This window comes from Phyllobates terribilis, unplaced genomic scaffold, assembly GCF_046119375.1.
Source record: "Phyllobates terribilis strain yellow unplaced genomic scaffold, ASM4611937v1 Scaffold_3__8_contigs__length_932513732, whole genome shotgun sequence".
NCBI lineage: Eukaryota > Metazoa > Chordata > Amphibia > Anura > Dendrobatidae > Phyllobates > Phyllobates terribilis.
The window spans coordinates 905901441-906806400 of record NW_027362763.1 but is presented as its reverse complement, the minus strand read 5'-3'; the positions used below and the strand labels follow the sequence as shown (position 1 = coordinate 906806400).

Sequence of the window (904960 nt, the reverse complement as noted above, 5' to 3'; positions counted from 1 at the left end):
TCCTTCGGCCGGGCCAGCACTGCAGCAGTTAACTTCCCTGTGCTGGCCTGGCCGCGTCACTGCTAGGAGACACGGACCTGTGCGCGGCCATGTCTCCTAGCTGTGACGTCACGCAGTGCGCACCCGGCCTGCAGTGCTACACCGGAAAAGAGTAGGAGGACTGGAGCCGAGCCGGGGGATGGTGAGTGTGTCTGTGTGTGTGTGTGACTGTGTGTCTGTGTGTGTGTGTGTGTGTGTGTAGGCAGATATCATTGTGTGATGTCTGTTTATATGTATTTTTGTGTTTCAAATGTGTTTATGCATGTATGTATATGTCTGTATATGTTTGTGTGTGTGCGTGACTGCGTGCGTGACTGCGTGCGGCCTCCTGCTGAGTATAGATGGCGCCGTGCGGCCTCCTGCTGTATCTGGGGGGGGCGCCGTGCGGCCTCCCGCTGTGTATAGATGGCTATGTGCGGCCTCCTGCTGTGTATAGATGGCGCCGTGTGGCCTCCCACTGTGTATAGATGGCATCGTGCGTCCCCCTGCTGTGTATAGATGGCATCGTGTGGCCTCCCGCTGTGTATAGATGGCGCCGTGCGCCCCCCCGCTGTGTATAGATGGCGCCGTGCGGCCTCCCACTCTGTATAGATGGCGCCGTGCGGCCTCCCGCTCTGTATAGATGGCGCCGTGCGGCCTCCCGCTGTGTATAGATGGAACCGTGCGGCCTCCGCTGTGTATAGATGGCGCTGTGCAGCCCCCTGCGGTGTATAGATGGCGCCGTGCGGCCTCCCACTGTGTATAGATGGCATCGTGCGGCCCCCTGCTGTGTATAGATGGCGCCGTGCGGCCTCCCGCTGTGTATAGGTGGCGCCGTGCGGCCTCCCGCTGTGTATAGGTGTCGCCCTGCGGCCTCCCGCTGTGTATAGATGGCGCCGTGCGGCCTCCCACTGTGTATAGATAGCATTGTGCGGCCCCCTGCTGTGTATAGATGGCGCCGTGCGGCCTCCCGCTGTGTATAGGTGGCACTGTGTGGCCTCCCGCTGTGTATAGGTGTCGCCGTGCGGCCTCCCGCTGTGTATAGATGGCGCCGTGCGGCCTCCCGCTGTGTATAGATGGCGCCGTGCGGCCTCCCACTGTGTATAGATGGCATCGTGCGGCGCCCCGCTGTGCATAGATGGCGCCGTGCGGCCTCCCGCTGTGTATAGATGGCGCCATGCGGCCTCCCGCTGTGTATACATGGCGCCATGCGGCCTCCCACTGTGTATAGATGGCATCGTACGGCGTACCGCTGTGTATAGATGGCGCCATGCGGCCTCTCGCTGTGTATACATGGCGCCATGCGACCTCCCACTGTGTATAGATGGCATCGTGCGGCCCCCTGCTGTGTATAGATGGCGCCGTGCGGCCTCCCGCTGTGTATAGGTGGCGCCGTGCGGCCTCCCGCTGTGTATAGGTGGCGCCGTGCGGCCTCCCGCTGTGCATAGATGGCGCCGTGCGGCCTCCCGCTGTGTATAGATGGCACCGTGCGGCCTCTCGCTGTGTATAGGTAGCGCCGTGCGGCCTCCCGCTGTGTATAGGTGGTGCCGTGCGGCCTCCCGCTGTGTATAGATGGCGCCATGCGGCCTCCCGCTGTGTATAGATGGCGCCGTGCGGCCTCCCGCTGTGTATAGATGGCATCGTGCGGCGTACCGCTGTGTATAGATGGCATCGTGCGGCGTACCGCTGTGTATAGATGGCGCCATGCGGCCTCCCGCTGTGTATAGATGGCGCCATGCGATCTCCCACTGTGTATAGATGGCGCCGTGCGGCCTCCCGCTGTGTATAGGTGGCGCCGTGCGGCCTTCCGCTGTGTATAGGTGGCGCCGTGCGGCCTCCCGCTGTGTATAGATGGCTATGTGCGGCCTCCTGCTGTGTATAGATGGCGCCGTGCGCCCCCCCGCTGTGTATAGATGGCGCCGTGCGGCCTCCCGCTCTGTATAGATGGCGCCGTGCGGCCTCCCGCTCTGTATAGATGGCGCCGTGCGGCCTCCCGCTGTGTATAGATGGAGCCGTGCGGCCTCCGCTGTGTATAGATGGCGCTGTGCAGCCCCCTGCGGTGTATAGATGGCGCCGTGCGGCCTCCCACTGTGTATAGATGGCATCGTGCGGCCCCCTGCTGTGTATAGATGGTGCCGTGCGGCCTCCCGCTGTGTATAGGTGGCGCCGTGCGGCCTCCCGCTGTGTATAGGTGTCGCCGTGCGGCCTCCTGCTGTGTATAGATGGCGCCGTGCGGCCTCCCACTGTGTATAGATAGCATTGTGCGGCCCCCTGCTGTGTATAGATGGCGCCGTGCGGCCTCCCGCTGTGTATAGGTGGCACTGTGTGGCCTCCTGCTGTGTATAGGTGTCGCCGTGCGGCCTCCCGCTGTGTATAGATGGCGCCGTGCGGCCTCCCGCTGTGTATAGATGGCGCCGTGCGGCCTCCCACTGTGTATAGATGACATCGTGCGGCGCCCCGCTGTGCATAGATGGCGCCGTGCGGCCTCCCGCTGTGTATAGATGGCGCCATGCGGCCTCCCGCTGTGTATACATGGCGCCATGCGGCCTCCCACTGTGTATAGATGGCATCGTACGGCGTACCGCTGTGTATAGATGGCGCCATGCGGCCTCCCGCTGTGTATACATGGCGCCATGCGACCTCCCACTGTGTATAGATGGCATCGTGCGGCCCCCTGCTGTGTATAGATGGCGCCGTGCGGCCTCCCGCTGTGTATAGGTGGCGCCGTGCGGCCTCCCGCTGTGTATAGGTGGCGCCGTGCGGCCTCCCGCTGTGCATAGATGGCGCCGTGCGGCCTCCCGCTGTGTATAGATGGCACCGTGCGGCCTCTCGCTGTGTATAGGTAGCGCCGTGCGGCCTCCCGCTGTGTATAGGTGGTGCCGTGCGGCCTCCCGCTGTGTATAGATGGCGCCATGCGGCCTCCCGCTGTGTATAGATGGCGCCGTGCGGCCTCCCGCTGTGTATAGATGGCATCGTGCGGCGTACTGCTGTGTATAGATGGCGCCATGCGGCCTCCCGCTGTGTATAGATGGCGCCATGCGATCTCCCACTGTGTATAGATGGCATCGTGCGGCCCCCTGCTGTGTATAGATGGCGCCGTGCGGCCTCCCGCTGTGTATAGGTGGCGCCGTGCGGCCTTCCGCTGTGTATAGGTGGCGCCGTGCGGCCTCCCGCTGTGTATAGATGGCGCCGTGCGGCCTCCCGCTGTGTATAAATGGCACCGTGCGGCCTCTCGCTGTGTATAGGTGGCGCCGTGCGGCCTCCCGCTGTGTATAGGTGGTGCCGTGCGGCCTCCCGCTGTGTATAGATGGCGCCATGCGGCCTCCCGCTGTGTATAGATGGCATCGTGCGGCCTCCCGCTGTGTATAGATGGCGCCGTGCGGCCTCCCGCTGTGTATAGATGGCGCCGTGCAGCCTCCCGCTGTGTATAGATGGCTCCGTGCGGCCTCCCGCTGTGTATATATGGCTCCGTGCGGCCTCCTGCTCTGTATAGATGGCTACGTGCGGCCTCCTGCTGTGTATAGATGGCTACGTGTGCTCAATATTGAGTCATACAATTAATGTAAGGCTATGTGCCCACGATGCAGAAATGCTCCGGATTTTTTTTGAGCGTTTCTGCATCTCCCTGGCAGAAAAAACGCATGCGGATTGTACATGCGGATTGCACATGCGGATTGTACATGTGGATTGTACATGCGGATTGTACATGCGTTTTTCCTGCCAGGGACTTGCGGATGTGAAGCATTCTTCACATGCATTTCGGCATGCGGGTTGACAAGCGCTTTCCAAGCAATTTTAGCATCCGGCATGGATTTATATAGTGTGACCGTAAAAGAATGGTAAAAAATAAATATATAATTACCTTCTGATGGCCTGCCGACGTCAGCGGTCGCGTGACCCGTCACATGACTAAATGACGTTACGGCAGGTCCTTTTCAGACCATCGCGAGCTGCCGGCAAGCCAGGACGCATCGGATAAAGACACCGGGGACCATCAGAAGGTAAGTATAATATTTATTTTTTATTTTATTCTTTTTTTACAGCTTCTGTGGTACCCGGGTGCGGAGGAGAGTCTCCTCTTCTCCAAACCCGGGTACCATCCGCACATTGAAACGCATGGATTCTGCATGTGCAGATGCAGTGATGCGGATTCCATGTGTTCTAATGCAAGTCAATAGCGGCGAAAGCGCCGCGCTTCCGCAAAATAATTGGTAGTGCTCCGGATTTTTCCGCAATGATAATCCGCAGCGGAAATTTCCGCAGCATGTGCACAGCACATGCGGATTATCATTGGGGAAGATTGCAGGCCTTCTGCCAAGCATTTTTTAAGCTTTTCTGCAGCGGAATTGCTGCTGCGGAAACGCTTAAAAAACGCATAGTGGGCACACAGCCTAAAAAAATTATTATAATTAATATTGTGCCGAATTAATTTCACGTGAACTATCACATGATTTATCACAGGGAATCATGTGACATGTCACGTGATACATCAGGGGTGTGTGTGTGTGGGGGCGGGGCCGCACCTTCAAAACTGCCCGGGGCCCTTGCTACTCTTAATCCGCCCCTGATTGCAGCAATGTGTCACTTATTGGGCTGCTTAGTGTCGTTTTTATAGAATCCCTGTTTTATCATGAGGAGATTATTACTAGAAGATAAACCTGCTGCCATGTAGTCCAGCCCTGCCTCCACCACTGTTTGACAGATTTCTGCCTATGCACAATCAGTGCTGTCAGCACTGCAACACCACCCTGCTTCCTTAGGGACCTCTCAACCACCTGGTACCTTTCTGCTATGCCAGCCATGTCGTCCGCAATTCGGGGGTCCCCTCGGGCAACCCAGGTCTGCATTGGCCTGGGAAGGGAGTGGATAAACCTGTCCATCACGACCCGTTCTACCATCTGGGCCGGGGTGGAGGACTCCGGCTGCAACCATTTCTGTACTAGATGCAGGAGATCGAACATTTGGGAGCGATGAGGTTTATCACCGCAATATGCCCAGTGGCAGACCCTTTGAGCTCATACTGACATAGTCACCCCTGAGCGTGCCATTCTCTCAGTTTTTAACTTTGAATATTCCTGGGCATCCTTTAAAGCCAGGTTATAATAAGCTTTTTGGGGCTCGCCAGTCAGATAGGGGGCCAGCACCTCCGCCCACTGCTCTGGTGGCAGCTTTTCCTGTTCTGCTACCCACTCAAACACCCCCTCAACCTGATCAGCTGGGGTAACATAGTAACATAGTTTTTAAGGTTGAAGGAAGACTAAGTCCATCTAGTTCAACCCATAGCCTAACATGTTGATCCAGAGGAAGGCAAAAAAAAACATGTGGCAAACACTAAGCTCCACATTGGGGAAAAAAATTCCTTCCTGACTCCATACGACAATCAGACTAGTTCCCTGGATCAACGCCCTATCAAGGAATCTAGTATTTATAGCCTGTAATATTATACTTTTCAAGAAAGGCATCCATGCCCTTCTTAAATTTTAACAGTGAATCACTCATTACAACATCATGCGGCAGAGAGTTCCATAGTCTCACTGCTCTTACAGTAAGGAATCCCCGTCTGTGATCATGATTAAACCTTCTTTCCTCCAGACGTAGAAGATGCCCCCTTGTCCCCGTCTCTGGCCTCAGAGTAAAAAGATCAGTAGAAAGGTCTTTGTACTGTCCCCTCATATACTTGTACATAGTAATAAGATCACCCCTAAGTCTTCTTTTTTTCCACAGTAAATAACCCCAAGTGTAATGGTCTTGGTATTTCAGACCCCCCAGTCCTCTAATAACCTTGGTTGCTCTTCTCTGCACCCTCTCTAGTTCAGCTATGTCTTTCTTATACACCGGAGACCAGAACTGTACACAGTATTCTAAGTGTGGTCGCACTAATGACTTGTATAGAGGTAAAATTATGTTCTCCTCATGAACATCTATGCCTCTTTTAATGCATCCCATTATTTGATTTGCCTTTGCAGCAGCTGCCTGACACTGGCCACTAAACGTGAGCTTGTCGTCCACCAATACACCCAGGTCTTTTTCAGTTACAGTTTTGCCCAGTGTTTTACAATTAAGCATATAATTATACATTTTATTTCCTCTGCCCAAGTGCATTACCTTACATTTATCCCCATTAAAGCTCATTTGCCATTTATCAGCCCAAGCTTCTAGTTTACATAGATCCTCCTGTAATATAAAATTGTCCTCCTCTGTATTGATTACCCTGCAGAGTTTACTGTCATCTGCAAATATTGAAATATTACTCTGTATGCCCCCTACATGGTCATTAATAAATGCCTTCCAGACATAGGAGTCATCACCTGGAGTTGGGGGAGGGGCTGCCAGCCTCCCATGAACCTCTGTGAACAACTGCTGCTGCTGCTGTCTTGTTGCTGCTGTTGATGGATCTGTTGCATAAGCAGCTTACTTGTCTCTTGCAGGGCTTTCGCAAGGTGCTTAATCAGGTCCTCCATGCTGTCTGTTGTCGTTTCCTGGCTTATGGCCGACTTTACCCAGGGCATGCGGTTTGTCCACAGCCGCTAAACGTGTTCCTGGAATGTTGCCCGCATTCTCCACCACCTGTTGTAGATCGGCTGCAGACGGAGGTAGACACAGGAAGGCTGTCTCTTTTTAAATTTCTTTTTGGTTTATTAGAATGCGGCATAAACCAATATAGAGTCCATCAAAATAAACACGGCCTTTGGGAAAAACAGGAAAACAAAACAAAGTGGTAACACAAAGCGCAGTCCTTGTGGTAGTGGGGATCCGCCCACTCAGGGTTTAGCAAACAAACAGTTCAGGTTAGCACAACACCACCTCTCTGAAATTAGCCTCTCTAGACATACTGAACACTGAATACCTCAGCAGGCCGTCTATTTAAACCCCAGGCCACACCCTGGGGTAGAGATAAGTAGAACAACCTCCCACCCGCTATATGGTTGTCAGAATTCCAGTTGTCCTAAAGTTTGACCACTAATGGCTGCTATTGTTCACCTTTAATAATTGTGCTGCAATTCCACTCCTTACCACTGGAGGCTGCTGTTATGTTCTGCAATTGCCCTTTACTAATATGGCAGATTCTGAACCTGTGGGATCCATCTTGTTTCCTGTTTGGGCCTACTTAAAGCCACATAGATCTCTCACTCATTTCTTGAGTATTGTGTCTAGCTGTTAGCTCCTGAACATTCTTAACTAGATTGTTCTCACCTATCTATGGATTGTTTCCCTATAACTCCTTTTGCTAACTACAAGAACTTCTACTACCGCTTGCTGTTCCTGCTTGTGCTCCTTCAGCCATTGGTTTCCAGCAGTAGTATGCCATTATGTAACAGGATACTCAAGCCATTATCATGGATGCCACCGAGGGAAATTTGGGGTTCACTTAAGATGAACTGTTTGCTTACCAACATCTATGCAGATACAGTACAGACCAAAAGTTTGGACACACCTTCTCATTTAAAGATTTTTCTGTATTTTCATGACTATGAAAATTGTACATTCACACTGAAGGCATCAAAACTATGAATTAACACATGTGGAATTATATACTTAACAAAAAAGTGTGAAACAACTGAAAATATGTCTTGTATTCTAGATTCTTCAAAGTAGCCACCTTTTGCTTTGATGACTGCTTTGCACACTCTTGGCATTCTCTTGATGAGCTTCAAGAGGTAGTCACCGGAAATGGTCTTCCAAAAATCTTGAAGGAGTTCCCAGAGATGTTTAGCACTTGTTGGCCCTTTTGCCTTCACTCTGCGGTCCAGCTCACGCCAAACCATCTCAATTGGGTTCAGTTCTGGTGACTATGGAGGCCAGGTCATCTGGCGTAGCACCCCATCACTCTCCTCCTTGGTCAAATAGCCCTTACACAGCCTGGAGGTGTGTTTGGGGTCATTGTCCTGTTGAAAAATAAATGATGGTCCAACTAAACGCAAACCGGATGGAATAGCATGCCGCTGCAAGATGCTGTGGTAGCTATGCTGGTTCAGTATGCCTTCAATTTTGAATAAATCCCCAACAGTGTCACCAGCATAGCACCCCCACACCATCACACCTCCTCCTCCATGCTTCACGGTGGGAACCAGGCATGTAGAGTCCATCCGTTCACCTTTTCTGCGTCGCACAAAGACACGGTGGTTGGAACCAACGATCTCAAATTTGGACTCCTCAGACCAAAGCACAGATTTCCACTAGTCTAATGTCCATTCCTTGTGTTCTTTAGCCGAAACAAGTCTCTTCTGCTTGTTGCTTGTCCTTAGCAGTGGTTTCCTAGCAGCTATTTTACCATGAAGGCCTGCTGCACAAAGTCTCCTCTTAACAGTTGTTGAAGAGATGTGTCTGCTGCTAGAACTCTGTGTGGCATTGACCTGGTCTCTAATCTGAGCTGCTGTTAACCTGCGATTTCTGAGGCTGGTGACTCGGATAAACTTATCTTCAGAAGCAGAGGTGACTCTTGGTCTTCCTTTCCTGGGGTGGTCCTCATGTGAGCCAGTTTCTTTGTAGCGCTTGATGGTTTTTGAAACTGCACTTGGGGACACATTCAAAGTTTTCCCAATTTTTCGGACTGACTGACCTTCATTTCTTAAAGTAATGATGGCCACTCGTTTTTCTTTACTTAGCTGCTTTTTTCTTGCCATAATACAAATTCTAACAGTCTATTCAGTAGGACTATCAGCTGTGTATCCACCAGACTTCTGCACAACACAACTGATGGTCCCAACCACATTTATAAGGCAAGAAATCCCACTTATAAACCTGACAGGGCACACCTGTGAAGTGAAAACCATTTCCGGTGACTACCTCTTGAAGCTCATCAAGAGAATGCCAAGAGTGTGCAAAGCAGTCATCAAAGCAAAAGGTGGCTACTTTGAAGAACCTAGAATATAAGACATATTTTCAGTTGTTTCACACTTTTTTGTTAAGTATATAATTCCACATGTGTTAATTCATAGTTTTGATGCCTTCAGTGTGAATGTACAATTTTCATAGTCATGAAAATACAGAAAAATCTTTAAATGAGAAGATGTGTAAGATGTGTCCAAACTTTTGGTCTGTGCTGTGTATATGTGTGTGTATATATATATATATATATATATATATATATATATATATATATATATATATATATATATATATATTTATTTATTTTATTTATTTTTTTTTTTTTTTCTGGTTAGCCAATAAAGGTATCACTTCGAGAATACTTTTGTCATTTTTGGGCATAAAAGTATTTACATTTTTTTTACATATGAAAGTCTCATTGTCATGGACTTCTGCAAACTCTATTTAGACTAACAGACTAATGGGAGCGTCACATTATCTTCTGCAATAAATCTTCCATGTGTGAACATACTAGAAATAAGCAAAGATTTGCAGTTACCAGCTTAGGATAAATAATGTTATTATATTTTTCACTTTATAGCTTTTTTAAAAAAATTGTAAGGCTATGTGCCCACGATGCAGAAATGAAGCAGAAAATTTCTGCAGCATTTCTGCATCTCCCTGGCAGAAAAAACGCATGCAGATTGTGCATGCGTTTTTCCTGCAGAATACATGCGGATCCACATGCGGGTTCACATGCGTTTCCGCATGCAGATTGACAAGCACTTTCCAGGCGATAGCATCACTTGGAAAGTGCTTGACAACCAGGTCACACTATATAAATCCATGCAAACGGCATGGATTTATATAGTGTGAACCGTAAAAATTAAAACAAATAAAGCTATACTCACCCCCGAGGCCCCGGTGTGTGCAGCAGCGCTCGTTCCTGTCTGGTTCCCGGCTGCCGGCATATCGCGAGACAGAGCGGTGAAGGGCCTGCGGTCACATGACTGTGACGTCACCGAAGGTCCTTCAGCGCTGCTGGCATTCAGAGAGAAGACGCCGGACAGGTGAATATAAACTTTATTTGTTATTTTATTCTTTTTTACAGGTACAATGGTACCCAGGTCTGGATGAGAGTCTCCTCTCCTCCAGAACTGGGTACCATCCGCACATAGAGACGCATAGAAGCCGCTTGTAAAAATGTACAGTCGCGGTTTCTATGCGTCTCAATGCAAGTCAATGGCGGGAGTTCCGCTGCGCTTCCGCAAAATTAAATGACATGCTGCGGATTTTTGTACGCAGCATAAACGCTGCGGAAAAATCCGCAGCATGTGCATAGAACATGCGGAATCCCCTTGGGGACCATGGGGTGCGGATTACCTAGCGTTTCACAAGCGTTTCCGCTGCGGAAATTCCGCAGCATAAACGCTTGAAAAACGCTACGTGGGCACACAGCCTTAAAGGGGTGGTGGGGTTTTTTTTTGGGCTTTTTTTTTTTATTAAAAAGCTAGTTGTTTTCAAATCATTTTCTAGCCATGGAGATTTGAACCTGTAATCACTTAAAGAGGTTGTCCAGGACTTTTTTTTTTTTTACTATCGACCTAAAAAATAACTGGCAGGTAGTTTCCAACTACCTGCCTATTCTATCTGGTGCAAGTTGAGAGTGGTCACCGACCGGTGATTCAGCTGTTCCATGTCAACAGAGTAGTTGCTCTGTTGATGGAGTGTGACTTTTGATGTCATGTTAATTGGCAGCAGGCTTCCCGCAGTTAGGCAGCATGGAGTCGGCTGTCAATCGGCATGATATCAGCAGTCACGCCCCGTCAACAGAGCAGAGTGGAAGAGAAGCTGCTGCTCTGTTGATGTGACATCAGACAAGCAGCTGAATTGCCAGCTGGAGCTGCCTATAACCGATCTGTACTGGCAGAGATTAGAGCCAAGCACAACGGCATAGTTAACAACTATCTGACTGTTAGTTCTTAAAGTCATTGAAAAAAAAGTCACAGATAACCCCTTTAATCACAGGTACAAAACTCTACAATACTTTATTACAGTGTATTATAAATTTAGTGATCTCCTATGACGTACAAAGATGGCAGACTTGAGGACATTCACTTACAGGCAAGTATCGGTTGTTCAGGGGCATTTAAGGCTTTATACTTGTCAGGGAAATATTATTGTCAGGAAAATGTTCTTCCATATTTGCCTGACAAAGATATTAGATGTTCACCCCGCTCCCTTATTCCCCTTCTGCTTAGCACAAAAGCCCCAATTAACACACACATGAGAAATGGCTTACACAAACAAATGCCAGCCAAGGAGTGTTATAACTTCATTAGGAAGCAAGCTCTTGTCCCTGGCACACTCAGGGGGGTAATTACTGGCAGGAATGCACTAATTTGCTTGTAACTGGGAAAGTTGCTTTCCCAAGCTTAGAAAGATCTCCAGACAATCCGAGTACAAAACGAAATATGAAATATTGTGAGTTCCATACATCTGGCAATAATGGGACCTATATTTCTAGTGACAGAATCAGCCCAGGAATGTATCCATAGTTTTCCATGGCTGCAAGCAGAATCGGGGAGCTGTAGCACAAAAAAAAACCTGAATAGCAGACTGCAACTATGCGATGTGTGGTCTCTAACTGAAGATGAAATCATAAGGGAAAAAATGGTGTCGTTTGCACGCTTCTGTGATCAACGAGCGATGAGTTATTACAGAAGTTAGCGTTTTTAATAAAAATGTACAGGCTGTAGACCGGCCCACATGATGTCACCACAGGTGACGTGTGGCCATATCTCCCATTCAGTATAAGAGAACCCATGGACATTAGAGGAGCACTCATTGCCAGGGGTTATAAGGATTATAAGCAACAGGTTGGGTTCGATAACGCTCAAACCAATTGGGGAGCCCCTCCTCCACCTATGCTGATTCGTCCCTGCGAACTATATAGTGTAAGTTGTCTTCTTTTATCCTGTTTATTTTATGTAACTGCTTGTGTATTTTAAAGTCTTCTTTGTAACATCCTTGTATAATATTTTTCCTAAAAAGTGCCTCCCTTTTGGATTAAATATAAAACTTAATAGTTCTGTTTCTTTTGTTCTGTAATTGTTCCCTTCCCCGAAGCCATATACGCTACCAAAACGCAGGCGTCCGCCCAGGCCTGCATTATATTTCAAAGCTGGATGGTGGTGGCAGAGAATAATATTAATAATCGGACTATCGTGAAGCTGATAGTGACAGTACGGGGCGAAAACACGGATTCCAGGCTTTGGAACCCAGAGGTGTGACGCCATACTCTCACTGGTCGCTTGACGATATTGATGTAGCGAGTAGTCTGGATCGCGTGCTCGCGATTCCGGACTAAATACTGACAGCGTGACGCCACGGTGAGATATCGCGTGATCTCCCCGGTGTTGTCGCTGTGTTGGAATCCCTGACAATGCTGTAGGGATATAAGGTAAGTCCGTACGCAGCAGTAACAAACTGGTGTCATCTGTGTAGCTTCTATATCCGCACCATACACCAGCACCCACCATTTAAAGTACATGTTGTAGAGATGAGCGAATTGATTCAATGCAAATCAAATGTGTGTCCAATTTTTGGGACTTCAATGAACTCAGCAAATTCGAACAATTAGTCTCATTTTTTTAAATCGCCTAAGCCTCAGCCAGAGGAGACCAATATGAGCATGGACATGGCCATGGGAGGATCACCATAATGTACTGCAGCTATCTATGGCATAACACAGCCAACCAGGAGGAACAATCATTGTATAAAAGCAGAGGCAATGAATGGAGCAGCCATGAATCTTGTGAACCTGGTTAGTGAGAGGACATCACAGCTTAGCAACAGAGATAGGAAGAGAAAGCCATAAAATAGTGGAGATATTATAAAGATAGTGTAGAAGTGAAAAATAATAGTGTACTCTATGAAGAAAATAGAGAAATACAAAGATTCAATTGACAGGGGAAAAGGAGAAAGAGAGAGAGATAGGAAACCCACCAGGCAGACGTGATTGATTACAGAGATAAAGTGCAGCTGACAACTGCTGCTGTATTTCAATTACGCATTTTTTTCATTATTCAAGCAGAAACAAGCCAACCATATTGCTGAAAGGGACAAAATATGTTAATCTAACTGTCTGCCACACAGTGTGTGCATGTTACAAATTACTGTTCCAAGGTTTTGCAGAACTGTTATATTAACCTAATTTCACATCCATACACGTCATCGGTCTATTGTTGCTGCGGTGTTTTGGACTTATACCTAGCATTTATTATTAAGTCCCTTTGGGAAGAGGGGAATAATTGTATTAAAACATACAAAAGTGAATTTTAAAAAATCCAGACAGACAGTATTTGTTTTGCATACCGGTTTTATTAGTCAAATTTGTAGACAATATATCAATATTAAATCCAAAGAAATGAGCCAGATCATAAGTTGGTAAATGTGCAAAGCGTAAAAGCACGTTCACACTTTGGACTTTACAGACAAAACCAAAGAAAGAAAACAACAAATTGAGCATATACCCTATAGTAAGTAAACAGTAATAGTACATGTAAATAACATAGGGGACTTAGTTAATGCTATTTTGATCAAAATAGCATAAAAGCCATCACACAGGTGAAACAATGTGAGGAGGTTCCTAGAAAAGCAGTAAAGATGTCTATGTGTTACATTTTACATTGATGACTTATAGACTTATAGAAGGAAGAAGAGGTCATGGCGTTCTGGGATGAATGCAAAGGAAAAGGGAAAATGAATGACAACAGTCAGCGAGAACGTCACTGGTGAGAACCTGTGCAGTACACATTCATGGTCTGCAAAGCATGGGCACGGCGCCAATGGGTTGCCACGACAGCTGAAGGTCTGCTGAAGACCCCTGTGCCTGTCATGACGATACTCCTGTGAATGCCGGCTTCTGGGTGGTGTTCATAGGAGACCATGATTTTTTATCTATACATTGCAGTAGTATGGTATTGTTGTACATAGCACAAGCGACTGGATGATCACAGATTCAAGTCACCTAAAGGGACTAATAGATACAGTGTAAAGTAAAACAAATATATTTTTAAAAATATAAAATAGAATATAGATGTTCAAATCACCCCGTTTTTGCCCCATTAAAAATAAAGAAATACACATATATGGTACTGTTACAAACAGTACAATCTGTCAAAATATAAAATGAATTACCTGATAGGTAAACAGCGTAATGAGATAAAAAATCTAAACGCTGCAACACTGAAAAGAAATGCAAGAAGAGGTGATCAAAACAACATATCTATCCCAAAATGTTATCAATAAAAATGTCAGCTCAGGGCACAAAAAATGAGCCCTAATATACCCTTATCGACCAAAAATTGAAAACATTACAGGTCTCGGAGAATGGTGACACAAGGAAAATTTTTATTTATTTTTTTTTACAAATTTTCGAATTATTTTTTTCCCACTTAAACCCCCCCCCCCAAAAAAAAAAAAAAACTATGCATGTTTGGCATCTCCCTAATTGTACTGACCCAGAGAATCATATTTCCAGGTAATTTTTACCTTACAGAAAGCATAGTAAATTAAAAAATCAATTGTAAATAGCACTTTTTTGACGATTTTGTTGCACTTGAAATTTTTTCCCCGCTTTCCAATACATCACATGAAAAAATTAATGCTATTATTCAACAATACAACTTGTCCAGCAAAAAACAAGCTCTCATATGGCTATGTCGACTGAAAATTAAAAAAAAGTTATGGCTCTAGGAAGAAGAGAAAACAAAAGCAAAAACGGAAAATAGTCATGTCAGGGAGCCTTTAATTAACAAGTCCATACCATTCCCATTTTTTTCAAACTGCTTTATTTTTTTTACCTGCTTCCATTTTGTTGACATTATATTCAATAATCTTCAGTGCATGCTGGGATACTCAAATGAGGCGTCCATGCCACAGCCTCTGTCCACACCGTGAAACAAAGTGTCATTAATGATCTCCATTTCAGGGGCGAGTCCCTACTCTTCTGAGCATGTGTTGGTTGTCAATTCCAAAGTATGCTCAGTACGAGATCTCTTGTCCGTGTGCATTGTAGGGAAAGAACACAGCGAGTAGAAGCCAGCTTCACACCTGCAAGTGATCTATGTTTCTGAGGTGGGGCTGGTCTCTGTTCTCCTTGCTTACCGCGTTTTTTCCTTACAATGCGCATTGACAGTGTGCTCTCTTACCTGCTTGTCACTTCTCATTAGAGCCAGCAAGAGAGCGCACTGTCACTTTGATTTGAAAAGAATATCTTACAGGGATCTCATACCAAGCATACGTCGGAATTAGCAAATGATGCATACTCAGTAGAGCAAGGACTAGCCCAGCCCCTGAAACAAACGTCACTGATGACGCTTTGTTTCAGGATAGGGACAAAGGCTGCGGCAGTGACCATCCCACTTGAGTATCCCATCATGCTTTGGGGATTCTAAAACAAAATGCCTTCAAGATGGAAGTAAAAAAAAATAAAGCAACTAAAGTAGAGAGGGAAAACTAGGGACTTTTTAGTTAAAGTATATTAGAAAAGTGATTAGATTATTGCAATAAATAGGCATTTAGCATTAGCATCAACATTAGTTTCGCACCACCCCTTTACACTCACAAACTGAAATGGAGAGAGGTACTTGCATGGTCTAAAGTTGGGAATACTGTAAGTGGAACCATCATATATTTCTAAAATGCCATAACATTTCTCATATACAGTGGTGTGAAAGTGTTTGCCCCCTTCCTGATTTCTTATTCTTCTGCATGTTTGTCACACTTAAATGTTTCAGATCACAAAACAAATTTTACATATTAAACAAAGATGAGACAAGTAAACGCAAAATACAGATTTTAAATGAAGGCCTTTATTCTTAAGGGAAAAGAAATCCAAACCTACAGGGCCCTGTGTGAAAAAGTAATAGCCCCCTAAACAAAATAACTGATTGGGCCACCCTTAGCAGCAACAACTTCAATCAAGTGTTTGCGATAATTGGCAATGTGTCTTTTACAATGCTCTGGAGGAATTTTGGCCCACTCATCTTTGCAAAATGGTTGTAATTCAGCCACATTAGAGGGTTTCCGAGCATGAACTGCCTTTTTAAGGTCATGCCACAGCATCTCAATAGGATTAAGATCAGGACTTTGACTAGTCCACTCCAAAGTCTTAATTTTGTTTTTCTTATGCCATTCAGAGGTTGACTTGCTGGTGTGTTTTGGATCATTGTCCTGCTGATAACCCGAGTGCGCAGAATTCATGGTTCCATTTACCACAGCAAGTGTTCCACGTCCTGAAGCAGCAAAACAGCCCCAAACCATCATACTACCACCACCAAATTTTACTGTTGGTATGATGTTCTTTTTCTGAAATGCTGTGTTACTACTACTCCAGATGTAATGGGACATACACCTTCAAATAAGTTCACCTTTTGTCTCGTTAGTCCATGGAGTATTCTCCCAAAAGTCTTCAAGATGTCTTCTGACAAAACAGAGTCGAGTCTTTATGTTCTTTTTGCTCAGCAGTGGTTTTCGTCTTGGAATGCTGCCATGTATGCCATTTTTACCGAGTCTCTTTCTTATGGTGGAGTCATGAACACTGACCTTAACTGAGGCAAGTGAGGCCTGCAGTTCTTTGGATGTTGCTGTGGGGTCTTTTGTGACCTCTTGGATGAGTCGGTGCTGCGCTCTTGGGGTAGTTTTGGCCGGCCACTCCTGGTAAGGTTCACCACTGTTCCATGTTTTCGCCATTTGTGGATAATTGCTCTCACTGTGGTTCGCTTGAGTCCCAAAGCTTTAGAAATGCTTTTCTAGACTGATAGATCTCAATTACTTTGTTTCTCATTTGTTCCTGAATTTCTTTGGATTGCAGCATGATGTCTAGCTTTTGAGGATCTTTTGATCTACTTCACTTTGTCAGGCAGGTCCTATTTAAGAGATTTCTTGATTGAGAACAGGTGTGGCAGTAATCAGGCCTGTGTGTGGCTAGGGAAACTGAACTCAGCTTCCCAAAGATGTGATAAACCACAGTTAATTTATGTTTGAAGGGGAAGGGGGAAATCACTTTTTCACACAGGGCCCTGTAGGTTTGAATTTATTTTTCCCTTAATAATAAAGACCTTCATTTAAAAACTACATTTTGTGATTACTTGTGTTATCTTTGTCTAACATTTAAGTTTGTTTTGAGATCTGAAACATTTAAGTGTGACAAACATGCAAAAGAATAAAAAATCAGGAAGGGGGCAAACCCTTTTTTTCACACCACTGTATAAACCTTTTAATTTTATTGCAGCCCAGGGATTGGTTCAATCTAATCTATGTGCTTCTCTGAAGGTTATGCACTAAACAGTCAGTTGGTACCATGATAAAAATGAGAGGTCTTCCACATAATATTTAATTCAATTGTTTAATCAGTTATTAATGTTGTCTTAATTGTATTGTGAAATAATTTGAAAGACACTGATAGGGGTTCAAAATCGGTCACTTGAAGCATTTAAGCACTAGACGACCACCAAAAATCTTACAAAGGCTGACTGAACTATAATTTGGCCGATCATTTAGCCCGCAGCTAAGTCTCCCAACTTTCCCATACTCAAAAGAGTGCTCACTGTAAGTACTTCAGTGTTCTCTATGAGAGAGATACTGCAATACATCTTTGATGGTGGCTTATCTTTTAGAGAATACAAGGATTAGTAGTCATGCTGGATTCTTATCTTCCACGACAATCATCTTTCAGGACCCCCATACACATTAGACTGTAAACCGAACCAGTTAACATTGGCAGATTTAGCCAACAATAGCCTAAGGCTTTCTTCACACGTCCGTTTTTTATGCCGTTATTGGGTTTTGTTTTATAAGGACCGCAAATACGCACACCCATTGTGTGTCTATGTGAAAAACTCGCAGTCGTGTTTTTTTTACGGCACCATGGAGGAAATGCTTGCCGGCCGCACACGTGCAAACTGATTACACACGGATTACATCCGTGTGACATGTACCCGAATGAAATTCTCCAGCGGCTGGGGAAAGTAGTAGAGTTAGCGCTTTTCCCAGCCGCCGGTTGCTGACAACAACTGTCATCATCCTCGCCTGGTCTCCCTTCAATCAGCAAGACCAGGCGACGCTGATGACAGTTGTAGTCAGCACAGCCATCTGGGAATAGTGTGCAATAAATAAATAAATTAATTAATTATTTTTAGCAACCAGCTGAGGGAAAGCACACAGCTGGGGGGTGGTGTAATTACTCTGGGAAGGGGCCAATATCCATAAAAGTTGCCAGCCTAGTAATATCAGCTCAAGGCCGTCTGTGAAACCTTCACTGGTTATTAAAAATGGGGGACCCCAAAAAAATGACATACACAAGAGTGCTCAACTGAACTATAATTTGGCCGATCATTCAGCCCACAGCTAACTCTCCCAATTTTCCCCCATGATCTGTTGGGGACCATGAGGACTGGAGTTTGGGAAACACTCGTTTAAGGAGTATGGGAGCCTTAAAGAGTAACTGTTGTTTTAATTTTTACTTCATAAACCAATAGTACACATGACAACAACACATTTTATAATATATCTTATCAGAGAAATCTGCTTCTTTCTCTGCCAGGACTGATCATTAATTTTTAAACTTCACAGGTAAAATCTGTACTCAGTGAAGACAGATTGTTACATTACTGGGATAGGAGATGGCAGTTACTACTGATACATTTTTATGTAGGTGGAACAGGGAAGGGAGGAGCTCTGCCTCTGGCTCCTCCCTCCACTTCCCTCTACATAGAATCTTATCAGAAGCAACTTTCATCTCATATCTCAGTAATGGGAAAGTTCATCTTCACTAATTACAGATTTTACCCATGAACTGAGAATTTTGAATATGAAAGACTGGTCTTAGCGAAGAAAGAAGCAGATTTCTCTGATAAGATATTTCACAAAGTTTCTTATTGTCATGTGTACTATTGATTTTTTGAATAAAAATGATCATGGTAGTTACTCTTTAAATGTGGTATACTCAATATATTAAATCTTGATTGATTTATTTTTTGTCAACCAGTAAGCAGTGCTAGCAGGTCTGATGTTACATTGGTCAACTGCCCTAAAATGTTGAAATGATTTCATTATAGGAGAAATGAAGTCCTCAAAATGAACACAAAATGAAAAAAAATATATACAACTGAAAAAGGATACAGGTTACCCTTGAAGAAGGTGCTGTGGGCACCGAAACGTGCGTAGGGGCACAAAACCGAGCGGTGCAACACATAGGGAAGGTAGTCATCACGCTGACATGCTGATATTATGATTATTCACTGTTATTACATTATCTTCTGCACCTTTGCTGAGGTGGGACTTGTGATTTGGGCACATGTTCCCTGGGTCACGGGTGGAACTTTGGCGTTGTGACTTCTATATACCCAGGTTAACATTTAATTTGAGTATGGGAATATTTCTATCCCCATGCATGATTCCACTTGTGGCTCTGGAAAGTAGTCACACACATATAGATCTGTGATCTGTGTCCCCTTTCCCATATGTGATCTGCACCACATTTATTGTGAGCCTATATCTGGACTTATGTTTCACTACTGATGAGGAATTTTTCTCTTGTGTTGTTGCTAATAAGCACAGCTGTTTTAATGGTATTCATGTATGTCTAGTGCTTAAAAAAATTATGTTTATATCTATCATTATTAATGGTTGGGATCTCTTAATGACTCAATAATGGTGCTTTGTAGGTAATATAATTGTATGAGTCTTGATCACTAATGAATTTTGTTGCCCAGATTTTCTTATGTTTCTGAAAAAGGAAACTGTCTCCTTGGAAAACGCTATTTATCAACAGATATAGGGTTAATCTGTAGGTAAATAGTGTTACAATGCTGCCAGGCTATTTTACTGAAAGTGCGGCTACCAGGAGAAAATTAACTTATTTTCTCCCAGGACCGCTGGCTTTCAGTCATGGAGGCGGGCACGGAGTGGGTACAGTGCTCACAGCACCACTATACTGTGAGAGGCAGCTGTAAGAACACCTCAACACTTTGACAGCTTGCTCTTCCCAAATGTGCCACAGAGCCAGCTGTCAATCAAAGTGTCGGAGTGTTTATAGCCATCATTTACAGTATAGTGATGCTATGAGTGGTGCAATGAGCTCGGTGACAGTAGCCACTCCTGGCACACCCCCATGACTGAAAACTGGCGGCTCACGGGTGGAAATAAGTTCATTTTCTCCTGGTAACTGCACTTTTGGTAAAGTGGCCGAGCAGTAATGTAATACTATTTTCTTACAGATGAACCCTATACCTTCAGGTAAATAGCATTTTACCAGGTTCTCTTTAAATGCCCTGGTTGCCTCTGGAGGCATGGCATGCATGTTTATAGTGCTAAGAGCTAAATTCAGGCCCATTGCACGATGTTCTGTGCCATGTACAGTACCAAGTCTCTGGTGATCAGTCTTATTACAAGGCAGTAATACACAGCATCACAGGAAAAATATGTCCAGGATTTTATGTTTGGACAATTTATGTATTTTTGAAGTTACATTTATGATAAATGAGACACACACATCAAATTTTTTTCATTATTGTTTATTATTAAAAGAATCTACTTTTAAATTACAAAAGTTCAGCAATTATAGTGGTCCAGCTTTTAAATGCTTTTTCCTCAATATTAACAATTAAAAGAGGATTGTGTCTTTATTATAAAGGTAATTGGATCATTTCCTGTGTTTGAGAACAAGAAAGCATCACATTTTCTGTAAGTCACTTCACTTAATTTGTTTCTCCTTCATTTGGCTGCTCTGTGTCAACATCCGGCAGGATCAGATTATAGCTTGGCACTGATTTTCCTTGGCACATTTTGGTCATCTTCTTTTGGCTGGGGGTAATAAGCCCACTGTGCTTTTGGGTTGGGAATGCCAGCAATAGGGGCTTGGATTGTGTCACGTGGTATGTTAAAAGCAGAAACAACCTTCAGGGCATCGTCTTTCACCAACCTGCACAGCTCCAGTAACTGTAAAACAAAATACAATTACATGTGAGACGTGATAAACTGGTATGGAGTCACAATGACTCACACAGCTAGTGAAGCTGCTTGTATTCTGAGTAAACACTACTGGAGACAAAGCCCTAGCAGAAGACTGCGCTGTACATTCAATCCTCTCCAGCTTCCATTATTTACTCTCCAGTAAATACATTAGGCAGTGAAATTCCAATGCAGATCAACCACAAAACTTTAATATATCAGCTGAGCAAAAATCTAAAACTGTGTTATGAGTAGTGATGAGCGAACGTGCTCAGATAAGATGTTATCCAAGCATACTCGTGTGCTAACCAAGTGTATTCGGTGTGCTCGAAAAATAGATTCGCGCCGCTCAGCTGCATGTCTCGCGGCTCTTCGACAGCCGCAACACATGCATGGATTGACCAACAAACAGGCAATCCCTGCATGTGTTGCGACTGTCGTACAGCCGTGAGACATGCAGCTGTGGCGATTCAAACCTATTTTTCGAGCAAGTCGAAGGTACTCTGTTAGCAGCCGAGTATGCTTGGATAACATCTTATCCAAGCACGTTTGCTCATCACTAGTTATGACAAAATATTTGCAGAGTAAACCTGGCCATACACCTTAGCTGTCAGCTGGTAGGTTGGCCAACAGCTAGTCATCCTGATTCCCCCTCCCACCACCCATACATGGTCAGATCAGTGGTCTCAATGTAGAGAAGAAGAGAAGCTGCTGCTGGGCTCTTCTGGTTTCAACTTATCACCCCTGGGAACAGAGAAATTGTCATACTAAAACCTAACATTTCTAACCCTTATTATCCTTGACATTTCCCAAAACCACATTTAAATGATGTTCATTAAATGTGTACAGTCACCTAAGACTGTACAATAACGATTGGATGATGTAGGGTACAATACTAATCATAGTAGGATACAATGCTAATCATGGAGAGCTAGGATTAATGTCAGCAAGTCAGCCTCTCATCAGTGGTTTTAGAAATACATTAAATTTTGGCTTTCACTTTCAGGGAAAAGTTAACTTTCCTTATAGCACAGCTGAGTAAACTGCAGCCTGCGGACTGCATCCGGCCCTCTGGCTGTCCCAGTCGGACCAAGACAGCTGAGGGCTATGTGAGGCTGTATATAGGGGTTATGTAGGTGCTCACACGGTATACAGGGCGCTATGTGGGGGCTCATACTGTATATAGAGGGGCTTTGTGGGGGCTCATACTGTATGTAGGGGGCTGTGTGTGGACTCATATGGCATATATGGGAGCTGTATGTGTGCTCATACAGCATATAGGTGGGTTGTGTGTGGGCTCATATGGTATATATGGGGGGCTGTGTGTGGACTCATGGCATATATGGGGGCTGTGTGTGTGCTCATACAGCACATAGGGAGTTGTGTGTCGGCTCATATGGCATGTAGGGGGATGTCAGCATACTTAATTCTGCTCAATATTAAGTGATACAATTAATATTAATATAAAAATTATTAGAATTAATATTAATATTGAGCAGAATTAATTTCACACTATAGGTTCAGCCTCCAGAACAGTCACAGTCTCTCATGTGGCCCCTCGGGAAAATAAATTGCCCACCCTTGCCTTATAGTAATATCATCTACTGTATTGTTCTTTAGTTAGGACACGTTCGCATTGCCACACTTTTTACTCAACTACCCCATGGACTCCATTCCCATGCCATCATGCCATCATTTTGAGATTAAAAATAGCACTGCATGTTGCACTGTCCTTGCCCCCAAAAGTTATAGAAATTTCTAAAAAAACAAACAAACAGATAGGAGGGCATAATGGCAGTGTGAACATAGCTCTATGTTTAAGGTGAACTAAAGTAAGCTATATTATAAGAAAAGAGATGTCATTTAACAGATATTTGATATCATTAGGCTACATTCACACATCCATACACTGTCCTTTTTTTCTTCTCGAACACACTGATCCATAGTTTCAATGATCCATAGACACATCCACTCTGGGCATGTCCTACTCTCCTCCGTGCTACACAGATGAAACTAGGAAGATGAACTTTGTACTTCAGTCTTCCATCCGAGTTACAGTCGCTTTTAACATTAGGATGCGACTACAGAGCAACTAGGATGACTTCTGAGGAAAAAAAGACTGTCTGTTTCTCTGGGATGGAAACACATGGATGTGAGAATCTAGCCTTAAGGCCACATTCACACGTTCAGTATTTGGTCAGTATTTGTAAGCCAAAACCTGGAGTGGGTGATAGATACAGAAGTGGTGACGTGTTTCTATTATACTTTTCCTCTTATTGTTCCAGTCCTAATTTTGGTTTACAGATACTGACACAATACTGACTATGTGAACGTGGTCTTACCAAGCCTGCAGACAAGTGTATGAAAAATCTTTGAGTTTCATCCAGAAAACTCAGACGATTTCTTTCTAATTTTCATCCAATTGCCATCCGTGTGTCCATTCTTTACATCCATGTGCGATCTGTGTGCCATTTGTTTTTACACAACTACATTAAAAAATACATACATGAACAAATAGTTTATAAAATAAATCAATCTGTAAAAATTGGATGCCACTCTGATGGTCCCTGTGGTATCCAATTTTTTTCCACACACCCATAGATTTGAATGTGTGAGTCTCATCCAAGACTTGGGTGAAAGTGCATGCTGTCATGTTTTTCTCACACAGTTGGACTGAGAAATAAATCATTCATCTGAACAGCCCTATTGAATAAGATGGGTCAGTGCTGTTGGATAGATACGCTTGTCTGTATGAGCCCTTAGCCCAGCTTATACCAGTGCCTGAAGCTCAGGGACCACCCCCTAGGAGTGCTTCTCCAAGGGGCCTTTACACATTCAGCTAGCTGACAATTTCCATCCAGTTGTGCCATTTGATCTGATTAAAATCTTTATCATTTGCCAGAGAATTCATCTAATGCGCTTAAACATCTGCCAATGACAGTGGTTGATGCGTGTCCACAGCACCTGGAAAATATCTGTGACAACTTCATTATAGGAAATAGAAAGGTTTTATTTTTAGCACAAATTCACCCGATAAGTAAGACCAGATTAGTCTGAATGGTCAGAATTCTGCGTGTAACCCCAGCTTTAGTTTTAGTGAAGGTGAATAAAGTCGCTGTGGAGGGTCCGCTAGACCGTTTCATGAAAATCTGTACTGAGAAATGTGGTTTAAAAAACCTTGCATAGCAGAAATGGATCACTGTAAAAACTTGACCTGGGACCAGATCTCTCATCTGTAGTCTTCATAGGGTAGAAAACATTTAATTCCTTCTTTGGTCTGCAACCTATGTATGAAGTGGCAGAAAATATTAACACTTTCTGAAATTAATGTTTCTTTAGTTTAGAGATGAATGTATTCTGTCACCACAGATCTAAGCACAAATACGAGTAATTCACAAATGACTAACTGCGAGCTCATAAAAGCCACTGCGAGGGATAGACAAACCTACTGCTCTACATATTGCAGAATTTCCTATCGCTCATTATATATGATAAGATAATTAAATCCCTTAGAAAACAAAGGCCCGGGAACACATCCAGGGGGCACGGTACTGGTGGCATAGTAAGACCTTTACAGCTGTGATCAGAGCTAAATAACAACTAATGTAAAGAGTTTAAAGGATTTGTCCAGTACTTCTAAAAAATGCCAGTGTGTTTTAATGATAAATAGAAGCTTCTTTCTAATTACCTTGCGCTGCTGATACTGCCTGTGAGCGGCGCTATCGGTGGCTGCTCACAGGCAGCACGTGTTCCCCCGCTGACGTCACAACAAGTGAGGTGTGACTCAGCGCTGGGGTCCCCGCAGAGGCTGCTGGGTTATGGGCGGGGTTATTCCCCTGCGTCGCACCCAACGTCCACCGCTCGCTTTCCCAGTGAATGAGAACAGGGAGAGTGCGCGGTGGTTGCTGGGTGTGACGTGCGGGGTAACCCTGCCAACAACCCAGCAGCCACCGGTGGAACGCGGAAGAGGGACCCTCGGCTGCAGCCTGGACTTGTCCTGACGTCAGCGGATGTCAGAGCCGACTGCATCCGGGGGTCACGTGCTGCCTGTGAGCGGCCACAGATGGCGCCTCTCACAGGCAGTATCAGCAGCGCAAGGTAATTAGAAAGAATGTTGTATTCATCATTAAAACACACTTGCATTTTTTAAAAGTACTGGACAACCCCTTTAAGATAATATTGAAGAGCAGAGGAAAAAGGAATAATTGATGTTCAAGTGAATAATGTCAGGAATCAGTAAGTCATTATTTCACTGTCCGTGCTCTTGGAGTGGGACATTTTTAAATTTTAGAGCCAGATTACTATTAAAATCATTTTTTTTCCATAAAAAGTGATGGACATATTGATAAGATATGCTGTCAATTCCTGATCTGTTGAGGACCTATGAGATTACTAGCTATTTATTAACACTTAAGTTTTAGCTAATATTACTTGAGCACAAATTGTAATATTTCTCTATTGATCTTATGAGTTGTCTCCATAACATTTTAATAGCAAAATCATCTTTAAACTAATCAATTAGGACAAAATAGAAAAATGAACAATACCTCTGTTTAAGTATAAATATAATAAAAGGTGATTAATTTCCTCTTTTTTATATAAATAAAACAATTCTTTTTTTCTCTGGGAACAGTCAACTATCAGAAAGGAACAGATTTTTACAGTGTGACCTTTGTGGGTGTATTTCCTGTAAACATTGACTGCTTACCCATGTATAAATCATATAGAAACCCACCTCAGCAATTGTAAAGAGCGCAGGAGTAAAAGGACATTTAAAAAGCTGAAAAAATTGTGCACGGCTGCTAGATAATACCAGATAAATGATACAGTACACAGAGGTGTAACTGGAGTCCTATGGGCCCTGATGCAAAATTTGGTCCTAGACCCCAGCCAGTTTGTCCACATGTACAGGCCACTGTAGCATTCTAGATCCTATAGAGACACAAGTGTTTGCTCCCCATTAAAAAAAAGTACAGATAAAAAATGAAAATCTCATAGAAAACACAGCAATAAGATAATTTTCTAAGTGATACTTCTAAATCGAAGTCATTCAGTTACCAAATAATAGGTTACCATACTGTTAGTATACAAGTCTGCTATACCAAAACTAATACACCAATAATAAACCACATAAAAGAGAAATACGACCACACAATGTCTCCCATCCTGGCTCCTTTCTTTAATAATGTCCCCAATCCTTGCATCTTTCTGTAATAATGTCGCCATGCCATCCATCCTGGCCTCTTTCTTTAACCCCTTCATGACATGCACCGTATATGTACGACGCAAGTCGTGTCTCCTCCTTTGATGTGGGCTCCGGCGCTGAACCCACATCTTTCGCGACACATAACAGCTGATCTGTACATGTGCCGGGAAATCAGCTGATCTGTACATGTGCCACATCTTTCTCGGGACATACAGCTGACATGTGCCCCTAACAGCCGTGGGTGGAATCGTGATTGACACCATTGATTTTACCATATACTGTACTGGAAAACGGGAAAAAAATTCCAAGTGTAGTGAAATTGCCAAAAATGTGCAATTTCACAATTGTTTTTTTTATTTATCATGTTCATTATACTATATATTATGATTAACCAGGTCAGTACGAATACATAGATACCAAACATGTATAGTTTATTTTTATTTAAGTGGTGAAAAAAATTCCTAAATTTGTAAGAAAAAAAGTTTTTGCGTTTGTCGCCATTTGCTAAGACCCGTAACGTTTTAATTTTTTTGGGGTAGATATGATGTTTTGATCGCCTCTTATTGCATTTTATTGCAATATTGCGGTGGCCAAAAAAACGTAATTCTGGTGTTTTGATTTTTGTTCCTATTACGCTGTTTACCGATTGAATTAATATACTTGTAAGGATCTGAATCATGCATCTGTTCTGTCCGGTTTTTGCCCTTATCCAAAATGGAGCTGCATGTACCTGTGCTGCCTTTATCCAAGATGGAGCTGCATGTACCTGTTCTGTTTGGTTCTGCCCTTATCCAAAATGGAGTTGACAGCCTCGGGGGCCATCTTGTTTCCTGTCTGATATCTCCTGTTTCCTGTTTGCTATATATATATAAAGAGACTCTGGCCAACTATACTTTGCTTGTATATCTTGTATCTTACCTGCTGCCAAGCTTGAAGGACTTGCATCGTGCCTGTTGCTTCTCTACATTGGGATTCCCCACTTGTTACCTGCCTGCCGTTTATCTGGACTTTCATCTGTGTGCAAGGACCCACTCTGCATCCACCTGCAGTTCAGCCTGCTCTCTGCAAGGAGCCTGGTCCGGGCTCAGGATCTCATGGACTGTGCGTTTCTGGACCTGGGACATCTATCGGTTGGTACTGACATCACTACCATTTCCAGAGACTGTTTACTGATCGCTTATTGCCTATACCTGCCTGCTATAATATATGCTTGCCTGCTGCAATATATCCTGTTAATCCGATATATCGTGTTTGTCTTCACTTCGACCCACGCTTTCGATCTCCATAAGTATAAAGTATATAGTTGACAGAATACACAAGCCTCAAAAGAATGGAGTTCGCTGGGTCAGATACTGTGGAGGTGCGTCTAAAGAAAATATGCACGTATATCACAGGACTTCATGGGGACCTGCAGGCCATTAAAACAAAACTAATGGCATTAGAGACTCAAATTAATCATAATGCTAATGTGGCCGACTCGTCCATTCACGCATTAGCAAATCACCTGTCAACTCAAGAGACTACAGCCACAGCTCCGGTTCCAGTATCAATGCCAACTCCGGCTCTGGCTTTTCCTAAACTCCCGCCATTCAGGTTTGGTGGAGAAAGAGAAAAATTCTGTGGGTTTTTGAATCAGTGTCAACTTTTTTTATTCTACACAGGCAGCTCACTTCCCAACTGAAAGAGCGAAAGTATTAACCATGATAATGCTGTTAACTAACAAAGCTCTTGCCTGGGCAAATCCTTTGATTGAAACCAATGATACGTGTTTAAATTCACTGAAAGACTTTATTTCTGCAATGGGTCAAATGTTTGGTGACCCCAATCGGAGTGCCACTGTTATGATCTGCTACAGGGACTAAGGAAAGACAGGAGAACTGTCCCTACAATAGAACTAAACTAGATCCCTACGATGTAACGGGGAACCTGATCCTGCGATCAGACCCGCTAAAGTCCTCGGCTAGTCTGAACGAAGACCTATAGATGTGAGGGAGGGATCCCTACAAGAACTAGGGACTGGGACAAGTTGGACACCTCCTAGCAGAAATAGTAGCAGTCAAAGACAAACACACAACAAAAAGCATAGAGGTCAGAAGACCTAGCAAAACTAACAGAGAACGGCAACAGAGCACCAAGCTAGCTCAAGAGCAGTAAATACAATGAAGTCCAGCAAGACTAAGAGGGCGGAGCCGGATTAAATAGGCAAAAATGGTCATGTGACCAGCAAACTAAAAAAAACCTAACAGGAGAGTTCTAACAGTACCCCCTCTTCTAAGAGGATCCTCCGGATCCCCTAGGCCCAGGCTTACCAGGAAACCTCCTGTGAAACGCTCTGACAAGTCTGGAAGCAGAAACATCATCCGCCCTCACCCATGAGTTATCCTCAGGTCCGAAACCCTTCCAAGCGACAAGATACTGCAAACTCCCTCTATACCGTCTAGAATTTAGGATGCGGGAAATTTCATATTCCCCGTCCTCCACCACCGGAGGAACAGTGGCAGAGGCGTCACCATCAGACACATCAGCTTTTTTCAACAGAGAAACATGAAACACCGGGTTAATCTTCCAGGACGTAGGAACCTCCAACCTAACAGCAGATTGGTTAACTATCTGAAGCACCTTAAAGGGCCCTACGAACTTGGGACCCAATTTTTTAGAAGGAATCCTCAATCGCAGATTCTTAGAGGACAACCAAACCATGTCACCAACAGCAAACAAAACCTCTTGCCGTTTCCTGACAAAGTACCTCTTAGATTTTTTGTTAGCCTCCTGAAGATTACCACGCACATCCGTCCAAACTCTCTCCAAATCACCGGAAAAACTCTCCTCCTCAGGCACAGCCGAAACCAATTTGGAGAATGACCCAAAAGACGGATGTCTCCCAGAACAACAAAAAAAAGGCGAACACCCAGCAGAAGAGGATGTATGGTTGTTAAGAGCAAATTCAGCAAGTGGCAGAAACTCAGACCACCCCTCTTGATTGTCTGCCACAAAACAACGCAAGAACTGCTCAACATCCTGGTTCTTCCTTTCTGTCTGGCCATTAGACTCAGGATGATATCCAGATGAAAACGACAAATGAACTCCCAACCTGTCACAAAAGGCACGCCAAAAACGAGCCACGAACTGAGGTCCCCTATCAGAAACAATGTCAGTAGGAACACCATGTAGTCTGACAATTTCCTTGACAAAGGCCTTAGCGAGTGTCTTAGCGCAAGGCAGTTTGATGAAGGGAACCAAGTGACACATCTTGCTAAAACGGTCCACGACCACCCAGATGACCGTGAAACCTTCAGAGGGGGGAAGGTCAGTAATAAAGTCCATAGCCAGATGTGTCCAAGGTGCACTAGGAACCTCCAGAGGGCAAAGCAACCCCGCAGCAGGAGCATGCGAAGACTTGGATCTAGCACACACAGTACATTGGCGCACCCACTTAATGACTTCCTTCTGCCATCCAGGCCACCAAAAACTGCGACCCACAAGTCTCTTGGTCTCAGAAATTCCTGGATGACCTGCCAACCGAGACTCATGACACTCAACAAACAAATCTCTCCTAAAGGTCCTAGGCACAAACAACCTCCCATGGGGAGTGTTAGATGGGGCATTCTCCTGTGCTTTAAGAATCTCATCTTCCAAAACGGAGTCCAAAGCAGCTATCACAACACCTTCTTGTAAAATGCTCTCCTCTTCCTCCTCAACACCGACCATGGGAGAAAAGCTGCGAGACAAAGCATCCGCTTTAACATTCTTGGTATCCGGGATGTAAGTAACGGAAAAATTAAACCGCGAGAAAAAAAGTGCCCACCTAGCCTGACGGGCATTCAAGCGCTTGGCAGCATCAAGATAGATCAGATTTTTATGATCAGTGAAAACCTGAATGGGAAATTCAGCACCTTCCAAGAGGTGACGCCAGTGTTCAAATGCGAGTTTAATCGCCAGCAATTCCCGATTACCAATATCGTAATTAAGTTCAGTCTCGGAAAAATTTTTTGAAAAAAAGGCACAGGGATGTACTCCATCCTTGTTTTCCTGAGACAACACCGCACCGACCCCCACCGAAGAAGCATCAACCTCAACCAAAAACGGCTTAGTCACATCAGGCTGCATAAGGATGGGAGCAGAGGTGAACCTCTCCTTTAGAAACACAAAAGCTTCAATGGCCTCAGAAGTCCACTGAACAGCATTAGCACCTTTCCTGGTGAGATCGGTCAGCGGTTTGACAATAATAGAAAAATTTTTTATGAATTTTCTGTAATAATTGGCGAAACCCAAAAACCTCTGTATCGATTTCAAACCAATAGGCCTAGGCCATTCCTGCACAGCTTGAACTTTAACCGGGTCCATCTCAAAACCTTCACTGGAGATAATGTAGCCCAAAAAACTAATTCTCTGTACAGCGAACTCACATTTCTCCAGCTTAGCAAAAAGCGAATTGTCCATTAATAACTGTAATACCTCACGTACGCTCCGCCAATGAGACTCCAGATCAGGCGAATAAATCAGAATGTCATCCAAATACACAACCACATTTTTGCCGATTAAAGGTCTAAGCATGTCATTAATAAGATTCTGAAAAAATGCTGGAGCATTGGTAAGACCAAAAGGCATAACCAGATTCTCAAAATGACCCACAGGAGTGTTAAAAGCAGTCTTCCATTCATCACCCTCCTTCATGCGCAACAAATTTTATGCCCCCCGGAGATCAATTTTAGAGAACCACTTGGCCCCCACTAACTGGTTAAATAAATCAGGAATCAATGGCAGTGGGTAAGGATTGCGTACAGTAATTTTATTAATCTCACGAAAGTCCAGACAACGACGTAAACCGCCAGCTTTTTTTTTTACAAAAAAAAATCCAACAGCCACAGGAGACTTGGAAGGCCTAATGTGACCGGCGGCCAAGCTTGTCTGTATGTATTCCTCCAAAGCCTTTCTCTCAGGAATAGTAAGATTAAATAAACGACTTTTAGGAAGAGTCGCTCCAGGGACTCCTCCTCAGAAAAAACTCTCCAAAAATCCTGAATAGGTACAGGCAATTCCCCTTTATCCACAGCAGCAATACGTCCGTTACAACACTTGTCATAACACTTAGGGCTCCAGGACTTAATTTCATTGGTAGACCAATCCAGTACAGGATTGTGCAATTTTAACCAGGGTAACCCGAATATTACTGGAGAAGGCAAATTATCCAATACCACCAAATCCAAATTTTCTTGGTGAATACCATTAATAGTGAGGGGAAATTCACAGACCTTATGAGTAACACTCTTCAAGGGAGAGCCATCAACAGAAACCACAGCAATAGGGGATGACAAAGTTTTAGGTTCTAATCTAAGTTTTTCCAAGAATCCCCCATCAATCACATTCAGAGTAGAACCACAATCCACAAATACCCGAAATTCAATTAATTCATCCTGAGCAGCAGTAGTGGCAGATAGGAACACTCCCTTAGAATTTAAACAGGCAATACGGGCATAACTGACCATTTTTTTTTCTTTCTTCAAACGAAGCACACAGTTCTTAATAAAATGACCAGAATTTCCGCAATAGAAGCACAAGCCTTCAGAAAGCCTGCGATCTTTTTCCTGAGAGCGGGGTGCCATCGCCCCAATCTCCATCGGCTCTCCATTGTCAGCACAGACCCTCTCAAGACTCGGAGCTGACATAGCAGAGGATTTGCTCTCATTAACCCTTGCACGCAGTCTCCTGTCCACCCGTATAGCTAATTGCATTGCCTCCTGCAAGTTTCCAGGTGTGGGATAAGCAATCAGTAAATCCTTAACCCTTTCACCTAGCCCTGCAAGAAACAAGCTTTTCAAAGCTGAATCGTTCCACCCCACCTGGGCAGACCACCGACGGAAGTGAGAACAATATTTTTCCACATTACCTGATCCCTGCCTCAAACGTCTCAATTCAGACTCAGCAGATGAGACACGATCAGGATCATCATACAACAAACCCAAAGCAGAAAAAAAACTATCCACTGATCTAAAGCATGGATCACTAGGTTGGAGAGAGAAGGCCCATCCCTGAGGATCTTTGCGCAAAAGTGACATTATGAACCCTATGCACTGTGATTCATCACCAAAGGATCCGGGTCTCAAACGAAAATACAATAAACAAGCATTTTTAAAAGAAAAAAAATCTTGTTGTTCGCCAAAAAATAAATCAGGCAGACGTACCTTTGGTTCCACAAAATGTGCTCCAGAACAGCTACTCACGTGTTGCTGGAGCTTGGCCACCTCCAGAGAGAGTCCCTGCAAGCATTGAGCCAAATCTTGAACCGAGACCATGATGGAAAACAAGAGGTCTTTCCTTAGAGAAAATTTTTTTTTTTTCTTTTAGGGCTGGACTTACTGTTATGATCTGCTACAGGGACTAAGGAAAGACAGGAGAACTGTCCCTACAATAGAACTAAACTAGATCCCTACGATGTAACGGGGAACCTGATCCTGCGATCAGACCCGCTAAAGTCCTCGGCTAGTCTGAACGAAGACCTATAGATGTGAGGGAGGGATCCCTACAAGAACTAGGGACTGGGACAAGTTGGACGCCTCCTAGCAGAAATAGTAGCAGTCAAAGACAAACACGCAACAAAAAGCATAGAGGTCAGAAGACCTAGCAAAACTAACAGAGAACGGCAACAGAGCACCAAGCTAGCTCAAGAGTAGTAAATACAATGAAGTCCAGCAAGACTAGGAGGGCGGAGCCGGATTAAATAGGCAAAAATGGTCATGTGACCAGCAAACTAAGAAAAACCTAACAGTAGAGTTCTAACAGCCACAGCAGAAGCCGCACTATTGACACCAACAGGGAAAGCGCTCTGTCGTAGAATATGCAATGGAATTTCGGAGGTGGGTGCTGGACACTACGTGGTGCGATTTGGCAAGACATGCAGTGTTTAGGAGGGGTTTATCCGCTGCAATTAAGGATGAGCTGGCACGAGGGGAGTCACCTGTTGCCCTGGGAGACTTTATCAACCATTGTGTTTGGATAGATGTTCGCCTCACAGAACGTCGGCAAGAGAGATGGGCAGATGCTAATCGTAACAACTTGCTATCTTTTTCTCCTCCCTCCAGAGAAACTCAGGATAAGTCCTCTCTTCAGGTGGAGTCGGAACCTATGCAGGTGGATGCAAGTCAAAAAACTCGCCCTGACGCACGCAAGGAACATCGTTTCAGAGAAAATTTATGGTTCTATTGCAGAAAATCTGGTCACTATATTTCAAATTGTCCCAGTAAAATTCGCAGGACTACGGCTGCAGTGATCGAATACGACGTCTGGGACGAAGCCTCAGTAATTTCTCATCAAATTCCTCCTCGGGATAAAGAAACCGACCAGGATTACGATTTCTCCGACTGTGCTTCAGAAACATCTTCACCCGTGAATGCAGCCGTTCTTTCAGTAGGCTCCACTACTTCGGCCTCGGAGAGCTCAAAGAAAAATTCACACTGCTACATTCCTCTCAAGATAAAGATTCAGTTCGGCTGGGTTACTAGTTCTGCTATGGTTGACTCTGGAGCCAGTGGTAATTTCATGGACATCGCATTCGCTAAAAAAACACGGTATACGTCCACAGAGGAGAATCACACCGATATTAATGGAGACCGTGGATGGGTCCCCGTTAGCATCCGGGCCTGTTGACCTTGAAACAGCAACATTGAAGGTTCGTATGGGGGCGGACCATGCAGAAAGACTGTCGTTTTTGCTGATCTCTTCTCCCCACTTTCCTGTAATCTTAGGCTTACCGTGGCTACAATTACAAAACCCTACTATCAACTGGGCAACAAAGGAATTGCAGTTTCCAGAACGGCAGATGTCTTCCAGGAAATCAGCTTTAATCAGGTCAGCATGTGTAAGTGATCTAAAACTACCAATGGAATATCAAGATTTTGCAGATGTATGTGATAAAAAGAACGCGGACAAGTTGCCACCACACCGGCAGTATGATTGCCCCATAGAACTCTTATCTGGCGCCGCGATTCCGTTCGGTAGCATTTATCCTCTGGCCAGACCTGAACTAAAAGCTCTCAAAGAGTATATATCGATGAGAATTTAGCTAAGGGGTTTATACGACCATCTTCCTCTCCAGCCGGTGCCCCAATCTTCTTCGTGAAAAAGAAGGACGGCTCACTTCGACCATGTATTGATTATCGTGAGCTCAACAAAATTACGGTCAGAAATTCTTATCCACTTCCACTAATTCCTGAATTACTTGAGAGGATACGACATGCCAAAATCTTCACAAAATTAGACCTTCGTGGAGCATACAATTTAGTACGGATTCGCCCTGGTGACGAATGGAAAACAGCTTTCCGGTCACGTTACGGACATTTTGAGTACCTTGTTATGCCTTTCGGACTTCGTAACGCACCGGCTACCTTTCAACACTTGGCAAATTATATATTTAGAGACATACTCGATATTTTTGTTGTGGTTTATTTGGATGACATTTTAATTTTTTCCAGCAACTTCGAGGATCATCAGCGGCATGTGAGAATGGTGTTGGATCGTCTACGGAAAAATCAGTTGTACATCAAGTTGGAGAAATGCGAGTTTCACAAGTCGGAAATTCAATTTTTGGGGTATGTTATTTCTCCCCAGGGTCTCAGCATGGATACAAGCAAGACTCAAGCCATTCAGGAGTGGCCAATTCCCAACACACTAAAGGAGATGCAACGATTTATTGGATTCACCAATTTCTACAGATGGTTCAGTAAAAATTTCTCGGAAATTGTCTCACCCATTACCCAACTGACATGGAAAAAGACGCCGTTGGTCTGGTCGCCACAAGCGCAGACAGCATTTGACAGGTTGAAGTCTAAATTCACGTCAGCTCCCATTCTCATACATCCGGACCCGGATCGGGCCTTCATAGTGGAAGTGGATGCCTCGGACTGTGCTATAGGGGCTATACTTTCGCAGAGAACAGGTGAGAAAGATCTTTTGCATCCCTGTGCTTTTCTTTCACAGAAGTTATCACCTGCAGAAAGGAACTACGACGTTGGAAACAAAGAATTGTTGGCCATTATAACGGCATTCAAAGAATGGAGACACTTACTACAGGGGGCATCCCAACAAATTGTCGAACTTACGGACCATCGTAACCTTGAATTAATGAGGTCGGCTAGGTGTCTAAAACCCAGACAGGCTCGGTGGAATCTTTTTCTTAATCAGTTTGATTTTGTTATCTCCTATAGGCCGGGTTCTCGTAATGGGAAAGCAGATGCATCATCCAGAATTCATTCGGTTGATATAAACCTGGCTGCACCTCCAAGAACCATACTGTCGGAAAACAACTTTATAGGTCTGTTACACAATCAAGATCTATTAATGGCTATCAGGGAGGCATACGCTGCAGACCCGTTCCTGATTCAACCGTCCAGCCAGGTAAATCTAACCTTGAAAAATAGACTTTGGTTCCAGGGACAACGCCTGTATATTCCGGAAACTGTTACATTAAGGGTGCTAAAATTAATGCATGACTCTAAGATCGCTGGTCATAGAGGAGTTCAGAATACTCAGGAATTCTTATCTTGCTTCTTCTGGTGGCCAACTTATCGGAAAGACGTTCAGCATTACGTCTCATCTTGTGAGGTATGTGCAAGATCAAAGGTTCCTCGCTCCTCACCTACCGGACTGTTGCAACCCCTTTCTATTCCATCCCGTCCCTGGGGGTCTATTTCAATGGATTTTATTGTTGAGTTGCCTATGTCAAAAGGAAAGAACACTATCCTAGTAGTAGTTGACCGCTAAACCAAGGCTGCTCATTTCATTCCCTGTACCGGCTTACCAACAGCGAAACAGACAGCCAATCTTATTGTACAAGAGGTTTTTCGCCTACATGGAGTTCCTGATGAAGTGATATCAGATCGAGGGGTCCAAGATTTTGGCGAAGCTTTTGTGCTGCACAGGACATTAAGGTAAATCTGTCATGTGCTTTTCATCCGCAGTCTAACGGCCAAACGGAACAGACAAACCAGACTTTGGAGCAGTACCTGCGTTGTTACGTGTGTCATTTGCAGGATGATTGGGTAAACTTACTTCCGTTGGCCGAATTCACGTATAATAATTCACAGAGTGTGTCCACCAAACAGTCTCCGTTCTTTGCTAACAAGGGGTATCATCCCAGCATTCTTCCACGGTTTCCAATAGATACAGCCGTACCCGCAGTAGCCGATAAGATTACGCTTCTCCAACAGAATCTAGAGGTCTTAAAAGAAACGCTGGCCACAGCTCAAGAAAGATATAAGAAGGCGGCAGATAGGTTCCGCAAGCCAGCACCAACATACAAGGTAGGAGGCATGGTTTGGCTTTCAACAAAGAACTTAAAACTAAGAACTCCAACGTCTAAATTGGGGCAGAAGTATGTTGGGCCATACAAAATCAGCAAATTGGTAAGCCCTGTAGCCTGCCAACTCAAGTTGCCAAAATCCTTGAAACTACACCCTGTTTTTCATGTCTCTCTGCTCAAACCGGTAGTACCAAATCCTTTTCTCGGACGCTTACCTGTTCCACCCGATCCAGTTCTTATTGACGGGCAAGAGGAATTCATTGTGGAGGGGGATCATCGATTCTTGGATTCATAGAGGACGGCTCCACTACCTGGTGAAATGGCAAGGCTATCCATTGGAGGAGAATTCTTGGGAACCTCGGGAGAACATACACGCTACTCGTTTGATTGAACTGTTCCACAGCAGATACCCCAACAAACCAGCTCCAAGGTTGTCCGGAGGACACCCTTTAAGGGGGGGGGAGTAATGTAAGGATCTGAATTGTGTATCTGTTCTGTCCGGTTTTTGCCCTTATCCAAAATGGAGCCACATGTACCTGTGCTGCCCTTATCCAAGATGGAGCTGCATGTACCTGTTCTGTTTGGTTCTGCCCTTATCCAAAATGGAGTTGACTGCCTCGGGGGCCATCTTGTTTCCGGTCTGATATCTCCTGTTTCCTGTTTATATATATATATATATATAGCAAAGAGACTCTGGCCAACTATACTTTGCTTGTGTATCTTGTATCTTACTTGCTGCCAAGCTTGAAGGACTTGCATCGTGCCTGTTTCTTCTCTACATTGGGATTCCCCACTTGTTACCTGGCTGCCGTTTATCTGGACTTTCATCTGTGTGCAAGGACCCACTCTGCATCCACCTGCAGTTCAGCCTGCTCTCTGCAAGGAGCCTGGTCCGGGCTCAGGATCTCGTGGACTGTGCTTTTCTGGACCTGGGACATCTATCGGTTGGTACTGACATCACTACCATTTCCAGAGACTGTTTACTGATCGCTTATTGCCTATACCTGCCTGCTATAATATATGCTTGCCTGCTGCAATATATCCTGTTAATACGATATATCGTGTTTGTCTTCACTCCGACCCACGCTATCGATCTCCATAAGTATATAGTTGACAATACTTTATATTTTGATATATCGGACATTTCTTAAAGTGATACCAAATATGTGTTTTTTATTGTTTTATTTTCAATGGGACAAAAGAGGGGGGGATTTGAACTTTGTGTTTTTTTTTCATAGTTTGCTTGAAGCTGCGAGCGCCTGTGCTATACATAGTAGGGCATCAGCACTGCTATGTATAGCAGAAATTACCATCTCCTATGAACGCTGGCCAAGAGCCGGCATTCACAGGAGGATCGTAATGACAGGCAGCTGATTAAATCAGCTGTCATGTACGGGGAAAGATGTGTGCTCAGCGTCGGAGCCCGCAACAAAGTCAGGGACACAACATGTAGCAGAAATATACATCATATGTTGTGAAGGGGTTAAGTAAAAATGGGTTAGTACAAGTGAAAAAAAGTTAAAAATTCTCAAAGTTTATAGCAACAGGTACTTATTTTAAAAAATTGCATTCAGATGGCAAAAATACAAAGCAGTGACAGAAATAATTAGTTTTCATTAGTAAATAATGAGATATATTAAGTAACTATTCGATTCTGTGCTATTTTTGCGTTTAGTTGGCAAACACATATTAAAATGTATCCTTAGGCCCAGTTTATATATGACATGTTTCTGGGGTTTTTGTGCTTATTCTGGAAAGAATATGCAATATTTTTTGGTGACTGGCTGCATTTTTTTTCAAGTTATAACAGGCCTCGTCAATCACACATGTACAGTATATATCTCCCTCATTCTCATCTCTATCTATCAGCTATTTCATGCTTTCTCAACCACAATCTATTTTTTATTATAGCTATCAACATCCAGGACAGGGGTTTAGAAGTCTACTGCATATCACTTTCTTAATTTATATGGAATCTGTCACCAGGTTCCTGCCACCTAATCTGAGAGCAGTAAAATGTAGAGACAGAGACCTTGATTCCAGCGATGTGTCACCTACTGGGCTGCTTGCAGCAGATTTATCAGCAGGAGATTATCAATGGATTACTAATAAACCTGCTGCCATGTAGTCCCAAATATTCATGAGCTGTGTATAACCCTACTCCCAGTGCAGAAAGCTGTCAATCAGGCATGAGTGAGGTTATATAGAGCTCAGCATTCAGAGAACTGCTAGATCTAGAGTAAATGAAAAAGTGATTTCATTAAAACTGCAGCAAGCAGCCTAGTAATGATGCATCACTAGAATCAGTCTGTGTCCCTACATCATGGTCCTTCAGATGCTCTCAGATGAGGTAGCAAAAATGTGACGATAGGTTCCATTTAATACATGCGCTCACATATTGTGCTGATAGGTCAACTAGGTCTTTCTCCTCCATGGAGCTCATGTGAAGTATGAGATCAGGGAGTTTCTTGAAGTGAGTGTCCCTTACTGCAGAGTATTTGGTGCATAACAGCAGGGAGTCTCATACCTCAACACCCCTGTCACAGTATTGATGCAGAGAATTCTTCCTGGGCTTGTATGTCTATCTTTGCTGGCAAAATTTGATGGCACTGTGGGCACTTAGTCTGTACCGGCTCAGTATCTGGCAATCTCTAGGGTTTAGCATTCTTTCCAGATATGCAGTTTGCAGTCCCTGTGTAGACTCTGATACAGTGGGTACGGAAAGCATTCAGACCCCTTTACATTTTTCACTCTTGGTTTCATTGCAGCCATTTGGTAAATTTTAAAAAGTTCATTATTTTCTCATTAATGTACACTCTGCACCCCATCTTGACTGAAAAAAAAAACAGAAATGTAGAAATTTTTGCAAATTTATTAAAAAAGCAAAACTGAAATATCACATGGTCATAAGTATTCAGACCGTTTGCTCAGACACTCACATTTAAGTCACATGCGGTCCATTTCTTTATGATCCTCCTTGAGATGGTTCTACTCCTTCATTGGAGTCCAGCTGTGTCTAATTAAACTGATAGGACATGATTTGGAAAGGCACACACCTGTCTATATAAGACCTCACAGCTCACAGCGCATGTCAGACCCAATGAGAATCATGAGCTCAAAGGAACTGCCCAAGGAGCTCAGAGACAGAATTGTGGCAAGGCACAGATCTGGCCAAGGTTACAAAAGAATTTCTGCCTTACTCAAGCTTCCTAAGAGCACAGTGGCCTCCATAAATCTTAAATGGAAGAAGTTTGGGACCACCAGAAGTCTTCCTAGACCTGGCTGCCCAGCCAAACTGAGCAATCGTGGAAGAAGAGCCTTGGTGAGAGAGGTAAAGAAGAACCCCAAGATCACTGTGGCTGAGCTCCAGAGATGCAGTAGGGAGATGGGAGAAAGTTCCACAAAGTCAACTATCACTGCAGCCCTCCACCAGTCGGGCCTTTATGGCAGAGTGGCTTGATGGAAGCCTCTCCTCAGTGCAAGGCATATGAAAGTCCGCATAGAGTTTGCTCAAAAACACATGAAAGACTCCCAGACTATGAGAAATAAGATTCTCTGGTCTGATGAGACGAAGATAGAACTTTTTGGTGATTAATTCTAAGCGGTATGTGTGGAGAAAACCAGACACTGCTCATCACCTGCCCAATACAATCCCAACAGTGAAACATGGTGGCAGCAGCATCATGCTATGGGGGTGTTTTCCAGCTGCAGGAACAGGGCGACTGGTTGCAATTGAAGGAAACATGAATGCGGCCAAGTATAGAGAGATCATGGATGAAAACCTCTTCCAGAGTGCTCTGGACCTCAGACTTGGCCGAAGGTTCACCTTCCCACAAGACAATGACCCTAAGCACACAGCTAAAATAACAAAGGAGTGGCTCTGGAACAACTCTGTGACCATTCTTGACTGGCCCAGCCAGAGCCGTGATCTAAACCCAAATGAGCATCTCTGGAGAGAACTGAAAATAGCTATCCACCAACGTTCACCCTCCAACCTGACGGAACTGGAGAGGATCTGCAAGGAAGAATGGCAGAGGATCCTCAAATCCAGGTGTGAAAAACTTGTTGCATCATTCCCAAGAAGACTCATGGCTGTACTAGCTCAAAAGGGTGCTTCTACTCAATACTGAGCAAAGGGTCTGAATACTTATGACCATGTGATATTTCAGTTGTTCTTTTTTAATAAATTTGCAAAAATTTCTACATTTCTGTATTTCCCTCATATCTATCTCATATACAGCTCTGGCAAAAATTACATGTCTGACAGCCATTCCATTCCAGTGTCACTAGTATTCCAACCAAAGTACACCTCATTCTACTTAATGTGCTTCTGATTAGGTGATCACCTGAACCAAATCTTATGTAACGAGGGAAAGTATAAAAAACACTGCTGTGGTCTTCACAATCCTCTTGCAATAGGACAAGCTGGATGGCAAAACAAGTGCTAGTAATAGCCCAAAAGTAATTTGAATGAAAAAATATCTTTTAACCATGCCAAAGGAGTTGGAAAGAAAAGTCTTGAGTGAGGAAAAGAAGGGCTCAATTCTGGCTTTACTAGCAGAGGGATACAGTGAGCATCATGTTGCCTCCATCCTTAAAATTTCGAAGACGGCAGTCTACTACAACAAGGTCAAGCAGCAGACATTGGGGACAACAAAGCTACAGACCGGCAGAGGGCGAAAGCGACTCTCCACTGACCGGGATAACTGTCATCTTATTTGAATGTCACCCAGCAACTGCAGGATGACATCAAGTGACCTACAAAAGGAATGGCAAATGGCAGCTGGGGTGAAGTGCACGGCAAGAACAGGTCGTAACAGGCTCCTAGAGGCAGGCCTCAAGTCATGTAAAGGTAGAAAAAAGCCTTTCATCAATGAGAAGCAAAGGAGAGCCAGGCTGAAGTTTGCCAAAGACCATAAGGATTGGACCATAGAGGACTGGAGTAAGGTAGTAAGGTAATCTTCTGAGTCTAATTTTCAGCTTTGCCCAACACCTGGTCGTCTAATGGTTAGACATAGACCTGGAGAGGCATACAAGCCACAGTGTCTTGCACTCACTGTGAAATTTGGTGGAGGATCGGTGATGATGAGGATGCTTCTGCAAGGCTGGAATTGGGCAGGTTAATCTTTGCGAAGGACGTATGAATCAAGCCGCATACAAGGTTATCCTTGAAAAACCCTTGCTTCCTTCTGCTCAGGCAATGTTCCCCAACTCCGAGGACTGGTTTTTCCAGCAGGACAATGCCCCATGCCACACAGCTAGGTCAATCAATGTGTGGCTGAAGGAGCACCACATCAAGACCCGGTCATGGCCAGCCCAATCTCCAGACCTGAACCCCATTGAATACCTCTGGAATGTAATCAAGAGGAAGATGGATAGTCACAAGCCATCAAACAAAGAAGAACTGCTTACATTTTTGTGCCAGGAGTGGCATAACGTCACCCAAAAGCAGTGTGAAAGACTGGTGGAAAGCAGCCAAGACGCATGATAGCTGTGATTAAAAATCATGGTTATTCCACCAAATATTGATTTCTGAACTCTTCCTGAGTTAAAACATGAGTATTGTTGTTTCTAAATCAATAAGAACTTGTTTTCTTTGCATTATTTGAGATCTGAAAGCATTGTTTCTTTATTATTTTGATGATTTCTCATTTGCTGCAAATAAATACAAAATTTTTAGCTTTGAATTTCGGAGACATGTTGTCAGTAGTTTATAGAACAAAACAACAATGTACATTTTACTCAAAAATATACCCTATAAAGAGAAAATTCAGAGAAACTGAAAATTTTGCAGTGGTCTCTTAATTTTTGCCAGAGCTGCATATATATACTTATCATTTAATTTATCTACCTTTCTAATATCTGTATCAATCTCATATCTGCAACTACTAATTAATTTTATATCTGAATCTTTTTAGCTCATATCTGTATCTATATCTATCAATTTATTTTACATCTGTATCTTTTTATTGAAATTCTATCTAATATCTGTTCTTTCTGCTCATCTATCCCACACTGCTGTTTCACATCTCTTGTAGTTATTACAGATGGTGTAAAATCATGACTTAAATGAAAAAAATGAAAAAAAATTGAGAACATGCTTCTCTTTAAGATAAGAACATTAAAAATATGAAAAATAAATTAAAAGTTGTCATTGTTTGTGGTTTTATAACCTGTATACTAAGAAATTTACAATATAATAAAACTTCAGCAGACAATTCAGAGTGACGCCTGGGTGACCTGATTTTGTGCCTACATACGTGTCATCTAAGTCCATGTTTATTTGTTGTATTGAGCCTTAAGGCCTTCCTGTGTTCCTTGGGAGCTAATGATTAACTACAAGTGTCTTTAAAATAAAATATCACAATGTGTTAGCTATGTTCACACTTGTGTTCAGACTTTCCATCTGTCTGTTCTGTTCCATAACTGATGAATATGAAATCGGATGGACCCTATTATGGGGATGGATAGATAGATCTATAGATACAGTTAGGTCCATATATATTTGGACAGAGACAACATTTTTCTAATTTTGGTTCTAGACATTACTACAATGAATTTTAAACAAAACAATTCAGATGCAGCTGAAGATCAGACTTTCAGCTTTCATTTGAGGGTATCCACATTAAAATTGGATGAAGGGTTTAGGAGTTTCAGCTCCTTAACATGTGCCACCCTGTTTTTAAAGGGACCAAAAGTAATTGGACAATTGACTCCAAGGCTATTTCATGGACAGGGGTGGGCAATCCCTTCGTTATGTCATTCTCAATTAAGCAGATAAAACGCCTGGAGTTGATTTGAGGTGTGGTGCTTGCATTTGGAAGGTTTTGCTGTGAAGTAAACATGCGGTCAAAGGAGCTCTCCATGCAGGTGAAACAAGCCATCCTTAAGCTGCAAAAACAGAAAAAAAACATTCGAGAAATTGCTACAATATTAGGAGTGGCAAAATCTACAGTTTGGTACATCCTGAGAAAGAAAGAAAGCACTGGTGAACTCATCAATGCAAAAAGACCTGGGCGCCCACGGAAGACAGCAGTGGTGGATGATCGCAGAATAATCTCCATGGTGAAGAGAAACCCCTTCACAACAGCCAACCAAGTGAACAACACTCTCCAGGAGGTAGGCGTATCAATATCCAAATCTACCATAAAGAGAAGACTGCATGAAAGTAAATACAGAGGGTTCACTGCACGGTGCAAGCCACTCATAAGCATCAAGAATAAAAAGGCTAGACTGGACTTTGCTAAAAAACATCTAAAAAAGCCAGCACAGTTCTGGAAGAACATTCTTTGGACAGATGAAACCAAGATCAACCTCTACCAGAATGATGGAAAGAGAAAAGTATGGCGAAGGCGTGGTACAGCTCATGATCCAAAGCATACCACATCATCTGTAAAACACGGTGAAGGCAGTGTGATGGCTTGGGCATGCATGGCTGCCAGTGGCACTGGGTCACTAGTGTTTATTGATGATGTGATACAGGACAGAAGCAGCCGAATGAATTCTGATGTATTCAGAGCCATACTGTGTGCTCAGATCCAGCCAAATGCAGCCAAACTGATTGGTCATCGTTTCATACTACAGATGGACAATGACCCAAAACATAAAGCCAAAGCAACCCAGGAGTTTATTAAAGCAAAGAAGTGGAGTATTCTTGAATGGCAATTCAGTCACCTGATCTCAACCCAATTGAGCATGCATTTCACTTGTTAAAGACTAAACTTCAGACAGAAAGGCCCACAAACAAACAGCAACTGAAAACCACTGCAGTGAAGGCCTGGCAGAGCATCAAAAAGGAGGAAACACAGCGTCTGGTGATGTCCATGAGTTCACGACCTCAGGCAGTCATTGCCAACAAAGGGTTTTCAACCAAGTACTAGAAATGAACATTTTATTTACAATTATTTAATCTGTCCAATTACTTTTGCGTGACCATCAGCTGATTAAATAATGTCACTGCAGGTCCTTCCAGTATGCCGCGGGACACCGAGGAGAGGGGACGCGGCCGGGAGGAGACCGGAGAGGTGAGTATACAGGTTTTTTTTTATTTCTAACTTTTTTTATTTCTTTTTTTTCACCGCGTGGTAGCCGGGATGAAGAGGAGTTGTAGTCTCCTCTTCATCCTGGGTACCACACTCACCGCGATTACGCCGCAAATTTGTGGCCATTGAATTTAATTTAAATGCAGCAAATCCACGTATACCTGCGGGTTTGCTGCATTTCAATGTTCCTCAATGGTCGCAAATTTGCGGCGTAATCGCGGTAGAAATGGTCATGCTGCGTTTTACAACGCAATGCGAATTCGGCACATCCGAATTCACATTGCTTTGCATGGCAGACAGTTTTACAAGCGTTTTCGTGGCCGTAAAAGTGCCGCAAAAATGCTACAAGAACGCTATGTGGGCACATAGCCTTAAAAGTTTTGTAAGCTAATCTACAGTATGACCACATCAAAATTAAAGCACCACTCCAGAGTTTTTTTTAAATTGCACCGCTGAAGTGGTACTTTAAATGTAAGTTCCCTGCCCCCTGTCTCATACTGACCTTCCGGCGTTTTCATCAGTTTTCGCCGCCGCTCCCGTGTTTCATGGAGCTGCGCAGAGGTCGCTTTTCAATACAAGTCTACGAGAGCCTCGTTTTGGCTCTCATAGACTGGCATTGAGAGCTTGTAATGTAGCTTCCGACTTCTGGCCAGTCAGAAGCTACTGTCACAACATAGCATTGTGGGACCGGAGCAGTGCCGAAAACGGCGAAGACGCCGGAGGGCGAGTATATGACCGGGGGTATGGGGCTTACATTTAAAGCACCACTCCAGCACTGAGAAAAGACAAACGCTGGAGTGGTGCTTTAAACTTGGTCATAAATCTCAGAATTTAAAAAAAAAAAAAAAAAAAACAAAGATAAGGGCTACAGACATTTTTGTCAAAATTGCTAATGAAATCCTACTAGAGATGAGTGAATAAATTCAAGCGTAATTTAATTCTGCTAGACGTTTCCAAAAATCCACATTTGGCAAAATGAGTTTTTGTTGCAATTCGCTTCTGACCGAATTCCACAAAATGGTGACAGCTGGCCCCAATTTTTCTGAACAGCAAAAGGCCATCAAAATATAAAAAAAAATCCTTATACTCACCTCTCCTGCTCAGATTGCCTCTGCTTATGCTGAAATTCCTGGGTGTGAAAGGTCATGGTGTCATGACATCATGGCATGTGCCATGACCTTGCGCGTGCATGCGTAGAATGCTGGAACTCCCGGCGCAACATGTGAAGCCTGAGGATTTTAATACGAGCAGCGGTGATATCAAGAGTCGGCAAGGATAGAACAGGTGATGGTGAGGAGTCGAGGGGACTGAGAGGTGAGCGGTGGGTTAAGATTTTTTTTATTTTTTACATATTACATTTATTATGCTCTGGGGTCCGGTGAGAACCCATAACATAATAAGGAACATTATTGGATTTCCCGTGGCATTGAATTTCCTGAGAAAAACGCAAGATCATGCAAATTCGAATTGAGCCTAATCCATTCATCTCTGAGTGACACCATTCTAAAAACTGCACCCCTCAAGGTGCTCAAAACCACATTCAAGAAGTTTGTTAACCTTTTATGTGCTTCACAGCAATTAATTGAATGTGAAAGGAAAAAATTAACATTTAACTTTTTTTCACTAAGATTTTACTTTAAACCCCAATTTTTAAATTTTCACAAAGGTTACAAGAGAAATTTGACCCCAAAAGTTGTTGTACAAGTTCTCCTGAGTACGCTGATACCCCATATGTGGGGGAAAGCCATTGTTTGGGCGCACGGCAGGGCTCGGAAGGGAAGGAGCACCCTTTGACGTTTTCAATGCTAAACTTGCTGGAATTGACAGCGGAAGCCATGCTGCATTTGGAGAGCCCCTGGTGTGCTAAACAGTGGAAACTCCGCACAAGTGACCCCATTTTGGAAACTAGACCCCTTAAGGAACTTATTTAGATGTGAGGTGAGCACTTGGAACCCCCAAACATTTATAACATAGAGAAGTGAAAAAAAAAAAAAAATTCTCCACAAAAAAGATCTTTTTAGCCGCAATTTTTTTATTTTCACGAGGGTACAGCAAAAATGGTTAGCCAAAAATACATGCATTTAAGTAAAAAAAAATAAAAGCTGCCAACTTTTCAGTGAGCGGTGACTGAAGCCGTGCTGGCCCACCCCTTCCGGCAGCAGGGCTCTAAGTGCAGGCCAGCTTCAGAATGCTATTAACCTGCAGATTAACCCCATATGTGCAGGTTAATAGCATTTTTAACATGACAGTTCCTTTTAAGAGAACATATCAATTATACCGGACAGCGAACTCCATAAAAAATACAATTAAAAAAAATATTTTAGATTAATTGTTTTAAGTTCATGCCTCCTATTAGAAAAATATTTAAAGAGTTATCAAAAAGTCTTTTGCACCTAAAAATGGTACCTGTAAAAACTACAACTTGCCTCCCAAAAAACAAGCCCTCATACAACTTCATCTACTGAGAAAAAAAAGTTATGGGTATCAGAATATACTGACTTAAAAAAAGTTGGTTCTTTTTAAGTCTTTTTTTTGCGCAAAAGTGGCAAAACATGAACAAACCTAAATAAATTTAGTATTGGTGTGATCGTAGGATAAAGTTACATAACAATAATACCAAATGTTGAGGTGTATAAAAAAAGTAATAAATCATATTCGGTGCCTGTGCAAGATTGTTGTTTGTGTGCTAACACTCTCCTCAGTCCTCAGGTTCCAGTACCCGCCTGTCCGTCTATCAGCCGTGCCCGCCTGCTTGTCTACCCGCATCACCTGCCTGTCTACCAGCCGTGCTCATCTCCTGTGCCTGTCGGCTTCGGCCATCAGTCCCATGGGAGTCGCCTGCTCTCACACAAGGTCGGTCCCAGAGTGGCACCAGGTTCACCTTCTCGGTCCCTCCTTGGTTCACGGAGTTGACTAAGCCGCCGTGTGGCCAAGGTCGGTCGGGGTAGGCACTTAGTTACGCCCCTCTGGTCCCTCCTTATATCACAGCACAGAGGTTCCACCACCCGGATCCGTAACACCCTCATACAGCTCCACTGATGGAAGATAGTATAGCATATGGCTCTCACAATATGACAACACAAAAACAAATGATTCTTTTTTGCAAATGTATATTTATTACAAAAAATATGAAATATGAAAACATAAAACAATAGAAATTTGATATTTCCATATTCGTAAAGACCCTCAGAATAAAGTCAACACTTTTATTTGTGCAGTACAGTGAATAGCATAAAATTTAAAAAGCCAAAAAACGGTCACAGAACTGTTATTTTGTTTATGTACCTTCACATAAAGAGTTAATAAAAGTTTGTTAATAACTTCTAAGTTCCCCAAAATGATGTCACTGACAAATACAACTCATTCCCTCCTCCAATATCAAGCCCATATATGAGTATAGCTGGAAACATAAAAAAAGTTAAGGCTCCTGGAACATGACAATAGAAAACTGGAAAATAAAACCATATGGCATGAAGGCCAAGACTGTCTGTGATCACCAAGGGGTTATTGTCCTTGCAGACTTTTTGGAGGGCTCAATTGTTAATCACTGGTGCTTTCAATCTCACTCTAGACTGGTCATTTGATTCCATACTTACTATTCTACTGTGGATGATTCGTATAGCAAAATAGACCATTAGCTTTTCAGCCATCTATTTTTCCAGGATGCCTTTAACAGAATTGATCCTATGATCTGGTCTGATCACGCCGCTTTGTTTTTTTCTTTAATGGTCCTTCATTTAACTACAGGAAAGTGCCACTGATCTTTAAATCCTGCCATCCTAAAAGGGGTATTCCCATCTCCAAGATCCTATCCCAATATATAGTAGGTGTAATAATAATAATATTAGCAAATATCTCCAATTAAAAAAGGATAGTTTCAGTGGATTTCCTGATAGCTTCTATAAATTATTTAGTTCTGAGCCTGTCCCATTTATGACCAGGGGTTTCAACACAGTACCAACAAATTCCCCTTTACCCCCAAAACTTTGTCCGTCACTATATCAGTCATTCCTAAACCAGGAAAAGATGTGACATTATTCTCAAATTATCGCCCAATTTCATTAATTAACGTAGACATTAAAGCCTATGTCAAATTAATTGTTAACCATCTAGGACCTCTAATCCCTAAATTCATCCATAAAGACACTAATAAAACCATACTAATCATATTTCTCCTACAGTGGTGTGAAAGAGTGTTTGCCCCCGTCCTGATTTCTTAATTTTTTGCATGTTTGTCACACTTAAATGTTTCAGATCACAAAACAAATTTAAATATTAGACAAGGATAACACAAGTAAACACAAAATGCAGTTTTTAAATGAAGGTCTTTATTATTAAGAGAAAAAGAGCCAAACCTAAAGATCCCTGTGCAAAAAAGTGATTGCCCCCCTCCTTTTAACCCCTTTACCCCTGAAGGCTCTTTGCACGTTAATGACCAGGCCAATTATTACAATTCTGACCACTGTCACTTTATGAGGTAATAACTCTGCAAAGCTTCAGCGGATCCCACCGATTAGGAGACTGTTTTTTCGTGACATATTATACTTCATGATAGTGGTAAAATTTATTTGCTATGACTTACGTTTATTTGTGAAAAAATTGGAAATTTGGCGAAAATTACGCAATTTTCAAAATTTGAATTTTTATGTCCTTTAATCAGAGAGATATGTCACACAAAATAGGTAATAAATAACATTTCCAACATGTCCACTTTACATCAGCACAATCTTGGAACTAAACTTTTTTTTTTGTTAGTGAGTTATAAGGGTTAAAAGTTGACCAGCTATTTCAAATTTTTACAACTAAATTTACAAAACCATTTTTTTAGGGACCACACCACATTTGAAATCACTTTAAGGCTATGTGCCCACGATGCAGAAATGCTCAGGATTTTTTCCTGAGCGTTTCTGCATCTCCCTGGCAGAAAAAACGCATGCGGATTGTACATGCGGATTGTACATGCGGATTGTACATGCGTTTTCCTGCCAGGGACATGCGGATGTGAAGCGTTCTTCACATGCATTTCCGCATGCGGGTTGTCAAGCGCTTTGCAAGCGATTTTAGTATCACTTGGAAAAGTGCTTGACAACTTGGTCACACTATATAAATCCATGCAAACGGCATGGATTTATATAGAGTGACCCGAGAGAATGGTAAAAAATAAACCTATACTTACCTTCCGATGGCCCCTGCAGTCTTGCTGCGCTCCTGTGCTGGCTGCCGGCAGATCGCGGTACGCTCTACTGAAGGACCTGCCGTCACATGACTGTGACGTAACCGCAGCTCCTTCAGTCCTGCGCGATCTATCGGCAAGCACAGGGAAGGAGACCGGGGGCCGTCGGAAGGTGAATATAATTTTTATTTTATTCTTTTTTTTTTACAGCTTTTAATGGTACCTGGGTGTGGAGGAGAGTCTCCTGTCCTCCACACCCGGGTACCATCCGCACATTAGAACGCGCCATTTACGCAAGTACAGATGCAGTCTTGCGGAATTGGCACGTTCTAATGCAAGTCAATGGCAGCGAAAACGCAGCACTTCCGCAAAATAATTGGTAGTGCTGCGTTTTTTTCCACAATGATAATCCGCAGCAGATATTTCCGCAGCATGTGCACAGCACATGCGGATTATCATTGGAGGACATGGCAGGCCTTCTACCGTGCGTTTTTTAAGCGATTCTGCAGCGTTTTTGCCGCTGCGGAGACGCTTAAAAAACGCATTGTGGGCACACAACCTGAGAGTCTATATGACAGAAAATACCCAAAAGTGACACCATTCTAAAAACTGCACTCCTCAAGGTGCTCAAAACCACATTGAAGAAGTTTATTAACCCTTCACGTCCTTCACAGCAATTAATCGAATGTGAAAGGAAAAAATTAACATTTAACTTTTTTTCACTAAAATTTTACTTTAAACCCCAATTTTTTATTTTCACAAAGGTTACAAGAGATATTAGACCCCAAAAGTTGTTGTACAATTTCTCCTGAGTACGCTGATACCCCATATGTGGGGGAAAGCCATTGTTTGGGCGCACGGCAGGGCTCTGTGGTGAAGGAGCACCCTTTGATGTTTTCAAAGCAAAACTCACTGGAATTGACAGCGGACGCCATGTCGCGTTTGGAGAGCCCCTGATGTGCCTGAACAGTGGAAACCCCCCACAAGTAACCGCATTTTGGAAACTAGACCCCTTAAGGAACTTATTTAGATGTGTGATGAGCACTTTGAACCCCCAAGTATTTTGCAAACGTTTATAACATAGAGCTGTGAAGAAAAAAAAAAATTCTCCACAGAAACGATCTTTTAGCCGCAATTTTCTTATTTTCACGAGGGTAACTGTGGGAAAGACTTAGTGCAACACAAAGAGAAGAGGGAAAGGAAGCCCAGACTCTAGGGAAAGGGGGAAAGCGGAGACCTCCTAGGTTGATCTAGCATCACCCTGTTTCCCTTAGCGTCCCTGTATTGGCTATTCACCAGTCGCCGCACACGTGTCTCGCCCTGTCGTTCCCTGGCGTATGGCTAAGGCATAGAAGGGAGGAGATGAGCACTAGTCGATCTCCACTAAACACTATAGACAACAGGGGTGGACAAACAGGAGGAAATTGCTTAGCTTTAGACGAATCCAGACAAATGCGCATATGTCCTCATGATCCAGAGAGGACGAGGTACTGCTCTTGCTAAAGCCTTTACAAGTACTAATGAATATCGCCGGCATCTCCCTCTGAAACACAGCAGGTATTTATACGCCCAGGCAGGGTGTTAATTAGCCAGATGGAGGTAGCCGCTGGGTCCTTGAGACAGCCTCTAAGAAGATGTCTGTAATGCCAAAAGTAGAGATCTCCTGCAGCCAACTGCAGGGCGACTGTCTGTCACCCCTGACACACCCGTGACATTAACTGGAGAAAGTGGACTCCAAAAGTTGTTGTGCAATTTTTCCTGAGTACGCTGATACCCCATATGCAGGGGAAAGCCATTGTTTGGGCGCACGGCAGGGCTCGGAAGGGAAGGAGAACCCTTTGACGTTTTCAACGCAAAACTCGCTGGAATTGACAGCGGATGCTATGTCACGTTTGGAGAGCCCCTGATGTGCCTAAACAGTGGAAACCCCCCACATTTGACCTCATTTTGGAAACTAAACCTCTTAAGGAACTTATTTAGATGTGTGGTGAGCACTTTGAACCCCCAAGTGTTTTGCAAAAGCTTATGGCGTAGAGCCGTGAAAAAAAAAATCTTTTTTTTCCCACAAAAACGATCTTTTAGCCGCAATTTTTTTATTTTCACGAGGGTAACACCAAAAGTTGTTGTGCAATTTCTCCTGAGTACGCTGATATCCCATGTGTTGGAGAAAACCACTGTTTTAGATCACGTGAAGGCTGAAAAGGGAAGGAGTGACGCATTGGAATGCAGACTTTGATGGAATGGTCTGTGGGCGTTATGTCACGTTTTCAGAGCCCCTGATGTGCCTAAACAGTGGAAATGCCCAACAAGTGCCCCCTTTTTGGAACTGATTCCTGATATGTGAACGTCATAATTTTGTGTCATACATCAGTTGTGTAGGACAACCTGACGAACACTACACAACTGACGTAGGACAACCGCACGAACACTACTTCAGTTGTGTAGTGTTTGTCAGGTTGCCATTTGTCAGAAATTAATTTAGTAGTGCATGGAAGTATGGTACCTTCTGAAGCATTCTTTGATGCACAGGCCAGGTTTGTCAGGGCATGTGTCACATTGATAAATGGTGTCCTTGCGTATTCCCCTTTGGAAACACACTCGGCACTTCTTTTGTGACTTACCTTTTTTTCCGCTTTGAGGGACCTCCCAGGGGAAATGCTGCCCTAGTACAATTCGAGGTCCTTCAGTTCCGGAAGTACTGGGGCCCGCTCCATCACCACTGCCAGATATCAGGGCCTTGATCACTACCTCCTGGAACTGAAAGTACGACGTAGAAATCTGGCCTGAACATCGTGATAGAAGGAAAGCGTTGTGAAATGCCATCTGTACGATGTGCGCGGCCAGCTTTTTGTACCACACCTTGGCCTTTCTCAAAGCACTGTTCGGCTGGAGGACTTGATCAGAGAGATCAACTCCCCCCCGCGTACTTGTACCCCACTACACAGTCTGGTTTGATGACCTGTGTAGTGGAACCTCGTACAGGGCTGAGGGTGCTGCCATCACCATGTATGGGACATCCCTTTTGTCCTTGTACTTGATCACCAGCAAGTGGTTGCTACATTGGGCTCTGCGGTCACCCCTTCTGAGCATCTGCCCAATTAGCGTCTTTTGGAGGCATCTCTGATTTTTGCAGACAGTACCGCAGGCTGCGGTATCTTGCGCAGAGAGGGACTTGAAGAGAGGGACGCTGGTATAAAAGTTATCCAAGTAGAGGTGATAACCTTTATGCAGCAGTGGGTGCACGTACACAATTTTCCCACTCACTCCCAGAACAGGGGTTCATTCAGTGGGTTCAATCCGGGAGTCCTTCCCTTCATAAACTCTAAACTTGCGAGTGTACCCTGAGGTAGTCTCACACAGTTTATACAGCTTGATTCCGTACCTGACCCTCTTACTGGGCAGGTACTGCTGGAATGCAAGCCACCCCTTAAAATAGATTAGGGACACATCCACGCAGATGTCCCTTTGGGGCATGTACACTTCAGCAAACTTGTTGTTGAAGAGCTCGATGACCAGCCGAACTTTGAAAAGAAGTTCAACGTTCGGGTCATTGCGTGCAGGACACCGTGCATTATCGTTGTAATGCAAGAACTTGTGGATGGCCCCAAAACGTGTCTGGGTCATGACCATTTGGAACACTGGAGTGTTATACAAAACGTCAACACTCTAGTATTGCCAAACTTCTGGCTTCTTCAGGATCCCTATGTGAAGGACCAGGCCCCAAAACTTCATCATTTCTACTGCATCTACAGGAGACCAGTTAGAAAATGATGAAGTGTGGTTTTCTGCCAAAAACTGATGAGCATACAAATTAGTTTGGCCCACCATGAGGTTTACAAAATCCTCAGAGAAAAAGACTTTGAAAAAGTCTATTTCTGTGAGGCTTGTGGTGTCAAACTTGATTCCTGATTCCGCCACTAAATCAGGAAACAGTGGCTCATAATTTTCAGGCGGCGAGGTCCATATGGGGTCAGTAGTGGGGGGTGCTGGTTCATCTTCTCTCCTGGGGCGACTGCGTGGCAGTTCAGCGGCATCTGAGGAGGAAGAGGAGGAGGAGGAGGAAAAAGAGGAGGAAGAGGAGGATGACGAGAAATCAGAAAAATAAAGAAAGGTGGGATCCTCTCCCTCGCTGTAAGTGTTGGAGGTAACGAAAACGTATGCCTCCTCCGCTGAATAGCGAGTTTGGGATGAGCATGTATGTCAGTACTTTATTCAGTGTGTGTGTGTGTGTGTGTGTGTGTGTGTGTCAGTGTGCTTGGTGTAAACTTTTTTTTCTGAATGATAAAAAAAAAAAAAAAAAGGAACAGGCATAGGTGGAGCACGAGTACGGATCACTGATCTGCGGTCACTGATCAGCGCTCGGCGGCTGCAGGAAGCACGAAAAAAAACCTGCCAAAAATCGAGCAATCAAGTACAGATCAGCACTCAGTGGCAGAATGGGGGGTGAGAAGGGGTGTAAAAAGAGGGGGGGGGGGAGAGAGGATTGGGGTGGATGTGGTGGGATCAAAAATGTACTTACAGCTGTATTGTCTTGTCTTCTTCTGTCTGATGTCTTCTGTCGCAGCAGAGATTGTGGTGTCACAGGTATCTGTGGGACCACAAGCCCCAGCACGGCGCATGACCTGACAGTGTGACCGCCCTGTAGAAAAAAAAGTTAGTGGGGAAAAAAAAGCGTAAAACAGTGAGCACGAGAGCTGATCGGTGATTTGCGTCACCGATCAATGCTCGGCGGATGCTGGATGCACGCAAGGAGGTGGTTCAAAGTGTGTGGGGGGGGACAGGGGAAAAAAAAAACTCATGGAAATCAGCGAGCACGGACGTTGAACAGTGATGTAGTCAGCGATCAGCGCTCGGTGGCAGAAAGGGGTATTGGGAAGGGGGGTAAAAAGAGGAGGGAGAGGGGGATTGAGGTGGAGAGGGGGATTGAAGTGGAGAGGGGTATTGGGGTGGGGAAGGGTGGAGAGGGGGATTGGGGTGGGGAAGGGTGAAGAGGGGGATTGGGATGGGGAAGGGAGGAGAGGGTGATTGAGGGGTAAAAAGAGAGGAGAGGATGGATGAGAAGATCAGAGATGGACTTACCAAAGTCTTCTCTGTTCTTTTTGCAGGATCAGGATCAGGGGACCGGAGTATCTTACCTCAGCAGCAGCAAGAGACCGAAGCAGCAGACCAGCAGGAGCAGCGACCGGAGCAGGTAAGAGAAAAGACTTGTGGTGTCACAGAGGCTTCTGTGGCACCACAAGGCCCAGCACACCAGCCATCAGAAGTGTGACCGCTCTGTACAAATTCTCACTAACTGTGAGGAGATGCAGGGTGGTCACAGGGGGTTGATAGAGTGGTGACAGCCAGGTCACAGGCAGGTCACCGCTCAGTCATGGGCTCTGATTGGTGCGATCAATGTCATCATCGATCGCTCCAATCAGAGCCGGCTGGAGCCAGGGCTGACACTACAGGGGGTCACAGGATGGTGACAGGCAGGTCACAGGCCGGTCACTGCCCCGTGACCACCTGGTTGGCGCTCTGATTGGTGCGATCACACCAATCAGAGAGGCCTGGGGCCAGGGCTGGCATTACTAGGCAACAGTCTCTTAGGAGCGCCGATCCTAGGCCGCACATCGCTGTTTCAGGCAATCTGATTTTGCCTGTAACAGTGAGAAATGCTGTGATTGGCTACTCAGAATTGAACAGCCAATCACAGCGATCGTGGTTGGGGGGGCGGTGACACCTCCAGGGATGATGACACCATCTACCCTGAGGTAAGATGGCGCCAGAAATTTAATGCAATCACCGCGACTTCGGTCACGGTGCAGCATTAATGCTAGGGCGTAATAATACGTATCTGGTCCAATAGGCCTAGGGCACAGATACGTATTATTACGCTCGATGTCAGAAAGGAGTTAAAACATAAATTAACTGTGGTTTATCATATCTTTGGGAAGCTGAGTTCAGTTTCTCTAGCCACACACAGGCCTGATTACTGCCACACCTGTTCTCAATCAAGAAATCACTTAAATAGGACCTGACTGACGAATTGAAGTAGACCAAAAGATCCTCAAAAGCTAGACATCATGCTGCGATCCAAAGAAATTCAGGAACAAATGAGAAACAAAGTAGTTGAGATCTATCAGTCTGGAAGAGGTTATAAAGCTACTCCTAAAGCTTTGGGACTCCAGCGAACCACAGTGAGAGCCATTATCCATAAATGATGAAAACATAGAATAGTGGTGAACCTTCCCAGGCATAGCCGACCGACCAAAATTACGCCAAGAGCGCAGCAACAACTCATCCAAGAGGTCACAAAAGACCCCACAACAAAATCAAAAAAACTGCAGGCCTCACTTGCCTCAGTTAAGGTCAGTGTTCATGACTCCACCGTAAGAAAGAGACTGGGCAAAAATAGCATGCATGACAGAGTTCCAAGACGAACACCACTGCTGAGCAAAAAGAACAAAAAGGCTCGTCTCGGTTTTGCCAGAAAACATCTTGATGATCGCCAAGACTTTTGGGAGAATACTCTGTGGACAAAAGTTGAATTTTTTGTAAGGTCTAGGGTTGAGCGAGTATGTTCTGTCCGAGTATGCTCGGGTCGAGCTCCGAGTATTTATAGCTGCTCGGTGATAAGGTTAAATCGCTCCCGTGTGCATGATTTGCAACTGTTTGACAGCTTTATTACATGTGAGGAATGTGTAAGAAATAGACATTCCTCACATGTATTAAAGCTGTCAAACAGTCGCAAATCATGCACACAGGAGCAATTTAACCTTATCATCGAGCAGCTATAAATACTCGGAGCTCGGCCCGGGCATACTCGGCGAAAGGGTTAATAGAACATACTCGCTCAAAACTAAGGTCCCATTACATCTGGCGTAAAAGTAACAAAGCATTTCAGAAGAGGAACATCATGCCAACAGTAAAATATGGTGGTGGTAGTGTGATGGTTTGGGGCTGTTTTGCTGCTTCAGGACCTGGAAGACTTGCTGTGGTAAATGGAACAATGAATTCTGCTTTCTACCACAAAATTCAGAAGGAGAATGTATGGCCATCTGTTCGTGACCTCAAGCTGAAGTGCCCTTGAGTTATCCAGCAGGACAATGATCCAAAACACACCAGTAAGTCCACCTCTGAATGGCTTAAGAAAAACAAAATTAAGACTTTGGAGTGGCCTAGTCAAAGTCCTGAACTTAATGTGATAGAGATGCTGTGGCATGACCTTAAAATGGCGGTTCATGATTGGAAACCCTCCAATATGGCTGAATTACAACAATTTTGCAAAGATGGGTGAGCCAAAATTCCTCCAGCACGCTGTAAAAGATTCATTGACAGTTATCGCAAGCGCTTGATTGCAGTTATTGCTGCTCAGGGTGGCCAAACCAGTAGGGGGCAATCACTTTTTCACACAGGGCCCTGTAGGTTTGGATTTCTTTTTACCTTAATAATAAAGACCTTCATTTAAAAACTGCATTTTGTGTTTACTTGTGTTATCTTTGTCTAATATTTAAGTTTGTTTTGTGATCTGAAACATTTAAGTGTGACAAACATGCAAAAGAATAAGAAATCAGGAAGGGGGCAAACACTTTTTCACACCACTGTATATACATAAAATTCAACTGCCTGCCTAATTTCAGTTGATGCCGAAAATTTGTTCAACAGAGTCAAGCATTAACCAACTAGGTATCAAAGACTACATGATGGGAAGAATTTTCTTCCTTTATCACAATCCTACAACTCGTATATATGTTAATAATACTCTCTGTCCTCCTTTTCAGATTGCTAACAGAACCAGAAAGGGGTGACCCTGTCCTCCCTACTATATATTGTAGTCATGAAACACTAATAAGCATTGCGTAACTCGCCTGACATTTCTGGAGTTGGTCTAGGTCAGAGACACGATAAGCTGCACTTTATGCCAATGACTTGCTCTTGTACCTGGCAAACTACAGTATTTCCTTCCCAGTTTTAATTAAAGATGATTTTTTACATTTTGGCGCAGTCTCCAACTTCAAAGTGAATTATACAAAAATAAAAACCCATAACATTTCCTTGCCCTCCTCCCTAGTAGACAATCTTAATTCCACACTCCCATTCTGGTGCCAATATAAAGCTATTAAATACTTAGGCATTCAGTTTTCAGCCAATCCATTAGATCTTTTTTCGCTTAACTATTCTTATTATTATAGTGCCATTTATTCTATGGCACTTTACATGTGAAAAGGGTATCCATAATAAAAAATAAGTACAATTATTCACTGTTATTACTCAGGACCCTTAAGGATTTGAAATCATATGATCACTTTCAGTTCTCATGGTTTGGTAGAGTAAAGGCCTTAAAAATGGATATACTACCGCGGTTTTGCGGTCTTTTCCAAATTGTACAAATCCATATCCCTGATCTTTTTTTTTTTTAAGAGTCTCTAAAAGGCAATGACCAAATTCGTTTAGGAACCCTCAAACTATGGATCCGCTATAATGTCCTAACAAAGTATAGACTGAATGGTGGTGCAGGACTGCCCGACCTTCAAGGCTGTTACTAAGGAGTTCTTTCAGTAATACACTGGAAATATAATGAATCTAATAAACAATAGGTTGATGTTGAGAGGCTTTCATCTCGTTCATTACTCTTGGTTCCTCCCAATTTTAGAACATCAATTTCTAACTTTTTAGTTGGAACAACCTTCATTAACACCGTAGGATAGGTGTTATTTGAAGTGGAATTTCTCTTACAGACTTAAGCTTATGAGTCCTCTTTTTAAAAATTGTCCTTTCTTCCCACTATGAGGGACTCCTTTCTGACATGGCGCTCGGACAGACAGACTGGGTCAGACTGGGGCATGTGATGGCTGATTCTTCCAAGCTTCCTTCTTTTGCTGCTCTATAGGAGGCCCGCCCAGAGATGTCTCTATTTAGTACTTGAAGATATGCAGCCAGAGTTTGATCCTCTGGACAATTCTCTCTCAAGGATTACCTTCCCAAGGCCTTACTACCTTTGAGTCATGCCTATTTCAAACATCTGCACCTTCTGTCTTTAAACTTTCTAGCTTCCTGTCAGATGGCATACCTGGGTACCTTCACGCATGGCAACATAAATTACAGATCACTCTGTTAGAGGCAGATCAACTTAAAATCTTCACTGACTCAAAAGATGTTGATATTATGTTTTGCTCAAGAAAAGAACTTTAAAATCTTAACTCGTTGGTACAGACGCCCTAAGTTCCTGCATAGAATTTATCCATAGACCTCCAATCTGTGCTGGAGATGTGGAGTTGGTGTTGGTGTCCACTTCTGAAACCATTTTTGCACATGATATTTGATATTTATCATGAGGTGAGTTGTCCCATCTCCTCAGATAGCACTCCTTTCGCTCCACCTTGGGTCTATCCCTTCAGCTAAAAAAGGTTTACTACGTTTTTTTTCTCACTGCTGCCAGAGTCGTAATCCCTAGACCCTGGATATTGTCCATAGTACCCTCTTCTAGGGAATGGATAATTGAATTAAATCATATGGAATCCTTCATTGCTGAAGATCAGGATATCTGGAATCTGTACTCTGGAGTTTGGATCCTGTGGTCATCCTTCAAAGAAGGACCTTTGTTTAAAACCCCTCATGACTGGGCAATATCTGGACAATCCCCTCCCTTCCCCTTCCATTCCTTCCCCACGTTTTACCCCCTATTCCTTTGCCTTTTGCCTTTATTTATTTTTTACCATCTCTTATATTACCTCTACTGGTCTTGGTTAAGACTTACTCTAGTGTCTGTATATTCTTCTATGATCAAACCACACTTCGGGTTTCTTTAAAATGTTTATATTTGATGCATGATTATTATATCACTCATTTGAAAAGGCTTCTTAATAATCTTACAAGCTTTATCTTAGACCTATGCTTTATCATTATGAAAAAATATGTTACTTCTTACTGTGGTCTTATTGTACCTTTTTTGAAAACTTAATTTTTGAAAGAAAAAAAAAATAGTGCATCTTGCATTCAGAAAACATATGCTACCTTTTTGTGAAATTTAGGTAGTGTATATGATTCGAACACAATAAAAGACACCGCATAAATGTCTGTATGAGGCTTGTAAGTATCAACAGAAGCATTACGGCAATGGCTCTTGTACTGAAAATGCAGTGTTGAAGACAAAAGGTGCACAACAACAATGGATTTTCACACCTGCGAACCACATAATTAAGAAGTAGACTGAACATAGTTGGGCTCATGCTTAGTTAAAAACACAGCATAGCCATTGTACAATAGGCAGTTTCCAATTAAGGATGATCAATTACATAAATGAGATTAATCTTCTGCAGCTTTTTCTAATAAAATGCCACAAACATTTCTTTACAGCAAGAATATTAGATCTTTGTTGAAAACTTATTGATGTTCAGTATAAAGCTTTACAATTCTTTTATAAAAATCCAGAGCTGCAATCCTTTGATCTGACCATATCCTCAAATTTGATTGCAGAAGAAAGATAAAAAGGGACATGTTCTAAATCATAAAAAATGTACAATTCATTTATTTCGTATGAAACAAAACACTACAAAGAATAGGCAAAACCATAGCTTTAAAGAAAAAGAAAATTACATCTTAAATGAAATTACCGTATTACTATCATACTATTTTGTAGCTTTTCAATCAAGTAGAAGGATCTACCAAAATGATCCATCTTCCTACAGCCGGTTTCACACATCCATGAAACAGAGATCATGCTCGTATCAGAATATCCGTCATGACCACCAGGCCTGAAGACCTAAGCTAATTAATTTAATTAATTTATAACTAAAATTAATGAGGCAGTTAGCTCAGGTCCAGACACCAATCGGTCAAGCATATATGAGGTAGTTTAGCTCAGGTCAGGAGGCTCGAAAGCTGGGCTGTGTATTCGAATCTGAGCACAGTCGATGTTTCATGGAGAAAACTTCTAGAGCTAAGTTTTCTCTTACACTTTAACAAGATATTTAGTAAAGAGACACAAGGCACATAAAGCAAATAAGACACTTTTAAAAGCATCCAAAATAGTTCCTGAGCACAGGACCAGTGTCACTTTATGTGATAATTACTCATGAACTGTTCAACAGATCCCACTGACACTGAGACTGTTTTTTTTCGTGACATATTGTACTTCAAGATGGTAAAATTTGTTCAAAACGACTTGGGAAAATATTGTAAATTTGGCAAAATTTTTTGTACTTTTTAAACTTAGTTCTTATGCCCTTAAATCAGAGAGATATGTCACACAAAATAGTTAATAAATAACATTTCCCACATGTCTACTTTCCATCAGCACATTTTTGAAACATAAATTTTTTTTGTTAGGAAGTTATAAGGGTTAAAAGTTGATCAGCTATTTCTAATTTTTTCAACAAAATTTGCAAAACTATTTTTTTTAAAGACCACATCACATTTGAAGTGACTTTGGGGGCCTATATGACAGAAAATATCCAAAAGTGACACCATTTTAAAAACTGCCCCCCTCAAAGTCTTTAAACCTACATTCAAGAAGTTTATTAACCGTTCAGGTGCTTCACGGGAACTAAAGCAATGTGGAAGCAAAAAATTAACATTTTAATTTTTCACAAACATATTACTTTAACCCCAATTTTTTTATTTTCACAAGAGTATCAGGATAAAATGAACCCCAAAATTTGTTGTGCAATTTCTTCGTGTACGCCAATACCCCATATGTAGGGGAAAACTGTTGCTTGGGCTACACGGCAGGGCTTGGAAGGGAAGTAGCACCGTTTGACTTTTTGATTGCAAAAATGGCTTGAATTGAGAGTGGATGCCATGTTGAAACCAGGGCTGTGGAATCGGTAAGCCAAACCACTGATTCCTCAATTTCCCTTACTTCCAACTCCACAGCACTCCTCACTACTGAGCATATACATAAAGTGCCGAACAGATTTATCTCAACTAAAAGCTTAAATCCTTAGATCAGGAATAGAACAGACATTTATAGGACATTTCATAACTTTCCCATATTCTTATGAAAACATTTACAGCACACCCTGCATTGAACTACTGTACCAATTTATAATATATTTTAGGAGTCAGAGTATTTTATACCGACTCCAACTTCGACTCCACCAAAATGGACGCCAACTCGGACTCAGACTCCACAGCCCTGGTGGAAACCCCCCACAAGTGACCCCATTTTGGAAACTAGACCCCTTAAGGAATGTATCTAGATGTGCGGTGAGCACCTTGAACTCCCAGGCACTTCACAGAGGCTTATAATGTAGAGCCGTGAAAATAAAAAAAATCAAAATTTTCCTACAAAAATGTACTTTTAGCCCCAATTTTTTTATTTTCACAAGGGTAACAGGATAAAATGGAACGCAAAATTTATTGTTCAATTTCTCCTGAGTACGCAGATGCCCCATATGTGGAGGAAAACTACTGTTTGGGTGCACAGCAGGACTCGGAAGGGAAGGCGTGATGGTTTGGAGCACATACTTTGGTCTGCGGGCTTCATGTCGCGTTTGGAGAGTCTCTGATGTGCCTAAACAGTGGAGACCCCCACAAGTGACCCTATTTTGGAAACTGCACCCCTCAAGGATTTTATCAAGGGGTATAGTGAACATTTTGAACCCATAGGTACTATACTGAATTTGATAACATTAGGTCGTCATATGCAAATTTTTCTTTTTTTTTTCACGAAAATGTTGTTTTAGCCCCAAATTTGTAATTTTCACAATGGATAATAGGTGAAAACGGAACACATAGTTTGTTTCGAAAATTCTTCTGAAGGCAATGATACCCCACATGTGGTCAAAAACGTCTGTTTGGGTACATGGCAGGGCTAGGAAAGGAAAGAGCGCTATTTGTCAGGAATAAATTATGAATGCCATGACGCATTTGGAGAGCCCCTGACATGCGAAAACAGCAGAAACCCCCCACAAGTGACACTAGACCCCTCAATGAATTCATCTAAGGGTGTACTGAGCATTTATAACCTACAGGTGGATTCACAACTTTTTAACATTTAGATGTGAGAACAAAAAATATTTTTTTCCCACTAAAATACTGTATTAGCACCAAATTTATAATTTACATGAGGAGTAATGGGAGAAACTGGACCCCACAATTTTTTAAAAATTTCTCCCGAATGTGGCAGTAACCCATATGTGGTTGTATAGTACTGTTTGAGCACACGGAGTGATCAGATGGGAAGGAGCGCTACTTGGCTTTTAGAATGCTGATTCCGTTTGAATAGATTGTGGGCTCCATTAACTGAGCCCCTGAGGTGCCAGAACAGCAGAAACCCCCTCCCCCAGGTGATCCCATATTGTAAACTTCACTGCCTAAGGATTTTATCTAGGGGTCTAGTGAGTATTTTGAACCCATAGGTGCCTCACAGAATTTTATAACATTGAGATATGGAAATATAACATTTTAGTGGTAAAAATGTAATGATTGTACTTGCTGTAAATTTTTCAGGTATACGAGGGCTAATAGGTGAAACTGTGTGTAAACATTTAAATTCTCTAAAATTACAATTTTAATTCAATTCATTAAAACACACCAAAAACCCAACTGATAGCGAGTGGTGGGTGGATGAATGATCATCTAAACAAGCATATTTCCTAGTTAGGAAGATGACACCTTATCCAAAAATGGACTTAACTTTCCCTGATAAAATCTATAGTGATCCTGCCTAGCACGGAGGTTGGCACCCTAATAACGATTTTTGGCGCCCCCTCTCAACGAAGGCTGTCCCTGTCTTTCTATGAGCCTGTCATCCTGTCATCAACATGCATCATCATCAGTTCTGTGCATAAATTTTCGGCTGGCCTCCTGATGAACCTAACAGACAGGGGAAACGAATCGAGGCGATTGTACTATTCAGAGATAGGTTTATCATACTCCTCTGCAATTTTCATATCTTTCCGAACTGATTTTTATGCGAGGATTATATATGTATTAGATTAGGCAGTCACCCTTTTTTCCTGCTATAGCTAACGCACAGGGCATAACAGGGAAAGTCAGGGACAGCCTTTGTTGAGTGGGGGCGCCAAAAATCATTATTAGGGTGCCAACCTCCGTGCTAGGTAGGATCACTATAGATTTTATCAGAGCAAGTTAAGTCCATTTTGTATAAGGTGTCATCTTCCTAACTAGGAAATATGCTGGTTTAGATGATCATTCATCCACCCACCACTCGCTATCACATGGGTTTTTGGTGTGTTCTAATTAATTGAATTAAAATTGTAATTTTAGAGGATTTAAATGTTTACACACTGCTATGATTCCTTCTATGCTTATTATTTGTTACTGTTAATAGGTGAAACTGGGCTCCATAATTTATTGCGCAATTTCTCCCGACCGCGGTGATGCCCCATATGTCGTCAGAAATTTAAAGTTAGGCCACACGTCAAGGCTGAGAAGGAAGGAGCGCTATTTGGCTTTTAAAGAATAGATTTTGCAAGAATAGTTTACGGGTGACATTTGCGGAGCCCCGAAGGTGTCAGAACAGCAGAAAAATCCCAAAAGTGACCCCATTGTAGAAATTGCACCTCTCAATGAATTCATCTAAGGCTGCAGTGACTATTTTGTAACATCCACACCAGGCTTTTTTTCTGGAGAATTGCAAATATGCCAGCCCATACATTGTGCCCCCATACAGTGTAGAGCCCTCATATATTGTAGCGCCCCCATACATTCTACCCAGCTTGCGCTTCTGGTGATATGCACCATGTAAATTAAGTGCTCCCTCCCCACTACAATAATGCCAAACATGTGGCCGCTTACTGTGGTTTAGGCACAGTGGGGCTCAGAAGGTGGGGGGCATTTGGATTTGGGAATGCAAATGGGGAGAGGGGGGCAGCCATGTTGCTTTTCCAGAGTCCAGTGACACATGACGGACCTGAGTGGAGGCTGATTTTGTGGGGGATATATTAGGGTTTTTATTGGTAGCATTTTGGGGTGCATAATATTTTTCGATCGCTTCCAGAATAAGACTGGGATCACAATCTTGTGTTCAATGATGAGCACTTACGTCCGGGTTTCCGTGTAAAGCCCACAAAAATGCGATTCAGACGAAACCATCCACCAAAATGACGAAGATGGAGACACTTTGGAGTCCGTTTTGCGTCTGCTCCGGTGGTATCCATTTTTTTAGGCACGCACAGATCTGTGGTCGCCCACACTTGTAAGCTATAAAGATGCCTAAAATTATGGGATACCGCCGGAATACAGACCAGTCCAAAGTGCCTCCATCTTCCTCATAAGTGAGTTTTCTGTCCGGGTTTTGTCTGAATCGCAGTTTTGGAGAATTTACACGGAAACCTAGGACGTAAGCACTCACCGGAAAGCGCAGAATAAATGTGAGCAGAGAATTATTCAGATTTTTGGGAGGTAGAATGAACAAATAGACAGCAGTACAAGAATAGTTTGGTTTTTTTGCGCGGTTATACCTTGTGGTATAAATGATAAGGCGGATTTATTCTTCGGGTCAGTGTGATTTCAGCGATACCAGATTTATAAAGTTTTTTTTTTTTTAAGGTTTTGCTGCCGTCAAACAGTAAAAATGCTTTTCATATAAAAAGTATTTTTTTTCGTTCACATATTCTGAGAGCTATAACTTTTTTATCTTTTACCGAAAAGCGCTGTATTAAGGCTTACTTTTTGGGGAACGAGTTGCAGATTTTTTGGTACCATTATACGGTACATAATATTTTTTGATCGCTTTTTATTCAGATTTTTCAGGCACAGAATGTAACAAAAAACAGCAATTCAGTTATTGTTTTTATTTTTTATGCTGTTGACCGTACGGTAAAAGTGATAAGACAGAATTGTTCGTCGGGTCTGTACGATTACAGTGATAACAGATTTATATATTTTTTTTATGCTTTGCTATTTTTACAAACTAAAATCAATATTTGACAAAAATGAATTCGTTTTTGCATTGCCGTATTCTGAAAGCTGTAACGTTTTTTTTTGTTTGTTTTTTGTTGAATGGGCCATATTAGGGCTTGTTTTTTGCGGGACGGTTTGGTGTTTTCATTCATACCATTATTTCTGATCGCTTTTTATTTCCTTTTTATTCCTTTTGTGAGTTTGATAAAAATTCAACATTTTTGGCATGTTTTTTATTTTATTTTTTTTACAATGTTCGCCATACGGAATAAATAACATGCCAGTTTTATAGAGCGGGTCATTCCGGACACGGCGATACCAATGCACTTTTTTTTGTTTTATTTTGTTTTATCACAAACACTGCATTTTGAGTGGCGAAACAGCTTTTCGTGATTTGTGTGCGCTTTTTTGTGTGTTTTTTTACATATTTTATTTTACTTTTTTACACTTTTTCACTGTGGGACATGTATCATTTTTTTTTTATTGCTGGTCTCATGAGAGCATTCAGTACTTCACTGACTGTGACTGTGAGACCCAGGTTATAGCTGGATCTCACATGACACCGTACCCTGGGGTCATCACTTGACCTCAGGGTACCAAGATAACCATCGGGACCCGCGATTCTCATAGCGGGGGTCCGATGGTTACTAAGGGGGTCTTGTGACCCCCTTGTAACAACTTAAATACTGCTGTCACGATTGACAGTAGTATTTAAGGGGGCAATGGGCCCCGACCAGTTGCAAAACCATCCGGGGCTGATATTGCAGTGTGTCAGCTTTCATGCACAGCTGATACCCGTGGGAATTGAAGCCGCCAAGTGGCGCTATTCCATTATTCCCAATCGCTGTTTTAAAACAGCGACAAGGGAATAAGGCCCCTTGACAACCGCCGTTTTGATTCGTATTGGTGGTCGTTAAGGGGTTAAAGAATTATTAAAGAGGAAAATTTATTGTGTAAATAAAGATAGCAAGATTGATAGAGAAAAATTAATTTCCAAAAAAAGTAAGAATAACCCAAAATTCTTCATCAACTAAATGAACAAGAGACTTAAAAATGGTAGTGCTGGTCCCCTCAAAAATAATCTGGGTGAAATTGTGGAGAGAAAGGCCAATCTATTAAACCTTCTTCTCCATGGCATTTACACAAGAAAATCCCATGACAGATGACATGGTCAGGGATACCATACATCCCGTCCTGCACAATACAGCAGTAGGCTTAAACGAAGGTGTAAGTATTTTAGATACTTACTTTAGGTACATTTATACCGAGATGTAAATGTTTCAAGTACACTCATACTGATGTATCAAGATTTATGATCGTGTTTTAAGATGAGGAAGAGTTTCATCCATAAACAAGTTAGGGCAAGGTACTCTGTACTGTATTATAGCTGCCAAATGTGGTATTATGTAATTAACGTAATCATCTTGTGTGTAGTTCTGTATCTATTCAGAGCTCTAGGAGATGCTGACACTATCAAAATCAATAATCATGAGAATAATAGATGAGATAAAGTGTTTTCTCTGTTTTTTCTCAGCTCTTGTTTTTTTCTAACAAAAAAGATCCAAGTCATATTAGAATTTACAAACACTTTGAACAGTTTAAATGTGAGCTTGTTCACATCATCAAAACTGCAACTTATAAATACATATTTGCCATACTGCTCTGGTTGAGGGCTATATTTGTAGTTCTATATGTTTAGTTCTACGAAACATACCTAGGGGTACTTGAAAAAAAAAGGCATGTGTAAGCTGAACATTTTTTAGAATGTGCATTAGTGCATAGTCACACCTATTAAAAGCAGCATAAACACACGACAATTGTCATATACTTGGTAACTAATAGCTTCTACATTTTCCTTGTTTAAAGGGGAACTTCAGAGAATGTCAGTTCTCAAAGATTTATTGCTTCTGATACAACTTTTGCAGTTTTCTGAACTATAAATATGAGGCAGAATGTGAATACCAAGAATCAATGAAAGCATTGTGTGACAACTAGAAATTATCTTATGTGTATTTTGCTGTTGCCTGCTGATGATCTAAGGCTATTGCCAACTAATTATCTCAGTAATAAGATCAAGTTTCCATACAGCCTGTGGCAAGAATGCATCTGTACAGAAAACAGTCTCCATAGTCTCCTGTGCTTTCTCCAGCACCTAAAAGTGCTTGTCTTCTACATTTATAATCAATATAAGATTGTTGGGGGTGCCAGGTGTCAGACACCCATGATCTTGGTACTTGGAGCCTTTCATCCTTTAGAATTTTCCACATTCTGCATAAATTTGACATAACTACATCATATTTTCACACAATACCTAAAATTAGACAAAGAATCAAATCAATTAGTTAAAAAATAAACCAATACCATATGTCTGGGAGTAGCAAAAGTATGTGAACCTTTGCATTCAGTATCTTGTATCACCCCCTCTCCATCTAGTGCAATAACTGCATCTAAACATTTCTGGTAATTGTTGATTAGTTCTGCACATTGGCTTGGAGGAATTTCCTTCATGAACTGCTCACTTCAGGTTCTTCCACAACATTTCTATAGAATTAAGGTCAGGACATTGACTTAGCCATTTCAAAACTTTAACTTTATTCTTCTGTAAACATCATAGACAGATGTCTTGACATGTTTCTTTCTAATTTGCAGATACAATTCAGAATTCATTTTTCCATCAATTGTGGCAAACTATTATGGTTTGAATGCAGCAAAACAGGCCAAAATCTTGATAATACCAACACCGTGTATTACAGATGGTATGAGGTTTTCATGCTGTAATGCAGTATTTTTCTTTTTTTGAAAAAACAAAACAAAAAGAACACTTCTCATTTATACCAGAAATCTCAATTTTTGTTTAATCCGACCATAAAACAGTGCTCCAATAGCCTTCTGACTTATCCAAGTAATCTTTATCTATCAAACTGCAGATGGGCAACAATATTCTTTTTGGAGAGAAGATCCTTTCTACTTGCAGTCCTGACATGCAACACCACTGTTGTGCAGTGTCCTGCATATGGTGGACTTATTAACGACAACATTACTTGATGTGAGACAGGCCTTTAGTTGCTTAGAGACTACCTTAGGTTCCTTTGTAACCTTGTGTAGTATTATCTGCCATGCTCTTGAAGTGATCTTTGCTGTTCGAACGCTCCTGCGAGGTGGAGGGGAGGGGGTAATAACTATCTTGAATTTCCACCATTTGTATAAAAAAATATTTAGATTTGAGAGTCCTCAGTGGTTGATACCTTTTAATGGCTAACTGAAAAGATGGTAACAAATTGCAAGCTTTCGAGACTACGCAGGTCTCTTCATCAGGCTAGTATACCACAAAATCTGAAGAGTCACATATTTATACACAATAAGACACACAAAAAATGCAATAGGTAAGACAGGTGATGAAAAGCAGCTGTTTTACCTATTGCATTTTTTGTGTGTCTTATTGTGTATAAATATGTGACTCTTCAGATTTTGTGGTATACTAGCCTGATGAAGAGACCTGTGTAGTCTCAAAAGCTTGCAATTTGTTACCATCTTTTCAGTTAGCCATTAAAAGGTATCAACCACTGAGGACTCTCAAATCTAAATATTTTTCTATCTACTGGCTAACACGGTACAAGAATATATATTTTCCCTACACCATTTGTATTAAATTTCTTCACCATGTCCACACTAGAGATGATTTCATAACTTTTTCCAGCCTGATGAGCATCAACAAATTTTCTGAGACACTCAAAAAATCTCCTTTGCTCATGCTATGATACACTTCCATAAATATGAAAATCAAATTTTGATAGATCCCTGTCCTTTAAAGCGCACCTGTCAGCAGTATTGTGCTCAGTAAACTACATACACTGTCAGGTGGGCAACATTACACTGATTAATATGATACCTTTGTTCATGAAATCCATCCTGTGGCTGTTGTGTAATCTTTACTTTCAGTTTGAACATAATGATATGCTCGTGCTTCAGGGCGGCCTGTGGGGGGCGCTCTATCTGGTACTCTGCTTACATATTCATTTGTATGCTCTTATGGCAGCTCACTGTGCCTTCACTGACCTGCCTCCTACTTAACTGTCAGGTTAGGTGTGAGTGCAACACAGAGAGTCACGCCAGGTGTGAATGCAACACAGAGGAGAAAGGGAAAGGGAGCCCAGACACTAGGGAAAGGGGGAAGAGGTGACCTCCTAATCTGGACTAGCATCACCCTGTCTCCCCCCTAACATCCCTATACAGCCTCCGCAGCGGTCGCCGATCACGTGCCTCACCCTACTATCTCTGGCGTAAGGCTAAAACAAGGGGAGGAAGGAGATGAGCACTAGTCAACCTCCGCTAGCACTCTAAAGACAAAAGGGGAAGACAACACAGGGGAACAACAACTCAGCTTTAAAGAACTCCAACAGGGCACATGGCCTCAAGACTCCAGAAAGAACGTGATGCTGCTTCAGCCAAGCTCCAAGTAGAAAGGAGTATAACCGGCGACGCCCACCTAGACACACCAGGTATATATACACCCAGACTAAAGGGAGGTAGTCGCTGAGTCCTAAACACAGCCTGCTATCTAGGCAGCTGTCTGCATTGCCAAATGTGGAGATCTCCAGCAAACCATTGCAGGGCAACTATCACCTCTGACACACCCGTGACATTAACCTAGCCCTGCACTACTAGATGCATTATGTAAAATAGGAGGCAGGTCAGTGAAGGCACAGTGAGCTGTCATAATAGAATACAGATGAATATGCAAGCAGAGCACCAGCTAGAGCCCCCCCACAGTTCCTTCCCGGAGCACGAGCATATCATTATCTCTAATCTGAAAGTAAAGATTACACAAGAACCACAGGATGGATTTCATAAACCAAGGTATCATACTAATCAGTGTAATGTCATGTCACCCACTTGACAGTGTGTGTAGTTTACTGAGCACAATCCTGCTGATAGGTTGCCCATTTACACCTGATTGTCATCCCATTGATTGAAAACATCAGACTAATTTCACCTTCAAATTACCTGATCTTGCTAAAGGCTCATATACTTTCACCACACACACACACACATGTGAGATTGGATTATTTTCCTAAATAAAAAAAATGACAAAGTACAATATTTTTTATTCATTTGATTTGATTCTCTTCATTTACTTTTAATAGAAAACCAGAGTAGGTGGACTTCAAGCGTAATGTGGTTACACTCCTGTCAGTGGATAGTGCTCTCTTTTAGAGCAATCATATCAGTGATTGCTGGTGTGACTGCTGTAGAAGTGACCCGGATCGTCGTGGGACATTGGGATTACGTCATGACGGCGGACAGGTGAGGGAGGCTTCGGGGATTGGGTATTAGGTGAGTATACGGTGTTTATTATTTTTAAATAAAAGATTAAAACCTTGTGGAATTTTATTTAAATAAATAATAATTTTATTCTGGCCGTGTCTTTATTTGAAAAAATGTCAAAAACCTTACTACGAGGTTAGTAATGGGGGCGTCTTATAGACGCCCTCCATTACTAACCTCGGCTTTATGTCAGCCACGAATACCAGGCTGACATGAACCCCAACCTTACTACCCCACTCGTCACCACTACATGGCAGTGGGAAGAGCAGAGGCTAAGTGCCAGATTTGGCGCATCTCATGGATGCGTCATTTCCGGGGCTGCTGAGAGCTGATATTATTAGCCGCGGAGGGGGCCAGGATCCATGGCTATTAATATCAGCCCGCAGCTGTCTGTTTAGCCTTTGCTGGTTAGATTTTATAGGGAAACCCTATGTCATTTGTTTTTCTGGGGTCCCCCTGTAATCTAGTCAGTAAAGGCTAAGCAAACAGATGGGCTGTTATTAATAGCCAGGGAACATTTTTGGCTAATGGCCCCTTCCCCGGCTACTAATAATAATAATATCAGCTCCCAGCGGTCGGCTTTCCATCAACTGGTTATGAAAATGACGCGGGAGCCCACGCCATTTTTTTTTTTTATTTTAGGCTATGTGCCCTCTAGCCGGACGTAGCAGCGCTTTGGATGCAGCATATTTTTGCTAAGTTCAAAACGCTGCATTCTATTGAACGCAGGTAAATTTACATCTGTTCACTGAACCATGCGGATTTACTACATTCAATACATTCTAGTGGTCAAATTTCTGTTACGGAGACTAGCGACTCCGCAAGAGAATTTGACATGCTGCAGTCCTGAAATACGCTCCGCATGTCAGTGTCCACGGGTGATCGACAGCCTCAGATATTTGTAGAAATTCCATCCACTATGCTGTAACATCTGGACGCTGCGAGTTTGACTCTGCATACACATGCAGCTTCAAACCCGCAGCAGCTCCTTGTCAATTCCTGTAGCGGAGACGCTAGCCTCTGCTGCAGATTTTGACAGATTGAAGTGTCATTATATGCGGTGGATCTATTTAAGAAGTTTGTCATACTTTAACAGTTGGTATGGTATTTTCTAATTTTTTCTTCAATTATTCTGTATATTTTTGTGAACACACGCGCATTCTTCTGATGACTCCTCACACTTTCTCTATGCTCTGTATGTATTCAGAGAAATGACAACATTACAGAAATAACAGGAAGTAAAAGATGTGCATGGTGTGTGGGCTTGTGAAAATAATGTTCTCCACAACACTGTGCTAGTTATGAAGTGTGCTGTTTATTCACTCTATCCACTTTATCTCAAACTAAAAGTTCACTCCATTCTATGTGAACCAGCATAACATATTAAAAGGAATCTGTCACCCCTGGGACATAACTAACCTATTAAAAGGGGTATACAGGTGATAGAAATGTAAATCTATTCATACCTGTATGCCTCATATTAATAGTTTTGAGGTTTTGAAATCTTATATTATGACTTTATGGTAATGATTGCTCCAGGCCCTGGACCCATAAGGAATGCCCACCTCCTCTCTTTATTATCATAGAACCCCCCTCCCCTGCACGTGACAGTGTCCTGTTGCGGTGCTGTAATCTTGCGCCTGCGCGTTAAAATCCCTCCACGATCTTCCCTCTCTCCCTCTTTCTCTTTCTAGTTACGTCCCAGGGGGTGACAGATTCCCTCTAAGTTCTTTACAATGTTCTGTGTGTAAAATCTGATCCTTTATGCTCCATTATATTATAAATGTGCGATCAATGTGGGAGTCTTCCACTTGGGATCTCCCAACCATGCAGTTGACTGGTTACTGTCCATTATCATCTATGGGGGTGAAGTGTACTCACTCAATTGATAGAGTGTGTTGGCCATTTTCATATCTCTCATATATCTAGCTGTGCTAGCATTCGGTCTCCCACTAATCATACGCTGGTTACATGTCTAATTGATATATCATAAATGTTTATGATTAACTAAACATAATATGAACAGAGCATGGCACTCTTTTTATGATGCAATTTATTGTATTTATTGGATAAGTCGTGTATGAAAAAAATGATGTTTCGGTCCCATTGACCTTCATCAGACATTCACAAAGAGTATATTCTATCTGGTTATTTTAAAGCAAACTCAGTGTGTGCAGCCAGGAGTATGTGTGACGTGAGTCGACGGGGGAGTTGTGGTTGCATTTCCCCTGGATTGAATATGCTCTTTCTGTATGTCTGATGGAGGTCAATGGGACCGAAACGTAATTTTTTTCATACACAACTTATCCTTTGAATACAATAAATTGCATCATAAAAAGAGTGCTGGGTTCCATTTGTATTATATTCTGGAATGGGAGCCTATCCGTGCACCTACCACTAGGAGTGCCAAGCTTCCCATATTGTCTAAGATTAACTAAACATTCATCAAGCCTCCTCTAAAGGGAATGTATTATACTTGTGAATGTACTTACATTTTATTCTTAAAGAAGTTGTCCACTATTTGGACACCTCTTTGTTATCCCCCACACTTGGCCCCGATGAAATTAAAAAGCTTATACTTACCTTCCATGTTGTCGCTGCTCCAGGGGTGTCAGCACTCGCTCTCCCCGGGGCTCCTGTGCTGTTATTGTGACTCGTGACGCTGACGCCCAATCAGCGCTGGCGTCACTGTCTCCGCCTCCTGTCGAATTGAACATGAAGAAGTCTGACAGTAGCTGCAGCCCAGACTTCCTCTTCATGTTTGATTTGTCCGAAGGCAGAGACAGTGACGCCAGTGCTGATTAGGCGCCGGGGTCACATGTCACAACAATCGGATGGCAGTCCCGGGACCGCGAGTGCTGATGTCGCTGGAACGGCGCCGGCACAGGAGGTGAGTTTAAGCTTTTTTATTTTATCGGCGCCAAAAATTCAAGAAGGGGTTGTCCAAGTAGTTCATCAAGAATGGCGATGCTCACACCAGTCCTGATGACGGGGCGTGATGGAATCAGAGGTGTCTGATTTATTAAGAGGGAAGTACAGGAAAAAAAACAAAACCAGGAGTAACCAAAGAGTTGCAAAAATTTTACATTTTTTGCAACCTTCTGGGTACTCCTACTGGCAGAGCTCCTTCTATTCCGATTTCTTTTTTTCCTGCACTTCCCAGCAATTTGACCCTTGGTTGGTTCCACAGGTGGAGCAGCAGTTGCCTAGGAGATCTGATTATTCATGGTCTCCGAGTTGTGCCTGACCTTTGCACAACTAGACAGAGTAAGCATATACTCTACATATCACCCTCATCTTTCCCTTTGATTTTATACTATGGAGTGTTCCATTTGATATTTTTTAATGATTCATTAAAGATGCAGAATCAGTTTGGTGAATCAGGGCCAAAAGTTTGATTCTTAATCTTCATATTATACATAAATAATAATAATCATTTTTATATATATATATATATATATATATATATATATATATATATATAGCGCCAACATATTCCACAGCACTTTACATTTCAGAGGGTACTGGTAGTGACAATAAAGACATAATAGACCAAACACATAATTCAACAGGTACCAAGAGGAGTGAGGGTCCTGCTCACAAGCTTACAATCTATGAGCAGTCCTTGACTTTTCAAAACTGACAGAGGAGAGCAAGTATGGCATTTCTCATTAACAAAATAGTAGTCCTGTTTATATTGTAGCAAAGCCAGGTAAATCCTAGCACTGCAGGTATTAATTAGATGCACCTGGCTAGCTTTGACTAAGAATCAGGAAATGGGTTCACCTTGAATCAGTCTGCTAGATGTTGAGCAGAGTCAAGTGTGTTGAAGCTGGTGAGTGACCAGCCAAAATGTGAGCTAGCTGGGAGAGAGACAAGTCAGGGTCTCTCTCTGAATGGAAACTGCACGGGTACCAAAAAGTAAAATTACAATAACAATACATGATATAATATAAGATATAAGATACAAACAGTATATATAAAATATGAAGTGAAAGAATAGAGATTCATATGATTAGTTACAAGACATATGTAAATAAAAGCCGTAACCCTAGAACCAACCATATCATTTATGACTGTTTTGAATGATAATGACCTTAATATGAAACTCACCTTCAAGTACGGACGACATCAAATCGATTTTTTGGATGTCCTATTGGACATCAACCAAGATGGATTCATTCAAACAGATGTCTACCGCAAACCAACCTCAGTAAACTCTTTCTTATATGCTATACAGTAGGTGTAATCTATAGCGTCAGGTGCCCTTGTAATAAAATCTACATTGGAATGACAACAAGGGAGCTTTGAAGAAGCGCACGGGAACACGTCCTGGACATAAAGGCAGGTAGAGAGAGTGACAGTCAAGAATTGAAGACTATTTCCTGTCATTTCAAAAAGTTTCATGGCTATGACTCTTCAGTACTCAAGGTAAGTGGTATTGATAGGGAATATCCTGGGGGGGAACTGGAAAAAGTTATTAGCACAAAAGGAGGTACGATGGATAACCGTTTTGAACACCATATCCCCCTATGGTTTGAATGAATCTAATAGTTTTGCACCTTTTCTCTGAGTATCTTCTGGCCCCAATGTGCTTCATTCTTGGTCCCTACTTTTGCTTGTTTTTAACATCTGTTTTTATTGCATTTGAATTCGTTTTCTTATTTTCCCTAGTTATTTCGCCCATTGATCTTCACCCATGTTGTGACTCATTGTCTCTTTCCAATGGACTCTGAGCAGTATTTATGGAACGCCCAAGTCTACTCATGGCTAACGAATATTTATAATTAGAGGAAGAATTTTCATGTTGCACATGGCACTTTATGTTGGCATGGGTCTATGTACACTTGTATATACATTTATGTATCTGAATGTGGTTGGTTCTAGGGTTACAACCTTTATTTATATATGTCTTGTAACTAATCACATGAATCTCTATTCTTTCACTTCATATATTATATATATGTACTGTTTGTATCTTATATCTTATATTATATCATCTATTGTTATTGTAATTTTACTTTTTGGTATCATAGTATCATATGTGCAGATTTCATTAAGTTTGCACATGGGGTACTATGTAACTAATTTATTTATATGTCACATTGGTTTTTATCTGATTCTTCATATTTAGTTTTCAGAAAACATATAGGGATTTCCCCTTTTACATGCGCTATATTCGGTGTGCACAGCGTCTTTATACATACCTGTAAACCTCGCTCCGGGCTTCAAACACTGTGTCACTTCCGGGTTTTCCTCTGTGCAGTCAACACTGACACACACGCCGACGTCACTTCCCCCCGGGCAGCCGCGCTCCACGGAGACGCGTCTGCCGGGCTGGATGTGACGCCGGAATTGCCATTTCAGGCATTTAACAGGAGTACATTTTGCGGTCTACAGATCTCCTGAGTATTTAGACATGGGTGTTATCATTATGGCACTGTGCACTTTATTTGCCCCTATTATAACTGTGGTGATCTGTAACTAGCATATATATAATTTTTCCCTGTTGCAGTCGTAATTGTTGTGTGGTCATATTAAGCCATTGTTATTTATTATTGTTATTTATTTATATACCCCCTATGTATGCCCCCTCTTTCATTTTTGGATCCCGCCTTCCCCTTATTCTCTTTATCTTGTTTTTAATTCTATGATTCAATAAATTGTGATATTTTATGATCCAATTATGATTCAAAGATCACATGGTCATAAGTATTCAGGCCCTTTGCTCAGACACTCATATCTAAGTCACATGCTGTCCATTTCCTTGTGATCCTCCTTGAGGTGGTTCTACTGCTTCATTAGAGTCCAGCTGTGTTTAATTAAACTGATAGGATTTGATTTGGAAAGGTCACACCTCAGAGCTCACAGTGCCTGTCAGACCAAATGAGAATCATGAGCTCAGAGGAACTGCCCAAGGAGCTCAGAGACAGAATTGTGGCAAGGCACAGATCTGGCCAAGGTTACAAAATAATTTCTGCATTACTCCAAATTCCTAAAAGCAAAGTGGCCTCCATAATCCTTAAATGGAAGAAGTTTGGGACCACCAGAAGTCTTCCTAGCCTAGACCTGGCCGTCCAGCCAAACTGAGCAATTGTGGGAGAAGAGCCTTGGTGAGAGAGGTAAAGAACCAACCCAAGATCACTGTGGCTGAGCTCAAGAGATGCAGTAGGGAGATGGGAGGAAGTTCCAAAAAGTCAACTATCACTGCACCCGTCCACCAGTCAGGTCTTTATGTATTTTTATTGTGTGTGTTTTTATGCTTTTTTAAATATTGTTCTTTCTACTTTGCTATAGTAAGGATACTGTTAAATACCATCCTATCGCTCAATCGAATTTTGGAAATACTCACCCTTGGAGAAACGGTCCCCATCTGATGTCCGTCTTTCGCTGTGGAGCCTCTTGTCTTCGGGGAAGGACTTCTTTATTATATTTATCACAATTGAGTTGGAAATATTGTCAGAATTTTTTAGAATTATTTCTGTCCCAATTTATTTAGACATGTGGGACTTGTATATCCTTATTAGAGATGAGCGTTGTTCGACTCGAACTGTTCGCCAATCTCAAATTCGAGCTGTTTTGGACGGTGTTCGAGCCGTTCGGCGAACACGAACGATTTGAGAAAAATTAGGCTGTTCGAGGTTATGTTCGATAACTGTTCGTGCACCAAAATCATAACTGGATTTTTTCTCAGTAATGATGAAAATTAATGTTAATACGCAGTTTGAGTGTACAGCGGGGTGGGGGGAGGGGCAGGGGATGGATCTCTGCAGGAATAATGAAGATCTCCATTTTTTTTTCTCTTTCCCGCATTTACAGTGGGGAGGTGCAATCTGTCAGCCTATCAGCAGCGCACACACGGAGCGAAGTGCTTTTTTTCACACAAGCAAGGGCATGTGTCATTGGCAGTGTATGTCACATGTCCTTGCCCTATAAGACCAAGCCATTTTCCCCGTCGCCACCATTTTCTCACTGCTGCAGCTGCGTGTTAGACGGCACCGCTGTTGCTGTGTGCGCTATACCTTGTTAATTTCAAGCCAATTTTCGCACAAATCTACAGATAGCTTGGGAGTAGGGAATAGTTGTGATTGCAGTCCTTTTAAGGACTAGGTTACAGCATTTCCTACGACTTTTATCAGGCAGGTCTGTGCTTTTAAATAGATAGATTGTGGGAGTAAAGACTAATTGTAATTGCAGTCCTTTTCAGGACTAGGTTACATCAGTTCCTATCAGTTTTTGCCAGGCAGGTCTGTGCCAGTGCTGTGCAAGTTTTTTTCACAGCATTTGGCTGAATCTAGCAAAGCTAATCCTTTTTGGCCTATTGCAGAGTGTGTTAGTCAGTGGAGTAGCCTATCTGTGTTGCAAGATATACCACCTGTGTATAGAATACCAATTTTTTTACTGCACCTAGTGAAGTAAAATCTTTTGGGCATAGCATCATTCTATTAGTCCATCTATACTGACCTCCATCAGGTTGCAAACTGAATATAATTTTTGTCTGCATCTAGCTCTGAAAAAATATTTGGCCTTCTAGCAGTGTGTGGGACTTGTTCTATTAGTCCATCTATACTGACCTCCATCAGGTTGCAAACTGAATATAATTTTTTTCTGCATCTAGCTCTGAAAAAATATTTGGCCTTATAGCTGTGTGTGGGACTTGTTCTATTAGTCCATCTATACTGACCTCCATCAGGTTGCAAACTGAATATAATTTTTTTCTGCATCTAGCTCTGAAAAAATATTTGGCCTTCTAGCAGTGTGTGGGACTTTCTCTATTAGTCCATCTATACTGACCTCCTTCAGGTTGCAAATTAAAAATAATTTATATCTGCATCTAGCTCTGAAAAAATATTTGGCCTTCTAGCAGTGTGTGGGACTTTCTCTATTAGTCCATCTATACTGACCTCCATCAGGTTGCAAACTGAATATATTTTTTTTCTGCATCTACCTCTGAAAAAATATTTGGACTTCTAGCTGTGTGTAGGACTTGTTCTATTAGTCCATCTATACTGACCTCCATCAGGTTGCAAACTGAATACAATTTTTTTCTGCATCTACCTCTGAAAACATATTTGGGCTTCTAGCTGTGTGTGGGACTTGTTCTATTAGTCCATCTATACTGACCTCCATCAGGTTGCAAATCGAATATAATTTTTTTCTGCATCTAACCCAGCCAATAGTTTTGGCCTAATACCACAGTTTGGCCACTCAGCTCTGCTCGGTTCCCATCCATTGTTTTTTTGTGCAAACAACTCCAGAGTTGTGAATTAGTTAACCACCAAAATGAGTGGAAAAAGGCCTGCTGCTGGTGGAAAGGGGAATAGGCGTGTTGGGAAGGGGAAAAAAGGTTGTGTCCGTGGGGTAGGTGTTAAAGCAACAGTAACATCTGCAGAAGAAAGACCATCTTCCAGCCAAACTAAAATGTCTACTTCTTTTAGCGGACAATGTGATAAGATCCCTTTCTTACGGCCACGCCAATCGCTACAAATTCCAGATGAGGCACAAAAACAGCAGGTGCTTCAACGGATATCAAGTGCTCCTTTAAGTGGGCTCTCCTCCACATCAACTTCAACATCACAAATACTCCAGTCCTCAAAGGTGTCACCCCAATCGCACTTGCTTCCTCACAGCTCCCAAATCTCCAGCTGCCCGTCTGAGTATGAGGTAGAACAGATGGTTGAGTCTGCAGAGCTGTTTACTCATACTATAGCCTGGGAATCAGAGGTCGACTCCAGCGCTTCTGTGAATCCAGATGACGAAATGATCTGCACTGATGCCCAGAATCTTTATGAGTCGGATCCAGGACCAGACGCAGAAGGTTCTGACCATAATGTAGACCCTCATTCCCAAACTGTAACTCCTGTTGGTGGAGACAATGAGGAAGACGATGATAAGACTCAAATACCTGATTGGAGCGACAACTTTAGTTTTTTGTCAGGGCAGGAACAGGTTGGCTCTGAGGACGACGGGTGTGATAACGCACCGGGTGATGATGATGAGGTTGGAGATCCCACTTACTGTCAACCCACAGTCAGCCAAGAGATGAGGTCAGCAGAGGAGGTGGAGGAAGATGCTAGTGACGACGAGGTCAGGTTGCGCCTTCCTGGACAGAGACGTAGTACTGGAAGCACGTCAACAACTGCATCCTCAAACACAACTCTGCCTCTCACCACAAGTCGTGGTGGCTCTTCAGGTCGCATGGGTGCTAAGCCTTGCATAGCCTGGGCATTTTTTCAGATCGATAAAGACGACCCAACTCGTGTTATCTGTAACATTTGTCAGCAAAAGCTAAGTAGAGGCCAAAAAATACATAGTTTGAGTACTTCATGCATGAACCGGCACATGGACATGAAGCATAAGTTGCAGTGGGAAGCTCAGTGTGCTACAATGCGGCCTAGCCGGCCGGGCCAACCACCGTCTGCCATATCTTGTGCATCCGCGGCCTCTTCATCCTCTGTGACTGGGGGGACAGCAGTCACACCTGTTTTGGGGCGCAGACCTGCCACCTCTTTACCCGCAACAGCCAGCGTGATTGGCAGGTCATCATTTTCTTTGGAGGTGGTAACACCAGCTGGTGTTGAGCGCTGTCCGACATCGATAGCACCACCTTTGGATCAAGGCAACCTAACATGTCCGCCTGCATCTTCCTCACAGACCGGCAGTTTGCCGGGGACACCCTTATCAACCCCGTCTAAGCACAATAGCCAGCCCTCGGTCCCTCAGATGTGGACAAGTAAAAGACCATTTCCTCCTAGCCATGAGAAAGCTAAGAGGTTGAATTTCACCATCTGCAAGCTCTTGGCTACAGAAATGCTGCCTTTCCGCCTGGTGGACACAGAGGATTTTCGAGACCTTATGTCCGTCGCAGTGCCCCAGTACCAGATGCCCAGTCGGCACTACTTCTCAAAGAAAGGTGTGCCTGCGCTCCACCAGCATGTCGCACACAACATCACCGCTTCTTTGAGAAACTCTGTGTGTGACAGGGTGCATTTCACCACAGACACTTGGACGAGTAGGCATGGACAGGGGCGTTACATGTCGCTGACTGGGCACTGGGTAACTATGGTGACAGCAGGACAAGGGGCTGCTGTCCAAGTCTTGCCGTCCCCACGAGTTGTGCGTCAATCCTCTTTATGTCAAAGTTCCTCCACTGCTTCTGCCTCCTCAACCTCCTCTCGGTCTTCCACCTGCACCCAAAGCCTGTCTGGTCATGCCACAAGCTTTCTAACTGCGCAGAAGGGATCCTGCACACCTCCTTACTATGCTGGCAGTAGGGCTCAACGTCATCAGGCGGCTTTTACTTTGAAATGTCTGGGAAATGTGAGTCACACAGCTGAGGAGTTGTGGTCAGCTCTGGAGAACCAATTTCATGAATGGTTGTCTCCACTGGACCTGAAACCAGGGAAGGCCGTGTGCGACAATGCTGCAAACCTGGGTGCGGCCCTTCGCCGGGGCAATGTCACACACGTGCCTTGTATGGCTCACGTGTTGAACCTGGTTGTCCAGCAATTTTTAGCCCACTATCCCAGACTAGATGGCCTTCTGCAGAGGGCACGGTCGCTGTGTGCTCACTTCCGCCGTTCGCATCCCGCAGCTCAGCGACTTACATCTCTACAGAAGTCGTTGGGCCTGCCACTTCACCGGCTAAAATGCGATGTGCCTACCCGGTGGAATTCAACTCTGCACATGTTGCAGCGACTGTGGCAGCACCGACAAGCCCTGGTGCAATACGTTCTGACGTATAGCCTGGGCCAACGAGATCCAGAGGTGGGGCAAATCACGCTGGAGGAGTGGTCTCAGATCAGGGACCTATGCACCCTTCTGCACAGTTTTGAAATGGCGACGAAGATGTTTAGTGCTGACGATGCCATTATCAGCATGACTATTCCGGTGATTTACATGCTGGAGCACATGTTAAACAGAATTCGGAGTCAGGTGGTGGCACAAGAGGAGGTGGAGGAAGTAGGGGAGGAGGAGTTGTATGCGGAAGGGCTAACATCTGCAAGGTCCAGACGGTCGGCAGCACCAAGGCGGCAGGCATGTGAGGGTGGGGGAGATGGTTTTACCAGGGCGCATGGTAGCAGCCAAACTAGTGAGGAAGGTGCAGGAGCCCAGGAAGAAGTGGAGGACGAACTGATGGAAGACTCATCAGATGAGGGAGACCTTGATCACATTTCTGTTGTGCGAGGTTGGGGGGAGAGGACAGAGGAAGGAAGCATGATTGTTACCTCGCCACCAACACAACAGGGACTTGGTGCTCCTGGATGCGCAACACACATGAGTGCCTTCTTGCTGCACTACCTGCAACATGACCCTCGAATTGTGAGAATTAGAAATAATCCTGACTACTGGGTTGCCACACTGTTAGATCACCGGTACAAAAGTAAATTTGCAGAAATTATTCCTGCCATAGAAAGGGATGCACGCATGCAGGAGTATCAGCAGAGACTGTTGCAGAATCTTACATGTGCTTTTCCACAAAACACCAGTGGTGCACGTAGTGAATCTCAGTTCCAACTTGCCAACCGTGGGACCGTCAAGTGTTCAGCACTCAAACCGTAACAGAACCACAGTATCTGCTGGTAACATCAATTTTGCGGAATAATTTCACCACTTTTTTAGCCCATCCTTTGCAAGGCCACAGGAGACAAGAAGTCTGACACATAGTCAACGCCTAGAGACGATGGTACAGGAGTATCTCCAAGTAAACATTGAAGCCATGACTGTGTCACTGGACCCTTGCTCTTTTTGGGCTTCCAATCTGGATAAATGGCCGGAGATAGCCACTTACGCCTTGGAGATCTTGTCATGCCCCGCAGCCAGCGTTCTGTCTGAACGTGTGTTCAGCGCTGCTGGTGGTGTGCTGACAGATAAGCGCACGCGGCTCTCCACTGATAATGTAGACAGACTCACGTTCATAAAGATGAACAAATCATGGATCCGAAACGACTTTTCTACCCCTGTGTCATCCTGGGGAGAGTAAAAGCTTGATGATTGGTTAAAATCACCCTACCAACCGTTTTAAGCTTTCAAATTACTAATCATGTTTATCTGTATCTTGGCTGGAAAATAATTTGGGCTTTGTAGCAGTGTGCAGCACTGATTCTATTAGGCCATCTATAATAAGCTCCACCAGATTTAAAATTACTAATCATGTTTATCTGTATCTTGACTGGAAAATAATTTGGGCTTTGTAGCAGTGTGCAGCACTGATCCTATTAGGCCATCTATACTAAGCTCCACCAGATTTAAAATTAATAATAATTTTTAGCTGCATCTAGCCCGGAAAATAATTTTGGGGCTCCGAGATGCGCAAGACACATAAGTGCCTTCTTGCTGCACTACCTGCAACATGACCCTCATATTGTCAGAATTCGAAGTAATCATGACTACAGGGTTGCCACACTCTTAGATCCCCCAAACTTTTCGATCAACCTTTTCATTTTAATAAAGACCAAAAAATGGTCATTTTTGAAATTATAAGCATTAGCAGGTTATTAGAAACTGAAATCAAACAGTTTTCAACTCAAAACTTTATTCTAGGTGATGTTACATTTTCACATAGGACCCCTTGTTCGAAAGGAGCTTCTGAACTCTCTTGTCCATTGAATTTGTCAGGTTTTGGATGGTTTCTTCTTCAATTGTTTTGCATGAGGACAGAATACCCTCCCAGAGCTGTTGCTTAGATGTGAACTGCCTCCCGCCATCATAGACACTCCTTTTGATGATGCTCCAGAGGTTCTGAATGGGGTAGAGGTCAGGGGAGCATGGGGGTCACACCATAAGTTTGTCCCCTTTTATGCCCATATCAGCCAGAGATGCAGATGTTTTATGTGCAGCATGAGATGGTGCATTATCATGCAAAAAAATGATCTTGCTGTGAAATACACGGTTCTTCTTCTTGAACCATGGCAGGAAGTGTTGTTTGAGAAAATCCACATACATTATGGAGTTCATCTTTAGCGCCTTCAGGGATCCTAAAGGGGCCGACAATCTCTCTCCCCATGATTCCAGCCCAAAACATTACTCCACCTCCTCCTTGTTGGCGCTGTAGCCGTGTTTGTGTGGGGTGTCCATCAACCAGCCATCCTCCACTCCATCCATCTGGACCATCGAGTGCTGCACGGCACTCATCCGTGAACAAAACAGTTTTGAAATCAGTCTTCATGTAATGTTTGGCCCACTGGAGCCGTTTCTGCTTGTGAAGTGGATAGAGGAGGTCGACAGGATGGCGTATGCACAGCTGCAAACCTCTGAAGGACCCTGCATCTTGTTGTTCGGGGGACGTTGGAGGCACCAGCAGCTTCAAAAACTTGTCTGCTGCTATGACAAGGCTTTTTTGCCGCTGCTCTTTTAACCTGACGTAATTGCCTGTAGGAAAGAGTCCTCAATTTGCCCTTATCAGCACGCACACGTGTGTACTGTGAATCAGCTACATACTTCTTGATTGCCAAGACACTTCATCCTGATCATCGCACAATGTTGATTGTAGTCATGCCTTGACCTAAACACTCCACAATTTGTTGCTTCTCAGCAGCCGACACATCCTTTTTCTTTCCCATTTTGGCAGAAAATGTAGGCTGCTTAATAATGTGAGACAGCCTTCTTATGTAGTCTTGCCTTTCATTGGACACACCTGCCAAACTGATTAGCACAGGTGTCTGCAATTGCTTACAGTGATATAAAGAGCCCTGACACACATCACCATCAATGAGTTTAACTGACAAACAAACAAATTCTTCCCTTATCACTCCTAAACACTTTTTGCATAATAATTTGGAACACAGTGTACATGTGCTTTTCCACAAAACACGAGTGGTTCACGTAGTGAATCTTACAGTTCTAACTTGCCAACCGTGGTCTGTATGGAGTTGTTCAATAAAGGGCCCAAAATTAAGATAACATAGATGGGAGAGGTCTCTATGAATAGGAATTCCTAAGTATTTGATACCCTGTGAGGGCCAGGCAAAGGGAAAGTTGGACTGGATGGAATCCTATATGGATTTGGGGAGGGAGACATCGAGGGCCTCAGACTTCGCTGCATTGATTTTAAAATTTGACCATGTAACAAAGTGATCTATTTCAGCCATAACAGCATGGATGGATATATGTGATTGAGTGATATATACTAGGACATCATCAGCAAATAGAGAGCACTTGTACTCGGTGCCTCCCACTCAATCCAACTAATATTGGGGTTATGGCGAATTGATGAGAGCAGGTGCTCCGTCACTAGGATGTATAAGAGAGGGGACAGAGGACATCCCTGCCTTGTCCCATTGGTGATTGTGAAAGGTGATGAAAATGTTCTGATGCACCCCCTGGGCCTTGGGACACCCGGAGCCGGACCCTTTTTGGTGGATGCTGGTGGTTGTAGTCTTCGTGGCGGCGACCCGGTTCCGTGGCTCAGGGTGGTCAAACCAGTGGCGGAACTATTTATGCGGTTTTGATGTTTAAATGTCCGACTACGCCACCCGTGGATTGCGGTCAGAGTGAACCGCCACTGCAGGGCAGACCGCTGAGGCTGGTGTTGTGGGTGCAGCAGAGCGTAGCATAACTCCCCACGGGAGGAGTATAGCCTCAGGGCAGTGTATGCGGAGGATGGGGGTGATGGTGCAGGGCAGCAGCAGTAACGACACGGAGTCAGTGATGCAGTCCAGGGCCTTTACTCACAGTTCTTATTATCCAGACCACGTCTGCAGGTAACGGCTGCCCACGTCGTACTGTGCTCACCAGGTGAGGGGCTCAGACAACTCCCAGATAACTTTGGAGGGCTTCACAGGACCCCCTTTGTGTGTCCTTTGTCTGGCCTTTCTTACCAACCCTTCTGTCCGGCTGCCTCGGGCCTCCTCTTGGTCAACTTGGCGCCAGTTTCCCTGACCCTATGTGGTGCCTTCCTAGCGGGTGTAGCGAGGGGCTGCGCCACATAAAATGTCACAGCCTCCGGTTTCTAGCTGAGGGTCGTTTCCTGCCTCCACTAGTTTCGGGGACCGGTCTCCCCCTTTGGCCTGACCCCTCCACGCAGGTGGATTCGGGCGTGCGGTGGCGACTCGCCCGTCCGCACCCCTGGGATCCCTTCATTCCTCGTTCCTGGAGCCCGCTTATTAAACCTGACAAGGCTCACCTGTGAAGTGAAAACCATTTCTGGTGACTACCTCTTGAAGCTCATCAAGAGAATGCCAAGAGTGTGCAAAGCAGTCATCAAAGCAAAAGGTGGCTACTTTGAAGAACCTAGAATATAAGACATATTTTCAGTTATTTCACACTTTTTTGTTAAGTATATAATTCCACATGTGTTAATTCATAGTTTTGATGCCTTCAGTGTGAATGTACAATTTTCATAGTCATGAAAATACAGAAAAATCTTTAAATGAGAAGGTGTGTCCAAACTTTTGGTCTGTACTGTATATACCTGGACAGCTATCTGACGATCAGGTACGAGGGACGGGACTCCAATAATATGGCGCCGGCAGACGCGTGCGCACTGCAACAGTGCTCCCGTGCTTGGGTGAAGGCCTCCGTCACTTCCGGTATGCGCTGATGATGTCTAATGGGGATTTCCCCTGACGCTTGCCGGAACGGAGCGCCGAATCCCTGCACTTCCGGGGCTCTGGCGCGATGCGAACACGCGCTGCACTCATGGCGCTTGGGCGATAAGGATGGGTATAAAGATGACGACCTCTGACTTTACACACACTCCCCTTGAGAAAGCCCATCTGAGTGCGAAACGCGCGTCGGGGTGTTTGCTGTGGTGGTGGTCCAGGTATAGCAGGGCTACTAATGGGTAAGTTCTGACCTTTAATGATTTCATTTGACTTTTTCCCTCTATGTATATGGGATATACTTTTAATGATCTCATTTGACTTTTTCCTCCTATATATATATATGGGATATACCCTTGGAGTGACTTCTCCCTTCCTGCTTGGGAAAATCTTCCTATTTCTCGACAAATGTGAGAAATGGGTGCCTTTTATTGACAGGGCATTTTTTCTCTCCCTTTGTGTTGCAATCCTGCATATTACTCTTAAATGATTGCAGGGCCACACTTGTCACCACGTTTTCCACAAAAGTCTTGAATCCCCTGTTTCACCTATTTGTAGAAATATTATTTGTGTTTTTAATATTCTTCAATAAAAATTTGTTTTATATTATTGCAAGTGGTTTTTGGATTTTCTTATCCAAGTATAGGTTGCCTACATGTAGACCCACTGCATAGTTTTGTCTATTTACAAATAATGGGGAGATATGAATTTACAAAAATAATATTAATAATATTCTCTGGTCTGATGAGATGAAGATAGAACTTTTTGGTGATAATTGTAAGCGGTATGTGTAGAGAAAACCAGGCACTGCTCATCACCTGCCCAATACAATCCCAACAGTGAAACATGGTGGTGGCAGCATCATGCTACGGGGGTGTTTTTTAGCTGCAGGGAGAGGACAACTGGTTGCAATTGAAAGAAACATGAATGCAGCCAAGTGCAAAGATATCCTGGATGAAAACCTCTTCAAGAGTGCTCTGGACCTCAGACTTGGCTGAAGGTTCACCTTCCATCAAGACAATGACCCTAAGCACACAGCTAAAAAAACAAAGGAGTGACTTCAGAACAACTCTCTGACCATCCTTGACTGGCCCAGCCAGAGCCCTGACCTAAACCCAATTAAGCATCTCTGGAGAGACCTTAAAATGACTGTCCACCAACGTTCACCATCCAACCTGACGGAACTGGAGAGGTTCTGCAAAGAAGAATGGCAGAGGATCCCCAAATTCAGGTGTGAAAAACTTGTTGCATCATTCCCAAGAAGACTCATGGCTGTACTAGCTCAAAAGGGTGCTTCTACTCAATACTGAGCAAAGGGTCTGAATACTTATGACTATGTGATATTTCAGTTTCTTTTTTAATAAATTTGCAAAAATTTCTACATCCCTGTTTTTTTCAGTCAAGATGGGGTGCAGAGTGTACTGTAATGAAAAAAAAATGAACTTTTTAGAATTTACCAAATGGCTGCAATGAAACAAAGAGTGAAAAATTTAAAGGGATCTGAATACTTTCCGTACTCACTGTATATAATTTTTAATCTACTATTCCCATAGAGCCAATGATTCAAAGTAATTTCAAGGTAACTTTTTTTTCAGCTATTGTTGCCAAGTGAAGATGCCTTTGCTCCATACTAGCTGAGCAACAAAATATAAGTATTATAAATGGCCCATTGTAGTAAATGGCTGTCCATATAATACATAATCAGGCTAAGCCGGCAGGCGCGCTCGCTGTCATGTCAATATGGTCCAGAGTGGAATGCTTGGCTTTTACCACAATAGTGGTATCGCTCTATAAAAGAGGAATGCAAACAGTTTGCAGTAGTAGCTTCCACTGTGCAGCTTGTTCCTGATCCTGGTCCCATAGTAAATCCCCTGACATTAGTAGAACCCATACTGAGGCAGTTTAGCCTACAAGTTTTTTGGTTTTTTTTCATATTACGATCTTTATTTAAAAAAAAAAAAATAGCCATCTTGCAATCTTTCACACTGGCCAATGTGTTTTTTTTAGAATTATATTTCCTGTCTTTGAGGAAGAGTGTACAGAAGTTTTCTTATCAGCAGAGGCAGGGTTACAATGCCAGCTAACATTTCTACACACAACTGATAACACAGGATCCACCAATCACAATAAGTGATATTACAGCTCTTCTGCTCCCCCTCCCTTCACACTGAATATTCATTAGACACTTCATTACAAAAGACTGGGTCAGGGTCTGACCATTGTGGTTATTTATTTTAATAAAGATTGTGATATATATACAGGGTGGTCCAAAAGTAGGTGGACAGAAAGTGTAATAAAGTTATGAAGGGGGAGATTTATCAAACATGGTGTAAAGTGAAACTGGCTCAGTTGACCTTAGCAACCAATCAGATTCCACTTTTCATTCTTCACAGACGCTTTGGAAAATGAAAGGTGGAATCTGATTGGTTGCTAAGGGCAACTAAGCCAGTTTCACAGATCTAGTTTTCACAGATAGATCTCCCCCAAATCTGTTTTCTTTTCAGATAATTCAGATAACACATAATGGCAAATAATTTAAATACAAATAAAAGAAAATGGATTTTAACAGAGTATTGGAAATCTCAAAATGCTGAAACCGTTAGAGCAAATTGGGTTGAAACATTTGGTACTCAAGCCCCAAAGAGACAAACCATTTACCGCATTTGTGACAAATTCAATGCCACTGGCTCAAACCTTAATGCTCCAAAAACTGGTCAACCCAAAACAGTCTGTACAGAAGATAATAAACAACTTGTTGCTGAAACATTTGTTCAGAGTCCAAAAAAGTCCACCAGAAGAGTCTCTTAGGAATTGGGAATTTCACGAGCTTCTATCATGCGAATCCTGAAATCTATTGGGTGGAAAGCTTATCGTCCACATCTAATTCATGGTTTATTGGAGGATAATCCAGACAGGCTTCTGCAATTTAGTGTTTGATAAATCTCCCCCTTCATAACCTTATTACACTTTCTATCCACCTACTTTTGGACCACCCTGTATATATAAAATGTAGCGTCGGTGTCTCCGCCTCCTACCGGGCAGAGACGCCGTTCCCCTCACCGCCGCGGTCCCGGTCCGGCGTCCTCCAGCTCCCCTGTTCATGCTGTTGCGCGCACCACCCGCAGCTTCCCGGACACTGTGCTTAGGGCGCAAGCTCCTTCCCTCTTAAAGGAGCCGCGCGAGCCGTCCTAAAGAGTCCCCAGCCAATGGCCGGAGGACCACTCCTATATAAAGCACATCCTTCAAAATGGAGGTGCCTGTGCAAGGTTGTTGTTTGTGTGCTAACACTCTCCTCAGCCCTCAGGTTCCAGTGCCCGACAGCCTGTCTGTCAGCCGTGCCTGCCAGCCTGTCTACCCGGATCACCTGTCAGGCCACCTGCTGTGTCGACCTGCTTGCCTACCTGGATCACCTGTCAGGCCACCAGCGGTGCTCGCCTGCTTGCCAACCCGGAGCACTCGTCTGGCTACCTGCCTTGCCCGCCTGCTTGCCAACCCGGATAACCCGTCAGGCTACCTGCCGTGCTCTCCCGCTGTACCTGTCAGCTTCAGCCATCTGACCCGTGGGAGTCGCCTGCTCTCACACAAGGTCGGTCCCAGAGTGGCACCTGGTCCACCTGCCCGGTCCCTCCTTGGTTCACGGAGTCGACTAAGCCGCCGTGCGACCAGGGTCGGTCCGAGCAGGCACTTAGTTACGCCCCTCTGGTCCCTCCTTGCATCCCAGGACAGATGTTCCACCACCTGGATCCGTAACATAAAAAAAATACATTAAACACAAAGACTTCATCTAATCCATAAATCATTTTATGATAATAGCGTCACTTTAATGAGACTGCTAATACAGGCACATGTAAGATCCAGCTACCGGCATCGCAGATCTATTTCCTAGGCCTCTGTAAATGTGAATTTTGAGAAATAGGGAAATGTGCTGAATTTTATTCAAATCTATTTTTCAGGTTTGACTGGAACTTTGTTTCTATATGAAATACTCTACATCAAGAATGCTCAGCATATTGTGAAGAATAATATCATATTCCAATCACAGAAATGAATAATTTTTGTATAGGGCATCATCCAAGTAACAACTGATGATGTAGTATACCATGTGGTTGGATATCAAAGCCATTAAAGCTGGCTGCAAAAGATACATTTAGTGATTGTTGTGGAGTCCCAGCTTTGAAATAAGTCACAGCAGGCTATTACTACCATATGTTTGGAGGCCGAGCTTTCACATCTTTTGAAAAAAGCGCACTGTAAACACTATAGCTTTTAACCTGTGACTCATGCTCACTTTCTTGTTCCCATGCAGCTAGGAGCCAGCTCTGGCAGCGATATTGACAAATGAAATGAGGGATTTGAGGCAAACAATAGAGAGGGGCCTATGATCAAACTTTAGTTGTAGTGAGAGAATTCACACATAGATGCTTATACGGCACACCGCTTTGTTCTACTCACTCTCCCAAGAGGTCTGCTCTATTGTTAGATGAGCCTTGTAGCTGCCATCGGCACAGACTTTGCTTATTCGGGCAGACACACCAACACCTCCAGGGACAGGTTAATGAAATCCAATAATCACAATTCAGACCTAAAACATTTATACATCCCAGATGCAATTATCCTGCTGGATGCTAAGAGAATAGAAGAATACTTAAATCCCTGGACAAATAGAAGAGGATAAAAGTATGTAATAATTAACGATGATGTAAACAATGCTTCCAAAAGAGACACTGTTATACAATAGATAGAATTAGCTTTGCGAGTCGGGAAGAGGGACAGAAATGAAAGCAAGCTACTATAAAAAATCAGAGGTGCTCTAAGCCTTTACTAGTGATACCCACCGAGAGAAATTACCCATACAGCAGCTTTCATCTAGAAGACCCTTCAGTTAGGGTCTTGGTACTCCAGATTAGAGAAGTAAGGTGTTCTTATCTGGTATCCAATTCTCTAGGTAACATATTGTACCCATCTAGCCAGGTCAAGATTAATCAATTGAGCGCACCAATAATGCATGAAAATTTAAAATTAAAAAAAAGTTGCCACGTTGAGGCACAGTAAAAAAAAATCACTACAAGGTTGCATAAACTATAAAAAGTATGAAACATTTATTTGGATAAGTTTCATAAGCACAAGTACATGCCGGATTAGGTACTAAACGGGAACCATGTTCTCTGACTTTTCAGATGGTCACACGCGAAGGGCAAGAGTCACATTGCAAAATTACCTTAATACAGAAGGGGCCAGGATCTGGGGTCTGTATACATAGAAGGAGCGATAACAGCTAACTACTTTACAGACCTTTTTTAATTTTCCAATAGAAATCCCCTTATGAAACCTGTGTTCAGCACTATGTCAAGAAAATGGAGACCACATAATACCCCAACAGACCCCATTATAACCTAATCTAATCTAATGAGCTCCGTTAGGCTATGTGCACACAAAGTGATTTTAAAGCGTTTTTGCGGAGTATTTTTGCGGTCGCGTGACCTGTCACATGACATGACAATATATGCCGGTTGCATGGATTTATATAGTGTGACCAACTTTCAAGCACTTTTCCAAGTGATGCTAAAATCGCTTGGAAAAGCGCTTGACAAACGCATGCGAAATCGCATGTTAAAAACGCTTGACAAATGCTTGTCCCTGGCAGAAAAAACACATGTAAAATGTGCATACGTTTTTTCTGCCAGGGAGATGCATAAAAGCTCAGGAAAAATCTGGAGCATTTCTGCATCGTGGGCACATAGCCTTACAGTGGCATGTAAATGTTTGGGCACCCCTGGTCAAAATTACTGTTAATGTGAACGGTTAAGCAAGTTGAAGATGAAATGATCTTTAAATGTGTGCTCAGATAACTTTGAACAAGGTTTCAGGGTTATGGCTTGTTCAATATCATCGTTAGGAAAACTCAGGTGATGCAAATTTCCCAGTTTTATAAAAACTCAATCTCCTCTGACCTTGTGCCAAAAAAAACAGCAGCCATGGGTTCCTCTAAGCAGCTGCCTAGCACTCTGAAAATGGTGGAGGCCCACAAAGCAGGAAAAGACAAACCACAATAATAAAAAAGTGCTTGTGGTTTGTCCTGAGGAATAAGCAGGTGTACTTTGAAACGCATTGATAAATAAAAACTGCATTTACATCTCTACGGTCTCCTACTGCATCTCATACCACTCAGCACGGATTTACCTCCATCTTTTTCCAGTTTTAGGCCGGGGTCCCACTAGCGTATGGCATTGGATGCAAGAGCATCAGATGCGATATGCTAATGACACTCGGCTCCTGCTCTGCTGCGAGAGGGAGCTGAGTGTCAGTGCTCTGTGCTCCAATCCTCCGACACAGAGAAAGTAATTTCTGAATCTCCTCTGTTGCCACTGAGCACACCAGCATAGGATTAAATTGGTCCGAATGCAATCCGATTTTTTATCAGATTGCATTCATCCGATTTAATTGCAAGTGAGAGCGAGCCCTTACATGGTATACCGCATTATGGATTTGCAGCAGCCACGTTTTCAAGCTAATTCAGGGGTTGTGACTTTCCCAACTTTTGAAGGTGAGCAATTTCTCTGCCTCTGTTTCTCATTTTAACCCAGATAAGACCCGATTGCACTCACTATCTTTCCAGTCTTTACTACAATCATCAAAGCAAATACGGTATAAATTGCTTTGAAAAGTTGCACAATTTTTGAGCAACGTGACGTTGTGTAAAAAATTATAACATTTTGACATTTTTATGCCAATTTTACCAAGTTCTACCAAAACAAGCAAAGCTGGGATAGGACAAGGATGAAATGGGGGCGTGATGCCACAGCTTGTCTAATTTTTGACTGGGCCTCTTAATTAGTCAAGTTTGTCTGACTGCGACCATCCCCTTAATAAATCCAGTGTCTGACTGCAGCACGCCCCCTTAATAAATCCAGTGTCTGACTGCAGCACGCCCCCTTAATAAATCCAGTGTGTCTGACAGCAGCACACCCCCTTAATAAATCCAGTGTGTCTGACTGCAGCACACCCCCTTAATAAATCCAGTGTGTCTGACTGCAGCACGGCTTCATCAAGGCTTGTGTGAACAACATTCTAATTGGAATGTGCACATTGTAGACTCAAACTGAAGGCAGCAAACCCACAAATGAATACAAGGAAAAAGGAGTAAAGAAACATGTGTGAAACAAACTAGAATATGCGTAAGGATATGTTCACAATGTGTCTTTGCCACCACTTTTTTTAGTTAGTCCATGCAGAAATATGGAAATCTGTTTTGGGTCATTTTTCTGTTGCAACCCAGACGGGATGGCATGTCATTGCAGAATGCTATAGTATCCATGCTGATTAAGTGTGCCTTGAGTTTGGAATAAATCCCCAACAGCATCAACAGAAAAGCATCCCACACCATCACACCTCCACCTCCATGCTTCACAGTGGGCACCACACATGTAGTAATCATCTGCTCACCTTTTTTGTGTCTCTCAAAGACATTGATGTTGATATCAAAAAAATCAAATTTCAGATAACAGTACAAATGTCCAGTGATCTAATGTCCAGTCCTGGTGTTGCTTGGCCCAGACAAGTCTCTTCTTGTTTGCACTCCTCAGTAGTGGAATCTTTTCAGCAATTTAATCCTAAACTCCTGCTTCTCCCAGTCTCCTCTGGGAGGTTGATGTGATGTATCCACTACTTGATGTCTGTGCATCATTTATGAAAGCTGTTAACTGAGGTGATTCCAAATTGCAGTTTCTGAGGTCAGTGACACCACAAATGTACTTTTGACAAGACATACCTGTTCATTGGAAGACGGAAGACATTCCTGGTAACTACCTGAAGAAGCTGCTTGAGAGAATGTCAAGGTTGTGTAAAGCTGTCAACAGATTAAAAGGGGGAATCTAAGATTTAACACATATTCCGTTACTTTTTTCAAGTTTTTCTTTACTACCGGTTTCCATATGTGTACCTTTATCATTTTGCTGATTTTAGTCCAAATCTACAATGTGCACATTTCAAGTAGAACAAGGAAAAACCATTGCATGAACAGGTCTGTCCAAACTTTTGACTGTTAACGTACATTTGTAAATCTTAGGAAACCCAAGTCCACGAAATTAAAAGCATGACTATAAAGAGCTACAGAAGTTGTGGTCACGCCAGAGGCAAGAACCTAGGAGACACAAAAGATTTCTGTACCACAAATGAAAACTGCACTATATAGTACACATGGTAGGTAAGGGTCCCTGTTACATATTTTGCATTTGGGCACTGATGCTTCAAGTTTTGTAGCATTTCAATAATTGGCAACAGAATGTTTTCTGATGAGTAATCTTCATCCTAGACACATCAAAGAGCTCACGAGAGACAATACACCATTACTAACAGCAGTTTAAGCAATATGGTAAAGTTTATTAACTAAAATTGCAACTTATGGCTTGGGCTAAAATTCAGACATGAATCACAAAATCATAGTTACGATGGAACATCTATTATTCCATAAAAAAGTAATTTAGAATAACATTGAAAACTCAGCATAACCAATCCCATTGTCAAAGGGGTGTGCCTACAGACTAGAACAGTCAACCCTGACTGGACAATGTCAGACTATGTGGGGACACCCACCCCAACTAGTAACACCTAGTTGTCAACTTATTAATAAAATTCTAGGAGGAATAACAGTAAAATGGTACAAAGCCGGCACTATAATGCTCCATTGTCGTTATTTCAAGGGGGATACAATTATTTCCTAAAACAGATACATCAGTACTGCTGAAAGCTTCTCTGTAGGTCAAGAAGAAAATAAACAACAAAAATAGCACATGTTTGGTGTGCTGAAATTTTAAATATTACTGATTATTTTTTTTAAATCTTCCATATAGTTTCAAAGATATGAGCCTTTGTATTTACTGCTGTCAATATTGCAAAGGCTAGGAGAAGCTTTGTAATTTATCACTGATGACACACTGATGGTAAAAAAGGACACACCGACCAAACACTGATGACACAGATCCAAAACACTGATGATACTGGTACCATTTTTTCATGTACATGTTGTGACTAGTGTTGAGCGATACCTTCCGATATCGGGAAATATCGGATCGGATTGGATCGGACCGATACCCAAAAAATATCGGATATCGCAGATTCCGATACCGGAAACCAATGCAAGTCAATGGGACACAAATATTGGAATGGAAATAAACCCTTTCTTTCCTTGTAGGTTAATTCTACATGAAGGAAAACAACTAAGAATAATGTAGAATGTATTACATGAAAAGCCGGCAATTCAGCAGCGGCATACACCGGTACCCGACAATTTAGAACAGAAAGAATAGAGCTTCACACATAGATTAGATAGATAGAAACATGTCAGTCACATATATATGAAGTACAGTGACAGTGTTGCTTACTGTACTTGTCATTTAGTGTTAAAGGATTTATTAAAAAAAATAATAGTGTTTTCATGCAGAGTCTCTTTAAAAAAGCCGGCCGGCAATTCAGCATCGGTACCCGACAATTTATAACAGAAAGAATAGAGCATAACACATAGATTAGATACATAGAAACATGTCAGTCACATATATAATAAGTACAGTGATAGTGTTGATTACTGTACTTGTCAATTAGTGCTAAAATAAAGGATTTATTAAAAAAAAAATTGGCGTGGGGTTCCCCGTAATTTTAGTCTCTAGCGGAGGTTAAGCAGACGGCTGGGGCAGATGTTTGAAGCCTGGAAAGGGGGTAATACCCACGGAGCTTCCAAGGCTACTAATATCAGCCCCCAGCTGAATACCTAGCCTTTACTAGCTATTAAAATGGGGGACCCCCAAAAAAGTATGATTTTGGTAAGAACTTACCTGTAAAATCCTTTTCAGTGAAGGAAGGAAGGGAGACACAAATCCATTACTTAGTGGGTAGGCGGAGCCCCATAGGATAGTTCACCTCAGATTAGAAAAAGTGACGACCGGCCCCTCCAGTATAAAGGCTCCTCCTACTCCCATGTTGTCCAGTCCGTACACAAGCTAAGGAAGAGCAGACAACACCAGCAGAACAACACATCCCCTTCTGAAAGTTCAGAAATGAGAGAAAACAGGTTATGTAATAGAAACACACAGTCCTAGGCATACCTCACTGGACCTGACAACTGTGTAGAGCTGGCGATACTGGAAGGAGAGCCGTAGAGCGCTAAACCCAGTCCAGATGATCGTCATCAGGAAGGAGACGCGCTGCATCTAGAAACACAAAAAAAACACTTCTGCCATGGGAGGGTGCTGTGTCTCCCTTCCTTCCATCGCTGAAAAGGATTTTACAGGTAAGTTCTTACCAAAATCCGACTTTCAGCAGCAGAAGGGAAGGAAGGGAGACACAAATCCATTACTTAGTGGGACGTCCTAAAGCAGTACCTCACTTAAGGGTGGGAAATAGTGGCAGAATCTCCAACACCCCAACCACTTAGGCAAGAGCGCAAATCGCACTGAATAAATAAAAAATAAACAATAAAGAGATAACTTAAACTACCGCCGCCTGCACGACCCTGCGTCCCAAGGCCACATCAGCGGAAGCACTCACGTCCACTTTATAAAACTTAGTAAAGGTGTGAACGGAGCGCCAGGTGGCCGCCCGGCAGAGCTGCGCTGCCGAGGCCCCCTGACGAAAAGCCCACGATAAGCCAATGGCTCTCGTGGAATGAGCTTGAACTTTAACTGGACAAGGCTCGCCCTTGAGCCGGTACGCTTCCAGGATAGCCGAACGGATCCACCGAGCTATCGTGTCCTTGGATGCACGTTGACCACACCGACGACCAGCCGGAATCACAAAAAGAGAGTCCGACTTCCGAAAACCTTGTGTGATTGTAAGATAGAACTTCAATGCCCGCACTAAGTCCAACGAGTGTAAGGCCCGCTCCCTTGGATTCTTAGGTTTTGGACAAAGAGAAGGCAACACAATGTCCTGATTAATGTGGAATTGTGACATTACCTTAGGTAAAAAATCTTCACGGGTACGAAGCACCACGCGATCCGGAAGGAATTCCAGAAAAGGAGGCGAGCAAGATAGTGCCGCCAACTTCGACACCCTTCTCAAAGAGGTGACTGCCACCAAGAAGGCCACCTTCCAAGAAAGTAACGAAAGTTTAGCAGAATCCATAGGCTCAAAAGGCCTATGCTGAAGGGCTTCCAGGACTAGATTAAGCCGCCACGGAGCCACAACTGCCCTCCGCGGCGGAAACTGACGTGCGACTTCGCGAAAAAAAGAACGCACATCCCTGCGTGAGGCAATAGCCCTTCTAAAAAGTGCGGAAAGTGCAGATACCTGACCCCGCACAGTACTAACCGCTAGACCCCTGGCCAAACTATATTGCAAAAAAGCCAAGAAGTTGGGGATGGAAAAAACCCTCGGGTTTCTTGAAGATCCAGAACACCATGAATAGAAAGATTCCCAAGTTCTGTGATAAATCCTAGTCGTAGCTGGACCCCTGGCTGCCCGCAAGGTAGCAATGACCTCGGGCGAAAACCCGCGACGAGTCAGGATCTCGGTCTCAAGAGCCACGCCGTCAAACAAAGTGACCTCAGGTCTGGATGACGAATGAGCCCCTGGCTTAACAAGTCCGAGCGAAGGGGTAGTGGAAACGGAAGCGCCGTTCGAAGAGATACCAGCGTCGAATACCACGCTCTTCGCGGCCAATCCGGTGCTACCAAGATTACTGATACTCATTCGAATTTGATCCGTCGGATTACCAGAGGAAGTAAGGATATCGGCGGAAATACATAGACCAGCTCGAACTGGTCCCACGGGGCTACTAGAGCATCTACCGCCACAGCCTCCGGATCCCTGTACCTGGACATGAACGTCGGAACCCTGGCATTCAGCCTGGACGCCATCAAGTCCACCTGAGGAGTCCCCCAACGGGAACACAGCAGAGAAAAAACATCTGGATGGAGACTCCATTCCCCAGGATCCACCTGCCCGCGACTGAGGAAGTCCGCCGAGATATTCAGCACACCTGGGATGTGGATCGCAGAGATTGCTGGAATCCTGGACTCGGCCCAAACCAAGATCCGAGAGACCTCCATCATGAGTCTGGAACTTCTCGTCCCACCCTGATGGTTGATATACATGACCGCTGTCGCATTGTCCGACTGAATCCGAACCGGTAGACCGTTCAAAAGGACCGTCCAATGTTGGAGGCAGAGAAATATCGCTCTCAACTCCAAAATGTTGATCGGGAGAGACGACTCCTCTGACGACCAGACCCCCTGAACTCAGAGATCGTTCCAAACTCTCCCCCAACCCGTCAGGCTGGCGTCGGTGGTAATCACCGACCACCTCGGGAGAAGGAAGGATTTCCCCAGGGATAGAGTCTCTGGACGTAACCACCATCCAAGAGACTCTCGCACCCTGCGGGAGATAACGACCGAGCGATCCAGAGAAGTCAGAGATCGATCCCAATGTGTCAGAATAAGATTTTGGAGATCCCGGGAATGAAATTGTGCAAACGGTACTGCTTCCATAGCTGTCACCATTTGACCCAGAAGGCGTATGCATTCCCGAAGGGACATTGACAACGCCGACCTCATAGCCTGGACCAGAAGCCGAAGGTTCGCCTGTTTGACAGGAGGCAGAGACACAACTGCCCGAACTGTATCGAAATGCATCCCCAGGAACAGAATGGACTGCGCTGGTTCCAATGACGACTTCTTCCAATTGATCAGCCAGAACCTTTGTAAAAACCCTGGGTGCCGAGGCCAACCCGAATGGTAGGGCCACAAACTGGTAATGGGTTTGACCTATGGCGAAACGCAAAAAACGCTGGTGAGCCCTGCCGATAGGGATATGCAAATAGGCGTCGCGGATGTCGATAGACACCAAGAAATCGTACTGCGACAGGGTCGCTATCACCGAACGGAGAGACTCCATGCGGAACTTCCGTGTTCGGACGTAAATGTTCAAATCTCTGAGATCCAGTACCGGGCGAAACTTGTCCCCCTTTTTGGGGACCACAAAAAGGTTGGAGTAAAAACCCCTTCCCTGGTCTTCCGGAGGAACCTGAACCACCACACCCTTCTGCAGGAGAGAGTCGACCTCCTGTAACAGTGCAGCAGCCAGCCTTGGCACGGATGGAATGCATGTCTGACGAAACCTGTCTGGAGGTGGAGAATGAAACTCTATGAAATAGCCTGCCGACATAACCCGCGTCACCCAGGCGTCCGATATGTGGGATGCCCAAATTGACCCGAATTGTAGCAGACGACCTCCCACCCGAGAACCCTCGGGGGGATCCCTGGCGTCAATTAGCCTTAGCGGATCTTTTGTCAACCTCCCGTCTGTCATGACGGGACTGTTGCTTCCAAGGAGTACGAGATTTCTGGGAGGATCTGCCGGAGGACGAAGGACGACCTGATCTCCAAGAAGGCTGACCGAATCGTCCCCTGGTCCGAAAGGACCGATGACCTCTACCGGGCCCTGACCTGCCAGATGTGGATGCCGCTGCCTTCTTTAGAGGCAGGGAAACATCCTTGTCCTTGGCCTTGGCAATCAGCTCCGAAAGGTCCGAACCAAAAAGCTGACCGCCCCTATATGCAAGACTAAGCAAACCTTGCTTGGATACTGTATCTCCGGTCCACTGCTTAAGCCACAGTGCTCTTCTAACAGTGACGGCCGAAGCTTGAGCCTTGGACAAAATTGAAGTAGTGTCCAGTACTGCATCCCTGACATAACACATGGCTTCTTCCATCAACTGAAAAAGCCTTTCCACTTCTGAACGCGGAGTCCCATCTTGCCATGCCGGTCGCAGCTGATCCAACCACCGCAGGGAAGCCTCACCGGCCCACATGGCCCCTAAGGCCGCTCGGAAACCATGACCTGCGGCTTCATAGATGGATTTCGCCGCTGACTCCGATCTCCTGTCCAGAGGATCCTGAAGATTGGCTTTCCCTTTAACCGGAAGCAAGGAGGACTTGCTCAACTGAGACAGGGATATATCCACCTCGGGAGAAGGAACCCAATCAGTGACCATCTCCTTAGCGCAGGGATACAGAGCATCAAAAAACCGCATCCCCTGGAAGCGTTTATCCAGACACCGGCGCTCCTTCTCCACTGCCTCGTTAAGCTCCTCATGCGCAGGCAACGTTGGACGAGCACGGCGCGTTTCCGGATATAGCCGGGCAGACTTAGAAGGTCTTGCCGGCTCTTCAGACAGCTGTAACACTTCCCGCATGTCCTTAATAAGCACATCTACGCGGCCTGAAAGTGAAATAGAGCGACCTCGTCGATCCTCTTCCTTGGAATCAAAGATTTCCTCAACCGAACTCGTTGGTGAAACCGAAACCTCTGATGCGCTATGCGGGGGAGACAATGCCACCACAAACCTGCGGCGCTTTTTACCTCGTGGCGTCGGATGCGATCTGGCTGACACCCACTGACCCAGGAGGCTTAGAAGACTATCAATGGAGCGAGTGAGCGCTTCCACCTTAACATCACTAAGGGTCGAACTTGACGTCGTGGAAGGCCTGGGTGTATCAAAAGCGTGCGACCGAACTTGGAACGGATCAGGAGAGCGGTCCGCACTCCCAGGCCCCTGATCCGACATGCCACCCACACCAGATGCCAGGATGTTACAATAAGGATGGCAAATAAAAGTGTGAAAATTGCACAGCCTGTTTTTAAAACTCTTTTTTTTTTTTGTATGCCTCAAGCGCTGAAGGGTTAAAGCTCACCCTTAGAGAGAGCTACCCCAGAGCTGCAGAGCAAATAATTTAACTTAATCAACTGGGAGAAGCGCCCTCAAACACAAGGTGTTTCCCCAGGAAAAGAAAAAACAACCCTAAAGAACCATTCTGTTCAGAAAGGGGTTAATATCACTGCAACTAAAATACTACACTGCCTACTAAGGTCAGCGAAGTAAATAGTTTCAAAAGAGGCAGCGACTATCCTCTGAGACCTCAGATAAAAGACTGGAGAACATGGGAGTAGGAGGAGCCTTTATACTGGAGGGGCCGGTCGTCACTTTTTCTAATCTGAGGTGAACTATCCTATGGGGCTCCGCCTACCCATTAAGTAATGGATTTGTGTCTCCCTTCCTTCCCTTCTGCTGCTGAAAAATGACGTGGGGTCCCCCCTATTTTAATAGCTAGCAAAGGCTAGGCAGACAGCTGGGGGCTGATATTAATAGCCGAGGAAGGGGGCCATGAATATTGGCCCCCTCCCAGGCTAGAAACACCAGCCATCAGCCGCCCCAGAAATGGCGCATCCATAGGATGCGCCAATTCTGGCACTTAGCCTTGCTCTTCCCACTGCCCTGTAGCGGTGGCAGTGGGGTAATAGGGCTGGGGTTGATGTCAGCTTATAATGCCATCTGACATCAAGCCCAGGTTAGTAATGGAGAGGCATCTATAAGACACCCCCATTACTAACCCCATAGTCAAAGTTAAAAAAACCCACAAACACCCAGAATAAAGTCCTTTAATTGAAATAAACACACAATTCTTTATTATTCTAAATTAAACCATACTTACCATCACGCCCATTCCAGCTGAAGCCAATGTCTTCTGCAATAAAAGTAAAATAATAAAGCAACATCATCCTTACCTTTCCATGGTTCCCACGACAGCTTCAGCTCTGCTACATTCACATGACAGGCTGGATCGCAGCCGAAAGCTGCCATCCAGCTTGCCATGCCGCAGACACTGAGAAGCGCAGGCATGCGTGTGCTCCTCAGTGTCTGGCTGTGACGGCATAAAGATGAGCCGAGGTCATGTCCAATGAACTCAGCTCACCACATGCACGTCACTGACAGCGTGGGAAAATTCTCCTGCGCTCAGCAGTTGAGCAGGAAAATTCTCCCACGCTGGGATGGCATTGAGATGACAGGCTGGATGGCTTCAGCACGCGCCGTCATCAAGATTGGCATGAACAAGAACGGTCTTGATGAATTGGGGTAAATGTCTTCAAAACATCCCCTTTAGGGCGATGAGTAAAGGTTTTGATTTCATAAGTAGTTACCATATCAACAAATTGCTCCTATACTACTATTCGTCAACGTAATTACATAGTTAATACGGTTGAAAAAAAGACACGTCCATCAAGATTAACCGAGGAATGGGAAACATTAAAGGGTCCGCCCTAAAATAGCTAATTTTTCACTCCTGAAAATTGTTAATCAGCTGAACTAAAACATTCAGAAAAAGAACTTTCTTTGAAATCAACAGCGCCCGCTGTGACCAGCTCTTGAGGTAAGTTGCTTCACAGATTTAGGCATTATCCAGAAGTCAGGTACAAGTGTCATCAGTATTTTGTAGCTGATGTTGGTCAGTGCTTAAGTATTTACCATCAGTGTTCCATCAGTGATTTCACATATGAAAAAATGAATAAATTGCACAGCGTCTCCTATACACTGCAATGTTAATCACACACGGCACCCTTATACCTTCCATGTACTGTCCATGATTTTCACACACGCTTAGACTTGTATGGGTAATTTTGATCTATGATGCAGATCAAAACCAGAAATGTCTCTGTGATATTTTTGCAGATACACAGTCCAGAAAAAAAAGGAAATGCAAAGAGCTCCTTATATGATAATGGGTTTGTGTTCCATCTATGAAAGCCAAGGCTAGACCATGTTTGTGAAAAAAGGACGTCTGAATGAGGCCAAATAGTTTTTATGGTAAAGCAGCCATTTTCCATGGAGAAAGAACCTTTCTTTCTCCAGATACAGTGAGTGCCCCCCTAGTCTTTGAGAGGGTTTTGCATGAAACAGTTTTTAACTATACATTATATATTGCCCATTTATGTAATTGTACAAGTTAACAGTGTCCCACCTTAGACAGCACTTCTTAAGGCTAATAAATGTAATTCTTTAAGTTTTTCCTCATAACCAAGATCCTCCATGGCTTTTTTGTACCTATTGTGGGGTTTCACTATTTCCGGTAGGCGTTAGGAAGTAGACCGTAAAGTTCACACAGGCAAAGCAGTTTTGGTCCAAACATGTGCAGATTGTATTACTTTCCACAGGTTGCCCAGCACCAAAAATAGAATTAGACTTATCTGTAATTCGGTTTCTAATAAACCACCACTACAGCACACCGCAGGATGTAACCCCACCCTAATAGGGACAGAAAAACACAAAGAGGTTAAATAGCCCCTCCCACATCCTCCCTCCACTGTTATTATAAAGGACCACAAGAGTATGAATGCTTCAAATTATATTTTATTATCACTGATATAATAATGTAAGAAAGAATAAGAAAAGGGAGGGAATTACCGGTGCTGTTGTGGTGGGTTATTAGAAACCGAATTACCAGTAAGTCTAATTCTATTTCTTCTAATAACCCCCCATGACAGCACACCGGAGGTATACCCAAGAGTTATTTAGGGAGGGACAATAGCCTGGAGGACCTTCCTTCCAAAGGCTAAATCTCTAATGAACATTAGGTCTAGTCTGTAATGTCTGGAGAACGTATGGACCGCGGAACAGGTAGCAGCTCTACAAATCTGCTCGATGGAGGCGCTGGCTCTCTCAGCCCAGAAGACAGATACCACTCTAGTAGAGTGAGCTCTGAGTTTCTCTGGAGGTGAAAGGTTCTGGATCTGGTAAGCCTCAGTAATTGCTTTCTTGATCCAGTTGGCGACTGTGAATTTAGACGCTATCTTCCCGTTATTTTGGCCTTGGGAATGGACAAATAGATTTTGGTCTTTTCTCCCTTCCTGTGTCTCCTGAAGGTAATGCATGACTACCCTTCGAACATCCAGAGTGTGGAATTCCTCTTCCTTCTCATTCGTCAGATTCTGACAGAAGGAGGGAAGAATTATATCTTGAGTCCTATGGAAGTCTGAGACCACTTTAGGTCGAAATGAAGGGTCTAGGCGAAAAATGAGACGATCTTCTAGGATTCTCAGATAAGGTTCATTAATTCAAAGAGCCTGTAGTTCGCCCACCCTGGCTGTGGTTATGGCTACCAGGAATGCTGTTTTCTAGGAAAGTCTGTCTGGTCTTATAGTTGATAAGGGTTCGAAGAGTGGAAGAGTTGTCCCCTTAAGAACAATGTTATGGTCCCGGGGGGGGGGCTAAGTTCGCCACTCTAGGGTGAATACAGGAGGCTGCTGTCATAAATCTTCTCGCCCACTGATGTTCGGCCAGGCTCTGGTCAAAGTAGGCACTTAGTGCTGCTACCTGGACTTTAAGAGTACTGGGTCTGAGACCCTTGGTCTACGCCTTTTTTGTAGGAAATCCAGTATCTGAGCTATGTTTGTTTTATGTGGGTCAGGATGTCTGGGTGCACACCATGATAAAAATGCCTTCCAGATCTTATGGTATATAGTGTTTGTCACTGGTTTTCTGCTTTTTTGGAGAGTTTTAATAACTCTATCTGAAAGGCCCCTGGTCTTTAGTATTGAGAATTCAGTAGCCAGGCAGCCAGGTGTAGTCTCTCGGGGTCCGGATGATGAATCGGTCCCTGTAGAAGATCTCCAACAGGAGGAAGGACTAGGGGGACGTCTACACTTAGGTTGGTTAGAGTGCTGAACCAGCTTCTTTTTAGCCAAAGAGGTGCCACTAGTATCACTCTGGTTCCTTCGGCTCTTATCTTCTGCAGGGTTCATGGTAAGATTGGCAGCGGAAGGAAGGCATATGCTAGCTTGAATTTCCACTGGTGGGCGAATGCGTCTACACCCAGGCAGGGATTGTTTGCATCTAAGGAAAAAAAACTGGGGTACCTTTACGTTTTGATATGTTGCAAAGAGGTCTACTTCCGGATGGCCCTACTTTTTGGTTAGAATCTGGAAGACCTCTGGGTTTAGACTCCACTCCCCTGGATGAATTTCTGTCCTGCTGAGGAAATCGGCCTGGATGTTGATTGAACCCTTCATGTGAAGAGCCGACAGGGAAAGAAGGTTTTCCTCTGCAAGTTGTTGAGGTATAGAACCATGCAAGCATCCTGATTTCTGATGTGGTGCCTATGAAATCCCGAATGGAAGAACATTGAACTGACAGTGCATTGTCCGTTCTCTTTGGGCCACCATGAACCTTAGAAACTGCCGATAAGTCAGATGAATAGGGACGTGGTAGTATGCGTCCTGGAGATCGATTGTGGCCATGACAAAGTCTTGCCCTATTAGGGGGACTGTTGATTTGACGGATTCCATCTTGAACCTTCTGTAAACTATGTGCTGATTTAGAGGTTTCAGGATGATAATGATTCAATGGGAATCGCCCAGTTTCTCTATCAGGAAGAGCTTGGAGTAGTGACCCATGCTTGTCTCCTTATTTGGAACTAGGGAGATTATCCCCAAAGATAAAAGGTTTCTCAGACCCGATATTAAAGTGCCTTGTAGTTCTAGAGAGGAGAGCTGTGTTGTTATTACTCTCCGTGGGGGATAGGAAGAGACCTCAATTTTTACACCTGTTTTGACTGATCTTAGGGGGCATATGGTGGTGGCCCTCACCAGAGAGCAAAGAACATGGGTATGTTTATCCTCATATTGCGCTCATATTTGTGACCATGTGGTAGTGTTATGCACCATATGGCGGTATCTACTAATCTCTGATAGTACTAGCACTAGACTACATGATTACATTGTTTTCCTACTTGGTCAAATGCATGATGGGACTCTCAGAGGTATATATGGATATGCTTGCGTTTCCTTATTTCTGACTTCGGTCGAGACTATGTTAGTATATTGTAGTAGGATTCTGCCAGGCTCATGATTATAGTGGTGACCACATAACCTGTTCATAATTGTTATATTCTTCTTTGGTGTTACCCTTGCAGTTATTTGTGCATTTAAACAACGTTTTTATATATTGTACCAAAAAAGTTTATTCATTTTATATGCTCTTTTGTCTGTAGTGTTTTTGGTTGCCTTGCATCCAAATATAGGTTTCATAGTTTACAACCCACTGAGTTATACTTTATTTCAAATGGGGAGATTTTGATTGATATATATCTCTAGCCAATATGTACTATATATGCTTTTTGAATATTGTCTTAAGGTCCATGGGCCTGAGCAAATTTTGCGCCACTGGGGAAGAAACCTCGAAATGCAGCCCCCGACTGTCTCAGCATCATGACTTATTCTGAAGCTGGCCCTGGGAGAGAAAGATATTTCTGCCCCGACCTCCGTTCAGGTAGCTCCACCAACCTGACTTCCCTTTTCCTCTATTCTGATGAGATTGCTCCAGGGAAGGTCGAAAGGGTCTCCTTTTCAAGCTTCTAGGTTCAGGAAGGGATTTATTTTTATCTGAGGCCTTCTCGAGTAAATCATCCAGGGCTGGCCCAAACATGTATTTCCCCTTAAAGGGAATAGAGCATAACTTCATTTTAGATGCCATGTCCCCACTCCAGGATTTTAACCAAAGAGCACATCTTACGGAATTGGATAGGCCAGATGGTTTTGCTGCTACTCTTACTGATTCTGCAGAAGCATCTGCCAGAAATCGTGTTGCTTTCTGCAGAAGTGGTAACGATGCCAGGATGTCTTCTCTGGGAGTGCCTGAGGCCAGATATTCTTCCAGCTGACTTAACCAACGAGACATAGACCGAGCAACACATGTGGAGACGGCATTCGTGTTTAGTAGAGTTGCTGAGGTTTCCCAGGACTTTCTCAATAGTCCTTTCATCTTGCGCTCCAAGGGCTCCTTCAGCTGGGAGGAATCCTCAAACGGTAAGTTGGTTTTCTTTGCCACCTACGCAATCTGGATGTCTACTTTTGGAACTTCAGACCAGCATTCTGTTGTCTCATGATGTACCGGGAATCTATCTATTAACTCTGCAGGAGAATTCAGCCTTTTTTCGGGGGAATCCCATTCCTCTAGTACAAGGTCTTGTATATTTTTGTGTATAGGAAAAACTAGTTTTTTACTTGAACGAAGACCTCCAAACATCTCCTCTTGTACGGTTTGGGAAATTTTCTCTTCCTCAACCTCCATGGTCCTCCTTACTGTCATAAGGAGTTCTTCCATGTTCTCTGATGAGAAATAGTACTTTTTTTTAAGTTGGGAGTCATCAGGGCCTGGACTCCGCTCACCCTCTTCTGGAGGTTCTTCTGTGATAGTCATCTCTTCTTGAGAATCCTCGTCCCCTTCTTCTAGCAGGCCGATCTTTTTTTTCTTTGCTGCCGGGGGAGTACTAGGTGAGGGTGTAAGATGGGAGAATGAGGCCAAAGAAGACTTAGTCTCCTGGCGGATTATACCTTTGATTTCTTCCATTAAGGAAGGGTGCTCCTTCCTAATGATCTTCTCGGTACATTCCTTACGCAGAGGTTTTTTATGGGAGGAAGACAATTTCTTTGTACAAATTGGACATCTGCGTGACGTCTTGGTTCTGTTTCCAGGTGCAGATTCCTTGTCCCCCTGCAAAAGGAGAGGGGAGAAGGAAAGAGGCTATATTGTCTATTACCTGCACTCTGAAGATGGTCCACCAGTGCCAAGTACTTACTGGGGCTGGAACGGAGCGGGGCTCTACAGATGCAGAGCAGGAAGATTCTAACCGCTCCATGACAGGCACATAGAATTGGTTCTACCATCAGGTGTCTTCCTATCCAGGGCTCCTTTATGGGTGACCGAATACAGCGCCCTCCCTCACATCCGAGGGGCTCCTTCACCTGGAGTCATTTGCTGACGTCACTTCAGGCACTATATATATATATATATATACATATACATATACATACACTGCTCAAAAAAATAAAGGGAACACTTAAACAACAGAATATAACTCCAAGTGAATCAAACTTCTGTGAAATCAAACTGTCCACTTAGGAAACAACACTGATTGACAATTAATTTCACATGCTGTTGTGCAAATAGAATAGACAATAGATGGAAATTATTGGCAATTATCAAGACACCCTCAATAAAGGAGTGGTTCTGCAGGTGGGGACCACAGACCACATCTCAGTACCAATGCTTTCTGGATGATGTTTTGGTCACTTTTAAATGTTGGTTGTGCTTTCACACTCGTGGCAGCATTAGACACACTCTACAACCCACAGAAGTTGCTCAGGTAGTGCAGCGAATCCAGGATGGCACATCAATGCGAGCTGTGGAAAGAAGGTTTGCTGTGTCTGTCAGCGTAGTGTTCAGAGGCTGGAGGCGCTACCAGAAGACAGGCCAGTACACCAGGAGATGTGGAGGGGGCCGTAGGAGGGCAACAACCCAGCAGCAGGACTGCTACCTCCGCCTTTGTGCAAGGAGGAACAGGAGGAGCACTGCCAGAGCCCTGCAAAATGACCTCCAGCAGGCCACAAATGTGCATGTGTCTGCATAAATGGTTAGAAACCGACTCCATGAGTGTTTTATGAGAGACTGACATCCACAGATGGGGGTTGTGCTCACAGCCCAACACCGTGCAGGACACTTGGCATTTGTCACCGAACACCAGGATTGGCAATGTCGCCACTGTGTCACGCTGTCTCTGTATACTGGAGGTAGGGGGCCTAAGCTGACCCTAAGCTGGGGCCCTGACTAATCCCTCAACCTGGAGGTACTGTTAAAGGTACAGAGGTCCAGGCCGCCAGCGTAACCCCTACCTCCTGAGGATCCCTGCACCTAAGTAATCTAGTCCTGAGAAGGACCCCGATCACAACAAAAGGGGACAAGTAATAATATGCCCACACACAGTACTTAGACGAACGAGACAGTACAAGGGAAAAACCAAAACCACCTTGCATACAAAAACTACACAACTACAACAGAGGGAACACCAACGGGAAAGGAGATAAATGATAAAGCGAGGAAGGGAAAAAACACTCCAAATACACTTATCTCTGAAACTCCAAATACCACGATCCGCTCTGTTAGTCTGCATGAAATGCTTTCACCGACACTTCCCTAACAGACCAGCAGGCATTTGAAGGAGTCTCACTACAGCAGCATTGATTGCAGCTGGGCGAGGCAGGACCTCGTCTAGCACAGAGAGAGAGAGAATTAACTCCCTCACTGCCGAAAAACACAAAGCACCAAAAAGTCAGCTGCGAGAAGTCAGGCTGTGTAATCGTGACGATCTTCGTGGCGACACACCCGTGACACACTGGCGCCCTGTGCTCTTCACAGATCAAAGCAGGTTCACACTGAGCACATGTGACAGACGTGACAGACTCTGGAGACGCCGTGGAGAGCGATCTGCTGCATTCAACATCCTTCAGCATGACCGGTTTAGCAGTGGGTCAGTAATGGTGTGGGTGGTATTTCTTTGGAGGGCCGCACAGCCCTCCATGTGCTTGCCAGAGGTAGCCTGACTGCCATTAGGTACCGAGATGAGATCCTCAGACCCCTTGTGAGACCATATGCTTGTGCGGTTGGCCCTAGGTTCCTCCTAATACAGGACAATGCCAGACCTCATGTGGCTGGAGTGTGTCAGCAGTTCCTGCATGATGATGGCATTGAAGCTATGGACTGGCCCGCCCGTTCCCCAGACCTGAATCCTATTGAGGACATCCGGGACATCATGTCTCGCTCCATCCACCAATGTCACATTGCAGCACAGACTGTCCAGGAGTTGGTGGATGCTTTAGTCCAGGTCTGTGAGGAGTTCCCACAGGAGACCATCCGCAACCTCATCAGGAGCATGCCCAGGTGTTGTAGGGAGGTCATACAGGCACGTGGAGGCCACACACAATACTTAGCCTCATTTTCACTTGTTTTAAGGACATTACATCAAAGTTGGATCAGCCTGTAGTGTGTTTTTCCACTTTAATTTTGGGGGGTGACTCCAAATCCAGGCCTCCATTGGTTAATAAATTTGATTTCCATTAATAATTTTTGTGTGATTCTGTTGTCAGCACATTCAACTTCGGCCACATTGCCCTCATTATAATATGTGCGGCGAGGCGGCGCCAATGTGGCAGACACCGGCAGGCAGAGGCGGGGGGGGCCCCGGACCACTCCCCCAGGAGTAGCGCAGGGCCGCTGCTTCTTCTTCGTCCGGGTCAGCACTGCACCTGCTAACTTTCCTGTGTGCTTGTGCTGGCCCGGCCGCATCACAGCTAGGAGACATGGCCCTGTGCGTGGCCGTGTCTGCTAGTGTGAGGTCACACAGTATGCTCCCTGCACTGCTGCACCGGAGAGGAGCTGGATGACGTATGGAGCCGAGCGATGGTGAGTGACGTGTGTGTGTGTGCGCGTGTCACAGTGTGTGCAGATATCATTGTGTGATGTCTGTTTATATGTATTTTTGTGCTTCAAATGTGTTTATGCGTGTATGTACTGTATATGTCTGTATATGTTTGTGTGTGTGTGCGTGACTGCGTGCGGCCTCCTCCCGCTGTATCTGGGGGGCGCCGTGCGGCCTCTTCCCCCTGTATCTGGGGGGCGCCGTGCGGCCTCCTCCCGCTGTGTATAGATGGCACCGTGCGGCCTCCCGCTGTGTATAGATGGCTACGTGTCCTCATGCTGTGTATAGATGGCTATGTGCGGCCCCCTTCTGTGTATTGATGGCTACGTGCGGCCTCCCGCTATGTAGAGATGGCTACGTGCGGCCTCCCGCTGTGTATAGATGGCTACGTGCCGCCTCCCGCTGTGTATAAATGGCTACATGCGGCCTCCCGCTGTGTATAAATGGCTACATGCGGCCTCCCGCTGTGTATAAATGGCTATGTGCGGCCTCCCGCTGTGTATAGATGACTACGTGCGGCTTCCTGCTGTGTATAGATGGCTACGTGCGACCTCCCGCTGTGTATAGATGGCTAAGTGCGGCCTCCCGCTGTGTATAGATGGCTATGTGCGGCCACCCGCTGTGTATAGATGGCTACATGCGGCCTCCCGCTGTGTATAGATGGCTACATGCGCCCCCCTGTTGTGTATAGATGGCTACATGCAGCCTCCCGCTGTGTATAGATAGCTACGTGCGGCCTTCCGCTGTGTATAGATGGCTACGTGCGGCCTCCTGCTGTGTATAGATGGCGCTGTGCGGCCTCCCGCTGTGTATAGATGGCTACGTGCGGCCTCCTGCTGTGTATAGATGGCTATGTGCGGCCTCCCGCTGTGTATAGATGGCTACGTGCGGCCTCCTGCTGTGTATAGATGCCTATGTGCAGCCTCCTGCTGTGTATAGATGGCTACGTGCGGCCTTCTGCTGTGTATAGGAGGATTATTTGGCAGCTCATATTGTGTGTTGGGTCTCATACTGTATATAGGGGTTGTCAGCATACTTAATTGTGCTCAATGTTAAGTCATACAATCAATGTAAAAAAATGATTATAATATATTAATATTGTGCAAAATTAATTTCACGTGAACTATCACATGATCTATCACAGGGGATCATGTGACATGTCACATGATACATCAGGTGTGTGTGTGTGTGTGGAGGGGGGGGGGGGCACACCTTCTAAACTGCCCGGGGCCCTTGCTACTCTTAATCCACCCCTATATATATATATATACATACATACACACAGTGTATATCTACCAGTATGAGAGACATACATACCAGGATTTTTTAGATTACATAACTGCTGTGGAGCTACCTAGGATACATGACTCATCCCATTAATGAAGTCATGAAGATTTAAAGATGTATATATCTGCATGTCTTTTTTCTTTCTTTATAAAATATCTTGCGCAACTTTATTCTCTTTTTTCTATATTTTTGTATGCAAGCAATAAGGCTCTCTTTAGCATTAGGACAGAATATGCACGGGGTTACTGAACGTTCTGAGAACATTATCTGATTTATTAAGGCTAGAATACGAATATCTTATACAATTGGAAATGGAAGTTGAGAATTGCGTTCCTTAGGGGATGCACATCTCCCACTGTTCCCTTGGTCAACAGGTGGGCAGCCCCAGCCAATTTGGGGGGTGTTCCTGTACCATTTGGTGTGAATCCGTACCAATTTCAGTTTTCAGATTAAATAAAGTCTACTCCAATGTGCATATGTCCATGAAAGAGTTAGAAACCTTTTTTTACCCAGATTACATAATCTGTTTAAAGATGGAGTGAGTGGACTCTAAATTTGAAAAAACACCTGGAGTACTAATTGGTTTCATATGTTTTATATTGAAAATTTGGCGATTTTTTGCATATATTGAGATATGTGCCTTTAAATGCCTTTCCCCTTTGTTTAAAATCCCAGATAAGGTATGCGCCCTAGATTTTTCCTCTTAACTAAGATAGCGCTTAAATCTTGAGATAGTGGTGGCGCATGCTCAAAAAGACGCGCACTATGTGACGTTATCATTACATTTTAACGCATACGAATATGACACCTCTTTCTATACCAAGATGGCGCTGGATACTTCAGAGGCCAATCATGCATGCGCGATACGGTGCTCTTTCCTTTTTCTATGTTTTTTACTTTCTGACATGCGCATTTAATATAATAGGACCCCGGTTTTGGAGCTAATATGAATGGGATATTTTTGTATGTTTTTATTGCTGTATGCGCCACTAAAATGCAATTTATACCACTGTTACTATTATGTATTTTCCCTATTTGTATGTATAATATGTCTTGATATTATGATATGCTCATATTAATGCAGTTCAGTGTTAAATACTTTTGCTAATTTGTATTCCTTAAATATTCTGCACATGCACTTGTATATTGCTTGAGAAAGGTTCACAACTGGAGACAAAACGTCGCCTCATGGGCTATTGAATAGCACTTTTTTTCTTTATAATATGGTGTGCTGCTTCCAACTTTTTTACTATAGTCGAGGATTGGTATGTACCTGGGAGGCTTTCCACCCAAACTTGCTGGTGCAGCTTTTGTCTTTATACACACATAATGGGGCCGGCATCAGTACCTGGGAAAGTGTCGTGGCCCTGAGCAAGCGGGGGGCTCCACTCGCCATTGGGAACACCGGCACGCTATGGGACTCGTGAGCGGGGAAGCCTGGCAGCCAGCGCCCGCCAGTGGACCATCCCCTGCTTGCATTAAGGCCCTGGCACTTGCAATACTTACTTCTCCCTGTTGCACCACAGCTCCGGCCTCTCCGCATCTTCTGTGTGTGATATCTCAGGACAGAGGGTGCGATGACGTCACTACAGCGCGCCCTCTGCTCTGAACAGTCACAGTACAGAGAGCGGGAAGACGATGACGCTGAGGAGTCCGGAGCAGAGCAGCAGCCAGCGAGGAGAGGTGAGCATTTAATTTTTTTTTTATGTATGGAGCATTATATGGGACCCATTATGTATGGAGCTTTATATGGGGCTCATTATGTATGGAGCATTATATGAGGCCCATTATTCTGTATGGAGCATTATATGAGGCTCCTTATTCTGTATGAAGCATTATATGGGGTCCATTATTCTGAATGGAGCATTATATGGGGACCGTTATTCTGTATGGAGCATTATATGGGGCCCATTATTCTGTATCAAGCATTATTTGGGGCCCATTCTGAATGGAACATGATATGGTGTCCATTATTCTGTTTGGAGCATTATATGAAGCCCAATATTCAGTATGGAGCATTATATGGGGCTCATTATACTACATGGAGCATTATATGGTGTCCTTTATCCTGTTTGAATCATTATATGGGGCCCATTATTCAGTATGGAGCATTATATGGGGCCATTATTCTGTAAGAAGCATTATATGGTTTTGATTACTATGTATGGAGCTTTATATGAGGCCCATTATTCTGTATGGAGCATTATATGGGGCCAATTATACTGTATGGAGCATTATATGAGGCCCATTATTCTGTATGGAGCAATATATTGGGTTCATTATACTGTATGGAGCAATATATGGGCTCATAATACTGTATGGAGGACTATGTGCTGCCCATAATACTGTATGGAGGACTATGTGGTGCCCATAATACTGTATGGATGGCTATGTGGTGCCCATAATACTGTATGGAGGGCTATGTAGTTCCCATAATACTGTATGGAGGACTATATTGTCCGGTGTGCACTGTGCGCTACGAGGATTCACCGGTTTCTGAGCTATTGTAGAATTTACAATAGATATCACTCATGTAATGTAAGAAGTAAGTTAAACCATTTGCATTGTACTATACCTATATTTCTCTGCGATATCTGTGGATCATGAATCATGGTATGTGTTAAAGGGGCCCACTGAGACTCTTTCCCCTGGGGCCCACGAAAACCTGTAGCCGGCCCTTTATACATACAGTGTATATCTACCAGGATAGGGCCACAATGAGGGACATATATACCAGGGTGGGCGACATATACACCAGGGTGGGCAACATATATACTAGGATGGGCCCAGGATGGGGGACATATATATCAGGAAGGCGCCAAGGGTGGGGGACATTACTACATATTGGGGGAGGGTGGGCAAGTCGCTACAAGGGCCAATACATCTGACCAACATGCAGGAGGGGTGGCGATTGTGTGTGTGTGTGTGTGTGTGTGTGTGTGTGTGTGTGTGTGTGTGGTGGGGTGAGGAGCCAGGTCCACATTTTGCACCAGGGCCCATCGGACTCTAGTTATGTCACTGGAAAAGGACCTACTATGTTCCGCTATCAGTGATGAGTGGGTGCCAGTATTTCCAGGATGAAAGTTCCTTAGGCTGATTGGTGAGAGTCCCAAAATCAGGCACTTAATAATTGACATTGATGGGGTAGGCCGTTAGTAATTATTTATGGAAAGCCAACTTTAAAGAGACAAATAAAAATCTTATATACAACTCTTCCTCATATACACAGAATGGATATGGTATGGTGGCACACAGCGTCCAATACGTATCTATATATATGGTACTCTAAGTCTCATCATACAATGCTCAGTCAGGTGCTACATGTACCAGCAATACTCCTCTGGAAGGAATGCTTTATCCATAACTTAGTAATAAGGCATCCGATGGAGCATGCCTCTGCATATTAAGTTACAGTAAGGCCTTGGGCACTTTTATGAATACCCTATTATCATCACATACAAAATGGGGTCATAAAAAGAAGTTTATATTACACAAAAGGAGAATATAAAAAATAGAATTTGCGACCTCTGTTCAGTTAACAGCTTATGTTGTATCTCATTGACATGCTCATAAACTAAACTTCACCTAAGAACTTGAAACAGAATCTTCAGAATTTCTCCACTTTGTTACACCTAAAGGGCCTGTGTATTCATCTTCATACAAATGTGACACGCAGAATAAATGTACTCCTAATATGTCAGGAGAGCCATGTTACACCAATGTTCTCTTGTTTACCAGTTTTAGAATTTGACTGAGACGTACATTTATCGGGATCAGCAGGAAGTACATGACTCAGCAGATAGTGTTCACCGTCATTTCAGTAATGAAGAACAAAAGGGGAATTTCAGGGAAGTGGAATCCCCCCTGGATCGATATAAAGCCCCCGTCTCACATAGCGAGATCGCTAGCGAGATCGCTGCTGTGTCACGGTTTTGGTGACGCAACAGCGACCTCACCAGCGATGTCGCTATGTGTGACACTTTGCAGCGATCAGGCCCCTGCTGTGAGGTCGCTGATCGCTGCAAAGTGTCCTGGACCATTTTTTGGTCATTGCCCTCCCGCTGTTTAGTACACTTCGCTGTGTGTGACCAGCGGGAGCAGCGATCAGGCTGGTAACCATGATAAACATCGGGTTACTAGGGGCACACGCGCACTTAGTAACCCGCTGTTTATCATGGTTACGAGCCTGCTAAAGTGAGCGGTAACCTCCCGCTCACTGTAGCAGAGTGGTAACCATGATAAACAACGGGTTACTAGGTGCGCGTGTGCCCCTAGTAACCCGATGTTTATCATGGTTACCACCCTGCTCCTGCTTCAGCAGGCTGGTAACCAGGAGCAGGACATCGTGGAAAGATTCTTTCCACGATGTCGCTGCTCCCCTGATCGTTGGTGAGCCTGCCTATTTGACAGCTCACCAGCGACCACTTAGCGACGCAGCAACGATCCCTGACAGGTCGTATCGTTGTTGGGATCGTTGCAGCGTCGCTAAGTGTGACGGGGCCTTAAGTGAAATGGAAATTTGTTAAAACACTATTACTTCAAGGGTTGCATCATCAAGAAAATATCTTCTGAAAACCCCCCTGATCAGTGAGATCATTTTGGGAAGTTGAGACAGTCCACATATTTCACTTGCAACAACAACTGTAAAGGAAATACAGTGCTGCATTGGGGGCAGTCAATGACTGAGTGAGTCAGTCCTTGTGGTCTTTACACTGGCTAACAAAGGAGGGCATCTCTCTTTGATGTCTTATACCCTAAAGCAAGAATGAGGGTCCCCGAACTCAAGCCAGCCACAAGTGTGGGGTGGGGTTGGAACTATTGCACAACTCTCTCCATTGAGTTTATTGAAGTCCTGAAAATTAGCTTGCTGGCTTGCTTATCTTCAGAACTCCCATGGAAGTCAAAGGAGAAAGACATACAGACACCTCGCCATCGGCAGCAGATGTAAGAAGGGGAACAGGGACTCTCCCATTCTCAAAATAGGTGAGGGTGCAACAAGTGGGAACCAGATTTAAAGAGAATCCGTCAGTAGGATCAACCCTCCTAACCCTTGATATGGGCATGTAGGTCATAGGAAGTTATACGAAATGATACCTTGATATCTGATGTCTTATTCCAGCGAAATCCACGTTTTTCTTATTATGTAAATGAGCTGTTAAGCTCCATGGGCTGGACATAATTCTCACTGAGAACCTGCCTCCAGAGCCAATTTCAAATGAAAGGGGGAGCTTCCAGTGTGAGACATGTAATGACTGACACTTAGCTCTGCTGTACTGTGTTAGCTGTGATCTCACTGCAGAGCTGTGTGTGATTACGAGAGCGAACACAGTACAGCAGAGGTGAAGTTTGTCACATTACAAACACAGTGCTGTCAGCTATGCTGTACTGCCCCCCATACACACCAGCTGCATGTAAGATGGAAACTAAAGCACTATGATAGGACAACTGCTGCTGCAAATGTCTTTGTAAAGAGGCAAAGTTCAATTCCACTGTACTGTGTTAACTCTGCTCTAACTGCAGAGCTACGTGTGATTATGAGAGCAAAGTGTCAGTCATAACATATCACACTGGTAACACCCGCTTTCGTTTAAAATAAGCTCTGGAGGCAGATTATCAGGGAGATCTTTGTCTGGCCCATAGATCTAAACAGCTCATTTACAGGTTAAGGGGAATCGGTCAGCAGGCTTTTGCTATGTAATCGGGGGATAGAATGAGGTAGGGTTAAAACATTGAACTCACGATGTGTCACATGTCCGGCTCTGTGGTGTTGTTTACTTAGACTAAAGGTTTAACCCCTTAACTGTTTTAAAACAGCGATCGGGAATAAGGGAATAGCGCCGCACGGCTGGTTTTGCCACCAATCGGGGCTGATTAACCCCCTAAATCCGGCTGTCAATCGCAACAGCGGTATTTAAGTTTTTACATGGGGGGCTCCCCAAGACCTCCTTAGTAACCATCGGACCCCCGGATGAGAATCGCGGGTCCCGATGGTTACCATGGTACCCTGAGATCCCAGGGTACTGTCACGCAAGGTGTGGGAAAGACATACTGCAACACAAAGGGAAGAGGGAAAGGGAGCTCAGAAGGGAAGAGTGAAAGGGAGCCCAGACTCTAGGGAAAGGGAGGGGAAGTGGAGACCACCTAGGTTGATCTAGCGTCTCCCTGTCTCCCCTAACGTCCCTGTATTGGCTCTTCAATTGCCGCACGCATGCTTCGCCCTGTATTTCCCTGGTATATGGCTATGACTAGGGAAAGGAGGAGATGAGCACTAGTAGATCTCCACTAAACACTATAGACAAAAAGGGTACACAAACAGGGGGAAATTGCTTAGCTTTAGACAACTCCAGACAAATGCGCATACATCCTCAAGCTCCAGAGAGGACAAATGAATGAATGAATATCGCCGGCACCTCCCTCTGAAACACAGCAGGTATTTATACACTCAGGCAGAGAGTTAATTAGCCAGAGGAAGGTAGCAGCTGGGTCCTAGGGACAGCATCTAAGAAGATGTCTGTAATGCCAAATGTAGAGATCTCCTGCAACCAACTGCAGGGCAACTGTCTCACAGGCCTGTCACACCCGTGACAGGCCTGTGAGATCCAGCTATAACACGAGTACTGCAGTGTATGAGACCAGTGATCAAAAAAATAATTATACATGTTCCACAGTGGGACTGAGTGAAAAAGTAAAACAAAAGTGAAATAAACTATGTAAAACAAAACACACAAAAAAGTGCATACAAATCACTAAAATCCATTTACCCACTCAAAGCTCAGAGTTTGGGATAAAACAAAAATAAACCAAAAAAAGTGCATATAATTGGTATCGCCGTATCTGGAACGACCCGCTCTATAAAAGTGGCATGTTATCTTTTCCGTTTGGTGAACGCCGTAAAAAATAAAAAATAAAAAACACACCAAAAATGTCGCTTTTTCATCATACTGACTCACAAAAAAGTGAATAAAAAGCAATCAAAAAGTCATATGTAAAAAAAAAATGGTATGAATGAAAACGCCAAACCGTCCCGCAAAAAACAAGCCCCAATATAGCTCATTCGGCAAAAAAATAAGTTACAGCTCTCAGAATGTGATGATGCAAAAACAAATTAATCTTTGTAAAATATTGTTTTTAGTTTGCAAAAATAGCAAATCATAAAAAAACAATATAAATCTGTAATCGCTGAAATCGTACCGATCCGACGAACAATTCGGTCTTATCACTTTTATCGCACGGTGAACGGCGCAAAAAATAATAACTGAATTACTGGATTTTGCTACATTCTGTGTCTGAAAAATCTGAATAAAAAGGGATCAAAAAATATCATTTATCCCCAAATGGTACCAAAAAAAATCTGCAACTCGTCCCACAAAAAATAAAGCCCTATGCAGCACTGTTCACCAAAAAAATAAAAAAAAGTTACAGCTTTCAGAATATGATGACGAAAAAAACAAAAACTACTTTTAATAAAAAAAAAAACATTTTTACTGTATGATAGCAGCAAATCCTAAAAAAATCTGATATAAATCTGGTATTACTGTAAACGCACTGACAAGAAGAATAAATCCGCCTGATCACTTATACCACAAGGTGAAACGCGCAAAAATAAAAATAAGAACTATTCTGGCACTGCTGTCTACTTGCTCATTATGCTTCCCAAAAATCAGAATAAGGCTCGGCTCACATTTATTCTGCGCTCTGCGCTAAGCGCTTATGATGGGGTTTCAGTGTGAATTTTCCAAAACCGCAATTCAGACAAAACCCCGGACGCAACCACTCACTTATGAGATAGATGGAGTCACTTTGGACTGGTCTGTGTTCCGGTGCTGTCCCATCATTTTAGGTGTCTTTTTAGCGCACAAGTGTGGGCGACCACAGATCTGTGCATGCCTAAAAAGATGGAGACCACCGGAGCACACATCAAACGGACTCCAAAGTGTCTCCATCTTCCTCTTTGTGGTGGGTGGTTCTGTCGGGAGTTTCATCTGAATCGCATCTTTGTGGGATTTACACGGAAACCCCGACATAAGTGCTCAGCGTAGAACACAAGAATGTGATCCAGCCTTATTCTGGAAGCGATCGAAAAATATTATGAGCCCCAAAATGCTACCAATAAAACCCTAATTTATCCCACACAAAACCATTCCCCACTCAGGTCCATCATCTGTCACTGGAACTATTGGGAGTTCCCCCATTGCTGGTAGAACAAAGACTGGAAAAGAAACATTGCTCCTGCCCCCTCAAATAAAATCCAGTAAATTATGCGCCTCCAAAACCAAATGCCCCTCTCCTTTTGAGCTCCACTGGGCGTAAACCGCAGTAATCGGCCACACGTTTGACATTATTGTAGTGGGGAGAGAGCACTTAATTTGCGGGGTGCGTATCACCAGAAGCACAAGCTGGGCACAATGTATGGGGGCGCTACAATATATAGAGGTTCTACACTATATGTGGGCAAAATGTATGGACATGCGATATTTGCAATTCTTCAGAATAAAGCCTGGTGTGCACGTTACAAAATAGTAACTGCAGCCATAGATTAATTCATTGAGAGGTAAAATTTCTACAATGGGGTCACTTTTTGGGGTTTTTCTGCTGTTCTGGCACCTTTGAAGCTCCACAAATGTCACCTGTAAACTATTCTAGAAAAATCTGTGCTCCAAAAGCCAAATGGCACTTCTTCCTTCTCAAACCTGATGTGTGGCCTAACAGTAACTTCTGACGACATATCACTGCATTCAGGAGAAATTGCGCAATAAATTATGGTGTCCAATTTCACCTCAATATTATAAAATTCTGCGAGGCACCTATGGGTTCAAAATACTCACTATACTAAAAGCCAAGTAGCGCTCCTTCCCATCCGATCCCTCCGTGTGCTCAAACAGTAGTGTACATCCACATATGGGGTACTGCCATATTCGGGAGAAATTGCATGACAAATTGTTGGGTCCAATTTCTCCCATTACCCCTCGTGTAAATTATAAATTTAGTGCTAAAACATTATTTAGTGGAAAAAAAATAATTTTTTGTTCCCACATCTAAATGTTATAAAGTTTCATGAATCACCTTTAGTGTAAAAATGCTCAGTACACCCCTAGATGAATTCCTTGAGGGGTCTAGTTTCCAGAATAGGGTTACTTGTGAGGGATTTCTGCTGTTTACGTATTTCAGGGGCTCTCCAAATGTGACAAGGCATTCACAATTTATTCCAGACAAATAGCGCTCTTTCCTTTCCTAGCCCTGCCATGTGCCCAAACAGAAGTTTGTGGCCACATTTTGGGTATCATCGCGTTCGGTATAAATTTCGTAACATATTATGGGGTCCATTTTCACCTATTATCCATTGTGAAAATTACAAATTTTGGGCTTAAACAACATTTTCGTGAAAAAAATGAAAATCTTTCATATGACGACCTAATGTTATCAAATTCTGTGTAGTACCTGTGTATCCAAAATGATCATTATACCCTTGGATAAAATCCTTGAGGGGTGTAGTTTCTAAAATGGTGTCACTTGTGGGGGGTTTCCACTGTTTAGGCACATCAGGGGCTCTCCAAACGCAACATGATGCCCGCAGACTGCAGACCATTCCATCAAGGTCTGCGTTCCAAAATGTCACTCCTTCATTTCCGAACCCTGCCGTGCCTCCTGAACAATACTTTACCCTACATATGGGGTATCGGCGTACTAAGGAATTACAACAAATTTTGGGGTCCATTTTCTCCTGTTACCCTTGTGAAAATAAAAAATATGGGGCTAAAGGTACATTTTTGTGGGAAAAATGTGATTTTCTTATTTCCATGGCTCTATGCTATAAACTTCTGTGAAGCACCTGGGAGTTCAAGGTGCTCACCACACATCTAGATACATTCCTTGAGGGGTCTAGTTTCCAAAATGGGTTCACTTGTGGGGGATTTCCACTGTTTAGGCACATCAGGGGCTCTACAAACGCGACATCGTGTCAGCTCTCGATTCCACCCTTATTTGCATTCAAAAAGTCAAAAAGGGTGCTCCTTTCCTTCCGAGCCCTGCTTTGCGCCCAAACAATAGTTTCCCCCCACAAATGGGGTATCGGCTTGCTCAGGAGAAATTGTACAACTAATTTTGTGGTCCATTTTATCCTGTTACCCTAAAATAAAAAAATTCGGCTTGCTCAGGAGAAATTGTACAACTAATTTTGTGGTCCATTTTATCCTGTTACCCTAAAATAAAAAATTTTGGTTTGAAGTAAAATGTTTGTGAAAAAAAGTAAATTGTTCACTTTTACCTTCCATATTGCTTTAGCTCCTGTGAAGCACCTGAAGGGTTAATAAACTTCTTGAATGTGGTTTTGAGGACTTTGAAGGGTGCAATTTTTGGAATGGTGTCACTTTTGGGTATTTTCTGTCACATAAGCCCCACAAAGTCACTTCAAATGTGATGTGGTCTCTAAAAAAATTATTTTGTAAATTTTGTTGGAAAAATTAGAAATCGCTGGTCAACTTTTAACCCTTCTAAGTTCCTAACAAAAAAAATATGTTTCAATAATTGTTCTAATGTAAAGTAGACATGTGTGACATCTCTCTGGTTTAACGGTATAAGAATTCAAAGTTTGAAAATTGTGAAATGTTCAAAATTTTCGCCAAATTGCATTTCTTTGTGAAAATATCGGCAAGTCGTAACAAACAAATTTTACTACTATCATGAAGTACAATATGTCACGGAAAACAATCTTAGAATCAGCGGGATCCGTTGGAGCATTCCAGAGTTATTACCACATGAAGTGACGCTGGTCAGAATTCAAAAACTTGGCCTCGTTTTTAAGGTCAAAATTGTTTGGTCACTAAGGAGTTAATCAACTTGTGATTAACATTGTAGTGACTACCTGGTCATATGAGCCCAGGTCCGACTCTGCCCCCTTCTGTAATAAGCACTTCACTGTTTATAGAGAAAGCCGGCTGTGGGGTTAGCTTTCTCAGTTCTGTATTGTTAAATAAAAAAACTCTAATTGTGTCAAAACGGCTACATCCAGTAAACAAAGTGATACATCATTAGATTCAGGGTTTCTTTGCCTACATAATGCTGCTCTCAGATAAGGAAGAAAGAACCTGTTGACAAATTCCCTTTTAGAAAAATGTGGATTTCTTGGGAATAAGACACCAGAATGCAGATATCAATGTATCATTTTATTCGGCTTCCTATGACTTACATGCCCATAGACGGCTTAAAAGGGTTGATCGTACTGACAGATTTCCTTTAATAGACAATTAAGGCGTATTCTGTGGCTATGCCATAAATGTTTGAGATGATAATACCACTTTAATAGTTTTTCTTGATATTTTTTACACATTAACATTTGTGCATGTAACAACCTTAAGTAATATATATTTAATACATTTTATTTATTGAAAATTTGCACTATGTGGAGTCAGGATGGAATATTTTCCCTAAAGAGGGGCAAAAAGCATCTGTCTCATGGGGTTTTTGCCTTTTTCTGGATCAACATCTTAGGTTATAGGTTGAACTTCACGGATTTATGTCCATCGTCAGCCTTAAAATCTATAAAACTATGAAACCATTATTGTTATTATTGAACTGTAGATTTTTTAATTGTTTCTTTAATTTGTATAAAAATATTCAGGTTTATGAGTGTACTTTATAAAATGTATCGCACTGACATATTTTTAATGAAAATATATCTAGTATGATGACTGTTTAAAATTAATTTGCATTTGAAAGCTTCTTATGACCATATACACTAATCAGCTATGACATCAAAATAAATGATAGTAAGTATATATAACATTGACTATCTTGTGACTATGACACTTGGGGAGATGGAATATGTAATGTAGCAAGTAAACACTCAGTTCATAATTATGTGTTGGAAACCAGAAAAAAATTGGCAAGGGTAAAGATCTGATCAAGTATGACAATAGATAAATTGCTGGATGACTGGGTCTGAGCATTTCCAAAAGTATTGTGGCGTGTTCCTGGTATGAAGTGGTTAGTACTGTACATAGGTTGCCCATAACTCAACTCGCCTTTGATGTCAAAGGCCGATCATTTTGTTCAGCATGGGGATAAGCCACTGTCTCCGGAATCAGACAGCGGCTATCCCATAGAAAACATTATGTCCCTGTCGACACAAGCGTTCCTGTGTATGTGGCAGTCGAAACATAGAGGTCAGCCAAAAGATAGTTCGTTACCAGCTGTCTAATGTGTATAGGGGCCTTTGGTGTCAGGTATCACAGGTTTCGTTCATGCTTCAATGGTTCAGAATAGACATGAGCAGATCAGGCAAAATTCGAATTCACTTGTTCGCGCAGATTTTCCCAGGAGATTTGATTTGCAGAGAAGTTATTCTCTGCAAATTACGGTAAGTGTCCCTTATTCTTGCTCTGGCATATTTTCAAACCCCAGAGCATAATAAATGTAATATGCAAAAAATAAAAAAACACTACTACTCACCTTACCGTACACCTCTCTGGCCTTTCCGCTCCTCACAGTCATCTGTCCAGTCCTCGTTGCATCTTCTGATCCCTGCTGCGAGGGCTGAAATACCTGGTCCTCTCCCACTGAGCAGGCACTTCCCGCTCTAATGAGGCCCAGGAGTGTTCTGGGCACTAAAGGTCATGATGTCATGACATCACAACGCGCGCTGTGACTTTGTGTGTGCATGCGCAGTACCGGATTTCTGCTCTCACGGGGGTGATCAGAAGATGCAACTAAAACAAGACAGGTGACAGTGAGTAGTGGAGGGGCCGGAGACATGAGCGGTAAGGTGAGTAGAAGAATTTTTACAACCTTTTGATTGCCTTTTACGTTTCAGAAAAATTGTTACCTGTGGCCGCCATTTTGCTGAATCTATGTATAAGCGAATTACAAAAGATTAGCATTTTGTCAAATGATTTTTTTTGAAAATTCAAGTAGAATTCAAATATATTCGCTAATTTCTAGTTCAGAGCTATTGCTCTGGTTTAAGATGAAAGCGTTAGGCAGGTCTTTTTAATGTTCATGAAACACGGAGTATAATTTCGAAAACAAGAAAATAGACAATGAAAATAATTTTTAATCGCCTCTTACCTGGTCTCTGATCTGGTTACTGGTTGCTGGGGTCAGGTATTTATGTTCTAGATACCAGGCTCTTTCATTGTATATCAGCTTTGTTCCATACAGCAGACAAAACTGAAACAGAAAAGTAAGCGTGGTCAGCACGCGGTAATCACATTTATATTGTTCATTATACTAACATATATCATATGTGCCCATGTAATGCTATCATACCTTCCAAGTTTTACAAAACAGAAAACAAACACAAACTATGCGCCATGGCAAATATTGTTCACGCCCCTGGCCACACCAATCTACCATTTCTTTCTAGTGAGGGGCATTAAGCAGACCACCCAGGACTGCAAGGCATAGACCCAAATATGGGACTGCCCCACTATATCCGTAACTGTTTGTACTAGAGATTCACAGGACTCCGGTTCAGTGTCCAAGTCAGTGGTACCTGGTGACTAGACAGGAGGCCCACAAATCTCTTACCTCCTGGTGTCCCCTACGCAGCTTTTGATTTAACAGACTATCGCAATGTCATCTGTGCGTCATAACGCACAAATGGCGTCAGGCCAGCTATGACAAATCAAATGCTGCAATGGAGATGCTGGAAAGTACGACAATCACAGGCCTCCCGTCTAGTCACCAGGTGACACTAGCTTGGACGTTAGACCAGAGTTCCGCAAATCGATCCTCTCACCTCTAGTTTGGATTTAATGATTTATTTTTCATTCATTCATTCATAGTTGTAACAGCTATAACTATCATTTTTAAGAAAGCTTAACATCTTGCTTTTTTATGTCTGTAAGACAGTGTGCACACATTGCATAAATACTTTTTTTTTTTTGCACATTTTCTACAGGTGTATAAACAAAACTACACAATAAAAATTTTCTCTGATTAAATTTTTGCTGCATTTTTTAATTTGTTTTCCCTCTTATTTAATGTATTTTTGGTGCAGATTTGAAGCAGATTTTTTAATGTGCTTTTTTATAGTACAGAAAAGTTTTGATTCTGCACCCAAAAAAGAAATTGCAGTTTTTTTAAGTGCGTTTTTTTCAGACTTCTTACATAAGCTTTTTAGACGTCTTTAGACGCACAGTGGGAGCAGTTTTTCATGAAATCACATACACTCTACTTGGAAAGTTAAATGCTGCTGAATTTCTGCGCAAAAAAAGCAGCAGGAAAAATGCAGCATTTACGCTACATGTGAACACGGCCTAAATCTCCAAGCAAAGTGGATATGATTTCATGAAAACTCAGCCCATGGTAAGTCTACAGACGCTGCTGTACTGTGTAGTTTTGGTGCAATTTACTCTATAATAATATTTTCCCTCTCGAATACAAGAACATGGGAATACATTGCTATATACAGATGTGTTTCTATGTACCAGTACAATCTGCCTTTGATTTCACAGCCTACAATGCACATTCAAGTATAAAAATAATTCTCCTATACTAGACAGACAGTTTAGGCTGTGTCTCACAGTTTTTGCTACTGCCTACAATCATGCAGGTTGTGGGTTCGAATCCCCGTGAGACCAAATCACAAGAAAAGAAGAACATTTCTGAGCAGAAAGCGGGGCACAGTGCCAACCTTCCGGGACTGCTCCCTCAAATCTGGTTGACATATTTGGTTCATATTTATGGTGGATATATATCAGTCCTATAGTTGTGGGTACATATTTATGATGGTTTATATTGCTCATTCAAATTCATAATTACGATTTTCCATGTACTCTGACTGATTGCTAGTAATGGTGCCTCCCTCAAATTGGGACAGTCCTGCTGGATCCGGGATGGTTGGTTATTATGATACTATGTTCTTATTTCTAAACTTTTTAAACCAGTAGATTTAACACATGACAGCCCTCATGCAGGCTACAGATTCATTTTAACTATCAACCCACAGCTGCAGCCTAAAGAGGTTCATTGAGGTTCATGTGTAGCGCCCCGAGGGTTCGGCCGGTACAGAGGTATTGCATCTCATCCAGATGTGCGATATCTCACTTCCAGGTAAGGATGGAGTGTGAATCAGGACCCCGACACCGGCATGCATTACACCACATTTCCAGGGGGCAGGGCGGCCGATATGCTCCAAGTAGAGCACGACAGTCCCTGTCCCTGGCTAGAGTGGGGGGAGGGAACACCGAGGAAGGGGGGACCCTGTAGTGCATAGGAGGGAGAGGGTAGTTTCTGGGTGCACTTAGAGGTAGGTATAAAAGGTGGGCACCATCTTAGTTCAGAAGTCAGTTCAGTAGTAGGGAGAGATGGAGGCTGGGAGCAGAGGCTCTGCATGGGCTCTGCTCCGCAGGCAGGCCTGGGAGTGCGGCCGGAGCCTGGAGGAAGGAGAAGGAAGGAAAAGGAGTGGAGGAGGCTCCAGGAACAAGGAACGAAGGGACCCCAGGGGTGTGGACCGGCGAGTCGCCACCGCACGCCCGAATCTACCTGCGTAGGGGGGTCAGGCCAAAGGGGGAGACCGGTCCCCGAAACTAGTGGAGGTGGGGAACTACCCTCAGCTAAAAACCGGAGGCTGTGACATTTCATGTGGCGCAGCCCCTCGCTACACCCGCTAGGAAGGCACCACATAGGGTCAGGGAAACGGCACCAAGGTTTACCAGAGAAGGCCCGAGGCAGCCGGACAGAAGCGAGGGTGGCGGGGTATGACAGGCCAGAGAAAGGACACACAAAGGGGGTCCTGTGAAACGCTCCAAAGTTATCTGGGAGTAGGCCGAGCCCCTCACCTGGTGAACACAGTGCGACGTGGGACGTTATGACCAGCTGTAGTAACATGGATAAAGAACTGTGAGCAAATACCCTGGACTGCATTACAGGACTCTGTGTCGTTACTGCTGCTCCCGCGCACCATCACCCCCAACATCCACGCTCGCTGCCCTGAGGCTATATTCCTCTCGTGGGGAGTTATACTATCCTCTGCTGCACTCACAACACCAGCCTCAGCGGTCTGCCCTGCAGCGGAGGTTCACTCTGACCGCAATCCACGGGTGGCGTAGTCGGACATTTAATCACAAAACCCTATAAATAAGAACGCCATTTGGGTTGACCACCCTGAGCCACGGGACCGGGTCCCCGCCACGCAAGGACTACAACCCCCAGCATCCACAACGGGTCCGGTTCCGGGTATCCCCACACACACGCGGCCCAGGGGGCGCGTCAACTTTTGGCGTAGTCGGCAGGATTTCGTGCTCGCAACCACCGGGTACTGCGTGCCTGAAAAAAGACTGTTTTACTGTATTGAATGTGGCGCCCGCCCCAGCAGAACGGACGCCATTATGTGCGCGCCAAAAGACAACAAGAAGCCACCTCCCATCGTGGGCCAGGTTCCAGAATGGCGCCAACGAAGGAGCCCACCCCCAACAGCCTTGAGTGCGGCTGTAGAGATGTCCATCAACGTGGGGGGGCTGCCCCTGAGAGTGATTGTCAGCAGGTTGCCCCGGGACCACCCCCAACAGGGGCGGAAGGAGAAGAAAACTGGGGGGCAGGGTGTGGTTTGGATCAGTCTCGGCAGACCACACCTGGAGATGGCGAGCAGCACCGACTCCAGCACCCTGACGGGTGACTTGCTGCAGGCCATTGCGGCCCCGTACAGCCTCAAGGAGCTGATGGCTCAGCTCCCTGGAGAAGACCCGGAGTTCCTTCGAACTGCGCTGGAGGATCTGGACCGGAGGATGGTCCAGGCGCAGCGGGAAGCTGTAGCGGAATAGAGAGAGGAGATAGCCCGGCGGGTCGCGGCCCAGCAGCACGGGACGCCGCCAGCACCGGCCAGTGAGCCAGCCCCTGAGGATGAGGAACGGAGGCCGGAAGCCGAGAGCAGCGCAGCCCTGGAAGCAGGTAAGGGGGACACCCCTGCCACAAGCCTTGATGCTACAGACTTGCCTCTGGACCCCGTCGCGGAGCCAGACGTCCCGGGAGTTGCTGCGCTTCCCCCGCTCCCGCCGCCGGCACACAGGCCCCAAGCTATGAGCACAGTCACCGGATCAAGCCCCAGGCCGTGCCCCCTGACCCCGGGTGCGGTCGGAAGTGGCCCGCTCCAGGCCCGGTCGCAAGGCCTGACCTCCCCAGGCGCCCCTGAACCGCGTGCGTCCCCGGTCCCGAAGCCACCACCCTTAGGGACCGACCTGTACAGCCAGCTCGCCGGGCCCGATGGAGAGCCGGTCCCCTTACCGCATGGATGGGTTCACCCTCGTCATCAGAAGAACCTGTCCGCAGAGGCCGAGGCCCCGCTTGCTCCGCTCCTGCCCGCTCCACAGCCAGTCGCCATCCCCCAGCTCCCGGAGGAAGAGGTCCAGATAGAGTGGGACCAGACCGGGGAGGACCTTATGGGGTTTTCGCAGGAGACGCGGGCGGCCGCAGCTCGCAGGCGGGAGTTCTGCCAGCGGGAAATAAAGCAGCTAGAGAAGGAGGAGCGGGCGCGGCGCCAGAAGAGGGAGCAGCAGCAGGCCCGGAGCGCGGAGGAGAAGACGCGGACCCGCCGAAACCTCCAAGCTGCACGCGGTCCTAAAATTACTGGGACCGTGGTGAAGTTCCATCAGGAGAAGGGGTGGGGGTTCATCCGGGACCTCACCACAGACACAGACCTCTTTGTTAATAGGAGGGACGTGTAGAGCCACCTGCCTGAGGGTCACCGGGGATGGGATCTGTACCCGGGGGACTTGGTGTCCTACACCCAACATCGAGGCCTGCAAGGGTGGTACGCCCTCAATGTCCAGCGGGTAGAGAAGGAGCACTACCTTGAACCCTATTACCCAGAGGACCCGGACGGGTCTGAAGAGTACGGTGAGGAGGAGGAGAGTCCACAAGGACATCGCTACTGATGAGCGACAGCTTAATTGTAAATAGTTACCCGCCAGGGTGAAAAAGTAAGAGGACATGCCGTTTTCCGGATTATGAGAAGTTTGTCCGGTTAAGGGTTGTTGTTCATTTGTTTGGTTAAAGTTACCCGGAGATGGGTCAGTAATATCCGGCTGAGGACTGGGAGCAGCCAACTTTGTGTGAAATATCCGGCTGAGGACTGGGAGCAGCCAACTTTCTGTGAATTATCCGGCTGAGGACTGGGAGCAGCCAATCTATGTAAACAGTTGCACTTCCTAAAGAGCCCTCTATTGGTTTTATAAGAATTGCAACAACAGACCTCAGAACAAAAACCCGTTTGGCGTGGCAGAAGACGTGGTCCAATGGCGGGATCGCCAATGCCCTGCAGCCACGCCCAGGGCCTACGTTGAGGGAGTACGAACAGGTCCCTCAAGTTCAAAAGTTTTGCCAAGTTTGCACCTTAAGAAGAATGGACACCTGGTCGCGGAAGGAACTGTGACCTGTTGAAAAGAGACTTCGTCGTTGATATGCTGCTGATGGTGTTTTATATGTTTGCTACTAAAAGAATGTTTTATATATTGGTGAAAAGAGAAAATGTTTCCCATAAAGGGAAGTGATATGCAGTTGGGAGTTTAAAAAAAACAAAAAAAAAAAAAACATTTTGCATGTCCTAATTTGCATTGTCTTTTGCTCTGTTCCAGCTCGCGGACGTGCTGTGATTTACCAGGGGGGAATGTAGCGCCCTGAGGGTTCGGCCGCTACAGAGGTATTGCATCTCATCCAGATGTGCGATATCTCACTTCCAAGTAAGGATGGAGTGTGAATCAGGACCCCGACACCTGCATGCATTACACCACATTTCCGGGGGGGCAGGGCGACCGATATGCTCCAAGTAGAGCACGACAGTCCCTGTCCCTGGCTGGAGTGGGGGGGGGGGAACACCGAGGAAGAGGGGACCCTGTAGTGCATAGGAGGGAGAGGGCAGTTCCTGGGTGCACTTAGAGGTAGGTATAAAAGGTGGGCACCATCTTAGTTCAGAAGTCAGTTCAGTAGTAGGGAGAGAAGGAGGCTGGGAGCAGAGGCTCTGTATGGGCTCTGCTCCGCAGGCAGGCCGGGGAGAGCGGTCGGAGCCTGGAGGAAGGAGAAGGAAGGAAGAGGAGGGGAGGAGGCTCCAGGAACAAGGAACGAAGGAACCCCAGGGGTGTGGACCGGCGAGTCGCCACCGCACGCCCGAATCTACCTGCGCAGGGGGGTCAGGCCAAAGGGGGAGACCGGTCCCCGAAACTAGTGGAGGCGGGGGAACTACCCTCAGCTAGAAACCGGAGGCTGTGACATTTCATGTGGCGCACCCCCTCGCTACACCCGCTAGGAAGAGACCACATAGGGTCAGGGAAACGGCGCCAAGGTTTACCAGAGAAGGCCCGAGGCAGCCGGACAGAAGCGAGGTCACTGGCGGGGTATGACAGGCCAGAGAAAGGACACACAAAGGGGGTCCTGTGAAACGCTCCAAAGTTATCTGGGAGTAGGCCGAGCCCCTCACCTGGTGAACACAGTGCGACGTGGGACGTTATGACCAGCTGTAGTAACATGGATAAAGAACTGTGAGTAAATACCCTGAACTGCATTACAGGACTCTGTGTCGTTACTGCTGCTCCCGCGCACCATCACCCCCAACATCCACGCTCGCTGCCCTGAGGCTATACTCCTCCCGTGGGGAGTTATACTATCCTCTGCTGCACTCACAACACCAGCCTCAGCAGTCTGCCCTGCAGCGGCGGTTCACTCTGACCGCAATCCACGGGTGGCGTAGTCGGACATTTAATCACAAAACCCTATAAATAAGAACGCCATTTGGGTTGACCACCCTGAGCCACGGGACTGAGTCCCCGCCACGCAAGGACTACAACCCCCAGCATCCACAACGGGTCCGGTTCCGGGTATCCCCACACACACGCGGCCCCGGGGGCGCCTCACATGCAATCCTGTGGACTGCGGTAACTGTACAAGTCTCAGTGTCCACAAGCCACTTTGTCCTCGTTCACACAAAAATATGAATTTTCCAGTCAATCGCATCCACAAATTGTGAACATGACTGTGTCTGTGGGCATCTCCACGTGCTCGTCTGCATCGAGGACAGATGCAGAGTTATGAGCCATTGAAAACTAGCACTGCCTATTCCACAGAGCAGAGGAGACCGAGGCATGCTTGTATTTTATTCACACTGACTGATGATTCATGTGAATAATCATTCTGTGTGTATTTGTACACTGACTAGCAATGGTCCGTGTTCAGCACACTGACCAAAACACTGGGTACTCACAAAAACAGATGGGGAAAAAAGAGCAAACAATTCAAAATATTAAAAAAAATCTTTATTAAATGCATAATGCTCAAAAGAGTGTTTACTTATTTAGTTAATAAAGATTTATACATTTATATACTGTTTGCAATTTATACTTTTGGTTTGCTGGTAATCTTGTAGCTTTTTTGCCTATAGGTGTGTGTTGGTAATATTTAATGCTGCCCAATAGTGTCTTGTGTTACATTAATACACCCAAATGTTGACATATTTCTTGCAAATATCAGTGATTTAGGCACATTAGAGCTGTCGCCTTTGTGAGTACATTCATCTTCACTAGAAGCAGTACAGCATTAACTTTCCCCTTGTCTTTCAAAGCTCGGTGCAAACAACAGAAATACTTTATTGTCTTTTACCTGTAAAATATGCAATATTACATCATCACATGGATTAGAGTGGAGTGAATCACTTCCTCTTGTTTGTTCCCAGCCTGGCAGCAACTAGAGAAGTATCATATTCCAGAAAGAAATGGCATCTGACAGGAACGCATTTGGATTTGTGTAAGTATTTGGGAGAAGGGTTAAGTCAAAGCCGATGTTTAGATATGATTGCTACTATCCACTGCTGACTAATATATATACTGCACATAATCCTAGCAGCCATATTTTTGATTTTAAATCATTGGGAAGATGCTCTTTAAGAATACAATCAAACTGAGTAAAAGCTTGCTGCAACATTTGATCTGTAGCTATGACTAAGAGTGGTCACACCCAAAAGGTAGGACCTGCTGGTGACCACAGCACATATGTGTTTTTGATAACATCTGAACAAAGGACTGAATTTTTTACACTAGGTGCTGGAATTTTATTTATGTTTTGGACTTGCTACCATTGATACTTGGTCCAGGAGCTTCTGTGCACCGGACAACATGATTATAACTCTAGACCGTCCAACACACAAACTGCTAGTCTGCCGAGCTGTATCCCTCTTTTTTCTTTTGTTTATATAAACCGAGTATTGCTATAGAGAAAAAGAGCAGGAGTTTGTTGTTTATGGTGATTTACAAATACCTGCAGATTACAGCTCTAGATTAAAATCTGGATTGGTAATCTCTCGTACAAGTAATATAACAAGTTAAAGGATTTATAACGTTTCTTTGTCTTGAATAGAAGGCCTATCCTTAGATGTCTTAGCCTTGTGGGGGTACTGTCACGCCAGGTGTGGGAAAGACTTAGTGGAACATAGAGGGAAAAGGGAAAGGGAGCCCAGACACTAGGGAAAGGGGGAAGTGGAGACCTCCTAGTCTGATCTGGTGTCACCCTGTCTCAACAACTGTCCCGATATTGCCTCTTCAGCAATTACCGCACGCGTGCCTCTCCCTGGCGTATGGCTACGGCTAGGGATGGGAGGAGATGAGCACTAGTCAACCTCCACTAAACTCTATAGACAACGAGGGTAGACAGAACAGGGGGAAATGGCTTAGCTTTAGATGAACTCCAAATAAGCACACGGCCTCAAGCTCCAGAGAGGACGAAGTACTGCTCCTGCTAAGCTTCAGAAGTAGAAATGAATATAGCCAGCGACTCCCTCTCAGACACACCAGGTATATATATACCCAGGCCAGAGAGCTAACTAGCAAGAGAGAGGTAACTGCTCGGTCCTAAAAACAGCCTCTTATCTAAGAAGCTGTCTGCAATGCCAAACGTAGAGATCTCCTGCAACCCACTGCAGGGCGACTGTCACCTCTGACACACCCGTGACAGGTACGTCTTTCAGCACCTCCACTAATTTGATTTTTGAGGAGGCTGTAGACTGCACGAATCGCTGAGGTCAGTGATTGGCTGCAGAGGTAAGCTGTCTGTGTGACATCACTGCTGCAGCCAAAAAACAGATACTGGAGCAGCGGCGGTGAGACAGCGCGTGAGCGAAGGAGAGTACGGTCTTTATTTTACATTAAAGGAATCATTTGGGCTCTACTTTTTTAAAAGTGGAAAACCCCTTAAGGTTAGGTTAACACTCTGTGTTTTACCTTCCCTTCATAAAACATATATAAAACAACAGTGTTGCAAATCCTACGTACAGGAATAAAACCACTAACGTATTCAAGCAATTGTGATAAGATTTTATGTAATAAAGAATGACTGCGGCCGGATCACACCTGCATTTTGTCTTGCGTAAGAGAAAGATGGCTTTATTTTCATCAGCTTTTTGGTCCTTGTGTCCATTTCTAATAGCTTTTCTCTTATGTGTATCAGTTTTAAAACAAGAACTTTTTTCAAAACATACTAAGTAGTGCAGTCCACTACACTGTGTGCACAATTATTAGGCAATTTGTATTTTTTGATTACTCATTTTATTATTGTTCAACTACAGTTTTGTCGGTCAATCCAAAAGGTTAAGAAATCTGAAACCTGAGTATTTAAAGCACCACTCCAGCACTTTTTTATGTCACTGCTGGAGTGGAGCTTAAAATCCAAGCTCCCTGCCCCCTGTCTGATACTCACACCCGGCGTTTGTGAACTGCCGGCTGCTCCATAGTGTCATGGAGTGAGCCTGAGGTCACTAATCAATGTAAGTCTATAAGAGCCTTGTTCTGGCCTCGTTCTGGCTCTCATAGACTTGCAATGACAGATTGTAAAGTAGCGTCTGAGTTCCAGATACTCATAAGCTGCGCTCACAAGATGGCGCCGCAGGACCGGGCAGACGCCAAAAAACGGTGAAGACGCCAGAGGGCGAGTATATGACTGGGCACAGGGGCCTTTACGCACCACTCTAGCGGTGAAAAAAAAGCAAAAACACTGAAGTGGTGCTTTAAGAAAGAAAAAATGAGGTTTTGTCTTTTTTTTAGGAGAATATCTTTGTGCAGAATTATTGGGCAACTATTAGTGTGCAGATTATTCAACTAAATGAAAAACAGAAATTTTCCCATCTCTATTATTTATTTTAATTTGTTAAAGCACCACTCTAGCGGGTTATTTTTTCAGCGCTGGGGTGGTGCTTTAAACCTAAGGTCCCTGTCCCTACTCTTCATCTTTTTTCGGTGCCACTTTGGTCCCGCGGAGCCATCTTGTGATGGCAGGTTCTGGCTGGCCATAAGTCAAAAGCTACGTCACAAGCTCTCAATGCAAGTCTATGAGAGCCTATAAGACCCAGAACAAGGCTCTCAGACTTGTATTATGAGTTGTGACCTCCGGCTCGCTCCATGAAACACTGGAGCAGCTGTCAGGTCACAAACTGCCGGAGACCAACAGGAGCGGTGGTGATAACAGATGAAGACACCGGAAGTTGAGTATAAGATAGGTGGCAAGGTACTTAGATTTGATAATACACAGTGAAGAGGAGAAAAGTGTCACTCACCATCGGCTGCAGAAAAATATTCTTTATTCCAGACAAAAAATCATCAGGTGAAGAGGTGGGCTAGGGTGTGCGAGAGAATGCAGGAATGGATGACGGCTGTCATCTGTGAGTGGTCTGATTCTCTCGCATGAGACAATCGCAGCACAGATGCGGAGGAGACAGAGAACTTAATTTCTCCATTGTCTCTGTTAACATACATCAGTCTTCGCTTGGACGACATCCGAGTGCAGTCTGATAGACCTGTATGTGATCCGATAATCGGAGGCACTCGCAGTATGCTGCAATTGTTTTCTCATGCCGAATTCACAGATTTGCACTGCCTCATGGTATAACATTGGGCCGAGTGCTATCCGATAAAACATCGAATAGCACTTGGGCATGTTATACGCAAGTGTGAGCGAACCCTTAAAGTGAGACCGCTAGCCAAGCAGATGAGGACTTCGATGAATGTGATGGAGTATTGTAATGCATAAAAATCATGGTTTTCTAGAAAGATGCAGACTTTTTCCTGTACCAGGATAATGGCTTCCTGGTCGCTTCACGTTTGATTCTTCTTTTCAGTGTGAGAGATGTGATCACACTTATGACTGTTGTACTCACACAGTAATATCTCTACAATGGTGAGGCAAAATAAAAAAAAGATCTATAAATCAAAACCTTTTTTTTTTCCGTTCTGCAACTATTACTACATCCTGTGTCCGATTCAACATGAGAGAATTTGAGAACTGGAAATTGGCATTATGCATGCAGTCTGTATGAACAATATTTATGGAATGAATGATGGGGATCTTATTTCCGTACTGTAGGACTTTATCATACATGCATTCTATGACTTTTTTTTTACTCATGCACTGTATGTTGTTACATATAAATAGTACGGTGGTAGTAGTTTTCATCTTCAAATCTATTTAAAAACTTGGAGAAACGTAAACTATTGTACAAAATTGCAAAGTAAAAAAAAAAATCTAGGTGCCTTATTCATTCAGTGTAAGGATATGTACATACGTTTAGTATTTGCAGCAGAAAGATTTGCTGCAAATACTGATATATTGGCAGGAAACACACTGCATAAAATAAGTATATTTATGTTTTTTGATGCATTTTTTTAATGCGTTATTTCTGATTCATTAGAATGGGTGAATATCACTGCAAAAACGCATAAAGAATTCACAAGTAACATATTTGAAACTGCTAGGATAAAATCTCATTCACTTTGCAGAGACAATAACATGCTGTGTTTTTTTGCAGCAAAAATGCACAGAAAACATGTGGGGGAGCATAACCTTACTGAAATCAAAATAATGAAACTTTCAGAATAAATTTGCTCTAATATATGACACTGTGATTACACAAGTTTTTAAAATCCAACTGTGTGTATTAAATAACTAATTTTAAACAAATTTAAGAGCAGTACGGCTTTTTCAATTAGTTTTATCTCTCCCTGGTTAAGATGGGAGTCATCATAGTTTTATCAGCAAGAGATTCTCACTATAGGAATAGTAAATCTGCTGCCATGTAGTCATCCAAATTCATGAAGTCTGCATAACCCTATCTGACGCACCCCCTGGGCCATGTTCAGGGGATACCCGGAGCCGGATCTGGGTAGGGGTAGTAGTCCTTGTGGTGGTGACCCGGTCCGTGCCCAGGGTGTCAAACTAAGTGGCAGTCTAAGGCAGTAGATGTTAACTTGATCGACTACGCCACCCGTTGAGTGCGGCTTTGAAGCCGCCGCTGCAGGACAGTCCACTGAGGCCAGGTGTATAAGGATGTGCAGCGTGGTGGTATAACCCCCAATGGGAGGGGTATGGCCTCAGGGCAGCAGGTGAAGATGAGGGGGGGGGTTGTGACGGTGCAGTAAGAAGAGTCAGAGTCAGGAGATGCAGTTTCAGGGGTTTTACTCACAAGTGTTCTCTCAGTCACTCTGGCCTTGAGTGACCAACCGAGCCGTGCTGCGTCCACCAGGTCCTGGACTCGGCTAACCCCCAGGCAGTTCTGGAGCGTGGTCCTGAGCTCCCTTCTCCCTCTCTGTCTCTGGCCATTCCCACCAGGGATCCACCTTTGGCCGGCTCCCTCGGGTCTCTTAGTGGTCAAACCTCCTCTGGGTTCCCTGACCCTATGCTTGGTGTGCCTTTCTGGTGGATTTGGTGAGGGTCGTGGCAAATCTTGACCACGACCTCCGGTTCCTGGCTGAGGATAAGTGGCCTCCACCAGTTCGGGTTCCGGTACCCATGTCCGCCAACCCTTCACCCTTTCTGGTCTGATTCTGGGTTCTTAGGGTTCCCTCTGATCTTCCACTCTGGGCCTTTCTTTCTCCTCTCTCCTCTGCAGACTTGGCTCTGGAGCTGGGCCCAGCCGGAGCCACAGCTCCCTGTCAGCCCTCCTGGCTGAGCTCCCCTGCTCAAAAAGACCCTGTCCTAAGATGGTGCCCACCATATATACTCCCTCTATGTGTGAGCCCAGGTGACTAGCACCCAATGAGCTCCTAGCTTTACCCAGAGTACTCCCCCTATCTGCCCCTACACTACTGGGATGTTCCACCCCCCTCCCACTCCAGCCAGGGACAGACGCTGTCGTACCTGCACATATACTTGGTGGGAGTACCGTAGTTCTGTCCCCCGGAAATGGGATGTCTGTAGTGCATGCAGCCTACTGAGCTCAGTCCCACACTCCATCCTTACCCGGGAGTGGAATACCACACCTCTGGAGTGAGGTGCAATACCCCTGTAGCAGCCGAGTCCTCAGGGTGCTACATTCCCCCCTGGTAAATCACAGCACGTCCTTGGGCTGTAAAAGAATAAAATATCCAAAAACATACAATTTTTTTCCAAAACATACAAGAACATATCAAACATTAAACATTATCAGATTTAAACAATATAAACTTTTTCTTTCATATAAAACTCTTTCATAATAATGTTCTTTGAGTTACTGGCCACTGTGCGCTTGTGACCAGGTAGAAGTGCAACAGTCAGTTTAAGAAAAAACTGTTTTCCTATAAAACCAGTAGGGGGCGCCTTAGAAAGCGCAACTATATACAAGGGGAGGTGGCCGCTCTCAGTCCTCGGCCAGTGGGGAAAAGGAATGGCTGTTCACAGTCCTCAGCCTGTTAAGGGATAGGGACACACGGGTAACAGTTCGCTGGTCCAAACGGGGACTATATTTTAACTAGCAGCAGTACTTATAACAGTTCTCATACCCCGACGGGTAACTATATACAGTTCTTTTTTACCGTACTCTAATAACGGCGTCCTCCTGATGCTTCCTCCCTGTATTCTTCAGACCCGTCCGGGTCCTCTTGCTCCTCCTGACACCTCAGCTCTTCCTCTGTCAACCGGTGTACATGAAGGGCATAGGGTCCTTTGGCACATTGGTGCCGGGTAAAGGTGACCTCGTCACCCAGGTATAGGTCACGACCACTGTGTCCCTCCGGCAGGTGGGACTCGACATCTCTGCGGGTCACGAAGACGTCGCCTGGCGTGTGGTGATCCCGGATGAAGCCCCAACCGTGCTGCAGTTGGAATTTGATTACAGTCCCGGTGGCACGGGGACCGTGAGCTGCACGGGGGTTCCGTCGGGTCCGGCTCTTCTGCTCTGCACTCTTCACTTGCAGCCGCTCCTCGCGGACCCGCCTCTCTCGCCGTTCCCGGTCGAAAGCCTCTAACTGCTGCCGGCAGCACTCTGCACGCTCCGCTGCAGCCGCCCGGGTCTCTTGAGTGAACCCGATGAGGTCTCCTCCAGTGGGGTCCCACGCAAACTGCGCTTCCTCCAGCGAGAGTGGGGTGATCTTGGCGGGCGCCGGAGCCGGGATCAGGGGCTCATCCAGGGGCCTTTCCTTCCGGAGTCGGGGATGGTAGTACTCCGGTGGCCACTCAAAAGGCTGCCCATCCGGGCAAATATGCTGGGTTACCAAGTCTTCACCCAGGTGCGGCACTGTGGAGGTTGAGGGCGCGGTGGTGGCAGCGGCACCCGGGATCACTAGGCCTTGCGACCAGGCTTGGAGTACCCTGAAGGTAAAGGGCACCGTGAAGACGGCGGCGCCCGGGGGTACTCGACTTTGCGACCAGGCCGGTGGCTCAGTAGAGGGCGCTGTTGGTACTGCGGCGCCCGGGGGCACTCGGCCCTGCGACCAGGCCGGTGGCGTCTCCTGCTTGGCCGCGCTCAGGGTTGAGGCGCGTGACGTCACAAGGGGCGTGGTCGCGGCTCCTGCTTGGGGCCTAGTCTGGAGCGGTAGCGGTGCGGCAAAGGGCACGATCGGTGGGATTTCGGGCTCTGCGACGGGGAGCGGGGGTAGGCTTACGGTGGCTGGGCTTGGGGTAGTGACGTCCACTTTACTTGCCTCCGTCTCTTCAGCTCCCTCTGCGGCGTCGTCTCCGGCCTCCGTCCCTTCTGCATCCTCTTCAGGGGCAGGCGTGCTCCTCGTTGCGGGTGGTGTGCTCCGCTGGCGGGTTCCAGCCTGCTGGGCCATCTCCCTGCTCCATTCCGTCAGCGTTTCTCGCTGCACCTGGGCCATCCTCCGTGCGAGGCCCTCCAGCGCGGTCTGTGCACGCTCCCGGTCTCGGGGGAGCTGTGCCAGGATCTCCACCAGGTCTTGTGGGGTGGTGGCTTGCATCAGGCTCCTGACCACAGGGTCGGTGCTGCCTGCCTCTCCCTCCATCTCCGGGTACGGCTCCTCCAGACTCCTCCAGGCTGCACCCATCTTCGCTCTTTTGTTCTGTATCCGCCCCCATTGAGGGCGGTCCTGGGGCAACTTGGTGATTGTCAGTTCCAGGGGCCGACCCCCCACGCTGATGGACATCTCAATCATTGCAGTCTCTGCTGGTGGGGGCGGTCTTCGTTTTTGGCGCCATTCTTGGTCCTGGCCCACGATGGGAGGTGGCCTCTTGCCACCCTCTGGCACGCCCATAATGGCGTCCGCTCTGCCAGGGCGGGAAATCTTCCCAGATGGCGGGAATCGTCTCCCAGTGGCGGGAAACTCTGTGGATGGCGGGAAAAAGCTGCAGATGGCGGGCAACCGGCGGGAAACGACCCGTGATGGCGTCCGATGGCGGGAACCCTCCGGAATTGGCGGGAGACTTCTTTTTACGGTACAGATAAACTTTTCTTCAGGCACGCAGTACCCGGTGGTTGCGGGCACGTTATCCTGCCGACTACGCCAATTTTGACGCACCCCCTGGGTCATGTTCAGGGGATACCCGGAGCCGGATCTGGGTAGGGGTAGTAGTCCTTGTGGCGGTGACCCGGTCCGTGCCCAGGGTGTCAAACTAAGTGGCAGTCTAAGGCAGTAGATGTTAACTTGATCGACTACGCCACCCGTTGAGTGCGGCTTTGAAGCCGCCGCTGCAGGACAGTCCACTGAGGCCAGGTGTATAAGGATGTGCAGCGTGGTGGTATAACCCCCAACGGGAGGGGTATGGCCTCAGGGCAGCAGGTGAAGATGAGGGGGGGGTTGTGACGGTGCAGTAAGAAGAGTCAGAGTCAGGAGATGCAGTTTCAGGGGTTTTACTCACAAGTGTTCTCTCAGTCACTCTGGCCTTGAGTGACCACCCGAGCCGTGCTGCGTCCACCAGGTCCTGGACTCGGCTAACCCCCAGGCAGTTCTGGAGCGTGGTCCTGAGCTCCCTTCTCCCTCTCTGTCTCTGGCCATTCCCACCAGGAATCCACCTTTGGCCAGCTCCCTCGGGTCTCTTAGTGGTCAAACCTCCTCTGGGTTCCCTGACCCTATGCTTGGTGTGCCTTTCTGGTGGATTTGGTGAGGGTCGTGGCAAATCTTGACCACGACCTCCGGTTCCTGGCTGAGGATAAGTGGCCTCCACCAGTTCGGGTTCCGGTACCCATGTCCGCCAACCCTTCACCCTTTTTGGTCTGATTCTGGGTTCTTAGGGTTCCCTCTGATCTTCCACTCTGGGCCTTTCTTTCTCCTCTCTCCTCTGCAGACTTGGCTCTGGAGCTGGGCCCAGCCGGAGCCACAGCTCCCTGTCAGCCCTCCTGGCTGAGCTCCCCTGCTCAAAAAGACCCTGTCCTAAGATGGTGCCCACCATATATACTCCCTCTATGTGTGAGCCCAGGTGACTAGCACCCAATGAGCTCCTAGCTTTACCCAGAGTACTCCCCCTATCTGCCCCTACACTACTGGGATGTTCCACCCCCCTCCCACTCCAGCCAGGGACAGACGCTGTCGTACCTGCACATATACTTGGTGGGAGTACCGTAGTTCTGTCCCCCGGAAATGGGATGTATGTAGTGCATGCAGCCTACTGAGCTCAGTCCCACACTCCATCCTTACCCGGGAGTGGAATACCACACCTCTGGAGTGAGGTGCAATACCCCTGTAGCAGCCGAGTCCTCAGGGTGCTACATATCCCCACCACTGATTGGCAGCTTTTTGCCTATGCAAAGTGTACAGAAAATACTGTGAGTTAGTGGTGTGAGCAGAGTTATACAGGGCTCAGCACTCAGAGAATTGGTAGATCTGCATCAGATAAAACAGCGATTTTATCAAAACTTTAAAGAAAAAAGAAGCTAAGTAAGTGACACTGCTGGAATCAGGATCTCTGCCTCTACAGTATGCAGCTTTCAAATGGAGTGGCAAAAACATGGCGACTCCCTTTAAAGCACAACTCCAGCGTTGTTGTTTTTTTATTTTACTGCTGGAGGGGTGCTTCAAGTCTAAGTCCCTGACGCTACTTTTATACTCATCTGCCGCTGTCTTCACCTTTTTATCACTGCCGCTCCCGTTGGTGTCCGGCAGTTTGTGATTTGCCGGATCGTTCCAGTGTTTCATGGAGCGCACCGGAGGTCACAACCCAACACAAATATCTATGAGAGCATCGTTCTGGCTCTCAAGGTCATACGATGGCGCTGCGGAACCGGAGCGGAGCCAAAAAAAGGTGGCGATGCCGAAAGGGTGAGTATAAGACTGGGGGAGGGACCTTACATTAGAAGCACCACTCCAGCACTGAAAAAAAACCAAAACGCTGGAGTGGTGCTTTAAGTAAATACGCAGCTAAAACAATGGCAATCACAGTGAATATAGCCATTATTTACAAGATGACTCCACTCAAACAGAACATGGTGCCAAATAAAATAAAAAGTTTATATTACAAAGTGACTTCTATTTTACTTAATTAGTAAACCATTTCATTCTGAATAAATACATAAAGTTTATATATGATGAAGGGTTTTATGTACAAATGAGGTGACTTCCACTTTTACCTGCACTTTCAATATTTACCAAAACAAAAAAAGAACTTCGACTAAGTTCTGTTTTACATCCTCACACTTTTGCAAACACGTGGTTAAATCATAAGTATGAATAGAATCATATGGAAATCCCCAGTTTCATAATTACACTACTTCATGCTAGAAATCTATGCTTGTATATTTTGTCCCAGAAGTAATCATTTCATATTTCGTTATTCAGCGCTATTCTTTCACATTGTTTTCTCTATAGTCTATCTGCCCTATTATATGTTGGTGGGTTTGTGCGATCTGTCATCAAATAGATGTTGGTGGACATGAGATCATATTCACTTTGCAAGATCTCAGCAGCTTGACTCTCACGCTCTAAATTGAAAGAAACCTGCAAGTGCAGCAGATAATGTATGTTTATGGCAGTCAGCTTATTATGAACATGACTTGCCCTCGGCTACCTTTTACTTGTCCCCATTTTTTCTCATCTCTCCCTAAACATCCTATCCTTGCTGATGCACTGCTTTGTATACCAACAGTGTTGCTGGTAATCTCTTGCTCTTGTCTTTTCTGCTGGAATAATTGTTCCAGTTGATCCACATCCTTCGGTCTGACATTGTCCAAGGTGAATCTTTCTTTCTATCCTGGCTGCTAGGCTTCTTTTGTTTGTTCTACCAAGTTGGTTTAACACCATATTAATTATAATTATCTCTGAATTTAAAATAGTTGCTGGTCCTACATGTTCTAAATGATCTACTGTCAGACATTATTATTAGACTGATACTGTTCTAAACATGTATTTTTATGTCTGCTCTCATAGATCTGAGAATCTGTCCTTGTTGGCTGCACAGTATTTCAGATGGTCATTTGTATCTGTCCTTCTAGGTGGCCTGACAAGGTTACTGGTGGTCTTCTGCATCTGTCCTTCTAGGTGGTCTGACAAGGTTACTGGTGGTCTTCAGTATCTGTCCTTCTAGGTGGTCTGACAAGGTTACTGGTGGTCTTCTGTATCTGTCCTAGGTAGTCTGACAAGGTTACTGGTGGTCTTCTGTATCTGTCCTTCTAGTTGGTCTGACAATGTTAATGGTGGTTTTCAGTATCTACCCTTCTAGTTGGCCTGCCAATGTTACTGGTAGTCTTCTGAATCTACCCTTCTAGTTGGCCTGCTAATGTTACTGGTGGTCTTTTGTATGTAGCCTTCTAGTTGGCCTGCTAATGTTACTGGTGGTCTTTAGAATCTACCCTTCTAGTTGGCCTGCCAACGTTACTGGTGGTGTTCTGCATCTGTCCTTGTTGTTGCTCTAACAATGTTTTATGTGATTTGGGTTATCTATCTTTATCGTTTGTCTGACAATGTTTAAGGTGATCTTTTGTATCAGTCTCATCTGTTTCTGTCATACCCAGACATAAATACTGATATCTCTTAATGCATGTGTACAAGCTGGCAGCAACAATTCTAACAGTTCTCCATGTGTTTTCCTCCTAACTTTGCATAGATTATCACTTTTGTATTTGTCAGTTTCCCCATTACATTGAATAAGGTGAAATCTGCAAAGTTTCACTTGAAATTAGCAGCAAACATGTCATGGTGTGGATTCGGAAACCCATGGGATGACCTCAAATCTGGAGTAATGTTTAAAAGCAAATTAATGAGATTTTAACATGCCATTCTATGTTTTATTTTATTTCTGTAGCAGTGTGAACCAGGCCCAACTGTTCTGCAACAGTCTGACACATTAGCTTTGCATCTGTACTTATTTGTTCTGCTTCTATCCTCACTGCTTTGCTACACACAACTTCCTACTGACCTTACCTAGCTTGTAGAGTTTTGTCTTGACATGCCCAGACATGTTACAGATGGTTAAAACTTATGAAAAATTGAATATTACAAATAACAATGCAATATAAAAGACAATGGAGCTACCTCTTTCCCTTATCTTTGTATCCTGCTTTATTTGAAATTCAAAAGTAAAAGCATCATTTCTGACATATGCTCTTTTGTCACAGTATTTTCTCCAAAGTTTCATAAAAATGCAATAAAATTACCTCAGGGTAATAAACCATATGCAAAATAACAAACAAGGATTTTTTTGCTTTCATTAAATGGGTAGTCCACTGCTCAGACAGCCCCTTTTCAATCACCATATTTTCCCACGTAAAATAGTAAGAGCGTGTTCTCATCTCCGGTACCAGCACTGTTCCAGTGATGTCGGGACCGGGTCTCCCCAAGACTTGTATGACACTATGTCCCATGAGCCCTGCAGCCAATCACTGGCCAATAATGGGCCGCTTCACTCTCAATACCTTTGGAAGAAAATGACATCCAGAAGTGAGAGTTGCTCCTGCTCTCTGACTTCTTCCAAATGTCAGTTACATCCAAAGGAAGTAAGAGAGAAGTGACCCATTACTGGCTAATGTTTGGTTACAGGGCTTATGGGACATAATGTCATGGAAGTCTTGGGGAGACCCGGTCCCAACATCACTGGAACAGTGCTGGTACCGGAGGTGAGGACAGGCAGTTACTATTTTGTGGTGAATGAAAAGGGTCTGTCCAAGTAGTGAACAACCCTTTTAAAAGGGAATCTGCCACCACATTTGACCTATGTAAGCTAGTAAACTATTAATACAGGCATACAGGTTATAGACTGCTGAATAAAGTGATCCTTGTATGTCTCATATCAGATTTCTTGTTGAGAAATCATCTTTTATCACTTTATATAAATGATCTCCAGGCTCTGGCTTCTAGGCTCTGGGGAGGACGCTGCCTGGAAGGTAATTTTGCCCCCAGAGCTTATTATACATGAAGGGGAGTTACCAGTGTGATGGCCGCTCTCTGCTCTCCTGATCTCACTGCAGAGCTGTGTGTGATTACACCTGACACATCTGTAGGTTCCTCTCAGCTTCAGCTTCCATCTCAGGGTATGTGCCCACAATCCACAGCTGCTGCGTGTTATGCATTGTCAAACCCGCAGCGGCCAGCTGTTACAACACAGTGGATTGGATTTCTAGAAATCTCATGTCCACTATGCGTCTGTGGCACACCTGCAGAAACTGACATGCGTCGCGTTTTCCAGACCGCAGCATGTCAATTTCTCCGGCGGGTCCACATGCGGGCTTTCCCTATAGACCTAACCTCTATGAGGAAAGTCTGCAGGTGAAAAAAAAAGAGGCGCCGCTAATTTGCATAAAATGAGCTGAAGCCGCTGCCAGCTATTCCGCTGTGTCGGGGCGGCAGGTGGCTCCGGACAGTGTGCACATACCCTCAGAGGCAGGCAGGGCTGCAATATTGCTGCAATACAGCAGAGCTCAGAGAGAAGCTGCAAAAAATGTGTTTGCAAGAAGACAAATTTCAGTTCTCCTGTTCTGTGTTAGTTACATGTCTCACAAATTCACAGATCACAGATAAATGTGGTGTATAGGAAAAATATTAAGCTCACAGAAAATACACATAAAACTACTTTAATAATATTATGTTAAACACTAATAAAAAAAACCCTCCCAAGATAGCCAATATAGTGTGCACCCCCAAATTGGAGAGGGAAGGGGAGGGGGGGGGGGCACTGACCCTACATTAGCCCCTACTCTAGTCCCTATCTATTTGCAGAGATTGGCATCCTCTTGAAACGCCTGTGGTGCCCCCGCTCCTCGTCGGCTCTCTCCAACTCTCCCTATTAAGAAGAAGTCAAAGTATAGTAGTTAGTTGGGCAAAAACGTCCTGCTAGTCACGCTCTCAGTAAACCGATTATGATCCAATTAGATTATCATAAACATGCAACTTAATAAAGTTGTATGTATGTATAGTAGGCAACAAAATATAGGTACAATCACATCATATTTGTTGCTGAGAGGATCTTTTTGGAAAGCTAGTTTATAGCCGGACATAATAATAGAAGATGATCCAGGACAAGAACAAGAAATAACATATGTCAGAGCCTTATTAGATTTATAGACCATAAGCAAAAATTGATGTTCTAAGGCCCAAAGACATCAAATGACATGTATCAGAGCCTTATTAAGTCTATAAACCATAAGCAGAAATTGATATCATAAAGCCCAAAGACATCAGAGATTCTAATATGTCACATCTGCCTAACAGGCTAGGGAACTAGAACCCAAAAATAGGGTAAAGGTATTAGCCAGACTGCACACTGGCGACTAGCAGGACGTTTTTGCACAACTATTATATTTTGACATCTTGCTTACACAGAGATGCAGTGGTGTGTTAGGTGTAGTACTTTTGTCTGTTGTGTCCAGCTATTGTGGGTTGGTCACCTGGTATCCTAAATCCCCTTTTGCCTTGATTTGACTAGGCCTTAATAAGGTGAGTTGGGGAGAGCCGCCGAGGATAAAATGCAATAACGGGCAATCAAAACATCGCATCTACCCCAAAATGGTATCAATAAAAACGTCAGCTCGGCGCCCAAAAAATGAGCCCTCACCCGGACCCAAATCCCAAAAAATGGAGACGCTACGGGTCTCGGAATTTTTTTTTCTAAACGAACTTTGGATCTTTTTTTCACCACTTAAATAAAAAAAGAATCAGTACATGTTTGGTATCTACGAACTTGTAATGACCTGGGGAATCATAATTAGTGTTGAGCCACCCCCGTATTGTTCGGGTTCGATTCGGTTCGTCGAAAACCGGGATGTTCGTGGAACTGTTCGTCGAACACCTTAGAACACCATCGAACACCGTTTAAACCAATTGCAGGCAAACAAAAACACATAGAAACACATAGAAAACACCTTCAAAGGTGTTCAAAAGCTGACAAACTGCTCAGAAGACAATCTCTTTAAAAAAAGCCGGCCGGCAATTCAGCAGCGGCATACACCGGTACCTGACAATTTAGACAAGAAGGAATAGAGCATCACACATAGATTAGATAGATAGAAACATGTCAGTCACATATATATGAAGAACAGTGACAGTGTTGCTTACTGTACTTGTCATTTAGTGTTAAAGGATTTATTAAAAAAAATAATAGTGTTTTCATGCACAGTCTCTTTAAAAAAGCCGGCTGGCAATTCAGCATCGGTACCCGACAATTTATAACAGAAAGAATAGAGCATCACACATAGATCAGATAGATAGAAACATGTCAGTCACATATATATGAAGTACAGTGATAGTGTTGATTACTGTACTTGTCATTTAGTGTTAAAATAAAGGATTTATAAAAAAAAAAATTGGCGTGGGGTTCCCCGTAATTTTAGTCTCTAGCGGAGGTTAAGCAGACGGCTGGGGCAGATGTTTGAAGCCTGGGAAGGGAGTAATACCCATGGAGCTTCCCAGGCTACTAATATCAGCCCCCAGCTGAATACCTAGCCTTTACTAGCTATTAAAATGGGGGACCCCCAAAAAAATGACGTGGGGTCCCCCCTATTATAATAGCTAGCAAAGGCTAGGCAGACAGCTGGGGGCTGATATTAATAGCCCAGGAAGGGTGCCATGAATATTGGCCCCCTCCCAGGCAAGAAACACCAGCCGTCAGCCGCCCCAGAAATGGCGCATCCATAGGATGTGCCAATTCTGCCACTTAACCTCGCTCTTCCCACTGCCCTGTAGCGGTGGCAGTGGGGTAATAGGGCTGGGGTTGATGTCAGCTTATAATGTCAGCTGACATCAAGCCCAGGTTAGTAATGGAGAGGCGTCTATAAGACACCCCCATTGCTAACCCCATAGTCAAAGTTAAAAAACCCCACAAACACCCAGAATAAAGTCCCTTAATTGAAATAAACACACAATTCTTTATTGTTCTAAATTAAACCGTACTTACCATCACGCCCATTCCAGCTGAAGCCAACGATCTCCTGCAATAAAAGTAAAATAATAAAGCAACATCATCCTTACCTTTCCATGGTTCCCACGACAGCTTCAGCTCTGCTACATTCACATGACAGGCTGGACCGCAGCAGAACGCTGCCATCCAGCTTGCCATGCCGCAGACACTGAGAAGCGCAGGCTTGCTTGCGCTCCTCAGTGTCTGGCTGTGACGGCATAAAGATGAGCCGAGGTCATGTCCAATGAACTCAGCTCACGTCATGCACGTCACTGACAGCGTGGGAAAATTCTCCTGCGCATGTGACTGTCAGTGACGTGCATGAGGTGAGGTGAGCTCATGTCCAATGAACTCAGCTCATCTCATGCACGTCACTGACAGCGTGGGAAAATTCTCAGCACTCAGCGCTTCAGCAGGAGAATTCTCCCACGCTGCGATGGCATTGAGATGACAGGCTGGATCACAGCTGAGCGATGCCATCCAGCTTTTCATCCTTCAGAGACACTGCAGAGCGCAAGCATGCCTGCGCTCTGCAGTGTCTATGAAGGATGGCATGCTGGATGGCAGCACTCAGCTGCCATCCAGCCTGTCATCTCAATGCCATCCCAGCGTGGGAGAATTCTCCTGCTGAAGCGCTGAGCGCTGAGAATTTTCCCACGCTGTCAGTGACGTGCATGAGGTGAACTGAGTTCATTGGACATGAGCTCACCTCATGCACGTCACTGACAGCGTGGGAAAATTCTCCTGCACTCACCGCATGTGCAGGAGAATTTTCCCACGCTGTCAGTGACATGCATGAGGTGAGCTGAGTTCATTGGACATGACCTCGGCTCATCTTTATGCCGTCACAGCCAGACACTGAGGAGCGCAAGCATGCCTGCGCTTCTCAGTGTCTGCGGCATGGCAAGCTGGGTGGCAGAGTTCTGCTGCGGTCCAGACTGTCATGTGAATGTAGTAGAGCTGAAGCTGTCGTGGGAACCATGGAAAGGTAAGGATGAGGTTGCTTTATTATTTTTCTTTTATTGCAGGAGATCGTTGGCTTCAGCTGGAATGGGCGTGATCGTAAGTATGGTTTAATTTAGAACAATAAAGAATTGTGTCTTTATTTCAATTAAAGGACTTTATTCTGGGTGTTTGTGTTTTTTTTTAACTTTGACTATGGGGTTAGTAATGGGGGGTGTCTTATAGACGCCTTTCCATTACTAACCTGGGCTTGATGTCAGATGGCATTATAAGCTGACATCAACCCCAGCCCTATTACCCCACTGCCACCGCTACAGGGCAGTGGGAAGAGCGAGGCTAGGTGCCAGAATTGGCGCATCCTATGGATGCGCCATTTCTGGGGCGGCTGACGGCTGGTGTTTCTAGCCTGGGAGGGGGCCAATATTCATGGCACCCTTCCTGGGCTATTAATATCAGCCCCCAGCTGTCTGCCTAGACTTTGCTAGCTATTAAAATAGGGGGGGACCCCAAGTCATTTTTTTGGGGGTCCCCCATTTTAATAGCTAGTAAAGGCTAGGTATTCAGCTGGGGGCTGATATTAGTAGCCTTGGAAGCTCCGTGGGTATTACCCCCTTCCCAGGCTTCAAACATCTGCCCCAGCCGTCAGCTTAACCTCCGCTAGAGACTAAAATTACGGGGAACCCCACGCCAATTTTTTTTTTAATAAATCCTTTATTTTAACACTAAATGACAAGCACAGTAATCAACACTATCACTGTACTTCTTATATATGTGACTGACATGTTTATATCTATCTAATCTATGTGTGATGCTCTATTCTTTCTGTTATAAATTGTCGGGTACTGATGCTGAATTGCCGGCCGGCTTTTTTAAAGAGACGGTGCATGAAAACACTAATATTTTTTTTAATAAATCCTTTAACACTAAATGACAAGTACAGTAACCAACACAGTCACTGTACTTCTTATATATGTGACTGACATGTTTCTATCTATCTAATCTATGTGTGATGCTCTATTCTTTCTGTTCTAAATTGTCGGGTACCGGTGTATGCCGCTGCTGAATTGCCGGCTTTTCATGTTTCACTGTGAGCACTGTTCCCACCGATTTGGGCAACCACTGTAATGCCACAACCACCATGGCTGTGGCATTACAGTGAGTGGCAGACAATCCCTGCATGATTGGTGCTCTAAATAGCGCCAGACATGCAGGACACGCTTTTGGTGCACGAACAGTTATTGAACATAACCTCGAACAGCCGAATTTTTTGCAAATCGTTCGCGTTCGTCGAACGACTCGAACACCGCCCAAAACAGCTCAAATTTGAGATTGGCGAACAGTTCTAGTCGAACACCGCTCATCTCTAATCATAATGCAGGTCAGTTTTAGCATTTAGTGAACATGGTAAAAAAACAACCCAAAAAACAACTGTAGAATTGCACTTTTTTGCAATTTCACCACACTTGGAATTTTTTTCCCGTTTTCCAGTACACAATATGATAAAACCAATGGTGTCATTCAAAAGTGCAACTTGTCCCACAAAAAATAAACCCTCACAATGCCATATTGACCAAAAAATAAATAAGTTATGGCTCTAGGAAGAAGGGGAACAAAAGACGAAAATGCAAAAACGGAAAATGGCTCGGTGATGAAGGGGTTAACATAATATTAATAAAGTAGTTTTATGTGTATTTTCTGTGAGTTTTTTTTACATGTCTCATACTGGTAACTCACCCTTCATGTAAAATTATCTCTGGAGGTGGTGGAGTTATCTTCCAGGCAGCGTCCGCCCTACACAGCTTGGAAGAGGTAATTTACATAAAGTGATAAAAGATGATTTCTCAACAAGGCATCTGATATGAGGCATACAGGTATCACTCTCCTCAGCAGTAGAGATGGGCGAACCCAAACAGTAACGTTCAGAGTCTGTACCGAACACCTAGCGGCAGCCCGAACATCCGTGGTTTCCCACGTTGCCATCTGCTGACAGTGCGGGTAACACGGGCTCTGATCAATGGTCAGATTGTTACCGCCGGTCAAAGCGCTGTGGGCTCAAGCTGTCAGATGACAGCGTGAGCCCGTAGCTGTCATCGGCGGTAAAAAGGTTAAAAGGTTACCTCTGGTCACAGGCATCGGCTGATGAGAGAGTACTACTTCCATCAACCTACGCCTGCTGTTGCTGATATCAGCGAGAGCAGGCGCCGCTGAAGGGAGTATTCATCAGCCAGTGCCTTTGCTCCGAGTAAAAAAAATAAATTATACTCACCTTAACGCTTAATTCCTGATGGCCTTGTCCCCTGTAAGAGAGAAAAAATAAAAGACATCATAATACCTGTTCGCTGTGAAGATAATCCATGTGACTGTTCTCCCCAACAGCGGGCTCACACTTACAGGAGCGTAATCACTCCTGCAGTGAGTAGCGCTGAGCTGTGGTGAAAAAGTTCACCAGAGTTCATCAGCTGATGAACCCCGGTGAACTCACTTATGGCACCGCTGCTGCATGAGCACTCTCATGCAGCGAGAGGCAAAGTAAGTGAGATCACTGGGATTCATCAGCTTTCTAACCGCAGCCGAATTCTACACACTGACACAGGAGCGATTACACTCCTGTGTCAGTGTGAGCCTACTGTCCTGGAGAGCAGTCACATTAGTGACTGCTCTCCAACTGATCTGGATAGTCATCTGGATCGTCGTGAGACAGTGTGGATTATCCAATGCAAAAAAAGAGCATGGACCATACCTCCAAATAATCATACAATTGATCTAATGCCTCTCGGCAAAAATATATATAACTGAACATGAGGTTCTTAGTTTAACATTCTGATCAGACTGTATGAAGCCCACTGCCACGTCACGGGTGCAATGAACGGTGTTGGTGCAATGTGTTGGCCATTGTTGCTGTGGTTTTGTGATTGTGGGGCGGCGCGGCCTGAAGTCATGGGGACTCAGTCTTGCAGCATGGGTGCTGTGAGGCACCAGGCTGCCTGCCCTGCTGGTGCATTGTCGCTGGGATTGTGGTTGGCAGGAAATGTTAGGACCCACTAAGAGGTTTGCCGTGACGTGGCAGTGGGCATCATACAATCTGATCAGAATGTTAAACTAAGAACCTCATGTTCAATTGCATATATTTTTGTCGAGAGGCATTAGATCAACATATGATTTTTTGGGGATGCGTTCCATGCTCTTTTTTTATATAGTATGAATTATCTCTTCACTTCGGACAGGTGAAGCATGTTTTTTTTTGTTTGTTTGTTTTTTACAGGGGACAATGGCTTCATTGGATTAGGCATTAGGTGAGTATAATTGTTTTTTTTAAAAAATGTGTAAAATGGTGTGGACTTTTATTTCAAATAAAATATTTTTTTCAGGTTGTGTCTCTATTTACAAACTTTTACTATGGGGTTAGTAATGGGGGTATCTTAAAGACGCCTCTCCATTACTAACCCCGAGGCTTCATGTCAGCTGCCAATACAAGGCTGACATGAACCTCAACCCTATTACCCTTATAAAGAATGCTACTCACTTGGGTGCGATGGGAGGCAAAACACAGGAAGCGTTTCCATTTAACGTTTAAGTCGGTTTATCGCTGCTTCATAAACTGTCCATAAGCAAAACAAAAAAAACAGCCTTCAATCGTAATCGCTCGAGTGTCAGTGTTTAGAGTTGAGCTGCGGTGAGAAAGTTCACCGGTGAACTCATTTATGGCACCGCTGCTGCGTGAGAACATTCTCACACTGCGAACGGCGCTGTAAGTTAGATCACCAGGTTTCTCACTGCAGCTCAGCGCTACACACTGCAGGAGCGAATACACTCCTGTCAGTGTGAGCCGGCTGCAGGGAAGAACAGACACATGGATTATCTTCACAGCGGACAGGTGAGTATTATGTTTTTTTTTCTTTTTTTCTCTTTTACAGGGGACAACAGCATCGCGGATTAGGCGCTGAGGTATTAGGGTTTTTTATTTCAATATATTTTTTAAGCTTTTTACCGCCAGTGAAGGCTGCATGCTCACGCTGTCATCTGACAGATTGAGCCAGCAGCACTCTGACCGGCGGTATCGATCCTACCGTCAATCAGAGCCTGTGTTTCCCGCGCTGTTACGCAGATGACAGCGTTGGAAACCATGGAAGTTCAGGACCCCTATTCATATTAATGGGGTTTGGGTATAGTTCTGGTACCAGAACCAAACTTTTTATAGATGTTCAGCCGAACACGCCAGACCCGAACATCCACTGGTTCGCCCATCACTACTCAGTAGTCTATCACCTGTGTGCCCATATTAATAGTTTAGACAAGTCAATGTGGTGAGAGATTCTCTTTAAGACCAAAAAGGCTGTGTGTGGATTATGCAAAACATCTCTGATTGAGGTATGTAGTCTGTATGGGTGAATGTAAAAAGTTGCAGCTTTCTAGTGATTTTGCAAATTCTTGACTGTTCTGTAGCAATGTTCCTAAATTGTACCATGAAACTGCAACTAAATCATGACATCTGACCATACCCTTACGGGAGAAATCCTTTTTTACCCTTTTTATAATAAAAACGTATGCACATTTCTAATATACTTTGTTTCTGCGCCTCAACATTTGTATTTGATTTCTATTTGCTGTTAACAAATTAAAACATTTTTGTTTCTATCCACAGAATGAAAAGCTGCATATGAAATGAAGAAGATAATGGAATGGCGTTAGACAGAATGTAAAAAATGGATGAAAGAGAAATTTATGCTCTATGTGCAAAAGTAATAGAGTTAAATATTAAAAACGTGAACACAAACAAATACAGCGGTAATGAAATGTCTTCTATACCTCCATTAGTAAACTCTGATCCATTGGCACAGGACAATTCTCCACAGCCAATGCAAACTGCTCCAAGGTCACTAGAAAATACAAAATAATGTTGGATTACGTAATACATGACAAACGATTTTAAAATATGTGAGCAAAATATATACATACTACAACTTTTTTTTACTCCTACAGGCTACATTACCCACGATGAGATTTTGATGTTGCAGAATTTCTGCACCCATTATTTAAATTAGGTTACTGCCGTTTTTATTGCGTTTTTGACGCTGCAGTTTCTCTCTCTTGTTGGTGTGTCATGCTTTAAATAAATCTACTTTGTATTTGATACATCTTGGCATTTGGCTTTGACAAAACTTTGACATACTTAAGTGCAGATCACATGCTTTTGTGAAGAGTCTCCGCTGCAGAAACGCACTTAGAAAGCATATGCGTTTTTTAAATATGGAATTTCCCCATCTAATGCAAGTCTAAGAGGAAATCCCGCACAGAAAACTCAGAGTACCTACAAGAAAAGTTGACATGCTGCGGATTTGAAACACAAATCGCAGGTGAGTTTAAGCTGCGTTAAAAAAAGTACAGTGGGAATGAGATTTCTAGAAGTCCCATCCACTTTGCTGGAACTGCAAGATGCTGCGTTTTTGACGCAGCAAAAACATGCAGCGTCAAAAACGCACCAAAAGCTCATAGTGGGAATGTAGCCTTAAAGGGGTGGTCCGAAACACAAATTTAGAATTAATATTAATCCCTATGTATTTGATGTCATCTAATCTTTTTTTCTAATACATTTTAATTAAAAATTCCCTATCCTTCCCTCACTACACTACCTAACTGCTTTATTCTTTTTCTACTTCCTTTTTTGATGATGTTTCGTTTGAGAATCCCAGTGCATGCTGTGATACTCAAAAAAAAGTGCCATCAGGGGGCAGAGGCTGCTGTCACTGCCGTAGCCTCAGACCCCTCCCTGAAACAAAGCGTCATCAGTGACCTCAGTTTCAGGAGCTGGGCTAGTCCTTACTCTACTGAATATGCGCTGGTTGTCAATTGCGACGTATGCTAAGTAGATTTTTGTCACTGTGCAATATGCACAGTGACAGTGAGCTCACTAGCCAGCTCTGATCAGAAGTAACAAGTTGGCAGGAAAACGCACTGTTAGTGTGCGTAATAAGAATACCTGTCTTGCAGAGACCAGCGCCGCCCCCACATGCGATGACAAAAAAACGGACAGCACTCGGACCAATGTTATTCAATGGGGCAGTGCAGATGAGCGATTATTTTCACTGACCAAATTTACTCTGTGTGAAAAAAATGGCAACCTGCACTGGTTCCTTTCATTAATTGGAAGAGATTGAAGTCTGAGTGCACAAAAAAAAATTGGATGCCATCTGAATCCACAGTATAGCATCTGTATTTTATGGATATATTGCAATTCTGTAACATGGGAAAATGTAAATGGTTCTGTAAATGATTAATAGCTGTAAAAAAAACCCAGATTGAAGACAGACTGCACACGGATGACAAGTGAGAAAAAAAATGTTTGTTTTTTTGGATGAAACTTTTTATACGCTTGTGTGAACCTACCCTAAGATTGTTTGTGGGTCTGGAATAGGGACATATTAGGCACCATAATCAGAACACTAATAAAGGGTCTACTACAAAGAACCTCTCAACCTTTTTATAATTGCCCCCAAAAGCTGAATTGTGCAGTAGGCAATACTTGATGTATATTTCACAAGACAACATACAACCCCTATGCGTTATCGTGACTGAGTACTTAATAAAAGGCTGTTTCTAGCTGTCACTTTATTTTCACTAACCAGCCACTTTACAAGACTCGCTGCTTGGTAAACAGACAGTGGTGGTGCCATCATGTCAGGTCTATGTTTTCATAACATACAGTTAGTCATCTTGGTATCCGTCAAGTGCATCTGAACTTCATTTTACTACTACAATGAAACTATGTCTCTTGACGCTAATGGAATCTTTCACCAAGACAGTGGTGCACATTTATCAATCGTGACATGGAAATGACACTTTATAGTCTGCCAGTGTGTATCACTAAGTGTATCAGACAAGAGTGATGAAGTGAATTAGACCTGAATTGAACCTGAAGGAAACTGAAGGAAACCGAATACCCAGGCAAAGTAAACAGTGTTTCTGTTTATTTTCACTCTCTCCCCTATAATCCTCCACTTTCTACTAACCCCCCCTAATCCCTACACCTAGCAATGAACTCTTCATCTCTCCCTCAATTCTCCCCATCCATCTCACCTCCTCCTCTGAACTATTCCTCAACATACAATCCTGTGCCTCCAAACACAGACAGCCACCTCATACTCTCTCCTGCTCCCAACTACTAACACTTTCTCTGCTCCTCTTCACTGCCGGCGATATCTCCCCAAATCCTGGTCCTCCTCACCACATCCCTACAGTCACTTCCACCTTCTATCCGCGATGTATCACAAACTCTTGCAACCCCTCTAACCTTATACCCATCCGCCATGCCCCCGCTTCCCCAGTCCCACTAACAGCAGCTCTATGGAACGCTCTCTACGTCTGCAACAAACTTTCCTACATCCATGATCTTTTCATTACTAACAAACTTTCCTTCCTCGGCATCACCGAAACCTGCCTCACCCCCTCTGACACAGCCTCCCCAGCTTCACTTTCATACGGTGCATTCCAACTTTCCCACATCCTCTGCACCAGCGGCAAGCATGGTGGAGGGGTAGGTTTTCTCCTGTCAGATAACTGCTCCTTCACCCAAATCCCACTGCTACCCTCCGTTACATTCCCCTCTTTTGAGGTGCATTGTGTGCGCATCTACTCCCCCTCCAACCTCCAGCTGACTGTCATTTACGGCCCCCCCAGGATCAGCCACCACCTTCTTCAACCACTTCACCACCTGGCTACTTCACTTCCTTTCCACTGGCATCCCCACTATCATCATGGGCGACTTCAACATCCCCATTGACACCTTACTCTCAGCTGTCTCTAAGCTTCTATCCCTCACTTCCTCCTTCGGCCTTGCTCAATGGTCTTCTGCAGCCACTCACAAAGATGGCCACACACTGGAACTCATCTTCACCCGCCCCTGTTTCCTATCTAACCTCTCACCTCTCCCTCTTTCTGACCACAACCTGCTTACATTTTCTACCCTCTCCTCTCCAGGTCCACAATCCCCAATCCACAAACTTGCACACCCACGCAGAAATCTTAAACACCTTGACCTACACTCACTCTCTGAATCCCTTCTCCTCTTACAGACATTAATTTCTTACATGATGCAGATGTTGCTGCCGCTTTATATAACACCGCAACAGCTGCAGCTCTTAATTTTGCTCGCCCCCCTCACACATACCAAAGCTCCCACAATCAACAGGCAACCCTGGCACACCAACCTGACTAAAGAACAGAGACGGGCTTCCAGGGTTCCTGAGTGGAGATGGAAAAGGTCCCTCTCCAACGAGCACTTCATTGCATTCAAACAGTCCTTCATTCCTTTCAAGTCCACACTCACTGCAGCAAAACAGACATACTTCTCATCTCTCATATCCTCCCTGTCTCAGCCCTAAACAGTAGTGATGAGTGAGCATGCTTGCAACTACTCGGTACTAGCCCGAGCATCTCACTGTTCGAGATGCTCGGTGACTACTTCCTTGATATTTGGGCAGGAGCTTGAGTCCCTGCCCCGCATGTTTGGCGCTGTTTTAACAGAGAATAAACATGCGGGGATTGCCTGCCACTGACTGTAATGCCGCAGCCATGTTGGCTGTGCCCACACTTGGACACTCCGAAGAGCTGCTCACTTTTCCATTTACAGATTTGGGCCTCTTGCCTGGCCCGCTTCAAGCGGGGCAAGAGAAGATCGCATGTAGCAATGGGCAAAAATTTGAGGAGCCATGGTCACATGAAGGCGACGGTGAGAAAGTGCAACTACTGTCGCAAGAGGTGGATGATGATGATGAGACACAATTGCCAGCAAGTTAGGAGGAGGCCCAGGTGCGTACGTGGAAGATAAGGTGGTGAACAATGAAGTCACTGACCCAACCTATCAAGGTGACACGCATAGTGAGGACATCAGCACAGAGGGCGAGGGAGGCATAGCACCACAACAGGCAGTAACAAGCAGAGGGGTGGCCACAGACAAGAGGCGGGCAACTGTTTCCCGGAACACTAACACGATGGAAGTTGCCAGTCCAACTGTTAGGTCTTCCAGAGTCTGGCTGGTTCCTGTCCAGATAACCACAAAAGGCCCATTTGTAAAATCTGCCATGCCAGCATCAGCAGGGGCAGCAAAACTACCAGCCTGACCACCACCAGCATGCTCAGGCACAGGATAGCAAAGCACCCAACTAGATGGGCTGAACGCCAGGGTCCAGAAATGGTGTCTGCAGATGACACCACTGCCTGTTCCGCGGTTGTGTGTGCATGCCAATCCCCTGTCCATGGCGCAGATGCCTCCCGCACTGTATCTGTCGTTGTACACTTGGAACTACCACCATCAGCAACCACGTCCCAGCACAGCATTCAGTTGTCCCTACTCCAGTCCTTAAACGCAAGCACAAATACACAGCCACCCAACCACTCACAGTCCACAGTGCTAAACTGCCACATTTCTAGACTGCTTGCAGTTGAAATGTTAACTTCTAGGCTCGTGGAGACGGAATCTTTCCGCAATCTCATGGCGGCGGCCGTCCCTCGGTAATCGGTCCTCAGCCACCACTATTTCTCCCGGTGTGCCATCCCCACCTTACACAAGCACGTGTCCCAGAGCATTACCCGTGCCCTCAATAACGCAGTTACTGGGAAGATCCACCTAGCCATGGACACATGGACAAGTGCTTGTGGCCAGGGACGGTACAGCTCGCTGACGGCATACTGGGTTAAAATAGTGGAAGCCGGGAGCCAGTCGGACCCTTGGACGGAACACGTCCTCCCGATGCCGAGGATTGCGGACCCTGGGTCAATCAGGGTCGCCCCCACATTCTACAGCTCCTGCACCTCCATCCCCGAAATGACCACATCAGTCGGAAGCACTGTAGCACTGCCTCAGCCAAGTGGCTGTGCTGAAGCTAATAAGCTTAGGGGACAAACTGCACACCGCTGCAGAGTTGTTGACAGCTGTAACAGATCCTTGGCCGTCACCGCTGAACCTACAGCCAGACATGGTCATTTGTGACAATGGCTGGAACCTGGTGGCGGCTCTGAAGCTAGGCAAGCTCACACACGTACCATGCCTAGCCCATGTGCTCAACCTAGTGGTTCAGCGGTTTCTCAAAACTTACCCAGATCTACTTGATTTGCTTGTGAAAGTCACCTACAGCTTCCGCCGCCCTCGCTGTGCATCAGTAGCGTTTGCAGCTTCCAGCCCACAGACTGGTGTGCGATGTCACCACGTGTTGGAACTCAATGTTGCATATGAGGATTTGTGAGCAGCAGAGGGCAGTTGTTGAGTACCAGCTTCAACACGCCCGTCGGTATTCAGATCAGCGTCCGTACATAAGAGCTGATGAGTGGGCATGGATGTCTGACATCTGTGCCGTCCTCCAAAACTTTGAGGACACCACCAAGATGGTGAGCGGCGATGACGCCATAATTAGAGTCACCATCCCGCTTCTATGTGTACTGAAATGCTCGTTGCTCACAATTAAAGAGGAGGAATTGCAGGCGGAGCACGATGAGATGGAGCAAGGAACCATACAGAGTGATTCCACACAGCCCAGCCTCATTCCATCTCAACGCGAATTGGCTGATAATGAGTGTAGGAAGACGAGTTGGAGGAGGAACAGGAGCGGTTTTCCTGTGCTACAGAATGTACTACCCACACAACAGTCATACTGTCTGTTCAGTGTGGATGGCCTGAGGAGAGGGAGAATGAGGAGGAGAACCCTGGATGAAAATCAGGAGGAGGAGAGCATAGACAGTTGTCCTCTTGGTCAGGACAAAGAAGACTTGGCTTTTAGCAGCCTGGCGCACACATGGCTGACTTTATGTTCAGCTGCCTTTCCTGTGACCCTCGCGTTGTACAAGTTTTGGGCGACAGTAATTACTGGTTGGTCCCACTTCTAGACCTATGCTACAAGGAGAACTTTCTATTTCTCCTTGCCGTGGCGGATAATAAAATGTTGCAGTACCAGAAGGCCCTTGTGGAGGAATTATTAAAAAAATTCCCATCTGAAAACCCTGGCGGCAGAGGTCACAGTTCCTTGGACAACCAAGGAGTACAGGCAAGGGAGACACAAATACGATGCAGCAGAGGCAGAAGAACACTGTCAAAGGTGTGGGACAGTTTTCTCAGACCCTCCCAGCGCCCAGGCCCTGATGCAGGGGGTACTCTGACAAGGAGGGAAAAGTTTTGGAAGATGCTGAAGGAGTACCTTGCCGACCATACCAACGTCCTCCATGATTCCACTGTGCCTTATAACTATTGGGCATCCAAGCTAGACACATGGCATGAACTGGCTCTCTACGACTCGGAGGTACTGGCCTGGCCTGCCACTAGCATTTTGTCAGAGCGGGTTTTTAGTGCCGCCGGGGGAATTATAACTTATAGGTGCTTCCACCTGTCAACTGAAAATGCTGACAGGCTGACTCTTACCAAAATGAATAAGGGCTGGATTGGGCCAAACTTCTCAACACCACCGGATGATAGCAGCGGAACATACAAGTCAAATCCAGTGGCTTTTTTTGGGGGGGGGGTCTATTCCCATGGACCTCTTCACACCCAGATATGGCTATACGCTTGCTGATTTTGTCGATTTTCAGTTGTTCTCCTCCTTCTCCTCATCCTCCACCATATCATCAGGGTGACCATGATGCAACACCCACAATTTTTTTTTAAGGGTGTTTATGATGCCGGTAGGAATTTTTGTTTAGAAGCCTACCTCTAACATAGAATCATAGAATCATAGAATCATAGAATGGTAGAGTTGGAAGGGACCTCCTGGGTCATCTGGTCCAACCCCCTGCTCAAAGCAGGATTCACTAAATCATCTCAGACAGATGTCTGTCCAGCCTCTGTTTGAAGACGTCCATTGAAGGGGAACTCACCACCTCTCGTGGCAGCCTGTTCCACTCATTAATCACCCTAACTGTCAAAAAGTTTTTTCTAATATCTAATCTGTCTCCTCCCATTTAGTTTCATCCCATTGCTTCTAGTCTTTCCTTGTGCAAATGAGAATAAAGATGATCCTTCTACAATGTGACAGCCCTTGACATATTTGTAGACAGCTATTAAGTCTCCTCTCAGTCTTCTTTTTTGCAAGCTAAACATTCCCAAATCCTGCAACCGTTCCTCATAGGACATGGTTTGCAGACCAGTCACCATTCTGGTCGCTCTTCTCTGAACTTGCTCCAGTTTGTCTATGTCTTTTTTAAAATGTGGTGCCCAAAACTGTACACAGTATTCCAGATGAGGTCTGACCAAAGAGGAGTAAAGACCGATAATGACTTCACGTGATCTAGACTGTATGCTTCTGTTAATACATCCCAGAATTGTATTTGCCTTTTTTGCTGCTGCATCACACTGTTGACTCATGTTCAGTCTATGATCTATTAGTATACCTAAGTCTTTTTCACATGTACTGTTGCTTAGCTCTATTCCTCCCATTCTGTATATGCTTTTTTCATTTTTATTGCCCAGATGTAGTACTTTGCATTTTTCCCTGTTAAAAACCATTCTGTTGGTTGCTGCCCACTGCTCCAGTTTATTTAGGTCTTTTTGAATCCTCTCTCTCTCTTCTCTAGTATTAGCTATCCCTCCTAGCTTTGTGTCATCAGCAAATTTAATCAGTTTACCCTCAATTCCTTCATCTAAATCATTGATAAAGATGTTGAACAATACAGGTCCCAGGACGGAGCCCTGTGGTACCCCACTTGAGACATTCATCCAGCTGGATGTGAAGCCATTTACAACCACCCTTTGAGTCCGATCACTAAGCCAGTTATGAATCCACCTAACAGTTGCCTGGTCCATTGCATACTTGGTCATTTTTTCAATAAGGATGGTGTGAGATACTTTGTCAAATGCTTTGCTGAAGTCAAGATATACTATATCTACAGCATTTCCCTGATCCACCCAGTCAGTGATTCTGTCATAGAAGGAAATTAAGTTAGTCCGACATGACTTGTTAGTTACAAACCCATGCTGACTCTGGTTAATCACTTCATTCTTATCCATGTACTTACATACATGTTGTTTAATAATTTGTTCAAAGATCTTTCCTGGTATAGAAGTCAGACTCACCGGCCTATAGTTCCCTGGGTCCACCTTCTTCCCCTTTTTGAAGATAGGAACAACATTTGCTCTTCTCCAGTCTTCTGGGACTTCTCCTGTTCTCCAAGAATTTTCAAAGATTATGGAGAGTGGTTCTAAAATTTCTTCTATGATCTCCTTCAGTACTCTGGGGTGTAATTCATCTGGACCTGGAGACTTGAACTCATTTATGTTAGCTAAATATTCCCTCACAATCTTTCTGTTTACAGATAACTTGGATTCCTCTATTCCTCTAAAAGGACAGTGAAGATCAGTTGATGTTACATTTTCTTTCTGAGAGAAAACAGATGCAAAATAGGAATTAAAAAGTTCGGCCTTCTCAACATCCTCTCTTACCATTTCTCCATTTTCATCCTGTAAAAATCCTATAGCATCTTTGACTTTTCTTTTACTTTTGACATACCCCCAAAATCCTTTTTTATTGCTTTTGACATCTCTTGCAAGCCTTAATTCATTGTCAGCTTTAGCTAACCTGATACGTGCCCTACAGGATCTGCAGACTGCATTATAATCTTCTTTAGATATGCCTCCCTCTTTCCATTTAATAAACATTTCTTTCTTTCTTTTTAGCATGTGTTTAAGTTCTGTGTTCATCCATCCTGGTTTCCTTAAATGCTTCCCATTCTTCCTACTTTTCGGGACTGTTAACGATTGTGCTTTGAGAATCTCATTTTTAAAAATTTCCCATCCTTCCTGGACATTTTTGTCCTTAAGGACATCCAGCCATTGGATCCCTCCTATTCTCTTTCTGAGTCTCTTAAAATCTGCCTTTCTAAAATCTAACCTTGAAGTTTGAGTCTTCACATGTCTTCCTCCTCTAGTTATCCAAAATTCTATAATAGCATGATCGCTGCCTCCTAGCGTCCCAGCCACCTTTACCTCCTCAACCATTTCCTCCCTGTTTATAAGGATTAGATCCAAAGTAGCAGATCCCCTTGTTTTCTCCCCTACCTTTTGGAAGATAAAGTTGTCAGCAAGAGAGGATAAGAATTTGCTTGACCTGTTAGTTTTACTTGAGAGAGATTCCCAACAAATGTCTGGATAGTTGAAATCTCCCATGACCACTACGTCATATTTTTTGGAGAACTTGGTCATTTGATACATAAAGAGTTCATCCATATCTTCAGCTTGCCCAGGTGGCCTATAGTAAATGCCTACAATGGTGTCCTTTCCGTTGTTCTCTCCTTGTATTCTTACCCAAACAGTTTCCACAGAACTCCCAGTCTCTGAAGCTTCAATCTCTGTGCAGATATACGCTTTTCTAACATACAATGCGACACCTCCTCCTCGTTTATCAAGTCTGTTTCTTGCAAATAAGTTGTATCCTTTTAGCCTTTTATTCCAATCATGTGTATCGTCCCACCAAGTTTCAGTGATTCCAATAACATCATATTCCTTTTCCTGCGTTAGTAGTTCCAATTCTCCTTGTTTGTTGCCCATGCTTTGTGCATTTGTATAAAAACATTTTAGTTTGTGATTGGTTTCTCTTCCTCCCATATTTTTATTATTTAAATTGTTTTGTCTTTGTTCTTCCTTTCCACTTCCAGTAGCAGAGATCTCAATAGTATTTGTCAGCTGTATGGCTTTTTCTGGCCTTTTGCTTCCCTTCCCACATTGTTCTAGTTTAAAGCTCTCCTGATGAGTGTAGCAAGGCGACTTCCAAATACATGTTTTCCAGTCTTCGTAAGGTGCACCCCATCTCTAGCAAGTAGTCCATCGTATAGGTAATTCATTCCGTGATCCAGAAATCCAAATCCTTGTTGACGGCACCATCGACGTAGCCAGTTGTTCACCTGTAGAATCTTATTCCACCTCATTGTTCCATGGCCATCCACTGGGATGATGGATGAGAAGACCACCTGCGCTCCCAATTCTTTCACTTTCTTGCCTAAGTCTTCAAAGTCACTGCAGATGGTTTCCAGGTCCTTTCTTGCGGTGTCATTTGTCCCCACATGTATTAGCAGGAATGGGTAGTGATCTGTAGGTCTGAAGAGTCTTGATATCCTGTCAGACACATCTTTAATTTTTGCTCCTGGAAGACAGCACATTTCTCTTGAGGTTATGTCTGGTCTGCAGATAGCGGCCTCTGTTCCTCTTAACAGGGAATCCCCCATGACCACCACTCTCCGTTTTTTCTTCACAACATTCTTCTTTCTCCATCCAGGAGGATTCTGAGGGCTTACAAGGTTATTCATTGCTGGCAAAGTCTTATTTTGCTGTATTTCTTCATGGTTCTCCTGCGTGAGAGCCTGGTACTGGTTCCTGAGCAGTATGGGTGCTGACTGCCTCTCGATCCTCCTGCTTCTCTGGGTCACATGCTTCCATTCCTCTGTTTCGTCAGGTGCAGTTCGAATTTCTTCTCTTTCTGAATCATGAAGAGATAATTCTGCTCTGTCTAAGAACTCTTCACCTTCCTTAATGATTTTCAAGGTAGTTAACCTCTCTTCTAGATTTCGCAACTTTTCCTCCAACAGGGACACAAGCTTGCATTTCTGGCATGTGAAGTTTGGCTTTTCCACTGGCAAGTCTGTGAACATGTAGCAGGATATGCAGCTCACCAAATGGCTCCTGGACTCTTCCATGTTCTTACTGTTAATGTTCTGAAAACAGTGAAAAAAGCTTAAAAAAAAAAAAGCTTCAAAATGCGGTTTACCGATGTCCTCTTTTCAGCTCCAACAGCCAAAATCCAGTGTTCTTTGAGCTCGCGGAGACTCTTCACTTACCCCAAAATGCAGTGGGAATATGCAAATTATCTCCTCAGGACTCCTCCCCTGTATGTTATACAGTATGTTCATTTATACCCCCTAGGGGTAAATATTTTTCAGCCCATGCAGTTAGTGCATGGGCATTACCAGTATAGGAGGCCCATTCCTTAACAATGGTAACCATTTTTTTAATGAGGACCTCCTATACGTCTCTTCAAAGGGGTATTGGAGTGCATCCAATTTTTTGGCTGCCCTTGCAGTCACTGTATGGGCATTACCACTATAGGAGACCCATTCCTTAATAATTGAAACTATTTTTTAATGCTAATTTTTGGCAGCTCTTGAACTTGCTGCATAAGCAATAACAGTATAGGAAACCCACTCCTTTATAATGGGAACATTTTTTTTAATGAGACGCTCATTGACGTCTCTTCAAAAGGGTATTTGACTGCGTCCAAATTTTTGGCAGACCTTGAACTTGCTGCATATGCAATAACAGTATAGGAGACCCACTCCTTAATAATGGGAACAACAAAGCATAGCCAGCTGATGGCCCTCTAACAATAGTGAGGGACGACAGCTGGTCCTCTAACAATAGTAAGGACTGCCTGATGGCCTTGTAAAAATATTCTTTGTGACTTTCACAGTCCCTCCTTCATAAATGAAACAGGATGTGTCTGATCATGTCTCACACACCACATGGCCAGATAAGGTAGTAAATGTTAAAATTACATTTACCGGTAAATGTATTTTTCACCGTTGAAAGCAATGCCAAAGTGCAAACATGCATCAAAAACGCTACGTGTGAACATAGCCCAAGGTGTGGAGGAGCATTTTTGGTTTTGGTTATTTATTTTGCCTTATATACAAGTCATTACCCTGGAAAGAATGTTCCTGAACATTTTTTCCCGGGAAAATCCATTTTGGCTCTGTTTTTGTTTGTTTTATTATCAGTCTGTAAAAGTGGCGTAATACTCTGACAACATTGTTCACAGCAGTGACCTGAGATGATTCCAGGGGTCTTCCCCATGCTGTTCCCGTATCATTTTATCACTGTTCCCATCGATTTGGCCAATTTTTAGGCCCCCTCCAGACCTCTGGGGGGGCCACCGGAAAAATGCTTGAGTTTCCCATGGACTTGCATTGGGCTTGTTGCTTGGATTGAGCACCCGAGCACTACGATTTGCTCGTCCCAAGCAATGAGCACCCGAGTCGCTATTCACTACTAAATAGCTATTCAACACTTTCAATTCTTTCCTCCGTCCCCCAACGCCTCCTCCCTCTCCTCTCATCTCAGCCGAAGACTTTGCCTCATTCTTCAAACAGAAGATTGACACCATCAGACAAAGCCTTTGCCTGAAGTCCCCACAGCCCCTCCTCATATCTACTCAACCCTCCTCCTCCAAAACCAGCTTCTCCACCATTACGGGAGATCAACGTTCCTCTTTACTCTCCAAATTACACCTCACCACTTGTGAATTTGACCCAATCCCGTCCCACCTCATCCCCAACCTTACCACAGTCTTCATCCCAACCCTAACCCAGCTCTTCAACCTGTCACCAACAACTGGTGTCTTCCCCTCATGCTTCAAACATGCCTTGATCACACCCATTCTCAAAAAGCCCTCCCTTGACTTCCTCTCTGACTAGCTATCGCCCCATATCACTTCTCCCCTATGGCTCAAAACTACTGGAACAACATGTCCATTTTGAACTGTCCTCCCACCTCTCCTCATGCTCTCTCTTTGACCGCTTACAATCTGGCTTCTGACGGCACCATTTCACTGAAACGTCCCTGACTAAAGTCACCAACGACCTACTAACCACCAAATCCAAGCGGCACTACTCTGTCCTCCTCCTCCTCCTGGAACTGTCATCTGCCTTTGGCACAGTGGACCATTCCCTCTTACTACAGACTCGCTCATCTCTCGGCATCACAGACTTGGCCTTATCCTGCATCTTCTCATACCTAACAGACAGAACCTTCAGTGTCTCCCACTCACACACCACCTCCTCATCTCGCCTTCTATCTGTCGGTGTCCCCCAAGGTTCTGTCTTAGGATCCCTTCTCTTCTCCATTTACACCTTCGGCCTGGGACAGCTCATAGAGTCTCACGGCTTTCAGTATCACCTCTATGCTGATGACACACAGATCTACCTCTCTGGACCTGATATCACCTCCTTACTAACCAGAATCCCACAATGTCTGTCTGCTATTTTATCCTTCTTCACGGCTAGATTTCTAAAACTTAACATAGGTAAAACCGAATTCATCATCTTTCCACCATCTCACTCAACTCCCCCATCTGACCTATCTATCAAAGTCAATGGCTGCCCTCTCTCCCCAGTCGTGCAAGCTCGCGGCCTCGGGGTAACCCTGGACTCTGATCTCTGATTCAAATCACATATCCAAGCCCTTTCCACTTCCTGCCGACTACAACTCAAAAATATCTCCTGCAACCTCCTGCTCTGTGGCCTCCCTTCTAACACTCTTGCACCCCTACAATCTATCCTAAACTCTGCTGTCTGACTAATCCACCTGTCCCCCTGCTATTCCCCGGCCTCTCCTCTCTGTCAATCCCTTCACTGGCAACCCATTGCCCAGAGACTCCAGTTCAAAACCTTAACCATAGCATACAAAGCCATCCACATCCTGTCTCCTCTATACAGTCATGGCCAAAAGTATTGAGAATGAGACAAATAGTAATTTTTCCAAAGTTTACTGCTTCATTTTTTGTAATGGCAACTTGCATATACTCCTGAATGTCAAAGAGTGATCAGCTTAACAGCAATTACTGTACTTGCAAAGTCAATATTTGCCCAGAAAATGAACTTTAACCCCCAAAACACATTTCAACATCATTACAGTCTTGCCTTAAAAGGAGCAGCTAACATGGTTTTAGTGATTGATCCATTAACACAGGTGTGGGTGTTGATGAGGACAGGGCTGGCGATCAATCAGTCATGATTAAGTAAGAATGACATCACTGGACACTTTAAAAGGAGGCTGGTTCTTGGTATCATTGTTTCTCTTCAGTTAACCATGGTTATCTCTAAAGAAACACGTGCAGCCATCATTGCACTGCACAAAAATGGCCTAACAGGGAAGAGTATCGCAGCTACAAAGATTGCACCTCAGTCAACAATCTATCGCATCATCAAGAACTTCAAGGAGAGAGCTTCCATTGTTGTCAAAAAGGCTCCAGGGCGCCCAAGAAAGACCAGCAAGTGCCAGGACCATATCTTAAAACTGTTTCAGCTGCGGGATCGGACTACCAGCAGTGCCGAACTTGCTCAGGAATGGCAGCAGGCAGGTGTGAGTGCTTCTGCACGCACTGTGAGGGGGAGACTCTTTGAGCAAGGGCTGGTTTCAAGGAGGGCAGCAAAGAAGCCACTTCTCTCCAGAAAAAACATCAGGGACCAACTGATATTCTGCAAAAGGTACAGGGAGTGGACTGCTGAGGACTGGGGCAAAGTCATTTTCTCTGATGAATCCCATTTTCGATTGTTTGGGACATCTGGAAAACAGCTTATTTGGAGAAGAAGAGGTGAGCGCTACCACCAGTCTTGTCTCATGCCAACTGTAAAGCATCCTGAAACCATTCATGTGTGGGGTTGCTTCTCAGCCAAGGGAATCAGCTCACTCACAGTCTTGCCTAAAAACACAGCCATGAATAAAGAATGGAACCAGAATGTCCTCCAAGAGCAACTTCTCCCAACCGTCCAAGAGCAGTTTGGCGCCCAACAATGCCTTTTCCAGCATGATGGAGCACCTTGCCATAAAGCAAAGGTGATAACTAAATGGCTCATGGAACAAAACATAGAGATTTTGGGTCCATGGCCAGGAAACTCCCCAGATCTTAATCCCATTGAGAACTTGTGGTCAATCATCAAGAGACGGGTGGACAAACAAAAACCAACAAATTCTGGCAAAATGCAAGCATTGATTATGCAAGAATGGACTGCTATCAGTCAGGATTTGGTCCAAAAGTTGATTGAGAGCATGCCAGGGAGAATTACAGAGGTCTTGAAGAAGAAGGGGCAACATTGCAAATATTGACTTGCTGCATTAACTCATTCTAACTGTCAATATAACCTATTGGTACTCATAATATGATTGCAATTATATTTCTGTATGTGATATAAACATCAGACAAACACTAATAAAAACCAGAGGCCAGCAGATCATGTGAAAATATAATTTTGGTGTCATTCTCAAAACTTTTGGCCATGACTGTACATCTGTGACCTAGTCTACTGGTGCTTACCTGCACGCAACTTCCGATCCTCACAAGATTTCCTTCTCTACACCCCTTTGATCTCCTCTTCCCACAATCACATACAAGATTTCTCCTGTGCATCCCCCCTACTCTGGAATGCTCTACCCCAACATATCAGACTCTCGCCTACCGTGGAAACCTTCAAAAGGAACCTGAAGACCCACCTCCTCCGACAAGCGTACAACCTGCAGTAACTCTCGCTCCACCATACCGCTGCATGACCAGCTCTACCCTTACCTACTGTATCCTCACCCATCCCTTGTAGATTGTGAGCCCTCACGGGCAGTGTCCTCTCTCCTCCTGTACCAGTCGTCACGTTTTTGTTCAAGGTTATTGTAATTGCTTTTGCTATGTATACCCCTTTTTCACATATAAAGTGCCATGGAATAAATGGTGCTATAATAATAAATAATAATAATAGTCAGCATGAAAAGTGCAGAGTGCAACAAACACATCAAAAAGGCACACCCGGCATGATCTGACACAACTAGGTACACATTTCTCTATTACTCCACCTCATGACTGACAAATACCTATATATATGTATATATTTCAATGGGAACCTGTCATGAGGATTTTACACTTCAAACTAATGGCATATATGTACAGGGCTTTCATGCTGTAAGACACAGGAGGCAGGCTGTAGGCGGGAGGGAGGGCAGGAGAGCTGCAAGTGCAATATCTCAATTCCCAACTAAAGCACTTGCAGATTACTTGCATACAATTTCAATACTTGATTTAAATTCAAGAAAGTATTAATCAGCATGAAAGTGCCTTAACAGACATGTTATTAGTTTTAGGTGTAAAATCCACATGACAGGATCCCTTTAAGCTTTATTTTTGTTATGTCTGTATAATCTAAATGCTGGAGATAGAATGATGATTTATTTAATGAAGCAAAATGGTCACGAGAAGGAGAAGGATGGAAGCTCTCCAGGCGTAATTATGAAGCAGTATTGCAAAAGGTATATCAAACTCGGTGCTGTACTCAGTTATCGCCATCAGTCTCATAGACAGCAGCAGTAGGAATTTGGGACCCCGGATCCATTCAAGTAAGTGGCATCAGAGTGGTCCCACTTCGATCGGACACATATCACCTATCCTGTGGATTTGTGATAGTTTGAGAGTGTTGGACAATCACTCTAGGTATTATACAATGCAATGTACATCAGTCAGCTGTGGACATCATTCTGTTAGCAATATTCTTATAGAATAATATTGTGTTATCAAGGTTGTGATCTGGAAGTTCAGAGCTCTGGGCCTTTATATAACAACCCTCTTGGAGAAATTGATTTACACCCAAAATTACAATTTCAGTTTAAATGCATAATCTCACCAAGGACAACATCTGCAAGGAGTTTTTATGTTCTCCCCGTGTTTGCGTGGGTTTCCTCTGGGCTCTCTGGTTTCCTCCCACACTCCAAAGACACTGATAGGGAATGTAGATTGTGAGCCCCAATGGGGACAGTGCCCATAATGTCTGTAAAGTGCTGTGGAATTAATGGTGCTATATAAGTGAGTAAAATAAATAATCATACAGAGTGTCAGTATGTAACAATTATAATGTCCCCTTTTGATTGCCTCCCCTTCTTTCTGTATCCCTTCCCTATTACCTTTTTTAATAAAACCAATAAAAATATATTTGATTAGAAACTGCAATGGGCCATTCATTATGGCCAGGAACCTCCTGATAAATATGGTGCTCCGACTGTGTATGTTTACTGCAGACTCTAATAGACATGTACACAGCACACTGGAACAGATTCATCAAAGTGTTTATGTCAAAAAACTAGTGTACAACTCTTTGAAAGGGTACACATTTTTTAAATGGCTGGAGTTGAAGAGGAGCAGGGGTGGGATGGGACGTGGCTACACCTGCCCATCAAATTAATCAAAAGTGGCAACATTTCTTATGCCAGTAAGGTTGGTTACTCCACAAATTGACTGGAGCAAACATTTCTGGGGTGGAGCATGCCACTGATAAGATGTGCCAAATTCATTAAGTGGCGTGACCCTCAATGAATTCAGCGCATCTTATTCCAGCATTAAGACTGGAATTTCGTAATGAATGACCCAAATGAAAACACAGGCATCACTTTGTTTTTATTCAAGATAAAATAAAATACCATCCATATTTCTTATTCTACACAATGCCAGCAATCCTCTGCTGCAGGATTCTCATTCAGAGATAATGTAAATCAAAGCAGAGTTCATGAAAGACACTTTCAAACAGCTCCACCCATCAGATCCCACTGGAAGTGGACTCTAATAGGTTAACTGTCAGTGGAACACAGACAGATTAGATAATGGACTGTACAACTTAGGCAGCACATTATTAGCAATGCAATCAAAGGATCGCATGTCCAAGTTCCCGTGTGGGACTAATGAATATTGTAAAGAAAAAAAAATAGTCTTAATTAGAACAATAAAAAAATGTTTATTTTGGGGAAAAAAACATTTGATATACAGTACAGACCAAAAGTTTGGACACACCTCATTTAAAAATTTTTCTGTATTTTCATGACTATGAAAATTGTACATTCACACTGAAGGCATCAAAACTATGAATTAACACATGTGGAATTATATACTTAACAAAAAAGTGTGAAACAACTGAAAATATGTCTTATATTCTAGGTTCTTCAAAGTAGCCACCTTTTGCTTTGATGACTGCTTTGCACACTCTTGTCATTCTCTTGATGAGCTTCAAGAGGTAGTCACCGGAAATGGTTTTCACTTCACAGGTGTGCCCTGTCAGGTTTAATAAGTGGGATTTCTTGCCTTATAAATGGGGTTGGGACCATCAGTTGTGTTGTGCAGAAGTCCGGTGGATACACAGCTGATAGTCCTACTGAATAGACTGTTAGAATTTGTATTATGGTAAGAAAAAAGCAGCTAAGTAAAGAAAAATGAGTGGCCATCATTACTTTAAGAAATGAAGGTCAGTCAGTCCAAAAAATTGGGCAAACTTTGCAAGTGTCCCCAAGTGCAGTTGCAAAAACCATCAAGCGCTACAAAGAAACTGGCTCACATGAGGACCGCCCCAGGAAAGGAAGACCAAGAGTCACCTCTGCTTCTGAGGATAAGTTTATCCGAGTCACCAGCCTCAGAAATCGCAGGTTAACAGCAGCTCAGATTAGAGACCAGGTCAATGCCACTCAGAGTTCTAGCAGCAGACACATCTCTACAACAACTGTTAAGAGGAGACTCTGTGCAGCAAGCCTTTATGGTAAAATAGCTTTTAGGAAACGACTGCTAAGGACAGGCAACAAGCAGAAGAGACTTGTTTGGGCTAAAGAACACAAGGAATGGACATTAGACTAGTGGAAATCTGTGCTTTGGTCTGATGAGTCCAAATTTGAGATCTTTGGTTCCAACCACCGTGTCTTTGTGTGATACAGAAAAGGTGAACGGATGGACTCTACATGCCTAGTTCCCACTGTGAAGCATGGAGGAGGAGGTGTGATGGTGTGGGGGGTGCTTTGCTGGTGACACTGTTGGGGATTTATTCAAAATTGAAGGCATACTGAACCAGCATGGCTACCACAGCATCTTGCAGCGGCATGCTATTCCATCCGGTTTGCGTTTAGTTGGACCATTATTTATTTTTCAACAGGACAATGACCCAAAACACACCTCCAGGCTGTGTAAGGGCTATTTGACCAAGAGGGAGAGTGTAATGGGATGCTACGCCAGATGATCTGGCCTCCACAGTCACCAGACCTGTACCCAATCGAGATGGTTTGGGGTGAGCTGGACCGCAGAGTGAAGGCAAAAGGGCCAACAAGTGCTAAGCATCTCTGGGAACTCCTTCAAGATTGTTGGAAGACCATTTCCGGTGACTACCTCTTGAAGCTCATCAAGAGAATGGCAAGAGTTTGCAAAGCAGTCATCAAAGCAAAAGGTGGCTACTTTGAAGAACCTAGAATATAAGACATATTTTCAGTTGTTTCATACTTTTTTGTTAAGTATATAATTCCACATGTGTTAATTCATAGTTTTGATGACTTCAGTGTAAATGTACAATTTTCATAGTCATGAAAATACAGAAAAATCTTTAAATGAGAAGGTGTGTTCAAACTTTTGGTCTGTACTGTAGGTGCATCTGTAATGACCTTTACTGTAAACGGATGGTGAACGCAGAATAAAAAAAAAATGCTATTATTGTCTTTTATATTTATCCCGCTTGAAAAAAAAAATAAAGTGATTAAACGTTGCAAGCATCCAAGAGTGGTACCAATAAAATTACAGCTCATTACACAAAAATAAGCCTTGATACAGCCCTGTAAAACAAAAAATTAAAACCTAAAAAGAAAAAACAATTTAAAATTGGTATTTGGTATTATCGTAATTGTATTGACCTGCATAATAAAAATGATGTCAGTTATTGCAGTCAGTGAATGGAGTATAGATTAAATGTCAATTATTGTGGACAGTGAGTGTTTAAAAAATGTATATTTGTAATCAAGAATTGGTATTTATTTTGTTCTGCTTCCCGAAAAGTGGTATAAAAATTATTAATAAATTGTAAATACTACACAATGATACCAATGAAAATTACATTTTGACTTGAAACAAATAAGCCTTTAGTACAGCTTCGATTTTTGTTTTTAAACAGTGTATTTAATGTATAAATGCAATAAAAAAATAAAATGGTATAAAACTAGTATTGCCATAATTGTACTAACATAAAGATAACTTATTTATGCAGCACAGAGAATGATGTAAAATTTAAAGTATAAAAAACAATGCTAGAATTGCTATTTTTTTCAATGTCTTCTCATGGTGTTGAGAAAAGAATTGTTAATAAGTTATATGCATCAGACAATATCCTATTATTTTTATTTACACCTTACTCTAATAGTTGACACATGATTAGCCATATATTTTTTACATATGCTATTGCTAACCATGGGCTTATGCATTAGTACATACACATAAAGGGCTTGTGCAATAATATAATCGGGGATGTGCAATTATTTGTTTTCAATTAGAGAATAATACATATTTTGCTGCACTATATACAATCTTGCTGATCATATAGTCTCTTTGACGTATATGTTTACATCATGTCTTTCCCAGCACTACTTGCACTTTATGTTCTACCTGGTTGTGTTATACCCATATGGGGTTTCACTGTTTCTCTGAGCCAGTATTACCCAAGGTGGTGGTAGATCACCCTTGATCATTTACTATATCGGTGTTCATTCTACGTAAGGTTGTCGGACCTATAGCAGATTTTTATCCTGTACATATCCCTGTATTGTCTAGATTTTATATTTTGTATGTGCGGTGCGCGCTCTCTTTTGCCACCACATACCCACTTGAATGAATAAAGGTATTTTAAACTATATCCTGTTCAGACCAATTTATCGATTCTTTGCTTATTGGTGTGGGTCCTTTCTGATTGGTCTATCCAATTGATCCGGCAGACATACATTTCAATACGATTACTGATCATTTACTACTATGTGGGTGATTCCTCCCACAAATTACATATACAGGTATATATCTATGTCATCTGCTCGTCCTTTACCTCATTTGTTTAATAAGTTCCATCAGCAGGCCGAGACCCTGTAACTTAATGTCTTAGCTCAGATGATGCTTTAACATTTCTAAGATGCATATTAAATTGATTAAAAAAGGACGGAACCAATGGCGCTGCTGTTTTCTAAAGAAGTAAAGATAGGCAGAAATGGAAGTAACAAGTTTATTCAGGATAAAATAGGCTTTGAATTTCGGCACTAGGCCACGGCCTTCCTCAGACCATATCACATTAACAAACATCAGGAAATTGTATACACCATAACACAGGAAAAGGAAATTACATTATAGGGTAGGGTCAAGGATCATTATACCACAGAAAAATAAATATTTCTAAAATACCTAAGGATATGTTAGATCCTAGACTTCTACCTTAAAGGGGTTAAAGTCTTTATAATTTTTATTTTAATAATCAATTGTACACATGAAAATAAGCAACTTTGTAATATATCTTATTAGAGAAATCTGCTTCTTTCTCTGCCAGAATTGATCAGTCATTATCAAAATTCGCAATTCTGAGGTAAAATCTGTATTCAGTGAAGACAGACTTCCCCCATTACTGAGAGAGGAGATGGCAGCTGCTACTGATGAGATCGACCACTGTTTTGTGCACCTCTGAAAAGAAGGAAAACACTGAACAGAGGCCATATGGAGTCCAGAGTAACTCTGATGCCTCATTATAGTGATTGGATCGAATGGGGTTTCATCTTAATCACGTAATTCTGAGATTTAGCTGGAAACCCCGATTTAAGTGCGCAGTGAGGAGAGAAGGATAAATACGATCCAAAATGTTATGTAAAATGTTCCCACTAAAAGCCTAAACTCAATCCACAAAAAAGCAAGCCCCACTCAGGTCCATCACCTGTTAATGAAAATATAGGGGGCTTTCACATTACCAATAACACAAAGGCTCTGGAAAAGCAAAAGAAATCCATCAAATTCTGCTCTCTCAAATCCAAATGCCCCTCTCCATTCTGAGTCTCAGTGTGCCTAAACAACATTTAGAGTACACGTTTGTCAGTACTGTACTGAAGAGGGTCCGCCTCATTTACGAGTGCATTTCCCCAGAAGCACGAGCTGGTTAGAATGCATGGGCACTATAATGTACTGCGCACTACAGCGGCAGATTTTGCAATTTTCACTCAGCAACATCCATTGCGGTTTGTTTCTGGTAAACAAACATGGAGTTAAAATTGTCACTATACCTGTATTTAAATTCCCAGAGGGCTGAAGTTTTCAAAATGGGGTCATATGAGGGGTGATTCTGCTGTTCTGGAACTTAGGGACAAACTGTTCTAGGAAAATCTCTGCTCAAAAAGTCAAATAGAGCTCTTTTCGTTCCAGTCTCGCCATGTGGCTATGCAGTACAGTACAGACACATATGGGGAGTTACCACGTTCATCAGAAAGTGTGTAACAAATTTTGGTGTAATTTTCACTGATTTCTCTGTGTGAAAATTTAAAATTTGGGGCTAACACAAATTTGTGGTAATAATGTAATTATTTTTTTCTTCACCGCCCAATGGTATAATGTTCTGTTGCACACCTATGTTGTCAATATGCACTTTTACGTGAATTGAGGAGAGTACTTTGCAAAATGGGGTCACTTTTGGGAGGGTTCTGCTGTTCTGGCACCTCAGGGGCTTTGCCAATGTGACATGGCACCCACAAACCATAACAGCAAAATCTACACTATAATATAATAATAATAATTTTTATTTTTATAGCGCCAACATATTCCGCAGCACTTTACAAATTTTCGGGGGGACTTATACAGACAATACAGAATAAGCATATCTCATATCGAAAGGAGTAAGGGTCCTGCTCGCAAGCGTACAGTCTATGAGGAAATGGGGGAAACACAAAAGGTAGAATGTACATATATTGTATAATGCAGACTGGATATACTAAATAGGATAAATAATAATACATGGACTGGTCACCTGCCAGTATGTGTACAGTCCTGGCCGAGGCTATTAAGTGCATGGTTGATATGAACCTGAAATTGAAGAAGATTTTAATATGGGGGAAAACTGGGACGGACAGATAGTGTGTGGACGCGATACACCAGTCTAAAGAAATGGGTTTTTAGGGTCCGCTTGAAACTGTGGGTATTGGGAATTAATCGAACGGTCCTAGGTAGTGCATTCCAAAGAATTGGCGCAGCACGCGAGAATAAATAATATGGCGCTCCTTCCCTTCTAACCTTTGTACTGTGCCTCAAAAGTAGTTTTCAACTACATATGGTGTACTGGCGTACACCAGAGAGATAGCGCAACAAATTGTATCATTTGTTTTCTCTAGTTTACCCTTGTAAATATAAAAATTTGGGGTTAAAGCAATATTTTTGTGGGAAAAATGTATTTTTTCATTTTCATGGTCAATGTTATCAAATTCTATGAAGCACTTGTGGGTTTAAGGTGCTCACCAGACCTGTAGGTAAATTCCTTGAGGTGTCTAGTGTCCAAAATGGGGTCACTTGTGTGAGGGGGTTCCACTATTTAGGCACGCCAGGGGCTCTCCCAACGCAACATGACGCCCGCAGACCATTCCATCAAAGTCTGCGTTCCAAAACGTCACTCCTTCCCTTCCGAGCCCCACCATGCACCCAAATGGTAGTTTTCCCCCACATATGTGGTATCGGCGTACTCAGGAGAAATTGCAAAACAAATGTTGGTGTCCATTTTCTCCTGTTACCCTTGTGAAAATGAAAAATTTGGGGCTAAGACAACATTTTTGTGCGAAAATTTAATAATTTTAATTTTTTTCTTCCACATTGCTTTAATTCCTGTGAAGCATCTGATGGGTTAATAAACATCTTGAATGTGGTTTTGAGCACTTTGAGGGGTGCAGTTTTTACAATGGTGTCACTTTTGGGTATTTTCTGACACATAGTCCCCTCAAAGCACTTCAAACGGGATGTGGTCCCTAAAAAATGGTTTTGTAAATTTTGTGGGAAAAATTAGAAATTGCTGATCAACTTTTAACCCTTCCAACTTCCTAACAAAAAAAAATGATGTTTCAAAAATAATTCTGATGTAAAGTAGACATTAGGTAAATGTTATTTATTAACTATTTTGTATGTTATAACTATCTGGTTTAAGGGCATAGAAATAAAAAATTAGAAAATTGTGAAATTTTCTAAATTTTTGCCAAATTTTCACAAATAAACGCAAAAAATATCGACCTAAATTTACCACTACCATAAAGTACAATGTGTCACGAAAAAACAATGTTAGAAACACTGGGATAGGTTGAAGCGTTCCAGAGTTATTACCTCATAAAGTGACACTGGTCAAAATTGGAAAATTTGGCCTGGCCGGAAGGTGAAAACAGGCTTTGGGGTGAAGGCAGGGCCAGCTACAGGTTTTCGTGGGCCCCGAGTGAAAGAGTCCCAATGGGCCCCTTTAACATATACCACAATTCATGATGCACAAATACGACAGAGAAATATAGGTATACAACACAGGGCCCAGCCTGTCCCCTCATACTTCCTATATGAGGACATGCACACATATACAATATGCAAACATGCACATACACATGGTATGCAGATATACACACACACGGTACGCAGACTTGCATACACACACAGAGTACGCTATATGTGCACACACACAGCGTAGGCAGACCTACACACACAGTACGCAGACATGCACACACACGCAGTACGCAGACATATACACACACGCAGTACGCAGACATGCACACACACAGTACGCAGACATGCACACACGCAGTACGCAGACATGCACACACACAGTACGCAGACATGCACACACACAGTACGCAGTCATGCACACACACACAGTACGCAGACATGCACACACAAACAATATGCAGACATGCACATACATGTAGACATGCACACAGAGTACGCAGACATGCACAGTACGCAGACATGCACACACGCACAGTATGCAGACAAGCACTCACGCACAGTATGCAGACATGCACACACGCACAGTACGCAGACATGCACACATGCACAGTAGGCAGACATACACACACGGTAGGCAGACATACACACAGTACGCAGTATGCAGACATACGCACACATGCAGACATGCACACACACATGCACACAGATATGCACACATACAATATGCAGACATGCACATACACAAACATATACACAGATGCATACACATACAGGCATACATGCATATTTGAACACATTCTTAAAACACATATAAAACAGACAAATATATATACACAGTCATACACACTGACATACACAGATATTCACATCATACATGCACACGCACACGCACACGCACAGAGACACATTAGAAATATTTTTAATATGGGGATTGGGGAAGCTGGCAACAAGCCTTGCTCACCTGCCCCCAGCCTGTCTCCCATCCAGCTCCTGCTGCATGTGGTTGTGTAGGGCTGCTGGCATGTGTTTGATGGTCATCACTTTCACAGTCACAGACATGGCCCTGGATCATCAGGGGGGCCCACTTGCCGTCGGAGCCCGGGCCGCTTCCCCAGCGCTGATTGATTGCTGTCACTTTACCAGACATGGCTGCCAGCAGTATGCTGAGCGGCCGTGTCTGCTAGTAATGACACAGCAGGGGCGACACACAAGCAAAATTAAAGGTGCAGTGCCGACCCTGCGTGTCATTCCTAGCAGATACAGCAGCACAACGATTTCTAGTAAAGTGACGGCAATTAAACAGCGCCAGTGGTCCTGCACAGATCTTGGGGGAGAGGCCCGGGCCCCGATGGCGAGTGGACCCCCCTGATGGTCCAGGGCCCCGGCACTTTCCCGGGTGCTGACGTCAGCCCTAGTTGAAGAGGTTAAGAAGGTAGATACCCCAGTGCCTCTGATCCAAATATTACAATTGTGCATCATTTCTTTAAACACATACAGTACAGACCAAAAGTTTGGACACACCTTCTCATTTAAAGATTTTTCTGTATTTTCATGACTATGAAAATTGTACATTCACACTGAAGGCATCAAAACTATGAATTAACACATGCAGAATTATATACTTAACAAAAAAGTGTGAAACAACTGAAAATATGTCTTATATTCTAGATTCTTCAAAGTAGCCACCTTTTGCTTTGATGACTGCTTTGCACACTCTTGGCATTCTCTTGATGAGCTTCAAGAGGTAGTCACCGGAAATGGTCTTCCAACAATCTTGAAGGGGTACCCAGAGATGCTTAGCACTTGTTGGCCCTTTTGCCTTCACTCTGCGGTCCAGCTCACCCCAAACCATCTCGATTGGGTTCAGGTCTGGTGACTGTGGAGGCCAGGTAATCTGGCGTAGCACCCCATCACTCTCCTTCTTGGTCAAATAGCTCTTACACAGCCTGGAGGTGTGTTTGGGGTCATTGTCCTGTTGAAAAATAAATGATGGTCTAACTAAACGCAAACCGGATGGAATAGCATGCCGCTGCAAGATGCTGTGGTAGCCATGCTGGTTCAGTATGCCTTCAATTTTGAATTCATCCCCAACAGTGTCACCAGCAAAGCACCCCACACCATCTCCTCCATGCTTCACGGTGGGAACCAGGCATGTAGAGTCCATCCGTTCACCTTTTCTGCGTCGCACAAAGACACGGTGGTTGGAACCAAAGATCTCAAATTTGGACTCATCAGACCAAAGCACAGATTTCCACTGGTCTAATGTCCATTCCTTGTGTTCTTTAGTCTAAACAAGTCTCTTCTACTTGTTGCCTGTTCTTAGCAGTGGTTTCCTAGCAGCTATTTTACCATGAAGGCCTGCTGCACAAAGTCTCCTCTTAACAGTTGTTGAAGAGATGTGTCTGCTGCTAGAACTCTGTGTGGCATTGACCTGGTCTCTAATCTGAGCTGCTGTTAACCTGAGATTTCTGAGGCTGGTGACTCGGATAAACTTATCCTCAGAAGCAGAGGTGACTCTTGGTCTTCCTTTCCTGGGGCGTTCCTCTTGTGAGCCAGTTTCTATGTAGCGCTTGATGGTTTTTGCAACTGCACTTGGGGACACTTTCAAAGTTTCATCAATTTTTCGGACTGACTGACCTTCATTTCTTAAAGTAATGTTGGCCACTCGTTTTTGCTTACTTAGAATTTGTATTATGGCAAGAAAAAAGCAGCTAACAGTCTATTCAGTAGGACTATCAGCTGTGTATCCACCAGACTTCTGCACAACACAACTGATGGTCCCAACCCCATTTATAAGGCAAGAAATCCCACTTATTAAACCTGACAGGGCACACCTGTGAAGTGAAAACCATTTCTGGTGGCTGCCTCTTGAAGCTCATCAAGAGAATGCCAAGAGTGTGCAAAGCAGTCCTCAAAGCAAAAGGTGGCTACTTTGAAGAACCTAGAATATAAGACATATTTTCAGTTGTTTCACACTTTTTTGTTAAGTATATAATTCCACATCTGTTAATTCATAGTTTTGATGCCTTCAGTGTGAATGTACAATTTTCATAGTCATGAAAATACAGAAAATCTTTAAATGAGAAGGTGTGTCCAAACTTTTGGTCTGTACTGTACATAAAAGGGTTTGATAGCTAATGAAAGTCATAACATGAAGGCATGCTGAGCTGCGTATAACCCTGCCCACATCTCTGATTGTTGGCTTATTGAGTACACTGTACATTAAATTGGTGTCCAGCTTCAGATGTTCCATTGACCTCACACCACTGCTCTCAAAGGCTATCATGATGCAGAGCAAGACGGAAATGGAGGCTGGACTGGAGGTCTATCCTCTTCAGCATTGAGTCCTGCTTTTGTATTGGACACAAGTATAGCAAAAGATTGCTCTGGAGACCACATGGGCAATGCCATGGTCAATGCCACATGGGCCTTCACTAGGGAACCTGAAAGTGTCACAGGAGTCGTTTTTCATCATGACAATTCCAGGTCATATGTTGCTTGTGTTGTTCATGCTACTGTGAGCAGCCTGTGTGGCTTATACCTGCTACTATGCTCCGCAGCATTTCTGGACTTTTTTTTGCTGCCAATTACAAAGGGAGCTGCCAGCAGTGGATTTTTATGATCTGTGTTACCAAGTGCATTCAGTGTGGCAGAACACTCCTCAGACAATCATTAATAATCTCAATGATAGCAGCCAAGATGTGTAAGCGGGCTTATTTCTGCACATGGTGCTCACGCTCAATACTGAATAAATCAAGGGGTTTTGATTTTTTTTTCTTCCATTTTTCCATCATTTACAGATTATTAACATGTCTATCCATCCTGTGATTTTCATCATTCCACAACTTTCTCTTCTTGGTGTTGCACTTGATAAAGAAAGTATTCAATACAGCTATTATAATCCATAATTTGCCAATATGTTATATTTCTTTTTATGAGTGATTGGTTTCCCCCTGTGTGCGTGAATAGGGAAAGACTTATCACTCCACAGTAGAGGGTGGGGAGAAGCTGATGGGGATCGGCCTGTCCAACTAGCTCTCATGTGGCGCTGTCTTGGGTGGCCAATTGACTATGTTTATCTCTGAAATGCCGCAGTTTCAGTGTTAAACATATGTGGCTTAAATCAAGTAGCCACGGTCTGATATATGCTGCCTGTGGATCTCCTTTTATCCCCATGATTCATATGTTTTTTTAATCTCATAAAAAAAAAAACAACAAATACACAAAATACATGTAAAACGCAAGGATACATATAGACATCTTAGAACCAGAGTTGAGTCATGGAACTATCTGTATAGAGTTATTACCTGACTCGACTTAAAGAACCAAACCTACAACTAACAACAGATCATATACATGCACATTTTAAGTCATTTACCTCTAAAGAAGATCAAACAATGTCCACTTTAAGCATCATTTCCTTCACAGGCTAGAGTGTTTCATAAGTCCACTGACCTCATATAAACCTGCTACCTGCAGTAACCTGATTTCTGCCTAGTTTGTTTCTGCTTATCCACGAATCTGTCCTGTTGTCATGATGGTTTCTATATTGTATAGAAGTCATCTCGTTATTGTGAAGAAGACAACAAATAGGACAAAATAACTGAAAACTTCAGTGAACATAACTATTCACCCCCCTATACTCAGCACTTTGTAGAGCCTCCTTTTGCAGCAATTACAGCTGCACGTCGCTTTGGATAAGTCTCTATCAGCTTTCCACATCTTGCCATTGGGATTTTTGCCCATTCATCAAACTGCTCCAGCTCCTTCAATTTAGATGGTTTCCTCTGGTGAACAGCAATCTTCAAGTCTGACCACAGATTCTCAATTGGATTTAATTGTGGGCCTTTACTTAAACCACTCGAATGTTGCTTTAGCAGACTGCTTTAGGTCATTGTCTTGTTGAAAGGTGAATGAACCCCAGTCCCAGTTTCAAATCACTGACTGACTGAAACAGGTTTTGTTCAATAATATCCCTGTATTTTGCACCATCCATCTTCTTTGTCATGGTTTGGCGCCAGAGAGAGTTTTTACCTTGGTTTCTAGAAAGTTCAATATTGGTCTCATCTGACCACAGCACCTTCCTCCATACATTTGGGGAGTCTCACACATGTCTTTTGCTCAAATCGAGCCTTACAATTTTTGTGTGTAAGTAAAGACTTTTCTGACCACTCTTCTATAAAGGCCACCTCTATGGCTTATTGTGGTCGCATGGACAGATACTCCATTCTATATTTGGGAATTCTGCAGCTCCTTCAGAGTTACCCTTGATATCTGTGATGCCTCTCTGAATAATGCCCTATTTGCCCTGGCTGAGAGTTTTGGTGGGCGGCCCTCTCTTGGCAGGTTTGCTGTTTTACCATGTTCTTTCCATTTGATGATAATGGATTTGATGGTGCTCAGGAGGATCATCAGAGATTGGGATATACAGTACAGACCAAAAGTTTGGACACACCTTCTCATTTAAAGATTTTTCTGTATTTTCATGACTATGAAAATTGTACATTCACACTGAAGGCATCAAAACTATGAATTAACAGATCTGGAATTATATACTTAACAAAAAAGTGTGAAACAACTGAAAATATGTCTTATATTCTAGGTTCTTCAAAGTAGCCACCTTTTGCTTTGATGACTGCTTTGCACACTCTTGGCATTCTCTTGATGAGCATCAAGAGGTAGTCACCGGAAATGGTTTTCACTTCACAGGTGTGCCCTGTCAGGTTTAATAAGTGGGATTTCTTGCCTTATAAATGGGGTTGGGACCATCAGTTGTGTTGTGCAGAAGTCTGGTGGATACAGCTGATAGTCCTACTGAATAGACTGATAGCTGCTTTTTTCTTGCCATAATACAAATTCTAAGTAAAGAAAAACGAGTGGCCATGATTACTTTAAGAAATGAAGGTCAGTCAGTCCGAAAAATTGGGAAAACTTTGAAAGTGTCCCCAAGTGCAGTTGCAAAAACCATCAAGCGCTACAAAGAAACTGGCTCACATGAGGACCGCCCCAGGAAAGGAAGACCAAGAGTCACCTCTGCTTCTGAGGATAAGTTTATCCGAGTCACCAGCCTCAGAAATCTCAGGTTAACAGCAGCTCAGATTAGAGACCAGGTCAATGCCACATAGAGTTCTAGCAGCAGACACATCTCTTCAACAACTGTTAAGAGGAGACTTGGTGCAGCAGGCCTTCATGGTAAAATAGCTGCTAGGAAACCACTGCTAAGGACAGGCAACAAGCAGAAGAGACTTGTTTGGGCTAAAGAACACAAGGAATGGACATCAGACCAGTGGAAATCTGTGCTTTGGTCTGATGAGTCCAAATTTGAGATCTTTGGTTCCAACCACCGTGTCTTTGTGCGACGCAGAAAAGGTGAACGGATGGACTCTACATGCCTGGTTCCCACCGTGAAGCATGGAGGAGGAGGTGTGATGGTGTGTGGGTGCTTTGCTGGTGACACTGGTGGGGATTTATTCAGAATTGAAGGCATACTGAACCAGCATGGCTACCACAGCATCTTGCAGCGGCATGCTATTCCATCCGGTTTGCGTTTAGTTGGACCATCATTTATTTTTCAACAGGACAATAACCCCAAACACACCTCCAGGCTGTGTAAGGGCTATTTGACAAAGAAGGAGAGTGATGGGGTGCTACGCCAGATGACCTGGCCTCCACAGTCACCAGACCTGAACCCAATCGAGATGGTTTGGGGTGAGCTGGACCGCAGAGTGAAGGCAAAAGGGCCAACAAGTGCTAAGCATCTCTGGGAACTCCTTCAAGATTGTTGGAAGACCATTTCCAGTGACTACCTCTTGAAGCTCATCAAGAGAATGCCAAGAGTGTGCAAAGCAGTCATCAAAGCAAAAGGTGGCTACTTTGAAGAACCTAGAATATAAGACATATTTTCAGTTGTTTCACACTTTTTTGTTAAGTATATAATTCCACATGTGTTAATTCATAGTCTTGATGCCTTCAGTGTGAATGTACAATTTTCATAGTCATGAAAATACAGAAAAATCTTTAAATTAGAAGGTGTGTCCAAACTTTTGGTCTGTACTGTATATATATATATATATATATATATATATATATATATATATATATATATATATACATATATTTTTTTTAATAACTCAACCCTGACTTGTACTTCTCAACAACTTTGTCCCTGGCTTGTTTGAAGGTCTCCTTGGTCTTCCTCGTGTTGTTTGGTTGGTGGTACCTCTTGCTTACAGGGGTTGTCCACTAATAGGATAACCACCTCATGATCTAAATGTTTGGCCCAATAAAATAAAAAAGGTTGCACTCACCTCCCGTGCCGGCGCCATTTCAGCGATGTCGGCACTCGCAGTTCTGGGGCTCCCATGCTGTTGTTGTGACATGTGAGCCTGGCGCCCAATCAGAACTGTCCCCGCCTTCTGTCAAATTGAACATGAAGAGGAAGTCTGGGCTGCAGCTGATCTCTGATGTCGTCTTCATCTTCAATTTGTCCAAAAGGTGGGGACAGTGATGCCAGCGCTGATTGGGCGCTGGGCTCACGTGTTACAACAACCACACGGAGGCCCTGAGACAGTGAGTGCCGACTCTGCTGGAACGGCGCCAGTACAGAAGGACAGTATAAGCTATTTTATTTTATCAGGGCCAAGTGTGGGTTATGACAAGTAGTTGTCCAAGTAGTGGACAACTTCTTTAATGGTGTTGCAGAATGTGGCCTTTCAGAAAAAGTGTGCATATACTGGCAGACTATGTGACATTTAGATTGCACAGAGGTGGACTTCCTTTCACTAAGCATATGACTTATGAAGTTAATTGCTTGCACCAGAAATTTTTAGGGGTTTCATAGCAAAAGGGGTGAATACATATGCACATGCCAATTTTAGTTATTTGATCCCATAAATTAAATTTATGCCTATATTTGTCTCACTTCACCAACTTAGACTATTTAGTGCTGATGCATCACACACAAATTGGATTACAAAAATATTTTAACACAGGTTGTAATGTAACAAAATTGGTAAAAAGCCAAGGTGGTGCATACTTTCGCAAGCCGGTGTACACTAAATGGCTGTTGGCCAAAAGATGGTTTAGCTGAATGGTTGACAGGCACTGCCATAGACAGGAGCACTCATTCCGCCAAGAGCCCGAGTATTCGCCAAATGGAAGACAGCATGTTCGACAGTTCAAAATCGGACATCCCAGATTGATATTTCTCGAGACAATTAATAGTCCGTGGCCCCCATACAGGTTAGACTGTTGGTGAATCCCTTTGATGTAGGTGGCTTCAGCCAACATTAGTCTAATGTGTATAGGTGAATTAAGTGTTATGGATTCAGTTTTTAAGTGAGAAATCAGTTTTGACGCTAGATATTCCGACACATGCTATTGACTTATAAATGGGCTTGATCCATTTCGGTTTCTTTTGAGAGCAAGAATAGCACTGCAGGCTGTTTCATTCCTGCTTCAAAAAGAAAGGGAGACCTGAGGATGAGTGTCCTTTCTTAGAAGGTTTTCCAACTGAGCTATTCATCATTATTGCTGTTTCCTTCTCCAGGCTTGAAAAAAAGATAAGTGGTGTAGTAAGTGGTGAATTCACCAGTGCACCCGAATCAGAAATCTTCCTACTTATGAACTTTCTGAAATAAATTATAGCCAGGGGGATATACCGTATAAACACTGCTCAAAAAATAAAGGGAAAACTTAAACAACAGAATATAACTCCAAGTAAATCAAACTTCTGTGAAATCAAACTGTCCACTTAGGATGCAACACTGATTGACAATCAATTTCACATGCTGTTATGCAAATGGAATAGACAATAGATGGAAATTATTGGCAATTATCAAGACACACTCAATAATGGAGTGGTTCTGCAGGTGGGGACCACAGACCACATCTCAGTACCAATGCTTTCTGGCTGATGTTTTGGTCACTTTTGAATGTTGGTTGTGCTTTCACACTCGTGGTAGCATGAGATGGACTCTACAACCCACAGAAGTTGCTCAGGTAGTGCAGATCATCCAGGATGGCACATCAATGCGAGCTGTGGCAAGAAGGTTTGCTGTGTCTGTCAGCGTAGTGTCCAGTGGCTGGAGGCGCTACCAGGAGACAGGCCAGTACACCAGTGGTGGGGGCCATAGGCGGGCAACAACCCAGCAGCAGGACCGCTTCCTCCGCCTTTGTGCAAGGAGGAACAGGAGGAGCACTGCCGGAGCCCTGCAAAATGACCTCCAGCAGGCCACAAATGTGCATGTGTCTGCACAAACGGTTAGAAACCGACTCCATGAGGGTGGTATGAGGGCCCGACGTCCACAGATGGGGGTTGTGCTCACAGCCCAAAACCGTGCAGGACGCTTGGCATTTGCCACAGAACACCAGGATTGGCAAAGTCACCACTGGCACCTTGTGCTCTTCACAGATGAAAGCAGGTTCACACTGAGCACATGTGACAGACGTGACAGACTCTGGAGACGCCGTGGAGAGCGATCTGCTGCCTGCAACATCCTTCAGCATGACCGGTTTGGCAGTGGGTCAGTAATAGTGTGGGGTGGAATTTCTTTGGAGGGCCGCACAGCCCTCCATGTGCTCGCCAGAGGTAGCCTGAATGCCATTAGGTACCGAGATGAGATCCTCAGACCCCTTGTGAAACCATATGCTGGTGTGGTTGGCCCTGGGTTCCTCCTAATGCAGGACAATGCCAGACCTCATGTGGCTGGAGTGTGTCAGCAGTTCCTGCAAGATAAAGGCATTGAAGCACTGGACTGGCCAGCCCGTTCCCCAGACCTGAATCCGATTGAGCACATCTGGGACATCATGTCTCACTCCATCCACCAACGTCGCGCTGCACCACAGACTGTCCAGGAGTTGGCGGATGCGTTAGTCCAGGTCTGGGAGGAGATCCCACAGGAGACCATTCGCAACCTCATCAGGAGCATGCCCAGGCGTTGTAGGGAGGTCATACAGGCACGTGGAGGCCACACACAATACTGAGCCTCATTTTGACTTGTTTTAAGAACATTACATCAAAGTTGGATCAGCCTGTAGTGTGTTTTTCCACTTTAATTTTGGGGGTGACTCCAAATCCAGGCCTCCATTGGTTAATAAATTTGATTTCCATTGATGATTTTTGTGTGATTTTGTTGTCAGCACATTCAACTTTGTACAGAACAAAGTATTCAATGAGAATATTTCATTCATTCAGATCTAGATGTGTTATTTGAGTGTTCCCTTTATTATTTTGAGCAGTGTACTAGATAACTTTGAAATATTACAGAATTGTACTAAAACATTGAGTCACTTCCATATTAACTGAAAATCTAGATGGGAAAATAATTTGCTCACCTCTATGGATATGTGCCAAAGCCAGAGTGACAACATGATGCAAACAAGAATTCCAAGCAGAGAAAAACTCTTCCTTCTGTGTCATTACCTGATGTAGAATACAGTATGGAGTTAAATAACTATTAAAGGGTTTAGACATTTACAAAAAATATGTTCATAGAATCTATCACATAATAATGATTATTACAAGTTGAAAAAATAAACTATACACTTGAATAGGTCATTAGATAAATAGGATTAAAAATAAAAACAAAACAAAAAAATGAAATAATGTTGAGTTTTGTTTGATTTTTTTAGGAACATCACTGTGATTTCATTAGCTTATTAAAGAAAAAAAAGTATTATATAATGACGACATGCAGCATCCTGAAAATAAATTGTAGGCATGTAGACACATGAATAGTTGAACGTTAGGCTGCTTTCAAAATGCCGGGAGCAGTGCCTGCTTGGTGCATTCCCAAGGAAAGCCACACAGCACACATTAAACATACCTAGAACTGATTGCGCTATCCCATACAAAAGGCATCTAGTAGAAAAAAATACTGCACCGTACACATTTTTTCTTTTAGAATGGGAGCCTACAGGAAATGGATGCGACAGACACCTGTAAGAAAGGTCTCCTGCTAGTGAAACAGATCAGAAGAAGTGACTCTGTTAGACTACAGGAAAGAAAAAAAAGAAGAGGGACAGTTCTAAAGCAACAAGTGGTACTGAACCCAAGAGGTATGCATCTAGTGCTAGGGTAAAAGCCAATGATCCATATCCTTCCTTGCACCACTCACATCATACATCCTGGAGGCAGGATCTGAATTTGCAACACTCCAGTGTTGGATTACTACGCCCTGAGCCATTTCTCTGCCACATTGGGGTTCTTCAAATGCATAAAATGGGTAGATAAATTAATATAAACTCCACAAATTCAGATGAACCACTCAAGGAGCCAGTTTGATTTCTTACTAGTTTTAGGCAATGACAGCATGACTTACAAATAGATTGGTTAAAAAAAAAAAAGATTAGTGCTCAGCACAGGGCCACTATCAAGGCATCCCTAATCTTGCTGATGTATAGGGCCCCAGGGCACAATAAAATATTGTGCATCTGCGGCGCACATCTCGGCACAGGGAGCTTTGCTGGAGCTCCACGGAAGTCAAAACACAACAGCTGCGCAGCTCCAGGGGAGTCCCTCCGCCTCTTCTGTGACGTGCTGGTGATGGCGCGTACGTGATAACGTAATCGCGTACGCGTCTGCAAGTACGCACCCACTCATCAGGATAGCAGAAGTGGAGTTGCACCTGCAGGGGATCGTATGAGAGGGAAGCATGAAAACTTTTTTTTTTAAATAAAAGGAATTAAATGGGTGGGGGAGCAAATGATGATGAATTGTGGGTGTGGGGCGGGAGACAGTGAATGATGATGAACTGAGGTGGGGGAGCAAAAATAATGATGATGAATTGAGGGTGAGGAAGAGCAAATGATGAATTGAGGGTGAGGGATGGGGCACAGCAAATGATGAATGGAAGGTGGGGAGAGCAAATGATGAATGGAAGGTGGAGTGTGGGGAGAGCAAATGATGAAATGAAATTGGGAGGGGAAAGCAAATGATGAATTGAAGGTGGGGGTGTGGAGAGCAAATGATGTATTGAATGTGGGGGGTGGGTAGAGTAAATGATGCTGAATTGAGGGTGGGCAGGAGTAAATGATGATGTATTGAGACTCGGAGATGGGGGACAGTAAATGATGATGAATTGGGGGTGGGTGGAGAGCAGTTGATAATGAATACAGGGTAGGGGTGGGAGAGAGGTCATGACAATGAATTGGGGCAGGGAGGGGCATGTAAATATAATGAATCGGGGGAGCTGGAGGTAAAGAGTGGGGGGCGTTGAGGATGCAGGAGTGTGACTGGTATTGAATTGTGGGAAAGAATACAGGTTCTAATTAATTTATATATTTATTCGGTGGGGAAAGTGGCTATTTATAATTAGCGGGGGCACAGTGGTGGATTACAATTATATTTGGAATGGTGGGTTGCATAATAACTACTTATATATTAATGGTGGGTGCATGTCTTTATTCAGCTGCATAGTGTAGAAGTTGGGAAAAAAGTGGGGAATGTGCTCTGGAAGCGGTGCTCTAGATAACTGTGTGTTATTTTCTGCATAAACGAGTCCTGGCTGGAAGGAGTGATGGCAGTCTGCATTGGATGAAGAAGAAAAGCGAAGATTAAGGACTTCAACTAGAGACGTCATTGGTGAGTCAGTGTGTTACCTGTACACTGACACTATACACTGTATACTATATACAGAGATCCTGTGTATAATGTCACTGTTGATTTCTTTATTAAATGTTGTGAGAAGGTCACTGGTAAAATACTGAAGGGGAGATATGTGTCACTCAGGCAGGATGTTAGCCTCAGTGATATGAACCTGAAAAAATGCTCCAGCATACTAAGTGCGGAGAGGGGTTAATCAGCCATATTAAGGGCTGGGTTTTTGTGGACAGCTAAAGAGTGGGTGAGAGGCCGTTCACCATTTCTCCACCCCAGGGTGTGATCCAGAAGGTAAATACGGAACCTTTGGAGTCATTCAGTGTGCAGTGTCTCTGGAGATGAGAGCCCCAGAGCTGTGCTCATATTGAAGAGAGCTGAACCTTTGTGTTTTTTCTTGAGCGGGCGGATCCCCGCTGCCACAAGGACTGTACTGTATGCTATTTTGTTTTCCCGTTATGCAAGAAGGGCCGTGTTTGTTAATTTAATTTTCAACTGGTTTACGCAGCAAGTTTTTTTTTTTTTTTTTTTTTAACAAACTAGAAGAAAACTTAAAGCTCACCTGTCAGCAGGATTGTGCTCAGTAAACCACATACACTGTCAGGTGGGTGACATTACACTGATTAATATGATACCTTGGTTGCTGAAATCTGTCCTGTCGTTCTTGTGTAATCTTTACTTTCAGTTTGGAGATGATGATATGCTCGTGCTCCGGGGCGGCCTGTGGGGTGTGCTCTATCTGGTGCTCTGCTTACATATTCATCTGTATGCTCTTATGACAGCTCACTGTGCCTTCACTGACCTGCCTCCTATTTTACCTAGCCCCGCACTACTAGATGCATTAAGTAAAATAGGAGGCAAATCAGTGAAGGCACAGTGAGCTGTCATAAGAACATACAGATGAATATGTAAGCAGAGCATCAGACAGAGCCCACCCCACAGTCCTACCCCAAAGCACGGGCATATCATTATACAGTATTATAATGTCGCCCACCTGACCGTGTATGTAGTTTACTGAGCACAATCCTCCTGAAAGGTGAGCTTTAAACGGAAACCGTTCTTGTGGTCTATATCTGTGAGCAGCCAAGTGAGCCGATCTACCACAGGTGGGGATACAAGAGCAGGCAACTTCCCCAGGAAGCAAGTGTGATGGCTGTGGACAAACTGCATGTCGGGTGAAGGCAGCTATAAGCCAGGGAGAGAATTCAGAAAGCATGGAGGAGCTGATAAAACACCTGGTCCAAGTCCTGGAACAGCAGCATCAACAGCAGCAGCAAGCCCAACTGTAGTATCAGCTATCACAACAGGAAAAGAATAAACTGTTGGTGCAGCAGCTCCAACAACAACTGCAGCAGAAACAACAGCAACAGGAGGTGCTTACACGGCAGACGGATCTACTCGCAGAGGCCATTCGTGGGAGGCCAGCAGCCCCTCCCCCAAGTTCAGGTAATAACTCATATGTCCAGAAGGCGGTAAGACGTGGCATACAAAAGATAACCCCAGGTTATGATGTTGAAGCATTTTTAACCGTGTTTGAAAGGGTACCAGTGTGGGAGAAGCTGCTGCCGGAGCAGTGGGCAGAGGTGTTGGCCCCCTAACCGGTGAGCCCCAAAAGGCTTATTATGACCTGGTCTTACAGGATGCACAGGAGTATTCCAAGCTAAAAACTGAAATATTGGCACACTCAGGAGTGACTATATCTGTCAGAGAACAAAGGGTCCACCACTGGGCGTATTGCGGTAACAAACCCCCTCGCTCCCAAATGTTCGACCAGCTACATCTGGTACAGAAGTGGTTGCAGCCGGAGTCCTCCACCCCAGGCCAGACGGTCGAGTGTGTTGTTATGGACAGATTTATTCACTCCCTTCCTAGGACGAAGCAGACCTGGGTTGCCCAGGAAGACCCCTGGAGTGCCAACGACCTGGTTGGCCTAATGGAAAGGTATAAAGTGGTCGAGAAGTCCTTAAAGGGGTTTTCCCACAAACAAAAGTTGATTTTCATCAATAGATCTTGGAATAATAATAAGTTCCACAAATGGATGTGTTTAAATAAAATGTCCCTGTGCTGAGATAATCTTACAAATGTGCCCCTGCTGTGTACTGTGTAATGACTGTGTCTGACCGTGTACAGAACACGGTCTGATCATACCACATCTCCTGGGCAGGAAGGAAGCAAAACAGTATATAGACATTACAGCATGGGATCACAGCTGATTCTTTCTTTGAAGGAAAACATTGTTTAAAAACAGACAGTGAAAAGACTCAACTTTATATTCTCTTTTGCTTCCTCCCCTGCCAAGGATCAGTGGTATGATCAGACCGTGTTCCGTACATGGTCAGACATAGCCATTACACGGGGGAACATTTATAACATTATCTCAGCACAGGAACATTTTTTTTAAACATATCCAATTGTGGAACTTATTATTATTCCAAGATCTATTGATTAAAATAAACTTTCGTTCATGGGAAAACCCCTTTAAGGAAACTGGGCTTGGTCACATCCCCATGTCCCAAGGGGCTGCTGAGGGGTTTCTGAAGGCCGTAGGGAAGGACGTAATTTCTTGGAGGTGTCACAGTCCTGGGCACATAGCCGTCCATTGTCCCATTTCCTCTGAACAGATGGACTGTAGCATAGGGAGGTGTTGTTCGTATTATGTCTATCCGGCCTGCAGTCTGGACTATCAGCCCGGTGAGCGGCTGCAGGCATGTCCCGGCACAATAAATGGAGTACTGGTGTCTGGACTCTTGGACTCGGAAAGTTTGGTGACCCTGGTAAGGGCCACACTCCCCCACTAGTTGATTCCCAGATATCTCATGGGCATCAGCTATATTCATGCCAAGGACTACCCTGTTGTCAGAGTGACTATAGAAACAAACTGTGGCACAGAGTCCTATGAAGTCGGAGTAGTTAAAGATCTGCTACACCCAAGTACACTGCTCAAAAAAATAAAGGTAACACTCAAATAACACATCCTAGATCTCAATGAATGAAATATTCCCATTGAATACTTTGTTCTGTACAAAGTTGAATGTGCTGACAACAAAATCACACAAAAATCATCAATGGAAATCAAATTTATTAACCAATGGAGGCCTGGATTTGGAGTCACTCCCAAAATTAAAGTGGAAAAACACACTACAGGCTGATCCAACTTTGATGTAATGTCCTTAAAACAAGTCAAAATGAGGCTCAGTATTGTGTGTGGCCTCCATGTGCCTGTATGACCTCCCTACAACACCTGGGCATGCTCCTGATGAGGTTGCGGATGGTCTCCTGTGGGATCTCCTCCCAGACCTAAACTAAAGCATCCGCCAACTCCTGGACAGTCTGTGGTGCAATGCGACGTTGGTGGATGAAGCTAGACATGATGTCCCAGATGTGCTCAATCGGATTCAGGTCTGGCGAACGGGCGGGCCAGTCCTTAGCTTCAATGCCTTCATCTTGCAGGAACTGCTGACACACTCCAGCCACATGAGGTCTGGCATTGCCCTGCATTAGGAGGAACCCAGGGCCAACTGCACCAGCATATGGTCTTATAAGGGGTCTGAGGATCTCATCTCGGTATCTAATGGCAGTCAGGCTACCTCTGGTGAGCACATGGAGGGCTGTGCGGCCCTCCAAAGAAATGACACCCCACACCATTACTGACCCACTGCCAAACCGGTCATGCTTAAGGATGTTGCAGGCAGCAGATCATTCTCCACAGCGTCTCCAGACTCTGTCACGTCTGTCACATGTGCTCAGTGTGAACCTGCTTTCATCTGTGAAGAGCACAGGGCGCCAGTGCCGACTTTGCCAATCCTGGTGTTCTGTGGCAAATGCCAAGCGTCCTGCACGGTGTTGGGCTGTGAGCACAACCCCAATCTGTGGACGTCGGTCCCTCATATCACCCTCATGGAGTCGGTTTCTAACCGTTTGTGCAGACACATGCACATTTGTGGCCTGCTGGAGGTCATTTTGCAGGGCTCCGGCAGTGCTCCTCCTGTTCCTCCTTGCACAAAGGCGGAGGAAGCGGTCCTGTGGCTGGGTTGTTGCCCGCCTATGGCCCCCACCACGTCTTCTGGTGTACTGGCCTGTCTCCTGGTAAAGCCTCCAGCCTCTGGACACTACACTGACAGACACAGCAAACCTTCTTGCCACAGCTCGCATTGATGTGCCATCCTGGATGAGCTGCACTACCTGAGCAATTCTGTGGGTTGTAGAGTCCGTCTCATGCTACCACGAGTATGAAAGCACAACCAACATTCAAAAGTGACCAAAACATCAGCCAGAAAGCATTGGTACTGAGATGTGGTCTGTGGTCCCCACCTGCAGAACCACTCCTTTATTGAATGCGTCTTGCTAATTGCCAATAATTTCCATCTATTGTCGATTCCATTTGCACAACAGCATATGAAATTGATTGTCAATCAGTGTTGCTTCCTGAGTGGACAGTTTAATTTCACAGAAGTTTGATTTACTTGGAGTTATATTCTGTTAAGTGTTCCCTTTATTTTTTTTGAGCAGTGTACAATAGTGCGGGACTTTAGCTTGTTCTGGGACTTATGGCGAAAGGTGGGGTTGCCAAGTTACTCAGATAAGAGCCGGTTCAACCATGAAGAATACCCATTGCAGTTGGGAGAGGATGCATTCCCCCTGTATGTCCTTGATGGCAAAAAGGACGAGACGGTGACCCATGAGGCTGACATTCCTGAGTTGCGGGTTTCTGGGGGGAATTTTGGGACTGCTCAAACCTTATATTAAAAGGGGCATTTGATAATGTTACTGTTTTAAATGGGGTTTCTTAAGAGCTGGTGGCCGACATTAGGCTTCCTTAGTTTGTGGTAAATGAGGACTTGCTATATCGGGTTACTAAACTGAGAGGGGAAGTAATACAGCAACTGTTAGTACCGGAGCCCTATAGGCGTAGGGTGCTAGACCTGGCCCATTGTCATGTCTTGGGTTGGCGTCTTGGTGTAGACAAAACCCAAGAGCAGGTCCTTCAGAGGTTCTATTGGCCGGGATGTCACTGAGAGCTTGTTAACTACTGCCGGTCCTGTCCCACTTGTTAGCTAACTGCTCCGGTATCTCACTTCCGCAGTCCCCTAGTGCCATTGTCCATTATAGAGGTCCCATTTGACCAAATTGGCATGGATCTTGTCGGACCCAGGGTCTGCCAGAGGGCACCAATATATCTTGGTGGTCATGGACTACACAACATGGTACCCGGAGGTGGTACCACTGGGAAATTCCTCTGCCAGGAGTATAACCCGAAAGCTAGTCCATATTTTTTCCCGGACGGGCCTGCCAAAGGAGATCCTGACGGACCAAGGAATTCCTTTCATGTCCAAAGTGATGAGGTAGTTGTGTAAGGCTCTCCAGATTACACAACTCAGGATGTCTGTGTACCATCCGCAGACAGACTGCCTTGTGAAGAGGTTCAACAAGACCCTGAAGTACACGCTCAAGAAGGTCGTGGAGAAGGATGGCCGAGACTGGGATTGCCCACTTCCGTATCTGCTGTTTTCTACTAGGGAAGTTCCACAGACCTCTACGGGGTTTTCACTGTTCGAGCTGTTGTACAGCCAGCACCCTCAAGGACTTCTGGATATTGTGAGACCTGGGAAGAAGAGGTTACACCCCATCGGAGCATCATCGAGCATGTGGCCCAGATGCAGGAAAGGATTGCAAAGGTAAAACTAATTGTGAGAGAGAACCTCCTTCAAGCACAAGAGGCCCAGGCAAGAGTCTACAATCGGTCAGCAAGGCTGAGACAGTTTAGCCCTGGAAATTCGGTGTTAGTGCAGATTCCCACTGTCAAAAGTAAAATTTCTGGCCAATTGGCAGGGGCCATAAGAAGTGGTCGAAAAGCTGGGCGACATCAACTACAAGGTCCACCAGCCGTTGAGGAATAAACCCCACTAGGTGTACCACGTCAACCTGCTTAAGCCATGGCGAGACAGGGAACTGGTGGAAGCAATGTGCCCGGGGACCAATCCTGAAGCAAGGTCGAAGATGTCACAGTGGCAGAGACACTAACACCGGCCCAGAAACAACAGTGCCAAGACATGCTGCAGCGGAACCGAGACCTATTTTCAGAGTTGCCGGGATGTACGCAGGTTGTCGAGCACGACAACCTGAAGGAACCGCATGTGCGGGTAAACCTAAAGGCATATCGAATCCCCGAACCGAGGTGATTTTGAAGGAGGTCAGGAAAAAGTTGCGCCTGGGCATCATTGAGGGGTCAAAGAGCGACTGGTACGGCCCCATTGTCCTCGTGTCGAAGCCTGATGGAGAATGGCGCTTTTGTAATGATTATATGAAGCTGAATAAGGTGTCCAAGTAAAGAACGGCAAGGTTAATTTTAGTAGTTTTCACATATTGTGCCTGTTAAAGCTTGATGATGGCATCAAAACTGTCATATGAAGGGGACTACTGTTATTCATCAAAGTCTGAGATTTTTCTTAAAGGGGAATTCCACTTCCCCTACAGATTTCAAACTGTCTCAAAGCAGACATCACAGAAAGATGAGCGCGAAAAAATGTACATTGCAGAAAGCAAATGAAGGAAGACCAGACAGAAAAAAATACACATCCTAATGATTAAGACACATTCTGACTACACCATTTTCTTTTTAATGATAGTCTGTATTTTTAAAGTGAATAGGGAAAGACCATGTATTCAAGGACACTAAACAACTATTAGTCAGTATTTGTTCAGAATATATTTGCTGTCACTTCCCTTTGCTATGGCTGCAAGAGAATCCTACACTAGGTGTAAAATATACAAATGGAAGCAATATTGGACATATGATGTAATATTACCATGAAGAATGTTCTGTTAGGACGACCTTTGATACAGTATATTCTTACAAAGTATTAACGTCACATGTGATTTTACATTTTTTGAGAGAAATACAGTGCCTTGAAAAAGTATTCATGCCCAGTGAACTTTTTTACATTTTTTCACACATTTCCACACATTTACCATAAATGTATTTTATTGTTATTTTAGGTGATATACTAGCACCAAGTAGTAGTATTTGTGAAGTGTAAAGGAAATGATACATGGTTTTCTAAGTATTTTAAAAATACAAATCTGAAAATTGTGCATTTATATTCAGCCCCCCCAAGTTAATACTTTGAAGGAATGATTCATAAGTAGTTTGCACTAGAACATTTCATTTTGTGTTTAACTCCTCATACCAAGAAGGAAAAAAATGATAAATGTAAACTACTATATATTTTCCTAACAATAATGTATATGTCTTTTTCTAATTGTGGATCTTTCACAGTATGTTATTTAAAGGGGTGGGGGTAGAGTTAACCTATGTGGGAATTCCTTGTTGTTTTTTTTGGATATGACTTTGAAACTTGATAAAAATTATCTATTCAAAAAATTGTTTCTATAGATAGTTACTTTCTTAACAGGTCTAAAATTTCGCACTCTATGCACCGTAATATACAGTTGAAACCAGAAGTTTACATACACTATATAGAAGGACACATATGCATGTTTTTCTCAATATCTGACATGAAATCAGAAATAAATCTTTCCCTTTTTAGGTCAATTAGGATTACCATCATTTTAAATATTTGCCAAATGCCAGAATAATGAGAGAGAGAGAATGTTTTAAGCCATTTTTATTACTTACTGCAAAGTCAAAAGTTTACAAACATTTAATAATAATAATTTTTATTTTTATAGCGCCAACATATTCCGCAGCACTTTACAAATTTTAGCGGGGACTTATACAGACAATACAGAATAAGCATATCTCATATCGAAAGGAGTGAGGGCCTTGCTCGCAAGCTTACAGTCTATGAGGAAATGGGGGAGACACAAAAAGTAGAATGTACATATATTGTATAATGCAGCCTTGATATACTAAATAGGATAAATAATAATACATGGACTGGTCCCCTGCCAGTATGTGTACAGTCCTGACCGAGGCTATTAAGTGCATGGTTGGTATGAACCTGAAACTGAAGAATATTTTAATATGGGGGAAAACTGAGACGGACAGATAGTGTGTGGAGGCGATAAGCCAGTCTAAAGAAATGGGCTTTTAGGGTCCGCTTGAAACTGTGGGTATTGGGAATTAATCGAACTGTCCTGGGTAGTGTATTCCAAAGAATTGGCGCAGCACGCGAGAAATCTAGGAGACGGGAGTGGGAAGTTCGGATTATGGAGGATTTTAGTTTTAAGTCATTGGCAGAATGGAGGGCACGTGTAGGGTGGTAGACTGAGACAAGGGAGGAGATGTAGGGGGGTACTGAAGCATGGAGCGCTTTGTGGGTAAGCGTGATAAGTTTAAATTTAACTCTATATTGGATGGGCAACCAATGCAATGACATTTCATTAGTATTTGGTACCATTGCCCATAAACTAAATGATTTGGGTCAAACATTTGGGATACCCTTCCACAAGCTTCTCACAATAGTTGGTCGGAATTTGGGACCATTCCTCCTGACAAAACTGGTGCAACTGATCCAGGTTTGTAGGTCACCTTGCTCGCACCTGCCTTTTCAGCTTTGCCCATAAATTTTCAATAGGATTGAGATCAGGGCTTTGTGATGGCCACTCCAAAACATTGACTTTGTTATCCTTAAGCCACTTTGTTACCATTTTGGCAGTATGCTTGGGGCCTTTGTCCATTTGGAAGACCCATTTCCGCCCAAGTGTTAACTTCCTGGCTGATGTCTTGAGATGTTGCTTCAGTATTGCTACATAATCTTCTTTCCTCATGATGCTATCTATTTTGTGATGAGCACCAGTCCCTCCTGCAGCAAAACAACCCCACAACATGATGCTACCACCCCCGTGTTCTTAGGCTGCCAAGCTTCTCCCTTTTTCCTCCAAACGTAAAGATAGTCATTATGCCCAAAAAGTTCAATTTTAGTTTCATCAGACGTCAGGACATGTCTCCAAAAATTAAGGTCTTTGTTCCTGTGTGCATTTGCAAACATTAATCTGGCTTTTTAGGTTTCTTTTGGAGTAATGGCTTCTTCCTGGCAGAGTGGCCTTTCAGCCCATGTTGATACATTACTCGTTTCACTGTGGTTATTGATACAATCTTACCAGCTTCCTCCATCATCTTCACAAGGTCTTTTGCTTTTGTCCTTGGGTTGATATGCACATATCGGACCAGAGCACATTCATCTCTGGGATACAGAATCCGTCTCCTTCCTGAGCGGTATGATGGCAGGACATTTCCATCTTGTATGTACTTGCGTATAATTGTTTGTTCAGATGAACGAGGCACCTTCAGGTATCATAAAATTGTACCCTACGATGAACAAAGAGGAACGCCAAGCATGTGAAAACAGATTTTATAAAACTACATTTCTCTGTAAGCAGACCTCTACTATGGGCCATACAGGTATGTATAGATTTACATTTCTATCACCTGTATGGCCATATTATAGGTCTGATATCTCCCAGAGGAGTGACAGATTCCCTTTAAACCTAGTGTTGAAGAAATCCTGCCTATCTGTTTAATAAGGCAAGAAATCCCCACCTATCTGTTTAGTAAGGCAAGAAATCCCCGCCTATCTGCTTATTTTGCATTCCCCACCCCCCTCTCCCCTGCACGTCACAGATCCACAGGGCGTTTGCCAGCAGCACTTCCACGGGATTAATCCACATGGTCTGGGGCACAGAGGGCAGAGGTGCTGATCTCCTGTGATCCTCAGACAGCATCTATGGCCACGATGAGCTACAGAGGTGCCGCACAATAATACCGTCCTTCTGCCGCCATCAGCTGCTCTTGGAGAGGACGCAAAGCATATGAAAACAGATTTTATAAAACTACATTTCTATGCAAGCAGACCTCTACTATGGGCCATACAAGTATGTAATAATAATAATCTTTATTTATATAGCGCTAACATATTCCGCAGCGCTTTATAATTCAGAGGTTCATATACAACAGTCATAAGTAACATAGCTAGAGATAATACAATAATCACAGCAAAAATAATGACGGCCCTGCTCATAAGAGCTTACAATCTACAATGAGGTGGGGGTGACACAAAGTACAATGGCTTATTTACAAGGATGGTCCAGCCATCTTGAGGGGATGAGGGATAGATAAAAGCTGCAAGAGCTCATCACCAGCCAGTATCTGTAGTGCTTTTTGGTTCGGTGGAGAGTATGTATAGATTTCTATCACCTGTAAGGCTCATATTAGAGGTCTGATATCTCCCAGGGGAGGGTGATAGATTCCCTTTAATAACTTTCACCACCCCTTAAGGCTAAGTGCCCACGTAGCGTTTTTCAAGCGTATATGCTGCGGAATTTCCGCAGCATAAACGCTTGTTAAACGCTAGGTAATCCGCCCCCCATGGTCCCCAAGGGGATTCCACAAGTTCTATGCCCATGCTGTGGATTTTTCCGCAGCGTTTATGCTGCGCTCAAAAATCCGCAGCATGTCCATTAGTTTTGCGAAAGCGCGGCGTAATCGCCGCCATTGACTTGCATTGAGACGCACATAATCCGTGTCAGTACATTTGTACTCACGGATTATATGCGTTTCAATGTGCGGATTGTACCCAAGTCTGGAGGAGAGAAGACTCTCATCCAGAGCTGGGTACCATAGAAACTGTAAAAAAAAGAATAAAATAAAAAATAAAGTTTTATATTCACCTTCTGACGGCCCCCGGTCTCCTTCCCTGTGCGTGCGGGCAGGACTGAAGGACCTGCAATGACGTCACAGTCATGTGACCGCAGGCCCTTCAGTGCAGTGTCCCGCGATCAGCTGGCAGCCAGGGAGGAGGGCAGCAACACACGCCGGGCCATCGGAGGGGAAGTATAGGGTTTTTTTTTATTTTGTACCATTCTTTGGGGTCACACTATATAAATCCATGCCGTTTACATGGATTTATATAGTGTGACCTAGTTGTCAAGCACTTTCCAAGTGATGCTAAAATCGCCTGGAAAGCGCTTGTCAATCCGCATGCAGAAACGCATGTGAATACGCTTCAAATCTGCATGTATTTGGCAGGAAAAATGCATGCACAATCTGCATGCGTTTTTTCTGCCAGGGAGATGCAGAAATGCTGCAGAAATTTTCTGCTTCATTTCTGCATCGTGGGCACATAGCCTTACACTCTTCTCTGACATACTACACACCTCAGTTCATGATCCGATTCTCTGAAAGTACACCACCTTGATCGCATAAACCTAAGATCCACCCACACCACCAGAAGCTGGAATATCTCTGCATACTTGATTAACTCAGAGGATTTTAAGCAATTTCTAATGAGTGAGTAGGTAAACTACTTGAATACCAATGTAAAACATCAAAGGATGACATCAGTCTCTTTTTTAAAAAAAAAAAAGGATCTAGAGCTATGTGGACAAAACTGCATTTATCTCACATAAAATACCCCACTATGAATTTCAATATAAAGCCCTTTCAGAAGGACACATCTAAGAAACTTTCATGATTACCACAGATACAAACCAATGTCATCTTGAAATATGATAACTTATTGACATGTTCCTTTTATGTCATACACAATTCTGTTACCAATACTTTATTCGAGGGAAAAATAAGATAAACTGTTGCCCAACTTCATAAGATCTTTCAGATTTTCTTCCTATGTTAGCCCCAGTGTGAGGAATACAATGTTGATGTTTAGCACTGCTTTTCGGGACGTCTTGCAGAAAGCATGGTTGAAAGTGAGTGGCAGTTCGGTTGTAGTGTTGAATCAACTTGTTTCCTGAACTTTTTGCTCTTTAAAAATCCTAACCTCCCTTTCCCCTTCTAATTTTTCATTTTGTTACTGGATTTATTATAATGTACTTTTATTGATAACTCCAGAAATGGCTCAAAATCTTGCAAATAATGGATGTGTCCACCACAAGCTTAGACAATAAAGTAAACCACAAATTATCAATTCAATTATTAGTAGCCATCACAAGGAGGATACTTTCTCTTTAACCACAACCCTCAGTTTCCCCAAATACAGGTTTAAAAGGTTTTAAAGCACCACTCCAGCATTTTGTTTTCATTTTACCGCTGGAGTGGCGTCACTAATGTGAGTTCCCTGCCCTTAGTAATATACTTACCAACAGCCATCCGCTTCTGTTATCAGCGCCGCTCCAGTCAGTCCTCTGCAGGTTGTGACCTGCCGGATTGCTCCAGTGCTTACTGGGAAAGCCGGTAGGTCATTCCACAATGTAAGTCTATGAGAGCCAGAGTATGGCCAGAACAAGGCTCTCATATACTTACTGGCATGATTTTGGAGTCAAACCCTTGATTCTGTGTTCTGTGGTCAGCGTCTCTTTTCACTGAGCCACAACTGATACATACACCTTTGCTTTGGGTGTTTTAGTTCTGTTATCTTTGTTTCTGCCGGTTTTGGGTAACAGGTGTATTCCATTTACTCTGTTTGTCTATCCTATTACCTTTCGGGTACAGTTTAAATACCTTCCCATACTGCAGCTTCCTGCTGGTGATAGACTTTGTTGGATTCATTCACTGTGCTTTTGTTTGTGTTGGTTGCAGTTGCTTTGTGCATGATTCCTTTTCTCCTTAGGGAACTGTTACTCTAACGATCCTAAGAACTGCTAAGGACATTCAGGGTAACCTGCCATTCTTTACCTTAGGGTGCCAACTTCCGCGGTCAGGCAGGGACAGACCAAGGTCAGAGAAGGGCTTTTCCTTGTCTGAACAGGGACCTGTAAGGTTCAGGTATTTGCCTTCCTGGTTTGTATGTTACCCGTGTGAATGTGCTTTGGCAGTCAAAACACTTGAATTGAGAGCTTGAGGCCGTTACCTCTGACTTCCGGTCAGTCAGAAGCTGCAGTCACAAGATGGCAGATTGGCACTGGAGCAAAGCTGGGAAAAGTAAAAGACGGCGAATGGTAAGTATATTAGGGATTAGGGATACCACTCCAGAAGCTGCAAAAAAAAAATGCTGAAATGTGCTTTAAACTGGACACCCACTTTAACTGTGCCTGCAGAACTGACACCGAAAGACAAGCTGGCCTTCTGATATGTGTACTTATATAAAAAAAATTGTATGTTTGCAAAGTAACACCTCACAGATTCAAATTGTAAAAGTTGTGTACAACTTTGCACTAAAAAATCAATGCAAAATGAAGAGACTTCGTAACTATGCTTCAATAACAATTGAAGACCGTTACTACCTTCTTGCAGCAAAGAGATGCACAATGTAAAGGCCCCTATACACATTAGACTAATGTTGACCGAGCCCACTGATGTCGTCGATGTTCTCCTGGAGATCTGCTGCCAAAGGACATGTCAGTCAGTGGCTCTCTCATAGAGAACAAAGGAGCGCTCCTCTGTGTGTGGGAGAAAGGTCTGAGATGACAGTCAGCTGAACGATCAGCCAAAGCATCATTTGGTCAACAGCCATCTAATATGTATAGGGGCTTTAAGACTATACTAGCACAGCCTTGGGCTTTCTTGTCAGCTGTATATGATATAATTGCTTTATGTATACCTCCTTATAAAAGGCTGCAACCTTTGCTACTGTGTAGGCACAACATGGCAGTCTTCCAATGGCCTGTCACTGTAAAAGATAGGCAGTATAAAGCAGCATCTTGGAGACATAACCCTTACATACAGTGTGTAAGTAGGTAAAATATGAGAAATGTTTAAAACTAGGAGCAAGTTGTATACAACTGTGTATGCGGGAGCTATGGAAATGAATTAAGGAACGAAGACTGCAGAGGAGTATGGTGCAACTCTTCTTAACTCAAGCACTAGCATAGGTAAAAATCATCATTTCCATGTGGCAGGTATCCATAGTCTCTAATGACAAGCATAGTGTCTTCCCATTGGGAAAATCTAAGATAACTATCTGGCATACTTCAGAAAGGGTTTAGTCATTTCTTTGCTATTACATAGAAATGGTTTCGTTCATAAAGACTACTTATTTCCTGGCAGGAATCCAAATACTAATAAAATGTCCATAACAAGCAACATAATCAAACATGACATGTGAATATGAATCACATTTACTTCTAATGTTTGCAATAAAGAGTTAATTTAACGCATTACCTTGTTGTAAAGTCTGGCAGCCAGCCCTCGCTGTAGTACCCTCTCCCGAAAATTCACAGCTTTCAGAAAGAATATCAAGTTGCTGATCTTATCTGAGCTGATTGACAAGATACTGGAGGAATGAAAAACACCAGTTAGAATACGCAACAAAAAATGAAGGCTTGATAAAAATAAAAGGTATGTATATAATTAATGTATATAATTAGAATTTCACTATTCGCAGCAGACGTTAAACACACATATTCTAAAACCATAGGTACAGGTTTACTATTATATTTCTAAATATATATTTCTCAGATCATGAATGCAGTACAAATGCACTCAGAAATACACATAATAATACACAATACACAATTTTTGAGCACTAAGCATAAATACAGTGACTAACAAAAGACACATTAAGGCCTCCTTCATTGGGTTTGACTTACAAATACTGTTGATGCAAAAAAATTATTACAATAGGCACGGGTAATTGAGGCATTAAAGGGGTTATCCAGGACTATTTTTTCCCTATGGGCCTAACAACTAACAGGCAGGTAGTTGCTAACTACCTGCTTGTTCTGTCCTGCACTGGCACCAAGTGGTCACTGACTTCTCCTGCCAGCGATTCAGCGGCTCAATGTCAACAGAGCAGCTCTTCTTCTGGGAAGCTCTGTTGATGCCAACTTCATGCTGATTGACAGCTGGCACACACCCAATCTGTATAACGCCAGCAGTCGTGCCTCCGTCAGCAGAGCAGAAAAGTTGATGCTCGCTGACGTGATGTCAGCGAAAGCTGCTGAATCACCAGCAGGAGCGGTGAGTGACACAACAGGCAGATAGGTACCAACTACCTGCCTGTTTTTTGTTTTTTACTATTGGCCAAAAAGCTAAGTCCTTGACAACCTCTTGAGTGATTACAGGTTCAAATCCTCATTACTAAAAAAATTTTTTTGAAATAGTTAACCTTTTTTTATTAACAAAAATACAAGTCAAATAACACTCATAAATAAACCCTTTAACCTCCCTTTAATTGGGTTGCACATGACTACAAAATTGATGACTTATCCTCAGGACAGGTCATTGATTTTAGATGGGTGAAATAAGGCAAAAATATTTATAAAAGGAAATGTGTCATCAGAAAATTAAATGTATAAATCAGATTTTTGGGTTACATGTATTTTTAAAACATTTTTTGCCAATGTGTATTTTTTTTATTAAAAAGCAAAATTAGCAGTTTTAATACAAGCTTTTTAGACTTTAATTTACTGTTGGAGGAGACTACAGCAGTCTCCTTAACAACGGAGGCAAGATTTTAATTATTGATAACACCTCTAAAGCACAGTAAATAAATAAGTATAAAAGGTATCCACCAATCACAATAGGCGACGTCACAGCTCACCCCACCCCCCTCCCTACACAAAGACATTTGCACATGCTCATTAGATGCTTCAATACAAAAGATAGAGTCAAAGTCTATTCATTGCGGCTACTGTACATGTGGATTTCCTAAAACATCAGAAAGTTAAAGCCTAAAAAAGTCACAATGGCCAGTGTGAAAACTGAAAGATTTCTATTTGTTAATTTTAATAAAAGATTGCGAGATGAAAAAAATAACATTGGCAAACATTTATAAAAAATCCTTTAAAAATATAATTTTTGTTATGACATATTCCCTTTAATAACCACAAAAACATATAGAATATATAGGAAATGTCTTCGCTAATAACCTTGTATCCTTCCATTCAGTAATTTGGTAGATATTGAACAGTGCCCCTAGAAGCATAGCATATTTTTATGTCAGCTACTGGAGAGGAACAACAGAAAGACAGTGTAAAAGACAACAGAAAATGTTCTACAGGTACACAGTTCATATGAGGACATGACTGATGATAAATCCATGACCGATGATAAATCAGTGCTAGGAAAAAACAGAAAAATGTAGATTATTGCCACACACCCACATCCAACTTCCCCTCTTCAAGAGACTCACTATCTGTCCTCAGGTAGATCTGCTGCGGAACATTTCAAACTATTTGTTGGAGAATGGCCAACCCAAGTGTAGTGTTACAATACAATACACCATATGTCATCCATATATAACATCTCAGTCATTCAGCCAAATGAGCAATAGCTATGCAAGGAGAATCGGAATTCAATTTGGAAATTCATTTGTTTCCATGTTCCATATATACTATAATAATTTACTGCATTCAGTCAACTAAACAGAAGCTATATATGTGTCAGATATCAATTAAATTTGGAAATTCATGTGTATCCACCTATGCGTAGAATCATAAGTCCTTAATTTTTTTATTGGACTTATTTCTTCCACATTTAAAGGGGTTATCCAGGACTTTGTTTCCTACGGGGCTAATCAGTTATCGGCAGGTTGTTACTAACTACTGATAACTGATTAGCCCCGTAGGAAACAAAGTCCTGGATAACCCCTGTTGTTACTAACTACCTGCCTGTTCTGCCATGCGGTAATCTCTCCTGGTTCAAAGTGGTCATAGACCACTCTTGGCAGCAATGGTCCTATTTCCTGTGACATCACTCCTACAGAGCAGTTCCTTCTCCTCCAGTCTGCTCTATTGATGGGACATCTCTGCCAATGTCATTTAGATTGACAGAAAGCTCTCTGCTGCATTATGCTGAGCTGGCTGTCAATCAACATGACATCGGCAGTGACGCCTCGTCAACTGTGCAGACTGGAGGAGAAGGAACTGCTTTGTCAACAGGACACCACAGAAAGAAGGAGAATCCCTGCCAGGAGTGGTCCATGACTGCTCTGAACCAGGAGAGATAGTCGCATGGTAGAACAGATAGGTAGTTAACTACCTGCCGATAAGTGCTTAGCCCCACAGGAAAAAAGGTCTGGATAGACAAAAGGACCCCTGTGCAGGATCAATATATGGATCCTTTGCATTCCAATAATGTGTCTTTGGCCAATGCTGCATGGTGCTTTGAAGGTGGAAGTGGGCCCACTTATCTCTTGGGCCCTTTTGCAACTGTACAGGTTGTGCTAATGCTGTGTCCACTACTGACAACTGGGTTCCATCAACAGGACAAAACAGCAGCTAATAGATGTTTTAAGCTATTCCGGCCAGTGGAGCTTGTCATTCAGTTCTGGATGTAGTCCTTTAGCCAGCAAAGCCGTGATTTGATGTTGTAGAATGGCTCCACATAGATTCACACAGTCTGAATATCTAAGTTGGTGTGAAAACTTTTCCCTGGACAAACACACCCTGTATTAAGTTTGGCCAATTGCCTAGAATATTGGGGGCTTCTTCTGCCAATCCATTTGGTGACAGGAGATAGTTGGTGTTATGGTTCACTCTCATAGCTCTCAAGACAAAGGCAATATGGAGACTATGAACCCCACTTGCCTTGGTCAGGCTCAGAGACAGGATGTCTTGCAAAACTATAGTAAGACATTTGCACGATATAATCTCTTCTGCTTCTACAGCGGGGCTCCACCAAAAACTAACGGGCAACTTAATTGTCAGGCCTCAGTTTCAGAATTCAGAGCTTCTCGATGGCTACTGTCCAGGGGCATAACTATAGGTGTAGGAGTTGCAAATGCACCCATGTCCTGGAGACTAAAGGGGCCCAAAAGTCCCTTTTCCCCATATGAAAATACTGTTACTATTAAAGACCTGTGTTAGTTAGGGGCCCCACTGGAGATTTTGCATTGGGGCCCACAAGCTTCAAGTTACACCACTGCTACAGACTACAAACAAACCCCGTGTGAAGTCTGATACTGTAGTTATGAATTATTCCTTTGCATTTGCACTATTTGCTAGTTAATGAATTCAAGTTTTGGGATATTGCTTGAATGCCTTCTTGGAAAGATGTCCCAGTTGTGGGTACAGCTACTATAGTTCTGAAGATGGGTAGTCGATTCAGGGATTTATTCAGATTTTCATAAATGGAGTTGGAGAGGAATTTTCCTACTGATATAACAACAAGAGGCTATAAAGAAGCCAACAGATTAATGACAGTCTTCTTGCATAAGGCTTTGAGAATCTACAGATATGTAGACATCTTAGTTTATCATACAAAGCAATTAACCCCCTTCACTCCAGGGATAGTTAACATTTTTTCCTCCCCAAAACAGTCATATGACGGCTTTTGTTTTTGTGGGACAAGTTGTACTTTTGAATGACACCATTCATTTTACCATACAGAGTGCTGGAAAACGGGAAAAAATTCTAAGTGCAGTGAAATTGCAAAAAAAGTGCAATTCCACAATTGTTTTTTGGCTTTTTTATTTATCATGTACATTATTCTCCAGGTCAGTACAAGTTCACAGATACCAAATATGTATATATATGTGTGTATATATATATATATATATATATATATATATATATACACACAGTACAGACCAAAAGTTTGGACACACCTTCTCATTTAAAGATTTTTCGGTATTTTCATGACTATGAAAATTGTACATTCACACTAAAGGCATCAAAACTATGAATTAACACATGTGGAATTATATACTTAACAAAAAAGTGTGAAACAACTGAAAATATGTCTTATATTCTAGGTTCTTCAAAGTAGCCACATTTTGCTTTGATGACCGCTTTGCACACTCTTGACATTCTCTTGATGAGCTTCAAGAGGTAGTCACCGGAAATGGTTTTCACTTCACAGGTGTGCCCTGTCAGGTTTAATAAGTGGGATTTCTTGCCTTATAAATGGGGTTGGGACCATCAGTTGTGTTGTGCAGAAGTCTGGTGGATACACAGCTCATAATCCTACTGAATAGACTGTTAGAATTTGTATTATGGCAAGAAAAAAGCAGCTAAGTAAAGAGAAAAGAGTGGCCATCATTACCTTAAGAAATGAAGGTCAGTCAGTCCAAAAAATTGGGAAAACTTTGAAAGTGTCCCCAAGTGCAGTTGCAAAAACCATCAAGCGCTAAAAAGAAACTGGCTCACATGAGGACCGCCCCAGGAAAGGAAGACCAAGAGTCACCTCTGCTTCTGAGGATAAGTTTATCCGAGTCACCAGCCTCAGAAATCGCAGGTTAACAGCAGCTCAGATTAGAGACCAGGTCAATGCCACACGGAGTTCTAGCAGCAGACACATCTCTTCAACAACTGTTAAGAGGAGACTTTGTGCAGCAGGCCTTCATGGTAAAATAGCTGCTAGGAATCCACTGCTAAGGACAGGCAACAAGCACAAGAGACTTATTTGAGCTAAAGAACACAAGGAATGGACATTAGACCAGTGGAAATCTGTGCTTTGGTCTGATGAGTCCAAATTCGAGATCTTTGGTTCCAACCACCGTGTCTTTGTGCGATGCAGAAAAGGTGAACGGATGGACTCTACATGCCTGGTTCCCACCGTGAAGCATGGAGGAGGAGGTGTGATGGTGTGGGGGTGCTTTGCTGGTGACACTGTTGGGGATTTATTCAAAATTGAAGGCATACTGAACCAGCATGGCTACCACAGCATCTTGCAGCGGCATGCTATTCCATCCGGTTTGCGTTTAGTTGGACCATCATTTATTTTTCAACAGGACAATGACCCTAAACACACCTCCAGACTGTGTAAGGGCTATTTGACCAAGAAGGAGAGTGATGGAGTGCTACGCCAGATGACCTGGCCTCCACAGTCACCAGACCTGAACCCAATCGAGATGGTTTGGGGTGAGCTGGACCGCAGAGTGAAGGCAAAAGGGCCAACAAGTGCTAAGCATCTCTGGGAACTCCTTCAAGATTGTTGGAAGACCATTTCCAGTGACTACCTCTTGAAGCTCATCAAGAGAATGCCAAGAGTGTGCAAAGCAGTCATCAAAGCAAAAGGTGGCTACTTTGAAGAACCTAGAATATAAGACATATTTTCAGTTGTTTCACACTTTTTTGTTAAGTATATAATTCCACATGTGTTAATTCATAGTTTTGATGCCTTCAGTGTGAATGTACAATTTTCATAGTCATGAAAATACAGAAAAATCTTTAAATGAGAAGGTGTGTCCAAACTTTTGGTCTGTACTGTACATACACACCATGCATACATACACATATACCATGCATACATACACATATACCATGCATACATACATACATACCATGCATACATACACACATACCATGCATACATACATACCATGCATACATACACACATACCATGCATACATACACATATACCATGCATACATACATACCATGCATACATACACACATACCATGCATACATACACATATACCATGCATACATACATACATACCATGCATACATACACACATACCATGCATACATACACACCATACATACATACACATACATATATACATACACATACATATATACAAAAACACAAACACACAAGTACTAATCTATATCAAGTGTTCAGATAAACTGTGTAGCTGTTCAGCCACATAGTGCAGAGATCAGCTTGAGAGGGCTGCAGAAACCACTGTGGGTGATGGGGACACCATATATTTAGATCAGCTCTCTGCTACAGTGCTGTCCTGTGCGTCCCCTTGCAGTGAGCACTCCTCCCCCGACCTTTTCTCTGACAGATGCTGCTAGGAATGGAACAGTGGAAGAAGCAGAATACATACAGTAAGTTCTGCTCTTCCTCCACTATTGTCCCCACCCCTGTGTGCTGTGCAGCCCGGGCCCCTGGCTACAGGTGAGTATTCACCATTGGGACGCGCATTGCAGTAGCCAGAGGCTACAGCCAGCGAGCGCTCTCATCAGTCTGGTGAGGAAAGAGTTCATTGGCCAGCTCTCTCTCCCTGCATGCCCACTTTTTGAATTCCTGCACTGTGCACACCTCTCTCTCCCAACTCTATGTATCAGAATGATTACGAGCGTGATTGAGAGGGGCACCGTGCTGCTTGACATCGGGCCCCTCTCACTCCCGCCCATAATCTTGCCCCATTTTCCCTGCGTGGTCTGCTGCTATGGGCAGTACGCTCCTGCCTGCAAGAGCCCCCCCACCAACTTCGGGCCTCGGTGCAGTTGTACCAGCTGCACCCGCGGTATGTTTGCCCCTGCTTATGACCACAACACTTTAGACCAATCTGTCTCTTTCCATTGGCTGTGTTCTTTGGCTAACTCAAGTCAGACCTTCCGGTTCTTTGCAGAGATGAAAGGCTTCTTGACTGGAACTTGTGCATTCAATCCTACTGCTCTTAGCCGTCGTACCACAGTTTGGCGACTCACTTTGACCCCATATTCTTCGTTCATTTCGTATGAAATCAGTACAGCACTTTTATCGACATCAGATACTAACTAGGGTTTTACCCTATTGTGCACTTCTCCCTTCACAGTAACTGTGTATTCAACCATTTGCTTCTGGTTTACTAAAATCACCAGGATAAAAAAACAAAAAAGTAACAGACAAAAGTAATCACACTATAAAAAAAAAAAAAAAAAAAGTAAAACTTTTGGTCGCCACTGAATGACGTAAATATATGTCATGAGTCGTGAAGGGGTTAATAGCAATAAATATTTATTTTTTAGTAAACTAATTTATTTTGATTAAAGGGAATCCGTCAGTAGGATCAACCCTCCTAAGCCGTCTATATGGACATGCAGTGTAGAAGTATACAGCACTCCCTGGTTTGGAGATGAGGTGCTCGAGTAGGGTTCCAACCCGTCTACAAGCAAATAAGGAACTCAGCACTCAAATTTTAGTAAATGAAACATTATTTTTAATGGCAATCCAAATAGTTAATGTTTCGGTCCTAATTATTGGAACTGATTGCCATGCGGTATCCTCTCATGTTCTGCCAAACTGCAGCGCAGTTAGGAATGCGACATGAGTCGCTTTTGGAATGGTGCTGGAGGATACAGCACAGCTTACACACTGCTATGTATAGCAGAAATCACAATCTCATACGTACGCCGATCTCATATGAACGTTCACAGGAGGATCATGATGACAGATACGGGGATCATCAGCGCACCACGATCACATGACTGGGGCGGCATGAATAATGCGCTTCCGGCCGATGCATGTTAAATCCCGCTGTCAGTGATTGACAATGACAGCAGTTTATGCAGGACCGGATTCTTTCTGATGCAGTGCTACTAGAATTGCAGAAGAACTGTAGCTGTATGTATGCAATTGTGCACAAATCATGACTAAAACCACACTAGAAAAGGTGAAGGTCCTTTGGTCTGTCACATACAAAAGGTCCTGCACCTGAAGTGACCACATAGGATTGTATGCTTGTGTTAGTTCATGAATAAGCACTTCTCGCTCTGCGGGCATGTCAGAGAGATTTATAATTGCCACTCGCCTGTCCTGGCTGCAGTGCTACTCTGCGCGCCTTCCCTTTCTAGTGGCTATCTTTCTTTGCTCTTTTGTGAGTCAGGTAACTATGGTGACAGTGTCTGCACCGCTGGTATCATGTCACTAGGCCTCTTAAAGCCTGCTCAAGTGGTTGCACGCCACCTGAGTCTTCAGTAGTAGAGCACACTGCTACCACATGTGTTCTCTGAACTGAGACAATTGACTAACCCAACTCTGCGATTACTGGGCACTACTAAAATTATAATAAGTGTGACTCCTGAAAAACACTCCTCCAAACCTCCTTCAAAGAAGCTGTCTGAACACTCCGCGCTCAGCTACATCAAGGTATCTTTCTGAAGTCTCATCTGTGAAGTTCCAAGGTGCTGTATGCACACTTGGCTCTGCTACATTAAACTTCTTCTCTACTATCTCTGCTCTGCTGTTCCAAGGTGCTGTCCACAAACTCAGCTCTGCTGCAAAGTACTTGTCTGTCTACACAGCTGTGCTGTTCCACACTTTTGAGTCGCTGTTTCAAGTTACCCCTCTATCTACATAGCTCTGCTGTTCCAAGGTGCCTGTCTGCATATTCAGCTTCGCTGATCCCTGCACCATATCCAGCTCTACTGAAGTTCACTATTCGACAAGTTGTCTGGCCTATCCAACTCCACTGCATAAATGCCTCCCGTGCATGCTGCTGACCCGGACCTTGGAGAATCCACCTCATCAGGGGAATCATAACGTAATATTCAGGCCATGGATTCCAAAAGTGCAGTGGCCTCAACAACACTGCTATTGGACACTGATGATTTATCTGGACTGTTATTGCCACTTGCTATGAGCAAATTCAGCCCAAGGAAGTAATTCTGGCCAATTGTCCTGATGGGGCTTAGAGAAAAGCTGAAGATATTCTTCCATGGATTGATCGATCCTCTCCGTTTGCCCATTACCTTGGGAGTGGTAGGCAGAAGAGAAGTCTAAAGAAATTTTGCACAGGGTCCTCCAGAACCAGGAAACAAATTGTATACCATGGTCAGAATCTATGTGGGTAAGAATTCCAGAAAACCGGAAAATCTCTCAGAAGAACTCCTAGGCCAGATGTGGAGCAGATGGAAGTCAAGGCGCAGTACAGAATGAGGCATCTAGGAAAACAAGTCCGCCATGATCCAGATAGTATAGAACCCTTACCTACTGCCATTTCAGAAAGACATCGACACATCTTTTACCTGTCCACTGTCTTCCATAATTATAGTCTACTGCTGGGGCTGCCAGTGGTGGCCCCACACAGCCAGATATAATCTTGCCTGTCCCATTATACTTTATACTGTGCAGTTGATGCTGCTACCACTGCTGATAGACCGCCATACTCCCTGCCCATTATGCTCTATAGCTATATTGTACTTCTGCTGGGAACCCTACTCTGCACAGGGTAAATAAACCTGAAACTGCTGACAAAAAAGGGATAGTTTTTGTATGGCTTTCCAAACAGCAAACCTCTTGTTGTTACCCAAGAAGACAATTTTTGCACTGCTTGTTAAAAAGCTACTGTTTTTTCCTTTTTAAAAAAAAAAAAAAAAAAACCTGTTGCTACTCTCCAAACACAGATAATTTCTGGACCACTGCTTGTCAAAAAGCCATAGCTTCTTCCATGCTCACCGCCTGTGTAGAAACACTGGCATAACAGGCATCGAGTCACAAAACGGGCTCATTTCTTTTGCCATTTTTCATTAAAAAAAAAAAGTGCAACAGTGTATTGTGTTATTAAACCGGTAATTGGATACCACCATTTTGACATTGCTAAGGCTGTGTTTGCATTAAAAATGTTGAAAGGGGTTGACTAAAGTCCTGGGAGCCCTCAAAGGGTTAAACTTGTCTTTTAAGGGCAATTGGAGCCTTTGCAGTAATGGCAACGCAATTCATAGTGAATCGATGAGCCTCAAACAGAATTTTGGGAAAATTTCGGCAACGTTAGCGAATTAGAATTTCAAAAGATTTGATTATCTCTTCTAATAACAAGCAAACATCTGTTACTTTATCTTGTTGGATGATAATTTGATCATTTTTCTTTAACCATACAAACTTCTATCATGCCTTAGAGCAGGGATGTCAAACTCAAACACACAGAGAGCCAAAATGAAAAATTTGGACAAAGTCGGGGACCAACCAGTATACAGTATAATGGGCTCCACATAGTCCTCCATACAGAATGATGGGCCCCACATAGTCCTCCATACAGAATAATGGGCTCCGCATAGTCCTCCATACATAATAATGGGCCCCACATAGTCCTCCATACAGAATAATGAGCCCCACATAGTCCTCCATTCAGAATAATGGGCCCCACATAGTTCTCCATACAGAATAATGGGCCCCACATAGTCCTCCATACAGAATAATGGGCCCCACATAGTCCTCCATACAGAATAATGGGCCCCACATAGTCCTCCATACAGAATAATGGGCCCCACATAGTCCTCCATACAGAATAATGGACCCCACATAGTCCTCCATACAGAATAATGGGCCCCACATAGTCCTCTGTACAGAATAATGGCCCCACATAATCCTCCATACAGTATTATGGGCACCACATAGTCCTCCATACAGAATAATGGCCCCCCACATAGAGGTGGTGGTTATGGTGTCGCGGGCCAAATAAAACCACCCTGAGGGCCAGATTTGTCCCACGGGCCAGAGTTTGACATGTGTGCCATAGAGGCTTAGCCTTAAAACAAAGCTGCCTCTAAAGCTCTCCTTAATAGCACACCCTCTCGGTAGGATATCCAAGCTAATTTTGACAGGGCAACCATAAAAGGATTAAGACTGCAATGCATAGTCTACAGGAGAAACAAAAGCTTAGACAGCTGAAGATGCCCAAGATAAACCCAGTGTATTGGGAGAACACCAAAGCCCCCTTCATTGTCATACATTGTATAAATCAGGAAATCAGGATTTATATCAGGATATGAAATACCATTCACCATAGATGAATCTGGTAACGAGTCTGCAAGGTTCACTCTATAAGCTTCATTAACTAATTAAGCAGAATATAGCTGTATGACTTTATGTAATCTATTAGCCTTTTTTGCGGTTTTAGTTATAGCTGAATGATTTCATTTCTTTTTCTCTTTGCACTGTGATTGCTTGTTTGCTTACTTTCAGTCCTATGACTATGAATCATAATGATAGTTTCAGGTATTTTATGCTAGCAATTTCCTCTTTTGAATACAAATGAACAATGTCTATATCTTAGTACTATATTTGGATAATGTGCTATATCCGGCAAAGCAGTACACATTTTGTTAAATATAATTTAAAAAGTGTTACATTGGATTAATTACAGTATATAGCATTGATATATATAAAAACCAGAATTGTCCTGTAAATAACGCAATCAGCATTACAGGAAATAGGTGAATGTATGCGAATGTGTGAGAATTGACTGAAAATGTTTCCTGGGCATTATGGAGACATATTTCTATCATATAAAACAATAAAAAAATCAAATGCTTAACTACAGTTCCGTTTCAGAAATCAAATTTACCAGCAGAGGGAATTTTCACATATCATTCTGTGTCTGCTCATGATGCTATGATTAAAGGTAATTTGATTCCTAGTCTTATTAATGGCAGCCAAAACACTACCAGCTGGTCCATAGACTCCTCAGGGGCGATTCATCAAAGCTTTTATGCCAGAAAACTGTGGTATAAGGCACTGAAAAGTCTCAACATTTTTGTGCATCTTGGAGTTGTACAAAGATTTTGCGTGTTTTGTCATTGTCACATCAGTTTGTAGCAGCTCTGCCAAAATGCGTAGAGCTAGGGAGAAGCATGCCCATTAAACTCAGAAAAACTTCTGTTTTTCATGCCAAAAATGCTGCTTGGATCAGGTACACAATGATGCACAGCACTGAGAAGATGCGCAGAATATATTAAGTGGTATGCACCTCCATCGATTGTCCTCCATCGAGCCCATCACTAAGGATATCTGCACACCTTCAGGATTTGCAGCAGAAAAATCTGCTGTAAATACTGTTGTGTTGCAGGAAAAATACTGCGTAAAATATGTGCATTTTTTCCTTGCATTTTTAATGCATTTTTTACTTTCATTTTTCCCATGCATTGGAATGGGTGATAAGCACTGCAAAAACGTTGAACGAACTGGCATGCTGCAGAGCTGAAACTCCTTCAAATCTGCAAGGAAAAAATAAGCAATGTGTGCATGAGACTTCAGGAACCTCATTCAAGTCGCTGGTATTAGGAAATCCTTCAGTTTTTGAGAAAAAACATGACAAAAATGCTTAAAATATTTAACGTTTGCAAATACCCTAAGACTGGAGTGCACAATGACAGTCTTATTGAATCGGCCTCATAGACCGGTATGCAGTTAGCTTGTTTTTCTATTTCTATGTCCTGCCTTTCTCCATATAGAGAAAAAATAACTAATTGTAACTAATACAATACCTTACAGAGCAGTCGAATCTGACAAATTTTCCACACCTCTTTAAGGCCAGTATTACACATCCATGTCTCACAATCCGTGCACAGACTGGCCACATATCTACTGACCCAAAATTGACAGCCTCATAGACATAAAGCTTACTACTTACTTTGCACTGCTCTTTAAGATACAGACAGAAAAAATAACCTGCACTTTCAAAACAAGAAATAGGTGTGTACAGGTGCTTACTAGGAGCAGCTATATATGGAAATATAATATATATATATTTCAGGAAATATATGAAATTTGAATAGCATTACTGCTATAGAAAATAGAAATAAATGAGAAATCTAAGTGCATAAATTGACCAATTCATGTGTTCCTGGTAGCCACAATAAGGCATCTTTCGTTATACAGGACCCTGCCAATGTGAACTCCTCTCTAAGAGACAAAAGTCTGCATGTGTATAGGAATGCAAGATCCTGCTGCAATTAAAACCGCCTGTGGCTTAGAGGTGGAGTGCTACTTTGTTAACGCTTTAAGATACAGTGGTGTGAAAAAGTGTTTGCCTGCTTCCTGATTTCTTACTCTTTGCATGTTTGTCACACTTAAATGTTTCAGATCACATAAACAAATTCAAATATTAGACAAAAATAACACAAGTAAACACAAAATGCAGTTTTTAAATGAAGGACTTTATTATTAAGGGAAAAAGAAATCCAAACTTACAGGGCGCTGTGTGAAAAAGTGATTGCCCCCACTTAAAACATAAATTTACTGTGATTTATCACATCTTTGGGAAGCGGAGTTCAATTTCCCTAGCCACACACAGGCCTGATTACCGCCACACCTATTCTCAATCAAGAAATCAATTAAATAGGACCTGCCTGACAAAGTGAAGTAGACCAAAAGATCCTCAAAAGCTAGACATCATGCTGTGATCCAAAAAAATTCAGGAACAAATGAGAAACAAAAGTATTTGAGATCTATCAGGCTGGAAAAGTTTATAAAGAAATTTCGAAAGCTTTATGACTCCTGCGAATCACAGTGAGAGCCATTATCCACAAATGGTAAAAACATGGAACAGTGGTGAACCTTGCCCCAAGAGTGCAGCGACAACTCATCCAAGAGGTCACAAAAAAACCCACAACAACATCCAAACAACATCATCATCACAACAATATCCAAAGAACTGCAGGCCTCATTTGCCTCAGTTAAGGTCAGTGTTCATGACTCCACCATAACAAAGACACTGAGCAAAAATGGCATGCATGGCAGAGTTACAAGACGAAAACCACTTATGAGCAAAAAGAACATAAAAGACTCATCTAAGTTTTGCCAGAAAACATGATGATCGCCAAGACTTTTGGGAGAATACTCTGTGGACTGACAAGACAAAAGTTGAACTTTTTGGAAGGCGTATGTCGCATTACAGAAGTAACACAGCATTTCAGAAAAGGAAAATTATACCAACAGTAAAATATGGTGGTGGTAGTGTGATGGACTGTGGCTGTTTTGCTATGGTAAATGGAACCATGAATTCTGCTGTCTACCAAAAAAATTCTGAAGGAGAATGTACGGCCTTCTGTTCGTGACTTCAAGCTGAAGCGCATTTGGGTTATGCAGCAGAACAATGATCCAAAACACACCAGCAAGTCCACCTCTGAATGATTTAAGAAAAACAAAATTAAGACTTTGGAGTGGCCTAGTCAAAGTCCTGACCTTAATCCGATTGAGATGCGGTGGCATGACCTTAAAAAGGCGGATCATGCTTGGCAACCCTCCAATGTGGCTGAATTACAACAATTTTGCAAAGATGAGTGGGCCAAAATTCCTCCAGAGCGTTGTAAAAGACTCATTGCCAGTTATTGCAAATGCTTGATTGCAGTTGTTGTTGGGTGGCCCAACCAGTTATTAGGTTTAGGTGGCAATCACTTTTTCACACAGGGCCCTGTAGGTTTGGATATCTTTTTCCCTTAATAATAAAGACCTTAATTTAAAAACGGCATTCTGTGTTTACTTGTGTTATCTTTGTCAAATAGTTAAATTTGTTTTGTGATCTGCAAGATTTAAGTGTGACAAACATGCAGAACAATAAAAAATCAGGAAGGGGGCAAACACTTTTCCACACTCCTGTACACTGCACACTTATGTTTATACACCCAGATTTCCAATTATCTTGACTGTCAATGACTGTTTTATTGCTTGTAATCTTTAGCTCAGATAAAGGGGCTCTCCGGGACTATTTTATTTTTTTACTATGGGCCAAATAACGAACAGGTAGTAGTTAACCATTTGCCTGCTCTGCCTGTTGCCGATCTCTGCAGGCTTAGAGTGGTTACAGACCTCTCCTGCAGGTAAATCACATCGACAGATCAGCTGCTTCTCTTCTGGTCTGCTGATGTGACTGCTGATAGGCAATGGGGTGCCAGCTGTCAAACTGTTGGGAGCCAACTATCACGCCCCATCGACAGAGCAGCGCCGAAGACCTGTTCTGCTGACATGAGCTGCAGAATTGCCAGTAGGATCAGTTTGGGTTGAACAGAAAGGTAGATAGCAACTACTGGCCTGTTCGTTCATAGGCCCATAGTGGAAAAATAAAATGGTCCTGGAAAACCTCTTTAATGACCTCAACCTGTCCTGCCCGCTTTGCCATTTGGCTTGGGAACAAACAACAAGATCTAAAAGCTTTGACTTTGGCCTCCATCAACTTAATTCCTGCCTATAACAGCAGATGAAACCTTTGAGGTCTTCCATGAGTACAAGATTCTCAGCTGGTTCCATTCTCTAGAAAAGTCAGAGCAGATTTGATTAAAGGGGATTGTCTGTTTTCAGAGAAAAATTAGCCTAATAGGCTTCAATTAGTAAAGCTTCAGGAGGTAAAAATAGCTTATTTTGTTATTTTCTTATTTTAAAGCACCATCTACCCATCGCCTTTTTTTTTCTAAAAAACAGACAACCCCTTTAATGGTTCACAGAGAATGTGTTTGGATGCTCAGTAATTATGAGCGCAAGTGCTCGTTACTCGAGTTTGCCTAGGGTGTTTGGCTAAGCACAGAGTATCGCGGGTGCTCGAGTGACAAGTTCAAGTCCCCGCGCCCGCATGTTTTGTGCCTGTTAGACAGCCACATGCGCGGATTGCCCGTGTATGGCAGGAAATCCCCGCATGTTTTGTGGCTGACAGCTGTGAAACATGTGGCCGCGGGACTCGAACATGTCACTACAACACCCGCGATACTCTGTGCATAGCCGAGCACCCTAGACAAACTCAAGTAACAAGCACTTGTGCTCATCACTAGTGCTCAGTAGAGTTTCCTGTGAAATGATAAAATAACATACAGAAAGCTTTACTGGGACCACAGCCTTATAAGAAATAACATACTGCCTCATATTTCCTAGCTTATTAAAAGAGGAACTCTAAGGCTGTGTTCATACATTATGGCTGTGTTGCACTTTTGTCCCGCAATCGAGGCAAAATACATCGCTTTGCAAGGCAAAAAGCCGTAACGTGTGAACACAGCCTAAGAAAACCATAGTTGACCATAGTTATTACTCATCATAAGGCTGTGTGCCCACTATGCGTTTTTTAAGCGTTTCTGCAGCGGCAATTCCGCAGCGGCAATTCTGCCACAGAAACGCTTAAAAAACGCTTGGTAGAAGGCCTGCCATGTCCCCCAATGATAATCCGCATGTGCTGTGCACATGCTGCGGAAATTTCCGCTGTGGATTATCATTGCGGAAAAATCCGGAGCACTACCAATTATTTTGCAGAATCACTGCATTTTTGCCACCATTGACTTGCATTGAATCGCTTAATATCCGCATGACTACATGTGCACATGCGGATATTAAGCAATTCAAATTGCGGATGGTACCCGGGTCTGGAGAAGAGGAGACTCTCCTCCAGACCCGGGTACCATAGTACCTGTAAAAAAAAAAGAATTTAAAATAAAAAAAAAACATATTATACTCACCTTCTGATGGCCCGCGGTCTTCTATCCGGTACGTCTTGGCTTCCTGGTGGCTCGCGATGGAGTTAAAGGACCTGCCATGACGTCATTCAATCATGAGACAGGTCACGAGACCGCTGACATCGGCGGTCGTGTGACCTGTCACATGACTAAATGACGTCATGGAAGGTCCTTTTACACCACCGCGAGACCGGACGCATCGGTGAAGGAGACTGGGGGCCATCGGAAGGTGAGTATAATGTTTTTTTTTATTTTTTTTTACCATTTTTATTCTTTTTTTTTAACTAACTTGGTCACGCTATATAAAATCCATGCCGGTTGCATGGATTTATATAGTGTGACTAAGTTGTCAAGCACTTTCCAAGTGATGCTAAAATCGCTTGGAAAGCGCTTAACAACCCGCGTGCGAAATCGCATGTTCAAAACGCTTCTACCTTGCAGAAAAAACGCATGTACAATCCGCATGTACAATCCGCATGCGTTTTTTCTGCCAGGGAGATGCAGAAACGCTCAGGAAAAAATCCGGAGCATTTCTGCATCGTGGGCACATAGCCTAAGACTTTTTCCACTATTTTTGTAGAATAATGTGTAAAAATTATTGAGGAGGAGAAAAGATAGGCAAAGATCTTACAATTTCTGCAATCATGAAACAAGTTAGTTTGTTCACAGATCTACCAAAATCCATAACTACATTACCAATGATACTCTTTTGTATATTTCAAAAATGTTATATAGCTATTAATTTAAGTAACTTTTACTTGCTAGTAGCAATGATAATGATATGTAAAGCAAACATATCTCTCTGTACACTAAATTGAGTGCTCGTATCTCTAATATTAGTAAAGGTTATGTGACGAAATAATGTATAGAATATGCATCTTCACTGTGCAGGAATCCAGATTCTAGATAATTGACATGTTAAATGTATTGGCACAGCACACACAAAAACAAATTAAATACACATAAAAGTATGCCGAATGCTGAGCCCAAAGGCACATTACAATGTATCAGGAACAAAGCCTTATACTTCCACGGTCTGAAGTGGTCCCTGCTGGAGGAAAATGGCATTGCAGTTTCATTTTACACAATCATTTCACCTGTGAATAATATTTGACAAAAACTGAACTAATTGTTCCTAATTTATTAGTATTAAACAATAAATTGTGTTTTTATTGCAAATTCTGCATTTCACAATAAAATAGAGATTAGCTAGTCTGAGTTGAAACGAATATAAATAAATTACTACAATGCACCATATGTCAGCAAGCTACAAATTCTTACCACGTTTGGCTATATTAGGATTTAATTACCAGAGCTATGTTTCTATGATCACTGACATTATCACCAATCTTTTATGTTCATGTAGATCTATTCCTAAGCTATATGAATATAAACAGAACATGAATTGGTAGGAGGTGGATCTGAACGTCTGCAGATCTGTGTCTGTTATCCTTAGCAGCCACATAATCATCATTATTCAAGGGGGCTAAATAACACTGTATTGTAAAATATAACGCTCATAATTAGAGGTAAAGATTAATAAATGCAGCTGAAAAAAATCAAGAGGAAATAAATGGTCAAGTAAAAGCCCCACAACTGAATCTCATTGAGATGCAGTCCGAGAATTTACATTTTCCACTGAAGGAAACGTGATTTTGGTGCATATTTTGCAAAATATTATTCCTATTTTGTATTGATTACATCATCTTTATATTAATATACAATTGCAAGGAAGATCCAGTATTACTATGTTTAAAAAACTAAATAAATTAACATAGCTTCTTGCTATAACTATAAGACTATGTTCACATACAGAGATTTTGCTGCACTTTTCTATGCAAATTTAAAAGCTGCTTTTTACAGTACCAGCAAAAACTACGAGATTTTAGAAATCTCATGTACACGATTGTTTTTTTTTTCCTGACTGAATCTGAACATACAGCGTTTCGCAAATCTGCAGCATGTTAATTCTTAAAACATAAATAAGGGCACTCAAAAATGCCCAACAACCAGAGTATATTAGACCACAAATATTTATTAATTATATACAAATTCTAACAATAAAATCAAACACAGAACTGCTAAAAACGGGGATACACGCTCCTTATATCATATTGTCCATGATTGCAATCATATATTCATTTAAATGTGTATGGACAAAATGATTAGAAAAAATGCAAGAAATTACTATACAGTCATGAAAATATGTTATACGGTACCAATTAATCAAACAGCAATAAACTGTAAAGTGACTAGTGCCTATATGTCAAAATTAATTATATATATATTATTCTGCACTCATTCATCTAACAATAATAATTGATCCAGACCACAGCAGTTTGGTAAAGTGACAGGTGCATACAGGTCAAGGTAAATGATAGGTTGGTGTTGAACGTAAACTATATTAACATATTACATTGCATCAATCGATCTGACCACAATAAGTTGTAGAATGACTAGTGCATATCAGATTGAGGTAAATTACAGCACAATAGTAATACCAGCCTTTTAGAAAAATGCCCAATAAATGAATAGCTATTGATTTATAAAATATCAAATGTCCCTAAATATAACAATATATAACATTTAGCTATAAAGACAAATGTCAAGAAAAGAAGGACAAAATAAACAATGAGGTTACAGTAATCACAGAAGAGATGAAGGTGATAGAAGGTGCAAGTGTCTGCAAAGCTCCAAACTTTATCCCTTTCAGGTAAGTATAGACGTTATAGCTACGTACACTTACATATGTGTATACAACATGGAGAGAGATCCCCGGCACCCCAACGCGTGTTTTGCCCTTTTCTTCGTCAGGGGGTGTGTTTATGGTAAGAGGAAGGTGCATTTAAATAGGGTGTACTGCCGAATGGCAGATCTCAATTACTGTTGTTAGATGAATGGGTGCAGAATAATATATTAATATAGTCGGCATTGGATAAATGAGTTGTCATTTATTTTGATTTTATAGGCGCTGGTCACTTTACAATTTATTGCTGTTTGATTAATTGGTGCAGTATAACATATTTTCATGACTGTATAGTAATTTCTTGCATTTTTTCTAATCATTATGTCCATGCACATTTAAATGAATATATGATTGCAATCATGGACAATATCATATAAGGAGCGTGTATCCCCGTTTTTAGCAGTTCTGTGTTTGGTTTTATTGTTAGAATTTGTATATAATTAATAAATATTTGTGGTCTAATATACTCTGGTTGTTGAGCTTTTCTGAGTGCCTGTATTTATGTTTTGATATTCATATTGGGTTACAGCCTGTTTATATATAGGCATAGATTCCTGAATGAGCTTATTTTTGAAGAATGCCAATTCTTTCAGCATTTTTTTCAGCGTTTTTTCAGCCATAGAAAGCAGTGAAAAAGTGAAAAAATGATGCAAAAAACCTTTTGCAGCATTTTCCGAGGCATTTTTGATGAATAAAACTAACTTTATTAAACATGTACTGGAGAAAAAGCACACATGTAACCTGCACCCAAAAAAATGCAGCAAAAAAAAAATAGCAATGAAATGCTGCAAAAAAGCAGTAAAGATATAAAAAGAACAGGAGTTTTGAACGCATTGTTTTTCCTGCCAAGAAAGCAGGTTTTGGCTACAGAAAAAAAGCAGAAAAATGCTTAATGTGAACATAGCCTTAAAGTCGTAAGTATGGAAATGATGAACATGTATATTGTCCATAGAAATAATTAACACCGCATCAAATTTCACATGAAAAATTGCCAAAAAAGGGAAACATAAATGACAAAAGCATACAAATCAAATATATATTATCTCTGAGGTAAAGAAATAGAAGATTGGACAAATGAGAAGAACCCAAGCAACAAATGAGCGTCTGCTTTTCTTTAATATGGATAGCAGGCATGTCTACATGGACCAGTAAGTCGGGTAAATATGTTCACACAAATGGTTGTTCATCGGATCAACTGCTCATGAAGGCAGGCCTAAATTATAGCAAGACCTTTTACTTTGATGTAGTTATGCAATTAAAGAAAATATTATTATGCCCCTAGATGTAAATATCAATATGTAATAGCCTTGTATATTAATTAAAATAAACACTGCATATGCAAACCTTGTTCTTAGCCGATCACCAATGGAGCTGATCCAACTTCTGAGAAGACCAAATACTGGGCTTTCCTCATACTGCCTTGTGTACTGTGCAAGAAGTTCTCGAACTACTACCTGAAAAACAAATTTATTCCAATAAGGTTTATTGTGTTTACAAAAAACTGATAAAAACATCAATCGTTGTGCAAAAAAGGCAAAAATAAAAACGTTTCAAGATGCAAATCTACAAATAGTGTGATCCGATGTCTTATTCCAGAGAAAGCCATGTTTTTCTTAATATGTAAATAAGCTGTTAAGATCTATGGGTCTCTCTGAGAATCTGCCTCCAGATCTTGTTATATAACGGTTCATCTTACAGCTTCCTTTTAATAAAAGATCCTTCTCAAACAGATTAATTGATCCTAGCGTGAAGAAAGCTTAAATTAAAAAAGGTCTAACATAATGTTTATCTTATCGCTATATGGTATACTAGTGAACGCAATCTGTCATTCCTAGAGGCTGACATTTCAGACCTGGACACATATATGTTTGTGTGTGTATGTATACATTACTATCTATTGTGTTTGCGTGTGTGTGTGTGCGCGCATGTATGTGTGTGGATACACACAAATAGGTACGTACATTCATACATACATACAGTTGAAACCAGAAGTTTTCATACACTATATCAACAGACACATATGCATGTTTTTCTCAATATCTGACATGAAATAAGAATAAACTCTTCCCGTTTTACATCAATTAGGATTACCATAATTTTTAATATTTGCCAAATGCCAGAATAATGAGAGAGAGAATGTTTTAAGGCATTTTTATTACTTACTGCAAAGTCAAAAGTTTACATACATTTCATTAGTATTTTGCACCATTACTCTTAAACTGAATGACTTGGGTCAAATGTTTGGGATATCCTTCCACAAGCTTCTCACAATAGTTGCTTGGAATTTGGGCCCATTCCTCCTGACAAAACTGGTGTAACTGATCCAGGTTTGTAGGTCACCTTGCTCGAACCTGCCTTTTCAGCTTTGCCCATAAATTTTCAATAGGATAGAGATCAGGGCTTTGTGATGGCTACTCCAAAACATGGACTGTGTAATCCTTAAGCCACTTTGTTACCATTTTGGCAGTATGCTTCCGGTCATTGTACATTTGGAAGACCCATTTCTGCCCAAGCTTTAACTTCCTGGCTGATGTCTTGAGATGTTGCTTCAGTGTCGCCACATAATCTTTTCTCATGATGCCATCTATTTTGTGACGTGCACCAGTTCTTCCTGCAGCAAAACAACATCACAACCTGATGCTGCTACCCCCGTGTTTCACAGTTGGGATGGTATTCTTAGGCTTTCAAGATTCTCCCTTTTTCCTCCAAACGGAACAATGGTCATTATGCCCAAAACATTCAATTTTAGTTTCATCAGACCACAGGACATGTCTCCAAAAATTAAGGTCTTTGTTCCTGTGTGCATTTGCAAACATTAATCTGTCTTTTTTATGTTTCTTTTGGAATAATGGCTTCTTCATAGCAGAGTGGCCTTTCAGCCCATGTTGATACAGTACTCGTTTCACTGTGGATAATAACACAATCTTACGAGCTTCCGCCATCATCTTCACAAGGTCTTTTGCTTTTGTCCTTCGGTTGATATGCACGTGTCGGACCAAAGCACATCCATCTCTAGGACACAGATCCAGTCTCCTTCCTGAGCGGTATGATGGCTGGACATTCCCATCTTGTTTGTACTTGCGTATAATTTTTTGTACAGATGAACGAGGCACCTTCAGGTATCTTGAAATTGTACTCAAGGATGAGCCAGATTTGTGCTAGTCCACAATTCTCTTCCGGATATCTTGGCTGATTTCTTTAGACTTTCCCATGATGCTATACAAAGAAGGAGTGTGTTTCGGGTGTGCATTAAAATACATCCACAGGTGTGTCCCTAATTAACTCAGATGTTGAAAAAACAGAAACTTCCAAATACATGACATCATATGGGCAGTCCAGACTTGTTTAAAGGCATAGTAATCTTAATGTATGTAAACTTTTGACTTTGCAGTAAGTAATAAAAATGCCTTAAAACATTCTCTCTCTCATTATTCTGGCATTTGGCAAATATTAAAAATTATGGTAATCCTAATTGATGTAAAACGGGAAGAGTTTATTCTTATTTCATGTCAGATATTGAGAAAAACATGCATATGTGTCTTTTTACATAGTGTATGTAAACTTCTGGTTTCAACTGTATACATGTGTTTGCGTATATTATCAGCTATTGTGTGTGCATATATATACAGCTCTGGCAAAAATTAAGAGACCACTGCAAAATTTTCATTTTCTCTGATTTTTCTCTTTATAGGGTATATTTTTGAGCAAAATGTACATTGTTGTTTTATTCTATAAACTACTGACAACATGTCTCCGAAATTCAAAGTTAAAAATGTTGTATTTATTTGCAGCAAATGAGCAATCGTCAAAATAATAAAAAAGAAACAGTGCTTTCAGACCTCAAATAATGCTAAGAAAACAAGTTCTTATTCATTTAGAAACAACAATACTCATGTTTTAACTCAGGAAGAGTTCAGAAATCAATATTTGGTGGAATAACCATGATTTTTAATCACAGCTTTCATGCATCTTGGCATGCTTTCCACCAGTCTTTCATACGGATTTTGGTTGACCTTATGCCACTCCTGGCACAAAAAATGTAAGCAGTTCTTCTTTGTTTGATGGCTTGTGACTATCCATCTTCCTCTTGATTACATTCCAGAGGTATTCAATGGGGTTCAGGTCTGGAGATTGGGCTGGCCATGACAGGGTCTTGATGTGGTGCTCCTTCATCCACACATTGATTGACCTAGCTGTGTGGCATGGGGCATTGTCCTGCTGGAAAAAACAGTCCTCAGAGTTGGGGAACATTGCCTGAGCAGAAGGAAGCAAGGGTTTTTCAAGGATAACCTTGTATGCGGCTTGATTCATACGTCCTTCGCAAAGATTAACCTGCCCAATTCCAGCCTAAATCCCCAGGTCATCACCAATCCTCCACCAAATTTCACAGTGGGTGCAAGACACTGTGGCTTGTATGCCTTCCAGGTCTCCGTCTAACCATTAGATGACCAGGTGTTGGGCAAAGCTGAAAATTAGACTCATCAGAGAAGATTACCTTACTCCAGTCCTCTATGGTCCAATCCTTATGGTCTTTGGCAAACTTCAGCCTGGCTCTCCTTTGCGTCTGATTGATGAAAGGCTTTTTCTACCTTTACATGACTTGAGGCCTGCCTCTAGGAGCCTGTTATGAACTGTTCTTGCGTGCACTTCACCCCAGCTGCCATTTGCCATTCCTTTTGTAGGTCACTTGATGAATGGGTTAATCAGCCATCTTGGTGCTAGGGTGATTAAACACCTGTAGAAAGGGAATAGTAGTACATACTCAGAGGATAAAATCACAGCCTTTCAGAGCATTTGGAGTGGGGAGGGCTTGGAAGTAAAAGCTCTGAGCTGTTTTGGTCAAATGAAGGAAAGACAGACCTGGGATTGTTTGTTCCTGAAACGAGCTGGTACCCATAGCAAAAAGGACAGTGCCATACGTTATGGTTATGTTTTGTTTTTCCTGTTAGGCCAGGAAGGCCGTGTTTTGCTAACATTGCTGTAGTTTCTGCAGTGCTCTTAATAAACTCAGCAGAAGATTTAAAGAAACAGCATTCCTGTGTACCTCTATGTGCAACCAAGTGAGTGGATCTACCACAGTTGGTGTTAGAAGTGTGGGCAAGATCCCCAGGAAGCAAGTGTGTCGGCTGTGAACAGACTGCATGTCCTGGGTGAAGGTGGCTGTGAGCATGGAACAGCAGTCAGACAAAATGGAGGAAGTGATCAAGCACCTGGTCCAAAGCCAACACCAGCAGCACCTACAGCAGCTGCAACAGCACTGGGAGCAACAGCAGCGGCAGCTCCAGCAGCAATGGGAGCAACAGCAGCACAGGGAGCAGAAGCAGCTCCAACAGCAACAACTGCAGAAGCATCAGGAGCAGCAGCAGTATCAGGAGCAAATGCAGCAGCAACAGCTGGCACAACAGGAGACATGTAAGCTGCTTATGCAACAGCTGCAGCAGAAGCACAAGAAGCAGCTCCAACAGTACCAGCAACAGAGTTCACAACAGCAGCAGACTGATTTACTCACAGAGGCAGTTCGCGGCATGGCAGTGGCTCAAACGCCATTGTCAGCTGATGATTTCTCTGTCCGGAAGGCGGTGAGGAGAGTCGCACAGAAAATGACTCCGGGTGATGACATAGAGGCCTTTTTAACAGTTTTTGAAAGGGTTGCCGATAGAGAGAAACTTCCACCAGAGCCGTGGGCAGAAGTCCTGGCACCATACTTAACGGGGAAGCCACAAAAGGCCTTCTATGATTTGGCTTTACAGGACTCCAAAGAATACGAATAACTGAAAACAGAAATTTTGGCACGCTTGGTGGTGACAATGAATGTCAGGGCACAACGGGTCCAGCGCTGTGCCTATCATCGTGACAAAGCCCCTTGCTCCCAAATGTATGATCTGCTGCACTTCATCCAAAAGTGGTTACAGCCGGAGTCCTCTACCCCAGCGCAGATGGTGGAACGAGTTGTAATGGACCGGTTCGTGCACTCCCTTCGCGCAGACTTGGGTTGCCCGGGGAGATCCCCAGAATGCAGATGACTTGGTTGGACTAATCGAAAAGGTATCGGGGTCAACGGATTCGTGAGGAGGCAACCCATTCCATTCTGGAGGGAGGAGATTAAAAAGAGGGTGGGGGTCCAAAGTCCAAGGGGGCGGTAGAGATCATGCCAAGGCCCTCATCAGGGGATGTAATTTGCTGGAAATGTCACAGTCCAGGTCATATAGCAGCCCATTGTCCCCTGACCACCGAGCAAATGGACTGTAGCATAGGACGCCAGTGTTCCTTCTACGCCTATCCAGGTTGCAGTGTGGACTGTCCACCTGGCAAGGGGCCCCAAACTTGTCCTGTAACAGTGAATGGCCTGCAAATGACTGGACTACTAGACTTAGAAAGTTCAATGACCCTCGTAAGGGCCACACTCCCTCTCCAATTGATCCCTAGGAAGGTTGGCGTCTTCTGAATTCACGGGGAAGCTAAAGACTATCCGGTGGCCAGAGTGGTCATTGAGAAGGCCCAAGGTACTAAGTCCCATTAGGTCGGCGTGGTCCTGGATTTGTTGCACCCAATCATAGGCCGGGACTTTGTGTTGTTTTGGGACTTGTGGGGGAGGGGTGGAGACCTGGATTACTCGAGTAAGAAACGGGTTGGCCCTAAAATAGTCTCACCAACCACAGAGTCTGAGGGCTTTCCCTTCTGTGTAATGGGAAAAGAGGAGCACATAGTATTCCCTGAGGCAGACATTCCTGAGATATGGGGTGACCAGAGAAAATTTGGGGTTCACTCAACATAGAAACCTATGGCTAAAAGAAGTGTTCAACAAGGTAACCGTCATAAACGGCATAGCACAGGAGTCGGGGGCTGACACCAGGTTTCCCTATTTTATGTTGCGTGGGGTCTTATTGTACAAGTTAATAAAGTGAGGGAGGAAATAGTGGAGCAGTTGTTGGTACCACCACCCTATAGACAAAGGGTGCTGGATAGAGCCCATTCACATGTCTTAGGTGACAAAACTCAAGAACGAGTTATGCAGAGGTTCTATTGGCTCAGATGTCACAGAGAAATCCTAAGATATTGCAAGTCCTGTCCCACCGGCCAGTTAAGTGCTACCACCTCTTTCGTCCAAAATTCTCTCATGCCGGTATCCATCAAAGCAGGGCAACAGAGGGATCCCGTTGAACCTCCATGTGGGCTGGACAAGCCAGAAGGGGACACTGAAAATGTCACAGTGACAGAGACACTGTCACCAGCCCAGAAACAACAGTGCCGAGAACTACTTCAGCGGAATAGGGACCTGTTCTCGAAGTTGCAAGGACGTAGGTAGGTGGTTGAACATGAAATCCTGATGGAAACACATGTGCGGATGCCTGCAGGAGAGTAGCGTTTCTGCAACAACCACAGGAAACTAAATGTGATGTCGAAATGTGTTGTGTATCCAATACCCTGCATTAATGATCTCATGGAGAAGCGAAGGTCAGCCAGATACATCACCGCCCTGGACCTAACGAGAGGTTACTCCCAAATCCTTCTCTCTCAAAGTGCAAAGTAAAAGACGGCCTCTTTTACACCTGACGGTAGCTTCCAATAGACCAGAATTCTATTCAGGCTGCAAGAAGCCCCAGCTACATTCTGGAGGGCCATAGACCGGACCCTAGCCCCTCACAAAAAGTATGCCGCAGCTTACCTCGAAGATATTGTAATATTCAGCCCGGATTGGGGAAGTCATCTGCAGAAAGTCCAGACCATGCTGGATGCGCTGAGGAAAGTGAGGCTTACCATAAACCCAAAGAAGTGTACCATTGAGAAAAAGAAGGGAAAATACCTGGGCTATATCGTTGGAAGAAACAAAGTAAAGCTGCAAGTGAATAAGGTGTAGGCAGTCCAAAATTGTCCGAAACCAGTTTCCAAGGAACACCTTCAGCCATTTCTGGGAATGGTGGGATACTATATGAAGCTAGTGTGGTACCCTACTAATAATGTTTAATTATAGTCGAGGGGTTAAAAATGATAATCTTTATTGAGATGATATTAAAATAGAACCCAGAGTACAGTAGGTAACTAAATGCACCACATATATAAAATATACACTCTGAATGTACTAGAAAAGAACATGTAATCACAATATATTCCAACAAGGACAGAGATGCCCCAAAGAGTATGGCAATAAGAACCATTAATGTGGTATGATCCTATCCCACTGGTATAACCAACTCTGATGCAGACAAGGGGGATCGGGGGATCAATTAGGATCTGTACAGACCCAATATATAGATATCAGTCACCCCCACAATAGATCATAACAGGATTAGCAGGCTTTATGGCCACTTGTGGGACACATACAGCACAGGGCTAAATAAGTAGTGTTTACACTGTGTATATGGCCATGTCAACACAGGCCTGGGAAAGTACATAGTAACGAGGATGCCAGTTCAGACTCCCCTGTTTGGTGACTGAAGATGCCAAAACCTACCGCTTTGGGCAGAGGGGGGGAATATGTGACAAAGTCACTGGCAAAGTACTAGAGGGGAGATATGTAGCACTGAGATTAATAGCTGCAGTAATAGTACATAGGAAAAAGGTTCCAGCACATGAGTGGGTTAATCAGTCATCTTGGTGCTAGGGTGATTAAACACCTGTAGAAAGGGAGGAACTCAGAGGTTAAAATCACAGCCTTTCAAAGAATTTGGAATGGGGAGGGCCTAGAGGTGAAAGCTCTGAGCTGTTTTGGTCATATGAAGGAAAGACAAACCTGGGATTGTTTGTTCCTGAAACGGGTGGTTACCCATAGCAACAAGGACTGTGCTATACATTATGTGCAACCAAGTGAGTGGATCTACCACAATATATATAAATAAATATATACACATACATGCACAGTTAGGACCAGAAATATTTGGACAGTGGCACAAGTTTTGGCATTGTAACTGTTTACTGAAACTATTTACTAAACATATTCAAGGTATGATCAATATGGGCTTATAGTGCACACTCTCAGTGTCATGAGTTTACCGTGACAGGAAGGAGCCAGAAGACTGCAGCTTCTGATTTCTCATACTCCTGCACTAATTTGAAGCTTTTCACTTTCATATTAAAAGGTGCAGGTTTCTTATAGCAGTGTAAGGGGCAAACTGCTGCTGAGAGCTTTCAGAAGCTTCACAGGTTGATGCTCTCAGCTGTCCACTGTTAGACACTTGCCTCTCTTATATATTCTGACCTTTGGCATGCAGTTATTGCCAGAGATAGCTTCATGCTGCATGGTTAGGAGTTCGGTGGTTTGTTGTTGTTTGAGAAGGCGTTTGGTTGATTTAACTAAGACTGTTGCGCATTTTTAGTTGTGTGTTAATCCTCTACTTCTCTTACTTTGGTTTTTCCCAATCCTCCACTCCCCGGTGTTATCTTCTGTTGTTTGTGTGCATATATTTGTATGATTGGTATTTTCCTTTATCCCTGTTTGTATTACCTTGTTAGTCTGGTTGGTGTAGTGCCATACTCTACTATTCCCCTCTTCCCTGGGGTGGGAACAGACTGAGGGCAGATTCATAAGCTCAGACAAGGTACGTACGTGGCGTCTTCACCTTCAGAGGTAATCTGGGAAACAGGCCAGCTAGGGCATCTTTAGTGTTAGGGACAGGGAAGGAGCCCCTGGTCCTGGGATACCGACAACAGAGTCATGGCACTCAGCTTTAATTTTAGGGTATTCACATCTTAATTGGAGTAAGTGTTTAAGAATTACAGCTCTTTATTACGTAGCTGCCTCTTTTTAAAGGGACCAACAGTAATTGGACTGGAAAACTATCTTAAAAGCTCTTTAATGGGTTGCATGGGCTATTCCCTCATTAATCCATATTCAATTAAGCTGGTAAACGATCTGGAGCTGCTTCCAGGTGTGGCATGTGCACGTGGAAGCTGTTGCTCTGAACCCACAACATGCGGTCAAAGGAGCTCTCAATGGAAGAGAAACAGACCATCATTAGACTGAAAAAAAGAAGAAATCCATCAGAGAGAGCAGAAATGTTAAGAGTGGCCAAATCAACAGTTTGGCACATTTTGTAAAAAAAAAAACAAAAACGAGTGCAGTTTGGGAACTTAAAAAGGCCAGGACGTCCACGGAAGACAACAGTTGTAGATGGTCGCAGAATCCTTCCAATGGTGAAGAAAAACCCCTTCACAACATCCACCCAAGTGAAGAACACTCTCCAGGAAGTTGGTGTTTCAGTATCTAAGTCTACCATAAAGAGAAGACATTTTATGAGAGCAAATACAGAGGGTTCAACACAAGGTGCAAACCATTAATCAGCCTTGAAAATATAAAGGCCAGATTAGACTTAGCCAAAAAACATTTAAAAAAGCTAGCCAGCCAGCATTTTTTGGACAGATGAAACCAAAATGAACCTTTACCAGAATGATGGGAAGAAGAAAGTATGGAGAAGGTTTGGGACGGCTCATGGTCCAAATCATGTCACATCCTCTATAAAACATGGCGGGAGGCAGTGTGATGTAGCAGGTATGCATGGCTTCAAATGGCACTGGGTCACTAGTGTTATTGATGAGGTGACTGAAGACAGAGCTAGTCAGATGAATTCTGAACTGTACAGGGCGATACTCTCTGCTCAGATTCAACCAAATGCAGCAAGGCTGATTGTCCATTTGTACTGTGAAGCACTATCCAATGAACCAAAACATACTGCAAAAGCAACCCAGGAGTTTTTTTAAGGCACAGAAGTGGAATATTCTGCAATGGCCGAGTCAATCACCAGATCTCAACCCCATCGAGCATGCGTTTCATATGCTTAAGACAAAACTTAAGGCAGAAAGACCCACAAACAAGCAACAACTGAAGTCAGCTGCAGTAAAGGCCTAGCAAAGCATCACAAACGAGGAAACTCAACGTTTTGTGACATCCATTGCTTCCAGAGTTCTGGTAGTCATTGCCTGTAAAGGATTCTCTACAAAATATTAAAAATGAACATTTTATTTATGTTAAAGTTAATTTGTCCAATTACTTTTGAGCCCCTGATATGCGGAGGCTTTGTAGAAAAATGGATGCAATTCCTAAACATTTCACAGAATATTTTTGTTCAACCCCTTTAATTAAACCTGAAAGTCTACACTTCAATTGCATCTCAGTTGTTTCATTTTAAATAGAAAATAGTGTAATGCAGAGACCAAATAACTAAGATTCGGTCACTGCCAAATATTTCTGGACCTAACTGTATAATTATATATATACAGGTGCATCTCACTAAATTAGAATATCATCAAAAAGTTAATTTATTTCAGTTCTTCAATGCAAAAAGTGAAACTCATATATAGAGTTATTACAAACAGAGTGATCTATTTCAAGTATTTATTTCTGTTAATGCTGATGATTATGGCTTACAGCCAATGAAAACACAAAAGTCATTAACTCAGTAAATTAGAATAATTAACCAGAAACACCTGCAAAGGCTTCCTAAGCATTTAAAAAGGTATCTTAGTCTGTTTCAGTAGGCTCCACAATCATGAGGAAGACAGCAGACTTGATAGATGTCCAGAAGGCAGTCATTGACACTAAGTAAATGCAAAGTACATTTTGCTTTTCATTTGGAAATCAAGGTCCCAGAGTCTGGAGGGAGAGTGGAGAGGCCACAATCCAAGCTGCTTGCGGTCTAGTGTGAAGTTTCCACAATCAGTGATGGTTTGGGGAGCCATGTCATCTGCTGGTGTAGATCCACTGTGTTTTATCAAGACCAAAGTCAGCGCAGCTGTCTACCAGGAAATTTTAGAGCACTTCATGCTTCCCTCTGCCGACAAGCTTTTTGGAGATGGAAATTTCATTCTGCAGCAGGACTTGGCACCTGTCCACCCTGCCAAAAGTACCAATACCTGGTTTAAAAACAACAGTATCACTGTGCTTGATTGGCCAGTAAACGCGACTGACCTTAACCCCATAGAGGATCTATGGGGTATTGTCAAGAGGAAGATGAGAGACACCTGACCCAACAATGCAGACGAGCTGAAGGCTGCTATCAAAGCAACCTGGGCTTCCATAACACCTCAGCAGTGCCACAGGCTGATCGCCTCCATGCCACGCCGCATTGATGCAGTAATTGATGCAAAAGGAGCCCCGACCAAGTATTGAGTGCATTTACTGAACATACATTTCAGTAGGCCAACATTTCGGATTGTAAAAACAGTTTTCAAGCTGTTATATATATATATTTATTAGACACATACACACGTATATTACCAGCTAGTGTGTGTGTATGTTACCAGCTATTTTGCAAACTACACTTTTCTATGTTGCCAACTTTAGGTTTCATGTTTCTTTAAATCCTATATTTCTTCAGTTCCTTTAGGAACATCCTTTCTTCCAGGCATCAGCTTTCATTTGCGACACAAACACCTCTGTTCAGTTGTGTGCTGTCTAGACAACTGTCTGAATGAGTCACTGTGAATCACCCAGCTAATAGTATGGATGCTCACTGTCCTAGAGATATAGAATTTTTTTATAGCTTTGTAATATCTATCTTGAGAAGTTCAGTTTTACACCATTGTACTAGTTTACATTTGTACTCATGCTCTCCATGTTGGTCACTGTAATGTGTAGGAACTGCAATTTTGTGCACTTATATTCCAAGGGTACACAACCTTTTTTCAGTCTGAGGATTGCATTGTAATATTGTTGTATTTAAAAGGGGCAGCAATAAAACTTTTGTTCCACAGAGTTCTGATAGCCATCATATGTTTATGTACAAGGTTTTTTTTGCAAGACTAGTTGTATTTAATAGCACCACTTTGGAATACATATATCTTTACCTTTAACATGTATAATTTGCTTTTGGGGGTGATGCAAATGACATTTTCTTGTAGGAGTTTATTGTATTTGTTTTTATCACTGTAGATGCTACAGTGACAATTGAATGCAGCCTATATGGTAAATTATGTAAATTTATAGTCCTGGTCCTTGATTGTACACACTGGCCACAGACCTGGGATATGGGAGCAGACTAGTCAGGCCTGATTTATCTTGATGCTGTGCACTTGTATTACTGGTAACAGAACTATGCATTCCTGTGGCTTTTACCAGGAGCAGTATGGCACAGCTGCTCTTAAAAGAAGTCTGTCAGCCCAAATTGGGTAAAATCAGTGTATCAAAACTAACCACATACCCTTGTAATGGATGGAGCAACAATGATTGATCTTTTAATTTTCAAATTTGTTCCTACACGCCCCCAAAGTGACCTTTATTGTACGGTACTCCATTCACCTGTGGTTAAAAGTCTTGGTGCACCATTGCACTCACTTATTCAGCATGATATAGCCACCTTCAAGAGCCAGCACCGTCTGATAATAAACCACCATGATGTGCGCAGTGTCCCTGGGATGGAGCGAGCACACAGGTCACTCTGTCCTCTTGCTGTCATAGCACGTATCCGCTCAAGCACACAGATCTTGCTCTCCTCTCTGCTGATATCAGTGTTACATCCCATACAAGGCTATATGGTTGTTTTGAAATGTAAATTTGGGCTGACAGACTCCCTTTAAAGCACCACTGCAGGTTTTTTTTTATTTTATTTCACCACTGGAGAGGTGCTTAACCCCATAGTGACAGGGCTAATTTTGACCTTAAAGCCAGGCCAAATTTTTTAAATCTGACCAGTGTCATTTTATGTGAAAATAACCCTGGACACTTCCAACGGATCCGAGTGATTCTGAGAATGTTTTTTCGTGACATATTGTTCTTCACGTTAGTGGTAAATTTTGGTTGATATGATTTGCGTATATTTATGAAAATATCGGAAATTTGACAATTTCGTAATTTTCAAACTTTACATTTTTATGCCCTTAAAACAAATTGTTATACCACACAAAATAATTAATAAATAACATTTCCCATAGGTCTACTTTATATCTGCATCATTTTTTAAACAATTTTTTTTGTTAGGAAGTTAGAAGGGTTAAAAGTTGATCAGCAATTTCTCATTTTCCCAACAAAATTTACAAAACCATTTTTTAAAGGACCACATCGCATTTGAAGTGATTTTGGGGGGACTATATGATAAAAAATACCCAAAAGTGACACCATTTTTACTTTCACAAGGGTAACAGGAGAAAATGAACCTGAAAATTTGTTGTGCAATTTCTCCTGAGTATGCGGATACCCCATATGTGGGGAAAACTACTATTTGGACACACGGCAGGGTTCAAAAGAGAAGCAGCACCGTTTGACTTTTTGAACGCAAAAATTGCTGGGATCGAGAGCAGATGCAATGTTGCTTTGGAGAGCCTCTGTTGTGCCTAAATAGTAGAACCCCCCCCCCATAAATGGCCCCATTTTGGAAGCTAGACCCCTCAAGGAATGTATGTATATGAGCGGTGAGCCCATTGAACCAACGAGTGCTTCACAGAAGTTTATAACGTTGAACTGTGGAAATTAAAAATACATTTTTCCCACAAAAAAATTTGGTTTTGCTCCAAATGTTTTATTTTCACAAGGATAACGGAGCAAAATGTACCATACCATTTGTTGTGCAATTTCTCCTGAGTACACAGATACCCCATATGTGGTCAAAAACTACTTTTGTGGCTCAGAAGGGAAGAAGTGCCATACTGGAGTTCAGATTTTGCTGAAATGGTTTGAGGGTGCCATGACACCCTAAGGTGTCAGAACAGCAGACACCTAAGTGATGTTATTTTACAAACTACACCTCTCAATAAATTAATCTAAGCATGTTGGAAGCATGTTGACACCACATTTGCCTCACAGAAATTTACACCAATGGGCGGTGATGAAAGAATAATTACATTTTTACCACAAAAATGTTGTTTTAGCCTTTTTTCGTAAGGGCTCAAAGGAAAAAATGGACCTCACAGTTTGTTGTGCAATTTCTCCTGAGTGTGCCAATGTAATGTAATCGAAAACTACTTTAGATGCAGAGTGTAAAACTCAGAAGGGAAAAAGTGCCATAATTTAATGCAGATTTTACTGTTATAGTTTGCGGGTGCCATGACTTTGAGGAACTTATGTATTGGAAACTCCCCAAAAGTGATACCATTTTAAAAACCACACCCCTTAAATACTTTAAAAGTGTTGTCTGGAAAATGTTTAACCCTTCGGATGCTACACGGGAATTAATGCAAAGTGGAATGAAAAAAAAAAATTAACATTTTACCTCTACAATCTTGCTTTAGCCCCAAATTTCTCACTTTTACAAGAGGTACCACCAAAAACTGGACCCCACAGTTTATTACCCACTTTTTTAGGAGTGCAGTGATACCCCACATGTAGTCAACAAGTTCTGTTTGGACAAACGGCAGGGCTCAGAGCGGAAGGAGCAATATTTGAATTTTGGAACACAAATTTGGCTGAAAGTGATGGCGGGCCTAAACAGCAGAAATCCCCCACAACTGACCTGACCCCATTTTAGAAACTACACCCCTCAAAGGCTTTATCCATGGGTATAGTGAGCATTTTTAACCCACAGGTACGACACAGAATTTGATAACAAAAGGTTGTCGTATTGAAAAAGTAAATTTTTTTCACAAAAATCTTGCTTAAGCCCCAAAAAGTGAACCCCACAGTTTGTTACCCACTTTATGAGCACGGCGATACCCCACATGTAGTCAAAAAGTTCTGTTTGGCCAAACGGCAGGGCTAGGAAGAGAAATGGCACTATTTGAATTCTGGAACACAAATTGGATGAAATAGATTGCAGGCAAAATGTCAGATTTGCAGGGCCCCTTAAGCGTACAAACAACAGAAACCCCCCCCCAACTGACCCCAACTGGAAACTACCCCGTTCAAGGATTTTATCCAGGGTTATCGTGAAGATTTTGAACCCAAAAGGTACTACACAGAATTTGATAACATTAGGTCGTTATATTGAATATGTCGTCATTAGTGGTGATCGCAAGTGCTCGCTACTTGAGTTTGCACCGAATATCGCGGGTGCTCGAGTGACATGCTAGAGTCCCTGCCCTGCATGTTTCGCGGATGTTAGACACCCCAAAAAAACATGCGGGGATGTGGGGATAGCAGGCAATCCCCACTTCTTTTTGACTAACAGCTGCAAAACATGCGGAGCGGGGACTTAAGCATGTCACTTGAGCACCTGCGATACTCAGTGCATACCCGAGCACCCGATGCAAACTCAAATAGCGAGCACTTGTGCTCAAAGCTAGTCGTCATATCATCATTTTTTTTTACTTTTTGAAAACCCTCAGCCCCAACGTCAACCCTTAGCCCAACCCTAACCCTAAGCCTTAACCTAATGGCAAAGAATGAAAGAAATAAAAATGATAAAATAAAAAATAAATCATCTGACTAAGGGGATGACACAGGAAGGGGGGTGACATACTAATTATTGGCTTTTGATTACTGTAATAGAGTCCATCACAGTGATCCAAAGGAAATAATAGGAAAAATCCCTGCTGTTGCCAGGTGCTGGTCGGCAGATCTTGGCAGGCGCCTTTTTTTTTTTCAGGAAGAGGAAGTGGGGTGTCGGAGGATGGAGCAGGAGGGATCCGGGGATGGCAGAGTTACCGGGTTGGGAATGCGGACATCATTTTTCTCTTCCCTGGCATGTATATCATGTCAGAAAAGAGAGAAATTATTTTAATAGTGGGCACACATTTTTTTTTACGTGTTCGCCATTATTCATTAATAATGAATAAGACCCTATATACAGCCCTACATATAATCCTAAATATTCCCTAACTGGCAGCAGAGGTTGGCACCTAGCAGTGTAAAACAAAGGCGCCATTGATCAATTATGACTATCCCTATATACCCCTATAATATTCTTATATACTCACAAAAATAATATTAAGCTTATCACTCCTCCAATAGGGTATTCAATTTATAAATAAAATCTTTGAAACACTAAACTACTCTAACAGAGTTTTAGATATACAGTACAGACCAAAAGTTTGGACACACCTTCTAATTTAAAGATTTTTCTGCATTTTCATGACTTTGAAAATTGTACATTCACACTGAAGGCATCAAAACTATGAATTAACACATGTGGAATAATATACTTAACAAAAAAGTGTGAAACAACTGAAAATATGTCTTATATTCTAGGTTCTTCAAAGTAGCCACCTTTTGCTTTGATGACTGCTTTGCACACTCTTGGCATTTTCTTGATGAGCTTCAAGAGGTAGCCACCGGAAATGGTTTTCACTTCACAGGTGTGCCCTGTCAGGTTTAATAAGTGGGATTTCTTGCCTTATAAATGGGGTTGGGACCATCAGTTCTGTTGTGCAGACACAGCTGATAGTCCTACTGAATAGACTGTTAGAATTTGTATTATGGCAAGAATAAAGCAGCTAAGTAAAGAAAAACGAATGGCCATCATTACTTTAAGAAATGAAGGTCAGTCAGTCCGAAAAATTGGGCAAACTTTGAAACTGTCCCCAAGTGCAGTTGCAAAAACCATCAAGCGCTACAAAGAAACTGTCTCACATGAGGACCGCCCCAGGAAAGGAAGACCAAGAGTCACCTCTGCTTCTGAGGATAAGTTTATCCGAGTCACCAGCCTCAGAAATTGTAGATTAACAGCAGCTCAGATTATAGACAAGGTCAATGCCACACAGAGTTCTAGCAGCAGACACATCTCTATAACAACTATTAAGAGGAGACTTTGTGCAGCAGGCCTTCATGGTAAAATAGCAGTAGTAAACCACTGCTAAGGACAGGCAACAAGCAGAAGAGACTTGTTTGGGCTAAAGAACACAAGGAATGGACATTAGACCAGTGAAAATCTGTGCTTTAGTCTGATGAGTCCAAATTTGAGATCTTTGGTTCCAACCACCGTGTCTTTGTGCGACGCAGAAAAAGTGAACGGATGGACTCTACATGCCTGGTTCCCACTGTGAAGCATGGAGGAGGAGGTGTGATGTTGTGGGGGTGCTTTGCTGGTGACACTGTTGGGGATTTATTCAAAATTGAAGGCATACTGAACCAGCATGGCTACCACAGCATCTTGCAGTCTGTACTGTACAAAAGCAATACTACTTCCAGACTGTCAGATTTCCCTGAATATATGTTCATACAGAAAGACAGTCAGTTGCTGAATAGGACCACCCCACTGGTTTCCTAATCTCAAAGCGAGCGTGGATTTAAATGAATGAAATATAATTTTCTCAATGATCCATAAATATTTATCAAATTAACACGTTCTCCTCTATAACAAACTGCAGATCAGAGACCATGTTTAACAACACAAAAAATAAAGGGCAAGATGATTCTCTACATGTTTTTACTTGCCCATTTAGCTTCTACACACAAAGCAAGCATGCATGAAAAAGTATTATGTATCTGAATATTCTTCTGGAAGTATAAAGCTAGCCATATATTACATATTTTATAAGGCTGCTGTGACATGCAGATGTAGTGCTGTTGCTTCAAGAGCAACCAGCAACTGTTACAAATAAAACAAGCACAGGAGACAGGAAGTGTTGTGCTTCAGAAGCATCCAGCAACTAGAAGGATTAACACAGTCACAGGAGACAGGGAGTGTTTTAGCAAAGCCCCAGGGGGATTGTGGGGAAATTGTTAGTCTGGCTGAAACCGAAGAGAAAGGTGGTGTGTTATCTGGATCTGACAGAAGGCAACTGAACAGGATTCAGATCAGGAGAGAAACTAAACACAGGTCAGATAAGCTCCCTCAACTAACAGTACAGAGTATTATTGGGCAGGAAGATAAGGACTGGAAGGAATTGTGTCACAGGGATCATCTCCTTCATCAACCCCCCCCCTCCATCTCCAAGCAGGATAAAGAATACTGTGTACTATTGTGTCCTTGTGAAGGAAAAGCCTGTGGTTGTGTATGCATAGAAATATGCTTCTAAGAGATCTAATCTATGCTGAATTATGCTACTGAAGAGACTGTAATACTGTAACTTGTGAAGAAACTACTGTATTGTTACTGCAGCCAGTTGCTCAAGAAACTCACACTGTACTGTAATGAAGATTGCTGCTGTAATATCCCTGAATTGCACTGGCCGTGCTTCAGATTAAATTCCACTGTTAAACTGTTGAAAAAGACTCTTTTGTGAGATGTATCTGGTCAGCAACTGAATCCATGTGCCTGAGAGAAGCTGCTGCATATGGTCAATGGTCAGGGCCGGCTCCAGGTTTTTGTGGGCCCTGGGCGAAAGAGTCTCAGTGGGCCCCTTTAACACATACCAGGATTCATGATACACGGATACTGCAGAGAAATATAGATATAGTACAATGCAAAGATTTCACATCTTACATTACATGAGCGATTTCTATTGCAAATTCTACAATAGCTCAGAAACTGGCGAATCGCTCCACACAGTATACTGGCCACCATAAAATGATCCATACAGAATATTGGCCCCCATAAAATGCTCCATACAGAATACTGGCCCCCATATAACGCTCCATACAGAATACTGGCCCCCATATAACGCTCTGTACAGGATACTGGCCCCCATATAACGCTCCGTACAGGATACTGGTTCCCTTATAATGCTCCATACAGGATACTTGCCCCCATAAAATGCTCCATGCAGGCTGTTCCCCCCACATAAAGCCCCATGCAGGATGTCACCCCCCATATATTGTCCCATGCAGAATGTCATCCCCCATATAATGCCCCATGCAGGATGTCACTCCTCCCATATAATGCCCCATGCAGGATATCACTTCTCCCCCCCATATAATGCCCCATGCAGGATATCACTTCTCCCCCTATATAATGCCCCATGCAGTATGTCTTCCCCCATATAATGCCCTATGCAGGATGTCACTCCCCCCCATATAATGCCCCATGCAGGATATCACTTCTCCCTCCCATATAATGCCTCATGCAGGATGTCACCCCCCCATATAATGCCCCATGCAGGATATCACCCCCCCCATATAATGCCTCATGCAGGATGTCACCCCCCCATATAATGCCCCATGCAGGATGTCACCCCCCCATATAATGCCCCATGCCTCCACACATTAAAAAAAAAAAAATCAAATACTCACCTCACTCCTCCTCACCTGCTGCAGCTGCTCTGGACTCCAGCGTCGCCGGCGTAGTCCTGCTCTGCGCTGCCTGTGACGGCTCAGGGGAGGGCGCGGTGGAGAGACATCACCGCGCCCTCTGACCTGAGACGTCACAGGGAGCGCACAGCAGGAAAACAGCGGATCTGCGGAGGCACGGGGAGAGGCAAGTATCCGGCTGCCGGGGCCCTGAGCAAGCGGGGAAGAAGGGCGGGCATTAGCACCGCTCTCCTCTGCCCTAGCTCGGCGGGGTGCCCGACCGTGAGTGGGCCCCCCGCCTGCTCAGGGCCCCGGCACTTGCCCAGGTGCTGACGCCGGCCCTGTCTGTGGTCGCCCTGAGTAATGGTTCCCCCAGGATTCCAAAGAATTCATGAAACCCGTCTCGCCCTATCTGAACCTAGCGGAGTGCGTGTAACACTGCTTTATAAATTAATTATTGGTTTGTCTAAATCAAGACGACTCAATCTCTTTACTGGTGCTTCACAAAGCTAAAGCCAGAGCTCGGCTTCTAGGAATGAAATCATAATACAATTAATTTTAGCATGCCCCAATGTACACGTGTTGTTTGACATGAACGACTTTCCAATTATGCTCAAGACTGCACCTGACAATAACTGTAAAAATCAAACACAGCTGATTGACCCTGTCAAGAACACTGGCCATTGGTTGACATTTATCCCACTAGTTTGGGTCGCAAACATTGGAAACATTTCAGCATGTTAAAAATACTCATAAAATGAATATAGTAAGTTATATGTGTTAGACTAGGTACTTCTGTTGTCCTGTGTGGCACGTGACCATAGTAGTGTGTCAAGAGGGCAGGATGACACACTACTCTAGTCACACGCCAATATATGAAACGTTCCAGTATCGAGCTGAAGACTGGAAGCCGAACTGCTGGGACATGAAATGGGGCATATACTAGAGGATCAGATGCTTGGCCTAATTCAACTATAAATAGTGGCTGCAATTTGCTATAGTGTACCTTACTGCTTTGTTAGGCGTTGTTCCATTAGTCATTATAATATATGTAAATAAACATGAAAAAACATACCTGTAGCATAACAACATTGTCACCCTCAAATGTGACAAATACATCTGAGTCACATTTTAAGCCAGGAATTCGGTTCTCCATCATAAAACCCTGCAAGAACATGATAAAACATTGGTTTAAAAAAAAAATTTCATAAATGAGCAATCAGTGGTAAGCAAAATTAGTGTTTTAAAGTTAAACTGAAACCAAATTCATGTTGCCCGAACCACGTGCATTATGAATCAGACACTGTCTGCGTTACATGCTGCCATGTATGTTTTACTCTAAAATGCTGCTGTGTTTTCAAGAAAGCATACTTTGAGGAGCCGGCCGTAGTTCCTGGATCTCGAGTGACTAGTCCTAAAGGCAAGTCTCTGGATGCTTCTCCCCACCTTGCTCAACTAGAGTGACAGATCACTACTCCCAGCATAAGAGGAACCTGTCAATCATGGGGAGCTGAGTTGGCAGAAGCTGCGGTTGGGAATCAGCCTCTTGGACTACTCATCTAAGACACTATATCAAATAATCGGCTGATTTTCATGTGTACATAGTAGACAAGAAAGGATATTTACCATTAACAAGACACCTAAAATAAATGCATATACTTTATACATTAAGGCTATGTGCGCAAGTGCAGTATTTGATTGCAGAAATTTCTGCAAGGTTTCTGCATCTCTTGGCAGCAAAAACGCTGAGGCAAAAATGTGTGGTTTTTTTTATGCGTTTTTGTACAGCAATAAATGCTTTTTGGAGCTAAATAAAGATAATTGAAAAAAGAAACATGGGACATCGCTTTAACCCTTGGATTACCGTTGGACCTGGAGTGAGTATATTGGTTAATTTAAATGATTTAAAAATGTGTTTTATTTAAAATAAAGTGTTTTATTCTCACTGTGTGTGTTTATTTAACTCTTTACTCACAGGTTTAGTAATGAGGGTGTCAATAACACCTAATCCCATTACTGCTAAAGCAGAACTTGTTTTGTCAATACATGTGGATTCACCGCATGTAATGACATTTCAATCAGTTAAAATCTGCAGCGGAAACTAGTATCTCTGCTACAGAAATTGACATGCTGCGGGTGAGTTGTGGTACGTGCCCATGATGAGGAAATGCTGCGGGTGTGATGCTGCGTATTTATGCAGCGTTAAACCCGCAGCGGCCAGATGTTACAGCATAGTGGATGGGATTTCTAGAATTCCCATGTCCACTATGCGTGCATCTGAGGCTGCTGATCACTCATGAACACTGACATGCGGCACATCTTTCAGGACTGCAGCATGTCAATTTCTCTTGCAGATTCGCTAGTCTCAGCAACAGATATTTGACCACTAGAATGTACTGAATGCGGTAAATCCGCATGGTTCAGTGAACACATGTGAATTTACCTGCGTTCAATAGAATGCAGAGTTTTGGATGCAGTAAAAATATGCTGCATCCAAGGCACTGCTATGTTGGGACTGTGGGCACATAGCCTAAAATTTAAAAAATGGCCTAATTTTCCTAACCAGCAGAGGGAAAGCCAACCACTGGGAGCTGATATTACTAGCCGGGGAAGGGGCAATTAGTCAAACATGTTCCCTGTCTATTAATAACAGCCCACAGCTGTTTGCTTAGCCTTTACTGGCTAGATTACAGGCTGAACCCAGAAAAAAATCCCCCTATAAATTCTAACCAGCAAAGGCTAGGCAAACAGCTGCGGGCTGATATTAATATCCAGGGAAGGGGATATGGATAGTAGCCCCCGCCGAGGCCAATAATATCAGCTCTCAGCAGCCTCAGAAATGGTGCATCTATAAGATGCATTAAATGTGGCACTTAGCCTCCGCTCTTCCTACTTGCCCTGGTGCGGTGGAAAGTGGGGTAATAGGGTTGGGGTTCATGTCAGCCTTATATTGGCAGCTGACATGAAGCCCAGGTTAGTAATGGCGGGTGCCTATAAGATGCCCCCATTACTAACCCTACAGTAAAGTTTTGGAAACAAAGACGTGGAAAGAATAGTCTTTTATTTTAAATAAAATTCCCCACGGTTTTAATCATTTATTTAAAAATAAAAACACTGTTATACTCACCTAACGCCTAATCCGCCATTGTCACTTGTAAAAAAACAAAAATAAAAACAACCTGCTTGACGTGATGACATAATCCAGAGTGTCCCACAAAGATCTGGGTCACTTCTAGAACAGTCACATCAGCAATCACTGGTGTGACTGTTCTAGAGGACAGCACTCTATACACTATGTTGGAAAAACCTGGCACTCAAGGAATTAGTAAAATGGGTATAGAGTTTTTAATGAAGTAGGTACAATCAAATTGACAAACGTTTCGGTCCCTCAGGACCTTCATCAGTGTACAAGGTAAGGGTCATGAAGGTGGAATAAATCCACTATGGTTGCTGAGCTGTGAACTGGAACATATACTTAGGAGTATAGACCAGGAATGGTACGTCAATAGAGATAGCTGAGGTGTGAAGTCCAGAGTGAAGTTCAGAATAAACGCGGTGTCCACCGCTTGTCAAAGGTGATCACCTTCATGACCCTTACCTTGTACACTGATGAAGGTCCTGAGGGACCGAAATGTTTGTCAATTTGATTGTACCTACTTCATTAAAAACTCTATACCCATTTTACTAATTCCTTGAGTGCAGGGTTTTTCTAACATAGTATTTGCGGCTTGGTTCCTTACCCGTGCACCAAGAACAAATCAGGAGTGCGGTAGTTCTTGTATTTTAGCACTCTATACACTGACAGGAGTGTTATCACTCCTGTCAGTGTATAGCGCTGAGCTGCCCAGAGTCAGGTTAGAGTCTGGAGCTCAAACCGCTGATAAGCTCCGGTGACCTAAGTTACTGCATTAGTGTTGCGTGAGAAAATTCTCAAGCAGCATCGGTGCCGTAAGCGAGGTCACCGGAGCTCGTCAGCTGATTGAACTCCAGTGACCTCCTTACCGGCAGATCAGTGCTATACACTGCCGGGAGCAATCGCGCTCCTGTCAGTGTATAGAGTGCAGCCGGGTGATCGGATCGCCATGGGACATCGCAATTACGGCGGATAATTGAGCATAAAGTGTTTTTATTTTAATATAGATTTATTTTAACTTTTTTTTTATTTTTAAACTGCACAGAGGTGCCGGCTGAGGCGACTACTTCTTCCCTCAGCCACGGCCTGTCCTCGCTATTATCAGTGTGAGCAGCCATAGGATGATGGGAGGAGAAGTCTCCCGTGGGCAATTCTTTGTGCGCTTTTGCCGCATTTTTGACTCATTGACTTGAACTGAGTCAGTCAAATATGCAGCAAAAATCCTCAGCAATTCCGCAAATAGTTTTATACCAGCATTTTTGCTGAATTTGACTGAATCAATTGAAGTCAATGGGTGAAAAACGCAGCATAAACGCACAAAGAATTGACATGCTGCAGATTTAAATGCAATGACAATTCTGACAGGAAAATTTCTGATCATGTGCACAGCACTTCAGGATTGTCATTGCATTAGCCTGCACACGGATTACCTAGCGTTTTTGGCCCATTTCGGAGCGGACAAAACATTGTGAAATTGCACCAAAATGCACAGTGTGCGCATAGCTTAACAGGCAATTATAGAATATGCACCAATGAAAAGATATTTTACACACCTAACGCACAGTTGTTGTTTTTTTTAAATCATCATAAAAACATAGCAAAGCATAATTTGAGCTTTAGCCCAGCACAGATGTTTTGAAAGAAATTTTTATTACTTAAAATAAACCACAAAACAGAAAATGAACATGAAGTGCAGAAAGAGATGAGGTGTAAGCAGCTGTGATGTGTAGTGGAAAATCTGAGGATAAGCAACGGTGTCACATGACTGTGGCAGATTTTGGCTTTTCAAACAAACAATGAAATACAACAACACGTAAACAGAAAGGGACGGGATAAAAGTGAAGCAATTTGAACTGTGTCAATTCCAGGAAAAATCATATTTAGGCTATGTGCCCACGATGCAGAAATGCTCAGGATTTTTTCCTGAGCGTTTCTGCATCTCCCTGGCAGAAAAAACGCATGCGGATTGTACATGCGGATTGTACATGCGGATTGTACATGCGGATTGTACATGCGTTTTTCCTGCCAGGGACATGCGGATGTGACGCGTTCTTCACATGCATTTCCGCATGCGGGTTGACAAGCGCTTTCCAAGCGATTTTAGCATCACTTGGAAAGTGCTTGACACTTGTTCACACTATATAAATCCATGCAACCGGCATAGATTTATATAGTGTGACCGTAAAAAAATGGTAAAAAATAAATATTATACTCATCTTTTGATGGCCCCCGGTCTTTTATCCGGTGCGTCCAGTCTTCCCGGTTGTGTAAAAGGACCTGCCATGACGTCATTTAGTCATGTGACGGGTCACGCAACCGCCGACTTCAGCCGTCGCGTGACCAGTCACATGACTAAATGATGTCATGGCAGGTCCTTTTAGACCATCGTGAGCTGCTGGTAAGCCAGGACGCATCGCTGAGGAGACCGGGGGCCATTAGAAGGCGACTATAATGTATATGTTTTATTTTAATTCTTTTTTTTTTTTACAGGAACTATGATACCCGAGACTGGAGGAGACTCTCCTCTTCTCCAAACCCAGGTACCATCCGCACATTGAATCGCTTAATATCCGAATGTGCACATGTAGTCATGCGGATATTATGCGATTCAATGCAAGTCAATGGCGGCGAAAACCCCGCGATTACGCAAAATAATTGGTAGTGCTGAGGATTTTTCCACAATGATAATCCGAAGCGGAAATTTCCGCAGCATGTGCACAGCATTTTCTGCAGCGGAATTGCCGCTGCGGAAACGCTTAAAAAACGCATATTGGGCACACAGCCTTAGAGAACCATAACCAACCATGATTTGACAATATTCTCTGGGTCAATTTCAGTCAATTATGCAAACACTGAATGGGCAAACACTTGGAAAATGAGGTTTAATGTTGATAAATGTAGAGTAATGCACCTGGACGGAGTAATTCTATTGCTGCATATACATTAATTGGGAGTATACTCGGGACTACAGAACAGGAGAAGGACTTGGGTATTCTGGTTACAAGAAAGCCGAGCAGCAGTACTCAATGTCAAGCAGCAGCCGCAAAAGCAAACAAGATTTTAGGATGTATAAAAAGAGAGATAAAATCTCACGATCCCAATGTATTGTTGCCCCTCCATAAAGGCCACATCTAGAATATGGGATCCAGTTTTAAGCGCCACATTTTAAAAAGGATATTCAGAAGTTAGAGTCAGTTGAAAGACTGCACCACCTTTTCCACAAAATAGGCGGGACCAGTGAATGGTGCAAACTCATGTCCCTGACAGATCACTGGATAAAAACTGTGAGACTTGTAACAATGAATGAGATTCAAATTTTCCTGAAAAAAATTACATTGGAGATTTGACTGACTGGTACAAGGTAAGAAAAATGTCATTAAAAATTGTTAGGGGACGAAACTCCGCTGCCTCCAATCATTAGGACAATTACGCAATTGACTGACGAGTAATGGACAAGGCCGCGGCTGCTTCCACTACTAAGCTGGTAATTGGGGAACTCGCAGTGAGTAAATAGTATATACACCTCCGATCCAAAGCATGGACTATATACTGGAATGTATATTATATATATTTATACTGCTCAAAAAAATAAAGGGAACACTTAAACAACAGAATATAACTCCAAGTGAATCAAACTTCTGTGAAATCAAACTGTCCACTTAGGAAGCAACACTGATTGACAATCAATTTCACATGTTGTTATGCAAATGGAATAGACAATAGATGGAAATTATTGGCAATTATCAAGACACACTCAATAAAGGAGTGGTTCTGCAGGTGGGGACCACAGACCACATCTCAGTACCAATGCTTTCTGGCTGATGTTGTGGTCACTTTTGAATGCTGGTTGTGCTTTCACACTCGTGGTAGCATGAGACGGAATCTACAACCCACAGAAGTTGCTCAGGTAGTGCAGCTTATCCAGGATGGCACATCAATGTGAGCTGTGGCAAGAAGGTTTGCTGTGTCTGTCAGCGTAGTGTCCAGAGGCTGGAGGCACTACCAGGAGACAGGCCAGTACACCAGGAGACGTGGAGGGGGCCATAGGAGGGCAATAACTCAGCAGCAGGACCGCTACCACTGCCTTTGTGCAAGGAGGAACAGGAGGAGCACTGCCAGAGCCCTGCAAAATGACCTCCAGCAGGCAACAAATGTGCATGTTTCTGCACAAACTGTTAGAAACCGACTCCATGAGGGTGGTATGAGGGCACGACGTCCACCAATGGGGGTTGTGCTCACAGCCCAACACCATGCAGGACGCTTACCATTTGCCACAGAACACCAGGATTGGCAAAGTCGCCACTGGCGCCTTGTGCTCTTCACAGATGAAAACAGGTTCACACTGAGCACATGTGACAGACGTGACAGAGTCTGGAGACGCCATGGAGAGCGATCTGCTGCCTGCAACATCCTTCAGCATGACCGGTTTGGCAGTGGCTCAGTAATGGTGTGGGGTGGTATTTCTTTGGAGGGCAGCATAGCCCTCCATGTGCTCGCCAGAGGTAGCCTGACTGCCATTAGGTGCCAAGATGAGATCCTCAGACCCCTTGCGAGACCATATGCTGGTGCAGTTGGCCCTGGGTTCCTCCTAATGAAGGACAATGCCAGATCTCATGTGGCTGGAGTGTGTCAGTAGTTCCTGCAAGATGAAGGCATTGAAGCTATGGACTGGCCCACCCGTTCCCCAGAAATGAATCTGATTGAGCACATCAGGGACATCATGTCTCGCTCCATCCACCAACGTCACGTTGCACCACAGACTGTCCAGGAGTTGGCGGATGCTTTAGTCCAGGTCTGGGAGGAGATCCCACAGGAGACCATCCGCAACCTCATCAGGAGCATGCCCAGGCGTTGTAGGGAGGTCATACAGGCACGTGGAGACCACACACAATACTGAGCCTCATTTTGACTTGTTTTAAGGACATTACATCGAAGTTGGATTAGCCTGTAGTGTGTTTTTCCACTTTAATTTTGGGGGTGACTCCAAATCCAGGCCTCCATTGGTTAATAAATTTGATTTCCATTGATGATTTTTGTGTGATTTTGTCGCAGGCACATTCAGCTTTGTACAGAACAAAGTATTCAATGAGAATATTTCATTCACTCAGATCTAGGATGTGATATTTGAGTGTTCCCTTTATTTTTTTGAGCAGTGTATGTTTTACAAAATATATATATTTTGTGGTAGGTCGACTTGCTCGGCTGCTTCCGGAAGTAGACTCAGGAACCGTTTTTTCTCTGCAGGCTTTAATATATGGCATAAAGCCCTGCAACCCCAGCAAAAGTAAACACGGCCTTACTGGCAAAAACAACAAAACAAAAGATAAACAATAGCACAGTCCATATGTGTGTGTGCGGTTCGCTCACACAGGTTATGTCCACCCTTCAGCTCCTCTCTGAGCTATGTCCAGTCTGGAGACCTCGCCTCTCCAAATACAACACAGAGAAAAAAAAACAGGACTGAACATTTAAAGCTTGCTCAGCCACACCCTGAGGTGGAGGTATGGGGAATGACTTCCCTCCCATCTCTACGTCATTCCCATAAAACCACCCCCTTTAAAAGAGGTAACCCCCAGCATATAACATCATATAACATGCTGGCAGAAATTCAGTAGGTCTCAGCTCACACAGGAAAGCATCCTGAGTGACACATACCTCCCTTCGCATATAACACCAGTGACTCTGTCACATATCCCCCCCTCTGCCCAAAGTCGGTGGTTTGGGCACCTTCAGACACCAAGCAGGGAATTCAGGAGAGGGCATCAGCATTAGCGTGTAACTTCCCGGGTCTATGCTCCACGTGAAAATTAAAGTCTTGGAGACCTAAGAACCACCTAGTTTCTCAGGCATTCTTACCCTTCTTTTCCCTCAACCATCTCAAAGGGGCATGGTCTGACACCAATTTAAACTTTCGGCCAAGTAGGTAATATCTTAGCGTGTCTATGGCCCATTTTATGGCTAAGCATTCTTTCTCCACAGTGGCATCATTTTTCTCACAGGACGGGATGCTCTTCCCCATTTATCTCCTGTGACAACACGGCTCCTAGGCCAACTTCTGAGGCATTTGTCGGGAGCACAAACTCTGTAGTAAAGTCTGGTGCGACCAGGACCAGCTGCTTACAAAGTGCCAGCTTCAGCTGTTGGAATGCCATCTTGGTTTCAACCGTCCATTTCGTCATCGTTGATTTTGTGCCTTTTAGAAGGTCTGTCAATGGTGCAGCAATCATAGCAAAATTTGGGATAAACCGAAGGTAATATCCCACAATTCAAAGAAATGCTCTCACCTGCTTCTTGGAGAGCAGTTGCGGCCAGTTCTGAATTGCCTCGATCTTATTGACCTGTGGCTTAATTTTGCCTCTCCCGACGACATAGCCTAAGTACTTGGCCTCCTCCTTCCCAATGGCACATTTTCTCGGATTTATAATAATCATAATACTGCCTTCCTTAGAGCATTCAGAATCGCCTGTACCTTTGGCATATGACTAGCCCAATCTGGGCTAAAGACGACAATGTCATCAAGGTAGTCTGTGGCATATTTCTTATGTAGGCCGAGGATCCGATCCATGGCCCTCTGGAAGACGGCTGTTGCTCCCTGCAGTCCGAAAGGCATTCGGGTGTACTGGAAGCACCCATCAGGTGTTGAGAAAGCTGTTTTCTCCTTGGCCCTCTGGGACATGGGGATCTGCCAGTAGCCCTTCGTCAAGTCGAGGGTGGTAATATATCTCGCAGGTTCAAGCCTCTCAATGAGTTCATTGACGCGGGGCATCGGGTATGCGTAAAACTTGGAAACCTCAGTCAGCCTGCGGTAGTCGTTACAAAATCTCCACTCCCCGTCGGGCTTTGGCATGAGAACGATGGGACTCGACCATCTGTTCTTCGATTCCTCTATCATGCCGAGGTCCAGCATCCTCTTCACCTCAGCGGAGATTACCTCACAGCGGGCTTCAGGAATCCTATAGGGTTTGAGGTTTACCCTAACATGCGCTTCCATCAGCACGTCATGCTCGACCACCTCCGTACGCCCTGGCAACTCCGAGAACAGGTCACGGGTCCATTGCAGCAGCTCTCTACATTGTTGTTTCTGTGCCGGTGATAGACTCTCTGCTATCATGACGTCCTCAACTTTGGCTTTCGGACTGGCTCCCAAACAAGAAGCCCCCAGCGTTTCCCGATCTCGCGACGGCTTGAGCAAGTTCACATGGTACACTTGGTGTGGCTTTCTTCGGCCAGGCTGGTGAACTTTGTAGTTCACTTCGCTGAGTTTCACCACCACCTCATATGGGCCTTGCCACTTGGCCAGGAACTTGTTTTCGACGGTGGGAATAAGCACCAGTACGCGATCCCCAGGCTGGAAATGTCTCAGCCTCGCTGACAGGATATAGACCCTTGCCTGGGCCTCTTGTGCTTGAAGGAGATGAGCCTTCACGATAGGCATCACTTTCGCCATTCTCTCATCTGGGCGACATGTTCTATGATGCTCCGGTGGGGTGTAACCTCGGCTTCCCAGGTTTCCTTGGAAATATCCAGGAGCCCTCGCGGATGTCGTCCGTACAATAGCTCAAACTGGGAGAAACCTGTAGAGGCTTGTGGGACCTCTCTTACCGAGAAGAGCAGGAATGGTAGCAGGTAGTCCCAGTCACGACAGTTCTTCTATATGACTTTTTTGAGCATAGCTTTTAAGGTTTTATTAAAACGCTCCACCAGGGTCTGTCTCTGGATGGTAAACAGAGGTTCGCAGCTGGGTAATCTGAAGGACTTTACACAGCTCCTTCATTACCTTGCTCATGAACGGGGTTCCTTGGTCCGTTAGGATCTCCTTCAGCAGTTCGGTCCTGGCAAATATATGGACAAGTCCCCGGGCGATGCTCCTATTCGACGAGTTCCTCAGTGGTACCGCTTAGGGTTACCGGGTCGCATAGTCCATGACCACCAGGATGTATTGGTGGCCCAGGGCCGATTTGACTAAGGGTCCAACTAGGTCCATGGCAATCCTCTCAAAGGGGATTTCTATCACAGGTAGGGGAATTAAAGGACTACGGAATTGGGAGGAGGGTGCGGTTATCTGGCAGGTGGGGCAGGATCTACAATAGTTCAGGATCTCCCGGTAACACCCTGGCCAGTAAAACCTCCTCAATAGCCTCTACTGAGTTTTCTCGACCCCGAGGAGTCCCCTCAGAACATGTGAATGGGCCATATCCTTTGTCGGTATGGCCCTGGAACTAATTGCTGCTTCACTATTTCATCACCTCTTGGTTTGGTCACCTGATACAATAACTCCCCCTGATCTGTGAAGTTTGGGTACCTGGTGTCTGCCCCCGGCTCTTGAGCAACCCCATTACAGACAGTAACATTGTCCCATGCCCCCTTCAAGGTCAAGTACAAACTTGAGCAGACCCAAAGTTCTCTCCTGTCACCTCTAACTTAGGGAGGTCGGAATCCTCAGTCACAGTCTCGTCCTCGTCGCCGGCAAGAACACACAATGGGAACTCATCCCTTTCAGATGTCGACAGGGGTATTTCCTTAGGGACCTGGAATTTGTCCACGCGACTCAGTCCGGTTCCTTTCCCCCACAAGTCCCAGAACAACGGGAAATTGAGCCATGTTATATGCTGGGGGTTACCTCTTTTAAAGGGTGTGGTTTTATGGGAATGACACAGAGATTGGTTGGGAAGTCATTCACCATACCTCCCCTCAGGGTGTGGCAGAGCAAGCTTAAATGCTCAGTCACTATTTTGTTTTCTGTTGTTGTGCTTGGAGAGGCAAGGTCTCCAGACTGGGAAGCCATGGCTCAGGAAGGAGCGGAAGGCTGTGCTACAACCTGTGTGGGCAAACCCCACACTCCTATGGACTGTGCTATCGTTTATCTTCTGCTTTGTCGTTTTGCCAGTAAGGCCGTGCTTATTTTTGCTGGAGCTGTGGAGCTTTATGCCATACAATAAAGCCTGCAGAGAAAACCTGGATCCTGAGTCTACTTCCGAAAGCTCCCGAGTGAGTCGTCTTAGCACAGTTGGTGCGAGAGTGCGTGCAAGATTCCAGGAACACGTGTACCTGCTACAGAGACTGGTGGTTGTCCTGGGTGAAGGCTGTCAGCCAGTAGGAGACGTCCGGCAGCATGGAAGAGCTAATTAAGCAGCTGGTGCAGAGCCAGCAGAGAATGCAGCAACAGCACTTGCAGAGCATGCAGCAGAGCCAGTAAAGCATGCAGAAGCAGCAACACCGAGAGCAGCTACAACAGCAACAAGAGACCACTAAGCTGCTAATGCAACAGATCTAGCTCCAGAAACAGCAGTAGCAGAACCTCAATCGTCAACAGTAGCAGCAGATCGAGTTACTTGCAGATGCAGTCCGTGGCAAGGCGATGGCTCCGACAAGTCCAGGTGGTGTCGCACACGTCAGGAAGACGGTAAGGAGAGCGTTGCAGAAGATTACGGGGGATTATGTTGAGGCGTTCCTGACTGTTTTTGAAAGGGTGGCGGAACGGAAGAAATTGCGGCTGGAGCAGTGGGTGGAGGTTCTGCCATATTTGACTGGGGAGGAGCAGAAGACCTAGTACGATCTGACTTTACAAGATGCAAATGAATACGCCAAATTAAAAACTGAGATATTGGCACGCTCAGGAGTGACTAAGTCTGTCAGAGCGCAAAGGGTCCACCACTAGGCATATGCTGGCAACAAAAACCTCCACGCTCACAGATGTTTGACTTGCTACATCTAGTCCAGAAGTGGCTACAGCCAGAGTTTTCCTCTCCTACCCAGATGGTTGAGCGTGTGGTGATGGACAGGTTCATCCATTCCCTACCCAGGCTGGTGCAGACGTGGGTTGCCCAGGGCGACCCTCAGAACGCAGACGACCTTGTGGGTCTGGTAGAGAGGTACCAAGTGGTCGAAAAATCCCTAGGGAGACCCAACATAGTCACATCCCCATCCTGGAGTGCCCAAAAGGTGGCGCTTTCATAACGGAAGGGGTTCAGAGCCGCAACTCGGAGGCGTCCCACTTCCACTGAAGGTGCTGCAAGGACTGTTGTTAAGGATGTGGTCCGTTGGCAGTGTCACAATCTAGGACACGTAGCCGCCCAGTGTCATACATCTGCTGAGCCAATGGACTGCAGCCTAGGCAGACGATGTTCATATTATGCTTACCACGCGTGCTGGGGTGTGCACGCGTCTTCTTGTGCAAAGTGGCTTCGGAGAGAAGTGGCAGTTATTTCAGAGGCCATGGACTAACATTCGTCTTCTTCTTCTCTTTCCACAGGTACATGCTCTGCATAATTCCCCTGCTCCTATGTATGCTGTCTGCTAATACTCTGCTGACCCGTCTCTCTGGTACATGCTCTGCATAATTCCCCTGCTCCTATGTATGCTGTCTGCTAATACTCTGCTGACCCGTCTCTCTGGTACATGCTCTGCATAATTCCCCTGCTCCTATGTATGCTGTCTGCTAATACTCTGCTGACCCGTCTCTCTGGTACATGCTCTGCATAATTCCCCTGCTCCTATGTATGCTGTCTGCTAATACTCTGCTGACCCGTCTCTCTGGTACATGCTCTGCATAATTCCCCTGCTCCTATGTATGCTGTCTGCTAATACTCTGCTGACCCGTCTCTCTGGTACATGCTCTGCATAATTCCCCTGCTCCTATGTATGCTGTCTGCTAATGCTCTGCTGACCCGTCTCTCTGGTACATGCTCTGCATAATTCCCCTGCTCCTATGTATGCTGTCTACTAATGCTCTGCTGACCCGTCTCTCTGGTACATGCTCTGCATAATTCCCCTGCTCCTATGTATGCTGTCTGCTAATGCTCTGCTGACCCGTCTCTCTGGTACATGCTCTGCATAATTCCCCTGCTTCATCTGTCCCACTCCAATCAATATTCACATATGTTTCTTCTTTCCCCACTATATACCTTATCTGATTTTTAGAGGTGTTAAACTGCAGAGACTTGCGTCCTGGCTCTGTCTTTGATCACCCAGCCATCTCCTGTTGAAATGACCAGCTGTTAATTTATCCACAAGCCGTTCCCACAATGCCCTACACCTGATATAGTTTAATGTGGCCTATATATTTAGACTCTCTGTAAGGGGTGCACGCGTGCTGGGGTGTGCACGCGTCTTCTTGTGCAAAGTGGCTTCGGAGAGAAGTGGCAGTTATTTCAGAGGCCATGGACTAACATTCGTCTTCTTCTTCTCTTTCCACAGGTACATGCTCTGCATAATTCCCCTGCTCCTATGTATGCTGTCTGCTAATACTCTGCTGACCCGTCTCTCTGGTACATGCTCTGCATAATTCCCCTGCTCCTATGTATGCTGTCTGCTAATACTCTGCTGACCCGTCTCTCTGGTACATGCTCTGCATAATTCCCCTGCTCCTATGTATGCTGTCTGCTAATACTCTGCTGACCCGTCTCTCTGGTACATGCTCTGCATAATTCCCCTGCTCCTATGTATGCTGTCTGCTAATACTCTGCTGACCCGTCTCTCTGGTACATGCTCTGCATAATTCCCCTGCTCCTATGTATGCTGTCTGCTAATACTCTGCTGACCCGTCTCTCTGGTACATGCTCTGCATAATTCCCCTGCTCCTATGTATGCTGTCTGCTAATGCTCTGCTGACCCGTCTCTCTGGTACATGCTCTGCATAATTCCCCTGCTTCATCTGTCCCACTCCAATCAATATTCACATATGTTTCTTCTTTCCCCACTATATACCTTATCTGATTTTTAGAGGTGTTAAACTGCAGAGACTTGCGTCCTGGCTCTGTCTTTGATCACCCAGCCATCTCCTGTTGAAATGACCAGCTGTTAATTTATCCACAAGCCGTTCCCACAATGCCCTACACCTGATATAGTTTAATGTGGCCTATATATTTAGACTCTCTGTAAGGGGTGCACGCGTGCTGGGGTGTGCACGCGTCTTCTTGTGCAAAGTGGCTTCGGAGAGAAGTGGCAGTTATTTCAGAGGCCATGGACTAACATTCGTCTTCTTCTTCTCTTTCCACAGGTACATGCTCTGCATAATTCCCCTGCTCCTATGTATGCTGTCTGCTAATACTCTGCTGACCCGTCTCTCTGGTACATGCTCTGCATAATTCCCCTGCTCCTATGTATGCTGTCTGCTAATACTCTGCTGACCCGTCTCTCTGGTACATGCTCTGCATAATTCCCCTGCTCCTATGTATGCTGTCTGCTAATACTCTGCTGACCCGTCTCTCTGGTACATGCTCTGCATAATTCCCCTGCTCCTATGTATGCTGTCTGCTAATACTCTGCTGACCCGTCTCTCTGGTACATGCTCTGCATAATTCCCCTGCTCCTATGTATGCTGTCTGCTAATACTCTACTGACCCGTCTCTCTGGTACATGCTCTGCATAATTCCCCTGCTCCTATGTATGCTGTCTGCGTCTGCTAATACTCTGCTGACCCGTCTCTCTGGTACATGCTCTGCATAATTCCCCTGCTCCTATGTATGCTGTCTGCTAATGCTCTGCTGACCCGTCTCTCTGGTACATGCTCTGCATAATTCCCCTGCTTCATCTGTCCCACTCCAATCAATATTCACATATGTTTCTTCTTTCCCCACTATATACCTTATCTGATTTTTAGAGGTGTTAAACTGCAGAGACTTGCGTCCTGGCTCTGTCTTTGATCACCCAGCCATCTCCTGTTGAAATGACCAGCTGTTAATTTATCCACAAGCCGTTCCCACAATGCCCTACACCTGATATAGTTTAATGTGGCCTATATATTTAGACTCTCTGTAAGGGGTGCACGCGTGCTGGGGTGTGCACGCGTCTTCTTGTGCAAAGTGGCTTCGGAGAGAAGTGGCAGTTATTTCAGAGGCCATGGACTAACATTCGTCTTCTTCTTCTCTTTCCACAGGTACATGCTCTGCATAATTCCCCTGCTCCTATGTATGCTGTCTGCTAATACTCTGCTGACCCGTCTCTCTGGTACATGCTCTGCATAATTCCCCTGCTCCTATGTATGCTGTCTGCTAATACTCTGCTGACCCGTCTCTCTGGTACATGCTCTGCATAATTCCCCTGCTCCTATGTATGCTGTCTGCTAATACTCTGCTGACCCGTCTCTCTGGTACATGCTCTGCATAATTCCCCTGCTCCTATGTATGCTGTCTGCTAATACTCTGCTGACCCGTCTCTCTGGTACATGCTCTGCATAATTCCCCTGCTCCTATGTATGCTGTCTGCTAATACTCTACTGACCCGTCTCTCTGGTACATGCTCTGCATAATTCCCCTGCTCCTATGTATGCTGTCTGCGTCTGCTAATACTCTGCTGACCCGTCTCTCTGGTACATGCTCTGCATAATTCCCCTGCTCCTATGTATGCTGTCTGCTAATGCTCTGCTGACCCGTCTCTCTGGTACATGCTCTGCATAATTCCCCTGCTTCATCTGTCCCACTCCAATCAATATTCACATATGTTTCTTCTTTCCCCACTATATACCTTATCTGATTTTTAGAGGTGTTAAACTGCAGAGACTTGCGTCCTGGCTCTGTCTTTGATCACCCAGCCATCTCCTGTTGAAATGACCAGCTGTTAATTTATCCACAAGCCGTTCCCACAATGCCCTACACCTGATATAGTTTAATGTGGCCTATATATTTAGACTCTCTGTAAGGGGTGCACGCGTGCTGGGGTGTGCACGCGTCTTCTTGTGCAAAGTGGCTTCGGAGAGAAGTGGCAGTTATTTCAGAGGCCATGGACTAACATTCGTCTTCTTCTTCTCTTTCCACAGGTACATGCTCTGCATAATTCCCCTGCTCCTATGTATGCTGTCTGCTAATACTCTGCTGACCCGTCTCTCTGGTACATGCTCTGCATAATTCCCCTGCTCCTATGTATGCTGTCTGCTAATACTCTGCTGACCCGTCTCTCTGGTACATGCTCTGCATAATTCCCCTGCTCCTATGTATGCTGTCTGCTAATACTCTGCTGACCCGTCTCTCTGGTACATGCTCTGCATAATTCCCCTGCTCCTATGTATGCTGTCTGCTAATACTCTGCTGACCCGTCTCTCTGGTACATGCTCTGCATAATTCCCCTGCTCCTATGTATGCTGTCTGCTAATACTCTACTGACCCGTCTCTCTGGTACATGCTCTGCATAATTCCCCTGCTCCTATGTATGCTGTCTGCGTCTGCTAATACTCTGCTGACCCGTCTCTCTGGTACATGCTCTGCATAATTCCCCTGCTCCTATGTATGCTGTCTGCTAATGCTCTGCTGACCCGTCTCTCTGGTACATGCTCTGCATAATTCCCCTGCTTCATCTGTCCCACTCCAATCAATATTCACATATGTTTCTTCTTTCCCCACTATATACCTTATCTGATTTTTAGAGGTGTTAAACTGCAGAGACTTGCGTCCTGGCTCTGTCTTTGATCACCCAGCCATCTCCTGTTGAAATGACCAGCTGTTAATTTATCCACAAGCCGTTCCCACAATGCCCTACACCTGATATAGTTTAATGTGGCCTATATATTTAGACTCTCTGTAAGGGGTGCACGCGTGCTGGGGTGTGCACGCGTCTTCTTGTGCAAAGTGGCTTCGGAGAGAAGTGGCAGTTATTTCAGAGGCCATGGACTAACATTCGTCTTCTTCTTCTCTTTCCACAGGTACATGCTCTGCATAATTCCCCTGCTCCTATGTATGCTGTCTGCTAATACTCTGCTGACCCGTCTCTCTGGTACATGCTCTGCATAATTCCCCTGCTCCTATGTATGCTGTCTGCTAATACTCTGCTGACCCGTCTCTCTGGTACATGCTCTGCATAATTCCCCTGCTCCTATGTATGCTGTCTGCTAATACTCTGCTGACCCGTCTCTCTGGTACATGCTCTGCATAATTCCCCTGCTCCTATGTATGCTGTCTGCTAATACTCTGCTGACCCGTCTCTCTGGTACATGCTCTGCATAATTCCCCTGCTCCTATGTATGCTGTCTGCTAATACTCTACTGACCCGTCTCTCTGGTACATGCTCTGCATAATTCCCCTGCTCCTATGTATGCTGTCTGCGTCTGCTAATACTCTGCTGACCCGTCTCTCTGGTACATGCTCTGCATAATTCCCCTGCTCCTATGTATGCTGTCTGCTAATGCTCTGCTGACCCGTCTCTCTGGTACATGCTCTGCATAATTCCCCTGCTTCATCTGTCCCACTCCAATCAATATTCACATATGTTTCTTCTTTCCCCACTATATACCTTATCTGATTTTTAGAGGTGTTAAACTGCAGAGACTTGCGTCCTGGCTCTGTCTTTGATCACCCAGCCATCTCCTGTTGAAATGACCAGCTGTTAATTTATCCACAAGCCGTTCCCACAATGCCCTACACCTGATATAGTTTAATGTGGCCTATATATTTAGACTCTCTGTAAGGGGTGCACGCGTGCTGGGGTGTGCACGCGTCTTCTTGTGCAAAGTGGCTTCGGAGAGAAGTGGCAGTTATTTCAGAGGCCATGGACTAACATTCGTCTTCTTCTTCTCTTTCCACAGGTACATGCTCTGCATAATTCCCCTGCTCCTATGTATGCTGTCTGCTAATACTCTGCTGACCCGTCTCTCTGGTACATGCTCTGCATAATTCCCCTGCTCCTATGTATGCTGTCTGCTAATACTCTGCTGACCCGTCTCTCTGGTACATGCTCTGCATAATTCCCCTGCTCCTATGTATGCTGTCTGCTAATACTCTGCTGACCCGTCTCTCTGGTACATGCTCTGCATAATTCCCCTGCTCCTATGTATGCTGTCTGCTAATACTCTGCTGACCCGTCTCTCTGGTACATGCTCTGCATAATTCCCCTGCTCCTATGTATGCTGTCTGCTAATACTCTACTGACCCGTCTCTCTGGTACATGCTCTGCATAATTCCCCTGCTCCTATGTATGCTGTCTGCGTCTGCTAATACTCTGCTGACCCGTCTCTCTGGTACATGCTCTGCATAATTCCCCTGCTCCTATGTATGCTGTCTGCTAATGCTCTGCTGACCCGTCTCTCTGGTACATGCTCTGCATAATTCCCCTGCTTCATCTGTCCCACTCCAATCAATATTCACATATGTTTCTTCTTTCCCCACTATATACCTTATCTGATTTTTAGAGGTGTTAAACTGCAGAGACTTGCGTCCTGGCTCTGTCTTTGATCACCCAGCCATCTCCTGTTGAAATGACCAGCTGTTAATTTATCCACAAGCCGTTCCCACAATGCCCTACACCTGATATAGTTTAATGTGGCCTATATATTTAGACTCTCTGTAAGGGGTGCACGCGTGCTGGGGTGTGCACGCGTCTTCTTGTGCAAAGTGGCTTCGGAGAGAAGTGGCAGTTATTTCAGAGGCCATGGACTAACATTCGTCTTCTTCTTCTCTTTCCACAGGTACATGCTCTGCATAATTCCCCTGCTCCTATGTATGCTGTCTGCTAATACTCTGCTGACCCGTCTCTCTGGTACATGCTCTGCATAATTCCCCTGCTCCTATGTATGCTGTCTGCTAATACTCTGCTGACCCGTCTCTCTGGTACATGCTCTGCATAATTCCCCTGCTCCTATGTATGCTGTCTGCTAATACTCTGCTGACCCGTCTCTCTGGTACATGCTCTGCATAATTCCCCTGCTCCTATGTATGCTGTCTGCTAATACTCTGCTGACCCGTCTCTCTGGTACATGCTCTGCATAATTCCCCTGCTCCTATGTATGCTGTCTGCTAATACTCTACTGACCCGTCTCTCTGGTACATGCTCTGCATAATTCCCCTGCTCCTATGTATGCTGTCTGCGTCTGCTAATACTCTGCTGACCCGTCTCTCTGGTACATGCTCTGCATAATTCCCCTGCTCCTATGTATGCTGTCTGCTAATGCTCTGCTGACCCGTCTCTCTGGTACATGCTCTGCATAATTCCCCTGCTTCATCTGTCCCACTCCAATCAATATTCACATATGTTTCTTCTTTCCCCACTATATACCTTATCTGATTTTTAGAGGTGTTAAACTGCAGAGACTTGCGTCCTGGCTCTGTCTTTGATCACCCAGCCATCTCCTGTTGAAATGACCAGCTGTTAATTTATCCACAAGCCGTTCCCACAATGCCCTACACCTGATATAGTTTAATGTGGCCTATATATTTAGACTCTCTGTAAGGGGTGCACGCGTGCTGGGGTGTGCACGCGTCTTCTTGTGCAAAGTGGCTTCGGAGAGAAGTGGCAGTTATTTCAGAGGCCATGGACTAACATTCGTCTTCTTCTTCTCTTTCCACAGGTACATGCTCTGCATAATTCCCCTGCTCCTATGTATGCTGTCTGCTAATACTCTGCTGACCCGTCTCTCTGGTACATGCTCTGCATAATTCCCCTGCTCCTATGTATGCTGTCTGCTAATACTCTGCTGACCCGTCTCTCTGGTACATGCTCTGCATAATTCCCCTGCTCCTATGTATGCTGTCTGCTAATACTCTGCTGACCCGTCTCTCTGGTACATGCTCTGCATAATTCCCCTGCTCCTATGTATGCTGTCTGCTAATACTCTGCTGACCCGTCTCTCTGGTACATGCTCTGCATAATTCCCCTGCTCCTATGTATGCTGTCTGCTAATACTCTACTGACCCGTCTCTCTGGTACATGCTCTGCATAATTCCCCTGCTCCTATGTATGCTGTCTGCGTCTGCTAATACTCTGCTGACCCGTCTCTCTGGTACATGCTCTGCATAATTCCCCTGCTCCTATGTATGCTGTCTGCTAATGCTCTGCTGACCCGTCTCTCTGGTACATGCTCTGCATAATTCCCCTGCTTCATCTGTCCCACTCCAATCAATATTCACATATGTTTCTTCTTTCCCCACTATATACCTTATCTGATTTTTAGAGGTGTTAAACTGCAGAGACTTGCGTCCTGGCTCTGTCTTTGATCACCCAGCCATCTCCTGTTGAAATGACCAGCTGTTAATTTATCCACAAGCCGTTCCCACAATGCCCTACACCTGATATAGTTTAATGTGGCCTATATATTTAGACTCTCTGTAAGGGGTGCACGCGTGCTGGGGTGTGCACGCGTCTTCTTGTGCAAAGTGGCTTCGGAGAGAAGTGGCAGTTATTTCAGAGGCCATGGACTAACATTCGTCTTCTTCTTCTCTTTCCACAGGTACATGCTCTGCATAATTCCCCTGCTCCTATGTATGCTGTCTGCTAATACTCTGCTGACCCGTCTCTCTGGTACATGCTCTGCATAATTCCCCTGCTCCTATGTATGCTGTCTGCTAATACTCTGCTGACCCGTCTCTCTGGTACATGCTCTGCATAATTCCCCTGCTCCTATGTATGCTGTCTGCTAATACTCTGCTGACCCGTCTCTCTGGTACATGCTCTGCATAATTCCCCTGCTCCTATGTATGCTGTCTGCTAATACTCTGCTGACCCGTCTCTCTGGTACATGCTCTGCATAATTCCCCTGCTCCTATGTATGCTGTCTGCTAATACTCTACTGACCCGTCTCTCTGGTACATGCTCTGCATAATTCCCCTGCTCCTATGTATGCTGTCTGCGTCTGCTAATACTCTGCTGACCCGTCTCTCTGGTACATGCTCTGCATAATTCCCCTGCTCCTATGTATGCTGTCTGCTAATGCTCTGCTGACCCGTCTCTCTGGTACATGCTCTGCATAATTCCCCTGCTTCATCTGTCCCACTCCAATCAATATTCACATATGTTTCTTCTTTCCCCACTATATACCTTATCTGATTTTTAGAGGTGTTAAACTGCAGAGACTTGCGTCCTGGCTCTGTCTTTGATCACCCAGCCATCTCCTGTTGAAATGACCAGCTGTTAATTTATCCACAAGCCGTTCCCACAATGCCCTACACCTGATATAGTTTAATGTGGCCTATATATTTAGACTCTCTGTAAGGGGTGCACGCGTGCTGGGGTGTGCACGCGTCTTCTTGTGCAAAGTGGCTTCGGAGAGAAGTGGCAGTTATTTCAGAGGCAGTTAGTCAGGGCAGGAGTCAGGTAACAAACACTTTGACCACTTACTCTCCTTTAACTATGTTTCTGTTAGCTCTCACTTTTTCCTCTATAGTCCTCCACTTTCTAATAACCCCTCAAATCCCTACACCAAGTAAGAAACTCATCATCTCTCCCTCTATCCTCCCCATTCATCTCACCTCCTCCTCCAAATTATTCCTCAACATTCAATCCTGGATCTCCAAACACAGACAGCCACCTCATGCTCTCTCTTACTCCCACCTGCTAACACTTTCTCTGCTCCTCCTCACTGCTGGAGATATCTCTCCAAATCCTGGTCCTCCTCGCCATATCCCCACAGTCACTTCTACCTCCTATCCACGACCTTCCTCAAACTGTCGCAACCCTTCTAACCTCATACCCATCCAACTAATACCCACCTCCTCAGCTATACTAACAGGAGCTCTATGGAACGCTCGCTCTGTCTGCAACAAACTTTCCTTCATCCACGATCTTTTCATTACAAACAAACTCTCCTTCCTCGCCATCACCGAAACCTGGCTCACCCCCTCTGACACAGCCTCCCCAGCTGCCCTTTCATATGGCGGATTCCACCTTTCCCACACCCCCCGCCCCAATGGCAAACATGGTGGAGGCGTAGGTTTCCTCCTATCAGAACTCTGCGCTTTCACCAAAATCCCACTGCCACCCTCCGTTACACTCCCCTCTTTTGAGGTGCACTGTGTGCGCATCTATTCCCCCTCCAACCTCCAACTGGCCGTCGTTTACCGACCCCCAGGGCAAGCCACCACCTTCTTAGACCATTTCACTACCTGGCTGCTTCACTTCCTTTCCACTGACATCCCCACTATCATAATGGGTGACTTCAACATCCCCATTGACACTCCCCACTCGTCTGTCTCTAAGCTCCTATCCCTCACTTCCTCCTTTGGACTCACTCAATGGTCTTCCACACCCACCCACAAAGATGGCCACACACTGGACCTCATCTTCACCCGCCTCTGTTCCCTATCTAACCTCTCTAACTCACCACTCCCTCTCTCTGACCATAACCTCCTCACATTCTCTACCCTCTCCTCTCCGGGTGCACAATCCCCACTCCACAAACTCACACACCCTCGCAGAAATCTCAAACACCTTGACCTACACTCTCTCTCTGAATCCCTCCTTCCTCTCACAGACATAAATTCCTTGCACGATGCAGACGTTGCTGCTGCTTCATATAACACCACAATAGCTGCAGCTCTAGACTCGATCGCCCCTCTCACACACACCACACCTCGCACATTCAACAGGCAACCCTGGCACACTAAACTTACCAAAGAACTGCGCCGGGCCTCCAGGGTTGCGGAGCGGAGATGGAAAAGGTCTCACTCCATCGAGCACTTCATCGCATTCAAGCAATCCCTCACTAATTTCAAGTCCGCACTCACTACAGCAAAACAAACCTACTTCTCATCTCTCATATCCTCCCTATCTCACAACCCTAAACAGCTATTTAACACTTTCAACTCTCTCCTTCGTCCCCCAGCACCTCCTCCCTCTTCTCTCATCTCAGCCGACGACTTTGCCTCATTCTTCAAACAGAAGATTGACACCATCAGACAAAACTTTGGCCTAAAGTCCACACAACCCCTCCTCATATCTACTCAACCCTCCTCCTCCAAACCCCACTTCTCCACCATTACAGAAGGTCAAGTCTCCTCTTTACTCTCCAAATCACACCTCACCACCTGCGAACTTGACCCAATCCCATCCCACCTCATCACTAACCTCACCTCAGTCTTCATCCCAACCCTAACCCACCTCTTCAATCTATCACTAACAACCGGAGTCTTCCCCTCATGTTTCAAACATGCCGCAATCACACCCATCCTCAAAAAGCCCTCCCTTGACCCTTCCTCTCTGACCAGCTACCGCCCCATATCACTTCTCCCCTTTGCCTCAAAACTTCTAGAACAACATGTCCACCTTGAACTGTCCTCCCACCTCTCCTCCTGCTCCCTCTTCGACCGTCTACAATCTGGCTTCCGACCGCATCACTCGACTGAAACTGCCCTGACCAAAGTCACCAACGACCTACTAAATGCCAAATCCAAGCGACACTACTCCATCCTCCTCCTTCTGGACCTGTCATCTGCCTTTGACACAGTGGACCATTCCCTCTTACTCCAGATTCTCTCATCTCTTGGCATCATGGACTTGGCTCTATCTTGGATCTCCTCATACTTAACAGACAGGACATTCAGCGTCTCCCACTCACGCACCACCTCCTCATCTCGCCCCCTATCTGTCGGTGTCCCCCAAGGTTCAGTTCTAGGACCCCTGCTCTTCTCCATCTACACCTTTGGCCTGGGACAGCTCATAGAGTCTCACGGCTTTCAGTATCACCTCTATGCTGACGACACACAGATCTACCTCTCTGGACCCGATATCTCCTCCCTACTAACCAGAATCCCACAATGTCTGACCGCCATCTCATCCTTCTTCTCCGACAGGTTTCTAAAACTCAACATGGATAAAACAGAGTTCATCATCTTTCCACCCTCTCATTCACATCCCCCATCCGACCTATCCATCAACGTCAATGGCTGTTCACTCTCCCCAGTCCCACAAGCTCGCTGCCTTGGGGTAACCCTGGACTCTGATCTCTCCTTCAAGCCACATATTCAAGCCCTTTCCACCTCCTGCCGACTCCAACTCAAAAACATCTCCCGGATCCGTGCATTCCTCAGCAAAGACTCTGCAAAAACACTAGTGCATGCCCTCATCATATCCCGCCTCGACTACTGCAACCTCCTGCTCCGTGGCATCCCTTCCAACACTCTTGCACCTCTCCAATCTATCCTAAACTCTGCTGCTCGACTAATCCACCTGTCCCCCCGCTATTCCCCGGCCTCTCCTCTCTGTCAATCCCTTCACTGGCTCCCTATTGCCCAGAGAATTCAGTTCAAAACTCTAACCATGGCATACAAAGCCATCCACAACCTGTCTCCCCCATACATCTGTGACCTAGTCTCCCGGTACTTACCTGCACGCAACCTCCGATCCTCACAAGATCTCCTGCTCTACTCCCCTCTTATCTCCTCCTCCCACAATCGTATACAAGATTTCTCCCGTGCTTCCCCCCTACTCTGGAACTCTCTACCCCAACATATCAGACTCTCGCCGACCGTGGAAACCTTCAAAAGGAACCTGAAGACCCACCTCTTCCGACAAGCCTACAACCTGCAGTAAACACCACTGCACGACCAGCTCTACCCTCACCTACTGTATCCTCACCCATCCCTCGTAGACTGTGAGCCCTCGTGGGCAGGGTCCTCGCTCCTCCTGTACCAGTCGCTGACTCGTTTTGTTAAGATTATGTAAATGCTTTTGTTATGTATATCCCTATCACATGTAAAGCGCCATGGAATAAATGGCGCTATAATAATAAATAATAATAATACCCAGCCAGCACTGCGGACTGCCAACCCGGCGAGGGGCCGCAGGCGTGTGCTGTATCCGTTAATGGAGTGATGGTCCTGGGGCTGTTGGACTCACGGAGTCTGGTAACCTTAATCAGTGCCACGCTTCCCCACCAGCTGATCCCTACCAAATCTGTAGGTGTCTGCTGCATATGTGGAGACGCCAAGAACTACCCGGTGACCAGAGTGACAGTCGGAACAGATTGTGGTGCCCAATCCCACAAGGTCGGGGTGGTTAAGACCTGATACATCCCGTCATATTGGAGCACGATTTTCCCTTGTTCTGGAACTTGTGGGGGAAGGAGTCCAGACTGAGTCACGTGGAGAAAAGCCAGGACCCTAGAGAAATACCCCTGTCAACATCGGAAGTTCCCACTGGGTGTCCTTGTCGGCAACGAGGAAGAGACTGTGACTGAGGTGGCCAACCTCCCTGAATTAGAGGTGCCCAGAGAAAACTTTGGGTCAGCTCAAGTTCGGAACTTGACCTTGAAAGGGGCGTGGGACAATGTTACTGTTTGTAATGGTGTTGCTCAAGAGCCGGGGATGGACACCAGGTACCCACACTTTGCAGTTCAGGGTGAGCTATTATACCAGGTGACCAAACTAAAAAGTGAAGAGGTAGTGGAACAGCTGTTAGTTCCAGGGCCATACCATCAGAGGGTATTAGACATGGTCCACTCACATATTCTGGGGGGACACCTAGGGGTTGACAAAACCCAGGAGAGAATAATGAGGAGGTTCTATTGGCCAGGATGCTACCGGGAAATCTTAAAATATTGTAGGTCTTGCCCAACCTGCCAGATAACCGTGCCGACCTCCCACTTCCATAGTCCCTTAGTTCCACTACCTGTGATAGAGGTTCCCTTTGAGAGGATTGCCATGGACCTCATTGGTTTAGTTAAATCGGCCCTGGGCCACCAATACATCCTGGTGGTTATGAACTATGCGACCCGGTACCCCTAAGGAACTCATCTAGTAAAAGTCCAGCCCGAGAGCTGGTCCATATTTTTGCTCGGACAGGTCTGCCAAAAGAGATTTTGACAGACCAAGGAACCCCCTTCATCAGCAAGGTCATGAACAAGCTATGTAGAGTCCTTCAGATTGCCCAGATTCGGACCTATTTTTACCATCCGCAGATGTACATCCTAGTGGAGCGCTTCAACAAGACCTTAAAGGTGATGATCAGGAAGGTCGTCAAAAAGGATGGGAGAGACTGGGACTACCTGCTCCCATTTCTACTTTTCTCCGTCAGAGAAGTTCCTCAAGCCTCCACTGGCTTCTCTCCGTTTGAGCTCCTGTATGGAAAGCATCCAAGAGGTCTCCTAGACATCGCCAAGGAAACTTGGGAGGCCGAGGTCACACCCCACCGGAGCATCATCGAACATGTCGCCCAGTTAAAGGAGAGAATGGCGAAGGTGATGCCCATCGTGAGGCAACATCTCCTCCAGGTGCAGGAAGCTCAGGCCAGGGTGTATAACCGGTCGACAAGACTGAAACAGTTCCAGCCTGGGGATCGAGTTTTGGTTCTCATTCCCACCATTGAAAGTAAGTTCCTGGCCAAGTGGCAAGGCCCGTATTAGGCTGTGGAGAAATTCATTGAAGTGAAATACAGAGTCCACCAGCCTGACCGAAGAAAGCCACACCAGGTGTAACACGTAAACCTGCTCAAGCAGTCGCGTGATCGGGAACCCGTGGGAACGCCTTGCTTGGGAGCCACTCCCAAAGGCCAAGTGGAAGATGTCACGATAGCGGAGACCCTTTAGCCAGCCAAGAAGAAACAGTGTCGAAAACTGCTCCAGCAGAATTGGGACCTGATCTCAGAGTTGCCGGGGCATACCCAGGTGGTAGAACATGACGTGCTAACAGAGCTGCATGTAAGGGTGAACCTGAAGCTGTACAGGATTCCTGAAGAATGCAGGGAGGTGATCTCAGCCGAGGTGAAGAGAATGTTAGACCTCGATGTGATGGAGGAGTTAAAAAGAAGATGGCCGAACCCCATCGTCCTCGTGCCAAAACCCAACGGAGAGTGGGGGTTTTGTAATGACTACCGCCGGCTGAATGAGGTGTCCAAGTGAGACACATACTCAATGCCCCGCGTTGACGAGTTCATTGAGTGGCTGGGACCGGCGAGGTATATTGCCACCCTGACGAAGGGTTATTGGCAGATCCCCATGTCCCAGACGGCAAAGGAGAAGACAGCTTTCTCGACACCTGATGGGTGCTTTCAATACAGTTGGATGCCGTTCGGACTACAGGGGGCCCCAGCCACCTTTCAGAGGGCTATGGATCGGATCCTAGCCCCACATAAGAAGTATGCTGCAACCTACGTTGACGACATTGTAGTCTTTTGCCCAGACTGGGGTAGTTATCTACCTAAACTACAGGCCATTCAGAATGTTCTGAGGAAGGCGGGATTTACTATAGATCCGAGAAAATGTGCCATTAGAAAGGAGGAAGCCAAGTACTTGGGCTATGTAGTCAATAAAGTGGAGGCAATCCAGACCTGGCCGCAACCGCTCTCCAAGAAGCAAGTTAGAGTGGGATGTGGGATATTACTGGCAGTTTATCCCAAATTTTGCCATGATGGCCACTTCACTTACGGATATCCTAAAAAGCACCAGATCAACCATGGTGAAGTGGACGGAGGAAATAGAGACTGGGTTTCAACAGTTGAAGCTAGCACTGTGTAAGCAGCTGGTCCTCGTCGCACCAGACTTTAAGAAAGAATTTGTGGTCCAGACGAACGCTTCAGAAGTTGGCCTAGGAGCCATACTCTCTCAGGAGATAAATGGGGAAGAACATCCCATCCTCTATCTGAGCCGGAAGCTCTTGACCTGTGAGAAAAACTACACAATAGTAGAAAAAGAGTGCTTAGTCATAAAATGGGCCGTAGATACACTGAAATATTACCTACTAGGCTGGAAATTTAAACTGGTATCAGATCATGCGACTGATCAGATCAGCGGTCATGTGCCTTTAACAGTTGTGGGAGGATCTGAGATCCACCCACGGCTGTTAACATGTTAAATGCCGCTGCTAATCTCTGACAGGGGCATTTAACATGCACCTGGTGGAAGCAAGTCAGAAGACCCGCCCATTGACGCCCCTGTCAAGTGATTGTGGTGCACCGATGGGTTGTCTGCAGAAGACCACCAAGTCCATCATTTCAAATCTATGAGTGCCTTAAGCATTGCTATGTGTAGCACAGGCGATCGAATGATCGCAGCTTCAAGTCTTTTAAGGGGACAATTGAAGCCAGTAAAAAGTAAAAAAAAAAAAAAAAAGTTCAACTTATGCCCCTTTTGCCCCATTCAAAATACTAAAAATAAAATAAAAAAATAAACATATTTGGTATCGCTGTGTTCAGAAATGTCAAATCTATCAAAATATAAAGTAAACTAATCTGATAGCTAAATGGAACAAAAAAAAAATCAAAATGTTAGAATTATGTTTTTTTTGGATGCCACAAAATTGCAATAAAATGCAATGACAGTTGATCAAAGTATTGTATCTACCCCAAAATGATATCAATAAAAATGTTAGCTCAGGGCACAGAAAATAAGCCATCACCCAGCCCACGCAGCTCTAGATCCCGAAAAATTCAGACACTACAGGTCACGGAAAATGGTGACATTTTTTTCCTTAAAAATGTCAGATTTTTTTTTACCACTTAAATAAAAAAGAACCTATACATATTTGGTATCTGCAAACTTGTACTGACCTGGAGAATTATCAGGGCAGGTTAGTTTTAGCATTTAGTGAACATAGTAAATAAAAAATCCAAAAAACAATTGTGGAATTGTACTTTTTTTTTTAAAATTTCAGAGCATTTGGATTTTTTCCCTGTTTTCCAGTACACTATATGGTTAAGTCAATGATGTCATTCAAAAGTGCAACTCGTCTCGCAAAAAAAAAGTCCTCATACGGCTATATTGACGGAAAAATAAAAAAGGCTCTGGGGAGCAAAAAACAAAAGCAAAAAAACGGTAAATGGCAAGGTGGTGAAGGGGTTAAATAAATCTTTATAAATATTTTCCTAAATTATCCCACTATTCAAATAGGATTAATGAATTTAAATATTTATGTAAGCATATATTGGTATATTGCAAGCATGAAGCGTTTATGCCAGGACATTCAGGTTAAAAATGAAATAATGCACAAATATACACTCAATTTAGGGGGTTATAAACAATACAATACATATTATCACCAGTTAAGATAGGAAATGCCCCTATTTTGCACTTATATAGGCTCTAGCATGACTGTTGAGGGTGCCACCCTAATTAATAGAGATAAATGGCACCCCGCTCACCCTCGGCTGACACTATTCGACTGTATATATATATATATATATATATATATATATATATATATATATACACTGCTCAAAAAAACAAAGGGAACACTCAACACATCCTAGATCTGAATGAATGAAATATTCTCATTGAATACTTTGTTCTGTACAAAGTTGAATGTGCTGACAACAAAATCACACAAAAATCATCAATGGAAATCAAATTTATTAACCAATGGAGGCCTGGATTTGGAGTCACTGCCAAAATTAAAGTGGAAAAACCCACTACAGGCTGATCCAACTTTGATGTAATGTCCTTAAAACAAGTCAAAATGAGGCTCGGTATTGTGTGTGGCCTCCACGTGCCTGTATGACCTCCCTACAACACCTGGGCATTCTCCTGATGAGGTTGCGGATGGTCTCCTGTGGGATCTCCTCCCAGACCTGGACTAAAGCATCCGCCATCTCCAGAACAGTCTGTGGTGCAACGTGACGTTTGTGGATGGAGCGAGACATGATTTCCCAGATGTGCTCAATCGGATTCATTTCTGGGGAACGGGCAGGCCAGTCCATAGCTTCAATACTTTCATCTTGCAGGAACTGCTGACACACTCCAGCCACATGAGGTCTGGCATTGTCCTGCATTAGGAGGAACACAGGTCCAACCGCACCAGCATATGATCTCACAAAGGGTCTGAGGATCTCACCTCGGTACCTAATGGCAGTCAGGCTACCTCTGGCGAGCACATGGAGGGCTGTGCGGCCCTCCAAAGAAATGCCACCCTACACCATTTCTGACCCACTGCCAAACCAGTCATGCTGAAGGATGTTGCAGGCAGCAGATCGTTCTCCACGCCATCTCCAGACTCTGCCACGTCTGTCACATGTCCTCAGTGTGAACCTGCTTTCATCTGTGAAAAGTACAGGTCTCCAGTGGCGACTTTGCCAATCCTGGTGTTCTGTGACAAATGCCAAGCGTCCTGCACGGTGTTGGGCTGTGAGCACAACCCCCATCTGTGGACGTCGGGCCCTCATACCACCCTCATGGAGTCGGTTTCTAACCGTTTGTGCAGACACATGCACATTTGTGGCCTGCTGGAGGTCATTTTGCAGGGCTCTGGCAGTGCTCCTCCTGTTCCTCCTTGCACAAAGGCGGAGGTAGCAGTCCTGCTGCTGGGTTGTTGCCCTCCTACGGCCCCCTCCACGTCTTCTGGTGTACTGGCCTGTCTCCTGGTAGCGCCGCCAGCCTCTGGACACTACACTGACAGACACAGCAAACCTTCTTGCCACAGCTCGCATTGATGTGCCATCCTGGATGAGCTGCACTACCTGAGCAACTTCTGTGGGTTGTAGATTCCGTCTCATGCTACCACGAGTGTGAAAGCACAACCAACATTCAAAAGTGACCACAACATCAGCCAGAAAGCATTGCTACTGAGATGTGGTCTGTGGTCCTCACCGGCAGAACCACTCCTTTATTGAGGGTGTCTTGATAATTGCCAATAATTTCCATCTATTGTCTATTCCATTTGCACAACAGCATGTGAAATTGATTGTCAATCAGTGTTGCTTCCTAAGTGGACAGTTTGATTCCACAGAAGTTTGATTTACTTGGAGTTATAGTCTGTTGTTTAAGTGTTCCCTTTAATTTTTTGAGCAGTGTATATATATATATATATATATATATATATATATACAGTACAGACCAGAAGTTTGGACACACCTTCTCATTTAAAGATTTTTCTGTATTTTCATGACTATGAAAATTGTACATTCACACTGAAGGCATCAAAACTATGAATTAACACATGTGGAATTATATACTTAACAAAAAAGTGTGAAACAACTGAAAATATGTCTTATATTCTAGGTTCTTCAAAGTTTGCACACTTTTGGCATTCTCTTGATGAGCTTCAAGAGGTAGTCACTGGAAATGGTTTTCAGTTCACAGGTGTGCCCTGTCAGGTTTAATAAGTGCGATTTTTTGCCTTATAAATGCGGTTGGGACCATCAGTTGTGTTGTGCAGAAGGCTGGTGGATACACAGCTGATAGTCCTACTGAATAGACTGTTAGAATTTTTATTATGGCAAGAAGAAAGCAGCTAAGTTGTAATGCACACGCCCGGGCTGAGCGGCGTGTGCGTGTGATTCCACTGGACCGTGCCGGAGAGTGAATGCCTGGAGGGGCGTAACTAGGTATTCACCCGATCCGACCAGGGTCGCACGACGGCATACGACGCCAGTGCACCCAGGAGGAACCGAGCAGAGGGACCAGGTGCTACTCCAGGACAGACCTCGGACACGGCTGTTGACCCACACAGGGGAATACAGGAACAGACTGGTTAGGCTGGCACACAGACTGGTGGGAATAGGCAGGCACGACTGGTATGCGGGCAGGCGGGTATGCAGGCAGGGGGGTACAGGCAAGCACGGCTAGAGTGCAGACAGGAAGGCACTAGCAGGTAGGAACACAGGCGGGATAGGACCCAGTACACACTGGGACTCTGGAACAGAACCACAGATGTGGCAGACAAACACAGCAGAGTGAGGCCGCCCAGAGAGGTGAGCGAGAGCAGGGCAGGACGAGGCCGCCTGGAGCGGTGAGTAAGAGCAGAACAGGACGAGACCGCCTGGAGCGGTGAGCAAGAGCAGAGCAGGACGAGACCGCCTGGAGCGGTGAGCAAGAGCAGAGCAGGACGAGACCGCCTGGAGCGGTGAGCAAGAGCAGAGCAGGACGAGACCGCCTGGAGCGGTGAGCAAGAGCAGAGCAGGACGAGACCGCCTGGAGCGGTGAGCAAGAGAAGAGCAGGACGAGACCGCCTGGAGCGGTGAGCAAGAGCAGTGCAGGACGAGACCGCCTGGAGCGGTGAGCAAGAGCAGAGCAGGACGAGACCGCCTGGAGCGGTGAGCAAGAGCAGAGCAGGACGAGACCGCCTGGAGCGGTGAGCAAGAGCAGAGCAGGACGAGGCCGCCTGGAGCGGTGAGCAAGAGCAGAGCAGGACGAGACTGCCTGGAGCGGTGAACAAGAGCAGAGCAGGACGAGACCGCCTGGAGCGGTGAGCAAGAGCAGAGCAGGACGAGACCGCCTGGAGCGGTGAGCAAGAGCAGAGCAGGACGAGACCGCCTGGAGCGGTGAGCAAGAGCAGAGCAGGACGAGACCGCCTGGAGCGGTGAGCAAGAGCAGAGCAGGACGAGACCGCCAGGAGCGGTGAGCAAGAGCAGAGCAGGACGAGACCGCCTGGAACGGTGAGCAAGAGCAGAGCAGGACGAGACCGCCTGGAGCGGTGAGCAAGAGCAGAGCAGGAAGAGACCGCCTGGAGCGGTGAGCAAGAGCAGAGCAGGACGAGACCGCCTGGAGCGGTGAGCAAGAGCAGAGCAGGACGAGACCGCCTGGAGCAGTGAGCAAGAGCAGAGCAGGGCGAACAGGGCTCTGTTCACACGGAACAGACAGGAAGGGAAAGGCAGAGCCAGATACCCACAAGGTATTTGCAGTGAAGTAGCGAGTGGACCACAAACACACAAACGGGAGTACAGAGACAACAAGCAGGAGTTAGGTACGAGTTCAGACTCTGCAGAAAAAAGGAAAGGAACGGACATAGAGGCAAAACAGGTAAAGGATAGGAGAGAGTTCAGACTGGAACTGAGTGTACGGAAGAGACCGACAATGCAGCGGGATACAGGAGCGGGTCTGGGAATACGGCCCCCAGAGAGGCGGGACGAACAGGCAAGGAGCGTGTTCAGACAGGACAGACAAGATACAGGAGCGGGTCTAGGTAATCGGCCCCTAGATGGCGGGAGGAACAGGCTAGGAGCGAGTTCAGACAGGACAGACGAGATACAGGAGCGGGTCTAGGTAATCGGCCCCTAGAAGGCGGGAGGAACAGGCTAGGAGCGTGTTCAGACAGGACAGACAAGATACAGGAGCGGGTCAAGGTAATCGGCCCCTAGAAGGCGGGAGGAACAGGCTAGGAGCGTGTTCAGACAGGCCTGGAAATACAGCCTCCAGGATAGGCAGACAAGAGAACACAGAACGGGACCTGGCACCTTCAGAGTGCAAGCACACACTGAATGAAACACAATGCTCAGGCAGGGATTGATTGGAGCAGCTGGGTTATATACCAGGTGACAGACAGCAATAGGCTGAGGACGCACAAGGGGTGTGACCCACAGCAGGTACAAAAAGCAGGAAGTGATCGGGCGCCGCCCTTAAGCAGCAGAAACAGACACAAACAGACAGCATGGAGGGAAGCCAGAGAGACATTCTGGACTGGAGATCAAGTGCGCGCTCTTGCACAGTGGGAGATGGACCACCATGCAAGGGCGCCGCCAGGTATGTTACAGTACCCCCCCCTTACGCCCCCTCTTCTTCAGGCCTGCCAGAATCTTCCGCAGGGAATTCGAGGGCCAATCCTTCACTTCAAGGAGATCACTCCCACTGTCCACAGGAAAAACTGGTCTCATCTGGTTAGCTAGGATGCTACCTCCTATCCAGCCATCCTCAGCAACAGACGAAACGGGTGGAGTACCAGGAACAGCACACAAGGAAGTCTCTCTCCACATATTTTCAGGTGGCACCCCAGAGGGTACAGGAGACAACTGGAAGTCCTCCACCGGGTTGGAGGGGAGCAGAGACTTGGGGGTAAACCCTGCTTCGAGGTACATCTTGTCAAGCTCACAGGAAGAAATAGACGGGTTATCAGGTACAGGATGAAGAAAAATCACTGTCTCTTTGTTATCTGGTGGTACCCCGGAGGATTCAGGAAACAACTGGAGGTCCTCCGCCGGGTCAGAAGAGTGCAGAGGCTCGGAGAAAACATCTGCTTCAGAGTACACTAGGTCGGACTCACTGGACGAAGCAGGCGAGGTATCAGGTACCGAGTATAGGAAAGTCTCTGTCCATTCACCACCAGGTGGCACCCCGAAGGGTTCTGGAGACAACTGGAGGTCCTCCGCCCGGTCGGAGGGGTGTAGAGACTCGGGAGTAACCTCTGCTTCGGAGTACACTAGGTTGGACTTACTGGACGAAGCGAGCGAGGTATCAGGTACAGAGTATAGGAGAGTCTCTGTCCTTTCGCTACCAGGTAGCACCCCGAAGGGTTCTGGAGACAACTGGAGGTCCTCCGCCTGGTCAGAGGGGTGTAGAGACTCATGGGTAACCTCTGCTTCAGAGTACACTAGGTTGGACTCACTGGACGAAGCGAGCGAGGTATCAGGTACAGAGTATAGGAGAGTCTCTGTCCTTTCGCTACCAGGTAGCACCCCGAAGGGTTCCGGAGACAACTGGAGGTCATCCGCCTGGTCGGAGGGGTGTAGAGACTCATGGGTAACCCCTGCTTCAGAGTACACTAGGTTGGACTCACTGGACGAAGCGAGCGAGGTATCAGGTACAGAGTATAGGAGAGTCTATGTCCTTTCGCTACCAGGTAGCACCCCGAAGGGTTCTGGAGACAACTGGAGGTCCTCCGCCTGGTCGGAGGGGTGTAGAGACTCATGGGTAACTACCACTTTGGGGTACCCATTGTCAGGCTCAGAGGAAGGAGCGGACAAAGTATCGAGTACCAGGTGTAGAGAAGTCTCTCTCCATTTGTCATCGAGTGGTATCCCGGAGGATTCAGGAGGCAACTGGGGGTCCTCCGCCAGGTAGTAGAGGTGCACAGACTCTGAGGTAATCACAGCTTCGGAGCATCCTTGGACATGCACACCGGTTAAAGTGGGTGAAGCATCTGATGCCGGGTGCAGGAAGTTCTCCTGTGTGGAGTCTGGATGGGCAGTAGTCTCTTCGGGCAGGAGAACTGGTGCACTACCCACGGACATTACCCGTTGGGGCTTCTCCGGGATACAGGGAGATGAAGCTTCAGTAGGGACTTCAAGGTTGGGGTCAGGAGGTCTCAGGGAGGACAGACCCTGGCGTGACGGCTTGCCTCTACGTCTAGCACGTCTGGACTGCCTCTTGAGGTTGGGAGAAGTATTCCGGAGAGCGTAGTCACCCTGTGAGGATTCTGGGTGGACAGTAGTCTCATTGGGCTGGAGGACTATTGCGCTACCCACACACATTACCCATCGGGGCTGCTCCGGGATATTGGGAAGTGAAGCTTCAGCAGGAGCCTCCGGGTTAGGATCATCGAAGACCATTAGAAAGGCCACCAGGAAGGCCATTATGTCCAGGACGATAGGATCCTGTGTTTCCCATAGGGGGTTGATCCATTCCAAGGCATCACCCGCTAGGTTAGACATAATGAATGCCACCTTAACCCGATCGGTGGGAAAACATAGAGGGTACAACTTGAAGTGTAGCATGCATTGCTCCACAAATGCACGACTTTGTCTTGGATCCCCATAGTAACGTGGCGGATACGCAGGAACGAGAGCAGATAGATCCATCTGGACGGGTGCGTAATTAGCCAGGAACTCAGCTAAAGAAAAAAAAATTGTATTTATTTATTTTTAATGCATGTATTCGCTGGAAAACGTCTCAGAGAGCGAAGGCCGTGGGGCTCAACGGGAACCATGGCCTGAGCATGCTGTAATGCACACGCCCGGGCTGAGCGGCGTGTGCGTGTGATTCCACTGGACCGTGCCGGAGAGTGAATGCCTGGAGGGGCGTAACTAGGTATTCACCCGATCCGACCAGGGTCGCACGACGGCATACGACGCCAGTGCACCCAGGAGGAACCGAGCAGAGGGACCAGGTGCTACTCCAGGACAGACCCCGGACACGGCTGTTGACCCACACAGGGGAATACAGGAACAGACTGGTTAGGCTGGCACACAGACTGGTGGGAATAGGCAGGCACGACTGGTATGCGGGCAGGCGGGTATGCAGGCAGGGGGGTACAGGCAAGCACGGCTAGAGTGCAGACAGGAAGGCACTAGCAGGCAGGAACACAGGCGGGATAGGATCCAGTACACACTGGGACTCTGGAACAGAACCACAGATGTGGCAGACAAACACAGCAGAGTGAGGCCGCCCAGAGAGGTGAGCGAGAGCAGGGCAGGACGAGACCGCCTGGAGCGGTGAGTAAGAGCAGAGCAGGACGAGACCGCCTGGAGCGGTGAACAAGAGCAGAGCAGGACGAGGCCGTCTGGAGCGGTGAACAAGAGCAGAGCAGGACGAGGCCGCCTGGAGCGGTGAGCAAGAGCAGAGCAGGACGAGACCGCCTGGAGCGGTGAGCAAGAGCAGAGCAGGACGAGACCGCCTGGAGCGGTGAGCAAGAGCAGAGCAGGACGAGACCGCCTGGAGCGGTGAGCAAGAGCAGAGCAGGACGAGACCGCCTGGAGCGGTGAGCAAGAGCAGAGCAGGACGAGACCGCCTGGAGCGGTGAGCAAGAGCAGAGCAGGACGAGACCGCCTGGAGCGGTGAGCAAGAGCAGAGCAGGACGAGACCGCCTGGAGCGGTGAGCAAGAGCAGAGCAGGACGAGGCCGCCTGGAGCGGTGAGCAAGAGCAGAGCAGGACGAGACCGCCTGGAGCGGTGAACAAGAGCAGAGCAGGACGAGACCGCCTGGAGCGGTGAGCAAGAGCAGAGCAGGACGAGACCGCCTGGAGCGGTGAGCAAGAGCAGAGCAGGACGAGACCGCCTGGAGCGGTGAGCAAGAGCAGAGCAGGACGAGACCGCCTGGAGCGGTGAGCAAGAGCAGAGCAGGACGAGACCGCCTGGAGCGGTGAGCAAGAGCAGAGCAGGACGAGACCGCCAGGAGCGGTGAGCAAGAGCAGAGCAGGACGAGACCGCCTGGAGCGGTGAGCAAGAGCAGAGCAGGACGAGACCGCCTGGAGCGGTGAGCAAGAGCAGAGCAGGACGAGACCGCCTGGAGCGGTGAGCAAGAGCAGAGCAGGACGAGACCGCCTGGAGCGGTGAGCAAGAGCAGAGCAGGACGAGACCGCCTGGAGCGGTGAGCAAGAGCAGAGCAGGACGAGACCGCCTGGAGCGGTGAGCAAGAGCAGAGCAGGACGAGACCGCCTGGAGCGGTGAGCAAGAGCAGAGCAGGACGAGACCGCCTGGAGCGGTGAGCAAGAGCAGAGCAGGACGAGACCGCCTGGAGCGGTGAGCAAGAGCAGAGCAGGACGAGACCGCCTGGAGCGGTGAGCAAGAGCAGAGCAGGACGAGACCGCCTGGAGCGGTGAGCAAGAGCAGAGCAGGACGAGACCGCCTGGAGCGGTGAGCAAGAGCAGAGCAGGACGAGACCGCCTGGAGCGGTGAGCAAGAGCAGAGCAGGACGAGGCCGCCTGGAGCGGTGAGCAAGAGCAGAGCAGGACGAGGCCGCCTGGAGCGGTGAGCAAGAGCAGAGCAGGACGAGACCGCCTGGAGCGGTGAACAAGAGCAGAGCAGGACGAGACCGCCTGGAGCGGTGAGCAAGAGCAGAGCAGGACGAGACCGCCTGGAGCGGTGAGCAAGAGCAGCGCAGGACGAGACCGCCTGGAGCGGTGAGCAAGAGCAGAGCAGGACGAGACCGCCTGGAGCGGTGAGCAAGAGCAGAGCAGGACGAGACCGCCAGGAGCGGTGAGCAAGAGCAGAGCAGGACGAGACCGCCAGGAGCGGTGAGCAAGAGCAGAGCAGGACGAGACCACCTGGAGCGGTGAGCAAGAGCAGAGCAGGATGAGACCGCCTGGAGCAGTGAGCAAGAGCAGAGCAGGACGAGACCGCCTGGAGCGGTGAGCAAGAGCAGAGCAGGACGAGACCGCCTGGAGCGGTGAGCAAGAGCAGAGCAGGGCGAACAGGGCTCTGTTCACACGGAACAGACAGGAAGGGAAAGGCAGAGCCAGATACCCACAAGGTATTTGCAGTGAAGTAGCGAGTGGACCACAAACACACAAACGGGAGTACAGAGACAACAAGCAGGAGTTAGGTACGAGTTCATACTCTGCAGAAAAAAGGAAAGGAACGGACATAGAGGCAAAACAGGTAAAGGATAGGAGAGAGTTCAGACTGGAACTGAGTGTACGGAAGAGACCGACACTGCAGCGGGATACAGGAGCGGGTCTGGGAATACGGCCCCCAGAGAGGCGGGACGAACAGGCAAGGAGCGTGTTCAGACAGGACAGACAAGATACAGGAGCGGGTCTAGGTAATCGGCCCCTAGAAGGCGGGAGGAACAGGCTAGGAGCGAGTTCAGACAGGACAGACAAGATACAGGAGCGGGTCTAGGTAATCGGCCCCTAGATGGCGGGAGGAACAGGCTAGGAGCGAGTTCAGACAGGACAGAGAAGATACAGGAGCGGGTCTAGGTAATCGGCCCCTAGAAGGCGGGAGGAACAGGCTAGGAGCGTGTTCAGACAGGACAGACAAGATACAGGAGTGGGTCAAGGTAATCGGCCCCTAGAAGGCGGGAGGAACAGGCTAGGAGCGTGTTCAGACAGGCCTGGAAATACAGCCTCCAGGATAGGCAGACAAGAGAACACAGAACGGGACCTGGCACCTTCAGAGTGCAAGCACACACTGAATGAAACACAATGCTCAGGCAGGGATTGATTGGAGCAGCTGGGTTATATACCAGGTGACAGACAGCAATAGGCTGAGGACGCACAAGGGGTGTGACCCACAGCAGGTACAAAAAGCAGGAAGTGATCGGGCGCCGCCCTTAAGCAGCAGAAACAGACACAAACAAACAGCATGGAGGGAAGCCAGAGAGACATTCTGGACTGGAGATCAAGTGCGCGCTCTTGCACAGTGGGAGATGGACCACCATGCAAGGGCGCCGCCAGGTATGTTACATAAGTAAAGAAAAATGAGTGGCCATCATTACTTTAAGAAATGAAGGTCAGTCATTGCGAAAAATTGGGAAAACTTTGAAAGTGTCCCCGAGTGCAGTTGTAAAAACCATCAAGCACTACAAAGAAACTGGCTCACATGAGGACTGCCCCAGGAAAGGAAGACCAAGAGTCACCTCTGCTTCTGAGGATAAGTTTATCCGAGTCACCAGCCTCAGAAATCGCAGGTTAACAGCAGCTCAGATTAGAGACCAGGTCAATGCCACACAGAGTTCTAGCAGTAGACACATCTCTTCAACAACTGTTAAGAGGAGACTTTGTGCAGCAGGCCTTCATGGCAAAATAGCTGCTAGGAAACCACTGCTAAGGACAGGCAACAAGCAGAAGAGACTTGTTTGGGCTAAAGAACACAAGGAATGAACATTAGACCAGTGGAAAAATGTGCTTTGGTCTGATGAGTCCAAATTTGAGATCTTTGGTTCCAACCACCGTGTTTTTGTGCGATGCAGAAAAGGTGAACGGATGGACTCTACATGCCTGGTTCCCACCGTGAAGCATGGAGGAGGAGGTGTGATGGTGTGGGAGTGCTTTGCTGGTGACACTGTTGGGGATTTATTCAAAATTGAAGGCATACTGAACCAGCATGTCTACCACAGCATCTTGCAGTGGCATGCTATTCCATCCGGTTTGCGTTTAGTTGGACCATCACTTATTTTTCAACAGGACAATGACCCCAAACACACCTCCAGACTGTGTAAGGGCTATTTGACCAAGAAGGAGAGTGATTGGGTGCTACACCAGATGACCTGGCCTCCACAGTCACCAGACCTGAACCCAATCGAGATGGTTTGGGGTGAGCTGGACCGCAGAGTGAAGGCAAAAGGGCCAACAAGTGCTAAGCATCTCTGGGAACTCCTTCAAGAGTGTTGGAAGACCATTTCTGGTGACTACCTCTTGAAGCTCATATAGAGAATGCCAAGAGTGTGCAAAGCAGTCATCAAAGCAAAAGGTGGCTACTTTGAAGAACCTAGAATATAAGACATATTTTCAGTTGTTTCACACTTTTTTGTTAAGTATATAATTCCACATGTGTTCATTCATAGTTTTGATGCCTTCAGTGTGAATGTACAATTTTCATAGTCATGAAAATACAGAAGAATCTTTAAATGAGAAGGTGTGTCCAAACTTTTGGTCTGTACTGTGTATATATATATATATATATATATATATATATATATACATATATATATACACACATACACACAGTGCCTTGAAAAAGTATTCATATACTGTGAACATTTCGACAGCTCTTCCCACAACCTTAAAGGGGTTTTCCAACGAATGAAAGTTCATTTTAATCATTAGATCTTGGAATAATAATAAGTTCCAAAATTGGATGTGTTTAAATAACATTTCCCTGTGCTGAGATAATGTTATAAATGTGCCCCTGTGTAATGGCTGTGTCTGACCGTGTACAGAACACGGTCTGATCATACCACATCTCCTGGGCAGGGGAGGAAGCAAAAGAGAGTATACAGACATTACAGCAGGAAATCACAGCTGAATCAGCTGTGATCCAGTACGGTTATGTCTGTATATTCTTTTGATTTCCCCCCAGCTCAGCAGCTATGGTATAATTAGACCTTATTCCGTACACAGTCAATGGGATTTAGGGCTGGACTTAGACTACACCATTCAAACACAATACTATGCTTTGATCTAAACCAATCCATTGTAGTTCTGGTAGTATGTTTACAGTCATTGTCCTGCTGAAATGTCAACCTACGCCCCAGTCTCAAGTCTTTTGCAGTGTCTAACAGGTTTTACTCCAGGATTCTCCTGTATTTAGCTCCATCCATGTTCCCAACAACACTGATTAGCTTCCCTGTCCCTGCTGAAGAAAAGCATCCCCACAGCATGATGCTGCCACCGCCATGTTTGTGGGTGGGGATTTTGTTTTGAATATGATGTACAGTGTTAGTTTTCCGCCAAACAGCATTTTGCATTTAGGCCGAAAAGTTCTATTTTGGTCTTATATGACCAGAGCAATGGAATTTTTTATGCCTTGCTTTCAAAACGGGCTTTCTTATTATTCTTCCAGATTTATGGCTTATATGATGAATAGTTGTCCTGTGGACAGATTCTCCCACCTGAGCTGTGGGTCTCTGCAGCTTCTCCAGAGTGACCACAGGCATCTTGACTGCTTGTCTAATTAGTCTAGTCTCCTGGCTTGGGATGTCAGTTTAGGTGGACGGCCATGTCTTGTTAGGTTTGCAGTTGTGACATGCTCGATCCATTTTTGGATGATGGATTGAACAGTGATCCGTGAGATGTTCAGAGCTTGGGCTATTTTTTTTTTTTTTTTTTATAACCTAACCCTGCTTTACCCTTCTCCACAACTTTATCCCTGACCTGGCTTGTGTGTTCTTTGATTTTCATGATCCCTAATGTTCTCAAACAAACCTCTGAGTCTTTCACAGAACAGCTGTAGATATACTGAGAATAAATTACACACAGTGGACTCAATTTACTAATTATGTGACTTCTGGAGGCAATTGGTCACTCAGAATTTCATTTATTAGTATCAGACAACAGGGGGCAGAATACAAATTCATGTCACAATTTTCAGATTTATTTATTTTTATATAAAAAATCATGTATCATTTTCTTTATGCTTCACAAATACTCGCTATATCACATAAAATCCCAATAAGATATATTTAAGTTTGTGTGTGTAATGTGAAAAAATGCAGGAAAGTTTCAAAGAGCATGAATACTTTTTCAAGATATTATAGGCATATAATATATAAGCCTTTGTTCAGGTAACATGTAAAGAAACCCCAGAAAAAGTATAAAAAAGTATATGTCGAACTTGTATAGTATACTTGTCCCATCTCAATGTGTTTCCTCTCCAATAATGAGAAATGGGGTCAGTGCAAGATCAGCTGTCTGCATTCAGGTCCTGCATGATTGTCCTAATAGACGGCATGTGTTTCTTAGGCTATGCACATGTAGTAAAATTATGTCACCTGAGCCACCAGCCTGTGATTTTGTGCTTTGGTTTGGTTTTTGAAAAATACACAATGTCACTACTTTCACCTTTTTTTCACAAATAAAAAGTAATGGGTGTTTAAAAAAAACACTGAAAAAACTCACCAAAAAACGCAGATAAATTTTTTCAGCGTTTTTTCAGTGTTTTTGATGGCAAAATAGGTTGGGATTTTTTTTTTCACAGAACTTTATGTACATGCACAAATAGAGACAGAAGGACAGGGAAAAAAACACTGAAAAAACGCATAAAAAATGCAGCAAAACCTGTGTTTTTGACGCAGTTGATTTCCTGCCAGAGATCAGTTTTGCTGCAGATTTCTGAAGTAAAAAAAACACAACATGTGGGAACATAGCCTTAAGCTACTTGCGGCTTATAGAACAGTGAGAGGTAATGCAGGATGATCAAGTCTCCATTCTCTATTGCAGAGTTTAGCCAATATAGCTGTAAGTAATAGTCACTCTGGGTGGGCCAACCACACCCTCTGCTCCACTACTGACGGAGACCCTCTCGAGGATGTGGCCCCTGAACAACTGCCCAGTTTCTCCCCACAAAACCCCAACGCCAGCCCTGTATGCAACGGTTATATAGAATAATAGGTGTATGGGTTAATCCTCTAGATTGGTGTACAGGAAGGAGGGCAATTAATTTTACCGAAGGGCCACATAAGAGACCGTGACTGTTGCGGAGGGCTGAACCAATATGTTGAAATTAACTGTGTTCAATATTAAAATATTATTATTGTTTTATATTAATATTAATTTATTGCATATTACAGTATGTACATTTAGATATTTTTCCTTTAGCAACTGGTTTAAACCATATTCTTCAAACAGCTTGATTTCATCCAGAGACTAAGGAGGATTAAAAATGACAGAGGCCTGCACTATTCCATAATTTGAGCACCGTCTCACAGTGTTTCTTGAGCTGTTTGTGTTGGCTGGGTCTTTTACCCAACATCTGTTTATAGCGTGTCCTAGTTTTTGAAAAACCCGAACATAATCATATCATCATGTGCAGAACAATATTCAACGTCATCCAATGGACAAATATACTCTACTGCCCACTGATTCAGTAACAGCTCTGAATGCTTACTTATTACCATTAAATATGTTTTTGTAGAGATCGCTTGCTGAAAAAAGGTTAACATGGACTTGTCACTACTGTCAAAAAGTTTAAGCTAGTAAATCCCCCCAAAAAATACAGAATAACAAAATTTCTACTGTCATAATGTGACACAGGTACTTTAGATGCAGTGACACAGAAAAACAGAGCAGCCAGTACAGGGTTAATAAGCAGGGGGAGGGATTTATTGTAACAGGGGGTAACAAGGGAAATATGGGGACAACAAGGGGAGTAGCAGGTAAAAAGCTATAACCGACAATCCACAGTTTGGCTAGATGTAGCAGAGTCGAGATGGTTGTAATCAGCAGTTTTACACTTAGCTGACTCCTGTTCCCCACAAGGCCATTGCCGGCTGATGCCGGTGTTGTTTTCTTCTGGATTCCCCACCTAAACAATGCTCCGTCTTCTGGCGGCAGCAGGCGGTCTCCAGTTTGACCCGCTGAGCCCCTAGTCCATAACACTGCACCTCACTTGCTCGGCTCCAATGCTCCGTCTTCTGGCAGCAGCGGGCGGTCTCCGGTTTGACCCGCTAAGCCCCTAGTCCATAACACTGCACCTCACTTGCTCGGCTCCATGGACCCAGCGTTTCTTCTCCCTCTAGTCGGGCTTGACTCCAACTGTCAACCCCCTGCTTTCCAGCGCAAAACTCCTTTTTTTCCCTCTTCCTAGACACGCCCCCAGCTCCCAGGTCACCTGAGCTCTGGATCTGGACAAGCCCCCAGCTTCCCGGTCACCTGACCCCTGAGCTCGCAGTCTGTCTTCCACCTGCAACCAGAGGCACAGCCCCGGAAGTTCTGGATCCCTTGTTCTGAAAGTATTTACACCCCAGTCTTCCCCCTTACACTCCTGCTCTCCTTTAACTCGCCATCCCACGGGCGAGAGTTCCTTCACCAAACGTTCACACTCTTGGACTTCCTGGACGATACGTTGCCATATAGACTGATCTTGTTCGTAACGGTGAGGAAGCACTCCTGCTGTTGTCGGTTCTGACCTGCGTAACTCAGTTTGACCGATGAGGGGTGCAGGGTCACTTGGATTCCAAATCTCCGCCTGCCCGGTGGACTCAACCGATGGTGTTCCCTCGCCGCCTGCACTGGGGACTGCAGGTAATCGAGAGCTGGGGCTCGGAGGTAGAATCAACAATTCATCTACATCCACATCATGGCTTGGGGCAACTGTGACAGGACCCTCTCTAGAAGTAGGTGATCCTTCTTCATCTTCGTCATCTTTAGACAGACAGGGCCGCAGCATTCTACGATGAACCACTCTGGTAGGGGCTCCTTCAGCCCCCTCAGGTTGAACTTCATACACAGGTCCTTCAGTGCCAACCCTGCGCTTCACTCGGTGCGGGGTCCGTTCCCACTGCCTACTCAATTTGCCCCGGGGCCGCCTGTCTCGAGCCAACACCCGCTCCCCGTGCCTCAGAGCTGTCCCTCGAAGGGGCAATGTCTCATGATGTTTGAGCTCCCGAAACTTTTGTTGTACCAACCGTCAGAGGGTCTGCAGTCGATGCCGGTGTTCCCGGACCTAAGAAGACATCCCCGTCCTTCGGTAGACCTCCTCGGGGTTCAGCTCTAACTCGGTAATCTCTCGCCCCTTTCGCCCGAACAGTAAGGTATAAGGAGTTAACCCCGTCATACTATTCACTCGGTTGCGGTAGTCCCACACCAACTCAGCCACAAACTCAGGCCATCATACCTTCCGATCCTCCTCCAACGTGTGGAGCATTTGGATCAGTGTCCGATTAAAGCGTTCACAGGCCCCATTTCCTTGACGGTGGTAAGAAGTAGTCCGTGACTTCTCAATTCTGTACAACCGGTGCAGCTCTTCCATCACCCAGCCCTGGAAGCAGGCGCCTTGATCGGAATGGATCCTCTTTGGGCAGCCGTTCACCCGAAGGAAGTCTCGGCAGATGGCCTGTACAGCTGATTCGGTGGTCTGGTCTCCGGTCGGGGTCACCACCGCAAACTTTGTGAAGTAGTCTGTTATCACCAGGCAATGTTCATACCCGAAATGCGCCGGTCCAACAGTCAAATAGTTGACCATCAGCACCTCCAAGGGGGCAGAAGTCACAATGGTTTGCATGGGGACCCGCTGCTCCAGGGGCTTAACCAGCTCACAGCTCCGACATCTTCGACAAGTGTCTTCTATTGTTGCTCGCAGTCGGGGGTGATACACCAGCCTCTGCAACCACTGAAATGTCTTCTCTGGTCCAAAGTGAGCCGCTCGTTCATGAGCCTCCTTAGCCACTACTCCAACGAACTTCTCTGGGATCACCACTTGCCAGGTGATCCCGAACTCTCGCAGTAGATGTACCCGTTGGTACAGCAGCCCATCTCGCAAACAAAGTCTCTCCCATTGTCCCAGCATTTTCAGCGCCCCTGGCGACAGGGTGCTCCTCTCTTCTCGACTGGGGACCTGTCTCAAAGCCACCCATTGTCGTAATTGTGCAACTTCTTTGTCAGTCTGTTGAAGTCGGACCCAGTCATATCTTGGCTGCCCTAGCACTTGTTCTTCCGACGTCTCTCCGATCTCTCCCTGCGCCGCCACCAGCGGTCCCGCGAAAATTCAGAAGCTAGGTACCTCATCTGCATCTTCATCGCGGTCATGATCAGGCCGTTCAAATGTCACTCTGGAGAGGTCGTTGGCATGAGTATTCTCTGCCTTAGACCGGTAGACGATCTCATACCAGTACCTGGGCATGCGGGCCACCCATCGCTGCTCCAGGGCCCCCAATTTTGCATTTTCCAAGTGAGCCAGCGGGTTGTTATCTGTTCTCACCAGTACTTCGGACCTGAACAAATACTCTGCAAACTTTTCGGTCATTACCCAAACCAGAGCCAGCAACTCAAATTTGAAAGAGCTATAATTATCTGGGTTCCTCTCAGAGTCGTGTAGGGAGCGACTGGCGTACGCAATCACGCGCTCTTCCTCCTCCTGTACTTGGGATAACATGGCTCCCAGACCATGTAGGCTCCCATCAGTGTGGAGTATGAATGGTTGGGAGAAAGCCGCATAGGCAAGTATTGGGGCCTCAGTCAGGGCCATTTTTAGGGCACGGAAGGCCTCTTCCTGGCTGCTTCCCCACCGAATCGCCTGATTCTTGGAGCCCGCCGGCAATCCCTTTAGTAACTCCAGCAATGGCTTGGCTATGCAGGTGAAGTTCTTCACGAATCTTCGGTAGTACCCGGCAAGTCCCAGGAAGGCCCAAACGTCCTTCACTGTCTTCGGGGTAGGCCACTCCTGTACAGCGGCCACTTTTTCCTGGGTGGACCTGACTCCTTCACCGGACACAGTATGACCGAGCTATTCGATCTGTTCGCGGAACAGGTGGCACTTCTGGGGCTTCACCTTTAGGCCATGACTCTGTAGGCGACTCAGTACTTGCTCCAGTCGCTGGAGGTGCTCCTCGAAGATGGCGGCATAGACAATTATGTCGTCAAGATAAATCAGTGTCGCCTTGAAGTTCAAATCGTCCAAGCACCTCTCCATCAGACGCTGGAACGTCCTGGGGGCGTTAGTCAGGCTGAAGGGCATCCGATTGAACTCGAACAGTCCCATGGGTAATATGAACGCCGTCTTCGCACAGTTATGTTCGGCCACGGGCACTTGCCAATACCCACTGGCCAGATCCAAGGAAGAGAAGTATCTTGCCTTCCCTAAGGCCGACAGGGACTCTTCGATTCGGGGTAGTGCGTAAGAGTCTCGTACTGTACAGGCATTCAGTTGTCTATAGTCCACACAGAACCGCAGGGTCCCATCTTTCTTCCGGACCAGGACAATCGGGGCTGCCCTCGGACTCTGACACTCCCATATCACACTATTCTGTAACATATGGGCTAGCATCTCCTTAACCTCTTTATACATCTGGGGAGGTATCTGCCGGTGTCTGTCCCGCACTGGGGCAGCGCTCCCCGTGGGAATCTCGTGGGTAATGGCTTCGGTGCAATCAAACTTATCCTCGTGGCGAGCAAAGACTTCCTGATACCGCTCCAGTACCTCATCAACCTGCTGCACCTGTGAAAGTCCCATCAATTCAGCCCGCATTTATTTCAGGACTCTTCGTCCCCCCTTCGCACTAGCACGATGGGATTCCAGCGGCACAGTGACCGCCAGAGTCCAGGGGTCTCCTCATACAGCGGACAGCTGTATTACATCAGGTTGCACCAACTTCTCTGGCATTCCCAGAATCTGGGCTATTTCCGCCCTGGGAGGGAGTGTGAGATCACCTTCGCCCAGATTAACGCACCGCACTATAACATTGCCACCCTGGACGATGGCCAGTGTCCGAGCCACCAGGAGTCCGGGGGGTACTTTGTCCATCAATGTTGGTTCTATCTGAACTTCAACCCCCTCAAGAGGTGTGCAGGCCCGGGCGGGTAACGTGAGTAAAGTTTGTCCTGGCTGTAAGGTGAGTGCTGTAGCTACTGGTACTATTATTTTCCCCAGGACCTTCCCTTCACTCGACGTCTCCTGAACCTGGACGGCTCGGATTAATTATTGAAAAACCCTCCTTTGGGGGGTTCGTGGGTCCCACCGGTCTAGAGGAATCTCCTTCGGCTCACTAATCAGGATTTGCCCGATCTCTTTCAGCACATTCATTCCGAGGGTCACCGGAGGTCCACTTCCGGTTACCCCTGCGACCAAGACAACCCCTTTTTTTCCCACATCTTTTCCACACACTCGGATCTTCATCCATACCACCCCTGCGACCGGGATGGGTAATTGATTAACTGCCGTTGAGTCTAATTACTGGTCCCCATTCAGGCCGAGCTACCTCTGGAAATCGCTGTTGAAAGTAGGCTTCTGTCATCGTAGTCACCTGGGATCACGTGTCAATCAGGCAGTGAACAGCCCGACCGCTTATTTCGGCCCAGACAGTCGGGCTGGTGGAAACTAGGTCATTGGGACTTCCTCTTTTTCTTTCTCCTTCCTTAGGCTCCGGGCTGTGTCCCCCAAACACGGAGCTGGTTAGTTTAACGGCTGCCGCGACAGGGGCCGCCCTCAGCTAGCACAGTTCCTGGCGTAATGTCCTGCGCCTCCACACTTCAAGCAGGTCGTGTCTCTGTCTGTGTAGGGCTGCCTCACTTCTCTACGGAACTCTCCTGCAGGGTGGGGCCTGAATTAAATTCTTTCCCTAACTGGGGCAATCAATCTGGGTATCTCTGGTGTCGGTGAAGGGGTCTTCTTGAGACTGGACCATTCACCCCGCATCTCCTTTCGCATCTCTCGAGCCCATTCCGGTTCAGCTGCAGGCGGGGTGGGTACCTCGTTACTCCAGACCATCCCTGCCAGGACCGTCACCCCCATCTCCTGCTCTCTCACACGTGCCTCCGCCCCCACTTCTAGAAAAGTCATACGTGGGTTAGCGCTCAGGCGCTCCCGCAGGGCGGCCTGGTTCAGCTGCACATCCCTGAGGCCAGCCACAAATTGGCCCCATAAGAACACGTCAGGGGGGCCCATTCCCAAATTCCCCATGTCGTCTTTTCTAGTGATACAGGCATGCACCTTCTGTAATGCATTAACATACTGCGTCACAGTCTCCCCCTCCTGCTGCACTTGGTGAAACATCCGTATCCTCAGCTCTCCTACATTGGTGGGATCCCCATGCATCTCCTCCAATGTCTGCACCACTTTTTCTACAGTATCCCGGTCATGAGGAGGGCAGTATATTACGGAGTGCCGGGCCTCGCCATCCACGGCCAGTAAGGATATTTTGGCTTGCATAGCTGGGGTCATTGGATGCATACGTAACATACTCCTAACTCTCTCAACCCAGTCCCACAGCATCATATTGTCCCCGGTGAACTTTGGGAGATTGCTGAGAGAGGCCCCCAGCGGCAAGCTAGATCTAGGGGCTCCCAGGATGGACTGATCTGCAGTGTCTGTGTCTAAAGACTGCATCCTGCTGACTACGCCAAATGTGACACAGATGCTTTAGATGCAGTGACACAAACACAGAGCAGCCAGTACAGGGTTAATAAACAGGGGGGGGGATTTATTGTAATAGGGATCAATCTCCACGCAGGGAGTAACAGGGGAAATATGGGGACAACAAGGGGAGTAGCAGGTAAAAGGCTACAACCGACAATCTACAGTTTGGCTAGATGTAGCAGAGTTGAGACGGTTGTAATCGGCAGTTTTACACTTAGCTGACTCTTGTTCCCCACAAGGCCGTTGCCGGCTGATGCCGGTGTTGTTTTCTTCTGGCTTCCCCGCCTAAACAATGCTCTGTCTTCTGGCGGCAGAGGGCGCTCTCCGGTTTGACCCACTGAGCCCCTAGTCCATAACACTGCACCTCACTTGCTCGGCTCCACGGACCCTACGTCTCTTCTCCCTCTAGTCGGGCTGGACTCAAACTGTTAACCCCCTCTTTCCAGCACAAAACGCCTTTTTCCCTCTTCCTAGACACACCCCCATCTCCCCGTTCACCTGACCCCTGAGCACTGGACACGCCCCCAGCTTCCCGGTCACCTGAGCTCGCAGTCTGTCTTCCCCCTGCAACCAGAGGCACGGCCCTGGCAGTTCTGGATCCCTTGTTCTGAGAGTACTTACACCCCGGTCTTCCCCCTTACAATTAAACAAAACAGTAAAAAAAAGATTGTAAAGTTCCAAGCAAATATATACTCCTCAACATTGAAATTGTTACACCATGAAGGAAATCTCAGGGTCTCAGGATCTGGATCCCACTGACCTGTGCCTCTAGCATATCAAAAGTATAGTTCCCCTTTAAAGTATTTTCAGATGTGGCTAAATATTCTGGAAGAAATTTATGACATATGATTAATGCCAAATATTCAATAATGCACAACGTTGCCTAAAATTTGCATTTTTTAGCACATGTGAATGGATTTTGCCAAACCCAATTAATTAACATTACAGATTGATGAAGATGGGCTTTGGGAAACTACATGTAGTCCCACCTGCCTGAGTATTTAGGCAGTTGGCATCCTGACACTACTCTGCTACTAAGTGCCTCCTACACTGTATCAACTCAAACACAGTTATACAGCTCTGCTACATCATGGTTCTAAGCACTACTACTCAGACTCTGCTACATCACAATGCCAGCTTTGCCACATTGAACCTCCAAGGCTAACATAGCTCTGCAACCCTGGCTCCTCATTATGGAGTTACACACGTGGTCAAAATTGTTGGTACCCCTTGTTTAATGAAAGAAAAACCCACAATGGTCACAGAAATAACTTGAATCTGACAAAAGTAATACATTAAAAAACTATGAAAATGAACAAATGAAAGTCAGACATTGCTTTTCAACCCTGTTTCCACAGAAATTTAAAAAAAATGAAACTCATGAAATAGGCCTGGACAGAAATGATGGTACTCTTAACTTAATATTTTGTTGAACATTGATTCCTGTAATGAATCAATGAGACTTCTGCACCTTTTGACAGGTATTTTGGCCCACTCCTCATGAGCAAACTGCTCCAGTTGTCTCGTGTTTGAAGGTTGTCTTTTCCAGACGGCATGTTTCAGCTCTTTCCAAAGATGCTCAGTAGGATTTAGGTCAGGGCTCATAGAAGGCCACTTCAGAATAGTCCAGTGATTTCCTCTTAGCCATTCTTGGATGTTTTTAGCTGTGTGTTTTGGGTCATTATCCTGTTGCAAGACCCATGACCTGCGACTGAGACCAAGCTTTCTGACACATTTGGCAGCACATTTCTCTCTAGAATCCCTTGATAGTCTTGAGATTTCATTGTACCCAGCACAGATTCAATACATCCTGTGTCAGATACAGCAAAGCAGCCCCAGAACATAACAGAGCCTCCTCCATGTTTCACAGTAGGGACAGTGTTCTTATCTTAATATGCTTCAGTTTTCTGTCTGTGAACATAGAGCTTGCCAAAAACTTCCATTTTTGTCTCATCTGTCCATAGAACATTCTCCCAGAAGCTTTGTGGCTTGTCAACATGTAGTTTGGCAAATTCCAGTCTGGCTTTTTTATGATTTTTTTCAACAATGGTGTTTTCCTTGGACTTCTCCCATGAAGTCCACTTTGGATCAAACAACGACGGATGGTGTGATCTGACACTGATGTTCCTTGAGCTTGAAGTTCACCTTTAATCTCTTTAGAAGATATCCTGGGCTCTTTTGTCACCATTAGTGTTATCCGTCTCTTTGATTTGTCATCAATTTTCCTCCTGCAGTCACATCCAGAGAGGTTGGCTACAGTCCCATGGATCTTAAATTTCTGAATAATATGTGCAACTGTAGTCACAGGAACATCATGCTGCTTGGAGATGGTCTTATAACCTTTACCTTGCTTGTCTATAATTTTCTTTCTAATCTCCTGAGACAACGCTTTCCTTTGCTTCCTCTGGTCCATGTTGAGTGTGATAGACACCATGTCACCAAACAGCACAGTGAGTATCTGTAGCCCTATATACAGGCCCACTGACTGATAACAAGATTGTAGACACCTGTGATGCTAATTAGTGGACACAACTTGATTTTACATGTCCCTTTTGTCACATTATTTTCAGGGGTACCATCATTTCTGTCCTAGCCTATTTCATGAGTTTAATTTTTTTTTAAATTCTGTGGAAGCAGGGTTGAAAAGCAATGTCTGACTTTCATTTGTTCATTTTCATAGATTTTTACTTTATTATTACTTTTGTCAGATTCAAGTTATTTCTGTGACCATTGTGGGTTTTTCTTTCATTAAACAAGGGGTACCAATAATTTTGACCATGTGTGTAACTCAGTGACATGTGCACTCACATATAACTGCCATCATCAGCCTAGCTCTACTACACCAGTTACTCCGCTACATTGCAGTGCCAGCTCTGCCATATTGAACCTCCATTTCAAACTCAACTCAACTCTGCTACACCAGATACTTATTGCTGAATCAGTTATGGTACATAGCTATGACCAGCTTTTCTTCATTTAACTGCCACTGCAAACTCAGGTCTGCAGCATCGGTTCAACGTTTCTGTGTCAAATCAGCTGCAACATGGTGACTACTCTACTACAATACTTGCTCATTGCCCCAACTTAACTTCATATTTTGCTATTGTTACAGTACAGGTACTCCATTTGCCATTGTTCAGTTCTGCAACATTTTATACCATTGTTCCAACAAACTACTGGTTGTGCTGCATAAGAACTGTGTATCCAGATGAAAGTCTTCGAGGATCCACCTCACCAGGTGAGACATAAGATATATATTTAAAGTTTATGGTACATGTTTCAGTCTATGTATAATATATTTATATCAAAAGTCACTTAATCCTACCATTACTGGGCAAACCCTTAATGATCCATTACCTCACCGCCCCATCCCAACACTATTAGACACTGCCACTCTTCCACTAGTCTGGAAAAGGTCCATACACACATGAATGAAGGCTAGCTAATTAGCAACATGAAAAGTTTTCATTGGTGGGAATATGGGCAAGGGAACCATCATCCAGATAGGCTGCGTGCACACGATGCGTTTTTCATGAGTTTATGCTGCAGAATTTCCGCAGCGGAAACGCATCAAAAACGCATGGTAATCCGCACCCCATGGTCCCCAATGGCATTCCGCAATGTCAATGCACATGCTGCGGATTTTTCCGCAGCGTTTCTGCAGAGCTCATAAATCCGCAGCATGTTCATTAATTTTGCGGAAGCGCCGCCATTGACTTGCATTGAGACGCATAGAATGCGTGTCTGTACATTTGTACACGCGGCTTCTATGCGTCTCTATGTGCGGATGGTACCCAGTTCTGGAGGAGAGGAGACTCTCATCCAGACCTGGGTACCATTGTACCTGTAAAAAAAAGAATAAAATAAAAAATAAAGTTTATATTCACCTTTCCGACGGCTTCTCTCTGCATGCCGGCAGCGCTGAAGGACCTTCGGTGACGTCACAGTCATGTGACCGCAGGCCCTTCACCGCTCTGTCTCGCGATATGCCGGCAGCCAGGAACCAGACAGGAATGAGCGCTGCAGCCACGCCGGGGCATCGGGAGTGAGTATAGCTTTATTTTAAGCATTGTTTTACGGTCACACTATATAAATCCATGCTGTTTGCATGGATTTATATAGTGTGACCTAGTTGTCAAGCACTTTCCAAGTGATGCTAAAATCGCTTGGAAAGCGCTTGTCAATCTGCATGCGGAAACGCATGTGAATCCGCATGTGGATCCGCATGTATTCTGCAGGAAAAACGCATGCACAATCTGCATGCGTTTTTTCTGCCAGGGAGATGCAGAAATGCTGCAGAAATTTTCTGCTTCATTTCTGCATCGTGGGCACATAGCCATAGACTAGGATGCACTAATATAGGACATCACACGAGATTTAATTATAGTGCTGAAACACAGCTAATGCGTCACATACTCTGAAAGGCATTACAAGATATTCATAGTGACCACCACGGGTGTTGAACGCAGTCTTCAATTCACTGCCCTTTTTAATGCAGATTAGGTTATAAGCTCCAACCAGGCCCAATTTGGTGAAGATTGAAGCACCCTTAATAATTTCAAACAATTCATAGATGATGGGCAATGGATAACAGTTTTTCAGCATGATTTTATTCAGTCCTCTGATAGTCTATGCTTGGCTTCAAAGACCGTTTTTTCTTTTTTTTTTTTTTACAAAGAATCTGGCACTGGCCGGAGACATACTGTAGATTTTTGGATGAATCCCCTTTTCCAGATTCTCTTTAATAAAAGTGGACACTGTTTCAGTTTCAGAGCAAGAGAGAGGAGAAATTCTCCCCCTGGGTGCTTCAGTACATTTTATGTGTGGAGGCCCTTATACTTTTTGTGGGCTCTTGTACCGTTTGTGGGGGGGAGGAAGATATTGTGTGTGCGGGCCCTCATACTGCCCATTTGATCTGTTGGGAACATCATATTGTGTGTGTGGGGTCCTTATGTGTGGGGTGCTGGGGGGGGACATTACACTGTGTTCAGGGAGCCTCATACTGCCTGTTGGGTCATCATGCTGTGTATAGAGGACTGTGGGGCCATTGTGATCTCATTGCTTGCAGTGCTAATGATAAGATGGCTTCATTCAATTCTCTGCAAAGATCAGTAACAATTAACAGAATTGGCGCTGCCAGTGGTCCTCAATGACACTGTCCAAATCTCAGTGGAACATTGCACTCACCAGCAAAATGGCTCCTCACTGTGATTCTAAACTTCACCCTCCCTTTTCCTTTTGCAAACACCCAGAAGAGGAGGAGAGGAGTGACACCATACATGTGAGCAGATCCAGTACACATTTACTGCAGTCATAATGTGAACTATCACTACAATAGGTTTTCATGGCAAATTTCAGCAGCTGCTTCCCCTAGTGATTAAAAGCTGAAAATATCAAAAATGTGTTAAGAATTTTTCATATCTTAGACAACTAAAAATATTTAAATATATATATTTTTATTAAAACATTAACACACTTATTTTATGACACGTTCCCTTTAAAATAAAAGGAATATTAAAATTCCAATTGCCCGATCCTTCTCTCCCTGAAATCACCTGTCCGGGAAGGGTTTGCAGGCCCCCAGACACATCAGATGGTTGGTGAGTTCAGCTGACGTGTTTGAGGGCTGTTAGTTCAAAAGCTGATGGGTGAGGAACCCAGGGCTTTTTTGGTGTAGAATCCAGAGCTTTTTAATACTAAATTCACAAATACATTTATTACTTTGTTAAATTGTGCAGATTGTTTCACTGTTATGTAACAGATATCTATATAGTTAAGTAAATTGCAGAGATTTGGTGGAATGATCTCTGTGGAACTATCTCCCCTTCTACTCCTCCACCCCCACATAACTCATTTTTTTATTATTAACGTGTTATTTTAGATTGAATGCCATGGGCTTGGAATCTATTATTCATCGTTCATCTACTTCCGCTATCACCTATTTATCTTGTATTGGGAATGCCTATACGATTTCCATTGTATTGCAAGTTGTACTTTTCCCATACAATGTTATATATGTAGTACCTTTTAAAATTCATAAACAATTATTGAAAAAGTTAAAACCAAAAGCTACAGTTCAGCGTTTTTTTATTCTTCAAACTAGAGGCTTATTCACAAGCTGCGTTTTTGCCTTGGTTTTTCCATGCATTTTCGCAGTGGAAAAACCAGTGTTTTACAATGCCAGCAAAGTGAATGATATTTCTGAAAACTCATGAACATGCTGCTTATATTTTCCTTGCAGATTTGAACCATCAAAGCGTTTTTCATGTCTGGAATATATCAATTCTTGCAGCATTTTTGCACCGTTTTTCATCCATTCAAATACAGTGGTGACCAAAAGTTTTGCTTTTTTTTTTTTTTTTTTTTTAAAAAGTGTGATTACTTCTGTCTGGTTGTTGTGATTCCATTTTCCTAGTGATGAATTGAAAGTGCATGAAGTTGTCATCATGCAAGACCTTAATTTTAACCAAAATGCTTTTGAATATAGGTATGGTCATTTAATTAAAGAAAACTGACTGCCAAAAGTTTTGCATATAATATTTATTGATCACAACAGAGAGTAATTAATTGTTTACAATGCCATAACTTAGTATTTTGTAGCATAACCTCTTGCTTTAATTATTAATTACTGCACCACACCGATGGGGCATTGAAGCCATTAGGGTATTCAAGACATCTTGAGGGATCTTGCTCCATTCCATTTGCAAATCTGCAAACAATTCATCTTTATTGCTATGGGTACGGACCCTAATGCGTCACCTTAACTCATCCCAAAGGTGCTCTATAGGGTTTAAATCAGGTGACTGGCTAGGCCATTGCAAAAGGCGAACATTTTTCTTTGCTAACCAATTTTTGACTAAATTGCATGTGTGCTTAGGATCATTGTGTTGCTGGAATTTTCATCCCCTGCCTACTTTGGTTTTAATATGTGGCAGCATTACATTCTCCAGTATATCCTTGTACATGGTAGCATTTATATTTTCATCAATTCTATGCAGAGGGTCAATGGCAGATGCAGAAAAGCAGCCCCAAACCATGACATGGCCACCACCATGAATCACTGTAGGTGTTTGGTAGCTTACATCATTACGTTTTCCAATTGGGCAGTATATATAGTGCTTTCCATCACTACCAAACAGATTGAACTTGGATTCATCCTACCACAACACCTTAGACAAATCAGCCTCTTTCCATTGGCTGTGTTCTTTGGCAAACTCAAGTTGGACCTTAAGGTTCTTTGCAGAGAGGAAAGGCTTCTTGACTGGAACTCGTGCATGCAACCCTACTGCTCTTAGCCGTCGCACCACAGTTTGACAACACACTTTGACCCCATATTCTTCGTTCATTTCGTATGAAATCTGTACAGCACTTTTATTGCCATCAAACACTGACTTTTTAACAATGTGATCAACTCTGGAGGAAGTTTTCCGTGGTCGTCCACTTCTAGGTTTGTCAGCTGTTTTTCTTTCTTTAATATATGTGACACTTGACTCTGAGAACAGTTGAAAAAGCTACATCTTTTTAGATTTTGAAAAACCAAAGACAAGCAAAATACCCAAATATCTGGAAGTAAATGGGTAAATCGTACAGTGCAAAAATAATGATGAATAATAAAGGGTATTTAGTTAACATAATTTTGATCAAAATAATTTAAAAGCCATCCCACCACGTCACGGTAACCCTTATGGGACAGTCCTAACTCTAATATTAAAATCTTACCATTTGTCAAGTGACATACATATGGATAAGGGCAGAGAGACAGAGAGACAGAATCTCTAGTAGAAACCCTGAGAGGCAGAATGAACCTTTCAGCTCAGACAAAGGGCGGCCACACCCTTTATATGCACTAAAGCACACTAAACAGCAAAGAACTCCCAGTTTTGTTTTGTTTTCCCCCAACTTTAATGTATTTGAAATTGCAAGTTGAACGTCCCTCCCCTTCCTAATTTTCCTATTGGTTTAAGTGTTCCTGTAGGTGTTCCCTATGTAACTGGCATCCATTTTGGGCCTTTAAAAACCCATCCATTCTCATGCTGTACACATTTGGTTTTTTTACTTAAAAAAGACGCCGGTACGGCGTTGAAACGCGTTGTTAATAAAAAGCCTTCCTACGTGTTTATCCAACTGGATCCAAGGTGCGGTAGACAAGCAGAGCAGAGGAAAACCCGCAGATGTGGTAGACAAGCAGAGCAGAGCAAAACCCGCAGGTGCGGTAAACAAGCAGAGCAGAGCAAAACCCGCAGGTGCGGTGATCAAGCAAAGCAGAGCAAAACCGCAGGTGCAGTGAACAAGCAAAGCAGAGTGAAACCGCAGGTGCGGTGAACAAGCAGAGCAGAGTGAAACCGCAGGTGCGGTGAACAAGCAGAGCAGAGAGAAACCGCAGATGCGGTGGACAAGCAGAGCAGAGCGAAACCGCAGATGCGGTGGGCAAGCAGAGCAGAACAGAGCAGAAGGTGCAGGCAGACAGGACAGGACTCTGTTCACATGGAACAGACTGGAAAATACAGGAAGATAGTTAGAACACAGGAGGCAGATACGGAGGCAGGGGAACGGGACAAGCAGAACCAGATACACACAAGGTACTTACCATGAAGTAGTGAGTGGACACAAAACTCACAAACAGAAGTACAGAGACAACGAGTTGGAGTTAGGTGCAGGTTCAGACACTGCAGGAAAAGGGAAGGTTTGGACATAGAGACAAACAGGTAACGGGCTAAGACAAAGTTCAGACAGGAACTGAACCAGGAACAAGATACAGGAACGAGCCTGGGAACTCAGCCCCCAGGGTGGCAGAGACAGACTAGAAGTCACAAATACAGGTAACAGGCCTGGGTATACAGCCCCCAGGGTGGCAGAACAGACTAGAAGTCACAGACACAGGTAACAGGCCTGGGTATACAGCCCCCAGGGTGGCGGAAACAGACAAGATAAAGGACAGGACCTGGCAACTCAGTTGCAAGGAACACACTGAAGAAAAAAGTGTTGCTTAGGCACCCCCTACTGGGTGGAGGGGGTTTAAGTATCCAGTGACTCACAGCAATAGGCTGGGGAGGCATTAGGAGTGCGCACACAGTAACTATAAGAATCAGGCAGTAACCACGCCGCCGCCCTAAGCAATCAGACATGAGACACAGCAGGTACTGGAGCAAAGTGTGCAGCCTGGATTGATAGGTAAGATGGCGGTCTTGCATGGTGGGAGGTGGTAAGACATGCCAGCACGCCGCCAGGGATGTTACAGGGGTGCAGTTGTGTGATAAACTACTGTTTTCCTGCCATTAAAAAATACTGCAAACTACTAAATGTAATCTCAGCCTGTGTCTTTACCCCCTAAATGCCACTTCGTGTAGCCTTATACTTTGTTATCTCCACAAATATGCAGCATTTAAAGCTAGCCGTAAAGCTCACCATTCCTCCAGTACATTCCCGGCAGTCTTGTAGACACGACAGATTCTCCCATGTGCTGTAAGCTTTTAGACCTGCTACGAGGGCTTGTAAAGGACGATTATTTACCAGGTCTCTATTGTGGAAAACATCCTCATCCAGGATATCCCCAGCATATCTATAAAATAAATAATAAATCTACTGGTAGTTTTGCAGCAAAAAGTTATTTTCTCCAAAACTGACGTTTTTTTTTCTATGACTTACACAACATGTGCTCAATAATAATAATAATAATAATAATAATTTTTTATTTTTATAGCGCCAACATATTCCGCAGCACTTTACAAATTTTAGGGGGACTTAAACAGACAATACAGAATAAGCATATTTCATATCGAAAGGAGTGAGGGCCCTGCTCGCAAGCTTACAGTCTATGAGGAAATGGGGGAGACACAAAAGGTAGAATGTACAGTACAGACCAAAAGTTTGGACACACCTTCTCATTTAAAGATTTTTCTGTATTTTCATGACTATGAAAATTGTACATTCACGCTGAAGGCATCAAAACTATGAATTAACACATGTGGAATTATATACTTAACAAAAAAGTGTGAAACAACTGAAAATATGTCTTATATTCTAGGTTCTTCAAAGTAGCCACCTTTTGCTTTGATGACTGCTTTGCACACTTTTGGCATTCTCTTGATGAGCTTCAAGAGGTAGTCACCGGAAATGGTTTTCACTTCACAGGTGTGCCCTGTCAGGTTTAATAAGTGGGATATCTTGCCTTATAAATGGGGTTGGGACCATCAGTTGTGTTGTGCAGAAGTCAGGTGGATACATAGCTGATAGTCCTACTGAACAGACTGTTAGAATTTGTATTATGGCAAGAAAAAAGCAGCTAAGTAAAGAAAAAAGAGTGGCCATCATTACTTTAAGAAATGAAGGTCAGTCAGACGGAAAAATTGAGAAAACTTTGAAAGTGTCCCCAAGTGCAGTTGCAAAAACCATCAAGCGCTACAAAGAAACTGGCTCACATGAGGACTGCCCCAGGAAAGGAAGACCAAGAGTCACCTCTGCTTCTGAGGATAAGTTTATCCGAGTCATCAGCCTCAGAAATCGCAGGTTAACAGCAGCTCAAATTAGAGACCAGGTCAATGCCACACAGAGTTCTAGCAGCAGACACATCTCTTCAACAACTGTTAAGAGGAGACTTTGTGCAGCAGGCCTTCATGGTAAAATAGCTGCTAGGAAACCACAGCTAAGGACAGGCAACAAGCAGAAGAGACTTGTTTGGGCTAAAGAACACAAGGAATGGACATTAGACCAGTGGAAATCTGTGCTTTGGTCTGATGAGTACAAATTTGAGATCTTTGGTTCCAACCACCGTGTCTTTGTGCGACGCAGAAAAGGTGAACGGATGGACTCTACATGCCTGGTTCCCACCGTGAAGCATGGAGGAGGAGGTTTGATGGTGTGGGAGTGCTTTGCTGGTGACACTGTTGGGTATTTATTCAAAATTGAAGGCATACTGAACCAGCATGGCTACCACAGCATCTTGCAGTGGCATGCTATTCCATCCGGTTTGCGTTTAGTTGGACCATCATTTATTTTTCAACAGGACAATGACCCCAAACACACCTCCAGGCTGTGTAAGGGCTATTTGACCAAGAAGGAGAGTGATGGGGTGCTACGCCAGATGACCTGGCCTCCACAGTCACTAGACCTGAACCCAATCGAGATGGTTTGGGGTGAGCTGGACCGCAGAGTGAAGGCAAAAGGGCCAACAAGTGCTAAGCATCTCTGGGTACCCCTTCAAGATTGCTGGAAGACCATTTCCGGTGACTACCTCTTGAAGCTCATCAAGAGAATGCCAAGAGTATGCAAAGCAGTCATCAAAGCAAAAGGTGGCTACTTTGAAGAACCTAGAATATAAGACATATTTTTAGTTGTTTCACACTTTTTTGTTAAGTATATAATTCCACATGTGTTAATTCATAGTTTTGATGCCTTCAGTGTGAATGTACAATTTTCATAGTCATGAAAATACAGAAAAATCTTTAAATGAGAAGGTGTGTCCAAACTTTTGGTCTGTACTGTACATATATTGTATAATGCTGCCTTGATATACTAAATAGGATAAATAATAATACATGGACTGGTCGCCTGCCAGTATGTGTACAGTCCTGACGGAGGCTATTAAGTGCATGGTTGGTCTGAACCTGAGACTATCATTTTAGCTTTCTGAGAACTGGGGTATCCCTTGAAATGGAGCAAAATAAGAAGGGAAAGGTGGGTGAGAGGTTTCCACTTCTACATTGATGAAATAATGTCGTGACAAATTCCATGAAACAGTGGGTGGTGATGAATAAAAATGCAACTATGTTTCTCATGTAACCAATGGTCGCTATCGCTAAAATAGAATATTAGAGAGAACTATTAGTCAAAATGTAAGAAACAATAAGATAATTATACGAATATAAGTCCTTTGGAATACTTAAGTTGACTTAATGTGAAGAAAATGCTAGATGAAATCCTATAATGGAAGTTGTAACCTCTTGTGTGAAATAATATTTTATTAAAGAGGTTTTGCCACAAACAAAGAACATTTTAATTAATAGATCTTGGAATGATAATAATTTCCACAATTTGATGTGTTTAAATAACATTTCCCTGTGCTGAGATAATGTTATAAATGTGCCCCTGTGTAATGGCTGTGTACTGTGTAATGGCTGTGTCTGACCATGCAGGAACATGGTCTGATCATACCACAGCTCCAGTTCAGGGGAGGAAGCAAGAGAGTATACAGACAGGACAGCAGGGGATCACAGCTGATTCCTTTTTGTCAGGTAAAACATGTTTTTAAACAGACAGGGAAATGTTTTACCTCACAAAAAGCAGCTTCTGCAATCCTGTGCTGTCCTGTCTATATATTCTTACATCCTCGCGTGTCCAGGAGCTGTGCTTCCAGCAAACTCAGACACAGCCATTACACAGTACACACCAGGGGCACATTTACAAGATTATCTCATTACTTTTAAAGGGATCCTGTCACCAGAAAAAAACACTATTAACCTGCAAATATGGGGTTAATCTGGAGGTTAATAGCACTATTAACCTGCTGGTGCCCACACGTCACCGAATGCTGGAGGGAGAAAATGACCATCAGTGTTCTGGTTTCAGTCACAGGGGCGGTGCCAGCGCTGATTCAGTCACCACTCCGAGTATACAGTGCGGCAGCTGTAACCACGGCCCCAGCCCTGACTGACAGTGGCGCCGCCTCCGTTACTGAATCCAGAACACTGCCAGGGAGAATAAAGTTCATTTTCTCCTCACAGTACTCGAGTAAGTGCGAGCATGGGACAGGTTAACCCCTTTACGACGTGTACCGTAATAGTACGACACACATCGGATCCCCGTTTGGTGCGGGCTCCGGCGCTGAACCCACTCCTTTCTGGGCACATGACAGCTCATCTATACAGCTGACATGTGCCCTTAACAGCCGTGGGTGGAATCGCAATCCCACCGAGACTGTTAACTAGTTAAATGCCGCTGTCAATCTCCGATATGGTAAAACATACACTGCTCAAAAAAATAAAGGGAACATTCAAATAACACATCCTAGATCTGAATGAATGAAATATTCTCATTGAATACCTTGTTCTGTGCAAAGTTGAATGTGCTGACAACAAAATCACCCAAAAATCATCAATGGAAATCAAATTTATTAACCAATGGAGGCCTGGATTTGGAGTCACCCCCAAAATTAAAGTGGAAAAACACACTACAGGCTGATCCAACTTTGATGTAATGTCCTTAAAACAAGTCAAAATGAGGCTCAGTATTGTGTGTGGCCTCCACGTCCCTGTATGACCTCCCTACAATGCCTGGGCATGCTCCTGATGAGGTTGAGGATGGTCTCCTGTGGGATCTCCTCACAGACCTGGACTAAAGCATCCGCATCAGTCTGTGGTGCAAAGTGACGTTGGTGGATGGAGCAAGACATGATGTCCCAGATGTGCTCAATCGGATTCAGGTCTGGGGAACGGGAGGGCCAGTCCATAGCTTCAATGCCTTCATCTTGCAGGAACTGCTGACACACTCCAGCCACATGAGGTCTGGCATTGTCCTGCATTAGGAGGAACCCAGGGCCAACTGCACCAGCATATGGTCTCACAAGGGGTCTGAGGATCTCATCTCGGTACCTAATGGCAGTCAGGCTACCTCTGGCAAGCACATGGAGGGCTGTGCTAGCTGTTAGGCCATTATTCCACGATGCATGGGATAGAGGTTTTTGTAATGACTGCAGAGAGATGTTTGTAATGACACACAGATTTGCGATTTATAAAATTACTAGTTCATGTGTTTTTCCTCTTAGATAATGGGGTAAGGAAATATAATATTAAAGAAGCAGCACAGAGGCATAGAGTTGTCGCACATAGTGCAGTTTCATGCTTGTATACCAACCCAGAAGGCTACATGACTAGGCATGCTGAAATGCCATAGTAAGAATTAGATATGGCCTGGTTACATTTGGTGAATGTAAATCGCTCTGAGTGTGTAAATAACTTCATGCAGCAAGTTACAATTAACTTTAATAGAGACTACAAGGAATTTAGAGCTGTCTTTAAAAGGAATCTGTGACCAGATTTTTCTGCATAATCCGAGATAGCATAATGCAGAGACAGAGACCCTAATTCCAGCAATGAGTCACTTACCGCGCTGATTACTGAAGATTTATTAAAATCTGCTTTAGCAAAATCAAGAGCTAGCACAACATTTAGTATAAGTGTAATACAGAGGTGCGCATATACTGTACACCGCACAAATATAACATAGAATAAAACAAAATGTGTAGGAACACTGAAGTAAATAAATAGTAATACATGTAAAAATATAGCATACTTAATTTACATTTTTTGGATCAAAAAACGTGAAAGCCATATGTGCCACCAGGCCTCAAAATAGATGGGGCAGAGCAGGACCCCTGACTGGCTGTGCTTAACACCTGCATGTGGAAATCTGAGAAGATAAAGTGCAGAGGTGGGTGGGGAAGGGGCGCACTGAGTACAAGAAACTAAAGCAAAACCAAAATCACACCTCTTAGTAGAAGTGTAATTTACAGGTGTACATCCACACTGTGGCCATTAGCAAACAAATATAACCTAGAATAAAAACACTGCAGTATGTAAATACAGGTGCATCTCACTAAATTAGAATATCATCAAAAAGTTAATTTATTTCAGTTCTTCAATACAAAAAGTGAAACTCGTATATTATATAGAGTCATTACAGAGTGATCTATTTCATGTGTTTATTTCTGATAATGTTGATGACTATGGCTTACAGCCAATGAAAACACAAAAGTCATTATCTCAGTAAATTAGAATACTTTATAACAACAGCTTGAAAAATGTTTTTAAAATCTGAAATGTTGGCCTACTGAAATGTATGTTCAGTAAATACACTCAATACTTGGCCGGGGCTCCTTTCGCATCAATTACTCCATCAATGCGGCAATGTGGCATGGAGGCGATCAGCCTGTGGCACTGCTGAGGTGTTATGGAAGCCCAGGTTGCTTTGATAGCAGCCTTCAGCTCATCTGCATTGTTGGGTCTGGTGTCTCATCTTCCTCTTGACAATAACCCATAGATTCTCTATAATAGATTCTCTATGGGGTTAAGGTCAGGCGAGTTTGCTGGCCAATCAAGCACAGTGATACTGCTGTTTATAAACCAGGTATTGGTACTTTTGGCAGTGTGGACAGGTGCCAAGTCCTGCTGGAGAATGACATTTCTCTCTCCAAAAAGCTTGTCGGCAGAGGGAAGCATGAAGTACTCTAAAATTTCCTGGTAGACGGCTGCACTGACTTTGATCTTGATAAAACACAGTGGACCTACACCAGCAGATGACATGGCTCCCCAAACCATCAGTGATTGTGGAAACTTCACACTAGACCTCAAGCAGCTTGGATTGTGGCCTCTCCACTCTTCCTCCAGACTCAGGGACCTTGACTTACAAATTAAAATTGGAACTCTGGGACCTTGTGGAGTGTGTCAATGACTGCCATCTGGACATCTGTCAAGTCAGCAGTCTTCCCTATGATTGTAGAGCCTACTGAAACAGACTAAGGGACCTTTTTTAAACACTTAGGAAGCCTTTGCAGGTGTTTTTTGTTAATTATTCTAATTTACTGAAATAATGACTTTGTAATGTTTGTAATGACTCTATATAATATATGAGTTTCACTTTAAGTATTGAAGAACTGAAATGAATTAACTTTTTGATGATATTCTAATTTAGTGAGATGCACCTGTAGATAGTAACACATGTAAAAAAATAGGGTATTGAGCTAACATTTTTTTTATAAAAAAAAAAAAGCATAGAAGCCATCCCACCACGACAAGGGTTCATATTGTCATGGTGAAATGGTTTTAAGCTTTTTTTTTTTTTATAAAAAAAGTAGCTTTTTTCATGATTTTTACATGAGTTACTGTTTGTCTAAAATCTGCTTTGTTTTATCAGCAGATCAGATTATCACTAAAAAACTAGTAAACTGCTGCAATGTAGACCTTGATATTCATGAACTCTATATAACCCATCACTGATTGGCAGCTTTCTGCCTATGCACAGTGTACACAGAAAGCTGCCAATCAGTGGTGTGGGCGAGTTATACAAAGCTCAGCATTCAGAGAACTCCTAGATCTGCAGCAGGGAAAACTGTGATTCCATCAAAATTGCAGTAAGCAGCCCAGTAAGTGACCTAAGTGACAAATTGTTGGAATCAGGATCGCTGCCCTTACATTATGCTGTTGTCAGATGGGATAGAAAAAAAAACGGTTGCACATTCCCTTTAACACTTTTTGCAGATTTGTCTCATTTTATACTTTAGATGCATCTTGGGAATAAAAATAATAGTTATAAATATTTACAGAAATTGCCTAAGTCCATATTTTACAATTTGTTCACAATATTTTGGAAAGACCATTGTTCAATCAACAAGAAATAGACACCTAAGGCTCAGCTGATGAAGGGGCTGTGACACTGTTGCTAACATGTCGGCCTGTTCACGGATTACTCAGGCTCCTTGTGTCTGGTACCATGGCTAAGTACGCTTCATTCTGATGATTGCCGGGTTCCTGGGACTGAAGCTCCAGTGGATAAACACTGAGGGCCCATCCCAACGAGAATCAATCAATGTTTCTGACGTGCCCCTGGGCCTTCTGTGTCGTGCGGCATCGCGTGCACGGGGGCTTACCCGGAGCCGGATCAGATGGGGGTAGTAGTCTCGTGGCGGTGACCCGGTCCGTGCCCAGGGAGTCAAACTAAGTGGCGAGTCTACTAGCAGTAGATGTTGGATGACTACGCCACCCGTTGAATGCAGCTTTGGAGCTGCCGCTGCAGGGCAGACCGCTGAGGCCGGTGGAAGGATGGTGCAGCGGGGATGGTGTAACCCCCAACGGGAGGGGTATGGCCTCAGGGCAGCCGACGTGGATGATGGGGGTAGCAGGAACCACTCAGAGACGATGTGTGTAGTTCAGGGTCTTTACTGGTGACAAAGATAGACCCTCCCGGAGTACTTGCTAGCGATCGGGGCCTGGTCAGTCCTTGAGCAGATGGGATCTCCCCTGGCCAGGCGGAGTTGTAGGCCTTCCCAGCTAACTGTACTCTTCTGGCTACCTTGCTAGAGGCGGGTAAAAGTAGCCCACGTCCCTGAGTGTACCGTGTGGTGCTCACCCGTATGGCCGGTGACTCGGGGCCTTCTAATGGCTTCCGCTCCACGATGGCGGTGCTGGTCCCACGCGTGTGACCGTGCCTTCGGGTTTCTGGGCCAGAGGACCTGCAATCCCCTGCCGGTCGGTTTCTGCTGCTGGGTAAGGATTAGTCCCCACAGCCTCGGACTCCGGGTCCGGTGATAACTTCTCAGTCAGGGCGAGCTCTGCAGCTGCCAGCCCCTGACTCCTTGTAGCACTGCTCCCACAGAGCTCCTGTTGTTTCTTCCTATGCTGCTTCTCTTCTCTACTCTTGTTCTCTCTCTCTCTCTACCCTGCCTCAGCCCCAGGTTTATATAGGGGAAGTTCTTCCCCTCCCAGGACTGGGCAGGAGGTGTGGCATGCATAAGATCCCTGACCAAGAGACCTCCCACCTGCTCTCAGACATAATATTGCTATTATTGTGGAGACCAGACCCCTGGGGTGCCACATTCCCCCCTAGTGAAATTTAGTACTCCGGGACTAAACATATTTTACAAAAACATAACAGGGTATAACAACAACAATAAAATACGATAAGGAAACACATAAAGATGGTCACGGTGTGTCCGCAACCGGGTGCAGTCTTTGAAGAAAACAAAGGTGTCCATTTCACCAAAACAGGGAGACGTAACCAGGTAGGGGTCTGTCCTGCCCCGAGTCCTTAACAGTCTTTAGTCTGTCCTGGGTTACGCTCCAACTATACACAAAGGATTCCCGGTAAATCCACCAAAGACTCCTGTAAATAACTAGAAACACAAAATTATACACAAGCAACAATAACAGATAAACATTAATAAAATAACTTAAACACTTAGATCCTCCACCGTACGGGCAGCTGGCCTCTAGTGACCCTAGTGGACCTACGAAGCTGGTTGACTGGTCCTGAGCTACAGGGTATAGGAGCTGTCAAGGGTAAACTGGGCAGCCGTCTACAGACCCTTTGGCTCACTAGGGGTATGGCAGGCTCACTATAAGCAGAGGGTTGATCCTCCTGGTCTGCTTGTGTGGAGTCTTCTGCCTCCTGGACCGGCTGTTCTTCCAGCTCTACCGGTTGCTCTGTAAGTACTTGGGATTCTGGTTGGAGGAACGTGAGGACGGGTACCACAACTGCACCATTGACTTGAGTCCAGGACCGAGGAAAGTCTCCGAGCACAGTACTAACCATATCTTTCCCTTCCTCTACGGGTCGAGGGTCTTCTTGTTCCTCTTCAGGGTTCCGTAGCTGTTCGGGACACTTCTTCAGGTGATCCCGGGATACAATGGTTGTGGTTTCCCCTCCGTCTTTGCTGATGGTACAGACCTTCGGGTTGTCGTGGCTTGAGGGCAGTACGGTGTACGGGTCCTTCTCCCACTGGTCGTCCAACTTATGGAGCCGTCTTTTCCTCTTCAAGACCTGCTCTCCGGGCACCAGGGGAACAGCGGGAGCATACTGGTTGTAAGTTTTCTCTTGTCTTTCCCTAGCTTGACAGAGACTACGCTCCACGCTCTCCTGTACTTTCCGGTACTGCTGCTGCCTCTCTATGTCCCAGTCTGCTTCTGGTGAAGTGTCCTCGGGTGTCAGGACTCCCATCTCCAGGTCAACAGGTAGCTTACCAGGTCTTGCCCTCATTAGGTAAGCCGGGGTACAGTTGGTGGAACCTACAGGGATGTGGTTGTATAGGTCCACCAGGTCGGGCAGCTTTTCAGGCCACAGACTACGTTCTTCCAGGGGCAATGTTTTCAGAAGATCTATCACCACCTGGTTCATTTTCTCACAAAGTCCATTAGTTTGCGGGTGATAGGGTGTTGTTCTAATCTTCCGGCAGCCATACAGGGTGCAGAACTCCTGGAAGACTTCCGCTTCAAAGGCAGGTCCCTGATCCGTCAACACTTGGTCCGGGTACCCGTGTGGACGGCAGAAATGCTGCTGGAAGGCTCTAGCTGCTGTTCGAGCTGTTAAGTCCTTGACGGGGACGACAACCAAGAACCGGGAGTAGTGATCCACGATGGTTAGTGCGTAGACGTAGCCACTTCTGCTTGGGGTCAGTTTTACATGATCCAAGGCTACCAGTTCCAACGGCTGCCGGGTGACGATGGACTGCAGGGGAGTCTTCTGGCTGGCACGGTCCTTCCTTCTTAGGTTGCACGGGCCACAGTCTCTGCACCACCTCTCGATGGTTCCTCTCATGCCCACCCAATGGAACCGCCCGCGCAGCAGGAACTCCAGCTTCTTCCATCCGAAGTGCCCAGCTCCGTCGTGGTATGCCTCCATCACCATAGCTGCGTCTCTTCTTGGCACCACTACTTGCCAGATTAATTCATGCGTCCGGGAGTTAACCATTCTGCGGCACAACTTCCCCTTGTAAAGGAACAGTCGACTCTTCTCAGCCCACAGTTGCTTGTCTTCCTCCGAAGCGTCTGGGTCAAGGCGTGTATCTGGCCGAGTCAGCATCTCCTTTACCAGTCGGACGGCAGGGTCACTGTCTTGTTTCTCCGCCCAGTTGTAATGAGGTAAAGGGTTGAACGTAGCGGATTTACTCCTTACACGGTGGGAATACTGGATAGTCCCATGACGGTGGAATGCGGGGAGTTCAACTTCTTCCAGTCCCTCTGAGTCTTCCCCTACGTCCGGTAGATTTGGCATCCTGGACAGGGCGTCCGCGTTGGTATTGGAGCGTCCTGCCCGGTATTTGATTGTAAACTCATAGTTGGACAAACGGGCCATCCATCTCTGCTCTAGGGCACCGAGTCTTGCTGTGTCCAGGTGTGTCAACGGGTTGTTATCCGTGTACACGGTGAACCGGGAAGAAGCGAGGTAGTGCTTAAAGCGTTCGGCGGTGACTGCCCACACCACTGCCAGGAACTCTAGCTTAAATGAGCTGTAATTTTCAGGGTTTCTTTCGGTGGGTCGCAGCTTTCGGCTGGCGTAAGCAATTACCCGTTCTTTCCCCTGCTGAATCTGGGACAGTACGGCTCCTAGCCCGATGTTACTGGCGTCGGTGTAGAGGATAAAGGGCTGGCTATAATCAGGGTATGCCAGGATTTCATCCCCCGTGAGGGCCATCTTCAGCTGGCGGAAGGACTCTTCTTCCAGCTTCTCCCATCTGAAGGGTGGCTTCTGGTTCTTGGCCTTCCTGGACTGGCCTATCAGGAGGTCCTGCATAGGAGCTGCCTTTCTGGTGAAACCGGGAATAAACCTTCGGTAGTAGCCTACCAACCCGAGGAACTGCCTCACTTCCTTTACGCTGGAGGGGCTTGGCCATTCCTTAATTGCGGTGATCTTATCAGGGTCGAGAGCCAATCAGTCAGCACTCACCACGTGTCCCAGGTACTGCACCTTTGGCTTCAGGAGGTGACACTTAGAGGGTTTCACCTTCAGGCCATAACTTGCCAGGGCTTCGAACACTTCCGCCAGGTGTTTCAGGTGGTCCTCATAAGTCTTGGAATATACGATGACATCGTCCAGGTACAGCAGGACCGTCTCGAAGTTTCTGTGTCCCAGACAGCACTCCATTAATCGTTGGAAGGTTCCTGGTGCATTTCAGAGTCCGAACGGCATACAAGTAAACTCGCTAAGTCCCATCGGGGTGGTGAATGCGGTCTTCTCCCGGTCCGCCTCTGCTACAGGAACCTGCCAGTACCCGCTAGTGAGATCCAAGGTAGAGAAGAAGTTAGCAGATTTTAAAGCAGCCAAAGACTCCTCTATCCTTGGTAAGGGGTACGCATCCTTGTGTGTGATTCGGTTGATTTTCCGGTAATCTACACACATTCTCATGGTGTTGTCTTTCTTTTTGACTAAGACTAGTGGGGCTGCCCAGGGGCTACAGCTATCCTTGATTACCCCAGCCTCCTTCATGTCTCTAAGCATCCCCTTGGCGTGTTGGTAGTGCGCAGGGGGTACGGGTCGATACCTCTCTTTTATGGGAGGATGGTCTCCCGTGGGGATGTGGTGTTCCACCCCCTTGACTCGCCCGAAGTCTAACGGGTGTTTACTAAACACTCTCTCGTACTCTTGAACCACCCGATAGACTCCCTGTTTCTGATGGGAGGGAGTGGAGCCAGTACCCAAATGTAGTTGCTGACACCAATCCTCTATTATTTTCTTAGAGACGTTACCTTCCTCCGGGTGAGATGGAGGCAAGGGTTCCACAGACTGTATAGAATTTTGGTTGATGGTGTATAATTTGGCTAGCGTGGCATACCGGGGTAGGTACACTTCCCTCTTCCCGATATTTATTATGCGAACGGGCACCCTCCCATGGCGTACATCAACCACCCCCCGGGCTGTCAAAATGGTGGGCCTACTGTCTGAATAGGCTGGTTCTACCATTGCTTGGTAATCTCTACCTCTCAGACCAATAGCTGCCCGACACCAAATCATCATTTCACTTTTCGGGGGCATGGCAATAGGGAAAGGGTCACACATTCTTACGCTACCAATCTCACCGCCGGAGAGTTCCACCTGTTGCCGTCGCATCAGTGCCCGGATCTCTTTCTGGAGCACTCTCTGCTTGCCGGAGCTGGCGTTCTTGGCAACCTGCTGTAAAATGAAAATCACCTCTGCAAGACAATTTTCAATCACATTAGTTCCTAGAGTTATCTTTGGGTGACTCTCACGCTTGTCAATGTCTACAATGATCAGTCCCTGTGCTGCCAGTTCGACTCTACCGATTTTAATGGTCACCTCTTTGAATCCGATCTGTGGCACGGGTTGACCATTGCTGGCAATGATACTCAAGTCGTCGTCAGGGTAGCGGGTTATATCCGAGTCATTCCAGTACTGCTTGAAGAGCACGTACGGGATGGTGGTGACCTGTGACCCGGTGTCAAGTAGGGCACTCATAGGAATGCCATCCAGTACCACAGGCAAGACTGGACGTCCTCCCACATATCTGTCGCGCCAGTTCGATGGGCCTGGTGATCTTTTTCCTGGGGGTTGGCCCTCTACCCCAGGTTGTGCCAGTTTAAAGGACAGTACCTTGCCATATGTCCGGGTTGATTGCAGCGGCGGCAGATGGGTTGTCCGTCCTCGTTGTATCGGTCGCTGGGTCTTCCTCTGGCCGGTGGGGTCCTCCTTGGTCGACGCCACGGGATGTCCTCCGGTCCGGATGCCAGCTGGATCTTCCCTGGAGTGGAAACCTGTAAAGACTGCACAGTTCGGGTTAGCGCAGCAACGCTTTTAGCTAGCTCTTGGACCTGATGGTGCAGGTCTGGAGCCGGGTCATTGTTCAAAGCCTGCGCATCAGCCCCCGCAGGCCCTGCCGACAAGGGCGCCGCCTCCTGGTGGTAAGTGATAGCTGGGCGCCTGTGGGTCACAACGCCACCCGGTGCCGGTTCTCGGAGCACCCGGATGGCTCTGTCCTTGAACTGTGCAAAGTCCAGATGAGGATCCTGTAAGGCTATGGCCCGCAACTGGGTTTGGTGGACATTGCAATATAGTCCCTCTATAAATTGTTCGGTCAACAGCCTGTCCTCGTTTCCCACGCTGTCGGGGTCGGTCTGCTTAATGGCTCTCAGGGCCTCTTGTAGGTTTAGTACATAGTCCCTTATACTCTCATGTGCTCGCTGCTTGCACCCATAGAATTTAAGCTTAATCTCGGCTGAGGTGCGGGTATCAAAGGTGTCCCTCAGCCGGGTTAGTATCCCTGCGACAGTCCTCCTCCCAGGTGGCCAGGACTTTACCTCCCTTTGGGCTGCCCCGGTTAGTTGGGCCACCAGGATGCTCACTTTTTGCTCCTCTGTGAGGGGGTACACCTGGAAGAGGCTATCCAGCTTTTCTTTAAAGTCATTCAGGGTATGTGACTCCCCTGAGTACTGGGGTAGCCAGGCTGCTCCCGGGATATAGGGCATGGTGAAAGGCATGACTGCAGCAGCGGTGGCGCTGGCGGGGGTTGAGGCAGTGAAGCTCTCCTCCGTATCCGACATCTTTCTCCCCCCTAGTGGACCGTGGCCTACCTTGCGATGATCCTCTTCCGTAGGCCGCGGCTCCGCAGTGGATCGTCAGGGTTGAGGACCTTCCGTCGCGCTCCTGTGACGTCGGCGTCTGCTGGGCTCCTTCCAGGACCTTACGCAACGTCCGGACGTGAGGCGGGGCTTCAGTTCTCGCGCGCCTTCGGAGTCCACGCCCCTCTTCTTCCCGCGCGGCGTCTTCAAGATGGCGTCCAACGGCGGGAAAACTCCACGGAAGGCGGGAAGAAGGCTGAAAATGGCGCCGGATGGCGGGAATCTTCACCGATGGCGGGAAGAAGGCTGAAGATGGCGCCGGATGGCGGGAATCTTCACCACTGGTAAGTTTGAACAGTCTTTTTCAGGCACGCAGTACCCGGTGGTTGCGGGCACGAAATCCTGCCGACTACGCCAAAAGTTGACGCGCCCCTGGGCCTTCTGTGTCGTGCGGCATCGCGTGCACGGGGGCTTACCCGGAGCCGGATCAGATGGGGGTAGTAGTCTCGTGGCGGTGATCCGGTCCGTGCCCAGGGAGTCAAACTAAGTGGCGAGTCTACTAGCAGTAGATGTTGGATGACTACGCCACCCGTTGAATGCAGCTTTGGAGCTGCCGCTGCAGGGCAGACCGCTGAGGCCGGTGGAAGGATGGTGCAGCGGGGATGGTGTAACCCCCAACGGGAGGGGTATGGCCTCAGGGCAGCCGACGTGGATGATGGGGGTAGCAGGAACCACTCAGAGACGATGCGTGTAGTTCAGGGTCTTTACTGGTGACAAAGATAGACCCTCCCGGAGTACTTGCTAGCGATCGGGGCCTGGTCAGTCCTTGAGCAGATGGGATCTCCCCTGGCCAGGCGGAGTTGTAGGCCTTCCCAGCTAACTGTACTCTTCTGGCTACCTTGCTAGAGGCGGGTAAAAGTAGCCCACGTCCCTGAGTGTACCGTGTGGTGCTCACCCGTATGGCCGGTGACTCGGGGCCTTCTAATGGCTTCCGCTCCACGATGGCGGTGCTGGTCCCACGCGTGTGACCGTGCCTTCGGGTTTCTGGGCCAGAGGACCTGCAATCCCCTGCCGGTCGGTTTCTGCTGCTGGGTAAGGATTAGTCCCCACAGCCTCGGACTCCGGGTCCGGTGATAACTTCTCAGTCAGGGCGAGCTCTGCAGCTGCCAGCCCCTGACTCCTTGTAGCACTGCTCCCACAGAGCTCCTGTTGTTTCTTCCTATGCTGCTTCTCTTCTCTACTCTTGTTCTCTCTCTCTCTCTACCCTGCCTCAGCCCCAGGTTTATATAGGGGAAGTTCTTCCCCTCCCAGGACTGGGCAGGAGGTGTGGCATGCATAAGATCCCTGACCAAGAGACCTCCCACCTGCTCTCAGACATAATATTGCTATTATTGTGGAGACCAGACCCCTGGGGTGCCACATTTCACTTACACAAATCCCATAAAATTGAACGGTGTAATGCTTACATTTATTTAAAATATTAATTCATTTTGAGGTGTATTAAACATCTTGGATGATGAAGGAATTTACATACTAACCATTCTTCTGCTAATGGGATATATTCAAGGTCAGACTAGTCCATCGGTATATTATAAGAGGATCCCCTAATGCACTCAGTCTCCATTCGTTTTCTCATAGATGTCCTGTTCACACAACGGTCAAACAGAACTGACATGCAGTCTTTTGGGCATACAAGTCTTTTTAAAAAATACATATAAAGTCATTATTTTTGTGCCTCTTTTCCCCTTTATGAGAACATGCAAGTCAGGAACACAGTGTGATTTCATTTAGGCATTTATTGCTACATTACCTAAAAAAAATAAAAGCAACTATTAACTGCTACGACACCATGGGGGCATCGCCTATCCTGCAGCATGTGGCTTTGTGCCGTTAGTGTCATTACTGAATGCACCATAACTTTTCTTAGTGACATTCTTTAGCTTACCACTCAAGGCAATACCATGATTTCTGCTGTGCAGTAGTGGTGTGACTTTGTGTCACTGCAGATATGTTTTAGGCAATGTGCCCACGATGCAGAAATGCTCCGGATTTTTCCTGAGCGTTTCTGCATCTCCCTGGCAGAAAAAACGCATGCGGATTGTACATGCGGATTGTACATGCGGATTGTACATGCGGATTGTACATGCGTTTTTCCTGCCAGGGACATGCGGATGTGAAGCGTTCTTCACATGCATTTCCGCATGCGGGTTGTCAAGCGCTTTCCAAGTGATTTTAGCATCAGTGCTTGTCAACTTGGTCACACTATATAAATCCATGCAACCGACATGGATTTATAAACTGTGACCTTAAAGAATGTTTAAAAATAAAAAAATAAATCTATACTTACCTTCCGTTGGCCCCCGCAGTCTTGCTTTGCTCCGTCCTGGCTTGCCAGCAGCTCGCGAACACTACACTGAAGGACCTGCCGTCACAAGACTATGACGTCAGCGCAGGTCCTTCAGTCCACCGCGATCTGCCGGCAAGGGAGGACAAGCGCAGCGGCGGCTATCAGAAGGTAAATATAATATTTATTTTTTATTTTATTCTTTTTTTTTTACAGGTTCTATGCTACCCGGGTCCGGAGGAGAGTCTCCTGTCCTCCACACCCGGGTACCATCCGCACATTGAAAAACATGAATTCCGCATCTACAGATGCAGTGATGCGGATTCCATGCGTTCCAATGCAAGTCAATGGCGGCAAAAACGCAGCACTTCCGCAAAATAATTGGTAGTGCTGCGTTTTTTCCGCAATGATAATCCGCAGCGGAAATTTCCGCAGCATGTGCACAGCACATGTGGATTATCATTGGGGAACATGGCAGACCTTCTACCAAGCGTTTTTTAAGCGTTTCTGCAGCGTTTTTGCCGCTGCGGAAACGCTTAAAAAACGCATCGTGGGCACACAGACTTAAGCTACTATTTCTTTCACTGACATATTTTAACTTTAATGCTTCTTTGATGTGAAAATAAAAACCTTTGCAGTACCTGCTTGTAAATGTTATGGCCAGTGCCGTGGCGAGATGTGGCATGAGTCGGAGATTCTGTGTTTGGTGATCAATTATTTTCACTTCATCTTTGTCTTTGGGGCCAAACTGTCTTCGGCTTAAAAACAAAAACAAACAAAAAAGAACAATAATTAAGCTTTTATATTGAATATGCAGTACAATATCAGCATTATTTAGCATGAAAAGCTGACATTTGTTATGTATGTTATTTTATTAAACTAATGCAAATTTTTAAATCACAGAAGCTGGTGAGTACAAAAATGACACTTCTTATTTAGTGTCTTCAGACATAAGCTATGCAAATATACAGCCAAAAAGCTATCAAAGACTAGTGACTGTCTTGATTAAGGGGAGTCTGTAGGCACAACATTGTTCAAACCAAGCAGAGGCGCTCAGTGCACCCTTAGCATGATGGAACAGCTCAGTGCATCTTCAGAACTACTTGTTTTCCATCCATCTCTGACTTCCTCTTCCTTGATTGACAGCTTTGGCTTTATATGAGCCAAGATGGGTAGAGAAAGTTGGAAAAAAAAAGTAAGTGTGCACTGAGAGCCTGTGCTTGGTTTGAACAGTCATTTTGTGCTTATACGGTCGCTTTAAGCAATCAGTGCCATGCCCCAACACAAATCATCTGCACGTGCACATGTTTGAATGCCTCAAGGGCACTAATAGGCACTTACATTTCCAATAGTTTTGCCACACCATATAGCAAAAAGTTAGTATGCCAAATGTAATGGTTGTGAGCCAGTAAACAACAAATGCTATGCAAACTATGATTAAGGGCTAGACTGTGACATACCATAATAAACCCCAGAATTGTAGAAACCATTCCTGCATTAGGCTGTGTGCACACGATGCGTTTTTAATGCGTTTCTGCAGCGTTTTTGCAGCTGCGGAAATGCTGCAGAAACGCATTAAAAACGCATGGTAGGAGGGCAGCAATGTTCCCCAATGATAATCCGCATGCTGTGCACATGCTGCGGAAATTTCCGCTGCGGATTATCATTGCGGGAAAAAAACACAGCACTACCAATTATTTTGCGGAAGTGCTGCGTCTTCGCCACCATTGACTTGCATTAGACCGCATGGATTACGCATCACTGTATATGTAGATGCGTAATCCAAGCGTTCTAATGTGCGGATGGTACCCGGGTGAAGATGAGAGGAGAGTCTCATCCACACCCAGGTACCATTAAAAAATCTGTAAAAAAAAAGAATAAAATAAAAAATAAATGTATACTTACCTTCTGGCGGCCTGCGCTGCGCTCTTACTTGCTTCCCGGCACTTCTCAGTGGATTGAAGGACCTGCGCTGACGTCAGAGTCATGTGATGGGTCACGCGACGCTGACGTCGGCAGGTCTTTCAAACCACTGCTGCCGGCAACCGGGACGGTGAAGCAAGACAGCGCGGGCCATTGGAGGGTAAGTATATATTTATTTTTTTATTTTTAACCACTCTCTCGGGTCACACTATATAAATCCATGCCTTTTGCATGGATTTATATAGTGTGACCTAGTTGTCACAAGCACTTTCCAAGTGATGATAATCGCTTGGAAAGCGCTTGTCAATCCGCATGCGGAAATGTCATTGAATAACGCTCCATTTCCGCATGTCCCTGGCAGGAAAACGTATGTACAATCCGCATGTACAATCCACATGCGTTTTTTTCTGCCAGGGAGATGCAGAAACGCTCAGGAAAAAATCCTGAGCATTTCTGCATCGTGGTCACATAGCCTTAAAGGGAATCTGTCACCCCCTGGGAGATATCAGACCACTACTATGGTCATACAGGGTATAGAAAAGTAAATCTATACATACCTGTATGGCCCATAGCAGAGGTCTGATTGCAGAGAAATCTGTTTTTATAAACTCCATTTTTCACAGGCTTGGCGTCCCCTGGACGCCAAGAAATCCCCACCTATGTGCTTATTATTCCCCCAAATCCCCGCCTGTATGCTTAATTATCATAATCCCCCCCTTCCCTGCACATCACAGGGCCCTGTGACGTGCACTGTGCTCCTTGACTTCGCGGGCATGCGCAAAGCACTGCTCACATGGAGCGCGCTTTGCTTCATCCCGGCCCCGTCTACCTGTGCTCTGCGCCACAGGTTTCTTATTGCTCAGGCGCCGGGAAGTAACAGTGACTCCCCGGCACCTGCACAATAAAAACCTATGACGCAGTGCACAGGCAGACGGGGCCGGGATGAAGCAAAGCGCGCTCTATGTGAGCAGCGCTTTGCGCATGCCTGGGAAGTCAGGGAGCACAGTGCACGTCACAGGGCCCTGTGACCTGCAGAGGAAGGGGGAATATGATAATTAAGCATATAGGCGGGGATTAAGGCGTATAATAAGTACATAGGCGGGGATTTCTTGGCGTCCCCTGGACGCCAAGCCTGTGAAAAACGGAGTTTATAAAAACAGATTTCTCTTAAATCAGACCTCTGCTATGGGCCATACAGGTATGTATAGATATACTTTTCTATACCCTGTGTGCCCATAGTAGTGGTCTGATATCTCCAAAGTGGTGACAGAATCCCTTTAAAGACAAGGAAAATTATGGTTCTGATGTTCAGGGCAACATTTCTCTCTAGTATTATCTTCTACAAAACTTTAGAACAATCAGATGAGCTTTACAGAAAACATCCATTTTCCCCAGTAGAAGCCAATCAAATGTTACTACTCTCCTCAAAACACACACAATAAAGTTATCATATAAATATTATTAAGTCCAACACATGGCATAGATGTACAAAAGTTTGTTAAATAAAGATCAACATCAAAAGCATATACACTGCTCAAAAAAATAAAGGGAACACTTAAACAACACAATGTAACTCCAAGTCAATAACACTTCTATGAAATCTACCTGTCCAGTTACGAAGCAACACTGATTGTGAATCAATTTCTCCTGCTGTTGTGCAAATGGGACACACAACAGGTAGAAATGATCGGCAATTAGCAAGATGCCCCTTATAAAGGAGAGGTTCTGCAGGTGGTGACCACAGACCATTTCTCTATTCTCATCCTTTTTGGCTGTTGTTTTGGTCACTTTTGCATTTTGCCATTGCTCTCATCCCTAGAGGTACAGTAGCATGAGGCGGTGTCTACAGTACAACCCACAGACGTTGCTCAGGTAGTGCAGCTCATTCAGGATGGCACATCAATGCGAGCTGTGGCAAGAAGGGTAAGTGTGTCTGTCAGCACAGTGTTCAGAGCATGGAGTAGATAGCAGGAGACAGGCCAGAACACCAGGAAACGTGGAGGGGGCCATAGGAGGGCAAAAACACAGCAGCAGGACCGCCACCTCCTCCTTTGTGCAAGGAGGAACAGGAGGAGCAGTGCCAGAGCCCTGCAAAATGACCTCCAGCAGGCCACTAACATCCATGTATCTGCTCAAACTGTCAGAAACAGACTCAATGAGGGTGATATGATGTCACGCAAGGTGTGGGAAAGACTTAGTGCAACACAGAGGGAAGAGGGAAAGGGAGCCCAGACACTAGGGAAAAGGGGAGTGGATAACCTCCTAGTCTGGTCTAGTGCCACCCTGTCTCACCTACCATACCTATATTGGCTCTTCACCAATCGTCGCACGCGTGCCTCGCCCTGACTTTCCCTGGCGTATGACTAAGGCTAGAGAAAGGAGGAGATGAGCACTAGTCGATCTCCACTAAACTCTATAAACAACAAGAGTAGGCAAACAGGGGGAATTGCTTAGCTTTAGACTACTCCAGACAAATGCTCACACGGCCTCAAGCTCCAGAGAGGACGAAGTACTGCTCTTTCTAAAGCCTCACAAGTAGTAATGAATATCGCCGGCACCTCCCTCTCAGACACACCAGGTATTTATATACCCAGGCCAGGGAGCTATTTAGCCAGAGGGAGGTAGAGACAGCCAGCCTCTAAGAAGAAGTCTGTAATGCCAAACGTAGAGATCTCCTGCAACCAACTGCAGGGCGACTGTCTGTCACCTCTGACACACCCGTGACATATGAGGGACATATAAGTGGGTTTTGTGCTTATAGCCAAACACCATGCAGGGCGACTGGAATTTGCCAGAGAACACCAAGATTGGCAGATTCGACAATGGCTCCCTGTGCTCTTCACGGATGAGAGCAGGTTTAGACTGAGCACATGTGACAGAAGTGACAGAGCCTGGAGACGTCATGGAGAATGTTCTGCTGCCTGCAACATCCTCCAGCATGACCGGTTTGGCAGTTGGTCAGTATTGGTGTAAGGAGGCATTTCTGTGGAGGGCCACACAGCCCCACTTGTGCTAGCCAAAGGTACCAGGATGAGATCCTCAGACCCATTGTGAGACCATATGCAGGTGCTGTGGGCCCTGCGTTCCTTCTGATGCATAACAATGCTAGGCTTCATGTGGCTGAAGTGTGTCAACAGTTCCTGCATGCTGAAGGCATTGAAGCTATGGACTGGCTCGCCCGTTCCCCAAACCTGAATCCAATTGAGAACATCTGGGACATCAGGTCTCGTTCCATCCACCAACTCCACTTTGCACCACAGACTGTCCAGGAGTTGACTGATGCTTTAATCCAGGTCTGGGAGGAGATCCCTCAGGAGAACATCAGCCACCTCATCAGAAACATGCCCAGGCATTGTAGGGAGGTCATACAGGCACGTGGAGGCCACACACACTATTGAGCATCATTTCCTTGTCTTGAGTCATTTCCACTGAAGTTGGATCAGCCTGTAATTTGATTTTCCTCTTTGATTTTGAGTATCATTCCAAATCAAGACCTCCATGGGATATACATTTTTATTTACATTGTTAATTTTTATGTTTTATTGTTCTCAATGCATTCCACTAAGTAATGAGTAATGAATAAACATTTGCAACTGGAATATTTCACTTATATCTGGGATGTGGTATTTTCATGTTCCCTTTATTTTTTTGAGCAGTGTATATTCTGACAATTTGGGGTCAATTAGCTACATCTAGATAGATGGTGGTCTTGGTGATGATAATGAGGATGGAAACCACAGGTCCTGATGCATCCTATCATTTCCAAGACTGTAAGCAATGTTAGTTAGACCATGGCTATTTGCCAACTTTTGCAACGTGGTCAAAGAAAGCATTGTGTTGTAACAGCTTGTGGGTCACAACAGTATGCATTTACTTTCATTATGGTGATGCAGCAGGAGCATATCGCAATCTTTGTCCATGCAATATGTTTCTCAGCCAAAGTTGCCATACACTGTGTGCACAATAATTAGGCAAGGGATTATTTGGATCATATCATCATTTTATTATGCATTATGAAATTATGCATATTTCTAACTCCAAGCTGGATAAACTTGAATGCTAATTAGATGACGCATATCAGGTGATGGGTATTTGTGTAATGAGAGAGGGTGAGGCCTATTGATATCAGCACCCTTTGTCAAGGTGTGCAGAATAGTTACACAGATAATAATTTAACGGAATCTGAAAAGTCAAAAATTGTTACAAGTCTTACAGAGGAATGCAGCACTCTTGAACTTGCTAAGATATTGAGACGTGATCACAGAAACATCAAGAGTTATGTTGGAAATAGTCAACATGGTCGCAAAAAACGCTCTGAGATAAAAAGACGCACATTAACTGCCAAAGATTTGAGAAGAATAAACATGAAGTGACCAGGAACTCATTATCCTCCAGTGCTGTCTTATTCCAGAACTTTAACCTCCTGTCACTGCTGTGTCAGGTTTGACGGACAGTCATTCTGGATCAGGCTGTAGAAGGTCACTTCACTTGGCCTTGCAGACACCTTCTTGACTCTTCATCATTCCTCCCTCTCTAGGACTCTAGGACCCAGCGGTAATCTCCACCTTCTGCTGCTAATTGACACACCCTTGCTGGATCTTTAAATACACTCGGTTTATCCAAAGAGTTGCTGGTAATAGAGTTAATTCCTCTGTTCAGGTCTGGAGTTCTGGCAGTTGGCTGGATTCTCCTTGAAGTTCCTTTGTGGATTGTGGTAATCTCTCTGGTGTCTTCTCAAAGCTAAGCGTATCCTCTTGCATGTTTCCCTTGCTTGTCTTTAGTTGCAGTGGGGCTGACTAGTGCTCACCCCTCCCCCTCCCTAACTAGGGACTAGCTCTAGGGTCAGGCAGGGCTAAGGTATCCTACTCGGCGATAAATGCGGAACCTACAGTGCTAGCCACAAGTATTGGCACCCCTGCAATTCTGTCAGATAATACTCAGTTTCTTCCTGAAAATGATTGCAATCACAAATTCTTTGGTATTATTCTCTTCATTTAATTTGTTTACAAGGAAAAAACACAAAAGAGAATGAAGCAAAAATCAAATCATTGATCATTTCACACAAAACTCCAAAAATGGGCCAGACAAAAGTATTGGCACCCTCAGCCTAATACTTGGTTGCACAACCTTTAGCCAAAATAACTGCGAACAACCGCTTCCGGTAACCATCAATGAGTTTCTTACAATGCTCTGCTGGAATTGTAGACCATTCTTCTTTGGCAAACTGCTCCAGGTCCCTGATATTTGAAGGGAGCCATCTCCAAACTGCCATTTTGAGATCTCTCCACAGGTGTTCTATGGGATTCAGGTCTGGACTCATTGCTGGCCACCTTAGAAGTCTCCAGTGCTTTCTCTCAAACCATTTTATAGTGCTTTTGGAAGTGTGTTTTGGGTCATTGTCCTGCTGGAAGACCCATGACCTCTGAGGGAGACCCAGCTTTCTCACACTGGGCCCTACATTATGCTGCAAAATTTGTTGGTAGTCTACAGACTTCATAATGCCATGCACACGGTCAAGCAGTCCAGTGCCAGAGGCAGCAAAGCAACCCCAAAACATCAGGGAACCTCCGCCATGTTTGACTGTAGGGACCGTGTTCTTTTCTTTGAATGCCTCTTTTTTTTTTTCCTGTACACTCTATGTTGATGCTTTTTCCCAAAAAGCTCTACTTTTGTCTCATCTGACCAGAGAACATTCTTCCAAAACGTTTTAGGCTTTCTCAGGTAAGTTTTGGCAAACTCCAGCCTGGCTTTTTTATGTCTCGGGGTAAGAAGTGGGGTCTTCCTGGGTATCCTACCATACAGTCCCTTTTCATTCAGACGCCGATGGATAGTACGGGTTGACACTGTTGTACCCTCGGACTGCAGGGCAGCTTGAACTTGTTTGGATGTTAGTCGAGGTTCTTTATCCACCATCCGCACAATCTTGCGTTGAAATCTCTCATCAATTTTTCTTTTCTGTCCACATCTAGGGAGGTTAGCCACAGTGCCATGGGCTTTAAACTTCTTGATGACACTGCGCACGGAAGACACAGGAACATTCAGGTCTTTGGAGATGGACTTGTAGCCTTGAGATTGCTCATGCTTCCTCACAATTTGGTTTCTCAAGTCCTCAGACAGTTCTTTGGTCTTCTTTCTTTTCTCAATGCTCAATGTGGTACACACAAGGACACAGGACAGAGGTTGAGTCAACTTTAATTCATGTTAACTGGCTGCAAGTGTGATTTAGTTATTGCCAACACCTGTTAGGTGCCACAGGTAAGTTACAGGTGCTGTTAATTACACGAATTAGAGAAGCATCACATGATTTTTCAAACAGTGCCAATACTTTTGTCCACCCCCTTTTTTAGGTTTGGTGTGGAATTACATCCAATTTGGCTTTAGGACAATTCTTTTTGTGTTTTCATTGAAGACAAATTAAATGAAGATAATAATACCAAAGAATTTGTGATTGCAATCATTTTCAGGCCAATACTTTTGGCCAGCACTGTATTTAGGAACGATAGGGGAGTCAGGGTGTTGTTAGATCTGCTGAGGGGTCTCCACTACCCCTTTCCCTAGTTGCTGGGCTTCCCCAATTTTCCCACCATCGTGGGTTCTTCCCATACCAAGCATGACGTTATTAACAGCCACTCTCAAGTGAAAGCAAAAATAGGCTAGACCCTTTCTTGGACCAGCACTCCTCCCATTTGGCACAGGTGATTTTAAATAGCAAGAGACTGCACAGAGGGTGTAGCCTATTTTTGCTCTCACTTGAGAGCTTGAGGAAGGTGAGTTTCAATGCTCCTTTCATGTGGTGTTGGTGCAGTGTGTCGGCTATTGTTGCTGTGGTTTTGTGCTTGTGGGGCGGCACGGTCTGGAGTCATGAGGACTCAGTCTTGCACCATGGGTCCTGTGAGTCAGCAGGCCGCCCGCCCTGCTAGTATACTGACATTGAAGAGGTGGTTGGCGCACGGCGCCGCTTCTTTAAGGCAAGAAATGTTAGGACCCACTAAGATGTTTGCCATGACGTGGCAGTGGGCTTCATACAGTCTGATCAGAATGTTAAACTAAGAACTTCATGTTCAGTTACATATATTTTTGCTGAGAGGCATTAGATCAATTGTATAATTTTTTGGAGGTGCGATCCATGCTCTTTTTTTGTATGTCACATTTTACATATTCTAGAACTCAACAGTGTGGAAGGTAATACTAATAGAGATGAGAGATTCTGCCAACATTCAAATTTGGAAGATTCACTCAAATTTGGTGGGGAAATTACTATTGTATCTAATTTATTTGATTCAAATCTAATGTGTGTTATTATGGACAGGGCGTACTAGGGGTGCAAAAATTTACAAATTATACTTGCCTAGCCAGTGTCTTAACCTGTCTCTTTGCGCAGCGAACGCTTTCTTGTCCAGTCTCTTGTCTTCAAAGTGCTCTTCGGCGCCCACAGGGCCTCAGCAAACGCATGTCATGACATCGTATGAGGCCTAGTGAGCACCAGAGGCACTGAAGAGCACTGTGACCATGGAAAACCAGATTGGAGGGAGCTAGCTGTGCAGAGGATTGAGCAGGGAGCTGTGCAGAAGGACAGTTGAGGACCATGTTGAGAGGAACATAATATTTTTCAACTGGATCAGATCTTATATTGAGGCTCATCAATCGACTCACAGTATGGCCAAATCCTTAAGTGACCTTGGTTGTCAGGAGCATTGAGAAAAAATGAGTGTCTTGTAGATATATGTTCGTAAAGTCGCTGTTACATTGATAGCAATCTATGGAGTGGCTATTTTCACGTATTTATAAAACAAGTATTGTTGGTTCAGAGAGAATAAAATACAATGGAGGTTAAGTCTAAAAAGGAAGCGGAGCTGGGAGATGCTAATTTGAAACAATGGAGAAAGATCCTTGAACTAATGCGAGGGTTACCTCCTTGTGAATCCCAAAGACTACCACAAATATATCTTGTCGACAGGGTGTTTGGAGAGGAGAATTGGATCTTGCAAAGACATTATTTGGGGTGAGACTGGAACCGGTGCCCAGTAGATGTACTGTGTCTTTTGAGGAGAAATATATAGATGTAGACTATCCAATGGCTTTAGGCATCTCATGTAGTGTTTTTCGGGCATGTAAGTTGCTGACATCTCATTGGCTTGATTCGAACACTCCAACTTTAACAGAATTGAAAAATATAATGAATAAAATTATTTTTATGAAGAAGGGAGTATATCAGGAGAGAAACTCCATGCATAAATATGAGTCGATGTGGGGACCCTGGTTGGCTGCCTTCCTATATACTAATAAGAGATAGAGCGATCCTTTCTATTCTCTGTCCTCTTACACTTAGGCCTTGAAAAAAATAAAAGAAAAGACAGAATGATCAAAATTAGGACCCTGTGACAGAACAGTTAATGAGAATCAGCTCTTGGTTAGATGGATGGATATGGTTTCTACTCAAAGGCTAGTTAGTACCAATTCCTGTTGCTTTATTGTTGTTTTTGATCAATTGACATCTATATACAGTTAGGTCCATATATATTTGGACAGAGATAAAATTTTTCTAATTTTGGTGCTAGACATTACCACAATGAATTTTAAACAAAACAATTCAGATGCAGTTGAAGTTCAGACTTTCAGCTTTCATTTGAGGGTATCCACATTAAAATTGGATGAAGGGTTTAGGAGTTTCAGCTCCTTAACATGTGCCACCCTGTTTTTAAAGGGACCAAAAGTAATTGGACAATTGACTCCAAGGCTATTTCATGGACAGGTGTGGGCAATCCCTTCGTTATGTCATTCTTAATTAAGCAGATAAAAGGCCTGGAGTTGATTTGAGGTGTGGTGCTTGCATTTGGAAGGTTATGCTTTGAAGTAAACATGCGGTCAAAGGAGCTCTCCATGCAGGTGAACAAAGCCATCCTTAAGCTGCAAAAACAGAAAAAACCCATCCGAGAAATTGCTACAATATTAGGAGTGGCAAAATCTACAGTTTGGTACATCCTGAGAAAGAAAGAAAGCACTGGTGAACTTATCAATGCAAAAAGACTTGGGCGCCCACGGAAGACAACAGTGGTGGATGATCGCAGAATAATCTCCATGGTGAAGAGAAACCCCTTCACAACAACCAACCAAGTGAACAACACTCTCCAGGAGGTAGGCGTATCAATATCCAAATCTACCATAAAGAGAAGACTGCATGAAAGTAAATACAGAGGGTTCACTGCACGGTGCAAGCCACTCACAAGCATCAAGAATAAAAAGCTAGACTGGACTTTGCTAAAAAAACATCTAAAAAAGCCAGCACAGTTCTGGAAGAACATTCTTTGGACAGATGAAACCAAGATCAACCTCTACCAGAATGATGGAAAGAGAAAAGTATGGCGAAGGCATGGGACAGCTCATGATCCAAAGCATACCACATCATCTGTAAAACACGGCGGAGGCAGTGTGATGGCTTGGGCATGCATGGCTGCCAGTGGCACTGGGTCACTAGTGTTTATTGATGATGTGACACAGGACAGAAGCAGCCAAATGAATTCTGATGTATTCAGAGCCATACTGTGTGCTCAGATCCAGCCAAATGCAGCCAAACTGATTGGTCGTCGTTTCATACTACAGATGGACAATGACCCAAAACATAAAGCCAAAGCAACCCAGGAGTTTATTAAAGCAAAGAAGTGGAGTATTCTTGAATGGCAATTCAGTCACCTGATCTCAACCCAATTGAGCATGCATTTCACTTGTTAAAGACTAAACTTCAGACAGAAAGGCCCACAAACAAACAGCAACTGAAAACCACCGCAGTGAAGGCCTGGCAGAGCATCAAAAAGGAGGAAACACAGCGTCTGGTGATGTCCATGAGTTCAAGACTTCAGGCAGTGATTGCCAACAAAGGGTTTTCAACCAAGTACTAGAAATGAACATTTTATTTACAATTATTTAATCAGTCCAATTACTTTTGGTCCCTTTAAAAACAGGGTGGCACATGTTAAGGAGCTGAAACTCCTAAACCCTTCATCCAATTTTAATGTGGATACCCTCAAATGAAAGCTGAAAGTCTGATCTTCAGCTGCATCTGAATTGTATTGTTTAAAATTCATTGTGGTAATGTCTAGAACCAAAATTAGAAAAATATTGTCTCTGTCCAAATATATATGGACCTAACTGTATATACAAATACCATTGTCTTGACCTAATCTGTAACTATGTCAATATCTTAGGTTATTGTTTACGCCTCCTGTTTGGAAAAAAAAAAGAAAACTTGTAAAATGGTTTCATTTAATAAAAATTATTTAATATTAAAAAAACCTTCGGAATGGTTAGATACATTGAAATAATTGTTAGCTAAGATTAGAAGACCCTGGGCTATGTTACCAGGCAATCCTACAGGATACAGTCTAGACCAGGGGTCTCAAACACGCGGCCCGCGGGCCGCATCCTCCGGCTGCTTCTTGCGACCCGCAGGCACATAGACCCCTTAACGATCGCGGCTCTCTCTAGCAGCCGCCGACATCAGCGCTGTAATGCAGTGTATTGCCGCACAGAGACCGGCTCTCTGCACAGTAATACCAGTGTCAGCCGCCGGCCTATCAGAGGCCAGCAGCTGACATCTGCGTCCCAGAGCAGCGGCGTACGACGTCACAGCCATGCGCAGATGTCAGCTGCTGGCCTCTGATAGGCCGGCGGCTGGCACTGGTATTGCTGTGCAGAGAGCCGGTCTTTGCGCGGCAATACACTGCATTACAGCGCTGATGTCGGCGGCTACTGGAGAGAGCAGCGATCGTTACGGGGTCTGTGCCTGCGGGCCACAGGTGCAGAAAGGATGCCGAGGGAACGGAGGACAGGTGAGAATCTTTTTTCTTTTTCTCGGTTGTGAAATACAGCACAGTATGGTGGGGGGACGGGGACCCTGAGCGCAGTATGGGGGGATGGGGACCCTGAGCGCAGTATGGGGGGACGGGGACCCTGAGCGCAGTATGGGGGGACGGGGGACCCTGTGAGCAGTATGGGGGGACGGGGGACCCTGTGCGCAGTATGGGGGGGGGTGGCCCTGTGCGCAGTATGGGGGGGACCTGGATGGGGGACCTGTCTGCAACATAAGGATCAGGATGGGGGACCATGTCTGCAATATGGGGGACCATGTCTGCAATATGGGGGACCTGGATTGGAGACCATGTCTGCTGGATGGGGGACCTGAATGGGGGACCAGGTCTGCAATATGGGGGACCTGGATGGGAGACCATGTCCACAATATGGGGACCTTGATGGGAGACCATATCTGCAATATGGGGGACCTGGAGGGGAGACCATGTCTGCAATATGGGGGACCTGGAGGGGGGACCATATCTGCAAGATGAGGACCAGTTCAAAAGGTGTACAGAAAATAAAATGGTATCACTAAAAATGTCACTTTGTCATGCAAATAATGCGGCCCCCCAAATTAAATGTTTTTCCGTGTGCGGCCTATATGCCCAGCTGAGTTTGAGACCCCTGTAGTTTTACCCGTCTTCACAATTTATTCTTATTTTCTTCATAATCTTGGGGTTATTCTGTCATTACTGAAGAAAAGTTAAGCAGTGAAGACACAGATAAAGTAAACTGTAAGTAGTTGAATAAAAGGTAAAGAAGACAAGAGCTTTAGAGAAATTAAATGGAATTGTTCTTTTCCATTTCTCTTAGGATAATGTATAATTATTACAGTAGCTCCTCTAAGCACCAGTGGTAGGAAATGGGCAAATAAAAATCTGCCCTTCAGCAGACAGCAGACTGTTCTGACCATGTGTATAGCTTACACGTGCAACAGCCTGCTAATTGATCTAATTCCAGAGAGTCTGACTTTTTCCACTAGATATACAGTTAGGTCCATATATATTTGGACAGAGACAACATTTTTCTAATTTTGGTTCTAGACATTACCACAATGAATTTTAAACAAAACAATTCAGATGCAGTTGAAGTTCAGACTTTCAGCTTTCATTTGAAGGTATCCACATTAAAATTGGATGAAGGGTTTAGGAGTTTCAGCTCCTTAACATGTGCCACCCTGTTTTTAAAGGGACCAAAAGTAATTGGACAATTGACTCCAAGGCTATTTCATGGACAGGTGTGGGCAATCCCTTCATAATGTCATTCTCAATTAAGCAGATACAAGGCCTGGAGTTGATTTGAGGTGTGGTGCTTGCATTTGGAAGGTTTTGCTGTGAAGTAAACATGCGATCAAAGGAGCTCTCCATGCAGGTGAAACAAGCCATCCTTAAGCTGCAAAAACAGAAAAAACCCATCCGAGAAATTGCTACAATATTAGGAGTGGCAAAATCTACAGTTTGGTACATCCTGAGAAAGAAAGAAAGCACTGGTGAACTCATCAATGCAAAAAGACCTGGGCGCCCACAGAAGACAACAGTGGTGGATGATCACAGAATAATCTCCATGGTGAAGAGAAACCCCTTCACAACAGCCAACCAAGTGAACAACACTCTCCAGGAGGTAAGCGTATCAATATCCAAATCTACCATAAAGAGAAGACTGCATGAAAGTAAATACAGAGGGTTCACTGCACGGTGCAAGCCACTCATAAGCATCAAGAATAAAAAGGCTGGACTGGACTTTGCTAAAAAAACATCTAAAAAAGCCAGCACAGTTCTGCAAGAACATTCTTTGGACAGATGAAACCAAGATCAACCTCTACCAGAATGATGGAAAGAGAAAAGTATGGCGAAGGCGTGGTACAGCTCATGATCTAAAGCATACCACATCATCTGTAAAACACGGCGGAGGCAGTGTGATGGCTTGGGCATGCATGGCTGCCAGTGGCACTGGGTCACTAGTGTTTATTGATGATGTGACACAGGACAGAAGCAGCCGAATGAATTCTGATGTATTCAGAGCCATACTGTGTGCTCAGATCCAACCAAATGCAGCCAAACTGATTGGTCGTCGTTTCATACTACAGATGGACAATGACCCAAAACATAAAGCCAAAGCAACCCAGGAGTTTATTAAAGCAAAGAAGTGGAATATTCTTGAATGGCCAAGTCAGTCACCTGATCTCAACCCAATTGAGCATGCATTTCACTTGTTAAAGACTAAACTTCAGACAGAAAGGTCCACAAACAAACAGCAACTGAAAACCACCGCAGTGAAGGCCTGGCAGAGCATCAAAAAGGAGGAAACACAGCGTCTGGTGATGTCCATGAGTTCAAGACTTCAGGCAGTCATTGCCAACAAAGGGTTTTCAACCAAGTACTAGAAATGAACATTTTATTTACAATTATTTAATCAGTCCAATTACTTTTGGTCCCTTTAAAAACAGGGTGGCACATGTTAAGGAGCTGAAACTCCTAAACCCTTCATCCAATTTTAATGTGCACACCCTCAAATGAAAGCTGAAAGTCTGAACTTCAACTGCATCTGAATTGTTTTGTTTAAAATTCATTGTGGTAATGTCTAGAACCAAAATTAGAAAAATGTTGTCTCTGTCCAAATATATATGGACCTAACTGTATTATATCAAACTGTTCCTGCAGCTAAGGCTGTGTTCACATGTCCAGTAGTGATCCGTTAGAACGGATCCAGCAGCAATCTGTTGGCAAAAAAGTTGTCCAGTCACAACTTTTTAGTCCATTTTTAAATAACTGATCTTCGCAGGATCTGTTTTTTTAACACTTAAGGAAAACACTATGGAAAACGCTATGGATAACACTATGGTTAACACTATGGAAAAAGGATCCATTAATTACTGATTCGATATTTATTACATTTGTAATGGATCCGTTTTTTGCTTACTAGATTATGGACTACTGTTGAATCCATTCTAATGGATCACTACTGGACATGGGAACATAGCCTAAAGGGTGAACTTCCAAAAATCACCATGTATTCATGAGTTTCTATATGTGCAATTCCTTAAAGGAACACTACACCAAGGGATGAACGATAAACAAGAAATACAGTTACAGTTTCTTAGCATGCAGCATTTTCTGCATGATCCTGAAAAAGTCTTGCAAAAATGATGGAGAACAAAGGGGTTTACGCCCTGCAAGTTAGTTTCACTTTCACTGTTTCCTACCCATTTTAGGATTGCTACTTCCAATAGGTGGCACTAGAGTTCTAGTTCTCTTCCTCTCTGAGGAGACAATTTGCATATTTCCCAGAGGAGCATTGCGGCTTGAAAAGTCTCCTCACCTTGACGTGCTTAGCATGTCGCTCTCCGCTAGGAGAAACGGTACTTCTTAGCTGCCCATCTTTCAAAAGTAAAACTTTTTTTTTTATTTTTCCATCCACATAGCTGTATGAGGGCTTGTTTTTTGTAGGATAAGTTGTACTTTATAATGACACCATTCATTTTACCATGATATAAATGGAGATGAATTTGCTTGATGAAGGGAAGAAAAAACAGAGCTATCTGAGCGTAGTAATTAGTGATGATCACATATATCAAGTATATCAATTGGGCTAAGAAAAATAGAGACTCTCTCCTGTCTTGTAAAACTGTCTTATAATTCACATAATTCAGACTATACCAGTCATGCGATTGATTGCAAGTGCGGTCTTCAATATGTCAGCCGCACAACACAAACTCTGCGATCTCGCATGACTGGACACACACACAACACAAAGAATGTTTTTTCTAAAACAAAGTCTTTTATGGCATACACGGCATTTATTAAGCATAATAATATTTTGATGTAGTTAAAGCTACCCTATTGCAGCAGATCAGTTGTGACAATTAAAATTGAGCAAAAGCATTGAATATGAAAGAATCCAATAGGATCTATGAATTACACAGCCTGCACCCAGATGGCCTCAATAATGTAGTGGGACAAATATAAATGTTTCCATCCCATCTCTTGTTGTAGTCTAGGTGCAGAACTTTATTCCTTCCGTGTGATTTTTTCTTTCCATCTGAAAATTAAATCTACAACACTTCCCGTAGCCATTGGAGCCTCATCGGCTTCCATTATACATGGATCATATAGGGGAAATATACAAATGTATTCATTATGCAGTTTGTTCTTACATTATGTGGACATAGTGTTATATGGATAGGATCATTTACATGTATCTGTGGAGGTGAATTATATATGTCTTAAATATGTAGCATTATACACTGCTCAAAAAAATAAAGGGAACACTCAAATAACACATCCTAGATCTGAATGAATGAAATATTCTCATTGAATACTTTGTTCTGTACAAAATTGAATGTGCTGACAACAAAATCACACAAAAATCATCAATGGAAATCAAATTTATTAACCAATGGAGGCCTGGATTTGGAGCCACCCTCAAAACCTCACACAATACTGAGCCTCATTTTGACTTGTTTTAAGGACATTACATCAAAGTTGGATCAGCCTGTAGTGTGTTTTTCCACTTTAATTTTGAGGGTGGCTCCAAATCCAGGCCTCCATTGGTTAATAAATTTGATTTCCATTGATGATTTTTGAGTGTTCCCTTTATTTTTTTGAGCAGTGTATGTACAAACTTTTATATGTGTGTATATACACATATATTGCAGTATATAGCAAAAATCACGGTTTCCATTTAAGCCAGGCCACAAAATGGCCTTTAACGGTGCATTGTCATGGCAGGCATAGGGGTCCCATGATGGCATTGCAGGAGAAGATGATGGGCAAGGGGCCCTCAGAGACTGACAGCCACATATAAGGAGTTAACAGCAGTTAACACCTCCATTTGCTGCTGTTAGAGTAAGATGATGGTAGAATAACACTGCCATCATCTTACAGCAATGATGCAGGCTCAGCTCCTGGGTCTGCATGAAAGACAGGTACACAACATTAGATGTATCGGTATATCCAATGCCAGGAAATGGTTAAAGTAGGAATTCCTGGAATATTTTTGTGCATTTTCTGTGTTTCTTTAACCCCCTAATGTAAATCCTTGGGGGGAGTGCAGGGTGCTTGTGTGTGGAGAGGGCTCAGGAAGAAGAAAAAGAGGGGAAAAAAAATCACATGAACTTTAAAGGTTAACAAGGCCTTGTCAGTTACCGATATATTTGTTTTAGTAAATACTTGTATTCATCACCATCAACAATGAATAACTTTTTATAGACCTCTCCATTGGGCACAACCTCCTACTTTACGGTAATAGACAATACATGTATTTCTTTTCACCGGTCCACGAAAGGACTGAGATGGTGAAAACTTATACTTTTATTGATAAGCATAAGGATATGTCAGTAAAGTGCACAGATTGTTTTGGGTATTTATTTAAAAACTGAACAGTACAGCATTTTCATAACTGTTTTAGCAGCCTTGATATTCTTAGGGCTTTACTTAATTTATTCTTGCTACTGAAGGATTTAGATGTTCAGTACCACAGAAAGCATAACAGGGCATGTAATATGTTGTAGAGGGTCAAGACATCTGAAATTATAGAAAGCACTGCCAAAAGGATGTGATATTAACACTGGATATCCAAGCATCTGACAAGTATGATGAATGGGTAAAGACCAAGTTATTTGCTAATTTTTGGCTTTGGAGGACCTTTGAGACACACTGACCAAATAGTTAAAAAATAAGTTAATATTATAATCATCGCCATTCATCATGCTTGGAAAAATGGATGATGTGAGAAGTGGCATAGTAATCATACACTGGAATTGAGCTCCAAGAATTATCTATGATAACTAAACACTCACATGCTAATATGATTGTGAATATACTCTGAACAGAAGCCATTAATTCAATTTAGATCCAGTATATGAACATTTATACTATACAGGGGGAATAGTTTTGGTCACTGATGCTCCTCATATTTCTATTTTAGCACAACAATCATTTATATGCTTACCTTATCTATGATTTGATTAGTTCTATAATATTGTTACGTTTTTCTGGTGCCAAAACGCAATGCAAAAGGCAACTGAATATACAGATTTCATCTTAAGACCTTATGTCCTAAATCTGCCATCCTATGGACACGTTATAAAAACTAGAAGGCCTTGAACTGAAAAAGAATATATTTTTGGTGACTTTGTATGCAGCACCCTGTTAATCACGCATACCTCATGAGACAGGTTGCCAAGCAGTTGGGTTTTGGGTACAAGATGGGACCAAAACCTGCTCCATAACAGATTTGTCCTTGATCAATTGAAATATGTCTTTACCCATAACTTCTTTGCAGATGTACAGCTATGGGCATTCCTACATGACCACAAATGCAATACTGTACATCAGCTGATGGGCGGACAAAGAAGTGTGTTCAAAGACAATGGGGACATGAACAATGTAGATAGATCGATGGATAAGACACATAGATGATGTACAAATAATTTGGACATTAACAAAATCCAGTTTCAATTAGTTTGTTGCACAACTGAATGAGAAATATCTTTTCTTATGGTTCACAAGTGAAATACAGAAAAATGTCAGTAGTGTTTCCAGACACAGTGATATCTAAAAGCCAAGAGGAAAGGTTTCCACTATAGGGGGAAAAGAGCACAATCAGCCTTCTAAAATAGGAGACCTCTCATTTTGTCCTTTCGTTGTTAGCAATCACAAGAAGGTAATGTATAAGGATAAGATGGAATTGCAACAAAGATCCAAAGTTTAAGAAGACCAAAGATTTAAGAACTTGTCTGACTGCGAGAGGATATCCAGACGGTTTTCTAAGAAATGATTATCAAAAAGCTTTGCAAAAGGGCAGACAAACTCTGTTGTCACCAAAAACAGACACCCCCTGAATAGAACTAACCAAAACAGGACAAGCATATGTCAAGCACTTAGGGTTCTTTTCTCAGTATTGGTGAATGTTGCCAAAGGATAATGATATCAAGGACCAAATAATGCAAAATCCATCAGTTACTTTTCGAAGCGGCAAAAACCTGAAGGAGAGATTGGTTCATTATCAGCCTCAGCAATCAGGCATGCAGACATGGCTACATAACAAATGAAAGCCATTTCCAGATGTGGACAAGGTTAAGCATTTAAACCCATTAAGCCAGGCAATTCATTTATACAGTGACTTACGAAAGTATTCATTGTCCTTGACATTTTTCAGGTTTTGCTACCTCACAACCTGGAATTTTACTGTTTTTTTTGAGTGTTTGCATCAGTTCATGTAAAGAACATACCTACAAACTGTGAATTTTTGGTTTTATGTTTATTGTGAACCAAAAAAAAAACAGGACAAATTTACTGAAAACTTCAGTGTGCATAACTATTCACCCCCCTAAAGTCAGTACTTTATAGAGCCTCCTTTTGCGGCAATTACAGCTGCTAATCACTTTGTATTAATCTCTATGAGCTTTCCACATCTTGTCACTGGGATTTCTGTCAATTCCTCAAGGCAAAACTGCTCCAACTCCTTCAAGTTAGATCGTTTCCTCTGGTGAACAGCAATCTTCAAGTCTGACCACATATTCTCAATTGGATTAAGGCCTGGGCCTTGACTAGGCCACTCCAAAACATTTACACATTTCCCCTTAAACCACTCGAGTGTTGCTTTAGCAGTATGCTTTGGGTCATTGTCTTGTTGAAAGGTGAACCTCAGTCCCAGTCTCAAATCACTGACTGACTCAAACAGGTTTTGCTTAAGAAAATCTCTGTATTTCCCACCATCCATCTTCCCCTCGACTCGGACCATTTTCGCTGTCCCTACTGCCGAAAAACATCCCCACAACATGATGCTACCACCCCCATGTTTCACTGTCGGGATGGTGTTCTTGGGGTGATTAGCTGTGTTGGTTTGGGACCAGACATAGCATTTACCTTGGTGGCCAAAAAGTTACATTTTGGTCTCACCTGACCACAGCACCTCCCTCCATATATTTTGGGAGTCACCCACATGCATTTTGGCAAACTCAAAATGAGCCTTAAAATTTGTGTAAGTAAAGTTTTTTTCTGCCCACTCTTCCATAAAAGCCACCTGTATGGAGTGTATGGCTTATTGTGGGCATATGGACAGATACTCCAGTCTCTGCTTGGCTACTCTATAGCTCCTTCATGCTAACCTTTTGGTCTCTGAGCTGCCTCTGATTAATGCCCTCCTTGCCCCGTCAGAGTGTTGGTGGGTGGCCCTCTCTTGGAAGGTTTGTTATGGTACCATGTTCTTTCCATTTGATGACAATAGATTTGATGGGGCTCCGGGGCATCATCAGAAATTGGGATATATTTTATTATTATTATTTTTTTTTTATTTTTTTTTTTTATAATCCAACCCTGACTTGTACTTCTCAATAACTTTTCCCCTGACTTGTTTGGAGATCTCCTTGGTCTTCATGGTGTTTGGTTAGTTGCGTCTCTTCGTTAATGGTGTTGGAGTCTCTGTGGCCTTTCAGAAAAGGTGCGTATATACTGAAAGACTATATGACACTTAGATTGCACACAGGTGAACTTCCTTTCACTAAGCATGGGATTTATGAAGGTAATTGCTTGCACCAAAACTTTTTAGGGGCTTCATAGCAAAACGTGTGAATACATATGCACATGCAAATTTTTAGTTATTTGAACCCATAAATTTAATTTATGCCTATATTTTTCTCACTTCATCAATTTAGACTATTTAGTGCTGATGCATCACTCACAAATCAGATTACAAAAATATCTAAACACAGGTTGTAGTGTAAAAAAATTGGTAAACAGCCAAGGGGTGTGAATACTTTTGCAAGCCACTGTGTCACTGTTGGAAGTACATATCAAATCAGGGATTTGATAGGTCAAGCCTTTAAAGAGGGGTCAATATTGGGAGATCATAAACAAGAGCAAAAACATCTGGCACATGGGTTGTCAAAATATGGGCCAAGTTTAAAGGGGTTGTCCAGGTTTGGCATGAAAGTTTGCAGTAGGTCCATGTGACTGCAGACTCGTTAATACTCAACACGCATGGCACGTACTGTCAGAATAGTCCGGTGCCACTGCGACTGGTGCTGTAGGCGGTGACTGTGACTGTAATTGCTCTGGGCACCCCTGCATGACTGAAAGGCAGCAGCTCCTGGTAGAAATAATGAACAAACACAGCATATGAGCACAAACACATCAAGCATGGTGTTTGAGGGTTGATGATTTGGCCCTTCTTTGCAGCTACAAGACTTGGGCACCTTGTAGTCACTGAGTTGACCATAAACTCCTCTGTATAGCAAAGTAGTCTAGAATCACATGTGAGACCTTCTTCCCAAAAGCTAAAGCATGGAGAAAAAAGGTCATGCAACAGGACAAAGAGCCCAAGCATAACAGCATATGAATAAGAAGAGCTGAAAAATAAAAGAATCTAGGTGTTGCAAAGGCCCAGTCAAAGTCGAGATCTCTAAGAGCTGGACATACTGTAAATGAATGCCCACAAACCTCAATTAACTTAAGCAACATTGTAAAGAAGAGTGGGCCATATGTGAGATACTGATAAAGTCATACAGAATACAAATGCTAAATTATTGCTAATAAACCTGATTTAAAAACGTATGATTTATGGAGTGCACTTAATTTTTCACACACTGATTCTGCATTTTGGGCTAGTTTTTGTTAGTTTGTCCACTACTATTTAAAATATGCCAAAGCGTTTTTTATGATGAAAAGCAGCTTCTTTGTAATTACCTCCCTCTGCCTTTTCTGCCTGTGAGCGGCGCCATCACTGGCCTCTCACAGGCATCACATGACCCCCGGATGCAGCCGGCTCTGACATCCGCTGACGTCACGACAAGTCCAGGCTGCAGCCGGGGGTCTCTCTCTTCCGCGTTCCACGGTGGCTGCTGGGCTGTGGGCAGGGTTATCCCCACGCGTCATACCCAGCATCCATCGCGCGATCTCCCTCTCCCCATTCATTGGGAAAGCGCGCGGTGGATGCTGAGTGTGATGCGGTGGGGGTAACCCTGCAGCCACCGCGGGGACCCCAGCGCTGAGTCACGCCTCAATAGACGGGACGTCAGCGGGGGGTCACGTGCTGCCTGTGAGAGGCCAGTGATAGCACCGCTCACAGGCAGAAAAGGCAGAGGGAGGTAATTATAAGGAAGTTGCTTTTCTTCATAAAAACGCTTTGGCATATTTTAAATAGTAGTGGACAACCCCTTTAAATACTATAATAACTTGGTGTAATTTGTTGTGTGCTGTTGTTCATTTGAGGTGGCATATACCAAAATTTTAAGACCTTATAGGGCCCAGATGATTTTTTTTGTATAATGCTCTGATATGTTAAAACCATAACATTGAAAGAGGGTGGACTTAGTTCTCACAACTGTACATTTCTCTCATACATTTCTACAGACTACTTTCACCTTAATCATATAATTAAAATATATATTTTTGTCCAATAAAGAACTATAATTGCCTTTAAACAAAGGATGAAATCATGGTAAGAGTATAAGCTCCCTACATTAGTGACCATAGCATTTGCTTGTCTCTACTGAGTCCTCTTTGCAGAGATGAAAGATCATAGATCAGATCATGTGGCACATTGGACCAATGGACTTGAGTGCTTATTAGTTAATATAAAATACTTGATATAGATATATAGAGTTGTAATCCACTTGCCATGTGGTAATCAGAAAAATTAGTTTGGGGTCAATTAGTGATATATTTTATAACAAGCAATTGTCAAATTTAAAAAAAAAATCAAAAGAAACAAAAATAATCACAAGAATCCGGGTTTAATTAATCAATAAACAATTGTCAACAGATCACTGGCCAGGGATCTTGTGTTTTCCTAGTGACCGGTAAATAGTAACTGCTCTTTAGTAGGATGACATCACCTTATTCAGCCATCACCTTGAGCCCATTACCTCTGAAGAGTGACACAGTTTGTTTATTGACTGCGTATCGTGGTGACAAATGCAAAGGAGAAAAACAAGACTCAGAAACAAGGAGCCAAGGAAGATTTAGCCTGATCAGTGTGGAAATTTACCATAGAAGAGATACTTTGTATCCCAAATTACCTTTTTCAAGTTTATGCATGATGACCTATTTAGAAATAACAATGGGGCGAGAATTAGTGTTGTAATTATATCAGTCTTGTGACACAGCTGCGTTAAAAATAACAATGATTGTGCTCAAAGACATAGTTATGAAGTCGGTCAACATTTGCAAAAAGTGGTCATCAATTGTGTCAGTAAAAGGGGGTCAGGGCTTTTACAGCTGTATCAGGTGTTCCCATTTTGTAAAAGTTCAGCTAATTTTAAATTTTGAAAAAGGGCAACCATAAACTCAAGTAAAATCTGTGTATTGTACAGTAGTCTACAACATATTGTAGGCAGGGTCCCACTTTGTGATATGGTCTCAGACTTGAATGTCTTCGAGCAACACAACAGACGTGTTCTCCACGGTACTATACTGTAAAATCTCAGGACAGACCCCAAAGCAAAGGTTTGACCATGAGAATGCCAAAGCTACACAAGGCTGTCATTCTTACGGGATAACTGATTTCACATGAGGTTCAAATCACGTGATCCATCTGTGGTTGTGTTTGTAAAATGCCTTTTTAGTCCTTACCTAAATCGAAATCATATAAAGTGACCCCGTGACTGCTGACAGCTATTTTCTGTACGGGTGTCCAGGAAATCACTGCTTAGGACCTGCATAGGAAGTCACATTGAAGGACTCCCATTGATCCCAATAACTTTGGGGGGTGGGAGTCTTCCTTCAGTGAAAAAGCTTCATAGACATCAGAAGCTGTGCATGAGCAATCAGACAATCATATGGAATAAAAAATCTAAGCAAAAAGAGACAAAAACAAAAATAATATACAGTATAGTATATCGCAGCTTTTTTTTTTGCAAAAGAAAATCACATAAATCTGACTAGCTTTATGTATTAAATATTTTAGAATTTCTGTCACTACAAAAAGAAGAAACTGGAATAAACTCACGTCATCAATTTTCACTTGACAACTCAGTGTAATAAAATTTTTTAATAATAATCTGAATTCCACACAATTGAGGTGGCCACATGCTGTCTGCATTTGCAACGTTTAGTCCATCCTTTTTGTACATCAGTTAAGGAACAAGATGATTTTTACAGCATGATGTAAGGTTGGTATTTCAAGAGGTAGCATGCCCGATATATGGCTTTTTTTTACAATAGTGCAATATTTTGCACAATGCGTTAAAAAAAACCTTTAAGTACTATGATCTCAATTCATGTAATGCACTAATAAGTTAAAGCGTAGCAGCCTGATGAAAGATGCCTTTGACAAGGTGTGAAGATCGTATGTATGCACATAGAAGACACGACAGCAAGGTTCCTTAGATGTATTCCCAATTTTTTTAATTCAAATATATTACTACTACCTTGTAGGAGTATCCAAGCAATTTCCCATATATGCCATCATTATCAGCAATGTATTCATGGTCATTTCAGGAACTGGTTATAATACAAAGTTATGTTCAATAATTAATGCATAGCCAAGATTGCTACCCGTGCCTTAAATCCCAAGCCAATTTCACTTAAAACCAGACTGACATGAAGAAGAGAACAGGCATCAAAAAGTGATATTTTTTAGACTTAGTTTTTCATCTGTATAGGGTACATCAAATTTGTGTTTCACTTACACAAGGCAGAATAATTGCAGAAATGTCTGCGACTTTGTACAGGCAGTGCAAAACTGTGCACCCTGTACTCTGGTGAACTATAGAAAGGAGTGAGTTTCACCAGCTCACCTGAGCAAGACCGTCCTGAAGCATGGATGCGAGGAACTGCTCGCAGTAATTCCACAAGACATGAAAAAAGGAGGTTTCCAGCTTCATGAATAGTCCAACATTATTTTATTGTAGAAAAAACTTTTTAAAATCAGATTCCACAGTCATATTTTATATCCAGGGCAACGCGTTTCGAACGCGGGACTTGCTTTCTTTGTCAAGACTGGCTTGCAAATAGTATGCACATGGTATATATACAATTGTTCACCAATCAGCATAAAGGATGAAAGTCACATGATACATAGATTCACATATATATGTTTAAAATTAATTATAATTAAAATATAGTGCTCAGTTTCAACAAATTAAAAATATGATACTAAAACATTTTCCTATTTTGTATGAGGACGTCACATTATCGAAAATTCTTCATTCTATTTGCAAGCCAGTCTTGACAAAGAACGCAAGTCCCGAGTTTGAAACACGTTGCCCTGGATATAAAATATGACTGTGGAATCTTATTTTAAAAAGTTTTTTCTACAATAAAAGAATTTTGGACTATTCATGAAGCTGGAAACCTCCTTTTTTCATACTTTGGTAAACTAACTGTTAGAACCTTGCTCTTAGGTTTTTTCCTTTGCTGGTCACATGACCTTGTTGGCCTATTTAATCCTGCTCCGCCCTTCTGGCTTTGCTGGACTTCATTGTATAACTACTTTCTAGCTAGCCTGTGCTCTGTATCTAACTCTGTTAGTTTGCTTGGTCTACGGACCTCAGTGTTCTATATATTTTGTTTGTTTGTCTGTCTGCTACTATTTCTGTTAGGAGGTGTCCCATTTTCCTCCCAGTCCTTAGTACTTGTAGGGATTCCTTCCCCACATCTATAGGTCTCCGTACAGACTAGCTTAGGACTTTAGCAGGTCTGATCGCAGGATCAGGTCCCCTGTTACATCGTAGGGATAAAGCTGAGTTCTATCGTAGGGACAGATCTCCTCTCTTTCCTTAGCTCTGGTAGCAGAACATAACACTAACCAGCTTCCCCGACAAGACATTAAGCAACTTAAAATTCTTAAAAACTTCTTCATTTATTTATAGGCCTTTTAATAAGAAGGCACAGTATGTAATGTTCCAAACTTCAACACTCGTTAACAGCCTTTTCCCATTTTGTGGTTTCTTTCGTGCTCCTGGGTGCGCACAACCACCAGTACTACGCCATTCTATGTCGCAACTCTCACACAACCTGTGTCTCAGTGAGGCCAGTGCTCACACTCCATTTTCTCACTCTGGCAGTCTCTCCCGATTCAGGCCCTCACTCTTTCCCATGTCTTCGCTTACCTGGAATAATGTCTCGGGGTGGTCCCTTTACTGGCTCCCATCTCATACTCTTCTTGGGCCTTCTTGTCAGTCTCCTTGGTGTTTTCTTACATCTGTTTGTCTCTCTATACAACTGTTCCAGATTGGGGACCAAACTCCTCTTGCCTTTGGTGAATATGACCAGCTTCTCTCTGACGTTCGTCACTACGGGCATAACCCTCTATTTCTGTACCCGGGTTTCAGAGGGGGCTCTAATACAGTAATAATGACTCAGCACTGGCTGGTAAAACTATTCTCAATCGTCTTAGGGTTTAGACCTAAGAACTGTGAATTATTGCAGGAAGAAGTCTCCCCTTCTTTTCCTGTGTGACCATTACAGGATTTGCTGTCAGACACTGACTGTTTTGCACGACAAACGCGTCTTGCTCTCCGCCTCAGACAGTTCTAACATTAATCCATGGTCTCAACACCCATAGGGAGAATCTGGCACCAGTTTGCAAACATATTTTATGCAATGGAGTAGCAGTGGTACAATTTGTTCATATTAATTTGTAGGTAACATACCCAGCTTAAACACCTTGCCAACATTTCAAATAGGAATGTATAACAGTGTGCATGGACTCAATCAAATTAATCATTCACCAACATTCACATTAGGAAAGAGGGCAAAACATTTCTCCAATGTCTTACAACCAGTCATTGGGATGGGGCTTGCAGAAATCCATATTTCTGCCACCTCATTTGGTTGTTGAAACTCTGGAACAAACCCGATCATGAGAACATACATTAGGAAGAGATAGACCAAATAGCTACCTAAACTTATTAAACATTTTAGACAAACAAATGGGTTATATTTATGTGGGGGATTCTTATGTTACAACTTTCTGTAACTACCAGCTTAGTCTTTTACAAGTAAAGGTCAAAAGATTGAATGCAGTTTTCTATATCTAACCAGGCAAAACTTGAGGCCCCAAAAAGACACTGCAGAATCACTCCAGCAGACAAGACAAGAATAGAGATAAATCATCCTGACAAAACCTTCATTTCCTCTGCAGGAGGCTTACTACACCGCAAATTCACTCTTCTAAGCTGTAATCTTCAATCTTAACATTCCCCTGCAGCCAGCACAGTGCTGCACAGCTGTGCTGACATCAATAGGGTAACCTTTATACGGTGTCGTAGCTAACAAGGCTGGGTTGCATTTCCAAAAGTCAAGTGCCAACGCAGCACCACATAACATTTGCAAACAGTAACTGCTCACTAAAAAGGGTACAGTGTGCGCTTTCCACATTGCTTGAGTGACTTCTTCGTACGCTAGGCAGTTATCTGTTCAAGTGTATTATGTGCAAGAGGTAATTCGAAACATATTTAGGAAAAAAAACATTGGCTTTTTAGAATGTAATTTAAAAAATCAAATTACAAAAATATTAAGGCTCTCTTCCCATGTGTATTACTGCTTCATTTTATAAGAATATCCACAACACTGCCAGATCTACTGTATGGCAGACACCAGCAGTGCCCAATGGATCTTTACTAACGTGACATTCTGTCAAGGTGTCCACATTATGACCCCAAAAAATAGATCAGTATTTATATGGAATCTGCAACAAATCTACCTAAAAAGATGCCTCTGACACAGATCGTATACTTTATGGTAATTTTCATATTTTATAAAACTATGATTTATTGGTATTAGTTGCACTTACTACAGAAGTCGCAATATTCCAGTAACCATATGTTTCAAATATGAGCTGCAACAGTCTATTTTCTTCTCCATTTATGTCCACACACATACTTGGGACACAATGGGGTGCACTGAAAATTTTTACATTTTTCTAACTAACTAGATAGTAAAGTTTTAGAATGTATTTATTCTATACTTTAAGTCTAAATGGCATTAGTACTAAAAGTCTTAATTAAGAGTAACCTGCAATTCTTTGTCTACGGCACCTGTGCAGACTTTGGTGTTTCCAAGGAACAAGTCAACAAGCAGACACTGTGTAGTCTGATCTTCTAGCCAAGTATTACTCCTTTCCATCTGCCCTAGCTTCTTGCTAGCCCGTAAACAAGGGGTGTAAACCTTTAATAGTCCAACTGCCACATGGCCCTATTTTCTACATAAAGGGGCAGCAAAAAAAAACAAAATGCTGTGTAAAATGCTAGCATTTTTAGTTTATGGGGTTCATTTGATCTTCTAGGAGGGTTTTATTTATTTTTATACAATAACTAATTTTTACACGATTTTTAGATACACTAGGGGATTAGAAACTACGATCGCTTGAAAGCTTGTTAAATATACTGCGATAGCTTAGTATTGTAATGTATTGTGAAATTGCTTATCTGCTATAAATCGCAGCCATAGGCTTGGTTTCTTAGAAGAACAATAATGGCATCAAGGAGGCCTTCAGTACCAACTCACCCTCCACCCCCATTGATATTACAACACAGAAGGTAATGAACAAGTGAACAAAACACCTCCCAATTAAACTACTTGAAATATAGAAACATCTAAAGTGTTAAATAGCAGCATTAGAGGTAGATGTTGGCTGTGTAAGAGTATGTGCATGATGCCTTTTAGATGCGGAGTTTTGCCAGAAAAAAATGCTGCAGGACATGCCCACTTCTTTTGTCCTGAAACATGCTCTTCTGGCAAAACTTAGCAGGTACATCAGCATTTAAAAGGCATCGCCTTATCCATCGTTTTTTCGTCTTTGCCGTCGGGTTTTTTTTGTACATTTTAATAAAAACATTTTGATATAAACTATTGAATGGCTTTCGAACCCTGAAGTGGTTAAAGGGGAATTCTCGTGTTATTAAATTTCTTTAGTTTGTTAGCATGAAAATAATCAAGCTTGTGACTTTCTTTTTCTGCTTTCATTCTCTTGCAGTGACAGCTTTTCTCTTACATAGTGTACAGCTGGTTTCCAAGGAGCTCAGCCACCAGAGCTTGGCCAAGGGTGCACAATAGTTACATTCCTAGAAAGAAGTTAATTCCCAGTCAGATTTCTGGGGCCAAGGCTCACAGGACCAGCTAGTCACAGCAATGATGAGCTGCTGGTGCTAAAATAATCCTTATAAGCAAACAAAACTTTGGAGCTTGATAAGAGATGCATCCCTGAAATCTGTGTTTTAACCCCTACATCTGCTGTCATCAGATTACATAGCAAAAACCTGCTGACAGATTCTCTTTAAAAGTCAAATTTCTCTATTTTCTCCCTTTATATGTAATGTCGCATTCACATAAAGCAGTTTTTTTTAATTACTTCTAGTCTCAGGAGTGGTAGTGGATTTGATGTACTTATAAGAAACTGCTAATATTTTATGTAACATTTACAAACAGTATATTTAAGTATTAATAGCTACATAGTATACAGAGGTGGATTAAGAGTAGCAAGGGCCCCGGGCAGTTTAGAAGGCGCGCCCCCCCCACACACACACACCTGATGTATCATATGTCACATGATCCCCTGTGATAGATCATGTGATAGTTCACATGAAATTAATTTGGCACAATATTAATATATTAATTATAATTTTTTTTAGGCTGTGTGCCCACTATGCGTTTTTTAAGAGTTTCCGCAGCGGCAATTCCGCTGCAGAAATGCTTAATAAATGCTTGGTAGAAGGTCTGCCATGTTCCCCAATGATAATCTGCATGTGCTATGCACATGCTGCGGAAACTTCCGCTGCGGATTATCATTGCGGAAAAATCCCCAGCACCACCAATTATTTTCCGGAAGCGCTGCGTTTTCGCCGCCATTGACTTGCATTGGAATGCATAATATCACTACATGTGCACATGCGGATATCATGCGGTTCAATGTGCGGATGGTACCCGGGCCTGGAGAAGAGGAGACTCTCCTCCAGACCAGGGTACCATAGTACCTGTAAAAAAAAAAAGAATAAAATAAAAAATAAATATTATACTTACCTTCTGATGGCCCCCAGTGTCTTTATCCGATGCGTCCTGGCTTGCCGGCAGCTCGCGGTAGACTAAAGGACCTGTGATGACGTCATTTAGTCATGTGGCCATCCGAAGGTAAGTATATATTTATTTTTTACCATTCTTTTACGGTCACACAATATAAATCCATGCCGGTTGCATGGATTTATATAGTGTGACCAAGTGGTCAAGCACTTTCCAATGCTAAAATCGCTTGGAAAGCACTTGTCAACCCACATGCGGAAATGCATGTGAAGAACACTTCACTTCCGCTTGTCCCTGGCAGGAAAAATGCATGTAAAATCCGCATGCGTTTTTTCTGCCAGGGAGATGCAGAGATGCTCAAAAAAAATCCGGAGCATTTCTACATCGTGGGCACATAGCCTTACATTAATTGTATGACTTAATATTGAGCACACGTAGCCATCTATACACAGCAGGAGGCCGCACGTAGCCATCTATACGCAGCAGGAGGCCGCACGTAGCCCTCTATACACAGCAGGAGGCCGCACATAGCCATCTATACGCAGCAGGAGGCCGCACGTAGCCATCTATACGCAGCAGGAGGCCGCACGTAGCCATCTATACGCAGCAGGAGGCCGCACGTAGCCATCTATACGCAGCAGGAGGCCGCACGTAGCCATCTATACGCAGCAGGAGGCCGCACGTAGCCATCTATACGCAGCAGGAGGCCGCACGTAGCCATCTATACACAGCAGGAGGCCGCACGTAGCCATCTATACGCAGCGGGAGGCCGCACAGCGCCATCTATACACAGCGGGAGGTCGCACGGCGCCATCTATACACAGCGGGAGGCCGCACGTAGCAGTCTATACACAGCGGGAGGCCACACGGCGACATCTATACACAGCAGGAGGCCGCACGGTGCAATCTATACACAGCAGGGGGCCGCACGGTGCCATCTATACACAGCAGGGGGCCGCACGGTGCCATCTATACACAGCAAGGGGCCGCACGGTGCCATCTATACACAGCAGGGGGCCGCACGGTGCCATCTATACACAGCAGAGGGCCGCACGGTGCAATCTATACACAGCTGGAGGCCGCACGTAGCCATCTATACACAGCTGGAGGCCGCACGTAGCCATCTATACACAGCGGGAGGCCACACAGCGCCCCCCCCCAGAGACAGTGGGAGGCCACATGCAGTCACGCATAAACATATACAGACATATACATACACGCATAAACACATTTGAAACACAAAAATACATATAAACAGACATCACACAATGATATCTGCCTGCACACACACACACACACGGCTCAGCTCCAGTCGTCCAGCTTCTCTCCGGTGCAGAAGTGCAGGCCGGGCGCGCACTGCGTGACGTCACACTAGCAGTCACAGCCGCGCACAGGTCGGTGTCTCCTAGCCAGCAAATAGGGAAGTTAACAGGTGCAGTGCTGGCCCGGCCAAAGAAGAAGCAGCGGCCGTGCGCCACTGCTGGGGGAGCAGTCCGGGGGCCCCTCCGCCACTGTCTGCCGGTATGTGCCGCGGCGCTGCACATATTATAATGAGGGCAATCTGGCCATGGACCCCCCGGAGCCCCAGGCGGTAGCCCAGATTGCCCTCATTATAATACGCCTATGATAGTATATAAGTTGAAAAAAGACACAGGTCTGTCAAATTCAACCTTTCTCCAACATTTATACATTATCTATTGCTATATTATTTATAACCCACTATGCCATTTGATGTGAAAAAAGCATTCAGCCTTCTTTTCAGCCTTTCACCCCGAAGCCTGTTTTCACCTTCGTGACCAGGCCAACTTTTTGAATTCTCACCAGTGTCACCTTATGAGGCAATTACTCTGGAACGCTTCAACGCATCCCAGTAATTCTGAGACTGTTATTTCGTGACATATTGTACTTCATGATAGTGGTAATATTTATTTGATATGACTTACGTTTATTTGTGAAAAAAATCGGAAATTGGGCGAAAATTGTGAAAATTTAGCAATTTTCAAACTTTTAATTTTTATGCCCTTACATCAGAGAGTCATGTCAAATAAATAATATTTCCCACATGTCTACTTTACATCAGCACAATTTTGGAAACATAATTTTTTTTGTTAGGAAGTTCTAAGAGTTAAAAGTTGACCAGCAACTTCTCATTTTTACAACAAAATTTACAAAACCATTTTTTAGGGACCACATCACATTTGAAGTTACTTTGAGGGCTCTATATGACAGAAAATACCCAAAAGTGACACCATTCTAAAAACTGCACCCCTCAAGGTGCCCAAAACCACATTTAAGAAGTTTATTAACCCTTCAGGAATTAATGGAATGTGGAAGTAAAAATTAAACATTTAACTTTTTTCCCAAAAATTTTACTTTAGACCCATTTTATTTACTTTCACAAGGTAACAAATGAAAATGGATCCCAACATTTGTTGTGCAATTTCTCCTGAGCACGTCGATACCCCATAGGTGTTCAAAAACTACTTTTGAGGCATAGTGCATAGCTCAGAAGGGAAGAAGAGCCATATTGAAGCTCAGATTTTGCTGGACTGGTTTGAGGGTGCCATGTCACATTGAGGGGCCAGATCAGTCGAATCCCCCATAAGTGACCCCATTATACAAACTACACCTTTCAATGAATTCATCTAGGGGATCATATTGACACCACAGGTGTGTCACAGCATTTTATACCATTGAGCTGTGAAAAAAAAAAATTACATTTTTACCTCCAAAATTTTGTTTTAGCCCCAGATTTTACGTTTTCACACTGGGAAATGGGTAAAAATGTCACCAAAATTTATCCCACAATTTCTACTGAATTTAGAAATACCCCGTAAATTAGGCGGGCTCTCATCGCTACAGGAATGCTTATCATGTGGACGCTAACTGCAATTTAAGCAAATTGTGAAGCTCAGAAGGGAAGGGGACATTTGGATTTGGGAGTGCAGAGTTCGCTGGATTTCTTTTGGAGGGCGACGTGCCATTTTTCCAGAGCCTTTGTGCTACCATTAATGTGTAAGCCCCCTATATTTCCATTAACAGATGACGGACCTGAGTGAGGACTTGCTTTTTTAGTGAGTGGAGTTGAAGCTTTTGTTGGGAACATTTTACATAACATTCGGGATCACATTTATCCAGCACTCTACGCTGAGCACTCATAACGGGGTGTCCATCTAAATTTTCAAGTGACGTGATTCAGATGAAACCCCCGAGAGATCTATTCACTATAATGAGGCAGCAGAGTTACTCTGGACTCCGTCTGGCCTCTGTTCAGCGTCATCCTTCTTTTCAGAAGTACACAAAACAGTGGTTGACGGCACTTTTATGCATGCCTAATAAAACGACGGACACTGCCGGATCATAGGCCAGATAGCGTCCACAGTGTCTCCATCTGCCTCATTATAGGGAATCTTCCGCCAGTGTTTCCATCTTAATCACGTATTTCAGAGATTTACACTGAAACCCAGGTATAAGCGATCAGCGTAGAGGGCAGGATAAATATGAGCTGAGCCTTACAGTGATCTTTGGGAGGCAGAATGAATAAATCAACATAAGGTGAAGAATTTGCTTTATTTTTTACGCCATTCCTCATGCGGTATAAGTGATTAGGCGACTTTATTCTCCGGTGGGCGGTGTGATTACAGGGATGCCAGATTTATATCAGATATATATGATTGGCAACTGTCACACACTATAAGACGCTTTTTATTGTAAAAACTAATTTTTGCATCGCCATATTTTGACAGCTATAATTTTTCCAGATTTCTGCCGACAGTCATGTGACGGCTTGTATTTTGCGGGACAACTTGACGTTTTTTTATTGGTACCATTTTCAGGCAAATTACATCTTTTGATTACTTTCTATTCCGTTGTTTGGGAAGCAGAATGAACCAGCAATTCAGTTATTGTTTTTTGGGGATTTTTTTATGCTGTTACGTGTGTGGTAAAATTGATAAGGCAGCTTTATTCTTTGGGTCAGTACGATTACAGCGATACCACATTTATATTGTTTTTTATGTTTTGCCACTTTTACACAATAAAAGCTATTTTATAGAAAAAATAATTATTTTTGCATAGCTTTATTATGAGAGATGTAACTTTTTTTTATTTTTCTGCTGATGGAGCTATATGGCAGCTTGTTTTTTGCGGGACAAGATGAAATTTTCAGCGGTACCATTTTTATTTATATTTGTCTTTTTGATCGCGTTTTATTGCACTTTTTGTTTGGTGGTATGATGATAAAGCATTGTTTTTTGCCTTGTTTTTTTTTTTTTTACGGTGTTCACTGAAGGGTTTAACTAGTGGGACAATGTTATAGGTCGGATGCGGCGATACCAAACGTGTACTTTTTTTATTCACTTTTTTTTTTACACAGATAAATGTATTTATTACATTAATATTCACAACGACTCAGCCTGTTGCAAGGTTTTTACCCATGTACAGTACAGACCAAAAGTTTGGACACACCTTCTCATTTAAAGATTTTTCTGTATTTTCATGACTATGAAAATTGTACATTCACACTGAAGGCAACAAAACTATGAATTAACACATGTGGAATTATATACTTAACAAAAAAGTGTGAAACAACTGAAAATATGTCTTATATTCTAGGTTCTTCAAAGTAGCCACCTTTTGCTTTGATGACTGCTTTGCACACTCTTGGCATTCTCTTGATGAGCTTCAAGAGGTAGTCACCGGAAATGGTCTTCCAACAATCTTGAAGGAGTTCCCAGAGATGCTTAGCACTTGTTGGCCCTTTTGCCTTCATTCTGCGGTCCAGCTCACCCCAAACCATCTCGATTGGGTTCAGGTCTGGTAACTGTGGAGGCCATGCCATTTGACGTAGCACCCCATCACTCTCCTTCTTGGTCAAATAGCCCTTACACAGCCTGGAGGTGTGTTTGGGGTCATTGTCCCGTTGAAAAATAAATGATGGTCCAACTAAACGCAAAACGGATGGAATAGCATGCCGCTGCAAGATGCTGTGGTAGCCATGCTGGTTTAGTATGCCTTCAATTTTGAATAAATCCCCAACAGTGTCACCAGCAAAGTACCCCCACACCATAACACCTCTTCCTCCATGCTTCACGGTGGGAAGTAGGCATGTAGAGTCCATCCGTTCACTTTTTCTGCGTCGCACAAAGACACGGTGGCTGGAACCAAAGATCTCAAATTTGGACTCATCAGACCAAAGCACAGATTTCCACTGGTCTAATGTCTATTCCTTGTGTTCTTTAGCCCAAACAAGTCTCTTCTGCTTGTAGCCTGTCCTTAGCAGTGGTTTCCTAGCAGCTATTTTACCATGAAGGCCTGCTGCACAAAGTCTCCTCTTAACAGTTGTTGAAGAGATGTGTCTGCTGCTAGAACTCTGTGTGGCATTGATCTGGTCTCTAATCTGAGCTGCTGTTAACCTGCGATTTCTGAGGCTGGTGACTCGGATAAACTTATCCTCAGAAGCAGAGGTGACTCTTGGTCTTCCTTTCCTGGGGCGGTCCTCATGTGAGCCAGTTTCTTTGTAGCACTTGATGGTTTTAGCAACTGCACTTGGGGACACTTTCAAAGTTTTCCCAATTTTTCGCACTGACTGACCTTCATCTCTTAAAGTAATGATGGCCACTCGTTTTTCTTTACTTAGCTGCTTTTTTCTTGCCATAATACAAATTCTAACAGTCTATTTAGTAGGACTATCAGCTGTGTATCCACCTGACTTCTGCACAACACAACTGATGGTCCCAACCCCATTTATAAGGCAAGAAATCCCACTTATTAAACATGACAGGGCACACCTGTGAAGTGAAAACCATTTCCGGTGACTACCTCTTGAAGTTCATCAAGAGAATGCCAAGAGTGTGCAAAGCAGTCATCAAAGCAAAAGGCGGCTAATTTGAAGAACCTAGAATATAAGACATATTTTCAGTTGTTTAACACTTTTTTGTTAAGTATATAATTCCACATGTGTTAATTCATAGTTTTGATGCCTTCAGTGTGAATGTACAATTTTCATAGTCATGAAAATGCAGAAAAATCTTTAAATGAGAAGGTGTGTCCAAACTTTTGGTCTGTACTGTACATATCGGAGACCCCGAGACATCATCGCGGGGGCCCATTCGTTGCTATGGTGCTCCGATGTCGTCATGACATCCGGGTCACGATGCACTAGTAAGTTAGTTAGATCATACGCAGTGCACGATCTAACTAGCTTGTGTCAGTGCAGAACTGACAGTTACAAAGCATAGCAATGATCCTGCATTGCTATGCCTTATAACTGCAATCAGACTGCTAAATGTGAAAGTCCCATAGTGGGACTAAGTAACAAAAGAACAAAAAAAGTGAAATAAAAAATTGTAAAAATATTTTTTAAAACAAAAACAAAATCAGAAAATAATACATATACACATATATATATATATATATATATATATATATATATATATATATATATATATATATATATATACACAGTATATATATTGTACTGATAAATTTGTAATTTTATGTAAAAAAAAATAAAAATATAAAAAGTACACATATTTGGTATCGCCTTGTCCGGAACGACTCCTTTATAAAACTGTCACACTAGTTAACCCCTTCAATGAACGCTGTAAAAAAAAATTAAAAAAAAAAAGGAGCAAAAAACTATGCTTTATCATCATGCTAATGTGGCGCCCCTGAGGGTTCGGCTGCCACAGGAATGCTGCACTTCTTTAATGGAGTGTGGTGTTCCTCCTCTGAGGTAAGCCTGGTGTGATGGTAGTGTTCCAGCCTTTTGCATCCAACACCACATTTCCACCAGAGGGAGCTAGTATGCACTAGGTGCTGCTCCCCTGGTTACAGGGAGACTGGGGAACACAAAGTGGTAGGAACCAGTTAGTGGGTGTGGGTGGAGGAACAGTTAGTTAGTGACACTTCAAATTTCATATTTAATATTATGCCATCTTTGATCTTGGTCCGGTCCACCTAGTGCAGAGTCCAGTCCTTCAGACCTGTGTGGTCTCTGGCGGTCTTTCTGTCAAGTGGTCGTACTGTGCTGTCAAAATACTGTGTGTGAAGTGACTTCCCTCCGGGAGCGCAGATCCTGTGTGGGCCTGCACCGGCATGGGACACAGCCCTCGTACCCCGACCTATGGGACGAGAGGTAGGTTGCAGACAAGGAATGTCTCAACCCGGCCAAGGACCAGGATCAAGAAGGCCCGGGAGCTTTAGAGTGTGGCTCCATAGCAAATGGGTCCCGGGGAGGATGCAGACGGAGCGGAGCACGCCACCTGTCCTCGCCTACCTGATCTATTCAGAGGGATTCCGGCTGCAAGAGGGGTACCGGCCCCCGACACCCGACCTCGCACTCTACGTCCAGGACGGGAAAGCCCGGTTAGGCCCTGAGGATCCCGGCGGGCTTCGGATGGAGAGGAATTGCCACCCGAGCCCTACACCTGAGAGGAGCTCAGAGGGAGACCCGGCCTATCTACACACGCACAGACGGGAAGGGGTAAAGTCTGTAGTGCAGGAACACTCTGGTGTAGGATGCTACCTCACACTGGACTTCCTCGGAGGTAGTCGGACCCCCGTCCCTGGTGGCCGCAGGACTCCGCGAGGAGCAGGGAGAAGCCTTGCGCTGCTTATGAGAACTGTGAGTAAAGCCTTGGAAATTCATCCCTATGGCCTCCGGACTGTTCATTACGCGCCATACCACGCGACGCGGTGCCCGCACTCCCCGCGCTACTACTACTACCCCCTTCATCCTGCCTTGCCTGCTCTGAGGCCGCGCTCCACCTGTGGGGAGCAGCGAGAACTTTAGCCGCCATGACATCGGGCCTCAGCGGACTGTAGCGTCGCTGGTGGCGCATCACCAGACACCACAGGTGGCGTAGTCGACAATTACCACTCAACCCGGAAAGCCCTAACATCATTTTCAATGTGACGGCCCTGGGCATGGAACGGGTCCAGGCCACGACTGCATCCCCGTTCTCAACATCTGACCCGGCTCCGAGTACCCCATCTTCCCAGGGCAGGGCTTGCGAGCGTCACATCACCAAACAAAAAATGCAATAAAACACGATCAAAAAGACAAAAGTAAATAAAAATGGTAAAAGCATCTTTGCGCTTCTACGGGTCCCAAGGCATGCCTACAAAAGGAGCGCAAAACGGCCGTCATCTGACAGGTGATACACAACCTGCCCCGCAATGGATTTTTAAATAAGGAATAAAGATTTGATATTTTCACAGGATCGGTGAGTGCTACCTTTCTTTTCTTCTTTGACATATGGATTGACTTCCTTTTACAATTGGTAAGCACCCGGTCATCCCGGAGTTGGGTGCATTTTTCGAGATCCACAGTGATTATGTAGCGGATGAATACACAATACACAGGTACAATGGTGCCAACTACCTTCTTTGCTTTCTGAAAAACGGTAATCTTGTTCCCCAATGCAAAAATAATAATTTTTTTCTATAAAATTGTTTTTATTATGTAAAAGCGCCAAAACATAAAAAAATATATGGAAATGTGGTATCTCTGTAATCGTACGGACCTGAAGAATAAACACGCCTTATCAATTTTACCAACTGCGGAACTGTATTAAAAAAAAAAATCCTGAATTGATTTATTCATTTTGCCTCCCAAAAACCGGAATAGATAACGATCAAAAAATGTCATGTGCCGGAAAATGGTACCACTCTGTAGGCCGAAATATGGAAAAATTATAGCTCTTAAAGTACGGCAATGCAAAAACAAAAAAAAGAAATAAAACCAATTCTCGACCTGCTGTTGATTTTTTATTTATTTTACTCACTTATATAGCGCCATTAATTCCACAGTGCTTCACAGACAACATTGCCCATTGATTTGGTCATTCTGACTCCCAAAGATCGGCTCACATCCATCCTGCGCTCTGCGCTGATCGCTTACACTGGGGGTTCCGTGTAAATCTCTAAAGTACGTGATTTAGATGGAACCACCAGCAGAAGATTCCCTATAATGAGGCAGATGAAGGCACTGTGAACGCCGTCTGGCCTATGATCTGGCAGTGTCCGTCTTTTTAGGCATGCATAAAAGTGCCATTAGCCACAGTTTTGTGCACTTCTGAAAAGAAGAACACCGCTGAACAGAGACCAGATGGATTCCAGAGTAACTCTGCTGCCTTATTATAGTGAATGGATCCCTCGGGGATTTCAACTAAATCACGTCATTTGGAGATTTAGATGGAAACTCCGATGTAAGTGCTCAACGTAGAGCGCAGGATAAATGTGATTCAAAATGTTATGTAAAATGTTCCCAACAAAAGTTTCAACTTAATATTCAAAAAAAGCCCCCACTCAGGTCCGTCATCTGTTAATGGAAATATAGGGGGCTTTCACGTTACTGATAGAACAAAGGCACTGGAGAAGCACTATGGCTCCTTGCCCTCCAAAAGAAATAGAGCAAATTCTGTGCTCCCAAATCCAAATGCTGTACCTCCCTTCTGAGCCCCACAGTGTGCCAAAACCCCATTTAGTGTCCACATGTTTGGCATTTCTGTAACGATGAGAGCCTGCCTAATTTACGGGTGCATGTCTCCAGAAGCATGAGCTGGTCACTACCACGTACTGGTCACCACAATGTACTGGTCACTACAACGGCAGTTTGCAATTTTCACTCAGCAACATCCATTGCTGCTGGATTCTGGAAAACACACATGGAGGCAAAATTGTCACTACACTACTAGATAAATTCCCAAAGGGGTATAATTTCCAAAATGGGGTCACTTGACAGGGATTCTGTTCTTCTGGCACTTAGGGGTTCTGTATATGGAGTCTGAAAACTATTCAAGGAAAGTCTGTACTCCAGAAGGCAAGTAGCACTCCGTCCGTTCCGAGTCTCGCCATATGGCTAAACAGTACTGTACAGCCACATATGGAGTATTGCCACGTTGTCACGCACAGTGTGGGAAAGAATAAGTACAACACGAAGGGATGAGGGGAGGGTAGCCCAAATGCTAGGGAAAGGGGGAGTGGAGACCCCTAGGCAGATATAATATCATTCCTATATAGTTTCCGCACATATCGCCAAACAGGAAACCTAATCCCGGTTTATCCCTAGAGCTAGGCCCTAGATAGGAAGGGGGGGGTGTGCACTGGTCAATCCCCACTATAAACTAAAGACAACAATGGAGACAAAAAAGGGGGGAGAACTTAGCTTGAGCAGACACCACAGAGATAACACCTAACGTCCTCCAAGGGCACCAGACAGGAGGCTAGCCAACTGCTATTGCTCCAAGCCTTACAAGGAAAAATGAGAATATCACCAGTGACTACCTGAAGCAGACTGAGAGTTTACAAACACCCAAACCAGGGTGTGTCAATCAGAGCAGGAGGGAGGTTGCCGCTGGGTCCAAAAGTCAGAAGGATTAGGAAGGCGTCTGCAATGCCAAACGCAGTAACCATCTGCAGCCAGATTCAGAGCGACTGTCTGCTACATCTGACACATCCATGACACAAGTTCAGCAGAAATTGTGGGATAAATTTTTCTGCCATTTTTACCCACTTCCCCATGTGAAAAATGTAAAATCTGGGACTAAAACTAAATTTTGGGGGTAAAAATGTAATTTCTTCACTGCAAAATAGAATAAAATTCTGTGACACACCTGTGTTGTCAATATGATCACTGCACCCCTAGATGAATTCATTGAGAGGTATAGTTTGTGAAATAGAGTCACTTATGGGGGGTTCTGCTATTCTGGCACCTCAGAGGCTCTCCCAGTGGGTCATGGCAAACGCAAACCATAACAATAAAATCTGCACTATAATATGGCGCTGCTTCTCTTCTGAGCTTTGCACTGTGCCTGAGAAGTATTTCCCGATCACATGTAGGATATTGGCATACTCAGAAAAAAATTTATCTCAGTTTGTTGTAAAAATTTCTCCTATTAGCTCTTAGAAAAATTAAAAATTTGGGGCTAAAACAACATTTTAGTGGTAAAATGTATATAATGGTATAAAATTCTATGAGGCACATGTGGTGTCAATATGATCACTGCACTCCTAGATGAATACATTGGTGGTGTAGTTTGTAAAGTGAGGTCACATTTGGGGATTTCTGTTGTTCTAGCACCTCAGGGGCTCTGCCAATGTGACGTAGCACACTCAAACCATTCCAGCTAAATCGGAACTCCAATATGGCACTTCTTCACTTCTGAACTACTTCTGCCTCAAAAGTAGTTTTTGACCACATATGGTGTATCGCTGTACTCAGGAGAAATTGCACAATTTTCTCCTGCTATCCTTGTTAAAATTAAAACATTTGGGGCTAAAGCAAAATTTTTGTGGGAAACATTTCTTTTTTAATTTTCACAGATCAAAGTTGTAAAATTCTATGAAGAACCTGAGGGTTCAAGGTGCTCGCCACATGTCTAGATAAATTCCTTGTGGGATCTAGTTTCCAAAATGGTGTTACTTGTGGTGGGTTTTCACTGTTTAGTCACTCTCCAAACGTGACATGGCGTCCGCTAATGATTCCAGCAAATTTTGAGTTCAAAAAGTCAAATGGCGCTCCTTCCTTTCCGATCCCTGCCATCCGCCCAAACAGTAGTTTTCCTACACATATTGGGTATCGGTGTAATCATGAGAAATTGCACAACAAATTGCATGGTGCAATTTCTCCTGTTACCCTTATGAAAATGCAAAATTTGGGGCTTTAAAACATTTTTGAGGGAAAAATTTGATTTTTTTTATTTTCACAGGTCTATGTTATAAACTTCTGTGAAGCACCTGTGGGTTCAAGGTGCTCACCACACATCTAGATAAGTTCACTAAGGAGTCTAGTATCCAAAATGGTGTCACTTGTGGGCAGTCTCCACTGTTTAGGCACATCTGAAGCACTCTAAACGCGACATGGCATCCGCTAATTATTCCAGCAAATTTTCCATTCAAAAAGTCAAATGGCGCTCCTTCCCTTCCGAGCTCTGCAGTGATCCCAAAGAGTGCTTTTCCCCACATATGGGGTTTCGACATGTTCTGGAGAAATTGCACAACATATTTTGGGGTCCATTTTTTCTAGTTTGCCTTGAAAAAATAAAAAAATTAGGTCTAAAGTAACATTTTTGGGAAAAAAGGTTAAATGTTCTTTTTTTTCCCCACGTTCCAAAAATTCATGTGAAGCACCTGAAGGGTTAATAAACTTCTTGAATGTGGTTTTGAGCACCCTGAGGGGTGCAGTTTTTAGAATGTCACTTCAAATGTGATGTGGTCCCTGAAAAAAATGGTTGGTAAATTTTGATGGAAAAATGAGAAAATTGCTGATCAACTTTTAACCCTTATAACTTTGAAGCAAAAAAAATGATGTTTCCAAAATTGTGTTGAAGTAAAGTAGACACGTGGGAAATGTTATTTATCAAGAATTTTATGTGACATAACTCTCTGATTTAAGGGCATAAAAATTAAAAGTTTGAAAATTGCAAAATTTTCGAAATGTCAGCCAAATTTCCGTTTTTTTCACAAATAAACGCAAATCATATCGAAGAAATGTTATCATTATCATGAAGTACAATGTGTGACGAAAAAACAATCTCAGAATCAGTGGGATCCATTGAAGCGTTCCAGAGTTATTACCTCAAAGTGACACTGGTCAGAATTGTAAAATTTGGCCTGGTCATTAAAGTGCAAACAGGCTTGGGGAGTAAAGGAGTTAAAGGGGTTGTCCAGTACTTTTAAAAATATGCCAATGTGTTTTAATGATAAATAGAAACTTCTTTCTAATTACCTCCTGGTGCTGTTTCTGCCTGTGAGCGGCGCTATCGGTGGCCGCTCACAGGCAGCCGTGACACCCGGTTGCAGCCGGCTCTGACATCCGCTGACGTCAGGACAAGTCCAGGCTGCAGTCGAGAGTCCCTCTTCCGCGTTCCACCGGTGGCTGCTGGGTTGTGGGTGGGGTTACCCCGCACGTCACATCCGGCATCCACCGCGCGCTCTACCTGTCCCCATTCATTGGGAAAGCGCGCGGTGGATGCTGGGTGTGACGCAGGGAATAACCCTGCCCACAAACCAGCAGCCACCACGGGGACCCCAGCACTGAGTCACGCCTCACTTGACATGACGTCAGCAGGGGATCACGTGCAGCCTGTGAGCAGCCACCGATAGCGCCACTCACAGGCAGAAACAGCACCAGGAGGTAGTTAGAAAGAAGCTTCTATCATTAAAACACATTGGCATATTTTTAAAAGTAATGGACAACCCTTTTAAGGTTTTAAATGCCCATTGTTTTATTATACTTACATTTTATTACCAGAGGGTTTAAACTTTCTACAGGATTCTAGTAGTATACCTTTAAACAAGCCCCATTTATGTTCGGCATCCCCAGTTATCAGGGCATGATCCAGTCTACAAGACTAAGCTCTTCCCTTAATCAAGTGACTTTAGCTTTCCTAAAATTCCCTGTATATTTCCCATTTGTAATGTTCTAATTATAGAGTCCCTTACCACCAACATCAGGCCTTGGCTGTACTCCTATTTTCCTCTTTCCTACAGGAGTCGTTTTTCTGGCTGCTAGGAGCAATGTCCTATCGTTGTGATCCGAGTCCTGTCTTGCTTCCCTAATATCAGCCAAGCAGGCATGTTCACTAGGGTGTACCAGATCAGGATTAGGCATCCTGACACTTCCCACCCTACCCTTTATTCTGTTACCCAGCTATCTACCTCTGGGTCCTGGACATACCCACCTTCATAGTACTGGCCCCAGCCAGAGCCATTCAGTGAGCTCTAAACTCCTCTCTAGGTTTGCAATGCTCCTGAGTGATGCAAACTGCAGCCTGCTACGCATTGTTGTATACAACACACAGGCTTCACCACGTTCCAAGACCTTTAATAGATTTTGTTGCTTATGATGCAAGTTTTAGAAGTTAAATATTCAGTGAATATGTTTGGAAAATAAATAAGGTGAATAATTCCAAATATTGCACAATTTTCAAATAACTGTATATGTTGATTAAATATCAGGGCTTCTCACAGTTTGTCACAGAGATATGTGTCTGCTGAGACTGTCTCCTCTCAATGATGCTGAGAGTTTGTTACAGTCAGTGTGCACTGTGCCGGCCTTGCCAACTCTCTGTGATCTCCAGACTAACATATTGTTACATATCTTGTGCTATGAGACTCTCCAGGCCAGTGCAGGTTTCCATTCATTGACAGCTGGCAGAGCTCCTGGAAATTATTGAAATGATAGTCTCTCCTGTCCTCCGGGTGACATTGTTTGACAGGAATATAGGAGCTGGGTATTTTATGAGAAATTAAAGTATTAAAATACAATTTTTTACCATCAGTTTGGGGCCCCTTGGGTGGTTGGGGCCCCAGGGCAGTGCCCCGGCTGCCCCGGTTGCAGTTACGGCCCTGCAAATGGCTGTTCAAGGCATGCATACATCTGATAAGATGCACATGTTAAATGGAGATGAGCAGTGCAGACAATATCAGAAAAACAATGCAAAATCAGATAGGAAACTAAAATTTAGTGTTTTCTTTATGTTCTCATTTTGAAGTATGATATTGTATTTAACGATGCACTTATCTGACCCCTCGCACTTTCATGAAATCCTAGTTTCACTTATCCTACAATTTTATTGGCCAAAAAAAACTGCGAAATTCAGGTCATTTGACTTCAAGTTAAGTCAATCACATGATTTGGGTCTCACCTGCTTTCTTAATGAATTTTTATTTTTAACACTGGGGATAATCTATGTGGGTAGGGTGCTTCTATTGATTAATGAGAATTTTTCTTTGGAGAATAGGTGGTCAATGCAATACAAATAAATAACATTGCGGATTTAGTTAGCAACCTTTGGTGATGATCGCATGAACACAATTTTAGCAGATCATATGTTTTAATCTGTGTTTAAGTATGGCGGATGAATATGTGAATATACAGTACAGACCAAAAGTTTGGACACATCTTCTCATTTAAAGATTTTTCTGTATTTTCATGACTATGAAAATTGTACATTCACACTGAAGGCATCAAAACTATGAATTAACACATGTGGAATTATATACTTAACAAAAAAGTGTGAAACAACTGAAAATATGTCTTATATTCTAGGTTCTTCAAAGTAGCCACCTTTTGCTTTGATGACTGCTTTGCACACTCTTGGCATTCTCTTGATGAGCTTCAAGAGGTAGTCACCGGAAATGGTTTTCACTTCACAGGTGTGCCCTGTCAGGTTTAATAAGTGGGATTTCTTGCCTTATAAATGGGGTTGGGACCATCAGTTGTGTTGTGCAGAAGTCTGGTGGATACACAGCTGATAGTCCTACTGAATAGACTGTTAGAATTTGTATTATGGCAAGAAAAAAGCAGCTAAGTAAAGAAAAACGAGTGGCCATGATTACTTTAAAAAATGAAGGTCAGTCAGTTCGAAAAATTGGGCAAACTTTGAAAGTGTCCCCAAGTGCAGTTGCAAAAACCATCAAGCGCTACAAAGAAACTGTCTCACATGAGGACAGCACCAGGAAAGGAAGACCAAGAGTCACCTCTGCTTCTGAGGATAAGTTTATCCGAGTCACCAGCCTCAGAAATCTCAGGTTAACAGCAGCTCAGATTAGAGACCAGGTCAATGCCACACAGAGTTCTAGCAGCAGACACATCTCTTCAACAACTGTTAAGAGGAGACTTTGTGCAGCAGGCCTTCATTGTAAAATAGCTGCTAGGAAACCACTGCTAAGGACAGGCAACAAGCAGAAGAGACTTGTTTGGGCTAAAGAACACAAGGAATGTACATTAGACCAGTGGAAATCTGTGCTTTGGTCTGATGAGTCCAAATTTGAGATCTTTGGTTCCAACCACTGTGTCTTTGTGCGACGCAGAAAAGGTGAACGGATGGACTCTACATGCCTGGTTCCCACCGTGAAGCATGGAGGAGGAGGTGTGATGGTGTGGGGGTGCTTTGCTGGTGACACTGTTGGGGATTTATTCAAAATTGAAGGCATACTGAACCAGCATGGCTACCACAGCATCTTGCAGCGGCATGCAATTACATCCGGTTTGTGTTTAGTTGGACCATCATTTATTTTTCAACAGGACAGTGACCCCAAAAACACCTCCAGGCTGTGTAAGGGCTATTTGACCAAGAAGGAGAGTGATGGGGTGCTACGCCAGATGACCTGGCCTCCACAGTCCCCAGACCTGAACCCAATCGAGATGGTTTGGGGTGAGCTGGACCGCAGAGTGAAGGCAAAAGGGCCCACACGTGCTAAGCATCTCTGGGAACTCCTTCAAGATTGTTGGAAGATCATTTCCGGTGACTACCTCTTGAAGCTCATCAAGAGAATGCCAAGAGAGTGCAAAACAGTCATCAAAGCAAAAGGTGGCTACTTTGAAGAACCTAGAATATAAGACATATTTTCAGTTGTTTCACACTTTTTTGTTAAGTATATAATTCCACATGTGTTAATTCATAGTTTTGATGCCTTCAGTGTGAATGTACAATTTTCATATTCATGAAAATACAGAAAAATCTTTAAATGAGGTGTGTCCAAACTTTTGGCCTGTACTGTATATTATGTAATAGTATTGGGTTGATTTATAATGATGTTTGATTGGTGGCTGGAATTACAAAAAAATATATTCCTGGAAAAGTTTTTGAAAAAGACATACTTTAGTGCAAAATTTTTAAGTGATATAATTTTAGGTTTTTCTCAGTATTGCTTTAAATATAGCTGTTCCCAGTATATAGCATGACGCAAAAGTGGCCATTTTCTGCTTCCTGACAGAGAGATATAAATGAGTCAGTGGAAGGATTATGTACACAGGTAAAATGGATCTCAAACCATTCTGTACTTCATATAGGAAGGGTTTTTTCTTCGATCATAACGAGGTTCTTTTGATAGGTTGTCTGCTTTAGAAAACCCATTTTCAAATACTGTATTAGAGGATTCTAAGTTAATAGGGGAGGTTCCCTACTCAGGACCCTTATTTATTCATTTATTTTTATTTTACAAAATTGACTACACTAAGCATCTCAGGCCATGAAGGGTTCAGCTTCCCAAAAGATTAAGGCACCTAGTGATCCGCCATTAGTCAAGGTAACCTCCTAACAAAAAGAGATGTCCAGAGATAACAACCTTTTTAAAAAGAAAGCCCTGATTTAAAGGGGTTGGCAGAGTTAAAATGTTACTTTTGCATAAGGTTACATACCTATAATACAGTCATGGCCGAAAGTGTTGGCACCCTTGAATTTGTTTCAGAACAATATCACCCAGCAAATTACTGCAATTACACATCTTTATTTACCGTGTGTGTATTGGAACACAAAAAAACTGAAAAAAAAGGCAAATTGGACATCATTTCACACAAAATCCCAAAAATGAACTGGACAAAATTGTTGGCACTTTTCCAAAATTGTGGGAAAACAACTTTGTTTCAAACATGTGATGCTCATTCAAACTCATCTGTGGCAAGTAACAGATGTGGGTAATATAAAAATCACACCTGAAACCAGATAAAAAGAGAGGTTGACTCAATCTTTGCATTGTGCGTCTGTGTGTGCCACAATATGCATGGAGAACAGAAAGAGGAGAAGAGAACTGTGAAGACTTGAGAACCAAAATTATTGAAAAAATCAACAATCTCAACATTACAAGTCCATCTCCAGAGATCTTGATGTTCCTTTGTCCATGGTGTGCAACATAATCAAGAAGTTTACAACCCACGGCACTGTAGCTAATTTCCCTGGACGTGCACGGCAGACAAAAAATTATGAAAGGTTGCAACACAGGATAGTCTGGATGGTGTATAAGCATCCCCAATCAAGTTCCAAAGAAATTCAAGCTGTTCTGCAGGCTCATAGTGCATCAGTGTCAGCGTGAACTATCCCTCGACATTTGAATTAAATGAAAGGCTATAGCAGGAGACCCAGGAGGACCCCACTGCTGACAGAGAGACATAAAAAAGCTAGACTGCAGTTTGTCAAAATGTATGCAGGTAAGCCAAAATCCTTCTAGGAAAGCATGTTGTGGACAGATGAGACCAATATAGAGCTTTTTGGTAAAGCACATCATTCTACTGTTTACTGAAAATGGAATGAGTCCTGCAAAGAAAAGAACACAGTACCTACCGTCGGGTATGGTGGAGGTTCAAATAACTTTTCTAGGGGTTGTTTTGCTGCCTTTGGCACTGGGTGCCTTGAACGTGTGCAAGGCATTATGAAATCTGGAGATTATTAAAGGATTTTAGGTCCTGGGTCATGGGTCTTTCAGCAGAACAATGACTCGAAACATACTACAAGAAGAACCCAGAAATGTATGGAAACAAAGCGCTGGAGAGTTCTGAATTGGCCAACAATGAGATCTAAATCCCATCTCTCCACACCTATGGAGAGATTTTAAAAATTGCTGTTGGGAAAAGGCACCCTTTAAATATGAGAGACCTGGAGCAGTTTGCAAAAGAAGAGTGGTCCAAAATACCAGTTGAGAGGTGTAAGAAGCTTGTTGATGGTTATAGGAAATGATTGCAGTTATTTATTCCAAAGAGTGTGCAACCAAATATTAAGTTGAGGGTGCCAACAGTTTTGTCCGGCCCATTTTTGGGGTTTTGTGTGAAGTTATGCCCAATTTGTTTGTTTTTTTCAGGTTTTTTTTTGTGGTGTTCCAAAATAAATATGTGTATAACAAACCATGTGTAACTGCAATAATTTTCAGGGAGAAACACTTCACTTTCTGGAACAATTTCAAGGATGCCAACACTTTCGGCCATGACCGTGTAACAAACAGAGCTGTTCCTCTCCTAGGATCCAACACTGCCTTTCCGCTGCTGCTCCAGTTATTAACAATTGGCTACATTAGTCACTTGCACTGTAGGCCTGACATCACCACTACAGCCTATCACTGGGCTCAGCGGCTCTGCCAGCTTAGATGACACGAGCCTCTGAGCCCAGTTATTGGCTGCAGAGGTCACTTGCGTAGTAGATGTGACGTCAAAGATGCAGTACGGAGATGCAGTGCTGGATAAGTGGATGGTAACAGCTCAAATTATTATCTTATACATCTGCAACCCTATGAAAAAAATAACATTAGAACAAGCAATCCCTTTTAAATTGTATTGTATTTAAAGGGGTATTCCCATCTCCAAGATCCTATCCCAATATGTAGTAGGTGTAATAATAATAATATTAGCAAATACCTACAATTAGAAATGTAGTATAGTATTTTTGATTTTCTATGCCACTTACCTCATGTGCAGGCAATACAGGACCTTTAGGTATCCATGGTTACGACCACTAGCAGCTAGCTAGCTAACTGTCACTTTATCAGTGGGCATAACCATGTATACCTAAAGGTCCTGTATTGCCTGCACATGAGGTAAGTGGCATAGTGAATCAAAAATACTATACTACATTTCTAATTGGAGGTATTTGTTAATATTATTATTATTACATCTACTACATATTGGAATAGGATCTTGGAGATGGGAATACCCCTTTAAGAAAGTGATGGCATATCGCTAGGATATACTCTGTTTTAATGATTGCTCAGAGTCTGCTGAAGCTTTGTTGCCTCCCCTTCTTTTAGGTCCATCAAAAAAATTTGCCATTTCTTACTTAGATGGGAAAAGTCCATTCAACTTTTTCACCCCCGACACAGTTTTCACCTTACTGACCAGGCCAATGTTTTTTTGTTTTTTTTTAATTCTGACCAGTGTCACTTTATGGCCTCAGCCCCACTATCAGTATTTGGTCAGTATTTTTTCTCAGGAGTGGGAGCCAAAACTAGGTGAGAAACAATCAGAGAAAAGGTATAATAGAAACAAGAGCACCAACTGTGCATTTATCATCCACTCCTGGTTTTGACTCTCACTCCTGATAAAAAATATTGACCAAATACTGATAGTGAGGCCGTGGCCTATGAGGTACCGTATTTTTCGGACCATAAGACACTTTTCCCCCCCAAAATTTGGAGGGAAAATGGGGGGTGCGTCTTATGGTCCGAACGTAACTTACCGGATAGTTGCGGTGGTGGTGGAGCGGGATCACAGGGCCCTCCGTTCCCTCCGGAACCCGGCGGTGGCAGTAGAAGAAGAAGAGGTGAGATGCTCCGGTGTCAGGCTGTCCGCAGTGAGGCGATGAGGCAGTGCGGCGGCCGCGGCAATCGTCTTGAAGCTGTAATTTACAGGAAAATGGCCAGCGCACGCGTAGACTGTGAGCTCGGGCAGCCATTTTCCTGTAGATCACAGCTTCAGGAAGATGGCCGTGGCCACCAGAAAGCCGCACACGCCACTTTGCCAGCCATGCACCGGCCCCTGCCAGGCAGACAGCGACCCCTGCCAGCCACGCACCGGCCCCTGACAGGCAGACAGCGGCCCCTGACAGCCAACCACAGGTCACTGACAGGCAGACAACAGCCCCTGACAGGCAGACAGCGGCCCTGCAGCATTTCACCTCTTCTGCTGCAGTCGCCGGGTTCCTGAGGGAGAGAACGGAAGGCCCTGCTTCCTACGATCCTGCTCCACCACCACCGCAACTCCCCGCTGCTGGAGCACTGCCTTCTCGCACCCAGGGTCCACAGCATTCCTCCACTCCCGCCGGCTTCCCGAAGGACCCTGCCTCTAGTGACCCTCGCTCCACTGCCCCAAGAAAGATACCATACCAATTCAGACTATAAGATGAACCCCCATCTTATAAAAAATATTTTTTTCCTATTTTCCACCCCCAAATTTGGGGTGCGTCTTACAGTTCGAAAAATATGGTAACAGTGATTCTGAGACTGTTTTTTTTCGTGACACATTGTACATAATGATAGTGGTAACATTTCTTTGATATGACTTACGCTTATTTGTGAAAAAAATTGGAAATTTGGATAAAATTGTGAAAATTTAGCAATTTTCAAACTTTAATAAATAACATTTCCTACATATTTACTTTACATAAGCACAATTTTGGAAACATTTTTTTTATTAGGAAGTCATAAGGGTTAAAATTTGACCAGCAACTTCTCATTTTTACAACAAAATTTACAAAACCATTTTTTTTAGTGTCCAATTCACATTTGAAGTGACTTTGAGGGGTCTTTATGACAGAAAATACCCAAAAATGACACCATTCTAAAAACTTCACCCCTCAAGGTGCTCAAAACCACATTCAAGAAGTTTATTAACCCTTCATGTGCTTCACAGAAATTAATGGAATGTGGAAGGAAAAAATAAACATTTAACATTTTTTCCCCAAAATTTTACTTTAGACCAAATTTTTTTTTACGTTTGCAAAGCTAACAGGAGAAAATGGACCCCAAAATGTTTGTGCAATTTCTCCTGGGCACACCGATACTCAACTGGAAGGGAAGGAGCACCATTGGACTTTTTGAATGCAAAATTTGCTGGAATAATTAACGTACACCATGTCTTGCTTGGAGAGCCCCTGATGTGCCTATACAGTGGAAACTCCCTGTGAAGAATATTCTAGAATAATCACATGTTCCCTGCTTGTCAGGTCTCCAGGCACAGCGTAACCAGACTCCCAGCTGTAAGAGAGAAGGGAGGGGGGCTTCAGTGTGAGTGTCCCTCTGTAGCGTGAGCTGAGCGGACAGGCAAGCCCCCTCCTTTCCTTTGCTCAGCAACATGTGCTCTGTTGTGTAAGGTACTATATTTCTATACCGAGCTCTGGAAGAGTTATATGTCCCATATCTTCACAAAATGGATTTTCTAGCTCAGGGGAGGATAGCGAACGCCAGACTGCATCAAAGCCCACTCTAGAATGTAGGGATGAGGAGAAACACGTCCCAGCCTTTTGGAACCTCCTACAACTGCTGTGTTTGGTACCCACACGTAGCAGGGGCCTGGCCGGATCCGTTGACACCAGAATCGGTTCCCTGGGACCATCCAGTAAGGAGGTATGGGCCATGTTAGTTCTGGGAGTCTTTTTAGCCAGGAAGGAACAGGTAGTGGGAGTTCCTAGAGAGTTGGAAGGTCTGTTTAGCAAAAACCTATGGTCTTTTTCCCTGGGGAAGCTCGTGACATGCAGACGTGAGGGACAAGTCAAGCAACCAAGCAGGGCACACATTCTTCCCCATGTGTTCGCCCAACCCCAGAGTCATGCTTTCCATCTAACCGGTAATTGACTTTATGATTTGTTATGCTTTATGTACCATGCTTTTGTATTTGTAACTCTGACCACTGTATATATAACCTTGATCTATATAGCAGATTGTTTAGTGAGCTCTTATGGCGACTAAATATATAATTTAATCTTGGGCTGTTTTTTTATCTTGAACCACGAACCTCACGCCTATTGTTCGGTCCAACGATGCGCTACCGGTCTGGTTTCTAGCCCGATATAAGTCTGCACATCAAATAGAAACTGGTGGCAGCTCTATCCAGGCCGACCAGGCTCTGTTTCACTGGAATAGTGAAAGAGCCTCTCAGCCTGTCAGGAGTGTGGGAGAGAGTGGGGCCACGTCAGAGTCTGCGTGGACCACCTTGTCCCACTCCCTGGTGCCTCTGTACCTGCGTGGACAGTAGGTGATGGTGTAGAACTGTGCCAATCTGACCTTAAACATCCTTGAGGGGGGGTGAGGAACGTCACATTGGCGCAAGGGGTAGATCCGTATCACATGCTCCGTCTGGCGTAGTGTGACGTCTGATGGGTGGCGGGGTGTGGATCCACCGGAAGAAACAGCAACAGCGGGATTCTGTGGGGTCCCTCTGGTGCAGTTTCTTCACACTCCCCACAAGTGACATCATTTTGGAAACAAGACCCCTTAAGGAACTTATCTAGATGTGTGATGAGCACCTTGAACCACCAGGTGCTTCACAGAAGTTTTTAATGTTGAGCCGTGAAAAAAAAAAAAAAATCACATTTTTCCCACAAAAAAGTTTTTCAGCCCCAAATTTTGCATTTTCACAAGGGTAACAGGAGAAAAGTGACCCCAAAATTTGGTGTGCAATTTCTCCTGAGCATGCAGATACCCCAGATGTGGTCAAAAACTACTTTTGAGGCACAGTGCAAAGCTTAGAAGGGAAGCCAAATTCAGAGTTCAGATTTTGGTGGACGGTTTGAGGGTGCCATGTCACATTGGTAGAGCCTCTGAGGTGCCATATCAGCCGAACCCCCCCTAAGTGACTGTATTTTACAAACTACACCTCTCAGTGAATTCATCTAGGGGTGCAGTGATCATATTGACACCACAGGTGTGTCACCACATTTTATACCATTGTGCAGTGAAGAAAAAATAACTGCATTTTTATCACCAAAAATTTTTTTTAGCCCCAGATTTTACATTTTGCACACTAGAAAATGGGTAAAAATGGTACCAAAATTTGTCCCACAATTTCTGCTGAATGCAGAAATACCCCACATGTGGCTGTGCAGTACTGCTTAGCCATGCGGCGAGACTTGGGGGCTACGGAGCGCTTTTTGCCTTCTGGAGCACAGATTTTCCTAGACTAGTTTGCGGACTCCACATACAGAGCCCCTACGTGCTAGAAAAGCAGAATCCCCCTCAATTGACCCCATTTTAGAAATTATACCCCTTTGTGAATATAACTACTGGTGTAGTGACAATTTTAACATGCACCTGTAAATTAGGCGGGCTCTCATCACTACAGAAATGCCAAACATGTGGACACTAAATGTGGTTTAGGCACACTGTGGAGCTCAGAAGGAAGGGGAGCTTTTGGATTTGGGAGCTCAGAATTCGCTGGATTTCTTTTGGAGGGTGAGGAGCTATTTCACTTTTCCAGAGCCTTTGTGCTACCAGTAACGTGGAAGCCCCCTATATTTTCATTTACAGATGACGTACCCGAGTGAGGACTTGATTTGTTTGTGAATGAAGTTGAAGCTTTTATTGGGAACATTTTACAAAACAATTTGGATCACATTTATCTGGCGCTCTACGCTGATCACTTACATCAGGGTTTCCATCTACAGTGGCATGTAAAAGTTTGGGCAACCCTGGTCAAAATTACTGTTATTGTGAACAGTTAAGCAAGTTTTAGATTAAGTGATCTCTAAAAGGCCTAAAATTAAATATGACACATTTCCTTTGTATTTTAGGCAAAAATATATTTATATTGTCATTTTTTACATTTTATAAATTACAAAAAGGTAAATCGGCCAGTGCAAAAGTTTGGGCACCCTTGCAGATTTATGTGCTCAGATAACTTTGACCAAGGTTCCAGACCTTAATTAGCCTTTTAGGGTTATGACTTCATCACTATCAATATCATCGTTAGGAAAGGGCAGGTGATGCAAAAAACCCAGCCTCCTCTAACCTTGTGCCAAAGAACAGAAGCCACAGAAGCCATAGGTTCTTCTAAGCTGCTGGCTTGCACTCTGAAAATGAAAATGGTGGAGGCCCTCAAAGCAGGAGACGGCTATAAGAAGATAGCAAAGCGTTTTCAAGTTGCCCTTTCCTCAGTTCTAAATGTAATTTAGAAATGGCAGTTAACAGGAACAGTGGAGGTCAAGATAAGGTCTTGAAGACCAGGAAAAATGTCAGTGAGAGCTGCTCGTAGGATTACTAGAGAGGCAAATCATAACCTCCGCTTGACTGCAAAAGACCTTCAGAAAGATTTAGCAGACTCTGGAGTTGTGGTACATTGTTCTACTGTTCAGAGACACCTGCACAAATATGGCCTTGATGGAAGAGTCATCAGAAGAAAACCTCTCCTGCTTCCTCACAATAAACTTGAGCATCAGAAGTTTGCAAAAGAACATCGAAACAAGCCTGATGCATTTTGGAAACAAGTCTTGTGGACCAATGAGATTAAAATAGAACTCTTTGGCCACAATGATCAAAGGTATGTGTGGAGAAAAAAGGGCACAGAATTTCAGGAAAGAACATCTATCCAACCATTAAGCATGGGGGTGGATCAATAATTCTTTTGGGTTGTGCTGCAACCAATGGCACGGGGAACATTTCACGGGTAGAGGGAAGAATAGATTCAATTAAATTTCCACAAGTTCTTGATGCAAACATAACACCATCTGTAAAAAGCTGAAGTTTAAAAGAAGATGGCTTCTACAAATGGATAATGATCCTAAACACACGTCAAAATTCACAATAGGCTACCTCAAAAGGCGCAAGCTGAAGGTTTTACAAAGGCCTTCACAGTCCTCTGATCTAAACAGCACTGAAAATCTGTGGCTCAACCTCAAAATAGCAGTGCATGCAAGGCGACCCAGTAATCTCACAGAACTGGAAGAATTTTCCAAGGAAGAATGGATGAAAATCCCTCAAACAAAAATTGAAAGACTCTTGGCTGGCTACAAAAAGCGTTTATAAGCTGTGACACTTGCAAAAGGGGGGCTACTAGGTACTAACCATGCAGGGTGCCCAAACTTTTGCTTCGGCCCATTTTCCTTTTTGTAATTTCTAAAATGTAAAAGATAGAAATATACATATTTTTTTAGCCTACAATACACCGGAAATATGTCATCTTTAACTTCAGGCCTTTTAGAGATCATTTCATTTTCAAATTGCTTAACTGTTCACAATAACAGTAATTTTGACCATGGGTGTCCAAACTTTTACATGCCACTGTAAATCCCCGCATGGCGTGATTCAAATGAAACCCCCAAAGGATCCATTCACTATAATGAGAAAGCAGCATTACTCTGGACTCCATCAGGCCTCAGTTCAGCGGGGTCTTTTCATAAGGGCACAAAACTGTGGCCGACGGCACTTTTATGCATGCCTAAAAAGACGGACACTGCCGTATCATAGGTCCTACAGTATCCACAGTGCTTCGATGTGCCTCATTATAGGGAATCTTCTGCCGGAGGATCCGTCTGAATCACGTATTATTGTGATAGCAGATTTATATCGGGTTTTTATGTTTGGCAACAGTCACACAGTAAAAGACGCTTTTTATTGTAAAAACAAGGTTTGCATCACCACATTTTGATAGCTATAATTTTTCCATATTTCGGCCGAAGGAGTCATGTAATGGCTTGTATTTTGCGGGACGAGTTGTCATTTTTATTGGTAGAATTTTCGGGCAAATGACATATTTTGATCGCTTTCTATTCCGATTTTTTAGAGGCAGTATGAATAAAAACCAGCAAATCAGGAATTTTTTTGGGGGATTTTTTTTATACCGTTCCGCGTGTGGTAAAATTAATAAGGCAGCTTCATTCTACAGGTCAGTATGATTATAGCGATACCATATTTATATTTTTTTTTATGTTTTGGCGCTTTTACACAACAAAAAGTATTTTATAGAAAAAATAATTATTTTTGCATCGCTTAATTCTGAGAGCTGTAACTTTTTTATTTTTCTGCTGACTGAGCGGTATGGTGGCTTGTTTTTTGCTGGACAAGATGACGTTTTTCAGCGATACCATTTTTATTTACATTTGTCTTTTTATCGCGTTTTATTCCACTTTTTGTTCGGCTGTATGATGATTAAGCATAGTTTTTTGCCTTGTTCCAAAAGCAGCGATACCAAATGTGTACTTTTTTTGCTTATTTTCTTTTAACACAGATAAATGTAATTATTGGATTCATATTTTTTCTTTTTTTGTTCTTTATTTTGATATTTTTTTTTAAATATTTTTATTAACTTTTTTTAAACTTTTTTACATTGTCCTAGTATGGGACATCAACTTTCCCTGCCTTGATTGCTGATCTAATACTCTGCAATGCTTCTGCACTGCAGAGCATCAGATCAACGTCTGACAGGAAGGGAGGAGGCGTCTCAGCTTCTGCTCTCTGAGCAGAGGCTGACAAGCCACCTTCCTGAAGGACCCCGCAGCCATTTTAGTACCGGGGGTCACCATGAAGACCATCGTGTTGTGTTTATGGGAGCACAGAGGGAGCGCACTCCCTCTGTGATGCTCCGCGATGTCGCTGTCACTATTGACAGCAGCATCACAGGGGTTAAACACCCGCGATCAGTGCTAGATCGTAGGCATTGTTGCGGGGTGTCAGGTCTCACATAGAGCTAACACCTGCATTCGATCGTGGTGGCTCACACGATAATGGCGCTTTGCGGAAACGCAGCTCCCGCGCATGCCAGGTAGGAGTTAAAGAGTTTGTCATATTTAGGTGATTCCTTTTTGTTTAAAGGAAAGCTCTCAGTAGGAGCAACCCTCCTAAGCAGTCTATATGAGAATGAAGTTCATAGGAAGCGGAACAAAATAATAGCTTGATATCTGCGATCTGATTTATTCTTCCAGAGAATCCCGTAAGTTATTTGATACACTGCCGATTTTGCAAGTTTTACCACCTACAAAGAATGGAGAGGTCTGGAATTTTTATCGTAGGTGCACCAACTGTGAGAGCCAAAATCTAAGAAAAAAAATCCAGAAAATCACATTGTATGATTTTTAAATAATTAAATTGCATTTTATTGCATGAAATAAAAGAACTCTGGCTCTCACAGACCTGTTAGTTGTTCTATCAGAAGCCCTCCTACTGTGCACTTATTACCTGTATTAATTGCACCTGTTTGAACTCATTACCTGTATAAAAGACACTTGTATACACAATCAAGCACACTTCAACCTCTCCACCATGGACAAGACCAAAGAGCTGCCTAAGGACACCAGGGACAATATTGTAGACCTGCACAAGGCTGGGATGGGCTATAGGACAATGGACAAGCAGCTTAGTGAGAAGGCAACAACTGTTGGCGCAATTATTAGAAAATGGAAGAAACACAAGATGACTGTCAATCTTCCTCGGTCTGAGGCTCCCTGCAAGATCTCGCCTTATGGGGTAAGGATGGTTCTGAGAAAGGTCAGGAATCAGCCCAGAACTACATGGCAGGACCTGGTAAATGACCTGAAGAGGGCTGGGACCACAGTCTCAAACATTACCGTTAGTAACACACAAGGTCACCCTGCTCATGCCAGCACATGTCCAGGCTTGTTTAAAGTTTGCCAATGACCATCTGGATGATCGAGAGGAGGCATGGGAGAAGGCCATGTGGTCATATGAGACCAAAATAGAACTTTTTGGTATCAACTCCACTTGCCATGTTTGGAGGAAGAAGGAGGAGTACAACCACAAGAACACCATCCCAACCGTGAAGCATGGGGGACAGGACGACTGCACCATATTGAAAGGAGGATGATTGGGGTCATGTATCGTGATATTTTGGTCAACAACCTCTTTCCCTCAGTAAGAACATTGAAGATGGGTCGCAGTTGGATCTTCCAGCATGACAATGACCAAAAACACACAGCCAGGTCAACTAAAGAGTGGCTCCGTAAGAAGCATTTCAAGGTCCTGGAGTGGCCTAGTCAGTTTCCAGACCTGAACCCAATAGAAAATCTTTGGAAGGAGCTGAAACTCAATGTTGCCCAGCGACAGCCTTGAAACCTGAAAGTTCTTGAGAAGATCTGTATGGAGTGTATGCTGCAGGGCTGAAGTCCCTGCTGCAGTGTGTGCAAACTTGGTCAAGAACTACAGGAAACATCTGACCTCTGTAATTGCAAACAAAGGTTTCTGTATTAATTATTAAGTTCTGTTTTTCTAGTGTATCAAATACACTGCATTTTACATATTTATTGCATTAAATATGTAAAACTCATACAAGGTGATTTCTGGATTTTTTTTTAGATTCTGTCTCTCACAGTTGAAATGTACCTACGATAAAAATTACAGACCAATCCATTCTTTGTTGGTGGGAAAACTTGCAAAGTCGGCAGTGTATCATATACTTATTTTCCCCACTGTATATAATGCCTCCACATGAACTCCACATCAAATAGTGCCCCCACTGATCTAATTCTGTGTGTGTACATATATACAGTACAGACCAAAAGTTTGGACACACCTTCTCATTTAAAGATTTTTCTGTATTTTCATGACTTTGAAAATTGTACATTCACACTGAAGGCATCAAAACTATGAATTAACACATGTGGAATTATATACTTAACAAAAAAGTGTGAAACAACTGAAAATATGTCTTATATTCTAGGTTCTTCAAAGTAGCCACCTTTTGCTTTGATGACTGCTTTGCACACTCTTGGCATTCTCTTGATGAGCTTCAAGAGGTAGTCACAGGAAATGGTTTTCACTTCACAGGTGTGCCCTATCAGGTTTAATAAGTGGGATTTCTTGCCTTATAAATGGGGTTGGGACCATCAGTTGTGTTGTGCAGAAGTCAGGTGGATACACAGCTGATAGTCCTACTGAATAGACTGTTAGAATTTGTATTATGGCAAGAAAAAAGGAGCTAAGAAAAACAAGTGGCCATCATTACTTTAAGAAATGAAGGTCAGTCAGTCCGAAAAATTGGGCAAACTTTGAAAGTGTCCTCAAGTGCAGTTGCGAAAACCATCAAACGCTACAAAGAAACTGGCACACATGAGGACCACCCCAGAAAAGGAAGACCAAGAGTCACCTCTGCTTCTGAGGATAAGTTTATCCGAGTCACCAGCCTCAGAAATCTCAGGTTAACAGCAGCTCAGATTAGAGACCAGGTCAATGCCACACAGAGTTCTAGCAGCAGACACATCTCTTCAACAACTGTTAAGAGGAGACTTTGTGCAGCAGGCCTTCATGGTAAAATAGCTGCTAGGAAACCACTGCTAAGGACAGGCAACAAGCAGAAGAGACTTGTTTGGGCTAAAAAACACAAGAAATGGACATTAGACCAGTGGAAATCTGTGCTTTGGTCTGATGAGTCCAAATTTGAGATCTTTGGTTCCAACCACCTGCAAACATTCAAGAGCTTAAACAAACTGCAAAGGAAGAGTGGGAGAAAATTCTGGCTGAGAAGTGCAAGAAGCTTATAGATGGCTACAAGAAACATTTGGAGGCTTTCTGCAATGTCAAAGGGTATGCAACCAAGTATTAATTAGGGGTGCCTTTATTGCTGCACACGCTGTTTATTATGTTTCTTCTTTGAAATTGCAACATGGAAGTTGAAAAACAATGTTTTATTTTTGCATTTCTTTGAACCACTAATTAAAAAATCCTGAGGATATAACTTTGGTTCATTTCTATTTATTTTTGAAACTATTGTACAGTCTATGAAAAAAATTTTGCATTTCATTTGGAAATCAAGGTCCCTGAGTCTGAAGGAAGAGTGGAGAGGCACACAATCCAAGCTGCTTGAGGTCTAGTGTGAAGTTTCCACAATCAGTGATGGTTTGGGGAACCATGTCATCTGCTGGTGTAGGTCCACTGTGTTTTATCAAGACCAAAGTTGGCACAGCCATCTACCAGGAAATTTTAGAGCACTTCATGTTTCCCTCTGCCGACAAGCTTTTTGAAGATGGAAATTTCATTCTCCAGCAGGACTTGGCACCTGTCCACACTGCCAAGAGTACCAATGCCTGGTTTAAAAACAACAGTATCACTGTGCTTGATTGGCCAGAAAACTCGCCTGACCTTAACCCCATAGAGAATCTGTGGGGTATTGTCAAGAGGAAGATGAGAGACACCATACCCAACAATGCAGACGAGCTGAACGCTGCGATCAAAGCAACCTGGGCTTCCATAACACCTCAGCAGTGCCACAGGCTAATCCTCCATGCCACATTGCCGCATTGATGCAGTAACTGATGCAAAAGGAGCCCCGACCAAGTATTGAGTGCATTTACTGAACATACATTTCAGTAGGCCAACATTTCGGATTTTAAAAACATTTTTCAATCTGTTGTTATAAAGTATTCTAATTTACTGAGATAATGAATTTTGTGTTTTCATTGGCTGTAAGCCATAATCATCAACATTATCAGAAATAAATACTTGAAATAGATCACTCTGTTTGTAATGACTCTATATAATATATGAGTTTCACTTGTTGAATTGAAGAACTGAAATAAATTAACTTTTTTATGATATTCTAATTTAGTGAGAAGCACCTGTATATTTGTAACATGAGCATATGTACACACACACATATATATATATATATATATATATATATATATATATATATATATATATATATACATACATATGTAACATGAACATTATATATTTATATTTTTTTACTAGGTAAAACACATATCGGTACGCTGTTCTCACAAATTATACCTCGTAATTTTATACTCTGGTTACAAAACATCCTCATTACGTGGTATCTACCTAGAAAAAAAATCATACGTGTAGCTCAATTTTCAGAAAAAGAAATTCAATTGCAGACCACTTTACCACAAGTCTGAAACACCTGCACCTAATGAGTATCTTTCACAAATATCTGATAAACCACAGCAAACACTGTAGGCAGCTCTTCTTTCATTCAAGTTACAGTTTTCATTGCCAATTACATAGTGTCTTCTGAACCTCTGATAGTGACATTAAAGACATATGCCCACCCTTGGATCTGGCATACAGGAGGCAAACACAATAATATCAGGGATCCTTAAGTATGAAGGGACCACTCTACATCTATATAGAACATGTACATATGTGTCTTCTCTGCCAGTGTCAAGATATGTAGTATGAGACAAACAACTTTGAAATACAGTGCCTTGAAAAAGTATTCATACCCCGTGAACTTTTCCACATTTTTTTATTTTACACTCACAAGCTTAAATGTATTTTATTGGGATTGTATGCCAAAACAAAGTAGCAAGTATTTGTGAATTATACATGGTTTTCTAATTATTTAAAAAATTTTAATCTGAAAATTGTGACCTGCATTTGTATTCTGCCCCCTGTTGTCTGATACGCCTAAATAAAATCCTGAGTGACCAATTACCTCCAGAAGTCAGAGAATTGGTAAATTGAGTCCAACTGTGTTTAATTTCTTCTTACTACAACTACAGCTGTTCGGTGAAGTCCTCAGAGGTTTGTTTGAGAACATTAGGGATCAACAAGCATCATTAAAACCAAGGAACATACCAGACAGGTCAGGGTTACATTTCTGGAGACATGTAAAGCAGGGTTAGGTTATAAAAAATAGCCCAAGCTCTGAATATCTCATTATCCAAAAATGAAAGGAGTATGGCACAGCTGCAAACCTACCAAGACATGGCCGTCCACCTAAACTGACATCCCAAGGAGAGCACTGAGAGAAGCAGCCAAGAGGTCCATGTTCACTCTGGAAGAGCTGCAAGGATCCACAGCTCAGATAAGAGAATCTGTCCACAGGACAACTGTTAGGCCAGGGTATACACCCGTAAATTCTCTCATCCGAGAGAAATCATGCTGATTATGCTAATAACACTCCGATCAAACGCTGATCAGATTTTGATCCAAATGTCAGCTTAGTGTTATCTGATTCTCTTGGATGAGAGAACCGTAGCACTCTGGGAGGAGAAGATGGAGAACACAATTTCTCCATCTTATCCATTGTGTGAGTCCGTGGAAATCGGAAACTCAGAAGTCATGTGAGTGCAGTCCGATGTTTTCCACACAGCCACTGACTTGAATGGATGAGTTGCATTCGATTTGAGGTTGAAATTGCAGCAAATTTTTTTTTACTGACAGATTCAGGACACATCTGCACGTTTACTTATTACAGCATGCTGATTTCTGTATTTTCATGCACACATTACACAATTAGGCAATTTGCAAACCACTCTATAAGAAATAAACACTAAAGAGATGCGATTGGCCAAAAGTCAAATCCAAATGGGGTTGTCTTTAGCAGGACCTTACTGTCAATAGTGTTATGACCTCGTACTACCTGGGGATCGTCAGATGTTCTGGTTGGTCAGTCTAACCCTAAATACTTGTATGGCCAGCCTAAAAAGTAAAAACAACGCTATAAACCAATGACCCGTATTTTTTTCTGTAGTACCACACTTGTCTATAAGACCATTATTATGGGTAATCCATTTAGGATCATTCCAAACATGCTCATGGTCATTTGGACTTACACGTGTAAATAAGTCTGTTCACTGGTTTCTCCTTAAAAAAAATAGCATAAAATAATAAAAGAAAAGCAATACTCCATTTTAAACTCGCACTATTCACTGAGCTGGTTTCATATCAATCATTCATGAGACTGCTGCAGCCAATCACTGGCATCAGCAGTCATGTGCCTTACAATTAGGGGACAAGCAGAGTGATCCCTTTACAAGGCATAGGGCACATCAGTCACAGTGACGGTCATAGGTTAAGGAAGCTAAAGCACTCTATTATGAGTATTAATACTATAAGGGGCTAAAAAAAAGGCCATTTTTACTATGTGGAGCACAATATATTGGTGTATTGGGTATAAAAGGAGTATTATTACTTTGTGAGAAACAAAGGGAACACTTCTACTGTATGATGCAGTAATATCATCTGTGGCAATGTCTGGGACACAATATGGGGCACTGTGTGTTTGCCACTTATATATGGCACTATCAGGATTGTTGTTTTTGTGGTGGTTTACTATAGTTGTTACACCATTATTTCTGAAGTACAGTATTTAGGGGCACTGTGCAACACAGCAGGTACAGGAAACTATGGCAAAAGGTGCAGTGAAAGGCAAATAATTGGGGGTATCAGTAAGATGGGGGCTTGGGCAAGATGGATACTGGACAGTTGGGAGTAGGATTAGGAACGATGGAGGGAAAACTACTTTAAACTGATGTAACCTGCCTTGTATGGTTTTAGTACACTTCCATCCCCATAACTTCCTAGATCAGATTATAACATGCCCGAAGTGTCAAACTCCCATCACCAATATATGGCATGAGGTATCTGAGTGTCATTTCATACAATAGTACTGGGAGGAAATATCAGAATATATACAGAAACATTGGAGGCTAAATGTTCCCCTTACTCTATAGGCAATTTTATTTCACCAGTATACACCCACAGAAGGTGGTACAGCAAGCAATGAAACTGTGGCCAAATAACCTTAGTTATTGCTTTACGATGTCTCTTCCATCAATGCTATGGACCAATGAATCTAGACATAGCAGCTATCATGTTACAATTAAAACAATTGTTTAGTATACACCAACATGATACAGAGACACAGAGTGATATCAAAGAGATGCAAGTAAGTTCTTGAAAAACTTTGTTAAAATCCAGTACACTAGGGAGGAGATACAAGATTTAGTCCACACATTTCAGTGTACTGAGTGCACTGGGTGGGACTGAACAGAAGCCTTAAAGGGGACTGTGGGCTCCTTGAGGTTTGATTCCTGAAATTAAAACAGGTCTCCGACAAAAGAATCCCACTTAGGTTTCACGATGCAAGAGGTGGTAGATGTGTTTGATGATTTTCCTGCAGAGTTTAATGTACTTTAACATCTGAGTGACAGCAAGTCTGAGACAAATTACAGATATTTTTGTTGCCTGATTTTTCTGAATATTGCTGTCGTGTAACACGTCTCCATGTAGCCCAAGCCTTATAAAGCATCTCTGAATGCAGCAGGTTAATCTGTATATAAGCTTGTATAAAGGAATGCTGATGTCTCACCCAATGGTCACTGGGAAGCAGGGGAGTTACAACTTATATTTTAAATAACTCTAAAAGGAGAAGGTTACTTCCAAAGCGTATATTCCCTATAACATGACAACACAATAATGAAACAAATATTCCTAATAACAGTGATCTTCCTCTTTTTCACCTGTTTCATTATGATTCTCATGACATGTACTAGCCGACCAAAGAGTTTATGGTTTGTACAGAACAATAATTCGCCAATGATATTTCACAATAGATTTTGACATTTGCAGTTTGTGGCGCATGCTTTCTCAACATTCTGAAAACATTTATTAAAGAAAAAAAAATATTTGTTGGGTTAAATAGGATTTTATCACCTAACAGCAAATGGTAAAGACCTACATAGGACTAAACCTACTTCAATAATACTACGGGGCTGCAGAGTACTGCAATCGGCTTTTTCTGGCAGTCCTCTAAAAAATGAATGGAGTGGTTGTTGGGAGTCCAATCTGCCACTCCATTTCGTAACGGTGACAAAAGTTCCCATGTCGGGAATACAATTTCCCTAATCTTTTGATTGGTGGGTATTTCAGCGCTATGACCAATCAGCGAGTTGTCAACAATCAAGCAGATAGGTGATAACATGGTTCCATTGGACAACCCCTTTAATGATCCTTTGTATTTTGTCATCGAAATATGGCCAATTGGTCTGTCCTGCCGATCACACTACTCACAGTATGTTTGCTCCCAGCAGAGTGGATGCAATCATCAGAGAAATCTGAGAAGATGCCAAAGACACAATGATCAGAAAAAACAGCACATGCTCTACACATGCAAAATTGAGAATTGGGTACAAAGAGGGGCACAATGAGAGACCCATGGGTTCAGATACATGTAGCCAGCCTGGCTGTAAGCCTTATTTCTCAACTAAGAGAGCCAGCAGAACTGCAAAGATCATAGTACTAGTTTATGACTATAGTATAATAGTATAAGTATAGTTGCATAATAGTATCCTATTATACTCCATCTGTATATATATATATATATATATATATATATATATATATATGTACACACACACACTATATGGACAAAAGTATTTCAACACACATTCTAATTAATGTATTCAGGTTGATCATTCAATCCCATTACTAATAGCATTATTGGGCAGTCCTATGGACGAGCCCAGCTTTGGCGAAAGCCAGGAGAACGTTACCTGTGTGACTGCATTGTACCAACTGTAAAAGTTTGGTGTGGAGGAGGGATAATGTTTTTCTCAGGTTGGCTCAGGCCCCTCAGTTCCAGTGAAGTGAAATGTTAATGCTACAGCACATCTAGACATTTTGTGCAATTGTATGTGTCCAACTTCATAGAAATAGTTTGGGAAAGGCCCTTTTCTGTTCCAGCATGACTGTGCCCCAGCACACAAAGCAAGGTCCATAACGGCATTGGGATGTTAGAATTAGAGCTCTGACCTCAACCCCATCCACACCTTTAGGTTGAACTAGACTGCAGAATGTAAGCCAGGTCCTTCCAACCCACATCGGTGTCTGACTTCACAAATGCTCATCTGGAAGAATGGGAAAAAAATCCTTTAACACACTCCAAAATCTTGTAGAAAGTCTTTCCAGAAGAGTGGAAGTTGTTTTAGATTAAAGGGGGAACCAACTCCATATTAATGTTAATGAATTTAGAATGGGATGTTATAAAAGTTCCTATAAGTGTAATGTGTATGTATTCCCAATACTATTATCCATATACAGTAGTATTATAGTATAATATGAGGTATTAATCCTATTATACAACTAGCACTATAAGGCTAAGGCTACAAGACATCTCCTTCCCTCAAAAACATTTTTTGCTTTAGTAAATGAAGGATGCAAAGTTCTTATAGGGACAAGCTTTTTTTGTTCATTAAGTCTCCAATTCTAGGGAGTTTTTTCAAATCTGATCTTCTAAAAACCAAAATGTCGATGATTTTTTAAATAATGTTGATGCTAAGTATTGATCTGAAACGACATGTCCAGGAGTCTCAGTAAAAGCTCTAATGCACTATTGTTAGGCTTTATTATGGCAAGAAAAGAAAAGGTGGAGCACACTGATAATTTCAGCATAAGATTTTTAACAACTAAAATTATAGCAGATAATGTACAGTTGTGGCAAGAATCAAGCAAAGAGAAAATAAACCTGAAACTATATTGTGTTTCAGGACTGGGTAAACAGCTCAGACTTATTTCCTGGAAACACTCAGTATTTGATAATATTCAGAAATTGCTGAAAAGTTGGTTACTTCTTTTTAATACATTTCTGTAAACATTCACTCCATATCTTTAGTCTATATACAGTAGTCCCAGTTAATGGTATATGTAGGAATTGAATTAATACATTATGTGCTAATGTTTTATTCAAAAACACCAATGTAAATGATTATTTGCTTGAATTTTTTTGCTCCTGGTAATTTCACAAGATTACCATAATTATACGTGAGTTTTCTTCAGAGCACTAATTAGCATTATTGTTACACATCCATCATATGACTATGAGCAAAAAGTGAATCTGAGTATACTGCTGTTAACCACTTACATGATGCTGTCAGTCTCTGACAGTGGTATTTAACCCCTTCACCACCTTGCAATTTTTCATTTTCGAGTTTTCGTTTTTTGCTCTCCTTCTCCCAAAGCCATAACTTTTTTATTTTTCCGGCAATATGGCCATGTGAGGGCTTGTTTTTTGCAGGACAAGTTGTACTTTGAACGACACAATTGATTTTACCATATAGTGTGCTGAAAACAGGAAAAAAAAATCCAAGTGCGGTGAAATTGCAAAAAAAGAGCAATTCCACAATACTTTTTTTTTTTTTTCCATGTTCACTAAATGCTGAAACTGACCTGCCATTATTATTTTCCAGGTCATTATGAGTTTGCAGATACCAAACATGTATAGGTTCTTTTTTTTTTAAGTGGTGAAAAAATCCAAACTTAGTAAAAAAAAAAATATATATAATATATACAGTACAGACCAAAAGTTTGGACACACCTTCTCATTTAAAGATTTTTCTGTATTTTCATGACTATGAAAATTGTACATTCACACTGAAGGCATCAAAGCTATGAATTAACACATGTGGAATTAGATACTTAGCAAAAAAGTGTGAAACAACTGAAAATATGTCTTATATTCTAGGTTCTTCAAAGTAGCCACCTTTTGCTTTGATGACTGCTTTGCACACTCTTGGCATTCTCTTGATGAGCTTCAAGAGGTGGTCACCAGAAATGGTTTTCACTTCACAGGTGTGCCCTGTCATGTTTAATAAGTGGGATTTCTTGCCTTATAAATGGGGTTGGGACCATCAGTGGTGTTGTGCAGAAGTCTGGTGGATACACAGCTGATAGTCCTACTGAATAGACTGTTATAAGTTGTATTATGGCAAGAAAAAAGCAGCTAAGTAAAGAAAAACAAGTGGCCATCTTTACTTTAAGAAATGAAGGTCAGTCAGTCCGAAAAATTGTGCAAACTTTGAAAGTGTCCCCAAGTGCAGTTGCAAAAACCATCAAGCGCTACAAAGAAACTGGCTCACATGAGGACCGCCCCAGGAAAGGAAGACCAAGAGCCACCTCTGCTTCTGAGGATAAGTTTATCCGAGTCACCAGCCTCAGAAATCGCAGGTTAACAGCAGCTCAGATTAGAAACCAGGTCAATGCCACACAGAGTTCTAGCAGCAGACACATCTCTTTAACAACTGTTAAGAGGAGAATTTGTGCAGCAGGACTTCATGGTAAAATAGCTGCTAGGAAACCACTGCTATGGACAGGCAACAAGCAGAAGAGACTTGTTTGGGCTAAAGAACACAAGGAATGGACATCAGACGAGTGGAAATCTGTGATTTGGTCTGATGAGTCCAAATTTGAGATCTTTGGTTCCAACCACCGTGTCTTTGTGCGACGCAGAAAAGGTGAACGGATGGACTCTACATGCCTGGTTCCCACCATGAAGCATGGAGGAGGAGGTGTGATGGTGTGGAGGTGCTTTGCTGGTGACACTGTTGGGGATTTATTCAAAATTGAAGGCATACTGAACCAGCATGGCTACCACAGCATCTTGCAGCGGCATGCTATTCCATCCGGTTTGCGTTTAGTTGGACCATCATTTATTTTTCAACAGGACAATGACCCCAAACACACCTCCAGGCTATTTAACCAAGAAGGAGAGTGATGGGGTGCTATTCCAGATGACCTGGCCTCCACAGTCACCAAACCTGAACCCAATCGAGATGGTTTGGGGTGAGCTGGACCGCAGAGTGAAGGCAAAAGGGCCAATAAGTGCTAAGCATCTCTGGGAACTCCTTCAAGATTGTTGGAAGACCATTTCCGGTGACTACCTCTTGAAGCTCATCAAGAGAATGCCAAGAGTGTGCAAAGCAGTCATCAAAGCAAAAGGTGGCTACTTTGAAGAACCTAGAATATAAGACATATTTTCAGTTGTTTCACACTTTTTTGTTAACTATATAATTCCACATGTGTTAATTCATAGTTTTGATGCCTTCAGTGTGAATGTACAATTTTCATAGTCATGAAAATACAGAAAAATCTATAAATGAGAAGGTGTGTCCAAACTTTTGGTCTGTACTGTATATATATGACGCGTCCCCTGGGCCGTGTGTGTAGGGGAATACCCGGAGCCATGTCTCTGTATAATGCTGGGGGTTGTAGTCTCCGTGGCGGCGACCCGGTCCCATGGCTCAGGGTGGTCAAACCAGTGGCAGTCTATTTATGTGGTTTTTATGATTAAATGTCCGACTACGCCACCCGTGGATTGCGGTCACTGAGAACCGCCGCTGCGTGGCAGACCGCTGAGGCTGGTGTGGTGTGCGCAGCAGAGGGTAGTATAACTCCCCACGGGAGGAGTATAGCCTCAGGGCAGCGTCTGTAGATGGTGAGGGTTGTGGTGCGTGGGCGCAGCAGAAATGACTCAGAGTCCGTGCAGTGCAGTTCAGGGTCTTTACCGTTGGTAATGAAGAAGGCCCTGCTGGGAGTACTGGCTAACATTAGAGGCCTGGTCAGTCTGTGAGCGAACAAGAGTCCCCCTGGCCAGGTGGAGGTATAGGCCTTCCCGTCTGACTGCACTCTTCCTGGCTACCCTGCTGTAGTCGTGTAGTAGCCCACGTCCCTGAGTGTACCCGTGTGGTGCTCACCCGTATGGCTGGTGACTTGGGGCCTTTGGTTCCTTCTGCTCCTCGATGGCGGTGCTGGTCCCTTGCGTGTGACTGAGCCTCCGGGCTTTCTATGGCCAGAGGACCTGAAATCCCCTGCCAGGTGGTTTCTGCTGCTGGATGTAGATATCCCCACAGCCTCGGACTCCGTTGTCCGGTTCTCTGCGTCTTTCTGCCAGGACGAGCTCTGCTCCAGTCCCTGGTCTTCAGCTCCTGGCTCCTACAGAGCTCCTTGCTGCTGCTCTGTCCCTTTCCTGGAACTAACTCTCTAACCCCGCCCCAGATCCAGTTTATAAAGGGCAGGTTCCTCCCCTCCCTGGACTGGGGCAGGAGGTGTGGCATGCAATATTGCTCCTGACCAGGAAAACTCATGCTCGCTCTCAGACATGGTATTTCTACAACTATATATTGCCATTTTCCAAGACCAGTGGCGTCTCCATTTTTGGAGGTCTGCGGCCGGACGAGGGCTTATTTTTTGCACACCGAGCTGACATTTTAATTGATACCATTTTGGGGTAAATACAATGTTTTGATCGACTCGTTAGCAATTTATTGCAATGTTGCGGTGACCAAAAAAAACGCAATTCTGGCAAAAAAAACCACAATTGCTGTGTTTGTAAAAGTCTAAACTACCAAAATACAAAATTAATTAATCCATCAAGTAAACACTGGAAAGAGACAACAAATCAAAAGCTAGAATTGCATTCTTTTTTGCAACACTGCAAAAAAGCAAAACATGACAAAAATGTCATACTGTATTTACAAACAGCATAGCCAGAACAATAAACAGAATTTTTGAAAAAATTCCAAAGTCAAATTAGAAAATAGCAAAAGACAATGGTACTTACCAGCCAAGATTTAAGTACCATTGCCTTTTGTTATTTTCTCATACTGTATTTACCCCCAAACTTTATTAATAAAACTATTACTTTGCTACATAAAAACAAGCCTTTAACAGCTACAACAGTGTAAAAATAAAAACGGTATAGGTTTCAGAGATTGGTAACACAAGCAAACTTTTTTTTCAGCACATAAATATATAAAAAAAAATGATACAAGTTTGGTTACTCCATCATTGAACTGGCCTGGAGATTAAGGTTACCGGATCATTCTTAAAGCACAATGAGCTACATAAAAACAAAAGAAAAATAAACAATTGTGGAATTGTTGTGGAAGTGTTTTTTTTTTGCATTTTCACTGCACTTAGAATTTTTTTTAACTCTTCTTTAATTTTCCAGTACATCGATTGTTAAAATAAATAGTGTCCTAAAGTACAACTTGTACCAGTTAAAAAAACAAAAAACAATCCTTCATACGACTATGCCAACAGAAAAATAAAACAGTTATGACTTTTGGAAGAAGGGGAGGATACCAAAGAGCAAAAATGAAAATTGACCTCAGCGGAAAGGGGTTATTGAAAACATCAGCTCGGGGCACAAAAAACAAGTTTTCACACAGGTCCATTGACAGAAGAATTATGACAAACCAAATTTACAAAGTTCTGAAAAAAATGTAATTGCAAAATATAAATAAAAACATTATAAATTTGATATTGCTGTAATCATACTTACCTGGAATATAATTCTGCCTAGTCAATTTTACAGCACAATAAATGTTGTAAAAACAAAAGCCCAAAACAATGGCGGAATTGTGTGTATGGGGAGGAAGGTTTCACCATTTTACCCCACTAGGATTTTTTTCCCTGCTTTTCTGTATATTATCTGGTAAAATGAATTGCATCACTGAAAACTACGACTTTTTCTACAAAACGGTATAGTTCTTGGAAGATGTGACCAAAAAAATGAATGCACAAAAACAATGAGATGCTAAGGGACTGTTCTCAAAGGGCATCCTATCCTGCACAGATCAAATAAACCTGAAACGACTGCCAAAAAATGGTAATATTTGGATGGCTTGTTAAAAGTCCATCTGCAAACTTGTTGATGCGCCCAAAAAAATGTAGCAATTTTGGCTTGCCTGTTAACATTTTTTGTTGCTAATCCCAAAAAAGGGAATAATTTGTAAAAGGCATGCTAAGATATTGCTTGTTCATTTTCCACATATCAGATCTGTTGTTACTCCTCAAAAAGGGATAATTTTTGGATCATTTTTACATTTTAAAAAGCACAAAAAGTGCAACTGTGCATTGCGTTATTAAACAGAATGTTGATTACTACCATTTACCATCCATTTACTCATGACTATATACAGTGAAGGAAATAATTATTTGATCCTTTGCTGTTTTTTTAAGTTTGCCCACTAAAAAAGACATGAACAGTCTATAATTTTAAGGGTAGGTTAATTTTAACATAGAGAGATAGAATATCCCAAAAAAATCAAGAAAATCACATTGTATAAATTAGATAAATTTATTTGCATTTTGCAGTGAGAAATTAGTATTTGATCCCCTACAAACCATTATAAGCTCCTAATCAACTCGTTACCTGCATTATAGACAGCTGTCTTACATAGTCACCTGTATAAAAGTCTCCTGTCCACATACTCAATTACAACCCATGGCAAAAATTATAGAATCACCGGGCTCGGAGGATGTTCATTCAGTTGTTTAATGTTGTTGAAAAAAAGCAGATCACAGACATGGCACACAACTAAAGTCATTTCAAATAGCAACTTTAGGGCTTTAAGAAACACTAAAAGAAATCAAGATTAAAAATGTGGTACTCAGTAAGGGTAATTTTTTTCAGACCAAACAGAAGGAAAAAATTATGGAATCACTCAATTCTGAGGAAAAAATTATGGAATCACCCTGTAAATTTTCATTTCCAAAACTAACACGTGCATCAAATTAGATCTGCTCGCTAGTTTGCATCTAAAAAGGAGTGATCACACCTTGGAGAGCTGTTGCACCAAGTAGACTGACATGAATCATGGCTCTAACACGAGAGAGGTCAATTGAAACAAAGGAGAGGATTATCAAACTCTTAAAAGAAGGTAAATCATCACCCAATGTTGCAAAAGATGTTGGTTGTTCACAGTCAGCTGTGTCTAAAATCTAGACCAAATACAAACAACATGGGAAGGTTGTTAAAGGCAAACATACTGGTAGACCAAGGAAGACATCAAAGCGTCAAGACCGGAAACTTAAAGCAATATGTCTCCAAAACAGGAAATGCACAACAAAACAAATGAGGAACGAATGGGAGGAAACTGGAGTCAATGTCTGTGACCGAACTGTAAGAAACCGCCTAAAGGAAATGGGATTTACATACAAGGTTACAATGGGCTAAGGAAAAGCAATCGTGGACTGTGGATGACTGAATGAAAGTCATATTCAGTGATGAATCGCAAATCAGCATTGGGCAAGATGATGATGCTGGAAATTTTGTTTGGTGCCGTTCCAATGAGATTTATAAAGAGGACTGCATAAAGAGAACATGCAAATTTCCACAGTCATTGATGATATGGGGCTGCATGTCAGGTAAAGGCACTGGGGAGATGGCTGTCATTACATTTTCAATAAATGCGCAAGTTTACATTGATATTTTGGACAGTTTTCTTATCCCATCAATTGAAAAGATGTTTGGGGATGATGACATCATTTTTTAAGATGATAATGCATCCTGCCATAGAGCAAACACTGTGAAAACATTCCTTGAAAGAAGACACATAAGGTCAATGTCGTGGCCTGCAAATAGTCCGGATCTCAATCCAATTGAAAATCTTTGGTGGAAGTTGAAGAAAATGGTCCATGACAAGACTCCAACCTGCAAAGCTGATCTGGCAACAGCAATCAGAGAAAGTTGAAGCCAGATTGATGAAGAGTACTGTTTATCACTCATTAAGTCCATGCCTCAGAGACTGCAAGCTGTTAGTAAAGCCAGAGGTGGTGCAACAAAATACTAGTGATTGTATTGGAGTGTTCTTTTATGTGTTTGTTTTTCATGATTCCATATTTTTTTCCTCAGAAGTGAGTGATTCCATAATTTTTTCCCTCTGCTTGGTCTGAAAAAAAATTACCCTTACTGAGTACCACATTTTTAATCTTGATTTCTTTTAGTGTTTCTTAAAGCCCTAAAGTTGCCATTTGAAATGAATTTAGTTTTGTGCCATGTCTGTGATCTGCTTTTTTTCAACAACATTAAACAACTGAATGAACATCCTCCGAGCCCGGTGATTCCATAATTTTTGCCAGGGGTTGTAATCAGTCAAACTACACGTGGGGGAACTAGTTAATGATCTCAAGGCAGCTGGGACCACAGTCACCAAGAAAACCATTGGTAACACATTACGCCTTACAGGTTTAAAATCCTGCAGTGCCCGCAAGGTTCCCCTGCTCAAGAAAGCACATGTGCAGGCCCATCTGAAGTTTGTCAGTGAACATCTGGATGATTCTGTGACTTATTAGGAGAAGGTGCTGTGGTCAGATGAGACAAAAATTGAGCTCTTTGGCATTAACACAACTCGCTGTGTTTGGAGGAAGAGAAATGCTGCCTATGACCCAAAGAACACCGTCCCCACTGTCAAGCATGGAGGTGGAAACATTATGTTTTGGGGGTGTTTCTCTGCTAAAGGCACAGGACTACTTTACCGCATCAATGGGAGAATGGATGGTGCCATGTACTGTAAAAATCCTGAGTGACAACCTCCTTCCCTCCGCCAGAACATTAAAAATGGGTTGTGGCTAGGTCTTCCAGCAAGACAATGACCCAAAATATACAGCCAAGGCAACAAAGGAGTAGCTCAAAAAGAAGCACATTAAGGTCATGGAGTGGCCTAGCCAGTCTCCAGACCTTAATCCCGTAGAAAACTTATGGAGGAAGTTGAAGCTCTAAGTTGCCAAGCGACAGCCTCAAAATCTGAATGATTTAGAGATGATCTGCAAAGAGGAGTGGACCAAAATTCCTCCTGACATGTGCGCAAACCTCATCATCAACTACAAAAAACGTCTGACTGCTGTGCTTGCCAACAAGGGTTTTGTCACCAAGTATTAAGTGTTGTTTGCCAGAGGAATCAAATACTTATTTCTCACTGCAAAATGCAAATAAATGTATCTAATTTATACAATGTGATTTTCTTGATTTTTACCCTTTTACCCTTAAAATTATAGACTGTTCATGTCTTTGTCAGTAGGCAAACTTACAAAAACAGCAAGGGATCAAATAATTATTTCCTTCACTATATGTTGAGGTCAGTTTGACATTACTAAGGCTATTAAAGACATTGGATACCTTGTCCTTTGATACCTCAGAGTGTTAAAGATGTATTTTCAGGGCAATTGGGCTCCTTACAATTTGCGGTGAATCAATTTTGCAGTTAATAAAAATTTTGGAAAAAAGCTGACAAATTTGAATTTCAAAAAAATAAGTCATCTATTCTACTTATGCTATTCCAGCCTTCATTTAGATATGGAACATATGTTTAATTAAAACCAAGTAATTAAACCTCCTTCGGAATCTGCCTTAAATTTCTGTTGACAATTTTTTTTTTCAAAAACCATTCATGATCTAACAACCAAAATATATTTATTATGTATACACATTTCAGTTTTTGTATTTGATATTGTAAACATAATGTAGGTGTCCCAAATCATATTACTTTAGTCTTTATAAACTCTAACTGAACATCCGTAACAAAGTTTCACATTTGGGGTTGCGAGGCCACCATTACAAAAGTCACATATTATCATGATACCATGATTACCAGAGAATAACAAAAGGACCACTGATGCGTTGCCAGAGTAAGTGAAAGAATAAAAAATTATCCCCATTACCTTTCACCCTTGCAGACTCGTAAATCAGCCTCAACCATCTAAAAAACACTTCAGCCAATCAAAAAAATACTTTTACTGGAAATCCATGAACAGAAATAAAAAAATAGCTATGGCTCTCAAATTATACCAACAAAAAAACTAAAAAAAGTTTTATTTTGTAAAAATAGTAAAACAAAAAAACTAAAATCTTATAGACCACCAAAATAAAGCTAGCATTTTTCTGAAGTAGAGTAAATTACAAAAAATACAACTTTCATAGAAAAAATGGGCACGGTATATCAATAGGTATGTTTCACAAAGGTTGTTATATAAGAAAGATTGGTGCTCACTGTTTTTTGATGGTGCTCAGGAGTAATAAATTGTAGAAAAAGTCAGTAATAACTCCGGCACTCAATAACTTTTGACTTGTATAGATTCAAAAATTTATTAGTGGTAAATCAGACCCAAATGAAAGCAGATACATAAACACAACGATTCGGCCTATATTGGCCTTTTTCAAGGTATCTGGTGGCTGTGGGGTCCCGTCGTCCAAGCGTGCAGTCTCGGTGATTGCACCAACATATAGGCCGAAACGTTGTTTTTATGTATCTGCTTTCATTTGGGTCTGATTTACCACTAATAAATTTTGGAATCTATACAAGTCACAAAGGTTGTTGTCATGGATTTATCCGGGAAACAGGAAACAATTTAAAAATTAAGCATTTTTACATGGTTTTTTTCTATGCAAAGTTTTTTCTTCACTATCAGATGATTTAATTAGCAAATTTGGTATTTTTGGGTCGAAAACGGGTTAAGAACGGATATGTTTTTCTTTTAACATAAAAAAAAGATGAAAAAAAAAAAACACAATAAGCCCTATAAGCAATGTTTTCCAACTAAAGTCTGTTGGAAGATAATTCTAAAGGGAACTTGATAGGTGATACATGCTGCCCAAGCCATGGGCAGCATGTATCAGGCACTGGTTGTATGATCGCAGCCTTGTAAGTTTGTCTCTGAAACGCTGCAGCATTTCAGAGAAAAACATGCTTTTAATAGCTGCCTATACACACCTACAGTATAAGGGCATATAGGCAGAGACTTGTCACTCACTGTCAGTGGGCAGGGAGAAGTAGCCAGGGACCCGCCTGTAAGACTAGTGCACATTGTGGTTTGGTCCCTGGCAGCTATTAAAACCATGTTTTCCTCTGAAACAACGCAGCATTTCAGAGTCAAACATAGAAGGCTGTGATGGTACAGCCACAGCCGGTTACATGCTGCCCTTTGGTTTGGGCAAGCGGACAGTTTGTACCACCTGTCAGGTTCCCTTCCCTTTAAGTGCTTTTCTTTACAATAATTTTGGTGCTGAATCTCAATGAAAATCCTCATAAAAAATCTGTGTGGACATATCCTTGGAAGTAAAAAATGTTTTAACCCTCTCATTTACATAACTTGTTACATACAAAATGTCAAGCCAATGAGGATTTTGTTATGCTACATGCAGCAACATTGGATCCTTCGTTCCAGCAATCGGTTTTGCACAGGTAAACTGGGCACAGGTTCTAAGAGATTATGCAGATTTCACCTTTGAACCCCTTCAGTGAAGTGTGGATTTAACCACAATGAATAGCGAGAGAGACCTAGAATAGTCAGAATTAATGGTATTACTTGGTAGCAGCAATTATAGCATAGTAAAGCAAGCGGTGATTGGCAAAGTTAAGACAGCAGACATATATGAGCAGCAAGAATATATAAAGGCCAATAAAAAAATCAATGTTAGGTCCTTTCAGAGGCATATCTAGGATGGAGGGCAGACAGGACATCTGCCCCAGGCACTGTCGGCAGATGTCCAAGGTGCCTCCCCCAGCGGCTGCATTTTGCCGCACCCTCGACTTGGAGTCGGCCGTTTGCTGAGTCGGCTTTCAAGCTGACAGATGGCTCAGAAGGTGCAGCGCACCCAGAGGGACATCAGCAGCATGATCAAGTCATGTGGTCACGCTGCTGAGGTCATTCGCCGGCGCACAGAAGTGCGAATAGCATCGGTGGTAAGTGCTTCACACTAGTGGAGCTGAAGACACCGAAGATTAAATGTAACGGGGGGAGATTTACTGTGTGTGGTGGGGAGATTTACTGCGTGTGGTGGGGGAGATTTACTGTGTGTGGATGGGGGGAGTTACTGTTTGTGGGGTTGATTTACTGTGGTGTGGGAGATTTACTGTAGTGGAGAAGATTTAGTGTGGAGGGCAGGGGTGGGAGAGATTTGATGTGGGGGAGATTTAGCTAAACGGGGGGAGGATTTGAGAACACAAGTTGGGGAGCAAGGAAGGACAAGGTGGAAACACAATATGGGGAGCAGGAAAAAATTGAAGACAGTATGAGGAGCAAGGGAGGAGATGGGGGCCATGTATGAGAAAACTGTATGGGGGGATGGGTGCAGACACAGTATGGTGAGTGGAAGATGGGTGCAGACACGGTATGACTAGCGAGGGAAAAAACATGTATGGGGGATGGGTGCAGACACAGTATGGGGAGCGAGGATGATGAGATGTGTGCAGACACAGTATGGGAAGTTGGGGGGGGGGATGTGTGAGGAAGCAGTATATATGCGCAGCACTGTGGCTCAGTGGCTAGCACTGCAGTCTTGCAGCACTGGGGTCCTGGGTTCAAATCCCACCAAGGGCAACATCTGCAAGGAGTTTGTATGTTCTCCCCGTATTTGCGTGGGTTTCCTCCGGGTTCTCTGGCTTCCTCCCACATTCCAAAGACATACTGACAGGTAATTTAGATTGTGAGCCCCATTGGGGACAGCGATGATTATGTACAGGTGCATCTCACTAAATTAGAATATCATCAAAAAGTTAAATTATTTCAGCTCTTCAATAAAAAAAGTGAAACTCCTATTATATAGAGTCATTACAAACAGAGTGATCTATTTCAAGTGTTTATTTCTGTTAATGTTGATGATTATGGCTTAGAGCCAATGAAAATACAAGAGTCATTATCTCAGTAAATTTAAATAATTAACAAAAAACACCTGCAAAGGCTTCCTAAGCATTTAAAAAGGTCCCTTAGTCTGTTTCAGTAGGCTTCACAATCATGGGGAAGACTGCTGACTTGACAGATGTCCAGAAGGCCGTCACTGACACACTCCACAAGGTCCCAGAGTTCCAATTTTCATTTGGAAATCAAGGTCCCAGAGTCTGGAGGAAGAGTGGAGAGGTCACAATCCAACCTGCTTAAGGTCTAGTGTGAACTTTCTACAATCAGTGATGGTTTGGGGAGCCATGTCATCAGCAGGTGTAGGTCACAGCCCTGTAGTTTTTCGTAAAACTCATTGTACATTTTATCTGTATTTATTTTAAATTCCATAACCAAATAAAGAAAGTTCATTGTGAATTGTTAATCTTACACACCCTAGCATACGTTGAATGTGTGATATATTCTATATATCGTATCTACATTTAGAAAGGATAATTTTATCTTTTTCTAAAGGAGATCCCAATAATTCTAAAATAGCATAATTAAAGCTGTTTAACACATTAAATATAAAAGTAGCTAGTCTTTTACAATAATTCTTACAACCCCTAACACTCCAAAACGACATAATCCATGCGCTTGTCAAAAAGACAAAAAAAAAAAGAAAACTTCCCTGAAAAACTCCTCACCTTCCCACCTATTCCCTAATGATCATAATGAGGAAACCATAATGTATATGTTACTGTATCCAATAACAATTCATTTTTTATCATAAACACCCTCCCCCCCACTAAACCATTCCACTGTGAATTGTTTTTAAAAATACATCTTCAAATTAGAAGTCTACAAGACTCCAAATGTACAATACCTCAGGTCTTCTACACCTGTTTTTGTTTTTAACAAATAAATATATAATGTGGGCGAAAAAGAAAGGTATCATTGATCATTTCTTTTGCTTCTCTATATTTATTAAATCAAGAAATACTCGCCCTAATGTAAATAATTTACAAATAATTAACCTCAGGGACAAAACACCTTATGACAGTATAGCAGCAAAATGTAAAAATCCAGCATCCACAGTAAACGAAGTACACTGCTTTAAAAAAATAAAGGGAACACTCAAATTACACATCCTAGATCTGAATGAATGAAATAAATATTCTCATTGAAAACTTTGCTCTGTACAAAGTTGAATGTGCTGACAACAAAATCACACATGAGTTCTGGCATTGTCCTGCATTAGGAGGAACCCAGGGCCAACCGCACAAGCATATGGTCTCACAAGGGGTCTGAGGATCTCATCTCGGTACCTAATGGCAGTCAGGCTGTGCGGCCCTCCAAAGGGCTGTGCGGCCCTCCAAAGAAATGCCACCCCACACCATTACTGACCCACTGCCAAACCGGTCATGCTGAAGGATGTTGCAGGCAGCAGATCGCTCTCCACAGCGTCTCTAGACTCTGCCACGTCTGTCACATGTGCTCAGTGTGAACCTGCTTTCATCTGTGAAGAGCACAGGGCGCCAGTGGCGACTTTGCCAATCCTGGTGCTCTGTGGCAAATGCCAAGAGTCCTGCACGGTGTTGGGCTGTGAGCACAACCCCCATCTGTGGACGTCGGGCCCTCATACCACCCTCATGGAGTCGGTTTCTAACCGTTTGTGCAGACACATACACATTTGTGGCCTGCTGGAGGTCATCCTGTCCCTCCTTGAACAAAGGCGGAGGTAGCGGTCATGCTGCTGGGTTGTTGCCCTCCTACAGCCCCCTCCACGTCTCCATGTGTACTGGCCTGTCTCCTGATAGCGCCTCCAGCCTCTGGACACTACGCTGACAGACACAGCAAACCTTCTTGCCACAGCTCTCATTGATGTGCCATCCTGGATGAGCTGCACTACCTGAGCAACTTCTGTGGGTTGTAGAGTCCATCTCATGCTACCATGAATGTGAAAGCACAACCAACATTCAAAAGTGACCAAAACATCAGCCAGAAAGCATTGGTACTGAGATGTGGTCTGTGGTCCCCACTTGCAGAACTACTCCTTTATTGAGAGTGTCTTGATAATTGCCAATAATTTCCATCTATTGTCTATTCCATTTACACAACAGCATGTGAAATTGATTGTCAATCAGTGTTGCTTCCTAAGTGGACAGTTTGATTTCACAGAAGTTTGATTTACTTGGAGTCATATTCTGTTGTTTAAGTGTTCCCTTTATTTTTTTTGAGCAGTGTATATTAAAACATTATTTTATTAGCAACAAAGTTAAAAGGGAAAATTAAAAATCAAAACATACAAAGATAATAAAAGGACACGAGTCTACGCGTTTCGAGCATAACCGCTCTTAGTCCTGGTCAGGAAAGATTATAAACTGTTATAACAATCTTTCATCTAAAGAACTCTATCCTCGATCTGGTTAATCCCTGCTCAAATGCTGTACACCTCATTTCCACTTTTAAGTGCCTACCTGATCTCACACAGTGACATTAGTATTTTAGATATATCACAGAATTTTATTAAGTAAGGCATTATCGCTTTCTTACAAAACACTTTCTTGTCCGGGCCTGCAATATTTCCCAGGACACTTCGTTCCCCAACAAAAACCACAATTTTGGGGTCCGTAAATCCCTGAGGAACACGGGAATTTAGCAGATTTTGAAATTGCATTTCCTTTGAACCTTCTAAATAAAGGTTTGCAATACATGTTATGTGAATTGAACCATCCAATATTTTTACTCCTTGTAACTAAGAAGCTATCTTTCTTGTTTGTCCATTGAATACTTATTTCTTCCATTTAAAAACATTTACTAATTAATCAGAGTTTTCTTATAAATCTTGCAGATACACAGAGTGGTCAAAAGTTTGGACTCACCCTTTCAAGCAAGTGTTTTCCTTTTCTTATTAGAATGTGCACACAGTAATTCAGACTAAAGGAAGCAAAACAATGAAGGAATATTTGAAAACAAGGAGTGAAGAAACACGTGTGAAACAAAACATAAATGTTTGTTAAACCTTGAATTCCTCAAAGAACCCCCGTTTTACACTGATGACAGCTTTATACACCCTTGTTATTTTTTCAAGCATGTTCATCAGGTAGTAGTAACCTGAAATAGCTTTCCAACAGTCTTACAGGGGCTACAAGAGGTGCTGAGTACTTGTTCGCTGCTTAGCCTTTGCTCTGAAATCCAACTTATTCCTAAATCATCACAATTGGGTTGATGTCGGGCAACTGTGGAGTCTATGACAACTTACTTCATCCATCTCCTTCTTGGTCACATAGTTCTTACATAGCCAGGAGGTGCATTTTCGGTCATTGTCCTGTTGCAACACATACGTTGGTCACTTTAAGTGCAAGCCAGATGGGATAGTGTCATTGCAGGATGCTGTGGTAGCCATGCTGGGTACGTCTACATTGAATTTGGAATTAATCAACAGTGGTGTCACAAGCAAAGCACCCTAGCACCTTCACGGTGATCATCACACGTGTATAAAATATCTGCTCACCTTTTCTTTGTCTCACAAAGACATGGTAGTTGGTACCAAAAATCTCAAATTTGGACTCCTCGTACCACAGCACACATTTCCACTGATCTAATGTTCAGTCCTTGAGTTACTTGGCCCAAAGCAAGTCTCTTCTTGTTTGCAGTCCTCAATAGTAGCTTCTTTTTAGCAATTCAACAAAAAAGCCGGCTTTTTGATGTCTACTATGAATAGTTAATGTTGAAGTTACTTGATGACAGTGCAATATTCACAAGGACTGTTATCTGAGGTGCTCTCAAATTGAGGTTTCTGAGGCTCGTAACTGATGAGGCCCTGCAGCATAGGTAATTCTTTGCCTTACTTCATAGAGTCTCCTCATGAGAGCCAGTTTCATCAAAGTGATTGATCACTTTCATGCTGAACGTAAGGATACCTTCAAGGTTCTAGCAATTTCCTGGATTGAATAATCTTCATTTATAAAGTAATGATGGACTGTTGATTGCCATATTATGGATAAGAACAGTTGTGGAATAGGGCTAAGCACTATATGAAACTGTGTACCAACACTGTTCTGAAAAACACACCTGATGGTCGCAGATAGAGATGAGCGTTGTTCGACTCGAACTGTTCGCCAATCTCAAATTCGAGCTGTTTTGGGCGGTGTTCGAGCCGTTCGGCGAACACGAACGATTTGAAAAAAATTCGGCTGTTCGAGGTTATGTTCAATAACTGTTCGTGCCCCAAAATCATAACTGGATTTTTTCTCAGTAATGCTGAAAATTAATGTTAATACACAGTTTGAGTGTACAGCGGGGTGGGGGGAGGGGCAGGGGATGGATCTCTGCAGGAATAATGAAGATCTCCATTTTTTTTCTCTTTCCCGCATTTACAGTGGGGAGGTGCAATCTGTCCGCCTATCAGCAGCGCACACACGGAGCGAAGTGCTTTTTTTCACACAAGCAAGGGCATGTGTCATTGGCAGTGTATGTCACATGTCCTTGCCCTATAAGACCCAGCCATTTTCCCCGTCGCCACCATTTTCTTACTGCTGCAGTTGCGTGTTAGACGGCACCGCTGTTGCTGTGTGCGCTATACCTTGTTAATTTCAAGCCAATTTTCGCACAAATCTACAGATAGCTTGGGAGTAGGGAAGAGTTGTGATTGCACTCCTTTTAAGGACTAGGTTACAGCATTTCCTACGACTTTTATCAGGCAGGTCTGTGCTCTTAAATAGATAGGTTGGGAGTAAAGACTAATTGTAATTGCAGTCCTTTTCAGGACTAAGTTACATCAGTTCCTATCAGTTTTTGCCAGGCAGGTCTGTGCCAGTGCTGTGCAAGTTTTTTCACAGCATTTGGCTAAATCTAGCAAAGCAAATCCTTTTTGGCCTATTGCAGAGTGTGTTAGTGAGTGGAGTAGCCTATCTGTGTTGCAAGCTACACCACCTGTGTATAGAATACCAATTTTTTTACTGCACCTAGTGAAGTAAAACCTTTTGGGCATAGCATCATTCTATTAGTCCATCTATACTGACCTCCATCAGGTTGCAAATTGAATATAATTTTTTTCTACATCTAGCTCTGAAAAAAAAATTGGGCTTCTAGCAGTGTGTGGGACTTGTTCTATTAGTCCATCTATACTGACCTCCATCAGGTTGCAAATTGAATATAATTTTTTTCTGCATCTAGCTCTGAAAAAAAAATTGGGCTTCTAGCAGTGTGTGGGACTTGGTCTATTAGTCCATCTATACTGACCTCCATCAGGTTACAAATTGAATATAATTTTTTTCTGCATCTAGCTCTGAAAAAAATTTGGGGCTTCTAGCAGTGTGTGGGACTTGTTCTATTAGTCCATCTATACTGACCTCCATCAGGTTGCAAATTGAATTTAATTTTATTCTGCATCTAGCTCTGAAAAAATATTTGGGCTTCTAGCAGTGTGTGGGACTTGGTCTATTAGTCCATCTATACTGACCTCCATCAGGTTACAAATTAAAAATAATTTTTTTCTGCATCTAGCTCTGAAAAAATATTTGGGCTTCTAGCAGTGTGTGGGACTTGTTCTATTAGTCCATCTATACTGACCTCCATCAGGTTGCAAATTGAATATAATTTTTTTCTGCATCTAGCTCTGAAAAAAAATTTGGGCTTCTAGCAGTGTGTGGGACTTGTTCTATTAGTCCATCTATACTGACCTCCATCAGGTTGCAAATTAAAAATTTTTTTTCTGCATCTAGCTCTAAAAAAAAATTTGGGCTTCTAGCAGTGTGTGGGACTTGTTCTATTAGTCCATCTATACGGACCTCCATCAGGTTGAAATTGAATATAATTTTTTTCTGCATCTAGCTCTGAAAAAATATTTGGGCTTCTAGCAGTGTGTGGGACTTGTTCTATTAGTCCATCTATACTGACCTCCATCAGGTTGCAAATTGAATATAATTTTTTTCTGCATCTAGCTCTGAAAAAATATTTGGGCTTCTAGCAGTGTGTGGAACTTGGTCTATTAGTCCATCTATACTGACCTCCATCACGTTGTAAATTGAATTTCATTTTTTTCTGCATCTAGCTCTGAAAAAATATTTGGGCTTCTAGCAGTGTGTGGAACTTGGTCTATTAGTCCATCTATACTGACCTCCATCAGGTTGCAAATTGAATTTCATTTTTTCTGCATCTAGCTCTGAAAAAAAAATTGGGCTTCTAGCAGTGTGTGGGACTTGGTCTATTAGTCCATCTATACTGACCTCCATCAGATTGCAAATTGAATATAATTTATTTCTGCATCTAGCTCTGAAAAAAAATGTGGGCTTCTAGCAGTGTGTGGGACTTGTTCTATTAGTCCATCTATACTGACCTCCATCAGGTTGCAAATTGAATATAATTTTTTTCTGCATCAAGCTCTGAAAAAAAAATTTGGGCTTCTAGCAGTGTGTGGGACTTGGTCTATTAGTCCATCTATACTGACCTCCATCAGGTTGCAAATTAAAAATATTTTTTTCTGCATCTAGCTCTGAAAAAATATTTGGGCTTCTAGCAGTGTGTGGGACTTGTTCTATTAGTCCATCTATACTGACCTCCATCAGGTTGCAAATTAAAAATATTTTTTTCTGCATCTAGCTCTGAAAAAAAAATTGGGCTTTTAGCAGTGTGTGGGACTTGTTCTATTAGTCCATCTATACTGACCTCCATCAGGCTGCAAATTGAATATCATTTTTTTCTGCATCTAGCTCTGAAAAAAAATTTGGGCTTCTAGCAGTGTGTGGGACTTGGTCTATTAGTCCATCTATACTGACCTCCATCAGACTGCAAATTGAATATAATTTTTTTCTGCATCTAGCTCTGAAAAAAAATTTGGGCTTCTAGCAGTGTGTGGGACTTGGTCTATTAGTCCATCTATACAGACCTCCATCAGGTTGCAAATTAAAAATATTTTTTTTCTGCATCTAGCTCTGAAAAAAATTTGGGCTTCTAGCAGTGTGTGGGACTTGTTCTATTAGTCCATCTATACTGACCTCCATCAGGTTGCAAATTGAATATAATTTTTTTCTGCATCTAGCTCTGAAAAAAAAATTGGGCTTCTAGCAGTGTGTGGGACTTGGTCTATTAGTCCATCTATACTGACCTCCATCAGGTTGCAAATTAAAAATATTTTTTTCTGCATCTAGCTCTGAAAAAATATTTGGGCTTCTAGCAGTGTGCGGGACTTGTTCTATTAGTCCATCTATACTGACCTCCATCAGGTTGCAAATTGAATATAATTTTTTTCTGCATCTAGCTCTGAAAAAATAAGTGGGCTTCTAGCAGTGTGTGGGACTTGTTCTATTAGTCCATCTATACTGACCTCCATCAGGTTGCAAATTAAAAATATTTTTTTCTGCATCTAGCTCTGAAAAAATATTTGGGCTTCTAGCAGTGTGGAACTTGGTCTATTAGTCCATCTATACTGACCTCCATCAGGTTGTAAATTCAATATCATTTTTATCTGCATCTAACCCAGCCAATACTTTTGGCCTAATACCAAAGTTTGGCCACTCAGCTCTGCTCGGTTCCCATCCATTGTTTTTTTGTGCAAACAACTCCAGAGTTGTGAATTAGTTAACCACCAAAATGAGTGGAAAAAGGCCTGCTGCTGGTGGATAGGGTAATAGGCGTGTTGGGAAGGGGAAAAAATGTTGTGTCCGTGGGGTAGGTGTTAAAGCGACAATAACATCTGCAGAAGAAAGACCATCTTCCAGCCAAACTAAAATGTCTACTTCTTTTAGCGGACAATGCGATAAGATCTCTTTCTTACGGCCACGCCAATCGCTACAAATTCCAGATGAGGCACAAAAACAGCAGGTGCTTCAACGGATATCAAGTGCTCCTTTAAGTGGGCTTTCCTCCACCTCAACTTCAACATCACAAATACTCCAGTCCTCAGAGGTGTCACCCCAATCGCACTTGCTTCTTCACAGCTCCCAAATCTCCAGCTGACCATCTGAGTATGGGGTAGAACAGATGGTTGAGTCTGCAGAGCTGTTTACTCATACTATAGCCTGGGAATCAGAGGTCGGCTCCAGAGCTTCTGTGAATCCAGACGAGGAAATGATCTGCACTGATGCCCAGAATCTTTATGAGTTGGATCCAGGACCAGACGCAGAACATTCTGACCATAATGTAGACCCTCATTCCCAAACTAACTCCTGTTGGTGGAGACAATGAGGAAGACGATGATGAGACTCAAATACCTGATTGGAGTGACAACTTTAGTTTTTTGTCAGGGCAGGAACAGGTTGGCTCTGAGGACGACGGGTGTGATAACACACAGGGTGATGATGATGAGGTTGGAGATCCCACTTACTGTCAACCCATAGTCAGCCAAGAGATGAGGTCAGCAGAGGAGGTGGAGGAAGATGCTAGTGACGACGAGGTCAGGTTGCGCCTTCCTGGACAGAGACGTAGTACTGGAAGCACGTCAACAACTGCATCCTCAAACACAAATCTGCCTCTGACCACAAGTCGTGGTGGCACTTCAGGTCGTATGGGTGCTAAGCCTTGCATAGCCTGGGCATTTTTTCAGATCCATAAAGATGACCCAACTCGTGTTATCTGTAACATTTGTCAGCAAAAGCTAAGTAGAGGTCAAAAAATACATAGTTTGAGTACTTCATGCATGAACCGGCACATGGACATGAAGCATAAGTTGCAGTGGGAAGCTCACTGTGCTACAATGCGGCCTATCCGGCCGGGCCAACCACCGTCTGCCACATCTTGTGCATCCGCGGCCTCTTCATCCTCTGTGACTGGGGGGACAGCAGTCACACCTGTTTTGGGACGCAGACCTGCCACCTCTTTACCCGCAACAGCCAGCGTGATTGGCAGGTCAACATTTTCTTTGGAGGTGGTAACACCAGCTGGTGTTGAGCGCTGTCCGACATCGATAGCACCACCTTTGGATCAAGGCAACCTAACATGTCCGCCTGCATCTTCCTCACAGACCGGCAGTTTGCCGGGGACACCCTTATCAACCCCGTCTAAGCACAACAGCCAGCCCTCGGTCCCTCAGATGTGGACAAGTAAAAGACCATTTCCTCCTAGCCATGAGAAAGCTAAGAGGTTGAATTTCACCATCTGCAAGCTCTTGGCTACAGAAATGCTGCCTTTCCGCCTGGTGGACACAGAGGATTTTCGAGACCTTATGTCCGTTGCAGTGCCCCAGTACCAGATGCCCAGTCAGCACTACTTCTCAAAGAAAGGTGTGCCTGCGCTCGACCAGCATGTCGCACACAACATCACCGCTTCTTTGAGAAACTCTGTGTGCGACAGGGTGCATTTCACCACAGACACTTGGACGAGTAGGCATGGACAGGGGCGTTACATGTCGCTGACTGGGCACTGGGTAACTATGGTGACAGCAGGACAAGGGGCTGCTGTCCAAGTCTTGCCGTCCCCACGAGTTGTGCGTCAATCCTCTTTATCTCAAAGTTCCTCCACTGCTTCTGCCTCCTCAACCTCCTCTCGGTCCTCCACCTGCACCCAAAGCCTGTCTGGTCATGCCACAAGCTTTTTAACTGCGCAGAAGGGATCCTGCACACCTCCTTACTATGCTGGCAGTAGCGCTCAACGTCATCAGGCGGTTTTTACTTTGAAATGTCTGGGAAATGTGAGTCACACAGCTGAGGAGTTGTGGTCAGCTCTGGAGAACCAATTTCATGAATGGTTGTCTCCACTGGACCTGAAACCAGGGAAGGCCGTCTGCGACAATGCTGCAAACCTGGGTGTGGCCCTTCGCCGGGGCAATGTCACACACGTGCCTTGTATGGCTCACGTGTTGAACCTGGTTGTCCAGCAATTTTTAGCCCACTATCCCGGACTAGATGGCCTTTTGCAGAGGGCAAGGTCGCTGTGTGCTCACTTACGCCGTTCGCATCCCGCAGCTCAGCGACTTACATCTCTACAGAAGTCGTTGGGCCTGCCACTTCACCGGCTAAAATGCGATGTGCCTACCCGGTGGAATTCAACTCTGCACATGTTGCAGCGACTGTGGCAGCACCAACAAGCCCTGGTGCAATACGTTCTGACGTATAGCCTGGGCCAACGAGATCCAGAGGTGGGGCAAATCACGCTGGAGGAGTGGTCTCAGATCAGGGACCTATGCACCCTTCTGCATAGTTTTGAAATGGCGACGAAGATGTTTAGTGCTGACGATGCCATTATCAGCATGACTATTCCGGTGATTTACATGCTGGAGCACATGTTAAACAGAATTCGGAGTCAGGTGGTGGCACAAGAGGAGGTGGAGGAAGTAGAGGAGGAGTTGTATGCGGAAGGGCTAACATCTGCAAGGTCCAGACAGTCGGCAGCACCAAGGCGGCAAGCATGTGAGGGTGGGGGAGATGGTTTTACCAGGGCGCATGGTAGCAGCCAAACTAGTGAGGAAGGTGCAGGAGCCCAGGAAGAAGTGGAGGACGAACTGATGGAAGACTCATCAGATGAGGGAGACCTTGATCACATTTCTGTTGTGCGAGGTTGGGGGGAGAGGACAGAGGAAGGAAGCATGATTGTTACCTCGCCACCAACACAACAGGGACTTGGTGCTCCTGGATGCGCAAGACACGAGTGCCTTCTTGCTGCACTACCTGCAACATGACCCTCGAATTGTGAGAATTAGAAATAATCCTGACTACTGGGTTGCCACACTGTTAGATCCCCAGTACAAAAGTAAATTTGCAGAAATTATTCCTGCCATAGAAAGGGATGCACGCATGCAGGAGTATCAGCAGAGACTGTTGCAGAATCTTACATGTGCTTTTCCACAAAACACCAGTGGTGCACGTAGTGAATCTCACAGTTCCAACTTGCCAACCGTGGGACCGTCGAGTGTTCAGCACTCAAACCGTAACAGAAACACAGTATCTGCTGGTAACATCAATTTTGCGGAATCATTTCACCACTTTTTTAGCCCATCCTTTGCAAGGCCACAGGAGACAAGAAGTCTGACACATAGTCAACGCCTAGAGACGATGGTACAGGAGTATCTCCAAGTAAACATTGAAGCCATGACTGTGTCACTGGACCCTTGCTCTTTTTGGGCTTCCAATCTGGATAAATGCCCGGAGCTCGCCACTTACGCCTTGGAGATCTTGTCATGCCCCATAGCCAGCGTTCGGTCTGAACGTGTGTTCAGCGCTGCTGGTGGTATGCTGACAGATAAGCCCACGCGGCTCTCCACTGATAATGTAGACAGACTCACGTTCATAAAGATGAACAAATCATGGATCCGAAACGACTTTTCTACCCCTGTGTCATCCTGGGGAGAGTAAAAGCTTGATGATTGGTTAAAATCACCTCACCAACCGTTTTAAGCTTTCAAATTACTAATCATGTTTATCTGTATCTTGGCTGTAAAATAATTTGGGCTTTGTAGCAGTGTGCAGTAATGATTCTATTAGGCCATCTATACTAAGCTCCACCAGATTTAAAATTACTAATCATGTTTATCTGTATCTTGGCTGGAAAATAATTTGGGCTTTGTAGCAGTGTGCAGTACTGATTCTATTAGGCCATCTATACTAAGCTCCACCAGATTTAAAATTAATAATCATGTTGATCTGTATCTTGGCTGGAAAATAATTTGGGCTTTGTAGCAGTGTGCAGTACTGATTCTATTAGGCCATCTATTCTAAGCTCCACCAGATTTAAAATTACTAATCATATTTATCTGTATCTTGGCTGGAAAATTATTTGGGCTTTGTAGCAGTGTGCAGTACTGATTCTATTAGGCCATCTATACTAAGCTCCACCAGATTCAAAATTAATAATAATTTTTAGCTGCATCTACCCTGGAAAATAATTTTGGGGCTCCTAGATGCGCAAGACACGTGAGTGCCTTCGTGCTGCACTACCTGCAACATGACCCTCAGATTGTCAGAATTCGAAGTAATCATGACTACTGGGTTGCCACACTCTTAGATCCCCCACACTCTTCGATCAACCTTTTCATTTTAATAAAGAACAAAAAAATGGTCATTTTTGAAATTATAAGCATTAGCAGGTTAGTAGAAACTGAAATCAAACAGTTTTCAACTCAAAACTTTATTCTAGGTGATGTTACATTTGCACATAGGACCCCTTGTTCGAAAGGAGCTTCTGAACTCTCTCGTCCAATGAATTTGTCAGGTTTTGGATGGTTTCTGCTTCAATTGTTTTGCATGAGGACAGAATACCCTCCCAGAGCTGTTGCTTAGATGTGAACTGCCTCCCGCCATCATAGACACTCCTTTTGATGATGCTCCAGAGGTTCTGAATGGGGTAGAGGTCAGGGGAGCATGGGGGTCACACCATAAGATTGTCCCCTTTTATGCCCATATCAGCCAGAGATGCAGATGTGTTATGTGCAGCATGAGACGGTGCATTATCATGCATGAAAATGATCTTGCTGTGGAATACACGGTTCTTCTTCTTGAACCATGGCAGGAAGTGCTGTTTGAGAAAATCCACATACATTATGGAGTTCATTCTTACCCCTTCAGGGATCCTAAAGGGGCCGACAATCTCTCTCCCCATGATTCCAGCCCAAAACATTACTCCACCTCCTCCTTGTTGGCGCTGTAGCCGTGTTTGCGTGGGGTGTCCATCAACCAGCCATCCTCCACTCCATCCATCTGGACCATCGAGCGTTGCACGGCACTCATTCGTGAACAAAACAGTTTTGAAGTCAGTCTTCATGTATTGTTTGGCCCACTGGAGCCGTTTCTGCTTGTGTGCAGTGGATAGAGGAGGTCGACAGGATGGCTTAAGCACAGCTGCAAACCTCTGAAGGACCCTGCATCTTGTTGTTCGGGGGACGTTGGAGGCACCAGCAGCTTCAAAAACTTGTCTGCTGCTATAACAAGGCTTTTTTGCCGCTGCTCTTTTAACCTGACGTAATTGCCTGTAGGAAAGAGTCCCCAATTTGCCCTTATCAGCACGCACACGTGTGTACTGTGAATCAGCTACATACTTCTTGATTGTGCGATGATCAGGATGAAGTGTCTTGGCAATGTTGATTGTAGTCATGCCTTGACCTAAACACTCCACAATTTGTTGCTTCTCAGCAGCCGACACATCTTTTTCTTTCCCATTTTGGCAGAAAATGTAGGCTGCTTAATAATGTGGGACAGCCTTCTTAAGTAGTTTTGTCTTTCATTGGACACACCTGCCAAACTAATTAGCACAGGTGTCTGCAATTGCTTACAGTGATATAAAGAGCCCTGACACACATCACCATCAATGAGTTCAACTGACAAACAAATTCTTCCCTTATCACTCCTAAACACTTTTTGCATAATAATTTGGAACACAGTGTACATGTGCTTTTCCACAAAACACCAGTGGTTCACGTAGTGAATCTTACAGTTCTAACTCGCCAACCGTGGTCTGTATGGAGTTGTTCAATAAAGGGCCCAAAATTAAGATAACATAGACGGGAGAGGTCTCTATGAATAGGAATTCCTAAGTATTTGATATCCTGTGAGGGCCAGGCAAAGGGAAAGTTGGACTGGATGGAATCCTGTATGGATTTGGGGAGGGAGACATCGAGGGCCTCAGACTTCGCTGCATTGATTTTAAAATTTGACCATGTAACAAAGTGATCTATTTCAGCCATAACAGCAGGGATGGATATATGTGATTGAGTGATATATACTAGGACATCATCAGCAAATAGAGAGCACTTGTACTCGATGCCTCCCACCTCAATCCACCTAATATTGGGGTTATGGCGAATTGATGAGAGCAGGTGCTCCGTCACTAGGATGTATAAGAGAGGGGACAGAGGACATCCCTGCCTTGTCCCATTGGTGATTATGAAAGGTGATGAAAATGTTCTGACGTGCCCCCTGGGCCTTGGGACACCCGGAGCCGGACCCTTTTTGGTGGATGCTGGTGGTTGTAGTCTCCGTGGCGGCGACCCGGTTCCGTGGCTCAGGGCGGTCAAACTAGTGGCGGAACTATTTATGTGGTTTTGATGTTTAAATGTCCGACTACGCCACCCGTGGATTGCGGTCAGAGTGAACTGCCGCTGCAGGGCAGACCGCTAAGGCTGGTGTTGTGGGTGCAGCAGAGCGTAGTATAACTCCCCACGGGAGGAGTATAGCCTCAAGGCAGTGTATGCGGAGGATGAGGGTGATGGTGCAGGCCAGCAGCAGTAACGACACGGAGTCAGTGATGCAGTCCAGGGCCTTTACTCACAGTTCTTATTATCCAGACCACTTCTGCAGGTAACGGCTGCCCACGTCGTACTGTGCTCACCAGGTGAGGGGCTCAGACAACTCCCAGATAACTTTGAAGCGCTTCACAGGACCCCCTTTGTGTGTCCTTTGTCTGGACTTTCTTACCAACGCTTCTGTCCGGCTGCCTCGGGCCTCCTCTTGGTAAACTTGGCGCCAGTTTCCCTGACCCTATGTGGTGCCTTCCTAGCGGGTGTAGCGAGGGGCTGCGCCACATAAAATGTCACAGCCTCTGGTTTCTAGCTGAGGGTCATTTCCCGCCTCTCCCCCTTTGGCTTGACCCCTCCACGCAGGTGGATTCGGGCGTGCGGTGGCGACTCGCCTGTCCGCACCCCTGGGATCCCTTCGTTCCTCGTTCCTGGAGCCTTCTCCGCTCCTCTTCCTTCCTTCTCCCTCTTCCAGGCCTGGGCCTCTGTTACTAGGCCCGCCTCCGGAGCAGAGCTCATGCAGAGCCCCTGCTCCCTGTCACTTCTGCTCAGACTTCTCTGCACTGAACTAAGATGGTGCCCACCTTTTATACTCCCTTCTCAATGCACCCAGGAACTGCTTCCTCCTTGCTCCTGCACTACAGGGTTCCCCTTCCTCGGTGTTCCCTCCCCCCACTCCAGCCAGGGACAGGGACTGTCGTGCCCATCTCAGGGGCATATTGGTCGCCCTGCCCCACGGCAATGTGGTGTAATGCATGCAGGTGTTGGGGTCCTGATCCACACTCCATCCTTACCTGAGAGTGAGATATCACACCTCTGGGTGAGGTGCAATACCTCTTTAGCAACCGAGCCCTCGGGGTGCTACAGTTCCATTTATCTTCAGCCTAGGTGACGTATTGCGATACAGGGCCGTGATTTGGGCTATAAAAGGGTCCCCTAGACCCCTACCCCAAGCTTTTTAAGAGAATAATATATGGTGTGCCAGGAGACTCTATGGAATGCTTTCTCAGCATCCAACGAGAGTATCTAATTACAAATTTTTAACTGCATCTAGCCCAGGAAATACTTTGTGCCTAGTAGCAGTGTCTGCTAGTCAGCGGATTATCCCAGCTGTTAAGCAAGCTACACCACCTGTAGTTTGGACACTTAATTTTTTCAAAGGAAATGCTTCGGGACCCCGGGATACTCAGTGAAGAGCATCGGGAGGCACCCCAAGGCATAGGGGCTGGGACTGGCGGTAGGACGCCTTGAGGTGGACCGCCGAGCTCGATCTTTATAAAAGCTTTTTAACTGCAGCAGCTTTAGTGGACGCTACTGGAGCTGGAATTACGCGGCTGCTGGCATGAGACTTGCCCTCCAATAGATCCTTGTAAAAGGATTTAAAGTGTATTCATTCAAATTAGAGAGAGAATTTAAATTAAAAAGCTTAGAGCTGCCTTCACCACAGGGGGGCTCGCTCGACCCACCAGTGGACAGGCACCAGTATTGGGAGAGGGGGGCTGGCCGTCAGAGTTCACCGCGGCTCTGGCACAAACCCGGCGACACGGAGGTGGCACGGGCAGGAACGGACTGGCCGTGTCGGCTTCGTACTTCTTTGCTTTAAGAAGGGCATGGCATGCCTATATCTGTGTCTCCCCCTCCTTTTACTCCTCCACCTCTTTTCTTTTCGCATGACTATATGTACTTGTCACTTTTCCATGTGTTAGTTGTGTCTTCTGAGCAGTTTGTCAGGTTTTGGACACCTTTGAAGCTGTTTTCTATGTGTTTCTATGTGTTTTTGTTTGCCTGCCATTGGTTTTAACGGTGTTCGAAGGTGTTCGACGAACACTACGGGGGTGGCTCAACACTAGTCGCAGACACTTTCTGAAGGCAGGTGATTCCACAAATGCACTATAACAAGAATAACTATTCATTAGAAGTCATCACAGATGACTACATGATGAATGTGCTTAACAGAAAGTCAAAGGGAAGGTAAAATTGCTATCAGCATAAAAAGAAGATATTTTGAGGAATTAAAGGTTCAACACATTCTGGTTTGTTTCATGCGTGTTTCATACTATGCTACTTGTAAGGCAGCGCTTGTCATCATGCTGGGTGACACTCGCTTCACCGGGTCAATTAATGCACACCAGGCAACACCTTTCCGGTATTTCACAATCCAGCAGTTTATTATTTATCATAAACCGCTCCATCTCAGTGACTTGCCGACATATTACACATATAATGTCCAAGAGCCTTTCCAGTGACAGATATGTCCACTTGGCTCCAGATACAGCCGTCAGCAAGGTAACAATATAAATGTCCACATCAATCAGTGTTTTTTACCTTTGCCGGGTTTTAGCTGCTTCAGATTTGTTCTGCCACAGCTGTGGCTTTACGGCTTCCCAGATGGGGGTCTCCAGCCCTCGTACCTTCAAAGGCTACTGGTAATTTTACACACCTAACATCCAGCCTCTGCCTTCCAGGACTCTTGTCTTCCAAGCCTATTGCCCTCCAAGACTACTGGCATCGCTTACACATAAGGATCCAGCCTCTGCTTTTCAGGCTTCACTAGGCCTCACACTCTAACGGTGTCCCACACAGGGAACAGGCCTCACGCCTTTCACACCCTGTCTCAAATCTACCAGGGTTTATATATCCTCTAGTGCACACACAGGACCTATGCTTATGTCACAGTCATGTGATCAGACCTTCTGTGTGCACAGGACCTGTGCGATGTCACAGTCATGTGACCAGTCACCTGGGGGGAGGTACATGGTCGGCCAAAACACACCCTGGACCATTACAGTAATGCCGCAAGCCGCTGCATTACATACTGAATCTACAGTGTATATGTTCCAATAAGTACAAGAAAAACCATTGAATGAACAAGCGTTTCCAAACTTTTGAATATTACTTTATAAAGCAAAATTAATCAGCTATTTAAAGAGTTAAATCATCATATCTGTAAATGCTTAAACTTTTTTTTTTTAAAGTATGCACTCAAAAGAGGAACAGGCTCACATTGCTCAGACCAATTGTGAAATCTAGGTTAGATTTCAAGCTTTTCATAATCAAAATTAAAGTTATCGAAGTTCAATTCCGCAAATGATTAGTGATGAAACCAGAATAGTTCAGAGTGCTTCCACAGACCGTAAATGGCACACACAGTACAGTACAAAAGTTTTAGGCAGATGAAGAAAAATGCTGCACAGAAAGAATGCTTTAAAAAATAAAAGTGTTACGTTTATTTTTATTCATTTTTCTTAACAAAATGCAACGTAAACAAATAAAATAGAACTCTATATCAAATCAATGGCTCTCATGGTTCCCTGATCTCAATGTCATCAAATCCGTCTGGAATTACATGAAGAGACAGAAGGATTTATGCAAGTCTATATCCACAGAAGATCTATGGTTAGTTCTCCAAGATGTTTGGAACAACTTCCTTCAAATACTGTGTGCAAGTGTACCTGTAAGAATTAGTAATTTGATGCGGTTTTGAAGGAAAAAGGCTATCACACAAAATATTATTATTTATTATTATAGCGACATTTATTCAATGGCGCTTTACATGTGAAAAAGGGGGTTTACATAGCAAAAAACAATTACAATAATCTTGAACAATACAAGTCAGCGACTCATACAGGAGGAGAGAGGACCCTGTCCGCGAGGGCTCACAATCTACAAGGGATGGGTGAGGATACAGTAGGTCAGGGTACACCTGGTCGTGCAGCAGTGTGGTGGAGCGATGGTTACTGCAGGTTGTAGGCTTGTCGGAAGAGGTAGGTCTTCAAGTTCCTTTTGAAAGTTTCCACGGTAGGCAAGAGTCTGATATGTTGGGGTAGAGAGTTCCATAGTAGGGGAGATGCAAGGGACAAATCTTGTATGTGATTGTGGGAAGAGGAGATAAGAGAGGAGTAGAGAAAGATCTTGTGAGGATCGGAGGTTGCGTGCAGGTAAGTACCAGGAGACTAGGTCACAGATATATGGAGGAGACAGGTTCTGGATTGCTTTGTATGCCAAGGTTAAGGTTTTCAACTGGAGTCTCTGCGCGATGGGGAGGCAGTGAAGGGATTGACAGACGAGAGGAAGGGGAATAGCGGGAGGACAGGTGGATTCGTCGGGCAGCAGAGTTTAGGATAGATTGGAGGGGTGCGAGAGTGTTAGAGAGGGGGCCACAGAGCGGGAGGTTGCAATAGTCGCGATGATGACGGTGTGCACTAGTGTTTTTGCAGATTCTTGGTTGAGGAATGTGCGGATCCGGGAGATATTTTTGAGTTGGAGTCGACAGGAAGTGGAAAGGGCTTGGATATGTGATTTGAAGGAGAGATCAGAGTCCAAGGTGACCCCAAGGCAGCGAGCTTGCGGGACTGGAGAGAGTGGGCAACCATTGACTTTGATGGATAGGTCAAGTGGGGGGGGGGGGGGGTTGAGTGAGATGGGGGAAAGATGTTGAATTCTGTTTTGTCCATGTTAAGTTTTAGAAATCTAACAGAGAAAAAGGATGAACTAGAGGACAGACATAGTGGGATTGTGGTTAGTAAGGAGGTGATATCAGGTCCAGAGAGGTAGATCTGTGTGTCATCAGCATAGAGGTGATATTGAAATACTCTATGAACTGTCCCAGGCCGAAGCTGTAGATGGAGGAGAGCAGGGGTCTTAGAACTGAACCTTGGAGGACACCGACAGATAGGGGGCGAGATGAGGAGGTGGTGTTTGAGTGGGAGACTCTGAATGTCCGGTCAGTTAGGTATGAGGAGATCCAAGACAAGGCCAAGTCTGTGATGCCAAGAGATGAAAGAGTCTATAGTAAAAGGGAATGGTCCACTGTGTCGAAGGCAGAGGACAGGTCTAGGAGGAGGAGGACAGAGTAGTGTCGCTTGGATTTAGCAGTTAGTAGGTCGTTGGTGTATTTAGTCAGGGCAGTTTCAGTGGAGTGATGCGGTCGGAAGCCAGATTGTAAGTGGTCAAAGAGGGAGCAGGAGGAGAGGTGGGAGGACAGTTCAAAGTGGACGTGTTGTTCCAGGAGTTTTGAGGCATAGGGGAGAAGTATTAATTTTATTTTTTGTTCATTTACTTTTCATTTTGTTATTTGATAAAAATAAACTATTACTTATTTTTTTGAAAGCATTCCTACTTTTCAGCATTTTTTCTGTACCTGCCTAAAACTTTTGTATAGAACTGTACATGTCAATCCAAGGTAAAGGAACAGTCTGTCATAAAGAAGCAGTAGTTAGGAATAGTCTAGGTGGTAACACAGACTTAAGATCCCCATGGATTAAACAAAAATTGGATTTGGTCAAATGGATAAGTGTCATATAGCCATGCAGCCACTGTGCTGCACATCGAGTGTTACAAATTACAATCATAGGAAACAGCTGTAGTAGTGGTGGTGGTCCGGTAGGCATGCAGACCAGTATGCAGTGACTAGTACGAAATGCATTATACACTTTCTCCAATAGCTGATTAATGACAATATCCAAACAAGAGCAGACAGATGTACTGTATGTGGTAGGCTAAGCATCTCTTTAAAAACAACTACAAGCTTCACCCTTCGACAGTCAATAGCAGGGCGCCAGTGATGGAGCAGACCCAACAACGAAGGAAATACAGGAATAAAGAAAACCCATTGATGAAGCAGATTCAGTGATGAAGTAAGTCCAGAGATTAAATAAACTCTGATATGAAACAGACACAGAAGTTGGATCGTCAACTATGTAATACATCGGTGAACTGGAGAACTGCAGACCACAGCACTGAGCCGCTAGTGGTAGAATCTTTAACATTCATATTAATGTATTCTAAGTAGCCATTTCTAAAACAAGATTCTAAAACAACATTAAATGCAAACCTCACACATTCAGGTGCATTGCTATTACAAAAGGATCCTTGCCACTTCATGAGGTTACCTTGAATTATTTATGTGAGAGCAGAGACAAATATACAGACGCATTACAGACTGCCACTTGTAAATAATATAAAAATGACATATGTTACTAGAAGAGCTTCTATTTGTTATACCACATACATTGCACCTGTCGCACATCTGCTCTAGATGTTACATTGAGATTGAGTTTACTTAGTAAACTTCAAGGTCGTACTGAGTTCAGCCTGTAATGTGTGGTTTTATAGTATAGAAAAACCAACTCCATACCTGGTGCTTTCAGACTTTGGAGCGCTACCACGCCAATGGGTTAGGACCTGAAATGGAGTTCCAAAATACGCTTCCCAATCTTTTTAGATACACTCTTCATTTTACTGAGAACCTCTTTGTTTCACATTTGAAGAATAGACCATTGGCTAATGAGTGGAGTGTAAGGATCATCATTTCTGACCCCAATATTAACACTGGATGTGTAACACGGAATATATGTAGGAGAAAAAGTATTCATGAGAAAACATTGGGAAGATTCACAGGTAAATACATCAGCTATGAATCTCATCCATTTAAATGAACCCGTCACGTCCTTTTTTGATATTAAACTGCCCCCAATGTCTTCTTACTGATGCACACTGCATCACTAACATGTTTTTCTCAAGCAAAATGTCCCAGCATTTTTTTCAAAAAACACTTTTTATACCTTGATGATTGCCCCGCATACCTTCTGTTTCAGTCATAGGGGTGGGGATTTCTAGCTTTCCAGTCACGGTCAGTCAAATGCCTTTTCAAATTCTTCACGCCCATCACATCATAATTCATTCCCTTCACTGCTCCCTAAGTCACCGAAATCTCCCAGCAGATCCCGCACTTGCACAATGACTATGAGCTAGCTTTCTGGGCATGTGCACTGAATCTGGGTGTACGCCCCAGCTTAATTTCATATGTGCGCATGCTCCGAAGCCGTAGAGGGTCATAATGATGCATAAGTCCGCCAACAACCAGAAGGTGCCTTTTGGTTAAGAAAGCCACTTTCACCATTTGACGTTGTCTGCTAATTAGATTGGCGCTTAGGGGCTGAACTGTAACCTGGGCCTTTTCCTCCTTGTCTGCCATTCACCTGCCCCTCCACCTGCCTCCGGTCTGTGAATAGCGAGCCTTCTCTGTTTGATATCTCAGCAGTGACCTATAATTTAAAGACTGGAGGCAGGTGGATGGGACGGGGAATCATAGACATGGAGGAGAGAACCAAGGGCACAGTCCAGCCCCTGTGCACCGAGATCTAATTGGAAGAAAACGTCACATGGTGATTAAAGAAGAACCACAAAGCGGATTTCTTCACCAAAGGTATAAATTTAATCAATATTACAGCTCCATTACAGCCATTTCTGTACTTTTAAAATTGTGCTGACAGGTTGTCTTTAATATAATGGAAAAAAAATAATATGTCCATCAAGTTGAACCGAGATAATCCAATGATCATTAAAGTACCACTCCAGAGGTTTTTTTTTTTTTTAATCCCTTTGTTAGGTATCACATATGTCTGTCTGTGATGTATTTAGCCACATACTCGCCATTTAGCTGTCTTCATCCATTTTCAGCAGCACTTTGGCTCCACATGACTGGAGTTGTGACCTGTCAAATCACATAGTGGTTGCTATGTGAAGCTGAAGTTACTTTTCTTAAATCTTCTAAATGCAAGTCAACGAGAATTCAGAACAAGGATCTGAAGCCTCGATCTGAGTCCCATAGACTTGTATTGAGTAAACTTCTGGTGACCCACAGTGACCCTGTGGCTTACAAAAGCCGTTACGTGGTACCAGAGTGGGGCTGAAAACAGATGTTGACGTCGACTGGTGAGTATGTAACTACATGCATTATACTTACATACATAATTCCTAACAAAGGGATTGAAAAAAAGGCTGGATTGTTGCTTTAAGTATCTTCAGGCTTTCCTCCTCTAGGTCATAACACTTAGATAATTAGGAGAGTGCCACACTGTGCATTTTTGATCAGGTCAAAACTGCATGCAATTTTCGCATAAATAAGAATGGTTTTACTCCTTTATCACAACTTTCCATCAATATAGCCATATGAGGTGTCAGGGACTTGTATGATCCCGATTAATCACAGAGACCACCCACTGTGATCTTTGGAGCGAACAGCTCTCTGCTGCCCCCTATCGTCTGGACAATTGCACGATTGGCCGACGATCAACCGAGGGGGCCACAAGCTGTTTGGATTCCAACACATGGAATATGTGTATATACCCCCGTACGATCACTGCCAACATCATGATAACCCAGGGAAGATTATTAGCTGCCACCACCAATCCGTTTTTCCAGCCGATTGGACGCCTTATAGGTAGCGTGTGGCTTTGGGGCGAGGCACGATTACAGAGCAAAAGAAACAGTACTATTACATTTTATATTTAATCCAAAGGGAGGCGGTGTTTATGGAAAAATATACAAAAGATTTTACAAAGGGGACAAAACAATACAGAGTATAAAGTGACAGAAAATAAAAGGGATTAACAGAAGAACTTACTATACCAATAGCAGAGATGATTCAGTTTAGAGCAGAGCACTTAAATTTGGAAGTTACGTGAACAGGGTCCCTGCTTACACAAAAATTTTTATCTCTCAGCATGAACCCAGATCATAATTCGGCTTGATCTTTTATGCCGGATTGGGCCCCACTCCACACACTCCCCTTTGATGACCTCACATGGGCGGGGTTGTGGGTTGGTCTCAGCCCTTCATGATTTTATGAAATCCACAATTTATGTGATAACTCCTCGCTGGATGATCGCAGAAGTTGGTTCGTGGTGCCATATTTTTTTTAACGGGATTTTATCTTTCCTTCGAGATCAAACATGACCCAGCTGCTATCAGTTATCTATTCACTGTTGAGTTACAGCTCACCGGCAGGGCTCACAGATATGAATTGCTATGCATATTGTTCCCCAATTAGCCCTGCCACTTAAAATACATGTCTCATCATAATCGGATTTATAGAAATTCTGCTATTCTATATTTTCTTTCGGTGACTCTCCGTATCCAGCAGATGCCTGAGGATGAAAGATTTAAGGAATGTGTAAATGTGAAGGACCAGGCTTTTCTAATGAGTGTCGAAAAAAAGATTAGAGCCGAGTATAAGGTTGCTATACAGTTATATGAAAAAGTTTGGGCACCCCTATTAATCTTAAGCTTAATGTTTTATAAAAATTGGTGTTTTTGCAACAGCTATTTCAGTTTAATATATGTAATAACTGTTGGACACAGTAATGTTTCTGCCTTGAAATGAGGTTTATTGTTCTAACAGAAAATGTGCAATCTGCATTTAAACAAAATTTGACAGGTGCATAAGTATGGGCACCCTTATCATTTTCTTGTTTTAAATCCTCCTACCTACTTTTTACTGACTTACTAAAACACTTTTTTTGGTTTTGTAACCTCATTAAGCTTTGAACTTCATAGCCAGGTGTATGCAATCATGAGAAAAGCTACTTAAAGTGGCCACTTGCAAGTTGTTCTCCTGTTTGAATCTCCTCTGAAGAGTGGCATCATGGGCTCCTCAAAACAACTGTCAAATGATCTGAAAACAAAGATTATTCAACATAGTTGTTCAGGGGAAGGATACAAAAAGCTGTCTCAGAGATTTAACCTGTCAGTTTCCACTGTGAGGAACATAGTAAGGAAATGGAAGAACACAGGGACAGTTCTTGTTAAGTCCAGAAGTGGCAGGCCAAGAAAAACATCAGAAAGGCAGAGAAGAAGAATGGTGAGATCAGTCAAGGACAATCCTCAGACCACATCAAGAGAGCTGCAGCATCAACTTGCTGCAGATGGTGTCACTGTGCATCGGTCAACTATACAACGCACTTTGCACAAGGAGAAGCTGTATGGGAGAGTGATGAGAAAGAAGCCGTTCCTGCAAGCACGCCACAAACAGAGTCGGCTGAGGTATGCAAAAGCACATTTGGAGAAGCCAATTTCTTTTTGGAAGAAGGTCCTGTGGACTGATGAAACCAAGATTGAGTTGTTTGGTCATACAAAAAGGCGTTATGCATGGCGGCAAAAAAACACAGCATTCCAAGAAAAACACTTGCTACCCACAGTAAAATTTGGTGGAGGTTCCATCATGCTTTGGGGCTGTGTGGCCAATGCCGGCACCGGGAATCTTGTTAAAGTTGAGGGACGCATGGATTCCACTCAGTATCAGCAGATTCTTGACAATAATGTTCAAGAATCAGTGACAAAGTTGAAGTTACGCAGGGGATGGATCTTTCAGCAAGACAATGATCCAAAACACCGCTCCAAATCTACTCAGGCATTAATGCAGAGGAACAATTACAATGTTCTGGAATGGCCATCCCAGTCCCCAGACCTGAATATCATTGAACATCTGTGGGATCATTTGAAGAGGGCTGTCCATGCTCGGCGACCATCAAACTTAACTGAACTGGAATTGTTTTATAAAGAGGAATGGTCAAAAATACCTTCATCCAGGATCCAGGAAATCATTAAAAGCTACAGGAAGCGACTAGAAGCTGTTATTTTTGCAAAAGGAGGATCTACTAAATATTAATGTCACTTTCCTGGTGAGGTGCCCATACTTATGCACCTGTCAAATTTTGTTTGAATGCAGATTGCACATTTTCTGTTAGTACAATAAACCTCATTTCAAGGCAGAAACATTACTGTGTCCAACAGTTATTACATATATCAAACTGAAATAGCTGTTGCAAAAACACCAATTTTTATAAAACATTAAGCTTAAGATTAATAGGGGTGCCCAAACTTTTTCATATAACTGTATATACATATCATAAATATCTGAATAATCTCCATACTACAACCTGCTCTTAGGACTGTATATCTCGGGCCATTCGTATAAAGAACATATATAACGAGGTGCCGAAGCAAAAAAATAAGAATATACGGCCAGTAAATTAGAAAAATAGAAAATCACTTTATTGAGGAAAATTTTTCAACTATCATATAGAACTTAGGTGGCACAACATATGTAGAAAGATATTACACATAGACAATTAAAACATACTTAAGAACAAACACCAGGTGTCACCACAGGGTGCAGATATCACATCCATTGCATGCCATTTGTAATTAATTATATATATATCTCTCAAGGGACCATGTAAAACTTGCATGTATACATGTATAGGAGCTAGGGAAAGGTATCAAAAAAGGAGGTGTCAGTAGCCACAAATTAAGCCCCACATATGAACCTTAACCTTAGTTCCACCTACCATTTATATGGAAAAATCAAAAAAAGATATCAAATAAAGAATATGGTTCACCTTGTTTTTGGGTAGAAGCTGCACGCTGTGTGGCTCCCCGACGTGCGTTTCGGCGCTACTGCCTTTGTCAAGGGGACAAGCCTTGACAAAGGCAGTAGCGCCGAAACGCGCATCAGGGAGCCACACAGCGTGCAGCTTCTACCCCAAAACAAGGTGAACCATGTTCTTTATTTGATTTTTCCATATAAATGGTAGGTGGAACTAAGGTTAAGGTTCATATGTGGGGCTTAATTTGTGGCTACTGACACCTCCTTTTTTGATACCTTTCCCTAGCTCCTATACATGTATACATGCAAGTTTTACATGGTCCCCTTGAGATATATATATATAATTAAATACAAATGGCATGCAATGGATGTGATATCTGCACCCTGTGGTGACACCTGGTGTTTGTTCTTAAGTATGTTCTAATTGTCTATGTGTAATATCTTTCTACATATGTTGTGCCACCTAAGTTCTATATAATAGTTGAAAAATTTTCCTCAATAAAGTGATTTTCTATTTTTCCAATTTACTGGCCGTATATTCGTATTTTTTTGCTTCGGCACCTCGCTATATATATTCTAATGAGTGTGGTATATTCCCTTTGATGTTTAACGAGATTTATCCTAGCTCGTTCAATATGTGTCTGTATGCAATACACATCCTCATTCAGTCCCCGGCCCATATGTTAAACTGTGTCTATTTGTTACACATCACGTCTCTATGACTTGTCAAGGATATGGCTCTTTATCTATGCACAATATACATCTCTTTGGTCTTTGTGCTACCAGGAGCTCTCTTTTGCATGGTAATTAACCTGGATAATTAACTTCGTCACTTCTTGTGTATGTTGCCATTTTACATAGAGGTAACTTTTAGATTGCTGCCTCTTATCCTTACTGCAAATGGTGTAGGCGAGGGGGAAGAGGGGTTTGGTGAGAGGGATTTCAGAGATTTTTTACATTTTCTATGACATGAGGGCTCGTTTTATTGCAGGACGAATTGTACTTTTGAATGACACCATTCATTATAGCACATAGTGTTCTGGAAAAGGGGAAAAAACCCAAGCATTTAATAGTCCCCACAGTGGACTTGAAGCTGCGATTGTCTGATTGTTTGTGCTATACCCAGTGCATCAGCGCTCTGCTATGCATAGAGAAAATCACGATCTCCTATGAATGCCAGCATCAAAATTTAATGCCAGCCAGAGAAATTTAAACCGGTTAACAGCTTCGCCCCACCCACAGCTGTTAAGGGCACATGAAGGCTGATTAAATCAGCCATCATGTGCAGGGAAAGATGAGGGTTCGGCTTGCGAGCCCGCATCAAAGACAGGGACACGACATATGATGTAAATTTACGTCTTATGTTATAAAGGGGTTGAATTAGGGGTCTCAACTAAAATGAAGTCCAGGAGCACTTAGAAAAATAATGGGCCGCATTGCTATATTTAGGCTATGGCTACTTGGCAAGACAGAGGTCACGTGACTAAAGTTTGCTCTGTGTAGTGGTTATATCATGGTGTCATAAAAATAAATGGTGTCGCATTGCAATGCGCCCCAACAATCCCCTATATACAGTAAAATGTCCACACAGCCCAACATCCAGTATCTTTGACTAACAGCATGATGACCCCACAGCCATTTCTAGAATATAATGGCCCAACAGCTACTCTATATGCAGTTTTATGGCTTCACAGCTCCTGTACACACAGTATGATGTCCCCAGCAGCCTGTTACATACATTATAATGGCCCTATAGCTCCACTACATACAGTATGATGGCCTCATCGCCTCCCTACACACATAATGATGGCCCACAACTCCCGTATTTACGGTGTGATGGCCCCACAACACCTTTACATAAATAATGACCCAACAGCCCCTTAACAAACATTATGATTGCCAGGTGATTCAGAGAGTCTGAATCGCAGTCATGTGACCCAGAAGAGGAGTGGAATGGTATTGGATCGGCAATCGGCGAGTATGTATAGGTGCATCCAAGGTCGTGTCCCTGCCTTTGATGCGGGCTCCGATGCTGAGCCCGCATCTTTCCCTGCACATGACAGCTGATCTAATCAGCTGTCATGTGCCTCTCACAGCAGCAGATGGATCCGAGATCCACCAACAGCTGTTAACTTGTTAAATGCCACTGTCAATCACTGATAGCGGCATTTAACTTGCGCTGGCCGGAAGCGTGTCACAAGACAAGATAAGCTCATCTGCACCCGTCACGTGATATCCTGTTCTATGTATAACACAGGGGATCAGATGATCGCAGCTTCAAGTCTCCTAAGGGGACTATTAAACCAAGTAAAAAGTAAAATAAAGTTTTAAAAAAATATTGAAAAAAAAAAAAACACAGAAAAAGGTCAATTCACCCTTCTTTTGCCCCATTCAAAGTAAAACAATTACTGAAAAATAAAAAATACACATATTTGGTATCGCTGCATTTAGAAATGTTCAATTTATTAAACTATAAAGTAAATTAATCAGATCGGTAAATGGCGTAAAGAGAAAAAAATTGAAACGCCAGAATTGTGTTTTTTTGGCCGTCACAATTTTGCAATAAAATGCAATAAATAGGCAATCAAAGCACTGTATCTACCCCAAAATGGTATCAGTAAAAACGTCAGCACGGGGCGCAAAAAATGAGCCCTCACCCAGCTCCAGATCACGAAAAATAAAGACGCTACAGGTCTCGGAAAATTGCGACACAAGCAAATTTTTTACTTTCACACATATCACTAATGTAATTAAACAATTATTTCTAACAGCCATGCTCATATGAGGACACCAATTCATTATGGTTTAAATTAGGGAAAATCACAAAAATAAGTGGGTTTCAAAGCCTGATGCACCTGCGTTTTTTTCACGAAAAACACTGCAAAAACGGATAACGTTTTTGTGGCTTTTTTGCACTTACTCATCACAAAAACACTGAAAGAATAAACAAGCTGCAGTTTTAAAAAACGCAGACGTTTTCCAATTCAGTCAAAAAACAACAAAAACAGGTGTGTACATGAGATTTCTGAAATCTCATAGCTTTTGCTGGTACTGTAAAAAGAAGCTTTAATTTGCATAAAAAGACAGTAAAAACACAACGTGTGAACATAGCCTTATAGTCCCTCAAACAGACGAGGCTGTGAATATGCACCCTATTTGAGATTAATGTTGGCAACACCATTCTTAAGTAACATCAAAAGCACAGCCAAAGAAATTAAAGGAACTTTAAAAAAAGTTCCCAAATAATTTGATTATAAATAGAGATGAGCGTTGTTCTACTCGAACTGTTCGCCAATCTCAAATTCGAGCTGTTTTGGGTGGTGTTCGAGCCGTTCGGCGAACACGAACGATTTGAGAAAAATTCGGCTGTTCGAGGTTATGTTCGATAACTGTTCGTGCACCAAAATCATAACTGGATTTTTTCTCAGTAATGATGAAAATTAATGTTAATACGCAGTTTGAGTGTACAGCGGGGTGGGGGGAGGGGCAGGGGATGGATCTCTGCAGGAACAATGAAGATCTCCATTTTTTTTTCTCTTTCCCGCATTTGCAGTGGGGAGGTGCAATCTGTCAGCCTATCAGCAGCGCACACACGGAGCGAAGTGCTGTTTTTCACACAAGCAAGGGCATGTGTCATTGGCAGTGTATGTCACATGTCCTTGCCCTATAAGACCAAGCCATTTTCCCTGTCGCCACCATTTTCTCACTGCTGCAGCTGCGTGTTAGACGGCACCGCTGTTGCTGTGTGCGCTATACCTTGTTAATTTCAAGCCAATTTTCGCACAAATCTACAAATAGCTTGGGAGTAGGGAATAGTTGTGATTGCAGTCCTTTTAAGGACTAGGTTACAGCATTTCCTACGACTTTTATCAGGCAGGTCTGTGCTCTTAAATAGATAGATTGTGGGAGTAAAGACTAATTGTAATTGCAGTCCTTTTCAGGACTAGGTTACATCAGTTCCTATCAGTTTTTGCCAGGCAGGTCTGTGCCAGTGCTGTGCAAGTTTTTTTCACAGCATTTGGCTGAATCTAGCAAAGCTAATCCTTTTTGGCCTATTGCAGAGTGTGTTAGTCAGTGGAGTAGCCTATCTGTGTTGCAAGATATACCACCTGTGTATAGAATACCAATTTTTTTACTGCACCTAGTGAAGTAAAATCTTTTGGGCATAGCATCATTCTATTAGTCCATCTATACTGACCTCCATCAGGTTGCAAACTGAATATAATTTTTTTCTGCATCTAGCTCTGAAAAAATATTTGGCCTTCTAGCAGTGTGTGGGACTTGTTCTATTAGTCCATCTATACTGACCTCCATCAGGTTGCAAATTCAAAATAATTTTTTGTCTGCATCTAGCTCTGAAAAAATATTTGGCCTTCTAGCAGTGTGTGGGACTTTCTCTATTAGTCCATCTATACTGACCTCCATCAGGTTGCAAACTGAATATATATTTTTTCTGCATCTACCTCTGAAAACATATTTGGGCTTCTAGCTGTGTGTGGGACTTGTTCTATTAGTCCATCTATACTGACCTCCATCAGGTTGCAAATCGAATATAATTTTTTTCTGCATCTAACCCAGCCAATAGTTTTGGCCTAATACCACAGTTTGGTGACTCAGCTCTGCTCGGTTCCCATCCATTGTTTTTTTGTGCAAACAACTCCAGAGTTGTGAATTAGTTAACCACCAAAATGAGTGGAAAAAGGCCTGCTGCTGGTGGAAAGGGGAATAGGCGTGTTGGGAAGGGGAAAAAAGGTTGTGTCCGTGGGGTAGGTGTTAAAGCAACAGTAACATCTGCAGAAGAAAGACCATCTTCCAGCCAAACTAAAATGTCTACTTCTTTTAGCGGACAATGTGATAAGATCCCTTTCTTACGGCCACGCCAATCGCTACAAATTCCAGATGAGGCACAAAAACAGCAGGTGCTTCAACGGATATCAAGTGCTCCTTTAAGTGGGCTCTCCTCCACATCAACTTCAACATCACAAATACTCCAGTCCTCAAAGGTGTCACCCCAATCGCACTTGCTTCCTCACAGCTCCCAAATCTCCAGCTGCCCATCTGAGTATGAGGTAGAACAGATGGTTGAGTCTGCAGAGCTGTTTACTCATACTATAGCCTGGGAATCAGAGGTCGACTCCAGCGCTTCTGTGAATCCAGACGAGGAAATGATCTGCACTGATGCCCAGAATCTTTATGAGTCAGATCCAGGACCAGACGCAGAAGGTTCTGACCATAATGTAGACCCTCATTCCCAAACTGTAACTCCTGTTGGTGGAGACAATGAGGAAGACGATGATGAGACTCAAATACCTGATTGGAGCGACAACTTTAGTTTTTTGTCAGGGCAGGAACAGGTTGGCTCTGAGGACGACGGGTGTGATAACGCACAGGGTGATGATGATGAGGTTGGAGATCCCACTTACTGTCAACCCACAGTCAGCCAAGAGATGAGGTCAGCAGAGGAGGTGGAGGAAGATGCTAGTGACGACGAGGTCAGGTTGCGCCTTCCTGGACAGAGACGTAGTACTGGAAGCACGTCAACAACTGCATCCTCAAACACAACTCTGCCTCTCACCACAAGTCGTGGTGGCTCTTCAGGTCGCATGGGTGCTAAGCCTTGCATAGCCTGGGCATTGTTTCAGATCAATAAAGATGACCCAACTCGTGTTATCTGTAACATTTGTCAGCAAAAGCTAAGTAGAGGCCAAAAAATACATAGTTTGAGTACTTCATGCATGAACCGGCACATGGACATGAAGCATAATTTGCAGTGGGAAGCTCAGTGTGCTACAATGCGGCCTAGCCGGCCGGGCCAACCACCGTCTGCCATATCTTGTGCATCCGCGGCCTCTTCATCCTCTGTGACTGGGGGGACAGCAGTCACACCTGTTTTGGGGCGCAGACCTGCCACCTCTTTACCCGCAACAGCCAGCGTGATTGGCAGGTCATCATTTTCATTGGAGGTGGTAACACCATCTGGTGTTGAGCGCTGTCCGACATCGATATCACCACCTTTGGATCAAGGCAACCTAACATGTCCGCCTGCATCTTCCTCACAGACCGGCAGTTTGCCGGGGACACCCTTATCAACCCCGTCTAAGCACAATAGCCAGCCCTCGGTCCCTCAGATGTGGACAAGTAAAAGACCATTTCCTCCTAGCCATGAGAAAGCTAAGAGGTTGAATTTCACCATCTGCAAGCTCTTGGCTACAGAAATGCTGCCTTTCCGCCTGGTGGACACAGAGGATTTTCGAGACCTTATGTCCGTCGCAGTGCCCCAGTACCAGATGCTCAGTCGGCACTACTTCTCAAAGAAAGGTGTGCCTGCGCTCCACCAGCATGTCGCACACAACATCACCGCTTCTTTGAGAAACTCTTGTGTGTGACAGGGTGCATTTCACCACAGACACTTGGATGAGTAGGCATGGACAGGGGCGTTACATGTCGCTGACTGGGCACTGGGTAACTATGGTGACAGCAGGACAAGGGGCTGCTGTCCAAGTCTTGCCGTCCCCACGAGTTGTGCGTCAATCCTCTTTATGTCAAAGTTCCTCCACTGCTTCTGCCTCCTCAACCTCCTCTCGGTCTTCCACCTGCACCCAAAGCCTGTCTGGTCATGCCACAAGCTTTCTAACTGCGCAGAAGGGATCCTGCACACCTCCTTACTATGCTGGCAGTAGGGCTCAACGTCATCAGGCGGATTTTACTTTGAAATGTCTGGGAAATGTGAGTCACACAGCTGAGGAGTTGTGGTCAGCTCTGGAGAACCAATTTCATGAATGGTTGTCTCCACTGGACCTGAAACCAGGGAAGGCCGTGTGCGACAATGCTGCAAACCTGGGTGCGGCCCTTCGCCGGGGCAATGTCACACACGTGCCTTGTATGGCTCACATGTTGAACCTGGTTGTCCAGCAATTTTTAGCCCACTATCCCAGACTAGATGGCCTTCTGCAGAGGGCACGGTCGCTGTGTGCTCACTTCCGCCGTTCGCATCCCGCAGCTCAGCGACTTACATCTCTACAGAAGTCGTTGGGCCTGCCACTTCACCGGCTAAAATGCGATGTGCCTACCCGGTGGAATTCAACTCTGCACATGTTGCAGCGACTGTGGCAGCACCGACAAGCCCTGGTGCAATACGTTCTGACGTATAGCCTGGGCCAACGAGATCCAGACGTGGGGCAAATCACGCTGGAGGAGTGGTCTCAGATCAGGGACCTATGCACCCTTCTGCACAGTTTTGAAATGGCGACGAAGATGTTTAGTGCTGACAATGCCATTATCAGCATGACTATTCCGGTGATTTACATGCTGGAGCACATGTTAAACAGAATTCGGAGTCAGGTGGTGGCACAAGAGGAGGTGGAGGAAGTAGAGGAGGAGGAGTTGTATGCGGAAGGGCTAACATCTGCAAGGTCCAGACGGTCGGCAGCACCAAGGCGGCAGGCATGTGAGGGTGGGGGAGATGGTTTTACCAGGGCGCATGGTAGCAGCCAAACTAGTGAGGAAGGTGCAGGAGCCCAGGAAGAAGTGGAGGACGAACTGATGGAAGACTCATCAGATGAGGGAGACCTTGATCACATTTCTGTTGTGCGAGGTTGGGGGGAGAGGACAGAGGAAGGAAGCATGATTGTTACCTCGCCACCAACACAACAGGGACTTGGTGCTCCTGGATGCGCAACACACATGAGTGCCTTCTTGCTGCACTACCTGCAACATGACCCTCGAATTGTGAGAATTAGAAATAGTCCTGACTACTGGGTTGCCACACTGTTAGATCCCCGGTACAAAAGTAAATTTGCCGAAATTATTCCTGCCATAGAAAGGGATGCACGCATGCAGGAGTATCAGCAGAGACTGTTGCAGAATCTTACATGTGCTTTTCCACAAAACACCAGTGGTGCACGTAGTGAATCTCACAGTTCCAACTTGCCAACCGTGGGACCGTCAAGTGTTCAGCACTCAAACCATAACAGAACCACAGTATCTGCTGGTAACATCAATTTTGCGGAATCATTTCACCACTTTTTTAGCCCATCCTTTGCAAGGCCACAGGAGACAAGAAGTCTGACACATAGTCAACGCCTAGAGACGATGGTACAGGAGTATCTCCAAGTAAACATTGAAGCCATGACTGTGTCACTGGACCCTTGCTCTTTTTGGGCTTCCAATCTGGATAAATGGCCGGAGCTAGCCACTTACGCCTTGGAGATCTTGTCATGCCCCGCAGCCAGCGTTCTGTCTGAACGTGTGTTCAGCGCTGCTGGTGGTGTGCTGACAGATAAGCGCACGCGGCTCTCCACTGATAATGTAGACAGACTCACGTTCATAAAGATGAACAAATCATGGATCCGAAACGACTTTTCTACCCCTGTGTCATCCTGGGGAGAGTAAAAGCTTGATGATTGGTTAAAATCACCCTACCAACCGTTTTAAGCTTTCAAATTACTAATCATGTTTATCTGTATCTTGGCTGGAAAATAATTTGGGCTTTGTAGCAGTGTGCAGCACTGATTCTATTAGGCCATCTATAATAAGCTCCACCAGATTAAAAATTAATAATAATTTTTAGCTGCATCTAGCCCGGAAAATAATTTTGGGGCTCCGAGATGCGCAAGACACATAAGTGCCTTCTTGCTGCACTACCTGCAACATGACCCTCATATTGTCAGAATTCGAAGTAATCATGACTACTGGGTTGCCACACTCTTAGATCCCCCAAACTTTTCGATCAACCTTTTCATTTTAATAAAGACCAAAAAATGGTCATTTTTGAAATTATAAGCATTAGCAGGTTATTAGAAACTGAAATCAAACAGTTTTCAACTCAAAACTTTATTCTAGGTGATGTTACATTTTCACATAGGACCCCTTGTTCGAAAGGAGCTTCTGAACTCTCTCGTCCATTGAATTTGTCAGGTTTTGGATGGTTTCTGCTTCAATTGTTTTGCATGAGGACAGAATACCCTCCCAGAGCTGTTGCTTAGATGTGAACTGCCTCCCGCCATCATAGACACTCCTTTTGATGATGCTCCAGAGGTTCTGAATGGGGTAGAGGTCAGGGGAGCATGGGGGTCACACCATAAGTTTGTCCCCTTTTATGCCCATATCAGCCAGAGATACAGATGTTTTATGTGCAGCATGAGATGGTGCATTATCATGCAGAAAAATGATCTTGCTGTGAAATACACGGTTCTTCTTCTTGAACCATGGCAGGAAGTGCTGTTTGAGAAAATCCATATACATTATGGAGTTCATCTTTAGCGCCTTCAGGGATCCTAAAGGGGCCGACAATCTCTCTCCCCATGATTCCAGCCCAAAACATTACTCCACCTCCTCCTTGTTGGCGCTGTAGCCGTGTTTGCGTGGGGTGTCCATCAACCAGCCATCCTCCACTCCATCCATCTGGACCATCGAGCGCTGCACGGCACTCATCCGTGAACAAAACAGTTTTGAAATCAGTCTTCATGTAATGTTTAGCCCACTGGAGCAGTTTCTGCTTGTGTGAAGTGGATAGAGGAGGTCGACAGGATGGCGTATGCACAGCTGCAAACCTCTGAAGGACCCTGCATCTTGTTGTTCGGGGGACGTTGGAGGCACCAGCAGCTTCAAAAACTTGTCTGCTGCTATGACCAGGCTTTTTTGCCGCTGCTCTTTTAACCTGACGTAATTGCCTGTAGGAAAGAGTCCTCAATTTGCCCTTATCAGCACGCACACGTGTGTACTGTGAATCAGCTACATACTTCTTGATTGCCAAGACACTTCATCCTGATCATCGCACAATGTTGATTGTAGTCATGCCTTGACCTAAACACTCCACAATTTGTTGCTTCTCAGCAGCCGACACATCCTTTTTCTTTCCCATTTTGGCAGAAAATGTAGGCTGCTTAATAATGTGAGACAGCCTTCTTAAGTAGTCTTGCCTTTCATTGGACACACCTGCCAAACTAATTAGCACAGGTGTCTGCAATTGCTTACAGTGATATAAAGAGCCCTGACACACATCACCATCAATGAGTTTAACTGACAAACAAACAAATTCTTCCCTTATCACTCCTAAACACTTTTTGCATAATAATTTGGAACACAGTGTACATGTGCTTTTCCACAAAACACCAGTGGTTCACGTAGTGAATCTTACAGTTCTAACTTGCCAACCGTGGTCTGTATGGAGTTGTTCAATAAAGGGCCCAAAATTAAGATAACATAGATGGGAGAGGTCTCTATGAATAGGAATTCCTAAGTATTTGATACCCTGTGAGGGCCAGGCAAAGGGAAAGTTGGACTGGATGGAATCCTATATGGATTTGGGGAGGGAGACATCGAGGGCCTCAGACTTCGCTGCATTGATTTTAAAATTTGACCATGTAACAAAGTGATCTATTTCAGCCATAACAGCATGGATGGATATATGTGATTGAGTGATATATACTAGGACATCATCAGCAAATAGAGAGCACTTGTACTCGGTGCCTCCCACCTCAATCCACCTAATATTGGGGTTATGGCGAATTGATGAGAGCAGGTGCTCCGTCACTAGGATGTATAAGAGAGGGGACAGAGGACATCCCTGCCTTGTCCCATTGGTGATTGTGAAAGGTGATGAAAATGTTCTGATGCACCCCCTGGGCCTTGGGACACCCGGAGCCGGACCCTTTTTGGTGGATGCTGGTGGTTGTAGTCTTCGTGGCGGCGACCCGGTTCCGTGGCTCAGGGTGGTCAAACCAGTGGCGGAACTATTTATTTGGTTTTGATGTTTAAATGTCCGACTACGCCACCCGTGGATTGCGGTCAGAGTGAACCACCGCTGCAGGGCAGACCGCTGAGGCTGGTGTTGTAGGTGCAGCAGAGCGTAGCATAACTCCCCACGGTAGGAGTATAGCCTCAGGGCAGTGTATGCGGAGGATGGGGGTGATGGTGCAGGGCAGCAGCAGTAACGACACGGAGTCAGTGATGCAGTCCAGGGCCTTTACTCACAGTTCTTATTATCCAGACCACGTCTGCAGGTAACGGCTGCCCACGTCGTACTGTGCTCACCAGGTGAGGGGCTCAGACAACTCCCAGATAACTTTGGAGCGCTTCACAGGATCCCCTTTGTGTGTCCTTTGTCTGGCCTTTCTTACCAACCCTTCTGTCCGGCTGCCTCGGGCCTCCTCTTGGTAAACTTGGCGCCAGTTTCCCTGACCCTATGTGGTGCCTTCCTAGCGGGTGAAGCGAGGGGCTGCGCCACATAAAATGTCACAGCCTCCGGTTTCTAGCTGAGGGTCGTTTCCTGCCTCCACTAGTTTCGGGGACCGGTCTCCCCCTTTGGCCTGACCCCTCCACGCAGGTGGATTCGGGCGTGCGGTGGCGACTCGCCCGTCCGCACCCCTGGGATCCCTTCATTCCTCGTTCCTGGAGCCTTCTCCGCTCCTCTTCCTTCCTTCTCCCTCTTCCAGGCCTGGGCCTCTGTTACTAGGCCCGCCTCCAGAGCAGAGCTCATGTAGAGCCCCTGCTCCCTGCCACTTCTGCTCAGACTTCTCTGCACTGATCTAAGATGGTGCCCACCTTTTATACTCCCTTCTCAATGCACCCAGGAACTGCTTCCTCCCTGCTCCTGCACTACAGGGTTCCCCTTCCTCAGTGTTCCCTCCCCCCACTCCAGCCAGGGACAGGGACTGTCGTGCCCATCTCAGAGGCATATTGGTCGCCCTGCCCCACGGCAATGTGGTGTAATGCATGCAGGTGTCGGGTCCTGATCCACACTCCATCCTTACCTGAGAGTGAGATATCACACCTCTGGGTGAGGTGCAATACCTCTGTAGCAACCGAGCCCTCAGGGTGCTACAGTTCCATTTATCTTCAGCCTAGGTGACGTATTGTGATACAGGGCCGTGATTTGGGCTATAAAAGGGTCCCCTAGACCCCTACCCCAAGCTTTTTAAGAGAATCATATATGGCGTGCCAGGAGACTCTATGGAATGCTTTCTCAGCATCCAACGAGAGTATCTAATTACAAATTTTTAACGGCATCTAGCCCAGGAAATACTTTGTGCCTAGTAGCAGTGTCTGCTAGTCAGCGGATTATCCCGGCTGTTAAGCAAGCTACACCACCTGTAGTTTGGACACTTAATTTTTTCAAAGGAAATGCTTCGGGACCACGGGATACTCAGTGAAGAGCATCAGGAGGCACCCCAAGGCATAGGGGCTGGGACTGGCAGTAGGATGCCTTGCGGTGGACAGCCGAGCTCGATCCTTATAAAAGCTTTTTAACTGCAGCAGCTTTAGTGGACGCTACTGGAGCTGGAATTACGCGGCTGCTGGCATGAGACTTGCCCTCCAATAGATCCTTGTAAGTGGATTTAAAGTGTATTCATTCAAATTAGAGAGACAATTTAAATTAAAAAGCTTAGAGCTGCCTCCACCACAGGGGGGCTCGCTCGACCCACCAGCGGACAGGCACCAGTATTGGGAGAGGGGGGCTGGCCATCAGGGTTCACCGCGGCTCTGGCACAAACCCGGCGACACGGAGGTGGCACGGGCAGGAGCGGACTGAACGTGTCGGCTTCTCACTTTTTGGATTTTAGAAGGGCATGACATGCCTATATCTGTGTCTCCCCCTCCTTTTACTCCTCCACCTCTTTTCTTTTCGCATGACTATATGTACTTGTCACTTTTCCATGTGTTAGTTGTGTCTTCTGAGCAGTTTGTCAGCTTTTGGACACCTTTGAAGGTGTTTTCTATGTGTTTCTATGTGTTTTTGTTTGCCTGCCATTGGTTTTAACGGTGTTCGAAGGTGTTCGACGAACAGTTCGACGAACAGTTCGGCGAACACACGGGTGTTCGACGAACCGAACCGAACTCGAACACTACGGGGGTGGCTCAACACTAATTATAAACATAGCAAAAAGGCAATGTTATTTACCAGCCAAGGTCACAGAAACAAAATCAAAGACAGGATGCAACAGACCCCCTTAATAAAGGTGGAGGTAACACAGGTGCCGCAATTCACCTTGGCCGGTCGGAATTGCGGCAACCCGGAGAATCTGTGCAGTAACTACTGTTATGGCAGTGGTGGAGAGATTGCATAACACAGCATGCGGGCTGACAGACCATCATACCATGGGATGGGAACGTCAACCGTGCATGCGCCGCATTACCAGGATGACGCGGCCAAATGCATTGCTTGATCACCTGTGTCACACTCCCTCTTCTGCGATTCTTATTGGTGCAATAAAATTAACCATGGTGGCCCCACCCCCAGCACAAGCCTCCTGACGAAGAAGGACGAAACGTGCGTTGTGGCGGAAGACACACATACCTGAACCAGCCACAATGTAGGTCAGCATTTTTAGTCTTACTGATAGAGATCTGTCTCATATTATCTTATATGAGAGACACTTACTCTTTAGCCACACAGTATTTTCTATCACACGGTACACATTCTATAGCTACATGTAGTTGGACTGGTTTTATACGTAGTATTGTGATTCCCTGCAAATCAAAGCGCCTTGCTTTTATACTGTAATTGTGTAATTATTTATGAATTTGTTTTTTGATTCTTAAAAAAACCCACTCTTTTTGGGCATAATATACACAGTATTCGTAGAGTTCTCTGCCCAGGTCACTCTATTGGTGTATCTGGTTGGGGAAGTTTTTTGTGTGATTTGTAATCTGAGAGAAAATGGTTAAAGAACAGAGGGAATGTATCTTAACTGCATAAGAATGAACATGTCCTGTATATGGCATTTAGAGTGGACACTTGGCTAACATTGTTGTGGAAACTGCGAATTGTCTCTTCCGAGAGGAAGAGGACTAGAACTCTAGTGCCACCTATTGGAAGTAGCAATCCTAAAAATCAATATAGACTCTTTAACAAGCCTTGTCACATGACTTTGGATAAAAGCCAGAACCAGAATCTCAATTTGCAGACACTGTTTCTGGGTACTGTCCCTCGTCAGTGCAAAGTGTGAGATCTGGTTTGGCTGGGTGAGAGGCGTCTGACCGGGATCCAAGGGGTAACGTTTCTCCTTGTTGAGAGCGACATGCTGAGCATGTCGAATGAGGAGACCTTTAAGCCGCAATGCTCCTCTGGGAAATATGCAAAAGGGAGAGGACTAGAACTCTAGTGCCACCTATAGGAAGTAGAAATCCTAAAAATCAATATCGATTGTAATGAGCCTTGCCACATGACTTCATGGAAACTGGAATGTCTGAAAAGTAAAAAACTCCCCAAAAGATGAAAAATGACTAACTTATATGACTGAGATATATTTTTCCTTTATAGGTAAATCCACAAGTTGAAATATTCCTATAAAGTAAACAATAAGAAGTGTCTAGCAGTTCGGTCTATTTTTTTGCATGTTTGCTTGACAATAAGTATGGAAATAGTCTCTTCAGAGGGGAAGAGGACTTGAACTCTGGTGCCACCTATTGGAAGCCTCAATCCTAAAAATCAATATCGACTCTTTAAAACGGGTGCACAACCACAACATTTTTTAGTCCAAAGGCCACATTGCCACACTGAACCAATCCCAAGGGCTGCAAAAAAATTTAAAGGGGTACTTACAACACTAGCATACATCACTAGAATCACCATCAGTACATTAATACATCACCAGAACCAAGTTTTCAGTATTTGAGGAGGATTTGGAGTTTCTGCTAAAAAAAATAATCAGTATGAATACACACCAACTTTTAGTTTTTGCATTAGAAAATAGCCAAATCCTCCTGATAATCTCAAATCTCTAAATGTTGAGGATTTTTAAATTTCAACATAGCCATGAAGCACAATATGGAGAGCTACATGTACAAGATCAGAACTACTGTCAGCATGTAAATGCAGTGCCAGAACTCCAGTCAATTAAGGACGGTGGTTCTGCACCAAGCTAAGTACAACGATCAATTGTAATGTTAGGTCAGCCCCATATATAATTATATTGCTGGAACCTACAATTTCCAGTATGTCCTTTACAATGGTAAGGAGATGCTGGTAGTTGTTACCAGCCATCAGCAGACTGCCGACCATACAGGAACCACAGCACTGAAGAGACGTAGTCAGTATCACAAATAAATGTTTGCATCCAGTTACCTTATAGGTGACATCTTCTCTGATTCAAGTTGTTCCCATCCCTTTTGTGTCTGTGTAGTAAAGACACCATGATGAGAGACCCAGAGCACGTCTCTGCAGACTTCCCTCTTCTCCGTCTTCAGCAACACATCCTGACAGTGCCCTTGGAAATAAAATCATCATTTTACTGCCCCATAAATATAAATATCTCCCATGCTGTGCCTCTGAATAAATATTTGCCCCTCACTGTGCTTACGGCACAAACTACCCCTGCACATACAGCCCTTCTCCACAGCATCCCCAGATACTACCCCTTTCCATTATGTCCCCCCAAATTGCACATTTCCATAATATCTCCCCCATATTATCTCATCATAATGACTGCATTCACAACCCCCCTAATTTCCCCACAATGTCCCCCATTGCCTCATAGTGTCCTCTATTGCTCCATAATGTCACCTATTGCTCCATAAGGTTCCCCCATAATGGCTTCCATAGTGTTCCCCATTGTCTCAATGTCCCCCATAATGGCCTCCATAGTGTTTTCCATTGCCTTATTATGTCCCCAATAATGGCCTCAATAGTGTCCCCCATTGCTCCATAATGTCCCTCATTGCCCGATAATGTTCCCCATAGCCTCATAATGTCCCTCATAATGGTCCCCTTTGCCCCATAATGTTCCCCATAATGGCCTCCATAGTGTCCCCCATTGTTCCATAGTGTCCCCCATTTCTCCATAAGGTTCCCCTATAATGACCTCCATAGTGTCCCCTGTTTCTCCATAATGGCCCCTGGAAAGTAACACCAAGCACAAAACAAACATTTCATCTTTGGCTACTTGTGCCCGCCGCGTCCCCTGTACCTCTGCAGCCCGATGGCAGCAGCAGTGTGAGGACGTCAGCAGCGTACTGACATCATCACGCCACTGCACATCAGAGCCAGGACAAACGAGTGCTGCTCTGCACCAGTCTGCAGTTTTCAAATGTATTGGCATTTGAAAGAAGCGAATACATTTTAATTTAGGAAGAAGGGAGCGGCATCTCCTGGGCAGCTGTGTGGGCCACACAACATACTTCAGCGTGCCGCATGCAGCCCGCGGGCCATATGTTGTGCAGGCCGGCTTTAAAAGGACATTGACACATGACTTCGGATAAGAAGCCAAATCAGAAAACTCCATTTGCAGATATGTGTTTCGGGGTATTGATACCTCATCAGTGAAAAGCAGTAGTAATTTGACAGGTGGTCTATAGGGTAAAGTTTCTCCTGGTGAAGAGTGCCAAGTTGTCAAGAGTGCCAAGTGCCAAAAAATAGCATCTCTGAATCATATACTGGGACACTTACGTTACCTAAATAGCATATAGCTGTAAAAATTGTAAGGCATCATTAACAGATGTCCCCACAGACCACTTCAAAATCTCATAGAAATCCTTCCCAGAAAAGTGGAAGCTGTTTTAGCTGCAAAGTGGGGAGTATGGATTTAGAATGGGATGGCGTAAGAGCTCCTGTAGGTGTCCCCAAAATGTGTCCATATAGTCCAAAGACATACTGATTGGGAATTTAGATTGTAAGCCCCAATGGGGACAGCGATGATGTCTGTAAAGCGCTGTGGAATTAATGGCGCTATATGAGAGTAAAATAAATAAATATAAATAAGTATAGTGTAGTGATAAGCAGGGCTATGTCAGTTCCCTGCACAGTAGCCTGGAGTGCACTGTGCAGAATTGTTTTCTAAAAGAAGTTAACAGCTTTTCATAGATTGTAAGACATAATTATAGATAACAGATAGTGTTAGGCCACTTTAAGTTTAAAAATATTGCAGTTTTATTGTGTTTTCTGACTTGACAGTGGAAGTAATATTGCTAATAGCCTGACGCAAAAAAGTATTAGTTATATGATCTACCAGATCAGTTCTGACTCTGGTATCAAGCTTTAGTAATGCTGTCACATCAATAACGTTTATGGCATATAATAATATGAAAAGTTGTAAAAATTTGGGGACTACAATGTGGGAGCTCCCAAGCAACTGCTTGGGGAACACACAGTGGGATCTGAAACTGAAGTATAGAGTTAATTCTCTACACAACACACAAATAATGCATGGGAGCACTGACAACACCACTAAATAAGAGATAAGGCACTGATAGCCTCCCAGTAAAGAAGCCTCATGTAGGCATGCTGGGGTATGCTGTTCAGCTACACAATGACACTCAAGAAAGAAGAAGCAGCGCGGGGGATAATTAGACTTCTAAGCTTAGAAGTATCATTGTATAAAAACATGAAAAAATGGTTTAGCAGGAAAAAAAAACTACAGCAATGTTATTACAGACCTTATGACATAGAAGCTTATTTAATAGTTTCTCAAACTCTACTCGAAAACATATATTTTGTCATTGCCACATAGAACATCGCTCTGTAAGCAATTATATCTTTACCTCGGAAACAGCGCTGTGTGAGGCAGGGTAGACACACAATATAAAGCAGAATATATGCTGACAATCATCCTTGCAAGCACTTTGAGATATAATGTGTCATTTACCAAAAATTACTAAATGTGTAATTTTTTTTTTTTTTACCTAGGTGAAAGTTATATTTTCCTTCCATTTGAAGTAGTTATGACACATAACCCCAATCAGTAAGCGCTTATTACTGTCATACACTGAAATACGAGCATGACAATTGGTACTAGTGTCAGGCCTCCATAGGAGTACGTACATCCTACTGTGACAATATTCACATCTTGTAAGCCAGCAAATGACTGATGATTCTTAGATAATGTATTTTTGTTCCATTTCTTATTTGTCGGCTTTCATCTGAGAAAACCACCTTGGTATTCACTTGGTATCCCCAGAATCACCTTTCTTGATAACATATCTCATTTAAGCCTCCGCCACCCACATACTGGGGATAGACTTCCTGATGCGTGGGTGTTTAAAAAAAAAAGAACGTTTGGTAAACATGTATCATAGCTAAATTGTTATCAAGCTGCCTACGGTTCACTTGCGAAAAAGAAAAAAAATGTGGTTCTTTTTAACTTTTAATGTGGAACAATTTACTGTCAATTTACCACTTTACTTTCATACATTTATCAAACTTAATAACTCAAAACCTTAAAAGGGTGGTCCGAAATACAACTCAGTTTTCACCCTAAATCCCTATTTAATTTCATAGTTAAAACTATTTTCTAATATACTTGAATTAAAAATTCAAGAATTCAATACTGAAACAAAGTATCATTAGGGGGCAGAGGCTGCAGTCACTGCCGCAACCTCTGCCCCCTCCCTGAAGCAAGCCATCATCAGTGACGCTCGTTTCAGGGGCTGGGCTAGTCCCTGTGTGATGTGCACTAACACAATGCGCACTGTGAGGCCACGGCCCCACTATCAGTATTTGCTAAGTATTTTTTCTCAGGAGTGGGAGCCAAAACCAGGAGTGGATGATAAATGCAGAATTGGTGACTTGTTTCTATTATACCTTTTCTCTGATTGTTCCTCACCTGGTTTTGGCTCCTACGCCTGAGAAAAAATACTGACCAAATACTGATAGTGGGGCCACGGCCTTAGTGTGTATTGCTAGACGAATACCCAGCGTGCAGAGACCAACGCCAATCCCACAAGTGACATCACATGCAGAGGCGGCACTGGTCTCTGCACGCAGGGTAGTCTTACAAAACACATTTAGGCCCCCTTCACATGTCCGCTAAAAAGAACGTAAGCGTGAGATGGTCCATTCTTACTATCAGTGTGGTTTTCTGTTGGCTATGTGTGTGTACCATCCGTGTGCCACATTCCAGAATAAAACGCATTCAAGAAATTACTGATTTTTATGTGCTAAAGATGTGCAAAGATGATAGACAAACAGACATACAGATGTCCGTAACATTACCGCTCTTCAGAGTCGCCGGGTCTTGCACAGCGCTGCATCAGAACGAGGCTCCATAGGCTTTGTACGTCTGATTTGGTGGACTATGTCGGACCAGCGTGGGATTTTTTATTTTTTAATAAAGTGGTGAACCAGGGAAAGTGTCGGAGAGTGTTTTTTTCAATTAAGTATTTTTTCATGCATTTTTCCTTTTTATTACTGGGTTAATAATTGGGGTGTCTGATAGACACCTCTCCATTACGAACACCAGAGCTTGATATCAGCTGCGTTTCTGGACACTTCACAGCTGACATCAACCCCAAACACCATTACCCCAATTGCCAAAGCACCAGGGCATCGGGAAGAGCCGGGCAAAGCGCCAGAATTGGAGCATCTCATCTATCTATCTATCTATCTATCTATCTATCTATTATTATCGTTGCAAATCTTTAACACATATAAATCAGTAATTTCTTGAATGCATTTTATTCCGGTACATGTGACAGTGACGGCATACGGATGGGACACAGATGTCATCCATGTGCAGTACATATATACACGGACTTGTATTGGCCTTTGTCATCCGTGCTGCCAGTAAAAAAACGGACATGTCTCCATGTGGGTCACACAGACACACGATCCATGTGAGAACACAGACATGTCAACATGACCATAGATTATACTGATGGACATGTGGATACGTGTCTCTGATACTTGAGAAAACCGATGCCACACGTAACGGAAACACGTACATGCCTAACAGTGCGCTCTGCTCTGCTGCCAGCTCATTACTACTGATCTTAGCTGGCGTGAGAGCTCGGTGTCTTTGTGCACTTCGCACAGTGCACGTGGCACAGGGACTAGCCCAGCCTCTGAAACGAGCATCACTGATGACACTTCAATTCAGGGATTGGGCAGAGGCCGCAGCAGTGACAGCAGCCTCTGCCCCGGATAAAACTTTGTTTGAGTATCGCAGCATGCACTGGGGGGTTCTCAAACAAAGCGTCATCAAAAAATAAGTTGTAAAAAAAAAAAGCAGTTCGGGAAGGATAGGGAATTGTTAATTCAAGTATATTAGAAAATAGTTTAGATTATGGCATTAAATAGATCGGGATTTAGGATGAAAATATAATTGTATTTTGGACTACCCCTTTAAAAGTCTGCTTCTTCCTTTTCTACCGAAAGAAAAATACAGAGCAGAATTTGCAGAGCTAGTATAAAAGCATTTCATTACATATTTTCCTACTGAATTTTGGTTTCTATTTTACAACCAAGATAAGAGCCAAAGACAGACATCATGTGACTGTAATAAAAGAAGATACAGTAGCTGCTTCTCATTTCTCTTAGCCTACCGAATATTGTTGCATAAGTGTATTGAGATTGCAAAAAAACTATTATAAATAAAAAACTTGAATTTCTCCAGTTACTTGTAGATGAGCTGTTATATCATTGTATTACTGGATATTTAGCTATACTTTTACTGTAAATATGTGATTTAGATCAGCGTTCCTCAGCACAGAATGCATATTACAGGAGTACACACAAAAGCCTCAGGGAATATCCTGTAAGCTATGGGACCGGAAAAAAGCTGCTCTCATTTACCACCAACAAAGCTTTGTTATTGGTTGCTAGGATAATGAGGAGTGAGCAGGCGTATTTACTGAGCTCACTTAAAGGGGTTATCTGGGACTTTTATTAATTTTGCATATGGGGATAAGAACTAATAGGCAGCTAGTTGCTAACTAACCTAAAAAAATATCCCTAAACAGACAATAAAACCTAAAGAATGGGTAGTCACCAATACCAGCAGGAATATCTGTCTATCCTATATGTATAATAAGGTGAAAAAAAAAAAAAGAAACCAAAGGGATATAAGGAAATTATTCATATTTATTAGCAAAACTACAAAATTATGTACAAAATACAATCAAGTAGTGGACATCATTGGAAAGTACGGCAAAAGCAAAAATGGGAGATGGAACACAACCCTGGACAAGAGACAACTGATCTAAACACTCCTGGTTCCCAAAAATCCCACACATTTCCACTACTTGATTGTATTTTGTTCATAATTTTGCTAATAAATATGAAGAATATGAAGAAGAGAAAGTGCCGCTATTCTGCCGAGAGGCGAAATGAAGCCGGGGAATCAGCTGAGTCAGCTGAGATCGTCCCCATGCAGAACAGGCATGGGGACGATCAGGTAGTTAGCAAGTACCTGCCTGTTAGTTCTTAGCCCCATAAACAAAAATAAAAGTCCTGTATAACCCTTTTAAGCGTGTCTGCTTCCAAAGCGTCCCTTCCTACTTTACCTATCCTCCCATTTGTTGCCTCTGCAGTGCCAAGTCACCACTGACCATTTCTGCAGCCACTTCTACTTCTAATGACCTGCTGATAGGCTTGGGAGGGCAATTTTTATTCAGGACCAACTTGACAATGCAGCCGACATTAGCATAAATTACGCTGTGAGCTGTTCCATTTAGTATTATTAAATGTTTGTAGAGGCAATCGAAGCTAAAGATCACAGGCGCCAATAATAGCATAGTTGTACAATTATTAAAACATGAGGCTATGCTGATATCGGCACCCACAGAAGGAGTGGTTACAGACCACGTACTGTGGGCCTGTGGGCTGGTCTGACTCCTTGTGATTCAAATGCCATCTTTTGGGGGTTTGTTCTTTAAAAATGAGTGAAGCATACGGAAAAAAATGTTTCCTGGTCTTTGATTTTCTTTCTTTAATGCTGAGGCCTTGACACAGTACCAGGACCAGAACATTACACAAATGCCGACTCACTGACAGATTCCATAAAAGGGAACCTTGTAGGTCCACTGAGGCTAGAAATTGTCCAGTAATGTGAGTAATGTTTTGCGGAACTGCACAATCAACTGTAAAGTAAACTTTTACTCAGGACATTGTTGTATGCTAATGAACCTGGACTAGGCGTTTACTCACGGCCAGCCGTCCAGGATCAGAAGCTGCAGTCATGTCCCCACACCCTCCCCGGCTGCAGTCACATCCCCACGCCCTCCCCGGCTACAGTCACATTCCCACGACCCTCCCCGGCTACAGTCACATCCCCACGCCCTCCCCGGTGGCAGTCACATCCCCACGCCCTCCCCGGCGGCAGTCACATCCCCACGCCCTCCCCGGCTACAGTCACATCCCCACGCCCTCCTCGGTGGCAGTCACATCCCCACGCCCTCCCCGGCGGCAGTCACATCCCCACGCCCTCCCCGGCGGCAGTCACATCCCCACGCCCTCCCCATCTGCAGTCACATCCCCACGCCCTCCTCGACCGCAGTCACATCCCTACCCGCTCCCTGGACGTGTCTGACGGTCCCTGCACTGCCAGCGTTCTCACAATTTGCCCTTTTTCTGGCATCTCTCTTCCCCTGTCACAGATCTAACAGCCCATTTCAGGCTAAGCTATGAGAGCGGCAGAAAGAATCCAGGAAGAGAGCAAACTAGGAAGATAATGTCCAGGGGGCTTGACTGCAACTACTGAACAAGGATGAGTCTCAGTGGGTATATGCCTCACTGGACTTGTTTGGAGTCATTTGCATACAGTAAGGTGGTGAAAAAAATTTGATTTTATAATTGAAAAAAAAATGGAACAGAGGCCATTTCTAAGCGTCAGGGAAAGTGATACCGACAATCTGCAAGGACTTTGAAGCATTGGGGAAGAAAGTAAAAGAACTGGATGCACAGGTAGTTTTTTCTTCTATCCTTCCAGTAGACGGGCATGGCGTCAGGAGATGGAACAGGATCCTTGATGTGAACAACTGGCTGAGACGATGGTGCAGACAACAAGGATTTGGATTCCTGGACCACGGTGTGAATTACCTCTATGACGGACTCCTTGCCAGAGACGGACTACACCTCAACAAACCGGGGAAACACACATTCGCCAGGAGACTCGCAACACTCATCAGGAGGGCGTTAAACTAGAAGAAGAGGGGATGGGAAGAAAAACGCTGGACACGAACATGAAACCAGAGAACATACTAATGAAAGATATGAAGGGCGACAAAGAAGGTCCAAGACAGGATACTTGGAAGGGAGGTAAGAAAATTTCTAATACAATCCACAGGGAGAAGATTGGAACAAAACAAAATCGTGCAAACTGCGTGCTAGCAAATGCCAGAAGCCTGACAAACAAGATGGATGAACTGGAAGCAGAAATATCTACAGGTAACTATGACATAGTGGGAATAACAGAGACATGGTTAGATGAAAGCTATGACTGGGCAGTTAACTTACAGGGTTACAGTCTGTTTAGAAGGGATCGAAGAAATCGGAAAGGGGGTGGAGTCTGTTTGTATGTAAAGACGTGTCTAAAGCCTACAATACGGGAGGATGTATGGGAGGGAAATGAGGAGGTCGAGACCTTATGGGTGGAGATACATGGGGCAAAAAACAATAATAAAATTATCATAGGAGTCTGTTATAAACCACCAAATATAGCAGAAGCCACGGAAAGTCTATTAATGAAACAAATAGACGAAGTAGCAAAAAATAACGAGGTGATTATTATGGGGGACTTCAACTACCCCGATATAGACTGGGAAACCGAAAGCTGTAGATCTCAGAAAGGAAACAGGTTTCTGTCAATTATCAAAGACAATTATTTGTCACAACTTGTGCAGGAACCAACTAGAGGGACGGCCCTTTTAGACTTAATATTAACTAACAGGCCAGACAGAATAACTGAGGTGCAGGTCGGGGGACACCTGGGAAATAGTGACCACAACATTATACAATTCCACATGTGCTTCAGTAGGGTGCCCAGCAAGGGAGTCACAAAAACACTGAACTTCAGGAGGGCAAAGTTTGATCAGCTAAGAGATGCCCTTCACCTTATAGACTGGGATAGTATCTTTAGTAATATGAGCACGGATAGAAAATGGGAAATTTTCAAAACAGTCCTACATAGTCACTGTAGAAGGTACATACCTTATGGGAATAAAAGGGCTAGGAATAGGAGGAAGCCAATGTGGCTAAATGAGGAAGTCAAGAGGGCAATGAAAAACAAAAAAAGGGCTTTCGGTAAACTTAAACAAGAAGGCAGCGAGGAAGCGCTAATATCTTATAGGGAAAAAAACAAAATCTGTAAGAAACAAATAAGAATAGCAAAAGAGGAGACAGAGAGACTAATTGCCAAGGAAAGTAAAACGAATCCCAAACTGTTCTTTAACTATATAAACAGTAAAAGGATTAAAACTGATGGAGTTGGCCCATTGAAAAATAACCTGGGTAAAATCATAGAGGGCGATGAGGGTAAAGCAAACCTACTCAATAGCTTCTTCTCCACTGTTTTCACAAAAGAAAACAATTTATCGGAGGAAATGCAGAGCGATAAAGTAAACCCTCCGCTAAATATCACCCACCTAACCCAGGAGGAAGTTCAGAAACGCCTAAATAATATCAAAATAGACAAGTCACCAGGCCCAGATGGCATACACCCCCGGGTACTAAAAGAATTAAGTAATGTGATAGACAGGCCGCTGTATCTTATATTCAAGCACTCTTTATGGACAGGGACAGTCCCACTAGACTGGCGCCAAGCAAATGTGGTACCAATATTCAAAAAGGGGTGTAAAAGTGACCCTGGGAACTATAGACCAGTCAGCTTAACGTCTGTTGTGGGTAAATTGTTTGAAGGATTTCTTAGAGATGCTATTGTAGAATATCTTAATGATAATAACTGTCTAACTCCATATTAACATGGATTCATGAGGGATCGCTCCTGCCAAACAAACCTGATCGCCTTCTACGAGGAGGTGAGCTCACATCTGGACCGGGGAGAGTCAGTGGATGTTGTATACCTTGACTTCTCCAAAGCGTTTGATACCGTGCCACACAAAAGGTTGGTATATAAAATGAGAATGCTTGGTCTGGGGGATAATGTGCGCAAGTGGGTAAATAGCTGGCTGAGTGATAGAAAGCAGAGGGTGGTTATCAATGGAGTAAGCTCAGGGTGTGTCAGGGTTACTAGCGGGGTGCCTCAAGGGTCTGTCTTGGGCCCTATATTATTTAATATATTTATTAATGATCTAGTGGAAGGGTTGCATAGTAAAATAGCAATATTTGCAGATGATACTAAACTTTGTAAAGTAGTTAATACAGATGAGGATAGGGCACAGCTACAGGAGGATTTAGATAAATTGGGGAGTTGGGCCAAAAAATGGCAAATGGGGTTCAATGCCGATAAATGTAAGGTCATGCACATGGGAAAGAAAAATAGCAGTCACCCATACATATTAAATGGGAAACTGTTGGGGAAATCTGACATGGAGAAGGACCTGGGCGTCTTGGTTAACAGCAAATTAAACTGGAGTGCCCAGTGTCAGGCAGCAGCTGCGAAGGCAAATAGAGTCATGGCATGCATCAGAAGAGGAATAGGGGCATATGATGAGAACATTGTTCTTCCTCTGTATAAAGCGCTGGTAAGGCCGCACTTAGAATATTGTGCACAGTTCTGGGCTCCGGTGCTCAGGACAGACATATTGGAGCTAGAGAGGGTACAAAGGAGGGCGACTAAGGTAATAAAGGGAATGGAGGGACTAGAATACCCAGAGAGGTTGTCAAAATTAGGCCTATTTACGTTGGAAAAGAGAAGGCTTAGGGGAGACCTCATAAACATGTATAAATACATCAGGGGGCAGTACAGAGATCTCTCCCATGACCTGTTTATACCAAGGATGGTGACAAAGACGAGGGGGCACACTATGTGTCTGGAGGAAAGTAGGTTACTGCACCAGCATAGAAAGGGATTCTTTACGGTCAGAGCCGTGAGACTCTGGAACTCTCTGGGAGAGGAAGTGGTGATGTCCAACTCACTTAATGAGTTCAAGAGAGGCCTGGACGCCTTTCTTGAGAACAATAAAATTACATCTTATGCTTAGTGATAGTTAATTAATCCAGGGATTTAATCTGACTGCCAGATTGGAGTCGGGAAGTGAATTTTTCCTCAATGATGTAAATTGGCCTATACCGCATGGTTTTTTTTTTGCCTTCCCCTGGATCAACGCTGCGGAATAGCTGCAGTGCACAAGAAACAGGCTGAACTGGATGGACGCTTGTCTTTTTTCGGCCTTATAAACTATGTAACTATGTAACTATGATATGCTACCTTTAAAGGGAATATGTCAGCAGGTTTTTGTCATTTAATCTGAGAGCAGCATAAAACAGGAGTAGAGCCTTTGATTCCAGGGATGTGTAATTTATTAGGATGTGTGCTGTAGTTTCAATATAAATCAGCATTCTATCAGCAGGAAATTACCACTGCAGGACTATGTCTCACATGCAGATCAGTCAGGCCAATCTCGGTAGCCCCATCCACACCACTGATTGGCAGATTGCGGACAATTCACAGTGTAACCAGGAAGCTGCCAAACAGGGGTGTGGGCAGGGATATACACAGTCCAAAAGTCTTCACTCTGCTACATCTACATCAGACCAAACAGGGATTCCATCAAAACTGCACTAAGCAGTCCAGTAAGTGATACATTGTTAGAATCAGGGTCTGTGTTCCTACCTCATGCTACTATCAGACTCCATAGCAAAAACCTGCTGACAGATTCTCTGCTTATAACGGGATCCATCAGGATTACACGCATTGTGTCCATTGTTTTAACAGAAGAAAATGTACTACTATTCTTCCTATCTAATTTAAAAAAAACTTCTGATGACTTTTCTGATGGCAAAATAAAAAAAGCCTCATTTTGAAAAAAATGTATAAGAATCCACTTCCTTGGGGGTATTCAGTTGTAACTTCTTGAAACTAAGGGGTACTAGGCTTGGAAAGATTGAGAAACACTGATATAGACATACCTACCAACCATCCGGCAGTCAACGGAACTGTCCCGAATTTGGGGAGATATGTCCCGGCTTCAGCAGCATCTGTGTCCTGATATAGCTGAATACAACGGGGGAGCAGGAAGCCGACAAATTCTTCTTCCACAGTTCAGTCAATACAAAGACTGAAGATTCTGCCAGGACATTTGGGTCACATGACATTTTCAGGACATGTGACCAGCAGCTGAAGAGGCGCAGAATACAGACAAGTTGTATGTGTTTTAGTGTAGCAGAGTTGTGTGTGTTTTAATATAGCAGAACGGCTTGTGTGTTAAAGTTGCAGAGCTGTGTTGATGTAGCAGAGCTGTATGTGTGTTGATGTAGCAGTGCTGTATGTGTGTTGATGTAGCAGTGCTGAGGGTGGGCATCATACTCTGTGTGGGACTTTGTGGCCAGGGTCTGTGACGACATCAGACTATGTAGGGGAAATGTACTGTTGGGTCATTATACTGTGTGTAGGGGGCCTTATATTGTGTACTGCAGAATGTACTTTGGGGGCATTATACCGTATGTATGCAGCATAGTGGGGGGCCATGAAAGGGGTACCATACGGTGTGCAAACACTAATGGGCTTAACTCAAAGCAATATTTCTGTGTGGGCACATATAAAGTACTAGTTGAGTTTAGGGTACATTCACACCACCTGCTTAACACATTGTAAGGCACCCTTTAGCCCTTACCAATATATTGTATTATACTGCACTATAATTAAGAAGCAAAAATCATACCAAGTCTCTGTATAAGATTATTTGTTGTGAGATGCACTTTTTCACATCTGTTCAAGTTATAGAATAACCCTCGGCTTATCTTCAGTGTCCATTAGCCACTGTGTCCAGGCTCTCTTTTTAGCTCTGGCTCCATTCTCCAAACTTTAAAGAGTAAACTTTTTTTATCTAATTATTATCCTCGCATTGTAAAGTTAAGATGTTTTGTTATTAAAATACTTCATTACCTTATTTTGCTTCCTTCCTTACCAAACACTATTTTGCAGTGCTACTTCAATGTCTGGTTTATGCTCCTTTATAAGCTACTTTCAACTGCTACTCTGCATATAGAGTAAAAGAATTCCTCAGTCTGAGTATGTGGATGGGGAGCAGTGAGGTTTGGACAGGGCAAGTCCCATACATAGACTGCTTGAATATATAGTCTAGTGATCTGTAAAGTAATTGAAGAGCTTCTAAAGGACAATGAACTGGGCATTGAAACAGCAGTGCAGCACAGTGCTTGGGAGAGAAGAAAACAAAATAAGGTAATGCAGTATGTAACAAATTCATAACTGTGCAATGCTCAAAGCAAACATATTCACCCAACTTAGTGAAATCATTGTGACATTTACTTATTACACATTTGGCTTAATACAGTTGCTGACATTATTAATTTACCCCATAGGCAATTTCTGTGAAAATAAGCGCTTAGTATAAAATGTGTGATTGGTTATATATGCAAACCACGAAATATACTGCAACACTGACTTGTCATCCAAACTAAAAAATAATAAAGTGAGAAAGTATTTCAGCAGAACAGCCTAGGAAAGAGATAAAGCACCACTCCAGCTTTTTTTTTGTATTTCAGTGCTGGAATGGTGCTACTAATCTAAGTTCCCTGACCTTAGTCTTATACTCCATAGCCGCCGTCCTCAGCTCTTCCCGACGCTGCTCCGGTACCATGCCACCATCTTGTGACCCCAACTTCTGCCTGACCAGAAGTCAGAGGCGACGGTCACCAGCTCTAAATGTAAGTCTATGAGAGTCTCGTTCCACTCCACCAACACGCCATATAATGCACCCCACCTCATCCCGGAACTTAGCCGCGGCGTGACTAGTTCCACTCTGCTTGGATCCTCTGACCATCCGCATACAGTCTTTATTTTCTGTTTTACATGGGTCGGATTATAATAAAATCACCAAATTTCAATGTTCTTCCATCTCTTGTGTGGTGAAGTATATAATTTTATTTGATGACAATCTTTCTTCTGAGCACACACTCCCAGTTACGCAGTTTGAGAGGGCCTATCTATTTTTCTTGGTCACCAGGGCTGTTAGGTCATCTGTATAAATATACTCTAGATCAGGGGTCTCAAACATGCGGCCCTGAGGTTCCATTCTACGGCCCCCATGCCCTTGAGCTCCCAAGAAAATCACGCCCTGGGAGTTAGGGGACCACTGATGCCAGTGCTTGTTGTCAGCTGAATGTACATTCGAGGACACACATTCAATTGAATTATATCTTGGTGCACAGATCAGCTCTCTGCACCGCAATACCTATAACAGCCACCAGCCACCAGCTAGTCAAAGGCCAGCAGCTGACGGCATTGTGCCCATCGCGGCAGCACATGACGTCACTGTCATGCACCGCCCCGGCTGGGGAGGAGGAAGGGGATGCTATTCGCCGAAGGAGTGAGGTCGGGTGAGAACATTTTTTTTAATGTAATTCCTTGAAAAATGGCATATTGGGGGACATTATTACAAGAAGGAAACCAGAATGGGGATATGGCTACAGCTTGGGACCAGGATGGGGGAAATTACTATAAGATGGGACCAGGATGGAGACATTTGTTCAAGAAGGGGAGTAGAATGGGGACATTGCTACAAGATGATGGAGACCAGGATGGGGGACATTGCTACAAGATGAGGACCATGATGGGGCACATTACTACAAGATGGGGACCAGGATGGGGGACATTACTACAAGATAGGGACCAGGATGGGGGACATTACTACAAGATGGGGACCAGGATGGGGGACATTACTACAAGATGGAAACCAGGATGGTGACATTACTACAAGATGGGACCAGAATGGCAAACATTACTACAGATGGGGGCCATTATTACATGATGGGAAACTGTATTACAGGACAGGGGACATTACTACTAAATGGAAACCAGGATAGGGACATTATTACAAGATGGAGGACATTATTAAAAGCTTGGGTCCAGAATTACTATGTGATCCTAATTGTTAAATGATATTACTGTATGGGGCCAATTTAAAAATTTAAAAAACACGCCAAAAATGGTACAAAATTATCAAAAACTCATATAGAACAAAAATGGTATAATCTTGTCCCGCAAAGAAGGCGGCCCGTAATATTCAAATTTTTACTAATAGAGGCCCATTTACCAGGTTGAGTTTGAGACCCCTGCTCTAGATATTGCTATTAAAGGGAGTATTTCTTTATACAGCTGTAATCACTGTTCCTGCACCTTGACTGACAGACTACCCTGAACATATATGATGAGTAGGGGAGTGATTACAGTGCGCTGACTGTCTAGTGACAGTTTCATGCACAGTCTAGATGACTGGAAGTGAACGGCTGCAGGGAGAATCTGACTTAATTTCCTCTCTGTAGCCGCTGCTCAATTTACACTGCGAAACATTATAAAAATGCTTTAGAACTGCAGATTACAAATATAACTGCAGGTAAACAGCATTTCAGTAGGGACAGGTTTTCTTTAAGTTGTATCAGCAAATGTTTTAAAAACCTAGAGTAAATAATTGTTAAATTCACCACATCCGCAGTGCTGGTGTCCTGCTAGTCCTGTGACAATCTTTTTTTTACAACAGCAGCGTTCAGCCAATCACTGAGGGCAATGATGCAGTAAACAGACTATGATCACGGAGGCCAGTGATTGGTCAGAATGAGGGATTTAATAGGCGAGTATTGTTTTTTACATTATAATACTTGCTACTACCTGTTTTTGTTGTCAGTTTTAAGACAATCCCTTGGATGATCACTCAAACAGAGCATCTATTTTAGTAACAGTTCAGCATAGTACAGATTAAAGTATGATAAATGCACTTTTTCTTTGTCAATTACTTTATAAAAGAAGTTGCCAAGTCTGTCTTTGCTGAAGAAAATTATTCCCATTCGAGTACAAGATACTATTTTAATATGATAATTCAAAAAACAAATTCAGCTTTTGCACATGTTAGACTAATGTTGTCAGAATCCACCAATTGTCAGGTTCAGTCAACATTCTAAAGTGTATGGTGGCTCCGGACAACTGATCGGCGGGGGAGATGTCATTTGGACACATGATTTCGGACTAGTGATGGCTGATCTGCTACCGCCAGACTGCTGACGAATGCCCTCATAGAGAACACAGGAAAGCTCGGCCAAACAAGCACTTCTGCATAAGGTAGAGAAGGCGGAGATGGCTGTCATCGTTCGACCAACAGCTATATAATGTGTATGGCAGGCTGAAGCATTGCATGGCAATACTAGCAATTGAAGGAAAACGCTAAAAAAGATGGATATATCTTTCTTTTTAAAATACAATTCATGTAGTGTTTACTTAAGGAAGTGAATTATACAAGACAAACACGATAAACTGTATATACAAGAATATCGTAGATTAGCAAGAAATGAGAATCTCTTACCTGTGACTGTATCGAATTGCTATGGTTAATCCAAGCTGTAAAGAATAATAAACCAATGTTACCTTTCATAGACAACAAGGGATTTTAAGAGATCCTAAAGCTATTACTTGTCACAAAGAAATTCTATTAAAAGGTATTAAATGATTTTATAACCAACGTTATTGATGAGAATGGTTAAAGTATGGGATTATAAAAGATGTATAATGGGTTAGCAAACATAAAATTATTCATGCGTATTGAAAGGGTCCGGCAGTGGCTTCCTCTCTATTTTCCATTGAGGACAGATACACATTTAGCCAATCATACTAGTAAAAGGTGGGAATGGGGGGATGGGAGGTTCAGCAAAAATTGCTAACAGCCACAGAAACGTGGTCGACAGAAATCTAAAGAGTATCGTGGCCTACACTAAAGGGCAGAAAAGGCCAAACAGTGGTGGGATGGGATAATACAGAGCTCATGAATATGGAGGGTTACATGGCAGCAGGTTTACTAGTCCTCTAGTCATTATCTCCTGTTGAATAAACTGGGATTTTATTGAAACTACAGAAAGTAACCCAGTGACTGACACGGCGCTGAAATCAGGGTCCCTGTCTCTATATTTTGCTCGTTTCAGATTAGGTGGCAAAAACCTGCTGACAGATTCCCTTTAATTGGTTGAAGAGCTGTCAACAACTTTTCTAAGGTTTACATACATATATATATTGTACCCATTATTTTATGGAAAAAAAATAAACAAAACAAGTACACATATTTGGTATTGGCACATCCGGAACGACCTGACTTATAAAACTGTCTCACTAGTTAGCCCCTTCAGTGAAGACTGTAAAAAAAAAACAAGGCAAAAAACGATGCTTCATCATGATGGCGCCGAACAAAAAGTGAAATAAAATGCAACCAATAAGATGAATGTAAGTAAAAATGGTACCTCTGAAAAAGTCATCTTGTCCTGCAAAAAACAAGCTGCCATACAGCTCCATCAGCGGAAAAATAAAAAAAGTTATAGCTCTCAGAATATAGTGATGCAAAAATAATTATTTAGATGAAAATCCCGATATAAGTGCTCAACGTATAACGCTGGATAAATGTGATCCAAAATATTATGTAAAATGTTCCTAACAAAAGCTTCAAATCAATCCACAAAAAAAGCAAGTCCCCACTCAGGTCCATCATCTGTCAATGGAAATACACATTACTAGTAGCACAAAGGCTCTGGAAAAGTGCTATATCTCCCAGCCTCCCAAAAAAAATTCTGCAAACTCTGCACTCCCAAATTCAAATGCCCCCCTCCTTTCTGAGCCACACAGTGTGCCTAAACCGCAGTTAGCGTCCACAGGTTTGGCATTTCTGTAGTGATGAGAGCCCACCTAGTTTAGAGGTGCGTGTCTCCAAAAGCATGAGCTGGGCACAACATACTGGTCACTACAACGTACTGGTCACTACAACGTACTGGTCACTACAACATACTGGTCACTACAACGGCAGTTTGAAAATTTCACTCAGCAACATCCACTGCTGCTTGTTTCTGGAAAACACCAAAGGAGTCAAAATAGTCACTACACCTTTAGATAAATTCCCAAAGGGGTATAATTTCCAAAATGGGGTCACTTGAGGGGGGATTCTGCTATTCTACCACTTAAGGGCTCTGTATATGGGAGTCTGCATACTATTCTAGAAAAATATACGCTCAAGCAGGCAAATAGCGCTCCATCCCTTTTGAGTCTCGCTGAGTGGCTAAGCACAGCCACATATGGGGTATTTCCTACATTCAGCAGAAATGATATTGTGGGACAAATTTTGGTGGCATTTTTACCCATTTCCCAGTGTGAAAATGTAAAATTTGGGGCTAAAACAAAATTTTGGTGGTAAAAATGTAAATCTTTTTTTTCTTCACTGCCCAATGGTATAAAATTCTGTGACCCATCTGAGGTGTCAATAAGATCACTGCACTCCTAGATGAACTCACTGAGGGGTCTAGTTTCCAAAATGGTGTCACTTGTGGGGGTTTCCACTGTTTAGGCACATCAGGGGCTCTCCAAACGCGACATGGCGTCCGCTAATTATTCCACTAAATTTTACATTCAAAAAGTCAAATGGTGCTCCTTCCCTTCTGAGCCCTGCCGTGTGGCCAAACAGTGGTTTTCCCCCACATACGGGGTATCGGCGTGCTCAGGAGAAATTGCACAATAAATTTTTAGGGCCATTTTTTCCTGTTACCCTTGCAAAAATAAAAAAAATTTGGGTCGAAAGTAAAATTTTTGTAAAAAAAAAAAGTTAAAATGTTCATGGGAATATGGAAGAAAACAAAAATTCTTGAGAAGCACCTGAGGGGTTAATAAACTTATTGAATGTGGTTTTGAGTACCTTAAGGGGTGCAGTTTTTATAATGGTGTCACTTTTGGATATTTTCTGTCATAAGGCCCCTCAAAGTCACTTCAAATGTGACATAGTCCCTAAAAAAATGGTTTTGTAAATTTTGTTGGAAAAATTAGTCATCTCATAATCAATGGGATCCGTTGAAGCATTCCAGAGTTATTTCCTCATAAAGTGACACTGGTCAGAATTGTAAAATTTGGCCCGGTCATGAAGGTGAAAACAGGCTCAGGGGTGAAGGGGTTAAAGATGAAAGAGTAATGCCTTGGCACCTTCCTCACCTGACCTAAACCCTATTGAGAACTTGTGAGCCCAACTGAAACTGGAGATTTAAAGGGGACTTTGTGGCACAGGACAGTTCATACCAACTACAGGCACTTGGTGCATCATGGCGGCGCCTATTATTTAAATACACCTTCCCACCTGCTTGGTTTCCATCCATCTCCTCCCTTCTCTGGCACTATGAAGCCAGAGCTGTCAATCAAAGAAGGGGGGTGCATATAGAGGGAGAACAAGCAGGTGTGAAGGTGTATATAAATGATTGGCCACGCTGTGAAGCACTGAGCGGCAGGACTTAGTTTGAACATTCATTCTGTGATGACCGAGTTCCTTTAAGGTGAAGGAAAACAGTATATGTCTCTGAACAGTATCTAGAAGACTGTGGTTGGAGTTTCATCAACAGATTAAGAATCTGACAGACTCCATGGATGGAAGGCCTAAGACTTATTGAAAAGAATATTTTTCTTAAAAGTCAGAAATGTATTTTTATACATTTTGAGTTGTTTGGTTATTATTCTCACTTTAAAGGCTTTGTCCGGTACTAAAACTACAAGTCTGCAGTCATTCTATGTGACTGCAGACTTGTGAATCCTCATTACGTGCACATTGCACGCTGTTAGAATTCGCTGGTGCCAGTGGCAAGATCGGAAATTCCCTTGTGTTGGACGAGGCTGCACACTTTAATGTTGAAATGTGTCTGGGAATATGTATATCGCATACTTCCAGTTACATAACCGCCCACTCCTGGCACTGGAGAATCATTACAGCGTGCAATGTCAGTGCTAACAGAATTCATATATTTGAAGTCACATAAAATGACTGCAGATTTTGTGTCAAACCTGAACAACCCCTTTAACAGATGAAAATAAACAATGGAGATGGGAGAATTGATGTTTTTAATTCAGTTGCACAAAAATTCTGTACACTAATAGTTGCCCAATAATTATGCACACAAAGATATTTTCCTAAAAAAGACAATCTCACCTTTACTTTCTTAAAAATTTGGGTTTATTAACCCCTTTCTGACATTGGGCGTAATAATCCATATCTGCGCCCTGGGCCTTTTGGGCCAGGTACGGATTATTACGTCCTAGCTTTAATGCGGCATTAAATTTCCGGCGCCATCTTACCTTAGGGTAGATGGCGTCGTCGTCCCGGAGGGTGTTGCTGCCCCCCCCCACAGCCACGATAGCTATGATTAGCTGTTCAATTCTGAACAGCCAATCACAGCATTTCTCACTGTTTCGGGCAATCAGATTGCCTGAAACAATGATGTGCAGCCTAGCACTCGTGCTGACCGTTTTACACTCCCCCCTCCTTTGCACCACATCCGTGCGCACATCCAGCAGCCGTCGAGCGTTGATCAGTGACTTAGTTCACTTCACTGATTCGCACTTGTGCTCGCTGTTTGCACCACCTATGGTAGTTCCTTTTTTTCTCTCTTTTTTTTCAGAAAAAAGTTTACACCAAGCACACTGATACACACACACACACACACACACTCTAAATAAAATACTGACACACACGCACCACATACATAAACTCGCTATTCAGCGGAGGAGGCATATGCTTTTCTTGCCTTCGACACGGACAGTGAGGGAGAGGATCACACCATTCTTTATTTTTCTGACTCCTCATCGGCGTCCTCCTCTTCTTCTTCCTCCTCAGGTGCTGCTGAGCTGCCACGTCCCAGGAGAGAAGATGAACCAGCGCCCTACACTACTGACCCCATATGGACCACGGCCCCCGAAAATTATGAGCCACTGATTCCTGATTTTGTGGTGGAATCAGGAATCAAGTTTGACACCACCGACCTCACAGAAAGACTTTTTCAAAGTCTTTTTTTCTGAGGATTTAGTAAACGTCATGGTGGGCCAAACTAATTTGTACGCTCATCAATTTTTCTTCATTTTCTAACTGGTCTCTTGTAGATGCAGTAGAAATTATAACGTTTTGGGGCCTGGTCCTTCATATGGGGATCCTGAAGAAGCCAGAAATTTGGCAATACTGGAGTGTTGATGTTTTGCATAACACTCCAGTGTTCCAAATGGTCATGACCCGGACATGTTTTGAGGTTATCTACAAGTTCTTGCATTACAACGATAATAATGCAAGGTGTCCTCCACGCGATGACCCGAACTATGAACGTCTTTTCAAAGTTCGGCCGGTCATCGAGAACTTCAACAAGTTTGCTGAAGTGTACGTGCCCCAAAGGGGCATCGCGTGGATGAGTCCTTAATTCATTTTAAGCGGCGGCTTGGATTCCAGCAGTACCTGCCCAGTAAGAGGGCCAGGTACGGAATCAAGCTTTATAAACTGTGTGAGAGTACGTTAGGGTACACTCACAAGTTTAGAGTTTACGAAGGGAAGGACTCCCGGATTGAACCCCCTGAATGCCCACCCTGGTTCTGGGAGTGAGTGGGAAAATTGTGTGGGATTTGGTGCACCCATTGAGGGATAAAAGTTATCACCTCTACATGGATAACTTTTATACCAGCATCCCTCTCTTCAAGTCCCTCTCTGCGCGAGTTACCGCAGCCTGCGGCACTGTCCGCAAAAATCAGAGGCCTCCCGAAGACGCTAATTGGGCAGATGCTCAGAAGGGGTAAGAGCACAGCCCAATGTAGCGACCACCTGCTGGTGATCAAGTGCAAGGACAAAGGGGGTGTCCTTTTCTTGACCACCATACATGGTGATGGCAGCACCCTCAGCACTGTACAAGGTTCCACTACACAGGTTGTCAAACCAGACTGTGTAGTGGGGTACAACAAGTACATGGGGGGAGTTGATCTCTCTGATCAAGTCCTCCAGCCGTACAGTGCTTTGAGAAAGGCCAAGGTATGGTATAAGAAGCTGGCCGTGCACATCGTACAAATGGCAATGCACAATGCTTTCCTTCTATCACGATGTGCAGGCCAAACTTCTAGGTCGTACCTTCACTTCCAGGAGGTAGTGATCAAGGCCCTGACATTTGGCAGTGGTGACGGAGCGGGCCCCAGTATTTCTGGAAATGAAGGACCTCGAATTGTACCAGACCAACATTTCCCGGGAGATGTCTCTCTAAGCGGAAAAAAAGGTAAGTCACAAAAGAAGTGCCGAGTGTGTTACCGAAGGGGAATACACGAGGACACCATTTATCAATGTGACACCTGCCCCGACAAACCTGGCCTGTGCATGAAAGAATGCTTCAGAAGGTACCATACTTCCATGCACTACTAAATTAATTTCTGACGTATAACAACCTGACAAACACTACACAACTGACGTAGTGTTCGTCAGGTTGTCCTACATCAGTTGTGTAGTGTTCGTCAGGTTGTCCTACACAACTGACGTATGACACTACATTATAAAATTCACATATCAGGAATTAGTTCAGTTCCAAAAAGGGGGCACTTGTTGGGCATTTCCACTGTTAAGGCACATCAGGGGCTCTGAAAATGTGACATGACGCACGCAGCCCATTCCATCAAAGTCTGCATTCCAAAGTGTCACTTCTTCCCTTCTGAGCCCTGCGCCAAAACAATGGCTTTCCCCCACATATGGGGTATCAGCGTACTCAGTAGAAATTGCGCAACAACTTTTGGGGTCCAATTTCTCCTGTTACCCTCGTAAAAATTAAAAAATTGTGGCTAAAAGATCTTTTTTGTGGGGAAAAAAAGATTTTTTTTTTCACGGCTCTATGTCATAAACGTTTGCGAAACACTTGGGGGTTCAAAGTGCTCACCACACATCTAAATAAGTTCCTTAAGGGGTCTAGTTTCAAAAATGGGGTCACTTGTGGGGGGTTTCCACTGTTCAGGCACATCAGGGGCTCTCCAAATGCGACATGGCATCCGCTGTCAATTCCAGCGAGATTTGCGTTGAAAATGTCAAAGGGTGCTCCTTCACCACAGAGCCCTGTTGTGCGCCCAAACAATGGGTTTCCCCCACACATGGGGTATCAGAGTACTCAGGAGAAATTGCACAAGTTTTGGGGTCCAATTTCTTCTGTTACCCTTGTGAAAATAAAGAAAATTGGGGTCTAAAATAAAATTTTAGTGAAAAAAAAGTTAAATGTTAATTTTTTCCTTTCATGTTCGATTAATTGCTGTGAAGCATGTGAAGGGTTAATAAACTTGGTTTTGGAAATAAATGGTTCTGTAAATTTTGTTGTAAAAATGAGAAATCGCTGGTCAGCTTTTAACCCTTATAACTCCCTAACAAAAAAAAAATTTGTTCCAAAATTGTACTGATGTAAAGTAGACATGTGGGAAATGTTATTTATTAACCACTTCGCGCCAGAGCCTGTTTTTGCCTTCGTGACCGGGCCAATTTTTTCAATTCTGACCACTGCCAGTTTATGAAGTAATTACCCTGGAACGCTTCAACGTATTCCCCTGATTCTGAGATTGTTTTTTCGTGACATATTGTACTTCATGATAGTGGTAAAATTTCTTCGATATCACTTGCGTTTATTTGTGAAAAAATCGGAAATTTGGCGAAAATTTTGAAAATTTTGCAATTTTCAAACTTTGAATTTTCATGCCCTTAAATCAGAGAGATATGTCACACAAAATAGTTAATAAATAATATTTTCCACATGTCTACTTTACATCAGCACAATTTTGGAACCCAAATTTTTTTTTGTTAGGGAGCTATAAGGGTTAAAAGTTGACCAGCGATTTCTCATTTTTCCAACAAAATTTACAAAAACATTTTTTTAGGGACCACATCATATTTGAAGTCACTTTGAGGGGTCTTTATGACAGAAAATACCCAAAAGTGACACCATTCTAAAAACTGCACCCCTCAAGGTGCTCAAAACCACATTCAAGAACTTTATTAACCCTTCAGGTGCTTCACAGGAATTTTTGGAATGTGGAAGAAAAAAATTAACATTTAACTTTTTTCACAAAAATGTTACTTTAGACCTAATTTTTTTATTTTCACAGGGGTAACATGAAAAAATGGACACCAAATTTTTTTGTGCAATTTCTCTTGAGCGTGCTGATACCCCATATGTGAGGGAAAACCACTGTTTGGGCGCACTGCAGGGTTCGGAAGGGAAGGAGCGCCATTAGACTTTTTGAATGTAAAATTTGTCTGAATAATTAGCGGACGCCATGTTGCGTTTGGAGAGCTCCTGATGTGCCTTAACAGTGGAAACCCCCCACAAGTGACACCATTTTGGAAACTAGACCCCTTAGGGAACTTATCTAGATGTGTGGTGAGCACCTTGTACCCCCAGCTGCTTCACAGAAGTTTATAATATTGAGCCGTAAAAATAAAATTTTCACATTTTTCCCTCAAAAAATGTTTTTCATTCCCTAATTTTGTATTATCATAAGGGTAACAGGATAAATTGCACCATGAAATTTGTTGTGCAATTTCTCCTGAACACGCCGATACCCCATATGTGGAGGCAAATTACTGTTTGGGCACATGGCAGGGTTTGAAAGGGAAGGAGCGCCATTTGACTTTTTGAATGTAAAATTTGTTTGAATAATTAGCGGACGCCATGTCACATTTGGGGAGCCCCTAATGTGCCTAAACAGTGGAAACCCCCCACAAGTGCCACCATTTTGGAAACTATACCCCTTAGGGAACTTATCTAGATGTGTGGTGAGCACCTTGCACCCCCAGCTGCTTCACAGAAGTTTATAATATTGAGCCGTAAAAATAAAATTTTCACATTTTTCCCATAAAAAATGTTTTTCATTCCCTAATTTTGCATTATCATAAGGGTAACAGGATAAATTGCCCCATGAAATTTGTTGTACAATTTCTCCTGAGTACGCCGATACCCCATATGTGGGGGAAAACCACTGCTTTGGTGTACGGCAGGGTTCGGAAGAGAAAGAAGCGCTATGTTGGCTGGGATAGGCAGCAGACACCATGTCACATTTGAAGAGTCGCTGACATGCCGAAACAGCAGAAACCCCCACAAGTGACCCCATTTTGTAAACTACACCTCTCAAGGAATTCATCTAGGGAAGTAGTGAGCATTTTTTAATTTTTAAATTTATACCATTGGGCAGTGAAAAAAGCATAATTATATTTTTACCACAAAAAAATGTTTTACCCTCAGATTTTACATTTTCACACAGGGCAATGGGTAAAAATGGTGCCGAAATGTGTCACACAATTGCTTCTAAAAGTGTCAATACCCCATATGTGGCTGTATCGTACCACTTAGCCATACGGTGAGATTTGAGGGGGAAGGAGCGCTATTTGACAATTGGAGAACAAATTATTGTAGAATAGGCATTTGGATTTGGGAGCACAAAATTTTCTGAATTTCTTTTGGGGGGCAAGGACCATTTTGCTTTTTCAAAGCCTTTCTGCTACCAGTAACTTGGAAGTCCCTTATATTTTTAACAGATGACGGACCTGAGTGGAGACTAGCTTTTTTTGAGGACTGAGTTGAAGCTTTTATTGGGAACATTTTACGTAACATTTATCCGGCGCTCTAGGCTGAGCAGTTACACCGGGGTTTCCATCTAATTTTCCAAGTGATGTAATTCAGATGAAACCCCTGCAGGATCCATTCACTGTAATGAGGCAGCAGAGTTACTCTGGACTCCGTCTGGCCTCTGTTTAGTGGTGTCCTTTTTTTCAGAAGTGCACAAAACTGTGGCCAACCGCACTTTTATGCACGCCTAAAACAAATGACACCGTGGGATCCCAGGCTAGACGGCATCCACAGTGGCCTATATCTGCCTCATTACAGGGAATCTTCCATCATGGGTTCTGGCTGAATCACGTATTTCAGAGATTTACACGGAAACTCTGGTGTAAGTGCTCAGCGCAGAGCACAGGATAAATGTGAGCAGAGCCTTACTGGGATCTTTGGGAGACATAATAAACAAATCAGTAGCAGGTGAATAATATTTGTTTTATTTATTTTTTATGCCGTTCCTAGTGTGATATAACTGATTAGATTACTTTATTCTTCGGGTCGGTGCGATTACAGAGATACCAGATTTATATCGGGTTTTTATGACTGACAGCTGTCACACACTAAAATACGCTTTTTTTGCAAAATCTAGTTTTTGCATCACCATATTTTGAGAGCTATAATTTTTCCATATTTCGGCCGATAGAGTCATGTGATGGCTTGTTTTTTGCGGGACGAGTTGAAATTTTTATTGGAACCATTTTTGGGCACGTGACATTTTTTGATCGCCTTCTATTCCGTTTTTTGGGAGGTAAAGTTAACAAAAACAAACACTTCAGGAATTGTTTTTTGAGTTTTTTTTTATGCCGTTCTGCGTGTGGTAAAAGTGATCAGGCAGCGTTATTCTTCGGGTCAGTACGTTTACAGCGATACTACACTTACTGTATTTTTTTTATGTTTTGGCGCTTTTACACAATAAAACAATTTTATAGAAAAAAAAATATTTTTTTTGCATTGCTTTATTCTGAGCGCTATAACTTTTTTATTTTTTGGCTGATGGAGCTGTATGGCGGCTTTTTTTGCGGAACAAGATGACGTTTTCAGTGGTACCATTTTTATTTCTATTCTGCTTTTTGATCACATTTTTTTCCACTTTTTGTTTGGCGATATGATGAAAAAGCATATTTTTTTGCTCCGTTTTTTATTTATTTTTATTACGGTGTGCACAGAAGGAGTTAATTAGTGTGACAGTTTTATAGCTCGGGTTGTTTCGGACGCGGCGATACCAAATATGTGTACTTTTTTTGGTTTTGTAATAATTTACGGATTTATTGGTTTAATATTTTATTTATTTATTTTTATATATTTTGTGATTTTTTTTTTTAATAGTTTAAAAACTTTTTTTTTTACTTTTTTTTACATTTTTACTTAGTCCCTGTATGGGACATTAATTTTTATTTTTCTGATCACTGATCTCATGTAATGTAATACACATATATTACATTATATGAGATCTTCACTGACTGTTTCAGTCAGAGTCTCCTGTCTGACTTCAGCTACATACAAGCTGAAGCCAGACAGGAAGGACACCATATATGGCAGAGCTGGAGGCGGTCATGTGACCTCCAGCTGCCATAGCAACCCCAGGTCCTCAAACGAAACGGAGGTCTTCGGAGGTAAGTAAGACGACCCCCTCTCTTCCTGCTGTCTCCTATATGCCGCGATCACTATAGATCACAGCATATAGAAGACAGCAAAGGGTTAACATCACTGGGACCTGATCTAATCAGGTCCCGATGATGTACCCTGTCAGAGCTAACGCTCTGCACCGGAATCGCAGTGCTTGCAGGACCCTGGGGGTCCTGAGCACTGCGAGACCACCCACCGTTTTTAAACGTCGGCACTGCACAGAGCCCGGCAAGCGCCGACGTTTATCTACAGTGGGCGGTCGGGAACCGGTTAAGTATTTTGTGTGACATATCTCTCTGATTTAAGGGCATGAAAATTGAAATCTTGAAAATTACTACATTTTCAACATTTTCACCAAATTTCCATTTTTTTCACAAATAAGTGATATCGAAGAAATTTTACCACTATCATGAAGTACAATATGTCACGAAAAAACAATCTCAGAATCAGGGGGATCCGTTGAAGTGTTCCAGAGTAATTACCTTATAAAATGACAGTGGTCAGAATTGTAAAAATTGGCCTGGTCATTAACGTGCAAACCACCCTCAGGGGTAATAAGGTTAACCTTTTGGATTGACCAACAGTACTGTAGTTGTTCGCTTATAAAATTATTAATCAAAAATACAAATTGCCTAATAATTGTGCTCACAGTCCACTACAATATCAAAAGAAGAGAAAACTCGGAGTTCACAGATCTATATAAAAATAATACTTTTTATTTTGAATACATTAAAAACATGAATAATTAGCACTGGCACTTTATTAGAACAATTACCTTCATATCGCAACCACTAATATTGCCTGTGATCATCTATTGAATTATAACCATGCTTTTAATGAATTCAATGGAATACAAGTTTTCTCAATTGGAGTTGCTATATTAGAAGGGAATTGGATTAGTTAAAGGGTTTGTCCTGTCTTAAACTACAATTCTGCAGTGCCGAAGCCGAGAGCTGGTGATCATGTGATTGCAAGTATTCAATATACATACTCCCGGCCATATTGCGACTAGACTGTTTCCGGCCTTGTCAATACTCCTTCATTCAGTGAGGCCGTGCCCATCTAGTTAGGATGTGGCCAGGAGTATGGATATCAAATACTTGCGGTCACCTGACAGCCCACTCTCAGCACTGGCACCGGAGAATACTCACGGCACGCAGTGCACGCGATGTGAGGATTCACAAGTTTGCAGTCAGAAGCGTGACTGCAGATGTGTACTTTAAGACCGGACAAACCCTTTAATCGATATGTATATCTGAAATTATTCAGGTGATACTCTACAATATGTTTAGATGTAACCAGTTAAATATGTACCTTCATAGCTCCTAGGGCCTGAAATGTTAATGCTAATCTTGTTGGTGTGAGAGCAGCAAGCATTGCATTAAACCGGGCACTCTTGTTCTCAATTGGCGAGCTGTATTTGCCATTAGCCGAAACAGAGCCGAATCTAAGGAAAAAAATGAAACAAACTGTGCTGAAAAAACTGTCACAGTGTCATGTTACATCACTGCACCTACACCACATACACATTCAGAGGTTTAGCCCATAGTAATAATTGTAATGGGAGCACTTCTTTATGCAGGAGTCAGTTTTTTCACTATGTGCATATATAAGACATCCTTTTGGCAAGCTTTCAACTGTGGGTATTATTAGGCCTATTTATCAGTCTCTGAATGTATACAATAATGTTAATATTCACTGTCAAGTAGTGAAAAAGGTGAGGAATTTAAACCAAAAGTATTACTAAGCTTCAGAACTGTTCATTATTTAGTGATTAAGCATACTTTAGATCAAAATACTCTAAGGTTCTCTACATGCAAAAATGGATTCAGATCATTGTTCTTTCTTCCCACTGTAAAATTAAAAATTATTATAAAAAGACCCTTGTGGGTCTGGTAGAGAGGTACCAAGTGGTCTAAAAATCCCTAGGGAGACCTGACATACAGTACAGACCAAAAGTTTGGACACACCTTCTCATTTAAAAATTTTTCTGTATTTTCATGACTATGAAAATTGTACATTCACACTGAAGGCATCAAAACTATGAATTAACACATGTGGAATTATATACTTAACAAAAAAGTGTGAAACAACTGAAAATATGTCTTATATTCTAGGTTCTTCAAAGTAGCCACCTTTTGCTTTGATGACTGCTTCGCACACTCTTGGCATTCTCTTGATGAGCTTCAAGAGGTAGTCACTGGAAATGGTCTTCCAGCAATCTTGAAGGATCCTGTCCTTAGCAGTGGTTTCCTAGCAGCTATTTTACCATGAAGGCCTGCTGCACAAAGTCTCCTCTTAACAGTTGTTGAAGAGTTGTGTCTATTTGACCAAGAAAGAGAGTGATAGGGTGCTACGCCAGATAACCTGGCCTCCACAGTCATCAGACCTGAACCCAATCGAGATGGTTTGGGGTGAGCTGGACCGCAGAGTGAAGGCAAAAGGGCCAACAAGTGCTAAGCATCTCTGGGAACTCCTTCAAGATTGTTGGAAGACCATTTCCGGTGACTACCTCTTGAAGCTCATCAAGAGAATGTCAAGAGTGTGCAAAGCAGTCATCAAAGCAAAAGGTGGCTACTTTGAAGAACCTAGAATATAAGACATATTTTCAGTTGTTTCACACTTTTTTGTTAAGTATATAATTCCACATGTGTTAATTCATAGTTTTGATGCCTTCAGTGTGAATGTACAATTTTCATAGTCATGAAAATACAGAAAAATCTTTAAATGAGAAGGTGTGTCCAAACTTTTGGTCTGTACTGTACATGAAAAATAGCATGTTAATATTTACATGTGTTTAAGTTTTAAAAAAGGAGGAAAAAAAATATATGTTAAATGCTGATGTACCAAATGTTTTGAATACTTTTAGCATAAATGTGCTTAATTTGTCATCTAGTTTCATTATATAGCAAATCAAAAACGTTATGATGAGTTAAAGGGAATCTGTCACCCCCTGGGCGATATCAGACCTCTACTATGGGCATACAGGTTATAGAAAAGTAAATCTGTACATACCTGTATGGTCCATAGTAGAGGTTTGACTGCAGAGAAAAGTGTCTTTATAAACTCCGTTTTACACAGGCTTGGCGTCCGGGGGACGCCAAGAAATCCCGGCCTATCTGTTTATTATTCCCCTAAATCCCCGCCTATATGCTTAGTTACCATATTCCGCCCTCCCCTGCACGTCACAGGGTCCTGTGACGTGTACTCTTCTCCCTGACTTCCCGGGCATGTGCAAACTGCCATTCACATAGAGCGCGCTTTGCCTCCTCCCAGCCCGTCTCTCTGTGCACTACGCCGCAGGAATCTATTGACGGGGCCGGGATGAAGCAAAATGCGCTCTATGTGAGTGGCGCTTTGCATATGCCCGGGAAGTCAGGGAGCACAGTGCACGTCACATGGCCCTGTGATGTGCAGGGGAGGGGGAATATGGTAACTAGGTATATAGGCGGGAATTTAGGGGAATAATAAACAGATAGGTGGGGATTTCTTGGAGTCCGGGGGATGCCAAGCCTGTGCAAAACGGAGTTTATAAAAACACTTTTCTCTGCAATCAGACCTCTACTATGGGACATACAGGTATGTATAGATTTACTTTTCTATAACCTGCATGCCCATAGTAGAGGTCTGATATCTCCCAGGGGGTGACAGATTCCCTTTAACCCCTTTCCGACCAGGTCAGTAATAGTACGCTCCAGGCCGGTTCAGCGGGGGCTCCGGCGCTGAGCCCGCACTGAACCGGGCACATGTCAGCTGATTATTATAGCTGACATCTGCCCGCAACAGCCGCGGGTGGAATCGCGATCCACCCGCGGCTGTTAACATGTTAATTGCCGCTGTCAATCTCTGACAGCGGCATTTAACTCGCGCTTCCGGGAAGCGTGTCCTAAGCCCCGCCCATCGGTGACCCCGTCACATGATCGCGGGTCATTGATGGGTGGGCATGACAACCCAGGGTCTGCAGCAGATGCCTGTGGTTGTCATGTCTCAATTGCTATGAGCGCCACCTAGTGGTCGGCACGCATAGCAAGTGAGCATTTCTGCTGCATACAAGCGATCTGCTCATCGCTTGTATGCAGTAGAAGCAATCAGACAACTGCTGCTTCTATTCTCCTATGGAGACTATTGAAGCATGTAGAAAGTGTAAAAAAAATGTTTTTAAAAATATTAAAAAAATAAAAAATATATAAAAGCTTAAATCACCCCCCTTTCGCCCCATTCAAAATAAAATAATTTAAAAAAAAAACACACACACACATATTTGGTATCGCCGCATTCAGAATCGCCCGATCTATCAATATAAAAGAAGAATTAATCAGATCGGTAAACGGCGTAACGAGAAAAAAATTCTAAACGCCAGATTTACGTTTTTTTGGTCGCTGCAACATTGCAATAAAATGCCATAACGGGCGATCACAACATCGGATCTACCCCCAAAATAGTATCAATAAAAATGTCAGCCCAGCGCGCAAAAAATAAGCCCTCACTCGGTCCCAGATCCCGAAAAATGGAGACGCTACGGGTCTTGGAAAATGGCGTCATTTTTTTTTTTTTTCGCAAACTTTGGATCTTTTTTGTCACCACTTAAATAAAAAAGAACCTGTACATGTTCGATGTCTACGAACTCATAATGACCTTGAGAATAATGATGGCAGGTCAGTTTTAGCAATCAGTGAACGTGGTAAAAAAAGGACCCAAAAAACAACTGTGGAATTGCTTTTCTTTTGCAATTTCACCGCACTTGGAATTTTTTTCCCGTTTTCCAGCACACGATATGGTAAAACCAGTGGTGGCGTTTAAAAGTACAACTCGCCCCGCAAAAAATAAGCCCTCACATGGTCGTATTGAACGAAAAGTAAAAAAGTTCTGGCTCTGGGAAGAAGGGGAGCAAAAAATGAAAACACATTAACAGAAAGACCCATGGTCGTTAAGGGGGTTGTCCAGTACTGAGCGCCTATTCTTTTCAATAAGAACTGATGCGTTACCCAGTAATGGACACTAAACAGATCCACAGTGTTCCGCTCTGTTCACATCTGGAAGCTGCTGGAGATGATGACATTTGATCGGAGAAGGGTGGGTTGCCTGCTGTCGGACCCATACTGATCTGCTGTTCATGATCCTATCCTAAGGATATATCATCACTATAAGCACACTGGAGCACTTCTTTGATTACAAACAATCGTGGGTCAAATGTAACGCCTTAGATCAGACCTGTGCAAAGTGCGGCCCAAGGGCTCATCCGGCCCTCTAGCTGTTATAGTCCAGCTCTTATATACGTTATATAGGGAATGTCAGCATACTTAATTCTGCTCCATATTTAGTGATACAATTAATATTAATATAAAATAATTATAATTAATATGTTAAATATTAATATGGAGCAGAATTAATTTCATCCTATTGGTTCGGCCCTCCACAACAGTCACGGTCTCTCATGTGGCCCCTCGAAAAAATTATATGCCTAACCCTGCCTTAGATGATCCCTTTTTCATGTCTACACCAGTAAACATTATTGTAAAAAAAACATTCATCATAAATCTCAACAACTTCTCAAATTTTGTTTTATTATTCTACAACTTGTTCAATTAATTATTCTATAAACAAGTTGGCATACTTCACTTATTTTGAGCAAGGTTTCCAGAAGTATAGTCTTTTAAGATGGAATCTATGTTTTGTGGATTTGAACTAGGTGATCTACTATTTATTTTACTCACTTATATAGCGCCATTAATTCCACAGCGCATTACAGACATCATCATCGCTGTCCCCATTGGGGCTTACAATCCAGATTCTCTATCAGTATGTCTTTGGAATGTGGGAGAAAAACAGAGAACCTGGAGGAAATCAATGCAAACACAGGGAGATGTTGTCCTTGGTGGGATTTGAACCCATGACCCCAGAGCTGTTAAGACTGCAGAGCTAACCACTGAGCCACCGCGCTGCCCCTGTTGCATAATTTTGCATTTAGGAATTAAATGAACAATTGAAAACAACGTGCAGACGTGTACGCAGTCTTTCAGGCAGCAACGCAATATTACTGTAAAAAAAAAAAAAGTAGCAGTACTTGACAATGAAGGAGACAAGCATTTTGAATTATAACATAAGTATCACTGTAGATTAGTGAGCTATCAAAACTGAAGCAAAGAAAAGTACAGTTGGTCATATAAACCAATCCGATTGCTTCTTTAAGTTTCAAAATGTATTCTAAAACATAAGAAGGGGAAATATAAATGATTGCTATAGGCAACTGCTTCGGTTTACCTTTGCACCAGTTTTGATAAACTTTCCCCACTGTCGAGAACTGGAAAGAAAGCATGCATACTTTTAAGAGCTCATTGTTGCCAGTTTCATAAAAGGACAAATAACCTACTACATCAGAATCAATTGTTACAATGGTTTTAAAATTATATTGCTTAGCCAGGAAAATATCAAAACAAAGAGACCAATAACGCTTGCTTCAGGTTCATATTAACATGTTCCCTAACCACAATTAACTTGTGCCAAATTGAAATCACTGTTGATATACTAACTTGTCCAGCAGGTTTTCTCTGGGGATCCGAACTTGATTGAATGACAGAATACCATTGTCTACACCATGAAGACCTTTCATCAGAACAAAAGATGAAAAAAGTCACTAAACAGAGAACAAAAGGCACTTAAAGCATAACCGTCGTATTAAGTTTTATTCCATAAATTATTAGTGCGCAGGAAAATAAGCAACGTTGTAACATATCAGAGGAATCTGCTTCTTTCTCTGCTATAATTAACCAGTCATTATTAAAATTCTCAATTCTGAAGTAAAATCTGTATTCAGTGTAGATACTCTACACTATGGACTATCTCTCCTATGTAGATAGAAGGGAGAGGAGAAGGGAGGAGGTCTGTCTCTAGCTCCTCCTTCCTCCCATCTATGTAGAATCTTATCAGTAGCAGCTGCCATCTCCTATGTAGATAGAAAGGAGAGGAGAAGGGAGGAGGTCTGTCTCTAGCTCCTCCTTCCTCCCATCTATGTAGAATCTTATCAGTAGCAGCTGCCATCTCCTATGTAGATAGAAAGGAGAGGAGAAGGGAGGAGGTCTGTCTCTAGCTCCTCCTTCCTCCCATCTATGTAGAATCTTATCAGTAGCAGCTGCCATCTCCTATGTAGATAGAAAGGAGAGGAGAAGGGAGGAGGTCTGTCTCTAGCTCCTCCTTCCTCCCATCTACGTAGAATCTTATCAGTAGCAGCTGCCATCTCCTATGTAGATAGAAAGGAGAGGAGAAGGGAGGAGGTCTGTCTCTAGCTCCTCCTTCCTCCCATCTATGTAGAATCTTATCAGAAGCAGCTGCCATCTCCTATGTAGATAGAAGGGAGAGGAGGGAGGAGCTCTGCCTCTAGCTCCTCCTTCATCCCATCTACATAGAATCTTATCAGTAGCAGCTGCCATCTCCTATCTCAGTAATGGAAAAGTCTGTCTACACTGAATACAGATTTTACCTCACAATTGGGAATTTTCATAATGATTGGTTAATTACTGTATAGCAGAGAAAGAAGATTTCTACACCCCCAATTGTGCGGTCAAGAAAGAATAATTTCATTTTTACCACTAAAATGTTGTTTTAGCCCCAAGTTTTTAATGTTTAAAAAGGCTAATGGGAGAAAAATGGACCACACTGTCTGTTGTGCAATTGCCCCTGAGTGCACCAATACCGTTCATGTAATCGGGAAGTACTTTTCAGGCACAGTGGAAAGCTCAGAAAGGAAGCAGCACCATATTATAGTGCAGATTTTGTTGGAATGGTTTGCAGGTGCGATAACTAACTGCAAGAGCCCCAAGAGGTGCCAGAACAGCAGAACCCCCCATAAGTGACCCCACTTAACAAATTAGACATCTCAATGAATTCATTTAAGGGTGCAGTGATAATATTGACACAATGGGTGTGTCACAAAATGTTACGTCATTGGGCAGTAAGGAAAAAACAATTACATTTATAACACAAAATTTAGTTTTAGCCCCAGATTTTACATTTTCACACAAGAAATGGATAGAAATGGCACTAAAATTTGTCACAAGTTCTGCTGAATGTGGCAATTCCCCATATGTGGCTGTACAGTACTGCTAAGCCACACGGAGAGACTCGGGAGGGAAGGAGCGCTATTTGAGTCTTCGAGAACACATTTTTGTAGAATAGTTTGAGGACTTCATATACAGAGCCCCTAAGTGCCAGAAGAGGAGAATCTCCCTCCAAGAAACTCAATTTTGGAAATTACACACCTCTGGGTGTATTGACGATTTTGACTCCATGGGTGTTTTGCAGAAACATGCAGCAGTTGGTGAGTGAAAATTGCGAATCCGCCATTGTATTGCCCAGTACATTGTAGTGCCTATACATTGTGCCCAGCTCGTGCTTCTGGAGACATGGACCCCGTAAACTAAGCGGACTCTCATGGCTACAGAAACGCCAAACATGTGGACGCCAAGTGTGGTTTAGGCACACTGGGGGCTCAGAAGTGAGAGAGCAGAATTAGCTGAATTACTTTTGGCAGGTGAGGGTGAGGAGCCATTTCGCTTTTCCAGAGCCTATGTACTACCAGTAACGTGGAAGCCCTCTATATTTCCATTGATAGATGACAGACCTGAGTGGCACTTTTTTTGTGGATTGAGTTGAATCTTTTATTGGGAACACTTTGCATAACATTTTGGATCGCATTTATTCTGTGCTTTACGCTAAACACTTACGTCGGGCTTTCCATCTAATTATCTGAATTATGTGATTCAGATGAAACCCAAGGGATCCATTCACTAAAATGAGGTAGCCGAGTAACTCTGGACTCAGTCTGGCCTCTGTTCAGTGGTGTCCTTTTCAGAGGTGCACAAAACTGTGGCCAACCGCGCTTTTATGAAAGCTTAAAAAGCCGGATCATAGGCCAGATGGCATCCACAGTGTCTTCATCTGCCTCAATATAGGGTATCTTCAGTCGGGGGTTCTATCTGAATCAGGTATTTCAGAGATTTATACGTAAACCCCGATGTAAGCCCTCAGAGTAGAGCACAGGATAAATGTGAGCCGAGTCTTACTACGATCTTTGGGAGGCAGAACGAACAAATCAACAGCAGGTCAAGAAATGGTTTTATTTTTTTATGACGTTCCTCGTGCAGTACAAGTCTTAACACTGCTTTATACTTCAGATCGGTACTATTACAACAGCTATACCAAATTTATTTGTTTTTTTTTGTTTGTCTAGTAACGCACACTACATAAGCGCTTTTTTACAAATACAAGTTTTTGCATCACCATATTTTGAGAGCTATAGTTTTTCTTTCTTTATTTCTGCTGACAGAATCATGTGAAAGCTTGCTTTTTGGGGGACTAGTTGACGTTTTTTATTAGTACCATTTTTGGGCACATAACATTTTTTGATCGCTTTCTATTCTGATTGGAATGGCAGAGAAAAAAAAAATCTAAATTTTTTTTTTCAATGCTTTCACAGCATGGTAAAAGTGATGAGGCAGCTTTATTCTTTGGGTCAGTATGAATACAGTGATACCACATTTATGTATTTTTTTATGTTTTGCCGCTTTTACACAATAAAAATATTTTCTTTTACAAAAAACAAATGTTTTTGCATCACTATATTCTGAGAGCTATAGCTTATTTATTTCTCCGTTGCTGAAGCTGTATGTTAGATTGATGTTTGCAAGACAAGATGATGTTTTCAGCGATATCATTTTTATTTACATTCGACTTTTTGATTGCGTTTTATTACACTTTTTGTTCGGCGGTATGATGAAAAAAGCAGTGTTTTGCCACGCTTTTTATTTATTCTTTTTACAATGTTCACTGAAGGAGTTACCTAGTGTGACAGTTTTATCAATCAGATAGTTTCGGACGTGACAGTATGAAATAGGTGTACTTTTTTTTTGCATATATATATATATATATATATATATATATATATATATATATATATATATATATATATATATATACAGTACAGACCAAAAGTTTGGACACACCTTCTCATTTAAAGATTTTTCTGTATTTTCATGACTATGAAAATTGTACATTCACACTGAAGGCATCAAAACTATGAATTAACACATGCGGAATTATATACTTAACAAAAATTGTGAAACAACTGAAAATATGTCTTATATTCTAGGTTCTTCAAAGTAGCCACCTTTTGCTTTGATGACTGCATTGCACACTCTTGGCATTCTCTTGATGAGTTTCAAGAGGTAGTCACCGGAAATGGTTTTCACTTCACAGGTGTGCCCTGTCAGGTTAAATAAGTGGGATTTCTTGCCTGATAAATGGGGTTGGGACCATCAGTTGTGTTGTGCAGAAGTCTGGTGGATACACAGCTGATAGTCCTACTGAATAGACTGTTAGAATTTGCATTATGGCAAGAAAAAAGCAGCTAAGTAAAGAAAAACGAGTGGCCATCATTACTTCAAGAAATGAAGGTCAGTCAGTGCGAAAAATTTGGAAAACTTTGAAAGTGTCCCCAAGTGCAGTTGCAAAAACCATCAAGCGCTACAAAGAAACTGGGTCACATGAGGACCGCCCCAGGAAAGGAAGACCAACAGTCACCTCTGCTTCTGAGGATAAGTTTATCCGCGTCACCAGCCTCAGAAATCGCAGGTTAACAGCAGTTCAGATTAGAGACCAGGTCAATGCCACACAGAGTTCTAGCAGCAGACACATCTCTTCAACAACTGTTAAGAGGAGACTTTGTGCAGCAGGCCTTCATGGTATAATAGCTGCTAGGAAACCACTGCTAAGGACAGGCAACAAGCAGAAGAGACTTGTTTTGGGCTAAAGAACACAAGGAATGGACATTAGACCAGTGGAAATCTGTGCTTTGGTCTGATGAGTCCAAATTTGAGATCTTTGGTTCCAACCACCGTGTCTTTGTACGACGCAGAAAAGGTGAACGGATGGACTCTACATGCCTGGTTCCCACCATGAAGCATGGAGGAGGAGGTGTGATGGTGTGGGGGTGCTTTGCTGGTGACACTGTTGGGGATTTATTCAAAATTGAAGGCATAATGAACCAGCATGGCTACCACAGCATCTTGCAGCAGCATGCTATTCCATCCGGTTTGCGTTTAGTTGGGCCATCATTTATTTTCCAACAGGACAATGACCCCAAACACACCTCCAGGCTGTGTAAGGGCTATTTGACCAAGAAGGAGAGTGATGGGTTGCTACACCAGATGACCTGGCCTCCACAGTCACCAGACCTGAACCCAATCGAGATGGTTTGTGGTGAGCTGGACCGCAGAGTGAAAGCAAAAGGGCCAACGAGTGCTAAGCATCTCTGGGAACTCCTTCAAGATTGTTGGAAGACCATTTCCGGTGACTACCTCTTGAAGCTTATCAAGAGAATGCCAAGAGTGTGCAAAGCGGACATCAAAGCAAAAGGTGGTTACTTTGAAGAACCTAGAATATAAGACATATTTTCAGTTGTTTCACAATTTTTGTTAAGTATATAATTCCACATGTGTTAATTCATAGTTTTGATGCCTTCAGTGTGAAAGTACAATTTTCATAGTCATGAAAATACAGAAAAATCTTTAAATGAGAAGGTGTGTCCAAACTTTTGGTCTGTACTGTATATATATATATATATATATATATATACACGTATTTGTAAGGAGACAATACCCTGTGGAACCAGAACAGCGAGAAGGCGTGACAGAGGGGAGGAGTTTGATCAGGACTTTGGGGACAGCATTGTCAGGGAAACGAGCTCAGGAAAAAAACAGCGGGTGCGCAAGTTCTGAGGTGATTCTGGGGCCAAGGAGAGAGAAGGGAGGAGCAACAGCAGCGTCCTGAGCTCCTGTCAGGAAGAAAGGTGCTACGCATCCTCCCAGCCCAGACGTCGACGGTCAAGCCCCAAAGACCCGAGCGACGCCAATCAAGGTTCCTCACCCAGGTGACCATCGGTCGACAGGACGGAAGCAGATTGCGGTGGTGCGGTGCTTAGACGTGTGCGCCTGTGGCAGCACATTACAGAAGCCCCGGAGGTGTCAGATCGGAGATTCATGGTCGGGCCAGCGACCAAGAAGGACGCGCGGGATGGGCCGTTACCTCTGACAGGGACATATGGTACCAGGCACGGATAGAGGGAAAGACAGTAGTCAGACGGGGACCAACAGACGCCAGAGCAGCACCGCAAAAGTGGGTACAGAGTGACGGGGGAAACGGGCAGCTTGTTGTGATAGGAACAGAGTATTGCCAAAGCTTTAAAAAGACTGCCCCTCGCCCGGTATAGTTAATGACAATCTAGTTCCCCTTCCCTCCAGTAGATCATTCTAAACTACCAGCTCCTGAATTCTAGTGTATTCTGATAATTTATTCGCCCTGTGTTTGCGTTGGTTTCCTCCGGTTTCCTCCCACACTATAAAGATATACTGGTAGGGAGTCTTGATTGTGAGCCACAATGCGGACAGTGATGATGTCTGTAAAGCGCTGTGGAATTAATGGTGCTATATAAGTGAGTAAAATAAATAAATTAAAAAAAATGACACCAATTTATTTTTATTTTTTTTTGTTCCTTATTTTGTGATTTATTTATTTTTAAAATATTTTTATCATTTTTTTAAACTTTTTTTTTTACTTAATCCTTCTATAGGACTTAACTTTTATTACTATGATCACTGACATAATGCATTGCAATATACCAGCAGTATTACACTGACAGAATGCCTGTTATGCTCCTGGCATGGTCTAACAAGCCACAGCAGCAGTCAGTTCAAGAGGTCATCATTTGACCTCCTTCTGTCAAGACAACCATTGGGCCTCCGAGAGGATACCGCGATGTCGCAGATCCGACGATCGAAAAGGAGAGGGCGCACCCTCCCTCTCCTAGCCTTCTAAAGTCTGCAATCGCTGCTGATCATGGAATTTAGAGGGTTAAACAGATGGGGAGAGTGCGGGCACCATCCCTGGCTGTCACGGCCAGGTCTCGGTTATCACTTAAGCAGAGCTCCTGGCAGCGATCGTGTAGGTATGATCGCCACGACGTACCAGTACGTCCTATGTCGGGAAGTCACCGCAGAATAGGACGTATCGGTACAGGGTTAAAATGTTCAACTATATCAAAGGCAATTGAAAAAATCAACAAGAGCCCCTAAAGTGATCTAGCTGATGAGTTTTGGACTCTACTCTACCTACACGCACGATTTACATAACATTAAAGCAGTTCATATCAGGTTAGTGGCTCTGTCAGCTTTTGCATGAAGTCCTGAAAAATTTTCTTCAGGCGGATCAGAGGATGGGGCCATTTACTTTAATGAAGCAGATGGAGCCACTTTTTGCCATGTCTGACCTAATTTTCGTCAGTGTCCGCCTTTTTTGAGGCAGGCACAAAAACACACTGTTGACCATCTGTATCATTAAAGTGAATGGTCTCATCGGTGGATCGTCCCAAATCATGTTTTTCAAGATTTCAAACAGAAGCCCCAATGGAGCCACTGATGTGTGACTAAAACTTGATGTGAACCCGGCCTAAGAGTTATGCTTCCTTTTAATCAAATTTTTTGCTCCTCCCACATCATTGAAGGTAGCCGGACTCTCTGCTTTCACATGGTCATGTGGGTCTTGAAAATTAAGGTAATATATATACAGCGTCACCAATAAGTATTGAACACGTCACCAATTTTCTAAGTAAATGTATTTCTAAAGGTGTTATTGACATGAAATTCACACCAGATGTTGCTAACATCCCATCCAATCCACATAGGCAAAGAAATCAAACCATAGATGTGTATAAATTAAGTGTAATGTATAATAATGAGAAATGACACAGGGAAAAAGTATTGAACACTAAAGAGGAAAGAGAGGTGCAAAAAAACATGGAAAGTCATGACACCAGCTGAAATCTATCAGTCATTAGAAAGCAATCCTGCTACTTAGTGAAAAATATTATAAGCTGGTTCAACTGATGGCCTATAAAAATGTGTCTCATTACCAAGGTGCCACACAAGAAACATCTTATGATGGGTAAAACCGGTGAGCTGTCTCAAGACCTTCGCAACCTTATTGTTGCAAAACATGCTGATGGTAAAAATCTGCTGTCATCTACCAGGACAATGAAGATGAAACAAAGGAGGACATTTCAGCAGGACTATGATCCCAAACATACAGCCAAGGGAACTCTTTGCAGCAGCAGAGGAGGAGACGTCTAGTCCACACTGTGGGGAATCTATTTTATGACATGGGTCTTCACGTACAGTGGGTACATGTGGGCAGTACGTCCAGTATTTGTGAGAGTCTGGTATATACCTTTTGCCATCTTATGTCGAGGAGCAGCACAAGCAGAGCAAATGTCTCTGCAGTCTGGGTTCTGTTGTCCACAGTTCCAATATGTCCATCCTGAGGATCCCTTAAATGAAGGAAGCACCTAAGGAGTGGGGCTGGCAACAAGAATACTCAAGGTGGTAGTCAGCTGAATTGTTCGTGGGTCATACACATGATAACAATACTTATTGTCCTTCCAAACTTCTCTGTAACCACCCCTCTTCACATCCTTTGAAATTTTCAACGAAATCTGTGCGGTGCCCTCCAAGCTGTGATCTTTCAACCAACCACCATTATTCTGAATAAACCTTTCTCATTTAAGATAATTTAGACCACCACTTGAAGGCATTACTGCCAATCTCAATAACTTTCCACATTTCTTCACAGCACCCTTTCTTTCTCTGCTCTCTATCTGATATGCAGTTCCAACAATTTTGATCTCATCCCCATCTTCTTTCTTCTGCTGATTGCTTCCCATCTTGATTTGATCTTTATGTAGCACCATGGCTGGCACCCCTGCATGGTGTCCCCTTCTCCCTCCATGCAGAAACTCCGGCTTACTCACTGCCCTGGTCCTGGGGCGGGTTGCTCCTGCTTCCTTTTACTTCCTGGTGTGAGCACCGCAGTTCCCAGCGGTGTGCCTAGTGCGTGCACTCCTCTGTACTGAAAGGGGCAGCGCGTGCACATGGTAAAGGCCCCCAGTCAACAGCTGACCGGCATTTAGTAATGTGTCCACCTGAAATGTGTCTCCCAGCCAATAGCTGGGAGGCATCTTGTATAAAAGGCATCCTCCTCAATATGAAGGTGCCTGAGCAACCCCTATAGTTACTGTTAGGTGGTTTGGTGTGTGTAACTGTATGCTGCCAGTTTCCTCGTCCTTAGTCTGTTAAAGTTATTCCCGTAGCCTGTGTCCCATTAGTCCAGTATAGTTTGTTCCTGTGATTGCTTCAGCGGTGTCCGTATCCTGAAACCGCATCAGCGGTACCTGTCTGCTATCCAGAGACCTATCAATCTGAACCTGTCCCAGTGGCCGTCCTGTCTGCACAGTCTGAACCTCTCCCAGTGGCCGTCCTGTCTGCACAGTCTGAACTTGTCCCACATGGCCATCCTATCTGCACAGTCTAAACTTGTCCCAACTGGCCTGTCTGCCCTGTTAGAGAATCTGTAGTAACATCTCTGACCCCTGGGGTTAGCTGCCACTGCCGGACGCCACCCTGGAGTGGCACCAGGCAGCTACCTGCCGCAAAAGCCTGACCTCACCACTAGAGGCTCCAGCGAACACCAAGGTAGCTACTTAGTTACACCCCTCCTCCAGGGTAAGTCAGGGCTGTGGCAGAGTGGATCCACGAACCATGTGCGCCGCCTGTGAGTGCAATACTTTACTTATGCACAAATTCCTCTACTGAAAACGAATGCCCAGTACACTTATTCTGGAATTTCAAAGCAAAGTAAACTGCGACAGGGCTATGGCCCCCTCTTTCTCCCTTCCTGTCCTATCTAGGATTTTAGTCTGTCTGGCTCACACAGTGACAGCAGGAGGAGCTTCTACCATTTACTAACAACCAATGCAGAATTCTATGGTGTGGGAATCCTTCAGATATTCTTTTACGTACTCTACAGACCAACCACAAACCAACACATGCTAATGCAATTAAAATTCAATAGATTCAAACAACAGCGATCGATTTCCTGGGAGAACGGCGTCATTTACGCACAATATCAAATCGCTTTTTATACAGGATAAGTGACCGGACTTCGTATACAACTCATCTACACTCAGAAAGCATCACTAGGAAGGTACAGATAAATTGTAAGAAAACGTTTCTTACCCTGTTGTTTGTAAGCAGCCGCTTTATCTGTCCAATCCGGGACACAGCAATCCAAGTAGTTCAGATGGGAGTTGTCCGGTCCCTTTTGGGTGCCAAATTTACTGTGGGCACAATGGAACCACCAGAGTTGATGTGCAAGACCAGATTAGAGGTGTTGTGATGAACGAGGTCGGATAATCAATACAACACACACACAGTGTCCAGCCAGAGATTCCACTTTAATGAAATGTGGTCAGGGTTTATGTACACCAGTGGCAGAAAGGGCTTCATGCCAAGAAGCAAGCAACTGCTTTGTGGGATTTAGAGGTCGATGTGTCTAGGTTTCTGGTTAGATTCAGTTTCTCAGGCACTTGGAATGTGTAGGGTGGGGGGTTTCCAACCTGTCATAATAATCTGAGTGGTTTGGATAACTCTTTAGAATGTAATGCAATTTTACAGATAAGTGGGGGCTCCACATACCCATTGAGCTTCAAGTCAAAAACAGGGACTTATAGGCTACCTGGTCAGAGAGTAGTGAAATCTCTTAAAATTCCAATAGTGCTACTTTGTCATCATATTGTCAATATGTAATGATGGAGATTTTCTAAGTTAAACTACACCATAATTCTGGCTTAATGTGTGCAAAAAATAGTTTTAAACACTTATTCTGTCTCGTTTGATTAGAGAGCGTGACCTAGTGAAGGTGGGGAAAAGTCAACGTGTGGTCAAAATGCATCACCATGAACCACATTTTTGCCAAAATATTATTGCCGTAAAGTAAGCCATCTAATAGGTATGAAAGTAGTCTAAAGATACACACATTTATCAAATCAGCCTGAGCCACTTTGATAAATTTGTCCCATTTAAAAACTATCAGGTCCAAGTTTCCACTGTCTAAAACTGTAGGCAGGACTAGTAAATCTTCCCAAATAGGTGTCATTTATCAAGTCTGTGTATCCAATAAACAATCAATCAATCACAGCTTATCTTTCATTTTTCCAAAGCAGTTAGAGAGATAGAAGCTACACTGTGATTGGCTGCGTTGGGTAATAATATTTTCTAGACAGTTTTGATAAATGAGATCTATTAACATTTTCAAAGTAAACCTGTTTTAGCCTTCAGTTTTAACAAATGTAGATCAATAAAAAATAAACAATTACAGTGAGTAAATTCTCATCTTATCGTCTTTGCCTAGTTATTTGGGGGAAACTGCCCTAACGACCAGAGATCCTAGATAACAGATGGTAGATTGTTGACGTGTGTCTGGGAGAAAATATCTATCATGGTAACTTCTACTCATGAAAATCACGCACGTATGCTCAACACAAGTGCCTAATTCATGTGCAAATTGTCTTTGGGACCTAAAGCGATGTAGCCATAATAATGGTGAGAATTACTAACACCATCTGGCCCTCAATGATAGCAAACATCTTTAGGTCAGGTACATATTTATGATATACAGACGTTGCCACTGTTCAGTTAAATCTATGCTTCGATTAAAAAATTGTAATATTAGAAAGATTAAAGTTAAAAATTTGAAAGAAAAAAAACCCTGAAATATATTGCCCTCCTTTATCTTATTCTGTCTGAAATCACTAACCAAAGGGTTCCTCTGTGTAGACCATAGATCCTATAAAAAATAATTTTATGGAAAGCTGCAGAGTTTGTTTCATCTCTGGCTTGTATAGAAAAATATCTATTTAAACCTCTAAATGAAGTGAAGACCAAAGATTTGGCTTTGTACCTTAGTCAAACACAGCTCCCATCTTACAGAGATGTCCAGGCCGACCACGGATGTTACCACAAAAACAGAAGCGTCTTCTGATGAGAAAGGTTTAAGAAAATCGACATGCAAGTTCACTGTAGTTAGCTACAGAAGTAGAAAGCCAAACCGTGGTGAGTGTTTCCCATGACACAATACTGTGTACACTACAGAGGAATGGTATGTGTGACAACTCAGCATCAATGAGGAAAATCTGGCCACTTGTGTGAATTATTCTTAATTATGCCAGACATACTATTCCTTTCTTCAGTAAGTCAAGGGACATGAGCCATTGTTTCATGTGAGACTGTCCTGTGACCCTTTTTGTATGCCAATTTGTGGAATGCCTGCTGACTTTGGATTGCATCAGCCCCCTTTGGTGTACTAGTCTGCATCATTTGGAGGATAATTATGCAGTCTAATTGAACTAGCGAACAATGAGTCAACAGCCATGATTACCTCCCCCCAATCCTGTGAGATACAATGCCCTGAAATAGGAGCTGAAGGATATAAAAGTGGGGCTTCTCCTGTCACTGGTGTGATTCTATGGTACTTCAGCCTAGGGACCATGGTTCTAGCTGGTGGAACTACAGACCTACAGAACTACTCCACTGCCCAACACTGAGCCCACAAATTCGTTTGGATAACCCAGGTTGGGACAATCCGGTCACCTGGACACATACCTCGCTGTGCTTCGTCAGCTTCCTAAGCTTGCTCCTAACCTCCTCTCAGTGTGTGCTGTAAGGCAGCACTAGTCATCATTATGGGGAATACTCGCTGCACCGGGTAAATCAAAGCACACCAGCAATGTCCTTCCGGTATTTCTTAATGCTGCAGTTTATTACACTTCATAAACCACAGTTCACACAGTCCATCTTAGTCCGCCACCGGCATGTTTACACACTTAACATCCGGGAGTCTCTCAAGTAGCAGACAGGCCCAAGTGGCCCAAGTAACAGCCTTCAGCAAGGTAATAAAATAGCAATGTCCATATTAGTGTCCATATAACACAGGGTATTACCTTTGCCGGGTTTAGCTGTCTCAGTCCATTACTCCGCCACCACTGTGGCTTTGCGGCTTCCCAGGTAGGGGTCTCCAGCCGTCGTTCCCTCAAAGGCCACTGACATCCACACAGGATCCAGGCTCTGCCTTTCAGGACTCTTACTCAAGCCTCTGCCTTCCAAGGCCACTAGCATCCACACAGGATCCATTCTCGACCTTTCAGGCACCAGGCTTCACTCGGCCTCACTCGGCCCCACACGGTCGGTGTCCCACACACACGGGAACAGGCCTTACGCCTCTCTCACAGAACACACCTGTCTCCCATCAAGCAGGGTTTATATATGCATCCCGTGCACACACACACACATACTGACAGGATCTTGCTGATGTCACAGTCATGTGATCAGACAGACATTCTGTGCGCGCAGGACCTATGCTATGTCACAGTCATGTGACCAGTCACCTGAGGGGGAAGGTACATGGTCAGGTAAAACACATCCTGGACCATTACCATAATGCCAGCAAGTCGCTCCATTACATATCCCCCCCCCCTCTGTTCAAACTTGTGGGGTTGAACACATAATATACACAATCACTATAACCCCCAGCTCACATAGAGACCATGTACTTTACAATTGTGCTACTCAGCCCCTGGAACATTAGTCAATGACATTAGCCCATTCCTTAGGGACCTACCATTTGTCACTGACTTCGTCGGGTCACCTTTCCGGGTCGTAAGCTTGTCAGAGCTCCCCCGCTCCCAGCGGTCAGTTGTAAACTTGTCAGGTCTCCCCCGCTCCCAGCGGTCAGTCATACAGCGGTGTGACTCACATGCCCTGGTATCTAAGGTCCGGTTCGACTCCGTACTGTCCCGTCCTCTATTGGGTCGTTTGTATGGGCTGCTCAAACCTGAGTTACTGGAGGTCTCACTACCTCTAAACCCACGCCCACTACTCTCAGGACATCTTGAAAGGTCCCTAACTCCAGCTATAGCTGTTCTGTTATTTAAGGTGCCCTTTCTCTGTCTGGTCTCATAATTTCTAGACGGCTGCCATCTTCTGCTACTCAGATGATGCTGTCTATCCACTCGCAGTCTAGCGAGATTCAACTGTTCTACCTCTCGCAGGTAGGTCACTCGGTACTCCAACAGCATGCGCATATATCCCAGGCTTTCTTCTGTTCCTACAACGGAGAATGATACCATGCCGCCTTCGTCTGGTATCCAGTCCTGACGATCACGTGGACTGCTTACTTTCACCACACCAGACTTCTTGACCATCATCTGCATGGCTCGACCATTTCTCCCAACGAGCTTCCTCACCAGAACATGAGGCACCCGGATGACCTCTTCACGCCTATTGTGAGCTTTCCTCCTCAACTCCAGTTGTCTAACGGCTTGTTCCGTCTTCAACCGGAGAAACCGCTTTGTGCGAATACATCGCCAGTGCATGTCACTTAGGATAGCCACCCTCTTCACTGTGACTTCGGTCGTGGACAGGACCACCAGCTGTTTAGCTTCTGAGGTCAAGTACACCTTACATGCTCCCATGGCCTTCTTAAACTCCTCATGCACGGACTCACTGGTGCATTCTTCCCTCAAATCCTCGGGCACATCTACGAGGCACTTGTACCAAGACGTTTCGGTCTCACCAGTGGTTTCCATACGATCAACCAGCTCAGGGTTCAGGGACAACTGACTTTCAGCTTCTTCCCCCTTTATGCTTCCCCTGAGCTGACTCACAGCTACAAATTCACCAATTTTCGTCTTGACCACTTCCATCTCATATTTATCTGTGGTTAACACTCTCTTAGCTCTCCTCAGGCCCACCCTCTCTTGGTATAAGGGAGTGAGTGCAACGTGTTCGCCCTTTTCCTTCTCCAAGTAGGCCTCGTTCACTGAGTGATACTTTGTCAGGCGACTTTTGAGCCTGGAAACTTCTTCCTCTAGCTCCGCCACTCGCCTCTCAGCAGCCGGTCTCTGAAGCTCCTCTTCCTTCTAATGGGTTTGTAGCGACTCCTTGATCTCGGCTCCTACATCCACCGAATCATCCGAGCTCACATCACTCGAGGAGGTATCTGCTTCATACCTCCCATCACCAGCAGCCCACTCCTGGCCCTGGTCTGTGGCTTCTCCGATAGACTCCTCCATCTGCTTCTGCTCAGCCTCCATCTGGCTGAGCCTTTCCTTAAGGCACATCTCTGCCCTCTGGAGATTATCACAGAACGTCTGCAGCTCCTTCACCTGAGCTTCCAGACCCAAGGTCTTTCTGCGGAGATCACCATTTTCATTACGGGTGTCCTGCAGAGTGGTCTCAACCACTTGGCGTATGTGCTCTGCATCCACCTTATCATCCTCTAGTTTTCCTTTAACCCTGAGGAGATCCTCATAGTCTCTCTTGATTTGTTGCAGTTCCCTATTGAGCTTTTCACCATATTCCTTCTTGGAGTCACATGGCTCCCGGTTGAACTGTTCGCGCAGTCGTTTTAGGTTTTGGTCACGTCCGGAAACTTCAACCTGCAGCGCCTCTTTTAAGGCAGACAGCTCTCTATCCCTCTGGTGTAGTCCCTCATCAAGCTTTTGCTTCACTTGTATCAGCTCTACGTGTACCAGGGAGAACCTATCTTTCAACTCGCACAGCTCATCTTCAAACTCCGCTTTGTCAAGTCCCAACTGAAAAACCTCCTCTTTATTTCTTTGGAACTTTTCCTTCCAATTGTTGACTTCCTTTTTGTTTTCCTCCAGTTCTCGCTGCAAGTTCCTCACAACCTGGTTTATTTTCTGCCGTTCAGACTCCAGGCCCAGCTGGTCTGAGGACACGTTCTCCAGGTTTCCACATAGTTGCTGCACGTCACTCTGACACGGCTGCCTGATAGGCTCCAGCTCTTGGTCACGACTGGCCGCCTCCTCTTTCAGGGCTGTCAGATCCTTCTGACTCGGTACTGTATCGGAGGTTGCTACTGGCAACGTCACCTCCTCTTCTGCCTCGGAAGGAGGATCCACCCTTGAAGCAAAGGCACACCGTACTACATTTTCCTCATTTTCACTTTCAGCCAAGTCTACAGGAGCAACCTTTTTGTGGCCCTTGCGCCGTCTACGAGATGGGGACTTTCTCACCTCGTCTAGCCCCTCCTGACTGACCTCTCCTTCTACTTTCGTAGTGTCACCGTCAGCTACGGGATCTGTGTCACTCCCCATGGTGTTGTGGACTAGCAGGTCACCTCCCACTTTGACGTCACCCCCTTCTACTGGAGCTACCCCGTTATCAACGGTCACATTGTCATTTTTAGGAGGTACCAACCCACCACCAGTAATTTTTTTTTATTTTCTATCCTCCACGCTGTTTTGAACAACCGCCCCTTTTTTAGACTCCGCCCCCTTTTTAACAACCACACCGGCAGGGGAATTTTTAGAAGAAAAATCAACAGTAGTCTTAGGACTCAGTTCACAACAGCTCTTACCACCTCCCCGGGCACTCTGGGACAACAATGGCGCCCCCGGAGAGTTCACAGAATAGTCAGCTGCCGCCATTCTATATGGTGCCCACAGCTCCTGCGGTTCCTGCACCATGTCCTGTAAAAGTTTATCAAATACCTGCTGTGAGTCCTGTCGCTGTTTCTCAAATGCCTGCTGTGAGTCCTGTAGCTGTTTCTCAAATACCTGCTGTGAGTCCTGTCGCTGTTTCTCAAATGCCTGCTGCTGCGACTCCACCAGGCATTTCAAACGCTCAACAGCTTCAGACTCATTTGCGGCTCCTTTCACAGCCATCTTTATCAGCTCCTGCAATTCTTCAGGACACGCCATTATGCCGAAGAGCGATTGCACACAGTCATCTAACTCCTTCTCCATTCCGTCTGGAGATACTCCACAATTCATGGCCATCACGGTACACACTAGACACTTTACACCACTCTCCCCGAAAATTTTCGTGGCCCCGCCGAGCCACAGCAAATCCGGATTTGAGTGCGACGACAACCTTCGGAACCCCGCCGAGTTGCAGCCAGATGCTTTAAACTTCGTGAGCCCCGCCGAGCCACAGCAAACCAGGTTTGAGTGCGATGATAACCTTCGCAACCCCGCCGAGTTGCAGCCAGATGCTTTAATCCACACTCGTCGTCCTGTGCCATTGCCCCTAGCAACCGGGCTGCAGTTGCCTCAAGCAACAAGACTGCAGTTGCCCCTAGAAACCGGGTTGTCGTTGCCGCTAGCAACCGGGCAGCAGTTGCCCCTAGCAACCGGTTGTCGTTGCCGCTAGCAACCGGGCTGCAGTTGCCCGCATTCTCGAACCATATGTAAGGCAGCACTAGTCATCATAATGGGGAATACTCGCTGCACCGGGTAAATCAAAGCACACCAGCAATGTCCTTCCGGTATTTCTTAATGCTGCAGTTTATTACACTTCATAAACCACAGTTCACACAGTCCATCTTAGTCCGCCACCGGCATGTTTACACACTTAACATCCGGGAGTCTCTCAAGTAGCAGACAGGCCCAAGTGGCCCAAGTAACAGCCTTCAGCAAGGTAATAAAATAGCAATGTCCATATTAATGTCCATATAACACATGGTATTACCTTTGCCGGGTTTAGCTGTCTCAGTCCATTACTCCGCCACCACTGTGGCTTTGCGGCTTCCCAGGTAGGGGTCTCCAGCCGTCGTTCCCTCAAAGGCCACTGACATCCACACAGGATCCAGGCTCTGCCTTTCAGGACTCTTACTCAAGCCTCTGCCTTCCAAGGCCACAAGCATCCACACAGGATCCAGTCTCGACCTTTCAGGCACCAGGCTTCACTCGGCCTCACTCGGCCCCACACGGTCGGTGTCCCACACACACGGGAACAGGCCTTACGCCTCTCTCACAGAACACACCTGTCTCCCATCAAGCAGGGTTTATATATGCATCCCGTGCACACACACACACATACTGACAGGACCTTGCTGATGTCACAGTCATGTGATCAGACAGACATTCTGTGCGCGCAGGACCTGTGCTATGTCACAGTCATGTGACCAGTCACCTGAGGGGGAAGGTACATGGTCAGGTAAAACACATCCTGGACCATTACCGTAATGCCAGCAAGTCGCTGCATTACAGTGCCCACCAAAAGCAGGGTGCTGCTGATTGCGGTAGTTGGTCCTGGATGCCCCAAAGTTGCGAAGATTCTAATCTCTGGCGAGTCAGGGAAAGTGTGAGACTCTGTCACTTGCACCATCTTGTGTACTTGCTGGGAATGTAATATATGCTATTGGTGACCCAATAAAGTCTTACCGGAGTGTGGTACCCTCCCCCTGTGTTGTCTGAGTAGAGTTCTGCCCACAAGTAGTGAGGGCATTCAGTGGGATGAGCCCCCGCCCATGTGAGCTTTCTAAAGACAACCTGGCCAGCGGATGAGAGCAATGACCCAAATTTTTCCACAGCACGTGTGGGTGTTGTCCACCATTGAAGCTTCTTCTAAAACCCATGCACAAAACAGCCCGCTTACAATTTGCAGGGGCACATACTGAAAAATATGAAGATTACTGGGACACTATACTCTGAAGTGATGAAACCAAGATAAATGTTTTTGGAATTGATGGCTTCAAAATTATATGGCGTTGGAAAGGTGAGGAGTACAAAGTACCGTATTTTTCGGACTATAAGACGCATTTTTTTCCTCCAAAATTTTGGAGGAAAGTGGTGGGGGTGTATTATAGTCCGAATACTATCTCCCTGTATATACTGTGGCTCTGCGTGGTAGGAGGTTTGGGGGAGCAGCAGCGGGGGATCAGCGGGGCACAGGAGGCAGCAGCCAACTGCTGCAGCCTGCGCTGTGCCCGCTACTAAAGAAAATGAATATCCCCAGCTCCCCACGCCCATGGGTTGTAGTGAATATCCATTGTCTTTAATAGCAGGCACAGGAGTGCTGCGGTACAGTGTGCGCGCTCTCACACTGTGTGAGGGCGCATGGCAGGGACGCCATGCGCGCACTGCCATGCGCGGTTCACACAGTGAGAGTGTCAGCAGCAGAGCGGGACAGCGCTGGAGGAGAGAGGAGGCGAGTATGATTGTTTATTTTTTTTTGTGGGCAGCAGGATGGAGGCTCAAGGGGTGCCATGCATACCAGGATGGGGGCTCAAGGGGTGCCATGCATACCAGGATGGGGGCTCAAGGGGTGCCATGCATACCAGGATGGGGGCTCAAGGGGTGCCATGCATACCAGGATGGGGGCTCAAGGGGTGCCAAGCATACCAGGATGGGGGCTCAAGGGGTGCCAAGCATACCAGGATGGGGGCTCAAGGGGTGCCATGCATACCAGGATGGGTGATCAAGGGGTGCCATGAATACCAGGAAGGGGAAATCAAGGGGTGCCATGAATACCAGGATGGGGAAATCAAGGGGTGCCATGAATACCAGGATGGGGGCTCAAGGGGTGCCATGCATACCAGGATGGGGGCTCACAGGGGTGCCATGCATACCAGGATGGGGGCTCAAGGGGTGCCATGCATACCAGGATGGGGGCTCAAGGGGTGCCAAGCATACCAGGATGGGGGCTCAAGGGGTGCCAAGCATACCAGGATGGGGGCTCAAGGGGTGCCAAGCATACCAGGATGGGCGATCAAGGGGTGCCAAGCATACCAGGATGGGCGATCAAGGGGTGCCATGCATACCAGGATGAGTGATCAAGGGGTGCCATGCATACCAGGATGGGTGATCAAGGGGTGCCATACGTACCAGGATGGGTGATCAAGGGGTGCCATACGTACCAGGATGGGGATCAGGGGGGTGTCATGCATACCATGATGGGTTATCAAGGGGTGCCATACATTCCAGGTTGGGTGATCAAGGGGTGCCATGCATACCAGGATGGGGGATCAAGGGGTGCCATGCATACCAGGATGGGTGATCAAGGGGTGCCATGAAAACTAGGATGGGGACCAGGATGGTAGATCAAAGGGGTGCCATGAATACCAGGATGGGGGATCAAGGGGTGCCATGCATTCCAGGATGGGGATGAGGGCCACGTATACCAAGATGGGATGGGGGCCACGTATACCATTAATGAGGGGCCATACATACCAGGATGTAGGATATTAACAGAATTGGGGGACATTACCCCAATACCAGTGTCAGCAGCAGACTCCCTCCCCTATAACAAGGCATCATGACCACATTTTTTGCTTAAATATTTTTTTTCCTATTTTCCTCCTCTAAAACCTTGGTGCGTCTTATGGTCCGGTGCGTCTTATAGTCCGAAAAATACGGTAATATGCATGGTGTGTACAGTGAAACATGGTAGTGGCAGTGTCCTCATGTGCAGCTGCATTGAGTGCTGCTGGTGTCGGGGAGCTACATTTCATTGATGCCATCATGAAATCACAGATGTACTGCTCTACATTGAGAGAGAAGATGCTACCATCACTTTTCCAACATGTCAATGATCCAAATCACACATCTATTGCATTTCTGAAGAAGAACAGGATGAAAGTGATTCAATGGCCAAGTATGTTTCCTGTTCTGAACCCTGCTGAAACATCTATGCGGAATTCTGAAGAGACAAGTAGTTGAGCATCACCCTCCATCTGGCATCCGGACTCTAAAAGAGGTCGTCCTTGAAGAATGGAAAAGGATAGATGTTGCCAACTTGTTTATTCCATACCTATAAGATCTAGGTGCTGTCCGTAAAAATCATGGAGGTCATGCAAAATAGTAGATGTAGTAGTTTTTGCTGTGGTGTGTATTCTATTATATATTGTGAGGTAGCACTATTGATCATGTTGAGGGGCACTCACTTCACCGGGTCAATTAAAGCACACATGCAATGTTTTCCGGTAATCTAAAGTCCAGCAGTTTATTACTCATCATAAACTGCTTATAACATAGTCCATCTCAGAGGCTCGCAGGAATGTTACACATGTAATATCCTAGAGCCTTTTCAGTGGCAGCTATGCCCGCTTGGCTTCAAATACAGACTTCAGCAAGGTAACAACATCAATGTCCATATCAAGCACTGTTTTTACCTTTGCCGGGTCTAACTGCTTCTATCAGCTCTGCTCTGCCAAAGCTGTGGTTTAAGCCTCACCAGACATGGTCTCCAGGCCTCGTGCCTTCCAGGACTAATGGTGTCCCAGGCACATATACACACACATATATGTTGACATTCATACTTATTGGTTCTAGCACTGGTGATCTGAAATCATGGCTGTCGACAATAACAGACACTGGGAGCAGCAGCAGAGACTCATCACTGCACTCAGGGATGGTAAGTAAAAACCCAGTTTGTTTTATTAAAACAACCCACAACAGGGGGGCAGCGTTTTACAAAATCCCTTTAATATGAATAAATGTATGTCCTGCATTTTTGTTTACTAGTTTTCTTCTCTGCATAGTTAAAATGCTTAAAATTGTTTTAGCTAAAACTCTTATGTCTGAACAGGACCCCCTTAAGATAATACCTGGCCTTTTTAATATGAATAGATGTATGTCTTGCATTCTAGTTTGTTAGGTTGGGTCTGCTTTTTGGACTGTTTATCTCACTGGAAGTTACACTACAGGTTCTGAATGCTGAGAAAAGCTCACATATTATTATTAACACGACATGGCAACAAGGCTCAATATGTTAATGTACAATTTGGCACTTCCGCCTGTTCCTGAATCCATATTCCACAGGCTTGTATACAAAATGTATTCACTTCTACTGAAGATGTGTCTATCGTGGTTAGCACTGCTATGGGGGGATAAATCTGGCTGCAACTGCCACGAAGGAGGCCGCAAAGTTGTCACATCACCATTATTGGCATAAAACGCACATAATGTGAATCTGTCAGAAGGTTTTGCTATGTAATATGAGGGCAGCATGAGGTAGAAGCTGAGACACTGATTCCATGGATATGTCACTTATTAGGATGTGTGCTGTTTTAATACAATGAGTGTTTATCAGCAGGGGATTATCACTGCCCAGACTGCAGCTCGAGTTGTTCCTTGTCCAATTCTGCCCCCAGCATTGATTAGCAGCTCACTTTCAATATATAATGAACACAGAAAGCTGCTAATCAGGGGTGTGGGCGACGCTAGCTTTCTGAGCTCTGATGCATCTAAAGTGAAAAAGTGCTTGGAAGCAAACAGAAGCGCAATAAGGTTTTATCCAAATAAAAGATGTATTAGTAAAAGTAAGTTATGCTAACCTGGTGATGTGATCACACAACAATATTAGGGCATATAATCCCAGCTGCTGCAAGTCCACAGATCATAGGACAAGATGTATATACATAGAAGGAAAATATTGTAAAGAATCTGCGCTGCTGATGAAGGAAGGACAAATCCAAGTGCACACAGGGTTGTACAGTAAATTTGCAGTTTTTAGTGATGCCTATGCTTTTTGAAGTACCGTACTTCTTCCTCAGGACATAAACCATAGGCATATGGTTTTTGTCCTGATGAAGAAGTAAGGTATTCCAAACACGTACACATCAATTCAATAAAAAACGCAAATTTACCGCAAAATGCTGTCTGCAATTTGTCCATCATCAGCACAGATTCTTCACAATATTATCCTTCTACGTATATACATCTAAAAACTCTGATAGTTTACTGTGACACAAAGTGATACATCGCTGGAAGCAGGGACTCTCCTCCGACATTATGCTGCTCTCAGATGAGGTAGCAAAAGATTCCCTTTAAGGACTACTCAAACTATATAAGGGATAGCCACACCCCACAAAATAACAACAAATACCTTGCTAATAGCCAATGGCACATTTCCTGCTTGTGAGACAATTTACACTATAAGTTATAATTAGTGTTGAGCATTCCGATACTGAAATATCGGGTATCGGCCGATATTCGCAGTATCGGAATTCCGATACTTAATTCCGATACTTTTGCTATATCGTATACCGGAATCGGAAGTTCCCATAATGCAATGAGCCATTTTCATTTTATTCAGCCAATGAGGATCCTAAGAAGTGTGGGCACATCCTGTTAGGCATGTAGGCATCTTAACTAATGGCATGGCTGTGATTGGCTGCTGAAATGATGTCATGATGCACTATAAAAGCCGCCGCCGCCATTTTCAGCTCACTCTGCTGTGAATTCAGTTAGGGATAGGACGCTGTTGTTCTGAGGGACAGTTTTAGCTACCTATTTGGTCTATTCTGCTTTACCCAAGCTACTTTATAAATCGCTGTGCCTTGCAGCGCTAGTGCACAGTTCTCTGTGCTGTTCACCGCTTTCTGCAAGGTCTCTGTGTGTGAGTGCAGCTCACCCTGTAGTGTGTGCTTCAGCCACGTCTGGTTGTAGTGCACTCAGTGTGTGTCACTGCCTCATACATTGTCCTTTATTGCCAATTCAGAATTTTTCCTGATATCTCCTATTAGTGTGGTGGTTCCATCCGTATTCAGCTAAATTGGTTCCAAACACACTATATAGGAGTAGTTAGAGGAGCCTTTCTGCAGCATTGGGCCCTGCAGCCCCAGCCAGATTAGTATTAGCCTATTTTTTGCAGCCTCATCTATTGCATTGTAGGTTACCTTCCTACATTGTAATAGCTACAAAAAGTTTGTGATACTATCGTTATTACATCTTTAGGCACATCCAGTGTCTTTTTGTGACAAAAAAAACCTAAATAAAGTTCACCAAACACTCCACTTTACAGTTGTGTAGGCCACATTACCTCATATTAAAGTCTAGTCCACACTTTATAAAATTAGTGTTTCTTATACCTGTTAGCAGCTGTTCAGGAATAAGCACACTAAGCCCTTAGTACTTTTCTGCCTATCTTTATCAGTCTACCAAGATGAAGAAGGCAGGGAGTAAGGCATGTGGTCGTGGGCGTGGAGTTTCTGCAGGGAGAGGACGTGAGGATTCTGTGCCTGCAGGGAGAGGACGTGGGGATTCTGTGCCTGCTGCGGGCACCAGTGACTCAGCATCCCCCAGTTTTACCAGGGAACAGTCCTTTATGCGCAGCTTTGTAGGAGCTAGCCGTACCCCACTGCTGCGCGAGGACCAAATTGAAGCCGTTGTCGGATGGATGGCAGCTAACGCATCGACTTCAATTAGTTCCAGATCCTCTCAGGTCCTGAGCACTGAAGAGCACCCATCTGTCTCTTCACCACCTGCCAAATTGCCCAGGCAGTCAGAGAGCCCTCGACAGGAGCCATCTCTACTTCTGTTCTCTGAATCTCTTGGCTTGGAAAGAGGGGGCCAGCCAAGCAGAATTCTAGAATTTGAAGAAGAGGTAGTATGCAGTGATGCGCAACCGTTTTGTCTCTCTGAATCTGAAGAGGCGGGTGGGCCAGTGCCTATGGTCAGCAGCACACCTCAGTACGCATCTGATGATGAGACTCAGGTGCCACTTTCTGGTGCGTACTGTGCTGTCTAGACTACCCAGGAGAAGCAGTTGTTTGAAGAGGGTGGTGTAGATGATGAGGTCCTTGACCTATCATGGCGTGAGGGACAGGAAGGTGGTGGGAGCAGCTCTGAGGAAGAGATTCCCCGAACGGCCCAAAAAGGAAGGAGAGGGAGGGGGCAGACTTGGTTGCCTGTAGCCTCCACTTCGGCACCCATTAGGAGCATGGCTCTTCCAAAATCCAAAGCGGGCACTCCCAAGACTTGCAGTGCCTGGTCCTTTTTTGACACAGTTGCAGATGACATTTGCTTTGTCAAATGCAAGCTGTGTAATAAGAAGGTGAAAAGAGGGAAAAGTGTCAGCAACCTCAATACCACAAATATGTGGAAACATGTGCGGACCAAGCACATGGTGGAGTTACAAAAACACACTGAAGACCTAGGCCAACCTACAGCGCCACCTACCACCTCTTCAGCTCGTGTTGTAGCCTCTTCCTCCAGCTCACACACAGCTGGTTCGGCTTCCTCACAGGATCACCATGGAAGAATCTCTGGCACTGTTGTACAGAGACACAGTGTAATTCCACCCACAGCACCACTTTCCCAGTCATCCTCACACTCCCAGGCCAGTCTACAGCCATCGTTAGCACAGGCATGGGAGAAAAGGCGCCCATACTCGACAAACCACCCCCAAGCACAGGCTCTGAATGCTGGCATTGCTAAACTACTGGCCCTTGAAATGCTATCATTCAGGCTGGTGGAGACTGACACATTCCGTAACTTTATGGCATTGGCAGTCCCACAATACAACGTGCCCAGCCGCTTTTATTTCAGCAGGCAAGCCGTCCTTGCCCTGCAACATCATGTGGAGGGAAAAATTAAACATGCGCTACAAAACGCCGTCAGTAGCAAGGTCCACCTGACCACCGATGCGTGGACCAGTAAGCATGGACAGGGACGATACCTTTCCCTCACTGCCCATTGGGTAAATGTTGTGGAGCCGGGTACAAATCTTGAGAGTGGCGCTGTACGTGTTCTGCCAACTCCAAGGATTGCAGGAATCCAGTCTGTACACATTGACTCCTCCTCATACTCCAGTTCCTCTGAATCAGCGCTGCAGGAGCCGTCACGGTCTACCTCCACATCGACCCGTGAACGGTTACCTGTTATGATGACCGATATGAGCACAGCCGTGGCCAAACGTCAACAGGCCGTATTAAAATTAATTTCTTTGGGGAATCGAAGCCACACAGCGCAGGAGCTCTGGAATGCCATCAAGCAGCAGAGCGACGTGTGGTTTGTGCCAGCGAATCTCCAGCCAGGCATGGTAGTGTGTGACAATGGCCGAAATCTGGTGGCAGCTCTGGGCCTAGGCAACCTCACTCACATCCCATGTCTGGCACATGTGCTCAACTTGGTCGTGCAGAGTTTTTTGAGGGACTATCCGGATCTTGATGCACTGCTTCACAAGGTCCGCATAGAGTGCGCTCACTTGCGGCGTTCCAGCAATGCAAGATCACGCATTGCAGCTCTGCAGCGCCGATTACGTCTTCCGGAACATCGCATCATATGTGACCTACCCACCAGGTGGAATTCAACGTTACATATGTTGGAGAGGTTGTGTGAGCAGCAGGCAGCAGTAATGGAGTACCAGCTGCAGCAGGCGCAAACAAGTCGCAGTGCGCGCCGTTCACACTTCACCACCACTGAGTGGGCCTCTATGAAGGACATTTGCCACGTTTGGCGTGCCTTCGATTATTCCACGCGGATGGCGAGTGCAGATGATGCACTAGTCAGCATGACTATCCCTCTTATCTGCCTGCTTGAAAAAACACTGCAAGCACTAAGGGACGAGGTTTTGGAAGAGGAGGAGGATGAGGAGTCACAAATGCCATCTGCTTCTCTACAGTCTGCGCAACGTGGTTCCTCACAAAGGCCTAGGCAGGGGACACTTTGTGAGGAGGATGAGGAGGAGTCAATGGATGAGGAAGACATCTGTCCAGAGGAGGGAGGTACACAATGCTCTAGTAGTCAGTATCTAGAGCGAGGGTGGGGTGATGCAGAGCAGGCAGAGATCACGCCTCAAGCAGGGGACAGAGTTTCTTGGCCAGTTGGCAGTCTGCAGCACATGGTTGATTTCATGCTGCAGTGCCTGAGAAACGACCGCCGCATCGCCCACATTCTCAACACGGCTGATTATTGGGTGTCCACCCTCCTAGATCCTCGCTACCGGGACAACTTACAAAGCCTCATAACACCGTTGAACCGGGAGCGTAAAATGCGGGAGTACCAAGACGCACTGGTGCATTCCATCATATTCTCCATTTCAACCGAGAGCAGTGCTGCTAGTGCTTTACAAAGCAGCTCAGTGCGTCGAGGCAGTGGAGGAAGCTCTGCACAAAGAGGGAGCAGAAGCAGCGCCTCAGCACAAGGCAAGACCAGTATGGCCGAAATGTGGCAAAGTTTTGTGTCCCCGCCGCCACAAATGTCTACACCATCACAGACGGCTCCAGTCAGCAGGAGGCAACGTTTCCGTCAGATGGTGACAGACTACATGTCTTGCCCTCTTAGTGTACTCCCAGACGGCTCTTCTCCCTTCAAATTTTGGGTCTGTAAGCTGGATAAATGGCCAGAGCTTAGTCAGTATGCATTGGAGGTGCTAGCTTGCCCTGCTGCTAGTGTATTATCAGAACGCGTCTTTAGTGCCGCAGGTGGTATACTAACAGACCGTCGCATGCGACTATCCTCCGATAACGTTGACCGGCTTACTTTTCTCAAAATGAACAAGGCCTGGATCTCTCATGAATTTGCCAGTCCTCTTCCAGAATAAATAATTGGTTGGCAACAGTATCCAGGTCTCCTGTTCTGTTCATGTTTCTACCACCTGAACTGTAATCCCTGAGCTCCAACACCGCCAGTTGGCGCTCGGAAGTGCCGTCTGCACAGTCAACACTTGCTGCCGTGTTATTGGGGTTCAGTAACGTCAGCTGTTCCCCTGCTGTGCGGACGGCAATTTCTCCTGCTCTGTCCACATTCTCACTACTACAGATTTGAAAGTTTCTCCAATTACACCTCTGGCTCCTCTGTTTTCAGTATTATCCCTGAGCTCCAACACCGCCAGTTGGCGCTCGGAAGTGCCGTCTGCACAGTCAACACTTGCTGCCGTGTTATTGGGGTTCAGTAACGTCAGCTGTTCCCCTGCTGTGCGGACGGCAATTTCTCCTGCTCTGTCCACATTCTCACTACTACAGATTTGAAAGTTTCTCCAATTACACCTCTGGCTCCTCTGTTTTCAGTATTATCCCTGAGCTCCAACACCGCCAGTTGGCGCTCGGAAGTGCCGTCTGCACAGTCAACACTTGCTGCCGTGTTATTGGGGTTCAGTAACGTCAGCTGTTCCCCTGCTGTGCGGACGGCAATTTCTCCTGCTCTGTCCACATTCTCACTACTACAGATTTGAAAGTTTCTCCAATTACACCTCTGGCTCCTCTGTTTTCAGTATTATCCCTGAGCTCCAACACCGCCAGTTGGCGCTCGGAAGTGCCGTCTGCACAGTCAACACTTGCTGCCGTGTTATTGGGGTTCAGTAACGTCAGCTGTTCCCCTGCTGTGCGGACGGCAATTTCTCCTGCTCTGTCCACATTCTCACTACTACAGATTTGAAAGTTTCTCCAATTACACCTCTGGCTCCTCTGTTTTCAGTATTATCCCTGAGCTCCAACACCGCCAGTTGGCGCTCGGAAGTGCCGTCTGCACAGTCAACACTTGCTGCCGTGTTATTGGGGTTCAGTAACGTCAGCTGTTCCCCTGCTGTGCGGACGGCAATTTCTCCTGCTCTGTCCACATTCTCACTACTACAGATTTGAAAGTTTCTCCAATTACACCTCTGGCTCCTCTGTTTTCAGTATTATCCCTGAGCTCCAACACCGCCAGTTGGCGCTCGGAAGTGCCGTCTGCACAGTCAACACTTGCTGCCGTGTTATTGGGGTTCAGTAACGTCAGCTGTTCCCCTGCTGTGCGGACGGCAATTTCTCCTGCTCTGTCCACATTCTCACTACTACAGATTTGAAAGTTTCTCCAATTACACCTCTGGCTCCTCTGTTTTCAGTATTATCCCTGAGCTCCAACACCGCCAGTTGGCGCTCGGAAGTGCCGTCTGCACAGTCAACACTTGCTGCCGTGTTATTGGGGTTCAGTAACGTCAGCTGTTCCCCTGCTGTGCGGACGGCAATTTCTCCTGCTCTGTCCACATTCTCACTACTACAGATTTGAAAGTTTCTCCAATTACACCTCTGGCTCCTCTGTTTTCAGTATTATCCCTGAGCTCCAACACCGCCAGTTGGCGCTCGGAAGTGCCGTCTGCACAGTCAACACTTGCTGCCGTGTTATTGGGGTTCAGTAACGTCAGCTGTTCCCCTGCTGTGCGGACGGCAATTTCTCCTGCTCTGTCCACATTCTCACTACTACAGATTTGAAAGTTTCTCCAATTACACCTCTGGCTCCTCTGTTTTCAGTATTATCCCTGAGCTCCAACACCGCCAGTTGGCGCTCGGAAGTGCCGTCTGCACAGTCAACACTTGCTGCCGTGTTATTGGGGTTCAGTAACGTCAGCTGTTCCCCTGCTGTGCGGACGGCAATTTCTCCTGCTCTGTCCACATTCTCACTACTACAGATTTGAAAGTTTCTCCAATTACACCTCTGGCTCCTCTGTTTTCAGTATTATCCCTGAGCTCCAACACCGCCAGTTGGCGCTCGGAAGTGCCGTCTGCACAGTCAACACTTGCTGCCGTGTTATTGGGGTTCAGTAACGTCAGCTGTTCCCCTGCTGTGCGGACGGCAATTTCTCCTGCTCTGTCCACATTCTCACTACTACAGATTTGAAAGTTTCTCCAATTACACCTCTGGCTCCTCTGTTTTCAGTATTATCCCTGAGCTCCAACACCGCCAGTTGGCGCTCGGAAGTGCCGTCTGCACAGTCAACACTTGCTGCCGTGTTATTGGGGTTCAGTAACGTCAGCTGTTCCCCTGCTGTGCGGACGGCAATTTCTCCTGCTCTGTCCACATTCTCACTACTACAGATTTGAAAGTTTCTCCAATTACACCTCTGGCTCCTCTGTTTTCAGTATTATCCCTGAGCTCCAACACCGCCAGTTGGCGCTCGGAAGTGCAGTCTGCACAGTCAACACTTGCTGCCGTGTTATTGGGGTTCAGTAACGTCAGCTGTTCCCCTGCTGTGCGGACGGCAATTTCTCCTGCTCTGTCCACATTCTCACTACTACAGATTTGAAAGTTTCTCCAATTACACCTCTGGCTCCTCCGTTTTTAGTATTTACCCTGGGCTCCAATACCGCTAGTTGCTGCTCAGAAGTGCTGTCTGCACAGTCAACGCTTGCTCCAGTGCTATTGGGGTTCAGTAACGTCAGCTGATCCCCAGCTGTGTGTCCGGCAAATTCTCCTGCTTTGTCCACATCCACTGTACTACGGATTTAAAACCTCCTCCAAATATACCTCTGGCTCCTCCGTTTTTAGTATTTACCCTGGGCTCCAATACCGCAGGTTGCTGCTCAGAAGTGCTGTCTGCACAGTCAACGCTTGCTCCAGTGTTATTGGGGTTCAGTAACGTCAGCTGATCCCCAGCTGTGTGTCCGGCAAATTCTCCTGCTTTGTCCACATCCACTGTACTACGGATTTAAAACCTCCTCCAAATATACCTCTGGCTCCTCCGTTTTTAGTATTTACCCTGGGCTCCAATACCGCAGGTTGCTGCTCAGAAGTGCTGTCTGCACAGTCAACGCTTGCTCCAGTGTTATTGGGGTTCAGTAACGTCAGCTGATCCCCAGCTGTGTGTCCGGCAAATTCTCCTGCTTTGTCCACATCCACTGTACTACGGATTTAAAACCTCCTCCAAATACACCTCTGGCTCCTCCGTTTTTAGTATTTACCCTGGGCTCCAATACCGCTAGTTGCTGCTCAGAAGTGCTGTCTGCACAGTCAACGCTTGCTCCAGTGTTATTGGGGTTCAGTAACGTCAGCTGATCCCCAGCTGTGTGTCCGGCAAATTCTCCTGCTTTGTCCACATCCACTGTACTACGGATTTAAAACCTCCTCCAAATACACCTCTGGCTCCTCCGTTTTTAGTATTTACCCTGGGCTCCAATACCGCTAGTTGCTGCTCAGAAGTGCTGTCTGCACAGTTAACGCTTGCTCCAGTGTTATTGGGGTTCAGTAACGTCAGCTGATCCCCAGCTGTGTGTCCGGCAAATTCTCCTGCTTTGTCCACATCCACTGTACTACGGATTTAAAACCTCCTCCAAATACACCTCTGGCTCCTCCGTTTTTAGTATTTACCCTGGGCTCCAATACCGCTAGTTGCTGCTCAGAAGTGCTGTCTGCACAGTCAACGCTTGCTCCAGTGTTAATGTGGTTCAGTAATGTCAGCTGATCCCCAGCTGTGTGTCCGGCAAATTCTCCTGCTTTGTCCACATCCACTGTACTACGGATTTAAAACTTGCTCCAATTACACCTCTGGCTCCACTCTGTTTTTAGTATTTACCCTGGGTTCCAGCACCGCCAGCTGGTTCTCGGTAGTTCCATTTGCTCTTGTACCTTCTACTACCCATCCGGGTTCCAGTACCGTCAGCTGGTTCTCGGCAGTGACTTTGGCACGGGTACTCCCTCCTGCCCAGCCTGGTTCCAGCACGCCAGCTGTTTCCGGGTAATGTCAACGTCACTTTGCCTCCAATGCGTTGTCCTGTCGTGTTGCGGTCGGGTTAGCCGACTCTATGGTGCCTGCAGTTTAGGTGACTCCTATGTGGGCTGCGGGATCTGGCAATGAAGGCTGGTTCCATAGTGCCAATAGGACAAGCACCCCCTGTAGGACTGTGGGTTTTGGTAACTGCGGCCGGCTCGCGGACTTGAACTTTTTTTTACTTGGGTACCTTCTGCTACCCATCCGGGTTCCAGTACCGTCAGCTGGTTCTCGGCAGTGCCTTTGGATTAGGTGCCTCCTTCTCGGTATCCAAGTTCCACCAACGTCTGCTGGTCCTTGGTAGTGCTTTCTGGCACAGGTACCTCCTGCTTAGTAACTGAGTTCCAGTACCGTCAGCTGGTCTTCGGCAGTTCCATTGGCTCTTGTACCTTCTGCTACCCATCCGGGTTCCAGTACCGTCAGCTGGTTCTCGGCAGTGACTTTGGCACGGGTACTCCCTCCTGCCCAGCCTGGTTCCAGCACGCCAGCTGTTTCCGGGTAGTGTCAACGTCACTTTGCCTCCAATGCGTTGTCCTGTCGTGTTGCGGTCGGGTTAGCCGACTCTATGGTGCCTGCAGTTTGGTGACTCCTATGTGGGCTGCGGGATCTGGCAATGAAGGCTGGTTCCATAGTGCCAATAGGGCAAGCACCCCCTGTAGGACTGTGGATTTTGGTAACTGCGGCCGGCTCGCGGCCTTGAACTTTTTTTTACATGGGTACCTTCTGCTACCCATCGGGGTTCCAGTACTGTCAGCTGGTTCTCGGCAGTGCCTTTGGATTAGGTGCCTCCTTCTCGGTATCCAAGTTCCACCAACGTCTGCTGGTCCTTGGTAGTGCTTTCTGGCACAGGTACCTCCTGCTTAGTAACCGAGTTCCAGTACCGTCAGCTGGTCTTCGGCAGTTCCATTGGCTCTTGTACCTTCTGCTACCCATCCGGGTTCCAGTACCGTCAGCTGGTTCTCGGCAGTGACTTTGGCACGGGTACTCCCTCCTGCCCAGCCTGGTTCCAGCACGCCAGCTGTTTCCGGGTAGTGTCAACGTCACTTTGCCTCCAATGCGTTGTCCTGTCGTGTTGCGGTCGGGTTAGCCGACTCTATGGTGCCTGCAGTTTAGGTGACTCCTATGTGGGCTGCGGGATCTGGCAATGAAGGCTGGTTCCATAGTGCCAATAGGACAAGCACCCCCTGTAGGACTGTGGGTTTTGGTAACTGCGGCCGGCTCGCGGCCTTGAACTTTTTTTTACATGGGTACCTTCTGCTACCCATCCGGGTTCCAGTACCGTCAGCTGGTTCTCGGCAGTGCCTTTGGATTAGGTGCCTCCTTCTCGGTATCCAAGTTCCACCAACGTCTGCTGGTCCTTGGTAGTGCTTTCTGGCACAGGTACCTCCTGCTTAGTAACAGAGTTCCAGTACCGTCAGCTGGTCTTCGGCAGTTCCATTGGCTCTTGTACCTTCTGCTACCCATCCGGGTTCCAGTACCGTCAGCTGGTTCTCGGTAGTTCCTCAGCTTTCTTGTACCTTCTGCTACATTTCCAAGTTCAAGCTTTTTGAAATGGTTCTTGGTAATCACTCTAGAGCTCCCTGACGAGGACCCTGAAGACGAGGACCCCGAAGACCAACCCTAAGAAGACGAGGACCCCGAAGACGACGACCCTGAATACGAGGACCCTGAAGACCACCCCGAAGAAGACGAGGACCCTGAAGACCACCCCGAAGACGAGGACCCTGAAGACCACCCCGAAGAAGACGAGGACCCCGAAGACGAGGACCCAGAAGACCAACCCGAAGAAGACGAGGACCCCGAAGACGAGGACCCACGAAGACGACGACCCTGAATACGAGGACCCTGAAGACCAACCCTAAGAAGACGAGGACCCCGAAGACGACGACCCTGAATACGAGGACCCTGAAGACCACCCCGAAGAAGACGAGGACCCTGAAGACCACCCCGAAGAAGACGAGGACCCTGAAGACCACCCCGAAGAAGACGAGGACCCTGAAGACCACCCCGAAGAAGACGAGGACCCCGAAGACGAGGACCCAGAAGACCAACCCGAAGAAGACGAGGACCCCGAAGACGAGGACCCCCGAAGACGACGACCCTGAAGACCACCCCGAAGAAGACCAAGAAGATGACCCTGAAGAAGTTGACCAAGAGGACAAAGAAGAGAAGACAAGCACCAAGATACAGAAGAACAAGAGACAGAAAGCCAAGAAGCAGAAATACAAGAAGCTGCAGAACAAAAAGCGGAAGAACATTAAGCATAAGACTAAAAATCAGAGCAAAAGATAATATCTAAATTATAAGCAGAAGGTGACTAAGCAGTGTATGGGGGTGAGTCCGTTCCTCCTCGTGGTGCCCCTGGAAAAGACCTGCGCTGCAGGCCAAACTGAACGCGGACAAATCCTGTTGTAAATCTTTTGTGACGGGCAGAACGAAAGGTGTAATGTCCAACCTTTTATAAATAACAACTACAGGAATGCCTGCCACAAATAAGAATATGATGAAGAAGAAAAAGATGAAGAAGATGAAGAAGTTGAATATGAAGAATGTAAAAAAAAAAGAATAATACGAAGAAGGTGAAGAAGAAGAAGATGAAGAAGGTGAAGAAGAAGTGGATGAAAAAGATGCTGAAGATGATGAAAGAGAAAGTGTGGGAGAAGTAAAAAAGAAGGTGAAGAGCATGGAAGTAGTGAAACATAAATATCTGACAAAATATAAAAATACTTAACATAGTCAATATTTCCGTAACTCAGAACGTCTTAAAAAAAAATATTAATTCCTGCTATTCCATTTGATTGGGCTAAACCTCTATGCCTTTATTGTCTCCCCCACCTCCCCCAATACATTCTACATTATTCTTAGTTATTTTCCTTCATGTAGAATTAACCTACAAGGAAAGAAAGGGTTTATTTTCATTCCGATATTTCTGTCCCATTGACTTGCATTGGTTTCCGGTATCGGAATCGGCGATATCCGATACTTTTTCGGTATCGGTCCGATCCAATCCGATCCGATATTTCCCGATATCGGAAGGTATCGCTCAACACTAGTTATAATACTTTATTTTAAAGGTGGAAAAAAATTATGTATTTTAGAACATTGGCACTTTTTTGCAGTGTTTCTTTGCTCCCATGATGTGGCAGTGTAGATGACACCATTATGGGTACACTAGGAATACAGCATGTACCTGTACAGTGCTGTCCACGGGCTGTATCAACAGACAGATAAAATGTGCGTGTACTTGTTTACATGTAGATTGTGAGCCGCAGCATTCTTCTGCATTTCGCTACCACATCCCCAACTTGCTCGATTAGCTTCTATGACTCACAGGACACAATTTATCTAATCACAAAATTTTTCCACTCTTAGCAGATGTTTGTGTATCACACGACAAAAACTTTTTTTTTCTTCTTTTGTTTCTTTACTGTAAATGGCAGCTACAAAACTCATTGTGATTATGTAAAAAAACATGCTTTGTAAGCATTACATTCACCAATGATGAACAGTAGGTCTTGGTGAAACAACTCTCCAAATATAAAAATTTTGATTCACAGGTCTTTACATATGTGTCTGTTTAGGCAGAGACCTGATGGTCTAGGGGAGTGGACTGGGGAAAAGACACTGGGGAATCTACCTTAGACTTCTTGTCATCCTAAACACTGTAACGCTATTTGCTGGTGTCCTGCATGGTTCTCCTTCTCCCTCCATGCAGAGATGCCGGCATACTCAGAACCCCGGCCGTACGACATGGTCACCGGCGTGTTCGCTGTCTCCATGTGTTGTCACCTGCTATAAAATGAGTAGCGCACGAACACAGTAAAAAGCCCCTAGCCAATAGCTGCGAGGCATTCAGTAAACGAGCGCAACTGCAAGATGGCTTCCAACCAATAGCTGGGAGACATCTTGTTTATAGGGCACCCTTCCCAAAAAGGGAGGTGCCATGCAACAAAGTATTATTAGGTAGTGTGTAGTGTCCAGAACCTGAAGTCCCAGGTCCTTGTGTGGCCAGTCCTGAATCCGAAACCGCTTTGGCGGTACCTGAATCTATATCAGAGACCCATGTGTCTGAACGTGTACCTAACCGAGTATTCCGTGTAGCCGGACTGCTAAAACCAGTCTCCGAATCAGCCCTGTCTGTCTCCAGGTAAGTAATTGTTCTGCAGTGGATTCTGAACCTAGTAGTCTGAACAGAGCCGGAGTCCGTGTCAGTAACTCTTTAGCAGAGGATCCATAATTTAGTAGTCGGAACGGAGTCCTAGTCCGTGTCTGGGTACCTGACTGATGGGGTCGGTAGCTGCAGTACCGTGGACTGCCTAGGAGTGGTACCTTGCGGCTCCCTACAGCGCAAGTCTGACTCCACCATCAGGAGCTCCAGTGAACACCAGGTAGCCGCTTAGCCATGACCTTCCTATGCAAGCCCGGCCCTGTGGCACAGTGGGTCAACGAACCACGTGTGCCACTTGCGTGCATAACAAACACATAGTCCCCAATTCATTAAGGCTGTTGTTTTGCTTGCCAGTCTTAATGAGAGGTGGGAAGGAATAACAAGCTCTGAATTCATTAAAAAGAAACATATAAAAATAATAATAATTTTTATTTCTATAGCGCCAACATATTCCGCAGCACTTTACAATTCAGACGGCACTTGAACAGACAATAAAGACATACAGAGTAAACATATAATTCAACAGATACCAAGAGGAGTGAGGGCCCTGCTCGCAAGCTTACAATCTATGATGCACTTAATGAATCTGGAGCATCTGATCAGTTGTAATCACCTCTGTAAGTCTCAAGTCAAGTACTGGAATAACATTTCTGTCAAAAGAAACGCTGTCACTTTTAAAGAATTTGACAGCAGGAATAGCCACAACCCCTCCAGAGCTCTGCCCGTTTTGGCAGAGTTGCCAAAATCTGGTGTCAATAGTCGCAAAATTTTTGCGCAACTTTCCACTGTGCAACAATGTTGCGATTTTTCTGCTGTGAACACTTTGATGTATCGATCACATAGTCCCCAGGTATGTTGTCACTGAAACGCTGCAATGTTTCAAAGTAAGAGATACACAGCTGCAATAACGCAGCCAGTACCTGAATCTCTTGACAGGTTCCATTTAACCCCTTAACGACCGCCGTAACGCATTTTCCGTGAAAATGCGACACTGTGGAATAAGAGTATAGCGCAACCTTCCGGCGGCGTTTCCTGCTGGTGTCAGCTGTGTGTGACAGCTGACACCATGCAGTATCGGCCCCGGCCAGCCTCAATGCTGATCGGGGCAATTAACCCCTTAAATATCACTGTCAATCGTGACAGCGGTATTAAAGTGCTTACCAGGGGGTCGCAAGAACCCCTTAGTAATCATGGGACTCCCGTGACCCCCTTAGTAACCATGGGACTCCCGCGATGAGAATCGCGAGTCCCGATGGTTACCATGGTACCCTGAGATCATATGATGATCCCAGGGTACGGTGGCCTGTGAGATCCAGCAGCAAGCTGGATCTCACAGGCAGAGTCAGGCTGAGTCAATGACTCACTGACAGGTCTCATACACTGCAGTACAGACGTACTGAAGTGTATGAGACCAGCAATCAAAGTGAAAATTATACATGTCCCACAGTGGGACTTGGTGAAAAAAGTAAAAAAAGTAAAATAAAATATGTAAAAAAAAAACACAAAAAGTGCACATAAATCACTGAAATCCGTTTCGCCGCTCAAAATGCAGCGTTTGTGATAAAACAAAAATAAACAAAAAAAGTACACATAATAAGTATCGCCACATCTGGAACGACCCGCTCTATAATGTTATTTAGTCCATTTGGCGAATGCCATAAAAAACACGCCAAAAATGACACTTTTTCATCATACTGACTCACAAAAAGCTGAATAAAAAGCTATGAAAAAGTCGTATGTAAAAAAAAATTATATAAATAAAAACGCCAAACCGTCCCTCAAAAAACAAGCCATAATATGGTTCATTCGGCAAAAAAAAACAAAAAAGTTACAACTCTCAGAATGTGATGATGCAAAATCAAGTTCTTTTTTGTAAAATACTGTTTTTATTCTGTAAAAATAGCAAAGCATAAAAAATATATATATAAATCTGGTATCGCTGTAATTGTACCAACCCGACGAACAAATCTGTCATATCACTTTTACTGCACGGTGAATGGCGCAAACAATAAAAACAATAACTGAATTACTAGTTTTTGTTCATTCTGTGTCAGAAAAATCTAAATAAAAAACGATCACAAATTACTATGTGCCCCAAAATGGTACGAAAAAAATCTGCAACTCGTCCCGCAAATAATAAGCCATCATACAGCTCTGTTCACGAAAAAATGAAAAAAGTTAAAGTTGTCAGAATATGGCGACGAAAATAACTACTTTTTTTTATATAAAAAAAAAAGCATTTTTACTGCGTGATAGCAACAAAGCCTAAAAAAACTCATATAAATCTGGTAGTGCTGTAATCACCGACCCGAAGAATAAATCCGCCTTATCACTTATACCGCACGGTGAACCGCACAAAAATAAAAATAAGGACTATTCTTGTATTGCTGTCTATTTCTTCATTCTGCCTCCAAAAAAATTGGAATAAGGCTCGGCTCCTCTTTATCCTGCATTCTCCGCTGATCTCTTATGTTGGTGTTTCCATGTAAATTCACCAAAAACAAAATTCAGACAAAAAACCCACATGGAGCCACTCATTTATGAAGCTGATGGAGTACCTTTGGACTGGTCTCTGTTCCAGCGGCGGTACCATCATTTTAGGCTTTTTTTTAGTGCACAAGTGTGGACGACCACAGATCTGTGTGCGCCTAAAAAGATGGAGACCACCAGAGCCGACATCAAATGGACTCCAAAGTGTCTCCATCTGCCTCTTTGTGGTGGGTGGTTCCGTTGGGGGTTTCATCCGAATCGCATTTTTGTGTGATTTACACGGAAAGCCCGTCGTAAGTGCTCAGCGTAGACCAGCGATCCAGTCTTATTCTGGAGGCAATCCAAAATTCTGTACCTCAAAATGCTACCAATAAAACCCCTAATTTATCCCACACAAAACCAGCCCCATCTCAGGTCCGTCATCTGTCACTGGGACTACAGGGGGTTCCACGTTACTGGTAGAACAAAGACTCTGGAGAAGCAACATGGCTCCTACCCGCTCAAATAAAATCCAGTGAATTCTGCACTCCCAAATCCAAATGCCCCCCCTTCTTCTGAGCCCCACTGTGCCTAAACTGCAGTAAGCAGCCACACGTTTGGCATTATTGTAGCGAGGAAAGCACTTAATTTACGGGGTGTGTGTCACCAGGAGAAATGTATGGGGGCACTACACTTTATGGGGGCACAATGTATGGGCACTAAACTGGCATATTTGGAATTCTCCAGAATAAAGCCTGGCATGGATGTTACATAATAGTCACTGCAGCAGTAGATTAATTAATTGCGATGTGTAATTTCTACAATGGGGTCACTTTTGGGTTTTTTCTGCTGTTCTGGCACCTTAGGGGCTCTTCAAATGTCGCCCACAAACTATTCTCCCAAAATCTATGTTCCAAAAGCCAAATAGTGCTCCTTCCTTCTCAGCCCTGACATAAGGCCTAACAGTAATTTCTGATAACATATGGGGCATCATCGAGTTCAGGAGAAAGAGAATAAATTATGGGATCCATTTTCTTATATTATCCATTGCAAAAATTACAAATATGGGGCTAAAACTACATTCTCGTGAAAAAAATGAAAATTTTCAGTATGATGACCTAATGTTATCAAATTCTGTGGAATACCTGTGGGTTCAAAATGCTCACTATACCCCTGGATAAAATCCTTGGAGTGTCGTTCCCAAATGGGGTAACTTGTCAGGGTTTTCCACTGTTTAGGCACATCAGGGGCTCTTCAAACACGACATGACACCCGCAGACCATTCCATCAAAGTCTGCGTTCCAAAAGTCGCTCCTTCCTTTCCAAGACCTGCCGTGCGCCCAAACAATAGTTTTCCCCTACATATAGGGTATGTCCGTACTCAGGAGCAATTGCAAAACCAATTTTGGGGTCCCTTTTCTCCTGTTACCCTTGTGAAATTAAATAGATTGGGGCTAAAAGTACATTTGTGTGGAAAAAAAATAGATTTCTTAATTTCACGGCTCTACGTCATTAACGTCTGGGAAGCACCGGGGGGTTCAAGGTACTCACCACACATCTAGATAAGTTCCCTGAGGGGTCCAGTTTCCAAAATGATGTCACTTGTGGGGGGTTTCCACTGTTTAGGCACATCAGGGGCTCCCCAAACACGACATGGCGTCCAAAATTATTCAAGGAAATTTTACATTCAAAAAGTCAAATGGTGCTCCTTCCCTTCCAAACCCTGCCGTGTGCCTAAACAGTGGTTTTCCCCCAAATATGGGGTATCGGTGTGCTCAGGAGAAATTGCACAACAAATTTTGGGGTCCATTTTCTCTCGTTACCCTTGTGAAAATAAAAAAATTGAGTCTGAAGTAAACATTTTGTGAAAAAAAGTTAAAATGTTCATTTTTTCATTCCACGTTGCTTCAGTTCCTGTGAAGCACGTGAAGGGTTAATAAACTTCTTGAATGTGGTTTTGAGCACCTTAAGGGGTGCAGTTTTTAGAATGGTGTCACTTTTGTGTATTTTCTGTCATATAGATCCCTCAAAGTCACTTCAAATATGATGGGGTGCCTATAAAAATGGTTTTGTAAATTTTGTTGGAAAAATTAGAAATCTCTGGTCAACTTTTAACCCTTATAATTTCAGAACAAAAAAAAATTTGGTTGCAGAATTGTTCTGATGTAAAGTAACCATGTGGGAAATGTTATTTATTAACTATTTTGTGTGACATATTTCTCTGATTTAAGGGCAAGAAAATTCAAAGTTTGAATATTGCAAAATTTTCTAAATTTTCACCAAATTTCTTTTTTTTTCACAAGTAAACACAAGTCTTATTGAAGAAATGTTACCACAATCTTGAAGTACAAGTTGTCACGAAAAAAACTATTTCAGAATCAGTGGGATCCGTTGAAGCGTTCCAGAGTTTTTACCCCATAAAGGGACACTGGTTAGAATTGTAAAATTTGGCCCGGTCATTACGGACATAATTGGCTCGGTCTTTAAGGGGTTAAGTAACTTTCTTGGGTGTGGGGTATTTTTTGGGGGGGGCTATATTTCATTTACTTTGCAATTTTTTACTTTAAATGCGACATTCATATTTATTATCTGAGTTGTTGAGTACAGCTTCTTTTTTTATGGAATCCCACTATTTCATTACTTTTCAAAATTTCAGGGAGGGTGGGGGGAAGGCTGGGTAGGTATTGGAGTCAGACATCCCCTTTAAATTAAAGTGCCACAAAGTGACTGCTCTAATGATTCGCAGCCTGTTCTGGAGATAGGTGCAGTTTCCAGAGGTATAACCTGCACTTACTAGATATGTATGGCATATCGTATGCATACACCATGTCATAAATATATAGTACAGGAATAGTAATAATTCATATTACAATGTTTAATCATTAATACACTTGAAACAGCACCTAAAAGTGAACCTACCACCAGTTTTTTCCCATATAACCAATGATAACCACCTTTCAGCCCTGTGTTACAGCATTCTGGAGTGATGTATACAGTCATGACAGAAAGTATTGGCACCCTTGAAATTGTTCCAGAAAATGAAACATTTCGCTCAGAGAAAATTGTAAGTACACGTTTTGTTATAAACATGTATTTCCTTTGTGTGCATTGGAACAAGTGGAAAAATTGGACACAATTTCACACAAAACCCCAAAAATAGGCCAGACAAGATTGTTGGCACCCTCAACTTAATATTTGGTTGCACACTCTTTGGAATAAATAACTGCAATCAATCCTTTCCTACAACCATCAACAAGCTTCTTACAACTCTCAACTGGAATTTTGAGCCATTCTTCTTTGGCAAACTGCTCCAGGTCTCTCATATTGCCAGAGGCAGCAAAACAACCCCAAAACATCTTTGAACCTCCATCATACTCGACTGTAAGTACAGTGCTCTTTTCTTTGCAGGCCTCATTCCATTTTCGGCAAACAGTAGAATGATGTGTTTTACCAAAAGCTCTATCTTGTTCTCATCTGTCCACAAGACGCTTTCTCAGAAGGATTTAGGCTTACTCACGTACATTTTGGCAAACTGCAGTCTAGCGTCTTTAGGTTCTGTGTCAGCAGTGGGGTCCTCCTGGGTCTCCTGCAATAGCGTTTCATTTCATTCAAATGTCAATGGATAGCTCGCACTGACACTGGTGCACCCCGAGCCTGCATGACAGCTTGAATTTCTTTGGAACTTGATTGAGGTTGCTTATCCACCATCGGACTATCCTACGTTGCAACCTTTCATCAATTTTTCTCTGCCATCCATGTCCATGGAGATCAGCTATAGTCGATGGGCTGTAAACATCTTGATAATGTTCTGTACCATGGACAAAGGAACATCATAATCTCTGGAGATGGACTTGTAACCGTGAGATTGCTGATGCTTTTCAACAATTTGAGCTCTCAAGTCCTCAGACAGTTCTCTTCTCCTCTTTCTGTTCTCCATGCTTAGTGTGGGGAGGGGAGCTGACAGTCGGTGTGGCAGCTGATAAGAAGAGTTCTCCATTTTGTGCCTTAGGTCAGTGTTGTGCCTGTCCAGCACCACAAGTGAAGGTGAGCAATACTTACTTGGACCTTGTCCTATGCGGTTGCAGATTCACACAGGGAGTGCTCTTCACTCTTCTTTTCTTCCATCTCCATGCTTAGTGTGGCACACAGAGACACAATGCAAAGATTGAGTTAATATCTCCCCTTTTTATCTGGTTTCAGGTGTGATTTTCATACTGCCCACACCTATTACTTGCCACAGGTGAGTTTGAACGAGCATTACATGTTTGAAACAAAGTTGTTTACCCACTATTTTGGAACGGTGCCAACAATTTTGTTTAGCCCATTTTGGGGGTTTTGTGTAAAATTATGTCCAATTTGCCTTTTTTTTCTCTGTTTTTTAGAGTTTTTTCAGTACACACAAAGAAATAAATATGTGTATAACAAAACATGTGTAACTGCAATCATTTTCTGGGAGAAATACCTCATTTTTGGGAACAATTTCAAAGGTACCAACTCTGTATAAGTCTCCAAACTGCCCTGCAAAACAAAAAAAGACCTTTTATTATACTTACCTATAGGCTGGTCCAGTTCAATGGGTGTCGCTGGTCTTGCTCCGTCGCCGCCTCTCTTTTTACGATGCTGTCCTGCTTCTCTGCTTTGTGTGTATGACATGTTCTATGTTACCTACACAGTATTCCCCCATCGTGCTCATGTGCAGTCGTACTTCTCTCTGCCCTGCCGAGGGCAGAGCAAAGTACAGTTCTGCGCATGCGAAGGAAAAGGCCAAAAGCGTGCTGGCGCATGCGCACTACGCTACTTTGCTCTGCACTCAGCAGGGCAGAGAGAAGTACGCCTATGTAGGGGCGAGATGGGTAACACTGTTTTAAACTCTTTAAAGCCTCCATCCTCACTCCCATCTTTACAAGCCTTTATTAATGATATATATTTCAATCTTCTTATTGAGTTTGTTCCCTGATGCTGTAAGCTCATCTCACTTACTAAAAGCGTTTACGATCCATGCTGGTCTGCAAGGTTGTTTGTTTGTCTTTTATTGCATCCTGCTGTCTTAAGCTATTTGATTGATTGTTAACAAGTTAAATTAGTGCTAGATCTAAGCACAAATCTTCCTATATATTTAGACAGGGTTAAGGGGAAAGCACTTGTGCAGGGAGGGGGGGGGGGGCAGTTATGCAGATTTTCTCTAAGTGCCATATTTTTCAAAGTGCCAGGGCAGTTAAACATTGCAATTTGGCATGACAGGAGACTGGTAAGACATTCAAACAACCTTGTTCTCAGTTCATTTGTATTGCAAAAAGTATTCACCCTATGCATTTGTATCATTTATGTTCTAGCTGCTGCAGTCACTTATATCTAACGCCCTTTCACACACTATGCACACCATTCATATCAGCCAATCTTAAACTGCACAGATCCAATCACTCCCACCATTAAAGAGATCAATCACCGAACCATCTGCTCACTCTCTATATTCTCCTTCTCCTAGTTGCAGGAGATATCTCCCCGAACCCAGGCCCTTCTTGTAATGGTAATTTTAACTCCTTCCCCGCTACACTCAGAAACCCTGCGGATCTCATTAATAGTCTTTGCATGCCTTCTATCTTTTTAAATGTGCCCTCTGGAACTCATGGTCAGTGTGCAACAGACTCTCCTACATCCATAACTTTTTCCTTTTAAACTCCCTTAACCTGCTGGCTCTTATTAAAACCTTGATCCAGCAGTCAGACACCGCTGCCGCTGCTACTCTCTCGTATGGTGGCCTACATTTTTTAAATATCCCCAGACATGAGAGTAAACAAGGTGAAGGTGTTTGTCTGTTCCTTTCAACAGAATGTGCTTTTCAGGTCACCCCTCCCCCCCAAGTAACCTCACGTGATGTCCACACTGTCAGACTTTTCAGGCCCTTCTCCCTGCGAGTGGCGATTGTGTATTGTGCTCCAGGCCCCTCCCGTCAGTTCCTCAATCGTTTTGCCAGATGGCTTCCTCAATTTCTGCCCTTTGACATTAAACACTCTTATCATGGGAGATTTCAACATCCCTATTGATGATCCCATCTCCCGCTCATCACTTATCTCTAACCTCCTGTCTTGGCTTTTCACTGCACCTGATCTTCTCCTGGCTCTGCTCAGTGCATGACTTTACTAACTTCCCTCTTCCGCTCTCAGGCCACAACCTTCTTTCATTCTCTATCAAGAACTGTGACCAGTCACGGACACCCCCGCTTACCAATATTATAGGAATATACGTGCAATTAATAACCAGAAACTTATGAAGAATTTGTAGTCATCACTGACCCCAATCTCCTCCTTCTCATGTCCTGACTCTGCACCGAAACATTATAATGAAACACTGCAAAGTGCCCTGGATTAAGCTGCACCTCCTACACATAGAACAAGTCAGCACAGATGGTGGCAAACCTGGCACATGTTGCAAACAAGTGTTCTCCAGCAGTGCTCCAGGTGCGGTTAATGTCTGTGTAGAAAATGCAATCTGGCCAAAGATTTCATCCATTATAAGTTTATGCTTTAAACATACAACTCTGCCCTTCACCTCTCTAAACAATCCTACTTCACCACGCTCATCACCTCACTATCCTACAATCCTAAACGACTAACACTTTTCATTCCCTTCTCAGTCCAAGAGTATAGGCCCCCATCAACGACCTCAGCGCTGACAATCTGCCAAATTATTTCAAAGAAAAAATTGACAATATCAGCCAGGAAATTTTCTCCCAATCCCCTAATATCATGAATTCTCTTCCCTTCTGCACTTCAAATAGCTCACTTTCTGTCTTTGAACTAGTCACGGAATAAGAAGCTACCAGGCTCCTTGCATCTTCTCGCCCTACTACCTGCACCAATGACCCTATTCCCTCACATATTCCTCAGTCCCTTTCCCCGGCTGTCACCACTCACCTAATTATAATATTTTTATCTCTCTTGCTCTCTCATCTGGTATATTTCCTTCCTCCTTCAAACACGCCAGCATACACCCATTACTTAAAAAAGCATCCCTTGACCAGAACTCCGCTGCTAACTACAGACCTGCCTGTAAACTCTCCTTCAATTCTAAATGCCTGGAACATTTGGCCAATCCTGTCTAGTCCACTATCTCTCAGACATCGTTCTTCTTGACCCTTTACAATCTGGTTTCCGCTCCTTACACTCTACTGAAACTTCCCTTACTAAAATCTCTAATAATCTACTAACAGCGAAATCCAATGGCCCCTATTCCCTGCTGATTCTCCTGGATCTCTCTGCAGCATTCGAGACGGTGGATCACCAGCTCCTCACTATGTTCCGCTCTATCGGCCTGAAGGATACTGCTTTCACGGTTCTCCTCCTACCTCTCTGACCACTCCTTCACTGTACCTTTTTCCTGTCTCCTCTTCTCCTTACAGTTTGTGTTTCTCAGGGTTCGGTTCTAGGTTTCCTACAATTCTTCCAATATACTGCCCTTATAGGACAAACCACCAGTAGATTTGGATTTCAGTACCATCTACATGCTGATAACACCTAATTATACACATTGTCTCCTGACAAAACCCTTGCATTACTACAAAATACCATTGATTGTTTTTCTGTTGTCTCTAACATCACGTCCTCCCTTTATCTAAAACTGAATCTGTCAAAAATTGAACTACTCCCTCTAATAAACTTCCCAAAGCCAATATTGCCATTTCCATGCGTGGTTCTACCATCTACCAGGACGCATGCTGTTTTGGGGTCATATTTAACTCAAATCTTTCCGTTATTCCCCATATCCGATCAGTCGCCCGCTCATGTCACATACACCTCAAACACATCTCTAGAATTCGACCTTTCTTACCTTTGACTCTGCAAAAACGATTACTGTTGCTTTTATTCATTGTCGTCTGGACTATTGTAACTGTCTCCCACTTACTAAACTCTCCCTTCTTCAATCCATCATGAATAGAGCAACCAGGAAAATTTTCTTCTCCAACTGCTACACTGATACCCTGTGCCAGTCATTGGACTGGTTGCCCATCCTCTACAGATTCCAAAATAAACTTATCACTCACACCCACAAAGCTCTCCACAGTTCTGCCCCACCCTACATCACCTCCCTTATCCCTGTCTATCATCTTAACTGTGCCCTCTGTTCCACTAATGACGTAAGATTAACATCCTCAATAATCTGAACCTCTCACTCCAGTCTCCAAGACTTCTCGCGTGCTGCGCCAATTTCTGAAATGCACTACCCAGAACAATTTGATGTATTCCCAATACCCACAGTTTTAAGCGCGCACAAAAAACGCACTTCTTTAAACATGCCTATCGCCTCACCTCACTTATGTAACTATTCCAGTTTTGCCCTTCCAAAATATTCTTCCAAATCTGGTCCCTCATAGCATCTGTTTACACAGATTCAATGCACTTAATAGTGGAATATGTTGGCGCCATAGAAATAAAAATTACTATTTTAAATGTTTAACCCCTTACTTACCGGGGACGTATTAGTACGCATATTTGCGTACCCCCCGTTCAGTGAGGGCTGCTGCGCAGAGCCCTCACTGAACGGAGCACATGTCAGCTGATTCTTACAGCTGACATGTGCCCGCAACAGCCGCGGGTGGAATCGCGATCCACCCGCGGCTGTTAACCAGTTAAATGCTGCTGTCAATCTCCGACAGCAGCATTTAACGCGCGCTTCCGGGTAGCGCGTCATAAGCCCCGCCCACCGGTGACCCCGTCACGTGATCGCGGGTCGCCGATGGGCGTGCATGACAACCCAGGGTCTGCAGCAGACGCCTGTGGTTGTCATGATCTTGTCGCTATGAGCGCCACCTAGTGGTCGGCGCTCATAGCACAGGACCATTTCTGCTGCATGCAGGGGACCTGCTCGTCCCCTGTATGTAGCAGAGGCGATCGGATAGTTGCTGCTTCTAGTCTCCTATGGAGACTATAGAAGCATGCAAAAAGTAAAAAAAAAAAAGTTTTTAAAAATATAAAAAAAAATAAAAAAATATAAAAGTTTAAATCACCCCCCTTTCGCCCCATTCAAAATAAAAGATATAAAAAAAAACCCCACATACACATATTTGGTATCGCCGCGTTCAGAATCGCCCGATCTATCAATATAAAAAAAGAATTATTCCGATCGGTAAACGGCGTAGCGAGAAAAAAATTCTAAACGCCAGAATTACGTTTTTTGGTCGCCGCAAAATTGCAATAAAATGCAATAACGGGCGATCAAAACATCGGATCTACCCCAAATGTTATCAATAAAAACGTCAGCCTGGCACGCAAAAAATAAGCCATCAACCAGCCCCAGATCACGAAAAATGGAGACGCTACGGGTCTTAGAAAATGGCGCTATTTTTTTATTTTATTTTTTACCAAATTTTGGAATTTTTTTTCACCACTTAAATATAAAAGAACCTATACATGTTTGGTGTCTATGAACTCGTAATGACCTGTAGAATAAGAAGGGCAGGTCAGTTTTAGCATTCAGTGAACATGGTAAAAAAAATAAATAAAAAACAACTGTGGTATTGCACTTTTTTTGCAATTTTACCGCACTTGGAATTTTTTTCCCGTTTTCCCGTACAGGATATGATAAAACTAGTAATGGCGTTGAAAAGTACAACTCGTCCTGCAAAAAATAAGCCCTCACATGGCCATATTGACCAAAAAATAAAAACGCTACGGCTCTGGGAACAAGGGGAGCAAAAACGAAAATGCAAAAACGAAAAATGCTCCGGGGCTTAAGGGGTTAATATCATCATAATCAAATTTGTTACAGTAAAATGCAATACCTTCTTTGTACATCATGTCTATGGCACCTACACCTGGATATATCTTCCCATTGTGGTCACGAATTGGTACAATAAAACAGTGCGGCCCTAGGGAAACAAAGGTTACATTCAGGTCCGCCTTCACATGAACTTATTACCTATTATACTTTACAAATCAATGCAGTATAATTTATGTGACAGATCAGAACAAGCACTCACATGTTTAGTCTACATTGGCATACATATAACCTGGCAATGTCTTTTAAGATAGAAAGATATGTAATGCAAACATAGTCTGAGCACTAATTAACTTGCTGTCGCCTTGACTGAACTGTCTAGTCATAGAATTAAGCAATAGCCTGCATCTTCCAGACCCATGAAGGCAGAGACATTCTTGCAACCCTACATGTCTGAAGAATAACCAGAGAAACAAACCTTGAGATTTTCCATTTAGAATTAGCTGTGCAAACACAGCAGCATAATTCCCTTTCATTGTATTGCCAATATACATTTTCTCTGCATTCTCACAAGGGGTATGGATAATGAACTCCTGAGGAAACAAAAAAACAGAAAGGTATAAAAATCATACGGAAAGAGTGAAACAAGCTTCATTTACTGTTATTGACATCTCTGTTGCAGCCAAATCCAGTCTTATTTCTACCTCCATAATGGTTTTTGACATTATCTCAAAGGACATTTATATTAAAGTTATATGTAGACCAGATTGTTGCAAGTCCTTCATATTAACAGGATTGAAGAAGTGCAGACAGACTCATATTCCCCCATTTCCTCATAGACTGTAAGCTTGCGAGCAGGGCCCTCACTCCTTTCGATATGAGATATGCTTATTCTGTATTGTCGGTATATGTCCCCCCTAAAATTTGTGAAGTGCTGCAGAATATGTTGGCGCTATAAAAATAAAAACTATTATTATTATTATTATATGGCCATTACATGACTCAAGACATTATACAGACAACAGTCAACTCAGCATAAAATGCAGTAATGTGCAATCAGAAAAATACCTATTGCTTAAATCAAGTTTTTTTTTATAACTGTAATTTTTATTAACATTTTTCACATATTTTTAGGAAACATAGAACACAGAGAAGTCATTCACATTTTCATATCAGAGAAAACACTTAGGCCTCCAACAGGCCGGCCCATTAGAGATCACTTTAAAGCTTTCAAATATCTGATATGACATCCATTTTAAATAACACTCCATGAAATACAAAAAAAAAAAAAAGACAACACAGAGAGAAGGAAGGGAAAGGAAGAACGATATAGACAAAAGATCAAGAAGCAGTTGATCATTCACTACGCTGCGCCCAATAGTAGTCCCATGGGGCCCATACTGACTCGAACAGGTCCATCTTTGCATTAAGACTTGCAGTCAAGGACTCCATCCGCCTCACATCACAGACCCTAGCGTAGTACTCTTGTCTAGAGGGTGGCGAGTTCCTTTTCCAGCAAAGAGCAATCATGCATCTCGCTGCTGTCAACAAGTGGAGGAGCAATTTGGAAGAATGTTTACCCATTCCCCCAGGGGTCACATTGAGAAGGAAAACAGAGGGCTCCAGAGAAATCTCTGTAAATAGCACCTCCTGAACCAGTTTTCTTATTGTTTCCAAAAAAGGAACTATTTTGCTGCAGGTCCAGAAAACATGTGTCAGAGTGCTGACAGATGATCCACATCTCCAGCATATACTCGGGACCTGCGGGTTCATTTTATTCAGGACATCCGGCGTATGATACCAGTGCATTAATATTTTATATTGATTCTCCTTGTATAGGGTGCAAATTGATGTCTTAGCTGCTTTAGACCATATTGTCTGCCATGTCTGAGGGGAAAGCCTCACTCCCAAGAATCCCTCCCACTTAGACATATAGGGGTGCTGGAAGATGGGTCCACCTACCAGTGAATTGATTATTTTATATATATCCGAGATCAACCCCTTGGTAGAGGGAACTCTCCTGCACAGCCTCTCAAACGCCGTGGGGATGGACACTTTATATGAGCCAAACAGGGATCTTGCAAAATACTGAATCTGTATGTACTGATAGAATTCCCGATTAGTGATGTTAAAACTTTCTTTTAAATAATCAAACTGATGTATTACTAAGGTGTTTCTGTCCACTATATCCACAAATCTAAATAATCCCGCATTGATCCAGGGGTGAACCAACGATGATTCTTGGCTCTGAGGGAGCAAAGGCTGAAAGACAAACGATATCATCGGGTAGTGTTTAGAAGAAAGAGGAAATCTCCTCCTACAGGTGTCCCATATGTTTCTAGTGAATTGCATAGGGCCCAGTAAAGTGGTTTGGAGTTTAACAGATTTCTCAGACCACAGTAGTGAATTCGGATGAACTGGGGCTATCCATAATTTTTCAATTTCTGTCCACTTATTATATGCCCAAAGGGATGACCACAAAGGAATCCTTCTCAAGTGAGCCGCCCAATAGTATTTTACCACATCCGGGACCGATAACCCCCCCTGCTCCCTCCCCGAGATCAGTACCTGCTTGGAGATTCTATGTCTCCCATTATTCCATATAAACTTCATTATACAGGATTGGAGAGCCCTCAACTCCCCCATAGGAACCCCAACTGGTAGAGTTTCAAAATAGTAGTTGAGTTTAGGAATAAGGGACATTTTCACAGCCGATATCCGCCCCAAAAATGAGATATGAAGATTGGCCCACTTGACCATAAGACCCTTCAATTCTTTAAAAAGGGGCGGAAAATTATGAGCAAACAGGGTCCCATAGTCTGACGTTATGTTAATCCCCAGATATTTGATACTCTCTGACTTCTACCGGAATTTGTAATTTAGCTTAAGATGATCTAATTCTTCATGGGGAAGGTTTAGTGGAAGTGCCTCTGTTTTTTTAGAATTAATCTTATATCCTGAGATCATGCCATATTCCCAAAGTGTCACTTTAAGATTAGGGAGGGTGATATGCAGATTCGTAAGGGTCAGTAGCACATCGTCTGCAAATAGGGAAATTTTAAATACTTTACCCCTTATCTCCACCCCCGATATGTCAGGATTAACTCTTATTGCTGCCGCTAGAGGCTCGATACACATGGCAAACAAGAGCGGGGATAAAGGACAGCCTTGCCTTGTACCATTTGCTATAGAGAAACTGGGTGATACACAATGGGGAAGTTTAATGGACGCCGTGGGAGAAGAATAAAGGGCCTTTAGTGCTTTTAGAAAAGCACCTGATATCCCAAAAGTCTTCACTGTCTCAAACATGAAGGGCCAATTAAGGCGGTCAAAAGCCTTTTCCGCATGAAGACTGAGGAGAAGCGCCCGAGACTTATTCCTATTGACCACATCCACCAGGTCCACAGCCCTCCTTGTGTTGTCTTCTCCCTGCCTGAAGGGCACAAACCCCACCTGATCCTTATGAATCATGTGCGGAAGCCAGACATTCAGTCTCTTTGCAAGGAGACAGGTAAATATTTTTAAGTCCGAGTTCAAGAGGGCTATGGGCCTATAGTTGGCGCAGTCAAGGGGATCTCTACCAGCCTTGTCAATTAACACCAAATATGAATGAGACAGCGAGCTAGGAATCGGGGTTCCTGTCAAGAAGGAGTTAAAAAGGTCAACCATATAGGGGAGTAGTATATCCGCAAAAGTTTTATAATATAGATAGGTCAAACCGTTCGGGCCCGGTGACTTACCCAGGGGCAAATCTTTCAAAATGTCAGGTAATTCCTCAAGAGTGATCTGTTTGTTAAGGGAATCTTGTGCCTCCGTTGAAAGAACTGGCAGACTAATCCTCCGAAAAAAGCTGTCTATCTCTGATTGCCTATATTCTGGATTGCCCGCCAGTGGGTCCTGAAGATTATATAATTTCTTATAAAATTTATAAAAGATATTTGACAATTCCCCCGGGTCATATAGGGGTAGTTCCCTCATAGTCTCTAAGAGCCTGAGGAGCCGCGGCCACAGAGCGATCCTGCAATTGCCTAGCCAACAGGGTATGGGCCTTGTTCCCTTTTTCATAATATCTCTGTTTTGAAAATACAATTATCTTCTCCACTTTACGGATGGAGAGATCCTTCAATTTGTCCCTAGTGGCCAACAGCTTCCTCAGAGTCCCAGTGGACGGAGAAGAGGCAAATCTACATTCCAGAAGGCGAATCTGAGAATTAAGATTTGAGAAAAGTTGGCTTGAATTTTTTTTAAGCCTCGCTCCCTCTGCAATACAACACCCTCTTATTACCGCCTTATGCGCTTCCCACAAAATAGGAAGGGAGGGCACAGATTCCGAATTTAGTTCAAAATACTGGGTTAAATGACCTGATAAAGATTTTCGAATACAGGGATCCTTTACCAGAAATTCATTCAGTCGCCAGTGACAGGCTCTGGAGGAACTGAGACCCAACTATAAATTTAATATTACTGGCGCATGATCCGACCATGTTATGGACCCCACCTCCACATTCTCTAGCATTCTAAGTGTGACAATATTAGCAAAAAAGTAATCGATTCTGGTATGAGTCTGATGCGGATTTGAATAAAAAGTGTAAGCTTTTTCTTTGGGATGATCTATTCTCCACATATCGAAAAGGGAACTTGCCCGGATCAATTTTCTAAATTCCAATGATAATCGGGACGAACCAGCAGATGAAGGGTTCCCCCTCAAAGCAAGCCTATCATTTATTTCTGAGAACGGGATATTAAAGTCCCCCCCCCACCAACAATGCCCCAGGCTGCAGCCGTTGAAGGCTAGCTAGAACCTTGCAAATAAAGGGTATTTGGCCGAATTTGGGGCGTAAATGTTGCACAATATTATTGCTTTGCCCTGAAAAAAGCCCTCCAGTATCAAGAATCTACCTGCCGGGTCCTCATGAGATTTAGAGATTTGAATTGGACATAAAGATGATATAAGTATGGCCACTCCACCCTTTTTATTATTATTATAGGCAGAGTTGGCAGAAGGGTAATGATGCGCCGCAAATCTAAACGTCCCACTCCGGTCATAATGCGTCTCCTGTAAAAAGGCAATGTCCGCTCTCTGAGCCTTCAACTCCTGCAGTGTGAGCCTTCTTTTTCTAGGGAAATTAAGCCTCTTTACATTCAAAGTGATCAACTTAACTATTGCCAGTCAGAAAAGGTGAACTACTGCTTATAATCATACTCACTGACAGTCGTTGCAGCCTCCCGGCCCATAATAACCTGCCATGGAGCTTCATGAATGACCCTTGCTCTCTTGATAAGGAAAAGAAAAGGTAAAAAGGAGGGAGGGGAAAGACAGTGGGATGCGGGGGAGACACAGACTGAAACAAACCAACATAAAAGAGAAAACATGTACAAATATCAATACAAATCCAAACAATTTTCCCAAGAGTAACTCTTGGAGAAGGGTTGTTACCATGGCACAAAGTGAGCCCACTAAGTACTATGCAGTTAAGGGAAATCACAATGTCCTTGCTATCCAACAACCCTTCGGAAAAATATATTGGAGGGAGTCCAGAAAAAGGGAAAAAGAAAACCTTCCTGTGAGACGAGAGACAATAACCAAAATCCTTGTCCCGAAACCCAAGGAACCCCACTGAGCATTTATAAACAGGTTGTCAAAGTGACAATTTAAAATATTCATTCATTTAAGGCATAGAAAAATATCAAACGTAAGTATTTCAGAACTTGACGTTGAGTACCGGCTTGTAAGTGAAAAAGAGCGGTAAAGACAAAAAGTAAACCCTCTAACGAAGCCGCTTATGCTCTGGGTTTTACAGTCAACCATAGTTATTCTTATGCACTCCAGAGGACGGGCCCTGCTCTCCAGGCCTGCGAGGTGTCGTTCCCTCTTTGCCCCGCCTCCCCATCTTTTGCCATACGGGAGGTGGAGCCTCCGGGGGGAGAAGATAGTCCCATTCCGGAATGTTCGGTGCGGTTAGTTGGAGGTCCCCACAAAACTTGGCCAAATCCCGCATAGAGCGGAGCGCTGCCGACACCCCATCCCTGAGAGCCATTAAAGCAAAGGGGAAGCCCCATCTATAGGGAATCTTCTTATCCAGGAGCATGCTGAGCAGAGGTTTAAGATGCTTTCTCTTCTGTAGGGTAATTCTAGACAGGTCCGGGAAGAGTTGGATGTCCGCCCCCCTATACGTTATGGCTTTCTGGGCCCTTGTCTTGGCCATTATCTTTTCTTTCAACTCAAAGTCATGCAAGCAGCATATTACATCCCTCGGAAATGCTGTAGTACCTTTTGGCTTCAAGGCTCTGTGAGCTCTATCAAATTTGATCAAGGCAGGCTGGCTGTCACCCAAGATAGAGTTGAAGATCTCCTGAAGTATAGCTCTAAGATCCCCCCCCCCCTCCGACTCGGGGAGACCCCTCACCCGTATGTTGCTTCTTCCTCCCCTATTGTCAAGATCTTCAATGTGGGCATGCATATCCTGCATCACTGATTTTTGCTGGGTGGCCACTTGTTGTAGTTTGGTTACATGAGCTCTAGTAGTATTATGATCTTCCTCCAGTATTTCTATACGATTTGCCAAGTGCCTCAGGTCTTGTCTCACACAAGCAATCTCTGACCTGCAGGTATCCTTGACTTCCTTATAAGGTTTTGGAAGTCTGTCTTGGAGGGTAAATGCTCTAGGTACTTCTGCCATGGGGGGGGGCACAGGACTGCAGGCTCCCAACCCCCCATTCATCCTCAGTACAGCCAGGGGAAGAGAACACGTCTCCACCCCCTTTACCATGGACAGTGAAAATATTCCCCTCTCCTTCAATCTCCCCGGCTGCTTGTCTGCTCCTTTTCCCATGGGAATACATAGAGAAGGTCCCTCCATCTTCTGATGAGGGCTGGGGATGATCAGCAGGACATGCTGTTATCTGTGCAATTGTCTGTGGGGAGGAGGGGGAGGGGGGCTCTGATGTGCTACTCATGTGAGCTACAACAGTCTTATTTGCAGAGGAGACGACTCCCACAGCTCTGCCTCGGCTTTTTGCTGTTATCTGCCCCTGCAAATCCACATCACCAGGGGCTGCAAGCTGAGATTGGTTCCCACTCCCCTCACCTCTGTGTTCTGTCTGAAGCTGCTGCAGCCCGGTCTGATCCAGCCAAGATGGCTCCGGGACACCACGAGGTGCTGAGTCCTTCTGAAGAAAGGTGTCCAGTGCGGTCGCTATCACTGGCCCTGGAGTGGATGCCGGTGTCTTAGCACGTCATGGCACCATGTGTGCTGTAATTGAGGTGAAAATGCCGGTACTCTGCCTCTTCTATGCCTCTATTGTGTTCAGCTCAGCAGGAGCTCCTCACACACACTTTCTCTCACATTGAGGTCCTGGCCATGCCCCCGCTTAAATCAAGTTTTAAATATCTCAATTCAATGGAATGGTGGCGCTAATGGGTATGCCCTATATCTGCTGCAAGAGAGGACAACTACCACAGTTGTCTGACATTTTCAAGATAAAAAATATATATAAAACAACTTGCGCTAGTGTATAGGGTATGTGGCAAGAAATAACAATGAAGATGTTAAAATTGTCCCATTTTATTAAATACGTAGGTTACAAGAAGTTAAAAATCATTGTTTTAAAAGGTGGCTAGTAGGCTAAAAGCAATGGGAGGAGGGAAGATAGTCATGATGGGAGCCCTCGAAGTTTTTCCTGGTTGGGAGGCAGTTATGAGCTTCCTGGAGGGTCTTATGATGACCAGGTCGGAGGGTCCCCCTTATATGGAGAAAAGGAAGGGAATTGTTTAGTGGTAAGTTTTACAGGTTGCCTTCTTATATTATTGAGTTATCTAGTTACCCGATCTGAGGTGTAGGAGGGTTTTGGGGACGGTGTCCAGACGGTGTGGATTATCCACGTTCCAGTTAGACTGCAAGGGAATGAAAGTCGATTTTCCTTCAGTCACGGGAGGTCTTAGTTGCCTAGGGGAGGGGGCAGAAAAATGGGTTAGAAGGTTTGGATGCAGAGAAGGGGGCGGCTTCCACTGGTGCTGTTTAGGAGGAGATCCTCATTTAGTGGTTGCAAGCAGGAGTACTAACCACCAAATTCCAAAATAAAGGATATGACACTCATTTCCTCACCTCAACCAAAAATATAGTAAAACAAATCCCACGTGACAACATTCTAAAGTGCCCCACTACCATACCAGATTTTATTACATGCATAACACAGGGGGTTATTTATTGCTTAAAATGTCCGTGCAAAAGACTATACGTAGGCAGAACGAAACGCCCCATGAACACGCGTATTAATGAACACCGACGGAATATCACCAACAAGTTTAACGGACACCCACTTACAAAACACTATGCTGAAAAACATGGGGGTTCAATAGCAGGAACCGTGGTGACAGCTATACAAAAAGTGCCAAAACAATGGCGGAAAGGTGACTACCTGAAACAAATGTCTCGGGTTGAGAGTAAATGGATCTTTATGTTTGACTCTCTAAAACCTAGAGGTTTGAACTCAGAAATCGAACTGTTTGCGTTTAATGAAGATTGAAAGCCAAACAAAAAAAAAAAGTGACAGCTACCTGCCCATTGGTACACTCCCACCCATAGACCTATAAAAAGGACCCACAAGTGCCTAGGGATCAGCTCTGAAGAAAGAAACCTGAGCTTCCGAAACGCGTCAGCCTTTCTGATCCCCCTAGGCCACGGTACCGGGACTCACCCACGTGACGTGACGCCACGCAGGTCCTCAAGCGGCCAGTGTGCACAAGCACGCAGGTCCTCTACTGCAGCGCCGAGTGCCGACACACAGAGATTGGTGGGAGCGGCGGGTCTCCGGCTGGGACCCTGCCCCTCCCCTCTTTGCACCAAGCCACCAGCGCTCATTCATACAGCGGAGGAAGCTTCTTCTGCCACACGGACCGGCCGCCACACAGGTCCACTGATATTGGATGTCCACAACTGACAAGAAGAGTGCGACTGAACCGTAAGTCATTGTGCCAACTTGCTACAATACGTGCAGCTCCCTGGACTGTTCTATGCACGCTGTGATTAAGCTGTAATTTGTTTTCTCTGACCCACGCAAGGATTTAAAAGAACAGCTGTCAGGGGACTGCCCCTACTTCTATAAAACCAAGACAAGCCACCCGCTACTAGTGCTGCAGGAATTCTACCCCGCTCCACTCCAGCAAGGAACCCATTTGCTTTAACTACTCCTGGGTCCACGAATACACCCACCAGTGTTTAGCACCTTGCAACCACTAAATGCGGGTCTCCTCCTAAACAGCACCAGTCAGCAACAAATAAGTGCACCCAAGCCTTCTAACTACAACCGACCAACACAGGTACAAAAACCCATTTTTCTGCCCCCTTCCTCGCCTAGGAAACTAAGACCTCCCGTGACTGAAGGAAAATCGACTTTCATTCCCTTGCAGTCTAACTGGAACGTGGATAACCCACACCTGACTGGACCCCGTCCCCAAAACCCTCCTACACCTCAGATCGGGTAACTAGATATCTCAATAATATAAGAAGGCAACCTCTAAAACTTGCCACTAAACAATTCCCTTCCTTTTCTCCATATAAGGGGGACCCTCCGACCTGGTCATCAAAAGACTCTCCAGGAAGCTCATAACTGCCTCCCAACCAGGAAAAACTTCTAGGGCTCCCATCCTGACTATCTTCCCTCCACCCATTGCTTGTAGCCTACTAGCCACCTTTTAAAACAATGATTTTTACTTCTTGCAACCTACAAATTTTATAAAATTGGACAATTTTAATATCTTCATTGTTATTTCTTGCCACATACCCTATACACTAGCGCAAGTTGTTTTATATATAAGTTTTAAATATCCAACATATTTTATAAGAATTTGTGTGTGTGTATATATATATATATATATATATATATATATATATATATATATATATATATACACACACATACATACATACATATATTTAGATGGTGGCCCGATTCTAACGCATCGGGTATTCTAGAATGTCTCCCGACGGTGGCGTACTGATTTAAAATCTGCCGCCAATAGTCACATCCCCCCCATAGTGGCCCATGCAGGATGTCACATCCGCCCCCCCTTATAATGGCCCATGCAGGAAGTCACATCCCCCCTATATAATACCCCATGCAGAAAGTCACATCCCCCCCATAGTGGCCCATGCAGGATGTCACATCCCCCCTCCCTTATAATGCCCCATGCAGGAAGTCACATCTCCCCTATATAATACCCCATGCAGGAAGTCACATCCCCCCTATATAATACCCCATGCAGGATGTCACATCCCCCCCATAGTGCCCCATGCAGGATGTCACCCCCCCTCGCTTATAATGGCCCCTCCACGATGTCACACACCCCACCCCACATCCCCCCTATATAATACCCCATGCAGGAAGTCACATCCCCCCCATAGTGGCCCATGCAGGATGTCACATCCCCCATGCAGGATGTCACAACCCCCCCTCCCTTATAATGCCCCATGCAGGAAGTCACATCCGACCTATATAATACCCCATGCAGGAAGTCACATCCCCCCTATATAATACCCCATGCAGGAAGTCACATCCCCCCTATATAATACCCCATACAGGAAGTCACATCCCCCTATATAATACCCCATGCAGGATGTCACATCCCCCCCATAGTGCCCCATGCAGGATGTCACCCCCCCTCGCTTATAATGGCCCCTCTCCACGATGTCACACACCCCACCCCACCATTTAATGCCCTATGCCTCCATACAATAAAAAAAAAAATCCAATACTCACCTCTCTTCTCAGCTGCTGCTCCAGCGTAGCCGGCATCTTCCCGCTCTGCGCTGTGACCGCTCAGGAGAGAGCGCGGTGTAAAGACGTTACAGCGCCCTCCGACCTGAGGAGTCACAGAGCTGCACCGGAAGACACAGGACATGCTGCGGAGGCACGGGGAGGGGTAAGTATGCCGCCGGGTGCCGGGGCCCTGAGCAAGCGGGGGGAGGGGAGGGGAGGAGAGGGGAGGAGAGGGGAGGAGACGGGAGGAGAGGGGAGGAGAGGGGAGAGGAGGGGAGAGGAGGGGAGAGGAGGGGAGGGGGGGCGTCACACTTGCCGTCGGGAGATAAGCGGCCATATCCGCTGATCTCCTGATGGTAGCCGCATCGAGGTATGCTGCGAGCAGCCGGCTGCATCGCCTCTGACCTCCGTGCGGCAGATGAGCCGCTAACGGCCGCCATCTTTTTCTGAAACGCCGCGTCGCTGATTGGCCGCAGCCGGACCAATCAGCGACGCGGGATTTCCTGGACAGAAGGACAGACAGACGGGATAAGACAATTATATATATTAGATATATATATACACACACAGTACACACACAGGGTGGTCCAAAAGTAGGTGGACAGAAAATAATAACATTTATTTTGATTTATATATAAAATTATATTTACTAACACAAGCATAACATTGACAATTACATTTTATTCTGAACAATACAAAAGCCCTTAAATTTTATCAACGCAGGTGCTCAAACTATTTTCCATTACAATTTGCACAGCTTTGAAGTCTGCCTCTTACGCTTCGACAAACTGCTTTGCACAAGTCTCTTTGGGTATTCATTTCTTGAAATGCATCTCTTATGTAATTTTTCATATCGCTGACACTTTTTGGTTTTCGACTATAAACTTTGTCCATGAGTACTCCACAAAAGAAAATATCCATTGGGGTCAAGTCTGGTGAACGTGCCGGCCAATCAAGTGGGCCTCTTCGGCCATTCCATTTATTAGGAAATATTTCATCTAGATACTTGCGGACTACTCTTGAATAATGTGGAGGGGCCCCATCTTGTTGGAAATAAAGGTCATTTGAATTAGGCTGTTGCTGTAACTGGGGAACAGCTTGATTCATTAGAATTTCGAGATACTTATCTCCTGTGACTGTTCCATCAAAAAATATTGGTCCTAAAACACCAAAACTTGAAATACCACCCCAAACATTGACACCAGGCTCATTCAGTTGGTGCTCTAATGTTAATTGTATTTACTGGTATAATGAGAACATGCATTTATGTCTGTTAATATGGCCGGATAATTTGAAAGAAGCTTCCTCACTCCACATAATGTTATCTAAAATTACTGGATTGTGTTTGATAAATTTCCCCCTTCATAACCTTATTACACTTTCTGTCCACCTACTTTTGGACCACTCTGTATATGTGTGTATATTTTTCTATATTTTCATGACATTGAAAATTATATATTCACACTGGAGGCATCAAAACTATGAATTAACACATGTGGAATTATATACTTAACAAAAAAGTGTGAAACAACTGAAAATATGTCTTACTGTTAGAACCTTGTTCTTAGTTTTTTTCCTTTGCTGGTCACATGACCTTGTTGGCCTATTTAATCCTGCTCCGCCCTTCTGGCTTTGCTGGACTCCATTGTTTAACAACTTTCTAGCTAGCCTGTGCTCTGTATCTAACTCTGTTAGTTTGCTTGGTCTACGGACCTCTATGTTCTATATATTTTGTTTGTTCGTCTGTCTGCTACTATTTCTGTTAGGAGGTGTCCCATTCTCCTCCCAGTCCTTAGTACTTGTAGTGATTCCTTCCCCACATCTATAGGTCTCCGTACAGACTAGCTTAGGAGTTTAGCAGGTCTGATCGCAGGATCAGGTCCCCTGTTACATCGTAGGGATTAAGCTGAGTTCTAACGTAGGGACAGATCTCCTCCCTTTCCTTAGCTCTGGTAGCAGAACATAACAGTAAGTCCAGCCCAGCAAATGCTCTACGGAAAGATTTTTTTTTTCTGTTCCATCATGGTGTCGGTTCTGGATTTGGCTAAACACCTGCAGGGACTCTCTTTGGAGGTGACTGAGCTCCGTCAGCACGTGAGTAACTGTCCTGGAGCACATTTCTTGGAGCCTAAGGTACGTTTGCCGGATTTATTTTTTGGTGAACACCGAGAATTTTTTTCATTTAAAAATGCTTGCTTATTGTATTTTCGTTTGAGACCCAAGTCCTCTGGGGATGATTCCCAGCGCATAGGGTTTATAATGTCACTTTTGCGCAAAGAGCCTCAGGAGTGGGCCTTTTCTTTGCAACCTAGTGATACATGCTTCAGATCAGTGGATAGTTTTTTTTCTGCTTTGGGACTATTATATGATGATCCTGACCGTGTCGCATCAGCTGAGACTGAGTTAAGACGTTTGAGACAGGGATCAGGTAATGTGGAAAAATATTGTACTCATTTCCGTCGATGGTCTACTCAAACAGGGTGGAACGATTCTGCTCTGAAAAGTCTATTTCTTGCTGGGCTCAGTGAAAGGGTTAAAGACCTGCTAATTGCTTATCCTACACCTGAAGATTTGCAACAGGCTATGCAATTAGCTATACGGGTGGATAGGAGACTGTGTGCAAGGGTTAATGAGAGCAAATCCTCTGCTATGTCAGTTTCTGGTTATGAGAATGTGTGTACTAACAGTGGTGAACCGATGGAGATTGGAGCGATGGCACCTCGCTCTCAAGAAAAAGATCACAGATTTTCTGAAGGCTTGTGTTTCTATTGCGGAAAATCTGGTCATTTGATTAAAGACTGTGAGCTTCGTATGAAGAAAGAAAAAAAAATGGTCAGTCATGCCCGTATTGCCTGTTTAAATTCCAAGGGTGTATTTTTAGCTGCTTCCACGATTGCTCAGGAAAAATTAATGGAATTTCGGGTGTTTGTTCATTGTGGGTCTACTCTGAATGTAATTGATGGGGGATTCTTGGAAAGACTCAATTTAAAACCCGAACCTTTATCATCCCCCATTGCTGTGGTCTCTGTGGATGGTTCCCCTTTGAAGAATATTACTATCAAGGTCTGTGAATTTCCTCTCACTATTAATGGTGTTCACCATGAGAAATTGGATTTGGTAGTGTTGAATAACTTGCCTTCTCCAGTAATATTGGGATTGCCCTGGTTAAAATTTCACAATCCTGTACTGGATTGGTCTACCAGTGAAATTAAATCCTGGAGCCATAAATGTTATGACAAGTGTTGTAACGGGCGTATTGCAGCTTTGGATAGGGGAGAATTGCCTGTTCCTATTCAGGATTTTTGGAGAGTTTTTTCTGAGAAGGAATCGCAGGTTTTGCCTCCCCATAGAGACTATGATTGTTCTATTGAATTTGTCCCTGGAGCGACTCTTCCTAAAAGTTGTTTATTTAACCTTACTATTCCTGAGAGAAAGGCTTTGCAGGAATACATACAGACAAGTTTGGCTGCCGGTCACATTAGGCCCTCTAAGTCTCCTGTGGCGGTTGGATTTTTTTTTGTAAAAAAAAAGGACGGCGGTTTACGTCCTTGTCTGGATTTTCGTGAGATTAACAAAATTACTGTACGCAATCCTTACCCACTGCCATTGATTCCTGATCTGTTTAACCAGTTAATGGGGGCCAAGTGGTTCTCTAAAATTGACCTTAAGGGGGCATACAATCTGTTGCGCATGAAGGAGGGTGACGAATGGAAGACTGCTTTTAACACTCCTGTGGGTCATTTTGAGAATCTGGTTATGCCTTTTGGTCTTACTAATGCTCCTGCATTTTTTCAGAATCTTATTAATGACATCCTTAGACCTTTGATCGGCAAAAATGTGGTTGTGTATTTGGATGACATTTTGATTTATTCGCCGGATCTGGAGTCTCATTGGCGGAGCGTACGTGAGGTATTACAGTTGTTAATGGACAATTCGCTTTTTGCTAAGCTGGAGAAATGTGAGTTCGCTGTACAGAGAATTAGTTTTTTGGGCTACATTATCTCCAGCGAAGGTTTTGAGATGGACCCGGTTAAAGTTCAAGCTGTACAGGAATGGCCTAGGCCTATTGGTTTGAAATCGATACAGAGGTTTTTGGGTTTCGCCAATTATTACAGAAAATTCATAAAAAATTTTTCTAGTATTGTCAAACCTCTGACCGATCTCACCAGGAAAGGTGCTGATGCGGTTCAGTGGTCTTCTGAGGCCATTGAAGCTTTTGTGTATCTCAAGGAGAGGTTCACCTCTGCTCCCATCCTTATGCAGCCTGATGTGACTAAGCCGTTTTTGGTTGAGGTTGATGCTTCCTCTGTGGGGGTTGGCGCAGTATTGTCTCAGGATAACGGGGATGGATTACATCCCTGTGCCTTTTTTTCAAAAAAATTTTCGGAGACTGAACTGAATTACGATATTGGTAATCGGGAATTATTGGCTATTAAACTCGCATTTGAACACTGGCGCCACTTCTTGGAAGGTGCGGAATTTCCCGTTCAGGTTCTTACGGATCATAAAAATCTGATATATCTTGATGCTGCCAAGCGCCTGAATGCCCGTCAGGCTAGGTGGGCACTGTTTTTCTCGCGGTTTAATTTCTCCGTTACTTACATCCCTGGTACTAAGAATGTTAAGGCGGATGCCTTGTCTCGCAGTTTTTCTCCCATAGTCGGTGCTGAGAAAGAGGAGAACATTTTACAAGAAGGTGTTGTGATAGCTGCTTTGGACTCCGTTTTGGAAGATGAGATTCTTAAAGCACAGGAGAATGCCCCATCTAACACTCCTCATGGGAGGTTGTTTGTGCCTGGGACCTTTAGGAGAGATTTGTTTGTTGAGTGTCACGAATCTCGGTTGGCAGGTCATCCCGGAATCTCTGAGACCAAGAGACTGGTGGGTCGCAGTTTTTGGTGGCCTGGATGGCAGAAGGAAGTCATTAAGTGGGTGCGCCAATGTACTATTTGTGCTAGATCTAAGTCCTCACATACTCCTGCTGCGGGGTTGCTTTGTCCTTTGGAGGTTCCCAGTGCTCCTTGGACACATTTGGCTATGGACTTTATAACTGACCTTCCCCCCTCTGAGGGTTTTACTGTCATCTGGGTGGTCGTGGACCGTTTTAGCAAGATGTGTCATTTGGTTCCCTTCGTCAAACTGCCCTGCGCTAAAACTCTTGCTAAGGCCTTTGTCAAGGAAATTGTCAGACTTCATGGCGTTCCTACTGACATTGTTTCTGATAGAGGTCCTCAGTTCGTGGCTCGTTTTTGGCGTGCCTTTTGTGACAGGTTGGGAGTTCATTTGTCGTTCTCGTCCGGATATCATCCTGAATCTAATGGCCAGACAGAAAGGAAAAACCAGGATGTTGAGCAGTTCTTGCGTTGTTTTGTGGCAGACAATCAAGAGGGGTGGTCTGAGTTTCTGCCACTTGCTGAATTTGCTCTGAACAATCATACATCTTCTTCTGCTGGTTGTTCGCCTTTTTTTTGTTGTTCTGGGAGACATCCGTCGTTTGGGTCGTTCTCCAAGTTGGGATCTGCCGTGCCTGAGGAGGAGAATTTTTCCGGTGATTTGGAGAGAGTTTGGACGGATGTGCGTGGTAATCTTCAGGAGGCTAACAGAAAATCTAAAGACTACTTTGATAGGAAACGACAGGAGGTTTTGTTCGCTGTTGGTGACATGGTTTGGTTGTCCTCTAGGAATCTGCGGTTGAGGATTCCTTCTAAGAAATTGGGTCCCAAGTTTGTAGGGCCCTTTAAGGTGCTTCAGGTTGTCAACCAATCTGCTGTTAGGTTGGAGGTTCCTACCTCCTGGAGAATTAATCCGGTATTTCATGTCTCTCTGTTGAAAAAAGCTGTTGTATCGGATTGTGACGCCTCTGCCTCTGTTCCTCCGGTGGTGGAGGACGGGGAATATGAAATTTCTCGCATCCTTAACTCTAGACAGTATAGAGGTAGTTTGCAGTATCTTGTGGCCTGGAAAGGTTTCGGACCCGAGGATAACTCTTGGGTGAGGTCGGATGATGTTTCCGCGTCCAGACTTATCAGAGCATTTCACAGGAGATTTCCTGATAAGCCTGGTCCTAGGGGATCCAGAGGATCCTCTTAGAAGGGGGGGTACTGTTAGAACCTTGTTCTTAGTTTTTTTCCTTTGCTGGTCACATGACCTTGTTGGCCTATTTAATCCTGCTCCGCCCTTCTGGCTTTGCTGGACTCCATTGTTTAACTACTTTCTAGCTAGCCTGTGCTCTGTATCTAACTCTGTTAGTTTGCTTGGTCTACGGACCTCTATGTTCTATATATTTTGTTTGTTCGTCTGTCTGCTACTATTTCTGTTAGGAGGTGTCCCATTTTCCTCCCAGTCCTTAGTACTTGTAGGGATTCCTTCCCCACATCTATAGGTCTCCGTACAGACTAGCTTAGGACTTTAGCAGGTCTGATCGCAGGATCAGGTCCCCTGTTACATCGTAGGGATTAAGCTGAGTTCTAACGTAGGGACAGATCTCCTCCCTTTCCTTAGCTCTGGTAGCAGAACATAACACTTACATTCTAGGTTCTTCAAAGTAGCCACCTTTTGCTTTGATGACTGCTTTGCACACTCTTGGCATTCTCTTGATGAGCTTCAAGAGGTAGTCACCGGAAATGGTCTTCCAACAATCTTGAAGGAGTTCCCAGAGATGCTTAGCACTTGTTGGCCCTTTTGCCTTCACTCTGCGGTCCAGCTCACACCAAACCATCTCGATTGGGTTCAGGTCTGGTGACTGTGGAGGCCAGGTCATCTGGCGTAGCACCGCATCTCTCTCCTTCTTGGTCAAATAGCCCTTACACAGCCTGGAGGTGTGTTTGGGGTCATTGTCCTGTTAAAAAATAAATGATGGTCCAACTAAACGCAAACCGGATGGAATAGCATGCCGCTGCAAGATGCTGTGCTAGCCATGCTGGTTCAGTATGCCTTCAATTTTGAATAAATCCCCAACAGTGTCACCAGCAAAGCACCCCCACACCATCACACCTCCTCCTCCATGCTTCACGGTGGGAACCAGGCATGTAGAGTCCATCGGTTCACCTTTTCTGCGTTGCACAAAGACACGGTGGTTGGAACCAATGATCTCAAATTTGGACTCATCAGACCAAAGCACAGATTTCCACTGGTCTAATATCCATTCCTTGTGTTCTTTAGCCCAAACAAGTCTCTTCTGCTTGTTGCCTGTCCTTAGCAGTGGTTTCCTAGCAGCTATTTTACCATGAAGGCCTGCTGCACAAAGTCTCCTCTTAACAGTTGTTGAAGAGATGTGTCTGCTGCTAGAACTCTGTGTGGCATTGACCTGGTCTCTAATCTGAGCTGCTGTTAACCTGCAATTTCTGAGGCTGGTGACTCGGATAAACTTATCCTCAGAAGCAGAGGTGACTCATGGTCTTACTTTCCTGGGGCGGTCCTCATGTGAGCCAGTTTCTTTGTAGAGCTTGATGGTTTTTGCAACTGCACTTGGGGACACTTTCAAAGTTTGCCCAATTTTTCGAACTAACTGACCTTCATTTCTTAAAGTAATGATGGCCACTCGTTTTTCTTTACTTAGCTGCTTTTTTCTTGCCATAATACAAATTCTAACAGTCTATTCAGTAGTGTATCCACCTGACGGTCCCAACCCCATTTATAAGGCAAGAAATCCCACTTATTAAACCTGACAGGGCACACCTGTGATGTGAAAACCATTTCCGGCGACTACCTCTTGAAGCTCATCAAGAGAATGCCAACAGTGTGCAAAGCAGTCATCAAAGCAAAAAGTAGCTACTTTGAAGAACCTAGAATATAAGACATATTTTCAGTTGTTTCACACTTTTTTGTTAAGTATATAATTCCACATGTGTTAATTCATAGTTTTGATGCCTTCGGTGTAAATGTACAACTTTCAAAGTCATGAAAATACAGTAAAATCTTTAAATGAGGTGTGTCCAAACTTTTGGTCTGTACTGTATATAATAAATCTATATAGACAGTGATATATACAGTTAGGTCCATATATATTTGGACAGAGACAACATTTTTCTAATTTTGGTTCTAGACATTACCACAATGAATTTTAAACAAAACAATTCAGATGCAGTTGAAGTTCAGACTTTCAGCTTTCATTTGAGGGTATCCACATTAAAACTGGATGAAGGGTTTAGGAGTTTCAGCTCCTTAACATGTGCCACCCTGTTTTTAAAGGGACCAAAAGTAATTGGACAATTGACTCCAAGGCTATTTCATGGACAGGTGTGGGCAATCCCTTCGTTATCTCATTCTCAATTAAGCAGATAAAAGGCCTGGAGTTGATTTGAGGTGTGGTGCTTGCATTTGGAAGGTTTTGCTGTGAAGTAAACATGCGGTCAAAGGAGCTCTCCATGCAGGTGAAACAAGCCATCCTTAAGCTGCAAAAACAGAAAAAACCCATCTGAGAAATTGCTACAATATTAGGAGTGGCAAAATCTACAGTTTGGTACATCCTGAGAAAGAAAGAAAGCACTGGTGAACTCATCAATGCAAAAAGACCTGGGCGCCCACGGAAGACAACAGTGGTGGATGATCGCAGAATAATCTCCATGGTGAAGAGAAACCCCTTCACAACAGCCAACCAAGTGAACAACACTCTCCAGGAGGTAGGCGTATCAATATCCAAATCTACCATAAAGAGAAGCTTGCATGAAAGTAAATAAGAGGGTTCACTGCACGGTGCAAGCCACTCATAAGCATCAAGAATAAAAAGGCTAGACTGGACTTTGCTAAAAAACATCTAAAAAAGCCAGCACAGTTCTGGAAGAACATTCTTTGGACAGTTGAAACCAAGATTAACCTCTACCAGAATGATGGAAAGAGAAAAGTATGGCAAAGGTGTGGTACAGCTCATGATCCAAAGCATACCACATCATCTGTAAAACACGGAGGAGGCAGCGTGATGGCTTGGGCATGCATGGCTGCCAGTGGCACTGGGTCACTAGTGTTTATTGATGATGTGACACAGGACAGAAGCAGCCGAATGAATTCTGATGTATTCAGAGCCATACTGTGTGCTCAGATCCAGCCAAATGCAGCCAAACTGATTGGTCGTCGTTTCATACTACAGATGGACAATGACCCAAAACATAAAGCCAAAGCAACCCAGGAGTTTATTAAAGCAAAGAAGTGGAATATTCTTGAATGGCCAAGTCAGTCACCTGATCTCAACCCAATTGAGCATGCATTTCACTTGTTAAAGACTAAACTTCAGACAGAAAGGCCCACAAACAAACAGCAACTGAAAACCACCGCAATGAAGGCCTGGCAGAGCATCAAAAAGGAGGAAACACAGCATCTGGTGATGTCCATGAGTTCAAGACTTCAGGCAGTCATTGCCAACAAAGGGTTTTCAACCAAGTACTAGAAATGAACATTTTATTTACAATTATTTAATCTGTCCAATTACTTTTGGTCCCTTTAAAAACAGGGTGGCACATGTTAAGGAGCTGAAACTCCTAAACGCTTCATCCAATTTTAATGTGGATACCCTCAAATGAAAGCTGAAAGTCTGAACTTCAACTGCATCTGAATTGTTTTGTTTAAAATTCATTGTGGTAATGTCTAGAACCAAAATTAGAAAAATGTTGTCTCTGTCCAAATATATATGGACCTAACTGTATATATATATATATATATATATATATATATATATATATATATATATATATATATATACACATATATATATATATATATATATATATCTCATATATATCTCACTATCTAGACTTAAAAACCCTGTATATGCTAATTCCGTGTTTCCCCGAAAATAAGCCCTAACATGATTTTAAGTGATTTTTGGAGTATGCTTGAAACATAACACAAGGAGCTGTTGAAGCACCAGTTGGTGAGAAACGTTTGTCATCCTGTAAGCATTCCATTCACCGCAGCAAACCCTATGCTTTAATTCTTTAATAAAGAAGTAACATTTTAGAGGATGGTGAGATTTTTCCTTTATTTTTTCTTGAAACATTAGCCCTACTCCAAAAATAAGCCCTAGTTACAGTCAGGACCGGCGTTTGTGGGGTGGGCAAGCTGGTCATTTGCCCATTCTCTTAGGGGCCTCCAGGATTTCCATTCCGAGGTTAAAACTGTTTAGGATATTTGGTGACATCACGGTCATGTGACCATGATGTCACCAAAGGCTTTTTAACTGCGGACGTCTGGAGGAACTAAAGAGAAGACAGCCTGCTATGCAAGGCTGTCGTTAGTGGGATGAGGGTGGGCACACTGGGCAATTTTTCAGGGCCCCTACTCTCTTAGGGGCCCCCAGCATTTCTATTCTGAGGTTAAGATTGCTTAAGGACCTTTGGTGAAATCACGGTCATGTGACCATATCACCAAAAGGTCCTTTAACTGCAGAAGTCTAAAGGAACTGAAGAGGAGACAGGCTGTTATGTATGGTATGTGTGTACAGTTGAAACCAGAAGTTTACATACACTATATAAAAAGACACATACAGTTATATGAAAAAGTTTGGGCACCCCTATTAATCTTAAGCTTAATGTTTTATAAAAATTGGTGTTTTTGCAACAGCTATTTCAGTTTGATATATGTAATAACTGTTGGACACAGTAATGTTTCTGCCTTGAAATGAGGTTTATTGTACTAACAGAAAATGTGCAATCTGCATTCAAACAAAATTTGACAGGTGCATAAGTATGAGCACCTCACCAGAAAAGTGACATTAATATTTAGTAGATCCTCCTTTTGCAAAAATAACAGCTTCTAGTCGCTTCCTGTAGCTTTTAATGATTTCCTGGATCCTGGATGAAGGTATTTTTGACCATTCCTCTTTATAAAACAATTCCAGTTCAGTTAAGTTTGATGGTCGCCGAGCATGGACAGCCCTCTTCAAATGATCCCACAGATGTTCAATGATATTCAGGTCTGGGGACTGGGATGGCCATTCCAGAACATTGTAATTGTTCCTCTGCATGAATGCCTGAGTAGATTTGGAGCGGTGTTTTGGATCATTGTCTTGCTGAAAGATCCATCCCCTGCGTAACTTCAACTTTGTCACTGATTCTTGAACATTATTGTCAAGAATCTGCTGATACTGAGTGGAATCCATGCGTCCCTCAACTTTAACAAGATTCCCGGTGCCGGCATTGGCCACACAGCCCCAAAGCATGATGGAACCTCCACCAAATTTTACTGTGGGTAGCAAGTGTTTTTCTTGGAATGCTGTGTTTTTTTGCCGCCATGCATAACGCCTTTTTGTATGACCAAACAACTCAATCTTGGTTTCATCAGTCCACAGGACCTTCTTCCAAAAAGAAATTGGCTTCTCCAAATGTGCTTTTGCATACCTCAGCCGACTCGGTTTGTGGCGTGCTTGCAGGAACGGCTTCTTTCTCAACACTCTCCCATACAGCTTCTCCTTGTGCAAAGTGCGTTGTATAGTTGACCGATGCACAGTGACACCATCTGCAGCAAGTTGATGCTGCAGCTCTCTGGATGTGGTCTGAGGATTGTCCTTGACTGATCTCACCATTCTTCTTCTCTGCCTTTCTGATGTTTTTCTTGGCCTGCCACTTCAGGCCTTAACAAGAACTGTCCCTCTGTTCTTCCATTTCCTTACTATGTTCCTCACAATGGAAACTGACTGGTTAAATCTCTGAGACAGTTTTTTGTATCCTTCCCCTGAACAACTATGTTGAATAATCTTTATTTTCAGATCATTTGACAGTTGTTTTGAGGAGCCCATGATGCCACTCTTCAGAGGAGATTCAAACAGGAGAACAACTTGCAAGTGGCCACTTTAAGTAGCTTTTCTCATGATTGCATACACCTGGCTATGAAGTTCAAAGCTCAATGAGGTTACAAAACCAAAAAAAGTGTTTTAGTAAGTCAGTAAAAAGTAGGTAGGAGTATTTAAATCAAGAAAATGATAAGGGTGCCCATTCTTATGCACCTGTCAAATTTTGTTTAAATGCAGATTGCACATTTTCTGTTAGAACAATAAACCTTATTTCAAGGCAGAAACATTACTGTGTCCAACAGTTATTACATATATCAAACTGAAATAGCTGTTGCAAAAACACCAATTTTTATAAAACATTAAGCTTAAGATTAATAGGGGTGCCCAAACTTTTTCATATAACTGTATGCATGTTTTTCTCAATATCTGATATGAAATCAGAATAAACCTTTCCCATTTTAGGTCAATTAGGATTACCATAATTTTTAATATTTGCCAAATGCCAGAATAATGAGAGAGAATGTTTTATGGCATTTTTATTTCTTACTGCAAAGTCAAAAGTTTACATACACTAAGATTACTATACCTTTAAACAATTCTGGACTGCCCATATGATGATGTCATGTGTTTGGAAGCTTCTGACAGGTTTTTTGGCAACATCTGAGTTAATTAGAGACACACCTGTGGATGTATTTTAATGCACACCTGAAACACACTGCTTCTTTGTGTAGCATCATGGGAAAGTCTAAAGAAATCAGCCAAGATATCAGGAAGAGAATTGTGGACTAGCATAAGTCAGGCTCATCCTTGGGTATAATTTCAAGTTACCTGAAGGTGCCTCTTTCATCTGTATAAACAATTATACGCAAGTACAAACAAGATGGGAATGTCCAGCCATCATACCGCTCAGGAAGGAGATGGGTTCTGTGTCCCAGGGATGAATGCGCTTTGGTCCAACATGTGCATATCAACCCAAGGACAAAAGCAAAAGACCTTGTGAAGATGATGGTGGAAGCTGGTAAGATTGTGTCAATAACCACAGTAAAACGAGTACTGTATCAACATGGGCTGAAAGGCCAGTAAGAAACCATTACACCAAAAGAAACATAAAAAAGCCAGATTAATGTTTGCAAATGCACACAGGAACAAAGACCTTAATTTTTGGAGACATGTCCTGTGGTGTGATGAAACTAAAATTGAACTTTTTGGGTATAATGACCATCGTTACGTTTGGAGGAAAAAGGGAGAAGCTTGGAAGCCTAAGAACACCATCCCAACTGTGAAACATGGGGGTGGCAGCATCATGTTGTGGGGTTGTTTTGCTGCAGGAGGGACTGGTGCACTTCACAAAATAGATGGCATCATGAGAAAAGAAGATTATGTGGCAATACTGAAGCAACATCTCAAGACATCAGCCAGGAAGTTAAAGCTTGAGCGGAAATGGGTCTTCCAAATGGACAATGACCCAAAGCATACTGCCAAAATGGTAATAAAAAGGTCTTAAGGATAAGAAAGTCAATGTTCTGGAGTGGCCATCAAAAAGCCCTAATCTCAATCCTATTGAAAATTTATGGGCAAAGCTGAAAAGGTAGTTGTGAGCAAGGCGACCTACAAACCTGGATCAGTTACACCAGTTTTGTCAGGAGGAATGAGCCCAAATTCTGACCAACTATTGTTAGAAGCTTGTGTGGAAGGATATCCCAAACGTTTGACGCAAGTCATTCAGTTTAAGGGCAATGGTACCAAATACTAATGAAATGTATGTAAACTTTTGACTTTGCAGTAAGTAAAAAAAATGCTTTAAAACATTCTCTCTCTCTCATTATTCTGGCATTGGTCAAATAATAAAAATTATGGTAATCCTAATTGACCTAAAACAGGAAAGGTTTATTCTGATTTCATGTCAGATATTGAGAAAAACATGCAAATGTGTCTTTTTATATAGTGTATGTAAACTTCTGGTTTCAACTGTATGTAGATGGGTATGTGCAGTGTGTGTATTATGACATGATTATATTTGATTAAATGTTGATTTTTTTCGCACAAGAATAAACGTAGATTGTTGTTCATGGAAAAAAAAAGACATGCTTTGAAAATATGCCCTAACCCATCTTTTGGAGTAAATAATAGTATAAGAACCTGTCTTATTTTCGGAGAAACATCCTAATATTCAGAGAGGAGGAGAACTTTAGTGCCACCTATTGACTTTTAGAATTGCTACATCCAATATGTACCTGTTAAATAGCCTTGCCACTTGACTTAGGATAAGAAGCCAAACCAGACACTCCATTTGCACACACGTTTCGGGTGTTTGCACCCTCATCAGTGCAAAGCAAGAGATCTGATTTGGCTAGATGAAAATGTCTCCAGCAGGGAGGTCTAAGGGGAAACGTTTCTTCTTGTGGACAGTGCAAAAGCCACCGAAAGGAGACTTATAAGCCATGCAATGCTCCTCTGGGAATTTTCATATGCAAATAGCCTTTTAAGGAGGAAGAGGACCTTAACTTTTTTTTTTTACTATTCAGATCTTTTTTTTCACAATAAAAACTAGGACATTCATCAACATTTTGTTTGTGCTTTACAAATTAGGACAAAAACATCAGAAACAGTAAACTACAGGAAAACCAGTTCACAGTGATATAATTCTCAACTTTGCCTTACATAACAGTATTTGCAAATTATAATTTTCACTTAAGAATAACGAAATATATGATTATCTTCTAACTGCCTACTCATTAAACTAAAAATAAAAATAATTATGTTATGCAAGTGTGGTATTGCAGCTCATCTCCATTCACTTTAATAGGCCGAGTTGCAATACCAGACACAACCCAAGGTCACGGGTGGTGCTGTTGCTAAAAGAAAATAGTCACGTTTTTCTAATACTGGACATAAATGACAAGATGGTTAGTCCTATATTTACGCACAAAACAGAAAAAAAAATCTATCAACAGAAAATGGTGTTTTCACTTTGTCATAATAATGTGAAAATCAAAGAGTACGTTCACCATGTAATTCCGTGCAACCAATATTTTAAGTGATAGGTCCAGAAATCATAAAATGGTAGCTCTTCAATCAAATAGTCTGCTTATCCTGTAACCAATAAGAACTGAAAAAAAAGCAAATAAAGCTTCATTATGTAACACAGGGGTCCCCAATTGGAGGCTCGGGAGCCACACATGGCTCGTGGGCCCATGATGTGTGGCTCTCTGCTGTCTGACAGCTAGGTGCATTAACACCAGCTACAGCAAACAGCTATGAGGAGAAGGTCTCTGGATAATGGCTTTTTGAGTAGCCCTGTACAGAAGGGATGACACTACCAGTTAGAGGGGGGCTTGAAGCTAGATGCAACAGTGCGGTAATGTGTTTAATGCAAGAATGACAAATATAGGGTAAAGGTATGCTTCCTATAGGTGAGACGGGCACAAGGTTTTGATGTGCCTTCTGCTGGAAAGCTTTGGATGTCATTATACTGGTAATACTTGGGTGTCACTACTGGGAAGGAGAGGAGCTGAATGCGGCTTGCAACCATTTCTCGGTGCCAAATCTGGCTCTCAAGGTAAGAAATGTTGGGGGCCACTGACACAATTTATTTAGAATATGTTGGACATAACACATTGGATACATGAAATCTTACTTGACAGAAAAGAAAGATTGTACACACAACTCTGCTTCGAACATAAGGCTTAATGGCTACTAAGTTTACCCCCTGACAAAGCATCTGGAGCATAATGCACATCAGGCAAGGTCAGGCTTTTTGCAGTACTTTTCTACATCTCAATCACCATGTCCATAGTTTTTTTTAGGTTGTTGTTTTGGTATATTATGTTGGATTTCTTTGTTCAAATCATCCTCTATAATGATTATTACTAACATATTTTTTCTTCCATACCTTGGAAGGTTGCCTTTACTACACATGTTGGTACCAGTTCAGTGTATTCTATGGCATACTGGTAAGGGACCATTTCTGATAACGCATAACCAAGCAGCTGTTTTCCTGTGTGGGCTCTTATTATTTGATGCTATACAATTTTTATTGCTGCCTTTAATAGTATATTCATTGAATCTTAAATTTTTATATAAAAGTAATCAGTCCAATGTATGACATGCCTTGTGAATTTGCTTGACATGCTCTTGTTACCAGTATAAGCATGTATATATTGTATGTGAATACTAATTCCTGCTTGATTTGCAAATAAGTCTTACCTTAATTGAGAAGCTCAAGATTTATAGCGTGCTGTGACTCTCTATAAATCACCAATATAGCTTAAGCTGAAGGTAATTGGAAAGTAGTAAAAACATGTCTAAAGTTATATGTCATGCCATCTTGGCACACTATACCTTGCTTTTTGATGAGATTGCAAAGTGAAGAAGCAAAAATTGTAAACAGTAAAACAAAACATTGTCATTTTTTCCCTTAAGTGGTTTAAAATATAAACAAAACGATGGAAAACATTTCCCCGTAGTTGCAATGTGCTGACTAATACCGACTTGTACATGCCAGAATATGGCTAAACACTCAAACATCACTTCCTCTTTTCAATTATTAGGAGAAGGAAACCAGAAGTGTCATGAAGACTAAAACTAGTCGATATTTCAAAACATGCTTGTTTCAAGACATTACAGGAATGTGAAAATGGTTTCAACTTACCTGTGTCACTGGATCAAACACAGCCTCGGTGGTTATCCCTCTTACATTACTGCCATGACCTCGTTCAGTCATTGCAAACATCCCTGTGAATTCCTGATTCTGTTAAGAAAAGAAAAAATTATCATATGATTTTTATCATCTTACATATATGTTTTTATATACAATCGATTAGTGACATTCAACTTTTTATTACTAAATGAAAATGATTACCACATGAAATACCACATGTGTATGTATGTGTGTGTATATATAACATGTATATGTATATACCCATGGCCCATGACCACGGTTTTCAATTAAACCTGCAGTTAAGGTTTGGGTGTGTCATTTTTGTGTTTCGAGTTCACATGAAGCAGTGCTGATTTTGCATTGGATTTATGCCAGGCTGTGTGAATCTAACTCAGACCAGAGCCAGCAACGTGGGCAAACACGTTAGCACCCAAGAACCTTACGGGGTGGAAGTGCCAGCGGCACTGGACTTTATCTATTCCCGGCTGCAATCTAGAGGTGATCAATTTTCATGTGTGTGGTCTTTGGACAGTAAAGGACATTCGATTTAACTTGCCTGGGTCACTGTCTCACTAAATTCACTGGCGGAAAAGCAGCTCCCGAGATCTCAATCTGCGCATGCTCCGGCAGCCAGTGTGCCGAAGCACAGCGTAGGGCTATGTATGGGATAGGAAACCTCGCCTCCACTCACTGCCGACTTCTGAAGACGGGGCCGCAGCCACCACCGCCTTGAATCAGCGACATTTCTTCTAAGGACGGGGCCCAAAACATCACTCCTCTACCGCCGCAGCCACCACCAACCTCCTGTATCTGGGACCCCGATCAGATGGGCCACCCCTCCCCCTGGCAGTTCGCATTATAAGGCGCACCGCCTTTTTCCTCCAAAATTTGGGGGGGGGGTTGCTCTTGTATCTATGTAGCAAGCTCAGTTCTTTTCCCTTATCTAAATAGCAAGCTTGGTTCTCTTCCCGAATCTATAATCAAAATTTCAAAAGAGTTGGGGCATTGTATAAAATACAAAGAAAACAACAATGCAATGATTTGGAAATCTCTTATAGCTGTATTTTATTTGCAATAGAACACATATCACAAGTTGACAGGTAAACATTTTCCCATCTGATTTAAATAAATGAATTAATTTAGAAATTGATGGTAGCGACACATCTCATATAGTTGACACAAGGTTAACAAAAGACTGGAGAAGTAAGTGGTACTAATGAAAACAACTGGAGGGTCAATTTTGAAATAAGCCATGACTGTGTATAAAAAGAGCATGTTAAAGAGGCAGAGTCTCTCTGAAGCAAAGATGGTCAATGGTTTACCAATCTGAACAACTGAGTCAACAAATTGTATAACTATTTCAGAAAAATGTTCCTCAATATAAAAATGCTAAAATTTTGAATATCTCTCTAGTTACTATACATTGGGGTTGTATATACACTATCTACAGTACATTGGGGTTGTATGTAGAAAGCTTGGTTCTGTTCCTCTATCCACATAGTAAGCACGGTTCTGTTCTGGTAGCTAGGCAATAAGCTCAGTTCTATTACCGTATCCATGTAGTAAGTCTGTTTTTCTTCCTGTATCTACTTCGTAAGCTCGCTTCTGTTCCTATATCTATGTATTAAGCTTGGTTCTATTACCATATCTTCAAAGTATGCTTGTTTTTATTCACAAATTTATGTAGTAACCTTGGTTCTGTTCCCATATCAATGTAGTAAACTTGGTTCTGTTACGGTACCTATGTACTAAGCTTGGGTGTGTTCCAGTACCTACGTACTAAGTTCTGTGCTTTTGCCGTGTCTATGTTGTAAGCTTGTGTTGGTCTCCATATCTATGTAGTTAACATTGTTCTGTTACCATATCTACATAGTAAGTGTCAGATCTTTGGTGAAGATGTTTCTATATGTCCATTTCACTGTGAATTTGGTTTAGTGAACTACTAGATTTATATTTAGGTTGCTGATGTTTAACATCTGAGACAGGCAACTAGCTATACCATAAGGTTATTAAGTTCTTATAATCACTCAACTATGCTGCACTACCTACCACTAAATAATTCTTAATTCCTCTGAGTGATCATGCAGTTACTAATAGCTCGATAATGTTTCCACCATTTTTGTAAAGCCTTGTTACCTTCAGCTGTTATGGGCCATCAACAATTCATGGGCCAGGGCTGTTTGAATGCCTCTCATCCTAAAATATGCCAGCCAACTTTTGAATTTGACACATTCTTGGACTGACAAGTCCAGAGGTGGGGAATTCATTTTCCCGAGGGACCACATGAGAGACTGACTGTTGTGAAGGGCCGAACCAATAGGCTGAAATGAATTCTGCTCAATATTAATATATTAATATTAAATATTAACTAAATATATTATAATTATTATTTTATATTACTAATAACTGTATCACTTAATATTGAGCTGAATTAAGTATGCTGGCACCCCCTATATACAGTATGAGCCACACACAACCTCTATATTCAGTATGAGTCTCCACACAGCCCCTTACATACAGTATGAACCCTCACCTAGTCCCTTTTACTGTGTAAGCACCCACGTAGCCACTCAAACAGAATGATCCCCCACATAGCCCCCTATATACAGTATGAGCCCTCATAGTCTCCCAACATATCGTATTGGTTCACACACAGCCCCTACATACAGTATGAGCACCCACACAGCCCCTCTATATAGAGTATGAGCCCCACAGTCCCCCTACAGTGTGAGCCCCCACATAGCCCCCTATATACAGAGTGAGCCCCCATATAGCCCCCTATATACAGAGTGAGCCCCCACATGGCCCCCTATATACAATATGATCCCTCACATATCCTTTCTACACTGCTCAAAAAAATAAAGGGAACACTTAAACAACAGAATATAACTCCAAGTAAATTAAACTTCTGTGAAATCAAACTGTCCACTTAGGAAGCAACACTGATTGACAATCAATTTCACATGCTGTTGTGCAAATGGAATAGACAATAGATTGAAATTATTGGCAATTATCAAGACACATTCAATAAAGGAGTGGTTCTGCAAGTGGGGACCACAGACAACATCTCAGTACCAATGCTTTCTGGCTGATGTTTTGGTCACTTTTGAATGTTGGTTGTGCTTTCACACTCGTGGTAGCATGAGACGGACTCTACAACCCACAGAAGTTGCTCAGGTAGTGCAGCTCATCCAGGATGGCACATCAGTGCGCCCTGTGGCAAGAAGGTTTGCTGTGTCTGTCAGCATAGTGTCCAGAGGCTGGAGGCGCTACGAGGAGACAGGCCAGTACACCAGGAGACGTGGAGGGGACCGTAGGAGGGCAACAACCCAGCAGCAGGACCGCAACCCTCCGCCTTTGTGCAAGGAGGATCAAGAGGAGTACTGCCAGAGCCCTGCAAAATGACCTCCAGCAGACCACAAATGTGCATGTGTCTGCACAAACGGTTTGAAGCTGACTCCATGAGGGTGGTATGAGGGCCCGACATCCACAGATGGTGGTTGTGCTCACAGCCCAACACCGTGGAGGACGCTTGGCATTTGCCACAGAACACCAGGATTGGCAAAGTCGCCACTGGCGCCCTGTGCTCTTCACAGATGAAAGCAGGTTCACACTGAGCACATGTGAAAGATGTGACAGACGTGACAGAGTCTGGAGACGCCGTGGAGAGCGATCTGCTGCCTGCAACATCCTTCAGCATGACCGGTTTGGCAGTGGGTCAGTAATAATGTGGGGTGGCATTTCTTTGGAGGGCCGCACAGCCCTCCATGCGCTCGCCAGAGGTAGCCTGACTGCCATTAGGTACCGAGATGAGATCCTCAGACCCCTTGTGAGACCATATGCTGGTGCGGTTAGCCCTGGGTTCCTCCTAATGCAGGACAATGCCAGACCTCATGTGGCTGGAGTGTGTCAGCAGTTCCTGCAAGATGAAGGCATTGAAGCTATGGATGGGCCCGCCCGTTCCCCAGACCCGAATCCGATTGAGCACATCTGGGACATCATGTCTCGCTCCATCCACCAATGTCACGTTGCACCACAGACTGTGCAGGAGTTGGCGGATGCTTTAGTCCAGGTCTGGGAGGAGATCCCACAGGAGACCATCCGCAACCTCATCAGGAGCATGCCCAGGCGTTGTAGGGAGGTCATACAGGCACGTGGAGGCCACACACAATGCTGAGCCTCATTCTGACTTGTTTTAAGGACATTACATCAAAGTTGGATCAGCCTGTAGTATGTTTTTCCACTTAAATTTTGGGGGCGACTCCAAATCCAGGCCTCCATTGGTGAATAAATTTGATTTCCATTGATGATTTTTGTCTGATTTTGTTGTCAGCACATTCAACTTTGTACAGAACAAAGTATTCAATGAGAATATTTCATTCATTCAGACCTAGGATGTGTTATTTCAGCGTTCCCTTTATTTTTTTGAGCAGTGTATATACTGTATGACCCCCACATAACCCTCCCTATATACAGATTCATCTCCTAGCAGTCTTCAGTAAAATGGCGCTGGTGGCAAGGCATGCACAAATTGAGATCTCGGCTCAACAGGAACCTGAAATCTAAATCTGCGCATGCGTTGTCACCGGTGCCATTTTACTGAAGACCACCGACTGGTCAATCTGCGCATACACCAGTACTAGCGCCGGCACGAGGATACTAACACCAGAAGCAGGCGGAGGGGCCAGGACAGAGCACAAGACCTTACCCACAGTCCCGCCCATATGCAACTTAAGGTTACTACACCCAAACTTCCAATGCAGATTAAAGAACAACCAGGATGTGGATTTCTTCACTAAAGGTATCTAGTAGTGATGAGCGAGCGTGCTCGCAGCTGCTCGGTACTCTCCCGAGCATCTCACTGCTCGAGATGCTCGATGAGTACTACCGGGTTGCTGGGGCGGGAGCTCGGGTCCCCGCCCCGCATGTTTGGCGCCCTTTAGACAGCAAATAAACATGCAGGGATTGCCTGCCAGTCACTGTAATGCCGTAGCCATGTTGGTTGTGGCATTACAGTGATTGGCTGGCCGCATAGCGTCAACGGGTCTATATAAGACCAGGGACCTTATGCTCCTCACAGTCTACCCCGGAAACAGGCAGAGTAGGGAGAGGTGCTGCTGAGTGAGGGAGAGAATTGGAGGTTTATTAGTAAGGCATAGGTATTCCACAGCAAGATATATATCCATTTGAACTAACAAGTCCTTCTAAAGACTAATCCAGCTGCATATATTATTACTGGTGATAGCAGGAGTTAGGCAGGCAGGGTTTGTGGACACTGTATACAGCTCAACAGGGTCCATTGCACGTTCTGTATGCTGCTGCTGTTACAGATATCCATAGCCCTAGACTAGATATCAGGGCTAATATTCTTTTTGCTCTAATTCTTATTACTTGCTTAAATAGCAATATAATACACAATTTTAACTGCTCCATTTGCTTGTTAGAAGCATACAGCCAGATTTGGTTGATTTTATTCACATTGCTTTATTGTGGAAGCAGAGAAACTTGTCCATCATCAGATGTGATCCGATATTACTGCCGTAATAATACAGACATTTTGTGGAGCATGCCAAATAATATGCTCCATTTAAAGTCTGCCAGCTGTATTTTGTTCAACCTATTCACACTTGGTCGCTGACCAATACTATATCTCTAACGCCACTGCCTAAAACCGTGCTCATCAGACGGTATCAGATATTACTGCGCTAATAATCCAGAATTTTTTGGTAGAGTGCCAGATATTACACTCCATTTAAAGTCTGTCAGTTGTGTGTTGTTCAAAACTATTCACACTTGGTCGCTGACCATTGCCAATACCATACTACAAGGCCAGTGCCTAAAACCGTGGTCTTCAGACGGGATCCGATATTACTGCCGCAATAATCATGACATTTTGGGGAGCGTGCCAGCAATTACACTCCATTTAAAGTCTGCCAGTTATGTATTGTTAAATCACAGCAAAAAGTAGATTCTATTGGTATTAATCAATCCAAGAATTCACAGAAATTGTACCCTTTATTGACAAATTCTAAAATATAACTTTTAATATATATCATAAAATATTATACACAATTAAAACAACCACCTACATTATCAGTGCACAATCACAGATAAAGGGAGGGGGATTGTGCCTTACCCTACCTTGCCGCGGAGGTTGGCACCCTATATCCTGCGTAATGGCGTCCCCGCTTCATAATATACTTCACCTGATTGAACTACTCCTGATGAACCTTAGTAAAGGACAAACGCGTCGAGTTGCATATGAGCTGGTTAGGCGATATTTTCAAATGGATTTGTTATAATCAGTAATTTACAAATCTAAAGAGAATGGAAAGCTACTATGCCATTTAAAGTGAACTCTCTTTATTATGTAATCTGAGATATAGATTAGACATAGATAGATGTCACTATCATGAAATCTGGAATCATGTCAATGATATGGATTGGAGAAGCTGATTGCTAGATTCGTTAGTATTGAATATATCTTCTTGAACCCTCTTTTTGATTGAGTTACTATGCTATTTAAAGTGAACTGCATATATTACGAAATCTGAGAGTATGTCAATATCATGAAATTTGGAATCATGTCAACGACATTAATTTGGATAAGCTGATAACAAGATTCATTAGTATTGAATATGTCTTTTTGCACCCTCTTTTTTGTATCTGTGGCCAAATTGTACTGACCAGAGGCTACAGATATTTTTATACGGTGTGCTACTACAAAATTACTTGAGACCTCAATTTTTGCACTGTGCACTTTTTAACCCCACTGATTGTCACGACAGGGTGATATAGGGGCAAAAGGGAGAGTTGTCGTTGAGCAGGGCGCAATTGAGCAGGATATAGAATGCCAACCTCCGTGGCAAGGTAGGGTAAGGCAGTGCCAGAACAGGGTAAGGCACAATCCCCCTCCCTTTATCTGTGATTGTGCACGGATAATGTGGGTTGTTGTTTTAATTGTTGGTAATATTTTATGATATATATTAAAAGTTATATTTTAGAATTTGTCAATAAAGGGTACAATTTCTGTGAATTCTCAGTTATGTATTGTTCAAGCCTATTCACACTTGGTCGCTGACCAATAGCATATCTGTGAACAATGTTGTCAGAATATTACGCCATTTTTACGGACTGACAATAAAACATACAAAAACTAAGCAAAAATGGATTTTCCTGGAAGAAATGTTAAGAAACATTCTTTGCAGGGTCATGACTTGTATATAAGGCCAAAAAAAAAAAAAAGGTATGGACTGTGGAAGAGATTTATGCGACCAGAATGAACACTCATCTCGAGCTGATGATTCCACCTAGCAGCACCTGTCCCTATTGTAAATGCATCTAACAGCGGTATCAATAGGGAATAGAATAGATTTGTATTTTTTTCTGCAGCACGCAGTATAAGGCAATAATACCTGGCTGGATTGGTGTAATATGCTATCCACACGGCGATAGCTCACCCATAAACGAATTTCAGCTAAGACAGGTAATATTCTAGAATATATTTGAATATATCCTTCCCATTATTAAGGAGTGGGTCTCCTATACTGTTATTGCGTATGCAGCAATTTCAAGGGCTGACAAAAATTAGGACGCACTTCAATACACATTTGAAGAGACGTAAAAAAAAACTATGAAAACACAGCAGGATCTTTAGTATCAAAACCAGACTCACCAATGTAACCTCAATGTAAATCACATTCTACAGCTCCTGCACCTCCTCCTCTTCGACCTCCATCTCCGAAATGACCACATCAGTCGCAAGCTGAAAGCACTGCAGCACTGCCTCGACCAAGCTGCAACAAGTTGTGCTGAAGTGCTGAAGATAATATACTTAAGTGAGAAACCGCACATCGCTGCAGAGTTGTTGAAAGCTATAACAGAGCAGGCAGATCTGTGGCTCTCACCGCTGAACATACCGATGTACGACCAGCTCTACCCTCACCTACTGTATCCTCACCGATCCCTTGTAGACTGTGAACCCTCGTGGGTAGGGTACTCTCTCCTTCTGTACCAGTCACTATCACGTTTTTGTTCAAGATTACAGGTTCATCTCACTAAATTATAATATCATCAAAAAGTTAATTTATTTCAGTTCTTTAATACAAAAAGTGAAACTCGTATATTATACAGAGTCATTACAAACAGTGATCTATTTCAAGTGTTTATTTCTGTTAATGTTGATGATTATGGCTTACAGCCAATGAAAACACAAAAGTCATTATCTCAGTAAATTAGAATACTTTATAACAACAGCTTGAAAAATGATTTTAAAATCCGAAATGTTGTCCTACTGAAATGTATGTTCAGTAAATGCACTCAATACTTGCTCGGGGCTCCTTTTGCATCAATTACTGAATCAATGCGGAGTGGCATGGAGGCGATCAGCCTGTGGCACTGCTGAGGTGTTATGGAAGCCCAGGTTGCTTTGATAGCAGCCTTCAGCTCGTCTGCATTGTTGGGTCTGGTGTCTCATCTTCCTCTTGACAATACCCCATAGATTCTCTATAATAGATTCTCTACAGGGTTAAGGTCAGGCGAGTTTGCTGGCCAATCAAGCACAGTGATACTGTTGTTTATAAACCAGGTATTGGTACTTTTGGCAGTGTGGACAGGTGCCAAGTCCTGCTGGAGAATGAAATTCCCATCTCCAAAAAGCTTGTCGGCAGAGGGAAGCATGAAGTGCTCTTAAATTTCCTGGTAGACGGCTGCACTGACTTTGGTCTTGATAAAACACAGTGGACCTACACCAGCAGATGACATGGCTCCCCAAACCATCACTGATTGTAAAAACTTCACACTAGACCTCAAGTCAGCAGTCTTCCCCTTTTTATATACTTCGGAAGCCTTTGCAGGTGTTTTTTGTTAATTATTCTAATTTACAGAGTTAATGACTTTTGTGTTTTCATTGGCTTTAAGCCATAATCATCAATATTAACAGAAATAAACACTTGAAATAGATCACTCTTTTTGTCATGACTCTATATAGGAGTTTCACTTTTTGTATTGAACAACTGAAATAAATTAGCTTTTTGATGATATTCTAATTTAGTGCGATGCACCTGTATTGTAATTATTTTTGCTATGCATACCGCTTTTTCAGATGTAAAGCGCCAAGCAATAAATGGCGCTATAATAATAATAATAATAATAATAATAATGTGGTCCAGACTCATGGCTACGGAGACCGGACCGTGTGGAAGACAGGGTGGTAGTTGCAAACTGACTGGAAGTATTATTTATTTATCTGCTATCCAACCAACAACCTTTTCACACTGGTCTGGCTTCAAGAGTGGTATTCCGCGGCCCCCTAGAAAGTGGGACAGGAAGCTAGGTCGACATGATATTGATGCTTGTTGTGCTCCCTCAGCAGGCACAGTTTCATCTTGCCCACGGCCTCTGAATGCACCATCAGCATCACGTCCACTTCCTTCTCCCTTGCCACATGCCTTGCCCATTTTAAATGGAATTTAATATTTGTCATGTTGCCAAAAATGTCTGTATTATTACCGCAGTAGTATAGGATCTCCTCTGATGACTATGGTTTTAGGCAGTGACCTGGGAGTTAAAGATGCTTCCAGGGGTCTTCCCCATGCTGTTCCCATGTCATTTCAGTACTGTATGGATGTGTCTGATCATGTCACACACCACATGGCCAGATAAGGTAGTAAAATGTAAAAATAACATTAACCGGTGAATGTATTTTTCACCGTTGAAAGCAATGCAAAAGTGCAAACATGCATCAAAAACGCTACGTGTGAACATAGCCCAAGATGTGGAGAAGCATTTTTTTTTTGCCTTATATACAAGTCATTACCCAGGAAAGGATGTTCCTTAACATTTTTTAAAGGAAAATCCATTTTGGTTTCGTTTTTGTATGTTTTATTGTGAGTCCGTAAAAGTGGCGTAATACCCAGGGGCGGAACTACCGCCCGTGCAGCCGGTTCATTGAACGGGGGCCCCGAGGGAGAGGGGGCCCCTCCAGCCTCCAGCAGGGCCGCCATCAGGGCATGTCTGCCCTGACTCCAGTGTGGGGCCCAGCCGGTAGGGGCCCCTTTGGAGCCCCGTTGGGGGACCCCTCTTGTTAGTCTCTCTCCTCATGGGGCCCCCGGCCCCATGCTAAGCGCCGGGTCCGGGACATCTCAGCGCTGCGCTGCGCTCCTGCGGCAGCTCCTTCATGATTCCCCTGATTTCCGGTCATGTGACGGCGCCGTCACATGGCCGGAAGTCAGGAGAACCTGGTGTCAGCGATTTGGACGAGCGCCAGGATTCTGCAGGGATCGCATGGGGGTAAGTATAACAAGTTTTGTTTTTTTCAAAATACAATTTACTAGGAGTGGGGGGAATGGGAGGTGTGTGTGTGTGTGTGTGATAAGAGATGCACATGGGGGGGGGGAGATGATAAAAGATGCACATGGGGTGGGGGGGATGAGAGAGGTGCACATGTGGGGGGAGGGGGATGAGAGAGGTGCACGTGGGGGGAGGGGGATGAGAGAGGTGCACGTGGGGGGGAGATGATAAAAGATGCACATGGGGTGGGGGGGATGAGAGAGGTGCACATGTGGGGGGGGGATAAGAGATGCACATGGGGGGAGATAAGAGATGCACATGGGGGGGGATAAGAGATGCACATGGGGGGAGATAAGAGATGCACATGGGGGAGGGGGATAAGAGATGCACATGGGGGGATGAGAGAGGTGCACATGTGGGGGAGGGGGATGAGAGATGTGCACATGTGGGGGGATGAGAGATGCACATGGGGGGGATGAGAGATGCACATGGGGGGATGAGAGATGCACATGGGGGGGATGAGAGATGCACATGGGGGGATGAGAGATGCACATGGGGGGATGAGAGATGCACATGGGGGGGATGAGAGAGGGGCACATGGGGGGGAGGGGGATGAGAGAGGGGCACATGTGGGGGAGGGGGATGAGAGAGGGGCACATGGGGGGGTGGTGAGAGCTGCACATGGGGGGGATGAGAGAGGGGCACATGTGGGGGAGGGGGATGAGAGAGGGGCACATGTGGGGGAGGGGGATGAGAGAGGGGCACATGTGGGGGAGGGGGATGAGAGATGTGCACATGGGGGGTGGTGAGAGCTGCTCATGGGGGGATGAGAGCTGCACATGGGGGAATTGGGAGAAAATGAGCTGCACATGGGGGAATTGGGAGTAGGGGGATAATGAGCTGCACATAATGAATGTGGGGTGGGGGAGAGTAAATGATAAATGACGATGGGGTGGGGAGAGCACGGACATGATATAATGAATTGGGGCAGGGGGTGCATGTAAATAATGAATGCAGGGAGCAGGAAGTATAGAGTAGAGGTTCTAATTAAATTATATATTAAGTGCCTATTTACAGTTAATGGGGGCACCGTGGTGGATTACAATTTATATTTGGAATGGTAGGTTGCATAATAACTAACCATATATTGATGGTGGATGCACGTCTGTATTCAGCTGCGTAATGTAGAAGTTGGGGAATGTGCTCTAGATAACTGTGTTATTTTATGCAGAGACGAGTCCTGGCTGGAAGACGTGATGGCGGTCTGTGCTGGATGAAGGAGAAAAGCGGAGCTGAAGGACTTCACCTAGAGACGTCACCAGTGAGTCAGTGCATTACATGTACACTTACACTATATACTATGTACCGGGCTCCTGTGTATAATGTCACTGGTGATCACTGTATTACCTGTACACTATATACAGAGCTCCTGTGTATAATGTCACTGGTGATCACTGTATTACCTGTACACTGACACTATATACAGAGCTCCTGTGTATAATGTCACTGGTGATCACTGTATTACCTGTACACTGACAATATATACAGAGCTCCTGTGTATAATGTCACTGGTGATCCCTGTATTACCTGTACACTATATACAGAGCTCCTGTGTATAATGTCACTGGTGATCCCTGTATTACCTGTACACTATATACAGAGCTCCTGTGTATAATGTCACTGGTGATCACTGTATTACCTGTACACTGACAATATATACGGAGCTCCTGTGTATAATGTCACTGGTGATCCCTGTATTACCTGTACACTATATACAGAGCTCCTGTGTATAATGTCACTGGTGATCCCTGTATTACCTGTACACTATATACAGAGCTCCTGTGTATAATGTCACTGGTGATCACTGTATTACCTGTACACTGACACTATATACAGAGCTCCTGTGTATAATGTCACTGGTGATCACTAGATTACCTGGACACTTACATTATACATACCATGTATAGAGCTCCCGTGTATAATGACACTTATGGTAATATTAGTAATGTGGTGGTAATATTAGTAATGTGGTGGTAATATGTGGTCTGGTCATGGTGTGGCAGTTTTTCTCCCTTCTGTGTGGTATTATTCGGTCACTATGTTGTGGTAATATGTGGTCTGGTGATGGTGTGGCGGTATTCCCTGTATGTGGTATTATTGGTCATTTTAAAAAAAAATGTATATGACACATTCCCTTAAAGAAAACTAAATAAAAATATATCTAAAAAGAGTATTGGATATTTTAAGAAAATTTTAATAGGTTAGAGTAGGGCCCAGCCAGAAGAGTCTACCTTATCGTGGTGGCGGCTTTAAAAATCTTTTGGCCAAAACAAAAGCTGTTGGCTATGTATGTGGCACCGTCACATGGCCGAACGTCAGGAGAGCCTGGTGGCAGCGACGTGGACGAGCGCCAGGATTCTGCAGGGATCGCATGGGGGTAAGTATAACAAGTTTTATTTTTCTTAAATACAATTAATTAACTAGGAGTGGGGGGGATGAGAGATGCACATGGGGGGGGTGAGAGATGCACATGGGGGGGTGAGAGATGCACATGGGGGGGTGAGAGATGCACATGGGGGGGATGAGAGATGCACATGGGGGGGATGAGAGATGCACATGGGGGGGGTGAGAGATGCACATGGGGGGGGTGAGAGATGCACATGGGGGGGTGAGAGATGCACATGGGGGGGGTGAGAGATGCACATGGGGGGGATGAGAGATGCACATGGGGGGGATGAGAGATGCACATGGGGGGGTGAGAGATGCACATGGGGGGGTGAGAGATGCACATGGGGGGGTGAGAGATGCACGGGGGGGGGATGAGAGATGCACGGGGGGGGGGGATGAGAGATGTATCCGGGGGGTGAGCTGCACATGGGGGGGTGAGAGCTGCACATGGGGGGGTTATGTTTACATAACTTTGTTGCCTTATGAAGCGCAGGGGGGGGCCCCCAAAAATTTCTTGCACAGGGGCCCACTACAGTCTGTGTCCGCCCCTGGTAATACCTCTGACAACAATGTTCACAGCAGTGACCTGGGAGTCAGAGATGCTTCCAGGGCTCTTCCCCATGCCGTTCCCATGTCATTTGAGCACTGTTCCCATTGATTTGGGCAATTTTAAGCCCTCTGCAGAACTCAAAGGGGGAGCCGCCGGAAAAATTCTCGAGTTTCCCACAGACTTGCATTGGGCTCATTGCTCGGGTCGAACACCCGAGTATTCCAATGTGCTCAACCCGAGCATCCAAGCATCTTGGTGTTCGCCCATCACTAGTATCTATTGATTCTGTATAACATTATACCCATGCCTTTAGTTTAATATGCAAAATCGTGATGACAGGTTCTCTTTAAGCAAGCTCATAATGTAGGAGTTCAAGAATATGTCACAGAGACCTTATAAGTCAATACATATGATGGTTACAACCCGGTTCAACTTCGTACAAAAGAGAAATAAATGATGGTTCAAATGAAGAATTTTTATCTTTTGTTTCACCAAATTCCCTCATAAATAGGGGGTTGGGGAATCATTGCATATCACATCCACTGTACAGATCCTAAAAAATAAATAACATTTACTGTTAAAAAAAAAAAGCAATATCAGCGAAGTTTTGACTTTTTTTGTATATATTATGGCGCCACCTGGTGTTTATAGTATATAGCAAAGTGCTGATCCATCTAAGGAGCTGAATGCTGTTGCTGATGCATGTAGTGTGACATTCCCCACATCCAAGTCTCTGCATTGTGATCCTCTGTTCACTGAATAGCAATCAATAGACACAACATTCTGCCATGCAAGTTATTTTATTGGCTGCTTTAGAGTGATTGTTATGCACAGAACTGGTTGTGAGTAGTGAGTGAGGATGTGTCCACGGTCCACCAATATTCAGTTTATTAGATGTTACCACACTTTTAACATCAAGTAAGTCGTAATTATTATTATTAATATTTCACTTATACAGCGGATGTGATGTGTAATAGTGGGCCATTCTTAACCTGAGAAAGGAAATGCACCCTATGGGGCTATTCCGTCTGAGGCTCAGGCCACACAGCAGGCAAGTCAGGGACACTTGTTGTCCTTGTGTCAATAGTTGGAAATCACTGTCTTCAATCTGAATTTTGAAATACAACATAATTACACTAGCATTTGTTTAACCCCTTCCCAACATTTGAGGCATGAGGTGTACGTTCCCCAAAGGGACATCTGCGTGGATGAGCCCCTAATACATTTCAAAGGGAGGCTCAAATTACGGGAATACCTGCCCAGTAAAAGGGACAGGTAGGGAATTAAGCTCTACAAACTGTGTGAGAGTACCTCAGGGTACACCCACAAGTTTAGGGTTTATGACGGGAAGGACACCCACATTCAACCCACTGGATGCCCCCTGTCCTGGGAGTGAGTGGGAAAATTACGTGGTATTTGGTGCACCCACTGCTTGATCAAGGTAACTACATCTACGAAGATAACTTTTCTACCAACATCCCACTCTTCAAGTGTCACGCAAGGTGTGGGAAAGACTTAGTGCAACACAAAGAGAAGAGGGAAAGGGAGCCCAGACGCTAGGGAAAGGGGGGGAGTGGAGACCTCCTAGGCTGATCTAATAATAACCCTGTCTCCACTAACGTCCCTATTGAATCTTAACCAATCTCCGCACGCGAACCTCACCCTGTGAGTATCCCCCCCCCCAATCTATGAGTGGCCTCTGGACACTCAGGACCAGGTTTCTCAGAATAAGAAGTGTGGAATGAACGACCCAACCTGGGAGCGTTCACCTCTGATGCGGAAACCCACATCCTCTCCTCTGGACCATAACCCTTCCAGTGCATTAAGTATTGTAGAGAAAGACGTTGGAGAAGAGGATCTACAATTCTCGAAATCTGGAACTCCAGATTACCATCAACCATTACTGGGGGCGGTGGTAGAGGTGAGGGCTCAAGAGGTTCCACATAGTTCTTGAGTAAGGACCTGTGGAACACATTGTGGACTTTAAGGGCCTGAGGAAGTTCAAGACGAAATGCTGCTGAGTTAATGACGGTGGTTATTTTATAGGGACCAATAAACCTAGGCCCCAGCTTCCAAGAAGGAACTTTCAATCTTATATTCCTGGTAGACAACCATACAAAGTCATTCACATTCTCGTCCGGACCTGACAAGCGTTTTCTGTCAGCCATACGTTTATACTGGTCTCCCATGATCTTTAAATTACTCAGAACACCCTGCCGTACAGAGGAAAGCGACAAAGCAAACTGTTCCTCCTCAGGAACTCCTGAAGTTCCTCTCCCACTAAAGGTATCAAATTGTGAGTGATAAACGTATGCACCGAAGAATGGTGACCTGCCAGTGGATTCTTAACGATGATTATTAATGGCAAATTCTGCCAGCGGTAAGTAGGATGCCCAATCCTCCTGATTTTTGGAGACAAAACACCTGAGGTAGGTCTCCAAATTCTGATTGACACGCTCGGTCTGTCCATTCGACTGAGGGAGCAAGGCAGAGGAAAAGGACAGCTGCACCCCAGTGGAGAACAGAATGCCTTCCAGAACTTGGAAACAAACTGGGTCCACCGATCTGACACCACATCGGAGGGAACCCCGTGAAGCTTCACTATCTCATTTATGAACACCTGAGCAAGTGTCTTGACATTTGGAAGTGCAGGTAATGCGACGAAGTGAACCATTATACTGAACCTATCTACAACCACCAAAACCACCGTTTTGCCTGCAGAAACTGGTAGGTCAGTAATGAAATCCATGGACAAGTGTGTGCATGGCCTACTAGGGATAAGTAGCGGAAGAAGAGTAGCAGACGGACGGGTATGCAAAACTTTAGAACGCATGCAAATACTACAAGTAGATACGTGTTCAATCACATCCCGATGCAACCCCGGCCACCAAAAGCGACGAGAGAGGATGTCTGTGGTTGCCTTATCACCTGGATGCCCATCAAGCACAGAGTTATGATGTTCCTTAATTAATTTTTCGCCGCAGATTACATCGTACAAATAACCTTCCTGAAGGGCAGGAGGCAGGGGCGTCTCCCTGAGCCTCCAACACCTCACCCTCCAGTTCAGGATATAGTGCCGAAATGACTACCCCTTTCTGTAAGATCGGGGCAGGGTTCTCATGGTCACCACCCCCAGGGAAGCTCCGGGACAAAGCATCAGCCTTGACATTTTTGACCCCTGGATGAAGTGACAACAAAATTGAACCTAATTAAAAACAGGGACCATCTGGCTTGCCTAGAGTTGAGATATTTAGCTGACTGGAGATATGACAGGTTCTTATGGTTAGTAATAACAATAATAGGATGGACAGCCCCCTCCGACCAATGTCGCCATTCTTCGAATGCCAATTTGATCGCCAAAAGTTCCCTATTACCAACGTCAATTTCTCTCAGCCAAAGACCATTTCTTAGAAAAGAAGGCGCATGGATGCCATTTACCAGGGGACGGACCCTGAGACAACACAGCCCCAAACCCAACATCCGACGCATCAACCTCCACAATAAAGTGTTGGGAAACATCGGGTTGACTGAGTATAGATGCAGTGGCAAAATTATTCTTTAAGGAAGAAAAAGCCTGGAGGGAGGCATCCAACCATTTGGAAAAATCAGACACATTCTTAGTCATGTCAGTAAGGGCTTTCACAATTACTGAGTAATTTTGAATGAATTTCCGGTAAAAATTAGTAAAGCCCAGAAAACGTTGTAGAGGCTTCAGGTTCTCGGGACTGTCCCAATCAAGGATTGCACGGATTTCTCCGGATCCATCCGAAAACCCGAAGATGACAGCAAGTACCCCAAAAATTGCACTTCCTGAACAGGGAAAACACATTTTTCCAGTTTGGCATAAAGTTTGTTATCCCTTAATATCTGGAGCACCTGCTTAACATGCCTCCGATGTGTCTCAAAATCAGGTGATTAAACCAAAATATTGTCCAGACAGACCACCACAAACCTCCACACCAAATGATGGAAAATATCATTTATGAAATGCTGGAATACCGCAGGTAAAACCGAAAGGCATAACTAGACTCTCGGAATGCCCTTCGGGGGTATTGAATGCTGTTCTCCATTCATCCCCTTCTCTGATTCTAACCAGATTGTAGGCTCCCCTTAAATCCAACTTGGAAAATACCTTAGCTCCTACAAACTGGCTGAACAAATCAGGAATAAAAAGGAAGAGGGTATGGATTACGGCTGGTAATTTGATTTAATTCCCGGAAATCTAAACAGGGACGTAGACCACCTTCTTTCTCTTCACAAAGAAGAACCCTGCCACCACGGGAAAAGATGAGGGTCTGATATGTCCCTTCTCCAGACTTTCCATAATGAAATCCTTCATGACTTCTCTCTCAGGGCCAGAAAGATTATACAGTCTGGACTTCGGTAGTTTAGCTCCGGGGGTCATAGAATCATAGAATCATAGAATGGTAGAGTTGGAAGGGACCTCCTGGGTCATCTGGTCCAACCCCCTGCTCAAAGCAGGATTCACTAGATCATCTCAGACAGGGTCAGGTTAATAGGACAGTCATATGCACAATGAGGAGGCAAATCCTGACACCCCCTTAGAAAAAACGTCCTCAAAACCAGACAGAAAAGCAGGTAATATTTCCTTAGAGACAGTAGCAAGGGAAATATCTAAACAGTTCTCATGGCAGTAACCTCCCCATTCAATAGTCTCCCCGGTTTGCCAATCCACCAGCAGATTATATTTAACAAGCCAAGGAAGACCCAAAACAAAAGGTGTGGGAAGACTGTCCAGGACATAGAAAGGGATTATTTCACAATGAACTGACCCCACCCTCCGTTTTACATTATGTACAAGCTGAGTAAATGCTTTCTGTGCAAGTGGAGCCAAGTTGATGGCAAAGATGGAAATAGGTTTGGCTAAAGTATAGCAAGCAAGACCATGAGTTTTCACAAACTCAGCATCCACCATGCTGACTCCGGCTCCACTGTCAACAAACAAATTAATTTTCTCGGTTTTGCTCTCTAGCACCACCTCTGCTGTCAGGACAAACCGGGAACTGCAGGTTGGCAACAAATGCACCTCTTGTTTATCCAACTCCAGACTACCAAGAGTTAATCGAGTCTCCTTTTGTTTAGGAATTGAAGGATAGGTCCCAACAAAATGTGCCTTTTTCCCACAAAAAAACATACCCCTTTTTTCTTGCGAATATCCGGGGAAATTTATGATGCAGAAACACTCCATAACTGCATGGGTTCATCCACCTCCCCCAGTACTCGTTCTCCCCCAGACCGCTCCCCCCGGCAGAGGTACATAACCCCACCAAGAAGGCCCCAGAGAAGGTGGTCTCAACCGTCTATCAAGACGTATGGCCAACGACATGGCAGCCTCCAAGGACTGAGGGGTTTCATATACTGACAAGCATCTTTCAACCTTTCAGTAAGACCCTCACAAAATTGACTTCTAAGGGCTGAGTCATTCCATTTGGAATCCTTTGCCCATCTACGGAATTCAGAATTGTACGTTTCCACTGACCGATTTCCCTGCTGAAAGTGACGTAGCCTAGACTGTCAAGGCGACTCAGTCATAGATGAGGGCCAGAGGCCCGAAAGAACCCCTCTACAGACTGGAGACAAACCGATTCCTGCGGTAAAGAAAACGCCCACGACTGAGGATCTCCCTGCAGTAGAGAGATCACAATTCCAACCCGTTGCTCCTCATTTCCGGACGAGTAAGGACGAAGTTTAAAATACAGTTCATTGAATACAAAAAACTTGTTCCTACCTCCTGAAAACCTGGGAGGGCAACCTTGGGTTCAGACTGGACAGGTCTGCAGAGACCCCCACATTAGCAACCTGAAGCCGCGGATATTTTGTTGCTGAACCTCACCGTGGAGGTCACTCACCTCCAGAGACAGATTGCGCAGCTGCTCTGCAAGCTCTGCAACTGAAACCATACCAAGGGAGAAAGGAAAAAAAAAGTCCACACCCAAAAAACGCACACAAAAAAGAGAGTGTCAGGTTTTTTTTTCCTTTTCAAAATGTGCTCGGTCGGCGATAGTGTCACACAAGGTGTGGTAAGGACTTAGTGCAACACAAAGGGAAGAGGGAAAGGGAGCCCAGACTCTAGGGAAAGGGGGGAGTGGAGACCTGCTAGGCTGATCTAATATCACCCGGTCTCCACTAACGTCCCTATATTGGTTCTTCACCAATAGCCGCACGCGAACCTTGCCCTGTCTTTCCCTGGCGTTTGGGGGGGGGTGAGCGCTAGTTGATCCCCACTGACAACTAAACACAACAAGGGGGGACAAACAAGGGAAGATAGCTTAGCTTTTAGTTTACTTCAGAGAGATGAACACCCGTTCTCATAGCTCCAGAGAGGAAGAAGTAATGCCCTTGCTCCGAGCCGTCACAAGGGGTGATGTGAGTATCGCCGGCACCTCCCTCTAGCAGACAGCAGGTATTTATACATCCAGGCCAGGGTGTTAATTAGCAAGAGGAAGGCAGCCGCTGGGTCCTAGAGATACAGCCTCTAAGAAGGTGTCTGTAATGCCAAACAAACAGATCTCCAGCAAACCAACTGCAGGGCGACTGTCTGTCACTTCTGACACACCTATGACACCAAGTCTCTCTCTGTGCGAGCTAGCGCAGCATGAAGAACTGTCCGCAAAAATCAGAGGACTTCCTAGGACGCTAATTGGGCAGCTGCTCAGAAAGAGTGAGAGCAGAGCCCAGTGTAGCAACAACATGCTGGTGGTCAGGTTCAAGGAGAGATAGTTTTTCTTGGCCACCATACATGGTGATGGCAGCACTCCCACCGCTGTAGGTGGTACCTCTACACAGGTTCTCAAACCAAACTGTGTACTGGGGTACAGCAAGAACATGGGGGGAGTTGATCTCTCTAATCAAGTCTTCCAGCCTTACAGTGACATGAGAAAAGCTAAGGTGTGGTACAAGAAGCTGTCCATGCACATCATACAGATGGCAAAGTATACCTCTTTCAAGCTATCACGATGTGCAGGCCAGACCGGGACCTTCCTTCACTTCCAGGAAGTAGTCATCAAGGCCCTAATATATGGCAGTCAGGAAGGAGTCGGCCCCAGTTCTTCTGGAACTGAAGGAGCCTGTGTTGTAGCAGGGCAACATTTCCTCAACGAGGTCCCTCAAACTGCAAAGAGAGGTGCAAAGTGTGTTACAGAAGGGGGATGCGAAAGAACTTCATTTATCAGTGTGACACCTGCCCTGACAAGCCTGGTCTGTGTATGAAAGACTGGTTCAGAGACTACTACTCATCCATGGACTAATATATTTATTTCTGACTTACACGACTCACATATGCCAACCTGATACACTCTACACAACTCACGTATGCCACCACGTTAAAAAATTCACATACCAGGAAAACACTAGATCAATTCCAATATAGGATCACTAGTAGGGGGTTTCCACTGTTAGGCACATCAGGGGCTCTCCAAAAGCGACATGATGCCTGCAAACCATTCCATCAAAGTCAGCATTTCAAAACGTCACTCCTTCCCTTCCGAGCCCTGCCGTGCGCCCAAACAGTAGTTTTCCTCCACATATGGAGTTTCAGTGTACTCAGGAGAAATTGCACAACAGATTTTGGGGTCCATTTCTTCCTGTTACCCTTGTGAAAATAAAAAAAATTGGGGCTAAAATAACATTTTTGTGGATTTTTTTTTTTTTTTTTTCACGGCTCTATGTTATAATTTTCTGTGAAGCACCTGGGAGTTCAAGGTGCTCACCACACATTTAGATAAGTTCCTTGAGGGGTCTAGTTTCCAAAATGGGGTAACTTGTGGGGGAGTTTCCATTGTTTAGGCACATCAGGGTCTCTCCAAACACGATATGGCATCCGCTCTTGATTTCAGACAATTTTGCATTCAAAAAGTCAAACTGTGCTCCTTCCCTTCCGAGTCCTGCCGTGTGCCCAAACAGTGGTTATTCCCCACATATGGGGCATCGGCATGCTCAGGAGAAATTGCACAACAAATTTTGGGATCCATTTTCTCCGGTTACCATTGTGAAAATAAAAAAGTGCAGTTTTTAGAATGGGGTCAATTTGGGGTATTTCTTGTCATATAGGACCCCCAAAGTCACTTTAAATGTGATGTGGTCCCTAAAAAATGGCTTTCTAAATTCTGTTGGAAAAATGAGAAATCACTGGTCAATTTTTAACCCTTATAACATCCTAACAAAAAAAATTATGTTTTAAAAATTGTGCTGACGTAAACTAGACATGTGGGAAATATTATTTATTAAATATACTGTGTGATATAACTTTCTGATTTAAGGGCATAAAAATTAAAAGTTTGAAAACTGAAAAATTTTCACCAAAATGATTTTTCACCAATAAACGCAAGTCATATGGAACAAAGTTTACCACTATCATGAAGTATCAATCTCAGAATCACTAGGATCCATTGAAGCGTTCCAGAGTTATTAGCTCATAAAGTGACACCGGTCAGAATTGTAAAATTTGGCCTGGTCATGAAGGTGAAAACAGGCTCAAGGGTGAAGGGGTTAAATAAAGGAAAGGATAAACATTCTGTGATGTGCATATGCAGAGAATCTTGTCCTAAAAGAGTAACCTTCGTTTTAATTCTTATTCCTCCAACAGGACTGATCATTCTCAAAATTCTAAATTCACAGGTAAAATCTATATTCAGTGAAAATTTTCCCATTACTGAGAGAGGAGATGGTAGTTGCTACTGCTAAGATTCTATGCAGAGGGAAGAGTGGAAGAAGGAGGAGTATAAGGCAGAACTCCTCCTTCCTCTACACAGAGTCCTAAAAAAAACTAACTGCCATCTCCTATCTCAGTAATGTAAGGATCTGTCTTCACTGAACACAGAGCTTACCCAGAAATTAAGAATTTTGAGAATGAATGATCAGTCCTGGTGGATAGAGAAGTAGATTCCACTGATAAGATATATTACAAACAGGGCCACCATCAGGGCATTACTGCCATTACTGGTGTATGGGGCCCGGTGAGCAGAAGCAAAGAGGGGGCCCTGACTAGGTGAGACACGCTGTGCAGCCTGCACTGAGGCAACACAGCCGAGCCATTGTATAAACGGTCTGGCAGACTGCATGGCACGCTGGGGCCCAGGCTAATTACTTTACTTTATTAAAGGGAAACTGTCACCAGTTTTTTTTTCATGCGTCAACTAAAACTATCACCTTATTCAGTTCATGTGCTGCACTCCATAAATGGTTATATAACCCCCTGACTCCTCCTGTATGCCTCCCCAAAACCCTTTAAAGTTCTCCCATACTGTATGTTAATCCTGTCCGATGGGCATCCATTCTGGGCTCTTTATCCCTTCTCCTGGCTGCTGCTCGCAATCCTCTTGCTTTGATTGACGTGGACATAGCCAGGTGAAATATCACACCTGTGCAGAGAAATCACCGGCTCACGCCTGCTTACTATGCTCTGCCCTACTCCGGGCAGAGTCGACAACATAAGTGCGAATGCCCACAGCAATAGCAGCAAAATAGTTCATGCACATCAATCAAAGCAGGAGGACGGCGCGCAGTAGCCGGGAGGAGGGGCAGAGAGCCCTGAATGAACGCCTTAATGAACCGGACCAATAGGATTAATATACAGCGCAAGAGAACTTTAAAAGGTTTTTGGGGAATATACAGGAGGAGTCAGGGGGTTATATAACCATTAATGGAATGCTGCACACGTGCTGAATAAGGTGAACGTTTTAGTTGACACATGCCAAAACTGGTGACAGGTTCCCCTTAAGCCTTGGGGTCCCAGTCACTCATGGACGCAGCTACTTACATTGTATAGCTGCAGCAGAGGGTGTCGGCCATGCCTGACATCAGTGACGTCAGACGCTGCCAGCATGCCCCGGGCCCTTGAAGCGCATTATATTCAGGAGTTGAGGGCCCAAAAGTGATGAGTTGCGCACGCCCGCCTACTTTCCTATCCACTCGCCTATCTGATCTCTCATTCACCCATCCGACCTCCCATTCGCCCACCAGCTCACCCACCCACCTGCTACTCTTCTTGTGCCCCCCTTCCTGCTCGTGCAGTGTGAAGTTAAAGGGAGTCACTGTCTTCTGCCTGCAAACTACTAAGTACTACTGAGTTCAACATTATTTACTGCTGCCTGTTTGCAATAAGGTACAGTTGCCTCTCTTAAAAGAGGATTATTTAGTAACCTGAGGCTGTGTGCCCACGATGCATTTTTTAAGCGTTTCCGCAGCAGCAAAAACGCTGCAGAAACTCTTAAAAAACGCATGGTAGAAGGCCTGCCATGTTCCCCAATGATAATCCGCATGTGCTGTGCACATGCTACAGAAATTTCCGCTGCGGATTATAATTGCGGAAAAAAACGCAGCACTACCAATTATTTTGCGGAAGCGCTGCGTTTTCGCCGCCATTGACTTTCATTGGAAAGCACGGATTCCGCATCACTGGATCTGTAGATGCGGAATACATGCGTTCCAATGTGCGGATGGTACCCGGGTGTGGAGGACAGGAGACTCTCCTCCGGACTCGGGTACCATAGAACCTGTGAAAAAAAGAATAAAATAAAAAATAAATATTATATTTACCTTCTGATGGCCCCTGCTCTCCTTGTCTTCGCTTGCCGGCAACTCGCGGTGGACTGAAGGACCTGCGCTGACGTCATTTAGTCATGTGACGGCAGGCCCTTCAGTGTACACTGTGTTCCAAATTATTATGCAAATAATATTTTCTCAGATTTTCCCAAATTACCTATATGAATTGCAGTCATTGTAATTTTCCAGTCAAATAACTATTAGAGTACAATTGAAAGGTTTTTGTACAACCTGCCTATGATAACAGTACATTTTAAAAAAAAATAAAAAACTCAAACTGCACTCAAAATGCATGTTCCAAATTATTATGCACAGCAGAGTTTTCAACCTTTTCATTTTAATAAAGAACAAAAAAATGGTCATTTTTGAAATTATAAGCATTAGCAGGTTATTACAAACTGAAATCAAACAGTTTTCAACTCAAAACTTTATTCTAGGTGATGTTACATTTTCACATAGGACCCCTTGTTCGAAAGGAGCTTCTGAACTCTCTTGTCCATTGAATTTGTCAGGTTTTGGATGGTTTCTGCTTCAATTGTTTTGCATGAGGACAGAATACCCTCCCAGAGCTGTTGCTTAGATGTGAACTGCCTCCCGCCATCATAGACACTCCTTTTGATGATGCTCCAGAGGTTCTCAATGGGGTTGAGGTCAGGGGAGCATGGGTGCCACACCATAAGTTTGTCCCCTTTTATGCCCATAGCAGCCAGAGATGCAGATGTGTTATGTGCAGCATGAGACGGGGCATTATCATGAGAACGAGCCCTAAATCTCCTTGTAGCCACTCGCTTACTTTGATTGTGGTGGTGCAGGGAGCAGTTACCACGAACCACCCAGTTCGCGGCCTGTTATCACTCCCTAACACACTAATTGACAGCCTGCTCCACAGCCTGTGTGGGCAGGGTGAATGTGCAGTTTGGCCTAGTGCTCCTATGTTCTCTAGGAGATGGATATTGGGATTAGTCTAATGTGTAGGGGGCATTAATGGGACTCTGTCAGCACAGAATGACTGTTGAAACAAAGTCCCTCCCACTTGGTGCTCCACGGAGGGGCCAATCATTTAAATACACCTTCCCACCTGCATATTGTCCCTCTATATCCACCCTCCCCCCTTATTATATTGATAGCTCTGGATTCATAGGGGCAGAGAAGGGCGGAGATAGATGGAAACCAAGCAGGTGGGAAGGTGGAGTTAAATGTTTGGCAACGCCGTGATGCACCGACAGCCTGAATTTGGTTTGAACAGTCATTCTGTGCTGACAGAGTCCCTTTAAGGGCTCATTCAGATGTCAGGTTTTCATGTACGAGTTCGATACGGGTTTTACTTGTAGCTATCATACTATGGCAGAAAAAAAACTTGAAATTAGGTTCAGCACAGATGAAGTAAAATTTTCAAGGCTTTTTCATTGGTCCAGTTAAAATCCATTTAAACATACAGCAAACACATTCACGCATTTAGAACACATAATGTGTCTTTATTGCTGAAGTAGCACAATACACAATGACAGAAATTATATAAAACATTAAATAGACAATTAAAAATACATGTGATGCTACTCACTGTACTAAGAAGAAGCACATATGCATGTAATCTGAAGAAATCGAGAAACAGGACTAGGCACAAATTCACTGTTAAAGGATCAATTTACATTCGTATATTGTGGTAACAAACCTTGCGCTAGAAAAATTACTATTAGACTATAATTACTAGAATTTAGTGCAAATTCAACCCAAGAATTCACTACATAAATCCATAGATGTATTATCAAATACTGTTCACATCAATCATTAAAAGAAATATATTCATAGGAATAGGGGCCAATCAAGAAACAAAGTATGTACAATTTCAACAATAATAAAAATTCACTTCGATGCAATGTCCCACAGAAAGTTGTAAGATAAGATGAGAAAGATTCACTTGTCAGCACATACAATATAAAGTAGTATGGAAGGTGCAAACGTGCACGTAATCAAACAAGATCGTGAAAGAAGACTGAATAAATATTCCGTAGTAAAAGGATCAATTCACATTGAAATGTTGCAGTAATGAACACAGCATCAAAGAAGTGTCAGTCCAAATGTATATTTAGCTAAATGAACATAAACCCTGCTGTAAATAAATAAAAAGCAAGTGCATTTAAATAAAATAGGGTTCTTAGTAACACTGTTTTTGATCAAAAATAGAATAAATGCTTGTCGTGGTAGAATAGCTTGAGAGCCCTCTATCAGATTATTTTTTTAGTATGAGAAACCTCACCCACTGCTGAAAATCTGATGCAAAATACTGATGAAAATCATTCAGTTTTTTTCCTACAAGAAAAATCACTAATTTCAAACAAACAAAAAAACTCAAGCTGTATAGGCCAAGTTTAAAGGAAGATAAATAGACATATATAAAATCAATATAGTTTATTTCAATAGTTTTAAAATAATAATAATAATAATGACAAAACATTAAAGCCAGTGGAGAGTACTCACATATAGTAATTCAATAAGTTGATCAGAGGAGGGATGGTGAAGTTAACCCCAACGACACCGTTTCGCCACAAGCTTCTTCAATGGGGGTAATCATACTGCATACTCAGCTGGTTAGAATAGGTATAAAAGCGGTACCTTGTGCACATATGTTAGTGCCCCCATTGAAGAAGCTTGTAATGAAACGCCGTCGTCAGGGTTAACTTCACCATCCCTCCTCTGATCAACTTATTGAATTACTATATGTGCGTACTCTCCACTGGCTTTAATGTTTTGTCATAACACACCCTATATGTAGCTACATTATATGCACAGCCTTAGCAATCAGTACATTTGATATGCATTGGCCTGATGCCTTTATACCTTGTACTTATCTGCTGACTTACTTATAGCATATAGGGGCTGTATGCTCCAATATTTGAACTTCTGTTTGTAAAATATTCTTGTGTTGTGCTGCTACTTTGATGCTAATCTTTCCACATACTTAAAACAACCCCCCCCCCCCTTTTTGCACTTGCACTTTACCTTGTTTCAGGGGAGTTCTATATGCATTTTTCATTCACGGATTAATTGGCAACAGCACTTTATAATAGGGTTAGTGCAATATTGGATCTATGAATCAAAATTGCCATGGATGGGCTAATTTTCATGTACTAATATAGCTATGTTGGAGGTTTGGTTGTTGTAATATTTGAAGGCACCTGTTTTTTATATAAAAAATATATTTTAAAACTATTGAAATAAACTATATTGATTTTATATGTGTCTATTTATCTTCCTTTAAGTTTTTTTGTTTGTTTAAAATTACTCTGGGAGTGATAACCTTGACCTTGTTGAGCCAAGAAAAATCACTAATGTCTGATCTATCCTTAAAGAGAACCTGTCATGTAAAAAAACGTTACTAACCAACAAATATAGGGTTAATCTGCAGGTTAATAACATTCTGGAGATGCCTGGTGCCCTAATACTGAGACAGCTGTCCTTCAGTGTCAGTAGAGCTTTTAAAGCCGTCGCTCTCTGTGCACTGAGTGGTGACTGAAGCCACGCCGGCCCACTCATATGACTGAAAGCCCGAGGCTGTCGGGAGGAATAAAGTTAATTTTCTGCCATCAGTGGAGCCAAGAAAGATTCAGCTAAATGAGCAATTGTAAGTACACAGAGCTATATAATATGATGATTGCAATACATAAAGAGGATGAAAAATTTTGATGGGAGAGCTTCTTCTTCAAAAAAGAGATCACTCCAAATACCCTCACAAAGTATGAATGGATTGTATAATATGAATATGTTTATTATTGTAATATAGATCAGTTAAAGAGGTTTGTTCAGAAATAGAAGTAATACATTAAGAGAAAATACTGGATTTTGCACAGTTGAGATTTAAGAGGTAGGGAGGAGTGGGAATATGGATTATAGGGAAGGGATAGTGTATATATTTGAAGGTAAAATTATAGTTGTATGAACATTATTGTATGAATGTTAATGGGGTTTCTGGTCTCACCAACCGGAAGTGTCCTTACAATATTATCTTATGTGGCATTCTGCCTTTTTTCTATAAACTTCGGCACTGTATATAAATCTAATTTTATAGCAAATTGGGAGTGGTCCTCAAGAAGACTCCCACAGAGAAGTGTTGAGGACCATGTCAACTAGGCTACAAAGTCGACCTTTACATACAAGGAAATTTGGGCCAAATGGAAAACAGAATAAACAAAAAAAAAACTGACAGATTCAGGAGAAATGCGACACTTAGATTAAAAAAAAATTACATAATACACTTTAAAGAGGTCAGGTTTGATCTCCACGTCTATTTTTCATACATCTATTCCCAGTAAAATAAAGAAGGCACCTTTTCTTAAAAATCTCTGTTGTCAAGTTTCTCCGTTTATTTCCCTTTTGATAATAACTTGACAACTATGTTACCATTCCCATGGACTTATCCACAGAGAAATCAGCATATTCACAACCTTCTAGGAGGAATTACAGAGCAACTCATAACAGATATTTCTAAAGAAAAAAAGAGTTTCAGTATTGTTGTTATCTCATAGGGAAGGTAAGTATTTCCAAAACAGAAATGTATGGAGAGCTGGCGGCACCTGTTTATTATACTGGCATAATACAAACATGTTATTCCATGTACTTTTCGCTTATTTGTGGATTCAAGCTGAAAAGATGACAGAAGCTTAGAAGGACCAAGATCTGGCCAAATAAAACAGAGAATTGTTTATAGAAGACACGGGGTGAGAGAATTGTGCCTCAGAGATCATGTTCGATTCATCATTATACTTGAGCTTGAGAGCCTTGAAAAATAAACTGTTGGCTCCTGTGGCTCGGGACTTTCGGCTCTACACTTAGGAAGTTAAATAGTCTCCAGGCTGTTTGTAGAAACATAGGATCATGTCACAAAGCCACAGACTGTGGAGATGAAGCCACTTTGATGACTTTTGATGGACAGGTCATCGGTGCGATCAATCATTTAGTTGGTTGCACAGGATTAAAAAAAACATAGCAGCTTTCTTTTAGAAAGTCGTCACCTCTGACCATGGGTTCTGCCTGGCATTGAAATGTAACCCTATTGAAGTCAAGGGAGCTCAGCTACAATGCAACACCAAACCCATGATCCTGGCTGGCTATGTTTCTGAAAAAAAGCAGCTATGTTTTTCCCTCCATCACTGGTGATTGACAGTGCTTGAGCTTTCTCTACAGACAGTGCTTGCTCAAGGCAAGCAAGCACTGTCACTCAGAAGTGAGGAGGTGGGGCATGTAAATCCAGTAGGCGGAATAATGCACTGAGCCCCTTGTCCCGAGCACACTAATTAGCATGAGTGAGTTTCTGTGGTACGGAGGCAGCAATTAGAAGACCCAAGATGCGACTTTTATAGGAACTATATCCCCTACAACAGGGTTCCCCAACTCCAGCTCTCAAGGCCCACCAATATATCATGTTTTCAGGATGTCCTTAGTATGGCCCAGGTGATAATTCCATCACCTGCACAGGCAATAATTCCATCACCTGTGCAATACTAAGGAAATCCTGAAAACATGACCTGTTGGTGGGCCTTGAGGACTGGAGTTGGGGAACCCTGCCCTACAAGACTGTTTGTGTTGACAGACTCCCTTTTGACAATTTCAGTCTTGGTTTGCCTGGAAAATATTAAAATTTGAGAGTCCTCAGTGGTTGATAGCTTTTAATGGCTAACTGAAAAGATGGTAACAAATAGCAAGCTTTCCAGACTACTCAGGTCTCTTCATCAGGCATAGTATACCACAAAATGTGAATTCATGAAATGAGTTATATATTATATATAACAAGCGAAGAGCTTATGGGAAGTTTTATGGAGGGTAAGATCTTTTGATGTATAGGATGTAGAAATTAGAATTTCCTATAGTAGAAAATGCAAAAAATAAACTACATATTCTGCACAGCTCCTGCTGTCAGATTTCTAAGGGAGTCTGCTTTGCATTCCAAGTCAACAAAGACATCTATGGGCTAAAGGATTCTCAACAAGTTCTCGTTCCAGGAATTTTCTGATTACAAAATAAGCAATACATAGGGCACCGTAAATTCTTTTGAAATGCAGGATCATTTAAAAAAAGAAAACTGTTGTGTTGGTCTGTGGTGTATCATACTAGTCAGAACAATATTGGAGAACTGACACGAATACTCTAGGCAGTTCCTCATAATAGAATTTCAAAATGTTTTCAAGTTTGCCTTTACTTTGAGTCATCATCACAGAGGAAAAATATATATGGAGTAACCAATGTATTGTTGAACTCTATAACCCCAATGTCTGCAAGACACGTGGTGTTCCTGTTCTAGAAATAGTCACATTTCTTTAATTAAATATTTGGTGTTGAGTCGTAAAACAGATATCCTTTACAATCCTTAAAAGAAAAGTTGGAGAGATAAGCCAAAACTGGTGCAAGGGGAAAGTGGAGCTGTTGCCTGCCGCAACCAATGCATTCCCTCTGAAATGCCAACATTAAAGTGAACCTGACAGCTGACGCATGCTGCCAAGTTGGTGGTCAGCATGTATCAGCACAGGTTGTATGAACTTAGCCAGGTATGTTTGACTCTGAAATGCTGCAGTGTTTCAAAGTCCATACGTATACAGAGACCTGTAAATTCAGGGCAGCGGGTAGGGGGAAGCCGCGGGGTACCCGCCTGTCTGACTAGCCTACAGTGCAGGTATTAAAGTGTATTTTTCTCTGAAATGGCATATTCAACATGTTTGGCATACTTGTTAATCTGGATTAAATGTTCCGCCTGCTTTGTGTATGCCTGCGTTTTACTTTCTCCACTAGCGGGGCAATTCTATTTTTGGACACTATGACACTATGTGATATTTAATATGTGATATTTAATATGGTGATATCCTACTAAGGTATACTATTATTTCCAACTTGCTCTTACACCCATGCAATGTGCAACTTGTATGTGTTTTATTACTATTACTAATCACTGAATTTGTATATTATGCACTTTAGTATACAGTATACCTTCACTAAATTAATTAGTACAGATGCTGTTACCTGTAGATTACTGTCAAACAGCTGTTCTTTATTAGTCTGGATTATCCTCTCTTCCTTTTGCTGGAGTAACTTTGCTTTTTTATAGACAATTGGTGATTTACAATTTTTGTAAATTTATAAGCATTAGAGGTTCATACCTTTAAGGGAACAAACCATTTCTGGATGTGTTCCGGGCTGCCAAGGTTCATCACCGCTCCTCCGAATAACCAGCATATGACTCCACACTACAATACACAGTAAAAATAGCAAGTACTGTAAATGCAAAATGCTTAAAAATAATTTACAGTATAAATCTGAGAATATGTACAGTGGGGAAAATAAGTATTTGATACACTGCCGATTTTGCAACTTTTCCCACCTATAAAGAATGGAGAGGACTGTAATTTTTATCGTAGGTACACTTCAACTGTGAGAGACAAAATCTAAAAATAAAATACAGAAAATTACAATGCATGATTTTTACATAATTAAATTGCATTTTATTGCATGAAATAAATATTTGATCACCTACCAACCAGCAAGAATTCTGGCTCTCACAGACCTGTTAGTTTTTCTTTAAGAATCCCTCTAACTCTGCACTCATTACCTGTATTAATTGCACCTGTTTGAACTCGTTACCGTATAAAAGACACCTGTCCACACACTCAATCACACTCCAACCTCTCCACCATGAGCAGGACCTAAGAGCTGTCTAAGGACACAAGGAACAATATTGTAGACCTGCACAAGGCTGGGATGGGCTACAGGACAATAGGCAAGCAGCTTGGTAAGAAGACAACAACTGTTGGCACAATTATTAGAGAATGGAAGAAACACAAGATGACTGTCAATCTTCCTCGGTCTGGGGTTCCATGCAAGATCTCACCTCGTGGGGTAAGGATGATTCTGAGAAAGGTCAGGAATCAGCCCAGAACTACACGGGAGGACCTCGTCCATGACCTGAAGACAGCTGGGACCACAGTCTCAAACATTACCGGTAATAACACACTACGTCATCATGGATTAAAATCCTGCAGGGCATGCAAGGTGCCCCTGCTCACGCCAGCACATGTCCAGGCCTGTTTGAAATTCGCCAATGACCATCTGGATAATCCAGAGGAGGCATGGAAGAAGGTCATGTGGTCAGATGAGACCAAAGTAGAACTTTTTGGTATTGACTTCACTCGCCATGTTTGGTGGAATAAGAAGGATGAGTACAACCCCAAGAATATAGTCAACCATGAAGCATGGTGGGGGAAACATACTTTGAGGGTGCTTTTCTGTAAAGGGGACAGGGCGACTGCACCGTATTGATGGGAGGATGGATGGGGTCATGTATCGCAAGATTTTGGCCAACAACCTCCTTCCCTCAGAAAGGGCATTGAAGATGGGCCGTGGCTGGGTCTTCCAGCATGACAATGACCCAAAACACAGCTAGGGCAACTAAGGAGTCGCTCTGTAAGAAGCATTTCAAGGTCCTGGAGTGGCTGAGCCAGTCTACAGACCTGAACCCAATAGAAAATCTTTGGAGGGAGCTGAAACTCAATGTTGCCCAGCAACAGCCCCGAAACTTGAAAGATTTGGAGAAGATCTATATGGAGGAGTGGGCCAAAATCCCTGCTGCTGTGTGTGCAAACCTGGTCAAGAACTGCAGGAAACGTCTGACCTCTGTAATTGCAAGCAAAGTTTCTCTACCAAATATTAAGTTCTGTTTTTCTATTGTATCAAATACTTATTTAATGCAATAAAATGCAAATTAATTATGTAAAAATCATATTGTGATTTTCTGGATTTTTCTTTTTAGATTCTGTTTCTCACAGTTGAAGTGTACTTACATAGAAATTACAGACCTCTCTATTCTTTGTAGGTGAGAAAACTGGCAAAATCGGCAGTGTATAAAATACAGGTTGGGCCATTTATATGGATACACCTAAATTAAATGGGAATGGTTGGTGATATCAACTTCCTGTTTGTGGCACATTAGTGTATGGGAGGGGTAAAACTTTTCCAGATGGAAATGCTAGCACAGGCTTCCAGTATCCGCTGTTTCAGATGCTGCACATCTCGTATCTTGATGGTATGGTGTGGTATATGGGGTACAAAGATAGTGGGGCCATTCTTCATCAATGTAAACCTCAATGCCACTGGATATCTGAAATTGCTACATGATGATGTGTTGTCCTCTATGCACTGAAGATGGCATGTTCCCTGAGTTTTTCCAACAAGATGGTCACCACCCCATTATGGGTGTCAGGTCCGAGCATTCCTACATGAACAGTTTCCTGGAAAGTGGATTGGTCGTCGTGGACCAGTTGAATTGCCACCAAGATCTCCCGATCTGACCGCCTTAGATTTTTATCTTTGGGGTCACCTGAAGGCAATTGTCTATGCTGTGAAGATACAAGATGTGCAGCATCTGAAACAACAGATACTGGAAGCCTGTGCTAGCATTTCTTCTGCAGTGTTGCTATCAGTGTGTCAAGAGTGGGAGAAGAGGGTTGCATTGACAATCCAACATAATGGGCAGCACTTTGAACACATTTTATAAGTGGTCATAAACTTGTACAAAACTCATGAAAGAATAAAGTTACGGTAAAACCAAGCACACCATTGTTTTTCTTATGAAATTCTCAATAAGTTTGATGACCCTCTTCCCATTGAAAAAAATAAAGTTGGATCCAAAATGGCCGACTTCAAAATGGCCGCCATGGTCACCACCCATCTGGAAAAGTTTTCCGCCTCCCATATACTAATGTGCCACAAACAGGAAGTTGATATCACCAACCATTCCCATTTAATTTAGGTGTATCCACATAAATGGCCCATTCTGTACTTATTTTCCCCACTGTATATTTTGCCAATTATTTGAGAAATGCAACTGTCAAGGAAAATGCATAGGCAAAAAAAATCCAAGAGTGGAATGTGTACAGCGTATAAATTGAATGTAAAAACTGATGAAAGCACATAAAAATACAATACTAAAAATCCTGAATTCTTGCAGCTTTTATACTAGTCAATAAAGAGGTTGTCCACTCCATTAACAATGATGACCTATCATAAGGTCATGGACAACCCCTTTAAACCCAATAGGCTAACACTTCCAACTTTGTAATGATAATTTACAGGCAGGTAACACAGGATGCACCATTGCTCATAGATGCTGGGACTTCACATTCCAATCTCAGCACTGTGATTACCGCAAATGTCTAAGACCATTCCACAGCGCTCTCTCCAAAAGGGAATCTTTCACCAGATTTTGCCACCTAATCTGACAGAAGCATAATGTAGAGACAGAGACTCTGATTCCAGCGATTTGTCACTTACTCGGCTGCTTGCTGTAGTTTTGATAAAATCACTGATTTATCAGCCGACGAGCATCACTAGCGGACTAGTAAACCTGCTGCCAGGTAGTCCTCCATCAGATTTATGAGGTCGGTATAACCACACCCCACCACTGATTGGCAGCTTTCTTCCTATGCACAGTGTACATAGAAAGCTGCCAATTAGTGATGTGGGTGGGGTCATACAGAGCTCATCACTCAGAGAACTGCTAGATCTGCAGCAGATAAAACAGTGATTTTATCACAACTGCAACAAGCAGCCCAGCAAGTGACACATCACTGGAATCAGGGTCACTGTCTCTACATCATGTTGCTCTCAGAAGGGGTAGCAAAACGCTGGTGACAAATTTCCTTTCACAGTCAATAGACTGACTCTGACTCAGGTCCATGTGGCTGCTGTCGAGCAAATGTCTATGATTGCGGAGTGGAGTTCTATGGGAGTTGAGAAAATAGCCAATCAAGCAAGAGAGGTGAGTCCCATCCGAGTATACTTAGATAACTATAGAATAAATAGACATGCAGTGTGTTTACAATGTTGCTTACATTTTTATGTATGTTATATCTATACACTGTGTGCAGAATTATTAGGCAAATGAGTATTTTGATCACATGATACTTTTTATACATGTTGTCCTACTCCAAGCTGCATAGGCTTGAGAGCCAACTACCAATTAAGTAAATCTGGTGATGTGCATCTCTGTAATGAGGAGGGGTGTTGACTAATGACATCAACACCCTATATAAGGTGTGCTTAATTATTAGGCAACTTCCTTTCCTTTGGCAAAATGGGTCAGAAGAGAGATTTGACGGGCTCTGAAAAGTCCAAAATTGTGAGATGTCTTGCAGAGGGATGCAGCAGTCTTGAAACTTCCATACTTTTGAAGAGTGATCACCGAACAATCAAGCGTTTCATGGCAAATAGCCAACAGGGTCGCAAGAAGCGTGTTGGCCAAAAAAGGCGTAAAATAACTGCCCATGAATTGAGGAAAATCAAGCGTGAAGCTGCCAAGATGCCATTCGCCACCAGTTTTGCCATATTTCAGAGCTGCAACGTTACTGGAGTATTAAAAAGCACAAGGTGTGCGATACTCAGGGACATGGCCAAGGTAAGGAAGGCTGAAAAACAACCACCTTTGAACAAGAAACATAAGATAAAACGTCAAGAATGGGACAAGAAGTATCTTAAGACTGATTTTTCAAAGGTTATATGGACTGATGAAATGAGAGTGACTCTTGATGGGCCAGATGGATGGGCCAGAGGCTGGATCTGTAAAGGGAAGAGAGCTCTACTTGGACTCAGACGCCAGCAAGGTGGAGTTGGGGTACTGTTTTGGGCTGGTATCATCAAAGATGAACTTGTGGGAACTTTTAGGGTTGAGGATGGAGTGAAGCTCAACTCCCAGACCTACTGCCAGTTTCTGGAAGACAACTTCTTCAAGCAGTGGTACAGGAAGAAGTCGGTATTGTTCAAGAAAAACATGATTTTCATGCAGGACAAAGCTCCATCACATGCATCCAACTACTCCACAGCGTGGCTGGCCAGTAAAGGTCTAAAAGAAGAAAAAATAATGACATGGCCCCCTTGTTCACCTGATCTGAACCCCATAGAGAACCTGTGGTCCATCATAAAATGTGAGATCTACAGGGAGGGAAAACAGTACACCTCTCGGAACAGTGTCTGGGAGGCTGTGGTGGCTGCTGCACGCAATGTTGATCGAAAACAGATCAAGCAACTGACAGAATCTATGGATGGAAGGCTGTTGAGTGTCATCATAAAGAAAGGAGGCTATATTCATCACTAATTTTTTTGGTTTTTGTTTTTGCATGTCAGAAATGTTTATTTCTAAATTTTGTGCACTGATATTGGTTTACCTGGTGAAAATAAACAAGTGAGATGGGATTATATTTGGTTTTTATTAAGTTGCCTAATAATTCGGCACAGTAATAGTTACCTGCACAAACAGATATCCTTCTAAGATAGCCAAATCTAAAAAAAAAACACTCCAACTTCCAAAAATATTAAGCTTGGATATTTATGAGTCTTTTGGGTTGATTGAGAACATAGTTGTTGATCAATAATAAAAATAATCCTCTAAAATACAACTTGCCTAATAATTCTGCACACAGTGTATATAGTATATATAGGAGTAAAAGAGGTGCTTATAGGGAAACAGAGTTTTATGATCAATATTTCAAAAGCATCATAAACAATGATTACCCACTTATCAAGTAGTAAAAAGCCTTACAAAGTCTAAATTACAAGGGCCAGCGTGCTGTACCATCGCACCATACCAGTTCAATTTCCACATCGCTAGATAAAGGCATTTGGCATACTATTAAGACTGTGATTCTTCACCCTTTTACCTTTACTCCAGTCGTCATATCAGCTGTACAAAGGACTTCTCCCATTATCAGACTTTTGTTGACAAAGTTCTTCTTTTTATCTATCTAAGAAAAGTAAGCAAAGCAACGTCACCTAAATATGTGACCCATTCCCCTGGTAAGACCAAAAAGAATAGAAAGTCTTTATTTTTTATATGATAATAAGTCCTGATTTACAATGCTGATAAAATAGTGTCTAATGTGTATGGTCAGAATCATGTTAGGCTATGTTCACACACGCTGTGTTTTTTTCTGCTGCAAATCTGCTGACAATTTTTCAGCTGTGTAAAAAACATGCATATTTGCTGCTTATTTGTTGCATTTTTTTGCTGCGTATTTGCGTAATACGCAGCAAAACACAATGTGTGTGAACATAGCCTTGGGCTATGTTCACACACGTTGTGTTTTTCAGCGTATTTTTTTGCAGATTTTTATGCAAATTTTCAGCTGCGTCTAGCAGTACCAGCAAAGTCTATGAGAAACCAGAATTCTCTGTTCACACATGTTGCTTTTTGTTTGCTGCGTATTTTCTGCCTTGCTTGTGTGTTTGGAAAATAGAGCATGGCACTTCTTTCAGAGTTTCTGCAGCAGAAAATGCACCTGCGTATTTGCTGCGTTTTTTCACCCATAGGAAGTAATGGGTGGTTAAAAATTTACGCAGCAAAAAAAGCAACAAATACACGAGTTTTTTACGCAGCTGTTTTCCTGCCAGAGAAAAGTTAGCAGCAGAAAAAAACACAAAGTGTGTGAACATAGCCTTAGAGCGGACAGATTCTCACATTCAAATGGTTCCCAAACAGTATATGATAAAGCAGGCCTAATTGGCATATCCATGTCTCTAATGAACCCACTTATGAATGCAGTTAAAATGGCTCTCATTAAATGGAATATAAAGTGCTAAGAATATCATATGCACCTCCAGAAACTCTTACCATTTCATTAAACGCTTGCTGAACTTGTGGTAAACTCATGGCAAACTTCACCCTGTCCATAGTCAGATCTCTAATCTCGTCCAGACTGAGGTCATATCTGTGAAGCCCAAACAAATAAACAACGATTTAAATACATTTTTAGGACATTTTTATGCAGAATTGCAGAATTTTCTAATGGGCTTATTTTTAGGAACAGATACAATTGTCCATTTAACACAAGAAAACAATTGTGCCTCATCTGCTTTCACTTACTCGGCATTTCATCAAAACCAAAAATAAGTGAACTTTTACACTTTATATTAGATGTGCCAGAACACATTTTGAAAATAATGGAGTCCAGATGATTATGGTTAAAAGAGTAACAAAAATAAGTTCAGCTGCTATAATAGAACAGTAGGTGAATCTATGAATGGACTGCTTCTATAGGCCAGCACCATAATGGTGTACATGAAAGGGAATCGGTCACCGGGCTTTTGGTGGCCCATTTGAGAGCAGCACGATGTAGGGGCAGAGACCTGTATTTCAGCAATGTGTCACTTACAGGGCTGCTTGCTGCAGTTTTGATAAAAATTTGTTTTATCTACTGCAGATCTAGCAGTTCTCTGAATGCTGAGCCCTGTATAACCCCACCCACACCACTGATTGGCTGATTTCTGCTTATGCACAGCGTACACAGGAAGCTGTAAATCAGTGTTGGAGACAAGATTATACCAAGCTCATGAATAGGAGGACTACATGGTAGCAGGTTTACTGTCCTCTAATGATAATCTCCTGCTAATACAACTGTCATTTTATCAAAACTACAACCAGCAGCCCAGTAAGTGACACATCGCTGGAATCAGGTCTCATTATTCTGCATGATTACTGGCTGCAATTGGCAAGGCTTCATAGGAAATCGGAAAATTTATAATACATTGCAATACAGAAGAATTGCAGTATATTTTATAAGTGATCAATCATTTATTGGTTAACGTCACCTGAGGGGAATAAAACATTTAAAACAAAATAAATGTTTAAAATATAACATTTTTAAATTCTACGTATAAAATAACCACTCTTTTCCTTCATGGTCTTAAAAAAGGAAAAAAAAAAAAGTAAAATAAAATACATACATTATTTATCCAGCACAGATATCTTAACCTAATAGAATAATTCAAAATTGTTGTTTTCTGGAATTACATCTCAAATAAACGGAATGAAAAATGATAAAGTTGCATGTACCTAAAACAGGACCAATAAACAAACACTCTAAGGTTTGTCATCGCACTAAGCAATGGAGCTGCAGAATGAAGTCACCATGTCATTGTTACCACACAGTTAACACTGTAAAAACTAATCCAAAGCAAAAGCAGATTTGTGTTTCTTCAACAATTTCACAAGACAATTATTTATTCCTCTTTTACGGTACATAATATGGTAAATCAGATGGTGGCAATCAAAGACAATTTGTCCTGAAAAGAAACAGTCTCTCATACGGCTATGTCGTTGGGAAAATAAAAAAAAAGTTATTTCTCTCAGAAAGGGAAAGGAAAAAAAACAAAAAAATGGCCGATTTGGGAAGGGACTAAAAGTTGTAAATTCACCTCCCAAATATTGAGTTCAATTGAATGTAGAATCTATAAGCCACATTACCTTAATATTATTCATATTACATGCTGATAATTATACATAGGTTAGTACTATATAACATATATTTGTCACCTTCTCTGTTCACAGGGAATTTTTGTTTCTCCTTTCCTTTGTGTCCTATCCTTCCCCCCTCCATATTTCCCTTCCCCAGTTTTCTTTTTAATATATACTTTATTTGTTTGTTAATAAGTAAATAACTTGAATAAAAATATTTGAACAAGAAATGTTGACTCTATAAATGCCTAAATTAATACTAAACTCTACCATTAGATGGCGGCATACATCAATGTCATCACTATCATGTCAAACTACAGACATTATACAGGGAAAATATATATTTTTGTATTGTGTCAGTGTTTTCAGATAGCCATTAAAAGATATCAACCACTGAGGACTCTCAAATCTTAATATTTTACAGAAATTATAGAAATTCCACAAGAGGAAAAAAGAAACTTTGCACTTTGTATATTTTAATGGTCCGTACATGGCAGGGCGTGTAGTAGCCACCACAAACTTTATTATGGAGTAGCAGATTGAAGAGCATTTTCATTTCACACATTTAGCAACCTGTAGTTGCTGGTCTCCTGACCGGAACTTGACAGCCTCACAGACTGTGATACATGACTGACCGACTGTCCACAGGGCTCTGACCGGAACATGACAGCCTCACAGACTGTGATACATGACTGACCGACTGTCCACAGGGCTCTGACCGGAACATGACAGCCTCACAGACTGTGATACATGACTGACCGACTGTCCACAGGGCTCTGACCGGAACATGACAGCCTCACAGACTGTGATACATGACTGACCGACTGTCCACAGGGCTCTGACCGGAACATGACAGCCTCACAGACTGATGCATGACTGACCGACTGTCCACAGGGCTCTGACCGGAACATGACAGCCTCACAGACTGATGCATGACTGACCGACTGTCCACAGGGCTCTGACCGGAACATGACAGCCTCACAGACTGATGCATGACTGACCGACTGTCCACAGGGCTCTGACCGGAACATGACAGCCTCACAGACTGTGATACATGACTGACCGACTGTCCACAGGGCTCTGACCGGAACATGACAGCCTCACAGACTGATGCATGACTGACCGACTGTCCACAGGGCTCTGACCGGAACATGACAGCCTCACAGACTGATGCATGACTGACCGACTGTCCACAGGGCTCTGACCGGAACATGACAGCCTCACAGACTGATGCATGACTGACCGACTGTCCACAGGGCTCTGACCGGAACATGACAGCCTCACAGACTGTGATACATGACTGACAGACCGTCCACCGGGCTCTGACCTGAACTTGACAGTCTGGCAGAACGTGCTGCATGGACTGCCTACTGGTCTCCTTACCCAAACATGACAGTTTCATATACAGTCCACGCATCCTAGTCTATGCTCGGACTGTGGCACATGGATGTGTGAATACGGCATGAGGAGGCATCATACTCTGCATGTGGGACATTGTGGAGGCATCATGTTGAGTGTGACACAGTGGGGGAATCATATTGTGGGTGGGGGAAATGTAGAGGCGTTATAGTGTGGGGGAACTGTGGGGCATCAAACTATGTGTAAGGGAACTGTTCTTGAGATCATACTGTGTTTGGGGACACTGAGGAGTCTTCATTCTATATGTGGGGGACAATGGAGTAATCAAAATTGTGTGTAAGGGCAATGTAGGGGAATCATATGTGTAGTAGACACTGTGGCATCATAATGCCTGGGGGCCTGTGGGGAATGTACCGTAGGGGGCATCATACCGTATGTGAGGCCCACTGTGGCATCATACTGTGTGTGGATGGCTGTGAGGCCATCATAATGTGTGTGGGAATGTACTATAGGGACAACAACCTGTGTGTCAGAGGACTGTCAGGGCATCATGGTATGTGTGAGGGCACCATACTGTGTGAGGGGAAATCTACTGTGGGGCACCATACTTTGTTTGGGGGGCACTAGGGGTCATGAAAGGGTTACCATATGGAATGGGAACACTAATAGGCTTCACTAGGAGAAATATTTCTGTGGGCCCATATAAAGACTGGGGGAGACTAGAGTACCGTCTTAGCTTAAAATACATTTTTGTGCAGAGAGCTAAGTATACTACGGTATGTGTCCCTCTTTTTTATGGTCAATTCTCCCAAGAAAAGAACTTGCTGATCGTTTTTGACAATCTGCAGAAGATTTGCATTAAATACTTATCGGGGAAGCCTAATGCACACCAGCCTGCTGTATGCCAAAAATATGCCCAAACCCTGGTGTATGCCAAGACATATGGCTGTGATAGGCATATGTACCTGGAGCTTTCCAGACAAAGTTGTAGCTCGCAAAAGTGTTGTCCGCACAGATTCACACGGATACATTTAAATTACTGATTAATCCGTTTTCTAAGAAAAAAAGCTTACATTTACAATGACATGGGAGAATGATCTTCGGTTTGCTGTACAGCGCCTCGGTAACACATATTTCATCTTTGGCCATCAACACTTGAATTCATAATCTGGATGGTAGACGGGATGATTCCTGACTAATAACATCCCTCCCTCGAACTGGTTTATCTGGTATGTGCTCAGTGACAAGACATCATGAGAAGTCAGAAACTCCCACACCAGCCTTAATAACATGTAGTAAGTCGGGACTGCCAACAGCTCTAACTTTTTTTCTGGACAACTGAACAAAAACATCACACACGGATGGCCCCGAATATTTATGGTCATAATCCACGCTCCTACTAAAAACCCAGACTCCATGTCACACCTTCAACATAATGCCCAAGAATCAAAAAACAAAAGCCTGGGATTAAAGGGAATCTGTCAGCAGGTTTTTGATATCTCAGCTGAGAGCAGCCTGATGTAGAGAAAGAGACCCTGATTACAACGATGTATCACTCAGTTTACTGGGTGCAGCAGTTGTGACACAGTTTTTAGATTTAGCAATACAGCAGAGCTGAGAAAGCTAACCCCGCCCACAACACAGCTGATCCCACCCACAACAGGCTCCTTATGTACATATAGACAGTGAGCTGCTATCACAGAAGGGGCGGAGTCAAACCAGGGCTTAAGCTTCTCTTCGGTAGACGGAGCAATGAGAATCAAAAGGTAATAAAACCTTCAGTGTAAGTAAACAACAGTACACAGCCGAACATGTGACACATCGCTGACATCTGTGTTTTAACGTCTACCTCATATTACATAACAAAATCCTGCTAACAGATTCCCTTGAAATGGATACATAGATTAGATAATGTGTATATAGTGCTAATACAATACAATCACTGTAAAGTATACTGTGAAATTGTATATAGACATTGTCACTGCAGCTCTGGATGTGACTGGAGTAGAAGACCTACTGTAACAGCGGGTTGGCGACTGCAGCTCTGGATGTGACTGGAGTATAAAACATGATGTGTCAGCAGAATAATGAATGAAGCTCTGGATGTGACTGGAGTATAAGACATGATTAGTATAAAACATGACATAAATGCAGAATAGTGACTGCAGATTTGGATGTGACTGGAGTATAGCACATGATGTAACAAAAAAAAGTATTACTGCAGCTCTGGATGTGATTGAAGTATAATAGAAGAAAGAGGCGCCGTCCAATTTAGGTGAAAAAAACTTTAAGGTTCCATTTATTCTGCCATAGCTGCGATGTTTCGACCTGCAATAGATCTTTTTCAAGCATTATTTAATTGGGCTGTTCAGATAACAGTGTTTGGTTTTGTATTTTTAAACAGACCAAATGCTACAAGAAAAAAATTGAAGCATGCATTAGTATATTCTATATTTCAGATGAGACTCTCCTATTCAAGTCAATGGGGGTACAAAAATATATATTTCCCATACGCATCAACCGTATTGCACCTGATTTTTATGGATACATTGCTATTATTAACATGGGAAACTATTTTTGGTCTTGTCAATTGTATTCTCTGCTGATGTATAAAAACTAATGTAATATGGATGTCATATGGAATACTTACACATGGCTTATGGATGCCAACACTAATAAAAATTCATCCACTTTTGTTTTTCTCAGAAAAACAGCATGTTAACAAAGGGTTAGCATTCCAGTAGTAGATGAATTAATAATTAAAGATTACATAAATTAATGACATGTAGGCTGTGTAAGTAGCAAATAAAATGCTGATACATTTTAGTAAAAATAATCCAGCTTTACCATCTCCACTTGTATCACACATGGTAACCTATCCTGCCTACTAGGACCCCAGGACAATATCCTGATACAAATACGCACAGGCTTTGTTTGACATTATTCTACTTAATGCAGGTATCAACAGTGTGTGTATTATTTTACAAGCCCAATAATATTCCACTGAATCCAAGCATACGGTCTACTGTAAATGTATGAGATTAAATTTTATTGGTGATTTCTATAGAATTTTTATACAGCCTAAAGCATATAAAAGGTTTTCATTTTCATTTGTTTTACCTAGAGATCATGTCTTAGTGAAATTAAGAGAAAAAAAATATTATAAATGTAGATCCACCCTGATTTTTGCTGAGTGGCAAACACATAGCTGCAGCCTAGAGGAAGAAGCTTCCTCAGATGGAATATGACAGCTGCTGATGATCAGTATACACTGATCGGCTGCAGTGGTCACATCACCGCCTCTGGATGTTGAGCCAAGAAAGGTATATGTCATAATACTGAGTACAGTGCAGTGCAGCCTGGGAGGGTATTTTAGCATTTTTCTTTTATTAACATACAATGGGCCCATGCAAAGCAACTTTTCATATAACCCCTTAATGTAGTTTAGGAATAGAACTTGTGGTGTTAATAAAAAGGAACATTTTTTTGCTACTATAACGTCAGCAATGATAAATAAGGAAACACAACTCCAATTATAACAAAGGGCAGTAGTTCTGTGCCAAGGAAGATTAAATCTCGAGGGGCTAAACTGAAAATTACAGTGTATAGGAAGAAGGCAAACATTGGCAGAAATCTATTTACTTTGTAGTGGTATTTGTCATAGAAATATTGAAAATCTCTCTTCTCTCTCCCAAACCCCTCTTCCCTCCTCCCCTATATAATTTGTAAGAGGAGAAAAGCTGACAATCTAAAGAGCTGTCTGCATGCAGATTAGCACACACCCTGGAGAAGTGGCTTGTAGGCAACTGCTAACACAAATGGAGCAACTAACACAATTAACATGCGAGTGTGTTTTCCAGTGGCACAGGCTTGTGATAAATTTACAGCTTGGTGAGAAAGATTTAGTTCCTGTCTTCAAAAGAATTAAACAGAAATCTGCAGTCTGTCCAGCACCGACACAAAATATGGAATATCTAAAGTTGTATACCTCCGATATTAATGGGGCCCATATTTTTAGTGGCAGGGTTTGCCAAGGAACAATATGCATAATTTTCCATAGCTGTATGCCCCCCCATGAAAAGTACAAAATAACAGACCACAGCTATGTCATGTGTGGTCTCTAAAGAAAGGCAAATTCATAATGGAAAATATGGTATCACTTTCGGGCTTCTGCGATCAACCAGTGAGAAGTTATCACAGAGGCCAGATATTTTTAATAAAAATATGAAGGCTGGAGCCCAGCTTCAGCATAAAAGACTTGACCGAAGATGGGTCAGTACTCATGTTGGAAGTACATACTTATGTGTAACACAGGTCACGTTCGCTGAAAGGTCATAGGAGCGCTTCCCTCCAACTATACTGAGTCATCTTTTAAGATCTTTACAGTAAGTTCTTCTTTCATCCTATTTTATTTGTGTAACTGTATATTCTGCACTGTAAATGTCTCCTTTTGTAAAACCTTTTGCATATTTTTCATAAACACTGCCTCCTTTTGGATTAAATATAAAATGTAATAGTCTTGCTTCTTTTGTTCTGTAATCGTTCCCTCCCCGTAGCCATAAGCTACCAGAAAGTTGTCCGACCAGGCCTGCATTATAGCTCAAACTTGGTCGGTGTTGGCAGCGAATAATAATAAATGGGCTATCGTGAAGCTGGCAGGGATCGTACTGGGGCATATGCACGTATTCCCTGTGTTGGAATCCGGAGGTGTGTACGCAATAAGCTCACTGCGCGCATGCCAATATCCACGCAGTGAGTAATCGGGATCGCGTGCACGCAAATCCCTGCTCAATCCTGACAGAGTGATGGCAGCGGTGGGATATTGTGTGATCTCCCCGGTGTCGTCCCTGTCGAACCCCTGACAGTATTCATAGGTGGACAATTCTGTTTTATTTTTTTTAAATGGGTTACAATGGTTAAAAAGTATGGGATTCAACTTACTACTCGCTGGTCACTCCCCAGCTGTGCTTCCCTGTTTTCACCAGAGTCTCTTGCTCCACCAATAACGTGACAGAATAACATGCGACCACTGCATTCAATCACTGACCATAAGGGTGTCAGTGACTGCCTGAAGCGGTTATACGTCATGTTCACATTATCACTGGAGTTGAGTAAAAACTATTTCTAGGAGGACCAGGGATGCATCAGCACTGGAGTGGCAGCTTATTAGTAAAGTGATGATTACTCCTTCTGTTATTCTACACTAAACCAATGATTCTATTTGACCAAGGTGTGGTTCACTTTCAGCTTGGCAATAACTGGTGTTAATTATTTATAGTGGGACCCTCAGCTATCACATAGTATAGCCTGGTTGCACACTATCAGGGATAGAGATGCATGTGCAGTTCTATCTGTTCATTTCTATGGGAGCTTAAAGAAGTTGTCCAGTCTTAAACTATGAGTCTACAGTCACTCTATGTTACTGCAGACTTGTGAATTCTCAGATCACGTGTACTGAGCACTAAGAGGTTTCTCCGATGGCGGAGCTGCAAACGGTGGACATGTGACCGCACATATGTGATATGCATAATTCCGGCCACATTCTGACTAGATGGGTATAAGGATTCTCCGGTGTCAGCGCTAAAAACAGCGGTCATGTGACAGCAAATATGCTATATGCATATTCCTGGTCATTCTGACTAGATTGCTTCCAACCTAGCTCATCAATACACTTGAGCAAGGTCACACCCATCTAGTTGGAATGTGGTCGGGAGTATGCATATCACATGTGCGGTCACATATCCGCCATTTACAGCTCCAACACCAGAGAAACCTCACAGTGGGCAGTGTGTGCCATGTGAAGTTTCACAAGTCTGCAGTCACATTGTCTGCAGACTTGTAGTTTAATACCAGACAACACCTTTAATCCAAACCTACAGTCTACTGTAAATATTAGGAAATACCAATGCATGAAGGGGTGTCCTTGGTCTGCAATCATGTTTGGCAGGTGGTATGTGTCAATGGTAACAAATAGAATGCCAGGACCCAAGGAGCAGAAAAACATTGCCTAGAAGGTCTCATTGTCTCCTTCCTTTCGCATGCTTCTTGGATCAAACCAGATAGGACAACACCCAAGGCCTGTTGATCTAAAGGTAAGCCTGTCACTGGTTTACTGGTTGTCCAATCTTAGACCACTTTTCATATGTACTAACAACTGAATGCTAGGATTACCCCCAAGACCTACCATTCCAACGTTGCTTTACCCATCACATTTGGAAGTTTGGCAAAAAAAAGCTCAGATGCTAAAGGCCGATATCAACAGGTTCGGTCAACATTCTAATATATTTTGGGGGCCCTGGCCAACTGATCGGAGCTGGAAATGTTTATCAGGCATGTCTAAATTCAGATTGCTGATCGAATCGCTCTGTTCTCCCTGAGACAAGCCGCCGGCAGAGATGTCTGTTGGTGCATTTCTCATAGACAGCACAGGAGCTCTCAGTTGAACAAACTATCTATGGGAGATATGCCAAGAAGGCTGTAACACACGTGGATCGTGCACCCACTATGCCACGATTCGGGCTTACCTAGGAGCGGCATAGCTAAGTGGTTACTTGGCCTTCACTAGAGTTCCTGATGGTGAAGTTAGGTAGTTGCCAGGTACCACTTCTAGGCAGTCCCCTGTACTGCAGCTGCTTACTCCAATGGTCAGGTTCGTCGATACGGACTCTGAGTAAGGACAAGACAGGGCTCAGACACTGTTCAGACAACATAGGTTCTGAATCAGAGGCAGAACAAATACTGACACGGAGTCACAGGCAGAACTGGATTCGGATACTGGAACAGGCTCCAACAGTAGGGGCCCAGGAACGCTAACCAGAGGAGACAATGACGGTGGTTCAAGTACTATCGGAATGGTTTCAGGTTCAGGTACTGCAGGTGTGGCTTCAGGGTTCATTTAAAGGAACATGCCTCCTGTTTGCCTCAAACCGCACCTGAGTGAGTACCATCCCTACAATATGTATGTATGTATGTATGCATGCATGTATGAGATATACATACATATATATATATATATATATATATATATATACCGCCGGCACGGTTTCAGGTACCGCCGAAGCAGCTTCAAATTCTAGTTCACAAAACACAGGATAGAGGGTCACGCTCAGACTAATAAGGTTTACAGGAACACGGACAAACTACACAGGATACTAGGACGGAGGACCTGGCAACATACCTATGCACACACATTCAATGTAGGGAATTCCCGAGGTTGCTCAGGCCCCTCCTTACTGGGGAGGGTGCCTTATATACAAAATATCTCCCAGCTATTGACTGGTAGCATTTTGAAAGTGCGCGTGCTCCCTCATTAAAAACAGGGGAGCGTGTGCTGCCGGGAAGCCTGTGCGACATGTACAGACTAGGGAGCCCCAACCGGGACCACGCCGCGTGGCTGGAGCAATGAGTATGTAAGAGGGAGACCAGGATCTGGTCATGCACCTTGTCTGTATGTGTACATATGATGCCGTATCCTGCCGACTACGCCAATTTTGTAAGGGACTCAGGGTAGTAGTTGTGGCCAACGGCTGATGTGTTCCCATACCCTGGTCCCATGACAAAGATAAAAGTCCCAATTTTCCCATGTTGTGTGTGTGGTGCAGAACACTCACATCTGGATCATAGATCTCTGCCGTCTTCAGTCTTCTCATCTCAGGAACGGCCGCACACACATTTAAGGAGTTCTGTTCCATTTTATAAAAAAGAACTTTACTAGAACATTTGTAAATATCTTCATACAGCACATTACATTGTATACCGACTCCACCAGGGTCACCGTTCAACACACCGCACGTATAGATGTTCAGTGTCCATTTGTCCTGAGCTGTCCCTTTCATAGTGAACACTCCTGGTCTATGAGACCCTTGCAGTAGTAAGAATCCCTGTACTGACTGTTTCCCGTCCGGCTTCCCCTTCTCTGAAGGCTTGTGGAGACACAACTCACTGTGAATCCTATGGACCGTAGGTCCCGAACGTACGGAAATGTCTCTTCAGAGTATCTGAGTACGGGTTCTTCTCTGCTGGACAACTTGTGCCAACCGTGCCCCCTGGACCACCAACTGTACTTGTCTTACATCTTTCTCTCTCTCCCTGGAAACTAAACTGCAACCAAGAAACTGCTCTCTGATCCACTGAATCTGCTCCTCCCACACTCAGCAGCTCCCAAATTCCTTAACCCTTTCCTACACTACCCTCTACTAACATGTAGGGCAATTAATCATAAAACCTTTTCATATTGCAAACAGGATACGGCATCATATGTACACATACAGACAAGGTGCATGACCAGATCCTGGTCACCCTCTTACAAGTATATCAGCGCCCCTGCATGGAGAACGACGGAGGACCACGAAGGGATGCGGGCATTACTGTTACAAAGACTGTCTGTCAAAACAGTCAAATGATCAGTCGCAGGCCATCTAATGTGTATGAATGTCTTTAGGCTTTGCTATTTTTCTGCTTCCAACATATGAACTTTACAAGGGTTCTATCTTCAGTTTTTAAACTTGACAGCGGCAAGCTATTGTGCTAATATAATAATAGATGGCATACCCACACTTTAACACATTACTGATGGAGGTGATGGCATTACTTCTGGTCCGGTAGAGACAGTCATAATATTACTAGAGTGGGGACCAGTTTCCAGGCTTCATTTATTATTTTACCATCATGGCTTGCGGCTGTCAAACTTTAAATTAGAGCAAAAAAAAACAAAAAAACTTTAAAGTACTGACTGTTCACTTTCTGCCTATTATAACCCACCTCTTGATAGGTACCATTGTAATAAGATTGTATAAGCCTAGGGTGGGAAATGCAGCAGCTACTGGTAAATTTCCCCATCCTAGTACGCATTGCTCCCTCATCCCCAATCCTGGTACGCATGGCCCCCTCATCCCCCAATCCTGGTACACACGGCCCCCTCATCCCGCAATCCTGGTACGCATGGCCCCCTCATCCCCCAATCCTGGTATGCAGGCCCCACAATCCCCAATCCTGGTATGCATGGCCCCCACAACCCCCAATCCAGGTATGCATGGCCCCCACAACCCACAACCCCCAATCCTGGTATGCATGGCACCCCTCATACCTCAATCCTGGTAGGCATGGTACCTCTCATCCCCAATCCTGGTAGGCATGGTACCCCTCATCCCCAATCCTGGTAGGCATGGTACCCCTCATCCCCAATCCTGGTAGGCATGGTACCCCTCATCCCCAATCCTGGTAGGCATGGTACCCCTCATCCCCAATCCTGGTAGGCATGGTCCCCTCATCCACCAAATCCTGGTATGCTTGGCCACCTCATACCCAATCCTGGTATGCATGGCCTCCTCAACCCCCAATCCTGGTATGCATGGCCCCCTCACTAAAGGCTGTTTTGTTTGCATTTTCCTTTTGAGCAGTTTATGAAGCTAATAAACCGTTACGGACATTTAAAGGAACATGCCTCCTGTTTGCCTCAAACCGCACCTGAGTGAGTACCATCCCTACAATATGTATGTATGTATGTATGCATGCATGCATGCATGTATGAAACATGCATACATATATATATATATATATATATATATATATATATATATATATATATATATATATATATATATATATATACACACACACACATACAGTACAGACCAAAAGTTTGGACACACCTTCTCATTTAAATATTTTTCTGTATTTTCATGACTTTAAAAATTGTACATTCAAACTGAAGGCATCAAACTATGAATTAACACATGTGGAATTATATACTTAACAAAAAAGTGTGAAACAACTGAAAATATGTCTTATATTCTAGGTTCTTCAAAGTAGCCACCTTTTGCTTTGATGACTGCTTTGCACATTCTTGGCATTCTCTTGATGAGCTTCAAGAGGTAGTCACCGGAAATGGTTTTCACTTCACAGGTGTGCCCTGTCAGGTTTAATAAGTGGGATTTCTTGGCTTATAAATAGGGTTGGGACCATCAGTTGTGTTGTGCAGAGGTCATGTGGATACACAGCTCATAGTCCTACTGAATAGACTGATAGAATTTGTATTATGGCAAGAAAAAAGCAGCTAAGTAAAGAAAAACGAGTGGCCATCATTACTTTAAGAAATGAAGGTCAGTCAGTCCGAAAAATTGGGCAAACTTTGAAAGTGTCCCCAAGTGCAGTTGCAAAAACCATCAAGCGCTACAAAGAAACTGGCTCACATGAGGACCGCCCCAGGAAAGGAAGACCAAGAGTCACCTCTGCTTCTGAGGATAAGTTTATCCAAGTCACCAGCCTCAGAAATCGCAGGTTAACAGCAGCTCAGATTAGTAACCAGGTCAATGCCACACAGAGTTCTAGCAGCAGACACATCTCTACAACAACTGTTAAGATGAGACTTTGTGCAGCAGGCCTTCATGGTAAAATAGCTGCTAGGAAACCACTGCTAAGGACAGGCAACAAGCAGAAGAGACTTGTTTGGGCTAAAGAACACAAGGAATGGACATTAGACCAGTGGAAATCTGTGCTTTGGTCTGATGAGTCCAAATTTGAGATATTTGGTTCCAACCACCATGTCTTTGTGCGACGCAGAATAGGTGAACGGATGGACTCTACATGCCTGGTTCCCACCGTGAAGCATGGAGGAGGAGGTGTGATGGTGTGGAGGTGCTTTGCTGGTGACACTGTTGAGGATTTATTCAAAATTGAAGGCATACTGAACCAGCATGGCTACCACAGCATCTTGCAGTGGCATGCTATTCCATCCGGTGTGCGTTTAGTTGGACCATCATTTATTTTTCAACAGGACAATGACCCCAAACACACCTCCAGGCTGTGTCAGGGCTATTTGACCAAGAAGGAGAGTGATGGGGTGCTACGCCAGATGACCTGGCCTCCACAGTCACCAGACCTGAGCCCAATCGAGATGATTTGGGGTGAGCTGGACCGCAGAGTGAAGGCAAAAGGGCCAACAAGTGCTAAGCATCTCGGGGAACTCCTTCAAGATTGTTGGAAGACCATTTCCGGTGACTACCTCTTGAAGCTCATCAAGAGAATGCCAAGAGTGTGCAAAACAGTCATCAAAGCAAAAGGTGGCTACTTTGAAGAACCTAGAATATAAGACATATTTTCAGTTGTTTCACACTTTTTTGTTAATATAATTCCACATGTGTTAATTCATAGTTTTGATGCCTCAGTGTGAATGTACAATTTTCATAGTCATGAAAATACAGAAAAATCTTTAAATGAGAAGGTGTGTCTAAACTTTTGGTCTGTACTGTATATATATGTAATATATATATATATATATATATATATATATATATATATACACATATATGTATACACATACACACACAGTGCTAAATTAGTACATCCCTTTTGAAAAGTAGGGATTTTAAACATTATCACTGAATAGAAGAGCAATTTAGAACATTCTGACATGACTGATTTTCACTGATGGTATCATAGATTCACAGATGAACTGCTCTATATTGAAAGAGAATATGCCATCATCACATCACTCCATTCCCTTGGTAGACGTGCTCTTTTCCAACATGACAATGATCCAAAACACACATCTAAGACTACTGTTGCATTTCTAAAGATGAACAGGGTGACGGTGATTCAGTGGCCAATTGTCTCCTGATCTGAACTCAACCGAACTCCTATGGGGAATTCTAAACAAACAAGTTGAGCATCATCCTCCATCCAGCATCCAGGCTTTAAAAGAGGTCGTTCTTGAAGAATAGAAAAAGATAGATGATGCTATGTGTAAAAAGCTTGTTTATTCTATTCTAGAAGTCTTATCGCTGTCCTTAATCATGTAGGTCACACAAAATACTAGATGTAGTAGTTTTCGATGTGGGATGTGAGGAGCTGGCCACAGACTTTTTCCAGCACGGAGCAGAGGTACGTCAATCTTATTGTTGTGTTTAGTGGAGATTAACTTACTCTTCATTTTGGGGTGCATGGAGCGAGAACAATAAGCCACATGTTTAGTAAAGCAGTTGGTGCAGTGACGTCGAGGGGAGAGGATCTTTTGCGGAGGTCCTGGTGCCCAGGTAGGGATAGCCTGTGGAGATTGGTTGCCGGATGGAGCTGGTTACACGTGCTACAGTGGTGGGATCTGTCGTCTGGATTTGAGGAACTATACTAAGGACTGTTGCTGGCTGGAGTGGGATACACATGGACGGTCGTAATCTCCATCGTTTGGAGGAGCATAGGCTGTGACTGCACACTATACCAATCTTGTGGTCTGGGGACATTGTATTGTGACCATCTACCCAAAATTGCTGTAAGACCACGGAGGTAAGGAATAAAAAATAGTTGTATCGTTAATCTGCCTAGGTGATTATTACAACCCACAACATAAGATCTTCACAAGTGGTAAAAGCGGTGGGATCAGCCATCTCTGGACAGCATAACAGGTAAAGTTACTATGCGGTGACTGTGTGGCAGAAGAGATGGCAGACTCCATCTACAAAAGGTTCAAGAAGGAGCTGAGCGCTCTTTGCTTTGGGAGAGAGCTACAGTGGTTGCCGGAGGACAACTGGGAGATCCTAATACAATGCTTGGTCGACTGAGACCGTGAACACTCACAGGAGGAGATCAGTTCAGACGTGGAGGAGGGCTGCTCTGTGGAGGGACCACAGCCCAGGGCTGTCATCCAGATGGCGGAGGATTGACCAACTGAGTTGAGGCAGATGCTGACCACACTAGGAGAGCAGGCCACGGGGATAAAGAGGGCGGCAGTGTTAAGCAAATATCTGGGTGTGAGTGTAGCAGTAACCCCACCCTCCCCAGCGCAGATGATAGTGGATAACCGGAGAGAGGGGCCTGCATCTTTAAAGGTACCAGGACATTCCACAGTGCAAAGAGGACACCTCGGATATTGATTAACATCTTTGTTTATTTGAGAAACTCTGCAGGAGTAGTCCGGCACCTACCAGTAGATGTGTTCGTGGGAAACAAGAAGCAGGGTTGGTGTGCCACTGGACTAATGTAACCCAAAGCCAAAGTCAGGTTCCCACTGCGTCAGCCAACAGGGAACAGAGCGATGTCAACATGTCGACTAACCCCCCCGGCAGTGGTGAGTAATGCACAAAATACAAATCACTGTTACCATGAAGGAACGTGATCTGGGGGAGGTAGATGACATCAGGGAGGAAGCCAAGGGACTTCGGAACACCGAGTCGTCCATCATCCTGGTCAGCCCAGATATTGTCCCCCAAAAACACTATTTACCATGCCGCCAAGTGACCATCATCCGAGCTGCGGGTCAACGCTCTGGGGATGGGTGCATTTATGTGGGCAATTTCCCGGCCGATGTACGAAAGAAGGAGCTGGAGTTGTTCCATCGTTATGAGCGGATCTGTACCATCGAGGTGAAGAATCACAGAGGGAGCAGCACAGTACCATTCGCCTTCATCAGCTTCCAGAATCCATGGAATGCGAAGTGCATCATAGTTGGATGCAATGGATTCAAGTTCGGTTGTCTGGTACACGTGTGGAGTTTCCCAGGTCAACCCGGGGATCAGGGGGAGGATATGGAGAACCCTGAGAGAGGAACAGACACCCATCACAGCAACTGAATACAGAGTTCTCGTCTCAGGTCTTCCCTTATCGGGGAGTTGGCAGGATCTCAAAGATCATATGAGAGAAGCTGGAGACGTCGGCTATACTGAGGTACACAAGGATGGAATTGGAATTGTGGAGTTTATTCACAAGAAAGACATGGACTATGCTTTGAGGAAACTGGATGATATAATGCTTCGTTCTCATAAAGGTGAAACCTCTTACATCCGTGTCTGTGCTGAAAGAAATGCCGATGGACTGTCCTTATAAGTGAAGGTGGATGATCAATCTCATCAACTGGAGCCCAGAGCTTGCCGTGCTGAAAAAGTGGGGGGGAAGTGAGAGGAGCTGGCCACAGACTTTTTCCAGCACAGATCACCGGTACGTTGATCTTATTGTTGTGTTTATTGGAGATTTGCTTGCTCGTCAGTTTGGGGTGCACGGATCTCTCCTGGAGATTGCTCAGCCTCACGTGTTTCCATTCAGTGACAGTAAGCAGAAGAGAACGAGCGGGCTGGATCTCATGTATACATGAGGCCTACATTAGTATTTCTGTCCGGTATCTGGTGGGGGCATGTGTGTCTTTGTTCCTCTCTGCAGTAGGTATCCCTAGTGCACAGCCATGCGGACAGGCCGGAGATTGGGCTTCTGAAACACTCTTCATTCTTTTAGCTAAAAGCAAATGTTTAAGGGGGAGGGTGTTAACACTTCTGCCTATCCAGGGGGCTGATTCCAGGTGAGGAAGAACAATAAGCCACACATTTATTGAGGCAGTTGGTGCAGTGACGTTGGGGGAGAAGATCTTTTGCGGAGGTCCTGGTGCCCAGGTATGGATGGCCTATGGAGATTTGAGATTGGTTGCCAGCTAGAGGTGGTTACCGTGCTACAGTCATGGGATCTGTCGTATGGATTTGAGGAACTATCGTAAGGACTGTTCTTGTTGTCTGGAGTGGGATACACATGCTACGGTCATATCTGTAGTTTGGAGGAACATTGGCTGTGAGAGCAAACTATACTGGCGAGAGATACCAAAAGCTGTGGGCCAACTAAAAGTTGGGAGACAGTGGGTATCACCTGATATGGGTGCAGTGAAACTACTGATCTTGTGGACTTGAGACATTGTATTGTGGCCATCTACCAGGAATTGCTGTAAGACCATGGATGTAAGGAATAAAAAATAGCTGTATCGTTAACCTGCCTAGGTGATTATTACAACACACAACATCAGATCTTCACAAAGTTGATGCAAATATGAGTACACCCTAATTTGAGTAAAACTGAACATTTTCTATTGAAAATTAAATTATTAACCTTACTTTCATGTTATGGATTGTTCTTGTGTACAGTGAGATATTGATTCAAATCTCACTTTTCAAAAGGAAAAGGAAAATAAAAATAGCAAAATAAAGTGTGAACACCCTCTTATAATTGGGGATGTGGTTATATTCAGAATTAGCCAATCTAATTTAAGATCATATTACACAGTAGTCAGTGCACAGCTGCCATCATTTAAAGTGAGTCTAATTAACCATATATAAACTTTAGCTGTTCTAGCAGGATTTTCTTGAAATTTCCTTAGTTGCATTTTACAGCAATAGCCATGTTCCGTTAACAGCTTACAGCACAGAAAAGCGACAATAGTTGAAAGTTATCAGTCAGCTGAAGGGAACAATTTTTTTCTAAGGCATTAGATATACCATGGAACACTATGAAGATGGCCATCTTCGCATTCAGTCAGGGGTGGCGCCGCCCACGCATTTGAATTTTGCTCCCGGCTAGCGTTGATGTAAGTGGGGCGCTTTGCGCAGTATGACATGGCAAGTCACGTGTGCAGTGAGGCTGTGTAGTTCCCAGCTTCACTGCGCATGCGATATGAGCCGCAGCTCCCCACGCGTGCGCAGTGAGGCTGTGTAATTAATTTCACTGCGCACGTGCAGGGAGGCTGGGAACTACACAGCCTAACTGCGCATGCGCGGGGAGCCGCGGCTGGCCATGTCATACTGCGCAAGCGCCCCACTTACATCGGCGTTAGCCGGGAGCAACATACAAATGCGTGGGCGGCGCCAGCCCTGACTCAATGCGAGGATAACACCCCTATGACTGAACGAGCAGGTAGGATATAAGTGTATAAAATGTTATAGACTCATGATATTAGCACCAATTTTAATGAAAAAAAGCGCGCTAGTGATGCACATTGCATCACTAACAACGTAATGTGCAATGGAGGCATTTTACATAGTAGATAAGACATGACAGGTTCTCTTTAAATTTGGGACAACAGTGATCATCGAGAAGTGGCTTAAATTTGGTATAACATTTATATTACCTATAACTGAATGTGTCTCAAAAATTTATGAAAACACAGGAAGAAAAGTGGTCTGGGAGGTGCAACATTAAAGGAGCTGCAGGATTACTTAGCAAGTACTGGTTGTGTACTGCATATGACAACAATCTCCCACCTGGCTTGTTAGGTTGGGTAGCAAGACGGAAGTCTTTTCTTACAAAGAAAAACATCCTAGCCAAAAACACATGGGGAAACGTGTTATGGTCTGAGGAGACCAAAGGTTGAACTTTTTGGCCATAATTCCAAAAGGTGTGTTTGGCACAAAGCCAATACTGCACATCACCAAAAGAACACCATGCCCACAGTGAAGCATTGAGGAGGAAATTATACATTATGCTTTTAGGCTGTTTTGCAACAGCTAGGACTGGGGCTTTAGTCATGGTGGAGGGAATATGAACAGTTTCACATATCAGAATTTTGCATCCAAACCTACAGGCCTCTGCTAAAAAGATGAAGATGAATTTCACTTCTCAGCATGACACCATCCCTAAGTACATCTTTAAATCAACAAAAGAGGGAGAAGATACAGATTAGATATTAGAAAAAACTTTTGACAGTGAGGGTGATCAATGAGTGGAACAGGCTGCCACGAGAGGTGGCAAGTTCTCCTTTAATGGAAATCTTCAAACAGAGGCTTGACAGACACCAGTCTGAGATGGTTTAGTGAATCCTGCATTGAGCAGGGGGTTGGGCATTATGACTCTGGAGGTCCCTTCCAACTCTAGCATTCTATGATTAAGAATGGCTTTGCCAGAAGAAGATTTAAGTTTTGGAATGGTCTAGCCAGAGACCAGACCTGAATCTAATTGAAAATCTGTGGCTTGATCTGAAAAGGGCATTTCACAGGGCATGCCTTCGCAGTCTGACAGATTTGGAGTGCTACTGCAAGGAAGAGTGGTCAAAGATTGCCAATTCTAGATGTGCCATGTGGCATTTATATCCACTATATACTCAATCCCCATAGTGTTATGACCATCTGTAATGCCATACAAAATAATAGTGCCCATGGTGCCCTACAACGTAAAAGAACTAACATTTTGTGGCCCACTCAGTAATTTTCATCCTCTGTGCCTCCAGAAAGTACAGCTACCCATATTAATAATGCTGTCTTTGCATTATTACACGTTCATGATGTCCCCTTTGTGTTCCCGCATGACAGTCACCCCACTGTAATTCTCTGATTAAACATTCTCACTGTCACGGGTGTGTCAGGTTTGACAGACAGTCATTCTGGATCCAGCTGTAGAAGGTTGCTGCGCTTGGCTCTGCAGACACCTTCTTGATCCTTTCATCATTCCTCCCTCTCTAGGACTCTAGGAGTCAGCGGTGATCTCCACCTTCTGCTGCTAACTAAGCTTATCCCTATTTCTGCCATCGACTCAGCGCCACTGGCACAGAAATCCCTGACTCAGATTGTACATAATATAAAACTGGGGGTGGGGTCTTTTCATTATGAGGTAATTCCTTGTTATGTCTTGGAGGGCCTTCCCACTCCGATTCTACTGGGTCTACCCTGGTTGGTGAAACATAATCCGATAGTGGATTGGCAATCCAGGGAAATTGTTGAATGGGGAGATTACCGCCATGAAAACTGCTTAAAAATTTCCCTTTCTGCAGTTTCTATGGACCTTAGCTGCGTGTTTGTCTGATTTTGAGGATGCATTTTCAGAGGTGGGATTGCAGGATTTGTCTCCTCATCGTGCATATGACTGTCCTATTAACGTGACTCCCAGAGCTAAACTACCAAAGTCCAGACTGTATAATCTTTCTGGCCCTGAGAGACAAGCCATGAAAGATTTCACTGCGGAAAGTCTGGCGAAGGGACATATCAGACACTGTCACTAACCCAGCAGCGTTTCGTCTTGAGTTACCTCAGGCTCTTAGGATTCACAATGTGTTTCACAGGTCTCTGCTCAAGAAGTATGTGGTACCTCTTGAGTCCTCATCTCTGCCGCTGCCCCCAATCATGGCTGATGGCAATTTGGAGTTCCAAATTTAGAAGATTATGGATTCTCATCTCCAACGTCGTTCCCTTCAGTACTTGGTGCACTGAAGGGGTTTTGGTCCAGAGGAAAGTATGTGGGTTTCAGCATCGGAGGTAAATGCCCCTAGGTTGGTTCGTTCTTTCCATGCCTCTCATCCAGAGAAGCCTGGTTCAGAGTGTCCGGAGACCACTGGTAGAAGGGGGGGGGGGTACTGTCACAGGTGTGTCAGGTTTCACAGACAGTCATTCTGGATCCGGCTGTAAAAGGTTGCTGCGCTTGGCTTTGCAGACACCCTTTTGATTCTTTCATCATTCCTCCCTCTCTAGGACTCTAGGACCCAGCGGTAATCTCCACCTTCTGCTGCTAATTAACACACCATTGCTGGTTCTTTAAATACACTCAGTTGCTCCAGAGAATCGCTGGTGATAGATTAAATTCCTCTGTTCACGTCTGGAGTTCTAGCAGTCGGCTAGATTCTTCTTGGAGTTCCTTAGTGGATTGTTGTTGTGATCTCTCTGGTGTTTTCTCAAATCTAAGTGTATCCGTTGTTTCCCTTGTTTGTCTTTAGTTGCAGTGGGGCTGACTAGTGCTCATCCCTCTGTCACCACACAGTTGGATGGTGACCAAGGAACAGGGGCTCCTACCCTGTCACTAACACTAGGGGGAGCCCTAGCTCGCCCTATTCCCCAAGATACCTCTGAAGGTGAGGATTCTGGGGCCTCCGCCCTAACTGCTGAGTTAGCCCTCCGCCTACTACTATTGTGCACCGTAGAACACCCACCCAACAAACAAGGCTCCACAGAAAACTCCAGGCATACTAAATATTCGCTCACATATAACAGAGGGAAGCACCAGGGTGTGAATGTAGGGGAACAAACCAAAATGGAGAAGGACAAGGAATTACCATGCGTACAAACCAAACATCAGTCTCTGATAATCCCTTCAACTCTCCTTCTCATAATAACTCCTCTCCCTCCGTTAGCCATGCAGCAAAAGCTAGGTCTGACAAGGACTGAAATCAGAGCCCAGATTATAAAGGGAAAAGGAGTGGCTAACCGAGCTCAGCTGTGAGCACCAAGATTTCCAACATGGCCGTTTAACCCCTGTTCTGCAAGAAGAAATAAAACATGTCTTAAAATGAAGGAGAAGTGCTTCTTCTCGGAGCCGGAGTTGGAGCCCTTAGACACTGCGGCCTTCTGGCTCCACTCCGTTGCAGTAACCCTGTGACACCCTCCCCTATCTAGGGCCTAGCTCTAGGGTCAACTAGGGCTAAGGTATTCTAGGTGCGGAAGCTATTTAGGGAGGATAGGGGAGTTAGGGAGTTGTTTGATCTGCCTAGGGGTCTCCACTCTTCCTTTCCCTAGTTGTTTGGCTTCCTCCCTTTTCCCATTGTCGTTCGCTGGGTACTTCCCATACCTAGCATGACAGTCACAGTGCGCACATAGTAATTGTTACGCCACCCGGTGGCGCATGTGGATTAGTGGACCCACTGTGCCAGGCCTTCCGAGGTAGGGGATTAGCTAAATGGCTACGTGGTGTTCACTGCAGCTTCAGATGTTGGAGACAGGCTGGGCTGTAGATAGCCGCCAGGTACCAGTCCTAGGAAGATGCTGGAACTGCAGCAGCTGACCCCAGGAGTCAGATTAGCTGAAACAGACTAGGGCTCTGTTCAAACTAGTAAGTTCAGGTTTATTGCAGAATGGTTATTGACACGGAAACTCAGATACTTCTGGGATAGGTTGAAGCAGTCCGGATACTCGGATAGGGAAACGTTCAGACACTGGCCGCAGTGGGGCAAGGGGACAATGTTCAGGGCACTGGCCACATCAGGACCAGGGGACTTCGGGAACAGAACTGGCCGGACCAGGGGACAATGTTCGGGGATCTGGCCACACCAGGAACAGGGGACTTCGGGAACAGGTCTGACTGCACCAGGACCAGGGAACAATGTTCAGGCACAGTCCGCACAAAGACGAGCAATTTGGGTACAGGGCCCTAGCCACACCAGGACCAGCAATTTGGGTACAGGACCCTGGCCACACCAGGACCAGCAATTTGGGTACAGGACCCTGGCCACACCAGGACCAGCAATTTGGGTACAGGACCCTGGCCACACCAGGACCAGCAATTTGGGTACAGGATCCTGGCCACACCAGGACCAGCAATTTGGGTACAGGACCCTGGCCACACCAGGACCAGCAATTTGGGTACAGGACCCTGGCCACACCAGGACCAGCAATTTGGATACAGGACCCTGGCCACACCAGGACCAGCAATTTGGGTACAGGACCCTGGCCACACCAGGACCAGCAATTTGGGTACAGGACAGTGGCCACACCAGGACCAGGGATTCAGGTACAGGACGGTGGCCACACCAGGACCAGGGATTCAGGTACAGGACGGTGGCCACACCAGGACCAGGGATTCGGGTACAGGACGGTGGCCACACCAGGACCAGGGATTCGGGTACAGGACGGTGGCCACACCAGGACCAGGGATTCGGGTACAGGACGGTGGCCACACCAGGACCAGGGATTTGGGTACAGGACACTTGCCACACTAGGACCAGGGATTCGGGAACAGGACACTGGCCACACTAGGACCAGGGATTCGGGAACAGGACACAGGTCCTCTGGTCCTGGTGCGGCCAAACAACTCACTAGTAGGGGAGACAACATACTAATGAAACCTGTTGCTTCGGCAACTCACTAAGGGAGAGGGAGTCTTTTATACAGGATGACTCTCAGTAATGAGCTGAAAGCCATCTAGCAGGTCAACTCATTATACTAAATGCTTCCCAGCTAATCGCTTGAGGCATTTTACTACGTGTGCGCTGCCCCTTTAAGAATGGGGAAGCAATCCCACGTGCACACAAGGAGTACTGCCAGGAAGTGCGGCATGCACAAGAATGAGACATGCCAGCAGAAGGGGACCACGTCGTGGGGCCGGAGCAGTGAGTATGCAAGTGTCCCGGCATGGAGGGGAAAGGGAAACCATGCAGGGGAGCTAGTAATGGTGGGCACCTACCTGATCCCTCAAGCTAGGGGGTGTCCCAGTCTATCCCTGTTCCTCAGATTACCCCAGAAGGTGGAAATGCCGGGGTCAGGTACCTTGCTAAGCTTTTATCTTAAACTTTCTGTTCCCTCTCCCACCCAGGGAGGTGTGAGGCTGAAGTGTATAGGATTACACTAACCACACAGACAAGGTAGACAGGGATGAAAAAAAAACTACAATCCTACAAATATACTCACAAAACAACAGAGTGGAACACAGGGGAGTGAAAGGGAGGGGAAACCAAATAGGAGAGGATCAGGATAAGCATGCAAACAAACGCCAATCAGAAATCTGCTGAACAACTCTCCAACCACCAACTCCAAACACTGAATTTCTACTCCAACACCTAACTAGGAAGTAGAACCATCACTGGCAATTTCCAAGTTCCAGTCACCATAAATACTAGAGGGGAGTGGCTAACACAGAACAGCTGAGGCAATTCAGGAGGAGAGCTCCAGATCAACTGAACTGATTAACTCTTGCCATGACAGAGCAAGGGAAAAACCTGCACTGTTTATTAGGATGGTGAAGCAGTTCTAATCAGTACAGGATTTTGTGTGACCAGACGCTGCGATCTTTTGGCCCCTCTTTGTCGCGGTATCCCCATGACCGTAATAATGCCACCTCTGAGGCCCAACATAGCAATAATGATCAACTGGACCTTCACACAGTAATATTGCCATGTTTGTGCCTCTAACTATGACCCATTCTATACCTCAATATAGTAATAATGACTCGTTGTACTTTCACATAGCAATAATGCACCCTTCTGTGCTTTGATATAGTAATGAACCCTCTGTACCTCCACATAGAAATAATGCCCCTATAGTTAATAGTGCCCTGTCTGGGCCTTAGTGAAGTGACCTGCCTGTGCCTTAGTGACAATGACCACTCTGAGCCTCCACATAGTAATAATCACCCAATGTGCCTCCACATACTAACAACGACCCCCCCACACACACACACAATAATATTGCTTCCATTGTGTCTCCACATAGTAATAACACCCCCTCTATTCCTTTACATAGTAATATGTCCCCTCCACACTACATTCTACCTTACACCGCAATAGTGCCCTCGTTGTGCATCTATGCAGTAATAATGCCCCCTGTGCCTTTACATAATAGTGCCTCTGTTGTACCTCCACACAGAAATAGTGTCCCTTGTGTGCCTCTACTTACTAGTAGTGCTCCCTTCTGTGCCTACATAGAAGAACCCCTCTGCGCTTTCATATAGAAACAGATCCCCCTCCACTGTGTGTTTACATAGATATAAAGTGCCTCCCTCTGTGCCTCTACATAACCATAATGCCCCTTTAAAATGATCATGCCCTCTCATTTAAGTCCTGCTGTGCCATTGGTAGCAATAAAAATAAAATTAAAAAAAAAAACAGGCTTTTGTGTTACATATATATTTTCTAACTTTTTGGCAGCTTTTGTCACACCACAATTTGTATTAAAAAAAGTGAAATTATGCAATTGTTAAACAAGCCACTAGTTAAACTGATATTTCCTCATTTTTACAGAAGGCTTTTCAGAAGTCTCATTTTTATCACAGGTAGGATTACAATAACAGATAACAACCCCCTCCCCCCCCCCCCAGAAAGGAATTCTGCACGTACTCATTAGATGCTTCAATATAAAAACAGTCTCTTGCTGTTAATGCACATGTGAATTTCCTGAAGGATCAGGAAGCATGAGTCCATAGTCCAGAAAATTGCTACGTTCTTACATACTGTATTTTTCGGACCTCAAATTTGGGAGGAAAATGTGAGGGGAATCTTATGGTCCGAACGTAGCTTACTGGATAGTAGCGGTGGTGGAGCGGGATCGCAGGGCCCTCCGTTCCCTCCCTCCGCCAGTAATGTGGTGGCAGCAGCAGAAGAGGTGAGATGCTGCTGGCTGTGAGGCAGAGCGGCGTGCGCGGCTTTCCGGTGGCCATCTTCCTGAAGCCATGAACTACAGGAAAATGGCCGCCCGAGCCGGTGCATGCGCAGACTTGGAGCTCGAGCAGCCATTTTCCTGTAGATCACAGCTTCAGGAAGATAGCCGTGGCCACTGGAAAGCCGCGCACGCCGCTCACAGCCCGACACCGGCCCCGGTCAGGCATAGGCCCAGGACCACTCATTCCTCTTTCTGACTGCGCCCCGTCCGTTGCTCCCTCCCTGCACTCAATTGCGGTTGTGTCTGTCAGAGGCTATTGACGCGCCCCCTGGGCCGTGGGGTACTCGGTAGCTGGGCCGGTCGTTGCTAGGGGAGATGTCACAGTGGCGGTGACGCAGTCCGTGACCCAGGGCGGTCAATAAAAGGGGAATTTGGGAAATGGGATTATAGTTTTTATATAAAGTTTGTGATGCCACCTGTGGTATGCGGCAAAAGGGAGCAGCCGCTGCGGAGCAGGTTTTCTGGAGCTGATGTTAGTGCAGCAGAGTTGGTTCAGCTCTCCACAGGCAGAGCTTAGCTCCAGGGCAGGAAATGGTGATGTTCTAGATGTTGCTGTGCCGTGTAGTGCAGGGGATCATGGCGCAATAATAATTCGCAGAGACAGTGGAGTGCAGTCTTCAGGGTTTTACTCACGATTTTTAGACTCCAAGTTACCAGGGCCAGGGTAACTTCCCACGCCGTCCTGTGCTTACTCAGGGGGGGGTTCAGCAAACCAGCAGGTACCTCCGGAGTATGTAACGGGACCCCCTTCTGTGTGTTCCTTCTGGCCGTCTCCCTACACCTCACACCCAGTGTCCCAAGCCAGTGGCCATGGACCTTGTCGGGCGACGTTTTCTCTGTCCCCTGGGTCCTCTATGGCCACCTTTTTGGTGAGTTAGATGTGGCTGTTGGCTGCAGCACCTGAAATGCTGCACCCTCCGGTTACCTAGTTGAACGTTGCAATTCTCACTAGTTAGGGGCCGGTCCCATCTGCGGCCTGATCCCTCCACGTCCTGGTAGATTTGGGCGTATGGGTGGCCTCCAGCACTTCCCGTACCCCTAGGATTCTTTCTGCTTTACTGGAGCCTTCGTTCCTGCTCCTCTCCTCTCTTCTTTCTGTCCTGGGCCTCTCTCACTAGGCCCTCCTCCCGAGCAGAGCTCCTGTTGAGCTCCTGCTCCACTGACTCAATCTCCTCAGACTCCCTCTAGAATGTTCCTCCCTCTCTTTTATATCGCTTCTTACTGAGCTCCCATGAACTACTACCTCCACCCACACCACTACATTGTTCCCCCCACTCCAGCGAGGGACAGGGCTCAGCAGGACAGCGACGCATCTTGCCCCTCCTGCTGGACTGGAGTAGTGTAGTGTTGGATGCAGGTGTTAGGGTCCCAGGCAGTACTCCTTCCTTACTTGAGAGTGAGATACCACACCTCTGGGTGAGATGCAGTACCTCTGTGGCGACTGAACCCGCAGGGGCGCCACACTATTACAATTGATGTCAGAGCCGTGCCGCCCAGGAAAGGAGCAAAGGAGCTGTAATCAGCTCCCTGCTCTGCCGGGAACTCCAGCAGAATGTAGGCCACTTCCGGCGCACGCAGGGGATGTCAGATGGTGCGATATGGTGACGTCATCAAGCAGTTCAGTTTCCACTGCTGTACAGGAAGAAAGAGAATACGGCAGCCGCGGTGTAGAGGGTGCTGTGAGTAAGGGAGTATAAGCCTTTTTTATATTTTGCCAATGAATGGGGGGCATATAAAAATTAACTTTTAATAATTATCCTTAAAAGTGTACTCTATAGTACAAGTGAGAAAAAACTACACATATATCTCAAAAACAGGATACCATGTAAGGAGAATATAATATGAAATTAGCAATTAATTCAGACAAACTTACCCTGGATAGCACCTAATAAGATTGCTCTCCCTACCTAACAGCGGAGTGTTTTTCACCCTAAGGTTCAGATGGTGTCCCCGCTCCTCGGAGGCTGTCCCTCTCCTTTCCCTAGGTATCCCTACACAGTCAAAAGATGCCACACACATACATATAAATGGACCAATTGTAGACTATTCATGTCATAATTGACATGCTCAATATAAAAAATTACAACAATACCATATCAGTGGGGAGTGGGCAAAAATAGATACAGTTGCACAAATAGAAGGTTTTTGATTTACAGTAGCCCACTAATATAAATAGATAGACATGTGTACCAGTCAGAGCAAGTCCGAAAAAAATATTAAGAATATTTTCATCCCCAATCAAACTAAGATTCAAGCGATGCCATAAATGATATCAATTAGTTGGCCTTTAGTACAATGACTAAATGTAGTCAATCCACAATACAAAATTTCCCAAAGCTATAATAGCAATATTCCAGACATCAATATTATAAGATTCCTCAGACTGGTGTAAAGTCATCCGCAAATAAGGTTATAATTAATCCCTTTGTCCCAACCCACTGGAATAGGTAAAAATGTGTACTAGTCAGACCAAATAAGAAATAGTAATACACTTATCTTAATCTCTAGTCCATCTGAGATTCACACAGTGCCTTGAGTGGTGTCCATTAGATGTCCTTTTTTATATATACATAACTGAATATAGTCAATCCACAATTCAGAACTCCCCAAAATAGTAACAGCACTCCAGGCATCAATTTTCAAGGTCCCTCAGACTGGTGTAAAATCATCAGCAGTAAAGTTATTCCTTAGGATTAGTCCCTTCGTCCCATCTGTGGCTGTGGTAGCTATCACAAGAGGCGCTGTGGGGGACATCATTTTATATCAGAGACTGTATGCGACATTATACCTGGGATGTGGGGGCATCATACTGTATATTGGGGGGCTGTGGTGGACATCATAGTGTATATTGGGGGGAGATGTTGTGGATATCACACTGTATGGATGGCTGAGGTCACCATCATACTGTGTAGGGGAACAGTGTGAGTGCGGATACAGTGAGAGGACAACGTGGTGGGCAGTATGAGGGCATAGTGTGAAAAGGGACACAGAATGGATATGGAGAGGGGCAGCGTGAAATGGGGGCACAGTATGAAGAGAGATTAACATGGCGGGGGGACAGTGTGGAGATATAGAAAGTGTAAGGGAAAAGAGTGGAGAGAGGACAGTATAAACTAATATAGCAGAGCAGTGTACTGTATAGAGCAAAATATTGATGAGCACTATAAGGGGCACACCATACTGTGGGGCACCACGTGGGGCCCACCATACTGTGGGGCACCACGTGGTGCCCAATATACAGAGGGGCACCACGTGGGGCCCATTATACCGTGGGGCCCATTATACAGTGGGGCACCAAGTGGGGCCCATTATACAGTGGGGCCCATTATACAGTGGGGCCCATTATACAGTGGGGCACTATGTGAGGCCATTATACTGTGGGTCACTATGTGGGGCCACTATACAGGGGGGGCAGCATGACTTGGAGACTCTGATGAGCGGTGTCATCACTGACGTCACCGGTCATCACAGCTGCCGGGTCTTGCGGAGCGCAGTGGGATCCGGAGTGGCTGCTGCTACAGCCTATGGAGCTTCGTTCTCTGAACAAGGTGGCTCCATAGCCATTTGGGAATCGTCGTGGGAATGCCATGAATTACGTCGGACCTACGTGATAACTTTTTCTGTTTTCTAATAAATTAGTGAACGAGGGACAGGGTCTTGTCTTTATTTCTCAGTTTTTATGTTTTTCAGGTTTCCATTTGTGGACTACAGCAGATTCCCTGGATTACGGTGGACCTGCATGGGTTGAACCAGGGAAAATGTTGGGGAGTGTTTTTTCAAATAAAATTTAATTTTTCTGTGTTTTTGGTTTTTTTTTTTATTATTGGGTTAGTAATTGGGATATCTGATAGACACCTCTCCATTACTAACATCAGGGCTTGATGCCAGCTGTGATTTTTGACACCTCACTGCTAACATCAGCCCCAATTACCATTACCCGATTGCCACCGCAACAGGACAATCAGGAAGAGTCGGGTAAAACACCAGAATTGGCGCATCTAATGTGATGCGGAGTCAATTCTGTGGCGGCTGTGGGCTGTTGTTTTTAGGCTGGGAAGGGACCAATAACCAGGGACCTTCCCAGCCTGATAATATAAGCCTATAGCTGTATGCTTTACCCATGCTGGTTATAAAAAATATGGGCACGTAATTTTTCTCCGCAAGAGTAATTGATATGCTGCGGTATAGGGTACAAATCCCATCCACTATGCTGTATCATCTGGCCCCTGCGGATTGCACGCAGCACAAGTGTGCTGCTTCCAATCCGCAGCGTTTACTGATCGTCTGCACATACCCTGTGTGATACACTCCGCTGAGCTCAGTATCTAATCCCATCATGCAATATACTACACTTAGCCCTGTATCTAATCCCACCGTGTGTTACTCTAAGAGTATCTAATCGTGCACGTGATACACTTCATATATCTAAAAGCAGCTTATGATACAGTGAGCAGCACCAACTAACAGAATCGGTGCTGCCAGCCGTCCTCGGTGACACTGTACTTGTCAGTATCACTGGCAGTCACCAACAAAATGGCTCCTCACTGTGATCCTAAACTTCATCCTTTCTTATCCTTTAGCAAACACCCAGAAGAGGAGGAGAGGAGTGACATCACACACGTGAGCAGATCCAGCCCACATTTACTGCAGTCGTAATATGAGCTGGTAGTACACTAGGTTTTCATGGCAAAGTTCAGCAGCTGCTCCCCCTAGTGTTTAAATGTGGAAATATCAAACCTTTTTAAACTATATTTTATATTTTACTTCATTAAAACAAATGATAATTAAAAAAAAAAATGAAACATTAATACGTTACATTTTTTAAATTGTTGAAAAAAAATTTTTTGGATGGCATCTTCCCTTTAAGGGTTATTTTTCTGCTGCTCAAGCTGTCATTCCACATCATTGAAGATCGTTGACTGTTTCAACTATTTATGAGTGGACTCTTGAGTTGAATAAAATAATGCGGTTGCAGAAACTTATAGCTGAAGAACAAAACAGACAGCATTTGTTCGCATGTGGGCCTCTTAGTTACAGTTGAGACGCCAAGATATTTTAACCCCTTAAGGGTACTTATGTCTGAGCGACGCTCTTTCACGGCGCTGGGGCATAAATGAATAGCGTCGCCCGATGGCGATTCCCGCGGGTGTCAGCGGCATATGACAGCTGACACCCTGCAGTATCGGCCCCGGCCAGTTTCGATGCCGATCGGGGCCGATTAACCCCTTAAATACCGCTGTCAATTGTGACAGCGCTATTTAAGTGGTTATAAGGGGGGGGGGTCGCAAGAACCATCTTACCCCAGCTTTGAGAGTCCCGATGGTTACCATGGTACCCTGAGATCATGTGATCAGGCTGAGTCAGTGACTCACTAACAGGTCTCAGGCACTGTAGTACTGGAGGACTGCACTGTATGAGACTAGAAATCAAAGTGAAAATTAAGCATGTCCCGCAGTGGGACTTAAAAAAAAAAAAAGTGAAATAAAATATGTAAAAAAAAAAAAAAGTAAAAAAAAAAAAAAAAAAAACACAAATCACTAAAATCCGTTTCGCTGCTCAAAATGCAGTGTTTGTGCTAAAACAAAAATAAACAAAAAGATGTACACATAATTGGTATCGCCGCGTCCAGAGAATGACCCACTCTATAAAACTCTAACATTATTTATTTCGCTTGTCGAACGCTGTTAAAAAAAAAAAAAAAAACTCCCCCAAAATGACGCTTTTTCATCATACTGACTCACAAAAAAAAAAAGTGAATAAAAAGCGATCAAAAAGTCGTATGTAAAAAAAAACAAAAAACTATAAATAAAAACGCCAAACCATCCCGCAAAAAAAGAGCCATAATATGGCTCATTTGGAAAAAAAAAAAAGTTGCAGCTCTCAGTATGTGATGATGCAAAATCAAGTTCTTTTTTTGTAAAATACTGTTTTTAGTGTGTAAAAATAGCAAAGCATAAAAAAATATAAATCTGGTATCACTGTAATCGTACCAACCCGACAAACAAATCTGTCTTATCACTTTTACTGCACGGTGAATGGTGCAAACAATAAAAACAATAACTGAATTACTAGTTTTTTGTTCATTCTGTGTCTGAAAAATCTGAATAAAAAGCGATCACAAATTACTATGTGCCCCAAAAAAACCTGCAACTCTTCCCGCAAAAAATAAGGCATCATACAGCTCTGTTCACCAAAAAAGAAAAAAGTTTCAGCTCTCAGAATATGAAACTAACTACTTTTGATTAAAAAAAAACATTTTTACTGTGTGATAGCAGCAAAACCTAAATAAAAAAACATATAAATCTGGTAGCGCTGTAATCACACTGACCCGAAGAATAAATCCGCCTAATCACTTATACCGCACGGTGAACGAAGCAAAAATACAAATAATGACTATTCTTGTACTGTTGTCTATTTGTTCATTCTGCCTCCAAAAAAATCGGAATAAGGCTCAGCTCACATTTATCATGTTGGGGTTTCCGTGTAAATTCACCAAAACCGCAATTCAGACAAAAAACCCAGATGGAGCCACTCATTTATGAGGCCAATGGAATCCCTTTGGACTGGTCTCTGTTCCGGCGGTGTCCCATCATTTAAGGCTTTTTTTAGCGCACAAGTGTGGACAACCATAAATCTGTGCTCGCCTAAAATGATGGAGACCACCGGAGCAGACGTCAAACAGACTCCAAAGTGTCTCCATCTGCCTCATTATGGTGGGTGGTTCCGTTGGAGGTTTTGTCTGAATCACACTTTTGTGGAATTTACAGGGAAACCTCGTGTAAGTGATCAGCGTAGAACACAAGAAGGCGATCCAGTCTCATTTTGGAAGCAATCGAAAATAATGTACCCCAAAATGTTACTAATAAAACCCCTAATTTATCCCACACAAAACCTCTCAGGTCCGTCATCTGTCACAGGAACTATAGGGGGGTCCCACGATACTGGTAATGCAACAGCTCCCGCCCTCTCAAATGAAATCCAGTGAACTCTGCGCTGCCAAATCCAAATGCCCCCCTCCTTCTGAGCCTCACTGTGACTAAACTGCAGTAAGCGGTCACATGTTTGGCATTATTGTAGCGGGGAGAGCACTTAACAATTTACAGGGTGTGTGTCACCAGGAGAAATGTATGGAGGCGCTACAGTTTATGGGGGCACCATGTACGGCCCCTAAACTGGCATATTTGCAATTCTCCAGAACAAAACCTGGTGGAGATGTTACATAATAGTCACTGCAGCCATAGATGAATTCATTGAGATGTGTAGTTTCTACAATGGGGTTGCTTTTATATTTTTCTGCTGTTCTGGCACCTTTGTGGCTCCGCAAATGTCGTCCACAACTATTCTACCAAAATCTATGCTCCAAATAGCGCTCCTTCCTTCTCAGCCCTACCGTGTGGCCCAACAGTAATTTCTGACGACATATGTGACATCATTGCGTTCGGGAGAAATAGTATAACAAATTATGGGGTTCGTTTTCATCTATTACCCATTGTAAAAATTACCAATTTGGGGCTAAAACTACATTTTCGTGACATTTTTTTCAATATGGCGACCTAATGTTATCAAATTCTGTGTTGTACCTGTGGGTTCAAAATGCTCACTAAACCCCTGGATAAAATTCTTGAGGGGTTTAGTTTCCAAAATGGGGTAACTTGTCGGGGTTTTCCACTGTTGAGGCATATCATGGCCATTCCAAATGAGACATGACGCCCGCAGACCATTCCATCAAAGTCTGCGGTACAAACGTCACTCCTTCCTTTACAAGCCCTGTCGTGCGGCCAAAAAAAAGGCTAGAAGTACATTTTTGTGGAAAAAAATTGATTTCTTAATTTCATGGCTCTACGTTATAAACTTCTGTGAAGTACTTGGCAGTTCAAGTTGCTCAGAACACATGTAAATAAGTTCTACGAGGGGTATAGTTTCCAAAATGGTGTCACTTGTGGGGGGTTTCCACTGTTTAGGCACATCAGGGGCTCTCCAAACAAGACATGGCGTCTGCTCTCGATTCTAGCCATTTTTGCATTTAAAAAGTCAAATGGTGCTCCTTCCCTTCCGAACCCTGCCGTGCACCCAAACAGTAGTTTTACCCCACATATACATCAGCGTACTCAGGAGAAATTGCACAACAAATTTGTGGGTCCATTTTCTCCTGTTACCCCTGTGAAAATAAAAAAATATGGGCTAAAACTACAATTTTGTGAAAAAAAGTAAAATGTTCATTTTTTCCTTCCATGTTGCTTCAGTTCCTGTGCAGCACGTGAAGGGTTAATAAACTTCTTGAATGTGCTTTTGAGCACCTTGAGGGGTGCACTTTTTAGAATCGTGTCACTTTTGGGTATTTTCTGTTATATAGACCCCTCAAAGTCACTTAAAATATGATGTGGTCCGTAAAAAAAATGGTTATGTAAATTGTGGTGGAAAAATGAGAAATCGCTGGTAAAATTAAACCCTTACAACTTTTGTTTCAAAAACTGTGCTGACGTAAAGTAGACATGTGGGAAATGTTTTTTTTGTTAACTATTTTGTGTGACATAATTTAAGGGCATAAGAATTCAAAGTTTGAAAATTGCAAACTTTTCAAAATTTTCGCCAAATTTCCGTGTTTTTTTTTTTCACAAGTAAACAAGTCATATCAAAGAAATTTTACCACTATCATGAAGTACAATATGTCACAAAAAAACAATATCAGAATCAGTGGGATCCATTGAAGCGTTCCAGAGTTATTACCTCATAAAGTGACAGTGGTCAGAATTGTAAAATTTGGTTGGGTCATTGAGGATATAATTCGCTCAGTCCTTAAGGGGTTAAGTTAAGTTATCCTCACCTTGGGAGCTTCTAGTTGGTTACAGGCTATGAGCTGATTTTGCTTACTTTGGCAGTGTGGATAGGTGCCAAGTCCAGCTGGAGAATGAAATTTCCATCTTCAAAAAGCTTGTCGGCAGAGGGAAGCATGAAGTGCTCTAAAATTTCCTGGTAGACGGCTGCACTGACTTCGGTCTTGATAAAACACAGTGGACCTCCACCAGCAGATGACATGGCTCCCCAAACCATCAGTGATTGTGGAAACTTCACACTATACCTCAAGCAGCTTGGATTGTGGCCTCTCCACTGTTCCTCCAGACTCTGGTACCTTGTGGAGTGTCAATGACTGCCTTCTGGACATCTGTCAAGTCAGCAGTCTGCCCCATGATTGTGGATCCTACTGAAACAGACTAAGGGACCTTTTTTTAACGCTTAGGAAGCCTTTGTAGGTGTTTTTTGTTAATTATTTTAATTTACTGAGATAATGACTTTTGGGTTTTCATTGGCTGTAAGCCACAATCATCAACATTAACAGAAATAAACACTTGAAATAGATCACTCTGTTAGTAATGACTCTATATAATATACGAGTTTCATTTTTAGTATTGAAGAACTGAAATAAATTAACTTTTTGATGATATTCTAATTTTGTGAGATGCACCTGTAATACTCTTGAATATTTGCTTGTATTTATTCAGCATTAGTACATCACTAATGCGCTGCAATTTTATCTTGCCTAGTTACAGTATACACCTTGCCTATTTGCTCTTTTACATTTTATTTGTTCTTCTAATATTTCATGTTCTATGTTTGTATTAAACATGTGTATTTAAAACATGTTTTTGCAGTTAATTCTAAAAAAAAAAAATCAGATTGAACCAAAAAGATGTCTGTTTTTGCAGTCATTTTATTTCCAACTTTGCAATTTTTGTAAATTACAAAGTTGCTTGTTTTTACAGCTTTCTAATTTTAACCTTTTTTTTTGCATAATCTTAAATGAAATGTATTACATGGCTTACAAACATGTTCATTCATACATCTACACAAGAAGAAAATACTCAGATTATCGGAACTACATCTAAACATAATTTATTAACAACAAACAATAAAGCTAGATCAAAGGTTGAACATGGTACCATTCTCTCTCATCTCATGATCTGTCCTAAAGAAAACTGTAGCAGGTAATTTCCTGCTGATCAGACATTTCCAAGGTCACAGATATGTGACACTGTAAGATAAATATCTGCACAGATTAAAATTAAAGCAGACACAGTGTTTCGCACTGCCAAGGTTTCTCATGGTAACAAATAGCCTTAGGCTATGTGCCCACGATGCAGAAATGCTCCGGATTTTTTCCTGAGCGTTTCTGCATCTCCCTGGCAGAAAAAAAACGCATGCGGATTGTACATGCGGATTGTACATGCGGATTGTACATGCGTTTTTCCTGCCAGGGACATGCGGATGTGAAGCGTTCTTCACATGCATTTCCGCATGCGGGTTGACAAGCGCTTTCCAAGCGATTTTAGCATCACTTGGAACGTGCTTGACAACTTGGTCACACTATATAAATCCATGCAACCGGCATGGATTTATATCGTGTGACCGTAAAGAATGGTAAAAAATAAAAAAATAAATCTATACTTACCTTGTGAGGGCACCCGGAGTCTTTATTCGATCCGTCCTGGCTTGCCGGCAGCTCGCGGTACACTGAAGGACCTACCGACGTCAGCGTCGCGTGACCAGTCAGCGCAGGTCCTTCATTCCACCGTGATCTGCTGACAAGCAAAGACAAGGACACCGGAGGCCATCAGAAGGTAAGTATAATGTATTTTTTATTTTATTCTTTTTTTTTTTACAGGTACTATGGTACCCGGGTCCGGAGGAGAGTCTCCCCCTCTCCAGACCCGGGTACCATCCGTACATTGAAAAGCATGTAATAAGCAAGTACAGATCCAGTGATGCGGATTACATGCGTTCCAATGCAAGTCAATGGCGGCGAAAACGCAGCGCTTCCGCAAAATAATTGGTAGTGGTGTGTATTTTTCCGCAATGAATCTGCAGCGGAAATTTCCGCAGCATGTGCACAGCACATGCGGATTATCATTGGGGAACATGGCAGACCTTCTACCATGCGTTTAAGCGTTTCTGCAGCGGAATTGCCGCTGCAAAAATGCTTAAAAAACGCATCGTGGGCACAAAGCCTTAACCTACCATAACGATAGCTGAAATCTACAGCAAACACCACGTTTGAGGCTATTAAGCTAAATTTTTTCCCAAGTGGTTAAAACAGAAAATGTCATCATTCTTAAAACTATCAGGTGCATGAAAATATATCAATGTCAAAGCACATAACAGGTGTTCTTTTAAAAGCTAAGTCCACATTTTTCCAATGTTTAGACGCTCTAACGCATCTAAAATGAAAAAGAAACCAACTTTTCAAATGGGCCTAGTTATTTTTTTTTGCTTTGTGCTCGGTCCTTCTAAACTTAAAAGTCCATCTGCACGTACTGTATGTGTATGTTCTAGTGCATAAAAAAAAATGAAAAACAATGCAGCCATTCACTTGAATAGCTTCCATGTAATACTGCATTTCCCCTCCACTGGGCGCTGCAGTGGTAATGCAGCAGGTGCCAGAAGGTGGACTTTAGTACTTTAAAAAAAATAATAGATTTTTAATTAAACAGTTTCTATGGAGACCTATCTGTCTTCACAAGAATAAATAAGAATACATGGAGTGTAGTCTAATCCTGCTGTAATTCTCTTTTACATCTGTGCTCTACTTTTTACTAGAATACAGTACATTCAATAAGTAGGAGACATTATTAGACTACAGAGTTTGTCTGAATTTGAGACATTTAGGCCTCTATAGCATTAGTTTACGCAATAATAGATTTTCAAATGAGGCTGTGTGCCCACTATGCATTTTTTAAGCGTTTCCGCAGCGGCAATTCCGCTGCAGAAACGCTTAAAAAACGCTTGGTAGAAGGTCTGCCATGTTCCCCAATGATAATCCGCATGTGCTGTGCACAAGCTGCGGAGATTTCCGCTGCGGATTATCAGTGCGGAAAAATAAGCAGCACTACCAATTATTTTGTGGAATCGCGGCTTTTTCACCGCCATTGACTTGCATTGGAACGCATGGATTACGCATCACTGCATCTGTACATGCGGATATCATGCGGTTCAATGTGCTGATGGTACCCGGGTTTGGAGAAGAGGAGACTCTCCTCCAGACCCGGGTACCATAGAACCTGTAAAAAAAAGAATAAAATAAAAAATATACATTATATTTACCTTCTGATGGCCCCCGGTGTCCTTAGCGATCCGTCCTGGCTTGCCGGCAGCTCGAGATGGTCTAAAAAGGACCTGCCATGACGCCATTTAGTCATGTGACGGGTCACGCTACCGCTGACGTCGTCGGTCGCGTGACCAGTCACATGACTAAATGATGTCATGGCAGGTCCTTTTTAGACCATCTCGAGCTGCTGGCAAGCCAGGAAGGATCGCTAAGGACACCGGGGGCCATCAGAAGGTAAGTATAGATTTATTTTTTGCCATTCTTTTACAGTCACAGTATATAAATTAATGCCGTTTGCATGGATTTATATAGTGTGACCAAGTTGTCAAGCACTTTCCAAGTGATGCTAAAATCGCTTGGAAAGCGCTTGACAACCCGCATGTGGAGATGCAAGTGAAGAACGCTTCACATCCGCATGTCCCTGGCAGGAAAAACGCATGTACAATCCGCATGTACAACCCGCCTGTACAATCCGCATGCGTTTTTTTCTGCCAGGGAGATGCAGAAACGCTCAGGAAAAATCCGGAGCATTTCTGCATTGTGGGCACATAGCCTAAGACATGTGCACTGTTATTAATTTTTTTTTTCATTTTCAAAGTATTGATAATATAACAAATTTGTCAAGGTAGACCTCTCTTTTACCTTCGGAGATACAGAGCACAAAGCAACAAATGTTAAAAATGGTCCGCCAGTGTGCTATACATTTTTTCCTCAGACAGCACACTGACCCATATACACATCAGTTTTAAAACGGATCGGTGTCTGCGGTCGGAGAGACTCAGAGCATGTTCTATCCTGATCAGATTTTGCAGCTCAGACTCGGTCAGTAAAGTCTATAGGGATCCGTGAGACACAGATGAAACTAGGACATACTTGGTACTTCACAGTACCATTTGAGTTTCATCTGTTTTTAACTGTACATTGATAAGAGTCAATGGAAAAAAGTTCAGTCTATTTGCTTCAGTGTTAAAAAACAGATGAGAAAAAAATGCAAGCAACTAGGATGACACCTGAGAGGAAGGAGGGGGGGGATCTGCCATCAGGGTGCAAAAAGGCGTCCAAACATTAGTCATTTTGAGAACTGTCGGCCAGCTAGTTGCAATGAGGTTAGTCACGATCAGCACTAGCCCCCAAAAATATTCAACAATGCTTTGTGGTATAGTAAGAAATCAATGAAACCCCAAAAATAGAATAATTAGAATTATTAAACAATTAAGAGGACTTCTGAAGTACCAGAGGAGATCAATATGGTGCTTTGTTTTTTTAAATTGTAGAAAGCGTTTTAATTCTCCAAGGAACGGTAGACTGTGGTACAGATCTGTGGGCAATTCAAGAAAAATCTACAACAATTGTGGTTTATTGTAGATTTTGACTTCCTCATTAATCTTAATGGGAAAAATCTGCCACAGACTTGTGCCCAACCCGCTGCAGAATAACAAAAATCCACATCACAGCGTCAATTTCCAAGGTGAAATCTCCACAAATGCAAAAATCAAACAGTCTGAAGGGGGCTTCATTAAAGAAAATAACTTTGCAGGATACAGAGATTGGACTGAAGTAAAGTTATCTACTCACATGAATCCTCCAGACTGGGACATATAGAAGAATGTTTGTCTGGAGAAGAAGATATACTCATGGGGAACTTAGACTGAGAGCCCCAATGGGGGCAGTGATGATGATGCTGTCTGCAAAGTGCTGTGGAATTAATGGCGCATGAGAGTGGTTGCTTTTCATCTATGGAGTGGGCTCACTCACAATTTTGCCCAAGGACACTGACAAGAAAAACAAATAGCATCTAAGCATACTACAAGGGCAACTTTTTCCCAACGATCCATAAGCAACTTGGTGATGAACAAAGCTTTTTCCAGCATGACGGAACACCATGTCACAAGGCAAAAGTGATAACTAAGTGACTCGGTCAACAAAACATTGACATATTGAGTCCTTGGCCAGGAAACTCCAAAGATCTCAATCCCATCAAGAATATGTGGTCAACCTACAAAAAGTGGATGGATAAACAAATACACAGAAATTGTGATAAAAATCAAGGATTTATTATATAAGAATGGGTTGTCAAAATTCAGGATTTGGCCCAGAAGCTGATATTTAGTTGCCAGGGTGAATTGCAGAAGTCTTCATAAAGGTCAGCACTGCAACTGGTGAGTCTTTACTTAAGTTGATGTATTTGTCAAAAGTTTTAAACTTATTAAATGCTGATAATTGTACTTCAGTAACCATATAAACATCTGAACAGTGTTTCCCAAACTCCAGTTCTCACAGCCCCCAACAGGATTTCCATAGTGTTGCCCGGGTGAGAGAATTCCTGATGCCTTGATGATCATTCCACCACCTGTGCAATATTAAGGAAATCCTGAGAACATGATGTGTTAGGAGCCGTGAGGACTGGATATTGGGAAACACTGGACTAAAAGATCTAAAAACACTGAGGCCTCATTCAGACGTCCGAGTTTCATGTACGTTTTCTATCCATGATTATGACAGAGAAAGCCTTAGCCTTACCACAAGGCTTTTAAAAGAGGGCCGGGTCCTCTCCTCAGCAGGGCCCATTTTGGTGGAGTCGGAGTCTGAGTCGGTATAAAATGGACCGACTTCAACTCCTAAAATATATAATTAATAGGGTACAGTAGTTCAATGCAGTTTGTGGAGAATATTTTTTCATAAGAATTTGGAAATGTCCTATAAATGTCTGTCCTATTCCTGATCTAAGGGTCTAGACTTTTAGCTGAGAAGAATCTGTACTACAGTAAATTTATCACTTATACATGAGCCAAGTATGAGGGAGTCGGAGGTTTGGCTTGCAGACTCCACAGCTTTGCTCCTCAGCACAAATAACATTGTGGGTTATAGAAAGTTTATTGACAAAATGTATAATTGGTGGCGAAAGGATGAACTTGATGGACCTAGTTATATAGGTTGAAAAAAAGACCTATGTAACACTTACTCATTATAGTCCAATAGTCTATGGGGCTGTCCACATGTCCTTATTTTTTTGCGGACCACACGTCCGTGTAAAAATCATGGAGACTTCCATTTTTTTACCAGTATAACAGATGAAAAGCACAAATGCAAGTCTATGAGTCAATAACTATCATGGACAGCACACAGATTGTTTATCCATACGTGAAAAACACTGACGTCTGAATGAGGCCAGAAACAGAAAACCTTATGAAAACTAAAGTCTGAAAAGTTTTGGGTAAGAGTATACATTGTTTTAACTCTCGCCTTTCCAGATTTCTCAGTTTACAGAAAAGGCTGCTGGCAACAGAAAGCAATTTGATACCAGGATCATATTATGCACTCACATACAAAGTTCTGTAGTATTCTACATGGATTTCTCACCTGCCAATATTCTGATGCTAATTAATGAGTATGGGATTGCTTACATTTGGCATGCGCTACCATGTAACAAACTATACTATTTTTACCAGTGCTATATATGTCCAGTATATAAACAGCAATGTACAAACACAGAAATACAAGTTAAATATTCAGTTGCTACCCATTGTTGACAAAAATGAATAAAAGTAACTATCAAGGCTACAACAGGGGCTGTCAACCCATCATCCTGCTGTGTTCAGAGTTAGCTTCATACATGAAGTTGTGAAAAAAAATAAAAAAATGCTAAATCCAGCCATTGATCTGTAAGTAGAGGTATGTAAAAAAACTGCAACTCTAATGTATGAGACAATGAAAATAAGAGGAAGAAATGATGGTGTCACACGACTAATGCTCAGACGCCTGTGTGCTACAAGCATGCACCCTCCCTCCGGCTCACTGCTGGTTTATCTGTGCCACAGTTCATGACCCACAAGGGGGAAATGAGAAATCAGAAATGTCTTTTATAAAGTAAAATAAGGGTTAAAAATGAGTGGCCTTGCAATAAATGCTTATCATGTGATACCCAAGGAGTTTATATATACGGTACATTAAATGTTCATATGGAACTATTTCATGTGCAGTTGATCGCTGCCTGCTTTATATCTATAGTACACGTACACTGCTCTCACATATAAAACTCTCAGAGAGAAAAATTACCTCGTAGTCAATAACAGCCAGAGTTTAGCTTTCTCTTTTTGGAGTACAGGTTGGAAAATCAAAGTTGATCTCTGGGCTGCTTTGGGCAACAAGGCAAATATGTTGTCCTGAAAGCCAGTCTGTAATAAAACATTTCGGATCCCAGAAATCTGATTTTCTCAAAATATCTCTCACTGCAATTATTGCACCTCTTCTGTTTATAAGGGCTTGTGCACACGACCGATTCTCTCAGACGAGAGGTATTTGTGATTGTCACAGATAACACTCAAATCCATGATTTTCTATGCGGCTGTGCACATGTCCAATTTTTTCTTGGACCAAGTGGTCAGCAAAGAAAATATCGGAGACATGTCAATTTTTGATCCGAATTATTAACATTTCCCATTTGTCTACTTTACATCAGCACAATTTTTGGAACAACATTTTTTTGGGTCAGTAAGTTATAAGAATATAAAGTTGACCAGCGATTTCTCATTTTTACAACAAAATTTACAAACTATTTTTTTTTTTAGGGACCACATCACATTAGAAGTAACTGAGGGGTCTATATGACAGAAAAAGGTGCTCAAAACCACATTTAAGAAGTTTATTAACCCTTCAGGTGCTTCACAGAAATCAATGGAATGTGGAAGGAAAAAATAAACATTTAACTTTTTTTTTTTTTCACAAAAATGTTCATTTAGACCTCATTTTTTTTATTTTCACAAGGGTAACAGGAGAAATGTCCCCCAAAATGTGTTGTGCAATTTCTCCTGAGCATACCAATACCCAATATGTGGGGGAAACCCACTGTTTGGGCGCACGGCAGGGTTCGGAAGGGAAGGAGCGCCATTTGACTTTTTGAATGTAAAATTTGCTAGCATAATTAGTGGACGCCATGTCACGTTTGGAGAGCCCCTGATGTGCCTAAACAGTGGAAACCCCCCACAAGTGACACCATTTTGGACACTAGACCCCTCTGGGAACTTGTATCAACGTGTGGTAAGCACCTTGAACCCCCAGGTGCTTCACATAAGTTTATAATGTTGAGCCATGAAAATAAAAAATTAAAGACAAACACATTTTTCCGACAAAAATGTTTTTAACCCCAAATTTTGCATTTTCACAAGGGTAACAGGAGAAAATGGTTCCCAAAATTTGTTGTACAAAAGCTGAGATGCGCTAAGAAGAGGATGAGACAATTATTCAAAATAATCTAGTACCAAAAGACTATTCAAATAAAGATACAAGATGGAAAAAATAGCTGACTGAATATGCTCTCTTTACCTTCTTTTTGGTGTATGATGATTTCACTTTAAGGCCACAGCCCCACTATCAGTATTTGGTCAGTACTTTTTCTCAGGAGTGGGAGACAAAACCAGGTGAGGAACAATCAGAGAAAAGGTATAATAGAAACATATGCACCAATTCTGCATTTATCACCCACTCCTGGTTTTGGCTCCCACTCCTGAGAAAAAATACTGACCAAACATTGATGGACTCTGTCATGCCTCTGTTCAGGCTTGTGCTTCTTTTCAGAGGTGCACAAAACTCTGGACACGGGCGCTTTTATGCACGCCTAAAAAGACAGACACAGCCGGATCATAGGGCAGACTGTGTACACGGTGCCTTCATCTGTCTCATTATAGGGAATCTTCCGTCAGGGGGGAGGGTTCAGTCTGAATCACGTATTTCAGAGATTTACACGGAAACCCCGGTGTAAGCGCTCAGCGCAGAGCACAGGATAAATGTGAGCCGAGTCTTACTGCAATCTTTGGGAGGCAGAATGAACAAATCAACAGCAGGTGAAGAATTGGTTTTATTTATTTTTTACGCTGTTCCTCATGCGCTATAGGTGATTAACCAAATGTATTCTTCGGGTTGGTGTGATTGCAGTGATACCAGATTTATATCTAATTTTTATGTTTGGCAGATGTCACACACTAAAAGACGCTTTTTTTTTTGCAAAAACTAGTTTTTGCATTGCCATATTTTGATGGCATTAATTTTTCCATATTTTGGAGGACAGAGTCATGTGAGGGCTTGTTTTTTGCGGGATGAGTTGACATTTTTATTGGTACCATTTTCGGGCACATGACATTTTATGATCGCTTTCTATTCCGATTTTTGGGAGGCAGAATGAACAAACACCAGTAATTCAGGAATTGTTGTTTGGGGACTTTTTTATGCCATTCCACGTATGGTAAAATTGATAAGGCAGTTTTATTCTTTGGGTCAGTATGATTACAGCGTAAAATCAACCAGTAAAGTGATATTTTTTCAATCTTGATGTGTCCAAATTTAGTGAGCCTGTCCCAAGTGTGCCAAGAGTGTGCAAAGCAGTCATCAAAGCAAAAGGTGGCTGCTTTGAAGAACCTAGAATATAAGACATACTTTCTGTTGTTTCACACTTTTTTGTTAAGTATATAATTCCACATGTGTTAATTCATAGTTTTGATGCCTTCAGTGTGAATGTACAATTTTCATAGTCATGAAAATACAGAAAAATCTTTAAATGATAAGGTGTGTCCAAACTTTTGGTCTGTACTGTATACACACATCACATAGGAGACACCAAGACAGCTGTATATATATCACATAGGATACACAGACTGCTGTAAACACATCACATAGGAGATATTGAGACTGATTACAGCCCACTATGCACTGAAGATATGTGTTGGGCTGCATTATTAGTCATCATAAGTCGCAAGTGGTTGGAAACCCTTGAACTGTAAGAAACCAAGAGCCGTGAAAAAATATATACATGGAAACCCCATTTTAAGGTATGTGCACATAACATCTTTTTCTGGAAAAGCTGAAAAGAATGAATATATGCAAGCCGCGAAGTGACTAAAAGTAGTGACCTGACCATTCTCGGGAGTCTTCTGCTCAGAAGACGCTCTATACTTTATCATACAAGTTAACTGGAATACGGGTTTACGAGCTGCAGGATGTCAATTTCTGTAGTGGAGACTATCTCCGCTGCAGATTTTGACCAATTGAATGTCATTACATGCGATGGATCCACATGTACTGACAAAACAAGCGTGGCATTAGAACGTGTTTTGTACACAGCAAAAATCCGCTGGGTCCAAAGCGCTGCTGGTTCCTGAGCGTGGGAACATAGCCTACAACTCCAGTAAAAAATAAAAAATAAAAAGTTGGAAAATGCTCAGAAGAAAGAGCTCTGACAATTTCCTCTTGGAAGACTCAGCAGGTTCACCCACGTTATCAAGACCTAGTGTACACATACCTTTAGTAGAATCTATGAAGCCAGTTTTCAGTCTCAGAGGAAAGCTGAGTGCTTCTGCTCCTTCATTTCAGCATCTCTACCCCCCACCGCTTCATACTTCTAACATGTCTCTATGACATATCAAAAAGTTTTCTAAAAGTGCAGTTGAATTTTTAAAGGGGATTTACACAATTAATCAGCACGATTTAAAGGGAATCTGCCAGCTGATTTATGCCGCCCGAACCACAAGACAGGCTGCGTTATTGCATAATGAATATTTCACTCTGAAATTCCAGAGAAAACACACATTAAAACCCTATTCTAGGACAAGGTGACTAAGATGACTAGTCACAGAGGTGTGTCTGTCCCGTTCAGCTAGACTTATGCTATGTGCGCACGTTCAGGATTTGAAGCAGAAATTTCTGCATTTCCTTGACAGGAAAAAACGCACGTTTTTGCTGCGGTTTTTGATGCGTTTTTGTACATCAATGAATGCTTTTTGGAGCTAAATAAAGTTATTTGATGGGACATTGCTTTTTGTATTACCGTCAGAACTGGGGTGAGTATATTGGTTAATTTAAATGATTAAAGAATGTGCCTGTCGTATTTCAAATAAAGTGTTTACTCTCTGTCTGTGTGTTCATTTAACTCTTTACTTTAATTAGGTTTGGTGATGAAAGAGTCTGATTGACACCTTGTCATCACCAAACAAAAGAGCTAGGTGCCAGCTAATCCTATTCACCCAATCTTCATTAACATTCCCATTCATGTAATTTCTGAGCAGCTGTGAGCTGCTATTTTTAGCCTAGGAAGATGGCATTAGACAAACATGGTCCCTGGCTATTATTAACAGCTCACAGCTGTTTCGTTAGCCGCTACGTCCCCACTAACAGCAACCAGCAGCGCTTTGGACGCAGTGTATTTTTGCTGCGCCCAAAACGCGGTGTTCTGATACCGCACTTTTGTTGGCAGTACATGTGAATCCACCGCATATGACACTTCAATTGGTCAAAATCCGCAGCAGAGACTAGCGTGTCCGCTACAGAAATTGACATGCTGCGGGTGAGTTTGGGTACGTGGCCACAGTCATGAGCTGCTGCAGGTTTGATGAAGCGTGTTTATACAGCGTCAAACCGGCATCGACCAAGTGTTACAGCATAGTGGATGGGATCTCTAGAAATCCCATGTTCACTATGCGTGCATCTGAGGCTGCAAATAACCCCGTGGACACTGACATGCGGCACGTCTTTCAGGACCGCAGCATTTCAAATTCTCTCGCGGAGTCGATAGTATCTGCAACAGAAATTTGACCACTAGAATGTACTGAATGCAGTAAATCCGCATGGTTCAGTGAACACATGTGGATTTACCTGCGTTCAATAGAATGCAACGTTTTGGACGCAGCAAAAAATATGCGTCCAAAGCGCTGCTACATCCGGATCATGGGCACTTAGCCTAAAATTGAAAAAAAAAAAAAAAAAATGGTGTGGGCTCCAGCGTCATTTTCATAACCAGCAGAGGAAAAGCCAGCCGCGGGGGGGCTGATATTAGTAGCCGGAGAAGGGGCCATTAGCCAAAAATGTTCCCTGGCTATTAATATTAGCCCACAGCTGTTTGCTTAGCCTTTACTGGCTAGATTACAGGGGGACCCCAGAAAAAAATTGACGTAGGGTCCCCCTATAAAAATCTAACCAGAAAAGGCTAAACTAGACATCTGAGGGCTGATATTAATAGCCAGGGAAGGGGCCATGGATACTAGCCACCTCCGCGGCTAATAATATCACCCCTCAGCAGTCCCAGAAATGGCGCATCCATAGCCTCCGCTCTTCCCACTGCTCTGTAGCAGTGGCGAGTGGGGTAATGGGGTTGGGGTTCACGTCAGCCTTGTATTGGCGGCTAATGTGAAGCCTAGGTTAGTAATGGAGGGCGTCTATTAACTGCGTAGTAAAGTTGTCGCCGCTTTTTCAATAAATACATGGCCAGAATAAAGTATTTTAATTAAATAAAAAACACACGGTTTTAAAAAAAAAAAATTATTGCGCTTTCATTCCCGAATCCCTCGTTTCCTGAAAAAAAAGTAAAATAAAAAACAACCATATCCCTCACCTGTCCGCCGTCACGACGTAATCCATGATTACAGCCATCACGATTGTTCCTCGGCGATCCAGGTCACTTCTACAGCAGTGACATCAGCAATCACTGATGTCACTGCTGTAAAAGATAGCAATGTATACTGACAGGACTGTAAAATCACTCCTGTCAGTGTACATGCTGCTGCAGGAGTGAGGTCACTGGGGTTCATCAGCTGAAGATCAGCTGATAAGCCCCGGTGACCTCAGCACCAGTACTGGTAGGAACATTCTTGAGAATGTTCCCATGCAGCACCGATGCCGTAAAGTGAGGTCACGTGAGCTCTCAGCTGATCTTCAGCTGAGGGCTCACGTGACCGCAGGTCCTGGCAGCGCAGTACACTCCTGGGAGCGCGCACGCTGCCGGCAGTGTACCGCCGGGACGATAACATCGCCGGACAGGTGAGAATAGTGTTCTTGTTTTTTTTTCTGTTTTTACTGCGAGTGGTTCCCGGCTCGGCTGAGAAGACTACTGCCCCCCTCAGCCGCGCCGCTCTCGCTGTTATCAGCGGGAGCGGCGGTCGGATGAGGAGAGTAGTATTCCTCCTCTGTCGACCCAGGTACCACTCGCAGCGTTTCACCACCCATTGGCTTTAATTGAAAAGCAGCAAATCCGCAGGTATAAATGTTATACTTGCGGATTTGCTGCGGTTCAATTAAAGTCAATGGGTGGGAAACGCTTCGGAAACGCTGCAGAGAAATTACATGCTGCGTTTTTTTTTCCGCAATGGCAATCCTGAGCGGAAATTTCCGCATCATGTGCACAGCACATCAGGATTGCCATTTCAATAGCAGGCAGACCCATTACCAAGTGTTTTTGCTGCGAAAACTCATCAAAAACGCTACGTGTGCACTTAACCTAAGAGGTTCCTCCCTGGACATTTGCACAGAATGAAAGCTGTCAATCTAGGTGAGCGGGAGGGGGTAGGCTGGAGGGGAGGTACCTCTGGGACTAATCACTTCATCCAGGGTCAGCATTTAAATCATGTTTTCTCTGAAATGTCATAGCATATTACTGGAAAAAAATGCATGCGGAGTCAGTGTCTGATTAGTGCTGCCATGGTCTGGGCAGGGGCGTACATAGAAATCATGGGGCCCAGTAGCAGAAGTCCTAATTGCCCCTCCCCTCAAAAAAATATATATATTTGGCGGTGTGGCAGAACAGCATATCCCACAACTTTACAGCCCTTGCAAAGTAATTTTGCCCCTATTGAAGCAGCGTTCCCACACACCAAAATACTTTATAGGGGCCATGAAAGGGTTCCCGCTAAATGATACAGATCCAGATGCCAATATGGAAAAGTCAGTGTGCCAGTGCAAATCAATCAAAGATGCACCCCTTCATTTACAGGGTTTTGTGATAAGGAGGAAAGGCGGGAGAGCTGCAGCCACTACTGACAGAAGACAAGCAGGTGTTACGGAGGTGGGGTATCCCTCACTAGTGCAGCTCATCACTCCCCACACAGCAGCATGCAGTATGAATGGCATTACCATGGCACACCTGTACCACACCTGCACCACACCTGTTCCAGACCCACACCACACCTGCACCACACCTGTACCAGAAACGGCATCCAGCTTAAAAGGTGTATCAATGATGAGAGAATAGCAGAGAACTTCTCCAGATGCCACCTGTCCTGGCAGCTCAGCGGTGGGCATCTCCTGGCAGCACAGGGGGCTCTGGCACTCGGCAGGTACAGGACTAATGCCAGCACCAGCCCCCGGAGCAGTGTCTGACAGCTGAGCTTCCCACACACACCTGTGATCGGCGATGCTCCGTGTGACAGGCCCACAGTGGGCATCACACAGCTGAGCCCTGACCCACAGAACCCCTGCTGCTGGCCCATTACCTCTGCCGGAAGAGAGGGCTCCCCGCGATCTGTCTCCGCAGCTCGTTCTTCATTTCCCAGAAGTCTCCGTCCAAGAATCTGGACAGGGACCCCACGTCCGCCTCATCTCGCTCCATGTTGTGTGCAGGACTGGAGACCGGGGCTTCTGTACTGCTTCTCTGTGCTGCTCCAGTCACTCCTCCTGCCCCGCTCTCACAGCTGTGTACTCTGTCGTGTGCGCGCCCCCGAGCGGATCAGGTCACGGTGTGCGCGGCCCGGCTCCGAGCGGCGGCTCCGTTCTCTAGCACGCAGAGCAGGCAGTGCTCTGTGCTCGGCTCCTCGGAGCTCTGAGAGCTTTTCTGTAGGTTACCATGTCCTACACTGGAATTGTTTGCATTAGTATTAGGCTGTATGCCCACGATGCGTTTTTAAGCGTTTCCGCAGCGGTAAAAACTCTTGGTAGAAGGTCTGCCATGTTTCCCAATGATAATGCGCATGTGCTGTGCACGATCTGCGGAAATTTCGGCTGCGGATTATCATTGCGGAAAAAAACCCAGCACTACCAATTATTTTGCGGAAGTACTGCGCTTTCGCCGCCATTGACTTGCATTAGAACGCGCCAATTCTGAAAGACTGCATATGTACTTGCGTAATTGGCGCGTTCTAATGTGCGGATGGTACCCGGGTGTGGAGGACAGGAGAGTCTCATCCACACCCAGGTACCATTTAAAAAATAATAAAATAAAAAATAAATATATACTTACCTTCTGGCGGCCCGCGCTGCGCTCCTGCTTGCTTCCCGGCACTTCGCAATGAAATAAAGGACCTGCGCTGACGTCAGAGTCATGTGACGGGTCACGAGACGCTGACGTCGGCAGGTCCTTCAATCCACCGCTGCCGGCAGCCAGGACGGTGAAGCAAGACAGCGCGGGCCATTGGAGGGTAAGTATATATATATATTTTTTTTTTATATTCTCTCAGTCACAGTATATAAATCCATGCCGGTTGCATGGATTTATATAGTGTGACCAAGTTGTCAAGCACTTTCCAAGTGATGCTAAAATTGCTTGGAAAGCGCTTGTCAACCCGCATGCAGAAATGCATGTGAAGAACGCTTCACATCCGCATGTCCCTGGCAGGAAAAACGCATGTACAATCCGCATGTACAATCCGCATGTACAATCCGCATGTACAATCCGCATGTAGAATCCACATGTACAATCCGCGTGTACAATCCGCGTGTACAATCCGCATGTACAATCCACATGTACAATCCACATGTACAATCCGCATGTAGAATCCACATGTACAATCCGCATGTACAATCCACATGTACAATCCGCATGTACAATCCGCATGTACAATCCACATGTACAATCCGCATGTAGAATCCACATGTACAATCCGCATGTACAATCCTCATGTACAATCCGCATGCGTTTTTTCTGCCAGGGAGATGCAGAAACGCTCAGGAAAAAATCCGGAGCATTTCTGCATCGTGGGCACATAGCATTAGAAATACAAAACTTTGTCTTACATAACAGTATTTGCAAATTATAGTTTTCACTTAAAGGGGAAGTTCACTACTTGGACAACTCCCTGTCATACCCCATGCTTGGCCCTGACAAAATAATAAAGCTTATACTCACCGTCTGTGCTGGAGACGTTCCCGTGGTGTCAGCACTCTCTCTCCCCGGGGCTCCCCTACTGTAGTTCTGACACGTGACCTCGGCGTCCAATCAGCACTGGTGTCACTGGTCCGTCTTCGGACAAACCGAATATGAAGAGGAAGTCCGGGCCACGGCTGCTCTGACTTCCTTTTCATGCTCAATTCGACAAGAGGCGGAGACAGTGACAACAGCGCTGATTGGTGCCAGGGTCATGTGTCACAACAACACCACGGGAGCCCCGGGGAGAGCAAGTGCCGACACCGCGGGAACGGCGTCAGCACGGGATCTGAGTATAAGCTTTATTATTTTATTGGGGCCAAGCATGGGGTATGGCATGGAGTTGTCCAGGTAGTGGACAACTTCTTTAAGAATAACAAAATATATGAATATCTCCTGACTGCCTACTTACTAACCTAAACATAAAAAGAATTATGTTACGCCAGTGTGGTATTGCAATTCATCTCCATTTACTCGGGAAGTCAAACTCAAACACACAGAGGGCCAAAATGAAAAACTTGGACAAAGTCGTGGGCAAACCAGTATACAGTATAATGGGCTCCACATAGTCCTTCACACAGCATAATGGGCCCCACATAGTCCTCCATACAGAATGATGAGCCCCACATAGTACTCCATACAGAATGATGGGCCCCACATAGTCCTCCATACAGTATAATGGGCCTCACATAGTCCTCCATACAGAATAATGGGCCCCACATAGTCTTCATACAGAATAATGGGCCCCACATAGTCCTCCATACAGTATAATAGGCCCGACATTGTCTTCATACAGAATAATGGGCCCCACATAGTCCGCCATTGTCACGGGTGTGTCAGATGTCACAGACAGTCAGTCGCCTTGCAGTTGGTTGCAGCAGATATCTTCGTTTGGCATTACAGACACCTTCCTAGATCTGTCTCATTCTAGGACCCAGCGGCTACCTTCCTCTGGCTAATTAACAACCTGGCCTGGGTGTTTAAATTCTTTCAGTGTGCAATAGGGAGGCATCGATGATATTCACATGTTTCCTTGTGAAAGCTTGAAGTGAGTGCAGTCTGCTTACTTCCTCTCTGGTGAAAAGACATGTGTGTAATCTCTCTGAAGTCGGCTCAAGTTAAGTTACTTTCCCCCATGTCTGTCTCCCTTGTTGTCTTTAGTTGTTAGTGGGGATTGATTAGTGCTAATCTCCCCTTCCCTACCCAATGCCTAGCTCTAGGGAAATACAGGGCTTAAGGTTCCGGTGCGGCGATTGGTGAGGAACCAATATAGGGACAATAGGGGAGACAGGGTGATATCAGATCAGCCTAGGAGGTCTCCACTCCCCCTTTCCCTAGTGTTTGGGCTTCCTTCCCCTCATCCCTTCGTGTTGCAGTTTTTCTTTCCCACACCTTGCGTGACATTCATACTTTATAATGGGCTCCACATAGTCCTCCATACAGAACAATGGGCCCCACATAGTCCTCCATACAGAATAATGGGCCCCATATAGTCCTCCATACAGAACAATGGGCCCCACATAGTCCTCCATACAGTATAATGGGCCCCACATAGTCCTCCATACAGAACAATGGGCCCCACATAGTCCTCCATACAGTATAATGGGCCCCACATAGGGGTGGCAGTTCTGGTGTCGCGAGCCAAATATAATCAACCTGTGGGCCAGAGTTTGACATGTATTCTCTAAGGCTACACATTCAGTATTTGGTCAGTATTTCACCTCAGTATCTGTAAGCCAAAATTAGGAGTGGGTGATAAATACAGAAGTGGTGACGAGTTTCTATTATACTTTTCCTCTGATTGTTCTACTCCTAGTTTTGGCTTACAAATACTGATGTAAAATACTGACCAAATACTGAACGCGTGCACGTGGCCTTAACCCCTTTCTGACGTCAGGCGTAATAATACGAATCTGCGCCCTGGGCCTATTGGGCCAGATACATATTATTACATCCTGGGGATTGCGCTCGCACAGACGATGTGTGGGCGCGATCGCCGCCGGGTGTCAGCTGATTCTAACAGCTGACACCCGATACTATGTGCCAGAAGCGGTGCCGCACCACTCCCGGCACATTATCCCCCAAAATGCTGCGATCGAAGTCCATTTGCATGTATTCATATAGTGTGACCAAGTTGTCAAGCACTTTCCAAGTGATGCTAAAATCACTTGGAAAGCGCTTGTCAACCCGCATGCAGAAATGCATGTGAACAACGCTTCACATCCGCATGTCCCTGGCAGGAAAACGCATGTACAATCCACATGTACAATCCGCATGTACAATCCGCATGTACAATCCACATGTACAATCCGCATGTACAATCCACATGTACAATCCACATGTACAATCCGCATGTGTTTTTTCTGCCAGGGAGATGCAGAAACGCTGAGGAAAAATCCGGAGCATTTCTGCATCGTGGGCACATAGCCTAACTTGTGGGGGCACGGCTGACAGCCTGCACAGCATAGGGGATGCTATGCTGTGCAAGCGATCAGACTGCAAAAAATGAAAGTCCCATAGTGGGACAAAGTATAAAAGTAAAAAAAAGTGTCAGCAAGTGAAAAAAAAAATTGTAAAAATATTTAAAAAAAAATGAAAAAATAATCCAAAAAAATAAAAATATACTGTACCCATAAATAAATATCATTATGAAAAAAAAAACATTAAAAGTACACATATTTGGTATCACCGCATCTGGAACTACCTTAACACGGTAAAAAAATAAAATAAAAAACTAAGCAAAAAACAATGCTTTATCATCATACCGCCAAACAAAAAATAGTATAAAACGCAATCAAAAGGACGAATGTAAATAAAAATGGTACCGCTGAAAACGTCATCTTATCCTGCAAAAAAAAATCCACCATACAGCTCCATCAGCTGAAAAATAAAAAAGTTATAGCTCTCAGAATAAAGCGATGCAAAAAAAAATATTTTTTATAAAATAGTTTTTTATTGTGTAAAAGCGCCAAAACATAAAAAATTATATAAATGTGGTACCGCTGTAAACGTACTGACCCGAAGAATAAAGCTGCCTTATCAATTTTACCACACGTGAAACAGCATAAAAAAAACATTTATTCTACCTCCCAAAAATCGGAATAGAAAGCAATCAAAAAATGTCACGTGCCCAAAAATGGTACCAAGAAAATCGTCAACTTGTCCCACAAAAAACAAGCCCTTACATGACTATTGGCCAAAATATTGAAATATTATAGCTCTCAAAATATGGCAATGCAAAAACTAGTCTTTGCAAAGAAAAGGGTTTTTTAGTCTGTGACAGCTGCCAATCATAAAAACCAGATATAAATCTGGTATCGCTGTAATCGAATCGCACCAACCCAAAGAATTAAGTAGTCTAATCACTTATACCACATGAGGAACGGCATAAAAAATAAACACTAGGATTAGTATTGTGCTAGAGTTAGGGTTGTGTTAGGGTTATGGTTGTGCTAAGATTGTGTTCGGATTGGGATTTTTTTCAAAAGTAAAGAAAAAAAAATTGATGACAATATGGCGACTAGTGTTAAGCGCAAGTGCTCACTACTTAAGTTTGCATCGGGTGCTCGGGTATGCACCGAGTATCGCGGGTGCTCGAGTGACATGTTCGAGTCTCCGTCCCATATGTTTCGTGGCTGTTATACAGCCAAAAAAAACTCACGGGGATCGCCTGCCATGCACGGGCAATTCCTGCATGTTTTTTTTGGGGTGTCTAGCAACCGTGAAACATGTGGGGCGGGGATTTGAGCATGTCACTCGAGCACCCGCAATACTTGGTGCATACCCGAGCACCCAATGCAAACTCAAGTAGCGAGCACTTGCGCTCAAGACTAATGACAACTTATTCAATATGATGACCTAATGTTATCAAATTCTGTGTCGTACCTCTGGGTTAAAAATGTTCATTATACCCCTTGATAAAATCCTTGAGGGGTATAGTCTCCAAAATGGGGTCACTTGTCGGGGGTTTCCACTGTTTAGGCACATCATGGGGTCTCCAAATGCGACATGGCATCCGTTCTCGATTCCAGACAATTTTGGGTTCAAAAAGTCACATAGTGCTCCCTCCCTTCTGAACCCTGCCGTGTGCCCAAACAGTGTATTTTCCCCACATATGGGCTTACTCAGGAGAAATTGCACAACAAATTACATGGTGCAATTTCTCCTGTTACTCTTATAAAAATGCAAAAATTGGGGACTGAAAAACATTTTTGTGGGAAAAATGTGAAAATTTTCTATTTACGGCTCAAAGTTACAAAACTTCTGTGAAGCACCTGGGGGTTCAAGGTGCTCACTACACATCTAGATAAGTTCTCTGAGGGGTCTAGTTTACAAAATGGTGTCACTTGTGGGGGTTTTTCACTGTTTAGGCACATCAGGGGCCCCCCAAACGCAACATGGCGTCCGCTAATTATTCAAGCAAATTTTAGATTAAAAAAGTCAAATGGCGCTCCTTCCCTTCTGAACCCTGCCATGCCCCCAAACAGTGGTTTTCTTCCACATATGGCGTATTGGCTTACTCAGGAGAAATTGCGCAACAAATTTTGAGGTCCATTTTTTCCTGTTACCTTTGCGAAAATAAAAAAAAAATTGGGTCTAAAGTAATATTTTTGTGAAAGTTAAATGTTCATTTTTTTCTTCCACATTCCAAAATTTCCTGTGAAGCACCTGAAGGGTTAAAGGAGTTGTCCAGTACTTTTTATTATCTCCCCAATGTATTCCCCCAGAGTCCATAAGGGTTTTTGTAAATACTTTTGGTTGTTCTTCTTGCCTGTGAGCGGCGCTATCTCTGACCGCTCACCAGGCATCACGTGACCCCCAGCTGCAGTCGGCTCTGGCATCCGCTTATAACTTCCTAACCCAAAAAAATTTTGGTTCCAAAATTGTGCTGATGTAAAGTAGACATGTGGGAAATGTTATTTATTAACTATTTTGTGTGACATACAGTACAGACCAAAAGTTTGGACACACCTTCTCATTTAAAGATTTTTCTGTATTTTCATGACTATGAAAATTGTACATTCACATTGAAGGCATCAAAATTATGAATTAACACATGTGGAATTATATACTTAAAAAAGTGAGAAACAACTGAAAATATGTCTTATATTCTAGGTTCTTCAAAGTAGCCACCTTTTGCTTTGATGACTGCTTTGCACACTCTTGGCACTCTTTTGATTAGCTTCAAGAGGTAGTCACAGGAAATGGTCTTCCAACAATCTTGAAGGAGTTCCCAGAGATGCTTAGCACTTGTTGGCCCTTTTGCCTTCACTCTGCGGTCCAGCTCACCCCAAACCATCTCGATTGGGTTCAGGTCTGGTGACTGTGGAGGCCAGGTCATCTGGCGTAGCATCCCGTCAATCTCCTTCTTGGTCAAATAGCCCTTACACAGCCTGGAGGTGTGTTTGGGGTCATTGTCCTGTTGAAAAATAAATGATGGTCCAACTAAACGCAAACCGGATGGAATAGCATGCCACTGCAAGATGCTGTGGCAGCCATGCTGGTTCAGTATGCCTTCAATTGTGAATAAATCCCCAACAGTGTCACCAGCAAAGCACCCCCACACCATCACCCCTCCTCCTCCATGCTTCTCGGTGGGAACCAGGCATGTAGAGTCCATCCGCTCACCTTTTCTGCGTCGCACAAAGACACGGTGGTTGGAACCAAATATCTCAAATTTGGATTCATCAGACCAAAGCACAGATTTCCACTGGTCTAATGTCCATTCCTTGTGTTCTTTAGCCCAAACAAGTCTCTTCTGCTTGTTGCCTGTCCTTAGCAGTGGTTTCCTAGCAACTATTTTACCATGAAGGCCTGCAGCACAAAGTCTCCTCTTAACAGTTGTTGTCGAGATGTGTCTGCTGCTAGAACTCTGTGTGGCATTGACCTGGTCTCTAATCTGAGCTTCTGTTCACCTGCGATTTCTGAGGCTGGTGACTCGGATAAACTTATCCTTAGAAGCAGAGGTGACTCTTGGTCTTCCTTTCCTGGGGCGGTCCTCATGTGAGCCAGTTTCTTTGTAGCACTTGATGGTTTTTGCAACTGCACTTGGGGACACTTTCAAAGTTTGTCCAATTTTAGGACTGCCTGACCTTCATTTCTTAAAGTAATGATGGCCACTCGTTTTTCTTTACTTAACTGCTTTTTTTCTTGCCATAATACAAATTCTAACAGTCTATTCAGTAGGACTATCAGCTGTATATCCACCAGACTTCTGCACAACACAACTGATGGTCCCAACCCCATTTATAAGGCAAGAAATCCCACTTATTAAACCTGACAGGGCACACCTGTGACGTGAAAACCATTTCCGGTGACTACCTCTTGAAGCTCATCAAGAGAATGCCAAGAGTGTGCAAAGCAGTCATCAAAGCAAAAGGTGGCTATTTTGAAGAAACTAGAATATAAGACATATTTTCAGTGGTTTCACACTTTTTTGTTAAATATATAATTCCACATGTGCTAATTCATAGTTTTGATGCCTTCAGTGTGAATGTACAATTTTCAAAGTCATGAAAATACAGAAAAATCTTTAAATGAGAAGGTGTGTCCAAACTTTTGGTCTGTACTGTATCTCTCTGATTTAAGGCCATGAAAATTAAAATTTTGAAAATTACTAAATTTTCACCAAATTTCCGATTTTTTCACAAATAAATGCAAGTCATATAGAAGACTTTTTACCACTATCATGACGTACAATATGTCACAAAAAAAAAAACAATCTCAGAACGCTGTTGAAGCGTTCCAGAGTTATTACCTCATAAATTGACACTGGTCAGAATTGTAAAAATTGGCCCGGTCATTAACGTGCAAACCACCTTCGGGGTAAAGGGGTTAAGGTTGGGTTCACACAGTTTTCTTCTATGTTCAGTGGCTCTGTCAGGTCTTTTACGCCGGAACCCCCTGCAAAACGGGGCATATGTGTTCTACTCTCCGCCTCCAATAGGTGACGCCATCTGCATCATTATAGTCTTTGCCCTGTTGGCGCATAGTTGCCGCATACACCGAATCCCATTTTGCGCGGGTTCCGACATAAGCCCCAACAGAGCCACTGATCATAGGAGAAAACACTGTGCTAACCCAGCCTTATATACAGGACAGATCTGCCACCTGTGGCTGTCAGTGCATGCTGGTATTTGTAGCTAGACAAGAGCAGGAGAGCTGCACCAAGACAGGTTCTAATTGAGCACAGTGGAGGAATCTCCTAAAAATAGATGTGTCATGCCAGTGTCAGACTGGGACCCCCATAGCCCACCAATGAGTAGCATTGACACTGGGGGCCCACCATTCAGCTACAATGCAAATATTACCAGATCCACATTCCACCAATCCAGATCCACCAATGCTTCTGTGGAGACACGGGGTCTCCCATGGGCGTAATACTACTCAGACAACATAGGGTGAGGGTTAAACATTGTGGCGATACTTTATTGAACCACCAGACAGACAATAAACATATAGAAGAGCCCCAGCAAATACACAAAATGATGCAAGTTACAGAGTTTCACCCTTCCGCTGGCCCACCAGGAATAGAGCATTGAGATATGTGGCCAGGTGACCTGATTTTCGCAACCTGGTTTTCCTCATAACGTGTCTGAGAGTTCAGTGATATTCATTGGAACAGATCTGTATTCCTCTTGATGGAGCCATGTGTTCTGGTTGCTGTTCTGAAGAGTCTCCTGGCTCTCTTTTTTTAAAACCTGACTGCTAGAGAGGCCTATGTCTCTTAAATAGTTCACAATTGTCCTTTCAAGCACCCATCCACAGGTCAAGGATTAGGGATGATAATATTCCTTCCTTAGGGCTCGAATATCCACAGCTCATCCCCCCAATGTTGGCTGGCAAACACCCTACAATGGTATTTACCATATCTAGCAAACATCCATTGCTCAGAGTCCCTGTATTGCAAAACTGGCAGACGATACATTATAAGAGCTGATATAAGATGTGAATAGCAGCCATTCATCAATTACTAATATCACCACAAGTGATCAGCATTCATGTTTATATGAACAATAGACTATGTTAAGTGTCTAGCCCAGGGGATGGGGATGACTCTGTATCCGGGCCTTTAGCCTGGCCTTGGGGATGTCGCGGTGGTCGGCTCCCGGGCCCGTACCCTGGGGTCCCTCTTTAAAAGCGTTGATAGTTGTTAATTTTATTAAAGTTCGTGACGCCACCTGTGGCTTCTGGTGAGGATCACCAGCGCTGCGCAGTCCACTGAGGCCGATGATAAGGCAGCTCGATGGTATAGCTCCCCACAGGTGGAGCTAGGCCTCAGGGCGGTGTATAAAGGGGAATGCAGGACAGGCGAGACCCAGTCGAGTCAGAGCAAGAACAGGGACAGACACGATAGTCACTTCAGTACCTTTTACTGATGGAAATTCAGGCACGTCCCATAGCACTGTAGGGTGAAGAGTGCACGTCAGGATCCTCCCCAATGAGCGGGTGTAGGGCCTCCTGTTTCTTGCTTCTGCGTAGTAAGTTTCTGACCTGCCTGGAGCTAGGCCTAACTTTGTCTTTGTCCTGCGCTGGCTGACCTTGTGGTAGGGCCTTTCCTTGGAGTACACGCTCCTGAGCTTGCGGGGCCTATGTGTCTCCTGGCTCTGTTACGTATCAGCACTTTAGCGATCCTGGGACTTGCAGTTCTCCAAGGATTCCGGTTATATCTTACTGGGTCATAGAGATCCCAGTAAACTTCGGACCCGGTGTCCGGTAAATTCTTCGGGGTGAGCTAGTTAAGCTCCTCTGCCCCCCCTTTGTACTAACTCTCCACTCGCCTTCGGCCTACTCGGGCCCTCACTAGGCTACTCACACTAACGGCAGCTTGCCGTGCTTCACCGATCTTATGGCGCCGGCACACCTAAGCTCACTACTCTGAGCTACAACTGAGTCTAGAATGTGCTCCACTGCAGACTGACCTCTCTCAGGCTTCTTTACTGCAGGAACTCTCTCAACAGGTTTAGCTCTCTGTCGACTCCAGTCTAGACTAACTGCTGCCTGGCTCCACCTTCCCTATTTATCTATCCCTAACGGGCTCCCTCTGGTGGTCTGAGGTGGAAGGTGGAGATGTGTGAATGGTTATGGGGGCCTCTTGTGGAGGAATCCATCAATGCACTCTTACAGGATCTGTGATACCAAGAGCAACCAAAGAAGGATACAAGTTCAAAAGTCAACATAAAAGGTGTATGGTTCCTGACCTATGGAATGTATGTCTAGAATAATTAAGAAGAAAAGCTGGGCTGTCACAACTTCTATATAATAATAAACTGGGTAGCTGACTGAATGATGAGATCAGACTGAACTGTCCCTCCGAGGAATTGGGGAATACCTTAGTCTTCAGCGGGCCCCTGAGCCAGAGCGCAACAATTGCGGTCATGCACCCGGCCCATGACGCACATCCAGTTGAAAAGTATTGAATCACTGGATCCATGCCACGCTATAACTACACCTACAGGCATCGCAGGCTTATCAAATGTGGAGCGGGAAGAGGGAGCTGGTCATTGTGGGGACAGGTGAATAGGATTGTGTTTATTTCTTTTAAGTACTTTGAGCACCAGAGAAGGGTAAATTATATCACACAGGGGCCAGAAAAGGAGATATTATATTACATGGGGCCAGGTAGGTGGGCACTATATTACATGGTGGTCAGAAAGGAAGATATTATACAGTACAGAGTTCAGAAAGGGGAAGATTATACTTTATGGGGACCATTGGGGGGACATTATAGAATATGTGGGTCAGAGGGGGGGACATTATACCATATGGCGGACAGAGAGGGGTACATTGTACTACACTGAGTATTTTATACAGTATGTAGGCCACAGAGGGGGACAATATACTGTATGAGGGCCACAGAGGGGGATATTATTACTATATTGTTATGGGGGGACTTTATTAATGTATGGGATACATTTACAATGCCCCCTTGTGGCCTCATACATTATTCATTTATGGGGCCAAAATTTTTGACATTTCAACTGTGTCAAGGCATAATAGATGGACGATATTTCTCTAGGGTGCAACTGGGGAGGGGTTCATTACTATTGTATTTGAGCGTAAAGATAGACATTACAACCACAAGGCTGTGTTCACACGTCACATTTTTGCCACAAAAAAAACACAGCAATTTACTGTGACAAAAAAGTGAATGAGATTTCTGAGCTCTAAAGCATATGTTGCTTATTTTTTCCTTGCAGATTTAAAGCAGTTTCAAATCTGTAGCATGTCAATTCTTTCACCGTTTTTGCAGCGTTTTTCACATATTTTAGTGAATGGGAAAAACGCATAAAAAAGCATAAAAACATAACAAAACATGCTTTATTTTTTGCAACGTTTTTCATGCCAGCAGATCAGATTTTTCTGTAGCAAACATGTGCACATATCCTAAGGCTGCGTGCCCACTATGCGTTTTTCAAGCGTTTTTGATGCAGAAATTCCGCAGCATAAACGCTTGCAAAATGCTTGGTAATCCGTGCCCCATGATCCCCAATGAAAATCTGCATGTTCTGTGCCCATGCTGCGGAATTTTCCGCTGCGGATTTTCCTTGCGGAAAAATCCGCAGCATGTCCATTATTTGTGCGTTTCTGCATGCGGATTTGAGGTCCCAATGCATTTGAAAAACGCAAGTCAAATCCGCATGTAAAAACGCTGCAAAAACGTGTCAAAAACGCGTGTTAAATCTGCAAGCGTTTTTACTGCCAAGAACATGTAGAAACACTGCGGAAATTTTCTGCTTCAATTCTGCATCGTGGGCACATAGCCTTAGGCTAAATTACCACAATGAATATTTGGTGAGCATTTGATGTTGCAGATTTTCTGCACCTATCATGTAACTTAGGTTACTGCCATTGTTTTTATTGCGATTTTGAGTGCATTTTTTTATTTGCGCTTTTATCTCGTTTTTGATACTGCAGGTTTTGTATCATTTTTGTATTTAATTTTTTAAATAAAGCTGCTTTGTTCTTGATACTTTCTGATATTTGGCTTTGATAAAAGTTTGACACAGTCATGTGTAAATTACATGCTCTTTTAGTGCAGCGGAAACACACTAAACAGTTTATGTTTGGATTTTCTGCATCTGATGGGATTCTATGGAGAAAATCATCGGAACCACAAGAGAAATTGAAATGTTGCAAATTTCAAACACGCACCACAGGTCAGTAAAATAGAAATAGCACAGTATGCATGAGAGTTCTATAAATCCCATCCACTTTGCTTTAACTGTAAAATGCTGCATTTTTTGTGCAGTGTCAAGAACTTACCAGATACTCATTGTGGAAACTTAACTTAAGATCCCCTTTACACGCCAGTGTTTCCAGTACGTGTGGTGTCAGTTTTCACATGTACTGGAGACACTTACACACGCACACCCATTATAATCTATAGGGCTGCACACATGTTCGTGTGTTGACATGGACTGTGTGACCCACACATGGACATGCACATTTTTTACTGGCAGCACGGATGTCAAAACTTCCCGAACACATGCACACGGATGATATCAAGTGTGACATCCGTGTGTATCATTCGTGTGACACGTACCAAAACAGAAGGCAGAATAGAAATGACAGATGTTTAGGTGTTAGATGTGCAAAGATATAGATGGATAGATAAAAAGATATCCGTGAGATATACAATTAGTGCCGTGCTTGTGTAGTTTACTGTACTTGTATATAGCTAATAAATAAATGAATAAAAACTACGTGGGGTCCCCCCTACTTTTGATAACAAGTCAAGGTAAAGTAGACAGCTGTAGGGTTATATGATCAGGCTGGGAAGGTCCCTGGTTATTGGGCCCTTTCCAGCCTAAAAATACTAGCTCACAGCTGCCCCAGAATTGGCACATCACATGAGATGTGCCAATTCTGGCACTTTGCCCGGCCCTTTCCAATTGCCCTGAAGCGGTGGCAATTGTCGTATGGTAGTTAGCAGGGCTGGCTCCAGTTTTTCGTGGGCCCCAGGCGAAAGCGTCTCAGTGAACCTCTTTAACACATACCACGATTCATGATGCACAGATACAGCGGAGCAATAAAGGTATAGTATGCCAAAGATTTCACTTACTTCTTACATTACATGAGTGATATCTATTGTAAATTCTACAAAAGCTCAGAAACCTGTGAATAATCGCAGCGCACAGTGCGTACCATGGGGGGATTCAAAAGTTTTCATTTTAGACCAGACAGTATAGTCATCCATACAGTATTATGGGCACCACATTGTTCTCCATACAGTATTACAGGCGCCACATAGTCCTCCATATAGTATTACAGGCAACACAAAGTCCACCATACAGTATTATGGATACCACATTGTCTTCCATACAATATTATGGGCACCACATAATGCTCCATACAGTATTATGGGCACCACATAGTCCTTCATACAGTATAATGGACCCCATATATTGCTCCATTCAGTTTAATGGGCCCCATAAATTGCTCCATACAGCAGAATGAGCCCCATATAGTGCTCCATATAGTATAATGAGCCCCATATATTGCTCCATACAGTATAATGAGCCCCATTTATTGCTCCATACAGAATAATGGGCACCACATAGTCCTTCATACAGTATAATGGACCCCATATATTGCTCCATTCAGTATAATGGGCCCCATAAATTGTTCCATACAGCAGAATGAGCCCCATATAGTGCTCCATATAGTATAATGAGCCCCATATATTGCTCCATACAGTATAATGAGCCACATTTATTGCTCCATACAGAATAATGGGCCCCATATAGCGCTCCATACAGAATAATGGGCCCCATATAACGCTCTATACTAAATAATGGACTCCATATATTGCTCTTGTAAGGTTGCAGCCGGAGAGTTCGTGGACGGGAGGTATGTGTCCCCAAGGTGCCAATAATAATAGGCCCCATATAATGCTCCATACAGAATAATGGACCCCATATATTGCTCCATACAGAATAATGGACCCCATATAATGCTCCATTCTGTATAATGGGCCCCATAAATTGCTCCATACAGTATAATGAGCCCCATATAGTGCTCCATATAGTATAATGAGCCCCATATACTGATACATACAGTATAATGAGCCCCATATATTGCTCCATACAGTAGAATGAGCCCCATTTATTGCTCCATACAGAATAATGGGCCCCATATAGCGCTCCATACAGAATAATGGGCACCATATAACGCTCCATACAAAATAATGGACCCCATATATTGCTCTTGTAAGGTTTCAACCGGAGAGGTCGTGGACAGGAGGTATGTGTCCCCAAGGTGCCAAGCCTTGGTGATGTAGAACACATAGTACTGAGAGGTGTTCTATGGGCACGGATTATAGGGCCGGGTTTTACAAGCAGCTGAAAGAGCTGGGTGGGATCGTGCTGTATGGACTGGTGATTTTGAGTTTTTGTTCAGTTATATCTTTTTGTGCCAGAAAGAGGTGGTTATGTTTTGTTTTCCTGACAGGTTTATGGACACTTAATAAACCACCAGTTTGTTTTGAACCTGCGGACTGCATCCCTGTGTGAACCTGCATCTACTCAGAACTGATCCTTCACACTCTATACAGAATAATGGACACCATATAATGCTCCATACAGAATAATGGACCCCATATAATGCTCCATACAGAATAATGGGCCTCATATAATGCGCCATTTAGCATAATGGACCCCATATAATGCTCCATACAGAATAATGGACCCCATATAATGCTCCAAACGGAATGGGCCTCATATAATGCTCCATACAGAATAGGCCCCATATAATGCTCCATACAACATGGGCTCCACAAAATGCTCCATACATAAAAAAATAAGTAATCAAATACTCACGTCTCCTCGTTCCCTGCTGGCCGCTTTTCCGGTCTCATCAGCGTCTGAGACGTCACAGAGAGTCAGAAGAAGTGGAAGAGACCGGAGCAGCGGGGAACATGGAGAGGTAAGTATTTCAAACAGTTTAAAGTAGGAGGGGGCACGGTGCCAGCACACGACCAACTCAAGGGCTCAATAGCATGCTGGCGTCCCTGACGGTGACTGGGCCCCCCGCTTGCTCAGGGCCCCGGCATTTGTCAAAAATCACAGCTGCCATCAAGCCCTGGGGTTAGTAATGGAGAGATGTCTATCAGACGCCCCCATTACAAACCCGGTAATAAAAAATAAGAACACACACATAATAAAAAAAAAACACTTTATTTGAACAAAGACTCCCCCATACTATCCCTCGTTCTCCAATTTATTAAAAAAGAAAAATCCCATGCGGGTCCGCAGTAATCCACTGCATCCGAAGTAGTATTGAAATGGATACCTAAAGAACATAAAAAGACAGAAATAAACAAAGGAAATAGTCCCTTGTTCACCAATTTATTTGTAAAAATGTTCCCACAAAGCTCCGCCATAGTCCACGTTCCTCGAATCTGGCTCTGGTGAGTTTGAATAGCGGTAAAGCGATCGCTATTCACAGGCGCCGGGTACTGGCCACAATGCTCAGAGCCACCGAGTCTCACTGCACTCAATGAATGCGGCAATTTTGGGGATTCTAGGGGGGACTCCACGTCCTTTTTTTCATTTATTTATTAGCTAAATGCAAGTACAGAAAACTACACATGCACGGCACTAATTATACAGTGGGTACAGAAAGTATTCAGACCCCTTTAAATTTTTCACTCTTTATTTCATTGCAGCCATTTGGTAAATTTCTTTTTTTTTCATTAAAGTACACTTTGCACCCCATCTTGACTGAAAAAAAAAACAGAAATGTAGAAATTTTTGCAAATTTATTAAAAAAGAACAACTGAAATATCACATGGTCATAAGTATTCAGACCCTTTGCTCAGTATTGAGTAGAAGCACCCTTTTGAGCTAGTACAGCCATGAGTCTTCTTGGGAATGATGCAACAAGTTTTTCACACCTGGATTTGGGGATCCTCTGGCATTCTTCCTTGCAGATCCTCTGCAGTTGTGTCAGGTTGGATGGTGAACGTTGGTGGACAGCCATTTTCAGGTCTCTCCGGAGATGCTCAATTGGGTATAGGTCAGGGCTCTGGCTGGGCCAGTCAAGAATGGTCACAGAGTTGTTCTGAAGACACTCCTTTGTTATTTTAGCTGTGTGCTTAGGGTCATTGTCTTGTTGGAAGGTGAACCTTTGGCCAAGTCAGAGGTCCAGAGCACTCTGGAAGAAGTTTTCATCCAAGATATCTCTGTACTTGGCAGCATTCATGTTTCCTTCAATTGCAACCAGTCGTGCTGTCCCTGCAGCTAAAAACACCCCCATAGCATGATGCCGCCATCACCATGTTTCACTGTTGGGATTGTATTGGGCAGGTGATGAGCAGTGCCTGGTTTTCTCCACACATACCGCTTAGAATTATCACCAAAAAGTTCTATCTTCGTTTCATCAGACCAGAGAATCTTATTTCTCATAGTCTGGGAGTCCTTCATGTGTTTTTGAGCAAACTCTATGTGGGCTTTCATATGTCTTGCACTGAGGAGAGGCTTCCGTTGGCCACTCTGCCATAAAGGCCCAACTGGTGGAGGGCTGCAGTGATAGTTGACATTGTGGAACTTTCTCCCATCTCCCTACTGCATCTCTGGAGCTCAGCCACAGTGATCTTGGGTTTCTTCTTTACCTCTCTCACCAAGGCTCTTCTCCCACGATTGCTCATTTTGGCTGGATGGCCAGGTCTAGGAAGACTTCTGGTGGTCCCAAACTTTTTCCATTTAAGAATTATGGAGGCCACTGTGCTCTTAGGAACCTTGAGTAATGCAGAAATTCTTTTGTAACCTTGGCCAGATCTGTGCCTTGCCACAATTCTGTCTCTGAGCGCCTTGGGTAGTTCCTTTGAGCTCATGATTCTCATTTGGTCTGATATGCACTGTGAGCTGTGAAGTCTTATATAGACAGGTGTGTGCCTTTCCAAATCAAGTCCTATCAGTTTAATTAGACACAGCTGGACTCCAATGAAGGAGTAGAACCATCTCAAGGAGGATCACAAGGAAATGGACAGCAGGTGACTTAAATATGAGTGTCTGTGCAAAGGGTCTGAATACTTATGACCATGTGATATTTCAGTTTTTCTTTTTTTTTTCAAAATTAAATTTTTATTGAAAGGTTAAATAATTTTCAATTACAAAAATACAAAAAAAAGAATAACCAGGACAATATCAGCATCAATATATCATAGAATATAAGTATAACGTCCAATAAAACATCAAGTTATAGGAAGAAAAAGGAAGGAAGGGAACATTTTAGGCCATCAGTATTACAATTTATTAAGTTACTAAAATCCAATGGAAACCATACATAGTGCAGTCAGGCGCAAACCAACACCAGTTTTTCTTTTTTAATAAATTTGCAAAAATTTCTACATTTCTGTTTTGTTTGTTTTTTTCAGTCAAGATGGGGTGCAGAGTGAGCTTTAATGAGAAAAAAAAAAAAAAAAACTTTTTAGAATTTACCAAATGGATGCAATGAAACAAAGAGTGAAAAATTTAAAGGGGTCTGAATACTTTCCGTACCCACTTTATATCTCACGGATATCTATTTTTCTATCTACCCCATATCTATTTAAAAGAGACAAGGAAAAAACCCGACCATGAAAGTCCCAAACGTCAATTGCAGTGAAAATTATTATTTATTTATTGATTAGAGGTGACAGACAAATGGATAGCAACCAATGACAAAATAAAATAAAAACATTTAAAAAACAGGGGCGCATATCCGGGTTATGTGTAGAAAAATTCATGTTGGGAGTAGCCAATTAGTAATTTAGAATTACTGGTCCATAGATAACCAATAATAAATATTAAATATTTATACACATAATCGCCACATAGAAACATATAAGGGATGAGGGAGATGAAAAAAAAAAATATTAAACATATAAAGTGCAAGTGCATATACTGTATTGCTCACTCTCCCAAAGTACATTATATGTGCGATATTTACACTATAAATCTCACTCACTCTCCAATGGTGTGTAAACCTGCAAATTGTATATCACATGATTGTATATCACATAATCGCCTAATGTGCAAAGATATTATAAATGTAGTCTGACATTCCCACAAGATGCAGGATCAGCCAACACCATACAAAGGGAGGAAAGAAAAACAGCGATCAGAGAATCATTGTTGTAGGTTAAGTTTTTAGAAAAAAGATGTGCTTGTAGAGTACCGTTTATATGCTGGACCATACAGCTGGCATATATCAGTTAGTCCTCAGAGTTGGCAAATACTGAGCTGAAAAGCACTTAGTGAGTAGCCAGGTGTCCCAATCCCGGGCATGAGTCCACCCCGACGCGCGTTTCGGCAAGCGCCTTCGTCAGGGGGTGGAGACATCAGAAAAGCCAGAAGTATAAGAAGGGGGCCAGTGCCAATGAAAAGAAGAGGGTGTGTGGTGAGGGACCTATCAGCAGGGAGGGGGCATGGTATGACGCGGTGCAGGCTCCGGCGCGAGGATGCAGGATGGTGTTGGCTGATCCTGCATCTTGTGGGAATGTCACACTGGAGTGAGAATGAGCAATACAGTATATGCACTTGCACTTTACATGTTTTTATTTTATTTTGTCATTGGTTGCTATCCATTTGTCTGTCACCTATAATCAATAAATAAATAATAATTTTCACTGCAATTGACGTTTGGGACTTTCATGGTCAGGTTTTTTCCTTGTCTCTTTTTTTCTCTTGTTTCTTTCCGACTGTCCCTCTGCTTTACACTTAGTCCGAAATCCTGTTTGGTAATGACTAAAAAATCATTATTTATGTATACCTCTATTACCTTCAGGAATATATTCTCGCGGGTACCCTTGTATTGTTTCAATATTCCCATATCTATTTATCATCTATCATATGGCACCAATAAAAACTTCATCTCATCAAGCAAAAAACCAAGCCCCTACTCAGATCTGTCATCGGTCAACGGAAAAACAGAGGTTGTCCATGTTCCTAGTTCAGAAGCATTGGAAAAGTGACATGGCTCCCAAAAAAAAATCCAGTAAAATCCAAGCTCAAAAAGCCAAATGGCCCCCTCTTCTGAGCCCCACGGCGTGCCCAAACCACACTTAACATCAACATATACGACACTGCTGCAGAAGGGAGAACGCACTTAAAAGGTTTTCTCTGTGTCTAATCATCGTCTATCCGCTGGATAGTTCTTCACTATGAGATCGTGGAGGTCCGACACCAGCACACCCACCTATCAGATGAAAACTGCTCTGGCAGCTTCCGGACCCCAGCCATGTACAGGCGAAACACAGCAGCCCAGTACATTTCTTAGTAGATGAGTACTGAGCTTGATCTCCCATTGAATTGAATGTAACACAGTATTCAAGCAGCGGCTACCAAGCAATGTCTGGGGTTGCTGTATATATCGCTTATGGCAGGTGCACTGTGTCCGTGTTCCTAGGAAGGGTGAGGAGAGCAAATTATGAATTAGAAGTAGGTGATGGGGGGAGCAAATGATGAATTGGAAGTGGGGGATGGGGAGAGCAAATGATGAATTGAGAGTGGGGGATGGGGAGAGCAAATGATGAATTGAGGGTGGGGGACAGGGTAGAGCAAATGATGAATTGAAGGTTAGGGTGGGGAGAGCAAATAATGACTTGAGGGTGGAAGGGAAGAGCAAATGATGATGAATTGGGGGTGGGGGAGACTAAATGATGTATTTAATGTGGGGAGAGTAAATGATGATGTATAGAGAGTGGGGGTGGGAGAAAGAGAGAGAGGACATGACATAATGAATTGGGGCAGAGGGGGGCATGTAAATATAATGAATCGGGGCAGAGAGAGGTACAGAGTCGGGGGCTGTTACAATACTGGCGTAGTACTGCTGGAAACCAATGGCCGAAGGAGCACAAGCAGGATCAGAAAGCGGTAGTAGATGTTCTTGGATAAAGAAAAGGAGTTGTAGGAAACAATCCGTAGATGAATGAAAACAGTCTGGGTAAGAATGTTCAGGAGCTGGAGGCTGAAACTAGGCTAACAGCTAGATACAATACTCAAACAATGAGTGAGAGATCCATGTGGCTTTAAGTAGGCCCAAAGATGAAACAAGATGGATCCCGCAGGTTCAGAATCGGCCATATTAGTAAAGGGCAATTGCAGAACACAACAGTAGCCTCCAATGGTAAGAAGTGGAATTGCAGAACAATTATTAAGGTGAACAATAGCAGCCACAAGTGGTCAAACTGTAGAAGTAAAACATGAATTCTGACATTACTCCCCCTTTCAACAGCGTCCTCCGAATGGTGCTTGGCTTGGTTTTTGTGGGTATTTTTAGTGAAACTCTTTAAGCAGTCAAGGAGCATTGATATTTTCTACAGTTTCTCAGGAGTTATCTTACGCCCTGTACCCTTGCCACTTTATTAAGTACTGCAACTTGTTTCTGAATATTCTGGAATCCAGGACCTTTTCAACTGTGCAATGTTCTTGCCCATCCACTTGAATAGGATCAGGAGGAGGTAGACGATGCCCTGGAAAAGGATTTGGAACAAATGGCTTTAGTAAGGAGACTTGGAACACTGGATGCAGGGCTGTCACCAGGAATTTCGGGGGCCCCGTACTGGCAAAATTTTCGGGCCCCCTTGAGACTGTTCCCCGGCTCCACCCCAGCTCCGCCTCCACCCCTCGAGCCTTCCACAGTCCCACCGCCCACTCTTGCAAAACTCCAGTTCTGCACCACGTCCTCACAAATCACATATTAACAGTTCCCATCTAACACTATATCACATACAAAGCCATCAACTTTTGTTTTGGCCAAAAGATTTTTTAAGCCGCTACCACGACAAGGTAGAGCCCTACTGTACTCTAACCTATTAAATATTTCTTATAATACCCAATATTCTTTGTAGGTATATTTTAATTGAAGGGAGTGTGTCACATACATTTTTTAAAATGTCTAATAATACCACATACAAGGGACAAATACCATCACACCATGACCAGACCACATATTATCACCACATAGTGACCGAATAATACCACATACAAGGGACAAATACCATCACACCATGACCAGACCACATATTATCACTACATAGTGACCGAATAATACCACATGCAAGGGACAAATACCACCATACCATGACCAGACCATGTATTACCTCCACATAGTGACCAAATAATACCACATACAAGGGACAAATACCATCACACCATGACCAGACCACATATTATCACCTCAAAGTGACCGAATAATACCACATGCAAGGGACAAATACCACCATACCATGACCAGACCACATATTACCTCCACATAGTGACCGAATAATACCACATTCAAGGGACGAATACCATCACACCATGACCAGATCACATATTACCACCACATAGTGACCGAATACTACAATAAAGTACATTAATAAAAAAACAGAATACTAATATTACCATAAGAGCCATTATGCACAGGAGCCCTGTGTATAGTGTTACGGGTCCGGGTGGTGGAACCTCTGTGTTGGGATGCAAGGAGGGACCAGAGGGGTGTAACTAAGCATCTACTCGGACCGACCCTGGCCACATGGTGGCTTAGTCGACTCCGTGAACCAAGGAGGGACTGGGCAGGGGAACCAGGTGCCACTCTGGGACCGACCTTGTGTGAGAGCAGGCGACTCTCACGGGTCAGGTGGCTGAGGCTGACAGCTACAGTGGAAGAGTACTGCAGGTAGCTTGACGGGTGATCCGGGTAGGCAAGCAGGCGGGTACGGCTGGTAGGCAGATAGGTGATCCGGGTAGACAAGCATGCGGACACAGCAGGTAACCTGACAGGTGATCCGGGTAGGTAAGCCGAAAGGCACGGCAGGTAGACAGGCTGGCGGGCACAGAGCCTGGGAAGCTGCGCGTGGTGCGCGCAACAGCAGCAAAGGAGCTGGAGGACGCCGGACCAGGGCGGTGAGGGGAACGGCATCTCAGGCCTTCAGGAGGCAGAGACTCCGGCGCTACATATAGTATGTAGTGTATAGTGTCAGTGTACAGGTAATACACTGACTCACCGGTGACGTCTCTAGTTGAAGTCTTCTATCTTCGCTTTTCCTCTTCATCCAGCAAAGACCACCATCACTTCTTCTAGCCAGGACTCGTCTCTGCATAAAATAACACAGTTATCTAGAGCAGTTTATAGAGCATATTCCCAATTTTCCCCAACTTCTACACTACACCAGATGAAGGGAAAAAAATGACAGTGTCGCCCTGTACAGTAACAGGATCCCCCCCCCCCACTGAAAACAGTATTATCAAAAATAAAATACACCACAGCAGTAATAATATCCTTTAATTAGCGCCTACAGTAATAATGTCTCCATCCTGCCCCCAATGCCTCCATTTGTCTCCATTTTGCCCCCATTGCCTCCATCCTGCCCCCATTGTCTCCATTTGTCTCCATTCTGACTCCATTGTCTTCATTCTGACCCCCATGTCCCTCCGTTCTGACCTCATATCTATCCATTATTCTGTCCCCATGTCTCTCCATTATTTTGCCCCCCATGTCTTTCCATTCTTCTGCCCCCATATCTCTCCATTCTGCTGCCCCCCCATGTCTCTCCATTCTGCTGCGGCCAATAGCCTGCGGCTGTTAACTATTGCCATGCGGGAAGCTTCCCGCACAGCAATAGATTTAAAGTGAACCTGCGTCCGAGGACATAGGTTCACAGTAAGTAAACCATCAGGGGGCCGCTGAGGGCCCGGTGAGCAGAAGAACTGGGCCCCAACCGGGCCCCTAAGCTCACCGGGCCCCATACGCCAGTAAGGGTAGTAATGCCCTGATCACAGCCCTGACTGGATGTATCTTCATTGTTCTGGGAAGATGAAGGCGAAAAGCAACTGATCTAACTTGTCCAATTATTTTAAACCAATAAATTTTTGACCAAATTTTGGTGAGGGTTTATGGAGTTTCAAATTCTTGGTGGAAAGCCTTCATCGCCCACTTGGAAGCTTGGAGAAGGTCTGCAAGATTTATCTGCTGCTTCCTTATATTTCTCCTGGTCAATTCTTAAAGTGTATTTTAGTATTTCCAGATTCTGTTGCAGTGATTGTATTCTGTCGGTGACAGCAGGGATAGGTGTTTGTCTTGGAAAATTAGGAAGGATACTTGGATGGTACCCAGAATTTGCGAAGAATAGTGTTTGTTTAGTCCAAGCATTCTGAGAATTGTTGTATGAAAATTCTACCATAGGAAGCAAATCCACCCAGTCATCCTGGATATGACAAATGTAGCATCTGAGATATTGCTCTAAGATTTGGTTTGCGCGTTCAGTCTGACCATTAGAATGGGGATGGAATGCAGAAGATAACCTGACATCAATATCCAATGCTGCACAAAAATTATTCCAGAATCTCGATGTAAATTGTGTTCCATGATTAGAGACGATTTTGTCTGGAACCCCATGAAGACGAAACACATTTTGAATTACAAGATCAGCAACTCTCTTTAGCACAAGGTAAACCAGTGCATGGGACAAAATGTGCTGCTTTGCTGAGTCGGTCCACAACTACTAGGATTGAACTCTTTCCCTTTGAAACTGGTAGTTCCACATAAAGTCCATAGATATAGAGCCCCAAGGACGAGATGGAATTTTCAGAGGCTGCAATAATCCCATTGGTGATGTGCAGGGAGTTTTATACATGGCACAGGTGCTACAGGAAGATACATACTGTTTAACATCTTTTTGGCAATTTGGCCACCAAAAGAAATGAGACAGAAATTCTTGTGTGTGTTTTCATTCGTGTCCTGGTAACTTGGAGTCATGAATTAGTTTTAATACTTTAAGTCTCACAGTTTATGGAACATAGATGCAATGAGTCCATACTTTATTTTGAAAGGTAAGAGATATATCATCTGGTGAATGAAGACAAATTGGGTCTGTCTTCTATGCTTCCCATATATCTTCCAGCAAGTCTTTGTTATGGATCACCCCCAGGAAGTTGGACTCAGGCAGAATAGTTGTGTTGTTGGTGGTGCTGCTGTAGAAGGATCTTTGGAGAAGATCCTAGATAAAGCATCAGTCTTACCACTAGGGGAGCCAGGTCTGCAAGAGATAACAAAGTTGAATCGGTTAAGAAAGAGACTCCATCGAGCGTGGCTGAGGGATAAACATTTGGCAGACCTGATAAATTCAAGGTTACGTTGGTCAGTTATAACAACAATTTGTTGAGCTGCCCCTTCTAGATGATGTCTCCATTCCTTGAAAGCAGCAATAATAGCTAATAGCTCTTTGTTCCCCACATCATAATTCTTCTCAGACATGGTCAAACTTCTGGAGAAATAGGCACAAGGATGTATAAAATCTTTTGTTCGTGTTCTTTGTGATAGAACTGTCTGAAGCATCCACTTCTACAATAAAGGCATGTTCAGGATTGAGATGAATTAGTATAGACGCTGTGGTGAACTTCATCTTCAGGCAAGATAAAGCATCTTGTGCTTGAGGAGACCAAACAAGCGATATGTCTTTCTTTGTTCAATCGGTGATTGGTGCAATTATACCTGAAAAATTCTTAATGAAACGTCTGTAAAAATTGGCAAAGCCCACAAATGGACTTCTTTCACGTTTTTTGGCATTGGACACTCAGTGATAGATTGAATCTTGCTAGAGTCCATTTGCAATCCTTGAGTAGAGATTATACAGCTTAAGAACTGGATCTCTGTTTGATGGAACTCACATTTTTCCAGTTTAATATACAGATGATGGGTTCTTAGACGCTCTAGCACAGTTTTCACATGATTCTGATGCTCTTCTGCAGAATTAGAGAACAATAGTTTATCATCAAGATAAATAACTACAAATTGATAAGCAAGTCTCTGAAAATATCATTAACGAAATGCTGAAACGTTGCAGGAGCATTGCACAGTCCAAACGACATGACTAAGCACTCATAGTGTCCATAATGTGATCTGAATGCCGTTTTCCATTTATCACCTTGTCTAACACGAACCAAGTTGTGTGCCCCTCGAAGATCCAGTTTTGTGAATAATTTTGCATGATGAACTCTGTCCAGCAATTCAGGGATCAAAGGCAGAGGGTAACGATTCTTTACAATAATTTTATTAAATTCTCTGTAATCAACGCAGGGTCTCAAGGAGCTTTCTTTTTAACAAAAAATATAGGTGCACCTGCTGGTGATGAAGATGGACGAATAAACCCTGAAGCTAAATTTTCATTGATGTATTCCCTGAGTGTTTTTAATTCCTGCTCGGTCAGTGGGTAAATGCTTCCAAAGGGTATCACTGCTCCAGGCAATAGATCAATTGGACAATCATACGGCCGATGAGGAGGGAGTTTGTCGGCATTTTTCTTGTCGTATACATCATCAAATTCCTTTATATATACAGTTGAAATCTGAAGTTTACATACACTATATAAAAAGACACATATGCATGTTTTTCTCAATATCTGACATGAAATCAGAATAAACCTTTCCCGTTTTAGGTCAGTTAGGATTACCATAATGTTTAATATTTGCTAAATGCCAGAATAATGAGAGAGTGAATGTTTTAAGGCATTTTTATTACTTACTGCAAAGTCAAAAGTTTACATACACTAAGATTACTATGCCTTTAAACAATTCTGGACTGCCCATATGATGTCATGTGTTTAGAAGCTGCTTGTGATAGTTTTTTTGGCAACATCTGAGTTAATTAGAGACACACCTGTGGATGTATTTTAATGCACACCTGAAACACACTGCTTCTTTGTGTAGCATCATGGGAAAGTCTAAAGAAATCAGTCAAGATATCAGGAAGATAATTTTGGATTTGCACAAGTCTGGCTCATCCTTGGGTACAATTTTAGGATACCTGAAGGTGCCTCGTTCATCTGTATAAACAATTATATACAAGTACAAACAAGATGGGAATGTCCAGCCATCATACCGCACAAGAAGGAGACGGGTTCTGCGTCCCAGAGATGAACATGCTTTGGTTCGACATGTGCATATCAACCCAAGGACAAAAGCAAAAGACCTTGTGAAGATGATGGCAGAAGCTGGTAATATTGTGTCAATATCCACAGTGAAATGAGTACTGTATGAACATGGGCTGAAAGGCCACTCTGCCAGGAAGAAGCCATTACTCCAAAGGAGACATAAAAAAGTCAAATTAATGTTTGCAAATGCACACAGGAATAAAAACCTTAATTTTTGGAGACATGTCCTGTAGTCTGATGAAACTAAAATTTAACTTTTTGTGCATAATGACCATAGTTACGTTTGGAGGAAAAAGCTTGGCAGCTTAAGAACACCATCCCAACTGTGAAACACAGGGGTGACAGCATCATGTTGTGGGGTTGTTTTGCTGCAGAAAGGACTGGTGCACGTCACAAAATAGATGCCATCATGAGAAAAGACGATTATATAGTAATACTGAAGCAACATCTCACGCCATCAGCCAGGAAGTTAAAGCTTGGGCGGAAATGGGTCTTCCAAATGGACAATGGCCCGAAGCATACTGCCAAAATGGTAACAAAGTGGCTTAAGGATAACAAAGTCAATGTTTTGGAGTTGCCATCACAAAGCCCTGATCTCAATCCTATTGAAATTATATGGGCAAAGCTGAAATGGCAGGTGTGAGCAAGGCAACTGTTAAGGATCCGGGTGGTGGAACCTCTGTGCTGCGGTGCAAGGAGGGACCAGAGGGGCGTAACTAGGTATCAACTCGGACTGACCAAGGTCTTACGGTGGCTCATTCAACTCCGTGAACCAGGGAAGGACCGAGCAGAGGGACCAGGTGCTACACTGGGCCAGTCCTTGTATGTGAGCAGGTGACTCCCACGGGTCAGAAGGCAGGGACTGACTGGTACAGCAGATGAGCACGACAGGCAGGCTGACGGGTAGACGGACTGGCAGACACCACGGGTAACTGGCAGGAGCCTCCAGGTAGGCTGGCTGGTAGGCACGGCAGATAACTGGTACGTTCTCCGGGTAGGCAGGCTAGCCTGGCCCATAGACAGACTGGCGGGTTTGGACCGTAGGCAGACCGTCGGGCTGGAGAGTGTACTTGGCTGGCGGAGACAGGTAGCAGATAAAGGCTCCGGATAAGCGGACTGGCCAAGCCCATAGACATACTGGCGGGCTGGGCTGTAGGCAGACTGTCGGGCTGGACTGGTAGTCAGGCTGGCGGACTGGACTGGTAGTCAGGCTAGCAGCGGGACCTGAGGGCTGAAGCAGAGTTAGTACACAGAGCTACAACCTTGCACGGGCACCTCCATTTTGGAGGAGGTGCCTTTTATATGAGAAGTCCTCCGGCCATTGGCCGGGGACTCCTTAGGACGGCACGCGCGGCCCCTTTAAGAGGGAGGGAGCGCGTGCACCCTAAGCACGGTGCCCGGGAAGCTGCACGTGCCAGCAGCAGCAGCAGGAGAGCCGGAAGACGCCGGGCCAGGAGCGCGGCGGTAAGGGGGGGACGGCGTCTCTGCCTGTCAGGGGGCAGAGATGCCGATGCTACAGCAACCTGCAAACCTGGATCAGTTACACCAGTTTTGTCAAGAGGAATGGGCCCAAATTCCGACCAACTATTGTGAGAAGCTTGTGGAAGGATATCCCAAACGTCTGACCTAAGTCATTCAGTTTAAGGGCAATGACACCAAATATTAATGAAATGTATGTAAACTTTTGACTTTGCAGTAAGTAACTTTCCCGTGTCTCCCCCCTTGTCTTTCCCCCCTCCACCCTTTCCCATGTCTTTCCCCCTCCACTCTTTCCTGTGTCTTCCCCCCCTCCACCCTTTCCCGTGTCCCCCCCCTCCACCCTTTCTGTACTTTCTTGATGCTTCTCTATGGCTTTTTTCTGTGCCATCCCAGGAAGCGTTATCTGTGTTATGGGGTCCTCCAAGGTGCCCTTCCTTCTGACCGGTTGCCTCTTTTTTCTAGGCTCTGGTCAACCTGCATTGGCTTCTGCTCCAAGTGTGCTGAGTTGCCGGGTAGTCTCGCAAAATTAAGCTTTTATCGCAACTAGATTGCAAATTTTGTTTTGCCTATAGGGTGCCATAATACACCAACCTCCCCCACCCAGCTTGGGATCAGTGGGTGACGGGAGTTGGAGAGTGGGATTTGTGTCCCCTCAAGCAGTTTTCACAGTGTTTAATTTTCCTGTGTTTTCTTTCCTGGGCTCTCGCCGGTGTTGGCAATGCTGCGGGCTCCCTTGATGCCTCTTTTCTCCTGTCCTGGCACTATTCCTTCTCTCGGCAAACATCCAGACAGAAGACCCAGGTGCCTTCTGTCACCATTGCCATTTGGGAACATTGTGTGGTTTCACAGCTCCTGAACCTTTGCTGGTTAGCAATAGCCACCCTCATGAGCCTACTTTCATTTTTTCCAGGCACCCCGTCATCTTGCTGGGAATCGCCTCCTGTGGTCATTTCAGCTTGGGGGACATCTCTCCCTCAGTGAGATCTGGATGGCTCACATGGACACCACTGCCTTGACCCTGGTATATATCGGGTTATAAGATGGAATGCCCTCTAGTGGCAGGGTGTACACTCACACTCTTGTGTCCTTCAATGTATTCAACCAGAGAATAATTTCATAGTAAATACAGAAATCACATTTTTCAACATTTTTTACAACTAAAGCGCTGGGAACTCGGGTACAAAAGGTTTTTGTTTTCATTGGCCCTAATGTTCAACGTGGCTTAATTCTACTTACTGATTTGTAAAGTTCATTGCTATACATTTGTATGTATAAATATAATATATTTATATCTGTCTCCTTTTTGATATATACTGTAATTCTATGTGTTTTTATTAAACTGTTTGAGAACAATGGGCTGAATTTAATTTCTATAATTATACATCGCAGTGTGACATTAGTGAAGAGTAACTGCACGTTGGATCTGTATCAGGGCATGTTCATGACGCGCCCCATGGGCCGTGGGGGTACCCGGAGCCGGGCCTTTGCAGATGCTGGGGGTTGTAGTCACCGTGGCGGTGATCTGGTCCGTGACCCAGGGCAGTCAAAACAGTGGCAGTCTATGTGCAGTATTTATAATGTCCGACTACGCCACCTGTGGATTGCGGTTATTGATAACCGCCGCAGCGGAGCAGTCCACTGAAGCCGATGGTGTGTGCAGCAAGGTGATGTGACTCCCCACAGGAAGAGTGTAGCTTCAGGGCAGCGTGTATGGATGATGGTGGTTATGGTGCAGATAGTCAGTAATGACACGGAGTCAGGTAGTGCAGTCCCAGGGCTTTTACTCACGATTGTAGCAGTTCCAGATACAGGGCCAGTCTAGGAGCCCACGGTGTCCTGTGTTCACGCAGTGAGGGGCTCGGTCGACCCTCAGGTATCTCTGGAGCATTTATCAGGACCCCCTTTCTGTGTGTCCTCTCTGGCCTCTCTCCTTGTACCTCACACCTAGCGGCACCTCTGTCCAGTGTCCTCGGGCCTTGGCGGGCGACGTGTGTTCCGTCCCCTCACCCTATGTGGCTACTTTCCTAGTGGCTGGTGTGGACGGCCTGCTGTACTTGAAGTGCTGCAGCCTCCGGTTCCCAGTCGAGCCCTGTAGTCTCTGCTGGTTGGGGGACCCAGCTCCCCTTCTTGGCCTGACCCCCCTACCTCCTGGCAGCGGCGGACGTACGGGTGGCTTGCTGCACAACCCGTACCCCTGGGGTCCCTTCTCTCCTCGTCCTGGAGCCGTCCTGCTCCCTCTCCTCTCTTCTCCCAGGCTCAGGCCTCCTGACTAGGCCCGCCCGTGGAGCAGAGCCCATGCAGAGCCTCTGCTCCTGTCACTTTCACTCTCCACCACTGTACTGTCTGTCTGACCGGAACTCAACACTGATCTAAGATGGTTCCTTACTTTTATACCTCTACCACTGTGCTCCCAGGATCTACGTCCTCCACCCACCCACTACATAGTTCCCCCTCTCTAGGTGGTTCCTCCCCACTCCAGCCAGGGATCAGGGACACTTGTCCTCTCCCGTAGGAGCATTATCGCCCTGTCCCCCGGAAATGTGGTGTAGTGAATGCAGTGCTAGGGTCCTGAGCCATACTCCTTCCTTACCTGAGAGTGAGATACCACATCTCTGGGTGAGATGCAGTACCGCTGTGGCGACCGAACCCTCAGGGGTACCACATTCACACATTGCGATTTGTTGGGGAAACAATCTGCAGCCAGGTCCTCACATGTAGACCCGCACTAAATCCTTCAGATCTCACTGACAATTTCTTTTGTCTTCAGCAGCAACCTTTAGGGTATGTGTCCACGTAGCGTTTTACAAGCGTATATGCTGCGGAATTTCCGCAGCATAAACGCTTGGGAAACGCTTGGTAATCCGCCCCCCATGGTCCCCAATGACAAGCCGCAATGTCAATGCCTTTGTTGTGGATTTTTCCGCAGCGATTTTGCTGCGCTAAAAAATCCGCAGGATGTCCATTAATTTTGCGGACACGCAGCGTAATCGCCGCCATTGACTTGCATTGAAACGTATAATATCCGTGTCAGTACATTTGTACACACGGATATTATGCGTTTCTATGTGCAGATGGTACCCAAGTCTGGAGGAGAGGAGACTCTCATCCAGACCTGGGTACCATAGAAACTGTAAAAAAAAAGAATTTAAAATAAAAAATAAAGTTTATACTCACCTTCCTTTGTCCTCCCGGTGTTTTGTCTGCTCCGTCCAGTTTCTTGCACTGCTCGCGCTGTTGTGAAGGACCTGCCATGACGTCACTGAGTCACATGGCTCAATGACATCACCGCAGGTCCTTCACACCACCGCGAGCAGTGCAACTCACCGGACGCAGCAGAAATAACACCGGGAGGACAACGGAAGGTAAGTATAAGGGTATGTGCACACGATGCAGAAATGCTCAGGATTTTTTCCTGAGCGTTTCTGCATCTCTCTGGCAGGAAAAAACGCATGCGGATTGTACATGCGGTTTCCTGCCAGGGACATGCGGAAATGAAGCGGTCTTCACTTTCATTTCCGCATGCGGGTTGACAAGCGCTTCCCAAGCGATTTTAGCATCACTTGGAAAGTGCTTGTCAACTTTACACTATATAAATCCATGCAACCGGCATGGATTTATATAGTGTGTGAATGTCAAAAAATAAAAATAAATATATACTTTACCCTCTGATGGCCTCCGGTGTCCTGCTTCGCTCGGTCCCGGCTGCCGGCAGTGAAGACTTTAGGACCTTCCGACGTCAGCGTCACGTGACCCGTCACATGACTCTGATGTCAAGCGAAGGTCCTTCTTCATTCAACCCCGAAGTGCCGCGAACCAAGCAGGAGCGCTGCGCGGGCCGTCAGAAGGTGAGAATATATATATTTTTTATTTTATTCTTTTTTTTTTTAATGGTACCTGGGTCTGGATGAGAGTCCTCTCATCCACACCCGGGTACCATCCGCACATTAGACCGCATGAAAAGCGCATCAACATATACAGTGATGCGGATTCCATGCGTTCTAATGCAAGTCAATGGCGGCAAAAGAGCAGCGTTTCCACAAAATTAATTGACATGCTGCGGATTTTTGACCGCAGCGTTTACACTGCGGAAAAATCCGCATCATGGGCACTGCACATGCGGATTTCAATTGGGGAACATTGCTTCCCTTCTACCATGCGTTTTTCATGCGTTTCCGCGGCGTTTACGCAACTGCAAAAACGCCGCGGAAACGCATGAAAAACGCATCGTGTGAACTCAGCCTAAACTTTATTTTTTTATTTTTTACAATTCTTATTCTTTTTTTTAACTAACTTGGTCACACTACTATAAATCCATGCCGGTTGCATGGATTTATAAAGTGTGAACAAGTTGTCAAGCTCTTTTCCAAGTGATGCTAAAATCGCTTGGAAAAGTGCTTGATAACCCGCATGCAGAAATGCATGCAAAAACGCTTGACAAACGCTTCTACCTGGCAGGAAAAACTCATGTAAAATCCACATGCGTTTTTCCTGCCAGGGAGAAGCGTAAAAAATATGCAGCATTTCTGCATCGTGGGCACATAGCCTTAAAAAACAAACATACGGTACTTGCTTATGGGACTTGGCTTTCCATGTGGCCCATACAGTCTGATTAGTCGTCCAGGTCATATATGGGGAAAACATTTTTTTTGACAGATTTTTTTTTTTTTGGAAAGAGACATTTTCGTAAAGTTTATTTTCACTGAGGGTCTTACAGCTGGTGCTGCCGCTGTTCCATAGAACAGAATCTGGCAGAGGTCACATTACATATTTTACAGAGGGGTAAAAGTGCTCCTCTTACAAATTTTGAAGAGTATTTTTAGCCAAGGAGGCGGACATAATTTGCAGTAACTCAAATCTAGAGTACATGCATAGGTATACATAATACTGTTTCATCTGATCAATAGTATCTTATAATAATGCTATCAAGCATGAGTAGAGAGAATTTGTTTTCACCGAACAACCCCATTATTACCCATCCTATCCTGCACAATGCGGCACTTTTATCTCTTGTAGAATTGAGCTCCGCCTGATCTCCATTACCACCCTATGGGGCTCTCAAGCGATGCTGTTTTTTCCGGCAGCCACATAGCAATGGTCAGACATCCAACCTACGTCTTAAGGCGTGTTTCAGACGTCCGTGTTTTCAGTACGCGTGGTGTCCATTTCCACATGTACTGGAGACACTGACACACGCAGGCCCATTCAAATGAATGGGTCTGTGCACATGTCTGTGTGTTTCCACGGACCATGTGTCTGTGGGCAAAACACTCTGAGATGTCCGTTTCTTTCTCACAGCATGGGCCGCAAAACGTCCCGCACACTTGCAGATGGATGACATCCATGTGTCATCAGTGTGACACGTACCGGCGTCTGGGAATCAGCGTTACAGTTAGCGCTGTTCCCAAGTGCCGGGTGTCCGAAGGTGGATTACAGCAGTGGACATCTTCGGACAGGTGAATATAAGAATTTTTTTATTTTATTCTTATTTTTACATGAGGACACAGCGGGAGCAGACTACTACTCTGATCATTGTCCCTTGCTAGTGCTGATCGCAGTGCAAGTAGGGGACAATGATTAGGGCAGCGTTCAGCACCGGCGCTTGGTAAAACCGCTAACTGTACCGCTGATTGCCGGGCGCCGGTACGTGTGATACTGATGCGGGACACGGTTGCCACACGTGTGCCACACATATCACACACACGGACATCTTTGGTACTGTTTTTTCCGGTACCGTAAATACCCAGATGTGTGAAAGAGGCCTAATTGTGTAACAGGGATAAAATTTCCCCATTTTCCCAATCAGTGCTTGTCGGACACTCACTGATCAGCAAGTTATCACCTCATCATCTCATGGATCGGTGATAACTAGTTTTCACTACACAAACCCTTTAAGGCCCATAAACACCTGATCTCTACAATCCTTTGGTTGACAGCTCTCTCATGACTGTCACATACAGTAATGCTTAGCCAAACGTTCTTCTTGTGCTCTCTATTAGATATTAGGTGTCAGGCTCCTCTGGTGGCGGCTTATCTTCAGAGAGAACAAGAGGATCAACTACTGGAATTCCAACACACCGGATCCTTCTCTCCCCTGACATCAATTATCAAGGGAAAGGCAGGAAGCCCCAGTACACCTCAGATTGTTGGCTGATCCAGCCGACTTTAGCTTTATGTGTATGGAAGCCTTAGTGTAATTTGTATAAGGGCTCATTCAGACGTCCATGCACCTCGGTCTGATCTCAGAATGCAATGCATGGACATGCCGAGACTCTGCCAACCAGAGCGTGACAGCCTCATAGAAATATATGAAGCCTCATGCTTAGGTCGGGAGACCGACAGCAGTACATGCGTTGCATTCTGAGATGTGTATGGATGTCTGAATGAGCCATTCAGTAGACAGTACTGGCGGTGCAGAAATTATGAACTAGTCATCTCTGTAGTGAGACAGCTAGAATAGAGTTGTATGGAAGATTTCCTTATAAACAGTACTGTGTGCACAGAAAATCATGAACCTCAGTGCAGCAACTCCGATTTAGTCCTCTCTGTAGTGAGACAGCTAAAATGGAGTTGCTATACAGAAGACGTCCTTATAGACAGTGCTGTGCCCAGAAATCATGACCCTCTGTGCAGTAACTTCGATCTAGTCCTCTCTGTAGTGAGACAGCTAGAAAGGAGTTGCTGTACAGAGGACGTCTTTATAGACAGTGCTGTGCCTAGAAGTCATGAACCTCTGTGCAGTACCTCCGATCTAGTCATCTCTGTAGTGAGACAGCTAGAATGGAGTTGCTGTTTAAAGGACGTCCTTATAGACAGTAGAGTGTGCCCAGAAATCATGAATCTCAGTGCAACAACTCCGATCTAGTCATCTCTAGTGAGATAAAACCCAAGAAAAAAAAAACAAATTGAGCCTATACCCTATAGCAGGGGTCCTCAAACTTTTTAAACAGGGGGCCAGTTCACGGTCCCTCAGACCATTGGAGGGCCGGAATATAGTTTTTAAAAAAAGACTATGAACAAATTACTATGCACACTGCACATATCTTATTTTGTAGTAAAAAAAACAATACAGGAACAAATACAATATTTAAAATGAAGAACAAGTAAAGTTAAATCAACCAGTATTTCAATAGGTAGGTAACTGTACCCAATAGGCAGCATAGGTCCCCAATAGGCAGGTAAATGTCCCCAATAGGCAGCATAGGTCCTCAATAGGCAGGTAAATATCCCCAATAGGCAGGTAAATGTCCCCAATAGGCAGGTAAATGTCCCCAATAGGCAGGTAAATATCCCCAATAGGCAGGTAAATGTCCCCAGGCAGGTAAATATCCCCAATATTCGCATAGGTCCCTAATAGGCAGGTAAATGTACCCAATAGGCAGCATAGGTCCCCAATAGGCAGGTAAATGTACCCAATAGGCAGCATAGGTCCCCAATTGGCAGGTAAATGTACCCAATAGGCAGCATAGGTCCCCAATAGGCAGGTAAATGTTCCCAATAGGCAGCATAGGTCCCCAATAGGCAGGTAAATGTCCCAAATAGGCAGGTAAATGTCCCAAATAGGCAGCATAGGTCCCCAATAGGCAGGTAAATATCCCCAATAGGCAAGTAAATGTCCCCAATAGGCAGGTAAATGTCCCCAATAGGCAGGTAAATGTCCCCAATAGGCAGCATAGGTCCTCAATAGGCAGGCTGTTTCCCCCTTATAATGCCCTATGCAGGCTGTTCCCCCCTTATTATGCCCCATGCAGAATTTCCCTTTCTCCCACCATATAATGCCCCGTGCAAGATATCACTCCCCTGTCTTTATAATGCCCCATTCAGGATGTCACCCCCCATATAATGCCCCATTCAGGATGTCACCCCCCCATATAATGGCCCATGCTGGATGTCACCCCCCATATAATGCCCCATGCAGCATGTCACCCCCCCATATAATGCCCGATTCAGGATGTCCCCCCCCCCCATATAATGCCCCATGCTGGATGTCACCTCCCATATAATGCCCCATGCTGGATGTCACCCCCCATATAATGCCCCATGCAGCATGTCACCCCCCCATATAATGCCCGATTCAGGATGTCCCCCCCCCGATATAATGCCCCATGCTGGATGTCACCTCCCATATAATGCCCCATGCTGGATGTCACCCCCCATATAATGCCCCATGCAGCATGTCACCCCCCCATATAATGCCCCATTCAGGATGTCACCCCCCCATATAATGCCACATGCAGGATGTCACCCCTAATATTATGTCCCATGCCTCCATACATTAAAAAAAAAAATCCAATACTCACCTCCCTCCTTGCCTGCTGCCGCTGCTCAGGTCCGGACTCCAGCGTCTCCGGTGTTGTCCCTCTCTGGGCTGCCTGTGACGGCTCAGGGGAGGGCGCGGTGGAAAGACGTCACCGCACCCTCTGACCTGAGACGTCACAGGGAGCGCAGACCAGGAAGACAGCGGATCTGCGGAGGCACGGGGAGAGGTAAGTATCGGGCTGCCGGGGCTCTGAGAAAGCGGGAGGAAGGGCGGGCGCTGACACCGCTCTCCTCTGCCCACAGCCCGGCGGGCCGGATAAAAGTCCTCCGCGGGCCGCATGTGGCCCGCGGGCCGTAGTTTGAGGACCCCTGCCCTATAGTAAGTAAATAAATAATTAGAATAGCCCACTATTTATTTACTTACACAGTTACATAGGATGAAAAAAGACCTAGGTCCATCAAGTCCAACCTTTCTCCACCAGTTATACATTTTTGTCACTAAATAGGGTATATGCTCAATTTTTTTAATCTTGTGTTTTCTCTCTGAAATGGCCATAGTGTAAACGTGTTCTTATACTTTCGACATATATCAATTTATGCTTTGGCTCATTTACTTGGTTTTCTGTAGTGAGTCAACTAGAATAGAGTTGTTGCACGCAGGATGTCCTTGTTACGGGTCCGGGTGGTGGAACCTCTGTGCTTCGGTGCAAGGAGGGACCAGAGGGCCGTAACTAAGTGCCTACTCTGACCGACCCAGGTCACACGGCGGCTTAGTCAACTCCGTGAACCAGGGAGGGACTGGGCAGGTGAACCAGGTGCCACTCTTGGACCAACCTTGTGTGAAAGCAGGTGACTCCCACTGGTCAGATGACAGGAGCTGACTGGTACAGCGGATGAGCACGGCAGGAAGGCTGGCGGGTGATCCGGGTAGATACGCAGGCAGGTACGGCTGATAGCCAGACAGGTGCTCCGGGTAGGCAAGCAGGCGGGTACAGCGGATAGCCAGACAGGTGCTCCGGGTAGGCAAGCTGGCGCGCACGGCAGGTAACTGGCAGGTGCTCCAGGTAGGCAGACTGGCGGGCATGGCAGGTAACTGGCAGGTGCTCTGGGTAGGCAGGCTGGCGGGCACGGCAGGTAACTGGCAGGTGCTCCAGGTAGGCAGACTGGCGGGCAGGACAGTTAGACAGACTGACGGGCAGGACTGTTAGACAGACTGTCAGGCAAGGCTGACAGGCAGCGGGACCTAAGGGCTGAAGAACGTGTTAGCACACAAAACAACAACCTTGCACAGGAACCTCCATTTTGGAGGAGGTGCCTTATAAAGGGGAAGTCCTCCAGCCATTGGCCGAGGACTTTTTAAGACGACGTGCGCGGCCCCTTTAAGAGGGAGGGAGTGCGCGTGCGCCCTAAGCACAGTGCCCGGGAAGCAGAAGGCGGTGCGCGCCACAGCAGCAGCAGGAGGGGAGCAGGAAGACGCTGGACCGAGACCGCGGCGGTGAGGGAAACGGCGTCTCTGCCCTGCAGGAGGCAGAGACGCCGATGCTACAGTCCTTATACACCAGGAACCCTGTGCATTTCTGTAGCAATTTACATTGTTTTTCTGATGTGAATTTTGATGACTGTCAGCTGCGCTATGTTACGCTTCTCCCCGTAAAGCTCCGATCACTATTAAAAACGGTGGTGCTGCTGGCCAGCACTGGTCTACATTCGTCAATAGTTGAATTTGGGACAAAATGAACAGTAAGCACTGAGTGTAATTATTTGTATTATTTGTATAATGTTTGTTTAATTGCTAGTTTTATTCATCACAAAAAAACTACATTTTGCTGAATTTTTGACTGCATCAAAATACATTAAAAATATAAAAGTGTATTAAAAATTAATGTACAACTTTGGATGTTTACTCACTTAAAAATCAATTCACTTAACATAAAAATACCATGAAATCATTACATTTGTAAAGCTGGTATATATACAATATTTAGCCCACTAGGATTTAGCTTTCTTATATAAAGCAGCCTAAATCCTAGTGGGAGGAAAGCCTTGGTCCTTTAGCCTGCTAGGTCTAGTATACATTGATATGGACCTGGTCCTTTAGCCTGCTAGGTCTGCTGTAGTATACATTGAAATGGGCCTGGTCCTTTAGCCTGCTAGGTCTAGTATACATTGATATGGACCTGGTCCTTTAGCCTGCTAGGTCTAGTATACATTGATATGGACCTGGTCCTTTAGCCTGCTAGGACTAGAATACATTCATATATACCTGGTCCTTTAGCCTGCTAAGTCTAGTATACATTCATATATACCTGGTCATTTAGCCTGCTAGGTCTAGTGTACATTGATATGGACCTGGTCCTTTAGCCTGCTAGGTCTAGTATACATTCATATGGATCTGGTCCTTCAGCCTGCTAGGTCTAGTATACATTCATATGGACCTGATCCTTTAGCCTGCTAGGTCTAGTATACATTCATATGGATCTGGTCCTTTAGCCTGCTAGGTCTAGTATACATTCATATGTACTTGGTCCTTTAGCCTGCTAGGAGCAGAGACATCATCTGCCCTCACCCATGAGTTATCCTCGGGACCGAAACCCTTCCAAGCGACGAGATACTGCAAACTCCCCCTATACCGTCTAGAATTAAGGATGCGGGAAATTTCATATTCCCCGTCCTCCACCACCGGAGGAACAGTGGCAGTGGCGTCTCTATCTGATACATCTGCTTTTTTCAATAGAGAAACATGAAACACCGGATTAATCTTCCAGGAGGTAGGAACCTCCAACCTAACAGCAGATTGGTTAACTACCTGAAGCACCTTAAAGGGCCCTACAAACTTGGGACCCAATTTTTTAGAAGGAATCCTCAACAGCAGATTCTTAGAGGACAATCAAACCATGTCACCAACCGTAAACAAAACCTCTTGACGTTTCCTGTCAAAGTACCTCTTAGATTTTTTGTTAGCCTCCTGAAGATTACCACGCACATCCGTCCAAACTCTCTCCAAATCACTGGAAAAACTCTCCTCCTCAGGCACAGCCGATACCAATTTGGAGAATGACCCAAAAGACGGATCCCTACACCTACATCCTCTTCTGCTTGGTGTTCTCCGTTTTTTTTGTTGTACTGGGAGACATCCGTCGTTTGGTTCGTTCTCCAAATTGGTGTCGGCAGTGCCGGAGGAGGAGAATTTTTCCGGTGATTTGGAGAGAGTTTGGACTGATGTACGTTGTAACCTTCAAGAGGCTAACAAAAAGTCTAAGAAGTATTTTAACAGGAAACATCAAGAGGTTTTGTTTACTGTTGGTGACATGGTTTGTTTGTCCTCAAAGAATCTGCGGTTGAGGATTCCTTCTAAGAAATTGGGTCCGAAGTTTGTGGGACCATTTAAGGTGCTTCAGGTGGTTAACCAGTCTGCTGTTAGGTTGGAGGTTCCCTCCTCCTGGAAGATTAATCCGGTGTTTCATGTTTCCTTGTTGAAAAAAGCTGATGTATTGGATAGGGATGCCACTGTCACAATTCCTCCGGTGGTGGAAGACGGTGAATATGAAATTTCTCGTATCCTGAATTCCAAAAGGCATAGAGGGAGATTGCAGTATCTCGTCGTTTGGAAAGGTTTCGGTCCTGAAGATAACTCCTGGGTAAGGGCAGATGATGTCTCTGCTCCTAGACTTATCAGAGCGTTTCACAGGAGGTTTCCTGATAGGCCTGGGCCTGGAGGATCCGGAGGATCCTAATAGAAGAGGGGGTACTGTTAGAACCCTCCTGTTAGGTTTTTTTCTATTTTGTGGTCACGTGACCAGCTGCCTATTTATTCCAGCTACGCCCTTCTGGCTTTGCTGGACTTCAGTGTTACTTTGACTCTTAATCTAGCCAGGTGCTTTGTACCTATCTCTATAGTTGCTTGGTCCTTTGACCTCAAAGTATTTTTGTCTGTTTGTCTTTTTGCTCCACTACAACTTCTGCTAGGAGGTGTCCAATTTTGTCCCAGTCCTTAGTACTTTTAGGGACCCCTCCCTTATATCTATAGGTCTGCGTTCAGACTAGCTGAGGACGAAGGCGGGTCTGTTCACAAGGAACAGGTTACCCACTGCATCGTAGGGAATCAGCTTAGTCCTATTGTAGGGACAGTTTTCCTATCTTTCCTTAGTTCTTGTAAAGATGTGAATTAGAGCAGAGTTTAGAGTTGCACAATATAGATATATGTATCAAAAAGGGTAAATATGCTAGTTCTTGTAGCAGATCATAACAGTTGCTTAGGGAGGCGGCCCGGTTACTTCTTGATTCTTATAGCTGCTGTGGGCGCACTCCTAATGCGTCCCCAGCCTATTGCTGTGAGTCACTGGATATTTAAACCCCCTCCACCCTGAAGGAGGTGCCTGAGCAACACTAACTTTCAGTGTGCTCCTTGCCTCGGAGTTGCCAGGTCTTGTCTTGTCTTGTATCTTGTCTGTTTCTGCCAACCTGGGGGCCGCATACCCAGGCCTGTTATCTTGTCTGTTTCTGCCACCCTGGGGGCTGCATACCCAGGCCTGTTATTTCTGACTTCTAGTCTGTTTCCGCCACTCTAGGGGCTGTATACCCAGTCCTGTTATCTCTGACTTCTAGTCTGTTTCCGCCACTCTGGGGGCTGTATACACAGGCTCGCTCTTGTATCTCATTGCAGTAGTAGTTCCTGTCTGAACTGTATCCTAGCCTGTTACCTGTTTGTCTCTATGTCCGTACCTTCCCTTTTCCTGCAGTATCTGAACCTGCACCTAACTCCAACTCGTTGTCTCTGTACTTCTGTTTGTGAGTTTTGTGTCCACTTGCTACTACATAGTAAGTACCTTGTGTGTATCTGGTTCTGCTTGTCCCTTTTCCCTTCCTCCGTATCTTCCTCCTGTGTTCTAGCCATCTTCCTGTATTTTCCAGTCTGTTCCATGTGAACAGAGCCCTGTCCTCTCTGCCTGCACCTTCAGCCCTGTTCGGCTCTGCTTGCTCACCGCGCCAGCGGTTTCCCTCTGCTCTGACTTGCCCACCGCTCCGGGGGCTTCCCTCTGCTCTGCCTTACCCACCGCTCCGGCAGCTTCTCTCTGCTCTGCCTTGCCCACCGCTCCGGCGGTTCCTCTCTGCTCTGCCTTGTCCACCGCTCAGGCTGTTCCGCTCTGCTCTGGCTTGCCCACCGCACCTGCGGTTTTCGCTCCGCTCTGATTGCTCAACGCACCAGCAGTTCCTTTCTGCTCTGCCTTGTCCTCCGCTCCGGCGGTTTCGCTTTACTTTGCTTGTCTACTGCATCTGCGGCTCTGTACCTGTCTCCCAGTCTGTACTGGACCCTATCCAGCCTGCGCTCCAACCTGCTAGTACCTCCCTGTCTGCACTCCAGCCGTGCTTGCCAGTGCCCACCTGTCTGCATACCAGCCGTACTTGCCAGTACCCACCTGTCTGCATACCAGCCGTACTTGCCAGTATCCACCTGTCTGCATACCGGCCGTGCTTACCAGTATCCACCTTTCTGCATACCAGCCGTGCCTGCCAATACCTACCTGCCTGTATGCCAGTCTAACCTGCCTGTTCCTGCATTCCCCGGTGTGGGTCAACAACTGTGACCGGGGTCTGACCTGGAGTAGCACCTGGTCCCTCTGCTCGGTTCCTCCTTGGTTCACGGAGTCGACTAACCTGCCGTGCGACCTTGGTCGGATCGGGTTGATACTTAGTTACGCCCCTCCAGGCACTCCTCGGTTCATGGTACAGTGGGATCACTAATCACGCTCTCGCCAGTCAGTCCGGGCGCGAGCGTAACAGTTTGCTCAGGCCATGGTTCCCGTTGAGCCCCATGGCCTTTCGCTCTCAGAGACATTTTGAATCCTTGTCTGGCGAATACGTGCACCAAGAAAAATTTTTTTCTCAAGTTATGGCCCAGGCGATTTACGCACCAGCCCAAATGGATCTATCAGCACTCGTTCCTGCAGATCCACCAGGGTACTATGGGGATCCAAAATGAAGCCGTGGATTTGTGGAGCAATGCATGCTGCATTTCAAGTTCTATGCTCACTATTTTCCTACCGATCGGGTTAAAGTGGCATTTATGATGTCCTACCTAGCAAGTGACGCCTTGAAATGGATCACCCCCCTATGGGAAGCATGGGATTCTATCGTCTTTGACCAGCAGGCCTTCCTGGTGGCCTTTCTAATGGTCTTCGATGACCCTAATCCTGAAGCCTCTGCTAAAACTTACCTTCACAATATCCCGGAGCAGCCCCGATGGGTAATGTGTGTAGGTAGCCTACCAGTCCTCCTGCCCGAAGAGACTACTGCCCACGCAGAATCCACACAGGATGACTACGCTCCACAGAATACTTCTCTTCCCAACCTCAAGAGGCAGTCCAGACGTGCAAGGCGTAGAGGCAATCCGTCACGCCAGGTTCTGTCCTCCCAAAGACCTCCTGTTCCCCAGCCTGTAGAGGCAGCTTTCCGCACAGAATCCATGAAGGATGACTATGTTCGTCATGCAAAGCAGAAGTCAGAACTCAGTCACAAAATCGGATTGCGGTCCCGCTGCGGTGGTTTGGGACCCCCTGACGGTCTTTGTCCAGCGAAGGTTGGAGAATCCCAAGACATTAGGCCTGTAGGAGAGTCTGCCCTTGGCGTTAGTGTTTCCTCTCCACAGATGACCATGACTGTCTCCGTGGCAAGTGAAGGCCTCAGATTAACCGGAAGTTTCGGGCTTAAAGCCTTGAAGAGTCGGTGTCTGATTCCCGTCCGACAACTCCAGAAGCCGGTTTGGGCATTGTCAGCAGAAGGACGAGCGCTACTCAGAAACAGTCAAAATATGTCTGTACAAATTAAGCTCCAGATTGGAGCATTACACATGAAGAAGTTCACATTCCAGGTGCTGACTGGCTTACCCACTGGTCGTCCAGAGCCGAGAGATCTAGTGCCCGCTCAGGTCTGGAGATCCTGCATGGTGTATCCTGGGGGACTGCTAAGGTACAAGGGGTGTCCAGTCCCCACATCTTCAGGACAGTCAGCAGTTTCTTCTTCTTCTTCACCAGATCTGCTAGTCGCTGAATCGCTGTGCGCTGAAGTCTCCGAAGGAAGAGAAGAGGAGGCGATGTCCCCACACAGTCTCGACGATTGTACCAATGATCTGGCTTCAGGTACCGTCCCGCCTTACAGACATGTCATCTCTGAAACCAGTCTGAAGATGGTCCTAAAGCAAGGACCCTCCGTCTCTAATAAATCTGGTCCTACGTCCATCAAGGCTGTGTTTACCCCCGAGTCTCTGCACCCCTCCAACCAGGCGGAGGACCTCCAGTTGTCTCCTGAATTCCCCGGGGTGCTACCTGTTAAACGGAGAGAGACTTTCCTACACCCGGTACCTGGTACGCCGCCCACTTCATCCAGTAAGCTTGGCATAAAGTACTTCGAAGCAGTGATTACCCCCGAGTCTCTGCACCCCTCCAACCAGGCGGAGGACCTCCAGTTGTCTCCTGAATTTCCCAGGGTGCTACCTGATAAACGGAGAGAGACTTTCCTACACCCGGTACCTGGTACGCCGCCCACTTCATCCAGTAAGCTTGGCAAAGTGTACGTCAAGGCGGTGGTTACCCCCGAGTCTCTGCACCCCTCCAACCAGGCAGAGGACCTCCAGTTGTCTCTTGAATTCACCAGGGTGCTACCTGATAACAAATGGAGAGAGACTTTCCTGTGTTCTGTTACTGGTACTTCACCCACTTCATCTGTTGCTGAGGATGGCTTGATAGGAGGAAGCATCCTAGTCACGAAGATGATGAGGTCAGTTTCATTTCCTCTAATGGACAGAAGAGGTAATCCTCTTGAAGAGAAGGATTGGCCTCCAAATTCTCTGCAGAAGACCCTTGCAGGCTTGAAGAAGAGGGGGCGTAAAGGGCGGGGTACTGTAACATCCCTGGCGGCATGCTTGCATAGGGCACCACCTCCCACTATGCAAGACCGCAATCTTACCTGTCAGTCCAGCCTGCAAACCTTGCTCCAGTTCATGCTGTGTGCATGTCTCTTGTCTGATTGCTTAGGGCGGCAGCCCGGTTACTTCCTGATTCTTATAGCTGCTGTGGGTGCACTCCTAATGCGTCCCCAGCCTATTGCTGTGAGTCACTGGATATTTAAACCCCCTCCACCCAGAAGGAGGTGCCTGAGCAACACTAACTTCCAGTGTACTCCTTGCCTCTGACTTGCCAGGTCTTGTCTTGTATCTTGTCTGTTTCTGCCACCCTGGGGGCCGCATACCCAGGCCTGTTATTTCTGTCTTCTAGTCTGTTTCCGCCACTCTGGGGGCTGTATACCCAGGCCTGTTATCTCTGACTTCTAGTCTGTTTCCGCCACTCTGGGGGCTGTATACCCAGGCCCGTTCTTGTATCTCATTGCAGTAGTAGTTCCTGTCTGAACTGTATCCTAGCCTGTTACCTGTTTGTCTCCATGTCCGTACCTTCCCTTTTCCTGCAGTATCTGAACCTGCACCTAACTCCAACTCGTTGTCTCTGTACTTCTGTTTGTGAGTTTTGTGTCCACTCGCTACTTCATAGTAAGTACCTTGTGTGTATCTGGTTCTGCTTGTCCCGTTTCCCTTCCTCCGTATCTTCCTCCTGTGTTCTAGCCATCTTCCTGTATTTTCCAGTCTGTTCCATGTGAACAGAGCCCTGTCCTCTCTGCCTGCACCTTCAGCCCTGTTTGGCTCTGCTTGCTCACCGCGCCAGCGGTTTCTCTCTGCTCTGACTTGCCCACCGCTCCGGCGGCTTCTCTCTGCTCTGACTTGCTCACCGTGCCAGCGGTTTGTCTCTGCTCTGACTTGCCCACCGCTCCAGCGGCTTCCCTCTGCTCTGCCTTACCCACCGCTCCGGCGGCTTCTCTCTGCTCTGCCTTGCCCACCGCTCTGGCGGTTCCGCTCTGCTCTGCCTTGTCCACCGCACCTGCGGTTTTGCTCTGCTCTGCCTTGTCCACCGCACCTGCGGTTTCGCTCTGCTCTGCCTCGTCCACCGCACCTCCAGTTTCGCTCTGCTCTGCCTTGTCCACCGCTCTGGCGGTTCCTCTCTGCTCTGCCTTGTCCACCGCTGTGGCGGTTCCGCTCTGCTCTGCCTTGCCCACCGCACCTGCGGTTTTCGCTCCGCTCTGCTTGCTCAACGCACCAGCAGTTCCTCTCTGCTCTGCCTTGTCCTCCGCTCCGGCGGTTTCGCTTTACTCTGCTTGTCTACCGCATCTGCGGCTCTGCACCTGTCTCCCAGTCTGTACTGGACCCTATCCAGCCTGCGCTCCAACCTGCTAATACCTCCCTGTCTGCAATCCAGCCGTGCTTGCCAGTGCCCACCTGTCTGCATACCAGCCGTGCTTGCCAGTGCCCACCTGTCTGTATGCCAGTCTAACCTGCCTGTTCCTGCATTCCCCGGTGTGGGTCAACAACTGTGACCGGGGTCTGACCTGGAGTAGCACCTGGTCACTCTGCTCGGTTCCTCCTTGGTTCACGGAGTCAACTAAGCCGCCGTGCGACCTTGGTCGGATCGGGTTGATACTTAGTTACGCCTCTCCAGGCACTCCTCGGTTCATGGTACAGTGGGATCACTAATCACGCTCTCGCCAGTCAGTCCGGGCGTGAGCGTAACACTAAGTCTAGTATACACTTATATGGACCTGGTCCTTTAGCCTGCTAGGTCTAGTATACATTGAAATGGACCTGGTCATTTAGCCTGCTAGGTCTAGTATACATTCATATGGACCTGGCCCTATAGCCTGCTAGGTCTAGTATACATTCAAATGGACCTGGTCCTTTAGCCTGCTAGGTCTAGTATACATTCATATATACCTGATCCTTTAGCCTGCTAGGTCTAGTATACATTCATATAGACCTGGCCCTTTAGCCTCCTAGGTCTAGTATACATTCATATGGACCTGGCCCTTTTGCCTGCTAGGTCTAGTATACATTCATATTAACCTGGTCCTTTAGCCTGCTGGGACTAGTATACATTCATATGGACCTGTTCCTTTCGCCTGCTAAGTCTAGTATACATTCATAATGACCTGGTCCTTTAGCCTGCTAGGCCTAGTATTCATTGATTTGGACCTGGTCCTTTAGCCTGCTTGGTCTAGTATACATTCATATGGACCTGGTCCTTTAGCCTGCTAGGTCTAGTATACATTGATATGGACCTGGTCCTTTAGCCTTCTAGGTCTAGTATACATTCAAATGGATCTGGTCCTTTAGGCTGCTAGATCTAGTATATATTGATATGGACCTGGTCCTTTAGCCTGCTAGGTCTAGTATATATTCATATGGATCTAGTCCTTTAGCCTGCTAAGTCTAGTATATATTCATATGGACCTCGTACTTTAGCCTGCTAGGTGTAGTATACATTCATATGGACCTGGTCCTTTAGCCTGCTAGGTCTAGTATACATTCATATGGACCTGGTCCTTTAGCCTGCTAGGTCTAGTACACATTCATATGGACCTGGCCCTTTAGCCTGCTAGGTCTAGTATACATTCATATGGACCTGATCATTTAGCCTGTTAGGTCTAGTATACAATGATATGGACCTGGTCCTTTAGCCTCCTAGGTCTAGTATACATTCATATGGATCTGGTCCTTTAGGCTGCTAAGTCTAGTATACATTGATATGGACCTGGTCCTTTAGCCTGCTACGTATAGTATACATTCATATGGTTCTGGTCCTTTAGCCTGCTAAGTCTAGTATACATTGATATGGACCTGGTCCTTTAGCCTGCTAGGTCTAGTATACATTCATATGGACCTGGTCCTTTAGCCTGCTAGGTCTAGTATACATTCATATGGACCTGGTCCTTTAGCTTGCTAGGTCTAGTATACATTCATATGGACCTGGTCCTTTAGCCTGCTAGGTCTAGTATACGTTCATATGGACCTGGTCCTTTAGCCTGCTAGGTCTAGTATGCATTCACATGGACCTGGTCCTTTAGCCTGTTAGGTCTAGTATACATTCATATGGACCTGGTCCTTTAGCCTGCTAGGTCTAGTATACATTCATATGGACCTGGTCCTTTAGCCTGCTAGGCCTAGTATTCATTGATATGGACCTGGTCCTTTAGCCTGCTAGGTCAAGTATACATTCATATGGATCTGGTCCTTTAGCCTGCTATGTCTAGTATACATTCATATGGACCTGGTCCTTTAGCCTGCTAGGTCTAGTATACATTGATATGGACCTGGTCCTTTAGCCTGCTAGGTCTAGTATACATTCATATGGATCTGGTCCTTTAGGCTGCTAGGTCTAGTATACATTGATATGGACCTGGTCCTTTAGCCTGCTAGGTCTAGTATACATTCATATGGATCTTGTCCTTTAGTCTGCTAGGTCTAGTATACAGTCATATGGACCTGGTCCTTTAGCCTTTTAGGTCTAGTATACATTCATATGGATTTGGTCCTTTAGCCTGCTAGGTCTAGTGTACATTGACATGGACCTGGCCCTTTAGCCTGCTTGGTCTAGTATACATTCATATGGACCTGGCCCTTTAGCCTGCTAGGTCTAGTATACATTCATATGGACCTTGTCCTTTAGCCTGTTAGGTCTAGTATACATTCATATGGACCTGGTCCTTTAGCCTTTTAGGTCTAGTATACATTCATATGGATTTGGTCCTTTAGCCTGCTAGGTCTAGTGTACACTGACATGGACCTGGTCCTTTAGCCTGCTAGGTCTAGTATACATTCATATGGACCTGGTCCTTTAGCCTGCTAGGTCTAGTATACATTCATATGGATGTGGTCCTTTAGCCTGCTAGATCTAGTATACATTCATATGGACCTGGCCCTTTAGCCTGCTTGGTCTAGTATACATTCATATGGACCTGGCCCTTTAGCCTGCTAGGTCTAGTATACATTCATATATACCTGGTCCTTTAGCCTGTTAGGTCTAGTATACATTCATATGGACCTGGTCCTTTAGCCTGCTAGATCTAGTATACATTTATATGGACCTGGTCCTTTAGCCTGCTAGATCTAGTATACATTCATATGGACCTGGTCGTTTAGTCTGCTAGATCTAGTATACATTCATATGGACCTGACCCTTTAGCCTGCTAGGTCTAGTATACATTCATATGGACCTGGCCCTTTAGCCTGCTAGGTCTACTATACATTCATATGGACCTGGTCCTTTAGCCTGCTAGGTCTAGTATACATTCATATGGACCTGGTCCTTTAGCCTGTTAGGTCTAGTATACATTCATGTGGACCTGGTCCTTTAGCCTGCTAAGTCTAGTATACATTCATATTGACCTGGTCCTTTAGCCTCCTAGGTCTAGTATACATTCATATGGACCTGGCCCTTTAGTCTGCTAGGTCTAGTATACTTTCATATGGACCTGGTCCTTTAGGCTGCTAGGTCTAGTATACATTCATATAGACCTGGTCCTTTAGCCTGCTAGGTCTAGTATACATTCATATGGACCTGGTCCTTTAGCCTTCTAGGTCTAGTATACATTCATATGGACCTGGTCCTTTAGCCTGCTAGGTCTAGTATACATTCATAATGACCTGGTCATTTAGCCTGCTAGGTCTAGTATACAGTCATATGGACCTGGTCCTTTAGCCTGCTAGGTCTAGTATACATTCATATGGACCTGGTCCTTTAGCCTGCTAGGTCTAGTATACATTCATATGGACCTGGTCCTTTAGCCTGCTAGGTCGAGTATACATTCATATGGACCTGACCCTTTAGCCTGCTAGGTCTAGTATACATTCATATGGACCTGGCCCTTTAGCCTGCTAGGTCTACTATACATTCATATGGACCTGGTCCTTTAGCCTGCTAGGTCTAGTATACATTCATATGGACCTGGTCCTTTAACCTGTTAGGTCTAGTATACATTCATGTGGACCTGGTCCTTTAGCCTGCTAAGTCTAGTATACATTCATATTGACCTGGTCCTTTAGCCTGCTAGGTCTAGTATACATTCATATGGACCTGGTCCTTTAGTCTGCTAGGTCTAGTATACTTTCATATGGACCTGGTCCTTTAGGCTGCTAGGTCTAGTATACATTCATATAGACCTGGTCCTTTAGCCTGCTAGGTCTAGTATACATTCATATAGACCTGGTCCTTTAGCCTGCTAGGTCTAGTATACATTCATATGGACCTGGTCCTTTAGCCTGCTAGGTCTAGTATACATTCATAATGACCTGGTCATTTAGCCTGCTAGGTCTAGTATACAGTCATATGGACCTGGTCCTTTAGCCTGCTAGGTCTAGTATACATTCATATGGACCTGGTCCTTTAGGCTGCTAGGTCTAGTATACATTCATATGGACCTGGTCATTTAGCCTGCTAGGTCTAGTATACATTCATATGGACCTGGTCCTTTAGCCTGCTAGGTCTAGTATACATTCATATGGACCTGGTCCTTTAGGCTGCTAGGTCTAGTATACATTCATATGGACCAGGTCCTTTAGCCTGCTAGGTCTAGTATACATTCATATGGACCTGGTCATTTAGGCTGCTAGGTCTAGTATACATTCATATGGACCTGGTCCTTTAGCCTGCTAGGTCTAGTATACATTCATATGGACCTGGTCCTTTAGCCTGCTAGGTCTAGTATACATTCATATGGACCTGGTCCTTTAGACTGCTAGGTCTAGTATACATTCATATGGATTTGGTCCTTTAGCCTGCTAGGTCTAGTATACATTCATAATGACCTGGTCATTTAGCCTGCTAGGTCTAGTATACATTCATATGGACCTGGTCCTTTAGCCTGCTAGGTCTAGTATATGACGCGCCCCCTGGGCCGAGTGTACACGTGTGTGGGTTACCCGGAGCCGGGTCTCTGGGGATTGTAGTCTCCGTGGCGGCGACCCGGTCCCGTGGCTCAGGGTGGTCAAACCAGTGGCGGTCTTGTATAAGTTTTAGGTTAATTGTCCGACTACGCCACCCGTGGATTGCGGTCAGGGTGTACCGCCGCTGCGAGGCAGTCCGCTGAGGCTGGTGTGGTGTGCGCAGCAAAAGATGGGATAACTCCCCACGGGAAGAGTATAGCGTCAGGGCAGGGAATGTGGATGATGGGAGCGATGGTGCACAGGCGCAGCAAGAATGACTCAGAGTCTTTGCAGTGCCGTTCAGGGTCTTTTCTGGTGATAATAAGGCAGACCCTCCCGGGAGTACTGGCTAGCATAAGGGGCCTGGTCGGTCTGTGAGCAAGCAGGAGCTCCCCTGGCCAAGTGGAGTGGTAGGCCTCCCCGTCTGTCTGCACTCTTTCTGGCTACCTTGCTATAAGCGGGTGATAGTAGCCCACGTCCCTGAGTGTACCGTGTAGTGCTCACCCGTATGGCTGGTGACTTGGGGCCTTCTGTTAGCCTCCGCTCCTCGATGGCGGCGCTGGTCCCTTGCTCGTGACTGAGCCTCCGGGCTTCTATGGCCAAAGGACCTGGAATCCCCTGCCGGCTGGTTTCTGCTGCTGGACTTAGAGGTTCCCACAGCCTCGGACTCCGCTGTCCGGTCGTAGTGTCTTCAGCCAGGACGAGCAATATCTGCTCCAGTCCCTGGCACTCAGCTCCTGCTCCTACAGAGCTCCTAGCTGTTTCTTTCCCTGTGTCTGGAACCGCTCTCCAGGCTCTAAGTGACTAACTAACCCTGCCCCAGATCCAGTTTATATAGGGCAGGTTCCTCCCCTATCTGGCCTGGGACAGGAGGTGTTGCATGTTCAAGGGCTCCTGACCAGGAAACCTCCCACTTGCTCCCAGACGTGATATTTCTATCACTGTGGCAACCAGACCCCTTGGGTGCCACATTCCCCCCTAGTGAAATTTAATACTCCGGGACTAAACACATTTTTGAAACATACACAAATGCAAGGGTATAAACAATAATACAACAACATATGTACAAGAAGTTTTAGTCTTTAGAGGTCACGGCATTTCCGTAACCGGGTGTCCATGTCACCCAACAAGGTGAAGTCTTGGAACAGAGTAGGGGACCTGTCCAAAGCAAACCCCAAACGTTGGCCCTGGGCGTGGCTGCAAGGCTGAGGCTAGCTACTTTGGGCCACAAGGAGGCCACGCCAGACAGGTTTTTCTCTTCCGCGGCCATCTTCGCAAGAGGCACCAAGTGCAACTATCTACATTGTAGTTCCGGTTATTCAGAGTCCATAACCTGTCAGTCCAAATAAACCTGCAGGGTAACTAGAGAAACATAATCAATAAACAGGCAACAAAAACATAAACCATTTTCAACATCGACAATTTACAGGCAAATTCACATTACATTTTAGATTCTCCAGCAAGCGGGCATTTGTCCTCTAGTGCTCCTGGTGGACCTACGTAACCCACTATGTGGTTCCGCACTACAGGGTGTAGAAGGTGTTGCGGGTAGGCCTGGCAGCTTTCTGCATACTCTTTGGCTTACTAGGGGCACGGCAGGCTCACTACTAGCAGAGGGTTGATTCTCCTGGGCTGCTGGTATGGATTCTTCTGCCTCCTGGGCTGGCTGCTCTCCCGACACTTCCTGTTCTTCTGTAGGGCCTTGAGGGGCTGGCTGGAGAAAGGTGAGGACGGGTACCATGACTGCGTTGTTGATTTGAGTCCAGGACCGGGGAAAGTCTCCATGTACGGTACTGATCATTTCTTCCCTTTCCTCTGCGAGTTGAGGGTTCTCTTGATCTTCATCAGGGCTTTGCAGCTGCTCGGGACACTTTTTCAGATGGTCGCTGGAGACAATGGCTGTGGTCTCTCCTCCATCCTTACTGATTACACAGACTTTTGGATTATCATGACTTGAAGGCAGTACTGTGTATGGGTCCTTTTCCCACTGGTCATCCAACTTGTGGAGCCGCCTCTTTCTCTTCAAGACCTGCTCTCCAGGTACCAGGGGAACAGCGGGAGCATGCTGGTTATAAGCCTTCTCTTGCCTTTCTCTTGCTTGAGACAGACTTCGCTCGACGCGCTCCTGTACTTTTCGATACTGCTGCTGCCGTTCTGTATCCCAGTCTGCCTCTGGCGAGGTGTCCTCAGGTGTCAGGACTCCCATATCCAGGTCAATAGGCAGCTTACCAGGTCTTGCTCTCATTAGGTAAGCCGGGGTACAGTTGGTGGAACCTACGGGGATGTGATTATACAAGTCCACCAGATCAGGCAGTTTTTCAGGCCACAGACTGCGCTCTTCCAGGGGCAACGTTCTTAGCGGGTCTATCACCACCTGGTTCATTTTCTCACATAGTCCGTTGGTCTGAGGGTGATAGGGCGCTGTTCTTATCTTCCTGCAGCCATACAGATTGCAGAACTCTTGGAAGACCTCCGCTTCGAAGGCTGGTCCTTGGTCCGTAAGCATTTGCTCCAGATACCTGTGTGGACGGCATAAGTGCAGCTAGAAGGCTCTGGCTGCTGTTTGAGCCATTAAGTCTTTGACAGGGACCACCACCAGGAACCGGGAGTAGTGATCTACGATGGTGAGGGCGTAGACGTACCCAGATTTGCTTGGAGCCAGTTTCACATGGTCCAGGGCTACAAGTTCCAGTGGCTGCCTGGTGATGATGGACTGCAGGGGAGTCTTCTGGCTGGCACGGTCCTTTCTTCTTAGGTTGCACGGGCCACAGTCTCTGCACCATCTCTCGATGGCTCCTCTCATGCCTACCCAGTAGAACCGTCCACGCAACAGGAACTCCAGCTTCTTCCATCCGAAGTGCCCTGCTCCGTCGTGGTATGCCTCCAGAACCATAGCCGCTTCTCGTCTTGGGACCACTACCTGCCAGGTCAGCTCATGTGTTCTAGAGTTGACCATTCTCCGGCACAGCTTCTCCTTGTAGAGAAACTGCTTACTTTTCTCCTTCCACAGTTGCTTGGTCTCCTCCGGAGCGTCTGGGTCAAGACGGGCATCAGCCTGTGTCAGCATTTCCTTTACCAGAAGGACTGCGGGATCACTGTCTTGTGTCTCCGCCCAGCTGTAGTGGGGTAAGGGATTGAACGTAGCAGAGCGCCTGTCCCTTACACCGTGGGAATACAGGGTAATCCCATGACGGTGGAACGCAGGGAGTTCGACTTCTTCCAGTTCTTCTGGATCTTCCCCTACGTCCGGTAAGTTTGGCATTCTGGACAGGGCATCCGCGTTGGCATTTGAGCGTCCCGCCCGGTATTTGATGGTGAATTAATAGTTGGACAGGCGGGCCATCCATCTCTGCTCCAGGGCACCAAGTTTTGCAGTGTCCAGGTGTGTCAACGGGTTGTTATCCATGTACATGGTGAACTTGGAAGAGGCAAGGTAATGCTTGAAACGTTCGGTCACTGCCCACACCACTGCCAGGAACTCTAGCTTGAATAAGCTAAAATTCTCAGGGTTTCTCTCTGTGGGCCGTAGTTTTCGGCTGGCGTAAGCGATTACCCGCTCTTTCCCCTGCTGGATCTGGGACAGTACGGCTCCTAGCCCGATGTTGCTTACGTCATTGTGGAGGATAAAGGGCTGGCCGTAGTCAGGGTACGCCAGGATTTCATCCCCCGTGAGGGCCATCTTCAGCTGGCGGAAGGACTCCTCTTCCAGCTTTTCCCACCTGAAGGGCGGCTTTTGGTTTTTGGCCTTCCTGGATTGACCGATCAGGAGGTCCTGCATAGGGGCTGCCATTTTGGTGAAACCGGGAATGAATCTTCGGTAGTAGCCTACCAACCCGAGGAACTGCCGCACTTCCTTTATGCTGGAGGGTCTTGGCCAGTCTTTAATCACGGTGATCTTATCGGGGTCGGGAGCCACTCCGTCAGCACTCACCACGTGTCCCAGGTACTGCACCTTTGGTTTCAGGAGGTGACACTTGGAGGGTTTCACCTTTAGGCCGTAGCTTGCCAGGGCGTCAAACAATTCTGCCAGGTGTTTCAGATGGTCCTCGTAGGTCTTGGAATAAACGATGACATCGTCCAGGTATAACAGGACTGTCTTGAAATTCCGGTGTCCCAGACAGCATTCCATCAACCGCTGGAAGGTTCTTGGCGCGTTGCAGAGCCCGAACGGCATACAGTTGAATTCGCTGAGACCCATCGGGGTGGTGAATGCAGTCTTCTCCTTGTCTGCCTCTGCTACAGGAACCTGCCAGTACCCGCTAGTAAGATCCAAAGAGGAGAAGAAGTTAGCGGATTTTAATGCAGCTAAAGATTCTTCTATTCTAGGTAACGGGTACGCATCTTTGTGTGTGATACGGTTGACCTTTCTGTAGTCTACACACATTCTCATTGTGTTGTCCTTCTTTTTCACTAAAACTAGTGGAGCTGCCCAGGGGCTACAGCTGTCCCTGATTACCCCAGCCTCCTTCATGTCCCGCAACATCCCCTTTGCATGCTGATAGTGTGCAGGGGGTACAGGTCGGTATCTTTCCTTTATGGGTGGATGGTCTCCTGTGGGGATGTGATGTTCTACCCCCTTTACTCGCCCGAAGTCTAGCGGGTGTTTACTAAAGACTCTTTCGTACTCCTGAACCACCCGGTAGACTCCCTGTTTTTGGTGTGAGGGAGTGGAGTCAGTACCCACATGCAGTTGCTGACACCAGTCCTCCATTTGTTTCTTAGAGCCATTACCTTCCTCTGGTTGAGATGGAGGCAAGGGTTCCACGGCCCTTACAGAATTTTGGTTTATGGTGAACAATTTGGCTAGCGTGGCATACCGGGGCAGGTATACTTCTCTCTCCCCGTTATTTATGATGCGGACGTGCACCCTCCCATGGCGTACATCGACCATCCACCGTGCTGTCAAAATGGTGGGCCTGCTGTCTGAGTAGACGGGTTCTACCATTGCTTGGTAGTCTCTTCCTCTTAGACCAATAGCTGCCCGGCACCAGACCATCATCTCACTTTTCGGGGACATGGCAATAGGGAACGGGTCACATATTCTCACGCTACCAATCTCACCACCAGATAGTTCCACTTGTTGCCGTTTCATCAGTGCCCGGTTCTCTTTTTGGAGGACACGATGCTGGCTGGAACTGGCGTTCATGGCAACCTGCTGTAAAATGAGAATTATCTCTGCAAGACAATTTTCAATCACGTTAGTACCCAAGGTTATTTTAGGGTGACTCTCACGACGGTCAATGTCCACAATAATCAGTCCTTGTGCCGCCAGTTCGACTTTACCGACCTTAATGGTCACCTGTTTGAACCCCACCTGCGGCACGGGCTGACCATTGCTGGCGATGATACTCAGGTCGTCATCTGGGTAGCGGGTTATGTCCGAGTCATTCCAGTACCGCTTAAAGAGCACGTACGGGATGGTAGTCACCTGTGACCCAGTGTCTAGTAGGGCACTCATAGGAATGCCATCCAGTACCACAGGCAAGACCGGACGTCCCCCTATGTATTTATCATGCCAGTTCGATGGCCCTGATGATCTTATGCCTGGGGGTTGGCCCTCTACCCCAGGTTGTGCCCGTTTAAATGACAGTACCTTGCCATATGTCCGGGTTGATTGCAGCGGCGGCAGATGGGCTGTCCGTCCTCGTTGTAGCGGTCGCTGGGTCTTCCTCTGGACGGCGGGATCCTCCTCTGTCGGTGCCATGGGACGTCCTCCGGTCCGAATGCCAGCTGGATCTTTCCTGGAGAGGATACCTGTAACGACTGCACAGTCCTAGTTAATGTGGCAACGCATTTGGTCAGTTCTTGGACCTGATGGTGCAAGTCTGAAGCCGGGTCTTTATCCAAAGCCTGCGCACCAGCTCCCACAGGCTTCGCAGACAAGGGCGCCGCCTCCTGGTGATAGGCAATAGCAGGACGCCGGTGGGTTACAGCGCTACCCGGTGCCGGATCTCGGAGCACCCGGATGGCCCTGTCTTTGAACTTTGCAAAGTCTAACCCAGGGTTCTGCAAGGCCATTGCCCGTAACTGGGTTCGGTGGGCGTTGGACAGCAGACCCTCAATGAATTGCTCAGTCAACAGTTCATCTGCATTCCGCACACTGTCAGGGTCTGCCTGTTTAATGGCTCCCAGGGCCTCTTGCAAATTCAAAGCATAGTCTCTTATACTGTCTTGGGCCCGCTGCTTGCACCCATAAAATTTCATTTTGATCTCTGCTGAGGTGCGGGTATCGAAAGTGTCCCTCAGACGGGCTAAGATCTCCTTGACGGTCTCCTTGTCCCTGACTGACCAGGACTTTACTTCACGTTGGGCTGCGCCGGTTAGCTGGCCTACCAATATGCTCACTTTTTGTCCCTCCGTCAGGGGGTATACTTTAAACAGGCTGTACAGTCTCTCTTTAAAGTTGCTTAGGGTATGCGACTCCCATGAGTATTGGGGAAGTCAGGCCGCTCCGGGGATGTAAGGCATGGTGAACGGCATTACCGTGGCAGCGGCCGCGCTGGTGGTAGAGGGTCCCTCCGTGTCCGTCATCTTCCTCCCCCCTAGTTAAGTGTGGCCTACCTTCTGTTGCTTCTTCTCCGTAGGCCGCAGCTCCGCAGGCGATCGTCAGGGTGGAGGACCTTGTGTCGCGCTATGGTGACGTCAGCGTCGCTCCCTCTCCTTCCAGGACCTTGCGCAGCGTCGGTGCGTAGGGCGGAGCTTCAGGTCTCGCGCGCTTTTGGCTTCCACGCCCCTCTTCTTCCCGCGCGGCGTCCCGAAGATGGCGTCCGATGGCGGGAAAACGACTGCAGATGGCGGGAAAACGGCTGAAGATGGCGGGAACCGACTGAAGATGGTGGGAAACAGCTACGGATGGCGGGAACCTTCACCACGGCAGGTATGACAGTCTTTTGAGGGCGCGCAGTACCCGGTGGTTGTGGGCACGAAATCCTGCCGACTACGCCAAAGTTGACGCGCCCCCTGGGCCGAGTGTACACGTGTGTGGGTTACCCGGAGCCGGGTCTCTGGGGATTGTAGTCTCCGTGGCGGCGACCCGGTCCCATGGCTCAGGGTGGTCAAACCAGTGACGGTCTTGTATAAGTTTTAGGTTAATTGTCCGACTACGCCACCCGTGGATTGCGGTCAGGGTGTACCGCCGCTGCGAGGCAGTCCGCTGAGGCTGGTGTGGTGTGCGCAGCAAAGGATGGGATAACTCCCCACGGGAAGAGTATAGCCTCAGGGCAGGGAATGTGGATGATGGGAGTGATGGTGCACAGGCGCAGCAGGAACGACTCAGAGTCTTTGCAGTGCAGTTCAGGGTCTTTACTGGTGATAATAAGGCAGACCCTCCCGGGAGTACTGGCTAGCATAAGGGGCCTGGTCGGTCTGTGAGCAAGCAGGAGCTCCCCTGGCCAGGTGGAGTTGTAGGCCTCCCCGTCTGTCTGCACTCTTCCTGGCTACCTTGCTATAAGCGGGTGATAGTAGCCCACGTCCCTGAGTGTACCGTGTAGTGCTCACCCGTATGGCTGGTGACTTGGGGCCTTCTGTTAGCCTCCGCTCCTCGATGGCGGTGCTGGTCCCTTGCCTGTGACTGAGCCTCCGGGCTTCTATGGCCAGAGGACCTGGAATCCCCTGCCGGCTTGTTTCTGCTGCTGGACTTAGAGGTTCCCACAGCCTCGGACTCCGCTGTCCTGTCGTAGTGTCTTCAGCCAGGACGAGCAATATCTGCTCCAGTCCCTGGCACTCAGCTCCTGCTCCTACAGAGCTCCTAGCTGTTTCTTTCCCTGTGTCTGGAACCGCTCTCCAGGCCCTAAGTGACTAACTAACCCCGCCCCAGATCCAGTTTATATAGGGCAGGTTCCTCCCCTATCTGGCCTGGGACAGGAGGTGTTGCATGTTTAAGGGCTCCTGAACAGGAAACCTCCCACTTGCTCCCAGACGTGATATTTCTATCACTGTGGCAACCAGACCCCAGGGGTGCCACATATACATTCATATGGACCTGGTCCTTTAGCCTGCTAGGTCTAGTATACATTCATAATGACCTGGTCATTTAGCCTGCTAGGTCTAGTATACATTCATATGGACCTGGTCCTTTAGGCTGCTAGGTCTAGTATACATTCATATGGACCTGGTCATTTAGCCTGCTAGGTCTAGTATACATTCATATGGACCTGGTCCTTTAGCCTGTTAGGTCTAGTATACATTCATATGGACCTTGTCCTTTAGCCTACTAGGTCTAGTATACATTCATATGGACCTGGTTCTTTAGCCTACTAGGTCTAGTATACATTCATATGGACCTGGTCCTTTAGCCTGCTAGGTCTAGTATACCTTCATATAGACCTGGTCCTTTAGCCTGCTAGGTCTAGTATACATTCATATGGACCTGGTCCTTTAGCCTACTAGGTCTAGTATACATTCATATGGACCTGGTCATTTAGGCTGCTAGGTCTAGTATATATTCATATGGACCTGGTCCTTTAGCCTACTAGGTCTAGTATACATTCATATGGACCTGGTCCTTTAGGCTGCTAGGACTAGTATACATTAATATGGACCTGGTCCTTTAGCCTACTAGGTCTAGTACACATTCATATGGACCTGGTCCTTTAGCCTACTAGGTCTAGTATACATTCATATGGACCTGGTCCTTTAGCCTGCTAGGTCTAGTATACATTCATATGGACCTGGTCCTTTAGCCTGCTAGGTCTAGTATACATTCATATGGACCTGGTCCTTTAGCCTGCTAGGTCTAGTATACATTCATATGGACCTGGTCCTTTAGCCTGCTAGGTCTAGTATACATTCATAATGACCTGGTCATTTAGCCTGCTAGGTCTAGTATACATTCATATGGATTTGGTCCTTTAACATGCTAGGTCTAGTATACATTCATATGGACCTGGTCCTTTAGCCTGCTAGGTCTAGTATACATTCATATGGACCTGGTCCTTTAGCCTACTAGGTCTAGTATACATTCATATGGACCTGGTCCTTTAGACTGCTAGGTCTAGTATACATTCATATGGACCTGGTCCTTTAGCCTACTAGGTCTAGTATACATTCATATGGACCTGGTCATTTAGCCTGCTAGGTCTAGTATACATTCATATGGACCTGGTCCTTTAGCCTGCTAGGTCTAGTATACATTCATATGGACCTGGTCCTTTAGCCTGCTAGGTCTAGTATACATTCATATGGACCTGGTCCTTTAGGCTGCTAGGTCTAGTATACATTCATATGGACCTGGTCCTTTAGCCTACTAGGTCTAGCATACATTCATATGGACCTGGTCCTTTAGCCTACTAGGTCTAGTATACATTCATATAGACCTGGTCCTTTAGCCTGCTAGGTCTAGTATACATTCATATGGACCTGGTCCTTTAGCCGGCTAGGTCTAGTATACATTCATATGGACCTGGTCCTTTAGCCTGCTAGGTCTAGTATACATTCATATGGACCTCGTCCTTTAGCCTACTAGGTCTAGTATACATTCATATGGACCTGGTCCTTTAGCCTGCTAGGTCTAGTATACATTCATATGGACCTGGTCCTTTACCCTGCTAGGTCTAGTATACATTCATATGGACCTGGTCCTTTAGCCTGCTAGGTCTAGTATACATTCATATGGACCTGGTCCTTTAGCCTACTAGGTCTAGTATACATTCATATGGACCTGGTCCTTTAGGCTGCTAGGTCTAGTATACATTGATATGGACCTGGTACTTTAGCCTGCTAGGTGTTGTATACATTCATATGGACCTGGTCCTTTAGGCTGCTAGGTCTTTAGCCAGCTAGGTCTAGTATACATTCATATGGACCTGGTCCTTTAGGCTGCTAGGTCTAGTATACATTGATATGGACCTGGTCCTTTAGCCTGCTAGGTCTTGTATACATTCATATGGACCTGGTCTTTAGCCTGCTAGGTCTAGTATACATTCATAATGACCTGGTCCTTTAGGCTGCAAGGTCTAGTATACATTCATATGGACCTGGTCCTTTAGCCTGCTAGGTCTAGTATACATTCATATGGACCTGGTCCTTTAGCCCAGGGTTCCCCAACTCCAGTCCTCAAGGCCCACCAACAGGTCATGTTTTCAGGATTTCCTTAGTATTGCACAGGTGATAATTCCATCATCAGCACAGGCAATAGTTACATCACCTGTGCAATACTAAGGAAATCCTGAAAACATGACCTGTTGGTGGGCCTTGAGGACTGGAGTTGGGGAACCCTGCTTTAGCCTACTAGGTCTAGTATACATTCATATGGACATGGTCCTTTAGGCTGCTAGGTCTAGTATACATTGATATGGACCTGGTACTTTAGCCTGCTAGGTCTAGTATACATTCATATGGACCTGGTCCTTTAGGCTGCTAGGTCTTTAGCCTGCTAGGTCTAGTATACATTCATATGGACCTGGTCCTTTAGGCTGCTAGGTCTAGTATACATTCATATGGACCTGGTCCTTTAGCCTGCTAGGTCTAGTATACATTCATAATGACCTGGTCCTTTAGGCTGCTAGGTCTAGTATACATTGAAATGGACCTGGTCCTTTAGGCTGCTAGGTCTAGTATACATCCATATGGACCTGGTCCTTTAGGCTGCTAGGTCTAGTATACATTCATATGGACCTGGTCCTTTAGGCTGCTAGGTCTAGTATACATTGATATGGACCTGGTCCTTTAGCCTGCTAGGTCTAGTATACATTCATATGGACCTGGTCCTTTAGCCTGCTAGGTCTAGTATACATTCATAATAACCTGGCCCTTTAGCCTGCTAGGTCTAGTATACATTGATATGGACCTGGTCCTTTAGCCTGCTAGGTCTAGTATACATTCATAATGACCTGGTCCTTTAGGCTGCTAGGTCTAGTATACATTGATATGGACCTGGTCCTTTAGCCTGCTAGGTCTAGTATACATTCATATGGACCTGGTCCTTTAGCCTGCTAGGTCTAGTATACATTCATATGGACCTGGTCCTTTAGCCTGCTAGGTCTAGTATACATTCATATGGACCTGGTCCTTTAGCCTGCTAGGTCTTTAGCCTGCTAGGTCTAGTATACATTCATATGGACCTGGTCCTTTAGGCTGCTAGGTCTAGTATACATTCATATGGACCTGGTCCTTTAGCCTGCTAGGTCTAGTATACATTCATAATGACCTGGTCCTTTAGGCTGCTAGGTCTAGTATACATTGAAATGGACCTGATCCTTTAGTCTGCTAGGTCTAGTATACATTCATATGGACCTGGTCCTTTAGGCTGCTAGGTCTAGTATACATTCATATGGACCTGGTCCTTTAGGCTGCTAGGTCTAGTATACATTCATATGGACCTGGTCCTTTAGCCTGCTAGGTCTAGTATACATTCATATGGACCTGGCCCTTTAGGCTGCTGGGTCTAGTATACAGTCATGGCCAAAAGTATTGAGAATGAGACAAATAGTAATTTTTCCAAAGTTTACTGCTTCATTTTTTGTAATGGCAATTTGCATATACTCCTGAATGTCAAAGAGTGATCAGCTTAACAGCAATTACTGTACTTGCAAAGTCAATATTTGCCCAGAAAATTAACTTTAACCCCCAAAACACATTTCAACATCATTGCAGTCCTGCTTTAAAAGGAGCAGCTAACATCGTTTTAGTGATTGATCCATTAACACAGGTGTGGGTGTTGATGAGGACAGGGCTGGCGATCAATCAGTCATGATTAAGTAAGAATGACATCACTGGACACTTTAAAAGGAGGCTGGTTCTTGGTATCATTGTTTCTCTTCAGTTAACCATGGTTATCTCTAAAGAAACACGTGCAGCCATCATTGCACTGCACAAAAATGGCCTAACAGGGAAGAGTATCGCAGCTACAAAGATTGCACCTCAGTCAACAATCTATCGTATCATCAAGAACTTCAAGGAGAGAGCTTCCATTGTTGTCAAAAAGGCTCCAGGGCGCCCAAGAAAGACCAGCAAGCACCAGGACCGTATCTTAAAACTGTTTCAGCTGCGGGATCGGACTACCAGCAGTGCCGAGCTTGCTCAGGAATGGCAGCAGGCTGGTATGAGTGCTTCTGCACGCACTGTGAGGCGGAGACTCTTTGAGCAAGGGCTGGTTTCAAGGAGGGCAGCAAAGAAGCCACTTCTCTTCAGAAAAAACATCAGGGACCGACTGATATTCTGCAAAAGGTACAGGGAGTGGACTGCTGAGGACTGGGGCAAAGTCATTTTCTCTGATGAATCCCCTTTTCGATTGTTTGGGACATCTGGAAAACAGCTTATTCGGAGAAGAAGAGGTGAGCGCTACTGTAGCGCCCCGAGGGCTCGGCCGCTACAGGGGTATTGCACCTCTGCCAGAGGTGTGGTATTCCACTCCCGGGTAAGGATGGAGTATGGACCAGGGCTCAGTTAGCTGCATGCAGCACACACACACCATTTCCGAGGGACAGCTCAACGGTGCTCCCACTAGACATAAGTGCAGGCACGACCGACCATGTCCCTGCTGGAGTGGGGAGGGAGGGGTGGAACACCCAGTGCTGTAGGGGCAGATAGGGGGCGGTTTCTGAGTGTAGGAAGGAGCCCATTGGTTGCTGGTCACCTGGGCTCATGGCTAGAGGGCGGTATAAAAGGTGGGCACCATCTTAGTTCTGGGTCAGTTCAGCCAGAGGAGAAGACAGGGAGTAGAGGCTCTGTAGGAGCTCTACTCCAGGAGGGCCTAGTGAGAGGCCGAGGAGGAGGTGAAGGGGAGCTGAGATTCTGGCTCATCTCAGCTCCAAGAGAAAGGAACAGAAAGGAACAGAACAGGAACTGCAAAGAAGGAGAGACAGAGAAACAGAAGGGCTCAGGAACAAGAAGGTGGAAGGGACCCTAAGAACCCACGAGAATCCAGGGTGCAGGGTCAGGCAGATTAAGGGTACCGGATCCCAAGTTGGTGGAGGAGAAACAACCCTCAGCCAAAGACCGGTCGTCGTGATCATCTATTGGTGCGACACCTCATCAAACCTGCTAGGAAGGCACCATATAGGACAGCGGAGGACGGGGCCCACGTTTAACCGCACAAGTCCGCGGCAGCTGGACAAAAGTGGGTCACTGGTGAGGCAGGCCAGAGAAAGGATTAAAGGGGGTCCTGTGCCATGCTCCTGAGCTGCCTGGGAGTTGACCGAGCCCCTCACCTGGTGGACGCAGCACGGCTCGGGCGGTCACTGCTGACAGAAGTGACCCGGAACAAACGAACTGTGAGTAAAGACCCTGGACTGTAACTTGTTGTCTGTGTGCTCCTTCGCGCCTCCAGCACTATCAGCACCGGGACTCGCATTACCATCACTCCCACCATCCACTACACTGCCCTGGGGCTGCACTCTTCCCGTGGGGAGTCACATCACCTCAGCTGCACCCATCATCAGCCCCAGCGGACTGCCTTGCAGCGGCGGTTCCTAATAACCGCAATCCACGGGTGGCGTAGTCGGACATTATCTAAAGTACAGTAGCAGACTACCATTGGTCTGACCACCCTGAGCCGCGGGACCGGGCCGCCACTACTACTCCCAGCGTCTCCCTATTGCCCGGTTCCGCGTGCCCCACGGCCCAGGGGGCGAGTCAGCTTTGGCGTAGTCGGCAGGATTTCGTGCCCGCTAACCACGGGTACTGCGCGCCTGAAAAGAGACTGTTTCACGGTACTAAAGATGGCGCCTGCCCCAGAAGAACGAGCGCCATAATGTGCGCGCCAAAAGACCACAGGAGGCCGCCTCCCATCGTGGGCCGGGTCCCAGAATGGCGCCAAAGAGGAAGCCCGCCCCCAACAACCATGAGCACTGCTGTGGAAATGTCCGTCAACGTGGGGGGGGCTGCCCCTGAGAGTGATTGTCAGCAGAATGCCCCAGGACCACCCCCCATGGGGGCGGATAGGAAAGAAAACTGCGGGGCAGGGGGTGGTCTGGATCAGTCCAGACAGACCGCACCCGGGAATGGACGCCCTGAGCAGCACCAGCCTCCTGGCCCGAAGCCTGCTGCAGGCCGAACCGCTCTGCAGCCTAGCAGAAGTCCTGGCGCAGCTCCCCAGAGATCCGGAGCGTGCGCAAGCTGCACTGGAGGACCTGGAGCGGAGGATGGTCCGGGCGCAGCGGAGTGCACTCACCGAGCGGAGAGAGGAACTGGCCCGGCAGGCCGAGACCCACCAGCGACAGGCTTCAGCCGTACCCCGCGGTTTGCCTGCCTCGGAGGACGGCGCAGGAGGAGAGAGGACCGGAGGAGACGCCGCAGAGGGAGCCACGAGGACTGAGGCAAGTGAAGGGGACGTCACCACCCCAAGCCCAGCACCCGCAAGCCTGCCCCAGCCTCCCGTCGCAGCACCAGAAGCCCCACTCACCGCACCTGTTGCCGCGCCGCCACTGCTCCCGGCTAGGCCTCAAGCGGCGAGCGCCGCGGCCACGCCCCGCCCAGCGCCACGCCCCTTGACCCCGGGTGCCGTAAAGCAGGAAGCATCATCGGCCCGGTCGCAAGGCCTGGATGACCCGGGCGCCATCGCCAAGCCTGCGCCCCTGTCCCGGATGGGACTGCCACCTAGCGCAGCCACAAGACCCCCGGCCTGGTCGCAAGGCCGAGTGCCCCCGGGCGCTGCTCCCAGATCAGGTCCCCCCACTATACCATCGCTGGGCGTGGACCTGTTTGCCCATCACACCGGTCCGGATGGACTGCCGCTGGATTGGCCGGCTGAAGTGACCGGCAATCAGCCATGGAAGGCCCAGCCACCGCGCGAGCCTCTGATACCGGCTCCTGAACCCGTCGAGGTCACCCTACCCCCACTAGAAGACGTCCAATTTGCGTGGGACTCCACCGGCGAGAACTTGATGGGGTTCTCTCAAGAGACCCGGGCAGACGCGGTCCGTCGTCTGGAGGCCTGTCACCAGCAACTGGCGACCTTTGAGCGGGAGCGACGAGAGAGGCGCGTCAGGGAGGAACGGCTCCAAGCCCAGAGTGCTGAACAAAAGCGCAATGCCCGCCAAGACCCCCAAGCAGCCCGTGGTCCCCGAATCACCGGGACCGTAGTCAAGTTCCACATGGAGAACGGCTGGGGCTTCATCAGGGGCCCAGAAACCGCAGGCGACGTCTTTGTGACCCGCAGGGACGTGGAGAGTCATCTACCTGAGGGGCATCGTGGCCGTGACCTGTACCCTGGTGATGTGGTCGCCTTTACCCGCCACGTGGGTGCAAAAGGACCATACGCCCTACACGTCCATCGGCTCACCGAGGAGGAGCTACAATACCGCGGCTATGAGGAGAGCCAAGAGGACCCGGACGGGTCTGAAGAACCATATGAGGAGGAAGAAGGAGCATATGGAGGACACCGCTACTAGTAAGTAGCAAAGTACCCGTGTACATAGTTACCCGTCAGGGTATCAGAACTGTTTTTGGGACTGTTCCCGTCTTGAAAGGGTGGTCCCCGTAGGGACAAAGATTGAACTGTTACCTGTGTGCCCCTCATCCCCTACCAGGCTGAGGACTGTGAGCAGCCATTCCCTTCCCAAAACTGGCCGAGGACTGAGAGCGGTCAACCCCTTGTATATAGTTGCGGTTCCTAAAGCGCCCCCTACTGGTTTTATACAAAAACCGCAACGTCTACCTCAAGATTTACTGGACTGTTGCACCTTTACCTGGTTGCAAGTTGCACCGCAGCCAAGAATCCAAGAATGTGCTTTACTTAAAAATGTGTTACATGAGAAAGTTTTATATGCTGCTAGAAAATGTTTTACATAATTTTGAGACCGTTTTATATGATAAGTGACAAAAGAGTTCCAGAGGCATTAGCAAAGTGTTTTGTGGTAGTGGCAAGAGAAGAGGAGTGTTTCCCATAAAGGGAATTGAACCATGTTACCTGTTTTCTGATGTGAAAAGTTATTGAAAAAGTTTTTGCATGTCCTGTAATTATCTGTTTTTGCTCTTTTCCAGCCCGAGGACGTGCTGTGGTTTACCAGGGGGGAATGTAGCGCCCCGAGGGCTCGGCCACTACAGGGGTATTGCACCTCTGCCAGAGGTGTGGTATTTCACTCCCGGGTAAGGATGGAGTATGGACCAGGGCTCAGTTAGCTGCATGCAGCACACACACCCCATTTCCGAGGGACAGCTCAACGGTGCTCCCACTAGACATAAGTGCAGGCACGACCGACCATGTCCCTGCTGGAGTGGGGAGGGAGGGGTGGAACACCCAGTGCTGTAGGGGCAGATAGGGGGCGGTTTCTGAGTGTAGGAAGGAGCCCATTGGTTGCTGGTCACCTGTGCTCATGGCTAGAGGGCGGTATAAAAGGTGGGCACCATCTTAGTTCTGGGTCAGTTCAGCCAGAGGAGAAGACAGGGAGTAGAGGCTCTGTAGGAGCTCTACTCCAGGAGGGCCTAGTGAGAGGCCGAGGAGGAGGTGAAGGGGAGCTGAGATTCTGGCTCATCTCAGCTCCAAGAGAAAGGAACAGAAAGGAACAGAACAGGAACTGCAAAGAAGGAGAGACAGAGAAACAGAAGGGCTCAGGAACAAGAAGGTGGAAGGGACCCTAAGAACCCACGAGAATCCAGGGTGCAGGGTCAGGCAGATTAAGGGTACCGGATCCCAAGTTGGTGGAGGAGAAACAACCCTCAGCCAAAGACCGGTCGTCGTGATCATCTATTGGTGCGACACCTCATCAAACCTGCTAGGAAGGCACCATATAGGACAGCGGAGGACGGGGCCCACGTTTAACCACACAAGTCCGCGGCAGCTGGACAAAAGTGGGTCACTGGTGAGGCAGGCCAGAGAAAGGATTAAAGGGGGTCCTGTGCCATGCTCCTGAGCTGCCTGGGAGTTGACCGAGCCCCTCACCTGGTGGACGCAGCACGGCTCGGGCGGTCACTGCTGACAGAAGTGACCCGGAACAAACGAACTGTGAGTAAAGACCCTGGACTGTAACTTGTTGTCTGTGTGCTCCTTCGCGCCTCCAGCACTATCAGCACCGGGACTCGCATTACCATCACTCCCACCATCCACTACACTGCCCTGGGGCTGCACTCTTCCCGTGGGGAGTCACATCACCTCAGCTGCACCCATCATCAGCCCCAGCGGACTGCCTTGCAGTGGCGGTTCCTAATAACCGCAATCCACGGGTGGCGTAGTCGGACATTATCTAAAGTACAGTAGCAGACTACCATTGGTCTGACCACCCTGAGCCGCGGGACCGGGCCGCCACTACTACTCCCAGCGTCTCCCTATTGCCCGGTTCCGCGTGCCCCACGGCCCAGGGGGCGAGTCACTACCACCAGTCTTGTCTCATGCCAACTGTAAAGCATCCTGAAACCATTCATGTGTGGGGTTGCTTCTCAGCCAAGGGAATCGGCTCACTCACAGCCTTGCCTAAAAACACAGCCATGAATAAAGAATGGTACCAGAATGTCCTCCAAGATCAACTTCTCCCAACCGTCCAAGAGCAGTTTGGCGCCCAACAATGCCTTTTCCAGCATAATGGAGCACCTTGCCATAAAGCAAAGGTGATAACTAAATGGCTCATGGAACAAAACATAGAGATTTTGGGTCCATGGCCTGGAAACTCCCCAGATCTTAATCCCATTGAGAACTTGTGGTCAATCATCAAGAGACGGGTGGACAAACAAAAACCAACAAATTCTGGCAAAATGCAAGCATTGATTATGCAAGAATGGACTGCTATCAGTCAGGATTTGGTCCAAAAGTTGATTGAGGGCATGCCAGGGAGAATTACAGAGGTCTTGAAGAAGAAGGGGCAACACTGCAAATATTGACTTGCTGCATTAACTCATTCTAACTGTCAATGTAACCTATTGGAACTCATAATATGATTGCAATTATATTCTGTATGTGATATAAACATCAGACGAACACTAATAAAAACCAGAGGCCAGCAGATCATGTGAAAATATAATTTTGGTGTCATTCTCAAAACTTTTGGCCATGACTGTACATTGATATGGACCTGGTCCTTTAGCCTGCTAGGTCTAGTATACATTGATATGGACCTGGTCCTTTAGCCTGCTAGGTCTAGTATACATTGATATGGACCTGGTCCTTTAGCCTGCTAGGTCTAGTATACATTCATAATGACCTAGTCCTTTAGGCTGCTAGGTCTAGTATACATTGATATGGACCTGGTCCTTTAGCCTGCTAGTTCTAGTATACATTCATAATGACCTGGTCCTTTAGGCTGCTAGGTCTAGTACACATTGATATAGACCTGGTCCTTTAGCCTGCTAGGTCTAGTATACATTCATATGGACCTGGTCCTTTAGCCTGCGAGGTCTAGTATACATTCATATGGACCTGGTCCTTTAGCCTGCTAGGTCTAGTATACATTCATATGGACCTGTTCCTTTAGCCTACTAGGTCTAGTATACATTCATATGGACCTGGTCCTTTAGGCTGCTAGGTCTAGTATACATTGATATGGACCTGGTCCTTTAGCCTGCTAGGTCTAGTATACATTCATATGGACCTGGTCCTTTAGCCTGCTAGGTCTAGTATACATTAATATGGACCTGGTCCTTTAGGCTGCTAGGTCTAGTATACATTCATATGGACCTGGTCCTTTAGGCTGCTAGGTCTAGTATACATTCATATGGACCTGGTCCTTTAGGCTGCTAGGTCTAGTATACATTGATATGGACCTGGTCCTTTAGCCTGCTAGGTCTAGTATACATTCATATGGACCTGGTCCTTTAGGCTGCTAGGTCTAGTATACATTGATATGGACCTGGTCCTTTAGCCTGCTAGGTCTAGTATACATTCATATGGACCTGGTCCTTTAGCCTGCTAGGTCTAGTATACATTCATATGGACCTGGTCCTTTAGGCTGCTTGGTCTAGTATACATTGATATGGACCTGGTCCTTTAGCCTGCTAGGTCTAGTATACATTCATATGGACCTGGTCCTTTAGCCTGCTAGGTCTAGTAAACATTCATATGGACCTGGTCCTTTAGCCTGCTAGGTCTAGTATACATTCATGTGGACCTGGTCCTTTAGCCTGCTAAGTCTAGTATATATTCATATGGACCTGGTCCTTTAGCCTGCTAGGTCTAGTATACATTCATATGGACCTGGTCCTTTAGCCTGCTAGGTCTAGTATATATTCATATGGTCCTGGTCCTTTAGCCTGCTAGGTCTAGTATACATTCATATGGACCTGGTCCTTTAGCCTGCTAGGTCTAGTATACATTCATATGGTCCTGGTCCTTTAGCCTGCTAGGTCTAGTATACATTCATGTGGACCTGGTCCTTTAGCCTGCTAAGTCTAGTATATATTCATATGGACCTGGTCCTTTAGGCTGCTAGGTCTAGTATACATTCATATGGACCTGGTCCTTTAGCCTGCTAGTTCTAGTATACATTCATATAGACCTGGTCCTTTAGCCTGCTAGGTCTAGTATACATTCATATGGACCTGGCCCTTTAGCCTGCTAGGTCTAGTATACATTCATATGGATTTGGTCCTTTAGCCTGCTAGGTCTAGTATACATTCATATGGACCTGGTCCTTTAGCCTGCTAGGTCTAGTATACATTCATATGGACCTGGTCCTTTAGCCTGCTAGTTCTAGTATACATTCATATAGACCTGGTCCTTTAGCCTGCTAGGTCTAGTATACATTCATATAGACCTGGTCCTTTAGCCTGCTAGGTCTAGTATACATTCATATGGACCTGGTCCTTTAGCCCACTGGGATTTAGCTTTCTCATAGAGAGCAGGCTAAATCTAAGTCGGCAGAAAGACTTGGTCCATTAGTCCAGTATTTATAGTATTAACCCCTTCACGACATGAGACAGTTACATCATATATCATAAAAATATGAGACAAAAAATACTAAACATCCTGTCTGCCCAATTAAAAAAAACAATAAAAAAAACACAAATTTGGTCTTGCTGAGTTCAGAAAGGTCTGACCTATCAAAATATAAAATAAATTAATCTGTAACGAGAAAAAATCAAAATGCTAGAATTTTTTTTTTTAATTCCGCCGTATAAAAATTGTATAAAAATATATATCTGAAATCAGACTTCATATCTAGCTGCAGGCTGCGAAATATAACATCACAGGATTTATATATATATATATATATATATATATATATATATATATATATATATATATATATATATATATATATATATACACAATAAGTGTCCTTTAGCCCACTAGATTTTAGTATTCTTATATAGAGCAGGCTAAATCCAAGTCGGCTAAAGGAGGCGGTCCCTCTGCCCACTAGGAAACAGCCGGCTCTGTGTGACAAGGCTAAAGCCCAGAGGACAGCAGGACCAGCTCCTTTAGCCCACTGGGATTTAGCCACAACCCTAGCCATACCCTTAATAAAAATGGCGGCGGCGGCGAGCTGACAATCTAATCACGTGCTCACACTGCCTGACCTCACGGTTTTCTCCAACTTCCGCTCAGCTGTAAATCTCATTGGCTGTCGCCAGTCGCCTATCGTAGAGACACATTTTGAACTCGCGTGTGATTTGAAATTGTTACTGGTGGAGAAAGCGAGCTGGTGAGCAGCCGCTGTTAGCGCGTCGGAGCCCGGCAATGGACGGCCAGAGCTGTGCCCAGTAAGTCCCTGACATGTAGCGTCCGGTGACCCCGGAGAAAGCGGCAGCAGCCCGGAGGCATGCCAGGTTTTGCTTAGTCGAACTTGTAACCAACGACCCCTGCTGTATGAAAGCGAGTGCTGGGACTTGTGGTTCTTAAGCGTCTCACATCCGGAGTGAGGTGGATTTCGTTTCTCATATGTGTTTGTCATGCTGTGCCTTGTAGTTCTCCCCCGTACTCTGCCTCTAACGTACTGGTACCAGCAAAACCTCCGACTCCTCAATTTCCATGACTCTGACTCCCTCATACATGGCTCATGTATAAGTGATAAATTTACTGTAGCACAGATTCATCTCAGCTAAAAGTCTAGACCCTTAGATCAGGAACAGGACAGACATTTATAGGACATTTCATAACTTTCCCAAATTCTTATGAAAAAATATTCCCCACAAACTGCACTGAATTACTATACCCAATTTATTATATATTTTAGGAGTCTGAGTCGGTCCATTTTATTCCAACTCCACCAAAATGGGCTCCGACTCCACAGCCCTGCCTGGTACTTGTAGTTCTCCCCGCTCTGTGGCGCTCCCCGGTGCGTGGGGCCGTCCCCCCGCGCTGTGGCGCTCCCCGGTGCGTGGGGCCGTCCCCCCGCGCTGTGGCGCTCCCCGGTGCGTGGGGCCGTCCCCCCGCGCTGTGGCGCTCCCCGGTGCGTGGGGCCGTCCCCCCGCGCTGTGGCGCTCCCCGGTGCGTGGGGCCGTCCCCCCGCGCTGTGGCGCTCCCCGGTGCGTGCGGCCGCTCTCCACGCTCTGCACTGTAGCTCTCCCGGTACGTGGCGCCCTCCCTGCTATTCCCACCAATCTGCTACTCCCAAGTCTTGCGGCTGCCTAAAGTACGGTACCTTCATTTTTGGTCATTATCTGTGGCGGCAGCTCGCTACCATTCACCTCACTAGGAGCTGAGTTGCTGTATCTGATGCTGCTGGGTAACAGTCCATCAATATCTAAGTCCTGGATGACTTTAACGGGAACCTGTAACTTCCAAATCTTCTATTTTTGTTTGCAGATAGTGTTAATCTGTAGGCAACTGGCGGCAGGATTACTGCAAGCACTGCTACAGGAAGAAAATAAGGTTGTATTGTCTCTGCAGCGGCACGCTTTAGTCATCTGAGAGGCTCAGGGAGTTGTTGGTCACCACTCACATTTGTTGACAGCCTTCTGTGCACAAAGACTCTGGAGCTGACTGTCAATCACTGCCCCAAAGACTGGAAGCAAACCGGCTGCAGGGAGAATATATAGCTTTGTTTTCTCCCTGTAGCCTCTGCTCCAGTAATTCTGCCAGACATGATTTAAACTGTTTAGTTGCAATTACCAGTATGTCTGCAGGTAAATGGCATTTTTTTTTTGAGTCAGCAGGGGATCCTGGGAGATTTAATTTCTGGAGTCTGCAAAATTGTGGTTGCAGCTCTGGATGATACTACAAGCTTTTCCACATATTTTGCAAGATAAATAAAGTAAAGTTACTAAAGAAAACTACAAACCATTTCCTGAAGAGGATATAAACCTTAAAGAAACCCTAAACTCTAACTTGGGTATTTTTCTTGAATTTTAGTTAAACTGAATAATTTTGAATTTCAAAACTATTTATTCTGCAACTAAGTTATAGATCATCAATGTGATGAAACAGCTGCTTATCTTAATCAGCTGGACATCTAGATTTGTTAAGCCAAGAGAAATACTCTATTGTTTGTGTTGACTTGTGAATGTGTGTGTATTTCTGTGGCTGGTCAAGGACATACAGTACAGACCAAAATTTTGGACACACCTTCTCATTTAAAGATTTTTCTGTATTTTCATGACTATGAAAATTGTACATTCACACTGAAGGCATCAAAACTATGAATTAACACATGTGGAATTATATACTTAACAAAAAAGTGCGAAACAACTGGAAATATGTCTTATATTCTAGGTTCTTCAAAGTAGCCACCTTTTGCTTTGATGACTGCTTTGCACACTCTTGGCATTCTCTTGATGAGCTTCAAGAGGTAGTCACCGGAAATGGTCTTCCAACAATCTTGAAGGAGTTCCCAGAGATGCTTAGTACTTGTTGGCCCTTTTGCCTTCACTCTGCGGTCCAGCTCACCCCAAACCATCTCTATTGGGTTCAGGTCTGGTGACTGTGGAGGCCAGGTCATCTGGGATAGCTCCCCATCACTCTCTTTCTTGGTGAAATAGCCCTTACACAGCCTGGAGGTGTGTTTGGGGTCATTGTCCTGTTGAAAAATAAATGATGGTCCAACTAAACGCAAACTGGATGGAATAGCATGCCGCTGCAAGATGCTGTGGTAGCCATGGTGGTTCAGTATGCCTTCAATTTTGAATAAATCCCCAACAGTGTCACCAGCAAAGCACCCCCACACCATCACAACTCTTCCTCCATGCTTCACGGTGGGACCCAGGCATGTAGAGTCCATCCGTTCACCTTTTCTGCGTCGCACAAAGACACGGTGGTTGGAACCAAAGATCTCAAATTTGGACTCATCAGACCAAAGCACAGATTTCCACTGGTCTAATGTCCATTCCTTGTGTTCTTTAGCCCAAACAAGTCTCTTCTGCTTGTTGCCTGTCCTTAGCAGTGGTTTCCTAGCAGCTATTTTACCATGAAAGCCTGCTGCACAAAGTCTCCTCTTAACAGTTGTTGTAGAGAAGTGTCTGCTGCTAGAACTCTGTGTGGCATTGACCTGGTCTCTAATCTGAGCTGCTGTTAACCTGCGATTTCTGAGGCTGGTGACTCGGATAAACTTATCCTCAGAAGCAGAGGTGACTCTTGGTCTTCCTTTCCTGGGGCGGTCCTCATGTGAGACAATTTTTTTGTAGCGCTTGATGGTTTTTGCAACTGCACTTGGGGACACTTTCAAAGATTGCCCAATTTTTCGGACTGACTGACCTTCATTTCTTAAAGTAATGATGGCCACTCGTTTTTCTTTACTTAGCTGCTTTTTTCTTGCCATAATACAAATTCTATCAGTCTATTCAGTAGGACTATGAGCTGTGTATCCACCAGACTTCTGCACAACACAACTGATGGTCCCAACCCCATTTATAAGGCAAGAAATCCCACTTATTAAACCTGACAGGGCACAGCTCTGAAGTGAAAACCATTTCTGGTGACTACCTCTTGAAGCTCATCAAGAGAATGCCAAGAGTGTGCAAAGCAGTCATCAAAGCAAAAGGTGGCTACTTTGAAGAGCCTAGAATATAAGACATATTTTCAGTTGTTTCACACTTTAAGTGTATAATTCCACATGTGTTAATTCATAGTTTTGATGCCTTCAGTGTGAATGCACAATTTTCATAGTCATGAAAATACAGAAAAATCTTTAAATGAGGTGTGTCCAAACTTTTGGTCTGTACTGTACGATTATGTGTATAAACCTGAATGTTGACTTCTCTTGGTCGTGAAGCAATGTTTGTTACTATACTAATTACATATTATACTAAAGCAAGCTAGATGTTGTTTTAAAGAGTCCCCTGCTTTACCAACTATGTAAATTGATTAAACGCTCAAACAATGACGCCTGAACCCTGTGGAATATCATCCCTAATTTTTGCCCTGTTGATGTGTACTTGAAAGAACAAATGTGAACTATTTAAGGAACAAGGCCTCTGTAGCAGACAGACTTTAAAAGGAGAATCAAAGATCAGGCACTCTTCAGACCATTAGCTTGGTAGCATGGCTCGATCCAGAGAGACACAGATTTGGATTTTACATGATTACAGCCTAAGGGTTAACAGCCCTGACTGTAAGGATATGGATCAGCTCCCTTGACCATCAGAGAACCCATTGATACATTTGGGGAGACAAGGATGGGACAAAGTCACCTGGCCTCATGGATATGGTTGGGGTTGCCAGGTGGGACCCTACGGTCACCTGGAACCCATGGAGACATTCGGAGAAGCCAGATTGGGACCAGCCGGTCATCTGGCCCCAGGGTGGGACCCTCGGGTCTCTTGGCCTTGTACCTTGATGGACTGTCAGCTTCCTAAGCTTGCCGCCTAAAGCAGGGGCCACTGGTTGAGGTAATGGGCCCTGGAAGTCCCAAAGTCACAGCTGTTCTATTCCCATCGGGCCAGCAGAAGGGTGAAACTGTTATGTTGTACAATCTTGGGCATTTCATGGGATTGTTCTATATGTTTATTGTCCGTTTGGTTCAATATAGTATTGCCACACGATTTTACCCTCACCCTGTGTTGTCTTAGTATTACGCCCGCGGACGACCCCGGGTCTTCACAATTAGATGTTGTCGTCTTTCTGTCACTAATAACATTTTTCTTTTGTTCTTCACTCTAGCGTGTCTCAGATGACGACGATTCCTCAAAATAATCAACAAATACAAGGTAAATATTCCAAAATTATGTTGCCCAAGAGCCTGGATAACTATCTTGGGTAAACAATTCTGTAATTTATAAAAAATGGATTTTATTGCAATTAAATAAAATGTATCATATGCCATTGTTAATTTTTATCAATATTCAATCGGCCCACTTTATGCAATTTACGTATCTGATTAGTCGCATAGATCAGGCTGAAGTCATGTCTCTGAGGCATATACTGTGAAGCGAGATGTACTTGCTTTACTATATCTACAAACTGGCTTTAGTCCAGACAGCATGACTATTCCCAGAACAGCACTGCCTATATGACTAGTAGCAAGTCATCTGCTCTAATGTGGAGTACCCAAAGTAAAACCCTTTGTGTGGGTGTGTGGAGCTTTGTTCAAGAGCTGAGCTTTCTCCACACCAGGCGCACACTAGTTGTATTAGACAGTTGGCATCTGCTTCTAACAGTAGCAATTGGATCGGACTCATCGTGGTAAACCCAAACCAAGGTCCTCTGATTACTGTTTATCGTCTCAGCTTTTTTTTTTTTTTTTTCTAGGAAAGCCATTCAACATGGTCTGAGCTAAAGGTTTTCTTCCAGAAAACAAGATGTTCACTCTCCAGACTGGTATCCGTTCCCTGAGGTGTACCTCACCTTTCCTCGTCTGCTTCTGCATGAAAGTTTTGGGCTCTATGGTTGCTGCCATCAAGGCCATACCTTATTTGCTCGGTTCTGGACCAGCTCACTGCAGCTCAATCCTTTCTCGTTTGTGCTAGACTATATTCTCCCTGGACTGTCCGGTTTTCCTTCTGCCCAGTGTCAGCCAGTCTCCGATCTGGTGATGGGTCTAATCATCGGCAGATCGTGACGACGGACGCCAGTCTTCTCTGTTGAGGAGCGGTCTCCAAGAGGTACAAACCTCTCCAGAAAAATAATATAGTCATTCCTCCTTTCAACATTCTGGAGCTCAAGGCCATTCGTCTGTCGTCTCCTTTGTGAGGTCCAGCTGTCTTGCCTACCTGTCCATATCCAGACCAAAAAATGTTACCGCTATGGTAACATCAACCATCAGGATGGAACATTGTCTCGTCTTGGCAAAGTTTTAAGAATCTTGTGTGCTAGCATTCTTCGTTCTACCCAATCTCTGCTGTCTAGTGTTGTGGACAACTGGGTTGTGATTTTTGATTTTTTTTTTCCTAAGATGCCAATGAGCTTTCTGCAGGGAAGTGATCTCATGCAGCATGCCAGATATTGATGGAATCCAGACTAAACCACAGTGTATCAATTCATGTCTAGGTTCCACGACCCTCTACTGATCATCTCCAATGCTTTGGCTATGCCATGTGCTCAGTGCTTGTTTTCTTTTCTGTTCCTTCTTCTGTACCTGTGCCTATATTGATAAAGTCTGAAGGGATTCCTATTTTCTTTGTGGCCACACATTGATTAAGAAGATCCCAGTACACAAAAGTAATCACCTCTTTGCAGACGCTCCATGAGACTGCTAGATCATCAAGAACTATTTTTCCAGAGTCCTCTTCCACCCAAATTCACACTTGGTCAGTTTATTGAAAAAAACTTGGTCAGTTTATTATTTATATGTTGAAGCAGCAGTTATGAAGTCTTCAGGCTTCTCAATCACTTTGTTGCAGAATATGATTAGAGCTCAAAAACCTTCATTGTCACACATGCTAAGAAGCTCACTTTTTTGTTGATTCCAACTATTTCTCACCTTTTATTCTCTCTTCAAGATCCCCTCGCCGCCTTGGAGTTTGGCCTAGCCTTCAGTGCCTTTTAAGGACTTACTTCCTGCCCTGACCTTTTTCAGAAGAATCTGACTTTCAAGTATTCCCAAATCGTGGCTTTCCTTCAGGGTGTCTCTCTGTTCCTTATTACCAGAAACCTTGGATCTCTGTGATCTTAATGGTGTACAGTGCCCGTTGTAGACCTAATAGGCCCTCTTAGAGGTCTGTCTGCCTGTAAGGGTACTATCCCTCACTGGATAAGTTCTGCCTTTCAGTAGCGTATCTGGTTATGGACAGAGTGCCTTTGCTAGTGGTTAGAGCTCACTCCACCAGAGAAGTATGAGCATCCTGGGCTGTTCACTGTTTCAGGCTCCTATTTTGCACCTCTGTAAGTCTGCGGCTTGGTCTTCCATCGACACTTTAACAAAATTTTACGGAGTTTATTGCATTGCCTGGGCTGACAGCCGGTAGAAGGGTTTTACATTGGCAGTTACAAGGTTATGGCCTGAGGGACCTGCCTCACCATCCTTATAACTTTGTTCTTGCATTTTTCGGTTTTCCACCCCTTGGACTACTTCAGGATGTCACATGATTTCCTGTGTCCTCCAGTGAGTCACTTGAGAAAAGAGTATTTTTATTCTTGGCCTGAAATCTTTCTTTTAGGCTTCATTGTGGGACACGGCGCGCACTTTTAATTGTCCTTGTTTGGACTGGTATGTTTCTCCCTTATGCTGCTTCTCCTGCTTTCTCGTTGGTGCCTGTAGGCGTGTAGCCTGCTGAGGAGGATCCGACTTTTTTCTTTAAGTGTGATTCTTGGTGGCAGCAGCATACACCCATAGTCTTGTCTGTCAATTAAGGCTACTTCAGATTTTATGGCGAATATCAAAAATCCTTTTTAAACTGCACTATTAATGGGGTTGTCTGTAACTTTTGCATTTTTTTTTTTCTCATGGGTCTAAAAATTTAGACAGCTGCTACTTGTTTTTTCGGCATCTTTGCCTATTTCACGTTTGATAGGCTTCAGGGAGACGGTTGTTAGTTGGCATGTCATCGGCAAAGTGGGCTAGAAGAGAAAGCGATGCTCTGTTAAAGTGAGGTCAAGTGAAGCTGCAGAATCTCCTTAGCTTCACTTGTGTTCTTTCACCCTGCACACCTGTAATCTGTTTGGGGGTTACAGAGATCTCACAGATGCCCACTGTCAGTGAAAGTTTGACACTAAACACAGAAACTGCAAGATGTTCATACTTCCAGAAATGTTTTGTGAAATACTCAGTGCTGTTGTCTTTAGAGAAGGTTGCTACGTATTACTTTATTGTGGTTGTTTGTATGCTTTCTCCTCCCTTGTGTAAGGCTATGTTCACACATGTTGGGTTTTTCAGCGTAATTTGCATAAAAATCTGCAGCAAAACTTCAGCTGCATTTTGCAGTACCAACAAAGTCTGAGAGACCAGAATTCTCTGTTCACAAATCTTGTGTGGTGTGGTTTTTTAATTTTTTTTGCTTTCTATTTTGTGCTTTGGTTGGTTTTTTGGAAAATAGAGCATGTCACTTCTTTCAGCATCTTTTCACCCATAGAAAGTAATGGGTGGTGAGAAACGCACCTAAAAACGCAGGTAATTTTTTTTTGTTGTTTTTGTTTCTCCACAACTTTATGTACATGCTTAAATAAATGACAGTGAAAAAAAGCTGAAAAAACCCATCAAGACCTGCGGTTTCAATGCAGCGGATTTCCTTTCAGATCCGTTTTGCTGCAGATTTCTGACGTAAAAAAAAAAAAACACATGTGGGAACATAGCCTAAATGCGGATAGGTTCTGCAGAATGAGAATTGCTTGTTCTAGTTACCAGTCTGACAGTAATGTATTGTTTTTGTTAATTTCTGTAGATAACTCTGTGCAGCCCCTAAAGGATTCCAAGATTGCAAATCAGATGGTGCCGGCATCAGAGGTTGCTCCTTTATCACTTGGCAAATGTCAGGTAAAGCTTCTGTAGCCATCTGTATATTACTTTACTTATAACCGGTAATGTCTATGATGACAATGATAAGGATATGTCCCCATGATCAGGAATGGCAGCATTTTAGATGCTGCGTATTTTTGCTGCATCCAAAACGCTGCGTTCTAAGGCTGCGTGCCCACTATGCGTTTTTCAAGCGGAATTTCCGCAGTGAAAACTCTTGGTAATACGTGCCCCATAGTCCCCAATGATAATCCGCATGTGCTGTGCACATGCTGTGGAAATTTCCGCTGCGGATTATCATTGCGGAAAAATACACAGCATGTCCAGTAATTTTGCGGACACGCAGCGTAATTGCCGCCATTGACTTGCTTTGAATCGCTTAATATCCACATGACTACATGTGCACATGCGGATATTAAGCGATTCAATGTGTGGATGATACCCGGGTCTGGAGAAGAGGAGACTCTCCTCCAGACCCGGGTACCATAGTATCTGTTAAAAAAAAAAAAAAAAAAAAATTTAAAATAAAAAATAAAGATTATACTGACCTTCCGATGGCCCCCGGTCTCTTGTACAGCTCGCGATGGTCTAAAAGGACCTTCCATTACGTCATTTAGTCATGTGACAGGTCACGCGACCGTTGACTTTGGCGGTCACGTGACCCGTCACATGACTAAATGACGTCATGAAAGGTCCTTTCACACCACCGCGAGCCGTACAAGAGACTGGATGCAGCGGAGAAAAGATCGGGGGCCATCAGAAGGTAAGTATAATCTTTATTTTTTACCATTCTTATTCTTTTTTTTTTTTTTTTTTTATATAACTATTCACTTGGTAACACTATATAAATCCATGCCGGTTGCATGGATTTATATAGTGTGACCAAGTTGTCAAGCACTTTTCCAAATGATGGTAAAATCGCTTGGAGAAGCGCTTGATAACCCGCATGCAGAAATGCATGCAAAAACGCTTGACAAACGCTTACTACCTGGCGGGAAACACGCATGTAAAATCCGCATGCGTTTTTCCTGCCAGGGAGATGCGGAAAAAATCTGCAGCATTTCTGCATCGTGGGCACTTAGCCTAATCGCACAGTTAAATCTGCAAGTGATCAGGGAAGTATGAGAGATCATTTCATTTTCAACTTGCTTGACTATTCACAATGATAGTATTTTGAGAAGGGGTGTCCAAACATTTACATGTCACTGCATAGTCAGTGAGGAAAGCTGCACTAAAAAGACCAGAAGACCCTGGAATACTTATTACAGTGGACACGATTTTTGTGGCTCTATTAAGTTTCTGTTAAAATCAATATAAAGTGGACAATTCCCTTTAAAATGTAAACTGGTTTGTGTCCATAATGCCAATTTAGTCTGTGTGGTGGCAAACTGCAAACAAATCCAGGGTAATCTAATCCTAACCAACCAAATGTACGTTGGCAACAAGTGGGGGCAGGTAGTTTGGTTCTATTGTCATCTATGTGGTGGTGGTTTGTGGTTAAAGAAGCACTCTCATCAAAGGTTTTTAGCCTTTCAATATATTGCAGTCATCATATTATATGGCACTGTGTACTTACAATTGCTCATTTTGCCTCTCTATCCAGCTAATTCTTCTTTTCTCTGCTCTATGTAGAAGCAGGAAGTCACTTTTCCCTACATTTACCATTCCTCTTTTCAACTCCTGACCCCGCTGCCCCCCCCCCCCTCTTCCTTCCTGCCCAGAACTTTTGCAGTGACTCGTGAGTCATGCAGGGGAAAATTGACCTCCTGTTTCTACATGGAGCTTAGAAGGATTCAGTTAGTCGGCTTTTAATCAGGTGATGTCCTAGGCCTCATGGAAAAGAGAACTGGTTGGGTAGAAGGGCAAAATGAAAATTGTAAGTTTACAGTGCCATGTAATATGATGATTGCAATATATTAATCAGATAAAAAATTGAGTGCTTCTTTAAATGTAGGTAGACTGCTAAAACCTGGAGCTTTAGAATTAGAAGGAACCGATCATGTCCCTAAACACTGTTAATCTGCAGGTTAAAGGGGTTGTCTGGTCTGAAATGATAAGTCTGCAGTCACTGTGTGACTGCAGACTTATGAATCCCCAAGCGCAGGCACTGTGCACTGCGGGGATTTGCCGGTTTCTAAGTTGGAACCAGATGGTATATACGAGTTATACATATTCCCAATCAGAGTAGTCTAGTGTGTGCGGTCTCGCTCCATATACTTGTATTGAGTGAGACTGCGTCCCGTCTAGTGATGTGGCTGCCCAGTAGGTGGGCCTGACTTGAGGGCCTGGCCTCGCTCCATACAAGTGTACAGTAATGGCCAAAAGTTTTGAGAATGACACCAAAATTATATTTTCACATGATCTGCTGGCCTCTGGTTTTTATTAGTGTTTGTCTGATGTTTGTATCACATACAGAAATATAATTGCAATCATATTATGAGTACCAATAGGTTATATTGACAGTTAGAATGAGTTAATGCAGCAAGTCAATATTTGCAGTGTTGCCCCTTCTTCTTCAAGACCTCTGTAATTCTCCCTGGCATGCTCTCAATCAACTTTTGGACCAAATCCTGACTGATAGCAGTCCATTCTTGCATAATCAATGCTTGCATTTTGCCAGAATTTGTTTGTTTTTGTTTGTCCACCCGTCTCTGGATGATTGACCACAAGTTCTCAATGGGATTAAGATCTGGGGAGTTTCCAGGCCATGGACCCAAAATCTCTATGTTTTGTTCCATGAGCCATTTTGTTATCACCTTTGCTTTATGGCAAGGTGCTCCATCATGCTGGAAAAGGCATTGTTGGGCGCCAAACTGCTCTTGGACGGTTGGGAGAAGTTGCTCTTGGAGGACATTCTGGTACCATTCTTTATTCATGGCTGAGTTTTTAGGCAAGACTGTGAGTGAGCCGATTCCCTTGGCTGAGAAGCAACCCCACACATGAATGGTTTCAGGATGCTTTACAGTTGGCATGAGACAAGACTGGTGGTAGCGCTCACCTCTTCTTCTCCGAATAAGCTGTTTTCCAGATGTCCCAAACAATCGAAAAGGGGATTCATCAGAGAAAATGACTTTGCCCGAGTCCTCAGCAGTCCACTCCCTGTACCTTTTGCAGAATATCAGTCGGTCCCTGATGTTTTTTCTGGAGAGAAGTGGCTTCTTTGCTGCCCTCCTTGAAACCAGCCCTTGCTCAAAGAGTCTCCGCCTCACAGTGCGTGCAGAAGCACTCATACCAGCCTGCTGCCATTCCTGAGCAAGCTCGGCACTGCTGGTAGTCCGATCCCGCAGCTGAAACAGTTTTAAGATACGGTCCTGGCGCTTGCTGGTCTTTCTTGGGCGCCCTGGAGCCTTTTTGACAACAATGGAAGCTCTCTCCTTGAAGTTCTTGATGATGCGATAGATTGTTGACTGAGGTGCAATCTTTGTAGCTGCGATACTCTTCCCTGTTAGGCCATTTTTGTGCAGTGCAATGATGGCTGCACGTGTTTCTTTAGAGATAACCATGGTTAACTGAAGAGAAACAATGATACCAAGAACCAGCCTCCTTTTAAAGTGTCCAGTGATGTCATTCTTACTTAATCATGACTGATCGCCAGCCCTGTCCTCATCAACACCCACACCTGTGTTAATGGATCAATCACTAAAACGATGTTAGCTGCTCCTTTTAAGGCAGGACTGCAATGATGTTGAAATGTGTTTTGGGGGTTAAAGTTCATTTTCTGGGCAAATATTGACTTTGCAAGTACAGTAATTGCTGTTAAGCTGATCACTCTTTGACATTCAGGAGTATATGCAAATTGCCATAACAAAAAATGAAGCAGTAAACTTTGGAAAAATTACTATTTGTCTCATTCTCAATACTTTTGGCCATGACTGTATGTAGCGAGGCTGCACCCATTGGCCGGGGAGTATGTATAACTCATACATATCCTCTGGTCCCGGGTCAGAAACCAGTGAATCCCCCGCAGCGCACAGTGACTGCAAACTTAATGATTTTTGGACCGAACATCCCCTTAAGTAACCATAAAAAAGGTCCCCAGCTGCTTTACCATCTGTAAGCTGACTGCTTTGTTATGCTGGCATGACTTCAGTCATCACTCATTGTTCTGTGAGCGCCAGCTGTTGGCACAACCCAGCACTGACTGACAGCAAGCTCTATAGTGCAAAGCCAGCTGTCAGTCATATTGCCGGGCTTCTTTACAGCTGCCACTCTGTGCTGTAGGAAAGCCAGAGGCTCCTGGGACAAAGTTTATTTTCTCCTGGGAGCTGAAGTTTCGTTATGGCGGCTGGGCGCCTTCATAACACTAACTGCTGATTAACTCCACATCTGCAGGTTAATTGCACATATTCTTAAAGTGAATCAGTCACGTCTGATAATGCTGAGTCGCTCTTTTCATTCTAGATGCAGTGAAACAATAAAATATATAGTTGACATTTTATTGTATTTTTTCTGTTGCACACTAAGCTTGCAATCATTGGTAAACACAAGCTGTCAACCCAACTTATGGCATTGCCTTGTAGGGGGTATATCCCATATAAATCACACTTTAAGTCTTCTAGCTGCTGCCGATGTCCTGCAGAATCTGAAGCTTGTATGCACGTCGTAAACCTGTGCTGCTCAGTCAGTCTGAGAGCGTCACAAATTACATGGAGACTGATGGAGCAGGACTGAAGCTTGAGCCCCCTCTGCTCAGACTTTATGGGAGTCTGCCTCAGCCCCATGGGTGAGAGAGCAGATCAGTTATGTTTGTTCATGATGCTGCTCCTCACCCTTAGGGCTTGTTCACACTCTGCGTTTCTGCTGCGTATTTTCAGCACGTTTCAAGGGTAATATGCTACACTTTACAGTAGCAGTAAAGTGAATGAGATTTCTCATGCACATGCTGCTTAATTTTGCCTTGTGATTTGAACCATCACTGTTTGTTTTTTCTTTTTTTCAGTCTGCAGGAAGTAAATTCTTTGAGTGTTTTTGCAGCATTTCTCACCTATTCAAATAGGGGGAAAAACACTTAAACGCATCAAAAATGTGTGTTTTAAACATTATTTTTCCTACCAACACTCTGGTGTAGACAATTCTGCTGCAAATACTCAACGTGTGAACATTCCCTTACAGTTGAGACACATTTTAAGCTTTGTTTCTTCAGGATGCAATGTGTCCCAAGACATGCCTAAAGGGGGATAGAGGGGTGAGGGTTGCAGCTTAAAAAGTGATGTTGGTCATGTTGAAAGAATTCTCAGGAAGCCTCTTTATTACATATGCCAATTGGTGAGTCCAGTGCACAACTGGCTTGCCAGTAGCCTCAGTGCACTGTTCAGCATGCTAGATTGGCATAGCCTCCACCTTTCTCACTGGTGATTGACAGCGCTGGCTTGCCTGAGTTTTCTCTGCAGACAGTGCTCGCTCAGGCAAGGCAGAGCTTTAAATCGCCACCAATGAGGGAGAGCAAAACGGTGCACTGAGCCTTTTGGCCACAATACTGGTTCACAGAGCATCCTAATTGGCATATTTGATTACTCCTCAGTTTCTGAAACCTGGAGGTTGCAATTTAAATGTTAAAGGTGAATTTATTTTTTTTCTTTATTTTAGAAGGTGCTATTTCACCTATTATGTGATGAGTTTATACTGTCAGTTTCTTAGACTGTCTTTGTAAGATGATAAAATATCTTTTTTTTGTTTTTGCCCCTTTCACTATTGAATATTTTCATATAGGACTCCGCAGAATTGGCAATTCAATCTACAAGTAACTCGGGAGTGTACGTTAGTTGGGACGATCCTAGAGCGTAAGTGTTTTCTTCACTGACATTTCTCGGCAGAAGCCATGCTGGAAATAAATCTCTAGAATGTGACTTGTGGCCTACATTTTGGAAAAGCAGTTTTTAGACAGCAGCTCAGATCAGGTTAAGACCGAAAAGTGATAATTTAAAGCAATCTAAATTAGAAATTGAATTAACATAAATGGTCCTGAGCCAAGGCTGATCCAGCAGTATAGGCAAGTCTATCTGTGGTAAGTGTTTTGTGTCTCGTGACTTTTTTTTTTCTTTGGCTAAATTGTTGCCATTAAACAAATATTTGTTCACTTAGTGTATAACCACTTGCTGTGAGTTATGAACCTGGCTCATTAATGAGCAGGAAAAAATATCATACCCCACAATATTTCACGACAGGCCACTCCTGTGTAAGATCTAATGACATGATGTGATCTCCTGGTCTAACCTCCTGAATCATTAGAAAGTGATGTGAGTATGGCATAGAGGATTTAGTGCCTCTCAGATAATGTCCTGACAGTGTGTGGGTGAGGGACAGCACAGCTGAGTTTAGCTGTTATATTACAAATGTCACAGCACTGTTGCAGGATACCTCCAGGCTACGGGTGCCCTTGCTATCCTTGCTCCCCGGATTAATTCTGATGGTGAGGATGCTGGGGCCACATGACTTGCTGAGCTCCTAAATCTACCTTTATATGTCCCCTACTCCACCCAGGGAAGTGGGGAGTTGTGTATAAAATTACATAAACCAGACTAACAGACTATGTACAGTCAATCATACAAACATGCACTCAGAGTGTAACAACGGAAAGTATAGGAAGGCGAAACAAAATAGGAGAGGATGAGGATATACACACAGAGAAATCACCTAACAACTGTCTTCTGAGGAACACTCCAAACGCCTCATCAAACACCTCTAACTCCAGAACCAGGCAGTATGAAACGAACTCTGGCAAGCCCTGATTGCCAGTGGCGAGTGTGGATATATATATAGAGAGAGAGAGATAGATATAGAGATAGCAGAGGAGAGTGGCTAACACTCAACAGCTGAGACCATCAAAACTGGAAAGCTCCATCAGCTCTGAGGCTGTGTGCCCACGTAGCGTTTTTCAAGCGTTTATGCTGCGGAATTTCCGCAGCGTAAAGGCTTGTGAAACGCTAGGTAATCCGCACCCCATGGTCCCCAAGGGGATTCCGCATGTTCTATGCACATGCTGCGGATTTTTCCGCAGCGTTTATGCTGCGTACAAAAATCCGCAGCATGTCATTTAATTTTGCGGAAGCGCAGCGGAACTCCCGCCATTGACTTGCATTGAGACGCATAGAAACCGCGACTGTACATTTGTACAAGCGGCTTCTATACGTCTCTATGTGCGGATGGTACCCAGTTCTGGAGGAGAGGAGACTCTCATCCAGACCTGGGTACCATTGTACCGGTGAAAAAAAGAATAAAATAACAAATAAAGTTTATACTCCCCTTTCCGAAGGCTTCTCGCTGAAGGACCTGCGGTGACGTCAGTCATGTGACCGCAGGCCCTTCACCGCTCTGTCTCGCGATATGCCGGCAGCCAGGAACCAGACAGGAAGCGGCGCTGCAGCCACGCCTGGGCTTCCGGGGTGAGTATAGCTTTATTTGTTTTAATTTGTACGGTTCACACTGTATAAATCCATGCCGTTTGCATGGATTTATACAGTGTGACCTAGTTGTCAAGCACTTTCCAAGTGATGCTATCGCCTGGAAAGCGCTTGTCAATCTGCATGCGGAAACGCATGTGGATCCGCATGTATTCTGCAGGAAAAACGCATGCACAATCTGCATGCTTTTTTTCTGCCAGGGAGATGCAGAAATGCTGCAGAAATTTTCTGCTTCATTTCTGCATCGTGGGCACATAGCCTCAACCAATAGATTAACCCCTGCAATGCTAGCAGAAACCTGCACTGTTTACTATTGTGAAGTGCTTCTAGTTAGTGCAGGAGTACATGAAATTGGACACCGCGTTCTTCTGGCCCTTCTGCTGGGGTAAAGCCATGACATCAAGCTCTTCTATCAGTGCTCCTCCTTCCATAGCACTGTCACCTGAGCTGTACTGTCCCTCCTTCACACTGTCTGTTCAGGGAGGAGAGCTCAAAGGTGTCACTAATCGCACTTCTGTCTGCTGTGCTTGTAATAGCCTTTCTTCAGAGCAATCATTAACCCCTTTACGAGGAGGTCAGTAATGGTGCGTAGCTGTGCCCTGGGCCTTAAGGACTAGCTACATACTATTACGCGTGCTATGATCGCACCCGCACACAAGCGGTGCGGGGCGATCTTTGCCAGGTGTCAGCTGATTGTCACAACTGACACCCAGTGCTATGTGCCATGAGCGGTCAAGCACCGCTGCTGGCACATTAACCCCTGAAATGCTGCTATCGACTTCGAGGAGCAAGGGAAGGTAAGCGCCGATACTTGCCTCCTGTCTGGTGTCCCGCGCCGTCTGTTCCGGGTCCTGGATGTTGTCATGGTGACCCGATGTCGTCATGATGACGTCCGGGTCACCAGGAGGTAAGAAGTTACTCTGGTCGTGCACAGTAACACTTGTCAGAATTGAAAAAATTGGCCTGGTCATTAACGCGCAAACCACCTTCTGGGGTAAAGGGGCTGAAAAAATATTTTTTTCTATAAAATAGTTTCTATTGTGTAAAAGCACCAAAACATAAAAAAATATATAAATGTGGTACCGCTGTAAACGTACTGACCCAAAGAATAACGCTGCTTTATCAATTTTACCATACGTGGAACGGCATAAAAAAACAAACAAATACAATTCCTGAATTGTAGTTTTTTTGTTTATTCTGCCTCCCAAAAATTGGAATAGAAGGCGATCAAAAAATGTCACGTGCCAAAAAAGCAAGCCCTTACATGACTATCGGCCGAAATATGGAAAAATTATAGCTCTCAAAATATGGCAATGCAAAAACTAGTCTTTGCAACAAAAAAAAGCGTCTTTAGTGTGTGACAGCTGTCAATCATAAAAACCCGATATGAAACTGGTATCGCTGTAATCACACCAACCCGAAGAATAAAGTCGTCTAATCACTTATACCGCACGAGGAACGGCATAAAAAATAAACGCTAGGGTTTAGGGTTGTGCTAGGGTTTAGGGTTTTTTCAAAAGTAAAGAAAGAAGAAGAAGAAAAAAAAAAATGACGATATGGCGACCAGTGTTGAGCACAAGTGCTAGCTACTTGAGTTTGCATCGGGTGCTCGAGTGACATGCTCGAGTCTCCGCCCCATATGCTTCGTGGCCAAAAAAAGTTGCATGGATTGCCTGCCATGCATGAGCGATCCCCGCGTGTTTTTTTTTTTTTTGGGGGGTGTGATCTAGCAACCATGAAACATGCAGGCCGGGGAGTAGAGGATGTCACTCGAGTACCCGATGCAAACTCAAGTAGCGAGCACTTGTGCTCAAGACTAATGACAACATTAGGTCATCATATTTAATAAATTATCAAATTCTGTTTCGTACCTCTGGGTTCAAAATGTTGACTATACTCCTTGATAAAATCCTTGAGGGGTCTAGTTTCCAAAATGGGGTCACTTGTGGGGGGGTTTCCACTATTTAGGCACATCAGGGGCTCTTCAAATGCGACATGGCATCCACTCTCGATTCCAGCCAATTTTGCGTTCAAAAAGTCACAGTGCTCCTTCCCTTCTGAACTCTGCCTTGCGCCCAAACACTGTATTTTCCCCATATATGGGGTATTGGCGCACTCAGCAGAAATTGCACAACAGATTTTGGGGTCGATTTTTCTCCTGTTACCGTTGTGAAAATAAAAAAATTGGGGCTAGAACATTAATTTTTGTGGAAAAAGTTAAATGTTCCTTTTTTTTTTTTTCTCCCACATTCCAAAAATTCCTGTGAAGCACGTGAAGGGTTAATAAACTTCTTGAATGTGGTCTTGAGCACCTTTTAGGGGTGCAGTTTTTAGAATGGTATCACTTTTGGGTATTTTCTGTCATAAAGGCCCCTCAAAGTCACTTCAAATGTGATGTAGTCCCCAAAAAAAAAAAATTTTTTGTTGAAAAAATGAGAAAAAGCTGGTCAACTTTTAACCCTTATAACTTCCTAACAACAAAAAAAAATGTTGGTTCCAAAATTGTGCTAGTGTTAAGTAGACATGTGGGAAATGTTATTTATTAACTATTTTGTGTGACATATCTCTCTGATTTAAGGGCATGAAAATTCAAAGTTTGAAAATTGCAAAATTTTCACCAAATTTCCGTTTTCACAAACACAAGTCATATAGATGAAACTTTACCACGATCATGAAGTACAATATGCCACGAAAAAACATTCTCACAATCAGCGGGATCCGTTGAAGCGTTCCAGAGTAATTACCTCATAAAGTGACAGTGGACAGAATTGTAAAAATTTGCCTGGTCATTAACGTTCAAACCACCCTGGGGGGTAAAGGGGTTAAAGCTCACACAGAGGTAGCCTGTTCTGACCATTGAGGGTGCGTTCTTCTGTGGGTGAAAAAAGAAAGTGTTCTGCCTTGCAGTCATTACATTTTGTGACCACTTCAAGAAGAAAAATTTGATACCTCAATGTACATACAGCAAATGGTAAAACTTTGTTTTAATTGGTGATCAACTCGTTCCCTTTTGGATTGTATTTAGTAGAATGGAGGATGCGGGAGATCCTAAATCTACATACAGCAATTCTAGCATTTATAAACGTGGTATTTAAAATTTAGTATTTTTTAATGAGTGCTAAATGTCTCCTTTAAAAAGATCATTTTTTTTTTTCTTTTTGGAAAGAGTCCAAATGTTTAAAACGTGATATTTTGTGTACAAGAAATGCATCTTTACTCAACCGATTCTTGAAGTTGTCTGGGATCCGTGGTGATGGAGGATGTAAGAGGTGAATGCATCACCGAACTCTACTTCTTTCTCTGCTGCCACATCTTCTAGCTGTGAAACAAGAGGTCATCAGGGGGAGGTGATGGAAGCAGTGAGACACACCAGTGATGCCCTACAGGGCTTCTAGCACTGACCTCAAACCAATCGTCATTGGGGGCTGCGCTGGTGTCACTGCTTCTATCACCACCCCCTGGTAACAATTTGCTTGAGGTCTGTGCTAGAAGCTGTGGGGCAGTGGTTGTCACTTCTATTTCCGCGCCATGATGTCTCGTTTCCCAGTTAAAAGATGCAGCGTCAGCGATGGTGCCGGCACTCTGTTTCTATGCTTGCCTCTCCCACATCACCATGGATCCAAGAGCTCTTCAGAGGGCGGCTAGGTAAGTAACTGCAGCACTGCCCCATTATGACGTCTTGTTCCAGGAGGGGTGATAGACGCTGAGGGTCAGTGAGTGCAGCCTCCTGTGATCTGTTTGAGACTCCTCTCAAAGGAAACATTGCATCACAAAAAGTGATATAAAAGCCACATTTAGGGATTAGCTGGAGAGGGAGAAGTGTAGGGTATCTTATAATTAAGCCAATTACAAAAGTGGTTAGAGTGTAAAAAATGGATATTTTAGCTACAGACAGCCCCTTTAAACCTAGAAACTACAGATTAAAAAATGGCTTGAATTATTATATTCGGTGTCAAAAAAAACCTCTAAATCTAGTAAAGAGAACCTGTCTTCAGGATTTGACCCTAAAAACTCAAGGCATGGCTATAATGGCGCTGTGATGCTGACTAATATACCTGATGTGAAGGGATCCGCTCAGTGGCTGCTGATGATCTCCTTATGAAGTTTTCAGACAATCTTGTGTGCGTCGGGGTGGGACGAGGAGGCTGGCTCTTCTCGTTCTCCGCACCCCACCAGCCTCCTGTTTCTTGTGCAGGTCTCTGATTTTTCAGTGACCTGCCTCTTTAAGGACTATGTGCAGGAGTTCAATAAAATGGCACTGGAGGTGGTGCAGATGGAGATTTCATCTCAGAACGGAGCACACAGGACGCCGGCTACCACTGCGCACTTAATGCCCACACAATGATGGTGGCTGCTCGGAATTTTAAAAAGGAGGCAGGTCATTGAATAATCTGACCTGCACAAGAAGCAGGAGACTAGTGAGGGTGGGAGTAGGTGGACGTGAAGACCCTGCTCCACGTCCTGCAGTGAAGCACACTGGAGCGCAGATTTCATTTGCTAAAAACTCCGTAAGATGAGTATGAGCAGCCACTGATCGGATCCCTTCACTTCAGGCATCATATCAATCAGCAGCACAGCCTCATTCTAGCCATGCCTTCAGTTTATAGCACTAAGTCCTGATGACAGGTTTGCTTTTAATCATCTGAAAAATGCAACACAGATGGTATGCTACACAGGCAGGCTTCCTGGGGATGTCTAAGGAGTGTCCTGCAACCTGCTGACACTGCTCCAGTCCTAATGCAGGTATGAAGCCTATCTGTTGGGATTGTGAAGTGGTCCTTTCTCTATGGGAAGCGATCGGCACTGTATTATCCATAATTTGTTAATATAACACCCCCCCCCCCCACGCCTCCACATGACTGCATCGTACGAGGGAGTAGGATCCGCCACGATTACTAGACAGGAATCCCTGAGCACAAAATAAAAAGGCAACTCCCACTCCTGTCCTCAAGGATGTAGGAGCCTGGAGCAGCCCTGAATTATGGAACACCATCCTGTGTTCTATAGCAACCTCTAGTAAGAATGGCAGTGAGTACAGGGGCCCAGTTGGGCTCTGAAATGCTAACAGCAGTCTGGGAGAATTTACATTTAATGGTCCAGTACCTACCTACGTCTGACGTTTGGCCTCATGGCTTGTGTATTGAGCCTCATGCAGGGCTGTGGAGTCGGTAAGCCAAAACGCCGACTCCTCAATTTGCACGACTCTGACTCCCTCATACATGGCTCATGTTTAAGTGATAAATTTACTATAGCACGGATTCATCTCAGCTAAAAGTCTAGACCCTTAGATCAGGAATAGGACAGACATTTATAGGACATTTCATAACTTTCCCAAATTCTTATGAAAAAATATTCCCCACAAACTACATTGAACTACTATACCCAATTTATTATATATTTTAGTAGTTGGAGTTGGTCTATCTTCTACTGACTCCGATTCCGACTCCACCAAAATGGACACCAACTCCGACTCCACATCCCTGGCCTCATGGCTTGTGCATTGGGCCACAGGGCTCATGCCAATTCAGGTCTGGGCTTTTGTCTCATATTGGCCTACCAGAAAGTTTTTCAGAGCGCTTCATAATTGTGGAAGACCCTGCCACTTTAGGTCTAGGTTTTTCCTCAGCTGTCTGTCTAAGTGGGTTGCCCGGTTAGCCAGCCTACTTGGTGGCTTGTAGATCTGGTTTCACGAAGGTCTCAAAGTTTCTCTACCCTTTTCCTAGCAATATTTCTGATATTGGTAAAGAGATTTCCGGACGATACCCTCGGTCTTTGGACTATATTTAATAGAATCACCAAAGGATATGTTCAGTTAATCCCTCACACTTAGATGTTAAATGCAGACCAGTTCAATATGCTATCCATGTCCCAATGGTCCTCTTGGTACAGTGGGGGAAAAAAAGAATTGTCAGCCACCAATTGTGCAAGTTCTCCCACTTAAAAAGATGAGAGGCCTGTAATTGACATCATAGGTAGACCTCAACTATGAGGCTGCGTGCCCACTATGCGTTTTTCAAGCGTTTTTGCCACGGAATTTCCACAGCTTAAATGCTTGGTAATATGTGCCCCATGGTCCCCAAAGATAATCCGCATGTGCTGTGCACATGCTGCGGAAATTTCCGCTGCGGATTATTATTGCAATAAAATACGCAGCATATCCATTAATTTTGCTGACACGCAGCTTAATGGCCGCCATTGACTTGCATTGAATCGCATGATATCCGCATGAGCACATGTGCACGTGCGGATATCATGCGGTTCAATGTGCGGATGGTACCCTGGTCTGGAGAAGAGGAGACTCTCCTCCAGACTCTGATACCATAGAACCTGTTAAAATAATTTAAAATAAAGATTACTTACCTTCCGATGGCTCCCGGTGTTTTCTCCTCTACGTCTAGTCTGTTGTACGGCTCGCGATGGTCTAAAAGGACCTGCGGTGACATCATTTAGTCATGTGACAGGTCACGCGAGATCTGCATGGAGGAATGGACCAACATACCCGCAACAGTGTGTGCCAACCTTGTGAAGACTTACAGAAAATGTTTGACCTCTGTCATTGCCAACAAAGGATATATAACAAAGTATTGAGATGAACTTTTGTAATTGACCAAATACTTATTCTCCACCAAAATTTGCAAAAAATTTCCTTCCAGATCAGACAGTGATTTTCAGGATTTGTTTTATCATTTTGTCTCTCATAGTTGAGGTCTACCTTTGATGTCAATTACAGGCCTCTCTCATATTTTTAAGTGGGAGAACTTTCACAATTGGTGGCCGACTAAATATATTTTTTTCCCCACTGTAAATGGTGGTGCTAAAAAGAATAGTACCAAATTTAAGTCCAGTTGATCTTTACAATCTAAGATCATTAGATGAACTGGCTGATAAACATCTACTGCTCAGTTCCCCCCTCCTAGTTGAAGGTGCAAGATGGACATGGCTACGCTAAGGTTAATGAAACCACTGTAAGCCCAGTTAAAACTCCTAGCGAGAGTCTTCAAATTACCTTTTTGACTTTAAGTGATTAAAACTCTCTATACCTCATACCCTCCTGATAGGGCTTGGTAAGAGGAACTTGATTGTGCCAAGTCGAACGGCACTATACCAGTCTGCCCTCCTAATGGAGCTGTGAGTTGTACTCGCCGGTAGGGGGCGGGCTGAAAAACCAACATTTGCTCCAATCTACCCTCCTGGTATAGAGGATATGGAACTTGATCGTGCCAAGAGGGGCGGCACTATACCTGTCTGACCTCCTAAGGTCATGAGTTGGACTCACCTGTAGGGAAGCTGACAAACCACCAATTGCCCCAATCTACCCTCCTGGTATGGAATGGTAAGAAATTTGATTGTGACGAGCGGGCAGCACTACCGGTCTTCCCTCCTAAGGAAGGTGCGAGTTGGATTCGCCTGTATGGGACCGAAGAACCAGTAAATATCCCAGTCCATCCTCCTAATAAATGGAGTTGCACGACAAAATTATTTCAAGACCAGTGTATCTTCCCAGTTAAGTGGAGAAGATTGACTGACTAATTTGAAATTAAGTCAATGGAACCACATTACACAATATGTATTCTTGGGAATGAAGTCATAAACTGGTAGTTAACTAACTGGCGAGTTGGTTAAATATCCAGTCTGTGCGCTCTTGGTGTGATAAGACAACTCTGCAATAAACATATAAAGGGAGGAATCTGTGGATGAGTTAAAATGTCCCCATACCCGCGAGACTCCTGTGGCAAAGGAGAAGCATCTTTGCTAGTAAAAACAAATGCCTTTGCACTGAGGTAAGACGTTCTGATTATTACTCAGAGGATGATGCGTCCTTAAGGTACATGTTTAATGGGATGGGATGCTAATACCTTAGCTTAAGACCATCTGAGATTTGACCAATACCATATCAAAAAGTTAATTTCAGTTTTTCAATACAAAAAGTGAAACTCCTATATTATATAGTCATTACAAACCGATCTATTTTAAGTGTTTAAAAGTCATTAACTCAGTAAATTTGAATAATTAACAAAAAACACCAAAGGCTTCCGAAGCATTTAAAAAGGTCCCTTAGTCTGTTTCAGTAGGCTCCGCAATTATGGGGAAGACTGCTGACTTGACAGATATCCAGAAGGCAGTTATTGACAAACTCCACAAGAAGGGTAAGCCACAAAAGGTCATTGCTATTAAAAAAAAAAAAAAAAAAAACAGGCTGTTCAGAGTGCTGTATCCAAGCATATTAATGGAAAATTGATTGGAAGGAAAAGGTGTGGTAGAAAAAGGTGCACAAGCAATCGGGATAACCGTAGCCTTGAAAGGATTAAGAACAGGCCATTCAAAAATTTGGAGGAGATTCACAAGGAGTGGACTGCTGCTGGAGTCATTGCTTTAAGAGCCATCACACACAGACGTATCCAGGACATGGGCTACAAGTGTCGCATTCCTTGTGTCAAGCCACTCATGACCAATAGCATCTCACCTTGGCTTAGGAAAAAAATACCTGGACTGTTGCTCAGTGGTCCAAGGTGTTTTCACATGAAAGTAAATTTTGCATTTCATTTGGAATTCAAGGTCCCAGAGTCTGGAGGAAGAGTGGAGAGGCCACAATTCAAGCTGCTTGAGGTCTAGTGTGAAGTTTCCACAATCAGTGATGGTTTGGGGAGCCATGTCATCTGCTGGTGTAGGTCCACTGTTTTAGCAAGACCAAAGTCAGTGCAGCCGTCTACCAGGAAATTTTCGAGCACTTCATGCTTTCCTCTGCCGACAAGCTTTTTGTAGATGGAAATTTCATTCTCCAGCAGGACTTGGCACCTGTCCACACTGCCAAAAGTACCAACACCTGGTTTATAAACAACAGTATCACTGTGCTTGACTGGCCAGCAAACTCGCCTGACCTTAACCCCATAGAGAATCTATGGGTTATTGTCAAGAGGAAGATGAGACACCAGACCCAACAATGCAGATGAGCTGAAGGCTGCTATCAAAGCAACCTGGGCTTCCATAACACCTCAGCAGTGCCACAGGCTGATCGCCTCCATGCCACGCCGCATTGATGCAGTAATTGATGCAAAAGGAGCCCCAAGTATTGACTGCATTTACTGAACATACATTTCAGTAGGACAACATTTCTGATTTTAAAAACATTTTTCAAGCTGTTATAAAGTATTCTAATTTACTGAGATAATGACTTTTGTGTTTTTCATTGTCTGTAAGCCATAATCAACAGAAATAAACACTTGAAATAGATCACTCTCTTTGTAATGACTCCATATGAGTTTCACTTTTTGTATTGAAGAACTGAAATTAATTAACTTTTTGATGATTTTCTAATTTTGTGAGAAGCGCCTGTATATCTTTCTGAATGAGTTGCTTCCTCAAGAAAGTGTGTCAGAGGTGTTGGATATCTCGGGTTTCTGGGATTAGTTTCCAAGCAAAGGAACTATCTTGCATTTGAAATATTTTCAACAAACAATCTTCATGGTTGGATTATATTAACATCCATTTAAGTTGCAGACTTGATGCTATTATAGATGAATAGCGTAAACACTATCATCCCTGCATGAATGGTGGATTGTGGCTTTTTTTAAATTTTTTTTGGAATAGCTCAGATCTGTGTTTTGCCTGTTCTAGTTGTATCAGCTCTTAGTGCTTGGCTAGATTGTGGTAGCCAGAAACTCCCCAGGATGGGAATCTCGAACTAAAAGTGTCCGTTTGGCTTAAATATTTTTCTTAGGGTGTAACGTTAAGTCCCCCTAAGGGATATAAAGTACTAAATATTTCTGCTGGTTCCTGGAACCCCATTTTGGCAATCAGGGATTCTCTATCTAAACTTGATAGCATAGAGTTGGGTAGTCTGAACAATTACATGATCACTGACCCTAGAAAAGAGTCTTGCGGCCCAGATCTTGGCCTTAAAGGGGTCCTTCAATAAAAAATGCCAACAATATTAAGGCCTGGTTAAGGTTCCCTGAATCGATTAACTTCTGCTTCCATTAACACGCTGAGTCTTTGTACCAGTTCCTATCTGATTCAGTTGTTGGTTAGGTGATTTAATGAGCACAGAACATCAAATCTGTGAAAGATATTCAACCATGCATATAAGCGAAATCTAAATATAGACCTTCCCTGGGAGATAGAGGGAAGAGTTGTAAAATTCCTATTTACTCATGTTGGTGCTTTTGGTTAAAGCTCCAAATCGATTGAGAAAGTTTGATATGTCATTCAGTCTTCCTTCTTGAAGCAATATCCTTTGAACTAGGATATTACTGGGATCTTCTTTCAGTTTTAAGATCCTGCAAGGGTGCTCCCTCCCTATTAGAGGATTTCTTCTGCTATCGTCTCTTATATGGTGCTGTCATGGGGGAAGGGAAAAATGATAATTACTTACCGGTAATTTGATTTTCCTGAAGCCCATGACAACACCCTATTTTCCCTCCCTCTGGCTTTTGGTTGAGGATTCTTAATCTTCTTTTTTCACATTGAAGACTGGGCTTGTGTGAATGTATAATTAAGTGACGGTGAATTGGGTGACTCTTCCTCCTTCAATGTGGTTTCCAGGTGTCAAGGAAGAGGGAGTTGCCTTTTTATTTTGTGCTCGGGGCTTCCTATCCAGTAATAGGGGCGGATCCTACTCTCTCGTATGGTCCTGTCATGGGTTTCCCGAAAATCAAATTACTGGTAAGTAATCATTTTCTGACAGCTAAGCAAACAAGAATTGATAATGATAGGTTGGATGATTTCCACTATACTCCATAAAACAGTTATTAATAGAGATGAGCGTTGTTCTACTCGAACTGTTCGCCAATCTCAAATTCGAGCTGTTTTGGGCGGTGTTAGAGCCGTTCGGCGAACACAAACAATTTGAGAAAAATTCGGCTGTTCGAGGTTATGTTAGATAACTGTTCGTGCACCAAAATCATAAATGGATTTTTTCTCAGTAATGATGAAAATTAATGTTAATACGCAGTTTGAGTGTACAGCGGGGCGGGGGGAGGGGCAGGGGATGGATCTCTGCAGGAACAATGAAGATCTCCATTTTTTTTTTTTCTCTTTCCCGCATTTACAGTGGGGAGGTGCAATCTGTCAGCCTATCAGCAGCGCACACATGGAGAGAAGTGCTTTTTTTCACACAAGCAAGGGCATGTGTCATTGGCAGTGTATGTCACATGTCCTTGCCCTATAAGACCAAGCCATTTTCCCCGTCGCCACCATTTTCTCACTGCTGCAGCTGCGTGTTAGACGGCACCGCTGTTGCTGTGTGCGCTATACCTTGTTAATTTCAAGCCAATTTTCGCACAAATCTACAGATAGCTTGGGAGTAGGGAATAGTTGTGATTGCAGTCCTTTTAAGGACTAGGTTACAGCATTTCCTACGACTTTTATCAGGCAGGTCTGTGCTCTTGGATAGATAGATTGTGGGAGTAAAGACTAATTGTAATTGGAGTCCTTTTCAGGACTAGGTTACATCAGTTCCTATCAGTTTTTGCCAGGCAGGTCTGTGCCAGTGCTGTGCAAGTTTTTTTCACAGCATTTGGCTGAATCTAGCAAAGCTAATCCTTTTTGGCCTATTGCAGAGTGTGTTAGTCAGTGGAGTAGCCTATCTGTGTTGCAAGATATACCACCTGTGTATAGAATACCAATTTTTTTACTGCACCTAGTGAAGTAAAATCTTTTGGGCATAGCATCATTCTATTAGTCCATCTATACTGACCTCCATCAGGTTGCAAATTAAAACTAATTTTTATCTGCATCTACAGTACCTCTGAAAAAATATTTGGGCTTCTAGCTGTGTGTGGGACTATTTGTATTAGTCCATCTATACTGACCTCCATCAGGTTGCAAATTGAATATAATTGTTTTCTGCATCTAACCGAGCCAATAGTTTTGGCCTAATACCACAGTTTGGCCACTCAGCTCTGCTCGGTTCCCATCCATTGTTTTTTTGTGCAAACAACTCCAGAGTTGTTAATTAGTTAACCACCAAAATGAGTGGAAAAAGGCCTGCTACTGGTGGAAAGGGGAATAGGCGTGTTGGGAAGGGGAAAAAAGGTTGTGTCCGTGGGGTAGGTGTTAAAGCAACAGTAACATCTGCAGAAGAAAGACCATCTTCCAGCCAAACTAAAATGTCTACTTCTTTTAGCGGACAATGTGATAAGATCCCTTTCTTACGGCCACGCCAATCGCTACAAATTCCAGATGAGGCACAAAAACAGCAGGTGCTTCAACGGATATCAAGTGCTCCTTTAAGTGGGCTCTCCTCCACATCAACTTCAACATCACAAATACTCCAGTCCTCAAAGGTGTCACCCCAATCGCACTTGCTTCCTCACAGCTCCCAAATCTCCAGCTGCCCGTCTGAGTATGAGGTAGAACAGATGGTTGAGTCTGCAGAGCTGTTTACTCATACTATAGCCTGGGAATCAGAGGTCGACTCCAGCGCTTCTGTGAATCCAGACGAGGAAATGATCTGCACTGATGCCCAGAATCTTTGAGTCGGATCCAGGACCAGACGCAGAAGGTTCTGACCATAATGTAGACCCTCATTCCCAAACTGTAACTCCTGTTGGTGGAGACAATGAGGAAGACGATGATAAGACTCAAATACCTGATTGGAGCGACAACTTTAGTTCTTTGTCAGGGCAGGAACAGGTTGGCTCTGAGGACGACGGGTGTGATAACGCACAGGGTGATGATGATGAGGTTGGAGATCCCACTTACTGTCAACCCACAGTCAGCCAAGAGATGAGGTCAGCAGAGGAGGTGGAGGAAGATGCTAGTGACGACGAGGTCAGGTTGCGCCTTCCTGGACAGAGACGTAGTACTGGAAGCACGTCAACAACTGCATCCTCAAACACAACTCTGCCTCTCACCACAAGTCGTGGTGGCTCTTCAGGTCGCATGGGTGCTAAGCCTTGCATAGCCTGGGCATTTTTTCAGATCGATAAAGATGACCCAACTCGTGTTATCTGTAACATTTGTCAGCAAAAGCTAAGTAGAGGCCAAAAAATACATAGTTTGAGTACTTCATGCATGAACCGGCACATGGACATGAAGCATAAGTTGCAGTGGGAAGCTCAGTGTGCTACAATGCGGCCTAGCCGGCCGGGCCAACCACCGTCTGCCATATCTTGTGCATCCGCGGCCTCTTCATCCTCTGTGACTGGGGGGACAGCAGTCACACCTGTTTTGGGGCGCAGACCTGCCACCTCTTTACCCGCAACAGCCAGCGTGATTGGCAGGTCATCATTTTCTTTGGAGGTGGTAACACCAGCTGGTGTTGAGCGCTGTCCGACATCGATAGCACCACCTTTGGATCAAGGCAACCTAACATGTCCGCCTGCATCTTCCTCACAGACCGGCAGTTTGCCGGGGACACCCTTATCAACCCCGTCTAAGCACAATAGCCAGCCCTCGGTCCCTCAGATGTGGACAAGTAAAAGACCATTTCCTCCTAGCCATGAGAAAGCTAAGAGGTTGAATTTCACCATCTGCAAGTTCTTGGCTACAGAAATGCTGCCTTTCCGCCTGGTGGACACAGAGGATTTTCGAGACCTTATGTCCGTCGCAGTGCCCCAGTACCAGATGCCCAGTCGGCACTACTTCTCAAAGAAAGGTGTGCCTGCGCTCCACCAGCATGTCGCACACAACATCACCGCTTCTTTGAGAAACTCTGTGTGTGACAGGGTGCATTTCACCACAGACACTTGGACGAGTAGGCATGGACAGGGGCGTTACATGTCGCTGACTGGGCACTGGGTAACTATGGTGACCGCAGGACAAGGGGCTGCTGTCCAAGTCTTGCCGTCCCCACGAGTTGTGCGTCAATCCTCTTTATGTCAAAGTTCCTCCACTGCTTCTGCCTCCTCAACCTCCTCTCGGTCTTCCACCTGCACCCAAAGCCTGTCTGGTCATGCCACAAGCTTTCTAACTGCGCAGAAGGGATCCTGCACACCTCCTTACTATGCTGGCAGTAGGGCTCAACGTCATCAGGCGGTTTTTACATTGAAATGTCTGGGAAATGTGAGTCACACAGCTGAGGAGTTGTGGTCAGCTCTGGAGAACCAATTTCATGAATGGTTGTCTCCACTGGACCTGAAACCAGGGAAGGCCGTGTGCGACAATGCTGCAAACCTGGGTGCGGCCCTTTGCCGGGGCAATGTCACACACGTGCCTTGTATGGCTCACGTGTTGAACCTGGTTGTCCAGCAATTTTTAGCCCACTATCCCAGACTAGATGGCCTTCTGCAGAGGGCACGGTCGCTGTGTGCTCACTTTCGCCGTTCGCATCCCGCAGCTCAGCGACTTACATCTCTACAGAAGTCGTTGGGCCTGCCACTTCACCGGCTAAAATGCGATGTGCCTACCCGGTGGAATTCAACTCTGCACATGTTGCAGTGACTGTGGCAGCACCGACAAGCCCTGGTGCAATACGTTCTGACGTATAGCCTGGGCCAATGAGATCCAGAGGTGGGGCAAATCACGCTGGAGGAGTGGTCTCAGATCAGGGACCTATGCACCCTTCTGCACAGTTTTGAAATGGCGACGAAGATGTTTAGTGCTGACGATGCCATTATCAGCATGACTATTCCGGTGATTTACATGCTGGAGCACATGTTAAACAGAATTCGGAGTCAGGTGGTGGCACAAGAGGATGTGGAGGAAGTAGAGGAGGAGGAGTTGTATGCGGAAGGGCTAACATATGCAAGGTCCAGACGGTCGGCAGCACCAAGGCGGCAGGCATGTGAGGGTGGGGGAGATGGTTTTACCAGGGCGCATGGTAGCAGCCAAACTAGTGAGGAAGGTGCAGGAGCCCAGGAAGAAGTGGAGGACGAACTGATGGAAGACTCATCAGATGAGGGAGACCTTGATCACATTTCTGTTGTGCGAGGTTGGGGGGAGAGGACAGAGGAAGGAAGCATGATTGTTACCTCGCCACCAACACAACAGGGACTTGGTGCTCCTGGATGCGCAACACACATGAGTGCCTTCTTGCTGCACTACCTGCAACATGACCCTCGAATTGTGAGAATTAGAAATAATCCTGACTACTGGGTTGCCACACTGTTAGATCCCCGGTACAAAAGTAAATTTGCAGAAATTATTCCTGCCATAGAAAGGGATGCACGCATGCAGGAGTATCAGCAGAGACTGTTGCAGAATCTTACATGTGCTTTTCCACAAAATACCAGTGGTGCACGTAGTGAATCTCACAGTTCCAACTTGCCAACCGTGGGACCGTCAAGTGTTCAGCACTCAAACCGTAACAGAACCACAGTATCTGCTGGTAACATCAATTTTGCGGAATCATTTCACCACTTTTTTAGCCCATCCTTTGCAAGGCCACAGGAGACAAGAAGTCTGACACATAGTCAACGCCTAGAGACGATGGTACAGGAGTATCTCCAAGTAAACATTGAAGCCACGATTGTGTCACTGGACCCTTGCTCTTTTTGGGCTTCCAATCTGGATAAATGGCTGGAGCTAGCCACTTACGCCTTGGAGATCTTGTCATGCCCCGCAGCCAGCGTTCTGTCTGAACGTGTGTTCAGCGCTGCTGGTGGTGTGCTGACAGATAAGCGCACGTGGCTCTCCACTGATAATGTAGACAGACTCACGTTCATAAAGATGAACAAATCATGGATCCGAAACGACTTTTCTACCCCTGTGTCATCCTGGGGAGAGTAAAAGCTTGATGATTGGTTAAAATCACCCTACCAACCGTTTTAAGCTTTCAAATTACTAATCATGTTTATCTGTATCTTGGCTGGAAAATAATTTGGGCTTTGTAGCAGTGTGCAGCACTGATCCTATTAGGCCATCTATACTAAAGCTTCACCAGATTTAAAATTAATAATAATTTTTAGCTGCATCTAGCCCGGAAAATAATTTTGGGGCTCCGAGATGCGCAAGACACAAGTGCCTTCTTGCTGCACTACCTGCAGCATGACCCTCATATTGTCAGAATTCGAAGTAATCATGACTACTGGGTTGCCACACTCTTAGATCCCCCAAACTTTTCGATCAACCTTTTCATTTTAATAAAGACCAAAAAAATGGTCATTTTTGAAATTATAAGCATTAGCAGGTTGTTAGAAACTGAAATCAAACAGTTTTCAACTCAAAACTTTATTTTAGGTGATGTTACATTTTCACATAGGACCCCTTGTTCGAAAGGAGCTTCTGAACTCTCTCGTCCATTGAATTTGTCAGGTTTTGGATGGTTTCTGCTTCAATTGTTTTGCATGAGGACAGAATACCCTCCCAGAGCTGTTGCTTAGATGTGAACTGCCTCCCGCCATCATAGACACTCCTTTTGATGATGCTCCAAAGGTTCTGAATGGGGTAGAGGTCAGGGGAGCATGGGAGTCACACCATAAGTTTGTCCCCTTTTATGCCCATATCAGCCAGAGATGCAGATGTTTTATGTGCAGCATGAGATGGTGCATTATCATGCAGAAAAATGATCTTGCTGTGAAATACACGGTTCTTCTTCTTGAACCATGGCAGGAAGTGCTGTTTGAGAAAATCCACATACATTATGGAGTTCATCTTTAGCGCCTTCAGGGATCCTAAAGGGGCCGACAATCTCTCTCCCCATGATTCCAGCCCAAAACATTACTCCACCTCCTCCTTGTTGGCGCTGTAGCCGTGTTTGTGTGGGGTGTCCATCAACCAGCCATCCTCCACTCCATCCATCTGGACCATCGAGCGCTGCACGGCACTCATCCGTGAACAAAACAGTTTTGAAATCAGTCTTCATGTAATGTTTGGCCCACTGGAGCCGTTTCTGCTTGTGTGAAGTGGATAGAGGAGGTCGACAGGATGGCGTATGCACAGCTGCAAACCTCTGAAGGACCCTGCATCTTGTTGTTCGGGGGACATTGGAGGCACAAGCAGCTTCAAAAACTTGTCTGCTGCTATGACAAGGCTTTTTTGCCGCTGCTCTTTCAACCTGACGTAATTGCCTGTAGGAAAGAGTCCTCAATTTGCCCTTATCAGCACGCACACGTGTGTACTGTGAATCAGCTACATACTTCTTGATTGCCAAGACACTTCATCCTGATCATCGCACAATGTTGATTGTAGTCATGCCTTGACCTAAACACTCCACAATTTGTTGCTTCTCAGCAGCCGACACATCCTTTTTCTTTCCCATTTTGGCAGAAAATGTAGGCTGCTTAATAATGTGAGACAGCCTTCTTAAGTAGTCTTGCCTTTCATTGGACACACCTGCCAAACTAATTAGCACAGGTGTCTGCAATTGCTTACAGTGATATAAAGAGCCCTGACACACATCACCATCAATGAGTTTAACTGACAAACAAACAAATTCTTCCCTTATCACTCCTAAACACTTTTTGCATAATAATTTGGAACACAGTGTACATGTGCTTTTCCACAAAACACCAGTGGTTCACGTAGTGAATCTTACAGTTCTAACTTGCCAACCGTGGTCTGTATGGAGTTGTTCAATAAAGGGCCCAAAATTAAGATAACATAGATGGGAAAGGTCTCTATGAATAGGAATTCCTAAGTATTTGATACCCTGTGAGGGCCAGGCAAAGGGAAAGTTGGACTGGATGGAATCCTATATGGATTTGGGGAGGGAGACATCGAGGGCCTCAGACTTCGCTGCATTGATTTTAAAATTTGACCATGTAACAAAGTGATCTATTTCAGCAATAACAGCATGGATGGATATATGTGATTGAGTGATATATACTAGGGCATCATCAGCAAATAAAGAGCACTTGTACTCGGTGCCTCCCACCTCAATCCACCTAATATTGGGGTTAAGGCGAATTGATGAGAGCAGGTGCTCCGTCACTAGGATGTATAAGAGGGGACAGAGAACATCCCTGCCTTGTCCCATTGGTGATTGTGAAAGGTGATGAAAATGTTCTGACGCGCCCCCTGGGCCTTGGGACACCCGGAGCCGGACCCTTTTTGGTGGATGCTGGTGGTTGTAGTCTCCGTGGCGGCGACCCGGTTCCGTGGCTCAGGGCGGTCAAACCAGTGGCGGAACTATTTATGTGGTTTTGATGTTTAAATGTCCGACTACGCCACCCGTGGATTGCGGTCAGAGTGAACCGCCGCTCCAGGGCAGACCGCTGAGGCTGGTGTTGTGGGTGCAGCAGAGCGTAGCATAACTCCCCACGGGAGGAGTATAGCCTCAGGGCAGTGTATGCGGAGGATGGGGGTGATGGTGCAGGGCAGCAGCAGTAATGACACGGAGTCAGTGATGCAGTCCAGGGCCTTTACTCACAGTTCTTATTATCCAGACCACGTCTGCAGGTAACGGCTGCCCACGTCGTACTGTGCTCACCAGGTGAGGGGCTCAGACAACTCCCAGATAACTTTGGAGTGCTTCACAGGACCCCCTTTGTGTGTCCTTTGTCTGGCCTTTCTTACCAACCCTTCTGTCCGGCTGCCTCGGACCTCCTCTTGGTAAACTTGGCGCCAGTTTCCCTGACCCTATGTGGTGCCTTCCTAGCGGGTGTAGCGAGGGGCTGCGCCACATAAAATGTCACAGCCTCCTGTTTCTAGCTGAGGGTCGTTTCCTGCCTCCACTAGTTTCGGGGACCGGTCTCCCCCTTTGGCGTGACCCCTCCACGCAGGTGGATTCGGGCGTGCGGTGGCGACTCGCCCGTCCGCACCCCTGAGATCCCTTCGATCCTCGTTCCTGGAGCCTTCTCCGCTCCTCTTCCTTCCTTCTCCCTCTTCCAGGCCTGGGCCTCTGTTACTAGGCCCGCCTCCGGAGCAGAGCTCATGCAGAGCCCCTGCTCCCTGCCACTTCTGCTCAGACTTCTCTGCACTGAACTAAGATGGTGCCCACCTTTTATACTCCCTTCTCAATGCACCCAGGAACTGCTTCCTCCCTGCTCCTGCACTACAGGGTTCCCCTTCCTCAGTGTTCCCTCCCCCCACTCCAGCCAGGGACAGGGACTGTCGTGCCCATCTCAGAGGCATATTGGTCGCCCTGCCCCACGGCAATGTGGTGTAATGCATGCAGGTGTCGGGTCCTGATCCACACTCCATCCTTACCTGAGAGTGAGATATCACACCTCTGGGTGAGGTGCAATACCTCTGTAGCAACCGAGCCCTCAGGGTGCTACAGTTCCATTTATCTTCAGCCTAGGTGACGTATTGTGATACAGGGACGTGATTTGGGCTATAAAAGGGTCCCCTAGACCCCTACCCCAAGCTTTTTAAGAGAATCATATATGGCGTGCCAGGAGACTCTATGGAATGCTTTCTCAGCATCCAACGAGAGTATCTAATTACAAATTTTTAACGGCATCTAGCCCAGGAAATACTTTGTGCCTAGTAGCAGTGTCTGCTAGTCAGCGGATTATCCCGGCTGTTAAGCAAGCTACACCACCTGTAGTTTGGACACTTAATTTTTTCAAAGGAAATGCTTCGGGACCACGGGATACTCAGTGAAGAGCATCAGGAGGCACCCCAAGGCATAGGGGCTGGGACTGGCAGTAGGATGCCTTGCGGTGGACAGCCGAGCTCGATCCTTATAAAAGCTTTTTAACTGCAGCAGCTTTAGTGGACGCTACTGGAGCTGGAATTACGCGGCTGCTGGCATGAGACTTGCCCTCCAATAGATCCTTGTAAGTGGATTTAAAGTGTATTCATTCAAATTAGAGAGACAATTTAAATTAAAAAGCTTAGAGCTGCCTCCACCACAGGGGGGCTCGCTCGACCCACCAGCGGACAGGCACCAGTATTGGGAGAGGGGGGCTGGCCGTCAGGGTTCACCGCGGCTCTGGCACAAACCCGGCGACACGGAGGTGGCACGGGCAGGAGCGGACTGAACGTGTCGGCTTCTCACTTTTTGGATTTTAGAAGGGCATGACATGCCTATATCTGTGTCTCCCCCTCCTGTTACTCCTCCACCTCTTTTCTTTTCGCATGACTATATGTACTTGTCACTTTTCCATGTGTTAGTTGTGTCTTCTGAGCAGTTTGTCAGCTTTTGGACACCTTTGAAGGTGTTTTCTATGTGTTTTTGTTTGCCTGCCATTGGTTTTAACGGTGTTCGACGAACAGTTCGACGAACACACGGGTGTTCGACGAACCGAACCGAACTCGAACACTACGGGGGTGGCTCAACACTAGTTATTAACCTTTTGCATAATAGTCACAAGAATGGAAATTGCCTATTATTGGAAACAAAAACAAAGTTTTAATTTCAGCAGTTGATTAAACACTAAACCTTTAAATGACGTACAACTATCCAACATAATGTTTATTGGTCCAATAATAACATACAAAATTAAATTTAAAGCGCACCTGTCAGCAGGATTGTGCTTTGTAAACTACATACGCTGTCAGGTGGGCGCCGTTACACGGAATAAAATGATACCTTTTGTTGAAATTTGTCCAGTGCTTCTTTTTATAATCTTTATTTTCAGTTCTGCCATAATGATATGCTCGTGCTCTGGGGTGGGACTTTAGGGAGGGGCTGTAGCTGGTGCTCTAATTAGGTATTCCTCTTGCTGGCCTCTGTCAGGTCACTGTTATGATAGGCTACAAGCACTAAGGAAAGACAGGAGATCTGTCCCTACAATAGAACTAAGCTAGATCCCTACGATGTAACGGGGAACCTGATCCTGCGATCAGACCCGCTAAAGTCCTCAGCTAGTCTGAACGAAGACCTATAGATGGGAGGGAGGGATCCCTACAAGAACTAGGGACTGGGAGAAAGATGGACACCTCCTAGCAGAAATTGTAGCAGTTAAAAGACAAACACACAACATAGACCATAAAGGTCAAAAGACCTAGCTAAACTGACTGAGAAAGGTTACAAAGCACCTGGCTAGCTTAAGAGTAGAAATTACAATGAAGTCCAGCATGGCCAGAAGGGCGGAGCAGGATAAAATAGGCAAAAAGGTCATGTGACCAGCAAAATAGAAAAAACCTAACAGGAGAGTTCTAACAGTCAGTGTGCTTTCAGTGATCTGACAGTTTTAAATACTGCCTTAGTAATTTCTGCGATAGTCAAATGTACATCCCCCAAAATGGCCGCTGCCGCCTGCGCATGCGCAGTAGCACCTTTCGGTTGCCGCGTGGGCGCCATATTGCTTAAGGAAAAATAATTTGGGTGCAGCAATATGGTGCCTTCGGCAACCGAGAAATGCTACTGCGCTGGCGGCAAGCGCCATATTGCTGCAACCAAATTATTTCTCCTTAAGCAATATGGCGCCCACACGTGCGCAATAGCATCTATCGCTTTCCGATGCTGCTGCACAGCGCCATTCTTGCTATTTTTATATCATTGGTTCAACTGCTATACTCTTTCCCTATAGCTAAAGATCAAAGCGAATGGGGTGCTATCTCAGCTTTAAATTGCACAGTGGAACAAGGCAGGGATGTCTACTGTCTGTTACTGTTTGCCATTGAACCTTTGGCAGCTGTGTTAAACTCCAGAAGTTGTAGGGTTCAGACATAGGCAGATAAAGGAAAAAATTACATTATATGCCGATGTCTTGCTTTTACTGGGGGATTATGAGGACTCATTGCGAAACGTTATGGATATTGTGGGGAAGTTTGGTTCTCTATCTGGCCTTACTGTAAATTGGGTAAAGTCCATATGCCCTCTAGATACCAGGGCGTTAGAGTCTGTGTCCATTTTGGTGGAGTCGGTATAAAATGGACCAACTCTAACTCCTAAAATATATAATAAATTGGGTATAGTAATTCAATGCAGTTTGTGGGGAATATTTTTTCAGAAGAATTTGGGAAAGTTATGAAATGTCCTATAAATGTCTGTCCTATTCCTGATCTAAGGGTCTAGACTTTTAGCTGAGATTAATCTGTGCTACAGTAAATTTATCACTTAAACATGAGCCATGTATGAGGGAATCTGAGTCATGGAAATTGAGGAGTCTGAGGTTTGGCTTACAGACTCCACAGCCCTGCTAGATACCTCAGTAACTAATTTTGAAGGACAGAATGCACAGTTGAAGTAGCTTCTGAATTTCAATATTTGGGTATTACAATATCCCCTTCACATAGGGACTATGAAAAAATAATCTTTCCTTTTAGATCAAAAAAATTCAAAATGAATAACTGCTTTCGGTGGAGGGACGATTGAACCTTATAAAAAAATTTTTGGTTCCTCTGTTCCTTTTATGTGCTTCATAATGCACCTGTTTGAATGCATTTTTAAGTGATTTCATAGGATAAATGTGCTTTAAAGATTTAATCTGGCACAAAGGGCACGCTAGAATCAGAATAGACGTTAGAGACCCAAAGATGAAGGAGGCTTAGCTTTGCCTAATCCCTGGTTGTGTTTTCCAGCGGCCCAGAGTCAACATCTAAGGGGCTGGAAAGAGATGATGCCAAAAGATTCGATAAACGTCACTATTCAAAATGTGGTGGGTGGAGGACCCATGGTGAGCAGCCTGGAGGCCGGGAAATTTCTTTCTGAATTCCCTACATTGGGCCTAATTGAAAAGGTCTGGTCTAAAATTAAACTAATTAGGAGTAGAATTCCTAAAATCACCCATTTGGAATAATGTAAACTGCTCAAAAAAATAAAGGGAACACTTAAACAACAGAATATAAATCCAAGTAAATCAAACTTCTGTGAAATCAAACTGTCCACTTAGGAAGCAATACTGACAATCAATTTCACATGCTATTGTGCAAATGGAATAGACAATAGATGGAAATTATTGGCAATTATCAAGACACACTCAATAAAGGAGTGGTTCTGCAGAGGGGAGGGGGCACAGACCACATCTCGGTACCAATGCTTTCTGGCTGATGTTTTGGTCACTTCTGAATGTTGGTTGCCTTTCACACTCGTGGTAGCATGAGACGGACTCTACAACCCACAGAAGTTGCTGAGGTAGTGCAGCTCATCCAGGATGGCACATCAATGTGAGCTGTGGCAAGAAGGTTTGCTGTGTCTGTCAGCGTAGCGTCCAGAGGCTGGAGGCGCTACCAGGAGACAGGCCAGTACACCAGGAGACGTGGAGGGGACCGTAGGAGGGCAACAACCCAGCAGCAGGACCGATATCTCCGCATTTGTGCAACGAGGAACATGAGCACTGCCAGAGCCCTGCAAAATGACCTCCAGCAGGCCACAAATGTGCATGTGTCTGCATAAACTGTTAGAAACCAACTCCATGAGGGTGGTATGAGGGCCCGACGTCCACAGATGGGGGTTGTGCTCACATCCCAACACCGTGCTGGACGCTTGACATTTGCCACAGAACACAATGGTTTGGCAAAGTCGCCACTGGCGCCCTGTGCTCTTCGCAGATGAATGCAGGTTCATACTGAGCACATGTGACAGACATGAGAGAGTCTGGAGACGCTGTGGAGAGCGATCTGCTGCCTGCAACATCCTTCAGCATGACCGGTTTGGCAGTGGGTCAGTAATGGTGTGAGGTGGCATTTCTTTGGAAGGCCGCACAGCCCTCCATGTGCTCGCCAGAGGTAGCCTGACTGCCATTAGGTACCGAAATGAGATCCTCAGACCCCTTGTGAGACCATATGCTGGTGCGGTTGGCCCTGGGTTCCTCCTAATGCAGGACAATGCCAGACCTCATGTGGCTGGAGTGTCAGCAGTTCCTGCAAGATGAAGGCTTTGAAGCTATGGACTGGCCCGCCCGTTCCCCAGACCTGAATCCAATTGAGCACATCTGGGACATAATGTCTCCCTCCATCCACCAATGTCGCGTTGCACCACAGACTGTCCAGGAGTTGGCGGATACTTTAGTCCAGGTCTGGGAGGAGATCCCACAGGAGACCATACGCAACCTCATCAGGAGCATGCCCAGGCGTTGTAGGGAGGTCATACAGGCACGTGGAGGCCACACACAATAGTGAGCCTCATTTTGACTTGTTTTAAGAACATTACATCAAAGTTGGATCAGCCTGTAGTGTGTTTTTCCACTTTAATTTTGGGGGTGACTCCAAATCCAGGCCTCCATTGATTAATAAATATGATTTCCATTGAAGATTTTTGTGTGATTTTGTTGTCAGCACATTCAACTTTGTACAGAACAAAGTATTCAATGAGAATATTTCATTCATTCAGATCTAGGATGTGTTATTTGAGTGTTCCCTTTAATTTTTTGAGCAGTGTATCTTTCAGAATTTTAGAATCTTTTTGAATTTGGAGGTCATGGGGTATTCTATATGTTAATCAGATAATTGGTAATGAGATACTTAAAAACTTTTGTGTTTTTAACCCCTTTACAGCCCAAGACGTACTAATACGTGTCTGTGCCCTGGGCTTTAAGAGCCTGACCCGTATTAGTACGTCATGGCGATCGTGCGTGCACACAGGCTGTGCGGGCGCGATCGCCGCCGGGTGTCAGCTGATTGTCACAGCTGACACCCGGTACTATGTGCAGGGAGCGGTCCCGCACCGCTCCCAGCACATTAAACCCCGCAATGCTGCGATTGAAGTCGATCGCAGCATTGCGGTGGCTAAGGGGAGGTGATCGGTATACTCACCTCCTCTTCCGGCCTCCAGGGCTGTCTGCTGCAACTTTCCGGATGTTGCCATGACGACCCGATGTCGTCATGACAACATCCGGGTCACCAGACAGCAGGAAGATTTTTTGGTCATGCGCAGTACATGACCAAACTATCTTCTCACTGTGCAGCGCTGACATCCTGCATAGCACAAGTATGGTGCTCCATCCCTATGCTATGCAGGTGATCAGAATAAAAAATGTGAAAGTCCCATAGTGGGACAAAGTATACAAATAAAAAAACTGTCAAAGTGAAAAAAAAAAAAAAAAAATTGTAAAAATATTAAAAAATAAATAAAAAAAATAATCCACCAAAAATAAAAATATAATGTACCCATCATTAAATATTATGAAAAAAAACAAATAAACAACAGAAGTACACATATTTGGTATCGCCGCGTCCGGAACGACCTGACCTATAAAATTGTCCCACTAGTTAACCCCTTCAGTGAACACGGTAAAAATAAAAAATAAAAAAAGCAAAAAACAATGCTTTATCATCATACCGCCAAACAAAAAATGGAATAAGAGGCGATCAAAAAGACGAATATAAATAAAAATAGTACTGCTGAAAACGTCATCTTGTCCCGCAAAAAATAAGCTGCCATACAGCTCCATCAGCCGAAAAATAAAGAAGTTATAGCTCTCAGAATGAAGCGATGCAAAAAAATATTTTTTTTCTATAAAATAGCTTTTATTGTGTAAAAGCGCCAAAACATAGAAAAGCGATATAAATGTACCGCTGTAAACGTACTGACCCGAAGAATAAAGCTACCTTATCTGCGGAGCAGAATAAAAAAATTAAAAAGTTCCTGAATTGTTGGTTTTGTTTATTCTGCCTCCCAAAAACCGCAATAGAAAGCGATCAAAAAAAGTCACATGCCTGAAAATGGCACCAATAAAAACGTCAACTCATCCCGCAAAAAACAAGCCGCCACATGACTCTGTCGGCCAAAATATGGAAAAATTATAGCTCTCAAAATATGGCGATGCAAAAACTAGATTTTACAAAATGTGTCTTTTAGTTTGTGACAGCTGTCAGTCATAAAAACCCGATATGATTCTGGTATCTCTGTAGTCGCACCGACCCGAAGAATAAAGTCGTCTAATCACTTATACCACACGAGGAACGGCGTAAAAAATAAACGCTGGGGTTAGGGTTGGTTTTTTTTTTTTTTTCAAAAGTAAAAAAAAAAAAAAAAAAAAAACGATATGGCAGCTAGTGTTGAGCGCAAGTGCTCGCTACTTGAGTTTGCATCGGGTGCTCGGGTATGCATTGAGTATCGCGGGTGCTCGAGTGACATGCTCGAGTCTCCACCCCATATGCTTCACAGCTAAAAAAACTCACGGGGATTGCCTGCCATGCACGAGCGATCCCCGCATGTTTTTTTTTTGGGTGTCTAATAACCGTGAAACATGCGGGCGGGGACTCGAGCATCCGCGATACATGGTGCATACCTGAGTACCCGATGCAAACTCAAGTAGCGAGCACTTGCGCTCAAGACTAATGACAACTTATTCAATATGATGACCTAATGTTATCAAATTCTGTGTCGTACCTCTGGGTTCAAAATGTTCACTATACCCCTTGATAAAATCCTTGAATTTTACACCTGCTTTGGTCCTTCCACAACTATACTCACTTTGGATTGTGGTCCTCAACCTTCTAGAACTAACGTATGAATGTATAGTGCCTAGAGACCCTCTGAATTGTATTCTGGGATACGTGGATGAGTTGAGTGTAGGCGAGGTGGGGAAAATTGCTTTTGCCCGTCTGTTTGCGGCCAGGATGGTTTTTTCCAGGAAATGGATTTTGGAGAAGCCGCCATCTTGTAGAGAATACATTAAATATATTGAATCCCTTATTTTAACTGAAAAATTAGTATATATTAAAAGAAATAGAATTGCCTACTTTGATAAACTGTGGTCCCCTTGGGAGAGACATAATTTTTAGACTCTTTAATTTTATTGTTATGGGGTTTTCAAACTGTTTCTATAGATAATTTATATGTTATACAATGAGATGAATAGCTGCCACTACTCGAGGAATTAAAATACTTAATGAGATTATCGCCCAATTTGCAGTCTGTATTGCATTTATCATTGTATGCTCTGGTCGTGTGTGACCAGTTTTAGAGGAGTATGCTTGGGCGGGGAGGGGGTGAGAGTCGGGGGTTTAAATGTATTAGCAATGATATCCTGCTTTCCATTCTGTAGTTTGTTTTTAGAAAATCAATAAAACGTTACTTAAAAAAAAAAATACCTTATATATGGGATGGACTCTAAAAAGGTATAATTATAATGTTCTTAATTTTTTTTTTGTCCTGGAACAGGAAGTATGAAACCATTATTTCCAAGTCTGAAATGGTAATTCCGCCACGTGATCCATCTGTTATAGAAATGCCGCAAGTTTCCATGTACTGTAAGGACAAGCTTGTCTGTAAGGATTCTGAGATGTCGCTAGAAGAATTTAGAGCAATTGTCTACAAAAAGAAACATGAGCACCGGAAGAAGATGCAACAGTGGGGTAATCTGAGTTCATTAAACATTTCAATTGCTTCTAAGGCTTTCACACACGTTGTGTTTTGCTGCTTATTTTGGAGCAGATTTTTATGTATATTTTCAGCTGCGTCTAGCAGTACCAGCAAAGTCTGAGAAACCAGAATTCTCTGTTTACATGTTGCTTTTTGTTTGCTGCGTATTTTCTGCCTTGCTTGTGTGTTTGGAAAATAGAGCATGGCACTTCTTTCAGAGTTTCTGCAGCAGAAAATGCACCTACATATTTGCTGCGTTTTTTCACCCATAGTAAGTAATGGGGGGTCAAAAAAACGCAACAAAACCTGCTTTTTTTTTTTAATACAGTGGTTTTCCTGCCAGAGAAAAGTTATCAGCAGATAAAAATACAACGTGTGTGAACATAGCCCGAATATGTTTTCCTTTTATGCTCTGTGGCATTCTCACCACATTGTTGGGTCTTGTGTGCAGCCTGAATAATTGCGTACAAAATCAAATATTACAAATGGAATATAATACAATCCTGGATATTACACCAATTGTAAAGTGTCTGCATGTAAAAAGTACCCCTTGTCAGGGAAGAGCATATAAGCGTGGTGTATGGTCACTAGAGTATTTTTTCTATTTCTTGGGTTTGTGTAGAAAGATCTAGGTAATCATCACTAAGGATATGGGTGCTGTGATCTGTCAGTCTTTCAATATCACATGAGGATTTAGGCTTAAAATTCTGTGTCCACTTGTGCCCTTTTTGTCGGTATATTTTGTTTTCAGAGCTAAGATCTTGTACCTGACAGCGGCCAATGAATAGTGTGACAGCCATGCTGTACGGCATTTCCATCTGGTGCTGGTAACAGCTGATTTAGTTGGAGTGTTGTTGGACCCTCACCGATCTGATACTGATGACCCATGGTAAAGATGGGTCATCAATATTATAGTAGTGAACAATTCCTTTAATAATAATTCCTGATCCCTTTTCACAACATAAGAGATCTGCATATACAGTACAGACCAAAAGTTTGGACACACCTTCTCATTTAAAGATTTTTCTGTATTTTCATGACTATGAAAATTGTACATTCACACTGAAGGCATCAAAACTATGAATTAACACACGTGGAATTATATACTTAACAAAAAAGTGTGAAACAACTGAAAATATGTCTTATATTCTAGGTTCTTCAAAGTAGCCACCTTTTGCTTTGAGGACTGCTTTGCACACTCTTGGCATTCTCTTGATGAGCTTCAAGAGGTAGTCACCGGAAATGGTTTTCACTTCACAGGTGTGCCCTGTCAGGATTAATAAGTGGGATTTCTTGCCTTATAAATGGGGTTGGGACCATCAGTTGTGTTGTGCAGAAGTCCGGTGGATACACAGCTGAAAGTCCTACTGAATAGACTGTTAGCTGCTTTTTTCTTGCCATAATACAAATTCTAAGTAAAGAAAAACGAGTGGCCATCATTACTTTAAGAAATGTAGGTCAGTCAGTCCGAAAAATTGGGAAAACTTTGAAAGTGTCCCCAAGTGCATTTGCAAAAACCATCAAGTGCTACAAAGAAACTGGCTCACATGAGGACCGCCCCAGGAAAGGTAGACCAAGAGTCACCTCTGCTTCTCAGGATAAGTTTATCCGAGTCACCAGCCTCAGAAATCACAGGTTAACAGCAGCTCAGATTAGAGACCAGGTCAATGACACACAGAGTTCTAGCAGCAGACACATCTCTTCAACAACTGTTAAGAGGAGACTTTGTGCAGCAGGCCTTCATGGTAAAATAGCTGCTAGGAAACCACTGCTAAGGACAGGCAACAAGCAGAAGAGACTTGTTTGGGCTAAAGAACACAAGGAATGGACATTAGACCAGTGGAAATCTGTGCTTTGGTCTGATGAGTCCAAATTTGAGATCTTTGGTTCCAACCACCGTGTCTTTGTGCGACGCAGAAAAGGTGAACGGATGGACTCTACATGCCTGGTTCCCACCGTGAAGCATGGAGGAGGAGGTGTGATGGTGTGGGGGTGCTTTTTCTGGTGACGCTGTTGGGGATTTATTCAAAATTGAAGGCATACTGAACCAGCATGGCTACCACAGCATCTTGCAGCGGCATGCTATTCCATCCGGTTTGTGTTTAGTTGGACCATCATTTATTTTTCAACAGGACAATGACCCCAAACACACCTCCAGGCTGTGTAAGGGCTATTTGACCAAGAAGGCGAGTGATGGGGTGCTACGCCAGATGACCTGGCCTCCACAGTCACCAGACCTGAACCCAATCGAGATGGTTTGGGGTGAGCTGGACCGCAGAGTGAAGGCAAAAGGGCCAACAAGTGCTAAGCATCTCTGGGAACTCCTTCAAGATTGTTGGAAGACCATTTCCGGTGACTACCTCTTGAAGCTCATCAAGAGAATGCCAAGAGTGTGCAAAGCAGTCATCAAAGCAAAAGATGGCTACTTTGAAGAACCTAGAATATAAGACATATTTTCAGTTGTTTCACACTTTTTTGTTAAGTATAAAATTCCACATGTGTTAATTCATAGTTTTGATGCCTTCAGTGTGAATGTACAATTTGCTAAGTCATGAAAATACAGAAAAATCTTTAAATGAGAAGGTGTGTCCAAATTTTTGGTCTGTACTGTATATTTAGACATAACTGCATATAAGTGTTTTGTTTCCTTGGCATGTGTAAGGTGGTAACTTGCCAGTTTTAATTAAATTTTCATGTTTTCATTATCAGAGGAAGAAAAGAAATACATGAAGGCTAAAGAAGAAGCTGTCCTCCATGAACAAATGCTTAAACAAAAGATGGAACAGCTAAACCATTTGCTAAATGTTCAAGAATCCACAAGTCGGACATCTCTAGACCAGAATAAATTGGTGAGAATAGTTGGTATTTACTACTAGTCTGAATTGTCACCTCTTATTGCCTTCTTTCATCTTGTTAATATTATTGCAACCTTTATACTTTTCACATTTTATATGAAAGTGTCTACTTTTGACCATCTTTTTGTTCAGCAGGGAAAACTCCATGAAATGTTTGTTTTTGCAGCATATTTTGGTGCAGATTACTTGTTTGATTTGTCTACAGTACAAGTTTTAATTAAGTTAGTTGTGTTTTTGACTAAAGCGAAGCGTTTTTGCACATCTTAAAAAGAAAAAGCTGATGCTTACTGCGTTCAAGCAAAGACTTTTCTGTGCTCTGGAACCGCCTGGTCATTTGACAGTATTGAGCTGTGTTTTTTTTTTTTTTTTTTTCCCACCTTTAATACTTTTTTATATCACATTTTCATTTGCTGTATAATACACCTTAAGGTATAACCAGCACTTTAAGTATTTAAACTGACTCACCAGGTATTTGTTTTCTCCCTGACAACAATGAGAAGTGACACCAGTGGGTTATAAAAACATACATTATTACAGAATCCTATTTAAAACACCATTAAAATCAGGACTAGAGCTTATAAACATTGAATAATGCTGATGCAAGTAAACATAAACTAATGGTATAGTTGCTAAATGGTTGTCTTCGGCTAGTGGATAGCAAAGAGAGAGATCCATACTTCTCAGCATGAACAGATAGATGGAATGACTTGCTTGAAAAGCAAGGAAATATAGTGCTTAATCTATAGTACATAAATGCTCAAAAATGGCAGTATTTACTTTTCAGTTTGATGCATGTTTTGCAATGCAAAAAAAATTGTGTGTGTTCTGACTAGCCATTGACCATTTAATACAAATAATGCTTATGTGCTAACTAAATATCAGTGGTCCAGCTGGTTGTTAAATAAGTTGCATGGCGCTGAGCCTAGCACACAATAACCAGAGGTCCATAAGAATTTCAAGCTTGGCAATTATCAGTAATCTACACCATCATTATTCATCTCTTATGGCATTGTATGAAGCATAAAGATGACTGACCAAAAGTTGTTTACATGTATATTAAATCACTAAATATTTCATGTGAAAATGACAAATTTGGGACTAAACCAGCATTTTTGCGGGAGAAATTTATTTTTTCACTTTCACAGTTTAACGTTATTAACTTGCGTGAAGCACCTGTGGTTTCAAGGTGCTCACCTCACATCTAGATAGATTCCTTGAGGGGTCTAGTTTCCAAAATGGGGTTACTTGTAGGGGGTTTCCACGGTTTAGGCACATCAAGGGCTCTATAAATGCAATATGGCGTCTGCTCTCTGCTCCAGCCATTTTTGTGTTCAAAAAGTCAAGCCGTGCCGCTTCCCTTCCCAGCCCTGCTGTACGCCCAAATAGTAGTTTCCCCCCATATATAGGGTATCAGCATACTTGATAGCAATTGCACAACAAACTTTGGGTTTCATTTTCTGTGCTGATACCCTTGTGAAAGTAAAAATATTGGGGCCAAAGTAAAATTTTTGTGGAGAGAAAAAAAAAAGTAAAATGTTCGCTTTTTTTTTTCATTCCACATTGCATTAATTCCTGTGAAGCACCTGAAGGGTTAATGACCCTGTTGAATGTGGTTTTGTGGGATTCAGTTTTTTAGAAAATGCCTAAGTGACACCATTCTGTCATATAGGCCCCCAAAGTCACTTTAAATGTAATGTGGTCCCTAAAAAAAAAAAAAAAAAAAAAAAAGTGGTTTTGTAAATTGTTGAAAAAAAATGAGAAATTGCTAATTAACTTTGAACCCTTCTAACTTCCTAACAAAAAAAAAGTTTTAAAATATGATGCAGTTGTAAAGTAGACATATGGGAAATATTAGTTTATTCTTTTGTGTGATTAAAACTCTCTGATGATTTAACCGGTTCCCGACCGCCCACTGTACATAAACGTCGGCGCTTGCTGGGCTCTGTGCAGCGCCGACGTTTAAAAACGGTGGGTGGTCCCGCAGCGCTCAGGACCCCCAGGGTCCTGCTAGCGCTGCGGTACCGGTTCAGAGTGATCCAATCAGGTCCCCATGATGTTAACCTGTTCCTATCTTCTAGATGCCGCGATCCATAGCGATCGCGGCATTTAAAAGATAGTGAAAGCCGGAGGTCGGCGATCGGGACCCCCCACATACCTCAGCAGCGGCGGGGATCCCGGTGCTGTGACCTCTGACATCATCGAGACCTGATTGGCTCAGGTCTCGATGATGTCAGCGTCACACCAGCCAATCAGAGAAATCACCAGGGAAGTTTGTTTTAGCAACAAACTTTCCCGGGCGATCTGGCTGATAAATACACTGTTTCTCCTCCGATCTCCGTGAGAGAGCAGAGGAGAAACAGTGTGACAAGAGCTGTCAGCCTTGCCACAGTAAAAGTGAAAAAAAAATATCAAAAAGAAAGTAAGGTTAGGGTTAGTGAGTCTGTCAGATCGGTCAGTCCTGTCAGATCGGTCAGTCCTGTCAGATCGGTCAGTCCTGTCAGATCGGTCAGTCCTGTCAGATCGGTCAGTCCTGTCAGATCGGTCCGTTCAGTCCAGTCAAAAAATATAAAAATAAAATGGCCCGTCAGACTTATACCGCAGAGGAGGTGTATGCCCTGCTATGTTCTGATAGTGATGACAGTGCAATCTCAGATGGAGATGTGGATTTTGAGGGCTTTAGTAGCGGCGACACTGAGAGCTCAGAAATGAGCAGTGATTCTGTTCCATCCTCAAGCCCAAGGACCAGTACAGCAATAGGGGCAAATAGCGCTACTGGAGAAACGTCTCCAAATCAGGGAACACTGCCCAGTACAAGCGCTGTCCCTGCTACTAGTGAATTGGCGCACGCCAGTGTACAAGGGGCTTTGCCACATGATCTAGCATTTCCCAGATGGGAGGCTTCGGATTCGGCTGCTCCATTCAGCCCTGATTTCAATGCCATTCCTGGTATAAATGTGGAGGTGGAAGATTTTGGACCAATTCATTTTTTTAATTTGTTTTTTTACAGACAGCTTGCTAGAGCATATTGTCGTGCAAACAAATTTATATGCATCCCAATTCATAAGCCAGAATCCCCGATGTTACTATGCTAGGGCAAATTTATGGACACCAACTAATGTCCCGGAAATAAAAAAATTTTTAGGACTTACATTTGCCATGGGGCTTGTTAAAAAACCGAGCATTCGATCCTACTGGTCCAACCACCCTGTTCAAGCCATCACTATGTTTTCAGTCGTTCTTCCTAGGACCCGTTATGAAATGCTCATGCGGTTTTGGCATTTTAACGACAATAGTCAATGCCTGCCTAGAAATGCCCCAGAACATGACAGGTTATATAAAATTAGACCCATCATTGAAAATTTGTCAGAAAAATTCTGAAGGCTCTACACCCCAACACAAAATATTTCTATAGATGAGTCCCTTGTAAAATTCAAAGGAAGACTGCACCTCAAGCAATTTATCCCATCTAAAAGGGCAAGGTTTGGAATAAAGATCTATAAAATGTGCGAAAGTTCAACCGGATACACATCCGCTTTTCGCATATACGAGGGAAAAGATAGCCAACTAAACCCACCAGGATGCCCTACTTATCTGAGGACATCTGGAAAAATTGTTTGGGAGCTGATAAGTCCATTTTTTCAAAAAGGCTACAATCTATATGTGGACAATTATTACACCAGCATACCCCTATTTAAAAGTCTGGTTGAACACAACATCGGGGCTTGTGGGACCATTCGTAAAAACCGTCAGGGGTTTCCACAGCCATTGGTCAACCAAAAGTTCCAAAAGGGGCAGTCAGGGGCTGTACGCAACGGAGAGCTGCTTGCCCTGAAATATAGGGATAAGAGGGATATTTTTGTCCTCGGCTCGATCCACACAGATGCCACAAGGGCCATTGTAGAACTAGGATCCACCACTCCGAAGCAAAAACCTGTGTCAGTCATTGACTACAACAAACACATGGGGGGTGTGGACCTTGCAGACCAGGTTCTACAGCCATACCAGGTATCAAGAAAGTCCTATACCTGGTATAAAAAGTTGGTTATTTATTTGTTTCAGGTGGCCACATACAATTCTTTTGTGTTGTACAAAAAAGCAGGAAATTCAGATCCTTTTCTTGATTATCAAGAAAAGGTAATTGAAAATCTTGTCTTTCAAAGTGTTAGCCCCGCTCATCCATTAGAATCTGAGGATGTGAAAAGACTCACTGAGCGACATTTTATTGCACTTATTCCAGCAACGGAAACAAGAAGGAACCCCCAGAAAAGATGTCAGGTATGTACTAAGAGAGGAATGAGGCGTGATACCCGCTACTATTGCCCACAATGCCCATCATTGCCAGCCTTATGCGTCACTGACTGCTTTAAAATCTTCCACACAGAACCACGTTTTTAAACTGTAAAAATGTATCCCAATTTGCCATTCACACATTTGGTTCATTTAGTGAATGACACATTCGAGTAGAGCTCACTTCATTTCCAGGGGGGGGTTCTCCAGAATCTAAACCTTCCATTGCGTGCTTGTTTCTGGAAATCATCCATTGAGTTAAAATGGTCACTAAACCCATAGATGAATTCCCAGAGGGGTGTCATTTCCAAAATGGGGTCACTTGTTGGGAGTTTCCTCTGTTTAGACACCTCAGGGGCTCTCCAAATGCAACATGGCGTCCGCTATCGATTCCAGCCAAATTTCCATTCCAAAAGTCAAATGGCGCTCCTTACCTTCCGAGCCATGCCATGCACCCAAACAGTGGCTTTGCACCACATATGGGGTATCAGGGGGCTCAGGAGAAATTGAACAACACATTTTGGGGGTCCATTTTTTCTGGCTACCCTTGTGAAAATTAAACATTTGAGGTTAAAGTAGCAGTTTTGTGAAAAAAAGTTAAATGTTCATTGTTTTCTTCCACATTCCAAAAATTCCTGTGAAGCACCTGAAGGGTTAATAAAGTTCTTGAATGTGGTTTTGAGCACCTTGAGGGGTGAAGTTTTTAGAATGGTATCACTTTTAGGTATTTTCTGTCATAAAGGCCCCTCAAAGTCACTTCAAATAAGATGTGGTCCCTAAAAAAATGTTTTTGTAAATTTTGTTGTAAAAATGAGAAATCGCTGGTCAAATTTTAACCCTTATAGCTTCCTAACAAAAAAAAATTTTGGTTCCAAAATTGTGCTGATGTAAAGTAGACATGTGGGAAATGTTATTTATTAACTATTTTGTGTGACATATCTCTCTGATTTAAGGGCATGAAAATTCAAAGTTTGAAAATTGCAAAATTTTCAAAATTTTCGCCAAATTTCTGATTTTTTCACAAATAAACGCAAGTGATATCAAAGAAATTTTACCACTATCATGAAGTACAATATGTCACGAAAAAACATTCTCAGAATCAGGGGGATCCGTTGAAGCGTTCCAGAGTAATTACCTCATAAAGTGACAGTGGTCAGAATTGAAAAAATTGGCCCGGTCACGAAGGCAAAAACAGGCTCTGGCGCAAAGTGTTAAGGGCATAAAAATTTAACGTTTGATAATTGCAACTCTTTCAAAAAGTCAATTTCAATGATTTGCGTATATTTATGAAAATATCGACCAAAATTTACCACTAACGTGAAGTGCAATATATCTCGAAACAAACAATCTCAGAATCACTGGGATACATTGCTGCGTTCCAAAGTTATTAACTCCTAAAGTGACACTGGTCAGACTTCAATAATTTGGCTTGGTCAGTAAAGTCAAAATTAGCTGTCATGAAGGGGTTAAGGCATTCTTACTATGCGCAGTACTGTATCTGAAATGCTAACCTTTCCTGGGCAGTTGAGAAATCAGAATGACTACTATATTTTATAATTATTGGTTGCATAGTAATACAATTTCTGCACAATTTTTTTTTCTTCTAACCAAAGTATGAAGTGTCATATGAAAATGTAAACTTAAGGAGGTTTTACCTCTACTGCTACAGGAAAGGTGATGACTATATGGTTAAAGAGGGTCCGTTTGCCCCATAGACTCCTAGGCTCCATTCAGACTACTTATCAAGGTCATGTAAGCGAGAACAGGGCACTCGGGACCACTGAGCCGTGGGGCCTTCATCAAGCTAGCTGATAATTGGTTGGGATAAAAATAATCTGGCACATTAGTAGAACACCATGGCATAATTTATTTGAGATTTAAGCAGATTTTAGTATAAACTGTAATTGTAGTTTTTTTTCCTAACATGCACTACTTTGTTACATTAAAATGCAGCCTGTTACTGCACATCCTGGATTGGTGGCATCGTTGGGTCCAGATTTAGATCTTCCAATACTTGGTGACTCCAGCTTGCATCAAGCTTCCATTTCAGCAACTTCCACTGAGAGAGCTGCGCCTCCCTTGCCACAGACCTCACCATCTCTTGGAATTTCCTTGAATGATGATCAAACCAACACTGCTTGTGCTGGACCCCAGCAATCAATGCTTTCTGCTCCAGAGCAGGAGGTCTGCTCCGTACTGCAAGGACCTGATCCTGGATCCCAACAGGCTGCGCCTGAAGCATTGGCTGATGGCATGTTCATCAAGCCCACTGCACTTCTAGAGAGGTCATCTATTCCTGGCTCACCAAAACCTTTGTAAGTTCATCTGTTCATTACATTATTAAGAAAGATGGACTCTCCCTTTATTTCTAATGTTGATGGTCATTATTTATTTATTTTTATTTTCAAAGGGGTCCCAATTATAGTATCCTAAAATTACAACCTGGAGGGAGAGAAAGTAAGTTTTGTCTCTGTACTCAACTTCATTCATTTATCATCTTTGTGCAAAAGTTCAATTCTGTTTTCTTTAATACTCCTATTCATCTTTGTTTTACAGAATATAATATAATCATTTTTATTTTGTAGATACTATAATGGGAAATTTGTCTGGTTTGGCAAATACATCACATGTCACGCCTAATACATCACTAGGATTTGTGCAAGCAACTCCATCCAAAGTCCTTCCATCTCCCACTGTTAACACGAAGGAAGCACTGGGTAAGAAAGTGTTACTGAGAAGAGCCAGATTGACTTTCATATTTATCTCTTTAAATTGCTTGCAAACATGGGAGTTTCCAATTTTAACACATCAATGAGCCAAGAGTCTGGACTTCCGGGGGAAAAAAAAATAAATTGTACCACTAACCTTGCTCAGTCTGCTGATCAGGGCCATGGCTGCAGTGATCGCATAACATCTACTACTGCACTTGCCCACTGCAGCCAAGCAATGGCACGTCAGTCTGATGCCGTCTTCCTCTGCATGATCGCTGAATCTATTGATGCCTGCACAGTGCTGTTATGTTATTGCTGCAGATATGCTAAAACGAAAAAGTAATGGAGATGTGGTGCTGGCACGGCAGTCAGGCTGACTTTATTGTTTTTAAGCAATTTATGCCTTTAGGCCCTTTAAAAGGTGTTAACAGAAATGCCTGTTTAAGAATAGTAATATGCAATTTTACGTAAAAAAAAAAAAAATTCTGGGATTCTCAACAGTTCATTCCTAAATCCTTTGCCCTTCTCATTACTCTATAAACAGGACAGCCTCGCACTCCATTTTCTTATCTTTATACACTACCGTTCAAAAGTTTGGGGTCACCCAGAAAACTTTGTTTCCCATGAAGACTCATACTTTTATTTATCAAATAAGTTGCAAAATGGTTAGAAAATATAGTCCAGACATTGACAAGGTTATAAATAATGATTTTTATTAGAATAATTTTCTCCTTCAAACGTTGCTTTCGTCACAGAATGCTCCCTTTGCAACAATTCCAGCATTGCAGACCTTTGGCATTCTAGTTGTTAATTTGCTGAGGTAATCTTGAGAGATTTCCCCCATGCTTCCTGAAGCCCCTCCCACAAGTTGGATTGGCTTGATGGGCACTTTTTGCGTACCATACAGTCAAGCTGCTCCCACAACAGCTCAATGGGGTTGAGATCTGGTGACTGCGCTGGCCACTCCATTACAGATAGAATACGAGCTGCCTGCTTCTTCCCTAAATAGTTCATGCATAATTTGGAGGTGTGCTTTGGGTCATTGTCCTGTTGTAGGATGAAATTGGCTCCAATCAAGCGCTGTCCACAGGGTATGGCATGGCGTTGCAAAATGGAGTGATAGCCTTCCTTATTCAAAATCCCATTTACCTTGTACAAATCTCCCACTTTACCAGCACCAACGCAACCCCAGACCATCACATTACCTCCAAGATGCTTGACAGATGGCATCAGGCACTCTTCCAGCATCTTTTCAGTTATTCAGCATCTCACAAATGTTCTTCTGTGTGATCCAAACACCTCAAACTTTGATTCGTCTGTCCATAAAACTTTTTTCCAATCTTCCTCTGTCCAATGTCTGTGTTCTTTTGCCCATATTAATCTTTTCCTTTTATTAGCCAGTCTCAGATATGGCTTTTTCTTTGCCACTTTGCCCTGAAGGCCAGCATCCCGGAGTCGCCTCTTCACTGTAGATGTTGACACTGGCGTTTTGCGTGTACTATTTAATGAAGCTGCCAGTTGAGGAGCTGTGAGGCGTCAATTTCTCAAACTAGAGACTCTAATGTACTTGTCTTGTTGCTCAGTTGTGCAGCGAGGCCTCCCACTTCTCTTCCTACTCTGGTTAGAGCCTGTTTGTGCTCTCCTCTGAAGGGAGTAGTACACACTGTTGTAGGATATCTTCAGTTTCTTGGCAATTTCCCGCATGGAATAGCCTTCATTTCTAAGAACAAGAATAGACTGTCGAGTTTCACATGAAAGTTCTCTTTTTCTAGCCATTTTGAGAGTTTCATTGAACAAACAAATGTAATGCTCCAGATTCTCAACTAGCTCAAAGGAAGGTCAATTTTATAGCTTCTCAAATCAGCCAAACCGTTTTCAGCTGGGCTAACATACTTGTGTAAGGGTTTTCTAAACATCCATTAGCCTTCTTACACAGTTAGCAAACACAATGTACCATTAAAACACTGGAGTGGTGGTTGTTGGAAATGGGCCTCTATACACCTATGTGGATATTGCAATAAAAACAAGACCTTTGCAGCTAGAATAGTCATTTACCACATTAACAATGTATAAAGTGTATTTCTGATTCATTTAATGTTAGCTTCATTGAAAAACACGTGCTTTTCTTTCAAAAATAATGAAATTTGTAAATGACGGAAGTGTATAATCTGAGCATTTAACCGCAGGTTTCATAATGGACATCTTCCAGACTTCCACTGTACCTGATGATGCAGAGGATGACTATCAGTGTGAAGCTACTGATCCAACAAAGCCAGATATTGAGGCATTGTGTCGAAATGACAGTAAGTTTTATGACCACTACTAAGACTAACAGTAGCCTGTATAATTTAATAAAAATTCTACAGTGCAAGTCTGCACATCATGGCATCCTGCACTTCCCACATAATTGTATTATTTATTCTCCAAATACCAAATATCACTTACAGTAAATAAACTAACAATGATAGACTGGTACAGAGGGAAGGGGCCTGCCCTTGTGGGCTTACATTCTAAGTGGTGAATTTCAGCATTAATATAATTATTGAATATCAAGTCCTCCTTATCCAATTCTAAAAAGCACTGGTCTCAAACCTTTCTTAATTTAGGAGCCACATTTAGCTCTGAGATGATAATGAGCCACATCCTGAGCTCCCCAATAGTGACGCCCAAAGCCCCCTATTACTGGTATATTGATAGCCAAAGCTTTCCTACCATTCTGCCATATAATCAGTATACCTACATCTACGATTTACCACTTTCCTTCCATTTGATATTTTTCATACAAAGCACTTCCTCCACACTATCACATCCAGCTTCCATTGGCCCTGTAACTGGCAGTGTTATCCTATTACCGCCACATCCAATATATGTACATCCAGATCTGCTCTCCTGTACAAGGCTACTTCCAGAAGTCACCATCTGTAAGCTGCCAGCTTGGTTGTTAGCAAACTACTATGTAGATCAGACGGCCACAAGCCTTCATGGGCCTGCAAGCCAAATGTGACTTGCAGGTTGGGCACCTATGATCAAGCTAAAGCCACTTGTATGGAGATTAAATTAGCATATGTTCTCTTCAGCCTCTTGTCATTTTGGTAAAATGAAGAAGTTCTTTATTTATTCTTAATATAATCAATGATTTTTACAGTCGATATAAACTCAACCGGAGGACGTGTCCTGGGATTGCACAGTGCTGCTGCTTCATTGCCTTCTACCTTTTGTATCTTTGAAGATGATGCAGCTAAAAGAAACAGGTCAGTTGTGAGATCACAAAAATGATTTATATTTTTAAATATTCACTAGACTGATCAATATGAAAAAATAACAAGTCTGTCTTTCCTCTCTTCCTGTTCTCTCATTACGCTTATACCCATTTTCTCTTTTTCAGCACTACTCATGTGAAAGCAGCAGAATCCAGAACGTTTGGAGAGTGTTCTGTTCTCAAGCCTGCTCCTTACTATGTAATGCTTTGCGTCATTTCTTACCATAGTTGTCATTCTGATTTCAAAAGCACTGCTGTTCTCAAATTCAGTCAGGAAAGAAAAAAGCTTTTGAGATTTCTGGAATCTTGTAATTTATGCTGGCAGTGTAAAAAGCAGCTTTTAATTTGCATAACAAAGCTGCAAAAACTCTGCATGTGAACATAGTCTTACAATTACCAAACTTAGAAGGTCATTTATCAGATGAATAGATGCATAGTTGTGGCATATCACTAAGAAATGCCATCTCTATTTAATAGGTAGTGGTCCAAATTCTTTAAATCCCACCATCCTGAGACTAAGGGATGCGCAGAGCTGATTCAGCACTGCATCTTTTCCTAAGTTCAACCTGCAAAGGGCAATCCTAGAGGTCCAATCCTACCAATCATAAAGCTGCTGCTCTTGTCGGGCTCCAATCGCTGCTGTTGACCATTTATATGCGGCTGTCAATCTCTAACAGCTGAGTTTAATTGGAGCTGGTTCAGCCTTCCATCCATTGACATGCTGCAACTGCATCTCAGGGCATCAATAGTTACTATGACAGTCGGGGGGCTGCCAAAGGATCCTGTTGCTGCCATCTTGGTGCCCCTGGTAAGTTCAGCTACAGGCTGAGTTTCACAGGATACAAAGATGTTCACTACATACTGCAATGTCATCTGGTAAAACAAAATATAGAATTAACCCGTGCACTCACGCAGTAAAGAGAGAAAAAAAATATATAAACACCAGAATTGTGTTGTTGTTTTTTTTTCAAACAATTAAGGGATCAAAACGTCATATGAACCTAAAGGTTCTCGCATAGCTCAATCAGTGGAGTCTAAAGGCATTTATGGATCTTGGAACATGGTTAAAACCAAATTGACCTGGAGAATCGTGCTTTCAGGTCATATATATAATATATATAATTGACCAAAGAATAAAACTATAAAAACATAACCAAAAAACTGTTGCAGCGTTCCTTTTTTAACAAAATTTAGTGAGTTTTGATGTTTTCACTCTAATCTCAAACTCTACCAAAATGGGAGGGGATGTAGCGTGGCTATGCCCACTTGTCCAATTCATTTCTTACAGCAGGAATGTTACTCCAGTTCCTGAGTAAAGTAACAATTCTGATGAGGTGCATATAACTAAAAAATGCATCAAATTCATTAAGAGCACCTCTTAATGAATTTGGCTCATCTTATTCCTACACAACCCTTATTAAATAAAGTAAAATATAAAACGCCAGTCTTAATGAATCTGGCCCAGTGTGTTCCCAGGACAGTCTGCTTTCTGTAAGATGCTCTTAGTGAAACCTAAAGTGGGTGCTATTGCGCTTTCTGATTGGGGTCCTGAACGTGTGTTTGGGCTTGTGATGGATAACCCTATCCATGCATCTATCAGCTAACCATGTAGCTACATGGATGCTTTTTGTTATAGGGGTCTATTGGAGCTACTAAATCCATCTTGTTATGCAGCTGTTCTAGCGCACGCCCCAAATCTTAAATCCTTGGGTAACTATACACATTACTTGGTATGGCAAGGAGTGGACTTGGCTGCAGTTGCTTATCTCATGCTTTGAGCACATAGATTGTAATGATCTGTTATAACCGGATCTCTAGAAACATGGGCTTTTAATTCTGTTCCTTTAACTCCTTCCCGACATATGTGCTATTACTTCAGACTGACCTGTCAGATAATGGCTGTGATATGCAGCTACGATTTGACTAGAAGAATAGGCCATTGCAGTTAACCTATGACTGGAGTTCACAGGAGTCCTTGATTTACTATATACTGCACTACTGTGGTATTGCAGTATATAGCACAAATGATCGGGCGACCTTAGGTTCACGTCCCCTAATAAAGTATCAAATCGCCCCATCACCCTTTCCTCCTCCACATTAAACATAAGGTAACGAATCCAAAAATACACATTGTCTTACTGTTACTGTATTATATTAAGATATAAAATTAATTAACCCGATCGGTAAATGCCGTCCTAAGAAAAGAAATCGAAATGTCAGAACTGTGGCTTTATTGATGCTGTAACCCCATGAATTATGCAATCAAAACTTGCTATCTGTTCCAAAATGGTATCAATAAATGCCAACTCCCCCACCCCCACTCCAATGAAAAACAAAACAACAATGTTAAAGGGGTTGTCCGGTCTTAAATCTGCAGTCACTCTGTACTGAGCGAGTGCATTGAGCTAGGCCGGAAACGGCCCAGCCGGAATGTGGACGGGAGTATGAGCTCACATGACTGCCGTTCCCGGCATCGGAGAACCCTCGCAGTGCGCGACCAGAGGATTTACAAGTCTGTAGTCACATGGAGTGACTGCAAACTGAAATTTAACACCTGACAAGCAGTTGTCTTGTTTTATTTGTATTGAATGTATTAATGTAATAAAAACGAGTTGTGAACATGATTCTTCAAGACAGTGTGACTGCAGCAATATCAAATAAGTTGTAAAAATAACCCCCCCCCCCAAAAAAAAAAAAAAAAGCAATTGTGGAGTTTGCTTTTTGGTGTTTTTCTTAATATTTTTCCTTTTTCCAATATAACAAATTATTAAAAATAAATGGTGCCTTTTGAACTCTGCAACTTGTCCCTCAAACACAAGCCCTATTACGATAGAAAAATAAGCTATGGCTCTTAAAAGAGGGAGGAAAAAGCAATCACCCGGTCTGGAATAGAGTAATTGTAGGAAAAGTAGGCCATCAAAATTTCTTGCAAAAACGTGTATTCCTTTTTTTTTTTTTGTCCTTTCATAGGATGAATTAAGGTTGGCTGAATCACTGGTAAAGGATTGTACCATATCGTCTGCACAGTGTAACAAAACACTGGCTCCCTGTCCAAACAGTACAAGTGACTTTTCACTTGCAGCTCGACTTGCATCAACTCCTGCCAGCAGCAAACAGCCTGAGCTTACTTGGAAGGTTTTACAAGACAAAGGTAGAAGTGATAACCTCTTTCCACTTACTATGCAGCTACCTTTATTGATATGCTGTAACATGCACTTGTTGTGATGGTTTTCCAGAGGACTGTTTTTACCTATAATACCACTTACATTTGAATACACACATTAGAGGGCATTTATGTTGGCACATTACGTGGTATTGAACGTTATGGACGGTGTTTGTCTCCTTCCTAATCTGCCTGCAGCATTGTCTAGCTAAAGCTCTTTTGGTAAATTCCCACCACTCCAGGATCGATGCCTGTCTACATTGCAGCCGCATTGACATCGTGTACACTGACCCTACGAATTCCAATAATTGGCTGTACTTATCACATGTGCCATATATATAAAGAACACTAGAGCTGGACCACCCCTTTCCAATGTATTGAATATAATACACCAGGTGTGGCTGTAAGAGGCATGCTCAGGAGCCTGAGCCTGCACCATGCCCAGCAGATGTCAACTGTGCTATAAAACTGGCATCTGCATGGAACATTGATTTGGAGCTGATCAACAATGGATGCTGTTAACCCATTAAACACTGCTGTCAATCTTTAAGGAGCGCAGTCCCTGGAGCACACCTTTCTGGGGCCAGCGGAAAGCTTCCATGGCTGCTATGTTGATATGCATGTGAATCCAAGCCATAAGCCAATGCAGTTGTCTATAGAGCAAGCAATCAGACGATCGCAGTTTCAAGTACACTAGGTGGACTATTTTTCTCTTTTTTTTTTTCTTTTTAACTTTAATATTTTAAACTTAATGGGGGGGAAAAGGAGGGCGATTTTTTTTTTTATTTTTTTTTATTTAGAATTTAATAGACACTAACCCATTACCGCCAAAGCCTGTTTTCACCTTCCTGCCCAAGTCAAACCACACAATAGTTAATGCATTATATGTACCACATGTCTACTTAACATCAACAGCATAATTTTAGAAACTATGTTAAGGTTACAAGTTTAGCATCCGTTTTCCCCTCAGCCATGACAGCCCCTGAGCGAGTGGGATCCGCCCCCATCACTGGACAGGAAGCCAAGAGCACAAAATAAAAAGGCAAATCCCACTTCCTTGAGCGCTTAAATGCTAATATCAGTTTGGGCAAATCTAGATTTAATGCTTCAGTATCTACTTATGTTTGATGTCCGGCCTGCGGTCTTGTGTTTCCGTGCACCTTGTGATTCTCACATGTCTTGCAGCCTGATGTTTCTCGTTTGGTGTGGCGTGTAGCTTTGAGTTTCTCATTTAGTGCGAGTTGGAATCACTGGTATGGGGGATGATAAACCATCAATTGCCCCAATTTACCCTCCTGGTATGAAGTGGTAAGATGAACTTCATTGTGCCAAGTCGGGCGCACTATACCTGTCTGCACTCCCAATGGAGGTGCAAGCTGGACTCTCCAGTATGGGGCTGATAAATCAGCAACATGTCTATCCTCCTCCTAATTGGAGTTGCATGACAGACATGGTTATATTGGATCTGGTGAAATTCCAAGGCCATTGTATCCTTCTGGTTGAAGACTGAAAGTGGAACCATTATACACAAAGTATTCTGTTAGATTGAACATAGTGGTGAGTTGGTTAAGCATCCAGTCAGTGCGTTTTTAGAGTGATTAAAACGGTAACTCTGCAATAAACCTATAAGGGGAGGAATCGTTGGATGAGTTAAAATATCCCCTTACCTGTCACACTCCTGTGGTGAAGGAGGAACATCTTTGCTTTTCTAGATGAATGCCTTTCCATTGAGGCAAGACCGTTCTGACTATTGCTCAAGAACAAGATATGTCCATAAGGTAAATGGTTGAGGGGACTGATTCTAATACATTGGTTTAAGACCATCTGAGCTCTGACCAATAGCATGTGAGATCTATATCTTTATGAGCGAGTTGCTTACTCATGTGGAAAAAGTGTATCATAGAGGTGAAGGGTTATCACTTGGTTTCTTAGTGTCTTTGCTTAATCTAATCTGTTATGCATTTAACTGGTTTCAACTAAGTCTTTATAGTTGGGTTGTATGATTGGCATCCATTTAAACTGTGGCATTGATGCCATTATAGAGAATTGGATAAATTCTATCACCCCTAAATGAATTTTTGACCATGGCTCTCCTTATATACTGAACTAGATGGTGGCCTGATTCTAACGCATCGGGTATTCTAGAATATGTATGCAGCCGACCGGGCGCAATCAGCAGAGCGGTGTTTAAATTTGGCGCCAATATCGCTGATTGGTCGCGGCCGCGACCAATCAGCGAACCGTGTGCGCTGCGTGTGCGGGTACTTCCGCTGCGAGAAGCCGGGAGATGTCCCGGCTGCATCGCCACTGACCTCCATGCGGCTACCGTCGGGAGATCAGCGGCTAGGCCGTGACCAATCAGCGAACAGTGTTAGTGAGGACCGGGGAGCGGCGCTGCCTGTGCGGGTACTTCTACTGCGAGCAGCCGGGAGATGACCGGCTAGCGCCGGTCATCTCCCGGCTGCATCGCCGCTGACCTCCGTGCGGCAGATGAGCCCCTAACGGCTGCCATCTTGTTCTGAAATCCCGCGTCGCTGATTGGTCCGGCCGCGGCCAATCAGTGACGCGGGATTTCCTGGACGGACAGACAGATGGGATAAGACTATTATATAGTAGATAGCGCAGATTTTTTTTTGTTTTGTCTTGCCCGTTCTAGTTGTATCAGCTTTTAGTACTTGGCTAGGATGCGGTAACCATTTGATAGCATAGAGTTGGGTAGATATTTTGAGCCATTAAGTGATAATTGACACTAGAAGGGTTTCTTATGGTCTAGATCTTAGTCGTGGGGGGCCTTAATTCAGTGGATAATGTAAAACGTATTGGGTTTGATGTTACATAATATTTTAAGCAGTTGCTAGCAGGGCTGTGGACTGAGTCGGTAAGCCAAACCTCCGACCCCTCAATTTCCATGTCACCAACTCCGACTCCCTAATACATGGCTCATGTTTAACTTATAAATTTACTGTAGTACAGATTCATCTCAGCTAAAAGTCTAGACCCTTAGACCAGGAATAGGACAGACATTTATAGGACATTTCGTAACTTTCCCAAATTGTTCTGAAAAAATATTCCCCACAAACTGCATTCTCGTCTCCCGAGATCTCAGTCTGAGCATGCGCCGCCTCCGGTGACCATTTTCCCGGATTCCACCACATAGGACAGTATGGAAGATGCAGGACTCCGGCTGCCACAAAATGTCGGTGGAGCCCCCACACCGCTGAACCTCTCCGACAGAACTTGGCAGACAGCATGGGGCCTGTAGCTGCCTCCAAACACCCCGTCCTGCCTCTGCAGCATCTCCAGGACCCCGCTCCACCGCAGACAGGTGATTTCGCTTTGTATGATGCACCATTTTCCCCCCAAAGCTGGGGGAAAAAAAGTGCGTCTTATAAAGCGAAAAATACAGTACTTAAAGGGGTTGTCCACTACTTTAGAGTATCCCCCCTCCCAGGGCCCCTAAGCCTTTTTTGTAAATACCTTCCTTTGCAGATAATGCCTGTGAGCTGCTCTATCACTGGCTGCTCACAGGCCTCACGTGACCCCCGGCTGCAGCCGCCGCTGATGTCACGACAAGTACTAGCAGCAGCTGTGGGTCTTTTTCTTCCAGGTTCCAGGTGGATGCCAGGCTGTGGGCGGGGTTACCCCCCGCGTCACACCCGGCAGCCACCGCGCGTTCTGCCTCTCCCCATTCTTTGGGAAAGTGTGCGGTGGATTCAGGGTGTGACGTGGGGGGTAACCCCAGCCACAGCCCCGCAGCCACCGTGGGGACCCCAGCGCTGAGTCACGCCTCACTTGTCGTTTCGTCAGCGTGGGGTCACATGATGCCTGTGAGTGGCCACCAATAGCACCGCTCACAGGCAGAAAAAGCAACGTAAGGTATTTAACAAAAAGGCTTAGGGGTGCCGGGGGGATATATTGGGGGATTAATCTAAAGTAGTGCACAACTTCTTTAAGTTGTTGGACTGGTGATTTAACAAGTCCAGAATATCTAAATTCAAGCACCACTGCAGCATTTTATTTTTTTTTTAATTGCACCACTGGAATGGTGATTTAAATAGAAGTCCCCTGCCCCTCGTCTGCTACTCACCAGCCGCTGCCTTCATACATTTCCAGCGTATGTCCTGTCAGTTTCCAGCGAAAAGTGACCTGCTTTCATCTCCAGTGTTTCTTGGAGCTGTGCGGAGGTCACTTTTCAATACAAGTCTGCAAGCCTCATTCTGGCCTTGTTCTGGCTCTCGGACTTGTATAGAGCATGTGAAATAGCTTCTGATTTCCGGCCAGTCAGAAGCTATGGTCACAAGATGGTGCGGAAGGACCAAAGTGCCACTGAAAAAACTGAATATGCTTCTGGAGGGTGAGTATATGACTTAAATTTAGATTTAAAGCGCCACTCCAGCACTGGGAAAAAAAAATTGCTGGAGTGGTGTTTTAAATCCGAGGAAGATAACCAACCATACATGTAAGTGAAGGCTATAAATATAGACCCTCTTGGAAGAAAAAAAGTTGCTGTAACTAGTAAAAAGAAATAAAGAAATTCCTTTTTATCCTTTTGTTCGAGCTCCAAATCGACAGATACTATCTTGATATCTATAACTTTTATATTATTCTACCTGAAGCATCCATTGAACTATGATATTCGTGGGATCTTTCTTCAGGTGCAAGATCCTAAAGGGTTGCTCATTCCCTGTCACAGGTTTCCTTGGTCATTGTCTCTTAGGTGTGCTGTCACGGGTGAGGGGAAAAATGCTAATTACTTACCGCTAACTTTGATTTTGCTGAAATCCATGACCGCACCCTATTTATTCCCCCCTCCTGGCTTATGGTTGTTGGTGGTTCTCAATCTTCTCTTCTCACAAAGCAGAATGATCTTAAGCGAATGTATAAATAAAGATTAGAATTTGGGTGACTTGCTTGACTTCTTGGAAACCACATTGAAGGAGGAAGTAGTAGTTGTCTTTTTATTTGTGCTCTTGACTTTCTGCCCAGTGATGGGGGCAGATCCTACTCTCTTAGGTGCTGTCATGGGTTTCAGGAAGATCAAATTACCGGTAGGTAATTTATCATTTTCATTTTTCAAATAAATTTACCAAATATCTTTTAGGGACCACATTTTAAAAGCTGCAGACCTCAAAGTATGCAAAACCGCATTCAGAAAGTTTATTAATCTTTCAGGTGCTTTACAGGAATGAATGCAAATTGGAAGGAAAAAAAGTGAAACCCTCCCCCCCCCCCCCCCCCTTTCATTGTACAACTTAAATAGCTACAGTTTTGTAGATTGGGTAGCAGTTCTGGACGCAGAGATACCAGATCCTTGTACTTTTAGGCTGTGTGCCCACTATGCGTTTTTTAAGCATTTCCGCAGCGGCAATTCCGCCGCAGAAACGCTTAAAAAAAACGCTTGGTAGAAGGTCTTCCATGTTCCCCAGGGATAAACCGCATGTTCTGTGCACATGGTGCGGAAATTTCCGCTGCGGATTATCATTGTGGAAAAATCCGCAGCACTACCAATTATTTTGCGGAAGTGCGGCGTTTTCGCTGCCATTGACTTGCATTGGACCGCATGGAAAACTCTGAATTAATTTTTTCCAACGCTAAAATAAAATAATAATAATAAAAAAAAAAACAACCTTACAAATTTGGAATTGTCATGATGATGCTGACCCAAAGTCATACTGCCAGCAATGAAAAAAAACAAACCAAAATGAACAATGGTGGAGTTGCATGGGAAGGGAGGGAGGTTTTGCCTTTATTTTTTACATTGTATGGTAAAATGATTAATAGGATTCAAAACTACAATTCATCTCCTATAAAAATCAAGCCCTCATACGGATAGGTCTATGACAGAAAAGTTATAGTTCCTGGAATATGGGGAGGAATAAATGAACACTAAAAAAAACCAAAACAAACCCCAAAATAAATGTCATGTAGGGGTTCAATTGACTTCTCAAAAATGCACAGACTGATGTACATCTGTTAAAGCAACTTGCTACTTTCACTTTTCTAAGAAATTAAAAAAATTGGGAAAATGCTTCTCTGATGTATTTTGGAATAATTTTAAGAAGAAACGATTAGAATATTGGGGGACTTGTAATTTCTGCTAAAACATGTTTTTCACCTTCTTTAGAAAATGTAGCGACACTGGATGATGAGTGTAACATGGGTTTAGACGATTCTGAGGACAAAACTGCACAGGCATACAAAAAGAGGAAACTAAGGTATAAAATACAATTTATATATGAAAAGTAACCTGTATGTAAATACATGATAATATGTGACTTGACGTAACCTATGTTTTTTGTTCTTTCTCGATAGCCCTATTCAAGAACGCAGTCCTGGAAGATTTCGGCTGGCAGGCAGGGCTCCGCCACCTTCCTCATGTACTACGGTCACCCCACAGGTTACTGCACTGTGTTGTGAGGAATCGCAGAGCATATATTCTGCCAAGGGCTGTCTGGAGCTCTCCCCTTCATCTTCTTGTGCAGCAAACTTGTTAGACCCTTGGGGTATAACAACTCAGCCATTCGCTGTATGTGATGATGTTGAAGAGCCTGAACTGTCCATTCAAAAATCAGGTATGTGTGTAATGCATCTGTAGTATATTATAGTCAGCAAACATCCTTTAATAAACTAAACCTAAATATCATGCTTTAGGCCAGGGGTGGACAGCCTTGGGCCACATGCGGCCTGAGATGTCATGCTTTCCAGTCCCCAGGTATATTTGCTGCTCTTATATTTAGAACCTCTGTTTTGTACATAAATATCTATAGGTTTTCCCTGTGATATTAATTGAGCAGGTAACTTCCATTATCTGGATAAGTGAAAGTCCCAAAAAAATGGGATCTCTCAACTTATCAGATATACTGTTGCCCCTTTTGTTTTAATGTGGCTTAAGGGAGTAGTACAAATTGACCTTCACCTCCCAATGTAGAGGTCTCAGTCATTCTCGCACCCTGATTCCTCCACATTTGGATATCTTCATGTGTGGGAGGTATACTAATCTTATGAGTATACTTGGGTATTTTTATGGAAAATGGGACATAGCTCGTCACAGCTCTCCTATGCAACGCAGCAAGATTCTGGACTGGCGAATCTAAACTTGAATTTTGCTAAGATTTCAATCTGGTTATTGGTGTGTGGTCCTGGAAACCCCCTTTGCACCCTCTGACATTGTCATACGGCAGGCATTGTGACAGCTGCCTCATCATATAAGAAATTACTAGCTTGTAGTCCCATCAGTCAGGGAGGCTATGGAAAGCCTTGGGCTGTATGCACATGTGTGTTTTGTCAGTCTGTCTAACTAATATATTACATTTTCCTTTCCAGTTGTTGACAACTGTTTTGTTATTGTTTTTTTCCCCTTTCACCAGAGCAAGTAATAGAGAATGCCTGGGATGACAACCTGCTCACCAGTTTACTGTCTCGGTTACCCACACCCCTTAGCGCCCTGAGCACTTACCATCAGTGGCCTACAAATCTGCCATCATTTAAGTTGAAAACAAAAGTAACACTTGGTAAGACAGGTTCCTAGTTTATAACCTGACTTGTCTGATGTTGAGCCTATCCACAATGTACGTGCTTAAATCTGTGCTATAAAGTACTGTAGAGGTTGGCAGAAATTTCGCTCTGAACAATTGCTAAATACATCATATCCGTTACATCAGATCATTGTGATAGCGCTGCACTGATATTCGTAATTTGTTGCATTAAAAGTCTGGTGGCGAGCGATATTGTCTGTAATTGTAGACTGATGCTTAGAGGACGTATTCACATGTTTGCGTTATGAACACTACATTCCTGCACAACATTCCTGCACATAGTAGCCGAATGTAGATAAAAACTTGTGGGCATGTACTTAAAGCCCACTGACCCTGTCCAATCCTAAAAAGGCCGCTTCATGCGGAAGGAAATGTAGATGGCCACAGTTTTGAATAAAAGAATATCTATGGAAAAGTTCAGAACTGTGCCACCTCCTTCCTGTTAAGGATATACGGCGCTGTGGGAGGTGCGTTCCCTCAAACCGCCATACATGTATGGGACAACTATCGCATCTGCTCACTCAGATGTGGCCCAATAATCCGCTGGCGTCAGCTAGATATCCTAGCGGACATCCTGTGGCAACCCCCCATTATCGATGCTAGCACAAATCGCGGGCCTTTAACCCCTCTGTCACTATTGACAGCTGCATCATTGATTGGCATGCAGAGGGAGGAACCTCCCTGTCTGCTCTGATCGTCTCAACATAATTGCGATGGCGTTGTCCATGGTGACCCCAGACCAAAAAAATGGCTGCTGGGTCACACAGGTATGGTGGCCACTAAGTTCATGCTGAGAGCAGGACCTGACACACCTCCTGCCTGTGTGTGAGCGAATACCCTTCAATGAAAAAGCACTGCAGAGTATTAGATCAGTGATCATGGCAGGTAGAGTTGATGTCCCATCCTGGGACAAGATAAAAAGGTAAATTTCTGCTTTCTAAACATGGCAGTAAGGCTCGGCTCACATTTGTCCTGTGCTCTATGCTGAGCGCTTACATTGGAGTTTCCATGTAAATCTCTGAAATGTGTGATTCAGACGGAATGAGGCAGATAGAGGCACTGTGGACGCCGTCTGGCCTGTGATCCGGTAGTGTCCGTCTTTTTAAGCGTGCATAATGGAGCAGTCGGCCACAGTTTTGTGCACCTCTGAAAAAGACTCCACTGAACAGAGACCAGATTGAGTCCAGAGTAACTCTGCTGCCTCATTATAGTGAATGAATCCCTTGGGGTTTCATCTGAATCGCGTCACTCGGAGATTTAGATGGAAACCCAGATGTCTCTCGGGCTTCTTTCCCCAGTGGCAGGCAATATCTTCCTGCCAGTGGATCCTCAATACCATCAAAGAGGGTCTTCTTTTGGAATTTGAGTCTTGTCCCCCTCAGGTCCTAAAGGTAACTTCCCTTCCTTCTCAGGGAGCTCAAGATCTGTTATCAGTCGGTCTACAAGACCTTCTGGATTCTGGGGTAATATATCCAGTTCCCCCTGGCAGGGAGGGGACGGGTCATTACTCAAAACTATTTCTAATACGGAAACCTTCAGGAACCCCTCGCATCATCAACCTGAAGTCCCTGAATCATCACATAAAGTACAGACGATTCAAGATGGAATCCATAAGATCAATTATCCCACTAATAGGGAAAGACTATGTGATGACAACAATAGATTTAAAGGATGCATATTACCATGTACGAATCCATCTATCCCACAGGAAGTCCCTAAGCTATGCAATCTCCCGGAACAATGTGATGAAACACTACAAGTACAACGTATTTGCATTCGGCATCTCGTCAGCACCTCGGGTGTTTTCAAAGATTATGGCAGAAGTCATTGTGTTAAAACCCAAGGTGTCTGTATAATGCCATATCTAGACGACATGTTGATTGTCTCCCATTCGTTTGTGACCCTCAATCTTCATGTGTCCAAAGCCTTAGAAACTCTCCGCTCTTTAGGTTGGATTCTAAACCCCTGGTTCGGAGCAATCTTAGAGCTCTGCCTGAATGGCTCAATGATACTTCCACAGGTCCACAATCTTCTCTCACCGGGCCCTCTATTCCACCCAGACCCTCGGTGGTTAAACCTTGCAGCCTGGTTACTGAAGCTGAGATCCTAAAATCCAAAGGTCTCTCGGAGAAAGTCTTAAGAACTCTTCAACAAAGTAGGAAACCAGTTACCAACACCATATATGGGAAAAATATCTATCCTGGTGTACTCCGGATACTCCTGATCCCCTACACCCTAACATAGCTCGGATTCTTGATTTTTTTTTTTTTACAGAGGGGATTGGAATTGGGACTTAAACCTACTACTCTTAAAGTGCAGGTTTCGGCCCTAAGCTCTGTGTTCGATCAAGATCTGGCTTTTCACAGATGGATCAAGAGATTTATGACTTCGGCACTCAGACTTCATCCGAGAATTCAGACTCCTTTTCCACCCTGGGATCTTAACGTGGTGCTCAAAGGTCTAACACTGTCTCCCTTTGAACCCCTATCCTCTGGCATGATACAATCTTTCTTATAAAACGGCTTTTTAGTAGCCATCACTTCAGCCCTAAGAGTGGGAGACCTTCAGGCCCTCTCAGAGAACCCTATATGAAAGTGGCCGAGGATAGAATTAAACTGCGCCTGGATCCCTCATTTCTCCGGAACGTGGTTTCAGATTTCCATCGCTCTCAAGTCATCCTTCCCTCCTTCTGTCAGAACCCTGCTAATTCGAAAGCTGCAGAGTTCCGCCTCCTAGATGTCCGCAGAGTTGTTTTGCACTATCTTCAACAAACCGAGTCTTGGAGATTGGACCAGAATCTCTTTATCCAACACAGAGGAAGGAAAGCTGCTAAATCCACTATAGCAAACTGTATTAAGAAAGCGATCAGCGAAGCCTACATCAACCAGGAGCTAGCGCCACCGATTGTTCTGAAGGCACATTCTACCAGATCTACATCAGCTTCCTGGGCCGAAAGAGCGGCACATCTTCAGAGCAGATATGCAGGGCTGCTACGTGGTCTTCCCTTCACACGTTCTCCAAACCATTATTGATTAGATCTATCATCTAGTAGGGATTTAGCCTTTGGTAGGAAAGTCCTCCAAGCTATTGTCCCTCCCTAATGAAATATCGTTGGTATTCCTCCAGTCCTGTCGTGGAAGGCGTTTTGAGAAAATAGAATTAGTCCTTACACGTAATTCATTTTCTAGGAGCCTTCCACGATGATAGGTGATGTGATTAAGGAATTCTCACAGCTGCAAAACGAATATGGGTTACCTCACTCTGAATTCTATAAATACTTACAATTTAGGCACGCATATCGAGCGGAAGGCATTGTTTTGGAAGGAGGAGTACGCCGAAACTCAATAAATATAGAGAATAGCTAATCTACACAGTTCTCGTGGACTGATCTCATTACTTTATAACATTCTCTTAGACATTATATTGACAAACCAGCCGATGCGATCAAAAGAGAAATGGGAGAGTGTATTGGGACCCATAGAGGAAAATCACTGGTCAGATTATACTGGAAAGGGTTCCATAGCTGTCTTTAAGTGAATCCCATAGACTGTCCCATATATATGTGATACACCAGGTATACAGGACACCTCAATTCTTATTTAACATAGGATTTTGTTCAAGTCCACACTGTCCTAGATGCAAAACTAACAAAGCAGATATTCTTCATATGATGTGGAACTGTCCTAACTTGGTGTCCTTTTGGAAGAGTGTTGTAGCAATGATTAACAGGGTTTATTCAATTGACAGAGCTTTCACCATTAGTATGTATATTGGGATATGTTGAAGATCTGACTATTGATGAGTACGGCAAAATTGCGGTGGCACATATGTTATATATGGCAAGAAAATTGTTAGCCCAAAAATGGATAGCAGATCAGGAGCCTATGATATCAGAATTTATTGATAAAGTTAACTGGCTAGTAAATTTGGAAAAAGGCATATACCTAAAAAGAGATGCTATCTCTAAATTTGACAAGATATAGGGTCTATGGATTGATGGCTCTGGTTTGACATCTAGGTAACTGATGAGATTTCGCCTGGGCTTGCATTGAGTTACGTTTATATGATGCCTCAAATTAAACTTCTTTAAAAATTAATTAAAATGTTATTAGTATTCCACAAGTTATATGTAATTGGATTGACTATTGTTGCGATGTTCAAATATTTGTTCATCTAATTATGCTGGTTTTGCAGAGCCAAGATGTATAAATAACTCATGTTTAATGCTCCTTAAGGTTGGAGGTGGAGAACTGTTTCTCCAATGTTTGTTTGGTGGTTGTTTTTTTTATTTATTTTTATTTTTACCTTTGTGAAAATCTTTATAAAAATTAATAAAAAAAAAATTTGATTAAAAAAAGAGGGAGGGGGCCTGCTGATGACACTGTTATAGGGGTAATGTCCCCCAATTCTGTTAATATTCCCCATCCTGGTATATATGGCCCGCCTCATCCTGTTATATGTGGCCCTCATCCCCATCCTGGTATGCATGGCACCCCTCATCCCCATCCTGGTATACATGGTAACCCTCATCCCCAATCCCAGTATCCATGGCACCCCTCATCCCCAATCCCGCTATGCAGGGCGCACCCCTCATCCCCAATCCCGCTGTGCAGGGCACTCCCCTCATCTCCATTCCCGCTGTGCAGGGCACTCCCCTCATCTCCACTCCCGCTGTGCATGGCACTCCCCCCTCATCCTGGTATGCTTGGCGCCCCCTGGTCACCATCACGCTGCACACACAAAAAAATAAACAATTATACTCACTTCCTCTCTGCTCCAGCGCTGCATGCTGCTCTGCTGCCGACACTGATCTCACTGTGTGAGCAGCGCATGGTGTCACTGCCATGCGCCCTCACACTGATAGGCTCTGCCGGAATAGTCACTGCTCCCCATGCTGGGACTGTGTGCATGGGGAGCAGTGACCATTCACTCTCCTTAATAGCGCGCACACTGTACCCACAGCTCAGCTCCTACTGCAGCCGGCGGTCACTGTGCCCGCTATTAAAGAGCATGAATATTCACTACTCCCCATGCCCATGGGAGTGGGTTGTAGTGAATATTCCTGGTCTTTAATAGCGGGCACACGTAACCGCTGAGCGCAGCAGGAGCCTTGCTGCGAGTACAGTGTGTGTGTGCTCTTGAGGAACATGAATATTCACCTGCTCTCCATGCCCATGGGCGTGGGGATCAGTGAATATTAATTTTCTTTAGTAGCGGGCTTAGTGTATGCTGCAGCAGGCGGCTTCTGTCTTCTGTACCCTGCTCACCCCCACTGCTGCTCCCCCCACACGCCTCCACCACCCACTGCCATACAGGTGCTTCTCACTAAATTAGAATATCATCAAAAAGTTAAATTATTTCAGTTCTTCAATACAAAAAGTGAAACTCCTATATTATATAGTCATTACAAACAGAGTGATCTATTTCAAGTGTTTATTTCTGTTAATGTTGATGATTATGGCTTACAACCAATGAAAACACAAAAATCATTATCTCAGTAAATTAGAATACTTTATAGCAACAGCTTGAAAAATTTTTAAAATCCGAAATGTTGGCCTACTGAAATGTATGTTCAGAAATGCACTCAATACTTGTTCGGGGCTCCTTTTGCATTAATTACTCCATCAATGCGGCGTGGCATGGATGCGATCAGCCTGTGGCCCTGCTGAGGTGTTATGGAAGCCCAGGTTGCTTTGATAGCAGCCTTCAGCTTGTCTGCATTGTTGGGTCTAGGGTCTCTCCTCTTCCTCTTGACATTATCCCATAGATCCTCTATGGGGTTAAGGTCAGTCGCGTTTACTGGCCAATCAAGCACAGTGATACTGTTGTTTTTAAACCAGGTATTGGTACTTTTGGCAGTGTGGACAGGTGCCAAGTCCTGCTGGAGAATGAAATTTCCATCTCCAAAAAGCCTGTCGGCAGAGGTAAGTATGGAGTGCTCTAAAATTTCTTGGTAGACAGCTGTGCTGACTTCGGTCTTGATAAAACACAGTGGACCTACACCAGCAGATGACATGGCTCCCCAAACCATCACTGATTGTGGAAACTTCACACTAGACCTCAAGCAGCTTGGATTGTGGCCTCTCCACTCTCCCTCCAGACTCTGGGACCTTGATTTCCAAATGAAAATTGGAACTCTGAGACCTTGTGGAGTGTGTCAATGACTGCCTTCTGGACATCTGTCAAGTCAGCAGTCTTCTCTATGATTGTTGAGCCTACTGAAACAGACTAAGGGACCTTTTTAAATGCTTAGTAAGCCTTTGCAGGTGTTTTTTGTTAATTATTTTAATTTACGGAGATAATGACTTTCGTGTTTTCATTGGCTGTAAGCCATAATCAACATTAACAGAAATAAACACTTGAAATAGATCACTCTGTTTGTAATGACTATATAATGAGTTTCACTTTTTGTATTGAAGAAATTAAATTAACTTTGATATTATTATAATTTTGTGAGATGCACCTATATATATTTGGACTATAAGAAACCCCCCACTCACCTCTAAAATTTTGGCGGAAAAAAGTGCGTCTTATAGTCCGAAAAATATGGTAGATAGGTGTCTGATGAACCTTTTGTCTGCCATGATTATATGCAAATCTTATTAACTTTGACTCTTATTTTTCAGGTTCTCAATCATTTTGCATTGATCATTTAATTGGAGAAGGTGCTTTTGCACATGTGTATCAAGCATCCATATCTGATAATCACCAAGAGAGCAACCAGAACGTGATTTTGAAGGTAATTGCAGGAATCAATGTATTTTGTGCTATGCGGAGAATGAGAAGCGGTTCTTGTAACTTTGTGTCAATATGAGCTATAAAAAAAAAATAAAAAAAAAAAAAAAAACCCCACATCCTGTTTTATTCACAGGTTCAGAAGCCGGGAAAGCCATGGGAGTTCTACATTGGAACACAGATTTCACAACGAATAAAGCCAGAGTTACGTCATCTGTATATCACTTTCCATTCTGCACACATATTTCAGAATGGCAGTGTGCTGGAGGGAGAGCTGTTCCGTTATGGGTCATTACTGGTGAGAGATCCCCCTGTAATTCCTGGTGCAAATATGTATTGTAAAGCCAACATTTGTTGCATCTTAATTTTAACGTTTTAACCAGAGCTGAGGAGTTGGTGCTCATTTTGGTGCAGTCTGTATAAAATGGACTGGCTCAGACTCCTAAAATATGTAATAAATTGGGTTCAGTAGTTAAGTGCTGTAAATATTTTCATAAGAATTTTGGTAAAGTTGCGAAATGTCCTATAAATGTCTGTTCTGTTCCTGATCTAAGGATCTCGGCTTTTAATTGAGATGAATCTGTGCTGCACTTTATGTACATGCTCAGTAATGACCAGTGCGGTGGAGTTGGAGGGTTGGCTTGCCGACTCCACCGCCCTGCATTTTAACAGCCAGTGTGTTTTGGTCTTAAATGATTGGACATTCTTTAGTAATTCTATGCATGTGGTGCCTAATATTCCTAGCTTTTTGATTTGTGGGGCTGCCAAATTAAATTTTTTTGACTTTGTCATGATACCAGTTGGCTGTTTTCTTTTAATTTTATATTCCTGTACTTCTTAAATATTTTCATGTATAGTCATTACTCTGCAGCTTTTTTCTATAACTGGTAAAATCTTTTACAAAGTTAAAATATTTTCAAGAATAGAAGAGTTTTATTTTTATTAATTAACATAATCCAAAGTGAATGAACAAAAGAGAAATCTAAATCAAATTTATTGGTGGGACTATCCATTCCCTTCAAAACATCAATTCTTTAAACGTACGCTTATCACTTGCACACATTTTTTTTTTTAATGAACTCCGCAGGGAGGTTGTACCAAAAATCTTTGAAAACAAACTACAGATCTTCTGTGGATATAGACTTGTGCAGATCCATCTGTTTCTTCATATATTCTCACACAGACTTGATGGTGATCAGGGCTTTATGAAGGCCATATCCCTTCCAGGACTTTGTTCTCATTTACACAGAAGATTGTTCTTAAAGGAAACCTGTTATAAAAAGTTGCTAAGTAAACTGCAGGCAGTGTCAGGTTGGCGCTATTACACTGATTAAAATGATACCTGGGTTGAAAGAATCCGTCTTGTGGTTATTTAATCTGTGTTTGTAGTTTTGCGTTAATAAGATGCTCATGCTCTGGGGCGGGCCTGTGGGCGGGTCTTTTTTGGTGCTCTGGCCTCATCAGTACTGTGGCTTAAATGACAGGTCACTGATCCTTCAGTGACCTGCCTCCTATTTTAAATACTGCGGGGGTGAGGCTTGAGCAGATTAAGAGCATTGTTTGCAGATAGATGCTACTGCGCATGTGCCGTCATTTTGCTGGAGCCAGTTTTTTTATTATTTTTATTAAAGACCACAATATTAACTGCGCAAGCGCAGTATTTAAAAGAAAAGGCAGATCAGTGACCTGTCATTTAAGCCCAGAATAATGACTGAGGCCAGAACACCGCAAGAACTGATTTCTTCACTTCAGGTATCTGTTTAATCAGTGTAACAGCGCGAACCTGTTAATGCCTGTAGTTTTACTTATTAAAGGAAACCTATCAGGATTTTTCTGACATTGGCTGTGTGTTTAAGGTCATTGTCCTGCCTCTACATAAACTGAAAACTAAGCACACCTCTTTGATATTGCATGATTGATAAGTATCTGCCTGCACTTCTCAGCATACAGAACATCATTAAAGGGAATCTGTCACCCTCTGGCACTTATCTGACCTCTAATATGGGCATACAGGTGATAGAAATGTAAATCTCTACCTAAATGTATGCCTCATATTAGAGGTCTTGTTGCTGTGAAGCTTGTTTTTATTCAAGTCAAGTATGTTATGGCTCGCGGGCCCGGGGCCTGGAAGAAATCCCTGCCTACTGTGTTTATTACAATGTATCCTGCCTCTGCACATTAGTACCCTGTGATGTGAAGTTTTGGCGGCCTGATCCTGTGCACTTCACCTTTTATGCAAAGCGCACTTTTTCTTCCCATCCATGTTCAGTGTACAGCAGGGATCTTGTGTGCAGGCGAGTCACTGACTTTTGCTCCCTTGACCTCCGGCATGCGCAACACTAAGGTTCTCTCCCCACTTCCTGGTATCGTCATCGTTGGGGACTAAAATATATATATGACGATACTAGGAAGTGGGGAGCGAACCTTAGTGTTGTGCAACCCAGAGGTCAATGGAGCAAAAGTCAGTGACTCGCCTGCACACAAGATCCCTGCTGTACACTGAACATGGACTGGAGGAAAATGTTAGTAGGTCAGATAAGTGCCAGGGGGTGACAAATTCCCTTTAATCTTGACCCAATTCCCAACTTCATTGGCTAAAATTCAGCCCCAAACTTGCAAGGAACCTCCAATATGCTTCACTGTTGCGTGCAGACACTCTTTATTGTACTGTTCTCCAGCCCTTGGGCAAACAAAGCTTCTTCTGTTGCACACAAATTTTTAACATTTTCACATTCAAAGAGAGCACCTACTTCCATTTTTCTCTACCCCAGTTTCTGTTCGGTCATTAGGCCTTGTGTCCATGTTGAAGTTATGTCTTTTGAATGCAATTCTTCCATGAAGACAAGTTCTAGCTGGAGTTTTCTGAAAAGTAGATGGGTATAGCTGGGTTCCACTGGCTGTCAGGTCTGAGCTGCTGGAACTGCTGGACATCTTCTGATTTCAGTGGGAAAGTATGTCTTTAGTTTGCTGCACTAACTTTACTTGGCCAAGCGGTGCATCTACTTTTAGCAACATAGCTCATTTCTTAGTGTCATCAATGCTGCTTAATACAGGCAGATACTTATCCATCATGACAACGACCCCAAATATACAGCCAATGTCATTAAGAATTATCTTCAGCATAAAGGAGAACAAGGGGTACTGGAAGGGATGATAAAACTTGTGTGTCTGAGATTTCCTGAAAAACCTATACAGTATGGTGCAAATCAGTACTGCTCCATCCATTTTCGATATACATAGCAGTGCTGATGCATGGCTGTGTATAGTACAAGGGATCAGATGATTGCAGCTTCAAGTCTTTTTCTTTAAGGGGACTAACAAATAGTTAAGTGGGGGAATATTCTTAAATATGGAAAAAAACAAGTTTAAATCACCCCCTTTTTGCCACATTAAAAATAAACCACAAGTTTTGTATTGCTGCATTTGTAAAAGTCCAATTTATCAAAATATAAAATAAATTAGTCCGATCTGTAAAATACGTAACGAGAAAATAAAGTGAAATGCCAGAATTAAGTTTTTTTTTTGGCTGCCGCAACATTGCTATAAAATACAATACGAGGCGATCTACCCCAAAATGGGATCAATAAAAACGTCAGCTCAGGGTGCAAAAAAGAAGCCCCATATTCCGAAAATTTAAAGTTACATGTCTCGACATATTGGCGAATTCCGAAAAGTCACCATTTAAATAAAAAAAGAAAATAATTTTGGAATTGCACTATTTTTGCAATTTCAACACTTAGAATTCTCCTGCTTCCCAGTGCATCACATGATAAAATGAATGGTGTCCTGCAAAAAACCAAGCATCACATGATAAAATGAATGGTGTCCTGCAAAAAACCAAGCCCTAATAGGGATACGTGGACGGAAAAATAAGCGTTATGGCTCGGAAAGTTTCCCGTTATGAAGGGGTTAAACCAGCGTCGCCTTATATTTTATAATGGCATTGGTTTATAGCCTAAAACAGGCGTTCTGTAGTATATGGTCCTTATTAAGCTAATAAACCTCTTTAGGAGCCTTTGTACCATTGAAATGAAGCTGTTATTATTAACGGCTTTATACGATTTTGGCTTGTTCAGACAGTAATAATGAGATGTAGGACTGACCGCAGGATAACACTGCAAAATTGTGTTCCCATACTTTGAAGTATAACCCAACAATTCAGTTTCTGTTGCTCATGTATTGTATGTATTTGGTTAACATTGGTCTTGATATGTTGTAATTTTAGAATGCGATTAATTTGTACAAGAAGTTGACTGATAAAGTGATGCCAGGGCCACTTGTTATGTACTTTGCAATCAAAATCCTATACATTGTTGAGCAACTCCATGACATCAGTATCATCCATGGAGACATCAAACCTGACAACTTTGCCCTGGGCGAAAAGTAAGTGCTTTAAGTGTCATGTCTTCTGCTATGTGTCTTGGCAGCTACTCTGCTCTATTACTCAGTAGTTTTTCCTTTTAAACAAAAAAGACATATTTTCATAAATGCTTTTAATACCCTATCGTTCCAATCTTCTTTTATTAATGCAGGGATATGTGAATAGTCCAATTTGAACTATAATCGCTGAACGTTTTTTTCCCATTAAAAGCACACAAAACATGCATGTGAATTATGGACTTCTGACTATAACTTATAAAAGTTCATTTCTGGTGTTGTCTTGCACAACAACTCCTGCCCATATCCAGGCATATATCTCCTGCACCAGTCTGGTTGTAGACAGAAGGCTCAAGTCAGTATTTTATTTCACTGTGTGCAATGCTAAATCCATCCATCCATCCAAATTGCATATTAGAACCCAGGAATGTTGGAGGGAGCTTGGGCTGACTGAGAAGACTGAGCACTCAGTTAGTTGGAGGAAGAGCTGGACTCCAGGAAAGATGGCATTGATGACTTTGACGGCAGAAGAGTGCACAAATATTCCCTCCAGTGAAAGAGCGAAGTGTAGAGTTAAAAAATGGAAGAGCTAAAACAAATCACTGTTTTGTTCCTCTAAGCCAGGGGTCTCAAACTCAAGATAAATGGGGCACACATAGAAAAACTTTGAATATGAAGGGCCGTGTTTTTTGCTGGAGAAGATGTTTTCAGTGATAACATTATTTTTCTATGACTTTTTGATCATTTCTGGACATATTTTATATTTTCAATGTTTATCATGTGGGTTGTGGTACAGGTCTTGTTTTATTTATTGATTTATTTTTTTTACTTCAGTTTTTACATAGAACAGCATTTTTAGTGGGCAAATATTTTTCTGTTAGTTTTTCATACCTTATTTTGAATATTTATTTATTTTTTTAAAAAAATGCTTTCCGGTGTTGGTTTTTGTTTCTTTTATCCTCCCAATCTGCCCCATACAGTATTATTGCCCCTTAAAGTAATAATGTCGCCATCTTGTTGTACTTGTAACAATGTCCTACATTCTCTATCGCTCTTTACACCCTTTTTTTAAACATTTTTTATTATTCCTCCTCTACAGCTGGGGAGGTGTATGGCAGTGACTTCATCCACGACCGCAACTGATATTCTGACGTCAGTCACCAGCCTCTGATTGGCCGTACTGTTATTACGGTGCAGAGCCGGTGTCTTTGCCGGAATACATTTCAACTCATAACGTGACACTGGTCAGAATTGTAAAATTTGTCCTGGTCATGAAAACATGTTTGGGGTTGAAGGGGCTAAAAGGTTTGTCTGAGACTTAAAACCACATCATATTTCTCATCTAATGTAACCAATTAACAGTCTTTAAAAAAAAAACTCTACCATTAGATACAGTTGCTTCCAGTTTCATTTATTTTTTAGCTTCTGATGACCCTCACTTTATTTAGAGCAGGGTACTCAAACACCTGGCACCGAAGCTCCGTTGAAAGAGCGCTGATACGGCGGTCCCCGGACCCGGCTGTGATCGTCACAGGGGCCCGAGGGCTGCACAACGGAGCTTCGGTGCCAGGTGTTTGAGTACCCTGCTCTAAATAAAGTGAGGGTCATCAGAAGCTAAAAAATAAATGAAACTGGAAGCAACTGTATCTAATGGTAGAGGTTTTTTTTTTAAAGACTGTTAATTGGTTACATTAGATGAGAAATATGATGTGGTTTTAAGTCTCAGACAAACCTTTTAGCCCCTTCAACCCCAAACATGTTTTCATGACCAGGACAAATTTTACAATTCTGACCAGTGTCACGTTATGAGGTTATAACTCTGCAACTCTTCAACATATCCCAGTGAACCTGAGACTTTTTTTTTTTTTTTTTTTCCGTGACTTGTTGTACTTCGATGTAACTTTACCAGTACTATGATTTGATTTGCATTTACTGTATCTTATGGATTAGAAGACGCACCCCAAATTTTGGGGTGGAAAATAGGTAGAATTTTTAAATTAAAATGCTGGTGCGCCTTATCAGTTTTAACAGTAGCTTACCTGGGGGAATGGCGGTGGTGGTCACAGCAGCACGGGTCACCAGCGATGGCAGGAGTGGGATGATGTTGCGCATCTCGTGCCGATATCTATCTGCGCATGCGCCGCCTCCGGCAGCTCTTTTCCAAAGCCCATCACAGGGATATGTACTTGAGTGGACCTCCGCTCACCAGCTCCGACGTCTTCTAAGAGGACGGGGCCCGCAGCATCTCCCCACTCCTCCTGTCGCTGCCCCCGACTTCATGAATCAGCGACCCTGGTTCCTGTGACATCACTACGCCGCCCCCCTCCCCCAGGTAAGATACTTACACATTTTAAGACACGCCCCCTTTTTTCTCCCAAATTCGGGGGCGAGGTTGGAGTGCGTCTTATAATCTGAAAAATATGATATTTGAGAATATTGAAAATGATTAAATTGAATTTTTATGCCCATAAACAAGATCCCCCTATATACCATTTGAACCCGAAAACACAGCCTTGCTATATGCAGCATGAGCCCCCACCCCCACAGCCTTGCTATATGCAGCATGAGCCCCCACAGCCTTGCTATATGCAGCATGAGCCCCCACCACCACAGCCTTGCTATATGCAGCATGAGCCCCCACCACCACAGCCTTGCTATATGCAGCATGAGCCCCCACCACCACAGCCTTGCTATATGCAGCATGAGCCCCCACCACCACAGCCTTGCTATATGCAGCATGAGCCCCCACCACCACAGCCTTGCTATATGCAGCATGAGCCCCCACCACCACAGCCTTGCTATATGCAGCATGAGCCCCCACCACCACAGCCTTGCTATATGCAGCATGAGCCCCCACCACCACAGCCTTGCTATATGCAGCATGAGCCCCCACCACCACAGCCTTGCTATATGCAGCATGAGCCCCCACCACCACAGCCTTGCTATATGCAGCATGAGCCCCACCACCACAGCCTTGCTATATGCAGCATGAGCCCCACCACCACAGCCTTGCTATATGCAGCATGAGCCCCACCACCACAGCCTTGCTATATGCAGCATGAGCCCCACCACCACAGCCTTGCTATATGCAGCATGAGCCCCACCACCACCACAGCCTCGCTATATGCAGCATGAGCCCCACCACCACCACAGCCTCGCTATATGCAGCACGAGCCCCACCACCACAGCCTCGCTATATGCAGCACGAGCCCCACCACCACAGCCTCGCTATATGCAGCACGAGCCCCACCACCACAGCCTCGCTATATGCAGCACGAGCCCCACCACCACAGCCTCGCTATATGCAGCACGAGCCCCACCACCACAGCCTAGCTATATGCAGCACGAGCCTCACCACCACAGCCTCGCTGTATGCAGCATGAGCCCCCACCACCACAGCCTCGCTGTATGCTGCATGAGCCCCACCACCACAGCCTTGCTATATGCAGCACGAGCCTCACCACCACAGCCTCGCTGTATGCAGCCAAACATCCCATACAAATTAGAAAAAGAACACCACATACTCACCTTGGTCCTGTTCCGCTGTCTGTCTGCTCCAGTCTCCAGTCTGCTGACTCTCTGCAGTACACAGCAAACGCGATGAAATGACATTGTATCAGCTGTTTCACGTGTTGTTTGGTGGAGGAAGGGCCAGAGGCCCCTCCTCCACCAATGCAGTTAGTGTGGATGGAGAAAGTGGGCGGACGGAGGGCGCGGTGCAGTGTTTCCCAGTCCTTTGGCTGTCTGTCCGTGGCCCGCACTTTGCCAAGGTCTGCTTTAGCTGCTTCACCGAAATTAAAGCCATGTGCAAGGAAAAAGAATCTTTTAATTTTTCAAACAGAAATATTCCTTTTTACCCTCAAATTTTTAACTTTCACAAGGGTGACTGGACAAAATGGATAATGCAATTTTTACTCCCTATGTGTTAGAAAACTGTTTGGGTGCACGGCACAGCTCGGAAGGGAATGAGTGCCATGAGTTTTGGAGCGCAAAATTGGCTGGAATAGGTAGCGGGCGCTATGTCGCGTTTGCAGACCCCATGATGTGCATAAACAGTTAAACTTAGAAAACTTAATGTGGCTTAGAAGGAGGGGACTTTATTGTGAGCTATAGCTTTTTTTTATATCTCTGCTAACGGAGCTGTATGGTGGCTTTATTTTTTCAGTAAAAGATGACCTTTTTAGAGATGGAAATAAAAATGCTATTTAACTTTTTGATTGCCCTTTACTCAACTTTTTTTTTTTTGTGTGTGTGTGTTCACTGAAGGGCTTAATTAGTAGGTCAGTTTTATAGATCGGGTCGTTCCGGACTTGGCGATACCAAATGTGTACTTTTATTGTTTTTACATTAATATATGTATTGTTAAATAAAATCACAAAAATAAAATATATTTTACTTTACCTAGTCTCTCCATCAACTTCCCCTGCCCTGATTGCTGATCTAATACCTTGCAATGCTTTTACATTGCTCTTAGCAGGAATTTACAGGCCACCGTACCTGGGTGACCCTGCAGAGACCATCAGCACAACGCGATCACTATAGATAACCTATATATAACTTGGAGTATTAGCCAAAAGTATTAAAATATAATTTCTTTATTGGATCAAATAAATAAAATAAACACCCATTGGAGGAAGTGGAACACGAAATGCTCATCAGGGGTTTCTCTGGCCACCTTACAGGTTCTATAAATTCATTGATTATTTGTTTATGATCTATTTTCCCATGTGTCATTTTTTTTAATTGAACTTTTCTGTATGTTTATGTCCAACTTTGGACCTTTTTTGCATGACCGTTGAGATCCTGGATCCCATAGTGAATTGATCAAATAGTCTTATCTGTTCGTGGGGTTATATTATGTCCAGATTATGTATGCTTATGCCACATGTATGCTCGGAGTCTGGCTAATTATTATGTATATTAGTAGGATTAATTTCCACTGAATATTCTATTTGAAGCCCTTTTGACCATTCACAACCTTATTATATACTCATTATTGGGAATCTATTTTGAGGGGCTTACCTGTTAGGCTTCAACCAATGTCTGACATTTCCTTTTTTTAAACTGAATTTTATTGTGTTTTAGATTTTATCTATTTTTACCCATAAAAAAAAATATTTTAATACTGCTAGTTATATATAGGTTGTCTTCAGTGATGGGAGACCCCCATAATTTTTTGGTCTATTTGGGTGATCACAATAGAGTTGTTCTGATTTAGAACAGAGTGAGCGCCCGCCCAGTGTAAGCTGATCGATGCTGGTGTCGCTATTGACATTGGCATTAGCACTGACTGTGGGCGTTACTGCAGGCTGTCAGCGGACACCCGCTGATGATCATGCCAGATCTGTGAGCCGATGCAATCGTCACGCCGTACATGTATGGCGGTTTGCGGGATCGCACCTTCTGCTGCGCTGTACATGTACTGTGGATGTTGTGAAGGGGTTAGACAAGCATTCCTGTCAATTTTTTTTTTATTTGTTAAACATGTGTAAAACTTGTATAGTGTACCTGCAATGAAATTCTTACCGATCACGGTCTCTTCCTTGGTTTCCAGCTCTGCTTCGGTCCTCTTCTCTCTTACATTGGTGCAATTTGGACCATCTGGCTCATGCTGGGGACTATGTTGGATTTGGAAGTCACTTTCACTTTGTAAGCCTATGGGGCCTTGTTCTCACACTCCATAGACTTGCACTGTAAAAGGAACTTCCGGCTCTCACACACCACATTGTGATCTGGCGAGTTGGACTTGCATACCCAAGAATGAAACGTGGACTGGAGCACCGCTGGAAATGGGGGAAGAGGGCAATCAAAGTATTTTACTGTGCTTCCACTACACAACAGTGTATTTACATGGTTTTAGTAAATAATTCAAATGAATGGAACTGCTTCTATAAGTAGGGAAAGCATTGAGTTGTCTTACTGCGTGACAGTCTTGAGAGGCATCATATAGATTATGCCTATTTTATTTATTTTTATCTTTTCAGGTTTATAGCAGATGAACTCTATAACTTGGACCTTTCATCTCATGGGCTGGCACTGATTGATCTGGGTCAAAGTATAGATATGTCTCTATTCCCCAAGGGAACAGTGTTCACTGGAAAGTGTGAGACGTCAGGATTCAAGTGTACGGAAATGCTCTCAAATAAGCCATGGAATTATCAGGTACTTTGAGAAGCCTTCTTACCGCTTTGTCCTATAAAAATTTCTTCCCCATGCACTAATATTTTTGGATCATTGATATCTTAAACACAAATTTTAACAGACAAGCCTAGTGTTTGATAGAAACGAGGCAAAAATTAGAAGCGATACATGACTAATAGTTTAAAAAGTTGAAACTTTTATTGAAAAATCTGATTTTAAATGTCCTTTTTAAAAAAAAAAGGAAAATGTGTTCGAATGTAAGGACAGGGCTTACAGTACTAGCGGAAACTGGTATAAAGGTTTGAAGTTTAGGGCTCTTAAAAGAATAGACATGCATATAATCATATAATAGAGCCTTGCCTGCTATGGGTAATAAAAACTGACTGTGAACAGTGTTCAGAGGTGCAGTCAAGTCTGTTCCATCACAGTAAAAAATGCAATGTGCTTATTAGTGCAAAAAACTTAACTCCTTATCTCCTCCTAACAAACATAAGGTGCAGGTTGTGGTTAGTCGAGCAATCATACTATGGCAGTTTCCCATCAGGGCATCCTACTAGCCATTTAGTACGGTTGCTAAGCCACCAAAAAGCTGCAAAAATGAATGTCATCCCCCACCATCCTTTTCCACCTCCTAACACACACAAATTGCAGGTTGTCATCAGCTGTGCAATCAAATAATGGTAGGTGTCCAGTCGGGGCATCCAACTAGCTATATAGTATGGCTGCAAAGCCATTAGAAGAAGCAAAAATGCTTAAAAGCACAAATATTAAGTGCAAGGTGCATATATAGCTATATGGTTATACCTGGACCATATAGAGCTGAAGGCAGGAACTTTCTCCAAGAACATACAGCAATTTACTGAACAGGTATATTTCATTCATATTGCTCACCCCCTTTTGTCTAGGTCCAATGTTTTTTTTATATTGTGACAAATATTTCTCTTATGTAACAGACAGACTACTTTGGAGTAGCTGGAACTGTGTATTGCATGCTTTTTGGCAAATACATGAAAGTTCATGAAGAGCAAGGAGCATGGAGAACAGAAGGCAGTTTTAAACGGTCAGTGATTATGGAAAAACCATAGCAAGTAACGTTCAGTCTGAATGATCTTCTTACACAATGAGTACATGGGTCTGAGTTTTCTACAAGGCAATGGCAGGAACTCAAGGCAAAAACTCTCATTTTTTTTCAATGAATGTGTCAAAAATCTGCATGTGGTACAAACTTATAGTTTGCAGCAGTATGGACTTTAAAGGTAACCTGACTGCTGATGCATGCTGCCAGATCCACGAGCTGCATGATTTTACCTGTGAATGTTGGACTCTGAAACACTGAGGCATTTCACAGAATAATACACTTTAAATGCCGCCCAGTAGACTTCTCGTACAGGCAGATCTCTGCTGCTTCTCTCCTCCCACTCCCCTTGAATGACAAACTATCACTCAAGGGTAGCGGACAGGGAGAAGCTGCCGGTCATCCACCTTTTTGACTAGTTTCTGGCAGCTTTTAAAAGTGTCTTTCTCTGAAACACGGCAACGTTTCAGAGTCAAACATACGAGAGTGAAATCATGCAGCCTGAAACATGCTGTCTTAGGATTGTGCAACATGTCACAGCTCTCAGGGTCCCTTTTTAAAGACACACTGCCAATACTTTTATTTTTTCCTCCTAAACCTGTGTAAATGTTAGTGCACTGTAGTGTCAGTATACTCTTCTATCTCCGTTTTTTTGTCCGGTATCCAGCACCGCTCCTTCTGAGTCGCATGACTGCAATGCAGGCCCCCTGAATCACTCAGTTCTGTCTGAGCCAGAATTTTTTTTTTTTTTTTTTTTTTTAAGGCCACGTTCACACATTCACTATTTGGTCAGTATTTTACCTCCGTATTTGTTTCAATAATTTTTATTGATGTACAATACAAAGTTATATTGTGGTACCGTGTTAGCCAGAAAAATCGTTGTAAATACTTTTATGCCCAAAAATGACAAAAGTATTCTCTGAGTGATACCTTTATTGACTAACCAGAAAATATATATACCGTATATGCAAACTTTCAGAGCAAGGGGGCTCCTTCTCCAGGCATGAAGTCATAAGACAAGGGGAATAACATTTAAGAGATGTTACAGCAAGACATTTGTTCATGAGGTGGAGGGGGTGATGCCTCCTAATAAGTCAAAGAGATCAAATGTAGGGTTTTTCATTGCAAATGGCAAGTCTGTGGGAATGTTTAATTATTTGGAGACCATCTGGTGGAGGTGTGAATTGAATCCATGTAATGAGTCATAAACCCAGGTGTTTGAGTCCTGTTGTCAGTGCATTGAATTGAACATCCTTATCAATTTGAATTCCCAATTTTTTTTCTGTCGCCCTTGAAATTACCTTTTAGTACTAAAAGTTTTAGATCTGTCATAGTGTCCCGGGCCAGATAAAAGTTTTCCCACAGGTGTGTCCAGTTCATTCTTACTTGTGTGTCTGTGTATATTCATTGTTTGCAGTTTTTGCATAGTTTCTCCAATATAGACACCTTCCGGACACCTTGTGCATTGTATCATGTACACCACATTGGAGGATGTACATGAAAAGACATCCATGATTTTGTAGTCCTGATTTGTGCTTGGTATGCAGACTGTATTTGATGCAAAACTTGTACCCACATATTACCATTTTTTGTTTTTACATGGGAATGTGCCCGTCGCTGATGGTGATAAAAGGACACTTCTGACAAGGAGATTCCTTAAGTTAGGGGGCTGTTTGTAGGAGAGAAGTGGTAGTTCTGGGTAATATTCCTTTCAGTTTGTGGTCTCTGTGGAATATGGGTTGGAGATCAGCACCAATTTTCCTTAGGATGTTCATGTGGGTGTTGTATGTGACCACAAGAGGTACCCTGTTGTCCTCCCTCTGTCTGGAATCCAGGAGGCTGCTTCTTGGGATTCTTGTAGCTCTGTGAATCTGTTTATCAATTACCGGTGGATGGTATCCTTGTTGTAAGAATGTATTCCTCAGTGATAGCAGCTACAGTTTTCTGTCCTTACTGTCTGAACCAATTCAACTGTACCTCAGAGCTTGACTGTAGATGGATTTTTTTTGTCTTGGATGAAAGCTGTTCCATCTAAGATATGCCAAACATCCAGTCAGGCGCAGGTACGGGGACAACTTCCGGGGGCAGATGCATGGCGTCCCTTAGGAAAGGGATATGATGGCGCTATTTTCTCCCAGTTAAAAAGAAGAAAAAAAAAAACAAAGAGGTGGCAGACTGGGTGGAGACCAAATATATCTTCTATCTCTGTTGCTGCTGCGATCGAGGCTGCCGTGGTGGCGATGATTGGCGATGCAGGGTCTGCACCTCCTGGTGCTCCTATTCACTTATGACTGAAAGAGAACTACCAGAGCTCTACCAGACGCACTCCACAGTGCTTTCCAGCGATTAATGTATATTATATTAGTATATAATAATCGTCCGAGAGCACTGCAGCGTGTGTCTGGTAGAGCTCTGGCAGTTCTCTTTCGGTCATGAGTGAACAAAAAGATCCTCAAACGAAGAGCAGCTAGCCTTAGAGCAGAAAGTTCTAGGCCTGATGGAGAAAGCAGTCTTTCAAGAAGTCCCTGTCCAGGAAAAAGGCTAAGGTTTCTACTCCCCTCTGTTCCTGAGGAGAAAACCGGACGGGACTTACAGGACAACTGTAAATCTCAAAAAATTGAACAACCTGTTGAAGGTTCAAACCTTCAAAATGGAGTCAATAAAGACGTCAGTAAAAATACTGTTTTAGGACTGTTTCATGACTGTTCTGGACTTAAATGACTCTTACTATCATGTCCCTATACACAAGGATAATCAGAAGTTCCTCAGGGTATACGGCTCTCCCATTTGGTCTAGCCATAGCCCCAAGGGTATTTACCAAAATAATTTCGGAGGTAACTGCACGCCTGAGAGAACAAGACGTGCTGATTGTCCCATACCTGGATGATTTTCTGATAAGACAGTTCTTTCCAGCATGGCAAAGACCAACTAGGAAAGGTCATGGATTCCTTGAGCAGCTTAGGCTGGCTCTTAAATCTAGAGAAATCCAGAACCAAGCCGAATAAAGTACAGGAATATCTAGGCATCATATTAGACTCAAAAAATCAAGAATGTTGCCTCCCTGCAGGAAAGATTCAAAAGATCATAGCTCAAATTTCTTGAATAAAGGATCACCCATCGATGTCTCTAAGAAAAGCTGTGTCCCTCCTAGGTTCCATGATGGCCTGTTTTCCGGCTGTTCAATGGGCTCAGAATCATACCAGACAGTTGCAGTGGGAGATTCTAGTAGCCAAAAGCTTGCTAAACGGGCATTTAGAAGGTCAGCTAATCTTGTCGTCAAAAATTACTTTTTCTCTGGGGAGACAGGGCGAGTGGGAACTGAAAGAATCAGTGTCCAATCAGATCACAGAAGTGGGGACGTCCTACCATAGACCTATTCTCCAACAGTCAGAACAGGAAAGTGGAGGCTTTCTGCTCAATAAACCCCAAAGGGAACCCCGTAGCGGTAGACTCCTTCTCGATTTCATGGAATTCCCCTCTAGGCTATGCTTTTCCTCCGATTGCCCTGATTCCAGCAGTTCTGTAAAAGATCAAGGAGGACAGATGTCCATCTCAGTCCCCTGGGTTCTTCCAGAACTTCTGGACCTTCTTTCTCAGGGGCCAGTTTGTCATCCTCAGGTAAAAAACTTGCACATGAGAGCCTGGAATTTGAAAGGGCTCTCCTGAGGAATAAGGATTTTTCACCAAATTTAATCTCCACGCTACTACAAGGTAGGAAGCCAGTAACCACTGGACTTTATGGGAAAACTTGGAGGAAGTTACTTTCATTGTCAGGTTCCAAGTTGGATGGAGGGGTTCCACTGTCAGCCATTTTAGAATTTCTGCAGAAGGGATTGGAAAAGGGTCTAGCTACAAGTACCTTGAAAGTTCAGATCGCAGCATAAGGGGCCCTTTAAAACTGCGACCTGGCTAGAAATAGATGGATATCTAGGTTCATCAAGGCATCGGCTTGATCCAGACCTATCCCCTCTTGGAACACGCCTCCTTGGGATCTAAACTTAGTCCTCACAGCTCTAACCAAACCTCCCTTCGTGCCCTTGTCAGACACATCTCTAAGAACCCTGCACCTTAAAACATCACTGCTAGTAGCACTCACGTCAGCGCGTAGAGTGAGCGATATCCAGGCACTATCTGCAGGTCCTCCATTCACACAAATCTTGGAGGATAGTTGTCCTTAAAACAGACCCAGCCTACCTACCAAAAGTTGTGTCACTTTTTCATAGGTCTCAGGAGATCACCCTCCCTTCCTTTTGCACCAATCCCAAAAACAAGGGAGAAAGGGAATTGCATACACTAGACATCAGAAGGTGCCTAATCCAGTACCTAGTAGCCACACGAGTGTAGGAAGGACAGGGCTCTTTGTGTGCTTTCAGGGACCTCGGAAGGGGCCGAAAGCTTCTAAAGGTGCAATGGATAAGAGTCGCCATCACACTGTCATACTCCTCATGTGGGAAAGCCACCTCTGAGAATCTGAAGGCTCACTCGACAAGAGCAGTGGCAGCCTCCTGGGCGGTAAGAGCTGGGGCTTCGATAGAACAGATATGTAGAGCCGCTACGTGGTCATCTCTCTACATTCTTTAATCATTATCGGCTGGACCTAGCCTCTTCTTCAGACCTTACTTTTGGTAGAAGGGTTCCTGAAAGCAGTGGTCCCTCCCTAATGTATTTCTCTGTAATTCTCTCCGTGGTGCCGTCATGGGGGAAGGAGAAAGACTTAGTTACTTACCGGTGACTGGATTTCTCAGAGCCCATGACTGCACCTGTATATTCCCTCCCTTCACGCATTGGTGTGCACACTTACTTTTATCTTTCATACATAGTAACATGGTGTTCCTAATAAGCATCATAATAATGTTGTATATTGTTAACCTGGAGGTACACTCGTGCTCTGTAAACAACTGATGCGGGAGAGAGGTACCGCCCTTCTTTATCTGTCCTTGAAAGGGCTGATCCCCTCTCTCCGGTGCTGTCATGGGCTCTGAGAAATCCTGTTACTGGTAAGTAACTACGTCTTTTATATCCAAGAGTTGTCTGTGTGATTCCTGGATGTAATATTGCCTGACAAAGGAGCCTCTGTTCTCTGACAGCTTGCATATATATATTTTTTTTTGGGTTAACCAATAAAGGTATCACTCAGAGAATACTGTTGTCATTTTTGGGCATAAAAGTAATTCAAATTTTTATTAAATTTAAGAAAAGAAAAACATTTTTAAAGGGGAAGGGGGAAAGAGGAGGGAAGACGATCAGGGGATCGGGAAATGGGAACTTTGGAGAATGCAGATTAAAAGTCATAAATGGTACAATAACAAACATAGTACATGCAATAAAATACAAGGAAATTAACAATGAAAACATACAAAGTAATCATATATAGATAAGTATCTCACGGCATTATGAACAAAAGTGACACAATATATATATAACTTATAATTATGTTACACTATTAGGAGGATAAAATAGGAACTTTGGGACCTTTTTTCCTATCACCCATGACAGCACCTACAACGAGAGAGGGGATCCACCCTTCCAGGACAGGAAACTTACAAAATAAAAGGGCGGCGCCTCTCCACCACCTCAGTTGGTTTCCTGTCCTTGAGGGGGAACCTTGTTACAACGGCAGCAGAAGAAAGAAGAGAAGATTATTCCCAGACCTGGGCCGGTCGGTTTCCAAGCGCCATGGTGGGTCCAAGGGGGCCTGTTCCGTCGGACGGGCGCGAGCAGCAGCCGCACCATTACCTTATGGTGGCCTGGCAGCCGCGCATCCCGGTGGCTCAGTACGCTATCCAGGAAATCGCGCCCTAAGACGCACGCCAGTGAACAAAAGAAGTAGCGGAGACCCATGTCTTCTAACATGTTTCCGACTACTGTTTTGTACCAGCCTGCGGCCCTGATGACGAGCGTACCGGAGGGTCCTTGATGGGAGAACCTTAGTCAGGCTTACCTGTTGAAGATCCGGATATGACTGAGCGGCGCCCCTGCCTGGGGTCTGCAGCTCCAGCTCCGTGCATCAGTGGAAAAGCTGCTGTGGAACTGCGCCCCTGTCAGGGGTCGGCGGCTCCAGCTCTGCACGTCAGTGAGAGAGCAGCTGTGGAACTGTGCCCCTGTCTGGGGTCGGCAGCTCCAGTTCCGTGTATCAGTGGAGAAGCTGCTGTGGAACTACGCCCCTGTCTGGGGTCAGCAGCTCCAGCTCTGCACATCAATGGGAGCACCTGTTGAGCTGCGCCCCTGCCTGGGGGCAGCAGCTCCAGCTTTGATCGGCGCACTATTGGAGGCGCCCCTGCCTGGGATTGACCACCCCAGTAGTGCTCAGGCATGGACGGATGTAGAGGAACAGGCCTGTGACTTGGTCCAGCCTCCGAATCCGTGCAGCTGGTGGTGAGTGATCTTTGTGAATGTTTACCTTGTTTATGGGGCCCTTTCCTTGTTATGGTTACTAGGAAAGGCTGTAGGATGTTAGCGCAAAACTGGGTGTGTGTGCGCTCTGTAAGACCCAATCTGGGCCAAGGGCCCCGTGCTTTAAATTTGGCTTCAGGACGGAAGCTGGACCTTAGACCTCTAGGCTAAAGTTAGCCACATGTCTGGGCCGCACAGAGACTCATGATTGGTCTTCAGAATTTACCACAAAAATGAGCCTCAATCTGCTCGGTAAATGTTAAACGAACACTGAGGTTTTTACTGTTGTCCTCCAGTCTGTTTACTCCATCCATAGGACGGCACATGGTGTTAATACAGCACATGGTCTCTGTGAAGGTCTGCTGTCCAGCTGTTTCTCATCAGTTGGCTCCTTCAGGTGGGGCTAGTCTGACAATTGAGATTTACCACCCAAAGGAAAGGTTTATCTTTCATTCAGATGGATTACTCTTTTAAATAAAAATCTGAGCGCAGTGCCTTATAAAGCCTCTTTGCGCTTCACAAGGAGCACATCATAGCGGTTTATAGCACATCATAGTGCCTCACAGCACCTCTGGGCACATCATAGTGCCTCATGCCACATCTTAGTGCCTCATAGCATAGTGCTTCATAGCACATCATAGTGCCTCATGGCACATCATAGCATAGTGCCTCATAGCATAGCGCTTTATAGCACATCATAGTGCCTTACAGCATCTCATGGCACATCATAGTGCGTCATAGCATAGCGCTTCATAGCACATCATAGTGCCTCATGGCACATCATAGTGCGTCTTAGCATAGCGCTTTACAGTACATCATAGCACAGTGCCTTATAAAGCCTCTTTGCGCTTCACAAGGAGCACATCATAGCGCTTTATATCACATCATAGTGCCTCACAGCACCTCTGGGCACATCATAGTGCCTCATGCCACATCTTAGTGCCTCATAGCATAGCGCTTCATAGCACATCATAGTGCCTCATGGCACATCATAGCATAGCGCTTTATAGCACATCATAGTGCCTTACAGCATCTCATGGCACATCATAGTGCGTCATAGCACAGTGCTTCATAGCACATCATAGTGCCTCATGGCACATCATAGTGAGTCATAGCATAGCGCTTCATAGCACATCATAGTGCCTCATGGCACATCATAGTGCGTCTTAGCATAGCGCTTTATAGCACATCTTAGTACATCATAGCACAGTGCCTCGTGGCGCATCATAGCACAGTGCCTTATAAAGCCTCTTTGCGCTTCACAAGGAGCACATCATAGCGCTTTACATCACATCATAGTGCCTCTAGCGCCTCATGCCGCATCTTAATGCCTCATAGCACATCTTAGTGCCTCAGCATAGCGCTTCATAGCACATCATAGTGCCTCATGACACATCATAGCATAGTGCCTCATAGCATAGCGCTTTATAGCACATCATAGTGCCTCATAGCAGCATCTCATGGCACATCATAGCATGGCGCTTCATAGCACATCATAGTGCCTCATGGCACATCATAGCATAGTGCCTCATAGCACAGCGCTTTATAGCACATCATAGTGCCTCACAGCGCCTCATGGTACATCATAGTGAGTCATAGCATAGCGCTCCATAGCACATCATAGTGCCTCATGGCACATCATAGTGCGTCTTAGCATAGCGCTTTATAGCACATCTTAGTACATCATAGCACAGTGCCTCGTGGCGCATCATAGCACAGTGCCTCGTGGCACGGCGCATGATAGCGCCGTATAGCGTCTCATGTGCTTTATAGTGCCTCATGGCATAGTGCCTCATAGCACTTCATAGCGCCTTATGGCTCTTCATAGCATAGCATATCCTAGTGACTCATAGCATATCATAGTGCTGTATAGCGCCTGTTAGTACCTTATAGGAGCTTCACAGTGCCTTTTTAGTACCTAATGGGGCCTCATAGTGTCTCTCGGTGCTTCAGGGTGCCCCTGTGCCTTGTAGTGCTTTTATAAGGTGTCTGTGCCTCATAGTCCCTCTTTGTAAAGGTACTGGTTCCACAACTAAGTTTGTCTGACAAAACCAAGTTCAGCGTCCATAAACTGCATGGAAAGCTTACCGAATTCAAGGGGAAAAATATCCTAGCCTCTATTTTGAGACAGAAGGTAGCAGTATTCCTGGCTGGTGCTCGGTGGAATGCCGATTGGAAGCAGGTGACAATAAGAGCGCTTCCTTAGTTTTGCAGGTTGATAATAAATATTGTAGGGTTTCACTCTTAAAGGTAGGAGGCATCATGTAGTGCTCATACTGCCATTGTGGGTTTGGTCCAATCGAGCGCAGTTTTATTGCTTTTTACAGGTTGCACAGAAGTCATAAACATTAATATTTCTGGTCTTGTCCAAGCTCTGACTAAATAGGACAAACCCTGACTACTCATATACAGCTTGGCTAACCCAGCTTGATCAAACAAAACAATACTTATCCAGGGGAACCACTGATACTTGTGGAGTCTGGCCTGTGTCTCTGATTAGCTCCAAGGCACATACCATCTGCTCTGCTCTCCAGCAGTCTGACTAAGGTGAATGCCTAGCCTGCTCTGGTGCTTAGCTCTCCAGGGGCCCTAATCAAGATCTGTAAAGCTATTATTTAACTCAGTCCTACCTGGGTTTGCTACAACCTGAAGGGGCTGTACAGATTTCTGAGTGTTACATCATTGAAAATGGACTCTAGAAGACCTGCTAGTAAATCTGCAGTTCCAGATTGCTATATAGTAGTATAGGCGTTTAAGGAGGTATACAATCAGGGTCCAATTCACATGAAACATCAAATTTCCTGAGAATAGTTCTTGGCATAAAATGAGGATTTAGGCTTTCAGTTTGTGTCCTTCCATTCAGATGTTAATGAGCCTTAAGGCTTTATGGAGGATTATAGTAGTTAGGACAACTCTCATATCGAAGGAAGAGGCATTGACAGTAGTTTACCCACAACTATTTCGGGATTATGGGCAGATCCATCCAGCGCTGCAGAACTCGCTGGGCAGTGAGTAAGAGCTATAGTCTCCCAAGGTAGAATAAGGAGTCCTGCTATATGTCAAAATTAATAAGGAGTTTGGCCACAACTCTGAACAAGGCAATATTGCTGTTAATAACTAATCTCCTACATTCTAGTAGTAGCATGGTCATGGGTACACACGCGGAGGCTGCCTCTAAAGACCTGGTTCCTCTAACCTAAAGAAGCTTTAGGCAGTATATAAGAAAGCTCCATTCATCTATACATGGTCACCATGTAAAGGTCTTGTCATACAACAGAGTAGCTTTATCTTACATAAACCATTATGGAGGAACTCTGCCAAGATCCCTGATGACACTTTTATGTCTAATCAGTTCAGATGGCGAAGTATCACCTTTTATCTTTAACAGCACCTCATATAAAGAGGAAGAGAATTGCAAGTGGACCTTTTTAGCCGTAGACTACTGGAAAAGTGTCCAACCTTCATTGAATAAGCAAGGAATGTGAAAGTGAGCTTTGGATCTAGGCCCATTTTCAGTCCAAAGATGGCACCCTGGGATCTGAATCCAGTGCTTACAGCTCTACCAAGCTTTTGCTTGAACCCATGGATTCAGGGTCTTCACATACTATTATCCCGATGGCCCTGACTTCAGCATGGTAAGTTGGTGACATTCAAGCTTTGTCGGTTAATCCTTTTTTTATACAGATCCTAGAAGATGGGTCAGTTCCGGAGCTACTTTATCTTCCGAAGATAGCTTCCAATTTCCATAGAAGTCAGGAAATTGTGCACTCTACTTTCTGTGCTAATCCGGGGAATCCATGGCAGAACAATAAGAAAGCGCATGTCCCCGTCAAGCATTATGTAAGGTTGCGATTCAGTCTTCACCTTGCACCTTCTATAGACTCTTTAGGCTTGATCTGGGATCTTCTGCTGTCCTTTCCTTTAGGAAAACTGCTCTACAGGCTGTGGTCCCATCCTAACTTTAAAGTTTTTTCTCTGTAAATCTCTCGTTGTGGTGCTGTCATGGGTGATAGGATAACACTAAATTACTTACCGGTAATGTGTTTTTCCTGAGCCCATGACAGCACCCTTATATTCCCTCCCATCACTGGTAGAAGTTGATCACTTCATTTCCTTCATGGTGTTTTATTCACGTGGTGTGTAGAAGAAAAAATCATGGGATATATAACTATTAAGCAGTGTCCTCTCATGCTCTGTAAACAACTGAGGTGGTGGAGAGGCGCTGCCCTTTTATTCTGTAGGTTTCCTGTCCTGGAAGGGCGGATCCCCTCTCGTTGTAGGTGCTGTCATGGGCTCAGGAAAAACACATTACCGGTAAGTAATTTACTGTTTTTACTGGACTTTATTAACAGAATCATTTACTATAGCAGCATATCTAGATTCATAAAATTTGTGAGTGGTTATTTTTTCAACTACATCTGGAAATTTAGGAGGGGTTGGTTTTTTCCAAAAAGATGTAATCAAAATCTTGACAACCTAAAAAAGGGAATCAAAATGGATCTGATAGAGGGATCTAAATTTTCCATATTATGTGAAAGGAGAGCTATTTGAGAGATGTTACCTAAAAGAAGGCAGATTTACTTACGCGCACACACACACTTCCAGTGTGATCCGAAGAGTATGAATCAGTCATGTGACTGAAGAGGAGCAGAGTGGTGCTAGATACCGAAAAAGATGGCATTCGGTGAGTATATTAACACACTGACACCACACTAACAATTACACAGGTTTAGGGTATAATAAAATAACAGAAGTGCTTCTTTAAGATGTGCAGTGCATTCATTATTCCATGCAAAATAACCCTTGCATTACAAGTGACCTGTCTGAAAGAGTGCCTAAATCTTGACAGTGGAAACATGGCTGATATGCCATAGCTCTATATATGAAGATTGCTCTAGTCTGTGATCTGTCTTGTTTTCCAGGTAAGGGCTTTAAAGAACTTGTTTAGAAACTGCACATACATTTGTAACTGGAAATCTATCATTACCATTGATTTTGAGTTTCTTCCTAGTTTACCTGGTCATGGCAATCTCCGAGCAGTGCAAATGGGGTTAATATATTTTATACAACTTTTTCAACTCTGGAATTGGTGTTGGTCCTGGATCCATAGACTTCTGACATCAAAATATTGTTTTGACTACATTGTTTCTCTAATTATATACGATTTATATCTCCTTTCATAAATTTATTTTAGATTGCGGGATGGAAAAGCGTGGGAAGACTTTTTCCATACACTGCTGAATGTCCCCGACTGTCACAGCCAATCTCCACTCAAACATTTGCGTGAAAAACTGATTCATACCTTCCAGATGATGTACATTAATAAGATGAAATCTTTGCACAACAGACTTGTTATACTGCTTCTAGAAAACAAGTCTTCGAAGAAGTAACCTTGACTGGACTTTTTACAAAAACTCTTTTCATGTATTGGACAACTAAGTGTCAGTTTTTGTACTTTCATCGTTTTTAAGAAGACTGTTTCACAGATCGAACACAAATTATAGAGAATATCACAGCAACCTCTAACCTACAGCAGATGGAGCAAAATACTTGCAATGTATTCATAATGCTACATGAATTCTGCCATGATATGTGCTGAAACTGTTTTTCACGGCTTGAGCAGTGTTTGTTTGTTTCTTTTACAGACACTTTTTACGACTTGTTTGTAGCGTGACTTGTCAGAAGGGGGCATAGCTTAAATTGCATCAAAATGGGCCCTACAAATTTGGTGTGAAGTAAGCCAACTAATAAATGTTATAAACGTAAAATTTTGGCAGCAGTGATGCCATATGATAAATCTAAACTAACTTTTCATTTTCTAAGAATTAGATGGTTTTGACAAATTTACCCAATTTTTGGCTATTGTACAAACGTGAAATTTCTTCTTTCAGCTTATTGATGGTGTTTCTACTAGGCAATACTTTGCTAAATATTAGGAGTTATCCAACTTTAAAAAATGTTTTCATATTTGCAACAATTGTCAACTTTTGTTGTCTTACCTGCGCTGATGCTTCAGCAGTCCTCCCAGACTGTTTCATAAATAAATAGATGTATGTATGTGCTGCTCACTAAATTAGAATATCATCAAAAAGTTAATTTATTTCAGTTCTTCAAAACAGAAAGTGAAACTCGTATATTACATAGAGTCATTACAAACAGAGTGATCAATTTCAAGTGTTTATTTCTGTTAATGCTGATGATTATGGCTTACACACAATGAAAACACAAAAGTCATTATCTCAGTAAATTAGAATACTTTATAACAACAGATTGAAAAATGTTGTTAAATTCTGAAATGTTGGTGGAGTGGCCTGGCTATGGAGGAGTGAGGACGTGCAGCAGTTCAGCTCCTGCCTGGGTGATGTCTGCAGACCCAATTAAGAACCATTTACCCCCAAATGTCAGCTAAGAAGCGTCCCAGTGTCGGCCAAGCAAATAGAAGACTTTCGGTGGTTCCTGCGACGGGCATTTCCCGATATCTGAGGAGTTCTGCGGGCCTCACACCAAAGCTAGCAAGCTCTCTAACTGGAAAGAAGATGGAGGACCAGCATTATCTACATCAGGGACCATGAGTTCCATAAATAATACTGTCGGGACTTGCATGATACAGGCCTCTAAAGATGATATCCAGGGGTTGAAGGGGACATCTCATGCTTCTTATTCACATGCAGGGTGCAGCTCCTTGCACAGGCTGAGATTTATCATGTGGCATTCCTGATCATTCACGGGGCCTGGCAGGCAATGTATCTATTCAGGCACAGACTATGAGGGATGCTCTTAAAGGGAAGGTGCCGCAGTTTTTTTTGTATTAATTATTGATTATATAAACAGTTCTTTTTAATACAAAATTAAATTCACTGTTTGAACCGTTTTTTTATTATTATTATTTTAGTCAACAGCTGGGGGCTGCCATTTGCATTTTCTGGTGTGTAACAGCAGTTACACACCTCAAATATGGCAGCCCCTGTACATAGGACTCTGCAGTCAGCCTCCGACTGCATATGCTGCATTGAAACAGCTTTAGCTGTGACAGGGGCACGCCCACTGGGCTGTCCAGGTCACACCTATGGGAGGAGATCGGCGCCATCTTTCTGAAGCCCACAGCTATGCTGCGAGCTCCAGTTTCCCCCTGGATGATGTCACAGCAGTGGGCGGGGCCTTCTCCTCCACCAGGAAGCTGCCTTGTGCTCATGCTGCCAACTCCAAGCAGGAGATAGGTTGTGTGAGAGCTGAGCGGCTGTATGATTGAGCTGTGGAGATGGGTGGGGGGAGGGGGAGAGAGGGGCACAAGAGACAGACAGACGCTGGGGTACAAAGACAGACACCTCCAGAGCTGCGGTCACTATTCTGTGTCATCATGTAACGGAATAGTGAATGCTGCTCTGGAGGTGACTAGAGGATAAGATGCAATGTAACGACAGAATAGTGTGTGCAGCTCTGGAGGATAAGACGTGATGTATTATTCTGCAGTCACCTCCAGAGCAGCATTCACTATTCTGTTACATGTTGACACAGAATAGTGACCGCATCTCTGGAGGATAAGACATGATGTCCAGTCACCTCCAGAGCTGCGCTCACTATTCTGCTGTTACATCTGGTCTTATCCTCCAGTCACCTCCAGAACTGCACTCACTATTCTGCTGTTCCATCTTGTCTTATCCTCCAGTCACCTCCAGAGCTGTGGTCACTATTCTGCTGTTCCATCTTGTCTTATCCTCCAGTCACCTCCAGAGCTGTGGTCACTATTCTGCTGTTAAATCTGGTTTTATCCTCCAGAGCTGCGGTCACTATTCTGCTGTTACATCTGGTTTTATCCGCCAGAGCTGTGCTCACTATTCTGCTGTTACATCTGGTCTTATCCTCCAGTCACCTCCAGAACTGCACTCACTATTCTGCTGTTCCATCTTGTCTTATCCTCCATTCACCTCCAGAGCTGTGGTCACTATTCTGCTGTTAAATCTGGTTTTATCCTCCAGAGCTGAGGTCACTATTCTGCTGTCACATCTGGTTTTATCCGCCAGAGCTGTGCTCACTATTCTGCTGTTACATCTGGTCTTATCCTCCAGTCACCTCCAGAACTGCACTCCCTATTCTGCTGTTACATCTGGTCGTATCCTCCAGAGCTTCCTTCACTATTCTGTGTCATTATGTAACAGAATAGTGAATTCTGCTCTGGAGGTGACTGACTAATAAGACAGCACGTCTTATCCTCCAGTCACCTCCAGAGCTGCAGTCACTATTCTACTGTTACTTGTCACTGGTACCTAATCCGTAACATGAGAGGATACATGACTGGCGACCCTTTATATTTGCATTTATAATGAAAATACAAATCACTAAATAAAACTGAAACATTTAAATACATTATATACAAAATAAATAGTAAGAACACAAGGACAATATTCAGTCCAGACCTGGGCCGCAGAGCTGACGCTCTAATACCAGACCTCAGTGACCGCACGGTACTATATACTCCTGTATATCCAGGCCTGGGCCGCAGAGCTGACGCTCTAATATCAGATCTTGCTGCATAATGATCTGCATGTAGTTGTGTGTTGGTATCACTGTGTCTACAACAAAATAGCTCCTCACTGTGAGAGATCCTAATTCCTAAACTTCATTGTCTCTTATCCGTTTGTAAACACCCAGAAAGGGAGGGGGGAGGAGGAGACATCAGACATGGAGCAAATCCAGCCCAGATTTTCAGCAGTCATAATGCATGCAAGCTCTACACAAGGTTTTCATGCCAAATTTCAGTAGCTGCTCCCCCTAGTGTTTCAAAGTGGAGCATATCAAACTTTAAATTATTTTTCATATTTTACTCCATTAAAAAAATATGTTAGTATTGGAAAAACGAATTAAAACAATAATACTTTAAGTTTTCGCAATTGTTGGAAAAAAAATTTTTTTGATGGCACCTTCCCTTTAAGGCTCATATGTGCTATACCCACAAAAGGAGGTATGGAGAACTACCCTACTCCAAAAAATAAAGGGAACACTCAAATAACATCCTAGATCTGAATGAATGAAATATTCTCATTGAATATTTAGTTCTGTACAAAGTTGAATGTGCTGACAACAAAATCACACAAAATTCATCAATGGAAATCAAATTTATTCACCAATGGAGGCCTGGATTTGGAGTCACCCCCAAAATTAAAGTGGAAAAACACACTACAGGCTGATCCAACTTTGATGTAATGTCCTTAAAACAAGTCAAAATGAGGCTCAGTATTGTGTGTGGCCTCCATGTGCCTGTATCACGTGCCTGTATGACCTCCCTGTATGACCTCCCTACAACGCCTGGGCATGCTCCTGATGAGGTTGCGGATGGTCTCCTGTGGGATCTCCTCTCAGACCTGGACTTAAGCATCCGCCAACTTCTGGACAGTCTGGTGCAACATGACGTTGGTGGATGGAGGGAGATATTATGTCCCAGATGTGCGCAATCGGATTCAGGTCTGGGAACGGGCGGGCCAGTCCATAGCTTCAATGCCTTCATCTTGCAGACACTGCTGACACACTCCAGCCACGTGAGGTCTGGCATTGTCCTGCATTAGGAGGACCCCAGGGCCAACCGCACCAGCATATGGTCTCACAAGGGGTCTGAGGATCTCATCTCGGTACCTAATGGCAGTCAGGCTACCTCTGGCGAGCGCATGGAGGGCTGTGCGGCCCTCCAAAGAAATGCCACCCCACATCATTACTGACCCACTGACAAACCGGTCATGCTGAAGGATGTTGCAGGCAGCAGATCGCTCTCCACGGCGTCTCCAGAGTCTTTCACGTCTGTCACATGTGCTCAGTGTGAACCTGCTTTCATCTGTGAAGAGCACAGGGCGCCATTGGCGACTTTGCCAATCCTGGTGTTCTGTGGCAAATGCCAAGCGTTCTGCATGGTGCTGGGCTGTGAGCACAACCCCTATCTGTGGAGGTCGGGCCCTCATACAACCTTCATGGAGTCGGTTTCTAACCGTTTATGCAGACACATGCACATTTATGGCCTGCTGGAGGTCATTTTGCAGGGCTCTGGCAATGCTCCTCCCGTTCCTCCTTGCACAAAGGCGAAGGTAGCGGTCCTGCTGCTGGGTTGTTGCCCTCCTACGGCTCCCTCCACGTCTCCTGGTGTACTGGCCTGTCTCCTGGTAGCGCCTCCATCCTCTGGACACTACGCTGAAAGACACAGCAAACCTTCTTGCCACAGCTCGCATTGATGTGCCATCCTGGATGAGCTGCACTACCTGCGCAACTTCTGTGGGTTGTAGAGTCCGTCTCATGCTACCACGAGTGTGAAAGCATAACCAACATTCAAAAGTGACCAAAACATCAGCCAGAAAGCATTGGTACTGAGATGTGGTCTGTGGTCCCCACCTGCAGAACCACTCCTTTTATTGAGGGTGTCTTAATAATTGCCAATAATTTCCATCTATTGTCTATTCCATTTGCACAGCAGCATGTGAAATTGATTGTCAATCAGTGTTGCTTCCTAAGTGGACAGTTTGATTTCACAGAAGTTTGATTTACTTGGAGTTATATTCTGTTGTTTAAGTGTTCCCTTTATTTTTTTGAGCAGTGTATATCTCTAGGCTGGAAGCATCCTATAGTTCTGAGACTGCTATCAGAGGGGAACTTCAGCAGCTGTCTGAAAGGGTGGCTAATGATGAAAGCCATACAGAGGCCATCTCTCAGAGATTACACACACAAGAACAAATGGCTGCAGCTCACTCTCAGCAATTGGAATACCTGTCTGATTTGGTGGACCATATAGAAAATAGAGGGAGATGCAATAATATCAGAATTAGAGGCCTCCCAGAATCCGTGGAAAAGAATAAGCTGGAAGAATCTTTATGCTGTATCTTTAATTCTATATTAAATCTACTGACTCAGACACAGAATTTGACAGGGCTCACAGATCCCTGGAACCCAAGTCTACTGATGTAAACAGACCTAGAGATCTCATACGCCGGATACACAGATATAAAGTGAAGGAGAACATTCTTGCTAAAGCCCACATGTTGGAACCTATCATCTTCAATGAACATGTTATCCAGATTATGCATGATCTGTCCTGACGCACACTTCAGAAGAGACGTGCCCTGAAGCCCCTGCTCGACATACTGAGACAACAAAAAAATCCTTTATTCTTGGTGATTTCCTTTTAGACTTCAAGTGAGACAATCTGGAACTCTACATGTTTTGCTAAGTCGGGGAGATGTATCAATGTTCACTAATGGACTGGGAATTGCATCGGTCCAAGTGCTCCTATCAGAGCGGCTGGGCCTTCCTAGAGGCCTTGGAAGGAATGACACACCTTGCCCTCAAAAAAGGAAGACACACAATTTTGGCATGAGAAATGGAGGTCACAATATGGAAGAAAGGAGCATCACCTCCGGATTGACTGACTTCACTATTCTCACTCATTGTTCTCTTTGATACTGATTAATGCTTAGCAGTCGGGGAATCCTATACAAAGTTGATATAAGCACATGTATAGATAGTGTTATATACGAGTTGGGCATTCAAGTTTTGGTACATTTATTACGTCATTATGGGTCTGCGGACCGAGCCTGGGGGGGGAGCTACCCTCCATAGAAAGCGCGTTTCCACTAAGGGTATCTATATTCCGCTGGAGGGGTGTGGAATTTTCTATTTTTCCCTAGTAGTCCTCCTCTTTGAGGACTTTTTGTGGTTGGGGAAGGCTCACAACTGATTACTTCTTCTTTGTGTCGTTTCCCTCCTTTCCTATATTTTTTTTTTCGAGAGGAAGGAGTTATTATAAAGAGAAACTGTCTTTCAAGTTTTTCCCCTTATTTCCCCCCCCTCCCCCTTTTCTCTCTTTCACTAATCCTCCCTCAGACCTAATCCCTGGTCTTCAAAATGAACACAGTCAAATTATGTTCTCTAAATGCTCGAGGCCTCAATGTTCCTCAGAAACATTTTCAGATTCTGTACTCCATGCACAAAAGGGTTCATATCCTCATGTTACAAGAGACACATTTTAAATCTGATCAGGTTCCTAAGATGAAAGATAAATATTATAACAACTGGTTTCATAGTACCAATCCTGAAGCAAAATCCAAAGGGATTTCCATCGCAATCCATAAATCATTAACATTCTCCCTAATTGATACACTTATTGATACACAAGGCAGATACTTATTTCTCAAGATAAAAATTGTAGATTCAATATACACAATTGCTAATTGGTATCTGCCTAATAAGGGTCAGATTATTGCATGCTGTGCATTTTCAACCGGATTGTCTAATTTCTCAGAAGGAACAGTGATTGCAGGAGGAGACTTTAATTTTACCATGAATCCAAAAGTAGATGCCTCCTCTGGTAGGGGAACAGTCCCGGTGAGCCAGCTTACGATCTTTCAAAAGGGCCCTCCATGCCCTCCAACTGACCGATGTTTGGCGGATAATGAACCCTCAGGGTAAGGGTTACACAAATTTTTTGCATATACATAATTCATATAGTCACATAAACCTCTTTCTTTTGAACCATCACGCTTTGTCCTGGCAACCCGAGACCACAATCAGATATTTTGGGGTAGGACCACTCTCCTGTATTTCTGACACGATCTGTTCCATCCCTAGCCCAACGCTCTTGGACTTGGAGATTGAATGATAGAACAGCTTTGATAAGGTTGTGTGAATCAGAGTTAAAAGAGGCTATTGACTCTTTTATCCAAACACATGCTTCTGATCAAACCTCAATCCCTTTACAGAGACTTTAAACTTGAACCATGCTTTATCGGGATCCCTCTCATGACACATTTCAAAAAGAGACTGGGCTCGGAAAGTGGAAGAATTATTAAATCAAATTCACTCCCTTGAAATTTTACATAAACAAATTCTCCATGCCTCCACCATTGTTGAGTTAACAAAGAAAAGAGACGAATTAAAAGGAATCTTAAAAAAATATTTGCAGCCCAGGGAAAAATCCATTTTTTTTTTTCTATGACTTTTCGGATAAATGCGGGAGACTGCTGGCCACATTGCTCCACCCACGTATAACAGCTTCATTTATCCCATGTGTCAGAGGGAAGGAGGGTAGGGATGAACATAATCCCAAAGAAATTGTTTATCTTTTTAGGTTTTACTATGAGAATCCTATACAACATTAAGAACCAATTTACAGACCTGTCTCCCTCAGATCGCTCCAATAACATTTAAGAATAAATCCAAGAAACGACTCTGCCCATGTTGAGTGACTTAATGGTAAAAACTCTGGAAGAGGAGATTTCCATAGAAGAAATTGATTCTGCGATACGAGCCTCCCAGTCAGGTAAATGCGCTGGCATTTTACGAACAGTTTAGAGAGCAACTCTCTCCAATAATGGCTAAAACCTTTAATGCAATTGATGGAAATACTGGATTTGTCCCCCAATCTCTAGAGGCACATATTCGTGTTATCCCCAAGCCAGGTAAAGACCCTTCAATAATTGATAATTTTAGGCCAATCTCTTTATTAAATAGATATTTAAATTATTTTAAAAAATCTTGGCCAATAGGTTAGCTCCTTTACTCCCCTATTTAGTTAATAACGATCAAGTAGGCTATGTCAAAGGACGAGAAGCTAGGGACAATACCATTAAGACACTACTCATTATTTCTAAAGCAAAAATTGGGTCCACTCCACTAGGTCTTCTATCTATAGACGCAGAGAAAGCTATCAATAGAGTTCACTGGGGGTTCATGGAGGAAGCTTAAAGACAGGTTTGAGCCCTTGCTACCTACAGAAAATTATTATAGCACTATATAAAAGCCATACAGCAAGAGTGAGAGTAAATAATTCTCTTTCTGCTCCATTTGCAATTAACAATTAAACTATACGTGCTCCCTATCTCCATTGCTATATGTAGTGGTAATGGAGCATCTGGCCAATGGTCTCAGAATTAATCCCAATATTCACGGATACAAGGTGGGATCTAAGTCTTATAAAGCAGCTCTGTATGCAGATGATTTACTTCTCTATATATCCCAACCACAAATAACATTTCCAATGATTCTAAAAGAATTTGATAGGTTTGGATCAGTCAGTAATTTTAAAGTCAATTACTCTAAATCCGAGGCCTTGAACATATCTCTCCCACAGACTGAAGTCTCACAAGTTATGACTAAATTTCCATTTAAATGGCAGAAAGAATTATTGAAATATTTAGGGGTCCATATCCCTTCGGATCCTAATAAATTATTTGAGCTCAACTATCAAGCTTTATTGCACAGAACATATGGAGATCTATAGAAATATGGTAAATTGAAGCTATCTTGGTTTGGAAGAATGAACGCCATCAAAATGGACATTTTACCTTGTTTCTTCTACGTTTTTCAAACAGTCCCGATCTCTCCTCCCCATAGTTTTTCGTAAAGTCAGCTATGATTAAATTCATTTGAGGGTAACATAAAACCTTACATAGACATAGAGACAATCTCTCGTCATAAATCAATGGGTAGTGCAAGCTTTCCAAATTTCAAGAGATATTTCAGGCCTCTACCTTGCTGAGGATCCTAGATTGGCACCTTTATGCAGACACTAAACAATGGGTGGAGGTTGAACAGGAAGGCTTAGAAGTCCCTTTAAGACATCTACCATGGTGTCAAGAAGATTCAGTGACCCTGGTCAAGTGTAAATTAACTAGGGAAACACTTAGAACATGGCATTCCCTGAGGAAAAAAGTGTTTCCAGATGAAACTGTTAGTCCACTCACATCGATATTTTATAACTCTTCCTTTCTACCCGGATATCTACGTGGGTCCTTCCTCGGTCGGTGGGTAGTAGAGGACACTCGACTGTTTCAAATATTGGAAAATGGTATGATACAAAAGAAGGTATCTTTACAAACAAAGTCTCCAAATGTGAAAATCAAATGGTTTGAATACTTGCAAATGTGATCCTTTCTAGTAGCACATAACCTAATGTAATTCACTCTCAAACTACACCTTCTTTGAGAACATGTTCCTTCATGAAAATGGACCGACTCTCGCTATTTCTGTGATCTATGAGGGATTGGGTAGAAAGGAGGGAACGGAGAAGCTAGTATATCAGCAAGCATGGGAGAGGGACTTGGGGATTCGTTTGTCCCCTCTTCAGTGCGCAAAGGGTTTCTTTTCACACATAAACTCCCTAATGCACAAGAGAAGAACTACAAAATACTTAAACTATGGTATCACTATCCTTCTAAATTACATGCAATGTTCCCTACAGTTTCAGAAATGTGTTGGAGATGTGAATGTGAAGTGGCTTCCATGATTCATATCTGGTGGGAGTGTTCTAGAATTAAACCATATTGGGAGAGGGTATTCGATAATTACCAACATATTACAGAGTAACAAGGTCTCCCCAAATAGCTCTCCTGTCAATTCTCCCTTCTTCAATAGGTACTCAAAAGAAAGACCTACTTCGATTTTGCTTAACAGCGGCACGGACGGTAATCCAGCGGTTTTGGAAATTTAAAAACCCACCTAGCATATTGGATTGATGCAATGAAATGGTAAATTTATGTAGAATGGAAGAATTTTTTGCAGAATGTAATGGAACCAACGAGGAAACTCAGAAGGGTTTGAAGGGGATGGATCCTGTTTCAGGATTCACATGATTTTCATACCCTGTTTTAATAGTTTCAACAGATTTATGTGATTGTGCTCATAATTAGTTACATGGGCATAAGGACCCTCCCCATCCCTTGTCCCTATGTCTTTTCTCTTTTTCTTTCCTCTCTTTATGATTTCTTCAGACATAATATAGAAGTTACCTCTACATAAGAACCTTTTATTGGTGATTATTATATAAACAATACGATGTTCAAGGTATTACATTGTGAATTGATATTGAAAGAGGTGATCTCATTGGAATTGTGGACATTTTCTATATTATGTTTTCTTTGAATCCAATATATTTTTGGATTTGCAAAATGTATAATCAATAATTAATGTTTAATAAAAACATATTGAATATAAAATCCGAAATGTTGGCCTACTGAAATGTATGTTTAGTAAATGCACTCAATACTTGGTCGGGGCTCCTTTTGCATCAGTTACGGCATCAATGCGGCGTGGCATGGATGCGATCAGCCTGTGGCCCTGCTGAGGTGTTATGGAAGCCCAGGTTGCTTTGATAGCAGCCTTCAGCTCGTCTGCATTGTTGGGTCTGGTGTCTCATCTTCCTCTTGACAATACCCCATATATTCTCTGTTTAAGGTCAGGTGAGTTTGCTGGCCAATCGAGCACACTGATACTGTTTTTAAACCAGGTATTGGTACTTTTGGCAGTGTGGACAAGTCCAGCTGAAGAAGGAAATTTCCATCTCCAAAAAGCTTGTCGGCGGAGGGAAGCATGAAGTGCTCTAAAATTTACAGGTAGACGACTGTGCTGACTTCGATCTTGATAAAACACAGTGGACCTACACCAGCAGATGACATGGCTCCCCAAACGATCACTGATTGTGGAAACTTCACACTAGACCTCAAGCAGCTTGGATTGTGGCCTCTCCACTCTTCCTCCAGACTCTGGGACCTTGAATTCCAAATGAAATGCAAAATTTACTTTCATTTGAACAACACCTTGGACCACTGAGCAACAGTCCAGGTCTTTTTCTCCTTGGCCCAGGTAAGATGCTTCTGGCCTTGTTTATTGGTCATGAGTGGCTTGACACAAGGAATGCGGCACTTGTAGCCCATGTCCTGGATACGTCTGTGTGGTGGCTCTTGAAGCAATGACTCCATCAACAGTCCACTCCTTGTGAATCTCCCCCAAATATTTAAATGGCCTTTTCGTAACAATCCTTTCAAGGGTGCGGTTATCTCGGTTGCTTGTGCACCTTTTCCTACCACACTTTCCTTCCACTCAACTTTCCATTAATATGCTTGTATCCAAGCACTCTGTGAACAGCCAGCTTCTTTAGCAATGACCTTTTGTGGCTTACCCTCCTTGTGGAGTGTGTCAATGACTGCCTTCTGGACATCTGTCTTGTCAGCAGTCTTCCCCATGATTGTGAAGCCTACTGAAACAGACTAAAGGGACCTTTTCAAATGCTTCGGAAGCCTTTGCAGTTGTATTTTGTTAATTATTCTACATTACTGAGATAATGACTTTTGTGTTTTCATTATCTTTAAGCCATAATCTTCAACATTAACAGAAATAAACACTTGAAATAGATCACTGTTTGTAATGACTATATAATGAGTTTCACTTTTTGTATTGAAGAACAAATTAACCTTTTGATGATATTGTAATTTACTGGGCAGCACTCGTACATACCGGATTTTTCAGACTTTAAGATGCACCCCAAATTTTGGGGTAGAAAACAGGAAAAAAAAAAAATTTTATAAGATGGGGGTCGTCTTAGTCTGAATAGGTATGTTACCTGTGGGGTGGTGGTGCGAGGGTCACAGGAGGCAGAGTCCTACAGGAAGCTGGGGAAAGTGGAGGAATGCTGCAGACCCTGAGTGCAAGAAGGCGGTGCTTCAGGAGCAGGGAATTGCGGTGGTGGTGGAGCAGGATCGCAGGGCCCTCCATTCCCTCCCTCAGGAACCTGGCAGGTGCAGCAGAAGAAGTGAGATGCTGCGGGGCTGGGGTCAGTGGCTTGTGGTCTGGCTGGGGCTGGCGTTGGCCGCCCGAGCTCCCAGACAGCTCGTGCGCCAGCTCGGGGTGCCATTTTCCTGTAGATCACGGCTTCAGGAAGATGGCTGTGGCCACCGGAAAACCGCTCTGCTGCACCGCCGCTCTTCCTCACCACTGCACCGCCGACAGCATCTCATCTCCTCTTCTGCTGCTTCCTCCGCCGCGTTCCTACTGGAGGGCCCTGCGAACCCGCTATACCACTACCGCAAGTATCCTGTAAGCTAAGGTTTAGACCATAAGACGCACCCCCCATTTTCCTCCCAAATTTTTGGGGAAAAAAAGTACAGTACAGACCAAAAGTTTGGACACACCTTCTCATTTAAAGATTTTTCTGTATTTTCATGACTATGAAAATTGTACATTCACACTGAAGGCATCAAAACTATGAATTAACACATGTGGAATTATATACTTAACAAAAAAGTGTGAAACAACTGAAAATATGTCTTTTATTCTAGGTTCTTCAAAGTAGCCACCTTTTGCTTTGATGACTGCTTTGCACACTCTTGGCATTCTCTTGATGAGCTTCAAGAGGTAGTCACCGGAAATGGTTTTCACTTCACAGGTGTGCCCTGTCAGGTTTAATAAGTGGGATTTCTTGCCTTATAAATGGGGTTGGGACCATCAGTTGTGTTGTGCAGAAGTCTGGTGGATACACAGCTGATAGTCCTACTGAATAGACTGTTAGAATTTGTATTATGGCAAGAAAAAAGCAGCTATGTAAAGAAAAACGAGTGGCCATCATTACTTTAAGAAATAAAGGACAGTCAGTCCGAAAAATTGGGAAAACTTTTAAAGTGTCCCCAAGTGCAGTTGCAAAAACCATCAAGCTCTATAAAGAAACAGGCTCACATGAGGACCGCCACAGGAAAGGAAGACCAAGAGTCACCTCTGCTTCTGAGGATAAGTTTATCCGAGTCACCAGCCTCAGAAATCGCAGGTTAACAGCAGCTCTGATTAGAGACCGGGTCAATGCCACACAGAGTTATAGCAGCAGACACATCTCTACAACAACTGTTAAGAGGAGACTTTGTGCAGCATGTCTTCATGGTAAAATAGCTGCTAGGAAACCACTGCTAAGGACAGGCAACAAGCAGAAGAGACTTGTTTGGGCTAAAGAACACAAGGAATGGACATTAGACCAGTGGAAATCTGTGCTTTGGTCTGATGAGTCCAAATTTGAGATCTTTGGTTCCAACCACCATGTCTTTGTGAGACGCAGAAAAGGTGAATGGATGGACTCTACATGCCTGGTTCCCACCATGAAGCATGGAGGAGGAGGTGTGATGGTGTGGGGGTGCTTTGCTGGTGACTCTGTTGGGGATTTATTCAAAATTTAAGGCATACTGAACCAGCATGGCTACCACAGCATCTTTCAACGGCATACTTTTCCATCCGGTTTGCGTTTAGTTGGACCATCATTTATTTTTCAACAGGACAATGACCTCAAACACACCTCCAGGCTGTGTAAGGGCTATTTGACCAAGAAGGAGAGTGATGGGGTGCTATGCCAGATGACCTGGCCTCCACAGTCACCAGACCTGAACCATATCAAGATGGTTTGGGGTGAGCTGGACCGCAGAGTGAAGGCAAAAGGGCCAACAAGTGCTAAGCACTTCTGGGAACTCCTTCAAGATTGTTGGAAGACCATTTCCGGTGACTACCTCTTGAAGCTCATCAAGAGAATGCCAAGAGCGTACAAAGCAGTCATCAAAGCAAAAGGTGGCTACTTTGAAGAACCTAGAATATAAGACATATTTTCAGTTGTTTCACACTTTTTTGTTAAGTATATAATTCCACATGTGTTAATTCATAGTTTTGATGCCTTCAGTGTGAATGTACAATTTTCATAGTCCTGAAAATACAGAAAAATCTTTAAATGAGAAGGTGTGTCCAAACTTTTGGTCTGTACTGTATGTCTTATGGTCCAAAAAATACGGTACATACTTTGGGGTTATTCAACTTTGAGGTTGTCCACTTGTTACACGCACACTACTAGGTTGAGATAGGGCGAGACGGGTTTTATGAATTCTTTGGAATCCTGTGGGAACCTGTTATGATCTGCATCAAGTACTAAGGAAAGAAGGGGATAGCTTTCCCTACAGTAAGACTAAGCTGAATCTCTACGATGTAGCGGGCTACCGGTTCCTTGCGAATGGACCCGCCTTAGTCTTAGGCTAGTCTGAACGAAGACCTATAGAATAAAGGGAAGAGATCCCTAAAAGAACTAAGGACTGGAACAAAAATGGGACACCTCCTGAACAGAGAAAGTTGTTGCAGAACACAAAAAGAAAAACAGACTAAAAGGTACTAGAGGTCCCAAAGGACCAAGTGAACTGACAGAGATAGGCACAGAAGCACCTGGCTAGCAAAACAGTCAAACAACACTGAAGTCCAGCACAGCCAAAAAGGCGGAGCTGGAATATAAAGGAAGACTGTCAAGTGACTGCAAAACACAAGATGGAAAAAACAAACAGGAGGGTTCTAACAGTAGCCCCTCTTTTAAGAGGATCCTCCAGGCCTATCCGGAAACCTCTTGTAGAAAGCTCTAACAAGCCTAGGAGCAGAGACATCATCCGTCCTTACCCAGGAGTTATCTTCGGGACTGAAACCCTTCCTGGAGACGAGATACTGTAATCTCCCTCTATGCCATCTAGAATTCAAGATACGAGAAAATTTCATATTTGCCGTCTTTCACCACAGGAGGAACTGTGACAGTGGCATTCCTATCTGATACATCAGCCTTTTTCAACAAGGAAACATGAAACACAGGATTAATCTTCCAGGAATTAGGGACATCCAACCTGACCGCAGACGGGTTAACAACCTGAAGCACTTTAAATGGACCCACAAACTTAGGACCCAGTTTTTTAGAGGGAATCCTCAACCGCAGGTTCCTTAAGGACAACCAAACCATGTCACCCACAGAAAACAAAACCTCCTTACGTTTCCTGTCAAAATACTTTTTGGACTTCTTGTTAGCCTCTTGAAGGTTGCAACGTACGTTAGTCCAAACTCTCTCCAAATCACCGGAAAAATTCTCCTCCTCCGGCACCGCCGACCCCAATTTGGAGAACGAACCAAAAGACTGATGTCTCCCAGTACAACAAAAAAAAGGAGAACACCCAGCTGAGGAGGATGTATGATTGTTAAGAGCAAATTCTGCGAGAGGCAGAAACTTAGACCACACCTTGATTGTCTGCCACAAAACATTGCAAAAACTGCTCTCCATCCTGGTTCTTTCTTTCAGTCTGTCCATTAGACTCAGGATGATACCGAGACGAAAATGACAAATGGACTCCCAACCTGTCACAAAAAGCACGCCAAAAGCGAGCCACAAACTGAGGTCCTCTATCAGAAACAATATCCGTGGGAACGTCATGAAGCTTGAGAATCTCCTTAACAAACACCTTAGCCAGAGTCTTGGTGCAGGGAAACTTAATGAACGGAACCAAATGACACATCTTACTAAAATGGTCCACGACCACCCAGATGATAGTAAAACCCTCGGACACCTGCAGATCAGTAATAAAATCCATTCTGAGATGCGTCCAAGGCGCACTAGGAACCTCCAGAGGGCAAAGCAACCCCGCAGCAGGAGTATGTGAAGCCTTTGACCTAGCACACACCGTACATTGATGCACCCACTTGATGACTTCTTTCTGCCATCCAGGCCACCAAAAACTGTGACTGATAAGTCTCTTAGTCTCAAATTCCTGGATGACCTGCCAACCGAGACTCATGACACTCCACAAACAAATCTCTCCTAAAGGTTCTAGGCACGAACAACCTCCCATGGGGAGTGTTAGATGGAGAATCATCTTGAGCTTTTAGAATCCTATTCTCCAAAACGGAGTCCAATGCCGCCACCACAACTCCTTTCTGTAAAATGCTCTCCTCCTCCTCGGCACCGACAGCAGGATAGAAGCTGCAAGATAAAGCATCGGCTTTAACATTCTTAGTACCAGGGATATAGGTAACAGAAAAATGAAACCGAGAAAAAAAAAGCGCCCACCTAGCTTGACGGGCATTCAACCGCTTGGCGGTATCCAGATAGATCAAATTCTTATGATCTGTGAAAACCTGAATGGGAAAACTAGCGCCTTCCAAAAAATGACGCCAATGTTCAAACGCGAGTTTAATAGCCTGCAACTTCCAATTTCTAACATCATAATTCAATTCGATTTCTGAAATTTTTTCCAAAAAAAAGGCACAAGGATGTACTCCATCCCTGTTCTCCTGATACAAAACTGCTCCGACCCCCACCGATGAAGAATCGACCTTGACCAAAAAAGGCTTGGTTTCATCAGGCTGCATATAGATAGGGGCAGAACTGAACCTCTCTTTGAGATACTTAAACGCTTCAATGGCCTCAGTAGTCCACTGGACCGTATTCACATCTTTCCTGGTGAGATTGGTTAGAGGCTTAACAATTACAGAAAAATTCTTAATGAATTTCCTGTAATAATTGGCAAAATCCAAAAATCTCCGTATAGATTTCAAACCAATAGGCCTAGGCCATTCCTGCACAACCTGAACCTTCACCTGGTCCATCTCAAAGCCCTCGCTGGAGACAATGTAGCCCAAAAAACTAATTTTCTGCACAGCGAACTCACATTTCTCCAGCTTAGCAAAGAGTGAATTATCACTCAATAGCTGCAAAACTTCACGTACACTCCAACTGCCAATGGGACTCCAGATCTGGCGAATAAATCAAAATGTCATCCAAATACACAACCACATTCTTACCAATCAAAGGTCTCAGGATGTCATTAATAAGGTTCTGAAAAAATGCAGGGTGCATTGGTAAGACCAAAAGGCATCACCAGATTCTCAAAATGACCTACCGGAGTGTTAAAACCAGTTTTCCATTCATCACCCTCCTTCACTCGTAACAAATTGTATGCCCCCTGGAGATCAATTTTAGAGAACCACTTGGCCCCCACTAACTGGTTAAACAAGTCAGGAATTAACGGCAAAGGGTAGGAATTGCGTACAGTAATCTTATTAATTTCACGAAAATCCAGACATGGACACAAACCCCCGTCCTTTTTTTTTATCAAAGAAAAATCCAACTGCCGCAGGCGACTTAGAAGGTCTAATGTTACCATCAGCCAGGCTAGTCTGTATGTACTCCTCCAAGGCCTTTCTTTCAGGGATAGTTAGATTAAACAAGCGACTCTTGGGAAGAGTAGCTCCCGGAATAAACTCAATGGCGCAATCATAATCCCTAAGAGGAGGTAAAATTTGCAACTCCTCCTCCGAAAAAAACCCTCTAAAAATCCTGAATAGGTACAGGTAATTCCCCCTTTCCCACAGCCGCAGTGCGACCATTACGACATTTATCATAGCACTTCGGATTCTAAGACTTTATCATATTAGTAGACCAGTCCAGCAAAGGATTGTGCAGTTTTAACCAAGGCAATCCTAGAACAACCGGAGAGGGTAAATTATCTAAAACAACCAAGTCCAAAATTTCTTGGTGAAGTCCATTGATAGTGAGGGGAAATGCAGCAACCTTGTGAGTAATACATTTCAAGGGAGTGTTATCAATTGCAATCACAGAAATAGGTGATGACAAAGGTTTGGATTTCAATTTAAGGTTTTCCAAAAACCCTTTATCAATCACATTGTGTTGAACCACAATCCACAAATACCTGAAATTCAATCAAATTTTCCTGCAAAGTAGTACTCCCTGAAAGAAATACTCCTGCAGAACGTAAACAAGCTATACGGGTGTACCGGACCTTTTTTTTTTCTTTACATAAACGAAGCTCACAATACTTAATCAAATGGTCAGCTTTACCACAATAAAGACACAATCCCTCGGCGAACCTCCGGTCTCTTTCCTGAGAGCGGAGCGACATCGTCCAAACCTCCATTGGTTCTCCGCTGTCTGAGCAGATTTTCTTGGGACTAGGACCTGGCATTACAGGAGTCTTTACCTCATTCTACCTAGATCTCCGCCTCCTATCCACACGAACAGCTAACTGCTTGGCATCCTGCAGAGTCTCAGGTGCGGGGAATGCTATTAGCAAATCCTTAACCCTTTCACCCAGACCAGCAAGAAATAGACATTTCAGAGCAGGATCATTCCATCTGACTTCAGAAGCACATCTTCTAAAGTGTGTGCAATAATTCTCAGCATCATGTGACCCTGATTCAAACGCCTGATTTCTGCCTCAGCAGATGAGATTGGATCAGGATCGTCATATAATACACCCATAGCAGAAAAAAACTCTTCTACCAACCTCAAACATGGATCATTAGGTTGAAGAGCAAAGGCCCACCCTTGTGGTTCATTGAGCAAAAGTGACATAATAAAACCAATGTGCTGTGATTCATTCCCAGAGGACCTTGGTCTCAAATGAAAATATAACAAACAAGCATTTTTAAAGGAAAAAAAATCTTGCTGTTTACCATAAAAACATCCGGTAGTCCTATCTTGGGTTCCACAAAATGTGCTCTGGAACAGCTACTCACGTGTTGTTGGAGCTCGGCCACCTCCAGAGTCAACCCCATGTAAGTGTTGGACCAAATCTTGGATGGAAGCCATACTGATCCCTGTATTCATTTTTTTTGGGGGGGCTGGACTTGCTGTTATGATCTGCAACAAGTACTAAGGAAAGAAGGGGATAGCTTTCCCTACAGTAAGACTAAGCTGAATCAATACGATGTAGCGGGCTTCCTGTTCCTTGCGAATGGACCCGCCTTAGTCCTAGGCTAGTCTGAATGAAGACCTATAGAATAAAGGAAAGGGATCCCTAAAAGAACTAAGGACTGGCACAAAAATGGGACACCTCCTGAACAGAGAAAGTTGTTGCAGAACGCAAAAAGAAAAACTGACAAAAAGGTACTAGAGGTCCCAAAGGACCAAGCAAACTGACAGAGATAGGCACAGAAGCACCTGGCTAGCAAAACAGTCAAACAACACTGAAGTCCAGCGCCGCCAAAAAGGCGGAGCTGGAATATGAAGGCAGATGTTCACGTGACCGCAAAACACAAGATGGAAAAAACAAACAGGAGGGTTCTAACAGAACCGTTACTCAGGACGACCATAGGCTGCAGCTTCTCTCAGGCACACAATATATTCAATTGATGACCAGACACATCTGACAAAGTCTTTTTCAACAGTTTAACAGTTGAATTTAATCTGAAGCACGGCCAGTGAAATTCAGGGATATTACAGCAGCAATCTTCATTACAGTACAGTCTGAGTTTCTTGAGCAATGGGCTCCAGTAACAATACAGTAGTTTCTTCACAAGGCACAGTATTACAGTCTCTTCAGTAGCATAATTCAGCATGAACTAGAAGATCTCTTAGCAGCACACTTCTATGCATACACAACCACAGGCTTTTCCTTCATAAGGACACAATAGTACACAGCATTCTTTATCCTGCATGGAGATTGAGTGGGGGAGGGTTTGATGAGGGAGATGATCCCTGTGACACAATTCCTTTCAGTCCTTATCTTCCTGCCTGATAAACTCCATGAACTAACAGTGCAGAGTATTATCTGACCTGTGTTTTTAGTTTCTCTCCTGATCTGAATCCTATTCAGTTGCCTTCTGTCAGATCCAGATAAAATACCACCTTTCTCTTCGGCTTCAGCCATACTACAATAACAAGTTCCCCACAATCCCCGTGGGGCTCTGCTAAAACACTCCCTGTTTCCTGTGGCTGTGTTAACCCCTCTAGTTGCTGGATGCTTCTGAAACATAACACTTCCTGTCTTCTGTGCTTGTGTTATTTGCAACAGTAGCTGGATGCTTTTGAAGCAACAGCACTACTTCTGCGTGTCACACTCTTCCCACCTTTTTGAATGTCCTCGACATTCGTCTTAATTGGTCAATCTGACCATTTCTGAGACAGTGGTGAAAGTTGAGTAACTTTATATACAAATTGGCATAAAATGTATAAACATTTATAACCTATTCTACAACCTTTTTCTTGTAGTACTCCTGTAAGAAATAAACAAGTAACACAATCAGAGTCTCTTAAGCTGGAGCTTTTCGTACGTCTTAAACCCGCTCTCTCACACTAGGCCTTAACAGTTCTTTGTTTCTACAAAGTCTTTTAAGGAAAATCAAAGCATGAAAACAAGTCTTTCCACCAGGCAACATCTTCCATACTGAATACCACTCCAGTGGGCTTACCTGGTCCGTAGGCAGAGATACTCGTTTCCAATCGACAGTCCTTGGCACTTGACTCGGTTCACCAAGTGTCTCATACGTCAGCATCATGAGCCTCCTCACTTCTCGAGTCGACATCGAGACTATTCTGTTTTTCTTGTCCCCTCTTTCCAATCGGATTTCATACACTGGACTGTCATCGGCTTTCCTCTTTACGACAACATACACCTTGTCTTCCCAGTACGAACAAAGTTTTCCTGGACCCCCTTTCTCACGTACGTTCTTGACTAGTACCCGGATTTCCGGTACCAATTCTGCTCCATAACCTTTTTAATCATAGTACTCCTTACTCTTGCTCTGTCCTTGCGTAACCACTTTGGACACTGTTGTATGCCTCTGCCATTCGTTCCTTCCAGTTCCGAACGTACTCCGGATACGTTCTGTAAGTCTGTGACACCGGAGTATCGAACATGATGTCGATTTGCAGTCTTGGCGATCGTCCATACAATAGGAAGAAGGGTGAGTAACCCGTTGCATCGCTCTTTGTACAGTTATAGGCATGTACCGCTTTTGACAGAGAACTCTTCCAGTCTTTCTTCTCATCAGCTGTTAAAGTGCGCAACATCAACAATAATGTCCGGTTAAAACGTTCCACTTGTCCATGACCCTCTGGGTGATAGGGTGTTGTGTGGGATCTCTGAATTCTACAGTACTTTCCTAGCTTGGCAAAGAGCTGGTTCTCAAATTCTCTTCCTTAGTCGTGGCGTAACCTCGTAGGGAACCCAAACCTCAAAGCATAATCATTGAAGATCTTCTCTGCCGCTTTTTGGCCAGCTTTATTGGTGGTGGCATATGCTTGGGCAAATCAAGTAAAATGGTCCATCACCACCAATATGTATTCGTAACCACCCTTTCATGTCTCCAGATGTAGAAAGTCTATTGAGACCATCTCAAACGGATACGTAGTTTGGATGTTGCCCATAGGTGCCTGGGTTGATGTGTTGGAACGTTTATCTTTCAGACACCCACACTCCCTGGTCACGTACCTATCAATATCTCTATACATGTACGGCCAGAAGAAAGTTCACAGATCAAGTTGATTGTGCTTTGCAACCCCAGGTGTCCCATGTTTTCATGGAGTTCTTTGAAGACCAACCTATGGAATACTCTGGGTAGTACCAACTGCCGGTTTTGTCCTCCTTTACGATACAGGATGCCGTCTTCACTGAGGTAGAGCTTTGTCCATTCTTTAACTAAAACTGATACTGCTGGTGACTCATTATCTCTCTCCCGTTTACTTGGAAACCGATTTGGGCCACATAAAGTAGTATTCTACCAATTATCTGATCTTCCCGTTGTGCGCTACTGATTTTTCCTTTTGGTAGTTGCTGAATTGACAGGGGGTGATTTTGTTTTCTCGCTTTTGTGGTGGTTTCCACCGTCAACGGACACCACAATGGTGTGTCTTCCTCTTGATAAGCTTGCACTGCTTGGGTAGTGCTCTCAATTGCTTCTAGACTGACTTCCTCCGAGCATTCTTGCATGAACTCCTCAGGCTCTGGTGGCAGTCTCAACAATCCTTCAGCATCCGCATTGCATTTTCCTGGCCTGTACTTGATGCTGAAATTGAAGTCAGCTAGTTCAGCGACCCAGCTCTGACCCATTGCATTCAGTTTGGCTGCAGTGAGGACATAGGTCAAAGGGTTGTTGTCAGTGTGTACCTCAAACTCTTTGCTGTAGTAGAGATAATCTCTAAATCGTTCAGGTAGCCCATTTCAATGCCAGGAACTCCAATTTTCCGGAATGTAGAATGTAATTCTTCCCGGCGTCTGTCAACGTTCTAGAACCGTAACCGATGACTCTCATTTTTCCATCTTGATGCTGATACGGGTCGGCTCCCAATCCAACTTGAGAAGCATCACAATGAAGAACAAATGGTAAGTTGAAATCAGGATATCCCAAGATGGGTGGTTTTTACCAAGTAGTCTACTAGTTCTTCCAATACTTCCTGGTGGTCTTCTGTCCAGAGAATGGACTGTTGGGATGAAACGGCATTGTTTCTTTTAAGCCCGATCCTACCCACGTTCTTTTTCTCCGTGGGTGTTGTTGACTTTTGCCCCCCCCCCCAAGAGGAGGTATAGTGGGGCGGCAATCCTGGAGAAGTTCCGAACATAAGTAAGATAGTAGGAGAGGAATCCTAATATCTTATCTGCCTCAACTCCCCGACGGTAGAGAGACGCTTGTCTTTTTTAAGGTCAGTACCGGACAGATTTCTGCTGGGTCCATGGTATATTCTTCTTTGGACACAATTTTCCCTAGAAACCGGACTTATCTTTTGAACAGTTCACACTTCTTTGGGGTCAACTTAACTCCGTGTTGTTGATACCGCTCTAATGCGGTCCTCACGTGTTCAACATGCTCCCGGAAGGTTTTGCTGTGTACCACATTGTAATCCAAGTACGGCTGGCAGATATCGTCCCTCAATCCTTCCAAACAGGTCTCCATGCTCCTCTGAAATTCTGCTGAAGCTGAACTGAGCTCAAACAGTATGCGGATCCACTCATATAACCCCCCACAGTGTGATGAATGCTGTCAAGGGTCTACTGGACTCTTCAACAAACCCTTGAAGGTATGCTTTACCCTGATCGAGGACAGAGAACCAGGTACTTCCTGATAGGCTATCCAGCATATCTTGAATCTTTGGTATCGGGTGCTTATCAGGTACTGACTTTCGATTTAGTTCCTGGTAATCACAGCAGAGTCTCAACGTACCGTCCTTCTTCCTAACACAAACAATAGGAGAGGAATAATACAACTTTGACTTTTAGACCCAACCTCTGTTGATTAGATCTTGTAAATACTCTTTCACTTCACGGTGTAATGGTTTCAGCACAGACATGTAACTTCTGGTTACTATGGTCGTGTCTTTCAAATTGATTTTCCATTGCAACGACTGGATACAGCTTATATCAGAGTAATCTTTAGAGAATGCATGACGCTCTTCTCTCAGCATCTGTTTTGCTATCACTATATCTTCAGCACACAAGTGTTCCAGGAATACTGGGGGATCCCAGTACCCTGAGGTGGGTCGTGCAATTTCCTCCCCTGGGCAACTCCTGTTCCTTGGTGGGGAGACTGAATTCACTGTAGACCCCTGGTCAGGTCTCACACTGGCTGGATATACCATTTTAACTTTTGATGTGACCTAACAGTCTTTGGATCCAGTCTAATTTCATGTTTCATAGTATTCATCACCGGTACTGTCACTCGAGCAAACCCACCAGTAGGAATCGTAAGCACAGTCTCACCTTGAACTAGGCTTTCCGGAAGTTCTGAGAAGTCTTTTTGCATGAACAGTCTTTTCTGGACTTTTCTTCCCAGTTCTACCCGGACTCCACACCTCACCCCCACCATTTGATTTGCAGGGATGATGGTTGGGCACAAACCTACCTTGACTTTTAGGTCCATTGTATTTTGTGCTTTCTTTACTCTATGAATCACATTTTCCGCCACGGCATTGGGTATGACAAGTGATGTGGAAATTGCATCCAACACCAGCGTCCCTGACTTGTGTTTCGTGATGACCTCACTGATTACATTATAACCCAGGATAGGATCCTCTGTCACTTTCTGATCACTGGTCACGAGAAAAGGTACCAAAAGCTCAATGGTGTTGCTGTTCTTCGTGGCACTCAGTTGGAAAGTCACTCCCACCTTGCCTATGAAAGGGATTTCTGTCTGGTTGACAGCTTTGCCGTGGAATTCCACTGGTCCTAAAAGTTCTTTTAGCGACCAAAGGCAGGTATGTGACAGGTAGCGCCTTATCCATTCTTCATTTAAAAGACTCACTTGGGCTCCTGTGTCCCACAGTGCTTTTACCAGGAGTCCATCTAGCTGGCACTGTATAAAGCACCTTTCACCGATCAGGCTGATGAGGTTATCTTTACTGACCGAGGAATCCTCCCAGTAGTACATCATTTGACCTCCGCACTAGGCATTAAGTAACTAATGCCCCTGTCTCTCTTGCAGCTGTTGTGGATGGGAACACACTTGGGGATAGTACTTACGCAGCCATTTTACCTCATGCGCCGTTCTGGGGTTTGGTGAGATTTGTATTTGCTTCTGGAGCCTTCTCCGTGTCGCGGTTACCAGTCGCTCCGCACTGGCAACCTCCTGTCTTTTAACCCAAACGACCGTGACCATTGGCATTCCTTGGCATAATGGCCTTCCTCACCACATCTTAGACAGTGGTCACACACCATACTTTGATTTGATCAATTGCACGCTTCACAAGCCGGGTATCTTCTGTTTTGGAATCTACTCTTGGGTCTGAGGGATACAGGTTCTGGCCTGGAAGGAATACACTTTTTCCCCTCAATCAACTCCACTCGCAATTCTCCTATTACTTCCTCCCAGTCAGCGCAGGCGGTCCTCTCTTTTGTTGGTGATTTAAGGTTTCCTCTCGGAGGTGGTCCCCATGATGATCTTCAGACTGGCCACCGGGGGTCTCCAACTTCAGCTGACTCATTTTGGTGATTTTAGGAGCAGAGCTTTTCCTTAACTTCTGTTCTCTCTCTGACTCCAAATTAGCTGCATCATTCATTTTTTCAATTAGGACTTAGTCCAGAATTCCAGGATCTTCTAGGTACTGTTTCTGCTGCAACTTGATGCCTTTGCTGATTAACCCCGCTCCCAATAATCTCAAGAACGTCTTCTGGACTAGTCCAGCATCAAACCTCTCCTTCGCTTCTACATCTCTGGATGCAAACAGTCTATCCTTTAGTTCAATTGCTCTGAACAAGAAACTTTGATTCATTATTCATTATTTTTCTATGAGAGGTTAATGAGTCGGTGGAACAATTCTGAAGTACTCGCTTCTTTATAGTGCCCTTTTAAAATCATCTTCAGCTGTTGCAAGGTCAATTGACTCTTCATTTCTAGCATACTACGGAGGTTCAGTCCTGGGCTGATCGCTTTCACCACCCCCTCAACAATCTCATCTGGCTTGTAGCCTTTCTGTAAGCCTGCATCAATCTGGTGCAACAAGTTCATATAAGACAGTTTCTCTTTCTGTTCACACTCTCCGATCTGTCCCAGGATCTTGAATTCTTTCCTTATGGTGATTTGTGGTGTTAGAGAAGACTGTCTTCTTGATTTATCTAACCAGAGCAGAGTAAAGGTTCAGAGGTTTTGGTCGAATCCTGCTGGGCTGTTGTTAGGCCTTTGAATTGTTCTTTCAATTCCTGTAGTTCTGTCTGTGGACAGAGATTCCCGCTTTTGGTAATTGGTGCTGCCCCTCCATCCTCCAACTTCAACCTGGTTAGAAACTGTGTTGGCTCCTGGAGGAACGTCCCCATGATGTCTTCAGTTTCTTTCTCCCCCCAGCTCATCCATTTTTGCATTAATGGCAGCTAACAGTTGCCTGCGGTTGTGGGCTTTAGAAATCTGTTCTTCTGACAGCTTTATATGCTCTGCTACTGTTCTCAATTCTTCACAGGTTAACTGAAGGAACAGCTCACTAATTCTGTCCATTTGTGTTTCCACATCCATTGCTGCTAGTGAGTTTTCTTTTAGGGCTGGTCCTCTTTAACTGGTGTAGCAGAGTTGAATTGAGGTGCTGTGCTGCTGTGTTTTACCAGACACTTTTCCTCTTCTCCCTCTACACCAGTGTTTCTCAAACTCCAGTCTTCTCGGCCCCCACAGGTCATGTTTTCAGAATTTCCATAGTGATGAACATGTGAGAGAATTCCTGATGCCTTGATGATTCTTCTATCACCTGTGCAATACTAAGGAAATCCTGAGAACATGATCTGTGGGGGCCATGAGGACTGGAGTTTGGGAAACACTGCTCTAGATGCTAATTCCCACTCAGGATTCCCCGTACAAGCCACCAATGTTACACGCACGTCGCTAGGTTCAGATAGGGCGAGACAGGTTTTATGAATTCTTTGGAATCCTGGGGGAACCGTTACTCAGGGCGACCATAGGCTGCAGCTTCTCTCAGGCACACAATATATTCAATTGCTGACCAGACACATCTGACAACAGTTTAACAGTGGAATTTAATCTGAAGCACAGCCAGTGCAATTCAGGGATATTACAGCAACAATATTCATTACAGTACAGTCTGAGTTTCTTGAGCAACCGGCTCCAGTAACAATACAGTAGTTTCTTCACAAGGCACAGTATTACAGTCTCTTCAGTAGCATAATTCAGCATGAATTAGAAGATCTCTTAGCAGCACACTTCTATGCATACACAACCACAGGCTTTTCCTTCATAAGGACACAATAGTACACAGCATTCTTTATCCTGCATGGAGATCGAGTGGGGGGGTGTTTGATGAGGGAGATGATCCCTGTGACACAATTCCTTTCAGTCCTTATCTTCCTGCCTGATAAACTCCCTGAACTAACAGTGCAGAGTATTATCTGACCTGTGTTTTTAGTTTCTCTCCTGACCTGAATCCTATTCAGTTGCCTTCTGTCAGAACCAGATAACACAACACCTTTCTCTTCGGCTTCAGCCAGACTACAATAACAAGTTCCCCACAATCCCTCTGGGGCTCTGCTAAAACACTCCCTTTTTCCTGTGACTGTGTTAACCCCTCTAGTTGCTGGATGTTTCTGAAGCACAACACTTCCTGTCTCCTGTGCTTGTGTTATTTGTAACAGTAGCTGGATGCTTTTTAAGCAACAGCACTACTTCTGCGTGTCACACACTCCCTTGACTCAGTTTCTAGTTTTGTTACAAATGCTTAATGATAATTTCCCTAAAGAACACCAGATACCTTTTCTGCCACGTTTCATGTTTTATGCCTTTTTGCTTCAATTCCTGAGCTCTGGCACCAGCTCTGTTATCATAGTGATCACCTCCTGTTCAGTATCCTCTGCTTCCCTCTTACTGCAGCCCATCATTGGTATTGATGGGAAATGTAAGTCAGCAGTGAGCACAGACCTGTAACTCCCCTTGCTACCTATCCTCAGAATCACAAACAAGCCCAGCACGATCACTGGACACTGCAGGGAATAGAAGTTGTGTGTAATGCAACATTACAACTGCCCTGACAAAGATTATCCCCCCTTCCTCATTGACAAATAATGGGATGGATCAATGGATGGGGAGAGCTCTGAGTGTAAAGAATCTATTAGTATACTATTAGTATAATGAAGGCAACTGCTTAGTAGGCAATGGCATATACCAAAGCCAAATGCTTAACCCCTTAAGACACATAAAACGGCTGCTAAGTGTATAGCTCCCCCTAGAGTTGGAAAATCTCTGGGATCTCAGCTACTTGGGGTAGCTGAAACTCTGGAAAACACGATTGGGGCCTGTCAGAGGAGAGAGAAATGGTGTCCCCAAGCCCAACACTGTACCTCAGCCCTCATCCTCTTTGCCGCTTGTAAAATGGCAGGCGCATGCGCTGTGCGCCCACTGAGATCTGCCGGCAACATCAGGAGCCAATGATATTGGATCCTGATGTTTGATCACTGGGGCACAGACACTAGCACATTGATAAAATACACTCCCCCTAATCAGAATAGGTATTTTTCTTCGTTTTTTGCTGTTAGGGCTTGGGTTAGGCTTTATTTTCAAAAAAAAAAACTAAAATACTAGTGCTAGATTAGATTTGGGGTTTTTGTTTTGTTTTCTTTTTGTTTTTTTTTAAGTTAGTCAGGAATAAAATATGATAATGGCTTGCAAAATGTTTAGTGCGGAGCAAGGGAGCAAGCGTACACCCTGCTTTGTTCTGGGACTGATACAGAATCTGCTTCTGAAGCAGAACTGGTTTCAGGCAGTGACTACTCCTCCTCCTCCACGGGATCCCACAGCCTGATCGCAGTAGTGACGACTGACTCCGCTACCATGTGAAAGGCAGGGCCAAGTTCTGCAGTCACCCTCCAGTGTGGCATCCCGACAATTCCTTTTCCCCACGAATTCCACTTCCCTGCCGCCCCCAGCCCCCTTTTTATATATATATATATATATATATATATATATATATATAGTACAGACCAAAAGTTTGGACACACCTTCTCATTTAAAGATTTTTCTGTATTTTCATGACTTTGAAAATTGTACATTCACAGTGAAGGCATCAAAGCTATGAATTAACACATGTGGAATTATATACTTAACAAAAAAGTGTGAAACAACTGAAAATATGTCTTATATTCTAGGTTCTTCAAAGTAGCCACCTTTTGCTTTGATGACAGCTTTGCACACTCTTGGCATTCTCTTGATGAGCTTCAAGAAGTAGTCACCGGAAATGGTCTTCCAACAATCTTGAAGGAGTTCCCAGAAATGCTTAGCACTTGTTGGCCCTTTTGCCTTCACTCTGCGGTCCAGCTCACCCCAAACCATCTCGATAGGGTTCAGGTCTGGTGACTGTGGAAGCCAGGTCATCTGGCGTAGCACCCCATCCCTCTCCTTCTTGGTCAAATAGCCCTTACACAGCCTGGAGGTGTGTTTGGGGTCATTGTCCTGTTGAAAAATAAATGATGGTCCAACTAAACGTAAACCGTATGGAATAGCATGCCGCTGCAAGATGCTGTGGTAGCCATGTCGGTTCAGTATGCCTTCAATTTTGAATAAATCCCCAACAGTGTCACCAGCAAAGCACCCCTACACTATCACTCCTCCTCCTCCATGCTTCATGGTGGGAACCAGGCATGTAGAGTCCATCCGTTCACCTTTTCTGCGTTGCACAAAGACAAAGTGGTTGGAACCAAAGATCTCAAATTTGGACTCATCAGACCAAAGTACAGATTTCCACTGGTCTAATGTCCATTCCTTGTGTTCTTAAGTCCAAACAAGTCTCTTCTGCTTGTTGCCTGTCCTTAGCAGTGGTTTCCTAGCAGCTATTTTACTATGAAGGCCTACTGCACAAAGTCTCCTCTTAACAGTTGTTGTAGAGATGTGTCTGCTGCTAGAACTCTGTGTGGCATTGACCTGGTCTCTAATCTGAGCTGCTGTTAACCTGCGATTTCTGAGGCTGGTGACTCAGATAAACTTATCCTCAGAAGCAGAGGTGACTCTTGGTCTTCCTTTCCTGGGGCGGTCCTCATGTGAGCCAGTTTCTTTGTAGCGCTTGATGGTTTTTGCAACTGCACTTGGGGACACATTCAAAGTTTTCCCAATTTTTCAGACTGACTGACCTTCATTTCTTAAAGTAATGATGGCCCCTCGTTTTTCTTTACTCAGCTGCTTTTTTCTTGCCATAATACAAATTCTAACAGTCTGTTCAGTAGGACTATCAGCTGTTTATCCAGCAGACATCTGCACAACACAATTGATGGTCCCAACCCCATTTATAAGACAAGAAATCCCACTTATTAAACCTGACAGGGCACACCTGTGAAGTGAAAACCATTTCTGGTGACTACAAAAGCAAAAGGTGGCTTCTTTTAAGAACCTAGAATATAAGACATATTTTCAGTTGTTTCACACTTTATTGTTAAGCATATAATTCCACATGTGTTAATTCATAGTTTTGATGCCTTCAGTGTGAATGTACAATTTTCAAAGTCATGAAAGTACAGAAAAATCTTTAAATGAGAAGGTGTGTCCAAACTTTTGGTCTGTAATATATATATATCTTTATATATATATATATATATATATATATATATATATATATATATATAATTAGCAGCCCCTGATATAAAATAAAAGTTTATTTAACTAATTTTACCCACTGCCTTTCATTCCCTTTCATGGATCCTCACAAATGTCCCTGAAATTAAAAAAAAAAAAAAAAAAAACTTAATTACCCTGTAATAGCGGGGAGTTATTTTTTGGTACCCTGAACCATGGGTGTAGCAAAAACAATCTGTCCACAGTACCCCTGTTTTTGCAGCTGTTATGGCTCGAGCCAATCATGACGTCCTAACGAGGTTCCTTCATTTTAGTGAGAATTCCCAAACAACCCCAACTATGATTGCCTTAACAAATTAAAAACCTCATTTCCTTCCTAAGATACATTTTTAAATTACTATACCCCTGAGCAAAATGTTGCAGTTGACGACAATTCCTTGATTTTCTGTCATTCCGCCAACTCATCCCCTCCAAGTGCGCCAAATCGGTATCAAATTATATAAAATGTATGGGCACACACCAGGGTACATGTGCACCTTTCTACTACACGAAGGTAGGGATGGCCAAGTAAGCCCACCAAACTGCCCCCGGACAATTGCCATCCCAGGTAAGTCTGTGAGCTAATGACGCCATTTTTACATCAATGTTAACACGTGTATTCTGACAACTACTACAAGAGTATCTCTCTATATAAATCCCTCCACGCTGCAAATACAGGGGCCACCATGACAACGATCGGGCCCCTGCGATGTTGTCGCAGGGGTGCCCGTCCCTCTGCCTGCCTCCTGAATGTTGATTGCTCGTGATTGCAGCATTTAAGCGATTAACAACAAGGGGCTGACACCGCTCCTAGCTGTTTAGTGCACTAGTCGGTCATTAGTAGCGCTGAGCTCCTGCTTTGATCGGGCGGAAGGTACTGATATTTCAGAATCTCCTGTGGGATCATGCTGTGATTGGTCAGTCAGACTGACCGATCACAGCGATCTGGATGCAGGTACTGACTGCATGGGTCCCCGCACCTGCTCCCGTGCCCGTCAGTTGATAGTTACAGCTGTTGACACTTAACTGTCACTGCGTGTAAACATTCCAGTGAGAGTTTAAAGTCATGACTGGCATAGCACGTCATGATGTGGGAACTGACACAAGTGGGCCGGGGTTTGTGCAGATTAAGAGCACCGCTTGCCTACAGATGCTACTACGCATGTGCCGCCGCCATTTTGCTGGAGCCAATTTTTTTTACAATATGAACTGTGCAAGTGCAGTATTTAAGATGGGAGGCTGGTCACTGAAGGTTTAGTGACCTGTCCTTTAAGTCCATAAGGATGAATATGAGAAAAGAACACCAACGAAAGGCCCGCCCAGGAGCATGAGCATATCCTTTGGAAGTGCACTGAGCTGTAGGGTGTATTGCTGCTAAAAGGGAAAAAAAAAAAACCTCTTTAAATCGTCTTCCTTAGAGAGTGTGAACAAGCTGAGTGTGACCAAAGCGTAAGTGCAAACGTAAGTAAGGGCCCCGTCACACTAAGCGATGCAGCAGCGATCCCGACAACGATACGACCTGTCAGGGATCGTTGCTGCATCGCTAATACATCGCTGGTGAGCTGTCAAACAGGCAGGCTCACCAGCGATCAGGGGAGCAGCGATATCGTGGAAAGAATCGTTCCACGATGTCCTGCTCCCGTTACCAGCCTGCTGCAAGCAGGAGCAGGCTGGTAACTATGGTAAACATCGGGTTACTAAGTGCGCGTGTGCCCCTAGTAACCCGCTGTTTACCATGGATACCACTCTGCTACGGTGCGCGGGAGCCTCCGCGCACCGTAGCAGAGTGGTATCCATGGTAAACAGCGGGTTACTAAGTGCGCGCGTGCCCCTAGTAACCCGATGTTTACCATAGTTACCAGCCAGATTGTTGGTCCCGCTGGTCACACACAGCGATGTGTGCTGGCCAGCGGGAGGCCAACGACCAAAAAATGGTCCAGGACACTTTGCAACGATCAGCGACCTCACAGCAGGGGCCTGATCATTTCAAAGTGTCACACACAGCGACATCGCTGGTGAGGTCGCTGGTGAGTCACCAAAACCGTGACTCAGCAGCGATATCGCTAGCGATATCGCTATGTGAGACGGGGGCTTTAGTGTGTGACTTGTGATTCAGTGACTTTGGATTCAGGGAGTTTGGAAGGGAGGAATTTGGACTGAAATGCTTTCTGTATTTTATTAATTGTTTACATTTCTTTTTACCTAAAATTTCTGTCTAGTGCAATCCCCATTAGGAAATGAGCTCCATTATTGACAATGCTATCCAGTGTACATCTTGCCACATGTATGCAATTTTTGAACAGCCAGTCGGGGTTGCATACTGCTGTGTGAGATGTGTGCACGTTGTGCGTTTGGAATCCCAGGTACATGATCTAAATGAGCAGCTGGCAACACTGAGATCCATTGACAATATGGAAAGGAGTCTGCTGCTCATTGAGCAGCTGCTCACTGGGGTAGATGTGGGGGAGGGTGGTAGTAGAGAGCTGCAGGACAGTGAGGCAGCTAGCTGGGTGACAGTTAGAAGGGGGGGTAGAGGAAAGAGTGCCAGGGAGGCTAGTTCTGATCTGGCACACCTCAATAAGTTTGCAAAGTTGGCAGATGAGGGGGGTGTCGGTACAGGTGTAGCACTGCTGCAGCAAGGCATGTCCTCTGAAAGCCGGAGGAGTGTCAGTTCCAGTAAAGGGGGAAATAGGAGAGCAGGGCAGGCCAGGCAGGTGCTGGTAGTGGGGGACTCAATTATTAGGGGAACAGATAGGGCAATCTGTCACAAAGACTGGGATCCTTGAACAATGTGCTGCCTACCTGGCGCTCGAGTCGGGCACATCGCTGATTGGGTTGACAGATTACTGGGAGGGGCTGGTGAGGACCCAGGGGTCATGGTGCACATTGACACAAATGACAGTTAGAGGTAGGTGGAAGGTCCTTAAAGATGATTTCAGGGAATTAGGCTGCAAGCTTAAAGCAAGGACATCCAAGGTGGTATTCTCTGAAATACTACCTGTACCATGTGCCACGCCAGAGAGGCAACGGGAGATTAGAGAGATAAATAAGTGGCTCAACAACTGGTGTAGGAAGGAGGGGTTTGGGTTCCTGGAGAACTGGGCCGACTTTTCAGTTGGCTACAGATTCTACGCTAGGGATGGGCTGCACCTCAATGGGGAGGGTGCAGCTGTACTGGGGGAGAAAATGGCTAGAAGGTTGGAGGAGTGTTTAAACTAGGGATTGGAGGGAGGGTATTCATTTTATAGGTGGGGAAGAGAGTGCAGATAGTGACCTGGGCACAAATAAAGAAATTGGGGGTGGGGTTAGAACAGTCAATATAGTAAGAAGGAATAGAGGTACAGAGAGATACATAAAATGCATGTACACTAATGCCAGAAGCCTCACCAACAAAATGGAGGAATTAGAATTAATTTTGTTGGAAAATAATTATGACATGGTGGGGATATCTGAGACATGGCTGGACGAGAGCCATAACTGGGCAGTTAATTTACAGGGCTATAGTCTGCTCAGAAATGACCGTACAAACAAGCGAGGGGGGGGGGGGTGATTGTATGTAAAATCATCCTTAAAACCCATCTTGCGGGAAAATATATCTGAATCTAATGAAAATGTAGAGTCCCTGTGGGTGGAGATAAGGGGAGGGGGAAAAAATAATAAATGACTGATAGGGGTTTGTTATAACCCTCCAAAAATAATGGAAGCAGCCGAGAATATGCTCATAAAGCAAACAGATGAAGCAGCGACTCAAGGAGAAGTCATTATTATGGAGGACTTCAACTACTCTGAAATACATTGGGGAACAGAAACCTGTAGTTCAAGCAAAGGTAATAGGTTTTTGACAACTATGAGAGACAATTACTTTCACAACTGGTTCAGGACCCAACAAGATGGGGGGCACTGCTAGACCTAATATTAACCAACAGGCCATACCGCATATCAAATATACGAGTTGGGGTTCACTTTGGTAACAGTGATCATAAAATAATACGTTTTCATGTATCCTTTAATAAGATGTGTAGTAGAGGGGTTACAAGGACACTAAACTTCAGGAAGGCAAATTTCCAACGGTTGAGAGATGATCTTAGTGCAATAAACTGGGACGATATCCTGAGACATAAAACTACACAAAGCAAATGGGAGACATTTATTAGCATCCTGAATAGGATCTGTGCACAATATATACCCTATGGGAATAAACATGCTAGAAATAGGAGGAAACCACTATGGCTAAATAGAGCTGTAAGGGGCGCAATAAGTGACAAAAATAAAGCATTTAGAGAACTAAAGCAAGTAGGTAGTGATGAGGCATTAAATAAATACAGAAAATTAAATAAATTCAGTAAAAACCAAATCAAGGCAGCAAAGATTGAGACAGAGAGACTCATTGCCAGAGAAAGTAAAAATAATCCCAAAATATCCTTTAACTACATAAATAGTAAAAAACTAAAAAATGATAGTGTTGACCCCCTTAAAAATAGTCTGGGTGAAATGGTGGATGAGGATGAGAAAAAAGTCAATATGCTAAATGATTTTTTTTTCAACCGTATTTACACAAGAAAATCGCATGACAGAAAACATGATTAGTGATGACAAAAATTCTCAAATAAATCACTAAAGTTGACAAATCCCCAGGCCCGGATGGGATACACCCGCGAGTACTGCAGGAATTAAGTAACGTCATAGATAGACAATTATTTTTAATTTTTAAAGATTCCATAATAACAGGCTCTGTACCACAGGACTGGCGTATAGCAAATGTGGTGCCAATATTCAAAAAGGGGACAAAAACCGAAATTGGAAATTATAGGCCAGTAAGCTTAACCTCTACTGTGGGTAAAATCCTGGAGGGTTTCCTAAGAGATGCTATACTAGAGTATCTGAAGAAGAATAACCTCATGACCCAATATCAACATGGGTTTACGAGGGACTGTTCCTGTCAAACTAATTTGATCAGCTTTTATGAGGAGGCAAGTTCCGGACTGGACCAAGAAAATGCAGTGGATGTTGTGTATATGGACTTTTCAAAAGCTTTTGATACGGTTCCACACAAAAGGTTGATACATAAAATGAGAACAATGGGGATAGGGGAAAATATATGTATGTGGGTTAAGAATTGTCTCAGTGATAGGAAACAAAGGGTGGTTATTAATGGAAAACACTCAGACTGGGTCTCCGTTAACAGTGGGGTACCACAGGGGTCAGTATTGGGCCCGCTTCTTTTTAACATATTTATTAATGACCTTGTAGGGGGCATATAGAGTAATATTTCAATATTTGCAGATGACACTAAACTCTGCAGGGTAATCAATACAGAGGAGGACAATTTTATATTACAGGAGGATCTATGTAAACTAGAAGCTTGGGCTGATAAATGGCAAATGAGCTTTAATGGGGATAAACTTAAGGTAATGCACTTGGGCAGAGGAAATAAAATGTATAATTTTATGCTTAATTGTAAAACACTGGGCAAAACTGTAACTGAAAAAGACCTGGGTGTATTTGTGGACGACAAGCTCACGTTTGGTGGCCAGTGTCAGGCAGCTGCTGCAAAGGCTAATAAAATAGTGGGATGCATTAAAAGAGGCATAGATGCTCATGAGGAGAACATAATTTTACCTCTATACAAGTCACTAGTGCGACCACACTTAGAATACTGTGTACAGTTCTGGTCTCCGGTGTATAAGAAAGACATAGCTGAACTAGAGCGGGTGTTAGAACCCTCCTGTTAGTTTTTGCTATCTTGTGTTTTGCGGTCACGTGACCATCTGCCTATTTATTCCAGCTCCGCCCTTCTGGCTTTGCTGGACTTCAGTGTTGCTTGACTGTCTCTCTAGCCAGGTGCTTCGGTGCCTATCTCTGTCTAGTTCGCTTGGTTCTCTGGGACCTCTAGTACGTTTTGTCTGTTTGTCTTTTGTGCTCTGCATCTACTTCTGTTTAGGAGGTGTCCCATTTTTGTCCCAGTCCTTAGTTCTTTTAGGGACCCCTCCCTTAACTCTATAGGTCTTCGTTCAGACTAGCCGAGGACTAAGGCGCTACATCGTAGGGATTCAGCTTAGTCTTACTGTAGGGACAGCTTTCCCCTATCTTTCCTTAGTTCATGTTGCAGATCATAACAGTAAGTCCAGCCCAAAAAAAAAACTAAAAGGAAAGAAATTCGGGGATCAGTATGGTTTCCGTCCAGGAGTTGGCTCAACGCCTGCAGGGATTGTCTCTGGAGGTGGCCGAGCTTCAGCAACACGTGAGTAGCTGTCCTGGAGCGCATTTTGTTGAACCCAAGGTAGGACTGCCTGATTTTTTTTATAGTAAACAGCAAGATTTTTTTTCCTTTAAAAAAGCTTGTTTGTTATATTTTCATTTGAGACCAAGATCCTCTGGGAATGAATCACAGCGCATTGGTTTTATTATGTTACTTTTGCGCAAAGAACCACAGGGTTGGGCCTTTTCTCTCCAGCCTAATGATCCGTGTTTAAGTTCTGTTGAAGATTTTTTTTCTGCTATGGGGCTATTATATGACGATCCTGATCGAATCTCATCTACTGAATCAGAACTTAGACGGGGTCTGATGATGTTGAAAATTATTGCACACACTTCAGGAGATGGGCTTCAGAAGTTAAATGGAATGATTCTGTGCTAAGATGTTTATTTCTTGCTGGTCTGAGTGAAAGGGTTAAGGATTTGCTAATTGCATTCCCTGCACCTGAAACTCTGCAGGAAGCTATGCAGTTAGCTGTTCGTGTGGACAGGAGACTGAGGTCCAGGGTTAATGATGTAAAAACTTCTGTAACTTCAGGTCGTAGTTCCCAGAAAATCTGCTCTGACAGCGGAGAACCAATGGAGGTTGGGGCGATGTCACTCCACTCTCACGAAAGAGATCGGAGATTCGCCGAGGGTTTGTGTCTTTATTGTGGTAAAGATGATCATTTGATTAAGTATTGTGAGCGTCTTTTAAGTAAAGAAAAAAAAAAGGTCAGTTACGCCAGTATAGCTTGTTTACGCTCTGCAGGAGTGTTTTTTTCTGGGAGTACTACTCTGCAGGGAGATTTGATTGAATTTCAGGTATTTGTGGATTGTGGTTCAACACTTAATATGATTGATAAAGGGTTTTTGGAAAACCTTAAAATGAAATCCAAACCTTTGTCATCACCTATTTCTGTGGTTGCAATTGATAACACTCCTTTGAAATGTATTACTCACAAGACTGCTGCATTTCCTCTCACTATCAATGGAGATCACCAAGAAATTTTGGACTTGGTTGTTTTGGATAATTTGCCCTCTCCAGTTGTTCTAGGATTGCCTTGGTTAAGACTGCACAATCCTTTATTGGACTGGTCTACTAATGTGATTAAGTCTTGGAGTCCGAAGTGCTATGATAAATGTTGTAATGGTCGCATTGCGGCTGTGGAAAAGGGGGAATTACCTGTACCTATTCAAGATTTTTGGAGGTTTTTTTCAAAGGAGGAGAATTTTTCCGGTGATTTGGAGAGAGTTTGGACTAATGTACGTTGTAACCTGCAAGAGGCTAACAAGAAGTCCAAGCAGTATTTTGACAGGAAGCGTAAAGAGGTTTTGTTTACTGTGGGTGACATGGTTTGGTTGTCCTCGAAGAACCTGCAGTTGAGGATTCCCTCTAAAAAACTGAGTCCTAAGTTTGTGGGTCCATTTAAAGTGCTTCAGGTTGTTAACCAGTCTGCTGTTAGGTTGGATGTCCCTGCTTCCTGGAAGATTAATCCTGTGTTTCATGTTTCCTTGTTGAAAAAGGCTGACGTATCTAATAGGGACGCCACTGTCACAGTTCCTTCTGTGGTGGAAGACGGCGAATATGAAATTTCTCGTATTTTGAATTCTAGATGGCATAGAGGGAAATTACAGTATCTTGTCTCTTGGAAGGGTTTTCGGTCCCGAAGACAACTCCTGGGTAAGGACGGATGATGTCTCTGCTCCTAGGCTTGTTAAAGCTTTCCACATGAGGTTTCCTGATAGGCCTGGGCCTGGAGGATCCTCATAGAAGAGGGGGTACTGTTAGAACCCTCCTGTTAGTTTTTGCTATCTTGTGTTTTGCGGTCATGTGACCATCTGCCTATTTATTCCAGCTCCGCCCTTCTGGCTTTGCTGAACTTCAGTGTTGTTTGACTGTCTATCTAGCCAGGTGCTTCGGTGCCTATCTCTGTCTAATTCGCTTGGTCCTCTGGGTCCTCTAGTACGTTTTGTCTGTTTATCTTTTGTTCTCTGCATCTACTTCTGTTTAGGAGGTGTCCCATTTTTGTCCCAGTCCTTAGTTCTTTTAGGGACCCCTCCCTTAACTCTATAGGTCTTCGTTCAGACTAGCTGAGGACTAAGGCGGGTCTGTTCACAAGGAACAGGCAGCCCGCTACATCGTAGGGATTCAGCTTAGTCTTACTGTAGGGACAGCTTTCCCCTATCTTTCCTTAGTTCATGTTGCAGATCATAACAGCAGGTGCAGAGAAGAGCGACCAAGGTTATTAGAGGACTGGGGGGGTCTGCAATACCAAGACAGGTTATTACACTTGGGGTTATTTACTTTGGAGAAACGAAGGCTTAGGGGTGATCTTATTGCTATGTACAAGTATATAAGGGGACAGTACAAAGACCTTTCTACTGATCTTTTTACTCTGAGACGGGGACAAGGAGGCATCTTCTACGTCTGGAGGAATGAAGGTTTAATCATAGTCACAGACGCGGATTCTTTACTGTAAGAGCCTTTCTTGAAAAGTACAATATTACAGGTTATATACACTAGATTCCTTGATAGGGCGTTGATCCAGGGAATTAGTCTGATTGTCGTATGGAGTCAGGAAGGAATTTTTTTCCCCAATGTGGAGCTTAGTGTTTGCCACATGTTTTTTTTTTGCCTTCCTCTGGATCAACATGTTAGGTTATGGGTTGAACTAGATGGACTTAGTCTTCCTTCCACCTTAAAAACTATGTTACTATTATCTCCAAACTGCAAATTCAGATTAAAAAAACAACTACAAGACTGATTTCATCAACCCAGGTATCATTTTAATCAGTGTAACAGCGCCAACCTGAGACTGCTTGTAGTTTATTCAGCAAAATCCTCATGATGGGTTCACTTTAATGGTAATGTCTGGCATAGAATTAAGAACACTATCAAAACAATATTTAATTTCTTCATTTAATCTCTATAGTAATTATGGCTCCTAAACCTCTGAATATACATAGCTTTAAAGGTAACCTGTCACATTTATCCCTACTAAACTTCCCCCAGTGTCTTACAGGTCATGCAATGTGCATCCCTAACATGCTCTCAAGCTAAACATCCAGGGTCGGACTTGGGTGCCTAGGGCCCACCAGGGGAATTGACTCTAGGGGCCCACACTACAGCTACCATAAACTGTTTTATTACTCGTTCATTTTTCAGCCTCTCCCACTAAAACGTGTGCCTTTTAGCAAACTATACAGAGTGCAAAAGAGAAATGTATTGTGTAGTGCACTATATCAAAGTGTTTCTTGTTAAGCAACTTATTTATTGTAGTTAACAAAATCTGTCATTTACAATCAGTAGTGGTTTTTCTTACACATGGCCATTTCTTGTTCTAGGTAAACCACCCAGACCCTCAGCCAACTTAAACAATTTTCAAAGTGAAGTAAAAGGATATCCATCATCTTCAAATGGAAAAGTTTACTAGAATTAATACACCTATGAAACCATGTATCAACCAATATAGGGTCTGTCACAATTGAATTGACTCAATATGTGGTGGTGTAAAGCATAATTACTCCAATAAACTTACCCATTTGCGACTCTGGTGAACATTTGCTTCAGTTTACTCTGACATTTTATCTATTTTTTCCTGCTTTTATCATAGTGGTATCCATGATACCACAATGTATGTTGGCGATATTTGGCATCTGTATGATAAAGATCCAAAACCGAGTCAAATGCCTAAACTTTCGCACACAAATCATATGATACTCTACAGACACAGCGAAAAGCAAATATGATAAATTATTTTATTGCACCACCAAATGTGTTGAATAACTAACATTAAATATTAAATAAAATTAAATAATGTTAAACTACTAAAAGTAGTGAATGCACATTGTAATTGCACAGTACAGATGCAGTAACATTAAATTAAATGGTATCAATGTAATAATAATGTAATAACTTACTAACAACCTATTCTTTTGAGAACAGAAGAGGAATTTTTAATCTATCAACAATGTCTTCGTAATCTAAAGTCATGGAAATGTCAATTTCAAAGTTCATTATAATGAGGGAGTTCTTGTCCAATCAATGACCTCAATCGATTCTTTACAATTTTTAATTTTGAAAACACTCACAAGAAACCTGAGTGCAAGCAAGTGTAAGAAACAATTTGTAAGCTGCAAAAACATTTGCATATGCAGCAGAAGTTGTGATCGTATAAAAGTCTATAACAGCAAGTAAGACAGTTTTCACACGCTACTTGTCTTCCCTCTCTGATGTCATCCTCATTGTCATTATCAACATCAGCTTCAGTTACATCTGTAGTAGAATAACTATAATCTGCTTAATTTACGGCAGAAAATTCCCTCAGAATCAACAACATTTAACAGCCAAGAGGTATCTCTTAAAATATAACTTTTAATAAATCTCTAAAAAAACATCTATACCTCCAATATCTGATACCAGCTACTCACTAAACCTTATTTGCATCATGACATGCGAATATGACCCCTTAGATAGCATACAACAAAAGGCCCAAAAATATCAAAACAGACCTGAGACATACAATATCTGATTAGCCCCTTTAGGACATACAAATATGACCCTTTAGATAGCATATAACAAAAAGGCCAATGATGTCAAACCAATCCTGATCAATACATGATTTAAACAATATAGTGCTATCAAACGTTAATAATATGTGTGGATCTCACCCATTTTTGCATGTGGGCATCATTCAGGGTTCTTCATCCAATTCAGTCGATTTATTCTGTAAGAATAAAAGAATTCTACCCTGTGCTGCCCCTGGTGTTAGCTCCCACCCTAACAAGGGCAGTACCCAAGTATATATTACAACATCACCCACAAACAAGTCCCTCCCGACGCGTTTCTTCCTCCTTGTAGAGGATTCATCAGGGGAGTGTATTTAGTATTTTAGGGAGCACTAGCAACGCAAAAGAGCAAAAAGTGACTCTGTGCTATAAAGTGCCAAGTGACTTAAAAAACGTAACTTAAATGAACCTCACAATGGTGAGTGTCCATCTCAGTGGTACAGAGTGCTGGTACCACTTACAACAAATGCAAAAAGGGGATGATCTCACACACCTACCTTCTCTATTTAAATACATTCATTTTTCCCTCCATTTCTGGGCGTCCCATGTCATTTTCGGGGCCGGGCTTATTTTTCAGTTGAAGTTACTTGCCATAATTCACAACTTCCCTATTATAAAATATGATTTTATAATGATTTTTCTGACAACGAAGGTATGAGTAAACCCTTTGGGGGTAGACAGAGAGGAAGGGGGCAGAGGTAGATATAGAGGTGATAGGAATGATAAACCAACACCAAATGGTGTTTTTTAGAGAGGAATTACTACCTCAGGAACCGGAACACCTTGATAAATCCTCAATCATAAACCTATCTGATCGTCCCCTCACAGAAGTAGAGATGAACGTGTTAAGTAAGGGACTATCATATGTACCGACGAGTGATTTTAAACTTTTTGACTTTGTTAAGGTTTTAAATTTATTTGCCCGTAGGCTAAGGTGGAGAAAAATTTTTATGCAGCAAGAAAAACAATTATGCTCTAATTTGAACATTCTACTTGAATTGTTACCTGATATCCAAGAATTAGCCAGTCTAAATGAGTACCCTCATGGGTCAGATGGCATGAGACTTCATACATCATTAAAAAATGAAAGTACAAAAATGGCTCCACCCGCTGGGGACTTGTCAGCAATAGACGTTTTTGTACATATGGTAACAAAGGATTTAACGGATCTGGATACTAAGATTTATAAACCAAATTGTTCTAAAGAGGAAATTCAGGCGCTCAAAACCCTGTAAAATGATGACAGGATAGTCATCAAGAAATCAGATAAGGGGGGAAACACGGTCATTATGGGAGCAGAGACATATGAAAATATGTGCATGAAAATATTAGCGGACAAGGAAAACGAAGCCATTTTACCAAATAATTCCACTGCAGAGATGAGAAAAAAATTAGGCGGGATCCTTAAAAAAGCTAGAGAGGATAACTTAATAGGTAAAAATGAATTGGACTTTCTTTTACCTCAGAATCCCAAGCTGGCAACATTCTATTCAATGCCAAAGTGACTCTGTGCTATAAAGTGCCAAGTGACTTAAAAAACGTAACTTAAATGAACCTCACAATGGTGAGTGTCCATCTCAGTGGTACAGAGTGCTGTTACCACTTACAACAAATGCACAAAGGGGATGATCTCACACACCTACCGTCTCTATTTAAATACATTCATTGTCCCTCCATTTCTGGGCGTCCCATGTCATTTCCGGGGCCGGGCTTATTTTCCAGTTGAAGTTACTTGCCATAATTCACAACCTCCTTATTATAAAATATAAAGTTCTACTTTCTCTAAATTAAGATTGGTACTATATTCCTCAGTCAAAGACCTCATTGAGTTTGTAGTTAGGTATAATATATTCACTTCGCATAGTCCTGTGATAACACCACATGGCTTACAACAGAGTCACATGGTGTGTATTATGGTTACACGCTTGACTTACTTCTTTTGTCCTATTATATCCATGTGTCCGGGGTTCATGGCCTCATAACGTGTACCAGGGGTTATCACCCACATCATTTCCGGGCGCCCGGGACGTCTATTGCTCACGTCATTTCCGGTTGCCTGGAGCGCATACCGCTTACATCATTTCCAGGCGCCCGGGACGCACATTGCTCGTGTCATTTCCGGGCACCCGGGACGCACATTGCTCGCGTCATTTCCAGGCACCTGGAACGCACACTGCCTGTATCATTTCCCGGCGCCTGGAACGCATGTTGCTCGCGTTACTTCCGGGCGTCCAGAGCGCATATTTCTCCCATCATTTCTGGGTATCTAGGACATATATCACTCCCGCACTTTCGCCTGGACCATTTTCTACACATGTGTTCTCAAAGTCTCTCCATCATTGCGCACTATTCCCATATCTCGCAAGGGAACCTCAACTCCATTATTGTAACCGCTTTGTCTTATTCACACAAGTTATATCTAGGTAAACATAATGACACTTAATCACTCCAATAGCAGAGAAAACATTGCCATCACCCACTCAATTTTCAGCGGTACATACAGTACAGACAAAAAGTTTGGACACATCTTCTCATTTAAAGATTTTTCTATATTTTCATGACTATGAAAATTGTACATTCATACTGAAGGCATCAAAACTAAGAATTAACACATCTGGAATTATATACTTAACAAAAAAGTGTGAAACAACTGAAAATATGTCTTATATTCTAGGTTCTTCAAAGTAGCCACCTTTTACTTTGATGACTGCTTTGCACACTCTTGGCATTCTCTTGATGAGCTTCAAGAGGTAGTCACCCTAAATGGTCTTCCAACAATCTTGAAGGAGTTCCCAGAGATGCTTAGCACTTGTTGGCCCTTTTGCCTTCACTCTGCGGTCCAGCTCACCCCAAACCATCTCGATTGGGTTCAGGTCTGGTGACTGTGGAGGCCATGTCATCTGGCGTAGCACCCCATCACTCTCCTTCTTGGTCAAATAGCCCTTACACAGCCTGGAGGTGTGTTTGGGGTCATTGTCCTGTTGAAAAATAAATGATGGTCCAACTAAACGCAAACCAGATGGAATAGCATGCCACTGCAAGACGCTGTGGTAGCCATCCTGGTTCAGTATGCCTTCAATTTTGAATAAATCCCCAACAGTGTCACCAGCAAAGCACCCCCACACCATCACACCTCCTCCTCCATGCTTCACGATGGGAACCAGGCATGTAGAGTCCATCCGTTCACCTTTTCTGCGTCGCACAAAGACACGGTGGTTGGAACCAAAGATCTCAAATTTGGACTCAGACCAAAGCACAGATTTCCACTGGTCAAATGTCCATTCCTTGTGTTCTTTAGCCCAAACTTGTCTCTTCTGCTTGTTGCCTGTCCTTAGCAGTGGTTTCCTAGCAGCTATTTTACCATGAAGGCCTGCTGCACAAAGTCTCCTCTTAACAGTTGTTGTAGAGATGTGTCTGCTGTTAGAACTCTGTGTGGCATTGACCTGGTCTCTAATCTGAGCTGCTGTTAACCTGCGATTTCTGAGGCTGGTGACTCAGATAAACTTATCCTCAGAAGCAGAGGTGACTCTTGGTCTTCCTTTCCTAGGGCGGTCCTCATGTGAGCCAGTTTCTTTGAAGCTCTTGATGGTATTTGCAACTGCACTTGGGGACACTTTCAAAGTTTTCCCAATTTTTCGTACTGACTGACCTTCATTTCTTAAAGTAATGATGGCCACTCGTTTTTCTTTACTTAGCTGCTTTTTTCTTGCCATAATACAAATTCTAACAGTCTATTCAGTAGGACTATCAGCTGTGTATCCACCAGACTTCTGCACAACACAACTGATGGTCCCAACCCCATTTATAAGGCAAGAAATCCCACTTATTAAACCTGACAGGGCATACCTGTGAAGTGAAAACCATTTCCGGTGACTACCTCTTGAAGCTCATCAAGAGAATGCCAACAGTGTGCAAACCAGTCATCAAAGCAAAAGGTGACTACTTTGAAGAACCTAAAATATAAGACATATTTTCAGTTGTTTCACACTTTTTTGTTAAGTATATAATTCCACATGTGTTAATTCATAGTTTTAATGCCTTCAGTGTGAATGTACAATTTTCATAGTCATGAAAATACAGAAAAATCTTTAAATGAGAAGGTGTGTCCAAACTGGGGAGACTGATGATCATTCTAATTCTTACCAGCAGAGTAAACATATTTCCCTTATAGACATATTACCATTCAGACTAATTATTACAATTATCACTTAATTTCAAAGGTTATTACTAAGGCAAATTTTAGTATCAGCATCAGAGGCTCATGTTGCCCATCTTCCTATTAGGGGCATATAGACATTTAGCCTTCTTTAGGAAGGCATTCACCATAATTTTTAACAAATCTTATTTTCGGCAGGTCCTTATAGCGCGCGAGGTCACGTAAGCATGATCACATATATGAAAGATACTCCATGCGAATGGGGGTGAAGACATGACAATTATATGAAGCAACTATAGCCAAGCTGCTTGTTCAATCCCCTCGGGGTCATGGTGCCTAAGCGGAATATCCATCTTGCTTCTTTTTGTTGCAAGATCCTGTCCATGTCTCCACCCCTATTGTTGATTTTCATACAATCAATCCCAACAAAGGAGATTACCTTAGGATCTCCTCCATGTATTACATTTACATGCTTCGCAATAGGCATCTCTTTTTTATTTAAAATAGCATTTAGATGTTCTCCTACTCGTCTTCTCATCTCTCGTATAGTTTGGCCTACGTATTCCTTTATACAGATGCATGTTGCCTTATATATTACCAACTTTGTTCTACAATTGCTAAAGTTCCTAATCTCAAACGACTCACCAGTAACATTACTCCTAAACGTTTTCGTGGTTGTAACATTCGGGCAGGCCACACAACCGCTACATTTGTAGCAACCCTTTGGTCTTACTGGTCACCAAGATTTGTCTCCTTTAAGGGGGGCATAATGGCTTTTAACTACTCTTTCCCCAATTGTTCTATTTCTACGGAAAGTAACCTGTAGTACATTGCCCACTATTGTTGTCAGGTCCTCATCCATTGCTAGAATTCCCCAATATTTCTCTATGATTTTTCTTGCTTCCAGGACACCATTTTCAAATGTCACAATAAATCTCATGAGATCTGCATCTCCTTTTTCCTTATCCAGTGCTTTTGGGGTAAGTAAAGTCTCTCTCTTATGTTTTAATGCGAACTGGTATGCTCGTCTAAGGACCCAATCAGGGTATCCCCTTCTTTTAAATCTCTCTCACATTTCTTTTGCTTTCTGTATAAATTCATCATCAGTAGAGCAGTTCCTTCTTAACCTAATATATTGGCCTTTTGGTATTCCCTTCTTCAGAGGGAAAGGATCGTGGCTTTCGCACTGATGAAGGGAATTAGTGGCCATGGGTTTTCGACAAATTGTGATGTGCACCTCCCCTCCCTCCTGTTTCGTAATCAATATGTCTAGGAAGGGAAAGCTTGTTTAATGCATCTCATGTGTAAATCTAAACCCTAATGTCTTATTATTCAAATCCTTAACAAACCTTTTGAATTTCTCCCTGGGTCAGTGAAGACCACGGTTTCCTCCCACCAGCCCAGGAACAGATTGCCATAAGTTGGCGCACAGGAATTGCCCATGGCCATGCCCCTGAGCTGGTGGAAGGTTTTACCGTCAAATAGAAAGATGTTATTCGTTAATACAAATTCTAAAAGGGTAAGTATCAACGTATTATGTGCTTGAAATTGATTACCTCTGGACCCAAGGAAGAACTCTACAGCCTCAATACCTTTCGCATGCGGTATCGAGGAATACAGGGCCTCCACATCAATACTTGCTATCCAAACATCCTTATCGAGTTCCACCCCCTCCAATTTCCGCAAGAGATCCATAGTATCCCTTGTGTATGAAGGAAGCGCTTCAACAAAGGATCGAAGTACCCGATCCAAGTACACATCTACATTTTGTACCAAGCTGTCAATGCCAGATACTATGGGCCTCCCTTTCAGAACCTCCAGACCCTTATGTATCTTTGGCATTGAATAGAATGTTGCCAGCTTGGGATTCTGAGGTAAAAGAAAGTCCAATTCATTTTTATTTATTAAGTTATCCTCTCTAGATTTTTTAAGGATCCCTCCTAATTTTTTTCTCATCTCTGCAGTGGAATTATTTGGTAAAATGGCATAGTTTTCCTTGTCCGCTAATATTTTCATGCACATATTTTCATAGGTCTCTGCTCCCATAATGACTGTGTTTCCCGCCTTATCTGATTTCTTGATGACTATCCTGTCATGATTTTCCAGGGTTTTGAGCGCCTGAATTTCCTCTTAAGAACAATTTGGTTTATAAATCTTAGTATCCAGATCCGTTAAATCCTTTGTTACCATATTTACAAAAACGTCTATTGCTGACAAGTCCCCAGCGGGTGGAGCCATTTTTGTACTTTTATTTTTTTAATGATGTATGAGGTCTCATGCCATCTGACCCATCGGGGTACTCATTTAGACTGGCTAATTCTTGGATATCAGGTAACAATTCGAGTGGAATGTTCAAATTAGAGCATAATTGTTTTTCTTGCTGCATACATTTTTTTCTCCACCTTAGCCTACGGGCAAATAAATTTAAAACCTTAACAAAGTCAAAAAGTTTGAAATCACTCGTCGGTACATATGATAGTCCCTTACTTAACACGTTCATCTCTACTTCTGTGAGGGGACGATCAGATAGGTTTATGATTGACAATTTATCTAGGTGTTCCGGTTCCTGAGGTAGTAATTCCTCTCTAAAAAACACCATTTGGTGATGGTCTATTATTCCTATCACCTCTATATCTACCTCTGCCCCTTCCTCTCTGTCTACCCCTTAAAGGGTTTACTCGTACCTTCGTTGTCGGAAAAACCATTATAAAATTATATTTTATAATAAGGAGGTTGTGAATTATGGCAAATAACTTCAACTGCAAAAAAAATAAGCCCCGCCCCGGAAATGACATGGGAAGCCCAGAAATGGAGGGACAATGAATGTATTTAAATAGAGAAGGTAGGTGTGTGAGATCATCCCCTTTGTGCATTTGTTGTAAGTGGTACCAGCACTCTGTACCACTGAGATGGACACTCACCATTGTGAGGTTCATTTAAGTTACGTTATTTAAGTCACTTGGCACTTTATAGCACAGAGTCACTTTTTGCTCTTTTGCGTTGCTAGTGCTCCCCAAAATACCAAATACACTCCCCTGATGAATCCTCCATAAGGAGGAAGAAACGCGTCGGGAGGGATTTTTCTGTGGGTGATGTTGTAAGATATACTTGGGTACTGCCCTTGTTAGGGTGGGAGCTAACACCAGGGGCACGAGTTGGTAGAATTCTTTTTTTCTTAAAGAACAAATTGACTGAATTGGATGAAGAACCCTGAATGATGCCCACATGCAAAAATGGGTGAGATCCACACATATTATTAACGTTTGATAGCACTGTATTGTTTAAATCATGTATTGATCAGGATTGGTTTGACATCATTGGCCTTTTTGTTATATGCTATCTAAAGGGTCTTATTTGTATGTCCTAAAGGGGCTAATCAGATATTGTATGTCTCAGGTCTGTTTTGATATTTTTGGGCCTTTTGTTGTATGCTATCTAAGGGGTCATATTTGCATGTCTTGATGCAAATAAGGTTTAGTGAGTAGCTGGTATCAGATATTGGGGGTATAGATTTTTTTTAGAGATTTATTAAAAGTTATATTTTAAGAGATACCTCTTGGCTGTTATACATACATCTGTAGTAGCAGGGAATGTTTTTTTTCAAGGCAGCATAGTTCCCTTGGATGCTCAGTAGCTCAAGTTTAAGTTGTACAATATCCACATCTGCTAACTGAGCTATGGTTTTCAAAGACTCAGATGGAATGTATTTTTGTGTTAACTGGCCAAATCTTCTTGGGTCCAGGCTTGGACTGTCCTACAGGAGAACAGGTGAATCCTCCGGTGGGCCCCTATACAAGAGTGGTCACCACCCTCTTATGAGCAGTACTTGGCACAATGTACTTGAATCACGATGTACAGACAAAGGCAGAATCTTATTCATGTAACAATCTACTCAGTTCATTGTTATATAAATTTGTGATTGATGATAATGTCACATTTGCATGAAGCTGAAAAGTGGGGCCCTGGAGTTGGTTACTGGTTGGCCCCTTGGCACCACATTCAGACACTACTTGTGTCTCTTGTATTCGGCAGCTCTGTGTCTCAGTCTTAAGTCTTCTATCAGGTAGATAGACATATACTATTTTAGTGCCGTGCCCCCATCACAGAGATCGGCCCCCATAATAGTTGTAATGTAACTTGGGACAGGAGCTGACATTGTGGTATCATAATGGGTGGATATCTATGTGGTCTGTCGTCTGTAAATGGTGCCCCCATAATTCCTGGTTCTGCTTGAGGAATATTGAGGGTAGTAATGATCACTCCCATCATTGTAACTGTGTAAAAAAACAAAACTCACATGACACTTTTTTATTTTCTTTCTTTTTTATTTTTTATTGGCATAGCAATAAGCAACATTGTAATAAAAATATTACTGGCCCTTTAAGAAATTAAACCCTGATCACAATGACTCTCAGGTCAGGCCCCATAGAGACCACGGAATTAGCTGTGGTCATTGAGGACCACCTGAGAGCCACTGGACCAAAAGATCCAGAGGAAGGCAAATAAACCCCCCGGAGAGTTCTGCCTCAGGGGGGGAAAAAATTCCTTCCTGACCCCAGTTATGGCGATCGGATATTTCCCTGGATCACGTCTGTCCTGCTGCATATTGCTGTATATCTGCATGTATTATAAACTCAGGAGAACCGACCCTGGGAAGGAAAAGACAAATACACCCTGCTCAAGAAGAGCTTACAATCTAATATACAATATACAGACTGCTCCTGAGGGCATACAGAATAATGCACACCCTGTCCTAGGAGCTTACAATCTAATATACAATATACAGACTGCTCCTGAGAGCATGCAGCATAATGCACACCCTGTCCTAGGAGCTTACAATCTAATATACAATATACAGACTGCTCCTGAGAGCATACAGAATAATGTACACCCTGTCCTAGGAGCTTACAATCTAATATACAATATACGGACTGCTCCTGAGGACATGCAGTATAATGCACACCCTGTCCTAGGAGCTTACAATCTAATATATAATATACAGACTCCTCCTGAGGGCATACAGAATAATGCACACCCTGTCCTAGGAGCTTACAATCTAATATACAATATACAGACTGCTCCTGAGAGCATGCAGCATAATGCACACCCTGTCCTAGGAGCTTACAATCTAATATATAATATACAGACTGCTCCTGAGAGCATACAGAATAATCTACGCTCTGTCCTAGGAGTTTACAATCTAATATATAATATACAGACTGCTCCTGAGGGCATACAGAATAATGTACGCTCTGTCCTAGGAGTTTACAATCTAATATATAATATACAGACTGCTCCTGAGGGCATACAGAATAATCTACGCTCTGTCCTAGGAGTTTACAATCTAATATATAATATACAGACTGCTCCTGAGGGCATACAGAATAATCTACGCTCTGTCCTAGGAGTTTACAATCTAATATATAATATACAGACTGCTCCTGAGGGCATACAGAATGATCTACGACCTGTCCTAGGAGCTTACAATCTAATATACAATATACAGACTGCTCCTGAGGGCATGCAGAACAATGTACACCCTGTCCTAGGAGCTTACAATCTAATATACAATATGCAGGCTGCTCCTGAGGGCATACAGAATAATGTACACCCTGTCCTAGGAGCTTACAATCTAATATACAATATACAGACTGCTCCTGAGAGCATGCAGCATAATGCACACCCTGTCCTAGGAGCTTACAATCTAATATACAATATACAGACTGCTCCTGAGAGCATACAGAATAATGTACACCCTGTCCTAGGAGCTTACAATCTAATATACAGTATACAGACTGCTCCTGAGGGCATACAGAATAATGCACACCCTGTCCTAGGAGCTTACAATCTAATATATAATATACGGACTGCTCCTGAGGACATGCAGTATAATGCACACCCTGTCCTAGGAGCTTACAATCTAATATATAATATACAGACTGCTCCTGAGGGCATACAGAATAATGCACACCCTGTCCTAGGAGCTTACAATCTAATATACAATATACAGACTGCTCCTGAGAGCATGCAGCATAATGCACACCCTGTCCTAGGAGCTTACAATCTAATATATAATATACAGACTGCTCCTGAGTGCATGCAGAATAATGCACACCCTGTCCTAGGAGCTTACAATCTAATATATAATATACAGACTGCTCCTGAGGACATACAGAATAATGCACACCCTGTCCTAGGAGCTTACAATCTAATATATAATATACAGACTGCTCCTGAGGGCATACAGAATAATCTACGCTCTGTCCTAGGAGTTTACAATCTAATATATAATATACAGACTGCTCCTGAGGGCATACAGAATAATCTACGCTCTGTCCTAGGAGTTTACAATCTAATATATAATATACAGACTGCTCCTGAGGGCATACAGAATGATCTACGACCTGTCCTAGGAGTTTACAATCTAATATATAATATACGGACTGCTCCTGAGGGCATGCAGTATAATGCACACCCTGTCCTAGGAGCTTACAATCTAATATATAATATACAGACTGCTCCTGAGGGCATACAGAATGATCTACACCCTGTCCTAGGAGTTTACAATCTAATATATAATATACAGACTGCTCCTGAGGGCATACAGAATAATGTACACCCTGTCCTAGGAGCTTACAATCTAATATATAATATACGGACTGCTCCTGAGGGCATGCAGAATAATGCACACCCTGTCCTAGGAGCTTACAATCTAATATACAATATACAGACTGCTCCTGAGGGCATGCAGAATAATCTACACCCTGTCCTAGGAGCTTACAATCTAATATACAACTAATATACAATATACAGGCTGCTCCTGAGGGCATGCAGTATAATGCACACCCTGTCCTAGGAGCTTACAATCTAATATACAATATATAGGCTGCTCCTGAGGGCATGCAGAATAATCTACGCTCTGTCCTAGGAGTTTACAATCTAATATATAATATACAGACTGCTCCTGAGGGCATACAGAATAATCTACGCTCTGTCCTAGGAGTTTACAATCTAATATATAATATACAGACTGCTCCTGAGGGCATACAGAATAATGCACACCCTGTCCTAGGAGCTTACAATCTAATATACAATATACAGACTGCTCCTGAGAGCATGCAGCATAATGCACACCCTGTCCTAGGAGCTTACAATCTAATATATAATATACAGACTGCTCCTGAGGGCATACAGAATAATGCACACCCTGTCCTAGGAGCTTACAATCTAATATATAATATACAGACTGCTCCTGAGGGCATACAGAATAATCTACGCTCTGTCCTAGGAGTTTACAATCTAATATATAATATACAGACTGCTCCTGAGGGCATACAGAATAATGTACACCCTGTCCTAGGAGCTTACAATCTAATATATAATATACGGACTGCTCCTGAGGGCATGCAGTATAATGCACACCCTGTCCTAGGAGCTTACAATCTAATATACAATATACAGACTGCTCCTGAGGGCATGCAGAATAATCTACACCCTGTCCTAGGAGCTTACAATCTAATATACAACTAATATACAATATACAGGCTGCTCCTGAGGGCATGCAGTATAATGCACACCCTGTCCTAGGAGCTTACAATCTAATATACAATATACAGGCTGCTCCTGAGGGCATGCAGAATGATCTACACCCTGTCCTAGGAGTTTACAATCTAATATACAATATACAGGCTGCTCCTGAGGGCATGCAGAATAATGTACACCCTGTCCTAGGACCTTACAATCTAATATACAATATACAGACTGCTCCTGAGGGCATGCAGAATAATGTACACCCTGTCCTAGGAGCTTACAATCTAATATACAATATACAGACTGCTCCTGAGGGCATGCAGAATAATGTACACCCTGTCCTAGGAGCTTACAATCTAATATACAATATACAGGCTGCTCCTGAGGGCATGCAGAACAATGTACACCCTGTCCTAGGAGCTTACAATCTAATATACAATATACAGGCTGCCCCTGAGGGCATGCAGAACAATGTACACCCTGTCCTAGGAGCTTACAATCTAATATACAATATACAGGCTGCTCCTGAGGGCATGCATAATAATGTACACCCTGTCCTAGAAGCTTGCAATCTAATATAAAATATACAGACTGCTCCTGAGGTGCATGCAGAACAATCTACGCCCTGTCCTAGGAGCTTACAATCTTAATCTATATATATAATCGTCTTATCCTGTCTGTCTGTCTGTCCAGGAAATTCCGCGTCGCTGATTGGTCCGGCCGCGGCCAATCAGCGACGCGGGATTTCAGAAAAAGATGGCGGCCGTTAGCTGCTCATCTGCCGGACGGAGGTCAGCGGCGATGCAGCAGGGAGATGACCGGCGCGAGGCGCTCATCTCCCCGCTGCTGGCAGCACAAGTACCCCGACAGGCGGCGCCGCTCACCTCCATGCGGCTAACGTCGGGAGATCAGCGGCTTGGCCCGCTGATCTCCGGAGGGCAAGTGTGAACGGAGGACCTCTCCTCGGTCCTCACTAATATGACGCTGATTGGTCGCGGTCGACGCCCGCGACCGGCCGCGACCAATCAGCAGTATTGACGCCAAATTTAAACCCCGCTCTGCTGATTGGTCGCGGCCGCCAGCTGCGACCAATCAGCGAGATTGGCGCCAAATTTAAACAACGCTCTGCTGATTGGTTGTGGACGCCAGCCGCGACCAATCAGCGAGATTGGCGCCAAATTTAAACAACGCTCTGCTGATTGGTCGCGGCCACCAGCCGACCGCGACCAATCAGCGAGATTGGCGCCAAATTTAAACAACGCTCTGCTGATTGGTCTCGGCAGCCGGCCGACCGCAACCAATCAGCGAGATTGGCGCCAAATTTAAACAACGCTCTGCTGATTGGTCGCGGCCGCCAGCCGCAACCAATCAGCGAGATTGGCGCCAAATTTAAACGCTCTGCTGATTTGTCGCGGCCGCCAGCCACGACCAATCAGCGAGATTGGCGCCAAATTTAAACAACGCTCTGCTGATTGGTTGCAGACGCCAGCAGCGACCAATCAGCGAGATTGGCGCCAAATTTAAACAACGCTCTGCTGATTGGTCGCGGCTGGTGGCCGCGACCAATCAGTGAGATTGGCGCCAAATTTAAACAACGCTCTGCTGATTGGTCGCGGCCGCCAGCCGCGACCAATCAGCAAGATTGGCGCCAAATTTAAACAACGCTCTGCTGATTGGTTGCAGACGCCAGCAGCGACCAATCAGCGAGATTGGCGCCAAATTTAAACAACGCTCTGCTGATTGGTCGCGGCCACCAGCCGACCGCGACCAATCAGCGAGATCGGCGCCAAATTTAAACAACGCTCTGCTGATTGGTCGCAGCCGCCGGCCGACCGCAACCAATCAGCGAGATTGGCGCCAAATTTAAACAACGCTCTGCTGATTGGTCGCGGCCGCCGGCCGACCGCAACCAATCAGCGAGATTGGCGCCAAGTTTAAACAACGCTCTGCTGATTGGTCGCGGCCGCCAGCCGCAACCAATCAGCGAGATTGGCGCCAAATTTAAACAACGCTCTGCTGATTTGTCGTGGCCGCCAGCCGCGACCAATCAGCAAGATTGGCGCCAAATTTAAACACCGCTCTGCTAATTGGTCACAGCCGCCAGCCGCGACCAGTCAGCGATTTTGGCGCCAAATTTAAACACCGCTCTGCTGATTGGTGGCGGCCGCCGGCCGCGACCAATCGGCGAGATTGGCGCCAAATTTAAACAAGCTCTGCTGATTGGTCGCGGCAGCCGGCCGGGAACAATCAGCCAGATTGGCGCCAAGTTTAAACACCGCTCTGCTGATTGGACCAATCAGCGAGATTGGCGCCAAATTTAAACAACACTCTGCTGATTGGTCGCCGCCGCCGGTCGCAACTAATCTGCATTATTGCCGCCAAATTTAAACATCGCTTAGCTTAATGGTCGCGGTCGCCGGCCACAACCAATCAGCATTATTGGCGCCAAATTTAAACAACGCTCTGCTGATTGGTCGCGGTTGCCGGCCGCGACCAATCAGCATTATTGGTGCCAAATTTAAACACCCCTCTGCTGATTGGTCGCGGTAGCCGGCCGCGACCAATCAGCGATATTGGCGCCAAATTTAAACACCGCTCTGCTGATTGGTCGCGACCGCCAGCTGCGACCAATCAGCAATATTGGCGCCAAATTTAAACACCACTCTGCTGATTGGTCGCGACCGCCGGCCGCGACCAATCAGTGATATTGGCGCCAAATTTAAACACCGTTTTGCTGATTGGTCGCGGTCGCGAATAATCAGCGATTTTATCGCCAAATTGAAACAAGCTCTCCGGTCCTCACTAACACAGTTCACTGCTTGGTCGCGGTTGCCGGCTGCGACCAATCAGCGATTTTGGCGGCAAATTTAAACAACGTTCTGCTGATTGCGCCCGGTCGGCCGCATACATATTCTAGAATACCCGATGCGTTAGAATCGGGCCACCATCTAGTATATAATATACAGGCTGCTCCTGAGGGCATGCAGAATAATGCACACCCTGTCCTAGGAGCTTACAATCTAATATACAATATTCGAATGTGGCTTACCGGGGGGGTGGCTTTGGTGGAACGAGGTCACAGGAGGCCGATGTCGGCGGGCCCTGGGCTCTCATAAGATGTCGGCGCCGGTGAGCAGAGTCCCCTTTCCTATTGATTGCCCTGCAGTGGGTTTTGGGAAAATGGACGCTGGAGGAGGCGCATGCATCTCCAAAGATTTTAGTCTACGCATGGGTCACCTCCAACAGCCATGTTCCCAAAGCCAACAGCAGGGCAATCAATAGGAAAGGGGACTCTGCTCACTGGCGCCGACATCTTATGAGAGCCCAGGGCCCGCCGACATCGGCCTCCTGTGACCTCGCTCCACCAAAGCCACCCCCCCCCAGGAAGCCACATTCGAATATTGTATATTAGATTGTAAGCTCCTAGGACAGGGTGTGCATTATTCTGCATGCCCTCAGGAGCAGCCTGTATATTATATACTAGATGGTGTCCCGATTCTAACGCATCGGGTATTCTAGAATATGTATGTGGCCGACCGGGTGCAATCAGCAGAACGTTGTTTAAATTTGCCGCCAAAATCGCTGACGCCGACATCTTAAGAGAGCCCAGGATCCGCAGCATCGTCCCACTGCTGCTGCCGCCGACCCCCTGATGCAGCAGCCCTGCCTCCTGTTACCCCACTCCGCCGCCGCCGCCGACCCCTGGTAACCTACCATTAAACGGACTATAAGGGGCACCTCCATTTTATTTAAAAAAATATATTTTCCACCCCAAAATTTGGGATGCGTCTTATGGTCCAGTGCATCTTATAGTCTGCAAAATATGGTAATGGCAATGCAAGTCTATGGGTCTGTGAAAAAATTGGACCGCGCTTTGACATCTGAGTGTGGTCCGATTTTCACCGACTGACAGAAGGGAGAAGATGAGAAACCCTTCGTTTCTCCTCTCCACGTGAAAAACTGATGCCACTCTGATCAAAGTCTGATCAGAGTCTGCAACTCTATTACCCCAGTTGCCGTTGCTTCAATTCTGCTAATGATATGCTGTGGCTCCAGCTCTGGTCCTCCTACTGCCATCAAGCTACTACGTTCTCTGTTGTTTCTGCTCGGCCATCCTGCTGCGCCACCGTCATCTGTCCGTGCTTCATGATAGCTGCTCATCTGAAGTAGATGAGACATAACACCTATCATTACAAAAAAAGAGAATTAAATGATAGGCCCTATTTATCCTGATACACAAGAGAGAACCTGCCACTCAGAGATGTTTGCTGAGATTTTTTAGCGGTAAATGATGCAGTTCTGAACTTCACCACAAACTCCCTACAGCTACACATGGTGTGAATGGGGCCTTATTGTTAAGTGAACAGCGGCCTACATAGACTTGTCTTCCTCAAGCTGCTGCCTCTGGACACAAGATGGTTCAGGATTAGAACTTTACACATTCTGTACCAACTGTGATGTCATGTGATATCTATGATGTCATGTGCCCTGTGATGTCATAATAACTGCCACTGCTGTGTTATGTATTGAGTTTCCAACATCAAGGAAGAGTTGAATTAATAAAACAAAATCACAGGCTGCAAATATCCACAAGCCTCATTTTTAATCAAGTCACGACGCACCTAATAGCCTAAACATTTCCACTCTTTTAGTCTAATCCGCATTACCTACTGTTCTATGAACTAAAGGAAAACACAGGACGCCATGCTGCAAATCCTGATCACGATAAACTGTCAGTTCCCGGTCACTCCTGATGCAATACGACCCAGAGAGCTGACAATGGAGAACTGTAGCAGTCTGCAATTAAATGTATGCTCTGAAAACGCTATGTTTTGACAACATTAATGGCAAAGCTAAACCTACAAAAGACAAAAATATATCTCATACCCTACCATCATTATATATAAATGTAAAGCAAAGTTGCATAATAAATATAGGGTACTTAGTGAACTATTTTTGATCAAAAAAAGTATACAAGCCGTCCCACCAGCGGCAAGGTGACCCTAAATTGGGACGGTACCTATACTGTCTATATTAAAAACCTTACTGTATATCAAAGTTGAAGTAATGCATATAAAAGGGTAGACAAATAGGACCTCAGTTCACATTGCTTGGTTTTTTTGTCTTGTTTGCATTCTGTGCAATTTAAGGGTGTGGCATCCCCTTTGTTGAGCTGATTAGTATATATGTAGCTTACCACGGGCCTAGGTGGTCTGGAGTTGGGACCCGGTCCTATTTGTCCACCCTTTTATATGCATTACTTCAACTTTGATATACAGTAAGGTTTTTAATATACACAGTATAGGTACCGTCCCAATTTAGGGTCACCTTGCCGCTGGTGGGACGGCTTGTATACTTTTTTTGATCAAAAATAGTTCACTAAGTACCCTATATTTATTATGCAACTTTGCTTTACATTTATATATAATGATGGTAGGGTATGAGATATATTTTTGTCTTTTGTAGGTTTTGCTTCTTTTTGCTAGTGTGAACATGCTCCTATTTCTTGCATGTCTACCATCTTAGACCTCAGTTCACATTGCTTGGTTTTTTGTCTTGTTTGCATTCTGTGCAATTTAAGGGTGTGGCATCCCCTTTGTTGAGCTGATTAGTATATATGTAGCTTACCACGGGCCTAGGTGGTCTGGAGTTGGGACCCGGTCCTATTTGTCTACCCTTTTATATGCATTACTTCAACTTTGATATACAGTAAGGTTTTTAATATAGACAGTATAGGTACCGTCCCAATTTAGGGTCACCTTGTCGCTGGTGGGACGGCTTGTATACTTTTTTTTATCAAAAATAGTTCACTAAGTACCCTATTTATTATGCAACTTTGCTTTACATTTATATATAATGATGGTAGGGTATGAGATATATTTTTGTCTTTTGTAGGTTTTGCTTCTTTTTGCTAGTGTGAACATGCTCCTATTTCTTGCATGTCTACCATCTTAGACCTCAGTTCACATTGCTTGATTAATGGCAAAGCTACCCAAAAATGGAACTAAATGCAGTGGTCTCAACTGGCCCACCCCTTTCTATAAGCTTTTATTAGAGCACATGGGTGTCAGAGGGCAAAATCAGCCGATTACTGAGGTTCTTCAAGACCTCTGACAGATGATCAGTTGATCGACCAGCAAGTCCTCATTTAGGGAAGGGGGTGTCCAGATTGGTAACCCCTGTTAGGCCGGGCTCATACTGGCTTACTAAAGCACCCAAATGGGCTAATTCTCCTTGGAATCTGGTCAATAACATTTTTTTTAAATCATAGAATCATTATAACAATTACAGCAAGGGACACATGATCCAGCGCCATCTGCTGAGATTTTCAGGTTAATGATGCAGTTCTGAATCCCACTGCTAACCCCCCATCTATATACTGTATGAGTGAGGTAGTAAGTGAAGAGTTCCCTACCTGGACTTGTTTCCTTCATGCTGTCAGGCTCTAATGAAACAAGATGGCTCAGGCATTACACTTTGTACATTCTATACCAATTGTGATGTCACATGATGTCTATGATGCTTATGTGCTTTGTGATGTCATCAAAACTGCCTTTTTAACCCCTTCCAAATCAATGGCATACTTTGAATTTGTGAACAGGTTATTTGGATGCAACAGCGCAGACAATGAAGGGACAATAGTAATCATCCAAAACTATAAAGCTGTGTGCCCACGATGCATTTTTTAAACGTTTCCACAGTGGCAAAAACACTGCAGAAACGCTTAAAAAACGCATGGTAGAAGGCCTGCCATGTTCCCCAATGATAATCCGCATGTGCTGTGCACATGCTGCAGAAATTTCCGCTGCGGATTATCATTGCGGAAAAAAACGCAGCACTAGCAACTATTTTGCGGAAGTGCTGCGTTTTCGCCGCCATTGACTTGCATTAGAACGCATGCATTCCGCTTCACTAGATAAGCACATGCGGAATACATGCGTTCAATGTGCGGATGGTACCCAGGTCTAGAGGAGAGGAGACTCTCCTCCGGACCCGGGTACCATAGAAACTGTAAAAAAAAAAAAAAAAAAATTAATATTATACTTACCTTCTGACGGCCCCCGGTGCGCTCGTCTTCCCATGCTGGCAGATTGCGATGGACTGGAGGACCTGCACTGACGTCATTTAGTCATGTGACGGGTCACCCGACACTCACGTCGGCAGGTCCTTCAGTGTAGCGCGATCTGCCGGCAGCCAGGACGGAGGGAAGCAAGACTGCGGGGGCCATCGGAAGGTAAGTATAGATTTATTTTTTATTTTTAAACATTCTTTCGGTCACAGTATATAAATCCATGCCGGTTGCATGGATTTATATAGTGTGACCAAGTTGACAAGCACTTTCCAAGTGATGCTAAAATTGCTTGGAAAGCGCTTGACAACCCGCATGCGGAAATGCATGTGAAGAACGCTTCACATCCGCAAGTCCCTGGCAGGAAAAACGCATGTACAATCCGCATGCGTTTTTTCTGCCAGGGAGATGCAGAAACGCTCAGGAAAAATCCGGAGCATTTCTGCATCGTGGGCACATAGCCTAACTATAGGGACACACACACACTTGAAACCAGAGGTTTACATACACTATATAAAAAGACACATATGCATGTTTTTCTCAATATCTGACATGAAATCAGAATAAACCTTTCCCGCTTTAGATCAATTAGGATTACCATAATTTTTAATATTTGACCAATGCCAGAATAATGAGAGAGAGAGAGAATGTTTTAAGGCATTTTTATTACTTACTGCAAAGTCAAAACTTTACATACATTTCATTAGTATTTGGTACCATTGCCCTTAGTAGTTGGTCGGACTTTGGGCCCATTCATCCTGACAAAACTGGTGTAACTGATCCAGGTGTGTAAGTCGCCTTGCTCGCACCTGCCATTTCAGCTTTGCCCATAAATTTTCAATTGTATTGAGATCACGGCTTTGTGATGGCCACTCCAAAACATTGACTTTGTTATCATTAAGCCACTTTGTTACCATTTTGGCAGTATGCTTTGGGTCATTGTCTATTTGGAAGACCCATTTCCACCTAACCTTTAACTTCCTGGCTGATGTCTTGAGATGTTGCTTCAGTATTGCCACATAATCTTCTTTTCTCATGATGCCATCTATTTTGTGAAGTGCACCAGTTCCTCCTGCAGCAAAACAACCCCACAACATGATGCTACCACCCCCCTTGTTTCACAGTTGGGATGGTGTTCTTAGGCTTCCAAGCTTCTCCCTTTTTCCTCCAAACGTAACGATGGTCATTATGCCCAAAAAGTTAAATTTTAGTTTAATCAGACCACAGGACATGTATCAAAATTAAGACCTTTGTTCCTGTGTGCATTTGCAAACATTAATCTGGCTTTTTATGTTTCTTTTGGAGTAATGGCTTCTTCCTGGCAGAGTGGCCTTTCAGCCCATGTTGATACATTACTCGTTTCACTGTGGATATTGACAAAATCTTACCAGCTTCTGCCATCATCTTCACAAGCTCTTTTGCTTTTGTCCTTCGGTTGATATGCACATGTCAGACCAAATCATGTTCATCTCTGGGATGCAGAACCGGTCTCCTTCTCTAGCCATATGATGGCTGGACATTCCCATCTTATTTGTACTTGCGTATAATTGTTTGTACAGATGAAAGAGGCACCTTCAGGTATCTTGAAATTGTACCCAAGGATGAGCCAGACTTGTGCAAGTCCACAATTCTCTTCATGATATTTTGGCAATTTTTTTTTAGACTTTCCCATGATGCTACACAAAGAAGCAGTGTGTTTTAGGTGTGAATTAAAATACATCCAGGTGTGTCTCTAATTAACTCAGGTGTTGCCAAAAAAAACCAGAAGCTTCCAAACACATGGCATCATCATATGGGCAGTCCAGAATTGTTTAACCCCTTTACGACGTGGTATGCAATAGTACGCACCACATCGTAATGCACGGTTCAGCACGGGCTCCGGCGCTGAGCCCACACTAAACCGGGCACATGTCAGCTGATTTATACAGCTGACGTGCCTGCGACAGCTGCGGGTGGAATCGCGAACCACCCGTGGCTGTTAACTAGTTAAATGCCGCTGTCAATCTCTGACATCGGCATTTAACAGAGCCGTGCTGGAAGCGCGTCACTTACCCCGCCCATCGGTGACCCCGTCAGATGACCTGGCCTCCACAGTCACCAGACCTGAACCCAATTGACATGGTTTGAGGTAAGCTGGACCGCAGACTGAAGGCAAAAGGGCCAACAAGTGCTAAGCATCTCTGGGAACTCCTTCAAGATTGTTGGAAGACCATTTCTGGTGACTACCTCTTGAAGCTCATCAAGAAAATGCCAAGAGTGTGCAAAGCAGTCATCAAAGAAAAAGGTGGCTACTTTGAAGAACCTAGAATATAAGACATATTTTCAGTTGTTTCACACTGTTTTGTTAAGTATATAATTCCACATGTGTTAATTCATAGTTTTGATGCCTTCAGTGTGAATGTACAATTTTCATAGTCATGAAAATACAGAAAAATCTTTAAATGAGAAGGTGTGTCCAAACTTTTGGTCTGTACTGTATTTATATAAGTTTAAATCACCCCCCCCCCTTTTTGCCCCATTCAAAATTAAAACAATAAAAAAAAAACCACACACACATATTTGGTATCGCCGCGTTTAGAATTGTCCGATCTATCAATATAAAAAATGAATTAATCTGATCAGTAAACGGCGTAGCGAGAAAAAAATTCTAAACGCCAGAATTAAGTTTTTTTGATCATCTCAACATTGCAATAAAATGCAATAACGGCTGATCAAAACATCAGATCTACCCCAATATGATATCAATAAAAACATCAGTTCGGGGCGCAAAAAATAAGCCCTCACCCGACCCCATATGACGAAAAATGGAGGCGCTACGGGTCTTGGAAAATGGAGCTTTTTTTTTTATCAAATTTTGGATTTTTTTTCACCACTTAAATAAAAAAAAAAAACACTACACATTGTAAAAAGTTAGAGATGCGCTAAGAAGTAAATCCAAGTCGTAGAAGTAATATCAGTACTTCATATGAATATAAACCAATTTGATATATAGGTAAAGGTTCCAGAAAACGGTGTTTCCTACCTTTTTATGATGATCCTTTTGTTCACTTCAAATGAACTGTCCTGCAGAGCGTTGCAGTTTGCTCAATAGAGATACTGGCAAATGTCCTGCAGAGCGTTGCACTATGCTCTTGCACTATGTTCAATAGTAATCCTGGCAAATGTCCTGCAGAATATTGCACTGAGCTCAATAGAGATCCTGGTAAATGTTCTGCAGAGTGTTGCACTGTACTCAATAGAAATTCTTGCAAATATGCTGCAGAACGTTGTACTTTGCTCAATAGAGATCCGTGTGTCCAAATCTTTGAAGCACTCGTGGGTCGTGATCCACTCATATTTGCTGCACCATCAAATGAACAGACAATGATGTTATTAACACTTAAGGAGAACTTTTCTAATTCTTTTAGCTTTGAAAAAAGCTCTTCTCCTGTTGTGCTGCTGACATTGATTAAAGAAAATAGCCGCTCGTGCACGTTTCTATCCTTAATGTAGCACAAAATTAAGCTGCATTGCTCTTTAACGGAAATATCTTGGGTACTATCCATGTCTACACTAAATTGTACGGCTGCTTTCACGTCTTCAGTTATTTTTTTCTTTAACCATATTACTCATTAGTAGAATTAGTCGGTTTATGGATGTTTTGCTTAAGAAAGTCACAAGATTACCTCTTCCTTTACTTTCTGGATGTTTAGGCTGTGTGCCCACGATGCGTTTTTTAAGCGTTTCCGCAGCGGCAGAAACGCTTAAAAAAACGCTTGGCAGAAGATCTGCCATGTCCCCCAATGATAATCCGCATGTGCTGTGCACGATCTGCGGAAATTTCCGCTGAGGATTATCATTGCGGAAAAAAACGCAGCACTACCAATTATTTTGCGGAAGCGCTGCGTTTTCGCCGCCATTGACTTGTATTGGAACGCATAGAAACCGCATCACTGCATCTGTACATGTGGAATCCATGCGTTTCAATGTGCGGATGGTACCCGGGTCTAGAGGACAGGAGACTCTCCTTCGGACCCGGTACCATAGAACCTGTGAAAAAAAGAATAAAATAAAAAATAAATATTATATTTACCTTCTGATAGCCCCCGCTGCGCTTGTCCTCCCTTGCCGGCAGATCACGGTGGACTGAAGGACCTGCGCTGACGTCATAGTCATGTGACGGCAGGTCCTTCAGTGTAGTGTACCGCGAGCTGCCGACAAGGGAGAACGGAGCGAAGCAAGACTGGGGCCATCAGAAGGTAAGTATAGATTCATTTTTTTATTTTTAACCATTCTTTAAGGTCACAGTATATAAATCCATGCCGGTTGCATGTATTTATATAGTGTGACCAAGTTGTCAAGCACTTTCCAAGTGATGCTAAAATCGCTTGGAAAGCGCTTGTCAACCCGCATGCGGAAATGCATGTGAAGAACGCTTCACTTCCGCATCTCCCTGGCAGGAAAATGCATGTACAATCCGCATGTACAATCCGCATGTACAATCCACATGTACAATCCACATGTACAATCCGCATGGGGAAATGCATGTGAAGAACGCTTCACTTCCGCATGTCCCTGGCAGGAAAACGCATGTACAATCCGCATGTACAATCCGCATGTACAATCCGCATGCGTTTTTTTCTGCCAGGGAGATGCAGAAACGCTCAGGAAAAATCCGGAGCATTTCTGCATCGTGGGCACATAGCCTTACGCTTTCTTTTTGGGCTTATGGCTGTTACTTCCTCAACATGTTTCTTGAAGGTGGGATCACATTTGCTACAAAGTATTGCCAACTCCAGAAAATTGCCATGATTTAATTCAGCATTCAGTAGAGAATGAGCGCCCTCATCTTTCCCTCTGTAGGCAAGAGCCAATTTTGAAATGCAAACAATAATGTCAATGATTCTTTTAACAACATAGCGATTTTGCTGAATCTTTTCTTTCTGTCTATTAAGTAAGTTGACATTGATAAGTTGACAATGTTTCAATGTCTCCTTTCTTTTGCACAGTCAAATAAGCAGATACAGAGTCTTGGTGCAACTTTGACTCCTCATGTTCTTTAATACGTGAATACACATGCACCTTGATGGCCTTCCACCCGCACCCAGTAATAAAAAAACTTTGTCTGTTAGGGCAAAAAGCCATACACGGTGAACAAAAAAATTCTTGCATTTCTATTCGATAGGACAGCCATTTTCTCTGAATTGCACTGCCACCAGGCACAGACCGCAGATAAACCTTGTGCGATTGAAATGGCAGTGTATAAGTAGCGTCTGTCAATGGCTGGATTGGGTGCAGTTTCATAAAATCTAATTTGGTGGCCACATTAGACATGTGGTCTGGTGCCATAAAAGCATTGCTTACAGCAGACGTGGAAGGTATTTCTGACATTATAATGTCAGAGTCTGAACGTTCTGGTTCTCTCTTTCTCAAGTTCACCTAAGCTACCAGTCAAGTCTTCCATCACGTCTTCTAATGCTCCAGATAGAGACGACTCACCGGCCTCATATTCCTCAAGTATCATTTCTACATCGGCCACAGCCTCCGATTGTGCAGCAGCTGCAGACCATGATGCGGTTGGTTGCATAGGACTTTCGCTGGTAGCACCTATTGAGTGCCATCATTTCTGCGGAGCTGATCCAGCTTTTGCAAGATCTTTTCGGGTAGCTGTTAGTCTTTTTTGTGCACCAGTTTTATATTTTTTCTTTTTGGGTGCTGCTTGTTCAGGTTTTTCTTCAGAAGCACCGGGTTGTTTACATGACATTGCGCTACAAAATATTAATTATTCAGATTGTAACTGCTATGTTTTCCTATGTACATTTTCTTATGATAACGATAAAAAATGACTTAACATGGCAGTCAAACTCAGCACTAGCTAAAAGTGAAAGTTACACAGTATACTGAGTGTTTAATACACTGTGGGAGGCTCAGGTAAATGCAGCGAGGGACATAAACATCTAGGGAGCAGGGGACTGAGCACCACAGTGCCAGCTGCAACCAAATGAAATAATTGACATGGAAAGATCATGTCGATATATCATGCTGAATTTTGATTTCAATTATTATTGATTTTCCATCCTTATTGTACGGTTGAATATGGAAGCTCTGAACTAAGGAAGTGTATGGAGAAGATTTTTCAAAATTGTGTGAAGACAACTGGCTTAGTTCTCCATAACAACCAATCAGATCCTAGTTTTCAATTTTAGAGCTCTTTTGGAAAATGAAAGGTGGAATTTGATTGGCTGTTACTGCCCACTCAGTCAGTTTACCTTCACATCAGTTTTGATGAATCTTCACCATGGTCTCTATGCACTGCCATAAAGGTTTTGTGAATATAGGTGTCTCATGAGTGAACTCTTCTTCAGGCACAGCCTAATAACTATGAAGGTAGAAATGTGTTAAAATAATAAAAGCAGTACAGAGCAGATAAATCCCTCGCTGTTACAGTGATCCCTGCTGTCATGAGGCCGATCTATACAGCTAACCGCTGTGGCCGATCGCTGCCTCAGGAGGAAGTGCAGGATTTATCAGATGACCAATGCTTTTCGCATTATTTTAGCACAAAAGCCCACCTCTCTCTGACACGTATGTTGCACAAGTTGGAAAACACCTTTAACACCTCAATGTAATGGTAATTTATTACCAGTTTCATCTTGCTATAACAAGGGGCATTATAAATTAGCGACGAATGCCCATAGAAATGAATATGGGACCATTACTGTAATTGCATGTGATTTAAAGGAGTTGTCACTGAAAAAAACAGATGAGACCAGGGTCGGACTGGGCTGGCGGGGTACCGGGGATTTCCCCAGTGGGCCCCACCGCCTGCTGCATAGGAGAGGGTGAAGAAGGGGAGGAGAAAAAAAAACATGCCCCGGTTTTAAGGGGCATGGGCCCTTTTAAAGCACAGGCAAAGTGTATGAAGGGACGCGCGCATGCGGCGTTCATTACCTGAACCGCCGCGGAGCACATCCAAGTGAAGCAGCTGAAGCTGTGCGTCTCCCTTCGTCGGCGGTGAATGAAGTCATCGTCATGCGCCGGCTGTGAAGGAAGCACGCAACTCAGCCGCCGCAGGAGGAGGACACCGAACCGGAGCGCAGGAAGGTAAGAGGAATCTTTATGTGTGTGTGTATATCTGTGTATATGAATGAATGCAGAATGGGATGGGGGCCCTGGCTGGACACACAAGGGGGGACCTACCTGGACACGCAAGGGGGGGCCCTTGCTGGACACACAAGGGGGGCCTGGCTGGACACACAAGCGGGAGCCTGGCTGGACACACAAGGGGGGACCTGGCTGGACACCCAAGAGGGGACCTGGCTGGACACACAAGGGGGGACCTGGCTGGACACATGGGAGGAGGGGCTTAGCCGGACACATAAGAGGGGAGCCTGGCTGGACACATGGGAGAGGGGCCTGGTTGGACACACAAGGGGGGAGCCTGGCTGGAAACACAAGGGGGGAGCCTGGCTGGTCACACAAGGGGGACCCTGGCTGGACACATGGGAGGGGTGGCCTGGCTGGAAATACAAGGGGGAGGCTGGCTGGACCCACAAGGGGTGAGCCTGGCTGGACACATAAGGGGGGAGCCTGGCTGGACACATGAGGGGGAGCCTGGCTGGACACATAAGAGGGGGGAGCCTGGATGGACACATAAGGGGGGGCAGGATGGATATATGGGGGCAGGCTGGACACATGGAGGCCAGGATGGATATATGGGGGGCAGGCTGGATACATGGAGGCCAGGATGGATATATGGGGGGCAGGCTGGACACATGGAGGCCAGGATGGATATATGGGAGGGGGCAGGTTGGACACATGGAGGCCAGGATGGATATATGGGAAGGGGCAGGATGGATATATGGGAGGGGGCAGGCTGGACACATGGGGGGCCAAGATGGATATATGGGGGCAGGCTGGACACATGGAGGCCAGGAGGGATATATGGGGGCAGGCTGGATACATGGAGGCCAGGAGGGATATATGGGGCCAGGCTGGACACATGGAAGCCAGGATGGATATATGGGGGGGCAGGCTGGACACATGGGTGGCTGGGATGGATATTTGGGAGGGGGCAGGCTGGACACATGGAGGCCAGGATGGATGTATGGGGGGCAGGCTAGACTCATGGAGGCCAGGATGGATATATGGGGGGCAGGCTGGACACATGGAGGCCAGGATGGATATATGGGGGGCAGGCTGGACACATGGAGGCCAGGACGGATTTATGGGAGGAGGCAGGCTGGACAGATGGAGGCCAGGACGAATATATGGGGTGGGGCAGGCTGGACACATGGAAGCCATGATGGATATATGGGGGCCACCCTGGACATATGGAGGCCAGGATGGATATATGTGGGGCAGGCTGGATACATGGAGGCCAGGACGAATATACGGGGGCAGGCTGAACACATGGAAGCCAGGATGGATATATGGGGGCCATGCTGGACATATGGAGGCCAGGATGGATATATGGGGGGCAAGCTGGACACATGGAGGCCAGGATGGATATATGGGAGGGCAGGCTGGACACATGGGGGAGTAGGATGGATAAATGGGAGAGGGAAGGCTGGATACATGGGGGGGCCAGGATGGATATATGGGGGGGCAGGCTCGATACATGTGGGCTAGGATAAATATATGGAAGGGCCACGCTGGACATATGGGGGCCAGAAGGGATATATGGGGGGGTGTCAGGATGGATATATGGGGGGGCCAGGCTGGACAAGGGTCTTAATTACTCTTTGGGGGCCAGGTTGAGGATCATACTTTGCTAGTTTATGGTGGTGAGTGGGGAACATTATTACTTTCGAGTCCAATAGGGACATTATTACTTCTGTAATATAATTTACTTTTTAGCAAACTGTTTTTCATGGGAGGGGACAAAAGGAGGGTCCTGTTACTGTGCAGGGCGGCACTATGTCACTTTTTTTCTTCAACTGGTGTAGTGTAGAAGTCGGGGGGAAAAAGTGGGAATGTGCTCTAGAAGAGATCAGCTATTGATAATTGTGTTTTATTTTCTGCAGAGATGATTCCTGTCTGGAAGAAGTGATGGCCGTCTGTGCGACATGAAAAAGAAAAGCGAAGATGAAGGACTTCACATAGAAACGTCACTGGTGAGTCAGTGTATTACATGTACACTTGCATTATACAGAGCTCCTGTGTATGTCACTGATGATCACTGTATTACATGTACACTATATACAGAGCTCCTGTGTATAATGTCACTGGTGGTAATAACAGTGTTGTTAGTATTGTGGTTTGTGTTCATGATCAGTATTGTAGTATTTGGTCACTTTGTGGTGGTAATAAGTGGTCCGGTCATGGTGTGGCGATATTTGTCCCATTTGTATGTGGAATTATTGGTGTTGGTATAGTGGATTGTGTTGTGTATGGCAATTATTTGTTCTTGCTGATATCAACTAGGAAAAGATTTTTTTCTATTAGGACACAGCCCCACTATCAGTATTCGGTCAGTACTTGGTCAGCATTTTTTCTCAGGAATGGGAGTCAAAACCAGGAGTGGGAGTCAAAACCAGGAGTGGGTAATAAATGCGGAATTGGTGACTTGTTTCTATATATAACGTTTCTCTGATTGTTCCTCACCTGGTTTTGGCTCCCATTCCTGAGAAAAAATACTGACCGAATACTGACCGAATACTGATAGTGGGTCCATGGCCTTAGAGATTAAATACTTGGACCAGAGCGGCAGAGATGCACTTACAGGGGTTCTCTGGTGAAAACAAGTAATCATCTCTCCACAGGATAAGTGATAAGTTATTGATTGGTGGGGTCCTGACTGCTGGCACACAATCGGCAGAATGTGGAGCTTTTCTCCCCATTAGACTGGAGCTCATGTGCGACTCGACCACTGATCCATTCATTCCCTCAGTGTCTGTGAGTGCTGCACTTTTTTGGAAGCCCCCAAGAGAATGAATGGAGCTGCGATTAGACGTCCCACCTGTGGCTGCGTTTTAAAATGGGGATAAAAGTGCCCTGTCAGGGATAAAACTTCCCCATTCTTCCGATCGGTGCGTTTTCCAATGCAATGTTCGGACCCAAACGATCAATAAGTGATAACCAATCCTGTGGAGCCCATGGATCGGTGATAACTTGTTTTAACCAAGGAACCCCTTTAATGCAAACTACAGTAATTGTACATCCCAGTTATAGTATGTGCACAGTAGATGTGCAGGAGCCGCCAGTCAATGCTCCACTATAACAGGGATAGCGGATAACAGATATTTGCACATTGCTGTAGGTGGGCCCCTAGAGTCAATTCCCCCTGTGGGCCCCAGACACCCCAGTCCGACCCTGCAAATATGTGTAGTTTATATGCAATGTCAGTTATTACCATTAGTTTTTCTTGTATGGAAAAAATTAAAGATGGTCTCTCAAGCTTCTATCAAACAGTCTGTGAAAAATGGACAGCACACGGATGGCATCCAAGTGCTGTCCGATTTCATGAACCCATAGATTTGTATTGCTGAGTTTGATCTGTAACTCAGATAAAAACTGTGCATGTATCCGTGTGATTTTGTAAATATGTAAAAGCACATGGACATGTGAATAGCGCCATAGACTATAATAGGTACAAGTTCTATCTGTGAAAAACTGACGTCTGATTGAACTATTCTTACACTGAGGAGCAAAAGGGCAATAATGTTTTGAACTTTTGCCTTTCAGTCTCCATATCTCACCATCCACTACTGCTTCGAACTTGAGTGTGCCTAGAAGGATTCAGGCAGTGTTGAAAACCAAAAGGTGGATTTACAAAATACTAACAAAATACTAAAAATTTAAATTTAGATTTTTTAGGAGCAAAACAGTGACGATGCAGTGACATGACAACAATCTGCATAACTAATCATATGCAAAATAGCTGCAAGTCAAATTTATGTATGAGATAGCCAAGATGATTGTCTATAAAATGATGGTAGTCTCACACTCGAAGCAGTAGTGGATGGTGAGATATGGAGGCTGAAAGTCAAAGGTTCAAAACATAGTTACCCTTTTACTCGTCACTGTATTTCATCACTTAATTCTAGCGTCTTATATACTGCCATTATATGGGAAGTATAACTATTCTAATCTTGCGCTATCAATGGGCTAATGGGCATGCAAATCATCAAGATCAGCTGATTTTGTAATTGACGACCAATAATGCCCCAGATGTACTCAATGGGAGACTGCTCACAGTAGCACCAGCAACTTGTAGTAGCGCTGAAAAACAGCTCCTGGGACACTTTCACAGTCCTTCATGAAGGCGTCTTCATGGTGTTGCTCATTTGGTTTTCATAACTAACACAGGCTATTGAGGAGTCCGGCTTTTGTCTTGGATTCAACATCACTGAAGCCCATAGACCTCCATTCTAGCTTCCATGGTGACTAAGTGCGAGCATTTCTGCACATGGTGCTCAAACTCAATACTGAAAAAATTGAGATTTTTGGATTATTTTGTTTCCAATTTTTTCATGATTTATAGATCATTAACATGTCTATTGGTCCTGTGATTTTCATGACTTTCCCTTCTTGGTGTTCAAACTTCAATGATGAAGAGTGTATAGTTATCCACACACATGTATATCTCTGTATGTATAAACATACAGTACAGACCAAAAGTTTGGACACACCTTCTCATTTAAAGATTTTTCTGTATTTTCATGACTATGAAAATTGTACATTCACACTGAAGGCATCAAAACTATGAATTAACACATGTGGAATTATATACTTAACAAAAAAGTGTGAAACAACTGAAAATATGTCTTATATTCTTGGTTCTTCAAAGTAGCCACCTTTTGCTTTGTTGATTGCTTTGCACACTCTTGGCATTCTCTTGATGAGCTTCAAGAGGTAGTCACCGGAAATGGTCTTCCAACAATCTTGAAGGAGTTCCCAGAGATGCTTAGCACTTGTTGGCCCTTTTGCCTTCACTCTGCGGTCCAGCTCACCCCAAACCATCTCGATTGGGTTCAGGTCTGGTGACTGTGGAGGCCAGGTCATCTGGCGTAGCACCCCATCACTCTCCCTGTTGGTCAAATAGCCCTTACACAGCCTGGAGGTGTGTTTGGGGTCATTGTCCTGTTGAAAAATAAATGATGGTCCAACTAAAAGCAAACCAGATGGAATAGCATGCCGCTGCAAGATGCTGTGGTAGCCATGCTGGCTCAGTATGCCTTCAATTTTGAATAAATCTTCAACAGTGTCACCAGCAAAGCACCCCCACACCATCACACCTCCTCCTCCATGCTTCACGGTGGGAACCAGGCATGTAGAGTCCATCCGTTCACCTTTTCTGTGTTGCACAAAGACACGGTGGTTGGAACCAAAGATCTCAAATTTGGACTCATCAGACCAAAGCACAGATTTCCACTGGTCTAATGTCCATTCCTTGTGTTCTTTAGCCCAAACAAGTCTCTTCTGCTTGTTGCCTGTCCTTAGCAGTGGTTTCCTAGCAGCTATTTTACCATGAAGGCCTGCTGCACAAAGTCTCCTCTTAACAGTTGTTGAAGAGATGTGTCTGCTGCTAGAACTCTGTGTGGCATTGACCTGGTCTCTAATCTGAGCTGCTGTTAACCTGCGATTTCTGAGGCTGGTGACTCGGATAAACTTATCCTCAGAAGCAGAGGTGACTCTTGGTCTTCCTTTCCTGGGGTGGTCCTCATGTGAGCCTGTTTCTTTGTAGCTCTTGATGGTTTTTGCAACTGCACTTGGGGACACTTTCAAAGTTTTCCCAATTTTTCGGACTGACTGACCTTCATTTCTTAAAGTAATGATGGCCACTCGTTTTTCTTTACTTAGCTGCTTTTTTCTTGCCATAATACAAATTCTAACAGTCTATTCATTAGGACTATCAGCTGTGAATCCACCAGACTTCTGCACAACACAACTGATGGTCCCAACCCAATTTATAAGGCAAGAAATCCCACTTATTAAACCTGACAGGGCAAAGAAGTCATCAAAGCAAAAGGTGGCTACTTTGAAGAACCTAGAATATAAGACATATTTTCAGTTGTTTCACACTTTTTTGTTAAGTATAAAATTCCACATGTGTTAATTCATAGTTTTGATGCCTTCAGTGTGAATGTACAATTTTCATAGTCATGAAAATACAGAAAAATCTTTAAATGAGAAGGTGTGTCCAAACTTTTGGTCTGTACTGTATACACACAAAGGAATACACTTTTATAAACATTTTATGTGTTTCTATAAATGTGATATTTTGTTATCATTAGCAACAAGCCTGGATGACATAAACTATTAGAACGCAGAAGGCAGAGCTACCAGTCACAGCGGTTTTCTCATAACTATGACTGTATTCCGTGTCATGCTTTTAACAGTAACTTACTCCATGTGTAGTTATATTTACGGTCTCCCTACTGTAAGAACTTTGTATGTTTAATGTAGTTTGATTTTTTTTCTTTCTTTATTATTAAATCAATAGTACAGGCGAAGAAACTTTTTTTTACTTATAAGAAACTTTGTCATGTATATTATCAGAGAAATCTGCTTTTTCTCTACTTATCAAACACTTCTTCCCCTCCTACCTGTCTCATGAACTTCCCATACATTCTGGAAATACATCTCAATTCCCTCTTGCTCAAAGGAGATGGACTGTAAGCGCACTGTCGCATCATGTGACACAGACCATTATACCGTACTAGCTATGCCTGGGTGGCGAGCATTTTTATAGGTAAATTTCCGGCACCCTTTTTTTTAAGACCCTGTGTCTACGAATTCGTATATACAGTGTCTTCAATAAATTGGCTCTGGATAGCACGGTATGTGCACACGCTGACTCCGGCGCCATAATTTACCACAACGTCAATATAGCAGTGCCCACATGCCGGCCATAGGGATAATGGCGATGGGCGCTGCACCGAACTGCAATGCTGAAGTACATTACTTCAATAAAATGGCGCCGGAGTCAGCGCATGCACATACCGTGCTATCCAGAGCCATTTTATTGAAGACACTGTATATGCGAATTCGTAGACCCAGGGTCTTCAAAAAAATGGCGCTGGATAGCATGGTATGCACACACGCATACCCCCATAGCCTACCCACGTCCAGCAGTGGACCCCCATAGCCTACCCATGTCCAGCATTGGACCCCCATAGCCTCCCCATGTCCAGGATGAGACCCCCATAGCCTCCCATACACATGAAAAAAAGGAATAACACACTCACCTTGGTCCCGTTCCCCCGGCGCTCTGCCTGTGCCTCTGCTCCTGTCTCCGATGCGCTGACTCCCTGCAGTACACAGCTGACGCAATGAAATTACGTCATCGCGTCTGCTGTTTCACACGCTGATCGGTGGAGGAAAGGGCCTAAGGCCCCTCCTCCACCAATGCATTCAGCGTAGATGGAGACGGTGGGCTTGGGACAATACGATGCGGAGGTAAGTATTTAAATAAAATGGCGCCGGATTCAACACGTGCTATCTGGCTCCATTTTGGGGGAGGCGGTCAGCTGCTGACACTGTTATAGGGGTAATGTCCCCCCAATTCTGTACTAATATCCCCCATCCTGATTTTTATATAAGCATGGAAAGACTGGTGGAAAGCATGCAAAGACGCATGAAAGCTGTGATTAAAAATCATGGTTATTCCACCAAATATTGATTTCTGAACTCTTCCTGAGTTAAAACATGAGTAATTTGAGGTCTGAAAGCACTGTTTTTTTTTTTTTAAGTATTTTGACGCTTTATCATTTGCTGCAAGTAAATCCAAAATTTTTAGCTTTGAATTTCGGAGACATGTTGTCAGTAGTTTATAGACTAAAACAACAATGTACATTTTACTCAAAAACATACCTATAAAGAGAAAAATCAGAGAAAATGAAAATTTTGGCGATAAGAGTCTCAGTGGATCCCTGTAACACATACCACGATTCATGATGCACAGACACGGCAGAGAAACATATATATATATATATATATATATATATATATATATATATATATACACACTGCTCAAAAGAATAAAGGGAACACTTAAACAACAGAATATAACTCCGAGTAAATCAAACTTCTGTGAACTCAAACTGACTGTCCACTTAGGAAGCAACACTGATTGACAATCAATTTCACATGCTGTTGTGCAAATGGAATAGACAATAGATGGAAATTATTGGCAATTATCAAGACACACTCTATAAAAGGAGTGGTTCTGCAGGTGGGGACCACAGACTACATCTCAGTACCAATGCTTTCTGGCTGATGTTTTGGTCACTTTTGAATGTTGGTTGTGCTTCACACTCGTGGTAGCATGAGACGGACTCTACAACCCACAGAAGTTGCTCAGGTAGTGCAGCTCATCCAGGATGGCACATCAATGCGAGCTGTGGCAAGAAGGTTTCCTGTGTCGGTCAGCGTAGTGTCCTGAGGCGCTACCAGGAGACAGGCCAGTACACCAGGAGACGTGGAGGGGGCCATAGGAGGGCAACAAGCCAGCAGCAGGACCGCTACCTCCGCCTTTATGCAAGGAGGAACAGGAGGAGCACTGCCAGAGCCCTGCAAAATGATCTCCAGCAGGCCACAAATGTGCATGTGTCTGCACAAACGGTTAGAAAAAGACTCCATGAGGGTTGTATGAGGACCCGATGTCCACAGATGGGGGTTGTGCTCACAGCCCAACACCGTGCAGGACTCTAGGCATTTGCCACAGAACACCAGGATTGGCAAAGTCGCCACTGGCGCCCTGTGCTCTTCACAGATGAAAGCAGGTTCACACTGAGCACATGTGACAGACGTGACAGAGTCTGGAGACGCCGTGGAGATCGATCTGCTGCCTGCAACATCCTTCAGCATGACAGGTTTGGCAGTGGGTCAGTAATGGTGTGGCATTTCTTTGGAGGGCCGCACAGCCCTCCATGTGCTCGCCAGAGGTAGCCTGACTGCCATTAGGTACCGAGATGAGATCATCAGACCCCTTGTGAGACCATATGCTGGTGCGGTTGGCCCTGGGTTCTTCCTAATACAGGACAATGCCAGACCTCATGTGGTTGGAGTGTGTCAGCAGTTCCTGCAAGATGAAGGCATTGAAGCTATGGACTGGCCCGCCCCTTCCCCAGACCTGAATCCGATTGAGCACATCTGGGACATCATGTCTCGCTCCATCCACCAACTTCATGTTGCACCACAGACTGTCCAGGAGTTGGCGGATGCTTTAGTCCAGGTCTGGGATGAGATCCCACAGGAGACCATCCGCAACCTCATCAGGAGCATGCCCAGGCATTGTAGGGAGGTCATACAGGCACGTGGAGGCCACACACAATACTGAGCCTCATTTTGACTTGTTTTAAGGACATTACATCAAAGTTGGATCAGCCTGTAGTGTGTTTTTCCACTTTAATTTTGGGGGTGACTCCAAATCCAGGTCTCAATTGGTTAATAAATTTGATTTCCATTGATGATTTTTGTGTGATTTTGTTGTCAGCACATTCAACTTTGTACAGAACAAAGTATTCAATGAGAATATTTCATTCATTCATTCAGATCTAGGATGTGTTATTTGAGTGTTCCCTTTATTTTTTTGAGCTGTGTGTGTGTGTATATATATATATATATATATATATATATATATATATATATATATATATATATATATATATATATATATATATATATATAGTTAGTACAATGCCAAAGATTTCACTTCTTACATTACATGAGCGATATCTATTGTAAATTCTACAATAACTTAGAAACCGGCGAATCCTCGCAGCGCACAGTGCAGACCGGACAGTATAGTCCTCCATACAGTATTATGGGCCCCATATATTGCTCCATACAGAATAATGGACCCCATATAATGCTCCATACAGAATAATGGACCCCATATAATGCTCCATGCAGAATACTGGCCCCCATAAAATGCTCCATGCAGAATACTGGTCCCCATAAAATGCTCCATGCAGAATACTGGCCCCCATATAATGCTCCATACAGAATACTGGTCCTCATATAATGCTCCATACAGAATACTGGCCTCCATAAAATACTGTACTCCATACAGGATACTGGCCCCCTTATAATGCTCCATACAGAATACTGGCCCCCATATAGTGCCCCATGCAGGCTGTGCCCCCATATAATGGCCCATGCAGGCAGTCCCCCCCCCCACATAATGCCCCATGCAGGATGTCAACCCCCCCATATGATGCCCCATGCATCCATAGATTAAAAAAAAAAAAAATACTCACCTCACTTCTCCTCATCTGCTTCCGGTGCTCAGCTCTGGACTCCTCAGCGTCGCTGGTGTCTTCCAGCTCTCTGCGCTGTAACTGCTCAGTAGACGGCGAGGTGGAAAGACGTCATCGCGCCCTCTGACCTGAGACGTCACAGTGCAGCAGCCGCGGAAAACACTGAGCCTGCTGTGGAGGTACGAGGAGGGGTTAGTATTGTGCTGGGGCCCTGAGCAAGCGGGGGGGGGAGGCGGGCGTTGGCTCTCCTTCGCTCATGGGTCCCATATCGTGCCGGGGTGCCCGACGGCAAGTGGGCCCCCTCCGCCTGCTCAGGACCCTGGCACTTGCCCAGGTGCTGACGCTAGGCGTGCATGGCCCCCTCATCCCCATTCTGGTATGCATGGCCCCCTCATCTTCATTCTGGTATGCATGGCACCCTCATCCCTCTCCATCATGGTATACATAGCCCCCTCACCCCCCTCCTCCATCCTAGTATGCATGGCCCCCTCATTCCCCCCCCTCCTCCATCCTGGTATGCATGGCCCTCTCACCCCCCCTCCATCCTGGTATGCATGGTTCCCCCATCCGCCCTTCCATTCTGGTATGTATGGCACCCTCATCCTTCTCTATCATGGTATGCATGGCCCCCTCACACTCCCCCCTTCCATCCTGGTATGCATGGCCCACTCAACCCCCCCCCCACCCCCTTCCATCCTGGTATGCATGGCCCTCCCATCCCCATTCTGGTATGCATGGCCCCCCTCATCTCCATTCTGGTATGCATGGCCCCCTCATCCATCTCCATTCTGGTATGCATGACACCTTCATCCCTCTCCATCATGGTATGCATGGCCCTCCCATCCCCATTCTGGTATGCATGGGCCCCCCCATCCCCATCCTGGTATGTATGACTCCCTCATTTCCCCCCCCCTCCTCCATTCTGCTATGCATGGCACCCCTCATCCCCCATTCTGCTATGCATAGCACCCCTCATCCCCAATCCTGGTATGCATGGCACCCCTCATCCCCAATCCTGGTATGCATGGCACCATCATCCCATTACGCTGCACGTATTAAAAAAAAAAAAAAAGATTTTACTCCCCTCCCCTCCGCTCCAGTGCTGCATCCTGTTTTGATGCCAGCAGCTGATCTCCGTGTGTGAGCAGCTCATGACGTCACTGCCATGCGCCCTCACACGCTGAGGTCAGCTGCCGGAATATTCACTGCTACCCAGGACTATGGGCGTGTGGAGCAGTGAATATTCATTTTTCTTAATAGTGCACACAGTGTTAGCCACAGCCGCGATCACATGTGCCCGCTTTTAAAGAGAATGAATATTCACTGCCCTCCATGCCCATGGGAGCAGGGAACAGTGAATTTTCATTATCTTTAGCAGTGGGCACAGTGTTGGCTGCAGCAGGCGGCTCCTGCCTCCTGTGACCTGCTTCTCTGCTGCTGCTCCCCCCACAGGCCCCACAATCCACAGCCGGACTATAAGGAACAGTACATTTGGACTATAAGACGCACCACCCACTTTCCACCAAAATTTGGGAGAAAAAAAGTGCGTCTTAGGTTACCATATTTTCCAGACTATATGGAGAGGGGAGGAGTGTGGAGCAGGGAGAGGAAACAGACAGAAAGAAAAATAGAAAGCATGTGCTGAACTTTTTAACAAGTCTTTAATTTTATATCAAAGCATGATTCGGGCTATGTGCCCACGATGCAGAAATGCTGCATATTTTTTCCGCTTCTTCCTGGCAGGAAAAACAAATGTGGTTTTTACATGCGTTTTTCCCGCCAGGTAGAAGCGTTTGTCAAGCGTTTTTGCATGCATTTCTAGGTCACATGACTCAATGATGTCATGGCAGGTCCTTCACAACACCGCGAGCAGTGCAAGAGAGTGGACGGAGGGGAGAAAACACCGGGAGGACATCAGAAGGGAAGTATAATCTTTATTTTTTATTTTAAATTATTTTTTTTTACAGTTTTTATGGTAGCCAGGTCTGGAGGAGAGTCTCCTGTCCTCCAGACCTGGGTACCATCTGCACATTGAACCGTGTGATATCCGCTTATCCACATGTAGTGATGCGGATGTCACGCGGTCCAATGCAAGTCAATGGCGGTGATTACGCTGCGTGTCTGCAAAATTAATGGACATGCTGCGGATTTTTGAGCGCAGCATAAATGCTGCGGAAAAATCCGCAGCATGGGCAGTAACATTGCGGCTTGTCATTGGTGACCATTGGGGGCGGATTACCAAGCGTTTCCCAAGCGTTTATGCTGCGTAAACTCCGCTGTGTAATTTCCACCATGTTGCTGCTTCACTTTTTTTTTTTTTTTAAATCAAGGGCAGGAATCAGTCTCTGTTTATGGGAGACATAATAGCAGATAGTCTCCCACCAACTCGGTGTCAATTTCAAATTAAGAGCTAGAGGCAGCAGAGGAGAAAACTAATGAAAATCCAAGATACAAGTCCTATAACGGCGAGAAATATTGCTATTCCTCTTGTACATACAGAACATTTTATTCTGAAAGCTTACTTCAAAGTAGTGTTACACTTTACCTCTTCACGCCGTGGCCAATTTAGTTTTTTTTCCTCCCCGTCTTCCTACAGTAATACGTTTATTGTTTTTATTTTATTTTATTTTTTTTAAACCTTGTTTTTATTGAATAGAAAAATGTACATACATCAATGCAAATATTACCCAAAGCATTTATACTGGTGACAAGGATTAACCAAAGCCTATTATATGCATGCCTTGCTGTTATGAGATGATGGGGAGCAAATTAACTATTCCAGGCACAATTACATTGATTTAAAAGGAAAATAAACTAAAAACTGGGAGTGGGAGTGAAGGAGGGGAAATGAGAATGTCTGTCTGAAACAGGTACATCTCTTGCCTATTGATCACCCAACATGGGTGCAGGACCCACCAACATCAGGCCAGACCTCCCACACCCAGAAGCATCTCTATGCTGCGATTCTCCCAAAAATATTTCTAAGTAGGTGCTTCTCCTAATAGTAGTTGCTCTTGATACCACACTCTTGGTTGAAAACAAACAAGCTTTAATGTCATCCTAAATGCGTTTTGGAAGCAGGGAGATTAAACTTTCCCAATTTTCAAAACCTGCACCCTTCCATCCTTTTGCAAGGAGGCCTCAGCCTAATCCATCTTAAGGAGAAAGGACAGTTTGTCTAGAAAGATATTGAAAGGAGGAGCTTGGTCGTGGATCCATACCTGCAGAATGGCTTTAATACCGGCTGCCGCCACCAAATGTGGTAGTTTACGGAGAGCATGTATATTTATCTGGCTTTAATTATCCAAAGATGGCCCATAGAGGCTCATCAGGAGCAGAGTTTGTCAGATGCGTGATGGTGAATTGTCGCAATCTGACCAAAAAAGGGCTGAATGACCGGGCATGTCCACAGGCAATGAAACAAACTGGCTTCTGGGGTGTGGCACATAAAACACATGGAGGTTGTTCCACTAAGTGGACAAAGTGTTTAATAGATGGGTGAGAATGTCCACGTTAAAAATGAGGGTTACCAACAAGTGAGAGAAAGAGAGATGCCTGGGAAGAGAGCCAAAACTGTCGGCATATTTTCTGCCATGCCTTCCATGTAGACACCAGGAGTGGGTTCGCTCTTACTTCAGCCGGCAATTCAGTATAAGGGAGATGTAAGAGTGGGAAGAGCCAGCCCCGGTGTGAGACAGCACTCCAGGCCGTATTGGGCGTAGCAGGACATCCCTCCCAGCCAGAGTCACTACCACCCGGAATAGAGATGCTAGATTATAGTGTCTAATATCAGGGAAGTTTATCCCCCCATTTCCCTTCAGCTGTTGGAGTAATTTAAAGGCTCGATGCGGCTTTTTTCCCCTCCCAGATAAATGAGCGGTATAAATAGTTGATCCGTTTCACCCTTTAGAAGCTAGATTGGGAGAGTATGAAAAAGATAGAGAAGACAAGGAAATTCTGTCATTTTAATTAAATTGGCTCTACCTAGGTATGACAGACTAAAATTCTTCCATTTAGCCAAAGTAGATTCTAAGTTATTGAGAAATAAATTGATATTCGTTTTGTATAATTTAGCCAGATGTCTCATCACTTGTACTCCCAGGAATTTCAATGAACAAGTAGTCCATTGACAAGGGGAATCCCGATGCCCATAATGGTCTGGAGGGGCCAAGTAGCATCATCACCTCGGTTTTATCCCTATTGATATTATAGCCCAATAAGCCTTCCACGTCTTCTAATTCTTGTATAAGGGAATGCAGGACCTGTATGGGGTTAGTTACTACCAGCAGACTGTCATCCGCAAATACCACGACCTTTAACTCTCTAGAGCCCACTATAAGTCTGCTAAAAGTAGGGGTCTGCAGTAAGGGGTCTAAGTAGAAGGGGTGACAGAGGGCATCCCTTTTTGACTCTCCGAAAGAGATCTATTGCTGGTGCCCTGCATCCTTTAACCGTCACACAAGTATTAGCATTTATATGAAGGTATTGAATATATTGTAGGAACCTCCGGCCAAAATTTCTCCTGCCCAGAACTTCATACAAAAAAGGCCATGCCACCTTGTCAAAGGCCTTTTCGGCATCAAGACTCATCAGCATTGCGGGTGGTCGTGATGTGTCTTGGGCCAAGACCGTGGTTGCGACTGCCAGGCGTTTATTTGCCAAACTGCTTCGTCCTTGGGTAAAACCCGTCAGAGCCTCACACAGAAGGCGAGGCAGCAACATTTGTAAACTGTTTGCTAAAATCTTCGCCAGGAGTTTATAATCCTGGTCGAGGAGTGAAATTGGGCAGCAGGATTGTGGCAATAATGGGTCTCTGTTAGGTTTAGGGATAACTATGGTGCGTGAGTCAGTATATTGATCGATAGAAGCCCCTTGGAAGAAAGCTGAGATTAAAAAGGTAAGTCAAAATGGGTACTAAGTCAGGGATAGAATCTTATAATATTCAGCAGAGGATCCATCAGAGCCCGGGGTCTTACCGTTGGATGTGTCTGTTATAACTTGTCTTACTTCATCTTCTGTTATCATTGTGTCTAACATCAGTTGTTCAGTGGTCAGGGATGGGAGATTAATCAAGTTCAGAAAGGAGTTAATCGCCAGAAGGTTGGCAGGGGAGGCTCTGTATAGATCTTCATAATAATCACTGAAAATTTGTGTGCTCTCCTCATGGTCTGTTGTCTTGCGGACCCGTTAAGGGGTTTTGCAATTTAATAACTGGCTTGTAGGGTTGCTTGTGTTTAGTTATGGTGGCTACCAATTTGCCGGTCTTATTTCCTCTGCGGTAACATTTATTTCGGCTTAATTGGACCTGCCAATGTGAATAGGAATGTATAAAAGAGTCCAGGAGATGTTTGGCCATAGAATAAGCTTGTTGTGCATCAGGAGATGGGGATAGGACAAGCATTGTCTGAGGCTGAGGGAGGTATGTAAGGGGTCAAATTTCTTTTTGTGTGCCTTTCTCCTACAAGACAGATAACTGATGATATGGCCTCTCATAATGGCCTTAGAAGTGGCCCAGAGTAAAGGGATATTATCAGTGTGGATGATATTGTCATCTAGGAAGTCATTCCAGTGTTATTTAAGAAAGGTCTTGAAATCATCTGATTCTACCAGGTAGGATGGAAATCTCCAATGTTGCGTCCGGGAGCTTCGAAACGTTAGTCAGGAATAGTGAGATAGGAGCATGATCTGAGATCAGTATTGGTTTGATGCAGGAATTCTTATGTTGGGTAAAAAGTTGTGTGGAAATGAAGTAATCAATACGGGAGAAGGACTGATAGGTAAGGGAGTGGCATGTGAACTTTCTAGCTGCGGAATCTGTCATTCTCCATGGGTCGCAGAGTGAAAGCTGTTCCATGAAGTGTAGGAGGGAAGCTGTGGCTGCTGAGGTCTGTTTAGAGGGTGAGGAGCAATCTAAGGTAGGACATTGTACTAAGTTAAAATCTCCTACTATTAGATGGTTGGGCCCAAGTCCCAAAAGAATCTAGAGAATTGATGTGTAGAAGTAATGTTGGTCGTGGTTGGGAGCATAGAGATTAAACCAAGAAATATATTTTGCTGGTTATTTCCACTTTCAGAATCAAATCTCTACCCTGGCTGTCACTAATTGAATCTTGAATGGAACATGGCGGGCCTTTCTTAATAAAAATGGCTACTCTGTGTGATGATGGAGTATGTGAGGCAGCATAACAATCGCCTATCCAAGGTGTTAATAATTTACCAGACTTGTCAGCCCTCCAATGTGTCTCTTGAAGAAAGACCACATCTGGCAAGAGTAGTTTCAGGTGGATTCAAACTTTTTTGCGTTTAAGAGGGGTGTTAAGGCTCGCCACATTCCATAACAAAAAATGTAAGTGTAGTGAGGTGTAGGTGGTGTTAGAGTCTGGTGTCTGAGGTATACTCATCCTGAGTCCCAGGTCAAGGTCTGAATAGTATACAGCAACAAGGTGTGTTCATCCCTTTCGGTCCCAGCGAGCCTCAGGCATGAACAAATATTAAAGGTGTCATCGAGGGTGAGTCCTGCACAAATTGGTACCTGAGCTGAGCAGGGTAAAACAGTAGAAAACAGAGAAAACATACTCAACTTTAAGAATGCGTGTTAGCAGCTTGCCGAGGATACACCAGGCAAGCCATGCTATCACCAAAGAGCACATTCTATTACGGAAACAGTCCCCCCCTACAATAAGAGATAACATAATGTATAACGAGTTCTATAGATCATAGCACTGCAACATCTCCGCCACCTCTGGGTCTTCATAAATAGTTACACGATCTCCATCTTGGACTTTAAGTGTAGCTGAAATCTAATGTTTTCTTCAATCAATAGATGACAGGTACAAATGCCTTGCGCTTCTGAGCTACAGCCGCAGAGAAATCCTGGAAGATTAGAATCTTAGAATCATGGACAGTTCGTTCTCGTTCCCTTCAATATGCTCTTAAACCCTTTTCTTTCATGGCCCAATTGAGGTATTTTATATAACCGGTAGTACTTCTGCTGTTTTGAGTAGGCCTTGGGAGATCTTCTCTGTGCACCAGTTCTATCATTATTGGGTCTTTACGAAGGTCCAACTGGAGGGCAGCAGGGAGATCTTTGGTAAGGTATTCCATAAGACGTTCACCACCCACTGATTCCGGAATGTCCACAAAACGCAGATTGCTACGGCAATCTCTGTTTTCCAAGTCCTCAAGCTTGTAACACATTTCTTGCTCTGTGGCTCGACTTTTTTGGAGAGAGGTCCTCAGTTCTGTAAGCTCAGTTTCATTGGACTGGACTGTCTTCCATTTCTGCAATTTTTTTGAGAATTGGTGGTAATTTGACCCATGGCTGTAGTGATGGAGGCATGGAGAACGTCAGACCGTATGTCAAATAGTGGCATCAGTAGCTTGGAGACTTTTTAGGCCAACAAAGTCGCCTGTATAGAGTCTTGCAAAGAAGATTCAGAGCAGTTCGGTAGTGGAGAAAGCTGTGGCAGGGATAAATTGTCATCCATCAGTAACAAAGGCGGGTTCCCCAGCGATGGAGAAGCAGGTTGGTGGTGTGAGCCTTTAGCAGGTTTAGGTGGTTTCAAGGTGGGTTTACTTTTGTGTATTGTAGATGACGATTGTACACTGAGCAGTAAAGGCACCTGCGATTGGGTGGATTTCTCTGCTTGGGTTTTTATTAGATATTTGTCCATTACAACTCCCCACAAGTAGAGGAAAGTAGCAGATCAGTGGGCGGCAGAGGAGGTTAGCGGATTAACAGGATACAAGCCACAGTGCGATGGGGAGTAAGAAGACTGTCATAGTCCAATTATAATATCATGGTCTTGGGTGGTGGGATCCAGGCGGATAAGACGTGATTCTTATTTGCCGCATATATCCCCAGACAGTAGGTTAGAGAAGATCCGTGTGGCTGGCAGGCAATGTGTTTGGCTTTGATCTTAATGTCCTGAGAGCCTGCAGAAAGGGTCATCGGGAAAACCACACCAGTGCTTTAGGCTATGTGCACACAGTGCATTTTTTCCTGCTCGGAAATTGGCCAAAAATGCATTGCATACCTTATCCCATGACTTCCTATGACATTTTGCAAGTTCTGTGCACATGATCAGGAATTTTCCTGACCAGATTTCATGTTCGGAAAAAAATGCAGCATGATGTCATGTGATCTAATGTGATCTACACACAGGGCATCCGGAAAGAGAAAAAGGCTAATCCGCAGTGTCAGGGGGATAAATCTCCTACACAATCAGTCAGATTCTTTGCTGATAATGGTGGTATTCTGCAGATTAAGCTGCATAAGCAAGGTTTAAAAGGCGGTCATGCTGGATGTCCTGCTCCCGGAAGTCCTTAATGCACCCACTTAATCTGATATTAACCCATACTGATCTACTACTGTTGGATGTCTAGAACCTGTTATTTTCCAATTTGACCAGTAAAACGCTTAAAATGCTTGTTGCATGGACAATCTTGTGTATTTCAGCAAACAACCACCAGATGTCAGTAGAGGGTTATGAATATAATGGCTGAACATAAAAGTTAGACATTTATACAGATGGAGTGAAAATTGTCTCTTCAGAGAGGAAGAGGACCAGAACTCTAGTGCCACCTACAGGAAGTAGCAATCCTAAAAGTCAATAGTGACCCTTTAACGAGCCTTATGACATGACTTAGAATATAAGCCAGATGGAGGGTCTCACTGTTTTTCAGCCCCTGTGGTGGAGGAATAGGCTTGGGAGAGAAGTAGTTGTGCTGAGACTGTGCCTTTAAATCATATGGGCCTCTCTAGACGGTAACGGTGTCCTCTGATGCTATCATGCCAAGGTGCCTAAACGTTCTTGATAAAGCATTGGTGAAACGCGCGTCGGATGTGAGGTGTGGCGCCCAGGGGGTTAGTATCGATTTTATTAACATTATTGCATTTTGAGCTCATGTATGTTCCACCATTTTTTGCATATTATACATCCACTTGGAGCACATTCTGCTACATACAGATCCCCTGAGTATTTAGTTAGGGGTGTTATTATTCCTGAGGCACTGTGCACTTTATTTCTGCTCCTATTTATAACTATGGTATCTGTTATTAGCACTTATATATTTCAGTGATGCCTTCTCTTACTGTGGTTATACATGTTATGTGGACATGAGAGCTATCTTATTATCTATTATTGATATCTACTCATATACCCCCTGTGTACGCCCTCCTTTTTCCTCTCTTTTTGGATTCCCCCTTTCCCTTATCCCCTTATCATGTTTTTAACTTTATGATTCAATACATTTTGAAATTTTACGATCCAATCATGTATTTGATGTGTCCTTTTTCTAGGTTTTTGAATTTTGAGTGACACACAAATGTTACCTACTTGCTACTTTAGCTAATTTTTTTGTTACCATGCCAAGGTGCCTGCAAGATGACTGCCAAGGGGGGGAGACCGCAGGAGGGATGAATCCTCGTTCCTTGCTGTTCCCCTCACTCTGTCAAGAGGTGACCACCGGGCAGGAAGAATTCCCTTCACCCCCCCAGCTGCAGCAGTGGGGAGCCTCCCGCTGACAAGGTGCGACGCACCCGATGGCGGTCGCACGGGTCTCTGTGCGCAAGGCTGAGCTGGATCCCATTCCGCTGGCACAGAGAGATGGGGACTCGCCCAGCGAGGGTGTCGAGGGGTCTCCTACCTCTGGAGCTTTACCGCTGAAGGAGACTGCAGGCTGCTTAAGTTACAGAGGTAAGCGTTGTCCCGCAGGAAAGACCACGGCTCCAGGTATTCAGATAGGCCGCAACAGAAAACGGTGGTGCAGTTATAGTAGCCAGCTCAGAGGGGTCCCCCTCCTACAATGTGGTTAGAGAAAGTCTTTTAGGAGGAGGATGGTGAAAAAAGCTGGCTGTATTGGAGAAATTTAATCAGTTGTGCTCGGACCTCCCTCAAACATATCCAGCCTTTCCGGTTTCTGGCCATGCCCCCCCCGAAATACCTTTTTTGATTTTTCCGTCCATATAAACGTATGAGTGCTTGTTTTTTGTGTGATGAGTTGTACTTTTGAATGACACCATGCATTTTATGTGAAGCTCTGGAAAGCGGAAAATTCCAAATGTGTTGAAATTGCAAAAAAAATCCAATTTCACAATTGTTTGTAAATAAAAAAAAATAACAATGTTCACTATATGGTAAAACTGACCTTGCAATAAGATTCTCCAGGACAGTACAATTACGCAGATATCAAATATGTGTATGGGTTGGTTTGTTTGTTTAAGAGGTGGAAACATTTTTTGAAACATTTGTAAAATTATTTATATATAATATATAATATAATATATTTTAATTTTACATTTTAACGCAATGTTGCGGTGGCCGAAAAAAAAAACCACGCAATTCTGGCGTTTCAATTTCTCTTCTCGTTACACTGTTTACCTGGCGTATTAATTTATTTTATATTTTGATAGATCATGGCAACCCACCGGCACCCTGAAATTACGTCTTCGGCATGTGGAATGGTGCGCCCCTCTGTCGGCGTATGTTCAATTTCAGAGATTGACAGCTGCATTTAATAGGTTAATAGCCGGGAGTGCAGCAGAGCGGCTGTTAGAGGCAGATAATGACTGATTAAATCAGCAATCAATGCCAAGAAAGATGAAGGCTCAACTTGCAAGCCTTCATCAAAATCATGGGACCATATGATGTAAAGGTACAGTTTTATACAAAATAATAGCAGTCCAACATCACTGTTTAATTCCTGTTTTTTGGCTTTAAAGATCATATACATTGGGAAAAATTCATGATTGGGTGTAGATGAGAAATGGGCTACCAACAGAATCAACCATTCTGACATGCACATTATTAATTGGGTGTAATTGACTTATTTAACCACTTCGCACCAGAGCCTGTTTTTGCCTTCGTGACCAGGCCAATTTTTTCAATTCTGACCACTGTCACTTTATGAAGTAATTACTCTGGAACGCTTCAACGTATTCCCCTAATTCTGAGATTGTTTTTTCGTGACATATTGTACTTCATGATACTGGTAAAATTTCTTCGATATAACTTACGTTTATTTGTGAAAAAAACGGAAATTTGGCGAAAATTTTGAAAATTTTGCAATTTTCTAACTTTGAATTTTCATGCCCTTAAATCAGAGAGATGTGTCACACAAAATAGTTAATAAATAACATTTACCACATGTCTACTTTATATCAGCACAATTTTGGAACCAAAATTTTTTTTTGTTAGGGAGCTATAAGGGTTAAAAGTTGACCAGCGATTTCTCATTTTTCCAACAAAATTTACAAAAACATTTTTTTAGGGACCACATCATATTTGAAGTCACTTTGAGGGGTCTTTATGACAGAAAATACCAAAAAGTGACACCATTCTAAAAACTGCACCCCTCAAGGTGCTCAAAACCACATTCAAGAACTTTATTAACCCTTCAGGTGCTTCACAGGAATTTTTGGAATGTGGAAGAAAAAAATTAACATTTAACTTTTTTCACAAAAATGTTACTTTAGACCCATTTTTTTCTATTTTCACAGGGGTAACAGGAAAAAATGGACCCCAAATTTTTTTGTGCAATTTCTCTTGAGCGTTCTGATACCCCATATGTGAGGGAAAACCACTGTTTGGGCGCACTGCAGGGTTCGGAAGGGAAGGAGCGCCATTAGACTTTTTGAATATAAAATTTGTCTGAATAATTAGCAGACGGCGTTTGGAGAGCTCCTGATGTGCCTAAACAGTGGAAACCCCCCACAAGTGACACCATTTTGGAAACTAGACCCCTTAGGGAACTTATCTAGATGTGTGGTGAGCACCTTGAACCCCAAGGTGCTTCACAGAAGTTTATAATATTGAGCTGTAAAAATAAAATTTTCACATTTTTCCCACAAAAACGTTTTTCATCCCTTAATTTTGCATTATCATAAGGGTAATAGGAAAAATTGCACCATGAAATTTGTTGTGCAATTTCTCCTGAACACGCTGATACCCCATATGTGGAGGCAAACCACTGTTTGGGCGCACGGCAGGGTTTGAAAGGGAAGGAGCACCATTTGACTTTTTGAATGTAAAATTTGTCTGAATAATTAGCGGACGCCATGTTGCGTTTGGAGAGCTCCTGAAGTGCCTAAACAGTGGAAACCTCCCACAATTGACACCATTTTGGAAACTAGACCCCTTAGGGAACTTATCTAGATGTGTGGTGAGCACCTTGAACCCCAAGGTGCTTCACAGAAGTTTATAATATTGAGCTGAAAAATAAAATTTTCACATTTTTCCCACAAAAACGTTTTTCATCCCTTAATTTTGCATTATCATAAGGGTAATAGGAAAAATTGCACCATGAAATTTGTTGTGCAATTTCTCCTGAACACGCTAATACCCCATATGTGGAGGCAAACCACTGTTTGGGCGCACGGCAGGGTTTGAAAGGGAAGGAGCGCCATTTGACTTTTTGAATTTAAAATTTTTTTGAATAATTAGCGGACTCCATGTTGCATTTGGGGAGCCCCTGATGTGCCTAAACAGTGGAAACCCCCCACAAGTGACACCATTTTGGAAACTAGACCCCTTAGGGAACTTATCTAGATGTGTGGTGAGCACCTTGAACCCCAAGGTGCTTCGCAGAAGATTATAATATTGAGCTGTAAAAATAAAATTTTCTAATTTTTCCCACAAAACCGTTTTTCATCCCTTAATTTTGCATTATCATAAGGGTAATAGGATAAATTGCACCAAGAAATTTGTTGTGCAATTTCTCCTGAGTACGTCGATACCCCATATGTGGGGGAAAACCACTGCTTTGGTGTACGGCAGGGTTCGGAAGAGAAAGGAGCGCTATGTTGGCTGGGATAGGTGGCAGACACCATGTCACATTTGAAGAGTCGCTGACATGCCGAAACAGCAGAAACCCCCACAAGTGACCCCATTTTGTAAACTACACCTCTCAAGGAATTCATCTAGGGAAGTAGTGAGTATTTTTAAATTTATACCATTGGGCAGTGAAAAAAGCATAATTATATTTTTACCACAAAAAAATGTTTTACCCTCAGATTTTACATTTTCACTCAGGGCAATGGGTAAAAATGGTGCCGAAATGTGTCACACAATTTCTTCTAAAAGTGGCAATACCCCATATGTGGCTGTATCGTACCGCTCAGCCATATGGCGAGATCTGGGGGGGACGGAGTGCTATTTGACAATTGGAGAACAAATTATTGTAGAATAGGCATTTGGATTTGGGAGCACAAAATTTTCTGAACTTCTTTTGGGGGGCAAGGGCCATTTCGCTTTTCCAGAGCCTTTCTGCTACCAGTAACTTGGAAGTCCTTTATATTTTTAACAGATGACAGACCTGAGTGGGGACTAGCTTTTTTTGAGGGCTGAGTTGAAGCTTTTATTGGGAACATTTTATGTAACATTTATCCGGCGCTCTAGGCTGAGCACTTACATCGGGGTTTCCATCTAAATTTCCAAGTGATATAATTCAGATGAAACCCCTGCGGGATCCATTCACTGTAATGAGGCAGCAGAGTTACTCTGGGCTCCGTCTGGCCTCTGTTTAGCGGTGTCCTTTTTTTCAGAAGTGCACAAAACGGGCCAACCGCACTTTTATGCACTCCTAAAACAAATGACACCGTGGGATCCCAGGCTAGACGGCGTCCACAGTGGTCTATATCTGCCTCATTACAGGGAATCTTCCGTCATGGGTTCTGGCTGAATCACGTATTTCAGAGATTTACACGGAAACTCTGGTGTAAGTGCTCAGCGCAGAGCGCAGGATAAATGTGAGCAGAGCCTTACTGCGATCTTTCGGAGACATAATAAACAAATCAGTAGCAGGTGAAGAATTGGTTTTATTTATTTTTTGCGCCATACCTCGTGTGGTATAAGTGATGAGATTACTTTATTCTTCGGGTCGGTGCGATTACAGAGATACCAGATTTATATCGGGTTTTTATGACTGACAGCTGTCACACACTAAAAGACGCTTTTTTTTGCAAAATCTAGTTTTTGCATCACCATATTTTGAGAGCTATAATTTTTCCATATTTCGGCCGACAGTCATGTGATGGCTTGATTTTTGCGGGACGAGTTGACATTTTTATTGGTACCATTTTTGGGTACGTGACATTTTTTGATCGCTTTCTATTCCGTTTTTTGGGAGGTAAAATTAACAAAAACCAATTCAGGAATTGTTCTTTGAGGTTTTTTTTTATGCCGTTCTGCGTGTGGTAAAAGTGATCAGGCAGCGTTATTCTTCGGGTCAGTACATTTACAGCGATACTACACTTACTGTATATTTTTTTATGTTTTGGCGCTTTTACACAATAAAACAAATTTATAGAAAAAAATATTTTTTTTGCATTGCTTTATTCTGAGCACTATAACTTTTTTATTTTTCGACTGATGGAGCTGTATGGTGGCTTGTTTTTTGCGGAACAAAATGACGTTTTCAGCGGTACCATTTTTTTTTCTATTTTGCTTTTTGATCGCATTTTTTTCCACTTTTTGTTTGGCGATATGATGAAAAAGCATATTTTTTTGCTCCGTTTTTTATTTATTTTTATTACGGTGTGCACAGAAGGAGTTAATTAGTGTGACAGTTTTATAGCTCGGGTTGTTTTGGACGCGGCGATACCAAATTTGTGTTCTTTTTTTGGTTTTGTAAAAATATACGGATTTATTGGTTTAATATTTTATTTATTTATTTTTATTTATTTTGTGATTTTTTTTTTAACAGTTTAAAAACTTTTTTTTTTACGTTTTTTTACATTTTTACTTAGTCCCTGTATGGGACATTAATTTTTATTTTTCTGATCACTGATCTCATGTAATGTAATAGACATATATTACATTACATTACATGAGATCTTCCCTGTTTCAGTCAGAGTCTCCTGTCTGGCTCAGCTTGCAGACACAAATATATCTGTTGAAAATAGTCTGGTGTAGGCCCGAGAAATACAAGTGTGGTTTTGCAGTTCCACGGTACAAACCTCTGTATTATCCAGTTTTGGGCCATTTGTATCTAAAAAAAACAGTTTGAGTGTGTCGCTCACTGTTCAGCCGCAAATATATATATTTAAAAAAGTCTGGTATACATACACCAGTAAATTATAACTGTGGTTTTGCTGTTCCACGGTAAAAAATCTCTATTATCCTGCTTTTGGCATTTTTTGCCGTAAAAAAAAAATAATAGTGTCTCCTGATTGTTCAGACACAAATATATCTGTTGAAAATAGTCTGGTATACACCAGTAAATTATAACTGTGGTTTTGCTGTTCCACGGTAAAAAATCTCTATTATCCTGCTTTTGGCATTTTTTGACGTAAAAAAAAAACTAATAGTGTCTCCCTGATTTTTCAGATTCAAATATATCTGTTGAAAATAGTCTGGTGTAGGCCGAGAGAAATACAAGTGTGGTTTTGCCGTTCCACGGTTCAAACCTCTGTATTATCCAGTTTTGGGCCATTTGTATCTAAAAAAAAACAGTTTGAGTGTGTCGCTCACTGTTCAGCCGCAAATATATATATTTAAAAAAGTCTGGTATACATACACCAGTAAATTATAACTGTGGTTTTGCTGTTCCACGGTAAAAAATCTCTATTATCCTGCTTTTGGCATTTTTTGCCGTAAAAAAAAAAATAATAGTGTCTCCCTGATTTTTCAGACACAAATATATCTGTTGAAAATAGTCTGGTGTAGGCCCGAGAAATAGAAGTGTGGTTTTGCAGTTCCACGGGTCAAATCTCTGTATTATCCTGCTTTTTTGCATTTTTTGCTGTAAAGAAAAACAGTAGTGTCTCCTGATTGTTCAAACACAAATATATCTGTTGAAAATAGTCTGGTGTAGGCCCGAGAAATACAAGTGTGGTTTTGCAGTTCCACGGGTCAAATCTCTGTATTATCCTGCTTTTGGCATTTTTTGCCGTAAGGAAAAACAGTAGTAGTGTCTCCTGATTGTTCAAACACAAATATATCTGTTGAAAATAGTCTGGTGTAGGCCCGAGAAATACAAGTGTGGTTTTGCAGTTCCACGGGTCAAATCTCTGTATTATCCACTTTTGGGCCATTTTTACCTAAAAAAAACAGTTTGAGTGTGTCGCTCACTGTTCAGCCGCAAATATATCTATTTAAAATTTTCTGGTATACCCCAGTAAACAATAACTGTGGTTTTGCCATTCCACGGTAAAAAATCTCTATTATTCAGCTTTTGGTATTTTTTCCGTAAAGAAAAACAGTAATAGTTTCTCCCTGATTGTTCAGATTGTTTAAAAGAGTCGGGTGTAGGCCAGAGAAATAGAACTGTGGTTTTCCTCTTCCACGGTTCTAATCTACTTTTTATTACCCTTTTTCCATTGATAGTGCGAGTGTAAGCTATTTTACTTCCTTTACAATGGGCAAGGCGCGTGGCAAGGGACGTGTAACTAGACGTTCTGGTGATGGTGCGTGCAGAGGATGGGGCCGTGGCCAAGGTGAAAATGTGCCACAACCAACAGCCACATCTTCTCGTTCCCACTTCTTGACCGAATTACTAGGGAAACACAGAACAACACCAGTATTGAGAACTGATCAGTGTGAACAGGTTATTAATTGGATAGCAGATAATACTTCCAGTTACCTGGGCACCACTACCTCCGGTCTGTCTTCCACACGGTCAACTCTTAGTAGCCGTGAGTCTCGACCGCATTCTCCTCCTTACCCTGATGCTCCTTCCTCCCACCATGCCGAGTGTCGTCAGCCAGCAACTGATCCCACACTTGGACACTCTGAAGAGCTGTTCACTGGTCCATTTCCAGATTTGTGCCCCTCGCCTGCTCCGCTTGAAGTGGTGGAAGAGGAGATCCCATGTAGCGATGCCCAAATATTTGAACAGCCACAGCCACAGGAAGTCGATGCTGGCAATTTGTCACAAGAGGTGGACGATGACGAGACACAATTGCCAGGAAGTGAGGAGGAGGATCGTGGTGCGCAAGTGGAAGAGGAGGAGGTGGTGGATGATCTAGTAACTGACCCAACGTGGCAGGAGGACATGCAGAGCGAGGCCAGCAGCACACAGGGTGAAGGAGGCAGAGTACCCCAACAGGCAGGAAGAAGCAGTGTGGTGGCCGCACACAGAAGGCGGGCAACAGTTCCCCGTAACACCAACACGAGGGACGTTGCCAGTATAACCTGTAGGTCTTCCAGAGTCTGGAATTTTTTTAAAGACTCTGCTGATAACCCCAAAAAGGCCATTTGTACCACCTGCCATGCCAGCATCAGCAGGGGTGACAAAACTACTAGCCTGACCACCACCAGCATGATCAGGTACATGGCAGCAAAGCACCTGACTTTGTGGGGCGAACCCCAGGGTCCACGACCAGTGTCAGCGGGTGTCACCACTGCTTTTTCCACTGTTGTGCGTGCAATAGAACCCCCTGTTGTGTGTGCAAGGCAATCCCCTGTCCATACTGCATGCAAAGATGCCCCCTCCTCTCAGTCTTCACTTGCTATGGCAGTTTCGCAAGAAACAGCATCAACGTCCACGTCCACATCCCACCGCAGCGTTCAATTGTAGATATCCCAGACCTTTGAACGAAAGCGGAAATTCGCAGCTAACGCCCCACAGGCCACAGTCGTAAATTCACACATTTCACGACAGCTTGCGTTGGAAATGCTGCCTTTTAGGCTGGTGGAGACGGAATCCTTCCGCAACCTTATGGCGGTGGCCGTCCCTCGGTACTCAGTCCCTAGCCGACACTATTTTGCCCGGTGTGCCATCCCCGCACTACACAAGCACGTGTCCCAAAACATCTGCCGTGCCCTCAACAACGCAGTTACTGGGAGACTCCACCTGACAAAGGACACGTGGACAAGTGCTTGTGACCAGGGACGGTACTTCTCCCTGACGGCACACTGGGTAAACATAGTGGAAGCCGGGACCCAGTCGGACCTTGGGACGGAACACATCCTCCCCACACCAAGGATTGCGGGCACTATGTCAGTCAGAGTAGCCCCCACAGTGTACAGCTCCTGCGCATCATCCTCCTCCTCCTAATGTTCAGCCTCCATCTCAGATATCACCACATCAGTTACAAGCTGGAAGCACTGCAGTACTGCCTCCGCCAAGTGGCAACAGGCTGTGCTGAAACTCATAAGCTTAGGTGAGAAACCTCACACTGCTTGTGAGTTGTGGACAGCTGTGAAAGAGCAGGCACATCTGTGGCTGAGACTGCTGAACCTACATCCAGGCATAGTCGTGTGTGACAATGGCCGTAACCTGGTGGCGGCTTTGAGGCGAGGCAAGATCACACACGTACCATGCCTGGCTCATGTGCTTAACCTCGTGGTTCAGCGGTTTCTTAAATCGTACCCCGAGTTGCCAGATCTGCTCGTCAAAGTACGCCGCCTGTCAGCTCATTTTCGCAAGTTGGCTACAGCTTCAGCCGCCCTTGCTGTGTTGCAGCAGCGTTTGTAGCCTCCGTCACACCGACTGGTGTGTGATGTTCCCACACGTTGGAACTCTACCCTCCACATGTTGCAAAGGATTTGTGAGCAGAAGAGAGCAGTTGTGGAGTACCAGCTGCAACAAGGCCGTCGATATTCAGGTCAGACTCCACACATAAGACCTCAGGAGTGGACCTGGATGTCTGACATATGTACCATCTTGACAAACTTTGAGGAGTCCACCAAGATGGTGAGTGGCGATGACGCCATCATTAGCGTCAGCATTCCACTTGTCTGTCTTTTGCAAGGCTCTCTGCAGAGAATTAAAGAGGAGGCATTGCAGCCAGAGTATGATGAGATGGATGAAGAAGCCGTAGCGGTCGACTACACACATCCCAGCCTCATCTCATCCCAACGAGAATTGGGGGACAATGAAGGAGAGGAGGAGGGGGAGGAAGAACAGGAGCTTGTATCATGCGCTGTAGACAGTAGTACCTGTACAACTGTCATACCGTTGGTTCAGCGTGGGTGGCCTGAGGACAGGGGGGAGGAGGAGGAGGAGAGCATGGCCAGTCGTCATCTTGGTGAGCACACGGAAGTCTTGCCCGTTACCAGTCTGGCACGCATGGCTGACTTTATGTTATGCTGCCTTAACCGTGACCCTCGCGTTGTCAAAATGTTGGGTGACAGTCATTACTGGTTGGTGACACTTTTAGACCCCCGCTGCAAGGAGAACTTTCACTCTCTTATTCCTAAGGTGGAGAGGTCTACAAAAATGGGGCAGTACCAGAAGGCCCTTTCTGCAGAACTGTTAAAAAAATTCCCATCTGAACACGATAGCGGCAGAGGTCACAGTTCGTTGACCAACCAAGGCGTACAAGCGAGAGAGAGGCAACTCCAATCCAGCAGAGGCAGGGGAACACTGTCAACGTTCTGGGACAGTTTTCTGAGACCCGCCCAGCTTACAGGCCCTGAGGCGCGGGGTACTCTCACAAGGAGTGGAAAGTTTCAAAAGATGGTGAGGGAGTACCTTGCCGACCGTACCAGCGTCCTCCATGATTCCACTGTGCCTTTTAATTATTGGGTATCCAAGCTGGACACTTGGAATGAACTCGCTCTGTACGCCTTGGAGGTCCTGGCCTGCCCTGCCGCTAGCATGTTATCGGAGCGTGTTTTTAGTGCCGCTAGGGGAATTATAACTGATAAGCGCACTCGCCTGTCAACTGACAATGCTGACAAGCTGACCCTTATCAAAATGAACAAAGGCTGGATTGGGCCAGACTTCTCATCACCACCAAATGACAGCAGAGTAACATAAAGTCAAATCCACTGTGTTATTTCGGGAGGTGTATTCACATGCACCGCTTCACACCCACACATGGGTATACATTTCCTCATTTCGGCTGTTTTATGTTCTTCTCCTTATCCTCAGCCTCCACCACCACTATACCATCAGGGTGACCGTGGTCCGTGTTGCCATTATTGAAAGTTCCTCCGTCCTTATTTTTGTCAGCTTTTGCTTGGAAGGCATAAGCAAAGACTGTGGGAGACCCACTCCCCAATAATGGGAATAATATTTTTAAGATGCTGTACTGTATGGCTCTTGGAAGGGGCATTAAAAGCGTCTTGTTAAGCTACTGCGACCTCCACCACTTTTCCGAGGGGCATTCAAACCATCTTGTTAAGCTACTGCGACCTCCACCACTTTTCCAAGGGGCATTAAAAGCGTCTTGTTAAACCACTCTGAACTCCACAGCTCTTCCAAGGGGCATTGAAATGTTGGTTTTAATTAACTCTAACCTCCACAACTCTTCGAACGGGCAATGCATTTCCTCCTAATTTTTGGCAGCTTTTGCTTGGAAGGCATAAGCAAATACTATGGGAGACCCACTCCCCAATAATGGGAATAATGTTTGTAATATGCTGTACTGCATGGCTCTTGTAAGGGGCATTGCAAATTCCTCCGTCCTAATTTTTGGCAGCTTTTGCTTGGAAGGCATAAGCAAAGACTATGGGAGACACACTCCCCAATAATGGGAATAATGTTTGTAACATCCTGTACTGCATGGCTCTTGTAAGGGGCATTAAAACCATCTTGTTAAGCTACTGCGACCTCCACCACTTTTCCAAGGGGCATTAAAACCGTCTTGTTAAGCTACTGTGACCTCCACGTCTCTTCCAAGGGGCATTCAAACCGTCTTGTTAAGCTACTGGGACCTCCACGTCTTTTCCGAGGGGCATTAAAACCGTCTTGTTAAGCTACTGTGACCTCCACGTCTCTTCAAAGGGGCATTAAAAGCGTCTTCTTAAGCCACTCTGAACTCCACAGGTCTTCCAAGGGGCATTGAAATGTTGTTTTTAATTACCTCTACCCTCCACGACTCTTCCAACGGGCATTGCATTTCCTCCTAATTTTAGTCAGCTTTTGCTTTTCAATGCAAAGGCGATAACTAAGGGAGACCCACTCCCCAATAATGGGTAGAAGGTTTTTAGTACGCTGTAGTCCACGTCTGTTTCAAGGGGCATTGCAGTTCCTCATAATTTTTGGAAAGCCTTCCATTCACTGCTTATGCCAACAGTGTACAGGAGACCCAGTTGCTATAAATGGAAAAAAAGGTTTAGTTAAGGCCCTCTGACCTCCATGTCATTTCCAAGGGGCATTGGAGTGCCTCAAAATTTTTGGTAGGCATTGCACTCACTGTATGACCTATAACTGTGTAGCCAAACCGCTCCTTTTGTTACAGAAACATATCCTACAAGACATATGTGGTTGACTGGCCTGATATTGATGTGAATGGTCCCTGTTCCTCCTGCTCTTTCTCCTTTGCCACTACCTCATCCATCATTTATCACCTGAAGCTTTGTTTTAACGGGAGTCATAGAACTGGGATAGTAGCAGGAAAACATCCAGCAATTCTCGGAGGAGGTAGGATATGCGCCAAAATGCTGACCACCTCAGGCCTAGCCGCTACTACATACATGCGCTTGCATTCCAAGAAAACAAAGCAGATGCTAACTTGTATCATCATCATCATGGTCCTCACCTTGGCACTCTCAACTCCCCTGATGGAGAAGCCAGGGCCCACCGGAGGAGTCTGGTTCTCTGGTGGGCTCGTCCAATGCTGCCCTAAAGCAGACCGGGCTAAGAAAAGTGTGTGGGGGGAAGTTGACAGGAGAAATAGGGGCGGCTGGGGACCGTTTATGGACCCCAGGCTGCCCCCAGGCTGCTGGGGACTGTGTGTGGACACCCGGCCACCCCCTGGCATCTGGGGACCGAGTGTGGACACCCGGCCGCCGGGCGGCTGGGGACTGAGTATGGATTCCAGGCCGCCAACGCAGCCATCACGTGGTGGCCAGATTCCGCCTCCACATGCCTAAAAGGCCCAATTTCAAGTGCAAGCAAGCAGTATGGTATTGCAGCCTAGGGGTGGGTGGGTGAGTGGCAGGCTGCATACTTGTGCTTGCATTGCAAGGAATGGGAGAGGTACAATTGAACACTGCCCTGGGACAAGGACTTGAACGGGGATAGTTGCAAGTCTGCAATGACAGGTGCAGGGTGGGAGGCATCTTCGCATGTACCATGAACAGGGGTTTGGCATGCACACACTACAGCGGAATAGGCTGTCCTTCCCACTAAATGCACTGGGGAGGGCACAGGTAATGTTTTGGTATGCGCGCTTAATCTTATGTATAAGGCACACCGGGACAAATAGGGGCGGCTGGGGACTGAGTATGGATACCTCGCTGCCGAAGCAGCCATGATGTAGAGGTAGTGGCCAGCTTCGGCCTCCTCCAAACTAAAAGGCCCCATTTCAAGTGCAAGCTAGCAGTATGGTATTGCAGCCTGGGGGTGGGTGGGTGGCAGGCTGCACACTTACGCTTGCATTCCAAGAAAACAAAGCAGATGCTAACTTGTATCATCATCATCACGGTCCTCACCTTGGCACTCTCAACTCCCCTGATGGAGAAGCCAGGGCCCACCGGAGAAGTCTGGTTCTCTGGTGGGCTCGTCCAATGCTGCCCTAAAGCAGGCCGGGCTAAGAAAAGTGTGGGGGGGGAGTTGACAGGAGAAATAGGGGCGGCTGGGGACCGTTTATGGACACCCGGCTGCCCCCAGGCGCCTGGGGACCGTGTGTGGACACCCGGCCGCGGGGTGGCTGGGGACCGAGTTTGGACACCCGGCCGCCCCCTGGCGGCTGGGGACCGAGTGTGGACACCCGGCCGCCGGGCGGCTGGGGACTGAGTATGGATACCAGGCCGCCAACGCAGCCATGACGTGGTGGCCAGATTCCTCCTCCACATGCCTAAAAGGCCCAATTTCAAGTGCAAGCAAGCAGTATGGTATTGCAGCCTGGGGGTGGGTGGGTGGTTGGCTGCATATTTGCGCTTGCATTGCAAGGAATGGGGGGGGTACAATTGAACACTACCATGGGACAAGAACTTGCATGGGGATAGTTGCAAGTCTGCATCTTCTGATGGGGCAAGGATGACTTCTGATGGGCACACTTTTAGGCAGTGACCTGGGTGTCAGAGATGCTTCCAGGGGTCTTCCCCATTCTGTTCCCATGTCTTTTCAGCACTGAATGCATGTGTCACACAGCACATGGCCAGATAAGGTTGTAAAATGTTAAAATGACATTTCCCGGTGAATGCATTGGTCACGGTTGAAAGCAATACAAAAGTGCAAAACCGCATAAAAAATGCTACTTGTGAACATAGCCCAAGGTGTGGAGGAGTATTTTTTGGGGGGTTATTTATTTTACCTTATACACAAGTCTTTACCCTGGAAAGGAACTTCCTTAACATATTTCACAGGAAAGCAGTTTCAGTTTCGTTTTTGAACGTTTTATTGTGAGCCCGTAAAAGTGGCTTAATACCTCTGACCACGTTGTTGACAGCAGTGACCTGGGGGTCAGAAATGCTTCCTGGGGCGATCCCCATGCTGTCCCCATGTCATTTGAGCACTGTCACTATCGTTTTGGGCACTTGTTAGGCTTTTAAAATACTGCCGGGGGTGCCGCCGCAAAAATGCTCGGGTCTCCCATAGACTAACATTGGGCTCGTTGCTCGGGTCGAGTACCCGAGTATCACGGCGAGCTCGGCCCGAGCTTCGAGCACTCGAGCATTTTAGTGCTCGCTCAACACTAGTGTCTGTGCCTTATTGCCAGTGCAGGCTCCTGTGCTTGGAGCTCTAAGAAATCCAGCCAGTCTCAGTGCTGTGCCTGCAGCCACTGACTTTCCTGTTCTGGTACCTGCTGCAGAGGAGCCTGCACTATCTTGGATGCTTCCACTCCCTCCTGCTGCTTCTCCCCGTCATCTTGCTCCTGCTCCTCTCGTCATGATCCACCTATGCACACCGGTAAGTGCTAGGACGTGTATAGAAGAGGTAATACCGCTTTTTATGAAGTTAGGGGCCCAGTGGATCCTGCGGCAGGCTAGTTATATCAGGAGCTCTTCTAGCACACTTTCACTCACATGTCTGGCCAGGTCGCGCCCCCCATTAACAGAAAAGTTAAGACCGGAAACACATTTCAGTTTATACTGTAAATATTTGAGTTAAATGAAAATGCTATTTATTTTGAACAGCCCATTGTTCCTTTTCCTTTATTTTCAGCTTAAAAATGTATATTTTGTTCATGTTTTCATTTAGAATTAAATGTATAGTGCCCTCAGTGCCATTGTGTATATGGAAATAAATGCTATTATGAGGATTGAGCTTTTTTTCAGTTGTTTTAAACACATTGCTATTATTTTGCACATAACTGTACATCATATGTTGTGAAGAGGTTAAATGTAATTAATTTCTAGTCATCTTATCAATTTCTTGGGCTTTGTATTGGAGACTGTTGTCTGTTGACTGTTGGTGTATTGGGGGATCTACTCACCTCATTGAGTTATGGTGATATGGCAATTAGTTATGGGCGGCCGTCGTGTCATGTTACCATGGAGCTTCCAATATGGTGAAGATACTTTCCATGCGCTGTATCAAGAGCTGGTGACTAGCCCAGGGGAATGGGGGATGACTCGGTACCCGGTCCTTTGCCTGACCTTGGGGATGTCGCGGTGGTCGGCTCCCGGGCCCGTAACCTGGGGTCACTCTTTTAAAAGGGGATAATAGGTTTCTTAGTTTTATGAAAGTTCGTGACACCACCTGTGGCTTCTGGTGAGAATCACCAGCGCTGCGCAGTCCACTGAGGCCGATGATAAGGCAGCTCGATGGTATTGCTCCCCACAGGTGGAGCTAGGCCTCAGGGCAGCGTACGCAGAGGGGAATGCAGGACAGGCGAGACCCAGCCGGGTCAGAGCAAGAACAGGGACAGACACGATAGTCACTTCAGTACCTTTTACTGGTGATAATTCAGGCACATCCCGGAGCACTGTAGGGTGAAGGGTGCATATCAGGATCCTCCCCAATGAGCGGGTGTAGGGCCTCCTGTTTCTTGCCTCTGCGTAGTAAGTTTCTGACCTGCCTGGAGCTAGGCCTAACTTTGTCTCTGTCCTGCGCTGGCTGACCTTGTGGTAGGGCCTTCTCTTGGAGTACACGCTCCTCAGCTTGCGGGGCCTATGTGTCTCCCGGCTCTGTTACGTATCAGCACTTTAGCGATCCTGGGACCTGTAGTTCTCCAGGGATTCCGGTTATGCCTTACTGGGTCATAGAGATCCCGGTAAGCTCGGACCCGGTGTCCTGTAACTTCTTCGGGGTGGGCTGGTAAGCGCTTCACCGATCTTATGGCGCCGGCGCACCTTACGCTCCCTATTCTGAGCTTCAACTGAGTCTAGACTGGGCTTACCTCTGCAGACAGACTTCTGCAGGAACCGAACTGAGAATTCTGTCCCTCTCTGACTGTGAGCAGGAACTCTGTTCTGGCTAGACTAAACTGCCTGGCTCCACCTTCCCTATTTATATCCCTAACGGGCTCCCTCTGCTGGTCTGAGGTGGAAGGTGAAGATGTGTGAATGTTTATGGGGGCCTCTTGTGGAGGAATCCATCAATTCACACTTCTAGGATCTGTGATATCAAGCGCAGCTGGGCGTCACATTCCCCCCTAGCAAAGCTCAGCACTCCCGGGCTGAAGTACATTTTATAAAACAATAATAACAATATGAACAATCTTCCCTTTATGGGAGGCACCAAGCTTAAACGTTGCATAACAATATAACCAAATACAAAGTGTCCTCAGAATTCAAGTCTCTTGTGGTGATGTTCCTAGACAGGATGTCCATCTCACAGTGTAGAGTACTTGGTGGTTTTGAGGGACCTGTCCCAAACCCCCAAAGTAGGCCCTGGGGTGGCTGCAGGGCATGAAGATCCCAAGTTGGACCTCCAAGAGAGCCACTCCAGACAGGTTTTGCTTCTGAGGTCACCTAAAGGGGCACTCCAAGGAATGCAATTATATACAAAAAGCAGTTTTTGGGCTGCACATAGTCCTCAGCCACGAAGTTCTTAGGTAAAAAATAAAGGAATTAATAAGGTAAAGTGTCCATGTCACTTGAATTGTCTATTTGCAAGGCAAAGCACAATTAATAAAGACATACATATAAGAAAGTACACAACGAATACAGTACATTTCAATTTAATACCCCAAAGGTAACTATCTACAATCCAGAAATTTGACTATTTACTGAGTGTACCTAACAGGGGATTTACCTCTCGTGCTACATGTTGATCTGCGTAGTACTGGGATGCGTGAAGTACTAGTAGGTGCACTACCTCCCAATGTGTCAGGACTAGGTGTGGAGGGGCTACATAACTGTATTGACCTCTCTACTGGACTAGCAAGCATACCATTAGCTGGGCCTTCTTGCTCTGTTCCAACCGGGGATCCTTCTTCCGGGGATTCTGCTTGAGCAGGCACTTCGGCAGCACTTATAGGTTCTTCTTGCTGTGGGTAGAAGGTGATTACAGGGATGACTAGTGCTCCTCCTATTTGAGGCCAATCTGCCTGGAAATCTCCTAAGTCAGTGTGGATCACTGCTTCTTTAGGCTCCTCCGGTTTGGTGAGAGGCACTTCTTCTTGAGGTTTTAGTAGGTTTGGACACAACTTAGGTGGTCCCTGGACACTGTTGTAGACGTTCTTCCTTCATCTCGACTGATTATGCAAGTCTTCTGGTTATCAAATCTTGACGGTAACACAGTGTAGGGTTCTTTTTCCCACTCGTCATCAAGTTTGTGGTTTCGTCTTTTCCTTTTCAATACTACTTTACCAGGTGTGAAGGGTTCTGCTGGCGCGTTTTTGTTGTAGTGCGCCTCCTGCTTTTCTCTCACCCGAGTGAGACTGTCCTCGACACAGGCTTGCACCCTCCTGTACTGCTCTTGTCTGGTCGTGTCCCAGTCCTCAGTGGTCATATCAGCTTCAGGCTCAACAACACCAAGCTCCAGATCCATGGGCAGCTTTCCTGGCCTTGCCCGCATGAGATATGCCGGAGTGCAATTGGTGGAACTTACTGGTATATGATTATACAGATCCACTAGGTCAGGTAGCAGGTCTGGCCACTGGTTTCTCTCCTCAAGTGGTATGGTCTTTAGCAGGTCGATGATGATGTTGTTCATCTTTTCACAGAGACCATTGGTTTGTGGGTGATACGGTGTAGTTCTTATCTTCTTACACCCGTAGAGATGGCAGAACTCCTTGAACAACTCAGCCTCAAAGGCTTGGGGTCTACAGAAATACGCTTGGAACATCTTTGCTGCTGTCTCTGCCGTCAGGTCTTTGACGGGGCAACCACCAGGAACCGTGAGTAGTGATCCACCATGGTCAGAGCATATGAGTACCCTGACCTGCTGGGGGACAGCTTGACATGGTCCAGGGCCACTATCTCCAGGGGTCGAGTCGTCTTGATGGGTTGCAGGGGTGCCTTCTGGCTGCTGTAGTCTTTTCTTCTAAGGCCACAGGGTCCACAGTCCCGGCACCACCTCTCAATGGAGCTGCGCATTCCTACCCAGTAGAATCGACACTTCAGCAGGGTCTCTAGCTTTTTCCAGCCAAAGTGCCCCGCCTGATCGTGGTAAGCTTCTAATACCATCTGGATGTCTGTCTTCGGGACCACTATCTGCCATACCATCTCATGGGTTTTCGGATTAACGTACCTCCGGCACAGCTTCTCACGGTAAATAAACAGCCGGCTTCTCTCGTTCCACAGCTGTTTTGCTTGGAGAGACACTTCCTTCTCCAGGGAGGCACCTTCTTGGGTTATCAGCTCCTTAATGCGGCTGACAACCGGGTCACTGTCCTGAGTCTCTTTCCAGCTGTGGTGAGGCAGGGGGTTTAACGTCTTTCCACGCTGCCTCCTGGAGGCTCGTTGCTCGTGGATCATCCCATTCCGGTGAAAGGCAGGTAGCTCTATCTCTTCCAGGTCATCCACTTCTTCTTCTGTGTCTGACTAGTGAGGCATCCTGGACAGGGCATCGGTGTTGGCGTTCTTGCGGCCCGCCCGGTATTTAATTGTAAATTGGTAGTTTGATAGCCGAGCCATCCATCGTTGTTCCAGAGCCCCGAGCTTAGCTGTTTCAAGATGGGTCAAGGGGTTGTTATCAGTGTAGGCAGTGAACTTACTAGAGGCTAGATAGTGCTTGAACCTTTCAGTGATGGCCCAGACCAGGGCCAGGAACGCCAACTTAAAGCTGCTATAGTTCTCTGGGTTCCTCTCGGTCGGGCGGAGCTTCCTGCTTGCGTATGCGATCACTTTCTCTTGGCCATTCTGCTTCTGACTTAGAACAGCGCCCAGCCCTTCGTTGCTGGCATCTGTATACAGCAGGAACGGTTGGCTGTAGTCAGGATAGGCTAGGATCTCATCGCCTGTCAGGATCTCCTTCATCTCCTGAAATGACTCTGCTTGCTCCTTACCCCAGTGGAATGGGGGTTTTTTGCCTTTGGGGGACTGCCCTACCAGGAGGTCTTGCAGAGGAGCTGCTTTCTTAGTGTAGCCTTTTACAAACCTCCGGTAGTATCCTACTAGTCCCAAGAACTGGCGCACCTCCTTGAGGTTCTTCGGCTCCGGCCACTTCTGGATGGCTGTGACCTTCTCCGGGTCTGGTGCTACCCCTTCTGCACTGACAATGTGCCCCAGGTACTGTACCTTTTTCTTGAGCAGGTGGCACTTTGAGGGCTTCAACTTCATCCCGTATCGGGACAGTGACTCAAATACCTCTGCCAGGTGTTTCAAGTGGTCCTCGTACTTTCTGGAGTACACTATTACATCGTCCAGGTAAAGTAACACAGTCTCGAAGTTGCGGTGTCCCAGGCAGCACTCCATCAATCTCTGAAACGTTCCGGGGGCATTGCAGAGTTCAAACGGCATATTGTTGAACTCACAGAGTCCCATCGGGGTAGTGAAGGCCGTCTTCTCCCGATCCTCCTCAGCCACAGCTACTTGCCAGTACCCACTAGTGAGGTCAAGGGTGGAAAACTAATTTGCAGACTTTAAGGCAGCTAGGGACTCCTCTATGTGTGGTAA

General features: G+C 44.0%; 2 protein-coding genes across 3 annotated transcripts; one reads left to right on the top strand and one right to left on the bottom strand.

Moving 5' to 3' along the window:
• Positions 1-20445: 20445 nt before the first annotated feature.
• ACOXL (acyl-CoA oxidase like) lies at positions 20446-632634 on the bottom strand. Of its 2 annotated transcripts, XM_073672762.1 has the most exons (19): positions 632321-632633; positions 583119-583215; positions 582169-582252; positions 576622-576708; positions 545617-545715; positions 518964-519078; positions 518550-518636; positions 471736-471808; positions 466520-466652; positions 454492-454526; positions 319808-319924; positions 303171-303324; positions 245145-245234; positions 225445-225554; positions 204704-204815; positions 188424-188511; positions 153904-153974; positions 124705-124806; positions 20446-20832 (listed from the first exon to the last, which is right to left on the bottom strand). In XM_073672762.1, the coding sequence occupies exons 1-19, from the start codon at positions 632434-632436 to the stop codon at positions 20647-20649; spliced, it is 1956 nt and encodes a 651-aa protein (XP_073528863.1). In that variant the 5' UTR covers positions 632437-632633; the 3' UTR covers positions 20446-20646. The 2 variants fall into 2 exon arrangements, with proteins under 2 accessions (XP_073528863.1, XP_073528864.1); XM_073672763.1 differs by lacking the exons at positions 20446-20832; positions 124705-124806 and adding an exon at positions 145930-146022 and having other exon boundaries at positions 632321-632634.
• A 70184-nt stretch (positions 632635-702818) lies between these two features.
• On the top strand, positions 702819-800840 carry BUB1 (BUB1 mitotic checkpoint serine/threonine kinase). The gene is made up of 22 exons (XM_073672761.1): positions 702819-702962; positions 707296-707342; positions 710952-711043; positions 716735-716805; positions 745247-745440; positions 748157-748296; positions 754543-754904; positions 755000-755046; positions 755175-755306; positions 757487-757603; positions 758446-758551; positions 758686-758758; positions 761530-761710; positions 767847-767937; positions 768035-768294; positions 769090-769233; positions 775884-775996; positions 776129-776290; positions 780218-780375; positions 786354-786531; positions 787464-787570; positions 799173-800840. Exons 1-22 carry the CDS (start codon positions 702940-702942, stop codon positions 799366-799368), a joined length of 2994 nt encoding a protein of 997 aa, XP_073528862.1. The 5' UTR covers positions 702819-702939; the 3' UTR covers positions 799369-800840.
• Positions 800841-904960: the final 104120 nt, after the last annotated feature.

Excerpts from the sequence above, each read along its gene's own strand:
- ACOXL (XM_073672762.1), bottom strand. The coding sequence starts at position 632,436 with ATGGAGCGAGATGAGGCGGACGTGGGGTCCCTGTCCAGATTCTTGGAC. Across the intron at positions 518,637-518,963 it reads TCTAAATGGAAAATCTCAAG|GGCCGCACTGTTTTATTGTA; the intron begins GTTTGTTTCTCT and ends TTGTTTCCCTAG. Across the intron at positions 204,816-225,444 it reads GGTGATCGGCTAAGAACAAG|TATCTTGTCAATCAGCTCAG; the intron begins GTTTGCATATGC and ends TCATTCCTCCAG.
- BUB1 (XM_073672761.1), top strand. The coding sequence starts at position 702,940 with ATGGACGGCCAGAGCTGTGCCCA. Across the intron at positions 758,552-758,685 it reads GATGCAGCTAAAAGAAACAG|CACTACTCATGTGAAAGCAG; the intron begins GTCAGTTGTGAG and ends TCTCTTTTTCAG. Across the intron at positions 767,938-768,034 it reads TACAAAAAGAGGAAACTAAG|CCCTATTCAAGAACGCAGTC; the intron begins GTATAAAATACA and ends CTTTCTCGATAG.